We start from the raw sequence: 1,153,433 nt of genomic DNA on the forward strand, positions 1-1,153,433 counted from the left end.
CAGGTGTAATTTATGCTTGTTTCGACGGATGAGTCGCCATCGTGGCTCTAAGGGTCTAGGGCAGCGTTTTTTAAACCTTTTTCAACATGCGGCACACCAAAGTGCAATTTAAAATCCCGCGGCATATTCATAAAATCTAAACCAGTAGTTCCTAACCTTGGGGGGGGAGGGAGAGGATTTTGAGGGTTTTAGGAGGGAATGTTGCTATTTAATCAATTGCCCGAAGACAGGTCTGAACCTCACAAGTGATAACAATATGGTAACACTTATGAGGCAACTAGACCCAGAGATAATGGAGTAGGGTGGATGAGAACTATAAAATACAAATAAATGAGATAACTGTATATGCATTAATATAAAATAGCCTATTTTTAATTTTATATGCATTATTTTTAATTAACATAGAGGGGAGTGATAGTGCAATGATAGTGAAATGGAGCATGGACAGAATGCTGTGAAGCAGCGAAAAAAATACATCTTATTCACAAATAATACTAACACTTCTTGTATTTTTATTTGATGTTTATGATAGGAATGTAAAATTTAATGACAAAAAATTGTTACAATGCAATATTAGTGTGGCAATTGTAATAGCTATGGTACTAGAGCTATGTATGTTTTCTTAATTTGTTATTTAGCAAATATGGAAATATATAATATTATTCCATGTTTTGCAAAAGTATTTAACGTAAGATATTTTTTCTAATAAAGATAAGTAAAATACGATATTTTTTTAAGGTTGGTACGATATTCTTTAACTGGCTTGACAACCCTACATGCACGTCAGTCTCCCTTTTCTACCGTTCACATACCTACACTGTGTTTACTGAATGTTGTCCTATACAGTACTGCATTCGCTGAAAATTGACTCTTGTGGACTCTGCTTTTTCACAACTCTTTTCACTTCTACTTTTCCACTTTCTGCTACAACAATCTTTACTATTTACATTTACTCGCAGTATACCAGCGGATCATTCACGGCACACTGGTTAAAAATGGCTGGTAACGATTTGAATCAGTGATCCGAAGGTGTGCTCGCGATTTTTGCATGAGTTGATTATGAAGCTGGGTTTTCCTTCGAGTTTCTTCCAACTATAAAGTCTCGTATCCACGAAGCGAGCCTGCGACGCGCGGCCGACTCTCGCGGTAGCCTCGCTAGTTGTTTGCCTCGCGGTTTTGTTCTTTTGACAGTGACGCAAGAACCCAAAGCAGTGTGAGCTAGGGTTGCCATACGTAGGACTATTTTGACTAATTGTACGAGGTACGACCGCACTCTATGTCGTACGCAATTTTGTACGACTATTTCACTGAAGGAAAAAGATAATTGGGTACTTTTAATGTTGGTTTATAATTAAAATAAAATTGGTGGTTAATTCGTCCCTTTTAGAAAGTTTTCTTCATTTAGTATGTCCTGGACTAATATGAAAAAAAACATTCTTTTAAGAGGGGGGGGGATGCTTTGAAAAATCGATGTGGTAACTACAGTATGCTTTCCATGCAAGTCATAATTTGTTATCTTGAGCTCTAGGTTTCACGTACAGGTCTACGGCACAGTTATGTCAAAGTAATACGAGTTTAATTTTATTAACTTCCTTATTTGTTCGATAAAGAAAATCTTTTGTTAATTAAATAGTACCGCAGTAGCATTAAGAAGTCTAAACGCGCCAACAGTATAGAGATGTCGGGTTTAAGTCGACTGTAGATGAATTAATTTGATGTAATTTTCAGCCGCCGCATTTATTGATACTAAAATAGGCCTATCTGCCGCCGCGCCGGCCAAAGATCAAATTTTTGCTACTTTAAATATAACAAAGTTGTTTCTAACCCAGCGCCATCGTGCATGCCTTACTGCGATGACAGTGTTGATGATGAAGAAATTAGTGGTGATTTGTTTCAATGCTGAATGTCATTGTGGATATGAACAATAATTAGTAGTATTTTTAATTGGAACTAAAATTATATATATCCGCAGTGCCTGGGAAAAGTGACATGAGTCAGTTTCCACAAACCCTTTTTGACAATTTATTGACAACCTACGGAACATCTGCTCGCTTGGAAAAAGAGACATATAAAGTATTTCTCCCATTACAATAATTCATACAGAATAAGAATCAAATCGACATAAACCAGTGTAAGTTGTATATATATATATATATATATATATATATATATATATACAGTATATACAGTATATATATATATATACATACACACAGAATCGCAAAATAAACCTATTTGCGACTTTTTATTAACTGCGTAATGACATGAAGGTGTGATAATGCCAGCGAAATGACTCCAGCGCTAAAAGTTAACCAGCATTTGCTCTTAATGGGCTGAGGAAAACCCGGAAACAACGTCAATCAGATAACTCGTCTCATCCGGGATTTGAACTCCGGCCCGCTCGTTTCAAAGTCAGACGTGCTAATCATTACTACACAGCGGTGGACTAGAGGTATATTAGGAAGTTGAGGAATGTATGACAATTTTATGCTGAAGTACAACAATTTTCATAAGTTAGTACGACGGTTTCGATTCCTTTATCTGGCAACCCTGGTGTGAGTCACCAGTTAGTGCGCGGCAATTGGGGCAGTTAACACCGGGTTATGTGATATACGGTATCTTTTTCAACGAACAGTCCACATGGAGCGAGCTAATCACTGCGAGGTACCTTTGATCACATCCAAAAACTGACTGGAATTAACTTATGGGTAAGGTATCTCTGAGCGAAACAAGCATCATGACGCAGCCTCTTCGTGAAAACGCACCGTAAGAAGAATGTCAATCTCATGGTAAACCCTCGGTCTCTTCTCGCCAAAATATAATTGAGATATAACCCTAGATCATACATATCCAGATTGCTCTGCGTTATAGGTTTTGACGGTAACAACTTTTGTCAGGTTTACTATGCTGCCATCTAGTTGTTACATAAGGAGTCACGTCATAACTCCTACTTGAATTGCATCACCGACTGTACTGCCATTTCGTGTTCGTTTACAGCGGATGGGTGGCGATCCTGGCTGTTGTTCTCTTCAAAGTGCAACCGATTTTAACATAGGAATGAGCAATCTATATGTGATCTGGGATATCACCCACTCCAATTCAACATGTCGTTGAATAGCATCGGTAAATAGCAGACAAAAATAATTCGACTGCATCATGCTCTGGTCTTTGCGGGCAACATTTATTATCCACATTGCTAATGCAATATTTTAAATTACCGGCAAATTATGAAATTTCTTTAATTTTGTAAGTTCCTTTTTGCACCTATCACATCAAGACAGCTAATCACTTTTAAGTACTTTTAAATTGAATTATTTTCAATAATTCTGCTTCAAATAGGAACTTTCACACTGGACAGGCGAAAAATTGCAACAGATCCACAAATAACATGAAATTCTAAGAAGTAAATGATAATTATTTTCATACATCACATTAATTCCATTTGCAGAATACATGGAAGTAAAACAAATGCAATGCGCGATTACGCAAGAACTCACAGTAGAATATCTATATTAATTGAAGCGAGTGCACTCGCTAGAGTGGATACACAGGTGTGCATCGCGCTGGGACAGACTCATTCAGGCTGCAACTGATTTCAGTAGATGGTATCACTCGGAATTTCCTCTCTTTATCTCCCCTGCATTCGAACGAAATCGACGTTTCTTATTTACTTCTCACAGACAGCAGGCAGTAGCAATTGAACACACTATCAGACTGGAGGGGAGAGATCGAAGGGACTCGAAACAATCGCTTAATTAACTGATAAAGCGTGCAATTTAATTCCCTGTGGACAGTTTCGACATCGAAGCCCTTGGGCATTTAATGGACAACTAATTACTCTGTTGATTCAAATCACGAATTCGGTTATCTGAATCAACTCAATGAATCGGAACTGTTCTCTCTCTAATTACATTTTTAACCGATAACTATCTACTGCCTTCTTCTAAAAAATCTTCACTTTTTTGTTATTGATATGATAATTACAGGGCGGGGCAAATATTTCAGTCAAAGTATTTTTGTGCACACATTATGAAATGTTTGCATACCGATTTTATTGCACAGCTAAGCCGGCTTCATCATCCGCCGCACCACGCAATCTTCTCCAGCAACAATATCAAATATCACACGTATCTATACCTGTGGTTATACCCCCGCCAGGAATGAGATCCTGTGGCGTTTCGGTTCCTCTCTGCAGATTTATGAGTCGTCTAGAATCCACCAACACTGCCATCTACCAAACTCTGGTCAAACTAAAACGAACACCATCACGACGGACAGCAGATTCGGCGCCGAATAACAGCAGTGTCCTGTTTTTTTTTTTTTTTTTTTCGAAATTGAGATTATAATGAAAGAGTAATTGTACAGTAGATAGTGTTGGTAGTATGAGGAAGGTAAAAGCGGGAGAACTCTGAGAAAAACTCTCATAACCTTGGCTTTGTGCACCACAAATACAACGCCGCCATCGCTGGAATTTTCACTCGGGTGAGCGGTCGTCCCACATCTTAAGCGCTCTACTAACTGGCCTACAAAGACCCTTGTCTTGTTTGCTATCACTTTAAAATTCACTTCAAGTAAAGTAAAAAAAGAAAAAAGACATCTTTAATCACCTTAGGATATAAACTTGTCAATATAGAAATTTAATGCTACAAGACGTACCGGAGGTTCGGCAAGAAGTTGAGCATTAGCATTCAAACCAGATCAACTTCCCCATAAACCAAATTAATTCAGGCCAACCGAAACCGAATCCAAAGAGTTCACCATGAATACAATATGGAGATGCAATAGACTTGCTGAAATATTGTTTGAATATAGCATGAAGCATAACAATCCCTTAGAAGCAGAATAATATGAAGAAGAAGAAGAAGAAAAATTACGGGAGAGGTTGATGAAGAAGAGAGATGAGAATATGTGAAAATTATGAAAATGTCAGATATATTGTCTCTTACGAACATTGTAAATGGAAGGATCAGAAAAAAGGGAAATATGTTGTAGGTCTATGTCCATTAAAACCAAACGTGAATAACCCTAATATTGGATTTTTTTAAATTAACAAGTCAAGAAGAGTAGGACCGAACATTTAGAATGATTTTGTTCCACGTCGTCGTCTGCAAGGGACATCCATCTATACCCCAGGCAGGATTCGAAGGCATGGGGAGCACACTTTAGATTTTAGTCACCTGGTCAGGCTAAAAATGATAAATGTTGTCTTTTTATTTATTAATTTATTTATTTAATCTGAGGAAGTTAAGGTCATTAGGCCTTTTCTACCATATCATCAGAATACAAACAGACATATATAAGAATCAAATGCAGAGAGAAGTAGGAAATAAGAAATAGAAGTAAAATTACAGATAGAAATACAAAACGCACAAATGCAAAAATAATGAGACAAAGTTATATATATATATACACACTCACTAGTAGGAAGATAAGATCTGCTATTTGATAATTGATAATGGGTACAAAAGGTACTAATACAGTACTCGTATATTGTTTACCTAATATATTAGTGATAAAGAAACATGATTAAATATCTAGAAGTAAGTAGCTGAGTGTGCAAATGTAAAGCGGAACAAAACAGTAACAATTTCAAAACATCTGCAATAAGTTAGAATACTTAGTTTACTTCATTACACTCTACGCAGTAAGAAAATGCTTAATGAGTTTGTTTTTGAACACTGTTAAATTCCGATAGTCTCTGATGTCACTGGGTAGGGTATTCCACAAGCGCAATAGCGACACTGTGTCTGATGATTATGAATACGATGATATCTTATGTGTTGGTACAGCTAGCATGCGGCTATTTTGCGTGCGTGTGAAGAGATTTACAAATTTACAAATTTATTTATTTATTTACAATTTACATTTGAATTGAATACGTATGAATAGATACCCGAAATGAGCATAATGCTCGTGCTCGGGTACAGTCCATGTGATACGATGATAGATAACTGTAGCGGGAAGCAAGGTATGTAGATGTAGAAGTGTGGAAGACTTGGAAAAGGAAAACTAGGGAATAAAATTTCTATGTTCGTTAAGCCGTAGCCACTTTAGAGTTTGGAAGAATGGGGTAATGTGGTCAGCAGACGGACATCGCAGACAAAACGAACATAATTATGAACACGTTGTAATCTTTGCGACTAGTTGACACTGAGGTCAGTCAGTAGAAAATCACAATAATCAAAGTGGGGCATTAGTAGTGTTTCCACTAGCATTTTTTTAGTGATAGCGGGAGAAATTTTCGAATGCTGTTTAAGGAATGTAGTATGGAGAGCACTTTTTGATAATATGAGTTAGCTGGTTATTCCAGTTTAAATGCGTATCAAAGTAAACTTCAAGGTTTTTAACACTGGAAGAACAGAAGTAATGTTGCATAATAGACGTTGATGTCCCACTAGGATTGTTTGTGATTTTCTTGCATTGAGAGTCAAACCAACTTTCTGGACCATGCAGATATAGATCCAAGGTCCTCGTTAAGTTTGCGTATTGCGACATTGAGTGAATCAGGAATTGTATTTTTAATTCATCTGCGTAAAGGTGATGCTTACAGTGCTGTAGAGTCGAGGGGATATCATTTACGTAAATTGTGAATAGTGATTAGACAGATCCCTGTGGGACTCCAGAATCAACGATACACCAAGATGAAGTTCGACTTCCAATGGAAACACACAGCTGACGTTCGCTGAGATAAAAGAAGAACCAATAAACGCCCCTTTTTGATAACTGGAGTGATCGTAATTTTCTCGTCAGTAAGTCGATATTTACAGTGTCAAACGCTTTGTTTTAGTCCAATAGTGTTAGTATTGCAATTTCACATACGTTCATAGCTTTTCGGATGTCTTCCGTTACTTCCAACAGTGCAGTCACTGTACTGTATCGAGTCCGAAAACTTGACATATGTGTCCAGGAGTTCATATCTGTTTAGGAATCAGTGACTTGTCTGTGTACTATTCTCTCTAACGCCTTCGACAAGGCAGGTAGAATGCTAATAGGTCGATAGTCGTTTTAACTTTGGGTATAGGGCGCACAAAAGCATATGTCCAAGCTTTAGGAAAAATGGATGTGTCAGCGAAGCATTAAACATATGTGTTAGTGTTGGTAAGATTACGTCAATAAGTTTGTTCATCATTACAATACTAATGTCGTCTGAACCTTTCGCTTTGGATTTGTTATGTTTAAGAGCTTTCTTGACGTCAATAGGTGTAACGTATGAAAAGTACTGTCTTCCTCCGACGAGTTTAGCGCTGGGACCTGAGGTAGTCTTGCCATCGGTGCGGGGGGGGGGGTTGCAGGTAGATTCTTTTGTTGCTACAGTCAAGCCGAGCCGAGCGGAGTGGGAAGTATTAATCGTCCAAAAATATGCAGTCTTCAGTTTGTAGTAGTGTGACTGTGTGCACGTGTTAGGTGATTGTACTTCCTTCCAGACTGCCGCTGTCACTGTTCCCTCCCACTCCAGTACCGTGTTAGGCTAGTCGGAACCGCATTCCTCTCAGCACTAAACTCCTCAGAGGATGACAGTAAAATCTGTCTCTGAATGTGTCAACTACCTAAGGTTTTGCCATTGTCTGTCGCTGTGTGGTATGGTGAGTTTGTTAGTTGGCGGGACAATGAAGTGTTCATCGAGGCGTTCTGATTTGTTCTGTTTGTCCTTTTGTAGTTCCAAATTTCATTGAATTAATATTTTTCCACATGTGCCTAGAGTTTACATTTGAATAAATTTGTCCGTGCATATATTTCAGTTTTGTATTTTTTCTTGATTCGTCATATTTCTTAGTCGTTTGTAATTTCGTAGTTTGTCATCAATTTTATCCCGTCTATATTTTCAGTAAGCGGCATCCCTGTCGCTCATCAGGTCTTTTATCTTAGTTGTCATCCATGGTACTGAATACCTTTTAACACTTTTAGTTTTCCGTGGAGCGTGTTTGTCGTACAGTAACATAATAAGTTCGTTAAGAATGTCTACTTTGTCGTCCACTGAGCGTGCAGTCCAGACCATGTACAAAGGCAGCTGCACAGCATCCTCATAGAAACTAGTCTCGTCAATGTGTTTCAATTAGCGGAATGTTATTGTATTTGGCTTCATTTTAGAGCATTGTAGTGAATATGTTAGGTAAATGATGTCATGAGCTGATATGCCTGGTGCAGGTAATTGTCCTATGACAGTAGCCTGCCCGTATTCTTAGTAATAATCAGGCCTAGTAACGTCTCGGATGTTGCAGTGTGATGCGTGGGCAAAAGCGGTAAAATAGTCATATTATACGAGTCGAACATTGTCACAATTTCTCGAGTATCGGACGACTCAGTGGCTACAAGTTGGTATTGAAATCTCCCAAGATTAGAACGTGTTCATAATGTGATAAGTCCAGTAATGCAGTTTCAAACTCTGTTCACATACTAAGTCCGGGAGACTGATTAAACATTTCTGATAAGAAGCGCAAATTTCTATACGCCTAAATATAAATTCAGGATGAGCTGCATATTGGTTGGGTGACTGGTTGCAGATCTGAACGCACGTAGACATCACAATCACCTCCTCTTTTTCCAACTATCATTTCGACAAAGAACGTTGCCAGGTAAATCCACTATAGAGGAGGAGAGGGAAGGTTTATGCAAATACACTAGAAAATACAACAGTGGCATTTTGTTGGCCTTAGACTTGCAAGTTTGTTCTGAATTTTAAATTTTATGTTAAAAGAATCAACGAAGCTTTCCAATATAATAAAATTAATTAGTTTTATTAATCCTAAATACTATTACTTACAGTGCTCTTTTACATAGCCTACATGAAGATATGAATGCAAGAATTAGATAATAACCACTATTGGCGAAAAGGAGTTTTCATGTGATCTGTATTGTTGAGGATTCCCTCTACAGGATACCATTTGAATTATTCACAAAAAGTGCATGCGTTTGTCAAAAGATAGCATTGAAATTTTAGTTACTTCCTATTTGAATGCAAGAAAAAGATAATGATCATATCTATTTCCTGCTATAGTCAATCTGGACTTCTAAAATGTAGAAAGTAAAGATCACAGTGCAATGAATGTGTGTTCGCAACACTATGATACAGAGGTACATAAGTTCTAATTTTTTATGGTGTTATGAGGTTTATTTTATTTCCTTAGATCATGTTTTAAAATTTAATAATGTGAATATTATTGATTAAATGATTACAATGTGTTTTCTTTAATATATGTTTCAATACATTGTAGGTTGAAACTTCTATTTCTGGCTCTCCTGTAAAACCGTAGAAAAGAGTAATAACTGAGGAGCAATGGCAGAGAAACGTCAGAAAGACAAGTATCTTGTGTGGAGAACCATAGTCTACACTTCCACTACGGGAAAAGTATTCCGGGGAGAGTTATTGCTCCTGGTTGTACATGCAAGAAAAAACGTACTTTTAAATTCTCGAATGATATAAAGAAATACAGTATGGAGGCTTTTAATAACATGGAAAATAAGGATATTGAAGACGCATATTTGTCTGGTTTAATATCCTGTCAAAACATTGAGAGGTAAGATTGTGATTTTCTTTGTAAACGTGTGATTAATATATCACATGAAAGACGTTATAAGCCAAACTGATTAAACATATAAGTAAATAATTAAAATAGTCTATAGATGCATGTGTTTGGTACAGGAGACGACCTGATCTCAGCTTAAAGTGGAGAAAAAATAAGCGGCCTGCAACGAAGGACGATGAAGACTGTGATAGTGATTTTGATGGCGAGGAAATGACGAAATCATTCTTAATTTTAAAGAGCATTTGACACCATTCTTCAAGAAAATAATAAAATGCAACAGGATCCTCTACAATAAGCCTACACCGGAATATAATTTATAAAGGAAGAGAACTATCTGTTTCCATTGATCAGAGCAACGTTGTTCAAGACAAGTTTTGTATGTTTAAATACGCTCACAAGACTCCAGATTTTAATGTTCCAAAAGCATATTCTGCTAAACTGCCGCTGGATTCCAAGAAATATGACGACAATGAGACTGGCACAGAAATACATACCACCTGTGCATATGAGTTGGTACAATGATCTTACTAGTAATCACGTTGCCTTGAATGAAGCAGAAACTGATGCCTCATATTCTGACTGATCACTTTTGAAATAAAAATCATATTTTTCCATTAATGTTTTCTATATGTTCTGTTTATTACTTTAAGATATGATATTGTGATTATAAATAAAATTTAAATATTATTTGACATTATACCTTTACTTTTTAAAGCTTGTAAACTATTTGAGTGCAAGAAATGGATATATCCACCACATATTTTTCCATTTTTTTCATATTTACATAGAAGTGACAGCTTAAAAACTTTGTGGATCAACACACATTACAGAATACTTTTAGTCTGTGTAAAAACATTTAGTCGATTCTGTATTTTAAAAGATGTAAACGTTTTTTTCTCATTTTTCTCGGAACTTTACTTTTGCTCATTGTCAAGTTCTTGCATTCATGTCTTCATTTGTATTACAATATTCGTTAATGATATTCGGGTGTGTCCATACCTGTGGAGTAACGATTAGCGCGTCTGGCCGCGAAACCAGGTGGCCCGGGTTCGATTCCCGGTTGGGGCAAGTTAGCTGGTTGAGATTTTTTCGGGGTTTTCCCTCAACCCAATATGAGCAAGTGCTGGGTAACTATCGGTGATGGACCCCGGACTCTTTCACCGGCATTATCAACTTCATCTTATTCAGACGCTAAATAATCTAAAGCCGGGAGCACCACAGAATCAGATGCGGCGCGACGGTCGCGAGCAGACACAAGGAGACACAGAGAGACAACATCGAATGACTGCTAGAAGTTCGTCGCGAAGAGACTGTCTGATAGCTGCAATGTACTGCGCATGCGTTAGTAGTGGCTATGATTGCGTGCTCTCACTATCTACAAATACTATATTGCTGTGTAATGCACATTATTCATAATGGAGCTCGCGGATAAATTAGTTGTTTTAGTATAGGAAAGATACGTTCTGTAAAATCTTTGAAACAATATCACGACAATAATGTGGTTTCTAAAAATATGTGAGAAATTGCAAATGAGATGAAAGCACCAGGTGGATAATAATATTGATAATAATAATAATAATAATAATAATAATAATAATAATTTCTATTTAGGCCTACTTCTATGTTCTATACCAGAGGTCTCCAAAAAGCGTATCGTATTTCGTGCTCTCGATGCAGCCCGCTGAACACAGTGTACTGTAAGGCTAGAGAAGGGGAAGAGACTCGTACCTCAACAGATGTGTGCGATCAGTGGGGGATCGCGGCAACGGTGTGCTTATGTTTACAAATAATAACATCAAAAGAATAAGAAATATCATACGTTTGTATGTAGGCTATATTATTTTGACATATATGAAGCTGGAGCCCCGTCTGTTGCTATTGACACAAGCCATTGGAAATTCAACCTCTTCTGTTCAATTGTGCCTTTCAGTGCCTGGAAAAGATCTTCTCCAGTTGTATTTTGTAATTATATCTAGAAGACATTCAGACAGTAAAATGTTCATTATATGGATGAAAATGGATAGATGAGCTTTGTCATTTCTATCTGTGCTTTCGTCCAATACAAGTGAATAAGCTACAAACTGGTTAATTGTGGTTTCGACTTCAGATTCAATTACATTTAAAATACTGAAATTCCTTCTCTGAACTGTAATTGGAAACAATTTAATTTTCTTAAACTCTGACTTTGTTCTGGACACAGTATTTTAGTAACGTCCTGTATGCACTATTTTACAAATGATGCTTCTGTAAAGGGCTTCATTGATTTTCCAATATTCCAAGCTGGAACATAGCTAGCAAGAAGTTTTTATGTCTAAGACTGAGGACACGTGTGTGATTTGTGTTTGTATTTTCTTATTTTATATTTATCAAAATATTTGTAGGCCTACGCACTTGACCTAAAATTAAACGAAAAACTATATGTTTGTCATGCGGAACTGAGTGTAAACGTTTTGTAATACACTGATTATTATGTATAACCAACAGTTACACAGATAGCCTCAAAATAAATTCTTTTCACATGTCCAACATGCGTGTAATTGTATGATATTCTTTGTGAAGAGTCGAGTATTGTCGTCGCATGTTGAATTTTAACACACCCTTAAGAATTTTCGAACAAATTAAGGATTTCACATTCTCCCCACTAACACAAAAATATTTCTCTTCCTATTCATCCTTGTATGTACTACGTCCATGATTAGAAGACATTGTGAAACGGTGGAACACTCCGACCAACACAATGATAATGGCAGTCCGCCACTGCTCTTCGTTTGCACATATATATTGAGTGAAGTACAGGTGGGGATGAGTGAGGCGTAGCGCGCTCATTACGTACTGGCTTCGGTTCCGTCCAGGGGCTTACTCGCGAGTACGCTTTTGGAGACGTCTACTCTATACTTTCATTCATTATTAATTTAATATACTATATTTCTTTATTGTGAGTCGTGAAGTAGTCACAAACATACAAAATGACGTTTGTGCACTACATTAGTAGTATTTAATTTTAAAATTCTTTCAATTCTATAGCTTCTTAGGCGTATTAGGCATCCTTAAGAAATAATAACCAAAAATACAATGGAATTTCTCATATAGACAGTCCTCTTTCAGTTGTCGCCTCGCCGCGTCGCGTCGGGTGTCTCATTTGACTCCAGTAATATTAGTTGTAGTACAGGCTTTAGTAAATTATTTCCATAGCTTAGTTGTTTGAAGAAGCCAGAAATAACAAGCCCAATAGAGTTATACTTATCTGCCCTCTTGAAAAAACCGTATGCAGTTCCGAAGCGTTGTAGATGTTAAATTTCAGGACACTATGAAATAAATCCAGAAGTCTATTTCTGATCATAGTATTCCCCATCAAAAAATATGTTTCATAGTATTGGTTATTCAAAGATAAAACCATTTTAATACTTTAGATACAGATATAAAAAACACGGCAAGTAACTTCTGAAAGCAAGATATACGAATCTGTCCAAACACTGAGCTTTATGTATATTCGAACAGAGCGCTTCAATATAACCGGTGAGTGATGCTACTTGTTGACTTTAGGGATCGATTTTATGGAAATGAAGGAAAAGACAGAAGGAATTTCCGACTAGAAACGTAGCAACAGGACGTCTATACGATAAAATATTCAGGATCCAATCCCGACAGCACAAACCCTAGCATAGTTTACACAGTACTGCAATACGATCATCAGACCAGAGAGGGAACTAGTAAATGCGACTTAATTGGCCAGTTCCATGATCGGGAGATGATGAACGTCAAATATTTAACGATTATCAGTAAGCACACTTTCATCCCATCAACGCTCGTTATTTATAACATGCACCAAATGGATGGTCAAATTCGATGATGAGATTTCGGTCCAATTCGGTTGACTATCGTCAAATCGTTGAAGTATTTTACAGTTACCTTTCTCGAATATATTGGATGAAAGTACAGAGTTATTATATAAAATACTACACAAATTTCGTGTATACATTTAATAAAAGACAGATAATTTGAAGTCTCTGGCACAGAAATTGTGAATACATTTGCTGAATAACGTAACGAAATCGCTAAAACATACTGTTAAAATTCTTATGAAACTAGCTATGGAAAGGAGTTATTTATTAGTTTACAGAAACATAGGGTCCTATTTATAGACATTTCGCCAGCCCGCGCTACGAGCGTGCTAAACTAGCCCCGGCTATCGACTGGTTACTTGTACAGGATTCATATATCATATCGCTAACACTGGTTTATGAATATGAAAAACGTTAGTTCGCTGATCATCCACCGGAAGCCCGCGCTAAGAATGTCTATGAATGTGGCCCTGGTGTCCAAGTAACTAGTAACAAAGATTTAATGAGTGAAGTAAGACAACAAGCCATTAAAGCATCACGAATATGCGGCTGCTGAAAATGGTACACACTATATGGCCCAATCTATATTTACGAATGGAATCCAATACCCGTAAAAGTGTAAAAGTGTGATTTGTCTAATTCTAACGCATGGTGCTGAAGTATGAGCTGATACTGTTAGAATTAAACAGATAATGAATGTGAAAGAAAAACATGTAAATACTCAGAAAAGTAATTAGAAAATGAGATTTTGTAGACTGAAATCGGAAATATCAGGAACGAATGTCTAATTCAATTGAATGTAATGGTCATGTTTCAAGAATGACAAAGATCGATTGAGCAATGTACAGTATGTGTCGATACATCAAGAGGAAAGAGAAGTCCTGGACGTCCTAAGTGGAGCTGGGGAGTCCTGTATCGAAAAGGTATACGGCCTATTACAAAGGGAAGAAGAAGAAGAAGAAGAAGAAGAAGAAGAAGAAGAAGAAGTTACTATAGACATTTTAAAGATTTTATGCATTACCTAGATTAATTTAAAATTGTCTTTCTTCGTGTAAGTTCATTCTCTTTTATGCTTTCCCACCAGTCCATTCTAATTGTGGGGCGTGATTTGAATACCTGTGATTCTGTCGCAGTGACAGGTTTTTCACTGGTTCCGGCTGTGCCAACAGTTCCAAAATCACAGCTCCGAGAAATCGCCATCTCCACCTGAAATATGACTCACAGCGATGGTGACTGATCTATTATAAGTAGACTTCGTGGAATTGCCACGAGAATCGTAAGGTTTACTGCGCACGCGGTATAGACTGTATGAGAAGGGGACGTGCAAAGGATGGCGTATGCCTCTAATATAAACACTGAGCAGTATACTGCGGTTACAATAAAACCTGTATCCTGCATTCAAGAAATATAATGATCATTGAAGTAGGAAATGTCTAAACATGTAAATACACAATTATTTTGTAGTGAGATATATTAACTCTTAAAATTTAATGTAAGATACTCGCATCATTCTTGAATATATGCATTGCAGTGAAGAGTTACGTACATTTTGAGCGACTGCAAAGTAACCTCCTTTGATGGTCACTTAAACAGTTTTTATTTTGGGAAAATGTACGTTCAACATCACACAATGTAATACGTAAATATTTGAAGAACGGAAAGTCACTACTTTTTAGTACACCAACTTCAGATGTCTTGTCGTGACCTGATAGTACATCATTTATAATACGAAGTTGTGAATAGGCAGAATTTTTAGCAATAAAGTTTCTCAACTTACATTTCACTTTTTCTGAAATTAGTGAATTGTTATTTTGGATAACGATTTGTGATACTTTATGCACTATATTAAGGGCTTCTGAGAGTTGTAGTTTAGACGATTCTAACAGGATTATGCTTTTTGACACGATTTTAAAATTAGAATCAATGAAAATAATATCTTCCAATAGGTGTTCAGAAGGCAATGATTTTACAGCTGCAACAGCGGAACTGTCTGTGCTATCCAATGCATCAATTACCTACATTATTTTGCCGTAATGTTCTGCATAATAATTAACAGCATCCAACCACGTTCCCCAACGGGTTAAGACTGGCTGCGGGGGTAAGGGTATTCCAGGGGCAATTATTTGGAACAGCAACACTCTCATTGTAGTATGTTTGATTGAATTCTTGTCTGCACTGAACAAATGTTAAGCTTTGACTATTCCAAGCACAGTAATGTAAAAACAAGTGCTTACATAGGTATACATTAGCTATAGCTGCTCTATCTATTTGGACCGGTCACATCTCTTAACATGAACTGCTTATACTACGAGACCGGGCGGTCGCTCACCTCCTCTATACTACCGTACATCGGCAATCTGATTGCATTCTGTGTGTGCCAATTCAACGAAGTCTAATTAGTTGCCTCGTTTAATTATTAGGCAGCGGCATTCCTTTTAAGATTTGTAGGTCTTTATTGCATGCACCGATAATAAAATGAAAATGCGACGTTGTCACGTCTTGTTTGTTCCTGCTATATAGTAATATAACATGGATATGGGCTAGGCTTAATTGTTCAAAGCATGAGTTAATTTGAAGATTATTTATATTATTTATTTCATATTGAAGGTGTACCGATAAGCTATCACAATTTGACTATAATTATGTGTGTGTTCCGCCTTTGCTTATCATACAATTAAATGGAGAAACTAATAAATCATATTTTCATTAACGTTTTCGGTACTTATGTACTATCTTCAGATGTATATATATAATGCTAATTGTTAACCAAGCCTCTAGGTGCATGTGTCGTAAACTTAAGTAATCAGTGTTTTTGTGCGTATTGTACTATATCGATGAAGTGTTGCCATGATTGAATAAATAATTATCTAGCTCTTATATACTATTTGTTGGTACAACATACTATTAAAATTAAAAATTAAAAATTAAATGTTTCAGTCAATATTTAAAGCACTATTTAAAAACACTATTTAAAACTGTTTAAAACACATAGTTGCATCACTTTAAATATATGAAGTTAGTGATCACTTGTTGTGCGGTGTTTGCCGATGTGAAGTTGAATGAGGCAGTTGTGGTGATCTTGTTTTTCAAGCATTAGCGTTGAGCTAGACGTGGTATCGTTGACATGGCTATGTTTGCTGAAAGTGATGTTGTGGCACTTCTATAATAGTTAATGGCATTGCTGTAATTTGTACCCATAGATGTATTGTTAAAACAGACAACACAACTTAAATATACTGTGAGCAAGCCCACCGCTTTAGTATCAGCCTAGCATCAAGCACGAGCAGACCAACACGCGGTAAAACTGTAAGTTACTTTTCTTATATAACAGGCATCACCCCTAGCAGTTAACCAAAACCAACACCGGTTAAAGGAATTTCCAAATTAACAATTTCAAATATCCTCAATTTCAAATTCATAAATTAATACTTAATCATTGTTACAGACACGCCAGGCGATACTAAATCCATGGACTTGACAACCTTCAATTTGTTTTAACAATACATCTATGGGTACAAATTACAGCAATGCCATTAACTATTATAGAAGTGCCACAACATCACTTTCAGCAAACATAGCCATGTCAACGATACCACGTCTAGCTCAACGCTAATGCTTGGAAAACAAGATCACCACAACTGCCTCATTCAACTTCACATCGGCAAACACCGCACAACAAGTGATCACTAACTTCATATATTTAAAGTGATGCAACTTGTGTTTTAAACAGTTTTAAATAGTGTTTTTAAATAGTGCTTTAAATATTGACTGAAACATTTAATTTTTAATTTTAATAGTATGTTGTACCAACAAATAGTATATAAGAGCTAGGCAATTATTTATTCAATCATGGCAACACTTCATCGATATAGTACAATACGCACAAAAACACTGATTATTTAAGTTTACGACACATGCACCTAGAGGCTTGGTTAACAATTAGCATTATATATATACATCTGAAGATGGTACATAAGTACCGAAAACGTTAATGAAAATATGATTTATTAGTTTCTCCATTTAATTGTATGATAAGCAAAGGCGGAACACACACACATAATTATAGTCAAATTATATTATTTAGATTATTTATTTTAAATTAATTATTTAAAGAACTGTAATATAATTAATTTTCACTGTGAACTAGAACAAGACACACTGCTAAAATTTGCAACTCTGGTTTATACACTCCGCGTGGAGTTATTGGAGCGGCCTTCAAAAGACTTGACGACAAAGGACAGCGCGACATAATTAAAATTATTGAAACTACAAAGCTTCCGTCCTCTTTGACACCGCCAGCCTACTAATTGAACGTGGCTACTTTAAGTATAATATATGTGACAGTTGCAGAGCCAGATAACTGCAAGTCAGAAGATAACTTGAAGGATAACATAACAGGGATCTAATTAATTTTCGTCCAACTCAAAAGGTTAAACTTGGAAACTTTTTGATACTGAAGCTATGCACTCGCTGTATTCTTCCATAATTATGAATTTAATTCATGATTCACTTATCATTCGTAAACATCCTTGGATGAATATATACGCGCCCATACATCGCGATAGCGGCTCAGAGCGTGTTTTGTTTTCAGTATACAAGCCGCGCTAATCACTATTGTTTATCTGAGACACAGCACCTGCGTATCAAATCAATTCGCAGAAGAGCGATAAATATAAACATCTGTCTGCTCGTGGTGAGGAACATGGGTATCCGTGATTTGTTCAGAGATAAGTAGATGACAGTCATATTGAGTTGTACACGACTTGGAAATTGGAAATCTACAGAGAGGAAACGGAACCCCACAAACGCCAAGAATCATCCGAATACAAAAATCACGGTGTGATTATCTGTCACAGCGATTCTTCCGGTGCTGCCCCAGTTCGGAGTTGTAACGGCAAAACGCTGTCACACCCCATCTCTACTACATTCTTTAAAATTAAATGTTTATACGCTTAACGCTGAATTTCAAGTGGAATTCATTCGTCTTCATTAACTCTTTCTTGAAACTCATCATGTTCATTTTTACAGTTTAATATCTACCTAAAATTAAGCACCTATTTCCAATAGAAATGTCTCAGGAACCTCACATTCTTGGATGGTACAGTCAAGAGAGCAAATCATTTAAATATCTAGGATCCATCGTTCATCAATCGGGCACGTGTGAGAAACAAGTTAAGAACCGTGTGACGCAAGCCAATATCGCTGTTAAACAACGTACTGATATGCTATGAAGTCAGAACATCATACAGGAAACCAAAAAGATATTGCATTTAACTGTGGCGATTATTCTTGCGTATCATGAAGAAGCTTGGAAATTGTCGACAAAGAGGAAAGACTTCACTAGACTTGTGAAAATGGTTGAATTACGGCGTAGCCTACGCTTATCTCGCCTGCAAAATGCACGAAATGGCATCGCAATGGAAAGGTTTAACCTCCAACAGAACGTGTTAGTCGTCTGTAGATTTCAATGGTTTGAACATGCTTAGCGATATCCGAAACGCGATGGCCCAAGAAAGCGTTGAATTGGTATGCTTTAGATGGAAGGACTAGAAGATAATTGACTTACGTGGAAGAGAGAAGTCGTCGAGAGTATGCGGGCTATAACACTTTAATATAGTTACTAGGAATGAGATGACTATGAAGTGGAAAATGGGAATTCAAGGCAACTGCTGAAAGAGAAAAAGTCTTTAAATGTAAAGGTAAGTAGGTCTACGTCTCAAGCAGATGATCGCTAGTACAGTGACTAATCAGAACACCTTCATACCATAAACTTCGCTTCTACGAAATATGCATGGACTTTTTAAACACTCTGTATATGAACAAAGTGACTGTCAAACCGACGACGGATCAATTATTATACGTTCATCGGTGTTAATGAAATGGTTCTTATTTTAACAATGCGTTAAGAAACCGAGAGTTTTTAATTTGGCATTTCTGAAAATTTGACAAACTAGCTAAAAAAAATCGGCAAAGTATTTATTCTGCAGAAGACAATGAAAGAGAACGAAAAGTAATTTGTATCACCTTATCGTCGATACAATGTGATTTGGTGATAACAGATCAATGGTAAAACGATCTCTGAATTTCAATGATAAATCTACCGCTAAAAATAATTTCAATTATAACTGGTACGAGTCTACGATTTTCTCCCTATATTTCTGAACTCTGACCACACAGACTTTACAGTGTAAAGAAAAACGAAAGAACAAGGAGAAAAATTGAATCTGTCCCACATCACACTTATCTCCCCAATGTCACTGTTAAAGTAATTTCCACCATCACCATTAAAGACAGGAATCTAAACCATTCCCGGTAGCGGTATGGAAAAAAAGGATTCACGATGTGCAGTATGGAATTAACGGTAAACAATTTAATACTTCATAATAGTTTGGTAAAATTTTCATAATTCACAAGAGCCTTTATATACAGTATATATAATATTTTGAACGATCAACAGAAGAGGAGGGGAGGGCTATGTTAAAGGTATATGCACCTAAATATTCATGAAAAAAAAATCCTTTTTTGTACTAATACATTACGCAGAGTTTTCTGAATCCTATTTATTTATTTTTATTTATTTATTTACTTATTTATTTATTTATTTACTTATTTATTTATTTATTTATTTTATTTATTTCTGTTATTTAAATGGACATGTTCTAACAATACAGGTCAGCTAAGACATTCACTTTTGACTTTAAATTAAATTTATAAAAAATTGCAACTTTTTACACATTATTTCGTAACTGCACAACCATTAAAGACAGACTGTTGTAATTTCGCACACTGATTTCACATCCATTTATGCAAAACGTAGACTAAGGTAATTCCCATATCTTTCAAGATAAAAAAAGTCACAAAACTTTATGTAAATTGTAATATATTTTATATACGACACATAAAAAATTGTCTCCAAATTAACACCTCTACATGTCTGAGAATAGTCCACTCTTTAGAAAGAAGTGTTTATTATATGCAGTAAAAGAATTAAAGTTGTTAGAGAAAGCCTAACAATGTCATGGTTACCAAATGATATACAAATTCATAAATTTATTTTCATACTTTGACAAAATTGGCTCTTAAAATTATTAGCAACTTCTTTTTTACACTTTTATCAGCTATTTAATTTCTAATAAGTCTTGTTATGATACACTGTAATTTTTTTCCACTTGTAATTGCGTTTGCTTGTAAAATTTTGGAAATTTAGAGCCTGCATTTTCTGATATTATTTGTGGTCGTTCACGTATATATATATATATATATATATATATATATATATATATATATATATATATCCTTAATATTTCTATAACTACCACTGAACTGGGCTTTTATGATATTATGAGGACACTGTAGACAAGTTCCTCAAGAAATACTTGAAAAACCCAAGCCACCCATTCCACCAACTTCCTATGATTCCCATGTAGAAAATAAACCTCCAAATTCCCTTTCAGAGTCACTAAACTCGAGAAGTCAAATGAAACTAATTTGTTCCTATTCCAACTTTGCTCATTCTTTAGAATCCAGTGAAAGTATTTTCCATGTCTACATTTAAACGTGTAAATTTGTGAGTTAAACGGATTTCAACTGACAATTTCGTCGTCTACTTAATTTCTCTTTTTCCAACTTCATAGATTTTTCACCCTATAAAATTATATTAACTAACAGAAGGTGTAATCTATTTCCAGAAAATATAGAAAGCATAGGTCTACTTGTGACGTATTGCAACCAGTGTTGAGTCCAACAAATGTAAAACTGTTTTCTCTTCAGTGTAAAAAATTGAGTTACTGTACCTAGTTGTTGTATTCAAGCGAGGATTTGATAACTTTGATGAATTATTTAATTATGCAAATTTATTGTATTTTATTTTGTAGCATATTAAATATAGATAACACAATTAATCTCAAAATAATTATTTTATAAATAATTATGTAAACCTGCTGTAAATTGTGTTGGAACAAATATATTTTAGCATTGAAATATTTATTTCATATTTCTGTATTTTGGCAAAATTTCATCCCATTGTTCTGGTCTCTAATCATAATCGATATGGTCCTTATCGTCACCATCACCATAAATTATTTCAAATGAATCTGAGACAAAAGGATCTCATGAAGAAACCTTTACGCCAAACATTTCTAAGCAGTGTAAGTTAAATTTTATTATAATGTATGGTGAACATAATAAATACTCACTTCTCTAACGGAAATCTAGATAGAATTAGATACTTAAAATTAGCACAACACCAGAAATCGTTGCAAAGTTTGTAGGTTTTATTAATTCAATTCAGATTTATACTTCGTTCCACAATGTCTGACAGGAGATATAAAATTGCCTCCAGAGAAGAAGAGAAGTATAACTGTTATTCAACCAATGGCAAAGGTCTCATTCCATGCTTGTCTTCAAGTTGGGCGGAGATAGAACGCTTCAGACCGACGAACTTCAAGCCAAGCTTGGACTGAGACTTCTGCCATTGGTTGAATAGCAATTATACATGTCTCCTCCTCTGTCAGTAATGTTTACATCTCTATCAGACATGAAACGAAGTGTAGAAACTAAATTTTCTTTTAAAAAATCTCATTCCTATGACGAAGTAATGCATTACGTTACCTAAAACGTTCATTTCTGTGAAAATGCTCAATTTTCTGTAGCATCAAAATATTATTTTTTATAGTTTGTAGTAGCCTAGTGTGAAATGTTCCACATATTACGCAACTATAAACTCAATCTTTAAAACCATATGTGAAACGCATCACAGCATATTGGTTACGTCTACTGGATCAGATGTAAAAGGTGATTATGGATTTTGACCAACACAGCGCAGTGGAAGCAAACAAATAAAGCAAGGCTGGATATTAAACGATAGGCTATATAATTAAATAAAAGAATACAAATACATACAAATGCAATTAAATGACAGAAGAGAATAATTTTAAATAATATAAAAATGTATAAATGTGACCAACGATAATAATGGAACAGCCGCGATACACAGCACTCTGAATTTACGTTTAACTGTGCCCAATAAAATACACAAGACTAACTCGGCTGGTAGCAAAGAAAAATAACCACATGTATCTCTACAGTATTACATCTTTTCAATTATAGGTAAACAAACGAGAGGAAGAGTATTTCTAACATTTAATAAGTACAAGAGTCCATACTTTACAACCAGACGAATCTCTATATAACTCGTATGTCTAATTGTAATTTGGAACCTTCCAAAATTGTAACTCGTTCCTAAACATATGTCTGCCCAACCTATGTCTCAACGGCAATGAATTTCCAAGATTATTGTTATGGCCCAAGGAACGAATCTCCAAGCCTCTTGTCTATGCCCCATTCGTGGAGGGCATAGTGCGCCCCACAGTCAGATAAAATGCAGCAGATAAAAAAGGGTCCCTGTTTCGTGGGTATAGTTGCGCCCCGTTCCCATCAGGTAGAGAAAAGGGGATGGCATAGTTGCGCCCCGATGAAATAGGTAGAGAAAAAGACACTACGGAAACTGGAGCCTCGTAATCAACCAACCTTATTGATTTCTTATCGATTTAATATTCATTATCGATACCGTTAAAATGAACACCATGAAGTTGGCAGTACTTTATTAACTGTTTTTCTACTGTTTATGCAGTGATTATCGATAGTCTACCGTTAAAATGAACACTATGAAGTTGGCAGTACTTCATCAACTGTTTTTCTACTGTTTATGCAGTGATTATCAATAGCCTACCGTTAAAATGAACACCATGAAGTTGGCAGTACTTTATTAACTGACATATTCAAATGAGTGAGCCGTTGGAATATGGGGGCTTAGCAGTCTTTGACATTTTATTAGTGATTTTCACACCGTCTGTGGCGTATAGTGAGGTTAATTTAAAATGAATGTTAAGTTTAGTGAAAACGGTAAACAGTTAATAATTCACAATGGTTCTAAGTTTCAATTTTCGAAACCCTGTACCGTAGGGTTAAGATATCGATGTACAAACAAAAAATGCAGTTCATTTATTGTGTGTGATCGATAAAAATAGTGTTATTTTAAATAGTAAAATTGATCATATGTTAGGCCTACCTGATGTAAATGCAGCTATCACTGTAATATTTGTAAGTAATTTGTTTATATTATGACAATCACTTTCGTGTGTACTATGTCCATCGGGGCGCAACTATGCCATGTCCATTCTGCTACCTGATTTCTTCGGGGCGCAACTATGCCATGTCCCTTCTGCTACCTGATTTCTTCGGGGCACAATTATGCCATGCCTAGGCCTCCCAATTGACTGGCGCAACTATGCCATACCGCTCCATTCAGGAACGAATTTCCGAGACTTTTGTCTATGCCCCACGGGAAAGAATTTTCGAGTGTCCGAGTCTAAGACTTACGTACGCAAGAAAACTACTTCCCCTTCTCCTTGTATAACCATAATTCTTTGCTGCTGTGACGTATGGAAATGCCAGGAATGCGGTGTGGAAAAGGTGGCGCTGACGGCGGGAGAGCAACTTTTCCGACTGAGCCGGTGTACACGGCTCAAGCGAGAAAGTTGATCTTTTAACGAGGTTCAAATACTTCGAACTTCCTCAAATATTACGAACCCACACTAAGTTTTAATTTACAGGAGGTTTTTTTTTACGAACCACATTCTTTCTGCTTCGCTTGGTGTAAATAATACCACCCATGCGCCGGTCATTCTGAAGCAGAGTGTATACCCACTTTTGAAAAGCTATTTTCACTGCAGGTCAAGAGAGATAGTTTGAAAGAGCTTACGATACGATATCAGATTCCCTTTTGAAGCCTTCGAATGAAGAACGAGCTTCTTACAACGCTACTTTATTCTTCGTGAGTTCACCCCACCCACACCTCTTTGTGAGCATCCGAGGAACACGATAAGGAAGCAACGGTAAATTAACACACTGCTTCACTTGCGCCCGACAGCTTCTAAACTCTGAGTTTACTGATTAACAGATCTCAACCAAATATTCAATATTTCTTGCAGCACATTCCTACTTTGCTTGAACAGGTAAGTCTAGCCATAATTTGTTTAAATATCTTTCGGTTCAGGATTATTTTAATATCAGATGCTTACAGGTTAGCTGTAATCTTCAAGTTACTACTTCGACATGTTTTTAATTGGTTATTTTGCGACGCTTTATCAACTGCTACGGTTAACTATCGTCTGAATGAGATAAGGTGATAATCCCAACGAAATGAGTCCAGGGTCCAGCGCCGAAAGTTACCCAGCATTTGCTCCTAATGTGTAGAGGAAAAAACCCACAAAAAACCTCAACCAGGCAACTTGTCCCAACCAGGATTTGAATCCGAGCCCTTTTCACGATCAGGCATGTTAACCGTTACTCCACAGCGGTGGACTTTCGACATGGTACTTTAGCGTATGTATAAAATGTCAAAAGAAATTACCATTCTAAATTACTTCGACAGATAATTTTTCTATATTTTCTTGCAATATTCTTTGTTTTAGGACTACCCGAACATCGCAGGCCTAAAGGTTAGCTACAACCACCTTCAAGTTACAATTTTATTGTACCAGGTGGCTCAGTCGCAAAAGATAGATATCACTAAAAGATAGACAGCACGTTCTGTAAGCGTCGGGATAAACAAAGTAAACAGAAGTTACTATTGAATCACGTATATTATATTTCATTAGATTTTAATATTAAAACTTTCTTCCTTCATAGTCATTCATTAGAACAACTTTTTTCCATTACAGTTAAGAAAGAGAAAAAAATCACCATAAACGCAGACACAACGACGGCAGACAACGAATATGATAACGACAGCACCGATTATGACTGCCGTTTTAACGGCAGGGCAGACGACTGCCGTTTTAACGACAGGGCCGACGACGACTACCGTTGTAACGACAAAGCCAATGGGGCAACTGCCGTAACGGCAGTGCAGATGACGACTGCCGTTAATGACAGCCGATGGCAACTGCCATTAAGGGCAGGACCGAAAACGATTGTCGCTTTAACGGTAGAACCTATTACGGCTATCGATCGTCCAGTACTCGTGCGGCATAAATTTGTAATTCACTGCTGATTATTACGTCATCACATCTCCGCTTTCAATCCTGATAGCGTGAAATTTTCAGTATCTTCCTGTTACAATTTAGCTCTGATGTCTGAGTATTTGGATGTAATTGTGGCTTTTTTCTGTGTAATACATGGGTTTTTAAAGTGAATTACAATTGTAATTCGCACAGGAGAGAATACAAGAGCATAATTTCGATTTCTTTATTTGTAATTTGATTTACTCCTATAAATAGTTCGTAAGAGATTTTTACACGTATTTTCTATTGTTGCGGTAGTTATCTTACCCCGAAATATAAATGATTACGTAGACATATTTGTTAATACAGAACAATAACTTCTTCTCATATGAAACATGTATTTGAACCCAAGAGTGGATTAAATTTTAGGAGAAGGATACAATAACTCTACACAGAGAGTAGTTTATAGCTAACAATTAAACCTATATAATACAAGTAATTTCTAATAGAGTTTTAATTCCATTCTTTGCATCACAACACCACTAATTACAGTATATTATATTGACATAACTGGCTTCAATATTAAATTTCAAATAAGAGTTATAGTGTAATATCACAAACAGTTTAAGAGAATCAGTAATGTTACTATTATATACAGTATAATGTTGTAAAATTACATATTCATACGTGCAAAAGAATTGATTATTTAAAAAAAATAGATTATAAATGTAATCCACGCGAGTACTGGTGTCACAAATTATGGTGCGAGCACTGAAGGGTTAAACGACAGAACTGATGACTATCGTTTTAACGACAGAGCCAATGACGACTGTCGGTAACGACTGACCCGATGACTATCGCTAACAACACAGCCTATGACAGATGATAACGACAGCGTTGTGGACTGTTATAATAAAAATTACGAAATTGTAGATGACGGTTGATAACGATAAAAGACAGCGCCAATGATCAATGTGATGATGAAAGATTAAGAGTGTCATGATAACGACCTGAATAACGATAAAAAAAAATAGCGCTGATGACGACTAAGATGGTAAAGATGATTTTTATGGAGTTTATAATGATGAATTATTATTGATAAGGAGAGGAATCGATATAATTATAACAGACGAGAACAGAACAGAAGGTAGTACACCTATGTGTAATAACACTGTGCAGGATTGACAGAACGGGGAGAATTTTTTTGAAGTTAAGTCGAAGAAACAATGTTCTCCACTTGCATATGATATGAAGAGCACGATTATACGCAATGAGGAAGACTGTGTTAGTGGGATTAAGAACACTGTTTACAAATGATAAAAAAATATGAAGACAAGTAAATGACGTAGATTTAAAACAACCCATCCCACTTAACACAGAAAACAATGAAGTCGTTGTGATTGTCTTGTTCAAACAAATTCAGAGCATTCTATGAAAAGTTATTCAATTGATGACGGTAATCGGACTTTCAATATTCATATTGAATAGAAGTTTCTGTCGATTTATGTAAAAGTATGATACGTTAAAAGTTTTCAGATTTTAGTCTTCACTTTTTTAAACAATTATACAGAGCTAATTTCTCTTTCCATTAATTAAAAATCCCTTCCATTCATGTAAAGCGTATAATGAACCACTAACTTCAAGCATTATTAACTTATTAATTTTAATGAAGCAACAAGCATATTCATAAGTAGAATTAGCCGGAACTTTTTTTTAATAATCCTCCAATACACATCAAAGCCAAGCCGAGAAGATTCATTCTAAATTAAATCATTTTTTTTCTACGGTATACAGAGTGAGTCGGGGTGGGGGGTGATAATATTGGTGATTCTAAACAAAAAAGTTTATATCAACATACGCCCTATTCTTAACAGTATTTAACATACAGCTGTTTGAAAATCACGAGCATCAGTCTCATGTCCTTCATCAGCACTCACTTGCGGACACAACCAAAAGGTAGTAGTATTGTCTTAATGGAGTACGATATCTCGATTTCCTTCAAAACGTGTCGCCAGAATACTTGGAAGTTATTCCTTTGGCAACACGACCTCGTATGTACTTTCAGCACGATGAAGCTCCTGTACATTTCGTACGGCCAGTGACGCAGTACCTCAATTAAACGTATCCTGGGCGTTGGATCGGTCGCGATGGAGTCATTTCTTGGCCACCGAGGTCACCCAACCATATTCCATTGTTTGTGGAGTTGGTTTAAGAGCGCAGTCTAGAAACGCAAAATGGAAATTAGGAAAGAATTTCTCGCTCGCATTTTACATTCTTGTATTCAAGTAAAGGAATGTTCGAATCACCTCAGATGAGCAACACAGTAGCTGTCTACAAGAGTTGCAAAGTGCATTGAAGTTGACGTCAACTTTGTGAACATGTTCTGTAAAGAAAAGTACACAATTAAACATAACATAAGGTACGGTGACAATGTTTTAATTTACTATCACCTGCACTTTCCCCGTTCCTTATTGTTTCGATTAGTTTTCCCGAAACCGTCAAGAACAGGACATATGTTCATATAATTTTTTTTGTTCAGAATCACCAATATTATCATCCCTCAAACCATGTACCTTTCCTTCTGACTCATCCTGTATAAGGCTCCTTCCTGAAAATCAAGGAATGTATTACAGTATGATATTTGTAGTTGAAAAAAAAAAGAATGTATTTCAAAAACTGTATCACTAAATAATATTTTCGAGCAGAACGGTAAACAGTTTGCTCAGTATTATACGACCATGCTCTGTTATTCATCATACAGATCCAGGAAACACAATGTCGAATTACAAACAGTCATATTTCACATCTGTGCAACATGCAATGATATAAAAAGTTCACTGTAACACATTCGAGGCAACAAATTAACACACAAAATAAAAAATGTTGGCTTCTAGCGCTAGAGCTGGGAAGAGAACGAAAAAAAAAAGCGTACTGTCGCCCAAGATAACAAGAAAACATACTTGATTGATGAATCTGCTTCGCAGGAACACGCTCGCAGAACACAATTACGTAGAGGCGGAAATATATGCAGAAATTCACTAAGTTTATCAAGTACTACCAACTGCAAATACTTTATTTTCCAACATAACGCTCATCAAAGAGTTCATTTTTATTCCACAAGATCAGGGTTGCAGAACTGCGGAAGAGAGGGGTGGAAGCATGGGAAAGAGTTTGTTCCCCGTCCACAATCCCCCGGCCTTGAATTATGTATCTGTGACGTCCGCAAACACACTGAACACATATTTCCTCTCTCCCTACCATATCCAATGACGTGAGGGAGTGAAAGCAAGGGATAAATCACGTGTTCCGGCTTGTAACGTGTGCCACAATTGTAGCACTTTTTTGCATCCCTGCACAAGATGGTTAACAGAAACATTACTCGTTTGTTTGTGATCCACGAATACACAGAAATATATTTGTTTTCAGGAACTGGGAAAGCAAAAGGAAACGCAATGAGATAAGCTTAAGTTTTATTTCGCTATATTTTCTATGCAAGGTACATACTTGTTTCTTTGTTTATTTATGTTAAGTGTCCAAAATATCCACCTTACTCCTCAGAACAGTTTGCGGTGAAGAAGAGAGATAGCAAAAGATTGTATTAATCTGCGAGAAAAGTATAACTGAACTATCACTCCACACCCAAGCAAGCAGATCAGGGCATTGGAATGAAGGCAATCAAATATATTCTGTTTTGCTTTTCAGTACTCTTGACCCACGACCAAGATAAGTCACTTTAAACTCAACCGCCAGTCACCGGTAGTGATATAATAAAACATCTGTATTTCAGTTATGTTCATTTCTTATTATCCTGAAACCATTGGCTGCAATGAAGTTAAAGATTAATGGATTTACACAGCTTAAAAGTAAAAACTACCCCGCTTAAAAAGACACATCGTCTACTTTTACATTAAAATAGCACACATTGACTGCACTATACATAAGAAACATCTAAATTTCTTGCTATAGATTATCCTTTTTCTTGCCAAAAATAAATGTAGCACTCTATAAACTCTTTAAATGTTATAAAAATTCGTGTATTCGGAGAACTTGTGATACAAGAGGGGGAGAGAAGAAAACGAAAAGAAAAAAGTGAGTGAGTGAGTGAGTGAGTGAGTGAGTGAGTGAGTGAGTGAGTGAGTGAGTGAGTGAGTGAGTGACAGAGACAGAAACAAAGAAAGATGCGCTTCTTACATCAGTATTACAAGATAAAAGTCACAGATTTAAATCAATATGTAAAAAAAGAAAGAAATATGATATTTATGATATATAGTTCGAGCAAGAGTAAGATAAACGAAGGATTTTCTGAAACAGTTTGTAATAAACCCATGCCAATACGTACCTGTTAAAAAAGAATATTCTCTGATTTAGTTCACACAAATTTTATACTTGAGAAAACATTTAAAACAACAAAAAAAAAGTATGTTACTACACTTTTTTTTCATTATACATTATACAAAATAGTTTTTGTTTCTTACATTAGTTACATTCCTGTCCACGTTCCATAACAATATTCTTATATTCGATCTCCATTACCTCGTTCGACAGGCACACACATGCTGACACACTTCCGAAAGCGTGCATAGACTCGTAAATTCATATGAAACAGCCATTCATATGAAAAAATAAATAAACGCAGCGAAGGAAAAAAGAAATAAAGGAAGAGAGAAGGAATAATATAACAAATGCAGAAAAAATATTTAATGCTATACATAAACTGTGTTGTTCAAGTAGACGTATACGTATTTCATAATCTTTTCTAATATAGGTAAAATTCTCTCCATTTCCTTAAATGAATAATTCAATAGTTTGGCGAAAGATCACTCGCCAGACTGTAGTGCCGTAAGACGGCAAGAACATTATTTTTTTTTTTCAAATTCAAATTTCAAATTTATTTAATACATAACACTTGAGCTACATTACGCACTGCAGTCCGATAGAGCAGAAGCTCGTGCTCGGGCGCAGTTAAGATCAATTATACAAAATATATCACAAAATTAAGAGAGTTCATTGAGCATTGATAAAATACATACAGCATGTAGTAATATACAGAATGATTCACAAAGATTTACCGTCCCTTATGGAGCTTATTTCCGAAGACATTCTGAACAAAAAATGGCATATAAACATTTGTCCTAATCTCAATATTTTCCGAATTACACTAATTTGAAATTGTTTATAAAATATTATTCTTGAGTTTTAAGGGTAAAAGAATATTACAGATAAAGAATGAACTATTCAGGAGTATAATTTCTTTAATTAGCTAGTATTCGCAAGTCCCCGCGCTGTGGCGTCGTGGTCTAAGGCATCCTGCCTAGGACTCGCGTTACGGAAGGCGCGCTAGTTCGAGTCCTCATGGGGAAAGAAATTTTCTCATGAAATTTCGGCCAGTGTATGGGACCGGTGCCCACCCAGCATCGCGATGCACTTGGGGAGCTACGATAGGTAGCGAAAATCCAGTTTCGCAAACAAGCTATAACGGCTGGGAGGATCATCTTGCTAACCACACGATACCTCCATTCTGGTTGGATGATCGTCCACCTCTGCTCTGGCATGTGGATGTGAGGCCAGCAGCCGGCTGGTCGGTCTTGGCCCTTCATGGGCAGTAGCGCCATGGATTTACTTTTTTTTAGATTTGTAACTACAAAATTACATTTTCTTACGCATCTAGCACAAAAATTGTTACAAATCACTCCACTCTTGTAATAAGATTGTACATTAGGATGCATAATTAAACTGCAAAGAATCAAGTTCCTAAAGTCGTGTGATTTGTAACAATTTTTGTAGTAAGTGCCTAAGAATGAAGACTTTTTAGTTACAAATTGAAAAACAAAACCTGTACAAAGCAATTATCAATACATTTTTATCTTCAGAACTCTAACCAGTTAAAGAAATAACACTTCAGAATAGTTCATTCTCTATTTGTAATATTTTTTTATCCTTAAAACTGAAGAAGAAAGATATTTTACTAACAACTTCAAATTAGTGTAATTCTAAAAATATTGAGGTTAGGACAAATGTTTATATATTTTTTGCTCAGAATGTCTTCGGAAATAAGCTCCGTAAATGACGGTAAATCCTCGTGAATCACTCTGTATACAAATAGAAAATACAAAAGTACATGAATATTAGAGTATCAATTTTTAACTCACTTAGCTTAAAAGAATACAAAACAATTAAATAATTAATCTAATTTGTTTCCTAAATCTCTGTGTGTTAAGTGTGTGTTCAGGATAAGCTCTAATTAATGCATTATATATTCTGGATCCAACATTTCGGCTGTGTTTTAATCGAGCAATTGTGTGGCATTTGGGGGTGTTTACAAAGGGGTAATTTTGTCTTGTACAGTATTCATGAAGATCAAATTATACGCGGGAGTTGGAGATATGCTTGCCAGACTGTACTGCCGAGAGACGAAAGGAGTACCGGTCTCATAGGTTTGACTCGCCTATTATATAGAACAGCGGTCGTCAGCACAGAGTAATCTGGGGCTAGCGTCTCTTACCCACGGGGAACTCAGTGCACCATGGTGCATTCATAGCTGCTAGCGGGTATGATCTCTACCTCTTCCTGCTGCACGACGGGGCACAGGGGACGGCTCCGCTTACCCTTTGCACATTTCAGCGAGTGCTGACGACCACTGATATAGAATATAATATATTAAATTTTTCAGAGGGAAGAAAAAACACATTTATTCTTCTATGGCACTAGTGCATAGGAGATTGTGAATTCTTACATTTTCGAAAGAAAGAAATATAATTACATATAGGAGATTTTATTATTTGCTGAATCACTATTTAAGTTATTTAATAGAGCAAAAATCTGAAAAATCGATAAATATGTCACATAGGAGTTATTGCCGGAACAACGACGATATCTTGTTTTGGTTACCTCATGTGTAACAAATACGTCTATGAAAAGTGGTCAAAATTCAATTACAAAAACACCACTACTACTACCTGGAGCATAATGTATCTCTCTTCAGTGAGGGCAGTAGTTCATTAGGTTGTTTTGGCCTTGGAATATTCGCAACTAAATGTGTAAATGACAGTGAATGATGTAATAATTTCTCCACGGCATTCAGTCTGTGACATAGTGTGCTGTTCAGCTCATTTCTCTTTTCGTCTTATGCAGAAACAAAATTACTGCCGTTATGGCAGTTTGGAAATCCATTTCAGAGGAGGGAAAATCTGCAGGAAGAATTTATTACTCCAGAGTTCTAGACAATATGATGATAGACGAGAATCATTACCAGCTGAGCTAAATTACGATATGAGTGGCAAGCGACATCAATTTTCCTTTGAGCCCTCTTATTCACGTAAGGAGTTCTCTTACGTGTCATCAATCTACGACACCGGTCTCCCATATTTACTTTCCTTCCAAAGGAGGACATGTTTAATGACACTTGTCATTCATCAAACCCACCGCCCTCGAACTTAATAGCAAGCGAGGTAATAATGAACTACTGCCATTTGAATCAAAAAATAAATTGAATTTCTCCAAGGAAAGCTGATCACAGACACTTCCGTTCACCAGAAATATAGCCGGAGTGGAAGGGGACTGATGCACCAAAATTTAAGTGGTGATTCTATGTGTTAAATATAACAAAACTTTTATTACACTTTCCCTTGATGAAGCACCGTTAAGCAGGAAAACACAGTCTAATGTTTGCAGCGCTCTATTGTGGTAAAGGCCCGAGTGAAATGGCTGATTGCTACACATACAGTAATAATAATAGTAATAATAATAATAATAATAATAAAATAATGATAATAATAATAATGGCTTTATTTAACCTGGCAGAGTTAAGGCCGTAAGGCCTTCTCTTACACTCAACCAGGATTAAAACTTGCTTACATACTGTAGTTGAACAACAACTGAATTGGATTTAAGTAATTACATACTGATACAATTTAGGTCCATAATGAGATCAAAAGAGGTAGTTACATAAAAATTTAAATCATAAAATAAAAATAAACATAGTGGACTACATATTAATGCTGTTACAATCAAATACGAATCACAACAAAAACAGAAAAATGTACACAATAAAAATAAAAATAAATACCTTGGAAAACAAATTGCTATTAGATTACAAGCAAGTAGGACTCGCATAATTAAACCAAAAACTGACAATTGAATAAAATGTATTCGATAAAAAATAATAGACTAATAATAAAAAAGTAAGAATTAAAAAAACCAACAGAGTGGAATACATATTGGTTTTAAGTGATAAATAAACACGATTTGCATGATTACGCAATAAAAATAAGAAACAAAAAATAAAAATAAATACAGTGGAATACATTGCATTAAATATTTGCAACGCGTTAGGTCTGGCAACTGATCATAAGATATTTTTCTAATTTACATTTAAAAGAAATTAAATTTCGGCAGCCCTTGACTTCAGGCGGCAGAGAATTCCAGTGACGAGAAGTACCAACAGTGAAAGATGAAGAATAAAGAGATGATGTGTGTAGTGGTATTTCTAGCGTGTTATCATATTGTGACCGAGTATTTCAGGTATGATAGCGAGAAGGATTGTGGAATCGGACAAATAAGTAAGAGGGAGCAAAGGTGTGCAAAATTCGGTATAAGACAGAAAGGGAATATAACTTTTTCCTCTTATTTAAGCTGAGGCACAATAATTTATCGAAAGAAGGCTATAGCAGACAGATAGATAGATAAAGCAGATAGATAAAACTAATATACATAGTTCTTGTCTTGAGTTTTTTTCTTTTTTGCAAATTAAACCGTTTAGTCATGAGTTTCAATTGCATAACTGCGAAAATTGTTAAAATAAATCTTCAACGTATCGTAGTGTCGCGTGTCTCCGACGGAGTACAGCAGAGGGGGAGGGGAAGATAAGGGATGGAGCAGTGACGTAATCTGACCTTTCCAGGTTATGTTGACATTTGCGCTAATTTAACAGTTTTCAGTCTAAAATTACATGTAAATAGTACCGTGTGCTTTAATGATTTATTTTCAGGAGCGTTAATTTAATGTAAGGCAGATCATCTCGGTAAAATTGATTACAATTTATTTCTGATATCACAAGATGCGTATTTGCGTTTAAAATCGTTATCACTAAGCTACAAATGCATTACATCATTCCATTTGTACCCTAAAGAGAGAGGGAGACGATTTCTAGGAGTTGCATTTGTTTACGTTTGCAACGGGTCTACATCGTCTTGAAGTTATGAAGTTATTACACTGTGCAACGGAGCGCGTATAAAATGCAAGGCAGACGCTGGAGCTACCAGCGAAAACCGCGCGAGCCGCGGAGTGGAGTCCCTCAGTACAACAATAATAATAATACTTACTTACTTACAAATGGCTTTTAAGGAACCCGAAGGTTCATTGCCGCCCTCACATAAGCCCGCCATCGGTCCCTATCCTGTGCAAGATTAAGCCAGTCTCTATCATCATACCCCACCTCCCTCACATCCATTTTAATATTATCCTCCCATCTACGTCTCGGCCTCCCTAAAGGTCTTTTTCCCTCCGGTCTCCCAACTAACACTCTATATGCATTTCTGGATTCGCCCATACGTGCTACATGCCCTGCCCATCTCAAACGTCTGGATTTCAAGTTTCTAATTATGTCAGGTGAAGAATACAATGCGTGCAGTTCTGTGTTGTGTAACTTTCTCCATTCTCCTGTAACTTCATCCCGCTTAGCCCCAAATATTTTCCTAAGCACCTTATTCTCAAACACCCTTAACCTATGTTCCTCTCTCAGAGTGAGAGTCCAAGTTTCACAGCCATATAGAAGAACCGGTAATATAACTGTTTTATAAATTCTAACTTTCAGATTTTTGGACAGCAGACTGGATGATAAGAGCTTCTCAACCGAATAATAACACGCATTTCCCATATTTATTCTGCGTTTAATTTCCTCCCGAGTGTCATTTACATTTGTTACTGTTGCTCCAAGATATTTGAATTTTTCCACCTCTGCGAAGGATAAATCTCCAATATTTATATTTCCATTTCGTACAATATTCCCGTCACGAGACATAATCATATACTTTGTCTTTTCGGGATTTACTTCCAAACCGATCGCTTTACTTGCTTCAAGTAAAATTTCCGTGTTTTCCCTAACCGTTTGTGTATTTTCTCCTAACATATTCACGTCATCTGCATAGACAAGAAGCTGATGTAGCCCGTTCAATTCCAAACCCTGCCTGTTATCCTGAATAATAATAATAATAATAATAATAATAATAATAATAATAATAATAATAATAATAATAATAATAATAATAATAATAATACCTGTCACAGTGCAGGCCGCGATAGCTAGAGTTATTATTAGGGATCGGAAGTTAAAAAAATGCCTACTTTGTTTGAATGTACAGTTTCCCTGGAAAAGGATGAGACGATAGAATATTCCTAAGTCTCAGATGTAAGACACTGCGCATGATCGGAGGCCAGAGCACCGATACACAAGATAACGAATATTGAGTTACATAAATTCAGGCTATTTGGTTTGTTACTAGCATCGTTCCGAAATTCACTTCAAAAACTGCAAAAAATATGATAATATTACGTAAATAAAAGATAAATATATACATAAATCGTGTAGTTAAATCGACAATGGACCTTCATGACTAGATCGACACTCCGCACAGAAAGGAAAGCTTTCATGTCGTTTCAATAGCTCAGACGCTAAGACTTCTGCGTGTTGTGTAGAAGAGTGCGAGTTCGATTCTTAGTCTACACAACGATTTTTTTTTTGTCTAAATAACGTTGAAATAGCTAAGTAACGTTGAAATAGAGATTTACAAAGTCCTGAGATTAAGTGTTAATGATCGCAAACAATACAAAATTACAAGCTATAATATTATAAACGTTAATCTAATGAATGCACTTATACACACATATACAATGTAAATGCATATATATTAAAAACAAACAATTAAAATGAAATTAAAAAATATATGTAATAATAGACAAACTTTTACAAAGGTTTAGAGTCCTTAGGCTAAGTCATTTGTTGAGTAATTATTACAATATTTTATTAATAGCTTTCCCATATGTGTAAGAAATGCACTCGCAAAAAACAATTTTTGTTAAAAGTATGGCTTTGGATTATTTCATTCTCACCCCTTCAGTTAATTTTAACTATTTTATCTACGTGTTTGCAATAGTGTTTCAATTAATGTGCATTCAATTTTATTCATGTTATGATTGAATGAAAAAGCACTGTTGCAGTAATTGACTAATTACATATATTAATACTAATTATTAAATGCATCTGTTAAGTAACCTATTGCAGTATTTTTTGCAAAATCTTGAATGTTTAAGTTGTTAATAATATTTCTGTACTATATACTATAATACGTTAAAAGAATTTGCAATAGTTTTGGGATCCTCTACTTTATAATCATTGGTTTTAATGAAAAAATATTTTATTTCTTAGGATATCTACAAGTTTAAATTTAATAATATTCCGAATAGGTTTAATTGTATTATCTGAATTTTGTACTTTTCTATTCAAATATATTCTATTTCCCTGTTTCATAATTTTTGACAAATTACACTGTACTTTTTGCAGTATTTAAGAACATGAGGATCATTACATTGCAACACATTACATATAGATTCTTATTTTTAATACATGAGATAAGTCCCTGCGTTATCTACATGTTTTTACTTTTGAATTTTTTCACAACAATGAGTGGAGAACATCCACTAAAGTGATTATGAAATTAAGTGAAAAATTCAATACATTTACTCTTAATATCAGTAGTACCAGTATCATATATGTTCTTCCAAGATTCATTTTGTAGACATAAATGTGAATAATCACTAGATACAGCATTTACGATCCTTTCTTAGTTTTTAAATTAATATTTTGAAATTGTTCAGTAACATTGGAAACACTTAGGATTTGTTTATCATGTTCAGACAAATCATTGATTATAGGTTCTGTCGAATAGGAATTCAGTCTAATTCTGTGTACAAAACATTTATCAATGGCTGTGCTACTTCAGCTTGTATGCTGTGGGAAAATGACTCTGCGACTAAGGTTCCAGTTTCAAGGAGTGAATTTAATTTACTTCTACGGAAAAGTTCCGAGAGATATTTTATTTTAGTAGGTTATTTTACGACGCTTTATCAACATCTTAGGTTATTTAGCGTCTGAATGAGATGAAGGTGATAATGCCGGTGAAATGAGTCCGGGGTCCAACACCGCAAGTTACCCAGCATTCGCTCATATTGGGTTGAGGGAAAACCCCGGAAAAAACCTCAACCAGATAACTTGCCCCGACCGGGAATCGAACCCGGGCCACCTGGTTTCGCGGCTAGACGCTCTAACCGTTACTCCACAGGTGTGGACTCCGAGAGATAATCTATGTTTATGTCACTAAAGATCACAAATTCCATATGAGATTTCTAAAGTATTTTCTTTACAAATTCAATGTTGGCTATAAATATTAGTAAATATGAATGATTGTAGTTGGAAGTCTGATTTACATTATAAAAAGCAAGAAGTAACATTCCTCCGCAAGATTCGAACTTTCGATGATGGTTTTGTCGTCCAACGCACAACCACGGACCTATTCAATACTTATGTTAATAACCTACAATTTAGCTGTAGCAATGTGGTGTCATAACTTGGGGTTTGTTTATCTAATGTAATTAGATTTAATTTGATTAGTTTCGCAACAATTGGACTTCCTGTTATGTCCTGTTATTTAGATATTTAATTTAGGGTTGATTTATTAACTCTTACTATGCAAGATGCCTGTTATTTCAATAATTCTATATCACGTTAAATAGTCATTATCTACACTAAAGTATTATCGTCATCCCTCATTTCTCATCGTAATGGCGAACCGACGTGACATGAGACAGCGAGTTATAGCTCTAGTTGAGGCTGGATATGGGGCTAGATCTGCTGGCCGTTTGGTCGGTGTTCCTGGAAATACAGCCGCGAGGTGGGTTCATCGTTACCAAAATTTAGGGGAGGTCGAAAATCGCCCTATTCCTGGGCGTTCGCAGATTTCTTCATTGGAAGAGGATGCTCTCTTATTCGAGACAGTTCGACAAGACCCCTTTCTGACTGCTAACGAAATAAGAGCAGAATCTAACTTTCCCGGCTCTTCACAGACTGTGATCAGCAGGTTGAGGAACCGCGGTATTAGGAGCCGGAGGGCTGCGCAAATGGAAATATTGGGGGAAGCACAAACTGTCGATCATTTTGCCTTCGCTACCAATCGACTGGATTTCGATTGGAGAAATGTAATTTTCTCCGACGAAACAACCATCTCGAGTGATTACGAAGGTCCTGTCCGTGTCTATCGTGAGGATGGTTTCCGACATGACCAGCGCTATGTGCACCGACGTGAAAGATCGGGGCGCTTTAGCATATCGTGATAGGGGTGGATGTCTTACGATGGACCTGGCGTTATAGAACGCATCGATGGCCGGTTTAATGCGGGAACCTACGAGCACATTCTGGAAAATATATTCCTTCCCTACGCCCGAGAACGTTTTCCCGAAGGAACACTGCTGTTCCAGCAGGATAACCATCCCGTGCACTATGCTGCAAGCATTCAAAGATGGTTTCAAAGGAGACCCGAGATCGAAATCATTAATTGGTCCGAAGTCACCTGATTTGAATGTCATCGAAAATTTATGGGCGGAATTGCCAAAGAGAAGGATAGCCACCTATGCCCACCGACGTCCTCGAAACCGAGACGAATTGTGGGATCAAGTTGTTGACATTTGGGAAGATCTCGCCGGGGATCAGAACTTATTCCACAATCTCGTGACATTCATGCCGGATCGACTTAGAGCTGTAATAGAAGCTGATGGCATGTGGACAAGATATTAAGTTAACAGGTCTCTTTTTGTTTCTTATGATTTCTGTTTGAGGAAGAATACTTTTAACTTCCAAGTAAGATTTATTTTTTGACGAGGTTCAGCTCACTTGTAAGACCCAGAAATTGGGCATAAATTTTTCCATATTTTTGACAAATTTGACAGTCGAGGAACTCTGAACAAATTAATTACACTTCAATAAAAAAAAAGTTTTACCCGGGATCGAACACGAGACGTTTCGGTTATACAGTGGAACCGACACGCTACTATATGAGCTAACGAGACAAGACAGTGACAGCAGCAGTCCAGAATGTAGATCCCTTAGCAGGCATTTGCCATACGGTACAGAGAAGCAATGATATTTTGTGACTCGAGCTATGTTGTGAAATCCTGGCCTTAAATGGCAGTCTTCTTCGTGATCCTTATTCTGGTCCTTGTCCTTGTTGTGGTCCTTGTAACAATTCTTGTACTATCTGTCATGTTATGTATCCCTACGTCGATATCGAGTGAACCGCGCTGTAGAACTTTAACTTCCGACGATCAAGAATCGTCTCATTCTTTTTCAGGGTAACTGTACGTATTTTGAGGCTGTTAATTTATATATACGAATCACGAAAAATCAAATGTTGTGGTGAAGTTTTATACTGCCTATATTTGACTTCTTTACAGTTTGTGCTTTTTTTGTTTTTATTTGTTCTTTTTACCCTTTCCTGTATAGGCATATATAGTTAACAGCACTCGTTGATTTTTTTTTTTTTGCTTGAAACTGAAAAAGACTGATAGTTCTTATAGTATACAAAGATTTCAGACACACTATTGTGATGGGATTCTTAAGATCCTCTACCTAACTAGTCCCATCGTTCATACCGACCAAGCACCGTCTTGAATTCAGATAGCGATTTACCTTATTATCTACCCTTTTCCTGCATAACATACACGACGTATCTGCTTGAAGCACACAGTCTAGAATTACCTTTGTATTTAGAGAGAAGTTACCTGACACTCCCCTACCCCCTGAGCCTATTGTTACGAGGTGGGGGACATGGTTGAGAGCAGTAAAATACTATGCAAATAACTTTGAACAAGTAGCACTAATTGTTAAGGAATTTTCAGAGAATGGTTCTTTGTCATTGAAAGAAGCTCAGTGTGTGTTTCAAGGAAAAAAGACTTAAAGAGGACTTAGAATACATCTATGCGCATTTCACTTTTGTAGCAGATACCATTCAACAACTGGAATCCAGCAGTCTGTCATTTTGTGAATCCATGCCCCTGTTTTTGAATGCAAAGAACAGATTATGTGTAGCTCCTGGCAAGTATGCTGCTCAAATATATCAGAACCTAAAAAGTGTTATTTCAAGAAATCCTGGATATGAAACCATTCATTCTGTGTATAAAGTTCTAACTGGGACTGGTGGTGAGCTCCCTGAGAGATTTAATTAGCCAGGATGGTATTGTATAAGCACTTTCCAGTCACTTCAGTGCGAGTTGAGAGATCCTTTTCGGCATATAAACAGATTTTGTCCAATAGATGTCACAAGAGCGGCGAGTGTTTTAATCTTGAAAAGTTGCTTGTTGTGTACTGTCATTCAAATTATGAAAATGGAGACGAATAAGTGCACACCAAATTAAACATTCTGTAGGACGAATACCATTTATCTAATTTTTTACGTGGTCATGCACTGTTCTGTTAATTTGCGGTGTATACATAATGAACAAAAAAGCGAATACTGGCATTTAATTAAAACATCGTGTAAGGAAATAGCACAAATTAATTATTGTGTGTGGAATAAATTTTCAGTGGTTAATTTTCCTTAAATTTTTATTTTAAGTGCCTTTTAGGCGCCTAAAATATCATTTTAGTGCCTTTTTAGGAGCCTAAAACACCATTTTAGTGCCTTAACTTCCGATGCCTAGTTATTATGTAGTAGCTGTGATGTTGCCAAATGCTTTTATGAGACATAACGATTTCCTCTAAAACGGTGAATGTTAGAAAAAAAAACTTATTTAGGTTTTTCAAATCTCTCCTCATGATCTATTACCAGTTTCATTTTGGTGCAGTGGCTATCTTCCACTCTGTATAGTCCGGGTCAGCTTATTTCATACCCCAAGAGAGAAACCTAACCATTTTTCCCCCATTACTACATATGTTAGTGGATTTTGGTGATTTTCTAGTTTCAGGTTGAATTTACTTTTGCCAATTTCGTTTCGAATTTCGACACTGACAAATATTACAAATGGTAGCGATTTTGTAACTGTTATGTTGGCACCTGATACAGACGTTGTCGGTACTGGAGTTCCACGGAATTAAAATTGTACTAGATTTCTGAGCCGGTTACTTGAAGCTAGTAAAATTTGCACACACTAATAATTAATATCAGTATTAATATTAATACATGAGTTATTTTGTGTGTTGCGTTGTGGTTATAATTCAATACTATAGTCAGGTAAGTGTAAATAAATATAACATACTTGGGTGTGATAATGCAGGTGGTTAATCGGTAGAAATGCCATTTCACATTTTAATGAATTTATTTCGTGTTTAGATTTTTATTACAATAACTAGCTGAAAGTACCCGGCGTTGAACGGGTTTTACTTTCTTCTTCTATTTTTAATTAAACTGGTTATTACATTTTCGGAAATCTCGGAAACCTAACTATAGACAACCAAAACGAATTGTCTTTATAAGCTAAGATGAATCTTTACTTAACGTCACTTACATGAATTGATGAACTCCTTAGCGAAATGCCTGCCAGCGTTAACTCAATTTAAAATAGTTGTAAATCAGGCAACGAAAAGAAAACATGTCATCATGTGCCCGACGTTCAACGGTTTTTTTAATTTATATATTTATTTTTTGTTATTTATTTATTCTGGTTTAGACCAATAGGCCTTCTCTTCCACACCGCCAGAAATACAAATAAAATAATAGAAAAATCAAACTATGAACAGAGTAAAACCCAACGAAAATGTTATCTCTTTTCCTCTTTCTGATCAGTTTCAGCATCGAATCAATATGTACATATACAATTTAATTTGTTGGAAGATTTTTTATCCCTTGACCGCTGTACATCCACTTATACCATACCCGTTTTTTTTAATATGACTTGGAAAACTGTATCTCACAAATTCAGAACATATTATATTAATTCTTATTTTATTCACAGAATACAGATACAATATAAACTTGCAATAAGTCATTTTTTAACATAAAGACTAATATTGAGGGAGACATATAGGCTTAACGGTATTTTAGAAATTAAGAGATTGTTATTTCCACAATGCGTAACATATTACATTTGCAACTTGATTATACAGATAGAATTTCGCAGTAACATATTTTCGGACGTGAACAACAATATTTTGAGAGACGTATATTTCATAATTAATACAGTGCTATTTTCAATCGCTTTAGGTTCATTCACATACTACATTAACAACATGACAAAAATATCATTGAATTGCTTTTTGATATGTGTAAAATATTTTTTTTCATTCCTTTGTATAGTATATAGCCGAGGATGTGAAAAAGACACAGTTTTTAAATCAGTGTCTGCAACTTAGATCTACTGTCCTTGGGCTTCATTTTAATATGGCGATTACAAATGTTAGTCGCACTGAAATTGCAGTTGCTTAAAATCAAATGGATATCATAGAAATACGCGAGATAAAAACATCTTTCGTTTTTCCAGTTAATATTACCACTTCTATTACGTTTCGCATGATTCTTCACGCCAATTCTTGTTGGTGCATAATTTTAGTGGGTCAATATTTCGCAATAGTACTTCTGGTTATTCAGTATTAAGTAAATCCTTGTAGTTTGAAAGAATTCTAGAATTAAGTTGGATAAAACACAGTCTGCTCACTATCTACACCTATATCGAGAAATTTATAATATGGTCCTGGACTGCGTAAAGATACTTATTGCACGAATTATATTATCTGAAGATGATTCTCATAGAAGAGTCGATATAATTGCCATCAATAGAAGAACCCAGAAAGCGATGGTCTTAGACCCTACGATTTGCTTTGAACGAGACACAAATCAAGCACTGCAGATTAATGATGACAAGCGAGCTAAATATGTACCTTGTCTTCCATACTCAGTGAAAAATATGGCATTTCGCTTTACAACTGGGATGTTGCAGGCTTACTATTTGGTGCGAGGGGTTGTTTACCAAAATGTACATGTAATATTCTTAAATCCTTTAAAATTCCCTTTTATGAGGTTCAGAAGATTGTAATGGAAATTCTGAAGGCCTCTCTTCAAATTTTACACTATCATCTATATATTCACTCGTAAATTTTTGTTTTAATGTACAAATCTAATCCATATTTTGCCCGTTTCATTTCCCTTTATCTTTTATGTTTTTTAATTCCGGATCCCAGTGGTCAACCTCACTTGAGGACGGATGATTTTAAATCTTAGTAGTAGCCTTCGTGATGTGTGTCAACAATGTAATTTAATTTCTTGTTAAAATTTCCAAGGCCTCGTGAAAGTCGATGTTGAATACAACAGACTATAATAAAAAAACAATTGACTGTAGGTGATTTTGTATTTTAATATTATACCTGAAGATTTCATCTATTTATTTTTATTTTTTATAATTTTAATTAATTTAACTTCCATCTGCACAATTTTAATGTAGCCTATGTTCTTCTCCTGGTTATGAAGGTTAAATGTGCAAACTTTGGCACATATTGGTCAAAGCGTGTAGATTTGTATAGAGAACATACACACACATACATACATACATACATACATACATACATACATACATACATACATACATACATAAACGTGCTGCAAGAGGGCAATAGTTTCCCCTACTGGGGTTCTGTTCTTTCAGATCTAACCGAAAGAAGATAATGAAGAAGGAATTATGCTCATGGAGACAGCAATTATAACTAGAATAGCAAAATTATTAGGAGTAAGTATTCTTAAGTATACATTTCATGGGGATATTCAGTTTTCGGAGTTAGTACTAATGATTTTATGTGATCAAACAAAATACCTTTTTAGGTTAGGTCTCGTAAATCAATTGTTTAGTCAAACCACTGAATTTCATATTGCCAGACAAAATATCAAACATGTCAATCTCTTTCTCGTATAGTTTTCCTACGAAAATATGTTACAAATTATTGAATTATTTAGAATAACCTTCCAACATAAAGGTAAAGTACGGTAAGTGAATAAGTCATTCAGTACGCAGGATCGTGTGATATCTAGTAACAGATGGCAACACTGACAAGACGGCAATATTTGTTTCGCTGTTTAGGAACTGTTTTTACTTTACCCTCACTATATATGTACAATGTACAGCGAATACATTGGCTGTTATGATAAAAATTTACTCATCCTACTCTTCAACAAGCGTATGACTCATTCTTATTGAAAAATTATCATCGGCATCATCTGCTTCAAAGATAAAGCCTTCATCCCTATGATTCTCATTATTCTGATCATTCAAAACCTACATTAGTCATTCACAAGTAGCGGAACTTACAGTTCATGTTATCAGCACAACATACGGCGACTGCTTAGGACTGGCCGCGATGTTGCTATGGGAAATTAATTAACGCAATAAGGTCTTCAGAACATTGCAAAGAAATTAGTAAAAGAGCTTCGTAATTGGGAGTTTAGCGTCAACACGGTGAAGAAAGAATAGTCTTATATGGCTCTTAACGTAACGATAAAGACCTGCAGAAGGCAACTTTACCATAAATCAGTGGTTCCCAAACCTTTTGAACGCGCGACCCATTTTTGGTGTGCCTCCTTGCCATGCCGGTACTTAACCTCATTCGAAAAATTAAATCCTGTAAAATCCAAAATAAAGATCAATTTACTCAAAACCAGTGGATATCACTGAACGTCTAATGTGTCGTTCCTGCAAGACGAGAAATCGGAATATGCAAACCTATTTTCCAATTCTCTTTGCCTCCTTACACTAACCTTCCTTGCTGATATATTTATCAAAATCTTAAACATTATGAGTAGTAAGTTTGTAAGGTCAGATGCTAACATAACAGCCAGAGATGAAACTGTATGCAGCTCGGACACGAAGGAAATATTAAGACCCAGCGCACTATACAATACCAGGAAATCGTCTTCTAAACGCAACCATCATGAAAGCTTGAAATCTCATATAATGTACTTCAACTTCAGATTATTAGAATAAAAATGGTCAAATTCAATGTCCACTCACTGTCCCCAATAGGAGTTGACAAACATGAATAAGCTTTCATTCCTTCATCTGATTAAAACTTCAATGACAGAGTCTTAAATCAATAGACATTAACAGCAAGCATTTATACTGAATTAATTATCAAGCACAGAAAGTAGAATTCAATAAACGTGACAATGATTGATATTCTAGCTTGTTAAACTCTGGAAAGCAAACGTGAGGAACGCCGATAACATGGTCTAAAGTGTTTGAAGAATATAAAATGTAGCAATGATACCATAACCAATCAAATGACAAAATTATGAGTAAATATTTATTATGTACATTCTACAATTATAATTAAACAGTATGAAATAGAGTTCAAACTTCAACAAAAGCCGTGTCTATATCAAGTGTTTTTACACTGTGTAATCGATCAAATAAACGGGTATTGAATTAAGTAGTATATATTATACACTACACTTAATAATACGTTACGCTTGAAAATTAACTGTTAATTAAATTAAATGTACATCAATATATCCATACATGATTCCAGTTCTGTGAAGAGCTCTGCCCGATACACCAGGAGGCAATTCATACCCTACAAATACAGTGGACATTTGTTAGTTTCGAGATATAAATCCCTAACAATATCAAACTCTAAGACATTTCTGACAGTTTCCTGCACTGATGGTACGAAATACGAACAATTAAGGAGACATTATAGAATATAAGTGAAAAACTAATTACATAACCGTCGATAAAGTATGGTAATGAAACACTGGTTAAGTAAAATAATCTTCGTAAAATTTAATAGAAGGAATATAAATTAAATTAAACATAGGCCTACATTTCCTTATAGAAATACAAGAACGCAAAATCAAACGGATCATGCATTTAGATAAAATGAATACTTAACGGTCGTTGTGTCGCAAAGAAGTGTACAGTAGTGGAAGCAAGACCTGTCCTATGACCTTATCATGCCAGAGGTAAGAAGTTCGTACCAAAACTGTTAGGTTGTGTGGCCTTGGACTAGAAATCCACCGAATGAACAGCAGTAACACAGCTCTCACCGTCATCACACCAGCAAAACAAACGTGTGCAGTTGGGTGGTAACCAAACTTGTCTTTGTATCTTATAATAAGGAACAAAATAAACAAATAATATTGTATAAAAAAAGCCATTTGACAATTAGAATCTTCTTAATTTTTAATATCAAATTATTTGCCCATACATATACGAATGACAAAGGAAATACATAATTATATGTATTTAGCCTTGTTACAATTAATAATAACGTACATTTTCAATTTATCAAAAGAGATACTCTTTTATATTCTGAAAAAGAAAACAGTTGTACCCTGAAAATGTCCCTTTTACATCACAAGACGTAACTGGAGAAAATCTGAAATATACAGTATCCTTCCACAGACAATTCGTAATGTTTCAAAAGCCTACAATGAAAAAAATCCCTATTTCGGCTCAAAAGCTTAAAGATCTCGCAATGTGCGAGAAACTAATGATACCCAGGGAACATCATGGGTTTTACTACCTTTCTTTGATCTAAAAAGTGGAACAAATGTTCGTGATGCTCTTGCAGAACCAAATGAATCAGAATAAAATAAGTATATTTTATATCTTCCTATTATTTCTAGAAAATATTATTTTTCATAAATGTTAATTTTCATTATTTTCTATGAGAAAGAATTAATTTGTACAAAGATTGTTGCAAAATAATAAACACTTTCCCAACATTGAAATACATTTTTGTGCTTTGTAAGGCAAATAATTTTGTATTTTCTGAAACAATTAAAAAGTTATGAAGTTTCATGACAACCTGAAAGTGATTTTAATGTGTGTGAACTGCATGCCAAAACAATGAATATGCTCTAAAAATGACAGAAATTCAGTTATTTCATTTTAGCATTTATATCTAATTAAATTAAATTAATCCATGGTGTCTTACATAGAAAGTTGGTTAAAATGAAGTTTTCCTGAATTTATATGGCCATTTGAAACTTTAAACTCGTTTTTTCTCCAAACTAAGAAAGTGCACATTCATGGTTTTGGCATGAGGGAGACGCGATGCATTGTTGTTCACAAGCATACAAATAAGGTTAATCAAAAGAATGAAGAACTCAATAAATATCCTAGTGCTCATCCGACTTATCGGAATTACAATGTTAATTAAATGCTATATTAATCATTTTTAAGTACCTATATATCATAAAATATTATAGATATCTCTATGGGGATTTTTACTGCTGATTCTTCATTACCTTGTAAGTGCTTGTTAGTTCTTGTTTAGAAAACGTAATTTGTGAAAATAATAAGTTATGATTTTCTTTGTAAGTGACTAGCCTACTTTTTAAGAAGAATTAAATTATATTAAAACTCATGCACAACAAAATTTATATCCAAATAACCTGTAACTAGAGCTCAGCAATTAATATGATATTGTAGATAAGCTGTAATAATTTCATGGTTTCTGAATTTCCAACTACTGAGAAAATGAGCGACAAAGTAAACATTAGAAAAACTTACATTTTCAAAAACGCAGAATATTATTTTTTTTTTTTTTTGAAATCCAAAACAAAGTCAGCCATTACGGCCTTCAAGAATGCCGCCAACTTCTGAAAAAAACACCTAGCTACAAAAGACGCCAAACCACAACCTTTTCACCAAAACAGTTTCAGATCTATTTTTATTTTTATGCAGTAGTGCGGGATGGGAAAATAAATTAATTTTACACTTAAAACGCATTACGTAATTGAAAACAATTAGAATGTTTCAATAAAATATATATCAAATCAGACAGAAAATTTCAAATAGTTTTTTCCAAACTTAACACCTGATCTCACCTTAAATGAGACATCACTCACAAAAACACACATTTTTAATAGTAACGTTATTTTTCGGAAAGCGGTCTGAATTTGTCTCGTCATCTTGTGATGAAATTGTGTGTAAAGCATTAGAATATGTGGTGCGTCGTTAAGCAGCATCCTTATACTATAATTTTTCAATAATAATAATCACTATGTCTGTAATCTCGGTAAGTTTCGTGTTAGGTTTGCAGTGAACTATGTTGCGATAGGTTCCCATCTTTTGTTTTAGTTTTCTCTTAAAATATTCAAACTGAGAGGCCTGTTCCGCCATCACAAATTCTGTTATTTTGCGTAGATTAACTTTTTTTCTTATTCCTTTTGGATGATACTTGTAACTGTTTTTCAAACATCACTATAAACATGTTTATCCTTTCTTCACTGGTTAGGCCTACCATTTTTATGTTGCCTCCATATTCAACTTCTCCATCTCACAGTAGGTTCCTCTATCTGCCTTAGACTTTGTAGAATATAATAATAAAAATAACTTTAAGATGTTCCGCTATCGTTAATCCTTTATACGTATGAATATCAATTTTCTTTATGTTTGTTAACATCAATATTACTTGTAGCTTTTCTTATATTTTATCATTTCGTTCTTTTGTCGGCTCTTTTTGTATGCTACCGCGGGGGGGGGGGGGGTTCATAAACATTTCATTTGTGTACTCTCGATTCTTCTTTTGTGTTTTACTGTCGGTGTTCACGGTATTCTGTGCCGTAAAGCAAAGAAGCAATAATTACAAACGTGTTATAAAATTTTAGTAGAGTTTCAGATCTTACTTTAGTTTGCAATATTAGTTTTATTGTCACCAATAAATAGAACGAAACTAATTTCATCTTGATTTTAGTCCTTTGCCTTGCTTATTTAAGTTGGCCTGTTGTGCTAAGAATGATTCGGTGTTCTTAAACGTTATTTCTTTCTGATGCTAAATCATATTTTATTTATTTTTATTTTCTGTAAAATTCTCGGTTTATGTTATTTTCCTACTTCATTATTGAGTAGGGCTATAGTAAAATGTTGGTATAAGCAAATTCTGGGAATAACGAAATTACTTTCGTTAGTTTCGAAATTTAGTTAAACTGAACAAATACAGCATAACAATAAAACAGTCGCCGAGTGAGATGGCTCAGTGGTAACTCACTGGACTCGCATTCGGGAGGTTCCGGATCAGGGGCGGCCCGTGATTCAGAAGACAAGTGAAGTGCTGACAGCTGTATGTGACAAGAAACGATATTTTTTCTATCTTACCTTATCTCTTGTAGAGTAGGTCTATTCTCCTGTTCTTCAGGGCCGCGAATTTGTCAATGATGTCATCTAAAAAGCTGGGTTTTCCTTCAAGTTCCGAAAGAAATTCTCTATGAATAGAAATGTTGGCCAAGGAGGACAAACGCTGCTGTGAAATTGTATTCCGCAAATAAGTTTTTATTCTCTTTAGACACGAAAAACTTCTTTCTACGGACACACTGGTGGATGGCAAAGACACTACAAGTGAAAACAACTTATACACTTCCTGGAATACGTCTTGATGAACATCACTCTGACGTAACATCTCCAATGCTTTCAAAGCGTTAACGCCACTGTAATTGCTATCACCATAAAGAAGTTCAAGTTCATTTTGTAAACGTTGATTTTTTTTTAAATATGGATGGGTAGCACTCGATCAAGTTCTGCAAAGCACCTGATGGAAATTCTTTAGAATAGTCTTTAAATTTTGTTGTATCTACCAAACTTAGAAATGATACTTTGTTCAAGCCATGAAATCTAGTATTAATTTGTGACAGAATATTGTCTACTATCTCGTAAAACAATGACTTGTATTTGAAGAAAATGTATTCATCGGATAATTGGGCATGCTGTCTTTTATGGTTGCAGTTACTTCTCACTTTTGCATTACGAAATATTTTGTTGCAGTATTCTTCATTTCTTTTACTATTAATCAAATCGTAAGTACCTCGAATTTTAGCTGCACAGTAACTTATATCTAAACATTTCTTTTGCAGAACATCATACAAAACATCAGTTAGACAGAATATGTCATAAAAAACCAGAGCCAAAAAACTGAATTCGAAGTCATTCATGTCATTCAAGAACCCTCCGCATTGACGGATGGAAGTACTATCAGTTCCAGGATTTATTTTTATTTCTTCAAAAACCTCTTTTAAACAGTCCCAATTCTCCACCTCGTTTCCACAGCTGTTGGAATTCGCCTTCCAACTATCGAATTTAGAATGTGGTTACGTTTACCTAAATGATGAAAGAAAGTGGGAATTCCGCTTAGGTTTGCAAAGAAAATTCGGCAACTTGAAATACTGTTGCAACTCTGTTGCAGAATTAAATTCAAACGATGCGCTAGACAATGAATGAAAATAGCTTGAGGAACTTCATCTTTGACTTTTTTCTGTAGGCCATTTATGTGGCCTGACATTACACTAGCGCCATCGTAACACTGTCCTATCAATTTATTACGATAATTCAAAGGCCCTAAGATGCTGTCTATTAGTTCAAACAGGGCTTGTGCAGTCCGATCAGAACTTACGTCATATGAACCTAAGAAACGTTCCACCAGTTTACCATGTGAAGTCACGAATCTTACTATTATAGAGCATTGACAGTTTTGTCCAACGTCCGTCGCATCGTCAATTTGCAATGAAAAAAAATCAGTTTCATTTACTTCTTTCTTGATTTGGTTACATACGTAATCTGAAATACATTCAATTAGTTCGTTCTGTATTGTCTTAAGACTCGCCGCTGAATACACATTTAATTTTATTGTACTGATTTCTAACTTCGTCGGAACTTACGGAGAGCAAAGTTTGGAGCAATTCTTTGAAATTACCGCGGTTATGTGACGAAACTTGTTCATCATGTCCTCGAAATGGCAACTCTTGTTTCGCTAAATATATAACGGCTTGAACCACAACTTTCATAAAGTTCCTGTTTAACCGAACATTCTCATTAAATATTTTAATACACAATAAGGACGACTCCTGTAACGCATCGCGAATTGAGTTCAAATTTCTTTCGACTTGTTCCAATTGCAATACGCACTTCAATCCCCATGTTTGTGAAATGCACGAGTTGAGTTCGCAAAATCGCCAAACCCCGCGTTATTCCAAACGTTCTTTTTCACTCCTAATAAAAGGCAAGCCCAGCAGAAAAGTTTTTGTAGAAAAACACTGCCACATAACCAGGTATACTCCCCATACCAGGCACTTTTAAAATGCAATTGATAAGAATTTCCGGACTTTTTTTGTTTTCTAACAGACACTGATAAACGCGGAGTTGGGCGATTAAACACTAATAAGTCTCTGTTATCTTCCTCGCGCCAACGAGAAAACGGTGTCTCTAATAAATTACACACTACATCATTTTCTGGATTCATTCGTAAAATCACTTATGAACATCACTAAATAATACACAAATAACAAAATTAACTTGTTTCTCTCACCAAGAAATGGATAAAACTGACAATGGGTTTGCACTTGTCGCCTTGTCGGGGTTCGGCGGGTTGGACAAGCGAGGGGTGTTTAGAAACCTGTTTCTTTATTCCTTGAATAGGCAAAGGAACGGCTCTTCTATCCTTGGAGGGTCAATGCTCGTTACCATGGCAACCTACAACAGGCCTGTGTACTAGAAATGTGGAAAAAGAAGCGTTTCTTCTTGAAAACCAGTAGCTACTCTTACATTATATAGGGGGTGAGTGTCAGCAAGCGACACGAAAGGGAAAGTGTGCAGCGATACACCCAGGCACTTCACGAGGCTTTCGTCTTTCAGATAGCGATAGGAGATTTGTGAGCAGGTTATAACTATGGTAAGATGAAAATGCATAATTATTGTGATTATAATTTAAAAATGTAGGTGAAGAGCCACTTCAGTCACTTCACCTTGCGGGCCGCGGCTGTTCCGGATTCGATACTCTGTTCTGACCATTCTATTCGAGGCTTTTCTGTCGTTTTTCTCGACTGAATATAACTAATTTTTAATTAGATAAAGGCGAATGTCGGATTGGACCGCAATTATTACGAAATAATTGACATGGTACACTAGCAACATACATTCCCAACAATAAACTATAGATAGTCACGATATGATCTAGAAAAATTACAAAAATGAATGTTAAAAGTAGGCTATATAATATATTCATTGAAGAAATATTTCTTCACTATACCGAATTTCGTCAGGTCTTTGTCCAAAATTTTTTAAGGTTTTTCTTAAAGAGAACTGCTTAAACTTATCTCCCCTATTACGTTGATTGACATGCTTTACCCAAGGATATTCTCTGCACACTGAAAATTCAGTCAGCGTATAGTATATTTTAAAGAACAAGAACAAGTGCAAGATTGTATTACAATAAACTACATGCGTGTCCGGTGAGTATGAAAGTCTAAAACTGCCTTCTGCCATCACATCATTTGGTGATGGGCAAAACACCAAAATCAATCTCTAGGTATTGAAGATGTACGATTTTATTTGTGAAAAAGAGGCACTTTTAAGTCACTGGCCTAGGTTACGCTCTTAAAATGGTACCTCGCATCAACAAATGCACGTTGCAAGCATCTCGCAATTGGCTATAGCCATGCAATTGGTTGCACACCGAAGTACACCAGTGCGCAATTACAAAACTAGTCCCTTCTTATAAATTGCTTTTGCTTTAAAAAAATTTAGAATAACAAGGTACGGACAATAAAGGGCGATGGGATCTTCTACAAGTTCTAATTATTTGTGCCCAACTTTCGGGGACATAAATTGGAACAAGCTTAGATTTTTTTAAATTTTAGAATGCACGGAATCTCATTCCAAAGTGCCATGCACAATCCTACAAGTATAGATCTTTTTTGCTATTCTCCACAGCCATCAGACATCATCTTAACCTCCTTAATGTTTCATTTTTCATTTTATTGGGTTATTTTACGACGCTGTATCAACACCTCAGGTTATTTAACATCTGAATGAAATGAAGGTGATAATGCCGGTGAAATGAGTCCAGGGTCCAGCACCGAAAGTTACCCAGCATTTGCTCGTATTGGGTTGAAGGAAAACCCCGAAAAAAACCTCAACCAGGTAACTTGCCCCGACCAGGATTCGAACCTGGGCCACCTGGTTTCGCGCTGACCACTACTCCACAGGTGTGGACCTCCTTAATGTTAGGGAATGACATGACATAATCATAAACACAAGAAGAAATTTCAGTATTCCCCCTTTTACCCTCAGTATCATCCCACAAATAACACACACCATCTCGTGTTCCCAAATTATAAATTGTTAATTGTTTAGGCTACTGCAAGTTTGCGTAAGTAAAAAAGTTGTCCACATGGATCTTTGAAGGTATTCAAGACAGATTCTAGATAAAAATTAAAGGCCAATATATTTTGATCTTTAATTGCTTGTTGTTTGCCAGTATCTCGTTCCACGCGAGCCGATATTCTTTTCTGTAAATGATTTTCAAGTTGTTTCTTTACTTGATCTTTCTCTTCTGTAGTCATAGCATCAAATACCGTAATTTCCCGTAACTATGGTCCCGGCACCCACCTATGGTCCAAAACGCATTATGTACTACTTAATCCCCCAAGAGTTCGGTGTTTGCCATTTAAGGCGCCACTGTGATGGAATTATGTTCCCCATAGATGCTTCTATCTACCATTACACGCGGCAATGATATGGATGCTTAACAAGGTCAGTGTGCATCGATCTATTGAACGTGTGAAGGCACTAAATCATTCAGTTTGTGTTTGTCTGTTTTATTAAGCTCTCCTCTGTAGAACTGGTAAATTATAGATATATGATTGTTTGTACAATTAAACCTGGCTATATAGTGTTTACTTTCACGTAATAATTAGACTGGCAGAGGTTAAGGACTCTGCGTGAAAAATGTTTAACCTCAAGGCTAGAAGTCAGTCCTCAACTATGTACCACAATTTTTCGTGGACCATAGTTGTATTTCATTTTGAAATATTTGTTTTAATGAAATATGAAAAATTTGATTATTTACTTCTGTAAATACGGTATCTCAGTATATTCTAAAACACCATTTAAGATTATAATCCAGTAAATAAAGAAACAGGCTGTCCCAGCATCAATGGTACTAGCACGAATGATGGTGCGGTAAAACGAAAACTTCAGGGTAGAAGGATCTCAACCTCCCTATAAGTGACTATGAGAGCGATGAAATTGAATTGGATACAGATTATTATGTTTCCGGTGTACTCTCCATATTTATAGACAGTGAGTCAGATGTGGAAAAGAAGACGAAATCTGTTAAAATAATGCTAAAGGCACATAGTTATATGGTAGTTACTTATGAGGAGGAATTGTGGCCAGGGAAGTTTTGGAAGTGAAGAACAATGGAGCTGTTGCTTCATGTATAGTAAGAAGCGGCAATTACTGAGGGGAGGCAATATCCGCTATTAGTAACATCTGGGTGGCCACAAAATCAGTTGAACATTTGGAAGAAAATTGAAACAATTTGTAAGTTTTTACACCTTTTAATTATATCCATTTTTTGGCGTTGAAAATAATAGCGCAAGTGATAAGAAAGAGTTTTTTTTTTCTGGGAAGCAATGTTTTCTTCATTTCATAATGGGTTTTCTGATTCTCACCTCATAAAAAAAAATTGAGAAACTTTAGGTGGCCCGGTATTTTTTTTTGCCGGTGAGTGTAGTTGTTCATTATTGCAGGAAAATGATTTTCAGATTTCACTTGTTTATTGTGTGTGTTTATGCAATGTGTACTAATAAACAGAATCCATGTACTTTTCATTTATTTTTAATATTTCTGTGCTAGATTATGTTTCTACCCTTAAATTAGAAATTCAATTTATTGATTTACGAATAATTACAGATCCAGCTATAGTCCATTCATACTTTCAAGCATGAATATATGAGTGGACCATAGTTGGGCAACTCAGAATACAACTATGTACCAAAGCTTATTATTTTTTCAACACTTCTAATTAAATTAATTTCAAACACATAATATATTATGTCAATATTTATTTAATATACACTTACAAGAGTCCGAAGCCAAAATTTCACTTAATCTGGAAGAATAGTATTGAATATACAAAGAAAAATGTGACAAATGTGGACCATAGTTAGGGGAAATTACGATACTAGACATTTTTGCAGTGTTCTTCTTTGTCATAAAAATCCTAAGTTGTATTCTATAAAGATTTGCCGAAATTTAGACAGTGATACAGGTGATTTTTACTCAGTGTACATAATAGTTAAAGTAAGACTAGAATCAAGGTACCGTTTGGAACTTTGCTGCCTACAATAATGATATTGTACTGCGGGGTAGCTTAAAATGTGTTCTTTTACATGAATTTCATCAATTTCACAAAGTATGTTGTGAGGAATATGCCTACCACGTTTATCTTTTTCAATCACACCATCTACATACTTCTCATGGGCATCTATTATCATTGCATCGGTAATGTTCAGAGTGGAGAGGAAGACGTCACGACAGACAGAAACCTATTCGTTATTTACAATGAAATGATAATGACAAATATTTTCTTCGAATGTTTGTTATATTCCTACTGGTTCGAGCCTTTGGGTTTCTTTCAACATGACTGGCAATAAATTGTCTCTGATGATCAATATTTCCCATGTTACGAAATGATGCATATATCGAAGCTCTTTGCTCTTCACTCAATTTAGATGTGCATTACAACTTACCTCTGTGCTTACAGAGTACAGGTAGCAGTGGTCTGGCAGGTCGGTCCAGTCCACGATGTCCAACAAATGCCTCGCTTTTTGTCCTTTGTGCCTTCCGTATGTTTTTCTTCCACGTCATTTTGTCACCTTTTTTGCGTTTCCTCCTTAGGCCTGTTTCATCATCATTCCCAGCAACATTCTGATTCATCACGGCCTCTTCTCTTGTATTATTTCGATTCTCAGCATCTCCTTGGACGTCATTGTCATGACTGCTCCCAATATTTCATCCTCTGTTATTTTGCCCATACGTGTACATCACCTCTAATTACTGTTGTTTTTCTTTCTGTGACTGATATTCTGATATTTTACAAGGACTGTCCAGAAAGCAAGTTTTCCTGGGGCTGTTTACGAAAGAAAACATAACTGCATGAAAAGATGTATGGAAAAGATACAATAGTCGACCTATTTTGCAACATATTTCCCCCCGGAATTGAGACATTTGTCACACAGTGGGATCAACTTTTGTATTCCTGTGTCGTAGAAGTCTGCCGCCTGGGATCCAAACCAGTGTGTGACAGCCGTCTGCACCTCTCGTTGTTCCCACGGTGTGACAAATGTCTCAATTCCGATGGGGAATATGGTGATAAATAGCTCAACAATTGCTGTATCTGTTCCAGTGAATCTTTCAATTAAATTTTGTTTTCTTTCTGTAAACAGCACAGGGAAACTTACTTTCTGGACGCACCTCGTAAGTGTCTACCATATTTCTTTTATGCAATCACACAAATTGTTAGATTATACTTTGTCCTCTTGGAAATCCAATGAGGAAAATTTCTAAGAAAAAATCAATAACACTGTATAGTACACCATAGAGTAAAGAAAAGAAGGGAATTAAAACACGCGGATTTTAACAGCAACAGACACAATACTTCAAGTCTGTTGCAGTCAATTTTAGTTGAGAAGGTAGGGCTACGCAGTTCTTGCCACATAAAGCAATTATCGAATTGTAATTGGCACTTGACACGATTAAAACAGCTTGTATCGCAATAGCGACCGGTAAAGAATGCCTACCCGCATTGCAGCTTCTCACGCTAATTGAGTCTGAGTCTGTACCCTACTTATTCAAAAAAAGGTAAGGCAGGCTCATGGCCTCGTCGCAGATCTCAGTCTGCGTGCGTGCCTACAGTCCCATTAAGTTTACGAACACATCTTCACCACACTTCGTAATGATGTTAAAGCTAGTTTACATACATAATCCTTTGTTTTTAGCCGCGTCTGCTGATCTTCCATCCAGACGGTCTGGGTTCGATTCCCGGCCAGATCGTGATGGAATGGAATTTGTGGTGGACAAAGCAGACGTTGCAAAAATGTTTTTCTCGGGGTACTCCCGTTTTCCAACATAATCCACCTCCTTCTCGTTTCACTTATTACCTTTAATACTGAACAAAAAGTTCTACTTTTTGTCTTGCTCCGAAATAAAAATAGGTGAATATTACTAATATGTGTGTCCTAAATTTGAATGTAAAATCCAAATTGCCCTCTTACGTACCATTTTCCACAGAAAATGAATTGCATTTTTTATAACAAAACTTATTTGTTTTTAATTTTTCGCTGCTGCTGTTAAAATTACAACACACTAGAGATTCAAAATTCCTCATAAAACTTGAAAAATGTGTACTGGATACAAAAATGATGTAACATAGTTTAAAACACAACAACAATAAAAATAGTTCATGTATATAACGAGAAAAATCTCGGAATTTGAATTTTGGATGACTTCTGTTTATAACTAGACCCGGACTGTATTTTAGAAGGAACCAACAATAGTCTGCAAGCATGCTGGATGATGATCTTCCTTTATATCGCCTTTCCATTTCAGATATTTCTTGATGAAATCTTTCCCCATGCTGGTCGTTTACCGCTCCAAAGTTAGGAGGCAAGAAATCCAAATGAGAATGTAAAAAGTATATTTTGAGAAACATATTATACTCCATTTTGTCATATGCACTTAACATGATTTCCACAACAAGTTCTATGTAGTTCTCTGCCTTAGAATTTGGAAGGAAATTTGAGCAAACGTCCTTGAAAGCGCGCCAGCCATTCTTTCTGTAACGGAAAACTTTTCCTCAAACAAAGGGTCAGCCATAACTTTGTGAATTTGTGGACCGATGAAAATGCCCTCTTTTAATTTTCCTTCACTCAAACTGGTAAACGTTTCCTTTAAATACTGAAAACCACATCCTTGTTTGTTCATTGCATGGACCTCACTTTGAAGTGTTATGAAATTTACTCAATAGAAGGGACGAATATCTGTTTATTTAATATAAATACAAAATAACATGCCAACAATCATAATAAACCGTAAATAGGTCATAAACTCATAAAATGCATTAGCTTTTGTTTTGGTTTACATCCCCAACCCGCGCCAGATATTTCCTGGGGGAGCGCTTATCGAAAAGTGAAATCATAGTATACCGGTATCTTAAAAAACCTTACGTGATACGAAGAAACGAGATGCATTTTCGGATTCAGCGCACATCAGACCATAAGGGACACATTGATTTAAGTCGGAGCAAAATTCTTGTTGTTCAGTGCAATAGTAAAAATAGGCTAGGGTAGGGGTTTCCGATGCTGATGTAGAAAGGACTTCCGGCTCCGGGAACATGGAGCTCAACAGGCTACTGGTATGCGGACGGAACCTGGCTCTATCAGGGGCTGAGGCAGAATGACTCACCTGTCCGCGTCGAATTCACGAATGCCACCCGGGTCACCTGTCGGACTTGGACAATCATGTATGTATGTATGTATGTATGTATGTATGTATGTATGTATGTATGTATGTATGTATTCACACTGCAATGGGTATATACCCGGTGGCAGTGGTAACTAATTACACTCAATAATGACAATAATAAACTCATCGCACGTATAGCGCGCACAATGGGGCCAAAACGTGCCTAAATGTACGGACCCGCCCAGGATCCAGCCCTCTAAAGTCAGCCAGCCAGCCAGCCAGCCAGTGCTTCTAACAACTTCAACATAGCTAATGTAGCAAGGAATAATATTTTTATAACAAGGAGGATATTAAACTAGAAATTGTAAAGATGGAAATATTGGAAAAATTTTTAAATAAACTATGACCAAATACTCTAAAAAAAAGGTCCTCTAGATCAGGGATGCTCACTGTTGACTCGAGTCACAAACCTCATCCCTCCTTTTCTCCTATCCCTTCGCAGCGTAGCCAGTGCAGTTGTTTGTAGCCAACAGTAGGAGAACATCATAAGCATTCAGTGCCGGATTCATCATGGCAAGCCGATCTCGGCACAATTTCCATATTGAGTGGGAAGTGCAATATTTTTGTGTACAGGAAGGAGTGTATAAGGTCAAATGCCTGATATGTAAGGCATTAATTAAATCGTTCTCCAGTTTCAACATTAAAAGGCATTTTGGACTGCATGATCGTGATTATGGAAGTCACGTTTTGTCTGGTAAGTGTAGTCATATTATCCGCAGTAATTCATTATCTCTGAACGTTATTAATATTATTGTAATTTATAAGTTTACTATGATAATAGTATACTCCGGAATACTGTTGCTTTTGCTATTGCTATTGTAAATGTTGCGTCATAAATCGAACACTGATGATTTAGTGGTGATAATAATCGCCATAAATGTACAATAATAATAATAATAATAATAATAATAATAATAATAATAATAATAATAATAATAATATTTTTTAGGAGAAGCGAGGACAGCGAAGCTAGATCTGAAATGTGAGAATGTTGACACTTGTTCTCATACAATACCAATAGAAAACATTGCCAGAGCTAGTTATTGTATATCGGAGCTAATTGCCAAACATTTGAGGGCGAGTTTATTAAGAAGTGTCTCATTGTTGTAGCGAAAGAAATTTGCTCCGAAAAATTAAAGTCATTTCAAAATATATGTTTCTCTCGATGTACTGTTACGAGGAGAGTAGAAGAAATGGGGGGGGGGGCGATATTGAAAACCAACTGCAAAATAAATTGAAAACATTATCATCTCGTTCCTCTTCTCCATCTTTCCTTATCAACATATGAACCTAACATCATCAAACTTACAAATATGAAAAAGTGACGTCTATGTTCCAGTGAGTGTTAGGGAGAGTAACTTATTTTGTAAACAGATTTAACTTATACAATTTGAAACAGCTGATTACGAGAGGAAAAAACAGTTCATTTTCGTTATATAGGCTTATCTTGTTATCTAAATGGGACACCATGTATTTGAGTTTGAAAGATTAAAAATATTATTTGTTGTCTTGAAGTTATTTATACTTATGTTCCTTGAAAGAAAAACTGTGCATGTTAAACCTATAGCCAAAGTTCCGCCACTGATAGCTACGTCGCCTCGTTAAAGTAGCAAGCGGTTGCTTTGCTACGTATAAAAGGGGTTGGGGGCACCAGATACTTCCCCTACCGTTTGCTTGTGAGCATGCCTGCTCTAGGTTGTATGTTTAGTAAAATGTTCGAAGACAAATCGGAACCTCGTAAACAGACTGCGGACGTTTTAGACGCTAACCTCTGAATCAAGCGAACTCAAGGTCACGTAACGCTTACTATATTCCAGCAGCATTGCTATCATGAAGGGGAAGGAAAATACGTGCATTCGTGCAAAACTGGATGGTAAGACGTATCTACGGCAGAATAAATATGCCGAAAATAAAATCTGTAAGTTACAAATTACAATTACAAAATTATTCAATGCAACTTACTTACCGGTATAATAAAAATCAGTAGTGTTCAGAGACAGTTCACGCAACAGCATTGCAACTCTAAACGACATAATAACTAGCTTAAAATTTTACAAGTGAACGAACAGGAAGGAACTTCCTAAATTTCAACATATTTTCCTAGTAAACAACCTGAATTTTTTTAACATTTACGTCGTGCCTTTGTTCGTGCTGATATCCCATTTCTAAAACTTGCAAATGTTTGCATAAAATTCCTAGAAAAATACACAAACAGAAAATTGCCAAGTGATTAGACATTACGGAAATATTATTTCAAAGTTTGCTATAAAAATGACAGATTACATAAGGAAAAAAGAATCAAATAAAAGAAATTGCGTCTCAATAGACGAAACCAAATATACTGAAAATAGATCAGTAGCAAACTTCATTGAATTCATTATGAACATAATCAATATTGCACTCTTTCACTTCGAAAGTACGTACGTATTGTTGTGTACTAAGTTTATGAGTGTGTGCGTTAAACTCTCAATATGGCAACAAGGATTCCTTATGTTGTGACTCAGGGTAGTATCCTGTAGCACTTTCTTTATTGATCTATGTTCTATGATCATCTTAGGAAATAACTTATTTGAGAAATTATGTAACGCGTTACAAAAGGCTCGAGAAGGAAGTTAAGTTGTGAAGAATGTATTGTCTGGCAGGAAGGGAATTCGCTGACATAGCTATGAACTCTATGTTAGAAGACGTGGATACGAATCATAGTCTTCAATAAGTGTATTCATTCATGTCACATCAAATTAAGATGGACACGTATGATTATGTTTAATTATAATTGGCTATCAATGACGGAATGTTAACAGAACTATTTTCCTTAGTGGAATTCCATTGTTTGCATTTATAACGTTATTACTGTTAAAGATAATCCGACGTGCTAATTTCTATTGTCTTAATTATGATGGCACTATGGTTTTTCTTTAGGTATAAATGTTTTAAAAGTATTTTGCGACTGAAGGTGAGATGCGGTTGTTGAGAATACAAAACCCCATGCTTCAAGTCGCGTAGATGATGATGATATTATTATTATTTATTATTATTATTATTATTATTATTATTATTATTATTATTTGGTTTTTGACAAACACGGATTGCAGAAGATATTTTAAGAAAGTTCGGAAAAAGAATTATGGCATCAGCGGCGACACAAGAATGAAGATATCTACTTTTATGCCAGTAATCTATCATATTTGTAAATTCAATAAATCAAGTATAGTTTTGTTTTTAATTAATTTAATCTTGAATCTCAATTAAGAAACCAAGTAGATTTCCTATATATCCCGATTAAAATTAGCATAAGTAAAACAAGTGATATTACCCAAATTAAGTATGATGAGTGAAATTAATTAAACAATTAAAGTGTTAAGAAAGTTGGAAACAAAGTACATTCTTCTATTATGAAATATTATAATGTTGATGTCAGAAATCCTGATAAGTTTGGTGAGAGTCGAACGTACTAACTAAGCCTTCCGACTTAAGGGGTTAAGTACAGGTTACAGCAGTAAAATTTTGGAAATATTCAACATTTTTTCCTCCATTACTGTATCTTATACAATAATGAAAATTAGTATATGTAAAACACTGTCCTTCTCCTATATGAAAAAATATTTTTACGATTAAAAAAATCTTTGTGTATATATATATATATATATATATATATTTTTTTTTTTTCAAAATTCAGTTCACTGTGCATTGATGAAGCGCTTCCCACATACCGGTAACTAAAAAACTATCCAACACTCTATGATGAAATTTGTGAGTGTATTTATGCATGTCATATCTACAATATGATGCAAGATCACTTCTCTATCTTTGATAGATTGTCTGATAAAAATAAATTCATTTAAAAATGATCAAATGTCAGTATTTTCTTCTAAAACAAAATAAAAAATATTATTTATTAAGGAATGTAGTTGACAGAGCGTGATATTGTAAACATGAGTTTCAGCAATAAAATAAAAGAGAGAAAAAATGAAAAAGATACCAAGTTTATGAGTTATGAGGGAAATGCTTCATCACTGCACAGTGAACTACACATAATTATGCAATTTTTAAAAAAATTAGTGTCTCTTAAATCGTAAAATATTTTTTTTCATATAGCAGAACGTTAGTGTTATATATATATATATATATATATATATATATATATCAATTTTCATTGTACAAGATACAGTAATGGAGGAAAAAAATGTTGAATATTTTCAAAAATTTTACTTAGACCTAAATACAGGAAATTTGCTACCTTTTGTGGAACACACAACTGAAATGATGTAATACCTATACAGTAGAATTAGGTTACATGTTCACGAAATCTAGTACAAACAGTGGCGAAAGGAGCGCCGTACATGTACGGCAACTTCTCCATCAGCAGTGTATAGCAGGACAGTCCACATAAAAATTGCAGGCGTCCGATACATACAAGACAATATCAAGAACATACTGGAACTCTTAGATACCGGTACTCGTATGTACAAAATTATGTCATGTTATCAGAAACGAGATTCAGATTTTGATTGAAAATTACGTTTATGGGGAAGATGTTGTTTTTCGTCATATCACCTGTTCTCCATTTGTCCTAGAATTCTTTCTAATGAAATTTGAAACCAACGTTCTTAAATTTTTAGAAATAATATTTACTGTAGTTTAAAACAATAGTCGCCGGATATAATTATCAATTGTGAGTACTTTCGAGCCGTAGAATGATGCACTCATGTATTGACATAGATTTGAGAGAAACAATACAATAATCCTGTCCTAAGAAAACACGGGGCATAATATGAAGAACAGTTAAACGTCAACGCTGTTGCAGGAATCGAACCCATTATCGTCAGATTCAAATAATCAAAAGTGCGTACTTTACACTCAGAATATATAATGTCTGTACAATATTATTATTCGCAATCTTCTTTTACCAAACAAGATTGGAACTTATGATTCCTTACCGTTCTCAGGAGACTTTTTTTTCTTATCTTCGTTTTAAGAAATCATTATACGTCAAATCATGTACAGACCCAGAAAAAAAATTTGAGCCACCTGAATTTTCCAAGTGTCCCAAATTTTGTTTCTCGGTCTTTACACAATAATAAGAACATTTCCGTCCGTTTCGTTTTGCAATGAAATCCTTTAATGTATAATTTTGAACTAATATGAGCCACTCGCAAGCAGTGGACCTTCCCAGTTATGTGACCAACATATCACAATATCACCGCTTAACATACACACACGAGTATAAAAAGGACATATTTCCTTCCGGAAATCGAACTGTGGACTGCTTAATATGTGAATAGTGTCTCAGCCGCAGATCAAGGCGATAACAATCATAAGGGTAAATTCTTATTTGGCTTACTATTAAAGTGGAAAATGAAGAGCGCCTGTATATAAATTGTAATAAAATAACTCAGTGACAATCTATAAGAGACTAAATTATTATTTTTAAGAAACATATATATATATATATATATATATATATATATATATATATACACAGGGTGTTTAAAAATACGGGGCATAATTTCAGGTATGTATTTCCCACATGTAGACAATCAAAATAGTTCATTACAACATGTGTCCGGAAATGCTTCATTTCCGAGTTATGGCCTTCACAACATTGAAATTCACCGGAACGTTTTTCTTTCCGCAGGTCGTTGTCATTACAGAAGATGTTCAAAATGTCCACCTCTTGCTTGAATTCAGACCTCACATCGATGTCTTATTGACCTGCGAACACGATCCCAAACTCCAGGAGTATTGCGTATGTCCTCAGAACATGCCACAATTCGATTCCGAAGGGATTCCAAATCAGGCACCGGAGACGAATAAACCAATGATTTTAAATGGCCCTACAAGTAGAAATCGAGAGGGTTCAGATCAGGTGAGCGTGGAGGCCAAGCAATTGGGCCACCTCTAACTATCCATCGATCAGGAAACCTTCGATCCAAGTACCGGCGAGCCGTACGACTGAAGTGTGCAGGAGCTCCATCATGCAAGAAGTGAATGTGTTGACGATTGATCAGTGGAGTTCTTCTAAAACACGAGGTATGGTGTTTTCCAGGAAGTTTGTGTACGCCTGCCCCGTAAGTCTGTTTGATTTGAATACATGTCGCACAGTCTAACGCCTACACAACACTGAATGTAACCTTCGCCTCGGAATGAACTGTCAGAGTGCCCTCTTAATGTGTCATTTGACGGCAATGACCTGCGGAAAGAAAAACGTTCCAGTGAATTTCAATGTTGTGAAGGCCATAACTCGGAAATAAAGCATTTCCGCCACATGTTGTAATGAACTATTTTGATTGTCTACATGTGGGAAATACATACCTGAAATTATGCCCCGTATTTTTTAAACATCCTGTATATATATTCAGCTAGGCTTAGAAGTGAAATGCTGAAAACTATTTCAATAAATTGTTTTTAAACTGAAAACACAGTTGTCATGGATAATAAATAAATTGTTGGACTCTTACATTTAAAGTAACGTAACTATAGTGTTAGTTTTCAAATGATCCAAAACAAGAACTTTACGAACAATAATTACTACGTTCAAGGTTCAAACAATCTAACGGATAAAACAAATATTACATGTTAACAAAGTGCTCTAAAATAGTTTCACAAACTGAGAGATAGTTCTCTTTCCTAAAGCGAGGGATGAGACAATGAACTAGCATTCATAAAAGCGCTGTTGTTACTAATTATAATTTTCAACATGTGGCGTGATATCAAATTCGCCGTCATTCGCCGCAATACACTCTGCAACGTAGTAGGAAACGATGCTTACCTCCAGGCGCAACTGTCATCTCATGACCTTTCCACATTAAAATCAAGGAGTGCGCTGGAAGCAAATACGTTTAACATAAAAAGCGAAAGCGTGAGGGAATTTATCCTCCTACTTTACAAGAACCTTTATTAAATATAGTAATTCCGCGAAAAAAAATGCAAACAACTTCCAGATGGTTCACGTACGAAACACCTGACACAAATGAATGGAAGCACGTCTTTGAGTCTGCAGGAATAAGTTGAAGAGGTAGTATCATTTCATACATAGTTTTATTTCTATAAATACTGCCCCTAGAAGTCATAAATATCATTATCAATTTGTGAGATTTTGAATCAAGAAGTGGACAAATTATTATTATCATCATCATCATTATTATTATTATTATTATTATTATTATTATTATTATTATTATTATTATTATTATTATTATTATTATTATTATTATTATTATTATTATTATTATTATTATTTGCTACTAAATCCCCACTGGAGAGAACATCAATTCACCATGCGGTGTTTAGGGTTCAAATTAAAATAAACATAGACTTATACATCTTCATATAATGAAGAATGATTTCTCTAGAGCAGCGATGTAATTCATCGCACATACGTGCCCAACTGCAAGTCGTGCGTTAAAATCGTACGCGGAGCACACCGATTATAATGGATAACGAGAAAAGGAAAGGTTGAACATCCTCATAACATACAGTTACGATAGAGGCAAGCAAGAAGTCATACTTTAAGTTCCAATTCGATTGGGCTGTTGGTTTCTTATGCACACAACATGGAAGCGATGTTATGTGCTTAATATGAAAAAGAAAAAAGTTTTGTTACTAAGGGAAGTAGTATAATACGACAGAACGAAATATTTCATGTCGATAAATAGAGAGAAGTTGAGGACGACGACCTTGTTAACTTTTACAACATACCACTAAATCTTTCAAAGTAATTCCAAAATTTGCAGCTCAAGTTATTGGGCAGTATGTAAGTGAGCAGTTCTTTTCATTAATGAAACTAACAAAGCCACATTTAAGATCAAGATTATCTGATGATAATTAATATGTTAGCTATATTTCGTCTTGCCGTTGCAAATAACGTATTTTCTATAAATAACAAGGTAGCTTTCAGAATACCATGGAGAACGTCGTTTTGAAATCTGTAAGACCTCGTCAAGTACAGGTGATGATTTTGAAACTTTTATTACTGCGTAAGTTTTATATAATTATGTAGCTCTACAAAAGGTATTCTTCTGTAAAATATTAATTATGTATTGTAAATTGGATTTTGGATTCTAAAATACACATTAAAATATAATTTCTCGTTTTAAATACTACAATGTATGACCATGTGATTAATAAAATAATTTTCAAATACTACCAAAACTGCTTTACTACAAAACGTTGAAAATTAAACTGTAATTTGGTCGTCCTTGTTTTGTGTTCTTTGTGGTTGACTGAATCAGATCATTCTAGCCTTGTAGCACGCTGATGAACGCAAGGTCATTTAGCCAATGTGCTCTTTTCTTGGCATCCCTCCTTTAGAGTCTTTTGTAAATATAACAGAATAAGTTAATAAATTATCTACAGAAGCAGAATTTCAGGAACAATTTATGTAGTGGAATGTTCTACTCCGGAGTTACAGTCCAGATGTGTTTTTCGCTCTCCTCTTAATTTCAAACGAAACAGTTAAAGAGAAGGTGACTGACCGTAAGAACAGACAGGATTAATATCTGTTCGGATGTGGAAGATATCGAAGTTCCGAATCTACCATGTCTAGAAAGGAGCTACGTTAATACATAGATGTAACATTATTGCTTTTGAGGCGACCGAAGATTGTTAGAAATTATGTCTCTCTTGTTAGTTATGTTATAGAGCCCGGAAGTTCAGGCATTCATTCTGACTAAAATAGGCAAGCAAATAGACACTTAAAACACAGGAAATAGGCAGTAAAATACTAAAAACAGACATTTAAAAATTGCGAAAAATATACAGCACAATCATCAAAATAGTAATATAAGGCTATGGGTCGGTGAAAATAACGAAAAAAGTAATACAAAATGGTAATTTTGTTTTAACTCTTAAAAAATTAAATTATGATTCAGTTTTACAAATCTGTGCTTATTATTCCACTGTGACAATTTTATTTAAAGCCCCTCAGGAACAATTTAAAGGGATCAGAGCGTGCGTGGAGCTGCAAGCCTTTAAATTGACAGCTGTCATTTTGACAGATTTTGTTCTTCATTCTAACTAAGTTTACTTTTCATTCGGTTCATATTTTGGGCTGTCATGTAGGAGAAAAATGTGTGTGGTAGACCTGTATAGCAAGGAAGGATATCGATAATATATATCATATACATGCAGTACTATGATACTTGTTTTCTCGATTTTCCAATTTTCAATATTTTCTAACATTCCAAATGCTCTAATGAAAGAAATTTTTTTTCCAATCTCAGGGAAATTTTGCACATAAGTCCACAAAAAACATGTGAACTAAACTAAAAAAGTGTTTCCTTCTGCTATCGGCAGTATTAATTAAATCGCCATGTGTTCAGAATGTGATAAGTTTCAAAAAATTGAAAAATTAACAATTAAAAGGTTCAATATTTTTGTCTCAAAAAGTAATTTTAAAAATATGAAACCGTGTGTCATATTTTACATACATCTACCAGGAATAAATTAAATGTAAATTTAAAGAAAAATTATGTAAACTTTGAAAATTGGGACAATTATAATTCAGTATTAAAAACAACAAAAATTAATTATAAGTAAACTAATTGGAATATCAAAATAAAATTTGTGTACGGCATGTCGACATTGTAAGAAATTTGTTGGGTAGAAGTTTCAGATTAATTGATGTAAAAATGTAGAAGTTAGGAATTTCACAGATCCATAGCCTTAATATAGGTTATCACCTGTGTAACACATTTCCGTACTTACTTTTGCTTTCTTGGTTATATTCCACAAGATAATTTTTCAAGTTCTCGACTGACATAGACAGCTGCCTGTCAGAATGTTTTTTATCATTTCTACCGAAGTGATTGAAGCATAGGGTCCACTTAAACAAGCTATTGTGTGGATGGACTCATATTGGTAACAATAGCGTAAACTAATGTGCCATTTCTGCTAACTGCTTTCAATACGATTCGACTCGTCAGAGAATTTATTCTTTTTCTCTCTCTTCAATGTTTTCTTGGAGTCTGTAGAAACTGAACTTCTCAAACGAAAGAAACGAATTGCCTTGGGGCGTGACATGTAATAGCAGTAATTGGTCCCACCAACTCTCTCGGCCGACAGATCAGCTTAGGGCTGCTTTATACAGTAGGGATACCACCACAAATAATTTATATATAATATGTGGGGTGAGATTCTCAATAGAGATTTCCATTATGCAAAAGTATCGTATTTTTGTAACAGGTGCTTCATTTAAAAAATTAAAAATGGTTTTCATTTATATGCTAATATATTCAGAATTCGTACAAATTCTTCCTTGTACCGATTAGTAATATATACATACTGTAATAGTAGAAAACATCCATAAAAAAAAAAAAACAAAAAAAAAAAACAAAATAAGACATTAAACCTTAAAAAGACAAAGGAAAATAAAATAGGCAAAAAAGCAATAAATAAAAACTGGCCCTATCGTCCCGAAATATATGGAAACCTGTTTTTCTCTTACTTACAAATGGCTTTTAAGCAGCTATGGGGATTATCAGCAAAGTAGGGAGGGAACGCTCCTACTCACCCCACATTCGTTTGTTTGGCAGGCGAGGGGTAACACAGTTGTTTTGCTAAGTCAAGTGCAGAGGAGGATTCGACACACCTTGCGCATCAGTAATTTCTCCGCTCTTATTTCTTGTTCCAAAATCTTTACAGTATTTTGTTTATAGGAATTACACGTATCATACAATAATTATGACGGCCACCTACTGTCATTAGGCAAATTATATATTTTTCAATTGTATAACTATTCCTTTATCATGTGCACAAAAAATTTCTTGAACTGCCTTGTGATCGACATAATAAAGTATTTATTTTTTAAAAACAATAAAGGAAAAAGCAAAGCTCCATTGTCATTTAACTGCACAATATATTAAAAGATACAATGCTCAACATAATAAATTGTTTCTTTTTAAAACCAATAAAGTAACTAAGCTCCATTGTCACTTAACTTGAAAACATATTAAGGGGACATTCAACTTAAAAATTGCAGAAAAAGTGTCATAGAAATGAAAAATTAAATTTATACACTAATTTAAGTGACAGAACTAAATCAATAAGCAGAATTCTTCCCATATTCGTTGAGAAGTCACAGTCAAATGCACAAAGCCAAAAAATTAAAAATGATAATTAAAAGTGATATTTCAATTAATAATTGATTAAAAATTGAAATATTTTTTTTATTTTGAAAAGTATTGGATCTAATGAGCTGAGATTTTGCATCTTACTTTCCATATCTATATAAAAACTTTTTCTCCAAATTTGAAAAAGATTGGTCAAATAGGAAAAAAGTTCCAAAATATAGTTGAGTGTCCCCTTAAACACAATATAATGATCAACAACATCAATTGTTTCTTTTTAGAAATACTAAAGGAAATAAACCTAAGGTCCACTGTCATTTAACTTTAAAACATATTAAACAAAATATATGAGATATGAATGAAATGAAATACTACTGTAGGCCTACACTGCTGGTTTTCATTTTTTTGTTGTTGATTGCCCTCGAAATTTCTTGTTATTACCTAAAAAGGATATATTTGGCTCTAAAATAGAACAACTCAACCGTAATACTGAAACTAAATGCATGTCTGTGATCCTAGACCTGGAGATACTTTTGGTCATATTAATTTTGAAAAGAAAAACAGCTCACAACAGTAAGTTGAGCCAAACATAAATACCATACGCACTGCAATGTGCAGAGATTAGGAAATTGCTCCTCTGGTAGGTATTTAAAGACATCTAATCCATTTTTCCTAAACACTTTAGTGGCGTGCTCTTTTGCATCTCTATAGTGGCTCTGATGCTTGGGTAACATCAAATACAAATGGATTATTGAACAGACACATCTCCATGTCCATTGCGGTTACTTCTGAAAATCTTTCTTGGAAAGAGAACGCATCAAGTAGGCCTAATATGCACTCAAAGTTTTAAATAAGTTCAGTTCCAGATACTTAATAAAATAATAAGTATCTATCTAAATCCTGAAAATACCATAAACATATCTTGTTTTGTATCTTTTCATAAATATTACGAAAATAGCTTTTAAAATTGTAAATAAATACTTGTAAGATCACCAAGTCCGCTTTATGCTTCCGACCAAAGTGGCATTTAATATTGAAGCGTTTTATATGCCAATTTTAAACCTAGGCCCTACATATTAAGCAACAGACTTTCTTCTTTTTGTTAGTAACAAAAAATTCTTTCTGCCACTCTTCCTGAAACTGACGTCCCGAGATCGATGCCATACCCGCCACTAAACGAAGCGTGTCTAGAGAAGCACCAGGCGGAGGAGAGGGTTGGTGGAGTGAGGTAAGGCGGCTTTGAGTGCAGTGGCCCTTCGGAGCCATTTTTCCCCCATGGTTGCTTTTAAGGAACCCGCAGGTTCATTGCCGCCCTCACATAAGTCCGCCATCGGTCCCTATCCTGTGCAAGATTAATCTATCATCATATCCCACCTTCCTTAAATCCATTTTAACATTATCCTCCCATCTACGTCTCGGTCTCCCCAAAGATCTTTTTCCCTCCGGTCTCCCAACTAATACTCTATACGCATTTCCTGATTCCCCCATACGTGCTACATGCCCTGCGCATGTCAAACGTCCTAAATATGTCAGGTGAAGACTACAATGGGTGCAGTTCTGCGTTTGAGTAACTTTCTCCATTCTCCTGTAACTTCATCCCTCTTAGCCCCAAATATTTTCCTAAAAACTTTATTCTCAAACACCCTTAATCTCTGTTCCTCTCTTAAAGTAAGAGTCCAAGTTTCACAATCATACACAAGAACCGGTAATATAACTGTTTTATACATTCTAACTTTCAGATTTTTTGACAGCAGACTAGATGACAAAAGCTTCTCAACAGTATAATAACAGGCATATCCCAATTTATTCTGCGTTTAATTTCCTCCCGAGTTTCATTTATATTTGTTACTGTTTCTCCAAGATATTTGAATTTTTCAACCTCTTCGAAGAATAAATCTCCAATTTTTATGTATCCATTTCGTACAACATTCTGATCACGAGACATCATAATATATTTTGTCTTTTCGAGATTTACTGCCAAACTTATCGCTTTACTTGCTTCAAGTAAAATTTCCATGTTTTCCCTAATCGTTTGTTGATTTACTCCTAATATATTCAAGTCATCCGCACAGACAAGAAGCTGATGTAACCCGTTCAATTCCAAACCCTGTCTGTTATCCTGAACTTTACTCAGTTAAAAAGACATTTTGTCTAACTTCCGGGCTCTAGTTATGTAACATTGAGAACATAAATCAATGGTGCTACATTGATTTTGACCTGTAAAGGAAACTGTACAAAATAAAATATAATATGTAATCAGACTGAAGGATCAGTCTTTATAAAGCATAACATTTACATACATGAACTACATTTCAGGTTTCACCTTTTGAAGCGACAGCTATGAATTGACATACAGTGAAACACAAAGAGTTTTGATAAATCTTGAATTGCAACGAACATAAAACATAACATTTTATGATTTCTTACGTTAGGTCATCCATCTTACAAGAATCTCAAAGATATGCAAATTAATAACCATGATAAAATCATTCCGATGTGATCTTCTACAAGTCGCTTAGTATTCTATTTCGTATTTGAAGTTCAGACATGGTCGGTATTATCGACCAAGTCATCAATATTCATTTAGCGTACCGTCATTTCCTTATTTGATTAGTGACAGATACTATCGTGTTCTTAGAAATATAACATGGCTTGAGCAGAGCCCATGACTTACAAACATTACCCCAGAGACCAGCGTGATGTATTTACTTTCTCGAGGATCGTATATCAGAAGCACACAATCAAATCAATAGTCCACGAAATCGTCGACATAAACATGCATCCATTCATCTATCTTATCTGAGATCAGCACGGGACGACGAGACGTTAATGTATTATCCCTTCAACAACACTTCGGAAATTCATTTAGCATATCTGTTAAGACCGACAATGTATTAACCCTAACATTCATTCCAAGTTCAGTATCAGTATTTCTTACTTATTCCTTTCTGTTTATCAGAAACTTCAAAATGCATTCGTATTTTTCCTTAACTCCAGGACGTAACTCTTTTTTAATGATTTAAGTCCATGTGTTAGCCTTCTTTTAAATTTTTGTTTACGTACTTTCTTTGATTCCATTTTTTTTCACCTATTGAGAAGTATATTAAGCCTTTCTTGTCTATTAGGCATACGCCTTCCATTTCTATTATGGCACATTCTTTTCCTCTGTGGACCCATTAAAAAAATGTTAATTCCCATTATGTGGTCAAATCATCGAGTTGTAATTGTATTTCCTAAAAGTACGTTTTCTTTTTAAATTTAGGTGCACCGGATCTTTGTCATACTGTAGGAGTAAATGTGTAGAAGGAATAATTTAAAGAAAAAATTCTTCCGGGATCAGGTATAGAACCTGGGACCCTTCGCTTAGCGCACGAATGCTCTACCGAGTGAGCTACCTCAGGAATTATACACGACACCATCACCGTCACAGGAAGCCACAATTTATGTCACACAGAATTTGTGTGCACTCAAAGTTGGGTTCTGGCGTCTTGTCAGCCCATTTGAGTTGTGTGCATATAAAGGAAAAATTGTGACGGTGTCATGTATAGCTCCTGGGGTAGCTCAGTCGGTAGAGCATTCGTGCGCTAAGCGAAGGAATCGATACTCGGCCCCGGAACAATTTTTCCTTCAAATTATTCAAACCTGCTTTACAGGGAGCTACTACCTGAAAGCCAGATTTGCATATGTAGAAGGAAGTTAAACAAATTTGAATATATAGCCTATGTGACACAAATACAACAGCACTGTTGGGAAAAGAGAGAAAGGATATCAGGATGAAATTTTTGGATTATGATTTACGTTGTATCCCAGAAAAAGAGTTCAACACCTCCCTAGGGCAGATATTAAATTATTGTCTTTTGGAATAGTTAAAGAAAATGACTAGCCTATATTATCTATTTCAACATGATAAAGGCACGAAATCATTCCGAAATAGTAAAACGTATAATAACAATGTGTACATACCAGCTCTGGACATAACAGGGGAAGAGAAAGGAGCGGAGAAACTCCCGTCCATGTCCTTTTCGCTTACATCGCCTTACAAACAATCACAAAGTAAGGCTCTATGCATCAGTGGTGGATTTTAGGCGACCAGTGAAAGCTGAAGGTTCGTAAAAGCTTGACGTCTACCTGATACAATCCGTCACCGACCTGTCTGCTCTTACAGCACCAAACCATTACTGTTTCAGCAGGTGAAGGTGGATTGGGGAGTTAAGGGGTGTTCTGCAGTGACTCAATCGAGTTATTAACGCCTAGGCCAGGTATATGCTCTTCGTGACACGTTTCTTTTCCTATTTCCTATTTTTACCATACCTAACAGAGAAATCCACCTCTGTGGAATACCTGTTAGCATGTCTGGGTGTGAAACGAGCGGGCCCGGCTTCAAATCGTAGTTGGGACAAATTACCAGGTTGAGGTTTTTTCCAGGGTTTTCCCTCAATCCATCAAAAGCAAATGCTAGGTAAGTTTCGGCACTGGACCCTGGATTCATTTCGCTAACATTATCATCTTCATTTCACTCAGGCGCTAGATACCCATCACAGATGATAAAAAAGCATCGTAAAATAAACCAATTACAAAACCTAACCGTGAAATCCTTGCTCGTATACATTATATTAAAATATTAACGTGCACTTCTATCTTACATGGAACTACATCTTCCGTCATAAGCATTAAGTGTAGTGTTCTTTGCTTCGTGTTTCTTCTGTGTTTTCTTAAGCCATGAACTTGCGCCATATTGAGGGCATAATAAATTAGTCCCGATACTTGTAAATGTCCAGTGTTACTCGTAGTTCAAAATCCTCAAGACTGAAGATGGTATGGGCTAAACAGTGCAATTCTTGGACGTTTGTGACGACGCAAATTAACTGAAAAAAATTATGAAATTTATACACGATCTTAACCTACTAATGCGAATTTCTTGAAAAATAAAAAAACAAACAAGTCTTCGTTAGGGATACTGTAACAACAAAAAAGAACACTCGGGGACTCCACTGATGACAGGAAGTCGAAATTAATGAGGTTCCGCCACAGTCTAGTATATACAGCCACGAAGCTTGAGTTGTGAGGGTGCTAGGAACAATAGACTGTGCCGGTACTATTTCGCATTGTCCTAGCGATATTAGCGATCCTAGTGGTTAGCAACTATGTATGGATGCATATTTACTACGTATTGAGCTTCGGGACTGTATATATTAGACTGTGGTTCCGCCACGGCACATCTTTCTCCGATGAGAGGTTTCAGGACACACTACCTCTGAATGCTTCGACTTTTCTCTGAGGGGTATAACTGTTGTTAAATACGTAATAACCTAAATCCATCTTTTAAAATTTCACGTTCCGTTCTATTTATATTCATTACATTAAAAAATATAACAGCATAATTATTTTTTCAAGTAATTTGGATAAATTTGAATGATACAAAAATGAAAGGAAGACAGAAAGAGAGAGAAGAAGAAAGAGAAAAAGAAATAAAGAAAGAAAATATACACAAGCAACTTACAGTCTGCTGAGTCAAGCCGTTAAATTAATAGAGTTGTATTAGCTTTGGAAGGGATGTTTTGGATTTCTGTGTTGGACAAGTACAGTACGTTACTTATTTTCTTACCGCTAAGCGGTATTATTTACTGTCCGCAGCTGCGCTACCGGCTTCCATCATTCGGCCTGCAATAGTTACTAAAATCTCTTGGACGGTTATCTTTACCACTCATTGTTTATATTAAAAATAAAATACATGGCTTTATTTTAAAGTAATTCCACCATATAAAGTGTTCCACCGTTTAGGATTTCCTGGGTAGAAGCACGTCAAGTCTTCCTACGCCTTATATCTCCTACACTTCCAGCCTCTCAATTTCCTACAAAACTATGCACTGCGGTACAATTAAGAAATTTGACATCTAGAAAATTCTCTGAAAACCAACTTTGTACTTGCCGGGCAGAGTTAATTATAGCTGAGAACCAAACAGTGGCCGTTGCGTATTAAACTGAAAAGCGTCCAATCCAATCACAAGATCAACGCAAAAGAACTCTCCCTCATACCGATTACCAGATCCAGTAGGAAACTTTCCTTCCTTCCACAGGGACTGGGTATGGCCAATTGTCTTGTTTGTTCTGTGTTAATTCAGTGTTCTCTCAGGCCTTGGTCTACCCAGCGTACAAAAGTTGAGGAGCGCACGGAATGCTTAACACAGCTGCGAGGGTAAATGTCGCTTAGTGGTAAGGAAATAAGACAAGTGCACTGCATTTCTACAAACGAAGAGTGGAAATGGCAAAGTTTCTAAGTGTCATTCAAAAATTTTACAGGAAACAGTTAAAACTTTTCCAGACCCGTTGTCAATGTTTATTTTTTGAACTATTTACATAGTTATGATTATGAAGGATACATATCATTCTAATACAATTCCAAATGAAATTATGAGACGAGGTATGGAAGAAGTGCAAAATGGAGAAGATTTAGTAAAAATGCTTCACAGACAAAATGTCAGAAGACTAATCAATCTGCAGCAAAACAGAGCAAGGCGGTAGTATCACGGACAATGTTAGAAGTTAACTTTAATCATCCATTTACTGTAACTAAGCCAAATGAACAGTTTGTTATGTATGATATTGGGAGAAAGTGTCCCGAAAGGTTATTAATATTTTCAACTGAAATAAATATGCGATTACTTGCAGCATGTGAAAACTCTCCTATTTTGAACGGCACATATAAGACCGTTCCCAGGAAATTCATGCAACACTTCACCATACATTGTAGTCTACTTATATGTGTCATGTGTTTCCAATGGCATATGCATTGTCTTCAAGTAAGTCATAAGTCACGTATGAGACCATCTACAGAGAACTGAAGAATTTTTCAGCACAAAATTTTGAGTTAGGCTACTCCCTCGTTACGCTGTATGTGACTCTGAAATGGCTAACATCAATGCTCTCAGGCATTCCTTCCCCAAAATCCAAATAAACAGATGCCTTTTCCACTTCTGCCAGTTATTACGGGTAAACCTAGATTTAAGAGAACAGTATCTAAACTACAATGAGCCAAGTAGGGCCTATACGAAAAAATGTATTGGAAATTATGGGATTGTCTTTTGTGCCCATAAAAGACATAACTTCAATTTTTGATGAACTTCTAGACGATCTGGATGAAGCAGTGATGGAATTTGCTACGTACATAGAAACATTCTACATTCGAGGGAGACCAGCACTTGGCCGACGCAGGGCTGTTCCGCCTATGTTTCACCCAGAGTTATGGAATGTTTACCAGCTAGTTCTAGATGGGAGACGAGGAATAAGTAATTATGTAGAAGGCTTTCATTCAAAGCTCGGAAAAGTAACTGCGGCACATCGTTCCAGTATTTGACGTTTCTTAGAAAACAAAAAATATCCAGGCAGGAACAGAAAATGCAGTTGCACAGATCACAGGAGGGCACTTACATAGCAGACCGCCTATTACCAAAACTTATGTAATAAATCAAGAGCGCTTACAGCATATTGTGAAGCATTACGATGAATATAAACAAAATATGCAAATAAAAAAAATACTTGAAGGCACTTTCATACCACATAAAATTCCACAGCAACCCACAGAACGCTGAGGATGACGAAGAAGACTGAAGAAAATTACGAATTGTATACTATAAAGCAAAATATCCATAACGAATTTATATTATATGTTAAATAAATCATAAGATAATAAATTTCCACGTTTTCGCTTCATGATTCAGCATAACCTCAAGATGTTAACTCTCTGGATTCCCACCAGGCAAGGAAAAAATACATAGAGAACGAAATTTCATATAGATTATAAAGAAATTGGACAACAATTTGTGAACAAAAATGTATGTAGAACAAACGTACAACTGGACGATATTAAATAAAGGACCAAACAAATTGGATGAAAATGTAATGGATGAACATTCTGCGAACCGTCATGCACGGATAATCCGCAAACAGGATAAACCGAGCACGAATAATCGAGAGTACACTGTACTTGCAAAGGCTTTAGGCTCATGGAACTTCCACAGTTTATTGGCGATAACGAATGGAATACAATGAGTCAGAAAAAGGAAAATACCCAACAATGAATGGTACTTAGAACATTCATCAATTTCACTCTTAAAATATTATAGGTTACTAATGCCATTGTTTCAAGATGAATGAATTACTGTTAATATAATGATGATGGTGACGATACAATTTGGACAATTATAACAAATGAAAAGGAATTATATTGAAAAAAAAAACGCTTATGTCCATAACAAATTCCACTTGGAACTCGTCGGATTTTAACAGGTTTTCCGACTTGCTAAGACGATAATCTAGTTGTTCGCCTAAATGTGTAGTTAAAAATGATGTCAATGAACCATAACGAAAGACGTTGAAGGATAATCAAATGCATCGTTTCCCAAAGAAAACATCCGCCCAAGAGAGAGAATTGTCATAACTTCTATTAGGCGGTAACATACATTCACCCATCCCTTTGATCGAACCCATTATTTTACAACCCACAGGCATTCCTTTATGTTGAGTCACTGTATAAATGTCTCAGTTTTGCTGCATCTCACAATAAGATATTCAAATGCTAATATCCTGCGGGTAATCTGTTGAATTACAGAACATTCCTTTTCCAAACTGAGGAGGAGGAAATAGACCTATATAATTTAATATTAATTTTGCAGATACTTCTTGCACACTCAAATTGCAGTTTCTTAAAGTTGGGATAATTTATTTTACAACTTGATTAACTCGAGGCGTATTTCAGCTCTAGGAAACCAACGTTTAATTGAAATCGATTAACGAAAAAAGCGAAAACGCTTCTGCATTCAGAGCACATCAAAAGAAAATGAAGATTAAAAGAAGCTCACGGTTTATTAGACCCTAGAGACAACAACGGAGTAATCATGGATTTCATCTCCGCAAAGCCGGTCGTTCGTTTCTAAAAATACACAGTGGGTGGTACCTCTCATTGGTCTAATATTACTGAAATAAAAAAAAAAAAAAAAAGAATCTTCGATAAGTATCAACTATACCGAGCAGTCTTGTAGCAACTGCTGAGAAAGTTAAAGCGGGCGGGGAACGTAATGAGATTATTGCTAAAGCCGCAAGGGGGGGAAAGTGTAAGAGAAACCAAGAACAGAAACAGTAATTATATAGATTAAGAGCAACAAGGCTTTGAACTATTGCTAGATATAAGTTTATATTATTAAGTGGGTTATCAGCAAAATATACTCTGCTCGAAGATACAGAAATGTAGTTAATTCTGAAATAAAATTTTACCAAACATGACTTTCAGAGACTGAAATTGTTATCGCTAACAGACTAAGATACCACAATGGTTTTCATCAGATAAATATGAATAGCTGATGGAAGCAGCGAATAAAAATTGTTTTATACTCATTTACAACTAATATTTGCCCCTTTGATAATCACTAAACATAAGTGAAGCTATCATAAAAATAGACGTATAATTGAAAGATTTTATTAAGCTTTTGAATTATAATTTTGACATGTAACGTCTATAGCCTATTCGATAAAAAATAATAGCAGATGGCGGAACGGGTATTACACTGATCGCCATGAAATACTACTTACATTCTATCCGATAAAAGTAACAGTGCGAACGAGTCCATTCCATTACACAAGGAGAGTCAGCAGGATGTGCGCGCGAAGGGATCAAAAGTAATCAGCATGCGAACCCGTTACATGTGAACACATCAATTGCGCGCGGAAGTTCATTAAAATATATCTGACTAAATAAAAGCGATTAAGTTGTTGTAACAGTTGCCACTCCTAATGTTGTTGTTTAGTCAACTGTCCGAAGACAGGTCTGAACCTCACAAGTGATACCAACAAGGCACCACTTATGAGGCAACTAGGCCAGGAGATAATGGGGTAAGATGGCCAATTCCTTTCCTCCTCCTTTTCATACATCGCCGACTAGCTACATATTACACTGAGACTTCAAATGTATACAAATAATTGTTCTTCCTCTGTGACATATCATTCCTAATGTATAGGCTAATACGTTCAGTTTGAACATTATCGCTCTATTATACAACATAAATTAAGCTATAGGGCACAAAATTTGATTCTGTTTATTGGGTTCATATTTCGATAGGATAGTGAGTTCTATGGAAGCGCACAGTTAAAACTTGTAAGCAAAGGATAAACGATAATGTTAATTAAACAGCTACGTTCCATTAATAAATATAAGCAAGGGAATATTTAGTAGAATCGCTTCTTTTTCTAAAGAGCGTTTGTTAAAAGTGTAACAAAAAATTACTTTCCAGCTAATTGTATGGATATTTTCAATTCCTTGAGGACTACTAAATTAATGGTACATGTATTTTTAATTCCTTGACAAGTACGAAATTAATGTTACGATTAACAACATTTTTAACCATACCTGCTACGCAGAGAGTCCTAAGTATAAAATAGGAAGACAAATGCTGCGAAAAGATATTTCTTGCACGAAACTGATTTCCTTGTCAGCATATGAATACATGCGGGCAAGAAGGTTTTAACATCCAATTTCTAAATTTTACAGGAGAAGACAACAGTGAATTGCTGTCAGACTTTATCTGAATGTATTTTCTATTTTATTATTATCATTCTATAATTATGTATTCGTATAATAATGTGGTAAACTGAAAAACATCAAAAGTGCATCGTTTTATAAAATGAACACGACAACGTGTTTTTCCGTACAAAAAGTTAGTATCAGTTTCTCACACTGTAAGTTACAACGCGTTGACTGTTTTACGAAGTTTTTCTTTCTGCATAATACTCTTAAAGTACCAATACAAACTATTACTACCTATTAATTACCAAACTTAATTAATTGCTCTTATTTATTAAGGATGTTTAACTCATTATTATATGCTAATATGTAGCTAGTATAACATAACACGTTTACTGGCCTAGATTATGTAAAACAGTTTAGAGGGGCCCACCAAAAAGAAAATTGAGCTTTTAGGTGTCCGTGGCGCTCAAACGACAGGGACGTCTGATACAGAGGCTACTCAATCCACGTTTAGCTCCATTTTTGGAGTTTTTTTATGTAGGTTTTAAATCAAATGAAATGTTACCTTTTCTATACATGTAAATTTAATCGCGGGATGTTTTGACCTTAATCATCTTCATCTGAAAAGCGAAAACTCTATTTTTATTTTAATCATAGTTATCCGTATCTTTAAAATTATATCTTCGTAAGAAAACTTCAGTGCATGAACACTAAATCATCACCAGAAAAATATTACTTTGTGTATAAAATAAAGTCTGTGCTATAAAATAATCTTTAACGATGCTCGTATAATTTCGTATAATCCCAGTTGAAGCCATCAAATATAATTTATTTTCACTTTATACGCCAGTACACGAGTACTTCGATTAATTCGGCTGAGTGTGTACCCAGTAGTGAAAATACGAAGTAAATACATAGAGCGAGGCAGTGAGGCGAGTGACGTGGATGCTGACGGCTGGCTCTCTTCGACCCGGGTTGATATGCTGTGCTCCGTTGGTTCATGATTACTTTGTAGCACCGTAATTTAATTCTATTTGATGTCGTGATATGAACGTCAACATAATAACGTATTAAATTTCACAAAGTGGACAAAATTGTCGTCCATGCGGGGTCCGAACCCGCATTTGTTGTTGACTTAGGGGATTTCAGGGCGTACCAAAAGTGTCATATATGGGCTTGTAGACTGTTTTGCTAGGTCAGAGAAAATCAAACACCCCAAGTATCGAACATAAATGCGACGTATGAAGGAATGATGAATCCCCAGGAAACGAAACGAGCGCTGGGGACGCAGTGGGTTAGAGCGACGCCTTGTCGCAAGATAATGGCCTCCAGTCCCGACTGGACGTCGGTTTTCCGCTCTATTAAAACTCACATTGATTGCACTGGCGAAAACGTGCGGAGTCCAGTCCAACGCTCGCGCCCACAGAAACGCCACTCCTAGAGCATTGCTTGGTAAATGCTGGCTTATTCTGTACCTGCTATAGTCCTCGATTGTTAGCATGGAAATGAGTTTTGAGTGAAGTTGTTTAACCCCGATAATAAGTCGCCCAAGATTTTCTTACACAGCTAGTAGTCTAATGCGTCTCAACCGCTTAGACACCAGCCTTCCAAAAAGAAACGTTTATATACAACTTATTTTTTTGTTTAGTCAACTGTCCAAAGACAGGTGTGAACCTCATAATACCAATAACGAATCACTCATGAGGTAACTAGGCCAGGAGATAATGGGTAGGGGGGCCAATTCCTTTCCCCCTCCATTGAACACATCGTCGATTAACTACATGTTACACTAATCAGACTTCAGATTTATATAAACATTATTGTTCTTCCTCTGACACGTATCGTCATACTCTTGTACTGTCTAATTATACAGTTATTAATAGATGCACATAACAGCCAGAACCTCAATCAGAGGATATACAATATATTTTAATAGTAATTGCATTTTTTTGTTATTCAAACTGTTGTGCACACTGTGCTAAGAATATGCCTAAAAGAATTAATCAATTACTTATATGACCATGAAATCATATCCATTGTTGCCAGACGTACAATAACTGTAGCATTCATGAAATAATTTGCCATTAGTACATATAACAGTTTTAGCTGCAATGAAATTATTATACAAATCAACTGAATAACTGATAAAATATTATATGTTTATATATAGTTGTTTTTGGGTGAAAATAAATCTATGTATGTCCATTAGGCACAATCTTAAATAATATTTGCCAATGCATGTTTAGAAATCACGTGACAGAGGAAAATCGTCGCAACTCTCTCCTGAGAGGTGGCAGGACATTCGAAACTACTTGAAATCTAAAATTTGGTGGCAATGGGAAGGAGAATGGTCTGCACAAGAGGGAAACAGATTACGAAATATAAGAATACTGTTAGAGTTTGAATTTGTTGCCCAGACAGTTGTGCCTACCAATATTGTCAAGATACTGTTTTTTATACCTTATTTAATTCAACTTCGGTGTTGAGTTTTGTTAATGAATAAGTGATTATGTGAGAAAATATGATGTTATTCTAAATCCTAAAAAATAGGACCTGTACCTAAAGCTTTTGTACATGTGCACATTTATGTATACAATGTGTGCGTACTTATATCATTAATACACACATATACCGATAATATGCTTATTTAAATTTTAAATGTACAATAGTTTTTGAAAAAAATGCTGTAGTTTCGTAAGCAAAGTATAATATGTTGGCTCTTAAGAGCTGATAACATTGATCATTGATCACATTTTTTCTAAAAAAAAATGTGAACAATGCCACAAATGTAGTCCAGAGACTGAACTCGTACTCCAAGGCTGCGCTCGCGAGTGAGTTTTAATGCCGCTTCAGTAGATTAACTGAAGTGGAGTTCGGTAGTGGTTGAAAAAACAGCAAAGTTTGATACCGGATTTGTAAGCCTATCTACTCTTTCAAAAGGATGATATAAATGGAGGGAAAATAATTGGAGGGACAATCCTATAAAGAATCAATAATGAAGATATTAAACTATATTTATAATGGCTTAAAATACATAGCCTACAGAAACGTACCTATAGCCTTAGAAAAAAAAAAAGATGACCGGCTGCCATACGCTAAGTCACCTTCGGGAGATACCGTGAGAGCTTACAAGTAGACCTCTCCAGTTCGCCTGTGCGTTTTCAAAATGAAACATATACTAACACATCCGCAGTATGCGGAACACGAAGTAAAGTGGGCACGCGCACGCACGCACACACAGTATGCATTGGTGGACTTTATTGATATACATTTTATCTGCTAATGGCTATGGGAAATGGAGGTACAAATTCGAAGTGTGAAATTCAAAGACATCGATATATATGAACGTATATGCTGATTTATCAGTCTTAATGGACAAAAATGCGGCAGTGGGCAAAGTGCAAGTCACCAACATTCATTAAATGATCAAAACAGAACTTCGCAGTAAACCATGAGCACCTGATATAGAAAGAACCTCCACAAATGTCGCAAAAGTTAACTCCTGGTATGTGAAAAGCGTATTGCTTGGGCACTTCAAACCATTCAACAGGATCATTAATGTATCCTGATTTAAAAAATGTATATAGAATCATGTCTTTGAATCGCGGTGACAGAAATTGATTGTAGAGAAATTAATGCAGAGTGACAATGGTTGATTACATAATTCAATATACTGTAGTCCTCCAATATGTTTTGTATTGTCTGAAAAAGAATAGTGCAACAGTTGAATCATACCGGTAGTTCCTTTTGGAATTTGTCGGACTTCCACTGACTTCCCAGTCAGATCTGTTGTTCGCACTCGTTCATTCTTAAACGATGTCCAGCTATCCACCATAAGTAAATTCCTGCTACCTGTATTTGGTCAAAAGCAATTAAGGTACCATTCCCGCAGCTGTTGTAATCCCATTTTACCAGATGTTGATGCATTAGTACATGAAAAAGTGCGAACAATAACAGCTTCGCTGGGAAGTCGGTGGAAGTCCGACAAATTCCAGAAGGTATGATTCAACCGTTCATCATCAGCATCAGCTCAAGGCCGCTAAAGGCTGGTTCACAATAAACCGGGAACGGAAACTATAACGAGAACGAGAACGGAAATAATGTTAAAACAAATGTATTCAAATCTGAGCATGCACAATAGTTAGTTGTGAATGCTCACATTTAAATACATTTATTTTAACATTATTTCCGTTCTCGTTATCGTTTCCGTTCCCGGTTTATTGTGAACCAGCCTTAAGGGGTAAGATGTTCGTGGTAAAAGGTAGAGTAGAGTAGAGTTCAGATAGGAATGATCCAATCCTTACAAACGATTGCTAAGTTCTTTCAATCAACACCTTCCCCCAGAGCGATCATTGACCCTAGCCCTCCCACATACCACTTGCGCAGAGGTCTTGTTTCGTCTTTCTACTCTACAGAATCCTGGGATGGACCATACGGGTAAAGCAGGGATGCCCAATGTCACTATTTTTAATATACTATATTGATGCACCTATTCGAGAATGGAAAATAAATTACGGAACAGTTTTACTTTATCAATTATGGTTTTAAATACAGTGATGTTTGCCTATAATCAAGTCCTGTTCTCTGATAGCGAGAGTATCCTACAAATGGCCACCCAGATGCTCTACAACATAATTTTAAAATATAACTTAGAAATCTTCATTAGAAAATCTAAAACCATAACTTTTAAAGGTAAATCGCCTGTTACATGAAAGACGTATCAAAAACGAGATAACAGACCAAGTAAGTAACTTCAATTAACTAGGCCGTGACGTATCATACAACCAAGAGAACGATGTAGCCTACAAATAAGATAGATAAAATCCAACATATGTGTGGCAACATAAGAATAACACTTACGAATAAAACAAGGAGGGACGAATAGAAGTTTCAGGAAGTAATTGCGGTGCAAATACTAATGTATAGATGAGAAACCTCGGCCTTGAATAGAGCAGACAAAATTAAAATTGAAACAGTAGAAATGAGACTTCTGAGGAGAGCAGCTGGGTATAAACTACGAGATGAGAAAAGAAATGTATATATCAGAAATTAACTGCAAATATTTAATATCAATGAAAGGACATATAATAATAACTGGCAGGAACATTTCTTACGATATCATCGTAGACTATCCCAACAAATTAGGAAGTACATTCATGAAGTTCAAAGGTATGTGGGACGCCCAAGAAGAAAATGGGAAGATGAATTTTAAATATCTCATATGGACGGAACAGGTCATACCGGCCTACCAGGAATATGAACATGATGACGATGTATTGCTTTCGTGTATCAAACGATAAAGTCTCCTCTTTTTAACTTAAAATTTATTTCCTGAAAAATTATTTCGACTGCACACGAATCGGGTTGTGTGTATCAGAAAAGAGGGATATCACAAACATCCAAGGATGTATTTCAGACCTGGAAGTGCGAGGGTACTACTTTTCTAGGTCGGGCGGCGCCAGAGCATTTTTCTGATTTTCATATTATCCTCAAATTTTGCACTTACAAAAAGTCATATTTTATTCCTATTTAAAGCATTTCATAATGATGTCTAATCTGCAGACCGAACAACCTCTGTGTCGAGATTTGAATCAATATATTTTCGATTGACATTCCATAGGAATTCCTGCTGAAATTATAGTTATGATTATGATGATGATGAGGACGTCGATGGTGACGACGAAGGCAAATACTACCGGTACTAACGAAATCTCAGAGTCAGGCCATTTTTTGTTTAAAAATACACCACTGCAACTATTTACTTCGTTGCATTTGGAGTCACTGTCGAAATCTATTATATTACTCTTGGTTACATATGCAACATTATCTGCGAACTTTTTACCTTATTTTCCACTCTCAACGAGTTAACGAGTCAGAGAATCTTCATAAAACAGTAACATGACTGCAAGTTAACAATGTAAGCAACTATTGCAACCTTCTTGCACGATAAAACACATTTTTTTTTATTTTAGGAAATTAAGTACCTTTTCATGTTTTCTTCAAGTTCAATATATTATTACAGATACATAGTCTTAGAGAGGAACTGGCGCACACAAGACATGAACTCAACTCCACGCAGGAGGAGATGAAGAGGCTAGTGAAAGAAAATGACCATCTTAAGCAGGAAGTGAGTGATCTGCAGCAGTACACACGCAGAGACAATATAATGCTATTTGGAGTTCCGGAGGTTGATGAACAATCAACTTATGAAGTTATTGACCAAATATCGGAAGTCATAGGCGGTAGTGAATTGGTGCAACATGATGTAAGCATAGCACATCGTATACCATCCAGGCCAGGAAAGACGCGTCCTATTGTCATCCGCTTCACAAAGAGGAGAAGTCGTGATGAATGGCTCCAGCTGTTCAGGAACGAGGCCAAGAAAGACGACAGCGGCCCTGGGATTGCGACAAAGAAAGTCAACAGGGAACTTCCGGAAGGAAGAATCACAGCAGGTGACCAACTGACAGCAGTGACCAGAGACCTTTTGAATAAGACAAGGGATGCAGCACGACTGAAGAATTATAAATTTGTATGGACAAGAGACGGTAAGATATTTGCAAGAAAAGATGAAGCCAGCCCCGTGAGTAAAATCACTAATGTTGACGATGTAAATAATTTGTAAATACTATTGTGTCGGTAACCACGTTTAATTATACAATATAATTGACTTAAAAATGGCTAGTAATACTATATTAAATGAAATCCATCAGTGCAAATTTAATAACAATAATAACACAATGGTTTTTAACGATTTACTTCACTGCAATGAGTATATTACCAATATTCTATCAGATCTTAAAATATTTCACTTAAACATTCGTAGCATCAACAAAAATTTTTCCGAACTCTGTGTTTTACTTAATAATTTTTCCTTTTACTTTGATATTATAGTTCTAACTGAAACCTGGCTTGATCATGACTCTGGCTATGATATTAATGGTTATAAAAAATTTGTTAAAAGTAATAAGTATAATAAATGTGATGGTATAGTTGTATATTTTAAGGAAAACATCGTAGTGTCTTTAAGTGATATTGACATTTCCCATTGCAACGCTATACATTTTCAATTAACACTTATTAATGATACTCTTGTTAACCTAACTGCAATTTACAGATCTCCAAAACTATGCAAAAATGAATTTCTGAAAAATTTTGAAAGCTTCTTGTCAATATACAAAGATTTAAACAACCATGTTATTCTGGGTGACATAAACATTCAAATTTTAGAAAATAGATTAGATAATTTTGGCAACACGTATTTAAATATCATGCATGAATATGGATTCGTGAAATACTTAAATTCCATTACTCGTCCATCATCCAATTCATGTCTTGACCATATTTTCCTAAAAACGGGAAATAACTTACATTTTATACCTGGAGTATATGCAAGCGCAATAACAGATCATTATATGACTTTTGCATTGTTGTCAATCAGTAATAAAAGTATTAGCAGAGAAGCCACTGAACCTTCGGACAATTATAAGCTAATTATAAACCATAAAAGCCTAATATCAAATATTAATAATATTAATTGGGAATCTATATTCTACAATGAAGACGCAGATACATGTTTCGATAATTTTTATAAAATACTCTGTAACCTAATTTGTAAATTTTCTAATCATGTCCCTCTCAAATTCTCAAGTAAGTACAAAAAAATTAAACCTTGGATTACCACAGGTATTGTTAAATCAATACGATCTAGGGATAAGTTAGCTAAGCAAGTTAAACGAGACCCACAAAACAATGTTTTATTAAATTACTACAAAAAATATAGAAATATTCTCACTAATGTAATAAGAAATCAGAGAATCAAATATTATTCTGAAAAATTTAACAAAAATAAAAATAATCCAAAGCAATTTTGGAAGACCATAAACGAAGCTACTGACACCCAATGTAATAAAAATAGTATATTAAAGACAATTATAAGTCGAAATGGAATAACAATTGAAAACAAGGAAACTATCGCAAATGAATTTAACGATCATTTTACTAATGTAAGTCATGACATCGTATCTAATATAAAAAAGAAAGTATTTGGTACTCATCACTATAAGCTTTATAATAAAAGTATATCATCTATGTTTATGTTTCCTGTAAACGAATGTGAAATCATTAATATTGTAAACAGTTTAAAAAATAATGTGTCTCCTGGTATTGATGGTATTACAACAAATACCCTGAAACTTATTATCGAAGCTATTTCTAAACCACTAGCCTTTATATTTAATTTGTGCATATCTCAAGGTGTATTTCCCTCAGCCCTAAAACATGCTGTGGTGATACCAATTCACAAGTCTGGTGACAAAAATAATCTTAATAATTACAGACCCATTTCACTATTACCTAGTCTCTCTAAGGTATTTGAAAAATGTATAAAAACACGGTTAATAACATTTTTAGAAAAAAATAAACTACTAAATGATAATCAATTTGGTTTCAGAAAAAATTTGTGCACTGATGATGCTATTATGGCAGTTACCTCAAAAATAATTCAAGAATTAGATGTAGGAAATAAATGTCTGGGAATTTTTCTAGACTTACAAAAAGCTTTCGATACGGTCAATCACAGTATACTTTTGAATAAAATGGATAGATTAGGAATTAATGGAATTGCTTTAAAATTATTTAAATCTTACTTAAGTAACAGAACTCAAGCAACTAAAATAAATGATCACCTTAGTAAATCACGTAACATTGACATAGGTGTACCTCAGGGGACGATTTTAGGTCCTGTTTTGTTTTTAATATATATCAACGATTTACTTAAAATTGACATTGAGAAATATTCTGGTACTCTGTATTCTTATGCTGATGATACTGTGGTTATATTTAGCGGTTCGAGTTGGAATGAAACTTATCAAAATTCTAACAGTGGTATTAATATTATTAAAGAATGGCTGGATGCTCACTTACTTTCTTTGAACGTTTCTAAAACAAAATTAATACCATTTTCATTAACATCACATGGCCTTGAGCAACTAGAAATAAATAATAATATAAGTATAACTATACATGATTGTAACCTACCTACTTGCTCATGTAACGCTTTGAGTATATCCTCACAAGTTAAATATTTAGGCATTATTATTGACCAACATTTAAAATGGGACAAGCATATCTCCTTTCTGTGTAACAGATTGCGTAAAACAATCCACAAATTTTCCATTCTACGCTCTTATTTACCTGTTTATGTTCTGCGTACTGTGTACTTAGCTCTGTTTCAATCAATAATTCAGTATGGTATTTTAGGTTGGGGAGGAATGGCAAAATCGACTCTCCGTCCTTTAAATCTGCTCCAAAAAAGAATTATCAAAATTTGTCTATATAAACCTTTTGATTACCCAACAAAATTAATTTTTCAGGAATTTGGCGTATCAAATCTAGAACAAATTTATAAACAAAAATTGCTGATTTACTTCCATAAAAACCACAATAAATTTAAATTTGATCCTCATGAATACCAGACGAGACAAAACTACAGTTTCTTTCTAAATACTCCCAAATGCCACACAACTGCTGGATTAAAACACAGCAGAAATTTTGGACCCAAAATATATAATACATTAATTAGAGCTTACCCTGAGCTAAGTACACTTAACACACATAGATTTAAGAAACAAATCAGATTAATTATTTAATTGTTTAAGCTAATTGAGTTAAAAATTGTTACTCTAATATTCATGTACTTCTTTATTTTCTATTTGTATATAGACATATTACATGCTGTATGTATTTTACCATTTATTAATGTGATTGTGCTCAATGAACTCTCGTAATTTTGTGATATATTTTGTATAACTGATCTGAACTGCGCCCGAGCACGAGCTTCTGCTCTTTCGGGCTGCAATGCCTAATGTAGCTCAAGTGTATAGTATTAATAAATATTATTATTATTATTATTATATACTACTGAATGCAGCCACCGGCGTAGCTCGGTCAGTTGCCTGCCGATCCGGAGTTGCGCTCGGGTGCAGGTTCGATTCCCGCTTGGGCTGATTACCTAGTTGTGTTCTTTCCGAGGTTTTTCCCAACCGTAAGACAAATGTCAGGTAATCTATGGCGAATCCTCGGCCTCATCTCGCCAAATATCATCTCGCTATCATCAATCCCATCGATGCTAGATAACCTCGTAGTTGATACAGCGTCGTTAAATGGCCAAGTAAAAAAGCTATTGAATGCAATGAAATAAATAGAAAACATCTCCAAATAAAATTCTAGCAGGAATTCAATTTTTTCCTTCATGTATAATTTAGAATTTCCATATTAACACCTTTCTGCAAGCAGGTATTCAATTACATTATTGTGGTCTTTATATCACGACAACATTTGAAGAATAACCTTTCCTGTGTTTTATAACAATAACAAATAAGAGTTTGGATCAAAATTGTTTCAATTCAAATATTCACATTTCGAGAATACGTAATCACTAATCAGATACAGACGAGAGCCCTAATAATTCTCGAAAAGTTCATTTCGAAATCTCTTACTCTAAAGACAAACATAAGCAAGGTGACTGTTAGAAACAATTCGACTGAAGCTGTGTGCATTAGGATTTAATGCGACTAATTTCCGCTGTCCTGTGAAATTAAATTCGCACCTATGACGCATATCGCACTCAGTGATCGCAGAGGGCCACTGCAGTGAACCCATGAGATGTCTGATGGTCTCGGTGCGAGGCGCACGGCGGCAGGCGCCGTCCAGACCAACATGAGAACCACTAATCACTCGTATTCATCTCGTGTCAGGGCTGCCATCGCTTTGTATTTCACAGCGCATTAACGAGAATGGAAGACGCTCCCCACTTACGGCAAGCTGCAGCACTCTATCTTTGTCTTGATGTATTGTATTACGTTCCTTACATCACAAATAATGATACTTGTCAGTTACAAGTATCGGAAGATTGAAATTCATTCAAAATGCAGGAGGAATTTCAATCCAGATTACACTACTACCTTCGTAAGAGTGGAAATGAAAAGTGGATGGAATAGACAAATAAGCAACCATGATTCAACAATGCATATCGTCGTTGTTCCTGCAATAACTCCTATGTGCAAAATATACAATTTTTCAGTAAGAGAAAAAAAACACATTTATTAATCCTATGGGATTGTGAATTCTTACATTTTCGAAAAAAAAAAAAAAAAAGAAATACAATTATATATAGGTGATTTTATTATTTGCTGTATCACTATTTAAGTTATTTAATAGGGCAAAAATCTGAAAATCGAGAAATATGTCACATAGGAGTTATTGCAGGAACAACGACGATATACAGTAAAACATGAGTTGTACGAACTGAAGGAGAATGATTTAAGTTACACAACTCAAAACTACGTAGTCTATAAATAAGTTTGAATATAAGCTATTTTCGAATGATGAGGAATCAGTTTAACAGAACAAAGAGAGCTGGAAACACTTGACTGTTTTAACCGATAGAAAGTGGATAGGATTTCTAGCTTTAATATAAATGAACTACATACCCATCATTTACTATGAAAATGTTTCTTGAATCATGAACTCAGGCTCCAAAACATCTTAATTACTTAATTTTTGTATGTTGCATGTTTATCACAAATTTCTTGCAATTTAGTTGTTGTTTTGTTGAGATTTATTTCAACGTCTTTCTAATTTTGTCTTCTAACGAGTAGCTCTTTTATTAATGTTATTCACACATCGGCATTAGTGCGTCATCTGAGAATTGGTACCTCAGCGGCTTTGGCAGTGCTTATTCCTCTGTTTGACATATGCGTCTTACTCCCCTATCCCCTATAACCGTAGTTCGTAGGTGTGGGCAGAAATAATGATGCAGATTGAAAGGGACGATAGGGTACACTTAAATGAATAGAAAAACTTATATTACGTTTCGTGATTACATGCATAGTTAATTAGATAATTAAATTGGAAGTTTCAGCGGTCCGGCAACATCGTCGCTAACACAGTTACCTTTCTTCTCGTAATAAAGATATAAGAGGTCAACGACCTCAGGTTTGTCTCTGTACGCTAGCCTCCCTCTCTCGCTACGTTGCAATCTGCTCGCATCGTGCTGTGGCTTGAAATTAATGGTTTTTAAATTAAATTTACACCAAATCGTCCACTTTATTTAAATACTCCAGAGGGGTAAATGGTTCTTTATCAGATTTTATATCGATTTGAACAAGAATGACGATCCTACTCGCAATAGTTACCGAATAAGAGGGTGTTATAAATTTGGGGGGGGGGGACATATTTTTTTTCTGTGAAAACTATTAACTTTCCACCAATATGGTATTACACTTTTTTGTTACATACAAAATGAACTATTCACTCTGAAAATCTGCAGCGTTTCACTGCCTGCTGATAAGTTTCAAACGTCATTTGATAAGCCTCTTTAGTAATTCTGATTTTCTGAATTTTAAATCTACAAGGACAGCCAGTTCTTAGATCAGTCTACTTCTCTTTCGGTGACAGAATACGAATGTCTGAAATCAATTTTAACATCGCATCTTTCTGATACAAAAAAGGAAGTACTGCAAAAGGATTACAGCATCGCGCGTGAAATTGTTTGCCTCTCCCTGGGCACGTTAAAAGAGGATAAAAAAGTTGTGAGATGCGTAATCATCTCACACTCTCACATCAATACAGCCAAGTCTACATTAATCACCAGTGTACATATTACATCAGAAAATATCAACGATCTAGCCAGTTAAATATCTCGCACAATTACACGCTCTTTCCTTCAAGTATCTCGTTCGTGTTCTGTTTGAACTGCAACTTGTGTGTACGCGATGAAATGGAAGTAATCGATGGAAAGCACTCCACCATTTAGAACAAATTTAAAATGAACTGAACCTCTTACGTAAATTGTTCCTCGTCGTTATCACGAGATGAATTCAAACAACCTGTGAAAGTAATTATTCCCATTAAATAGAAAAGAAGTTATTAGGGAATGAATTCGGGAGAAGCAGGGAGAAAATGAGAGTAATGTTACTATATACGAAAAAGATGGTTGAAGAAATTCTTTATCGAAGACTTAACGAACGCGTAAATTTTGGCAGAAATGAAACATTACAATTCTTTTTTCTTTACAAAATTGTTTATAGGTTGCAAAAATTTGATATCGAAACATTCCGGAAATAATCCTTTTCGGCATCCCTCATACAGGAATCGTAGTTTCAGGAATGACGTCCGTTATTTGCATATAGTGGCTCCTCCTTAACTATGCAATAATCGGGTATTGTCCACAATGAGCATTCACGAGTCAATTCACCTGGCAATGATCCACATACAATGTAGTTCTAGTAATACATTAAATGAAATAAAAAAAAACACAATTCGCTTAAACTCAACCGTTCGACAATTTTCTTATTAAAATTCTTGTATTACTTAATTACTTACTTACAAATGGCTTTTAAGGAACCCGCAAGTTCATTGCCGCCCTTACATAAGCCCGCCATCGATCCCTAACCTAAGCAAGTTTAACCCAGTCTCTATCATCATATCCCACCTTCCTCAAATCCATTTTAATATTATCCTCCCATCTATGTCTCGGCCTCCCCAAAGGTCTTTTTCTCTCCGGCCTCCCAACTAACAGTTTATATCCATTTCTGGATTCGCCCATACGTGATGCATGCTCTGCCCATCTCAAACGTCTGAATTTAATGTTCCTAATTATGTCAGGTGAAGATTACAATGCGTGCAATTCTGCGTTGTGTAACTTTATCCATTCTCCTCCAACTTCATGCCGCTTAGCCTCAAATATTTTTCTAAGAACCTTTTTCTCAAACATCCTTAATCTCTGTTCTTCTCTCAAAGTGACAGTCCAAGGTTCACAAACATACAGAATAACTGGTAAAATAGCTGTTTTATAAATTTTAGATTTAGATTTAAGATTCTTTGACAGCAGATTAGATGACAAAAACGTCTGAACAGAATAATAAAAGGCATTTCCCATATTTATTCTGCGTTTAATTTCCTCCCGAGTGTCATTTATATTTGTTACTGTTGCTCCAAAATATTTGAATTTTTCCAACTCTTCGAAGAACAAATCTCCAATTTTTATAATTTACATTTCGTACAATATTCTGGTCACGAGACATAATCATATACTTTGTCTTTTCGGGATTTACTTCCAAACCTATCGCTTTACTTGCATCAAGTAAAATTTTATCTAAACTAAACCGACAAGTGAGACTGATTACATAGCAAATAAGGAAAAACGTTTACCTAATCGAAATTATTACATACAAGTGTATTTATATAATTTCCGTTGCAAATTATTTTGAAGTCCAACGTAAAGCAGGAATTGGAGATCCAGAGTGACTCCATTATTAAGAGAAATTTCTGATCGATTTTAAAAACATTTTAAGAATGTAGTCCCAAAACGCGTTCAGTCCATTTTATGAAAGGACTGGGCTAGTTTTTTTATCTATACATCTACGGAATGAGGGAGTTTTCAAGTGACACGTACAAAAACACAAACTTTTAGACAAGGATCGGCGTTGTTTTGGAAGAATTGAAGCTTAAAATATGACAAAGGTCTTAAAAAAATCATATATATGTATAGATCATAAAAATGGCCAAATGGACTCTTCATTTATATGCGTAAGTGAAGCATTGTAGGAAACTGTTGAAGGTTCACAATCAAAACGAGGTGTTTACTCGGGAACTTACAATAAACCACAAACATACATTTAACATTCATTATTGCTTTTAAATACCGTCCTCTGTAAATAGAAAAATAAGATTAGAAATACTTATAAATACATATGGGCATCGGGAAGAGACTGGTTTATACAACTAAGGAAAGGATGTTTATTTTATACAAATCTGGCTTTCAGGTAGTAGCTCCCTGTAAAGCAGGTTTGAATAATTTCAAGGAAAAAAAATTGTTCCGGGGCCGGGTATCGATCCCGGGACCCTTCGCTTAGCGCGCGAACGCTCTTCCAACTGAGCTACCCCAGGAACTATACACGACACCGTCACAATTTTTCCTTTGTATCCACACGACTCAATGAGCAGACAAGACGCCAGAACTCAACTATGAGTGCACACAAATACTTGTGTGACTTAAATTGTGGCTTTCTGTTAACGTACCTCCAGTAACGAATGTATTATACAAATCTGGCTTTCAGGTAGTAGCTCCCTGTAAAGCAGGTTTGAATAATTTCAGAATAATAACAGAAAGCCACAATTTAAAACACACAAGTATTTGTGTGCACTCATAGTTGAGTTCTGGCGTCGTGTGGATACAAAGGAAAAATTGTGACGGTGTCGTGTATAGTTCCTGGGATAGCTCAGTCGGAAGAGCGTTCGCGCGCTAAGCGAAGGGTCCCGGGATCGATACCCGGCGCCGGAACGATGTTTATTTTGTACCTAAATTATCCCTTTAACATATACAGTATTTGTCAGAGATTGTGTATAGGCCTAAGACTTGATCTACAAGCAATCAGAAAGAGGAACAAACAAACAAAACAAATAAAAAACAATGTGGAGTCTTGTATAAGAAATTCGTTCATGTTTAAACTTAAGTATTCACGAAATCAATCGAAGTCTTCGGAAGTGAAGTTAACGAATGTCAACCGCTTTTTTTTTTGTCTAAGATGATATACAGAGTGGAAGTGAAATAACCTTCCAGATTGAAAGGGACGATAGGGTACACATAAATGAAAATCAATCAATCAATCATGTTTATTTGTAAGAATTACAATAGCGTAATTATAGACAATGGTCATAAAAACAGAGTAAAATTTCAAGTTCATATGGCTATCAAAAATGTATTAATATGACTATTAAACTTTTACTACGTCATACTATTTTTGACCAATAAAACGGTACGAAACGACGTATTTCAACCAATCATGGCTGCTTATCGCACAATTTTATCGCGTCCCTAGCATTTGTTTCATTTTATCGCTTCCATAGCATTTGTTGGTTTTCATCACTGCCCTAGCATTTGTTTCTTTGTTTGCCAACATTCATACTGGTTTGGACGTCAAAAAACAGAAAATTACTAACCACTCCAGTCAATGCACAGCAGTTTCAAATATGACTCGCACTGGCATTCAAGAACAAGAATTAATAAAGATCACTAGTCATAGCAATGGATCTTCCCTGAAACTCTATTTACAAATAAATGAAGAGCACCACTCGGAAATCCAGAATAAGTTGAGGAATAAATCATGTATATCAACGAGTTCCACTTCTTTTACGCACACGTCCATTACAACATCAACTGAACCACCAACCACTAAAACATTCAAGTTTAAAAATTGTACTTTCAATAACTGTTCCTTTTAAAATTAGACCTATTCATGTTTATTTATTTCATCGCCCTTAATTAAAACTGTTCTTGTTTATTTCATCATCCCTAATTAAAACTTTTCTAACACTTGTTTATATTATTTAGGTTATGTTATAGCTTCTGCTATATGATATTATGGATAGTCACGTATCAGAAGTTGTTTAATACTAAGAGTTATTGAAAATCATCTGTCAAGTGAAGCTGATTACTGGCATCCGGATAATTGAAGTGGAATGGAACTGTTTTAATAAAAATGAAATTGAATTAACAAAGCCTTCTTGACTAGTAACCGTTGACAGAGTTCAATGAAGATTCCATAGTTGGCACAACTAATAACAAGAAAACAGCTAATGATAACACACTACTGCCATCTAGCGTAATATATGTAATATTGAGATGGTACAATAATACATTTGAAGATTTTTTTTTTTAATTTTAGTTGGTTATTTAACGACGCTGTATCAACTACTAGGTTATTTAGCGTCGATGAGATTGGTGATAGCGAGATGATATTTGGCGAGATGAGGCCGAGGATTCGCCATAGATTACCTTGCATTCTCATTACGGTTGGGGAAAACCTCACATTTGAAGACAGTTCTATTTTCGTAAGTCAATATTTCATTATATTGGAGTACTTTGTTACTTCTAATCTTTATATACTTTCCTCTAATCCTGTAATAGTCAATTAAATCCCACTAAAGTTTTGATTTTCTCTAGATAAATCAAAACCTCTAGTGAGATTACTGTTGATAAATAGGATTATCTAAAAGCCATTGTTTAAAACAACTTTAAATCTAAATAGGCTGAGTGGGCATTATTAGGCAATCTATTAAACATATCTAAAGAAATAACATTGAACCATTTCTTGGTCTTTGTCAACCTAACCGTAGATGTTAAAATATAATGATTATTTCTACTATAATATTTGTGAAGCTGGGATTGAGAAGCATGACTATTTTAAATTAATCTTGGTATAGACAAACAGTCATAAATACAGGGTGTTTAAAAATAAGGGGTATAATTTTAGGTATGTATTTCCCACATATAGACAATCAAAATAGTTCATTGCAACATGTGTCCGGAAATGCTTCATTTCCGAGTTATGGCCTTCACAACATTGAAATTCACCGGAACGTTTTTCTTTCCGCAGGTCGTTGTCATTACAGAAGATGTTCAAGATGTCCACCTCCTGCTTGAATACAGACCTCACATCGATGTCTCATTGACCTGCGAACACGATCCCAAACTCCAGGAGTATTGCGTATGTCCTCAGAACATGCCACAATTCGATTCCGAAGGGATTCCAAATCAGGCACCGGAGACGAATAAACCAATGATTTTAAATGGCCCCACAAGTAGAAATCGAGAGGGTTCAGATCAGGTGAGCGTGGAGGCCAAGCAATTGGGCCACCTCTACCTATCCATCGATTAGGAAACCTTCGATCCAAGTACCCGCGAGCCGTACGACAGAAGTGTGCAGGAGCGCCATCATGCAAGAAGTGAATGTGTTGACGATTGATCAGTGGAGTGTCTTCTAAAACATGAGGTATGGTGTTTTCCAGGAAGTTTGTGTACGCTTGCCCCGTAAGTCTGTTTACAAGTACATGGGGTCCAACTAATCGATCACCAATGATACCGGCCCACATGTTGAGGGAGAACCGCACCTGGTGATGAGATGGAACAGTTGCACGTGGGTTTTCATACGCCCATACATGCTGATTGTGGAAATTTGTTACGCTATCTCGTGTGAACTGTGCTTCATCTGTAAATAATACTAAGGCAGGAAAGTTCGGATTTACACCACACTGCTGCAAGAACTACTGACAGAACCTAACTCTTGCAGGGTAATCTGCTGGTGACAGGGCCTGTACACGTTGCAAATGATAAGGATACAATTGATACTCTTTCAACAGTCTCCATACAGTCGTATGAGGAACATTGACTTGCAACGCTACCCTTCGTGTGCTGATAGAAGGAGTCATGTTCACAGCTTCCAGAATCTCCTCCTGTACTTCTGGAGTTGTAGATCTTGGTCGTCCCCTGCCCAAACCAGGAGAGTTAAATTTTCCATACTCGCACAGACGGTAATGGAGACGTACAAATGTCTTCCGATCTGGACATTGTCGCTGTGGGTACCTCTCCTGGTACAAACGACGAGCCAGCGCAGCATTGCCGTCCGCCTTATCGTACATGAAGTGTATCTCTGCCAGCTCTTGATTTGAATACATGTCGCACAGTCTAACGCCTACACAACACTGAATGTAACCTTCGCCTCGGAATGAACTGTCAGAGTGCCCTCTTAATGTCTTCTTTGACGGCAACGACCTGCGGAAAGAAAAACGTTCCGGTGAATTTCAATGTTGTGAAGGCCATAACTCGGAAATAAAGCATTTCCGGACACATGTTGTAATGAACTATTTTGATAGTCTACATGTGGGAAATACATACCTGAAATTATGCCCCGTATTTTTGAAACACCCTTATATTGATTAATTACAGTAGGACTATTTGCATTAGGAATATTAGCAGTAGCATATTAGATCGACAATGAGCATTAAAATATGAATTAGAAATAATACGTAATGCTCTTTTCTGCAAGATAAGAACACTATTAACATTAGCACCGTTACCCCACAAACGATTTTTTTATTTATTTTATTTTAGTAAGTTATTTTACGACGCTTTATCAACAGCTTTGGTTATTTAGCGTCTGATAATGCCGGTGAAATGAGTCCGGGGTCCATCACCATAAGTTAGCCAGCACCCCCCAAACGAATACCATAATGAAATACGCTATGGAAAAATGTATAACAGGCTTGTTTCAAATATCTACTAGATACAAGAGCTTTCAATTTACACAAAAGATAAAGTACACGAGATAACTTTTTGCACACAATCGCAATGTGACCCGCCCTAGTAAGTTTCTATACTTCAAAATATTTAAATACTATCTCGCTAGCACCAATTCCATCGACATTAACCTAGTAGTTGATATAGCGTCGTTAAATAACCGGCAAAATATAATTACTTTAAACATAAATGTATAAATGAGGTCAAATGTTTAAGTTTTAGCATTATGAAGAATACTTGTGTATAGTTCAGTAATCTTAAAGTTTATCTTCAAATCTGGGTACATTTTAAATTGGAGCTAATTACTGGTTGGTTTTATGATATTTTCTCCAATTGTAAGCCACATGCCAGGAAATCCCTTGGCCTCATCTCGCCAAATATCATCTCATCAGAAATTCCATTGATATGAAATAACCTGTTAGATGAAACAGAGTCGATAACTAACAGATGTATAAAATTATATCATCTTAGGGTCTTAGTTTTAGTATTATGAAGAATGATCATGTGTAATGAAGAAACTCAGAGTTTAGATACATCTTGAATTATTTCATATATATCTTTTGAATACAAAGTATATGATTATGTCTCGTGACCAGAATACTGTACGAAATGGAAATATGAAAATTGGAAATTTATACTTTGAAGAGGTGGACAAATTCAAATATCTTGGAGCAGCAGTAACAAATATAAATGACACTCGGGAGGAAACTAAACGCACAACTATGGGAAATGCCTGTTATTATTCGGTTGAGAAGCTTTTGTCATCTAGTCTGCTCTCAAAAAACCTGAAAGTTAGAATCTATAAAACAGTTATATTGCCGGTTGTTCTGTATGGTTGTGAAACTTGGGCTCTCACTTTGAGAGAGAAACAGAGGTTACGTGTGTTTGAGAATAAGATGCTTAGGAAAATATTTGGGGCCAAGATGAATGAAGTAACAGGAGAATGGAGAAAGTTACACCACGTAGAATTACACGCATTACATTCTTCACCTGACACAATGAGAAACATTAAATCCAGACGTTTGAGATTGGCAGGGCATGTAGCACGTATGGGCGAATCTAGAAAAGCGTATAGTGTGTTAGTTGGGAGGCCGGAGGGAAACAGACTTTTGGGGAGGCCGAGACATAGATGGGAGGATAATATTAATATGAATTTAAGAGAGGTGGGATATGATTGTAGAGACCGGATTAATCTTGCTCAGGATAGGGACTGATGGCGGGCTTATGTAAGAGTGGCAATGAACCTCCTGGTTCCTTAAAAGCCTTAAGTATGTATTTTAAATCATCTTAGTTCAATAAGTTAAAGTACAGCCGGGGAGATCATCGTGCTGTTCACACGATATCTCCGATCGTTCACTTCTGTTGACGTGGACGTGAGACCAGCAGTAGGCCATACATGAGCGGTCGTTTCACGGATTTACATGATAAACTAGGAACATAATACCATTCATAAGACCATACAATAACTGAATTGGTACGATACGCATTAACCGCGGAGTGTGAAAGTACGTATATGTCACCTTCATTTTTCGCTTATGATACAGTTTTACAACGGTAGTCCCATAACGATCCTCATTTAGCACGAACTGGCTATCCACGTGCTTAAACTACAGCTGCAAGGAAACGCTGCAGGAATCAGACAGCCTATCCCGAAGCTATTACTTTACGACTATGGAGTCGGAACAGGCCAACGGCCTAATTCGCGTAGTTTATGGTGATGATAAAACTCCAATGCGGAGTAAGTCACCGCCGGACGGATATAATCCGTTTCAGGACGTAAGAAATGAAATTCGGGAAGAACTGAAAGTCCAGAATATTAACCTATAACTTACAGGAACAGATAGTAAGAACATGCACAAGGAATGGATCCATATCAAGCTCCCAGACAAATGATACGCTATAATCCAACATGCAAAAGAAAGAAACCGTCCAGGACACGCTGTAAGAACACGATAACATGAAGTTATTTTATAAATGTGAAATCAGAATGAGTCAGAAATGCTGAGAACTGTCATATTATTATTTCTATTACTAACAATTACCAGATTATACATGGAAAGTATCAAAGAAAAGCAGGAAATGTTTAGGGGAACTTGGGTCATTGGTTTCGTATTAAGACAACTTCACCCTGGAATTAAAATCCTATAGAGAGGGTTGACGTAAATGTTTGTAGCGTTTCTGCTTAAGCTTTGTTTTGTCTATACCAGGCCCTCACAAGGTTTCCGCTCTCCGAGCCGGCTCACAGCTCATGAGCGGAATACAGGTATTATCTGCGCTCTGTATATAAGAGTGGACTGGAAGAAGGGGTGATCTCGTATAAAATATACACAAAAAGAAGTACTACTACGAGTGCTTATGAAATGAATTCATGTTCAGTGTTTGCAAAACTATCTTGGACTATTATTAATTAATAAAGAAATATTTATTTTACAGAAGTAATAGAAATTCTATAGCTACTTAAATGTACAATGTCATTTTGTTATATTTTTATTTATCAGTACAACAAAACGAGATTTCATGCTGTTGGCAGCTGAAAGGAACAGTAGCCTATTGATCGTAATGAAACATCAGTTACAGATGCTCGATGTCTGCCTTTATTAAAGTTGATCATAGAAAACAGTTGAGCCAAACATAGCAATCATTTTCACAGCCAGCCTGTGTAGTCGTGGATATTATTGCTAATGTTTAGTCTTGTAAAACTCAACCAGGCTAGTAGTATTATTCAAACAATCTTTAGCCCTTAGGTCGCATTGAAGGTCAATAAGTTCGAGCTGTAAATCGTTAAATGTTAAATGTTATGTTCCGTCTTTTAGATTCCTCCATACTGTACTGTAGCAGTAGGTAAGCAACGTGAAACAGTTACTGAGAATAGGCCTACACACTGCACTCCACTAGATAACTGAGTGGTCGTTTCCCTCTCCTCTACTTATAGAAAGTCTATGTCATTCTGGCATATCTTCGTCTCCGTTTCGGCGAGCGGTAAATACCGCTCTCCCGCTCCGAAGGAGCGCGAGCACTGTTTATGCAGGCCTGGTCTATACTCACGTAGGCTATACGCTTCCAGTTGTTAAGGTTAGAGCACTTTATTATACAAGCAGAGCAATCCGCCATTTCTAATCCCACAGTCAAGGCGACATAACGATTTTAACAAGAGATCATACGTAAGGACAAGATTATGTATGCATGTTTGAGGTTGGGAGACAGTAAACCTTCTTGCCGCAACAAGTGGTAAAGAAAAAACCTTCCTGGGTAAAGGCAACACAGAGGACCACAACAACGACAACGGTGATGATGACACTAATGATTAGATTCATCCAATTACTTTCCACCCATAGGCTTGCGCTTTAGTTTCAATCCAGCACAGTACTGACGGTAATATACTTAAACTGGCATCATATCTGTTATGATAATTTTATTGCATTCTTGCGAATGTATATAGCTAGAAATCACGAAATTGGCCAAAACATGTCCTTGAAATTTATCGTGAAACTGGTCGGGAATTATAGAATTTTACCTACTAAAACATTTACAACCATCATGTTGTAATTTAATTATCATTTGGACAATTTTAATTAGATCATATTATGACTGAGCAGCATCTCTTGAGTGTGGAAATGTCAGTTCTGTGACATGTCCCTGATTACATCTTCAAAAGCATATTTATTGTCGTTTAGAAATTGAAAGAGTGAAACACAATATTTAACAGGAATTTTTCTCTTAACATTATTCAAGTCACCTGAAAGCCAGATTTGTATAATACACGTCACTGTTCGTTAACAGGAAACCACAAATTCAAGTCACGCAGAACTTGGTGTGCACTCATTGCTGGTGTCTGACATCTTGTCAACTCACTTGAGGTATGGCGACATAAATGGAACAATTGAGCCTGGACCTGGTAGAGTTCCTGAGTAGCTCAGTCGGTAGACCGTTGGCTCGCTCAGCCAAAGATCTCGTGTTCGATACTCGGCTCCGGAACAATTTCTCCCTTGAAATTATTCTTTCGGTGTGTTGAAATTTAATGATAACAATGACTCAGTTGACATAAATCTGGTACTATGCAAGCTCCGTGTCCTTAATCTATCAGAAAATTCATTTTCGTGGTTTACCTCCTACCTTCAAGTACGCCAACAATGTGTGCGGGTCTGCGATTGTTTTTATTCCCGGCGTACCGCGGCTGAAGGTGTACCACAGGATTCAGCTGTGGCACCTCTACTTTTTACGCTCTACATAAAAGACATTATACAATCTATTAAACACTGTTGACTACTTAATATATACGAGGCGCATCCAGAAAGTAAGTTTCCGTATTTAAAAAAACACACGCTTTCAGGAAAACATTTATTGGCAACAGGTACAGCAATGTTTCAGCTATTTTTCAACATAGCCACCATCAGAATTGAGACACTTGTATCGTGGGACCAACTTTTGTATCCCTCTGTCGTAGAACTCTGCCGCCTGTGAATGGAACCAGCGTGTGACAGACGTCTTCAGCTCTTCGTCGTTGCCAAAACGCTCACCGGAGGACAGGAATTTCTTGAGGTGCAAGAAAACGTGAAAATCTCTGGGAGCAAAATCAGGACTGTAGGGTGGATGATCAAACAACTCCCAGCCAAATTCCGTCAAAACAGCTGCTGTGCGCCGAGCCGTAAGTGGACGAGCATTGTCATGGAGGAGCACAACACCTGCAGTAAGCATTCCATGCCTATTGTTTTGAATGGCACGTCGCAATTTTCGCAGTGTTTCATAGTAACGGTCAGCGTTCACTGTTTCACCTCTTGGAAGGAAGTCAATGAGCAGAATGCCCTTCCTGTCCCAGAACACCGTGCACATCACTTTCCGTACCGACAGCGTCTGTTTGAATTTCGTCCTGACCGGAGATCCACTATGCCGCCAATGCATTGACTGCTGCTTGGTTTCCGGGGTGAAGTGCGAAATCCAAGTCTCATCGCCCGTGACGATCCTGTCGAGGAACTCGTCGCCGTCATCGTGATACCGTTGCAGAAATGTCAGTGCTGCGCCTAAACGTTGCATTTTGTGTTCGCGTGTCAGGTTTTTCGGCGCCCACCTGGCACACACTTTTTTGAACAGCAGGTGCTTAGTGACAATCTCATGCAACAAGGATCGCGATATCTGCTCAGCTCCGTAATCGTGAAGCGACGGTTCTCCATGATGCACTGCCGCACCAGTTCAACACGATCATCATTGATGAGGGACGGTCGCCTACTGCGCTCTTCATCATGGACACTTTGACGACCTTCGGAAAACTGCCTATACCAGCGATGCACCATCTGCTTACTCATGATATTCGGCCCATAGACGTGACAGAGCTGTCGATGAATTTCAATTGGCGCAATGCTTTACGCATTAAAGAACTTTATCACCGACCGAACCTCGCAGGCGGCGGGAAAAGGAATAAGAGCTTCCATTTCGGACCACTGCTGCCACGCTACTGGCACCAGGCGGGACCTGTCCGGCTGGCATATGATTGATAGCCTACGTCATAGATCTGTTACGCATGCGCAATTGACACGGCTAATTACGTTTACTTTCAAGGGGAAAAATCGGGAAACTTACTTTCTGGATGCGCCTCGTGTATATATATATTTGTAATATATGTATATTTATTTATTTATTTATTTATTTATTTATTTATTTATTTATTAAGCCACTGTTAGCTTCATTTATTGCGTAATTTAGTACCGGTTTAGGTGGAGATATCTCCACTTAAAATCAATTATTTCATGGACGAAAAACTTTGGACTACAATTGAACTCTGAGAAATCACATGCAATTATAAGGCGACATCAACGACTGTTAAGTAAATTAAACACAGGTTACTTATCTCCTGCTAAAATGAATGAAACTATTATCCATTACAGTGCTAGAGTAAAAAATCTGGGAATTTATATAGACAAAAACTAAAGTTGGAATACTCAAATATCGCGCAAGCACACACACACACACACACACACACACACACACACACACACACACACGTAGAGTAATTTTTATGAAAATTCACACACTAAAAATAATCCGAAATTTTCTTCCGTTGGTTCTCAAGAAGAATTTAGTACAGTCGCTCTCAATGCATTTTATTACTGTGACACTCTCTATACTGACCTTAACATGTGACTGACAGACAGACTACAGCGTGTTCATAAAGCATGTATTAGATTTATTTGCAACGTCCGTAGATCTGACCGTATCTCACCTTCACTAAATATGCTGTCCTGGGTCAGTCTCAAAGAGCGAAGAACTATTCACTCTTTCACGATATTATTCAATATTCTTCAGAACTCTAACAGTAGCTACTCAGCTTCTCGTTTTCAACACGTCCTCATATCACGAAATAGATACTCGCTCACAACACTATATCACACTCTCCATTCCTACTTTCATCTTGTACAGTCTCTGCAGCTCATCTCTGGAACTCTCTGCTACAACATGTCAGAGGTTGTCGGATATTATCTAGTTTCAAAAATAACTAAAATTGCACTTTTTAAATTCAGATTCCTTTCAATTATAAGCCCTTTTCTCTGCGATAGTTTTGTAAAAAGAAATATATATATATATATATATATATATATATATATTTCTTTTTCTTCCTTTTCCTTTTTTTTTTCTGTTCTCTTGATCACCAGATGAATTTATTATCATACCCTTTTTATTCTGGATTTCATTTAAATTTCATTTCTTCGTTTTTATTAATTTATTATGTTCCATTTGTTATATTCTTCCTTACTGGTTTTCCCTGGAAATGATTTGTGAAAATTGAGGTGCTTTTACTACATTCCAATCTTCAGATCTGTATTTTACTTTCTTTTTTCCATTTTAGTATTATTTTCATACTGTTTAGTGTCGATTTTGTTATGCTATTATTTTCTGTAATATGTTAGTATTCTGTTCTTTAACTTTTTGTTTAATTTCACTGCTTGTATATTTTGTCACCTGGTAGAGTGTAAGGGAAGACCCTATGGCCTTAACTCTGCCAGTATAAATAAATAAATAAATTATTATTATCATTATCATTATTATTATTATTATTATTATTATTATTATTATTATTATTATTATTATTATTATTATTAAAGCATGGATGAAGGATGGACAACAGCAGAGATGAGTATTCACTTTCGGATCATAAAAGGAAATTAAATTTTTGGGAAGTTCCATAAGCAGCTAATTTTAGAATTTATTCAAGACTACATATTGAATTCGATGCAGCACGTAGAGGGGATGGATAATGGAGGATACACAAACAGCATCTACATTACTAACCTAAAGGAAAGAGAAGTTTGGGATGTTTGAATAATGGACCGCAACAAGCCACGAGCCCTGAAACGGGAAAGGTTGATGATTGTGGCAATTATATAGTATTTAAGATTTAAGTCATGTAGTATTGGTTCAGCAAATCAAATTCTATGTATCCCAGTGGAGCAAAGGGCCACAACAAATGTTCTGTATCTTCCTTTAAATTTGGCCAGCAAGTTTAGGTCTGCTCAGGATTTCCTAGCCTCTCGCATCTCCCCTTCTACGCTTCTCTTTCAAGTCTTCCGAGGTCTGCCTCTGTGACGACTTCTTTCTCCACTGCGTTTTCTTTCCTCGGGCTGTGCCCTATTGAATTCCATTTTCTAAGCTTTGTTTGTGGAACTACTGTGTTCTACAGAGAAGGTCTTGATTGTCGATTATCTCCGGTCAATAAATCTGGAGAATTCTACGGAAACAGTGATTAACGATGACTTAGATACTCCTGGTGATTTCCTTGGTCACTTTGTAGGTTTCACAGCCACATATGGATAATTTTGAGTTTTGTTTCGAATTAAAATGTTGGTTGGTTTATTTCAATTTATCCATACATATATGGTCATCTCACTAAAGTCTGTTATTAGGCACTAACAAATCCCATTTCTTGGGTTAGGAACCTGTAATACACTATTCATTACACCAGGATACATGGCAAATGGTCATAGGCGAGTTGAATTTTAATATAAAACGCATCTATTATCTGCCAGAAAAACATGACATCAACTTTATTTGCCTCTTGTAGAAACCAGGCTATAACAATTCACCACGGATAGAACTCTGCTACCCTGGGCCGGGTCAGAACTCTCGACTCTTGGATGTAATGTTAAGTACGGTACCCATTCGATCACAAAAAATGAGTCTTGTAATTTTGTCAATCTTGAACAAAGGAATGTATATGAAGTGCGCAGCACGTTCTTGACAAACCGCTGTACGCCGGGAGCTTATTTATTATATCTTAACTCAATTATCCTAGAAGCAGTGAAGCTATAGACCTCATATTGTGAAATATAATATTATAAACTAGCACACCGTGCATTATAATCCATTATAACATAACTAGTTTACTTGGACCAGCGACGAACTATGTTGGCCAAGTTCACAAATTAGCAAGTCACAAGCAACCGCTGAAAGGTTTACAATCGAGGGAGCAACTTCACCAACTAAAGATAAGCCACAAAGTGTTTTCGGGCTGACATTCTGCCGTCCTCAGCTGCTATGAAGCAATAAAATTCAGAGTGAAACTCTCAAAATAGCAAGACAAACTGTATTATTTAATATAATGGCTGGTATGCATAAAGTTTAAGTAAATGCTATTCTTAAGGTTTTCGTAATAAACACTACGGTCTTTATGACCCATAGAAAATGCTTTCCTGCGTAGCAGAAAACTGACATGGAAGACCGTGTTTAGTTTATGCTAGGATTGACAGTATAAATACTATTTATATGCATAACAAGAAGTATATACTTGTGAGTATAAACTAAGAAAAATCGTAGTCTGCCCTGTTTGAGACTTCGTTTGCACGGTTTAAAATGGCAGAATTTATGCAAATTCGCGCTAGAAAATTCTACAAGGAAAGACAAGAACCATCAGAACGTGATTATAAGAAGTTACAAAAGTTTTAAAAGTAAAAAATATTATATATGACCAATTTTTGTAATGGACTACTCAAATTCTGATTTTGAGATAGCTGGAATTCTATCTGTTAGTTGATTTTTGTTATTGTTATTTAAAATAATATATTTTTAGCAAAATGATTCTATGATGTATTTATTATATTTAATTTAAGTGAAAATATTACGTGTGCGTACAGTATTTTAGGTTGCATGTAAATTTAATGACTAATATTTTGGGCCCGTCTGAATTTGACTTTACATGTTATTTATTTCACCATAATTTGCTTTTCGTCAATTTTTCCCCCGCTGTAAACTTCCACCTCAACTTTCATAGCCTGGAAGGTTTTTCTTTATTACTTCTTGGGGCAGGAGTTTGCGACTTGTTTAATAATGCTGGGTATTAACAAACAGCAGTTCTCATTCTATCTCTTCTACACTTCCCACTTCATTGTCCATTTTTTTGTTAAACTAACCAAATTTTGAGGAGGATAATCAATTTTTCAATCAAGAAATTAACATAAATGCATGAAAGGCTAAAGCTAACGAGTCTTCACGGGCAAACCCGTGAAACTATCGATAATTGATATAATCGAATATTCTTGTTAGTTTATACTACCGTCGCGTAGTACTGTAAATACTTAGCAGCAGCAGCAGCAGCAGCAGCAGCAGCAGCAGCAGTAGTAGTATCAGGTTTATGCATACAAAACGAAGTATATACTTCTACTTCAAGTATCTTTTACAGTGTCAATTACAACTTTATGCATACCACCCAATACATTCTGCTTTAATTTGATTCTCAAATTGTTTAATACAACAAGTTTATTTCTGTTACTGTTCCAACTGGTTCGTATTACATTAACAGACGACAACTATAATGAAGAATAAATCCGTTATTGTCATCGTCAAAATCATTCTCGTCGTCATGATCGAAATCGTCACGTTCATCACCGTCAACATCATAATCATCATCAGCTAAATAAATAAATAAATAAATAAATAAATAAATAAACTGCCCATTCCAATCTCTTCAGAAAATGTAATTATTCATTTTGTTTGTTTTTTTGTTTTTTTTTTTTCAGAATTCTAATAAACTCTTTACTACATGATTACATTTCGAACCTTAATTATCTAGTTTTTCGTCACTGCCTTGCATTTTTCCACAAGTTATGAATGTATAAACATTTAGTGTTATTCCGATGGAGAACAGCTCTTGGTAACAGGTTGAATAGTTATTTCCTCTTTTCCTGCGTTATCTGGTAACTGGCTTCAACACGTTGATTGTTTCTGCATTTATGACACTGAGGAAATAAATATATAAATATTTCTCACCATGTGAAACAATGTTCAATTTCGAAATAATACTCTTACATCATTTCTGTATTGCTCACCTTTTATCATTAGAGTTAAAAATCTCATATTTTCAGGTCCAGGAATCTTTAACCTGCAACCGATCTTTGTAAGCGTCATATATGCCAGCCATGAACAGGCATGGTCATTGTTTTGTGAACTTTAGAAGAGATTTTTTCCTTCTGTCTTCCTGTTACAAGTTCTTTTTTCCGCACTTTAAAATTAGAAAATGGATAAAAAAAAGATGATATTCAACAACATTATTTATTTAACATCCCTTTAAATAACGGCATATCACACGACTGTAATGAGAATTAGAAGGCACGTATAACAGCTTGAAGGGAATATGCCTCATAGCAAGGACAACACTCTCAAAAACGATAACGTGAAAAAATTCTGCCAATACTTCAAATCCTCAAAAGTAATTAAGTTATGTGATAAATGGCAGGATGCTATCCAAACCAATATTACAGTCGAAATCAAAACTACAGCATCCAATGCTCTAAGAAAAACGATGGATTGAAATTTCTATTTAATGCGAGGCTTTGAATATCTGATCACTTTCCCCTTACCCCAAATCCGGTAGGTGGGTCATTGGGGAGGTTAAAAGCGGAAGTTCGGAATGGACTGACGCTAAGAATTTCTTAGCTATATAGTCCGGATCAGCATACTTAATACGCTAAGAGTGAAACCCACTTATTTTTCCCCTATTAATACATATGCTAGTAGATTGTAGTGATTTTCTATATGTCAGGTTGAATTTTATTTTACCAACTTTGTTTCGAATTTCGAGTACCAACAGTACGACAATTGACAGTTATTTTCTGTTATGTTGGCAGCAATAATTTTGATTTTCAATTAGGGAAACTGATGAAATGAAAGTACCTAACTAAGCTCGTGAAATTTGAACGTAATTAATAACTAATTAGTAATACCGGTATTAACATTAATATCAATACATAATTCAATTGTGTTGCGTTGTGATTCCAATTCAACACTATATTCACATAAGTGTAATTAAATTATATATAACTTATAGACCTAGGCCTACTTTGTATGAAACATACACGTGGCTAATGGGCAGGAACATATTTCTTAGTATATATATTATTTCAATGTACCGAAGTACATATGATATTTCCATGCAGATATTCTGCGTCATCATACGATGGAAGAGTAATGGAACGGAGAAAATATATATGATATGCGTAAATCACGAAGTGATTTAAGACGGCGCTTATTCCGTCGGATCCCGGCCAACTAGTCACTCATAACGAGTGCACCTGAGCACATGTGTGGACTTCGGTCCGATGTTCATAGACATCTATGACGTAGTGCAAAGGGCGGCCACTAGAGGGAACCCAAGAGTTGGAACTCAATCAGAGACGATTCTGTTCGGCGTCGGGGTTGTATCCGGTGTGGCTTAGTGGATAAAGCATCAGCACGTAGAGCTGAAAACCCGGGTTCAAATCCCGGCGCCGGAGAGAATTTTTCTCCGTTCCATTACTCTTCCATCATATTTCTTAGTGTTCAGATTTTTATTAAAATGTCCAAGAGAGGAAACAGCATGGTGGGGACTTAGTATGTACCGGTATTTTAAGCAGGGTATACATTTCAAAGTGATATTCTGTTTGCGGAATTCTTACTAATCATTTCACGTTATCAAACAAAACACATTTTTAGGTTAGGTCTCGTGAATCGTAAACTGTTTAGTCAAAGCATGAATTTCATGTTGTCAGACAAAATATATTTTAATATTAGACCACACTAATTTACTAATTACCAACATAATGTGCGAGACGTCCAGGAGGAAAATGTGGAGCTCCTCTTTCACAAATAATTGAACAATTTAGAAAACACTTCCCAATATAAAGATGAGATGTTGTAAATAAGCAAACCATTGTTATTGTTAATACTATATTATTATTATTATTATTATTATTATTATTATTATTATTATTACTTCAGTACATGGTGATGTGACTTTTTCCTCTTTGGTGATATCTGGTATTAGTTGGCAACACTGAAGAAACTGCACAGATTTATGTAATAACCGCTAAATGGGACTTTGAGATCTAAGTTCTACGAGGTCTAGAATGAGCTTCATTCATTGCCGTAATACGACCATACCGTAACGCTACCACATTTCTCTTGCTAGCGCTCAGATTAAACAAAATGTTAAATGTTATGTTTTATTTAACGACGCTCGCAATTGCAGAGGTTATATCAGCGTGGCCGGATGTGCCGGAATTTTGTCCCGTAGGAGTTCTTTTACATTCCAGTAAATCTACTGACATGAGCCTATCGCATTTAAGCATACTTAAATGCCATCGAAATGGCCCGGGATCGAACCCGCAACCTTGGGCATAGAAGGCCAGCGCTATACCAACTCGCCAACCACGTCGACCAGGTTAAACATGATGGTTATCTCCCTATTCTAATGGGTATTCATAAAATATACGTGGGACATAGGATAGAAATTTCATTTCATTTATTATATTCCATAGATCTTACATTAGCAATGAAGCTTTAAGATGTGGAAGAAGTCAAAATTTTACAAGATTACAATTACAATTTTACAAATTTTTTACAATTTTTACAATGTTTACAATTTTGCAATTTTCTACAATATTTTTCAATTTTTTGGCGAGATGTAGTGAGATGAGGTGAGACCGAGGATTCGCCGAAAGATTAACTGGTATTTGCCTTATAATTGGGGAAAACCTCGGAAAAACCCAACCAGGTAATCAGACCAAACGGGAGTGAAGTGAAGTGAGACCGAGGACTCGCCATAGATCATAAATAAAGTGAATAAAAATCCTAATTTTATAAGGATGTATGTACATAAAGCGAAACAAATTTCGAGTGAAAACTGAGTAAAACACAAATAAAAAAAAACAAAAGGCTATACAGGATTGGATCAAATAAAATTAAAGAAAAAATGCGGAGCTACAGAAATACTTCAATAACACATGAATAATACAACAGAATGTAAAATGAAAAAACAAACAATAGCATATCAGTGTAGTCCAAAATAACAAAGATATGAGGAAGACGAAAAAATAAATAGGTAGATATAAACGTTGACTGTTAAGAGAAAATAATCTCTTATTTCCTGAACTGCAGAAGAACAAAATTTGAATTTTGTAAGAATGCAAGTGACAGACTAATTTCCATCATCAGCATCATCCCAATACGCGCCATGGTGTGTTACAGAAATTAAATCCAATCGTCAAAGGATTCTGTCCGGGACAAGTAAGCAATATTGCTTTAGCCGAGATGAAGAATGGCATTTGGTACAGGTATACCAAAGCCGAGTATTGTAATATGAAGTTACGATAAGTATATCGTACTACGTTTTATCCACTTTGACTTGAGACATATGGTTTATTACTTTTTCTGGGAGCATCCAGAATCCCATGTACGAAACTCAGAAACAGAAGAGGACCTGGGCATGAAGACAGTAACTGCATGCCAAACCACCCAGAACACATTAGGGTATCCGATAAAGTACGACAGAATCTCTTGCGCCGCTATATCAAATGTAGTGCCCCCACGTCGGCAGCTGCTTAAATGCAACATCACATAGCGTGGAAATAATGCTTTACCGAACCTATTTGAATTTTACACTTTTGGCTTCCCTGTATTACAGACGTGGACAAATTATTAGACTAAAACTTTTTCTTGGAAACGTAATATAATTCGTCATATCAACTATCAGTATAATTCACAGAGTCTCTATTGTTCTAATTATGATTGTTTAAATGTTCTGGTATATTTTTCCAATAGTTAAGTCTATTTTTTTCTGGCCATGTTGCTACTACTGGTGTTTTAATTATATACTGCAGAAGATATTCTCCCATGGCCTGCAAGAAAACCGGACATGAACGAAATTGAAAATCTGTGATCTATACTGAAGAAGAAAGTGAACAAAAAGAGATTTACAACAAAACATGGACTCATTTAGGCACTGTCTGATATCTGGCTAAATGATGCTGATATTCAAAGAAAGTATTAAACTTTGGTTTCCAGCAACCCTGACAAAATCAACGTGTTAATAAAGAATAAGGGAATGTTCACAAAATATTAGTAACCTCAAGACTCAATTTTCTATTCATTATATCTGTGCAAAATACATTTTTGTTCACTATTTCTACCGATAAATACAGCTTCGTTACATATATAATAATTTGCCCATGTCTGTATATACGAAGCTGGAAATTTACACTTAGTTATACTGTGTATTCACTATTTACCTCTATGTCCACGTTCACCATGATGTCGAAATCTCACATCAAGAGGAAGATGTATGTCTGCCACTAACAAAAGCAAACTTCTTAACCGAAAGTTGGGTCGTCGAGCAACTTACCTAGAAAGAAAATAGACATAGTTTAACGTAAGGTTACATAACGGTAAAAAAAAACATACCAATGTAACTCTTCTTAAGACATATAATACAATACGGGTTCAAGAACACGCTAAATGCACGCAATTTTCCTTGCGAAAGTTAGAAAGTCTTTAAGAAGAAAAATGAAAGACGGAAATTACGAGTAGTAGCGGCGCTATTCAATTTGATTTCCAACTGGAACTTCTCACACTACAAGTCTTACTATATGTAGTTAATACCAACCACTTCAGCCTTCTTACATCTTCTATTTTATAATAAAGCATAAATTGCAATAGGCCATACTAAACGTTTAAAAACAAGGATCCCACCATCACCTACATTTATCAACTTCTACTTGGAGGATTTAGTGAAAAACTGTTTGCAGAACATAGAAGGGGTGATACTGGGGGGAAGAACAATAACGCGCGTAAGATTTTCTGATGATGTGGCATTGTTAGCAGAAAAAGAGATTATACTAAGGCATATGCTACTGGAGCTAAATAACAGCTGTGAGAAGTATGGGATGAAGATAAACACAAACAAGACAAATACCATGGTTATCGAAAAAAAGTAAAGAAGGTAAACGTGTGAACTGGAACTGAGGCAGTGAAACAAGTGGACAGCTTCAAACACTTCGGGTGTACTGAACAGTAACATGAACTGTTGCCTAGAAGTCAAAAGGAGGCTATTAATTGCAAAGTAAAAGGAGCATTTTCTGCGGAACTTTGAAAAAAGAATTAAGGAAGAGACAGTGAGATCTTGGTATGGGACAGAAACACGGACATCACGACGAAGCGAAAAGAAACGATTGGGAACATTCGAAATGTGGATATTAAAAAAAATGGAGGGTGTGCAATGGACAAAAAATAAGAAATGTAGCTGTACTAGAAATAATGGGTAAGAGGGAATAATGCTGAAACTAATCAGGAAGAAAAAAAGGAACTGGCAGGACTACTGGCTAAGAAGAAATTGTCTACTGAAGGATGCACTGGAAGGAATGGAAAACGGAAAAGAAGTCCGAGGCAGAAGAAGATATTATACAATACACAACATTAATATATAGAATGGATCTATGTGGAGACGTAGAGGAAGGCGGAAAAGAGAGAAGATTGAAAAATGCTGAGATTGCATTGAAGCACCTGACCTTGGGCAAAAGAAACTATAAATGAACATAAAAAGTACTGTATTAGTACTACATTATTACACTAATCGTCTGTATGTGCATTGAAGTTTAGTGACCAATCTTACGTCATTTATAGTTTTATAATTTCGAAAAATATTCTCCTTAGAGGAATAATATTATTCGTCTAAGTGGATAACAAATTACAGGTGGAGTGTGAGGAAAATTCAACAATACTGGAGTCATTTGTGGAAGAGGGTACCGTGAATCTACAACGTTTTTCGCCAGCTGTACTTTCCTTTCGAGGGACTATGCTAAGATAGCTATCAGCCTTAAAAATCCACTGTCCTCGGCCGGGTTTGAACTCGACAACCTTAGTTACAATAGAAAATAAAAAGTGTATAGCCTCTACACGAGGTAGCAGTTAAATTTCCCAAGTCGTAAATGTGTAGTACCTGATCTTTTTAAATAAATATTCATATAAAAGGAGATGATAAATTAGAATTACATGTAACACTTTTAAATTCAATACTCTCCAGCATTACAATTAAACAATTGGTTTATTATAACTAAAATAACATATAAAAATGAAGTACACAAAATCAATCTGACTGCTTATAAACTGATTCAAATATCTGATGAGCACCTTTATTTGATTTAGTCTTTATATGGTGAACAACGATGTAATTTCAAATCACTGACATAAATTTGATTAGGTATTGCACGCGTTGACCAGTGGCGTATACTGGTTAAAGGGTTTGGGCTACCGCTGACCCTATTATTACACAAAATATATCTAACAATTACTTTAATTTCAATTACTATGGTAAAACTAATAATACAAAATTATTACATTATGTTATATTATAAACTTTTTCTTTTGTAATTTCCTTGGGCTACCGCCGGTAGCCCGCAAAATACGCCCCTGGCGTTGACTATTGCCGGTGTGGAAACATTGACTAAATCGTTGACACTTTGTAACTGAACTGCAGAATAGTGGTTAGAAAATGCCTTTCCTTTGCTCTTTATTCTCGCACTCGTTGCATTCTATTCTTTTTCGTTTCAGTTCAATTTTTGGCGACATCTGCAGGTTTCCTTTCACACCACGCTCTTTTATCGTTCAGCTCTTGATTGTGCCACATTTTTCAACTAAAGCCTTTGAACAAGGTAATTTCACACACTGGTTTGGGCTGTATAACGTCGCAACACTACATAGAAAACGCAGTGCCCAACAGCAGCCTCACTCCCAACAATTTATGCATTAACTTGTGCGAATTGGCAGAAAATTGCAAACTTAAGCAACTTTGCGTGATAACACACCTAAAAATGTACTCAATTCCATAGGAACAACATGCAAAGGCCTCTTAAAACATTCATCACAGAATTTTATTTTACAACGTTTCACTCGTAACCTGTTTGAAGAAGATCGCTTCAAAAGTAAAATTTGCATGAATTAATTTCGCTTTGGAAGAGGATTCGTACACAAGTTGTACATACGAGACATGAAACTACCAATTTTACATCTCTTCCTGAACAAAAAATAATATTTTTTATCGCCTTCACATCCCCTACTCTCGGCATATAATCACAAGTATGACAACTAGGAACCGTATTTTTTGGTGAAATCAAATAGGTGATTTCGGTGTTAAATCTTCCACTATTTCGTTGGATATTTCATGAAATAAGTTTTGAATTCGGTAGTTATTTAATTAAATAAGATTTCAAATGTATTAGGTCATATTTTGTCTTTTTTTTTTCCCTTGTGTCTTTTTTCTTGCGCAGACTACGTATCAGCATAACCAAAATACAGGGTGTTAAAAAAGTATCCAATATTTTAGGAGGTGCTAATATGAATCAAAACAAGAAAATAATGTCTAATAAACATGGGTCCTACAACACATACTTTCTGAGATCTGAACATTTGTTCATAAGAGGTGCTCAATGTGACGTCATTTCATGGCAATGCATTACTCTGCCCTCCGGCGTAAAGAATCACGCACTCTTTGAAATTTCTTTTAATACGTTAATAAGAAACACCTGATAACGATCCCCAGTTAACCTCTGAGGTCGCACGCATGACCCTATTAATCTATCACCAAGAACGCCTGCCCATAAGTTGACTGAGAGTCGGTGCTGATGTCTTGTTTCTTCAACTGCATTGGGATTTTCATCAGCCTACACATGCTAATTACGAAAATTCACAACACCATCTCTGCTGAACCCCCCTCACATCCGCAACAAGACTTTTGTTTTCAGTATTTCTTCCGACGTATCATTATTCCATGCCAGGGGTGTCAACTACGGTATGATTATCTGATAGTCTGCTGTATAGCAGGGCAGAGAAATGCATTGCCATGAATGGACATCACATTGAGCACCTCCTATGAACAAGTGTTCAGATCTCAGAAAGTATGTGTTGTAGGACCCCTGTTTATAAGACATTATTTCCTTGTTTTGATGCATACTATCACCTCCTAAAATATCGGATTTTTTTAACACCCTGTATAAACTAAACAAGTTTTCTACATTGTCCGAACTAAGATTTATGCGATAGTCAATGAGTATTTTCGTGTACGCAGAAAAGTCCCTCTCACTGAACCGATTACATCTAGAAAACCACTCTGCCTGCACACAATTCACACCAAATTCACTGTGGTCCTCTACTAGTCCTCCCAAGTTATTTTCGCGTCACAATATAGCCCTCGGTGCATAACATACTGCAGGAAAGATTGAGCATACAACATTCTTCAATTTTTTCTCCAGTCGACTACAGAAATCGATCTTCTTTCGATAGCTATAGAAATAGTAAAAATGAGAGTACACAACATCCATAAAGAAAATACAGAAATACTGACGTTAACAAGCGACTGACAAATTAAATAAATCGAGTCACATCATGTTCTTTCACAATATTGGATAACATTTGGGTCCATATTTAATACTTCTTGCGAAAGAAGGGATGTATTTAGTGGTTATTGACATATTTCGAACAATGAACCAATTTTCACCTTATTTCGCGGGTTTGTTTTACTTAAATATGGTATTTTATGTATATAGGAGAGTAAATGTAACAAAAAAAATTGTGCAAAATTTAGCGCGTATCACTACTACCAAAAAATATGGTCCCTAATGGTAATTGCTTACTACCGAGAACGGCTCTCTTAAAACACACCAACATAGGTTGTCTGTAGATACAGTTTCCACAAAGTAAAATATATATTTAAAATAGTGACGTAAATAGTCCTTACCTTACATTATATTAATAACCATATGAACACTTAACGTTGATCTACGGTAAATGAGAGGAAAAGCCACACTGCAATGTTCCGAAAACTCATTTTCATTTCATTATGCAGAGAAAGGTTCCTGTAACTACGTGCGACTGGTCTGAAATTAAAATAAAGCCAAAACACCACATTTCCTCGTTTTCTAGCAGCATGGGAACAATTCCAAGAAATGCGAGATAGAACGAAAACACCGACGCTCAATAACTCCGCCTCAACCTGAATCTAGATTACCTGCGTCACAGTGTTGTTGTGTAAGTTGCAGCTGTCTCGTGCTAGCATCCTGGAAAGTTTAATACATCAAGCACAGAAAAGGCGGTCACTAATGCCAGTTCATCATGTCTATAGCGGTATTTAACGACACTATACCATTCCGACACTGTAAAGTTAACGCTATCTGTTACGATGACCATGAACATTGTAAATATATTAATGTACAAAATCGATGGTGTTTGTTGTTTTATTCCACCAGACGACTCAAAAAATACATAATCGTCCTAAGTAAGGAGAAGCTATTGAGGATTATTCAGGAGAATTTGCATTGCACTCTTCCCACTGCTCGAGAGAAGAAAAAGATTGAATCTCTTTAAGGGAACGAGGAAAATAGTGTCCTACTCAACCAAACGGTAGAAATGGCTAAATCCATATGATTGACTGATCAAACGACCCATTAACGACCTACCGACTTACGAACAACCGACCTAAGATTGACCAAACAACCGACTATCACCTAGATTTAACCATTTCTAAAGACTCCACCGCGGATGACACCTTTTCTTCTCACACTAATTTTTCACATGAAGATGCTGGCAGTTTAAACTTTCAAAACTTCGTGAAGTTACTATGTTATATTTTCCCACTTTTACCAACAAGAGAAAGAATCAACCCAAGTCTACTTCTAACACAGAAACTATACAGCGCATTTTACACCGAAACGATTCATAAAAAAATTGACACCCATAGCTATGTGCTTGTAACAGCGACGTACATTCACAATATGCGTTAAAGAAATATAACTAAACTGACATACACTCACAATAAACAATGAACACCAACATACACTCACGACATGTACTACATTTACAGTGACATACACTCAGAGCACAGCTCATGAATTTTGTCAAGACACTCGCGATGTGCAGTACGGGAACAATGTTTCTGTAGGGGGTAGGAGTAGAAGGGAAGTTCGGGCGTGTATCTACCGAGTTCAAGACAATGAGTAATCCATTCCCCTATAATTCGTAAGTAGACATCCGATCTCGTGCGCAGCTCTGTAGGAAGAGTGGGGAAGTGTCTTGACAAAATGCATGAGCTGTAAGTATACATTATGAGAATACATATACAAAAGATGTAGAAATATACTAACAATATGCGTGAAGTAAATGCATATATGGAGACAAAGTTGAAAATATACCTCAGTGAAGTTGTTGATCAAGTGTAAGGACATTTACCGACAACATTCATTATTTAAATGTAACGAGAATGTCTACTATAGATAATATAGGGTCATTCAAAAAGGTTTTCGAAGTCCTCTAACTTCGTTAAGATGCAAGTTTATAAAATAACATAAATAATAATTACTTAGGTCTACTTACAAATGGCTTTTAAAGAACACGGAAGTTCATTGCCGCCCTCAGATAAACCCACCATCGGTACCTAACCTGAGCAAGATTAATCCAGTCTACATCATATCCCACCTCCCTCAAATCCATTTTAAAATTATCCTTCCACCTAAGTCTCGGCCTCCTCAAAGGTCTTTTTTCCCCTCCGGTCTCCCAACTAATACTCTATATGCCTTTTGGATTCGCCCATACGTGCTACATGCCCAGCCCATCTCAAACGACTGGATTTAATAATCCTAATTATATTAAATTACAGAGATTAAGGGTGTTTGAGAATAAGGTTCTTAGGAAAATATTTGGGGCTAAAAGGGATGAAGTTACAGGAGTATGGAGAAAGTTACACAACGCAGAACTTCACACATTGTATTCTTCACCTGACATAATTAGGAACATTAACCACTTCCCTTATTATCCCGAGTTAACGCGGGTTGCTAACATGTGTCAAAATTTATTAACCCGAGTTAACTCGTTTGAGACCCATTGCCTATTTCATAGTGATTTTTTAAGTATGTAAGAAAATTAGTGACGTACAGTGATTCTGCAATATTAAATGACCTCTTTACGAAAATAAAAAAAAAATATCACACTTTTTTTTCACAAAACTGGTAAAATAAATAGTAAGGGAAGAGGTTAAATCCAGACGTTTGAGATGGGCAGGACATGTAGCACGTATGGGCGAATCCAGAAATGCATATAGAGTGTTATTTGGGAGGCAGGAGGGAATAAGACTTTTGGGGAGGCCGAAACGTAGATGGGAGGATAATATTAAAATGGATTTGAGGGAGATGGGATATGATGATACAGATTGGATTAATCTTGCTCAGGATAGGGAACGATGGCGGCTTATGTGAGGACGGCAATGAACCTCCGGGTTCCTTAAAAGCCGTAAGTAATTATATTAAATTATAGTTGTGTAGTTTCAGTCTTCAACTTATCGATCTACATATATATGTAATTAATTTCTGTTGTATTGCATTGCAAAGTTATATTTCCACATATATTTTCGATTTATTTAAAAAGTCATCTTCAGGTGGAGAACACAATATATGGCACATTAAATACAGGTGCTATGCAGTAAGAGAACATTTGTGCATATTATAAAACTGAACATGTATAAAAACATTATAAAATTATATGTGCGTACTAGAGTGGTTCTAAGTTATTTTGGCATGCAATGAATAACATTTAATAAAATTTTTAATATGTTAAAATTAGTCTTATAATGATAATCGCACTATGGCTCTGAACCCTCCAATTTAATGAATTTTATATTTGTTTAATCATTCCAGTGAGGACATAAGAACGCAGATGTGGCACAATTCCTGCACAACGAACAAGAACAACATACCCCATGATAAAGCCGTACAGCCTTACTGAGTGACTGAGAAGGTCAAAGTACTGTGACAGGGCCCACAGTCCGTGATGCTAACGTATCACGCTACCACAATGCATTGGGACGTATTAGGTTCCTGTCGTGATGAGTCGAGGACTGTAACTAGGACCGAAGTGGAAGACTAACACGCTATACCGTTTCTCAGTCTCATAAGACGTAGTCTCTAAGGAGTTAAGTCTTTGGGGCAATTTTGCCATGCAGTATACTCCTTCCACAGTATTCAGTTTGTCTGATTCACAAGCGGTGTAAGGTTTTGGAGTGAAGAATATTTGTCTTCAATAGGGAAACATACTCTATAAATAAATTACATTACAGCTTTTGGTAAATAAACTGTCAATAAAACATTCTACATAAACACATTGTAACAATTCCACAATATACTGTAATTCCAAAATATCTTGTAAGAGAATTATAAGTTACTCGAATTCGAAATTAGCTGAATCACTCTATTTCAAGCACATGAATTATAAACTAAGCACAGTAATTCTAAAATATATATATATATATTATTATTATTATTATTATTATTATTATTATTATTATTATAAGAAATATTCCATAGGTACAATAATAATAATAATAATAATAATAATAATAATAATAATAATAATAATAATAATAATAGCAAACAATAGTAGTAATATATTATAATAAAAATAAAAAATTAAGATAAATAATTATTAATAATAATGATAATAATAGTAATTAATATGTTCAATCATATAAAATTGCGCATAAAATTCATAATATACGAGTACCATACTAATTGCGATAGAAGTTGCAGTTTTAATACATCAGGAGCCTATTTCACAAAGGTATAGTATTATTACAAATTACCAGTGAAAGATATTGTAAAGTAGGGCGTTGTATCTTTCTGTACCACGAATGAATTAAAATTCTTGTACATTACCAATGAATCGCTAGAAGTAACATCATATCAATAAAAATATTAAGTCATATCATGAAACAGCTGTTTAGCTTCTTATTTCATTCGTCGAATTAGGTTAGCTTAGTTTCCTTAATCGTAATGTCGCATTTTAAAGTGTGTTATAGGCCTACAGCAGAGATTCATAGTACTGTAATATTTCTATGAATTTCGTAATCTTGCACAGTTATTTTATATTAGGCCTACTTCTTTGATAATGAAAAATGACTTCTTTATTATTATCATCATCATAATGTTCTTCTACGATCCCCGTATACCGCTCTGCGAGAACTTCCCATATTAGTCAACAGATGCCGCTAATAATCTTCACCCGCCAAACTTATTTGTTACGAAACTGGAAACACTGCAAACTTATTGAAATGGTGTCAAAGAAGAAGAAACTGTTCCTTTTGAAGGAGATAGAAGGAAAAAAGATATTCTAGATAACTATATATCAATATATATTGTAATATTATCAAATATATTTAAATAGCACTAGTACATGTACAGTATATATTAGTCTCCTTTCATTCGTAGAGAATACTTTCCAATTCACACAAATACTGGTACTTTTGTGATAAAATATGACTGTAGAAAAATCTTTTGTAGAACAAAAGCCCTAGCATTTGTACTACTTACTAGACAATTTACTTGTAACGTACAACACTATACCTTTATGGAATAGGTCTCTGCAGACCGAAAAGAGAGATTTAGAATGTTTGCTGTTGAAAAGATGGTGACTTTTCATAAGTCTCACAGCAACAGGTGAGCTAAAAATGTTTATATCAGATTCCAAGATTATACAGGGTGGAAGTGAAATAACCCTGCAGATTGAAACAGACGATAGCTACACTTAAAAAAAGAAAAAAACCTATATTAGGTTTCGTGATTACTGTAAATGCACGGTTAATTAGAAAAGTAAATTGGAAGTTTCAGCAGTGCGGCAACATCGCCGCAAACATACTGCTCTTTCTTCTCGTAATAAAGATATAAGAGGTCAACGAACTCAAGTCTGTGTCTATACGTGAGTCTCCCTCTCTCGTTACGACGTTGCAATCTGCTCGCATCGTTCAGTGGCTTGAAATTAGTGATTTTTAAATTAAATTAACACAAAAAACCGTCCATGCTATTGAAATACGCCAGAGAGATAAATGATTCTTTATTAGATTTTCTATCCATATTGCCAAAAACCACGATCCTAATCGCAATAGTTACCGAATAAGAGAGTGTTAAACATTTGAAAAAAAAATCTTTCTGAGAAAATATTAACTTTCCACCAATATGGTACCTATTACACTTAACTTACAGTCTGCAGAATTATTTCACTTCCACCTTGTATAATTTTAAGCGTCTTGAATAAAACAGGAGACCTTGAATTGAAATATAATAATAATAATAATAATAATAATAATAATAATAATAATAATAATAAGTAAAAATATTATAGAAGTTTTAATAATTTTAAGCATTTCTTTCACTGAAATTAAATCAGATACCGGTAGTATTTTACCAATCACACTGCAGACATTTAAAAATCATGTAATTAACTCGTGTACAGCTGTCAAAAAAAAAAAAAGTGGCCGCACTCGTGAACAGCGAATATTTTCAAAGTCCACTTCGGGTCGCGGCGATCTTACACGATGCATGTGCTTGTACAAGCACTTCTCGAACTATGAAAGTGTTCCATGTCTGCGCCTCGTAGGCCAGCGGTAGAGTGCTTGTTTAATGATTCAAAGGTTGTGGGTTCGAGCTTTCTTCAAGTTTTCATTTTATTTTTTAATCGTTCTTTAGCGATGTAAATGTTATTCAAATTACCATTTATATCCAGTTATCGTTCTTTATGGATATCACGTTATTTATATTTTGTTATCGTTCTTTAGAGATATGAATAAAATTCAAGTCATCATTTGTATTCTGTTATCGTTTTATAACGATATGAATAACAATTATTATTATTGTATCTCCAATGGTGGTTAGCCCTATTTTATATATGTATGTTAGGGCTATAGTTTCATACACAAAAAAGATAGGCATAAAGAGAAATAGAAAAGAAAATTAAATTAGCTTACGCGATGTAAACAAAACATAAACAAACCGTAAATTAGGCATTGCGATTACAAAATAAATATCAGGTATCAATTTGGAACATACAAAAACATTAACAACACACATACGTAACACTTCTATAACACAAATACGCAGCTTTCCGTACCATACATCATAAATTAATACACAATAGTCACACAGACACAATCAAACTATAATTACGACATTGCGACGACATAAAGCATCACATAACTGACTCACATGCATAACAAATCAAGCATCCGTTGCAACACATACACTTCAACATAGTAACCACACTTTTAAAAGTTACAAATTTGGCTCCAAGAAGAATAAATAGGACACTGTTACTAATTACTATTCTTCTACAATTTCTTAAATAGGCCTACATCTGTAATAAATCTGTGAAATTCCGATATGAATAATATTCACGTTTTTTATATTGTTATCGTTCTTTAGCGATATAAATAATATTCAAGTTATCATTTATATTCTGTTTTCCTTCATTAGCATTATAAAATAATATTCAAGTTATTTATATTGTTATTGTTCTTTCGCAATATAAATAATCTGTATTTTATGTAAGTAATTATTATAACACAAATAACCATCTGTCTTTGTTATTTTATTTAGATAAATAAATAAGTATTATATAATATATTATATTAATTAAACAAACCGATATTTATCATTTATATTCTGTTATCGTTCTTTAGTGATAGGCCTACTGTATAAATAATGTTCAAGTTATATATATTGTAATCGTTCTTTAGCGATATAAATAACATAAATTTAATATTAGGTTTGGAAAAATCCAGTTGCATAATACTGGTATTAGTTTTTCTTTTTGTATTATTACATTATACTATCTTGAACCACAATAAAATGAAAAGGAGTAACGAGGAATTGAACCTGAGACGTTGACATCTAAATTCCGACGTTCGTCCGCTGAGCTACGAGGGCAGAAGTGTGGAAACAGTTTCGGAAAAATTGGCCCAATCACACTCTAAGATTTTCTGATGATTCGTAGAAGCTAGTCCAGGATGCGGGAGGCAAAGGCTAATTGAGATTTCCCTGTCTTTGATCGGGTCAAACATCCTGATAGAATTAATATTTAACCCTTGCCGTGACTTTCGGTGAAGTCCGGAGGGCCCAATTAGTCAAATCCACTCTCCTCATCTCTACGCGTGGGCCCCCTGGAATTTAATAAGATGCGAAAGAGATAGTGGTGTGCGGAAAGCAACGGGATGTTACCGCATTTAGGCCTATCCTTCCCAAGAAAAACTGCAAACATGAACAAAGGAAGCTTTTAATAGAAGAAGAAGGATCTTCTGCGGACCTCTGGAAAAAGAACTAAGGAAGAGACTAGTGAAGTGCTTTGTGTGGAGTGTGGCATTGTATGGGGAAGGAACATGGACATTACGACGAAATGAAGAGAAACGAATTGAAGCATTTGAAATGTGGATGTGGTGAAGAACGGTGCGTGTGACGTGGACAGACAGAATAAGAAATAAAATTATGTTTGAAAAGTGAGTGAAGAAAGAATGATGCTGAAACTGATTAGAAAGAGAAAAAGGAATTTGTTGGGTCTCTGGTTGAAAAGAATAATAGACGACATTAGGATATGTGGATCATATGCGGAGACTAAGAGGAAGGCAGAAAATAGGAAAGATTGGAGATTGCTGGGTTTGCAATGAAAGACCTGCCCATGGACAGAACACTTATGTATGTGGGTATGTTCAGAATGCCTGGAATATCGTATCTAAGAACAGTCGCTATTTGCAAAGACTAGTCGATTCCATGCCCACTCGACTGCAAGATGATCGAGATAAGAGGAAGATAGACTAAATATTGAATTGTGGCTTTTTGTTTTGTTTTTTGAACGCTTAATTGTTTGAATGTTTTAAGGCCAACGCCAGTAAATTTGTTTTGTTTATGCCACGAAAGATATTTTTATTGAGAATAAAATCTTTTTTCTTTCCATTTGCAGCCACAATATCATAATGATAAAGTCATGGCATAATATATTAATGAACCTGATGTTAATTACTAAAATAATCGTAAAAGAGAAAGGAGCCATTATGTATAGTTTGTCTCTCTCAGAAACATAACAAAAAAGAACATAAAAAGCACGAGGTTGTAGTCGAACGCAGGACCTCATGAATAAGAGGCCTGAACGCTACCATTACGCTATCGAATCACAGAGAGAATACTTCAATTATAACTGTAGATATCAGGCAACGTGGTCCAACAACATGTAACATCGCCTGTCTCCGAATTATAGCGAAGATACCCGAAGGTAACTTAATTTCAGGAGAGCAGCCACTTTTTCTTTTGACAGCTGTACATACTATGAAGTTTATAATTGAGGACATCACCCGAATAAGGGCATATACAGCAAAATGTAGTTCTGATATAAACTAATTTCAATGTTTGTAAGCTATCAGATTCATCATAGTTGCGTCGAAAAAGTTTTTCATTACTGTTAAATAGTTTCGAGGATATTTAAAATAAAATTATTGAAACATAACAGCAAATAGTGTGTTCTGCTATTAGTAAATAAATATAATATGGAACTTTGTATACGCCCTTTTTCCGGCGACAATATGTTTCAGTACTGTTTTTAATTATTCTGATGTTCTAGGTGTCTAACTTTGCATGAAAATTAATTATATATGGGAACATCTCGTACTTTATTAATAATTTTGTCTTAAAAAGTAAAATAAAATAAATTCAACAAAATAAAATATACATTTACCATAACATACTAAATAAAAATATTGAATAATTACACAAGTAGGCCTACAAAATAACATTACATTTTTAGTTTATGGGTTTCTTGTGTTTATGTCTTTTTCTTCTTTATACATCATCACTATTGTTGCTAGAGTCATCTTCACCATTGTGTGTTAATGTCCTGACTTTATTCAGCATTGAGTTCAGCCAACTTAGGCTATTTTCATCTAAAAATTTCAAGAAGTCTCTTCATTCCTCCGCCTTGGAGGGTTTCAAAGACACTGGGTTCATTTGTGTTGGACTCAAAAAAGTTTCAGCTGCGACACTTCCATTCCCGTCTTTCAAATCTTGAAGGAAACAAATGATGCAGATTATGAGGTTCAAGCTGAAAATATCCCTGATGTAGTGCATTGCAGTTGTTTATACTTTTGCATCATGATTGTATGAGGACGATCTAAGTGTCTACCCGTTTTATCATTGAGGATGTCACCTGAAACCAGTTTATCCTGGACTGTTGTTCATCGTTTCTCTGAAATTTGCAATAGACTCAATAGAAAGTATTAACATCAATTTTTTTACCTCCATTACAGAAAACACTATCTTTCCAAACATTATCCCTAATCTTGAAAGACTGAAGCTTCTTAGTTTTTAGATTCACTCTTTCAAGGTAAGGAGTAATAAAATGATACTGTTCTAATTTCGAATCCATGCCCCAAAAGCGTTTAAAAATAGAGTTAATTGTCCTTTGAAATTTCATGTGTACACATTTTCATACATCATCTTCTTACAGGTGTAAATGACTTCTCTTCCATTTCCTTGCCTACGTACAAGTTGTATATGACTTGCCATTGTTTCCATTAATTTTCTTTTCTTCGCCTTTTCATTTATTTTTGCTCACAAGCTTATTTTTTTTCCATATTTTCGGTCATGATTCACTGCTGCATCTGACGACCTGAAGTAGGCATAAACATCGAATATTAGCCTACAATAGTACGGCTTGCAACAGCATGTAAGTGTGACTGCCGCTGTAGTAGCACCTACTACAGCGTTCAACGTAAACACGTAACATTGTGTCCTGTGTTACATATTGAAGCTAGTGTACTATTCGCATTCAACTATCTAATCCCTTGATCGTCGGAAAACGGGCGTATAAGGGTATACGCCGTTATTCGGGTGAAGTCCTCAATTATGCCAAAAATATAGCATCCTTTAATTGCGTGGAACGTTTAAGTTAGTGCTGCTCAGTGGACGAATACTACTGACGGAGGAATTGGATATTATGAATAAACCTCTCCTCCGGTGATCTCCGGTACTGCCGTAGGTGGTATAGAGAGCATACGGAGCTCCGGAGGCAAGCGAAAATCAGAGGAGGACGGAATTCTCAAGGCCGATCGAACGACGAGACTGTCGGTAGTTGTCAGTGGAATAAAAATGGCATTGAAGCGGGTCTTCGACACATGGAAATACTTTCATTGAGTTTAAGTTGGAAAGATTTCTGTCATGAGGATTATTATTAAAATTGTTTACAATTTACATTTTCGGTGCTTTGAATTTTGAGTATTATTATTATTATTATTATTATTATTAATTATTATTATTATTATTCATTATTATTTATTATTATTATTATTATTATTATTATTATTATTATTATTATTACTACTTACAAATAGCTTTTAGAGAAACATTTAGGTTCATTCCCGCCCTCACATAAGCCCACCATCGGTCCCTATCCTGTGCAAGATTAATCCAGTCTCTACCATCATATGCCACCTCCCTCAAATCCATTTTAATATTATCCTCCCATCTACGTCTCGGCCTCCCCAAAGGTCTTTTTCCTTCCGGCCTCCCAAACTAACACACTATATGCCTTTCTGGATTCGCCCATACGTGCTACATGTCCTGTCCATCTCAAACGTCTGAATTTAATGTTCCTAATTATGTCAAGGGAAGAATACAATGCGTGCAGTTCTGCATTGCGTAACTTTCTCCATTCTCCCGTAACTTCATCCCTGTTAGCCTCAATTATTTTTCTAAGCACCTTATTCTCAAATACCCTTAATTTCTGTTCCTCTCTCAAAATGAGAGTACAAGTTACACAACCATAGAGAACAACCGGTAATATAACAGCTTCTCAACCGAATAATAACAGGCATTTCCCATATTTATTTTGTGTTGAATTTGATCCCGAGTATAATTTATATTTGTTACTGCTCCTCCAAGCTATTAGCATTTTTCCACCTTTTCAAAGGACATATTTCCAGTTTTTATATTTCCATTTCGTACTATGTTCTGGTTACAAGACATAATCATATATATGGTCTTTTCGGGATTTACCCCAAATCTATCTCTTTACTTGCTTGAAGAAAAATTCCCGTGTTTTCAATAATAGTTTGTGGATTTTCTCCTAACATATTCATGTGAGCCCCATAAACAAGCAGCTGATGTAACCATTTCATTTCCAAACTCTCTCTGTTATACTGGACTTACCTAATAGCATATTCTGGAGAAAAGTTAAAAAGTAAAGGTGATAGTGTATCTCCTTGCTTTATCCCGCAGTGAATTTAAAAAGCATCAGACAGAAACTCACCTAGATGAACTCTGATGTAAGTTTCACTGAAACACATTTTAATCAATCGAACTAGTTTCTGGGGAATGCCAAATTCAATAAGAATACCTATTATATAAAACTTCTCTCTTAACCGAGTCATATAGCTTTCTTGAAATCTATGAATAAGTGATGTACTGTGCCCTTATACTCCCATTTTTTCCTCCAATATCGTCGAATACAAAAATCTCATCAATAGTCGATTTATTACGCCTGAAATCACAGTGATGATCCCCAATAAATTTCATCCACATATGGAGTTAATCTTGTCTAAAGAAAGTTGAACACAATTTTGTACGATGTCAACAAAAGTGATATTCCTCGAAAGTTACTGTTGTTATTATTATCAGGCTTATTATTATTATTATTATTATTATTATTATTATTATTATTATTATTATTATTATTATTACGGTATATTTATTAATATTATATTTTGTTCTAATAGAACATATTCATGAATATGATGTAAAAGTGTTTTCCAGAGTTAAAGGTAACGAAGAGCCTGAATAATTTATTTTTAAATAATGAACCTTAACACATTCATACCACACGTTTCTTCGGTTCCATTCTGAAATTCACTTAATATAGCCTATTTTACGTTAAACTCAATCGGTTAGAGTAATACTGGAAATAATTATTTTTGAATAAACGAATGTTTCTTGGAGAACTATAATTGTTTACAGTAACTACTGAAAAACTTTACTTTTGCTGTAGATTTCGCAATAATTGAATTTAATGACATTAATTTGATCAATAACATAAAACTAACACGTTCTTCCGTAAATGCTATGAATTAGAAAAAAAAATCTGTGGGCTAAAGTAGAACTTCAAGCAAAAAAAAAAAAAAAAAAGTAAAAAAGAATGAGAGAATAAACAAAAATTTACACACTTATTGAAAAAAATACTCGGATCCGAATAAATGACTGCTCAGCGAAAAGTGTATATTTGCGCCACAGCACATATACAACCTGTGTGGCATCAATGGGAGGTAACCGGAGGCCTCCGAATGAATGTGCGCAAACAACTGCTCCGAATACAATTTAATCATGCGCAGCTCTAGTTTAAGTGGTTGTAATGGTTGATTGTATGTGTCTGGACATTTGTAGGTTATTAAGCGCATGAAATAAATAAAAAATCATAATGCATGTTGCATTATTAAAAGATACTTTATTTGTATCCTTCATGCTATGTTACGGATAGAATCGGCGTGCTGCCGCTAAGAACAAGATGCGCGTAAAGTACATATTACAGAAACTGTAACGGACATTTTTCTGGGATAGCTACCCAATTAAATGTTCCACGTTAAAATGTACGTCCGGCACACATGTATATTTCATCTTTCGCAATAGCACTACTAGCTTAGTTGTAGTCTATTAAAAAGTATTTATGTTTCAGAAAAAAAAAAGGCTTATAATTTTTAACGTTCTCACTACGTAACTTCTCTAACTGCAGTGGCTTTAACCGTAACCAACAAACAACTTCAGAGTGGGCACATTATTTTAGTTTCATACATTTTTAATTAATCAACGTATACGGTCCTGATGTTTTAGCAAATTATTTCCCATTACAAAGGCTTTATCTTGACATCAGAACAGTGAAGCTGTCACATACACGTAGAAAACTGGCACAGTATTGTAGTTAACAGTTCGTGTTCTGAAATAAAGATAAAGGAGCTGGCAGTGATTTAAATTAATGATAGAATTCCCTCTCTCCCATTAAGAGACGTCAAAGGCTGGAGGTGGGAGATATACAGTATTTTGTCTTTCAGTTCGCTCCTGTGTGCCGTACAATAAGAGTTTCATATACGTCTCACTCAATTCAGGGAAATGTGACAGTCACGAAGGAAAACCAAAAGGAATGCAAAAAGTATAAAGGATTACGTAAGCAAATACAGTATTAGTAACCAAAACCAGAGAAAGATTTCTTCTACATTTATAATATCTTAAAAATCACGAACTAAACAATACAAGCCTGCAAATTTCAAATATAAGCAACTAGTTCTAGATCTTCCACATTTATGTTAGAAAGTCGAATGGTAATAATACTAATAATCATTTAATAATTTAGAAATCTTCTCACCATTCGTGAGATGCCACAAGGGACAAAGAGTATGAAGTATATCAATGTTTACAAGTTCATTGAACCACTGATTTTGTTTTAACAGTGTTACTCCTACAAGTACAGAGCTGCAAATACATTTTTAGATTAGTGGAAATATACCTACTTTTAGAGAGAGAGGTAAGTGTTACAACAAAGTAAAGAATGCTAATGAACTTAGTTTCATTTTGAATACAGGTGATGCTTGAGGAGAGCAATTGATGCTTACAAAGTAGCTAAGGTTACAATCGGAATAATAGATGTAGGTATTCCAAGCCTCTTAAACACATCTTTCATGAAAAGAGTAGCGGTATCTCTTGCTTCAACCAGAAGTCCGATTACTTCAAGCTCTTTTAGCCGGTACTTTTGGAGGTAATAAAGAATGGTAGGATTGTAGATATTCTTTTTTACCTTATCCACTTCTGCTGACTGTTCCTCATTCGTTTCGAAACGCACAGTGGATCAATTTATGAATCCAGATTTTGTAGATTCCTTGAAAGCTATTACATCTATGCGCCGTGTACTGCCAGTGACGGAGAGACCATGTACTTCTTCAAAGGTCTTGTAATCGGCATCTTCAAGGGCAGTGGCTATACTTGATCGTACTTGGTGGTGTCTAGCGTTTCGCAGAGCTTCGCCGTGCGGATAGGATCCCAGGACTTTCCGTACAGCAAGCAGTACTTTCAAGACGCCTCTACAATACTGATTATGCACTATTCTTTTAATTTTTGGGTACATTCTACAAACCTTAAAGACGACTTAAAGGTGAAAAGTGCAGATTCATAATTTGTTTAAAGTACCTCTCTATTGCAACTAATAATGAACTTTACTTCCCTTTTTAGTCAGGAATCTTAAAAAAAAGTGACATCACGGCACTTGCACAGTAGATTCTACTTGACTACGTTTGCTATCTCATTTGTGTGTGAGCGCGTGTGCATCCAATACCTAACCACTTCACTTGCATGATTCGGGTTCCACATACTGAGGATAGATGGCAGGAATGTGACCCATTTTCATGTTGCTCACCACTTCGGGGGACCGCGCTTTGTAGGCCTATAATGTGTATCTGTGGAGAGATATGTCGTGAACTAGGATGAGAGTATGTGTAAGTGTTCATGTAAGTGTAGTGTAGAGAATGAGTGAGGATGATGATGATGATGATGATGATGATGATGAAAATGAAGAAGGGAGAAGAGGAAACTCGGTGCCGACATATAGCCTACTCCTGTCGAATAGCACGAAGGAGGACGCCAGGCTTAACGTCCCATCGAAAGACGAATCACTATCAACAGTGACATATGCCTTCCTCTTCATATGCACTGCGGAGAGATTTGGGATTTAACCCAGATATATTGATGCATAATCTAGTGATTAGAAGTTGTGCACCGTTACTGCTCCTAGTCCCGAGATAGAAATTTTACACGAAAATCTCTAACCCCGCCGGAAATCGAACCTGGGACGGCTAGTCTGGATGCAGACGCGCTACCACAGAGCTAACTCGGCGAACCTATATGATTTCATTTTTTCCTGCATTCAACTGTTCACTCTTCGCCTATTCAACAGCAAAGAGGCTGTTGATGAACTATTCAGGTAAACGCAATCCTGTATCTACCATAGATTTATTTATGGTTATTTCCTCTTTAAGAGAAAGACTGCGTTTTGAAGGTCGAAATTCCCGGCACTAGTGGCACAAGGAAAGCGCCGGCATAGAGTTTTTGAATAATTAGTTATTTTTATTGTTCTAATTTATGATGCAAAACTACTACAAAATTTCTTTCCACTAAATGCTAGTCGAGGAATTAAGCAGACAATGCTATAGGATACGTCAAACTCAATCGCGAAAGAGGCAGTACGAGTACATTGTCAAGAACAAAATCTATCCTGAAAAAAGGCGAAGAGAACGATGTGCTTTTACACATTGATGAAATACGCCTCACAAGATTTCTTCGTATGCATCCTTTCAGTAGTAATATACTTATGTCACGGTACACTTTTTCAGAGGTTCACAAACAAGCAACTGACAGGATTGTAGATTCAAAGAGGAAGCAAGTTTCGCACCCTATTTGAATCGGACAAATGCTGTTTAAGTAACATACAGTCGAACTTCTATAACTCGATTTTTCGATACCTGGAAGATATTTCAATTTCCTGGCGGAATAATATATAGAGTGGTTCACGAGGAGTTACCGCAACTTACGGAATATATTCCCCAAGACATCCTGAGCAAAAAATTACCTATAAACATGAGTCCTATTCTCAATATTTTCAGATTACACTAATTTGAAATTGTTAAAAAAAAAATACAATTTTTCTTTAGTTTTAAGGGTAACAGAATATTACCAATTACAGAATAAACTAATCACAAGTATAATTTCTTTAATTGGCTATTATCCTGAAGTTAAAAATTGTTGTTAATTCCATAGTTCTTTCGTACAGATTTTTTGTTTCAATTTTTAACTACAAAATTACATTGCATTTATCACGTCATTCTTGTAAACCAGCGGTGACCAAAACTAAAGCTGCAGTGATTACATGCGATAGACAGCCTACGAAGTAAGAAGACGGAGGAAAGGTACTTGGCATGAAAACTACAACCAGTGGTGGTTTCTGTACTAACATCTTGATCAATCCCGCGGATAAAAATCTCCAGCTTTGCTGTATCAGTAATGTCACTGCTGTCATCTTGAATATAATCAGGAATTTTCTAAATTCTTCTCTCGATACTTGGTCGAGAAATTCGTAGTTTTTAAAAATTAAAAACTTCTCATGTACAAGTTATTTAAGCTATTTTAATCATTACTCTTTTGAGAAAATCTGTCCTATTAAAAGACTTTAGGGCACGAGATATATCAAACCCCATTAGGTAGCTGACTTCCTTACATTTATTTATCTCATCTTTCTCTTCCTGGCTATGATTTAAGAATGTCAATTCCTGGCGTTTTGACAGTTCGTTGGCACATAATATTGAATCAGTTTTTCTACAATACTATTATTAAATGAATAACTAATAAATAGTTACCCACGTCTAAAGATTAAGAAGCTTAAAACCGAGATAAAACCTAATAATTTTATCCTTGTAGGAAGAAGATCTAAAAATATCAATATTCATGCACATACAGAACAATTATAGAAACACATACTTAATGATCAGTAATAATAATAATAATAATAATAATAATAATAATAATAATAATAATAATAATAATAATAAATTAATATTTCTATATAGGCCTATTCCTAATTGAACCGTTGAGCAAAGTAAACATATTACATTTTTTCCGACAGAACAACAAAAAAGTTCTCCTTCTCATTCTTTGCGAAACCACCTCTTACTGCTTGTAGAGACAGAGTTTGTAGAGCGACATGATACCGCCACTGCTTGCCTTCATATGTGAATGAAACACACAGCAATGCACAGGAAACTCCTCGTACCCGCTTGAAAGTCTGTGATTACACGATGTAATCACGACACCCGCTTTGGTCACCGCTGTTGTAAACTCTTTAGGACTGTATATTATGATGCAAAACGAACTGTAGAGAAACAAGTTGCTGGAAGTCGTGTTATCTGTAACAATGGTAATAATGTGTAAGAATAATGTAAGTTTTACTTAAAAATTAGGGAGAAAAATTCTGTATAAAGTAACTAAGGGATTAACAACAGATTTTTAGCTTCAGAATAGTAGTCAACTAAAGAAAGTATACTTCTGAATAGTTCACTCTCTATTTGTAACATTCTTTTACCCTTAAACTAAAGAAATAAAGGTATTGTTTTCAAATTAGTGTAACTCTGAAAATATTGAGACTAGAACACATGTTTATATGACAGTTTTTGCTCAATGTCTTCAGAAATAAGCTCGGTGAATGACGGTAACACCTCGTGAATCACCCTGTATAATTAATATATCATAATTTTTCTATATCTCGAATTTCTATTACTCGATTTTTTCGACATCTCGATGACTATTTCCCTTCCTAGTATGAAATACTTGTACATAATCTTTAACTCGATTTTAAATTAAAAATTAAAGTTATGTACACACGTACAGTATAAGTAAAATTAAACGAATGTCGTGAAGTACCATTAATTAACGAGTATTGCACATTAACGGTATAGGGCAATGAGCACCACTGCGAAGACATAATGTCTTTACATTATTCTTCTCTAACTTTGTTACGAAGTGCTAAAATCGTCGTCCTCAAAGCAAAGAAAAAGTCTATGGACAACCTCGACTTCTCTTCGTTGAAAAAGAAGAGCAATGGGTTTCCCCAAGTGCATGCATAGTAACTAAAATGTTTAGAACCATAATTACTTAATGCTTGCCATCGATAATAATTTATAGTATTGGAATTTTTGTCATATTTTCTATATCTCGAATTTTCGATAACTCCAAGCATTGCCAGTTTCTGGAAGCACTTCGAAATATCGAAGTTAGACTGTACACTGTGTCACACCAATGATACACTAGCTTCCATAATATCCATTAGCAGCTGGACTAACCACGAGTCATCTGTCCGTACACTTTTTAGAGATAAATCATCTTCTCTCATTAAAACTGGAAAAGAGATTGTGCTGCAATGGATACCTAGTCAATGTGGGGTGTAAGGGAATGAACAAACTAAATTGGGAAGCCTCGTGCCTCAAGAAATAAACCATCACACTACAATCTGCATAAGTTGTATAGACATATCTCATCGCCTTGCCAAGCTACTAACATCATGATCATTCATCAGGCACAGACAGCTGGCAAATGCTGGGAATCAGTCCAAGATGCAAGAAACGAGTCCTTTTATATCTCTCTTGTTCTGTAAGCGTGGCCTGCTTTCTTTTCACCACTGAGCACGACTACAGCTCGATTCAACGTTATTGGCCCCTGTCCTTGGTTGTTTGGCTGGTGAGCGCGCTGTGTGTTGCGTCATAAGACAAATTTAATCACAAATGTGCATAAGAGGGGAAGAGGGAAGAGGAAGAACGAAAATAATATCTATGCTCGAAGCTGAGGGAAACTCATGTCAAGAAAATGTAAGTCATCATGACATTGTTTAGTCAACAGACGTAGTGGTTAGTAACGGGACGTGTGGAAGAATATTGTGTTTTTAAGTCGGAGTGTACCGCGAATGATAAGAAGGAAATGTTTGGTATTATGACTGCGCGGCCTGACCTATGTTACCCAGCCCGCCAGTAGTTATGAGCTGGCTTCGGTCTTGGGCACAGAAACGCATGAAGTTCAGAACGCACGGACGATAATGTTGTGTTGGTCGAGTGGAGTGGGAGATGGGGCGCGCCGTAACTTCGTGTGTCAACATGTAAACAGTCCGTTACAGTACGGCACAAAATATATTCCACCCTGTACAGATGCAGTATATACAGTACATTTCTAGTGTAGACAATAAATGAATACCGGTACCATTAAAATAGTAATGTGAGTTGTAACCTTCAATCAGGTGACTCTACGCCGAAGCCTGTTACACGTACCGCAGCCAAGCAGCAATAGGCCTACACACAACGGTAATGCACATTACAGACCCACCTGTGCTGTTGCAGTCACCCTTCCACACGGGTCATGACGTCATTTATATTCCGTATACTCTAAACCTCATACCGGTTACTCTGTGTCCCTAGGCCGAAGTCTGGTGATGAGTAACTCCTCTCAGTCTATCTACTTACTTTTTGCAGGGGCCAAAACCCTTGAATCAAGCTCTACCTGCCGAAGAATCTGCGAAGAACTGGCGTCCTTGACTCAATGGAGTGTCCTCTGCGTGGGACCCCAGACACTTCGAGCTTGCACATCACCACTTGCCCGGAATTGGAAGACGTCTTGAAAGTTACGGACGACTGTCTAAACCTCGCCAATCTCTAGTTTAAGGGTTGCAAGAAGCAGAATCGTCAAAAGACAACCGGCTGGCATTGGATAAAAAAAAAATACACCAATGATACGGAGTTTTCGACTGACATGATATTTTAATTTTATTTTTTTCGCATCTCAGTCACGTAATGAGTACGCATTACAGCTTTCAGAGAGTAACACTTTGACTTCTATACTATATTAGTTTCCAATAAAGGTGTCCCGATCATGCAGTTTCTCATTCTCCTTCTTTGAGAGCAATCTCCCTCTTGAGGTTTCACGACAATCCAAGTGGTCATCCGGAACTGATGAGGTCTGCAGCAGCAATCGTCTTGTTCAAACTACATGTCTCATCTAATGCCATCGGAAGATATAAAATGAGCAACTGACTAGTCTACATTTTAAGATTTTTTTATTCTATCCAATTTATACATTCAGAAGCTAAACTACTATGTCATTTACTCATTTTTCTGTCGGTCGATATTTTATATTACGCCACTTTACATACACAGTACACCATAAGTATGTATGTAAACAATGCCTACCGACGACCTTCTTCATTTGTAGTACTATTATTGTTCCGGCTTCATATAAGCCTTGACAATTCTTCTTTTTCCAGAATATATAGTCATTCATCGTGAACAGCAACTCAAATATAAGTTATTGCTGTACTATTTTACATTAAAATATGTTTTCGAGTCCTGTGTTTGTGGTACATTGCTGGATTATATTTTCCAAGATTTGAAATATATTTGTTTTCATTTTCCTTAGCAGTATGGTAATTTTTTTTTTAACTATTCTGATATATTCATGTATAGTTGATATTTCAAGATCATCATGCATTTGAACTTGAGTCGTATAAAAATCATATCCACCGATAATTCGTAATGCCTTATTTCAACAACCTGCAAGTAATGCATAATAGTTCGGGGAGAAAACCCCCATGCAGGAGCTGCATATGTCATTTGGCTGCGTATGTACACGTTGTATAATGTCATTTTAAATTTCAAGGATAAATTTACACTTAACAGAAATGGCATAGGCTAAGTTGTTTCGGACGATTTAGTGCTGTATACTTATTTCTTAATATATAATCTTTCCAATTTAGACGTGGGTGAAGCAGAATGCCCAAATATTTAGTTTTCTGTACATATGCTATTCTAAATTTAAGGAGCATTAGCTGTGGTGGTGGCACTGGTCGACATTTAGTAAAGATAATAGCACTTTATTTCATGTTGTTTATTTTAATCTTCCAGGTTTTTGCCCACTTATCTATTAACTGAAGATGTTTCTGTACAGCTCTATATGCAGATAATATATTTATTTTTCGGCTGAAGATGACAGTGTCATCTGCATACATTGCCAATTGTGTGGCATTATGATAAGGAATATCTGATGTAATACCTACCCACTTCACTTTACATGATTCGGGTTCCGCATATTGCGGATAGATGGCAGGACTGTGGCCCATTTTTCTAGTTGCATACCACTTCGGCGGGACACGTTGTACATAATTTGGTATATCTTGTTCTAGGGTGACTGTATGTGTAAGTGTAGTGTATAGAATGAGTGGTGATGATGAAGATGAGGAAGGGAGAAGGGGAAACCCGGTGTCGCCACGTAGCCTACTCCTGTCGAATAGCACCAAGGGGGCCGCCAAGCTTAACGTCCCAGTCCGACGAACGAATCACTATCAACTGTGACTTATGCTTTCTCTTCATATACACTGCGGGGAGATTTGGGATTTAACCCAGGCATATTGGTGCACAATATAGTGATTAGAAGTTGTGCACCACCATCTCTCCTAGTCCCGAGGTAGAAATTTTACATGGAAATTTCTGAGCTCGCCGGGCATGGAACCAGGGCCGACTAGTCTGGAGGCAAACAGGCTAGCACAGAGCTAACTCGGCGGATCGGTAAACCGTAAGTAACGTCATTAATTTCAGGGAGTTATTCTTTGATATATTTCAAACAAATAAGTTAAATACAATTTTGCTCGTTTATGGTTCCTTTTCGGGATACAAATTATTTTATATAAACAATTTATATAAACGTAGCGCATTGATTTAATTCCGAATATGCTCAGTTTGAGAGCAGAGTATTATGATAATGAAAAATTGAAAGAATTTTAGTTTTGTCCTAGAAGAAGAAAGTTAGCTTCCCTTATGAAAAGGTTGCCAGATTTGACAAAGCGTATTACATGTAATTTGGAAACAGACCTAAAAGGTAAAATGATAAGCATTTGAAACGATGAGGGAATCGAATATACAAAATGTCAGAAAAATTTACACCTAAGTAGCGTTTGTGCTCATTTACAGTTAAGAGAGGGGGAAGAAAAAATATCATCAGATAGGTTAGAATGAAATGTGCATAAATTTGGGCCGGAAAAAAAAAATATATATATTTTCTTTCAGACAAAAAATTTTACGATGTTACATTTGTTCGAATCAAATTTCTTCACATTTGAAGGACAAAACTAGAATTCTTTCAATCATTTATTATAGTAATACACTGCTCGCTGCTAAATTGACTAGACATATTGGGAATTAAACGAATAGTTTTCTCAAAACACGATATGAAATGTTTCAGATAAAATATTTTTATCTCGAAAAGAAAGCAAAAATTACGGTACACTCTGTATACACTGTTTTGTAATTCTGATTATTTGTGCTATATCTATGACTAATGGTTATGTGCACTGCATCATTTTAATTATTTACTTTTGTTACTTATAATTACATTTAATTTATAGGTCTTACTAAGTCACAGTAATTAAATCGGTTGTTACATTAATTTGCATTGCTCATTGGAAACAACAAGGGTTATTATTAATTCACGGGGTGATTACGCTTCCATAACTCCGCCAATCAATGTACCACATTCTGGTGATGTTGCAAAATTGGGGCAAAGGTCTAGGATTCCCCCGACACGTATCTCAATCGCAATTTAATCAAGTAACATAAGAGTTTAACTTTTCAAACATACATTAAGAGACTTTAATATGTGATCCACTAAAAGAATCTTCTTCATGGGAAATAAACTTCAGAGGCCTACATTGCTGATGTAAATATCATGCTGAGAACGAACAAACATCTATGCCAGTGGCGAGATTCGAAATCTATTGCGTTACACGATAGAACATATTCTGTGAAGAATGTAACTTTATATTATGTTTCATTTTTAATATCTTCCTTTCCTCTCGACCAACACGCCATCCTCGTTCTGTCAAAAACTCTGTTTGGGAGGGTCATTTGACAGGTTTATTACCCAGAACTGGTCATATTGGCTATGGAGGGGATGACAATATTAAGACAAACTGCGACATATCTGACCACATCCAGTTCCATGCCATGAGACAGTGAAACACATTATGAGATTTAGTTAAATCATCCACCACAATGCAGGAGGAAAATCGAAAGATCAAATCGTCACCTGAATGCAAGAACTATGTAACTCAATTTTTCTTATTTTGGGATATTGCCTATTTACTTATTTATTACATTAACAAATATTTTCGTTTTATTTTACCTATTTGTTACATTGGAAAATAGATGTCGCTGATATCGTTCGATCAGTTACCCAGTTCTTGCATTACATTCTGTGCTATTTTTGCTATGCTATAACAGAGATAACAAAAAAAAAAAAAAAAAAAAAAGCACATTTCGAGTTACCTAATTCTTGCATTCAGGTGACGAAATGATGAAAACATTCTACATGCAGCAACCATGTTGTCATAACAACGCTAAAGCTTTGAAATTTTTTTCAACATACGCAGTTATTATTTTCAACAACCGAGCAGCCTTGTGGAGAGAGATATACTGGAAGATTTAGGTCTCGAGTCCCGAAGTCAGCTCTCTAGTGAGAATTTACACAGCTTTTCTCCGTCTCTTCTTAGTACAGGGCAATAATTTATTACACTAGTCGCCTGGAGTCTGAAAGCATAGCGGCCGTTAGCTTCGTCTGTAGAACAGAGAGTGCGCATGTGCGAGCATATACTACATACTGCTTCTACCTACCAGGTGACGTCACTCATGCTTGAAGATCTCAGGTGGGAAGTGTACAAATGATTCATCAGGATTTAAGCGGCTGCATAAAGAAAAATATAACACTTAGAATAATGTATGATCCATCAAAATAAACAGAAACTGTCTAAGTTTCGGACACACTTTCACAAGTGTTCGATGTGGCTTCCTCTCGTTATACGACACACATTGACGCAATAGAGTCATTCCACGTCAAATCGCACAAAATTATACAAATTATGACCTTCATATTTCTGATTGCGTTTATATTTTTTTACCAACTCTATGGGTCTAATAAACCAACAAGTGTACTTTTATTTCCTCCTAAGTCCACATGTTTTTAAAATATTGCATGTTAAAATTCGTTAAAAATGTCGCACAATCTAACATTTAAAGCGTCATATTTCCGAGGATATTTATGTTAAAATTTTTTTGAAAAATGCATTTAAAAGCTTAAAGTACTGTCGTTTGTTAAATATTTACTAACTAATTTTAATATAATTATTACAAATATTTTTTTATGATTCAATTTTTTAAAGTTAGATATCAATGTGAAATAGCCGTATTAAAATCTAAAAAAATGCCTACTAGGTGCACTGAAGTATTCTTAATAATTCCAGAAAAAATCACAATGGGATCTCCAATAGTTTAATGGAAATTTAATTACTTACGACGCAATGTGTAGCGGTCGGTGCAGCAGCAGTGGACGGGAAGCGTTGAAGCGCGCTGGGAGGTTTATCGGCGCTGGATGATCGACTGAACGTTGCAAGATTACACACAGTAGGGATTAAGTCACTCGAGAAAACACTGCTAATTTACTTATTATGATATCCTCAAATATTTGTATATTATGCTTTTTAAACGTTTGTTTTCATTCACACTATACTTTAAATTTTCATTCGCCTACCTTCTTTCTTGAAAGAAAATTGTTTTACTAGGCTTAAATCTTCAGTTTTTGACAACGGAATGAAAGAATGTAATTTTAATGTACCAGTTATTGGTTTTAGATTGTGGTATCTGGCCTGCAAATTTTCAGTGTGGTTTTTGTGCTTATTCAATGGACAAAATATAAATTACACTTTAGAAATGTTTTTTGTGACCAATCAAACAGTTTTTTTTGTTGATGTTGTTTTATAGGATCTTGTATAGGCTGCTCTCGTTGCAAGTCTTTTAACAGTTCCTCCAATGCCACCACATGGACTTTTACCATGCGACGTTGCAAAGAAGAGTCATTCAGCACTAATTCCATAATCGTCTTCATGTAAGCAATTATTTTTAAAATTCTTTTTGTTTTTGTATTGTTAACTTGATCCATCGGAAAAGCAAATGATTTTTTTCATATCGTTGAATTCTTGATTTAAGAAGTTGATTGCTTCGGATTGAAAACAATGAAAGGAATCGGTGTCATGTTTCATGCTTTCTGAGATGACGACAATATTTTTGTGACGAATTTCTGTATCTTCTTTGAAATATACTACGAAAGGATGTATTGTGTCTTGGCATTTTTTCCAATGCACATCTTGTACTCAGTCTTGTATTACAAATGAATAATTTTCAGAAAAGTTTGCAATAGGCCTAACTATGTAATTTTCAGGTTGTACATTTTCTTTGCATTCCGTCAAAAATAAAATATGGCGACTTTTGAAGGGATGACGATGCATCTTCTACATGAAAAACTTTACTTGCTTGGAAGCCTTTTATTTTTTTTAACTTTTCACGGGGGTATCGTTTTCGTTGTAGTTTTCTTTTCTTGAATAGGGGATTCTATTGACATCAAACTCTTGTTTAATTCCTCAATATTGGTGATTTCTAGCGCTGTATCCATAGATCTGCTAGAATAAGAACTGGGATAATCACCCTCTCTGCCCGCACTTTTATTTGATTCATGTTTACTAATATCACAAGAACTACCGGCTTCACATATAATTTCATTTTAACTATCTGGAAGTTGATAGATTTTTTTTACGGAACGAATCACATATTCGCACATTCAAAGACTCCTTTAAATTGAGCTTTATCAATAAATCGCGACTTATGCGTCTTAATGTTTTCTTTTTAAAAGCGTGAATAGAAAGGTCAAATGGATTTAAACACTTGTTATATATTACGCGTTCTTTACCGTCACTGATGTTGTATAGAAGTCACGTCACTCCGTGAAATTCAAACCCTGACTGATTAGTTTTTTCTCTTCTATATTTTGTCTCCTGCCATCTGTTTACTGCCATAAAGTTTACTGCCTTACCCAGCCTTGCTAGCTTTAAACACTTCGCTATATTACAGTATAAACATATAGCATTGTGAAGGGCTCCTCCTCTTAGCTGTTCTGACAATAATAAGATAACTTTAGATATTTACTGTTCTTTAAGGTATTGATCATTTGATTAACGAATGCATTTCTTTCGTAGTGTTGCGAGATCAGATATTACATGCAACGGGGGATTTTGTAAAAATTGCTGCCGACAGCCTTCTAGTCTATCTATGGTTGCAAGTAGTACATTAGCTGGGAATCGCGAGCGCGTGCATGCCTCCGGAAAATAAATTGTTACAAATGTATGTGTGGAGATCCCACATTTCTAAATGCAGTAGTTTACAGATAATACATCAGGGAACAAGTCTATAATTTTTTCAGATTTTTAACTTTGCTATTTAATATAGTAATTATGCTTTGAAAAAGAAATTATTAAAAAAATACGCCAAATTTTAAATGTATTAGTGATAGGCCTAAAGTAATAAAAAGTGTTGTATTTAGTCTTTAAAATGCGCCAAACCGCAAATCTCAATTATCTGTAGACACAGAGTTCCAAGTGAGTTTATGTAACAGTGCGGGCATAATTTGCGTAATTTCAGATAGTCATAACTACACAAATAATTAATAATTGTGAAAATAAAACAATACGGGTCTCTTTATTTGGTGTCTGGAATTCATGAAAAAAAATTCGACCATTTCCGAGAAGGTAGTGGTTTATGGCTGTGCGATTTGACATGGAATGACTCAATATTGAAGTTCGTCCCATACGTGTAGTAGCATATTCCTGGTAATGATCGTAAATACATCTGAACTGCGATCCTTGAGCTCAACCTAATTTGCTGGTAATGGTAGCACGTACACTATGTCTTTTACACAGCCCCAGAGAAAAAAAATCACAGACTGTTAGGTCGGGGGGGGGGGGGGTCTAGCAAGCCACTGTAACAACGCTAGGTCATCTTCAGCGCATCGCCCAATCCAAAGCGAGGGAGTTGTATGGTCAGGTAGCGAGCACTTCAGTGTGCCAATGGAGCGGCTCCCATCAAGATGGAATATGAAGTTATTGAAATCCTCAGTCACTTGAGGAAACAACCATTGCTGCAGCATATCGAGGAATGACATACCGGTCACAGTTGTTTCCGTGTAAAAAAAAGGGCAATAAACCTTTGATTTAGGCACTGCAGCAAACACACTCACTTTTGAAAAATCTCGTTCGAAATGTCGAACGTGGTTTTTCAGTAAGCCAGATGAGTACATTATGGCGATTAACTCTGCTACTCAAGTGAAATGTGGCCTCGTCACTAAACACTACAAGATCCTCAAAACCATAATTCTCCTCCATAGCGGCCTGCATGGAATTACAAAATTCGTATCGTTTGACGAGGTCTTCCGGTTTTAGCTTTTGCAGTATCTGTGTGCGGTACGGTTTCATCCGCAATCGGGTTCGTAAATTTTCCATACAGTCGGTTGCGGAATATCAAGTTCCCGACTGGCGCGGTTGATCTTGGTTTGTGAGGGCTGCGAATGACACTCGCCCTCACTCGCTCTACTGTTTCATTAAAAACTCTTGGGCGTCCACTGCTTTTACCTTTACTCACGGTACCAGTTGCCTTAAATTGACGATGCCATCAGAGAATGCTTTGGTGACCTGGCGGTAAAGTTCCAGGATACTGTCTCCGGAACGCACGCTGTACTATAACAAAGGAAAATGACTTCTCAAATTCCAAAACTGCGAACACTTTCTGCTGCATAGACACCATTTTAAAAACTATCTGCTGCCGTCTGTCTACACGCTCCAGAGTTACAACAATGGAAAAGTGAACTTTCAGAGTTTTTCTTTCAATTCATGTTTAGCACAAACATATTCCATCCATAGTTTTCGCAAATATTTGACTTAAAACCTGATTAATCATATGCAATTTCTCTGTATTCTTTTTTATGTCTTTCTGCCCGCAGCAGTGTATGAAACGGATAAAATATTATAGTTCTTACACTTAGAAGGAGCCACGGTCATAAATTTGAATCAAACTTTGAGTGTGAATATTTTTTATGATGCACAGTGCTGTGTTCTATATTGTCGCGGAGAAATCCAAACTCCCACATCATAAAACATTCTTGGTATGTTCATCTAGTCTCTAATGAACACATATAAATCAAGTTCAAGGCTTATCCAGGATTCAACATGCGAAAAAGAAGTAATAAGTTTCCTTTTTAATTACGGAACTACAATTTACTTATCACTTTACCAATGCCAGTCTGTATGACTGAACGAAGTTCTTATTAAATTAAAATTTTGAATTTACTGTAAAAATACAATTAGGCTAAATCTTTTGAAAGGTCACGTTTATAGAAGTTATCATATACATTACACAAAATTAATTCTGAGGGCAGAAAAATATCTCTTCATGCTCTTTGACGCAATTCACAATCAATTTAGGATCGCCTTGATCGCAGAGTAAGACTTATTTTTATACTCTGTAACATGCTGTTCTACCCATTGAGATGTTTTAAACAGACATTGAGGAATTAAATTGCAATTGATTTATTAAATAAGTTCTAAGCCATATTTACGTTCCTAATTACGAAGTTAGAATACTGACATTAATATTCTTATTGTTCTCTATGCTTACGTCATATCCGATAACATTACAAACGAGCCAACATTCCTATACAGAAGAGGAGCATACATATACAGAATGGAAGTAAAAGAACCCTGCAGATTGAAAGGGACGATATGGTACACTTAAATGAATAGAAAACCTACGTTACGTTTTGTGATTAAATGCACGGTTAATTAAAAAAATTAAGTTGGAAGTTTTAGCAGTCTGGCAACATCGCCGCTAACTTATCTCTCTTCTCGTAATACAGATGTAAGAGGTCAATGAATTCAAGTGAACTAATCCCATCTCCCTCTCTGGTTACGACGTTGCAATCTGCTCGTATCGTTCAGTGACTCGAAATTAGTGGTCTTTAAATTAAATTTACATGAAAGCCGTGCACGTTACTGAATACGTCAGAAGGATAAATGATTCTTTATTGGATTTTCTATCGATATAGACAAAAATCACAATCTTACTCGTAATAGTTGCCGAATAAGAGTGTGTTAAACATTTGGGAAAAAAAAATTCTGAAAAAAAAAAAACTATGAACTTTTCATCAATATAGTATTACACTTTTCTGCTACATACAACATCCGCTCTAAAAATTTGCAGGGTTATTTCACTTCCCCCTGTATATATGCATAACCTATTTGGAAGAGTTTACAACCATGGGAGTGCTGCATTATATTTTTAAAAATATACTGTTATTCAGTTGCGCTTTGACAAAAGAGACGTGTGCCAATGCATGCATAACTGTAGAAAGCTTAAGAGAGAACATGACAAAGGTAAAGCTGTATAGACGGACCCAGTGGCAAAGAGTAGTGACGAAAGAAAACAATTAACTATAATAACAACGGCAAAAATGTACTTCCAGAGATTAAACAAAAACGAGTACCGAAGGGAATAAAAAACTAGCAAATTGTATTTATTTATCCTAATTATATTACCTAAATACATGAATGTTGGAGATTTCCTCAAATTCCCTGTCACTTTTTAATCATTACATGCTTTTAGTTGTTGAAAGTAGTCATTGAATTTGTTGGAAACACAAAATTACAAACAAACCAAGATTACTTTTTAGATCTTAAACTTTAGTTTACAGAGGAGGTAAACGACAATCACAGCCTAAATACCTTAGAAGATTAGAGAATCTCACACTAAAGGATAAACTTAAAATTAGATATGAGAATATCCGGAACAAACGAAGACTAGGATATGTCGCAGAAGCAACATAATTATATCGAGTACAATAGCAGGAGTACAGATTAAGAATGGATATAATGACATGCATTCCTTGGTGATCTAGCAAGTTCAATGTATAAGAAGTAGTGGAAGACCGAAGCGACGACGGTCAGGTCAATCCTGAACGTTGAGTTGGGAAGGCAACATCAGTGGTACCGTTATTTCCCACAACTATGGTCTTGGAACACAACTATGGTCCACGATACAATCATTCAAATTTTGTACTCCACAACGTAGTACATGGTTTATCTATAATTTTGCTGTACTGTACTTTGAAGTGAAGTCACTGTAGCTACCTACGAACGGTCTATGTTACTTCTACAATGTTCTTTGGATGGTTTATCGTGGACCATAGTTGTGTTCCAGGACCATAGTTATGGGAAATGACGGTATTCAATCTACGGTATGCATTGCCACTGATAACGTATGCAAAAATGTTGACATATTTATTTTATTATACGTACTTGTTGATAATTACTGTAGTTTACATATTTTCTTTCAAAATATCAACTTTTGTTTTTCCTTGCTTCAATAACATTTTACATTATTACTAATATTATTGCATCAATAAGTACTGTATGTATAGCAGCAGCAATATAGTAGTGGAAGACCTAATAATGATTTATTTTGCATTCATCATCAGTTCATAGTCTTTGATATTTCTTGTACAGTTGCAATACAGTTCGGTGGTACGAAGGTAAAAAAATGTATTTTGGGAGTACGCTAGCAAAAAAATTTGAATATAACTGGGCTACATGATGATGATGATGATGATGATGATGATGATGATGATGATGATGATGATGATGATGATGATGATTATGATGATTACTAAAATGTTACCGTTGATTAGTCTTGCTTAAATAAAGAAGATTCCCTTACAGTCGGCAAGAAATTAATCCAATGATTGAGTAAAGAAAGCATGTACCTTTATGGATTTATTATTTCAGATATTAACAACAAATTGTCTTTGTATCTTTATTTTTCTAATTTTAGTTTTGGAAACAAACAAAACACCCTTGTACCTAAAAAAAGATTGGTGCCATGTCTTTATCAAAGTCTCTGCCTTATATTCTCGGTTTTCATTACTTTTAAGAGAGATTCAGCAACTTGTTGCTACAGGTTCTGACCTGTCATTAAAGTTTAAGTTTCTTAGTTAGCTCACGAATCTCTTGAAAGCTTCATACCCAGGTATTATTTCTGGAATCAAATTACCGTTACAATTTTCGTTATGTATTATTCAATCTGAACATGATACCAAACTCAACCTCCATTGATTTCATTACATCTGACATCTTCTCAGAAACTTGACATGAAAGTGCAAGACTAGTCACATTCTGGAATAAATGAATGACTACTATTCTTAGAAGAAAGGACTGAAATTATACAGACTGGAAGTGAAATAACCCAGCAGATTTTCAGAGTGAACAGCTCATATTGTATGTAACAAAAAAGTGCAATACCATATTGGTGAAAAGTGCACAGTTCTCTCAGAAAAAAATGTTTTCTTCCCAAACGTTTAACAATCTCTTATTCGATAACTACTGCAAGTAGGATCGTGACTTTTGTCCATATCGATAGAAAATCTAATAAATAATCATTTATCCTTCTGGCATATTTCAATAGCATGGACGGTTTTCGTGTAAATTTAATTTAAAAACCACAGAACTTTGCGAACAGATTGTAACGTAGCGTCATAGACAGACCTGAGTTTGTTGACGTCTCACATCTTTATTACTAACAAAAAAAAGATTACCATGTTAGCGGCGATGTTGCAGGACTGCTAAAAAATGCTTACGAATTACTCACGTGATTAAATTTATATCAGCGTTTCTATACTAGCCTATGTGGAGAAACATGTAATAATCATCAAAACAAATATTCACCTTTTAAGAGAGACACTCGACATCCTTAGAATATGTAGGCCTTTTTCATATATAGAACTTTAAGAAGATCCGTGTAGTGGTAATAAAGATAATTATAAAATAAATATGACAATCTGCCAAGTCATCGTTCAGTAAAGTCTTGTTTTGAATGTTATTAAATATTATAGTATATCCGTGCATGCACTCGCCCTCTTCACATGCAACGGACAAGGTCATTGTCCGGACCAGTCACTACCCGACTCATTTCTTTGAATTGGAGTGTTCACACTGGGACACCGATCACAAGACACAGCTTGCAGATTGCCAACAAAACACTCACTCAGTTATCGAGCACAGTTGAACTAGTCATAATCCAGCCATGAGTTTAGATTTGATTAACACAGAAGATTTTATAAATGAAGTAGAAAGTCGACTTGCTATTTGGGATATCAAAAGCGATGACTATAGCAATAAAGAGATGAAAACGAATGCTTGGCAAGAAATTATAGCTAAGTTTGTACCTGATTTCAATGAGAAAAGTATGCATGAAAGAAACAAAATTGGTACCTAAGGTCCATATTTCCTTTTCCACTGTAAAGAATTCTAAATTACATTTCATGTGATTCTAAGTAACGATATATGGCAATATGATTTGTAATAATTGTTACCATACTAATTTACAATGAAAAGTTATATTTAAGAAATACATAACATTTAGCACTGAACTACGAGTACACACATCATAAATATAATGATAGAGAAATAGGAATTCAAATGAAATATTAACATGTGGAACCACAAATGTTCACATAACATTTCTAGTAATCTTTGTTATACTATCCAACAGTGCACGAAGAGCAACGATGACCTTATCAGTGACATTTTTATAATATTTTAAAATATATAATATACTACTACCAGTTAAAATCTGTCAAATATGCTTAAAATAAAATAAAATAAAACCACAGTACATTAAAGTAAGAGAAAGTTTTTCATCTGGTGACATACCTTTCCTTAGTATCGTGTCCATTCCTGTGATTTCCTTTCACATTTTTTTTGTAGTTCATCAAATGAAGTTTTTGACATTCGGAAGTGCTAAAAAAATATTCTGTCATCTTGTCTCTGATCGTCATACAGAGCATAAAACAAGCTTTTCTCCAGCTGATCACGTAGCAGTGAATGTCTGGATAATGAACGTTTTTTCTTCATCCTCCTCCTGTTCAATAGCAGTAACAACAAAAGGTCCTTGTTCGAATCCATTTCAGTAACTGATGACAAATTGTTTTATCAGAAGCTACTGACTAATCAGTTGGCAATACTAACTGTGTTCGACACCAGTGACCCACGAGTGTTCACTGCAATCACCGACGACCGTCACCCGTGACCGTCACCGGTATCCCAGTGTGAAAAGGGCCTTAGTGTGGTCAGCAGGTGTGGGTTTGAGCAATGCGCCTAGCTTGAGAGTTAGCAAAACAAATCTTGAAAAGTCCCAGTGCTGAGTCGTAGTGCCCTCTTCCGAAATACAATTCAATTAAAAACGCTAAAACTATATCATTGAAATTATCACAATTCTTACATTTAGTACAGTTATTTACACTGTTAGTGTCGTACTCGTTTGTTTTTCGATTGGTAACATTTAACTATAGTTACTTTTACATATGACAACTCAATTACATACTTCACCAGCGAAATCTTTCTTTTGCTTGGGGAGTGGTTCAGAAGTTCTTGATATCATATATCAGACCTAGGTCAAAATACATCATAAACGAATTAACATTTTCAACACTATAATAATGCGTAAAAAAATTATATAAAGGACATGCCTCGTACCGGTAAGCATAGCTCTGCAATTACAGATCAAAATGAAGACAGAGAACAAGAGTGACTTATTGAATATTGGACATTGTTTCTACTTGACATTTTCTGTTTTCTTAAGAGCGAAGGATCACTATACTGCAACCAGTTTTTCAAAATGGAGCTCCTTGTGCATGACGGATACCGCAAAATTTCGCTAAGATTAGAAAAGAAAGCGGCCAAACAGAGTAGATAATTGTGAATCAATATTACAGACTGATCTACAATTTCTCGATAGTTAACAAATAGAATAAGAAATGTGAAAAATTTGATCCTGGAAGAGGCAATTTTAAGTGTGCGAGTAGTTGATTCTCCTCTCTGAATGCTCCTTGTGTTAAAATAATTCTGATTCTCTTCTACGAAGCCAGACGGATTACTCTGAACACTGGGTACCTCTGGGAAGATTTGTCACTAGAAAATATCTCCTTGCATTCATTTTAAGACAGATTTGAATAACGCTGCAGACAGCGCCTTTTATTTTTTTGTTTATTTAGTTTTTGCATAGGTACTTCCGAAACACTAATCATTATAATAAAATTACGGTCAAAATTAAAAGAATATTTGCTTCGGCTAAACAAGCCTTATAAATAAATTAACTAGTACTGACCTGCGGTCATAAATATTCAAATAAAGAAAACATCTGTCAAAACTTCTGAGTCAATAGAAAAGAAGTTGAGAAATTGGAAACCACGGAAAGAATCGTTTAAAAGATATGAACATGTGGATCAGACGTAGAATGTTAAATATCAGCTCAAGAGTTAAAGTGTAAAATACTGGAAATTTAAAGAGGATAAATGAAAATAGAACATTAATGACGGAATTAAGAGAAAGAAAATAAAATATGATTTGTTATAAAAGCAGACAAAATACATTTTAATTAATACGTATATTGAAGAGGGAAATACTTGGCATGAAACAAAGAGAAAGGCCGAAAAGAAAATCCATAAAAACGTGTTCAGTAGAATAAAATTCAATAACTATGAAGAATTTAAATGAACAACATATATAGAGTGAACCGTAAGCAATGTCATTAATTTCAAGGGGTTATTCTTTGAGATATTTCAAACAACAAAGTTTAATACAATTTTGCTTAATTTTGCTTCCTCTTCGAGGAAAATGTTATTTTATATGAAATAGTTTATAGCGTATTTTGGGAAAGCCATTGACTTAATTCCCAATATGCTCAGTCAATTCAAGAGAGCAGTGAATTATGATAATAAGTCATTAACCAAATTTTAGTTTCGTCCTTTAAATGTGCAAAAATTTGATCTGAACAAATATAACTTTTCATTCTGAAAAGGAACAATTATTGGGATCAAATTTCTGCACACTTAAAGGACAAAACTGAAATTCGGTCTTTAAATTTATTCACTAAGAATGTTGGGAATTATATCAATGGCTTTCCCAAAACGCGTTATGAAATGTATCATATAAAACAATATTTATCTTGGAAAGAAAGCAAAAACGAGGGAAATTATATTAAACTTTTTTATCTGCAATATCTTAAAGAATAACCCCCTGAAATTAATGACATCACTTACGGTTTACTATGTATATAGGGTGATTCACTAGAAAAGGTAAAAAATTTAGGATGCGATATGTTAGGTCATTTTGAGTGAAAACGTTCATATGAACGCAGGTCCGTTTTCGAACGATGGCGGAGCTAGATGCATTTTATTTTGGTAAAACGTCTCGCCCCAATGTGAATCAGACGTTACCATATGCTGCTGACTTGAGAGGTCACCGACCGCAATGAATGACGTAACATTGGAATCTGCATTGTAAGCGATGTAGATAAAAGAAGAGGAACAAACCAGGTGGTGGGGCATTACAAATGTCACAACAAATACGCTATCACGTATCACTTCACAGCAGTTCAGTCAGCTACCTACAATGCAGTAGTTATACAGGTACAGTTATCGGAAGTGTTAAGTTGTGTTTTTCAAGATGCCTTATAAATTTTCGACTACAGAATACGCCGATATTGTGTATGATTATGGTTTGTGCGATGGAAGTACAGTGCGTGCCGTCGCTGAATATGAACGACGCTTTCCGAACATAAGGGTACCATATCGAAGAGTAATTACTGTCTATGGGGTTGGATGAAAGACTCGGTATAGCAAAGGAACAGGGAAACGAGAGAGACGCTAATCGACCGTATTTTGGATGTGACATAAAGACAGCCACGTGCAACTCTCCCGAGCGATGAGCGCGATTCACGCCCGAGCGCAACAGTGGATTGAAGCAGAAGGAGGTACCTTTGAAAATGTGCGAAAACATCGACCCCGACTTCTAGAATATTAGGTATGTATGCATATGTGAATATAAACTTTAAATTTGTCCGTAATCAGTCTCTAAATACGAGTTAGTACAATGGAATCTCAGAAGTTTTTGTGAAATCAAAGAGCCATATCTTCGTAACCGTTCGAAAACGGACCTATATTCATATGAACTTTTTTACTCAGAATGACTTGAGAATTCACATCCTAAATGTTTGGCCTTTCCTCGTGAATCACTCTGTATATGTGTATGTATGTACGTACGTATGTATTTTTATTTTACTTGGTTATTTAACGACGCTGTATCAACTACGAGGTTATTTAGCTTCGATGGGATTGGTGATAGCGAGATGATATTTAGCGAGATGAGGCAGAGGATTCGCCATAGATTACCTGACATTTACCTCGTGGTTGGGGAAAACTTCAGAAAAACCCCAACCAGGTAACAGCCCAAGTAGGAATCGAACCCGCGCCCGAACGTAACTCCGGATCGCCAGACAAGCGCCTTAGTCGACTGAGCTACGCCAGTGGCTCTGTATGTATTTATGTATTTATGTAAGTATGTATGTATGTATGTACTGTATGTATTTATGGTAAATTACAATAGAACTTGATGAAGCATTATTAAATTAAGAGGCTGTCACATGGTATATCCTAAATTTGTTCAGAGATGCTAACATCAGACTAAATTTTAATTTACCTGACAGCGCTGTTTTTAAATTAATATTGCAGAACAAATTTCAATGTTGGTGACAGAATACCATCTCATAATAAACAGAGGGTTTTAAAATGGATGTGCTCCACATCCTCAGGGGAAGGCGAAATCGATTATTCCAGTAACTCTGCACACCAGATACCTTAGGGGAATGAAATATTAATCCTATTTTACAGAGAGCCAATAATAGAAGGCATATTGGTGAAAATAGGAAACATATCCCTGAAGTTACTATTAAAACTATCATACGAATGTCAGTTGCAGGATAACGCATCGGATATACACAGTACGTTCCTGCCTATTCCTGAAAGGATGCTAACAGTTAAATGAAATGTTTCATACATACTTGAATTTAAACTGGGTATAAAAAACGCCAGCGAAAATTAATTTCAATCCCTGATGTTTCAGCAACTGGCGAAAAGGCAATCTGCTTCACATCCTAAAATAAACACAAGTAGAATTTTCACCGCTAGGAATTGTACGTCTACTAATAAAACAAAGTTGTTCATTATTTACTTTAAAATGTTCAAATATACTGTTGCTTTGAAATGGACTGAACTGAGACCATTAATTCATGAACGATATAGTCAATGGACTATTTATTTTTAAAAACCAACATTTGTCCAACATTTTTCGCAAAATTTTTACACGGAAGACGTCTCGTAGTTTTAACTTCATTAGAAGAACAGTAGTGGAAATTTGCATATTTATCGGCTGTATTATTAACTCTCTCATTGTAACAAGTCAATCAAGAAAAGGAATTTAAAATTGTATGTTACGCCTCGGTTAAGTACCAGCCAATTCCATGATTGAAAACTGTATTAAGTTCACAGCTAATATAATGCACAAAACATTCATTGTTTGGCCTGGGTTTTACGAAGGCTGGGCAAGATCCTTGTACGTAGGCTTTATTTGACCTATTGTGAGCCCTATACTGTATCCAATGATTGTCTAAGTTCGATAGGTAGCCCGGATAGCATTCGTGAATCCGATGCTGGCATGTGGACCATCCTACCTCAGCAGTAACAGAGCCAGGTCTCATCCGAGTAGTCTGATAAGCTCCAGGACCCGGAGCCCAGGTCAACAACGAAAACACGTCAGCTTACTTTTAGTTACTACAGATGATAGATGAAATGAGGGGGAGGTGGAGAATGAGAATGTTTTATAAGATATAGAGTGAAATGGAAGTACTACGAGAAAAACCCCCTGCAACATCTGCTTTATACACAACAAATTCCATCACGACCTAGTCGAAAGACCAAAATCTGTAACATACAGTAAATAAGATATCAATTTATTACCAATATAAAACTTAGAAATTTCATAACCAAATCTTTTCCTAAAAATCTAGAAGACTTAAACTTCTCTCTTTCGATTTCAAAACATAAGCTTTTTAATTTATCTTAACTTCTAAGCTAGCTTTGAGCCACAGACGCAGCAACACTCATTCTTATAATGTTCACAAGACACTCCTCAACATCAACTTACACTATGATCTTTATTCTGTGGAACCCTCTGGTCACTAAATACTAATGGCTGAAAGTTCAAATTGAAAAGAAATTAACTATATGAATTCATTTATAGTTTTCTGCCCAAGTGCAGGTCTTCCACTGCAAACCCAGCACTCTACATTCTTTCCTATTTTCTGCTTTCCTCTTTGTATCCGCATATGATCCACATATATCTTAATGTCGTCTATCATCTGATATCTTTTTCTGCCCCGAACTCTTGTACCGTTTTATCCATTCCTTCCAGTGAATCCTTCATCAGACAGTTTCTTCTCAGCCAGTGACCCAAACTAAAAATACATGATTGAAATAAAATAGTTTCACAATAAAAAAAAAGAATTCGTAAACATTTTATTTTCAATATATTACTGACTATAATATTTAAAAATAAAACGTTTACGAATTATTTTTTGTGATACTATTTTCTTTCAGTCATATACTTTAGCCGAACTTATCCCCAGTCATGAATGAATGAAAGTATGAACAAAAATAATGAACAAATTCTCCAGTTTTTTAAAGAAAAATATTGCGCAGAGTTTATGGCCCAGTGTGTGACAGGGGTGTATGGAGGAAAAGGTATAACCAAGAATTGCATTCTCTTTATGAAGATGTGGAAGTCTCTAAATACATAATGTTAACCAGGCTAAGATGGGCAGAACATCTGATAAGGAAGGAGGAGGCAGAAATCCCAAGGAGAGTAATGCTAACACAGCCGGATGGGACAAGAAGGAAAGGAAGGCCGAGATCAAGAGGGATTGATGAAGTGAATGGTGATGCGAGAATTCTTGGGGTGAGAAATTGGAGGATGGTAGCTTTGGATCGCGATGGCTGGAGACAAGTACTTGAGGAAGCCAAGACTCAGCAATGAGTTGTAGAGCTACTGATGATGATGATGATGATGATGATTTTACGACGCTTTATCAACATCTCAGATTATTTAACGTCTGAATGAGATGGAGGTGATAATGTCGGTGAAATGAGTCCGGGGTCCAGTACCGAAAGTTACCCAGACTTGCTCATATTGGGTAGAGGGAAAACCCCGGAAAAAACCTTAAACAGGTAACTTTCCCCGACCGGGAATCGAACCCGGGCCATTTGATTTCGCGGCCAGACGCGCTGTTACTCCATAGGTATGGACTGAATGAACGAATGATTGAATGAATGACTCGAACAATAAATCAATCAATAAGCCAGCTGAGTCCCATAAAGGGCTACAGCCTCCTTAGAAAGGCAAAAGCTCTCCTGTAACTCACGTGATGACCTACTCCATATAAGTGAGGTGAATATTAGGGACCGTATTCTGTCCAAGGGCGCACGGAGATAAGGTTAGTTGTTCATAGACTATATTAGCGTGACATAGTGAGTGGTAAAGGTACTATCAGGAAACCCTTGCATCTTGTGTGCGCTGGAGTTCACATTCTATTCATGATTCAAAACTAGACCTCGAAGACTGTTGGCAATGCATTCTTGTTATAAAGATTGAGATTACGATGACCTTTCACACAATTAAATTATTTGTTCATTTATTTGATTTATTTTTACTGGTACTGGCAGAGTTAAGGCCATAGGGCCTTCTCTTTCACCGAACCAGTATAAATAAATATAGAAAATATAAATAATATCAATAAAGAATACAATGGAATAATAATAATAATAATAATAATAATAATAATAATAATAATAATAATAATAAGAATAATAATAATAGTAAGAGCGAAATGGAGTTGTGTTTAGTTACATGTAATTCTAACCAGTTAAACACATATACTATAATGTTAAATAAAACAATTTTCATCGAAGGAATGTTATATAATGAAGGAAAATTTATATATTAAAAATAAATATTCTACAAAAGCAATATTTGAAGAAAGATCATATGCTAGAGACGAAAAACAGTCTTTCTGACAACAGGTTTTTGAAAATAGTCAAAAGATGAATGCAAACAAGACGAAGACCATGATTATCGGATGAAAAATGAAGAATGTTGAATGTTATGTTTTATTTAACGACGCTTGCAACTGCATCGGTTATATCAGCGTCGCCGGATGTGCCGGAATTTTGTCCCGCAGGAGTTCTTTTACATGCCAGTAAATCTACTGACATGAGCCTATCGCATTTAAGCACACTTAAATGCCATCGATCTGACCCGCGATCGAACCCGCAACCTTGGGCATAGAAGGCCAGCGAAAAATGAAGATAAATGTGCGAATACTAAATGAGAAATTAGACCAAGTAGACAGCTTTCAATACTTGAGGTGTACTATAAGCAGTAACATGAGTTGCTGCCATGATAGCAATGGCAAAGGAAGCTTTTAATAGGAAAAAGAGCATTTTCTGCGGATCTCTGGAAAAAGAACTAAGAAAGAGACTAGTGAAATGTTTTGTGTGGAGTGTGGCATTGTATGGGGCAGATGCATGGACATTATGATGAAGCGAAGAAAAGTAGAAGCATCTGAAATGTGGATATGGAGAAGAATGGAGCGTGTCAAATGGACAGACAGAATAACATATGAAGTTGTGTTCGAGAGAGTAGATGAAGAAAAAATGATGCTAAAACTGATCAGGAAGAGAAGAAAGAATTGATTGGGTCATTGACTGAGAAGAAACTGTCTGCTGAAGAATGCACTGGAAGGAATGGTGAACGGCAAAAGAGTTCAGGGCAGAAGAAGATATCAGATGATAGACGACATTAAGATATGTGGATCATGTGCAGAGACTAAGTGGAAGGAAGAAAATGGGAAAGATAGGAGAATGATGGATTTACAGTGAAAGATCTGCCCTTGGGTAGAACACTGTGTGTGTATGTATGTATGTATGTATGTAGGTATGTATTCATGCATGCATAAATAAATAAAATAAATAAATGTATGCTTTTTGTTGGTTATTTAACAACGCTGTACCTATTACTAGCTCATTTAGCGTCGATACTTCACTTGTCGAGATCAGGCCGGGGACTCATCATGAGATTATCTGACTATCGTCTTACAGTTGAAACAAACCTCGGAATTTCCGCCCTAACTCAGCTCGGAATCAGGAGGGTAGCTGGTGGCTACCAGATATACAAGGCAACTGTATTTAGTTCCGCAGCTCACGATATCGTTCGTTGTAACTTAACTCCGATATTATATAGCCTACTTTATCAATTTATATAACAGCGAGTGGGGAAATACTGAAGAATAATACGTAGATACAATTTCTAGTGATATATCAAGAATAAATACAACTATCACGAATTGTGAAATGTTAATTAAACGAAATTTGTCGATGCTATTAACAGCGAATTATCGTGACTTTCTTGCCCCTTCGTCTCTTACAGAATATTTGAAGCTGCTAGTAGGGTAAAGTTGTCTAATTCCGTGATACTTTTTTTACTGAATGTCACGGGATTGGATATCTTGCTAGAAAGTTCACCGATGTCTCAAAAGATGCACTCTTTCGAGAAAGATGTCTGGCGCTATGGTCGAACGGCAAAACTTTGATATATATTTTTTTTAAGTATCACGGGATTAGGGGTATCACGGAAAAAGGCAACTTTACCCTATATGCCAGGAGATACACTCCAAAAATTTCATTCAGATTCCACAGGATATGAACCTGGGTCTCCAAAGCCAAAGCTAATAAAAAAAATTAAAATTGCGACTTTTTAGGAGCAGAACAGTAATACCAAAACTTAGATATAAGATGATGAGATATAGGTGGATTAACTTAATGTCGTCTTCAACTGAAGGGCTTCAAAACTTGTGGATAAAAGTGTGTGCATGAATGTGATAATGAAAGCGTCGGCTCCACTAAGGAATCGACAGATAGCAAACCACCCCACACTGCTTATTAGTGATAATAGGGTTAAAGGAAAGTCTCTCCACAGCTGAACACACAACATAAGCATTTAATACGGAGACCTAACTTACGTTAATTGGATACTTCAGGCTTCCATGGGAACTTGGTATGGCTCTCCAGCAATTTACATTGTAAAACGCACGATCAAGAGATGAAGGCGCCCGAGTTATCGCACATAATGTGGTAAGTGAATTTATGGGTTTTAGCGTTTGAACTAACCAGTAGAATAGCAATTTGTATAAGAATATTACATTCCAACAAACACAAAGCAAAATCTTTTAAGAGATGCTGTGAGTATAACTATCTTCGCTTCGAAAAATATTTTCTCGTTTAATTCCGACGAGGTATGACAGGACATTGCTCATCTATATAAAAACTATTAGTATTGCTGCATTTCTCACCGTATATGTGTGAGCAAGCATTTTCACATTGAACAATATTACATGAAGTTGCTCGATTCATCCATCTAACGTCGAAACCGATCTAATTGCATGTTCAAATATTCAACCCAGGACTGACAAGATATCCAAACAACAGTACGATTATTTAGTCCTAACAGTCGCCGGAGATGTGCGCCTGGGTCAGGCGAGTCCATTTAGTTACGCCAAGGGGTGTTTGGGTTAGTCACTCGCTTCCCTTCGGAGCGGTCGGATGTCATGCGTGCGGTAGAGCGGTATGTTTCTAGTACAATTTAAGCTGTACTGCATTCCTTTACCGACCGCTCGCCCTTATCTCTACCCCGGAACTCTCTCCACTACTCCTATTACTTCCCCTCTTTCGCGTCGCTGAGCTGTCAGGACCAAATAATCGGTCTGTACATGAATCCCAAGTTTCGTATTGATGGAACTATTTATATTTGAAAATAAATGCCTAAAATGTATTTTTTTTTGTAATTTCTAATAGGTTTCGCAATAAGTAGGGCGCGGATTCATATGTACTAAAAAAACGTCAAAATATGCATGCACGTAGGCACTGAAAAAAACCCAGGATATATGTACTAAAAATAAAATATGCACCGTTGAAATGAAAAAAAAAGAAACTTATTTTATTTTAAACAAATTACTATTATTGACTTTTTTTTTTGTTATACATAAGAATACTGAGATACCATCAGTTGTTAAAGTTGCGTGTCCTTCAACCCACTTCTTAAGCAGAGTACACTTGATATTTTTCGTTCGGCATGTCGTTTAAGCATCAGATAGATTAAAAAAAATAATAAAATAAGCGTTTATATGCACTAAGAGCTGAAATATGCATTAATCTCTTAAATATACACATATATGCACGATAAAATCTTGACCTTTGTCTACAAATAAATTCAAATGCATTTATGCAGTGGTAACATACGAGTTGCAACTCATTCATTCATAGTTTTCTACCCAAGAGCAGCTCTTTCACTGCAAATTCAACATTCTCCAGTCCTTCCTATTTTCTGCCTTTCTCTTAGCCTCCGCATATGATCCATATACATCATCTTAATTCGTCTATCATCTGATATCTTCTTCTGCCCCGAACTCTTCCCTAAAGAATAAAATATGGAAATATGCTAAAAATCCGCCTTCTAGTAATAAGGTAGTACATAAAGCTTCTGTTAATTGCATCTGAACATTAATTATTATTTTAATTCAAAATTAAACTTAACAGGAATCTTTAGCAAAGTTCATCACTGCGAATTACTGGGCTGGTATGAGAGCCTTTAAACAATTTATGCTCAGAAAATATAGGCCTAGTCTTCAACCAAGTATGCCGCGAAATGGAAAAATTTGGGAAACCCTGGACTAAAGTAGGCTATAAGTGAAAATTCTTTGGAACTATTCAACTTCTTATATATTGCAATGGGATGAACTAAACTGCATCGGTACATAATGTGTCAAGGAACACGCTCAATTCCAAAAATGTAAAATTCGAAACTTCCCTTATTTATTGTTTTGAACTTAAAAAGCATTAATTTAGCCTATCTTCTACTATTCAAGCGGTTACAGCTAATATATATTCTCGTCCGGAATTTCCAAGCCACACAAGGAAAAAGAGGGGAAGGTTCTAGTAATTTGGGCTTAGCACGTCGTGAGCTCCCCTCTTCAGGAACACAAACAACGGATAAACATCAGTGTAGTAAGCGGGATTTAAGCCTCCGCTCGTGTGTTCAATTTAGCCTCGAGGCTATATACCTAACAAGTAATACTGTGTGAGGAAGGATATTTCCAATAACGTAACAATTTTATCTGTAAGTATTAAAGGGAATAATAGTCTTATATTACAACAATTTTTTTTCGCCTTCAAACTTTATTCGTTTTCTTTTTTCTGGCAATAATTCTAAATAATCCACAGCAAAGAGAAATTCTTTTTTTATATAGAAAGGTAGCTAGACTATTACCAAGACAACGCTGACCAACTTAAAGATTGTGGCTATTAAAAAAAAAAGACGAAATTGACTAACTGCAGCAAACCAACAACCAGCAAAACTAACTTGTCATTACAGTGCCGGAGAAAATAGCTTACTATTAGAGACCAAACTTTCTGATTTTTTTCATCCTTTCTTGTGAATATTAATATCAAATTTTGTCACTATTGTCAAACCGTTCAAGGATGAAACGGTGGTTTAAAGACATGGGGAAACAAATTAATATAAGAAGAAAACCAATCCCGTAGGGGCTGTCACTATTGTAATTTCTTTCGTTCTAAAGCAGCTGTCCTCATTTTCTCTGTTCATCTTCCTATTGGTATTCATAATCTTTCCACCATCCAGTAATTCCTTCTCCCTCCTTACACATAGTCCCATTACATTTTTACTCTTATTTATCCTTCTCATACTTTTCTTCCCATTACCATTTTTCCTCATGCCATCCCTATTTTTCATCCTTCTCCAATTTGTTTTACTTCTTTCTCCTTATATTCGTTCCTTTATCTGATTCTTTTTCCCACTTTCTCTTTCTCTTAATATTCTCCTTTATTACCCCACTCTTCATCCTTCAAGTCTTTTTCCTTTTTCTACTTTCACTTCTCTTGCCATTCCGTTTTTTTTACACCGGCAGGCCTCGTAACTTGCCGTTAATTGCTCCGATTCTATGATCGGGTTCCTAGATGTCGCTAATGTCGAAAATCGTAGATCATTAGTTTGACAGAGACTATCCAGAGTGCACCACAAGTGGTGGTTCTACATTACATTTGTGATTCGATTAAGAATTGTTGGGGTGTCACAGGGGACCTGGAGTATCCGGAGAAAACCCCCTGGAGCTTGTCCAACATAAGTCTACTGTAGAGTGGATCGATCAGGATTTGAACCCATTGTGCTAGCACAGCCACAGTGGCATTCTTCTTCTACTATTCTTCCTATTTTTATTTTTCTTATTCCCCCTCCAATTTCACGCTTCATTAACAGTTCCATTATTCACTTGTTCTTAGTGACGCATTTCGCTCAGAAATCCGTTGGTGTTTGTATACTAGCAATCAGATACGATGTAATGAGGATCTTGAAATAAAAAAAAAATAGAAAGAGGTGTAGGCCTAGATATAGTAGGTTACGGCCTACGGACGATCGATTAATAATAATAATAATAATAATAATAATAATAATAATAATAATAATAATAATAATAATAATCATCATCATCATCATAGTTTCAGCCATAGCTTACATGTTAACAATTTTGATTATAATTGCAACGGATCCGATTAACATAGTGATAGGTAAGTGGACATTTATCTACCTCTAACGGCAGTTGTATAACAATAATCTGAGATCAAATAAGGAAGTTAACATTCAGTTAGTCTGAACTCATGGTTTTGGCTGTCCATACTGTTCAATACAATATATTTAAGATAAATTCAAACAAGAGGAAGACCAAGGTTAACGGAAGAAAAATAAAGAAGGTAAACGTGCGAATTCGAAATGAAGTAGGCCTAGTGAAACAAGTGGATAGCTTCAGATACTTTGGATATATTGTAAGTAGTAAAATGAGTTATTACCAGGAAGTCAGGAGTAGTATAGCAATGGCAAAGGACGCTTTTAATAGAAAACTGAACATTTTCTGCGGACCTCTGGAAAAATAACTAAGGAAGAAACCAGTGAAATGATTTGTATGGAGTGTAGCACTATATGGGGCAGATACGTGGACATCATGATGGAGTGAAGAGAAACGAGTAGAAGCATTTGAAATGCGGCTATTGAAAAGAATGGGGCGTGTGAAATAGAATAAGAAATGAAGCTGTGCTAGAAAGAGTGGGTGAAGAAAGAATAAAGCTGAAACTGGTCAGAAAGAGAAAAAGAAATTGACTGGATCACTGGCTAAGAAGAAACTGCCTACTGAAGGAAGAACTGAAAGGAATGGTGAACGGAACAAATATCTGGGACAGAAGAAGATATGAGGCGTTCCGTAAGAGAACCCACCAAATGTAGTCTACCTGTAGAGATAATCGATGTTCAAAGTATTTTACCTGTAAACGAGATAAGGGCGAAGCCGCCAAGGACACGTCTATAAATAATGATGATTACTTTGTACACTGAAAAAACGAATACCTTTACTGAAAATTGCAATTACATGTCCAATTTATTATTCCAATTCTAGAGTGATCATAGATGACATAAATTCATCAATATTATGGGAATAATTTGAAAACAGTAAATTAGAAAAAGCAAAGGGCGTAGAATGAACTCAATAGTGACAGACATTAATAATAATAATAATAATAATAATAATAATAATAATAATAATAATAATAATAATAATAATAATAATAAATAAAACAATCGCACTGTGATGTGACATTTACAAAGTGTCTGAAATTATTAATAAACAAAAATAAGTAGATGCCTGTCATGTTATTACCCTTGCTATCAAAAGTGGTCTCACTTGTTCTGGGAATAGAGACGCGTAATAATCCATTACATCATCTTCATGAAGATGTTCCTCTGAGTCAGTCACTGCTAGATGCACATTTTGTTTGCCGATCACGGCGTCTAGAAACGTTCTGTAGCAAATAGCTAAGGATAGCTTTCAGATCCTTTACTTTCTCAGAAGTGAGCTTTATTAGCGTGGCATAGTACCTCTGTGGCAAAACCAGCTGAGAGACGTCGACCTGTTCTTAATGCGACATCTGTTCACATCAATACTGGTTACGAGCTTAGAAATATAGGCATTCTGGAGGTCATAATCACCCAACTCCCAGAAATTACGAAATACAGATTGTATTTTCTCCATACCTAATGCGTTGAAGCATCCACAAGTACATGGCGGGCCTATATCGCGAGCTTGTACATGTCCAGATATTTTCGTACTAATGTACGATTCATCTTTGTTCCCTTTAATCTTTTACTTGTATGTTTTTCCACTTTTCGACATGTCTCTGACGTTTCCTATAATAACCAGAAATACCTGGTTAATTATTATCACTGTCACTATTACTCATAATAAACTATTACAATGTCCACAAATACACGTAATTCCTCACTACGGTTATACTCGTCTGTGTGGTTACAACAACACTGAAACAATGAATGGCGCGCGCCTTCAGATAGAGTGACGTATTCGCCCTTCTCGTACGGAGTAATATGAATATTATGAACCTATCACAGGCTACGCAGTTTCTCCAACCTTACAAACAATGATAATTTCGATGTAGTAAGGGCGAGCTGCCCAACGTCTGCCAGGCTTATGTTGCAGATATGTCTTAAAATTCGACTCTTAGTGGGCTCGCCCTTCTGTTACGGAACGCCTCATAACAGAAGAGAGACAATTATATGGATCGTATGCGGAGACTAAAAGGAACGCGAGACATAGGTAAGATTGGGAAATGCCGGGTTCCAGTGAAAGACCTGTCCTTGGGCAGAAAACTATGAATGTAGATATTTATTTATATTTACATCTATTGCATTCTCTTAAGAGGTACCACGTAACAAAAATGCCCTCTAGAACGCAGCTACTATGAGTAGTTAGTTACAGTTCCTATACCGAAATCATTAAAACAGAATAAAAGCAACAGGAGTAGCAATGAAGTGACGAGTTTATCGCACTCAATTTGGTCATCGTACTGCAGGCAATAAGTAAGACATACGAGTCAATAGTATGTCAACAGTCAACATGTCACGACTGAAGAGACGGTCAACCAGACGGGAAACTGATGACAGTAAGTCGTTGCGTGTATCAATTATTCGAATGCCGTGGTTTAGTCGAGTCCGGAGAAAAGTCAATATCTCAAAGCTCAGCATTTGAATATTTGCACAGCTCTCGGGAATCTGGGTGAAAGCTGGTTCTCGCGGAGCTTCTCGCTATCAGTGCGACGCGTGGCTACTGTAAACATAGCCTCCTCTCCTACCTGCTACCTGCCGTCTGATAAAAATCCAACAGCCGTCAAAATTAAATGAATGTGAAGATCAATGATCAACACACAGTTTCGATTCCACATGTGATACAGGTACTGTAGGTGATCACAGAAACCAACCAAATCACTTTTCCATTAAACCCCATTGGACTGTTAACGTTCCATAACCACAGAAAATTAAAAAAAAAAAACCCAAAAAAAAAAAAAAACAAAACAAAAAAAAAAAACAAAAAAAACCAAATGAAGTTTTCGATTCCCCACCTGGAAAACAAAACCACTACCATTTGTACGGAAAAGTGTTCTTTGGTGGCCATTTCTGTAACACAATGGCACAGTGTAAGTACGTAAGTATCGATTTATGCGGTGTAGAGTGACACCTACGGACATATTACATTCATGAACCGTAACCTTGAAAATGACAATAGAAAGTTAGCTGTCCGTTGCGAAATAACGGATACGCTGGCTGAAAATAATTCTGAACTTAGCTCTTTATTTAAAGAGACTGAAGAGTATATTAAACTTCTGACAAATAATGTGATATGCTGCGAAAATTGTGGAAATAAACTATATCAGAAAACCAGCCAAATACTCTTTAGAAAAAACACTACACAATCACCTCAACTAATTATGTGCCATATATAGACTTCAATTTTGCGTCATCGCGTGTTCTCTATGTGTAATCTACGTATAGTCTACATCAGGGTGACCAAACTGGGTATCGTGATTACATCGTGTAATCAAAACATTCATACTAGTAAGGGGAGTCTCCTGTACATTGTTCTCTGTCTCGCTCACGTACTGAAAATAAGCAGTGTCGGTACCATGTCGCTCTACAAACCCTCTGTCTCTACGAGCAGGAACAGAAATTTTCGTACAGAATGGGAAGAGGAATTTATTCGCTGTTCTGTCTGAGAAAATGTAATATATTGCTTTGCTCAAGAGTTCAATTAGTAGTAGTAGTATATAGAAGCGACATTACAGAACATTACCGCTGAATACACAGGCATAACAGATATTATTATTATTACTATTATTATTATTATTATTATTAATCAACAAGTGTTACCATAATTCTTATATATGTGTCTTAATATATAGGCCTATATCTCCACTGTCTAATATTACAAACAAACCCGATCAGGAACGTGGTTAGCTAGCCTATAGATCAGTTGACTCCCATCTTTTAGTCTGATATATTCATAGCTCTGCTTTAAAATCCAAGAGTGCAAGTATGTGTTGATCAGTTTTTACGGTAGTTAGGTATGGTAGTTTATTTATATGTCACCCTACAAATTCACACTGAAAAACAGGATATTTATGAATGACACTTATGTGAACAAAGGTTCATGTATAGAACTTGTAGACAATTTTTTTAGAGATTCCCTGGCGTTCCAGTTCCAAATAGAGAAACAGTAAGACAACTTGTTTAAGATTAAGAGAGAGGGGATCGCTAAACAATAGAATTTCTAAGAGAAAATGAAGTACTGTAACTGAAGAAAGATTATATTAAATTACAAAGCACTAATACGTTCTGCAAAGAAATCTCTACATCGTCGTTTCTGCAGAAAACAGGCGATTCAGGAACCCCTGCCCATATAGTCAGGAAACTTTAAAAATCTGAACCTTAAAAAGCGACTATAGTTCATGAATTAAGGTAGAATGATAATGTATATCAAGTGAACTTCTATAACTTGGTTTAGAGAACAGTGCTGAAAGTTTCTGTTGATCCATATATACTTTTTTTTTTTTTTTCATTTAAGGCATAGGGAACGTGTGAATACAGACGGCCACAACTTTCCAACACAGGTTAGAAATCATTATGAAATAGAAATGCAATAAATTGCGTGCATGACACTTTATTAATCAAAGCTGCATGAGTAAAAAATGCGAAAGGTTACACGGCCATGTGAGCATGTTTGATGCGCGTGTTCCCGTATGGGAGCCGAGCTGAGGGAACGTCCAGATTAGTCATACTAAAAAATACACGTACACTTCTTCCGAAGCAGTTCTGCTCTAATAAACAGTTTTTTATGTGCTCTTATAGTTTTCGTTACCTTTAAATGTTTCAATTCTTATAATATCTAAATATTTCCAATTTATTACCACGAATCAACATTATAGATCCATGCAACAACCAATAGGCTAAATTTCTATTAAAATCTTCAAGTGATTCACAAATTTGAGGGTTTCATTAAATTAAATTATTGATTTACTCGCCGAGATAACTCTGAGGTAGCGTACGCACTTCCCAGTCAGCGGTCCGTGGTTCGATTCCCGACCTGAACAATGAAATAAATTTTTCTTCCGTCTACGGGACTGTATGATTGGTTGTCCGTTATTTCATTAATATAGTTTCATGTCTCTGCGGTGGTCCCGCTATGTGCCAAATCCCACATTCACGGGGCTCGCAATGTGTAAATGTTTAGTATGAATTCGGAGACAATACCATCCCTCCCCTACCAGGCAGTGATCTGTACGTCTGTACTACAAGAGAAATAAAACTGACAAATAAATAATTTAAATTTCATAGAATGTGAACAGAACGTTCAGGAAAAAATAGGCCGACAACAAATACAGCCGTTTTTGCGCCCGACGTAGGTTTCATACAAAGTGTTGTAAGTTTTATACATTTTGAAAATAACATATTAGAAATTACAATAAAATTAATTTCGAGAGGTGAAATAGATTTGTGGTCCCAAGAGGTCTTAGCGGCTAAAGAAAACAGCGCAAAACCAGACGTATGATGAAGTGCTGTACAAACTACGAGTAATAGCTAATTAGCTTATGACAGATTACACTAGAATTTTGCTTCTAACTGTGATCAGGTAACTTTTTACCAAAACATCGATGCATTTGTAGGAGTCCTTACAGTCCAAAGACAAGTGCGTTATACAACAAACTTCCATATTTTAATGTAACCTTCTAATTGAATTATGTTTAAGAGCTAGAAGCGTATCATAGAGTTTTATAACGTGATTATGAAATCACTGAACTGACAGGTAAAGCCGGACGTAAAATACCGATCAAACTGCAGTTTTAGAATCTAATACATCAGATAATGTAAACTGTCAGAACTGTTGAATATACGACACGAAAATTCATACGCGGATGAGAGAATACAAAAACGATCCATTTAAGTGAACACTATTCCACTAACGATGTTTCCCTGCCGGTATTTTAAATTCAAAAGCGTCCCTCATTCTGTAACAGCAAGTAATTCCCAACACGCTAAAAAAAATAAAGACGTGAAGCGCAGTCATTCCGCATTCTTGAAATGTTTAAGTATTTTTAAACACCACTTTCCGAGGACGCTGGGTTAACAGGAGGAGAAAGCCTTTAGAGTTAAATCGAGCGGATGAAGAGACCAACGTAAAGACTTTCATGTCTGGTGCTTCCTGCATTGAGAATTTCGTGATTACAAACATAACAGGAACAAAATTTATAAAACGGAAGAAACTATATCAGCCATTAACATACAGAGTGTTAAAAAAGTATCCAATATTTTAGGAGGTGCTAATATGCATCAAAACAAGAAAATAATGTGTAATAAACATGGGTCCTACAACACATACTTTCTGAGATATGAACACTTGTTTCACGGAAGGTGCTCAATGTGACGTCCATTCATGGCAATGCATTCCTCCCCCTTCGGCGTAAGGACTCACGCACTCTTTGAAATGTACCTGGTTGTTCTTGTATGTGCTGACAAGCATTGAAGACACGATCTCGTAGGTGTTTGCACATTGTTGATTGGAATGGCGTAGACCAATTCCTTCATGTGTCCCTATAACTAAAAGTGTAGGGATTTAGGTTTGGGGAACAAGCAGGCCAAGGTGTGGGGCTTCCCCGACCAATCAGCGGTCCTGAAATGTCAGCGTCAGGTGTTTACGCACATTGCGGAGAAAATGTGCTGGTGTGCCATCGTACATGAACCGTATCTGTAGTCTTTGCTGACATGGCACATACTCCAGCAAGGTAGGCATTACGTTAATAAGAAAGTGCTGATAATGAGCCCCAGTTAATCTCTGTGGTAGCACTATGGCCCTATCTATCGTCAAGAAAGCCTGCTTATACATTGATTGAGAATCGGTGCTGATCCCTTGTTTCTTCAACTGAATGGCGATTTTCATCAGCCCACACATGCTGATTACGAAAATTCACAACACCATCTCCGCTGAACCCTGCTCATATCCGCAACCAAACTTTTGTTTTCAGTATTCTTTGCGACGTATCAGTATTCCATGCCAGGGGTGTCAACTACAGTATGATTATCTGATAGCCTGCTGTATTGTAGGCCATAAAAAGGCAGTGCCATAAATGGATGTCACATTGAGCACCTCCTACGAACAAGAGTTCATATCTCACAAAGTATGTGTTGTAGGTCCCATGTTTATTAGACATTGTTTTCTTGTTTTGATGCATACTATCACCTCCTAAAATACTGAATACTTTTTAACACTCTGTACACAAAATGAAAAACAAATAATTACACTTTTTGTTTCACTTACCGACGATAGCGATTTTAAAAATTGTATTATATATACTATATTATAAGTTATAACCTTGTATGTTATAACTCTCAGGAACAATATTACAGTGTTATACTCCGGACTATCGTTGCCAAAAGAACAATAACTTTCAATATCGGAGATATGGGTTCAAATCCCAGAGTGTTTAAGTGTGATTTGTAATGAATGAAAAGTGTGTTACTGCAGGTTTCCTCCGCTGTCATCGCTTCATCAATTATTCATCAACTCGTTGTAGCTTAACTGTACCATGAAAGAGTTCGGCGTTACCAACTAGCTCTAAACACATCTTGCGGTATACATCTTGAACGCTGGGTGATGTCAGTGGACGTTGCAATTAAAGTAACTTCTAAGTCGGTGACAATACCAATGATGAAGATGACAATGCAAGAAAGTACTGGCAGTTTCTTTCAGATTGGTAATTATTTCGACAAATAACAGTTATGACATATTTATTATAGTTCACAGACAAAATATATATATATATATACAAACATATAATCATTGAAGCCTTACATTACATAATTTGTAATTTACATAAAGATATACAATTTTCAATATAATTTCTAAACTTAACTATTTAATGTAAGTTGTTTTATTTTGCACTTGCGACTAGTTTAGTGCAAGACTCAACTCATTTTAATATGTTGATACAATTAATATTTGCTCATTTGCCTAAGATGTACTTCACGTTTTAATCTGCAATGTGCAGCTATCATATATATAAGTTTTCCATTATTCTAGTATATTTAAAACTTTTGAATATGTATGTTTTATTTTATTTATTGATAGTACTATTCAAAAAAACTAAACCAATTTTTCTTATCCATTTTTTTCTCATTTAATTCTAGCTATTATAAGAACAGTTATAGCATCCCTATAAATGTATTCATGAATACTCGGGTTTGATAATTTATAATTTATTCTAATATTCATTATTAGTGTAAGTAAATCGCAGGAACTTCCAACGTGCAAATGCAAGGTTTTTCAAACAAACGGGCTTTTCTAAATACATAAAAATAAATACGTTGCATAATGAGACAGAAAATAAAAATACAAGAATTGTAACATTACATATTGTCATTTGTGTATCAACATTAATCGTATTAAAGTTTTGAAAATTAGGTCCGGCAGATGACAGCCTTGACGATGTTCTCACTCAGAGAGCCTGCGATGGAGATCAGTCATGACACGTTCCAACATCGCAATAAGAATGGATTCGATTTCAACACGGATGTTATTCTTGATCTCTTCAATGGTATGTGGCAAACTTGCATACACTTTGCTTATCAGGTGTCCCCAGAGGAAATAATCATACGCGGTTAAGTCAGGGGATCTGGAGGGCCAACCAATGTCACCGTACCTGGAGATGACGCGGTTATGGAAAATTTGGCGCAGTGCTTTCATAGAAATTTTCGCTGAAGCGACGTAGCCTCGTCTTGCTGGAAACAATATGGCCTCTGTGTAGGGAATCTAGCAAGTTCCCGTACGAAGAATGTGTTTACCATGTTGGCATACCTGACAGATGTTACCGTGGTTGTTGTTCCGATATTAAAATAACGCCGATATTTCCTTCTAGCAGCGACCGTTATCACCATTTTTACAAAAGAGCTTTAACAGCTATTGTTCGTTGAGATCCATTCCATCGACCCATGTCTTTTATTTTTACTTTAGTTTTCTTATTTTACGACGCTTTATCAACATCTTAGGTTATTTAGCGTCTGAATGAGATGAACGTGATAATGTCGGTGAAATGAGTCAATTGGTCCAGCACCGAAAGTTATCCAGCATTTTTCTCATATTGGGTTGAGGGAAAACCCCGGAAAAACCACAACCAGGTAACTTCCCCGACCGGGAATCGAACCCGGGCCACCTGGTTTCGCGGTCAGACGCGCTAACCGCCCATGTGTTTGGTTGAGTATTGTTAAATAAATGACGGTCACACATTGTTTCTGCAAATGACGGTCAAAAATTGTTGGCAATATCAAAAGGAAAAATCTTTTCAGCAAATTAAAAAAGCCCGTTTATTTGAGACACCTTGTATTTTCTACTTTTAGTACCGGTATTTAGTTTTCTTGCGTAAAATATGCGCTGTACTGCGGATCTTCCAACTCTGTCATTTTCGTAGTAGCAGAATGACAACATCGCACTTGCGGGAGAAGAGGCTAAGTGAACGCACTTGCGGGAGAAGAGGCTAAGTGAAATCGGGAATATCTTTTTAAACTATGGATTAGTGTCAATCTGTCATCAATTGACAGTCTCCCTGGCTAATCATAACTGGAATAGAAATTTAACTGGTCACTTCTTACGCAAACTCAAACTTCACCAGCTGTTTGTTATCCATCTCAATTACTAGTTGTAGCAAAGTAACATAATTAAAAGTCAGAATTGTTAGTGAAAGTGGACTTTCTTTGTAATACGTTTTTGGTACAGGGACATCATTTTATTTTTACTAACATTTTTAATATTAACCTGGCTATACCTTTCTATTAACGATTGAAACAGGAAACACCGTTTGCTACTCCTTCCACGACTGGAGTTCCATGATACTGGCGTAAAATACAAATCACTTTACTAGGTATAGGAGGGAAGAAAAGTAGTTCATCCATTTATGTAAACTGGGAAATATCGCAATTTTGAGTTTGATAATTATCATTAGGTTTTTGTTTAATCAAAATACAGTACTGTATTAACACTTAGTGTTTTTATCACGAACTGATCTATCCATTCGGACGTATTAATCATGCAGTGTATATTGTACTGTTACAGCACATTAGCGTATAATATAGAGAATGAAGTTAAATTGAAAAATAATCATAATATGGATATTTAAACACATTTTTTAAAATGGTGGCCGTTCATTTCGATACAGGCTTCAGTTCTTTTGTGCATATTATCGCACTATAGACTATTCCAATCACCAGTTTCGTCCTTCGTACGAGTAACTCATGTTGAAATAATTTTGTACCTACTCTAAAAAAATAGTACCTTACGTATTGTAAAGTCAATCTTCACTTCTGCCCGATCCGAAAAGATAAAATTACTCTGAAATGCTCTCTACTGTCCATTCAAGTGGTTTTGTCGCAGGGTCGTAGAAATGGGGGGGGGGGATCATGTGATAGTTAATTACTTAACGAGGCCCTTTTATTTAAGTTATTTTAAACACTTGTATAATATTACGTAGACGTCCAATTCCGAACAGAAATTAATGTTTTCAGAAAAGAGCTAAGATAGCCCAGCTACTAGACTTAACAGAGGGGCGAACAGAAGCAGGTGGGGGAAACCGGGATGCGACGTAGGCAAACGGATGACAGTACCTGTGCGAAAATATGATTCAATATTGAAAGCTTTTTCGTCACTGGAAAACGCGAACATATTTCTGGAACGTACTATACTCTCTAACTCAGTACTGCTCATGTGGCCTTGGCTCTGTGTCGTGAACGGTTGGAAGTTTACAAGTAGAAGGGGTGGGAGTGAAGTACATTCAAAAACTCAGGTACAATAAAAATTGAAGTAAAAATAAAATGATGTCCCTGTACTTTTATCATGGCCGTTAAACAGCAAGCAAAGTTTCCATTAACAATGAAAGACATAGGTACGTAATGATTTAAAAGAGGTGGATTTTTCTCAGCTGTAAATCCAATGTGGAATTTGCAATATCCGACAAATTTGCAAATCATACGCAAAGCTACAGCACGAAACGGAAAGCGCGAAACTCACTAGTATACGTGTAAAAACCTCTACTCCAAAGTTATGGAAGGTGGAGCAAGATGACACAACAGCAACTAAACATTGATTTCTGAAGAGGTGATAGGAAAGCCGGAGAAGTGTGGAAAATGTGTAAAATGATAGATAATGCACAGATCCTGCACTACGTGATGCACTCTGCAAACAAACGGCGTATATATTTCACGCACCCAGAACAGGCTCTCAGTATAGACGGTGCCATAACACATGAGGATGGGTTTAGGATAAGTGACTTGTTTAGATGGTGCAGACAAAGTGATATAAATCACATATATTAGCAACTTTAATAGTTTAAAGAATTTTGTTTAATTTTAAATACCCCAACTGGATCTAAAAATGCATCACACTTAAAAAGCCGCAAAGTAAAAAAAAAAAAAAAAAAAAAAAAAAAAATGTTTCCATGATAAAATAAATCAAAGTAAGAAATATTTTTTCTAGAAGAAATATCTCTAATAAAATATTGGAGTGCAAGAGAACTAATGACTCTACTGTCAACAATTCAAATTCATGATAGATAATAAGATTAAGTAAGCTTACTTCCATCTCAACGTCATCATTACGAAAACTATTCAAAAGGGCTTCATGATCCACTCTTTCGACATCTCTATAACGATTATTGTGTGTATGGAATTTTCTAACAGTGCAGTGAGTAATAACTTTTTCACAAACATTTCCCCCAAAAACGCTCTTCATGTAGTTCTTATTATTGGTTTTAATTGTCTTTAGTCTCTTCAGTCCTCAATAAAAAGATATACAATTATATTTCGGAAATGAACTTTTAATTCTTCTGGGAAAATATACTTTGAAAAAGATATTCGAAATAACACGAACAGTTCCTACCCCATTAAGACATCGTATATACTGCAGCTTCTATACATACGCTATCACACGTCTGTACAAAATAATATAGTCGTATCGGTACTAAGACTCCCCAATTCCCACAAGTTATTAAACAGGAAAACAAACTGTGTTCTGCTTCGCATGTTAGAGATCGTTCTAAATCAATAAGTGACATAATTCTGGAGGAATGCAGTGCTAAGCTTATTAGTTGTAACCAGCTTCAACTTCAACTACACACTATCTAACAGTTCAACACGATATCCGAAGTGCTCATAACAGATAAATTATTTCGCTATAGATTGACAACAGTTAAATGTTATCTCCATGTTCTAGGAAAGTTTCTAACTGAAAGTACATATCGCTACGTTATCTACCTGACAGGAAGAGCAAAAAATTTAAAATATTTACAGGGTTATTAACAAAAGAGTTAACCATTTCAGGAATTTTATGCTCCAAGACGAAGGTACTTCATCGAACTAAGCACTTTACTAGTAAGGCGCTCCTAACTTCACAAAGACTATATATTTTCAACAATCGTTCTATTTGTTGCATGACAAACGAGCCGACATTGCAGCTTATTCATCACTTCAGCCAGTGTCAAGGTCTCACAGTTCCAAAATCTGACAATCTTCTTCAGTGTCCCGCATATGCCCTCGGGTGAGGCCAAATTTAGATATACAAGACATTCAGGTACAAGATCTCTTCATCCAATTCTGGAACCAACGAAGCTCGCAATAAAGAAACTACTCGTACTCACGTTTACGTGCCAATACGGTAATACGCCATCCAACTGAAAATGGTCTACAGCAGTTAGGATGCCTAACTGTGAAATGACCCGGGTCAAAATTCTAGTAGGGACAAGTTACTTGATTGGGGTTTTTCCTAGATCTCCTCCCTCAACCAATTCAAGTAGCACTGCTGAGTAATTTTCGGCGTTGGATTTCGGGCTCATTTCGCCTTCATTCATTTACATTTCATCTATTACATTTCAATAATTTCAGCTCGACCGAGAATGCAGCAGGATGTAGTACCGTGACTTGCATTTAGATCGCACCTATCTGAGGAAGCTGCGGAAGTCCGAGGGGAACGGAGAGGCTTTCGTAGAGGACTCTGTCGGGTCTGAGTGATGTAAAGATAATATGTATTAATATTATATAGAAGTAATTATTATTCTATAACTAAACCTGTTCTCTAGTAAAATAGGTTACTTTATTTAATATAATATCTAATTATATAATATTTAAATAACTAACTTATACTATAATATGCGTTGCTAATCGATAAGATGGCACCAAACTGTGAATCACGATGCCTACAAAATACGGTCTTCAGGTCAATATAAGATGCAGCAGGTTGTAGTACCGTGAATTTCATACAGTCATCGATCTGAAGACACTGCATAACTCTGAGGGGGACGGAGGGGCATTAAAAAGCTTCGTCGCGGACTCAGTAGGTGTTGCGTAGCTGAATCGATAAATTGCATCAAAATAATAGTGAATCACGATAGTTACAAAAACTCGGTCTTACAGACTTAAAACATAATATCTATCGAAAGGAGATAAAGCACAATAAGCCTCAAGATGCGATGCAAGCCTACGGGCTATCATCCGTAAAAAATTAAAATATCAAGTTATTTACAGTTATTTTAATATATTGGGCATCAATCACTATTTTAACCTGCCACTAAACGAAATATCTGTAACCGTACATTCGAAAAAATAAATACGCCTTTGCTTGGGATGCAACACAGAACATTTCACCTTCAAATACAATGGAGGAATTTGGATTTTTAAATTGCACCCAACAGCGACGCTGATAAAGAAAGGCCTTGGGTGCTCTGAGTCCCTGGGGCTTAACAGGCTACTTGTTTACGCATGGGACCTGCTCTAACAGGGGCTGAGGCAGGATGGCCCACCTATCAGCATAGTATTCACGGCTGCTGCCCAGGCCACCGCCAGACTTGGGCAATCATCGCATAAAGAGCGCACAGTGAGCTAAAAATGCCAAATCCACGGGTCCAACTATCAAAAAGCCAAGTGAAGTCCATCCAGCAGTAACAGGCGAGAATATTATATTAGGAAGTCATGTCGATATCACGTTTCATAATCTTTAAATGCTTTCAATCAGAACACGAGTTTAAGGTTTACTGTATGCAATTCTGAAGGCACATTTTTCTTATGGATAAATAAAGTATAATGAACATACGTAATAACAATTATTATGCAAAACTGGCTTTCAGATAGTAGTTCCCTGTGAAGCAGGTTTGAATAATTTCAAGGGAAAAATTATTCCGGGGCCGAGTATCGATCCCAGGACCCTTCGCTTTGCGCACGAATGCTCTACCCAGGAACTATACACGACACCGTCACAATGTTTCTCTTTATATCCACACAAATCAAATGGGCTGACAAGGCGCCAGAAACCCAACTTTGAGTGTACATAATTCTGTGTGACTTAAATTGTGGCTTTCTGTTAACGTACCTACAGTAACGAATATAGGCCTATTATGCAAATCTGGCTTTTAGGTAGAAGCTCCCTGTGAAGCAGGTTTGAATAATTTCAAGGAAAAATTGTTCCGGGGCCGGATATTTGAGTTGTGTGGATATAAAGGGAGAGATTGTGACGGTGTCATGTATAGTTCCTGGGTAGCTCAGTCAGTAGAGCATTCGTGCGCTGAGCGAAGGGTCACGGGATCGATACCCGGCCCCGGAATAATTTTTTCCCTTGAAATTATTCAATTATTATACTATTCATAATTCATAATTGATTCGAAATTCAAGCATTAGATGGCTGATGCATAATATGTAAATTGTGAGGTTGGAAAAGTTGAGTAGCTTCTTTTTCATTAAAGTGCATATTTTCCTTACTAACAGAAGCATCATTTTTACGTGTAGAAAATCAAATAGTATCGATAACGTAATTCAACTGCTAATTTTGCTTTGGGTACGTAACAACATCGCACAGTAATATTTTACTTAATGACTTTTCAACGGCAGAAGTTATGAAGCGTGCAAACTTTTATAAATATTTCAAAATCGAATGTTTAATATTAGTGCATAAAAAGGAAACAATTTCTTTAATCACTATAGACTAATGTCCTATTTGCTGATAGTGAAAACCATATACAACCTTTGACACGGAAATTGATAGCTGTTAAGAGATAAGTCCCACCTCGGAATAGCTCTTTGTATCGCAAAGAAATAGTTCTATTGCTAAGCCATAAAGGCTTCGTAGGGAATACATCTGTCGTTTCCTGGCACACACAAACGTCACTGCTATGACTGTATTTCATCCTCGGACCTTCATGCTTAATATTTCTCCATATGAATCTCGCGTGAGCCCGAACGACACTGACAAATTCACGCTATATGAGAGCGACCATTTTCCGCGCCAAAAGGTGTACGTTCATGAAATGTGGAGCAATTTCAATTATTCTGAATAAAAGAAGCTGGGTTTTGCGAGTCTTCAATTTCCAGTGCGCATTTACTTTAGCTTGATGTCAAATTTTCTGAATAAAATATATTTTTAAAAATAATAATAAGGCTTCATTTTATTATTACCGTCTATTGCTATAACAGTAATGAAAACAAATAAATATATTCAAACACCAATAACAACATGTATTTAGATTCAAAGGTGAAGTTTCAAATATTTCAGAAACTTAAAATTTATAGTATTTTACAGATGTATTTTTTTTATTGGATTGATATCCACCTTTACCATTATTATCAGACCTGTTCATGCAAGTTCATTTTTTTTACTGGCACAAAATTCTCGAATAATTAAACTCATTCCATTCAGCAGTCTTGCAAATAGTAAATAGTTGCTCTACAAGTATTTCTCTAGGCAAAACAAAACTGCTATTAATGACCATAATAATTATGTAAACATGAACAATTTGATTTTCAACACAAAACATTTGTTGAGAAGAGTTATGTTTCGCTACTCTTCTACTGACTTAAGTTAAAAACATATAGATCAGTAGACACAATATTTTTTTACAAAATTATGTATGAGCAACTAAATTTTCTAATGAAAACACACATAATCCTCCTATATGACACCATGGGATACACAGAAACGTTGCTTCCCACAATACGCCTGTCGTACATGCCGAAGTTCAAGGGCGTTTGCCGGGCGTTTCATGCATGCAGATCACCTGCCTGTCATTTGTACGTAATGTAGTGGAAGCTATTGTATCTTTTTCTTATTGTCTAAAAACACTGGAGGGATTACTCATTCGTTCATAATGTAGTGCAAGCCATTACATTTTTCTAATTGCGAATACTGGAAGGATTACTCATTCGTGCGTAGTATAGTGCAAGCTATTTTACTTTTGTTTTTAGTTTCAGCTCCCTTAAGTTATGCAAAATGTGAAAGAAAATATCTAATAATCGTTTCGGAAATTTCGCAAGTAGCGATTAGTCAAGTATTTGAGAACAATCTTTGGAGACGTCAAAAATATATTCAAGCAGAAGGGGAACACTTGGAATGTCTCTCGTAATACAGGTAAGATACACCAGTATTCACTTTTAAGTTGTTTATAACAATTTTTCCCGCTAAAGACGTTACAGAAATTGAATTTACTACCGAAAAAATGGTGGCCGATTTCGAGGTAACTGTGCGAGGGTGTGTAACAGAAAATTGAAGCTGAGCTTGCAGTGTGGGGGAAGCGTAAAAAATCGAGGGCCCTGTATGTGGGTATAGTTTTCACCACAATTCACCATTTGACATTAAGTACTGTACAGAAAACACAACGCGGAAACCTGAGTCTCGGCCGAGTCGCTATAAAACTCCGATTACACAGAGAGCTTACTATCACTAATAATAATAATAAAGCATCACTGGCTTCGAAAGTGACCTCACGTAATTTACGCTGAGTACTTTGTGGAAGTAAGTTGATACTATTGTACCCTTGATCTTTATTAAACTTTAGCACAAAATGCTACACAGACATAATATTGCACAGCGAATGTTTACATACGATAATCATGTGTAAAAATTCGACCCGTGTAGTTACAATAATTCAAGAAAGATTTCTAGCTCATAACGTTGCAACTTCCAAAACGATGGATAGTCTTGTGAATAAATTGTACAAAAATAATCCACAGGCCTATGCCTTACAAAACTGAAAAATAGAATCCACTCTGCATTTCTAAATGGGAACTGCAGCGAGCAAATCGCTACTTTTTAAACAAGTGAGACAAACGTTACAAAGAAGAAGGCAGACAGCTTCAGTCTCTTTCTTAATTTAGGTGAGGAAATTGTTTTTACTTATATTACTCGTAGTAAGTAATACGAGTACTTTACATTAATATTTCGTGCTGTGTCAAATTATCAATATTGCGCTGGTACCATAGATAACAGCCACCGGCGTGGCTCAGTCGAGGCGCTTGCCTGCCTGTCTCAAGTTGCGCTCGGGCGCGGATTCGATCCCCGCTTCAGCTGATTATCTGGTTTTCCGAGGTTTTCCCCAACCGCCAGGTAATCTATGGCGAATCCTCGGCCTCATCTCGCCATATACCATCTCGTTATCACCAATATCATCGACGTTAAAATAACCTCGTAGTTGATACAGCGTCGTTAAATAACCAATTAAAAACCACAGATAACACCCTTCCTGTGTACCAGGAGCTTATGAGCGACTCGGTAGACAGCCAGGTTGCCGCGTTACTGTTTCTCTATAATCTATTCAAAACACTTCGTGGAAACGGATGACAAACACCCCCTCCACAGACTCTTATCCCACCAGAGGTGAGACCACTTCTCTCGAGTTACAGTTTTAAATTGCAATTAGATGAGACAGTAAATTAACGATTTTGAAAAACCTTGTTGTACAATGAAAATCGCTGTAACACTGAGGGTTAAATATATGCTCACTAGGAGTTCATTTAGAAGTAAATTAATCTTGTACGTCCACAGCATCGAAAAACCTACGACAACAATTTGCATTTTAAGCTTGAGTAGCTTGGAGGGCTTTCACTGAGCCAACTAAGCGAAAGAAGAACCTCATGTGTACAAGCAGCTCGCGGCGAGATACCCCAACTAGAATTAAGGGGAACCGATTCCCAGGAAACTGTTACAATGTTAATGAGGTACACAGTAATCTTATTACCCACGCAATCTCGAGGGCCGGTGGTGAGCAGCAAAATGTTACTTGGAGCTTGAAGTAGTGCCCTTGTCGTTTGGGTGAAGCATCGTTTGCCTCAACTCATAATGCTTCTTCCCATTTGGAACTTTGTTTTAACTCCTACCAAAGGCTCACTAAGCGGCGAATACATATACAAGAAATCGTATTTTCTAGCCATTTTATTTCGTAACGGTTTCTACACTAAGTGTCGTTCGTGCATCTTAAGTCTGGTGCAACACAAATTCGTCCCCACATATACATTAGCCACCGGCGTGGCTCAGGCGGTTAAGGCGCTTCCCTGCCGGTCTCAAGTTGCGCTCGGGCACGGGTTCGATCCCCGCTTGGGCTGATTACCTGGTTGGGATTTTTCCTCGAGGTTTTCCCCAACCTTAAGGTGAATGCCAGGTAAGCTATGGCGAATCCTCGGCCTCATCTCGCCATCAACAATCTCATCGACGCTAAATAACCTTGTAGTTGATACAGCGTCGTTAAATAAACAACTTCAAAAATGAAGAAAAACTTCTATCTATATGGTTTTCTGCTTCTAAACACATATGATAGATCATTGTTATGATTTCGTCATCGGCTACCATCACGTCACAATTGAGAATAGCAGAGCATGGGAAAACGAAAGAAATTCCTGTTGGAGACAGTCGTAGACATTCCGAAAGAGTCTTGTCTGGTATCGGACGGTCCGAGATGAAATTGTCCCGTCCGAGATAGAATATCCGATGCAGTATGCTGCACAGCGACGAAGGTATGCAATGATTGAATTTTTGCCATGCACTTTTAAAGCTGTAAAAAGTGAGGTAGGAACGTTGACGATGGACCTGTTTAATTTTACATTTTGAATTATACCTAAAAATGTCTCACTACTCACTCCAAGCTACTCACGTGAATCCACATACTCCAACTCCCTTCTCACGACACCACATTAACTGTGACAGCAGGAAAATAACAGACTAGAGATGCGAGAGAACTGCGGTTGCAACGATCTTAGCAAATACCGTTTGAACTAGCGAGGTTATATAAATGTCTAACATCATGCCAAATTGTCTGAGGCAGGAATAGGAATAAGGAGGTGTGTCAGTGTGACAGTCATTATCACGCCGTGGCCGATAACACAACTCGAGCTAACACGGCTGTAAGCACCAAGAGATTCATTCCACAAACATCCGCCTCATAACCTACAAAATTCAACGCTGACACGTGTCACTATAACGTTAGCAACGAACTTATTATGTTGAAGTACAGCAGTGGTTCCCAAACTTTTTGAAGGCGCGACCCATTTTTGGGTGCGATTTCAGTCTGCGACCCCCACCCCCACTAGTCCACCGTTGTGGCTGATGGGTTAACGAGTCTAACTCCGAACCCAGAGGTCCCGGGTTCGATTCCCGGTCAGGAAGAGTTGCCTGGATGATACTTTTTCGGGTGTTTTTCCCTCACTCCTATGGATGAATATCAGGTAACTTTATCAGGCGATTGGAACCCCACTCATCTTCACCACTTTCTTTCCTCCCCCATCATCCTTTCCTCATCATCCCGTTTCTGGCTTTTTAGATCACTCTACAGGCGGGCTCTCAAAGCTGCTGACTCTCTCGACTGGCCTCCGTGGAATGTAGTTACGGGACGTTGGATGGCTTCTGCAATGGCACCCGAGGCGGACCTACTCGGGGGAGGAGTTTCGCCTCGGACCGACAGGGGGGCCTTGGAGGAATTTGCCGAAACAGGAATGGTATATGGATTCTGTTCACTGTAGGGACTGGTCGTTAAGGGAGTCATGTGGTTAGGGCGGTGCGCATAGGAAATCTGTGGTATGCAACTCATTCCATATCGAGGGTTAGCGCAATAGATCTCAAAAGGTCGCAGTGCTGGGCCATCCGTGTCCCCCTCAGTTAAATTCCATTCCATTCCCTCCCCTACTATCGTACTGGTTTTTGACTACTTCAAAAATAGAACTACAATAAAATTTTACTCAAAACCAGTAGAGAAGTTACCACCGGAAGTACTATTTTAAACAACAGCCTTTTTAGTATTTTTCGAAAGAAAGTCAAAACAATTACGAAGTCATATATGGATACTGAATCCATTGCGTTTAACTGATTGAAATTCCAAGAAAATATGAAGGAAAAAATATGATGGAATGTTGAAACTAAACCATTTTTCGTAAAGCGTCGACTAGTTCTGCATAAAAAGAACAACTTGAGCTTGCTCTTATATCTTTTATAGCATTTGCAACATCTCGTATTCATGAAAATTTTCTAGTCTATGATTGCCATCAAAACAAAAGCAAGAAATCTCGAATTTGAAAATGATATCACTGTGTGCGTGTGTATCTAATATATAGTCCAAATTAGAGGGGTTACGTTCTGGAAAACAGGCACAGTTATGAATATTAATTATTTTTACTTTATTACTGCTGAAAGATTTTTAAAAATTTCATGTTGAAAGTTGTTTAGGTTTTTAAAAAATGTACAATAAATATATGTTAATAAGGCGTTTTTTTTTTTATTTTGTACATAATCTCGCGACCTTATCGCTTTACACACCCCCCCCCCCGCCCAGTAAACGGCGATCGACAGAAGAATAAACGTACTGACGTGACCTTGAGTTGGAGCGGGTGACGTCGTCTAGCGATACGCGAGAGGGAGGAAGTAGCACAAATTGGCGAGTTACGGACAAGGAGACAATGTAACTCGAGAATGTGAAGCGATTGGACGTTATACCTATTTTTTTGAAAGATGGGACATGACAGGAGCGTTGCGATCGGAAAAACAACTGAATGTCACATATCGTGGTAGGCCTGTTGCTATGGTAACAACGGTTGAGTTGCCAAACTTACCGTTCCCACGTGGCGAGTGCTGAACAGCTCTCTTGGCAACATTTATTGTGCACACAATGTTAGCATTACACGAAACAAAATTTTTAGGAGCCATCGCCTTCATCTTCGGGAGTCACCACATTTTGTCCACACATTAAATGACAAAACTATTCGAGCTAAGATGATACATTTACTGAAATATATTAAACAATATTAAAATCTAAGCAATGCAAACACACACTCTCAGAGATGTCCTGTGCTCTCCAAAGCTATGTAGTGACGAGATGCGCAACAAATGTAGCAATATTAATCTAAGAAACACAATTGAATTTCTTCCTACAACCGCTTTTCTTAACATTGTGTATTAGTCGTAGTGACATAAAAAAATCGCCGGCTTAAACAATTTTGAACTCAATAAACAATTCAGGCATCACATAATAATTTTTAGTCACTATGACTACATGCTGCCCGGAATTTGTCTACCCCTGATTTTGACGATAAGTAAAACGCATTAAGATACTTTAGATCATACCTGCACAAACAGCGCTCAACGAGCGCGCGCACGCGCTCCTTCGGAGCGGGAGAGCCGTGTTTACCACTTGCCGAAACGGAGAGGAAGATACGCCAGAATAACATAGACTTGCTATAGGTAGAGGAGAGGGAAACGACCACTCAGCTATCTAGTGGAGTTCAGTATGTATTCTCAGTAACTGTTTCACGTTGCTTACCTACTGCTACAGTACAGCATGGAGGAATCTAAATGACGGAAAAATGATCATCAGGGAAATTCTTTCAATGTTGCATGGGAAAATGCTTATTTTTTCATAGCTGCTGGAGTAATACTCAGTGCCTTATCTGCCACAACATTTTCAAAGGTAGAAAGAAACATAACATAACATACGTCATTACGAGTCCAGACATAAAGATACTTACGGTTGTTTTGTTGCTGAAGATCGGAATGAAAAGGTTCAGGACTTGAAACCTGCATTATTACCCGAGGTAGATACAGTCGGTATTTATTTTTTATCAATTTGAAATACATTCTCTTATCAGAGTTACTTTCTTAATTACTTCTGTGCCCGACGTTGCGGGTTCGATTCCGGGCCAGGTCGATTGAATTTAAGTGTGTTGAAATGCGACAGGCTCATGTCAGTAAATTTACTGACATGTAAAAGAACTCCTGCGGAACAAAATTCCGGCAACGCTGATATAACTTCGGCAGTTGCGAGTGTCGTTAAATAGGCCTAAAACATAACATTTAACATTTAACGATTTACAGCTCGAACTAACAGATCTTCATTGTGACCTGAGGGCTAAAGATCGTTTGAATAATATTACTAGCCTGGTTGAGTTTTACAAGACTAAACATTAGCAATAATATCCACGACTACACAGGCTGGCTGTGAAAATGATTGCTATGTTTGGCTCAACATTTATATTTGTGAGCAACTGCTTTCTACTCGTACAATCAACTTTAATAAAGGCAGGCATCGAACATCTGTAACTGATGTTTCATTACGATCAGTAGGCTACTGTTTCTTTTAGCTGCCAACAGCATAAAACCTCGTTTTCATATACTGATAAATAAAAATATAACAAAATGATATTGTACATTTAAGTAGCTATAGAATTTCTATTATTTCTGTAAAATAAATATTTCTTTATTAATTAATAACAGTCTAAGATAGTTTTGCAGACTGAACGGGAATTCATTTCATGAACACTCGTAATAGTACTTCCTTTGTGTACATTTTGTACGAGATCACTCCTTCTTCCAGTCCATCCTTATACAGAGCGCAGCTAATATCTGGATTCCGCTTATGAGCTGTGAGCCGGCTCAGAGAGCGCAAACCTTGTGCAGGCCTGCTTTAGATTGATTAAAGTTTGGAATTAATAAATGAAGAAAACAAAGGTCAGCACAAATTTGAAATAAAAAAATTATGAATGCGGGCTTCACAAGTATCTACACATTATGATGAATGACTGTAAACATTTTAAGCGTTTCAAATGAAAAATGTCTCCTTTCTGATAAAAATGCATGTTCTTCTTTTCTAATGACGTGCTGACTACCAAATTCTTCTATTAGGGCACTGATCTCCAAGCGCCCAGCTTTGCTTAGTTTTCCCATGTTTCCTGAAAGCAGACTTGAACTACCGTAGTAGGATTGGATATCGCCGATCTACATTCCATACATACTGTACCTACACAGTTGGGAGTCGCTCGGAGGCTTAGGTAACGAAACGCAGGACTAGTAATGAGAGACTGTTCCAGCACACACAGAATATTCAGAGCTCTTAAATGGGTTGAGGTATGGACCCTGCAATATGCCGTCGTTGTGGAAGCTGGTAAAATATTAGAAGACATTTCCCACAAGATTTTCTTCTCAATGCAATTTTTTCCCTAAAAGAGAGGTTACTGATAATAGAGAAGAAAAGCAGTGATCAATACTAAATATTTTAAAATTGATTTTTATCTGAATTAACTCCACTCTTTCATGAGCAAAACCTTATTACTATTATTCTATAAACTTACTTCTTAATAAAATTAAATGATTTGAAAATCTTTCTTCACTTTTGAATAATCCTACACTTACAACACACTAACAAATTATTGAATTCAATCACCAACAAGTATATACGAGGGAGAGTCAAAAAGTAACCTTAATAATTGTTTTATTAATTGAATATGTACAATAAGACTACAAACACTTTATCACTTTTCAACATAGTCCCAACCAAGGTCTCTAGCTGTCGCTGTCGAAATGCTGTTAGTCAGGTCCTCTCATCCCATTCCACCAATGTATAAACATTTATCCGCCTTCTTTGCGCCATCGGTTGCTGTTGTCAAGCAGAACGTTCTGCGAATGTTTATTTTTTTTATTATTAAATAAATGTCTGTATGAAGTGATATATATATATATATATATATATATATATATATGAAATATATAAAAGCTATCTAACTTTAGCGTATTGCAAACGTTACATCTCATATAATGTTACTACTACAGCTCAAAGATGTACGTACTTTTTAAACTTAAAATAGACAGACAATAAACACACAAAAATGTCAAAAATGGTCATTTAAGCACGAAACTAATAAAAGGATAGCCACCGGCGTAGCTCAGTCGGCTAAGGCGCTTGCCTACCGATCCGGAATTGCCCTCGAGCGCGTGTTCGATTCCCTCTTGGGCTGATTACCTGGTTGGGGGTTTTTCCGAGATTTTCCCCAACCATAAGGCAAATATCAGATATCTATGGCGAACCCTCGGCCTCATCTCGCCAAATATCTCGCTATCGCCAATCCCATCAACGTTAAATAACCTTGTAGTTGATACACCGTCGTTAAATAACTAATATTCCTATTTTTATATTTGTGTTGAAAATATAGGCAACTTAATCCAAACTCCATGTGGGTCAGCACATCCAGGTATTTTGGAAACTTATTTTATGAGATATATAAATTTAAACACAAATTCCTTCCATAACTCAACCATAGCGCAACGTAAACAAACCTAAGAGTTGGCGCAAATATGGCAGGTGCGAAGATCTGACTTATCGACGGACCTTGGTCCCAACTACATTCAACGCAAGTGTTCCTGTTATACTATGTTAAAAGTGATGAAGTGTTTGTAGTCTTAGTGATATATGATATATGATATTTATTTGTCAGTCAGCTTTACAATTCACGGTTATGGTGGACCTTCACATTTCTGTTTTTCGATCCACCATCCCTTTAATACATATAACTCTTTTCTATTAATGTATTCTTTGCCGAGAATTTCCTGATTACTTTCTAATGTTCTGTTATGACTGAATTGCTATATGTCCTTCCCCCTCTATCCTCTTCTATTCTCTCCCTCCTACCTAGACTGTCTCCCTTCCATCTTCTCTTGCATTTCCTCCATTAGTCTTGTCTATGCTCCTGACCTCAGACACTTCCAGCTGTTTCCCTAATCCTTCGTCCGCAGTATTTTGTATCTGCTTCACGTTTTGTTTTCCTCCTTGGTTTATTCTGGTCAGCTGTTTCGTACTCGAAGTAGGCGTCATCTCTCGTTTCATTGATATTGAAGTTTTGTGTCGTTTGCATTTCTTCATTCTTCCTAGCGTGCTGCATATTTTCACGTTCATTGAACCTCCGTTTCACTGCGCCTTGATTCACCTGGCTTTGCTCGATTTCAGTCCAAAACTCTGGTTTGTCACAATTATTTTCACAGTATTCGAGAACGTACACTTTATCATTGATTTTCAATTTATCTAATGCCTCAGACTAAGTCAGATCTTTCCTCTAGTTCACTTTTACACTTCACACTTTAGTTTGCACTTCCTTGTTTCTTTAACTATCACATAACTCGCTGAATTTTTATAAAAGTTTCATCTAGTTTTTCGCACATCTTTTTTAGTTCCCTCTCAATATCACCCACGGTTGCTGGACTTTGACCATCTGCGCTTTCGTTGTCTGTTGTATTCTCGATTGTAGTCTTATTGTACATATTCAATTAATAAAACGATTATTAACGTTACTTTTTTACTTTCTCTCGTATATAAACCATATAATATTTTCTACACAGATACTGTGCACAAAAAACATTTTTGGCGCCGGCTTCCGGTGGATGATCAGCGACCTAACGTTTTTCGTATTCATAACCCAATGTTAGCGTTATGATATGATATGAATCCTGTATAAGTAATCAGTCGATAGCCGGGGCTAGTATAGCCCTGGTTTAGCACGCTCGTAGCGCGGGCAAGCGAACTGTCTATGCATAGCACCCATAGGGTTTAACCTATAATATGCTAAACTTACACAGACGGTATAGCACAGTCAACTGAACAAAGAGCTATATTCTCTCTAACATTTTCTTGTTAAAGTAATAAAATGTCATGTTTGTAGACGCGATAGTAACAGAGATAAGATCATCAATTCAAGCTAACCTAAGGGCAGGAGCAACAAACGTTGAACGTATGGATAGCTGACGCTACAAAAATTCGTTTTCCATAATCGCTGACTATATGAGAATATTACCACGCTCGTGAACCAAAACCCACCAAACTTGTACGCATCTGTTATCTAATTTCACTCAGTGGTATCAGATGTCTAATGCAGTTCGTCCTGTTCAAGGTTTATGCTCCGTAACGTTGCTCAAGAAAATTTCTTGTCCCTCAATTGTTAATCACATTTAGAAAAACATAGAAACAGCAAATAGGCTATTATTTTTTTTAGACAGCCATTACAATTATGGCAATACATTAAACGATTCTGGACAGTCAATTACACTGTAGAATTTCGACGACTTTCGCTGCTTATAATTATCTCGATAGAATGTAAGAAGAGTGTACCTAGCCTATTCCCCGAATACGTTTGAGTACAAAACCCAAAACCGAAGAAAGGAGTTAATTACGTCCGAAGAAACAATGCGACCAAATTTAAAGATGATACATTGCATATAACAGGAATTAAATAATGTGGTCAATTTTTTGTTGTGTGTTAATATTACGTACTACATTATATGTCATATTGTTTCGTAGGGGAGACTGTTGTACCTTTAGCATAGTGTACCTTTGAACATTTCTTGTTTCTTATTTTTGCTGCTACCTAGAGGTCTCAAACTGAAGTAGATTGTAGAGAAAGCCGCTAAGTAGCTCTGGTCGTAGTTTCAGTTTGATTTACTGCAAAGTATGAGTTCCATGGGCAAAAGAATTTTTTTAGTACCAAAAGTTAATATTTCGTTCATTGTTATATGTTTTCTAATACGAGACCAAATTGTATTCGTGACTATCAATCAGAAATGGTGTGTTCCCTATCATCTGGTGAGTAATGGCATATGTTAATATCTATTATTTATTCGAACCTCTAGTTTTGGCATCCATATTTGTTTAAACGTGCACCCTCTTGTACCTTTGAACACAAACATCTTGTACCTTCCAAGGCACACGATAATATCGGTTTCTGTTCTTTTTTTTATTTTAAGATCATGTCACGAAGTACGTCTGGGGTTAAAAGGCCCTCCAATTGATCCAGATGCCTTGAAGAAAGCTGTTGAAGCCGTTATGGCTCCTCCAGGAAATAAAATCTCAATTAGAGAAGTCTGCTCTGGTTTATAATTGCAAATACATTTTAAATATGAATACGAGTTTTTACAGCTATATTCCCACCTATATTCCATGTGTTCCAAGGTACAAGAGGGTATTTTCCAAGGTACATGGACCTGTTGTAGCTTTGAACACATTATGTATCCTGTCATTTTATTTTTTCCATCCTTGATAGAACTGCAAAGATACAGGAATTTGTAAAGGAATCTTCAATAATTATTTCAAGCACTTTTTCATTTAAAACATTTTATTTCCAAAAAATAAAAAAATAAACTGTAAAAAGTGTTCCAAGGTACAACCACAGTCTAGTATATAGTCACGAAGCTCAATACGTAGTAAATATTCATCCATAGATAGTTGCTAACCACTAGGATCGCTAATATCGCCTCATTACAGACAATGCGAAATAGTACCAGCACAGTCTATTGTTCCTAGCACCCTCACAACTCAAGCTTCGTGACTGTATACTAGATGTGGAACAACAGTCTCCACTATAACGTATTATATATGTTAAACAGTATCTCATCATATATCATATTATAATATAGATCCTATTATATTATGTATTTCATTATGTATAATTCTGTTCCTAACTGCAACTAAATTCCCGGATCACCTGAAACTTGTGACTAATTTTGTTCGTTTAACAATTCCTGTTCCAACAGGTACTATTTCTGGAACAATAATTTTGACTGGAAGAATGAAACATTTAGAAGACTATGGTTTATTGCATGCATTTACTATTTAACGTCAATTTTGTATGCACGTTTAATATGAATTTCCACACCTCTCATCCAGGTCCAAGCTGATATGTATAATTTTATACAAAAGAAATGCCATACTCAAAGTCCTCTTCGGAAGAATTAGGTTGATTCCGTGAAAACTTTGGTTTACATGTTACGAATTTCTTATACACGATTGTGCTCTGTTTTTCCCCCTGCATTGTGTGTTTGTTGTTTATCTATTTATTTTTACTCGTATATCAATTGTTATACCTAATCTGTAAAAAATATATATTCAAGGGGAAATTAGGTGCAAAATAAACATCCTTTCCCAGTCGTGTGAACCAGGTGCTGCTCGAAGTGGACTTACACAAATTCATGCTACAGGAGATCGGTCAATTTTTGTGTCTAAGACTGTACATCTATCATTTATCAGGAAATACATCTCACTTGACGATATAATGTCAGAAGAAGAACAACTGTTTGTATGCATCTTAAGACTGATTAGTGAAATATGTTACTAGTCAGCAATGTATGCAATAGAGGGAGAAAAGAAATGACCACTATATCTTATTATCTCCTAACTTAGTTGTCTCATAAAAGATGCCTTGGTGTCACTTATGAGGTTTCAACCTGTCTTCGGGCAGTTAACTAAATAAAAACAATGGATGTCTATTAGATTCTTTGAAAGCTTAATAACGTATTGTAATATGTGTGAGTCTGGAAAAATGTATAACCATAGTCTACTATATACAGTCACGAAGCTTGAGTTTTGAGGGTACTAGGAACAATAGACTGTGGAGGTACTATTTCGCATTGTCTGTAATGAGGCGATAGTAGCGAACCTAGTGGTTAGCAACTATCTATGGATGCACATTTACTACGTACTGAGCTTCGTGACTATATACTAGACTGTGATATAACCAAGAAATGTAAATCTCCTCGGCTCTAATCTAAACTCACACAACACGTCTGATTACAACGAGCATACAAATTCACTCCTACAAACACAGCCATAATTAATGTTCAAACAATAATCTTACGGAAATGTCTGAAGACAAACTAATAAAATCCAGTGTTTATGCACTTGAGATATATGGATTACATTCGTCATCCATTTTTGCGTTCGCTTGCAATCAAAGCTACAAAAATTCAATTTTATCACGGTGTGACTAGAATATTTCACAGTAAGAAAGAGCAATACAATTTACCTTATTCGAAACAGCAAAATCAAATAAAAAGTTCCAGCAACTCAAACAAAAAATTCGCCTCTAGCGTCCTTTATAAAATGAAAAGGTTTCTTGTCTGCATTCAGCTCATAAATGTACGAAAGTATGGAAGTATCAATTGCGAGAAATGTAGAATGCAGTATAAATTTAAAACGTCTTGTTTGTAGAAAACAAACTGGCGAAATTGGGCTCGGTAGGCTACATATTAAAACAAACATGACAGAAAATATAAAGTTCCTACATTCATACATGGAACAGGGACCTGGGCATTAACGCAAATCAAAAAAGTATGAAATAGAATATCAGAAAGAAACATCAGTATAATATTTGAAGTTATCTTTGGACACGATATTACAATTCACCAGAATTTTTAGAATTTTATCGGGATTTTCTGTAGTTTCTGACAATAATTAAAACAAAATTTAGTAAAATTCAGAAGTGAAAATATATTATTACTGTAGACATCGGATTTTTAGGCACTAAAAATTGCAGTTTTAGGCGCCTAAAATAAGCTCAAAATTTGTAAAATTAGGCTCTATTTTAATGAAAATAGGCATTTTAGGCACATCAAGGTATCATACTTATTTCTTTCACTGAAATTTTTAGTTATACACTAAAATACGCACAAAAAAGTATGTTTAAACATTAAAAAGGAATACTATATTATATTTATAAACAGAGCTGCACAAATTTAATATATTGAAACTAATGAAATAATGATTATTGATATCAAGATTACTCATTTTAAGTTATTGAAATTCAGTTCCATGCTCAGACTTTATTATAATTATCTGCACAGTACATCACCAGAATTTTTTCTAAATTCTCCACAGTTAACCTTTTCCTTTTGTCACTGAGAATCATTTTGAAAGCAGAAAAACTTCTTTCAACCGAAACTGATGTGAGAGGCGCAAATTTTAAATTAGGTACAATAGAAACATCAATACTTACTTGAACATTTACACTTTCCCCCGATATCACTCTTGATACTTTTTCCAACAATGAAAATCCTACATTCTTATTTAATACGTTGTCCCACTTATTTTTAACTTTTTTCCCAGTTTCGCCCAAAGCACAATGTATGTTCACTTGAGCTTCCTTTACTATTGCTATTTGGCTACAAAGAGATTGTTTTTCACGTTCTAATTGTTCAATGCTTGCAGGTATGAAAAAAAAGTTTGATGTTATGTAGGCAATATCGTTTTTCACTCGTGAGTCATTCAGACAATCTTTCACTGCTTTCACACACGCTGCACTATCAGTTTCAGGTAATTTATCAATAACTGTGACCACTTCTTTAAAATACTTAGAATAATACACCACTGACTGAATCCAGGTTCCCCATCGTGTAACAACCGGCAGAGGTGGGAGTGGGATATCTGGAAAGTTCTCTCTGAATATTGAAATCCTGGATGGGGTTTTACAAAAACATTTTTTTGTGTTAGAAATAAACGAATTGACAAGAGGAAATTCATTCCGGATTGTTTCAGAAACCCTGTGAAGGCCATGTGCTAGACAGGTTACATGCGTGAGGTTAGGATAAAATGTTTTAAGAAGTGGAGCTGCAGCAACCATGTATGAGGCAGCATCAGTACAAAACAACAGAACTTTAGAATCGTCTATATTACCTGAGTATAAAGACTGCAGGCCTTTATTTACAAAATAAGCAATGGCTTGGCTATTCACTTTCGAAAGTTCCTTAACACATACGAGGTTTGGAATCGAAGGTCCATCAGGACTAAGTTTTCCTACTACCATATTTGCTATATACCTATTCATAGGATCTGAGGTTTCATCCACAGAGACCCATATGTAAGAATCACCTATATCCTCCCGAATGGAAGCTAAAGTTTCATTGTATATTCTGTCTAAGTAATTTTTTCTTAGGGTCGACTCAGATGGGATATTTTGTTTGCAGTATTTTTGTAAAAACTGTCTTAAAACCGGATTTTCAATTGCATTCCAGGGAATGTTAGCAGCAACAAACGCTCTGGTTAAATCAGCATAGAAATTGCTGCTGAGATTGGATGAAGTAGGCTGTGTTAGTAAAGTTTGTTGCAGTTGATTTTTCTGCTGAGCTTTAGCCTTATGAGCCGCTCCTTGCACATGCTGCTTTAGGTGGCACTTCTTTTCTTGCGAAATCTAAAAATGTAAAGTAAACTGAATTAAAATAAAATCCTAATTGTTGCATTGCCGTATTTCTATCACAAAGTTAGTGGGTTCGAACAATCAAAATTTTAATGACCTGCAAATACTTTAACTATCGGAATTTAAAAGGTTAAAGTGTAGTGGTCTTAAAAAGAATTATACCTCAGGATAGCTCAGTCAATGTATAAATATTATAGGCCTACTCATTAAAATTAATAGAATTTATATACTTCAACTATTGTTACATACCTGTTTGCTACAAATCGTGCAGAATATTATTTTTCCATCATAAGTGAATTCTGAATATTCTGTTAGCCATTGCCGGATCAATGTAGATTTTGCACTTATATTTTTCGGCATTATCGCGTTAAACTTCACAGGAAAACGTCCTACCGCTCAAAACTTCTCAACACAAATAAGGTGAGGGAAAGAGCAACTGTTAACGAGCATTCAAATGAACCGTTGTTATTGAGATTCTATTGGACAAAAATACAAAGTTTCACTTATTGTTGCATTTCCTGGTAGTGTTAACACTAGGAGGGCCATTCTTTTAAATATTTTGTAACGGTTTACCCTACTAATTCGCAGTTTTACGACTTTTCATAAATATTTCAAAAACACTCTTTCTCCAAAAATTGTGATTTTATGACACTCTGAAGGGCAGTACAGCTAATCGGTTTCAGACCGAAAACAGTCATTTTTATAGTATAGTATATCTCTGAATCGGTAGCAGCACATGTTGTGATTGTTGCCTGCTTCAAAACTAAGGTTGGTTCTTTGTCGGCATTTATGCCTCCAAACATGTCAAATTCGGTGAAATCTATTGCGAGTGTCGTGAGATTCAAAACATTTTGTTTCCTTTATCAATGGTTTCATGGCCGGTGTGAAGCAAACTTTCCACTTTTTAAATGCCTTAAATTTCGCAGTGAAGGCATGTATAAATTATAAAAAGTAAGAGTAAAATGCGAAACTTTACAGTGAGTTAGGCATTTTTAGGCGAATATTAACAAATTAGGCTCTAATAACCGTTTTAGGGCATTTTAGGGCACTATAAAACTCTTTGAATACCTTTCAATTTCCATGAAACACAAATATTAATAATTATTTTTACTTTTCTCCTAAAGAAACAAAATAGGCATTTGCCCTAGAATCCGATGTCTGATTATTAGACATATCCATGAAAATATAAACACAGACATTTAAAACTTTAGCAGCGAGAAAAATAAAGTACATGCTCATGGAATGGAATGCAGTGATGGGATTCCGATTAGCATGTAAAATGTATTTACAAGCTTATTACGTTTAATTTTCAAAACTAAATTTGCTTTTAATTCTCACATTTGATCACCTGATCACTTTGACTCCTTTCGCCAAGCCCAATGAACAAGATATCATTTTAATGACTTTTATAAAAACATTTAATATATTTTGCGAAAAACGTACCAAACAGTTGAAAACTAGTCTCTCAAAGAATAATTAAGATTACACTTTCTCAAGCAAGTGTCCATTTAAAACCTAACCGGAAAGGTATAGTATGCACAATACATCAATTCTGGGGAAATTCCACAGATAGTAGTCTAACAGTATATTCCTACTACAAAAAAGAATAATTAGAATAGTAGTAGATGCCAAATCTAGCGAATCGTGTAGGACTATTTTCAAAAAACTACAAATAATGCCCATGGCTTGTCAGTATATTATTTCATTAATAATCTTTCTCGTATGTAATCGTGAAAACTTTGTAATTAATTCAACAGTTCATAGCATAAATACGGGTCAAAAAAATAACTTTCATACTCCATCGGCAAGTCTATCGTGTTATGAAAAAGGAGTGTGTTATATGGCAGTAAAAATTTCAATAGCCTACCTATCGATATAAAAAATGAAACTCAAAACATAAGATTATTTAGCGTCAAATTAAAGAAGTACCTAATTTCTCACGCCTTCTATTCTGTAGGTGAATTCATGACATTCAATAACGCTTCATGAAATTGATACTAAAACCACAGACTAGTATATACAGTCACGAAGCTCAATGCGAAGTAAATATGCAACCACAGATAGTTGCTAACCACTAGGATCGCTACTATCGCCTCATTACAGACAATGCACAGTCTATTGTTTCTAGTACCTTCATAAACTCAAGCTTCGTGACTGTATATACTAGACTGTGCTAAAACTTCGTGTTGTACTAGTAGACTACATTGTAAACCTCTTCTGTATATATTTCAACTAGACTGTGACTATAAATTAAGACTTTATAGTAATATTAAGTTTTTTGATTTGTTCCATATTCTAGCTGTGAAGCAATGTATGAATACTACGGAATGTTAATAAATACAATAACAATACAATCGGTTCAGAATCGAATCATCATTATTACTGCATGAAAAAGTGAAAAATGTTTTAACCAGTTTCAACGCAGAAATCATCTTAATTTCTCTATTATACTATAAAAGAAAAAGGAAAGAACATTGATCACGGTTAAGAAAGGATGAAAAGGCCAATTTATATGGACCCGTGGGGTCTGAGTCCACCCAATAATTTGTCGTCTTACTAATTTATTATTAAATTATTATTATTATTATTATTATTACTATTATTATTACTATTATTATTATTATTATTATTATTATTAGCATCAACATTTCCTTTTCCATTCTTTCCTAGCTTAATTACCACATGAGTGATGCCTTACTGGTGTCATTTATGAGGTACAAACCTCCTTTCGGAGAGTTGACTAAACAAGAATATGATATGTGATGGTTGCTTATTGAAGTCAGTAAATTACAATAAGTAAAATTTCAATAATTAAAGATGCATTGTTGGTGTGCACTTTATTCATCTCTCCTACCGGTAGTCAGATTCCACGTAAGGATAGTGCTGAAAAGTTAGATTTAGATGTTTGTGACGAATTTATAGGGAGAAACACATTTGCGTCACTTCGTGCTACGTAATAGTGAGGTCACTTTCGTATTATCAATTTATAATTAGAAAGAATTCAAGTCCCAAAGTTAAAATGTTTATATACGAGTAACTGTAACGTTCTATTTAATTACTAAAAATGGATAATTGTGCAGAACATCTACGCACAAGATAATGCAGAGACTTTTCTGTATATAGTTACTAGTATGAAGGAACAAATTGGTATTCACATAAAACCCAAAAGAATGTTACCTACAAATAAATGGAGCATAGCCCCTAACTACATACATTACAAAATCGTTCTTAGATCTTTATTTTTAGTATTCTACAGGAGGCCTATAATGTATAGGCCTATATTATTGGTAGTCATATCACTATTGCGAAAAATAATATCATACAAGGGAGGATTTATGAGATTCTTTTGGGAAATTATGATCAAGTGTTTGAGCTCAACCAATGTTTTTAAAAAGTTGGCGGCAATGTATGTAACTGCAGTTTTAATAATGGGAGCCACAGGCTTCTGTCTACAATTGCTTTATTAATAATAATAATAATAATAATAATAATAATAATAATAATAATAATATTATTATTATTATTATTATTATTATTATTATTATTTTCGTAGGTTATTTTACGACGCTTTATCAACATCTTAGGTTATTTAGCGTCCGAATGAGATGAAGGTGATAATGCCGGTGAAATGAGTCCGGGGTCCAACACCGAAAGTTACCCAGCATTTGCTCATATTGGGTTGAGGGAAAACTCCGGAAAAAACCTCAACCAGCTAACTTGCCCAACCAGGAATCGAACCCGGGCCACCTGGTTTCGCGGTCAGACGCGCTAACCGTTACTCCACAGGTGTGGACTTATTATTGTTATTATTATTATCATTATTATTATTATTATTATTATTATTATTATTATTTTATGCATCATGCTTGAGATTTAGTATATTATAAATAATTTAAATATTACATTATTACCGTTGTTCCGCAAGATCATTATTTCACTGAAATCCATGAGCTATGACACTCTACACATTTTATATGCTTTCACTGCGATCTGAAAACCAAACATTCAACCCACTTCCTGCATTTCGTAACGAAAGCAAGACTTGTCATCTATCTGCGCACATGTGTGCGTTATGTATGTCAATTTTCCAACCATTTTGTGGCGATATGCCGAATATCATATCTAGGTCATGCCATTAGTCCCTACTCCACGAGTTTTCCTAGCGTAAACAAAGTTGATTTGTAGAAGAATGAAACTTTCGACTACGATCAGCACCAGTACTCAATTTCACGATGGTCTACTTTAGGAAACATATATTTCAGTTATTTCCAGATATGACAGAAAGTTAAAGATACGTAATGTTTCCAACTTTTGTACAAAATTTAAGTTAACAAATGAGATTGAATGCTTCAACGAGTTATGTATACATTTACTCAATAGTATATTCAATACACAATGTGTTCAGGTGACTTTGTTACAAATTCTGAGAAGTTATAGGAGGTGCCAAAAGGAACAAGTAAATAAGCCTAAACTCATGTCCCTAAAAGCGTTGTACGTCAATCAATGTTATCCTGACAGGTGGATCTGAATAGGAGGCCTTGTTGCTTTGTCACCACGCTTCCCAGACATCGAATGCTTCCTCTAGGATCTTGAGGAAAGTCTAATTTACGAAATATTAGTGAACAACGTACTGGGACTTTTATAAGGAATCTTAGCCAAATGTGGTAACATCGAAACGAAACCTCTTTGAACGAATTCGTTAGCCAATGATGTAACATTGCAGTGTGCACAATGAGCTTAATGTGCGCTATTTTCAGAACTTCTCTAATCCATGTAAATAATATTACAATGTAACAAGTATTTAAAGTACGTAAACTGGAAGAAGTCCACCGTTGTGGCTGAGGGGTTAGCGAGTCTAACTCCGAATCCAGCGGGCCCGGGTTCAATTCCCGGTCGGAACGAGTTTCCTGGGTGAGGTTTTTATAGGTTCCCCCCCCCTCAATCCTATGGATGAATATCAGGTAACTTTAACAGGCGATTGGAACCCCACTCATCTTCGCCACTTCCTTTCCTCCCCTATCATCCTTTCATTCATCATCCCGTTACTTCTTCTCGTTTTCAGATCGCTCTACAAGCGGCCCTTCGAAGCCGCTGGCTCTCTCGACCGGCCTCCGTGGATTGTATTCATGCGTTGAGGGATAGCTTCTGCAACGGAACCCGGGGCAGACCTTCTCGGGGAAGCACTTCCGCCTCGGACCGTTAAGGGAGCCTTGGGGGGAGGGTTGCCGAAGCAGGAGTGGTATATGGATTCTGTTGGTTGTAGGGACCGGTCGTTAAGGGGATCAAGTGGTTAGGTCGGTGTGCATAGAGGATAGGTGGGCTCGTAACTCATCCCATATGGGGGGGGGGGTGTACAATAGACCTCAAGGTCGTAGTGCGTGGAATATTCCCTCCCCTCCCTCCTAACAAGAAAAAAACTGGAAGAATCAGAGCAGGTCTCATCTTTAGTCTTTAACAAATTATCGAGAAAAGATAATTCAATCATTGATTATGAATACGACAATGTAAACAGAGATAAACTTACGAAGATATTAAAATAAGAGCACTGAGATCCATATTTAATATATCAATACAACGTTCATTTGAGAATTCAGGAATCCAAATTAAATTAGCAAATGGACAAATATCAGAATCCATAAACACCAATAAAGGAGCGCGACAAGGCTGTGATTTGCCTCCACTTTCATTCAAGATACATAATATAATAATCCAGGAATCAAATTGTAAATATTGGCGTACAAAATTAACAACAAATAAGTAAATCCAAATAATAATACACACCGATGATCAGGTTCTCTTATCAAATTCTGAGAATGGGCTACAGATTGTAGCATATCGATTGTATAAAAGACGAAGCGAATATGATACGAATATTTCCAATCAAAATCAAAAGCAATAGCAATGTGTGAGGAAAATATAAAAGGCGTGAAAATTGAAATGGATGGGAAAACAATAATAAAGTAAGTATCTGAATTCACATTTCTAGGAAATTTACTTGCAGAACATAAAACTGATTTAGATGTAAAATTACAGAAGTATGGGATATTAAAATTAAAGGTGCTATCATAAAACATATTGGTATTGAGACTGCACAACAATGCGACAAAGGCAGCACTAAGTTATGGCAGTGAAGCATGGATTTTAAACAAATGAATTCATAGACAATAAAAACAGCTCAGGTGCTTTTTTTAGATCGCTACGGGGCATAAAGAGACTGGACCATAAAAGAAATATAGCTATCCGATAAAAAATTATAAATTCCTTGTTTAACGGAATTTAAACTTATCAACGACAGTGGGAGAAGACTTCCAAAATTAGTTTTAGCATATAGACCAAGAGGATGGGAAGACCAATATTCGGTGGAAGGTACTGTCAAAGAGCACACTGTCTAAAATTTGAAAGCTCTAGATTGTGATGGTAATTGTAATAAAACATGTAATGCACGACTGAATCATAAATAATAAGAAAGAAACAAACAAAAATTTAAAAGTGTGGTCCTAACAAAAATTACCGCCTAGGCCTTAGCCTCTCGCAAATGAGTTATTTGATGATCAGACGAGAAATGACTACAATACAGGCAAGCAGAGTCTTACTGGCAAGCAGTCGGGTATGGGTTCCTTAGCAATTTTTTTTCTTTTTATATTTCTTATCAGCTTCTCAAACTTCGTAACGAACTCGTCCGAAAACTCTGTAAGAAACAACATTCATTTGTTGAGAGGAAAGTTCCGAAGTTCTTGTTAAAACAATCTATACACTAATGACTGACATTTTTGAAAAGGTAAAACTAACAGTCAAGTATCTGTACCGTGCCTCATTAGATAACAAGTTGCTTTCGCTATCTCTGTGCAAAATAATGCTGTTTTCTGTTCAGTCAAGTAAGAAAGTACTTGGTAACTTTGAAACATATTATTGCGTACAAATAGACTAGGTTTTCAAATAGGAGTTGCTTAATGGGTTATTATTACTTTTATGAGAAAACATTATCAGAAAATGTACATGTTATACCGTAACACGTATACTTTTTCATTATTACGTAACGATGAAGGATGGTAAAAGATGGAAAAGGACGAAGAGCGAATAAATAAAGATTTACTTTACTTACTGGCTTTTAAGGAACCCGAAGGTTCATTGCCACCCTCACATAAGCCAGCCATAGGTTCCTATCCTGAGCAAGATCAATCCAATCTCTATCATCATATCCCACCTCCCTCAAACCAATTTTAATATTATCTTCCCATCTACGTCTCGGCCTCCCCAAACGTGCCGTTCCGGGAAACCCTCGAAATCGATACTTTTTTGCAGCATCGCAATATTTTCCCTAATTCGAAAGTAAACAAGAAAACTATCGACATAACTTAAGAAGCTACTGCCTCAACGATTTCAATATACATTTAGCACGAATCTATATATCCCAAGTCATGGGAAGTATTAGTCTCATGACAAAGTTTCAAATGCTGCAGTATATTAACTCTTCTTTTTATAACCCATTTCCCGGTACTTTCAAGTATTAGCATATGAATACCCTACTAACTTGAGCGGTACAATTGTGCACGATTACCCAGCCAACCCTTCACTCGTAATATTCCGAGAATTCAAAGAATTCTTTCAGACATATGGAGTTTTAAGTGAAAGCCGTACTTGGCTTTTCTGCGCAAGCTTTTCATCGAATACACTGTCCACTTCTGCCAGTCAATTGACAGTTGGTACTCTGTAAGTTGATGAATGTTCTCAGTTCAGCCTCTCTGGACTGCTTTTCCGACTGGCTAGCATTTCAATATACACTCTCAGTAAACAGAAAGTCTACAACGTTGAAGAGGAATTAATTCAAGTATTGGACGTCATTCACATGAAATGCAGAACTGAAAGCAAAGCATGTTTAAGTCACAAAAATTCTTCTGCTTGCATCATGTTCATAATGAAAAAGGGACGAAATATACTAATACAAAAGAACACTTCGTTACTGCGAAAGTGGATGAAAACATCACTCGTCCTTGTAAAGTCATGACAATTCAAACAAAATTAGCCAAGACACAGGAATATGTAAATTAATTTTCCTTCAGCACATTAAATTTATGGCCTCCTATTTTGTAGTAAATTTTCTTCGATATTTTCTTACCAGGATGTAATTAAACAGCCTTTAATTTAGGTTCTCGATGCAAGAGTAGCTCAACTTTCAATGTATGGTATAGGTTTTATGTTAACATTAGTGAATGATATACTGGCGATTCTAAACATTGACATCCTTCGTTAAATTCGTTAACATTAATTTATAAGTACTGCCAAAAATTCCATTTCCAATTCTACTGAAATCTACGAAATTCCAGAAGGATCTGGTCCTGTGTATACTTTTAAATATTTTAGAGCTTATCCTTGAAATTATTTTTAGGAATTCCATACAAGTAATTTATTCAACATTCACAGTTGGTTGGTCAAATAGTTGGCTGCTTATCATTATACCTTACTCTTACATCTGAAGTATCAACTAAAATGAAACCAACCAATTTCATGAACTATTACAGCACATAATTTTAATTTTAATTTAAATAATATTAACTGCTGTACTTATGTTGTAATGTCTAATTCACTATAACATATTTTATTCTAGCTAGCTATCTATATTGCGTTCCACAATGTTTGACAGGATAAGTAAACATTCCCGGCAGAGGAAGGCAGAAAGATGCTTGCTATTCAATCAATGACAAAGGTCACATTCCAGGTTTATCTTGACGTTGGACGGTCTGAAGCGTTCTACTACCGCCCAACTTAAAAAGCCTGGAACGTGACCTTTTCCATTGGTTGATTAGCACGTATCTTTCTCCCTTCCTCTGCCAGCAATGCTTACGTCGCCTGTCAGACAATATGGAACATAGTATAGATGTTACGTCTAATATCTGATCCACTATAAGTTATTTTATTCTAGCCATCTTTCTAGATGTTGCGTCCATTTATGTCCACAAATTTATCATCATCATCATCATCATCATCACGTACCTAACGGTTTAGGCCATCCGGTCTGTTCTGTCTCCAGATACATATCTTAATATTCTTTCTTAATTTCATTTAAAAATATTACCTTCATTTTTCCTCGCATTAATACGTAGTTTACAACTTTTACCTGTACGTAAACACTTTGTCTAAGTTCCTTGTATCTCTCAGGTAATATTTCTTATAAGGAGAGGATTCAGTGCTGGGATCACCGATCTTGATCCTGTTTCGGATCGAATTCAGCATAGCACAGAATTTGTTGACATATTGACTTTGAAAGTTCTGGTCTGTCTCTGAATTTGTTAATATGCCTATATTCTTCCTACTTCTCAAAACTAGTTCAGATAGCTCGGCGATTAAACACACGAATAGCAATGTAGAGTTCCAGAAACCGTCTACACTTTTCCTTTCCTTTTTATTTGCGTCATATTATTCTAAGTCCGTAAGCAACTTATCCATGTACGTGGTCCCCGTAAGTTAAAAAAAAAAAGAAAACACAGATAATGCTGCTTGAATTGGTGATTCGAAAAAGCTATATTCACCTTATAAATTGAGATCCAGATGTTGCAGCCATGTAGCAGAACCAGTACTAAAATCAAATTTTATTGGAGTTTTTTCTTTCCTTCATTTCAATGACACAGAAGATAAAAATTTGACACAAGCCGGACCAAATACAGAAAGAAAACATAGTAGTTTAAATCGCGTTGGTTTGCTTCTCTCGATAAAGTGATTCAACAAATCATATTATTACACCTTCTAATTAGAATTCTTACACTAAGTAGAGTAAATAAAAAACAGTACATGCTGTTGCTGTTAGTTTTTAAGTAAATACTTGGATTCTAGTAGTAAAACATTTCAGAATGTAGCACTACTCGTACTATTTATTAGTAAGCACTGCAACTTCAAGAAAATACTGGTGTTTATTACTACTAATTGAGATTAAGCAGTACTTAGTTAAAAATACGTGAATAAAAGTATTTACTTCTTTATTCCTCCTCTAGAATTTTCAATCTTTGTACAGACCATGCTTGTACTTAAATGTAATTGCAATAATTATCTATAATGACAGATTTTATGAGAGTAAAAAGACAAAGTGTACGGAGAGTAGTTAAGACTCGACAAGAAGATTATTTTGTGTAAATTCACGAAGAGAAAAATGTGGGGTGGCTTGCATCTTACTTCTTGCAAGAGTAATTAAACACGAGGAGAGATCTTAACCAACAAACAGAAGATAAAAAATGTCTTATATTTTTATGTGACCCTCGCTATCAAATTGGTGCTGCTGAAAATAATGGATTCACCGCAAAAAATACCAGAATGCAAATTAAGTTTAGTATCATTCTCAATACTTAACGACATTTTGTGAGTCAGAACTCATACTAACTAATAGGCCTATTAATGAAATTATCAACAGTAATCTCACTAGAGGTTTTGTTTTATCTAGAGAAAATCAAAACTCGAGTGGGATTTAATTGACTATTATACGATTAGAAGAAAGTAGGTATGTATAGTACTCTAATACAATAAACTATTAAGTCACTTACTAAAAGTCTATTTCACTAATGTTAGCTTCATCAAAAAGTTTTAACGCAGCCTCCATTTTCAGTTGACTGTCTATGCGGGAAACAATTGACGATCGCAAAGCATGTTTTTGAAGTACCGTAAAGAATTTGCATTTTGAAATATTGGCAAACAAAAAAAAAAAAAAACAAATGCTAGAGAAGTGAAAAATAAAAAATTGCTAGAGAAGTGATAAAAATGAACAAATGCTAGAGAAGTGATAAAATGAATAAATGCTAGGGAAGTGATAAAATTGTGGCGATAAGTAGCCATGATTGGTTGAAACACGACCTTTCGTACCGTTTCATTGGTCAAACGTAGTATGACGTAGTAAGTGTAATAGTCACTCAAAATCTAAATTGTTCTTATAATTTCTTAAATGAAAATTTGATAGGCACAGCTGATTTTAAAAAAAATTCATAGCCAACTTCAAGTACTCAGTATTCATAATTGTTGTAAGAAATCATAGTCCACTTATAATTATGTACTTTTCTTAATTGAATAGGAAGTAGTTATTGGAGCTTATATAGTACTGACTTACAAGTATTAGTAAAACATTATTAACACGAAATTAAGAAAGACCTAGTAGTTTTAATTCTGAATTATTTAATACTACTAGTATCTACTTACGGGAAGACTCCACTGAAAATCATGAAAATGTTCCAAAAAAAATTTTATTGGCTATTTCACATCTTTAAAATGTATATTTTCATACTCCAAATGGATTATTGTTGAACAAGAGAAGAGTTCGGGACAGAAGAAGATATCAGATGATAGACTACATTAAGATCATATGCGGAGACAAAGAGCAAGACAGAAAATAGAAAATACTGGAGAATGCTGGCTTTGCAGTGAAAGACCTGCCCTTGGGCAGAACACTATGAATCAATGGATTTAGTTTAATTGTGATTACAAATATGTTAATTTTTTTAATTTAAAGCATTTGAAGAGCTGTCAAAATTATTTTTTCATCAAAGAATTCTTTTTCACAAATTTTTTATTACAAATCTACCAATGTTTTTGGTCTGAAGTTGGCTCTCTGAAGTTACTAGATGAATGTAGCAGAGACAAATTTTAATTGGTATACGTTACACAAATATTCATTTTACTTCCAAATTCATTTTTCCGTAAGTTTATTTTTCTTGATTCAATAACAACTTTCTTATATCATTAATCAATCTGGATGAAATTTTTACTGCAAGTATTTATGAGATTGCTGCATGTTTCTCTGCAATTATTTTTAAGAAATACTGCTAGTTCATTCTATTTATATATTTTTAATGAATTATATAAAGTAACATTTGAAAAATAAAAAAATTGAAAGTGAATAAATGACATATTTCATAAAATGAATGCATAGAAATGTCTTGCGAATGTAACCAAAAAAAGAAAAAGGAAGCTTAAAAATTGAGACCTTCTACTAAAAACTTGGCTTTGAAAGTTTTCTAAAAAAAAATAGAAAAATAAAAAATCAAAAGCCAAAAACTTTTGAGAGTTAAAAATTTGGATTTTGTCAGTAATTTACATAATAAACATGCTCTCAAAATTTGGTTGAAAAAAAATTAGAAAAAAAATCATTTTTGGTGGAGTGTCTCCTTAATTACCATTCACTCAATCTATTGAAAATATTTAATTATGATAATGAACTGAGACAAGACAATTACGAAACTGAAAATAAACCATAATTTCGAAATAGTCCATACGCAAAACGTTTAAAACTGTTGCATTTTCAACAAACATGTTATTTAGCTAAGGCGTTTAGAATAAATAATTATATTGTGAAAATATGGAACACTTTAATCTAAAACCTCGAAAAAATAAGCAAAACAGGACTACAAATGACATTAAACCCTGAATTATAACTATAATGGATACAGTCTGAACATTAATTATAACATTATGGAAGAAGAAACGCAGTAATCAGTAATCGTGATTAAAGTATTATTAAAATCGTGAACAAAGCTAATTAAAACTAGGCATTGTTTTGTAACACATCACACGGATAAATAATGAATTCATTATACAACCTACAGATATTAGCATAACACATCACTGTGCAAAATGAGAGAGTAAAATATTTTATGCATTCTGTGTCACATTACAAACAAATTTTACGATCCACTTTCACGAATTCAGTAACAAACTGTATTGGCCTATCACAATCATGTTTCACTTTATTATTATTATTATTATTATTATTATTATTATTATTATTATTATTATTATTATTATTATTATTATTATTTACTGTGGAGCAACGGCTAGCGCGTCTGGCCGCGAAACCAGGTGGCCCGGGTTCGATTCCCGGTCCGGCCAAGTTACCTGGTTGAGGTTTTTTCCGGGGTTTTCCCCTCAACCCAATTTAAGCAAATGCTGAGTAACTTTCGGTGCTGGACACCGGGACTCATTTCACCGGCCATATCACCTTCATTTCATTCAGACGCTAAATAACCTAAGATGTTGATAAAGCGTTGTAAAATAACCTAGGCTACTAAAGTAAAAATAAATAAATTTAAAAAATTGAATGAAACGAGCATGGCTGGGCAACTCGTGCTCACAAAGGGCTAAAAAACCTTGAAAGAGAGAAAGACAGACGGAGCCAGCCGCAGCAGTTACAAGTTGTTTGTAGTTTCGCTGCAAAAGCAGTTCATTGCCACGGTGCGCTCTGGCGGCTCATGCAGACGGTCGTGATGTCTACTCCATGATTTGAATTTCAGAATAATGCATGGTACAATAATTATAGTAACTTTAGACTGACTGTACCTAAGCACACATAACAAAGTGATATTATTTTCTAGCTTTGTAAATTAGTTTAGTACTGGAAACACATACTGAATACAACTTTTTCAAGATATAACAAACATAATTGCAACACTTATTTATTATTACACTACTTGTTAATATTTTTATTATGTCTTATTTGAAACATGTAACGCGAGAATTTACAAGTCTTTTCTCAGAAAGGTAATAGTCTGTATTCGCAAACAATCGCAATTTCAAGGAAGTATTTTTTACATGTCACGGCAAATGAAATAAACTTACTTCTAAGCTCTTTCTGTACATTGAGAGCTTTTACACTTCTTTCTTGTATTAAACTCTGCCTCAAGCACACAATGTGGAAGCAAAGAGTATATATGGAAATTCTGAGTTAGGCAACATTACGAACAGTTCGATTCCTGATTTCGCTGGAATCTGAGTGGCGTGTGCTCTGTAGATTTATCAATTCAAGCTCTAAACTTTCAGGAACTTCTATCGGCTGTAAGCCAAAAGGATTCCAGAAAAATTTCGATTTCTTGTCAATTGTCACTGTTTCTCCAAACCTACCGGTGAAATCTGCTGTAGAGCTTGAAGTTTTTCTTATCACTCTTAAAGATAGTTTATAGTCAAAGAAAGTGAAGTTGTCTGTTTTACATGATACTGCCACATTTAAAATTTATCCATAATAGCTAGTCGATCATATATCGTGCAATTCTGTAACTCGCACGCATAACGTACTAACAATATTTGATATCAGTCTCACCCTGTCGATATCCCATTTTTATCTTTAGCTATTCTAAAGCAGATCTAGACAGTATTTCTTTACTAAAACCTTCACTGTGTTTATTTGTAACATAAAATGCCATGCGTAAGAAAGTGTAATATAAATAATACAAGCTTTACCTCCCTTCTTAACAAAAAGAATCTTTCTCTTTCGACTCATCACTAAAGGGAAATGATCTGCGGATTATATTGTTTTTCACTTAAAACGAGCCGCCACTCACTGCAGACGCGAACAAATTTGCGTCTTGCAAGAACCGCATACAGAACTACAGTTAGTACAGAGTCCGTTCTAGCTGCACTGAGGTTGTGTTGACACTTTGAGAGCACGAGTTTCCCACACATGGAAATGAGTATGATGTTAATATTGGACTCCCAAACAAGCAAAATCTATGAACTTGATAGGCTGAAGAATTTCCCCAATACGAATGCCTGAAGAAAATTAATCTTCCTTGAAATACCTACATTCATCTACAAAAATCCATGATTCTATGAACGTGTACAATAGTTTATCGCATTATAAATGCAAGTGATCGTTTGTAAAAAAAAAAATCACAAACACGAGACAGATCTGTACAATAAATGTAATAATTAAAACCAAGAAGTAAACAATCTGCTTACTAAAATATGCATACATGTCATTAGGCAAGAATGTCATAGAGAAAATGATGGAACATATTAAAAGGTAAAGCATACAATCAGAAATTCAGTAAAAAGCGAAATATAAAATCCGATTTTACGAATAATAATACTATACTCATTCTCTTTCACAATAGTCCTGCCAAGACTAGAATTCGGTATGTGCTAGCATTAGGGACTGTCGATATAAAATTGAATTCAAACACGAAGTTACTGGGCACTTGGTAAGTAATTGAAACTCGTTCAGGCATGGCTTTTTGTAAATAGTTCTCTTATTCTAGTACAATATAGTACTTTCAGTAATTTTACTTTTATTGTAATTGTAAATTTAATATTGATTGTAATTATAATTTTAATTGTATTCTTCATACTGTAGTTGTAATCACCTGGTAGAAGAAAGAGAAGGCCTAAAAGGCCTTATCTCTACCAGATTAAATAAATAAATAAATAAATAAATAAATAAATAAATAAATAAATAAATATTAGTGAAATAATCAAAACAAATACCACACGAACTTTCCATTACACTTTGGATAAATTCACAAGCAGCAGTTCGTGAATTTATTGCCGCATCGCATTACCTACGATTAAAAACATTATCAAGTCAATACTAACAAATAAATGATAATAAAAGAACCTTCATTTGACTGTCTATTTATTATGAATCATTAAAAAATTATAGTTTATTTAACGACGCTCGCAACTGCAGAAGTTATATCAGCGTCGCCGGTGTGCAGGAATTTTGTCCCGCAGGAGTTCTTTTACATGTCAGTAAATCTACTGGCATGAGCCTGTCGCACATTTAAATGCCATCGACTTGGACCGGGATCGAACCCGCAACCTCGAACACAGAAGGACAACGCTATACCGACTACGCTACCGAGGCCGACTGAATCATTCAATAAGTGCATAGCAAATCTTAAAGTATTTTTTTAAATTATGGTTTATTTAACAACGCTCGCAACTGCAGAGGTTATATCAGCGTCGCCGGTGTGCCGGAATTTTGTCCCGGAGGACTTTTTTTACATGCCAGTAAATCTACTGACATGAGCCTGTCGCATTTAAGCAAATTAAATGCCATCGACCTTGACCGGAATCGAATCCGCAACCTTGAGCATAGAAGGCCAGCGCTATATCAACTACGCTACCAAGGCCGACACCTTAAAGTATCATAAAACATATTAAAAGAGCATAAACAACACTGTGTTAATAAATGTGTAGGGTACAAAAATGATGAAATATATAAAACTGTGTACTTATAACGTGATATATCAGGTGACAAGTTAAAATTAATTAGAAATACAAAACCATTGAATATTAGAATATGAGTCCCTGTTCATGTGAAGCATAATAAATGTACATGACTTAATAATCCGTGGCGCTACAGTCCGTGAAGGGCCTAGACTGACCAGCTGGCCTCACGCCCACATGCCGAAGCAGAGGTGGACGATCATCCAACCAGAATGGAGATATCGTGTGGTTAGCACGATGATCCCCCCCAGCCGTTATAGATGGCATTCGCAACCGGATTTCGCTACCTATCGTAGCTCCCCAAATGCATCACTGTACATGACTTAGTACCAATAAATTAAATTTCAGTTCGTGAGGTAGAATGTCGCCGGAGAAAAGCTTAATGATAAATATGTTGCATTGTGTGTAGATAGGCCATGAAGCGAGTATGGTTGTTGAAGTGCGATGCCTATTTGGTGTACTTGCTATTTTTACGTTCATGTATATTTGATTTCTTGTGCTATCTGATGATGCCGGATAAGGCGAACATACTTGTAGTCACTACTTGTTTTTACATGCTATTCACTTATTAAATGATTCATAATAAATAGATAGTCAAATGAAGGTTCATTTTATCATCATTTATTATCTTGACTTCCTTAAAAACCAGTACAGCTGGAAGTCCCGGGAAATAGTAATATAAACTTCACTCTACATAATAATATTTCAGTCAACATTTAAAATTAAACAATGTTACCATTCTTGCCCATCATGCTATATGCGGAGGATTAATTCCATCTTACAGATTCACATGCCACAGAATGGATTTCGTCAGATTGTCAGATCCGCAGTTTGCACAATAAATAGTCATAATCGATCACATCTGGAGGTGTTAGCAACCAGTCAACTTTGTAGTCATACAGCCATGTTATGGCGACGTGGCTTTCGGTTATAGCAAAGCACTGATAAAAATACATTTCCCCGCCAATACCAAATTAAGTTTTCAATAGAAGCGATACAAAGCAAATTCCCTTTCCCTTACAAGACACTAAAAATTAAAACTACGAGACTAGGGGTTAGGTTTCACAAAACGCTTACAGGTATGATCACGTGGCATGATCAGCAACAGAATATCCTGTGAGTGGCTGAGCTTTACACGCTATTGAACACGGGTGCAGGTTTCGGAAGAGATGGAAGGAAAAGCTGAACCTGTAGTATAATCGCTGTGAAGTCATTGGTGCGTGTCTTTGACGTCATCATGGGTATGGAAAACAACGTGCAATCCGGTCAATATCTCGTGCGCCTGCGAGGCGTGTAGAGACTAACCCGCAAAGCGATAGAGACGGGTGTGTTGCCTCACAGACACGGCGCTTTAACATCGCTAATATTGAGCAACACGCGATTTTGTCTAAAACAAGTAAACATCTCACCAAAACTTTGAAAAGCAACACTATGTATTGATTACCACTAACCAAAGACTAAGAGTGCATGTGTCTACAAGAGCGAGCTTCATAATAAAGTCTTATCCAATTCACCTGACATGACGAAAATGAAATGCCGACGGCGCCTGCTTCTAGTTCAATTAAAGTACTGATAGACTATCAGATCCCACCAAAGTTATGGTTATAAATAAAAAATACCGTCCGTATATCTACAGTTATTCCAAATTATATCAGATGATCCGCATGTAACGTTATTAATTCTGATGGACGATTCATTCAGTAAAGAGCAACAAAAAAAGTCAAATACCATTTTGCTGTATTTTCAACAGTTTTCCAGAAAAATGTGCATTTTAAAATACATGAATTACGAAATCTTGTAACGCTGTGTAACCAGCAGAGTGTGCACATAAGACTATGTTGCTCTGAACAACCCCTTCGCCTGGCTTATTATGAACAGTGAAATTGAAGATCACTGCCACATACATTGTTTATAGACTCGTAAGAAGAAACATAAATAATATAGTTTAATTTTTGTGTTTCATCCGTCTTTGAGAGTGGAGAATGAACCATGTTAAATAAAATCTTGGACATTTTGAAATAAACTCTACAACCTATTACTTACAAATGGCTTTTAAGGAACCCACAGATTCATTGCCGCTTATTCCTTTGCTGTGGTCGTGCAAGAGAATCAGTCCCATTCCGAGGCTTATTGTATGGATTCGTAACAAGCTGTTTTTTTACGGTGATGGGTTGTTAGCCCTTCGCCCAACCCCCAAGCTGGAGGATCACCCCTTATCGGCTGTCCACGACTGCTTATTCAATATATTCGCAGCTACCCTCCATATTTGGAGACCGTCTCCTCTATCCGCAACCTGAGGACGCGCCATGCCGTGTTTTTTTTTTACTTGGTTATTTAACGACGCTGTATCAACTACGAGGTTATTTAGCGTCAATGGAATTGGTGATAGCGAGATGATATTTGGCGAGATGAGGCCGAGAATTCGCCACAAATTACCTGACATTTTCCTTACGGTTGGGAAAAACCTCGGAAAACCCCCAACCAGGTAATCAGCCCAAGCGGGAATCGAACCCGCGCCAGAGCGCAACTCCTGATCGGCAGGCAAGCAGCTTAGCCGACTGAGCTACGCCGGTGCCATGTCGTGCTGATAGGGACCCACAATACATGGATTCTACAACCTATTATTTTAATTAAATGTTCAGAAATCGCAGACAATAAGAAATACTTATTTCAAACTGAATTGAAAAGATAAAAACATTTCTAATCTCCCATTACAATTGAATATTCTAGACAATGTAAACAATAATAATGCTTATGTCACGTTACAAGAACAAAATTTTAAAACATTTAAAACTCTAAAGAAAAAAAGGGAAAAAATACGATGTTTATTTATGATAAACGAAGTAAATTAAAAATATTATTTTTAAACTCTTCGATTTAATTTCAGTTAAATATTCGCTGAACACAGACAAGAAAAAATATTTTGCGTTTTACAAATCTAATTGATGATTCAAAAAATCTTCGTTTGTCGTACTACAAGCAATTTTTTCAGCCAATTACAAATACTTTCCTCCGACTTCAATTTTTAAAGTAGTACTCTGTAAACTTACATACAAGAAATCAAATTTCCCTTAAAAACGACTGTGTGTGTTATGTTTACATTTCTCGTCTCAGTTATCTCTCGCAACGCGAGCTGCATCTCTCCAGCAGGCAATAATCTTTACAGGGTTGTCCCAGTGCATCAAGATTTAAAATTCCTTTGCAGTACGAGGAGTTTCATATGTTGAGATCAAATTTCTGCACATTTAAAGGATAAAACTAAAATTCTTTCAATCATATATCATCATAATACACTGTTCTCTTAAACTGACTGAGCACATCGAGAATTAATTCAATAGTTTTTCCAAAATACGCTATAAAATGTTTCATATAGAATTTTTTTTCTCGAAAAGTAAAAGGAAGCAAAATTACATTAAACATTTTTGTTTGAAATATCTCAAAGAACAACCTCTTGAATAATTAATGGCATTACTTACAGTTCACCCTGTTTTATATTCTCCTATGAGTGACAAAGAGCAAATCATTTACAAAAGAAATGTCAAAATGAAAGAAATTACAATACTGATAACAAGAATACATTAAGAGGAATTGTCACAATATTATATCATTACATGAAATTATATATAATTGTTTATTTAACTCTCCGAAGACAGGTCTGGACCTCAAGTGATACTAACATGGCACCACTTATGAGGCAAGTAGGCCAGAAGATAATGGGGTACTTTGTCTCGCGTTTCTTCTGTGGTTTGGCGTCGTTCGGATCGTATCCCCAATATATATCGTACAACATAGTACGTATGCAAAATACTGAAATGAGCAGAAATATCGTGAAACGAGCGGGCCCGGGTTCAAATCCTGTTTGGGGTTTATCCGGGGTTTTCACTCAACCCATTAAGAGCAAATGCTGAGTAACTTTCGGCGCTGGACCCTGGACTCATTTCACCGGCAATGAGATGATCATCGCTGTTGATAAAGTGCCGTAAAATAAGCCAATAAAAAGAAGCAAACATGTAGAAATATTTATTGAAATGTGCGGTAAAATATGAAATTAACACAACAATTAATTTAAATATATATTTATCATTCTCGAGATTCCTTTAGTCCTCTGTAGTTATTGTTTATAAAATTTACCTCTGTCTCATCTATAACGTAAATTCCGCTTTCTCTAGCATTTTACGTAACGATGCTAACACGGATGCAAAAGGGTAAAGTTAAAAAATTTACGTAAGCGTAAAGTATAAATTTATAACTTTTTGCAGCCTTTATAGTGAAACAAAATTCTGATTTCATAATTTTATTTTTAAAACTGATACTGATTTGATTTATTATGCAATGTCTACCACTATCTAAATACGTTTTCTCTCTCTTTAAAAAAAATCCGGGTACGTACGTAATTTTCAAATTACAGGGTTAAGTTTATTTATTTTCGAAAAAAATGTTTTATATAAAAGTCTGAATATCTTGCACACAAGTTAGACGTCAAAAAACCTGCTACAAATTGCGTTACTTTATGTCTTCTGCGAAAAATTTCCCAAGACACTTCCTTTCGCTTTCTATCCCACAACACTAATTCTTCATGCATCACAATTTAATGAAAGTCTATGCAGCGTTAAATAATATACGGTGGACTAAGATAAGGCAGGTAATTAACTTATAACCGTAACTTTATAGTTAGTTGAACATGCTAAAACAGGATCTAAAATGAGAATTATTAATTCATTCATTTATAGTTTTCTGCCAGTTTTCGCTGCAAACTCAGCATTCTCCAATCTTTTCTATTTTCTGCCTTCCTCTTAGAATCCGCATACGATCCATAATACATCTTAACGTCATCTATAATCTGATATCTTCTTATGCCTCAAACTTTTCTCCCGTTCACCATTCCTTCGAGTGCATCCTTCAGTAGGAACTTCCTTCTTAGCCACTGACCAAGCCAATTCCTTTCTCTCTTCAGTTTCAGCATTATTCTTTCTTCACCCACTCTTTCCAGCACAGTTACATTTATTATTCTGTCTGTCCATTTCACACGTTCTGTCCATTTCATGCGCTCTATTCTTTTACATATCATTTCAAATACTTCTAATCGTTTCTCTTCATTTAGTCCATGTTTCTGCCCCATATAATGCCACACTCCACAAAGCACGTCACTAGTCTCTTTCTTTTTCCAGAGGTCCGAAGAAGATAGATACTCCTTTTTCTATTAAGGATTTCCTTTTCCACTGCTATCGTTTTGATTTCTTGGCAGCAGCTCATGTTACTGCTTATAGTATACACCAAGTATTTTGAAGCTGTCCATTTGTTCTACTGCTGCTTTCAGAATTCGCAAGTTTACCTTCTTTATTTTCCTTCGGATAACCATGGTCTTCATCTTGTTTGCATTTATCTTCAGTATGCAGTAGCATACCCCTAAATATAATCTCATCTTCTGCTAACAACGCCGTATCATCAGCGAATCTTATGCACTATGTTTTTCTTCCTCTTACAATCACCCATCCCATGTTGTGAAAACAATTCCTCGAACTATGAATAATATTAAAATCTTGTTTATAACCAATATCTACATATAAATTCAAAACTAGGAAGACGTGTATAGTGAGATTTATAAAAATAGCGTAGATTGAGATTTATAAAATACTTGTAAAGTATCTTCTATCGACATTTTATAATAGTGAAATCAATTTCGGAATACAATATATTACATTACATTACACCAAGTAATTACATGACATTCAGTCGGTAGCGTACTTGGTATAGCGCTGGCCTTCCATGCTCGAGGTTACGGGTTCGATCCCCGCCCAGGTCGATGGCATTTAAGTGTGTTTAAATGCGACAGGCTTATGTCAGTAGATATACTGGCATGTAAAATAACTCCTGCGGGACAAAATTCGGGCACACTGGCGACGCTGATATAACCTCTGGAGTTGCAAGCGTCGTTAAATAATCCACATTTTTTTACATGCATAAAAATAAATTAAACAAGTTACGTCGCAAATGAGGTACAAAATTCTGTCAACAACGGTTACTGAGATTTGGTTTAACACAATAATATATTCATGTGCAAAATTAATTTATCCGAGATGGTACTTGATGTTTTGTAAGAAGATGAGGTCATCGTAATTCAAACGTTAACCTACATGAAAAACATCAGTGAAATCGTTTAACATTAAAACTTGAATCTTATGACTCTATTCTTGAACATGAGAATTAACTTAGACACTTCTTGCTCATGTGATCAGAATGAGGTAAGGCTATCACGACAATACAGGACGAGCAATATAAAGGAAATACAGGTAGGCTATAGCAGTCCATATGGGGTGCGGGATCTACACTCCCTTGCGAATCGAACCTGGTGTCCACACCTATGGAGTAACTGTCAGCGCGTCTGGCCGCAAAACCATGTGACCCGAGTTCGATTCCCGGTTGGGACAAGTTACTTGGTTGAGGTTTTTCCGGGATATTCCCTCAACCCAATGAGCAAATGCTGGGTAACTTTCGGTGCTGGACCCCGGACTCATTTCACCGGCATTATCACCTTCATCTCATTCAGACGCTAAATAACCAAAGATGTTGATAACGCGTCGTAAAATAACCTACTAAAAAAATCGAACCTGATCAGCTAAATTTGTAGCAAGATACGTTATTACTTCGGAAAAAAAGCAAAAGATTTACGCCTATTTATTCCAGAAAATATAATTATGTGTAAACGGTTTGGTAAATTCCGTCCCTAAGTTTGCTAACGTGTCTTACAGATTCATTACTCTCTTATATTTAGCATTTTCTCTTTCACAGATTGTTTTAGTAGGATTTTGTTGTCGGAACTATCTCTTTCACATTGGTACGTCAATTCATTAGTCTGAAATTATGTTAAGACCTAAAATTGTATGCGGTTAGCGTGTGAGAGCCTTATCTGTGAAGATAAGCTGGCTATTGTGAGTTAGGACCTCGCGGTTACGAGGTTTGTATTTCCCAGATAGTAGACGTTAAAGTGGAGTGTGTATTACCTTTGTGTATCAGACGAGGCTGCTCTGGGTTAACTTGTTCCGTTTCGTATTACCGTTGTGCCATTAATGTAACGCGAATATTGTAGTGTTTAGTTACGTGTCATAAACGCGATATCGCTCTTATAATTGTCCTCCAATGCACTTCATATTTGCTACTCACTTTACAAAATAACAATAATGCTTTGAATACTTGGAATTTAATTTTCCCCTGATTATGATTATTCCAAAACATAGGTGACTTTATTTAATAACACGAATACTGTGGGTTCGAAACCTACTCGAGACACTCTAGATTAGAGGCTGCAAGACAATAAACACTTTTAAAAATAGCTTAAAGAATAATCTTCTTAGCTGATATGTACATCTCACTTAATGATATGTGTCAGAGAAAGACTAATTGTTCGTATGCATCGGAAGTCTGATTAGTGTAATATGTAACTAGTCAGCGATGTATGCAATGGAGGGGGAAAGGAACTAACTACCCTACCCCATTATCTCCTGGCTTAGTTGACTAATAAGTGATGCCTTGTTGGTATTACTTGTAATAGGGTTCAGACCTGTCTTCGGACAGTTGACTACACAACAACAAGGGTGGATGGTAATCTCGCCCAAAATGAAACTGGTAATAGATCATGAGGAGCGATTTGAAAAATCTGAGTAAGTTTCTGGTCTAACATTCACAGTTTTAGAGGAAATCGTTATGTTTCTATAAAGCATTTGGCAACATCACAGCTACTGCAATATTACTCTAGCAAACTCGACCTGCACTCCTTACCTTCCCCTCCCCCTTTGCTGTACTCATTCGGTGACACGAGACAGTGACCTGCGTTGCAAGATTTATTTTAACGATTTTCGCAATTATTCAATTTAAATTCATGGCTAAACAGTTTAATTTGCAAAAAAAGATTCAAGACAACTGTTCAGGTTATTTTTACCTATCTGCTTGTATAGCAATCAGCCATTTCTCTCTGGCCATTACCGCAATAGAGCGCTGCAAACATTGGGCAAAAATTATTTTTTTTTTCCTGCTTAACAGTGCTTGATCGAAGAAAAAGTGCATCGGTCCCCTTCCACCCTGTATATTCAGTTTATAACCAATTAACAAAAGAGTTTGTAATGAGTATCGATAGTTTTGATTGACTATCGATACTGATAATAGAAACAACAGTCGATAGTACTGTCGATACTATCGTGACTACTGTCCATCTCTAGTTCAGGAATAACGTTTTCTGAATAGTTTGTATGGATGCCAGTTCAGTTTGCCGAACTGCTTAACGAAGCTTTCCTTTCTAATCCTGTTGTCGGGAGGGAAAAGGGATGTATAGTTACTTTAACTTCCTAAACTTCCCACGTAGTTAACTACGTATAATTGTATATAATATGCAGTTCGTAACCGGTTGTTCAGAGTAATATGCTGAATGTAAGAGCATTGAGTTCCTTCAGGATGCTATTTGGAACTAATATGTTTAATACATTTTTTCAACAATATTGAGAAATGCTATGGTCAAAATTCTTACAGTGATCATTCATTCGATATTATAATAAATAAAAGTCAATATTTCAGTTTTATGATCACATTTATAAAAATCATTAAAAAGTTAAAATACAAACACGTTTCGGTCTTGTATGCTACCCTATCTTCAGTGTAGGAACTGCAATAATATAATAATAAATTGTTAATTATAATTTAAATTGTTACATATTAAGTTATGAAAGTGAGCAATTTCTTAAATTTCAAATACAGCACACACATCAAAAAAGTTTTGCATCACCTGTAGAAGTTGTTCACAAACAGACTGCTTGCCTCAAGAAAATAATGCCTCAACAGATGTAAACCATCATCCAACAAGTACGGAGTATAACGTGTGGTTAGCACAATGAAACCCCATTCGTTATAGCTGGATCGCGGAACCGGATTTCGCTACCTACTGTAGACCTCCAGATTCATCACGATGCTGGACAGACATTGCCCCCCATATACTATCAGAAATTTAATGAGAAAATTTCTTCTCCCATTAAGACTTTAACCAGCGGTCATTCCATAACGCTAGTCAAAAGTATGACCCCTGAGACCACGACGGAACGAAGCGGGATTATTTACTATTAGGTATTATTGTTATTATTATTATTTTCATTATTCATGGAACGTTTTAATTGCTGACTATAGAATACTGTTCCAAAACAATTCTTCTTTACAACCGTTTCTCCAATCATTAATCGAAGATTTATGAAATTAATTTCCAAAAGGCAGCTTACCTTCTAAATTTCTAAAAGAATAGCAAAACCATACAACCTCAAAACTTCCACGGGAAAAAAAAATAGAAGTATGATAAATAAAACAAAACAAGATATAAGCACAAAAATTTTAATAAATGAAAAAAAAACAGGTTTCTACTTTCACATATTTAGATCGATATATCTTTGATTAATAACCAACAAGACTTGAACAGTAGATTATAAAAAAATCCGAGTTATGAGTGGGACCATTAAAAGAACAATCTTGTAACATAACAAAAGGAAAGAGACACAACTATAATTTTACAGACTGATGTATCGTTCTGAATCCTGAAATCTGCCCCACCAGAACAGATTAAAATCGATTAGAAATTAAGATTAGATTAGATTTAGATTAGATTAGATTTATTTACTTAACCTGGTAGAGATAAGGCCGTCAGGCCTTCTCTGTCCCTCTACCAGGGGATTACAACTATAACATGAACAATAAGATTACAATTAATATTAAATTTACAATTACAATTACAATAAAAATTAAAGTACGACAAGAATACCTGATTAATGAAAGCTAGACATTTTATCATAGAAGTTAAGAACAAAGATTATTTTTGTATTTACTAAATTACAAATTAAACCTACAATAACAAAATTCTATAGTGATGAAATTGCCGGATATTGAGATATTTTGTGGTAGATTAAAAGAACTATTTACAAGAAACCATGTCTGAACGAGTCTCAATTACTGACCAAGTGCCTAGTAAGTTTGCGTTTGAATTGAATTTTATTTCGACAGTCCCTGATGCTAGCAGGTAACGAATTCCAGAGTCTTGGCAGGGCTATTGTGAAAGAGGATGAGTATGAGGAGGTGCGATGGGATGGTATTGTTAGTATTGTTTCATGGCGAGAGCGTGTGTTCAGATTGTGGTGGGAAGAAAGGTAAGTGAAGCGAGACGACAGGTACGAAGGAATAGAAGAGTTCAAGATTTCGAAGAGAAAGAGAAGTGAATGTAAATTTCTTTTCTTATCTAGTTTAAGCCAACCTATTGCTTCCAGGGATGGGGTAATATGATCATATTTACGAACATTGCTTACAAAACGTACACACAAATTATGAGCACGTTGAAGTTTCATTTTGTTGTCGCTGGAAAGGTCAGTCAGTAAAATGTCAGCATAGTCAAAATGGGGAAATACAAGGGTCTGCACAAGGGACTTTTTTAAGCAAGAGGGAAGATGAACATTTATCCTTTTTAGCACATGAATAATAGAATATACTTTTCTGCAGGTTTCTGTGATTTGCATGTCCCAGTTGAGATTATTATCCATGTGAATGCCAAGATTTCTTACCGAAGAACTGAAAGGGATATGCACTGTTCTTACTTTAACGGGGGAAAAGTCGAGGTGCTTTACAGCGTCGGTTTGCCGTTTGTGTCCTAATATGATTGCTTGTGTCTTTCCAGGATTGATATTAAGATGGAATTTCTTTGTCCATGTCACAATCGAGTCAATGTCTTTGTTCAATTTATCTATAGCGTCATTTATTCGATCTAAGCGGGAAGAGATGTAGCATTGAAGGTCGTCAGCATACAAGTGATAGTTACAATGCCTTACATGAGATGTAATATCACTGACATATATCGTGAACAACAATGGTCCGAGTACCGAACCCTGTGGTATACCTGATGTTATGTTAAACCAGGAAGAGCTTCGATTCCCGGATACAACACATTGTTGTCTTTCCCGTAAGTAGGATTCGAACCAACTCACAGCAGTCTCTGACAAATGCAGATTTCTCAATTTATGGGTGAGCAGGTCGAAATTTACAGAGTTGAGAGCTTTGCTAAGGTCAAGAAGTGTTAGTATTGTTACTTTATTAGAGTCGATTGCTTCACGAATGTCTTCTGTCACTTTAAGTAGAGCAGTGCTTGTGTTGTGTCCAGCTCTGAAACCTGACTGATACTTGTCGAATAGTTTGTGTTCGTTCATGTAATTAGTAATTTGTCTGTGTACGATTCTTTCCAGTGCTTTTGATATGGCTGGCAGGATACTGATTGGTCTATAGTCGTTCGGGTCGGTGGGAACTTTGACTTTTGGAAGAGGAAGAACGAAAGCTTGCTTCCATATTTTAGGGAAAGTTGAAGTGATTAAGGAACTATTGAATATGTGTGCAATTGTAGGTATTACTATGTCTTGTATTTTCTGTATGAGTAATATGCTAATGTTGTCTGGCCCTTGAGCTTTCGTCTTGATGCGTCGGATGGCTTTCATTACGTCAATAGGAGTGACGTCAGTAAAATAGAATTTGTCTCGAGTTGGGGGAGCTGAGTCAGGCAAAACTGTGTCTTGTTTCGTTGTGTTGTTTAAGGTCGGGTCCTTTACAAAGTGTTCGTTCAATCGGTCAAGTGGGATGGGTATGTCTGCTTGTTCACTAGCCCTTCCAAGTCCAATGACCTTCAGATTTTTCCATAACTCGGAAGGGGTTGTGTTGGGCTCTATAAGTTTGTAGGAGTATTTGAGTTTAGCGTTTCTTATTAGTTGAGTCGTTCTGTTTCTTAGGTGTTTATATAAGTTAAAATATTCGTCGTTTTTATTGCGGGTGTATTTCCTATAGGCTAAGTCGCGTTCGGACATCAGGCTACGTATTTCAGTCGTCATCCAAGGGGCTGGGGTCTTTCTGGTACGTTTGGTCTTTAATGGTGCGTGTTTGTCATAAAGTTGAAGTATTAACGTATTGAATAAGTCTACTTTCTCGTCTACAGTTCGTAATGTCCAGATAATGTGCCATGGAAGTTGCGCAGCGTCTTCTTTCAGTGCAATATCATCTATTCTTTTGATATCCCTGTAAGTAATTACTCTAGGAGTCGATTTAGGACACTGCAGATTAAACGATAGATAAATGATATCATGCCCTGATAGTCCTGGTGCAGGCAACTGTCCATGCGTCAGTATTTTGTCGGCATTGTTAGTAATTATCAAGTCCAGTAATGTGTCTGTACCTTCCGTATGATGTGTGGGAGCTAGGGGTAGGATTACCATATCAAGGCACTGAGAGAATGATTTAAGTCTTTTAGTCGTACTAGAATGTAAGTCAAGTAAGTTTGAATTGAAATTAAGTTTTTGAGATAGCCTATATACGTGTAAAATTAAAACGTTGACATAAGGAAATAATTGAATATGCAAAGGCTGTATGAATAAATAAATTGAAGTAAGCTAAAGTAGTTTCAAGATATTCCCAGAATCTATTTCTTCTTCTTCTGCTTCTACACCTTTCATGGTGTTATGGTCCTCTTAGTTTAACCTTGGCTTCCCTAATAATACTCCTCCAATCTTGACGATTTTGAGCCTTATGTCTCCAATTCTCAACCGCATCTTCCTAATATTCTGGATATCATCACGCCAGTGAACTTAAGTCCTCAACTTTTTCTTGAACCTTTCATGTTGCCATCTAAAGATTATTTTGGCTATGTTCAAGGAATACGACCACAAAAATTCCCCAAACAAGAAGATTAAGAACAAGACAGAGGAACTTTGAGGACAAAACAGGCTAATAAACTTAATTCCTGAAATTGATGACGACGATTACGAATTTTTTTAAATTTCCGTATCTCTTAGTCTATAGATTGTCTTCTATCCCGTGTTATTTCAAATACTTGTTTCATTTAATTTAAACAAAGCTGAATTTATGAATGATCTGGACAGCTTTCTAACAAGAAAAAAAAAAAACTTAGGGCAAAGATATAAGAATATTACGTATGAATTTGAGTTTTACCAGTTATTAAAATCCATAACTAGACCACAGTCGAAAAATTGTCTTGATCATATTTTCTTTAAAACCAATAAACTACTTGAATTTATACCAAGTGTATATCACAGCAATATTACTGACTATTACACTCCTACTGCTTTAATTACATTTATTAATAAAGTAAATTTTGAAGACTCTTAAACTTATAAATATAACAATAATATTAATTATGATTATCTATTGTTAGATATAAGTAATGAAACATGGAATACTGTAATGAATTGTAATGATGTCGATAATGGTATCGAAATTTTTTACCAAATTTTAAATAAGAATACTATAAATCACACAAAACTACTAAAAAAGTTTCTTGTAAGCTTAAAAAATTAAACCATGGATTACAAATGGCTTAGTTAAATCAATCCGTACGAGAGACAAACTCGCAAGCAAATTAAGAAAAGAACCATTTAATATTATTTTAAAAAACAAACTTAAAAAATTTCGTAATATATTATCTAATGTAATACAGAAAGCGAAAGCTAATTATTTCTTTATCATGTTAAAAAAATACAGCAACAATACTAAAATGTTTTGACAAACTGTGCGAGAAGCGGCAAACATTGAAGTAAATAAAAAAGAACAATTTAATGAGACTGTTTCTCGAAATGGTTTAATCTTAAGGTGTTAGGTACAGCTTACAGCTGTAAAATATACATAATTTTTTAAATCGTAAAAATATATTTATCATATAGGTAGGAGAAGGACAGTGTTTTACACATACTAATTTTCGTTATTGTGCAAGATACAGTAATGGAGGGAAAAAATGTTGAATATTTCCAAAATGTTACTCCTTTAAGCTGTACCTAAAACCTTAAGTGATAAAAAACATATTGCAACAGAATTTAATTTCTATTTTACAAACATTGGTTTGGATATTGTATTATCTATAAAAAAAGTAACAATTTTCTTAGCAATGTAACTTCTGTAAATTTTTGTATGCATCTTTACTCCGTAACAGATAACGAAATAATAGATATAGCCAAACCTTTAAAAAATAATGTATCACCTGGTCCTGATAACGTAAGTGCTAAAATACTTAAGATAGTTAAAAATTATATTTTCAAACCTCTAATTCATAGTTTTAATATAAATGGCAAATTCCCAAAATAAATTTTTAAAATGCAATTGTGAAACCTATTTTTAAAACAACAACAAAAAATATATGAACAATTATAAACCAATATCATTACTTTCATGTATTTCAAAATTACTAGAAAAACTTATTAAAGTTCGATTAATGAATTATCTTGATAAACATAATATATTAAGTGATAATCAATTTGGTTTTCGAAAAAATTTGAGTACAGATAATGCAATATATCAAGTTACTAAAAAAATTGTTAGAGAATTTGATCAAGGTAAGAAATGTATTGGTATTTTCCTCGACATAAGGAAAACATTTGATATCTTAATTGAAAAATTAGACTTATTAGGAATCAAAGGTAATGCTTTAAACTTAATAAAATCGTATCTCAACGACAGAATTCAAATAACGAAAATTGACAATTTATTCAAATGAACCTTCAATTAGGTGTTCCCCAAGGCACAGTTCTTGGCTCTATTTTATTTTTAATATATATTAATGCCTTATTAAAAGTTTACTTATAACAATACAGTGGTGTTCATTATTCTTATGCAGATGACACTGTTTTACTTTTTGGTGGAAAATCCTGGTATGATACATATAATAATTCAAATAATGGACTTAGATTAATAAAAATAATGGTTTGACATAAATTATATTTCTATCAACGAAAATAAAACCATAATCATTCCATTCGCATTATCTGAAAAATGTAACCGACCTCCTACATCTATATTAAGTATTAAATTACAGTGGATACAAAACGTATTTGCACACCCTTGTTTTTCATAATATTTAAATAAATATCAAGGAAAATTTTATAAATAAAATTGTAACAGATAACAGTAGTAATATTAAGAGCTATGTATACTTGATAAGAATTGTGTACAGATACAAATTGAATTAAGGATCAGAAAACTTTAATTTCTTGTAGTAAAAAAAGTATTTGCACATTAAAACTCTCAATGCATAAGTCCTATTTTATTGGCTAAATCACATCAAATGAAATATTTGATGTTATAGTGGGGATTAGTATATGTATTGAAGGATAGAACACCAATAAGCGACATGAGTCCGAAAACATAAGAGTTACCAGAGTCCATGCGGGGTAGAACTGTTTTTCAACTTTGGCAAGGCCAGAATTGCCGTAAATTTGGAAAAGATCTGTCCCTGCCTTTTTCTACTGTGTTATTTGTGCAAGAAGTACGAGGAGACTGGAACAACAGTCAATAAACCGCGAACAGGGAGACCAAAAATTCTTACACTTAAGGAGAGACGTCAAATAATTCACACTGTCATCAAAGATCCATTCCGAAGCGCTGTAACCTTAGCTGCTGACATTTCTACAACGTCAGGCAAACAGGTTAGTCTTCAGACTATCAGGAATGCTTTGCATAGTACTAAATTCCATGGCCGAACTCCGAGAAATAAACTCTTCTTTAGTGAAACCAATAGGAAGAAACGGCTGGATTGATCTAAAGAATACAAAGATAAGCCCCTGGAATTTTGGGACAAGTTTATTTTTTCCGAAGAGGGCAAGTACACTCTATTTGGTTCTGATGAAAGGAAGTCAGTGTGGCGAAGACCTAACAGTACAGTCACAGTAAAACACGGTGACGGTCATATCTTGGTTTGGGGTTGCATGGAATCCTCTGGGGTGGGAAATTTAGCAATAATTTATGGAATAATTAATTACAGAATGCATATCGAGCTGTTGCGCCATAATTTACTTAGCGCAGAAAAATTGAAAATTATTATTTCCAATAAGACAACGACCCCAACCACACTGCTCAAATAATAAAGATGTGGTTGTTGTATAACACATCCAGAAGGCTTGTGACCTCACCTCTATCACCTGATCTGAATTCAAATGAGAATTTGTGGCACTTATTGGGCAAAGAAATCAGAAAACACCGCATATCAAACAAGACAGATCTTCACAATGCTCTTATGGAAGAATGGACTAAAATTCCTCCCGATACAACAAAAAAGTTAGTGCACTCCATGCCACGAAGACGAGAAACCATGGTTGAAGCCAATGGATTGCACACAAAGTACTGAGAGAGACTCCTCTAGTTTGCTTGAGTTTATTATTTAATTTACTGGCTGTGCAAATACTTTTTTTGACATTTAAAAATGCAGTTTTTAGTTTGTAATTTTATTTTGTAACTATATGCAATTTTTATTGATTATGTAAGTTGTTCTTTCCATGCTCCTACTTACTAAACTTGTATTCAGAAAATTATCATTATTATTTCTTTGAACATTAAAAAACAAGAGTGTGCAAATACTTTTTGTATCCACTGTACATAACTCTGATTGTTACCTTATACAATGTATGTGTCCGATTATTAAGGTGCCCTCTCAAGTTAAATATTTAGGCATAATTTTCGACAATCATTTAAAATGGAACCCACACATCAATTACCTTTGCAATATTTTACGTAAAATAATATATTTTGTTTTATTGAGGGATTATTTGTCAATAAGTTTATTACGTACAATATACTTAACTTCATTTCAATCGGTAATTGTATATGGAATTATAGGATGGGGTAGCTTATTTAAAACCAGTTTTAATCCACTTTATTTATTACAGAATAAAATAATTAAAATATGTCTTCATAAACCAATTGATTTTTCATCTCAAAAATTGTTCTTAGACTTTAGTATTCTCATAGTTATGAAACAAAAAGTATGAATTCTTTACGGTTGTTTGAACCAAAATGCAACACTGCTACAATATTTAATCTTAGTAGTAATTTAGACCCAAAAATATATAACAAATTTATATTTAAATACCCTAACCTTGTCAATTCTAATAGTTCTAGTATTAAATTTAAAAAGTTATTTATAGATTTTATAAATAATGAAAAACTGTAAATTTAAATTGATATATTCTTATTGTGTAGTAGACAAGACAAATTGTATTATATACTTCTTAATTTAATAAATGTATACAATATAATATTTTATTACTCAGTCAATGACAAATCAATGTAAAAAATGACTTATTTTATAGTCATTAAGTTTATATACATGAATTACAAAATTGCGAACGTTTTCGCCTATTCAGGCATCCTCAGGCAGAGTTATACAATGTCTCAATGTCACATACGTAGCTATTGGAGGTGAGTACTATTTGAATTAATAATGTACAAGCCATCTCCATTATTAAAATGTAATATTACAGGTAGTAAACTTAATAATGTTAAATGTTAAAAACCATTTAGTAATTAAACTTCATAATATGTGGAACTCTTGTTCAGTCCAATGAGTGGTGAATATCTGAAATGTATAAAAATATAATAGAAATGGGAATTTCAAATGTAAATTGTAATCGGATTGGATATTTAAAAGTACTCACGTCGTTTAAAATGTGACAACTGCATAGTTAGCAACTGTATGGATTACTATAACATCCTGTGTTTTATGTAAATTATCTGTAATGAAATAATAATTAATATCAAATTTAGTAGAATTTGAAAAATTGGAGAGCTAAATGTGGAGGTACTTACGTAGGTGAGACGACCTGCTGTTATTAGGACTGTAACTGGTATGACGTGGGGGAAATGTATATTCGTGTAAACAACTACGCGGAAGAATACTGCGTGGTGACGGGGTTAGAGGTTGTACAGGGGATTTCGGATTTGGGTTAAATTTTCATTAAGAATGCTGTTCTCTATTTGAATCTGTTTAGCAATGTAATATTCTTCTGCAGAATTTATCAATTTAGTTTCTATTCCTGATTTTAATATTTTTAAGGTTTCATTTGCTGGGCCTAATTCATGTCCAGTATCTATTAGATGAGATGCATATGTAGATTTCTTACGATTATGTTTGAAGTCAGAAATGTGCTCATTATATCTAATTTTGAAATTTCTTTTGGTTTGTCCTATATATTTTCTTTTACATGTAAAACATTCCAATCTGTAAATACCATTATTGTGGAGTTTGTTAACTTCTTGAAGTCTATTGTTTAAATTGTTATTGAGTTTATTAGTTGGTTTGTGCGCTATAGAAATATTTTCTTTTTTAAAAAAGTTAGCTAATTTGCTAGATATATATTTATTATATGTTAAACTAAAGTATTTTTTGTTGGTCTTGTTTTGTTTTGTTAATGTAGATATATTACTTAGTTCTTTTTTCCTTTTATTCTTGTTTATTAGTTTTTTAATCAAATTAGTACTATAGCCATTTTCGTTGGCTATTTGTATTATTTTATTATATTCTTTCTTGTAACTGTTTTTACTTAGTGGAAATTGTATTAATCTATTAACCATGTAATTGAAGTTAATTAATTTATGTGCAGTAGGATGTTCTGAATTTATGGGGATGCCATGGTTAGTAATTCCAGGTTTTCTGTAAATATTAAATTCTGATTTATTTTTATGTTTTTTTTATCGTAATGTCTAAAAAATGAATCATATTATTAACTTAAATTTCTTGTGTGAATTTTAAGTTATTATGCAAATTATTGAAAGATTCTAATATTTGTTTATTGATTTCTTGGCTTTCATAAATTATTAAAGTATCATCTACGTATCTATTGTAAAATGTAATATTGTGTGTTTTTAAAATATTAATGACTTCTTTATCTTCAATATCTTGAATAAATGTTTCAGCAAGTAAACCGGATAATGGGTTGCCCATAGCTAATCCTTTTTGTTGTGTATATATTTTATTATTGAACTGGAAATAATTCTGTTTGGTTACTATGTGTAGTAGTTTAATTATTTTCTCTATTGTGGATTTTTGTATATTGTTTTTAAGTAGTTTTTTCTCTATTATGTCAAGAGTTTCTTTTATGGGAATATTAGTATATAAATTTTCAATATCTAATGATAACATTTTAGTATTTTTTGTAATCTTGAAATTTTGATTTTATTAATCAATTGATTTGAATTTTTTGTTGTGTATAAATGTTGTAATTTGAAAGCAGATTTTAGAAAACGTTGGAGAACAGCATTCTTAATAAAAATTTAACCCAAATCCGAAATCCCCTGTACAACCTCTAACCCCGTCACCACGCAGTATTCTTCCGCGTAGTTGTTTACACGAATATACATTTCCCCCACGTCATACCAGTTACAGTCCTAATAACAGCAGGTCGTCTCACCTACGTAAGTACCTCCACATTTAGCTCTCCAATTTTTCAAATTCTACTAAATTTGATATTAATTATTATTTCATTACAGATAATTTACATAAAACACAGGATGTTATAGTAATCCATACAGTTGCTAACTATGCAGTTGTCACATTTTAAACGACGTGAGTACTTTTAAATATCCAATCCGATTACAATTTACATTTGAAATTCCCATTTCTATTATATTTTTATACATTTCAGATATTCACCACTCATTGGACTGAACAAGAGTTCCACATATTATGAAGTTTAATTACTAAATGGTTTTTAACATTTAACATTATTAAGTTTACTACCTGTAATAGGAGAAAATACACAAACGATTAGGGAAAACACGGAAATTTTACTTGAAGCAAGTAGAGCGATCGGTTTGGAAGTAAATCCCGAAAAGACAAAGTATATGATTATGTCTCGTGACCAGAATATTGTACGAAATGGAAATATAAAAAATGGAGATTTATCCTTCGAAGAGGTGGAAAAATTCAAATATCTTGGAGCAACAGTAACAAATATAAATGATACTCGGGAGGAAATTAAACGCAGAATAAATATGGGAAATGCGTGTTATTAATCGGTTGAGAAGCTCTTATCATCCAGTCTGCTGTCCAAAAATCTGAAAGTTAGAATTTATAAAACAGTTATATTACCGGTTCTTCTGTATGGTTGTGAAACTTGGACTCTCACTCTGAGAGAGGAACATAGGTTCAGGGTGTTTGAGAATAAGGTGCTAAGGAAAATATTTGGGGCTAAGCGGGATGAAGTTACAGGAGAATGGAGAAAGTTACACAACACAGAACTGCACGCATTGTATTCTTCACCTGACATAATTAGGAACATAAAATCGAGACGTTTGAGATGGGCAGGGCATGTAGCACGTATGGGCGAATCCAGAAATGCATATAGAGTGTTAGTTGGGAGACCGGAGGGAAAAAGACCTTTAGGGAGGCCGAGACGTAGATGGGAGGATAATATTAAAATGGATTTGAGGGAGGTGGGGTATGATGATAGAGACTGGATTAATCTTGCACAGGATAGGGACCGCTGGCGGGCTTATGTGAGGGCGGCAATGAACCTTCGGGTTCCTTAAAAGCCATTTGTAAGTAAGTAAGTAAGTAAGTAATATTACATTTTAATAATGGAGATGGCTTGTACATTATTAATTCAAATAGTACTCACCACCAATAGCTACGTATGTGACATTGAGATATTGTATAACTCTGCCTGAGGATGCCTGAATAGGCGAAAACGTTCGCAATTTTGTAATTCATGTATATAAACTTAATGACTATAAAATAAGTCATTTTTACATTGATTTGTCATTGACTGAGTAATAAAATATTATATTGTATTCATTTATAGAAACTGACATTCTGAATATTCCATCATGCTTTCTAAGTTCTTAATTTAAATTCAGGAATCCGCTCCTGAGCAAAAGTTCTACTCTTTCAGGGGTGAGCTAAAGTTTTATTTGTTTATATTATATTTTATGTTACACTTATTAGCAAAATAAATAAATAAAATAAATAAAAATTATCTTTCTCCGGAGGTTTTTATTAAAATGTCATCACCTACTGAGTGCCCCTTATTTCACATTCATAATACAGAAGACACTCAGGGAGCATGAGATGAAACGAAGGCAATAAAACAAAGGCGGAATAAGAATGTCAAGAGAAAACTTCAAGCATTTGTTGAAAAGTCACTTTTGCCATAAGAAATCTCAAAGGATCCTATACAGAATCGATCCCCGAATATTTTGGTGAGAAACCGTCAGCTGTGTTTGTAAGTTTTATATTAGGCATATTTATCTAAGTATTTAATGTTTATTTAAATTCTGTACCTACAAAACTCGACAAATAAGGCTTCCTTTTCCAACAGTCACACCACGCAACACGGGATATAAACTATTAAACACGCATTGATCAGTGCGCTAGGAATCCACAACGTGCATGAGGCATGAGGCTAGAGTTCACTTCCACCTTCGGTTTGTTATGTAAGCCCTCTTGCTGGTTTGCAGCACTGTACAAGGATATAAAAGTAATAACTAGGGCCAGGAAGTTCATGCCTTGAAAACCTCCTAAATATGCATGCAAATATGCTTTTAAAAATCTTAAAATATTCCAATAAATATGCACTAATAAAATTCTATATTTCTTGATAACACTAATAAATAAAGTAATAATAATAATAATAATAATAATAATAATAATAATAATAATAATAATAATAATAGCAATACTGTAAATGTAATAACATTATAGGTCAAACTAGACATTAAACTTACATTTTATTGTTAATTTTTAGTAGGTTATTTTACGACGCTTTATCAACATCTTAGGTTATTTAGCGTCTGAATGAGATGAAGGTGGTAATTCCGGTGAAATGAATCCGGGGTCCAGCACCGAAAGTTGCCCAGCATTTGTTCATATTGGATTGAGGAAAAATCCCTGAAAAAACCTCAATCGGGTAACTTGCCCCGACCGCGAATCGAACCCGGGCCACCTAGTTTCGCGCCTAACTATCACTCCACAGATGTGGACTTTTGTTAAGAGCGACACACTATGGTGTCGTGAGATTCACTAGATGTGCCGCAAAACTTTCAGTACTTTTCTGGTAAAAATAATTATAATAATTTCACTCAATACCAGTTTTCAAAAACAGAATATGATACTTTTATTTTAAAATTCCAAACTGCATTTTTATGCAATATAAAATCAGCTTTATTGAGCTTAAACGCAAAAATGTGCCACAATAACATGAATACCATAACATATTATGCATTTATAAACAAAAAGTCAAAATATGAAAATATATGCAACATAAAATTTGGTTTGATAAGCGTAAATGCCGATGATTCGTGAAGATAATTAATCAGCAATTAATTACAGTCAATTCAAAATATATGCAAATGCATGAACTTCCTGGCCCTAGTAATGACGTCTAAAAATGCTAACTGCGAACCGAGATGTACTGAACTGTCAAAAGCGTACAACAACACAACTACCGATTTTGTATTAGATCCCGTCTAGATAAGTACATATTGATTGTGTCTTAAGATGGAGCCCTGATGTCATGCTAACACCATTTCATGAAAGAGCCGCCTTGTGTCCGCTCAAAAAATTTAAGTCTCTGAGAAGTTTAGATATGAGTTTAGGCTAAGACTTATCGAGGAATGTAAGCGACGTAGAAATAAACGGTGACATGAAAATGATATAATACACAGATCAACATTGCTAGTATTCAACCACCCCAGCGGTGACTAATATAAATGGTATTATGAGCTGGAGTGGTGCCAGTTATGTACTATTTTTAAGTTATAAGGTAGTAATCTCTTTTATATCCAAAATGCAGTAGTTTTAATAAAACTTATCTGCAACGCTGTAAGAAAATCTTTAGTGCAAATACGAGCAACTCTATGAATATGAAGGGCAATGCTTCCTTAAAAAACAGTATAAAGAATACCATAAGACGTTCCATCAGTTGCCGATAAAAGAAGGCGTGCCTTTAGACGCATCATAACTCTGGACGAAACTTGGATCCGCTGCTATCAACTTAAGTTGAAGAGATAGCCGAGTGAATAGAATCAATCAGTATCCCCAGAGCAAAAAAAAAAAAAAAAAGTGAACAGTAAGTAATATCAATAATTATGGTGGGTGATTCCTTGAGTAAAGAGCAACAAAAAGGTCAAATACCATAGTGCTACATTTTGAATAGTTTTCTAGAAAAACGTGGATTTTAAAATACATTAATTATGAGAACTTGCAACGCTGCACCCTACAAACAGCTCGGAGTAACACATTAAGTTGTGTTGCTCTGAACAAACCCCTCCACCTGGATTCTTGAAGGTCAATGCCATCATGCCATGCACATAGCATTTAAACTCCTAAGAAGAAATACAGATGATATATTGTTAAGTTTTGTGTTAGATAACGGAGAATGAACAATGCTTGTTTCAAGTTAAACAAGTCTTGAACAATTTAAAATAAACCCTACAACCTAATTTTAATTAAATGTTGAGAGAACACAGACAATAAGACACGCTTATTTCAAACTAAATGGATAAGATTAAGTAATATATCTACACTCTCACTTCAATTGAATATTTGAGAAATCTTGAACAATAATGATGCATACTTCACGATATAAAAACAAAATTTTAAAACATTAAAACTCTAAAGGAAAAAATAAAAATAAGATATGCTTATTTCACGTTGAAGTAACGAACAAAATTAAGATACTTATATTATGAAACAAGCGTTTCTTCAGCCAACGCGAGTTGTGTGGATATAAGGGGAAAGGTTGAGACGGTGTCGGGTGGAGTTCCCGGGTAGCTCAGTTGGTAAGAGCGTTTGTACGTTCAACCAGAGGTCCCGGGATCGATATCCGGCCCCGGAACAATTTTTCCCTTGAAATTATTCAAATCTGCTTTACAGGGAGCTTTACCTGAAATACTAGATTTGTATAATAATTCAGTTTATTACACGAGTAAATGTTATGAAACGAATGTAGCGAGTTTCATATCTTTTACGGATGTAATAATTTTGTATAACATTACAAATGAGTTTCATACGCTACTTTTTTGTACGACAGTATTATAAAACAATATTAATAAAGAAATAACATCAGCCTTGTAATGATGTGTAGTTTGATAACATGGCCTATGAAAAAAAGAGGTTCCTATGATAAATTTGATATATTAAATATTATAAAACTGGCAAATCGTTTCACAATTTTAACTTTATGATACAAGTTATGCCTTCTTAATAGATGTCCTGACGTTTTAGTTGTCATGGTAACATTTTACGGCACTAGTACGATAATGTGGCATATTAAACACTATTTTCACTAACGATAAAGACTTTATAATGCTGATGTACAAACAATTTTGTTTTCAAACTCTTCGACTTAATTTTAATTACATATTCGGTGAACAAAGCCAAAAAGAAAAGCTTATTTTACATTATACAAACATAATTCATGACTTAAAAAAATCTTCGTCTTTGTACTACGAGCATTTTCTTCAGCCAATTAGAAATAATCCCCTCCCACATTAAATTTTAAAGTAGTAATCGGAAACTTACATACAATAAATCAAATTTCCCGAGCCATATTTTAAAAGCAATTTTGTTACGTTCCTTTTCTCGTTGTGTCACCTACTACTTGCATACGCGAGCTGCATTTGCCCAGGCAGCTTTACAGTGTTGCCACAGCGCAGCAGGGTTTAAAGTTCCATTGGTTTGGATCAAATGTCTGCACATTTAAAGGACAATACTAAAATTATTTCAATCATATTACTATCATAATACAGTATATGTAATTATATATACATATATCATAATACACTCCTCTCTTAAACTGAGTGAGCATATTGGAATTAATTCAATAGCTTTTCCAAAATACGCTATGAAATGTTTCATGTAAAATAATTTTTTTCTCGAAAAGGAAGCACAAAAGAGCAAAACTGTATTAAACTTTTTTTTGTTTTAAATAATTCAAAGCATAACCCTTTCAAATTAATGACATTACTTACGGTTCACTCTGTATGTATATATATAGACAAGAACAGGACCCACCCATCGTTACATTTATTGTTATTTCTTAGAGTTTGAGGACTGCTCCCTTTGTAAAGTTCAACTAGTGGTCGTTGCTGTATTCGCATTGGTAGGATAGTTCCAGCGTTCAAAATCGATATCAGTACACTCCGACCGCTACCATATCAATATCTTCGTTGTACAACACTCAGTTCTGATAACTGTAATATTAATGCAACGAAATCTATTATCGAATTTAAATAAAGAAGAAATAATAATAGCTCAATGAGTACATATCTGGCTTGTACATTTCCAAATATAGGAAAGCACAACTAGTAAAAGATACTAGTAGCTTTCTCTTCTCATAGAGAGTAGATCTATTTCTCCAACGTTAAATTTCTTTATAATATTTCAGCCTTGCGAATCTAAATCAAAATATCTTCCGAGTTTTACGTTTTATTTCACTAGAAGATTACTTACTTACTTACTTACTTACTAGCTTTTAAGAAACCCGCAGGTCCATTGCCGCTCTCACATAAGCCGCCACTGGTCCCTATCCCGAGCAAGATTAATCTAGTCTCTACCATCATATCGCACTTTGCTCAAATCCATTTTAATATTCTCTTTCCATCTACGTCTCGGCCTTCCAAAGGTCTTTTTTCCTCCGGCCACCCAACTAACACTCTATATACATTTCTGGATTCGTCCATGTCCTGCCCATCTCAAACGTCTGGATTTAATGTTCCTAATTATATCAGGTGAAGAGTAAAATGCATGCAGTTCTGTGTTATGTAACTTTCTCCATTCTCCTGTAACTTCATCCCTCTTAGCCTCTTAAGCACCTTATTCTCAGACACCCTTAACCTATGTTCTTCTCTCAAAGTGAGAGTCCAAGTTTCACAACCATAAAGAACAACCGGTAATGTAACTGTTTTATAAATTGTAACTTTCAGATTTTTTGACAGCAGACTGGATGATAAAAGCTTCTCAACTGAATAATAACAGGCCTTTCCCATATTTACACTAGAAGATTACTGCACTAAAATAATAATAATAATAATAATAATAATAATAATAATAATAATAAATTATATATTAGTTACGATTAAATGTTATCACTGTATCTGAAACTGAAGAACGGCTATCAAAATGGTAACAACAATTCAAAATCACTACGTAAGAAGAAGTTACATTAATAAAAAAAAAATCACTGTACATTCAGTATATGCACAGTTATCTTCGAAGGTCACAAAACTATATATGATATGATTCTTCAAGCAGCATTAAGGAAAAAAGTTAATATACTGTAATCATGGGTCCAATTTCGAAAGGTTGAAAAGCTATGCCATTTATTAGGTTAAAATGAACGCATCATTATGAAGTCAGCTAGCTCTATTATATGGTTTCCTGCGTCATGAATTTATTAAAATATTTCTCGAAAGTACCAACTATGTGGGAGGGCTCATTATTGAAATAAAGTAACAGAAGCTATGCTCGCACACTGGGCATCAAGATCAAGGACAAATTAATGACAATCGGTCACGCTACCGAAACGTTATTTAGAAGCGAGAGATGCTGAGGGCGGTTCATTTGAAAATATAGGCTACTCTAAGCATCGTCTTCCATTACACTAATATAGTATGTATATCGCTGTGAAAATAATGTAAATTTTCTGGCTATCAGTCTCTAAACGTAATTTAGAACTGTGAAAGCGAGCTGTATTTGTAGGTGCAATAGGCAGTGCTCCTTAACCGTTCGAAATAGAACCCACGACCATATGGACAGGCATTCATAAGTTTCAGGAACAGTATTCAAAGTTACAACCTTCTTCGTGGATCACTCTGTATATGAATACCTTCTGCTTATGAATAACTTCTTACTTTAAATAACTGGTATATCACGAAATGCATCATTAAGTAGAAACATCCTATGCAAAAAGGGAGAAAGTAGTCTTCTGACAAGATTTAGGCCATTGTGACCTGTTCCGATTTCAACAGTTAAATTCATCTTCCTTTCTGCAATAGGTCTTGCAGGAAATCTAGATCCTGTTGGTTTGTAACTTAGGAGCACTTTAGGAAGTCTAGATTCTAGCAATCTTAGTATACGTTCGTAACAGCTTGTTTTATAGTTATCTATTCTTTCTGTAAGTAAATGTACATTTAATTCTTCTCTAATCTCTCTTTTTGGTCCATAAGAATAATCCTATATTCTGCTGAAGGTCTTAAGAATTTCATTTAAGAAAGTAAACACGATAAATCATGTGTGTAAAAACAAAGCCGAAACGAACTAATGAAAAGTGGAAGATAAATGTCACATTCCAATATCCCATCAATTTCTCTGGTGACTCCGGTCAGCTTGTTATCTTTGGCACCCGAAGCTGAGTAATATGGGAGGAGAATAATATTGTTCAAGACGGGGTAACCAAACCCAGAGGTGATTTCAGCCAGGATGTTAACTCTGATACCGACGCTAAGTAATCTGATTTACGACAGAGTTAACAAGCCTAGAGGTTACTCCGGCGGTGCTGGCAATTTTGGTACCGACGCATGCGACGGCGAGCAATCTGACTTAAAAATGATTGATCAATAGCCTGGTGACTAAGGAAAAATGATTGATCAATAGCCTGGTGACTAAGGAAAAATGATTGATCAATAGCCTGGTGACTAAGGAAAAATGATTGATCAATAGTCTGGTGACTAAGGACCAAATAGTTGACTCTGGTAACAATCGGTAAGCTGGTTGATTTATAATCGCATCTCAATATGTAAACGGTGCAACAATTGAATGAAAATCGAAACAGCAGGAATATTATTTTCATTGCTTAAATTTTAGTTCTAATTTCAGGGACTCGTCCTATTACTTGTGCCATGTATAGATACGGAAATAAAATTTGGATCTCCATTATTGTATGTTTCGCTTACAATACACTGCGCATATGCAGTAAACAAGAGCCCCTGTATATATATGCTACTTGTGGAGAGCCGTATAAAATTGTTGCCTATATACAGGTGGCCTCCCATCAAGACTCGCTCCAAATTTTAATTCCGTATCTGTACACATTCGTAGTAGAGCATAACGATTTGGTATCGAGAGAAGATAAGATGCTGCAATTTCTTGATTCTTTCTGTATTGGTTATGAAACCGATCCTGAATTTCACTGCAAAAGAATAACAATTTCATTAGATGTGCACAGTTACAAGGAAAACTAGAGTACCTCCTGAAAATCTGTCCTAATACCATCTTTGTCCACTACAAATTTCATTTGAACGTGCTAGTATTTCAACAATGATCTCCAGCGTTTAAAGTATATAATTTTAGCCGCTCAGATAACAGCACGCCAGCACAATATTTCAAAAGAAGCATGTAAATACTATTTTATTTCTTCCCAAACGTAAAGTGCAGACATTTTGCCTGATCCGGTTTCTCAGGTTTCCTCTTCATTCTGTTTCGTTCTGACTTCTTGCACTGCAATCCTAAGCCGCCATATAGGAACTCTGTTGTCTATTCTGAATAACTGAACTATCCCTTATTTCCGAATAATTATAAATTTTTCACAGACAAATTACTTTACTGATTTTAAACTCACTTGCTATATCTTAATGTACAGATACTGTTATGTTCAGACAGCTTGGCCGGTCATAACATTCTGCACAGTAAACCAGACAAGTCCATTTGAAACTGATAATTGAAAAAAGGGGCGTATGGTTTATTTAACTCTATAAATTATTTCTCATATATTCCAATTAAATTACCAACAGAAAAAAATAATTAGTATAAAAATTATAAATTGAAAATGATAAGTTGCTGTGCAGCTCCTGTTGAGTTTACTTCTTTTCCTTATGCAAGTCGTAGTATACTAGCTATTGCACTAACGTAAGTACAGTACTGGAACCAATAAATACACTGTAGTTTATTTTATTGTAAGTGGAAGAGCGAAAGAGAATACTGCATTGCATTAAGTTTGAGTGTTTGGATGGCAGTGAGTGGAACAACTTTGATCGCCCGAGGAATGTAGGTACGTTATCAACATCTTTCAAAATAGCTACAACTTACGTCAGCATGTATGCAGTTTTCCTCCTTCCCCCTCCTGCCCCACTGACTGCGCTAAGAAATTGACTCACTTTACATCACCCTTACTCAAATATTCGCGCATAACACCGGCCAAGCTATCTAAACACAACAGTAGTATTCGTTATGATTCGAGCTCTGGTTTTTGGTTGCGCAGTGACACATTGGAAAAAAGGAAGGGGAGAAATCAGATAGTTGTGTCTCAGTAGCGAAACAGTTGCATTCCGTATTCGCAACATAAAAACATCGATCAAATATATGCATAGTTTCATTTCTTTGGCTCAAACCTAACCAAATGATCTGTACAATATTGTAATTCCTCATTTCATCACTATTATAAACTTTCTACTCTACGAAATAATTTAATTTCAGATACTTATAGACGTAGGATCAAAAAAAAAAAAAAAAAAAGGATAGCACAGCTGTCAGTTTAGATAATTTTATGTGTGCATCTTCTCTCAATTTGAAAGCGCTTTAAGGTCGATATACTATGTTGCTTGGTAAAATATAGAATACGTATTAATTTCAACATTAAGAGCTTCAAGATCATACTAAACACTCATTAAATATATTTAGTATTCTTAAATAAAAATAATTACTACTTAAACTATTATTTCTTAAAATTTAGGTTCTGTTTATCTGACATTTTATTTCAATGAAGGTTTTAAATTTACAGGCTTTCTTTTTTCATTTCTTCTTATTCAAATGTATCGTTAGTTTTTCTGGGGGGGGGGGCCATTAAAATATGAATTTCTCACGAAAAGTTCTCCTCGGAAGACTATTGGTTATCATACTAGCTGTTGAATCCGAATGAAAATCGGTCGAAGGCGATAGATTTTGTAGGACTGTAAAATCCAGATCATGGCTTCCTCCGGGAAGAAATTAAAACAATGGATCTTAAGTATGTCATGTACTTAAGGAACATAATATAGAACTCCGGGCAAAATTTGTCTGTCATTTCTTCTCCACGATGAATTTCGACGCTGACTAACCTCTCCAGTTTAAAGCGTCGCGTATTTAAATTAAATACTACCATCACCACCACTAACAAAGAGAGGCTTTTTTAACTACTAGACTTCATGCAGGAGAATATGAATGCTAGCAATATAGACTCAATAGTCACAATTATTAACACTTCATGCGCGCCTTCCTTGATTCCTCCCTACTTTATCTGTGGCAGGTTCCTTGCACGATAGCCTTAATGCAGTCTTATTGCAAATAAGCATTATATACTTGGGTACTGAGAGCTTATTATGCAATGTAACTTAATAATGGGAGCAAACCACTTACGTGCTGGCATTACTTAGTGGCATCACAATTAATTCAATGCAGCGGAGTGACTGGAATCGCTTACAAAACATGAATACAAGCGAACAGTAATGTGTAATTGTGTTGGAACAATGGGAACCATTTGTTCCAATGCAAAATTTAGTTAGCGATTTACCATAAAAACGCTACGAGGGTAAACAGAAGAACAATTCAGTTCCGCCTCAAACACAGTCCGTACATAACACAATCAAACATTTTCTAAGTAAATTGCGGCGGAAAATCTAACGTATTATTACATTCTATTTTCTTTCATTAGTCATAATTAGACTTCGTGAATTGCCACGAGAATCGCAAGGTTTACTATGCACGCGGTATAGACTGTATGAGAAGGGGGCGTGCAACGGATCGAGTATGCCTCTAATGTAAACACTGAGCAGTATACTGCGGTTACAATAAAACCTGTATCCTGCATTCAAGAATATAATGAATGATCACTGAAGTAGGAAATGTCTAAACATGTAAATACACAATTATTTTGTGGTGAGATATATTAACTCTTAAAATTTAATGTAATATACTCACATCATCCTTGAATATGTGCATTGCAGTGAAGAGTTACGTACATTTTGAGCGACTGCAAAGTGAACCTCCTCCGATGGTCACTCAAACAGTTTTTATATTGGGAAAATGTACGTTCAACATCATACGATGTAGTAGGTGCATATTTGAAGAACCGAAAGTCACTACTTTTTAGTACACCAACTTCAGACGTCTTGTCGTGACCTGATAGCACATCATTTATAATACGAAGTTGTTCATAGTAGAATTTTTAGCAATAATGTTTCTCAACTTACATTTCACTTTTTCTGAAATTATTGAATTATTATTTTGCATAACGGTTTGTGATACGTTATACGCTATATTAAGGGCTTCTGAGAATTTTAGTTTAGACGAATCTAACAGGGCGATGCTTTTGAACACGATTTTAAAATTAGAATCAATGAACAGAATATCTTCCAATAGCTGTTCAAAAGGCAATGATTTTACAGCTGCAACAGCGGAACTGTCTGTGCTATCCAATGAATCAATTACCTCCATTATTTTGCCGCAATATTCTGCATAATAATTAACAGCATCCAACCACGTTCCCCAACGGGTCAAGACTGGCTGCGGGGGTAACGGATATTCCAGAGGCAATTATTTGGAACAGCAACACTCTCATTGTAGTATGTTTCATTGAATTCTTGTCCGCAGTGACCAAATGTTAAGCTTTGACTATTCCAACCACAGTAATGCAAAACCAAGTGCTTACATAAGTATACATTAGCTATAGCTGCTCTATCTATTTGGACCGGTCACAACTTCTAACATGAACTGCTTATACTACGAGACCGGGCGGTCGCTCGCCTCCTCTATACTACCGTACATCGGCAACCTGATAGCATGTTGCGTGTGGCACTTCAACGAAGTCTAGTCATAATATTCAGGCATTATATAACATTGAGAATTCAGGATGATACCTCTCACGTGAAACTTTTTAAGCCGTCTATAAAGTAGGCATCTGTTCCGAAATATGGCATTTAATATTCTTAGTATCTATTGTCTTCATCTGTAAGAAAGTTCAAAGTTAAGAAAATGCCATTGCGTATAAAACAGTCTTCTTAGCGGTAACTTCATGGTAATATAACAAATTATTCACGTATTTTCGAACGTGTATAAAATAACAGAAGCAAATCCATACTGAAAACTAAGCATTGCTTCAAACCCTTTCATCAATATAAATTTACAATGATTTGACATGACTTATCGTCTAAAACATCCGCATGTATTCCTCCATGGTCTTTGCAGAGATGGATTCATCTCCAGATCCGTTAGCTTATTATTAGGGGGCGGATTTTATTTTTACAATTTACATATGGCTTTTAAGGAACCCGCAGATTCTTTGCCGCCCTCACATAAGCCCGCCATCGGTCCCTATCCTGTGCAAGATTAATCCAGTCTCTATCATCATATCCCATCTCTCTCAAATCCATTTTAATATTCTCCTCCCATCTACGTCTCGGTCTCCCTAAAGGTCTTTTCCCCTCTGGTCTCCCAACTAACACACTATATGCATTTCTACATTCGCCCATACGTGCTACATGCCCTGCCCATCTCAAACGTCTAGATCTAATGTTCCTAATAAATGTCATGTGGATAAAACAAATATGTGCAGTTCGGCGTTGTGTAATTTCCTCCATTCCCTGTAACTTCATCCCTCTTAGCTCCAAATATTTTTCTAAGAATCTTATTCTCAAACACCCTTAATATCTGTTCCTCTCCCAAAGTGAGACTCCGAGTTTCACAACCATACAGAACAACCAGTAATATAACTGGGATGTTGATGAAAAGTCATCTTATTTTTTATATTAGGACGATGCCTATTAATATAGAAATCCTACCTATGTCACTATCAACGAAAAAAATTAATTTTATATCGCATTTCTTGCCTTATTTTTTTATGTTTATGAACAAGTAATTTTTATATTATTTTTCGCCATTTTTTGGTCATTTTTAATACTTTGAAGAACTTCTAGGTCGTGTCGTGTCGCGTGCGTCGCATCATTGTAAACGATGCATTACTGTTATGACAAGTGTTGTACGTTTCCACGTATTCTTTATATATATAGATATTATGGTGATATTTACCTTATTAGCTTCTTTTATCTCATGTTACATAATGTTTCTTATATCATGTGAGTACTAGCGTTAGTTATCATAATTTTCACGTTTTCTGTGTGTATATCTAAAAATAGTGTCTATCATAATTATATTACATTATTATTATTATTTATTTTATTAGGCCTATTATTATTATTATTATCATTGTTACATATTTCTATACATTGTCAATGTCTCACGCATTTTAACTCAATATTTACATTTTGTTACGTTTTTTTTTTGCTTTCTTTCTACATGTTATACAAGTGTCTCATTTCTATTGACTGATTGTTTCCAATGTATTATGATTATCTATTTTTTATGTAAGTGTATTTGTAATGTTCTTTGTATTGTAGTTTCACTCCTGTTTGTTAGAGAAGGCCCTATGGTCTTAACTCTGCCAGGTTAAATAAAAATCATTATTATTATTAATATTATTATTATTATTATTATTATTATTATTATTATTATTATAAGAGGGGCCATGTCAGCTAAAAAGACACATATATCCAATGGTATTTTCTAAACTCGGAACGCTCTGTACTTACTATGCTTCAGGATGATATGTTTGTACAAATAATATTTTTCGAAGAACTAATACTAACGCATGTACCATACGAACCAAAGCTGATAATCACAAGAAAACTTTTGGTATGAAATGGTAAAATATAAATGAACTATATAATGTAATGTAATGTAATATAATGTATGGGCGAATGTAGAAATGCATATAGTGTGTTAGTTGGGAGACCAGAGGGGAAAAGACCTTTAGGGAGACCGAGACGTAGATGGGAGGAGAATATTAAAATGGATTTGAGAGAGATGGGATATGATGATAGAGACTGGATTAATCTTGCACAGGATAGGGACCGATGGCGGGCTTATGTGAGGGCGGCAAAGAATCTGCGGGTTCCTTAAAAGCCATATGTAAATTGTAAAAATAAAATCCGCCCCCTAATAATAAGCTAACGGATCTGGAGATGAATCCATCTCTGCAAAGACCATGGAGGAATACATGCGGATGTTTTAGACGATAAGTCATGTCAAATCATTGTAAATTTATATTGATGAAAGGGTTTGAAGCAATGCTTAGTTTTCAGTATGGATTTGCTTCTGTTATTTTATACACGTTCGAAAATACGTGAATAATTTGTTATATTACCATGAAGTTACCGCTAAGAAGACGGTTTTATACGCAATGGCATTTTCTTAACTTTGAACTTTCTTACTCGGAACGCTCTGTACTTACTATGCTTCAGGATGATATGTTTGTACAAATAATATTTTTCGAAGAACTAATACTAACGCATGTACCATACGAACCAAAGCTGATAATCACAAGAAAACTTTTGGTATGAAATGGTAAAATATAAATGAACTATATAATGTAAATACAGCCTAATGAAAGCCGTTTCCACAACTACCAGTTCACGTCAATGTTACTGTATTATAGCGCCCTCAAATGAGACAGCAGGCTACATACACAGTATAATACTGAATTTGCGATTCAGTACCGCAGATTAGAGTGTCAGCAATCGTATTCTATTCAGTAACGGATATAAATCAAACGAACGGAAATCAAACTTCATAGTTAACGCATAGCGGTAATTATCTGCATTCAAATCTGCAATATAATGTTCGTATCTTCAGCAATTTAATGTATGTGACATGGAAGAGCATATAAATTTCAACTTAATTGGCCATAAGATCTATACCGAATATATCTTTTAATATGTACTTAAGAAGATACATCTGAATTATCACTCGGCGGATAAAACGTTATGTAGACGTATTGAACAGTGGCAAGAGCTCATTACGACCATAATGATGATAATATTCCTAATCGTGCCAATGCTTACGTCACTCATTATAAGAGTGTCAGTGGTAATGACTACGTTGACGATGACAATATTGTTGATAGTGGCGACTATAACACCGATAATGATTACAATAAAAACAATGTAATGGGACTTGTGTCCTCACAGCACAGTTACGAATTTCGGGAGCTACAGTGACAAGCGAAACCTCTTACTGAGGTTCTGCCTGATACATCTACACTATCTACCAAAAAGTAATTGAGCACTGTTTTGCCCCTTTAGAACCTCGTGGTACCACCTCTTGTTGCTATAAGTTGGCCGCATCTCCTCAATCGCCGGTCCAATTCGTCCCAAGTGCTCAATGGGATTGAGATCAGGACTCTATGCAGGCCAGTCTGCATACTACTGCATAGTAGCCGCCGAAACATGGGGCCATCTTCCATTGTCCAACTGAGTGCCATGTTGCAAGAGGAATGGCGACGCATTCCAGTGGATAACCTACACAAACTAGTGGAGAGCATGCCTGACAGGGTGGCTGCTGTTATAACAACAAGAGATGGTTCTAAGAGGTTCTAAAGGGGCAAAAACAGTGCCCAATTGCAATAGTGTATTATCAGACAGTACATCTCACTTGACGATACATGTCAGAGGAAGTACAACTGTTTGTATACATTTCAAGTCTGATTAGTGAACTAAATTACTAGTCAGCGATGTATGTAATAGAGGGGGAACGGAACTGGCCACCCACCCCAAAATATCCTGGCTTAGTTGCCTCATGAGTGATGCCGTATTGGTGTCATTTGTGAAGTTCAAACTTCTCTTCGGACAATCGACTAAACAATAAATAAGAGACAAGCAAAATCAGGTTTCGAAACCAGTTACAACGGTTTTGAGATATCATCGTGCTAAGCACACGTTACTCTCGTACTGGTTGGATAATTATTAAAGTTTGCAAAGACATGTTGACGTGAGGACAGCAGTTGGCGTAGGTCTTAGCCCTCCATGGACTATCCCTCAACGAACTTGTTTTGTTACAGAAAATAACAGAACTGTTCCGTGCCGTACGATCTTAGTCTTAGGATTAAACCACATTGCATAAAACAAAACAATGTCAGGCAGATTGAAACTGACTCAAACGGTTTGCTTGCTACTACCAACTAGCCCTTGATAAGCAGGTTCGAGCCTGTCGCTTGAACACACCGTGCGCAAACGAAACGTTTTGTTTGATCCAAGCAGAGAGGGAGAGAGCCGTGAGTTGTTTTACAGTATGTCTACTTGTTCGCAGGAGTCAAGATTCAGAAACATCTTTCCAGCTGACTGTGATTTGTTTGCTACAGTTTACTCGTATGTTAAAAGTGTTTGAAATAGCTCCATAGTAAGGAATCCAAAGTTGAGGAAAATGGGTTTTCTATATCAATTTATCAGCAATTATATAGATTCGTTATTTTCATTCTTAATATCAGTTAGGCCTACATATATTTTATAACTGATGTATTAGGTACAGTAAGTATAATTTATTCTAAACCTCAAATAAGAATTAGGGATTTAAAAATGTATATTGTTGAATATATTATAGACTAATAAAATACAATTATTATATTAATGTACTGATTAGAAGTAAAAGTTACTATTATCAGATTCGTGCTGTAAAATATTGAGTTTTTTTTATCTAAAGTAAAATAGCTAATTTTTAGATTAAGTGTAATGCTGAGAAGCCCCTTGTGTGAATAGAAAAAAATGTCCGGCTATTTACGATAATTTTAAGGATCATAGGAACTGTGTGTTTGATAATGACTTGTTTGCTGCAATGAGTATTGAAGACGTTTCAAATAGCAATAAAAATTGTTTCGAGTAGCCTCAAACAGTTCATTTGCCGCAGTGTAGACCTAGCTTAAGACGTTATGCTTTGGACTAGCGTTACGGAATGAACGCTGGTTCGAGACTTCAAGGGGAAAGAAATTTTCTCATGAAATTCCAGTCGATGTATGGACAGGTGTCCACCCTGCATCGTGGTGACTGGAGAGCTACGATAGCGAAATGCAGTTTCGCAAGCCAGCTGTGGAGGGATCATCGTACTAAGCACTTGTAACCCCGCACTGATTGCATGAAGCCAGGAGTTCGCTGATAGGCATTTTCCCTCCACGGACTGCCATGCAATGGATTTGTTCTCTTATAGAAAACATGGATCCGCGCCATAACGTCGTGGTCTAAAAGTAATATCTTGGACAAACATTACGGAATGAGCACTGACTCGAGTCCTCAAGGACAAATACATTTCTTAAAGTTTCAGCCAGTGTATGGGACTGGTGACCACCCTATATCGTGATGAATTTATGTAGAGAAATCCGGTTCCGCGAGCCACCGATAACGACTAGGGGAATAATCATACTAACCATGCCTTAAAATTGTTTATATTCATAATCAGGGCCGAATTTAGCCCTCACACTTTGAGGGAAGGTTCTTGAATTTATATCTCAATAACTAACTTTTTTCGAACACTGGTATCACATTGTATGGTTTATCTCCAACAGTTTTTGTATAATACTTTTTTTTTTTTTTGTAAAATTAAAATTTAAGAAGTTATGAGTAATATTTAATACTTGTTTCACACTCTGTATATGCAATTCTAGTACAGAAAATAAAACTTTTCACCTTCCTATTCGGAATCGAATTTGGAACTCACCGAATTTTTACCTACAATCAACTGAGTATTATACTACGTAATACTGATATGTATTCGATTTCACACTTATTCAACTGAACTCTGTGCAAACCTAGTGTGTCGTGTATGGATTTATAACGTACCACACCCCGTTGCACAACAGTCTGTGTTGTGCAATGTCACTGACAGTGAACGGGGACACTTACGTGTTTTATGTCATTTATTGTATGCTAGAACATACCGAACACAAGAACGAATCAATTGAATACAGTATCTCATGGATTCAGTACCGGTACAACTTGTAAGATTTTATAAATTTTGTTACATTTTTAACTTCTTAGGCTATTTATTATTAATAATATTAATAGTAATAGTATTAATAATAATAGTATTAATAATAATAATATTATTATAGCAATTATATTAAATAAATAATATGCTCTTTATGTTTAACGTGAAACGTTTATGCTCGAGTGTCAAAAGAACTTACGAAAATTTCAACATGAGTCAGTTTCTCAGCAACGGCAATGAGTTATGCCACAGGATTCTAACGTCACTTGCTTAGTAATTGATCGTTCTGACGAAACACAGTAAATCCACTGTAAATTACTTTTACAGATATAGGTATTTGGTATATATTCAATATAGAAACAAGGAAATAACAATAATTATTATTTATTTATTATTGTTTATTGTGCTGTACAACGGCCAGAGGCCAATAACAGTTCAGCACAAAGCATAATTACAAGATGACAAAATTAATAATGACATCACAATAAAAGTGCATAAAATAATATTATTACACATAAAGACAATAATGACATTGAGTGGACGGAATAAAATGGATGACTAAAATACATAAAATAATGACAATTAAAAGTAACTGTAACTGAAAATTAAAAGATGGAATCATATGAATAAATAAACTAAAAAACTGGTTTAAAAGATAACGAGAACAATATTATAATACATATTTAAACAAAAGACATAAATTAAACTGATACAAAACTCCAAAAGTATATAGTTCTACTAGACATTAAATGGATCCAAGTTAGATCCATGCAAATTAGCATAATTTATACATATGCAGACAGGAGAGAGAGAGATGTAGAATTTCTATTGTAAAAAAATTTTGTGAAATCTTAAACCCTTAGCAGGAATACGAAGACTGATATTGCTTAGGAAAGATTCACGATCAATATCACCCTTAAGGACTGTACAAAAAAATAAATAAGATCTTGACGTCAGGCAAATAAACTACAGAATTAAAATATTTGCAGTTAACCTCATGTGTATAATCATCAGAATTAGGTAAAAATCTATAAGAACACAAGGAAATAAATTTTCTTTGAATATTCTCCAGCTTAGCCGAGTCATTGGAAGTAATGGAGTTCCATACAACAGATGCATATTCAAGCTTGGATCTGACGAATGTATAGTATAAAATTAATAAACACATAATAGTAATAATAATAATAATAATAATAATAATACACATTAAATGTATTAAATTTATTTCACTCTCAATGTATAGTATAAAATTAATAAACACATAATAGTAATAGTAATAATAGTAGTAGTAATAATAATAATAATAATAATAATAATAATACACATTAAATGTATTAAATTTATTTCACTCTCAATCCATTCACAATCCTTACATAAAAAAGACCTCAATTCGTTAAATAAAAACACCAAATTGAGAACATAAATGTTTCACGCAATTACAAGGATTATGTAGGCTATACATAATCTCCTGTCACTTTTTACATTATTATATAGTAGAATCTGGACAGTTTTAATATTTTTCTCCGAATCTTATGTTCAAGAGAAACAAATTACTTCAGTCCAATTTATGTAGGCTCCACGTCCTTCACATATTTATAAACTGACCACGGAACTTCATACACTTAAAAAAAAACCTGGAAATATGCATGCAACTATGCAGTAAAAACTGTAGGAATATGCGCTAAAAATTGAAATATATACAGTAAAAATACATTTTACACGTTTAATAAAACGATGTAAATGAAAATAATTTAAAGTAAAGTGTTAAGAAGCCATATTTCATAGAAGACGATTTTTCCTTCAGTAGGAAAACATTCGCCTTCACAAACTCAGTTCTTCAATAAATATTTCCTGCTACTTTTTTCTTTCAGAATGTCGCGGTTAATTTGTAAGCATATCGATCGTGTACTGGTTCTTCGCTTCACTGTGCAGAGAAACTTGTTGAAATGAAAATGTACACTCCAAGAAACTTCATTGTCGCAGACGTTAAATTAATTCAGTTTTGTTTCTATGAACTCAGAGTGTACTAGCAGCACTGTCTTCACAGCAGTTCTATGGCCTCAACAATACATCACTTTATTGTCTCAGTTGTCTAAATACATTCATTTTTGGTTCTACGAAATCAGAATAAAAGTGACAAAAGTCTGCATGGCATCTAGGCGACGTGTATTTTCGCCCTGGCTCCTGCAAAATTATACTTACACGACTATAAGTATCCTACAAGCAAAACTCAGATCGAACTCCTCGCGCCGCGCATGCTATACCCCTCTTCCCCCCCTGCAGTAGGCTTGAGAGCATGCTGGGAACGGGAGCATACGTTATCTGCGCGAGACAGTCACGCCCGCTGGTTTCTGCGCACTGAGGTTTCCTTGTTGGATACCTATAGTATGCACACAGAGCAGAAGCTAGCCTCATGTTAAAGTGGAAAACGACCCAACTGACACAGTAGGGACAAGTAGGCCTATCATTGTCGTCGCAGCAATTTCATGTCCTCAACAGTAATTAAATAATTATTGGTTTTATTTCTCATGCAATTTTTATATTTCTTGAAAATTAATCTTATTTTCAACGCAGAGAAATTTTGAAATCAGATAACAATTCAGGCACAACAAGGAAATATGTTAATATATGCATTTAAATATGTAAAATAAAAATATATATGCATTTAAAATGAAAAACCCTCAAAATATGCATAAAATAAAGTTGGCTTCATTCGAACGTAAAAACCGGTAAAGATACACTTTTACTTTTTCAATATGCCAAATCAATAACATGCAATTGCATGAATTTCCGCGGTGTATTTATAAATATAACAGAGTGAATTTAAACGAGTCTTACCGTCCATGAGAAATTAGAGACTGTTACAAATTACGGTCTAGAACAGACCTGCAGAACTGTAGCTCCTCACAGCGAGTCTTCGTACTCCCACCTTTTCCGCCAGTGTGGTCATATCGTTCTAGTTATAGTTGCGCTCGGCTGTATCAACATTCATTCTGCAGCGACAGGTACACAATACGCTATCAAGAATTACAAATGAACAGATAATAAAATCCTTAGGAACATACCTTTGGAAAGTAAGAGAAAAACGAATGAGGGAAATAAATATGTTAAAATGTATGTGTGCATATAATGTAAGAAGGTCTACCTATGAATATATAAAAATTGTATGTAGATAAGTAATAGCTGGGGCATTCCATGTCAAATCAACACAAAAAAGTGGACTTTTCAACCCAACCACCTCAGATTTTCATTAAATTTGATAGGATGGTAAAGAACCTTAAGTTAAGTAATTACCGTATGTAAAATTTTAGCCCTCAATAATGCACGATATCCATACAGCAATTCTGTCAATACGAGAAAAAATGTAAAAATGTCGCATACTATGTCAACAAAAATAATTCATAACTTCTCTTCTAATTGAGGTAGAATCTTAAACTTGGGCTTATTTTAAAGCTAAGGGATCATACGTTTCAATAAAAATAGGTTTGCATCAAAGTAATGAATTCTGTATTGAATAGTCGCGTGAAACACATTTTAACATTGAATATCTATAAATGCGGGACATAAATTACTTCGCGAAAAATGTATGTTATAGAGGTAAGAGTATTCTCCCCTTGGTGTAAGTTTCATTTTGGAAACGTTTCAGGAATATCAGTAAAAAATATATCAATGTATTGGTTTGTAGCACTTAACCCCGTCTTACACCAACACTGCATGCGCACGAGTTCCTACTTGTCTGATAAGCTGCGTCATCGATCTGTCAGGCCGTCATTCAATTTATACAAAACGTGCAATCTGTTTCAAGTGCAGTGTCGTTGCTGCAATCCCTTCGAGAAATTAGGGCACTGTAATTAGAGGAAAAATTTAAGAAGTGTTATATCGTGGATGCTTAATGTATTTCCTGATTTAAAACAGGAACAAAAGGTGTGCGCTATGTGTCGCAAAGAAATAAAAATATAATATGATGCTATTACGCAGAATCCTCATAATGACTCTAGTAATGAAGAATACGTCGACTCTACAGCAAATGTAAGTTCATTAAATATAAGTCTTTTTGACCAAGGTGTGTTCCTTATTAAACAAGAAAGGCTAGAACAAGAGAAATATAAGAGACAGAAATTTGAAAATATTGTAAAAGACAAAGTCTTCGATATAAAGATGCCGACGAACCAGGACCTTTCTGATTCTGAAATTTTGTCTCAGTTGCAGGAAAATTTTCAAAATTCAGGTAAAAGTGAGAAAATGGCCATTTTAACACTATTACCTAAAAGCTGCAGCGTAAATAATATATAAAAAAAATTTCTTTCAGCTTTCGAATACATACTGTAATTCGGAAAGCCAAAGTCCTGGCAAAGGGAAAGGGAATTTTGTGTTCACCAAATCCGAAACCTGGAAAACCCTTGCTCGCGGCTGTTGCCGGTAAAGTTAAAGAATTCTGTTGTTCTGACGAAATAAGCAGAATGATGCCTGGTAAGAAATATTTGTTGTGATTAAAGAATCAGGGAGTAAATCACATGAGAAGAAATTAATTACATGCAGTGTTTAAAAATTCTAACCCTGACCAAGAAATTGTATTCTAGCTGGAGTTAGTGGACTATACTGTCTGTGTTTGTGTCCTATCAGAATGTAAAACTTATGTCGGAAGCAATTTATTAAAGTTTCAGGTCTACGTGGATTTCAAGAAAATTTTTCTTTATACTTTCCAACTCAACATTTCTTGGCTACTATGGTGTGCAATCCTGCTCATATAAATTGCTTGTTCAGGAAATGTACAGAATGTCCCGAACCATTCAAAATAAGAGAGGGTTTAGAGAAATGTTTCGTATAAAACTGGAGTGAATCAGTGATCTACAAGCAGTGGATGACGACTGACCGATCAACGCTTGAGACTATAATGAAACCCACAGACAAATTTTTCGACTGTCTCTTGGAGAAACTTGGTGATTTACTGACTCACTCATTTATATCATCTGAACAAAGTAAGTTTCTACGTGATATGAAATCATTTCTACAGCCATGCCTGCTGGTTGTGTTATGCGACTTCGCTGAAAACTATTATTTCGTAATCCAAGATGAAATTCAGTCATATCACAGGACTAATGTGCAGACAACCATTCATACTTTCGTAATATATCATAACGAATCGTCATCCGATACAGTCTCTATTAAAAATCTGGCAATAATTCCACACTTCCCGAAATATGACACTACAGCTGTACATCTGTTTAAAAATATCTAATGGAGTCATTAAAACAAACGTCTGTAATTCACCACAAAAATTATGCATTTCTCCGATGGATTCTCTGCTCAGTATAAAAATAGAAAAAAATTTCCTGAACCTCACATTACATGAAGAAGATTTTGGATTTCCAACAGAATTACATTATTTTTGCATATCGCATGGCAAAAGAGCATGCGACGTTGTAGGTGGGACACTCAAAAGGTTTGCGGCTTGTGCTAGTTTGCAGAGACCATCCGATAAACAAATAACTACACCTAGGGAATTGTACGACTGGACAAGGCATCATCTCCCAAACATTAACACCGTTTATGTGACTAAAAAAGGCTATACTGAAGAGGAAAAAATGCTTGCTCTTCGATTTGCAAAATCCACCGCAGTGTCTGGAATACAAGTTTCATACAGTCCTGCTGTTTAGGATGGGTATTATACTTGCTACGCAGTTTTAAAATGCAGTTGAAACAACGCAGCATCCTGTCTGGAAAGATGATCAGGCTATTTCATCTCAGCAATGAAAGGTAAGCATTTCTTACAGAACTTCAGGTTTAACAAAATCCATGTGACAATTTATTTGAGGTAATAATTTTAAAAATTAGAATTATATACGTGTTAAATTACATAGCGACATTCAAGAATATGATCAAATATAATTAAATACAACGAATGTGTGGGACATAATTATCGCGACTTATACGGTTAGCTTACGCTTGCTGTGACATAATTTTTATCTTTATAACCTATGAAGATTCCAAGTTGAAACTTATCAGTTCATTACATCACTAATTGAGGCGTACTATATATTTTTTTCATTAAAATAGAACCCCTGCATTTTTAAATATGAATATATGAAAATTGTTTCACCATGTTTTTTTTTAGTGTAATTGAATACATGCAGAAAACAATATAAGTAATAAAAACTATCACATATTAAGAATGTATCACCCAATTTTTGTAAATTTATCTGGAGACGTTGTTGAGATATATAATTTTAATTGAAGCGGCGTGCTTACAAAAATGTGATTTTTCTTCATGTTTGAAACGCCACTGACAGAAAACGAAAAGCACAGGACATATGAAACTCGGCAGTTTTAGTTAGCGCGGCAGGCCAAACAAACCCTCAAATTTTGAAAGAAATCTGAGTCGGTCGGGTTGAGTGCCTTGTTGATTTGATATGGAATGACCCAGCTATAATATAGCATATTATGACCAGAGGTCAATGCTATCTTTCAACATTGTAACGGACTGCAGCCAAATAAATAAATAAATAAATAAATAAATAAATACGCGTACTGCAGTTTGAAGAAAACTGGAACATGGCAAAATCTAAACCCGTGAAGAAATACTACTACCAAAGGAAATGTGAATATGATTATTTTGTTGTTGAAGACGAAAGAATTGCTTATTTACTGTGTCCCATCCAATTTATTTCTACTCATCATTCCAATATGAAACCACATTTCAACAGAGCCCATATTAAGAATTATGGAAAAGACAAACTTTCGGGTAAGTTCATTATTACGAACTGTAGGCCTATAATGAATATTTATTTGTGTACTGTTAAATTAAGGACGTCACTCGTTGTGTTCATTCTGTATTGAAATGAATAGTGGCATTTATATTAATTTCAAGGTCCATTACTTAAATGCTACAAATTTATGTTTCCGTAGGTGATGATAAAGTTTTGGAAAATCTAAAGCAGGTTAGATGCAAAGAAATCTCAAAGAAACTACCGACGAGAAATCTAGCATAATCGTAAACCTTGAAACGACATAACGCATTATAAATACAATGACTTTATTAAAATCCTTTTTGAAAATTACAGTGCCGCCACTGATGGACCTTCCACACACAAAGAATGTCAACAACTCTACGCAGAAGTCGATCATTCCCAATAGAAGTGGAGTGAGGCTGACGTTATACGTATTTCCCCTACTTACGGGTACTGCAGGCCTGGTCTAGAAAGATATCTTTCGATTTTAACAAGTCGGTGATCAAAGTAGGAAATGATGTACTGTAAACAAGATCAAATTTTAGCATTTGAAAATGTTACTTATTAATTTATTATTTTCTACACTGCACTGCCCCCATGCTCTTAAAGGTATCGGTATAAAAGGGTCAATTTTACCTACATTTTATTATTATATTCACATATCACAAGAACTACTGAAATTGGCGATCACAGACACAATCGCCAGAATATGATACGTCGCTGTCATACCAGCAAATGTCTGCAGCTGCCACATCCAACAGCTTTGTAATATATTAACAGAATTATAAAAGGTACAGAAATGGAATTAACTTCCACCACCTCGAGAATTACATTTTAATTGATATACAATATTTATACTCGTACTTTGATCAGTGTCGGTGGAAAAATTACGTTCCACACCGTATATACATATAAATTATGAAAAAGTGTCCGTTTCTGTCTCCCCTAAAATCACTCAATCTGTATATAAGTTAGTTACACTCTTCATGAATAGTTTATCCTCTGAGCGATGGGGTACGTTCTCATAGATGATTACATAAACGTAAAATTAAGCCTATTAAATCAACTAAAAAAATAAAAATATATGCACAATAAACTAGATACCAGTACGTAAGAAGCTACTGAAATAGGTATACCTATATTACTATAGTGATTATGTCCTATTTCCATTTTGTATACATACAATATAATAGAGTACGAAATTATCTCCAATAACGCCAGTGTTTGAAGTTATAAACCATAATAGTAATTAGGCGTTACTTCTTGCATAAAAGAATTCAAATTCTGTTTTCGTCATGTCACTTATCAATTTCATTATTCCAAGACAACATTTCCATAAACCTTATTTGGGCTACATGGATGAAGCCTTGCAATATCGAATGTGCTAAGCGCAAAAAATAAGAAAAAGCGTAGTTGCAATAAAACTGTTTAATTAGTCCTTTTACATATTCACAGATAGCCCGTTAGATGTAGAACCTATTTACTATGCATCTCTTCACATACAAGTTTAATGAAAAAGATGTAGGATAAAACAAAATGGATTACTTTAAAACTTTCTATTTTGAAAGGATCTAAGTGCCACAAGTTTATTCCTGTATTAATGCTTTTAAAGTTACGTAAATGTGTCTAATACAACTCATATAGGCCTGCAGTAAGTTAAGACACATATCTATTAATTTTTAACAAAACCGAAAACATCCATCTTAAAAAAATTATAACCTTAACAGTATGAGAATCTTTAAGTACAAATTCTGTGGTACTCGTAAAAGTAGGTTTTACATCTGAGAAATAATCCATCAAATGAGGTACGTCTTTCTTTTTTGTTGCGTGATATTGTTGCTGCCATTAACAATTCCAATTATCTCAGTTCTTTCGTCTTTAACTTTTCATAGTGTTAATTCATAACAATGGTTTCATTTTAATTAATATATTTTTTATATTTATTACTCCAAGATTCTAAGCTTATACTCTGAGTGCCACAAACTTAAACCTGAAAAACACTGAGATAATTATCAGTTCATCAGTTGTCTCCTGTAGTTAATTTTTACTATCTAAAAAGGCTTAGTTTGGCTGGTGCGATGTACAATTTAATAGAGAATGGCTCATATCTCGTCTGATAATACAAATGCTTATGGACTATTATTGAACATAAATTGAATTCAACGTACCTATAATTTTCTACGTTTTAGTTATTCTCGCTCTAATTTTCTTTTCATTTCTGCTAGTCAAATAAATTTTCACCTACAAGTAGATGTAATTTTCACATAATGTGATTATATTGTTCTGGCCTAATTCTGAAAGGAGCAGTGGGCATCCAATACAGATCTGGTTATATCCATGTTCATCTCAAGAAATTGTTTACTTATCCCACAAAAATTTACGAAACAATTTTGTTGCTTCTAATTGTTTGGAATGTGAATAAATGAATAAATTATAACGCCACTTCGAACTATTCACTAATAGCAAGTAACGTATATGTTAATATGCATTTTTTTTTTACTAATGGCGGGTATCGACTGTTCGCCATTCACCCATATGAAGTCAGTTGTGTAGACCAATTTATTGATAGAATCGTTGCCCAGGATGCGTCATATGAGGCTGGTCTACGCTACATCCGCGATGAGATGAGATGATGATTTGTTGGAATGTCACAGGGGAACTGGAGAAAAGCTCTGTTCCCTGGACCACGGGTTATAGACCGGGGATACGCAGAGGATCAAACACGGTCACAGAGTTTTAAGTCCTGCGCTCTAGCCACTAGGCCACCGTGACGGCTTCTGTTAAAATGCTAATATATTACTTTGAGGAACAAAAAGATACAATTATATAGTTCATAAAAACTTTTATTTGCAACTTATAAATTATTACTCCACGCCTCTGAGAAATACGCGCTTGGTGTCATTCGTATGACGTCAAAAAGAACCAGGACTCTTGCCAGAATCTATCAGGATTGCCAGATAAAGGAATCGAAACCGTCGTACTAACTTATGAAAACTGTCGTACTTCAGCATAAAATTGTCGTACATTTCACAATTTCCTAATATATTTCTAGTCCGCCGCTATGTAGTAATGGTTAGCATGTCTGATTGTGAAACGAGCAGGCCGGAGTTCAAATCTTGGATGAGACGAGTTATCTAGTTGAGATTGTTTACGAGTTTTCCCTCAGTCCATTAAGAGCAAATGATGGGTAACTTTCGGCGCTGGAGTCATTTCGCTGGCATTATCATCTTCAAGTCATTACTCAGTTTTTTATTATTATTATTATTATTATTATTATTATTATTATCATTATCATCATCATCATCATCATCAGTTATCACTATCATCATTGCTATCTCTGTTTTTCTTTCATTTTCTTTCTTGTATTAGCTCGATGAGAGCTCTATAGTGTTCTTTTGACCCTGTTGACCTTCTATAGGGCTTTAATTTAATTCGTATTATTTTCATCACCGTCTGTTTTTCTTTTTTGTATTTATACAGTATGTGTTATCTGATAGGATGGAAGAGAAGACCTTATGGTCTTAATCCTGTCAGATTAAATACATAAATAAAGAATCGGAAAATAAATATATATTATATATAGATCTATCAGTAAATTTTAGTTCCAATTAAAAATACTACTAATATTGTCCACATCCACAATGACTTCAGCATTGAAACAAATCACCACCCACTTCTTCATCAACACTGTCATCGCAGTAAGGCGTGCACGATGACGCTTGGTTAGAAACAACTTTGTTATATTTAGCCAGCAGAAATTTGATCTTTGGTCGGCGCGGCGGCAGATAGGCCTATTTTAGTATCAATAAATGCGGCGGCTGAAAATTATATCAAATTAATTCATCTACAGTCGACTCAAACCCGACACCTCTATAATGTCGGCGCGTTTAGACTTCCTAATGCTACTGCGGTACTATTTAATTGATAAAAGGTTTCCTTTATCTTGTATAAATATGCAGGAGATCTATTTCAAGAAAGATTACTAAGATTTCTAAACAGAATATATCTGACTGCCACTTTACCGGAAGAATGGAAAAATAGTGTAATTATTCCCATATATAAAACAGGAGATAAACAGAATGTTGAAAACTATAGAGGGATTAGTATCCTCAACACATGTTATAAGATATTTAGTAGGATTTTAAATGAAAAATTAAAAAAAACATGCTGAAACTTTCCTTCTGGAGTGTCAAAATGGCTTTAGAAAAGGAAGATCATGTGTAGATCCATTATTTAGTATCAAACTATTGTTGGAAAAAAGAAGAGAATTTAATTTAGAAACCCATATAGCTTTTATTGATTTTGTGAAAGCTTTTGATAAAGTCCGAAGAGACCTTTTATTCGACATATTACAAGAAAAAAATATTCCAAATTTGCTATTCCAAAATATAATAGAAATTTACACGGACAGCAAAATAAGTGTCAAAATAAATAACTGTATATCCGAAAGAAAATTAGTTAATAATGGAGTTCGACAAGGTTGTCCACTATCACCAACTTTATTTAATATTTATATAAATGAAATTATTTTAAAATGGAACCAAATCTACACATCAGGAATCAAAATAACCAGTGCTCTAACATTAAATACCTTACTCTATGCCGATGATCAAGTCATAATTTCCAATTCAGAGGATAATTTACAAAGAGGATTGTATACATTAAATGAAATATTAAAAGATTTTGGGATGGAAATTTCAGCACAAAAATCAAAAGTAATGGCATTTTTAGGACAAGACCCAGTGAGAAGTAAGATAATACACAATAACCAATGCCTCGAACAAGTGCAAAATTTCAATTATCTGGGTTGTGAAATATCTTATCAAAATGAAAAAGATGTGAACAAGAAAATTACCAAATTTACACAAATTCTAGGAATAATAAACAATACATTAAAAGTTAAATTAGTACAAAAATCTACAAGAATAAAAATATATAATACACTAGCATTACCCACCCTTCTATACGGAAGCGAGATTTGGACATTAAAGAAAAAAGACATGAACAGAATCAAAGCAACGGAAATGAAATTTTTCAGGAGAACAGCAGGATATACTCTTTTAGACCGAAAAAGGAATGAAGAAATTTTAGAACAATTAGAAGTAGAGTCAGTAGAAGAAAAAATCACCAGATACAAATTCAATTGGCTAGATCATGTAAGAAGAATGGAAAATTCAAGAATCCCAAAAATTATGATGCAATATAAACCTAGAGGACATCGTCGACCAGGAAGACCGTTAAGAAGACTGCTAGATGGGGCCGAAACAGGTCTACAGAGGCCTAATTCGTGAAGGATGATGATGATGATGAAGGTTTCCTTTATCGAACAAACAAGGAAGTTAATAAAATTAAACTCGTATTGATTTGATATAACTGCGCCATATACGTGAAACCTAGAGCTCAAGATGACAAATTATGACTTGCATGGCAAGGATAGTTACCAGATCGATTTTCAAAGCATTTTCCCCCCTTAAAAGCATGTTGCTTCCATATTAGTCCAGGACATATTAAATGATGGAAACTTGTCTAAAAGGGATAAATTAACCATGAATTTTATTTTAAACCAACATTATAAGTTCCCAATTATTTTGTTCCCTTTAGTGAAATAGTCGTACAAAATTGCGTACGACTTAGAGTGCGGTCGTACCTCGTATAATTAGTCAAAATAGTCGTACGCATGGCAACCCTGGAATCTATAGAGGTTGTTTAACTAATACTAACACTGCAAATTAATTATTACGGCTCGTAACTGGGGCGTTACAGGACAAACGTTTATCTCTTATTTTGACCTCCTCTAGTAACCCTAGAAGTTAACCACTCTGTATATATGTGACACGTTTGACTCGATAATGTAACTAGATCAGAGCCATATCTGCTATAATAATTATCTCCATCTCGTACCGCCCAACAAATGAGTTCATTCTATTCGCTACATCACTGTTGTTATAGTCTAGTGGCTTCTGCCAAGCATGTAGTGAGGAAAGAGCATTTATATACCAGTGGTGACTATAATTACATGGCATCTTCCGACTGCCGGCAGTACTGGCTCTATTTCCGTAAAAACTGAAATTACCAGCTCTGCCTCCCAGTGTTCATAAACTAGCCTCTCATTTACTTCACTCGGTGGCGAGGCTGACCACGAAACTAGCAACACCTGTGCAGAATGCTTCCATTAGCTACTAACAAGCTTCGCTTTACATACTGCTAAAATAAACGATTGGTCAATGAAATTCTAGTTGTAGCATTTCCTGTCATAAATCCAGAGGATCTGGGTTTGCCACTCTCAGTAATATTAGGTAAGAAATAATGCAACCAAGGTAACCGATGCAAGAAATTTGTTCTCTTGTTTTTTTTTCTCCTCCTCCTCCTCCTCCTCCTCCTCCTCCTCAAAGACGAGATTTTTGTAATTCCTAAAACCTTTCATTTTATAAGTACGTTTCAAGAATAAAGGGGGTTGATCTCATTAGCATTAGAGGCTACTTGACCATATTCCTAGAAAACCTGCCAGTTACTTTTGTCATGCAGATATAGAGAGGGATGAAATAAAAGTCGTGATATTTCTGCAGTTCCTATTGCGTACAGACGCTACAGTCATAACCAGTTCCTATTTCACACAATTTGGTGTGAATTATCTCATGCTTAATTGTAACGTTTTATTTAATTGCTAGAAGAGGAAACCATATTCGTTCTGAAAATAAAGACCTTGCATGCCGGGTTCACGAGTATTTACAGAATGAATATGGCGATGCGAGATGCGGTGAATCTGTGATATCCGCCAGTAAGTGTATGAAAAAATTATTAAAGCGACTGGAATTAGTGAAAAGTAGAATTCTTAAGGAGAAACAAACACGCGAATTGAAAAGTCCAACGAAAAAACTGCTGCGGAGTTGTTCTGAAAATAATATAGATAATTTAGACAGCGATGCACTGTGAAGAAATATTTTAAGTTTGTTGGAGAAAGTTACATTCCAAGCTTGAATCATATAACAAAGAGAAGTTGTGTTTCCCAGCGTCTCGATCATCTCTCTGGCGGATAATGAGAAACATTGGGTTCCGCTATAAGAAGAATAATATGGCGCAAAAATATATTATGGAACGTCAGGGCGTAGTTGCGCTGCGTAATCAGTTTCTTTGTGCAAATAAAGATATAAGATCAACCAAGTGATGTGAATATGACAAAAGATAAACTATGGACAATTAGTGATGATGACCCAGTTCCGCTTGCGCCGATTGGTAGAGGTTCCAGGATTATAGTACTCCAGCGTTGTCAGACAGAGACTAAACTGAGCGGAGCGCTCCACTAGACTTGTTGCGTGCTCCGGTGTTTCCTCAGTCATAAGCAAGTTCACGCTTATACTCTAGCTCCACGACCGGTTTTGGAGCTTACAACTCTGACACTACTGTAGTACTCCATGCCGGTAGTGAACAGGGGTTTATACACAAAATGGGTTACTAGTGTTCAAATCGCGTTCAACTAAGGATTATTACGAAGAAATGGAGAGCGACCGTTTAAAAAAAACGGTTTCCGGAGAAGCTTTTACCTGACATTCCACCTAATTCTGTGACTGTTATGGATAACGCAATACATCATACATACGCGAGTGTCATACCAGGATTATGAAGTTTCTTTTGAAACGTGCGATAGTCTTCTCGCCCTCTTGTAAAACTGACCTACTGGTTTAAAAATCCGGCGAGGCAACCCTCTCTATTCGTGAAATGCACTTTAGTACAAAAAGACCTCTGTAGTGTAAATCTGTTCATATTATTATATGCAAAAATATTTCCAAGAATGTATATAATAGTTATACTATCGTTGAAAATCAAATAAGAAAAGATATCCAATTAAAACTTTACTAAGCGTTCAAGCTGTGGGCGTACTTTGATAAGACTCTGAGTTTTAGGTATATATAAAAAAAAAAGATGAAAGTGAAATGAAAGCAGTTTTCATAAAATTTCTCCATGTTGCTGAAGGACTGAATAGTAGAAAGAGTATCTACCGAAAAGCGAATATTGCTTATGATTTTTATTATCAAATAAAATACAGATCATAAAAGTTACTGGCTATCAAACTCACACAGGTGATACAGCACATTCTATTGAACGAAAAAAAATCCTGTTTCAATTATTGTAACAGTTTGCTCAGAAAGAGAAAAATGTTTTCGTAAGCTCTCCTGAAAAAAAGTCAATACGAGTACAGAGTTAAGAAACTCGACTCGGAAAGGACATACGACGTTAACCAATAAATAATCAATAAGAACGGCAACATTAAACGTTTCTTGTCAGTGAGTAAAGTCACTTGCAATTAGATGAGAAAATTGGACAGGGTTGGTGGATTTTCTGTTCCATGAGCTGTGTTGTATTTATTTATTTATTTATTGGTAATGCGAGGCGTGTCGCAAGAATAGTAGGTCTACCTCAACTTTATCAAGAAATATTTCCGCATCGTCGGATGTCTGCAAGTGCAACGTATGTTGTTGTTGCTCAAATAGGGAGAGGGAATAGGCTAGGTGTTTTGATTCATCTTACAAATATATTTCATTACATTAAAACTGAAGTACAAGGCAGACACCAATAGTGAAATGAGCTGCACTACCTGTACAAGTTTGGCACATGAGACAGTTTAAACTCTTAACACCAAAATAGAGAAAAGTGGTAAGACAGCATGAATTAACTCATCGATTACTCTTTTTTCATTACAGCTCCAAAGAAGTAGTGTCGATACACGAAGGAAGAATTTGAAGTTATTGAAATCCAACAGATTTTTTAAACCCATTTGTGAAACAGATGACCAGGGCAAAGGATTTGGAGTACTATAAAGTAATGGTGAAATATTATATATATATATATATATATATACATACATACATACAGTATATATAGCCAAAGTAGTTGTGAATTTGAACCGAGCTACTGCACTGATCAAGCAGGAGTACAGTTCAGTCAATGAAAATTACACGCAACTTGTTGCAAAATTATTTTAGAACGTGCACAGTACTTGCTCCGTCAGAGTATAAACAACTAAATAGTGCAGTTGTGTTCAAGTGTGTCAGTCAGCAGTTGTGCACATTTCTTGCAGAGTTATGTAAAAAAATAGAACAAGTACAGTGTATACAAAATTAAGAGCACGTGTTTAAGAATTTGATTATGTGTTTATTCCTTAAAACAATGAACTACTCTGCAAATTTTGTAAACGTTACATGCCAGGCTCTAGGAGTTTAACGTAAAGCGCCATGTAAGTACTACTAAACACAAATGTGCTTATGATGACAAATTGAATTCTGAGACTCGAGTTACACTGCCTCGGCTGCTGCGCGACACGCCAATTCGTCACCCACTCCAGCTCAAGGTTACGATGAATATATTGATTCATCGTCTGTCAATCACCCTATACTTCATTGGAATTTGTCGTGTAGTGTAGAAATAAAATTATAAGAGTGTGTCGGTCGACGTTCTGAGATGCCATCCTAGTACTGGACCGAACTTATGGATATATTCACTCACAGCTGTGGATATAGCACACTTAAAGTCTGTGTGATGTATCTTGTCTCACTATGACAAGAGAGAGAAACGAGATATGTCTTACTTCGTCTGTATTGTTATGGCGATGGGGGATTGGAGCGGTGCTGTCCATCCATCCAGTGGCGGAAGGGACCAGTTGATACATTCTGTAGCGCAAAATAAAAATACAAAATATCTCTCTTCGTACTGTGTAGTCCGTCACTGAGCTTGTCTTTCAAGAAATTGAGTTCCGGTAGCCTGTACAGTGACAAGGTTTTGAAAGGAATCCTGAAAATTACAACCCTCCTATAATCTCCACCCTCATTTGAAGGGACTTGGTTTTATTGCTACTGAGACAAGATAAACTTTAACAGGTATAGTGACATTTCAAATATATTATCGAACACATAACATAATGACGTCATTGAAGGTTTAATTTGAAGTATGCTGCAACTGTGTCAGCCAACGTGGAACACAGTTTTTCCATGTGTAGGCCTAAATTTTTTCCCATGTAACAGAGTGTCGTCCTCAATGGAAAATTTGAAAATGATATTCACTGTAGCCTATACTATAAAATATCACACAAGGATTATAAGGTTTATGTCTGTTAATATTTAATGTAACATTTGCGATGTCGAGAAAGTGTATCTCTCTCTTTTTTTTAAGACCATCAGTCAGAAAACTACATTAAGAGGTTTAAAAAATTACTGTATTCTTAATAACCTATGTAACATTTTGAAAAAGAGTTTTTAATATATAAATGATTCATTTTTTATGAATTTCCTTAATTTTCACACGATGAAAATTAGTTACAAGTCCTTTCAAAAAAAAAAAACAAATGGATTCAATTATTTAGTTCGAAATGAAATGTATATGAAATGTCGTATTATGTGTGTAGGCCAATATATTTACTTAAACTATGCAATACATTAATTTGTTCTCAAATAACTTTGTAACAAGGTGCGTGTAATGTTCCATGACTGAAGTGTACTACTGTACTATTAATGCATTAGCGCGGTTCCAGTTCGCTAAACCTTGGGCTATACTCGTATATACTACGTTTCAGCATTACCTTACAGTGCTCCAAATCCCTTGTCCTGCAGATGACTATCATCAATACTTTTATCATCATCACCATCATAATCATCATCATCATAAATATTTAAATGCACTTCTATTCAACAGTAACCTGGAAATTTTGAAATGTTTCCCCCCCCCCCATTATCGACCGCTACGATTCTGTGGAACGCGTACCTACTTTCCAACCAAGCGCTGCACAGTTCTATTCCCGGTGTGGGACATTTACCTCTATTCAACGGAACTGTTATGTTTGCCTCTTGCTTATACTTGTCCTGTGAAGTCTCGGGGGTGGTCGCTGACCGTGCCACAATTGTGTCGTCCACACGGTCAGAGGCGTCCAAAATAATACGAGTCAATTGTTGGTCCACAGACTTCGCATTAGCCTATAAGCCAACGCAAAAGGCAATCATCATCATCACCACTACCACCATCATCAAGGATTAAATCTTTCAGCCTGTTCTCAAAATTGCTCGTGCATTTTGTCTAAGATCGACCCAAATTTTTCTTTCTTGTAGGATTGCACTGAAAAGCGACCTGAGTTACTCTGGTATCTGGCAGTTTTTTCTATATCTCCCAACTGTAGCTGCAATTGATTCTTGTTTTGATGTCTATACTCATGGATGGGCAATTTGTGCTCACAAAGTGCTAAAAAATTTTGAAAGAGAAAAAGACAGACGGAGCCAGTCGCAGTTGTTTGTACTTTCGCTGCAAAAGCAGTTCACTGCCATGGTGCGCTCTGGCGGCTCATGCAGGTGGTCGTGATATTTACTTTATGATTTGAATTCCAGAATGACGCACGGTACAATAATTATAGTAATTTTAGACAGACTGTACCTAAACACACATAACAAAATTATATTATTTTCTAGCTTTGTAAATTAATTTAGTACTGGAAAAACAAACTAAATACAACCTTTTCAAGATGCAACAAACATAGTTGCAACATATATTATTACACTATTTGTTAATATTTCTTATTATGTCTTATTTGAAACATAGAACGCGAGAATGTAGAAATCTTTATACAATAAAGAGTATTCCTTTGTTCTCAAAAAGGTAATAGTATGTGTTTGCAAACAATCACAAATTAAAGGGAGTATTTTTTACATGTCATGGCAGATGAAAAAAACTTACTTCTAAGCTCTTTCTGTACATTGAGAGCTTTTACACTTCTTTCTTGTATTAAACTCTGCCTCAAGCACCTACAGTATATATGGAAGCAAAGAGTATATTTGGAAATTCTGACTTGGGCAGCATTACGAACAGTTCGATTCCTGATTTCGCCAGAATCTGAGTGGTGTGCTGTTCCGTAGATTTATCAATTTAAGCTATAAACTTTCAGGATCTTCTGTCGGCTGTAAGCCAAAAGGATTTCAGAAAAATATCGATTCCTTGTCAATTGTCACTGTTTCTCCAAACTTACCAGTGAATTCTGCTGTAGGTCTTGAAGTAGGGTCTTATATTTGAAAATAATATTTTTCTTATCACTATTCAAGATAGTTTATAATCAAAAACAGTGAAGTTGCCTATGTTCTACATAATACTGCCACATTTGAAATTTATCCATAAATGCTCTTAGCTAGTGTCATGCAATTCTGTAATTCGCACGCACAACGTGCTAACGATAATTGATATCAGCCTCACCTTGTTGACATTCCATTTTTACCTTTAACTATTGTAAAGCAGGTCTAGACAGTATTTCTTTACTAACACCTTCACTGTGTTTATTCGTAACATAAATTGTCATGCGTAAGAAAGTGTAATAGAACAAATACAAGCTTTACCTCCCTTCTTAATAAAAAGAATCTTTCTCTTTCGACTCATTACTAAAAGGAAATGATCTGGGGATTATATTGTTTTTCACTAAAAACGAGCCGACACTTGCTGCAGACACGAGGAAACTTGCGTCTTGCAAGAACCGCATACAGACACTACAGCTAGTACAGAGTCCGTTCTACCTGCACTAAGGTTGTGTTCACACTTTGAGAGCACGAGTTGCTCACCCACGTCTATACTTCTTTTATGATCTAAAATGTGTGTCCTGCTATGAAACTCACAAATCTCAATTCTGATTACTCATTTCGTCTTAGTTGATCTAACAGCCAGCTTCCACATCAATGTAACAGGAGTGACAATGCGATGACTTAACAAAAATGTTTACTTCCGCACTTCGTTTTAATGTTCGTTGTATTGCCTCACAAATCTGCCTGAACCTCTCTAACTTTATTTCAACATATTCTATACTTTTGTAGCAAAATGATAACCTAGATAACTGAATTCACTTCTTTGTTCGAAGAATTTTCCAACTGTTACAACTTTATCTCTTATAGGTTTCAGACAAGCAGGGATACTTAATGGATACAAGAGAAATAAATTTAGTTGCTTATGCAGATGATGATGTTCTAATTAGCAATCCAGAAGATAACTTACAAATTTTATTACACTGTTTTTCACTAGCTTGTGACAAATATGGAATGAGTATAAATGCATCAAAATCGAAGGTTTTAACAGTAAATAAATATCAGCTAAGATGTAAACTACAATTAAATCAACATGTACTAGAGCAGGTTATGAGTTTTAACTATCTAGGAACAGAGATAACAAGAGATGGATGTTTAAAGGAAGAAGTGATGAATCAAGTTAATAAGGCAGCAGCTGTTTCAGGACATCTTAATAGTTACATCGGGAAAAATATATATATATATATTTAAGATGAGAAACGAAAACCGAATATATAAAACAGTGGTGAGGCCAATCATGACTTTGCTGTGGAAATTAAATCAGACACAACAAAAACGAAACAAATTATGAATGTAACAGAAGTGAAAGTTTTAAGAAATATAATAGGTAAAACCAAATTGGATAGAGTACGAAATACAGAAATTAGAGATATCTGCAATATTCAGTCTATTGAGGAGTGGACTGCTACAAGAAGGGCTGAATGGAATAAACATGTTGAACGCATGCCGTTGAGTCTACTAGTAAGAAGAGTAAGAGATGGAGTGCCAAGAGGGAGAAAAAGCCCTGGAAGATGTAAAAAGAGATGAAGCGATTCTCTATCTGGTGGAACAGGCTGATAAGCCTAGAAGAAGAAGAAGAAGAAGAAGAAGAAGAAGAAGAAGAAGAAGAAGAAGAAGAAGGTTTCAATCCTCACTTCAGTTTTACTCGTTCAAATTGTCATACCGTATTCATTATTAGCAACCTGGCTCAATTTAAACGTTAAAGGAAACTACTCTGTAAAAAGGCGGATGTAAAACAAGAAAAAGAACGGAATTTCTGATCTGTATGATTTAACAGATATACCAAAGTTACGAGTGAAATGACACAGTATCTAAATGAAAATAATTACTGTTTCTAGAACTTGGTAGACATACATGCATTTAACTAACACGCAATGCCATGCAAAGGTTAAACTAAAAATAAACAATCACTACGGTACTATAATAGTAATACGTAATAGTAGCTTAAAAGTTCCTTCAGATACCTGCAACAAAAGAGTCGAACAAACATACTACTTGAAAGCTTGTTTCTTCAGTCCTGCTTCTGCCTGGCAACTCGGCTGCTTACTCCTCCTATGTTCTGAATCGAATAAGTGAAGGGAGAACCAATTTCTGCAATCTGTTCCCACATAATGAAGGCATGGTTCCTCCTTACAGGACAGGGCATATTTTTCCTTTGCCAAGTATTTTCTACAAGCCAATTTTAGAGACAATTCAACTTCAGTGTACATAATGCAACAAGGTACTACAGGTTGTACTTACAGGCCTACAGTAAAAGCACGATCTTTCCCCTATATTCTCATTATCCGCAAGCAAAGGAAATCTGAATCTTCAAGGCTCTTGGCATCATACAGAAGCTGATAGTAAAGAGTCTATACTCTATAATATAACAAGACTGCAGAAAATCTAATTTTTATCCATTTGTTTTCTTGTTATGCGTATTCAGCAATTCTTATACACAATAAATAACCTGGTGCTAGGCGTCCTGTCTGCGTAAAACCTTTCCTTTCAAATAGTTATCAGGACTATTCGTAATATTATCCACGTAGAGAAGGTAAAATTCTTAAAGATGTTCAAAGAATGGTGAAACTTCATTTTAATCCTGGTATAAAACGAGTAAAAAAATGGCGATTTCTGAATCTATTTATCTTTTTCGTAAGAGGTAAAGACAATGTGCAATCAATATATTTCCGAACTGTAATTGTATTTATTCTAGGCCTACAGTTATACATACAGATACGTATCAATGAAGATCACTGCATCCATACCTGTTGAGTCAGTCTATCAAACAGCGTCAGATTGTTTTTAAGAACCGAGCTTCTACACGTGATTTTGTGTAAACATGTCAAGGACCTATTGCGATCTTTCCTAGAATCTCTTCATATGTCTTATGGCTAGTCTTTTCTGCTTTTAAAGTGATGCATTTAGTATAGATTCCAGGCGTTTACCTGGTTCTAGATAACTTCTCCATTTTCTGACCTATTCGTTGCCTAAATTCAGGGCAGTCCGGAAACTTATTGTTGCCCCTTGTACATTGGTACGTCATTATTAAATAAAACTGCTGATTTTTCCTTATAACTTACAAATTACGGTAAAATTATGAAAACTTCTATTATGAACAACTACCAAATCAACAAGCATTATATCCTTCCAAATCCCTTCACTTATAAGGCTAAAATACTCATATCTGGCGTTCTCTACGTGCTCTATCCCAACAGCAAGAATCCGCAACACAATAGAATCACATTTCGTTCACATAAAGTTCCTTTCCAACAAGTTTGACGAGTTCAGTAACCTTTTCTATTCACCGGAAAATAGTTTATCCATAATTTTATGATAATTATTATTCATAATTAAAGAATTTTAGAAGAAGATACTAACTATCCAGTTTCTCTTGACATTACTTCTCGTGTAATAAAAGAGAGAAAGTGATTTGAGCAACTTCGATTACATCGACATTTCCCCCCTCTCCCAATTTCTGGCAGAAGAGTTTTTTTTTTTTTTATAATTCCATGCTGATTTCGGCCAAAAATTATTATACATCTTGATTACATAACTTTTAACACTATATCACTTTGGAAAACGTATTATGTGTCTTTCACGTGTTAAATTTTATATTACCTTGTTAACATTCAAATTTTCAAATTTAATCATAATTTACATTTGAAATGGTACATTTGAAGAGATATCCGAAATGAGCATGTGTTCGTGCTCGGGTACAGTCCAGAAGAGTCTACATAAATTTTACAGACATCAATAATAATGTTGATGATAGAAATAATAGTAACAAAAATAACAGTGACGGAGATAATACAAAGATAGTAATACAAATTAATTAATTAATAATAATAAACATAAACACTAACAATAATAAAATAATAACTAAGACATAAAATAAAATATAAAACCACTTAGCGAGAGTTAACACAACTTATATAAGCATATGATAATCAGGAACAAAAATAACGAACTCGAAAATCAACAAAAAAGTTCGTTGTATCGCAGACGACAGCAACCGCCGTACTGATATTGTGTTATGCATTATTGGTAGGAAGGGGAGCCGAAGGTCTACATCCTGACGTTCTCTTCGAATCTTCTCATACAATCATAGAAAGTTAATGCTGAAAAACAAAGTGTCTACGAGTCAAACTGTTCATTATTACCAGGATAAATATAAATAATACTGAAATACATTAATCAAGTTTCAGTTATAGATCTCCCCTTTGGTGCAAGAGGTATTATATCAAAATATTTTATGAAAGGTGGAGAAAATATAAATTTTAAGAACTCTCTAGTGATAGAGATAGTGACAAGATAAAGTGTAACATGTTTCAGCCAATAGCAGGCGGAAACATGTTAACAAGGTAATATAAAATTGAACACGTGAACAACACATAAAAATTATTAATCTCACCAGCATTCCAAATTGATTTATTTGATTAACTTGTATTTAGTATTTATTTATTTATTTTTTTATTTATTTATTTATTTAACCTGGTAGAGATAAGGCCGTCAATTAATATTAAATTTCCAATAAAAATAAAAATCGAAGTATGAAAAGATTACCTAATTAATAAATGCTAGACTTGTAGATACTGAATATTTTCTAGTAGATTATTTTACGACGCTTTATCAACATCTTAGGTTATTTAGCGTCTGAATGAGATGAAGATGATAATGCCGGTGAAATGAGTCCGGGGTCCAACACCGAAAGTTACCCAGCATTTGCTCATATTGGGTTGAGGGAAAACCCCGGAAAAAACCTCAACCAGGTAACTTTACCCGATCGGGAATCGAGCCCGGGCCAACTGGTTTCGCGGCTAGTCTAAAATGTATATAATAACATTTGTATCCATTTTGTGTATCCCTTTTTTGTAGGCCTATGTAATGTAAACTTGTAGTATAAAAGAAGAATCAGAAGAAGATTCTTGTCTGGAATAATAAAGAAGGCCATGTATAAAGAAGAGCACGAAGAAGGTCATGCTGAAACACCCATTATCTTCAGCACGTTTATATTATCATTTCAATCAAAATGTAAAAACAATTATAATTTTCTTGAAGGTTATATGGAATACAGTGCCCTTCTTAAAACTATAATAATTAAAAAATCGATATATCAAACTTCTTATGTTATAGACAGCAGTTCGGAATAACACAATCTTCGCCAATTTAAACATAAAATAAAAGCAAAAATAGAAACGGTGTGGAAAAACTGAATTGACAACGCTTACTGTTTTTGGCATATCAATATCAAATTGGAAGGTCGAAGAAATATTGAAAAGGTCAAGATCGTCTCGTAAATCCAAGACACTGACCCTACAATTTTATCACAACCATTTAGGAATCACACACTACCAAAAGCCTAGAAACTACATGTCTGGAGATATACTGCTGTACAGTACATGCGAACCGCGTTTCCGTGAAGAGCATTCAGTATTGTGGACATCTGGGGGAAAAAAACAAGTTCCGTCACGAAGACCGTGCCTTCATTCCTGTTGAAACCTGTTTGCTAGGTATGTAACTAGAGACATGATGCACCACGTTTAAAGATGTTGCATCAGACACAGAATTAATACCCGTGTGCGACAATTATTTCATGATTTTTTTTCTTAATTTGAGCAAACTTAAGTACCAGTTCCTTTTTCAATTCCGGGTGGTATCAGAACTTCCTGTCATTATCAAACTTCCAGAAGTATCTTCAATGGATGTCGCAAAGCGGAAAACTGGAACCGAGTTTAACAATGACTGGAAATTGTTATTCCTTTTTTAAGGATTCAAAGTAGGAGATGGACAGTGTCTTATTTGTAAAAACATGTCAGGTGCAAAAAAATATAATTTAAAGCGGCTGAAAAATATAAAGATATCGTTAATGATGATTGTGAATGGATGAATATACTCACTGTATTAAGTGAGGACGTCAGGCTAGGTGGTATTATTTCAATTTGTATTTAATGTGTTTAACAATCTAAAGTTCGATCCTGAAGCATGATATCGAGAACGAAAAGAATAATGCCAAGATTAAGAGCAAGTGTGAAGGATTGCACTTCGTAGGTTAAGAACTGTAGAGAGATTTGCTGTAGCAAAGTCCATTACACCATCCACTGAAAATATTTTTAAAAGAGAAGGGGGAAAAAAAAACAAATCTAATACCTTTGTAAATCTGTTTTTTATTTATTATTTTGTATTCTGATTTTTTTAAAAATGTTGGCATGTATAAAATGTATTCGTTACTGTCACGTTAATTATTTTCACTATAATGTGTTAGAAATTTTAAAATTATGGTTTATTTAACGACGCTCGAACTGCAGAGGTTATATCAGCGTCGCCGGTGTGCCGGAATTTTGTCCCGCAGTTCTTTTACATGCCAGTAAATCTACTAACATGAGCCTGTCGTATTTAAACACACTTAAATTCCATCTATCTCGACCGGGATCAAACCCGCAACCTTGAGCATAGAAGGCCAGTGCTATACCAATTACGCTACCGAGGGCAACTATACATAATGTGTTTGTTTGCTAGGCACTTTTATGTTGTTCATAAAGTTTTAGATTTAGAAACTGTGATAATGTTGTTTTCTTTGACAAGAAATTTAACGTAAAAACTGTGATTTGTTTACTACTGCTCCTGTTACTGCCACCACCACCACCACCACCACCACTATTCAAGCATAGTAAGAAGTATTATAATTTAATACGAGTAGAATAAACATGTTTAGTTACTGTTCATTTAGTTTCTTTCTCTAGTTACTGTAAATTTTATTAGTTACAATTTATTTATGATCATACAAGCAGTAGTACTACTGATAAGGAATAAGCATGACATTCCACCGTCACGCCGCTAATGTACTGCACAACTGTAAAGCCCAAGTCCACGCGACCACACAGTAGCTACTGCGGATACCTCAGCTCAGTTCTGCTCATCGGAGTGACTACTACCGCGGAGGAATCGGAGATTACGAATAAAGCTCTCCACCGGTGATCTCCGGTACTACAGTAGGTTGAACAGGGGATATACGGAGGGATGCGGGGGTTCGGAGCGAAGCGACAGGTAGCTCAAGGACGACCGGCGCGTACGGACTGACGGTAGTTGTGAGTGGAATAAAATGGCACCAAATCGGATATCCGTCGCATGGAAATTCTTTAATTTAGTTGAAGGTAATAAAAAAGTCGCACACTGTAAACTTTGTGGGCGAATTTACTCTAAGGGTGGTGGAACTTCGAATTTGTTAGACCATTTGAAGCGATCGCACAATCGCGAACTTGATGAAAACAATTACGCAAAACATTTGATACGATTTCTTTTTAAATTGTTTTAGTGCTGTTGTTCCCAAAGGCTCACAGTCTATGAAAAAGTCTTGAAATTTCACTAAACCGTAACTTTCGAGGCAGTATAAAACATATGAAATATTTACAAGACGACTTGAGTTATATTTTACTGTTTAGACAACTTGAATTATATTTTACTGTTTGGATTAAAATATTTCTGAATGAAACTAAAGAAACATCTGGTAATAATATAATTACAATTATCCTTAAGTTGATATCCACTTATATTTTTATTACCGAGCAAGAGTGGCGCGTTTTAGAAGAGGCAGTTCAAATACTGACACCCTTTAACACAATAATCACAATCCTGTCCGGTGAAGAATCTGAATAAATTATGTTGGACAGTAAACTTTATCCCATTGATAGCCCACGTTTCTTTTGTTTCATTCTGAAACTCCCTTAGTATATTTTACGTTAACTAAACCGATTAGAATAATAAATGACAAACCCTGTTTGCGATTAAACGAGAGTTTCTAGGAGAATTAAAGTATAAATGTTTACATTAGCTACTGAAAAGCTTTACTTTTGCGTTAGTTTTGCAGTTAGATTGAATGTTATTAATTTGATCAATGACATAAAACTAATACGTCTTTCCACATATACTATGAATTTCAAAACTAGAAAAAAAATCTGTCAGCTAACGTAGCACTTTAAGCAACACAAAAAAAGACCCGAAGAAAGAGAGATTAACATAAAAGAGAGATTAAACAACAACAAATTAGAACTTATTTTAAAAGATACGCGGACGTCAGCGGACTCGAATCACTACCTGATCAGATTACAGGAATGCTCAGCGGTAAGTGTATGTCTGCGCCACAGCACATATATACAAGCTGCGGAGGTAACCGGAGGTCTCCGATTGAAAGCGCGCAAACAACCGCTTCGGAGAAAACCTAATCATAAGCAGCACTACCTCAGCTACTCAGCTGTGTTCCCGTACGGGCCCTGGACTAAGGCGCAATTCACACAGAGAAGACGTGGCTCGGACATGGGGCGGAGACATGACGCCTTTTCGAGTCTCTCCCATGTAAACAAATGTATCAATGCACACGGAGAGGACGGGATGGGGGCACGCCACTTCGAAGTTAGCGCTTCGCCTCTTCCGAGTCACGAGTGGCCCTTCAAAGCGACACGTGGCGTCTGACTAAAAGAAAATTCGCCACGATTTTGAATTTGATATTCAATTTGTTTTATTTTAGTAGGTTATTTTACGACGCTTCATCAACATATTAGGTTATTTAGCGTCTGAATGATATGAAGGTGATAATGACGGTGAAATGAGCCCGGAGTCCAGCACCGAAAGTTACCCAACATTTGCTGATCGTATTGGGTTGAGGGAAAACCCCGAAAAAAAAAGTCAACCAGGTAATTTGCTCCGACCGGGATTCGAACCCGGGCGAAATAAATTAAATAAGATATGGCATACATTCTTCCTTTTTTCAACCACTAAAGGTGCACAGAAAATCTTATCTGTTTTTTAATATTAGCATGTTGTACGAGAGTCAGGGCATTCTCATCGTCTGAAGAAGACAGTACGAAAGCTGTGCGACGTGCAAGTGTCGCAAGGGTTTTTGATTCTTCAGTATGCTTTGCTCACGTCATGACCGCGTCATGTCTCCGTCCGACGTCCGAGCCACGTCCTGTCTACGTTTTCCCGGTGTAAATTGCAAGAGATGCATTAGCGTGCATCCGTGGTTGTTGGTGGGTATTCTTTCTCAGTCTCCCTTCTTCACGACGGTTCATATTCCGATACACTCCTAACCCGTTACTCATTTCAGCGAGTGCTGACGACCACTGCTCTAAATCTTTATTCTATGGTCTGTACTCTATATCATTACATAATCATGGCCATAGGTAGAATTCGAGACAATGTGTATATTTTGAGCTTGGACGTGGGTTCGACACCGAAATGCACTGATTATCTAGTTGGATTATTTCAGACTTCTTTTCAATTGCAACGCTAGTGTCATGTAATCTCATGACGAATCCTCAGCTAATCTCGCCAATTATCATCTCGTTGTTACCAATTTCATCGATGCCAAGTAACCCGGCAGTTACCACAGCGCCGTTAAAAAAAACTATTTAAAATAACAATGCCATGGCTACATTATAAAAACCACAACCATTCACAAAACGAAATTAATTTTAATATAATCTTCAGAGCGTCTCGTCATTCTATAGGCTATATTTTATAGCAAAATCTCGAAACGTATGGCTTACTATTAATTACGATACATAGAGCCCTCCAAATAAGAACATTAATTTAAAAACAAATAAAGAATAGAAACAAAAGTAATACCATAACGTTTAAATTCATAATATAAATGATTTAGAAGTAATAATTCGATTACAAAAATCTCGTTTAAAATTTGTAGGACGCCTTCTACCATACAAGGCAGAAACTAAGATCACAAATTTTAAAAATGGCATAATATATACGGTACTAGGCATATAAAGAAAGTGGGAGTATACACAGTGAAAGGTAAGTAATGTCATTAATTTCAGAGAGTTATTCCTTGAGATATTTGAAACAAAAAGCTTAATACAGTTTTGCTCGCTTTTGCTTCCTTTTCGACATAAAAATTATTTTATACTAAATGTTTAATAGTGTATTTTGGGAAAGCCATTGACTTAATTCCGAATATGCTCAGTCAGTTTAAGAGACCAGTGTACGATGATAATAAATTATTTAAAGAATTTTAGTTTTGTCCTCTAAATGTGCAGAAATTTGATCCGAACAAATGTAACTTTCGTTCTGAAAAGAAATTTTTCAATGTTACATTTGTTCGGATAAAATTTCTGCTTAATTAAAGGACAAAACTAAAATTCTTTCAACCATTTATTATCATAATACATAGCTCTCTTAAATTGACCGAGCATATTGGGAATTAAATCAATGGCTTTCCCAAAACATACTATGAAATGTTTTCTTATAAAACAATTTTTATCTCGGAAAGGAAACAAAAACTACAAAATTGTATTACCCTTTTTGTTTCAAGTATCATAAACAATAACTCCCTGAAATTAATAGCATTGCTAACCGTTCATCCTGTATATAGGCATATCAACCAACTACTACACAAAACTTTAAATTTATAAGAAATTTATAAATATAGTTTACTAACTTACTAACCACAGAAATCAAATAAAACATAAATCTAATCGACATGAATATCGTACTCGAAGACAAAAGTCTACTTTCCCATTCATTGAACCTAAATGTCATACAAGTGCAGCTTTTAAACATGGTGCTAGTTTCGGCCCAAGACTTTATTATAAAGTTAGAAACCATTTTCCAAATTTGAAATATTTAAAAATTGAAGCTTTTAAAAAAGAAATTTATAAAATTATTCATAATATATAATATTAACAAATGTGTGTATTTTTTTCTACCTTTTATTTCTGAAGACTATATTCATGTTTTTATTGAATTTCATTGGCTTCTGTCTGATTGTCAATTTATATTAAATGTATTTTCTCTCTCTCTCTTTTTTTGCTCTTGTGTGTTATTTATTGGTTTGAATTAAGTTACTTACTATATTTAGTAAACTGTCCTTGTAAATTTTGTTACATTATTGGCTAAGACCACACCGTACACGAGCCTGGCTCTTACGGTAGTGGCTAAAAACATTTTTGTTTTATGACTTTAATTTGTACTCACTAGCTAGCTAGCTAGCTAGTTAAATAAAATAAAACTACAGTAGAACTTTGTGCTGATATACGAAAGTGAAATTTGGACGGTGATAGAAGATCAAAGAACGTTAGAAGAAGCCGAAATGAGATATTAAGATTTGTGCAGAGTTACAAGAAATGACAAGCTAAGAAATGAGAATACTTTATTTAAATGAGTAGATAATTGCACAAAGCAATAACTAAATCACGTAGAAATAATTAATATACAGAGACTTCCGAAACTAATAATTTTGAATAACAGGACAGAATATGAAACAAAGCTATAAACCCGGGAATTTCCAGCTACTGCCGCTTTAACAAGGCATTATCAAAAGAGATTACTACAATTTGGAATCGCTACGGACTTCACTGTCCAACGCTTGAACAATAAGGAAGATTATCAATCTCAGTTGATAAAAAACGCCATCAAATAAATAATACAATTGCCAGAGTCCGGAACCTGAGTGCATTAAACATAATAAGAAATAAACTATATAATTGTACTAAATATGATAACAGATAGCTTAAAATAAAAATAATAAAAAGCAATAATATGAAACAAAGCTTCTGAACCTTTACGCACTTTGAAGGAGTCCAATTGATTGATGAATGTCCCTCACTGATATTCTGGTTAGCATATATTTTTCTAACAATTGTGATATTGCTGGACGGTTAACCTTTATCAGCTGCCACTTTCACTTTGTGTATGCCACACAAAAGTATTTTATTTTCTCTTCAGTAAAAAATATACAGGATGACTCAAAAGGTAAAGTCAACCGGTTAGGAGACGATTCAGGGCGACATTTAGAGCAGGAAAGTCCTTTGTCAGTTTTATTTATTTGCAACCGTTTCAGAATTACCACAGATCAAACATTTACTCGCAACTAAAATGACTTACTCACAATAATGACTAATTTATAGTACTTTATTAGAGCAGCTGCTCAAAATGTCCTCCGTTTGCACGCAAACATGCCAGGGCGCGTTCTCTGACTGTGCTGTGCACAAGATCTAACAGCCCGTTTCGTAGTCTGATGTCTGTTGCAGCTGCATTAATTCGCTGGAGCAGATGATCTCTGGCTGTAATCTCCGTAGCGTACATCTCTTCTTTCATAAAACCCTATACAAAGAAGTCCAGAAGCGTTAAGTCAGAAGACTGTGCTGGCCAATCACATTTCAAGGCGTGTTTTCCATTCCCATTTCAACAACGGTGGAAACCATGCTTTGTAAACAAATCTAGATCAAAACAACTGACGGTAAATTAGTATTTATTGTATCATGAGATGTGAATTAACTGTTTGACCTATTGTAACTCTGAAACTGTAGCAAATAAATAAAACTGACAAAGGACTTTCCCGCTCAAAATGTCCCCCTGAATCTCTTCTCATCGGTTGACATCACCTTTTGAATCACCCTGTGTAGGACATATATATATATATATATATATATATATATATATATAATATATAATATATATATATATATTCTCCCAAATTAAGAAACGATCTACTCCACATTACATGATCCACTTTAGACGGGTTAACTGTATGCATGTTAAAGAAACTCGGAATTAGTGCACATGAATAAATGTACACGTCACCGGCGTAGCTTGGGTGTGACGAGGTCGACTTGTGATTCAAGACTGCACTCGGACACATCTTGCTTGGTCTCACTACCTGGTCTGGCATTTTTCAACGTTTTCTTCTACTGTAAGGCTAATGTCAGATAATAGGCCTATAATACTGTACAACTATGCACTAAAAAACTTTACACAATTGTATTACTCTACTAAACATAAACATCGATTTGAAATAAAATTAGGCGTTACCTACTGTAGTAAAAAGTTATACCATTCTAACCGTGGTGTGTACAGCCCAACTGCAGCGAAAAGCTAAAAATTCACAATTTAAAACCACTCAGATAAGGGAAATACAAAAATTCGCTTCGAACCTGCATGCAGTATTCTCAGACCAACAATAAAAATGTTGTCCTGAGTATTAATCTTTCCACTTAACATCTGTATCATATGTAGGACCTACATATCGGCGGCTTACTTCTAAAATTCCGTAAATGCAATTTTTCCCGACTGTCGAAATCTGTGTTGGTACATTTTCTGCTATTAACACCTATATTTAAAAAAAAATCAAATACATAACAATTGTTAGATTGGGTATAACAAAATAAGTTATTTTTCTCTCTTATGTAATTTCCTCAAATTCAGTTACGAAGCTTTTAAAGTAAGCCGACGGTATATTGATGGAAATAACTAAACAATGATTTAAAGCAAGAAAATAACGTAGCAATCAACAAATTCCTGAAAATAACTAAACAGTCAAGCATAATTTGAAAAGCAACTGATCAAAAATGCTATACGTCTACAATAGTATGTATATACGTGTTTATGCATTCATTGCTACATTCGCTTACTTATTAGTCTTATAGATCTATCTACCCAATTTATACCATTGTTGTTGTTTAGTAAATTGTCCGAAAACAGGTTTGAAACTCATAAGTGACAGCAATAAGGCATCATCCATGAGGAAACTAAGCCAGGAGATAATGAGATGGGGAAGTCAGTTTCTTTCCCCCCTCCACTGCATACATCGCTGACTAGTTATAATACTAATCAGCATTTAAATGTATACAAACAATAAAATTGTTCTTCCTCTGACACATATCGTCAAGTGAGATGTACCGCCTGATAATATCAGCCAGAACCTCAATCAGAGGTAGTTTGTACTATTTTATTTCTTTATTAATTCATCTACACACATGTTATCTACCTACCTTATCTAACCCATCCACCTCACCTACATCGGGCATAGCCAGTCTCGTGTCAGAATCGACCGACATACTTTTCGGTACATTAATGCAATAGTCCAACTCGTTTCCACCTAATTCTCAGCGCGTTAATCCTATAGTCCAACTCGTCTCGGGTGTGTAAGAAGAGGTGAAACCACGTAAAGACAAAATTAGTTTACCCCGTGAACATTTCACTCAGTCGTGTATACGAGTAGCTGATGCATGAGAATTAGAAATATATTTAAGCCGGGGACGAGACGGGTTCCTGGATAAACGAAACCTATTTCAGCCGGGGACGAGACGGGTTGTTGATTTACAGACCGCGGACGAGAGACATCACCTACCCACCTTATCTACATCATCCACCCACCCATTCATACACTATCTGCCAATCTACCTAATCTATCTTCCTACCTTATCTATCAACCTACATTATTCTTCCTGATCATGTCAGAGACTGTCGGATAATATTAAAATTCAAATTTAAATTAAGAATCACATTCTAGTTCATGGACTTGCTTGTTAAACACCTGTCAGATTGTACAACTTCGGCTTAACCCGTAACGTGTAACATTGCAACATTATTATTATTATTATTATTATTATTATTATATTATTATTATTATTATTATTATTATTATTATTATTATTATTATTATTATTATTATTATTAGACTTCGTGGAATTGCCACGAGAATCGTAAGGTTTACTGCGCACGCGGTATAGACTGTATGAGAAGGGTGCGTGCAACGGATGGAGTATGCCTCTAATGTAAACACTGAGCAGTATACTGCGGTTACAATAAAACTTGTATCCTGCATTCAAGAAATATAATGAATGATCATTGAAGTAAGAAATGTCTAAACATGTAAATACGCAATTATTTTATAGTGAGATATATTAACTCTTAAAATTTAATGTAATATACTCACAACATCCTTGAATATGTGCATTGCAGTAAAGAGTTACGTACATTTTGAGCGACTGCAAAGTGAACCTCCTCCGATGATCACTTAAACAGTTTTTATATTGGGAAAATGTACATTCCACATCACACGATGTAATAGGTGCATATTTGAAGAACGGAAATTCACTACTTTTTAGCACATCAACTTCAGACGTCTTGTGACCTGATAACATCATTTATAATACGAAGTTGTGAATAGGCAGAATTTTTAGCAATAATGTTTCTCAACTTACATTTCACTTTTTTTTAAATTAGTGAATTTTTATTTTGGATAATGGTTTGTGATACGTTATCCACTATATTAAGGGCTTCTGAGAGTTGTAGTTTAGACGATTCTAACAGGATGATGCTTTTGGACACGATTTTAAAATTAGAATCAATGAACAGAATATCTTCCAATAGCTGTTCAGAAGGCAATGATTTTACAGCTGCAACAGCGGAACTGTCTGTGCTATCCAATGAATCAATTACCTCCATTATTTTGCCGTAATGTTCTGCATAATAATTAACAGCATCCAACCATGTTTCCCAACGGGTCAAGACTGGCTGCGGAGGTAAGGGTATTCCAGGGGCAATTGTTTGGAACAGCAACACACTCATTGTAGCATGTTTCATTGAATTCTTGTCTGCACTGAACATATGTTAAGCTTTGACTATTCCAACCACAGTAATGCAAAAACAAGTGCTTACATAGGTATACATTAGCTGTAGCTGCTCTATCTATTTGGAGTGGTCACAACTCTTAACATGAACTGCTTATACTACGAGACCAGGAGGTCTCCCACCTCCTCTATGCTACCGTACATCGGCAACCTGATTGCATGGTGCATGTGGCAATTCAACGAAGTCTAATTATTATTATTATTATTATTATTATTATTATTATTATTATTATTACTATTATTATTATTACTAGCAGTATTATTAGTATTATCATCATCATTGCTATTACCGTTATTTCAACTAGCTTCTTTTTTCTTGTATTAGCTTAATAAATGCTCTATAGTGTTCTGACCAAAGGCAGGTCTTTCACTGCAAACCCAGTATTCTCCAGTCTTTCCTATTTTCTGCCTTCCTCTTTGTCTCCATATTATATTATGATCCATATATCTTGATGTCTAGCATCTGATACCTTCTTCTGCCCCGAACTCTTCTCCCGTTCACCATTCCTTCCAGTGCATCCTTCAGTAGGCAGTTTCTTCTCAACCAATGACCCAGCCAATTCCTTATCCTCTTTTTCATCAGTTTCAGCATCATAGGCCTTTCATTTAATTTTGTATTACTTTTGTCATTGTATTTTTTTCATATTTGTATGTGTTATCTGGTAGGATGAAAGAAAGACTCTATAATTTAATCCTGTCAGATTAAATAAATAAAAATTTATCTATCTATCTACCTTATAAGGTACCTCTAAAGCAACTACCTACCAAGCTACCTACCTAATTACCTACCTATTTATTTACTTATTTATTTACTTACTTATTTATTTACTTATTTATTTGTTTGTTTATTTATTCATTCATTCGTTCATTTATTTATTCATTTACAAAATCAAGACAATAAAATTACATACAACAAAAAGATGACATACGATCGTAATCAAACTTCAATGTTATTATTTAGTTACACCACAGTCTAGTATATACAGTCACGAAGCTGGAGTTGATGAGGGTACTAGAAACAATAGACTGTGCCCGTACTGTTTCACTTTGTATATGATGAGGCGATAGTAGCGATCCTAGTGGTTAGCAACTATCTATGGATGCATATCCCCTACGTATTGAGCTTCGTGACTGTATACACTAGACTATGGTCACACTATACATTTTCTATAATCTGAAATGCTTCCTCGGAGTAATTCGTTTTGTCTTGAAAATTCTTATTCCAACATCTTAAATGATTGTATCGCCATCACAGTAGTCTCTGCAGGCTTAGAAGGATCTTAAATAATTACAAGTGGTTTACATCGACGTTATGAATTAGTAAAATTCCAGCAAGTAAGCTCACTGTGTAATGAAAGCAGGCAGATTAACTTTATGCAAACTACTCACTTCGCTCAAGCTACATTACTTTGACGAACACTTTTAGAGTTGATGAATATGTAACGAGGCATTTTGAAAGTTACTGCGTTACCTAAAATAATGAGAGTCCAGATATGCCAAAATATCATAAACTGGATACTTATTTTCTACTTCGATAGAAGTATACAACACAAAAGTTGATCGGTTCTCATTACGACAAACTTTGCAGTTGTTTCAATTGACGACTTTCCTCCCAAGGAGGAATTCAAGCCTTAATTCGAATTTTCCTTTCTAAGTGTTACATACACGCAAAAGGGTAATCATAATCTACACTCTACGGAGGTGCTATCCAGCAGTAATCTTAAGACTCAGAACCTCTGACACTGCGGAAGTCTGGTGTCGTATATACACACAAATCAGACGCTAGAATTACAGGAAATAAAGACGAAAGACTAAGTTAAATCTGACAAGACGTGAAGTTTGTTTCCTACTTACAAAATTGAAACTGTTACAAATTATGACCAGAAAAGTAAACTTAAGATTACTGAGATTTCCAGAGGTAAAACGGTGAAGTTAATTCAAAGAACTGTGTCGTGAAAGACTTTTCAGACTTCGCAGATCACAAAATTGAGTGAACTCGTAATATTACAATAATGTTGAAGCTAAATCATGAAAAATATATGGATCAAGAAACTAATTAAAATCTAAACTCAAAATTCAGTAGAATTTACGAATTATTCTTACATATATTTTTATGTCTATAATTTTTAAGTCACTCACAAGCGCTGGATTTCACAAATGACATTTGGTATTAATTTAAACTCATAATTAACATGACGTTAATAATTGATATCAAAAAGAAAGTTTAATTCTTAACCAATTTTCTCCTTTTCCAATCCTGTAAATATTGCAGATATAAACAAAATAGAACAGTCATATTCCGAGCTAAATTCAAACAGGGCTTCAAAAATGTAATTAAAATTAGAAGGATTTTCTAGTGCTGATGTCAAGTCTCAATTAGTTTCCAAAAACATGTTAAACCACAACAGGTTTTCAAACCTGTATGTTAAACTTAAGCCTTGGTTTTTCTGAACCGACGCATAAGAGGTGAAAGGCCAGCCTCGCAAAATCCGGACTACACGAGAGATAGTAAATGGTTTCTATAGTTGCGAGATACGCAGACCTCGCCCCTCGCAGCTGTAGAAACCACTCACTATCTCTCATGTAGTCCGCATTTGTGCGAGGCCGGCCTTTCACCTCAATGCGTCGGTTCAGATAAACCAAGGCTTTAAACAGAACTTACATATTTATAGTAAGTTTAACAAGAACAGCATTTCAAATGTTTCTTATCTTCGCTAGAATATTAATAATATGAATAGTAATATTTGACAGATTGAAGTTTAAGGGGATATTAACATATAACACTATGAAAAAAAAAATGTCTAACACTATGATTTTCATGTTATCTTCAAAAAATTGCTATACATTATTATTATGGTCCTTTATTTTAAGATACTCCGTCAAAACATACTTTTTCAATAACTGCTGTCAACAAATTGTTCATAAATCAAACAAAATAATTTAACATATTATCATAAGAAATGTACCTTTTCTGAAAAACTTTTGTAGGCTATATATTGTTCTGAATTTTTACTGTACCATACATACTGACATTTGAAAATTTTTTTCATGAATGAGGTACATTCTATGAGAATATTTACATCATAATAATTTTTTTTTTAAATAATATATTTCTTAATATCACATTTACAATTAATTTTAAAAAGGTACATGAAAATGAAGTCCCAAAAATGTCACGTAACTAAGTTGAATAGTTTCAGAGAAAAGGTACACTTCTTATAATAATGTGTTAAATTATTCATAACAATTTATGAACAATCTGTTGACAACAGCTATTGAAAAATTATGTTTTGAAGAAGTGTCTTAAAAGAAAGACAATAATAAACACGCATATCAATTTTTGTCAAGATAGTACAAAAGTCATAGGTGCTAGACATTTTCTTTCAATAATGTATGGTTTCCACAGCGTTATATGTTAATATCCCCTCAAGGGTATATGTACGTGAACGACCATAAATATTATCAGAAAATGCAGACTCTAAATTTCTAAAATTTTATAAGAAAATGAACTCACAATTGGACAAAAATTGCAAGGTACCACAACAAGACTTGTTAGAACTTAAATATCTGATAAAAGTATAAAAAATATTACTAATCAAATTTTTCAAACCAATTTTATCAGAATATGGAAAAAAAAAAAACAAACAAACAAAAAATTATGCAGTTACATCATTTGGTAACCATAACATTGTTATGGTCTCCTTTACACCTTTAATATTTTTTCTGCATATAATAAACACTTATTCCTGAAAAGTAGACTACTCTCAGACATGTAGAGTTGTTCATTTTAATACAATTAATTTTTTATTTGCCCTATATAAAATATATTAAAATTTGCATAATATTTTGTGACCTAATTTTTCTATTTTCAAAGAAATTAGCATTATTGTAGTCTACCTTTTGCATAAGTGCATGTTAAATCAGTGTACAAAATTTCAGAATTCTATCTCTAATGGTTGTGAAGTTCTGAAATAACATGTGTGACAATTTTCAAATTTTGGAAAATTTAATTTAAAGTAAAAAGTGAATTCTAAAAAATATTATTAGTAACCTTTTTTATACTTTTATCAGATATTTAAGTTCTAATAAGTCTTGTTGTGGTACCTTGTAATTTTTGTTCAATTGTGAGTTCATTTCCTTATAAAATCTTTGAAATTTAGAGCCTGCATTTTCTGGTAATATTTGTGATCGTTCACGTACATATACCCATAACTTGAAAACGGTTTCAAATATCTACATTCAGTAATCAGTAGAAAGATGACCAGGATATGAACTCAGTAACAAAAACAAAAACTTTCGAAACAAATATTAAGAACAGAAAAAAAAATTGCCAAAAATTGCAATTTTTTTTTTTTTTTTTACAATTTATTGATCGATCAGCGCATTTAGCGCTATACAGATCATTTCTAAAAAATATAAATACAATATATGACACTGAATTGAGAGTAGCCTAGATTGGGCTCCTCAATGAACAAAAATAATTGTTAATAAATAATTATTTACATAGGTTGGTGTGATGATAAATTTTGATTATAATAGGAGGTCCATTGGAAGTCGGCTCTTGATTCTGGTGGAAAATGTGGACTTCCTTCCGAGAGAGTAGTGGACGGCGCCTGGAACATTTTCTAGGTTGTTATAGAACATGGCAATTTGAATTGAAGCTTGTTATAAAAATAAACAAACAAGCGATGGCTAATGCCTATTTCGTACAGCTGAAATCCTCAGGAAAGTTATTACATTCCTGTTTATCAAAGATAGCGAAAAAAGTAGTTTTTAATGCCAGATTTTGTATTTTCTATTGGAAATCATTTCCATAATTGAGGCGTGTAGTTGCAAAATCAGATACATCACTTTTATTTTTTTTCGAAAATGAGTTAATGTCATGTTTTATATCTTCATATGATTCTACAACTGCTAAAGCACTTTTATGCTCCAAAACCACATACATCACATGGATTTGTATGATGAAAGAATAGTACTGGTTGCAAATCCAGATAAGTCATGTGAGTTTATTTCCAAAACCAGATACATCAAGCGTTAGCGCTTACGTTCATTGCGCATCAGTACAGTTCCCGCGCAGAGACAGCTGAAAGAAAAACGGCAAGATGTCATCATTAAGCCTGACGAGTATACAGTCATTTTCTATAATTTTGGGACCGTCATAACTTTGTCAGATAATACATATGACTGGAAAAAAAAGTGTTTCCAATATAGTGCGGCCACCAGCTCAGTGGCACTTTCCATGTAAAAGGTTTTTCTTTCAATCGAACAAGAAGAAAGGAGTCTGGTCAATAGAAGAGCATTTATAAGAAGAAAAAAAAATCAATATTGCATCACCAAGCATAATTCTGCCAGGAGTATAAGTGTCACAATAGGCCTAAAAATAAATGATGTAAATGCTTTGCTGACGAAATATTTTGGCAATGACTGGAAATCACTTCAAATATTATCCTACTATGCACGTATTGTTAACAGACTGAAAAGCTTTGATGAAAATAAAATTTCTTCAATGAATGAAGAAGAAAATGTGCGTGACTATGCCTGTGAAATATGTGATCTGGTTGTTTAATAATTCAGTTTATTTTGTGGTGAAATGTATCAATTATGACAAATTAATTGTAATAATGTAAAAGTCGGTTTAAAATAATACACTGTATATAATAGAATGGATGGTTGCTTCCAACCAAGATAAGTTCTTTTATTCATTTGCAAACCCAGATAGGTCACAGAACAATTTTCAAAACCAGATACATCAAATATATTTTCTCTATTATCTACTGATTATGCAATAATGTCACTACCATACGTCATGGAACATTACAATATTCCATAACAAACGTATCCTCAAAGTATTAACATTTTACCTCTTGGTGTGTAGAAGATATACATTTTTACTTCATACTGAAAAATTATGTTTTAATGATGTATCTGATTTTGCAACTAAACACCTCAATTAAAAACTTGAAAGCGAGATGGGCCCTGAGGCCTAATTCTTAGAAGAAGAAAGTTTTCTCCTCCCTGTAATAATCGCTATCATTAAGCATAGTTAAAATCAATTGACACACACAAGGTATGCTACAGAATATAATTCGCCTCTGCCTTTCTTTATTCTTTTTTTTTTTCTATCTCACATACAGGCACGTACGCACAGACAAGTAAACATGGACCAATTTAGACAATATACCTTAAAAATAACTACTGTACGTGGTACTGGAGATCGTAAAAACTGTACGATTCCGAAATATAAAATGAACTGCGAATGTTTCGAGCACCTCAATCTGCTTTGGGACTCGAATCTCGGACTTCCCTGACCGTGAGACCGGTTTCACGGTGCAGCAGCAGTGCGTGATCGCTGCCTGTATTCTGCGCAACAAGCATGTTTAACATACTTAGATTAAAATCGCGTCAGGCCTTACTATTAATGGTAGAAATTCCCATGATATTATTCACAATTCTTCGCTAATACAAGTGAATTTGTATAACTGAGAGAAAATAATTTTAGGAGCTTTGTAAGATGCATTACTATCACGGACGTACCTGAACTCCGCGAAAACTTGTCCATGGAATGCGATGTGTCATTGTCCTACTGTTAAGTCTGATGCTCTGACCGAAAACGTGCTCGGTCTTCAAATCTGCGATTACACTACAATCACTACATGTTAGGCAGAAAGAAGTTCCTGCAGTGACTGAGTGCTCCTAGATCTTCGACCTATAATGCAGGTAATCCGAGTTCAAGTCTCTGTCAGAACTGCAATTTTTATTGAAAAATCCATAATTATATTTGTGGCGGACAAGGTAACAACCAATGGTGTCATATTCCGGAGTAAACGGAACAACGGTGTTTCTTTGTAAACACAGCGGACATTTTGAAATCTGGTCGTTCAGCCACTCACAGCTGCTGTAACTCGGCAAAAATAAATAGCTGAATTAGCGCTGCCCTCGCTGAACGCAGCCAATGCTCCTATAGAATGTGTTTTTGCCAGAATGAACGAAATATGAACATAGCAGAAAACACAACTGAAGACAAACAATGAAGGTATTGTTAATTACCAAAGTTAATTTCAAATACAATTTCCATGACATAATTTCTTGAAGGAAAGCAAGAAACTTCTTACATAAATTCATCACCAAAAAAAACGTATGTACAGTAGGATTGTTATGAGCAGACTGTAATATTGTTTTCTGCATTATGAGTAATATAATTTTGTTCTTGTAATTTTGATGCATAAAAGGGTGTACAGTAAATTGAAGGAGTGAGAATGAGATAGTCCAAAGTTACACTTTTAACAAAAATGTTTTTTTTTTTTTTGTGCGAGTTCATTTCTTACACATATGAGGAAGCTACTAGTAAAATATTATAAAAATTACTCGACAAATGACGTATGCGCTGAAGAAATTATGATAGCCTAGCGCACCTAATAGCATTGGCCTCCGATCTAAACCTTTAACATGCTCTCCTGTAAAGTTTTGTCCGTGTGGCTTAGAACTGTATCATTCTCACCCCTTGAATTTTATATTATTTTACTAGAGCTTCCTCATCTGTATAAGAAATGAATTCCCACAAAAAAAAAAAAAAACTATTTTTGTTAAAAGTGTGGCTTTTGACTATTTCATTCTTACTCCTTCATATATATGATAAATCTTGAACAGTTAATGTCTACATTTTATTCACATTATTTTAAGATTAAATAATTAAATTTCTATTTCCGGTACTGAATGCTGTACAACAAGGAGAAGGAGCTTCCTGCGAAGCTGTATTATTGGTAGGCTAAGTGTTCCGTTTTGAGCTTCTGAAATACTGGTCATATTCTGCGTCACAATCCACAGTTAATTCCCGATTTACCACGAAAATCGTCTGTAGCTGCATTTAGATTGGCAACAAGCTATGACTGTTTGGCCAAACACCTGCAGAATTGGGATATATCAGTCCCCTAACTGCCCATTGTGCAACTCAAAGCAAGAAATGGATTCGGAATGCCTCAAAATCTGTGCTTCAGTGGCTGACCATGATAATATGTTTGAAAAATATTGGAATTCAAGAGGTCAAATGACTTTATTGTCAAACGCCTGGCATTAAAAAAGAACAACATATTCAAGGTCTTTCACTACAAACTCAGCATTCTCCAGAGTATTTCCTATTTTCTGCCTCCCTCTTTGTCTCCTCATATGATCCATATTATCTTGATGCGTGTATCATCTTACATCTTCTTCTGCCCCGAACCCTTCTCCCGTTCATCATTCCCTCCAGTGCATCCTTCAGAAGGCAGTTTCTTCTCAACCAGTGACCCAGCCAATTCCTTTTCCTCTTTCTGATCAATTTCAGCATCATTCTTTCTTCATCCACTCTTTCCAACACAGCTTCGTTTCTTATTCACACGCTTTATCCTTCTCCATATCCACATTTCAAATCTCTTCCATTGTCCACGCCGATAATCGAACCACGGACCGCATGGCTGGGAAGAGTAAATGGTCTTATCCACAGAGCCAAGGCGGCGGGACGGTGGTAGTGAAAAGTATAAAATATTAACCTCACTTCCGTAACGACTCGACTGTGCATGTCTCATGTCTTATGTTCGTCCTTCGGTGTATTTTTAATAGACCACTTAACATTGTTGTATCAACTGTGGGCTTATCCAGCATCGATGTTATTGCTAATTATCCATAGCGAGATAACCTATGAAGGGCTGCCGACCAACAGGCTGCTACCCTCACGTCCATATGCCTATGCCTAAGCACAGGTGAACGATCATTAAACAAGAACGAAGGTATCGTGTGGTTAGAACGATGACAACCCCAGCCGCTAGCTGGTTTCCCTAACCGAACTTCACTAATTATCGTAGCTCCCCAAATTCGTCATGATGCTGGATGAGTACCGGTCCCATACACTGGCGAAAATTGTGAGAAAATTACTCCCATGATTCGAAACAGCGCTCACTCCATAGCGCGAGTCCTAGCCATGATGATTTCCTTAAATCTTACACCACGACGCTACGGCGCGCGACGGCATTGCTGATAGCAAGGTAGTACTTTATGACATGAATCCCTATTTTCGACATGGGATTATGTCACAATAGCCTTACAGATAGGTAAAATCTCAGAAAAAGCCCAACTAGGTAATCAGTTCAAGCGAGATTCGAACCACAATAGTCGAACTCAATCTCGGATCATTTTCAAAACGCGCAATCGCCTGAGCTAACAAGCTAATATTCTGATGGGAGCAGATAAAAAGTTAAATTTTTTCTTCCACCATGTTAATAATATCAAAAGAAGTGCTTATACAAATTTTGGCCACTCGACCGCAATTACGATGCCGTCCAGAAATTCCTTTTTTCCTGGGGCCGTTTACAGAAAAAAAGCACAATTTCATGGAAAGATTTATTGAAACAGACACAGGAATTGTTGCGCTATTTTTCAACATAATCCCCACTGGAATTGAGACATTTGTCATACCATAGGATCAATATTTGCATCCTTGTGTCGTGTTGTGCACCTCCCTGTTGATCCCACGGTATGACAAATGTCTCAATTCCAGCGAGAAATATGTTGAAAAACAGCGCAAGAATTGCTGTATCTGTTCAAATAAATCTTTCCATGAAATTGTGATTTTTTCTGTAAACGGCACCAGGGAAAGTCACTTTCTGGACGGCCTCATAATTGCGGTCGAATGGCCAAAATTTGTATCAGCACTTCTTTTGACATTATTATATGATGGAAGAAAAAAATTTAACTTTTTTACCTGCCCCCATCAGAATGTTTGCTTGTAAGAGGTGGCCTTGAAACGGTTGTATTGTGCCACGTTGACAAGATGGTTCGATAATCCCGCTAGATGCGAATATCTAGTGTTTGTTCAAAATTCTCAGAAATAAAGCTAGAACGAACCAAAGAATCAATTTTAATAGCGACTACGATAATGATAATAGTATAAAGGGGGTTAAAGTCAAATTTGTAAGATATGTAAACTTCTCTTCTTTGGTACTGAACAAAACCTCTTTGTCACAAAATACGGAGCACTATAACTGCATCATGGATGGAAGCATGATTTAATCCCTTTAACACAAGGCAGAAGGGTTCAAAACTTTACTTATCCCACTTTAGCCAATTCATACTTAACCCCCTTTACACGAGCACCAGGCGCATTATCATGAATTTGTGGTCTGTGGCTGTAATCTAAGAAATATGGCCTTGTAATGAAAACAGCAAACTTCTTAAAAATGTAGAGTTCAATGGAAGATATCTTCTTCAATGAGTAGGGCTTATAAATTGAGTAACGTTAGCCACTTCAAAATACATTACAGGTACTGTCTTCATTACTAGTTATAGTAAGTTTTATTTGTTTAGAAACATTAATATAAAATCTGTAAACAGTTTGAGAATTTGTAGAATTAATTTGTTACATTGGCCTACTTTCTGAAACACTCAACTATATACTGCATAAAATTTAAAATCAAACTAAAAACCCATATGCGAAGTATATCATTGCAACGTTTATTTTGTGTATACTATACATGTTTTAGTGGATTTACGATATTACGGCAATCGGATTCAAGTGCAGAATACGTTCATCAGGTCTCAATATACCACTCATTAACTGCACTCCATGTCTCAATCGTACAGAAATAACAACAGAGCTAGTTCAACAGAATGAATGCTCGCTATGGACGCACCATGCCAATTCGGCAGCCAAAGTAACACTGTAAACTGTAAACAATGATTCAGGCATCACGCATTTATAACAGCATTTAATCGGCAATCCCTATTGGCACAACAAAGATTAAGTTTTATTTTCTTAAAAATGATGTGCGTGTTTCATACATCTTTAGTAAATTTTATGTTGACTGTATTCATTACTCGTTTGTTTTATACATTATTTTCGTGCCTTGATTAATATGTCAGTCGTGATTTAAAAGATTTTCATTTTACCATGTTTACATTGTAGCATTAAAAGAGGCAGATACATTTTATTCAACACACGCAAAAGTGATATTTTCTTTTTTGTTCTTTACAATTTACATTATTTGATTGTGAATTAAAAGCATACCGATACTTCTACTTAAATACTCGTATTTCCCACGTATTTTTTTTACTTACATAGAAAATGTACCACTAACATTTCCTCTCCTTAAAACTCAAATTTTATTAGTGAATTCATATGTCGTGTTGTGATTACTACTGAAATAAAAATAAATCATTTTAATAGCTGGCGCTTATCCTATGTAAATTTACAAAACATTTTCTTTCTTTTTTCACTTTCGTTACATACTAGCCCCAGTAATTTCATGGACCGTACTAATAACACTTGTTCTTTATGAAACACTCCTCAGCAAAAGACAAATATTTCACCCACGGAAGCCTCAAAATGATTAATAAGGTCATACAAACTGCAGCAAGAGATAGGGCTATTTGGGAGGAAATGTAAATTTGGGGTAATTGAAAACATGCTAGGTATTTGCTTCGATAAACTGACTCTGTGCGGCAGCACTTTACACCCATAATGCCTTGTGATTCCTGCCTCAGGTACATAGCAATCAGCCATTTTTGTACATTCGAGTTACAAAGAAGCAGAAATTAGATGCTGTAAAATGTTTGCGAAAATAGAATTGCATATTCACCATAAATCATCAAGAAGACACAAAATATTGTAAAAACTTGTAGAAAATTGTAAAAAAAAAGTGTAGAAAGTTACAAAATTGTAAAACTGTAAAAATTGTAAAATATTATAAAAATTGTAAAAATTTGCAAAAATAGTAAACATTTGTAAAAATTGTAAACATTTGTAAAAATTGTAATTGTAATATTGTAAAATTTTGACTTTTTTCACATCTTAAAGTTTCAATGCTAATGTAAGATCTATGGAATATAATAAATGAAATGAAAAAAAAAAAGAAAAATATTCTAGAATTATTATCGTTTTCCAACTTCATTAGAGTTGTTACAGGTACTGGGCTATCAGTTTTGAACACTTCATGTGTTAACCTCTTCATGGTTATTCATTTACAATTACCCCAATGAAATTAACGGAGTAATTGTGAATAATGAAATAGGTATAATAGTAAATTAAAATAATAATGATTTTATTGTTTATTACGCCAATATTACAACATAATTGTAATAAGAATATTAATAAATTATGAACATTACAAGTAGATTTGTTGTGTAAAGACAATTGATGAGGATGGGGAAATATTTATATCAGGCTACAGAATGCGTGACCATTTGCATAATTCTTTCATCACCCACTCATTCCAATACAGCTTCATTTCTTATTTTGTCTGCCAATTTCACACGCTCCATTCTTCTCCATATCCAAATTTCGAGTCTTTTTTTTTTCACTTCGTATGTTAGTTACTATTTTTATTTAATTTCATTTCGATTAGCGCATATCTCTAATTGCGACTTGACTCACATTTTTTAACACTTCAGATCGAATTTAGCATCAAGATAGTACACAATACAATTAATCCCTACTTTAAATAATACTGTCGAAACAACTACTAGTTTGGCTATGGATTCGTGTAGGTGTAAATTCTGTTCCATTCAATATCCAATAGCGCTTTATGCCATATTCTACTAGAACTTCTCAGACAGCTCCAACTATCATTTTATCAAACTACTGTTTCGGAACTTGTTTCAAATCTGGAATTTCAGGTGAATCGGACGGAACATGTAAAATAGTTAAAAAAAAAAACAACTATCATTCCAACCGGGATTCAATTCCAATCATAGGCGATACAGGAACATTTTCTTATGGTAATTCCATACCTTCAGTAAATCTTCTATTTTCCATTATATTATCGCTGTCATATGGCGAAAACCCCATCTTTATAGGCACGTGCAACAACACTCAGCATAAAAAATGGGTTTCATTCATAATAAAAACAGTTCCATATATCAACACATGAGAAAAATAAGAGTTTTAAAGCCGTAATCTACAGCTACATACATACATCTTCCAATCATAGGCGGAATTATGGGGGGGGGGGGGGCATTGTCCCCCAAACTTGTCTGAACTCCTTTTTTTTTTATTAACATTAGAAAATATTGAATGCAAAAGACTTTTCTTGCTTTTGTTTATGATTAAGTTTCTGTGCTTAAATTGACGAATTAATTAATGTCTTCAGACCATGTGTCTGGGCTATAATATTTATTTTAAACTTCTAAATGTATAAGAATTTCTATACCTCGTTTGAGGAATGGAAGCACGTAACGTTTCTTTTGTAACAGCCTGCACTCGTGTGTTAGAAGTATGCAGCGGCTATCTACTTAATTAGGTATTAGTGAAAGAAACCACCGTAGTCCCATGTTATAGGAGCGGAAATTTTCAGTAGTTTTCATAATACAACCATAGTCCAAAATTTTTTTGTGGAAACAGCTTTTTAGAGGATGTTGGTAGCATTTACAAATAAGATCCCATTCATAAACAAAAGAAATTCAATATTTTGTAATGTTAATAAAAAAAGTTCAGATAAATTTGGGGGACAGTGCTCTCCCATACCCTCCCATCTCTGCCTATGGTTATGCCCTATTATAATTTGTAGTAGACCTAAATTTGAAGTCTTATACAACTCGGTCCGAAACATGCAGTCCGAAAATACTTTTATTAAATTATATATCCTGTACCACGGTCAAGCTGTAACTGGGGAGGAGGTAAATAAAGTCCCCATAACCTCGTTATATCGGGATTCTACGGTTTTGCTTTGCCCCCCCCCCCCCGCAAAGAAACGGTTCCCTCTCCGCCTATGCTTCTAATATTTAAATTTATCTAAAAAATACTGTTATAACCATTACGTAAACAATAACACACAGGTGACAAGCCTTATGTAGAGAGAAAAGTGCGGAAGCTATTTCGAAACAAGAAAGCGGCTCTGATGAAGGTGACGCAGCTCACACTTCGTAAGCAGAGGTGTGGGAGGCAAGGTCACATACTGAAGGATGTCACAATGCAGCTCGCAAAGAAAAAAACAATGGGCTGTAATAGACACAATTATTAATAAATACAATTCAATCAAAATATTGATAACGGTAGTGGTAGTAGTAGTAGTAGTAGTAGTAGTAGTAGTAGTAGTAGTAGTAGTAGTAGTAGTAGTAGTAGTAGTAGTAACGTAACAGTAGTAGTAACGCAGTAGCAGTAGCATTCGTCCTGCTAGTAGTAACGTAGCAGTAGTAGTACAGTACTAGTAGTAAAGTAACAGCAGTAGCAGTAACGTAGTAGTAGTAGTAATATTAACGTAACAGTAGTAGTAACGCAGCAGCAGCAGTAGTAGTATTCGTCCTGCTAGTAGTAACGTAGCAGTAGTAGTACAGTACTAGTAGTAAAGTAACAGCAGTAGCAGCAGTAGTGGTAGTAAGTGGGGAAATGTTCTTTAGATAATACTAGTGAAAACGATGTCAGAAGAAAATCTTACAGAAGTCCCCAATGTTTGAAACAAATGAGGTATAATATCTCATTAATGTTTTGGCACCAACATGTATGCTTCTTCATTAGTTATTTCTTGTCCTAGTCGACATATTCTCCAGGGATGATGAAGTAGTTTCCCGTTCATTTTTACTTGGTTATTTAACGACGCTATATCAACGAGGTTATCTGGCGAGATAAGGCCGATGATTCGTCTTAGATTACCTGACATTTGCCTATCGGTTGGGAAAAATCTCGGAAAAATCCAACCAGGTAATCAGCCCAAGCGGAAATCGAACCCGCGCCCGAGTGCAACGCCGGATCGTCAGGAAAACGCCTATAGCAGACTGAGCTACGCCATGGCTTTCCCTTTCATTTCTGCGTCGGATATACTGTATTATTTGAACAGTCAACAGTTCCAGAAATTACAATAAGCTAAGATAATAAATGATACCCATAATGTAATATATAATAAAAGTTTGCCAGATTTTATTGCCGAAAGCTGATGAGCTGACACCGCTAGCGAACTATTACTTCCACATGTCACTTTTCGAACATTACAGTACTAAGCAAAACTTGCTTCCAGGCGTACATCCGTTACAACTATGGACAAATAGTGCAACTTACGGCAGAACAAACAGTCTTTATTTGTTCTAATGGACGTAATATCCTGGAATGTTTGAGTAGTTTTTATTTCATTCCTGCATGTACAATTACGAACAAATAGTAGTTATAATTTACGGCAAGAGAAACGAATGTAAACCACGCAAGCATACCCAAATGTTAATGACCACAAATTTCACTTGGTCTCGCCAGAATTCGAAGCCAAGTTTCTAGTATAAAAACCCCCGACACTCTACTAAACTAAGCAGCCAAATGTATGTATTACCACTATGATTATCCAGCTCTTTGTTTTTTTTTCGTAATCCTTATGAAGGTCGTTGATATCTTTGTTGTTGTCCTTATTGTTGTCCTTGTTGTCTTTCTAATAGTCCTTCTCATGGCCCTGGTCCTTGTGGTAATCTTTATCATGGTCCATGTCGTGGTATTTATTGGAATCCTTGTCGTGATGTTTGTCGTGTTTTTTGTCGTAGTATATAATCATGGTCCTAATCTTTGTCCTTATTGTGGTCCAGCTTGTTTTTCTAATAGTCCTTTTTCGTGGTTCTGGTCCTTGTAATCCTTATCGTGGTCCATGTCGTGGTATTTACCATAATCCTTGTCGTGGTGTTTGTCGTGTTTCTTGTAATATGATATCGTGGTCCTGATCGTTGTCTTTGTCGTGGTCCTTGTTGTCTTTGTTGTGGTTCTTACAATGTTCCTTGCTGTCTTTTCTGTGGGTCTACATTTGTAATTTCAAAATTAATATTGTTTTCCCTCTTTGGCGAATGACTTTCGTGTTACACGGTATATTTCAAACTTTAATGAAAGGTAAACGACCAAGGACGTAAAAAAAGAGACTTACATCAGAAACCGACAGACAACTGATAACATTTTGCATTGGTGTATGCTTTGGAGTGGAATGAAAATATGCTTACACATGCACAACCAGATGTCTTCCTGGCTACGTCGATATCGCGTGAACCGCGCTGTAGAACTTTAACTTTCGACGACCAAGAGTCGTCTCATTCCTTTTTTGGGGAACTGTACATCTATTATCAGGCAGTACAACTCACTTGACGATATGTGTCAGAGGAAAAACAATTGTTTGTATGCATCTGGAGTCTGACTAGTGTAATATGTACCTAGTCGGCGATTATATGCAATGGAGGGGGAAAGGAACTGGCCACCCTACTTATTATCTCCTAGCTTAGTTGCCTTATGAAGCCTTATTGTTGGTGTCACTTATGAGTTTCACACCTATCTTCGGACAGTTGACAGTTTAAAATAACAACAATCTTGAAATCTAACATCTACTTGTTAAAGGAATACAAAGGGAACAATGAGGTTATATTCCAGAGTGATAGTTTTGCTCGTAAGTCAGGTTATCTGTGACAGTTATGTCTAACACAAGTATCACGTGTAATTTATTTCTGCACCCACAAATTGTTTGTATGGTAGCATGATAAACTTAATCATGATTCACAGGTACGCAAGTAGTAGGGTAACTGAAAGCGATGAACGCCAATACCTCCCCTTACAACCTCAAAGTAGACCTACTTTCTAAAATTACACTAGTTACGCATATAATCTAGATGGTTTATTTGTTTTTGTAATTTGTTCTTGATAACTCCATTTCTAATTTTATTCACTCGTACAAAACGAAACTGATGTAAGAGATATTATTTGTTGGTTTTATACTTTTTTCCTTTTTCCTCTGTGTATTTTGCAGAATAAAAAAGAAACACTGAATCAGAAGAAATAATTTTTTGTAACTAATATCGCATTTCTTAACACGGCTTTAATAAGTCTTATTTACGTAACTCCTTAAGAAAGCGAGTCTTTACGGTACGAGTGAGATGTTCACAGACGAGACGTCAGCAGAGTCCGGAATATCGTGACGAATACTGTTAAAATGCTTCTTAAGGAGTTACGTACAATATTTTGTTTCATACTATATAAAAAAATTAATATTTGTTGATTATTGTATGTTGGAGATGCACCAAATGTAGACAGACAATACCCTCATTACAGGGTCCATAGTTCCGGTCACTGAACAAACAGTTGACGAGCAGGAAAGAATTGTTGCGAATAATCATGGCGGCAGATTTAAGAGAAGGATGTGAGATTTCGAAAGAAGAATTAGAAAAATTCAACAAAGCGATGGGAAAATTAATCCGAAACAAATAAAAAAAATAAGGTATCAGAAGAAGTATAAAGGATTCTGTTCATGGAAGACAGTAAATCAAATTTATTGTGATTTTATGTCAAACTTTGTCATTAGTTCAATACAACAGTAAGTTACTTTATTTAATTAATGTTGGTCATATTGAATCCTGCCGTTCTGTGGTGACTTCATGTCCCACAACGTATAAAATGAGAACAGCATTATAATAATGGTCAATACCTACGTGATCGTAGAGGTACAGGGAAATAAGCTGACATCTGGCAGCAGAATCGTCACGATGCGATACAGAGACCTTGAGAGAATCGTTTATTTTTTACTTTAGTAGGTTATTTTATGACGCTTTATCAACATCTTAGATTATTTAGCGTCTGAATGAGATGAAGGTGATAATGCCGGTGAAATGAGTCCGGGGTCCAACACCGAAAGTTACCCACCATTTGCTCATATTGGGTTGAGGGAAAAACCCGGAAAAAACCTCAACCAGGTAACTTGCCGGGAATCGAACCCGGGCCACCTGGTTTCGCGGCCAGACGCGCTAACCGTTACTCCACAGGTTTAGACGAGAGAATCGTGAAGTAAATATAATTGTAACAATGAAAATTATACAAGATATTATGAAATGGTGCAACAAAGGTGAAATAAATATTTATGTAAGTACGAGTAAATTAATTTAGTTTAGTTAGGAAGTTAATGCGAACTGACAAATATCAATGTATCATTAATTTTATTGACTTCAATTAGGTAAATTCAAGCTTTACATATAATGTACATTACAGGGCACTCCGATCGATAATGAAGATTTGGTTGATATTATGGGTAGTACCACAGTCGCACAACCTAGTATATACAGTCACGAAGCTTGAGTTGTGAGGGTGCTAGGAACAATAGACTGTGCTGGTACTATTTCGCATTGTCTGGTAATGAGGCGATATTAGCGATTTTAGTGGTTAGCAACTATCTATGGATGCATATTTACTACGTATTGAGCTTCGTGACTATACTAGACTGTGGTAGTTTCATATGTCTCTGAATTGAAGCTTTTCTAGGTCTGTTTTCATAAAAATGATTTGAAGTATATGTTTTGTGTTATGTTTTTTATTATTTCTAAATATTATATGTTGAAGTCATAATCGTGGTTAGGCCTATAGGAATAACATCCAATAACACAGAGCCATCCAAAAAGTTTAATAATTGAGTTTTCTCATACTAGGTTTATCATTGTGTATTCGTATGTTCATAGGCCTGGAGTCCGGAAAGTACCTATAAAGTAAACTTCCATTTTCCGTACTGGTTTGCAGTACAGCAAGAAGTAAAATTCGATATAGTATGAAAGAAAAATATATACATAGGGTATTTTTAAAAAGCATTTTATATTTTGAGAGGTTGTAGTATTCATCAAAACAAAAAGTATATAGGCTAATAAGCAGGGAAAGGATTTATATGTAAATACATATTTACTTATAAAGCTAATATAATTTATATTTTGCATTATCTTTATGTTTCACAATGTGTAGGGTTGAAAAATCCTACTTTTATTTTCCATATTTTTCCATATTTTAGAGTTTAGTACATATTTTCGTTAATTTCCATATATTTTCCATATTTCATATAAAACAGTCCATATTATATTAGGTTTAACAATAAAACAAAACAAAATTCCATTAACTTTTAAAAATACATTTCAACAATAGAGATTTAAACACATGTTCAGTAATCCCTTTAACATCAGAGTTATTTGAAAATTAGCAGTCCTATCAACAATGGGAAAGTAAGTTACAAAACTGTATTAATTTAATTTAAAATTTTTAACAGACTTCAGTTGTGCAGCTCAACAGTTAAATGCCAGTCAGAGTACACATAGGTTCAGTTTTGTAAATCATACTATAAAGACGGTAAATATGCCAAAAGTACGTCATTCAGTCAATTTAAAATCAAAACTAACAAGTTACATTTCAGAATTTAAAGAAGATGGTTTATCAACTGACAATAAAATATTATTTTGTAATTTGTGTCAGTGTGCAGTATCATCTACACAAAAGTTCCTGGTGCAACAACACATTACAACTAGTAAACATCAGGCCAACAAACAACTAAATTCCAAGCAGAGACAATTGTTTTTAACACAACCAACAACATCGAATGTAAGATCTGAGTTTAACATCGACCTGTGCCGTTCTCTCATCTCTGCTGATATTCCTCTCTACAAACTAAAGAATAAGGTCTTCAGGGAATTCCTTGAAAAATATACTCAACATACAATCCCGGATGAGTCAACACTTAGGAAGACGTATGCTCCATCCATCTACGATGAGACAATACAGAAGATAAGAGATGAAATTAAAGATAGTTCAATTTGGGTTTCCATTGATGAGACTCCCGACAAAGAAGGTAGACTTGTTGGTAATGTAGTTATCGGTTTGTTAAGTGAACAATATTCTGAACGAATTCTTTTACATTGTGATGTTCTAGAAAAGTGCAATAACAAAACTATAGTTAAACTGTTCAACGAAGCTATGGGTATCCTGTGGCCAAAGGGTATTATGTACGATAATGTGTTATTCTTTATTAGCGATGCTGCCCCTTATATGGTCAAAGCTGGACAAGCATTATCTGTTGTATATCCTAAATTGACTCATTTTACTTGTGTGGCGCATGCATTTCATCGTGTGGCAGAAGTGGTCAGAGACAATTTCCCTAAAGTAGGTTTGTTGATTTCATCAGTGAAAAAAGTATTTCTCAAAGCTCCCAGTAGAGTTAACGTGTTGAAAGAAATGTACCCTGAAATTCCATTGCCACCAAAGCCAATTTTAACTAGATGGGGTACATGGCTAGAAGCAGTTGAATATTATGCCGAACATATAGACTCTATTAACAATGTTCTCCTTGCATTGGACTCTGAAGATGCAGTCTCAATTGATACTGCGAAAACAGTTACCTGTGACATAAGTGTGAAGAATGACTTAGCTCACATTCAGCATACATTTTCATGCATCATAAAAACGCTCAAAAGTCTCCAAAATAGGCACCTTTCACTATCTGAAAGTTTTGAAATTATAAATAGTACTGTGGAACAACTGAATCGTGGTAGAGGTAAAGTTGCAGATGCAGTAAGAGCTAAGGTGGACACTGTACTTTCAAAAAACCCTGGATATGAAGAACTACAAAAGGTTGTTGCTGTGATGAGTGGTGAATCAACAGTGAAGATTAACTTGGACTTATCCCCAGCAGACATTGTGAAATTGAATTATGTACCAGTTACTTCTTGTGACGTCGAACGCTCTTTTAGTCAGTATAAATCTATCCTCAGAGACAATAGAAGAAGATTCACTTTTCAGCACTTGAAAGAAATGTTTGTAACCTATTGTTATGGTAACAGACAATAAAAATTGTGTTTTGTTGAAACTACATTGGAAGATAAGGTACGTCCATTATATTTTTTGTTTAGTTTGATTAAAATGTACCAATATTTAACGTACATAGTCATTTTTTTATAATTTTAAGTCCATATTTAATTCCATATTTTGGTAAAAATCCATATTTAATTCCATATTTTGGTAAAAATAACTACATATATATTTACATATTTCATATATTTTTAGTCCATATAAATCCGTTCCCTGCTAATAAGCATGGTCCTAAAATTAATATCTTACGAGATATGAGTACTTGTTCATCAGGAGATGTTCGTTGTGATTTCCATTAAAAACAATAAATATTCTGAGAGGTTGCAGTATTAATCAAAACAGGAAAAAATCTATTAAACATGGGCCCTAAAATTAAATTTTGCACGAAACAAGAGCTCCCAAACTGCTATTTTAAGAATAGCATACTTTCTGATCTGAGGTCTTCGCTGGTTTCTTATTATTTAGGTATACACTAACATATCGAAAATACAGTAAACAAAAAGGTATTAAGGTGTAATTCCTTAAGACGTAGGGCATAAGGATGTTTCATGATGAATGGAAATCACATAGATCATCTCCTATGATGTTGATTAATAAGTACTCATATCTTAGAATATATTAATTTTAGAATCGTAGTTTATTAGACTTTGTGTCTCGTTTTCATGAATACTACCACCTTTAAAATACTGGATTTTTTTTACATCCTGTATATAATGCACACCACCGACAACACCACATTGTACGAGTATTTCGTTATTACAGTAGTTTTCAGATCTATTACAACCTTTTAATTTTGCCCCACTAAAAGGAATGTTGTACGTAGGAGTGCATTGTACCAGCTTGTTATTCATCCCTTTATTGTACGACACCGTCGTCTATCATGGCCATGTTGTGCAGGAAGAAAAATGGCAGGATGATTATAGCCGAGTATAGAGACGACTAAGGAGAAATACGCTGCCTTTTTACACAACCTACTACCTACATTAATATCCACGGACAACTGCTATACTGATGTAATGGATTAATTGATATCTTCCATTTCGTAAATTCCTATTCGTTTTTAGCAAAAGGCACCTCTCAAATGTGTTTCGAGGTAGGAGCAAATATAATCTCAAAAGAAACCAGGAGACATGTGACGCCATACTGCGACAGGCGTGTTTCCGCATATGCCGAACTCCACAGGCAACATCCAGAATGAGATGGAGAAAACAAAACGGTCTATAAATGGAACGCCGAGATACTGACAACGTATGTTTGATCAAGTTTGTAGCACATGAATTTATATGAGAATGTCATAATAGACCTGGAAACAATGCCAGGAGATAGAATACCCGAGTCGACTGCATGCCTGCCACATATTGCATAGGTACGTTCTATTAACAGCACTGTATTTTAGATACAGAAGTTTTGTTTTGATCTATGTATACAGCACATACCATAACATTCTATTATTTTTAAATGATAATACTGCCTATAACGTCACATATACGTCCTCTATACAACCATCCAAAACAATCTAGCAAACTGAACGTACAGCGAGCTCGTTTATTATGTACTCCCCATCCGCCATTTGTAGACGATCCCACAACTTTGATGAAGTTAGTTTCCTCCGATAGAGTCTCTAATCGCTATACTAAAATAAAAATTACCATACCATAAAAGCTCCTCTACAAATAACAGTCCGCTATAAGTACGAGAAACCGCGACGTACAAATATTCCCATTTATTACGAATTTATGTAAATAAAGAAATTAGGACAGAGCCAATTTTCTGAAGATGGAACACATTTTATATTATAATTATACCCCACATTACTGACACCATTCATGGCCTTCAAGAAACCTAACATAGCTGTATTAATAAATAAATGAAGATAAAGTACATGTAAAGCCAGTACATGAACCAAAATTACGAAATGAATTGCAAGATGTCCTACGGTATACGCTTTGCTGCGACGGATGCACATAATTTTTATTTCATTTTTTTAATTTAAAGCTTTTTATGAACTTCGCTACAAACCATTTAGATTTTCCCATAATACTAATATTATTAGCCTTCGATTGAGACATTACACAACCTCATACGATGTATAGTTTTCATGAAATTTTCCGCCACAGTTTAGTTCTATATTTGACTTCCAATCAAAAAGCTCGAATAAAGACAAGATAAATAATTTTTATAACTTATGATGTAAAATTTGCTAGTGCATCAATATCTATACAATACTACAAGAAATATTCTAAATCCTTCTTCCCCAATTTTTTTCTAGTTGATTATTTAACAACACTGTTTAAACTAATAAGATATTTAGTGTCGATGGAATTTGTGATAGATATTTGGCGGAATTAGGCCGAGAATTCGCCTTGACAAACCTCGGAAAAACCCAACCGGGTAATCAGCCCAAGCGGATTCGAACCCACACCCAAGTGCAACGACGCTCGCAACCGCCGAGGTTATATCAGCTTCGCCGGTGTGCTGGAATTTTGCCCTGCAGTAAATCTGTTGACATGAGCCTGTCCCATTTAACCACACTGGGCCGGGTCGGGATCGAACCTACAACCTCGGATACAGAATGCCAGCACTATACCGACTGCGCCACCCAGGGCGACGCATTTTAAGTTGTAATATTAGCAAGTTTATAATGATTTTTCCCAAGCAATCGTTTTCTACATCATCAAGACACTGTATAGATGATCCTTCTACTTTCCTTTCAACATGAAATGGAATTTTTAAAAATTATGATTTATTTAACGACGCTCGCAACTGCAGACGTTATACCAGCGTCGCCAGTGTGCCGGAATTTTGTCCGCAGGAGTTCTTTTACATGCCAGTAAATCTACTGACATGAGCCTGTCGCATTTAAACACAATTAAATGCCATCTATCTCGGCCGGAATAGAACCGCAACCTTGAGGATAGAAGGCAAGCGCTGTACCGACTAAGCTATCGAGGGCGACCATGAAATGGATCATTAAAATAAGGTGACATTTTTACAAAGTTTGATATTATAATAATGTTATAACAAATGTTCTATAATTCTCAACCAATTTGCTTTGACCACTTTTATTACACCTGACTCTTTATATTGGTTTACATTTCCGTATTATAAATCTTATACTCCAAGTGTCCCTATTATCCACAGCATCATACATTTCCCTCAGACTTTTTTTTAACGTTAGAATCCTGGATAGATGAATTCAACATCTTATGTCTGTGTGTAGGCATATATCTGAATTACCTGTTTCAAATGTAAGGTGATTTCAACCAGTGCTTCAGTTCACTCTCAGTGCGGACTGTACAGCATTCCGTATTTTGTGGTAAAATAGCAGAAGTCGCTGCGTCAACAAACAAAACTGCTCTCGTCTTGGTCGAATAGTACATGCTGTTCTGAGTTTATCTCCTTTGGGGTCTCCATAATTTGTCAATTTATATTGAAATAAATACAGGCCTACAGTCACTTATCAGTTCAAACAAGTTCTTTATCGTTATTTTATGTTACAGAGAAAGTAAATTTATGAGTACCATTAGTAAAAGTTTTGACAGTGCTTGGAGGCCACGGTCGTGAGCTAGAATCCCGTCTTAAGCGTAGATGTTTGTCAGTTGTCGAAATTTCAGACGTTGTTTCCACAAAACGTCAAATTTTAGTAACTACATGCTCTATATAAAATTAAATTTAAAAAGTCTAACGCTAAATTGAGTCAGGAACATGTAAAGTTATAGAGAAAGAGTAGCATTTGAAACTGAATTAGAAAATAAAATGTATAGCCTACAACCAGTGGCGGCTGATTGAGGCAAGATAGGCCGGGCCCCAGTCACTTGGCTTAACTGAAATCAAATTTTGTGTTTTTATATAGTATATTAGTTATTTGAATGAAGCATAAGTTATATCGCTGTAGAAGCATTTGAAAAACTTAGTGATGTATATAGACCTGTTTTGCAGTTAAATTTGTTCCTGAGGTCAGGATTGCTCGTGCCGGGTCTGCTTGTGCATATCGTATGTTTTCGCAGGCTTTGCGGTTGCATTTGAAAAGCTGTAGTTGAGGCACAATTCGTCTGGCCTCAGACCTGCTCAGCTTTCACTCCTCCCATCTATAGACCAGTCTCAAGGGTAGAATGGGGTGGGAAAGCAGTGGTGACTTGTCTTCCTAAAAAGGCTATAAATAACATAAAAATTCCCGCTCTTTGGCAGGCAAAGACCCCACTGTTCTCTCTCCTCATGCCTCAGTTTATGACTTAAGCGAGGGTGTTGTACTATTGTACTTCATAGTACAGTAGTGAGTCTGGACAATATTGTTATGTATTTCGGAAAATATAAACAGAAATAAATGCGAGACATAGCGATGATGTAGTTAGTTCATTGTTAGAGTGTCCTTTTTCGAGAAGAAATAATATTGAAAGAAAACAAGTTTTAAATAAAGAGATAGCCTACCGAGATATCTACGACATCACTGACAATTTTTCTGACAGATGATCTTAAAACGCGAGTTTCTATTGCATTGTGGTATAGGCAACAAATGTTTAAGTGGTAATGTGGTGCAAAATAAACTTTTCTGTTGGCCTTGTTTGTTGTCAAAGGAAAAAAAAATAAAAAGAAAAGAAAGAAAGGGGAATTTCAACACATAATTTGGGTTGCTTCATCACACTCAAACAATCACTGAAACTCACAGCGTAACAACTTACTTGGTGAGTGACATTATTTTTCATTAATAATAATAATAATAACAATAATAATTAATATCATGAATAAACATTTCCTATCGGAGGCACAAACTAGTTGCATCTGGCCTCACCGAGGATTTCGATCACCGGCCGTTACTGCTACTAACATGGTAAGGTCGACATCTTAATGAGCCCATAGCAAGTTATAGGGATTGATGAGAAGATTTCCACAACTGAAATAAATAGGGCGCGCGGTACTACTGCGGTTAAGGCATTGCACTACAAGCCTGAAGGTCGCGGTTTCGATTCGTTATGGGATCATGGATTTCCTCCATTGATATAATCCTTCCGAAAGCATTACGGCCCTAGAGTTCATTCAGGCTTAGGACTGTTTCCTTGGGGTCAAGGCGGCCAGAGTATAGGACTGACATCGTTACTACTACTCAGTGCCGATTGCCTCATGAGATGGTAACTTTAAGGGGACTTTAATGTTATCGTATGAAAAAATGATTATAAATCCTCTTACATTTAAACTCTAGCTGCACGAAAGTGTTGCAACCATAATTTTATGTAAATTTTACACCGTTATAATCTTTCATTTAGCATTATTTTAAGATGTGAGACATAATTTCTACGTGCATAGTTGTTTCTTCACTGACTATTACATGCTACATAAAAATATTTCCAAATTTGCATATATGACCAAGTCCACTCATTTTAAAAACAAATTATGTAAGGAGTTTGCTTTTTACTAGTAGTTAATCAGACTAATTTTAAAGATTTTATTTGCCGTCGTTTTAACCATTTGGTCTTACCGGAACATCAGAATTTATATACATTTCACAACTGATAGATTACAATAATATGTAATATGCATATCATTATACAGATTAACATCAGAAGAGGTGGATATCAATGTAACAATATTGCTACATATGAGAGAAATTATTATATTATTGCATGAGAATAGCGAAACTATTATTGATGGTATTGAGCACTATCTGGAGATCTCTCAAGACGTCATGCCGTTGTCTGTGGTCTTCAGACTTCTGGCATTCAGAAATGATGTGCTCGATGGCTAATCTACAGTGGCATTCTTTACATATTGGAGGTTCTTGTTTCAATAATAAATACATGTGGGTTAATTTACTATGTCGAATTTCTAAGTCTTGATATTATTACCTGCCCATAGTGTGGTAGTTTCGTCATTGGGACTATCGTAATAGTGCTTCAGCTAAATTATTGGTGATTTTGAAAAAAGTTCATTTGACTTTCTAAAACCGCTTTTAATTTAATTAAATTATACTCTTATATTACTACTTCAATAAATTTGTCCACTTTTAATGTAATTACGCTCTTAATGCCTACACAAAATTTCGGCAATGTAATGTGATTTCCTTTTGAGAAGTGTGTACTATACGCAATTTAAGATGTTTTACAAAATATGTAACAGTAAATAAAGAAATTAAAATAGCACGTAAAAGCTATGCCTAACACCTTAAAATATTCCCAAATGATCCATTATAATGCTGTAAGAATTACACCAAATTATGGCAGAACCTTTCCTATATCTACAGTTTAAAAATTCATAATGTTTTTTCCCCATGTGTTCACGTACAAGTTCCCTTAATATTCCATCACTTTAAGGCCCTCTCTGGGCAGTCTTTAGGTTTCTTAACTCTGTGTCAATTGCAGCTTCTACTTCTTAAGCCAGGATAACTGAGTAGATCATGTATTAAAGTGAGTAGTCCTAGAATCCAATCTTCATACTTCCTACATTTTTGTTATTTCTTTTACATTATGTGCATTCATTTTTTTTTCATGATACATGATCAAACACATTTCTAACATACGCAATACTACGTGTATGATTAGTTTCCTGTATTACATACTGTAAATGAGTTTAAATGTGTGTGAATCAATGAAGTATTTCAAATGCATGTGTATGTTTGTGTACTCTATGTGTGCATGAATATAAGTAGATGGAGTTTATTAATTAATAACGGTTTAATGGAATTTATACCTAGAATACCTATATCATGATTTTTACTAAGATCTTGTAATATGGCTGCTCCGTCTTCATTAAATTTATTAGGTGAAATTAGATTATTAAACGTGTGCATATGTATGTGTGTGTGTATATATATATATATATATATATATATATATACACTATACATACACGCAAATACATACATATACACATAAATACATACATAGGGATATACAAATACACGTATTGTATTGTGTACTTCAAGCTAACATGTATTTTGTTTAACTACTGATGTAATTTTAATGAATGAAGACACGCAATTTCAACAATAGGTGTATTACGGTATTTCAGGAGAGCATACCATAGTTCATTAAAATTACATCAATAGTTAAACAAAATATATGCTAGCTTTAAATACACGTATGTATTTGCGTGTATGTACAGAATGTATACACGTATACGTATATCGTCGACTAAGAATGAAAACCTTCCGTCTCAATTAAAAAAAAAAAATTGCTTAATCGTAAGATAATCTCGTAATTCATCCTAAAAAGTGAAAAAAAAAACACTTTCTGTTTCTGATTTAAAAGTTAAATTTAGTCAGTTATGTTTAAAAAATATAAAAATGAAGTCTAGAGACAGTTTTTTGTTCCTCCTGTAAAATTTAGTTTTCGTGAGATACGTGGTTTTCATCCTCAGCCGACGATATGTATTTGTGTATACGTGTGTGTATTTGTGTAATGTATGTATTGTCGGCTGTCCGATAAGAGGAATGAAGTCACAGGAGAATGGAAAGTTGTTCAACGCAGAACTGCACGCACTGTATTCTTCACCTAACATAATTAGAAACATTAAATCCAGACGTTTGAGATTGGCAGGGCATGTAGCACGTATGGGCGAATCCAGAAATGCATATAGAATGTTAGTTGGGAGACCTGAGGAAAAAAAGAAGCCGAGACGTAGATGGAAGGACAATATTAAAATGGATTTGAAGGAGGTGGGATGTGATGGTATGGACTGGATTAATCTTGCTCAGGACAGGGATCGATGGCGGGCTTATGTAAGAGCAGCAATGAACCTCCGGGTTCTGTAAAAGTAATTTGTAAGTAAGTGTGTATTTATATGTGTGTGTATTTGTGTACGTGTGTATGTATGTTTGTATTTTTGTGTATGTGTGTATTTTTTGTATAAGTGTGTTGTATTCCATTTAGTACAAAATAGTTATTTATAGGAACCGTCCCGGAACACGAACTTGCTCGAACGAGTGTGCGTACATCAGTAATATGTATTTATGTTGTATTGTATGTAGCAATAAATACTAAATATGTGTATATTTGAGTGTATATGTGTATACCATTTATGTATATGTGTATACTATGTATGTATGTATGTATGTATGTATGTCAGCAGTCCGGAGACTGGTTGGAACCTCATAAAATAGGTATTAACAGTAAAAAACGATAACCACAATATGTCAAGTATGGCAGTTCGATCTTAGGACCTTCTACATAATACTTCGCCATGTAATTCACTTGTAGCTATCTCAACTGATAAAATATGAACTGCAATTGTTGTAAAGTGAAAAAACCTAATGACTACGCAGTTTCCAGAAAGTAATACATTTGTAATGGCTGATCGTCTGCACCTATAATCTCGGCGTGACAGAATCTCCTCTTCAAAACCAACAGCTTGGCTAGACTTTCATTTAAAGGTGTCGTGTTTCCAGCGATCAACCTTTCCTTGCAAGAATTATATTTCATTACTGCGGAACAACCAATGGCTCTATATTAATGAATATAAAAATCATCCCAGTAATTTATTTAGCATTAAACTTGAAGTTCAGTTAAAACCTGGACTAGGGTGAAGGGATTTTAGGATTAAAAAAAAAAAAAAAAAACTTTTAGCATGACTTCCTTCAAAGAGAGTTGGAAGGCTAGTGTCATAGTTTTAAGTCACGTTAAATAATCTTGTCTCCGGATAAGAGAGAGATCCACACGTATTTTCCTGGCTACATCTCACACATATCTAGATTAAACTCTAATATTTATAGCTTTCATTCTACAATGTCAGACTTTTTAGAGTCTAGAAAATTTCCATCAACTTTAACTACAGTTATTAGAAAACAAACAAGCAAACAACCAATCACAATGACAAGAAAACCGATCAAAACCTCCACCAAATTTCAAACATAATGGAATGTATGTAGCTTCTCTCATAATGCCACTGTTTAAGTAAATTCACCAAAATGCAACGGAATCTGATACTGCAATACCTTCAGATATATGTTCAAAACGCACCGCTACTCAAGACGGAGCTGGCTAGCTAGACTGCGAGAGCAATTTGAACAATAAGCTTTAAGAGAGTAATACAGCCGCGGTCAGAATTGAGAAAAAATTAATTTGTAAAAAAAAAATATATTGTTGGCAGGGTTTAACCTTCAAAACCCAGGATCCTAGTAAGTTATCTTAGTTGACTGAGAAAATGGCAAACTGGTATCGATTCCCAACAGACTTCCTCTTTTCTTAAAAAAAAAAAACACGGGATATTTCACGGACGAGTTATACATACATGTTTTTAGTTGGTTATTCAACGACGTTGTATCAACTACTCTGTTATTTAGCATCGATGGTATTATGATAGCGAGATGAGGCCGAGAATTCGCCATAGATTACCTGACATTCGCCTTACAGTTGGGGAAAATCACGGAAAAAACCCAGCCAGGTAATCAGTTCAAGCGGAAATCGAACGCATACCCGAGCGCAATTCCGGATCGGCAGGAAAGCTCTCCTCAGCCGACTGAGCTACGCCGGTGGCTGTTATACGTATAGCACACACTAAACAAACAAGCAATATAACGGAAAACGTAAGATATAAAAGACAACAGTCTCTCGTATCTCCAGCAATAAACCACTACTAACAAGGGACATTGCAACGTGACATACAAAGCAAGACTGTGCATGTAAATTGCTGCACTAGCTGAGTAGGCCTATACCGAACCATTCAATTTTCCGAAAATATTTTATTCAGACTTCAATTTCACAACCACACTCTTAGTACCAACAGTTAAGTTTTTTTTTTTGTATCTATCTGCTGTGGTAATCTATATGCGCAGTTTAAGGGGAGATTTCTACTTAAGCTCATTAACAGTTCTCTTGTCATTGCTCAAGCCGAAAGAGACGGAAAACTGAAACTAGAGACCCAATTGCTAGGTGCATGTACGATGGGAACATATGCTTCACTATTACTGTGATAGTCGAAGACTTTGCAGAAAAGACGAAAACCAGCAGGCCCTCCAGGTTGGGGATATTAGGGCAGTCTATGACTTAACTGCTAGTGTTCGTCTTCCATCCAGGGTTCGATCATGGACCTTGTGGTGGACAAAGCGGACATTGCAGAGGTTTTTCTGAGTTAGTCCCGTGCCCCTCTATCATTCCATTAACACACTCCACCTTCCCCACATTTCATCAATCATCTGCAATTGTTAAAAATAGGCTGGATTGAAGTCTTGGAATAGTACGGGTTTCCTATGCTGATATAGGAAGGGCCTGGGCAGGAGCGTATTTAGGCCTAGGCAGACTAGGCAGCTGCCTAGGGCAGCAGATTTGAAGGGGCGGTTTTTAAGCTGTTACTGTTAATTTCTTTAAGGTAAGAGTAGATGAACTTAAATGCACAGTGGAAAAGATACCAATAACATTGGCAACAATCAGTTCAAATTTAATCAACGGTCTGCCAACTGAAAAGAGGACAGTTTTTCAATAGTACTGTCACAGTGCGATCATAGCACTTTTTCAATGTTATGCCCTCTCACCGTGTCTCATGTGATAATCTTAAAAACATTTTTGGTTATTATAGACAGAATGATGTCTGAAAAAAGCATTGGAAGTCTTTTATAGCAAATCTGAGATTCTAAGTACCTAATTTGCCTGGACGAAACAACACTGAACTATTAGAGCTAGAAGACTGCAAGAGAGTTACAAAGACGACTTGGAAGAATTTGAGTGATCAGATTATTCATTTTAAAGAATAGGCTAGATTAAGAGCAACGAAATAAAAGTATCATCTTTAACCCTAGAACACTAACCATGAGTATCACTCCGCACGATTTCACTTCTTTATTCGAGAGCCCTGATTACTTTGAATGTTCATTGTAATATTCTTCTTTCTGAATTTCATGTTCAAATTTACAGAGATAATGTGCTTCAGCAATACAGTAAATACTGCATAAATTTTATTGATGTTTGAATCTTAATTCATCCAATATATCATGCTCAAATTTCTTATCCACATAAAAGAAACATGAAGGTAATCAAGATTTTAGTGGCGATTGAAAAATATATAAGTAAATTTTACTCATGATTAGTATGCACGGGTGTAGAATATCGTTAGTATTCTAGGCTTAAGTACATTGTATAAAGTGTTGCTTGAAAACCACATTCAAGAACCGTTTCCAATTTAGAAATTGCATTACGGATATTCTTGTCAACTGCTGCAACCAATTGTTCAGCAAAGCGCTCTTTCTCACTCCTCAAAAGACTCGAGAATTATTTATGATCACCCATGTCGCAAGATCGAGTCAATAGTCTTGCCGTTCTCTCCATGAATTCTAACATTACACAGCAACTAAACTATGAAGATGTGTTCGATGAATTTGCAGCAAAGAAAGCATGCCGTAGACCACTCATTGCCTGACTTGACTTTGAAGAGTTCAATATTCATGTATTTACTATTATTATTATTATTATTATTATTATTATTATTATTATTATTATTTTATTTGAAGGTTTCGTAACAAGCTGTTTTTACGGTGATGGGTTGTTAGCCCTTCGCCCAACCCCCAAGCTGGAGGACCTCCCCTCATCGGCTGTCCGCGACTGCTTATTCAATATGTTAGGGGGGCAATGAACCTCCGGGTTCCTTACAAGTAAGTAAGTATTATTATTATTATTATTATTATTATTCTATTAAATTCTAGTTGCATGTTAGTTATAGGTATATAGGTATAATCAGATATCCTATTAATTGGAACACATGTTCTGTAGTAGTAAATTTCTTAAATAAATAAATTAAGGCTTAGTGTTATATTTACTCTGTAATTTGCCAATTATAGCTACATTTTACATTTTTGGCTATACTTAACTCTTTTTAATTTATTTTTATTTGGTATCTTTCATTTATATCTATATGTGTCTTTATTTAGTAGTATCTTTGTTTTTTTTTTTTTTTTTTCATTTTTAATTTTTAATTTGTAATTACACTTGTATCTTGCATTTGTATCTGTTTCATCTCTTTTTTCATGTTATATGCAATTCTACGTTTTTTGCCCTGTTATAGACATAAATAAATTATTATTATTATTATTATTATTATTATTATTATTAAATTACGGTATTGTTTATGTTCGTTATTTGGTGGAGCATTCATATCGAAATAAAGGGCGGAAATATTTTTCTCTGCCTAGAGGCGCCAAGTAGCTAGATCCGCCCCTGGGCCTGGCCAGGCTACAGATCTTGGGGGTTATCAGGCTACGCGTCTGCGGATGGAACCTGGCTCTATTAAGAGTGAGGCAGGATAGCCCTCCTGTCAGTGTCGGTTTCACAATGCTGATTAAGGGAAGGCAAGGGGTATCAGTCTGCTCATCAGTGCATGCGACCAGGCTCTACGGCCCACCTGTCACCTACCTAAGTGTAAGGACCAGTCCCGGTCTAGCTCTCGAATAGCCAAGCCAAGCACAAAAACTCATCACAGTAATATTAACATCATCATAGTAGATTAATTTAAGTAAACCGGACCTTGAGGAAGATGGAATGACTGGGTCAGGGCCGGGCTGCAGATGAAATGGGCAGACACTCACCATGAACCTTTTTTCCGCTCCTCTCATTCTTCGTCCCACAGAATTCATACGTAATTACGTGATTGTTTTATTACTATCAAGACTTGCCATTTCATGACGTAATGCAACTCTTATTCCATTCAGTGTTTGTTTAGAGCTTGCTTTTTTTTAATTAACTGCTGTGACATTCTGATGGAATGATCTCTCACCTGCTTTTAATAAATTACTGTCAAAAATTAAAACAAAATCACTCAGAAGAATTAGTCAGGTTACAACAGTCCCTAAATAAAGAAAAGTTAAGTACATACGTAAAATATCTCCAAAACGAAGGTCTGGACTAAGGTACAGCAAAACTTTATAAAGTTCTTCTAAATTCACTGGTAATCACTGAAAAATTGTTCACATAGACTCGCTTCGGACTCACGAACCAATCACATAATTCACAACTGTGGTGGTGGTGATGATATATATATATATATATATATATATATATATATATAGAGAGAGAGAGAGAGAGAGAGAGAGAGAGAGAGAGAGAGAAATGGACTGGGGCAAAAAGAGATACGGGCTGAACATCAACGGTAGGAGACTATCAAATTTACGCTTTGCGGATGATATTGTACTTTTCGCCAAATCAAGACAGGAACTACAACAAATGCTGACTGAACTCTGCGAGAAAAGCTCAGAAGTTGGGCTCCAAATGAACCCGGAGAAAACTAAACTAATGACAAATGCAGACAACACCCCTATAACGATTAACAACATGACGCTGGAATACGTCGACGACTATGTATACCTGGGACAAATTGTGTCACTCTCCTGTAGGAGAGAGAAAGAGATACGAAGAAGAATATGTTTGGCTTGGAAAAAATTTTGGAGCTTGAAATTCATCCTGCAAAACCAAAACATCAGCACCAAACTTAAATTTGAAGTTCTGGAAACCTGCGTAATCCCAGTAATGTTGTACGGATGCCAAGTTTGGTCTCTGACAGAGCAACAGAAAAACCTGCTTCGTGTGTGCCAGAGGAAAATGGAAAGAAAAGTCCTACAGCTGAGACTGCAAGACAGGATAAGGAACACCGACATCCGAATAAGAAGCGGTATGCAGGATGCAGTGATGCTGGCGCTACGTCTCAAATGGAAATGGGGCGGACACGTGAGTAGGATGGACTGCAGCAGGTGGACGTATGCCTCGACCATGTGGGACCCACGCATTGGGAAAAGAAGCAGAAGACGTCCAAGGAGAAGGTGGTCGGACGTGTTCCGGAGAGAGACTGGAGCGCAGTGGACGAGAACAGCGAGGGACAGGCAGGCATGGAAAAGACTGGAAGAAATTATGAACACTATGTAAACTGTGTATAATTGTGTATTGTTTATATAGTTATGTTTGTGTGTGTCAGTTGATTAGTTTGATTCCGTGTATAGTTGGTATAGTTCATGTATTTAGTTAGTATAATTTTTGTGTTCAGTAGTATGGTTTTGTGTTTTAGTTTGGATAGTTTGACTCCGTGTGTAGTTGGTATAGTTCATGTATTTAGTTAATATAATCTTTTGTGCTCAGTTGTATGGTTTTGTGTGTTTTAGTTTGCATAGTTTGACTCTGTGTGTAGTTGGTATAGTCCAGGTATTTAGTCAGTATAATTTTTGTGTTCAATTGTATGGTTTTGTGTGTTTTAGTTTGGATAGTTCGATTCCGCGTGTAGTTGGTATAGTTCATGTATTTAGTTAGTATAATTTTTGTGTTCAATTGTATGGTTTTGTGTGTTTTAGTTTGGATAGTTTGACTCCATGTGTAGTTGATATAGTTTATGTATTTAGTTAGTAACATTATTGTGTTCAATTGTATGGTTTTGTGTGTTTTAGTTTGGATAGTTTGACCCGTGTGTAGTTGGTATAGTTCATGTATTTAGTTAGTATAATTTTTGTGTTCAATTGTATCGTTTTGTGCGTTTAGTTTAGATAGTATGGGTGTTTAGACTGTACAATTTATGTGTGCAATTGGTATAGGTTTTTGTGTATTTAGTTTGTGTGTGAGTTAAGACTATGTATGTGTTCAGTTTGTGCAAAATTTTTTCTTTTTCTTTTTGTTGTGTGTTCAGTGTGGACAGTTGTGTTCAGATTGTAATTTGTGTGTTCAGTCTGCATATTTTGTGTGGATGTTTAGTTTGCATAATTTATGTGTTTAGTCTGTATTGTTTTTCGTGTTAAGTTAGTATAATTTGTTTATGTGTTTAGTTTGTAAGTGCATAGTGTAAGCTCTCTTGGACTGGCTCCCCAAGTGTAGTAGACCTTCAGCTCACCCTACACTCTCCTGTAGGAGGCCGTTGCCCTTATGGGATTTAAGGCTTTTCGTATTTCGTATATATATATATATATATATATATATATATATATATATATATATATATATATATGTAGAACTTAAAGCAAGGAGTAATATTTTTCTTGCAAAGCACTCACATCGAATGAAGTACTTGACAAGTCTGCATAAGAAAGCTGTGGTCCTGACACCAGAATCGACAGGTTATTTTACACCTAAGAGACAAAGTATTTTTATGCACGACGATGAAACGATTATTTCTAATGGAAATGGTGTGTTTAAACCTCATTCAGTCAACACAAGCTGCAAATACATCAACAATTAGCTTACATACGTGGGAAGTCGTGTAAAGAAAATAGAAATGAAAGCTCAACAGAAGCTTATACATACACTAATTCCACGTAACATGATTTTTTACTACAGGTATCAACCATAATCCGCCATTTCGACACTAAAGAAGAGAATAAATTTAAAACATCATAATAATTCGCAAGCTACTCGCACTATAAGGAAATTTCTGCATAATCACTAAGTATCACTGCAACACGAAAAAAGTATTTTCAGGCGATCGTTATTCCATAAACAACAACAATTATTATTAATAATGATATTATTATTATTATTATTACTATTATCATCATCATCAATATCATTATCATTATTAGAAGGAAGTGATGCGATGGGAACCAGAAGCAAGGAATATAACTTTTGTTTCTGTTTACCGAGATTTACATGTAATATTGGCTTGATATCCTTTGTTGTGTAGTATTGGATTGTAATTGTTTAAGTTTAAATTACCATTATTATATGTATTACTACTGTTATTTTTTTCTCTACTCTGTAATTACATTGTTGAGTGGATTGATTAAATAAATAAATAAGAAAGGAAGAGTAACTGAAAAGTGGATGAAAGGAGTGAGACGGTGCATGGGGCTGAAAGAATTACAAGATGCAGATGCGTTGGATAGGGAACAGTGTAGGAAAAAAATTAAATGAACAATGATACTCGTATTTCATGATTTACAAGTTTGTTTTATTGAAGAAAACTACAGCATTGCAGAAAATCCTAAATAAAAAAATTATTAATAATAATGGTAACGAATGTTTATAACAAACATCATCATCATCATCAATTACGTCACGGTTTAGACCATTTGACGTGTTCTAATTACATGAGCGTCCACAAAAAGTTATATCTGTAATGAATGTAATTGTGGCACCGGATACAAAATTGTAGTCACATTCCCTGATGGAATTGCATGGAGTAATAGCTTCCATCTAGCGGTCGTTACCAAAAAAATTAATTTTTAATAGTGGAGATCCTAGGTTAGTTGGGAAACCGGAGGGAAAAAGACCTTTGGGGAAGCCGAGACATAGATGGGAGAATAATATTAAAATGGATTTGAGGGAGGTGGAATATGATGATAGAGACTGGATTAATCTTGCAATGATGGCGGGCTTATGCGAGGGCGGCAATGAACCTGCGGGTTCCTTAAAAGCCATTTGTAAGTACGTGGAGATCCTAGAGGTTATTTTCTTTTATATGTTGCCATTTTATAACATGGGAATGGACAATCTGATATATATGTGATGTAGGACTATGAAAAAGGAGCAGTTAAAGCTAGTGATGGTATCGAGTATAGCTGCGACGGGTGGAATGGGTTGAATTTCCCCTAAAACTTGATGTAAGCAGCGTACAGTCTGTACCGCTACTTACATCAAGTTTTAGGGGAAATTCACCCCATTCCACCCGCAGCAACTATACTCGGTACCATCACTAGCTTTAACTGCTCCCTTTTCATAGCCCTAAGTGGTCAGGGTGCTAAGTTAGCGATTATGTGTGGTTGATACATTGGATTGCTCGACTGCAGCCATCTACCTGCAAGTACGCAAACCCCCATAGATAATGTCACCCAGTACCCATATCTGCAGACATATCCACCATGTAGGCTACAATCCTTAGGAATTCAGATCTTGCGAAACAATCTCTGTACCGATATCTTACTGTGTAATGGAAATTTGAACCAATCCAGCATTTACCTTCTTAAATAATTACATTGGTTGTTATACTATGATTGAGGAAGCCATTAAAAGCTCAGATTAGATTGGTAAACCCAACGATTTCAAACTCTCCATACAAATATGAATTCGGTGCACTCTTTTAAAACGAATATTTAACGATATAACATTAACTACAGGATTATTTAGCGTGAATGAAATTGGTGATAGCGAATGATACTCAAGATGAACCAGATGATTCGCCATGGGATTATCCAAAATTCGCCGTACGAGACTCAAATAGGTTATCAGCCCAAATGGAATTCAAATCCAAGCCCAAGAGTAACCTGATGCACACCACGCCAGTAGATTGCATGCACGTAAGTATTAAAAAAAATACTAAAAAATAATTGTATCTTATATTAGAAAAGAACCTGGGTTATACTTAACTCATATGTATTTCTGGTTTGTACATAATTATGCACATGTCCCTTCAAAGTTACATTAATTATATATAAATTAATTATTAATAAAACTGAATGTACCGGTAACTCGCATTTGTAAATAGTATTTTAATGGAGTTTGATTTGTACGTATTTCTATTCATTATAAGTATGGTTCGGATAAAGTAGCTGTATCAGCATAGGCATTCTTGATCCGTGCGTTTTGTTTACAAACATTAACTAGTCCGTGTCCCCCAGCCATTTTACTAATGTTCCAGCTAGAGGGTGGGGAGCGCTCTTCCCAACAGGTAGAGTTTTAGCTAGTGGCAGGGGTAGTGTCCTGAAGCAAGTCAAGGCCCTATCCTATACATCTATATGGCCTTTTCTGATGCAGCTACTTTATCCGAACCTTATTTATAAGTAATGAAGTTTAATTTTAACTTCACATAATTAGTCGTATGCCTTTGGATACATTTTAATCAAATCCCAAAATATTCGAAGTTACATGCGGGACAGGGGAGCATAATACGAGCTATGTGACAGCTAATACTACTGCCGCTTTACATGAAGACTCTTGAGGTTACGGGACTCGTACCAAAATCACACAGCCCAGGCGAATACAGAGCCGGGATGTTTCATCTTTACATGCTAGTTTATCTTCTTTCTCACAGGACAAGTGCCAAACATTTGAAAACAATAAGGTTACTCAGTATCTGTCTAGTAAGCATGTGTGGCAGTAAAAGGGAGAGCTACTCGCTAGACGATAAAGTTAGATTTATAAAAGAAGTTGAGAAAAATCCCTAATGCCTGAAATTGCAAGAAGTTTATAATAAACATATAAAAATAACAATTAAGATATCTTAGTATGAGTTTATGATTGAAGAATAATTTTCACAGTAAATTTATCTATAGTGGTGCATTTACATTAAATTTCAAAATTTTAGTTTCTTTCCATTGTTAAAATACATTTGGACAAGTTAATTATCAAGTACTCCCAGCTTTTTATGGTCTGTTAAACTGATTTATAGTCATTCGAAAATTATCTTATAGTTAAACCTTATTTATGTACGTAACTCTGAGTTTTGTGTAATTCAAATAATTCCCCTCCAGTTGCGCATTTCCTTTGTAATCTTTCTGAAGAAGGAAACAAATTAATGACACTTTTTAAACTAGATGTATTGTCTCACGTAATTGCGCAACTGCTTTGAACAAGAATAAAAAGGTCACGGGAAATTTAAAACATAAAATTACATTCGTGGCTTCCTTAAAAATGTAACTAAAGAAATATTATATATATTGAAAGAATCGAGCAAAATATAATAAAACTGAGATCACAGTCAAGTCTCTGCAATACGAAAAGGAAGCCTTATGCAGTTGACTGCGGAGAAGATTCCTTTCAATTCCAGTGACAGTGAATTCGCTATAAAGTAATTCATAACGCTCTATCTGTAATCCTATTTACAAGTAACTGGCTTTCTAACAGTTGGCGGCACGCTGTGGCAGGTGATCGATCAGATGGTCTGTCTCCTCCAGATGCTCGTTGAGATGACTATACATTATGCATGCCTGATAGCACGATAACGTCACAGGTAACAACGAGTACGCTCATATATAAAGTAGATCACGAACCTCACGCATTCTACTGGTCAAGACAAATTACTACCATAGATCAAGCATCACTGCAGCTCTATTGACAGCTTCAGTTGTTCGTGGTGGTACTGAGACTAACTACAATCATGGCAGTGAAATAGTAGTAGTGTTTGAAAAGCATCTGTCCTAGATAAATTATTTTTAAACCCTTGGTGGTTTCTATAACTGCAAGATGCGAGGTCTGCGCACCTCGCACTTATAGAAACCACTCACTATCTCTCGTGTAGTCTGGATTTGTGCGAGGCCGGCCTCGCATCCCGCACGTTGCATGCGTCGGTTCAGGAAAACCAAGGCTTTAAACGTATCAGGGCACGTGAGTGTGTTAATATAAAACGATGCAGTAGCAGTAGCAGAATAAATTTTAAATACTATTTGTCAAATGCGAGGTTACGTGGTGGTGGTGGTGGTGGTGGTGGTGGTCGTCACATTTTTACATGTTTAAATGTTACTTAACTATGCTGTATCACTGCAAGATTCGCGTAGTAGTAGCAGCAGCAGTGGTAGAAATTTTAAATATTTTTGTCACATGCGAGGTTACGTGGTGAACAACTCTCCTGTATTTTCCGGGAAATCCCGTATTTGAGCTTTTTTTATCATCCCGGCTCCCGTATTGATCTTCTAATGTCCCGTATTCTTCATCAATAAGTGTTCTCTATTTTTAATGTAATATAATAATAAACCCCAGTAAAAATTTAGGCTTCATGTTAAGTACAGCATGATCAAATATCTATAGCGGAAGTGTTCCTTATGTTGAACAATATATGCCCGAGCGCAAATCCGGATCGGCGACAAACATGCTACCGCCTGAGCTACGCCGGTGGCTATGTAGCAGTAATAATAGTAGCAATGTTTAAATGTTATTTAGCCGGCGAACCTCGTACTCAATGGCTAGCATGATAATCACTGGAATATTGAGAATGGCATATGAGTAGGTCACAAACCGTATTCAATATTTTACACGCGCCCTAACGATTGATCGCGTGTACGATTAACTATTCACGCTATATCCGTAAATTTGGACAATTTTGAACAGTTCTTGGAACGAAGAACTAGAACAGTACGATTATTATTAGCGTTTCTTCATACGATGTAACAGTAACGGAAGTGTGTCCGTGGCAGTTAAATTTATTTAAAGTGCTTAAGTGTTACGTACATAAGTATCGGAAGGTATGCTTTCATACCAACATAGGATGCCCAGGAACTGTCCAATGAAATATAGTCCCTAATATTGGAATATCTTGTACACAATTCATAAATAGCGAGAAATCCCTAGTCCAGTATGGCACCAGGTCATCACTTACGACAACATGAAAAACATGGCGAGAGACACGCTTCCAATCTCTGTGAGAAAAGGGATGTCTCCACTTTCCTATCGAGAATTGAACGGGGACTCTGTGTTTGTAGTGGGAAACGCAACTTTTAATAATCAGCATGTGAAATAGATTGAGTTGCTACTACGTTCAACACAGAGAGGCCACGTGTTCTGTCACTCGAGACTATCTGATTTGCCCTCGTATAACCTACCGTCCCGCATTCAGAGCAGGCTCAGAGAGGTAATGACTACTCCAACGGCATGCGAGTTAAGGTGTGAAGAATAAAATAACAATTCATCTGGAGTCCATTAATAATAATTATAGCATTATTATTTGTAAGGACAAGTTTTGATCTATTCCAAGTACGGAAATGAGAGGAAGGACTCTAATAATAAGGAGAATGAGGCTTCACATCATATAGGCGGTCCACAAGAATTCTCGGCTACATATCTTAACAATATGGAAAGGCATTTCGTAACCAATTTTTAAGAAAACCTTGAACCACATGTGAGAACTGACAAACTGTATGTAAAATCATAATCAGTCACAAAGGATATTGTAACGTCGTGTTAATACAGTATATTATAGTATGGGAGCGAACTCAGATCTTCACTTCTTTTCTTTTTAACCGACTCAATTATACAGGGTGTATCAAAAGGTCAGGTCAATCCTTAAGGAGGTGATTCAGGACCTTATTTGCAACAAAACATTCTAATACACCTTTTCAATATTCATCCCCGTTTCCGAGTTACACGAATATCACGTACCGTATCTATTCCCATTTGATTCCACACCTAGTGGACCTGTCTGCTTGAGAGAAGGTAGGCTAATTGTCAGTTGTCTAGAACAGAACCTCAAAATGTCCACCTCACGCACGAACACACGCTTCAGTACGCCGTCTGACCTCTCGCTGCACATTATCCAATCGGTGCTGGTGTATCTCCATTGCAGCCGAGTTAATCTTTGCAACGAGCTCTTCCCTGCTTGCTATCTCAACATGGTACACTTTCTCCTTCATGCAGCCCCAGAGAAAGAAGTCCAATGGTGTTAGATCCGGGGACCGGGCTGGCCAGACAATGGAACCACCCCTTCCAATTCATTTACCTGGAAAATGGTAATCTAACCAATGGCGTACTGGAAGTCTGAAATGTGCTGGAGCACCGTCTAATTGATACCATAGTTGCCTAGCCAGCCCGGTCCCCAGACTTAACACCATTGGACTTCTTTCTCTGGGGCTGCATGAAGGAAAAGGCGTACCAAACGGAGATAGCAAGCAGGAAGAGCTCGCTGCAAAGATTAACTCGGCTGCAATGGAGATACACCAGCACGGATTGGATAATGTGCAGCAAGAGGTCAGACGGCGTGCTGAAGCGTGTGTAAGTGCGAGAGGGGGACATTTTGAGCATCTGCTCTAGACAACTGACAATTAGTCTACCCTTTCTCGAGCAGACAGGTCCATTAGGTGTGGAATCAAATAGGGATAGATACGGTACGTGATATTCGTGTAATTCGGAAACGGGGATGAATATTGAAAAAGTGTATTAGGATTTTTTGTTGCAAATAAGGTCCTGACTCACCTAATTACGGATTGACTTGACCTTTTGATACACTCTGTATACCTAATCTTACTTTATTCTCACGTCTTTTGTTCACTTCATTCCTTTTCTATTAAGTTTCCCATTTATTTTCTTAAGTATTTATTTAACTATTACGTATCTCCTAACATTTCCTTATTTATTACTATTGTATCTTTATTTTATTTCACTGCATATGTATACTACTTATTTCATTTCACTTTCCTCTTCTTTCTAAATTTATTTATTTATTTATTTACTGATATATATTTACCTATATATTTATTATTTTTAACTAATGTTCGTCATTCATCCATATGAAGTTATTCTGTAAACCAATTTACCGACAGAGTCTTTGCCCAGAATGTACACTTGGTCAAAATGAAAGTGGCCGGCGTTTGAGAAACTAAGTTCGAATCGGGTATTTCCGTGAGCGCTCGGGACAGTCGGGCTTTGTTCAAAAGATTTCGTATATTCTTCTAGTAGTTATAATGGGGAACACAACTACTAATCACTGAAATTTCCCGAGAAAATAAGTCATATACGAGATTTAAAACAGAGAGATCGGTCATAGTGTTTAAACAATGAATATTGTAACACAAATACTGTACAACAGGTTATCAAGTGCAGTATGACCATTACTCGTTACAATGCCATTCTTACTGCAGTAAAACTCTTAGCGTAGTCTGTAAAGCGATAGCTAAGAGTTCGTGAGGTTGCAAGTTCAAATCTTCATGGAGTTACTAAATTTTTTTTCTTTTTGCGTTTTAAATGCATCAGTGAAAATGTAACAGGCTTTCGTCATTTTTTTCTGTCCTTAGAATACTTTTTCGCTTTATTATCTTTTTCGTGTTAATAGAAACTTTTGACGCTAGATGGAAGTAACACTACAGACGACAATTAGGGGATTTCATATTAAAATACTGTGTTAATTATTTTAATAATCCCTGCTGCTCTGCACTCTATTGCCTAAGTAACATTCAGTAAATATGTTGACGGTTAAATAATTGACAATATTAATTTGCAAGTTGTCCTACAGGGAATATGATTATTATACTAATCTAAATCCGTAATCATCAGGGCCTACGCGTAGTAATTGTAAACAAGAAGAAAAACCATAATTCTGATGACAAAATATATCTTGATTTCCTGGAATTATAACCACAATTTCACCAATTTTGTAATTATCTGTAAGCAACATGAATTAACATAAGCAAAATTATTTGATTATGTTACACTAAAAGGAGTTGTAACAAATATAAAAAAAGGACTAAACAAAAAATTCACTACAGAGATTCGAACTCGAACTGTCTGCATAGATGTTAAGTAGCTTAACCACTGCTCCACGCCAAGCACGCTGTGGAGGTATTAAAATGCTGTGTTAATTATTTTATTAATACCTGCTGCTTTACACTTTATTGCCTAAGGAACATTCAGTAAATAATATGTTGACGGTTAAATAATTAACAATAATTAATTTGCAAGTTGTGCTACAGGAAATACGATTATTATACTAATCTAAATCCGTGATCATCAGGGCCTAAACGTAGTAAGCAAGAAGAAAAACCATAATTTTGATGACAAAATATATCCTGATTTCCTGGAATTATAACCACAATTTTTCACAAATTTTGTAATTATTTGTAAGTAACATGAATTAACATAAGCAAAATTATTTGACTATATTACACGAAAAGGAGTTGCAAAATATAAAAGAAAGGACAAAACAAAAAATTCACTACAGATATTCGAAGCATGCTGTGGAGGTAGCCCAAATGAGCGCCTTGTATTATGGAGTTAACTAAAGCGGCGCACGGAGGTTTACGGTAGTGAACTGTTCGCTCACCCGAAAGAACTTGGAAAATTTTCGCTGCTCAGGAGACCGGCCACCTTCATTTTGACCAAGTGTACAGTAAGAGGCAAGTCTACACTACACCCGCGATGAGATGAAAATGAGGATGGAGATGGAGATTTGCTGGGATGCCACACGGGAATCTAAGATCCCGGAGGACACCCCTGTGTTACCTGAACTACGGGCTTGCCTAACCCAAGTTATAAATCGGGAGTACGCCGGAAATCGAATTCGGGTTCACGGGATTATATCTCTAGCCATTAGACCACCCTGGCTTATATACTAATTTATTTATTTACTTATTTATTCAGTTTATTCATTTATTTATCCACAATTCATCTATCTACACTTCTATCCACATCAGACCCAATGCAAAAACATATATAATACGATTAAAAATCATAAATTGGTGGATAGTTAACCATAAACATGCGAGTTTTTAAGGAAGAATATAGACTAAGATCGTGACTCGATTTGGGCTGTTGAGCCAGCTATGATTTATCTACATACGTAAGTCATTTCATTTCATAGTGTTCTGCCCAAAGGCAAGTCTTTCAGTGCAAACCCAGCATTCTCCAGCCTTTCCTATTTTCTGCCTTCCTCTTAGTCTCCGCATATGATCCATATATATTAATGTCGTCTATCATCTGATATCTTCTTCTGCCCGAACTCTTCTCCCGTTCACCATTTATCTATAAACATTCATTTACTTATCTATTATGTATTTAGCTCACTTTCTGTATCGTCACTTTCTTTATTAATTCGATTTATTTGTTGTTTTTCTAACCTAGTTCCTTTCTTACACGTTATACCGACAAGTGCCAAAACTGACAAAAGACAATCGTTTATGTCATGAGACGAGATTCTAAAGCCAGACTTCCTGTCTAGTTTCTCTAGGCTAAAGTGACGCGATAAAACTGAAAAACGTGTAAGAACTGTAATGTAGGAAAAGCATATAATTTGTCTACAGAAGTGTGTGCACACATACAAAGTAAAATAAATCCTCTCGAAATAACACGTGCAAACAGGATTGTAATGTTACGGCTCTCTTCTCCACATTAAAGTTGTCGGAAATTGTGTGCAGTAAGGATTTCTTTTAGAAACACTATTACGTAATAAATGTTTACAGTGGGGTTTATATCTCGAGACAGTTTAATTCAGGCTGTTCTCAAAGAGCAACGACGTTTCTTTCGCGTAATTCGTCGCAAAGCCATTAGTGATAAAATTTCCATCATTCTAGTAATGGTAACACGAAAGAAAGAGAGAGCTGATGGAGGAGGATGAGATGAGGTCGTTATTTGCGATTGACTCCAATTTATCCAGAGACTCATCACTTCATGACAAGTCACAAAGGGCATATGTAATACTATTACGGAGTTAACAAGAGGTCGAGGCACTTTAACCTTCTGAGCCACGTTCACAGTCCTCAACAAATGCAGAATTACAACGCTCAAACAGTTCAAGAAAAGGTATTCGAGAATAACACAAACACAACCCCAATAAATATTGAACTAACATCAATTTATTATTTTTCTACACATCTACAGGCCAGTGTTGCCAACACAAATTTTATCCCCGTCAGTATAACATCTGAAAATCCATCAGAATCCGTCAAAATTAAAAAAAAAATAATAATAATAATAATAATAATAATAATAATAATAATAATACCTTCTCATATCTATATACAAATAAAAGCAAATTTTAACACAACTTACTTACCAATCTTGATTAAAATAACAACTCGACAACCTCTGACTTGATTACGAGGAAATCTGAATCAAGTGATTCCTTAACATGGTACGGCAGGGGCAGGGCTACTCAAACAAAAAGTAAAAATCCCCAAAAATTTAACCAATTAAAAATGACAGCCGCTAGAGAAGTCAAAAGCAATGTAAATCGTAATTTTCCGTCAGAAAATCCGTCACCCGTCAAAGCCATTCTTTTCCCGTCCGCTACGTTTAAATTCCGTCAGTTTCGACGGAATTTCCGTCCAGTTGGCAACACTGCTACAGGCAGACATTATTTACAACTAATAATAATAATAATAATAATAATAATAATAATAATAATAATATGACAACTTTTAAAGTCAAAAACGACGTTTCAATTCCACCACTTTCGAGGCCTTTACCGACCTACACTAAACGGATGCATGGTGGAATTTGTGACGCGGGGTTAGAATTATGCCGCAAGGTATCCAGATAACTTACACATACACATAAACACACACATCCGTACAAAAAACATATAGGCCTACACATCGTCGTTGTTCCTGCAAAATATACAATTTTTCAGTAGGAAGAAAAAACACATTTATTCATCCTATGGCAACCGTGCATAGGAGATTGTGAATTCTTACACTTTCGAAACAAAGAAATATATAGCAGTTTTTATTGTTTTTTGTATCACTATTTAAGTTATTTAATAGAGCAAAAATCTGAAAATCGATAAATATGTCACATAGGAGTTATTGCAGGAACGACATATAAACACATACATACATACACATCCACGATCGTGCCTTCCACGTAACGCTAAAACTGTGCGTCTTATCCCAGTGGTGTATTTCTAAACAAACTAGTGCCATGGTTCAGGATTTTTAGCAGCAGCAGCAACACCAGCAGTACTAGTAGTAGCAGCGGCAGTAGATACATACGAGGTATCCAGATAACTTCCAGATACGTCCATAATTTGTTGAGATCATTTACACTCGATTACGGAAAAGAAAAATATGTAGGGAACATCTCTCATTGAAGGACAAATCTGTATTTCAGAAAATGGTTTTACAGTTCCATATCAATGGAAAAAGGACTACGTGAAGCAAACACGGACCAAAGATCGAATCGTGATTGGTTGTGGCAGAGGTGGAGGTGGTGGTGGTGGTGGTGGTGGTGGCCCACGTAGCAATAAGCATAGGTAGTTAACGTGTACAAATAATAATAAGTAACCATAGTTACAATCATAATAATAATTTATTCTCAATCAACCTTTTCGATTACAGTCGACTCTCCTAAGTTCGACTGAACAGCATTGAAAGTTCAGTCCAATAAGGGTGGTGGGTGTGGCAGGTGAAATGAATACAAATTCTTATTGGTTATCCATCAACGAATACAGTACTGTACTTGCATTTCCTGCCCGACCCGAGGCTTATGCATGCGTTTCTAGTACCACAGTGGGTTTCGACAGTTCCATCTTACAAACGGCACAATTCTCAAATAGAAAAAGAAGAATTCATTAATATAAAATCAGTGATCAATATGGATGTCCTAATCAATAAAATATTCTGTTTTCCTTTAACAAAAGCATCACTACTAGACACACAACCAATTCCCTTTCAAATGGCAAACCTATTTCTTAGTGCCCATATAGGAGCGTGTCTAATTCTCCTATGTAAGCAGTCGAACTATAGGATGTCGAACTTAAGAGCTTCCACTGTATTCGATTTGGTAGACAGTTGCCTTACTAGAACACAGCATACGCTCCATTTGTTTTTAGTTCTCTTGTTACGAAACATAGTTGTTACCTTTAATTTACCAATAATTAAGTAACTGGATCACAAAAGCCGATATACCTCGTTAATTTAAAAAAATGAGAACGATATTGGTATTCACGGACTTGTTTTCCTGTATCACAATGTAACTATACAAACGTAATGGAATCCTAAACATGCGGAAATTTCAATTATGTACGGAATTCAGGAAATGGACAACCACAAAATAATGCATAATACATAAAAATAGTTTTATTCCTTCTTTTGTTCAAGTTTTATTGCAATATGTAACAACCAATAGTCAGCGGTGAAGGTACAAACAGCTTTCACTACACATGACTGTGCTCTGAAAGAAGAGCTTGCTGCTGTAGAGATTTTATCACAGATTTCCACATGGAACTGTGTTAGCTTACATACACTAGAGCGCACTTTATACTGTACACTCAAAGAAACTGTTCACATTGCTTTGAATCATAAGAGTTGGATAACAGAGACTGTGTTTACACAGCACATTAGCTCTTGAATGAAACAGCCACAGAGATGCTGCAGAAAATCGCTGTAGCTCAAATGCTAGCACATTCAAATACAAATTTGCCAGCTATAGATTCGGTTTCCAACAGTAAAGGACCGGATGTGCGCTCGCTGTACACTATTTTAGGCTGCGATCTTGAGTCATGCCGATCATAAGATCGAATATTCTTTTACAAGGTGTTTCGAAACTGAAAAACATGTTTTACAGTTCATTCTACGTTTATTTAATTTAATTAATCTATATCAAAGTTCTGTGGTCAAGTAAAAGATTTAGTGGTCTACTGCATCCCCATTCAATTTCTTACAGAGTCGAACGCAATACACTGCTCCGCCGATTTAGTAAAATGCGTTTGAGTCTGAAGTAAACAGCGGAATAGTACAACGTGGTCTGTTGTGACGAGAATCCAAGATCCTGCATACCGGTAAGGCGTCTTATAAACACGTTCACATATCAGTATTTTTCACAAAGTAAATATTATTCAGCGCCTTGAAAACGTCGCAAATATTGAAGATATTGCTGAAGAGTTTAAGGTATATTTAGTTATTCATTTTATTTATTTATATTTATCTTTATTAAATTATTTATTTACTCCTATTTATTTATATTTATTTATCTGTTTTACTTATTTATATTTATGGATTTTCATTTATTTGTTTATTCATTTTCATTTATTTTTATCCATTTACTTATTTACGTTTTTATCCATTTACTTATTTACGTTTTTATCCATTTACTTAACTATTTTTTTATTCATCTACTTTTCTATTTTTATTAATTAATTAATTTTTTATCAATTTACTTATTTATTTTTTAATCATTTATTTTTTTATTCATTTACTTATTTTTTATTCATTTACGTATTTATTTTTTATTTATTTACTTATTTATTTACTTATTTATTTATTTTTATTTACTTATTTATTTATTTTTATTTACTTATTTACTTATTTATTTATTTTTATTTACTTATATATTTATTTTTATTTATTTATTTTTATTTACTTATATATTTATTTTTATTTATTTATTTTTATTTACATATTTATTTATTTATTGGTATAATCTAGGAAATAAAATTAATCTTTATTAACGTTGTATCAGATACACTTTTTTTAAATTATTTAACAACTCTTAAATACATATTCCCGTATGATCGATTTTTTTACTGTCCATAATATTCCTGGATTTTCATGCTGTATAAAAAAGGAGTTCGTTATTCATGTATTACAGTCTTCAATGCACTGCCTAATTATCTTAAAGCTTTGAGGGACCATGAGAAAAGGTGTAGAAAAGAATTAACCAAATTTCTACATACTCGTACCTTCTACACAACTGATGAATTGTTTATGCTTGTAAATTGAATTATTATACTTTATTCGAAATGTTCAAATTTATAGAGCTCATCTAAAATATGTTTTATATTGACTTAATCTGTTTACTATGTAATATATATGTTTGTTTAGCTTAACTGATGAAGTGTATATGCTGTAAATTGAATAGTTGTCTGTATAGCTCAACTGATGAATTGTTCAAGCTTATAAATCCGTTTACTATGTATTGTATATGTTTGTATAGTTTGGCTGATGAAATGTATATGCTTTTAAAATGAATAGTAGTCTGTATAGCTTAACTGATTAACTGTATAAGCTGTAAATTGAATAGTAGTCTGTATAGCTCAATTGATGAATTGTTTATGATTATAAATTGAATTAATCTATTTGATATGAATTGTAGGAATTTTATATTGCTTAACGAAAGTATGCGTGTAAACTGAATTAATCTGTTTACTTTGTATTGTATATGTTTGTATAGTTTGGCTGATGAATTGTATATGCTTTAAATTGAATAGTAATCTGCATAGCTCTACTGATGAATTGTTTATGCTTGTAATTTGAAGTAATTTGCATGATATGTACTGTATTATCAATTTCTGTATATCTTAACTGATTGAATTGTTTATTTTATTAACTTACTTGCTATGTATTATATTTTATAGCTCAATTGATGAATAATCGTTTGGGTTTGTAAATTTAATAATCTGATTGGCTATGTACTGTATATTTTTAGTAGAGCCATCAATGTAGCTCAGTCGGCAGACTCGCTGGCCTGCTGATCCGGAGCTGCGCTCGGGCTTGGGTTGGATTCCCCGTTTGGTAGGATTGATTGGTTTCTTCGAAGGTTTTCCCCAGCTGTGGGACTGATCCCGGGTTGTCTATGGCGAGTCCTCGACCTCACTTCACTTCACCCCCGTTTGGTCTGATTACCTGATTGGATTTTTTCCGAGGTTTTCCCCAACCATAAGGCAAATTTCAGGTAATCTGTTGGCGAATCCTTGGGCCTCACCTCATCTCGCCAAAAAATTGTAAATAACTGAAACTGTAAAAATTGTAATTGTAATCTTGTAAAATTTTGACTTGTTCCACATCTTAAAGATTCATTGCTAATGTAAGATCTATGAAAAACAATAAATGAAATGAAATGAAAATGTACCTAACCATGATCTTTGCCGATTTACTCCGCGTGTTATATCTAAATAGGTAGACATTGGATTTCTCCTATATCGATGGAGCAGTGTACTACAACATTTAAAAGCCTTAAGATTGGGCTGTCCGAAGAAAGTGGCAAGTTTCCGATTCCTTCAAAAGACCTTCAATTAATCAGTCATTCTCAGTTCGTTTACCTGGAAGTTCAGAACTCGTAATGTAGTGTTGTTTGGGTGAATGGATATATCGATGGCTGAGAATCAGACTGTTCTAAGTCCAACTTTTTATATGAAAGAAATCTGTGTTTCATTGTGTTCCAGTTCTTCCCTGCATATATGAATCGAAATTGTAATTATTCCTCTCCATAAGGTTGCTATGAAGCTGTTCCAAATTGTTTCATGAAGCTTTGAATGTCAGGAACTTAAAATAGCTCTCCTGAAAAAAAAAAATAGTAAAATGGACTTGGAACAGTCTGGTTCTGGGCCATCCATATGTTAATGGCGTTAATGCGTGTGTATGGCTTACTGACAACATTTAATTATAATATGCTCTGTATTTGCAATGATTTCGTGACATCCAGAGTTGTCACACACTCCAATTTGTGTCTGGTTGTATCACATTCAAGAATGACTGATATAGTATCTTGCTTTTTTCATGCACTTGATAATGGCAGCACATCAGTACCTTTTGTAGAAGACGGTACAGTTTTGTTTCGAGTATTAAAAGTGAAACCGTATCATTTCTATGAGCTACCTTAATAGTGTGCATTAAACATGAAACCTCTCATTACACTGAACAACAAATTTTTACTTTTTATCTTGCTCCGAAATAAAAACAGGTGAATATTACTAATATATGTGCCCTAAATCTGAATTTAAAATCGAAATTGCCCCATCACGTACAGTTTTCTGGGGAAAGTGAATAGATTTTTTATGAAAAACTTTTTTTTTTATTTTTCACTGCTACCGACAAAATTACAACATACTAGGGATTCAAAATGCCTCATAATACTTTAAAATGTGTACTGGATACAAATATGATGTTACATAGTTTAAAACAAAACAATAAAAATATTTCATACGTATAATGAGAAAAATATCGGAATTTTAACTTACCATTTAAAAGAATTTTCTGGATGACTTCCATTTATAACTAGAACCAGGACTGTCTTTTACAAGGAACCAACAATAGTCTGCAAGCATGGTGGATGATGATCTTCCTTTATATCGCCTCTCCATTTCAGATATTTCTCGATTAAATCTTTCCCCATGCTCGTCGCTTACCGCTCCAAAGTTAGGAGGAAAGAAATCCAAATGAGAATGTAAAAAGTGTATTTTGAGAGAAATATTACACCCCATTTTCTCATATGCACTAAACATGGTTTTCCACAAGTTCGATATAGTTCTCTGGCCTAGAATTTCCAAGAAAATTGGAGCAAATATATTTGAAAACGCTCCATGCCATTTTTTCTGTAACGGAAAGTTTTTCCTCAAACAAAAAGTGAATTTGTGGACCGATGAAAATGTCCTCTTTTAATTTTCCTTCACTCAAACTGATAAACTTTTCTTTTAAATACTGAAAACCACACCCTGGTTTGCTCATTGCGTAGCCCTCACTTTGATCTGTTAAGAAATTTACTGAATAGAAGGGACCAATATCTATTTATTTATTAAGAGTACAAAACAACATGCCAACAACCATAAGAAACCGGAAATCAGTCATAAACTTATAAAATTAATTAGCTTTTGTTTTGGTTCACAACCCTAATCCGCGCCAGATGTTTCCTGGGGAGCGTTTAACGAAAAGTGAAATCATAGTATATCTTAAAAAACCTTACGTGATATGAAGAAAAGAGATGCATTTTCGGATTCAGTGCACACAAAACCCTAAGGCACACATTGTTTTAAGTCGGAGCAAAATTCTTGTTGTTCTGTGAGAATGTTTAAATATGAATGTTAAAGCATTAAAATAATTTTAATTTATATATTTATATGTATGACAGAAGAATGTGAGAAAATATGAAAATTATCGTCCTTCTATCTTCGGCTATGTAAAAGCGGTAGCGTTCTGAGCTTTAAATAGCAGAATCGAGTTATATTCTTGAGTAGTTAATTGCTGTGTTGTAAGCGCTGTGCTGAGCAGATAGCCCCTCTACGTGTGTCTAATAATGTTTCATAATTATGCCACGTCTGGGAACGTTGAACGTGAGAGTCCTTTCCTTTAAGGTACTAGTTGACCATCGTGTTTATCGTTTGCCGTCAGAAATACGTAACTTAATGATTTCATCACAGTCTAGTATATACAGTCACGAAGGTTGAGTTGTGAGGGTGCTAGAAACAATAGACTGTGCCAGTAATATTTCGCATTGTGTGTAATGAGGCGATATTAGCGATCCTAGTGGTTAGCAACTATCTATGGATGCATATTTACTACGTATTGAGCTTCGTGACTGTATATACTAGACTGTGATTTCATGTAGTTATAGTGGAGAATTACGTCAGAGAAAAGCCGAATAGGTTCCAAGAACTGTATTTAAGAATAAATGGCATGAAGGTGTCGTACTTTTTATTGCACCTTTTACACGTTTCGCAACAATTTATTTTTTTCTTAATTTTTCCAAGTATATTTCATGAATTGAGACATTTTATTTCACTTACAGGTCAATTAACATTTGAAGAGGCAAAGCTATTATTTTTTGGTATAGACTTGGAAGGGAAAAAAAATACATTAACTGAACTCAATAGCTTAAATTTCCGTTTATTTATTTAATTATCCATAACAGCAATAGCGAAACAATTGAAACAAGTTTCTGTGAAAATAAAATACAGTAGTATTTCCTGACTTCTGAATAACCTTATAATATTAAGGCGATGTGCTACTGAAATTCCTAAAAATACACTTTTTGAGCTAGAGTGTTGAAATTTTTACTGAATGTGTATATCAATATCATAATCACACATTGTAAATTTCAATATTTTCTCACAAACACTTAAAAAATAAACTTTTTTATATATTTTTTAGTGAAAACGCTATTTCTATTTTTTAATCTGATTTTTTCTTACAGGTAAACTGGAGCATAGTAATGTCCTATTCTAATTTGTTCATTTAAAAAAATATATAATTTCTTCAATGTTCAAACATTGTTAATAAAATAATACTGCCTTACGTATAATTCCGTAGCAATAAAACTATGCTGAAAACGGCCAATGAAATGCTCCATATTACAACAGAAATATTTATGAATAAGTATGCCAAGGTCCATCACTCTAACTTTAACCTCTGAGAAATAAAATTAATACTTATCATTGAAAATGTAGAAAATTTATTTTATGGTTGCACATAACTCGTACATTAACACGTCTACCAGTTACATGAAAGTATACTTATAATTAAGATATTGAGATAAAATTTTCATGAAACCGTACATTTTTAGCGCGAAAATAAAAAAATGATAAAATTTATCAAGATTCGACCATTTACAGTAGGGCCTTAAAACATAGGCTTACTGTACTGGCGCTTTACCGTCTCATTACAAGGCAGTGAATTTCCATAGAAGCAAGTGAGTTTTACAACAAGTGAACAGCAGTCTTTCGAGAAGAGATCCTTTTGCAATTTGTAAATGTCATCATACTCGTATGTGTTTAGTATTTTGCTGGAAGGGCATAAAAATAATTAGCAAGAAAAAAATCATTATACTTAAAACACACTTCTGAAAGAAATGAATTATTTCTATCGAAATTAATGTTAGTCTCATTGTCAGTTTATTCTACTTGTACTTAATAAAAATCATGAATAGTCAAATCGTTGGGTTTGCCTTGGAATGAAGAGATATTATTTGTATTTTATTCCAAATATAGGCCTATTCAGTAAATATAATGTATTTTATGTGCAACATTAGAGGATAAATTAATTGATTGATACGAAATGTGAACTAAACCTACTTGATACTTCTGTAGTAATTTCTGTGCTCAGAGACTGTACACCAAAAACCACTTTTTCTGTATTAGGGATGCTGGCAGCTTATATTTTCTCGTAAATATCGACATGGTATTTTTTTTTACAATAACAGTACTTCATTTTGTACATCATATATACAGAGCGTAAAGAATATAAACTGCAAAAAAAAAAAAACTGCTGATAGAGCATAAATTACTGAATAAAAAATTAATAAAATTTTTCAGTAAATTTTGTAGTTTCTCTAGGAAAAAAAAAAAGTTATCTGTGAGGCAAATGTTTTTGGAAATAATAGTAGATTGTCATTATTTACTTCGGTCGCCCACGTACATTGCAAAACCTGTTTACAAATCAGAATACTCTATTGTCTCTCTATTTTGGTGGAGTTAGCGTATGTTGGACGGAAAGTCATTGGCAATGACGTTCACATTTACTCGAACAGTAAATATTACATTATATTAATCTTAAAAATATTATATTTTAGGAATTAAAAACAAAAATAGAAGAAAAACAAAATTTCACTACACATGTATATACAGTCTGTATAATGTTGGCAGTTTATATAGTTTATACTCTATATAATAAAAAAAAGTTAAAAAAATCGTTAAAATATATATAGGTATTATGTTAAAAACCAACAGTATTATTTACACACAACAATACAATTAAAATTCATTTACTAAATATGTTTCAGGACGTTTAGCAAATTAATTTTAATTGTACTCTTATTATTATATGTTTTTTAATACTGTTGGATTTTTACATAATATATATTTTAATGATTCAAAAGAAAAAAACACTTGTTACATTTTACGACTAATGAATACAAATATGTCAAATAAAAAGTTAAAGAAGTTTCTTCTTCAATAGATAATTAGTTAAGTAAGGGCCGTTAGCAAGTGAACAATGCATGTGACATTGTTTAAGAAACGATTTGTTGAATTTCCTTGTAATTGAACAAGATATTGTGTTACTTATAGTGATCTGTTCTATGGTAGGATTTTTATGTAGTAGCTATATATGCACACGTTTTTCGCTTTTGATTTTGTTTTGCACCGGTAAGTTTTGTCGTTAGTCGGGTGTCGCGTTTTTCCTATTTTGGTACGCAATAGCCACACTGATATCCTATGAACTGTGTAGAGACTGCGTATTACATATAGGCCCTTTGCTGTTTTACAAGCTAGTAGAATTGTGATCACTATTCCAGTTACAAATGAACACTCCGTATTACGTCATAGTAACGTGGGTCGACAGGACTTTCGCAAGGTTTATGATCACTTCACATGCTGAATAGCTGTTACGGTCAACAGATGCCTACATGGTCATTCAGTTGTGTTTAGACTGGTTTTTGAAGGAAGCAGAGCTCCATGAAGTGGTTGTTACATGAAATATTGTGTGCTGCAGTAGTTTTGTGTATGTGCACTGTGTGTCTCCAGATGAATGCGGGAAGCCTACGTGTAGAAAACAAATAGGAAAAAATGAGCACATACGCGTATTGATCTTAAGTTGTTCGGTTTGGAAAAGTGATTCAACTAATTTTGGAAAATTTGTTGAGCGTTTAAACTTTGTTCTTTTAACGTCGCAAAATATATGCCTACATTTATATTTATTGATTTATTTGAGAAACTTCTGCATACCAGATTTCTTAAAATTCATACAGGGATTGGTGTACTGGTTAACTGGAATAATTTCAGGCTTTAAAGACAAGTCTTCTCTATGAGAAATTATGACGAGTGTTTAATATCAAAATGAGAATTCCGAGAAAAATAGTTAGATATTTATGTAAAGAGAATAATTGTTTTAACACTCGAAAATTATTTATTTTTCTTGGGAATTAAGGTTTATTTACTTTTATTATTGCTTCAAGTTTAATGATGTAAATATAAAGACAATTTGCGGATTTTTTTTACCGAAATTAATTATTATTAAACTTATACCGTATTTTCTCGAATACCCCGCGCCCTCGAATAAGCTGTGCACCCCAATTTTGAAAGTTAAAAAATAAAATAAAAGTAAAACAAATATAAATTACAAAAATTAAACTTTCAAGAGATATGTTTCACGACAAATTAAAAATAATTAAACACAAATACAGTTCAGTTAACAATATATTTTTATCCTGGAACAGCACACATTTCAAATCCATCTTATGCGCATGCACTGCACACGTGTCAGTTGTAGTGCTTAATCTACCATTTATACGATATTTTGCAAGATTAATAACATGCTTCACGATTTCCAAGTTTCTCTGCATCTTTAATAATTTTACGTTTTTCACTGGAAATGAAGAATAGCAGTCTCATACCTTTAGTGGCACTGATTTTCAGAATTCAAAATATAAGTCGCACAAACTATACACTTATCACACTTGAACTTGGTCCTGACACTTGTACTGCTAATCCAAACGCCATTTAACAATGTTAAGAATTGAAATATCCGTGCGAGAACATAGTGACATGCGCTACCACCTTAGGAGTTGCACAGGAGGAAAATTGGGCAAACTTCATTTCGAATAAGCCGCGTACCCGTATTTTTTGCTTGTATATTTCGAAAAAATGTGGCGGGATATTCGAGAAAATCCGGTAGTTATTAATAAGATAAACTTTAGCCTTTCAGGCCATAGAAAGGATACTAAATAACTGAAAAACCAAAATTAACTACTCTAGATGAGCACTTGTAAACGACAATGAAAGGGATAAAAAGCTCGTATATATGTTTTGGCATTTCCCAGTGTTTTTCTGTATTGAACGAAATCTTTAGTTTTATCTTAAATAGGCCTAGTACCACTTCTCTGAAACAACAACTTAACTACAAAATTTTGAATTTGAGATACAAAGCATCAGACGCTTTAGATCTGATCTGCATTGCGCAGAACTGCATTCAAATGCTTCTACAGGATGCTGTGTTTGTCGGAGGGAAATAATATTTTGCCAGGAGGAATGTTAAGGATTCAATATAGGCTTGAAACGGGAAAACGAACTAACGTATACGTTAGGCCTAAGTTGCTATTCCACGGATCGCCTCGATTACATTCTAAACAGATCTACGCGTCTATTTACAATTCTTTTATTCAAATTAGAAATATTAAGTTCTTCATGAATATACAGGATGAAAGGAATTATTACATTAATTCATATCAGTTAAATATCAAATCATTAAGAACAAATTTAGTCAAATAATATTTCTTATACGACAAATTAATAATCTACTGAGAAATTTAAACACATCTATCGACGCTGCAGAGCATAAATGGTAGTACATACTCCTTCACTTTACTGACTTGCAGCTAGAGGTGAGGAAGTAAAGTTATTCAAACCAAGAGGGCCCTCTTGATTCAAACCGAGGTAAATTACTCGTACTTGGCGGCAGCTTTCCTCGGCCAAGTTACTGTAGTTGAGTAAAATTTGCAATTTCTTTCAGGGATTAAACGAAACCTGCACTTATTATAACAAAAGTACTATTAGAGCATCGTCATAAACAGCTTGCTCTAATTACCTTAAAAAGCTCTTATATTTAAACGAATAGACGGAATCGCTATAAAAAATTTACAAGAAAATGTATTTTTCCTTAAAACGTCGGCAAGGAAACCAAATGTCATATACAGGATGCGAGTGAAATAAGAGTGTAGATTTTCAGATCAATAGCTCGTGTTGTATGTAAAAAAAAAAGTGTAATATTATATTGGTGGAAAGTTCATTCTTTTCTCAGAAAAAAAATGTGTTTTTTTATGTTTAACACCCTCTTATTCCGTAACTATTACGAGTAGGATTGTGATTCTTGTTCACATCGAAAGAAAATCTAATAAGGAATAATATATCCCTCCGGTGTATTTCAATAATGTGAACGTTTTTGGTGTAAATTTAATTTGAAAACCACTAATTTCAAGTCACTGAACAATGTGAACAGATTGCAACGTTGTACTCAGAGTAGGAACTGGAAAGTAGGGAGATAGATCTGAGTTCGTTGACCTCTTACAGCTGTATCACGTGTAGAAAGAGCAGTGTGTTAGCGGCGATGTTGCCAGGCTGCTGAAACTTCAAACTTAATTTTCTAATTAACCGTGCATTTAATCACAAAACGTAATATAGGTTTCCTATTCATTTAAGTGTACCTTGTCGTCCCTTTCTATCTGCAGGGTTATTTCACTTCCACTCTGTATACTTTTTTTTTTTTGGTTCGTCATAGTTCTAGGAATCATATCTAAGAATTAATGTAATCCATTTTCTTCCACCCTCCTAGTATTGCTTTACCTACTAAGATGTGAGGTTGCCTATGGAGCACTTTGGTAGAGAAGAATATTCACACTGTATTGAAGACATGTTGAATTTTCATCAGGAGAATCTCGGACTAATAATTACAATTATCGTCACTCTACCGAAGTATACAGAAAAAATGACGTTCTGCAGCCCAAATCTAATCGAACATAGTAGATTTTACCTAGGTCGAGGGAGACTTTTTCCTATATCGAAACGTTGTTTTTTCTATATCTATATTCATGAAATAAGTTCTAAATAAACGTCCTTTCCGTTACGGAATAGCACGTGACAATATGACGTCTCAGGATGAAATTAATCCTAGTTTCGACGGATAAAATTTAATGCAGAAGAAATGTAATGAAGTTTCTTCTTCCCAAAAAGTTGATGTAACAGAAAACTATTTTTTTTTCAACAGAAACTTTTCCCCACATGAGAAATGACTACTTGAACACACGAGTCAATTCTTCGAATTGTTGGTTTACAGAGCCATATATATGATTCGAAGGAAATAAGGGGAATTTAAGTTTATTTTCAGAGCAACATTAGGTAGAAATCCGTGATAAAAATTTGAACTGCGGAACACGCGACGTCACCCAAGGCAAACCAAGCACAAAACTCGCATCCAGTAAACCTGTATGTTACCTCGAAGTGTAAGGAGCATCATTCGTGACGCAATGATCCTCGGGGCATTGCACCTTCCTTATTCTACGAGTAGTTAATTACAAAATTAAACCGTGGTGCGACCAGCCGTCTGCTGGTCTCACGTCCACATGCTTCAGCAGAGGTGAACGATCATTCAATCAGAACGGAGATATTGTATCGTTAATACGATGATCCCCCCCAGCCCTTATATCTGGTTTCCGTAACCGGACTTAGCTACTTGCAGTAGCTTCCCAAATTAATCAAGATGCTTGGTGGACACTGGTCGAAATTTCATAAAAAAAATCCTTCCCGTGTGAGCTTGAATCCTAGGCATGATGCCTTAGACCACCACACTACCACACTACGGAGGGGACTAATTAATCCATTATTATTATTATTATTATTATTATTATTATTATTATTATTATTATTATTATTATTATTATTATTAACTAAAGAGATGACCTAATGTATCGAGCCTCCAACCTGGAGAACTATGGGTTACTTACAGGATTGTCTTCCCCTAAATAGGTTGCTTTTACTACAGCTGACGAGTTCCTACTTCCCAATCGCGGAACCTCGGACAGCCGGGTAACAGGTGACGAATTTTTCGGAAAGTGGCAACTACGCGCGAGCCAAAATTTTACCTGCCAGAAACTCATCAACTACGCGTGGCAGTCAATTCTGGGTGCATATCAACTGCGCGCAGGGGTCAGTTCTTGCATTTTCATTCCCATTTTTCAGAGACTTAGGACTCTTAAATGATGAATAGGTATGGTTAAAAATGTCCGAACTGGGTATTTGTTAAGAAATTTGAAGTACTAGTACCCGAACTGGGTACGTGTCCAGAACTTTAAAATACGCCACTAGTAGACTACCAGAACTGGGTACGTGTCAAGAAGTTAAGATGGTAATACCCGAACCGGGTACTTGTCAAAAATTATTTCTTGTTATAATAATAAGACACACTTTAAAAAAATGTAATCGGCTAATATTTCCTTGTCTGTATTGAGAAATGAGTTCTATACATTTTCTACGTTTTTTATACGCAGGATTATGTTTGGCACAGTCGATATAATTCATATTGATACATGTGCTAGTCTGTCTGGATAATGGTATCAACAAAAGTATACATGTGTGGATGTGCACTGTTAAAATTCATGTCGAAAGCCCTATGAAAAGCCTCAGAACCATTTGTGATTATTTCTGATGCTACTGTATCTGTAGCCCAAATTTCGGGAGGAAATGTTACATCTCACTATGAAATTTTAAGTTAAGTACTCAGCAAAGTTAGTTACAATTAAATTCGTGGGAATTATACTCATTAAATCCTCAACAAAAGTATCACCAACTTGCTGGAACAAAGAAACATTATGCCGAATACCCAGTGCAACCATATGCTATCAGCGTCGCAGGTATGCTGGCATTTTGTCCCGCAGGAGTTCTTTTACCATTAAATCTACTGACATGAGCCTGTCACATTTAAGCAACTGAAATACCATCGACCTGGCCCGGGATCGAACCCGTAACCTCGGGCATAGAAGGCTGACTTCACTATTAATGTCCTTATATTCAGATGAAAGGCCCAAAGCTTGAATTTTTCCCCACCATGCCTGTATTATATGAAACCTACAACCTACAGCCACACTTGCTTCACAGCTCTTTATGAATTGATGTTCAAAATCTGCTACTATTTTTTCGGTCGAAGCTTAATGTTAATCATCATCATCATAATCATCATCATCACCATCATCATGCTGTCAAGTACTAGTCCCAAAAGAACTGTTACGGCCTGAAAAAGCGATTTTCTTGCCATCTTTTCATAGGTCGACCAAGTGACCGTTTCCCATTTGGACGATACTTCATTATTGCCTTAGGGATCCTGGATGAAATCATTTTTGAGACGTGTTCCTTCTAATTCAACTGATATCTAGAGATATAGTCCAGTATTGATGACACATTAAGTTCTTGAAAGATATCTTCATTTTTCTTTCGATACCGTTTAGTGTAGCCAGCTGTTCCGCACATGAATCTCATCTCGCAAGCTGTTAGTCTCCTTTCATCTTTTGTCCTTATAGTCCACGCTTCACTCCCATAACATAAGACTGGTCGAGCTATTATTTGATAAAGACGAGTACGAGTTGATTTTTGTACTAATGAAGGTTTTAAAACTATTAATGATGCCCATTGATTTGTTGAATGTTACAATTTTCTCTGATAAATCCAAATTTTCAACAAAAGAAAGTTTATATCCTAAATAATTAAACTCATTAACTCTTTCCAAAATTGTGTTATTTAAACAAATTTTGCTTGGTATTGGGTATTTACCACAAAAGGCCATTATTTCTTATTTGTTAATGGGTATTTCCATTGAATATTTTTGAGCTATTAAATTTAAATTATTAACTGACCATTGCAAATCATCTTCTGATGTTGCTAGTAAAACAGCTTAATGTTAATATTGTCATAAATAATGACAAACTTACTGAACATGTTACAATATGTTTCTACTGATTTGTTGGGTAGTAAGCAAAATACTAAGGGTATGTATGAACCATTTCCTGAAATATGAATAGTAAAGAATTTATTTAAAAATTACAACAATAATTAAAAGTTCCATCAATAAAAATTCCATCAGGTTGACAAAGTACCCTTAAATTAGTTTCGGTTGAAAAACATACAATATTTAAGGTATCATCATTAATAATAAGCATATTTTCATTTCTCATAGTTAAAATCGTCATTCGTTGTAAAGCAGAATGTAGGCTACTTCCACCAGAGTCTTAGGCAAAGCCGGCAAAATGGACCGTTTGGTGCGATAAATAATTTGTTTTATACAGGCAACGTCTTTATATGTTATTTCAACTCTCATTTCAGCTACTACTTTCCTTATTAATTTTAAGGGCCTTTCTGATACATCAGTTAATGCTTTATGCTTTAAGCTATTAACTCGTATTAACTCATTATGAAATATGTTTGCGTGTATGCTATATCATTAATGAAACTTGTATGACCAGAAATACGAAAGAGATTACAGAATAGTAATAATGCAATCTAGGCCGGTCGCGCATGAATGACTCGTACGCGCGTTCCCGGTCGGGTGCAGAATGGAACTGTCCACACTTATGCCACTCCATCGATTAATCTCCTGAACAATTATGATTATGTTAATTGCCTAAGTAATTCATGGTCATCCTAAAAATCTGCCTCAAACTCTTTTACTATTCTGTACACGATCATTAATTATTACGTAATAAAATAGAAACATTTTCTAATTAAATATAAATTTGAGTTACTTTCCAAATAGATTCCTGTTATGTTTAACTAAAAATTATTACAGTTCATGTTGATCATTCCCAGTATGTGACTTGTAGTCAGTGTACAGTATATAAATCATGAATGAAATCTTCTGTTCAACAATTAAGAAGAAAATGTTGTTTACGGACAGACGGTAGGAGAAATTGAGCTTTTTCGGTTTGGGAAATGCTGTAATCTTGCATTCGCGTAAGAAAACTTGACTTTCAAAATCCCTACTCTCAGGGAATTAAAATTCCAAGTTGAGCGTCAGATGTTACAGTATGTCCGCAACAGATCATGCAGCTCACAGTACCTATCGTATTAATCATCACCAGAATCTGTCATGGGACTTCATTCTGCGCAATGACAATTCTGTTTCCATCCTTAACTAGCATGATGAAATTCATGTCAGTGTTACTCTCCCGCGAGTGTCTCAAGCTTCCCAATGGATTTTCCTTCCAGTTTCCCAACCAAAACACTCTGCCATGTCACTCATCTCAACTACTTCGGCTTAATAGTCCTGACGACTGACGATGAATACCAACACTGAAGCTTGTTGCTCAGAATGACAGTTGATATACTAATGCCTACACCAAGACGTCATTTCTAAACTGATCACATTAATTTTAATTACTTCCTTACCGTTCCTTTTCATCCACAGCAATTAGCGAGAAAAATCTCTCTTTGAAACAAAGAGATACCGAAAAATATTATAATTTAAGACTGGTCCATAACAAACCGGGAACGAGAACCAGAACGAGAACGGGAAACGAAGAACGTGAAAATTTTTTATTCACAATAAACCGAAAACGAAAACGGAAACGGCTATGCACATCGATATGTATATCAATAACGATATGTAAAGTCAATATTACGCATTCTGATGTTATTTTTGTATAAGCTTACTTGACCAATCGCATTCTATCATGAGTACAAGCCAGCCAACATAAACACAGGATAACCAACTTCGAAATTTAAGACACGGAATATTTAAGAATTCAATACACGTGGTAGTCTGGTCACATAAATACAATAGCATATATAATTTTGTATCAAGAAAAGCCGCCCTAAATAAGGGTTCGATAGATCGGCCTACTAATCAATTCACAATGAACAATGATTAAAAACAATTATGTATGTGACAATTTTAAACAAACAAAAAAAACCATTAAGATAAATGATAAATGCTCCGAGATGCTGACAACAAGGCTCATATATGACTTGTTTTTCACGACACACCTCTTGTGGCTGTTGCTCATGCATCTCGAAACGGATTGTGGGATCAAGACTGACACCCTTATCCACCTGCCGATCAATTATGATGATATCAGCACATCTAGTAGAGCTATCAGAAGAGACGCAACCAACCTCCTCATAAACCCTCATAGGAAGCATTCTGAGGGATTGAAGATGCGATGAGAGAACGAACCGTATTATGTCTGTTGATTCGGAGCAATTCTTCATGATGGCAGAAACCCAAAACGTGAGGAAGCGTTTCTTGCTCGTCGCATCTTCTGCAACGGGTTGAGTCAAGATTTCTACCAGGGAGAGTACGTACAGGTATTTTATTACAGTTCATCTTAACGGCTTGCGTCCACTGACTGCTCGAAAGTCCCTTTTTGATTGAGATCCACGAATTACCTCTCTTCCAGTGAGAATAGAAAACAACTTCCAAACCTTTACTTATCAATTTGCTCCATTGGTGAAAAGAATCTTCACGCAATGCTTTTCTTATGCTTATTATATTTGAAAGTGATTCTACTGAATTTCTGCGTTAGTTACAAGCAATGAATGGACAAGAAATTATATCAAGACCTCTTGCTACAAAATATACGACGACCAAATAGCTTTTTGATGACAACAGAATAAATCTAGTAGACTTTGATCTGAAACGAAAACGGCAAAGTTAAAACTTGGCCAACTCTCCGTTCCCGTTCCCGGGCTTCGGCAAGCTTCTCGTTAATTGTGAGTGCTCACATTTAAATACATTCATTTCAAAAACATTTCCGTTCTCATTCTCGTTTCCGTTCCCGGTTTATTGTGAACCAGCCTTTAGCGGTAAAACTACGGAAAGAATCAGTATGCATATTATAAATTACACTTTCATATAGCGGCATCAACCGCAATGAAATATAACGTAGTATCAGAGTTCAGAGTTCATATTTCTTTTTCTCTGTCTTCGCTCAAGGCGAAAAAAAAATATGAAATTAAAACTTTCTTTTATACTTCATATTTGTGAACACATTACATTGAGGTAGTCTACAACGTAATGCCCCAACACTAAAAAAAATAACTATATTTCATATAATACAGAGCAAGGTAAAGGTACAGCCAAATCGTTATCAAACCAAAGAGTGAGCACCACATAAAATGACACGGTTAGGAATATAAATAAACCGCAATGTAGACAACGGGTCGATGCACGCCCCCCTGCAGCGATTTCTTTGTAACAAGTGGAAATATAGCACGCAATTGGCCTGGAGTAAAAAATTACATTTACAAACGTGTGCAAGAGGACGAAATAATGTGTAATTTAAGTCAGTGAATTCACCGCCCAACCCAAAATATTTTTGCGGTGACTCATGTTCCTAATATACCATCAGTACACAATACATTGAGAGTCTCTCACTCAAAATTCCGAAAAATATACATATTATACCATTCGCAGCCACCAAAATGCTGAAAAATATACATCAATATTCAGAATGAGCTTAACACGCCTTATTCTAGTGATGTAAAATTGTGGATTCTTTTTTATCAAAACTGTAAGTATATATCTAAGAGATACAATATCAAATGTAATGCTGCACCAAGCATCATCAACAACGGACATCACACAACTAGCCATCAGAATAAAATGTAAATTGGGAGACCACGTTCCAAGACTGAAGGACAACAGATGGACTTACAAGACTACCATGTGGGACCCCCGTGCAGGCAAACGGCTTCAGAGAAGAGCTATACGCAGATGGACTTCTTGAAAGAGCAAGTAGACCAACACTGGTTCCGAAGAGCAAGGGAAAGAAGTGAATGGAAACACCTCGAAAGACATCAGATTAGTGTGTGAAAAGTAAAATAATATAAAGAAAATAAGATATGACCAAGAACTAAAATTCACTATAAAATAAAGTTCAATCATAATCACGTGCAACTTCTAACAGTCGCATGGTTTTTATTTTCCTAGTATCGCAAAATATTTCCTCTGTTTCTATTTTTATAGTATCGTAAAATATTTCAATGATTTCTATTTTTATAGTACTGCATAAACATTTCCAAGATTTTTTTTATTTTGTAAACGCCATTCGTCAACTCGTGAAACCTTTCTGCGTGTCAGGGGAAGAAGAAAGTGGACTGAGAAGCTTCCCACCCTCCCTACGCTCTACTTGTAGCTAGCGAGGTCGCTTACCCACCATAAGGTTCTCACTATTTGCTACGGCGCACACAAGCATTTGGTTTCACGAGATAACAAATAACCCATAGCATTGCAAAACATTTCCATTGATTTTATTTTCATAACATTACAAAACACTTCTTTCTCCTGGCTGAATTGTAAATTTTATATATAACGTCTTGTGATTAAATGCACGGTTAATTAGAAAATTAACTTTGAAGTTTCAGCAGTCCAGCAACATCATCGCTAACACACTCTACTCGTGATACAGATGTAAGAGGTCAACGAACTCGGTGTGTCTAGGTACGTGAGCTGCTCTCTGCCAAGACGTTGCCACTTGCATTGTGTAATGGCTTGAATTTAGAGGCTTTTAAAATTAAATTTACACGAAAACCGCGCACGCTAAAGAAATACGCCAGAGGGATATTATTTATTAGATTTCCTATCGACATGAACAAAAATCACGATCCTACTCGCAATAGTCACCCAATAAGAGATTGTTAAACATTTGGGGGGAAAAAAACATTTTTGTAACTATGAACTTTCTACCAATATGACATTATAGTTTTTTGTTACATACACCATGAACTATTCGCTCTGGAAATCTGCAAGCTATTTTACTTGGACCCTGTATATATATCAAAACTTTAACGGCAAGAAATTTATATCCTTGTGACGAATCTGGTACTATGACGTATCGTCTTCGTCTGCGACAAACTGTAACAAAGCATTAAACACCTAGACCCTAGAGTCAAATACAATGGCTTTAGTTAATCATATTTTGCATTCATTTCCTCAATTCATAAGAGATTTTAAATTTTCACAATTTTTTTAATGAAATCTACTATGTAACTGTTCTTAATTATTGTTAAAAATCACCAAAAATGGTTAATACATATTCTTTCCTTACGCATTATTTTCTTTCACTTACAATTTTAAAATGCAATGTTTAAAATTACGTATTTTCATCTGTATTCATTTGTTTATTTAAGCATCTTACACAGTATTACAAAGCTCTTTTTAAAAGATGTCAACTATTGGGAACAAGATATTTTTGGATTATTGCTAGGGCTGAAAAAAGATATCGGTTATAGGCTAGAGTGTATCTTTTTAGAGCTCTGTGTTTAAAAAATGCTTGTGTGCACGCTCGACTACTTAAGGTAGCGACTGCTTGTACAGTCCACTCCGTATGAATGAACTCATAATAGAATTTACATTTACAGAATTACTTATGTTTCAAATTAATTAACTCGGAACAAACATTACATTTACAAAATATATCATTCTTATCAATTAAGTCAAACACATTTTCCCCATGTTCTGAATTCAGTTGCCTTATTATCTGTTCTTTATACGATTTTTATTTCGGCATTCTGATACAACTCATGTCACTTAAGCAGGTCTACTATTGAGGAGTGTCGAATGTTCACTCTCTCTGCTCCTTACAGACAGTAGAGACACCCGGCAACGAGACGCATTTTGTAAACAATGTGTATAGAAATTGTTTACTAATCTGATACCAATACTTTCCTTCAGCCCTAGTTATTATATTCGTTTTAGAGAGTCTTTTCAGAAAAAAATCAACGTAGCAGTCGTTCAACTATCAAGTGAGCCACTTCATCACATCACACTCGTATTTGCGGAAAAATGAAACTAAGTTGATATAGACATACTCGTTAAAAGCATAATTCTACATACTACATATTCATGTTTTCTTTACAACTTATTATTACAATTAAATTTGAATTCGGCAATATACAAAATATTGAACTGGCTCAGTTGGTACACCGCATCGGAACTATAGGCCCTCCAAGTTAAAGGATGAGAACTTGTAGAAGTAAGGTACTTTCTCTCTTCACCGTAACTTTCAGAGGGGTTTAGGGTCCATTCCACATCTTTATTAAGTTAGTACTGTACTGGACTTCTTTCATTAGGTAAAGCGGTTGAAACGTGACACGAACCATTTTCTGCTCTAGATGTAAGAAGGCAGGAGACCGCACCAATCGGATCCCATTTGACTCGTATCTTGCACAAAATTTCTTCACACACAAACATATAGCAGCGCACAAACATAATATATGAATGTGAATTAATGACGATATGGGAAAAGTCTATGGAATCCTTTCAAAGTATTTTAGGATTGAATAATAGCTTTTATTTATAAGCTCCAAGCCCGTGGGCCACTTGTCTCACTTCATGAAATGTTCAACATTCCTCTATACGCAAATCGACTGAAATTACATTTAAACAGTAACTGGGTTTTTAAGTGCATATTACGTTCGACTCTATCATACAAAAAATTTAAGTCGTGAAAGTGTAACTACATAGTATCCTTTAGTTTAAAACGGTACACCACCAGACAGAATTCTAAATCCAGACTTCATTGCACAATTTGTCGTATTGATTGTAACCTTGTCTTTGAAAGGTGAACTGAAGAATAATGAACCCCAGTGACATTTTTTCAACTGAAAGACAGGTTGACAGAGGTAATTAAACATTGGAAATTAAAGACGCTGCCGAGACATCAAAAAATTATAAAGCTGTAACAAACATTTCCGACAGGAAAGTGGAGATTGATCAGCTCTGAATAAGAACAATGCTTGTGTACTTTGTTCTGTCCTAGCAGTGGTCTTCTTTCATATTGATATGACAGAAGAGATCTCTTATTTGCACATGTCTGTCTAGTATTAGTTCAGAAACACTACAAGAATAAAAGTAGAATATGTAATTCTATTATTATTATTATTATTATTATTATTATTATTTACAGCAAAGTCCGTATAGGCCAATTTCTGTCGGATGCTTTTCCAATTCACTGCGGGCTAAATCAAGGAGATGCACTATCACCTTTACTTTTTAATTTTGCTCTAGAATATGCCAGTAGGAAAGTCCAAGATAACAGAGGGGGTTTCAAATTGAACGTGTTACATCAGCTGCTTGTCTATGCGGATGACGCCAATATGTTAGGAGATAATCCACAAACTATTAGGGAAAACACGGAAATTTTATATTATTTTTTTAATAATGCATAAAATTAAATTAATGATCACTGTCCAATTACTGACCATAACACTTTTCAATAACGGGAATTTTACTTGAAGCAAGTAAAGAGATAGATTTGAAAGTAAATTCCGAAAAGACAAAGCACATGATTATGTCTCGCGACCACAATATTGTACGAAACGAAAATACTGTATAAATATCGGAAATTTATCCTTTGAAGAGGCGGAAAAATTCAAATATCTTGGACAAATATAAATGACACTCGGGAGGAAATTAAAAGCAGAATAAATATGGGAAATGCCTGCAATCATTCGGTTGAGAAACTTTTGTCATCCAGTCTGCTTTCAAAAAACCTGAAAGTTAGAATTTATAAAACAGTAAGTTATATTACCGGTTGTTCGTACGGTTGTGAAACTTTGACTCTCACTTTGAGAGAGGAACAGATGTTAAGTTGCTTAGGAAAATATTTGGGGCTAAGAGGGATGAAGTTACAGGACAATGGAGAAAGCTATGCAACGCAGAACTGCACGCATTTTATTCTTCAGCTGACATAATTAGGAACATTAAATCCAGACGATTGAGATGGGCAGGACATGTAGCACTATGGGCAAATCCAGAAATGCATATAGTTGGGAGGCCGGAGGGAAAAAGAATTTTGGGGAGGCCGAGACGTAGGTGGGAGGATAATATTAAAATGGATTTGAGGGAGGTGGAATGTGATGGTATAAACTGGGTTAATTTTGCCCAGGATAGATACCGATGGCGGGCTTATGTGAGGGCGGCAATGAACCTCCGGGTTCCTTAAACGCCACAAGTAAGTAAATATCATCATCATCATATGAAATTACATTTCCTTTGTTTTAAACAATATAGCATTTCAAACAAAAATCTTGAAAAGTGCATTTAATTGAAGAACTTGTAGAGGTTGTGATCTCAAATTAAAAACTTCAGTTGAAATAAAAACTCTAACTTACTTAAAGTACTTTCATGAATAGATTAATACAAGCGAAAGCCATTATAAAAAACAGGAACAGTTATAAATCTCACCACCACCACCACCACCACCACCTCCTACATTACAAGGTTGTTATAAAGTAACATGCCGGTACACGCGTTCATGACCGTTGGGCGCTGATGTCGCCACTGTCGTCGTATAAAAGACATCGGTGGCGATTACGAAGCGCGGGATCAGAGCATTCGTGGAGGAGATAACGCACTCTGCTAGTCCGTGGAATCAAAACCGGTAAATTTACAATGGACGGGTAATAGTTGTAATTAATATAACTGCCAAACAAACTGAGCAAGCAAGATGAACTAAGCGGCTATGGAACGTGTTAAGAATGGGAATTAGTCTGTGTACGTGGAATGCAAGTAGTGGACTCCGTTACTGAGAATAAAGTGGGCCTCATCTGCCCACAGTATTCGAAATAACCATTTCCATTTAATTTACAACCGATGTAATACACGTAATGAAAAGTCTTCTTTCTCTTCATAATCAGCTTCCTTCAATTGAAACATCATTTGCAGTTTACTGTTGTCATTTAAGTCAACTGTCCGAAGACAGCTCTGAATCCCACAAGTGATACCAACATGGCAACACTTATGAGGCAACTAGGCCAGGAGGTAATGGGATAGGGTGGTCAGTTCCTTTCCCCCTCCATTACATACATCGCCGATTAGCTACATATTCCACTAATCAGACTTCAGACGTACCTATACAAACAACTGTTATTCATCTGACACACATCGTCAAGTGACAATAGATGTACATATCAGCCATAATCTCAATCAGAGGTACAGTTTACTGTATATGGATATAGTTTCAGAAGTTTGTGTAAAATTTTTCTAATAGTGTTCTATTGTATTCGCTCGACACATTAGCACTGCTGACTAACAACGGGGTGTTCTCTAGCTGTTTTTGTTACAGGTTTTGGTTTTCATGAAGAACCTGAAAATCATTAATTCTCGGTCTCCCCGATTTCTTTTCACCATGAACCTAATCAGTTTCTTAAATTTTTTTCGTTAACGCACGACAAAAGCATGAAACTTGTAAAATCTGTGTAATAAACAAGTCAAATGGTTAACAAACGTTTATTTTTCAGTAATTAATTGATGCATTGTAACAATGAAAGAAATTAAGCCCGTTCTTCACACATTCCATAGGCGCTTAATTCATTTTGAGTGCTCAATTCGTCCCGAAATATTATTAATTGCAACTACGTTAGTTACTTTACAGTAAGCCTAACATTTTTCTTTCAAAGCAGGCCTACATACGCTCCGTCCTTATAAAGGATTGTGAAATAAAGGCATTTCTTGCCAATGTGGTCAGCATGGGGCAAGGAGACCGCTTAAGTCTATATATTTATGAGAAATCCAAGAAAACGGACACACATACACACATTGTTCCTGTGCGTGGGAGAAATATAAAGCTGTAATCTAAATAACATACCGTTAAATAGAACATGTCTTACTTGTTAGTAACAATTTAGTTCGGAAAGTTTGGACTTTTGTCAATTACAAATTCTATCCACAAGAATTAAACAGTCAAGCCCGAGAGAAGTATAGTAGGCTATAATTTTAATTTAATCTCTAACTTCTGGGCAGCCAAAGAACAGTTACCAAGTTTACAGCAGTCTGCACTGCAGCAACAAGGAATGTGAAGAAATTTCTTCTTCCTTCCCACAACTCCGGACACAAAAACATCAAGCAATACCTATGTTTTTTTAGTTATTTAACGACGCTGTACCACCTAGGTTATTTAGTTTCGATGGTACTAGTGATAGTGAGATGATATTTGGCGAGATGAGACCGAGAATTCGCCATAAATTACCTGACATTCGTCTTACGGTTGGGGAAAACCTCGGAAAACCCCAATCAGATAATCAGCCCAAGCGGGAATCGAACCCGCGCCCAAGCGCAACTCTGGATCGGGTGGCAAGCTCCTTAGCCGACAGAGCTAAGCCGGTGGCCCCCTATAAATTATAGGTTCTTTTCAAAACAAGAGTGATCTGTAGGCAACTTTCTCCATATTGATATCCTTTCCATATAGTAACGAGGGAGATTTACTAAAGTCAGATCTTAGGCCCTTAAAAAGAAATTTAATTTGTCTGAAGCTGGAGCTTCTCTTCCAGCTGTTCATAATATTTTAAACAAGGTTTCCAGCGCTATGCCAATAAAGGAAAAATGAATATACGAGTCTCTTGTTACTTTGACACTAATGACGTTAAGGAAAATTCGGGGCCTCTTGAATTCATGTTTTGAGGTCTCGTAAGTGAAGAAATTTTGCAAATATAGGTACAATTATAATGCCGAGATGACTGCTCCTGCAGAGATGACAGTGCAACCAGAAACTCACACAACGTGGATTTTATTAATCCTTGCCTGAACACACATGCTACATATTAAGGTGAAATGTTTTAACAATTTCTTCACATATAGTAATTGATTTCCAATCTCTCTGAATGATTTCACAAATCATACTATCTTCTAATTACAAACTGTACTTAGGCCCTACAAAAAATTTGGAAGAGCATTTTTTATTTAAAAATATACGTTTTATGTATTCTTTATTATACATGTTACTGCCAGGCTTAGGATCCGAGACAACTTAAGAATGAAGTGAAGTTACAGTGCAACGGAGTACAGATGGAGTGAGGTGACGCTTTGAGTTTTGTTTTTTACCTGTGCGTTAGTATACAATCCGGTTCGTGATCAGAGGTACAGTATTCTTCAGTTTCTCTATACGAAACGAACTCAAACATCACAGTGTATTTTCAATTCATAGTGAACAGTTTTTTCGAACTAGTTGCAAGTATGTACATGGTTATTCATTGTAACGCTAACGCATTCAACGTCACCGAGGGACATGAAAATTTGAGAGATATTCATTTTCCACCGTCATTACATTGTAGACTACTATTAACAGTAGAATATAACGCAGCACATTGACGTCGTTGTTTACATTCACAGTAAGTCTGTCTACTATGTTCAAGGAACTCTGTAGTCAAGTTGTGCGTACATTGGTTGCTAAAGTGTCCCGGAATCTAAGCCTGATTATTACTGATAAATATAGAGAGTCAGCCTAAGTAATGTCATTAATTTCAAGGGGTTGTTCTTTGAGGTATTTCAAACAAAAACGTTTAATGCAATTTTGCTCGTTTTTGCTTCCTTTCCGTATATATATATATATATATATATATATATATATATATATATATATATATATATATAACATTTTACAGCGTGTTTCGGGAAAGCTATTGAATTAATTTCCAATATGCTCAGTCAATTTAAGAGAGTAGTGTATTACGATAATAAATTATTGAGTAATTTTAGTTTTGTTCTTTAAATGTGCAGAAATTTGATCTGAACAAATGTAACTTTTCGTTCTGAAAAGGAATTTTAAAATGTTACATTTCTTCGGATCAAATTCCTGCACACTTAAAGGTCAAAACTAAAATTCTTTCAATCATTTATTATCATAATACACTGCTCTCTTAAATTGACTGAGCATATTGGAAATTAAATCGATAGCTTTCCCAAAACACGCCATGAAATGTTTCATATAAAACAATTTTTATCTCGAAAAGAAAACAAAAACGAGCAAAATTATATTAAACCTTTTATTTCATATATATATATCAGAGAATAACCCTCTGAAATTAACGGTTCACAATGTATATTTTTTTCACAATTACAAGGAAAGCTTCTGACTCACCATTAGCTAACATTGTGGCTAGTTAGTCAAGTACTGCAATCGTACATGTTAAAATCGATTGCCAATAAAATTGTGGTAAACGTCCCGGCAATAGGTTACTACTGTTTCTCAACAGTATTAGGTACATCCTGCTTGCATAACAAGCGAAGCGTAAGGAATGAAGTTTCTTTTATTCAATTAATTTAAAATTAATTAATTAAACTTTCAGCAAGTTTTCATAATTTATTTCAATTATGATCTTACATAGTATTCCATGACTTCCAGGTCGAGGATCACTCATCAAATGCATAAGACGCCATCGATTTTGATTAACTAAATTTTGATTTTGTGGACTAAACCATCAAAATGTAACAATAGATAACTTTCGTCTAGTCCTCTTGTATGTGAAATCTTGTCACAGCAGTATTTTAATAGGAATTAGCGTATCTTTACAAATTATAATTTTCGAGTTACGACATTGTTTTACTAGGAGTGGAAGCCTTATGCCTAGTTTCCAAAAACGGTTATTTATTTATTAAAAATCAGAGGAGGCGAATTTTTATTTCACTTTTACGTCAAAACAGAACACATTTTTGAAAAAATCGAATTTATTAACGTATTTCACTCGCAATATATCTGATTCTTATCTTTCGGTTTAGTCGTAGCAAACCGCTGAAAGTCTGTAAAATTATGAAAACTATTACATATTTTTGGAATGTTGTCTAAGCAATGTACAGTTTTATTTTGGTGATAAAATAAATATTATTTTTGGGTAGATCAGACTTTATTCTTTTATTCGTAATGTACGTAACAGTTCCTATAAATGCGACCATAAGTAAAATGTTCTTAGCATCCAAAGACGGACTTCTGTCACTGTTACGCGAAAATCTGTCCATTTTAACCTAATGCCCTTAGAAAAATGCTATTAGACATTAAAATATGTAGCCTACATGAATTACAAACACAGAATTAAGGTAAAAGTAACTACCCTCTGCGGTGGCTAAATGGTCACACCTTCAGACTCACGCAGACGACCCGGGTTCGATTCTCGGTCAGGTCTGACATTTTTTATTAAAAAAATCCATAGTGACACTTGTGGCGGACAAGGTCGCAGTTTTCCCCCAAATTAGGCATTTACATCATTCCGTCACCATTTCTCCATTTCGTTATCATTCCGTAGCATTCCCTGAACGCCAGCAGGCGACGCATGGAGGGTGCTGGTCTAGGGACGAGTGGGATTGCCTGCTCGAAACCTGGGCACACAGAGAAACTTAGTGTAGTCAGCCGGTGTGGGTTTGGGAATGCGTCACAAGAGGGTCAGCGCAATAGATCTTAACACGTCGCAGTGCTCGGCCATAGTTAAATTCAACTACTTAGGAGCTGACAGAAAATATGAATTGATATACGTTTTTTGAGTAGGTTATTTAACGACGCTTTATCAACATCTTAGGTTATTTAGCATCTGAATGAGATGAAGGTGATAATGCCGGTGAAATGAGTCTGGGGTCCAGCATCGAAAGTTGCCCAGCATTTGCTCATATTGGGTTAAGGGAAAACCTCGGAAACACCTCAACCAGGTAACTTGCCCAGACCGAGAGTCGAACCTGGGCCACCTGGTTTCGTGACCAGACGCGCTAACCGTTACTACACAGGTGTGGACTTGATATACGTATCGTAATAACAATTTTACTGAAAGATAATAAAAATAATAGATATGCGTTACGATTTCTTCACGTTAAAAACTGAAATATACAGATAACTCAATTACATATTTGTAACAAATTAAAGTTAACTAGATAATCATTTAGGAATTAGAACGAAAAAATAGATTAAGTGCAGCGGATTTACTAACTTAGGACCTACGCCGGTATGTATTTTTCTGTATGTGCTTTGATCCTGGTTGAGTGAGAGTGAGTTAAGGCCAGATGGCCTTAACTCTGCCAGGGAAAATAAAACTATTATTTTTATTTTTATTTTTATTATTATCATTATCATTATCATTATCATTATCATTATTACGCCTAGTTGAAACAAATGTATTGATAAAACTATTATTATTACTATTATTATTACTATTATTATTATTATTACTATTATTATTATTACGCCTAGTTGAAACAACTGTATTGTGCTATAATTGCAAATGATAGCTGCCATTAATACAAAAGTAGGGAAAATTTTTAAAACTAATATTAATCGCAGTTTATCATAAGAAAAGAGAAACCACCGGCACCAAATGTCGACAACATACTGGCCTCATTCAGATCACATACCCGAAGATAACACTGCGCTGCACTTGCTGTCAAGGACAACAGTAAAATTTAAGTTATTCCCACAACTGAATAAGAAAATAAAAAGTTCAACGCTCTCGAGACTTTAAGATTAAAATTTTAAATTAAATTAATTAATCCATTTTCACTTTTACTTTTACATGTCGAAAGGCTTACATGCTACAAAAGAGTCTCTAATTATTGGTATTCATGCCGAGGTTCATAGAAATTGTTGGACGTTTCAAGTTACGATCACAGAACAGCAACAATCGGGATTTCGTCAATGTTCTTGCTTAAGAAAACTAAACAAATGGCTCGTAATGAACATAACATCTGTCAACGTAATGCTTTCCCACCATTTCAATGCGAAAGCTTAAAGACGGAGGAAAAGAGAAAGAAGATCATGACCGACCATGAGACACCATTGCTTTTAAAAACGAAAGCCAAGTCAGGAAACACATATTGAATAATATAAAGGAAGACGCGAAGAAATATAAAATTAAAATAAATAATCATATTCCAACGGAAAATGGAATGTACAAACAATACTTTGTTACAAAATTTCTAGAATTTATTTACAAAGCGGTGAATAGTACAACAAATGACACAATTTCTCATTACATTACGTATAACATCATTACATTCCTCTTTCACAGAGAGATCCATTTATAATTTCAGAGTTGGTATAGCGCACATCGATGCAATAAGTTAGTCACTTACATACCGCATAAGCTGAGACAACTGAACAGAGGAAGCAGCACGTGGCCTTACAGTCTGCAGTTCTAATGCAATAATTTCTTCGGTACAGTATTAGACGTTTTCTAGTAGAAATTCGTTTTCAGAATAAGACATCTGTAAAAGGTGTTTATACTCTAAGTTCATTTGTAAGCATAGTTGTAAATATCCGTAATCTATAATTATAAATGGATTTGTCTGTATGACGTTGCAATATTTCTACCATTAAAGTACTCAGTCTTCCCTATCATCTACAACACAGTAACAATAACGATTGTCACCCTCAAAAGCTGAAAAGGTTTCAATTTTCGACTCAAGTCTCGCCTTAATGATGGTGCAACTTGAAGTCTTGGAAAAACATTTTCTACTAATAGGCATAGATATAATGTAAATAAATCAGGATGTAATTACTTTGATCAAACATATGTATATTCATTCCAAATGGCATAGTCCCTTATACAGGCTGTTTCAAAAATACGGGGCATAATTTCAGGTATGTATTTTCCACATGTAGACAATCAAAATAGTTCATTACAACATGTGTCCGGAAATGCTTTATTTCCGAGTTATGGCCTTCACAACATTGAAATTCACCGGAACGTTTTTCTTTCCGCAAGTCGTTGCCGTCAAAGAAGACATTAAGAGGGCACTCTGACAGTTCATTCCGAGGCGAAGGTTACATTCAGTGTTGTGTAGGCGTTAGACTGTGCGACATGTATTCAAATCAAGAGCTGGCAGAGATACACTTCATGTACGGTAAGGCGGACGGCAATGCTGCGCTGGCTCGTCGTTTGTACCAGGAGAGGTACCCACAGCGACAATGTCCAGACCGGAAGACATTTGTACGTCTCCATTACCGTCTGTGCGAGTATGGAAAATTTAACTCTCCTGGTTTGGGAAGGGGACGACCAAGATCTACAACTCCAGAAGTACAGGAGGAGATTCTGGAGGCTGTGAACATGACTCCTTCTATCAGCATACGAAGGGTAGCGTTGCAAGTCAATGTTCCTCATACGACTGTCTGGAGACTGTTGAAAGAGTATCAATTGTATCCTTATCATTTGCAACGTGTACAGGCCCTGTCACCAGCAGATTACCCTGCATGAGTTAGGTTCTGTCAGTGGTTCTTGCAGCAGTGTGGTGTAAATCCGAACTTTCCTGCCTTAGTATTATTTACAGATGAAGCACGGTTCACACGAGATGGCATAACAAATTTCCACAATCAGCATGTATGGGCGTATGAAAACCCACGTGCAACTGTTCCATCTCATCACCAGGTGCGGTTCTCCCTCAACATGTGAGCCGGTATCATTGGTGATCGATTAGTTGGACCCCATGTACTTGTAAACAGTCTTACGGGGCAGGCGTACACAAACTTCCTGGAAAACACCATACCTCATGTTTTAGAAGACACTCCACTGATCAATCGTCAACACATTCACTTCTTGCATGATGGCGCTCCTGCACACTTCAGTCGTACGGCTCGCCGGTACTTGGATCGAAGGTTTCCTGATCGATGGATAGGTAGAGGTGACCCAATTGCTTGGCCTCCACGCTCACCTGATCTGAACCCTCTCGATTTCTACTTGTGGGGCCATTTAAAATCATTGGTTTATTCGTCTCCGGTGCCTGATTTGGAATCCCTTCGGAATCGAATTGTGGCATGTTCTGAGGACATACGCAATACTCCTGGAGTTTGGGATCGTGTTCGCAGGTCAATGAGACATCGATGTGAGGTTTGTATTCAAGCAGGAGGTGGACATTTTGAACATCTTCTGTAATGACAACGACCTGCGGAAAGAAAAACGTTCCGGTGACTTTCAATGTTGTGAAGGCCATAACTCGGAAATGAAGCATTTCCGGACACATGTTGTAATGAACTATTTTGATTGTCTACATGTGGTAAATACATACCTGAAATTATGCCCCGTATTTTTGAAACGCCCCGTATTTTTGAAACACCCTGTATAAGAAAAAAACTAACAAAGAATCCGAGTCGATTTTGAGCAAATTTCTGTTCCACGCAAACCTTTGACACAAGACCTTGGAATAATTTCATATTTCTTTTAGTAAAGGTATTTCATATGCATGATTCTCCAATAAAGCTTTACGCAGACAGAGTGCTAAAATACAACATTTTGTTATGAAAAAAGGTGAAAACATTTTGTATTTCTGTAAAATTCTCTAAATATTTTTTGCATAAACACAGTAATTTCTCTATATTGTGTGTTACTTGAAAATAAAAAGCAAAAAGAGTATATAAATAATGTTAAGTTGTAAAAACCACATCGACTAAGAGGGTAATTTACCTAAAATAACTACATTTTTGTGCAATAGTTAGCACAACATTGTACACTAAGTTACGTTGTCTTGCATCGTGAACATCAGAACTTGGTGTAAACGTGTAAGTATTGAAGTACAGTAGCGTGAATGTTGTTCAAAGAGGCCATTGGCTTTTCTATTACGATAGAGTACCCCTTGGGCAACAACCATTTCTGGGAAATGAAGTTACGTTGATCACAGAATTTTAGGAAGCAATATCAAGTTACAACCTCATACAGGTTTAATATACTGGATATAAATCTTTATTCTTGGTTTCACAACCCCGGGAAGGCTTATACTCAAGCTCATATCCGGATTTTTCTGTAACAGTGAAAATCCTGTGCTGTGGGTTCAGCACGATTCCGGATCTCCGGTTAATAAGAGAAGTCGCCAATGGCAAACGCGATATTCTAATGAAATCAATATAAAATTTTGAAATTTCACGATTTTGAAGAAAACACTCAACAAGGAGTGAAACCGCTTGATTAAGTTTGCAAAACATTAAAGTGGTGTCGTAACTTGAAAACAAAAGTATGAACTATGTTAAACATTTAAATTCACATAACTTATGCTTAAACAAAAAATACGACTACAAAGGAAATAATAATAATAATAATAATAATAATAATAATAATATAAACGACAAGAGAAGGCGGTAGATCTGTTTCTTTCCGAAATATTTAAAGTTCCGTAAGATTTAGTTTACCCTTACAAGAGTAGGCTATCTTACAAGTTCATAAAGTCAAAATATCTCCTTCATAATTCGTACACGGGAAGATACCTACAAAAAACAAAACCTTGAACAAATTAGCTGGAATACGAATTCCAAGACAAAAGGAACAGCTTTCAAATGTAGCGTAAAATCTGCATTTGCGTAGTTTTTGTTCACGCAGTTGGAAAATCTGTGTCTGACACGGCGGCTTTCTGTGATCCTTCACTTCTCATTAGCCAAATTTGTGGACCAAAATTAAACATTACCTTCGACATTTTCATCATATTGAGTTGTTAGTGGTAGATAGCACCACATACAGTTCATAACAGGAACTAATAAATTCACTCATTCACTCTGCCCAAGGGCAAGTACTACACTGCAAACTCAGCATCCTCTAATCCTTCCCATTCTCCCATACGATCCAATACGCTATATCTTAATGTTATCTATCATCTGATGCGTTATTTTCTTCTGCTACCTTTGCCATTGTTATCTTTCTTTTGACTTCTAGGCAGCAGTTCATGTTCCTACTTACAGTACCCTCCAAATATTTGAAGCTGTCCTCTTGTTCTACTGCCTCATTTATAATTTGCACGTTTACCTCTTTTATTTTTCTTCCAATAATCATGCTCTTCGTCTTGTTTGCATTTATCTTCAACCCACACTGCTCACAGCTGTAATTTAGTTCCAGTAACATATTCCTTAGTATCATCTCCTCTTCTGTTAACAATAAAAAATCTTATACACTTTATGTTTTGAAAACAGTTCTGGTTAAATTTTAACAAATTAACAATCTATAATGTAAGGCGCACCTAATTTACAGTCATTGACGACAAGTAAAAATGGTACTCAAGTACTAGTAAAACGAAATATTATATGTTATAGGCCTATTTCAAACAGAGTTTTTGTGCCTTATAGTTTTTATTAACAGCAAAAATATCTGCAGGTATTATTTTAAAAGATTGTGAATTATTTTGAAGGTTCTGAAAATAAATGACGCTACCCTTTCAGAATTACATTCTATTATTTCTATGCATTTTTTTATTAAACTGTTGTGTTTATAGACTTGGTGTGCCATGTTGTGGAGTATGAAGTAACTTTAGGATTCTAACAAAAACGTTACCTATCTTTAATTTATTTCAACGCAAAGTGATTTTAACGACGTTATAATTTCACATTTCATATCCTAATAATAATAATAATAATAATAATAATAATAACAATAATAATAATAATAATAATAATAATATCATCCAGTCTGCTGTCAAAAAATCTCAAAGTCAGAATTTATAAAACAGTTATACTACCGGTTGTTCTTTATGGTTGTGAAACTTGGACTCTCACTTTGAGAGAGGAACATAGGTTAAGGGTGTTTGAGAATAAGGTGCTTCGGAAAATATTTGGGGCTAAGAGGGATGAAGTTACAGGAGAATGGAGAAAGTTACACAACATAGAGCTGCACGCATTGTATTCTTCACCTGACATAATTAGGAACATTAAATCCAGACGTTTGAGATGGGCAGGGCATGTAGCACGTATGGGCGAATCTAGAAATGCATATAAAGTGTTAGTTGGGAGGCCGGAGGGAAAAAGATCTTTGGGGACGCCGAGACGTAGATGGGAAGATAATATTACAATGGATTTGAGGGAGGTGGGACATGATGATAGAGACTGGATTAATCTTGCTCAGGATAGGGTCCGATGAAGGGCTTATGTGAGGGCGGCAATGAACCTCCGGGTTCCTTAAATAGAAATAATAATAATAATAATAATAATAATAATAATAGTAATAATAATAATAATAATAATAATAATAATAATAATAATACGAAAGGGAATAGCTTCATAGAAATGATGGTATTTAAAAGGCACCACTATCTCACACTTTAAAACTCTTTCCTCGAATTTCTGGGTTAAAATTCGATATTGAAAAAAAAATATATATATAGGGCAAGGAAAGCGTGAAATTATCATTCCCTTATTTGTATCATTGCCGACAAAGCAAAGTATCGTTTCCGTAACATTTTCTGCTGTGAATTCGGGAATGTTGAAACTGCTACAGCAAATCCATTATGAAACACGCGATAAAGACGCAAAGAATGATATATTCATTAAACAGTGGGTTAATTGCAAAAAATAACACGAAACTTACTTTCATTTCATATTCTGCAGTCTTTCGTTGGAAACGAGAACATACTTTATGTGGGAGGCAAAAAGCTGGCAAGTGGAAGGTTAATTACAGGATATACAGGAAGCAGAAATGTATTACACTCCGGCCAATGCTTCTGTGACCTTCAGGTACGATTATATAGTGAAAAACTCCAAAATATTCACTGTACTTTCCATGTATATTTATGCATATATAGAGCATAACGTAACTAAGCAATATTGGACACTTGTACGCTATTTACATGAATACAGATTCTGTCAATCCCATTTAACTTTCACCACAAAGTGGTTTATCATACGCGATATCACGACTACTGTTCACTCAACGATAAATTTATCAAAAGTGAATGAACAACATGAGCGGTATTTGTCAAGACTGTTTCACAAATATAATAATTGTATAATAACATTAATAAGGTAGTTATATAAATAAGAAATAAGTCGTTTAAACTTAAACAATGCATTAAGTGCAATAATAAATTCACAATGTATCTTCACATCCATTTTCTTTTCAATGCAACCAGATCGTCAAACGTCGGGTTTGTTCGTGTCCTTTGACATAGTGCACCGCCAGATATATTGAATAATATAGCTCGCTATTTTGTCATAATCCAAAAGTTGATCACGATATTAAAAATATATTTAGATGTCAAACATTCCACACGCCCTAACCATGCAATTAATTTGTCACGAAATCGACTTACGAACTGCAGCTGACCTCGAGACCTTAGCTGAAACTGACCTACCCTATATACAAAGAGAAAAATCAATACTTCATTTTTTATTATGTAACGATATACGTTCAAATTACGAACCTAGAAGCTATTGGAACACAAGTGCAGGAATACCATACATAAATATAAATTGATTATTTAAAACCATTTAAAATAAGCAACAAATAACTTAAACTCACGAGGCTTTGCGCTTCTGAATTGTCTATAGTCAGCGGTCATCAGCATAGAGTACCCTGGGACTAGCGTCTCTTACCCGCGGAGGACATACTGCACTATGGTGCATTTAGATTTTTAGATTTATTTATTTAACCTGGTAGAGATAAGGCCGTCAGGCCTTCTCTGCCCCTCTACCAGCTGCTAGCAGGTATGCTCTCTACCTCTTCCTGCTGGACGACGGGGCACACGGAACGGCTCCGCTTACCCTTAACCCATTTCAGCGAGTGCTGATAGGTAGGAATTTCTGTTTTATAAGTCACTGCAATTTGATACCCGTTATGACTACAATGTAGGTTACTACAGATTCCACCGAAAAAAAAAACTGCAGGTTAGACGAGATAATTTGTATGCGATAATTTTGCGTTGTATATAGCACTAACTGCTTGAAATTCAAAGGATTCTTAGTGAATGAATGTATGAGTGAAATAGTCACGTAACAAATGTTGTACGAGAAAAAACCGTTAATGAAATGGTAGTGTTTCATCTCTTGACACCGTTGAAATATTCTTCGGTTGAGGGCTCAGTTAATTAACAGAAAAAAAAACTAGTATTAAATTTAGTCATTCCGTTGTTTCATTAATACTGCTTTTCAGAAGCAACTCATGTTGAGCCCCTTTGACGGAGCTGCCTTGTGGCATACGAGTATGAGTAACGTGTCTTGTTAATACGCTAGAGACCAGAGTTCGAGTTCCAAGTTCGTCGCTGTGCCCTTATGACCCTTACGTGAATACAGCTTAGGCGGCTTTGTGCATTTCCGCGAGTGCCGAATGATACTTAACGTTGCTCAATAATTTCTGGACTAACTGTTCATATTTAACGAAATAGTACTACTTTCCTTTAATTCAATCTATCTCCATTAGCTACCACATCGTGACTTCTTGTCAGCCATCATAGTATCATCACAGTCTAGTATATAGTCACAAAGCTTGAGTTGTGAGGGTACTAGGAACAATAGACTGTGCAGGTACTATTTCGCATTGTCTGTAATAAGGCGATAGTAGCGATCCTAGTGGTTAGCAACTATCTCTGGATGCATATTCCCTACGTATTGAGCTTCGTGACTGTATATATTAGAGTGTGGTATCACGCTTCGACATTGTATCTTATCATTTTTTTTTTCAGTAAATATTGAGAACTATTGTGAATTGATTAGTCTGCTTGCAGTATTTTCTCTGCTTTTCATAATCTTCAGATTTACCCAAATGAGAGCAACCGAAGCTTCAAACTATTAGGCTATGGTTTTCTGGTACCGTAATGTAACATTGGAAATTATCTGAACACATCATTATGACTAACTCTTCATTCACTAAGACAGTCAATCTTTAAAGTGTAACAAAGATGCAGTTATTGTGAATTCAATGACAGATGGTGACAAAAACGATAGACCTAGTGCACATGCATACATATTCACGTAATGGGAATGTATGCTATGCCCATAAGTAAAGCTACGAGAATGAAAACACTTCAACCGTACACATTTCAAATATTCCTTATTGCTCTCTGGTGACCAGTATTCTTTTTTGTCGTATAGGAAATGTGAATAAATCTTCAGCAGTAGCTCGGATAATCATTTCAAGAAAGGCTAAGTGTACCCCAGAGTCCTTTCTCCAGTCGGTAGTTGATCCTACCATCTCCTAGCCCCTAGTAATTCGATCTAACAATAAAACTCCGTTTTGTGAGTATTCAAGCAATAAAAATGTAACTTCTAACTATACAAAAACTAGTCTTAACTGTAACAGAAATTAGTAAGAATATTGTGATACATAAGTTATTATTTTTGCTTCCGGAAAGTACAATTTTTCACTAGACGGTCAATTCGAAGCGGATTCTTCGCCTGAGACATCACAGGAGAAGCGACAAGAAACTAACGCATTATACAATAATTATAGACCTACATGTCCGTCCACAATTAACGATCAAGGTTTTATACAGGATTTCAAGGCTAAGTAAATCTTAAAAATCGTATAGATCACGAGTACCGTAATTAAGACTTTCTTCTTCTTCTTCTTATTATTATTATTATTATTATTATTATTATTATTATTATTATTATTATTATTATTATTAATTTCGTACTCACGAAAAACTATTTCCATAAAATTCAATTATTCTCTTAATAACGCCTGTATTATTAGGAAAAATTCTATTAAAGATCTTGGTGCATTACTTGATTCTAAATTATATTTTCATGATCATGTTCAATATATTTGAAGAGTCCACTGCAAGAATGATGGATGTCATTTGGAATACATTTTGCAAGAGAAGCAATTGAAAGTTTGAAATGCTTAGCGCTCAAAGCTTAACTGTGATTTTCCGATCATTACTGGACAATGACTATCAGTGTTAATGCCAAATAACTATCTATGTACATTATATATGTCTTAAGCTATGCATTGACAGTCTTTGTTCATTTTCGACACGAAAGTGACATCCATCAATCTTGCAGTGGACTCTTCATTTATAATCATTCAATGAGAATGCTTGGTTTAATAACGTCTATAACTTATTCTTTTTCTACTCCTGCGTCTTTATTAATTCTATACTTTACTTTGGTTCGATCTAAACTTGAATAGGCCTATGTATCTGTAGCCTGGAACTCCATTACTTCAACTGATTCGGTGAAATTGGAAAATATTCGAAGAAAATTTATTTCCTTATGTGCTTTTCGATTTATATCCAATTCCTCTGACTTTAATTATGAGATTACCTGTAAATATTTTAACTGTTGTAGCCTTTATTCTAGACGTCAAAATCTTGATTATCAATTTTTTTTTGCTAAGTTATCAAGGGTGATATTGATTGTGGGTCTATCATAAACAATATCAGCCTTTGTATTCCTACAAAGAGTTTAAGATTTCAAAAAAAAATTTACAACAGAAATTCAAAATCTCTTTCCACAGTTTGTAGATGCATAAAATATGCCAATTTGCATGGGAACAATTTAGATCCGTTTAAAGTATAATTTCGTTTATTAGTATTTCCTGCCCTTGTTCTCCATTTTATTTATGTATGTTTTTCTTGATTTAAGATATATTTTATGTATTCTTGCACCTTTGTATCTTCTGTTTGTGTATTGTGCTGAACTATAATTGGCCTCTGTCTGTTGTTCAGCACACAAATATAAATAAATAAATAAATAATAATTATTACTATTATTATTTTACAAGCATTTCAATACATGAAATCTCTTAGTCCCTGAGGTTCTAATGTGGTTCCCTGCGGTCATTAATTTGAAAAATTATAGTAAGTACTTTAGGAAACTATGTCGGGTATAATAGCCAACAAAAACGCAAATAGTATGACCACATCAGAAGAAGAATGTGACAAGAAAGATTACCGAAAATACTGTGCACGCCAGATCAAACGCGCAGTGGAAGACCCAGACGAAGTTGGCTCTGCGAAATACGTAAGTTAAAGGAAGATAAAGAATTCAAAGAAGGGAGTTGGGATGACAGGTTGTGTGGAGATTGAGATAAGAAAGGCTAATGTTAAGAAATGTGTAATAATCGTTACTGACTATGAAAAAAATACTTCCTAAATTGCTATTATATTATTCGACATTCAACTGAAGATTTTATTTCTGTAGAGATACTTCAAACACTTGTTTAATAATTATTCTTTCTTCTGGGAAAGTGTAAATATAATTTCAATCATCTTAATTTTGCGACTGTACTTCTTAGAATCAAAAGGTAAATTATAAATGTCTTTATTGTTCACGACAGCAATTTTATATGATTTTAAGACCACGAACTATCATTCGCGTTCAATAAGACTGCGGTGATTAAGAACGCTAATTACATAAAATAAAACTGATTATATCTACGTTATACCTTTTACGTATTTCGCAACAATTCAGAAGATTATTTGTACGACAATCATATTACGTCCACAACTAATTTTCAACTACTATTCGAAAGACATATAGCGGGTCTAATGCTACAACTACCTAGGTAATTCGACATTTTTACGGTTTTGAGTTATCCATTTCAGTGAGTTTTTAAATAGTGACCTTAGAAAGCTATTAGGCCTATAGTTTCTTAAGCTAAATAATTCATTTTAAAAATGTTTTATATAGCACTACTGCACATGGAGACAGTACGTTAGATCCACACAACTTTAGATTTGCAGTTATTTATAGTACTAGACTCGTGATATATAAATTAAATAGTTTGCTGTACATCCAAAATAAACAGATAAACTTTCTCTTCTAGTTTACACACAAAAGGCATTGTTTGTACTCACAAGAAGCGATATATCCGACTTCATTTTTATTGGGAAGAACATGTAAATCTTGTACAAATTCACATAAAACATCTACTTCTATATTTTAAATAATTGTAATCTTATTTTTCTACTTACTAAGGTATTTAAACGTGATAAATGTTAAAATATATTTTAGCGGTTTATATTAAGATAAGTACATTTCTTCGTAGACAAGTAATCAACATTACCCTGAAGTGTAACTGATTCTGGGGAAATTTGCCAAAACAAAACGAGCGTTTAGAACTAGTGATCGCTACTCTTTAATAAAGAGGGGGCCCTCGCCTATTTGCGTACTTCTTTGTAAAGAATCTTCTTTTTTGTAGGCGGTAAAGACTGAAATTAGAATGAAAAGTGAAAATATTATGGATAGTTAATTTATCTCAGAAAATCTTTTATCCCGTGATACGAATTACACAATTTAATTTATCAGTTCATACTGATCTAATCTCCATGAGACTACAGACTACAGCCATACTATACCGAGCCGAGCATCTGCCATCTAGTAGTCGAATGCGTAACTACCAGATATAAGGGTGATGGAAGATCAATGCTATTAGTCCCCACAGGTGTTATTAATTAGTTTTTCTTTAGTTAGGTTTCACCAACTTCTCCAGTTTCTGCAAACACAAGACTGTGCGGACATCCTTCCATATCCTATAGCCCTACTGTTGAAAATTTTAAGGAAATGAATGCGGAACCTCCTGCTTCATAGTCAGGCAAACTAACCACTACACCAAGAAAACAGTATCAGTTACGAATACAACTCACAGTGAAAATCTCAGATTATATTTGGAGTATATCGCCTTTACATGTTGCCGATTTGAAATAAATACCCAATTTCAAATAAATATCCATTAATTTCTTTTATTAAAAATATGAAGTTCTTCAGACAGTTGACTAAACAACAAAAATATTATATTTAATGTAGCCTACATCGTTCTCAGCTATATTTACTCGTAAACACTGAATATGAACAAAATCCGTCAAATATTTTAGGCGGAATAGTTTTACACTGGATTTCATTAATGCCGTCTCGTTCTTACTGACACTACTGACAACGAAGCTCCGTATTTCACCTCCATCTTTATCTTCCACGTGCGGCTGATTCGTCTGTCTTTTGTATTCCAGTTTTCAGTGGTGTTCATGCTAGAGCAGCAGCTATACAGTAATAAAACTCGTTTGCGATGTATTGCAACATTTTAGAGGTGCAGTGGCACGCCACTGCTCATAGGAATGGCCACCTCTGTATCTTGTATACATATTTACTAGCATAACGGTGGGAAAGAAATGAAGTACTGACTAAACACAATTTCAAAATATGGCGGCATCAATGGAATAGATTGTATACCGAGAGAAGGATGACATGTCCAAATTACGTCTATGTTATTATAAATTTTAGAACTCTTATTTTCGAAATAGATTTTTAAAGCATAACGATATACTGTCATCTTTGTGGTCTAGTGGTTACTACGCCAGTCAGATCTCAGATTCGCGGCAGAAGGCGATAGGTTTAAAAGGCAAGAAAATATTTCGCTCGGCTTCAAGAAAGCCATGTCGTCGTTTAATAGCAATTAAAAGATCCTAGTTCCTGAAGTTCCTGACTAATAATGTTCCAGGGAAAATTTACCGTCCATTTTAAGTCCAAGTCAAAAATTTTAGGTAAGATGGTTAGCTCAGATGATTAAGCTATAAGTGGGCGTGGAATTCCCATCCGTCACTCGTAATCTATAACATACTAGACCAATCACGTCAACTGATGCCCATAGGCTCAGGAGAGCCTGAGCGCTTTACAGCGAAAAGGAAAGAGAAAAGACCAAAGAGGTAGTATATGGTGCTTGGTCGAGCTATATATAGGGATGGCCAGCACTGATCAATGGATAAAGGGAACAGAACTTGTTAAAACTGTATCCATGACAATTCTTAGATTTGTCTGAGAAGTATAGGTGCATTATAAGAATGCAAGTTTTAATTTTAATGCTCATTTTTCATGACTTTGCTTTTTTATTCAAAAGGAATATTTCTCTACTTTTTTTAAACAGAAAAGTGAAATTATCAGATATGTTTGTTTAGTAGCCTTACAGGTACTGAAAGTGTTTTCGTAAATCTAATATATCGTAAATACGTATAACTGAAGATAGTGCATTACAAATTTTGAAAATATTCGCATGGAAAATGTTTGTAAGGAAATAAATTAAGAAAGCAACTACTGTTACATTATAAACAAAAGATATGTGCCCATGTGTTGTAAAACGTCAGCTCTATAGCTTCAGCAGATTTCGAAAAAAATAATATAATATTCTGATGATAGGAAGTTGCGCACCAGTATCATCTTAAAAGCATAATGCGATAAGAGTTTTGTTATGTAATATTAGTTACAGTTAAAACATATACCTAGGTAACTTTGCTTTGTACTGTAATATTGTTTTGATTAGTTTATTGATTACTTTTATAAGGCTAAAGATACCATCAATATTAATTTCAACTTAACATTTCATACTCAATCTCTTTCCTTGGGATATCAAATTTCTTTATGAATGATTTATTTCATTCACTTAGTACAGTATAGTTAAACTAATACGGAATTTATGTAAATATTTCTTCTTAAATCTTTATTATGCTATTTACGTTCAAAACACAACTGCAATACATAAGAAACTAGTGTAAATACTTTTGTTTTACAAACAATATGGATAATATCAAACAGAAAGGAGCCATATAAAAATAACGACATAAAATTTCACATTCCGTTTGAAGTTTGTACACCACTGTCGTCTTAATCCAACAGACAGTTTATTCATACACATAATCCTTCCTCCTTACATACCCAGCGCTTGATGCCCGCGCACGACGTTAAGGTTAGAAAATGCGCTTGATTTGACATCACTGTACTAGACACATGCTTCATATAATGAGAACAGTATTGCTATTAACAACCAAGAATACAAGTCACTAAAACAGAGGTAAAATTTTGTGACAGATGTACAATCGTAATCATGAGAGTTATTTTTGAAACTGAACAATACATTTCATAACGACTGTCACAAGCTTATGAGCGTAACAGGTGGCACATGACGAAAGGTTTACTGACATTTAGTATTTTTCTAATCCGAACTATGAGAGAAAATTCGGATGTCTACGTAAATAAACACGTGGAAATTAATAAAGGGCGCTTTGTATATCCCTGGCGTTTGCAGGATGTCCTGTCGGACTACACCGCTTACTTTAACTTCGACAAAATATCGAAATCACAAGGACCATGTCCGGGAAAGCAAGCGGAAGTGTTATTTCCATTCTCTGCCGTACCAGAAGATTAGCAGCAGCTAGCGTTAATTTACACAATAGGTGAGCTGGTTACATTTCAAAAACCCTTCTCTATTGATACCGACCGTAATATACGCCAGAATATAAAGCGCAATTCTAGCATTAGCACAAGTCTACAGTTATGAATTCGAATCCCGCATATCGATAGTATTGAACAGCAACCTCGTACTTACAAATGGCTTTTAAGGAACCCGAAGGTTCATTGCCGCCCTCACATAAGCCCGCCGTCGGTCCTTATCTTGTGCAAGATTAATCCAGTCTCTATCATCATAGCCCATCTCTCTCAAATCCATTTTAATATTATCCTCCCATCTACGTCTCGGCCTCCCCAAAGGTCTATTTCCCTCCGGTCTCCCAACTAACACTCTATTTGCATTTCTGGATTCGTCCATACGTGCTACATGCCCTGCCCTCTCAAACGTCTGGATTTAATGTTCCTAATTATGTCAGGTGAATACAATGCGTGCAGTTCTGTGTTGTGTAACTTTCTCCATTCTCCTGTAACTTCATCCCTCTTAGCCTCAAATATTTTCCTAAGAACTTTATTCTTAAACACCCTTAATCTCTGTTCCTCTCTCAAAGTGAGAGTCCAAATTTCACAACCATACAGAACAACCGGTAATATAACTGTTTTATAAATTATAACTAAGATTCTTAGACAGCAGACTAGATGACAAAAGCTTCTCAACCGAATAATAAGAGGCATTTCCCATATTTATTCTGCGTTTAATTTCCTCCCGAGTGTCATTTATATTTGTTACTGTTGCTCCAAGATATTTGAATTTTTCCACCTTTTCGAAGGATAAATCTCCAATTTTTATATTTCCATTTCGTACAATATTCTGGCCACGAGACATAATCATACACTTTGTCTTTTCCGAATTTTCTGAAATTTAGGAGAAACAGTTGTAACAGGCGATATTATCAAAACCACTTATTGGTGTCAGTGTTCAGGGATGCCGCAAACACGAGTTTCAATGAAAATCTCGAAATATATCCAGCATCCCCATACTTTCTCTTCATACTTCGTAAAGAAGAGAGTAAAAAGAGGCTGGAATATGAAAAATCGATCACATGATTCACGAACTTATCCAACAGAGCACATGAGGATAACATGTGCAGTTTTGAATCAGTTCCCTATTACGGAATTTCAAAATAAAGTCCGCATTCTATTGCTGTTTCCTTCTGGACTAATAAAAATTCAGTCCTTTATGGTCAATACAATGGAAAGGGAGAAGGCAGCTGAAAAAAAAAAAAAAAGATATGCACTGTCTCGCGCCAATAGGCAGTGATCCAAAAAAGTTACAGAACCACTGCTTTAGGGAAAACCAATCTTCATTGCATATCTGAATACTTGTAGCCCTACAGATGGTCATGACTGGGATCTCAATAATCTGGTAACACAAATACTATTTGGGTTGATAATGGTAATTTTATATTTAACATCTTTAACAGACTGCTGCGTAATCTAGGCCAAAAGCCTATCACGGAGACGGTCTGGGTTCGAGTCCCGGTGACAGCTAGATTTTTTCATATAAAAATTCATAGCTATGTTTGTGGCGGACAAAGTTTAAATTCGGGGGTTTCTCAGAGTTCTCCAGTTTCCCCACATTATGCATTAACAATATTCCGTCTCATCTTCATTCAATAGTATTTTTCGAACGCAGACTGGTGACGCATGGTGCAAAATGGTCTAGGGTCGATTGGGTTACCAGAATACTCGGCTAACCTTAGCGTTGTCAGGTAGTCAGCTGGTGTGGATTGGGAATGCGCCTACTTTGGGGTCAGCGTAATAGTTCTTTCAGGCGTAGCTAGGTTTCGCCCTTCCGCTTCAGGGTTAGTAACAAACTCCAGAGCTTTTTCAGAGGCAATAAATTCATTGATGAATGGGAATGGTAAACACTGTCAGTCACCATCTCCCAGAATCTGCTCATGATCGAACCTCATTTCCTTTATCATAAACCGTTAACTGAATGACCTGTATCTGGGACGCTGGAGCCGAATAGATTCCCAAACGTCCGAATTGATACCCAGTTATAGAAGTTACCCCGTATGGGTGATGTCCGAGTTGATTCCCATTTCTTGAATTGAGCCTGTATACATTTTATCCGAGTTTATTCCCACATTTTCCTTCCCTTTTAATACAGAATTAGGACTGTTTATTTACAAGGAATCAACTACTACACGCAGTTTCCTTGTAAACAGGTATGGTTAAAAATATGTCACATAATCAAAACTGCTAATTGCTCCATTGTGTCAGATTTATGAATAAAATTAACTAAACGACAAAACATAATTACTTAATGTTGGGGAGGAACTTCCAACACACAAGCTTTAAATAATCAAAACGGCTAATTGCTCCGCTACTGTAATTAATCATTTGCTGCTCAATATACTGCTCTTTCTCTTGTTTTATTTTCTTTTCTGGGTGTTCTCATCACTTCGAAGCTTAACGTAAGTGTTACATTGAATTTCTTTTAGAATCTCAATGACGTGAAAAATATTCCGATGAGTTGAATAGAATTCTGCATTCAACTTACTGTGAAACGCTTCACAACAATTTGTAGTGTGTTCCGTGTTTGAACTAAATGGTGCGCACATTACAGGTGGAAATTCGCAATTTTCTTCAATGAAGGTATCCAGTAAGTAATCAAAAACCTCATCCAGATTTTCATTCACGGGTTTACGAGCCTAAGATCAAAAGTGAAACATTCTGCTACTTCTTCAACAGGTGGAAGTATGGATAAACCAAATATATATTTTAAAAGTCTCCCTATGTCAGGTTCCTTATTTTTAAACTCATTTGACAAGCCCACAGAATTTATTTTCCTCCACCAACATTGCGCCAAATGGAATCTGCAGCCAAACAGAGAACTGCTGAGTGAATGCGTTTCTCAAAATCAACTAAAACAACATCAGGATTTGTATGATTTTTAGTACTTGAAGAGCCATTTTGCATATTTCGACAGTTTCGCCTGGTAGAAAGAAAAAACCAGGGGAACGTAATGATTATTCCTTTATCCATGCACTATGAAAATCTGATAAAAAAAAAGCGACGGATAGGAGAGAACATCCATATTGTTTACACATGTTAATGCGACAACGTGTCTTTCTGGATCATCCAAAGGGAATCAACTCGAACGTAAGGTAAACATAGGTAGAAATCAAATCGGGAATCAACTCTGACGTCATTCATGAGGATTTGGAATCAATCCGGATACAGCCATCTGGGACTGAGACTATCTGAATTGTAATCCAAATTTTATCCAACAAAATCAATTTATTTTCAGTTTAAAGTTGTTTTCAGTATTTACAAATATCTTTATTTTCTGCTCTAAATGAATCTATTTTAGACAACCTTACGATGATGCTGCGAGCCACCGGCGTAGCTCAGTCGGCTAAGGTGCCTGCTTGCCTGCTTGCCTGCCTGCCTGCCTGCCTGCCGCTCGGCCACGGATTCGATTCCCGCTTGGACTGATTACCTGGTTGGGTTTTTTCAGAGGTTTTCCTCAACCGTAAGGCGAATGTTAGATAACCTATAGCGAATCCTCGGCCTCATCTCGCCAAATACCATCTCGCTATCACCAATCTCATCGACGCTAGATAACCAGTAGATGATACAGCGTCGATTAACAACCAACTAAAAAATTGACGCTGCGTATGCTAGAGAAATATTCACAGCTTTTAAATCTAATGTTTATTTTGTGCCGAATTTAGTACTGTCTGTCCCAGGGATGTAATTTCAATTTTTGCTTGCTTCAATTTTTTGCTTGGAGGGGAGGAGATTTTTAGGGAAAATCTTATAGGGTATATCGCGTGACCTACTTCCTCCTATTTCCTCTGAAATGAACAATTTTCCATACCGTAAACAAAGGTAAACTTGGCCATAAACAAAAACATTTATGTATGATATGAGATGCAATGAACGTTTTTTAAGATTTTTCTAAATCACGAATAGGACTGATATCATGGTTTATTCATTTTTTATGATCTAGTTTACACCATTATTTCCAGTTTCTACACACAGACCTAGTTTAACTTCTTATCCTACTTATAATAATAATAATAATAATAATAATAATAATAATAATAATAATAATCCGTGGCGCTACAGCCCACGAAGGGCCAAGACCGACCAACCGGCTGCTGGCCTCACGCCCACATGCCGAAGCAGAGGTGGACGATTATCCAACCAGAATGGAGGTATTGTGTGGTTAGCACAATGAGCCTCCCAGCCGTTACAGCTGGTTTGCGTAACCGATTTCGCTACCTATCGTAGCTCTCCAAGTGCATCACAATGCTGGGTATCATTTTTATACGATACGTAATTTTCATGTACCTGCTGTTTAATATGGTGTAAGTGCGTAAAACGAACACATAATTTTAGTGATAAAGAAATTTCAATTTCAGGTAACAAAAAAAAAATTGTACTTTTATTTACAACAGGTAACAACCACTAATACAGCAACGAAAGGGTAACGCCTTGATTGTATGAGCAAAGTCACTACTGCCCGTCCGAGTGGTTATGTCTCAGGGTCGTAGAAATGGGTAAAATCACATGAGTTACTTAACGGGGCTCATTTCTTTGATTTTAAACAGTTGCATAATATTACGTAGACTTACAATTTCGTACAGCAAATACTGTATTTTCAGGAAAGAGCCTAACAGCCCAGCCACTAGCCCTTACAGAGAAGCCAGCAGAAACTGGTGTGGGAAACCGGAAAGCGACATAACCACTTGACTGGATAAACTAGCACGTGAAGCGTTTATAAAAGTGGTATATTTAAATATTAAAAGTACACTTCCCACATTTTTTCTTTAGCAGTATACTCACCTACAAATTTTCCTTAATCTTAAACTCGGAGGAGGAGGGGGTTTAGAATTCCTTCCCTCTTCCGTCCCTCCTAAATGACGCCTCTAGTCTGTCCTCATATTTTACAACGCTTAAAAAATCACATTTCGGAAAGTCTATGCAGCTGAAAACGCTAAACAAGTTAATTTCAATTACTTTTAATATATGCCTGATAGAATCGATCAAGCGTGTGGACCACCCTGATTAATGGTATCTAGAATATATTGAAATGACGGCACTGTTTCTTACTTGAAATATAATATCAGTATCTGATATTAAAAGAAAAGAAGAATCCAATAATAACAAGTTATGACATTTGCATAGCTAGAAGGAGATATTTCAACTGATAACCTAAAAGCATGAAATACATATAATATTTTTAAAGAAACAAAGATATGGTCTAACTACAATACAACAGAGAGTGAGTTAAATCATCATGAAATATACTGCAGATTCTTTATGTAAAAGAATAAATTGAAACTGAACATTTCTCACGTCAATTCAAGGCTCACTTTTCAGGGGAAACATAAACCGCTCTCTCCTATGCCTTAAAATATTTAATTGTAAGGCGAGATATTCCTAACACTCTACAACTTAAGGCTACTCCACAATAAACCGAGAACGGAAACGAGAACAAAAATGTTGTTAAAACATGTATTTAAATGTGAACATTCATAATTAACGAAAAGCTTGAAGGAGCCTGGGGGCGGGAACGTGAAAGTTAATTGTGAATGTTCATATTTAAATATATTTATTTTAACAATATTTCCGTCCTCGTTTCCGTTCCCGGTTTATTTTGAACCAGCCTATACTCGTTACGTTGGTTAGTCTTATTAAATTACCACATTAAGCAATTAAGAACCTAATTACGATCGCTTATTTACGAGAATTCTAAGTAGCTTTTGGAAATAGAGCTCAACATCTTCCGAAAACCTATAGAAATACTTAGTCACCCCAACGTTGGAGTCAAATACAACTGTAAGCTACTACAACTTTCCACGCAGGAGATATGATTTCGAACCCTGTAGAGACAAAAGAAAAATGATAAGCAAAGTCAGTATTTTTTTAATTTGCTTGGTTATTTAACGACGCTGTATCAACTACGAGGTTATTTAGCGTCGACGAGATTGGTGCTAGTGAGATGATACTTGGCGAGATGAGGCCGAGGATTCGCCATACATTACCTGCAAAGTCAATATTGAAATGAAAATTAACGGAGTACTCTCGTTTCGTCTTTCACCCTACATAACATAAATCATGATTAGTCTGTTACAGATTTATATATAAAATTCAACGCAAAACTAGTGTGTCACGAGTCAAGTTAAAGACCTACAGTAGGTCCTACCTACATTTAATGTTGACTCCTAAGTCATTGGATATAACATTAGTCAGTCAATTATAAATACTCGTACTATCTCTCTAACATTTCTATAAACTATTTTTTTTTATATTTAATCTCTTCTCCAGTTTTATTTCTGTGTTCTCTCTTCGATCCCCAGTAACTTGCTGGCCTTACACTTTCTACAATTTCGAAGAATACTATTTAACTAAAGTGGTGGCGTTTCTGGATACAAACACAACGGACTTGGGTTCGATTGCCGACAGGAAAGTGGCGATATAGTGAGTGTAATGTACCGTGTTGTGTTTGATGTCTCTCTTTCAAGCATGTTGTCCATATGGCAAGAAGTGAATGCTGGTGCAAATTCAAAAACTTACTAGGAGTCAAATGGAACGAGCTATTGAAAACTATCATTAAAATACATTAATTACGATAAAAATAAAGATAATACTAGTCTATCATAATTTAAACTGATATTTTATTAAGTATGACGCACAACTTACTAGGCCATGTAAAACACGGAACTGTATTTCTGGTTTCAATCTTCTTCTGGAAAACTGCTCATCTAGAGTGGCCGCATTTGGCTAATAAATATTCTAACAACTTGGCAACAGTCTAGAATTATCGTGTTCATATATGTAGAGCACATCGAAAGCATTACCAGTACTTTATGGCCACTGGATGCCATCCATAATTTAGACGTTTAGTAGGACAGTACATTCTGCGATGCTTTATTATATATTTCCTTTTAATTCAAAATTAAAGTGAAACTATTATTTACATTCTCTTACCCAAAGTAACAATGCAATAGTAGTGTTTTACAACAAACGGGTTTCATCGTTATAATATCATACAAGTCTTGTTTAATTTCCCCATCCTTCTAATATCAGACAACAGTAGTTCAGGCTACACATAACATTTTTTATAAATTATGCCGTAATGCATTCGTGGATGATGTCATACTTAACATATGCTACACAAGTACAGGTACAATAATTGAACTATAGTATATACTGTAATGAATTCATGAATAGTGCTGATTTCGTCGTACAAAGATACAACACAGGTAGACTACAATAATATTATTAGAACTACTATTTATTTACGTAAAAATATTACGAAGCCATAATCTACTGCGTGTTCAGTTCAAAGTGTGTCATGGCTCGCTGTATGCCGTCATGTGGCTAGCCGATGAGCCTAGAGAATTCAATCTTCCTACATTTCCGCAGAGGCGTATTACCTATGTGCCAGAGAAGTTGCCTGGCAAGCACGGCGTTCATTCAGAAGAGTACTTACCGATACGTACTGTAACGCCAGTAGTGGCAGGAATGTGAACTGTTTGGAAACACGTACTGAGGTGAATTTTTTTCTTACTGTCGGGATATGGCGAAAGGGTTAAGAGGATTACTTACATATTTGTTGACATTAACTTGACGGTCAACATGGACACGGAGCATTTTATTTGTGTCGTGGAATGTTGCCGTACGCAACCGATGATAAATACCCTGCGTACGACTTGCCCGCGCAAAATACAGTTCGAAAGAGGTTATGGTAGCACACAGACCGTACAGACCGCCATCTGTTGTCAAGTTATACAGTGCACGTTCTCAAGTTCAGATCGAACGCCTTGATTAATAGGCAACTTCTCTGACATAAAAGCTGAAACTCGCTTCAAATCGCTGACTCACCAACAGTGACGTCATGACACACTTTGAAATGAACACCCAGTATATATATCGAGCGAATACGTCGCGCAGTGACGTCTTCAATTTCGTCATGAACAGGTAGCACTCATGGCTAATTACCCAATGATTTTATTATAAAGATCAATGATATAATTTCATGAATTCGTGTACGAGATTATGTAATGGAGATTACCTAAGAAATAATTTAAATAAATTGCATATGAAACTTAAATTTATGTGCTAGCACTCCGATAATAATTGAATTCAATTCCTCATAGGAAATTGAAAATTTGACTCATCCGCATACGATTCTCACGGCCGTTATAGCTGGCTTTCGTAACCGGATTTTGTTACCTATCGTAGCTCCCCCAAGTGTATCATGATGGTGGGTGGGCATTAGCCCCATACACTATTCGAAATTCCTTCCCTCCTGAGGACTCGAACCAGCGCGCATTCCGAAACGCGAGTCCTAGGCAGGGTCCTTTAGACCGCGACGCCACGGAGCGAGATTTTTTTACTTGGTTATTTAACGACTCTACATCAACTACTGGGTTATTTAACTTCGATGGGATTGGTGATAGCGAGATGGTATTTGGCGACATGAGGTCGAGAATTCGCCATAGATTACCTGACATTCGCCTTATGGTTGGGAAAAACCCAATCAGGTAATCAGCTCAAGCGGAAATCGAACTCACGCCCTCTGGATAGGCAGGCAAGCGCCTCAGCCAACTGAGCTACGCCATTGGCCCCGCGGGATGTTAAATTGTATTATTCAAATATATTAGATCTGGTGAACAACATAATATTAATGTAAATCTATTACAGTATGCGGACGATTAGACAGTTATTCAAGAAACAGAAGGTTAACTTAGAAAGAGAAGTGTATAGCTTAAACCAAAATGCAGTATTTTATACTTGTATCCTCGAACACCTCTATAAATGCAACAAAGAAGATAAGGTAAGAATCATGTTACATCGAATATAGTAATAGACGGTAGAATGTTAGAATAAGTGTCCCACTTCCAACACCTAGAACGTGATATTAGTTTTAAATGTGATAAAGAAACTGACAGATTAAAGTGAAAGATGTCAAACCATTTGTAAGACAATATTAGAAAAAATTAGAGAGAAAGATTAGGGAAAAAACGTAGATAATATTTTATAAAGTCTTATACGTACCGTAAATCGTTCCGAAACATGAACAAAAAGAGGCAAGACAGAAAGCGGTAACACTTATACTGTACGGGGAAATGAAATTTATAAGATACGTAAGAGGTTGCACTAAAACTGATAAAATAATAAATAAAACAATAAGAACTCATATGTTCTCCATAAACAAAAGTGATAGAGGAGAATAAAAGAAAGTGGAGAGATGACATTGACAGGGTGATAGAAGATAGAATACTCAAAGATGCAATGAATTATCATCACTCAAATTGGATGCGAAACTTGTGTAGACTTCGTAAAAGATGGCTTTTAGAGACCGGAACAAGTAACCTAATCCGAGGAGGAGGAATCTCTTATGTTTTTTTACTTGGTTATTTAGCGACGCTGAATCAATTACTAGGTTACTTAGCATCGATGAGATTTGTGATAGCGAAATGGTATTTGGCGAGATTACCTGACATTTGCCTTATGGTTGGGGAAAACCTAAAAAAAAAAAAAACCAGATAATCAGCCCAAGCGGGGATCGCGCACTAGCGCAACTCCGGATCGGCAGGCAAGAGCCTTAGCCGACAGAGCTACGTCGATGGCGTTCTCTTATGATAAAGTTATGTTGCAAGTTGCTTAATTGTTATAACATATAGAATTATTTGTAGTAATTATATAGTGTATGAACTAACGATGTGGCATAGCTTCAAATTCTTAGCTTTCATTTACAAGCGGTAGTAAAGTATTCAAATTAGCATGGTTTCAGGTTGAATTGTTACTATTTATAGAAAATAATGCACTGAAAGATCACTTAAATATGCTTTACGTAGTCCTGATATCCTTTATTTATAGCAATAATTCGAAGTGACTCCTTGACAGGGATAAAAGAGAGAGACAGAACTTATTCCCCATTTAACGATCCTTTTGAACGGTATAATAAATCCAAACACTGAAAGAAAACTTCACTCCCAGTTCCTCTGTTCATCCTACGAACCGACGGAAATCGAAAACTGCTCCATTTAGTGCAAACTGTCGTTTGGTTGAAGTACCACTCACAAGAAAAGAGAGGAAAGAACAAGTTGCTTTATAAATTAGAATTTGCTTTTACATAATGACTTAATTTTGTTTCGGTGCAATTACGAATGTTATCATTTTTATAATTCGGCTGAGAACTTGTGTAAACACGCGAATTAAGTATATATATATATATATATATATATATATATATATATATATATATATATATAGTATAACGCATTGAGCAAAAATTATATTCTTAAATATATATATAGTATGCACTATTCGACGATTTTGTACGCATTTCACCGTACACAATTCTTTAGTTTGTTTAATTCAATAAAAAATTAATCGTATGCTTTGATTCACTTTTGTAACGAAACTAGACTTTTAATGGCGTATGTCGTTTGTAGTTTTATTAAATGCTACACCATCTCATAATACATTAAGTTCACTGGTATTACAGTATACACCATCCTGTAACCATCGTCTGATTCAAAGACGGACCCTTTCGAACGTTTCGTCCCTACTGTGAATTGTGAAGCAACGACTACAAATTCATAAATAGCAGCAGTCATTGACCATGTGCTCGACACGATGTAATACCACCATATCAAACGACATAGAACAAACACAAGAAATGAGATATGGGAGTTAAATCTAGTTTTCACTACCGAGAAACGAACAGTCTCCGCTGAGTTTGTAACTGGAAATTCTATACCATTTCAACCGAAGTGATATGCATCCATACTATTACAATTATATTAACTACCTGCATACTGTACTTATAATGCATATTTTACTTAATTCTATACATAGGCTACTATACGTAAGAATATTTTAGTATTTAATCCTGCGTGCATATCCGGGTTTCACTAATAAACTGCCCTATGTAGAACTAAACTTTAGACTATCTGTATAAAATTTCAATCCTTCGTTAGTGTCATATAAAAGCTACCCTTTTACACAGGACAGTTTCAATTCACATAATATTTTAATATTATAAATGAATTCGAATAAGTATAAATACTCTGGCAATTTTCTCAACTATTTTAAGAATAGTTTGCTGTTGTGGAAATGAGACTAATCGAATTAGTAGAAGTAGTAGCAATAATAATAATAATAATAATAATAATAATAATAATAATAATAATAACAACAATAATGGTGCGAGGCTTTGCGAGTTCGAGCCACATACATACGTAGTTATATTATTCTCACAAGCAAACATTCTGATGGGAGCAGATAAAGTTAATTTTTTTTCTTCCGCCATGTTAATTATGTCAAAAGAAGTGCTAATACAAATTTTGGTCACTCGACCGCAATTACGAGGCCGTCCAGAAAATGAATTTCCCTGGGGCCGTTTACAGAAAAAAGTGATGTTGGTTTTATAATAACTATCATTTTAAGTTTGTTAAAATTTTATTTTTTTTTATTTTGATTTATTGATATTTAATCAATTGCATGGAATGATTTATTGAAACAGATACAGCAATTGTTGCGCTATTTGTCAACATATTCCCCACTTAAATTGGGACAGTTGTCACACCATGGGATCAATTTTTGTATCCTTGCGTCGTAGAAGTAGGCCGCCTGGGATCGGAACCAGCGTTTGACAGCCGTCTGCACCTCTCTGTTGAGCCCATGATATGACAAATATCTAATTTCGGTGGGGAATATGTTGAAAAATAGCTCAACAATTGCTGTGTCTATTCCAATAAATTTTTCCAATGAAAATGTCTTTTCTTTCTGTTAACGGCCCCTGGCGAACTTATTTTTTACGGGCCTCGTAGTTGCAGTTGAGTGGCCAAAATTTGTATAAGCAGTTCTTTTGACATTAACATGGTGAAAGAAAAAAAATTAACATTCTTATCTGCCCCCATCAGAATGTTTGCTTGTAACACTAAAGTAATATAAACAGCAGAAAAATATTTAAGAGCAACTGGTTATACTATGAGTCAGCATACGGATATTCGCAAAGTTTTGGACACTTCTAAAAAGTAGCATAAACCTTTCAAGATTAACTCGCATGAATGATTCCAGAGAAAACACTGCAAACCAGAAGACTGAGATATGAAGAAAGGACTAGATAGGAAGTAGGCTGAGGGCTGAGACGGAAGGTACCTTATGAGGACCTACATTAACAATAATAATTCTCAAATGTATGTAGCAAAAACGTGACCGTAAAACAGTAGTAATATTATTCATCAAGTATGGTTCTGAAATATAAACTCCACTTATCCAATTCTTTACTAAAACTAGTCTCTTCTCATCTTAGGCAATTGTTTAATAATAGTATGTTAATGATATTTGTAAGAACATTTGAAGAAGTATATTATAACAATGAAAGATTCTATTACCATTAATATCGTGAATTCTAATACTAATCAACTTAATGAAAGGCACAAAAAAAGTGACAAATCGGAATTCCGCAACTTCAATTGCAAGTTCAACACATCTGAGATAAGGTTCTAAATAAAGGAAATGAGGAAAGTCAATTCATAAAAACGATGTTTAATATGCAAACTGTTAGCGTAAGCTGCACTACGGTACTACTTAAAAGGTCTTAATTTTACTTATTGTTTACCTGTAAAGGAAAATTAGTAGAACTGTCTCAACTCAATCCGAAGACGAATCTCAAGAGTGAAAATTCATCTTCTCTCCCAAATTAATAGGCTTACAAAAATGTACATGTGCACTTAAGGTTAAATAATAATAATAATAATAATAATAATAATAATAATAATAATAATAATAATAATAATAATTTCCACAATGAATCCTGTTTATCGAAACTAAACAGCAGACTAAAAACGCAACAATCCTAATTCAGTAGAAGAGTTAAAACAATGTTGCTATTCGTGCTGAGATTAATTTCAGTTTTTCTTGCAAATGTATGGTATACAAGTTTCACCATCAGGATAATTTTATAGCATTATCTTCAATAAGAAAAGAAAAAAAGCTGACAGGAAACGTAATTTTTCGTATTTCACAAAAAAAGAAAAAAAAACATTCTTCTGATTATTTACAATATTTCGGCAACGGAAAAGTGCACCAGAAGTCTATCCTCATCCAAGTAATACGACTTAGCAATTTATTAAAGTTATTCTCTCTATATTATGTAACTGCATGTGAAACTTTGAAGATCCAATTAAATCCACATTTTTATACTGATTATCGCTACCCCCCCCCCCGAAAGTCATCTAAAATTAAATGATTTTTTTTTTTTTTTTTCAGAATTGACAAGTACGCAAACTCTGAAATCTCGGACACATGTGTAAACTACTTATTAAGCCACTGTAAATATCTAAGCGATTATGATAAAATTGTCAGTATTACAGATATAAAAATGTTTTTACATGCTCAACTGACAGAGTAACGATAATACGTAAAATTCGAAAACACAAATACAGTGTGAGTTAGTCATCAATTATGCCACTATCCGCAATTACAAAAGTCTTGAAGAATAGTATCGATCCAGTGTTGATGACCCTCCCCCCTTACTCAACACTTCCTATGGAAGAAATAAGCACAACTAGTTAGCTGTCGTTCAAACTCCCTATAGAAAGCAATGCGTAGAACAGGGGCGTGCCGTTTTCAGTTTCCACAAAGATATCGGCACCTTACGAAATCCTGCCAAAAATTTATAAATTCACAAAATAAAAATGTGTCAAATTTTGACAGTGGGAAGTCACAATGCAACAATAATATTATCCATTGTCGATATAATAAAATACAATGCAATGCAATATCTATTATTAAGTGTCCATGCCCCAACACTACTTTTACAAATGTAATACCTACGCAACATTGCAATTTCGTCACTCTCACAAACGAATTCAAAACAATTAACAATTTTGGGAGTGACTTACTGAAGCAGATGCAACCGCTAAATATAACAAGGAGAGAAATTACAGTGAAGTCATGCCAACACTAACAAAAGTAATTTTGGTATTCTTAAAATCAAAATTACATTTGTAAGAGATATCGTGCTCTTTTCTATTGGTTCCTTTCATACGAATTTTGATTATAGATCTGTCTATGAACTACTGCATTAGCTAAACATGGCGCCATTTTAACACTTGCCATACCTTTGCCACTTGGAAGTTGTCAGGCCGCAGAGTTTCCACTATTTCCTGGTCATTTCTAGTCGGTTGAGCAACAGAAGACCGAAATCCATCCAATACACCCTTGAAGGTGAACTTCTTCATTTCGTAAACACAGAATCACCGATCTCCATTTAATTAACGCAGCTTCATAGCCCGCGATGCCCCGTCACCACGTTCCACGGTACAAAACTCGTCTGCTAAGCCGCAAATATGACTGCAGCAGGGGGTTGTGGGTAACAGGAAGTTGGCAAAATGATTATGCGCCCGTCGCTGCGACTGTCAGATGGAGTTATTTTAGTTGATATAAATTTACATTAGCATATGAAATGTACAACGTTAATGCGTAATAAATAAAATTCCCTTTAATGACCCATTTTATAAATTTATGCCTTTTTCTAGTTCTCTATAATTCCTCCTCAGCATTGCGGTTTTCACTACCAGATCAATACAAACCAATTCCCTGTGCTTATATCAGCTGTTATGTCCCAGGTACTTGCATGGTGTACGTGTGCATAGGAGTGTTTTGTTACGTGTAATATAAGTGTTACAACACAGCTCATCTCTAAATATTTATAGCTTATAATGATGTTTAAAAGTGTATGTAATAGAAGTTTTCAAGCAATAACAACAATCACCTTCTATCAACATGGATTTAAAAATAAAGGAATAAGATTGAGGTTAGCTTTTTTATTAAATTGCATTGTAATGTTTAGTTTTATGTGTACAGTACTAAATTTTAATTATAATTATATACTCTGAAAAATACACGTGTATAGTCAGTGACTAACATAAAGACCGGAACAAATTGTTTTTAGACATGTTACGGTATATGAGTATAGATTGACCACTCCCCCCTCAATATAAGAAAGCCGTAAGAGTTTTCAGAGTAGGTTATGGTACGGTATTTTTGTACACATTCTAATGGTTTCATTCCTATATATTATTAATTTTCAAAATGTCAATAATTAATTAATATATTCTAATGGTCATAGTATAGGTAAATTATACTCAGACAAATTTGCTAACTTGTATGTTAAGGTAGATAGGGCTACCACATTAATTATTTCAGGGAATGCGGAGAAATAAAGGTAATTTCGTAGAAATCGTCACCTCTGAATATACCAGTCAACTCTGTACACACAATAACTTAACCCAATCCAACATAACTTTATTACTATAATAATTATTATTGTATTAAATTAAAACAATTCGGTAGTTGAGTTAGGTTGTTTTTCGATATTTTATTCCATAGCTCTTGCATCAGCATAGAAAAGTCAGAAGTTATACAATATATATATTTTTTGTGTATAGTGCCTAAATGTAGTTTCATTATTCAATCCAAATATAATTTTTAATAAACTTAATATAGCCTAGCCTACGAAAATAAATATAATTAATTTAAAAATTGCATTAATTCGGACACAGTGAATTACAAGTAGGCTTATATCATTATTATCGATAATAATGTTAAATATTCGTTGTTCTGGAACAGATATTTTAACGAAACTTGCCAATGATTATTGATTCCATTGTTAACTGTACTTCAATTAATTTTTGTTCTTCTTTTCTTTTGTTGCAAATCTCATCGGCTGCATCTTATCTGTGGTGATGTTGCACTAAAGAGTAGGACTAAAATTGTAGTCAGTCACTGATATCAGTTCATTTATTAATCCATTTTTATAGGAAAGTAATAACTGGCACACTAAAATTATCGCTAATTGTGTCTTTACCTGAAAGGATCCTCCATAAACACATAATATATGATGAATACTCCAGACTTTATTCTAATGATGACCACGTTGGATTCACGAGCTTGAAACCATGAGATGTAGACCTATTGGCATACAACACATAGAATACCTCCTATCTCTGTGTGTTTACATTAGGCCTATAGTAATGTTTCTTTGTTACAGTGGCGGAATATCCTAAGAAATGTGTTCTCTCTTTGTGTATTCAGTTTATTTTCTGAATTTCTACAATTTGATTGTCAGCAATCCTCCTTAGTAAATAATGCTTCTAATTTCTTGTCAGGTAAACAAGACTTTCGTTTTTACTTAAAATCTGCACGTTTTAAAACAGTACCCAAAATCTCTACTTTTCCAAATTAATATTGTTCTGCACTTGTTTTAGTTTTTGCAGTAAATTTAAATTAGCACTCAGAACATCAATCGACATGGGGTTTGCAAAAAAGAAAAAAAAAAATTCACAAAAGCCTGAAAGTCTTGACATTGATGGTTAGTGAACTCTAATTTCAGTTTTTCCAAAAGGCTGGAATATTGTACGCTCTTGTGATCAGGAAATATTGTTTAGCGATTTTATACATTCAAAATAGTGAAGTTCTTTTTGTAAAAGCTGGGATATTCTAAAGTAAAAACACATAAATTATACCCAGTAAGTTTCACTACATAATACACTTCTCACATTTTCTATATATATATATATATATATATATATATATAAATATATATATATATATATATATATATATATATATATATAAAATCAGTTTTGCATTCCTCTTTGAACCTACGTTATTGTGAAGAGCTTTATGGTTTGGACAACGCCATGGTACAAATTATACTACCTGTAGTACGCTCCAACACTGAGGATTGTGTTGTTGACGTTAGAACACTACCAAATGCCAGTAAATACTCCGCGCGCTGCTTGAAGGTAGGTTCACGTTATAGTTCTAAAGTCGTGAATCCAACGTCGGCATCAATGCTTTATTCACTAGAAGAGGAAACAGACATGTAGTTAGTAAACGCGATTTATTGTCTGTGTTATTAGCTGTTTGGGGTCCTAAATCAAGAACGAAAATCACCATTCACGAAGTCCATTATTTTGGATATTTTAAGAAATAATGCGTATCTACATGCAACAACTTCACATTTATACCGATAAAATTAACTAGGAAATATAATAAGAAGAGAAAAATAGGTTAAATTACGGCAAAACAGATTTTTAAAATTTGATTAAACTTTAAAATCGCTATAACTCAAAACAACAATTTTGGACTTAATGATTTCTGTCAGACCGATGACTATATGTTCCTCATAGATTCACTATAAAATAGGATTGAGTTTAGAAAGTCCTACCTACAATAATGAAAACAGTTTAAGAGGAATGTATACATATGTTCACCATGACGTAGTGATAAATAGGGCCTACTTCTATTTTAGAATTTTGCATAACAGATCTTTTGCAGTATTTACCAAATTTGAATCGCAGATAGCAATACTATGACTACCAAATTTTAATAATGGAATATATGGCTTAATATATCTCAATAGCGCAAGAAAATTATATGTTCACCTTATACTATGCTTAATATGATTTTATATGCTCTGAGATGGAGTGCATAGATTTCTCCCAATGTTGGAAGTTCGTCATACATTTTTTAAATGTCAAAACTGTCCCTTATTGGCATTCTGAAAATTCTATTCTACAGGGTATCTATGTTCGTCTGATTTCTTGAACATTAGAAATATTATTATTATTATTATTATTATTATTATTATTATTATTATTATTATTATTATTATTATTATTATTATTATTCACTCAAAAGAAACCTAATTTATCAAGCGGTATGCTAGGGTTTTAGTAAAAAAAAATATATGCGAGTACTTATTGTAATTAAATAAATAATGAAAAACAGTAACTCCATTATAGAACTAAATACTTGAACAAGTATAGGCCTATGGTATGTAGCCAATAAAGAAATAATGGAAAAATAATCAATCATTAATAATACAACACATAAACTGCATTAAATTTATTTCACTCTTAATCATAATATCTAAAATCCTTAAGTTATAAAAAAGAACAAATTCCTTAACAATCCCTTGACAATTTTACCACTGACTAGTGTAGATTTGAATATTAAAATCCGTTAATGTTTCTATCGAAGATAAAATATACAGTCGATTCCCGATTATTCCAGTGCGGCAGGGGCGGATGCAAGGGGGGGGGGATTAAGGGGATATAGCCCCTCCTGAAATTTTGAGAAAAATGCGAGACAAGAAACAAAAATAATATTAATTTTAATTCGTGAATGTACATAGGAATTAGAGGGTTTTCCACGTAAATTCTCTTTGCTAAAATGTTAAATTCCAAGAACTGCAGGAAGACAAACACAGTGTTCTTACTTCAAGACAGAGAGTCATGAAGAGTATTTTAGGCTCTTAATTTTCCTTCTCTTCTTAGACTCTTTCATTAGTCAGCTCAAGGACAGGTTTTTAAATCATAAGGTAATCCTAAAGTCCATACAAACTTTTCTGCCTAAAAACATAGTGCGAGCATCAGATGAAGATTTAGAAACTGCTTTGAGGCTATAGTAAATCAGTGGCCCAATGATGTTGATGCATCACCAGAGTCTTTCTTCAATGAATTGAAGATGTGGAGAAGAAATTTCCTTGATCAGAAAAATCTTCACCTAATACCTACTGATTTTATATCATCTTAAAACAGGTGCAATGAAATTATTTTTCCATGCACTCTCAGGGCGCTGAAACTTTTCTGCATGTTGCCTGTAACTACAGCAACACCAGAACGGTCGTTCTCAACATTGCAGTGTTTGAAGACTTACTTGAGGAGCACGATGGGAGCAGACAGATTAAATGGACTGGCCTTGATGTATATACATAAAACTGTAGAAGTAAAAGCTCATGAAGTACTGGATGAAATGTCTAAGAAGCCTCGTCACCTTCTTTTGCAAATGTCATTCTGTCATTGTTTTTGTATTGCAGTCATTGTAAATGTTAAAATTAAAAAATTATGGTTTATTTAACAACGCTCGCAATTGCCGAAGTTATATCAGCGTCGCCGGTGTGCCGGAATTTTTTCCCTCAGGTCTTCTTTTACATGCCAGTAAATCGACTGATATGAGGCCTGTCGCATTTAAAGACACTTAAATGCCATCGAGCTGGGTTGGGGTAGAACCCGCAACTACGAGCACAGAAGGCTATACCGACTATGCTACTCAGGACAACTTGTAAATGTTTGTGACTCGGAAACAAATTGTGAGTATATAAACTTATTTCTCATTACTCCATTTTTACTATCTCCTCAAATCCCTCCCCAAAAAAAAATCCTGCGTCCGCCCCTGCGGTGCGGTTAAGTAGCTTTGTGGGTAATTCTTGATCTTTTTAAGGGGAGAGGGGTTAGAGTAACGTCATTTCTGTTTTTTACTCGATTTACGCTCTCTTCCTCTGTCTTAAGAAATTTCCTATCTAAAATAAGAAAAAATGAACAGTCCTCTAAGAAACAAAAAAAGATGAAAATATTTTTGTTAAACTTAAGTGTCTTCTGATATTTTGCAAAACTTGTGTTTCTTGTTTTAAGATTCTTTTCCACTGCAGCACTGTATAATATTTTATGTTTCAAAATGTTTTGCACTGTTTCACTGTGCACTGTGACTTTCACTAGACTCTAAATAATAACAAATAAATTTTGTAGTTAATAATTCGATATTTCGCGGAAGTTCGCGCATTATTTACCGTGAATTATCGGAAGTCGACTATAGTTTGAAAAGTGGCATGAAAGTATCATTACGTAGTTCATTTCACAAACATACTAGGCCTAATTTCTAACGTTTTCTCTAGATTGTCAAGTTTATTCCTCAATAATGCTTATTATAATTATAAATTTTATATCACAACTATCACGTGACTGCTCTGAAGAGTAAGTTATTAATTTGTAAGAATCATAGACTACACAGCATAGGGCCTATTTGTTTTCGCAATATTTAGCCAAATAAATCAATTGGCTTCTTATACATCCCATAAAATAAGGGAGCATCCCTTTTTATGCTAATGGTCCCATTGTCCCAAAAAGGGAGGTCTTAGGAATATATTTTTGTCCCATATTTAAAAATCAATGACTGAAAAAACAAAACTGGGAATATCAACTCCTATTTTATTATTAATAACTTCCTTTAGAATATAGAATTTTACCAAATTGCTGCTGTTTTAAGAATTGTTTAAAAATAGTTTTTTGGGAAGATTATTTATTTTAATCCTCAGTTGATTTATTTATTTCATGGTTTCAAACTTTTACTTCTTTCTGTCCAAAACTTTGTCATCTTATTATTTGTTCTTATTTTGCTTTCTTTCTTTAATAAATTCTTGTGTTATTGTTTGTTTTCACAGACTGTAGTTTCATGACGTTTTCAATTACATTGTATAACATATTATGTATGTGTTCTTGTATAGCCTCTACATATGAGTTATACTCGTTGGGGCATACTCAGTAAATTAAAAAAAAAAATAATAATAATAATAATAAATAAATCAATCCAGTAATGCTTTGCAAGTTCTGGCAACGAGAAAAATCCCGCCACTCCACCTGGGATCAAACCCAGGATCTTTCATTCCGTAACCACCTGTTCTATCAGCTGAGATACGCAGGTATAATGTTGAATATTAAAATAATGATAAAAAAAACTCCATATATCTGCCCAGAATCAAAGTCTCACCCATCCAGTCCACACTGTCACTATCACTTGAGACAAACTGGCATCTTTACATTGCTATGAACATTATTAATTCATGCTGCCCAAGGGAGACATCAGATCACGCTCAGGTTCTGAAGCCATTTGTGACTTGAGATTTAAAATACGAAAATTGTTAGCTCTGTGAACTTCCATGTTTAACCAATTTAATCCTCAGATAAAAAAATTTAAGTGAATATCGCTTCAATGTAATGTAGTGATCTCCTACTCTGGTAGCACATAAGAAATGAATAGCTGCATGGTTACAAATCTAGGCATTACTATTTATTAGTTGTAGTCATGTATTATTCTGAAAACGACACACTTGGGGACAGTCCGATATTTCTGATGTTTTAAAATATTTAGACTGATGTCTATAAGGAAACGTAATGGATTAAAAATCTCTCCTACACCATACCACCAGTCTTTTAGTAGTTGTAGTTCTTAGGCACGTATGTGAATCAGGAAAATGATGTGGAATAGTACAGTTTTCGTCTATGAGCATAAAGTGTAAATTATCAAACTTGATCAGGTCTATGAGTGATTAAACAGAAAAGTGTGAGAAAACGTCATAGCTTATATTAAAATAAAAATACATGGAATTTATCTAAAAGACCACATAGGATAAAAAAGGACTTCACCGTCCTTTATTAAATATTGTGTAATCAGTGACATTATGTAGTCATCACGTAGATACTTATTAATGAAGAAAAATTCGTCCTAGCACTGGGAATCAAACCCACCTTGGCGCACTGAGTGCCCTTACCATCTGAGCTATGCCAGGATCCAATCCATAGCGCCGACCGAGTGTGTGTGTGTGTGTGTGTGTGTGTGTGAGTGCGTGCATGCGTGCGTTGTTGAAATGGTCATAAAGTCATTAAAATATGCGCTCCTGCATATACAAGGTGATCCAGAAAACACGCCCGATTTTAACTGGTGACAATCACTTTGTTATGAGAGATAGCTATGATGTACAAGTATAGAGGTGTGAGATATCTTGGGAGTTTGATGTAATATATGTCAATCAAGTTTTGAAAATGACGTCATGCTGATAAGCGCCATCATTCTTCGAGCACTCGTGCAGTCGAGCAACGAAGCTGTGGCGCAATATATTCTGCAGCATAGCTATATAATATCAGCAATTTCATGGTGGATATTGACTTCCAGTTACTGAATTGTTGCTGAACTGCTTTCAAAGACTTGGGACTTCAAATGCCCCCAGAGGAAAAAATCGGCAGCAGTCAAATCCAGTGAACATGTCAATCAATCCACATCGCCAAATCGGGAGATGATGCATCCAGAAAAGAGTTCGCGCAATTTTGCCATTGAAATCCGGATGGTGTGTACTGTTACGCCATCGTGTTGAAACCATGTGGTCTGAGGAAAACACTGTAGCGCTGGCACGACAAAATTTTGTAACATGGTCACACAGCACTCTGACATGACAGTGCATGTTGCATCATTGGCATCTTGAAAGAAGTACAGATTGATGACTCCTGATGTACTCATTCAACACCATACTGTTAACTTTGGGCTGTGTAACTCGCTGATGCAATTGTCGCGGATTTTCTGTACACCAGAAACGACAGTTCTGTTTATTTATTGATCCAGATGACAAATGTGCCTCAGCACATATCAGGAGGTTATCAACATTTCCTGGATTTGTCGCCCACATCTCAAGAAACGTGTCACAAAACTGAACACGCGCCAGTTTGTCGTCAGGGGCCATTGCTTGCACTACTTGCAACTTGTAGGCTCGAGTATGCTAATCCAAGTGCAAAATTCGGTGCAAACTGCCATAAGTCATTTGCAGTGCTTGTGATTTGCAACATAATGATTGTCTGGGACTTCTCTGGAGGTCTGCCTGCATACAGTCGTAAGTTTACCTGGAGTTTACCAGGCGACTTCTTTTTTCGTACGTATTGATCTTTTTGTGTCACTTGGGCTACCCAGCACCATATGGTATGGGCATGGCTATCCGGTGCATCTCTACATTCACCTAGTCAGCGGAAAGCTCGTTGTGTTGCTACAATGGACTTCCTTTTAAATAAATAGCTCCACCATGTGAATATGGTCATGCACACTCCATTTATTCATCTCAACTGAATCTTCCACTATTGATGAATTCATTCCACTGGCTGGCCGTGAGCACTCACACACTATTCTGTTGTAGTAGCCAATAGAAATCGGGCGGTCTTTTTGGATCACCCAGTATGACATATATGTCTAAAATGCAGGTAGTAGACCATTGACGATACAGAGAAGGAGAGTTTGATCATCACTGTGGATCGGAGATCCTGGCATAGCTCCGATGGTAAGGGCACTCAGTGTGCCAAGCTGAGGGTCCTGGGTTCGATTCCCGGTACCAGAACAAATTTTTCTTCATTAATAAGAACATACAGTTAGCTAAACAGCGACAACATTGACTTTCTATATCATTAGAATTTAAAAAATAAATTGGAACATCATTTTTCAATATACATTTCACACCAGTACATTTCTTTACCACTGATATTCATGTTGTATTTTATTTTCTTGAATTATCATGTACAAGACAAAGGAAAACGAAATAATTTACTATGTGTCGTAATAAGTAGCAAAACTTTCATTTTTTGCTTTGCACACAAAAGGCATTTTGGTAGTTACAAAACATAAATTATACATTTTAGATAGATGCATTAATGTGTAATAAACATTTTACAAATATCTATGATTGTAGCTACCGGTAACTTGTATATTGCATTCGCTTGGTATGGGCTTTGCTGCCTACGAAAATCAGTATTCAGAAGTGATAAATATATTTAAAGATATTAATCATGTATAATGAGATTCTAAGTATATTACTTATGTGCATATGTTTCTGAATTCTCTTCTACCCGCTAACTGCATGAGCCAGCCAACAGAAACTTATTTCTTCACTGATCTTTCTGGCATCACAAAGAACTTAGTTCAGTTGTCATTGTGTTGTAAATACTTCCTGTTTATCAGTAATGAACACATCTTTCTCTATCTTTGGAATGAGGGGATGGGAACTGGTGCTAATTGGAATGCCACACACTGTTCTGTATCTTCCATTTACTTCACTATAAATATTAGAAGTAGATTCTTTTGTTTCGGTAGCAGTGCTTGTCAAACAACGGCAGTCTATAATGAAAACAAACGATAAGAGAGGAAGTTTTCTTTACATCTGACTGTGAAAAGCAGCTATTACAAAGAACGATTTTTAATTATTTGAGGTGGAGAAGAAATTCGGATTTGTTCATTTTGTGGATAGTATAGAAAAGCAATTTTTATTTTCTTCTACATAATGGTTAGATTATATTAATTTTTATAAAGTAATACCTTTAAGTCAAAACATTTTTGTCTGATACATTTTTTGGATACATTTCTGTAACTACAGTAGAACTCCGATTATCCATCACTCTGTTAACCAATTGGTGGATTATCTGACAGTCTCTCTCTCGCTCTCTTTTTGCAGAAAAAATATGAAATATTATATTACGTTAGTACGTATTTTTTATAGAGAGAGTTATTACAAGTCTTTACTGTTACACAGTATATAGTAGGAATTCTGCCGCTACTGGCAAGAGAAACAGTTACTTGTTGGAGGGAGTGTTTCTCCCAACTTGTAGAATACTCACTACCTGACTTCAAAGAAATGACCTCAAAAACTTCCACATAATTGCAAACCCGTGCTCTGTGCATCATTCAGTCATTATCCTACTGTTCGAGTGATTGTATTGTATAACCTCTATGCAAAATGTCTTCTACAGATGTCAAAAGAAAACGTGCTAAGTATCGAAAAAAAGTGCAAATAATTCAGCAGTTACGGAAAGGTAGAAGCAGTGGCTTATCTCGCATCAGAATGCCACATTATCTTCACAACTGTGCGCGATTTAATAATAAAAAAAATCAATGATAAAATGTAGAAAGTATGTAGATCTACAACACCAAACCCCTACTATTCCTATTTTTCTGCAGACAGCCAAATACAAAGAGTTTCCTTGCCCCTTAAAAAACCCGTCATTGACAAACAGGATTTAAATTAGTGAACTTCTGATCCACTACCTAGCATGCTAAACACCACGGAGTAAATTACGAAACTCTAAGTATTATGCACTTTATTTATGAAAGTTTTCTAATGGTACGAATTATCCAATTTTTTTGATTAACCGTTCAGTTCACCCCCCTCCATTACCACGGATAATAGAGGTTCCAATGTATTAATGTTTTAAGGGGACATACTGTTAGCTAAATGTCTAGACTGTCAGCTTTCCATGCTGGTAACCTGGGTTCGAATTCCAGTAGATACATGTGGAATTTGTGAACAAAGACCGGTGGTAGATTTTCAAGAAGTACTCCCTTTCCTCTACCATAATTCCACCATTGCTTCATTAATCATCATCACCATGTTATGCTATGTATGTTGCAATACCATGGGGCACCGAGGGCAATGCTTACAGGCAACTAAAAGAATAAGAGCTTTGGTGCGTCACTCACAGATGGGGATTCTTGGGTGAAGGACACATGTTAAATGCCCGCCATTAGATAGGATAAAACTTGAGTCCAAAGATCGTTCAGCGGCATGAGCTGCAACTTCTTTCTTGCGCTGTTGAAACTGTTTAACTAGCTCAGTGCTGGTGATTTTGGCCTTGTTCGATTCCTTTTGATCCACTCTTGCCTCCTGTTGAGATTTTCGCCATTTCTTGTTACGTTCATAAGCAGTATTATGTGACACCATCAAAATGTATATTTCTTCCTGAAAAAACAAAAATATATAAAATTAATTTCATGTTGAAAAACTAAATTCGTGTATTAAGATTTCTTTCTCCTCTTTATAATAACATCAAACACGAATATGTTACGCCAAACAGATGCCAAGATAAATTGAACAGAATGAGACTGAAAAATGATATGTTTGGGTGTCACCCAGGGAGATAAAGGAGGTGTGGGCAAGTTCGTTGCACATTACTGCTATGGGAATGCGGGAATCTTTCCTTTATAATAATATTGTAGTATCACCATTGTAAGTCTATTACTTTAAAAAATATAGTGGTTTTTGCTACCATTATTTGTGTGTATTGCATAGCCCAAAGTGCACCTCCTATACTGATCCAAGTTCACAGACAGTGCTATGTCAAAATGTTTTCAACAGAATTAAAGCCTCTTTTTATTATGTCTTCATAATGGCTGTGGTTGACTTAATTTTGGAAAGTTAACTGTACACATATCTTTAAGCCGAAAAATTGCCTGACACAGTCAACTTCTATTAAAAGTGTAATAATATACAGAGTCCGGCAGAAATGATTAGACGAGTTAGGATTCGGAAAACATAGTTTAATTGGAAGAATTATACTGAACATCAAATAGAAAATATGCCTTAAAGTATACCATTTAGTTTTACGTTCATTTCTTGAAGATAACTTCACTGAGGTGAGTTCCATCAGACATGCCACAAACCTCTACATGGTGCTTGATACTGTCCAACACTCTCTGCAGCATGTTTCCTGGAAGTTCTTGAATTTTGGTTCGAATTTTGTCCTTCAAATCTTGGATCATGTGAGATCACTCTTGATACACTTTGGATGCTCTTCCATACAGGGGCAACAGCATTTCTCTAAGGTTAGAGCCCAGTTTAGGTGTGTGTGTATTAATCGAAAATTAGGGGCTAGAAAATATTGAGAATAGGACGCATGTTTATATGACATTTTTTCGATTAATACACACACACCTAAACTGGGCTCTAATTTTAGATAAATGCCGCTGCCCCTGTATAGAAGTGCGCCCTACACTTTTCCCTTGAGATAACCCCACAAGAAGAAATCAGCTGCTGATGATTCAGACGACCATACAGGCGAATTGGTGTCGCCAAAGCGAAAATTTATGCACTATTTCTAATTTAAATCGATGGAAGTGTACATCATAATGTATTTGCGTGTAGAAGTTCCAGAGGTTGAGGGTTCTGAAACGTAATGAGTTGTTACATGTTCAGAATTTGTCCATTCTTGAATTCTAGGTTCCACCTCCTTGGTCTGTAAGATGTAGGACTTCATCTCCTTGAAATACTGTATAAATTTTTTTACAAATATTTACGTACCGGTACGGAATAATTAATAAAATTTTACAGGAGAAAGAGTTCGTCCAAAGGGCTGGACTCGGGAAGAGTACCCAAAATGCTCATTGCATTTCCGCGTTGAATTGTAATACTTAAACGTTGATGCAAATAAGTAGAGCAATGACGATCACCAGTGATGGAGATCAAAATTTGGCCGATTTGAGATACCAAAACTTTAGCGTCATGACTCCAAGGACCGAAGGTCTCCACAGCAAAGGGGACAAAGATATAATTTCTAAAAGATGAGCATATTTATTGACTTTATTTTTCACGGCTAATTCAGCAGCAGATGCTACACGTCTGGAGGTATTCGGCAAGTGAGATGGAGCTAGAGTGTCAATGCAAGTGGAGTCCCAAATTAAAGATTTTCCTCTAGACCATGAAATTAAGGTGAGACCATCGGATCATTTACCATCCACACGACTAATACCTGGTGGTTCCAAAAGAGACGGGATGTACCTTGAATGATGTATATATTCATTTATAGATCATATCCCTGTTCCATGAGATCCAGATTGAATGTTGAAGTGTAAAAGATAAGGGATGTGACTAAATTCCTCATAGGTACTGAAACCTCCAGCAGGAGGTACCTATGTTCCAGCATCAAAACAATGGGTTGTATACATACAAATACATAAATACTCGACCAGAAATTTCAATAGGATTATAAATTGTTAGATTTTCCAAGGTGTGCCTGCAACCTCTCTCTACATATTTTATCAAGCAGTTGAAGCTTATGGTTTTTGTATGAGGGCTAGTGTAAAAAAGATCACTTTTTTTTTTTTTTTTTTTTTTTTTTTTAGATTGATTCTTTCAACAATCATAGCCTATGGCTTTGTGATCGTCAAGTATTGGCAGTACTTTCTGGTCTTATTTGGCTTCACATGAGATATAGTGTTAGAAATAAAAAAAAAATGGAGTGCTATTAGACCAGCCAGCCACTTGAATGGACACAGCTTATGGATCCAGATGGAGCGCCCTTCCATCTTATGATCATTAAAATGGACCCTGAGGAATATAGATACGGATAATTCACTGTTCTTTAAGGCACTGAGGCATATGATTATTGTAACATAACTTCCATTGTCATCAGATGTCATAGCATCAACCTGTTACATACTTTCACCGCCAAAATATTCTCTGGTTCATGGACAGCAGAATTATTACTTTCATCTAAATTGTCAGGTGTTAATTTTTCGTTGTCCATTACAGATTTTAGATTGTTGAAGAACACGGAAACAGTATGCCTATTGAAGTTAGTCGATCAAGCTACACTCGTGGCCTCTGGCTTTCTTAAGCCAAGACTTTCGTGGCATTTCATAAAAATCAAATACTACTCCTTCCTTCCATTCCCATCCCTTTTCTAAGATAGTGGTATGTTTTTATTTTCATATTTTGAATAATGAAATGTCAATCATCTAAGTAATTCCTGGATAAGGTGTAATGCGTCTTAGATGCAGTAATTACATACCATAATTAACTAGCTTATAGAACTAACTTGATTACTTACTTACAGCTTTTCTAAAGACAGATGAGCATCAGAAGCTGAGACTCGGGACTTTTAGGTGTAACTTTTTGGCGTAGCTCTTGCAATACCAACCATTCTTTTGCAGCTCTGCAGATCTTCAAATCATTTTAAAAGCAGCTGTTCAATGATTCCAATGACGATGAAAGTAGGCATAGTTTACTCTTTACATCTGTAATAATAAATAATAACTTTTATTATATTAGGTTATCAATTTCAACAACATTTGTACCTTGAATGATGCTCAAAGTTTGTGCAATCTTAATAGGTAACTTAAAAAAATATACATACTGTATTAATATACTGTAACCTAAAACTCATTATTTACAGGAAAATCCTATTAGGTATTTCCAACATGGTTATTTTCATAATCATGAATTATATAGGATATTTTCCCAATTGTTAATAAATTACAGCAATGATAATCAGAATTAAAGTATAATACTTACTTTTCTTGTCGAAAATAACTAACTTAAATAGTTGTTAACATAACATTTATTTATTCCGCCATTAAATTAATATGGCTTCCTTCTTACATGGTAGGCAATTTTTATACACCAAAAGTGAAAAAATTTCCCAGCTGAATAGTTTTCTTCTTCTCCTTTTTTTAGGTAGGCAAGTGCCTACACAGGTTTTTTTTTTTTTTTGTCATTTTTGTCACATCCCCTCATTTCATAGTGCCTGAGAATACTGACAGGTGTGCATTCTGTAAAAAGATTTTTCAAAATTTAGAAGTCTTGGCTTACCTTGTTAATACATTTTCTATTCCTGATAATGTTTTATGTTAAAATCGAGACCCTTTTACTACTAATCAGAACATTCATAATTTTTATGCAAGACACAAGTCAGACCTCCATCTATCTTGTGTCAGTCTCAGCTGTTACCATTTAAATTACAAACATAAATAGCAAATAGTTCATTAGTTGAGTACAAGGTTGGAATGTGGAGAACTTTTGTTAATTCTGGTCTAAATTTGTTCACTTGGTTCTTCAAAGCTTTAACATGAGGTAGTGCATTGAAGACTGTAATTTACATGAGTAGTGAACTACTTCTTTGTAACAGCCCGAAGGTCCATTGCCGCCCTCACATAAGCCCACCATCGATCCCTATCCTGAACAAGATTGAGATGTAAGATGTATGAAATAAAAATGAATTAAATTAAATACAATAAAAATAAAATGTTCACACTCTCCTTCCTTCCTTTAGGTCTTGCTAGTCTCTTTCTGTTTTGATAAGAATAATGTCTCTATAGTCAAGGTGCAAGGTACATGCTGGATCTAGATACAAGCTCCTTGGTCTCCTAATATTGAAAGAATAGCACATTCCTAACAAACATTATCGTCATGAACATTTTTATGACAAGCTTAAGATTTGTATTGTAAAATGTAGTTTAAATCTAACAATAATTTCGGGCTATTAATAATAATAATAATAATAATAATAATAATAATAATAATAATGTTTTAGAAACTATGTTTAATAGTTACGAAGTATCTTTACACACTTAATTATAAATTTAATTCTGTATTTAACGGCATTTTATAGTTCGTATGCCTCAAAGCATTTCGAAAATTAATTTCTTTTAAAAGCTTTTTTCAATTTACTTTTATTTGGTTATTTAATGACGTTGTATTAACTATGCAGTTATTTAACGTCCGATAGAATTGGTGATAGCGAGATGGTATTTGGCAAGATGAGGCCGAAAGTTCGCCACAGATTACCTGACATTCGCCTTATGGTTGGGGAAAGCCTCGGAAAAAACCCAACCAGGTAACCCGCCCAAGCGGGAATCAAACCTACGTCCGAGCACAACTCCAGATCAGCAACCAAACTGCTACCACCTGAGCTATGCTGGTGGCTTTTTTGCTGTTCACAGTAGCCATATTGTATTCAGCCTCTGAACGCGCATAGCAAGAGATTGGACATCTTCTTTAAAATACGAAAATGTCCCATGCTCCCCATTGACCACACTGATTTGGAATAAATTCTTGTCCCACATTTTAAAATTAGAGTGTGTGTGTGTCTAATGCCTATCCACTTCACTTTGCGTGATTCGAGTTCCGCATATTGCGGATAGATGGGAGGACTGTTTTCAAATTGCACACCACTTCGGCAGACCACGTTATGCATGATGTGTATCTGTGAAAAGTTATGTCGTGTACTAGGGTTAGTGTACGTTAAGTGTTTATGTAACTGTAGTGTAGGGAATGGGTGAGGATGATGATGAAGGTGAGGAAGGGAGAAGGGGAAACCTGGTGCCGGCATATAGCCTACTCCTATCGAATAGCACCAAGGGGGCCACTAGGCTTAACATCCCTATCTGACAGACGAATCACTATCAACAGTGACATATGCCTTCCCTTCATATACACTGCGGAGACATTTGAGGTTTAACCCAGGCATATTGGTGCACAATTTAGTGATTAGAAGTTGTGCACCGCCATCTCTCCTAGTCCCGAGGTAGAAATTTTATAAGAAAATCTCTGACCCCGCTGGGAATCTAACTCAGGCCGGCTATCTGGAGGCAGACACGCTACCATAGAGCTAACTTGGTGGACATACTAATTAATATTGTAAGCAAAATTTTCAATTTCTTTTCCATCGTCTGTATACAGTTCTATTTTCTTCAAGAGTGTCACACTAGCAGAATTAAGAAAGGTTTTGGCAACTGTATCTGGGATCATTGGAAATTAGCCAGCAAACCAAACAGCCACAATAATTATTACAACTCTAATGAAAATTCGAAATAATAACTCATAAGCTGTTTTGCAAGTTGTTTTTAGTGTTACGATTATTTTTATATTTAGTTCGTGTTATAGAAATAGAAAATATCTGGTAAAATTTTCAGAAATTGATACTGATACTGAAATCACTAGGTACAGTTTGTAATCTCAGCACTTGGAAAAGTTTTAGTAGTAAAATGAATACAGAAAAATAAAGAACCAAAATATATAAATGTTATTGGTATGCTCTTATTTATTGAAATATATATATATACACAAAAGAAAGTAATAGGATATTAATTATATTTTATACTCATTGTGTATTTACATAGAAATAGTTGCAAAGAAGATTCTTTATTTGTTCACAGGCAAATAGGTGCTCTACTGCTGAGTTCCGGGATTGTAGCATATACAGCCATGAAACATAAAGCAGAAATGTCCAAATTTGTTGATACTTCGGATTTCATGGCTGAACCCATTACTGATATTTCAAAACTGTCCGAAAACTCAGATATGAAAGCAAAAATGGAACTTATGATTATGAGAATACAGGTAAGATCATGTTACGAAGTCTGACTTTGCAACTGATTGTGAGTAACCTCAGAAATCTAGTTGGAGACGAAAAATACATTTCATAGATTATATTTTATGTTCGCTTATTTTCTGAAAGTCAAGTTTTCCCCTTTTAAACGTCATAAGACGCAGAGGACATGCAGATAGATTTCCATTCTTTTATGACCTCAGCACTAAAGTGAGGTGGTGTAGTTGGCATTACGCTGTGACTGCCTTTTATTCTAAAGGAAGACTCAGTACTGAATTTGGCAGGAGGCTTAGTGGACGTTCTGGAAATTTCAGCAACAAGAAAAATTCCGCTTCTGTTTCTGAAGACCATAGTAACATTCGTTGGCATTCTATATTCTTTTAATTTCCTCTGAGATATCATTAGAGGCAGTGACCAAAGATCCAAGGACACAAACCTATGTACTCTTTCAAATTTGTAATTACTTACCGTATTTCAATAAATGTTACAGCTGGCAGTTGCTTATTATTTCGTCGTTGTTCCTGCAATAACTCGTATGTGCAAAATATAAAATTTTTCAGTAGGAGGAAAAAACACATTTATTCATCCAATGGCAGCCGTACATAGGAGACTGTGAATTCTTACATTTTCGAAACAAAGAAATATAATTACATATAGGAGATTTCATTATTTGCTGTATCACTATTTAAGTTATTTGATAGAGCAAAAATCTGAAAATCGATAAATATGTCACTTAGAAGTTATTGCAGGAACAACGACGATTTACTGTCATATTTTGTTCTTTGTTCAATGACCCATAGCTGTAGCTGCAAATTCCAAGGCAATAATTGTTTTTTTTTTTTTTATTTCATGTTCATTCCTACCAATAATATCTATATCATATCACACACTGACTGGAACATAGTAAGCTACACTATTTATTACTTTGTTGTTAAAATGTCATTCAGGCCTTTCATAAAATGTGCAAATGTGCGCGCCATTGCTCCATTGCTGAAAAAGTCGTTAATTCTTTTCTTCTAATGTGGAAAATTGTGAAAATGGTAGCAAGATATTGTTCATATAAATACCTGAATTAATTGTTTCGTAAGAAAATAAAATAGGGGGCAAACTATTCTTGGAGCACATTAACTACTCACCATTCTCCCACTTTTTGATCATGTAGTGGGACTAATGAAGTGTCCCAATGCAGAGTATTCTGGGTGTTCACACAGCCACTCTGGTGAAACTAAGCTTCGTCACTGTTGTAACATTCAATAAGAAAATCTCGTGCATGCTACTGACCACCTGGATTCAAATTTTTTAACTAACATCTTAAGAAATTTCAAATCCCTTATCACAGAACATTGTGATGTGTTTATTTCTTGTCCTAGGCAACACAGGTACTCTTGCTTGGTCTCAGCTCCATTCTCACATGCATATACTCAAATGTATGTTCTGTTAGAGCAGTAGTGTCAGAGTTGTAAGCTCCGAAACCGGTTGTGGTGCTAGAGACGTCCAGCCAGAGTGTGAACTTGCTTATGTCTGTGGAAGCACCGGAGCTCGCAACGAGTTATAGTGGAGCGCTGTGTTAGAGCATGCTTTAGACAACATTTCTTCTTATCAAGAACAGAACCTCTATCTCGCCACTGACTAGGCCTAAATTATTTAACAAAACACTGTTTCGATGGTTGTGGAACCACTGAAAACACTATCAAAACGTGTGTAAACACAACTCGTACGACTTCTTCACTAGATACGTTTCAAAAATGAAAATGCGTTGTTGTACTGTGTATCTTAACTGTGGTTAAAAATACGTCATTCTCAGTACCATTCAGACAACTGACCAATGGAAATGGACACTTGCAACTGGCAGTAGAATTGTGTTGCCAGCTTTGTGCAAACAAGGAAAATCAACACATTGTGTCATGGGCCATGCTTAGAGAAACAGCTACCCATAAAAACCCAACTTAGGACCGTATCATCAAAAAGTGAATACCTGGTTTAGTAATAATGCTGGTAACTTAAATTTTACTTGTAGTTCACAAAATAAAATGATACCATTGCATAAACAGAGAGAATAGTTCAAAATACTATTTTGCTGTAGTATTTTATATTTCTTATAACTAGAGACGAGAATTTCATGCAAATGCATGTTTTTATAGGAACATAGGACATAGCTCAAACTTACCACTTATCCATTTCATTACTTTCCGATTCCAAATATGTGTAATTTTTCTGTGCATATTTGCATGTTTTGGATAAAAACATGTATAACATGTATAATGCATATTTAAGCAATTTTAGCTTAATCATGCATATAATATACATTATATTCAGTTTAAATGCATGTTTTAATGGTTTTGAGTGGACACCTCAATGTCTTGATTTTTATGCTCCTTATTTTATCTTCAGCAAGCAGGATTGACGAATGAAAAGGGGGAAAAAAAAAACTAAATAACAGAAAAATGAAATATGTTAAGATTTGCACAATAAGATGTTAGAGGATCTTTCCCTGGACGGAAATTCAACACTTTACCGAGACGGAAATTCACTTTTACAATACTTTACCGACGACTGTCTACAGACTGTGTGTCATAAGTGGATTTATTATGTTGGATATTTTGAGAATAGTAGAAAGGAAAAATAGAGGTTTCAAGGAAACTGCCGACAAATAAGGTCAAAAGCATTCTTTTTCAGGGAGGTTGTAAATACTCTCTCCCTTTTCCAGTACTAGTAGCAATTTAGATTCTTCTAAAATTGGAATCATATGCTAAACTGTCTTTGCTGTGTGTGTGAACCTCGTAAGTGGTTAATGTATTTTTTTATTCTGTTAGTGTGTGTTAATGTGGTTCTAATATGCCTCCAAATAAAGGTTCCAAAAGTGTACTCTTTATACAGTGGATTAAAGGAAAAGATTTTATTAGATCATTTAGGGTTGTCGTATTCTGTGATTGTTGCAGTAAAGAGGTAAGCACTGCTATTCTGTTCCGAATATTTTCTATGACAGTTGTTCTTTATAAAACATTACAAAACTTCTTTAAAATAAATTGAACAGGGTGATAAACATGAACCCGGACCACGGATTCTTTTGTTCAGTGAAAAAGGTTATTTATGGCGAAAACTTTAATGAAAAAATTTGACCTGACATTGTCATAAATATGTTCATTCAAGTTTCCACCCATAACTTCTTGTGATGTAGAGAGGTCATTCTCTGCATACAAAAACATATTGACTGACGAGCACAGGAACCTCACAGAAACCAATTTAGAAGTGTTGTTTGTCGTTAACTGTGTGTGGGGGGGGGGGGGGGGGGAATGAAGTGAAATAAGAAATTTGGAACAAAAGTGAAAGTGCATATTTTAATGTATTTTTCGCTTGATCGTGCATGTTTCATAGTGTGATAGTGCATGAATGCATGCATATTTTTGGGTTTTATAGTGCATGAAATTCTCATCTCTAGTTATAACTTTAAATAAGCATCTGTAATAATTCTTGATTATATAGACGCAATAATTTAATTATACCTGTTATTGTTACAATAGATCCAGTTAATGGTCATGGTCTTTGCTCCACTATCATTAATTTCCAAAATTAATATTTTAAATAAACTATCTTTGCTATAATTATAGTAGTTGATATAAAGTATGTCCTCTAAAGATGGCCTCAGCAGATCTTGTTGTCCCTTAGTATTGTAAGGGTTTTCTCATAATGTGCTGTACTCGTAGAAACACATTCAAAGACTGCAGCTTAATCGTCAGAAACCATAGGTATATGTTTCTGTCTTTCCTGGTCTGTTAACCCATGATTGTGATTGAGTTTAAAATTCGTTTGGTATCAATTTTTGGACAGAGAAACCACTAATATTTGGGTAAACTTCTGAAATTAATTAAGGCTGCATAATTGTTTAATTAGATTTGCCATGAATAAAGACAGGAATATCACAATATGCAAGTGCATAATTTACTTCAACAATCTTTGAAATGTATAGGTGGGGGTTAATATATAATATTGTTTATATTCATTATTTTAATGATTTTAACTCTCTTCTTAGAAAACAAGAATAGGTATTTCACATTTCGCAGCCACATTTTAAATCTGGCACAGAGAAGAACTCACATTTCTTATTAACCACTTGAACTGAATAAAGATTTATTTGTCTTATGTATAAATACAAACCAGAGCATTTTTCCTTTTATTTATCTATTCATTCATTCACATTCATTCGTTCATTCATTCATTCACAGTATAGGCCTAATGTTTTCAAATGCATAAAATAAAAATAAGATATGCAGGAATACAAAGGAATTCTTTTATACTGAAATATTAAAAAGACAAATTTGTGTAATAATGTAATTACTTCTTTATTGGTATTTTAAATAAAGAAACATGCATTAAAAAATACACGAAACTTGAAGTTAAATTTTACTTTTAAAAAGATCGACATGAAGATTCTTGTTGCTTACAAGAGGACCTCTCACAACATCAGATCGAAACCTCTATTAAAAGTTGATAAATTGCTGAAAAGTGCAAAAGTAAATACATAAATATGTAGCTGCCAATGGAAACTGTAAAACACAAAAAAATATTTCTCAAATGCAGCGTAGAACATTTCATTCTACTACCATGAATAACTTCTTTGCCTACTAGTAAAAACAAGCCAGATGCGACACATACTATACTGCAGTAAAGGCAGAGTGGTATAAGTCACAATTTAACTATATCACGTAGGCACTATGAACTGCGTGTTTTATTATCACTTAAAAACTTGTGAGGAATTTCTCACCCTCTCTGCCAATAGTAATAGTAATATGAAGAAGCATATAGAATATAGTGTACAAAGAGAAATGAAAGATCATGGAAAGCCATATCAAGGAATGTATTCTAGCAGTCTGACAAAAAAGCTACTGAAAGAATACAGATTTTAATCTATTTTTGGAAAAGTTTTTGTGACTTGGAGTTCGTATTGGCAGCCATTTTTAGTGTTTAACCTTTCCTTTACAGTACTTACCGTGAATGACTGTATAATGCAAGTTTTGATCTGTTAATGTTACAAAGTTTCCTTCTTAGCTTGGGTAAGAATATCAAGCTATGTATGTATGTATGTATATATGTATGTATGTGCATGTATGAGTGTATATGCTCATGTAAAGGATATGTGCATTTCAGGTTAAGAATTTCTGACAATTGTTACTAAATACATGTTTAACAACCTGGAACTAAAATTTTATCTTTGTATTTTTAGGCTGAATTTTGCCGAGCCTTAGAAGCAGAGGAAGAATCAGATTCAAGATTCATTGTTGATCGTTGGGAACGTAATGAAGGTGGAGGTGGAATTACTTGTGTTATGCAGGATGGCCAGACTTTTGAGAAAGCAGGAGTAAATATTTCGGTAGTTAAAGGACACCTACCTCCTGGCGCTGTGCAACAAATGAGATCTAGGTAACCTACATGTGCTCCTTTGATAATCTCTCCTTTAAATATCGTGCATCTTAATTATGTTCAGCTTGAACATATTTCGGTATTATTTCACATTGTCTTTTTTTACGAAGATTCATCAACCAATCAAGTTTGATAGAATACATATACACAGGAATACATATTTTAGAGCCATTTAATTTCATCTAGTTTATCTTTTGTCTGTTGTCAAAAATGGTTTAGATCATTATTTTTTGTCCATGACTCACGCAATATAGTGCAGCTTCAACTCCTCTGTTCTAAACCTTTGGATAAAGTAGTCCACACCATCTGTTCGTTAGATGTCCTCATTGAATAAAATACAGTAATAGTTCCCTTGTAGCAATTGCTTTCCTTTGCAGATGTTCGTCTAGGCAGTTATGCACAATATCCAAACTAAAATATGCTACTTTTGTTTACCTTGGTAAATATTAAATATCTATTGCATATTTGTCTGCAGATTGATATTTCTTAATTAACAGTTCTTTGTTGTTTTATTCTATTCTTTGTCATTTATATCTGTTTTAGCTCATACAGTAGCTGAAGATACGATTTTCTTAAATAGTCCTTTCTTCTACTGTGATTACTTTACACAGGTAAAGTGTGCTATGTTATATAGGGAATATTTTTTAACTGTTATGGAGAGCTGGAATTTCTCCTGTCGCGGCCGCAGATCGACTGTCTCCCGCTGTGTATGCACCTGCTGTTCGCCTGGCAGGCAAGCAATGTAACAGTTATTTGTACTTACCCAGCTCACATTTTATGCTCAAAATATCTCCTGTTGACTGCTAAACATTGCTGAAACCTTCTTATAACATTATTATTAACTTTCACAAGTTCAGCAGCACTGATTGACTCCATTTCAACTCGTATGTAGTTTTTTACAATCATTTATTGAACTTGTTTCTTTGAATTTTTTAGCTAGGTTTTTAATTATTTGTACATAAGGTATGGGTCTGTTTGGAAATTTCTGTCGGAACTTGCATTGCGTTTTTGCACAAAATTTTCTGTATTTTATGTAAGTATTATAAATATACACACACTCATGTAATGGAAATGGCATTGGAACTAAACACTTCATACATTAATCACTAACTTTACACAGATAATTAAGCACAGCTCAGGAACTAATGAGCATTGGAGTATACATCCACCCCTATGGCATCCAGTCTAGCACTGAGATCGCCAACTGGGAACTGCGTCATCAGCTTGTTAGTCACAAGGTCGCCTGGGAGTGGGACTCCGGAACAGTTAAAAGATATTCCCTGTAGATGCAGAAACATCAGACAATTCAGGGATAGCTATCCACTCTATAAATGGGGAAGGTAAAGGTAATCTTCACTTCCCTAGTGATGAAGCCAATAACTGCGAAACAGTGGTTGTTTCTGCGTCTGTGAAAGTTAAAAAGAAGTTTAAAAAAAATCTGAAAATAATTAATACTTAAAACCATAACTCATCAATATCTATATTAATTTTTACTCTTTCTGTTCTTTTTTTTTTTTATTTATTTCTTCACAAGGTTAATAATTATTGTACACCTCCCTTTCTTCCTAAATATTTTGAGTTTTATCATATCAGAAGTCTTACAACATTTCTCCTTTTTTTTTAGAAATGTTAAGAGTAATAGAATTATCTAATTTCTATCATAAAAATATGGGTTTATAGTTTAAATATGGAAATAATTGTAATAGGGGTGCTTGGAAATACCGTATATGTATTTGGAATTTTATCAACAATTCCTTCAATTACTAAGAATGAGTTCTAGGTACAGTGGCTACTTAATCATTCCACTGAAATATATTCTGCTGATGAAGTAATAGATGCCTTTATCTAAGAATTGTTTTTTTTTAAGTCTTAGATTTCGATTGTTGAAACCATTTTCATCACGTTATTATTTGAATATAATTGAATTTGACAGAATTGATAACTTACAAAGTGTGGCTATTAGAAACTGACTACATATTATGTACCGTGTAAGAGTTTCGGCAAGTAAAGAATGGAACCATTGTTATTTGTTATCTAAAGTGATGCTAGCACTCTGTAACACTGGAATTTTGCAGACCTTAAAACCCGATCATGCATTAACCTGAAATATCTTGCGAGATTAAAAAAATACTTGATAGATTGTTTTTGTTTGCTAACAAAAAATAAGGGAACGAATGCATATCATAGATTCAAGTTTCTAAGTGACACAGAAGGTTCAAAATGGGTCTGGAAGAAGTTTAAGACAACATATGCCTGTATATCACCCAAGCATATTGAAAATAACCAAAAACACTGCACAATCGATCAATTTTGTGAAAATTATCGATGTTTGAGCATTTGTAGTTACTATGCAAATCTGGCTTTCCTGTAGTAGCTCCCTGTAAAGCAGGTTTGAATAATTTCAAGGAAAAATTGTTCTGGGGCCGAGTATTGATCCCGGGACCCTTCGCTTAGCGTGCGAATGCTCTACTGACTGAGATATCCTAGGAACTATACACGACACCGTCACAGCTCAGTTGGTAGAGCATTCGCTCGCTAAGCGAAGGGTCCCGGGATCGATACTCGGCCCTGGAACAATTTTTCCTTTAAATTATTCAATTGTAGTTACTGTTAGGAGCCAACAAGATGGCCTGTGGCCAGACTGTGGAGCTGTGTCCTTAGGCAGAGAAACAGAATTGCGGGAGATATTGCTACTGTTCGAACTAAAGACATCACTTCCGAATTCTCTGTCAGAAAGAATGAAGACTTGACTTTCTTTCCGGGCACTTGAATTAGATATATATGTTATACTGTATGGTATAAAATATATTACTTAATTGCAGAAAAAAATCGAACTGATTCAACTAGTGAATGTTTTTCTTAGAGATTGTTAGGAGCTAATGATGCTCTTACCTATAGTCAATAGCAGCATTTCCCTCCACCTGCAGCTAAAACAAAATACGTTTTCTCTACGTCACCCCCACAGCATGGATCAACTCGACAGTTCCCTACAGCATGATCAACATTGAGAAAAGATGGTACATTTTATGTCATCACTAATCAGTTGAGTAAGAAGTTGTGCAAATATATTTTGAAAATCCTCACAAGGAAACAAAAAGAAAACTGCAAAATCATTTGCTCTGGCATATAGAAACTGATCCAAAACAAGTAAGATATTGTCGCAAATATGCCAACATGTGACGGAAATTCGATTTTTCAGTGTGACTTGGAAACGAAACAACTAAGCAAAAATCAATAGCCAGCATGAAAAAGTATGCCAGGCTAAAGATAGGGTGCCTCTATATACAGAAACTCTAGCTAAAGACAGTTGTGATCATGTTTTGACATCAGAAGCAATGTCATCGAAAAGGGTTCAAGAAAAGCGAATTGGGAATCAAGAATACTTATGTGAAGTCCTTACAAAACTTCGTGAAATAGTTAAGGGAAAAAAGGGCTCGATATAATTATGAGAAAATACAAGATGGTTTCTCCACAAGATATTAATCCTACATAAAATGCCATTTCTCTGAAGCCGTATTTGGTAGTTAAATGTATCACATTACTGGAGCATTCTCTCTATTCACCATGTTTGGCACCTTAAGGCCCGATTGTATAAACCATTTAGGCCCGATTGTATAAACAATATAATCTTAGATCAGAGGTTAAATTGATCCTTGTTTCAGCTGAACTTGGAATTTTGTGTTGTATAAAGTCTAATCTGAGATTAATTTGTCTCAAACTAAAGTCAACTTTGACTGAAGAAATTTCTCCGATTAAGTTAGATGATCCAAGTTCAGTTATTTCTTTTCTGTTTGAAATATACGAGTGACAGATGTGCAAATAAAATATCCATTATTATTAATATTAATAGATATGATAGGTACATTTATATATATTTCTTTCAATTTCTTGCCTTAATACACAAACAATCTTATATTTTATAAGGCTCTATCGTGTTCAGCAGTATCAAATAACATAACCTATAATTATATTATGTTTATAACAACCATTAATAATTAATGGATATGATAGGTACATTCATAAATTTTCAATTAACTGTATTACTAAACGAAAATTGTGGTTTTATAAAGCTTTATTATGTTTAGCAGTATCAAACACTATAACATGATAACAACTCGGAGAAAAGTCAACCTTCTTCTTATTGTCCGCCATTATTTACATTTAAAAAAAAACCAGTGTCTCCAACAGAGTGTAATACGGAAAGTCGCCAAAAAGTAGTTGTAAAGTCGCTAGATTTCTCATTATCAACAAAGAAAGATTAAATTTTGTCACTATGGGGTGCTAAAAAGGTCACTAAATCCCCATTTAAGCAATATAAAAGTTAAAAGAAATTGTTGTTGAAAAAGAGTTAAAGTCGCTAGATTGGCAACACTGAACAAACCTGTCCGCGCATCACGTTTTTCACCTGTTTATGCGATGTTGCCAAATCCTTTTCACGTGAACTTAGATTGCATTTGAACCAAGGTAATTTGATCGCAGAAAAGTTTTATACAATAGAAGAAGTGTCTGAACTCGGTTCACTTTTCGATCTTCGATCAAAGTTGATCTTTAGTTAGGGAGTTTTATACAATTGGGCCTTAATCTTAGATCAGAGGTTAAATTGATCCTTGTTTCAGCTGAACTTGGAATTTTGTGTTGTATAAAGTCTAATCTGAGATTAATTTGTCTCAAACTAAAGTCAACTTTGACTGAAGAAATTTCTCCGATTAAGTTAGATGATCCAAGTTCAGTTATTTATTTTCTGTTTGAAATATACGAGTGACAGATTGTGCAAATAAAATATCCATTATTATTAATATTAATAGATATGATAGGTACATTTATATATATTTCTTTCAATTTCTTGCCTTAATACACAAACAATCTTATATTTTATAAGGCTCTATCGTGTTCAGCAGTATCAAATAACATAACCTATAATTATATTATGTTTATAACAACCATTAATTATTAACGGATATGATAGGTACATTCATAAATTTTCAATTAACTGTATTACTAAACGAAAATTGTCGTTTTATAAAGCTTTATTATGTTTAGCAGTATCAAACACCATAACATGATAACAACTCGGAGAACAGTAACCTTCTTCTTATTGTCCGCCATTATTTACATTGCACAAAAAACCAGTGTCTCCAACAGAGTGTACGGAAAGTCGTCAAAAAGTAGTTGTAAAGTCGCTAGATTTCTCATTATCGACAAAGAAAGATTAAATTTTGTCACTATGGGGTGCTAAAAAGGTCGCTAAATTCCTATTTAAGCAATATAAAAGTTAAAAGAAATTGTTGTTGAAAAAGAGTTAAAGTCGCTAGATTGGCAACACTGAACAAACCTGTCCGCGCATCACGTTTTTCACCTGTTTATGCGATGTTGCCAAATCCTTTTCACGTGAACTTAGATTGCATTTGAACCAAGGTAATTTGATCGCAGGAAAGTTTTATACAATAGAAGAAGTGTCTGAACTCGGTTCACTTTTCGATCTTCGATCAAAGTTGATCTTTAGTCAGGGAGATTTATACAATTCACTTTCTTATTCCATTGTACAAACAACTGTCTCTTAAAGAAGACCATAAAACAAAGTAGAGTCAGTGGACAGACTAGCTAGAAGAATCTCAAAATAAAACAGCCACAAATCATTGCACTATCATTCAATGTATTAAGGCCCGATTGTATAAACCATTTAATCTTAGATCAGAGGTTAAATTGATCCTTGTTTCAGCTGAACTTGGAATTTTGTGTTGTATAAAGTCTAATCTGAGATTAATTTGTCTCAAACTAAAGTCAACTTTGACTGAAGAAATTTCTCCGATTAAGTTAGATGATCCAAGTTCAGTTATTTCTTTTCTGTTTGAAATATACGAGTGACAGATTGTGCAAATAAAATATATTATTATTAATATTAATAGATATGTTAGGTACATTTACATATATTTCTTTCAATTTCTTGCCTTAATACACAAACATTCTTATATTTTATAAGGCTCTATCTGTTCAGCAGTATCAAATAACATAACCTATAATTATATTATGTTTATAACAACCATTAATAATTAATGGATATGATAGGTACATTCATAAATGTTCAATTAACTGTATTACTAAATGAAAATTGTCGTTTTATACAGCTTTATTATGTTTAGCAGTATCAAACACCATAACATGATAACAACTTGGAGAACAGTCAACCTTCTTCTTATTGTCCGCCATTATTTACATCGCACAAAAAAAAAACCAATGTCTCCAACAGAGTGTAATACGGAAAGTCGCGAAAAAGTAGTTGTAAAGTCGCTAGATTTCTCATTATCAACAAAGAAAGATTAAATTTTGTCACTATGGGGTGCTAAAAAGGTCACTAAATCCCTATTTAAGCAATATAAAAGTTAAAAGAAATTGTTGTTGAAAAAGAGTTAAAATCGCTAGATTGGCAACACTGAACAAACCTGTAGAACATGGTCCGCGCATCACGTATTTCACCTGTTTATGCGATGTTGCCATATCCTTTTCACGTGAACTTAGATTGCATTTGAACCAAGGTAATTTGATCGCAGAAAAGTTTTATACAATAGAAAAAGTGTCTGAACTCGGTTTACTTTTCGATCTTCGATCAAAGTTGATCTTTAGTCAGGGAGTTTTATACAATTGGGCCTTAAAGTAACAGTACTTTAAGTTAAGCCTGGACAATTTTATTCCCAGGTGCCAAGTCGCCATGGGAACAAAAAAATTAATCTCGTGCCTAAAATGTTAAATTTATGACTGCTAAAATTCCATTCCGATATTAACACAATATAATATTTATTGAATACATCTCAGCATTACCATCACCAATAATGAAGTTTATAATAAATAAAAAAATAGTTTGCTGACATTTTACAGATACAGGATCCATAATAAAAACAGAAAAAAACTTGGTTACTTGGTTCAAGACAAAACTGCCCTGTGGAGGAGAGGAAATTTTGAAAGCCACAATGATGAATAGTATGAACTGAAACTAATTGAACAGAAGATATTATTTCATGTTCATGATGAAGCTGCCTCCTTTGCTAATCAAGCTCATCTGCATTGTTGCAGTGTTAGCAATGTCAACAGCATCATGTGAAAAGGAATTTAGTGTTATGAATCTACTGAAAAATAAATTCATATCTTCTTTATTACAAATACCGTGAATAATTTAATGATTGTTAACATGAATGGTGCAAGACTGAAATATTTTGATTAAATACGATTAGTAGAACACTGGTTTTCAAACAAAGAGATAAAGACATATTAAGAGAAAACCAATAGGAAGGAAACTACACTGAAAACCTGCTGAATGTCAACAAGATTCAACTGGAGTATACATGTTAAAGGGAAGCAAGTGAATTTTAAAATTATTTTCTGCCTGGCTCCAAAAAAATGTTGCTGCTCCTAAATGTTTGGTCAATTTGTCTAGTCCTCCCTTAAGTAAAAAATCTAAAGATTAAATGAGCAACATACTGCAAGCATATTTGTTAAACAACGTTGGGAGGCAAAGGCTAATTGGGATTTCCCAGTCTTTGATTGAGTCAAAAACCCTGATAGAACTGATATTTAACCCTTGTGGTGAATTTCGGTGAAGTCCGGAGGGCCTAATTAATCAAATCCACACTCCTCACCTCTATGCTGGGGATCTTTTAAGATGCGAAAGAGGGAGTGGTGTGCAGAAAGCAATGGGAAGCTACCGCATTTATCCTTCCCAAGAAAAACTGCAAATATGGAATGATGAGTTTTTCCACGATAAGGCAGAAACATGGACATTACGACGAAATGAAGAGAAACGAATAGAAGCATTTGAAATGTGGATATGGAGAAGAATGGAGCATGTGAAGTGGACAGACAGAATAAGAAATTAAGTTATGTTGGAAAGAGAAGATGAAGAAAGAATGATGCTGAAACTAATCAGGAAGAGAAAATGGAATTGGTTGGGTCACTGGCTGAGAAGAAACTGCCTACTGAAGGATGCATTGGAAGGAATGGTGAACAGGAGAAGAGTTCGGAGCAGAAGAAGATATCAGATGATAGACGACATTAAGATATGTGGCTCATATGCGGAAACTGAAAGGAAGGCAGAAAATAGGAGAAAGATTGGAGAATGCTGGGTTTGCAGTGAAAGACTTGCCCATGGGCAGAACACTTTGTATGTATGTATGTATGTTGAATAACATCAATCTAGTAGACTACCAGAATTTCCGAGAAAAGATATCATGATCCTTATTTAAATTAACGGTTGATACAACATATTTTCATGAACGGAAAATACTTCCTAATCTGCAATCTGCAAAGCCTTGAATATAATTTAGGAGATTGAAAAGACAGACTTCAACAGCCTAAACATCAGAAACTACAAAACCAATAACAGATCGTTCACTAATAATAATCACAAAACCTGTTGAATTCAATGCATAGAAAAGTGAGGAAATATTAGACAGTTAACGGAACAATTACGTTTCAATTACATCTTTTTTAACCTATTTGCATCCATTCTAATGCCGTGTATTTTTATATTGAAATTATACTACACAACTTATCCATATCTGGGTCATGAAGCAGTTACTATTAACTTTGTTCAGTACTCATTGCTTACAAAAGAAAATGAATAAAATATGAGCCTATAGTTAGCTATATTCACTGCAACAACAATAATTCTCATATTGCTATTATCTATGCATTAGAATTAGAATAGCTGTCTTCACAGAGTACATCTATTCCAAACAAGTTGCTACATTGTCTTTCATAGAGCACATCTATTCCAAACAAGTTGCTACACTGTCTTTCACAGAGCACATCTATTCCAAACAAGTTGCTACACTGTCTTTCACAGAATACATCTATTCCAAACAAGTTCCTACATTGTTTTTCACAGAGTACATCTATTCCAAACAAGTTGCTACACTGTCTTTCACAGAGTACATCTATTCCAAACAAGTTGCTACACTGTCTTTCACAGAGCACATCTATTCCAAACAAGTTGCTACATTGTCTTTCACAGAATACATCTATTCCAAACAAGTTCCTACATTGTTTTTCACAGAGTACATCTATTCCAAACAAGTTGCTACACTGTCTTTCACAGAATACATCTATTCCAAACAAGTTCCTACATTGTTTTTCACAGAGCACATCTATTCCAAACAAGTTCCTACATTGTTTTTCACAGAGTACATCTATTCCAAACAAGTTGCTACATTGTCTTTCACAGAGTACATCTATTCCAAATAAGTTGCTACATTGTCTTTCACAGAGTACACCTATTCCAAACAAGTTGCTACACTGTCTTACAGAAATTGAATTACATGTTTTTAACAGTAAAATTTAAGACTGTTAAATTTAAAATGGAGAGTGGGAGATTCTTTCTGATTCCCTGTTTCCTCTCTGTAAATTGTGCGCTGGATATTTTACACATTTATCTTGTAGGCTATTTATGATGTATATAAATGTTCCAATTGGAAATGTGACTCATTACAGGGGGAAAATGTTACAAGAGGGTCCACTGCCATTTTTTGCAGCTGGCATAAGTTCAGTGATACATCCACGAAGCCCAATGGTTCCTACAGTCCATTTTAATTATCGTTATTTTGAAGTAGAAAATCCTGACGGATCCATACAGGTATATGAAATTAAAGTGTTTTGTTTCATTTAATGCACATGAATATGTTTGTAGTATTTTCATACATAATTTATTTTTCCATTGGTGTTTATTTTTTCCCAGATTTTATATATTTTACAGCACTTTATTATTATTATTTTTTCTTCCAGCTCCTAATCTTCTTTCCTTCCTCTCCCATCTCATTTTCTTTGTCTTTCTCTTCTTCTTCAGAGAAAAAGTGATATAAAATGTTCTGTCAGAACTTTGGAAGTGTGCACTATGCTTCAAGTAGAACATGTTTTGTCGTCTTTTTTTTTTGTCATTTACAGAACTTGTTTCATTGAATCTATTAAATAAACTTCATGATGTTTTTCTAGAGGGTACTGGCGTGTCAGGAAATTTGTCTGAATTTTCACCTCGTTGAAACACACGATTTTCTATTCTTTATGTACGTGTTGTGTATGTAAATACATTCCCTTAATGAATATCTGTTCTCCATCTCAGCTAAACGAATACTGCCAGAGGCAAAGTTACAGATAAACTGTTTTATTTAGTATAGACGTCATAGTGTTGATATGAATGGGAATGATCTTGACTAGCTGTATCAGCATACATGTCGTCTTAGTGGCAGAAGTGTGGCCTCCCACCAGGCACACAGTCCGTCAGTCATCGTGAATGTATGGCCCAGATGCACTGTATAATAAAACATGTAGGCGAACATGTGAGTATCATATACTAGTAGTAGACTGTCGATTAGATTAGTCATAAAGCCTTCACAGCTTCTCTGCACTGCAACCTTAAATATTTATTGTGCATAACTCTTTTTTTTTTTTTTTAGTTCCAGCTTAACTTTATATTCCTAATAAAGCAAAGCAGTTTTCTGAGAACAATGTCAATAACCTCATCTGACAGGGGGAAGAAGTAATTTAAATTCCATTGCCTTTGGCGACCAATAGCTTCATGATTGCAAAATATGTGCATTGCTGTTTCATCTGTACAGTAGTAGCAAATGCAAACTAAATTCTTGTAGTGAGTGATCTGACAATTTGTTAATTACAAAGTAATTCCTCAGACACTAAACATGTGATACTGGCAAGACACTGTCACTTAGAAAACTTATGCTCCGATAAGCATTGTCCGTGAAGTCTCTTTTCACATTTAGCACAGACTGTTCTGGCTTTTTTTCTCCTGCCCTGCCCATAAATGTTTCTTCTACTACAAACATTACAATCTTTGCTTTTATTGTCAAGTAGTTTCCTATATGATGAAATGTCTTGTGAACCTGATGGTTCATGTCTAAATATTCCTGAGCGAATGAATAAAAAAAAAACATTTTTTCCCCAATATTTAACAGTCAATGTCTCATCTAAGTATGTATATAAGATGACAGAAGTGTCAGTGCCACACCTAAATTTGTTGTAGGAGTTTATAATAGAAGGTATTGTCAATGTTTGTTGTCATCATCCATGTCGTACACAGATTCAGTCTAGGTCATGTGCTGTGCAATGAGTTAAAATTAGAATGTAAAGGCATTTTCGTTTCTTTTCACGAAAACCACATGTAAGGATAGGCCAATGCCTAATTTTTTTTCTCTTATTTGAAATAACGCATGAAATTATCTTGGAAAACCTTTCCTATTTCTTCTAATTGTTCCAGTGACCAGAACTTCAAAATTGATATAAATAATTTTTCAATGGGATGTTAGTGAAAAAATTATCCATAAAGACATGATAGCCCTTGCCCCTTATCAAAGCAATTTCTCATATTAATTATCAATTTCATAACACTATACTTTTCTACTCGTCCTTGTTTTCTATGTTATAGGAAAGACTGGAGAATACTGGGTTTGCAATGAAAGGCCTGCCCTTGAGCAGAACACTATGAATGAATGAATGAATAATAATAATAATAATAATAATAATAATAATAATAATGATAATAAAAATTATTATTTATTTAATAGTAATTATTTATTTACTTATTTATTTATTTATTTATACTGGCAGAGTTAAGGCCATAGGGTCTTCTCTCACACTCTACCAGGTCACAAAGTATGAATGAATGAATAATAAAAAATGAGAGATAATAGTTTTACACAGAATCACACAGCATCCAGAACTTTATGCCTCATCAATGGTGGTGTTTGTTAGGAAAGTATTGCATCAACTGTGTGATTCTTTGTCCCTACTAAGCTCTCATCTATGCTAAATTGATGGTGAGGAACGTAATGGAACCTGAATAATCTTTATTTGCATGTCAATAGGGACTTTATTTTAGCACAAGGGCCATATCCAGGGAAGAGTCTACTACCTACCAAGTACAGTGCATACATGTTATCTTTTCATTCTCGCATGCTCTACATCCACGAGCGAGAAAAGATAGAATGTATGCACTGTAGAAAAACTTTAGGCAAAGCTGAGAACAGTTCCTTGAAAACATATCGTGGAGCAAGGGCAAATTTTGAGAAGCAGTAGTTAACTAGTATGAGGGAACTCTTGGTCGACTGATAATGTTCTAGAACCAAAAGAAATACAGAAATATTTCTACGAGTTTTAAAGAAATGTTGCGTGTATCTGTTTGTCTCAGCCACTATGGATTTTAGAAGGCCTCCTGTGAAAAACAGGTGAAAGTATGCCAAAGGTTCACAATTCGGAGGGGGAGCATGTTTTGGTCCTTGTAGTTCTGGGTATGAAAAGTTTGCCTGAGGTTGATTGTCATCATCACAAATAGTATTTTAGTCCATTCTTGAACATATGTTACATTATTACCTTCACTTGAATCATAATCACTTTCATCATTATCACTATTAGTATGCACAGTTTCTGGGGGCATAAACAGCATATGTGTTGACAGACCAGCTTTTGAGTCTTTACTTCCACTTTCTTCAGATATTTAGATCTTCTGCAAGCTTCTCAATTTCTACAGGATCTGTTAGATACTGAAAAGAGCAAACAATTGTAATGGTTGCCAACTGCGAACTTCCTTGAACTTGTGGAAAACATTAAAGCTAAAATCGACTGTGGACGGCATACACTAGCAATCAGTATGTTCATAGAGTAGAAACATCAATCTTTGCGAATATGTAATAATAGAAAGAATGATCACAAAATTGTATTAGGTTTCTGAAATATCTTCTATCAACCAACAATTTAGTTATTTTCCTGCATATGGAGAAATGATACTGTTTACATATGTTGTGACATAGGGAGCACACGCACATTTCGTTGGAAGTGTGAAGAAAGTATTTATTTTCATAGAGTTTGTGGTGGAATTCATGGACAGCAAGTCGGATTATTGGACTGTGAAACTTTTGGTTAGGACTGGCCCAGTTCCTATCCAGCATGATATCTGTTGACTAGAATTTGCCCACATGTCATTCCTCTTTTCCTCTAGTTTTCTTCTAAGTTCCTCGTGCTGTCTTGTAGAGGGCAGTACGATTTTCAGGCACATGTCTTCCTTGAGGAAGGCTGTTCTGCAGAGTTTATAGATCAGTCTGGATGGTGAGAATTTTGAGATGTCCAAGGAAGCTTTTATATCTGGCTTCAACTTTTTCTATCGTCTCGAGGTCTTTTAGAGTGAGTTGTTCCCATGTTATTGGCAGACTGTATGTGAGAACATGTAGTATTTTTGCCTCGAAAAGTAAGAACGATGTTGCCAAGAATGTTGTGTTATGTCTTTTATGTCGTGGATTACTTTTATTGCTGCAATATTGTTCTTTCATTTGTGTGGCTTCTAAAGGACGTGGTTGCTGTATGTAGGTGGATGCCTGGATATTTGAATTTTTTCGTTATTTGCAATTTTCCCCCTTTGAAGTAGATGTTAACTTCTGCTGCTATCTTCCCTCCTCTTCTACATACCATCTTGTCCTTGTTGATTTCGAATTCATTTGTTGCAAGCCCAGACCACCATTTTATTGAATACCCTCTGAAGGTCGTTTTTATTCGAGTCTAGCACCATGTCATCGGCATACATATATTGTATAATGTTATTGATAGTGAACATAACTTTACATCGTATGCTGTGACGATATTGAACAGTAGAGAACTGAAGGGGTCACATTTTTATGAATATATGAATGCCAGTGACATCTGTTGAGAATTAGAGACACTAACTCATGGCATTTTTGACACACAAACCACTAGAATTGCTGGCTGGCAGACTAAAAGGGTTAAAAACGCTCCGTTTGCATATAAGAGTGTAAAATATTTCAATTAGTAAACATTATTTGCTCTTGAAATATAACCATTTTTAAAATCCTGTTATTTTTTTCTCCCCCAGTGGTGGTTTGGTGGAGGTACAGACCTAACTCCATACTATTTGGATGAAGATGACGCAAAGTACTTTCACCATACACTGAAGAAAGCCTGTGATAAACATGACAAGAAATATTATCCACAATTCAAGAAATGGTGTGATGATTATTTTCATATAAAACACAGAGGTAATTTGTTATTATTTCTATCGCGTTCTTTCTTCTAGAGAAATTATAAATTAAATAGAAGTCAGTATCTTTTACCTTAAAAATAGGAAAAAAAAAAAAATTGTTACCTGTACATTTCTCCTAGATTTACAGGGACTGCATTAGGTGGGTAGTCTATTTTGACTTACAGTATATAGGCCTACAGTATCTATTATCATTTTCTTATTGAATTAAATACAACTTACATGTGCAGTAGTACAGTATTATCCCATTATGCGATATGTCAAAACATATTTACAGTTCCGGTATGTAGGCCTACTTAATTCTTTCGAGAAAAAAACCTTTTATAGGCTAGCTATTTTCCTGGTATGTGAACCCTTACAATTAATAATCACATTTTCAAGACGAGTTAAATATGAATTTACCCAGAGGGACATCAGAACAAAAGCTTTCCGTTTAACACCTATTGTAATCAAAATCACAGTCGCAGAGATTTCAATGTAGCAACAAACAAACAAAAATGAACTACTAGCAAAAATTTCCAGAATTACGGCCGACTGAGTAAGGAAGGTGTAGGGAAAGGGTAGGGTAATGTAACTGTATGTAGGCTTAAGAGCGAAGGTAAAGGGTCGAATAAGAGGGTGGAGCATAAGGCTTAAGTGTGCATGTAAGTACCATATGTTTACTATTACCTGCTTATAAAATACTAAGCTGAGTAAGAAGCAAGTAAGACAATTATTATTTTTAAAAAGTAAAAATAAAGAGGCAGGGCCTTCCCAGGTTGGGGAAAAGGTACCGAGGCAGTGCCCTGGCACGACTATACCCCTGGTAATGTATAAGGATCACAATTATTAGTTGCTGGTACACCATCAGTACAGCACAGTACCAGTCTACCATTGACAACTATCTGAGAATTACCGTAAGCTGTTTAAGGAATAAAACAATAAGATTACATACCCAACTACAGCTCATCACCTTTCACTTTCCAGTGAAACAGATGAAGTAAGCCTAGGGACAAGTGTTCCTTTCTCTTTCTAGAATGCTGTGCCAATTAAAACCTCAGGAACCTGTAGATAGCTAGCTCTCTGGCTAGAAGTGAACCACTGTAGCACATTCCCCCACCATAAAAAGCATTCAGGTTATAGGGAAAGGGAGGGCATACCAGGAGAGCTCATGTTGTCACCCCGAGAGGTCAAGGCGGAATTCAATGGAAGGGATAACGTTATCTAGGATTGCTTAATTTTTTTAGTGAGTTATTTTATGACGCTTTATCAACTGCTGTGGTTATCTAGTGTCTGAATGATATGAAGGTGATAATGCCAGTGAAATAAGTCCAGGGTCCAGTGCGGAAAGTTACCCAGCATTTGCTCTTAATGGGGTGAGGGAAAACCTCGGAAAAAACCTCCACCAGGTAACTTGTTCCAACCTGGACCCGCTCATTTCAAGTCAGACACGCTAACCATTACTCCACAGAGGACAAGTTGCTTAATTGTCTGGAAGTAAATGAATCAGAGTATGTGAACTTAAATTCAATTCCCCATTAATTCTCCCTGGATCTTATGCAATCGTGTGTTGGATTTGAATGGTGATGTTTGCGTTTGTGATGTGTCAAGTGGGAGGACATATTCAGTAATGGCGCAACTACAGCCGTGCATAAGAACATACAGGTAAATATTATTCGATTGTTATATTGGAAGTATTTGCAAGCGGACAGTAAAGCTACCTGTAAGGTATTATAAAATGTGTAGAATTTTTAGGTTTTTGCACCATATCACAGATGCAGAACACACAACATTTCTGTATTAATTCCATCCTCACTAGGAATGTAAGGAAAAGATAACATTTCTGTAACTGTTCAGTCACTAACAACTATTCTTCAGGATTGCGCCTTCTCTGATTAATTATTGAGTAGATACATAACTCTGAAATGTTACATGCTTCTGCATATGTGATATGATGAATCTGAAAAAAAAAAAAAAAAAAAAAAAAAAAAACACACACACACACCCCGCATCCTACAGGAAAATCTTAAAAATCATTCTTAAAATATTCAACTAAAACTAGATGAAATAATGTGAGGTTAGGAATGCCCCCAGTCCTTGCACATATATTTTACTGTAGCTATGCCGTGAAAGTAAAAATCTTGGAAATCGTTATCCATTAATAAAGAACAGAGTGGAACATTTTAAACGTATCAGAAAGTCTTGCATTTCAATGCTCTTGATGATACTGATATTGAAACATTAAACTGTGATCTGATAAAGAAGATAGCCACAAATATAAAAATTAATAAGTAACTTATCTACGTTTATAACAACTCGATTGTATGAATTTTTATGGCTTGTTTCAATTCACGTTGAGAGAACATGATGAAAGTGAAACCTCAGAAAATCAATTTGTTCTTGGAAATTGAGACCTGTTCAGTGTAGGACAAACTGTGCATAAAAACAAACACGAGAAATCAAACAGGTTTCTAAATCAGTGATTCAAAATGAATTGCTGGAATGGATACTAGATGTATAATAGTACATACCCCTGATTTCGTTCACAACAAAGTATTGCGCATTTCATCTTGTTAAAAGTCTTTTTTTTTTCTAGTTCTTGCCAGCACCAGTACAACACAGTAAGACTTGCAGAGATTTTGCTTGGATGAGTTACCAACACTTTCGAAAAAACCGGAAATGCCAACCTCTCGCGATCGAATTACAGTACCAAGACAAAATTATGGCATTTTAACGAAGTGATGATATACCAAATGGTTATTCAACACAAATATCTCATTAAGACCTATTAATTCTTTCCTGATATTGCAAAATGATTTTGCTGCAGTAACTGGAATTTTTCTAAATCAAGTCTTTAATTCTAAGATTCTATTTGCATAAAAACACTAACATTTCAGTAATTACTTTTAATTTACGTATATTTGCATTAAAAATAATTATATGAATTGTATTATGTTCATGTAAATAATTATATTTTTGCAGACCAAAATTTTTCAATCATGTTTAAAGCACTGTGAACACAAAACGATAAACACCACTGGTATATAATACAGAAGCACGGTATTATTGCCAATATTGTAGTCTTACAGGATACTGAATACTAGAGCTCTGCATTTCATTAAGAGCAACGGACTGAGAGTCGTAATATGCGCTGTCAGTCGCTTGCTCCGTACTATATGCACCAGGTTGGCTGCTGTGTCCTGACTCTGCAGAAAACAAAACATCCAAATGAACATCACAGACAACCGGCTGTCCTGGTTGTATGAAGAATATCATAGAATGAAAACTATCTCCGATTGATGTGTTTATAGTATGTGCTATGGAAATAATTCAACTGCCTGATCCCTATCACCTATTAGTGAACCTAGTAGGTATACAAGCTGTCAGATTGAATAAAAATTACAATAAAATATTTAAATAATAACTTAGTAAATTAATAAATCACTAAAATAAAATTTTAACAAATATGTTGACTATAAGAGTATAAATATAAAGTAAGTCTTTAGCTTCTAGTTGAACGTAACAGTTAACTCATATTTTGTAATAGTGTTATAGTCGTAATAGCACAGGACAAAAGTAAATACCTGCATTAAAGAAACCAAGGAGAAAATTGTGGATAAGATTGAACGAAAATTATTAATTTTAAAACCAAATGGCGATTTTTCCATTGATTCTTTTAATTTCGGAATAACTTCAGCACGAATTTTGCTTGCTCCATCCTTGACATTTCGTGATATGATCATTGAATGTGGAATAATAGAATCTGCATACACCTTAGCACAAGTAGCTCCAACGCCAATCATTGTCTGCAATGAAGCATCTTTTAATATACTGTACACTATTGTAAAAATGTTAAGCAAAGTGAACATGTAGATTTGGTTTATTTTTATTAAATACTGTGACTGAAATAGATTGCCTGCTTTTGAGGAAATTTGACATGTATCACAAAATTTGTTCTTTTTATACAATCACATAATATGTATTTTCGTTACTGATATAATTTATTAGTTCGACAACATGGATGCTGAATAACATTATTGATAATATAAAGCATTGCATGCAAATCTGGCTTTCAGGTATAGCTCCCTGTGAAGCTGATATGAATAATTTCAAGGGAAAAATTGTCCTAGGGCAGAATATCGAACTCGGTACCTTTGGCTGAGAGTGCCATCGTTCTACCGACTGAACTACCCAGGAACTGTACCAGACACTGACTCAGTTTTTCCCTTTATATCCACATACCTCAAGTGGGCTGACAGGCCATTAAGAACCCAACATTGAGTGCACACAAACTCTGTGTGACTTGGATTATGGTTTTCTGTTAACGAATAGTGACGTATATTATGCAAATCTGGCTTTCAGGTATAGCTCCCTGTGAAACTGATTTGAATAATTATTCAACATAAAGCATTATTTCATTTAAAGAATTGTGTTATTTAAAAATTGTTTTCTTGTTTAAATGTTCAAATAGTTCCTAATTTTCGTGCTATCTGAAATAAAAACAAAATGGTACCGTAAAGTGGGGTGACTTTGAACGCCGAGGTGTCTTTGAACAGTAATTTAGCGCCTTTCTAAATTAAATGCTGTACGCAATTGCGAAAAAACTGAACTAATTTATTGACAACTTAAACAGTTTTTTCGCAATTGGGTACAGCATTTAATTTAGAAAGGCGCTAAATTACTGTTCAAAGTCACCTCAGCGTTCAAAGTCACCCCACTTTACGGTAACCTTCTTAAGTAGGCTGTTTTGGGTATCAGGCATTAAAAGGTGATGTAATTGTAGTGCAAGAACCTTGAGCACTCATGACTAACCAAGTATTCATTTCAGCTGATCGGTTATAAATTGTAGACTGCATGCACTCGAACATATGATTTTCCGGCTGCCTTCTTCACAACTGAGGACTATCGACGAGCTTGGTCGGCCATTTTCAAGAGAATGCCGAGGTCTATTGAATACCACAACACTTAAGAGTGAAACATTAGAATCGCTAATGTTATATTTAATTGCTCCACAAGGTTTGGAAACAAAATTTGTAGTCTTCAGAGGATTCGGGATTCATAGTAGTTCTGCTTAACACATTATATAGACATCCCTCTTTAACACATGAAGAGGTTCTTTGTTGACATTTCTTGTGACAAGTCAATTCCATTTTGCCGCTTAGTCTTCACTATACATTTATCTTACTGAAGACCTGTTCGCAATCAGCATTTCAATGTGGAGTTAACAGATCTGACAGACGAAAGCTGTTACATTTCTATACAGTATTTAAGATCATCACTAGAATCGCAGATTTGTCAAACTTTTAATTACATAATTGGTAGTAGTTGATGAAAGTAAATACTTTATTAACAGATTATTATTGCATTTATCTTATGCTGTAATTCAACAGATACCACATTCTGCAGTGATTCCTTCTGGAAGTGTATAGCTCATGTCAAAATCGAACCTCTTCTAAAACAACCATTGTCACACTTACCAGGAAATTTCTAACTTTTATCTTTAAGTGCTCACGCAGGTTAGGCCTTGCTACTATTTGCGGTGATCTCATTTCTTCCATCACTGTGACACCAGTGTAAGTATTTACCCAGGCAAACGAAATTGTTGCTGTCACTTATTTTCTCTTATGTATTGGTATAGATCACTCGTTACCTCATGAAATCAAATGGATGCATGAGCTGTAGTTCATAGTAAGAACCTTATGGTGGGGGTAAGTGAGCTAGCTAGGTACAAGTGGAAACGTAGCAAGGGAGAGAAGAATCCTAGTCCACTTTTTATTACCCTCACATACAAGTCCACAAGATAACGAATGGCCTATATCCAAACAACATAATCCTGGATCATATAAAAAAAAGCATGCTCTCTGAAAGTGATCTACATTTTCTTCATACTGCATATCACTTTCATCTCGGAAGATAGAAACTGAGTATGGAGTGATACAAATTTTTTGAGAACCCACTATAGAAACAAGCAGTACAGACGCACAAATGGATCTTGCAGAGACAAGAAGATCTCTTCAACTGAAATGGTGCACTCTGAAAACCATTTGGGTATTCTGCACAACGCAGGCACATACACCAATAGCTAAATAACAAGAGGTTGAGGATGTGACAGGTTAGAATGAGTTAGATGAGGGAACAGTTAAGTGAGAGAAGGCAAGGACTGTGACAAGTTTAGTGAGGATTAGATGAGGGAATAGCTACGTGACATATAGGTTATATTAGATCGTCACTTTTTCCTATTTGTCGATTTATTCTAGTAAATAAAACAAAATATTTTACACTCTATAAGTCCTCATATTTTGGACACTATGCTACTAAAAATATCATGCTTTTAGGCAATTTCTTCACCCAAAAACAAACATCGTGTGCCCCACAGAATCCCCAACCATTTATTTGTGGAGTACAAATTTAAGAGATTCCCACTGTTCCAATATTCATTCTAAAACAGCCAGGAGAGACAGTGATTTGAAACTGATTTTGTAAATCAGTAAGCTTTATGTAATATTTGACTGTATACAGTGTTTTCGTAAGTAAAACCATATGACATGTTGTTGATTCCTTTCAGGAGAAAGAAGAGGAGTAGGTGGCATCTTCTTTGATGACCTTGATACCCCATCACAAGAAGAGGCCTTCAGTTTCGCAACTTCTTGTGCAGAATCTGTTATTCCCTCATATCTGCCTCTAGGTGAGTTCACTCCATACAGTTAAAATTCAAATTTAGTGTAGATTGTCATTTGATTTATATTTACACCTAAACTTATAATTACTGGATATTAATGATCAAATGCAGCATTAAAATGTGAGTGTGGAATAAAATGACGCACATTACTATTGCAAAGTAATCTGAAAATTTTAATTGGTGTTGGAACTGCAATATTGCAGTAACTTTATTTTCAGTGTTTGATCCATCATAAAGTAGAAATCTTGTCAGTGAATTGAATAAGATGCATTACATATGACTCAGAGATTAGTTAAGGGTTTTTCAAATTATCCACAATCACATTCATCATCAATTCCTGTCACTCCCTCTGGAGCAGAGGACTTTGGTAAAGTTGATTCATATGATACGGTATCTGACTCTAATCACATACTTTTAGACTTCTTTATTTGCTAAATCATGACATTATCACAGCTGAAGTTCTCTAATACTCCAACTCGTGAATGGAAACTTTGCATTGCAGAGTAGAAGGTGGAGGTATTAGTAACCTGTCATCCACTTTTTATTCTATAAGAGCTCGTCCTCCTTCTCCTCCTCTTCATCACCAGCTTATTCTTTTGCTTCCCCCTCTTCTTTATCGCCATCGTCATCAGCCCTCAGTGGCTCCTGGATTTCTTCACTCTTCTCCATTCACCATTATTCATATCGAATCTCCTCTCCTCTCCCCAAGAATTTAAATATCCTGGTTCACATCATCCTCCTCTCCATCTCATCTTTCGTTTTCTAAAAATTCACGTCTCCCTTCCAGTCTACAAATAATCTTCTAGTATTTGATCACCATTCATTTGAATTACACTGCTTAATAAATTTTAACTTTTTTTTTGTGCTGGGCATGTAATAAATGTTTTCTATATAATTTGAGTGTCCTGAGTACGAATATGACGATTAAAACAGTAGTTGTTGGTTACGGTTTTTTGAGAAATTTTCGAATTTGTATCTATTAAAAATACTGCCTTATATAATGACAATAAGGTTAAATATTCACTGTTCAGAAGATTACAGCTTTCTTTTTCTGCATTTTATTTTGCACTGGACATCAGGTACATCACAAGCTAAAGTCCAACAATAGTCTCCTAGCTTATTGGTACTCCACTATCCTTGGTATCTTTTTTCTTGAAATTTCTTGATGAAAGCGCTCACAATGCTCATCACTGCAATCGCCACAATTCTCGGAGAAAAAGTTAAGATGGGAGTGAAGGAATTGAATTTTCAGTAACTTTTACAACCCAAACTTTCATACACCAAAAGTAAATTTTGCACTAGTTCTTCATAATTCTGATTTCTATTTACCCAGAAAATTTAATACAACCTCCTTGAATGCAATCCAGGTGGCTCTCTCTTTTCCTTCCAACAAATATTCGAAGTGATTGTCCTCCATTATTTCATTGAGAACTCCCTCTTTTATTTTTGAATCACTAATAGCAGGAAATTGTTCTTGGATATGTTTAAATGCTACAGTTTTATGATTCATCCCTCTAACAAAATTCTTCATTAACGCTAACTTAATGTGTAAAGGGGGGTAACATTACTTTAATTTGAGGTACAAGGGGCTGATGTATAATATTTTTCTTCCCTGGTTCTAGTGATTGTCGTTTTATTTTATAATGTTTATCTCGAGCATGTCTGTCCTATTTGCACAGAAAGCAGCAAAATTTTGTGTAGCGTAATTGCATTCCAAGAAGCAATGCTACAACCTTCAATTCCACACATATAAACCATTCGTACTTTGAATATTATCATTAAAGCACACTTTAAAGAAATACACGTCTTACACAGAATAACACCACGGAAATCTCCTCGTAAACTGAAGCGATTTCATACAGTGAACCTGTTTCTCCCCCTCCAAATAGAACCGAAAAGGGCAATAAAACAATTTCCGCTTCTAGAAGTGGTTTTGACAGGGTGGTCTATTGCAAAATATAAACTACAGCAATGTAATTAAAGCTCACAGTGAAAGAAATACACATCTCAAGTGAAATCAGGTAAACTCAAGCGAATTCATACCGTGAACCTGTTTCACCTCCTCCACGTAGACTCGTAAAAGGACAATAAAATAATTTCCTTTTCTACAAGCACTTGTAGCATGGTGGCCTACTTATACTAATATTATTTTCACATAATGGGTCTTCACATTTGTAAAACAAAATAGTTACGCACAAAATACGGTGATTTTTTAAAATAAAATGCGTAGAAAATGAATTATATTGTGCATCTCGAAAACCCGAACTGATGGAACATTTTGCTTGTTATTTTTTAATTCAGGAGGTCGAAATTAGTAAGAATTTGTTAGTTTTATGCCTGACGCAAAATGACTGTTCACCAGTGTTATTTATACACCACAAGCATGATGGTTGTATGCTGTGTGTAATTATCATTTATCATTACAAAAAAAAAAAAAAGTAAATACATAAATTAAACGGACTACAGATTAATAACATCAAATATAATTTACAGACAACGACCACTCTCTCCAGCCCTAAAAGCTGAACTTTCTGAGTCCGCATTCTTGAGAGTGTGGTTAACTGTTGGCTATGGGATAGCAAGAAAATAACCTCACTTTATTTTCTTGACTTCATAATTATGTTGTGTGACGTCAGTCTCGCATCATTTGTGCTTAATCTTTTCAGTTCAGAAGCATAAAGATGACCCATATGGCTATAGTGAAAGACGATGGCAGTTGCTGCGTCGAGGACGTTATGTAGAGTTTAATCTGATATATGACAGGGGCACAAAGTTTGGTCTTTACACTCCAGGAGCTAGATATGAGAGCATCCTTATGTCACTTCCACTTACTGCTGTAAGTATAATATAATTTAATTGAATTTGTGTATATTTACTCGATTTTAGGAACCTTTTTTTTTTTTTACTATCCAATAAATGATACTTGATTTTATGTCATTCACTCAAGTATCCCCAATTATGATAACAGACTGAAGTTGTAGTTCTTTTTGCTGTCATAATACTTGATGTACCATGAAAGCCAAACTATACAGCACCACATGATGATTACTGGAGTAATGGTGCTATGCTGGTAGGGAAATGGGAACTATATGTAATATAATGAGTAGCCTATCTCTGTGAATGACTACATGAAGTCATTGATTACACAATATTCAATAGAGGACGGCGAGGTCCAGATATAATATATATATATATATATATATATATATATATATATATATATATATATCAGCATTAACAGTGATTCAAAAACTGTTGTTGAAATGACCATAAAGTCATTAAAATATGCGCCCCTGCATATATAACTTACATGTCTTAAAATGTAGGTAGTAGGCCACTGACAATACAAAGCAGGAGAGTTTGCCGGCACTGTGGATCAGGTCTCAGCATATATCAGATGGTAAGAGCACTCAGCGGCAAGCTGAAGGTCCTGGGTTCAATTCCCAGTGCCGGAACGAATTTTTCTCCATTAATAAGTAATAGTAAGTGCTGTATATATTCAGTTGTGTTTCAGTTATAGGGGAGAGTCGGGTAGTATCGGACATTGGGTAATATCGGACAGTGAGTTTCTTTCATCTACCACACGATGATAGTACCTGATTGACATGGTTATGTTTCTGTGATGTCGCATAGAGAAACGTAACCATGTTATTCAGGTACTAGCATATGGTGGTAGATGAAAGAAACGCACTGTCCGATACTACCAGACTCTCCTCTATCAGTACAGCAGAAAGGCAGACCAACCCCAATCATTATTAACTCAAACCCGTCCATCTGATCCTTTAACTCCATAAAAATATTGAAAATGCAGTTAAAATTTGTTTTGGAACTCAACTTACTTATCAGTCTACTGTAATTATTATTGTATTTAGTTAATTAAACCAGCAATGTTCGTATTTGAATTTATTAAATATTTCAATTTTACCCCTGGCATCTCCTGGGCAAAAAACAATGTACATTAAAAAGGTAAAAAGGTAAAGGTATCCCCGTAACATGCCATGAAGGCACTTGGGGGGCATGGAGGTAGAGCTCCATGCTTTCCATGACCTCGGCACTAGAATGAGGTGGTGTGGTCGGCACCACGCTCTGACCGCCTTTTACCCCCGGGAAAGACCCGGTACTCAATTTTATAGAAGGCTGAGTGAACCTTGGGGCCGTTCTGAAAGTTTGGCAACGAGAAAAAATCCTGTCACCACCTGGGATCGAACCCCGGACCTTCCAGTCCGTAGCCAGCTGCTCTACCAACTGAGCTACCCGGCCGCCCAAAACAATGTACATTACAAGTTATAATCATTAAAGCAAACGAAAAACTATTAAAAATGCTCTTCCTGTTTAATTACTTATGTTTATTTAGTTACATATTTACTTATTTAATTACATGCTTCCATACTTAATTATTTAGTTACTTATTTAACTACTTAATCTCCGTCCATTATAAGAAAAAAGCAAAGTAAATAGAAGCACATGGTTAGAAGTACTATGATTGGTGCCTGACCTCATCACCTACAATGCTCTTGAAGAAACCCTTTTGTTTAGCACCTTTCGTCTCTGTTCTCATACAGATATATAAATTTAAAACGTATGTGGCACGGAAATAAATCTTACACAGTGGTTGATTCACTGATGTAAGACTTAATTGAGCCATTCAGAGCAAAAGTGGTGTAAGTCAAAATTGGGTAATAAGGTTTAAAGTAAAAATTCTGTAAAATACAGCGCAAAGTAGCAATTAATATGGCCTTCTTGCTATCCACTGACTACTAATAGTTTAAATAAATTGAATATTAAATGCTACTTTGCGCTGTATTTTACAAAATGTTTACTTTAATTCTCATTACCCATTTTTGACTTACACCACTTCTGCTCTGAACGGCTCAATTGCAACCAATAATATGAATTCTGAGTATTTGCATCTTCCTGCATTTGTAACAGATAATCAGTTCAAACGACAGTTTGCAGTAGTACCGCTAGTGCACTACGTGTTGTATCGCTTGCCTAGAATACTGTGTGATTATGGCTGATCCAGTCGCAGTGATAATGGCAGGACCGAGTGATATCATCAAACATTCTAAAGGTAAACCGTTAAGAAGTGGTGAAAAGAGAGTAATTGAACGTTCAAATTATGTGAAGTGCGGGAGCTTGTCCACGCTGCATTACAAGAGATCATGGCCGAGGTGTGGCAACATATCAGACATGTGATTTCTGAAGAGTAGCAGATGTGGAACTGGATGGAAAAGTGGACCATGTGGTGGGCAGTTTAATTATTAACATCGGAAATGACTCTTCTTCCAGTGATTCTGATTTGGGAGTAAGCCTTCTTCGTGAAAGTAGCAGCAACTAGAACATCAGTAAGTTTTGCATTTTGTGACAAACTTTCATTATATATTGATATCAGTAGAAGAATTAAACAACAGGCAATGACGTGTGATTGCAAAAGTGCGTGAGGAGAAGATATTGTTATAGAAATAAAACATTTCTTGTTACGGTGTTAAATATCAAATTGAATTTCCTGTAATTTAATGTACTGTAATCAGTGAGGGAAGTGGGGAAAAAAACCAGAGGTGGTATGCTACCCCAAAATTTTCCCCTGGCATACCTCGATTTAAAAAAAGACATATTCCCTCCCTTACAACATACACATATGTGACGTATACAATAAATTGTTTTGTGCAGTCAGTAATGCAAATCTTTGAAGCTTACGCAGCACATTAAATTTCTTAATAAAATAATTTCAAGTTACTTCAGTTATTTACTAGATTATTTTGCAATGTCCATTGAGACTTATCATTTAAAATAATGTTAAAGCTTCAGAGTTCTTTACTTAATTATACTGTAAATAAAAAGTGCAACAACAACAAAAATGATAGTCACTAAATTGGCAACAATGGCCACCACAAACTACAGACCACAGTCGTCTATACTTGAAATACCACCGTTGAAAGCAGACAATAAACGTGGGAATCAAACAGGTAGTAGGCCTACTCTTTGCTGTGAAGAAATGTATAAACAAATTTTTATGGGTCACATTTTTGACAGTATGTCATTTTTCACTAATGGTATGTTTTCTGGCCATAGAAAGCAGTGACGGTATTCCATACCAGTGCATACTGTCTCACTTCCCTCACTTACTGTAAAATTTGCAAATGAAAGCGGAATGCATAACATCCAATACAAAGTAATAATTAGATTGGCGTTGTAACTGACTGTACCTCAAATAGTACCACTGCAGAAATCTACCAATCAGAACAGACTATGGCGGAATGATACTTACTAGCTTTGTTTACATTGCTTTTTTCTTATGATGGGTGGAGATTAGTTACTAATTTAATTACTAGTTACATAGTTAGTTACAGTATTTAGTTATTTAGAATCTTTTCACTCATGCAAGATAGTTTCACATTACACACAATTTACATAATTATTAACTTTTCTCTCATAGTGTTATTTGTTTACTGTTTACAGAGATGGGAATACATGCATACACCTACTCCACAATCAAAAGAAGGAAAACTTCTGGAAGTTCTTAGAAATCCAAGAGACTGGCTGGGGATTGAGAATGTTTCTCATGATAAGAAACTGTAATTAACTGTGCATTCCATAGTATAAATTACTGTAAGAGTAATTTTATAGATTTTTCTACTGATGTGTAAATTATTTTTACTACTTGTATACTTGTGTAGTATGAATCATTTAAGAGTACAAGGAATCAGTGATGAACTGAATATTACAATTGTAGCATTACTTAATCTGGCTTACTACATATATAAGTATGACAGTCTCACAAGAAAGTGAGTGGTTTGGGGATGAACAGTATTAAGAATCGAAAATCATTGACTATTTGAACAGTAGTTTTAATGGAATCGCCATGTTTTGTCATTTCACAATAACATTGTATGAAGTGGAATCTTTTCTTAGTATTTCTATGTTGACTGAGAAAAATTTATGTAAAATTAATACGGCAGGTTTGAATTTCATAGCATAAGAGCATGACATTGAGAGAGGGGAAAATGTGTTACTAATCATCACAGTTCCACTTACACTAGTAACATTTAAAACATTGTAATAATTTCACTTTATTTCTAATGGCAGGAATATTGATATCTGGTACTCAATCATTGTATTTATTAGTCACCTTCTCTTTATGCCACAGCAATAGAATACTTCGCTGTTTGAGATGCTATCGTCAATGCATATACGGAGATGAACCTACAAAATGTTTTCACACCATACTCTGCAACTACCAGACCTCACCCATTGTTGTTCAGAAAATGAAACTTAAAAATATTTTCATCATGGACAGATGAAAAAAATTCGAGCATTCAGATTGAGAAACTTATGGTATGTAAGGAATAAACAATTCTATTCGCTTTTGAGTGGTATTGTCGATTCAAGGACTCAACCACGAGAAGGATTCAACTGTTTGTTGTTGCTGAGTCAAAAAGATTTGTTTATGTTTTATATCATACAGTTTGGAGCTAAATCTGTTACTGCAAGTGGGTTTCGCTGTGTTTCTGTAAGTACCATTAAGACGAAGAGCATGTCGATACAGTGCTAGCTCTACCTTATGCTTAGATTGTATTGTCAGTCTTCCATTAATGTGTCATTTCTATCTTATGACTGGCTGAATTATTCACTAAGATGCAAATTTAAGTGACCTTAGAGCTATCAAACTTTTAATTTTACGTTCATGATCTACATGAACATACTGTGAATGGTTGCATTTAAGAGAATAATTCCCAGAACTTCCAAGCCATGTTACGTTTATTTGTAAGTGTATATTGTGATGAGATCTTACAGTAACAGAATTTGAACTTGTGCTAAAGGATCAACTAAATGTACTGAAAGTTCATTCAAACTTCTCTGCAGTAATGAATTATTGCCACCTGGATGGAAACTGGCAAGTGGAACATTGCGTAAAAAACACTCTGTATATACCAAGGATAACAAAGAGAATGAAAAAGAGGTGGATGATGATGTGGAGAAGGAGAGGGATAAGAGGACGATGATGGAAGTACACAATTAATAGAGAATTAATGGTATAACGATGCCAGAGAAGATGAAAGTGTCCCAAAAATAACTTGCTCTTGTACTGCTTTTGTCCACCACAAATTTCATTTGGACTCTCTTTCCAGGTATCTGTCATGGAAAGTATACATTCTAGCCATTCAGTGAATAAGGTACTTAAGATTGTACCATAATATAAAAGAATAATATGAAGACAAACAATAATTAGAAACTAATACTACTACAGGATAAATATGTTATACTTAAATATTGTTGTTTAGGCAACTGTCCGGAGACAGGTGTGAACCTTACAAGTGATACCAACAAGGCACCACTTATGAATCTTGAACTCTTCTATTCCTTCGTACCTGTCGTCTCGCTTCACTTACCTTTCTTCCCACCACAATCTGAACACACGCTCTCGCCATGAAACAATACTAACAATACCATCCCATCGCACCTCTTCATACTCATCCTCTTTCACAATAGCCCTGCCAAGACTCTGGAACTCGCTACCTGCTAGCATCAGGGACTGTCGAAATAAAATTCAATTCAAACGCAAACTTACTAGGCACTTGGTCAGTAATTGAGACTCGTTCAGACATGGTTTCTTGTAAATAGTTCTTTTAATCTACCACAAAATATCTCAATATCCGGTAATTTCATCACTATAGAATTTTGTTATTGTAGGTTTAATTTGTAATTTAGTAAATACAAAAATATTCTTTGTTCTTAACTTCTATGATAAAATGTCTAGCTTTCATTAATCAGGTATTCTTGTCGTACTTTAATTTTTATTGTAATTGTAATTGTAAATTTAATATTAATTGTAATCTTATTGTTCATGTTATAGTTGTAATCCCCTGGTAGAGGGGCAGAGAAGGCCTGACGGCCTTATCTCTACCAGGTTAAATAAATAAATCTAATCTAATCTAATCTATGAGGCAACTAGGCCAGGAGATAATGGGGTAGGGTGACCAGTTCATTTCCCCCACTTAAATATTAAATTCATATTTATTTGTTTCATCCGGATTCATATAACTGAATCCAGGATTCATTACAAGTCACTTTTAGCAAGATAAGCTTCACCTTTTGTTGAGAAATGATTGATTTGCAATAGCCAATAGTTTGCCTTAAATATCATTGAAGTCTCTTATACATCTATTTTGTACATCATACATACATACATACCTCGGTATCTTCATCCTGGCTAACAAATATTTCACTAAAATAGACATTACCTCTTCTCATCAAGTGCTCAGGCTGATTTTTCATGGACATTTTTATGCTCTTAGTTTAAATAATTTATTAGCCAGTCTATAATACATACTTTTTTCCTCTAAAAATGCTCTTATTTATGGGAATGTCTCATATAACGGAAGTTCCAATTTCTTGATAGTGTGTCCTTTATAATTAAGTGACCAATTTACTTTCAATATTTGTCCACTGTACAAAAATTTCCCATGCATTTGTGAATTTCTGATAACCTTGTAAGACTTATAAACAAAGAACGATAATAGAAGCTCTCTAAATAACAAAATTTTCACTACTTCAGGAAAAATGTAAGACTTCTACATGCATACTCATACATTTCTTCATAATCATAAAGTAACTTAATTTAATGTTAAAGTTTACTACAGTTATTGTAAGCTATATGAAGAGATGATTTTCGGTGCATTTTTGTTCCTAAGTACTGTAGCATATGAATTTAATTAATAAAAAATTTCTTTCACATCAGCATGGTTAAATGTTAATTTGTATGCATATTTTTTAACATGATATATTAATGAAAGGCAGTAAGGCAGTAAGTCCTAATTAAATGTTCCATGAATATCCTTTATTTCAAAAGCAAGTTCCTAAATAATAAAGCTAGTTCCTTAGTTCAAAAGCAAGTATGTTAAATCAGAGGTTAATTTACCAGTAATTGTGATACCGATACAGTTTGATTTCAATGGATGACTTCTCCACATGGTATATTTTTGCTACTTTGAACTGCTACGTACTTTTACTCCTTATTTAGTTGCATCAAGAAAATGTTTCAGTAGTCTACGAGTTGGTTAAAAATAACATGGAATCAAGAATAATAATTTACAAAACGAGGTAAAAACCTTACTAAAACACAACTTGCCTTTGGATCATTGATCATAAAAAAGATACATACAGTACCATTAAATTCATACTCATTCAAATCTATCTCCACAAATTTAATTTGTAGTGCATTTGACGAGTAGTGACAGATTTATATTGACAACAAAATATGTTACACTTGATTTATATACCTATTATTAAATTTATGCACCTCTTAGTGCAGGGGAAAAATAAAGAAAATAAAACCTGCGCAATACCTCCTGGACTGATCCTACTCGTATTTTACATAAGGAGCTTGTAAGATGTAATAAGCAGACATCGGATTTTAGGGCAAATGCCTATTTTGTTTCTTTAGGAGAAAAGTAAAAATAATTATTAATATTTATGTTTCATGGAAATTGAAAGGTATTCAAAGAGTTTTATAGTGCCCTAAAATGCCCTAAAACGGTTATTAGAGCCTAATTTGTTAATATTCGCCTAAAAATGCCTAACTCACTATAAAGTTTCGCATTTTACTCTTACTTTTTATAATTTATACATGCATTCACTGCGAAATTTAAGGCATTTAAAAAGTGGAAAGTTTGCTTCACACCGGCCATGAAACCATTGATAAAGGAAACAAAATGTTTTGAATCTCACGACATTCGCAATAGATTTCACCGAATTTAACATGTTTGGAGGCATAAATGCCGACAAAGAACCAACCTTAGTTTTGAAGCAGGCAACAATCACAACATGTGCTGCTACCGATTCAGAGATATACTATACTATAAAAATGACTGTTTTCGGTCTGAAACCGATTAGCTGTACTGCCCTTCAGAGTGTCATAAAATCACAATTTTTGGAGAAAGAGTGTTTTTGAAATATTTATGAAAAGTCGTAAAACTGCGAATTAGTAGGGTAAACCGTTACAAAATATTTAAAAGAATGGCCCTCCTAGTGTTAACACTACCAGGAAATGCAACAATAAGTGGAACTTTGTATTTTTGTCCAATTGAATCTCTATAACAATGGTTCATTTGAATGCTCGTTAACAGTTGCTCTTTCCCTCACCTTATTTGTGTTGAGAAGTTTTGAGCGGTAGGACGTTTTCCTGTGAAGTTTAACGCGATAATGCCGAAAAATATAAGTGCAAAATCTACATTGATCCGGCAATGGCTAACAGAATATTCAGAATTCACTTATGATGGAAAAATAATATTCTGCAGATTTGTAGCAAACAGGTATGTAACAATATTTGAAATATATAAATTCTATTAATTTTAATGAGTAGACCTATAATATTTATACACTGACTGAGCTATCCTGAGGTATAATTATTTTTAAGACCACTACACTTTAACCTTTTAAATTCCGATAGTTAAAGTATTTGCAGGTCATTAAAATTTTGATTGTTCGAACCCACTAACTTTGTGATAGAAATACGGCAATACAACAATTAGGATTTTATTTTAATTCAGTTTACTTTACATCTTTAGATTTCGCAAGAAAAGAAGTGCCACCTAAAGCAGCATGTGCAAGGAGTGGCTCATAAGGCTAAAGCTCAGCAGAAAAATCAACTGCAACAAACTTTACTAACACAGCCTACTTCATCCAATCTCAGCAGCAATTTCTATGCTGATTTAACCAGAGCGTTTGTTGCTGCTAACATTCCCTGGAATGCAATTGAAAATCCGGTTTTAAGACAGTTTTTACAAAAATACTGCAAACAAAATATCCCATCTGAGTCGACCCTAAGAAAAAATTACTTAGACAGAATATACAATGAAACTTTAGCTTCCATTCGGGAGGATATAGGTGATTCTTACATATGGGTCTCTGTGGATGAAACCTCAGATCCTATGAATAGGTATATAGCAAATATGGTAGTAGGAAAACTTAGTCCTGATGGACCTTCGATTCCACACCTCGTATGTGTTAAGGAACTTTCGAAAGTGAATAGCCAAGCCATTGCTTATTTTGTAAATAAAGGCCTACAGTCTTTATACTCAGGTAATATAGACGATTCTAAAGTTCTGTTGTTTTGTACTGATGCTGCCTCATACATGGTTGCTGCAGCTCCACTTCTTAAAACATTTTATCCTAACCTCACGCATGTAACCTGTCTAGCACATGGCCTTCACAGGGTTTCTGAAACAATCCGGAATGAATTTCCTCTTGTCAATTCGTTTATTTCTAACACAAAAAAAGTTTTTGTAAAGCCCCATCCAGGATTTCAATATTCAGAGAGAACTTTCTAGATATCCCACTCCCACCTCAGCCGGTTGTTACACGATGGGGAACCTGGATTCAGTCAGTGGTGTATTATTCTAAGTATTTTAAAGAAGTGGTCACAGTTATTGATAAATTACCTGAAACTGAGAGTGCAGCGTGTGTGAAAGCAGTGAAAGATTGTCTGAATGACTCACGAGTGAAAAACAATATTGCCTACATAACATCAAACTTTTCTTTCATACCTGCAAGCATTGAACAATTAGAACGTGAAAAACAATCTCTTTGTAGCCAAATAGCAATAGTAAAGGAAGCTCAAGTAAACATACATTCTGCTTTGGGCGAAACTGGGAAAAAAGTTAAAAAATAAGTGGGACAACGTATTAAATAAGAATGTAGGATTTTCATTGTTGGAAAAAGTATCAAGAGTGATATCGGGGGAAAGTGTAAATGTTCCAGTAAGTATTGATGTTTCTATTGTACGTAATTTAAAATTTGCGCCTCTCACATCAGTTTCGGTTGAAAGAAGTTTTTCTGCTTTCAAAATGATTCTCAGTGACAAAAGGCAAAGGTTAATTGTGGAGAATTTAGAAAAAATTCTGGTGGTGTACTGTGCAGATAATTATAATAAAGTCTGAGCATGGAACTGAATTTCAATAACTTAAAATGAGTAATCTTGATATCAATAATCATTATTTCATTAGTTTCAATATATTAAATTTGTGCAGCTCTGTTTATAAATAGAATATAATATTCTTTTTTAATGTTTAAACATACTTTTTTGTGCGTATTTTAATGTATAACTAAAAATTTCAGTGAAAGAAATAAGTATGATACCTTGATGTGCCTAAAATGCCTATTTTCATTAAAATAGAGCCTAATTTTACAAATTTTGAGCTTATTTTAGGCGCCTAAAACTGCAATTTTTAGTGCCTAAAAATCCGATGTCTAGTAATAAGTATCAATCTAGTTTTCCTGATTATATTTTCAATAACATTTATTTTTCCCTTACCAAATCAATACAGTAGAGCTTCAAGTGTCGTGGTAGTTCATTACAATAAAACTGTGAATTATCAAAACGATAATCAAATAATTTAAACCAATGGTATGGCAACAGTTTGTTCCGAAAATAAAACAACCAATAAACATCTTTTTTTCTAGATTATGAGTTCGAATGATTATACAGGGTGATTCAGTGACCATGTTACAAAATTTTAGGAATAGGGATCATCAATATGAACAACTTTCATATAAGAACCTATGTCCGGAAATGTTCTGTTTCATAGTTACAAGCCTAGATATGCTAGTCAGTGTAATCAACTAGAATCGAAATCAAGACCATCCTTTTCAAGTTTGGTTGCAGACAGTTCATCCTGCAAACATTGGTGATTTATCATCAATATGGTAGACCCCGATCGCAAACTTGTGGCACCAACATACATGAGCTTCTTTCTGAGGCTTCGGATTGGGGGGTTCTGTGTGTGCGGACGACTGCTTACTCATAGAGCGTACTGTTCAAACACCCCTCCAGCAACACTTTTGGACGAGTCCATGTAAGTGAATGCCAATTCGTCTTTCACGCAGGTGCCACGAGTTTCGGGCTCTTAGTCGGCATAGTAAATGATATTTTGACTGATTGAACCTTGCTAATTTCCTTTCATTTTCTTTTGCTCTTCCATAAATGAAATGCATATCAGCTAGTTGCAAGGTTTAAATGGTGAAAATATCATTTACAAAGCCAACTAGCTTATATCATGTTTATGAGAAATCACCAACGTTAACAGGAACAAATCATTTGCAACCAAACTTCAAAAGGATGGCCTTCAATTCGAATCTAGCTGGTTACATTGACTAACGTATCTTGGCTCTTTACTACCAAAGAAAATGTTTCCGAACACAGATTCCTATATGAAAGTTGTTCATAATTGTCTACTCTATCACCCCTAAAAGTTTGTAACATAGCCACTGAATCACCTTGTATATTATCTACACGAAATATAATCTCTAAACACTTTCATATTTAACATAAAATGTTTAAATAAACAACACATGCATACAAGACATGAGAAGAGTTAGTCTGAAGATGACATGTTACAGTTCCTTGTGGTCTAAAGATATGCAATTTCGTACAGTGTTTCTGAAGCTAATGCCTGGAGCGCTGAAGTGAATACATTATTCTGTTATCAGTACTTCATTTTTTTAATCTTCTCTTGATTGGGTGCATGATGGGATGCTCGAGATTGTGTGAATGTTAGTCATCTAAAAGAAATGTTCTGGTACATTATACAACAAAAATTACGATTAGTAGAATTTCCACAAAAATCGAAGCTCCACTGAATTCTCTTTTTTTCTAATTTGTTTTTGTGAATATACAGTGAAATAAAACTTGTTTGTTAGTGACATATATTTAGAGATAAAATCAATTTATCTTTATAACTAAATTAATTCAAGAGATTACTTAAATTTTCCATTCCACCACTTCATGCTTAAAGGAACCTAAAATAATTTATATAATTCACTTATTGTGAAATGTTTTTTTGTTTGTTGTAAAGGGATATAAGGAACATATTTCTAATAGTGGTTATAACATTTTGGTTATTATAAAATAAAATGACCATGCAGATAACTTCTTCAGTTATTATTTCTAACCCCTTTCCCTCCTATTTTTTAATATAGAACTGTCAGACACACTCTTTTCCCAGGACATTTCTTCTTCAGATATGAAAACTTACAGCTGCATTTGCTCAAATTAAAGCCGCAACTTCCTACACTAATGTTAAGAAGAAATTACTTCTGGACTAAAGACATGGAAGAAGATTTTCAACCAGAATGTCTCATCTGTCTATCAGACACATATAATATGTTGAAAATAGAGATAGAGATAAAGTTTATATATTACTAGCTAAAAGCATCTGCATTTGTGGGGAGGAATCTCAAGATGTCAAACATGTATTATATGATTGTCCAGTCTTTTGCCGTGAAAGATACGAGCTTGAGTTGTTACTAAACACTCTAAATTATACATTTACCAAACCATTAACCAATATACTTACCAACTCCAAATCATATAAGTATTTCATGTCCTTCTTGAATAGAATATTCGTGAAAATGTAAAATGTTAAATTATTCCGGGGGAAAAAAATCGTATTAGTTCCAATCAACTATAATGAAACTGTAAGTCTTCAATTTCACATACTATAATATTGTACTATTGCTTTTAATTTTTATTTTAATTAGGCATTTGATTTCTAATTTTGAGCCATTTCTTGTAATACCTGATTATTGCCAATTGTTGTTACTAAATAATGTATTTAATTCGTAAATTTTAAGCCATCTCTTAGTATAACTATTTATTGCTTCTAAAATGACATGTTTAATAGCTATTATATATATATATATATATATATATATATATATATTTCTTCCTATGACCATTAGATATAAATATAGAGACATGCCTTGAGCTTGATGAAACGATCCATTCTTTCATTAAGGTGCATTCTTGTACACAATTCATGTGAATTGTAACCTTGACCACAATTTTGTATGATAATTTTATTATTGTTTATTGCTTATAAAATATGTATTTTGATACCAACTATAACCCTAATATACCTCAGGGTGAAATAGGGTTTATTAAATTGGATTAAAAAAAAAACAGCATCTGGTGTTGCCCAGGTTTTCCTTTTTGCTTCTTGACTTAAGGAAATCTCGGCAACTCAACTATAGAAAACTAAAACGAATTATTGTCTTTATTAAGCTTTCCTCGTCCCTAAAGATGAATCTTTGCATAGTGTCACATGAATTAATGACCTTCTTAGCCGAAAGGAAAAGGAAAGGAAAATGAAAGGTGGCACACCAGACAATTGAAAATAATAGATCAGACATTAACTGGCACACTAGTCAGAAATGGTTTGCCATCCCTGCCTGGATAGGAACTGTTAATGGTTGTTAATAATACTCGACAAAATATAGCAGATAAAATTATCTGCTACATTTTGTCAGATATTACCGGTACTGACTACTCTTTCGTAGCACAAAGTTAAATAATTTTGCCACAAAGTTGTTTCTGATTGAACCTTCTTCCCTTTACATTTTTCAATAAATCCACTAAGGTGAGGATTTTTCACTTTATGCAAATGAATATTTGCATTTATTAACATCTCACACAAGTCTCCGAACAACTCGTGATTGTTTATTAGACAGCGAATATGATGTGGATGGGATTTCAGTTCTCTGTTCCTTTGCCGATAGTAAATCAATATGTGGATGTTTTTTGGTATTACAATATCTACGTAAAAATCTTGTTTCATGAACCTGTATTCCTGTATTCCATAATATACTAGTAATACTTTCCTTGTTTCCTCTAAAATACTTATTACCATATTCTTCTATGCTTCATTTTTGCAGTTTTTGTTTTCGGCATCGTTTTCAGTCATATTACACTGCACTTCACTAATACACAACTCAAACTTTGAATGTGATTCAGTGAGCTTCAGTTCCTTTTCACTGCATGTCTCCTTGTGTACTGAAACGTACTGTACAGATACTACTCCACTGTGATGTCAATGTCAATCCTCTACATAGTCAACCAAGATGCATTCTCTAATAATAATAAAAAAACACTCGATCCAAAATAATTATTGTGTGTTCTTGCACTGGATGGGAAATGAAGCTCAGTATCACTTAACTGTTGATGCATACAGCTTATCGAAATCATTCCACAGCTCTCTTGAGGGCAGCCAATGTGCCGAGAGTTGATGAAATTATCGATGGATCCTTGATAAAAAAAAAAAGATGGATACTTCCTTTGAAAATGAGGCTGCATTTGTTGACAGGAATGTCGTTGCTTTCTTTAATCAAATTTAAAATTGTAATTTTCTCATTGTTCATAAAATTGACTTTCTAAAGGAGGTTAGTAATTTTAACAAAGTCAATAATGACGTGCATTATACATCATCCAACCAACTCATCTCATATCAATTACCTACTTTTATAAAAATATGAAATGAAGAAGAAATAATTTACTAACAATCTTACATGTTTATATGTACTTTATCTGTCAGAGTCATATTTATGAAACACTATTGACAATTCACAAACTGTATTTGTCAAAGCAAGTAAGAATTGTCACAAAACAAATGTTACAATATTCTGACATTGTAGAATTGTCATGATTGTACCAGTGCCGGATTTAGTTATAGTGCCGCCCCCAGGCAGTGCTGAAATTTGCTGCCCCTAAACTCCCACAAAAAGTTTATAAGCAGCTATTATAATAGGTCATGTTTAGTTTAAATTAGTTTTAAATGAAATGTTACAATTCAGAAAACAATTACTGGAATCAAAATACATGCATCTTAATAAAATGTGAATTATAAACATTTCCTTCGCACTTTCTTCACGGAAAAAGCATTGATGATGATCCGATCTGACGAAGCCCATCAGACTTGATGCCAAGAAATATATTCAAACTTACTCATTACTGCAACAAAACTGATTTATGAAAGTCAGGCTGTAGCTGTGGTTTATTTTTGAGCATTGGTTTTGTTGGTGGTATAATATTACGAGTATTTCTTACTTCAATAGGAAGTATAAAGTGAATTGAAAAATAAACTCCAACTCTTTGCGGAATTAAGCTTTCATATCGAATTATATAGTGCACATGCTGGAAAGTGATTCAATAGTATTGTTGATGATATATTATATTGGAAATGTAACTGAGAGTTGTGGTTACTATTCATAGCGATAAATAATAAACACACATCCAATTGATTTTCAACAATGCATTCTTGTTTATACAAGCAGTTAAATTTAAGAAGTTTCACAGTATAATAACGTGATACCGGCATTACAATATAACTATGCACCTGCAAACTTTCCTTTTTACCCTTACCACAACTGCGACAGTGTGATAACAAAACAATATCAGACTTCCATAAGGTGTTCAAGAACAAACTTCAGAAAAGATTTACCAAAAAAGAGTTAAAAAAAAAAAAAAGTAAAGAGAGAGAGAGAGAGAAAGCCACCCCTTCCCCAGAAATTGCCGTCCTAGGCAACTAGGTTGCCTAAATCCAGCACTGGATTGTAGGACTTGTCAGCTTTGTGAAACAGGGCCTCAGGTTTAATGTCTCCGCCTGACGGACAAATCACTATCAACAATGACATATGCCTTCTTTTCATATCTATCAGTCACAAATAATTTGGATGGTCACTGTTAGTTGTGAGATAATCTTGTAATGAAGCAAATAATTATTCAGTTTGTTGTTGTTGTTTCCTAATGCTGAATTTCTGACTATGAAATCATTGGCTCATTCCATATCAAATCAACAAGGCACTCAACCCGACCGACTCAGATTTCTTTCAAAATATGAGGGTTTGTTTTACCTGCCACGCTAACTAAAACTGCCGAGTTTCATATGTCCTGTGCTTTTCGTTTTCTGTCAGTGGCGTTTCAAACATGAAGAAAAATAATATTTTTGTAAGCACACCACTTCAATTAAAATTATATATCTCAACAATGTCTCCAGATAAATTTATAAAAATTGGGTGATATATTCTTAATATGTGATAGTTTTTATTGTTTATATTGTTTTCTGATGTATTCAATTACACTAAAAGAACATGGTGAAACAATTTTCATATATTCATATTTAAAAATGAGGGGGTTCTATTTTAAGGAAAAAAAAATATATAGTACGCCTCAATTAGTGATATAATGAACTGATAAGTTTCAACTTGGAATCATCATAGGTTACAAAGATAAAAATTGTCACTGCAAGCATAAGCTAACCGTATAAGTCGCGATAATTATGTCCCACACATTCGTTATATTTAATTATATTTGATCATATTCTTGAATGTCGCTATGTAATTTAACATGTAGTATATAATTCGAATTTTTAAAATTATTACCTCAAATAAATTGTCACATGGATTTTGTTAAACCTGAAGTTCTGTAAGAAATGCTTACCTTTCATTGCTGAGATGAAATAGCCTGATCATCTTTCCAGACTAGCGTTGTTTCAGCTGCATTTTAAAACTGTTTAGCAAGTATAATACCCATCCTAAACAGCAGGACTGTATGAAACTTGTGTTCCAGGCACTGCGGTGGATTTTGCAAATCGAAGAGAAAGCATTTTTTCCTCTTCAGTATAGCTTTTTTCAGTCACATAAACGGTATTAATGTTTGGGAGATGATCCCTTGTCCAGTCGTACAATTCCCTAGGTGTAGTTATTTGTTTATCGGATGGTCTCTGCAAACTAGCACAAGCCGCAAATCTTTTAAGTGTCCCGTCCCACCTACAATGTCACATGCTCTTTTGCCATGCGATATGCAAAAATAATGCAATTCTGCTGGAAATCCAAAATCTTCTTCATGTAATGTGAGGTTCAGGAAATTTTTTCCTATTTTTATACTGACCAGAAAACCCATCGGAGAAATATATCATTTTCGTGGCGAATTACAGATGTTTGTTTTAATGACTCCATTAGATATTTTTGAAACAGACGTACAGCTGTAGTGTCATATTTCGGGCAGTGTGAAATTATTACCACAGATTTTTAAGAGACTGTATTGGATGACGATTCGTTATAATATATTACGAAAGTATGAATGGTTGTCTGCACATTAGTCCTGTGATATGACTGAATTTCATCTTGGATTACGAAATAATAGTTTTCAGCAAAGTCGCCTAACACACCAAGCTGACATGGCTGTAGAAATGATTTCATATCACGTAGAAACTTACTTTGTTCAGATGATATAAATGAGTGAGTCAGTAAATCACCAAGTTTCTCCAAGAGACAGTCGAAAAATTTGCCTGTGGGTTTCACTATGGTCTCAAGCGTTGACCAGTCAGTTGTCATCCACTGGTTGTAAGTCACTGATTCACTGAAGTTTTATTCGAAACATTTCTCTAAACCCTCTCTTATTTTGAATGGTTCAGGACATTCTGTACATTTCCTGAACAAGCAATTTATATGAGGATTGCACACCATAGTAGCCAAGAAATGTTGAGAAGTTGTAAGGTATAATGAAAAATTTTCTAGAAATCCACGTAGACCTGAAACTTTAATAAACTGCTTCCGGCATAAGTTTTACATTCTGATGAGGACACAAACACAGACAGTATAGTTCCACTAACTCCAGCTGGAGTACAATTTCTTGGTCTAAGAGCTGAAAATTTGGAGAATATTACCTTCATTTCAGGGTTAGAATTTTTAAACGCTGGATATAATTCATTTCTGCTCATGTGATTTACTACCTGATTCTTTAATCATAACAAATATTTCTTACCAGGCATCATTCAGCTAATCTCGTCAGAACAACAGAATTCTTTAACTTTACTGGCAACAGCCACGAGCAAGGGTTTTCCAGGTTTCGGATTTGGTGAACACAAAATTCCCTTTTCCTTTGCCAGGACTTCGGCTTTCCGAATTATGTATTAGGAAGCTGAAAGAACTTTTTTTATATTATTTACGCTCCAGCTTTTAGGTAGTAGTGTTAAAACGGTGATTTTCTCACTTTTACCTGAATTTTGAAAATTTTCCTGCAACTGAGACAAAATTTCAGAATCAGGACTTGACAAAGGTCCTGGTTCCTCGGCATCTTTAATATCGAAGACTTTATCTTTTAAGACTTTTTCAATATTTTCAAATTTCTGTCTCTTATATTTCTCTTGTTGTAGCCTTTTTTGTTTAATAAGGAACACACCTTGTTCAAAAAGACTTGTATTTAATGAACTTACATTTGCTGTAGAATCGAGGTATTCTTCATTACTAGAGTCATTCTGAGGATTCTGCGTCATACTTTCAATAGCAACATATTATATTTTTATTTCTTTGCGACACATAGCACACACCTTTTGTTCCTGTTTTAAATCAGGAAATACATTAAGCATCCACGATATAACACTTCTTAAATGTTTCCTTCAATTACAATGCCCTGATTTCTCGAAGGGATTGCAGCAAACATATAACTTATAACGCGACTCCATTACATCGCACAAAACTACCACATACTACAAAAACTAACGACACTGCACTTGAAACAGATCGCATGTTTTGTATAAATTGAAGACTGTATAAACTGCCACTCATGACGGCCTGACAGATCGATGCCGCAGATAATCACAAAAGTATGAACTCGCATGCATCCAGTGTTGGTGTAAGATGAGTTTAAGTGCTACAAACCAATACATTGATATATTTTTTTACTGATATTCCTGAAATGTTACCAAAATGAAACTTACACCAAGGGTAGAATGCTCTTGCCTCTATAACATACTTTTTTCGCGAAATAATTTATGTCCCGCATTTTTAGATATTCAATGTTAAAATGTGATTCACGTGACCATTCAATAAAGAATTCGATACTTTGATGCAAACCTATTTTTATTGAAAAGTATGATTCCTTAGCTTTAAAGTAAGCCCAAGTTTAAGATTCTACCTCAATTAGAAGAGAAGTTATGAATTATTTTTGTTGGCATAGTATGCAACATTTTTACATTTTTTCTCATATTGACAGAATTGCTGTATGGATATTGTGCATTATTGAGCACTAAAATTTTACATAATTAATTAACTTAAGGTTCTTTACTATCCCACCAAATTTAATGAAAATCTGAAGTGGTCGGGTTGAAAAGTCCACTTTTTTGTGTTGATTTGACATGGAATGGTCCCATTAATTCTCTCGCTCTCCAGTGTTTTTCACTCAAGGATGCCAAGTTGATAGTGGCTGGGCAGTGTTGAAGATTTTGATCCATTTCCTCTTGAAGATCACATAAGGGGCAGAGTGGTGAAGGAGATATTCCAATCCTGTGGAGATGCTTGGCCAAGCAGTCGTGGCCCGTAAACAGTCTAAAAATTGTAACTGCATTCTTCCTTGGGTATCCAGGGACGTTTTGGGTTGAGACAGATTCTCACCTCTTATTTTTGGAAATTAGGAGATGATTTGTTATAATTTTGTGATACTGTGAAATAATTATTCTTTTTGTGGTATAATAGGATAATTGTGTAGCAGGTTTTTGAATAGTACCACAGCCCTTTTTGGCAAGATGATCAGCAGTGTCATTGCCAGTCAATCTGCAGTGTGCTGGTAGCAGAAAGCAGAAAAAGATGGTGCTCAATCTAAAACGGTTACATTTCTGCGAAACTAGCACTTCAGTTTCAATTATTCAGTTTAAATGTAGCCATAATTTTAATCAAAATGCAACAAATTTAACATTTCTGTAACAAACATCTGCAAAAATAAGTTGTGCAACAACTATATTTGAAAACATTTTATTTCACTGAAGTTACCTTTGCAGTACAGATATCAATCTACTGGCATCTTCTGAATGCTGTCATTGTAATGAATATAAAGGTTACTACTATACTTCACTGAATTTTAGTGTAACTGAAAGCTTATTAAGTATCAGTTACATTGAAAACATTTCTTATTATTTATACCATACAGTAAATAAAACACTGTCTTTTAGCATTCTTAAAACAGCCTAATATTTTTGTCTGATACCTGAGATCACTTTTTCTTACTAGAAATGTGGTTATACTTTCAGCATCATACATCACAAAAGAAAATATGTGACTGAATGGTTACCTTGCTACAGACTGAAGACAAATACAATGTCAAGTAGGTGGTTATACTTTCAGCATCATACATCACAAGAGAAAACATATGATTGCCTGAATGGTTGCCTTGCTATAAATTGAAGGCAAGTACAATGCAAGCAGAGACAAAATATTTTTCTTTTTTTTTTAATGTGTATACATATTAATGTATTTCTCCAAAGTTTTGGAATGCAGTGGCTAGCTGTCTCAAAATCTCAAGGTTAAGAAAATAATTCTACATCACTGTCCTTGAGTTTTCATCTACTGCACACACACACAATGCAACTTTGCCTTTGAACAACTGATTAAATTATAAACAAGTCACAATGTTTACTTTGTAAGCTGTTTAATACTCGAAGTGAAAGAAATGTTTTGATAAACATAATGTAAATGCATAAATAACACTTGTTAAAAAAGATAATTGCTTATGTTAATGTTGTTCAACCAAGCTCATCAGGTTGTTCATGAAAAGAGGACCATTTATGAGCCTTGTATTCCTTACCTTAGTCCCAAGTGTAATGTTCCTTTCTTCAATTGATCAGTAATAGATTTACGTTTTGGTGCTTGGGATTCTTCATCAAAATTTACATATATTTATTAACAATTTATCAATACCATTTTCAAATTCAGAAAATCACTACTCAAATTCTTAAAAATTCCCTGCAGATGCTTGGGGGTTCTTCATCAAAATTTATATACTATATATATATATATATATATATATATAATAAAATTTTTTAAATTAAGGAAATCACCCAAATTCTTAAAGATTCCCTGCAGATTATACAATTTCATTTATACCACTCCGAAGGTCTCAATTAAGGATATGCCATATATTAATTTTATCTAAAATCTTTTATGCCATCCTAGCATTATAAACAGGCTGTTACTACATCGAATATCATTCATAATTGGCATATTATGGAACAGGTGCCGATAAAAAGTAACGTATTTGCTTATGATGTAATACCGGAACACTTGGATCGGGATGCATGCATCTCATCTGAATATCTTCTACATGCCATGTAACAAGAAATGAAATGCAGGACAGAAGGTAACGTAACATTTATTTCCAATCTTTAACAATTTTGTATCACTTTTGTAATATCACATAAAACAGTTCTGTGGTTCAAAGAAGCTATATTAACAAAATAAAGGAACATTTTGCAACTAATCGATATATACTTTGAACACAAAATATTGTCAGCTATGGATCCCAAGTTTCTTTAATAGTTTTCCTACAATTTATAATGCTAAGATGCCATAAAGTGTTGCATGCGACAAACATTCACTCATGCCATAATCATCAAAATTATCCACTTGTTGCATAAATAACCACTGTTTTTCAATTTAATTTTTATGGTTATCTTTCAAGATTTCATTTTATTGGTGATATTTACGGTGCAATAGTTACAACAATATTCTTCTTTAATTTATTATATTATTATTAATTTCCGGATCCTCATGATCATTCTTAATTAAGGCTGGACAATTTATTTTATTTTTCTCTAAATCTCTTTCTCTCTATCTTAGCTTTAAAGATGATATGATGAGGAAAATAAAATAGACTTGTCACTTTTCTGGAATACTGTTGTAACTCAAAAAAAGCGAAAATTGAGATTTTCGTGAATTGGTCCAAAAAAATTCAATTTTTATATGGAATAGTATTCTATCTCCGAAGTTATACCAATTGCTGCTAAGTGGCAGATGCATCACTATTAATGGGAACCAAATAAAATTGTGGGAAAATTAAAACATGCTCTTCTGCATTCTGGAAAGGCGATGTTATGTTGTAAATTCTTTTCAAGAGACTTTTTCTCCCCCCCCCCCACCCCTGCTCAAGCATTTTCTTGAGTTCATTACATGTTTATACAGCAATCATTTTAAAGATAATGTCCAGCATTTCTGAATGTTTCCAAACTTCAAGTTTAATATATAAATAATGGCTGGTAACACTAAACATTTTTACGAAATTCAGAGATATATGTAAGGTAAAATACAATCAATATGTTCCACACTGTGTAACTGTGTTACGAAATATAGAACGAGAAACAATATCATACAATTTAAAATGTACTATGTAATATATGACATTACGGTAATCATTTCATCATTTAACTGAATTCTTAATACGAATATAGTGAAGTCTCTTTACAATGAAACTCAAGATTGTAACTAGAATTGACAGAAACAACAGTTTTACCACTTATATTGTTCAATGAAATAACGAACACACAGGGTTTAGTAACAAATTAATGGAATTTTAATTTTCACTTTGTGTATACATTAACTTTTCGAATTCCTCTAATTGCACCTTCTTATTTTTGACTCCACTGTAACTTAAATGCAGTGTTATATCGAGGGTGTCTAGGTAAAAGGGCTTAACTCTCATTTCTTAAATACAACTTTATTTGTTGTAATTAGTGTAAATGTGGGATAAGCCCTTTTACCTGAACATCATCGTTATACCTCTCAGACTGCAGTAAACATTTCCACAGATGTATGTTTTAAGAAATACTTAAGACGCTGCTTAAGACGAATTTGCTGGGGTCGTACCACATTAAAGTTGAAAGGCTCTCCTCGCATAACACCACACATGGAATGGTATATAAGGATGCTGTAGACGATGCAAGGAATTACTTTATTCTATTTTATTTACACACAATGTAATTGTAAATATGTATTACTGAAATGACGTTTCACATCAAACTTTCTAGGTAAATTAGGATAATATTGTGTCTGGTGAATAAAAAAAAATATAAGCATTACTGTAACTAGAAGTTCTAGAAGAGTAAAATTCCTAAGGATCCAATTTATTGCATACAGGTTAATCATAAATTTAAAGTAAAGTCTTCTTCAATAAACATACACCACACAGCACCTACATCTACAGTAATGCTCAAGTATAAGAAGTAATTTATCTCTGGACACTATTATACCCAGAAAATGCAATATATATCCAAAATGTTATCATCAGATAATAAATTTATCCATAACAATTTTACGAAAGAATTAAGTTGCCAAAGGAAAACCTACAAAATCTGGAAACACTAGAAAACACCAAAAGCAAATTGTGCAATATACCTACTCCAATATACTTAATGTCTCCATATTTTTTTAAGGTAAAACAGTATACATCTTGATTACACAACTTTTAACACTGTATCACTTCGGAATATGTATGATAAGATTTTCTTGTGTTAAATTTTAACATACCTTGTTTAGGCCTACATGTTTCGACCTATTTATGGGCCATCTTCAGAACTGGTCGTTGTTGGTCTTGGCACCTCTTGTTGTTTCCTGTGTGTTTCTTGTTTCCTCACAGGAAACAACAAGAGGCGCCAAGACCAACAACAACCAGTTCTGAAGATGACCCATAAATAGGTCGAAACATGTAAACAAGGTATGTTAAAATTTAACACAAGAAAGTCTTATCATACATATTCCAAAGTAAAACAGTAATTTCATCATACACAATTTCAATGTAATTTGTACGCGGGAGGAGAGATTTTAATTTAAAACTGGGACTAATTTACACATGTATGCAGTGTATAGTGTGTTTTCTACACAAACCCGCCACCTCTACCCATATTCATCCAAAATTCCGTTCGAAAAATGTTATGTCGGTTTTAGTTTGTGTGTCAAACAGTGCAGGAGTGAAGCCAAAGTATTCCAGTTTAATAACTAAGCAGTGTGGGAGAGAAAACTTACGTTTATTTATTTCAGTTCTAATAATGATGTGTTATCAGAAAATAATACAGTATTGTGTTCAATTTATTAAAGATTCGTTGAACAAGCCATTTTCATTGCGCACATTGAATTGTTAAATCTATGTAACGATAAATTAGTACTATCCAGTTTTTCATAACTAATGCTCAGTGGCGGCTCGTGGGTATCGAATTCAGGGGGGCTGCATACAAAAATAAACCATGCAACTTATCTTATTTAAAGATTAGTTCCATGCGCCTTGTCTTGTAGGTTGCAAACTTTTGAATCATCTTCTTATTAAAATCTGATGTCATTTAACATAGTCTTTACAATAGAAAACACAGCTAATGCGGTCAGTCTCTCTTCTCTCATCGTATTTCTAAGATAGGATTTTACTCTTTTCAAACACGAAAAGCAACGTTCTGGTTCAGAATTTGTCATTGGTATGGTGATAGGTATGCGTAGTAGTTCTACAACTTCTGAAAATGAGACCTGTAAGTTCTCAGATAGAAGAAACTGCAAGAGCTTGACTGCGCCACTGATATTTCTGAATTCTTGTCTCTGATATAACACAGTGAGTTACGTTTTTAGTTTATCTTTATCGAACATTAGAAAAAGCTTCACACATACATTTAGATCATTTTCAGGAAATGAGCTTTTGTAGCATTCAAATTTTTCTTGACACAGAAGAGAAGATAATATCAGATGATCTATGAACTGGAATCGGGTATTGGCTTGTGTGATAATGAGATCACATACTTCCTTAGCTGCCGCAACCCTTGTCTGAATCCCTTCGACCTTACGCTTTTTAGGGTTTTCATTTTCACAGATCTCGCTGCTCAACTATGCACTGGTCCATATTATTGTCTGTATGGCATTAACAAAGCTTGATATGCAGAGTCGGCCTCGGTAGCATAGTCGTTGCGGGTTCGATCCCGGCCCAGGTCAATGGCATATAAGTGTGTTTAAATGAGAAAGGCTCATGTCAGTAGATTTACTGGCATTTAAAAGAATCCTGCGAGACAAAATTCCGAGACACCGGCGATGCTGATATAACCCCTGCAGTGTCATTAAATAAACCATAATTTAATTATTTTATATGCTGGCGATATTGTAGTTGCTTGTATAATATATCTACATGATACATCAATAAATGAAAAAAACTGAGCCAGAAATTGAATTCAGGATCTTCAAGAGCATGCACCAGGGTGCTTGCCTCATTTGTTGTGATGTTGTTAGATGTTTCAGATTCCATTATGGTTTGAAAACATTCTAGCAATGGCTCCTTCTTCTCATGAACAACATTTACTGTTCTTATTTTAAAACTCCATCTTGTTGCCCCAGCTGATGGGATTGTCTTTAAAACACATTAATCTATACAGACTGAGTGGAGGTCATGAGAAGAAATCAGGGATACTGGATAAATCAGCAAAAAATATGCCAGCCTTTGTATTTTGTTTAGCGGCTCTTTCCATTATGAGATTCAACTGATGGGTACTTAATTTCACATTTCTCCTGAACTGTTAAGGTTCTGAACTGAATACACTGTAAATATTGTACAGAATTAAACATTGTTTGCACTTGTTATGCTCACAACATTAAAGAAAATGTATTTAAAACTGCGCGCTACTGACAAGCTGCTGCAAATTTTGCAGCGCCTGGTGACTCTTGATTCATGGCCAGGGTCAGCAGGGGGAGGGGTAAAACTAACGCGCAAAGCATCCGAGAAGAGACTGGCAGCTCCAGGGGAGGAAGTGGGTTCACCCATAGTCCTTGTCTCTGGCTTCGCTCTGGCAGCACCAGGGGAGGAAGTGATTTCACTAACGATTGCATTAGTGCATGTCAGTGAGAGCGGAATTTTAAAAAATTCGAGCTGCTAAATAGAGACTTTATAATAAATGTACTTCACAACATAAAACGAGACAAGAGTCACAAATGTCTGGGGGTGCTGCAGCTCCACAGCCCCTCTTCGAAAGCCGCTCCTGCTAATGCTATTGGTTAGTGTGTATAATTCCGTGTGCACAGTGATTGCAGGAAGGTCTTCCAGTGCAGAAAAGAATAAAGATATATGTGCGCAATAGCCAATAGTGCAGGAGAAAACACACTTGAAGACTTAGCAATCATTTCAATAGCATCTAGTTTGTTGGAGAACATGTGAAATAGCCTACTCAAGATTTCTTTGGTAAGGTGATCACTGTCTTTGCATCGCAAGAAAGAATGATCAAGTTCAACTTCTGATAAAACTGATGTTGCAGTACAGATGAATCAATTTTTGTAACTAAAACAAAAGCTGCTATAAGTATCAAATAAAGTGGTGGTGGTGGTGGTGGTGGTAATAGTATCAGTAATATGATATACCACGGATGATGATGATGATGTAGGAACTTGTTTGACCTATATTTTGGATCTCTGCTCGCCACTGCCTAGATGGGAAAATCACATAACTTGTAGATCATATCGTAGAAAACGTCACAGATGAAACTTTATTTCTACCAAACATATGGGCAAATAGCATAGATTTCATAGAACAGACCACTAATGCATACGAGAGTTTCCATCCACACTACAATTCCCACTTCCATCACCTACATCAAAATCTATATGACCCAGATATTTCATACACAGTCTGTGATCAGAATGAAACAACAAACGTCAACCTGAAAGAGTACCGTAAATCTAAAGTACATCATCCTCTTAAAAAAAAATGAATGAATATTGCCTGCGATTTGTTACGTATCTCATTTAACCAGTCAAAAAAATTTTTGACTAAACAAATGAAACCAAGTGGATAAAAACGTAAGGTCTAAATAATAAGAAAGCAAGTTTAACCAAACCTCTGCCAGTACTCAGTCTGGAAAAGTGAGAAGAAACTGTAATTTAAATATGTAATGTAATATGTAATTTAAATATGTTTTATCCATCATTAAATGGTGGTCAAATGTTGCAGAAACCCCAATGGAGTGATAAAAACATCAACTTATAATATATTGGGTATATACAGGGTGATTCACGAGGAAAGTTAAAAAATTTAGGATACGATATCTTAGGCCATTTTAAGTGACAAAATTCATATGAACATAGGTCCATTTTCGAACGATGGCGGAGCTAGATGCATTTTTTTGGTAAAACATCTCGCGCCAATGTGAATCAGACGTTATCACATGCTGCTGAGGTGAGGCAAGGTCAAGATTGCAATGAATGACGTAACATTGAAATCTGCATTGTGAGCGATGTAGATAAGAGAAACAAACCGGGTGGTGGGGCATTACAAATGTCCAATCGCCTGCCCTTGTCTGATGTAATGACACAGAACCCGCAGATAACACAAATAGCCTACACTATCATCAATTCACAGCAGTTCAGTCAGCTACCTACAGTACACTAGATGTGTATCCGACTATACCAGAAATAAAAATAACAAATACTATATGTTACTTGAGTTGAATGTAAGCAAAATGTATGACATATACTTAGAGACATGTGAGGCTGACCAGCACCGTTTGAAGGCAGTTGGTAAAAACTACAAACAAGTAGTCACTTATGACTTTTATTAGAGGTTTTTGCAGGTAATTGGTGAGCCCAAAATAAAAATATGGCACTAATTCAGTTCTTTTTCACTTAGGCTCATGTTGGTAGATTAGAAACTATTATACAGATTTCCTAAACCAGGCCATGGCTTTATGCTCTGTGACAGGTGCTTTTGTTTGACCACGAAAAAAAAAAAAAAAAACACTGAGAACAGAGAGGATTTTTCGGCCACAGGAATATGAGACCATAGTGAAGATGTCACCATTGAAGTTCAATGTAATCTCGGTGAAAACTAATATGATATGGAACTTCGTAGGCCATCTAAAACCCTACTTCTCAAATACAGTTAAAATTCATATCAAAGAGAGATTTTTATGTCTACTTATAATGTGTTCCATTATATTCATAATAGTAAGTGTTTCTGCAAGCATGTCTATCTCCTCGAAGTTTAGACTGCAAAATCAATATCACATTAGCCAGCCTTGTATCTCCATGACAACCTGCAAAATTAAGACACAATATCATCGGTGGAGCAGTACATCCAAGTAATGACATGTACTATGAAGAACTGAATATTATCACTTCAGCCAGATGGAGGCAGTATTGAATCACTTACAGAAGATGAAGACCACATTTAAATGATTCATTGCACATATAGTTTTGATCATTTTTTATTTATTTTGTTAGCATACTCATACTCGTATTATGAGAGAAGTATTAATTTATTTCACATTATTTAGTTATGTAATTAACATGCAATTTTCAGCCATTTAAAAATCTTTTTAATGTTTTGGTGCAAGAAAGAGGTAGCTCCATTATATATTTATATATCAGTGGCAAAGCTACAGTGTAAATACTGGGTAGGCTGAAGAAATCTGCTCATCTTATATCTTTTTTTTTTATACAACAGATGTTTATCGGCTTTTCTATCAAAATTGTAAGCTCCTTTTTTTTCATATCCCCAACTTGAAAACGGTTTCTCTTTTAATTCTGCAAATAAAGACCTCAATGTTCTCTCAGTATGAGCCATTTTACACAAAGTAAGTGTTTAACACACACTTGCATTCGCTTTTCATTAAACTAACACTCAACAATGCAGCATATTCACATAACATCAACATACCACAGTGTATATTGCTACGCTGAGGTTAGCAACACCTCCTGCTACTGAATCATAGCAAATCGTACCCCCTCCTCCCTGGCCTTCTCTCAAGCTTGCAAGTGCCACTGCCTGTGAGCAATCACTATGAGACTTCTGCTACAAGCCTCTCTCACTGAACTGTTCACCCTAGAATGACTGCCAATATTGTTATTACTAGGGGGCGGATTTTGATGAAAAGTCATCTTATTTTTCACATAAGGACGATGCCTATTAATATAGAAATCCTTTCTATGTTAATATCAACGGCGTTTTTGAACTAACAGATCATTTTTATATTTTTTTTCGGCTTTTTTTGGTCATTTTTAATACTTTGAAGAATTTTTAGATCATTTGGAATGCATTTTACTTTCTTCTTTACTGACAGATCTGTTAAATCTTTTGCTACGCAAATAGGTCAGTAGTAATTAGCTACGGAATAAGTGAATAACAGTGAAGTTTGAGTTTTATAGTTTGAAACAAACTGTAAAGACCATCCTTCATTCAACTGAAGTCTTCACCTAACACAATGGAAGTAGTATAAAATGCTTGACAACAGCTTAGTTTAAGTGACGACTCTGACCGCTACTGTTCTTTTGTCGGTATGAGAATGTCTTTAGAATTTATGTTTGGAAGGGGAGAAACTTTCACCGTGTCCTGGACAGGACGTTGCATCCCCATGGAAGGGAAGGAACAGTATTTTTAACACAAATATTGCAAGAATGCAAGCTACTCCCACAATTTGTTTTGTCATTCACACTCCTCCATCTGGAAGATCTGGTAACAAAAGTGAAGAATGAAAGGAGAAAGCACTTACATGGACCACCACCGATTGAAACACATTGCAACCCTCATTAAAATTTATAGTTTTCCCTTAAAACCTTCATTTTATGCATACTCCTTTACCTTTAGCTTAGCCAAATTCCAGGAAGTTGCCTCCTCTCTCCGAGATTTGCTGGGCAGTCATTGAAACAAGGTGACTAATTTTTAAGAAGTTATTGTGCAAGTACTTTGAATAATATTTGAATGTCATTTTCTTTTAAGTTCATGTCATTTTTCCATTAGTTTAAGGGCATTTTAATGACCATTTTAAGTAGATTTTTTGGTCATCAACATCCGCCCCCTAGTTATTACGAACTTATACTGCTATTAGATATAATAACTGTAACTCAAGTTTTTTTGGTAGGCTAAGCTTCAAAAGCCTCATAAGTCTTCACCACTGATGAATACAGATTATATGAAATGCGATGGAAGTAAAAATTATTGCCAAAAATTACTGCCTGGAAGTAGGGAATCCGAAAATATACTTTAAAGAACTTCATATGAATTGCATAATTTTTAAATCTGTTATTTGTCTCTCCTGAAGAATTTTGTAAAATGAAGTTAACCCCTCTTGCATCAGACCCTTCAATTATATGTAATAACATTTGAAATTTTCACTTATAAACTTACAGTAAATCAGTACTTTAATTTTATAAATGTACAGTACATATTATATTTTATGTTTCATAAGAATGAAGATGTACATAACTGAGTTTATGACATAAAATTACTTATAGTACTGCACCATGTTGTAATCTACTTTTCTCGTCCTTCTTATCCCATCACTTGTCACTTACACTGAATAAGCCATAACACAGAGATGAAGTATGTTGTTTAAAAGCGCATTATATCAGGCTTTCAGTGCATGATATATCCTCCTCTCTTCACCACTTCAGGTAAACACATTTTATTTTTAAATTTTAAATCACATCATTTCATCATATACATCAGACTTGCAAATAAGCAGGTGCACACGTGCCCTAGGCATATAAATATTTTCACAGGCACCTGAATTTAAAAGAAACATGCCAAAACTTACATTATGTAATGAATATTTCAAATGTTTAAAACTTCGTATAATTTTGTGATGTCTATTGTGTTCTCTCTCCTATTATGTTTGTTCTTAGAGCATATTTTGTAGAGAATTTTCTTCATTGTTCCAAAGCGGATTGGTAAAGGGGTAAGTACGCAATTACAACGCTTGCCACTACCACTAACACCATCCCTGGAATCTGTGAAATATGATCACGTATAATGTCACTCAAGAGAGAGCGAAGCCTGACACAACCTGTTCCCTTCCCTTTCCTTTCTCCTTCTCCAAGCCAGTTGTGTTTCCTCTCTCAAGCAATTCCTTTCATGTCCTAACTACTCATTGGACCAATCTTCTATGACACTACATGCACAAAAGACTTTTTTTTTTTTTTCAGTTCACAGGTTCCATTGACGGTATTTTTATAGTGTTTAAGTTATAGAAAGAAAGAGGACTGATGTTGAATGATCAGTGTCGCCAACTTGCGGTTTTTTGTTAGACATAAATAATATTAGTTATTACAGACGTGGACAAATTATTAGCAAAACTGACGATGTTTATGGTATAATTTTACAAAATTTGACTTTTCAATTTTGACTGCAGTTGACATTTTTATTTCTGAGTACTATAATCATAAAAATGTCAATAGTAGTCTAAATTGAAAAGTCAAATTTTGTAAAAATGTAAAAAAATCGTACATTTTGCTAATAATTTGTCCACGTCTGTATTTAGGATGAGTGTCGTTAATATAAGAATTTAGCAGATTTTCAAACTACTCTTAGAGGAAAAAAATATGGAATATAGCGGCCTTTAAAGAAGCAATAAATCAGATAAGGAAGTGGGCCTGTAGATTTTTTTTAGTGTGTTTCTAAATATTCTGTGCTTATTTGCAAGGCTGAGATGCACACTAGTTTTACTGAATCTTCTTATATTTGTATATCTTGATATCATTTATATGTTCCTCACAAACAAGGGACAAAAAGCAACTACAAGCACACACACTCTCTCTCTAGTAGTCCACTGAAATCAAAGTAAACTGCTTTTATTTAGACTTGGAATTAATTATAACATAATCAAATTCATATGTATACATCAAACATAACTACATTGTTAACATTTTATTATTTTTCAAAAGAAAGGAAAAAACCAAAGACAAGGAATAAACAGGAAAAAAGTAAGAACAGAAAGCAAGAAAACAACGAAAGAATGCAGGAAAGAACAGAATGTGGAATGAATAAATATTTCTGCTTGTTGCAACAGAAATGCAGTGTTGAGACTGAACATTAAAAAGTTAATATATTACTGTTATGTAATGACATAAGATATAAATGGAATGGACAAAAGACTATTAGCATAACCATTAACCAACAGGATGTATCAAAAACTATTAAATGTCTTTTAAAGATGGTCAATGTAAAGAGACTACACTGTTACATATAAAATTACAGGTTAATATCAACGACCCAAGCAGCAGAAATGCTACAATGAATTGTAATACAATTCTGATTTTCTAATTCCAGCAATTTTCTGGAGTAAATAAATTTATATTTTCAAAGCTGATTCAGCATTAAGCTGCTAATTTCGTCTCTTCTATGAAAATCTATACACAAAAATGTGTTGACCAATGCAGAACTTCATAATGAGTGCAGAATAAAATTCATACCTCACTTTTACACATTTCACTTTCACACTGCAAGATAACACACTTGACAATCACAGAAGTTATAATTACAAAAAAAGTGTCCCACCAAACTTCAAGTTCTTCTTAATCTCTGTCTAAGAACTTATGTAATGAAAGCAATCTGGAAATTCTTAATAGTAACAACAGTATCACATGAATCAAACGAAACTCCTATTCTGATCCAATGTGAGATACAGAATAACAAGCACTCCAGTTTCTCAGTAAAACAACTCGAACTTCTAAATAATGCGTAAGTTATTATGTCAAGCGCTTATGGCAAAAAAAAAATACATATATATATAAGAGAATTTTTCGTTTCCAAATTCCGAAATACTCTCAAATGCTGACAGCAGATATCACAAAAATAAAATTCAAATCACCGAAAGATAAGGATTGAAGGATGTTGAGTAATCATTTGCATTAGTAACTCAAGACAAAATGTGCTCAAGGACCTACTTTTTCAAGATGCAATTTTACATACATTATGCGGTCATTAGGTGGTCCACTGCTGAAGAGTTGTGCAGATTCAGTACGCAAATGGAATGAATCGCCTGCAGAATAATAAATAGAGCATCTTTCCACATAACAATGAGATGTTCGTGAAAACATTACCTTCCTTTGAGCTGGATCACCTGCTGCAGGCCCCACCTAGTTAATTAACAAATAATTATGTTAAATAGGTTTCCATTAAGAGGACCTGTAAAGGTACAGAATTAAAAAATAAACCGATTCTTTGCAGCAGTCCTCCTCTATGTATGCAACAAGCTTCACAAGACTGTCCACAAGTAGCATACATTTTGGTGCTCTTGTATGCGCAATGCGTTATATCCGGAACTTTGTAAAATTAGGTGGCCCAAATTTTGTTTCTGGGTCTGTACATAAAGCTAGAGCAAAAATATTACATTTTTTTTACCAAACAAAGTTATATTGGTGACAGACTACAGTACTAATCGCGATTAGCAATTATCGCGATCAGGCCCGATCGCGATTACCAAAAATGTGGTGACACACTAGGTCCCATCTGGTCAACAGCTGAATTACCATAGAGCAGCGGTTCCCAAACTTTTTCAGCCACGGAGCCCTTTTTGAAGCAAAAGTTTCTCGTGGAGCCCCAAGAAATGTTTACATTTTAGTTTTATCTGACTACCTTCTATGAAGCATATTTCACGCGATACATATACGGAAATATATATATATATATATATATATATATATATATATATATATATATATATATTAATAAAGGAAACAATAGTAAAAATGTACTGGATATAATATTATTTAAATCTACAAAATGATATAACAAATAGTTACGATATTAAACAAATGTTACAATGTTACATGTACATTCGAAGTTAATGTGAAGAATGTGCCTGTTCCTTGCAGCAGAGTTTGTCAATGTCTGGAATCTTAGAAGTCAGTTGAAGACGTAATCATCTTCTGTGTCCATACAAGCTCGATATTTTGTTTTTGTAGCTGTGTATCTCGAAAAGGTCGTTTCACGCAGGGTACATAGTACCAAAAGACAGTAAGAGAAATGTAGCTTTTGAATTTAATATTAAGAGATCCTCCCCTAACTTAGGCCAAAATTCGGGACATGGTTTGCTTTTAAATGATGCCTGACAGTGGCTGTCCGAAACCATGTCTATAAGGACCTCATATCTGAAGCAGTGAGGATTGCTGGTTTTGACATCACTGGAAATGGATCTACAACCCAATCATATTTCTTTAGAATCGATTCCCGAGTGTCGCTTGGAAAGTATGAATTTATATTCTGAAGCATATTGTCAAGATGTTCTTTTATTACTGCTATGAATGAGTCATTTATTGTTATGTTTTCTTCTTCTTTAAAGTTTGAAGTCAATGAGAAACGTCATATCCTTATTGTCGACGCTTTCTATGTAGAACGCTATCTTTTTCTTCAGTGCGACAATTTTGTCATCAGCATCGAATATAGTCTTCTGTTTACCTTGTATGTATGTGCTCAATTCATTTTAGAAAAATGTCTGCCAAGTAACATAATTTGTACAACCATTCCTGATCATTCAAATAATCTGCTAGCAAATTGTTTTGGTCATTCAAAAGTGAAGAAACTTCCGTTCGAAGTTCATGTAAACGGGACAACACTTTACCACGCTACAACCATCGCACTTCTGTTTGCAATATTACTAACAATTACTTCTGTATACTACCCATATCGTCACACAGGATTTTAAGTAGCTTACACTGCAAAGGTCGTGCCTTAACAAATTTGATATTTTGACGGCGTTGTCTAGTACGGTACCTGCTTTAATAACACTGGCATTTTTTTCGTTGCGAACCCCTTGTTGGTGTAGTACACAATGACTACTTGTGCAGTTTTTAAACCCTTCTTGATCCTTGCAACAGTGCCAGCAACAGGACCTACCATGGCCTTTGCGCCATCTGTGCACACGTCAATGCAATTGTCCCGCCGTATCGAGATTTCAATTAAGAAGAAAAAATTTCACTACCGATTGTAGAGGAAATCAATGGCTTGCAGAACAAAATATTTCATGAAAGAACCTGATAATTCACACCGCACAAACATCATTAACACAGCTAATCCGGCAACGTACGTTGATTCGTCAAGTTGTAGCAAAAATTTCGTTAAACTGATACGGGAAATCACGAAATTTTTTTACACATTTTCATAGATTCTGGATACGATTATGCAGTGTTATTTGATAAGCGCACACTGGAAATCAAATTTGCAGTTTTCTTGCCCAACATGCACTTCACTTCCTTCACTAATAGTGGTTTTCATGAGTTTCAGCATGGGTGAAGTTTACCAGCAAGAGCCTGGTCATGACTAACCAAGTACGACGTTTTCAGTGCATTCTCGTTGTTTTTTTTACACGACATAAAATTTTGTCAGAACTGCATGGAGTTCGTCACTTTTTCTTTCGAAGTAGTCTGATGTTTTATTTGTGAATTTTTGAAGTGAGAAATGCCGTCTAAGCTTGGAAGGGAACATATAACTATTGAGAAAAACTTTGTTATTATATCACACACTGTTTTCAGTTCACAGGTTCCATTGACGGTATTTTTATAGTGTTTAAGTTATAGAAAAAATTTGTACAAATTTAACCTAACAGCACTGAAAACCAAAGAATTGCAATCCGTAAACATAAGAGCACCCAAAGACAAACAAATGCAACGCGAAAATATAGGATGCGTTCATTTCGATGTAGACTGGAGTAAGCACAGTCGTTTTTAGACATTATCTTTGCAGAGGTAGGGATACTTGCTTTTCGTCATTTTGTAGAAAATGCGCCATCACAGACTTTACCCTAGTTAAATGAGATGTCAGCTAACCATGTGTAAGTAATCAGACAGTCAGTGATTATCAGGGAAAGGATTTATATGTAAATACATATTTACTTATAAAGCTAATATAATTTATATTTTGCATTATCTTTATGTTTCACAATGTGTAGGGTTGAAAAATCCTACTTTTATTTTCCATATTTTTCCATATTTTAGAGTTTAGTACATATTTTCGTTAATTTCCATATATTTTCCATATTTCATATAAAACAGTCCATATTATATTAGGTTTAACAATAAAACAAAACAAAATTCCATTAACTTTTAAAAATACATTTCAACAATAGAGATTTAAACACATGTTCAGTAATCCCTTTAACATCAGAGTTATTTGAAAATTAGCAGTCCTATCAACAATGGGAAAGTAAGTTACAAAACTGTATTAATTTAATTTAAAATTTTTAACAGACTTCAGTTGTGCAGCTCAACAGTTAAATGCCAGTCAGAGTACACATAGGTTCAGTTTTGTAAATCATACTATAAAGACGGTAAATATGCCAAAAGTACGTCATTCAGTCAATTTAAAATCAAAACTAACAAGTTACATTTCAGAATTTAAAGAAGATGGTTTATCAACTGACAATAAAATATTATTTTGTAATTTGTGTCAGTGTGCAGTATCATCTACACAAAAGTTCCTGGTGCAACAACACATTACAACTAGTAAACATCAGGCCAACAAACAACTAAATTCCAAGCAGAGACAATTGTTTTTAACACAACCAACAACATCGAATGTAAGATCTGAGTTTAACATCGACCTGTGCCGTTCTCTCATCTCTGCTGATATCCCTCTCTACAAACTAAAGAATAAGGTCTTCAGGGAATTCCTTGAAAAATATACTCAACATACAATCCCGGATGAGTCAACACTTAGGAAGACGTATGCTCCATCCATCTACGATGAGACAATACAGAAGATAAGAGATGAAATTAAAGATAGTTCAATTTGGGTTTCCATTGATGAGACTCCCGACAAAGAAGGTAGACTTGTTGGTAATGTAGTTATCGGTTTGTTAAGTGAACAATATTCTGAACGAATTCTTTTGCATTGTGATGTTCTAGAAAAGTGCAATAACAAAACTATAGTTAAACTGTTCAACGAAGCTATGGGTATCCTGTGGCCAAAGGGTATTATGTACGATAATGTGTTATTCTTTATTAGCGATGCTGCCCCTTATATGGTCAAAGCTGGACAAGCATTATCTGTTGTATATCCTAAATTGACTCATTTTACTTGTGTGGCGCATGCATTTCATCGTGTGGCAGAAGTGGTCAGAGACAATTTCCCTAAAGTAGATTTGTTGATTTCATCAGTGAAAAAAGTATTTCTCAAAGCTCCCAGTAGAGTTAACGTGTTGAAAGAAATGTACCCTGAAATTCCATTGCCACCAAAGCCAATTTTAACTAGATGGGGTACATGGCTAGAAGCAGTTGAATATTATGCCGAACATATAGACTCTATTAACAATGTTCTCCTTGCATTGGACTCTGAAGATGCAGTCTCAATTGATACTGCGAAAACAGTTACCTGTGACATAAGTGTGAAGAATGACTTAGCTCACATTCAGCATACATTTTCATGCATCATAAAAACGCTCAAAAGTCTCCAAAATAGGCACCTTTCACTATCTGAAAGTTTTGAAATTATAAATAGTACTGTGGAACAACTGAATCGTGGTAGAGGTAAAGTTGCAGATGCAGTAAGAGCTAAGGTGGACACTGTACTTTCAAAAAACCCTGGATATGAAGAACTACAAAAGGTTGTTGCTGTGATGAGTGGTGAATCAACAGTGAAGATTAACTTGGACTTATCCCCAGCAGACATTGTGAAATTGAATTATGTACCAGTTACTTCTTGTGACGTCGAACGCTCTTTTAGTCAGTATAAATCTATCCTCAGAGACAATAGAAGAAGATTCACTTTTCAGCACTTGAAAGAAATGTTTGTAACCTATTGTTATGGTAACAGACAATAAAAATTGTGTTTTGTTGAAACTACATTGGAAGATAAGGTACGTCCATTATATTTTTTGTTTAGTTTGATTAAAATGTACCAATATTTAACGTACATAGTCATTTTTTTATAATTTTAAGTCCATATTTAATTCCATATTTTGGTAAAAATCCATATTTAATTCCATATTTTGGTAAAAATAACTACATATATATTTACATATTTCATATATTTTTAGTCCATATAAATCCGTTCCCTGGTGATTATGAATGGTGCACAGGAATTACATTTTAAACATGGTTACTTTTTAATGATGGTTTCTTAACCCACAGTTACTACATTTTAAACCGAGGTTGATGCACTTTGTGAATTGAATGACACAGAACGTTATACTAATCTTGGAAAAATTATTATATATGAAGTAAAATATTATGCAGAATTTGTTACTGAATTATTAAAATATCAATACAAAGCAATGTCAGATTTTCTTCAGAAAATAATACTTACCATGAAAGTGTAGCGATACATTGGAGCACGACGAGCAGGGCCAAGAAGTAAAACACAACCGAACACCTGCACACGTCCACCACGCACAGCACCAAGATTTACTCGAAATATTTCACCCAATGCAGACACGATCCAGTTATGACTAGACTGTTCAGTGAGATCACCCAGTCGCATTTCCAAGAGCTTTAAAATAAATAAATAGATTAATTAATTAATAAGTAAGTAAGTAAATAAATAAATAAAAAGAAACTGTACAAGAAATATTTGCTCTAAAATGAGTATATGGGCTACATATGACTGTAAATCATTAGTACTTCCTGTGTATTTTGTCCACTAGCATCATTTGGGAGGGAGGGGGGGGGGATTAATGAAACGAGAAATGGTAGAATTATGGCAATAGAAATTAGAGTACACAAAGAAAACCAGTCCCAACACATCACAACATCTAGATGGAATTACAGAGGCCAGTTCCTCATATAATACAATACACTACCTGTTTGCCTAATGGTGTATTTTTAAGTCACTTATTTCAATGCTGTATCATCTCCAGCAGTGTAATGTTAGCGTCTGTAGAGTGCAGGCATGCCAGGGGTTTTAAGGGGCCCCGCAAACACCACGCAAAAAAAGAAAAGAAGAAAGCCCAATCTACTGCAGCCTGCATAGAACTGGTCAGATCACTATTCACGACGGTTTCATAGAATCGGATTATGTTATTGTTGAATCCAGCATAGCTATAAACAATGCTTGCCCTGTGCCTTTGCTGACTGCCATATCATATAACACGTACACATGGTGTGCAGCATCACTCTCAGTCCTCACAAAAGAGCAGCGCAAAGTTATTTTATCATAATGACAACAATGAAAATTGATACCAAAATATCATTTTTTTTCTGAACATTTAACTTTTGTTATACATTTATTCGACAACAATGGAATGGGTTTTTGTTCAAATTTATAATGCCAATAAATATCCAATAAGATGTTTTTTTTAGGAACGCTCAACTCAACTTCACTCAGTTTCGAATCAGCTCTCTTTGCGGGAAGTTAATATAATTTGTGTGGTTGTTGTGATATTTTTCCAACTTCATTTGAACAGTTTTAATTTAATTTTGCTCGTACATTTTTCTGTGTTTTAATAAAGTAAATTATTATTAGAGGATATAGGCAGTATAGTACTGTAGTTACTGAAAAATGAAATTTTAACTCTGAATATGTCATTCCTTCTGTGGTCAAGTAAGAAATAACCAACAGTTCTTTGCAGGAACCTCATTTCCACCACAACTGTAAGCCTTCCTTCATCTGTCCTCATCTGTCTTCATAGTCCAAACCTCGCTGCCATATGTAAGAAATGGTTGTGCAAGAGTTTTGTAGGTCCTAAGTCTGGTGTGCCTTTTCATTTGAGGTTTGAAAACTTGATTGATTATGCCTAGGATCTTAACGAATTTAGAAATTTTAAGCCTTCCAGAACGCTGCAAGGTAGCAACCCTACCATTTGACAACCTGCGACATGCTTGCAATTTGTCCTAGGGAATTTTAATTACATTCGTCTCTACAAATAAATTTTCATTTATGGAGAAAACAAAGGCAAGAGCACATAAAAAATTCTTATATGAAAGATGAATTTAAAGATCAGAACTGAGTTAAAATAAAGCAATTGTGGAAAGAAGTTTAGAATTCACGAGGTATACATCCAATAAGAGGAGTGTCATTTCGATATTTTATTAGTAACTTTTCTTTGTACAATTTAGCAGGTAACACCTCAATGCTATCACCATACAAAGAAGCTGTAGCAGAGCATTACTTGTTCCCTAAACCTGCTGTAGAAACTAAATGGCATAATTAAATATACTGGGTTACTACCCTATACTATGAACAATTTAAATATTTGAAGAGTAAACATTACAAGAGAAAAATTTAATATTTTTTAATGTCTCCAGTTAACAAGCAATTCAATCCTAGTCTCTAGGTAACAATTACACTGTGTATCCAGGAATTACAAGTCAAAAATAATCTCGCACATATTCCTGGGATAAAAACATTACAAGGTCAGACAGTTTGCAGTTTAACTACCTAAGACGTTAATTCTTAAAAATAAATGGCCAAATTTCTAAAAATATCAATACCATATTTCAAATACAACAATAACTTACATGTTCTGGTCCATGAAGAAGAGCATCAGGATGTGTTGCTATAGTATGGGGCAGAATTTCTTCATGTTGACCCTTCCAGTCACAGGGAGGCACCATAATACAACGGTAACTTCTGAATACACAATTTGCCTCATGCTCATCTTTGTCACGAAGACGAAGTGTATCTATGCACCCCATATGTGCATTTTTACAGGGGTAATATAATTTGTCAGCAACCTGTTTAACAATGTGAACCCATATATTAACATATTAATCACCTTAATCGAGAGAAAAATTCCAGAAAATTAATCTAAATCCAAAGAAACTATAGCCTAAAATGTGATATTAACAACTACGATATTTCACAAGTGACTACATCAAAACACAATTTAACACAAAAAGAACTGTAAAATCTATATCAGACATAAACTTATTTAGTACACGCAGGTTCCAATGACAGACAAGGGATATTGTGAAGCTAAAGTAAAATACTTTTGTGAAATAAAGTTACATGGTTAGAGTTAGAACTCATCCTAAGAGGAAGTAGAATTATCAGTTCCCAAAGCAACTATCAACTGCAGTCAAGCAGATCACAGCTTCTGTTCCATTCAACAATAATTACTGTATCGAAATTTCCAGAGACTTTCATAATATGTCACTGATATCAGTGGCTGCATAATACAGGGCTTTCCTAAATTATTGTCAAAATTTGACTAATTCATTTCTCCTACTTCAATTAACTACAGCTCCTTCTGCGATCTATTCAGAAATTGCCCAGGTCCTGTTGTGCTTAGCATTCATAATATCAGTGGTGAAGAATGGAAACCTCCTATGTCAAAAAACCTTAGTTTTCAGGAGAGCAAAAAAAACATTTTCTAAACATGAACAATATATCAATAAAATTAATTATAATGAAATTCTTTTAAAAATTAATAATTTTGGGAGTATGATATGACATAGGAAATTGCCGCATCTGGTCCGCAAATATTTTATCAATTGTTTGGTACCATAACCCAGAAATGGCATAATTTGACATAGGAGGTATCCATTCTCATCATCGATGTGTAGTTGAGTGTGTGCCTACCAAGAAGCAGTTTTGCAAAATGGCAGCTACTAGTAGTAAAAAGGCATTAATTCAATTTCAAGAAATGGTAGCCCATTACAGTGGTTCAGCAGCACTGTACAAAGTATCATAAGGAGACACCTTCAGAATATTCTGTACGATGATGGAATAATCAGTTCCATAAATCAGTGGCCAACCCTTAGTTTCAGAGCACATACAAGAAGTGTACATGAAGATCCCAAAAACTGCTTTCTACAGCTTTAAGAGTAGTGGCTTCCCACAAACAACAATGTTGCGTGTTTTAAGGAAACAATTTCACTTCAAACCATACAGCATAATGCTGCTTCAGGTCCTAAAACCCAACAACTGTCATGAAAGACAGTCTTTCTGCATTAGCATTGAGGAACTGTGGAGTGATGGTGGCTTTGTATTTAAACTGACATTCAAGGATGAGGCAACATTTTATCTTTCTTAAAAGATAAACACAAACATGTTGCAATTTTGGACTTGAAAAATCCATGTGAGGCTGATGAAATTAAACAGGACTCCTCAAAAGTGAATGCAATTTGTGCATTGTCAGAAAACAAAGTCCATGGCTCCCCCTCCCCACTTTTTTTTTTTGGACGAAACAATGGTGACTGGACTGACATTCTCGATATGTTTGATTGGAAGGCTTATGCCTCAACTAAATGAGGACAGTGCTATCCTGGCTTTCATGTTCCTCTGGCCTGACACCTGCGATTTTTTTCCATGGGGTTATATTATAAAATATGATACTTATTGTCGGCGCAACTTATCTAGGCACCTGGGTTCCCTAGTGCTCTCTCGCTGCCCCGTAGCTATCTGCTGGCTCCTGACCATCGCTGCAGCAGTTGTACGTACAATTGCAAAAACATCATTCGGTATTTAATTTCAGTGCGTTCCATTGGATATGGTAGGTGAAAGTATATGGTTTCACAAAATAACAAACATAAATAAATTACATTTTTCTTCTTCTGTGTGCTATACAGTATGATCACAACTCCAATTATTACAATATTCGTATCTGGCCATAAGCTACTGATGGTAAGCGATGCATGAAGTCTTTCAACTAGAAGCACAGGTCTGTAATTGTTGGGTTTCCAAAAAGTTCACTTTCACATACAGTCATTATCAATATTCTTCTTCTTCTTTTTCTTCCTCCTCTTCCCTTCTTCATTATTATCATCATCATAGTCATCACTGCTGGTGTCGTCTAGATGTATTATAAAATCCATAAATTATTAGGGAAAACACTTGAAGCAAGTAAAGAGATACGTTCCAAATAAATCCCGAAAAGACAAAGTATATGATTATGTCTCGTGACTAGAACATAGTACAGCAACAGTAACAAATGTAAATGACACTCGGAGGAAATTAAAAGCAGAATAAATAGGGGAAATGCCTGCTATTATTAGGTTGAGAAGCTTTTGTCATCCAGTCAGCTCTCAAAAAAGCTGAAAGTCAGAATTTATAAAACAGTATCGGTTGTTCTGTATGGTTGTGAAACTTGGACTCTCACTTTGAGAGAGAAACAGAGGTTAAGGGTGTTTGAGAATAAGGTGCTTAGGAAAATATTTGGAGCTAACAGGGTTGAAGTTACAGGAGAATCCAGAAATGTATATAGACTGTTAGTTGGGATGCTGGAGGGAAAAGACCTTTGGGGAAGCCGAGACATTGATGGGAGGGTAATATTAAAATGGATTTGAAGGAGGTGGGATATGATTACTGTAGAGACTGGATTAATCTTGCTCAGGATAGGGACCAATGGCGGGCTTATGTGAGGGCGGCAATGAACCTCCGGGTTTCTTAAAAGTCGTAAGTAAGTAAGAAAGATATTTCTCTTTTGCCTCTTGATCGCAACAAACAACCACTGACCTTGTTATCTTCCTCTCCTTACTGTGTACGCTTTATTAAAATTAAATTATGGTTAATTTAACGACGCTCGCAACTGCAGAGGTTATATCAGCATCGCCGGTGTGCCGGAATTTTGTCCCACAGGAGTCCTTTTACATGCCAGTAAATCTACGACATGAGCTTGTCGCATTTACACACACTTAAATGCCATTGACCTCGGCCGGGATTGAACCGACAATCTCGAGTATAGAAGGCATGTATAACCTTTTTGCATCTCGTATTACCACCGACCATTGCATGAATATGTCTTCACAGAACGCAAAATTACTGTAAGTACAGATCACACGAAGCAAGCAAATGTATTTTACCCGCCTCGAACATCCTTCCCTCTCCTGCCCTGCTACCGCTACAAGCAACCCCGCTACACCCCTCACCTCTCTCTTTTAGCTGCCCAGATAAGTTGAGCGGACAATATGTTCCTCCTCTACCCCAGTCCATTGACGAAATGAGAGTACGCACTAATGAAGCCATTCAAATTAAAACCAATGACATTCTCCAGTGCATGTGGCAGTAATTCTAATATCAGATAGATACCTGCAAAGTAACAAGAGGGGAACATTTGTAACACACTGAAGAAAACTTGGCAAGTGTAGTGACAAACGAAAATAAAAATTTTATTTCTGACTTACAAGTGCAAGTCAGAGATTTTTGCCAAGCACCTTAATCATTTAGGAAAGCCCTGTACATGAGTACATAACATAATGCAGATAGGAACAAGTGACCACCTACTACTAATGTTGTTGCACATATAAACTTAGGGCTGTTAGCATCAGACTAAATCAAACTGAGTTTATAATAATAGGAAAATCTAACATGTGGCAATGTAAGCAATTTGAGGGGCCAATGACTGTTGAATCAAGAAACAGTTGGTATGGAAATTTTATCGCAATTTTTTCTGTAATTATATATCTTTCAGCCTGTTAATACTCCAAGATTTACTCATATGACACCAATGGAACTGTGTGGAGCCAAAGAATATTAAGAAATTAAGTACCTAATTATATAATTACTTTTAAAGAGTAAAACACAAAATACAGTCGAACTTCCATAAACCAAACTTCTGTATCTCGAATTTTCGATACCTCGAGGTAATTTTAATTTCCCAGCAGCATCATACTCTTGGTTTCACAAGTAAAGAACCTTCGTTGCAGGGCTGGGTTCAGGAAGCCATAAATCTGACTGACACGCTCCCCCAATTAGTGAAACTGCGGACAAAGATACCGCCAGGAGACCGCCGCGAATGCTGTGTTGTGAATTTTCCATTTTTGAAGGAATCCAACCAGTTGCAAAAGAAAATACATTTAAAGAGTCCAGCCAAGAGCAAACGTGGCAACAGCTTCCCCTAACTGGCCTGTCAATCACTGTCATCTGTGCAGAAGTGGTGTGAGGCCAGGATTCTTTACTTGTGGAGCCGAGAGTATATAGTTTGCGTGTAAAATTTATTCCGTAACTCGAAGGCTATTTTATTTCTCAGCTGTAAAACATTTATTTTTAACCCAAAGTTCAGCTGAAAATGTTCAATACTGTACAATAAAACGAAAGGAATGAAGTACCGTTACTTTAACAAGCGCTGTAAAGGGTCCTACTCCTTTCCTTTCAATGCAAATATCCTCAAAAAGTGAATAATATAACTGCTCCTGTACTGTAAGCTGGGGACAGAACCTAACCCAATCACCTCGTTTGATTAGCTGTTGTCGCGTGAGAATTACAACATCAAATTATTTTCATAAGACATCCTAATCTGTAAGTACATACTTTTGGCATAACCTCTGATAAATTCTGCATTAAAAATCTTGCGTAGTCATTTTTTATCAATATTTTTACAGTACACTGCAAAATTATTCTACAAACTGGACATTAAATCTGAGTACAAGGAATTTAAATAATTTAAGTAATACGAGTCCATTGGGTTAATGCCTCCCCCCTCTAGGAATCCTATTTTTGTCTTTTAATACACTTAGGCAGGAGTACAATAACTGTAGTGTACACAATGGAATCCACCATTGCAGAGGGTGGGGGGGAAGATGTTAAGATATCTTCATCATTACTCAGAGCGATTTGCTTTGAAAATAACAGTTGAAGTACGTCTGTGTTAATACTTATACTTACAAAAGGCTTTTAAGAAACCTGCAGGTACATTGCCGCCCTCACATAAGCCCGCCATCAGTCCCTATCCTGTGCAAGATTAAATCAATCCCTATCATCATATCCCATCTCTCTCAAATCCATTTTAATATTATACTCCCAACTACGTCTCGGCCTCCCCAAAGGTCTTTTTCTCTCTGGTCTCCCAACTAACACTCTATATGCATTTCTGGATTTGCCCATACGTGCTACATGCCCAGCTCATCTCAAATGTCTGGATTTAATGTTCCTAATTATGTCAGGTGAAGAATACAATGCATGCAGTTCTGCGTTGTGTAACTTTCTCCATTCTCCTGTAACTTCATCCCTTTTAGCCCCAAATATTTTCCTAAGAACCTTACTCTCAAACACCCTTAATCTCTGTTCCTCTGTGTTAATAAAAAAATTAACTCGACAACCTGAAAAGCAGAGATGCGATCTATAGACAACCTTTATGTTCCACTGCTCCAAACACAGGCTAGGCTACAACAGATCATAAGTTCATTGCTTTTACCTATGTAAGCTTTGTTGTACAATTTCGAACCTTAAGGAAAATGTTTGTTACTATAGGTCTAATACCCGCAACAGTAGTACTGTGAGTACGGTAATAAGTCATAGTCATAACATTTTAGATTAGTCCAATATATTTCAAGTAAAAAAGAAAATGTGCACGAAATCGTTAAATTTATTAATGTGACACTATTCGGAAAAAAAAATATTCCATTGGTAGTTAGTTGTACAGTAGTAGTAATGGTAGTATTAGGACGTAATTGTAGTTAATTACATTCACTAGGCTACTGTTTTTCTGCAGTTGATAATTAAAGCTTGCATAGTATATTTTCTATATCTCGAAGCATTATGCATTTCCCAAAGCACTTCGAGATATTGAAGTTCGACTGTAACAAAATTATCCTACTTTAGCCAACACTATAATATAACTGTGTTACATTATCATATTTTAATCTACCAGGGAGACCTTTACAATAGCAACTGGCCTTATAAAAATCTCCATTTATGGACGGTCTGCCAAAATTTCATTTGAACAGCTATAGAATGACCCTGATAACAGGTATGATTGGTCAATCAAACACATTTGTATTCAGACAAGGAAGCATAGTTTTGAGAAACAAATTTTTATTTGTGAGACATTCAGCCCATTTTCATCTTCTTCAATAGTGACATGTGCTTTCATCTGTGGTTATATTTAGTCAAAATAACTGTTGCTGGTATACAAAGAGACAAACTTTGACAAATATGTTATCTCTATACTGATTCAAAGAAAATATAGGCCCTAAGTGAAAAAATTCAAAATAATTTATGTAAAGAACTTGTCAGGGATTAGAGTAACATATTGCAAATATGTGAAATACAGCTACAGGCACATATCATCATTTCAATTATCAACTTTAAGTAATATGTAAAGGAACACTTTTTCAAGGAGAAAGCGAGTTAAAATATGCTGACATCCCATTGCTACAGCAGAGACTGGTCATGTGAGATTCAGTGGCCAGTTACAACTGCAAAGAGTTTCCCTATAAAATCACAATAAATGAGACATACCTTTTCCATTGCAAGATTTCGTGACTCTGTGAATCGAGAACGACAAGTTGGACAGCTTGGTAATTTTGGCTTGCATGAAGAACAAACTAAATGGCCACGGCGGCATTGATTTATTGGAGGACCCATATAATCCATGCACACAGGACATTCTAGCAGTCCTATCAATCCTTGGTTTAGAATTTCATCATCTTCCCTCGATCGCTTACAGCTGCAACATATGATTCAAGCATTTTTGCATGTTTTCCTCAATAATATTCTGAGACTTGAATTTGGGGTTCCAGGAATGCTTACAAAACTCTTGCTGCAAAGTTCAGATGGTGAGGCTGCCACCTAAATGTCTCTGGACACAAATAACTGTAACATTTCTTTTAGCAGTTATACTACTGAGATATCAATACTTGTTTGATGATGATACTATAGTAGCAATATTAGCAGAAATACAAAATATTTTATAAGTAAATAAAAACATTTTAGGTATATAATATTGAATTCAAAATAACGCTTAAAATAACCTACATCACTTTTTCTGGATGTTTTACTTCTGATTCAAAGTTTAATGAAACAGTAACAAAAAAATGTAAATCAAAGAAATTTCTCGTCTCAGGTTACAGTAACAAATACAGTCATTTCCCATAACTATGGTCCAAAACGCATTATGTATTACTTAATCCTCTAGGAGTTCGGTGTTTGCCATTTGAAGCGCCACTGTGATGGAATTATGTTCCCATAGCGTGTTGCCATTTACCATTACACGTGGCAATGATATGGATGGTTACCAAAGTCAGTGTGCATCGTTGTATTGAACATGAGAAGACGAAAAATCATTCAGTTTGTGTTTGTCTGTTTTATTAAGCTCTCCTCTGTAGAACTGGTAAGTTATAGACATACGTATGATTGTTTGTACAATTAAACTTCACTATATAGTGTTTACTTTCACGTAATAATTAGATTGGTAAAGGTTAAGGACTCTGTGTGAAAAATGTTTAACCTCATGGCTAGAATTCAGTCCTCAACTATGTACCATAATGGTTCGTGGACCATTGTTGTATTTCATTTTGAGATATTTGTTTTAATAAAATATGTCAATGTGATTATTTACTTCTGCAAATATGATATCTTAGTATATTCTAAAAAAAAACTATTTAACATTATGGTCCAGTAAATAAAGAATCAGGCTGTTCCAGCATCAATGGTACTAGCACAAATGATGGTCTGGTAAAATGAAAACTCCAGGGTAGAAGGAAAACAACCATCCCTATAAGTGACTATGAGACGATGAAATTGAATTGGATACAGATTATGATGTTTCTAGTGTTCTCTCCATATTTACAGAAGTGAGTCAGATGTGGAAAAGAAGACGAAATCTGTTAAATTAATGCTAAAGGCACGTAGTTATGTGGTAGTTACTTATGAGGAGGATTTATGGTCAGGGAAAGTTTTGGAAGTGAAAACAATGGAGCTGTTATTTCATGTATGGCAAGAAGCGGCAATTACTGGAGGTGGCGAGAAGTGGAAGATATTGTTTTATAGAAAGGAAAACATAATAAAACAAACTGAAGATCCCAAATGCATCTCGAAAAAGAGAGATCTATTTTCAATTTTAGAATTGCAAAAGAAGTGGAGATTGAAAGGATCAGAATAGGCCTACTGAATGTAGTTCTCAGTACGGTAAATAAACATTATCATCAGTGAATTTATCTGCATAATTATTTTGATAAGAATGTGTTAGTTTATTTCGATACCGTACTTTTCTTTAATATACACTCACCGGCAAAAAAACCGGGCCACCTACATTTTCTTTAAAATTTTAAAAAATTGTGGAATTTTTTAAATAATTGAAGGTGTAGTCATTCATTTATTTTGTGATATGTAACAATGTAATACTGCATACGTAATAGCCAACAATGATCTGAAAAGAAGATTCGTTCTTCTTGCAATATTGTGTCTAAACTTCTCGAACTCATTTCAAACTAAACTGAAGAAGTCTACAGACTGATAAGCTCTTTTGAGGCAGTTTTGGAGTACTTCATTGTATACAAATGTCACTAAGTCCTACCGATTCAGCAAAAGTGGTTGCATTGATAGAAGATGGGAATAGTCAGCGTTATGTGGCTGTAGTTCTTGGGATTCCTCGATCGACCGTACAACGGGTGTATCATTGCTTTAGAGAGAGACAGGAGGTTATTCCAGGAGACCAGGTTCAGGGGGAAAACGAGTAACTTCGGCTCGTGACGACCATTTTATTGTCCTAAACACATTAAGAGACCGCCATTCCACAGCTGTTGAGACCAGAAGAGCCCTCCAGGAAATAATACAAGTTAACGTGAGTGAGAGAACTGTAAGAAGACGTCAGGATGAATGTGGGCTGAAATCCAGAAGGCAAGCTAAAGGCCCAGAATTGCTCCAGCAACATCGTGTTGAAGGATTATGTTTTGCTAACAATCATGCTAATTGGAATCTGGAAGAATGGCGACGAGTGCTCTTCATAGATGAATCGAGATTTAGTTTACAGAAGGACGTGACAGAGTGTGGAGAAGAGAAGGAGAATGTTTTTCTCCATGTACTTTCAGTTCACGTGGCAGTGTCCAAGGTGGATCAGTAATGGTGTGGGGTGGCTTTTCGTATGAAGCTCGCACAGAACTCGTTTTCATTAATGGAGGTGCTTTGACTACTCCAAGATACATCAAAGAGGTTTTAATTGAACATGCGATACCATATGTCCCACTTATTAGTGAAGAGTTCCTGTTAATGCATGACAGTGCTTGCCCTCATGCTACAAGAATCGTAGATGAGTTCCTTCACGAAGTTGGATTGATCTGGGACATGTCCTTTATTGGGAGAGAGGCTTCCCTATTTTAACAGTAAATTTATAATATGCATTATGTATCCCTTCACGCTTTAAATGAAATGTATTACTGTAGTTTAATTCTAAATACAGTCTACTGTACTACAGCAAATTCTTTGCAACTTCGAACTACAATAGATAAGACCGAAAAAGGAAAATACAGTACTCTGGCATGTAATTTTGTTCTAGGTCTACAGTTATGCAGTACTGTAATTTACAGTTTTCAAATTAACCTTTACATTTAGGTGCCACATCTCTCGTAACAGTACAACTAATTGAAGTGAAGAGAATATTCCTATTAACCCTACCATGTGTCGAATACAATTTCACGATTGCGGAAACTTTGGACCTATCAGAGGGGTTAAATTTTATCATTTTGTTTATCCATCTCCTTCCAGCTAACAAGGGGTAGCCGGCTGGGCTAGTGGTAGCCTACGAGATCCTTATTGTCTTGTTTCATGTTAAGGAATTTCTGTACAGTTCTCAAAACTAAATATTCCATTTTTGTAACACATTAGGTCTTGAAATCCAAGTTCTCTCCGCAGTCAGGAGGTAAAGCAATCTTTAGGACTGTGAAACAGTTGTTTGTGTCAGTGTCTGAGAGTGTGCGTAAACAAGAATTAAATTTATTCTATATTATTTCAGTTGGGACATAAAACTCTGTCTGTATATGAGGAGGACGTCTGTAAAGAGAGGTTTCACTGTATATAAAATCTTAAAATATGCAATATAAATTTCGAAAAAGAACACTGTAAATGTTTTTACTTTTAAATGCAGTAATAAGATGGCAGTTTTTTAAACTTCAATGCATGCAGACTTTGTTGAAAGTTGTAAAAAACCTTATACATTGCAGTAAAACACAGTTAAACAATTAACCTGAGTTTTACTATATTACTTATCTATCTTTTGCCCACATTAAAGCTCAGAATTGCAATAAATGATGAACGTCATCTTCATGTTTTCAATGGCGAAGTTTCTATGCCTATCAGAAAACAGATTTTTGTACAATGAAAATAACCTCTTCACATCACAAGAGGTCAAAAGCACATGGGATAAACTCCAGAATTCCTTTTGTGTTAACTCCTCTACTGATTCTGCTGCTTTACAATTTTGCTATATTACAAACAGAATGGTATCCAGAATTTTGTGCAAGCACCGACTAAAGTTTTTCAGAAACATTTTACTAAGGACAAGGACTCTTGCAGTGGAGAACAATGTGATGATTCCATTTTTGTTATTGTTACACATAGACTGACTCATGTGGTACTGAAACAAAAATGAGCATAATGCCACGTTTTCACAGAGCATGTATAATTTCTTATTCATTAAGTTTCGAAGAATTGCTGAATATGCTTTTTTTTTTTTTTTTTTTTTTTTGCATTGCAAAAGAAAACATACATCAGAATATGTCCAGGATATGCAATTTTTATACATTTTGATTACACAACTTTTAACACTATATCACTTCGGAAAATGTACTATGTGTCTTTCACGTGATAAATTTTATATTACCTTGTTAACATGTTTCGGCCTGCTATTGGCCACCTTCAGAACTGGATGTGCTGGTCTTGGCACCTTTTGTTTTGTTTCCTGTGGGGGTGTGTTTGTGTAGTGTAATGTGGAGTCAAAGAGTGTGTGTGTTGCGAATTTCATTTGGATGTGTTTTTGTGCGTCTGTCTATTTCGTATTGTGTATCTTTGAAAAATATTGGAGTGCAAGAGGTCAAATGACTTTGTCAAATGCCTGGCATTAGAAAACAACAACAACATATTTCGTATTGTTCTAGTATGTTCAGTTTCTGGCTTTTTGGTTCGATGTGTAGAACTTCCATGTCTGTGTTGATGTCTCTATAGGTGTGGTTAGCATTTGTGATGTGTTCTGCATATGTGGAAGTGTTTTGTAATTTTGTTATGACTGTGATGTGTTCTTTGTAACGTGTTTGAAATGATCTGCCTGTCTGTCCTATGTAGAAGTTGTTGCAGGTGTTACATTTGAGTTTTATACGCCTGTGTGGTTGTATTTGTTTATGTGTTGAGATGTTTTTGTAGAGTGATATTTTTTCTGTATACGATGTTGTAATTTAATTTCTTGAATGAGGTTGCAATCTTGTGTGTCACACTAACATACGAAAACAAAAACACACACAAGATTGCAACCTCATTACAGAAATTAAATTACAACATCGCATACAGAACAAATAATACTCTACAAAAACATCTCAACACACAAACACAAACAAACAAATACAACCACACAGGCGTATACAAACTCAAATGTAACACTTGCAACAACTTCTACATAGGACAGACAGGCAGATCATTTCAAACATGTTACAAAGAACACATCCAGCCATAACAAAATTACGAAGACTTCCACATATGCAGAACACATTACAAATGCTAACCACACCTACAGAGACATCAACACAGACATGGAAATTCTACACATCCAACCAAAAAAGCCAAAACTAAATACACTAAAACAATACGAAATATACAGACACACAAAAACACATCCAAATGAAATTCTCAACACACAACTCAATTTCAGAACACACACACTCTTTGACTACACAAACACACCCCCACAGGAAACAAAACAAAACAAAAGGCGCCAACACCAGCAACAACCAGTTCTGAAGATGGCCAATAGCAGGCCGAAACATGTTAACAAGGTAATAAAATTTAATATGTGAAAGACACAAAATACGTTTTCCGAAGCAATTTTATACTGAAAAAGGAAAATATGCATGCAAAGCAAATAAATCATAAAATATGCTATTATATACACTAAAACAAATATGTATTAAGTGAAGTGAAAATGTGCAGCAGAATATCCTTCACCAGGCCTCTTTCACATTTCCCCGTACATATTTGTCCAGGGTGCTTTCCAAGGCAGTTTTGTGATGATGTGAGCTGGAATAAGCTTTACAGCAAGGACAGAGTTAGTCTTCATTAAGAATGGGAACCTTGCAGCACATTGGTATGTGCAAGAAATCCTTCAGAAGCATGTTGTGTCATTTTCTCCATTTATTGGTGATGGTCTTCTGCTGGTGTACGATATCGCATGCCCACATGTGGCCCAATGTGTGCAACAGTTACAGAATGAAGTGGGGTTTCATGTCATGAAATGGCCTGCTTGAAGCCCAGATTTGAATCCTATCGAGCAGCTGTGGGGTCATCTGGAAAGAAGGGTCCGCCAGCATTACCCCAGACACCCTTCAAGACCTTGCGGGAGTTTCTCCAAGAAGAGTGCAAACTGATTCCTCAGGAGAATATTGCAACACTGATTAGGAGCAATCCTGAGAAGTTGAACGATGTAATTAATGCGAGAGGTGACAATACACGCTTCTGAAGGTGAGAGGAAAGTGTCAGTGAAGTGCAGTAAACAAAAAACATGCATTAGAGTTGGTAATGAATGAGTTTTCGAAACAAAACAGTGTAAACATGTTTTGCTACGTATGTTCTTGTAAAAATTCAGTTAAATTGTTATAATAAAATTAACTTATTCTTCATAAACAATATAAAAATTTACTGTAACTTAATACTGCACCAGAAAAGAATAAGATAATGTTCAGAAAAATAAAATAAATCTCAATTTAAAAAAAAAATTTGAAGTGTCACGTTTTTTGTGCCTGTTAGTGTATTTAAGTACATAAATCAAGGGCTTACCATGGTGTACCCAAATATTCATCTTCTCTATTTTGTTGTTGAAGATGGGCTTGGGGTGGTGGTGATGGAGGTGGTGGTGGTGGCGGTGGGGGTGGTGGTGGTAGTGGTGGCTGTTGCTGTTGAGGTGTTGACTGTTGCTGTTGCTGCTGTTCTTGTGCTAATCCTGCATTAGGCTGATTTCCTGCATGCTTGTCATCTGCAGAATCGGGTTGTGCATCATCTACCATGATAACTTCAACTCCATCCTCAGTTTCCACAATCCCTGATATGGCCTGTGCATTATGCAGTGTATCATCAACTATAGGTTCTTCCGTTCCTACCACACGCATACGACGGGCTCCAGGAGGATATGCTATTCTTGAAGAACCATTTGATGGACCCGCCATTGATAAAACCTAACACAAGTAGAATTTCAATCTTTATTAATACAGAGTTATAAATTTAAAAATAACCAACTACTCATACCTAATAATAAATACATATTCTTTTTAATTATGAAAAATTGCAGTCAATATCACCTTCAAACATCACCTATATTAATGCACAGGACTCATACAATGTATATCCCCAAAATCCATGGCGCTACAGCCCTAAGAAGGGCTAACACTGACCAGCCGGCTGCTGGCCTCATGTCCACATGCCGAAGCAGAGGTGGATGATCATACAACAAGAATGGAGGTATCATGTGGTTAGCACAATGATTCCCCCAGCCGTTATAGCTGGTTTGCAAAACCAGATTTTTGCTACCTATCGTAGCTTCCCAAGTGTATCTCAATGCTGAGTGGGGACTGGTCCCATACACTGACCGAAATTTCATGAGAAAATTTCTTCCCCCAAAAGGACTAGAACCAGGGGGTGGAATGCCTTAGACTGCGACGCCACGGTGCAGGACCACACAAATGTCTATACAAATTAAAAAAAAAAGCATATCTTTTCCTTTCATTAATATATTTAGGTTTGCAACTCAAGTTCAGGTGTCTGCTGCACTGACTATATTAGAAAATAGATGCCTTTAAATTACAGTACACATATTTTTCCATTACACAAAGTAAAGAAAAATTTGATGCTCAAACACTGAAGCACCATGCTTGTTGTTTTACAACCATGAATCAAAAAGATGTCCATGGGTCAAAATGGTGGGTTGCTAGTAGCTACCAAAAATCTATTATAACAAAGAATGCAGACTACTCATAGAGGTTTGCAAGATCATAAAGAAAAGCACAAAGCTGAAACTATGTGTCCTAATTTATTAATTTATGTATTCGTGTTTCAATAATAAAATATGCATAAATTGTATAGGAGATTGGTTGTTTCCTGCAGATATGGTCACTAATACTACACTGCACTCTGCAAGTCTGGTATACTTGAACTCCATTTCTGAGCTGGCAAGTAATGTAAGGCAGAATTCAATACCCTTGAAGAGGACATTCAGACTTACGTCTCTCTAGAATGCCTTACTTAGGATTTTTTCTTTCGAAAATTTGTTCACTTTAGATATTGTCAAGGACCCCATACATGCAAAGGCTTATTTGGAGGTAAGTCAGTCTACAAAACCTAAATCCACAGGCAAATCTCCTCAAGTATTAAGATTTTCGGCCTATAAGCAAGTCTCCAGAGTTCAGCAGCTGCTTGAATTTTTCAGGCCATAGAACTCTCTGAATTAAGAGGGAGAAAAAGTAAACATAAAAACAAAGTACACTATGGTCGAGATTTCGTCACTGTTTCGCTTTAACCAGTTCTCTATACCTTTTATAATTCTCGAGTGGATGTGTAAAATCGGTTAAGTCACAAAAATACTTAAATTTAGTTACAGGTATTCTGCCATTTAAAAAAAATGGCCGACTTTTGTTTGTAATCAGCAGGGAACGGATTTATATGGACTAAAAATATATGAAATATGTAAATATATATGTAGTTATTTTTACCAAAATATGGAATTAAATATGGATTTTTACCAAAATATGGAATTAAATATGGACTTAAAATTATAAAAAAATGACTATGTACGTTAAATATTGGTACATTTTAATCAAACTAAACAAAAAATATAATGGACGTACCTTATCTTCCAATGTAGTTTCAACAAAACACAATTTTTATTGTCTGTTACCATAACAATAGGTTACAAACATTTCTTTCAAGTGCTGAAAAGTGAATCTTCTTCTATTGTCTCTGAGGATAGATTTATACTGACTAAAAGAGCGTTCGACGTCACAAGAAGTAACTGGTACATAATTCAATTTCACAATGTCTGCTGGGGATAAGTCCAAGTTAATCTTCACTGTTGATTCACCACTCATCACAGCAACAACCTTTTGTAGTTCTTCATATCCAGGGTTTTTTGAAAGTACAGTGTCCACCTTAGCTCTTACTGCATCTGCAACTTTACCTCTACCACGATTCAGTTGTTCCACAGTACTATTTATAATTTCAAAACTTTCAGATAGTGAAAGGTGCCTATTTTGGAGACTTTTGAGCGTTTTTATGATGCATGAAAATGTATGCTGAATGTGAGCTAAGTCATTCTTCACACTTATGTCACAGGTAACTGTTTTCGCAGTATCAATTGAGACTGCATCTTCAGAGTCCAATGCAAGGAGAACATTGTTAATAGAGTCTATATGTTCGGCATAATATTCAACTGCTTCTAGCCATGTACCCCATCTAGTTAAAATTGGCTTTGGTGGCAATGGAATTTCAGGGTACATTTCTTTCAACACGTTAACTCTACTGGGAGCTTTGAGAAATACTTTTTTCACTGATGAAATCAACAAATCTACTTTAGGGAAATTGTCTCTGACCACTTCTGCCACACGATGAAATGCATGCGCCACACAAGTAAAATGAGTCAATTTAGGATATACAACAGATAATGCTTGTCCAGCTTTGACCATATAAGGGGCAGCATCGCTAATAAAGAATAACACATTATCGTACATAATACCCTTTGGCCACAGGATACCCATAGCTTCGTTGAACAGTTTAACTATAGTTTTGTTATTGCACTTTTCTAGAACATCACAATGCAAAAGAATTCGTTCAGAATATTGTTCACTTAACAAACCGATAACTACATTACCAACAAGTCTACCTTCTTTGTCGGGAGTCTCATCAATGGAAACCCAAATTGAACTATCTTTAATTTCATCTCTTATCTTCTGTATTGTCTCATCGTAGATGGATGGAGCATACGTCTTCCTAAGTGTTGACTCATCCGGGATTGTATGTTGAGTATATTTTTCAAGGAATTCCCTGAAGACCTTATTCTTTAGTTTGTAGAGAGGAATATCAGCAGAGATGAGAGAACGGCACAGGTCGATGTTAAACTCAGATCTTACATTCGATGTTGTTGGTTATGTTAAAAACAATTGTCTCTGCTTGGAATTTAGTTGTTTGTTGGCCTGATGTTTACTAGTTGTAATGTGTTGTTGCACCAGGAACTTTTGTGTAGATGATACTGCACACTGACACAAATTACAAAATAATATTTTATTGTCAGTTGATAAACCATCTTCTTTAAATTCTGAAATGTAACTTGTTAGTTTTGATTTTAAATTGACTGAATGGCGTACTTTTGGCATATTTACCGTCTTTATAGTATGATTTACAAAACTGAACCTATGTGTACTCTGACTGGCATTTAACTGTTGAGCTGCACAACTGAAGTCTGTTAAAAATTTTAAATTAAATTAATACAGTTTTGTAACTTACTTTCCCATTGTTGATAGGACTGCTAATTTTCAAATAACTCTGATGTTAAAGGGATTACTGAACATGTGTTTAAATCTCTATTGTTGAAATGTATTTTTAAAAGTTAATGGAATTTTGTTTTGTTTTATTGTTAAACCTAATATAATATGGACTGTTTTATATGAAATATGGAAAATATATGGAAATTAACGAAAATATGTACTAAACTCTAAAATATGGAAAAATATGGAAAATAAAAGTAGGATTTTTCAACCCTACACATTGTGAAACATAAAGATAATGCAAAATATAAATTATATTAGCTTTATAAGTAAATATGTATTTACATATAAATCCTTTCCCTGGTAATCAGCTAAGTCATATCTGTGTTCTGTACAAAGTTACAAACACGTGCATACGCAGCTATGTCCAGAAATGTATATTCTTGGCATGTAAAAACAGTCCATCCAGTAAATGTCGAATTATCCTGTTATGCATAACATATATAATGGTGTGTAAAACGGTCAAGTCAGTAAATATTGACTTATCTTCTCATCCACTACATATGTAATGATTTATAAAAACAGTCAAGTCAGTAATTTAAATCAGTCCACCAAACACTATAGTTATTTTCTAGAACTTCAGCCTCCCCTTTATGTATCTCCGTTCTGTTAACATGTATGAATAAGGAAGGAATTTGGCTTACCAGTCACCCTCTTTGTCGATATGTGTACAGTTATCTTTTGTCCATTACAAGTGTCTGAAAGTGCACAATAATTCCTGGATGCCCTTTACAAATCAAGGTAGTAATGATACAACCCAGGTATTTAAGTTCGAGGTCCATGGGTTAAAATACTAGTTGAATTTTAGTTGTTTGTGTGAAAGTGTGAATATGTTCTCAAGAGCAAAGCAGTCAGTTTTGTTGGCACAAAAGAAATATTCTGAAGAGAATGCAGAGTTTGCAGAGTTACCACTGCATAATAAAAGTTACAAGAGGCATTCAGCTCTGTTATAAAATGTTCTTTCGATAGTGATAATGACCCGAATTTTGACCCCAATATTTATTCTGACGATTCTTCTGATAGTGATGTAGTGTCCAAAGAAATGCTCAAAAACAAGTTTTGACAGCATTAATAAAAACAAAAGTAAGGAAAATTATAATACAGATAAATCAAGAGATAAGAATATTGAGGGTGGAAGCTTAAATAAATAATATGAAGGGAATGACACCAGTAAACATGTAGAAAATTACAGTAGTACATCAGAAGTATACTATAAGGATAGGATAGCTCTAAAAGAGATGACCAGAATAAATTGGAAAATGACAAGCATGAAGGAGAAGAAATTGATAAAGTTACGGAAGAAAATAACAAGAAGAAAGAGGAGGAAAATGTGGTGTCCACACAGAAAAATTAGTCATGCAACTGGAGAAATTATCATTAGAAATGAGAAAGGAAATTATCCGAGTGCACACAATGATAATGTGGAAATAGCTTCAGATGAATCTGTATTCTGGAATAATGGGCAGTATCCCAGGGAAAATTCAAATAATCTCGGAGCATGTGAATTGCATAAGAACAAGAGAGGCACTAAAGGAGATACTAGAAAATCGAGGGAAGATAGAAAGAATGCAAGAAACATGGGGAAAGAGTATGCAACTTTAACAGGAAAAGTAGTGAAAGCAAAAGTTATGAAAAAGCTTGGGGAATGCAGAATGTTGTGTGTTTAAATGAATGTTATAGTTATTTTCACTGGTGTCGAAATTTTTTGCCAACTTCGATTACTTTTGTGTTTGCTATTGTGTATGATTCTGTAAGGTCTCATTTTATAAACCTATGGATCAACAATTGGCTCTCTTTTGACAAAGAAAAAATTTTATAGTCCGTTCAAAATAAACTAAATGACCTGGAAATGTACAAAATTTGCCCAGACATGTTCAGATATTTTTAACTAGAGCTAGAACAGGTCACATTGTCACACAATTGCACTTACACTAATTTCATCTTTCTGATAGTCTACTTCTACTCGTCTGTGGTGTAATAATCATGATGAAGATCTGGAACACATTCTTCTATACTGTCCACCCATAAACCACAAAAGAAGTAAATTAAAATCATCAGTACCATTTGCAGAAGACAATGCTCTGCAGTATATACTGACATACACCAATTCTGGCTACTAGCAATAGGCATCTATAATGAACACTGATCAAAATACCCCTCATTTCTCATGAAAAACAAGAACTGAAAAAACTACAGTGGACTAAAGTGAACTTTATGTTGTCAGCAAACAGCTGGATACATTAAGAAGACTGATTGATTGTGTATGATTGTGAGTGAAATGATTTGTACTTACAAAGGGAATTGGTGATGTGACCATGAAGTTACAATTTTCATTATAATTCACAATTATTAAACCTCTGTCTGTGTTTCAACATCACAATAGTACATTATGCAACGAGCCTATAATGAAGGTAATTAAGAAGCGAATATGGATATTTATGAAACGAGCGCGAGTTTCATAATTTTCATACGAGCTTCTTAATTACCATTATAGGCGAGTTTCATACGACTTTTTATGCTCGACCATATTTATTTCTAACTTGATATTATTAATTTTCTTTGCATCTGACCTTGACCAATGTCCCGTATGTTGTGAGATGTGCGCAGACGCGAAAGTATTGATTTTTTCCGAGGAACAGATGTCCACATTGACCTTGCTAGGCCATAAGAACCTACAGAGATAACATTCAAATTAAATTAGACATTGAAAAACGAGATGACAAATTGAATTTATTTGAATATTATTTACAATTAACGCTAATTATTATAGTAACAGAACATAACCTTCTGCGACAGTATTGGATTTCCAGCCTCCGTGACTTTTCACTAATTCTCTTTTGATTGCATATCCGAGAATAATCGATACTTGCGGTTTTATAATGGTAGAAAGCTGACCTGCCATTGGCTGAACAGTTGTAACCTGAGTCGTCATTGGCTGAAAGACCTGACCTTTAATGAGTAGGTGTACTTTAATGACATGCATTAAAGGTCTGCTACCAGGTGTATAATTACTACATTTCGGTATGGTCGAGCATAAAAGCTGTTATACTACTTTTATTAATATCCAGTCTATTTTATATTATACCATGTGTAAAACAAGGCAAGTCGAAGATAGTGTTGCGAATAAGTGGTTAAGTACAAATAATTAATGCATTACTTTCAAAATAGAAGTGTTAAAGGATGAAAAATGTACCATAGCGACCACTTTATCACCTAAAAATCTTCTAAGAGGCTAACACAAAACTCAACTTTTTTGACATACCTGATTTTACACATCCAGTAATGAATTTATAACAGCACAACTAGAGGTGCAATTTAAAAATGGTGCTAAGGAGTGGTAAATAAATGAAAGCACAACCATAAATAATATTTATCGAGTCGTTGCATGTGAAATAAATGATTTCAATGACTTCTTACGACTTCTTTATGAACTATAACGCAGTGGCTTCCAAGAGACATGCATGTCCCGCCAGGTAATGATGGGACAGAATTTTATTTCCATGCAAAGACATCTCTTATGGATAATATGTTATGATGGTTTCTAATATGCCACACTGCTGCAGAAAGTCTGCACAATACTGCATTACAGATCGCTTGAATAGCCGGCAACTGTTCAGACATCTGATGCCAGAATTGTTACAAAAATGGCATCTGAGAGCAACAATATCGGATTGAAAGATTTAGTATGGAATTGCCCCATATTATACAATTATCGAATAATACTTACAAAAACATGACATTAAAAGAGAATGTGCGGCACATGATTGGGTAAACCTAGTGTCCCAGTAAGTTTACTGTAACTTAATATTTCGTTTGCTATTGCATATTTTGATAGGTTATCCTGGCTGTTTAATTTACCACAAAACTATATATATATATATATATATATATATATATATATATATATATATATATATTTCCTCATGTAGTCAGAAATAATGATAACTTAAAATATATGTTAGTATTAACCTCAATCTGGATTTTTGTCATATTGCCTCTTCATTGATGTTTGTGTTAAATCAGACAGACCTTTTATGAGATATCATTTGATAACTCAACTGTTTAAATCTCTACAAGTTTATTTTGACATACTTAACATAAACATATTTCTTATACACAAAGTGTACTTATTGCCGCTGTTAATAGAGCCAATAACTAAATTAAAACAATAATAATATATAATTTAATGGCTAACACGAAGAAAACAAAGGGCAATAAAGGTAACAAAATGTACTATTTAAAACACTGGTGTTGAAAATTGATAATCCATTTAGGCTACATAGATACATTATTATTATTATTATTATTATTATTATTACTATTACTATTATTATTATTAGAATTTTCTCTATAACTGTCTCATGTTCAAACAAAGAAATAACTGCTAAATCCATGTTGTCAAGTAATCTTGACTTGAAATGACACAATGATATATTCTGTTATAAAAACCAGTCTATGTCATATGCCACAAGCATCAACAGAATTTCATGCATAACACAACTTATCCATGACTCTTGGAAACGACTGCTTAAGTCTAGGAGGCTAAGTCTGAGTGTGTATGAACAATCATACAATTCAAACATAACTTCCAGAGGTAAGTCTGTACCGGTAAGTATCCGATAAGTCTTTGTGTGTATGGGGCCTTTAATAATAATCTGACTCAGAGGCAAGAATCATAACTGACTAAACCATTAATGACAAAGCATGAAGAAACATCTGTACCAGAAATACATTCCTCTCCACCATTCCCCTTTTATAAGGATTATCCGATTTTTTCGAATAACCATTCAGCCCACCCCCTTCATTACCATGGATAATAGAGGTTCTACTGTATATCAAACGCAATTTTAAAACATCTGATGTGATTCAAGATAGGGAAACTAAACTTCTCAAAATATTTTTTATACACTTAACATTCTACTTCTATCTCAAGCACTATACTTAAATTTTTATGATAAAAAATTCGAAATTTTTACCTGTATCTCAGAAGAATCCTCTGATGAACGAGGTGCAATGTGACTGGAGTCTTCTGGAACTGAATTTGGTTCTCCAGACAAGCGCCGAAATGTATTATCATTGAATCTCACTTGTTTGTTGCAAAAATTCTGCAGTTTCTTCCGAACAAACCTATTTGAAAAAGCAGTTTTAAGAAAAATGTTTAATAATTGTACTCATTGCAAAATAACACTGAACAACAAATTTTTACTTTTTGTCTTGCTCTGAAATAAAAATAGGTGAATATTACTAATATGTGTGCCCTAAATCTAAGTTTAAAATCCAAATTGCCCTATCACGTACCATTTTCCAGGGAAAATGAATTGAATTTTTTTATGACAAAACTTGTTTGTTTTTAATTTTTCACTGCTACTGATAAAAATTACAACACACTAGGGATTCAAAATTCCTCATAATACTTGAAAAATGTGTACTAAATATAAAAATGATGTTACATAGTTTAAAACACGACAACATAAATAATATTTCATGTGTATACTGAGAGAAATCTCGGAATTTGAAATTACATTTAAAATAATTTTCTGGATGACTTCTGTTTATAACTAGACCCGTATTATAACTAGACTGTATTTTACAAGAAACCAACAATAAGTCTTCAAGCATGCTAGATGATGACCTTCGTTTATATTGCCTTTCCATTTCAGATATTTCTTGATGAAATCTTTCCCCATGCTCATCGCTTACCGCTCCAAAGTTAAAAAGAAAGAAATCCAAATGAGAATGTAAAAAGTGTACTTTGAGAGACATATTACACTCCATTTTGTCATATGCATTTAACATGGTTTCCACAACAAGTTCTATGTAGTTCTCAGTCCTAGAATTTCCAAGGAAATTTGAGCAAACATCTCTGAAAGTGCGCCATGCCATTCTTTCTGTAACAGAAAGTTTTTCCTCAAACAAAGGGTCAGTCATAACTTTGTGAATTTGTGGACCGATAAAAATGCACTCTTTTAATTTTCCTTCACTCAAACTGGTAAACTTTTCCTTTAAATACTGAAAACCACATTCTTGTTTGTTCATTGCATTGACCTCAATTTCAACTGTTATGAAATTTACTTAATAGAAGGGACCAATATCTGTTTATTTATTAGGAGTACAAAAGAACATGTCAGCAACCAAAAGAAACCAGAAATAAGTCATAAACTCATAAAATGCATTGGCTTGTGTTTTGGTTTATACCCCCAACCCGCGCCAGATGTTTCCTGGGGGAGCGTTGATCAAAAAGTGAAATCATGGTATATCTTAAAAACTTTATGTGATACGAAGAAAAGAGATGCATTTTCGGATTCAGCGCACATCAAACCATAATGGACACATTGTTTTAAATAAATTAATTAATGCAATTAATATGTCACACGCGCGTGCGTGCGCACACGCACGCACACACACATTCACTCACTCACAAATTGCTGCCCCCAGTAAATCTGCATTTTTTTTTTTTATTTGTTGATTTCTAAAACAAAGTAATGAATGATATGAACTCTTCTTTCATTTCCCATACATACCAATCAGTTGGGCTATAATATTCTGAAGGTGAAACTGTAGGAGAAAGCGTGTCCATAGTAGCAGACGTAACAGTGCAATCATTTTGCCCAGCCTGTGTTTGAATTGATGACCCAGCAATATCAATGGTAGAGGAACCTAAAATAAAAAATATACCTTATGCATTAACTTGAAAAAATAATCACAGTTTTAAGTGAAGATGTAACAAATGAATTGTTTAGAACCTTTTGTACATCCAATCTAACCTTTTTTTAACAAGGTACTCAGGTAATGCTCAGATTGTGATGACAATGTGCATCTGAGCTCAATGGAAACCTCTGAAAATGACACTTAAGAACCCTTCTTTCCTTACATAATTTCAAGGGAAAAATTGTTCAAGTAAGTACCTGAAAAAACCAGATTTGTATACCTTCTTTCCATTTAAGATCATGTGGTCAACTAACAAAGATTCACTTTGTTGTGGTCGACACAACAAGGATTAAATTTCTCCCTTCTTTCCATTTGCGAGATTTCATTTTAATTCGTTATTCTTAACTTCAAGTTTACACTTTCGTAATTCACTGTGAATGCTTTGAAATCATGTGGTCAACTAACAAAGATGTCATGTATTCACTTTGTTGCTGTGGTTGACACAACCAAGATTAAATCCCTCTCCAATTGACTTGTAAGTTTATGAGGACTGTAGTGATTATAAGCATGGGTTGTTGAAGTAAAATGGAAGCAGCAAAATGATAATGGTTAATCAACTTCTGAAACATAATGAAGATTTTCATTCACAGTTTTCTGCCCAAGAACATGTTTTTCACTGCAAACCCAACATTCTCCAGTCTTTCTTATTTTCTACTTTCCTCTTAAGTCTCAGCATATGGTCGATATATCGATCGTCCAGTTCAAAAGTGCGACAACTAAAAAATTGCCTCATTTCTAATTGTCGTGGTTATGAATCAGAACTCTGTTCCTTTCTAAGTGATTTATTTGAAACTTTCAACTGAAGATATCTCAAAACTTGTTTTTTGAGTTGTCGCACTTTTGAACTACACGATCGATATCTTAATGCAGGGCTGACTATAAGGCAATTGAACCAATTTATCCCAATTGGGCCCCACACCTAAGTTCAATGATTTTTATTTGCAGGATCTGTCTATGGATACTATACGAAAATGAGTAACAGATCTGGAAGTGGCAATGACATGTGAGGGTAGAACAGAAACAAGAATAAGTGAATACCACAAAGTTGCTAATGTAAATGGTTACATGCTTGTAGAGTGATGTACTGAAGCCAATTCTTCCAGCAAAGATTAAAATCCCCATGAAAACACTTGAGTTTCTTGTTTTACTGCATTTCCCAATTTTTTTTATTACCCTTCGGATCTTCCTGACAGCTCTAGTGACTGTCGCATCAGAAGACAAGTTTTTCCAAACTTAAACCGATCAAAACTTATCTGACATCAAAGAAAAGAACTACGATCCAACAAAGATATAATTTTGATATATTATATTGTTCAGCAAAATTAAAAAAAAAATACAATATTAAATAAAGTTAGTAAAAATAAATCTTGGTGTGAAATTAACAAAAAAATAAATAAATAAAACTGATTCTTAATTCTCCAATGGCTATCTTCAGACTAGTAACTGGACATTAATCTTTGGCACTGGCTATCAACATTTCAGATAATGAAAATATTAATAAAAATCAGAGATATTTCAGATAATGAAAGTGTTAATAAAAATCAGTGACTTTTACTGGCATATTAGAAAAGTAATGAAGAAAATTCAATGTTATGAGCATTTGATTACTTATCTGAAAGCATTCATGCATTAGGAACATTGGAACAATTTGATAATTTTATTCTGTCCATTGAATATGAAAATCACCTCAAGCTTATTGAACTTAAACAAAATCCTGAAAATCTTTGCAGAGAAAAACGCAAGAAAGATAACTTTTCCACATTAAAGGCCATAATACTAACATGTCTTTTTTATTATCTATTCATATTAAGTGAATTAATATAAATAAAAAACAAATTATTTCCTAATAATGCTGCTCTTACATTTTGATTAAAAAGAAGTGTAATATTTTCACTCAATCATTTCACAGTAAATAAAATAGGCGATTTTCTACCTATTTGGACTATCTAACGATAATCAATATACGTTTTTTTTTTTTTTATTTGTACGCTTAATTTCCACTAATTCACATTCACTTTCTAAATGCATATTGATTGATTTTCATTGAATAATAGATATAAGTATCACACAGTAGCTTCGTGGTCTAAGGCATCACACCTGGACTCACATTAATGGAATGAGTGCTGGTTCGAGTTCTTATGAAATTTCGGCCAGTATATGATGGATTTGGAGAGCGAAATCCAACTGGTTATGGAAACCAATTATAATGGCTGGGGGAATCTATGAATTTGGGGAGCTATGCTAGATAATGAAATCCAGTTACAGAAACCAGCTATAACAGCTGTGGGGATCATCATGATAACCACAGATACCTCTGGACTGGTTGGATGATCATTCATCTACGCTGAGGTACGTGGACATGAGACCAGCAGCTGGCTGGTCAGCATTGGTCCTTCATGGGCTGTCACGCCAAGGGTCAAATTCTTTAATTAAAAAAAAAAGATGTAAGTGTATAATAAACTATATTCACCGGTGTAAATTCTAGAGAAATTGTCTGTGAACATGGGGTCCGAATAATGTCTCTAATGTCTCCTAAAGCCAGCCCTGTCTTAATGTTGAGTATCATCTAATGTCTTCTTCTGCCTCCGAACTTTTCTTCTGTTCACCATTCCTTCCAGTGTATCCTTCAGTACGCAGTTCCTTCTTAGCCAGTGACCCATCCAATTTTTTATTCTCTTTTTGATCAGTTTCAGCATTATTCTTTCTTCACCCACTCTTTCTAGAACAGCTTCATTTCTTATTACCTATAATTCTGTCCATTCCAAACATCCCATTCTTCTTCACTAATTATTTTTACCATTCACCTCACAATGAATAGTTTTTCATATATGTAGACTATAAAAAGAACCTCATAAATTATTGGATAATGTTATTGAGTGACTAAAAAAATAAGGTTAATGTTGGAGTCACTACAAGAGGTTGCTACATTGGTTCTCGTATTGTTTAAGATTTCTTGATCAATAAGTGTTGCAGAAGTAAGTCTTGTGTGACAAACGATGACTAATTTCTTTTTTCGAGATCTACGGATGTGCAGTATAAAAGGATGTGCTCCAGATTTTCATGATTATTACACCATAAGACTATCAGAAAGAAGAAGTGTACTGTACATGAAACTTCATGACCATTAAGGCATGTCATGCCTCTTGTTAAAAATTTTTCAATATGTATTCGCAAGTCATTTGTTTTCTTTTTGAGTGGCCTGTAAAATTTTGCCTTTCCTAAGAGACGAGATTAAATTTTGACGAAAAAAAAAAAAAACACGCACGCACGCGCGCACACACACACACACACACACACACACACAGATATATAAAAGACATTTAGTTACTATTGGTCCACAGTGCTTAAAATCCAGTTAATTCTCTTGAAGATAACAGCCAATAAGAAGTGGGTACCAGATTTCATGATAATGGGTCTGTTTTATAATGCTTATACACGATTCAAACAGAGTAATAGATGTAAAATTTGGGGAGCAGGATTAGCAACTCTTTTACACAAAATGTGTTTCCTAAAGGAACATTGGTTTCGATAAAAGGAAAGAAAAGGAAACCACAACTAAATCTGTACAGGAGATTGATGTTAAGTAAATAAGTTTAATTATTCTAGGCCAAACTAATGCCTTTGGGAGAGAAAACCACACATGTACTCTGATTTTATTTATTTTTTTTTTTTAGTGATTCCAACTTTAATTATATTTTTTATGGAGAATCTAGTCGCCCATGACATGATCCAATAATTTATGAGGTTCTTTTATAGTCTACAGATATCAAAAGCTACTCAATACGAGGCACATGGTAATTAAAAATAATTAGTGAAGAACAATAGTGTGTGAAATGGACAGACAAAATAAGAAATTAAGCTATACTAGGAAGACTGAGTGAAAAAAGAATAATGCTGAAACTGATCAGAAAGAGAAAAGAAATTGGCTGATCACTCGGTAAGAAGCAACTGCCTACTGGACGTACTGGAAGGAATGGTGAATGAGAGAAAAGTTTAGGGTACAAGAAGACATCAGATAATTGGCAACATAATGAATATCAATATATGAATCACATGTGGAGACTAAAAGGAAGACAGAAAACAGGGCAGGTTTGAGAATGCTGGGTTTGCAGTGCAGTTTCTTGAGCAAAAAATTAGGAATGAATGGAATGTTACGTACATTTGGAAACATATGGACTATAAAATATTTTTATGAACCATACTTCATGTAGAAAATATTACAAAAAATAGCACAAATTATCACATACATAACTGCCATCCTCTTATATGCTACTAACATAAAAAAACCAGTTCACAATATTTCAATTTATATATGAATTACAAAGTAATTGCATTTATACACAACCTGATAAAGCAGGTCCACATTCATTAGCATCAGAGGTTTCAGCAGATGCCAGAGCTGCAGAAACAGATGTCCTACATAATGGTCGCTTCCTTGATGGGGAATTCATCCTCCCCATATTCGTCAGAACTCTCCACCTAATGAAATGAAAGACACTATTTCTTGAATCTACATTCCACAATAAGCTTTTAATATTCATAACAATGAATCTTCCCCCTACCGCAATAAGGTTTTAACCCAGATATGCCTACTGTCCTATTAAAAAGACAGTTGTCAATGTTTCAAATTACCCTCCCTACATTTAACGCATTTGATTTTTCACAGGTGTCACTACCCTCCCTACATTTAACGCATTTGATTTTTCACAGGTGTCACTATTACTGGTCTTAATTAGAGACTTGCTAGGTGTGTTAAGACTAGTAATTAGAGTTCTGGCCACCGATGAGTTTGAGATGTGGACGTGAGAATTGTTAGTTTATTTCAGCTATGGCATCCGAGACGCAAATCAGATAAGAATGTTAAATATTTTTACAGTTCGGAATTATTTTACAAATTGTTGTAGATCAAATGACTCCTAATAAACATAAATATAACGTGAAACCACAATGCGTTCGAAATATCTATTCATTGCGACATTACAATAACGAAAACTTATGTGTCCTTTTAAAAGGACAGTAGACATATCCCCATATATTTTGAAATTGTTTCACTATTTCAATTTTAGTGGATTTTCCCTGCATGAAATGCTATCTACGTTTGAAAATTATGCTACGGGCGAAATTTCATCTCAAATACAGACATATCATTATAATGCAGCCTACAAATGCCACACAGAGTTCGTGTGCACTCAAAATTGGGTTTCTGACGTCTTGTCAGCCCACTGAGATGTGTGGATATGAATGGAAAAATTGAGACAGTGTCTGGTGTAGTTGCTGGGTAGCTAGTCGGCAAAGCATTGTTCGCTAAGCCTAAGATCCCGGGATCGATACCCGCTCCGGAACAATTTTTCCTTTGAAATTATTCAAGTCTGCTTTGCAGGGTGATAACCTGAAAGCCAGATTTGCATAGCAAGATCTGTTTACAAGTGGAGGACTGGTGACGTTCTGGAGGGAGGTATTGAATGGACATAAGTTTCTATTGTTTTTCATTTAGTATTTTTGGAAGAGGCCTTATTTTCTTTATAAATTGTCACTGTCATAACAATGTAGATTTTACAAAATGAACTGAAACCTGTCTTTCGACATTGCCACAGCAACTGATTCATTATATATATCGTCACTTCTCTCCCTCGAAACTTCAGCACTCTTTTCGCCTATTACTTATTTTTAAGTATCAATAGCAATACGGTACTATTCAATGACGAAAGCATTCTAGAGTTAAAACGAATTTAGCCACAATGCATCATTTTTCAGAATAATAATAGTAGTAATAATAAAGAAACTATAATAAAATAATAACGTAATGATTTGTTAATAATAATAATAATAATAATAATAATAATAATAATTGTAAATTACAACAATTACATTGTTTCCTTTCATGTAAGCATAGTATGCATGAATGCTAATATGTCTACTGTCCTTTTAAAAGGACACCTGTTTCTAGCTCAACCAGTTACAACTACAATGTTTCGACACCATACAAATACTTCAGTTACATACTGCATTAAATGAGATTTGAAAAATACACAAAAATTGCAAAAAAAAATTTCAGGCATATCTGAGTTAATATTAATTCATAACAATGAACTCCCTCCCTCTCACTTACTCTGTTCAGGTCTTGAAAGAAAAGCTGCACAAAACAAGCAACAATGCACTTGATTAGACCTGAGTATTTTGAACTGCAGTAAATAAGAGCATACACTATTTTTTAAGGATGTGACATACAGTTTTCAGTACCAATTAGGAGTTTCTGAACCAAGTGATCACAAATGACTTCATAATTATTCAGCACAAGGTCATCTTGCAATTAATATGAAAAATTAGTATGTAAACATACCATTATTTCAGTACACAAAAATAAGCAATATACTATTACAGCACCACATTTTTTTATTTTAATACTTTATTCCACAATGTAAATTCATTAGAATTAGAAAGCAAAACCAGTTATAAAAAACAATCCTTCAGCTCTTATATTGCATCAGTATACAAAGGGCTGTGAAATTTATCTTATAAAAATAACAGAATGGGCTGTACAAACATTACGACCATCAATTTCTTTTCTTTTCTCTCCTTGAATTCTATACAGTCTTTATAGTTGAGATTATAAAGTATTTGACACATTTCTAATATAATAAAATCTCCCTTATCTTTCCTCCTCCTCCTCTGTAATTTTCACACTTCTTACATTATAGCTGTTTTGTTGTCACACAATGTAACCTTTCTTACACGAAAACAGAAATAAAACAAGAATGTGTGTCTCCAATATTTTTTATATATGAACAGAAATATCATGGAATGGAAACAAACAGAACACAGTTCTGCAACAAAAGACATAACTGTAATTTTGGATGCTATTCCTTATGCAGACAACTTAGCTCTCTTGGCATATTCTAAAAATGATTTACAGTAATTTATAATCTGCATCACAAGAAAGATATAACATGAAGATTCACAAAGAAAAGAGTTGGTAGTGTAAGAAAGAACTGGTACAAACTAAAATCTGCACATTTTAATAAATGAGCTACAGTTGGGGAAACAGGTCTACCAGAAATATCAACACCTTAACACAACACGTACTCAGCTATGGCAGAAAACATAGACAATGAGAAAGCAACAGCTTGAAAAATAAGTGAAGAAATACAGGATGCATTAAATGGTATCTCAAAAACAACCCAAAACTGAATCTAACCAAAATAGTTATCAGCACAAAGTCAAATTGAAAAAATTAAATTATTATTATTATTATTATTATTATTATTATTATTATTATTATTATTATTATTATTATTATTATTATGTCTCGTGACCAGAATATTGTAGAAAATAGAAATATAAAAATTCAAAATTTATTCTTTGAAAAGGTGGAAAAATTCAAATATAAATGACACTAGGGAGGAAATTAAACGCAGAATAAATATGAGAAATGCCTGTTATTAATTGATTGAGAAGCTTTTGTCATCTAGTCTGCTGTCAAAAATCTGAAAGTTAGAATTTATAAAACAGTTATATTACCAGTTGTTCTTTATGGTTGTGAAACTTGGACTCTCACTTTGAGAGAAGAACAGAGATTAAAGGTGTTTGAGAATAAGGTTCTTAGGAAAATACTTGGGGCTAAGATAGATGAAATTACAGGAGAATGGAGAAAGTTACACAATGCAGAACTGCACACCTTAAATTCTTCACCTGACATAATTAGGAATATTAAATCCAGACGTTTGAGATGGGCAGAGCATGTAGCATGTATGGGCGAATCCAGAAATGCATATAGAGTGTTAGTTGGGAGGCCAGAGGGGAAAAAAAACCTTCGGAGAGGCCGAGACATAGATGGGAGGATATTAAAATGGATTTGAGGGAGGTGGGATATGATGATAGAGACTAGATTAATCTTGCAAGGATAGAGACCGATAGTGGGCTTATGTGAGGGCAGCAATGAACCTCCGGGTTCCTTAAAAGCCATAAGTAAATATTATTATTATTATTATTATTACAGCATAAAAGTTAATATTGTTACTTGTTACAGTTTTAACATACACGCCATGTTCCCACTTCTTTGGATGTTGTTTTTGCCATTCAGTATTTCTCTTTCATATCGTTAACGGACTTTAACCTTCTTAAGCATCACTTATAAATTAGTGTACGGTTGATAAGATCAATTGTCCAGCCCTTATGACTAAATTCTCTATTATTACATATTGGATTCCTGTGAGATAGACTTAAAACCCCTCCTAACAGACACCACATCTATTCAACTACACTCTGTGTCATTTTTAACTTTTAGTGTCTAAAATTCCAGACTCTAATTACACTACCCAACATGAAATTTGTCCACACCTGTGGAGTAACATTAGCGCATCTGGCCGCGAAACCAGGTGGTCCAGGTTCAATTCCCAGTTGGGGCAAGTTATCTGGTTGATGTTTCTCCAGGGTTTTCCCTCAACCCAATATGAGCAAATGCTGGGTAACTTTCGGTGCTGGATCCCGGACTCATTTCACTGGCATTATCACCATCTCATTCAGACGCTAAGTAACCCAAGATACTGATAAAGCATCGTAAAATAACTTACCCAAAAAAAATAAACCATGAAATTTACCTGCATGAAGATAATACATGTAATATAAATGACAATCAAGAGGAAATTAAATGCAGAATAAATATGGGAAATGCCTATTATTCGGTTGTGAAGTAAAAAAAAAAAAAGTTGTTGTTTTCTAATGCCAGGCATTTGACAATAAAGTCATTTGACCTCTTGCACTCCAATATTTTTCAAAGATATTGTCATGGTTAGCCACTAACGCACAGATTTTGAGATGTTCTGAATCCATTTCTTGATTTGAGCTGCACAATGGGCAGTCAGGAGACTGATATATTCCAATTCTATGCAGATGCTTGGCCAAACAGTCATGGCCTGTTGCCAATCTAAATGCAGCTACAGAGGATTTGCGTGGTAAATCGGGAATCAACTGTCGATTATGATGCAGAGAGTTCCATTTTTTCCTTTGAGATTGTGTTATCAAATTTTGTTTGTTGAAGTCTAAGTATGTAGATTTAATAAATCTTTTCACAGAGTAATACGTAGATTTAGTAACAGGTCTGTAAGTAGCAGTGCTGCCCTTCTTTGCTAAAGCATCCGCATTCTCGTTTCCCAGGATTCCACAATGGGATGGTATCCATTGGAATACAATTCTTTTATTGAGTGTTATTAGTTGAGAGAGCATTTTATTTATTTCTGCTATTTGAGATGAAGGTGTGTGTCTAGAGACTATTGATAGAATAGCTGCTTTGGAGTCTGACAATATAACTGCATTCTTAAATTTATTGATGTGGCAGAGAAGATTCCTAAGACTTTCACTTTCTCCATCAAAACTTGTTTTTCCATATCCAAGAGATCTATAAAGTGAGAAGAGACAGCACGTAACACCTGCACCTGCACCTTGTTCCCCAGAGATCAAGGATCCATCGGTGTATAAATGAAGCCAATTTTGTGGAGGGTACCTAATATTAATTGTCTCTAAAGACAATTGTTTCATTATTTCAGTGTTTACTTCTGATTTCAGTATTTCTTCTGTTAAATTTAGATTATACTCTATATTTAATAGTGTTAAAGGGTTTGATTTAATTTGTAAGTTTTCTTTTAAATTTGGGACGTTGATTTTCTGTTTTAATTCTTGAACCATGGATGTGAAACTTTTTTGAGTTTTTAATCTACGGAGAGGACTGTATGAATGCGAATTGTTTCCTGGTAATCTGATAAGTTTTTCATATTGAATCAGTGCTTTTTCTTCTATTATCATTTTGATGCTGTTAATATTAGTGAGGAATCTCATAGAATCTATTGGAGTTATTTTGATTCCACCAGTGATGAGCCTGAGAGCTTGGTTTTGAACGCGTTCTATTTCGTTTATGAAAGGTGAAGTAATTAAAATTTCTCCACAGTATGTCAGCACTGGCTGTATAAACATTTTGTATGTAGTGTTCAAAGTATTTCTAGAGCAACCCCATTTCTTTCCTGCTAGTCTTTTCAGAAAGGAGAATCTTTTACGAGCTTTTTCAGAAATGTATTTCAAATGGTTGCTCCATGTTAACTTACTATCGAAAATAACTCCAAGATATTTGGATTCATAAGTCCTAGGAAGGTGTTGCCCATTGTATTGGATATTGAATTCTCTTTCTTTTTTACCAAGTGAAAATATTTGGTAGTTACTTTTGCCTAAATTGAGTGTCATCAAATTTGGTGTATTCCATTCATGTAGTTGATTTAGAGCTTTAAGAGCAGAATTTTGAATTTTGTCTCTATGTCTGTGAGATCCGGAAGTCCACAAAACTATATCATCTGCAAATAGTGCTATTTTCATGTTTGATTCCTCTAATAGAGAGGGTAAGTCATTTATATAAATATTGAATAAAGTTGTGCTGAGGACAGCGCCCTGGGGTAGACCTGGATATGTTTGTCTGTAACTAGAAAGTGAGTTATTGAATTTAGTGGCAATGAATCTTTGACTAAGGAATTCTGATATCCATCTGAACATATTGCTGGAGATACCTAATTTCTGGAGTTTTAATAATAATTTATTTTTCTAAACAGAGTCATATGCTAATTGAAAGTCAATAAATATTGCCACGTTATCTTCTTTTTTGTTAAAACTGTCCTTTATTTCTTGGCCGAGGCGTATGACCTGTTCATTAGTAGAGTGTAGTTGTCGAAAGCCAGCTTGTCTTGGTGATAAAAGATTTTGAGATTCTAAATACCAAGTTAATCTGTTGGAGATCATTGACTCCATAGTTTTTGCTATCATGCTTAGTAGTGCTATTGGTCGATAACTATTAACATCATGAGCAGGTTTCCCTTAGTTAGAATATATAAAACAATAATTATACTACCAGTTGCTCTGTATGGTGGTTGTGAAACTTGTACTCTCACTTTGAGAGAGGATCAGAGGTTAAGGGTGTTCGAGAATAAGGTGCTTAGGAAAATATTTGGGGCTAAGAGGGATGAAGTTACAGGTGACTGGAGAAAGTTATACAACACAGAACTGCACGCATTGTATTCTTCAACCTCACAAGTGACACCAAGAAGGCACCACTTATGAGGCAACTAGGCCAGGAGATAATGGATAGGGTGGCTAGTTCCTTCCCCCCCTCTTCTTTACTTTAATTTCTTTAAATTTTCCAACAGGACTACTGTAAGGCAATTAAGAATTATGACAACAGAGAAGTTATCTATAAACCTTTGCTCTTGTCGAGCAGTTAGTGAGTACACGAGAAAAACAAACAACTGCTATTGTGTCGCAAACAGATGTGGAACATTCATTCCAGTCTCACATGATCACTACAAAAAAAGTTCACAAGCTATGTGGTACCAGTGGTGTGAATAAAGAAGTAAAAAAGGCACAAATTTTTAAGTCACTACATTTTCTTCGAAGATCAAAATGCTAAAATACTTTAATATAAATGGTTTTCTCACCTTTCATCCTCCTCCTGGTTGATCACTACATTAATGCCATTGCTACCAGATGCAGCATTCCCAGTATTTCCATTATCAGTCTCAGGAACAGCTACTTCCTCTGGAGGGGCAACATTTGTGGCATTACAGCTGCTGGTGGATGGAGTATTTGTTGTGCTACAGTCAATCACAGAAACTGGACCACCATCACCTCTACCGTTCATCATACGCTGTCTTTTCCTTCCCATGCTCATTAAAGAATTAAACACAGGACGATGGTACCACAATGAATCTGTTGTTGAACATCTCTCATTGTTCCCTTCTCTCTCTGCATAATCATGATGCAGTAGATGATTGTAGTTTGAAGAAGTTCCAGCACCACCATCAAGTCCGTCGTATCTCTTAAAAATAAAAATGCTAATGGTTACTATACTGTCACCATCAATTATTTCACCTATTATCACTTGTAACAAAATGGTACTTGCAAGACATCACTTCATGTAAGACCTTGCTCCTAATTTTCTTGAAGGGAAAAAAGAAAACTATTTTACCTTGTATACTGGACCCTTATAAATAATATTACCATTACTCCATAGGCAGTAAGCTGCACAATTCTGTGTTCTAAAAAGCTGCAAGCCACATTCCTGGATTCCTGGCCAGTGATTTTCACCCTCTCCTTCACTGATGATACAGTATATACATAATGCTCTACAATTCCATTTCTTAACTGGAATAATAGATTATCTGACTTGCAAAGTTTTCAAGGATGTTCTATGTTAAAAGATTATTTGATGTTTTGATTCCCTACTGATTCTTTTGGATGCAAATGTGTAAGAGATTTCTCAATTTTTTGGACCTTAAGTTAAAAATCGGGAGGAGGGGGGATGCATTATATGCAAATGAATATAGTACTACAACGTGATGAACCACTCGACGTTTATGACACTTCCATTATTCAGATCATGTTTTTATTAAAGTTGTATGACTGTCCCAAAAAGAAAAAAATGATCAGCTAGAATTTTTTAAGTCTTAGAAAAGTGAATATGCACATGTGCAGGAAGACCTGATCTGAATGTATGTATGTATGTATGTATGTATGTAATGCTGAAGAGTTAACAGTGAAGTTATTCTTGTTCTTGCTTCCCAATATTTGGAGGAAGAGAGGGAGGAAGTTCACAAAAGAAATTGTTTCTAAAAGGGTTACCAATATGTCGTAATACTTTCTATCTAAATATGTAGTAATAAAGGACAAATAACTTTTTCCCAACATTTTGTATTGTAACAGCTGATTAGTGGTTTAACTCTTACATATGCACTAAATTGCCCATTATGGTAAGCTCAAAATCCCCTCCTTCAGTAGATAAATTTACTTAGACAGGTGTCCACAAGACTAAAGAGTGGCTCAAAATCAGTGCTTTGACTCTATAATGTTTTTGCTATGAGTACGAATTCGCAATGTGACAGAATTTTATAATCATATTTTTCAGCATAACTATATAGTATAATCATATTAATTTAGAGATAATGTTTAACTTAACTAAGACTCTTCTGAACATTTCATACATATGCTAAGTTAGTCGTAAGGAACAAAGGGAGTTTCATTTTCAGGATTGAGTTCAGTAACTGAATTATTGTCTGTTTTATTTCTTGCATCTTAATACGATTTAATTTACATTATTGTAGTAAAACAATATATGTTTCAAACTAAGGTTCTGTAAACAAGGCTTTTTTAAATCTATGTTTTCAATTTATGACAGAGTAACAGGTTCATACCACAATGATGAAAATGCATTTACTACAACACACTATCCTAGTTCACGAGAATGTGTTTAAACTTTAATCCACAGTTCCCAGGTTCGAGTCACTAACATGGATTTTTTTAAGGTAAGTTAGGTAATGCATGTTCTAAAATTAAAGTCATGCACTTTAGGCTCTTGTATACCACGCTAAGAAGAAAAGTACGTCCTATTATTTTACAACAAAAATCATAACTGTGGCACAAAATAAAATCATTTTCTATATCTGAAATAAAATTAAATTAAAACTAACTTTTTTTTTTTTTTCAGTAGGAAGTCCACCTTTCATCCTACTGGATGACTTCCCCCACCCACTGCATGACTTCCCCATCTCCAGGGCATAAATCATACTATATAATATGAAATTAAATCTGGTTCTTCTACAAGGACATCCCAGGCATTTTGAATTCGTTGTCAGAATTCATCAGTGGTCACAGGATGTAGATGCACATCTTCTAAGACATTAAAGATGGCACGTTTTAATATACAAAGACATTTCAAGAAATGATCTAGCCTTTCAAAAAAACTTTCCCAGTGAAATTTAGTTTTAGTGTTTTTCTTAAGAACTGTCTTGTGTACATGGTGTGCCATACAACAAAAAAAATGGTACTTACTTAAATATAAAATGGTAAATCATAGGAAATGAAAACTGATACAATAAAAAAAAAAATTCCAACCAGAAATGAACCCCAGTCTCCTCCATATGAGTCTTATCCACTACAGCAAAGAGAGACTGTTAAGACCAACCAAGTGAAGAACATTCAAATCACTCTCAATTATCAATTAGGAGAACACATACCCATTTTCCTTTGACACGACAATGAGTGAACCACACATTATAACTTCGGTTTTAACCTGAACAGGAGTCAGGCCACTTTTCTGGGGGGATGACTGTATATTGCTATGACATGTAGTCCCTTAGAATCAAGATGGGTACAGGTTTGGTTTGACCCTCAAAATATTTAATACAATGAAAATATGAAGGCAATGAATAAAATAAGATGGAGGCTAAATCACAACAAACAAAAAAGAAAATGCTTTAATTCTTCCATAGGTATCATTTGTCATGTGTCTAGTCATTGCCAATTAACTAGCCTTCTCTTTTCCTAAGTTCAATGCACTAGAATATATGTTACTTAAACATTACTGTTTTTAAATCAGGAAATAACATTTATAATAATCAGGGAACGGATTTATATGGACTAAAAATATATGAAATATGTAAATATATATGTAGTTATTTTTACCAAAATATGGAATTAAATATGGATTTTTACCAAAATATGGAATTAAATATGGACTTAAAATTATAAAAAAATGACTATGTACGTTAAATATTGGTACATTTTAATCAAACTAAACAAAAAATATAATGGACATACCTTATCTTCCAATGTAGTTTCAACAAAACACAATTTTTATTGTCTGTTACCATAACAATAGGTTACAAACATTTCTTTCAAGTGCTGAAAAGTGAATCTTCTTCTATTGTCTCTGAGGATAGATTTATACTGACTAAAAGAGCGTTCGACGTCACAAGAAGTAACTGGTACATAATTCAATTTCACAATGTCTGCTGGGGATAAGTCCAAGTTAATCTTCACTGTTGATTCACCACTCATCACAGCAACAACCTTTTGTAGTTCTTCATATCCAGGGTTTTTTGAAAGTACAGTGTCCACCTTAGCTCTTACTGCATCTGCAACTTTACCTCTACCACGATTCAGTTGTTCCACAGTACTATTTATAATTTCAAAACTTTCAGATAGTGAAAGGTGCCTATTTTGGAGACTTTTGAGCGTTTTTATGATGCATGAAAATGTATGCTGAATGTGAGCTAAGTCATTCTTCACACTTATGTCACAGGTAACTGTTTTCGCAGTATCAATTGAGACTGCATCTTCAGAGTCCAATGCAAGGAGAACATTGTTAATAGAGTCTATATGTTCGGCATAATATTCAACTGCTTCTAGCCATGTACCCCATCTAGTTAAAATTGGCTTTGGTGGCAATGGAATTTCAGGGTACATTTCTTTCAACACGTTAACTCTACTGGGAGCTTTGAGAAATACTTTTTTCACTGATGAAATCAACAAATCTACTTTAGGGAAATTGTCTCTGACCACTTCTGCCACACGATGAAATGCATGCGCCACACAAGTAAAATGAGTCAATTTAGGATATACAACAGATAATGCTTGTCCAGCTTTGACCATATAAGGGGCAGCATCGCTAATAAAGAATAACACATTATCGTACATAATACCCTTTGGCCACAGGATACCCATAGCTTCGTTGAACAGTTTAACTATAGTTTTGTTATTGCACTTTTCTAGAACATCACAATGTAAAAGAATTCGTTCAGAATATTGTTCACTTAACAAACCGATAACTACATTACCAACAAGTCTACCTTCTTTGTCGGGAGTCTCATCAATGGAAACCCAAATTGAACTATCTTTAATTTCATCTCTTATCTTCTGTATTGTCTCATCGTAGATGGATGGAGCATACGTCTTCCTAAGTGTTGACTCATCCGGGATTGTATGTTGAGTATATTTTTCAAGGAATTCCCTGAAGACCTTATTCTTTAGTTTGTAGAGAGGAATATCAGCAGAGATGAGAGAACGGCACAGGTCGATGTTAAACTCAGATCTTACATTCGATGTTGTTGGTTGTGTTAAAAACAATTGTCTCTGCTTGGAATTTAGTTGTTTGTTGGCCTGATGTTTACTAGTTGTAATGTGTTGTTGCACCAGGAACTTTTGTGTAGATGATACTGCACACTGACACAAATTACAAAATAATATTTTATTGTCAGTTGATAAACCATCTTCTTTAAATTCTGAAATGTAACTTGTTAGTTTTGATTTTAAATTGACTGAATGACGTACTTTTGGCATATTTACCGTCTTTATAGTATGATTTACAAAACTGAACCTATGTGTACTCTGACTGGCATTTAACTGTTGAGCTGCACAACTGAAGTCTGTTAAAAATTTTAAATTAAATTAATACAGTTTTGTAACTTACTTTCCCATTGTTGATAGGACTGCTAATTTTCAAATAACTCTGATGTTAAAGGGATTACTGAACATGTGTTTAAATCTCTATTGTTGAAATGTATTTTTAAAAGTTAATGGAATTTTGTTTTGTTTTATTGTTAAACCTAATATAATATGGACTGTTTTATATGAAATATGGAAAATATATGGAAATTAACGAAAATATGTACTAAACTCTAAAATATGGAAAAATATGGAAAATAAAAGTAGGATTTTTCAACCCTACACATTGTGAAACATAAAGATAATGCAAAATATAAATTATATTAGCTTTATAAGTAAATATGTATTTACATATAAATCCTTTCCCTGATAATAATATATATCAAGAAAATGCTGCTAAGCAACTGTGACAGAATTCCAAATTTAATGTAGCTATAGAATCCTTCCTTGGCTTATATGAAAAACAAAAAGGCCTTTTGAAGAAAAGCTTCCCAGAACTTGTTACAACAGTAGAACTCCACAAATAGACACAGCAATAGTCCGTGTGCGAGATAAGGCACGAACTCTGTCTTTCTACGAAGTACTGCAGACATTGGTAAACGTAAGGACTGTACAATGTTTTTTATGGCATGTGGATCGAAAAATAAATTAAGATATATAATTTTAAATAATATATTCTAGTATATGTGAAACACATAACAAACCAACTTCGTGATTAGGCATAATTAATATGTGATACATTTGAAACAAAACAAACTTCTGGAGGAAAAACTCTCTACATGTACAGTATCTATATATGTAAATATGTACACACAATTTCAAAACTTAATTTTCATTTAATGTTCCATATCCCGGATCAGTGTTGTCCATTTGCAGCAAAGAGTTCTTAAAGAAGTTATCTTTGTACACATTTCCAAAATCTGAAAAATGTCCTCTGTTGCACTATGTGGTTGAGTTTCTTCTCGACTTTTTTCTTGACCCAACAGCTCGGAAGTCACGTCAATCCATGATTCTACTATATTATAAATAGCATCTTTGATGGTGTATTTTTTCCAGAAGTCAGGAATAGATGTTAAATTAACCTCCACAGTAACATCTTACGATATATGTGCTTGAGGTTTTATATTGCTCCCTGGCCCATGGGCTGAATTAGTGATGTACTGTTTGGTGGTAGGAAACAGCAAATTATTTTGCCATCATTACTTTCTAATTGTGCAATATGATGAACTGCCATGTTGTCCATGAGGAGAATTGCCTCTTGTAAATTATTTGCACTCAAATGCTCATGAACATGGGGGACAAAAGAAGAATGAAACCACTTAGAGAACATATCAATGTCCATCCATACATCTTTTTGGTAATGGTAACTTACTGGTAGGTTTTCTCCATTTATATTTCTTGAAGCTTTTGGACTCTTGCTTTTCCCAATAACAACTAGTGGCAACTTGTGACTTCCAGTCACACTACTGCACACCAGGAGTGTCAGTCTCTCTGACTTTTGTAACCGGGAGCTGAAGTCTCATTACCATGAGCCAATGTTTTGTCAGGAAGAGCTCTAAAGTTTAGTCCTGTTTCATCACAGTTATACAATTGTTCACATACTAGTTCATGTGACTTTATTTCACTTCTAAGCTCTTCTATAAATTCAGGAACCATTGTGTCGTTATACTTGTTTTTTTGAAAGATGGGACATGAGAGTTAAGTGGCCGAGCTTGGAACTACAGTGCCATGTTGCCAATATGGACTACCACGCTGCCAGCTGATGGAAGGTAGCAAATGTCGTTAAGATGGCTGACGTTAAAACATTCATTGACAATTGACGTGAAGGTAAGAAAATACAAAAATCGACAGAGAATCAAAGACGAAATGTACCAATGCTAACATTGTGTGCACAATAAATGTCATCAAGAGAACTATTAAGCACTCGCCACGTGCAAACTTTAAGTTTGGCAACTCAACCGTTGTTACCATAGCAACAGGCCTACCACGCTATGTGACATTCAGTTGTTTTTCCGATTGCAATGCTCCTGTCATGTCCCATCTTTCAAATAAACAAGTAGGCCTATAGCACTTAACTTTTCACCCTGATCACTGATCTGACGAATACCATGCTGGTTTTTGAAGTTCCTTAACCAGCCATTCTTAGCTTTGAAATTCGAATCACCTCCCATTTGTTTATTTATCTCTATCACCTTCTCGCATAGCAATGGCCCCATTATAGGTATGCCCTGGATCCTTTGTTGTAAAAACCATTCGTACACAGCGGTCAAACTTTTCATCCTTATGACGTGTTCTTACCATTTTCTCTTGAATGTTTCCATCTAGTTTCTTATAATCACTACAGAATGCCTCGTATTTACATGAATTTTGTTTTATCTGATGCACTGTTCTGATCGAAATGACAAATTCTTAAGCGATGGCTCTGATTAATTTATCTTTTTTTAACCATTCAATATTTGTAACTTTTGCTTCAACGTAAGTATACATTTTTTGTTCCCTGCCATGCTACCAACGTGTACTAGTATTTGCACTCTACTGCACTGGTTCAACTCATTAGTCCTGTGCCACACGGGGGAGGGTGCACTGACTTACCTCATATCTTGAAGTATGCAAGAGCGAGCATCTATTTGTGGAGTTCCACTGTATTTCTGTTATGTAAATATGCATGAATAGGGGCTTCAGTTCTAGTTTGACCAGAATAATTACCGAGTAGTGCTATGGCCATCACATTGGAAGGCAGTTCATTTTTAATTGTTTCTGAACATATGGTTGCATGATTTGAGTCCATCAACCTGGGATTAGACCTTAGGAGTATATTTAAACTCCAAACTTTCTTGGGGAGAGCATGTTGATAATATGCAAATATATGTTGAGTATTATTGATCCAACCAAATAATATAAAACAAATTCATAGTGGTAATGCTAGTGATAATGTTAATATGTATGTATGTATGTATTTATTCACGCTGCAAATGCGTATATATCCGGTGGCAGCGGTAACTAATTACACTCAATAATGACAATAATAAACACAATTAATAAAAAATACAATTAATAGTAATTTAATACTACTACTAATAATAATAATAATAATAATAATAATAATAACAACAATAATAAATTAAATGAAGCACGATCACTTAAAATAACATTAACAGTAAATCTAATTTGTATGTTAACCCTAAGTTCGAACTAAAACCCACGAGTATGATATGTTCATACCTACACAAATACCTTTCAGCACTACACTCATTTCACTGACAACTCACTCACTGCACTGGAACTACGACACATTTCACTGATTCTATCCTGATTTCACTAACACTTCAAAAACATTTCACTGTTCAAATACTTTGCACTGGCACTATAAACTATAAAGCTTCACTGACAGAAACACACTTCATACTTCACTGACACAACACACTTCTTCACTGATACAAGAAAATGTCAATTTCACCCTTTAAATAGTGTGTATAATATACTACCGTCTATTAGTAAAGTCCTTAAGCCTACATTTAAATACATTTTTGGTTATTGGTAAAGCCTTTAGTAAGTCTGCAGGTAAAGCATTCCAGTCCCTGATAAATATACCAGCACATTATAGATAATAATACCTTAAATAATGCATGAGTTAACAAATGAAAAAAAGCCAGAACAGAAAAACCTATAGACAAAATACGAGTAAAATATGGAGGGTGATTCATTTTATTATAAAAAGGCTAGCCCCAAATCGACGGAAATAGCATATCTAACAGTAGTGTGACTGTTCATGGAATAACGGAACTACATACATGTTGGGATCCCTATAGAATATATGAGATAAACTCCTTAGAAAGAATCCAGTATAGGGCAGCTAAATTTGTTAAAGATAAAAGAGAACACAGGAATGATATGACAAAAGAATTTAAATGGGAAACATTGGAAAACAGACATAGAAAAACTAGAATAACATCATTGTATAGAGCACATCTAGGTCAAAAAGCATAGGTAGACATAACGGCTTGGTTAGAGAAGCCAACGTACTATGGTAGGAATGATCATGATTTTAAAATCAAATGTAAAAATCAGAAAACGGATGTAGGCAAATTCTCATTATAAAATCAAACTATAAATGACTGGAATCATCTACCTGCAGTGGTCTTTGAGGGCTGTCCTTTCTTAAGGAGATTCAAAAATAACTTAAAAAGTTGTGTATAAAGTGTAAATAAAAAAAAAAGATATGTTACATTACTTAAGGTGACATGTATTTACTTACCTGGCGAGTTATTTCTTTGGTTTGAATGTAACTTAGTTTAAAATCGCTTGTAAGAGGGTCTTTGACTAAAAATGTTTAGTTTAATGTAGTTCTGTTTATAAGTATGAAATTGTTTGTCTTTTGAACTGTTGTATCAGTGAAGCGTGGTGAGTCAGTGAAGTTATGGTTTACAGTAGCAGTGAATAATTTCAATCAGTGATAATTTATAGTGTCAATGAAATGTGTTCTGGAGTGTAAGTGAAATATGTTGTGTGTGCCAGTAAAATGTGTTCTGAAGTGTCAGTGAAATGTGTCACAGTGCCAGTGCTGTGAGAGAGATGAGAATGAAGTGAAAGATCACCAATGTGAAACTTATTTAGGGCCTATACATAAGTAGGTTGTAGTGAAAAATTAGGTTCACTTATTAATTAGGTTATTTTATATATTATTATTAATTGTAATTATTGTGTATTAACTGCATTGTGTATTAATTTTTATTGCGTGTAATTAAGTTATCACTGCCACTGGGTGTTTGCCCACTTGCAGTGTAAATAAATACATACATACAAGCTTAGTCAAGTTGACAGTTTTCTTCCTGTGTACATCACTGATAAAACTGCGTTCAGAAACTACAGCCCGATCTGATGTATTTACTGCTACTTTAAATGGAAAGGACAAGGGCTATTCATGAATCTACAAGATATAGGAACATACTGTTGATGCTCGTGGACTAAAGAGTTTGCTTTCTCTTTCTACTATGGCAACAGCATATTTTGTTCCTACAATCTCCCTTTTTTTCAAGAATGAATTGCTTTCTAACATCACAAGACCTAATGGATATGTAGATTCTCTCCAGCATAACTGTTTTCTTGGCTAGAAACTCCATAGTTCCATTTCTTCTGCTGCCACAGCTGTCTATGATCTACTGAAGAAAAATGTTATTTCCCGAGTTCCCTTATAAAATACAGAAGAATATTAATTCATAACATTTAAAGGAAACAATTATGTTGTTTCTACTCTACCTTAGAGGCCACAGATACTGGATTAAACATGAAACTGTAGGATTCCAATGCCCGAAATATTGATGGTGCTTCTCTTTGCTGTTTGTTCTGACAACTGCCATTCATGCTCGCATTGATTGGAGATAGCTGCTCCCTATTACCATTAGAAGATGGATGATTTTCCAATGATGAATCAAGACGTCGGTAAGAACGAAAGGGACTTATTCCCATCCCCATGTCTGAATCTGCATAAAGAAATACGAAGTTAACTTACATGCAATGTACTGAAGTGTTCACTCTGTATTACATAACACTATTGTAACACATAACAATAATTAATTAAACAAATGGAAAATGAAATCTTGTTACTGACGAAACTAGAATTTGATTCTCAGCAGATTCTTGTGAAAAAGCCTCTGAGGCTGGACTTATCGAAGGATTATGATTTCCTCTATGATTACAGTTATTACTACATTTGAAAATTTTAAATGCAGTTGTTTGAATGGAATGGTTACATAATTATTGGATATTCCCAACAAAGCTACGTAACATAATAAATTATAAAAAATTAAATTAAATTTACTGAATAATCAACACGACTATCCAAAATTTAAGCACTATTCTTTGTAATAAGTGTCTAAATTCTTTGGCATTCCTATTCTCTCAAGGTACTAAAGCTTCATAATGGTACAAGACATACCTCAATAACTACTCATATGCTTCAAATATTAAAAATCAGTTTACTAATTAGAATTAGATAAAGCTTCCATAACAGTTACAATATTCGTGTTTTTAGCTTGATATTTTGTTAAATGTTTTGGCATTTCTTCCTTTTCAGTTAAGTTAATTAAATACAGTATTCCTCTCCTGTTAACTCTGCTTTGCCGAAATGTTAAATAGACTGTTAGAGCTTTATAATTAGCAATTAAAGGTATGATCACACGTCGCTACTTTTGCAGCGATGCAGTACAAAAAACTGCGCAACTCTTGTACTGCGACGTGTGAACAACGGTGCAACCCGAAAAGTAGCGGCTGCCGAACCTGCTGCCCGCTACTTTTCCATGTTGCGCGCAACTTAAAAGTAGCGACGTGTGAACAGGGTTCTCAGGGTTGCAGCCGCAGCATTTTTGATATCGGTTTTGTTGAAACTTTTGCTGCGGTTGCAATCAGTGTTACCACCCAAATGTGCAAATGATACTTTTATTGCTTGGATATATTTTAATGTTAAATGTGATGAAAATAAATTATTTGTAACAGTTATTAAATACACAACACAGTCTGAGCATAATTGGTGACGATATAATTCATTTTTTTTTTATTTTCCGTAGCGTAGTTCCAAACAGGAGGGTTGCCAACATTGATTACGTGAATATACTGTTGGTTATTATTTAAGTATATAGGCGTTTTTAAAAGCTTTATAGTAAAAATAATGTCAATTTCTGAATACTAGATACGACAGAAAAGCAAATAATAGATAAGGAAGCTTTCGCATGAGTTTCTTAATAATGCGAACATAACCACAAAATGTATATTGAGAAGCCAATACGGAGATGGAAACCTGCAGCATGACTGTGGCTGCAAAAGTAGCGCCTTGCGTGTGAACAGACTCGCAACCTCCAGTTGCAACTTTTGCAGCACTCGGGTTGCACAGCACGAAAAGTAGCGTGCAGCGCGCTACTTTTGGCTTACGTGTGAACACAACACGCAACTTTTGCAGCTGCAGTATAAAAGTAGCGCTGCAAAAGTAGCGACGTGTGACTGTACCTTTAGTTTTACTGAACTGCTTAAAGTTGCGAGTATACACAGATATTAGGCATACTGTAAGAACCAAATTACAGCAGATTTTCCGAACTACTCAAATTAACCAAAGAACACTTTAAATGGATTGTAGGTCTGCTAATTGGACATTGTGAGTTGAAACTCTACATGACTGAGAATGAAGTAGATCCCTCTTATTTTAAATGATTTTAAAGGTATATTTTCATGCGAAGAAGAATCTATAAACCAGACACAAAAAAAAAAAAGTCATATGAATTGCCATAGACCAGCGTTTCTCAAACTGTGTTCCCCAGAACCCGAGTTTCCGTAAGCAACTCTTAGGGGTTCCGCCAATTCCTGATGTGAAATTATTTACTTTTTAATATCTAAACTATAGTATTATAAAAACATGAAAAAGAATAAGAACGGTTATTGTTTATTCGCCCATTCTATTGGAAATTATCAGAACAAAAAATGGGTACCGGTTATGGCAATCCGATGCACACTGTTGAAATAATAATAGGTGCGCTTGAAGTAACTTAAGTGTCTGCAGCTAACACATTTTCCAACAACAATGCACAGGTGTAAATTGTGTATGGAATTAATCGCAAATTCAGTGAAGGATATTTCGCAGAATTGTTTTGACGTTCCTTCAAGAAAGCACAGGAAACTTCTGGAGAGGTAAGACCATTATTTTGAAATTCAAGGTGAGTTATGTTAATTTTGTGTCTCAAAGTTTATTTAATATCAGAAAAAGGTCAAACGTTTTAGAGAAAAATTGTGTGAGTTTTGTCATCCCTCCTTCAAAATTGTGTACATAGAGGACAAGACCAATCATTGCGACCTACGTCATCCTATTTTTAATACAGAGTGATACCGATCCTAACTCTACTTTTTTTAATACAGGGTGACACCGAATCATGGATCGGTAGCTTAAAACAGGATCATTAAAACAATCAACATCCAAGTGTGCCACTACAACTTCAACTATCCCTAAACAAGTATGTGGGTCTGATGAAGGCGAAATGGAAAAACCAAGTTTACAAAATAGCAGCTCATCATCTGAAAATGTGAAGAAGCCAACATTCAAAATACAACATGAACCTGTAATTATAAAACGTAAACATAATGAGAGTTACTTAGCCTTGGATTTCATGGATACTGAAAATTTCCCTTAGTGTGTAATATGTGGCAGAATTTTACCTAATAGTTTGATGGTACCTTCAAAATTAAGTCTCCATTTTGAAACAAACCATGCTCAGTTTCATGACAAGAATATTGATTTCTTTGATAGAAAACGTCGTGAGTTACTAAATTCACAATATTTCTTAGATCAGACATCTTATAGTACAAATGAAAAAGCAATAGAGGCATCTTTCATTGTAACCTATAGAGTGGTTCAGGCAGGTGAGTCCCACACAGTAGCCGAAAAATTAATAAAACCCTGCACGACTGACATGGTTAAGTGCATGCTCAATGAGAAGGAGGCTAAACAATTATTTTCCTTGCCACTTTCAAATGACACAGTGGCTTGTCGCATTCAAGACCTGGCAGTTTACATCGAGGAAGAATTAAACTGTCGGCTCAGAATATGTCAATTTGCACTATAGATAGACGAGTCAACTGATGTAGCAGATCTGGCAGTTGTACTAGTGTTTGTCTATTACCATTATGAAGATGCTATTGGAAATTCTGTGAAGGATATTTCGCAAAGTTGTTTTGACGCTATTATGTAAACTGCTGTCAGCTAATGCAACAGGATCTGAAATTTTCAGACATGTTAGTGAGTACTTGGAAAAAATCATATACCCTGGGGCAATTGTGTTCATATCTGCATGGAAGTGCAAAGGCAATGGTTGGGGAAACAACTGGTGCAGCATCGCGCATAAAGTCAGTTGCTAAAAAATTGCAAAAGCAATCATTTTATTTTGGACCGTCAACCTTTGGCCACATCAAAAATGCCACTGTCACTCAAAAATGTTCTTAATGAAGCAGTAAAAATCGTTAATTTTATCAAGTCCAGACCACTAAATTCAAGACTTCAAAATCATTTATGAGGATATGGGAAGCCTTCATAAATCTCTGCTTCTTCATACAGAAGTGAGATGGCTGGCTTTCTTGCAGAAAAACTTTAAGTAGACTCTTCAAACTTAGAACTGAGGTGATGGCTTTCTTCACTGATCATCATTTGGACGATCATTTGAGTATGACGATCATTTGAGTGACAAACAATGGCTCTTGAGACTTGCCTATGTATCTGACATTTTTGTCAAAATGAACGAAGTAAATGTGTCATTGCAGGGGGAAAATGCTAATATATTCACTGCACCAGATAAAATCAGGGGTTTCAAGAGAAAATTGCAGTTCTGGATGAGAAGTCTAGCTGGCCGTGAATTTGAGAGCTTCCCTGCTTTGAAAGATTTCCTTGAGGAGAAAAAGAAACTCTCCTAGAACTTGATGAAATCAATGAAGAATTTGTATAGCATTTGGAGGATATGCGCCACACTGTAGAACAATATTTTCCAGAACAGGAAAGTGAAAACAAATCTCAAAACTTGTGGGTCAAAAATCCATTTCACATCAAAGAAAAACCTCCTTCCCTCGCTTCTGAAGAATACGAAGCATTATTAGAATTGACGTCTGATTCACCCCTGCAATCTCAGTTAAAGAATCTCCCTGTGATGGACTTTGGCACAGCCTAAGAAAAGAGTACCCAGTGTTATCAAAGAAAGCTATTACAATCACCAACATTATTTATACGAGTAATTTTTAAATATGTATAATATGTGACATCAATAAAAATGTGTAATGTTAGTGGTAAAAATAGATTTGGTAATTTAATATATATATATATATATATATATATATATATATATATATATATATAGGCCTATATACTCACCACTAATATTGCGCTGGGTTCCACAGTTTTATTTTGGGTTTAAAGGGGTTCCGTGGAAAGAAAAGTTTGAGAAACGCTGCCATAGGCCATGTCATTCAGTAGCCAATTATGGTCAGGCTCATTGACTACTCTCTCGCTATGATTACATGCATCACTTATTCTAATGAATGCTACAACTATACTCTTCATTAATTTAAGTAATTTCAATACAGAAAGCTATTTATCTGAAGCAGGTTACGTAAAACCAAGTTGATTTATATCAGGCACGTGCAAAACAATGGAATTTTAGTTCAATATTCTCACTCATTTTGTTCAATGTGTTTAGGTCAGTGCCTGAAATAATTTACGAATGTAATTCTTAGTAATCTAAAACATTCTGCCAAACACATAGTATTCTCTGTTCGTATTACAACATATTATTCCATACTCGTATTTATAGAATTTCTATTCTTTAATCATGTCTCTCAGCATCAGTAGATCCAATAGTTCTTCTGTGGCTTTATAGTCCTTGAAGCTCGACCTTAGCCTCACTAATGACATCTATCCATTCTAATCAGTCATCCTTCTTCATCATTGCCCTTTCTCGTTTAGTTATTTAGTCGCGATGCTGTTATTTGTTCGCCATTTTTGTTCTTTCGTTGCCGAGCTACCAGACGAGGGATCTATTTGCCACACCGTTAAACATTATCATGTCGTAGCTCCTATGATAACAAATCAAACGCACTGTAATTCAGCAAATAATTGAGCGGCAAATAAAGTCCTCGCGTGCTTTGTGCGGACTCCAACGAAAGAGCCAAAATGGCGGGCGATTATATATTAAGTATTTATCCAGCCTTAGGAAATGCGTAACATCTTCATCAGAGAATCACAAGACGCACACGTTTAAATGTAGCCGACCTGCAACGTGATTGGCTGCCGGAAATTAGAGCGACAGAACTATAGTTTAATAATATTAATATAAATAAAGCTTTGTTTGATAATATACTAATTTAACATTTTTAATGTTTTTGCATTATCTTTTTTGTTTTGTGTTACTGTAATTGTAAACGTTCTTGTTTTGTTTGAATGAACGTTATTAATTTGTTTTTTCGCTGTATGTTTATTTATTTATTTACTCTGGTGGAGTTAAGACTATCAGGCCTCCTCTTCCACATCACATATACATATTTCTGATGGCATGAAAGACAAGGCCTGATGGCCTTAATACCACCAGAATAAATTTATTATTATTATTATTATTATTATTATTATTATTATTATTCTTGTTTTTATAAAGTCATCCTGGATATTATCCAACCATCTCAGATTTAATATAACTTAAAAAATAAGGGAAGAATACACACAAGCAAGAAAAAACTGTGATCTGTAACATGGGTACACATTATTAAAAGCATGGTCTTATGAACAGTGAGAGATTCTTAATTTTGCGACAACTCAGCAACTTACAGCTGAAACACACAGAATGAGTGTCCATATCATAGTAAATTCTGTCCGAATATAGTAATGACAAAAAACGAATTTCTATATGTAGATCCTCCAAAAAAACATTTTAGAGTGGAAAAATGTGACAAATTGGATGACTTTAAAAAAAAAGGTGTGATTCATGAGACTATTTTCGAATGTTGTTTAAACAATGGAAAATTTCCTACAATTAAGAAACTTGTCACTTAACTACACAAAAAAAAACCGGCATCTTCTATAGCCTATACACCATTCTTACAGCAATGATATTAAGCATGAAAAATTAAATTATATATTGTCTAGGTCAGTGATTCTCAACCAGGGAACTATGGCCCTCTGGGGTCCTAAGAGCAGTAAATGGAGAACTGCAAACAATATAATAATAATAATAATAATAATTTTAAAAGTTGTTTTATGAAAATTTAAACATTCAACTATTTTGCATTGGATAAAAACCTAGGCCTAATTAAATTATTTTCTTTTTAAATTAATACCAAAGTTCACATTATGTTTTCAATATAAGGATACCACGGAAGGAAGAGCTCAAGGTTGAACCAATGATTGATTACATTTGGCAATATCAAGAAAACTGTAAAAATCACATCAATAGAATGAGCAACAACAGGTTTCCAAAGGCAATTTTAATGTGGATGTTGCAAAATAAACCAATCATTTTCAAAATAGTATTTTTTTTTTTCAGGAAGTGAAAAAAAAACTGTATCGAGCCTTCACTTTACCCCAAAGTGAACGATAATTTTATGTGTAGTGCATGTTACGTTTGTTGTTTTAATGGTGTCAATAATCATGATTTTAGTTCATTTTCTGTGCATTTTATAGACAAAAATATTTTGAAAATGTCCGGTTTTGTTAGGAAATATGAGGGAAATGTTCACTTTTGTTCGAAAGAAAGCTATTTGACTTTTATAACAGTACAACATACACGTCACATCAACTGTATATCATGGAGTAAAGGAATATAACATTACATGGTAATTATGTGGCAAGTATTGGCTAGGTAATCTTCCAGCAATAGGAGTCCAGAGCACACAAGCTTACATTACCAAATATATATCTCATATACAGTATATTTTAATTAAATTCTGAAAATGTTCTTATAATTAGCATATTGTGAGTCCCTTTACACTCTAACGGGAAAATATGAGCCCAGAACCCTATTGTAGGAAGATGGCGGGCTGGCTGGTGTTTACTACATAATCACCTGTACCATAACACTTTTACAATAATTTCAATTAAAAAAATATTTAGCTCAACTATGTGAATGCAACAATGCATGAAAATAAATTGAATAGCTTATCTCCCTAGATATCCTTCACTTTCATTCTACTGTATCATGAAAGAACGCATATATTACAACACTTTTACTATTATTTTAATTAGCAATAAGATATTATCACTTTGCACATAGAAGTTAAAATGACCAATTTTTAATGAATTCGTAATTGCAACACATACAGAATGTGTATGCCCGTTTTTGATACAAAAAAAGACAATGAAAATATTGGCATTAGTATGATCTGGAATTATCAGTTTTGATTGAAAATACTGATTTTACCATACTGTTTCTCACGGAAATGACCAAGTTAGAATAAAAACAGTAACCAGTACCATATTAAAAAAGATGCCTCTCCAAACATACCAAACCCGTAAAAAAAAAACTCATTTTTTGTTTTCGGTTTGTCAGTTTTGATTGCAACCTCCACAATTACCACCCGGACCTCAAAAGAGATTAACAGAAAACTTGGGCTAATACTTGTCAGGATAAGATAATGTTGATGAAAAGTCATCTTATTTTTCTCATCAGGACAATGCCTATTAATATAGAAATCCTGGCTATGTTAATATTAACGTAAACATTAATTTCTTCTATTGCATTTTTTGACGTTTCTGAACTAATAGGTCATTTTTATATTTTTTCGCCATCTTTTGGTCATTTTTAATATTTTGAAGATCTTTTAGGCCATTTTTAGTTTAGTTTAGACTAGTTTATCTCACATTGTATTTACTTTTATTCATTTCAAACTTACTAGCAATAAAATTAATAAATATTATAAAAATTTTTGAAAGCATTTTACTTCCTTCTTTACAAATAGACCTATTAAATCTTTTTCTAAGCAAACAGATGAGTAGAAGGCCCTACTAGTAATTACCTGCTGAATAAGTGAATAATAGTGAAGTTTGAGTTTTACAGTTTGGAATTCATGTTTGGAAGGGGGAAAATTTTCACCGTTTCCTGGACAATAGGATGTTGTGTCCCCACTTATAGTTCGGAAGGAATGTACTACAGTAGACAGTATTTTTAACACCAAGATTGCAAGAATGCACACTGCACCCACAATTTATTTTGTCATTTACATTCCCCATCTGGAAGATCTGGTAACAAAAGTGAAGAGCAGAAGGATGAGGAGATGGAGAATGAAGGCACTGTGATATGGACCACCCCTGATTGGAACACATTGTAAACCCTCATTAAAATCTACATTTTTCCCTTAAAACCTTCATTGTTGCATGCTCTTTTTCTTTATCTTAGTCAAATTCCAGGAAATTGCCTGCTCTCTCCGAGATTTGCAGGGCAGTCACTGAAACAAAGTGACTAATTTTTAAGTTGCGGTGCGAGTATGGTGAATAATATTTAAATGTCATTTAATTAAGGGCATTTTATTGATCATTTTAAGTAGATTTTTAGGTCATCAACATCCGCCCCCTAATGATGATGTTTTACATTCTACTCTACGTCTTAGGTCGGGGGGGGGGGGGGAAGCAGCAGTAAAGTAATGTAAAGAAAAGGAGGACTTCATTATCAAAAAGTATGGGAAAGAATGCTCCAGATATTAGCAGTAGAAAGACAGTGCGTAAAATTGATCATTTGAATTGCACTCAGGTAATGTGTACCGACTTTCACAGCATATGAACACAACAATATAGTAATTATTACATCACCAATACAGATAGTTCCTCTTACTCTCAGTAGAGGCTTTGACTTGTTCGGAAAGTCCCTATAGCAAGGCATAGCTTCGTGTGTACTGGATCTAAAATTCGTAGTTTCGATTTACTAGCTGCAATATAAATAAAACAGCCATAATCAGCTTTCATTGGATAAATATGATAAAGAAGTAAAAGCATTGCATGGTCTGCACCCCGGCAAACTCCTGGCAAAATAACTATGTTAAGATATTTAGATTTTTTACAACCCTTTCTTAAATCTCGTATATTTATATCTCTCTCAAGTTAACATATAAACAAAGACAAGACCTAAAAACCTCGCAATATACAACGCAATTCTTCTCCATTAAGGCGCAACTCAGGATGTAAGAGGAGTCTGCATTGGTTGAAGTAGACACAATTTGTCTTCAGAATACAGAATTTGAAACTATTGTGCATTGTCAGTACCATACATCGATGACCGGTTTGTTGTAAACTGACATCTGATGGATGGAAGATATAGGGAACTGCAACATAAATAAAAGATACGGGAGTAAAAGATGGTAAGTGCCATTTCGATTAATTTTGACTTAAGGCCATTAGGTGTCTCCATTATCCATAGATTTTGCATTCTTAAGATGAAATAGTTAAAATTCGCACTCGAAGATTGTGTTCGAGGCCTTGAATTTTACGAAAATGCTGGTCATTTCGTGTAAAATTTGGTAAGCAACCTCTTCTCTACAGTGAGCGATGGAGTCAAGAAGTCAGTCTATCAGGATGATCACTTCTGAAACTGCACTAGGCATGCATACTCTCATTCAATTAAGAATAATCCCCACTCATTCAGGTGCCACCACACGTACAACACTGATGCAGTGAAGTTAATGTAAGACAAAAGGCCAATATCAGTCGTTATTACCATCAGTCTAGATGGGAAGAAAATATCAAAATAGAATTAATATTTGAGGAGAAAAATTCGCTCCGGCGCCGGGGATCGAATCCAGGTCCTTGGTTCTATGTACCAAGCGCTCTGACCACTGAGCTACGCCGAATTCAATCCACAATACCGGATCGATCCGGTGCTGTGGATTGACCGGTTGATCTGGTCTGACCACTGAGCTATGCCGAATTCAATCCACAGTACCGGATCGATCTGGTGCTGTGGACTGATTGGTCGATCCAATGCTGTGGATTGAATTCGGTGTAGCTCAGTGGTCAGAGCGCTTGATATGTAGAACCAAGGACCCGGGTTCGATCCCCGGCGCCGGAGCGAATTTTTCTCCTCAAATATTAATTGTCAACATTACAGAGATTACTCTGTAGGACAAATTAATATACAGTATCCATAATATTATCAAAATAAAAGATCAATTGACGAAAATAAATTGATAGACATGAAAGAATATATGAAATGGATACTTCCACTTTATGCCACATTTTACGAAGATTTCAAGCCTATTAATGTAAATGAATACAGGGCCAAGGAAAATGAAGCTGATGAAAATCAGGGAGTTGTAACTATAGTGGCATATTGACTGCTCTCTAAAAATACCAAAACACATGAATAATAATTGGTTAAACAAAAAGTTTATCATTTTGGTGATTATTTAATTTAGCTGACAGCACATTTTCTTGACTAAATTTATTCAGAACTCCCTGATTTTACCTGGGGAATACGTAAAAACTACTAAAACTGAGTGGTAAGCAATAATTTTCACTTTATCCTGTTAGTATTAATAGACTTAACATTTCTTTAGACTTCTGACAGCTTGCTAGCAACATGGCTTTAGGGTCTGCTGTCATGGTAAATTGCTGTTACTGCTAGGAGCCCGTCAGTCAGTGATATGTTCGATAATATGTCAGCACTGTCCACAAGCTTGGGTGAAGAAAGCAGGGGGTGCAAATGGTGATTGATTACTTCCAAGGTTAACTTATAATTCATGCAGCTTGCGACCATAAGTCGTCACATGGCTAGAAAGCTATCAGAAGTCGAAAGAAACATTAATATTATTATAATATTAATATATATATATATATACACATACATATACATACAGGATGGTCCGAAAATTTCTCACTCCTAATTCATTTTTGCAATCAAAATTATTTATCAATAATTTGAAATATGCTTGCTTTCATGGTGTTCTATTATTATTAACGTTGGTATAGTCTGGGTCAGCTTACTTCATATCCTAAGGGTGAAACCTAACCATTTTTCCCCCATTATTACATATGCTAGTTAGTGGACTGTGGTGTTTATAACTGTTTTGTTGGCAGCTGAGACAGACATTGGTAGTACTGGAGTTCCTTAAAATTAAAACTGTACTAGATTTCTGAGCCGGTTTCTGGAAGCTAGTGAAAGTTGAACATACTAATAATTAATTAATATTCAGTATTAATATTAATACATATTAGTTATTTTAGTTTTATTTGTGTGTTGCTTTGTGGTTATAATTCAAGACTACAGTCAGGTAAGTGTAAATAAATATAACATACTTGGGTGTGATAATGCAGGTGGGTAATCGATAAAAATACCATTTCACATTTTAATGAATTTCTTTGGTGTTTAGATTTTTATTACAATAATGTGAAAAAGAGGAAAAAGCATGGCAGCGACTCCATCAAGAAAGTGTAAAGCGTGCTGTGAGAGTTGGGGATAACTTCCCCTACTGGCGTTCTGTTCTTTCAGATTTAACCGAAAGAAAATAATAAAGAAGGAATTATGTTCACAGAGACAGCAATTATAACTAGAATAGCAAAATTATGAGTAAGTATTCTTAAGCATACATTTCATGGTGATATTCAGTTTTCGGAGTCAGTAGTACTAATTTCATGTGGTCAAGCAAAATATATTTTTGGTTAGGTCTCGTGAAACAGTTGTTTAGTTAAACCAATGAATTTCATACTGCCAGACAAAATACCTAACATGTCGATCCTTTCTCGTATAGTTTGCCTACGAAAATATAACAAATTATTGAATTATTTAGAATAACCTTCCAACATAAAAGTGAAGTACGGTAAGTAAGTCACTCAGTACGTAGGATCGTATGATATCTGGTAACAATTGGCAACACTGATAAGACGGCAATATTTGCTGTTTAGGACCTGTTCTTACGTGATCCTCACTATAACACTTGTCAAGGCAGCACTCTGAACAGTTTCCATTTGTGGCATTGTTGTATTGCATTAGCAGCATTAACATGAAAAAGTAGTGTTTGAAATTGGATTGTTTTTCTTTCTCTCTGTATGCCATTGATCTTTAAACAATAATAAATTCTTAATCTCCAGTGTTTGATGTTTTGTATTCAGTACACGTAAGAAGAATTTTGTTAATTTAAAATGCTTTGACACAGAGTTGGTTTAAATCAAAAGTTTCTGACCGGATGAGAAACTTTCAGTCCATATTTCAGACTGCAACAGTGCATTATTTAATCATTACTCAGAGCAACATTCAGTATCACTAAGACTTATTTAGCAATTGTTGCAGATATCACCCTCACAAGGAGAGCATGTAAGGTCTAAAATTCAATATCTTTATAAAGGAAATCAGTCGAACTTTGAAACGTGCACACATCTTATTCACAGACGAGAGTCCAGTGGTACTGACTCCTAAGCCAAACCACCAGAAGAGACGCATAAGGACAAATAGCTCTCAACGGATTTCGCCTATTGTTACTCGTAAATTTTCGGTGAAAATTATGGTTACTGAAGGCATTTCTCCTTGTGGTAAGACAGAATTGCATATCGTCCCCCCCAAAACCAAGCTGTGGATGGAGAGTACTACTGACAAAAAATTCTGCCTGTGTACCAGAAAGTCATGGATGACCCTAGACAATTTCCATGTCGTTCACTTGGAATTCTGATGCACGACAGTGCAACAGCACATAACGCTAAACAAACCATGGACATCATTCCGAAGAACTTCAATGCTGTCTGGACTGAATGGCCAGGAAACTCTCCAGACTTAAATGTCATTGAGAATTTGTGGGCTAGAGTGCAGGACAGCATATTCAGACAACCTAGACCACGCAACAGAGAACAACTCATTGAAAGGGTGAAGGAAGAATGGGCATCTATTGATCAAGAAACAACAATGACTTTGGAAGAGAGTTTCCGAGTGCCACAACAACAATGGACGTCACACCAAATACTGAAAATCATAGATGATCATCAAAAGTTGTATCTTTAAGACACTGTAACAATAAAATTGATATTCCTTATTTTTGACTACTTATTGCAAAATCTTGGGAGGGGGGGGGGGAACTTTCGGACCACCTAGAAGTGAAATAACCCTGGAGATTAAAAGGGACGACAGGGTACACTGACATGAATTGAAAACTTGTATTACATTTTGTGATTAAATGCACGGTTAATTAGAAAATTAAGTTTGACGTTTCAGCAGTCTAACACATCACTGCCACTAATACTAATATCGGTAACTCGGTGTGTCTCGCTAGATGAGCTGCTCTGCTGTTGTGTTGCAACCAACTCGCAGCGCACAGTGGCTTGAATTGAGAGGTTTTTAAAATTAAATTTACACGAAAACCGTCCACAATATTGAAATACACCAGAGGGATAAATTATTCTTTATAGTATTAGTTTTCTTATCGATATGGACAAAAATCATGATCTTACTCGCAATAATTACCGAATAAGAGGTTGTTAAACATTTGAAAAAAATAAAACTATTAACTTTCCACCAATATGATATTATAGTTTTTTGTTACATACAACATAAGCTATTCGTTCTGAAAATCTGCAGGTTATTTCACTTCCACCCTGTATATAGTCCAGATCAGCTTACTTAATACCCTAGGGGTGAAACCTAACCGTTTTTTCCCCATTACCAGTACTACATATGCTAGTGGATTATAGTGATTTTCTAGTTTGAAGGTTGAATTTTCTTTTGCCAACTTCGTTTCGAATTTTGGTACTGAGAAATACAACTGTTATATTGGCAACAGTAACAACCGTTGACAGTAGTGAACAGGATTTACTTAAGGGTTCACTTATTATAAGCAATCCCTTATTACTTAAGGGTTCACTCATTTTTTAAGTGACGACTATGAATAATTTAACTATAATAATTTAACCTAGTCTCATATATTTTAATTAAGATATCATTTCATAAGGTATGTATGTTTAGTTAATAATGTGCTTAACTTATATGTGCTATCCCCAATCAAACTCAAATTCTAAAAGGAATATAAAGTTCCATGGTTGATCAACATCAATGGCATGATAACTTCTATTGGACATAAATTCGGCCACCTGGTTATTTCTTAGTACTGATGTGTGAAAGTAACAAATGGAGGTATTATGATTCATGGAGCAGTCTAGATGAATTTGTGGTATACTGTATTCTAACATTTGAAAGTTTACGTATAATTCATTAGTTGAGAATCGGACATGGCGGCAGGATGTTCTGCTGAATCTGATCGACTGATTATCTGGTTCATTTAACTCATACTTGTCAGAGTGTGTATGGTTGTTTTACTTTTTTGTAGAAACTATGGAATTATGCCATCGAAGTGTGTGAAAGAGTGTATAGATTCTAGAGCGAGATTTGCAAGTGATCTGAAAAACAAGTTTTTTGTGTCATGTATAGTTACTTTAATGTTTAGTCAATTGTCCGAAGATAGGTCTTAGCATTATGAAAGAGCATTTTTAACATTCAATGCAAAATTATTTTGTACGAGTATATTCCAGTTAATAACATGTGATGCAAATAAAATTATGCCATAGCCTAAACATTAATATCTGCAATAAAGATTAGTAATTCAGCTGTTTCTCAGTTCATTAAAACATATTTTTCATATATCTAACGTTAGATTTCATGCTATTCTTTTATTTCTACATCCTACAGTATAAAGGTTAGTAGCCTAAATATAAAATGTAAATAGCATTTTCACTAGGTACAGGATAGAGTATCTGGGGGGAAGGAGTGACGACATAGGTGCTTCAACACTTAGCCACAATAGCCTATCTAACCCTCGAATGTCTTTGGATCTGCTCTTGCAAACCGGTTGTGTGCAGTAGAGAGCGCTCTTGCACAAAGAGCACCGGTTGCATCACTGATCTACAAGCAAATTAATTAGATAAGTGTCTACAGCTGAGGAGTAATGGTTAGCATGCTTGACTGTAAAACGAGTGGGCATGGGTTCAAATCCTGGTTGGGACACATTACCTGGTTGGGGTTTTGTCTGGGGTTTCCCCTCAACCCAATTAAGAGCAAATGCTGAGTAACTTTCGACTCTGGACTCATTTCACTGGCATTAACACCTTCATCTCATTCAGATGCTATATAACTATAGCAGTTCAAAAAGCATTGTAAAATAACCAATTAAAAAAATTTAAATAAGCTTATTTGTTTTGAAATTTACTGCAGTTCTATTATGTATTTTCCTGCTATTATTTTGAATAGAATATTAACAAGTTTCAAATATGAAAGTTAGAAATATCAAAACCGCTCTTAGAATTTTAGAAGCCATAAGCCGCCACTATTCTGATCCATTTCTTCCTGAAGTCTGACTGCACAATGCACAAAAGTGGTGAAGAAAAAATTCCAATTTTGTTCAAGTGTTTTGACAAATAGTCACCCTGTGAGTAATTGGAAGGATGCAACTGCACTTTTCCTTGGGTACTCAAGAATTATATTTTATTGTACATTGTATCTCACATCTTTTATTATGTGAAATTTCGTGGTAATGGTATATTATGTCTTGATATTTAAAACTGTTAAAAATGATGAAGTTGACAAGGATTTTAAAATATAAAACATCTCTTATAAACAGAGTTGTCAGAAGGTTTTGTAAAAATTAGGAAAATTCCCTATTTTTTTTTTTAAATTCGAAAAACAAGCATTTTTAGACATTTTAAAATTATCACACCATTTATTAAACTGAATAAGGTTAGCACCGTTTATTAAACTAAATAAGGTTAATCATAAAATTAATGTCCTGCTAACTGAAAAAATAAATAAATGTTATTAAACTTGATGCTGAGTTTCATAAAAAAAAATTTTTTCAAATTTACCTGTATGATTTCTTATATATATTTCTCTGAAGATCTGGCATCTATTAACAGTGAGAAATCAGTTTTTATAACATTATAAAAAGCTTCATTGTCCAGTTTTGAATTGGTATAAACTTGCAATTCTGATGTTATTAGAACAGTGAAGCATCTGTTCCTGCTGTTTGACCATTTGTGCTTCATTGTGAGTTTCAAAGAGGTCATTTCATGTTGGCACACACCAATTATACACATCTTACCACCTCTTTAAATGAAATATGGAAGATCATCATCAGAATTTTGCTTCCCTAAATATTTAGACAGCATAATTAAACCATTGGAAGTAGGCCTATTATTTATCACTTGGACCACAACAGAAACACCAAGACACATTTCCAATCAAAGTGAATATTCCGATTTCTGCTTTCTTATGATGTCACTATCGAGTACTGATTAGTGAGTAAGTGATCATGATCGAATGATTACTTGTACCACTTCCATGCGCTTTTCGTACACTCAATAACCAAAACATTTCATAAAGCAGAAGATGGTGTTTGGTGATTTAATGACTAAGTGGTATAACAGAAAAAAAATTGTATTCTGAAGTATATTTTTAACTTGTATTTTATAGCTCAGTTTTTCATTTCGAAATTTTAAGTTTGTACAAAAGCAGAAAAGACTACAATAAGTTATTTTATAAAAGCATCTTAAAATAATTTTCAGTAGATTTTTTTATAAATACAATAAAACCTGCTTTAGAAAGTAGGCCTATATGCAGATACATGCATTCAAATTGTTTGCTCTGTACAGCCCACAAAAATTCCTTATTCAATCTAATAATATTGTTTGGAAAAAAGTAAAGGTTTGGCTCCATAAAGTGAGAAGCATCACTGTAAATTCATGAACTGTAAATTTTATAATAGTCTAAATAGAATGCAAACATTATTTTATATTGTAAACAATAAAGATAAAATAAAAGGTAATTCGGTAGAAAACCTTGGTCAATATGGTGGACATCACTGAGGATCACTGACAGGTTAGGTTTGTTTGTTCAGGTTTTTGATATGCCTACCAAAAAACATATAATATGCAAGGCAAACCAAAAACCTCAACAAACCAAACATAGCCTGTCACTGATCCTCGATGATGTCAATGATGTTCGTCGTACTGACCATTTTCTACCGAATTACCAAATAAAACAGAAAATGAGAGAAAAAAATGATTTATTTAACGACGCTCGTAACTGCCGAGGTTATATCAGCGTGCCAGTGTGCTGAAATTTTGTCCTGCAGGAGTTCTTTTACTGACATGAGCCTATTTAAGCATACTTAAATGCCATCGACCTGGGCCAGGATCGAACCCGCAACATCGAGCAAAGAAGGCCAGCGCTATACCGAATGCGCTACGCAGGCCGACAAGAACGAGAGAAATAACTTGTATGAAATGTCTTAAAAACAAACATGTTTTAAACATAGTTTTAAGCGTTGTGTTCAAGACTTGTTTTAATCAATACATATTGTTTTAAATAATTCTGACTACTTTATTTTAAAAAATTTGTTTTAAACATGACAACCCTGATTATGACGTCAATATGAGTAATGACGTTTGTCACATTCACACATAAATTGTAGGAAATGCATCATGTCCTTTCACGTGTAATGTTAGACAGGGTTTTGAAATGACCGCTAAACTGGAAAATTTGCTACAGTAGCTTTGAACGGTGTCATTACGGTTACAACCAAATTGAACTAAATACAATGTCGCCAACATAAGGACATGACATTGGTCTGTGGCATCGTTAGAAGGAGAAATTTTTCTTTTCTCTCTACCTCCTTTGTTCTGAACATTACTAAGAGATAGCACCACTGTTAGCGACAAGAATTATTTGCGTAAATATGGCGAGTAGATTACGTGTCTTAGATAAGGGACTCTCGACAGGAACAGTTTTGCTGTGGCACATGCACTGACCTTTCATGCAGTGGCAGCATGATCCTTACTTGAATTTATTTTCGTGTGTACATTCCAGATCAAATCACGAAGATCCTGTCTTGCTCCAGTTACACATCCTGCATATTATATGAAGGTTAGGTTTGGTTAGTTTAGGTTTTTATTAACCAAGTCCGTGTATGCACAGACAGCCAAAATGATCCTGTCAATCATGGCCCTTATGATAGTTTTTGTTTCGTAATATTGACAAACAATGTGATGAAAGTAGTGAATAATTTCATGGCCACTAAAAGTTTTCTTCATAAAAGACCAGGCATTTTCCTTAGGTCACAAATAAAACGGCAACGAGGTCATAATTATGTACTTAATGCTTGGGTGAACATTATCCGGAAATTTACTTTCCTTCATTTGAATTATATTCCCTGAAACACACCTTTTTCCCCCTTTATTTCGTTGTGATAACCTACTTTATGATTTTACTACATCAGCATTTTCCTTCGGTGCATTCAAAACACTGCCATTGTATTGCATAAACCTTGCACTTGACTAATGAATAGAGATGGGAACAATATATCGGTTTTTACGAAATACCGATATTTTTGTTTCGATATATCGATATCGAAATTTTGATTCAATATATGGTATAATATATCGGTTTTCTCATAAATCTATCGGTTTTTTTTTTTGTATTTGCTTTTGTTTTTGTGGAATTATTATGAACAATAAAATCCACACTAGTTAACTCCGATAATTCCCTGAGAAATGGCGTTAATGAAAGTGGGCGGTTGCATAATTGCGCAACCTTGAAAATCCAATTCAATCAAGGCTTTTCTCTGATTGGCTGTTTAATATGCAGTACCAAATTCAAAATGCAACGTATGAGAACGTGAGACTGAGACGGGAGGTTCATCTACTCCTAAAACAGTAGTATTAAATAATGTTCACCAAGGCAGAGCAACTGCCACTCTGAAAAGGAACCGTCTGACTTCAAAACTTTTATTGCTATGTTTTGAAATGGAAAGAGGAACAAGGATATAATACTGGTTTGAGATTTGTTTACGGCTAGGATTTCTATGCACAATCTAGTAATGACATTGTTTTCTTATTACATAATTTTAGTACATAAAAATTCTATCATCATCATCATCATCACCGTCACCACCATTACCATTGATGTTTGGAATGTTGGAGTGTAACAATAACTTGCAATGGGAACTTACTATAGAAGGATTGTATCAAATCAATTGTGAAGTTTGTTAAAACTTGTAACATTCTAGGTACTGTTTACTTACATTTAAAAATGAATACAGGTACTGTTTACTTACATTTAAAAATGATTATGTTATCGTCTAGAAAAGAGCATTAGCCTATATTTGTGTCCTGGATTGAATCCTATATAAAATTAGAAGAATTGAATCGTGGATTGGAATAAAATGAAGGAGATCCTAAAGAAAATTGGCGTGGATTGGAAAGAGAGAAGGCTTTTCAGTAACCTATAAATGAAACAAAGAGTCAAAGGAGAAGAAATTTAATGTCAGAAGCAAGTGAAATAGAGAGAAGAGTACGACAAGGATACCCTTATCACCTACCCTGTTCAACATCTACTTGGAGTATTTAGTGAAGAACTGTTTTCAGAACATGGAAGGAGTGATAGTAGGAGGAAGAAGAATAAAGTGTTTAAGATTTTCTGATATGGCGTTGTTAGATGATAGGGCCTACTAAGGGATAAGCTACTGCAGCTAAATGACAGCTGTAAGCAGTATGAAATGAAGATAAATGCTAACAAGACAAAATCCATCATCATAGGAAGAAAAGTAAAGAAGGTAAACTTGCGAATTCTAAATGAGGCAGTAGAGCAAGTGGATAGCTTCAAATACTTGGGGTGTACTATAAGCAGTAACAGGAGCTACTGCCAAGAAGTCAAAAGGAGAATAGTAATGGCAAAGGAAGCTTTTAATAGAAAAAGAAGCATCTTCTGCGGACCTCTGGAGAAAGAACTTAGGAAGAAACTAGTGAAGTACTTTGTGTGGAGTGTAACCTTATATGGGGCAGAAACATGGACATTACTACGAAGTGAAGAGAAGCAAATAGAAGCATTTTAAATGTGGATATGGAGAAGGATGGAGCATGTGAAATGGCTAGAGTAAGAAACGAAGCTGTGTTGGAAAGAGTGGATGAAGAAAGAATGATGCTGAAACTGATCAGAAAGTGAAAAAGGAATTGGTTGAGTCACTGGCTGAGAAGAAACTGCCTACTGAAGGATGCACTAGAAGGAATGGTGAATGGGAGAAGAGTTTGGGGCAGAAGAAGATATCAGATGATAGACGACATTAAGATATATGGATCATAGTGGAGACAAAGAGGAAAGCAGAAAGTACGAAAGACTGGAGAATGCTGGGTTCCTTACTTATATAGGAAAATCATCGTACTTGAAGGAAGAAGGCGGCTATATTCCGTCGTTGTGACGTTATTTGAGGTGGAGTGGGAGAATGATTGCAGTGTCACCAACTGTGGTAACCATTCATATTATCTTACACATCTAAAAAAACCTAATCTAACCTAACCTAACCTAACGTGCTACACACCTATTGTAACATTCCTAACATTTAGCACACCTGTTGTAACATTCCTCACAGTTTCATTTCGTTTGCCGATATTGGCATCCCGTTTGCCGATATTGGCATCCCTGCTACGCTATAGCCTGGCGTCTGCTGGAACTCAAGAGTCATCTAGTGGAAGTAAATTGAAACTGCTATTTTGTTAATTACATTTCCGAAGTTGTTTCAACTGCAAGAATTACTGTGTCATTGTAGTGATAATTGCATTTATATTGTACAATAAAAATTGAAATGTGTCGTGGCTGAGATAAAAGTGTTTTAAATTGATTTCCAGCGCCACAATCCCATTGATAAACGTGTGAATATTCGTTAGGAGTCCGTTGGAAGTGGCTGTTAAGTAATAAAGATTGACCAAATTAAGTTTGCAATATATTGCAATAACTTATCAGTATAGGCCTATCGATATTTAAATTATTTCCTCCATCTCTACTAATAAAGTGAATTATTTAAGAATATAGTCGCGAATTTTATTACCACCATTTCGATTGTCTTTTGCTTGACACGGCTCAGTACAGCCTGGTGATCAGTGGCCAGCGGGCAACGTCGACTAACGACATTGGTCTACCGTGTGTATTATACAGTTATTCCAAATGACACTATACCTATTCATTCTATTTACTAAAATCTGATTCATAAACTTTCATTTCACTGTAGTTAGCTGGGGAGAGGAGGGAAATCTCTTCTTTCCAATATGTGACGGCTACTCACTTTTCTCAACTATTATATTATACGAGTATAATGCAAAGTAACTATCAAAACTACATAAAGTCACTGGAAACCAAATTATAACTCTTGCAATGCTCTGCAAAATGTACAAGTATAGCGCCTAGGGCTTAATCATTTCAATTTTATTAAAGTACTTATAAAGTATTCATATGGCATAACTCTAAAAAGTGTTGACAAATATAAAATCCAATGCAACTTTAAAACTAAATTCTTCTTTCGTTTGTTAATACGAATTATATATGCTAATGAACTAAGATATTCTTAGAAAATGGGGTAAAGAATTTTGGTTATTCGCCATGAGAGTCGCTTTCCTAGATATTATTTATTATTATTATTATTATTATTATTATTATTATTATTATTATCTCTCCACATGGAATGACGTGAACTCATATTAAATATTTAGATCACAAGTAACATTTAGGCCTACTGAAAACACAAGAAAATATTTTCAAAATAACAATAGGCCTATACGCACTAACCTGAACTCCATTCCGAAGAATCTGAGTCGCCAGCAGGTTCAATAATTCTCTTCCATTTATCATGACTACGATGGCGTGATGGCCGTTCTGGACGTTCCATTACAGAACTAATGATCTCTAAAAAGAGAGAAAATAATTATCATCATGCATATGATATTCATACATTTATAATTCCACTTCAGAACATACTTTATTCCACAACAACCGAAATTTTGTAACAACCTGCGCAAATCTGGTTGTGAGAGGAAAAAAAAATCCTTCCTGCTATCGTAGTGACTAGAGAAACCACTTAAAACACTATAATGCTATTTAATACACCTTATTTCTTACCCGCAACTATTTCCGTCTTGTTGAAAAATTAGATGAGAGTAATCAAACGATATAACAAGCAGAAAACTTTTCATTACTCAAATTATGGAAGACAGAAAACAAAAAATTTCACTTTTTCACTTGCACGAACAAGTAAAAACCCCTGCAAACAAACGACAGCGAACGACAGTAACGACACTCGTATATTTCAATCTCTGAACTCCAGCATAGCCATCATAACAACAACAAAGCAATCTTTCCTTTCATATAGCAAACTACATATTACAAAGCTCCATTTCTTTTCATTTTTATCTGCACATATTTAAAATATCTTCCCAATGCCCCAATGTTCCTGTCTAATACTGTTACCATGAATGAATAAACTGTCAAAAACGTTATTACATCTATTTCTCGTTTTGTCATGTTCGAACCCTGTCAGCTTGTGATATCCAGGACGAGGAGTACAGAATTCTGTACTCTTTGATGACCAGCACTTGTTTTCTCTGTACCAACCGGGACAAACAGAGTTTCTCAACATTTGTATTATAATAATGATGGTGATGATGGCTGTGTATGATGAGGTGATATAACGTTTTTGGGTATTAGACCCGAAAGGCACTGCCATCGTGATCTAGATCGAGAAGGCATTGCGAGAGGCCTCTTGATCTGTGCACTTCCACTCAGTGTCGCCAACCCATTTGCAAGAAATTATCGTTCGTACATTTAAAAATTACCCTACGAAAACACGAGTTTCATTATGTCATACGGAAGGCAGTTTGATCAAAGACTTTGTATATAAAGTCCAGTTCCCACGGTGCTTGTTTTCTTTCGTGTTCCTTTGCTGGCGTGTAATATTGCTTCAGATCTCGATGAGAAGTGCTTCATATAATGTTTGTTTTGTCGTTGCTGAACACAGGAACTTTTGTCTCTTTACATTCAGGAACGCGGTATGTTGGCATCACTGTGCCTATCATCGTCCGCTTCGTCCCTGATCTTGCTGCTGTGGGTAAAGTTCTGTAAGATGTCAGCTTGCAGAATTGCTATTTTTGTGAGTAGATAGTAAATATTCCGAGTAAATATTTACAAGAATAACAAAGTTACGATTAGTATATGCATAAGTATTGAGAATCACCGGTATTGTGCTTGATGCAATAGTTTTTTTTTTATTTTGTGTTTTTCAGGCCAGAGCGTTCTCGACTGCGTCTGCTCATCACCAGTTAGTAAAAGTAAGTTATAAAATGTATAAAATATGTTACGTAGTTGAACGTTGCAATATTGACGTAACATAGATTATTCAAAAGTTGTAGGCCTACATAGCGGTTCAGAAATAATTATGTATAGTATCGTATTACTGAATGAAAAATGAAAGATTTGTAATTTTAATGTTGCCCAAACTTTATGGTGCTTCTTGAAGGCTGTTTTGCTTATAAGCATAAGCAAAAATAGCTGCCAAAATAGCAATGACGATATATGTATTTTCAGTAATTGTTTCTATTTATTTTATAATTTACGATTATACATTCTCTCCACCTAAATGTTTTTCAGTCGAGCGTATTTCCTAACAAGACGAAGTGTTTTGTGGTTTAAAGAAATTACATAGGCTTCCCTTACATACATAATCAGTTTTCCTAATATGTTTTATAAATAGACTTACAATATCTTTGTCTGCAAAACTGTACTCTTAAAAAATTAAGCATAGTTTAACGTGTCGGATGCAGTGTAGTATTTGCAGAACATCAACTTTGCAATAAAAATCTAGAGTGGCGGAGTCATAAGCAGGATGTCGAAATACAAATAAGCCACTGTTATTGCACCAAATACAATATAAAGATTATAGAAACTATTATGGATGAAGAAAGCGTGAACACTATTAGAAACTATGAAAATTTACAACAAAGGCAACCCATACAGCCACTTCGTCTTTGCTCGGCGACCTATGACGGACAGCACAGTTTACTGTTTGAACGTTATGTAAGATTATGGGTATAAAATTATAGAAGTACAAGGTACAGATCTTTCACTGTATCCTTGCCAGTGAGCGATCTGTAATTTCAAGTGCTTATCTTGGTCATGAGCGTTAGAGCATTAAAAAGCATTTTAACCTTTTGTTATCTCTCTTCTCCCTAACCGCAAACTGTGACAGCACAGAGGCAAAAATATAATAAAAGATCAGTATTTATTTAAAAACTAGTTTTCATAAGATCGAGTATCAGTGACAGGTTAGAGTTGGTTAGTTCAGGCTTTTGTTATGCCTTGCAAATATACGAATGCACCCTGGACCAAATAATTTAAAACTGAAAGCATTTAATGAAAACTCTAAAGTTGGCAACACTGTCTTTGACTTTTCATGCGTTGGCAACACTAGTATCACATCGATACATTTCATACAACACGAGTATTTTAATTTCCGGTAAGCTTTTTTATTTCTACTAGAATCATGCTAAGGACTCCTTAAAGGTGTCCGAAGAAAGAATTATTTTTTTCTCATGTTGTAGACAACATAGAGGTGATGGCAGCACTGAAAACCGCAACTCAAAATATTAAATGGTTCTCAATGTATAGAAACAAGGAATTTTGTCCACCACTGCTGCTGACGTCACACTGCCGCACCCCTGGTTTGCGTTGTAAGATCGCAGCTGCAGTAACGCTTTATCAGTGATACAGTACCCGGTCTCACCCACGGTTCTTTTCATTATTGTGATATGCTGTCTTGTCTAAAATCTTTTTTGTGAGTAAATATAGTACTTTATTCCTTTATTACAGTTATTAATAGAAGAAATATGCCGTGCTGCAGTGTGTTCGGATGTGCTAACACTAGCGGTAAAAACAGAAATGTGGGCTATTACAGTTTCCCCAATAAAGAAAAGTTTCCAATTCTACACAAGAACTGGCTATTAAGTACAAAAAGAAAGAACTTCATCCCCACATCGAATGCGGTAATATGTGGAGTTCACTTTCGCGAAGAAGACTTCAATCAGTCAGATGTAATGAAAATACGGCTCCTCCCATGTAGTGCATTTAAACATCCAAGACTGAATGAAGGCGCGGTACCGCAATTATACCCTCGTGCAAAATGTTCACCAACAAAAAGACCTTGTTCTTTCCCTAGGAAAGAATGTATTCCAGAACTTTTGTCAAGTGACAACGCTAATACGAGTACTAACACCACAGCCTCCTCGGAATGTGAAGTTCCTGACGTAAAGAATATTATTAGTGTTGAATTGAAAACTGATGAAAGTGTACAGTGCGAACTAGGATACGAAACCTATAGACATGTATCGTGTGTTTTGGAAGGTAGTGATGGTGAAATACAACCTGATTCTGACCAGAGTTATGAGTTATAACCCCTCCAGTGATGCCCATTCACATACTGAAGGAACTGAAACTGAAAATCGTCATTCAAGGGATGAAACATTTGCAGTGATTATGGTGTTTACTAGTGCTTTGCTTTCCGTTTTTAAATTATGACAGTTGTGTGATGCACTTGTGACTGACACTATTACAAGTAAACGGGGAGTCTGTCTAAATGTAAAAACTTAGTATGAACAGATAGGAAGTAAAAGAGTACACTGTTAGGCAATGCTTATATTGCGGGTGGAATTTATTTGTGCGGACTGACATTTAACCTTTTCTTCCTACATTCGCACAAACTTAAAAAATAACTAGTTTTCACTGCATCCTACTTTTACCAACTTTTAAGACAGTTCATTTTTCCACCTGTTCATCGGGCATGAATTACGGAAAGGGGGGGTGGGGATACAGAGCTGCTTTACTTGAAAATTTGTGCTTGGTTGAAGACTGGCAGTATGATTCGCCCGGTTTTTCGGCAAAATATGTTACATGTGATGAACCTAAGTGCTTGCAAAATACTGGACTTCAAAAACTACAGAGGGAAATGACTTAAAGAGGACATGGAAAAATCTGCTTGTGAAGAACTGTTAAATGAACTATGCGAAAGGTTACCTGTAAAACTGTTTTTATATGACGGGCATGCAGGAGTAAAAGTCGTGATGAAAATGAAATTTCCCAATATCTAATATGAATTCGATGTTTGACATCTCGGAAAATCATGAATGGAAAAGATGAATGTTATGGCAAAGGCTTCGATATTCGGGAATGAAATCTATTTATAATCATCTGTGGTGGTCTGCTGCTACATTTGAAAATGGCAGATAGAAAAATTCACTTCTGTCTTAAAACATATGTAGCTTACATTCATGGGAAGGCACTAAAAAATGTATTTCATATGCTCACGATGATTATAATGAAGAAGAGGCTTGCTGGAGAAAATGGATTAAATCTTACTCTAACGATTATGTTATTTTAGCAGGAATTATGGGCTATAATATATAAAGAAACAACAAGTGATTTCGAAACAATCTGAGCCATGTGAGCAATTTCAAACACACTGGGAGTGTAGAATATTATCACAATGAAAGGTTCGAGTAACTACCAAAAAGAATGGATTTCAGTTTCAAGGGTATGTATGTGTGGCCTATGATTGCTGCCCTGGACCATAATTCGCATGAAAAAGAAGCGATAGGTGCTTCAGTGGAATTTTCAGAACCTAGCAGTGAATGGGTGTATGAAATAAAATATAGTAAGGAATCCGTAAAATGACAACAGCTACTTGCTACAGACAGAAAGGACAAGCCAGATAATATAGGTTCATAAGTAAAAAGCAAAGCAGAAGAACGGTATTTTTCGCGATTTGGACATGAATTATTATAAGTGGATGTAACGTGATTAACTAGCACTCGCTATGGTGTAGCAGTGTGATGTCACATGCATTGCCAGTATCTAAGTTTAGAGGTATGTTACTTGGAAACTACGCCATAAGGTCTAGTTTGGTCATTGTGCGGATAGTTAATGCATGTTGTTTAGAATATATCATCCTAGAATGTGATTTTTAGTTCAGTACCCCTTCAAGCAAATCTAGCACAAATGTTAATAATTTTTACATGGTTGTACAGTGAAAGTTTTTAAATTTTTATATGGATGTACAGTGAAAGTTTTTTTCGCCAACTTTCTCAAACAGTCTGCAGTGTCATTTAAATTTTGTAAGCAATGACAATTACTGAAAGAGTTCAGGGACCTTCCATTCTTATGAAACTATGGTAATTTAAATTCATTTTTATTATGCATTATATTAAAAAATTCCATGTTATCTAACATTTTAATTTTTTTTTTTTTGTAATAACCCCCTTAATTACAAAAGTCCAAGAACTGTCATGATTATAAGTTAAATTTTAAATTTGAAAACATTTCGTATTGTTTGTACATATTATTATTATTATTATTATTATTATTATTATTATTAATTATTATTGTAAATAATAAAACTTTCCAAATATTTTCCTATATTTCTTAATGATGGTTTCATAAAAAATTCCTTGTTCAATACTGAAAATTGTAGGTTATACAAACCAACTGGATGGTCTTTCAGGAATTGAAAAAGAATTCTGCATAAATAGCGCTTTCAACTAATATAAGATGTGTTAATGCAATACAATTTTAAGAAAAAACGTAATTTTGCATCTATTTTTAGTACTCCGATATCAATTGCTAAATTTTTATAACGGTTAACTTGTTTGCATTAGCATGAAAACATAACTTGCATGTATATCTGTTGTATATTCACATTCATGTAATGTTTTCAGCCCCCCGTTCAAGTCTTTGGACTAGAAGGGAGATATGCTACTGCTCTTTTCTCTGCAGCCAGCAAACAGAATCAACTAGATGCTGTGGAGAAGGAACTCGTTAAGTTCAAGGTAAACAATATATTATAGGACTACATATTGACAGGATGGAAGTGTGGCCAGCAAAAGTTGATCTCAGATGGAGTCACCATTTTCTAATCTTACACAAACACAAGTAACTAGATGCAGTAGAGATTATTTAGCTCGCATAAAAGTTAGTATCTGGGATTATTTTTACTTCTGGAAAAATTAAATGGGTAGTAAACTCGTTCGAAAACTTCAAAATTCTCTGGAAATTATGATACTCTTCTAGTCCTAATATAGAAATTGCCTGTAGTATTACCATGTTAGTGCAACACATTCTTTTGGATATATTCCAAACTTATGGAGATAGATATTATTTTAATGTGCCGAAGTACATATGATATTTCCATGCAGATATTCTGCATCATCATATGATGAAAGAGTAATGGAACGGAGAAAAATTCTCTCCGGCACCGGGATTTGAACCCGGGTTTTCAGCTCTACGTGCTGATGCTTTATCCACTAAACCACACCGGATACTCATCCCGGTGTCGGACAGAATTGTCTCAGTTTAAGTTCCAACTCTTGGGTTCCCTCTAGTGGCCGCCCTCTGCACTATGTCATAGATGTCTATGAACGTAGGACTGAAGTCCACACATGTGCTGAGGTGCATTCGTTATGAGTGACTAGTTGGCCGGGATCCGACGGAATAAGCGCCGTCTTAAATCACGAAGTTCGCATATCATATATATTATTTTAATGTACTGAAGTACATATGATATTTCCATGCAGATATTCTGCGTCATCATACGATGAAAGAGTAATAGAATGGAGAAAAAATGTGTGTGTGTGTGTGTGCACGCGCGTGCGTGTTTTTTTAACAACTTATTTCTTGGATACAGTACAGCAAAAAATTTTAATACCATAATACTTTTCAAAGAAAACTGAACATTGTTTTGCTCAGTAAGTGCTATCCATACAATTCTGATTTTTACTTTCATCATTAGATAAATTGATAAGGATTGCAATTTCTCAAAAAAAAAAAAAAAAAAAAAAAAAAAAAAAAAAAAAAAAAAAGGGACGGTTTTGGGCAAATTAAATACCGTAAAGCTGTTCAGACTGAGTGCTGTGTGCTTTCATATGTGAGCCGGCAATCTGCTGTTGCCAAAATATGCAGACTTTGTCTAATTTTCTAATTAACCATGCACTTAATTACAAAATGTATAATAGGTTTTTTATTTATTTTAACCATATTCTATTGTCCTCTTAAGTCTGCACAATTGTATCACTTGCACCCTATATACAGGGTGATTCATGAGGATTTACCGTCACTTACGGAGCTTATTTCAGAAGACATTTTGAGCAAAAAAGTCATATAAACATTTGTCCTAATCTCAATATTTTCAGAATTACAATAATTTGAAATAGTTAGTAAATTATCTCTTTTCTTTAGTTTTAAAGGTAAAAAATAATATTACAAATGGAGAATGAACTATTCAGAAGTGTCACTTCTTTAATTAGCTAGTGTTCTGAAGCTAAAAATGTGTTGTTAATTACTTTGTACAGATTTTGTTTTTCAATTTTTAACTAAAAATGACATCATTCTTACGCACTTACCACAAAAATTGTTACAAATCATACAACTTCAGGAATTTGATTCTTTACAGTTTAATTATGCATCCTTATGTACAGTCTTATAGAATTTACAAGAGTGGCATGATTTGTTACAATTGTTATGATAAATGCGTAAGAAAATGTAATTTTGTAGTTAAAAATCTATAAAAGAATTCTGTACATAGCAACTATGGAATTAACAACACATTTTTAGTTTCAGAATACTAGCTAATTAAAGAAACAATACTCCTGAATAGTTCATTCTTTATCTGTAATATTCTTTTACCCTTAAAACTCAAGAATAATGGTATTTTACAAACAACTTCAAATTAGTGTAATTCTGAAAATATTGAGATGAGGACAAATGTTTATATGACATTTTTTGCTGAGAATGTCTTCGGAAATAAGCTTCATAAGGGACGGTAAATCCTCGTGAATCACTCTGTATACACGGAATGACTGAAATGAATGTTAGTGTTGATGCAATCATGGCTGTACATAAGAAGGATTAAATGGGCAGCTTTAAGTAGTGTGTTACTCTAATTTTCTGATTGATGAATATGTAGCACTTTAGAAAACTTCATACATATTACATTAATAATGTGTATGATAACTATGAGTGCAAAATTATGTTTGTGAATTCCAAAGTGGTTGATTATATCTTAACAATCACTATTTCACCTCACATACATTTATTTTGATCAATTTGCTATTCTTAATATTCTGCAAATACAGTTTAATGAGGACATGAAATACAGTGTAATAGAAATGTGTAATTTGGATGTATTTACTATAGAGATATGAAGTGTAATACTTTAGATAGTTCTGTGTATTGTGTTACATATTTTGATTCAAAAGGTTTTGTACTGGGAGAGTGTGCACAGGGATCCAATTATGAAAACTTTTGATTAGAAATCTGCTTCTAAAACCGAAATACAATAATTACTCTTTACTATGTTGATTTCTTTGTCACCAGTTTATAGTTAAGAAGATAAACCTATGTAGTCTGTTCATTGATAGAGGAATTTCTTTTAGAAAGTTTTCATATCTTTTTCCAAGAGATATGACAGCTCTTTGACCTTTAATTATGCATTTCATTTATTAGGTTAATCATTTATGGTCCAATTGGAGAGGTGTTTATAGCACAGATGTTGTTTAGTCAACTGTCTGAAGACAGGTTTGAACCTCATAAATGACACCAAAAGGCGTTACTTATGAGGTAACTAAGCCAGGAGATAATGAGATAGTGTGGCCAGTTCCTTTCCGTCTTGTAGTACAGTATTGTGCCATATTTATGTGAGTCGTCCAGAAAGTAATTTTCCCTGAGACCGTTTACAGAAAAAAAAAACAATTTCATGGAAAGATTCATTGGAACAGATACAGTAATTATTGTTGAGCTGTTTTTCAACACATTCCCTATCAGAATTGTGACATTTGTCATGCTGTGAGATCAACTTTTTCTTATTCCTGTGTTATAGAAGTCTTCTGCCTGGGATTGGAACCAGTGTGTGACAGCTGTCTGCACACCTCTTTTGATCTCACGGTGTGACAAATATCTCAATTATTCCAGTGGAGAATATGTTTAAAAATAGCTCAACAATTGCTGTATCTGTTCAAATAAATCTTTACATGAAATTATCTTTTCTTTCTGAAACAGTCCCGAGAAACTTACTTTCTGGACGCGTCTCTTATAAGTTAACCAAGAAACGAGTAGACCTTGCTTTGAGAACACTGTATGTGTGTGTGTAAATGACACCAAGTAATGTTACATGCTTTCCAAAGACTGATTCTGTCAATACTGTACACATAAAATCTTGCAATATATATAACTGCCCTTGCAGTGTATGTATTGCACTGCTGAGTGTATGTTTCTGGCTGACTTTACCGTTTGTTCCAAAACAAGCTACATCTATTTTTTTTCTGATTCACTTATACAGTACAGTGAAAGTAAGTGTGCATACATCGATGATTGACTTACAACAAGTTGTAATAAGCTGTGATAGGTCCGGTTTCTTCAACCTTTGTTAAAATGCACCTAACATAGCGTTAATTAACTGTAAGTTAAAAGTATGAATTTCTGTTAAAAATATTGCGTTTCTTCAACTTTACTTTTCACATTTTAACATTGTTTGTTAACTCTCTATTAGGACCAGAGATTCTAGAGTTTAACTATAACCAAGTATAGGCTCAATTTTGTTTTCTGAACTCTGACAATTGCGATTTTCGCCTGTTTCCGTTTCCATTGTTTGATTCTCTTAGGTTTGATTTCTGCTTTCCGTCTGTATCACAGTAGCGTGGTGTGGTGTACTGGTATTGCTATTGTGAAATGAAAGACCCGGAAACAAAAAGAAATCGTGGGACTAATTTCTCTTTGTTCGAGAGAAGCCTTCTGCTGGAAATAATTTCGTAGTATAAACCAATTAATGAGAATAAACAAACAAACGGATCTAAGTTGAAAGCGAAAAGTGAGACTTGGCAGAAAATATCGTATACCTTTGTATGAACTTCTGTTCTGTCAAATCACAGAAATCATCCCCTCTGTTTATATATTCATGGATATCATTTTCTAAATAATCACGATATAAAAGTTCAGCATCTAAAGCACCAGCCATATTGGATACTTCTATGCTAACTGAGAATTAAATGATTTACATGCATGAAATTGGGCAGTTAAATTAACATAGGTTTTAACAGCCTGTTAGTACTAACAATAGTTGAAGAAATGCTTCAACTGTTAAGTTTACAGTTAAAATGGAATAATACATTGTTATAATTTAAATCGGGCCATAATCTATTGAAAACCTTTCTGTATTCCCTTGCAGACTTTATCAAGAGTCGTCAACATTTATAGAATTGAGCAGTATAAATTATATTCAAGGTTTATATGAATATTGTAATGTACATTATTCTTTAAATGCATAGTAAACATTCTCTTAATATGAAATTGTATTCCATTTGATTTATTTTTACAACTCTTTGTATTATTGATTCAATTTGTGTTCGAAGTTGAAGATGGGTCTTCTTTGCATATTCAAAATCATTTCAGGGGTATATTTAAAATTTGTCTAGAAATATGTAAATTTATTTTGGTTGATTATTGATTCTTTTAATTTCTGAAGTTAATGATATAGACCTAAAATTGTTCCAGGGCACACTAAAAACTGATGTAAAACTTCGTGAGTTTATTGAGAATCCAACCTTGAAGAGACAGCTGAAGGTTGAGGGTTTGAAGCAAGTAGCTTCCAAATTTCCTTTGTCTCCTGCATCTTCAAATCTCTTAGGTAAGTGTAAGCTAAGATGTCTTCATCTTCAGTAAACTGGTGGTGTTTTCATATTCATATTTATTATCATACAGCTTTCAGGTACTGGTTTCCCTCACATTTCTGCATATGGTCCACCACTATTTTTGAGTACATTAAATCATATATCCTGATATATATATATATATATATATATATATATATATATATATATAAAGTTAAACCCTATTTGTCTATTTCTTCCTCTATCCCTTCTGATGTACAGTAATTTTCAACTCTTCACCTTCTTTATCTTCCCTCAGTCCCATTCCCGAATACTATGCAATACTGTCTACTTACTCTTGTTTACAAACATTCTCCATCTCTACTACTCTTGTCATCTTTCATTACTATTATTCCTGATTTTTTGTTTACACCGGGGACAGCTTCAGTGACATCACTGCAGAAGAGCCCACACACAGCAGAATTGTTCGTTGCACTACAAACTGATAACGTTGACCACTTGGTTTCACTGATCCAGCTGCGCTCTCACAATACAATAACTTCCGTTCAGAAAATTTTTTGCAGATGAATGGTACCGTACCTGCTAGTGCGGGAGGAGGGGGTGGTTGGACCGCTTAAAAGTAACGGTCTCCAAGCTTCTAGTAGATGTTCTGTCCCTGGTGTATCTTAAAACCTTTTTATCTCTGACTAGTATTCATTAATTTTTTCCACTTTCTCATGTACATCACCGTATTATATTATTTGTCTCATTTATTGTTCTAATGTTTGTAATATTTGCTTACTATTGTTCAATTCACTAATCATTTTATCGAATAACTTTTACGGTTCACTTTCACTATTTGCACTCACTTTCTACCTCCTCCACTTCCCATATTCTTCCTTTCTCTATTACATGAAATCCTCAATATTATTTACTTACTTTTTCTAACTCCTATTAACCTTACTACCTTCATTGTTTTCCTTCTCACTGTTTTAGTCTATTAATCTTTTCCTTAACACTTTACTGCTTATTCTTCTATCTTATTCTCAGTTCCACCATTGATCTAATCCTCACATTTTTGACTGCATCTAATACCTCAAACTAAGTCAGATTTCTCCTCTGGTTCACTTATTACATTTCACACGTCTTTCTTTGCACTTCCTTGTTTCTTTAACTAGCATATATCGCGCTGAACTTTTCTACAAGTTTCCTCTAGCTTTTCGCACTTCTTTATATCCTATCAATATCTTCCACAGTAGCTGGACTTGAATCATCTCCACTCTCCTTCTCTGTTATATTCTCGACTTCTTCTCTGCATCGCACTCCCTTTCATATCTTTCACTCGGACTTGCATTTGCAAAGACTTCTTTCCTTACACTCTCCATATGCACCTTAGATGATTCTCCTATTATTCCCAACCCTGGATTCCCCTCCTTCTCGTTCCTTCTTCTTTCCACTATTACCCCCTCACTTGATTCATATCCATCAGTAGCTCTCCCTTCTTCACTAGACAAATTCATCATACACAGATTAAACCTTTCTTTCTCCTATCATTTACATACTTCTTTGCTGCTGTATCCTTTATGCCACTCTTTTTTTTGAAGTGTGCTTCCCTTTGTCTGCTAGACTAGATGGCAGTTCGGAAGGCTGTCGGCTCCTACATGCGCCGTAGCATTTCTGATATGTGACTTCACAAGCTTGTACAGTAGAACCAATCAGAATCAGTCTGTAACAAGTGCTTCCAGAGTTCGTTTGTTCATGTGTGAGTGTTTCAATACATTGAATAAGTAAAACTAACATTTACTGTGTGTGTATAAGATAAATAAATGGAAGAAGAACTGTGAAAAGACAAGTATTGCACAGACAGGCGTGGAAAATATTGTTTAAGGTGTATATAATTATTTTAAAAACGTTGATGAGCAGAATGCTGCCGGCCATCTTGATGCTGGCTGCAACGTTGCCAACGTGCAAGAAACAACTGCAGCAGCATGTGGTGTGGGATTGAGAACTGTGCAAAGAATATTGTTAGTGAAGGAAATAGGGTTTGTTTGGTGTCATGCTTACAGTAATCAACGGCTAAGATCATTATTGTCTTTTGATAATTTAAATTCTCTCCTGCGCTATTTGTATTGCACGTGCTCGTGAAGTACGACGTGCTAATGTTGTACGCTGCCTTGCTCTATCTGTCTCTCTCGACACAAACGCTAGCAGACTACCGCCTTCCCAATTGCCGTCGACTCTAGCTTGGTAAAATTTTGTTTGGTGTTCCGGTTTTTGCTTCCTGGTTCAATGTCTTCTTTCTGCATGTGTTGCCTTCTTGCTCTGACTCCTGATTCATTATTTTTCGTACCATGCTTCCCATCATGTTCGGATTCTAATAGCTGTTTCGTCCCTTGACTCGGTATTAAACCAAACCATTGCTTTTCCAACATTTCTTGACTTTCCATATTGTGTTTTGCGAAATGTTTATTCTCTTTAGTTTGTATCTTGCACATCCACTGGTCCACTACATATTTTACATTAACTCCAATGTTGTCTCTTGAAGTCAGTTGCTCTGTTTGCTTGAGTTCATTTTCCTCTTCTGCTTTTGACTTCTGTGTTTGTCAGTCTGCCTCAGATGTTTCTCTGCCAGTTATTTAATCCAAATTCCGGATGATTTACGTTCTCCTCACAAAACTCTTAAAGTCATAGTAGCTCCCTTTGACTTTGTTTGTCTTCGTATATCTTAGAAAAATGTCCCTTATTTCTAGCTGCTTTCATGAATGGTATCAGTGATTTACATCAGTTCCTTGTTTCATAGTTTACATCTTTTTCAACACTTATCTGCCATATTAGAATAGTAGAATAAGAATATTAACTAGTAATTGTTGATAGTTCTGAATAATTGTGTTTATTTACTGTAGGAATAGATATTGATACACGAGCATATTTTACATCAGCTACAATTATTGCAGTACCAACAGGAATTAAAATTTTTAGTTGACTAGCCACTATTCTTATTTTCGTTTTTCTTAATTTTCTTGAATTCCTTAAGATTATTTCTCTTGTTCTCATACTTGCGAATGTTATTAAAATAACTCTGAATCTTCCTTTCCCAATTCTGTAAGTCTGTCCAATATGCCTACTTTTACATCGATACCAAAAATCTTATCACACACGTTACACACAGTCTCACATGTATCCATTTCGTACTCATGATTCTCTTCTTCCACCCCGAAGAATATAAAATTTTTCTTTCTTTGCTTATCTTCCTAATATTTAATTTTCTCTTTCATTTGATCATTATCCCATATCAGATATTCAATCTTCACACTGATGTCTTCTATTTTACACTTCCAGCTTTCTGATGTTATATCCACTTGTTTCTTCGAGTTTCCTGTACTATTCTGCATTAGTAATCCTCCACTCCTTACTTCACTTCTCCCCTTCTTTACCACTCACTCATAGGTCCCCACTTCTTCAGCACACGTCCATATTTGACAAATACTTGCTGATGATTGAAACTGATGTTCTACAAAACGAACTTCGGCTAAAGAGAGAAAATTTTATGTACTATATCTAAAATCTACAGAAATGACGAAAACATCTGTGCAACCAAATCATAACATGTTAAGACAACTGAAAGATAATGTATTATTGGAAAGATCGAGCCTTCAAGATGATCACTATATCGAGCATAATTGCTGTGAGTAGTATAGTGTGACAAACATTACTTTGATCAAGACTGCACTTCTGTCAGAAAAACAAAACTATAGTATATAATTGAAGGGTTCAGAGTCATAGCAGGCCAAGCGCCATTTATTAAAAACAGAGAAAGCAAGGGTTAAAGTTAAGTAAATACCATAATTTAATGAAGATTGACAAATCATTTAATTTTAATGTGCATACTTTATCGTACTTGCTATATGTTTCGTTAAATTATGGTAATCACTTAATTTTAAACTCTTGTTTTCTCCGTTTTTGTTAATCGGCACTTGGTCCACTATGGCTCTGAACCCTTCAATTACTCTATTAGGGAATTAAATATTTTGTGATCATATATATTTAAGTATGATTGATAATAATAGCATGGATAAAAGATCTGTGTCTATAGTCTGCACATTCAATGGTACTAGTATTGAATCTATTTTCATTCAACTATCTGATATGAACACATTCCTGATGTAATATCTGGCTTGGGTTTTGAGTATGTAGCAAGAACTGTATTGTAAGCACTGTTAGCCTGCTGAATGCACCCTTTATTTCTATGTGCCACATGCAAATACAAACTGTGAATGCTTCTTATCGTACAGTAATGTTTTGTCTGATAAAAGTCATCATTTGTCAACAGAAAATATCGATCTATTTCTTTTTTTATGAAGCATATTTTGAAAACTAAGGTATTTATTGTGCTATTGAGGCTCTATATTTTGAAAACGCCGAAAAAATTCAATTAAATAAACACTATTTTCCCGTTGAAAATCCCATTTTCAGCACTTCTAACTCTATAAAAAAAATTCCAATCTCTAATAATTATATATAAAATACACATGCACAGGCATGCATGGGTATATACGAGGTGTGTTTGAAAAGTTCGTGGCCTGATATATAGATGGTATTGAAAATGTGTCAACAGTGCTGCCATTTTGAAGTTAGTGCGCAGAACAAAAATGGAAAATATCAAGCTTCGTGCTGTCATTAACTATTTCTTTAAAAAAAAAAAAAAAAAAAAAAAGGGAATGAGTCCAACAGAAATTAAAGTAGACATGGATACTACACTAGGGGAATCTGTTCCAGTGTTTTCGACTGTGAAAAAATGGGCAGCACTATTTAAAAATTGTTGAGAGTGTGAAAGACTACCCCCGCAGTGGATGTCCAGTAACAGCAACAAGTGAAAGAAAAAATCCATGACATGGTGTTGAATGACCATCGACTGAAAATGCGGGAAATTAGCAAAGTTATGTATTTCTCAGCTGAATGGCTGTGCCACATCTTAGTCAATGTCTTGGGCATGTAAGGTGGGTTCTGTGTTTGTTAACACCGGAAAAAAAAAAGCATGTCTCATGTCAAATTTCGAGGAATTGTCTGGCTCAATTCGATAAAAACACGCCCAATTTTTTGAGGTGATTTTTGACCACTGATGAAACCTGGATCCACTACTACATACCAGAGACGAAACAGTAGTCAGAACAATGGAAGCACAGTGATTCTCCACCTCTAAAGAAAGCAGACGCTGTTTAATTGGCTGGGAAATCATGGTCTCCATATTATGGGGTCTAAGGGGATAATCATTATTGTCTACCAAAGGGGTGAACAATAATGAATGTCTAGCAAAGGGAGAACAATAACAGGAGAATATTATTCAGATCTCCTGTAGCAACTGAAAGGGAAAATTCCCGAGAAGAGGCTGGGTATGGTCAAGAAGGAAATGGTCTTTCATCATGACAATGCACCTGCTTACACATCTGCAATCGCAGTTCTTAAACAACACGAAGTACAGTTCCAATTGTTGCTGTATCCTCCCTTTCCCCCCACTCACCAGATCTTGCACTCTGATTCTGAGGGTGGATTATGTTGAGAATTAAATATTGTTTCAGAATAATCCTTGTTTAATTTTTATGTCAGGCTGTGAACTTTTCAAACAACTCTCATACATAGAGATGATGTTTTTAAAATAATTTGGGTAAAGCTTGAAAGGATGTTCTACATTCTCGAAGAGTAACATAATAGCTGTGTCGGAAAATTTCACCTTTCATAGTTTTCTCCATAAAATGATTGACTGATAATTAATATAACTTCTCTATCACTCCTTATATAATTTTTATAGCAATTTCATTTTGTCTTCCCAATCGAATCAGACTGCAGATCAAAGACGATAATAGGACATACAGTCCCTAGCTTTATGTCCGTCCCACAGGAAAGAGTACTTTGGATTTTTTCATTCCAAAAATTAATTTCTTCTTGGTAAGTTTTGACCTTTGCTTCCCAAACCAACCACGGTAACCATTATACCACCGAGGTTTACTTAAATGTCATAAATAAATACAGAATATAACAAACTTACTTCAGTATGTGGATATTTAGTAGTGAATTATATAAAATATTCTACAGTGTATGTGTTAGTAGAAGACTTGAAGTAAATAAGGCTCTGAGTGGCATATTTGTGAAAATTGTGTTTTTACTGGAATAATAAAATAATGTGTTTCTAGTCCTGTAACATAAATAAAAATTAAAGTCCAGACTCTTTCCTTTATCATTTTATTAGGTGTTCATGGATAGTGGGACATGTTGCCTATGTGCCAATGACTTCAACATATGAGCCATTCAGAGCAGTAAGTCAAAATTGGGTAATGAGGTTTAAAGTAAAAATTCTGTAAAATACACGCAAAGTAGCAATTAATATGTCCTTCGTGCTATCCACTGACTACTAATAGTTTAAATAAATTGAATATTAATTGCTACTTTGTGCTGTATTTTACAGAATGTTTACTTCAACCGTCATTATCCATTCTGCTCTGAATGGCTCATATGTTCTGACTCATTTTCCTCGGAAGATTGAAAATCGTACTTAGATCTTAGGCCTATTTCAAGTAGTCAATAATGAACTGAATCTATTTAGAGACTTGTTAAGAAAGTTTTGTATTGGAATATGCAGTTGAACTTTGTTATAGCAACCATGGTTAGTGTCACACATCTGTAGCAACAGTCATTAAGAAGTACAGTTTTATCTGTATTAAATAAAATTGATTTGCTATTTTTATAGCAACACATTTTTAATAACCAACTTGTTTATATAAATATTCAGCAACAATGTCAATTCTTTTAAAAATCTATGTTCTACCTACACAGACTATCATTGAGAGGCATTCACAGGTAGCCAGTAATGTCATCAATGACCAATACTGTTTTCAGTTTCTGTGATTAAAGTATTTTATGGGCCAACAACTGAAATTCTAAGAAAAGGAATTGGAGAGAGAAGTAGGATAACTCTTTCTTCTGTCATGCCAACATTTTACTAACAGTAGCAGGCCAAGTTGTGTACCGTAATGTAATCCAGATATCCAGTTGAGACTGTAACTTGAAACATTCAGTTTGCAAACAAATGTTACATATAATACAATGGAGCAAGAGCAAAGAAAAGTATTAAGTGTGGAAGATGAAGTTAATGTTATAAAACAAATCGAGATTGGGAAAAAGAAAGCAGATGTGTGCCATGAATTTGATTTGGTTAAAGAAGAAGAGAGAATGATTTACAGATGCAGTATTTTGCAAAATGGAAGCAGAAAAATTACCAGTTTCTTTATTTACATTCATAATTGCGACTATTGTATTTTAATTACTTTACATTATAATATTTTGATTGTATTGCATTATTTTCCCTTGCAGTGGCTGAGTGATCAGACCTTCAGCCTGTCACACAGGTGGTCAGGGTTCAAGTCTGATAATGAAAAATTCATAGTGACACTTTTGGCGAACAAGATTATAGTTGGAGTTTTTCTCAGGGTTCTCCTGTTTCCCCATATTAGACATCTACACCATTCTATCATTTCATAGCATTCCCCGAATTTCGGCTGGTAATGAATGGAGGAGGCTGGCCTAAGGAGAGTGGGATTGCCTGTTCGAAACTTGGGTATACAGAAAATTAATGGGTTTGGGAATGGGCCTAGCTTGAGAGTTAGCACAATAGATCTTTAAAGGCTACAGTACTGGGTCATAATGTCCCTGCTCCTGAAATTTCATTCCATTTCAGTACAGTATTTTTATTTTTCGAAATTATAAAAAGACAGGAATGGTTTAAAGCATTTAAGAAAAAAAGTTGTACTGTAGAGCTACATAAAATGGTAAAATCGTAATACAGCGAACGCTAAGCTCTGCCACAACCCCTTTCCACTTTTCCCCTACAAGCTCCAACACACTCTAGCGGGAAAGAGTGGAAATAGGGTTTAGGGTGGGGGTGACATTAGCGGAGGAAAGTGGAACAAAAAGAATAATTGCGGCATCTAGGAAGCAAAACAGGAACTTCGTCCTGCCACCCTCTGTCCCTCTCTCTCCAGCCTCTCTTTCTCTGTTCCTTGCTTCATGTCTCTCTCCTTTTTTTTTTTTCTTATGACTTCGCAGTGGGTAGGATTCGATCCGGGTATTTCCCTAACGAAACGCTCGCACGCTTTTTGGTCACGCTTTAGACCTCTCGGCTACCGAGACTAGTTGGTGGTAGAAGGGAAAATGAATCTATTTATGTTCAAGGGAACTGCTGTAACGTATTGCAGAAATACGATTGGTGCAAGGATTCATAGCGGGAGACAATGATGGAACGGTGCGGGGGACAATGACCTGAATAGCATGGGCAGAAAGTGGTGGGCTTGTGAATTTAGCTTGGTAGGGGTTGACTGCAGGGGTGGCATAAGTGTTAACGCATGCTGGTAAAGCTTCATTGTGTCTGTGTCCAGCTTAGTGTACAGACGGAACCACGTGTCATGATGAGCCATACCGAAGAAGTGTACTTCTTCCTCAAATTGTGCAGGAGAATTTGAAAGCGGTTACTATAAGGTACTGTGAGGAGCATGGATTATAGCAGACAAGGCTCTGGTGACTATTGTGTTACTTTGAGGACAGTGCAAAGTTAACAAGTGAGTGTTGTTTTATGAAAAACCCACATTACATGTGGCTGTTGTCTAATGCGCCCTAATTTGTGCCCATTTGGTTGTGATGTGTTGTTGTCTAATGCGTAATTTGGTTGTATTGTGTATTAGTACGTGTTAGTTCGAGGAAAAAACGTATTGTGTTGTAAAATATGAAATACGTGCGAGGCGGTAGGCAGTGATCCACTGAAGCGGGACAGGTAGTAGAGAGAGAGAGAGCAGGCGAGCGAAGTGGTGAGGGTGGGGATAACTTCCCCTACTGGCGTTTGCTGTTTCACGACTTATCCTTTAAAATAGAAATCATATTATAGTGCTGTACAAAATACGTAATATTGTGAACATATTCTTCTTCTTTGAATTGTATTTACTGTATTAATTCTTTTTATGGAGACTCTTTTATTGCATTTTAGTCCTGTTGATGACGCTATAGCCAAGTTCAGCTGTACTTAATTTTTACCATACTTCAGTAATTCATTACTGTTTAAATTATATTAATGTAACCAATTATTTTTTCAAAGTGCTCCTGGCTGAAAATGGGCGACTGAAGAATTTGGAAGGAATAATCAATTCTTTTGGGACTATTATGGCTGCCTATCGTGGTGAAGTGCCTTGTGAAGTAACAACAGCCAAGGTTTGTAATGCAGGTTTTCAATAAATTTCTTTACCAAATTGTAAATCATTGCTTTAGAAGGCTCTGGCAAATCATTTATGTATTGGCACTCTAGAAAACCCCATACATATGTGAATGGTGTGTATGATAAATATGAGTGCAAAATTAAACCAGTGAATTCCAAAGTGGTTGTTCATATTATTTACAACCACTATTTCACCTCACTGACATACATAATTGGCTAATGATTGACTAATGCCCACCTCGTTGGAACTCTTCTTTTGTCACCTTGCATTTCAGTAACAAGCTGTTCAATCTTTATTAGTTAAACTCTGTGTTGTAATATACGGTTTCTGTCCATTGTAGGGTTAGATTCTTTGCAGAGTATATTCTGAAGAAAGATATACTGTATAATCAGATAATCACAAATACCACCTGCAAGACTGGCACCCTAAATTTCCAATGACAAAGTTCGGAACAATGTACATATGAGACTATGATATGAAAGGTTTGACTAAGACCCACACCCACTTTTCAAAAGCAATATCTTTACAAAAAAAAAAGTGCGGAAAGTATCTGGGATTGTATGGTATTTTCAGTCTGTAAGTGTGCTGCATGCCCTGTGTATAATCATAAGCAGTGGTGCCAGCGATTTCAATGTGAGGGAGGACATTCAAATGGTCATAACATTCAAGATTCTGCTGCTGTTGTGGGGTTTGATTCAAAATGCCAACAAAACGCAAACGCATAGTGTTATCATTGAAAGATAAAGTGAGGATTATCGAGCAGTTGAATAAAGATGTTTTCATTGAAACAGCACAAATGTTTGGTATTGGAACATTTACTATTTCAGATATAAAGAAATACAGTTCTTTATTGTAAACTTTATATCTGTCCTTGACTCTCAGGGTAGCAGTTCATCAAGAAAAATGACGACAGCCAAACATAATGAACTTGACACCACAGTTTACAAGTGGTTTCTACAGGAGAAGTCAATTGGAAATCCTATTTCTGGCCCCATCATCTGTGGAAAAGCGAAAATTTTTTATGAAAAGATGGATGATTTTGACTTTAAAGTGAGTAATGGCTGGCTTCGAAATTATAAGGCTAGGCATGGTATTCGGGAGCCTGACGTAAGTGGTGGAAAACTTTCTGCAAGTAAAGTGGCTGCCGATACATTTATTGAAACATTCAAATTAAAAACCAAAGACTATGATCCCAATTTTGTGTACAATGCAGATGAAATGGGCCTTAACTGGAAGGCGTTGCCACAGAAAACGCTAGCTTCCAAGAGAGAAACTACTGCTCCTGGTCACAAGGTAAACATGGAACGTGTGACAGTGCTTACTTGTGCAAACTCAACTGGTACTCATTGGCTCCCGTTACTTTTGATTGGCAAATAAAAAAAAAAATCCCAGAGCATTTAAAAATGTAGCAAGCCTTCTGCTAAAATACAACAACCAAACAAAAGCAGTCGGCTTGGGTAGTGTAGTCGGTATAACACTAGCCTTCTGTACTTGAGGTTGCAGGTTCAATCCTGGCTCAGGTAAGATGGCATTTAAGCAATCTTAAATGCGACAGGCTCATGTTAGTAGATTTACTGGCATGTAAAAGAACTGCGGGACAAAATTCCGGCAAACAGCGACACTCGCATAACCTCGGCAGTTGCAAGTGTCGTTAAATAAACCATAATTAAACATCTTTTTTTAACAAAAGCATGGACAACGGCTGCATTATTTACGCAATGGTTTGATAAAACATTTATTCAAGAAGTAAAAAAGTATCAGGAGGGATTGGGTAAAAAGGGAATGTTTTGCTTATTCTAGACAATGCACCTTACCCATCTATCAGTAGAAATTCTTCAAAGAGAAAGTGGATGTTTTAGAGCACTCTTCCTGCCACCAAAAATAACGAGCTTGTTACAACCGATGGATCAGAACGTTATTGAGTGTATGAAACGCCATTACAGACAGCAACTTTTACGCAAACTATTGTTAGCAAATAAAGATGAAGAGGGCTCTGTAGCATTTCACAAAGTCTTAAATTTGAAGGACTGTTGCTACATGATTGCCGATTCATGGAATTTAGTAAAACCTCAGACTTTAAGAAGGACCTGGAATAAACTTAATGGAACTTCAACAAAAAACAAATTCAAAAAGAAAAGGAAGAGATTAAGACGAACAAAGAAGAAAATGAAACTGTGCCAGTTGAAGACATTTATGATATTATTTTAAAAGTTCCTGGGTATAGTGAGGATCACGTAAGTTCAGTTCCCAAACAGCAAATATTTCCGCCTTGTCAGTGTTGCCAACTGTTACCAGATATCACCACGTGTAGTAAAATCACGATCCTATGTACTGAATGACTTCTTTACTCACCGTACTTTACCTTAATGTTGGAAGGTTATTCTAAATAGTTTCAATAATAATGAGAAATGTATTGCTATGTTCTAATCTTTTATTCCTTTACATTATTATTAGTATTAGCATTAATAGGTTACTAGACGTAAATATACAACAAAGTATAGTATATAATATTCAAGAATCAAATCTGTTCCAAGACCAATTAAATTATTGTCACTTCACTTCAAAGATTCCAGCGTACATATACTGTACTTCCTAAAGGTAGATAAATTAATAACCAATTGACTTTTGGTTGGAATTCGAATGAACTTCTGATTATCTTTTGAAATTAGTAAGGAAATGGATAATACAACTATGCTAAAACTGAAATAATAATAAATCAACTTACAAAAATAATTTTGGTCCTTAAAAGCCACAAGTAATTTCACTTCTAGATACCTTTTTAAAGATTTCATTTGTTTGTAAATTGCTTAATAATGCTACACTTACACTTATTATTTCTGCAACTCCACGTCTGTCATTGAAAAAATGTATGATACATAACTGTGAAGTCTCTTTTTGGCTCTTGTGTCCTAAATTTAAATAAGAAAAAGCAAATGATTCAAGAAATGTGAGCTGGTGAAAATTAAATACTCAATTAATAAAATAATTACTACCAAAAGAATATTTTATTAATTCTATACAAAAGATGGATTACACAGAACAGATGGCCAGAAATCATAGATTTATACACAACATACAGCATGAAACGATCATCAAAAAATGCTTTTTGTACACAATAACATCTTTCAAACGAAGTGAAATAGCCAATAAGTTCAATAAATATTATGCTAATAAGTAACAACTAAATTAATAATTATCTACAAGCTGTAAAAGGGAATAAAATAGTATATTGTTGAAATTAGGGGGTTATGGTTTATTACGTGTATTTATAATTTTAATTACTTTTTCTACATTTAATTATATTTTAATTTCTATTAGATTAGTTGATGGTGTGGTTGTTAGTTTTATCTGTGTACGTCAGACTATTAAGGAAAAACTGAAAGAAATATTAAATCTACTATCTACTTTATATAACAATATTTAATCAAGAACTGAATATTACTATTAATTTAATAACATAAGACCCAAAACATCTCCAAGTCCAGACAATACACATGCTGATTTTCTTAAACATGTTGGCAAACAAGCAAACTCACTACTTTTATCTTGTAATCTCAACTAAAATACAATATCTGTCTGGAGAAAATCTATCATAACATCAATTTTGAAAAGCAATTATTCAACTAATATCTTTTCGAGTTATCGACAGATACCACTTACTAGTATGATAGCCAAAATTATGGAAGAGATGATTTCATAGATTGAATTGGTTCCTGGAATCTAGTAACTAACTTTCATTTTATTGGGTTGACTTTAGAGAATTGCATTCAACAAATGGACAGATTTTAAATTTTAGTCAAGATATTAAAGATATTTTAAACAGAAAACAAAACAACTTAACAATTTTAATTTATTTTCAAGGATCATATGGCTCTGTAGATATAAATCACTTAAGAAATTGCAAACTTAGGGTGTCCATGATAAAGTGTTACACTGGGTCAGTGACTTGATTATTTGATTCATTGTCACAAATATGTAAATAGAGACAGATTCATCTGGGCTTCCCACATTGTTGTTTTCAGGAATACATTTTCCAATATTAATGTCGATGGTCTAACTAAAGAAATAGATCTTATGTTAATCTCATCATTTGCAGATAATATGGTTGTCTAGAACAAAAAATCACAGTCCACAAATATTAATAAACTGAGCCAAAATCCCAACAGACTTTTTGACTCTACTTGGAGAACTCAAACTTGCTCAATTAAGGGAAACTTTACTAATAAAACACAATCCCAAGTTATTTGAAAATGAATAGTATATAAGTTAACTTTAACAGATGATGTTAAGAAATGTGATACTTCTCCAGACATTTTAAAAATCATTAGAAACGATAAATGATCTGGTCAGTGAGTGACTACATACAGTATTTTTTATAGATGGATCCTGTTTACCAAGCCATAGATGTAGTGGTGTTGTAGTACAATACCAGTATATTCCCTTTTACAGGGAATTATATTCAAACACTTGTTTGCCCCATTTTAACCGTGACAACGCTTTTTAGCTTTTTAAACATTCTGGTTATTGTATTGTGTTTGTGTTTAGTGAAAGATTTTAGATAAGGGCGCAAATAGCCATAGTAGCTGACGCGCCCTTTTTAAACGCCACTAACTAACTAACTAACTAACTAACTAACTAACTAACTTCAAACACTGACTAATTTTGATAGTGAAAATTTAGATACACTTTTAAGCTTACAAAATCTCCAGTATCGACTTCATAAATCTGAGAAGGCTGTCATACTATCAGATTCAAAATCAGATATTCTTGCTGCAGTATTGGACGTAACAGCATGAAATCTCAATATTTTACAGTGTTTTAATATTTTAAGCAAAATGGTCGAATTACATCGACGACTGGTACTTCCGTGGATCCATGAACATTATGGAGTGGGAGGTAATGAGGTAGCTGAAAGGTAGCAAAATTACTGTAAGGTTATCTATACCTGCATCTTACCACACTGTTAAAAGAATAACAAGATCAGAACATGACAATGTGGTAACAAAAATCGGAATGATTCTAAAGCAAATGAAAAAATTGCAATAGGCCATCCGGCGTCTGCTCCACGATGGAGGAAAATCCTCAGAAGAAACCAACTAATCAGACCAAATGGGGGATCCAAACTACCCTCGAGTGCAGCTCTGAATTTGCAGGCCAACGAGTCTACCGACTAAGCTACATTGGTGGCTCCACTAAAAATATGAAGTACATGGCACTCAGATTATTAAATTGACAAACCTAAACAATTATTCATCAGTTAAGCTATAAAATATAATACATAGCAAGCAAGTTAATTCAATTTAAAAGTATAAACAATTCAATCAGATGAAATATACAGAAACTGATAATAAATATCATGCAAATTACTTCACATTACAAGCATAAACAATTCATCACTTGTGGTATACAGCCTACTATTTAATTTACAGCACATACAATTCATCAGTTAAGCTATAGACCTACAGTCTACTATTCAATTTACAGCATATATAATTCATCAATTAAGCGAAACAAAAATATAGTACAATACATAGTAAAAATAATACACCTAATTTAATAACTGAACTTCTATGAAAATCTACAGTGGCAGTACTCATATTATCACAGGCCATGATTGTCTCAAATATTTACAAAGAACTGATATTTCAGAATCTCCCCATGCCATTTCTGAAATCTCAATGAAGATATGGATCATTGTCTTGACTGTTTAACTTTACACAGCTTTCAATCATCTGGTTACATATTGGAGTGCAAGATAACAAATGACATCAACTGCTGAACACTTGGTATCAATCAACCAACAACTTCATTACATTAAAGGGGAAAAAAACTGAAAGAATTAATTGTATATAGACACAACACATAAGACAAGGCCGCTTCAGAACAGTAATTGGCAAGGCTCTGTTGTTTTAGGATTCTTATGTAGATTCAATTTCACCTGAAAGAAAAAAGTAGCATCTATAAGTAGTAGTAGTAGTAGTAGTAAAGATAATAATAATAATAATAATAATAATAATAATGACTGTAAAGTATGGAAATTAATATTGCAATGTAATATCAAAAGGTGATTTCACACCATCAACTCTTATCATTTAGTACAACTCTTATCATTTAGTACAACAAATCTATTATATTCAGTTGCAATCACCAGTAGCTGTTCTTTCCTCCATTTTGTTGTTGGCTGATTTTTCACAAGTCTGCTATGATATGCAGCACTATCCATGACAATAACGCATTGCCCTAATGTTCTCAGGTCAACAACTGTGTTTGCACCCACTTCTCAACTACAGGGCTATTCTTAGCACTATGGTAGTCCTGACTTTTCTTTCAATTGCATGAAAAAATTAAATCAGCACCTGCAATAAAATTATACCTGAGCATATAATTACGTCACATGAATTCACAGCATTTAAATAAAGAAAATAAAACATATAACATAACATGACATGACATGAGATCCTCTTTGGTGAAAGGCTTTCCCACGTTTTTATTTAGTCACCAATTTTTATATTTTTGTACCCTGATTTAAAAAATTACTCTTGCCAAATTTATGTAAAATATAAATCAATATAACTTACCGAGTATAAATCCACCTTTCGTTCCGGCATCTAATCTTCCACCCTCATTTGTTGGTCTATGAATAACACCATTCATGTCACTGGAAACTTCACCTGGTTTATTTCATGAATAAGTGGGTGATCATACTTAAAAAAAACAGAGAGAGAAAAGCAATTCACATTGACACTCTAAGAGACACAAAAATTTTAAAGACAGGAAAACCGTTCAAGAATTTTATAACTAACCTCTAGTTATAATATGAAACTATTAATTGCAAAACATGTTGTTCCCACCTGAATTCATTACTAGTAGCCTATATTAATTGCAATTTCATATTCCACATAAATGTTAATCTATTTGTTAGTAAAAAATTCAATCACTCAATGTCTCACAATACATTGAAATTTACCATTCATAAAAATCCAAGTCTCATCCAAGAATACTACGGGTTTAGGGTTCTCACGCTCCACATTTCTTATATATTCTCTTAAAAACGAATAACATCACTTTCTCATACATGTGTATAAGGATCCCCTTTGCTCCATAGAAATTTCATCTCTTTCAAAATTTTTTTCACCAATGATAAGAATACTCTAAATAAATATGTTTCATAATCATCATTCATATGTTCCAGAACTTTTGCTGCTGTTAGTACTTCCCCTGTAACAGTAAATGAAAATTATGCCATATTTTTATACATAGGCCTATGACTAATATCAGAATTACATTGCATAAATCAACACAATAATTCCTGTAACTTCCCTACCTTTATGTAACTTGTCATAAATAAATCTCGCAATTGCATCTTTCGTAAAATCATCAGCATCAGTCACTGGATGTTTACGTAGTCTATGTTTTCCTGGTGTCACGAGTGGGGGTCCCCTTGTGTGAATTTATCACTTTCGTGGCTGTAGTTAAGCCAAGCTGTAATAACAAACAATAACATAATACTTCTAAAAATTGTTATATCATAAAATTCATGCATAATACCAACATTTACAGCTATATGAATAGAAAATGATCAACATGTTAGGTTGGGTCTACGATAGGTTTAAGTAGGCTAATATTTAGGTAATTCTCCAGAAAAGCCACACCAAAGAAGGCATAATTTTATTTTGTTTAATTGATTTCTGTGATATTTACATAGTGATGAACACGTGGTTTTAGTGCACAGCCACAAATACTTTCAGCACAAAAATCCTTTGACACTTACCTGTATATTCTAATGCATTGTTGTAGTCCCTCCCTCAAACTTGTTACTAATTACCAATATAACATGCGAGAGGTCCAGGACGAAGAGAAATGGTTAGTTTCCCAGTAGTGCGTCCTCGTCCTCTCGAGTGTTATATCTTAACAAGTACTTTGGGTGGGGTAGCTTTTCTGAAGAAACACCATATTTAATATTACTTAGACCAGTCATGAATAAATTATTCAGCCAGAGTCAACGTTCCTATGCTTTATAGAGTATGTTATATAGTTATTATATAAAACTGAATTATTTTTAAGCACCATAACAGGCCAACATTCATGTAATATTTGCTGCAATATCAAGTTAATAATTACAATATGACTTGTATTTTCTTCGGCCGATGTGGCATGTAAATTGTGATCTGAACGGTTAATTTAATACCAAAAGAGAAAACTGGAAATTTACTTTCGTGCTGTTTGATTACTTGTTCGTCTAATTTGTAAATGTATTTAAGCTATCACCTACTGCAGTATTACAGTATCTTAAATGTATTTAGTTTGGCAATATGAAAATCACTGACTTGATTAAACATTAGGCCTAACCTAAAAATTTGTTTTGTTTGACCACAATCATGAAATTATTAGTGCAAACTCCTAAAACTGAATACCACTTTGAAATGTATGCTTAAGAATACTTACTCCTAATAATTGTCCTATTCTGGTTGTAATTGCTGTCTCCGTTAGCATAATTCCTTCTTCATTATCTTCTTTCTTCAACTCATTATACACGTGAACTACAGATTTCTGAAGCGTACTCTGAATGCCACACATTTTCTTCCTTGGAGGAGTCACTGCAACACTATTTCATTTTTTTGACATAGTAATAAAAATCTAAACACGAAAGAAATTCATTAAAATTTGAAATAATATTTCTATCCATTACCCACGTGCATTATCACGCCCAAGTATATTATATTCATTCGTACTTATCTGACTATTCTTGAATTATAACCACAACGCAACACATAACATAACTATTATGTATTAATATTAATACTAATATTAATTAATTATTAATAAGTTCGAATTTCACTATCTTCCAGTAACCGGCTGAGAAATCTAGTACAATTTTAATTTCATGGAACTCCAGTACCGGCAAATATTGTCGATATTTGCCTCAGCTGCCAACATACCGGTTACAAAATCACTACCATTTATAGTATTTGTCAGTATCGAAATTCGAAACGAAGTTGGCAAAAGAAAATTCAACCTTCAAACTAGAAAATCACCATAATCCACTAGCATTTGTAGTAATGGGGGAAAAATGGTTAGGTTTCACCCTTAGGGTATCAAGTTACCTGGTCTTCCCTATACAATGAGTGTGATGCAGACAATGTAAACGAGTGGTTACAGTGTGACTCAACAGACCAAGAATTTCAATTCTTAACGGGTTAGATACAGCTTACAGGAGTAAAATTTTGGAAATATTCATTTTTTTCTCCATTACTGTATCTTGTACAATAATGAAAATTAGTATGTGTAAAACAATATCCTTCTGCTATATGAATAAAATATTTTTAAGATTTAAAAAAAATGGTGGCAGTTTACTGTGCAGTGATGAAGCGTTTCCCTCGTAACTCAAAAACTATCTAACATTCTGTTATCAAATTTTTTGTGTGTATTTATGCATGTCATATCTAGAATATGATGCAAAATCACTTCTCTACCTTTGATAGATTGTCTGATAAAAAAAAATTAATTCAATTTAAAATGGTCAAATATCAGTATTTTCTTCTAACACAAAATAAAAAAAATGTATTATTTATTAAGAAATGTAGTTGAAAGAGCATGATATTGTAAACACGAGTTTCAGCAATAAAATAAAAGAGAGAGAACATGAAAAAGTTAACAAGTTATGAGGGAAACGCTTCATCACTGCACAGTGAACTGCCACCATTTTTAATTTTGAAAAAAAAAAAATATATATATATATATATATATATATAATTTTTTTTTTAAATCGTAAACATATTTTTTTCATATAGCAGAAGGACAGTGTTTTACACATACCAATTTTCATTATTGTACAAGATACAGTAATAGAGGGAGAAAATGTTGAATATTTACAAAAATTTTACTGTATGCTAGATCATATATACCCAGATTGCTCGGCCTTATAGGCTTTGATGGTAACAACTTTTGTCAGGTTTACTATGCTGCCATCTAGTTGTTACATAAGGAATCACGTCAGAACTCCAATTTGAATTGCATTAGCGACTGTATTGCCAACTCGTGTTCATTTATTGCGGATGAGTGGCGATCCTGGCAGTTGTACTCTTCAAAGTGCTACCGATTTTAACATAGGGATAAGCTATCTGTTATATGTGATCTGGACCTGTACCTAACCCCTTAAGTGATGATGAAATTGTCTGGAGTGTAATGAAATGGGATGAGTCTAAAAACGTGGACAATGATAACAATAGTACACGATTGAAGATGAACCAGAAACGGGACCTACTGCCTGTGAAGCTTTCACCTGTTTTGAAACTATATTGAAGTGGATGGAATTATAGACTGAATTCAGCCCTACACAGCTTCTTGTTGTCAAGCATCTGCGAGATCTGGCTGCAAGCAAAAGAGTATAAATTCTCAAAGAAAGTTGCATATGTATTTCGTATACTGTATTTACCATACATAAGTAAAGTTCTGTTCTGTATGCAATATGAAGAGTTCTTATAATTTTTATTGTATCCATTTAAAATTCTATTTTGTTTGAATATGTAAACTGTAGGCCTACAGTCATTTTGCACTTTTAATACATGCAGTAGCTTACTACTGTTGTTTCTAGATTATTTTCATTTCCAACCCAATTATCTGGATTCCTGCACATTCGGATGATACTACCCTCTATTAGTCTGGATAATTGCAGTTCTACTGTGTATATATATTATTCTTCTTCATCTTTCTCTTTTGCCTCACGGCATCGGGTCTGCCTCGATCATCTCCTCCATTCCTCTCGATCCTTGCCATTCTTGTCAGTTTCCCAATTCCTTTCCCTTTTTTCCTTGCCATCTCAATATTATCCATATACATCGTTCTTCATCTTCCCTTCTGTCTTTGCCTCATTACTTGCTTTGGTTTTCTTTCTTCTCCCATTCGCACCATGTGTCCATACCACTTTAGTTTTTTTCTTTGTAACTTCTCTTCTACTGATTTCTGTTTTAATTCCTCTCTAATTCACTCATTTCGTACTCTATCCCTCTTTGTTTTTCTAATTATTCTTCGATAGCATTAAATTTAAATTGCTGTTATATTACTTATTCTTTGTAATTGATCAACTTTCCCCTCCATACAGCAGGGTTTGTTCTACAACAGATTTGTACTCGTATATCTGTAATTTTGTTTTAGGCAGTATTTAATTTTCCCAAATATTAAGTTACTTAATTGATAGTAAATATTACAGGTTTTCTTGGTTCCATTTAATATTCTTTTATTTTTCCATTTTGGTGTATAATAGTTCCAAGCTATTCATAAATTTTCACCTGTTCTAGTTCTTCCTTGTCACAATTAATATGGATTGTACCTATTGTTTCTTCTGTTCTACCCATTTGCATTATTGTACTCTCTTTGGTATTTACTATCATTTCCTTACTTTTTAATATTCCTGTCCATTCAACCACTGATTCTTGTAATTTTTGCTCTGTTTCTGCTACTAATAATATGTCGTCTGCATACACCAACACCTGGCTATATACTGGCCTCATATTCCAATAACCAACTCTCAACTTTGCTGTCCTTTTGCAGATTTTAGTTATTTCATCCATAAAAAATAATACATAGCAATGGACTCAAACTATCCTCTTGCTTCACTCTTTATTCATTTCAAATTCCTCTGATAGTAACCCATCAATCCTCATTAGTCCCTTTACTGACTTGTAGGATTATTTCATAACCCTTATTACATTATATATTAAGCGTCCAATTCTAAAACTGTCTAAATCCATTTTTTTTTTTTAAATTGAGATAATGGAGGTTTTGTTATCTACCTAAATGTCTCTAGCAATTTTCTAATGAATGTTGTGCCTAAATTCCCTCTTTCCTTCCATAAATAAGCTTCAAATATGACGAACACTGCAAACAATTAGGGAAAAAGTTATCAGTTTTTAACGTTTTCTGAAAATTGTTAAGAATGGATGTAGACAGTTTTGGAATTGGATGCTATATATATCTTTATTTAAGTCTATTGGTATATTTCATAACTTAACATGGAATACTGTTAATCTTTACAGCCTCTAGATGATGCCACGAAGACCGAACTGGAGACTGCTTTGAAATCCTTCCTTAAGCAAGGAGAAAAATTGCTATTGACTGTAAAAGTAGATCCAGCTATTATTGGCGGAATGGTTGTCAGTATTGGTGATAAATATGTTGATATGAGCATTGCAAGCAAGATCAAGAAATACACAGATGTTATTACAGCAGCTGTGTAGAAAACGATCATAAATATAGTTGAATACTAAAGATGAAAGTTACATATAAGTTTATGTACAAATTTAAATTCTAATTGTAGTTTATTTACTGAATGTGTTGTGTACAGAAGGGATTAAATAAAACTGATTGGGTACCTTCATTTTTAGTTTATTCAAGTTGAAGTGTGTAGGACAGATCTGTCAAGTTTCATTTCCTGAAACGTGATGTTAGTTTTTGAAAATTTGTTTTCATTACATCATTGAAAGTTTAATTATTACTTTCATCATTATTAGCATCATCACAATCTTACAAAAATAATTATCATCATCATCACAAAGGTATACTTTTGTAACAATTACTCTTCTCAAACAGCTGTAGACTTGCTATGTGGTGATACACAGACTGTAACTGTTTGCAGTAACAAGATGCTACTCATAAATGGCCTATAATTTGAGAAACTAAGTGAGAAGATTGTGTGCGCAAATGCTGATACTAAAAACTTCACAAAAAATATAAACTAGAGATATTATTTAGTATTAATTACCTTATTTACTCGTGTAATAGATGCCTTCTCACAATGTACGCACCCCAATTTTTGACAGTAATATACTGTATACGGAAAAGAAATTTCCACATAATATACAAATTATAAGTTCAATTGCTGCCTGTGATAATGTACAATTGTAAAGTTGGGATGCACTTCTGTGTTTACATTTTTAAAATAAGGTTGTAATAGTGGTAGTTTTTGTTTTATTTTTTATTCAGTTTTAGGTTATATTGTGCTACTTTTTTTTTTTTTTTTATTCATTTCATATGTTACTCACTGGCTTTTAAGGAACCCCGAGGTTCATTGCCACCCTCACATAAGCCCGCCATTGGTCCCTATCTTGAGCAAGATTAATCCAGTCTCTATCATCATATCCCATCGCCCTCAAATCCATTTTAATATCTTCTCATCTACGTCTCGGCCTCCCCAAAGGTCTTTTTCCCTCTGGCCTCCCAACTAACACTCTATATGCATTTTTGGATTCGCCCATTCGTGCTACATGCCCTGCCCCATCTCAAATGTCTGGATTTAATGTTCCTAATTATGTCAGGTGAAGAATACAATGTGTGCAGTTCTGTGTTGTGTAACTTTCTTTTCATATGTTACACACTTTATATTATTATTGCTCGTAAGCTTTCAATATATCAATACTCTCAAAGTCATACAGTCAATCATTTTCAATATGTCAGATGTCAAAACCAGCTGTTATTATCACGTGGGATGTTAAGTAGTTATGATTTTTTCCCATAAAATTTAATTTAAAAATTATGGAAAAAAAAAATGCATCCATTACGCGAGTAAATATGTTATTTACAGTTGTTAGTGGCAGCTTCTATTAACCTCAGTGAGGTTTTGCTCTCTGTTCTTTTGTTTTATTAACCTTCCACAGAATGAGTGTCATATTGAAATACATTGAACAAACCAACCATCGTGCAGAATTTAAATTGTACAATTTTAACTTCATGCTATACAACATATATGCAGGGAAATAAAGTATTGTGTTGCTGGAAAAAGTAGATTTCGAGACATTCATTGAAATACTCGTAGTCATATACTGAAAAAGCGGTTTTTGACATGCTGTGTCTGTGATCGACATTTTCCCCTAAACTATTGGACAGGTTTTATTCATATTTCTTATTTACGACTCTCTTCAACGGGGAATGATGCACATGAAATAGTGTATAAAATGAAGTTTGACACTCATCTTGCCACCGAGAGTGTTAAAGTTGGCTAACATTTCCTTTAATTTTCGGCCTTTCGTTACCTAAGAAGTTTTCTGTCAAGCTCTTAAATGAAAACTACGAGGATTTTTCCATTTCATTCATGGAAATGGGAAATTTGGATCTCAGGTCGCTGATCTGTGACCCATCAAATATTTTCCTCTGTTTTCTGTGGAAATTTCGCTTTTAGATATGAAGAGTACACTGCAAAAATGATGGATGTCATTTGGAATACATTTTTCAGGAGAAGCAATTGAAAGTTTGAAATGCTTAGCGCTCAAGCTTAACTGTGATTTCCCGATCATTACTGGACAATGACTATCAGTGTTAATGCCATATAACTCTCTGTGTACATTCTATACGTCTTAAGCTATGCATTGACAGTCTTGATTCATTTTCGACAAGAAAGTGACATCCATCATTCTTGCAGTGGACTCTTCATATGGAATTAATTACATTGGTTTCACTGCCAAGGATGGTAAGAAACTGCTTCATAATTCCAAGATTAACATGGAGTAGTGGCAAAAGAACTTCCTCTTTAGGGATAAGTGGCTTATACAACACAATTCTTTTCCCCTGATACAAGTTCTGATCTTAGAGGACAGTCTCTTATTTTCCGGTGGTGGGAATATTCTCTATTATAACATTCACACAGAAAACAGAAGAACTTAGTGAAACCAAGTTCCTGACTAAGGTGAAATTTTAAAAATACCACAAACCATCCACAGATGCTAATCATATTTAAGCTTTTTATTTCTGTAACATAAATTTCAAGATGTTCTTATTATGTAAAAGACTAATATATACAGGTTTATAAACACACAGTGCTTGAGGTGAAAAAAGAGCCGGGATGGTTGCCCCCCTTTTAATTCACAGATATAATTATGAAAATATACTGTGTGATGTACAGACCCAGAAGTAAAATTTGGGCTGTGTTTACTGAGCATGCGCAGTATGTTATAACTGGAACTTGGAAAATTCAGGTGGCCCAAATTTTATTTCTGGGTCTGTACAGTCTGTGTTTATGCGGCAGAAACGTGGTCAATCTCCAAAAACGATGAAAAAAGATTGGAGATTTTCGAAAGAAAGATTCTGCAAAGAATCTATGGCCCAACATTTGAGGAAGGTATCTTGAGGAGGAGATGCAACTATGAATTATATAGACTTCTAGGAGAGCCAAATATAATCAATACAGTTAAAACTAGCAGATTGAGGTGGGCAGGACATGTAATACGTATGGACCCAAGTGAACCTTGCAAAAAAATTGTAATAACAAATCCGGGAGGTCAGAGAAGGCGAGGTCGATCGATGGCGACAATTACTAAGGGAGGCCCAGGCCCACCAAGGGCAAAAGGAACTGGGATGCCATCCTGCCCCACCTCAAGCCCTGTATATACAATGTATATATTTCTATTAAGAGGAGTAATACATTTCATCATCATCATCATCCTAACAGGTGATAGTCCTAGAAGGACTGTTCCAGTCTACAAAAGTTTTCCTGCCATCTCTTCACAGGGTAATCCAGTGATCTTTTCCCTGTTGGTCTGTAATTCAAGCTCGTTCGAGGAATCCCTGTTGTAGGCATATGCTGGACATGGTGAAGCCAGGAGATATATATATATATATATATATATATATATATATATATATATATATATCTATCTATCTATCTATCTATCTATCTATCTATATGACCTATGGTTTAGGAAACAGTTCTATAAAGCCTGTAGGTCATTTTGAGCAAAAAAGTCATATGAACATAGATCTGATGGTTGGTATTTAAGAAACTACAGCTTTTCGAGTCCTGAGAAAGTAGGAGCGGCAGTTGTGAACATAATTAAAGAGAATCAATTAAAAATAAACAGAAAGATTATTAAAAAATATAGCATGTATTAAACAATACTTTATTAAGCAGAAAATAGGTATACCTCAGTTTGAAAGTATATTTTCAAATACTGTATCTGAGATCACAGAATCAGACTTAAAAGAAATTTCAGCACATTTCTAATGCTCTCTTGTTGCGGTGTGCATATTCTTCTCTCTATCTCCTAATTTGTTCGTTTCTAGCTTCTTGAAGAGCATTCCAATTGGTAAGCTTGCAGATCTAATTATTCTGCCCCTTGTATAAGCAATTTGTGCACACTGTCCAGCATGAAATAGGGTACCATAAGATCTAAATCTGTTGTTTTCAAAACAAATGTATAAAAATGTTTTCTGGATCAACTCAAAAAAAACTCTATATAGTGTGCAGAATAGCAGAGAACTGCCTGATTGATTGTTCATTGATGTCTGTAATTGATGCACATTTAGCTGGCTCACTGAAGAATCGCCCAGCAGTATTGCCTTCACAAATTAATTTCATAACTTTAAAAAAACAACCTTTTTTCTTTCCGTCAGATTTAACAACTGGGCCACTGTGCAGTGTTGTCTAGCACATTAAATAAATTGAGTATCGCGTATGTCATGTATATTGTGTTTTTGTTAAATTATTATCTACAAAAATGCTAAAGCCTCTACTGGTTTAAATGGAGGCAATTTAAAGGCCCTTTTATAGCAATAGCCTGCGTAATTTCCTTAATCATTCCTCTGCATCCCTTTTTCCAGAAGCCTTCGAAAAGCTTTGCAGCTAAAAATAAGTTCCTCTTGCGAACATTGCTGTTAATAATGACTATTAATTTCCGTTTGGTTTTCATTCCACTCTCTTCGAAGGTTTTCTGGGGTCTTTCTATCCTAGGATTAGAAATTTGAGGCTGTTTACTGTAAGAGATACTTTATAAAACCTTATCAGGAAATGTAACGTGTTTTTCCAACCAAGAACTACAATTTTTAAAAAATGTGACTTAATTTTGACTGTACTGCTTACAGCGCTTATCGAATTTGCACTTAAATTGAACTGAATGCTGCACAATACATCACTAGCTGATGACCGTGCACTAGCACAATTTTCCAAACCATCAGGGGAAACAGAGTAGACAGCGTGTACCCTGACATTTTGTGAACGAAAAATTTTCTAGTTAATTCAATTATTATTCTTTTAGAATATTAATTATTTCCAAATACATGACATTATTGTATTCCCCGCTTTACCTATTTTCGATTTACTTCGGCAATGTTCGCTCTCGCATGTTACACCAGCGAATAGGGATTATAAAGAATGGACACTTCGCGTCGGTACCTTTGATGTAGCCGGACCGATTTCAATGACCTTCAAGCCAGCTAGAGCGTCAGATTCTGCTTTCTCCCTAGAGTTGGCGCTGACATCACACCAGCTAGCAGTTGACACAGCGGAAATATAACACATACAATTAATACATCTAGGTACATTATGTAAAAGGTAAAAGTATCCCCGTAACATGCCATGAAGGCACTTGGGGGGCAGGGAGGTAGAGCCCCATGCTTTCCATGACCTCGGCACTAGAATGAGGTGGTGTGGTCGGCACCACGCTCTGGCCGCCTTTTACCCCCGGGAAAGACCCGGTACTCAATTTTATAGGAGGCTGAGTGAACCTCGGGGCCGTTCTGAAAGTTTGGCAACGAGAAAAAATCCTGTCACCACCTGGGATCGAACCCCGGACCTTCCAGTCCGCAGCCAGCTGCTCTACCAACTCAAATAAAATAAATTGGATCCATAAAATAATAAATTCTTCATTAACTGTAATGTCTAGACTCTAGAGTTCCCTTATAATGAGAGTTCAGACGTTGACCCCAACAACAATTAAAATATGTAATGATTTGATAGAGCTGAAAATGAAAAAACAAAACTCTTACGAGAAGTAAAACCATTTACCTATATTGTATTATATACAAATATTAAACGAATTCGATACTTAATTTTATAATATAATTTATGATATCTGAAATATAAAATATTATTATTACAACTAGTTTGTCACTGAGAAATAAGGAAAAGCTGTTAACTTGAATTTATTTGAAGCAAAGCGTTAGGCCTACTGGATTATGCAATAAGGTAGGTGATGTTTGGATCGCAACGGTTTGGATCCTCAATTATAATCTTAGCGTATGCTCGATTACACTACCTCTAGCGCTTGAAAGTGGAACTAGCCGCTGGCGCACAGAGAAACAAAACACAGGAAAATTCGCTCAGTGTCCATTCTTTATAATCCCTATTCGCTGGTTACACTAAACACGTTGCTATGGTAGACGAAAGTAGACTCTGATGACCAGTCTCTGTGTTTTCCTTTCCTGAATTTCAAAGCTTTCAGATAGAGCAACACTAGCGCTATCTGTAGGTGCTGGCTGTGAAACTGACTTTCCTTCTGCGAGATTTCTCCGCCCAGTAGACCGTCGCTCCAGCTCTCATTGGCTAGTATTTGAATTTATGTAATGTGCTCTTATTGGCTATCTCAGGCATGCTTTTAATGTAGTTAATTTGAATTTACTTTATTATAATACACCTAAAATAAAATAATAATATAGAAATACGAAGTATAGCGAACTTACTAATAAATAAGTGATAGCATCAAACAGTTCAAGTACATGCCTTTTCTTGCCCGCCAATACTAGTTACGGTATTATAACGGAAACGAACAGTTTCAATTGTTTCAAAGTTACGAGTGTGGTGTAAGACGTGAGAGCAAGGTGACTAATAGGATATGCATATGCTAGTGTATTATAATCAAATGATAGGCCTAAGTGATAATTCTGCTTTATATAGGCATAGTGTATAGTTACTGATAAAATATAAAGTCTAAATTGTTTTCTCGTGTGACAGTTTGTGTGTTTATTCAAGATCTAATGGCTTCGGAATTTAGCAGTCCTGACTTCAATTGTTGTGTATTTACTTAACAATGGTATTTCCTCTTTGTCGTTAGAACAAAAGGTAACAATAAAAACATTACAGAAACGGCCTGACTTAACATTATCACAACAGGACGGAAAATTTGTTCGAAAATTTCAGAAAAGCTGGTATGATAAATATCAATGGTTGTGTGAAACTGGTAAAGATCATTCACAAAACCTATTGTGTTTTTATTATTTGATGTTTGGCGTTGACGGGGAAGATTCTTGGCGTAGAACGGGTGTAAACACCATAAAAATTTTCGAAAAAATGCTAAAAAAAAACACGCGGCATCTGAGAATCACAAAGTGCGCCGAGAAATTTCATATATTAGGGCGGTGCCGTATCGACCACGCCGTTTCAGAGGGGCAGAGACTACAGGCCATTAAAGACAATGAAATGGTTTCAAAAAATAGGAAAATTGTCAACAGATTAGTAGATGTTTGTCATTTAAGTATTCAGGAATTGCCGTTCAGGGGTCATCGAGAAAGTCAAAGTTCATTTAATAAAGGGAACTATGTGGCTACTCTTGATTTATTGGCTTCGGAGGAATCTTGCATGAAAGACCATTTAGAATCAGAAAATGTCTTCAAAGGTACTTCTAGTGACATACAAAATGATTTGATTAAGGCTGTTACTATTGCCGTTCAGGAACGTATTCGAAAAGAAATAGAATTAATTAGCTGAATTCGTTTCTGTCCAAGCTGACGAAACTACACATGTTTCCGTTAAATCACAGTTAAGCATTATTGTGAGGTATTGTATTAATGGAAAAGTCGAAGAGTGGTTTCTAGGCTTTTATGACGTGTCTGCTGATAAGACTGCTAGGGGTTTAGCTGATGTCATAATCACAATTCTAAAGGAATGGAACATTGATGACACCAGACTCGTGTGTAGACTTATGACGGAGCTACAGTAATGTCTGGCCATAAAGGGGGTGTCCAGGCAATTGTCAGACAGTCATCTTCGTACATTGTTACGCCCATCAACTCAATTTCACTAAACTATAAAAGAGATGAAATTGTTCATATGCAATTTATCTATTTTCCACACATTCTTCTCTCGTTCTGCACGTCGCGTCGTGCAGAGTTGCTGAGAGAGCAAGGTTTTTAGCTTCCTCATCCTTCTAAAATTCCAGACACAATAATATGATTGAAATAGGAAATATAAAAAAAAAAATATATCTGTCTACCCACTTAGCTCACGCTTCGCCACTGCTCCTAAGGGCATACTCATGCAAGGCTTTATTTGAAGATTTAGCACAAAACACTTCATAGAGCACTTGGCGAGTCACAAAGAAGTGACCTGGCCACTGGCTTCGATCTACATAAAAAAACTGGTTTTACTCAAAAGGTGCATATATACCACAGATGTTAAAACAGAATATTAAAATACACACATGCAGCTATCTTATCATAGCAAAATCAAAATTTACACATAATTTTTTTCAAAGCCAAAATCAAAATTTTAGCACAGTGCACACATTCTATGAAATATTGTGTTTTATTATAATAATCGCATATAAATACATTTTTAAATTTATTAAACAAATTCATACCGGTACCTAAGAGTTTAGGATCCAGTTGTATCCTGAAGGATATACTGGGTGTTCAGTTCAAAGTGTGTCATGGCTCGCTGTATGCCGTCATGTGGCTAGTCGATGAGCTTAGAGAATTCAATCTTCCTACACTTCCACAGAGGTGTATTACTTTTGTGCCAGAGAAGTTTCCTAGCAAGTACGGCGTTCATTCAGAAGAGTACTTACTGATACGTACGGTAATGCCGGTAGTGGCAGGAATGTGAACTGTTTCGAAACATGTACTGAGGTGAGTGTTTTTTCTTACTGTCGGGATATGTGGAGAGAGTTAAGACGATTACTTACGTATTTGTTGACATTAATTTCGATGGTCAACATGGACACGGAGCATTTGATTTGTGTTGTGGAATGTTTCCGTACGCAACCAATGATAACAAATACCCTGCATATGACTTGCTTGGCAAAACACAATTAGAAAGAGGTTATGGTAGCACACAGCCCGTACAGACCGCCATCTGTTGCTACGATGTTCAAGTTATACCGTACACGTTCTCAAGTTCAGATTGAACGCCTTGATTAATAGGCAACTTCTCTGACACAAAAGCTGAAACTCGCTTCAAATCGCTGACTCGTCGACAGTGACGTCATGACACACTTTGAAATGAACACCCAGTATAATTTCATTGTTTGTGACTGTTTTTTATAACACAACGTGCAAACAGAGACTGTTGACTCGCGTGTTTGAGGCTCTCCCTCGTTATCGTTTGGGGAGGAAGTTTATTTTCAGACCTCAATAAACCAGTGGCGAAGCTCCGAAGAAGCTTTTGAGGCTTAGCCTACTGGTACCCAAAAATTTGAGTTATTATAGCCTACCTAGTAACATTAGGTATATAAGTTCGTAATAACGATGTATCGTAACACTTGGTTTAACTCCGATCCTTCCAAATATTAAGTTCACTGTTGGCAGTCATTTCAAGATCCGCGAGAGTTCAGTGCGAGGCGAGGCTTGTGGCCACAAGTCTCTAAAGGCATGGCTACGACTTTGACTCGTAAGCTTGAGGGGGGACCAAGGAGGGAATATCGATTCACTACATCTCCGTGCTAAACAAGGCTAGCCTTGTAGCCTACTGTCACAATATGTCGCGCTATATTGGTACTCTATGAATGGGCTGTGTTATTGAGCGTTAGTTTAATCAAAACTGTATGCGTGCGTATGTTGCATATTTTGTGTAAAATGGCTCATACTGAAAAAAACATTGTCATTATTATTTATTTGTAGAATTGAAAAAGAGGCCCTTTTAGTTGGACGTATGAAACAAAATGTACCTACAAAGATATAGAAGCTCGACACTACATTTACGTAGGTACTAACAGCGGATAGAGAAAGACAAAACAGAAATTTTCAATTTTCGTGGTAAGCTTATAAGGAAATATCCTTGGGTGACAGAGTGCTCTGAGACAAATAAGTTATACTGTTATAGCTATACCGGTATTCAGTTTGGGGGTGAAAATGAGTGGTCATCATCTTGTGCGGTCTGTGTCAAAAAATATTTTGATAGAAAAGTCAAGAAATATCATTCTGCTCTGCTGTATAAAAAGATATAGGCCTAAGATAAGCAGATTTTTTCAGCATAACTTACTCAGTATTTACACCTTAGCTTCTTCATGGCAATAAACTATCCTTCGTTATACTAGAACACAAGTGAGACGTAACAAATGGATTTCATAACTTTAAAAAATTATATTTTTTCCCGTCCGTTTTAACAACTGGCCCACTGTGCACCGCTAGATCATATCGCGCAGTTCATGGAGTGTCATTAAACAACATTTTTTTTTTCTTTGGTTGACTTAATACCGTATGAAAATTGTTGTATAACTTGTAAATCTGCAGAGACTAAAGTTTGGAAAACAGTAGGCCCCAGAGTTTAGAGAATGTAAGAAGCCGTGCTGCACAGTATGAAAGAGCATGTTCCAGATTTAATTTCTTGCATGCCAAATATAAAAACATAAATGAAGTCTTACTATTTCTTCCTGCTAACTTGAAATATTCTAGCGGCACAAGATAGCCTATGTACTTAACTAGGGAGTGATATGGGATAAGAAAGACACGTCTGAGATAACATGGTAACGTAAGTTGAGACTGGTTTCTTGTTAACAGCACTGCAATGTCTCTAGCTTTTGAAATAGTCGTAAAAAAGAAAGCACGTATGCAGATTTATTTTGCGAATATTTGAGATTTGTATAGCAATTTCATTCACTACTGCTCTACTGTTTCCTCTTTATGATGAATAAGATTCGTATAAAGCCATAAATAATAAACTGACACTGAATAACCCAATGGATGAGGGCGTGTCTCATTCTATTAAAACAACTGTTGCTCACAGTGACTCTGATTTCAAGAATATTCATAATAACAATTCATAAGTGTAATATGTTTAAGCGTTCAATAGCAAATTCAACAGTGCTATTGCACTAGATTAAAAGAAGGCGAGATTAATGAGTTTTGTAAATAAATTTCATTGTATCTTTTAATCCCGTTACAGCATAATAGCTGCAATATCTGGACCACTATAGTACCAATTTTCACATAAATCCAAAACATTATGTGATATTTATATAAAGGCAAATGATACGGTATACAATGGCAAAGCGATATAAATTTTGTATTAAGTTTATTGCACAAGAATTGACATTTATGAAAAAAACTATTTTTAACGTTCAATGAGCGTAATGTTAAAATGTTTGCATTTCTATATTGGTATTACTGGAAATGTTAGTGATTTTTTTTTTAATTGCCTGGAGCAACGTGGATACGAAGTGATGTTAGTGTGTTGTCAAAATGAATCCATGGGACAAGAATGCCGTAGATGACAGTAGAGCAGTGTCAACATTTGTGTTAATTCCTGCAATATTGAGTGTCGCTGCAGCGTGGAGTGTCCGGAGATGGTGGAGTAACACATTACCTTTACATACACATGCTGTCAGTCGTCGAAGAAAACTTACCCGGGATCCAGCTGCTGGACGACGGCCGCCAGCACTGCCGCTAATTGTAAATGATCATAAAACTTTGCCACTTTTATTAACATTTAGATCATTCGTATACTTCACCGAAGTGGCCAGGCTGCAGTAAGACTGGTGCCTTCCTAAATCAGTTTATCAAGATTACAACTAAAGCCTAACAAACTACGAGGGTAAAGATTTCATTATCACTGGTTTTTCCTGTTCGTGATGTCATGTTTCCTTTCAGTATTTTTTTTTTTTTTTTTTTTTTTGTTTTGTGGTTAAATATCTTAAAAGATGTAATCGTGAAGTACAGTATTTCTGAAAAATATCATTTAATTATAATAGAGACTTGTTTACTAGATTTATTCTACCCTTTTCTTTATTGTTTACATATTGAATAAAACTCGCGGATGTTTTCATATAGCCTATGGAGAGAGAAACAATTGAAGACGATTCGTGCCTTTGCGTAAGCGAGTCTGATTTTCTTTTGTGGGATGAACTTCTTGTTGTGTCTTTTCGAAAGAATTTAATGAACTAAATGAAGTGTGGAATAATACTGTAATATTTCTACGCAGTGTGTTTTTATGTTAATGAAACATAATTGTATTTAGTGTATTAAGTTGGTAGAATGTTTAGAACAGGATCTAATGTCATAGCAGAAGTTACCAAAATGTCATTGAAATGAATAAATACTACTTTTATCGGAAGGTGGAGTTTGATTCCCTTGTTATTTTAGTGGGTTTTAGTGAATCTGAAAGTATAGTGTCATAATTTGCGTCGAATTTTGATTTTGACATAAGTTTGTTTGCTTTTACGTTGAGCTTTATTGACATTTTAACTAAGTGAGACTAACAAGGTCAGTCTAATTGCTCGACCGACTTGTACATAACCTGTATAATGTTATTAAAATTAGAGTAAAATTATAAATGTAAATAATCCATATTTTAAACCCATTTCATAGGTTTAAAAATGTTTTATTTCAGAAAGGAACTACATCCAAATCAGTAGATCCCTTAGTTATGCCAAGTGGGAGGAGGAACATCAGTAGAGCAAACTCTAATAGACCACCGCCTCCACCACCACCTAACTTGGTTTTGAATGATGACACACACAAACCAAAGTAAGTGTTTCAAAATACATGATTCACTGTCTTGGTTTTTACCGTATTGTTGTAGTATAGAGTGAATTGTTTGAGATTAATATTAACATGTAATTTAAACGATTGGTAATTTTAAAGATACGATGGAACTATAGGATGTCATATCACTTAAATAATCATATCGAATCTCGGGCGTGCTAATTATGAAGTGGTAAACGAGAAGCAGTTATTTTTTATTTCACAGCATCTGTGTAGCCACATTTTGAAACCTACATATAGGCCTAGGCCTACACATTGAAAGTATAAGTGTCTCCTAGTATGTAAAAACAAGTTAGCAGAGGAAGTGTTCAGACGAATAGGGAGAGTACCGGTATCTTATAGTGAATCAACCTGCACAATTATGTTCAGTAACCATACATGCTTCGAGTAGTGAAGAATGATTTCTTTCCACGTCATGTGACAGTTTTCTGCAATTGCAGACAAGTGAATTCCAGAACGACTTTTGCATCAGTTGCTGATTATTCAGAATCATTTTAACACTGTTTTTGTCCTTGAGGAACATAACCTTTCCAGTGAACTATTATTTTGTGACTTACCAATCTTTTAATAGTTCAGTAATTCATGCATTATGTTCAGAAACTGAAACTGTGCTTAGCAGTTATCAGTGTTCAATCTTCAGCAAATAAATCTCACGACTTCTGGTATATTAAAAATTTAATTTATTGGCTTACTTCATAATAATTGCTGGAACTGTCAGTTGAAAAAAATACCAACTGTGAATGGATATACCATCGTGAACATCTCTCACTCCCCCCCCCCCCCTCACCTACCTCCCCTCCCAAAAAAATGAACTCTAGGCAAGGCACATGGTTCGTTGCGTTATAAGGCTTTAGTTTTAACAATTTTATTGCTGTCCTGGATACACCTGCCTTTTGAGCTAACTTACTTAACGATTTAACTGTTCTAGTCTACAACCTATGTCATTGAGGGTTTTTTTTTTTTTCAGTGAGAACGCGATTTATGGTGCTACTTTTTTATTTAAAAGTGCAATAAGTGCAAGTGAGTAGTAGGGGAGAGAAAGAGAGAGGGATAGAAAAGAGAGAAATAGGAATACAGGGAGAAAAATGAATTGCCGAGGCTGAAAAAGAATTAAGGTTCAGTTCGCATATATTACGGGGGTACAGATCCAATGGTCGGACTTGGCACACCAACTTGCTGAGATAATCTCATTATCGATTTTTTGGGGCTTCTCGTTATGTCCATTCTGTCGACTACTTCTGGGTCTTCATTGTCGGACACTTATTCTTCTTTACATTCACAACAGATTCAGTAATCCTCCATTTCTTATACAGATTTTGAATTGTATTGGTTGTGGGTATCTTGACAGGATATTTCGCCTCAAACATTTCTTTAGTCTTCTTAATGGAGCCTTCTTTATGTAAAATTTCACAATATCAATTAGGTGTTCAACTGAAAACTTAACCATTTCTCTCACAATACTTCCATGATATTCACGTTACTGTTAAACTCAACTGTCGAACTCTAAAAATACGTAAACGGAGCATAGTGTAGCCAAATATGAATGCAGTGTGGCCAACATCTATTTATGAACAGAGTGCAGTAGCCAGGCAGAGTGAGACAATGAGGCGTACCAGTTTTATATGGGACACCCAGTACTTTTGTGTAAGAGTATTAAGTTCACTGTACGGTAAGTTATAGCTTGTTAGAAATTTCGTGTGACTATACTGAATATTTTTTTGTAACAGAAATTGGAATGCTTTGTAATGAAAATGTTAGTAGCATTCAGAAGTTAAAAATTCAATGTTGCTCTGTTATTTTTCTTGTTTATTCTGTTTAAATATAGGCTATATATATTTTTTTTAATACTATACACTTGAGCTACATTAGGCACTGCAGCCCGAAAGAGCAGAAGCTCGTGCTCGGGCACAGTTCAGATCAGTTATACAAAATATATCACAAAATTAAGAGAGTTCATTGAGCACAATAACATTAATAAATGGTAAAATAATACAGCATGTAATAATAGGGTCTATATACAAATAGAAAATACAAAAGTACATAAATATTAGAGTATCAATTTTTAACTCAATTAGCTTAAACAAATAAATAATTAATCTGATTTGTTTCTTAAATCTATGTGTGTTAAGTGTACTTAGCTCAGGGTAAGTTCTAATTAATTCATTATATATTTTGGGTCCAAAATTTCTGCTGTGTTTAAATCCTGTAGTTGTGTGGCATTTGGGAGTATTTAGAAAGAAACTGTAGTTTTGTCTCATATGGTATTCGTGAGGATCAAATTTAAATTTATTGTGGTTTTTATGGAAGCAAATCAGCAATGTTTGTTTATCAATTTGTTCTAGATTTGATACACTAAATTCCTGAAAAATTAATTTTGTTGGGTAATCAAAAGGTTTATATAGACAAATTTTGATAATTCTTTTTTGGAGCAAGTTTAAAGGATGGAGAGTCGATTTTGCCATTCCTCTCCAACCTAAAATACCATACTGAATTATTGATTGAAACAGCTAAGTACACAGTACGCAGAACATAAACAGGTAATATAGATGCAATATTTTAATTCTTTTGTGAAGAAGACTTTTAATGTAGTAAAGAAGAATATTTTTGCAAGGCAGATAATTGTTTATTTATATAAGAATAGACATTAAAATGTCAAAATGTATACATGTAAGGAAAGCATCAATTTGTAATCTTTTAGTTCATATTATTTAAACTTTTACAGTACTATCACTTGCTTTTGTTTAAGTGGTGTAATTACTTCTTATTGGCATAGTCTCATTTGTTTACTGATAAACAGAATTCTCATTTGTAACAAATAGCAATTGAATTAAAAATACAAGTTACAATAAAGACATGTTATGAATCTCTAGAAAATAAATGTTGTTGTTGTTTTCTAATGCCAGGCGTTTGACAATAAAGTCATTTGATTTCTTGCACTCCAATATTTTTCAAAGATATTATCATGGCCAGCCACTGAAGCACAGATTTTGAGGTGTTCCGAATCCATTTCTTGGTTTGAGTTGCACAATGGGCAGTTAGGGGACTGATATATTCCAATTCTATGCAGGTGTTTGGCCAAACAATCATGGCCTGTTGCCAATCTAAATGCAGCTACAGACGATATTCGTGGTAAATCGGGATTTTGATGCAGAGAGTTCCATTTTTTTCCCTTGAGATTGTGTTATCAAATTTTGTTTGTTGAAATCTAAGTATGTAGATTTAATAAATCTTTTCACAGAGTAATACGTAGATTTAGTAACAGGTCTGTAAGTAGCAGTGCTGCCCTTCTTTGCTAAAGCATCCGCATTCTCGTTTCCCAGGATTCCATAATGGGATGGTATCCATTGGAATACAATTCTTTTATTGAGTGATATTAATTGAGAGAGCATTTTAGTTATTTTCTAGAAAATAAATATAAATATACATTTTAGTGTTTACATTTTATTGTTAAAATTATATGCATCGTGTTGGTAACATTTGAAATTGTGAATAAATTAAAGTTATTGATGTGTGTAATGTATTGACATTGATATTCATCGTTAAAAGTAGTTTTTTCCTTCTTTTACAGAAGTTTTGGACAAATGACTGATAATACAACGTCGAGAGTTATATCACCTAAACATATTCCAATTCCTAGTATCCCTCAAGATGGGAATTTTGTTTTTGAAGTCATTATGTTTGTTTTCACTGGTATGACCTCTTTTTTACAATTTCTTCATCTTTATCGAACTGTTTGGTGGTTACCACAGTCATATACAAGATATACAATGGTAAGTTTTGAATTCACTCAGATTAATATACTAAATGTTATCAATTTCTGTATTTATTATGCTAATTCATGCATATTCTGTTTTCATTAATCCTAATTGTGACAATTTTTATTTCAAAATGACAAATGCCTTACACCAAGGATTTGGGGCCATTTTGTATAGTAATTAAGTATCAATTTTGATAGTTCACAAGAAGTAATCTTCTTTGACTTTGCTATCAACATTATGAAAAGCCGTGACTTGAGAAAAACTAATACAAAATATAGGATACAACACAAAACACACACTCCAATAACATGAAATGCAGAACGTAACACGAAATATAGCACAAAAAGCAGAAAACACTATGCATGCACATTTGCATATATACTGACTTAGCGTTCATGTTTGCTCTTTCTCTCTCTCTCTCTCTCTCTCTCTCTCTCTCTCATTCACGCATGCACTCTCACACTTACTCACTGACACTACATTATATCATACATTTAGTAAGTAAGGTAGAATTTCACTAATTCCACATAACACAGCATGTACTGCGTCATACACTACTTCACTAGAGCTCGATTTATATATATATATAAATAAAATTTGTTATTGAATATAACAGGCAAAGCCCAGTTTCAATGTTCAAGACTGACAATTGATATAATTTATAAAACATAAACAAGAGAAAGGGAACATACTCTTATTAAAAACTGAAACAAAATAGAAAAAAGAGAAAGGAAAAAAAATTGAAAATAAGGTGTGAAAGTAGCTTGAAATTAACTGACAATATTCTGTAAAATATGATAACTAGAGACGAGAATTCCATGCAAATGCATGTTTTTATAGGAACATTGGACATAGCTCAAACTTAGTACTTATCCATTTCATTACTTTTCATTTCCAAATATGTGTACTTTTTCCGTGCATATTTGCATGTTTTGGCCTTTTTGGGGATGAAATATCCATAATGCATATTTAAGCAATTTTTAGCTTAATCATGCATATAATATACATTATATTCAGTTTAAATGCATGTTTTAATGATTTTGAGTGGACACCTCAGTTTCTCGATTTTTATAACCCCCATTGTAGTTTCAGGAATCAGGATTGAAGAATAAAAAAAACTAAATAAAAGAAAAAGGTTCATTCAAGTTTGCACCCATAACTTCTTGCGATGTAAAGAGGTCATTCTCTGCCTACAAAAACATATCAACTGACAAGCGCAGAAACCTCACAGAAACCAATTTAGAGATGTTGTTAGTTGTTAACTGTGCAAAAAAATGTGAAGTGAAATAAATTTGGAACGAAAATGAAAGTGCATATTTTAATGTATTTTTCGCTTGATCATGCATTTTCGTAGTTTGATAGTGCATGAATGCATGCATATATTGGGATTTTATAGTGCATGAAATTCTCGTCTCAAATGATAACCAATTATTCTGTATTTAGAAAAATTCATATTGAAAATATCAACATTCGGATGAGGATGTAATTTATTGTGTAATTGTAACATTTGGAAAACTGAGGAATTTTTGTGCGATTCAGTATTTGCCCTTGGTATGGAAAATAAATTTTGAAATTTTGTATTAAGCTTGCTTGCATATAATGTAATGCAATAAAATAAACCAACACAGTCAAACTTATTGTTAATAATTTTATAAAGAAAGTTTAAAGATGGAGAATTTCGACTAATTTGCAAACTAATAAAATGGAAATGTTGAAGCCTTGTAGCATACTTACTGGCTTTTAAGGAACCCAGAGGTTCATTGCCGCCCTCACATAAGCCTGCCATTGGTCCCTATCCTGTGCAAGATGAATCCAGTCTCTACCATCATATCCCACCTCCCTCAAATCCATTTTAATATTATCTTCCCATCTATGTCTTGGCCTCCCCAAAGGTCTTTTTCCCTCCGGCCTCCCAACTAACACTCTATATGCATTTCTGGATTCGCCCATACGTGCTACATGCCCTGCCCATCTCAAACGTCTGGATTTTATGTTCCTAATTATGTCAGGTGAAGTATACAATGCGTGCAGCTCTGCATTGTGTAACTTTCTCCATTCTCCTGTATCTTCATCCCTCTTAGCCCCAAATATTTTCCTAAGAACCTTATTCTTAAACACCCTTAATCTCTGTTCCTCTCTCAAAGTGAGAGTCCAAGTTTCACAACCATACAGAACAACCGGTAATATAACTGTTTTATAAATTGAGGACTTCACCCGAATAACGGCGTATACCCTTTTACGCCCGTTTTCCGACAATCAAGGGATTAGATAGTTGAATACGTGTAGTACACTGTAATAAATTTTCGTAAGTCTAGCTTCAATACTTAACACAGGACACAATGTTGCGTGTTTACGTTGAACAAGTGAATGCACCTACTACAGTGGCGGTCACATGCTGTTGCAAGCCATACTGTAGTAGGCTAATATTCGATGTTTAGGCCTACTTCTGGTTGTTAGTTGCAGTAGTGAATCATGACCGAAAATATGGGAAAAAAGGAGCTTGTGAGCAAAACTAAATGGAAAACCGAAGAAAAGAAAATTAATAGAAACATTGGCAAGTCATACACAAACTTGTATAGGCAAGGAGAGAAGTAATTTACACCTTTAAAAAGATGAGGTATGAAAATGTGTACACATGAAATTTCAAAGGACGATCAACTCTCTATTTTTAAATGCCTTTGGGACATGAATTCGAAATTAGAACAATATCATTTTATTACTTCTTGCCTTGAAAGAGTGAATCTAAAAACTAAGAAGCTTCAGTCTTTCAAGACGAGGGATAATGTTTGGAAAGATAGTGTTTTCTGAAGTGGAGGTAAAAAAATTGATGTTGTTAAAACTTTCTATTGAGTCTATTGCAAATTTCAGAGAAACGATGAACAACAGTTCAGAATAAACTGTTTTCCGGTGGCATCCTCAATGATAAAACGGGTACACACTTAAATCGTCCTCAGACAATCATGATGCAAAATATAAACAACTGAAATACACTACATCAGGGGTATTTTCAGCTTGAATCCCATAATCTGCATCATTTGTTTCCTTCACGATTTGGAAGACTGGAATGGAAGTGTCGCAGCTGAAACTTTTTTGAGTCCAACACAAATGAACCCAATGTCTTTGAAACCCTCCAAGGCGGAGGACTGAAGAGACCTCTTAGAGTTTTTAGATGAAGATGGCCAAAGTTGACTGAACACAATGCTGAATAAAGTCGGGACATTATCACACAATGGTGAAGATAACTCTAGCAATAATAGTGATGATGTATGAAGAAGAAAAAGACATAAATATAAGAAAACCATAAACTAAAAATGTAATGCTATTTTGTAGGGCTACTTGTGTAATTATTCAATATTTTTATTTAGTATGTTATGGTAAATGTATATTTTATTTTGTTGAATTTATTTTATTTTACTTTTTAAGACAAAATTATTAATAAAGTACGAGATATTCCCATAAATAATTAATTTTCATGCAAAGTTAGACACCTAGAACATCAGAATAATTAAAAACAGTACTAAAACATATCGTCGCCGGAAAAAGGGCGCATACAAAGTTCCATATTATATTTATTTACTAATAGCAGAACATACTATTTGCTGTTATGTTTCAATAATTTTATTTTAAATATCCTCGACACTATTTAACAGCAATGAAAAACTTTTTCGACCCAACTATGATCAACCTGACAGCTTACAAACATTGAAATTAGTTTATATCAGAACTACATTTTGCTGTATACGCCCTTATTCGGGTGATGTCCTCAATTCTAACTTTCAGATTTTTTGACAGCAGACTAGATGACAAACGCTTCTCAACCGAATAATAACAGGCATTTCCCATATTTATTCTGCGTTTAATTTCCTCCCGAGTGTCATTTATATTTGTTACTGTTGCTCCAAGATATTTGAATTTTTCCACCTCTTCGAAGGATAAATCTCCAATTTTTATAGTTTCATTTCGTACAATATTCTGGTCACGAGACCACACTGATGATCCCCAATAATTTCATCTACATATGGAGTTAATCTTCTCAAAAGGATATTCAACAAAATTTTGTACGTCAACAAAAGTGATATTCCTCGAAAGTTACTGCAGTTAGTCTTGTGCATTGTAGCATAACTATCATAAATAGGGTAGTTATTATAAAGTCTATAATATTACCATTTTAGAAATTTATTTTGAATTTTTTCTAGTAACAGAATATATTTGTTAGTAACTGGAATTCAGATAACCGCAGAAAACTCTAATTTAGATCAAACAATGGAATCATACAAAATTATTATAGTTTTGACTTCAAATTTACAAGAATTTCTCATAACAAAACATAAACGTTTATAGGACAAATTTATAAATATTATTGATATGACTATGAAATGTAAAATTACTGCTAAATAATATACCTAAATTTTTCTGTTCATTTTCTACTGGTAAAACATTTGCCTCTATTTTATATGCAATTTTAATTGTATTTTTCAATCTAGAAAAGGTCATATGTGTACACTTATTAAAATAACAATTTATTATTACAAATATCTAAGTTTGTAATATCTTTTTGAAATAGCTTACAATGTGATATAATTTTGATTTATTTTTACAATTTAATATCATCAGCAAATAATACAATTTTAGAATGTTGTATACAATTCACAATATCATTAACAAACAATAAAAACAATAATGGACCGAGATTAGAACTTTGAAGCACACCAGAATTTACTGTAAAAGGCTTAGAAGTATGTCCATGAAAATTCACAACTTGTTCTCTTCCTTTCAAGTAAGATTTAATTATTGATAGCAATGAGAAAGAAAATCCAAATTGTATCAATTTTAGTACAAGAATATCTTGGTCAACCTTATCAAATGCTTTCTGAAAGCTGTATAAATAACATCAACTTGCAATTTATTATCTAGTTGAGTTGAAACAAATTGAGTGAAATTTAATAAATTTGTGATAGTTGATCTTCCAATCGTAAATCCACGTTGATCATGTGAAATTAATTTTGCTATGTATGTATAAATTTATTTGCACTAAAAGTTAATATTATTACTCGCCATAGTTTATAAATATACAGGCTATGCTAAATGTAGAACATGCAAGAGAATGCTAAAATATACAAGGAAATCTTTCTAAACTTATATAAAGTAATGGCATTTACATTGCTTCTTTATGGCTTTGAATTTTAGAGCATGTCAAAAGAAACCAGCTGAAATGAAATTCCTAAAAGCATAGCAGGCTATATGTTTTAGATAAAAAAAATCCAAAAGAAGAAATTAGAACATAATTAAGTTTATTCAAACCAATGTGCAGACTAAAAGAATGTAGAGAAAATTGACTGGCTAAGTAGACTAAGGAAATGGTGGGCAGAATAGGTCAGCTCTTCATGAGATCAGGATGAAAGCTGGATTATGTATATGATATATTGCAGGCTCAGAATGACAAAGTTCTATCTGACATTTTTAGCAAAATTGAGATTTTTGTTGCACTGAATTCTGCTACTTCACAGCTATCTACCATATAAATTATATGTTGATATCTCAATTGTTGTTCGTGATAAAGTTAGTTTGAAAAGGTTCTTATCTGCATTGATTTTATTAACAACCAGACTTTTAAAATGCTCTCCTGTAAAATTTACTAAACACTAGATAGAACCTTATCATTCTGAACCCTCAATATGTGTGTGTGTATGTGTGTATGTATATGCGTGCAGTAATATGTTATAAACAAACTTGTATAAACATCTCTATTTATTCATTATTATTTTGTTTTTCAGAATTTTTATTTGATAGATCCATATTTGGTTGGCTTCATTGCAACTATATTAGGCCGACGTTTAGTATATTGTGCATTGTCACGTACCGTAATGAGCTGGAGTCCAGTATCATTATGGCCTATTTTACAACAACTTCTCAGGTAATTTTATTTCACTCATTTTTATCATTACATAATTTGTAAAGAACTTTATACAGGTTATTATAATTTTCATTGCAGTATTTATTATAGTGTGTGTCATTTCTCTTTCAATATTTAGAACAGAAACCTTGATATGTGGAATAATATTGTACAGTAAAGGGCTATGATTTTTTTTTTAACCATAATTTGTTTGAAGTCTTTACTGCTGTTTCAGTTTTCAGGTTCATTTGTATGACATGCGTAATTTTATCTTATATGAAATTTTCTTTCTTTTTCACAGACTGATATTGTTGGGTCTTGTATTGGCGTCTCTTGTTTGGTGTGCATATCATATAATGCAGAGCCATCCTATTGTAAATATATTTTATTTATGCTACCCGTAAGTACTATAATAACTGTTAACTAATTTTCAAATAAACTCTATAATCATGATTGTTACCATACGTAATTACAGAAATTAAACATCTCATTATTTATTTTTTATATTATTACCATTTTTTTTGCGATTCTAAATAATCTGATTTCATGTAATATTGTTTTTATTTAATTTATTTATAAAATACCACAATTTATCTGAGATAAATTAAATGCACTAAGAGATATCTAGTGTTGGTGGAAGTAGAGATGCATCAAAATAAGCAGTAAGAGATCTAGGTGTATAAGCAAATAACATATATCTGGAAATCAAATCATTTTATGTTTTCGTCACATCTGTTCATCTATTTGTCTGTATGAAACAATTTCACTCATTGAGCATATTTAAAAAAAATTTTGAAGCTTAGGAATTTAGTATAATCATTGATAGAATTCAAATTTTGATAAAATCTTGTCATGAAAAGATTTCAAGTCATGAATTTTTCTTAAAGTGACTAAATGTTGTAAAAATTGATTTGGATATTTATGTGTCTCAGTGAAACGTACAGCAGAGTCCAGTGCTTATAGCCCAGTTTCTGTCTGATGCTTTTCCAATTCACTGCAGACTAAAGCAAGAATATGCACTATCACCTTTACTTTTTACAAAAATAAAAACTTGATAACAGGATACAAACAACTCGCGGGAAAAAAGCAAGCAAAGCATCCACTCTGTGAAAGTAATGCAAAGCAAGACCATAAAGAATGATAAAGAATAATGTTGTCATATGGTGCTGCATTACTGTCAATTGAGTTGCACTATCAAATATGCCGGTACTATTGATTATTGAAAGTCGAGTCAATATTTCGGGCTTCATTATCACAAAATTCTCTTGAAAATATTCTATACAAGTGGGATTTTCCTTAAACTGGGTTTCCTTAAAAGTGGGAATTAATTACATTGTTCTTATGGTAATTTGACTAGTACTTAACAGATTATTCTTTAAAAAAAGTAGAATGCTAAAACAGGGTTTTACTGTATGTTGTTGTTGTTATTGTCATCTAATGGTAGGGTGCTTTTTTATGTGTTTATGTTTGCAATAACAAATTTCTTGTATAATATGTTCCTTTTTTTCTGCAGAATATCTGTGTACTTCATATTATTTGGTTTAAGTATAAGTCCGTTCTTTGATGTGACATCATTACCTCCACTTACAAAAGAAGAATGCAAAGGGAGAACAATTACTCGTAAGTTTTAATGCAACTAGGAACTTACTCTGAGATAAAGATGAACGAAATTTTATTTTATATGCCAGTCCAATGCCAAAACCATGAATGAACTAAATTTCGCATTTTCACCTACTGTACTCCAACCACGAGAAAGTCTCTGTGGAATGAAACGGAGTGGGGTAATGCTGTGAATGAATGTTGATTTCATAAGATGTCATAAGGTCACACACGTGGGTACTCGTATCTCTATTGGCTTGCTCTCACAGCACAAACAATAACATTGTTACACACATATTTATACTACCCTAGTTACAAAATTAGATCACGGTTAATCTCCTGGTCTTTTAATCCCTCCCTATAGGAAATAACATATACAGGAGAGGGCATGGTTTTTAAACTAACGTTATAATGATAATATTATCTACTTCGCTCCAATAGATGACGCAATAGTAAGCACATTCCTTTCACGGTTGATCTCCTGGTTGGAGAACAGTAAGTAAACTTTCTGAATCTGTGTGGTGTGTAGATTGTTAAGCCAAAGTAACATAAGTGAAAGTGAATAATCATTCAATTCCGAGTTATTCATAATTCTTAAAACACTTATGTACTTCCAGATTAAAATGTACAATGTCAAAGCAGAGAATGTGGCACATTCGTGATTTTGGCACTGGGCACCATAACAAACTAGTAGGGCAGTATTAACAAATGTGCTACATTCATGATTTGGCATTGGACTTGTAACAGTGGAGCACATTCATAATGTATTTTTACATTTTATTAACACTAGCATCAAAATGACAATAGAAGAAAAAGCACTGATTCATTATGAAAAACTTATTAGATTACCAGGAAACAATTGGCATTCATACAGTCCTCTGTGTAGATTGAAAACTTAAAAAAGTTTCATATCCATTGTTCAAGAATTAAAACAGAAAATCAATATCCCGAATTTAAAAGAAAACCTACAAATTAAACCAAACCCTTTAACTCTATTAAATATAGAATATAATCTAAATTTAACAGAAGAAATACTAAAATCAGAAGTAAACACTGAAATACTAAAACAATTGTCTTTAGAGACGATTAATATTAGGTACCCTCCACAAAACTGGCTTCATTTATACACTGACGGATCCTTAATCTCCAGAGAACAAGGTGCCGGTGCAGGTGTTACGTGCTGTCTCTTCTCACTTTATAGATCTCTTGGGTATGGAACAACAAGTTTTGATGGAGAAATCATTGCAATAAGTGAAAGTCTCAGGAATCTTCTATGCCACATCAATAAATTTAAAAATGCAGTTATATTGTCAGACTCCAAAGCAGCTATTCTATCAATAGTCTCTAAACACACACCTTCATCTCAAACAGCAGAAATAACTAAAATGCTCTCTCAATTAAAATCACTCAACAAAAGAATTGTATTCCAATGGATACCATCCCATTGTGGAATCCTGGGAAACGAGAATGCGGATGCTTTAGCAAAGAAGGGCAGCACTGCTACTTACAGACCTGTTTATAAATCTACATCTGTGAAAAGATTTATTAAATCTACATACTTAGATTTCAACAAACAAAATTTGATAACACAATCCCAAAGGAAAAAATGGAACTCTCTGCATCAAAATCCACAGTTAATTCCCGATTTACCACGAAAATCGTCTGTAGCTGCATTTAGATTGGCAACAGGCCATGATTGTTTGGCCAAACACCTGCATAGAATTGGAATATATCAGTCCCCTAACTGCCCATTGTGCAACTCAAACCAAGAAATGGATTCGGAACACCTCAAAATCTGTGCTTCAGTGGCTGGCCATGATAATATCTTTGAAAAATATTGGAGTGCAAGAGGTCAAATGACTTTATTGTCAAACGCCTGGCATTAGAAAACAACAACAACATTTTATTAACATCAGCAGCAGTGTGTGTATGTGGTGCTATGTTGATCCCTTTATTGTGTTATTAGCATTGTTTCATGTATTTTCAACAAATATACCAATATTTTTTACATTTTAGTAAGTTTACAAGTTGCTTGGCTAGTAAGGCCCAAGATGGAGTTAAATAGAGGTGCAAAATGTGTGGTTTAAACCTTCGTCGTTTTTAAGAAATACAGGCAGATTATTAAAGATTACAGAGTTACTCTATCTTCTTTAAATATGCATGCCGATTATAAGCTTCACATGGAAAAATAAACTCTGTACGAGAGGCTAAGGATGAAGACAAAGCATTATCTTGTCAAGATTTGAAATATTGTTCTTCAGTTTTGAACTACCATCAGTCTTAAATACACCAAAGGGGCAGGCAGGTCCAATGTTTTACCTCCATAAATCGGCTGTTCATAATCTGAGGATATACAATTTGGATATCAGGATGCAAAGTTTTAGCTTACATCTGGGTTGAGACTCAACGTAAAAATGAGACAGTAGAAATTTCTTCCCATGTTTATGACTATGTGATATCTCACTCTAACATGACTGCAGTCTTCATGATGTTAGACAAAATAACTCTGTCTTCATTGGTATCTTCATTCTTTTCCTGAACTAGACCCTTCTTTACAAACCAAAGATTACAGATTTTTTCAGATGGATATATCGAAATTAAATGTGATTCTATATATTCCAAGTTAGAGACGAAATCAAAACATGTTTCAGTTTAGTCCTATAGATGGAAAAAACTAATTTGTACCATCCAAAACAAACCTTCACAGTTTCTTGTGAAAACTATACTTCATGAGGCTTTAAGTTATCTTCGTAAGAAAGATTAAAAAAAAAAAAAAAAAAAAAAAATCCATGACGAAGTGTTTGTTGGTAGAAGTGTCTAAGAACAGAACCAAGACAAATATTTTTTAGAGATAATTCCAAATCTGATTTCCATCAAGTCAATCTGAAGAGACCAAGAGGCAGACCAAGTGAGGGTCCACTCCCAAAAGTCTACAGTGCAAATCTGTCCATTGCTGAAGTCAAGTTCCAGGACCTCAAAGCAATGAGTGAGGATATTGCCCATACTGAGGGAGTACCATGCATGGATCTTACAAGTCATCGAAATACGATAGAAACATTCGTGATGACTTGCTTGAGCCTTAAGCAGATGAGGACTCTAAGTATGAATAGTGATTGTGTTCTTTCTTATTTCTCAGTATTTTCAATACTATTAGTCTTTTCTTTACATGAATAATATTACCGGTATCTTGTTTAATAAAAATTTATCTTTTCTTGAACAAAATAATATTTGTTCCAGTGTATGTACCAATAACAGAATTCTTGAGAAAGTAATCAATCAATCTTCTTAATGTATCCAGCTGTTTGCTGACAACATAAAGTCCACTATAGTCCACTGAGAAAGTAAGAATGAAGACAAAAATTAATATAAAATTAATTTCATAATAATAAATATGTCCCTCATTATCCTTTAAAATACTTTAAAACCATTAATTTCACAATTAGGTTATACAGTCTGCAAACAGAACTTCAAACATTCTTCAATCCTGACATGAAAGGAAAAAATTAATGTGAACAATTATTTAAAATGTCCTTAAAGTATGAAACAAAGGAGGTAATTTGTATGCCCAAAGCAAAGCAAAGCAAAGCAAAGCAAAGCAAAGCAAAAAGCAAAGATGATTATAGTTGCTTGATTTCACATTAATGTCTGCTAATCTTAAAAACCAAATTTGAACTTAGAATACAGGAGCTCTCTTACTCACTTGTTCATTTATATTATTGTATACTGTGTAGTCGGAGATTTGTTATTGCTTTTCAGTGAAATGGCCGACTGTATTGAGTGGTATGTGATGAAGTGTGAAAAATGGTAACCATATACTTCTGAAGCACAGTTTTTTTTTTAATGTATTATAAAAACCTAAATAGTGAAGAATGTGAATGGATGTAGTAAAATATATTTTTAAATTTTTTTGTGAAGCTTATTTACACATGCTTTAATATCTGTGGTAGCCACCGGTATAACTCAGTTGGCTAAGGTGCTTGCCTGCTGATCAAGAGTTGTGCTTGGGCACAGGTTCGATTCCCACTTGAGCTGATTAGTTGCTTGAGTTTTTCTGAGGTTTTCCCCAAAAATAAGGCAAATGTAATGGCAAATCCTCGCCAAATATCATCTTGCTATCACCAATTCCAGTGATGCTAAATAACCTCATACTTGATACAGCGAGGTTAAATAACCAAGTAAAAAGAAAAAAAAATATCTGTGGTCATATCACGTGATTAGGATCCGTTGGTATACCAGTAGGCCTTTGTTACTATTGTTTAGTTCCTGTTTCTGTTGTGTGTTGTAGATGACTTGTGTTCATGTAACTGATTTATATTTTGATAAATGTTTATGATATTGGTGATTGAGGCAGTGATGAATCATGGTATGTAAATTTCCATCTGGCATTTGCCTACGTGACTGAGGGAAACCATGGAAAACTTTAGTCAGATGCAACATTTTAATGTTGCATCTGACTAAAGTTTGGGATGCAACATTTTAACGAGCTGATTTGAATCCAGAAATAGCAAAAGCAATTGCCCTACAAACAATTAATAGAAAATATCCACAAAAGGACTGGTTGTACATTTACACTGATGGATCTCTCATGGATCAAAATGAAGGAGCTGGAACAGGAGCTACTTGCCAATACTTTTCTCTTTATAAAAATGTTGGCAAGTACACAACAAATTTTGATGGCGAAGTTGAAGCCATTTATACATCGCTTCAAAATGTATTTGTTTGGCTAAACCAGTGCAAAAACATAGTCATCCTGTCTGACTCCAAAGCTGCAATCCAGTCCATCAGCTCAACTACATCCCCTAAAATGGAAAAAGTAAAAGAAATTCATTGCATGGTAAAACAAATTCAAATGCTAAATAAAAAAAGTGGTCTTCCAATGGATCCCAGCCCACTGCGGACTGAACAGTAACAAGAAAGCAGATATGTTAGCAAAGAAAGAAACTTATATCAACTTAAAAACAAATTTCAAGTTCCCATATGAATCAATAAAGCGAGTCATAAAGAGAATAAGTTACAGCGAACAGGCAAAACATCAAAATTCAAAATGGAAAGAATCATTCAAAGATCCAAAACTAATTCCTGATCTACCTCGAAAATCTGCCGTGGCCATGTTTAGATTGATTACTGGTCATGATTGCCTCGGTAAACACCTCCATCGTATTGGAGTACTGAATTCACCTAAATGCTTACTGTGCACCAGAGAAGAGGACATGGAGATGGAGCACCTGGCTAATTGTGAAACTCTTAGGACATTTGTGGACCTTCCATCGAAATATTGGGAAGCAAGAAGGATGATGACTTCATTGTTAAATCCAGAGCATTAGATACACACACTTTAGTCAGATTGGTCGCCATGGGATTTGAACTCGGGACCTTTCGAATGTGAGTCTCAAATGCTACCATTTGAGCCAGCTTGCTCGGTAAAAGACATTGTTCACACATTGAAGCTTCTTATTAAAAATAGTTACTTGTGGATGGAAGATGGAAAGTATATGTTGTGGTAAAACTATTTACTTATGAAATATAATTTTATCTAAAGTGTGTATATTCTCTTTCAGTTAAACCACTACACAACTGCTCTATGTCTCCTCAAGCAATTCGAGAGGAAGTAGAAGTACTGAAAACAGATTTCAATAATAGGATGAAACAGATTTTATTCAGTTCCGTTCTAAATGCTTATTATGCTGGTTTTGTACCCTGCTGTTTCGCACAGGTAATTGTTACTGTATATCTGGTAGAAACAATTTTCAATGTAATTTAATTTCATTTACTTGCACCTTGCATCTTAGGTGATAGTTAGTCAATAGAAATTATTTGACAGTGCCATAGAGAAAATATTAATTGTACATTTCTTTCAATGGAAAAATATAAAACATTTGATTATGTTTATGCCAAAACAATGTTACTTGAACAATTATGAGTGTTTATTTAAGTGTAACATTTCATTGTGGGTTGCAGGGAATAGTGAAGTGCATTCCATAACCTGGTCTACTCAAATCCCATCCTCACCTTCCCATGGCGCAACCTGTTTTTAACAAGTGAGGCTTTGGGTCCAAGTCACAGTAATATAATTGTTCCATCAAAATGAAAGAAATGCCATTCCATCATGCTGACTTGCTATGGAATGTATAAGCTTCCCCTAAGCAGGAAAGAGGGAATTTGGTCGCCTGGAGTTGTCTGACAATCCTCCTAGCTGAGTCATATGGACCCGCTAACCAATGTCAGGTGTGGTCCTCCATATAGTTCGAGATGATATATCTTTGTAAATATCTTCTGAATTGAATATGATTACCATATAATAATGCTTCCAACTTTGTGTTGTGGTTGATTATACCGTATATACGGAAATACTCTGTGCCATTGAATAATCTGCACACCCTAATTTCAGGAGAGAGAGAAAAAAAAAGAGAGATGAAGCGGTACCAACCTTTTTTTACAATAATTGCCTTAATCTGCATTTTATTTCATTTAGGAATTATTTCATATATATACAGTGAGGGAACTGGGGAAAAAACCAGAGGCAGTATGCTACCCAGTCACAAAAATGGCAGCAATGGCCACAGTCTTCTATACAGTGAAACCTTTCATTTACAGACATCGAAAGGATGTAACAATCTGTCCGCATCTGGGAGGTGTCCTTTATTGGGAGGGAGTGTATCCCATCACACTTTAAATGAAATGTATTACTGTAGTTTAATTCTAAATATAGTATTCTACAGTAAATTCTTTTCAACATAGAACTACAGTAGATAAGACCGAAAAAGGAAAATACAATACTGTGCCATGCAATTTTATTCTAGGTCTACAGTTACGCAGCACTGTAATTTACAGTTTTAAACTTAACCTTTACGTTCAGGTGCCATGTCTCTCGAAACAGAACAACTGATTGAAGTGAAGAGAATAATCCTACTAATCCTAACATGTGTCGAATTCAATTACACGATCGCAGAAACCTGGACCCATCAGACAGGTTAAATTTTATGACTTCGTTTATCCACCCGCTTCCAGCTAACAAGGGATAGCCGGCTGGGCTAGTGGTAGCCTACGAGACCGTTATTGTCTTCTTTCATGTTAAAGAATTTGTGTGCAGTTCTCAAAACTAAATTTTATATTTTTGTAACACATTAGGTCTTGAAATTTAAGTTCTGTCTGCAGTCAGGAGGTAAAGCAAGCTTTAGGACAGTGTAACAACGTCCGTGTCAGTGTCTGAGAGTGTCTGTAAATGAGAGTTAAATTTATCATTATTTCTGTATTATTTCAGTTGGGACATAAAAATCTGTCCGCATATGAGGAGTGTCCGTATCTTGAAGGTGTCCGTAAGTAGAGGTTTCACTGTACTTGAAATGCTACTGTTGTAAGGATTCCAAGAGTTGACTTATCAAATAAATGGGGTCTAAATACACATTGAATACAATTCCAGAAGGCTGTGGTTTAGATCTATGAAGCAATCAGATAGTACTCTTTACTTTGAAGGAATGTATAAACAAATTTTTACGGATCACATTTTTTCGGTGATGGTATGCCATTTTTCACTAATGGTATGTTTTCTGGCCATAGAAACCAGTGGTATACACACACATATTATACGAGCCCCTGAGGGGCAAAGTGTTATAACTCAAAAATGTATTAATTTTGAGTTACAGCAAGATTCTCGTCTATAAGGTTGTTAGCTATTAATTTTTGAAATAACATAATTTTATGTCAAAAATTAGTCAGTAGAAAGAGCTTAGGTCTTCATTCACAAACTGGAATTACTGTGCCACCAGCGTATTGATAATTATACAGTATGGACACTTTGCATTAGTACCTTTGATGTAGCAGGATTGATTTCAGTCACCTTCAAACCAGTTTGAGCGTGAGATTCTGCTTTCTCCCAGGAATTGGCACTGACATCACACCAGCTAGCAGTCGACACAGTGGAAATATAACACATAAAATTAATACATCTAGATACATTATGTACTGAAATAAAATAAATTGGACCAATGAAATAATAAATCCGTCAATAACTGTAATGTTTAGACTCTAGAGTTCCTTTATACTGAGAGTTGAGACGTTGACCCCAATAACAATTAAAATATGTAATGATTTGATAGAGCTAAAAATGGAAAAACAAAACTCCTATGAAAAGTAAAACCAAATACCTAAAAGACGGGAAAGCCCCAGGCGAAGATAATTTAAATTTCGAGCTTTTTAAATACGCTGGAGAAGAATTTACCTATAGATTTTTATATTTCTTAAACAATATATGGGCAGGATCGAAACCCCCAGAAAGTTGGCAAAAAGCCATTGTAGTACCCATTTATAAGAAAGGAAACAAAAAATTATGTGAAAATTACAGGGGTATAAGTCTTCTCAATTCGGGATATAAGATCTATACAGCCATAATAAAAAATAAACTATCACATCTTTTCGAAGACAAAATCACTGAAGAACAGACTGGATTCCGAAAAGGAAGATCATGTTGTGACAGCTATTTCACCATGAAGATTTTAATTGAAAAGCACAGAGAATTTAATATTCCAACTCACTTGGCTTTTATTGATTTCATAAAAGCATTTGATAGGGTTGATAGAAATAAAATTTTAGGGATTTTATGCTGTGATAATGTGCCAAACCAAATCATTCTCTCCATTTATAATTTATATCAACAAAATGAAATTGGCATAAGAACTGAACGCGGAACTACTAGCTGGACTTCCATAAACCAAGGTGTTAGACAAGGGTGCAGTCTTTCCCCTCTGTTGTTTATTATATATATGAACCATATTTTATACATTTAGAGGCAAAGTCATCATGCTGGAATTCAAATTAATCGAAACACAGTTCTCGATACACTAATGTTTGCCGACGATCAGGTTATTATCGCTAAAACAGAGGATGCTTTACAAAGAGCCATTTATAATTTGCAAATAACCGCCTAAGATTTCAATATGGAAATCTCAAAAGAGAAAACAAAAGTCATGGCATTTTCGGGAGAGAATCCAATTCCAAGTAAGATTGAACATGTTAATTCCTTTAACTATTTAGGTTATTACCTCTCTTACATCACTGATGAAGATATGTCGAACAAAATATCTAAATTTATAAAAATCATTGGCGTAATTAACACCGTCTTCAAATCATCCCATGTTCAGAAACATACAAGGCTAAAGGTATATAAAACACTAGCTCGACCAGTCCTCACTTACGGTAGCGAGGCATGGACAATCAGAAAAGCTGATGAGCAAAGGCTGACGACAGCTGAAATGAGGTTCATGAGACGAATAGCGGGATGCTCTTTGCTGGAACACCGTAAAAATGTGGACATATTGCAGGAACTAAAAATGGATCCTATAGTTAATTTTGTTCAACAATATCGACTTCAGTGGAAAAAACATGTCGAAAGGATGGATCGCACTAGATGGCCTAAACAGATTCTTACTTATGTACCAAGAGGAAAGAGGAAATTGGGAAGACCACGAAAGCACTGGCATGAGACCGTAACAGATCCTATAGGGTCTAATACGTGACGGATATGATGATGATGATGATGATGATGATGATGATGATGATGATGATGATGATGATGATGATGATGATATACCTATATTATAGTGTGTACAAATATTAAACGAATTTAATACATAATTTTATAATGTATTATATTATTATATAATATAATTTATTATATATAAAATATAAAAAATTATTATTACAACTAGTTTGTCACTGAGAAATAAGGAAAAGCTGTTAACTTGAATTCATTTGAAGCAAAGCATTACTGGATTATGCAATAAGGTAGGTGATGTTTGGATCCTGTGTCTCAACTCTATTCTCAATTATTATCTTAGTGTGTGCTCGATTACACTAACCTCTTGCGCATGAAAGTGGAACTAAATGCCGGCGTACAGAGAAACAATACACAGGAAAATTCGCTCAGTGTCCATTCTACATAATTCCTATTCGCTGGTGCCATTACCGGTGTAGTGGTATACCTCACAATGTGTGCTTGTAGCTTCCGTGCCAGTTGTGTAGTATCAGTGTTACTGTTAGGTTAAAGTTCTGTTTATTTACATCTACAGAATCGTTCATTATTGAAGAATCAGGGAGAAAAAAGCTCTTGGTTCATAAAATGATCCAAGAGGTTTTTTCTTTATCTTGAATCCTGGAAAAGTGTATCATCAAGAGAAACTGAACAAAGAAATTAAACTGTTCAGCTGGCTGAAGTTCAGTGGACTAGGTTTAGTAAAGATCATGATTTGAAAATTAGCGATTGAGTTAATTTCTCGTGATTGTACCATGGGGAAAGAAACAGAGAAAGATCTCGCGGATTAATAAACTTAGCTCATTTAGTAAAACTGTATGATTCGCTTAGGCCAGTGACGAGTACATAGAAGAAGCACATGGTTCAGCTTCTTAAGTGGATATCCCTAAACCAGCATCTTGGATTACAAACACTAGATGAATTATTATACTCAGAGCCACTTTCGGATTTTGAAAATAGTTCTGAAGAAGATTAATGTAGGAGATCTCCGCATCCTTTGTTTTCATTAAAATTACGTTAGTAAGTTTTCGTATTATTTACGTTTGCAAAAAAAGTTAAAAATACCTTTGAGTTCTGTCATTAACATATTCTGTTACTTCAGAGTTGATGATTGAAAATGGAGTTTCTTTGTGATTAACAAAATAAAGAGGTGTTTCGTTATTGTAAAAAATATTTTTATCGAAGTTCAACTGCCCAATCTCATCCCCTCCTCCTTGGTTAAGAGGTGCAAATGGATAAAAAAAAATATTTACATTTAAAATATACCGGTAGTAAATGTAAAAAATAAAAATGTAAGACTCGGTAGGAGAATACTGTGAACAATGTTATTGTGAGAAATAGTGGTATACAGGTTGAGTCGTAATTATGTGCTATGAAGTATTGCAGAGTATTCTATACAAAACAAACATATTTTGTCATACAAACGTATAGCCAGTACTGAATTATTATCAAGATATGGCAACATCACGTTATTTCAAAGCTAGTCTACCGATTACTTACTGCTTTTAAGGAACCCGGAGGTTCATTGCCGCTCTCACACTGGTCCCTATCCTGAGCAAGATTAATCCAGTCTCTATCATCATATCCCACCTCCCTCAAATCCATTTTAATATCTTCCCATCTACGTCTCGGCCTCCCCAAAGGTCTTTTTCCCTCCGGCCTCCCAACTAACACTATATGCATTTCTGGATTCGCCCATACATGCTACATGCCCAGCCCATCTCAAACGTCTGGATTTAATGTTCCTAATTATGTCAGGTGAAGTTTACCAATTACCCATGACTAAAATCGGAACTAACAGTCGGTATTGTTTTGTGTTAAAAAGAGATGTATTCATAGTTGGCCATGTCTTGTAGTTATGGTGATGTTTTGTTGATTCATGATGTTGAGTATTGTAACTGAGATTAGTGTTATTTTTACTTTACTGAATTGCATAACATAACAGTTGGCACTAATACAGAAGGGGGAACCATACAGTGAAGTGACTGATTTGATCTTGATTCATGGTGAAGTAAGAATTCTGCTGCTCGCATATATGCTGAGTGTTTTTCTGTCTGACGACACCCAACTCTAAAAACATTTGTAGCAGTGGAACGTCGCCTTAGGGAAATCGATAGCTTTGCACCTGTGATAAACAGTGCCAGTAGACATGTATGGAATGAAAATGCAGCTGATCGACAATAACACTAATCTCAGTTACAATACTCAACATCATTCGAATCAACGAAACATCATAACTACAAGACATGGCCAACTATGAATACATCTCTTTTTAACCACAAAACAACACCGACTGTTAGTTCCGATTCTAGCCACGGGTAATTGGTAGACTAGCTTTGAAAGAACGCAGTGTTGCCATATCTTGATAACAATGCAGTATCGGCTATACATTTAAATGACAAAATATGTTTGTTTTGGTGTATAGAATATTCTGCAACACTTTATAGTACATAATTACGACTCATTCTGTATGTAATTGAGTTTTACCACTTTACCACAGTTCCATCTAGTCTTTTATCGGAGAAGTGGTACCTTGTGTTTCAGACCGAATCTATCAGCTTTTCAAGGAAGAAAAAGTACAATTTCGATACCATATAATATGTTGCAAATATTTTTTGATGAAAATTAGGAAAATTTATGGAAAAAATTAAGGACGATTTTTAAATGCAAGCAAACACAAAATCTTAAATTCCTGAATTTTACATAAATTAGCATTGTACCATTTGACCTCTCAATGGTTCATATATGTGTATATAATTTAACTAGTGTAGGTGACAGTAGGCAGTCTTGTCTGACTCCTGTAATGATTTGTTTTGAATTTGACATTTTAAAATTTACTTTTATTTTTATTAAATTGTTGTAGTTTGATATAATTCTATTATGTTACGGCATGTATTTCTAAGTATTTTAAATGGTAAAGATCTTTTTACAGTGTCATATGGTTTTACGAAGTCAAAAAGGTCAATCAATCAGTAATATGTCATTTATTATTACGGGGCAATGGAATAATGGAACAATAAACTGTCTTATTGGTTTTTCCCCCTCGAATTATATGTTCTTTGACAACCCTGTGGTTTGACAATGAGTGTGTGAATGAAATGACTAACATCTCCACTTCAGGAGTGTCCTTGTACATACTCAAATGATTTAGACTGTAATTACATAATTTTATTATGTATATATGCGTCATATTTTTTTCTCGTTGTATTGAACAGTTTCATAATTGTTACGAAAATTATTTTAAAGTACCTTTCCATTTGGACAGTACTTACAACTGATTTTATGCAATTTGATTTCAGTCACTTTCATAAAATTATAAGGTGTAAAGTGAAGTTAATAAAACAGCTGTAAATGACTTCACTAATTTAACTATAGTGAGACACAAAAGCTAGAGTCCATTTTCTGTTTAAAGTAGTACAAAATACTGAACAACACTAGTTTATTATGTAGTATTCCTTTATGTAATACGAAACTTCAGTTCTGTGTAAAGTATTTAATATGTTATTCATTATTTTTATTCTTTGTTTCGGAATTTTTTCTAAAACGTGTATCTCTTGTTTATAGAGCTTCCTGTACTATGATGTTTACTGGGCAACTCAGCATCTGGCATTTGTATGGCTTGGATGTTTCACAATGTATATCGTGCATTGTTATCCTGTGAAGTAAGTATGTTTCTAAAACTATATTTAAAAATATTTTGACACTTTCTAGAATATCTTATGCAATTAATTTTCAGATTACAAAGATATAAACTTTGTATAATTCTTTGGAGACAGATAAATATTTATAAATTTTTGCCCTATGCGTACTTTTTAGCATGTGTGCTTGCATGTAATACATGAAACTGCTTATATCCTGTGGGGTATTTATCACTATTCTGCACCTTCTACAAGTCCTCTCTCTCTCTCTCTCTTTTTTTTTAATATGGAGGAGGGCCCAAAGGCTTGCACAGCAGCCTTAGGTTCATTGTGCTTACTATTCCTTTTTGTGGAAATGATTGTTGAAATCTGAATAGTCATCTTCTTGTAATTGTTGTGAGTCAGATATGTGGTGTCATATGGTCGATTCTAACCATTTAGGCTCAAGGTCCAGTGAAGTCCCGCTATAGTGCACTTTCACCATGTAGCATACTATACTTTCTAATACTGATGCCATACGTATGCTAGTCACAATACAACATCCAGCTGCACCATATTAGTAGACAGTGTTGAAATGATAATATTGAATTGAGATGGAGAGGACAATGGAATATTGAAAGGAATTGGAAGAACCTGGAGAAAACCCTCAGGAACTTTGATTTTGTCCAATATAAGTACGACTGCACCATCACCCCTTTGTGAAAATCCCATTTTTGTATTTTTTTCTGTTGGCATCAAATATCTTAATATGCCACTGCACAGTGGGTCAAAACGCAAGTCTAGCTGGACAAAATTAATAACTTATATTCCATTCAACAGATTTTCATGAACTTTTACATATGAGTTACAGGCAGTATATATTTTTGTGTACGAACTCTCATTACATTTGTGTAAGAAGAACTACCCCTTTATAGGGGGTGGTTATAAACAAAATTAATAACTTTTCTGCTACCAAACAGATTTTCATGATATTTTGTACAGAAGTTACAGGTAGCATATACTTTTTACATAAAACTCTCATTATTTTGTATAAGAGGAACCATCCCTGTTTATAAAAAATTAATTACTTTTCTCTTATCTATCAGATTTTCATCAAAATTTATACAGAAGTTATAGGGAGCATATATTGTTTATGTACAAACTCGCATTACGTTTGTGTTATAGAACTATCCCTTTAGAGGGATGGTTTTAGAGAAAATTAATTACTTTTCTCCTACATAAAAGATTTTCATGAAACCTTGTACAGAAGTTACAGGTAGCATACATTTTTTGTGTACAAGTTCTCATTCCGTTTATGTGGGAGGAATTACCCATTTATAAGGGATGGTTTTAGACAAAATTAATAACTTTTCTGTCTAACAGATTTTCTTCAAAACTTGTACAGGAGTTACAAATAGCATATATATATATATATATATATGCTGCCGAACTGCTGCATGAACTACGGACTGTAACGTGTCCAGTTGGATATATGCACAGGAACGTACAATGGATTCTCATAACTCATCCAATGCGCGTGACTTTTGACGATAGACTTTTTTGGGCCACTCTGTATATATGTAATTTGACTTTCAATTATACTAACTTCCCTTCTCATCAATTCGGTAGTTTCCTTTCGAACAAATTTAACTACTTGGTTTTTGTTGTGAGTGTGCAGAGACAATAGATTGAATATCCCTTCTTTTAGATCTACTAAATTATATTTTCACAGAATAGCTTCCTGGGTCTTCCTAGAGAAGAGGTGGAAGAGGTAAGATATAGCTCCTGTTTTTCTAGAGAGTACTGCATCATATACTGATTTAGATAATATTATTTTTTTGTTCAGTCAATCAGAATACTTAATACGAAATTTTTCTTTATGTCTATGAATCTGCTTCCACTGATGGCTAAATTATCTACAAAACCTTTCAGATCCCTTTCTAAATATTGTTCTACACCTTCAGAACATTCCTATATTCCTATTTTTGTTTTCATGTAGTTAGTAAGCATTTCTTTTTACAGAATTTTCGAGTCCAGTTTTTCAAATAGCTTTAACTGCGTGATAACAGGTTGTGCACTGACCTCTAAAATGTAAAATAACTAAGTAAGTTGCAAAAATGTGCAAATAATTTGATACTTACTGTAAACTAGAGATCTTGTAATACATTTTAGATCAATTTAGATCGTGACATGACATGGCACAGTACAGTATGTTAAAAGTCTTGTCAAAGACATTAAATGTGAAATAATTGTTAAGTTTCTTCTAGAAATAATGTTACTAAAATTATTGAATACCTATTGTAAATAATTACTGAAACTGCTTAAAATATAAATTTCCAAACTTTCTGCTACATGCTCTATATCAAAATACCACAATAAACATTCAGATAACACAAATACAAGCACAGACATCCATCCTGTAAATGACTGTGAGTTGGTGTAAACAATACATAGCTCAGATTGGGGCTGTGCTGTGTTGTCAATATTGCACTGAGATGCGTTTCTAGTGCAGAGAATTTAGGAACAGTTAGTTACTTGTGAATAATATACACAGAATAAATCATGATTTTTTGATGATGAAGAAAAATACTTCACTCTCTGCGTCATAATCCACAGTTAATTCCCGATTTACCACGAAAATCGTCTGTAGCTGCATTTAGATTGGCAACAGGCCATGACTGTTTGGCCAAACACCTGTATAGAATTGGAATATATCAGTCCCGTAACTGCCCATTGTGCAATTCAAACCAAGAAATGGATTCGGAACACTTCAAAATCTGTGCTTCAGTGGCTGACCATGATAATATCTTTGAAAAATAATGGAGTACTAGAGGTAAAATGACTGTCAAACGCCTGGCATTAGAAAACAACAACAACCTTTGTCCAGCCAAATTCGTAATTTGATCCACTGTACACTGTAAGGCTTTAATTTCTAATCTTTTCAGGAAGATTTCATCAGCATTCCTGCTCTCTCTATTATCAAAGTTCTTTCGTGTTGCAATCTTAATATTCTCCTACTTCTCTGTAGTCAGTCCATTTCTACAGAATTGAATTGCTGCTGTTATGTGGAGAGAATTCATCCTTCACTTCCATAAATTAAATACTTCGCTGTAGTTGTTTAAAAATAGTTGTCTGTGTATGTTTTAATATGTCTCTTCTCCATGGAACATCTTTCAGAGGTCATATTGCTACTATTGCCTTCTTTTATTCTGTGTGGAATATCATTATAATGGAGTTTTTGTGTAAAATGTATTGGTTGTATTTTTAAAAGTGAAGTATAACATTTGAACTATGAGTGAAAGACGAACAGTTAAGTACCTGCCATAAGGGCCAGGGGAAGAAAACGGTTTTGAACTTCCAATTAATTTTCACTATGAAGATTTTAAGAACGAATTTTATACAAGTGGTATTTCGATTCTTGTTATTTCAATAATGCATCCTTCCAATAGGCAGTTTCTTCTCAGCCAGTGACCCAGCTAGTTTTTGTTTTCTCTTCCTAATCAGTTTCAGCATTATTCTTTCTTCATCCACTCTTTCCAACATAGCTTCGTTTCTTATTATGTCTGTTCATTTCACATGCTTCATTCTTCTCCATATCCAGATTTCAAATACTTCTATTCGCTTCTCTTCACTTCATCGTAATTTCCAGGTTTCTGCCCCATACAATGCAACACTCCACACAAAGCACTTCACCAGTCTCTTCTTTAGTTCTTTTTCCAGAGTCCGCAGAAGATGCTCCTTTTTCTATTAAAAGCTTCCTTTACCATTGCTATCCTCCTTTTGACTTCTTGGCCACAGCTCATGTTACATCCGAAGCATTTGAAGCTATCCACTTGCTCTACTGCCTCATTTATAATTCGCAAGTTTACCTTCTTTACTTTTCCTATAACCATGATCTTCGTCATGTTTGCATTTATCTTCACTCCATACTGCTCACAGCTGTCATTTAGCTCCTGTAGCATATCCCTTAGTATATCTCCTCTTCTGCTTACAACGCCATATCATCAGAAAATCTTATGCACTTTATTCTTCTTTCTTCTACTATCACTCCTCCCATGTTCTGAAAACAGTTCTTCACTAAATCCTCCAAGTAGATGTTGAACAGAGTAGGTGATAAAGGGCATCCTTGATGTACTCTTCTCCCTATTTTGCTCCCTTCTGACATTTCTTCTCCCATCCTGACTTTGACTCGTTATTTCATATGAAGGTTACTGAACATCCTTCTTTCTTTCCAATCCACGCCAGTTTTCTTTAGGATTCCCATTAGTTTATTCCAATTCATTCTGTGAAACGCCTTTTCTAGGTCCACAAATACTATATACACTTCTTCATTCTTCTCTAGGTATCTTTTGCCGATTGTCCATAGCAGTCTAATTGGATCTCTCATATCTTTTTCCTTCCTGAAGCTAAACTGCTCTTCTTCCAACTGTTCTTCCATCTTAGAATATAAACATGGATTCTGTATTCGCAGGAGAATCTTTGCCAAGTGTGATATCAAAATACTATATAATTTGTTAAATTTTATACTTTCAACTAAAAAAGTGATGCAGTTTTAGCATCTTCTTTTTCTTTTTCGAGTAGGCCTACATATTTATCTAAATGGTTTTATCTAAATATTTTATATTATATTGCAGATACTGTGATGTTTTACACCGTGCAGCATTACACTTAGGACGATGGGCTAGAATTGAAGGTCGAACGTCACATATACCAACTCACATGTGAGTATAATTAAATTTGGGAAGTTTGTAAACAAATAATAAACTCAGGAAAGGTGTAGCTTGAACTTTGCCCATTGATCGTGCAATAGGTGCCACAGTAATAGAGGAAATGAAAACCAAAGGAAATGGTTTACCAGTCGCTTGCCAGAGCCTTCAGGTCCTCAGACAAACACTTTTTGGTATCAAAAACGAACTCTCACTGAACTAGACAAAGCCAACGAAAGCGAAAGTATTTGTATGGAGGGGGAAATAAAGGATTATAGGTGGAGGATGACATAAACGCTCCCTAAGGTGTAAGCTTAAAAGTAGTATAGGAATCAACGATCTTTTAGAGTGATAAGGATAGAATTAGGATGGGAGTAGCTAGTTGTGAAGAAAGGAAAGCGTAGCCATTATACTAGTGATGAATAAGAAATCTCGCAGTATTTCGAAGGTTGACTCCACCTTCGTCTTCAGGATAACAGGAGGATGAGGATGATGTCATGTTTCATGTGGTTCATGGATAGGTTACCTTTCTCATTCTCTATTTTTTGATCACTTGCAGACTAAGGTAAAGCCAATCTTCGAACATTATGAAATTCTTACCTCACCAGCAATGGTAGAAGTCAAAGCTATATCTCTTCTGAATAATCTGTTATTACTTTCTCCCTCATTAAAACTTAAATGTTCACTTATTTTTAATTTATTATATTGTATATTATACATATATAAAGTTATTCAAAAGTAAGTTCCCTTTTTGAAATGGTAATAAGTTCGTCAAATTTTGAGAATTCACAAAAATAAAAACACCAATTTGTTCGTAAAGAAATGGGATTTTATCATCATCATTGTTCTTGCAGGTATTAGGCCTAGTGGCCTGTTCCGGTCTCTGTCCATCTTTTCAGGGGGTGTCCCAAAGATCGTCTTCCATGTGGTATATAGCGGAGAATTTGTCTTGGGAGTCTGGAGCGATCCATCCTATTAACATGGTTAAGCCATTTTTGTCTATAGATTTTATTAAAACATGAAAAAATTAAATGACCATCACCGTGTTGTTCATTAAGAAATAGTTTTTCTTCTATGCTATTAGTAAGCACATTCCTAGGGATGTTTTCAATGACATCCGGTATTGGTTGTTTCATTTCCTCACATGTAGTAGGTCTACTAAAGAATACCTTTTAATGCTGGTATTGCAAAGTCTTGCAACATTTGAAAATATCGCTGCCCGGTTACTGTCACTGTTTCTGTTTATCCGTTTTCAATTTCTTCATAGAAATACGGTTCTGTTATGAAATGTGACGTAAAACCACATCATACAGTAACCTTGTAAAGGTAAAACCATTGTAAAAATTATTAAAATCACTTTCCTACTGCCTCTGTATTCTGAACAACAATTATTGTTTATACAAGCATGACACAGTTACCACAGCAAAGAAACGCGCATCAATAAGAACCCCAAACTTTCTAAACAGTAATGGTACCTACAATATATGAAACCAAACTGCTTATATGTACAGAAGATATAGTTGTTTCAAAATGGGAATTTACTTTTGAATAACCTTATATGTATTCTATTTTTTCAGCGTTCATTTATTATAAACAGACAACTCGAGAGTTTAATTTTGTAACAATAAATTCAATGATGTAGAGATGATTATTTATAATATACACTAACAGTCAAAAGTTTTCGATCACCTATCACAACTATGGATTTGTGATTAAAACAGGGATTTCGTTTTGAATATTGTATCATATCATAATGCTAGAGAGAGAAAATATTTATTTTGTTCGTACATTGAAATAAAGTATATAGTTGTTTTCATAGCTGATCAAAAACTTTAGACTGGTAGTGTATATTGAGACGCAATATTTGCAATCCTGTTTCTTAGGTCATAACATTTAATCCAAACTTTTTAAAAACTGACAGACTGAAGTTAGCAATAAAATTGTACAACAAGTATCGAATAGAATACCTATAACTTTCCGGCTGTCAATACCATAATTATTTTTCATGTAGTCACAGCAAGGTTCGTAGTGCTTTTCTTCTTCATGTCTACTTCATTCAACCAGGTTTACAGATCTTTCGAACCATACACTTGGATCCATGATGTAAATTTTGTTGTTCTCTCTCTCTTTCTATCTCTCCCAATTATAACCACATCTGCTCTTTTAATTGAACCTGTGCTCGAAGAGCATGTAACTTCCTTGTAGATCTCATATTTCTTAGTCATCTTGGAAGAATTAACAATGGAACTTCTTATTCTGTGATACCTGTTTCTCAGAAATTAATCTTCTTTACAAAAACCAAGTACATGAGAAGCTGTTACTGTAGATTAGTGGGTAGTGTGTTGGACTATAATCCTTTGGACCTGGGTTTGATTTCCAATGAATCCCTGATTTATTACTTGTGTCTGGCAAGCCCGTAGTCCAGGTAACACAGGAGTTTTTTTCGTAAGCTCTGGTTTTCCTGTGGCATTCCACCAAATCTCCATTGTCATCCCATCTCATCGTGGATATAGTGTAGACCAGCCTCCTATGGCGGATCCTGTGCATCGACTCTGTTGATACTGGCTTCATATGGGTGAATGACAAAGAGTGAAATGCCTGCCATTAGTAAAAAACAATATATGAGCAAGGTTTCTATTTCTCTCCAAGCTCTCCAGCAGTTTATTTGTTTACTTGGCTTCTGCCAGGAACATTTCTGATGGCAGTTACATTTATTGATTTAGAGTACCTTAATATTATTGAGAAGACGATAAGCGAATTTTGATTGTAATCTACGAATTTGCTTTAGGCTATTCTGCAAAATTTGTAACACTGAGTAATCTGTTGATAATCTGAGCAAAAAAAAAAAAATCCCTGAACACTTTTCATTATTTATAACTGCTTCTGATCTATTTTTGTTTCATTTAAAAAACAATGGACAATTTAATTCAAAACACAATTCATTCCTCCTAACCACGTATGGGAATTTCAATCTAATTCTGATTGATTGTAATTTGTTTATACTATGTGAATTTTGAATTCTGTCTTCCTTCTCTATAATCTGAATTTTTGGTAATTCGAGCCTCTGTCCCATCCAACTTGAATTATCGAGAATCTACTGTGTACTTAATTCCAAATGGCCTTTAAGGAACCTGGAGGTTCATTGCCGCCCTCACATAAGCCTGCTGCCAATCCCTAGCCCAAGCAAGATTAATTTAGTCTTTAGCATCATATCCCAATTTCCTCAAATCCATTTTAATATTATCCTTCCATCTATGTCTCAGCCTTCCCAAAGTCTTTCTCCCTCAGATCTCCCAACTAACACACTATATGCATTTCTGTTTCCACTCATACGTGCTACATGCTCTGCCCATCTCAAAAGTCTGAATTTAATGTTCCTAATTATGTCAGGTGAAGAATACAGTGCAGTTCTGCGTTGTATAACTTCATTCTACTGTAACTTCTTCCCTCTTACTCCCAAATATTTTCCTAAGCAGTATTTTTTTATTTATTTTATTTATTTATTATTTATTTATTTAACCTGGTAGAGATAAGGCCATCAGGCCTTCTTTTCCCCTCTACCAGGGGATACAGTATCTACTGTGTATATATAATTTTTTCTTCCTCCTCCTCCTGTAATGGTTTACTTTTGGTTGTTTATGTCGTTTATTTTTTGTTGTCTATTATTAAGTGCTTTGAATTTGGTATCTATACTTTTTAAGTTACCTCTGATAGAGATTCTAACTGATCTGTACATCTATTATCCAACAGTAGATCTCACTTGACGATATGTGTCAGAGGAAGAACAATTGTTTGCATACATCTGAAGTCTGATTAGTGTAATATGTGTAGTCGGTCATGTATACAATAGAGGGGGAAAGGAACTGGCCATCCTATTCCATTATCTCCTGGCCTAGTTGCTCATGAGTTATGCTTTATTGGTATCAGACCTGTTTTTGGACAGTTGACTAAACAACAACTTTGTGAGAATGAGGTTAAATAGATTTTATTATTTATGGCTAGTTATAAGTACATTGATTCTTTGGCTTTACTGCCATTTGTATTGTCACAGAATAAATATATTTCTCTGGGATATCTCCAAACTGGATAGTAAAAATTCTGTTTCTTTGATGCAGGTGGGCTGATTCTACATTGTGGCATCAGGGTGCTCTTGTGAAACACTGCAAGGAATTATATAAGGCAGAAGGTATTTCAAATGCTGCTGAACCAGGAAACCAGACTCATGCTAGATTTTATGTAAGTATTGGACTGGTTATAGATTCATTAAAATTCAGCTAGTATTCATTGTAATGGCAAATAGTTCCGGTCTCCTTGGGTGATTTATAGTTTGTGAATAGAGTTGAGTATGTATTTAATGCATGTTTACATAACCTTATGGCTTGTAGCAAACGTCCAACTGCAATGCACACACCCCAGGTTTTTTATAGTAGTTAGAATTCAAGAGTCTATTTAGGTAGTCTTTATTTTAACCATCTCCGCTACTGCAATACTATTACCATCATTGTCACCATCAACAAAGCCACCTACGTAGCTCAGTTGGCAGAGGTGCTTGTCTACTGATCTGGAGCTGTCCTTTTTTATTTTTTATTTTTATTTTTAGTATTTATTTATTTAACCTGGTAGAGATAAGGCCGTCAGGCATTCTCTGCCCCTCTACCAGGGGATTACAAATATAACATGAACAATAAAATTACAATTATTGTCCTTGGACATGGCTTAGATTCCCTTTTGGGGTGATTCAGGTTGGATTGTACACGACAGACAGACAGGCATACATACATACATAGAAATAGATGGCATTCCCAAAACCACTTTTTTGATAACAGGGATGCTAAAATCTTGAAATCAGTTTTTGCAGCATCACAATACTTTCTGTTTATATATGTTGTTGTTGTTGTTGTTCTTGTTCCAATGTCTCGCATCTAGCAATGAAACCATTAGCATTCGTGCTCTCCAATACTTCTGGGCTACAGTATCTTCTGGGGTGTAAGGGATAGTGATGCGTCTCCTATAGCCTCTCCTATCCAAATCCCAACCTCTACCTGCTCGTGGTACACCCTGCTTTATCGAATGAGGATATGGGGACCGAGTAACAGCGGTATAACTGTATCATCTCAATGGAGGAAATGCCATTAAATATTCTAATAAATCGCTGGCCTGTCATGGCATGGAAGGACGTCCCCCAAGTGGTGGATGGGGGAAGGTCGTAGATTTACTTATGTAATCCTCCCAGCTAGGTCCGAGGGACCCAATGACCAAAGACGGATGCGTTCCTCCATTCATATTGGGGGTTTTTTTCGAGCAATGTAACTGCCAAAATGTAAAACTGGTGCCCGGTAAAAACAGTTATGATCCTACCAAAAGATCATGAGAATGTGTCCTAAGTTTCAAGATTCCGGAGGTAAAACTGTCCCCTATCAGATCTCCAGGTGGGGACAACTTTAGACACATCTCATCGAGGAAACTCTGTTTATATATTGTATAATGAGAAAGTAAAAAATATGTTTAACATTCTGCCACAGTTTTAAAAATATTACATTACTACAGTAATAATGTGACGAGAACTTCTGATACTCAAAATGGGACACTTGCTAATACCACAGTTTTGCAGAAAACTTCCTCTCTTAGTCGTACAACATTCAGTACCCGAAGTAGAATTTAATTCTTTAATTTTAAACTAATGTGAACACAATGCAGCATAACTATTTAAGATTTATCACATATAAATAAAATTGAAAACCGGACGTAATAAAGATTGTAAGTGCCAAAGAGAAAATCCTTAGAAAACAGAGCTTCCCTGTGCAACTAGTAATATCATATATTTTGCACATATATCCTCCTAAGTCCTGAAATATAGTATACTATACCATACTTCATACATGATTATGATATAAGATGTATGTGCAGAGACTCGAAGTACAGTATAATATACCTGCATTTGTGCCATAACTGTAACCTGCAGAATTTTTTCAGCATTTTTCCTCGTGTCAGTGACTTTCTTTTTTTTGAAGTGTAGAATTATATAGAACTTTAAACATAAAAAGGAAAGGGCAAAGGACAAATTTTACAGTCCATACAAAAGAAACCAAATGACCTGGAAATGTACAAAAACTTGCCCAGACATGTTCAAACATATTTAAAAAGAGCCAGAACAGATCACATTGTCACACAGTTGTACCTACATTGATTTCACCTTTCTGAGACTCCTACTTGTCTGTAATGTAATAATCATAATGAAGATCTGGAACACATTCTTCTACATTGTCCATCCATAAACCACATAAGAAGTAAATTAATTAAAATCATCAGTACCAGTTGCAGAAGACACAGCTTTGCAGTATATATTGACTACACCCCAACTCTGGCTACTAGCATCAGGCATCTATAATGAATATTGATCAAAATACCCCTCATTTCTCATGAAAAACAATAACTGAAAACTCTACAGAGGACTATAGTGGATCTTATGTTGTCAGCAAACAGCTGAATACATTAAGAAGATTGATTGATTTAAACATAAAACAACAAATGTCTCAGGACGCAGGAGGCTATTTATTTATTCTGGTGAAGTTAGGGCCATCAGGCCTTCTCTTCCACACCACCAGAAATACAAATCCAATAATATAAATAAATAAATAAATAAATAGAAAAATCACACTATAAACAAAGTAAAGCTACACAAAAATATACACAGGTTGCAGTGACACAAACTTTGAGTGATTAAGTATCATAATTAATTATATCCTAATTAATTAACGAACATAAACAACAAACTTGCAATTTTAATCGAGAGTATAAAACACAAATTGACACTTCTAGCAATACCTAAAAACAATGAGGTAAGACAAAGTTTTGCAATTTAACTTTGAATTGTGATAAAGTCAGGCAGTCCCTGACGTCAGTAGGTAACGAATTCCAGAAGTGAGGTATTTTTACATTATAGGAGGATGAGTATAAAGGTGTTCTGTGATGAGGAATAGAAAGAAATACTTGATGCGGGTTTTGAAGAGTTGTAAAAGATTGAAAGCACAATAGCAGATAAAGTATGCATGTTTCTAAATAGAAGATACAGTGAATGTATTGTTCTTCGTTCTTCGTAACTGGAGGGAAGGTGTTATATGGTCAAATTACGAGTATTGCAGATGAATCATATGCACACATTATGAACATGTTGTAGTCTCTCAGCTAAGAGTGAACTTACATTAGTTAGCAAGGATTCGCAATAATCAAAATGGGGCATTACAAGCGTCTGAATAAGATTCTTTTTTAGACTAAGTTGTTATTTTCTAATGCCAGGCGTTTGACAATTAAGTCATTTGACCTCTTGCACTCCAATATTTTTCAAAGATATTATATATTCTTTTATATGTAACAAGGAGCAAAGTAGAGAAAATATTTTTTTGCAAGTGTGTGTTACCTGAGCGTTCCAATTTAGATCACTGTTATAAAAATGACAAGGTTTTTAACTGTTTCACTGTATTCAACAATAGTTGCATTTAATATTATATGTGGTACAGTACTACTATCGAGAGTGCTACGTAGGCGAGTATGTGCCATTACGATTGCTTGTGATTTCTCTGGATTTAACCTTAATCCAAATTTATGTGCCCACAGTGAAATCGAATTCAAGTCTTCGTTTATTTTATTACTAATCTCATGATGGAAATGCAAATAAATTTGCAAGTCGTCAGCATACATATGGTATCTGCAGTGCTTTATCATTTCAGTCATGTCCTTAATATAGATCATGAAGAGTAAAGGCCCGAGCACTGATCCTTGTTGAATTTCAGACTTTATGACATACCATTTCGCTTGCAATGACACATTGTTGACGTTCGCGAAGGTAAGATTCAAATGAAGTAATGTAACTTTCAGAAAGATTCAGAAGTCTTAATTTACATAATAGAAGGTGCGTGTCTACTGTATTAAATGCCTTACTGAAGTCAAGTAATGTCAGTAATGTTAATTTGCGTTCATGCGTGGCTTCATGTATATCCTCATTGACTTTTAATAGTGCTGTAGTCATACTGTGTCCATTTCTGAATCTGGATTGGTATTCATCAAGTAAGATATGTTCGGTTATTTAGTTCATTAGTTGTTTGTGAACAAAATACGTTCCAGTTTGATAGAGCAGGTAGGATTCTATGGGAGAAACTGGTTCTAAATAAAATTACAATGGGACTTCCCCTTTTTTTCTTACTGAATTACCTATACTCTATTTTGGAAAACTAGAGCTTTTGATAGAGCAGGTAGGATTCTATGGGAGAAGCTAGGTTCTAAATAAAATTACAATGGGACTTATCCTTTTTTCTTACTGAAATACCTATACTCTATTTTTGAAAAACTAATTTTCAAAGATATTGGCACTTACAGACTTTATATCCAGTCTTCAATTACAGAAAAGGAACAAAATTACATTACTCACAACACAAAATTATAGTCCACTTATAACACAGCTATTGGGCATGTGTTTTTGGTGAATGAATTTCTGTAAAAAGTTTCATATTCTCCTTCAAGAAATTGAATAAAACAGGAAATTATATTAGAAATTAACTTCAGTGATTAACAGTGCTTTCAGTGTGTCAACCTTCAATTTTGTTTTTTCTGATGTCCATATTTTGTTCATTCTGGCAAAAACTTTTTCTGCAGGAACATTTGTTCCAGGCAGATGCAAACAAAATTCTATAATTTTAGCAATATGTCTGAATGACAGTTGTTTATAGGATAAATGCTGGAACATTTCTATCTATCACATACGGACTCCTTTCTCCTGTCTATTCTGTTGAGTAACTAACAAATTGAATCACATAAACATTTTCTTTGAACATGGCCTTGTCATCAGTGTTGGAATTGCCAGAAACATTTGTGATGATATTTATACACATTTCAATATCATTCCATTTTTTCAATTTCCAACAAAACGGGAGTTATACATTGGTTATTAGAGGAGAAAAATTCGCTCCAGCACTGGGAATCGAATACCTCTCTAGTATTTTTTCCTTTGTGGCCTTACTCCATGTTCAACATTTTGTCGACATATATTAAGTCAACTGCCATTATACAAGGAGTGCACTCAATTGAGTGACTTGGTGACCGGGATTCCACAGTATATAATTATATGCACTCTTGAGCGAAGAATCTACGTGAAGATTAATTTTTAGTCCTACAGAATTTATCTGTTATGGCAACAATGGTTATTAGAGGAGAAAAATTCGCTCTGGCACCGGGGATAGAATCTGTGTCCTTGGTTCTACGTACCAAGCACTCTAACTACTGAGCTACTCCGAAGTTTAATCCACAGTACTGTATCGAATCGTCCTCCTCTAGTGTTTTTCCCTTTGTGACCTTACTCCATGCTCGACATTATGTTGACATATATTAAGTCAACTGCCATTATACAAGGAGCGCATATATATATCGAAGAATCTATGTAAAGATTAATTTTTAGTCCTACAGAATTTATCTGTTATGGTAACAATGGTTATTAGAGGAGAAAAATTCGCTCCAGTGGCAGGGATCGAACATGAGTCCTTGGTTCTACATACCAAGCGTTCTAACAGTGCATATATATATATATATATATATATATATATATATATATATACACATATACTGTGGAATCCCAGCCACCAAGTGGCTCAATTGAGTGCCCTCCTTGTATAATGGCAGTTGACTTCATATATGTCAATATATATGTCGAATATGGAGTAAGGGCACAAAGGGAAAAACACTAGAGGAGGGGGATTCGATCCGGTGCTGTGGATTGAACTTCGGCGTAACTCAGTGATTAGAGTGCTTGGTGGATAGATCCAAGGACCTGGGTTCGATCCCCAGTGCCGGAGCGAATTTTTCTCCTCTAATAACCATTGCTACCGTAACAGATAAATTCTGTAGGACCAAAAATTAATCTTTACGTATGGAGTTATATGTGTCCCAATAAGACCTGTTGCGACACTCGGACAGAATATCTAAAAATGGGACTGTCTCATTCAAAAACGGGATGTCTAGATACATTAATAGTAATAAATAGAGACTGAATTTTAAAGGGAATCCCTTTTTTTATTTCAACACGAAACATGAAATAATTAATTATGATGTTCAAAACTATCTTCCACTGACCAAATTATGTGGTTTTGACTTCCCCTTTTTTCCCTTTTTTAAAAACATCTCTTATTTTGATCCTTTTTTGACAGAATATCGCAAACATTTAGATAATTCCCCTATATTTTTTCCGATAGGAACATTTCCTAAGCAAGCAAAAATAAATATCGTTCTTCTTCTGATTCCAGACATTGAAAAACTGATAAAGTGTGCCGATTTAGAGTTCAGGGTAAAAAGAAAATTTTCACCTCTGGTTTCAGTTGATGTTGAGCAGTTATTTTCTGTTTATAAAGACTTTCTGCATTGAAAGAGGCAGAATCATATTGAAACATATTGAAATGTTGAATTTGATCAAATACAACACTTTCCTTATGTTGTGAAGCGATAAATATAAGCTTGTGTGTGCTATGCATATCCATGAATGTGCTGAAGTTGTTTTCAATTAAAATAGCACCCTTTTGAGGGAGTAATATAGTCCTTTTTGAAGTCCTCTTTTGACTATATCAAATACAACACTTTCCTTATGTTGTGAAGAGATAAATGTAAGATTGTGTGTGCCATGTATATCAACGAATGTGCTGAAGTGTGTTTTGGGGAGTAATATAATCCTTTTTCAAGTATTTTTTTTGGCTATAACTTCCTCTTTTTTTTTTTTTTGTCCTTTTTTGATGAAAAATTTTCCCTTTAAAATCCGGTCTCTAGTAATAAATAAAGAAATATGATAATTGCGGTAGTTTACCTTTGCAGAAGACGTTAAGTGTTGTGGAGTTTCCGAGTTACAGAATAGGACAACACATGTGAGGGAAACTGGAGTGAGAGAGAGAGATAAGTTGTGAGTGTTGTATTTGTATCTCTGAAGATCACTGCATTCAGCATTCATTCAGTATTGTTGGTGGGAAAATAAATATGTTCGCATTTTTCTTGTTTTATATATCTGCTTATCTATCATATTGGAACAAAGTCGTGTTGTTACACAGAAGACTGTAACTTTCATTGAATAATGCTATTTTATAGGGTGTAGAAATGTGGTTATACTGAAATTTGACTTTATTAAATTTATCTGATTACTCTGAGAAGTGAATGGAATTTAAGAAAACAACATGTTGCTTTTACTTGCATACATATTGTTTTGAAATTTGTTTATGTTGAAATAATGGCATTTCTATATGAAATGTCCTTTTTTGAGTACGGTGAAAATAATACATTTAACATGAAATGTGACATCAATGGTCCAGCAACTATTTGATAGAAATTTAAAAAGTTTTCCTTGTCATACATTATTGTAATGTATATTCCTTTGTTTCAGGCTGTCTTCAACAATCCATCTGTTCTTTTGTGCTCTCTTTTGGGGCTACAACTGTCTCTTGTCATTATGCAAATTGTGATTCTAGTCCGGTCATCAGAATGGTATCATGTAGTATCCCTTGCTCTTTTACTATTTGCGAATTACTATACCTTATTCAAGCTCTCTCGAGATTATTTAGTATGCTGGAAAGTATATAAAGCAGAACAAATGATCCAGGACAAGATTGGAGGTTAATGGATATGTGTGCAATATTTAGATGTAGCTATATTGTATTATAAAATGACTTAATTCAATTCCACTTTAGAAGTAAACAGATTGGATTATATTTTGAATTTTTGTATATGTTTAAAAATAGGAATCATGTAATTTTTATTTGAAGCTTTAATTTTAACGGTGGAACATCGTCAGTATTTATTTTCCGAGTGTAACATATTTTCATGTCTCATTAAAGCCTCCTTTATTAGAATTACTTTGTGTTATTAGCTACTGTCCTCATACTCTCACTTTGCACATTTTGTGTCAAGTCCTATGATGTTCCTTCTCTCCCTTTTACATTCTAACAGCATATGAAGGGTTCAGAATCATAGTGGGTCAAGCGCCATTTACTAAAACTGTAGAAAACAAGGGTTAAAATAAAGTTATTATCATAATTCAATGGAAACATATAGCAAGTAATATAAAGTATATACATTAAAACTCAATGATATGTCAATCTTCATTAAACTGTGGTATTCAGTTAACTTTAACCCTTGCTTTCTCCGTTTTTAATAAATGATGCTTGCCCCACTATGGCTCTGAACCCTTCATATTTATGTAAAATAAAGTTGTTGGTGTTGGTGATGTTCTTCCTTTTTGTAAGTAATTGTGTTGAGTTCACATAATTTTTGTAGTTCCAAATTAAACTTTGTATGTACAGTTCCTTCTCGAGACATCTTAGAAGTAAGAATATGGTTAAAAGAAATATATTTATGTAAGAAGTTTGTAGAAGTTTGTAGAATTTTGATTTTATGGTACGTTATTTGAATTATTCAGGTAAAGGCGAAGGTGATCATCTAGATCAATGGTCGTCAGCACTCGCTGAAATGGGTAATGGATAAGAAGTGTATCGGAATATGCACCTTTGTGCAGAAGGGAGATGATGAAAGAATACCCTCCAGCAGCCACGGATGCATGCTAGTGCATCTCTTAATTGCGGGTAAGAGACACTAGCCCAAGGGTGCACTGTGCTGATGACCGCTGATCTAGATCATCTCTACAAAATTCTTACCACACATCTTCTAGTGGGGCTGGAACAAAATAAATGTTTTTAATTTGTGTAAACTGAGGTGTCCAGACAGCAGTTATAAATTTCAGAAATCGAAGTGAGTTGTATAAAAATTATTCTTGAAAGGATTTAATTGCATCTATATAATATGATGGCTAACTTCTTTAAAGTATTAGAGTTTTTATTCTTTAAATTAATATAAAGTTGTGCGAAAATATAGGTATGATTGAAATTGCCACAGCAGCTCAGTGCTAGCAAAGTGGGCTTGTAAGTCAGGGGGCCTAGGTTCATATTCTGGTTAATACATCCTGAATTTATAACTTGTGTTGGACAAGACAATACAGGAGTTTTCTCTGGGTACTCCAGTTCCCCTATGACAACCCAGTAATTCTCCATTATCGTCATTCACTTCAAGTGTAATGTGGATCCACTGCATGTGATGAACTTTGGATAGTCTCTGACGAATTAAGAGTCTACAATTCTCAGCTCTACACATACATATGTACATACATTAAATCATATACTGTAGTTAAAATAAGGCAAGAACACCTGATACTAATATAAACTTAGGCATACAATTCCAAATACACCTCTTTGCAAATGACCAAGTAGTTACTTCGAACACAGAAGATAATTTACAAAGAGCAGTATGGTCATTGTACCAAATAGCTAAAGATTACAATTTAAAAATATCCATAAATAGAACCAAAGTTGTGGCATTCCAAGGAAAACAACTTCTTATAGCTAAGATAATAATTGACGACAAAATCTTAGAACAAGTACAAATGTTTAACTACCTGGGTTGTAATGTTTTATGCCTGTATATAAATGATCCCGAATCGAAGTTACAAAGATTCCAACACATGCTAGGTACAATAAAAAGAACTCTTTTAAATAAGTTCCGGAAAGAGACATTATTAAACTTTTATAATGTTATGGCCATACCTGTGTTGCTGTATGGCTGAGAAACCTGAACTCTGACAGCCAATCAGAAGAGAAGAATTGAGGCAGCTGAAATGAGACTTCTATCAGGATATCAGCTACTAGATCGTAAGAGAAACCAGAAAATCATAGAGTAGCTTAAGGGGTTTCATACAGTAGCGATTGCACTTTTGACATAAGATAATGGAAATTGAAGGGAAAGAAAGAAGTATTATTGAAGTTTTGTCTACTCTTAAAGAAACAAAGAAGATCATTAATGATCGTTATGAAGTAAATTTTCTCCCTATCAGCATTAAGAACATTTTGAAGACATTTCTAAAAATGAATTCAATGAAAGATCTAGATATTGTGGCTAAATGGGGAATTTGCCAGCTTCTAAAAAAAAAAAAAAAAAAAAAAAAAAAAAAAAAAAAAAAAAACATTGGATGATTCAGTCACAGAAGCGTTGTTCTTTATAATAGTATTGGTGTAACCTATGTCATGCTGGTAAAAAGATTTGTGTTCTTAAATACAGAACATAACATTCGTGACCATGTTGAGAAAAGATTGATTCTGAGTAACCTCAAAGAAACGTGAGTTGTTCAGAATTAAATATCTAACAGAGAAAACTGGGTTCTCAAAATGTTCTGCATGCATCTTAAAAACTGTATTAGCAGATACAAGTGGTACACATTCTGTTTGTGTGTACACTGTACACCACTTATCAGAATGTTAAATTAATAAGCGGAGCGAAGTTAAAAGTTTTAGTACCGATATAAAACAATGGGTCTAATCTGAGTGATTATGAACTATGCCTTTAAAAAATAATGTGTTCGGCTCCAGCTTCGGAGTGTCATTTACAACAATTCATTGATCAGTTGAAAGAGCAACTGGTGAACTTATTGGAAGAGGAAATGATAGAAAGTGTCACATGTACCAATAGAGAGTAAGGTTTTATTTGACAGATGCACTTCTGAAATAATTACAAAAGGTACTAAAGATTTTGTTGATACTGTCTGTGAACAGTTCGTAACATTGAAAAAAACTCTTATTAGTAAACAAAATCAGCATATTACAACTATTTCAAAGAAAATTTGAAGTCAATGAAACTAATAAATTTGGATTTCTCGCAAAACTATTCTTTTGTATTGCATGACGAGGATCAATTCTGACAATGGAATAATGATCAAACGACTGTACATCTCTTTGCAGTGTGTTATAGGGATCAAGCTGGAATTAAGTACAAATTATTGACATTTATATTTGAGTGAACCAAAATCACGTAAAGTGAACTGGGTAGGCATTAGATACATACAGTTTTGAGTGCAGCTAATGCTTCTTAGTAATGAAATATCAGATTCCTTAGCAAAAAAGAGCGCAATGATACAACCAATTACAAATTTATGTTTATCACTTCATTGCTCAGAACTGGTAGATGTAACAAAAATTACATGAGAATGTAAATAGTAATGGAACATTTTATTAAACAACAATAATAATAGTAGTAGTAATAATAGTAATAATAATAATAATAATAATAATAATAATAATTATAATAATTATAATAATTATAATAATAATAACGAGAAAGAGCACCCAATGAGTATTTAATTATTTACTCTTTATTAAACAATAAACAGTTAATTCCGAAGTGTCCATGAATGAAAGCTGTCGAACTTTTTTGATTATTTGCAAGACATGATTGTTTGGTTGCCCATCTCTATAGAATAAACACATTTTTCCTACTCCTAATTGTTTACTTTGTAAAAAAGATAACACAATAATGGATATGACTTGCCTCAAAAACTGTAAAAAATTTTTAACAGCTACAAATCTGTCATCATGATACTGGGAAGCAAGAAGACAAATAGAACTCCAATGTGCCATTTTTGAGTGCTTGATACTAATACAATAGCTGTAAAATTGTTTAAAAGAAAATATACGTAATTCTTTAAGAGCAAAATTATGCTTAAATTGCAAAAGATTATTTATATTCCTGATGGGTTAGCTGTACAATACAGGAACAAGAAAAACTTTTACTAGCTTTATCACCATAGGCAGGATTTTGAGTATGCCACAACTCGTGGCAAAGATATCTGTGTTGGTATGGAAAAGATAATCAGACATCTTGCAGCCAGGGCAAGTCTTCAGAGAAGTTATGAAGACACCTCGCCATCTTTTCAACTGGTGCAACTGAAATCCCTCTTCTATTTTTTTTTTTTCCACAAATCAGAAATAGGAAGCGAAATAGGGAGAGGAGTACTACGACAAGGATGCCCTTTATCACGTACCCAGTTAAACATCTACTGGGAAGAATTAGTGAAGAACTATTTTCAGAACATTGAAGAAAGAAGAATAAAGTGCATAAGATTTGCTGATGATATGGCGTTGTTAACAGAAGAGGAAATGCTACTGGAGCTCAATGACAGCTGTGAGCAGTATGGAATGAAAAAAATGCTAACAAAACTAAGACCATGGTTGTCGGTTGTGAATTCGAAATGAAGCAGTTGAACAAGTGGACAACTTAAAATACTTGGGGTGTGCTATAAAAAGTAGCATGAGCTGCTGTCAGGAAGTCAAAAGAAGGATAGCAATGACAAAGGAAGATTTTAATAGAAAAAAGAGCATCTTCTGCGAAAGAACTAAGGAAGAGACTAGTGAAGTGCTTTGTGTGGAGTGTAGCATTGTATGGGACAGAAACATGGACATTACGAGGAAGTGAAGAGAAGTGACTAGAAGCACTTGAAATGTGGATATGGAGGAGAATGGAGTGTGTGAAATGAACAGACAGAATAAGAAACGAAGCTGTGTTGGAAAGAGTGGCTGAAGAAAGAACAATGCTGAAACTGATCTCGAAGAGAAAAAGGAATTAGCTGAGTCACTGGCTGAGAAGAAACTGCCTACTGAAGTGGTGAACGGGAAAATACTTCGGAGCAGAAGAAGATATCAAATAATGGCCATTAAGATTATGAGTCATATGTGGAGACTAAGAGTAGAAAATAGGAAAGACTGGTGAATATTGGGTTTGCAGTGAAAGACCTACTCTTGGGCAGAACACTATGAATGTATGAAATGAGGAATACCTTTAAGAAGAAAAATACCTGAAAGCTTGCATCTTAAGAGAAACTGTGATTTATGAAACGCAACAATTTCACTACTTCATTTCGTTAACAGATCAAGCTGAAATTATTGCAAAAGTGTACTCATTGATTGATGTCAGTTATGTACAATTAAAGGTTCAAAAACTCTAGTTATTAATGAAATGGCTGGATTTATGACATGTGAATATGGTCGAAGGTGGTGGCTGGATTATGTACAGTCACAGACTTTGATAATGATGAGGTAATTGGTCACTGTCTTCCAGACTTCCGAGATTTCGTGGAAGATAGGAAAGAACAATGCCATATTTGTTGTTAACTATAGACAAAGTCAAAAAATAAAAAAAAAGAAATCTCGAATTCTATCACTATTCGCAGCATGGAAGCTGAAAGAGGCTTTATTGTAATGAATGGCATTGCCACTTGTGAAAGAAGTAGGCCTAAGCTTACTTGTTCTATTTAATGACTAAGTTCCTCACTAGAATTGAGATATTTGTGGGATCTACAGAAAGGTGCAGACAGCCGTCACACACTGGTTCCAATCCCAAGCGGTAGATTTCTATGACACAAGGATAGAAAAATGGATTCTATTGTATGACAAATGTCTCGATTCCAATGGAGCACATGTTGAAAAATAGCGCAACAATTGCTGTATCTGTTTCAGTAAATCTTTCCATGTGCTTTCTTTCTGTAAACGGCCCCAGGGAAAATCACTTTCTGGACGGCCTTGTAATTGCGGTCAAGTGAAAAAAATTTGTATAAGCACTTATTTTGACATTATTAACATGGTGGAAGGAAAAAAAATTCAAATTTTTTATCTGCCTCCGTGAGAATGTTTGCTTGTAATTTGTACATTACCTAGTTGCAGTGGCGTATACTGGTTAAAGGGTTTGGGCTACCGCTGACCCTATTATTACACAAAATATATCTAACAATTACTTTAATTTTAATTACTATGGTAAAACTAATAATACAAAATTATTACATTATGTTATATTATAAACTTTTTCTTTTGTAATTTCCTTGGGCTACCGCAGGTAGCCCGCAAAATACGCCCCTGCCTAGTTGACTGGTTTCGACTTCGTATCCGCCTTCTTCAGAACTAATGAGCCCTTGCTTCTTACAACTTAGTTTTTATTTTAACACAGGAAAGTTGTCATTATAACCAAATTCCTAAGTTATTAAAATTATCAGCATACCTAAGGAAAAATGTGACATCCTGTTTGTGCTATTCTATTTGAGAAATCATCGCTTCTCTACTGACACACTATTGCATCCTTCATCTAAGTTGAACTCATCATAAACAAAAAAGGCATTTTGGAATCTATTTTAAAAGTGAAAAATTATTATTGTTTTTATTAAAATTACTACTACTACTACTACTACTACTACTACTACTACTACTACTACTACTACTACTACTACTGCTACTGCTACTGTAAAGTAACCATTACTTTCCCCTTCCTTCACTCCATATCTCTCTGCTGGCTGCCCCACTTTTTTTTACGAGTTCTTTGTTAAACTGTTGCCAGCACTTCCCTGATTTCAAATATTAAATTGTTAATTAAAGATAAAAGTGAATCAATTTATATGAAAGTGAGCGAACAGCTGTGTACTTTGTTTTGGAATGAGCAATGACATTGTGTTACAATTTTTTTTATATTGGGTTGGATGGGTCTTGTATGTCAGAACATTCCTTTTGTTGGCAATCAAAAATTGGACGTTCCGTATTCATGATTTTAAACCGTCATGGTGGCTGAGTGCTAGAACACTGGGATTATAAGCCAGGAACCCAGGTTCAAATCGCGTTCTATCTTGAATTTATAATTTGTGTTGGACAAGCTCCTGGTCCAGGCAAGACAAAGATATTATCCGGGTACTCCGGTTTCCTTGTGACATCCCGGCAATTCATCATTTGTTACGAGTGTAATATGGACTCCACCACCTGTGGTGCACTCTGGATAGTTTCTGATGAACTAAGTGTCTATGCGTCTCGACACTAGCGACATCTATGATCCGTTCGTGGAGTCAGGGTGAATGACAAATTAAGGGCACTGCTCTGGGAGAAAAAAAATTGATGATTTATTACAATTTATATAAAATTAAACTTTGACACATTCTGAGAATCCGAGGTTGTGGTAAATTGTTAGCCAATTCATCTACAAACTCCGAACTCAAATCAAATTTTGACGAAAGGAGAGAAATGAGGTATTTCTTATAAACATAATTTAATTATGACTTCGTCTGCTTCGTGCTACATTGTCCTGTACCGTATGAAACGGAAACTTTGCGTCATTCATGAATGCAAAAAGTTATGTAATTTATGAAAGTAGCAGGGACGGCCCATCCTTAGGGGCCACCGGGGCCGTGTCCCACCAATATTTCTTTTCGCATTTAAAATGCGTAAATTTTGTTCAGGACAGTGTACTGGATTCATAATTGTTTTAGTAAATTTCATAACATGACGCAATGTGTGTCAGTAAAATTCCAAGATTGTATGACACTAAATATTGTGAGCTTGGGCCCGCGTCAAAGGACCCACAACTTGAATCACTTTAGCGCTCAACTTCTATGGTGCCGAGGTTCTAATGTTCGCTATCGACGGAGCTTCACGAAGTGTTACGAAGTAACCGTCACGAGTTTAATGTTTCTCTTTGGGGCCCGACGAGCCTGGCCCGCCTGCCGGACGGAAGCGACAGTCGCAGTTATTTGTTGTACTGTGAGTCGCAGTGCCACTGAACAGTGGATTAATTCTAGAACTTTGAATAGTGCATGCGAGCGAAGTGTGAAAACGTAAATTAAGTGGATTACCCATGTATTAAAACATCGTTTTCTTCGTTAAAATTAGAAGAGGAACTTGAAGTTAAATTACTAGGCACACATCAACCTAATGACTTCAGTTTTACACAGGCGGATGCATCTCGTGGTTTACAAAGAAGTCCTGGCTAACTGTAAGTGACGAAAAACAAAGTTTATTTTGTTTCTATTGTTTATTTTTTGGTGGCGAGGGACTGTGGACGTCCACAGGTTGCAAAGATTTAAAACATTTACATCAGTTATTCATAGATTTCAAAAAGGCTTATGACTCGGTTAAGAGGGAAGTATTATATGATATTCTTATTGAATTTGGTATTCCCAAGAAACTAGTTCGATTAATTAAAATGTGTCTCAGTGAAACATACAGCAGAGTCCGTATAGGTCAGTTTCTATCTGATGCTTTTCCAATTCACTGCGGGCTAAAGCAGGGAGATGCACTATCACCTTTACTTTTTAACTTCGCTTTAGAATATGCCATTAGGAAAGTTCAGGATAACAGGCAGGGTTTGGAATTGAACGGGCTACATCAGCTTCTTGTCTATGCAGATGACGTGAATATGTTAGGAGAAAATACACAAACGGTTAGGGAAAACACGGAAATTTTACTTGAAGCAAGTAAAGCGATCGGTTTGGAAGTAAATCCCGAAAAGACAAAGTATATGATTATGTCTCGTGACGGGAATATTGTACGAAATGGAAATATAAATATTGGAGATTTATCCTTCGAAGAGGTGGAAAAATTCAAATATCTTGGAGCAACAGTAACAAATATAAATGACACTCGGGAGGAAATTAAACGCAGAATAAATATGGGAAATGCGTGTTATTATTCGGTTGAGAAGCTCTTATCATCCAGTCTGCTGTCCAAAAATCTGAAAGTTAGAATTTATAAAACAGTTATATTACCGGTTGTTCTATATGGCTGTGAAACTTGGACTCTCACTCTGAGAGAGGAACATAGGTTAAGGGTTTTTGAGAATAAGGTGCTTAGGAAAATATTTGGGGCTAAGCGGGATGAAGTTACAGGAGAATGGAGAAAGTTACACAACACAGAACTGCACGCATTGTATTCTTCACCTGACATAATTAGGAACTTGAAATCCAGACGTTTGAGATGGGCAGGGCATGTAGCACGTATGGGCGAATCCAGAAATGCATATAGAGTGTTAGTTGGGAGACCGGAGGGAAAAAGACCTTTAGGGAGGCCGAGACGTAGATGGGAGGATAATATTAAAATGGATTTGAGGGAGGTTGGGTATGATGATAGAGACTGGCTTAATCTTGCACAGGATAGGGACCGATGGCGGGCTTATGTGAGGGCGGCAATGAACCTTCGGGTTCCTTAAAAGCCATTTGTAAGTATTTGTAAGTAAGAGAGCGCATCAAGAAAACAATAAGAAAGTGTAATACATTATTTTAGAAAATGCTTGTAAGTTTAAACTATTTGGAACAGTAAATATCGCAGCACAAATTGATTCCATGTCAAATTTTCAATCCAGAAACACAACGAACAGGTCACAAAGAACAAACATATACTAGCAAGAGTAATTGATTCTTTAGTATTTCGCGAAACTCACGAATTATAACGGATTCAGAACGAAAATCAGGGATCTGCAAATTGGGAAAATTTGTTAGACTTGTTTTCTTTACTTGCCAGTCTTGATAATGTATTGGATGAACACTTAAACAGTACTTCTGTTTTTAAATATACTTTACACATTATACAGAATGAACTATTAGACAGTATGTATGATGTATACATTGAAAATCTGAAACAGAACATTAATTCTAGAGATTTTGTTGTTGTGCAGGCTGACGAAACAACAGACATAACCTTACTTACTTACTGGCTTTTAAGGAACCCGGAGGTTCATTGCCGCCCTCACATAAGCCCGCCATTGGTCCCTATCCTGAGAGGGATTAATCCAGTCTCTATCATCATATCCGACCTCCCTCAAATCCATTTTAATATTATCTTCCCATCTACGCCTCGGCCTCCCCAAAGGTCTTTCGCCCTCCGGCCTCCCAACTAACACTCTATATGCATTTCTGTATTCGCCCATACGTGCTACATGCCCTGCCCATCTCAAACGTCTGGATTTTATGGTCCTAATTATGTCAGGTGAAGTATACAATGCGTGCAGCTCTGTGTTGTGTAACTTTCTCCATTCTCCTGTAACTTCATCCCTCTTAGCCCCAAATATTTTCCTAAGAACCTTATTCTCAAACACCCTAAATCTCTGTTCCTCTCTCAAAGTGAGAGTCCAAATTTCACAACCATACAGAACAACCGGTAATATAACTGTTTTATAAATTCTAACTTTCAGATTTTTTGACAGCAGACTAGATGACAAACTCTTCTCAACCGAATAATAACAGACATTTCCCATATTTATTCTGCGTTTAATTTCCTCCCGAGTGTCATTTATGTTTGTTACTGTTGCTCCAAGATATTTGAATTTTTCCACCTCTTCGAAGGATAAATCTCCAATTTTTATAGTTCCATTTCGTACTATATTGTGGTCACGAGACATAATCATATACTTAGTCATTTCGAGATTTACTTCCAACGCAATCGCTTTACTTGCTTCAACTAGAATTTTCGCGTTTCCCCTATCGTTTGTGGATTTTCTCCTAACATATTCACGTCATCCACATAGACAAGAAGCTGATGTAACCCGTTCAATTCCAAACCCTCTGTGTTATCCTGAACTTTCCTAATGGCATATTCTAGAGCGAAGTTAAAAAGTAAAGGTGATAGTGCATCTCCCTGCTTTAGTCCGCAGTGAATTGGAAAAGCATCAGATAGAAACTGGCCTATACAGGCTCTGCTTAAGTTTCACTAAGACACATTTTAATTAATCGAACTAGTTTCTTGGGAATACCAAATCCAATAAGAATATTATATAAAACTTCTCTCTTAACCGAGTCATATGCCTTTTTGAAATCTATGAATAACTGATGTACTGTACCCTTATACTCCCATTTTTTCTCCAATATCTGTCGAATACAAAATATCTGGTCAATAGTTGATCTATTACGCCTAAAACCACACTGATGATCCCCAATAATTTCATCTACATATGGAGTTTATCTTCTCAAAAGGATATTCGACAAAATTTTGTACGACGTCAACAAAAGTGATATTCCTCGAAAGTTACTACAGTTAGTCTTGTCCCCCTTCTTAAAAATAGGTACGATTATGGACTCCTTCCATTGTTCTGGTACAATTTCCTTTTCCAAAATTGCAAGTACAAGTTTATAAATTTCGCTAGATAATGCCCTTCTGTATTAATTCTGCTGGAATTTGATCAATACCTGGAGACTTGTACTTTTTCAGATTTTCTATCGCAATTTCGACTTCAGAAAGTGTGGGTTCCGGTATAAATGGCTCAGCAGTTTGTATTTGAATTTCGTCCCGATCATTTCTATTTGTCCTATGTATATTTAGTAGTTGCCCAAAATAGTTTTTCCATCTGTTCAGGATTGAATGAGAGTCTGCAAGCAAGTTACCATTCTCATCCTTGATCACGTTTACCCTTGCCTGATATCCGTTTTTAAATTCCTTTATACCCTTATATAAATCTCGAATGTTTTTATTCTTACTATTTGTTTCTATCTCATTCAGTTTTTCCTTCAAGTAACCTCTCTTTTTATTCTTAAGTGTACGACTTGCTTCCCGTCTTTCATTGAAATAATTATCTCTATTCTCCACGATTGGATCCTGTAAGAATTTCAATTTTGCCTGTTTCCTTCTATCTACTACAATGGAACAATCTTCATCAAACCATGGTTTCTTTTTCTTAGTTTCATGATAACCTATGCTCTGCTCAGCTGCAATTTTGATATTATCTCGGATATTGTCCCACATGCTATTAACATCTAACTCTTCCTCAGTTTCGTCAGCAGTTGCTAAAGCGGCAAACCTATTTGAAATTTCAACCTGATAACGTTGCTTAGTTTCCTCTTCCTTTAATTTCAGAATATTGAATCTATTAATATTAGCTTGTTGCTCTACTCGCTTGGCTACTGATAGTCTTTCTCTTAATTCTCCAATTACCAAATAATGGTCAGAATTACAGTCTGTCCCCCTGAAAGTTCGAATGTCTACTATACTAGTGTGCCTTCTTTTATCTATCAAGATGTGATCTATCTGGTTATGTGTCATTCCGTCTGGAGATAACCTGCAAAAGCCAATTTGTTAATTATTTTGAGATACCGGTACATAAAATGTTTTAAACCTGTGGAAAGGTTTCTTTCTTTCAAAGAGGTAAACAACCGCACGGCTAACGGTTTGAGCGAGGTTCTAAAACGAAGTCTACAACCTTTCAATTTAGAAAATAAACTCATAGCTCAAGCATATGATGGTCCTACAATAACGAGTGGTAGTTTAAGTTGTATTGTACTGAACTAATTTTTAAGCAGAAACAATGAACTAAAATGAAATAAAAATCTTGGTGGATTATTTAACGTATCCTGTACCGCAAAATTTGTGAAATATCTGGTCCCACCAAGAAAAATGATCACGAACTGTCATTGGAAAGTAGTCATAAAATGATACTATATGATTCTTAATTGACCTGGATAACATCGACCATTAGATTGGAAATGGGTGGTACCTACTGTGCATGCGTTACACTAATTTCTACACTAGCTACAACAATCAGTTTTATCAGATGAGATATATTATGTGATCAATGTTCGTAGTTTGCCGTATACGAGTACTTCGCTCTTTTTTTTTTATTCCAGCGTCCACTGACGTCACCAACCCTCAAGATACTGGCCTACCGCGAGATGATGATGAGAATATGTTAACAGTCATGACTAGGGCTAGGATTTTGATGAAATTGCATCTTTTTTCTAGTAAGCCAGAAACATTGCTGCTTTAGTATTTATATGTTATGTGATAAACTGAGTGTTTTAAGACATATTTGTTACGGCATTTTTTTGCATTTTTTGTCTGTTTCAACCAGTAGCGGCCGGTGATCGAAATCCTCAGTGAGGCCAGATGTAACTAGTTTAAGTGCCTCCAATAGGAAATGTTTATTTATGATATTAATAATAATAATTATTATTATTATATTATTAATATCATTATTACTCTATTATTGTTATTATTATTATTATTATTATTATTATTATTATTATTATTATTATTAATTTCACTCACCAAATAAGCTGTTATGCTCTGAGTTTCAGTGATTGTTTCAGTGTGATGAAGCAACCCACTTTATATGTTGAAAATCCCTTTCTTTTCTTTTTATTTTTTTTCCTTGACAGCAACGAACAAGGCCAACAGAGAAGTTTATTTTACACCACATTACCACTTAACCATTTATGTTGCCCATACCAGGATGCAATAGAAACTCGCGTTTTAAGATTATCTGTCAGAAAGATTGTCAGCGATGTCGTAGGTATCTCGGTAGACTCTCTCTTTATTTAAAACTTCCTTTCTTTCAGTATTATTTCTTCTCGAAAAAGGACACTCTAACAATGAATTAACTACACCAGCATTATTTCGCGCATTTGTTTCTGTTTACAGTATATTTTCTCGAAATACATAACAACATTGGTCCAGATTCACTACTGTACTACGAAGTATACAATAGTACAACACCCTCGCTTAAGTCATAAACTAAGACATAAGGGGAGGGAATAGTGTGGGTCTCTGCCTGCCAAAGAGCTGGGATTTGTGTTATTTATGGCCTATTCAGGAAGACAAGTCACCATTGCTATTCCCACCCCACACTACCGTTGAGGCCGGCCCATGGATGGGAGGAGTGAAACCTGACCAGGCCACGAGACCAGACGAATTGTGCCTCAGCTACAACGTTTTAAGCGCAAGCTCAAAGCCCACAAAAATAAGGAAATTCAGAAGCCAGATCCGGCACGAGCGGTTCTGGCCTCAGGAACAAATTTTACTGCAAAATAGGTCTACATACATCACAAGACAGGCCTGGCACGAGCGATCCTGGCCTCAGGAACAAATTTTACTGCTAAACAGGTCTATATAGGCCTACAGCACAAAGTTTTCAAATGCTTCTACAGCGATATATGCTTCATTCAAATAACTAATACATTATATAAAAACACAACATTTTGATTTTGGTTAAGCCAAGTGACTGAGGCCTGGCCTCACTTGTCTCAGTCAATCAGCCGCCACTGGTTTGAACTCATAAGACCATCTTTTGTTTTTTTTCGGACATTTTTGACGCATTTTCATTTACTTTTGGTCATAAATCTCCATTATTTTTTACTTGGTTATTTAACGACGCTGTATCAACTACGAGGTTATTTAGCGTCGCTGGAATTGGTGATAGCGATATATTTGGCGAGATGAGGTAGAGGATTCGCCATAGATTACCTGACATTTGTCTTACGGTTGGGAAAAATCTCGGAAAAAAACCCAACCAGATAATCAGCCCAAGTGGGAATCGAACCCGCACCCGAGCGCAACTCCGGATCTTCAGGCAAGCGCCTTAACCGACCAAGATACGCCGGTGGCTTATACCCGTTATTTTGTACAATATTTTAATTGTTTTTCTACACAAATATTGCCATTTTAACGTAGTACACTCCAACCACCCCTTCAATATAGACTCCTCTATTGCTAATTCCGGATAAGAGTGGCCTTGTCGTGGACTACATGGAAACTACATCACGTAAAATAATTAATTAAAGTGTACCACGTAGAAAAAATTATGTAAAATTAAATGCACTTAAATGTTGGTATTAGAATTTAATTTAATTACTAGTCTAAATATTAAGTAGTACAAAACCTCTTTTCCTACTAAGCCAATTATGTAAGATCAATTTTTAGGGCATTTTTAAGGGCATTTTTGAAAGATTTTTAGGTCATAAATGCATTGTTTTTAGGACATTTTTTCATGATTTATAGGCCATCAAAATCCTAGCCCTAGTCATGACCGTGACTGTAAATGCACATTTAAAGATAAAAGTAATAGTGGTGACGACAACGATGATGTTGACAATGATGTATTCTAAAATTGATGTAGCCTAATGTAATGATTATGAAAGTAGTCTATTTCAATACGATTATGTGTATCGACGAAAGTACAGAGAGACTCAGTGTATTCTGTTTCGAAGCTATTCCACGTCTAATTATGATCAATAATGATTCAAAATGAATCCGTATTAAAGTGTATGGGTACTTAAATTACTTTAACCTTTTCACTTAGAACTACGTCTTCCTCCTCATTAGGTATGGAGTCCACACCTGTGAGTAAAGGTTAGCGCATCTGGCCGCGAAACTAGGTGACCCAGTTTCAATTCCTGGCAAGTTAGCTTGTTGAGGTTTTTTCCGGGGTTTTCCCTCAACCCAATATGAGCAAATGCTGGATAACTTTTGGTGCTGGATCCCGGATTCATTTCACCGGTATTATCACCTTCATCTCATTCAGACGCTAAATAACCTAAGATGTTGATAAAGCGTCGTAAAATAACCTACTAAAAATTAGATATGGGGGATACCTGCCGCATAAAAATTCAACCACTCTCCCCGCTATAAGGATAACAAGGGAAATACAAGCAAAGCACGTAGTTCTACGTAAAAAATTCAACTTAGTAAAGCTATAGGCCTATAGGCTACTTGTCGATTTTTTCATATATTTAGTTGGGCTTTATCCTATATTCATAAATGAGCTAATTTTGGGTCTCATATTTTGGGACTATTCCACACAAGTCTGGAGTAATTATGTATAAATAAATTTGTTTGTGACTAATGCGAATAGAAATGGTTTTCCACAGAAGCTTCTTGTACACTTGTATTTTATTACTCCACAGTTATTAGTTACAAGAGATCACACTCACAAAAGTATTAATATTGACCCAGATCACATATTAACAGATTGATGAGTCTTATGGGCTTTGAAGGCTACAACTTTTATCAATTTCACTATGCTGCCATCTAACGACTGCAGAAGAAGTCACGTTATAACTCACATTTGAATTGCATGGGGTAACTGTACTTCCATCTAACGGTTGTTGCCAATAGACAGTGGCGATCCTGGTAGTGGTTCTCTTCCACGTGTTACCGTTTTTAACATGGGGATGGCCGATTTGTTATATGTGATCAGGGGTATTATATAGTAATGTATTTGCATTTAGAATGGGAAGATATTTTTAAACCGACTATTGGTAAAGAGAGCTTACACGTAACTAGTAATGATAATGAAGTTAGGTTAGTCAACTTTGCCGCATCAAAATATTTAATTGTGAAAAGGAACATTAGATCCAGACGTTGGAGATGGACAGGGCATGTAGCACGTATGGGTGAATCAGAAATGCATTGGAAGGCTTGAGGAAAAAAGGCCTTTGGGGAGGCGGAGACGTAGATGTTAGTGTAATATTAAAATGGATTTGATAGGATTAATCTTTCTCAGCATAGGGACCGATGGCGGGCTTATGTGAGGGCGGCAATGAACCTCCGGGTTCTTTAAAAGCCATTTGTAAGTAAGAAAGTAAGTAGGTAACGTACTTGTATCTTACATGGATTTGCTTAAGTAGACGAAGAAAGGTGATACTTTTAAGTGTTATTGGTATTTTATATAATATATTTATGTCAACTGACGTAAATGTGTGTTTTAGTGTCGGTAGTGAAAGTGATGGAATTAATGAGATCTGTTGCTTATTTAGAGGATGAAAAAAAGCTCTTTATTAACAGAGGTCACGGCATTAAATCCTTTACATGACATGAAATGTAGTTAGAACAACCTAGGACAATATCACTGTCGGGCATTAATTACCGGTACCGTATTTATAACTTATAACTAAGCTAATAGCACTGCATAGTTATTCAGATATCCACAAAATGCTTATTTTTATTATATTTATTTAGTTACTTTAACGACGCTGAATCAACTGATAGTAGGTTACTTAACGTCGATGGAATTTATGATAGAGATAGAATTTGACGAGATGAGACCGAGGATTCGTTGTAGATTACCTGACATTGGCCTTACGGTTGGGGAATCCTCGGAAGAAAACTGATCCAGGTAATCAGCCCAAGCGGGAATCAAACCAATGCCTTAGCGTAACTTAAGCCCTTTTGCCCGCCCACCGGAGAATTAGTGAGTGAATAGTGCTGCTACTTGTAACTATTAAGGGATGTGCTACCGAGATTTCTAAAATCCACAATTTTTGAACTAGAGAGTCGAAATATTTACTGAATATGCATATCAACATAATCATACATTGTAATTTTCAATCTTTTCTCATAAACACTTTTAAAAAATTAAACTTAGATCTATTCATTTTTTTAATTTTCATAATGAAATTGCTATTTCTAAAACAAAATATTTTTTTAATCTAATTTTTTCTTAAAGGTAATACTGCATATTTTGCAATGGAACATTAGTAATGCCCTACTCTAATTTGTTCATTTGTAAAAAAAATATGTTCGAATATTAATAATGAAATAATACTGCTCTACGTATAATTCTCTAGCAATAAACCTATGCTGAATGCAGCCAATCAAATGCTCCATTTCACTGCAGTGATATTAATGAATAAGACTGCTATTACACTATCAAAGTTCTTTGACAAAGAATATGATAAAATATTTTATCAAGGATCTTTGATAAGAGATAGGATTTGGGGTATATTACACTACATAAAATCTTTTATCAAAGATAATCTAAAATTAGGAACAAAACGTCACCTAACACCTTGTTCCACAACAGTTAACACGTGTTCCGACGATTTGTTGATACTAATATTTACGCGTTAAGTTTATGATTAGTTGATATTAATATTTAAGCGTTAAATTTATAACATAATGAATGAAGAACAGTATTGTGTTTGTTTAGCTGCAGTTAGGTCAATTGTTACATAATCATTTTACTGAAAAAGAAACAAAAATAGAAACACCTGTGGTTTAAACCGTGGATTGTAAAATGTGATAAGAGAGGTATCCTTCAGAATTTATTGGAAGAGTTACGATGCGAGGACTTGAAAAGTTATACAAATTATTATAAATATTATTATTATTATTATTATTATTATTATTATATTATATTATATTATATTATATTATATTATATTATATTAGCCTATATTACACGAATTATTTATTTACAGCAAAATTAATTTCCTTCGCACTCCGATATCAGAATTTTTGTGGTAGCAACAGCCCAGTTATATTTGCGCTCCGCCATATTTGTTTCAAGGTATAGAAATCTTTTATCAAAGATAACAAAATGCACTTACATTTTATAAAAGATTTTTTATCAAAGAAACTTTTATAAAAGAAAATCCATTACACTGTCATATGTTTTATAATATATATTTTATAAAAGATCTCTGTCAAATAACTTTGATAGTGTAATAGCAGGCTAAGTATGTCAAGTTTTATGACTCTACTTTAACCACTGAAAAATAAAATTAATACTTGTCATTGAAAACGTAGAACATTTCTTTTTCGAGATAATTAAATGTAAAGTTTTGATTATTCATAACTCGTGCATTAACACAACTTCTACCAATTATATAAAATTATACTCATAATTAAGATATTGGGATAAAATTTTCATGAAACCGAACATTTTTAGAGCGAAAATAAAAAAGAAAGATAAAATTTGTCAAAGTTCGACTATTTTCAGTAGCGCATAGTTTTAACTAACAAAAGTAACAGATTTGCTAGTAATAATAATAATAATAATAATAATAATAATAATAATAATAATAATAATAATATAATACCGTAGGCCTATACAAGGCTTGTATTTTATTTGAGGAACGAAAAGAATTCAACTTGTTCTTTGGCTTGGCTTTCCCTGAGCCGGATCCAGGACTGATGTATGCAGTTAGGCTTGAACTCCATACTTTACAAGAAATTTTATTTGTTACTTATAAAGTATTACTTTACACTCTGTGGAATTGGTCCAAAGTCATTTTGACAGAAGATCCCTGCCTTAGGTGACATCGAACTGGCAACTGCGATCTCTTACACAACGTCAAACCTGCTCCTTGTTGCGTGTTCCACAACCAGCAATTACTTTATTACTTTTATTGGAAGCTTCTTTTGTCCATAATTCTGTTCTGTCACTACCCTCTTATAGTTTGACCCGTATGTATTTTTCAGGCCTCCAAATCTGTAAAGCATAATGGAAGTGATCTTTGAGTACACTAGATGCACTTACACTGGAAATATAATCCACTGCGACACCCCGCAGCAACAACTACTGACTGTGAAGCAATTGTTCTGACACTGCATGGGAAATAGTGACTGCGGACTGGAAGGTCGCAGGTTCTTTCCCAGGAAGGAACAACGAGATTTCTCTTTACCTCTTCTTCAAGTACGGCTGTGGGACCTAGTCTTGAATGGATTCCGGAGATCTTTCTCCGACTGTGGAATGACATTCTGGCATTTAGAATGTACAATTTGATCCGTTTGTGAAGACAAAATAAAATTACTATAACATTTAAAATGGGGATAGAATTAATTTCAGTTCTAATGTGATACTGAAGCATGGGAGTTTTATATAATCATTTTCACCGCATAAGAAACAAAAGAAATTACTCAGTAACGACCGAATAAACAAAATGGCGTTCACTGCACAACTACGAGCGAAGCCACATGCGTAGCTCTGTCGGCTAAGGTGCTTGCCTGCCGATCCGGAGTTGCGTTCGGGCACGGGTTCGATTCCCACTTGGGCTGATTACCTGATTGGTTTTTTCCGAGGTTTTCCCCAACCGTAAGGCAAATGTCAGGTAATCTGTGTCGAATCTTCGACCTCATCTCGCAAAATACCATCTCGCTATCACCAATCCCATCGACGCTCAATAACCTCGTAGTTAATATTGCGTCGTTAAATAACGAAGGGAAAAAAAAACTATGAGCGAAATGTGTCTTGTGATTTGCTTTACTAAATTTGAAAGTGTAACGTCTGTTCAACAGCGGTTTCAACGAGAGTACAGTGTTCGGAGGGCTCCGAGTTACAAGTCGATAACGTTATGGTTTCGCACGTTTGAAGGAACTGGGTCTGTTAATATGCCACATACTGGTGGGCGTAAGCGTGTTCCTGTCAGCACTGCTATGAGATCAAGTCCCAAGACAAGGCTCAAACGGCTGTCTGCAGAGTAGGGTGTATCGAAAAAATTACATTACGAAATTAAAATACATCTAGTGCGGAAAAGTTGTCATTATATGCATAAAAAAATTAGAGCTCTAGATTACATTTTCACCGAGGCGCAAAGCACTCCAAGTTTTATAGAACTCACAAAAAACTTGAAAAAATTACATTCTGTAATGCTGAATATTAAGAACGTTCAGCTGTTATAAATGTTTGTATAGACGACTGAATAGACACTTCCAAACTGGCAACGCAGTATACTTCAGATCAGGGTGCGTACTGCGTAGAGGGAGGAAGTGGGTGAAGATAAGGGATGGTTAACACTTCTGTTTTCTGTCACAATTTCCCTGTTTTCTGTTCGTCAGTTTCTCCCGATCCTTTGCTTGTAGTGCACTATATGTGTGTTTTGAGTATTGCCTGTTATGCATTGTATGGGTGTTTTGATTGTTGCCTATTACTTCTAATGGCGAAATCTTCACCAGTAAAAACAAGAAAGAAGACGTTTTGTCAGGGCGGAGGGGTATTTTTGGTGCCCCAAAATAATTGGATAAAACACTCCCGACCTATCGAGATGTAATGAGGTATATTATCTCTTCACTCGCATAGAATTAAAAGGTTAAGGAAGTGAAGAACCTGCAGTGCATGTTATGCAGAAAAAAGTTGCAGATAAAGTAGTGAGTAGGCTACATGGAAACACGCTTCGATCTCTGTCATTCTTTTTCATGAAAACAATAACAGATATGATATTAAATTATCATAATAAAGTAAAGAATTTATTAAAAATAGGAATAAACAAGAAATCTAATTAATGTAAACTGGACTGTATGAGACGTAACAGTCTAAGAGTATTTGATATTGCAACATGCGAACTGCAAATGTGAACAGTCGTGAAAAGTACCAGAAAAAAAAGAAATCTCCTGGTCGAACATGTAGAAAAATAACGATTGGACAATGTAGTAACAAATAAACTGCAAAAACAAGAGGAAATAAGATCCATGAAACGTAAACGAAAAGAGCTGCCATCTATTTCTACAGTGTGTGCTATACAACAGAGCAGCTCATCGGGAGAAAATAATTCTTCGAATTCGGATTTCACTTGAAAATATCCGCTGAAATCTACATCAAGACCTGTAAACCGAATATGCACTTCACAGATAAGAATTCCACTGCCAGCAGTTTCTAAAATTACCGATAAAACGGGTATCTGTATGAAGAGTAGCGGCAATTGCCTCGGGGGTGTTAGAAGACCTTAAATTAGTATTTAAAGAGGACGAAAGCAAATTAATAGATAAAAGCAAAATTCAACGAGAGGTAAAGAAAAATTGTATTGCTGTCCTTAAGAACGAATTAGAAGAAACAAAATTTTCCCGATATTTATTTCGACGGAAAGAAAGAACTTGATAGCAGTCACCTCTCCATTGTGAGTTCTGGGTTGTTACAGCCTGTAATATTGTTAAGCGTTCTGTACAGTTACCTGGCTACTTAAGTAATATTAAAAATTTTAAAGTAACAGAAAATATGAGAAATATAATCAATATTACAGTCTGTAGTAAACAAAGAACTGCGAAGTTATTTAAATATAGATTTAGATAAAATTCCTAAACTTTAAAGCTAATGCGTCCCGGCTAGAAATCTTCGTATGAGTACCAAATTTGGTAGAGACAATAATTAACCCATAAGACAACTTTTTAGACCCTAACTTTTTTAATTTCTTAAAAAAAAATTAACCACCGATTTCGATACACCCTACTGCAGAGATGGCTATGCCATACACAACATGTCAACTTACCGTTAGAAAATACCTAAAACTCTACCCCTACCCAATGCAACGTCTTCAGGCACTATGTGAGGTTGATCATCAGCAGCGCTTCACATTTACATCCATTATGTGCGATCGAATGGAGAGAGAAGAGGGCTTCTTGAATAGATGGGTATTTTCTGACGAAGCAACCTTCCATGTCAGTGGGCGCAAAGATTTTCTCAGCTTTTGAGAAAGTTACCTCTGAGATGTTAGACCACCCATGGAAGGAATTAGCCTCAAGATATGAATTGTGTTGTGTTGGCAATGGTGGGCACGTTGAGGTCTAATTTGGACAAAACTCTCATTCTTCTGCAATGCATGTAAAATTATTTAACAATAAATAGCAATAGTTCTCATTTTATCACCTTTATATTTTATATCTTCCCAAACGGATCACCCTGTATTTTTGCGACTGAAATAAAACTTAAGATATCCTGCAAACAAATCACTCTGATCGACTTTTTGTTGGAGCATCTTTCGTTCTTTCACTGATTTGCATACTACTAAATTAAAAATCTATGCACCAAGGATTTTATAACTGTTGTTTCTTGTATAGTACAGTAATAAAGTTTCCGGGACCAGAATGCCCTTAATCACCTACCCTTCCCAACATTCCCTTGGAGGGTTTAGTGAAGATGTTTTCAAAACATGGGAGAGGTGATAGTAGGAGGAAGAAAAATAAAGTGGTTAAGATTTGTTGTTGTTAGCAGAAGAGGAGATGATACTAAAGAATATGCAGCTGGAGCTAAGTGACTGCTGTAAGTAGTAAGGGATAAAGATAAAATGCCAACAAGACGAAGACCATGGTTATCGGAAGAAAACTATAGAAGGAAGACCTACGAATTCGAAATGAAGCAGCTGAACAAGCGGAAAACTTAAAATACTTGGGATGTGCTATAAGAAGTAGCATGAGCTGCTGCCAGGAAGTCAAAAGGAGGATAGCAATGGCAAAGGAAACTTTTAATAGAAAAGGGGCATCTTCTGCGGACTTATGGGAAAAGAACTAAAGAAGAAACTAGTGAAGTGTTTTGTGTGGAGTGTGGCATTGTATGGGACAGAACCTTGGAGGTTACGGTAAAGTGAAGAGAAATAACTAGACGCATTTGAAATGTGGGTATGGATAAGAATGGAGCGTGTGAACTGGACAGACAAAATAAATTAAACTGATGAAGAGAAAAATAAATTGGCTGAGTCACTGGTTAAAAAGAAACTGGCTATTGAAGGATCCACTGGAAGGAATGGTGAACGGGAAAAAAGTTTTAAGGAGAAGAGGGATTAAGAAGACAGACAACATTAAGATACATAGATCGTATGAGGAGACTGAGACTAAGGCGGGATGTAAGAAAATTGGAGAATACTGTATTAGCTTTGCAGTGAAAGACTTCTCCTTGAGCAGAAAACTATGAATGAATGAATGCGGATTTTTTATTTTATAGGCCCCTAATTAAGTTTTGCATATTATGATTCAGTCAAAACTTCTATTCTTCAAAAATGTATTTAGGGATTAGAGAAACATAAGTAGCAAGAATTCTCGTGTTATAGCGTTCTTATGTCTTTCCAAACAGATCACCGTCCACTTTGTTTCCATAGTCTAGAGCAGTGGTTACCAAACTGGGGATCGCAACCCTCAGGGGAGTCTCGAGACGATTTACAAAATAAAACAAAAACGCATTTTTAACAAACACTTACTCTGTGTTCAGAAACATAAAAATAAAAAAAGAAACCTGTAGTTATGCACTAAAGTAAAAAATAGTTTTATTAATACGACAAATGTGCCTGTTTTTCACAAAATAGCTCACAAATCTGGACTTTATATTCAATACACACATCGTGATATCAATCTAAAATTTTGTGAGATTTCTCATCTTGGTTCGGTGGCAATCATAACGAGAATAAATTTTATATATATATATATATATATATATATATATATATATATATATATATATATATTCACACACACAGGCTATAGACTATTTTTTATTTAAATTTCAGCCAGTTGAACACAACTGTCTAAAACAGATTTAGTAACCATATGTAAAAGTCGTATTGTTTTGAGTTCTTCCGGAAAATACTCATAAAGTTGTTTGAAATTTGCAAACTTAATTGCATGTTCGCAAAGAAAAACTCAGTATTTATCTACCGTACGTACCTAAATTGTCTAGACTTCTTTAATACACTGCAATGCACCACATTTTTTTTTTGTCAAGTGATGTCTACTAGGAATGAAATGTCTTTATAAGTACTTCGATTTTATCCCTGGCTGTTGTTATGTTAACATCTTGGCCTCGCAAACTACTATTCCAAGTGTTTGAGTGTTCTGATTTATCAGTAAAGTAGGCTACTAGAAATTATGTTCATGTAATATATCATGTCGTAGTTGCACTATATTCTTATATTTTGGTATTTCTTTGGGTGGTATCCACTAATGTTGGGTAAAATCAACACCGTTTTCGGTTCTACAGGGTTTTGTATTTTTCGGGTGGCGTCAAGTATCCTACCAGATCGGTGATATTGGGTCGCATACAGAAGTCTCGCCCAAAATTTTGTCGCGCCTTCAAAGATTTTGGGAACCACGTATCTAGAGAACATCACCATCACCATCACCACCACCACCACCACCGCCGCCGCCACCGCCACCGCCACCGCCACCACCACCACCACCACCACCACCACCACCACCACCACCACCACCACCACCACCACCACCACCACCACCACCACCACCACCACCACAACCTGTATTTGACCTGTTCTGTATCCTTAAGTTCGTTCCAGCTCCATTTTTCCAATGCGGTCTTGTTTTCGTCGTCTTCTAGCATTATATTGCAGTGCTGTTTGGCTGTTGGCTTCTGCCATACGTTGTAAGTCAGAGAAGAAAAAAGCGTCTGTAATACCTGTTCATACTGCAAGCAATACAAATTCAACAAGGTTCAATTTTTAGGAAGATGAAGTACAATGATCGCTCTTAAGGGTTCTTGGAGTACGCAGTGCAGGCCTTTGACATCCCTGTTGTAAGCACTTACGCCAAATTCCTTTATTATGTGAGTTTATCTTCTGTACTCTGAACATATAGGGTGATTCACGAGGATTTACCGTCACTTACAGAGCTTATTTACGAAGACATTCTGAGCAAAGAAAAAGTTATATAAGCATTTGTCCTAATCTCAATATTTTCAAAGTCACACTAATTTGTAAAATAGCTTTTTTCTTTAGTTTTAAGGGTAAAGGAATATTACAATTAGAGAATGAACTATTCAGAAGCATCATGTCTTTAATTGACTAGTGTTCTGAAGCTAAAAATGTGTTGTCAGTTACTTTGTACAGATTTTGTTTTCCAACTTTTAACTAAAAATTACATCATTCTTACGCACTTATCACAAAAATTGTTAGAAATCATACGACTTCAGGAACTTGATTCTTTACAGTTTAATTATGCATCCTAATGTACAGAAGTGGCAAAAAAAAAAAACCGGACCGACCCTTGTAGCTGATTTCAGAGCCTTGTTCACTCCAGTGCACGATAGATTGGTAAGTAAAACTTTCGTGGTTCGAATCCTGGTTCCTTATTCAAATTTATTCCCAATACTTTTCGATTGCAGCGATATTTTACTACTTAATTAACTTATTATTCCCAGAACATGAATTTTACCAGCTTATTTTCTAATGGCTTTCGAAATGGGCTACGTCAGCAGTCGAAACTACAAAAATTTCTTGTGAATGCGAGCGTGGCATGCGCAGTGGCTCATTTCGGGGACTTTGATTATTCCGTCGGTCCAGTTTTTTTGCCACTACTGTACAGTCTTGAAGAATTTACAAGAGTGGCGTGATTTGTAACAATTGTTGTGATAAATTTGTAAGAAAATATAATTTTGTAGTTAAAAATCGAAAAAAAAAAAATCTGTACGAAGCAACTATGGAATTCACGACACATTTTTCGCTTCAGAATATTAGCTAATTAAAGAAATGATACTCCTGAATATATTCTTTTACCCTTAAAACAAAAGAATAATGCTATTTTACAAACAATTTCAAATTAGTGTAACTCTGAAAATATTGAGATTAGGACACATATTTATATGACATTTTTTGCTCAGAACGTCTTCGGAAATAAGCTCCGTAAGGGACGGCAAATTCTCTTGAATCACTCTGTATAGTTCTTTCCTAATTAAATTGCTTCGTTTATGGTCCATCAGTGTAATTGCAGCTACACAGCGGAGGAATCTCGTTATAAAGAACATTTAAATTAAAATATACAAACTAACATGAATTATTGTGAACTTTCAGAAACTACAGTGCATACATTTTATTTATCCACTTTCGCGGAGGTGTAGCGGACGCGGCAGTGCACAGTGCAGCTGCACATATACGAGCGTGGAAAGATAAAATGTATGCACTATACATGTGTGCATGAAATAGCCTCACAATAGTAATGAACTGATCTTAGCTCAGTCAGCTTTTCAATAAAGCCGACCTGTGTTCGATTCCGGGCAGATTTGTGGTTGATGGAACAGGTATAGGGAATATTTCCTTCGAGTGTTTCTGTTCCTCTTTTATACCTTCTTTCTTCGCTACACATTCTGATTTGGCTCGTCGGGATCATATCTTTGGTTTTCGGTATGAAAGTAGCTTAAAGTGCGCCACAGTCTAAAATTGATGATGACAGCTGTTATTTGTCGTCGTGCATCCCAGTACACCTCCAGTTGAACATTCATGCTTCTGTCGGTTTTCTTAATAGCATGACAGAATAGTAATGTTGGTGGTGGTATTGGTGGTAGTAGGCCTAGTAGTACTACTAGTAGTAATTATTATTATTATTATTATTATTATTATTATTATTATTATTATTATTATTTTCATCGTACAAATGGAGTGAATTATGTATACGTCTGTTTTTATTGCCGTTCGAAATGAGATAGTAGAACAAGTGGACAACTTTAAGTGCTTGGGGTGTGGCCTATTATAATTAGTTACATAAGGTGCTGCAAGGAGGTCAAAAGGAGGATAACAGTGACAAAAGAACCTTTTAATAGAAAAATGAGCATTTTTCTGCAGACCTTTGAAAAAAGAACTAAGGAAGAGATCAGTGAAGTGCTTTGTGTGGAGTGTGGCATTGTATGACGAAGTGAAGAAAAACGACTAGAAGCATTTGAAATGTGGATATGGAGAAGAATGGAGCTTGCAAAATGGATAGAGAAACTTAGAAATGAAGATGTGCTAGAAAGAGCGGGTGAAGGAAGAATAATAATCAGGGGGTCACTGACTTGGAAGAAACTGACTACTAAAAAACACACTGGACAGATTGGTGAACTGGAAAAGAAGTTCGCGACGGATCTTATGCGGAGGCTAAGAGGAAGACAGGGGTTTGCAGTGAAAGACCTGCCCTTGGGCAGAAAACTATGAATGAAAGCCTGAGGAGGTACGTTTGTTTACAGGAAGATTGAGAAACTAAACCGCTTCAACGACGCTATTCGTTAATTTTTTCACGTCTATAATCTAATTGTCATTAACGAATACATTTAAATATTTCTAGAATATCTTAATTGTTGAAAGAATTATTATAAGCTGAAAAACCTTTGACGTACTAATATTTTACGAGTACCGATAATTTTAAGACATAACTTTCGTTGGCTTCTGTACGAAAAAGCGAGATTAGGTTTTCTTTCTGTATCATATTTAAAAGTTAATGGTCCTGAGTAATCAAGGTATTTTGTCACGATCAGCAGCAACAGTTGTTTAATTTGTAACTTTCATTTGTTCTAGCAATTTGTTTCCGGACTTTTTTTTTACAGTTGTTCATCTCCTCCCACAACCCCGTCTTTGTTCTTTGTTGTAAAGAATGATTAACAGACATGGAAGTTATAAGTTAGCAAACAATAGAAGTGAACTTTTCAAGTGTGGCATATCGCTCATCTACAAACGAGAAATGTGGAGTATCACGAACAAATATGATCGTAAAGCTATCGTTTCTTCACCGAGTGAATCACTCAGGAATGATTTGTATTTCCGTGCTTATAAAGTGACTTACGAACGAGTTAGGCCGAGATGTGGACAGTGTGATGGTGATCTACTGAATACAAGATGCGGAATGGGTGAAAGTGGCCCGAACTGGTGGCTGTGATCCATGCTCGCTCTTCGCCAGACACGTCTGACCCTGAAATGACCCCTGTGCAGATTCTCTATAAACCATCCTACGATTTCGTGATTGTGTGCATTTTTCTACTCATAGAAGCTTTTTATTCTGAACTCGAATTAGAGAAATGTATACATTGTATGAGAGGAACCATGAAGAAATATGCCACGGTTTTATTTTCTTAGTACAAGAAGTATGGAGAAAATATGAATATTAAATTGGTAAAAAGAGCGGTTGGTTGATATTTTGACTTGTTGGGAATACGCTGCTACTTTCAAGAAAATTTTATTTTACATTTCTCAAATTTGTCACGAATAAATCTGTGTTTCTTAAGCAAATCTGTAGTGAAGAGAATTGCTATATCTCGATTTTATACAGTATATATACACTACCGGTCAAAAGTTTTCGATCAGCTATGAAAACAATATTAAATACTTTATTTCAATGTACAAACACATAGGAAAAACTAAATAGACCAACAAAATAAATATATTCTCTCTCTAGCACATTATGATATGATAGAATATTCAAAACGAAATCCCTGTTTTAACCACAAATTCATAGTTGTGATAGGTGATCGAAATTTTGACCGCCAGTGTATATATATATATATATATATATATATATATATATATATATATATATATATGTTGTTGTTGTTGTTGTTGTTTTCTAATGCCAGGCGTATGACAATAAAGTCATTTGACCTCTTGCACTCCAATATTTTTCAAAGATATTATCATGACCAGCCACTGAAGCACAGATTTTGAGGTGTTCCGAATCCATTTCTTGGTTTGAGTTGCACAATGGGCAGTTAGGGGACTGATATATTCCAATTCTATGCAGGTGTTTGGCCAAACAATCATGGCCTGTTGCCAATCTAAATCCAGCTACAGACGATTTTCGTGGTAAATTGGGAATTAACTATATTATATTAATTATAATAATTATATATATATATATATATATATATATATATATATATATATATATATATATATATAATCCGTGGCCAAGGGCCAAGACCGACCAGCCGGCTGCTGGCCTCACGTTCACATGCCGAAGCAGAGGTGGACGATCATCCAACCAGAATGGAGGTATCGTATGGTTAGCACTATGAATCCCCAGCCGTTATAGCTGGTTTTCGAAACCGGATTTTCGCTACCTATCGTAGCTTCTCAAGTGCATCACGATGCTGGGTGGGCACCGGTCCCATAAACTGGCCGAAATTTCATGAGAAAATTTCTTCCCCCATGAGGACTCGAATCAGCGCGTATTCCGTAAGGCGAGTCCTAGGCAGAATGCCTTAGACCACGACACCACGGCGCGGGATATATATGTGTTTGTGCGTGTGTATGTGTAAAATCTTTGAAAGGACTACACACCGGATGACCGTGTAAATATGGAAGAATGGTTTGTAGTGACATTTGAAGTGCAGGTTTACTTCAGTTCACATTTATAAAAAAAAAAAACTTCTCAGTGGTTGAAGCTACAGTTACGCATTCTTTATGTGAATGTGAATAATTTTTTAAAAATTATTTATACACAAGCAGATTCAAATTTTTAAATATAATTATCCGAAGAAATAATTCACACTGATCTAAAAATGTTTTTTTCCCCTTATACAGGTATTAAATGATATAAACTTCCAAAGTTGTATAAACAGTATACTGAACAAAATATCTAGTGAAATTAAATTATTTTTTATAATTTTACTTTTAATTTGTATTTATTTTTTTATTTTTTTAGTAGGTTATTTTACGACGCTTTATCAACAGCTTAGGTTATTTAGCGTCTGAATGAGATGGAGGTGATAATGCCAGTGAAATGAGTCCGGAGTTCAACACCGAAAGTTACCCATATTGGGTTGAGGGAAAACCCCGGAAAAAACCTCAACCAGATAACTTGTCCCGACCGGGAATCGAACCCGGGCCACCTGGTTTCGCGGCTAGACGCGCTAACCGTTACTCCACAGGTGTGGACTTTAATTTGTAAACTACCATGTTTTCAAGATTAATAGTAGTCTAATATTTGTTTACTTTTCGACTGAACGTGAATGCCATTGCCAATGACCTTGCGCCCAGCACATACCAATACGAGTATAGGCAAAGTAAATAATAAGTGTCTATTCTTAGTTCCAAAAAGTTGGACTCAGAAAACATTTTTTATTCTGAGAAAACCTTGACAGTTACAGAAGAACATTATGTGACGTTTTTATTCAGTTATTAATGCTCTACCACGAGTATCTTTTTTGACGGGTTATATCGTTTACAGCCTGTATAGTTATTGTTTTCACATTTTGGCCTACAGAAAGTAATTATATACAATCATGTTAATAAAATCAATGTTAGGCCTAAAGTTTTACAAGAAACAAAATCAGGACAAAATATTCCAGAAGAAAATCCTTAAAAAAAGGACGAAATTCTTAGGATTCCCGTAATTGCGCTTATGTTCTCGGTTGGGTGTTATCGTGATATTACAATTTTAAAGGAATTATTTCTTATTTATAAGGATTTTGAACATGATTAAGAGTGAAATAATTTTAATACAGTTTATGGGACTACTGTGTTTCATCAGAATGATCCGTTGCTAAGCAATATAATCAGAACAATGTGACGTAATTCAATGCCACTGCTAAGCAACTGATATCAGATGGTGTGACTTATCTCATTGCCGTTGCTACTGGCGGCGTGACGTCATCGCATTACAAGGAAATGAAACAATTTTATCCTATAGGGTTGGTTTCGTTTAAACGTTTCACTTTAAAATAATAACGCATATTTTATACGGCTAAAAATGTAACACTTCATTTGCATATACTGAAAAATATCAGAATAGAAAAATTTAATAATGCATCTCTTTAAGAGCTTCTCCAATTCTCATATTTTCCTATTCTGTTAGTATGAAGGTTATCATTTTTGGGATTGAAGCATTTATTCATTACTGTAGACATGAGCCTACCTTTTCTTGCCGGTTAAAAAGAAAAGCCTTCATAGTTTTGCTGGTTATCCTACTTCTTCTACTGGGTGAACAGTATAGAGCAGAACAGTTTTCACGGCCGGCCGGCCGGCTATGCGCGCGGAAGTGGGGACTCAAGGCGGAGTATCACGGGACATTTCAATTAATCTATATTCACCCAACATGGATACATGTTTGTTTCACTATCTTCTGCGTACTAACATCCAAATTATTATTGAATGAATTATTTTGATACTCAGATCACATATAAACTCGAAATTAAATACTAATGGTAATTGAACGTTAAGTGGTAATTATGACCAGCAGAATAGTTTTAACGACGAAAGAAATGGATGAGTTCCCTCATTCTTCTACGTACCTTATGTACGACACATAGTATATCCAGGAATTTCTTCCCTTCTGAAGATAACCGCACTAAGGATTTTTGTCATAAAATCTTATCGCCTTTATTTGAAGTAAGTACAGTGATTATTTAACGAACAGGAACGACTGACGACTGTTTTCAGGTTTCAAGGAATGAAGGAGGCGTTACTACGTTAATATTATTTCATGAAAAATTTCAATTTCAGTTTTTTTGCTTTAATATTAATCTCTAATATCTACTGCACGAAGTTTGTCACATCCGCCTCTACAATCGGCTGTTTTGGTAGCCATTTTTTAATGTTTGCACAGCTGCCTAAACTTTAAATATTATTTTCTCAGCTTACATAAGCTGTCCTCAAACTGTGGTTAGCGGCGCGTGGGCGCCTTAGCTTGACGTGGTGGGGAGGGCGTCAAATAAATGAACAAGACAAGATTTCTTTTCATTTTTATTTCAAATTTAAATTTTGAATTAAAAATATAATCAAAACGACAACATTGCATTAAAACATTCCTAAGGTATAGATCTAATGACTAATATCTACCTACTTTGAAGTATACAGCCTGTCCAGGTTTGATTTCATATTCAAGATAGTAACTCTCAACTCATTTTCTATTTGAAGTTTGTTTCTATATTTAGATTTTAAAGCAGCTACAGCTGAAAAACCAATTTCGCAAAAGTAAGAAGTGGGGAAAGGCAACAATATCCGGAGCTCTTTTACTTTGATAAGGGAATAATTATAAGACAGTTCACTTGGAGAGGGCTAATATTAGATCTAGTGAATAAATAGTGAATAGAAAAAGAAATGTGAGGTAAGTTTTGAATAGTAGCCTATGATAGACAGAGTTATAAGAGGATAGACAGCTAGTGAGAATTAGAGTATTGTTAAGTGCGTACTGCAAAGAAATGTTATTCTAATGATTGTTAATGGTGTCATAAATGTGATGTCCACCATTACATATAAAAAGTGCTGTGACGAAATAGTATCATATAATTTTGACAGATACTATTGACTTGATGATGATGAATTTTGAAAATGGAATGATGAAGAGAACAGGTGAAACTCCGAGAAAAACTCATAGGAACTTTGACTTTGTCCAGTACAAGTACGACTTCTCCTTAGTCAGAATTTGAAACCCAGGTCCGCAGCCTGCGTCGTAAGCTAGTGCCCTGCGAGCTGAGCGTGATTAATCTTACAAAATTTTCTGAAATGAAAAGTCCATATTTTGCTTATTACATCATACCAGGTAAAGACAGAAACATGTTGCGTCTATTATACGCTCGTTGTCTAACTTATTTTGCCGTCTGTCCGATTCTGACTCATTTTGCTGACAGCTTATCATCAGTAAGCTCAAGTTCGATCCCCGAGGTATTCTGCGAGTTGAGTTCTATAACACAAAACCGTTGTGTTTCCGAGTAATCTGATTTTCCCCGTCCAATATCGTTCCTGTATCGCTGTATCTTGTCATTGTCCTAGAAGACCTCTTTAATAAATCGGTAGGCTGTGGTACACACGACGGCTAGGATGTATAGTCCATATCAGCTTACTTAATACCCCAAGGATGAAACCTAACCTATGCTACTGAATTATAGTGATTTTCTAGCTCTCAGGTTGAATTTTCTTTTACCAACTTCATTTCGAATTTCGGGTAGTGACAAATACTACAACTGGCAGTTATTTTCTGTTATGTTGGCAGCAATAATTTCGGTTTGCAGTATAAAGGAAACTGATGAAAATGCAAGTACCTAAGCTTGTGAATTAATAAATAATCAATTAGTAATACTGGTATTAGTATTAATATCAATACACAATTCAGTTCTGTTGTGATTCCAATTCAACTCTATATTCAGGTATATTCAGTATATTCTAGTAAGTGTAATTAATTAAGAAATAGCTTGTAGACCTATTTGGTATGAAACATGGACAGATATATATATATTTCACATTTTAATAAATTTCTTTCGTGTTTAGATTTTTATTAAAATATCCTTGAGAGGAAATAGCATGGTAGCGACTTCTCCAAGAAAGAAAGTGCTTGCAAGTATTTTAAGTAGACTACACATTTCAAAGTGGTATTCTGTTTTCGGAATTCGTACTAATCATTTCACGTGATGAAACAAAATAAATTTTTAGGTTAGGTCTCATGAATCGTAAACTGTTTAGTTAAATCAACGAATGTCATGTTACCAAACAAAATAAATGTTAATATTAGATAATACTAATCCTAATTACCAACATAATATTCGAGAAGTCCAGAAGGAAAATATACTAAGTTATTGAACCATTTAGGGAACACCTCGCAACATAAAGATGAGACGTGGTAAATAAGAAGACATTATTATTGTTAATACTACATAATTATTATTATTATTATTATTATTATTATTATTATTATTATTATTTCAGTAATGTAGCATTGTGATTTTACCCTTTTTGGTAATATTTGATATTAATTGGCAACACTGAAGAGACGGCCAAATTAGACTTTTAGGAATTACACTTACGTGATCCTCACTATAGTGTGATGCTTTGAGGTCACGGTCATGGGTTTCTTATTCCGCCTAGAGCATGACTATTTGTGGATTAATATACTTTACCCACATGATAGGAATCCCACTATGTGTCAAGTGTTAGCTCGGTATTATTATGAGGATACCGGGTTAATCTAAACTTCAGGAGCACAGAAATCATTGATAGGAAAATTGTTTGAAGATACACGTTAATTAAAGAATTACAATGTTCTCCCGCCGTCAGTTGCTGCAACAGGAACAGCGAGTTGGATGTTTCTCAAATGAAGGTAATGTTGGAAATAACGCAACGTGCCATTATCCGTGAAAGTTTGTAGCTGGGTAGTCTGGTTTTCAGTTTCTATTCTGAAAGTGGAGGCAAGAACGATGATACACAGTTATACCACTAGGGGGCGTGAGTAGTGCAAGTCTCAAATAACCATTCCGGAGCGTGGGATTTGGCAAGTCTTTGTTTCCAGCACAGAATGAATACATCATCATGTGGAATTCGTTCCTATTCTAAAAATTCTTAATAGAATGGCTTAGTTGAAGAACTTTTAATCTTTATTAGACAAAATGTAATGGGGAAAGCTTCTCACAGTTAATTTATAAACTGAAGACAACGCAGTGTTATTTAATTATACAAAATAACATTATGTACTGGAGAAGATCCACCATATTGCAGAAGTAATGTAGATGTCTCACAGATTAACATAAATCGTTTGCAAATCGAATTCAGAGGGAATATGTTCTTCTTTCAAGAATTACACACATTTATATCTTTTGTAACTATCAAGTTAATTTTTCTTTGTTTTGTAGTACCAGAATGGGCCACTCTTATGTGACTCACGTGACATGTTTATTTATAAACTTTTTGTAATTAATGTACAGTACAAAAGTTATGATTTCGGCCAGTGTATGGGACCGGTGCCACCCACCATCGTGATGTACTTGGGGAGCTACGGTAGGCATCGAAAATCCGATTTCGTAAACCAGCTATAACGGCTGGGGGATCATCGTGCTAACCACACGATACCTCTTTTCTGGTTGGATGATCGTTCACCTCTGCTTTGGCATGTGGACGTAAGGCCAGCAGCCAGCTGGTCGGTCTTGACCCTTCAAAGGGCAGTAGCGCCATGGATTTTACAAAAGTTATGATTGCAACTAATACATGTGGAATGCGCTTGTAATCAATACATACATAAGTGTTCTGCTTTTCACTGCAAACCCAGCATTCTCCAATTTTTCCTACTTTCTGCCTTTCTCTTAGTATCCGCATATGATCCACATATCTTAATGCCGTCTATCATCTGACATCTTCTTCTGCCTCAAACTTTTCTCCTGTTCACCATTCCTTCCAGTGCATCCCTCAGTAGGCAGTTTCTTCTCAGCCAGTGACCCAACCAATTTCTTTGTCTCTTTCTGATCTGTTTCAGAATCATTCTTTCTTCATCCACTCTTTCCAACAATCTTCATTTCTTATTCTGTCTGTCCAATTCACACGTTCTATTCTTCTCCATATCTATATTTCAAATGCTTCTAGTCGTTTCTCTTCATTTCGTCGTAATGTCCATGTTTCTGCCCCATTCAATGCTATACTCCACACAAAACACTTCACTAGTCTCTTCCTTAGTTCTTTTTCCAGAGGTCCGCAGAAGATGCTCCTTTAATGTTAAAAGCTTCCTTTGCCATTGCTATCCTTCTTTTGACTTCCTGGCTGCAGCTCATGTTACTGCTTATAGTACATCCCAAGTATATGAAGCTGTTCACTTGCCCTACTGCCTCATTTAGAATTCGCAAGTTTACCTCCTTTATTTTCCTTTGGACAACCATGGTTCTCGTCTTGTTTGCATTTATCTTCATTCAATAGAATTCGCAAGTTTACCTTCTTTATTTTTCTTTCGACAACCATGATCGTTGTCTTGTTTGCATTTATCTTCATCCCATACTGATCACAGCTGTCATTTAGCTCCAGTAGCGTGTCTCTTAGTATCATCTCTTCTGCTAACAACGCCATATCTTCAGCAAATCTTATGCACTTTATTCTTCTTCCTTCTACTTTTACTCCTCCCATGTCTGAAAACAGTTCTTCACCAAGTTCTCGAAGTAGATGTTGAACAGGATGGACGATAAAGAGCATCCTTGTTGTCTCCCTATTTCACTTCCTTCAGACATTTCTTTTCCTATCCTGAATTTGACTGGTTATTTAATATATAGTAGGTTACTGAATAGTCTCTCAATAATGAAAGGTAAAAAAAAAAAAAAAAAAAAAAAAAAATTGTGTCATTGATTAAGATGTCAAGGATTTCATAATAAATTATCAAAATAATGGAGGAAAATAAGTGAGTTTTCTTTCAAAAACTATAGAAATTTTCAAGTTTTCTTATCTATATAATGAAATCGCAAAGTAAGCAAGCGATACTCGATTTGTTTTCAACTACGTTGAATAATTTAATGCAAGTGCGTCCATAACAGGACTCTCGACTAGGCTTACATCTTGATTCAAGATTGCATATCTGTAATCGCTGGTAATCGCGAGTGTCCTCCACTGGTGGCGTACTCGAAAGTACACAAACTATATAGACTTGTTGCCTTTGGCAGACACTACTATAGGAGAAGATATAGCCTACAGAGTGGATGGTAATCTCTGTACCAAAATTTAAGAGGTGATTCTACATGTTAAATATAACAAAATTTTTATTACACTTTTCCTTTGATGAAGCACCGTTAAGCAGGAAAAAAATAGTCTTTGCCAAATGTTTGCAGCGCTCTGTTGCGGTAATGGCCCGAAAGAAATGGCTGATTGGTAGACAAGTAAATAGGTAGGCCTAAATATAATCTGAACAGTTAATGTCTTAAATCTTCTTTTGCAAATTAAACCGTTTAGCCATGAAGTAAAAAATATATAAAAATTGGAAATTTATCCTTCGAAGAGGTGGAAACATTCAAATATATTGGAGCAACAGTAACAAATATAAATCACACTCGGGAGGAAATTAAACGCAGAATATGAGAAATGTTTGTTAGGCCTATTATTCGGTTGAGAAGCTTTTGTCATCTAGTCTGCTATCATAAAATCTGAAAGTTAGAATTCATAAAACAGTTATATTACCGGTTGTTCTGTATGGTTGTGAAACTTGGACTCTCACTTTGAGAGAGGAACAGAGATTAAGGGTGTTTAAGAATAAGGTTCTTATGAAAATATTTGGGGCTAAGAGGGATGAAGTTACAGGAGAATGGAGAAAGTTACATAAAGCAGAACTGCACGCATTGTACTGTTCATCTGACATAATTAGGAACATTAAATCCAGACGTTTTAGATGGGCAGGACATGTAGCACGTATGGGCGAATCCAGAAATGCAGTGTGTTAGTTGGAAGGCCAGAGGGAAAAAGATCTTTGGGGAGGCCGAGACGTAGATGGGAAAATAATATTAAAATAGATTTTAGAGAGGTGGGATATGATGATAGAGACTGGATTAATCTTGCACAGGATAGGGACCGATGGTGGGCTTATGTGAGGGCGGCAATTGACCTCCGAGTTCCTTAAAAGTCATAAGTAAGTAAGTAAGTGAATAAGTAAGTAAGTGGGTGAGTGAGTAAGTGAGTAAGAAAGTAAGTAAGCCATGAATTTAAATTTAATAATAGCGAAAATCGTTGAAATAAATCTTGCAACGCAGCGCACATCGTATGTTATTGACTGAGTACAGCAGAGGGGGAGGGGAAGGTAAGAAGTAAAGACCGTGCTCGATAGATTTATTGCAGCAGCCGTGATGTTGCCAAATGCTTCATAGAAACATAAAGATTTCCTCTAAAACGGTGAATGTTAGAGAAAGAATTTATTTAGATTTTTCAAATCTCTTCTCATGATCTATTACTAGTTTCATTTTGATGCAGAGGTTACCATCCATCCAATATTTAATGCCGTTTGTATGAATATAAATAAACATACTAGTTTAGATTGGTCCAAAATAGTGTCAATTGCAACGGACAGAGCTCGGTCGACGGTTGGAGATGGAATTGAATTTTCGGGGTGGGGGGGGGGCACTATGATCCAGCACTGCGACCTAACCCTCAAGCTAGGCACATTCCCAAACCCACAATGGCTGAGGACACTAAGGTTCGCTGCGTACCCAGGTTTCGAGCAAGCCACCCCACTCGTCCCTAGGCCAGGCCCCTCAGTGCGTCGCCTGCCGGCGATCGTGAGGAATGACGACGAAATGGAGAAATATTACCGGAATGATGTAGATGCCTAATATGGGGAAATGGAAGAACCCCGAGAAAACATCAACTGCGACCTTGTCCGCCACAAGTGTCATTGATTTTTCAATGAAAAATCCCAGACATGACAGGGACTCGAACTCGGACTGCCTGCGTGATAGACTGAAGGTCTGACCACTCATCCACTGCAGGGGGTGATGATTGGAGATAAAAAAAGAGTTAATTGGCAGGCTCAAAGTCTTCCTTAAGAAAAGAGGCGTAGAAAATAACACTATTATAAATTATATTCTACACCAAGAAGCCCTTTCTGCAAAATCTGTGAATATGCCAACAGTTACAAAATGTAAATATAATAAAGAAAAGTGCATTGAAACACTGCCAATTCAGGTGTTTGATTCAGTATTCCGAAATTAAAATGTTAAGATCTATAATTATTTTGTGACGTAAAGTTGAAGTCAATAAATAAACAAACAAAAACAAACAAACAAAAACAAACAAACAAATAAGTAAATGAGTTAATAAGTAAACAAACAAATAAATAAATAAATAAATAAATAAATAAATAAATAAATGACTGAATAAATAAATAAATGATTGAATAAATACATAAATGAATGAATAAATAAATAAAAACATATAAATAAATAAACAAATAAAAACAAGAAAACAAATAAATAAATTAACAAACGAATAAACAAATAAATAAACAAATGAATAAATAAATAGATAAAGAAATAGGTAAATAAGTAAACAAACAAGTAGATAAGTAAACAGAGAAATAAATAAATAAACAAATAAACGAGCAAACAAGCAAATTAATTAAGAAATAAACAAACAAATAAATACATAAATAAAGAAATAGATAGATAAAGAAATAAGTGAATAAATAAACAAACAAGTTAAAAAGTTAACAAACAAGTAAATAAGTAAACAAAGAAATAAATAAATAAACAAATATATAAATAAGCAAATAAACACACAAATAAATAAACAATAAACAAATAAGCAAATAAACAAATGAACAATCAAGTAAATAAATAAATGAATTGATGAGTGAATGAATGAATAAATAAAGCGAAAGTTAAAAAAAAGTAGTTATTTTTAAACACATGTTTATGTTAACGACTTTCGTTTGAAAATGAGATTTCTCAAAAGACACATTTTATACCGTTGCTAATTTAGTAGTCATCATAAATTCAACATGAAGCAACGTAATGTTGCTTCATATACAGCTATGAATGAAAGAGGTTTTCATGCATGAGGTTTTAATTAGCGTAAGTGAAGTTCACGTAAATTAGACGTTGCGTGGAAAAAAGCTAAGAATCTTCACTGTTTATTCATTTTAACAAATTTACAAATGCTAGAGGTTTCATGGCTGAGTATCGCCATTGAATCTCGGAGAGACATCGTGGTATTTGCTTCGAATAAGGACCCTTGATACGAAATATTTCTTGAAGTAATTATTTTTCCTCTCTCATTTTTAGTGAGTTTTTTTATGACGCTGTATCAAGTTCTGTGATTATCTATCGTCTGAATGAAATGAAGGTGATAATGCCGGCGGAATGAGTCCAAGGTCCAGCGCCGAAAGTTACCCAGCATTTGCTCTTAATGGGTTGAGGGAAAACCCCGGAAGAAACCTTAACCAGGTAAATTGTCCGAACCAAGATTTTAACCCGGGCCCGCATTTTCACGGCAGGCATGCTAACCGTTACTCCACCACAGCGGTGGACTCCTCTGTCATAAGTCTACCATTTCTGCATGAAAATGCGAAAATGGAATTTCATTCTATAAGGTAGTCTAATGATGAAGTGATGATACTGCGTCCAAGATTTGCAACAGGATTAGTAGACAGAGGAGGTTCTTGATCTTGGTGCTGAAGTCTGAAACATGCAGGACTCTTGAAGAAATCTTTCTGGGTTTTGCATCACAAGAGCTGCCAAATCTTGCACTGCAAATTATTTTACTATATATATATATATATATATATATATATGTGTGTGTGTGTGTGTGTGTGTGTGTGTGTGTGTGTGTGTGTGTACATGGTGAACCCTAAGTAATATCATTAATTCTGTCGGTGATTCCTTCAGTAAATAGCAACAAAAAAGTCAAATACCATTTTTCTATGTTTTGAATAGTTTTCCAAAAAACGTGTCTTTTAAAATAGCTACATGAATTATGAGATCGTGCAACGCTGTAACCAGCAGGCAGTACACATTGTTATGTTGCTGTGAACAGCCCCTTCATTCGGCTTGTTAAAGTTCACTGCCATGCACATTGTTTTCAAATTCGTAAGAAAAAATACAGACGATATACCGTTTAATTTTTGTATTTAAACTGTGTTAGAGAACGGAGAATGAACACTGCTCATTTCACGTTAAACAAAATCTTGGAAAATTTAAAATAACCTCTACAACCTAAATTTAATTAAATGTTCAATGAACACAAATAATAAGATACGCTTATTTTACATTAAATTGAAAAGATTAATTCATATTTCTACACTCCCATTTAAATTGAATAGTCTAGAGATCGTAAACAATAATAATGCATATTTCACGTCAAAACACAATTTTAAAACATTTAATAAGGAAAACTAGGATTATGTGTGGAATGAAATTTCTAATGTGTTATCGCGTTGTGATCGAGTATGAATATTATGATACCAAGAAAGAGTATGGAAACGGGCGAATAAATAGGAGGGGATGAAATGTGCATAATTCGATATAAGAGAGAAAGCGAATGCAGATTTCTCCTCTCATGTAACCTAAGCCATGATAACTTCTCAAAAGAAGGTGAGAATGAAGTGCTTTGTGAGGAGTGTGACATTTTTTTTTTTCCCTCGCTGTCGCTTTAACATCTTTGGTCATATCGCGAGTTAATCTTTGGTTGAAATCCGAAGGCCTGTGTACTATTGTTGAGACTGGTTCTATTGTTGTGAACTAGATGGCGACTGTATATATGTTAATGATTTGTTATGAATATGATTTCGGTGATGAATGAGGCCGGTGATTTTCAGGGATGTTGTGGCCCGAATTTCCTGGCATTTGCCTTACGGTTGAGGAAAATCCTGAAAAACCTCAATCAGGAAATTCAACCCGACCGGGAATCGAACCCGGGCCCTCTGCGTAAGAGACCAGCATGCTGACCCCTACACCACAGAGGTGGTCCAGAGTGTGACATTGTATGAAGACAGAAACATGGACAGTACGACGAAGTGAAGAGAAACAGAAGCATTTTAAATGTGGATATGGAGAAGAATGGATCGTGTGAAAGGACAGATAGAATAAGAAAAGAAATTAAAATAAGAAATGAGTGAAGACAAAATGATGTTGAAACTGATCAGGAAGAGACAAAGAACTAATTGGCTGGAGCACTGGCTGAGTGCATCCTTCTAGTGACTAGAAGAAATTGTGAACGGAAGAAAAGTTCGTGGGAGAAGATATCAGATGATATACAACACTAAAATAGGTACAAGGATCATATGTGGAAACTAACAGGTAGGAGGAAAACAGGAAAGATTGGAGAATACTGGGTTTGCAATGAAGGACCTACCCTTGGGCAGACCACTAAGAATGAATGAAAGTCGATTTTGAGTATTTTTTTGTATTTTTAAAAATAAAAATACTTTACTGCTGTATTAAAACATAGCAGACATTTTGGACCCAGAATATATAATGCATTAATTAGAGCTTACCCTGAACTAACAAGGGAACCTTCTATCATGGTGAATTGAAAAGGCGGTAATGCCGTATATTTTTGGAAAGAGGAGGTAAAAGTAAGTCAGCAGGTGAAATTTTTCCGCCTGAGCTCCATAGGGATAAAAGTTATGGGACTTTAAATTTAACATTACAGTCTGTGGGAAGTGACTCAATGTACAAACTTAAAGGTTAAAATGAAGTTGTTTTTAAGTCACTGCATTGCAAACGAGATATTGCAGCTGTTGTGCGTTTTAAATAATACTGCGTATTATCGCTAGGATGCGATCACATACTTTTATTATGGGAAGGTAAGTCTTTCTCGAGCTAATTCTGGTGTTACAGCTACTCTTACGTTCCATTTGTGCCATATACAGGATAGATCCGAAAGTTGTGGTTCAGATGCTGGTGCGCGAGTTTGGCACCATTGACGCTAAACCGTCAGTCGTATTCATCCGGATGTTTCATCAGTTGAAGAATGAGTTAAAGGACGAACAGGAGGCCGTGGAAACGTACACGTCGCTCTCATTGATGAAACACCAGATTTGGACGTGGAAGAAAACGTAGTCGACGACGATTATAAGCAGAAATCGCTCGACTATACGAACGATACAGCCAGCGGAAAGAGACGATCCTTCACCTCTGTAATAATAATCGATTCCTTCTCATCACACGGAAGATCCTTTACGATTACGATGCAAAAGTGAAGAAGAAGAAGAAGAAGAAGAAGAAGAAGAAACCTGGAATGGCAGATAATAATGCTATGGTTCTGCAACATTTCAAAGAAATGTCAAATACGAACGCTGTCATATATGACAGAACTATCAGGCTTTGGGGCATACAAGTGAAGGCTCAAATTCCTGACTACCGTCTTATCTTCAGAGCTTCTGACTCGTGGGTATGGAGATTCAAGCAGCGGAATCGTACCATTTCTCGTTTTGTGGCGCATAAAGTGAGTAGAAACGTTGCAGCAAAGAGACAGAGGTGAACCAGAAATCAGACAGCTTCGTGTCGAAGATGAAGCAGTTGTTCATCTATCGTGGCTTCACTCTTCGCTAGATCCTCAACACTGATCAAAGTCGATTTGAAAAAAGAGATGCACTCCGGACGAACCCTGCGTTTCAAAGGAGGGAAGAAATTTTATCCCACAGTAGTATCAGAGGCTGCGACGACGTATTCCTACATGATTATGCCAGTCATTTCCATGGATGGACAAATCTCCTCCCCAATGTATATTTGTCAGCCTATTCACAGAAAATGTTCCCTAAAAATAAACTTGCTGACTCATATAACATCTAATCATATGCTTCTGATTCAGCGAATATGCGGAAGGAAGATATGAAGGATATGCTTTCGAAAGTATTTTCACCCAGAATTTCTTCATTGCATGAAGATCGATATCCATAATGTTTGCAATTCAGATGCACAACAGCTGAATATCTCGTTTGCAATGCAGTGACTCCAAAAACAACTTCATTTTAACCTTTAAGTTTGCACATTGAGTCACTTCCCACAGACTGTCATCTTAAATTTAAAGTCCCATAACTTTTATCCCTATGGAGCTCAGGCGGAAAAATTTCATCTTGTGACTTACTTTTGCCTCCTCTTTCCAAAAATATACGGCATTACCGCCTTTTCAATTCACCATGATAGAAGGTTCCCTTGTAAGTACACTGAACACACACAGATTTAAGAAACAAATTAGATTAATTATTTAATTGTTTTGTATTTTCTTAAGCTAATTGAGTTTAAAATTGAAATATATTACTCATGTACTTTTTTATTTTCTATATTTGTATGTATTATTACTGTATATTAATGTTATTGTGCTGAATGAACTCTCTTCAATATTTTGTATAACTAACTGTTGTATAGGCCTAATAAATTGAACTGCGGAGCACGAGCTTCTGCTCTTTCGGGCTGCAATGCCTACTGTAACTAAAATCTAATGTATTAAATAAATGAATAAATTTATAATTTAAATTTTTGTGTAAAATGATTAGGAGTCAAATAAGTAAACAATTAGTTAAGGAAACTAATATGCTAACATTTCAATTCCTAATCACCATGCCAAAAACGAGAATTAAGGAATTCGCCAGGTAATACAAACTGGAATATGTATTATATGTATTTCTCGTGTTAAATTTTACAGTACCTGGTTAACATGTTTCAGCCTGTTATGGGCCATCTTCAGAACTGGTTGGTGCTGGTCTTGGCGCCAGGTACCAGGTAACGAAAATTTAACACGAAAAAGACATATAATAGGGGAAGGTTGCCTATATTGGACCAGTTTTTTGTTTTTTAATCCCATGTCTTTAATAATGATTAAATTAAATCAAAATATGTTCTAGTACATTCTACATTCTATGTACTTTCATCCTATAGTGTTATATTTTAAATTACACAACTCCTACTAAATATAAAAGAGTAAAACCAAAATCATGGAAACGGTCCAAATTGGAAAACCGGTTGCCTAATTTGGACTCATAGTGTCCCAATTTGGACCTCACTAAAATACATTACTAATAGTAAACAAATAAGTAGAAGAAGGGTATTTATTATAAATATCTTTAATTCACCTAATTTTACGTTAAAAATGTATCAGATATTAATATTTGGTGAAAGAAGTTACACAATTCTCTGAACTTTGATGAAAAATTAAAGAAAAACAAGATAAATTAATTACATAAACACTATTGCATTCAAGCCGATTGTTACACTCAGAATATTTCTCTTTGCACTGAATTAGTTTTATATTAGTTGCTTGTCTCGGTTACATAGCCTATTTCAAAATTAGAGGAAGAATCATAGAAAAGTGAAAAAGAAAAAAAAAAATGCAAAAATGTTACATAGAATTGGAAAGTCCCCTGTTTGGCTAGGAAACTCCTGTGATTAAGGAAACGTAGACATAAAAAATAAAAAGGTGACATGATTTCCTCTTGCGTTTGAAAGTTACCAGTCGCAGTATAAAGAACCCCGCCGCATTGACAACACAGACTACTGTGGTGTTTAAACCTCTTTCACCACTTACGGCTCCAACTTGGTGTTTCTCTTTCTGAGCTATAACTTTCTGTTGTCTCTTTTGCACCGTTGTATATCTAGATTCGTCAACGTTGAACACAGTATTTGCTGTGATACCATTCTCATCGACAGTTTTTTTTTCAGCAGGTCGGAAAACTGGATAACAATGTCCCTATGGCACTCCATATACGCGAGCACGCTCGTTGAGTCCATAGTCACCATTTCTTTATGCTGCTACCGCCATCTTCAAAGTATCATTTCATTTCTGGTAGGTTCCCCTTTTTGATATCTTGGAAACATAAAGACACAGAATCCCCCAATATACTACTTTTTCTTAACGTTGACCATAATATAATGCTTTATATTCATGTTGAAAAAAAAATACTAACAGTTTCCTAAATTGGACCAGTCCAATCCAGGCAACGCGCAGAGGTCCAACCTAGGCAACTTGTTCACTTATGCAAACAGACGACACTAAACAAACACATGAAATTAAAAACTAGTTTTAAAACACGCAGATAGTAGCTAATGAAAAATACTTGTAACGTATAGTATAGAAATTGTTATTACTTACTCCTACTGTATACAGAAGCTTAAGATCCGTAGCGTAAAAATTGTAAGCGAAAACACCAAAACACATTAACGGCAATCCTATTCGCTAAGATGGCTGCTGCTCACTGAACTTCGAGATGAGTACCTTAGGCAGCGTTAGCAAGCAGTGGTGTCATCTGAAATGTTTGAAATACTTCTATATATTGAAATACAACTGCGGTCCAATTTAGGCAACGGTCCAAATTCGGCAACTCTCCCCTACATATTCCGTGTGATATAGTGTTAAAGTTGTGTAATCAAGTTGTATAATACAGACTGTTTAGGCCTACTCTTTCCATATTCCATAAGAAAGTTTATTACCCATATATTGCAGCACTGCAGCTGTTGATACTGCTCTCAACATTGGAAATGTATTCTGTGTTTCAATAGTCAAAGAAAATCTAAATTATTGTATTTCGAACGTGATGAGGTGTTAATTTCCTTTGTCGGCCATCCTGGAATAGCAACTCAGAGTGATTGAGTAAGATATTGTCAAAGTGATGAAATGTAATCCTTCACGCATTCTGTCACTTTTTGTGCGTATCTTTGTTATAACACCGTTTGAAAGCGACTTTTCTTCCTGATGACGACCTTCCGGTTCTCACAAGCCTTGCTCTGCCTTATAATCCACAAAGAACATGCAGCATTGGCGTTGAATACATACACACTGTACATTTTCCTCTGTTTATGGTCCTTTTAAAATTATGCAACATCCATCTTTGCTACGAAAGACTTGTTCTGAACGTCAGGTTTGCAATAGAGCTTCACTTCAGCGTCGAGAATATTTCTTTCACTCTGGACAAAGGAACTTATGATTAAGCCGTAATTCAATCAGCAGACTAAATGTTCCCAAGAGAACAGAGTTCAATTCTAGAAAATTAGCAGAATTGTATTTCAACTTGGGCTGGAAATGGAAGATTAATTTTTGTCTGTGATCTCTCATTAGAAACTTAAATTTCCCGCGTGTCGTAAATATGTGATATAGGAGATTGGGCTTGTGTCCCGTGATTTATGGATTGATGAAACGTAAAGTGAGTCTATATGAGTAGGTAAAAGTTAATGGAATTTTTTCAAAAAAAACCGTAACTCATAAATATTGTAAGAAATATAAATTTGTATTTTTTTATTTATTTATTTCTTCCTGTAATCACTACAGGTTGCCACTGACAAAGAGTACCATGATACAATAAATACAGAGTAAATGCCTTGAGGCTTGGTGAAACATTGTTGTTAGAGTGAAAAATAACAATTTGAAATAGATTGAAACACATAATAATATACGAAGTAACGTCAAGAAGATGCTAACTAAAGTTATGGTCCATATGTATGATGTCTGGAAATAGCTATTGATGTTTTGAGTGTTGCAATTATTAGATCTCTTAAAACATCTTTATGCAGGCCAAAAGATTTACAGAAGTCAACTAGCAACCGGGGAATGGTCCCACGGGCTCCTATCATAAATCCCGTAATGACGATGGATTCCAGATGATATTTGTCCTTATAAAATTGATGGAAGGTTCATATATATATATCTTTTTTCCTCGTGTACTTCTTCTGGCTGATGTTCATGCGATTCCAATCTCACAGCAGGGTCGATAATGTAACCTTCAAGAGAGGGAGGTTTAAATGCAATTATGTCGATTCTTCGATTACTGCCCTCACTGGATATGCCGTGTACTTCTTCATATACTGAATAACCTTTGATCCTTAAGGCAGTTACTATTATAGATCTAACGAGGGGAGAGTCGGGTAGTATCGGACAACGGGTAATATCGGACAGTTAGTTTCTTTCATCTACCACACGATGATAGTACCTGATTGACATGGTTACGTTTCTGTGATGTCACATAGAGAAACGTAACCATGTCATTCATGTACTACGATATGGTGGTGGATGAAAGAAACGCACTGTCCGATATTACCCGATGTCCGATACTACCCGACTCTCCCCTGTATGACGCCGCGTATTTCGTAGAAGTTCACCGTGTGGACAGGCCCCTCGGACATGGGCAAAGGTTTCAACCTCTCTGTCGCAACGTCGACTGAGGTTACTGCCAGAAGACCTGCCAGATACACTACGCACAGATGACACGTTCGTATTCATCTTGATCGCTTCCCTCCACTCACTACAGGAAAGACCCTTGTGATTCCGGATCCACTTATTGACCGCACATATCGCACCCTTAAAATAATACTATCGTAGCCTAACTACCAAAAGTTAGTTTTGAGTAAATGCAAGATAAACTTTCAAAGTCGTATGGAAAATAATTACCAAGTAACTATAGGCCTTTGACTCCCGCAGCCTTTGCATTTGAACTTAGAGATACGAGTTCTACTGTTTGATAGAGGATTAAACAAAGATTACAAAGCTGTCTGTAACTCAAAATTCAATTTTTGGAAGTTACAAATAAGCGCTGGTTCGAGTCCTCAAGAAATTTTCTTAAATATATAATTATTGTTTTAAGTTATTATTAAGTACTTACATAGGTACACTGGGCTGCAAAAGAAATGCCGAAATGAAATTATGTCGTTTTCCGAGGACTTTAGCAAACATGGCGAGGTGGAAAGCTATTTTCCTGAGATTAGTTTTTTAAAAACATGTAAATACGACTTTTATAACATGTGCACGTTATTATTTAATATGAATTGATTTTAAATTATTCATGCACTATTATTTTACAACATTAATAAGAATACTAGACGAAAATAGTGAAACTGCAGTTTATATGGTATTCCTTATTATTCATAGATGCTGTCATTGTTGCAATCAATATAATACGGCCAAGTAAAATTGTTTTTCTGACACATATCGTCCAGTGAGATGTACTGCCTGATAATAGATGTATATATGAACCGTTCAGAGCAAAAGTGTTGTAAGTCAAAATTGGGTAGTGAGGTTTAAAGTAAAAATTCTGTAAAATACAGCGCAAAGTAGCAATTAATATGCCCTTCTTGCTATCCACTGACTACCAATAGTTTAAATAAACTGAATATTAATTGCTACTTTGCGCTGTATTTTACAGAATGTTTACTTTAACCCTCATTACCCATTTTTGACTTACACCACTTCTGCTCTGAACGGCTCATATCAGTTAGAACCTCAATCAGAGGTATATTGTATTATAAAGCGTTATAAGCAGGGAAAGGATTTATATGTAAATACATATTTACTTATAAAGCTAATATAATTTATATTTTGCATTATCTTTATGTTTCACAATGTGTAGGGTTGAAAAATCCTACTTTTATTTTCCATATTTTTCCATATTTTAGAGTTTAGTACATATTTTCGTTAATTTCCATATATTTTCCATATTTCATATAAAACAGTCCATATTATATTAGGTTTAACAATAAAACAAAACAAAATTCCATTAACTTTTAAAAATACATTTCAACAATAGAGATTTAAACACATGTTCAGTAATCCCTTTAACATCAGAGTTATTTGAAAATTAGCAGTCCTATCAACAATGGGAAAGTAAGTTACAAAACTGTATTAATTTAATTTAAAATTTTTAACAGACTTCAGTTGTGCAGCTCAACAGTTAAATGCCAGTCAGAGTACACATAGGTTCAGTTTTGTAAATCATACTATAAAGACGGTAAATATGCCAAAAGTACGTCATTCAGTCAATTTAAAATCAAAACTAACAAGTTACATTTCAGAATTTAAAGAAGATGGTTTATCAACTGACAATAAAATATTATTTTGTAATTTGTGTCAGTGTGCAGTATCATCTACACAAAAGTTCCTGGTGCAACAACACATTACAACTAGTAAACATCAGGCCAACAAACAACTAAATTCCAAGCAGAGACAATTGTTTTTAACACAACCAACAACATCGAATGTAAGATCTGAGTTTAACATCGACCTGTGCCGTTCTCTCATCTCTGCTGATATTCCTCTCTACAAACTAAAGAATAAGGTCTTCAGGGAATTCCTTGAAAAATATACTCAACATACAATCCCGGATGAGTCAACACTTAGGAAGACGTATGCTCCATCCATCTACGATGAGACAATACAGAAGATAAGAGATGAAATTAAAGATAGTTCAATTTGGGTTTCCATTGATGAGACTCCCGACAAAGAAGGTAGACTTGTTGGTAATGTAGTTATCGGTTTGTTAAGTGAACAATATTCTGAACGAATTCTTTTACATTGTGATGTTCTAGAAAAGTGCAATAACAAAACTATAGTTAAACTGTTCAACGAAGCTATGGGTATCCTGTGGCCAAAGGGTATTATGTACGATAATGTGTTATTCTTTATTAGCGATGCTGCCCCTTATATGGTCAAAGCTGGACAAGCATTATCTGTTGTATATCCTAAATTGACTCATTTTACTTGTGTGGCGCATGCATTTCATCGTGTGGCAGAAGTGGTCAGAGACAATTTCCCTAAAGTAGATTTGTTGATTTCATCAGTGAAAAAAGTATTTCTCAAAGCTCCCAGTAGAGTTAACGTGTTGAAAGAAATGTACCCTGAAATTCCATTGCCACCAAAGCCAATTTTAACTAGATGGGGTACATGGCTAGAAGCAGTTGAATATTATGCCGAACATATAGACTCTATTAACAATGTTCTCCTTGCATTGGACTCTGAAGATGCAGTCTCAATTGATACTGCGAAAACAGTTACCTGTGACATAAGTGTGAAGAATGACTTAGCTCACATTCAGCATACATTTTCATGCATCATAAAAACGCTCGAAAGTCTCCAAAATAGGCACCTTTCACTATCTGAAAGTTTTGAAATTATAAATAGTACTGTGGAACAACTGAATCGTGGTAGAGGTAAAGTTGCAGATGCAGTAAGAGCTAAGGTGGACACTGTACTTTCAAAAAACCCTGGATATGAAGAACTACAAAAGGTTGTTGCTGTGATGAGTGGTGAATCAACAGTGAAGATTAACTTGGACTTATCCCCAGCAGACATTGTGAAATTGAATTATGTACCAGTTACTTCTTGTGACGTCGAACGCTCTTTTAGTCAGTATAAATCTATCCTCAGAGACAATAGAAGAAGATTCACTTTTCAGCACTTGAAAGAAATGTTTGTAACCTATTGTTATGGTAACAGACAATAAAAATTGTGTTTTGTTGAAACTACATTGGAAGATAAGGTACGTCCATTATATTTTTTGTTTAGTTTGATTAAAATGTACCAATATTTAACGTACATAGTCATTTTTTTATAATTTTAAGTCCATATTTAATTCCATATTTTGGTAAAAATCCATATTTAATTCCATATTTTGGTAAAAATAACTACATATATATTTACATATTTCATATATTTTTAGTCCATATAAATCCGTTCTCTGGTTATAAGGTTTGAAAATTCTTGATTGCGAAGGTTATAGTATAATACCAAGCCAGACTATCTTGGAAAACTTTTTTTATTTAGTTTTCTTCAGAAGTTTGAAGCTGTCATAGTCTATTTTAACTGTTCTTTGTTTTGGAGATTGGTAGAATGATAGATCATTATTTTTGTCGTCTTGCATTTATTTTGGAAACTCCGTTGTCATCGCGATATAAAACAAATTTTTCTAACAATGAAGATCCGCGATTAGCGATTTCAAAATCCACTCAAAGTTTATGGATTCCTAGAAAAATAAGTTCCCTGAACGATAGGGCTTCTAGCAAAATTTACTGGCTTTCTCTCGTTCACGTCAAAGTTAATCTCGTCTAGTCTTAATTTTCGTCTAGGTTTTACCGCCTTTTTAACAGGGATAACGAATTCTGCCTTACCAATATCTCACATCAGAAATGAAATTAATATCGCGAGGCTAGCAGAGGCAGAAAGACCTCAGTTACCGTATCCAGAAGCAGTAAAATACTTCAGACATGGTGCTGAGTGCAGTCTGCGTGTTGAACTTTTGAACCCTAAAGCTGTGAGATAATCTTATTGTGTAAACATGTAGTTTGCACCTCGGTATTGCAACAAGCAATATTTTAACATGAAGATAAATTTCTATGAAGAATAATCTTATTGTAGAAGAAGGTGTGTGAGGTTACGTCTTATATTTCGTAAGAATAGATGTAAACCAGTCAGTTAGGGTGTAGCTATTGTTCGTGAAATTCGATTTGAACCCTATCGTGCTCTTCTCATTTTCTCTTCTTTCACCGAACCTTTCAGATAATCGTTTCTAATAAATAGTAATAAAGAGACAGTTCAGCGACATGAAACCCTATTTTGTAGAAATATACAGTATCTGCTAGGTGTTTCTATAAGCAATAATCTTATTGTTGTTGAAAGCGTGTAAGGTTATTCGTCTTTTGCGAGGGTGGATATCGGTTACGATGTACGTTCGCAGATTAGACCCAAAGGCGGATTGGGTTAGCCCTGAACACTTCGTTTCAACAGTTCCATTATAACTCCCTTTTAACATCACACACGCAAGTCTGTTCGTTATTGCAAGTCTTTAGGTCTAACGACATTTTAGGAGTATTGAGAAGATTTTGTGACTATACTAAAAAACCTAATTTTGTCATTTGAAACTAAGATCTTTGTATTATCATAGGGTCTCCAGATATACTGTATCTATCCGCGAAACAGAAAATACTTGTGAAAGCATTGTCAGATAATTTTCTCTGGAGTCATTTCAATCAGAAACAGAGTTCTTTTATGTATTTCAAGCCTGAGACAGAATTCTGACTGAGAAATAGCTTTATTAGGTTCGTTCCAACAACAGTCAGGAACCGTCCGTAACCATCGTGAGCACGCGCAGTACAAAAAAAGCGTTCCAACACAATCCGAACCAGTCCTGAACCGGAAACATGTACTGCAGTCGGGCGTTCCAAACATAGACTTACTAAATAACCTCTAGACCGCTCACTGGCGCTAGTGTTATGCTCACAAATTGAACAGTCGACGAGCGGCCATTTGTTTGGTAGAGCTGAATAAGTATAGTTCTTTCGTGTGCTACTTTTTATTGCAACAATGCACACGGATGTAACGATAAAGAAGGAAGGAATGTTATATTTCACTGATTAGTTAATCCTTAATTTCTACGACGATTTTTTCTCCATACTATGTTACAGAAGACAAACTATTGTACTTGCCATGTGACTCTTTAGGCTTCAAGTTTCCTCTGAGTAAAGATTCCCTTAATCGAAAGTGGATAGGTGCAATCCGCAGAGAGAATTTCTACCCTACATTGAATCATTCAGTGTGTTCAACTCATTTCGAAGATAGTAATTACCTTTCAAACTACGTTATTATTCCCTGTTATTGTCCTTCACTCACTCTATATCATTCATCGAACTTAAACATACAGAAACTGCATAAATTATAAAAATATATATTTTTTAAATATAACTGATTGAAAGTAATTCCTGTCTTAGTTACGGATTAATGAAACATTTTCTTATGCTATTGCTGCTGCTACTGCTATTATTACTACTACTATTTCTGCTACTGCTGCTACTACTTTTTTGACTTCATACAGCAGTTTAACCTACAGATTGAATTAAAAAGTTGACATATTAATTATTTTATTAACCGTGGTTATGAATGTTCACATTCAGAGTTCCCATGAAAATTATGCAAGTCTGAACACAGTACCTATGTCTAACAGCCAGGGTTGTCGGGTATCCCAATTTAGGCGGGATTCTCCCAATTTCCTGATTGAGTCCCGATTAAAGGGAGTCGGGATTGACAAAAATCCCGATTTTACAGATATTAGCCTTGAACATATTTAAACAAATTAGTCTGTATTTCCTATTATCCGATATTTTTATTTATATATTGACTCAAATGGTAACATTGTAAACACAGACATAACCTGCGGTTATTTAGTAAGTCTATGAGGTAGCCCAGCTGATTGCCGTAAGGCAACTAAACTCGCAAAATAATACTTCTTCTAGTTCTACCGCATTGTTGATTATTCCGTTCCGGTCCCTAGTCGCTATTCTCGCAATTAGTAAACATTGTGTATTTCAAGTGCGTTGACTGGCAAGAAAGATAGCGTTTTGATATCGTACTTTACACTAATAACAGAGACATACAATTGCTGCGCTTTATAGTTTAGTGAACTATGTTTAAACATGAAGAGTCCACTGCAAGAATGATGGATGTCACTTTCTTGTCTAAAATGAACCAAGACTGTTAATGCAAAGCTTAAGGCATATAGAATGAGCATAGAGAGTTATATGGCATTAACACTGATAGTCATTGTCCAGTAATGATCGGAAAATCACAGTTAAGCTTTGAGCGCTAAGCATTTCAAACTTTCAATTGCTTCTCCTGCAAAATGTATTCCAAATGACATCCATCATTCTTGCAGTGGACTCTTCACATGGATTCATCGTCAATTAATAGTGAAACTGTTGCAGTACCGGTTCCAAAATTAATTTATTAGGAAACTGTTAAAACATAGGCTATTCGCGGTTAGTAAAAGAAAAAATTATTGTAGCGTTGACTGTACTGTGTGTCCTTCGTATTTTAGTGTTTCTCACGGAGGTGAGAAACGTCACCCTATCTAAGGGCCTGTCTTCTTTGGCTCTTCCAGTTATCCGATCTGCCTCCATTTTATCTATATATTCCTTCCAGTAATTTCTTCTGTCTTCAATAAATTCGATAACGTCTTGGATATTACTATTTGCTCTAGTTTATCTATTGCAGTGATTTCCAAACTAGGGGTCGCGACCCCTCAGGAGGGTCGTGTAAAGAGGTGAGTGGGGTCGCGAGATAATTTGCAAAATAAAACAAAAAAAAAACGCCTTATTAACTTGCACTTATTGTATGTTCAGAAACATCAACAGGATTTAATATAAGAATGAAAAGTTTTCAGTAGTTATACTAAAATAAAACAAAATTTTACTTTCTTTCTTTCTTTCTTTCTTTCTTTCTTTCTTCCTTTCTTTCTTTCTTTCTTTCTTTCTTTCTGTGTTTGTTTGTTTGTTTCTTTCTTTCTTTCTGTGTTTGTTTGTTTCTTTCTTTCTTTCATTCTTTCTTTCTTTATTTATTTATTTCTTTCTTTCTTTCTTTCTTTCTTTCTTTCTTTCTTTCTTTCTTTCTTTCTTTCTTTCTCACACGGGCCTTAGAGGGCCGCGACACAAAATTTTACTAATGCGACAAATGTGGCTGTTTTTCAGAAAGGAGCTCTCTCTGTAGTCTGTATTCGATACACACACAGTGATACTACTTTCAAGTTCAATGAGACGCAAAAAAAAAAAACCTTAGTTTCAGCATTCCGACAGTAGGTACATACATATTTAAATAAAGTTTTTCTTTTTCATTTTTTTAAGTTAGCCAGTTGAACGCAACTGTCCATTTTAAATTTAGTATTTCTGTGACTGTCATATTGTTTTGTGTGTCTTCCGGAAAATACTCAAAAAGCTGTTGTTTAGACTTGTGCAAACTTAATTGCATGTTTGCAGTTTTGTACAATATTACTGTAAGTAGCTAAATTTTCCACGAGTTCTTTAATGCACTGGAATGCATCATATTCTCTTTTGTCATATTACGAGTATGTCGATCAGAAGTTAAGTTTCCTTATAAAACCTTTGATTTTATATCTGGCTGTAATTATGTTAACATCTTGGCCTTGCAAACTACTATTCAAAGTGTTCGAAAATATCAGCAAAGTAGGCTACTAGAAATGATGTTCGTGTAATATTTGGTCTATTGTTGTACTGTTTTCTTTATTTATTTATCCATTCTATTTATTCGTTGGGTAAAATTATCATTATTTTCGATTTTACGGGGATTACTATTTTTCGAAGGGAATTTTAAGTATTCTACCAGTAGTGGAGGTCGCACATAAAATCTCACGCAAAAGTGACTTGCTCCTTCAAAAAGTTTGGGAACCACTGCTCTATTGGGTATTCTGTCAAACAATGTTTTCATTTGAATAGGCTTAATCCTCAACATTTTAATTTCACAAGTGTTCAGTTTTTGTTCAGTTTTCCCTGTATTAGCCGCGGTTTTCTGTTGCAAAAATTGGTCTAGCTGTTGTTTTGTAAATTTTTATTTTACTTTCGACTCTCGAATACTCGTATTTATTGCACCAAATGAAATCCTGATATTTCGCCGGACCCAGATCAAAAGGGAAACGATTCGAAATTTAAAGTTTTGAGAAAACTGCATTTTGAAGTTTCACGTTGCTGTGAAAAAACCAAGGATCATTTCAATTACTCCAATTTCTGTTAATGATGTTTCATATATGCGATAAGTTCCAATTGAGTGGCTCAGTGCAAGAGTTCCCTAAGCCACAATTACACTAAAAAATTAATGAAGCCTAAACTTAGACGTCGTTTTTTAAATTACAAGGTCTCATTTGGAAATTATTTCTCCTTTACTATAATCTAATATTTACCTAATATATCTACTTTGGCACACATGTAAATGATAATTCACAGTAATTTTATGCAGAGATAAGAGGCTAAAAAAGTTTGTGGTTTAGGCACTCTGGCACCGAGTCACTCAATTAAAGTGATGTTAATTGGATTTTTTACAGAAACATGAAACTTTAAAATGTAGTTATCTCAAAACTTTAAATTTTGTGTGTTTCTCTTTTGAAGTGGCCCGTCTTGTCAGTTTGCTTCTTTATTTATTTGTATACATTGTTGCTGTCTGTTATATGTGAACTTCAAAATAATTGCATTTATTACGTCTTCGATAATTTTACCTTCCACTTCTAATTTTCATCATATTGGTTCTTTCGAAACTGCCATACATTTTATTTTATTCGTATTAATTTTTATGTTATATCTTTAGCAACTATGCTGAAGCTATACCTATAACAACATTTGTAAGCCATCTTCGACCTACGATCTGCGTAACATATATTTGGTGTGTCCCATTTGCTATCTCAGGTGTTGTGGCAGTTCTTAAATTCTTTTGATTCTTATAAGATGCATAGAAATGGGCTCAACGAAGATGTTTATTTTGTAAAGATAAATTGAACCTGGATCTAGATCGGTGTTACGTTTCTGTGAATTCTTAAGTTTGTCGTTAGTTGAAACATCATAAGCAGAGTATGTCTGAAATCAGATTTACAGTACATAAATTACAAATTCACACTATGTCCAAACACTTTACAAGTGTACAGCATTACTGCACATGACTGTTACTCAAAATATAGTACACTATTTAAATAACCATAGTTCAGTTCTGTTGAGCCTTGGTCACAGAGGTCTAAAGGTGTTGATAGGGTGGGACATAGAACATTCGTAAGTACTTCAGCCGAAGTAGGATTTTGTCATGGAATAAATTACATGCTAACTGTGCTGCTTGGCCAAGCCGGTTCCGTCATCCACCACACAACATATTCATCTCCAGTCATCAAATCAGTATATCAGACTTCTGCTGATGGTTTGTCGTACCTTACAATCTATATGAGTCGCGTCATGTCCCTTTAAGGCAAGGAAGAACTTGGAGGGCTCAGATGTGTCCCTTATGTAAGTCTACGAATAGTAAAAAATCCAACACTACTGCCATCTACCAATCTTTGATCAAACTGCTAATAATACCCATCATCACAGACACTCATCGTTACGGAAATTGTAATGAAAGAGGAATTTTATAGAGTATTGATGAATTGAGGAGAGGAAAGCTGGAAAACCTGAGAAAAGCCTCACAATCTTGGCTATATTCACTATGAATGGGTCATTCCATTGTGTACTGAAATCCATGAAAGAAAATTTTTAATAATATTAATAATAATAATGTTCAAGTTGTTCAACATTTTATTTTTACAATGTTTACAGAAGTATTTCACTAACACTAAAAGAACATAATAGATACTGTACATCCTAAATTTTTTTTTTTTTTTTTTTTTTACGGTTGTGATCATTTCATGACATTAAGTTCCCATAACAGATTAAAAAAAAAAGAAAAAAAAAAAGAAAAGATTTCTGTGAAGTTTTGGGATATGTAATATCATATGATGGAGGATGGGTAGAGCGGAGAAAAATTCTCTCCGGCACCGGAACTCGAATCCGGGATTTCAGCTCTACGTGCTGACACTTTATCCACTAAGCCACATCGGATTCCTGTTCCGATGCCGGATTGAATCCTCTCAGTTTAAGTTCCATCTCTTAGTTTTCCTTTAGTGGCCAACCCTCATGCACTGTGTCACAGATGTGTGACAGTAGCCTAAAGTCCAACACACTAGGTGCAGAGGTGCATTCGAGTCCCGGTGCCGGAGAGAACGTTTCTCCGCTCCATCCATCCTCCATTATATGGCAGAATTCCTGCACGGAAATATATGTACTTCGGTACATCACAATAATATATGTGTAAAATAATCACTTAATGATTTAAGACGGCGCTCATTCCGTCGGATCCTGACCACTAGTCAGTCGTAATGAGTGCACCTCTGCACATTGTGTGTTGGACATTGTGCCACTGTCACACATCTGTGAGAGTTGGCCACTAAAGAGAAACTAAGAGGTGGAACTTAAACTGAGAGGATTCAATCCGACATCGGAGCTGGAATCCAGTGTGGTTTAGTGGATAAGGAGTCGCACGTAGAGCTGAAAATTCGGGTTCGAGTCCCGGTGCCGGAAAGAATTTTTCTCCGCTCCACTCATCCTTTATCATATGGTAACGCAAAATTTCTGCACAGAAATATCACATGTACTTCGGTACATCACAATAATTATGTAATACCAACTTATTTTTTCTATGATACATTAGATATCAACACATAAGGGCTTATAGATAGGATGAACCGTAAGTAACGTCATTAATTTCAGGTTATATATATATATTTAAAACAAAAATGTTTAACACAGTTTTACTAGTTTTTGCTTCCTGTACAAGATAAAAATTGTTTTTTTTTATGAAACATTTCATAGCGTGTTTTGGGAAAGCCATTGATTTAATTCCCAATATGCTCAGTCAATTTAAGAAAACAGTGTATTATGATAAATAATTTAATGGCTGAAAAGATTTTAGTTTTGCCATTTGATGTGCAAAAAATTGATCCGAACAAATGTAACACTTTAAAATTCATTTTCAGAACGAAAAGTTACATTTTTTCAGATCAAATTTTTGCATAACGTAAGAGTGAATGGCCATAAATAGAAAGATAACTACAAGTATAATAATATACGTTGGATATAATTATTGTAACTTTCTGGAAGAAGTCATGGAGAGGTTTATTTTATCTTCTTTAAAGATCAACGCTTTCTTTCATGTTTGAACTCGCAAACCCCGGATTCAGAGACAAGGCTAGTAACCACTGCACCACTGAGAAATAAATTTAAAATGTGGCGATAGCTTGCGAATTGGAAGCGGTTTTAAGACCATTGCAGTAGATAGAATCTCCTTTCTACCATTGTGCCACTCACATTATCATTAGTAATAAATTATGATAAAACCATTACTACGACATAAAACCTGAAATTTTAAAAACTTAACTGCAAGATTCCTATCTTTATTTAATGCCCCATTATTCGTCGCCCCCCACGGAGAAGTAACAGAGAATTTTTTATTGCTATAATGTTTCTGGATTCTGCTCACCTTCAGACGATCCTCTTTTAAACTGGATCTATTTGCAATAAATTGTGAATAAAGTTCAGTTGCTGTTAATCAAAGTAACTTCCTGAAAATTGTAGTGCGGCGCCCCATTTATGTAACACAAAAGCAGCTTTGTAATTATATCATAACACTTAAAGAAGAGTTCAGAGGTTGGGAAGCTGCATTTTGAACCGTGCACATAAAACGTGATGCGACCGAGATGTAGACAGACACTGTTACACGACCGGGTAATTTGGTAAAGTCATCTGGTAGGTATCTGAAGATGGGGTAATTTATGATTCAGAAACAGGTTACATTTGCTGACTACCAGCCGAAAGGACCCGTGCCGGTCTCTTCCTGTAACGGACAACCGTCTTTCTTGTGTGGGTGGACGGTGCAATCAAGCTTCTCTCCCACTGATTTGAAATGTTAAGCGCCCGTCACAAGTGTAGGATTCTTGGGCGGTGTCGAAATAAACTTTACTGGCTTTTCCGCTTGTCAGCGTTGCTTTTGATTGTCTGATTCCAGATATTACGATCTTTCCGAAGATCTTCACCTACTATAGGCTACATATGTTTACCAGACTGCCTGTTAGGGCAATGGTTTTCAAACTTATTAGCACAGCGGATCCCCTTTCAATAGATCAGTATTTTACGGACTTCTTCAAAGTCGTCAATGAAATGATGCGTAAGTTAGATTTTGGGGTTAATATTAAGAGAATATGAGTACGCCTAGTGATATTTCTGTTATATTTTCCAAAACTGAATCAATATTAACGCTATATTTGAATTAAACAAAACGTAAATTGGTTGAGTGGAAGAGAAGGCCTTATGGCCTTAACTCTGCCAGCGAAAATAAAACATTCTATTCTATTCTAAATAATAATAATATGAAAGGCACTCTTACAGCATATTCCGAATCTCATAGGACTGGTGGACAACAATGACGTCACGCTGCAGCGAAATAGGAACAAAACTGCTGGAAGGATCGATGGCTGTCATGGCGACTGTATAAGTTGTTGCCTGTACTACGCTAGCAAAATTTTGCGAAATTTCCGTACTGCCATCTCGTTCAAAGAAAAGAGAACATAAACAATTTATTTCTTGAACCGGTAGTAATAACTAGTCCGTTGACATGTTCGCTCATAAGCCATTATCATATTGTTTTTACGTTGTGCTCATTACAAACAATACAGCAGAACTAAAGCAGAACACACTGCCATGACACAAAAGACGATGTCATTCGTCTGCTGATTCCCGCCCTATACAAGAACCAATCAGATTCACTGATGACTGCTGATGGAGACTGCCACCACCTCTGCAAGCTGATGGCGCCGGTGCGACACCGGTGGAGCATCAGTGACTCTATCGGTGAAATTCGGAACACCATGATACCATCAGATTGCTCAGCGCTGAGATTCGGAATACGCTGTTTTAGCTTTCCCAATAACGGGACTGCCTCATTGGACAAAGCATAACAAACACACAGAGTGAAAACAAAAACAGACCACAAAAGAGAAATGTAGGGAACGAACAGAAAATGGAAATTAAGGACAGGGAAGATAATAGCATACATATAATAGGCCAATATGTAGTAAACAAACAGATTAGACGTTCAAACAAAAGTTATTCCTTTTAGGAAATAAAGTACAGCAGGTATTTTAAAATGACAAATGATCCTCTGATAGCAGTAAGGAAAACATCACGAATGAAGTCGTTGTTCAGCTGGAATTTCTTGCAGAAACTGACAAAGAGGCGAGGTATTGTGACCCTAGCGCCAACCATTAGCCCAACTATTTCAATGGAGGTGAGGTGATATTTCTCCAAATAGAATGGAACGGTGGGCTCGTAAATCCTGCATTTGTTTTGCGTGGACTTCAGCGGGCTGTTGTTCCTGTGCCTCGAACCTGACTGTCCTGAAAAAAAAAAGTGGATGGCCTTCATTATTATGTTACAATAGAATTTAGGCCTATATTAAAAATAGTAAAGGAAAATAATAGGTACACTATTTTCAATATTCTTGTATTCAAAAAGAAATCAACTGTATTTTTGCAAAGTTCCTTACTTCAATGAGAATGAAGTAACCTTTTCTTGTACTTAACATTTCTTTACACTTAGTATCAGTGTTAATTACATTAATCAACAAATTGAAACTTTTTTTCCTGTTCTGGTTTGTACAGTGAATAGGTAGTTTTACTTGATTTTGGAGTGGTGAATTCAAGGGTATAATCTGTTTCTTTCTATCACGTCACATTTTCTAGATACACAGCACTAACACAAAGATAGTAATACAATATTGGCAAACATTTACCATTTTAAATATAAACATAACATAACACTCAGGATCCACGAAAGTTTTCTTGGTAACATAAAAAAATCATATAAACCAATTAATCCAAGATCTTATTATTTGCAATGTTTAATGACAATTTCCTTCAGCAAAATGGGATGACAATTCTTTCCTTTTCTACGCTGTCTCAACCGTCTCCCAAAAAAAAATCCAACAGTAATCACCCATCATTGAAGGGCTCCAGTGACCTTGATAGCGTCGCTTCATGATAAAGATGTCTTGGTTAAAACGTTCACTCTGTTCGTCGCTACAGGCACCACAGTTTCTTTTAAAGTCAAGGTGCGAAATAAATTTTCAATGTCATTTTACACCCCATATTCTTGTAGTTATCCAGTAGACCAGTCACTATGGAAACATATTCTTTTGAAAACTTGTTCCACTGTATATAATGTACATCCAAATACACAGGTAACCAGCATAGCCACTAATTTACAGTATTATATAATTTCCCTGAAAAATGAGAACACAAAAAACATACAAAAATAAAAAAAATTCTATATAAGATCTAAAATATCCCAAAAACCTTACGTGATACAGCAATTCCGAAGGCATATTCGGATTCTGCAACTATTGATATAGAATTGAGGTATCACACATCAGATGCAAAATGGCTGTCAACCAGTGGTATCTTTAATTTCAAGTCTGTATCCACATTTATTTGGTATCTTCCAACATGAAAGAGTATAAAATGCTTGCTCACACAATATTAAGACTTGGAAAAACGGCATTAAATGCTTCAAGATTCGTTCATAGAGTTCTGTATTTTTCTCAGGAACTTTCAGCCAGTAAAAAAAAAGGTGACATTTGCTTAAACGTTTTTCCAAGTATTGTCGCATGATAAACTCAACAAGTTCATCTTCCTCATTTTCGGTGCGATTGTGAGCCTCCATAGGGAATTTGAATCCACATATTGTTAGAATTATGAACTTGCTCAGACAGTGAGTTCATCTTGATCTTCATCCATATTATGACGACATTTAAGCCAACGAACAATTAAAGGAAGAACTTATAAAATGTTTGTGGTTATTTGCTTTAAACTTAGTCATATACAAAATAGAAATCCTTCTGAAAGAAGAAAGAAAATATCCCTATCCAGAATATTCGGTAACCCCGAGAATGAGCTTCGGAGACCCTGGGAGTTGCGGACTCCACTTTGAGAACCACTTAGTTAGGGCATACTATGCGTAATCTCAGTTTTGCCAGCACAGTCCCAGTTTTGGATGCTTTGCTCCATTGTCCCGAAAACCTTTCTAGGGACGCAAAAATGTTATGGTATTTAACATATATCACTTGCTCATTATAAGAGTAGTTGAATTTGAGCCGAATTTACAAGTATAGTAGTATACCAACCTTGTCCGAAAAGTCAACGCATTCTTGATTAGCAGAGACCGGAAGTTTAGGCATTATGAATCATTAAAATAGGCAGGCAAAAAGGCGTCATAAATAGATAAAATAGGCAGGCAAAAAAGCATTATAAATAGCTAAAATACGCAATGAAACGCAATTACAAAAACCTTGCACTTTCCACAAAGGGATTTCGGCAACAAGAAAAGTTTTGCATAAGTCGAAGGCAAATTGAGATTTTTAGACTCGATGTTGCAATTACTGTTGGAAGCAAAGAAATCTTCTTCCCAGTAGCCTTGGAAAGTGCATTTTTGTGTTTGGTTGTACTGATATATTGCGATAATTATTAAATATTTAACTAGCTACAACAACGTCGCAATGAAAACTGAAAGAAAAATAACCGTTAAAAATAACGTTAGACCCGCACTCATTATTGCATTGTCAAATAAACACAAGCGATAATTTACTGTTATACATTTTTGCACGGGAGCACTCACTGTTACAAAGAGAATATGAACTGACTAAAAGACAATAATAAACATTCCGTGAAGTCACTTTCATTGTAGCGGTTATGGAAATAAATTAAAATATATCTGTAGGCAGTTTTTAATAATAAATTAATAAATAGTAGATAAATAATCAAATAAAGGCAAAAAAGCATTCATTTTGTAAATTAGGCATTTATATTAAAAAAGGCGGAAAAGGGCAACATAAAACTGTGACGTTTCAATTACAAAGGTATAATTCATACAGATTCATTTTCAAAATGAACATAGATTTAATACATTTAAAAAGGCATTCTGCCAAATTTCCGGTCCCTGTTGGTTAGTAAGATGAGGATTGAATTAAAATAACCATGTTTCAATCTAAATATGTTGGCTGTCATAGTGATGAGAGTGTCACTATCGAAGTTTGCGAACAGATGATTCAGGTTTGATCCTTTGTCATGGCAGCATGTGCTTCTTATTTATATCATGTTTGTGAGTATAATTACTTTGAGTTTTCGTTAATATCCCAAAAACAAAGTGTTTACTGACAGATATCCCTGATCACACACAGATATATATAACTTTCAGAACGGCCCCAAGGTTCACTCAGCCTTCTATAAAATTGAGTACTGGGTCTTTCCCGGGGGTAAAAGGCGGTCAGAGCGTGGTGCCGACCACACCACCTCATTCTAGTGCCGAGGTCATGGAAAGCATGGGGCTCTACCTCCATGCCCCCCAAGTGCCTTCATGGCATGTTACGGGGATACCTTTACCTTTACCTATATATATATATATATATATATATATATATATATATATATATATATATATATATATATATCAGAGATTGGCATTCCCATGTTATGAAATGGTGACATGATATAACAATCACCAGGGCCTCCACCGTCGAAAAGGGTTTTTGGTAACGGCCACTAGATGGAAATACCGTTGGTTCATGCAATTCCACAAGGGTTATAGCGTGATTTCTTTTGCAGTCGCTAGATGACAGAATAGTGCAATTGATAAAAGTGGTTGACTTGAAAGTCCAACGCTGATCAATCTGTTATGTGATCAGATCTGATATTTAACAAGATATTGCATAAATTCCGAAACTGAAGTGTGAATACAAGTAGAGTGTACGCTATGTAACTTGAAATTTTCAATATTACATGGTAGGAGAGCAGACTTCAATGATCACATCAACAAAAAGGAGCATAGTAATTGAACTTTACCATCATTGTATAATACGAGTAATAAGGTGGCATTTTTTCAAGCCAAGAGTCCCGGAAAAAGTAGAATTAAAATTTCAACACAAGAAGACACTTTACTTATATGACACCACCAAACATGACTGCAGTTTTCGTTCGATGGACTACACTTCTTCCATTGTTAGGAAGTTTTTAATAGAAACCGCTCTACTTGCGGTCATATGCAATGTTAGAAGGTATTACTGAATGTGCTGGCTCATTTGCAATGAAAGTAATGTGAAGGAACTAGAAACAGCTAGGTTCATCTTTGGGATGATTGATTCCTTGTGAGATATCTTTTTCTTAACATCGGAATTAAAAGAGGGTTAATCGAATTCAGCTTGTACGGCTAATTTGGAAATTTATTACCGCACAAGGTTATTCCAAGTTTTTTATTTTCAGAATCTGGTCACCCTGCATAATTTTAAACGTTTTCGTTTTCGATTTAGTAACCAACCAAAGGCCATTTTTTATATTTACCCATCTAGCATTGTCAGTGGTCTGTCCCGGCTACACTCAGCCACTCGCTTTCTAGGACATCCCACATCTCTTTTTTTATTGACTTTATTCTCTATGTCTCTGTATATTTTTCTACCTGATCAAGCAAAATTTATAAGGAAATTATACCAGAACAATGGAAGGAGTCCATAATTATACCTGTCTTTAAGAAGGGGGACAAGACTAACTGTAGTAACCTTCGAGGAATATCACTTTTGTTGACTTCGTACAAAATTTTGTCCAATATTCTTTTGAGAAGATTAACTCCTTTTATGTAGATGCAATTATTGGGGGTCATCAATGTGGGTTTAGGCGTAATAGATCGACTATTGATCAGATATTTTTGTATTCCACAGATATTGGAGAAAAATTGGAAATATGAAGGTGCAATACATAAGTTATTCATAGATTTCAAAAAGGCATATGACTCGGTTAAGAGAGAATTTTTATATGATATCCTTATTGAATTTGGTATTCCCAAAAAACTATTTCGATTAATTAATATGTATCTCAGTAAAATGTACAGCAGAGTCCGTATATGCCAGTTTCTGTCGGATGCTTTTCCAATTCACTACGAGATAAAGCAAGGAGATACACTATCACCTTTACTTTTTAACTTTGCTCTAGAATTTGCCATTAGGCAAGTCCAGGATGACAGACAGGGTTTGGAATTGAGCGGCTTACATCGGCTGCTTGTCTGTGCGGATGACGTGAATATGTTAGACGAAAATCTACAAACGATTAGGGAAATCACGGGAATTTTAGTTGAAGCAAGTAAAGAGATAGGTTTGGTATTATTCTATTGAGAAGCTTTTTTCATCCAATCTTCTCTCAAAAAGCTTAAAGTTACAATTTATAAAGCAGAGTTATATTACCAGTTGTTCTGTATGGTTGTGAAACTTGGACTCTCACTTTGAGAGAGGAACAGAGATTAAGGGTGTTTGAGAATAAGGTGGTTAGGAAAACATGTGGGGCTAAGAGGGTTAAAGTTACAGGAGAATGGAGAAAGTTACACAACGCAGAACTGCACGCATTGTGTTTTCACCTGACACAATTAGGAACATTAGCCTATATGCAGACGTTTGAGATGGGTAGGGCATGTAGCACGTATGGGTGAATCCAGAAATGCATATAGAATGTTAGTCGGGAGGCCAGAGGGAATAATGCCTTTGGGAATGCCAAGACGTATATGGGAGGATAATGTTAAAACGGATTTGAGGTAGGTGGGATATGATTGTAATGACTGGATTAATCTTGCTCAGGATAGGGACCGATATGATGGCGGGCTTATGTGAGAGCAGCAATGAACCTCCGGGTTCTTTGAAAGCTAGATGTAAGTAAGTAAGCCATACCTTCGTTCTGGTCTTTTCATATTATTTATGTCTAATTTTTAGATACATTTCATCCCCACGCACGACATACTGTATGGTTCCTCAGAAATTATTATTCTTGTTCAGCTTTTATTTCATTTTCCAATTCTTGCCGTATATGGTAACATAAATATTTAAATTTATTTACCTCAAATGTATAAATAAAGATGTAAGTGTGTGAGTAGATGGAAATTTACGTAATAAAATACTTTGTGCGTTCTGTAATTCATATGATTATACAGACGAAAATTGTAGTAAGCGTCGAATACCTTCGAGTAAGAAGTGATATGTGAATTGCGATTATGTTGTAAGAGAGTGAAGAGTGAATGATAGAGCATGTTATGTCGTAACCTACAGGTTAAGTGACATCTAATGACGGGTGGGTGTTTGCGGAAATCGTGAATAACTTAACCATTTTTCGTTCAGGTGTAGGAGACACTTCATAACCGCAAAGAAATCATGACAGATATTTGTTGCAAAACTAGAATCGGTGGATTGCTGAGATTTCATAACGTTACGCACATTTGAAGGGTTCAGAGCCATAGTGGGCCAAGCGCCATTTATTAAAAACAGAGAAAGCAAGGGTTAAAGTTAAGTGAATACCATAGTTTAATGAAGATTGATATATCATTTAGTTTTAATGGGTATACTTTATATTACTTGCTATATGTTTCCATTGAATTATGGTAATAACTTCATTTTAACCCTTGTTTTCTACGGTTTTAGTAAATGGCGCTAGGCCCACTATGGTTCTGAACTCTTAATTTTTTCAAATAAATATAATACAGAACTTTCCACTGCTGAGATTTTGCATATTTTTTTGTCTGACGACTTTCTTGGAGAAATACTTGACATGTTCAATAAATTACTTGTATAAACTCCATTCTACGAAGTAAATAACTACACTATACGAATCCATGTATTAAATGCAGATGTCTAAAAATTGGATATGGGTAGCCTAGAAGGAAACAAGCAAATAATTAGAAATGAAACGATCCCGGCAAAAAAACAATGTAGATTTATTTATCTCCAATAAGGACTGAATGCGTCTCTTGTTATGCCTACTTGTTTGTCGTGTATTTAATTACGCTGTATGAGTGCACCAGACTACCCTGTTACTTTTGAACATACAAAGTGTATCAAAACATGTGGGAAAGCACTGGGGAATTGGTAGAGGACCTGAAAACGAGCAAAAAAGTTCATATAAACATATGCTCAATTTCGCTTAGTTTTTTTAAATTAATTAATTTAAAATTCCTACCTGTAGAATGTGTATTTGCTACTGAGTCAACCTGCTAAGAACTTTCTTGGTCTCTTGCGTCGATTAAGTACCGTCATTAGTTCGACTACTTTCATCTACCGTCTACAGGTCTGATAATGAGGGAAGTGGAATATGTTTGTTTTTATCTGCTTGTCGACCTTTAATACATAATATATTACGAAACCGTGAATGAAATAAACATTATTATGCTTAGTGGTTAGAACTTACGGCAGAGAGCACTCATTCTTTGTGCTGGGAATTCTGTCAAATGCCTTCTTGAATTAAACAACGCTGCATAAAATATACTTCTAAACCGCAAAACTGCCTTATAGTGAAATCAGTGGAAGTTCTCAATTACGTTCTCGGTTGTGGTGTTCTCGAGTTACGAGAAGTCGCTTCGTACACCAGCACAATAAACAAATTCATAATTTGTGAAGAAGATAATGATAAGGTAGACCTAGCCGTAACTCATATAACTCCTCTGAAGCTGATGTTTTTCAGTTATCGACAGAGCCTGTGAGACTTTTAGTGGAGAAAAAGTTTATGGATTTATCTTCGGTGGTCTAGCGGTTACCACATTAGCCATTGAATTCATAGTTAGTAGAGCCTAACCTGCCAAAAAGGCGACAAAATCCCTATCATTGCTATCATCGGAAAAGGAGTGAACTTTCGGTTCTCGCGTCATAAATTTGTGGCGTATGAAAAGAACTTGTCCCTGATTTGGAGAGTCCAGGCAAACATTTTCTCGCCCCCTCCCAAGTTCCCTGCTTTACGAGTAGATTTTTCTGTGGGATAAATTCTCGATTGGTGATATTCTAAGACTGCAGATGTTCTGAAGGAAAAATAACAAAGTAGGAAATATAAGGCAGACAAAATACGCCAATAGGGTTGCAGTTTATTTGGAGTGAATTGAGAAAGGATCCTCGATACTCCAAATAAAATAATCTGGGGCAGGTTTTCTTCAAATATTTCACTTAGTATATGCAAGCATACCAATAGCCTAAAATAAACTAACCTAATCGAACCTGTCGTAGATTCGTAAATGCAAGACATATCAAAAGCCTAAACTAATCTAACCTAACCTGTCACAGATTTCCGCACCATAGAACTTAGAAAAATGCAAGTTGAAAGTTTCAGTGTTGCGTGCTATAGAAAAGCCTCCAATGGGTAGGAAAATGCAAGCTTAAAATTTCAGGATTTCCTTTTGGATTTCCACAATGTGTTCTCGCACTCCGGTGGTAATTTTAACGTATATTTCTAGTTAGAGAGGTTATTCAAATACGACATAATATTACAACTATGCTGTAACAATGGTAAGCATATGACAGGGGAAACCAAAATATTTAGATCCATGTTATCTGCAGACATCGAAATTGTTTACTTTTTTGCCCTCTAAGTACACGTAGACTGCAAGGTGCCCGTTGTTCCCTTTTAAAACCAGGATGATGATGATGGTGGTGGTGGTGATGGTGGTGGTGGTGATGGTGATTATCACGCCGAAATGTTCCCGAGGACCAAGTACTTAGAAGTCGTCTGACATTTGCTCCTGAGTCAAAACCAGGCAACTGTACTCAACTGGAATTTGAATGAATGCCCGTTAGTTTTATAATAGATACGTTTATCATTACTCCATAACTGTTACTTTCGATTCCATTTACGAAAATGAAGTACGAGTGTTATCGTCCTTCAGTGTAGACTGGGTTTACATTCTTTGGTTTAAGTTTGTGACATGTTGTCTTACATCATGCTGGCAACGTGAGCAAGGAGTCCTGTTTCTGCTCTGTGATTGGAAGTGGTATGTATTCCTCTCAGAAATGAGGACAGAACGGTTCAAACAATCCAGTCCTTGAAAGCAGATGATGCTGCTATCAAGTATCTTACGTGCTGCATCGTATAATCTTCTATAGTCTGTCATTACCTCAAGAAGCATAACTGGTCAGAAAATGGCCGGGTACAGCACACGGGCCATGTTCACTTTCTCTAGGTCAAGGGCTAGGTCGATAACTTTCTGTATTACACCAGGTCCAGAGGTTGATTGCTTACTACAGAATGCAATAGAGAAAATGCACTGTGTAATTCATTGGTGACCAACTCAGCTGCTCTTATGAAGCAATATGAGCACTCACGAGCAAAAAAGAGTTAACCGTTTGAGTGGGACGATTTGCTCTTGCATACTGCATGTGTGCAACGAAGAGTGCTCTTGTATAAAGAGAACAAGTTGTCACCACTTGTTTTTGGGCATTACATCTGTCTGTAGTACTTGAGGAGTGCTTAAGCCATACCAACTTTTAACAGAAGTATCACAGAATCTCTCCCCGAGATCCGATCGCGATCGCTACACTGAGAGCCATAACCGACTGACATTCTGGATCTTTTTTGAATAGTAAATTTATGATTAATGTTAAATGTTTCACTTCTGCAAACTTTAGAGAAACAAAACGATAGACCTATCTAGTACTCAGCCAAGACCATTTACATTCAATGTTCATAAAACTTGTAAAATATTTTCCTTTTGAAAATAAAACATTAGAATATTTAAATTTGGAGCCTTATCTATGTCATACACATCACTAATAATAAACAAATATTTCTGAAAAAGACTTTTTCATTGGACTTCTCAGTTTGTGCAGAATGGCTGTTTAGTATGTAATTTTTCTTTATGCCAGTCTCTGTATAGCGACTTCTCCTGGCTTTTTGAGCAATATTTTGCATATTTAGCAACTTCAAGTAAATTTAATTAAGGGTTATGAATATGAAAATGATAATTTTTACGAACAAATTAATGAATCTTTCTTAAAGTATCATAAGACGCTGATTAATTCGAAATCTGCTCCAAAGATTTTTTTTTTTTTTTTTTTTTTTTTTTTTTTTTTTTTTTTTTTTTTTAAAGTATACTATGAGGTAAATGAAGCAGTTATAAATAGTACTGTATGCTTCTAAAGCAGCCATCGGAACATTTTCACTCATGATGATAAGGAATGGAAAGGGCATTATGACTTAGCACTGCGACCTTCTATGATCTATTGCTCTAACCCTCAACTTAGATGCATTCCCAAACCCACACCGGCTGACCACACTAAGGTTCACTGCATAGCCAGGTTTCGAGCAAACCACCCCACTTGTCCCTAAGACAGATCACACCATGCGTAGTCAGTCGGAGTTCGGGAAATGCTATGAAATTATGTATTGGAGAAATGTTGACAGAATGTTGTAAATGCTTAATATGGAGAAATGGGAGAACCCAGAGAAAAACTTCTACTGCACCCTTGTCCGCCACAAGTGCCACTATGGATTTCTCAATGAAAAATCCCGGGCTTCATCGGGACTCGAACCCTGACCACCTGCGAGATAGGTTGAAGATCTGACCACACGCTGACATCAATGGACGCAAGTCGCAATAGGCATGACGTAATATTAATCAAAGCTATTTCTGTTTGGATCCCAGTGGCGGACTCTCAACACAAGCATCTGAAGTAGACTATACATTAAGGATTCATACATATATGGACAAATTATGTTTTATTTCACTTCAATTTTTACTATGCCATAAAAAGTTAGGAAAATACGTCACAAATTGCCACTCTTAATAAGTTACAACTCGTAAATTTTCGTCTGTTAATCAGGATCTTTGTTTAGATTTTACAATTTTTAGTTTAGAAACCAATTGTTCGGAAATATACTGAATGTAGAGCCAAACATTGCAGCTATGTAGTGGGCGGCAAGCGACTTAGACAGTTGGAAAGCATTTCATATAAATCTAATAAGCAAACATTCTGATAGGGGCAGATAAAAAAGTTATTTTCTTTCTTTTACCATATTAATAATGTCAAAAAATTGCTTATACAAATTTTAGTCACTCGACCGCAATTACGAGGGCCGTAAAAAATAAATTCGCCAGGGGCCGTTAACAGAAAGAAAACAACAATTTCATTGGAAAAATTTATTGGAACAGACACAGCAATTGTTGAGCTAATTTTCAACATATTCCCCACCGGAATTGAGACATTTGTCTTATCGTGAGATCAACAGAGAAGTACAGACAGCTGTCAAACGCTGGTTCCGATCCCAGGCGGCTGACTTCTACGACACAAGGATACAAAAATTAATCCCAGGGTATGACAAATGTCTCAGTTCCAGTGGGGGATATGTTGACAAATAGCGCAATAATTATTGTATCTCTTTCAATAAATTCTTCCATGCAATCGTGCTTTTTTTCTGTAAACAGCCCCAGGGAAAATCACTTTCTCGACGGCCTTGTAATTGCGGTCGAGTGGCCAAAATTTGTATAAGCACTTGTTTTGACATTATTAACATGGTGGAAGAAAAAAAAATTAAATTTTTTATCTGTCCCCATCAGAATGTTTGCTTGGAACATGCAATTTTTACTGCATTTTCTATGTACTGCGATTAACAAAATAGCTCATTGATTTTATGATTAAATGAACACTTTTTTTTAAATAAAATATGAAATATTTAGAGTGGTAATGGAAAATTTCTATTTTTAAGTATGGAGTGATTATAAAATTTTTTTCCTTTTTTTTGTAGCAAAGATATAGGAAAAGATATGTGTGATGTTTTTCTGAATACGCCACTGGTCTTGCAAAAAAATCGAACATTTTACTAAAAAATTGAACATACACTTCATTTTGAAATATGAAAATTTTTAAGAATATATTTGTTAATAACCCAGACAACCCATCACCGTAAACAACAGCTTGTTACGAAACCTCAAAATAAACCTCGGAATGGGACTGATTCTCTGGCACGACCACAGCAAAGGAATAAGATTATGATGAGAAGCTTTTATCATCCAGTCTGCTGTCAAAAAATCTGAAAGTTAGAATTTATAAACCAGTTATATTACCGGTTGTTCTTTATGTTTGTGAAACTTGGACTCTCACTCTGAGAGAAGAACATAGGTTAAGGGTGTTTGAGATTAAGGTGCTTAGGAAAATATTTGGGGCTAAGAGGGATAAAGTTACAGGAGAATGGAGAAAGTTACACAACACAGAACTGGACGCATTGTATTCTTCACCTGACATAATTAATTAATTAGGCTAATTAATAATAATAATAATAATAATAATAATAATAATAATAATCCGTGGCGCTACAGCCGGCTGCTGGTCTTACGCCCATATGCCGAAGCAGAGGTGGACGATCATCCAACCAGAATGGAGGTATCGTGTGGTTAGCACGATGATCCCCCCAGCCGTTACAGCTGGTATTCGCAACCGGATTTCGCTACCTATCGCAGCTCCCCAAGTGCATCACGTTGCTGGGTGGGCACCGGTCCCATACACTAGCCGAAATTTCATGAGAAAATTTCTTCCCCCATGAGGACTCGAACCAGCGCGCATTCCGTAACGCGAGTCCTAGGCGGAATGCCTTAGACCGCGACGCCACGGCGCGGGACACCTGACATAATTAGGAACATTAAATCCAGATGTTTGAGATGGGCAGGGCATATACCACATATGGGCGAATCCAGAAATGCATATAGAGTGTTAGTTGGGAGATCGGAGGGAAGAAAACCTTTGAAGAGGCCGAGACGTAGATGGGAAGATAATATTAAAATGGATTTAAGGGAGGTGGGATATGATGGTAGAGACTGGATTAATCTTGATCAAAATAGGGACCAATAGGGGGCTTATGCGAGGGCGGCAATGAACCTCCGAGTTCCTTAAAAGCTAGTAAGTAAGTAACCCAGAAGCTAATTGACTCACAGAAATGAAACTTCATTACATCATTATCTATCACACCGTGATTATGTGTACAAAAATAAAGGATGTAGCTTAAAAATTGTAGAAAATAGAAACTTCACCCGTCAATCCCTTAACTATTAAGTATACAAATTAAGGTATCTTACATTAGGGTTATGAAATACTGAATTCTCCAAACTTAGAAGACCACCCTTACACAACTTCTTAAAACCAGTTCTGTTAGCTCAACTCAATGCCGATGGTTTATGGTGCTTATTTGTAATTCTGCGTTGTCAGGTCTTACTAAGCGAATAATGGGGTAATTGAATTATTAAAAAATAATTTTTATATAGTTTAATCCACGTAAATAAACTGCAAAGAGACGATATTCTGCATACTTAATAGAGCGTTTTCACTACAAGTTATATACATACAGAATAAAGTACATAAAACAAGGAAACAAATTATTGCAACTGACCATTTACTCAGTGTCAGTAGGTGTTGTGTCCAAGTATACAATATTATACTCTTCGTGACTCTTCAAGTCCAAATTTCCTAATGTGTGATAGTAGTGGTATCGCCATGCAATAATTTCTTGTCACTCCGATTTAGCATCTTTCCTCTGTAAAACCTTATAAGAAAAACCCATACTGAGCAAAAGTCTATATAAAGTTCTACTACTGTATGGAATTCATAACCTGGCCCTCGTGTTTTATCACGCATAACTTGAATAAGTTTGTCGTTTATGGGCGCCTCTCCTTTTTAGTAAAATTTAAACATTGTTCGTCGCAGCACATCTCTTGAAAAGTCGCATATTTTATCGAATACTTGTTTCGATTTTTTCTTTGTTTCTACTTTGGCGTTTCATATGTTTTAGTGTCTTTAATGTTGGAAATTTTATTCACAATCGTTAATCCAACTCCTGTAGCAATTGAAGCGAATTTTTTTATACTTCTTGTCGGTAAAACTTTAAATGAGAGATACTTGCTTCACAACCATTCTCCACTGCATCACTCGGGCATTCACTATCTAACCAAGGCCTAAACATATTATACATTTTATTTTACTTCACTGATAACATCACGAAAGAAGTTACTTCTGTGTGAGGTAATATAAAACTGAGATAACTAGAGTTCTACGATCCACTTGCTACTACAATTATTATACACGAGTTATGGCAACGCTGTTATAAAGCAATTCAGTCATCGGACGCGGCCAACTGCATAACATATATATACGTACATATGTACATCGAGAGCACGTTGATGTGACTTCTTTCCTCTGAGATGGAGATCGTCTAAGTTTGGCGAGTACAGTATGTTGTATACAATGCGGCAAACCAGTGTTTTTATTCTCCTTTCGTGTATAGTATATATAAATGATTTGAATTATCTATTTAGTTTCGATGATAATGCGACAAAATGAACTATGGACAGAACTGAATTTTTGCGTAATTTATTATGTAAGTATAATGATAAAATATGACATATTTTTCTCAAAATTTTGATTTATATTGTTTAATTAGTTGTGTAATAATGAAGTATGTGTAAATAAAATATACTTTGAATTTAAGAATTTGTAAAAAATGAGTTCATGTTTAGTAATATGATTCATAGAGTTTTAAATTTAGTTCTTAAGTAATACATTTGGTAGTGTTGTATCAACATTAACGGAAATGTTATTTAATCTTACATGGTTTCGGGGGAAATATCCAAGTTTTAAGTTGAATCTATCAATATTAACTATAGAGTGGTAAGAACCGGAACTGATCCCCCTCCATGTTTCAGTTTTTATATAGAAGACGTTCAGCTTGTCGACCAGTGTCCCTCTGCGATTGAATACCTCGTGCATGTGAGCAACTGCGGGAAATAGAGAAGCAGACTATCCCATCGTCAAAGTGGAAAACTCTATGTTCTGCGGCTAGACAAGCGTGGGCAAGTCTTCATCACTAGCAGAGAAACGTAAGTTTTAATATTTTATAATCCTGTGTCATATTAATTTGAAAATAGTATGAATGGGAGTAGTATTTGATATTCATTTTACTAGAAATTAAACATTATGTTAACATACTTTGACCCTCTGTGTTTGAAATGATGCTTCCGGCTAGTAATCCAACGAACTTTTAACTTACTTCCCTCCCATCGAGACCGGTGCGGTGTAGTCTTGTGTTTATCCCACGGTTGTCTCAAGCTGCGAGCTTGCGTCATGCTAACAGCATGTCGCATGTTCCGCTGCTTGTGAATGCCTAGTGTTGGTAGTAAAGAATATGAACCGAAAGACCCAATGGAATAATAATAATAATAATAATAATAATAATAATAATAATAATAATAATGTTCATAGAGTTAAAAGCTGATTGTGTTGAATGAATAAAACATTGTTTTGATTTACAGTAACTTTTCGGAGACAATTTATTTCAGATAGGATTATAAATCATTGCAACTCGTAGTTATTGTTTCTGCTATTTATTACAGTTGACCCATTTAAAAGAAACAATTTGATAAATCTAAAATATTGTGTACAGACATTTGTCATTCCTTATTGTTCACGTCTCTGCTGATGCAAAGTTCGAAATTCTAAAAACAGTATATCAGTAACAGAAGCGTGTGCGTATGTATAAAATTTGCACCCTCGTTAATTAAATTAGTACCATATCAAAAGTTAAGCAGTGAAAGCTTTTGATGACAGCTAAACGACAGGTTTAGTAATCCTTGTAAAGCGTCATATCGCAATTTTAAGTTCCATTATACTTCGAAGTACCGGTACAGCGCAAAAGCTTATATAAAATTACTTTTAAATTTAAAAAAAAATGTTGGTACAAGAGTAAATAAATAAACGCACAAAAATTATCCTGGCACCAAAAATAAATCATTCAGTAATGCAATGACGACATAAGTACTTATGCGGTGAAGTGATTCCTAGAAAATATTGAGAAGTTTGAAGGTGTTGTAGAAGATTAATGTTGTAATGAAATGAATAAAAATACTCATGTCTTAATTTTTTTTTTTTTTTTTTTTTGCTGATTATATTGTAAGTAGTGCTCTCAAGAAGTTGCCTGGCTACAAAATGCAAATATGTTGTAGTTAAAGATTGCGATGTGGAATTGAAGGTACCTAAAGATCTCGCAAGTTACGTTTAGGTGAGCAATAGGGGTGGTTTAAAGCAGCCGATATATTTTGTAACAGATCTATTTGTTGATGTAGGTCTATACAGATCGTCACAATATTAATTAGTGTACAGTATGTGTAATTTTATAGATTCAGGTTGTCATATACCGGTACATTGAAAAAAAAATTCAATGCAGAAAATGTTAATATTATTTTATGATGTAGATATCTTATGTTCTTTTAAAACTACTCTTAAAACAACTGGAGAAACTTGTGACTAATAGGCCTAGGCATATATTTATGAACAATTATTTAAAATATAACGTGAAAAGAGGCAAAAACGTTAAGTTCAATCATTTAAATGACAACATAAAATAATGTACAACATAACTGCTTTATAACAGTTCTATACTGTAATTTAATTTATGTTTCACCCTTTCCAGTTGTTCCTCTTTCCCAATTAGATAAAAAAAAGAATTCGTCAATTTTTTCCCCATTTTAAACATAACAGGTACTGTAGTAGATTTGATGGCTTTCAATTTCAACCTACATTGGCGCCCGTGACAAGTCATTTATAAGTATGGAGAGAATTTTGTCTCTGATACTTTTTAAAATCGGGAAAAGAAGTGAAAAGAGCTTCAAGAGACATTACTATTTGAGTCAGAATTATGCATTTCAGATGTTTTCACTGTTTTATCTTCAAAATCTAACCCTAAACTGCATTTATTTTTACTAATAATGAAATTAGTAGTTAAAACACCTTCATGGAAATAACGTTAACAATATTGATAAATTTTAATACCTTTGCTACTTTATGAAACTCTTTGTTAATATTATTATTTATTTTAGTAATATGAGCGTTTACAGTAATAAGTAATATTATTAACTAAAACTTCTATGAAACAGAACAGTAATAATATTACATAATGTTGTTACCTTTTTAGTAATAATATTAAATTATTACTTTTATGAAATAGGCCCCAAGGTATTAAAACGATGTTCCAAGTATCGCTGTAAATCAGGGCTGGATACATTACGTGATTCTGAGAAATGAGCGCTGTGTGCTTTAAAGAGCGGGTCTCGAGAGCGGTGTGACGTATGCATACAGTACGTCATTCAGTGTCGGTGCAGTGGTGACTCTGCTGTATGATGGCGAACTTTGAAGACGGAGCTTCCGTTCATACATTAAAGCGTCCCGCTATGCCCAATGCTTTTAATGTATCATGGGAAGAGGAGTTCTTTTTAGTAGAGAGCAGTGGATTAGCAAAGTGTTTAATTTGTCATAAAACACTCCAACTGATTAAGAAGTTCAATATCCAACGACATTATTCTTTACGACATGCTACTGAATATGACAAATATGTTGGTAATACAACTTAAAGAAAATGTTTCTCAGGTACATTATATTAGAGTATCTATTTGATATTTACATGCAGCCTGTGCGTATGAGTTATGTAAATAAGCCTAATGATTTGTGAGTGTGCATAGAGTGAAGTTTATTTAATTAAATTAATGAGTGTTATAAATTCTGTAATGTACAATGGATTGATGTAATATCCTTATAAACTATTATGTACTAACAGACTGAATGACTAGAACAACCGTGGCTCTTGTTATATTAATGCAGGGAAGGTAGCTTAATGCGAGTCCGCCACTGCGTGAGCGTTCTGCTCTGGCTTCGAATTAAAGTGCCTTGCGGAGCGAGAGCAGCTCTGGCTGACTAGACTGCACAGCAAATGAAACTGTTGTTGCTACATTCTATCGTTCATAGTAGCCTATATTTTAATCCGTAATATGAGTAGCCTATATTTAATGGACTTTTTTATGTTCGAAACCAGTAATTTAAACTATTGCCCATACGAAGTTCAGGAGAAATTATGTTAAATGATAAGCTTGTAGTAATCAATTATGGTCTGACTCAACAATTATTACTATGTGTTACATTTTTCATATTATGTTCTTGTGCTCAACGTAAAACACATTTACTGTAACAATTATGTAAATAAAATGAACAGTTTCTTTTAAAAGTCGAATGTAATTTTCAATACATTTGGCTATGTGAAGTCACCGTCAAACCTCAAAATTATTTTAAGTACTGTACATTGTAAATTTTCTATATTCAATTACTAACTAGGCAAATTGATAACTTGCCTTTATTTTAGGAATTATGTATCGATGTAACTCTCTCTCTCTCTTTAAAAACAAAAAGAAATAACTAACAATTAAGCAGTTTTTCCAGTAGTAACTTGAGATTTTCTTTAATTGATTAAAATAATTTAATTCAAGTCACTAATTTTTTAAAAGTTTTATTTTATTTATTTCTTTTGCTAATAATTGTAACATAAACTATAATATAAACCCCTGAAAGAGTAGAATTCATGCTCAGGGGCGGATTACTGAATTGAAAATTAAGAAGTATATAACACAATTTATCTTATGACTACTACGCAATAAGAATATTTATTTAGTTATTTATCTATTTTGCTAATAATTGTAACATAAAATATAATATAAATAGAAAAACTTTAGCTCGCCCCTGAAAGAATAGAACTCGTGCTCAGGGGCGGATTCCTGAATTGAAATTAAGAAGTATATAATAAAATTTCTTATGTCTACTACGCAATAACAATATGTAAATTTAAATGCACAATTTTTCATTATTTATAAAATCCATACATAACTTTTTAAATTTAATACTAGAACTATTAGCATTCACAAGATTAGGATATTTAAATATAAATTTTTTATATATTTTTTAATTTAGTATGTTATTTTACGACGCTTTATCAACATCTTAGGTTATTTAGCGTCTGAATGAGATGAAGGTGATAATGCCAGTGAAATGAGTTCGGGATTCAGCACCGAAAGTTACCCAGCGTTTGCTCATATTGGGTTGAGGGAAAACCCCGGAAAAAACCTAATTTGTTATATATTTTTGGGCCTAAATTACTACTATGATTAAATACTGTAACAGTGTTGCATTTTGGTTCAAACAATATTAAAGAATTCATATATTTTGTTTCATAACTATGAGAATACAATTCAAAATTATTTAGATTTTTATATATGAATTTTATTAATACAATATAATAAATTTGTCTTATTTTAAGAACATTAAAGTCCAAAAACAATTTTTGAGATGGAAAATCAGTAGGTTTATGAAGACATATTTTAATCATTTTCTTTTGTAATAAACAAAGTGAATTAAAATTGGATTTAAATAAGTTACCTCATCCTATAATTCCATACATAATTACCGATTGAAATAAAGTTATTGACAAGTATCTACGTAAAAATTATTATTTTTTGGTCCTACAGAATAATCTGTTATAGTAACAATTAATATTAGAGGAGAAAAATTCGCTCCGGCGCCGGGGATCGAAAAAACTCTGGAGGAGAGGGCCGGTGCTGTTGATTGGACTTCGGCGTAGCTCAATTATGAGAGCGCTTGGTATGTAAAACCAAGGACCCGGGTTCGATCCCCGGCGCAGGAGCGAATTTTTCTCCTCTAATATTAATTATTGACAAGTAATTCCTCAATAAAACAAAATAGTATATTATTTTACGTAATTTATTACAAAGGTAATTAAAGTATTGGTTCCACTTTAAATGAATGTCGAAAATTATGCCTAAATATTTAACTTCAGAGGACTCCTTAATAATCGGACATTTACATTGTATAAGGCAACAATCAGAGTTATGTAATTTAATACTTAATATAGATGTAGGAGATTTGTTACATTTTTCAGATAATGAGAATGGAATAATTATGGTTTTATTTTCGTTGATAGAAAGATAATTGCTCGTGTATATGAGAATATGGTGAAAGATTTCATCACGCGAACAATTAGACTAGTATCACAGTTTAGTATATACAGTCACGAAGCTCAATACGTAGTAAATATGCATCCATAGATAGTTGCTAACCACTAGGGTCGCTAATATCGCCTCATTACATACAATGCGAAATAGTACTGTCACAGTCAATTGTTCCTAGCACCCTCACATCTCAAGCTTCGTGACTGTATATACTAGACTGTGCTAGTATGGTATTCAGTTTCTCTCAAATTAAACCTGTAACTCTATAGCTACAGTACACTGTTATGTTTAGTTCAGATTGCGTAATTGCTGGTCATTGCTTCGTGACACAGGTACTACACGGACCTTGCCTTCTTTCGAGCGACAGTATCAGGAGTTCCAAACTACCAAGCTACTACTAATACTCCAAGTACTATTTAGCTATCTTATAAATCGATTTCTAAACAAAAAAAAAAAAGTGGAAAATTTATTATAAACGCTACTTTCAGAGTACAAAATTTGAAGGTCATATCCAACCTTCCAGTGTTGAACGTTCTCTTGTGAGTAATGATGATGAAAATTACGATTATTCTTCAAGGATTGGACATTAATTAGTAGTGTAGCATGAAATTTTGAGAAGGGGACGCTAACTCATGTTGCCTTTCATGTAGTGAGGAAACACATTGCAAAAATATCATCTCAAAATAATTAGTAGTAAAATTTAATAATTTCATGTTAACACATACACCTAACAAATAAACTAGTACCGTAGGTATAATTTACATTAGCTGATTTACTGGCATGTTTAGAGAAATTACAATCCATTTTGTTCTATAGGCCTATTAAAAAAAGAGCCGTTATCTCGCGAACTCATTGTCACATTAAAGTGAACTGAATGAACTCTGTCCAGAATTTGTTTTACACATACTATAAAAAGATAAATCGCATACTGAATGCCAATACTCGTATTTAGAAACGTAATATTTACGTAAACGTTGATCTCTACATAAATTCGCAAATAACTTACGTACCTAATATATAACTCCTCAGAATTATGCTTTCTTCATACTTAGGTCTAATATTACAGAGAGATAGTAGGCTATGTCACTTTGGATTTTCGCCTATGACCACACTTTTGTTCATAAATCATTGCGCATGATCAAGTGATTTTTCCTCAGGCCGTTTACAGAAAATAGCACAATTTCATGGAAAGATTTATTGGAACAGATAGGCCTACAGCAATTGTTGCGCTTTTTTTCAACATATTCCCCATCAGAATTTGTCATACCGTGGGATCAACAGAGAGGTGCACAACACGACACAAGGATACAAATATTGATCCCATTGTATGACAAATGTCTCAATTTCAGTGGGGAATATGTTGAAAAATAGCGCAACAATTGCTGTATCCGTTTCAATAAATCTTTTCATGAAATTGTGCTTTTTCTGTAAACGACCCCAGGGAAAATAGTTTCTGGACGGCCTCGTAATTGCGGTGGAGTGGCCAAAATGTGTATAAGCACTTGTTTTGACATTATTAACATGGTGGAAGGAAAAAAAATTAACTTTTTTTATCTGCCCCCATGAGAATGTTTGCTTTGAGCTCGATTTTCTCTGTCACGTACCATTTTTCCGCAACACGCATTGGCATATTTAGCAATGTGAATATAGCGTTATTGAATTTAATATGGAAAAGTGATGAAGTGAAACATGTCCTGTGGCAAATATTAAAGTTATATTTTACAAAACTTATTAGGCCTAGATTGTCATAATTAACAACTCACATTTAGACAAAATGCTTTATACCACCTTTTTCTCTTCATGGTGAAGTTGCGTTTGTTGTTCTTCCTCCTGTGTGAGGTTCAAGAGATATCCTTTGTAGCCAGTGTTTTTGTTCCCATTGACTGATTCTTGCTCTGCTGTCCCATTCACACGTGAAATATGGAAACTTAGTATACCCAGCCTGCTGACCAAGAAGCATGCATAACTCTCTCAGATCTCTACATATCATGCAATTATTATCTTTGTAAGAAAAATTTCAAAGATTCTCATAAGTTTCTTTAAGGTGTACCGAATCACCAACAGATAACGAAGCATGCTTGTTGTCATTGTGCAAAAACACTGATCACTGCATTTAGACTTCTTTTGGAGGAATCGATAAAGGTCTCCTTTCATCCACTTCTTACTGGACATTAAACTTCTGTATCAAACCAGAAATATCACTGCAGTATACTAAGGCACTCTCTTATGAAGAGCAGGGCGTAAATTCCTCTTCTCTACTCCTGTACCAATGAAGAAATATTCCTGGTACCAACAAATTGATTTATTTTAATCTGGAGCGTAAGAGCTCAGCTTTTCCCTTGGGTAACCCTAAACCTCTTATCAAATCATTGAGTTCAGATTGGTAAACTCTTCAGGACTTTTACTCTCTACATCGCACAGCCTTCTAGATTATGTTTCTGATCCTCTTTAACTGGTTAGTACAAAATTTGCATTAGAGCACTGGATTATGGATGCAGAAAAATCACTAATATTTTAATAACATAAAACATAAAATATAGTTTTGCGTAACAATGGTGCGTGATTTGCCATTTTTTATGTAATTTCCGGCTTCAGCACACAAAAAGACATAAAAGAGGATTTTCTCATTGCGGGCCTGTGTTATCTAAGCTGCCGACAAACTTACACAGATGATACAGAAAAATCCACTGAACAGTGAAGTCTAATTACGTTTTCTTCCAAGTCTAACGATTAAAAAAAATATTTTTAGAAAGTCTGTGTTTTTGTAAAAGTGCAGGGCTGAGAAACTCACCATATCAAGATCACGGTGAGTGAGAGTAGCTTAAGTCATCTGCAGTTAAATATTAGATATTTATTGCATGGTATTAATGGATATTATATACTGTGTGTCACCAACTTTGTGATAATTCACTTTTTTCGGAAAGATAATATGTGTTGAATCAACTTGAGAATGCTATGGGCATCGTCGACCTTCTGTACACTCAGCATTTGTTGCTGTTGCTCGGAGATTAAAATTTTAAAGGCACATTCAACGTTTGTTGCTTATAAATTAAAATTTTAGATGGAATAATTAATCTGTTCACTAAGTACTATCTATCCAACAAAAATGTTATTACATTACAATTGAAGTATTAAAGTTTGAGATAGAAGGAAACTTTATTAAACTTTTTTTCTTTGTTCAGTGTTCTGTGTTGTTCCATCTAAATAAGAATAACAGCTTATATTCTCTACACCAAGAATGGGGATAAGCCTCTCTCTGAGCGTGCAGCTGGTGGATAGAAATGATAAACAACACAGAGGTTCAGTGACGTGCCATTCACAATGAGTGTAAGACGTACTTTGCCTACATAAATACATTTAATTTTATGTTTACAATAAATGTAAATATAGCTTACACATTGACGACACTGATCGATTCTTACGTCCGCGATGAACACAAATGCGGGAGTAGGAGGAGACCTCTATCTGAAGATCGCTCAAGCTAACGCATAAATCCCCAGGCCTGATCTACACTGTATCTATATACACATGTGTAGATTCAAATGAATTTTTAGATCACAATAATACCATTTATGGAGTTTCTACCTGCTCTGTAAGCAGGCAGACAGACAGAGGAGCCTACGATCGGAAAGATAGACGAAAAGACAAGCGAACGGACGAAATGCCAGAATCGGCTTCTTTGATAGAAATACTGGAAGTGTAGTTGTATTTTCATAAACAGGGACATCATTTTGTTTTTATTAACATTTCTGATATTAACCTGGCTATACCTTTGGATTAACGGTCAAGAACCCTCTTCGACGACCGAAGTTTGATGACACTACTGTAAAACACAAACAAAGCACTTTACTAGGTACAGGAGGGAAGAAAAGTAGTGCATCCATTTACGTAAACTGGGAACTATTACGATTCTGACTTTGATAATTTTCGTTAGAATTTTATTTAATCAAAATACAGTAGGCTACAGTATTAACAATAATTGTTTTTACTCATTAACTGAACTATACAAGCGGACGTATTCATTATGCAATGTATAGTACACTGTCCACAGCACATTAGCATACAATATGGAGAGTGCATTTAAATTGAAAAATAATCAAAATCTGGATATTTTAAACAAATTGTTAAAAATGATTGACGTTCATTTCGATACAGGCTTCAGTTATTTTGTGCATGTTATCGAAAACGTTTTTCAGTATAGTTTCTGAAATGTAATGTATTTTTTATTGAATGTAATTCTTTAATTCTTATATTGTTGTAGGATATTTAGCAAACACATCTGTTTTACAGTAATCTCAAAAGAAATAATGTAAAGCACTGAAATCAGTCGACATGGTGGGCCATAATCCTGCGCCTGTTGAAGTAATTATGTACTTACTCTATAACAGAATACCTTACGTACTGTAAATTAAATCTTCACTTCTGCCCGATCCTTAGATAAATTTACTCAAATTAAAATTTGCTTTTTACTGTCCGTCCAATTGGTTATGTCGCAGGGTGGTAGAAAGGGAGGGGAATCAAGTGGAAGTTACTTACTTAACGAGGAAATTTATTTAAATTAATTTAAACACTTTATAATATTACGTAGACGCCCAATTCCTAAAGCAAATGTTTTCAGAAAAGAGCCAAGATTGCCCAGTCATTAGCCTTTACAGAAGGGCCAGCAGAAATGAGTGGGGGAAACCGGGATGCGACGTAACCAAACGGACACAGTACCTGTGCGAAAATATGATTAAATGATTAATACACTTCGTTCACTGGAAAATACGACCATATTTCTGGAACATACTATACTCACTCACTCAGTACTATTTACTGGGTCATTCCATACAAAATCTTAAGAATATGCCAGCGATGTCATGAATTTTTTTGGGCTTTTAATATAATGTAATTATGAAAATAAATTAAACTGCCAACTATGACCGCCATATCATTAATATTTTAGTCATACAGATGGCTGAAAATGAGTGGTAGTTACATGTTATCCATCATTTAAAATATACTAGACACCCTATATGAAGTGTCATCGAAACTAAACAGACACCATTGTAAACCTGAATAATCATATTTTAATACCTTAAAGACCAATCCGAATAACATTAAGGCATATGCGAATTTCATTCGTATTAAAGAAAATTTTATTCTTAATCCATCTCCCAAGTTTTATGACTTTATCTAAAAAAACCTGTGAATAATTAAATTAATAATATTATTAATTTTTGTTCCGACGGTTGAAAATCGCTTGCTATGTGTGGCGGTCGCAGAGTTCGCGAGACTTCATAACGATGAGTAATCTCAAACGTCCGCCTCCCTGACCTTGATCCCGCAACATTCTGTACGATGGTAGAGCCTACCTACCTCCTTGGTTCCGGCGAGTTACTTTTATTAAAAACTGACATGATATTTAAGTCAACATTCTGAAATTTTCACAGTGAAATCAAAATACCCTAAACAATTAAACGTAAGTTTTTTGGTCGGTAAAAATGAATTGCATTTTGTGCTCCACATTTTTAAAAATTATTTTACGGTGGGTAACTATTTAATTTTCCATATTCTATCTGATAATGGAAAGGCAAAAGTTAAATATTAATAATAATAATATAATGATATAATAATATAATAATATAATGATACAATAATAATAATAATAATAATAATAATAATAATAATAATAATAATAATATACTCGCATGGATTTGAACCAGCAACGCTTCGTATATGAGAAACTCTGTTCCACATGTGTAATCGGTTTTGAAGAGACATCGTGGTATTTTGACACCCACACTAATTAAATCTTAGGTTAAACATTTCTATGATAGAAAGATAGGTTAAATGAGATGTGATTATGCCTCGAAAATGTTGATTGATATTCAAAGCCTGGTAATCGAATACTTTTATTTAACTCTAAGTGTATACTTTTCTTAGCTTCCGAAAGTGAGTAATCCTGATTAGTAGGATATTTCATGCACTGTGGAGAGTTTTTATTATAAGGAAGTGCAATTACAGCTTGTGATGCTCACACTTTCTCCCTCCTCAAGATCATCTTTCTCTCGTTCACAAAACATTACTTTCTTCAGCCTGTCACTGTTATTTTTTCCTCTGATGTGGGATAAACTAATCTATACGACGTTCTCATATGAAACTGTCCCTAGCAGTCGGGACCGCTTGTTTCTTTGTTAAGAATGTTTTTCTTCATTCAGGTGCGAACCTCTCGATCATGACACCTCTCTGCTATTGCATTTTTTACTTCGATATCTGATTACAAAGATATCATATCAAAGTAACTGAGAACACAGTTTATATTGCAAGGATAAACTTCATATTGTTCCGTCATCTTTCCGCTTGAACGCTGATAGACGAACTATGGCCCTCGAACGGTTACAGCTTGTTGAAATTATAGGTAGATAGATATACATTATTTAGCTTGTCTGTCGCCTTTTAAGATTATAATTATATACCCTGATTTTCCTGAAGTGGAAATGTTCATAGTTACCAACCATATTTACAAATATGTGCTACTCTTCGTCTTCCTGTCAGGAAATTTCGGCCTGTTCAACTTTTATGCTCTTTTTTCTTAGCTCTTTCTGATCTTATTTTTTCGACCTGGGCCGGGATCGAACCCGCAATCTCGAGCACAGAAGGTCAGCGTTATACCGACTACATACCGAGGCCACCTCTCAAAACTACATCTCATGGACTTGATCCATTTAGAGCTGAGCGTCTCATTTATAGATTGAGTAGAACGATTTTTAATAAATTTTAAAATAAACAATTTTAGATGTTTTAAAATGAAGAAATGATTCATTATGACTGTAAGAGGATTTTGACCATAAAATAATATATTTGGAGCCATAAGTGGAAGCATTTCTTGATGAAGTAATAATATTAATGCTAAGCGAATAAATTCATGCTGCTACGAGTTTTGCCGAGCTGAAGCTGGTTCGTGAACCACTAGCACTCAGCTTATACACAAGGTAGCCTATTATTAATTCGTAATCAATGTATAATACTGTCTTGCATTATGGAATGCAGGTAACGCAACATTGAGACCGATAGCGAACAATGATTACTTTTTATTAATGCATTCGATAAACGTGTAATTTGTCGGAGGCAAAGTTTCCATCGTGGCACTGCAATACTGACGTAATCCATTCTATGCGTAACCTGAGGAGGGCAATGAATGTAAATAGGAGGCTCTTCCAGATAGCTGCCGCCTCCATTATGCAAGAAAAGATCGAAATAAAGATGGTGCTGGGCAGCAATACCAACACGAATGATTACGAAGTGATAAAATTGCACGTATTGTGGTGAAAGAATGCACTTGTCAATACAACCTATAACAGCTTTATGTTTATGACGGTTTTGGAGTGTTGGCAGAAGGCATTCAGACGTGTATTAAATCATTTACATATTTCGTAACAAGGAGTAATTGTACCTTTTAAATTACAGTAATTTTTATCCCAAATGTAAATGCTTCCTTTTGTAAAATATAGTATTTCTTAACAAGGAAATTCATTATTTTTTCATTGAATAGTTCGATCGTAATAGTAAGTTGTCATAATGGGCGTTTCTAAGCGCTAAAATCTTTCTTTTGTGAAGAATCATACGAAAATATAGGCCTACATGTTTTTATTTTTTCTTCCTTGATCTCGCTAATTTTTGTTTTCTCTTACATATATAAAAAGCACAGCATTTTCGTCAATAATTATTTCTTTCCGTCTTGGTTTGACTCTGTCTCTGTTTCAAGCCCTCCGTTTTTTTTCTGTTTTTCTTTCTGTATTTGCTTCTGTTTTTCTCTCCTCCGTATCTGTCACCTCCATATCTCTTTCTCTGCATTTTCTTCTCTTTCTGTCTTCCCCTTTCCCTGTCATTGTTTCTTTCGGTCTCTGTACCTGTCTCGAACTGTCTTCCTGTCTCCTCCTGTATCATTTTTTCTCTGTTGGCATCTCCATCTCCTTATCTTTGCATCCGTGTCTGCATTACATTTGTTTGCAACTTTCTCTATCTCAATTTCCTTCTGTCTCCAGGTCTTTCTTTGTTTCTATTTGTTTTCTCCTGTCTCCATCTCAGTGTCTGCCTCCGTCTCTGCCTCTATTTTGTCTCCATCTTTCTTTGTTTCTATTTGTTTCCTCCTGTCTCCATCTCAGTGTCTGCCTCCGTCTCTGCCTCTATTTTGTCTCCATCTTTCTTTGTTTCTATTTGTTTCCTCCTGTCTCCATCTCAGTGTCTGCCTCCGTCTCTGCCTCTATTTTGTCTCCAGGTCTTTCTTTGTTTCTATTTGTTTCCTCCTGTCTCCATCTCAGTGTCTGCCTCCGTCTCTGCCTCTATTTTGTCTTCATCTTTCTTTGTTCCTATTTGTTTCCTCCTGTCTCCATCTCAGTGTCTGCCTCCGTCTCTGCCTCTATTTTGTCTCCATCTTTCTTTGTTTCTATTTGTTTCCTCCTGTCTCCATCTCAGTGTCTGCCTCCGTCTCTGCCTCTATTTTGTCTCCATCTTTCTTTGTTTCTATTTGTTTCCTCCTGTCTCCATCTCAGTGTCTGCCTCCGTCTCTGCCTCTATTTTGTCTCCATCTTTCTTTGTTTCTATTTGTTTTCTCCTGTCTCCATCTCAGTGTCTGCCTCCGTCTCTGCCTCTATTTTGTCTCCATCTTTCTTTATTTCTATTTATTTCCTCCTGTCTTCATCTCCGTGTCTTCTCCGTCTCTGCCTCTCTTTTTGTGTCCACTTGTCTTCGTTTATTTTTTTGTCCTCTTTTCATTTGTGTTTCCGTTTCGTTCTCTGTTTGTCTTTATCTTCAATTTTCTCTGCCTTTGTTTCTGTTTCCCTCTGTCTCCGTATCTCTGTTCCATCTCCATGTCTCTAACGCATTTTCTGCTTCTATTTCTGCCTCTGTCTTTCTCTGTCTCTATTTATGTTTCCTCCTCTGTCTGTCTCCGTTTTGTACATCTGTTTGTTTCCGTTTCTGTATCTGTCTTCGTCTTTCTCTGTTTTGTCTCAGTCCGTCTCATTTCTGTCATAATCTGTGTGTTTATATCTCTACCTCCATCTCCACATCGTTGTCATCTTATCTACCTCCGCTTCTTTTATGCCGTCTGTCTCCGTCTACGTCATTATTTCTCGTTATTAGATTTTTATTGTTAAAGATCGTCAGGTTTTCTGGGTATTGCAGTGAGTTGAAAAATACTGATTCTGTGTTTCTTTTTAATAATAGGGACTAAAACCATAGCTCAATTAGTTCAAGTACGAATAATTATGATGTTTTTTCACTACGTACACATTAGTTTCTGCAAGACTTGTGCTGTATAAAACGGCTATGGACAAGCTTTTTTTTTCGATGCTTCCATTTTTTTCTCCCATTCTCGCATAATTTCTCCATTGTCGCCTCAATTTCCCCATATAAACTCTTCAGTTAATGGAGACGTCAGACATAGACCAACTGCTTTAGACAGAGTCTACTGAAGTATGAAGTGTGTGACCAATTTTGCTCCAATTAACTTACGCGATGCAGTTAATTTGCGCCACAGCAATATTTTAAAAAATCTATTAATTATTGATATTTTTTTGTCATAGGTTGATAACTAGAAACAAATTCGTATTATAGTGATTCATTCGAGATATTTTCCGTTACACTTAATGGTGAACGTGTCTGACCTGGGACTTTTCATTGAACAAATCCAGTGACATTTGTGGCAGAAGAGTTCGCATTTGGGAATTTTCTCTGGATTATGCTGTTTCTTCATATTAGATATCTACATTATTCTGTCATCATTCCATAGAATTCCTCTGGCGCCGGCTGGCGACGCACAGATTGAGGTGGTCTGGAGACGAGTGGGTTTGCCTATTCGAAACTGGGTACACAGCGAACCTTAGTGTAGTCAGCCGGTGTGGATTTGGATTGCGTCTAACTTGAAGGTTAGCGCAGTAGATCTTCCAGATCGCAGAGCTGGGTCATAGCGTCCCCCTTCTTAAATCTAAACATGTTAAACTTAACCCAATTAGCAAATCTAAGTATGTTGGTAGTAATTTCAGTTAAGGATCTATCATATTTAATCTGAATATGCTAATCTATTGGTTGTAATTCAGACTGCAGACTGGCAGGTATGCACAATCAACAAATAACGAACAAGAAATCGTTTCCTCTGTTGGTGCCCTCTGGCCAGACTGATTTGGTCCGCAGACAGCTTGGTCATTAGATACTTCATACAAGGGTTGTTTAAGTTTTCTATTACCAACATAAACAAAATGTTTCTCAGTGAAACATACAGCAGAGTCCAGAGTCCGTATAGGTCAGTTTCTATCTGATGGTTTTTAAATTCCTGCGGGCTAAAGCAAAGAGATGCACTATCACCTTTAGTTTTTAACTTTGATAACGTACCTCCAAAATATACTTTTTTGTCTTCGTACCCCACACTGTATTACAATTTATATAAGAAATAACAATTATTATTATTATTATTATTATTATTATTATTATTATTATTATTATTATTATTATTATTATACAGTAGTTATTGATGTAATAATATTAGTAATGAATTGTGTAAAATGTTATGGAAGCAAGAAAAAACAAAAGTTGGTATTGTAAAAGAAAATATGTAAACTGGAATAATTATCAACAAGTATAATAAAATATATTTGTCAGCATTTTTATATACGTGGTCAGTAGGATTCGTACCCCTTGAGGTAACCCAGCGTACTCCCATACCATAAATTGAATACCACTGCTCTAGAATATGCCATTAGGAAAGTCCACGATAACAGAGAGGGTTTGGAATTGAACGGGATACATCAGTTAGTTGTTTATGCGGATGACGTAAATATTTTAGGAGAAAATCCACAGACGGTTAGGGAAAACACGGGAATTTTATTGGAAGTAAGTAAGAAGTTAGATTTGAAAGTATATCCCGAAGAAACATGTTTCGTAACCAGAACGTAATACGAAATGGAAATATAAAAATTGGAAATTTATCCTTTGAAAAGGTGGAAAAATTAAAAAATCTTGGAGTAACAGTAATAAATATAAATAACACTGTAGAAGAAATTAAACGCGGAATAAATATGGGAAATATCTGTTATTATCCGATTGAGAAGTTTTTGTCATCCAGTCTGCTCTCAAAAAAGGTGAAAGTTAGAGTTTATAAAACATTAATATTACCGGTTGTTGTGTATGGTCTCACTTTGAGGAAGGAACAGAGGTTAAGGTTGTCTGAGAATAAGGTGCTTAGGAAAATATTTGGAGCTGAGAAGGAGAATGGAGAAAGTTACACAACACAGAACTGCACGCATTTTATTCTTCACCTGACATATGAGAAACATTAAATCCAGACGTTTGAGATGGGCAGGGCATGTAGCACGTATGAGCGAATCCAGAAATGCATGTAGAGTGTTAGTTGGAGGGCCGGAATGAAAAAGTTCTTTGGGGAGACCGAGACGTAGATTGGGGGATAATGGATTTAAGGGAAGTGGGATATGATGGTATGGACTGGAATAAACTTGCTTAGGATAGGGACCAATGGCGGGCTTATGTGAGGGCGGCAATGAACCTTCGGGTGCTCTAAAGGTCATTTGTAAGTATTACCAATATAAACACAGTTTCCCTAAAACGGATTATCAACAAAGTGGCGCAAAATCATGCACCCTCGGGCATTGGTAATTGGAGACTGGTGGAATGGAAATGACAGAAAATTTGAGATGCTCATAACCTAAGCCAAGCCGCTTTGTCTTTAAATTTCACAAAATTAAATGATCGTCGTGATATCATCGTGTGCTTTGTGTAAAATCGTAAGTTGATAAACTTAAGGTATTTTTGAACGAGCCTTAACTCTGTAAAAATGAGGATTGCAGACGAACATATCAGTAATCTCATCAGAGAAGTTGAGCTGTATTTAGTAGCTCAAGGTTAGTATAGAAGTAGTCCCAATACGTAATGATAATGATAATGGCGATAATGTGAGATTTCAACCTTTCTAGTAAACCTGCAATAACATCGTGCACCACTTGTAACGTTTAAGGAAGGTGTGGCAAGTTACTGCGAATGTGTGTTACGATATTCTCTTTAGAAGTTACGTTACATTTGCTCAACTTAATAATATAATGGCAACTGAGTAAAACAGACGAAATCTCTACAATGGAATAGAAGTTGTAGTTGAGTTTTAGTGTGCTAAAATGGATTGCGTTTCAGGTATACTCCGGATCAGCTTACTTAATACCCCAAGGGTGAAACCTGACCATTTCCCCCCATTGCTACATATACTAGTGGATTATGGTGATTTTCTAGTTTGCAGATTGAATTTTCTTTTCTCAACTTCGTTTCGTATTTTGGTACTGAGAAATACTGCAAGTGGTAGTGATTTTATAACTGTTGTGTTGGCAGCAGTGACACAAGTTTTCGGTAGTGCAAATTATGAAAATTCAAATTGTTTTAGATTTCTGAGCCGATTACTGGAAACTAGTGAAATTTTAACATATTAATATTTAATTAGTATCAGTATTAATATTAATACATAATATAGTAGTTATTTTATGTGTTGCTTTGTGTTGTGGTTAGAATTCATGATTATAGTCAGGTAGACTAATGTAAATAAATATAACATACTTCGTGTGATACATACCCTTAGGTAATCGATAGAAATACCATTTCACATTTTAATTAATTTCTTTCGTGTTTAGACTTTTATTACAATAATGGATTAAGTATTTTTAAGCGTACATTTCAAAGTGGCATTCGTTTTCGGAATTCGTACTAATCATTTCACGTAATCAAACAAAATACATTTTTAGGTTAGGTCTTGTGAATTGTAAACTGTTTAATCAAAGCAATGAATTTCATGTTGCCAGACAAAATACATAGCCTACACTAATCTACTAACTACCAACATAATGTGCGAGAGGTCCAGGAGGGAAATATAGGCTACTCTTTCACAAATTATTGAACCATTTAGAAAACATCTCCCCAACATAAAGATGAGATGTGGTAAATAAGCAAGACATCGTTATTGTTAATACTATATTATTATTATTATTATTATTATTATTATTATTATTATTATTATTATTATTATTTAGTATACATGGCATTGTGATTTTACCCTTTTTGGTGAAATCTGGTATAGTTGGCAACACTGAAGAGACGGCCAAATTAGCCTTTTAGGAACTTCTCTTACGTGATCCTCACTATACCTGTTTCTGAAGGTAACATCAGCAAGGAGTTCCGAAATATTGGAAAATTAGACCGTGTCTCAAAGCTACATTTTCCGATGAGTGAACTAGATAGTTGTCTAAAAAGTCGGATGTGACGTCAGATCAAACTCTACATAGTGCATAGGAATCAAGTCCGTAGTAAGTAAACGAAAATGCTTGCTTGATTGAAGACTTGTTCACTAAACAAACATGGATGCCTCATCAGCAATTGGGGTTGTGATATCTGATATATGTTGCTATTCTTGAAACATTCTTTGTACCGAGACTGCACGAACTTAACATCGAAAACATATTATGGTTCCAGGAGGACGAAGCAACGTTACATTCTGCTCGACAATCAATGCAAGCCGTTCGCAAATTGTTTGGAAGGCACGTTATGTCACGTAACGATGGCATTCTATGGCCTGCGAGATCCCCTGATCTCAGTGTTTGCGATTTTTTCCTGTGGGGACATCTTAAAAGCAATGTGTACCACACACGTCCTGCAACCATCGCTGAACTAAAACAGAGGATTGAATACGAAATCATTGGCATTCCTCGAGACATGATACATCCAGCATTCCAGAGTTTCCACACCAGGCTATCAGAATGTGTACGCCGGAATGGAGCACATCTTTCCGATGTCATCTTCAAGAAGTAACGTGACAAGTGACATTGTGTAATAATGGCAACATAAATGGCATATTAAGTAGCCTACACGCACTTCCATCAATAAATAATGTTTGTACTGTGTTTATTCGTGCCATTTACGTTAATTCAAAATTTCTCGTTTCCTGCGCCACTCTGTATTATGCACATAGTTATTGTGACAGTAAGGTTATGTCCTAACATTACTGAAAGTAATGAATATGTATTTAAAGGGACTAATTCACCCACATGATTTTTTCTTTACATGAAGTCATGTTACAAAATGGAATGTAGGTTCACCGTTATGGAGTAACGTTTATATTGCCTGACCATGAAACGAGCGGCCCCGGGTTGAAACGAATTGCATGCGGAATGGGAAAAAATGTCCGAGTTGCGTCGCATAACATTCACAGGTGTAAACAGGATTAAACAGGACAAAAGTGTAACATTTTCCTTTTCACTTTTCACGCGTGAATTATTACGGCTCTTCCTGTGGAAGGTACTGGACTATGATCCCTACAGCCCCGATCCAGTGATTTCCATCTCTTCGGACCGTTGAAGAAGCACCCGGGTGGTAAGCGATTCAACACTCATACGAGCGCTCAGCAAGCCGTTATGGCGTGGCTTCAGGGACTCGATTCAGATTTCTTCTATGCCGGCATCGATGCCTTGGTCTACCGTCGGAACAAGTGTTTGGACAAGCATGGTGACTATGTTAAAAAGTAATGTGTATCAGTGCGTTGCTACTGTGTATATCCGTATATCTGTCTATGAAATAAAGTTTGTCTATGAGAGCTCTTGTTACCTTATTTTTTGAAGTACTCTCATATATTGTTTCACTCACACTGTTCTGTAGCAAGATTCAAGACACACTGGAAGCGACGTAATTGACATTAGAGATGAACAGCGATCGAGAAAACGAGACTAACAGCGCCCGCAAAGCCGAAAACCCCCACGACAATGTTGTATTACGTCGCGTCCTTGATGTGAAGACTGATTGTGAATCTTCCGAGACTCGATATTGTGAGCAAGTCCCGAAGTCAGCAGTTGTTTATACCCGACTGAACTTTTATCTACTTTGGCAACTGTTATTGTATGTGTAAACAATCAAGTAGCCTATTTGAAACATCTCTACCTTTCAGTGTATAATAATCCGTTCCCCAGTCTTTATTTAATTACTAGGCCCTTATTAAAATGCTAGGAATTTTCTTTTCATATGTTTAAGATCAAGTGTGCTATCTCAAGTAAAAATATATTAATGTCATGTTTTATGTTTCTTAGAAATGCAAATTTATTTGAGAATTGTTTTTTTTTATTTATATAACCATAGATCGTATCATATAGCCTAATAGAATCAGAACATTTTTATAACTAAGATACTGTTCTGTTTTGTCTTTTTGTCTCATTTAAACATTTATAACGTTATTTATTTCAATGACGTATGTTATTCAAAGTTACGAAATCTTTCCACGCCGACCAAATGCTATTTCCAGAGTGACGAGCGAGTCTCGAAGCTCACGAGAATGACGAGCCGAGACTCGAAAGACAAATGCAGCGAACACAGCGAGCGAGAGCGGCAGTTAGTTTTGTTCATCTCTAGTTGACACACTAATGAACCAATAGTATGTTCCAAAAGCACACCAGCATGCAATTCAAATATGCGTTAAAAAATCCCTGCGTGCAATTCAATGTTTATTTTTTTCGACCTGCACTGATTCCGCATACAGTTCGGGAGCGTCGGTTCAAATCCTGTTGGGACTAGTTATCAGCTTGATGTTTTGCCGGCTTTTTCCCTCAACCCATTGTTGCCATTTGGAACTTACGTCAGAGTTCAGGCGCCATTTCACGAAACAGAATTTTGCAATGCCTGGTCTATAACATCGACAAATATTGTTATCGGACGGAGGGTCAATTCTAAATTGCCTCGGAAAGCTCGCTGTAGAGTAACGACGGAACCGAACGTCGCAAACTGCAACACACAAAATGACTTATGCACGGGAATCACCATTTCATAAATTTAACGCTGTGAAGCAATAACGACAAGAAACAAACACGCTGCGCTCAGGATATGAAACATTCACAGTTCTACTTCCATTACACGAAAGAAACACGCATCCACTTTGGTTTGTAAAGCTATGCCAACCACCTAAGACTCCGATAATCATTCAGGGACACGCTGTATTATTCATTTTGTACTGGAATCATTATAGGGTTGTGGTTACGAGAAGTGCATCATATTCTTTTCTTCTATTTGTTTGAATGGTGGAGTGTGTTAATCGTTCTGTATTCTTGATGAAATATTTCAGACTGCAGAATTAATTGGTTCGTCCTAGATTTCATCTCAAAATCAGGGTGGAGCAATGTTGGTGCACGAGGTTTCCCTTGCAATTATCTGGAGCACCAGAGATGCAATCAGAGGAGACTGGTAATTCATGCCTAGTGTGACCGTCATTTTGCAAGTTCGTATCATGATATGTTGAGAAACAAATCCATTTTACATCGATTGTTACGAGACTTTTTGAGAATTACTTAACACTATCTTTCTATTAGTATTGGTAATTAAGAGAAACTTCAAATTAAATCGTGTAGATTGACGATTTTATCTCTGACCAATCTTCGTTATGGCTCATGGGGTTGCATCTGTAGTTACAAACTCGCCTATATGATTTGGATTTACGAGAAAGAAATTAAATTTTATTCATAAAAATTGAATATGTGACTTTTTTGTTATATTTATGCTTGGCTTTAAAATATGACCTTACGCAATTAGGCCTAATGTCAGACAAGGATTCGCATATGTAATTTTGTCATTCATTCGGTTGTAGACAGAAATGGTCAAATATACACTGCAAACTGTATCAAATAGTGAGGGTGAAAACGACTAGCCTACATTAACAAAGACTCTGGAATTGAAGAAAGACGTATAATATTTCTGATAATTCCATTAATAAACCTGTAATAAAAATTAAAGAACGCATTAATACAAAAAAGTTCAAAGACGAAGGTAAATTTCTTGTTAAAATAATTCTCATCATTCTGGTTACATTAAGTAATACACATCGACTGATTTCAAAAAGCAACGACGAAAACAACAGTGATTATCATGACCATCATCATGACCACTATCTGCAGCAAATAAAAGGAACTGAAAGTATCTGTTATCTTATATTACCGGTATATATTATTACATTATTTGTTCAATATCGTCAAATCTAGTCGACTTCGAATAATATGTACTTGAGAGACTACTATTGCTACTACCGTCACTACTACTGTTACTGCTGCTGCTGCTACTGCTCCTACTACTACTACTACTATTGATACTACTATTTCAACTAATACTGATCGTTTTATTGTTGGTTTATCATTTCTATCGATAGCGATCTATATATCACTGTCACTACTATGAATACCACCACTACTACTACTACCGCCAATAACACTACTTCTGTTGTTGATGCTACTACTGTCAATAATACTTCTGTTGCTGCTACTACTGCCAATAACACAGCTTTAGTTGCTACTGCTACTACTCCATTTAACACCACTTCTGCTGCTACTGCTACTACTACTGCCAATAACACCACTTCTGTTTCTACAACTACTACTGCCAATAACACCACTTCTGTTGCTGCTACTACTGCCAAAATACTGCTTATTTTGCTATTGTTACTACTGCCAATAACACTACTTTTGTTTCTACAACTACTATTGCAAATAACACTACTTCTATTGCTACTGATACTACTGCCAATAACACTTATGTTGCTAGTACTGCTACTACTACTACTACTACTACTACTACTACTACTGCCAATATCATTATTCCTGTTGCTGCTACTACTGTTGCCAAAGACACTTCTGTTTCTGCTGCTGCTACTATTGCCAATAACACCACTTGTGTTGCTGTTATTATTTCTGCCAATAATATTACTTCTGTGTCTACAAATACTACTGCCAATAACACCACTTCTGTTGCTACTACTACTGCCAATAACACATTTCTGTTGTTACTGTACTACTGCCAATAACACTACTTTTGTTGCTGCTGTTACTACTGTTAATAATACCACTTCCGTTGCTGCTATTACTGCCAATAATATCAGTTCTGTTGCTACTACTACTGCTGCTAATAACACCATTTCCGTTGTTACTACTCCTACTACTACGACTACTACAATAACACCACTTCTGTTGCTCCTGCTACTGCTTCTAATAATAATAATGATAATAATAATAATAATAATAATAATAATAATAATAATAATAATAATAGCAGTGGTTGTGGTTGTACACCATAAGTTCCTATTCGCAAGTTGTTGTACTTCGACTCTTCTATTAGCTTCTTTAAGTATGTGCGCAACTTTTGAATCATCCTGTATAAGCACCGAAATTCGCATTCATCATTTACCTGATGTAGTGTCAACAGAAAAAAACACCAAGAGCTCGTACATCTAAACATTAACAATACAAGGTTTCGTGCTCTTATTAACAGGTGTGCTATCATTCCAATAGGGCTCGTTTTGCTTTTTGTAATTTGTGAAAACATATTATTGAATCTTCTATAACGTTCATAAACCATTTAGGGTCGATATTTTGCAATCGTTAAGCCGGAAACCTCGATTCCAGAGGTCAATGAATTTACGAGGTTTTGGAATAACAATGACACTACATTTAACTAAAATTCTTTGTAAATTAAGACTGTTTTTGAAAGAAGATTTAATAATAATAATAATAATAATAATAATAATAATAATAATATTATTATTATTATTATTATAGTAATAATAATTATTGTTATTGTTATTGTCAATGTTTTATACACCGGAAAAAGACTATTTTATTTCATTTCGAAAACTTGTAGAAAATATGGTTCATTTCAAGCAATTCTATATTATTCTCTTCCGACAAAATGTATCGTTCGTTTTAAAGGGTATACAGTGGACTTATGATTCAGGGTGAGATAAGCCAACGTGCAGTTATGCTGCTAGTTTGGGGCTTTTTAGCGACCTCCAAATTTCGACGTGGGCTAGAAAGGCCGACAAATTTTACTTGGAGGCCTTTATGAAAATGAGGGTTCTTTAGCGTTCCGTAAATCTACGACACCCACCTCTCAGCTTTACTTCTTTTCCTGCTAGAAATTTTATCGCTCATTAACTCTTCAGTACTCGCGTACGGGGTACCTGTCAACCAGCTTGTTTCTTTTCATTGTTGTATTTCCTAGAAAGAGTTTACAACCATGAGGCTTTAGGTATCTTTAAAACCAAGCTTACATAATTACATTATTTAGTTTCAGTCTTGAAGTAGCTAGTATAACTTATGTAGCTAAGGTTATATTCTTCTGAGTGACAATTGAAGACTTCGGGCATAAATAATGATAACCCACATATACAAACTGCATACATTTGAATTGTTACTGCAAACACAAGAGGATTGCCATGTTTTTCAAGCAGCATTATCCAGTCATTATTAACACATTTTACATAATTATTTAACCATATCAAAGTTAATGTGGCTTACAGGGTGTTAACAGGGCGGCCGGGTAGCTCAGTTGGTAGAGCAGCTGCCTACGGACTGGAAGGTCCGGGGTTCGATCCCAGGTGGTGACAGCATTTTTTCTCGTTGCCAAACTTTCAGAACAGCCCCGAGTACCGGATCTTTCCCGGGGGTAAAAGGCGGTCAGAGCGTGGTGCCGACCACATCACCTCATTCTAGTGCCGAGGTCATGGAAAGCATGGTGCCGACCACATCACCTAATTCTAGTGCCGAGGTCATGGAAAGCATGGTGCTCTACCTCCATGCCCCCCAAGTGCCTTCATGGCATGCTACGGGGATACCTTTACCTTTTACAGGGTGTTAACAACCAGAAAACTGTCAATCTCAATTTTGAGGGTTATCACTATTTACCCCCGACGTCTTTAATATTGTCAACCACGTGACTTTTTACGTTACGGTTTCTGAAAAGTTTGGGATCACTTTTGTGAGTTATATACTATCGGTCTTACTAATAAAAACTCTATATACAGACGTTTAACTGTCTTATACTTATACAATGAGTAGCTCGTTTATAAGTCGTGTGTAAATTCCTTACTAATAATCACTACATACGTCGTGTATAACAGTATAACTGTTACACAGCTACGTCATAGTTTCGTCATTATTTCATTACGAAAGGTAATAGAATATCTAAGATTCTCTATTGTATCCGGTAGAGCGCTCTAGTGTGCCGTGTTAAGAATCAATAGTACAACTGGCTCTGATCGATTACCACACTATATTTTGGTCAAAGGGTACAAGCTACAACAATAATATTCTACTTATTCTGTGCTCTTTGTTGTGTTCTTCTGTGGTTACAAGGCATCCATCATCATAAAATAACAGTCGATACGAACAGCTGTTAGAGGGGCGGCCATTTTTTCTCTATATACAACGCTTAAACAAGGGGTTTCGTTTATATAACTACTGCAAAGCAATTCCCATTGTATAGTTACAGATTGTTTATACATCCATCGCTTATGCATGGTTTATTAGTAACATTTTCTGTCTCAACGCTGCATAAGACTCATATAAAAACTATACACGGTTTATTAGTAAGACCTTATATCTTTAGGGATTATTTGTTCTGTTGAACTTCTAAGGATTTTAAACCTTTGTTTATCAAATTCCTTCAGAGACTAGAGGCGTTTTCAAGTATATTACTGAGAATTCAAGAATCCGCTACTCCAGCTCAGAACAAAGGGATGGATCCAAGGGCCGTTGTTATCAATTTGGTAGGTCTCGAAACAAAACGACTAGAAATGGTGTGTGAAATGTTCAAAACGACATGTGCGGAAATTGGAGGGATATATGTGTAAATTACTTGTAAATAACTAGGTAGTGTAAAGTTATATCTGCAGAAAGCATTGAGGTATAAAGACTTTTGAAGGATAATCCAGGGAAAATAGGACAATAGAGACAATATAACTTATTAAGGTATTATTGTATACAAAGAATTTCACAACAAAGCAAGGATTATAAACGTATTTCCGGTGTTAATTTTGTAGGTGAATGTAGAAAGTATTTGAAATCACAAATAATTACCTACTAATTATAAATAAACTAATTCTATTTCAAAACTATTTTATATTTATTTATAAATAAACTGTATATACTCCGTTACTGTTACTGTAGTAACACTTAAGTAAGCATTCATATTGAAAAGAATGTTCAAATTCATTCTCTAAAGCAAGAATGTAGCTTAGTGACAGCTGTCCCCCACGCTACTGAATACGTTACGAAAAAGTATGAGTAATGAAGGGTAATGAGGGGTTAAAACCCATCATTCCCGAACGGATTTGAATCCGCGAACCTCAGAACCTCTGATCTAACGGTCAACATAATATCAATCTAGTATAGGCCTTTACAGTCACGAAGCTCAATACGTAGTAAATATGCATCCATAGATAGTTGCCAACCACTAGGATCGCTACGATCGCCTCATTACAGACAATGCGAAATAGTACCGGCACAGTCTACTGTTCCTAACACCCTCACAACTCAAGCTTCGTGACTGTATATACTACACTGTGATAATATCCTCGAGATCACTGAGGACAACTCTGCTATTATTAACACTACTGCTAGAGCCACTACTATTGTTGCTGCCATATTCTACTATAATCACCGTTGCTGTTCTTATCACTTCTGCTACTACCACCACCACTAATATTACAGTAGCTGCCACCGCTACTTCTGTTACTAATGGTGGGTATCTGTGTTGCTACTGTTTACTGTTTGTGCATAGCAATTTTATGCTAGCACAGATCTCACCAGTTGCACAAGTAACTATCTCTGGTAGTGTATACTTATGGGAGGCAGGCATCTTGCTGCTCGTTGCACAATTCCATTCTTCGCGAAGGTCGTAGAGCTTCTGCTTATCGAGAGAGAACTTCCTTTCCCCGTTTTCCACGGAGCATTTCCTCCCAGCACTTTCCAAACAGTCCAACTCGTCAATTTATTCTTCGTAAATCAGAAGATTTCTTGAAAATTATGTCATGCACAGAGCAATAGCTACGCCGCACCTGTTACACTACAATATTACGGCGAAGAAAGGGATCCAACAGTTTCGCAGCCTTCCAAGATTTACTAGTAGATTCTGGGATGGTCATCATTTGATCTTAAACATTCTCTTAGATTAGTACAAGTACATAGGCCTATGGGTAATTTATTTAAAAGAGACAGCAGGTTCTCTGTGAGCAGAGATACTATACATCGATCTTCCGTGCCTAGGATACAGGTAGAAAATCCTGAATATTCAAGTAAAATTCTTGGTAAATAAAAATTCTTCGTATAAAACTTTCAGTACACTTTCGTTTCATCTGTCATTCATTAATACTATTACCTGCTATTACTTACAAAGTGTCATAGAAGACTAACGATTATTGGTTACTCAACTCTTAAAATAGAAGCTTTTCAGCCGAGCGACATCTTTGTTTCATTGTCTTTGAGTAGCCTGTGTAAATAAAAAGAAACTTGAAATAAAGGGGAGATTTAAATTGTACTATTCCGTTGTTGATGAAAGACGTAAAATTAAAAACTTATGAGCACTTCTTCGGTTGAGAACAAAATGAGATAAACGATTATAAGATAGCAGGCCTTTATGATGAAGGATTTCTCCGCTCTACCGATCCTTCATCATATGATAACGCAGAATTCCTGCACGGAAATATCATATGTACTTCGGTACATCCCAATAATATGATAGGCCTATGCGTATATAATCACTTAGTGATTTAAGACTGCGCTCATTCCGCCGGATCCCGGCCACTTAGTCACTCGTAATGTGTGCACCTCTGCACATTAGTTGGACATTGTGCCACTGTCACACATCTGTGACACAGTGCATGAGAGTTGGCCACTAAAGGGAAACTAAGAGGTGGAGCTTAAACTGAGAGGATTCAATCCGGCATCGGAATTGGAATCCGGTGTGGCTTAGTGGATAGAGTGTCAGCATGTAGAGCTGGAAACCTGGGTTCAAATCCCGGTGCCGGAGAGAATTTTTCTCTGCTCCACCGATCCTTCATCATATGATAACGCAGAATTCCTGCTCGGAAATATCATATGTACTTCGGTACATCGCAATAACTTTATATAAATGTTATGAAATCTGAGGACATGGTAGTTGAACGTAAATATGATGTTATTGTAAATCGCTGATATATGATTAATAACATTACTTGGAGAATCATGCTAATTTTATGAATCATGCTTCTGTTCATGTCAAACAAATTCAACATGGAACAGTTTTATTGCATTCCTGAAAAATGTTGGCTCTCAAATCTTACTAGGTTTTACACTTTTGCTAGCGAAATGATGAGGCATATATTCTGATTACTTTTAAATATCTTGGTTCCATAATCGACAGCTCTGAAACATGTGGAAAAGAAATCCTCAACGGTTGAATCAAGTAACTAAAGCTATTATAAATCTATAAATGAACTCTTGAACACAGATTTATCAAAAACTACAAACAAGATTGTTCTACAATATTAGAAAGTATTTTACGTATGGCGCAGAAAGTTGGACATTAACTGCAAAATTACGTAAAAAGTAGAAGTGGTTGAAGTGGATGGTCTTCATGCGAATATGAAGAATCGGAAATGAGATCAGGGAAGGGATGGATGTAAAGGAAAGGACCATAGATGGATGGAATAGAGAACTCTACAATGGTACAATAGTATGGACACTTACAGAGAATAGTAGGTGAAATATTGCCTAAGAAAGTTAATATTAGTCAACAGTAGGCAGGAAAAGAACAGGCGGATCCGTACGTATAACGTGCCGTGAAGTAATTGCTAAGGCAATGGAAGAAGCTTAAAAAAGGACAATAACAGGACCGAAATATATGAATGAGAATGAAAGGAAACCACTGAGAAGGAGAATGTCTTAAAATAATTATGAAGCAAACAAAATGATACCATACCCGCTAGAATCCTTACAAAAGGCTAAATGTTTCTAGCTAACCCATTGTGAGATTGAGAGATCTTTGCATTGGGAGATTATAGTACGATTTTTTATAGAAGGAATCGTCCCGTCAAGAATTTTAAACCGGTCGGATTAGCAGGCCAATGACATTTAAGGATTGCAGGTAGGCTAGTAGGAGGAAGGACATAAGCAACCACTAAATATCATTAGCCTGTTAATTCGACTGGTTTAAAACTTTTGGCGGGACTATTCCTTCTGTATAAAAACATACTATAACACATCTTTTTCGCTCTTTGGAAACTTAACCTGTTCCAAGTAGAGTCTGGCTGTATCTATGGGTAATGTTCTCAAAAGACAGGAGATAATAAAACAGTTTGCCTTGTCATGCTTTGGAAATATTATCCGTTGTGCACTTGATAAGGGAAATGATACGGGAAGAAGTTTTTGTTAATAGTATTTTTAAAATAGTATTTTTAACTTTCAGAGTTTACCGAAATAGGAAAGAGACAGGTCAGTACCGGTTCTAAATTCTAATCATTTTACAGCAATTTCGTCACTGTAGATAGGTTAACAGAAAATCACAATTCAAGTCACACAGAGTTTGTGTGTACTCAAAGTTGAGTTTCTGGCGCCTTGTCAGCCCACTTGAGTTGTGTGGTTATAAAGGGGAAAATTGGGACGGTGTCGGGTGTAGTTCCTGGGTAGCTCAGTCGGTAGAGCATTCGTGCGCTAAGCGAAGGGTTCTGGGATCGATACCCTGCCCCGAAACAATTTTTCCATTGAAATTATTCAAGTCTGCTTTACAGGGAGCTTATACCTGAAAGCCAGATTTGCATTGTACAGTAAGTTTGGAGTTATTCAGGAAAGCCTTGGAGTGAGGTTTTTACATTAAAAAAATAATTAAACTTTCACAACGTACCTAAGGTTGAATTCACTTCGTATATAGGTGAAAACTTCAGTTGACTAGATTAGATTTTTCACCTGAATGCGAAACTTTATCCAGCTTTCAGAACGTTATGAATATTCTACTTTTATTTTCTCTTCATAGGAACAATGAATGAGAAAGTGTTGTGACGTTGAAAAAATGTAGGCCTATTTCGGGATTGCTCGTAAATGCACGTTCTTAGCGCTCTTAATGGGGAAAAGTTGTTTAGGGTTTGCTGTTTCTCTGTCTGTCTACTGCGTTTTGTGCTTAATTCATGGTCGGATTTTGTTGATATTCTTTATTTTCGAGTCAATTTATTAGGGAATGATGCACATTAAATAGGTATAATATATTAGTAATAAATTAATACGAGGAAAAATCGGAAATTAACGCACAACAATTTTTTTTCAAAATATTTAATAGATAAATAAATAATGCACAAAAACTACAGGCTTTACTTATTTTTCGACATATGCACTAAGTCTCTCGACACATTTTCCCAACGTGACACCAATTTGAGCATTCCTTGTTCGTAAAACTCCGTTTCCTGAGAGTACAGCCACCTGCGGACGACCGAAACGTTGGCCTTTTAGGAATTTCTTCATTGGTCCGAAGAAATGGAAGTCTGACGGTGCGAGCGACTGTAGGATGGATGATGGAACACATCGCAGTCCAATTGCTCAATTTTTCCACGAACAGAAGAACAGTGGCCAAAATTTGCAAAAATACTTCTTTTGACACTATTAACATGGTGAAAGAAAAACAAATTAACTTTCTTATCTGCCCCTATCGGAATGTTTGCTTGTAAGTATATTATGTCTACCGGATGAATGAATACCTTTTTAAAACATTTTCTCTAAAAATAATCATAGACTATTTTTATTTCTGCGTATGGTTTCAAGTTTATCAAAATTCATGTTACTGAGTAGGTAGAAGACGGGACTGCCTCTTACCTCTGTATTACTAAGGGAATTACAGTTCCGAGTAGTGAACAATTAGTGAACTTCTATATCAAAGTTCAGCATTAAGAACTTAGGATTTTCTCTGGTGAGCCATTTCATAAATTACTAACATATTTAGCATTCATTTTAATTTAAACTACCGATTTTCATAAGTAAAAAAACTATGTAGAAAATGGTTACAATATGTGTGTAATTTTAAGTGAATTATATTAAAAATGCATTCCATAGGCTCATATGTATTTAAGTGTTATATCTTATATTTGGAATTGTTTGTATGTCCTTTAAATTACAAGTGACGATAACCTACAAAGCGATAATATCCATAACACGTTGAAGGATGTGATTTGTTATGGAACGCGTGAAAATTGCAATGGGGAAGCATGTATCATCTTCGCGACTCATTTTATTTCAACTGAAATGGAGAAGATGCAATTAAAACCTCTTCCGAATAGTCCTTCACCGCTTTCTCTCTCATTTAGAACGTTTACCATGAACACTGCCGTCTCCTTGTGGGTTCGTTTTATCATCGGTATATTTTTGCTTTTCCATAATGGTTTGATATGCGGAGTTTGTGTATAAATTCCAAACGACTCTGTTCACATGCTGCTTCATGTTTATGATTTCGGTTGTTTCACAACAAAACAGAAGAGATGACTGTCATACATAACCAGTAAACATATAATTATGAAACTTTGCATGAGGATGATGATGAAATTCTTTGGGTGTCTGTTTCCCACGTTTATAAATAACTGTTTCCTTCTTGAGGGGAAGAAAATAATATTGAAATACATTAAATATATTCGTAATCTACGCCATTTAGATGCCGTTACTTCATTAAAATTGGAATTTGAGAAACATTGTTAACATAATAAAGTGTCCTAAACTCTTATCATAGATGCGAAAAATATTTTCTGTCATTAATTACTTCTTACTGTACAGTTCTCTACAAAGGTAGATACTTAGCAGTTCCACACAAACGTTACTAAAAAATTCAATTTCTTCCTTTCTTTTCTCGTAATTTGATAGTTGTGTTGTTACATAAACTTCAATTTTAACGAAGTTTTCAGCGATGTCAAAGTTTTCTAAGCACTTCCCAGATATCAATGTCACCTTGAGTTTTTTTTTAAATTACTCATCATTTCTTCATCGTTAACATCAAAGAGAAGTTCTAGGAAAGTGGAAGTACATAATACATCATGATGAAAGCGTACGAATCAGTTCGAAAGTATAGAATTAAACAAATTCTGTCACCTATTTGTACAAATTTGTACACTGAATATTCAATACAGAAAACTTTGCAAAAAGATGGGAATGACTGGTATAAGAATATATTGCAGCTCATTGCTAATAACATGGCCGTCAGTAGCAGTGTAATATCACAGTCTAGTATATACAGTCGCGAAGCTCAATACGTAGTAAATATGCAAACATTAGGTAGTTACTCACCACTAGGATCGCTAATATCGCCTCATTACAGGCAATGCAAAATAGTACCGTCACAGTCTATTGTTTCTAGCACCCTCAAAATTCAAGCTTCATGACTGTATATAGTAGACTGTGGTAATATCGTTCGTAATCTCGCATGAAAGAATTATGAGGGCATCGGATCGTATCCAGGATAATAGCGACGGGCGTATCAATTATACACTGTCGCATGCCATTTGATGTGGTCATACTGCTTCGTGTATTTTACTGTCCTCAGAGAAATCTAAGGGAGAGAAATCAAATGAAGTAGATGGCCATGGAAGTTATTCACTTCGTGTCACCACAACATGTGGGAAATTTTCCTTGAAGACATTCCTTGCTTAGAAATCTTATAAATACGTACCACTCATGTTACGTAGGTCTTCAGCAAGACTTACATTAAAGGAGATTTCGGGCTTCGCTTTCTTTCTGCCATTCGTCTAAACAAAACTTACAGATAAAATTTTTATTTACCGCTGTTACGTTGTTTATTGATGAAGTGACGTTTTCAATTACAGGCATATTAATATTATACTTGCAATATACATTCCTGAATAGCGCAGAACCGGCACAGGTTATAGAAATTAGAACATTAATGTGAATGTACCGGGTGGCATTTTGGTACCTTCTTTATTTATGGTATGTTAAATCTGAGAAACTATGCTAAATTTTTTTAGAAGACTTTAACATTATTGCTCAAAGATGTACCACTAATTGTAGACTTGCGTCAAAATATATAATGTGATGATTGTACTGTAAATTTTGCACTTGTAGCAAGGAATGTCCTTGAGGATAGTTTGTCTCGAAGCTGGATGGATCTGGATGCATAGATTTTATAGTCACCTCATTGTCCTGATCTCAATCCCTTAGATTTCTCTGAGATCTGCCATGTACAGCTGTCAAAAGAAAAAGTGGCCGCTCTCCTGAAGCAAAGTTCCCTTCGGGTATCTTGGCTACAATTCGGAGACAGGCGATGTTACATGTTGTTGGACCACGTTGCCTGATATCTACAGTTATAATTGAAGTATTCTGTATGTTATCGATAGCATAATGGTAGCGTTCAGGCCTCTTATTCATAAGGTCCTGCGTTCGACTACAACCACGTGCTTTTTATGTTCTTTTTTGTTATGTTTTTGAGAGAGACAAACTATACATGATGGCTCCTTTCTCTTTTCCGATTATTTTAGTAATTAACATCAGGTTCATTAATATATTATGCCATGACTTTATCATTATGATATTGTGGCTGCAAATGGAAAGAAAACAGATTTTATTCTCAATAAAAATATCTTTCGTGGCATAAACAAAACAAATTTACTGGCGTCGGCCTTAAAACATTCAAACATTTAAGCGTTCAAAAAACAAAACAAAAAGCCACAATTCAATATTTAGTCTATCTTCCTCTTATCTCGATCATCTTGCAGTCGAGTGGGCATGGAATTGACTAGTCTTTGCAAATAGCGACTGTTTTTAGACACGATATTCCAGGCATTCTGAACATACATACATAAGTGTTCTGTCCATGGGCAGGTCTTTCATTGCAAACCCAGGAATCTCCAATCTTTCCTATTTTCTGCCTTCCTCTTAGTCTCCGCATATGATCCACATATCCTAATGTCGTCTATTATTCTTTTCAACCAGAGACCCAACCAGTTACTTTTTATCTTTCTAATCAGTTTCAGCATCATTCTTTCTTCACTCACTTTTTCAAACACAATTTTATTTCTTATTCTATCTGTCCACTTCACACGCACCGTTCTTCTCCAATTCCACATTTCAAATGTTTCAATTCGTTTCTCTTCATTTCGTCGTAATGTCCATGTTCCTTCCCCATACAATGCCACACTCCACACAAAGCACTTCACTAGTCTCTTGCTTAGTTCTTTTTCCAGTGGTCCGCAGAAGATCCTTCTTCTTCTATTTAAAGCTTCCTTTGTTCATGTTTGCAGTTTTTCTTGGGAAGGATAGACGTAAATGCGGTAAAATCCCGTTGATTTCCGCACACCACTATCTCTTTCGCATCTTATTAAATTCCAGGGGGCCCAAGCGTGGAGATGAGGAGAGTGGATTTGACTATTTGGGCCCTCCGGACTTCACCGAAAGTCACGGCAAGGGTTAAATATTAATTCTATCAGGATGTTTGACCCTATTAGAGATCGGGAAATCTCAATTAGCCTTTGCCCCCCGCATCCTGGACTAGCTTCTACGAATCATCAGAAAATCTTAGAGTGTGATTGGGCCAATTTTTCCGAAGATGTTTCCACACTTTTGCCCTCGTAGCTCAGCGGACGAACGTCGGAATTTAGATGTCAACGTCTCAGGTTCAATTCCTCGTTACTCCTTTTCATTTTATTGTGGTTCAAGATAGTATAATGTAATAATACAAAACGAAAAACTAATACCAGTATTATGCAACTGGATTTTTCCAAACCTAATATTAAATTTATGTTATTTATATCGCTAAAGAACGATTACAATATAAATAACTTGAATATTATTTATACAGTATCACTAAAGAAAGATAACACAATATAAATGATAAATATGGGTTTGTTTAATTAATATAAGATATTATATAATACGTATTTCATTATCTAAATAAAATAACCTATTTTACAAAGAAAGATGGTTATTTGTGTTATAATAATTACCTACATAAAATACAGATTATTTATATTGCGAAAGAACAATAACAATATAAATAACTTGAATATTATTTTATAATGCTAATGAAGGAAAACAATATAAATGATAACTTGAATATTATTTATATCGCTAAAGAACGATAACAATATAAAAAACGTGAATATTATTCATATCGGAATTTCACAGATTTATTACAGATGTATTTAAGAAATTGTAGAAGAATAGTAATTAGTAACAATGTCCTATTTATTCTTCTTGGAGCCAAATTTGTAACTTTTAAAAGCGTGGTTACTATGTTGAAGTGTATGTGTTACAACGGATGCTTGATTTGTTATGTATGTGAGTCAGTTATGGGATGCTTGATGTCGTCGCAATGTCGTAATTATAGTTTGATTGTGTTTGTGTGACTATTGTGTATTAATTTATGATGTATGGTACGGAAAGCTGCGTATTTGTGTTATAGAAGTGTTACGTATGTGTGTTGTTAATGTTTTTGTATGTTTCAAATTGATACCTGATATTTATTTTGCAATCGCAATGCCTAATTTACGGATTGTTTATGTTTTGTTTACATCGCGTAAGCTAATTTAATTTTCTTTTCCATTTCTCTTTATGCTTATCTTTTTTGTGTATAAAACTATAGCCCTAACATACATATGTAAAATAGGGCTAACCCCCATTGGAGATACTGTAGCTACAATAGTAATAATTATTATTCATATCGTTATAAAACGATAACAGAATACAAATGATGACTTGAATTTTATTCATATTTCTAAAGAACGATAACAAAATATAAATAACGTGATATCCATCAAGAACGATAACTGGATATAAATGATAATTTGAATATCATTTACATCGCTAAAGAACGATTAAAAAATAAAATGAAAACTTGAAGAAGGCGCGAACCCAGAACCTTTGAATAATTAAATAAGCACTCTACCGCTGGTCTGCGAGGAGCAGATATGGAACACTTTCATAGTTCCGGAACTGCTTGTAAAAGCACATGCATCGTGTAACATCGCCGCTACCCGAAGTGGACTTTGAAAATATTCGCTGTTCACGAGTGCGGCCACTTTTTTTTTTTTGACAGCTGTACAGAACTATATGACTACATACGACAGCGAGAAAATGATGACCTTCAGCACTTTGAGTACACATTGTAAGGAATCAACTGTAATGTGTTTTCTTTTATGTTACTTCCATTCTTGCATCCTCTGCTGTCCATAAATATCTCAGAGTAGCAGTAGGATTATTTCTTTTGGACTACAGTGATGTGATGATGTTGATAAAGATGACGTCGATTATAATTTAAATTTAAAGAACAATCCACACTGCAACTTTTTGCTCATTGTGCTCGGTTTCATGTCTTCTTCATTATGTTCTACTTTATCAGTCAGGGGCCTCAACAATTTCATAAGACTTTGCCTAGCAGAAATGTCTGTTAGCATAGCAGGGAATTATGTGGGTGAGAAGAAGCTTGTTGACTCATTTTGTCTAGTCTTTCTTCTTCTTCCTTCTTTCTAGGTAAGAATAGACTTTACAACCTTAAGAAATTGTTATTAAATCCAATTTCATATCAAAATTTTAATAAATCATCCAATAATAGAGTCGGTCTGAGTGGCGCAGTCGGTGGAGTGCCCTCCTGCAGCGAGGTTGCTGGTTCGATCTCGGCCCAGGTCGATGGCATTTAAATGTGCTTAAATGCGATAGGCTCATGTCAGTAGATTTACTGACATGTAAAAGAACTGCGGCGGGACAAAATTCCTGCACACCGGCGACGTTGATGTAACCTCGGCAGTTGTAGCGTCGTTAAATAAAAACATAATTTTAAAAAATTCCAATAATAATTGTAAATGCTATTAAAGCACTTGGACACAAATGGCTCACAGAGCACCCGACAAACTGGAAATCAAATCAGCTCTACGAAACTGCTGGGTTTTATTTCCTAAATATCGTCAGAAGACAACATATGTTTCCCGAGGTACTGATGTCTGATGTGACTTAAGCCTGGACAATCCAGCAAAATGTGAGGTAATGACATTTCACATTTCCTACTAGTTGGGTCATCAATGAATCTCAATATCATTATATAGATCAGGGGCGCCCAATCTTTCTTATTTGGAGGGACAGTAACTACAAGAATGATCGGTCGCGAGCTGCATGTAACACTAAAAGTAATTCCTCGAAATACAATAAATATTGCTCAGAAAAATCTTACCATTTTATTTATGATACTTGTTAAATATGCAAATTTTAGTAGACAAGTGTATGTATAATTATCTTATGAGGAGTTTGGAACTAACTTTTTGAAAATAAAATTGTTGACGTCTGGTTCTGTAGTATGTTGCTGAGAAGCAAGCCGTCTTCAAAATGTTCCTCACTTAAGCTCGATCTCAATTTTGATTTTTAAATTTCAATTTTTGAAAATATATGTTCTCATATACAGGGTGAATCACGACGATTTACCGTCACTTACTGAGCATATTTCCGAAGACATTGAGCAAAAAATGTCATATGAACATTTGTCCTAATTTCAATATTTTCAGAGCTTACACTAATTTGAAATTGTTTGTAAAATACCATTGTTCTTGATTTTAAGGGTAAAAGAATATTACAGATAAAGCATGAATTATTCAGGAGTATAATTCCTTTAATTAGCTAATATTCTGAATAATAGGTTAGGATTGAATGGGACCGTCAATTCTTATCTATTAATTGTATTGATATATTACAATTTATTAATCATGAACGTTATAAGTCAAAAACCTCAACAAAATGATATTCATATTCTGAAGCTAAAAATGTGTTGTGAATTCCATAGTTGCTTCGTACAGATTTTTTTTCCGATTTTTAACTGAAGAATTACATTTTCTTACGCATTTATCAAACAATTGTTACAAATCACGCGAGATAACTTAAATAATCAAAGTTAAAAAGCTTTAGAGAAAATTATATGTTTTGAAAGCATAGGAAAGAAGTTAAAATCTTCTATTAACTTTACTTAAATTAATACACCTAAATCAACAATAGCTCTTGTAAACTCTTCAAGAATGTGCATTAGGATGCATAATTAAACTGTAAAGAATCATGTTCCTGAAATTGTGTGATTTGTAACAATTTTTGTGATAACTGCGTAAGAATGATGTAATTTTTAGTTAAAAATTGAAAAGCAAAATTTGTACAAAGCAATTAGCAACATATTTTTAGCTTCAGAACACTAGCCAGTTAAATAAAGGATACTTCTGAATAGCTCATTCTCTATTTGTAATATTTTTTTACCCTTAAAACTAAAGAATAATGTTATTTTACTAACAAATTCAAATTAGTGTAACTCTGAAAATATTGAGGTTAGAACACATGTTTATATGACATTTTTTGCTCAGAATGTCTTCAGAAATAAGCTCCGTAAGTGACGGTAAATTCTCGTGAATCATTCTGTATATATGTCGATGGAAACATGGAGAACATACACTGGGTTTGGTTCTCCAAAGCTGGTTACTTTTCATCTGGTATTAATTTATAGAATTTTATCACATCTTTAGGATGTTCCTCAACATCACAGGAAAGCGGAGACGAAAATAAAAATCCGATTTTACAAAATCTACAAATATTTAAATAAATTGCTCTTCAATATCCTCAATAACTTCCACAAAAAATGTTTCAGGATATTGGTTTTGTGGATCATTGACTGTCCCCGTTTTTTCACATAAATTTGTTGCTTGAATAACTCTAACTGAAATAATTTCACTGCTCTGTATGCATAAATGATTATTTTATCTTTCTTTTCCTTGTAATATGGTGTTCAGATCGTTCAAATGTTTTGTTAAATCAACAAGAAATGCGGAGCAGGATAACCATTCGCGGTCACTTGAAAATTCATATGGGCGACCTTATTCTTTAAGAAATATATAGATATCCTCTCGTAAATCAAAATCCGTGCTAATGTATGATCGCGATTCAACCACTTTACTTCTGCATGGTATATTCACTAATAACAACTAATCGTCCCGCGCACAGCCAGGCCAAGTTTCACTGTCAAGATACACTGAAACAGTCGTATTCAAGAAATACAACTCTATCAGTTTTTACAAGAATAAAGACGGGTCACATTGAAGATCCATGAAGGGCTGTAGCTTCGGTGGTCCTGATGTAGTTGGTTATTCAGATGGCAGTGTTTGATCAGAAGTCCGGTTACTCTTTTTAAGCTTTTCCTTTCCAGAGCTAGGAGTTGTTTAGTTAATTTAGGTTTGGGTTCCCCAATAAGGAGTTTCTGTAGCTCTTTTACTCGGAAATAATTTATATAGCCTTTGGATTTTAACGTTTTCAAATTGGAGCAGATATATAAATATGCATTATTAACTTTCTTTTATAAGAACAAGAAAAATTTCAATGCATATTTGCATAATAATAATAATAATAATAATAATAATAATAATAATAATAATAATAATAATAATAATAATAATAATAATAATAATACGAGAAGAAACATATTATTTCATTTTACAGAATCCAAAAGTTCAACGGCTGCTGGAATGAAATTTGGCCTCAATTATGGCTTAAAACTATACAACAAATTAATTTCTCAGTACCCTGTTTTAGCTAACATAAGTATGATTAAATTTAGACTGAAAATTAAAGAAATTATTAAGGGAACTTAATATAGGGTTAGATAATTAATTGCTAAATATTAGTCTTATATTATTTTACTTGTGAACATTGGTTATAAATATTTTCAATTGTGATTGTTCTTTATAATATAGGCTTTTGTTTTTGCAATCTGTGCTATTTTATTGCATATATTAATTTGTTTATTTGTCTTCTTCTTTATGGTTATCTACAGTGCGGTTTTGAACTTCCGACCACAGGCGTTTGCTCATACGGAGATAAATTCTTTAATTTTTTGTTTTGTTTTGTATATGTAATATTTTTTTAATGTATCATTTTAATGTAATGTATATAAAATAAACAAAATAAAACAAAACATACGATACGGAATCTCTGGTTTCACTTCTCCTTCGAAGGATATCGTTCTAAGGTTAGTTATCACCACTGAAAAAATCACTTCTCTTTAATTAAATTTGAACACAACTCCGGATTTCATTCCTTTGTAACCATGCATTATCAAAGGCGACATGGTTATGTTAATGATGTTGATAATGGTTATTGACTGATTGCACGAGGGCTGGACTTGGGATGGATCCTTGCACTTAGGCTGTTTAGATCATTTACGTCCTATAAGCGATGGACCAAGTGGAATTTGTGAATCCTATGCTAACAGACGGGCCATCCATCCTGGATCCTACAGGTAAAGTCAAATCGTCTATTGACGCGTCTGAACCCAGAACCCGGATCCCCAAGACCATGGATGGGCAACTCGTGCTCCCAAAGCGCTAAAAAACCTTGAAAGAGAGAAAAGCAGACGGAGCCAACCGCTGTTGTTTGTAGTTTCACTGCAAGAGCCACGGTGTGCTCCGGCGGCTCATGTAGGTGATCGTGATATCTACTCCATGATTTTAATTTCAGAATGACGCATGGTATAATAATTATAGTAATTTTAGACAGACTGTACTGAACACATAAAAAATTATATTATTTTCTAGCTTTGTAAATTGGTTTAGTACTGGAAACACAAAATGAATACAATCTTTTCAAGATACAACAAATGTAGCTGCAACACTTTTTTATTATTACACTATTTGTTAATGTTTCTTATTATATATCTTACTTGAAACGTAGAACGCTAGAATTTACAAGTCTTTATACATTAAAGAGTATTGCTCTGTTCTCAGAAAGGTAATAGTCTGTATTCGCAAACAATAACAAATTCAAGGAAGTAATTTTTACGTGTCACGGCAGATGAAATAAGCTTATTTCTGAGCTCTTTCTTTACTTTGAGAGCTTTTACACTTCTTTTTTCTATTAAACTCTGCCTCAAGCACATACAGTATATATGGAAGCAAAGTGTATATTTGGAAATTCTGACTTAGGCAACATTACGAACAGTTCGATTCCTGATTTTGCTGGAATCTGAGTGGCGTGCTGTTCTGTAGATTTTGAGGATTTTCTATCTGCGTAAGCCAAAAAGATTTCAGAAAAATTTCGATTCCTTGTCAATTGTCACTGTTTCTCCAAACTTAGCAGTGAATTCTGCTGTAGGTCTTGAAGTAGGATCTTCTATTTGATGAGAAGATTTTCTTATCACTCTTCAAGATAGTTTATAGTCAAAGAAAGTGAAGTTGTCTATGTTCTAAATGATACTGCCACATTTCAAATTTATCCATAAATGTTCTTAGCTAGTCGATTATATGTCTTGCAGTTCCGTAACTCGCACGCACAACATGCTAATGATATTTGATATCAGTCTCACCTTGTTGATATCCCATTTTTACCTCTAGTTGTTCTAAAGTAGATGCAGACAGTATTTCTTTACTAAAATCTTCACTGTTTATTTGTAACATAAAATGTAATGCGTAAGAAAATGTAATAGAATATAAGCTTTACCTCTCTTCTTAATAAAAAAAAAATCTCTTTTTACTCGTAACTAAAGGGAAATGATCTAGGAATTATATTGTTTTTCACTTAAAACGTGCCGCCACTTACTGCAGACGCGATCGAACTTGTGTCTTGAAAGAATCGCACACAAACAGTACAGCTAGTACAGAGTCCGTTCTACCTGCACTGAGATTGTGTTGACACTTTGAGAGCACGAGTTGCCCACCCATGCCCAAGACCTTAGAACCTATGTTAGCATCACATACCCGTACTAACCCCAGACATCATCCCAGTCTATTTTTGCTATTATAGATGGAAATGAGGGGGCATGAAAGAGAGAAACTGAAGTACTTCGAGAAAATCTTCTGCAACGTCTGTTTTGTACGTTTACAGTCAATTAGTCCACTGGGAAATGTCCACTGCAAACATGTCCATCATCATGAATGTCCCCAGTCATCAAATTTCGGTATAAAATATGTCCACAGTCATTATCTTAAATGTCCATAGACATTAAATGTCCAGTATCAGAAATGTTCAGACATTAAATGGCCATTATCAAAAGTCCGCAGTTATTACATGTACGATATAACGAATGTCCAGAACAATATTTGTTAAATGTAAAGTAATAATTTAACGATAAAATGTAAGTTAAACTTACAATATCCTGTAGCTAATTTTATTTTCTAATTTTCTTCCGCTTCACGATCTGCATGCAGCTTCATAAGATATGAAAGTGCCCGCAGGTATTGCGTAACATTACTATTGTCCTTATATCGCTTCTATCATTGCACAATCCCTTCAATTGGGCGTTTATTTGTAATGCACTTCTTATTTACGGGGTGCCTTACGTTTATAAATGTGACCATTGTGAATTTGGATATGGTATTCTCTGTCTCACTGTTTTTGAGTTGTGTTTCCTATAAATCTCTAAATACTGACATGATACCCAGAAGCCATTTTTTTTTAATTTAAAGTAAAAACATTCCACTATATTATTGGTTCAATGTGCACCTTGCAACGTTATTTCAAAGGAATTCCATATAGGAGGTGCAAATCTTGGCAGTATAGCTCTCTGAACAGAACGATGAATAATCGTCTCTGTACATTATATTGGGCATTTTACCTTGTAGACATTTCTGTATATTGGATATCTTGATTTGTAACATTTCTATACACTGGGAATTTTAACTTGTAGACATTTCTATATATTGAACATTTTGATTTGTGGACATTTCTACATATTTAACATTTTGACTTGTGGACATTTCTACATATTGAGCATTTTGATATGTGTATATTTGTATATATTGAACATTTTGACTTGTGGACATTTCTATATATTCGACATTTTGACTTGTGGATATTTCTACATATTGAACATTATGATATGTGGATATTTCTACATATTGAACATTTTGACTTGTGAACATTTCTACATATTAAACAGTTTGATTTGTAGACATTTCTACATATTTAACATTTTGACTTGTGGACAGTTCTACATATTGAGTCGACCTGGTTGGCGAGTTGCTATAGCGCTGGCCTTCTATGCCCAAGGTTGCGGGTTCGATCCCGGGCCAGGTCGATGGCATTTAAGTGTGCTTAAATGCGACAGGCTCATGTCAGTAGATTTACTGGCATGTAAAAGAACTCCTGCGGGACAAAATTCCGGCACATTCGGCGACGCTGATATAACCTCTGCAGTTGCGAGCGTCGTTAAATAAAACATAACATTTTCTACATATTGAACATTTTGACTTGTGAACATTTCTACATATTGAACAGTTTGATTTGTAGACATTTCTACATATCGAACATTTTGACTTGTGGACATTTCTACATATTGAACATTTTGATTTGTGAAAATTTGTATATATTGAACATTTTGACTTGTGAACATTTCTATATATATTGAACATTTTGACTTGTGGACATTTCTACATATTGAACATTTTGATTTGTGAATAATTCTATATATTGAACATTTTGACTTGTGAAAATTTCTACATATTGAACATTTTGACTTGTAGTCATTTCTACATATTTGACATTTTGACTTGTGGCCTCATTCGATTGGACTTTTTACTTGTGGACATATGGCTTTCTCTATATTGGACATTATACTGTAGACGAATTGACCTGGAATGATTTTGTACACCACAAATTCCACTCAGACCTGACCAGGAATCAAACACGTGCCGCTTGGATGGGAAGGCAAGTGTGCTAGAATTGCAACCACAGACTCGTCTGATAAAAGTTATGGTAGTAAATGATGAAATTAAGAAAAAGAAATCAGAAGTAATACGAAAAAAGTTAAGTATCCTAATATCGTTATGATTCACTGTATACGTTCTTGATATCACTAGGATTCGAAGCAATGTCTCAGCCATTGAAATTCGATGTTATAGCCATTTAGGTAGCGGTGTAGGCTACTTGAATTGAAGTGAATAGCTTAATTTTGTATAGGCCTATATATTTTTTTCATTACTAAACCTCTTGTATTAGTTTTTCTATGTAATTAGTTAACTTAGACAATTGCGTCTTTAAGATTTTTTTTTAAATTTGAGAGTTTTTTAATTCCCAGTGTTGATTGCTTAGAAATGACATGACAAACATACGTAAATAGACGTCTAGTCTTGCTGTTTATTTCCGGTCTGCGCAAACATAACATCAAATGTCACTTTAATTACACCATCTGTCCCTTGTTACCACTGTAATTCTTCTTTCTTCTTTGTAATGGAACGAGTTTGTGTATAAAATGTGCTCTCTTTCTTGTAGTTATATTGCTGCTTTCTATTGACAATGGTCTTGTAATTTGGAGACATAACAAGAGTCTCCAAATCGTAATATGGTCGTATTGTTAAGATATAATGAACAGATGATACACGTGAAAGCATTATCGGACTGATTAATTGTTTCCAAAGGAACTGTAATTATAGTGCAGTTCGCATGCGATATCATGTCTCAGGAGGTAAAATCAAGATTATTAATGCCATATGACATACAGGGTTGTTTCCGATCTCTGATAACGAATTTGATGACATCATGTGCGTCAGGAATCACACCGACAGCTCAATTGCGGCGAGAGGTGACAGACCAGTAGTGAGTGATTTCATAACCAGAGTGCACGGTGTATCACAGTAGAAATGTCCAAGAAAATCGAGCCTTTTTGGAAGGGGTAGATAACAACTCTTTCCGATGCCAAGTACAGTTACGTGAAAATCATAGGAGCCTTCAGAAAACGTGGTTTCGTTATTTCCAAGAAAGGATCTTGTGTGTACCTAATAAGACTGGCAAAGCTCGGATGGGATTAATTCCAGAGTGGAAAAACCAAGCAAATCCACCCCCCCCCCCATCACAAGTCGCCGCACCACACGAGATGATACAAATTAATTCCATTCGAGCTTTACCAATCTTAGTAAGTACACAGAAGATGCCTTTCTTGGAAATAACGAAATCTCGTTTATTACAGGCTTCTTTCATTTTCACTTAACTGTACTTGGCATTGGAAAGGGTCGTAACGCATCCCTCCCAAAAAGGCTCGATTTTCTTGGAAACTTCTGCTGTGAGTCACTGTGCGCTCTGACTATATCATCACTACTGGTCTGTCACCTCGCGCCACAGTTCAGCTGTCGTGTGACCCCTGACAGACACGAGTCATTCAAATTCGTAGCAGATATACTTTTAAATTGGATGAGAATAAATCATTGAACAGGGATACAGAACTGGCGAGAGAGGGTTGGAAAGCATAGGGAAAGCGTTGGTTTCCCGTCCACGGTCCCCGGTGTTGATTGATGTATCTGTGGCCCGAACGCAATCACATAAGACAGCCACTGAATACAAATTCCTGCCCCTACCAAGTCAGGGAGTGGAAGAAAGGGGTGAGTGACGTATTCCTATGAGTGACGTAACGCTACAATTGGTGCTCAGTTCTGCAAGCCTGTCATAGAACTATGTAGAGTAAACATTATTTTAAACTGTGCAAGAAAAAGGAGGGGCTAAAACGAACGTACCGATTGGACGTATATTTAAGCTATAAATCCCCAGTGAGGCAAGGCACCCTTGTGTTCAGGGAAAGCACAAACTACTGTTCATCAAAAGTCCCTCAGGATGAGCAATCTGGGTTACCAAACACATCTTAATCCTACATAATTGTTCAATGTTGTTTCGTGCATAAATGTTGTTACTACCTGATTCTTTTTAAGTTATTTAATATAACAGTCTTAATCACTTCATTATTACACTTCACATAATTTGTCTATTTCTTCTTTCCACTGTAGGCCTATACGTTGACTTCATACTCTACTCCATTCTTCAGTGTATCTGGTTTTTGGACTGCTCCTCCTTCCTATTCTTGAGTCCCACCATGTTGACTTGTATGTCTACCTGGATGGGTCCATTCTTGACACGTTTCCTCCCCAATTTCGTATGATCTTTTGAGTTCTTTTTCCTCATGTCATCTAAGCCACTTCTTCCTGTTTCTTCGTTTTTCATCCTGCCTTGTAATGTTGTGTATGTGTAATAGTTACCTTTCCATTTTGAATTTATATATTTCTAGTTTAAATTCATGCTTCTTCATAAGAGACCAGGTTTGTGCTCCATAAACAAGTAGGCCTACGCTTAAGATGCAACTACATTTGGTTAACAGTCCGAACTGCTGCTAGGCAAATTTTACAGGTGAAGACAACTTATAAGAATAAAAAATAGTGGATGATATGTTAGCAACTGTTGGAGAAGAATTACGCGTGGTGGATAGACGAGTAATACGATGTAACGTAAGTAGTAAGAGGTGAAAAAAAGAAAGGGGAGAGCTAAAAGAGAAAATGAGATAGAGAAGAAAATAATTTTAAAATAATTAAATTACAGAAATTGGAATGGAACTTTTTCAACGACTATTTTATTTATTTTCAGTTTAGTCTAGACCTGTTTGTAAGGACGGATAAAAAACTGTAAACTAGCCGCGTCTGTTACTCAAGTGTTAGCACGCTGATCTCCTATCCAGGGGGCCAGATTTCGATCTCCTGCCAGGTTTTAATGGGATTTGAGCTGGACAAAGCCGACGTTGCAGAGACGGGGTACTCTCGTTTCTCTCTATCATCCACAATACTTTCCACTTCCCCCCCATTTCATCTATCAACCTCAATAGTAAAAATAAGCTGTGTGAAATCTTGGTGGTAGTACGGGTTTTCGATGCTGATATAGGAAGTGCTTGAAGCTCCGGGCCCCTACTCGGCTACTCGTGTGCGGATGGGACCTGGCTCTATCAGATGCTGAGACAGGATGGCCCATCTGTCAGCCGACGATGACAGGAAGGACTTTGGGCTTCGGGTCCTGGGGCTTATCAGGCTACTCGTTCGTGAAGCGGGATCCGAATCTATCAGGGGATGAGACAGGATGGCCCACCTGTCAACGTCGGGTTCACGAATGCCACCCAGGTCACCTGTAGGACTTGAACAATCATAGGCTATAAGGGCACATAAAGGGAAAAACCGTGCTTAAGTGTACGGACTCGTCCCGCATCCAATCCTTCAAAAGTCAATCCAAGCCAAGCCAATCAAACTGTAAACTAAATATGATATGATATGATATTTGTCAGTCAACTTTACAATTCACAGTTATGGTGGATCGTCACATTTCTGCTTTTCGATCCACCATCCCTTTAATACATACAACCCTTTTCTATTAGAGACTAATATATTCATTTGCCGAGTATTTCTTGATTACTTTCTAATGTTCTGAATTGCTATATGTCCTTCCCTCTATGTCCTCTTCTATTCTCTCTCATAGGCCTACCTAGACTGTCTCCCTTCCATTTCTCGCTTTCCTATTAAATATTGCATGTTCCTTACTTAATAATTTGCATTATTTATTTATTTTCTTCTCTACTCTCAAATCTACCTAAGCTTACTCTGTTATTTTTCAGCTATTTTCTCCTACATTAATTGTTGACTTTTCCCTTTTCTCTATTTACATCGCTTATTTTTTTCTGTCCTCTGTTTATTTACGTATTGATCTCCTCTTCACTCCTAAATATCCTATTGTATTACCTCTTTCCATATATTTATTTCTATAATACTCCTACAGTTATAATACCCCTGATACTACTCCCAATCCACAACATTGAAAAACATGAAATATCTAATTCACTTAATTATACTTGCAATTTCTCTCTCTTCACTTTGCATTTGTTCACATATTTTTCACTTTAATTCTCTTTTATTCATTGTTTGTTAGTCTATCTTATTATATTCTTACACTATCTTTTTACACGTAACACTTTCTTCTATGTTCCTATTCTACCACTTTTGCCACCCCTAACTTTCTTGCACTCACTTTTTAGCACTCTGCTTCTTCGCTAATAATCTCTCCAAAGCCCTATCTATCTATTCTGTCCTCACAATCACTAATATCTGGTAGTCGCTTCGTTCCTTCGCTCGAGTAAACTAAATATCGATACGATAAACGCGGGCGTTCTAACATAATTACTTTAGACTAATACTAGGCCTACATAATAAAATTTAAACTTTTAATATTAATTTTCTTGTAAATACGAGCATGTTTGCATCTATAGAAAGAGTCACTTTCCGGGAATATTGTATGTCCGCCTAATGTCAAGTCAAAAGACCAATAAAATCGCTTGATACATTTTTATTATTATTATTATTATTATTATCATCATCATCATCATCATAATATAGTCGTCGTCAAATTTTACAAGCCACCTAGGAATTTTGATGCTAAAGGTGTCCTACAAGCAAAACTCAGCTCGGACTCGTTGCGGCGCGCATGCTAGACCCCTCTTACGCCCCTTAAGTAAGCGTGAGAGGATGTCATCTGTGCGAGACAGTCATGCCCGCTGGTTTCTGCGCAATGAGTTTTCTTTGTCGCATGCCTATAATCATATTATAGCCTATGTTCAGCTTACCAAATTTCACAAGTGGCGAAATTACTTTTAGCACGTCTCTTTGCTTAACATCGTACGGGACAAATCTCAGTCAAGAGGCACGTATGGGACTTCTTCAGAAGATGAATTCATCTCCATTTTCCTCTCGTGATTGTAACCCAGGTCGCCGGATTTTCAGCCGTAATGATAACAGATCTTAGAAAATAGAATCAGAAACGTGGGAGGATAGTTAATTTTTATAGAGAGAGATATAACGTCAATTAGTTAAATGTTGAGGTTGAAGAAGCGGCATCATAAGTCAAAAGTTGAAGTTCCGGTCAGAGAAGAGTTGCGTGCACCAGATGAACCGCAAACAAAGGGACGCGCTGCATTTGGGCGCTTGTGCAAGTGCACGAGTTGTCGAGATGTCTTTAGAGCTCGTGTCTCACCGATCGTGCTCTGTGAAGTAATGTCACGATTACTGTCGTTATATAAATAACGTAAAATAATTTTTCTTTCACAAATCTTGGACAATCATTTTATATTTTTGTCGAGACTTAACGATACTGTACTGATCGTTTCTTCTAATAGGGTTTCTAAAATTTCTCCTAACTCAAAATCATCCGAAATAATATTTGGCTAGTGGAGACACGTGTGTTTTATTGTTGTGCTATAAATCGTGGAATAATTTTATGTAGAGGTATTTCTTAATGGAAAAGTAAATCTTAATTGATGGAATTTAAAAATCATTGTGGGTGGTTGGGTAGCTAAGCTGATAGAACAACTAGCTCCGGACTGGAAGGTCCCGGGTTCAATTTAAGGTGATGCAAGTGTTTTTCTCGTTGCTAGAACTTCCAGAACCGCCACGAAATTCACACAGTCTCTTATCAAATTGAATACTGTGTCTTTGTCAGAGGTAGAAGGTAGTCAGAACATGGTGTGTCCACACCATCTCGTTCTAGTGTCGAAGTCTAGAAAGCATGGAACTCTGCCTCTATGCCTCCCCAAGCGCTTTCATGGTTTGTAATGGGGATAATTTTACGTTAGGTATAACAAAAATCTTTTCAGCAATTTCGTAATATAATAATAAGTTAAAGTAGAACAAATATTAATTGCGAAGGAAATGAACGAAAAATTGTTTTTTTTTTTTTGTATTATAAGATGATGCATTGAAGGATAGTTTTGTTGCCATGCTGATCACACTGTATGTATGTTGAAAAAGTTTCGCTATTCGTGAATGTCTTGTTTAAGATTTTTCGGAAAGAAAACATGACGAGCGCCACCAAATTTTTAAACTAAATGATGATTAATTAAGGAATTAAATCCATTAATAAATTATGTCGGAGCTTCGGAGCTGTTATTATTAATAGTTCTAATGATAATGTATGATTACAAAATATGTAAATGCTCTCAACTCAAATTTTCTTCGAAATTTATTCTTCTCTTAGAGACTTCAATTCTGCTTTGATTATTTTTTAAGTTACAGACCTACATAAAGTGTGTTATTCTTATTAATTAATTTTTTGTTATAGAAATCACTTCATCGTGTTTATAATTTTTACTACTGAAATTAACTACTACTGCTACTACTACTACTACTGCTACTGCTACTACAAATGGCTTTTAAGGAACCCGCAGGTTCATTGCCGCCCTCACATAAGCCATCGGTCTCTATCCTGTGCAAGATTAATTCAGTCTCTATTATCATATCCCACCTCCCTCAAATCCATTTTTTCATAGTCTAATGCAAAGAAAAAGAACATGTTTATCCCAACATAAGTGTTGGTCTATTATTATTCCGAGATACTTAACTTGAGGAGATTCATTTAGAATAGGACAGTTACAATATTATTTATTAGAAAGACAATTGGATGTATGATTTTTAAATAATTATTTATTTGAATTGGCTTTAGTTTAAACACAAAACACGTTAATCTAGATATTCAGAGGGAAATTTGAAACTAGTGTTAATTGCATTTTATTTTTCATCCTGACATCCCGAACCCTTTTTGAAATTTCAAGTGGTACTTTTATATTATGATACTTAAATTTGAAAGAGTATTGAATTGTTAGACTTCTAATTCATTTATTTCACATCTTTTGTTTTCTATTGTCGCTGGTAACCTGGATTGTTGTTATTTTCAGTTGGTTGTATGATGAAAAAATTTTATTTTGGTTAATTTCCTAAATTTAATACATTAAATGTTCAAAATCTACTCCAGTGTTGGCTAGATAGTAATACCACAGTCTAGCACATACAGTCACGAAGCTTGAGTTTATGAGGATATTAGGGACAATAGACTGTGCTGGTACTATTTCGCATTGTCTGTAATGAGGCGATAGTAGCGATCCTAGTGGTTAGCAACTATCTATGGATGCATATTTACTACGTATTGAGCTTCATGACTGTATATACTAGACTGTGGTAATACAGTCTATATCGAAACTTCTCTAGTATTGTCATAGTATCAAAACCATACAAAAATAACGTAAACTCGAACTTCGGCTTTTATTATCCTCTATCCGAGCCATTTTCAACCTGTGTGCCGCTACACACTAATGTGCGGGGAATGTTCCGCTGGTGTACCGCGAAAAAATGAAAATAGTAAAGCCTGTAATACAACAATAATTAGGAAAGTAAAAGTAAAAGATTATTTTACAAACGTGAGTCCACAATAGTCAACATTCAGCGAACGCGGCACAAGACAACATTATTAGTAAACACAGTTCTTCTTACAACCCTCAAAATTCCCCCTGGTTAGGAACTACTGGGTTAGATTATATGGGTGTGCCGCGGAATTTAAATTACACCTTTAGTGTGCTACATGTTTAAAAAAGGTTAAAAATCGCTGTCTACCCTGTTTTATTTTTTAAAGAATAGAATGTGACATTTTATGGGGCAGAAACATGGACATTACGACTAAGAGAAGAAAAACAACTAGAAGCATTTGAAATGTGGATATGGAGAAGAATAGAACCTGTGAAATGGACAGACAGAATAAGAAATGAAGCTGTGTTGGAAACAGTGGGTGAAGAAAGAATGTTGCTGAAACTGATCAGGAAGAGAAAAAGGAATTGACTGGGTCACTGGCTGAGAAGAAACTGCCTACTGAAGGATGCACTGGACGGAATGGTGAATTGAAGAAAAGTTCAAGGCAGAAGAAGATATCAGACGATAGACAACATTAAAATTATATGGATCGTATTCGGAGTCTAAGAGAAATGCGGAAAGTAGGGAAGATTGAATAATACTGGATTTGCAGTGAAAGACATGCCCTTGGGCAGAAAACTATGAATGAATGAGGTTTATAATACAGGGCCATAGTGTTTCTTAATGATAGTTTGTGTTACTATTTGAAATATCCTGTAATCAACAGTAGTATTTGTATGCAAATCTGGAGTTCAGCTAGAAGCTCCCTGTGAAGCAGGCTTGAATAATTTCAAGGAAAAAATTGTTCCGGGGCCGGGTATCAATCCCGGGACCCTTCGCTTAACGCACGAATGCTCTACCGATTGAGCTACTCGTTATATTTGTTACTGCAGGTACGTTAACAGAAAGCCACAATTTAAGTCACACAGAATTGTGTGCACTCAAAGTTCGGTTTCTGGCGTCTTGTCAGCCCATTTGAGTTGTGTGGATATAAAGGCAAGTTTTGTGACTGTGTCTTATATGGTTCCTAGGGTAGCTCAGTCGGTAGAGCATTCGTGTGCTAAGCGAAGGGTCCCGGGATCGATATCCGGCCTCGGAATAATTTTTCCTTTGAAATTATTTAATAATATTTGTAGTTTTATTTTATTGAGACTAATCAACAATAACAATCCAGGTTGTCAGGCAGTGATAGAAAACAAAAGATATGAAACAAATGAATAAGATATATGGGCAATAAAATTGAATACTGTTTCAAATTTAAATATCATAACTGAGGTGTCATTTGAGAAATTTCGAAGGGGTTGGGAGTGAGCGAGTTAAATGTAAAATGCTGTTAACACTGGTTTTTAAACTGTCCCCTCATTATTAAATTTCACCTGTTTTTTTTTTGTTTAAATTATATTAAATTAAATTGAAATTAACAATTTTTTAAGACTGGGAAGTTTTGAAATTTAAAGCTCTTTATAATTTATTGTCTTGCTTAAATACAGAGCGTTCAATTTAAAAGCGGACCCTCCATATAAAGAGTGCGTCAGAAAGAACGGATGGATTTCAAACTATCGATACGCAACGAGGAGAGAGATATAGTGAGGGGGACCATGACTGTTGGGTCAACCATAGAATGCAGTTTCAGTTGAGAACATGGTGTTGGTCTGACGTACAACGTGCTTTCATCGTAAATACATTTTTGAAAAATTAAGAGTCTGTGATCGCCACTCAGGACTCATTTCGACATCGGACGTCACGCTAGGATTCCAACTCGGAATACAATTTTGCGGTGGGTGGCTTCACTTCGTACCACAGGTTCAACATTAAAGAAGAAATCACCTGGACGAACACGGAGCGCGTGTACATCTGCAAATGTGGAGACAGACAGTAGGTTGTCCGGCCACCTCAACGATCAGCCCGCAAGCATGCTATTGCACTGAGATTGTCCGAGGCTACTTCTTTCTTTGGGACCATTTGAAGGCGTAAGTTTGTAAACATCGATCACATACACTGGACGAAATGAAGACAGCGATTCGTGAAGAAATCGTGGCAATTGCACCAGCTATGACTGTGAAAGTGATGCCTATATTGAAAGCCAAGGACATCATATGGACGATGTTGTTTTCCATAAATAAACTGCATGTATTGGTGAATATGTTGATAACAATAAATTTTTGATTTGATGAATCCTTACAATTTTCTTGCCATGTGAAATCCATCCGTTCTTTCTGACGCACCCTGTAGAAGATGTTAGAAGTGATTGTCCCTCCGTTTGAATGCATTTGCCCACAACAGTTGATTGTTGCTTGATTAGTAATTATTATGTAATACATACGACGTAGAAGTATAATTAGGTATATTATTATTATTATTACACACAAAAAATATATTATATAATTATGCCTTATACTCTTCAATGTGCGATCCTCTATTAAACTGAACCCTTTATGCCATTGAATGAAATACATGTAGCTATAGATGCATTTAGCAACCTGTCACTTTTAATTTCTTAATTAGAAAACAATTAGATAATTTGTAAATATTTTGTTGTGTGTAATAACTTTCACTAATCTCTTCGCTTCCTTCGAGTCTTCCAAGTTCATTGTAAAAACACACACACGTACGCGCGTGTGCGTGAGCGGTCGGTTACGTAGTAACACAATGGAATGGTGAGGTAATGCCAGAAGGAGATTGTTTGATATGTCGCCTTGCATTCCTCCATCTTGCCGGAAGTGCGTAATTAGGGGCATTCTTTTCTCTTTTTGGGTTCACCTCGCAATGTTCTAGACACGAAAGTTCCATGTTAGTCAGCAATAAACATATTCAATGCAGTTCATACACTGAGTTATGTAAAATAGTGCAATGCATATTCTGACTGCAATGGAGTTTCCTGAGAACGTGTGCAATATCGACACAAAGCTCAAGTCGGCGGTGAAAATAAGCGCTTTTACTTTGTTTCCTATCTCAGAGCTGAACTTTTCCCACGGAGCAAAGCCTGGCTCAACTGTAGCAAATAATACCCCTGATGTTTAAATCTGAGATAGGAAGTTCAGATAAAACATGGGAATAACGAATATTTGTACCTCTCATTGCGTGCGAAGTGTTCGCTTTGATCCACCGCATCTTTTGTATAAGATGTATAAGAACTTATAATAAAAGATGTATTAAAATTGAATTAACCATTAAATTTTTTATGAGTTTATATGCTGCACACTAAAATTGACAAACTTTTAAATATAGAGTTATTGAATATAGTAGCAGTACTATTATTTTACGAATATGTGTTCGAAATTCAAATTAATCTATTTTACAGTGTAGACATACTCAAATAGTCCAAACATGCCTTTTTATATTTTAAGAAATTACATTATTTTTAGGACAAGTATATTACCCGTATGTGTTTAAGCTAGGCCTAATTTAACTTAAATATTTAATTACTTCGATGTACCGAAGTACATATGATATTTCCTTGCAGGAATTCTGCGTTACTGTATAATGAAATATGGGTGGATCGGAAAGAAATTCTCTCCGGCACCGGGGTTTGAACCCGGGTTTTCAACTCTACGTGCTGACGCTCTATCCATTAAGCCACACCGGATTCCAATTCCGATCCCGGATTGAATCTTTTCAGTTTAAGGTCCATCTCTTAGTTTCCCTTTAGTGGTCAACCCTCATGCACTGTGTCACAGATGTGTGACAGTGGCACAATGTCCAACACACTATGTACAGAGGTGCACTCATTACGAGTGACACAGTGCATGAGGGTTGGCCACTAAGGGGAAACTAAAAGGTGGAACTTAAACTGAGAGGATTCAATCCGGCATCCGATTTGGAATCCGGTGTGGCTTAGTGGATAGAGCGTCAGCACATAGAGCTGAAAATCCGGGTACGAATCCCGATGCCGGAGAGAATTTTTCTCCGCTCCATCCATCTTTTATCATGTTAAATATTTAAGACTGAAAATACAAAATAGCGGGAACTTGAAGAATTTTGAGGATAAAGTATTCAGGCATAAGACACGTTGTCCACAGATATATCGCCCAATTATATTTTTGAGCTCTAACATTTTTGTTCATTGTATTTAATGTCCACTTCTCTTAAAGTTCTCTCACAATTAGTCCGATAATTTTGGTCCACAATTTTCATGTCCACTGATGTACCCTTACTCTACAATGTTTGTTTGTAAGTTATGATGTACGGTATATCATTTCCAGGCTATTGATTTAAATTTGGTGTAATAGTTAGGGGTGGATATAAGAGGTTTCTGAGAATAGTGAAGAGAAAAACGAAACTATTATAGTGAAAAGAAATGACAAATAATAAGAATTATAGGAAAAGATACAGTAATATGAGCCTAATTGAAAATGGAAGAAAAAGTAGAGTAATGAATATACAGTATAGTAAAATAAATATATTCATGTTACTACTTGATAATGAAAAATAGAATTGGAAAAAAATATTGCTTAGGTGAAAAGTAAGAGATTATAGTGAATAATGAAGGTGTGATTGAAAAAAAATATATTGCAGTAAGACAGAGAGAAATAGCGCGTTCATGATTGGTGTAAAGCAGTGACTAGGTATAAAAACTATATGTCAAGTGCAGAAGGGTAGACATAAATGTGACGTTTGGGAGTAAGAGGGAATAAAGTAGTAGTTATGAAATGTGGGTATAATACCGCGTTCCGCAAGCAAGTTTAGAGCCTATATGTAACAAAATAATGTAATTGTGGCACGGTATGCAAAATTGTGAGATTCACATTACAATGAATGTAATTGTTGACTGAAATATACAAATACAAAATACAGCTTTCTTAGTTATTTTGAGAGAAATTAGGCTGAAAGATGTATTTCAGATCTGACGGCCCTGGCGGTACCAGAGTACTATTTTTAGGCCGGGCGGCGCCAGAGCACTTTTCTGATTTTCATATTATCGTCAAATTGTGCATTTATGAAAAGTCATATTTTTTCACATTTCAACAATTTCATAATGAAGTCTACTCTGCAGACCTAACTTCTATATATAGATTCGAACCCTTGTATTTTAGTCTGACATTCCATAAATATTCCTGCGGAAATGGTGGTGATAAGGCGACGGTGATGACGGTGACGACGACAACGACGACGAAGAAATCTTTTACCGGTGCTACCGAAATCCCAGAGCTAGGACACTTTTTTTGGTTTATAAATATAGCCTACCTCTAATGAAGCCTATATCACAATGAAGGAATGTAACATAAAATGAAACTGTAGACAAGCTGTCTCATCAATATTAATTTTAAAAATTATTTTTTCTCTTTACTCTTTATTTCTCTTTTTTCTTAGAAGACCATTGATAAATCGTTTATACTGACGTTTTTTCTGAAAAAATCCACTGATCTCTGCTGAAAGCCACATCGCGAAGCTTTAAATGCCTCCCGCACTTTTGCTTTCGTTGAAAGTGAGGAATTTTAGTAGATCAAATTCCGTGCTATTTCAGACTCTTCTTATGACACATGTGGGTCCGAGGAAGTAACAGCGTCACTAATAATAATAATAATAATAATAATAATAATAATGATAGTCTAATGATGATAATAATAATAGTCTAATCATGATGATGATGTTAATAATACTAATAATAATAATAATGATAATCTAATGATGATGATGATTTATTTTATTTTATTTATTTATTTATTTAGAATATTAACGTGCAAAAACAACAGCACAAGGCCAATTACAGTTTTGCACGATACAAAACAGAACAAAACAACAAATGATGATGAGAATGAATGATAGAAAATGGCAATGAGATGAAATACAAACAATATAATGGTCTACATCAATCATTGATCTAATAATAATTATAAAATTATAAAATTAGTACAATGAGAATTGAAATAATGGAATGGTCTACATGAATCAATAGACCAAATGCAAGAAATATATGGACAAATAATTATTAAAATTAGATCAGTGAGTTAAAACTCAAAGATATACTACACATTAAATGGATCCAAGTTGAATCCATGCAAATTAGCATATTTAATGCATCTGCAGACCGGAGAGAGAGATTTAGGATTCTTATTTAAAACAATTTATGAAATCTTAAACCATTAGCAGGAATACGAAGACTGATATTGCTTATGAAAGATTCACAATCAATATCACCCTTAATGACTTTGCAAAAAAATAAATAATCAAGATCCTGACGTCTGGTGAACAAACTACCGCAATTGAAATAATTGCATTTAATCTCATAGTTATAATCGGAATTTGGTAAAAATCTATAAGAACACAAGGCAATAAATTTTCTTTGGATATTCTCCAATTTAGCCGAGTCAGTGGAAGTAATGGAGTTCCATACAACAGATGCATATTCAAGCTTGGATCTAACCAACGTATAGTATAAAATTAATAAACACATAGGAGTGGAAAAAGAATAAGTTATAGACCTAATTAGACCAAGCATTCTTAACGAATGGGTATAAATATATTGCACATGATCATGGAAATATAATTTTGAATCAAGTAGGACACCAAGATCTCTAATACAATCTTTCCTAGTAATTACGACATTACTGAGAGAATAGTTAAATTTTAGGGAGATAGTTTTCCGTGAAAAGGAAATAACAAAAGTTTTGGATTGATTAATTTTCATTCCATTTTCAACAGACCATTGTGAAATGGAATTAATGTCATTTTGAAGAATTTGACAGTCAACCAAACTATTAATTTTGCGAAAGATTTTGAGATCATCCGCAAACAAAAGGCAGCTAGAACTTATTCTTTTACTTATATCATTTATAAATAATAAAAATAAGAGAGGTCCCAAAGTAGACCCTTGAGGAACACCGCATAAACTATTAAATGGAACCGAGAGAGAATTACCTAGTCGAACACAAGACTGTCTATCTGTTAAATAATTTTCAAACCAATTAACATAGTTAGTGGAGAGACCAAAATTACTTAATTTATTTAATAAAATTTTGTGAGGAACAACATCAAATGCTTTGCTAAAATCAAAATAAATTGAGTCAATTTGACCTTGATTTTCAACTATAGGCATTATGAGATTAAGATAGGAAACTAAATTAGTAGTAGTAGATTTCCCTCTTGTAAATCCATGTTGGGCCGAATTGATCTTATTTTTAACATAAAATGAAATGTGTTTGTGGATAATTTTTTCAAAAATTTTAGAAAAATTGTTTAGGATAGAAATGGGTCTATAATTAGTAACACTGTTTTTATTACCATTTTTGAAAACTGGAATAATGGATGCTTCCTTCCAAAGTGACGGGTAAATTCCTGTTTTTAAGCTAAGATTGAACAAAAAAGTTAAAACAGGCAAGAAAATATTAGAGCAACCCTTGATTATAAAATTAGGAATGCTATCAGTACCTTTACATTTATTAGGCTTTAGCTTTTTAATAGCTTTATTTACATCATTGAATGTAATATTAGGCAGGGACAAACAGTCAGTAATATTAGAATCATAAGTAATGAAATTAGAGTTACAATTTTGTTGAACAGATTTAAATTGACTAGCAAATGCATTTGCAATTTCTTTTTCATCTGTGATGTGAACGCCATTTATTATTAGTTCTGTGGGATTACTATTAGTTTTTCGAAAAGTTTCTACATATTTCCAAAATTTATTTGGTTCATGCTTTAGGTTATCATCAATTGATTGTAACCATTTGAATTTATCAGATTTAATCATGGCTTTGACTTGTTTTCTAAGATTAGAAAAAATTTGATAATGATGATCAGTTTTATATTTTTTGTAATTTTTATGAGCTTTATTTTTTTTCTTTATAAGCTGACGTAAATCGTTTGAAAACCATTTAGGATAGTGCGATTTTTTAACAAAGGTGACAGGGACACAAAGGGATATAGCATTGTTTATAATTTGAGACAAGGAATTTGCAGCAGTGTTTACATCAATAGTCTGATATAAGCTAGTCCAATCATAATTGTATAGAATAGAATAAAGGTTCAGATAATCACCTTGAGAATAATTTAAATAAGAACTGATTAGAGAGTGCTCCGGTAACGATAATTTTACTTCAATATAAATAGAGATAGATGGGTGATAAGTATCCTCTAAAACTAGAGAGTGATCGGCAAGTTTAACTGTACTGTTTTTATCATTAGTAAAAACCAAATCAAGAAGCTTTTTACTCGTAACGGTAGAGTTAATTTGAATTAATCCAAGAAGGCAGGACGAGGAATATAAATCCTTAGCCTTAATTTTAGAGTAATAATGAGTATCATTAAGATTGGAACCAGTTGACCAGTCCATACCAGGAGTATTAAAATCACCAAGGATTACTATTCTAAAATTATGAGTGTCGAGATTTTTTTCAAGAAAATTAAGATAAGATTTTAAGTGAATGTGATCTGTATCAGGAGAGAAATAATGGTTACCTAATAACAGATTAAAACCATCAGTCATTCTAAGTTCAACCCAAACGCATTCACTAATAATTTCTAAGTCAAAACGTCTTTTTGTAAAAGGTAACTGGTTGCTAATCGCTGTTAGGACACCACCATCTCTTTTTTTGTTAGTGTCTTCAAACAGTCTATCTGCACGAAACACGGTATAGTTATTTGGAAATAAATTAGAATTAATAACTGACTCAGATAACCATGTTTCAGTGAGACAGATAATGAGATCATTATTACTCACTATATTCAGAAAAATTTCATCAACTTTAGTGTTAAGTCCTCGAACATTTTGGTAGAAAATCTCGAGATGATTAATAGAACTGAACATTGAAAATGAGAGCGAGCAAGACTAAGACTAAGAGGCATTTCCCTGAGAATCAACAGAGTTCGAATTAGCAGAATGCGCAAAGTGCTGCTCAGGCTTTAATTTACCATAAAATGGTGCAATTAGACAACCAGCAGGCCAAACTTCAGGTTTGTTAATGGAATCGAAATCCCTCACATCAACAGTGATGTGAAAGGAAGAATATGATAGATATTTGGTTTTTAGTTTAGTTACAACAAGAGATCTTAGCTGAAGTTGATTCTTCAGGGAGTCCTCTATACTGTTTGTGTTGACTTTGGAACTAAATCTCGAAACAAATAGAGATTTAGTTTTAATTCTCTCAGGGGCCATTTCAATGCTACTCATGGCCAATGTTCCAACTTTAGGTTCTCTTTTTTTATATTTTTTGCGAGTAACTAATTGAAAACCATCAGATACGTTGGCAGAAGTTGAAGCATTGGCCTGATTTAGTTCAATATTGTTATTCTATCATTAGCAGGAGGAGTTGTTGACACAGATTTGCTTGTTGCTGACGCATCAGAATTGCAAGTATGCAAGTTGTCAGCAGCTTTGTTCACAGACACTACCTTGCTATATGATTTCTTAATGGGGTCATTAGACTGACCCATAGGAGAAATACTATGAGATGATTTCGGGGGGCAGCACCCCTTTGATAACATTTCTGCCATTTGGACATTTAGGATCGAATTTTCATTAGCAAGTTCAGCATAAGACTTCCTAGGGCCCTTAGCTTGCACAGATTCATATTGCATTGATTCAGAAGGGACATTACCCTTTTTAGTGAGTACATTAGAATTAGTTTTCACAAAAATTTCTGCCACCTGAATTTTCAGAGCCGCATTTTCGTTCTTAAGTTCTATCATCTCCTTTTGGAGACTCTTCACATATTCCAAAATGTCACTCACTGTGTCCAGAATGTTCACACTATTTAAACGAACAGTTTCAACCTGGACGGAAAGTGAATCTACTGAAGGCAGTCTCGGTAGGTTGAGATCCCTTGTAGGTGAAACGACTTTCTTTGTAGGTGAGATCACCTTCTTCTCACCTGGAGCAGTAGGACGCACTGGCGTGTTGTCACCCTGTGTTGATTTCATTGCACTCACACACTTTTTACACTTAAAAATGGAACTGCCATTCTGCATGTAGATATCATACTCGGCCTCACCAATATTTAGGCAATCGAGATGATAACGAAGACCACAAGGCCCTGCACACTTCAGAAACTTTTGCCTTCCAAAGAAAGGCAAGTTACACACAAGACAGACGTCTTTACTAGGCGCCATATCCAAATTACAACTTCGATGCACCTGCTGTACGCTGCAAGATACGGGAGCTACACGCACACACAACCGAACAGCATGACGGCTCACGACCGAAATGATGATAATAATAATAATAATAATAATAATAATAATAATAATAATAATAATGACAGTAATGATAATAACGACAGTATAATGATAATAATAATGATGATAATGATGATGATAATAATAATAATAATAATAATAATAATAATAATAAGCCACCGGCGTGGCTCAGTCGGTTAAGACGCTTGCCTGCCGGTCTGAAGTTGCGTTCGGGCGCGGGTTCGATCCCCGCTTGCGCTGATTACCAGGTTGGGTTTTTTCCGAGGTTTTTCCTAACCGTAATGTGAATGCAAGGTAGTCTATGGCGAATCCTTGGCCTCATCTCGCCAAATACCATCTCGCTATCACCAATCTCATGGACACTAAATAACCTAGTAGTTGATATAGCGTCGTTAAATAACTAAAATAATAATAATAATAATAATAATAATAATAATAATAATAATAATAGTATTGAACCCGGGCGCGCTCGTTCCACGGTCAAACGTGCTAACCGTTACTTTATAGCGATGGACTTGTAAAACATACACAGTAAATCAGAATGCTTCAATATTATTCCACAAATTATAAGCACGTGTTCAATTCTAAGTGTAATATTCTTTTTTTTTTATATATTAAATGTGGACAGAGAACCGCTCTTTCCATTCTTATAAATATAAGTTAATTATGAACTACATTCAGTTCTAAAAATCTGTGTTTCTTAATTTGGGGACCGAAGTCTGTGAGATAAACAACACACATAAGTACGGTCTTATTAATTTCTCCTATTCACATTACAGTTGAAACAATGGCACCCCACTTCCTGCTACAGTTCGTCCATTCATTCTTAGAATTGGAAAATTAATTAAGTTCTACATATAGACTAATTAGTTTGTATAAAATTCTCCGAACATTTGATACCAAAAATTAACTTTCTTCTTCACTAAAAAGAAAGGAAAAGTACCTTATTCATCTAGAGTCTTCTTATAGATTAAAAGAATAGAAAAATTAGTTTAAACAGAAGAGTTAAGGTCATACAACTTCCTTTTTCAGCAAGATGCTAACAGTCAATTACTGATTAAACTGTCGTTCCGACCTCAGTGGTTCGCACCAACATTTTACATACTAATATTAACCCATACCGAATGAAAGGAACGTTCCAGACTTAATCCAAAGTTGGCTGTTGTAGATTTCAATAAACATGAATAATATTATTACTCGAGTAATGATTTTATTTTCATGAAATCGCGAACAGACTAATGTTGTTGATTTTAATCATCGATTCTGTTTTTGTTACAAGATTTTGGATGGCAGCTTGATATTCAAAGAATGACTACTGAAATTGGAAAATAGGCTGAACCATTCATATCGTTTAGCTGGTTGACAATAAAATTGTGAAACACAATGAATTGTGAGTTGAACATCAATGTTGTGTCATCACCTGCGAACACAATTTTATTTCACTAATGCAGCCATGCGACCAGGGAATAATTCGAACCCTGAAAGTACATCATTGTCGTGAGACGTACAGCTGTCAAAAAAAAAAGTGGCCGCACTCGTGAACAGCGAATATTTTCAAAGTCCACTTCGGGTCGCGGCGATGTTACACGATGCATGTGCTTGAACAAGCAGTTCCCGAACTATGAAAGTGTTCCATGTCTGCGCCTCATAGGCCAGCGGTAGAGTGCTTGTTTAATGATTCAAAGGTTGTGGGTTCGGGCCTTCTTCAATTTTTCATTTTATTTTTTAATCGTTCTTTAGCGATGTAAATGCTATTCAAATTATCATTTATATCCAGTTATCGTTCTTTATGGATATCACGTTATTTATATTTTGTTATCGTTCTTTAGAGATATGAATACAATTCAAGTCATCATTTGTATTCTGTTATCGTTTTATAACGATATGAATAACAATTATTATTATTGTATCTCCAATGGTGGTTAGCCCTATTTTACATATGTATGTTAGGGCTATAATTTCATACACAAAAAAGATAAGCATAAAGAGAAATAGAAAAGAAAATTAAATTAGCTTACGCGATGTAAACAAAACATAAACAATCCGTAAATTAGGCATTGCGATTGCAAAATAAATATCAGGTATCAATTTCAAACATACAAAAACATTAACAACACACATATGTAACACTTCTATAACACAAATACGCAGCTTTCCGTACCATACATCATAAATTAATACACAATAGTCACACAAACACAATCAAACTATAATTACGACATTGCGACGACATCAAGCATCACATAACTGACTCACATACATAACAAATCAAGCATCCGTTACAACACATACACTTCAACATAGTAACCACACTTTTAAAAGTTACAAATTATTCTCCAAGAAGAATAAATAGGACACTGTTTCTAATTACTATTCTTCTACAATTTCTTAAATACATCTGTAATAAATCTGTGAAATTCCGATATGAATAATATTCACGTTTTTTATATTGTTATCGTTCTTTAGCGATATAGATAATATTCAAGTTATCATTTATATTCTGTTTTCCTTCATTAGCATTATAAAATAATATTCAAGTTATTTATATTGTTATTGTTCTTTCGCAATATAAATAATCTGTATTTTATGTAAGTAATTATTATAACACAAATAACCATCTTTCTTTGTAAAATAGGTTATTTTATTTAGATAATTAAATAAGTATTTTGTAATATCTTATATTAATTAAACAAACCGATATTTATCATTTATATTCTGTTATCGTTCTTTAGTGATACTGTATAAATAATATTCAAGTTATTTATATTGTAATCGTTCTTTAGCGATATAAATAACATAAATTTAATATTAGGTTTGGAAAAATCCAGTTGCATAATACTGGTATTAGTTTTTCTTTTTGTATTATTACATTATACTATCTTGAACCACAATAAAATGAAAAGGAGTAACAAGAAATTGAACCTGAGACGTTGACATCTAAATTTCGACGTTCGTCCGCTGAGCTACGAGGGATAAAGTGTGGAAACATTTTCGGAAAAATTGGCCCAATCACACTCTAAGATTTTCTGATGATTCGTAGAAGCTAGTCCAGGATGCGGGGGGCAAAGGCTAATTGAGATTTCCCGGTCTCTGATCGGGTCAAACATCCTGATAGAATTAATATTTAACCCTTGCCGTGACTTTCGGTGTAGTCCGGAGGGCCCAATTAGTCAAATCCACTCTCCTCATCTCCACGCTTGGGCCCCCTGGAATTTAATAAGATGCGAAAGAGATAGTGGTGTGCGGAAAGCAACGGGATGTTACCGCATTTAGGCCTATCCTTCCCAAGAAAAACTGCAAACATGAACAAAGGAAGCTTTTAATAGAAGAAGAAGGATCTTCTGCGAACCTCTGGAAAAATAACTAAGGAAGAGAATAGTGAAGTGCTTTGTGTGGAGTGTGGCATTGTATGGGGAAGGAACATGGACGTTACGACGAAATGAAGAGAAACGAATTGAAGCATTTGAAATGTGGATGTGGTGAAGAACGGTGCGTGTGAAGTGGACAGACAGAATAAGAAATAAAATTGTGTTTGAAAAAGTGAGTAAAGAAAGAATGATGCTGAAAATGATTAGAAAGAGAAAAATGAATTTGTTGGGTCTCTGGTTGAAAAGAATAATAGACGACATTAGGATATGTGGATCAGATGCGGAGACTAAGAGGAAGGCAGAAAATAGGAAAGATTGGAGATTGCTGGGTTTGCAATGAAAGACCTGCCCATGGACAGAACACTTATGTATGTATGTTCAGAATGCCTGGAATATCGTGTCTAAGAACAGTCGCTATTTGCAAAGACTAGTCGATTCCATGCCCATTCGACTGCAAGATGATCGAGATAAGAGGAAGATAGACTAAATATTGAATTGTGGCTTTTTGTTTTGTTTTTTGAACGCTTAATTGTTTGAATGTTTTAAGGCCGACGCCAGTAAATTTGTTTTGTTTATGTCACGAAAGATATTTTTATTGAGAATAAAATCTTTTTTTTTTTCCATTTGCAGCCACAATATCATAATGATAAAGTCATGGCATAATATATTAATGAACCTGATGTTAATTACTAAAATAATCGTAAAAGAGAAAGGAGCCATTATGTATAGTTTGTCTCTCTCAAAAACATAACAAAAAAGAACATAAAAAGCACGAGGTTGTAGTCGAACGCAGGACCTCATGAACAAGAGACCTGAACGCTACCATTACGCTATCGAATCACAGAGAGAATACTTCTATTATAATTGTAGATATCAGGCAACGTGGTCCAACAACATGTAACATCGCCTGTCTCCGAATTATAGCGAAGATACCCGAAGGGAACTTTGTTTCAGGAGAGCGGCCACTTTTTCTTTTGACAGCTGTACATAGTAATTCTAAAAACATGGAAAAAGCACAGCAAACGAGCACAAATGATACAGTAAGAAAAATCAAAGTTCTTGATGTCATGCATCTTCAAGCTAGTTCATTAAATAATGTCTTACCAAATACGATTAAGAATTGATTCAAGCAAGGGGGATTTTGAAAAACAGTCCCTAGAGACGGAGCGAATTGTAGACTATCGTCTGACATATGTAGGAGAATTTGAAAATGTATGAGTATTGACAAAGAAATTGTTTGCTGCTAGCCAGAAGACATTATTACTATTACAATACTGTTATTATTATTTTTATTTTAGTTGGTTATTTAACGACGCTGTATCAACTACTAGGTTATTTAGCGTCGATGAGATTGGTGATAGCGAGGTGGTATTTGGGGAAATGAGGCCGAGGATTCGCCATAGATTACCTTGGAATTCACATTACCTAGTTACCTAGTTGAGGGTTTTCCCTCAACTCATTAAGAACAAATGCTGGGTAACTTTCGGCGCTGGACTCCGGACTCATTTCGTTGGCATTATCACCTTCATCTCATTCAGACGCTAGATAACCATTGCAGTTAATAAAGTGTCTTGAACAACCAATTAACAATTCCTGGTTGGGACAAGTTTTCTGCTTGGGGTTTATCCGAGGTTTTCCCTCTACCAACTGAAGTAGAATTGCTGAGCAATTTTCGGCGTTGGACCCCGGACCTATTTCGCCATCATTAATTCACATATCATCATCATCATCATCATCATCATCATCATCATCATCATCATCATCATCATCATCCATACCATAGCTCGGGTTAAGTTCACGATGCGCACGATGCGGCATGCTGTACTTGTACAAGAGCGGTGCCATTCGGCTACCCAATCATTCACAGAAAAGAAGTGGTAAGCACAATAAGCCTCAGGCTACAGTGTAAGCCTTCGGGTCCCTCTTCTGTACAGTATAAGGGGAAAAAAATGGAAAATATTTTACGTTAAGCGATTAATTTCTTATGATAATAGTAGGCCTACATGGAACTCCTTCCCTTTTTCTTCATTGTAATATCTCTCCTCTCATTCCTTTTATTATTAATATTCTCATCTTGTGCCTCTTCATATTCATTTTTAGCTTTGTCTTCCTGTACGTCCTCTTTACCATCTTTGACTTAGTCGCCGTTTTTATCGTCGTTAAGTCGTCGTCAAGTCGTCGTCATCTCTGCTGTTTTCGTCTTCGACCTCTTAGTCGTCTTAGTGTTCTTCTTCTCCGCCTACTCCTTCACCGTCTTCTTCTTTATCTTTGTCTTCACCTTCCTATCTATCTTCGCATTCTTTGTCTTCGCCATTTTCTTTGTCTTCTCCTGTTTCTTTATCTTCGTCTGTTTCTTTGTCTTTGCCTGTCTCTTTGTCTTCGTCTGTTTCTTTGTCTTCGTCTGTTTCTTTGTCTTCGTCTGTTTCTTTGTCTTTGCCTGTTTCTTTGTCTTTGCCTGTTTCTTTATCTTTGCCTGTTTCTTTGTCTTCGTCTGTTTCTTTATCGTCGTCTGTCTCTTTGTCTTCGTCTGTTTCTTTGTCTTTGCCTGTTTCTTTGTCTTCGTCTGTTTCTTTGTCTTCGTCTGTTTCTTTGTCTTCGTCTGTTTCTTTGTCTTCGTCTGTTTCTTTATCGTCGTCTGTCTCTTTGTCTTCGTCTGTTTCTTTGTCTTTGCCTGTTTCTTTGTCGTCGTCTGTTTCTTTGTCTTCGTCTGTTTCTTTGTCTTCGTCTGTTTCTTTGTCTTCGTCTGTTTCTTTGTCTTCGTCTGTTTCTTTGTCTTCGTCTGTTTCTTTGTCTTCGTCTGTTTCTTTTGTCGTCGTCTGTTTCTTTGTCTTCGTCTGTTTCTTTGTCTTTGCCTGTTCCTTTGTCTTCGTCTGTTTCTTTGTCTTCGTCTGTTTCTTTGTCTTCGTCTGTTTCTTTGTCTTCGTCTGCTTCTTTGTCTTCGTCTGTTTCTTTGTCGTCGTCTGTTTCTTTGTCGTCGTCTGTTTCTTTGTCTTCGTCTGTTTCTTTGTCTTCGTCTTTGTCTTTGCCTGTTTCTTTGTCTTCGTCTGTTTCTTTGTCTTCGTCTGTTTCTTTGTCTTCGTCTGTTTCTTTGTCTTCGTCTGTTTCTTTTGTCGTCGTCTGTTTCTTTGTCTTCGTCTGTTTCTTTGTCTTCGCCTGTTCCTTTGTCTTCGTCTGTTTCTTTGTCTTCGTCTGCTTCTTTGTCTTCGTCTGTTTCTTTGTCGTCGTCTGTTTCTTTGTCGTCGTCTGTTTCTTTGTCGTCGTCTGTTTCTTTGTCGTCGTCTGTTTCTTTGTCTTCGTCTGTTTCTTTGTCTTCGTCTGTTTCTTTGTCTTCGTCTGTTTCTTTGTCTTCGTCTGTTCCTTTGTCTTCGTCTGTTTCTTTGTCTTCGTCTGCTTCTTTGTCTTCGTCTGTTTCTTTGTCGTCGTCTGTTTCTTTGTCGTCGTCTGTTTCTTTGTCGTCGTCTGTTTCTTTGTCGTCGTCTGTTTCTTTGTCTTCGTCTGTTTCTTTGTCTTTGTCTGTTTCTTTGTCTTCGTCTGTTTCTTTGTCTTCGTCTGTTTCTTTGTCTTTGCCTGTTTCTTTGTCTTCGTCTGTTTCTTTGTCTTCGTCTGTTTCTTTGTCTTCGTCTGTTTCTTTGTCTTCGTTTCTTTCTTTGTCTTCGCCTGTTTCTTTGTCTTCGCCTGTTTCTTTGTCTTCGCTTGTTTCTTTATCTTCGCCTGTTCCTGTATCTTCGCCTGTTCCTGTATCTTCGCCTATTCCTTTGTCTTCGTCTGTTCCTTTGTCTTCGCCTGTTTCCTTGTCTTCACCTGTTTCTTTGTCTTCGTTTGTTTTTTGTTTCCGCCTACTTCTTTGTCTTCGCCTGTTTTTTTTGTTTTCGCCTGTTTTCTGTCTTCACCTGTTTCTTTGTCTTCGTCAGTTTCTTTATCTTTGCCTATTTCTTTGTCTTCTTCTATTTATGTTTCTTCGCCTGCTTCCTTGTCTTTGCCTGTTCCCTTGTTTTCACATGTTTCTTTCTCTTTGCCTTCTTGTTTTCGCCTTTATTTCGCTTGTTTCTTTGCCTGTTTCTTTTTCTTCACCCTCACCTTTGTCTTCGTCATCCTTGTTTTCTTCTTCTTTGTTTTCACTTTATTTTTGTCTTCGTCTTCTTCGTTGTGTCCGTTTCTTTGTCTTCCCCTTTTTTGTCTTCGCCTTTCTCTTTGTCTTTTGCCTTCACCTTTGTCTTCGTCTTCACCTTTGTCTTAGTCTTCATATTTGTCTTCGTTCTCTTCTTTGCCTTAGTCTTCATATTTGTCTTCGTTCTCTTCTTTGCCTTCGCTCTCTTCTTTACCTTCACTATCTTCTTTGCCTTCGCCCTCTACGTTGCCTTCACCATCTTCTTTGTCTTCGTCGTAGTTTTCCTTGCCATGTTTGTTTATTACCGTACTTTCTCATTATACGAAGTAAAACAAGAATTAGTATTGAGCGTATTCCGAATCTCACCGGTGAGCAATCCGATGGCATCACGGTGTTCCGAATTCCATCGATGACGTCATTGATGCTCCACCGGTGTCGCACCGGTGCCATCAACTTGCAGAGGTGGTGGCAGTCTCCATCAGCCGCCATCAGTGAATCTGATTGGTTCTTGTATAGGGCGGGAATTAGCAGACGAATAACATCGTGCACTGTTGTGTCATGGCGGTGTGTTCTGCTTTAGTTCTCCTGTATTGTTTGTAATGAGCACAACGTAAAAACAATATGTTAATGGCTTATGAGCGAACATGTCAAGGGACCCGTTATTACTACCGGTTCAAGAAATAAATCGTTTATGCTATCTTTTCTTTGAACGAGATGGGAGTACGAAAATTTCACAAAATTTTGCTAGCGTAGCACAGAAAACAACTTGTACAGTCGCCATGACAGCATCGATCCTTCCAGCAGTTTTGTTCCTTATTTCGCTGCAACGTGACGTCATTGATGCCACCGGACCGGTGAGATTCGGAATACGCTGATTGTGATGCTGAACGAAATTAGGTTTCAAGTTTTTTTCCCGGAACACGCGTTTTCAGCATTTCGGATAACAAAGAATTGGTTTTGGGCATGCAGTCTCTCTGTCTATCTGTCTACTACAATACTACTGTGGATAGTAGGCTATATCATAGTTTATACTAAAAGCCAGGTTATGAACCGAGTAAACAGGAAGCAGTTGGCAGGACGAGAGGGAAGTGCGGGTTAGAGGGGTAGCCTGTGCAGTGATGACACGTTGTGTATGGCGGGGCGGAGGGGGGAAGGAGAACGGAGCTTTTCATTGGACCTCGCGTGAAAATGTCGTCTGCTAACGAAAATCTGGCAACGGAATCACGGAGACAGCGTAGCCAAACTTCCCAGATCATTTGCAGTACCACGTGCATTACGAGTCGCATTTCGTACCAGCGTCATTAGCTCGTGCTTTCTTAAAAACAGTAATTTTAATTACTAATATTGTTGATAGTGTTATCGAGAACTATAGACAGTAGTTATTTTAAACATATCGGTGACAAACGCTGAACATGCTTTAAATCTCGCGCCACTATGTGGCAATAGAGCTCAGAAAGAGAGCAACAGAACGTTGCTTCCGATTTAGTCGGTTCATAACCTGGCTTTTAGTACAGTATATACAGTCACGAAGCTCAATATGTAATAAATATGCATCCATAGATAGTTGCTGACCACTAGGATCGCTACTGTCGCGTCATTACAGACAATGCGAAATAGTACCTGCACAGTCTATTGTTCCTAGCAACCTCATCAACTCAAGCTTCGTGACTGTACATACTAGACTGTGGTATTATCTTATCAATTACATCAATGGTGCAGTGTTTTCTATTTGCCGTTATTCGTCGTATTAGTCATCTCTTTGTTGTCATCATTGTCGTCATTATCTTCTCTTTGTTGTCTTCATCATCGTCTTTATCGTTTCATTTTCAATTCCTGTGTTCGAACTTGAGACAGGCAGCCAAGACATTACAAACTTCATCTTATTTCATATGAAAAAACTAATCGCAAGATCTGTGCTAAAATTCTTGCGTTGTTAAAACATGAAAGGGTGGGAGTGGAGGAGAAGAAATACTTTTACAACAAGATGAAAAAAAACATGGCAAATCTCCTCTCGTAGAGCGAACATCGGCGAATATTGAACTTCGCCATACTCTACAAAACTTGAATTGAAGATAGCGTCTGTAGTGCACGACGCTAGTTAGGAGCTGATGCCAATTCGATTAAAGGTATTTTTTTTACTTGGTTATTTAACGACGCTGTATCAACTACGAGGTTATTTAGCGTCGGTGTGATTGGTGGTATCGAGATGGTATTTGGTGAGATGAGGCCCAGGATCAGCATAGATTACCTGATATTTGTCTTACGGTTGGGGAAACCTGGGGGGGGGGGGGAAACTCAACCAGGTAATCAGCTCAAGCGGGAATAGAATAGTTAATTTTCTCATAGGACGTTAATAAGCAATAAATTTGGTTGTGTTACTATGCCGGGAAATGTAGCCATTTAGCATTTATTCTCACTACTCATAATGCGGAGAAACAGTGAATTGGTAGCTATTTATTTATTTATTCATTTATTTATTATATAACAGGGCAAAACCCCAATTGCAATTGACAGTACAAATATATGCTTAGAACGTAAAATTGGAGATAATATGAAAAAAAGAGATAAAACATATACACATACAAGATACAAGTGAAAATACAAATGAAAAATGAAAAAAAAAATAAGAAAAATAGATACTACCTAAATAAAAGGCACATATATAGATATAAATGAAAAATACAAAATAAAAATAAATGAAAAAAAATGAAAAAGAAATTAGATTGTAATACAGAAAAAATCTGGCACAACATCAGTTATTTTTCACCTTAAATTTCAGAGTATGTACCCTACGTCTCGGGCATAGAAAACCGATGCAATAACCCTTCTGTTAACGGTAAGAAATTTCTTCCGGAACTTTAACTTTTGCTGAAGTTTTGACATCAATTTGATATATGCATAATTTATGCTCACGTGAATCCGAAAACACTGTTGTTATATCAGAATAACACAAGCAGTGTTGTTTATGATGCTCACAATATATTATTTGCCATGAAAACGTATTATTACTGTTCGCAGTGTGTGCTTTCTCTTGCATAAACGAATCAAATCTGTCCCATGGGTACGTTCGACTAGCTGATCGGGTCATGATCTGTAATATAGATAGGGAGACAGATGTATTGTTGCAGATGTTATCCGGAAGTGGACCCGGACGGCTTCGTGACTGTCTTCACTGTTACGCATCATACATTAATCCACTTAATAAGTAACAATCCTTTTGTTTGAATTAGATTCAAGCCGGCGGCCAGTTCTGTTCTGCCTCATGCATTATGCCCATCTCCATAATGGACCACGTCCCTCGATGTAGATAATAGGAAATGCATTCATTATGCAATAACGACGGCACATTTGGGATCTTCATGATCGATATATCATTATTTGCCAATAGAACCGATGATCGTGGGTTCATACTGGACGATAGTGATAAAAATCGTTAGCGAGACTGTCCTCAGAGGTGAATTAGAACTGGAGGGTCCCATATCGTAGATTTGTAGTAGTAGTAGTAGTAGTAGTAGTAGTACAGCGAACTGAATGAGCTGATAAAGAATAGGAACATAATAAATCATATAAACTCGCTAAGATTAGGATGGTTTGGTCATATAAATAGAATGGAGAATAATAGACTGGTCAAACAAATATACAAATGGAAACCAATAGTTAACAGAAACCAGGATAGATAAAAAATAGATGGGAGGATGATGTCCTAAATGATGTGAAATTGATGAAGGTGAAAAATTGGACAAAGATAGTTGGAAACCGTAAGGAATGGAAGAAAGTTGTTGAGAAGGCCAAAACTTTCATCTGAGAGTTGTAGAGCCTGAAGAAGAAGAAGAAGAAGAAGTAGTAGTAGTAGTAGTAGTAGTAGTAGTAGTAGTAGTAGTAGTAGTAGTAGTAGTAGTAGTAGTAGTAGTGTCCGGTATTATGCAGCTACTAGTACCTCCTTCCCACTCCTAAACGCCACCTCGTTCGGTCTAAGGCAACTTCTTCTTGAAGTCCCATGCACTGATGAGTAGACCTGAGAAATATATCCCGTTATTCTACCAGTGCGCCTCTTGCGCCTTTGACTTCGAGTACGTCTCAGAGTTGGGGTGAGTTAATGCAATGTCTTTCATTCGTTTGAACTCATGCTTATCATCACGGTAAGTTAGTCCTCAGCATTTGGGTGGTTGAAAGCCACTCCTTGACTTCGAAACACAACTATTAAAATATCTGATAAAGAGAAATTTAAAGACATCATTTACTTTGTTAAAGAAAAATTGCACTATTTTAAAAACCTTTTTATTTTCTATCTGTAGAAAATACACTTAATATAATATTGACAAGTATCAGCCTTATTATTTCACTGTGTTAATATGTTATATTATGTTTTTGTTTTACATAATTTTTCACTTCATATATTGTTGCAGTGAATAACAAACAACATTTTCAAATTTTCAAAGGAGAATGATTGCCTGTTATTAGAAATTATAGCCTTACATCTAGAAAAACTTCGTTCCACTTCTGCAGAAACAATGAAGACATATTTGAAATATTTTACACAAGCATTATCTATCTCAACATCTGTATCAATATTATAAATTTCCTCATTTGAAATTGTCACAAATTTTACATAGAGCTAAATATCTATAATGTTTATCCAGTGTATTTTTCATCTTGTTTGTACTTTTTTCCTATTTCGTGTTCCAACTATTCGGTTCGTCACACGCTATTTTATGTCTGTAAAAAATACATCTAATAATATATTATGACATGACAATTATTAGCATTATTATTTCACTATGTTAATATGATGGTGTATTACGCTTTTGGTTTACATAAGTTTTCAGTTCATATGTTGTTACAGTCAATAACAAACCACATTTTCAAAATTTCAAAGGAGAATGATTGCCTGTTGTTAGAAAAATCAGCCTTATATCTAGAGAAACTTCGTTCCACGTATGCAGAAACAATTGGGGAATATTTGAAATATTTTACTCAAGCATTATTTATCTCAAAATCTGTATCATTGTTACAAATTTCTTCATTTGAAGTTACGTCACAAATTTCGTCCTCGGCATCTTGCTATTATTCCTCTTTACAGAACGTTGAATGTTGCCTGTTACGAATAGCAGTATTCGGTCGTAATGCAACCGATCAACTAGTCCACTGTTCAACGAAACACACTGAAATCCCCCACCCCAACGCAATTACGTACCGGTACCTAAAGTCAGAGGCGCATGAAGCGCGTACAATTCTTAGCTCTACAGATGAGCTATCTGGCGTTGCAATACCATATTTTTTGGCCTTCCCCGCACTCTTCCTCGTAGATTTGTTGGATGTTAAAAAATTCTGTATAAACCACAGTATACGAAATGTCTAATGCGCAGCTTAAAAATTGCGCGGAAACAATTTTGAAATGTAGCTGAATATAAAAACTGTCCGAGAAGGGATAAAAAAATTAATCAGTTGCGCGCGAACCTCTTGAAAGTAAATACTTCAGTTGCGCGCAAAAGCTCCAATTGTAAACACGTCAGTTTCGCGCAGACCCTCTCACGCATGTGTGGAAAGAGTTGACAATATGTACCCCGCTTCTCATTTGTCACTAATTTAACTATCATAACTCTTTTCGTGTGGTTCGATCAACTCAGACTTGGTAAAAGAAAATTGAAACTTTGTGTCTTTCTTCCGCGTGTAAGGAAAACACAGAAATTGAAAAATGGCTCTATTGGGTGTTTTGTTTATCATTTCGTGATCCTACAGACGTCGAAAATGCCTTTGTTGAAGATTTGGCTAGCATCCAACCAGTAGATCAAAATCTGACAAATTTTGTCGGTTATTTTGTGACAACCTTTACAGGACATAATGTATTACCTGCCGAGATTTGGGCTTCAAATACAATTCGTCTGAAAGAATGGCATGCATGCGAGGCAGTTCTTAAAGCACTTTTCCCTAATTTTAATATGGCATGAATTCTAAATGAAGCAATGGAATAAGTGAACAGCTTCCAGTATTTGTTGTGTACTATAAGCAGTAACATGAGCTGCTGCCAGGAAATCAAAAGGAGGATATCAATGTCAAAGGAAGCTTTCAATAGGAAAAGAACCATTTTCTACGGAACTTTGGAAATAGAACTAAGGAAGAGACTAGTGAAGTGCTTTGTTAGTAATGAAGTGGAAACATTGACATTACGACAAAGTGGAGAAAAACGAATGGAAACATTTGAAATGTGGATATTGCGAAGAATGGAGCGTGTAAAATGGACAGACAAAATAGAAAATGAAGCCGTGGTAGAAGGAGTGGGTGAAGAAAAAATAATTCTGAAACTGATTAGGAAAAGAAAAATAAATTTTCTGGAATACTGGCTAAGGCGGCCTACTGAAGGCTGCAGTGGAAGAAATGGTGAACGAAAAAAAAGTTCGGCGTAGAAGAAGATATCAGATGATAGATAGGGTTATGGATAGTATGCAGAGACGAAGAGGAAGTAGGAAAATAGGAAAGATTGGAGAATGCTGGGTTGCAGTGAAAGACCTTCTCTTGGGTAGAACACTATGAATAAATGCACATGTGATTAAAAATAATATTATGATTCGTCTTCATAGGCATTTTGAACTTATAGGCTCTCTTAAGTCGATATAGGCCAGTTTCTGTCTGATGCTTTTCCAATTCACTGCGGGCTAAAACAAGAAGATGCACTATCACCTTTACTTTTTAACTTTGCTCTAGAATATATCATTAGAAGAGTCAGGGAAAACAGAGAGGGTTTGGAGTTGAACGGGTTACATCAGCTGCTTGTTTATGCGGGTGACGTAAATATTTTAGGAGAAAGTCCACAAACTATTAGGGAAAATGCGAAAAATTTTACTTGAAGCAAGTAAAGAGACAGGTTTGGAACTAAATCCCGAAAAAACAAAGTATATGATTATGTCTCGTGACCAGAACATAGTACGAAATTGAAATATAACAATTGGAAATTTATCCTTTGAAAACGTGGAAAAATTGAAATACCTTGGAGCAACAGTAACAAATATAAATTACACTCGGGAAGAAATTAAACACAGAATAAATATAGGAAATGCCTGTTATTATTCGGTTGATGAACTTTTGTCATCCAGTGTGTTGTCAAAAAATCTGAAAGTTAGAATTTATAAAACAGTTATATTACCGGTTGCTCTGTATGGTTGTGAAACTTGGACTCTCACTTTGGGAGAGGAACAGAGTTTAAGAATGTTTGAGAATAAGGCTCTTAGAAAATATATGGGGCTAAGAAAGGTAAAGTTACGGAAAAGTGGAGAAAGTTATACACCGCAGAACTCCACGCATTGTATTCTTCACCGGACATAATTAGGAATATTAAATCCAGACGTTTGAGTTGGGCAGGACATGTAGTACGTATGAGTGAATTTAGAAATGCATATAGTGTTATTTGGAACACCTGAGGGGAAAAGATCTTTGGGGAGGCCAGGACGTATATGGGAAGATAATATTAAAATAGATTTGAGGGAGGTGGGATATGATGGTAGGTACTGGATTAATCTTGCTCAGAATAGGGACCGATGCACAGTGTGCAATAACGCAAATCTAGCTGGACAAAATTCATAACTTCCCTGCATTCCAACGGATTGTTATGAAATTTTGTACAGACCTTATAGATAGCACATATTCTTTATGTAAAAATTCTGACTACGATTGTGTAAGAGGAACTACCTCTTTATACGGGATGGTTTTAGTCAAAAATAGTATCTTCTCTCCTTTCTAACAGATTTTCATGAAAAATTGTACGGAAGTTACAGATAGGACATATTTTTTATGTATAAACTACATTTACAGTTCCAAAAGAGGAAGTACCCCTTTACAGGGGGTGCATTTACACAAGATTAACTTCTCTCCTACATAACAGATTTTATGAAACTTTGTACAGGAGTTGCAGGTAGGCCTAGCATATATTGCGCAACTTCGGCTTAACCCATGACATATAATAAATATTGTAACTTTGCTATTGTAAAGTTGACAATTAATATGTAAAGTATTTATTATTATTATTATTATTATTATTATTATTATTATTGTTATTAGTTATCACCAGGGAACGGATTTATATGGACTAAAAATATATGAAATATGTAAATATATATGTAGTTATTTTTACCAAAATATGGAATTAAATATGGATTTTTACCAAAATATGGAATTAAATATGGACTTAAAATTATAAAAAAATGACTATGTACGTTAAATATTGGTACATTTTAATCAAACTAAACAAAAAATATAATGGACGTACCTTATCTTCCAATGTAGTTTCAACAAAACACAATTTTTATTGTCTGTTACCATAACAATAGGTTACAAACATTTCTTTCAAGTGCTGAAAAGTGAATCTTCTTCTATTGTCTCTGAGGATAGATTTATACTGACTAAAAGAGCGTTCGACGTCACAAGAAGTAACTGGTACATAATTCAATTTCACAATGTCTGCTGGGGATAAGTCCAAGTTAATCTTCACTGTTGATTCACCACTCATCACAGCAACAACCTTTTGTAGTTCTTCATATCCAGGGTTTTTTGAAAGTACAGTGTCCACCTTAGCTCTTACTGCATCTGCAACTTTACCTCTACCACGATTCAGTTGTTCCACAGTACTATTTATAATTTCAAAACTTTCAGATAGTGAAAGGTGCCTATTTTGGAGACTTTCGAGCGTTTTTATGATGCATGAAAATGTATGCTGAATGTGAGCTAAGTCATTCTTCACACTTATGTCACAGGTAACTGTTTTCGCAGTATCAATTGAGACTGCATCTTCAGAGTCCAATGCAAGGAGAACATTGTTAATAGAGTCTATATGTTCGGCATAATATTCAACTGCTTCTAGCCATGTACCCCATCTAGTTAAAATTGGCTTTGGTGGCAATGGAATTTCAGGGTACATTTCTTTCAACACGTTAACTCTACTGGGAGCTTTGAGAAATACTTTTTTCACTGATGAAATCAACAAATCTACTTTAGGGAAATTGTCTCTGACCACTTCTGCCACACGATGAAATGCATGCGCCACACAAGTAAAATGAGTCAATTTAGGATATACAACAGATAATGCTTGTCCAGCTTTGACCATATAAGGGGCAGCATCGCTAATAAAGAATAACACATTATCGTACATAATACCCTTTGGCCACAGGATACCCATAGCTTCGTTGAACAGTTTAACTATAGTTTTGTTATTGCACTTTTCTAGAACATCACAATGTAAAAGAATTCGTTCAGAATATTGTTCACTTAACAAACCGATAACTACATTACCAACAAGTCTACCTTCTTTGTCGGGAGTCTCATCAATGGAAACCCAAATTGAACTATCTTTAATTTCATCTCTTATCTTCTGTATTGTCTCATCGTAGATGGATGGAGCATACGTCTTCCTAAGTGTTGACTCATCCGGGATTGTATGTTGAGTATATTTTTCAAGGAATTCCCTGAAGACCTTATTCTTTAGTTTGTAGAGAGGAATATCAGCAGAGATGAGAGAACGGCACAGGTCGATGTTAAACTCAGATCTTACATTCGATGTTGTTGGTTGTGTTAAAAACAATTGTCTCTGCTTGGAATTTAGTTGTTTGTTGGCCTGATGTTTACTAGTTGTAATGTGTTGTTGCACCAGGAACTTTTGTGTAGATGATACTGCACACTGACACAAATTACAAAATAATATTTTATTGTCAGTTGATAAACCATCTTCTTTAAATTCTGAAATGTAACTTGTTAGTTTTGATTTTAAATTGACTGAATGACGTACTTTTGGCATATTTACCGTCTTTATAGTATGATTTACAAAACTGAACCTATGTGTACTCTGACTGGCATTTAACTGTTGAGCTGCACAACTGAAGTCTGTTAAAAATTTTAAATTAAATTAATACAGTTTTGTAACTTACTTTCCCATTGTTGATAGGACTGCTAATTTTCAAATAACTCTGATGTTAAAGGGATTACTGAACATGTGTTTAAATCTCTATTGTTGAAATGTATTTTTAAAAGTTAATGGAATTTTGTTTTGTTTTATTGTTAAACCTAATATAATATGGACTGTTTTATATGAAATATGGAAAATATATGGATATTAACGAAAATATGTACTAAACTCTAAAATATGGAAAAATATGGAAAATAAAAGTAGGATTTTTCAACCCTACACATTGTGAAACATAAAGATAATGCAAAATATAAATTATATTAGCTTTATAAGTAAATATGTATTTACATATAAATCCTTTCCCTGGTTATCACCATCATCATTGGTATCTCTGTTTTTTTTTTGTATTAGCTCGATGAGAGCTCTAGAGTGTTCTTTTGACCCTGTTGACCCTCTATAGGGCTTTAATTTAATTTGTGTTATTTTCATCAGTGTCTGTATTTCTTTTTTGTATTTATATCTGCTATCTGGTAGAATGGAAGAGAAGACCTTATGGCCTTAATCCTGTCAGATTAAATAAATAAATAAATAATAAATAAATAAACAAACAAACAAATAAATAAATAAATAAATAAATAAATAAATAAATAAATAAATAAATAAATAAATAAATAAATAAATAAATAAACAAATAAATAAATAAATAAATAAATAAATAAATAAATAAATAAATAAATAAATAAATAAATAAATAAATAAATAAATAAATAAATATTTTGTGTTCAAATTCTGATTACATCTGTATGTTACCTGTAGGCCTAGTAATTGTATAAAGTTGCATAAAAACATATTATATAGGAGAGAAGTTATTAATTTTGTCTAAATGCACCACTATAAAGACGCAGTTCCTCTTATAAAACATAATCAGATTTTGTAGACAAAAAATATATTCCACCTGAAACTTCGGTATAAAGTTTCATAAAAATCTGTTAGATAGGAGAGAATTTATTAATTTTGATTAAATGCATCCCTAAAAGGAGTAGTTCCACTTATGGAACAGTAAATATAGTTTGTGCACAAAAAAATATATGCTACCTATAACTTCCGTACAATGTGTCATAAAAATCTTTTAGATAGGAGAGAAGTTATTAATTCTGTTTAAATGCACCCACTATAAAGGGGTAGTTTTTCTTGTGCAAACATAATCAGAGTTTGTACACGAATCATATGTGCCACCTGTAAGTCATGTACAAAGTTTTATAACAATGCGTTAGACTGCAGAGAAGTTATTAATTTTGTCCAGCTAATGATTTGCGTTCTGATTCACTGTGCGCTTGTTAAGGTTAGATAAAAATGTGTCCAATGTATTTTTAAACTGATATTCCATATCATGTGAATAATATTGTAGGTCTAAAACACTCTCTCAGTGATTAAAAACTTCCTTAGTCAGTGATTTTTTTTCAGCTGTTAAGTCAAGCCCCACCACTGAAAAAAATTAAATACTGATAAATGCGCAAGAACGCGCTAACTTTAAAACAAGAATTCAACACTCTAAATCAGCGATGAAAGAATAATGGAACGGAGAAAAAAAATATATATATGTATATACTCTAAATCAGGCCTGCACAAGGTTTGCGCTCTCCGAGCCGGCTCACAGCTCATGAGCGGAATGCAGATATTAGCTGCGTTCTTTATAAGTGTGGACTGGAAGAAGGGGTGATCTCGTACAAAATGTATACAAAAGGTGTTCATGAAATGAATTCCCGTTCAGTGTTTACAAAACTATCTTGGACTATTATTAATTAATAAATAAATATTTATTTTACAGCAATAATAGAAATTCTATAGTTACTTAAAATGTACAATATCATTTTGTTATATTTTTATTTATCAGTACAGTTTTATGCTGTTGGCAGCTGAAAGGAACAGTAGGCCTACTGATCATAATGAAACATCAGTTACAGATGTTCGATGCCTGCCTTTATTAAAGTTGCTCACAAATATAAATGTTGAGCCATACATAGCAATCATTTTCACAGCCAGCCTGTGTAGTCGTGGATATTATTGCTAAGGTTAAGTCTTGTAAAACTCAACCAGACTAGTAGTATTATTCAAACGGTCTTTAACCCTTAGGTTACATTGAAGATCAATAAGTTCAAGGTGTAAATCGTTAAATGTTATGTTTTATTTAACGACGCTCGCAACTGCCGAGGTTATATCAGCGTCGCCCGTGTGCAGGAATTTTGAGCCTGTCGCATTTAAACTCACTTAAATGTTATGTATGACACTGTTTCAACTGGTGTTGAAGGAATTTATTATAACTTTAAACTTCTTTCCAATTAAGACAAGATCTTGGAACCTAGAATTAAATTCATTTTGAATTTCAATTAATATTTGCACATAATCGTTTAACATGGCTTCATCACGAGCAGTTTCTATCGTTGGAAAGTGAGCCATATTACCTTCCCGAAACTGACTTACGAAAAGCGTAAGTTTACGACTGAAATCCCGTAATTTATTCAACATATTAACAATGAGCTGGCCTTTTCCCTGAAGAGAGATATTTAAATTGTTGAAGATTAATACATTTTAACGTACCCTACCTCATGTAATAATGCAACTTTCAACTCCTGACCCTTTCTAGTGCGATCTTCACCAACAAAACCATCGTATCTCTGTGTGTGGACTAGTAATGACGCATTATATTATGTTTTCCTCTTTCTTTCAAACTTTTGTGGCAGATAAGTATTGACTACAGCTGCTGTGAAAAAATAAGCATTTTTCCATGCAATATTGAAAGAATTTGCCTGATGATCACTTTTCCGCCTTTTAGATTCCTCCATTATGTAACCGTAGATAGGCAAAGTGAAATAGCAAAGTGAACGAGCGCCGTTTGTACAGGCCTGCTCTAAATGATGCTGTATTAAATGGTAAAAGAATTGTTGTAACCGGACGTGACCGGCTGTACTAAAACTCACATTATATTTGGAGAACTTTAAAAACATAAGTTTTTCAATTGTAATATTTAAACCCTACTGTAAGAATGAAAATACTTTATAAATTTGTAATTGAAGCTACATTAGTAAGAACGTACCTATATGAACAAATTCCATGTCTCACAACACAATTAATCACTAACAATTCGCTCTTTTTCACTCACATAGTAAGCCTCTCTATCTACGGCTGAACCGGAGCTAGAAGTGTTAGGAGGAACTCATAGTTTATACCCTTCTAAATATAGTTTTCCACTGATAAATCAGTAAAAGCTATTACTCACAACATTCTTCAAATATTAAAGAACACGAATTCATATTCACCTATGCATAACTAAATAAGTCGAAATTTGATTTTTGTCCACCTAGATCGAGAAAATTGCACACTGTGCGATGGTGGGCATATGTGAGGGCGGAATTGAACCTCCGGGTTCCCTAAAGCCACAATTAAGTAAATTGTGTGATTGTGATCTAGTGAAATTTTAATGGTATAATTAATAAAGAATTATTCTGTGAATGCATATCTTGCATTTGATTTCTCCGTATTATATCCTATTGGATTTTGTGAGTTATAGCTGTTTGTTCAGTAACGATTTCTTATGAAAGTTAATGAGAGAATCGATTTCAGAAAAATCCTGTGAAATTTATGGTGAGTAAGAGGGTCTGCCGAACACGTTTTTTTTTCAGTGTTTGTGTTTTCCCAGCTATTGTCATTCTGTATTATTTCATTGTTTCTGAATGATCTTTGTAATTAGTAATACAATTACGTTTAAGAAAATAATCATTACCAGGCTTACAAGGTTTGTGGAGCATCGAACTCAGTCTATTTGTGAAAAGTTGTCAAGCAACTAAGGTACGGCAGAAGCAATAAAATTAGTAGAGAAAACTCACTGTGGGACACATTTACATTTTTATCACTTAATCAAGTTTTAACTTCATATATTTTTACCGTAAAATTTTAGATTTTCAAAAGTCTGCAGTAGTGACAACATCGTCGGCGTTCTTGTGCCTTAAACTCGGTAATTAAATTTTCAACTGAAGTGTAATATTTTTAACGTAAAGCATTATGTGAACCGGAGGAGAATTCGTAAGACATAATTTTTAAGGTAGTGTTCCAGGCGAGAGGCTTTGCAAATGTTATAGCAACCGGACAATGCATCTAACTCACGAATATTTTGTTCATGCAAACGAAACAGTTAAGGTGTACTTATTTTAAATAAATTTTCGGTGATGCTTGTACACGACAGTAACTTGAATCGTGAACTGATTAATGAATATTATCGTGTCGAAAGGGTGTGCATATAGTTTATACAAAAACATCAGTGGTGGCTAGTGAACATAAAACAATATTTTTAACTTTAATTGTATCGAATTTAGCAAATAACTTTGATGGAAATATAGACTCACAATTATTTCATATTGTTATGAACGAAATGATTGAAAAGTGGAATGCCCCTTTTCTTGATATGTTTATGACAGTTGTAATAACTAGGGACGACACTTTGTCCCAGCGTAGACGGATTTTAGGTTGGTTGTTGCTTGCCTATATTGACGTCACGGAGGCCATGGGTTCGAAGGTACTGCACTGTGACAGGAAAGGGCAACCTGTGTGTGCTGCGCCGTAGAACGAACGTAGACCTCGTTTGATTTGTTTAGGATTCGAACCTATGCTGCTCTCTGCCGCTGCCTGCTTGTTTTTCATTGTAGTGGCTTACCTACAGTTCCTTACCTGTTGTCATTTAATGGCAAGGTGGTTGTGATCGTGACTCTGTGTGCAGTAGTGTAAACATAATACAATGTAGTCGACCTGGTTGGCGAGTTGGTATAGCGCTGGCCTTCTATGCCCAAGGTTGCGGGTTCGATCCCGGGCCAGGTCGATGGCATTTAAGTGTGCTTAAATGCGACAGGCTCATGTCAGTAGATTTACTGGCATGTAAAAGAACTCCTGCGGGACAAAATTCCGGCACATCCGGCGACACTGATATAACCTCTGCAGTTGCGAGCGTCGTTAAATAAAACATAACTTTTTTTTTAATACAATGTAATCAAACAAGAGCTCTAAACTGAATGCAATTCCAACTGCGTTTGGAAGTGAGTGAAGGGCGACAACATACGCAGTAAAGTGCGCAACTAAAGGTAAATGTTCGTAAAAATTTGCAAAAGCATTGTGAAAAGGAAAAGCATAGTGAACGTTTGCAGTTATTTCTCTCATCTGCACGGTTTACAAACTCTGAGTTTTATAATGATTTGTGCGAGGTGATCGTATCTGCGAATATTCCTATACACAAGCTCAGTAATCCACATTTTTAACGGTTTATGGAAAAATACACGTCTAGAAAACTGCCTAGTATAATATCAGTATATTTACGAAAAAAACTCTAAACTGCTTTCGAACAGCTATAGGTAGTAACAAAATACTTGTATCTATAGATGAGACATCGGATGATTTGGGATGATAAATAGCTCACGTTGTTGTAGGAGTGATGTCCTCCAATAAACCAGGAAGAAATTTTTGTTGACATCGGAAATACTAGAATAAAGTAAACAGTGCAAATATTGTTAATCTTTTTGAGATTTCTATGACCCTGAGGGCATTAAACGGGACAATGTGATACTATTTGTTACATATTATATGGCAGTGGTAATCTGTAGAAACGTTGCATTTTCGTTCCGCCGATCTATACCAGCAAACAGTCGCGTGCTGTCGCTGGACGGCTCGTATCAACTAGTAAACACAGGTACTCTATACACCAGTACCAGCAAACCTCGTGGCGAACTGGGACAAAGTGTCGTCCCTGGTAATAACGGATGTATGCCTAGAAACAGATTTTGCTTACGTTAGTGCGGTACCGTTCGAAAAGTGGCATGGGCAAGTGACAGTTCGATTAGTCGTGATTTAGCGCATCATATTTCATTTACGAGGTGCCGGAACTGTTCACTATCTCTCTAATAGACATTTCACATCATTTGAGCAGCTTTAGACACACGCTGGGTTTTGTCTCTATCGATAGAATTGAATCCTAGACACTTGGTCCGTTTCATTCAATTTAAGAACAACAGTTACAAGGCTTCAGTTGCGTCTATTTCCAAGCTGATATCTTGGATACTCCTGCCTGTTGAGCGATTTCGTATGTGTCCTAGCCAATAGCCTATATCATGAACATTTTCTTCAGTTAGTACACGATTTATGCGCCTTATTTTTATTTGAAAAGGAGCCAATTTCTCTAACTTTCTTCTCACCAAATTAATGAATAGGATGGATTGTTTGAGTAGATGCATGGATGGATAGGATGGATAGAATGTAGGGCCTATGGATTAGATTGAATGAGTGTGTGGATGGATGGATGAGATAGATGGATGGGTCGGCTAGTGGATAAGTGGAATAGGTGGATAAACACCTGTATGGATTGATGGACGAATAAATAAATAAATAAATAAATAAATGAATGAATGAATGAATGAATAAATAAATAAGTGTATACATAAATAAGTGTATACATAAATAAGTAAATGTATATATATATATATATATATATATATATATATATATATATATATATATATATGTCTGTATAAAACATATTGACTAAAAACGAATATTAATAAGACTGGAACCCATAACCGTAGCTGCCTCTGAGCGTTAAAACTATCTTAATCATTATAATATACCACTAAGTGTTAAGAAAGAATAAAATATTTGGTTTTAGTCGCTACGCAATTAAATTTTAGACATTAAATAGAACATGACGGAGAGTATTGTGCAATATGAAACATCTAAAAAAAATATTTTGTATGAATTGTGCATATTGTGAGAGGTTTCACTTATTTTAGCTGATAGGAGAGAAATTGATATTTATGCTGCAGATTTGAAGTTGGTTACACCTTTTTAAAGTCAAGAATCAACTTGCACAACAAATAGAATTCCCGTGTGAATCTTTCTTTGTAAAAGTATAAGCCGAACTCCATCACATTAAACTTCGATTGTCAAGTAAGGACACAAATCCAATTAACGGATTCCTCGCCGCTGGCTACTCGGGGTCATAGCCTTTCTTGCAACGTAAAGCAACAGTTGACTAATGCCTAATGCCTTGCCGGGTAGTACTTGGAAGAAGCAGTTTTAGAAATTATATTTTTGGTATCCATTTTGTCAAATTGAATATCAACGGAACATTAATAACATTAATAACGCAATTCTATTATAATAGTTTTAAACTATAATAAAAGGATTGCGCAGAGGTAAGAGATTCCAGCACACGAACAAGACAAGGAAATCAATCTTAATGTCTAATTTCATTCGTGAGTCTGTATTCATTACAGATAGGTCTTCTCCCCTCTGCTTCTGACTTGTAGTGATATCCTTATTTCGCAATCCCAACCTTTTAGTTGTAAAATAATTGTGTGGAAGAACGTTGCAATCAATACATGATATTTTATTGGTCAACGAACCCGTCCTGAAGCGTGCCTTTGGCCAGAGACGACAGCACAGCTTTCAGCGACATCGATTTAGTACTCGTGATACGCACGAATAACTCGTGTTAATAAATCTGAAACATGTTTTTGTCTTTTGAAGCCTTAGGTATTCTGTATTGAATATTTTATGCTGGAGTAACCCGTAAATGTGGCATGTTAATTGTGTGAAATCATCATCTATTAGATTACATTTTGTAGCAACTTTTTGCAACACCCAGCAATTACAATTGTTTTCGTGAAAGTTGAAGTTGTGATTGTCACGTTTGTCTCCTGTCCTTCGGGTGATGTGAATGAAATCTTTTGAAGGCATTCAGTTCCGATAACAGTATACAGGAGCTACAAGTTCAGGGACTATGAAGATACAAACAAGTCTGTGTATAATTAAAGGAACGACTTCCTTGTCCCTTACGCTTGTTCGGTATTATAATGCAAAGCTTTAGTGGTAGCGTTCCAGACCACAAATTCAGCAGACGAGATTCTTGGCAGTAAAAATAGCAGTGGTAGTGGTAGTAGTAGTAGTAGTAGTAGTAGTAGTAGTAGTAGTAGTAAGTGACATCTAGTAGTGGTTTTAGTGATTGACCTAGTAGTGGTAGCAATAGTAGACCTAATAGTAGTAACACCAGTAGCAGTAGTAGGGTTAATAATAGTAGCAGTAATAGGTCTAGTAGTACAGACGTGGACAAATTATTAGCAAAATTGAACATTTTTATTACATATTTTTACAAAATATGATTCTTCAATTTAGACTACAGTTGACATTTTTGTGTATTTCCAAATTATTAGCAAAATTGAAGATTTGTGTCTCATATTTTTCAAAATTTAACTCCTCAATTTGACTACATTTGATATTTTTGCATATTTACAAATTATTAGCAAAACTGAAGATTTTTATTGTATATTTTTACAAAATTCGATTCTTCAATTTGGACTACAGCTGACATTTTGGATATTTCCAAATTATTAGCAATACTGAAGATTTTTGTTTTATAATTTCACAAAATTTGACTCTTCAATGCAGTTGACATTTTTGCTAATTTACAAATTATTAGCAAAATTGAAGATTTTTTATTATATTTTTTTTACAAAACTTGACTCCTCAATTTAAACTACACTTGACATTTTTGCATATTTCTCTCTACTATAATGATGGAAATATCCAAAATTGTCAACTGTAGTCTAAATTGAAAAGTCAAATTTTGTAAACAAAATATAAAAATCGTCAATTTTGTTAATAATTTGTCCACGTCTGTAGTAGCAGCATCAGTAGTAGACATAGTAGTAGCAGCAGCATCAGTAGTAGGCTTTGTAGTAATAGGAGCAGCAGTAGTAGGCCTAGTAGTAGCAGTAGTAGGCGGCCTGGTAGTAACAGCTATAGTAGTAGGCCTGGTGATAGTAATATTAGTAGTAGTAGGCCTGGTAGTAGTAGTAGGCCTGGTAGTAGTAGTAGGCCTGGTAGTAGTAGTAGTAGTAGTAGTAGTAGTAGTAGTAGTAGTAGTAAGCCTGGTAGTAGGCATTGCTGTAGTAGTAGTAGGCTGGTAGTAGTAGTATTATTAGTAGTAGTAGGCTAGTTGTAGTAGTAGTAATAGTGATATTAGTAGGCTTTGCAGTAGTAGCTGTAGTAGTAGGCTGGTAGTAGTAGTAGTAGTAGTAGTAGTAGTAGTAGTAGTAGTAGTAGTAGTAGTAGTAGTAGTAGTAGTAGTAGTAGTAGGCTGGTAGTAGTAATAGCAACAGTGATATTAGTAGACTTTGCAGTAGTAGCTGTAGTAGTAGGCTGGTAGTAGTAGTAGTAGTAGTAGTAGTAGTAGTAGTAGTAGTAGTAGGCTAGTAATAGTAATAGTGATATTAGTAGGCTTTGCAGTAGTAGCTGTAGTAGTAGGCTGGTAGTAGTAGTAGTAGTAGTAGTAGTAGTAGTAGTAGGCTAGTAGTAGTAATAGTAATAGTGATATTAGTAGGCTTTGCAGTAGTAGCTGTAATAGTAGGCTGGTAGTAGTAGTAGTAGTAGTAGTAGTAGTAGTAGTAGGCTGGTAGTAGTAATAGTGATATTAGTAGGCTTTGCAGTAGTAGCTGTAGTAGTAGGCTGGTAGTAGTAGTAGTAGTAGTAGTAGTAGTAGTAGTAGTAGTAGGCTAGCAGTAGTAATAGTAATAGTGATATTAGTAGGCTTTGCAGTAGTAGCTGTAGTAGTAGGCTGGTAGTAGTAGTAGTAGTAGTAGTAGTAGTAGTAGTAGTAGTAGGCTGGTAGTAGTAGTAGTAGGCTGGTAGTAGTAATAGTAGTAGTAGGCTAGTAGTAGTAATAGTAGTAGTAGGCTAGTAGTAGTAATAGTAATAGTGATATTAGTAGGCTTTGCAGTAGTAGCTATAGTAGTAGGCTGGTAGTAGTAGTAGTAGTAGTAGTAGTAGTAGTAGTAGTAGTAGTAGTAGTAGTAGGCTAGTAGTAGTAATAGTAATAGTGATATTAGTAGGCTTTGCAGTAGTAGCTGTAGTAGTAGGCTGGTAGTAGTAGTAGTAGCAGTAGGCTAGTAGTAGTAATAGTAATAGTGATATTAGTAGGCTTTGCAGTAGTAGCTGTAGTAGTAGGCTGGTAGTAGTAGTAGTAGTAGTAGTAGGCTAGTAGTAGTAATAGTGATATTAGTAGGCTTTGCAGTAGTAGCTGTAGTAGTAGGCTGGTGGTAGTAGTAGTAGGCTAGTAGTAGTAATAGTAATAGTGATATTAGTAGGCTTTGCAGTAGTAGCTATAGTAGTAGGCTGGTAGTAGTAGTAGTAATAGTAATAGTGATATTAGTAGGCTTTGCAGTAGTAGCGGTAGTAGTAGGCTGGTAGTAGTAGTAGTAGTAGTAGTAGTAGTAGTAGTAGTAGTAGTAGTAGGCTAGTAGTAGTAATAGTAATAGTGATATTAGTAGGCTCTGCAGTAGTAGCTGTAGTAGTAGGCTGGTAGTAGTAGTAGTAGTAGTAGTAGTAGTAGTAGTAGTAGTAGTAGTAGTAGGCTGGTAGTAGTAGTAGTAGCAGTAGGCTAGTAGTAGTAATAGTAATAGTGATATTAGTAGGCTTTGCAGTAGTAGTAGTAGTAGTAGTAGTAGTTGGCTAGTAGTAGTAATAGTAATAGTAGGAGGAGGCGTGATGGTGGTAGCAGTAGTAGTAGACCTTGTAACAGTAGCGTTTGTAGGCCTAATAGTACTGATAGCAGCAGTAGCAGTAGTAGACCTAATAGCAGTAAGTATACTTTGTGACAACATAACTTCCTTCTCTCCTGAAAGGAAGGTCATGAATACTCACTCCAGTATTATTTTTATAAGCGTTTCCACTGTGGCCGACATCGCTTGTTATAGCACTCATACACTGCACGTCGATGAGGGTGTAATGGAGTAGTATGAAGAAAGACTGTCATGTTCTCTCATCGATTATAGCAATAGAGCTAGTAGCAGTAGCAGACCTAGTAATAGTAGCATTAGTAGACCTAGTAACAGTAATAATAATAGGCCTAGTAACAGTAACAAGACGTGTCCTACAGAAGTGCACGAAATTTATAATAAAAAATTAAACAAATTACTATCACTTTCACACTAAGTAATACCACAGTCTAGTATATACGGTTACGAAGCTCAATACGTAGTAAATATGCATCCCACAGATAGTTGCTAACCACTAGGATCGCTAATCTCGCCTCATTACAGGCAATGCGAAATAGTACCTGCACAGTCTATTGTTCCTAGCACCCTCACAACTCAAGCTTCGTGGCTGTATATACTAGACTGTGGTAATACTACAAAGTGGATATAGACTTCAAATTTTATTGGTATTAAGATATCGGGCAGTAGAGTGTATAACGTATTATTTTATTGCACTTACGACTGAGTAGTTTATCAGTTCTTCTTTAATATCCTACTTATGAATTTATTTTGTGTACGTACTCGTACACAGTTACAATATTATAACGTTTCTGAAAATAATTGTATCAGTGATTATTGTGGCACGTAATGACCAAGGACATCGAAAGAACATAACTGACGTGAATATTTGATGATCTTGCTGTGCAAATATTCCATTTCAGACTGTAGTATTTGAAACTGCTTCAGAAAAAAAAAAAAAAACTGACAAGCTCACCACTTAAGGTCTGTCATCAACTCCTACCACAAAACATTTACATACCATAAAAATACGTCATTTATCAGCCACCATAAAAGAATAAAATCAAACAACGAAAACAGCTAACATATCTGACAGGCAGCATGGAGGTGTTACTTTCAGATAAAAATAAAGGTTGTCATGAATTTTGAGATTTTATCAGACCTTGTTTACACTGTAATACTATTAGTTAATAGTCTGCTAAGGCGCTTGCCTGCTGGTCTGAAGTTGCGCTCGGGCGCGGGTTCGATCCCCGCTTGGGCTGGTTACCTGGTTGGGTTTTTCTGAGGCTTTTCCCAACCGTAAGGTGAATGCCTGGTAATCTGTGGCGAATCCTCGGTCTCATCTCGCCAAATACCATCTCGCTATCACCAATCTCATCGACGCTAAATAACCTCGTAGTTGATACAGCGTCATTAAATAACCAACTAAAAAAACTATTAATTACAGCTAGGAAGTTGGTACCAAAGCTGTTAAGTTGTGTGAGCTTGGACTATATCTCTACCGAGTGAAAAGTCTCTCGGTGTCAGTGAAGCAGACGACTAACATGTACAGCCGGGTGGTAACCAAACATGTGCTCCAATCGTCCACAGCCTTAGAAAAAGAAAATAATATAAAAAACAACAATTTGTAATTTCCGATGTTGAACTTGGACTGTAACACAACCGAATGCATAGCAGCAAGAGACGTCAACATTTAACGAAGATTAATCGGGGGGGGGGGGGAGGAAAATAAACGTGTTACACACTCCTGTTTGCATAATCATTTAATAACAGACGAGTTTACTTTTTTGGAATGATGCGTAATATTAACATTACGTAAATAATACAATAATAACAGAATAGCTCACTTTGTTCAGAACCTAAAATATTAATATAAATGAGCAATATTCTTCAAATTATTCACGACTCTACACAGCTCCACAGAATGCACTATGCGTCGTTTGTTAACATGTGTGTACTGTGTATCATCTGTAGCGAGCGGCAGCAGGGCGAGGTGCGGGTGATATCTATACTCCTCGCTGTGCTCATCTGAAATCTACTGCTTTGGTACGAACTTCCTAGCCTGCTAATAATCTTGGAAATCAAATTCCGGTAATGACCGCAGTACCGATAATCCTGCCTCGGGCCATTTTATAAAGAACGTTATGATATGGTTAATAATGAACGTGGCAAATAGATTTCATTATTATTCTGAACTCTGAAACAGCATAGAATCTGAACTGGGATAAATAACTTGCACAGACGTGTTTAAAGGTCATAATCTTGGAATTATGTAACTGCACTTCAGCTGTAGGTAGATTTTCGGAGTGAGACAGTTGAATTGTATAGGTTTTGTATATTTAAATCATGAGAGGTTAGTTGGTGTAGTTTTTAGGTATTTAAATCGTTTCTAGTAGCAATTAATTAAATTGTTTTGGCATTTAAAACACGTTACTGGAGAAAGTTAAGATACTCAGTTTTTGGACATTTAAAAATTTTACGGAAGGAGTGAGTAGAATTGTGGTGTAATTTGTGGATATTTAAACAATATTGTGAAAGGAGACAGTTCAGTTGTGTAGTTTTTTGGCATTTAAATGATATTGCTTAAAGGAACTGTTTAGTTTCTTAGTTTTTGAGCATTTAAACAATGTTGCTGAAGGATATGGTTGAATTGTAGTTTTGTGCTCGGGCATTTTTTGAAAATGTTGCGGAAGGACATACTTAAGTTACGCAGTTTTGGTGCATTTCAAACGGTGTTGTGAAAGAAGACAGATAAATTATCTATGTAGTTTTGGACACTTAAGTGATGTTGCGTAAAGGAGGCAGTTCACTTCCGGTGTAGTTTTGAGCATTTTAATGATGTTAAGAAAAGATACAGTTGAGTTGTGGTGTAGTTTTGGTCATTTTAAATGATGTTGCGAAAGGAGATAGTTGAGTTGAGGTGGAGTTTTGTTTATTTTAAACGACGTTGCGAAAGGAGATAGTTGAGTTGCGGTATAATTTTGTGTATTTTAAACGACATTGCAAAAGGAGACATTTGAGTTACGGTGTAGTTTTATGTATTTTAAACGACGTTGCAAAAGGAGATAGTTGAGTTGCGGTGTAGTTTTTTGTATTTTAACGACGTTGCGAAAGGAGACAATATATTGAGTTGCTATGTAGTTTTGTGTGTTTTAAAGGACGCGACGTTGCGAAAAGAGACAGTAGAGTTGGGTGTAGTTTTGTGTATTTTAAACTACGTTGCGAAAGGAGACAATATATTGAGTTGCTCTGTAGTTTTGTGTGTTTTAAAGGACGCGACGTTGCGAAAAGAGACAGTAGAGTTGGGTGTAGTTCGTGTATTTTAAACGACGTTACGAAAAGAGACAGTTGACAGGTCTAATTTTGGGGCACTTAAACAATGTTGTGAAAGAATACAGTTTAGTTACGGCATAGTTTTTTGACATTGAAACTATGTTGCGAAAGGAAACAGTTGAGTTGCAGTGTTGGTTTTGGATATTTAAACAAGATTATGCAAGAAGACTGTAGAATTGTGGTAGGTCTATAGCTATAGTGCAGTTAATGTATGCTTTAATAGGAGACAGATGGAACATACAACACCGATTTTTGGCCTTTTATTTATGTAATAATAATGATTAATTTTGCCGTCCAGTAAATAACACCCAAAAGCATCCATTTGTATTTAAAGCAGATGAATTCGCACACATTTTCATATTATAAATTGTGAAAGGAACTAGATCGTTTAAAGGGCAGACGGATGAATTGGCGAACCATGATAAAAGAAATAGGTGTTAAGTAACGACTAACAACGCAACTATCAACAGTAATTATTTCTTGGCTTGAATATATGACAACTAACAATTATTCTTTCACATTTTCGAAATATAACTAAACTAACAACAATTTGTATGTTAACGTGGTCTATTCTTACATTGCAAGTAATGCTTCAGGCATAGTCTGAAAATACTGCTTGAAATTGGATATTTAAAATGGAAGACGTGTTACCAATTTTAAAGCTCTATTTAGAAGTCCATTGGACCGTATAAACTGCAAAGGGGTATGCAGAAGTGCAAGGAATAGTAATTACGTTGTATAACAAACGTCAGGAAACTTGAATCACGCTCGTACAGAAGTCAACCCTTCACTTATGTAAACCCAGCGGAGATCAAAATTACAGTATGCAGTGCTGTGTAGATGGCAGATGCCATGCATTTCGGACGTGACCATTGCATTAGAAAACAATCATAATCGTCTTATCACTAGCAAATAATGAGGACGCGGCCCTCCCTTTTCCAGTCTTGTCTGATCCATTAATTGAACTGTTGGAAATCGATGAGAAACAATTTTAACGGATTGCACGTTTATAGTGTTCTAATGGAGCCACTAAGATGTTGCGAGATTTCTATCAGTGGAATAGAGGAGGGACTTCGTCCCGCCTACCAATCCCAACACGCTATTTTTCCACGGTGGGAACTCAAAGTTTATGAAAGATTTTATAAAGGCTGTGGATCGGTTTATGTACACATACCTATAAATATTTATATTAGCAATTTTAAAGCTTCCGTAATCTTTAGACAGAATTAGTAAAATGTCTTGAATGAATATCAAAACAGACTGTATTTTAATATCTCAGATTAACGGATAGGAATAAAATTATATTATAAATTTTTGTACGAATAAGTAAACAGTTAACTGCTTGGAAATGAATCACAAAATAACGTTACTTAACCCCCAAAAAATTGTGTGAATGTGGGAAATACTTGTATCTACAGTATGGATGTTCCTTCTAACATTTTCCCCAAATACATACATAGTTTTCCTAATTCTATAATGCAGTGGTTCCCAACCTTTTTTGACTGACGACACACTTTACTGAACTCCCACGATATCGCGACACAAAACTTATTTGTTTTATTAATAATAAAAATAGTGATTTTCTACTGTAGCAAAAGATTGTGGAACACTGTAGGCCTATAGAATATTTTATAGCGGACGGAAAGATAATTAATTACTGTTCACTGCACGGGAATTTTGTCGTTTTTAACTTCCGTTTTGTCCTACTAGACTTTCAAGATCTAAGAGGAATTAAAAGAAAAATTGCATTAAAACATAGTTATTCACACATATTTCGGTTCCATGATGAAGAATGCAACAAAAAGGTGCCGGAATGCCGTTCCAACGCGTTCCGCCAGAAAAAAAGCACTGATAACGTGAATGTAGTGTTGTAGATAGGCCGATGTCAATACGCAATAAAAAATTCTAAAAAAGCAAGCAGCAACTTGAATGGCATTAGAAAAAAACAAAGGTATGTGTCAAAAATCCCAAGCTATCTATGCTGGATGTCCGATAAAAGATTTTTATTATCGTTTTTGAAAACTCGTCTATTTGAAATAATTTGAAGTCTGCGCTTTATTTATTTATTCATTTATTTATTCTGGTGTAGTTAAGGCCATCAAGCCTTCTCTTCCACAACACCAGGAATACAAATACAATAACAGAAATAAAAAGGAAAAAAAAAAACACTATAAACGAAGTAAAGTCACACAAAAATATACACAGGTTGCAGTCACACAAACTTTAAATGAGTGATTAAGTATAATTAATTGTATTCTAATTAACTAACATGAACAAGAAACTTGCGATTTTAATCTGGAGTAAAAAAAACACAAATCAACACTTCTAGCAACATCTAAAAAGCATTAAACAAGACAAAATTTTCCAATTTAATTTTGAATTGTGATAAAGTCCGGCAGTCCCTGACATCATTAGGTAGCGAAATCCAGAGACGAGGTATTTTTACAGTGTAGGAGGATGAGTATAGAGACGTCCTATGATGAGGGATAGAAAGAAGTGCTTGATGTCGGTTTCGAAGAGTTGTAAGAAATTGAAAGCGCGATAAGAGATAATTCGGAGTAGAAGTATGCAGGATTCTAAATAGAAGAGACAGTGAATGTATTGTTCTTCGTTCCTTCAGACGCACCCATGAAAGTAACTGGAGGGAAGGTGTTATATGGTCAAATTTACGAGTATTGCAGATGAATCGTATGCACACATTATGAACACGTTGTAGTCTCTCAGCTAAGAGTGAACTTACATTAGTTAGTAAGGAATCGCAATAATCAAAATGGGGATTATACAGAGTTTATCAATACGTGGCCTTATGATTGACAGGCCAAGTAAGTCATCTTCAAGATGCAGAAGTCTGTTCCTTTGTTTAGATTTCACTATTTTTGTGGTAGAAAATGCTGATTGACACAAGTATTACGTTAAAAACGGAAGTTCTAAATGTCTTTTTTAGTTTATTCGGCAACATCGACTGATTTGACTGTACATTTTCGCATATAAGACACTCGGCATTTTGTTTTTATTCATCTCCACCCCACGTAAAATCATATTGCATGTTCATCACTATATTTACGAAACGCGGTGCGTTTTTGTGAACCCTGAAGGGAATTTTCGCTCAAATTATTTGAATTAGCACTGCTGTAATCTCATCCAGAACTTCATTCAGATTGTCTTTTTCGAATTAAAAATTTGTCCATGATAAAATCTAAATAAAGCACTTTTGATAAAACAGTCTAGTCGCGGTCACACGTATATACTGAAACTGACCAATATGTTTCGACGATTTTAAACTCTGTTTATTACTAAGTAGGAAGAGTAAACGAATTACTAAGCATTGTTTCAGGTGTTCACTTTCATTCGAATTATCGCCAGGCAGAAAAAATTAAAGTGAGCATTGTTTCATTTGTACTCGTAAAGTCTGTCTCAAAATAAAATTATCATATCAAAGACTTCGTTGTAAATAAAAAATGCGTTGTAAAGAGACTTTCTGGATAGTATAAAATGTATTTTTCAATTCCAAAATTTCACAGCGCACTCCATCGGGGTGCGCGACACATCGGTTGGAACCTCTACTATAATGTATCAACACTTATAAAAATTGCATTTTAATGTTTACATTGGGGGACATCTCGACCAAATTTATGATTTTACATATTTCAGTTAATCATTGCATTGACTTTTTCCTCCATGTTATCATGTTCAATAGTAAATCCTGTTTTGAACGAAATTTTACATGCAGATTATTTTGTTTCTATTATGTTTCTACTTGTAACAAATAGGATCTTTTTCTGTAGTTGTATTTCTTCAGTTACTTCCTTAATGTTGAGGTGAGTATGAATGCATTTTGCAGATAGATTTATAAGTACAACAAATTTTTAGTATGTAACTATTACATTTGAATTGTATACTGCACCTGTATTTAATTAAGCCTTATATCTTGTCTTTAGCGTCGATTTTTTTTCAACATTTTCAGCACATTTATTTTGTCCACGTACACAGGAGCATCTTTAAAGACAATTCTTAATTGCTTTATATTCTAGCTTGAAATATAAAATGCAAATATCACGAGAATTGATATAGGTACAATAAATAAAATATGCATTCTTATGCTCTTTCTACGTTAGCAAGAAGGATAATGAAAAGGTTATACTGTGCAAGGAAAATGAGGAGTGAAATGCAAAAGAGAGAATATGAGAAAATAAGGCATGAGGCACTAAGCAAAGATGATATTCAGTGACGACCATTCAAAGAGAGAAACAATGAACACAGGACGTACCGTAATTATTTTAGCTGATTATTTAACGACGCAGTATAAACTACTAGTCAATAGACTTGGTCAAGCTTGCAGAACTGGGCAACAATTGTGGCGTTACGTTACTCATCGAAATTCGTCACTCACCACTTCCTTCCAACTCCAACCCCGCGTCATTGACTTGGTAGAGGAGGGGATTTGTCTGTCTTATGTGATTGCGTACGGGCCACAGATACGTCATTCAACGCCGGTGGACTGTGGACGGGGAACCAACGCTTTCTCCATGCTTTCCACCCCTCTCTCGGCAGTTCTGTATTCCTAGACTTGGTGATAGTAGGATGGCATTTGGCGAGATAAGGCCGAGGATTTGCTGTAGATTCCTGACATTCGGTAAAATCTAACCATGCAATCAGCTCAAGCGGGGATAGAACCCGCGCCCGAGTGCAGCTCTGAATTAGCAGACAAACGCATTTACCGCCTGAGCTACGACGAGTAAATACTCTACTGTACATGTCATATCGTGTGTCAGAATCAAAGATCGGTATACAAGAGGTTCTGAAAATATTTCCCACATTCATGAACACACAACACAGTTTGGAGTAAAAATTGAAGCGTCGGCTGGAACAACGTTGTAAGTTACAAAATTTTTATTCGGCGTGTTTCCGTGTAATAATGTTGTATGTCATGTTACCTTGCTATACTCTTTGGCTTGCAACTGTCCATCAATGCAGTACGTGAAATTTGTCCACTCAAAAGTTTGCTACCCTATAAGAACAACGTTGCATGTGTACACATTTTTGCAGCTCCTGTAAATTTTACTAAATGTAACTTATAACGTTGTTCCAGCCAACGCTTCAATTAACAGCGCACGCGTTCAAAGATTCCTGGTTCAGTTCGTAGGACATTAGTCAAGTGTTAAGTTCGATGGCACAGATAGTCTCTCATGTCAGTGTAGCTGCATATATCTTGGTCTTTAAAATACTCTCACAGTAAAATCGGAGAGGATTCAACTCCGGTGATTGTACAACCAAAGGCATGAGAACGTTATTATATCCACGACTAATCCAACGTCTAGGAAAGGTTTAGGACAACCACTGAAGAACTTGGCGACTGTAGTGTGGTGAAGCCACACCAAGACGAGCTCAATATTGAAAGTGTGGCCACGGGAGGTAAAATTTAAAAGGGTACAAGTTTTTACGTCAAGCTATTGACATAAATTGTCCTATTGTATGATACCTAATAATGGGAGATTCTATACACATAAGGTTTAAAGAAATGCGATGAGTTACAAATATTTACTTTATTTTCTGGAACAAAAATCGTGGCTTGCACACTAAATCTAAGAAAAGCGACGTACTGTATGTGACATATCTATAAATTGTGCGGTTAAAGAAGTTAAATGTTGCTAATTTTTCACAGGTTCATATAAAATAGCTATGCTTATATTATAATAATTATATATAGGCCTACTGTATTATTCTGTTGTAACAAAAATCGACAAGAAAATGCGTTAGAAACGAAATGGATATATAGATGGCAGTATGTATGTACACTATGTATGTATGTATGTATGTATGTATGTATGTATGTATGTATGTATGTATGTATGTATGTATGTATGCATGCATGCATGCATGCATTATAACATGTCATGATGATGATGATGATACTGATGATGATGATGATGATGATGATGATCATGATCATGATGAAGTTTATAGATGAATATTGAGAAAAGTGCCGCGAAACCAGGTGGCCCGGGTTCGATTCCCAGTCGGAGCAAGTTACCTGGTTGAGGTTTTTTCTGGGGTTTTCACTCAACCCAATATGAGCAAATGCTGGGTAACTATCGGTGCTGGACCCCGGACTCATTTCACCGGCATTATCACCTTCATCTCATTCAGGCGCTAAATAACCTAAGATGTTGATAAAGCGCCGTAAAATAACCTACTGTTCTGTACTGTTCATGCATACATACATACATACATACACACACACATACATACATACATACATACATACATACATACATACATACATACATACATACTGCCATCTATATATCCATTTCGTTTTCTCTGAATAAGCTTCTTATTTTAAATCATATTAAGGAATTGACAATAATTTTGCAAACTAGAACTAGAAACTGGACACTGCAGTTTTTCACTTCTGTTCCCTATCATTGGCCCGTCACTACGATCTCGTATTATATTATTATGTCTGAATAATGTGTGTGTAGTTTAAAAGGAACTTTAGTCAATTATAAAATCTTGAAACTAGAAGCAGAAACTGTTGCACATTAATTTGTATGTGTGAGTACACTTGTAGATGCATATCGGGAAGAAGACACATATCTACCAAAGGTGGGTTCCCGATTATTTGTGAATAAGAAAACCTTTTGAGATCCGCATTCTTTTAACCTTGAGATAAGTTGAGAATTTTTCGTTGACGTTACACTTGGATTTAAGACACATTGTTGGTTGTCAGGTTAATGATGTTGCCAGTGAAAAGGAAAGAAAAACAAAAGAGTACCGTACCCAAACGTCCTTCACGGTGTCGTTGGTAGATGCAGATAAACGCAAAAAAAAACGACATTGGATGTCAACAGACTCCCATTGCAGGACTCTAGACCAGTCGTGTGACGAACTGTTACGTCAGGCTGATGACAATCACCCACGCTGACCGAGGAATTGTTACAACATAGGCCAAGGACTTGCAACGTTCCATGGGTGCAATTGCCTCTGATGTAACGTATAATAGTGATGATATTGTTATTGCTCAGCCCTAGTTCTGTCGAATACTTGACGATTTCTCATCCAAGTGGACCGGATTCTTGAGATTCCTTTCGGATAAAACGATCGCGGGACAGATTTTCTTAAATTACTTCGGTTTACCCTAGTATTATCATTCCACCATTCCTTCATTACTGCTACGTATGATCTCAAGACAGCTCAGTACTATCTGCAGTTGAAAATGGAGATTAATAATAATTACGAATGAAATTGTACATGTTGTTCTTAAAATGCCGCTGCGATGGCCTAGTACAGACATCGGCACTATGTTTCCCCGGACACTATATACGTACTCCCTTCATTTCTCCTTCCATAAAAAAAATTCTACCTGTCTGTGAGTACGTACAGTAAACAGAGGTTGAACTTGGTACCATAGTGTTCTAATCAGGGGTTTGTAGGATGATTGAATTTGGCGAATAAATTATAGGTTTCGTTTTGATTTCCAAGAAACATGGGAACAAGACTATTTTGTTATCTATACTAATAATAAATCTGTAACCAAAATTTTTTTCTGGTAATTTTCGCTTTTCCAAAATTAGTTGATGTCAACATGTATAATTAACCATCCTGAGACCAAAAACGCATTTTCGAAATTTTTGTTTATATGTCTGTCTGGATGTTTGTTACCTTTTCACGCTGGTTGAACCGATTTCTATGAAAATTGGAATGTAAATTAAGTTTGTTGTAACTTAGATTTTAGGCTATATGGCATTAAATTTTTTTTCTTAAAGGGGGGGGGGTTATAAGTGGGTCTGAATTAAATAAATTGAAATATTTCGCTTATTATTGATATTTACATAACAAAAGTTTCTTTAAAAACGATTTCCGATAAGTTTTATTCTATGAAAAATTTTGATAGGACTTTTTAAATAATATATGACTGTACAACACTTATTTCAAGTGACATTGTTTGGTGCAAAAAATACATAAAATAAATTCTACACCATCATTTAAAGTTCAAGCATAGGCTTATCATTTAATTGGAAATCTTCTTTCAGCTGAAAGTAAGAGCCCTTAGTTCTTACAAAATATATTTCATTTCAAATGCTGACCAATTGTCTAGGAGGTCTAATATAAGTAATATCAATAAAAAAATTTGAGTTGACTGAACAATTCCAGAAAGTATTGCATGATAATAACACTTAAATTCATAGTTTTAAATACAACTTTCAAAATGATTCAGCAGTAAACGACTTACAACATACAAAAAGCTATTAATCTGTAAGTAATTACAAAACTGTATTTAGATTTAAGTCAATATTTATTTCTAACAAGTGCAGCGAAGCGCAAGGGTATGGCTAGTTATGAAAAAAAGGTAAAGTTCAATGCCTCAGTTGTTCAGTTGAGATTTATATAAAATATAATAATATCAGACGGCACGTCGATCTTGAACATAAGAAGGGTTAGGCGAACATAAGTTTATAGGTAAGAGTTTAAAATAGCATTGTTAAAAATGGTTTATATTAATAGCATAAATACACATTTAAGTGTTCAATACACTCCTTCATAACCGTATCAGTTGTAGGTATTACGGCAACAAGAACTTAATAAATTACAGGTACCAAATTAAAACAACAATGTTTCAAATAAAATAACAATAAATCCAAACATTTGCAACTACATTCCTCGTGCGAACTCTCCGGCTTCCGCATATAAGGGGACACTATACTGAAATTTCGCGAAGTTCATTAGTATTAAGAGTTCACAACAGCGAAATCCATAACTACCATACTTACTTCATCAAACTTTTATCACTGATATATCTGCTTAATAGTGACAAGTGTACAAAATTGCATCCGCCTATGATACGTGGTTTGCATTTTATTAATTATTTTATTGAAATATTGAACCGCTTTATATAAAAAAGGCGCTTGCACTACAATTGACATTATTCTTAAGTGATTTTTACTTATATGGATCCTTACATACATGGAATCAAAGATTATTATAGGGTTTGCTGTAAAATTAATCAGTAAATTACTAGAATTTTTTATTATAAAAATAAAAAATTAATAGCCATAAAATTTCCTAGTAATTTACCCATTCGCTGTACAGAAAATTCCAATAGCAATGTTTGTTCCAATGTATATAAAGAATCATATAAGTGAATATCAATTAAAAATAATGTAAATTGTGACGCATGGGACTTTTTGTATAAAGCAATACAATATTATTCTATTAAGTTATTAATAAAATGCAAACCACTTATTATAGAGAGACGAAATTTTGTACATGTGTTATTACTAACCAGATATACTACTGATAAATATTTTGTGAATTTAGCTTTCAAAATATGTAAGTTAGTAATTTCAGTATAATGTCCCCAAGGATACGCTGACGTGAGGTTCTGTCATTTTTGGTCAAAAAAATCGTTTCTTTGTTTTTATCTTTAAAAATTCATTTTTGGTCTAAAGATGCCCTCTGCCAATTTTCATGACCATACGACCGGTCTGTCAGCTATTTAGGGTCACATTTTTAAAAGGCTGCGGGCTCTGACTGTTAATTTAAATGCTCCGTCTACGCCCTCCACTCTGAATTCTGCGACAATTTTTGGAAATTACTCTCTATTTCATACATTATTTATTATATTAATTTCCGATTGAGCCAGTGTAGCTTCTCGACTTCTCGAAATATTTCTTCATAGAATCTAACAGGTGTTAGGCCTACTTCAAAGGCTTCTTTCCTTTAAAAAACATTCAGTTACAAAGGAGAACACAACTCTTGTCTAAAGAAAAATTCCGCTTGTTGCTAGTTGCCATAACAACGTGCTTTCCATGCTTGGTTTCTGTTTGTGATACAAGAAATATTTGCAAGTTTCTAACAGTTTTATTGTTAGTGTTATAATAGTGTCTACAGTCTATAGTGATTTGTTAATAATATTTATCTATTATAGTGTTTTCATAAGTTTACATAGTTTTTTTAGTCACCTTTGTTTACTAGTGTAGGTTAGGTGTGCACAGCGTGGTAGTGTATATAAGGGTAAGTTCTGTATATAATATGCTAAGCGGCTTCGAAGCTGGGTACCTGGTTCTAATGAAGTGCACTGGCAGCAATCTAAAACATGGGGGCATGAGATAATTACTCTGTCTACCATTAAAATTCACTTCACCAAATCCCCAAGGTAAAAAAATAAAAAAAAATAATGTGCTAGGTCTATATGTTTCAAAATGCCTAGAAAATAAAAAAGACAGATACCTGGTTCATTATTATCATGATCCAAAACTTTGAAGTGAATTTTCTCCACTTTAATATACTGTAAATTTTTCATTGCTAAAAATTCTACTCTTTCTACAGATTTTGTACTACGTGCATGATTTTTTGTAGAGTTTTTTTTTAAATTTATTTATTTTATGTCGTTTTAGCTTAGGAAGTCATATCGCGAAAATACATAAACAATTCTTACAGTTTACATAGAGTTTATTGTATTACAATAATCATTAGAGGTTTTTGAATATGTTCTTAACAAAACTTACTATCAGGATTATACCTAACACTAATATTTTTTGTTGTTGCTGTTGTTTAGTCAAATGTCCGAAGACATGTTTGAATCTCATAAGTACCACCAATAAGGCATCACTCATGAGACAACTAGGCCAGGACATAATGGGGTAGGGTGGCCAGTTCCTTTCTCCCTCCAGTGCATACTTCGCCGATTAGCTACATATTCCACTAATCAGACTTCAGATGCATACCGGTACAAACAATTGTTCTTCCTCTGACATATCGTCAAGTGAGATGTACTGCCTGATAATACTATATATGCATATCAGCCAGAATATCAATAAAAGGTATTTTTAATACTATTTTTTTTACGCTCGAGTTGAACTTTTTTCCTTTTTTTTTTTACACTTTTAGTGCATTAAATATTTTTAATTATTTTTTTTTAGTAAAATAAAAGGAAAATTGTATAGTAAGTTTTGTTTCTGAAGGTCTGACAAGTAGCCTATGTAGACAAAAATTCTGGCCATAATAGTAGCAATTTTTGAAAACCTAAATTTACACAATTTAAAATTGCAAATTAAAAGTACAAAATTTCAGAGATCTACCTAGAATAGTTTAGAAAATTGAAATTTCACATCAGTCTAATCTTAATAGGGTTTCTAGTTTCTACGGTCTCTGCATTTTCCAATCGAGCCAAACAATACAATCTTGTCTCAAGAATGAATTCAGAACTTCACAAATATATTATGTCATTCTTGCAAATAGCAAATAGGATTAAATTCAGAAATGCTTGATTTGAAAGGGAGAAGATGGTAAAAATTTGGCACTGATCCTAATAGGTATGTGATTTTCATTTGTTTTATGTAGAAATATCATTGCTGAAACAACTTAAATTCTAGATTAGTTTTATAAAAATATTTTGGGGCCCAATTTAAAAAAAATAAATATCAACATACAGTCATTCATTAATCTCACAATGTATGCTCGCTTAGGTAGTGGATCGTTCCTTTTTATATTTATAGTCACTTCTTTCCTTTTTCCTTATTTCTTTCACCTTGTCACAGAGAAAACAAATGTGCGCTTTTTTCAGTTCTCTGTGAGCAGTTCTGAACACAGCAGCATTACATTTTTTCGCACTTAAATTACATTCTTTCCCTATGCTACTGTATACTGCATAGCGCGCGCTGGACTAACAATGGCGGATTTGTCGGCATTTGCCGGCTCAAACGATTGCGGTACTCTGGATATCCACGGACTCTGGTATAGGCACCGTGCAAGCTCCTCTGGTGGCGACTGTTGTTACTAACTGCAGGACAGCAGCGATAGAGTTGTGCTTGAAGCGTATGAATATACATAACGTCTCAGCTCGATTAGAAATATGGATGATTCTAAAAACCGGAAAGGTAACGCAAATTGCTGTGTTCTTGGATGCAGTAATGCTTATAGGAACACACCAACCGATATTGTTTTTATTCACCCCCGAAACAGAAAACTGAAGCGCAACGACGATAATTGTGAATCCAAGCAGTACGTAGACTATAGTAAATAGCGCTACACTGCTTGTAATGATAGTATTATTATATAGTAATGTAAAAAATAGAATGTATATATTATATTATGTTTATAAATGATCATGAAGTTATCAACGACAGGAATTTATAATTTAATTTTCAATGCTGTGTGTGTTATTATATTTAAAAGTAAAAACATAGTGCAGAATTGCTGAGTTCTTTACATATGTATTATGTATAATATTAGCAATAATAAATAATAATATATTTATTTTTAAATGTATTCATATCTATATTTAATTCTTGATTTCAAGTGCTGATGGTTCACCTTGGGAACCAACACCCGCAATAAGAACTTGTAGTATTAATTTTATTGGGAAACGAGATCAGAACACCCCCAAAACTAGCATACCGTCACCAGTATTTTTCCAGATGATTATAAGAAAAAGGCTGCCTCATCTAAACTAGCTCCGGAAAGGAACGAAAGAGACGCAAAAATAAGAAGAAAAGATGAAAATTTAAGTATTATGGAAGGCGAATGCACAACAAGTGTTATTTCGAAAAATGAAGTAGTCATACAGGCAGAAGTAAATGAAGTCATTCTTAGTGATTTTGTTTTTTCTTTCACAATTGAATTGTGTGAATTGTCTGCTCAAGTGTCTCTTCCATTACATGCCGAACTGAAGTCACATAAGAAATGTTATGACAAGAGTTCAGAAACAAATTATAGTTTAATGAAATGCAAGGTTTCCGAGGTTATTCTTCAATGAAACATGAGACAGAACTACCAGACGCAATGGAAGTGACATTTGTGATTTTAAATAGGCTATATTGTTAAAATTTCTGTCAATTGAAACACAATCATACAGTAAGATTATTAAAGAAAATCGTCTACTCATATTTTCAAATTAAAATGAAAACTGGATTGTCGTATTCTGCTATGAGGGTGATGTTCGGAGTTCATTGTATAACTATAATAATAATAATACCAATAATAATAATAATAATAATAATAATAATAATAATAATAATAATAATAATAATAATAATAATATATTTTACCACCACTTTAATGTTGACATCCACAGTGGTTTCTGTAATTTTGGGTTTCGGCCTAGCAGAGAAAGTATTCAGGAAACAATGCCCGCAATATTGAAAAGAAAGTAGACTATCCAAAATGAAGAATGACAATTAAAACATTGAACTGAAGTAAAGTGGAACAGCCACCCAACCTGGATCAGATGGTGGCCTCCAAATGTAAATGCTAAGGTGGCAGATCGAATGACACATTCATAACAACTGATTGCGGATTATTGACTTTATTAGAAGGTGGTGATGAAGTCAGGTTTTCCCGGAATAAAAACAAACCTCTCCGATAAAGGGGTCATTGTTGTTACTCCACCGTATCTGCATGATGGCAAACTAACAGCTGAAGAAGTCTAAACTACTTACAGCGTTGCCAGTGTTCGAATTCATGTCGAAAGTTGCATTCAGCGAATTAAAATTTATGTAGCATTTTACACAAACTATCAATTGAAGTACTTCCGTATGATGTTGTTTAGTCAACTGTCCAAAGACAAGTCTGAACCTCACAAGTGATACCAACAAGGCGCCACTTATGAGGCAACTAGGCCAGAAGATCAAGGGGTAGGGTGGCCAGTTCCTTTTCCCCTCCAATGCATACATCGCCGACTAGCTACATGTTACACTAGTCAGACTTCGAATGCATACAAACAATATTGTTCTTCCTCTGACACATCGTCAAGTGAGATGTAAGCCTGATTATAGGTGTACATATCAGTCAGAACCTCACTCAGAGGTAGTATGTTGTTGATATTGTTCATATGTGTTGTGTTATAGCGAATTTGCAGTCGCCCATTATTCAGGAAGTGTCATATTAAGACTAATTTTAGAATTAAATCAGATTAAAATACGTAATTTATACCAACATTATACACATATAAATTATGACATCACATATAAGTAGGCCTATATCAGTGTTTTCGTAATATGACTGTTCACCCTCATTCAATAGTCTGAAATCTGATTTAAATATCAAACAACTACACTGATATTACAGGAACTTTGTAGTTACATTTTTACACCCATCTAGCGGTACTGAACTTTCCACTGCGTATATTAAATAACTAAATAAATAAAGACTGGAGATTGCTGGGTTTGCAGTGAAAGAACACTATGACTGAATGAACCCATTCTTACTAATATTACAACATTTTATCGGCAGAAAGCCGCATGTAATTTCTATATCACACATGACTAGCGAATGACTGCGTGCCTGTAGTTAATTAGAAATTGAGACACTGCGCGGCGCCACCAGTACGATTTTCAGACCCATGCACGGTGCCTATACACACATTAACCAGTTTTCGCGTGTCCCCCAGCCGACAGTAGTGAGAGTGACGATCCATAGGCCAACTCAGTTCTTATCAGCTGTACTGTCGGTGACTCAGGAGAAGACGAGAGCGGACTGAGGAGAAGGGACTTGAACAGATAACGTACGATAACACGTCCAATATTTGTACTGCAGTAAGCGGAAACATTAGGTCTCCTTCTGTTCAACTTAGCTTTAATTTCCATACACATTGTTACTCATGTTTCCTGTACGAGTAATAATCTGGCTACTGGGATGCTTATCTGAGCGATGTTTATAATAATCAGCAGCGATAGTCAAGAAGGTCATATTCTTTCCGCTCGTTTTCTCCTGAGTAACGGACAGTACTGTCCATTCACCGATGTTTTAGCTAGGGGATAGGGAGTGCTCTATCCAGCAGATAGTCTTAGCTAGTGAAAGGAGATAGTGCTTACTTAGTCTGAAGTAAGTAAAGTACAGCCATAGGAACTGAATATACGTCGTCACTACTGTCAGCTGGGGGACACGCGACAACTAGTTAATGTTTGTAAACAAAACGCACGGACCAAGGATGCCTATCCTGATACAGCTACTTTATCCGAACTTATATATGTGTGTATATATATATATATATATATATATATATATATATATATATATATATATATAAAATTCACAAAACAACTGTGGCTCAGTTCACACCTGTGGAGTAACGGTTAGCGCGTCTTGCCGCGAAACCAGGTGGCCCGGGTTCGATTCCCGGTCGGGGCAAGATATCTGGTTGAGGTTCTTTCCGGGTTTTTCCCTCAACCCAATATGAGCAAATGCTGGGTAACTTTCGGTGTTGGACCCCCGGACTCATTTCACCGGCATTATCACCTTCATCTCATTCAGACGCTACATAACCTAAGATGTTGATAAAGCGTCGTTAAATAACCTAAAATAAAAAAAAAAAACTGTTCGGGTTATTTCTCATTACGTGAGATTTTTTAGTTTCTGAATCATGTTGTAGATGTAGCAGGAAAGGGAGCAGGAACAGCAGCGGTGGTGGAAGCAGCAGTAGCAGCAAGCTGCATCCCTGGCTAAGCGGTAGCGCGCTGGCTTTCCATCCAGTGGTCCAGGTTCAATAGCCGATAAGGTCGTGATGGAATTTGTGGTCGACAAAATGGGCATTTCCTGTTTCTATCATTCTACAAAGTGAGGAGCAAAAAGTTACCGCACTATGCAAGGGACGTGCTTGTTGAGCGCATGTTATTGCGTAGTGTTGCATTACTACACTTGTTATTGAACATTATTTGAGTTATTTGTGACTCCGCTCGTCAACTAAACACTTCGTACGCTTCCCGCTGTCCGCACACTTCATCCCCACCACTCGGGAATTTTAGGCATACCGCAATGAAACTGAACGCCCGCCCGCGCTGCTACAGCTTACCGGTGAGTCGAACAATGGATTGTGGGTAATCTGTTCCCCGACGGCCCCAGCATAGTGCGGTAACTTTTCGCTGCCTCTCTCTGTATCAACACACTCCAACTTTCCCTCATTTCATCTATCATCTGCAGTAATTAATTAAAATAGACTGGGGTGACCTTGTGGGTAGCAGCGGTATCCGATGCTTATGGCCCTAGGGGGTTATCACGCTACTCGTCTGAGGGTTATACCTGGCTCTGTCAGAGCTGAGATAGGATGACCCACCTATTAGCATAGGATTCACAAATGCCACCAAGGGTACCTGTCAAAGTTGGATAATCATCGTGTATATATATATATATATATATATATATATATATATATATATATATATATAGGACTCACAATGGATGGACCAGAGCAAGTCTTCAGTGCATGGACCTATCCAGGATACCGGCCATGTGAAAGCCAAGAGTAGTAGCAGCAGTTGTAGTTGTAACTTATCAGCAAGAGCAGCAATATAATCTGTACGACTCCTACAGATACAAAGGTTTTTAGCGTCGAAATTGAACGTTGGCGACTAATTTTGTCCAAAGCTCTCTATTAGGGACAAGGTTCTTTTACGTACCTACGGCACTAAACCCATAGTTGTACTTCTCTTCCGTAGGAAACCACATTAAAGATTTTATTGCCTTTCAAAATTAATCATCCTCGCTCAGATTTCAACGCTGAAACCTCGGAATCAAAGGCTAGTGTGAAAACTACTAGACTGTCGAGAACGGCCAAATGTGCCATCAAATATTTCGGACCTGTCTAGGTGCACAACTTCAGGAAAAGTAAGAGAAAGCGAGTCTGTGTTAGATCCGTTACCAAAAGCTGTTCTCCGGTCCTCTTCGTAGCTGATCCAACAGAGAAGGCCTCGTTAGATCGACTTCTCCGATGCTGTAACTGTTACGCTGCTCCGAAACGTTGGATATTTCTGTGTCTTTGCCAAGGTGGAAAGATCCAAACACTCACACCATGTAGAACACGGAAATCATAAATCAAATTTAATCGTATTTCCTATTAGGTCTACTTTAGTTTTCCCTCACAATCTTTTACAATCTCATTTCATAAAATAATATCTCTTTTCATTTCATCAAATCACATTTAATCTCAAGATCTTATATGTATCATTGTTTGAGAATTTTTGAAGCAGGAAACGATTGTCTCTAAGAAGATTTGTCTCCACTTTCCTTCCGGGAATCAAAATCCTGAAATTATCACCTCACACTTGAGTGACAACGGAAGATGTTAATTTTATTGCATATTATTAAGTTCATAATTTGAAAACCAAAGAGAAGTTCAGACAAATTTAGATTAAGTGGCATTTTAAAGAGAAATTTTGGAAAATGTATGAGAAAAGAAATTCATATTGGATACCACAATATTATTTGTAAGCCAGCTCTTCTATATGAAAGTGAATGTTTTATCCTGCTACATGATAAACATACGAGTAGAATTAACTGTTTACAGATGATATTTCTATGCTCGCTAAATGGAGTGACTTCACGAGAATTAGAAGTGAGGAATTTAGAGAAAATAGCATGTCGAAGAAATGGTAACAGAAGTAAAAAAACATACCAGTCCAAATGGAGTCATTACGTTTAGAGAATGCCAGCTAATCGTTTGTCTAGGAAATTATTGAAGTATAAATCAAAAGGAACCCGAAACATAGGAAGACCATTTCGCCAATAGACATGATCAATTTCTGTAGTCGCAGAACGGGCATTGGTTACACAGAACTCCAAATAATAATAATAATAATAATAATAATAATAATAATAATGTTTATTGCCAGAAAAATACAATGCAAAAATTCTATATACTTCTATATTGTATTTTATATATTATATTATATTATATTATATACCTTCATTATTATCCTTGTATTGTTTCTAATTCATTTTGTATGTACTGTAATATGTCTTAGTATTTTATTTGTGTTTTATAAGTACTATAACTGAACTGCACCCGAGCACGAGCTTTGCTCCTTCGGCTGTACTAATTTTATACATTATCTTTATAATCGAAAGGGAATAAAAATAAATTATTATTTATCTTATCTTAAAAGAAATTGTAAATTAACAAAATTCTAGAACTCTCTGAAGGAGTGTTCTCGTGCTTAGGGTAAAAGGAAGGAGAAGAATTTATTCAATAAAATTTCGTTTTGTTTTGTATAAATTATTTCAAAAGTCTGGTAGATCTACCACAAAACAATATAATTGATTCTCTCTTACAAGGAACTCCGTCTTAAGAAAAGTCACTCTCCTAAGGAATATATTTAATTGGGTCTGCGAATGCACATTCCGTTTTAGCGAAATTCCGAAACTGTCTCAAAAGTTATTGATTTATATCAGTACAAGATTATGGTCCCACCAGTGTGCAGTTAGCAACAGTATAATGCAGTTGATAGTATACTTTGGTATCTCCAACGAAAATGGGTTTGTAGAAATGATCTTGTGTATTTGCATATTAAAATTGCAAATTTAATTATATATAGGCCATTCGTTATCTCGTGAAACCATCCTGCGCGTCAGGGGAAGAAGAAAATTAACTGAGAAGCTTCCCTCCCTCACTACGCTTTTACTTGTAGCGCACTTATCCCCACCATAAGTTTCTTACTATATGCTACGGCGCATACAAGCATTTGATTTCACGAGGTAACGAATAACCTATAACCTACAGTACTTAAAACTAGAATACCTCCCTCGAACAAAATTCACATTTGTAACAAATGTGACTTACAACATTGTGGGAAGAAGATATTCATTTATACGTCATTGTGATTTTTTAAAAATATATTGTGTGCTTACGAAAATTTGTTTAATGTATAGTTGTCAATGGGAAATTAAGTGTGTATTAGAAATAATGTACTTTTAATGCGAATATACCCAATGCAATGTAGGCCTGTTTTAACTTCTATTCTCAATCCTTCATTGTTTACATTAAATAATAATACCCTTTTAAGAAAAATCCGCATTTAAGGAAACACTAATTATTCTCCTAAAGAATTAATTAGAAAGGGTCTTTACAATACTTATTTATTTGGTTCTGTTGGGTACGATGAAAGTTATTGTCTTTAAAATTCATTTTCGTCCTTCGGTTTCGGTCCGACTTTTGCTATTTCTTCACTCCAAACCTTCACACTATGTAACTTGTAGCTTTCACAGATCTGCATCTTAATCCCCTCGTGATGTTCTCAGCCTTTACACAAGCATTTATTATAATGAACTTAGTAAAATATGGCTAATTTATGCTTTTATTGTGTTTATTTTCATTCCAGGTCGGTTTGTCCACTTTATATTGTTCAGCCGTATCGTCCATATTCATTTGGTACACGGACATTTGGTCATTTTATTGTCCATAAAAATCGTCCATTTTCAATATTGTCCATTAATATAATAGGTCCACAAAAATTTTATCCATTTTCTTTGGTCCAAATTTTTTATGAGTTTTTTTTTTTCTAAACTACATTCAAAATGTTATCCCTATAACTTAGTACAAGACAAATTGAACTACAACAAAACAATTTTATCATTATTGATATGCTTTCTTATGGTTTCCATGATGGTGAAATCCAATTTAATTTATGTGCCGGAACTCTTAATGAGGATTCAAATTTACACAGTACAATTTCAAAGACATTATAATGGCATATTTACTTCCTTCGTCTAAAGGCAAGGATGAAATATATGGAGACCTATCGTATTGGCGGTGTGAAAATCGTGATAATATGCAATTTCCGTTATGTCACAAATATAAATATTGATGTTCGTAAACACACACGTGTTGGGAATAGAGCTGAGGTTGATGCTAAAAACGTTGTAGCAGGAATCAAAAGAAAGGCCGAACAACATCCAAATGAACCTCCTGCAGCCTCCCGTAATAAGGGAAGAAATTCAGGCCATTGAAGATAAGGAAATACTACTGAATTTACCAGAAAGAAATTCATTATTACGTACTGTCAACAAAATGTGTTCGATTTATATTTGCGTTCCATCAACTATAGATTAAAATTGTATAATACCGAAGAGAAGGATGAAGGGAGAAGTAGAAAATAATTAATATGTCATTTAAATTTTAGTTTATTTACTTCCAAAATTAAATATGTAGTTAATTTCACTGTATATGACTGAAATAAAAGAGTCTAATATAATTCTTTATATAATGTATTAATCCTATAATATACCATAAATATTGTGGACTAAGAAATGTGGACTAACAATATATAAAATGGACAAAAACGTTTGAGGATACTTCAGTATAGTGGACGAAATCACACAGTGGACAATTTTTATAAATTGGCATAGATAGATGGACAAAATTGTTATGGACATAAAATTATTCTGGACTAAAATCTCAACTGGACGAACATTTATGGTGGACGTAAATACTGTGGACGAAATGTCACTGGACAATCAGTCTGGGAATCGTCTATTTTGTCTCGTTTTGATGAAAAATTTATTCATCATGTTATGAAAACTTTAACTTAATTTTTTTCGCCTCAATTAATGGATTTGGTCATAGAAAATATGCCGTTGCATAAGAAGGAACACTTATAAAATTGAAATAAATATCAAGTTTAGAAGGAAGAACATACATTAGAGGAGAAGATTGAAGACAAAGATAACACTTGGTAAGAACACCTGTTAAGAACCGATTCCTGAACGCGTTTATAGCTCAACATTAGCGCGCATTGATATCGTCGTTGTTCCTGCAATAACTTCTATGTGACATATTTATCGATTTTCAGATTTTTGCTCTATTAAATAACTTAAATAGTGATACAGCAGATAATAAAATCTCTTATATGTAATTATATTTATTTCTTTCGAAATTGTAAGAATTCAATCTCCTATGTACTGCTGCCATAGGCTGAATAAATGCGATTTTTCTTCCTACTGAAAAATTTTATATTTTGCACATTGGAGTTGTTACGGGAACAACGACGATATTCTACCCAAGTGGCCAGGGTTCAATTTCCGGCGAGGTTTTTTTTGGGGGTACACACGTTTGTCTGTGTCAGTCCACCAACACTCTCCATCTTCCACTCATTTCACATATTATTTGCAATAGTAAAAAAGCATCTGGTGTACTCGTGTGGGGATGGCACCTGACTCTCTCAGCACTGATTCACGATGGTCCACCCGTCATCATCGGATTCACGAATGCCACCAGTGCCACTGTTGGACTTTACAATCATCACACATATATGGCATCTGGCTCTATCAGGACTAATTCAGGATGGTCTACCTGTCATCATCGGATTCGCGCATAATACTCGTGCAACGTGTTGGACTTTGACAATCCTCAGACATACATAGAGCGTACAATGAGCCAAAGCAGGCCTAAGTGTATGATACGGTCCTTGAAAAGCTAAGCCAAATCAAGGAGAGAAGTTTGTCGGAGGAAAAAGATAAGTGGCACAACTCGAACGTTGAAGAAAAAAATGGGTGCTATGAAAATAACACAAGTTTTCTCATTGTATGTCTCACAACAGTCTCTCGCAAAAGTTACAGTACCAGCGACAGTAATTGTTTGAACCTTATTTTGTGGCATGCTAGTCCATAATTCTTCAATTTCTCCATAGATACGATATGTGTAATACAGTCCATTATACCTTTGTTGGCTTAAAAAACTTTTATAGGCTCTAAGGTAAAAAAAAATATGTCGTTTGTTTACTTATATTTATTTAATTGGCAACAACTTATCTTCAGCTTGTTTGACTTTAATAACAACTCCAGGAGGAATTTCGGCTTCAACAGATCCTGATATAATTTCCAACATAACAGAACATTTTTTATTAAATTCAGAGACTGGTAACTTAGCAACAAAGAAATAATAGAATCATGCATGGCGTACCTCAACGCATAATTTTTTTCTAGTATACATAGTCCCCCAGCGTATAGGGAATTATAAGTATGGACACTTCGCGTTGGTACTTTTGATGTAGCGTGACTGATTTCAATGACCTTCAAACAAGTTTGAGCGTGAGATTCTGCTTTTTCCCTACAGTTGGCTCTGACATCACACCAGCTAGCAGTCGACACAGGAGAAATATAACACATACAATTAATACATCTAGATACTGTACATTATGTACTCAAATAAAATAAATTGGACCACGAAATAATAAATCCGTCATTATCTGTAATGTCTAGACTCTAGATACCAGCATCGGATTCACGAATACATCAGGGCCACCTGTTGAATAGCAACAATAACTGCATATATAGAGTGCATAATAGTCCAGTGCACAGATCCAACCAGCCGGCAAGCCAGTATCGTCATTTCATTCCGACATCAGCAAAGCTTGTACACTTTCTTTGAAATTATATTTCTTGATGGAATGAAATGAAATGAAGAGAGGAAGGGAATGAAATGGAGTGTGATGGTGGAATGGAATTTGTAATTATGAAAGATGAGTGGAACGGAGAAAAATTCTCTCCGGCAACGGGATTTGAACCTGGGTTTTCAGCTCTACGTGCTAATGTTCTATCCACTAAGCCACACCGGATTCCCATGCGAAAAATAATCACTTAGTGATTTAAGACGGCGCTTATTCCGTCGGATCCCGGCCATTTAGTCACTCATAACGAGTGCACCTCTGCACATGTGGGGACATTGTCCACTGTCATACATCTGCGACGCAGTGCATGAGGGTATGCCACTAGAGGAAACCCAAGAGGTGGAACTTAATCTGAGAGGATTCGATCCGGCATCGGGATGGGAATCCGGTGTGGCTTAGTGGATAGAGCATCAGCACGTAGAGCTGAAAGTCCGGGTTCAAATCCCGGTGCTGGAGAGAATTTTTCTCCGTTCCACTCATCTTTCATCATATGATGACGCAGAATATCTGCATGGAAATACCATATGTACTTCGGTACATCATAATAATATAGGAATTTGTAATGTTGAGGAAAAACTAGTCTTCCGCAGAATTGAACCAGAGATCTCAGAACAAAAAGCCATACTTTTGCACTGAGCTACCGCAGAAGAGTATAATCTTGGTGAAAGAAGAAATTCTGAACGAGCAGGAAGATGAAGTCGTAAGAACATAATAAGAGCAACAGGTATTGCATGCCCAAAGCTTCAAATAATAAAAAAAAATAATAATACTGCATCGTTAAACAGAAACAAGATATTGCATCAGGCTCTCAACACGTTCTGGGCGTGGAGGAGAAATAACGGACTTCCGATTTTCTTCGTCGTACTAAGCTTACAGTAAACAGCATTTAATGCCGGCCTCCTCGGCTAGTGTAGATTTCACTTTTGGAGGAATTTAATGTCAAAGCATTGTAAATTTCAACACAGAATGTTTCGTAACGCATTATTCGCTATGTCTGAGCGATCCGTTAGATCTACGATGGACAGTTTCCTCCCACAATACTGATTGACAAAACTATTCATTGAAACAGAAAATCGCTATTCACGTGATACTAACACAGTTAAATGTATTCCCATAATCCGAGAGAGTTGTCCAATAATGAATGTTTCCAAGGTCATAAAAATTTTTCTGATGATGTCTTTAACTTATGTAATATGAGAAGTGATACCTGTAATTTTATTTTTTATCAGATCTCGCATAACTTAGCCACAGTAACTGTTAAGCAAGTTTAGTATAAGAAATATCATAATGGTAGTAGTTTTCCAACAAATCTGGGAACAGGTTTGATTACATTGCGTTGCTTTATAATCGATCTTATGATAAGAAAGCTTTGGTAATGGCGCTAATATTTAAAATACACAGAGGAGAGGTAATTTGTAAACTTGTATTTATTTTATTAACGTGGTAATTAAGAGCTTTGATTTTGTTACCATTTATGCTAAGGAATTTTACAAACATAGAAAAAGGAATTGGCTGAGTCACTGGCTGAGAAGAAACTGCCTACTAAAGGATGCACTGGAAGGAATGGTGAACAGGACAAAAATTTTGGGTAGAAGAAGATAACAGATGATAGATGACATTAAGATAATATATGGATCATATGCGGAGACTAAGAGGAAGGGAGAAAGTAGGAAATATTGAAGAATGCTGGGTTTGCAGTGAAAGACCTGCCCTTGGACAGAAAACTATGAATGAATGAATGAATGATTTATTTAGGGATGCAGCAGTAACTTAAATAGGATTCCGACTGACTCTTAAGATGAAGTTTATGTCGCCGCGGGCTCTAAGCAAACGGACTTTAACCAGTTAAAAATACAGAAATATATCCCAAGTAAATGACAATTTTAGTATCCCGTAATCATGAGAATATCTTGATCAAATTTTCTGTTTCAATAAAAAATATATATGCACTATAAAATGTAGTTTATTTAAAATACTGTATTTACATATTAATATCTAACCAAGCATGCGTATCACTGTAATCTTAAGTTATTAGTTAAATTTTGAACAGTTATTACTACATATGTTTTTGGAATATCAGTAGGCCTATTACCTACATTTAAAATACTCGTAGTTAAAATAATTGACACAATTTTTATTTTGATTTTTTATTTTTACTTTTTTTTTTCTTAGTTTTATGTAGGTTTTAATAATTTTAGACCTTCAAAAAGCCTTTGACAGAGTGATAAGAAGGAAATTATGGGATGTAATGAGAGTAAGAGGTTACCCCACTCAACTTATAGAAGGAATGAAGAGCTTATATAATGGCACAAAAATCATCCTGAATTTAGATAATTATACCGAGGAAGGAATTTTAACAAATAAAGGAGTCAGACAAGGGTGTACACTATCATCTACTCTTTCTAATATATATTTTGATGATGCTATAAGGAAATGGAAGGAATACAGCCCAAAATAAATAAATATTATAGATAAAATATATATTAATGTTTTAATGTATGCAGACGAACCATTTATATGTTAAATCAATTAGGACCTGAATATAATTTCAAAATATCAACATCAAAAACAAAAGTGATGGCATTTCAAAGCAAACTACCTTTAAGAGCTAAAATTTATAAATGATGAAACAATAGACAGACAACATATTTTAATTATTTGGGGTCGGATATTACGTTTGATTATGACAGGGATATACAAAATAAATTAAGCCGATATCAGATAATGTGTGGAACTATACGAAGAATCCTTAAAAGAACTAGAAGAGAAACACAACTTAGGTTCTACAAAGTGATGGCCGTTCCAGTTCTTCTATATGGATGAGAACATGGGATGTAACAAAGAAAGACATGTCTCACATTCAAGCTACCAAAATGAAGTTTTTAAGAGCTGTTAAAGGATGTACAAGTATGGATAAATTATGTAATGAGTCCATAAGAAATGATTTAGGAATATTTTCTGCACAAGAAAAATTAATTGAATATAGACATCGATGGAAAGAACATTTAGACAGAATGACAGAAGTAAGACTACCCAAAATAATTACTACGTACAAGTCAAATGGTAGAAGGGATCCAGGGATCAGAGGAAAAGATGGGCTTGAGACCGGAACAGGTTATTGGTGACCTAATCCCGGAAAGGAAGAAAAAGAAGAAGAATTTTTTATTGGTCTGTTGTTTTTTGTACTACCTACTTAATAAATTTTATTCGTATTTAATTAAATATTTGTTTTTCAAATTGTTTTTAAGTAATTTTAATTATGCCATCTTAATTATTATTAATTTATATTATTTTTCATATGTGTTTTGAACCTTTTTAGTGGTCATAGTGTCTTCACATTTCTCAGTCTCTGATGCTTTACTTTTAAAATAAGATAATGTTCTCTTCATCCTTTTAAAAAACTACGTAAGTTGTTTATTCCACTGAATAAATCCTTTTTGATACAAACTAGGTACTACAGTTGGAGCCAGGAAAAAAAACAGCTACCGGTACCTAATTTTTTAGGAAAATAACAAGTGTACCACACTCAAAAAATAAAAATCAGTGTCATTATAAGATATTCCAAATATTTTTTAAAATCTGCAAACAACAATCCAGTTGGCAGTACCGACTACAACGAAAGTCCATTACTATTAGCTTTCAAAAAGAACGTTGAAGTTTCAAATGTAGAATCAGAACTAAGAATGAGCTGAAATAGGTTTCCTACTGCTTACCGTCTTTCGCGATAGCTTTCTCACTCCGTTCCGTTGCGTTCCGCTACCACTTCACCCCTGGAATGAATTAATGAAATGAATGAATGACATTAACGTTGTAGTACGTTTTTAGAGTCCATTGTTATAGTAAAATTCAAGACACTAATAAATACAGTAGTTCAAAAATAGTGCAAAATTATGAAAAACGTATCCATTATCGAAAAAAATTATGACCTATTAAACCTAATATCGTCGTTGTTTCTGCAACAACTCCTATGTGCAAAATATACAATTTTTCAGTAGGAGTAAAAAACACATTTATTCATCCTATGGCAGCCGTACATAGGGGATTGTGAATTCTTACATTTTCGTTACTTGACAGTAACCGTAAGTAGCCAGAAAGACATGGGAAACAGACAGCTTTGTCTTAGTTCGCCGAGTAGGAAGATGAAAATAAAACTGTACAGTATGCCCATGTAAGGTCTACCATGTCCCGCAAATTAAGCACGCAGCATTTCTTGTCGCATTCTGGTCATGCTTGGTGTATCTCGTAGATTGCATCTCACGAAGTACAAAGTTCCACAAAAAGTACGCACAGTTTTATTATATGGTACAGCACAAATAGTTGACACCGCTAATTTCATGGTATGGAGTTGGTACTATACTTAGCTATCTCTCATTCACCTGAAAATATGTAAATACAGTAGATAATGAATACCACTATTCTCACGTAATAGTTTGTTTATATGCTAGCGAAGTTATAATACTATTTTTCATTTTAATAGCTGTTCGAGAGAGAAAGGATGAAATTACTTTTATTTCTGGTAGGATGTTTCATTAAGTAACAAATCAAATAACGAACCTGCAAAATATATTTCCTAAAATTTTATGTATTGTGACATTTATTAAAGTTTTCTAGGTTGAGTTTTTTTTATTCTGTATGTACATCTTGATTCTCTACTTGTGTACACACGCACGCACGCACGCACTCACACACACAGCGTGCGCGGCAATCAATAAGTTTCCGGACTGCCCTTAATATAGGTAACACACAGGACATAGAAAACGGAGAACAGGGAAGTTCCTGGAATCTATATTAAATATATCACTTCAAAGGCAGAGAAGAAGACTAATCAAAAGGTGTATATGAAGAGATTCCAGGAAAAATCGCAATAGGTCCTTGACATGTTTGCACAAAATCACATGTATCTCAGTTCTTAAAGACAGTATGACTCTGTTTGATAAACTGACTCAACGGGCATGGAACCAATGATCTTCAGTGACACGCGCATGTATGTAAAATAAATTCAAGTGCAGTTCTGAAATATATTGATTGCACCTTGTATAATTGAATATTTTATAGTAATATTTACTAATAATTATTTTTTGTTTTGTTCTTGCTTCAGTCCTAGTTCGTACATACGTCTTTTTTAATTAGCCTACTTCCGCTTATAAATAATGATCAGGAAAAAGTTTTTCATCTATTAAAATCTATTTTGTTCAAATCTTTTACTCCGTGAGTAATAATATGATGATTAATGAAGGCACTATACTGATAAATTAAACAGTGTTATTGTACATATTGTCGGTCAGAAAGTTGCAGTTGCAGTTGCATAAGTGAACTATCATTTAAAGTAAATAAAGAAACATTAACAATTTTCTCGAATAAAACATTATTTTGTGTAGTACATAGATGGGTTACAAACATAGTCATTATATTTCTTAAATTTTAATTATTGTCTATATTTTCAATTGTTTACATATTTACACTATATATACATACCGAGTACACTTCTCACAATTGGATTTTTTCAAGACTGTTCAATTTATAGCTTCTTCCAATAGCGAGACTATAGCAATGCCATATGTTTCACTATAATCAGTGTTGCAGCGAACTGCGAATGTTTCGAAGGGAAAATGTCTGCAATGCTCACTCAGACAGCGTTTGTATCGTGAAAAAGAACGTTTCACACCACAGCTACAGGACGTAATAGGAGCATAATTTTCGTAACCGAATTTCGCTACGTATCCTAGCCCCCAAATTTCACGATGCTAGGTGAGCACTGGTCCCTTGCATTGAGAAAATTCCTTCCTCATGGGGATTCGAACCAGCGCGCATTCCATAACGCGAGTCTTAGGCATGATAGCTTAATCCACGACGCTACGACGCGGGATACTATTTCTTAGATAAAAATTAAATTTATGAAGTCTTCCAAACCACTGTTTACCATCTGACTCCCAGCAATAATGTTGAAGTGTTATTATCAATAGGTGGAGTTGATATCTTACTCTTGTTGTGAATGAATAAATTTATTCAATTTCCTGGAAACGAACTCAATCCTTGCATTCAGAAGCCAGTGTCTACCGACTGATGCCGGCAGCTAGTCAAGTGTTGGCTGAATTTCAAAGCAAAGGGGTATAAGTGGCATTTCTAAAAACATGTGTTAAGTGCGTCCAGGGCAGGCTAAGGCATCTAAATTTTGAGTGTCAAAGAGACATAACTTTTAACCACATCACACACTAAAATTGAAATTAAAAATTTCACGGAATTTACGGACGCTTAAGTACTTTCAACCACATTTTCTCAAAAGTAACTTAAGTGCACTTATAGGCCTACCTCTTGGCTTCTGGCCCCTTCAATTTAAATTACAGTAGACTGTGAGATAAGTTGAATATTATGAAATGGGAATCTACTTGTTTAACATCAAAGCATAAAGACAATCGCAGCATGACGGAAAAGCTACTGACTATGACGGACAGTGTCAATGTTCATACTGCACTGGAAATATTTTTCCTGGTTCTTGGGTTACATCCACACTGGAGTGTTTCCTTTAATTTTGTTTATTATCTTTGTTAAAAAGCATGTTTCTTGCACATTCTCTGTGTTTAATCAGCATCGTATAACATACGAGATCTAATCTAAGCCTAATTTATAACTTATCAATGTATTATCAATAAATTTTATTGTTGTCTAACCTATCTCAGTTCAGCCTGTCATTTCAAGTGTGCGGAAAATGTTAAACGGCGAAAGTTCCGTACTTATTATTATTATTATTATTATTATTATTATTATTATTATTATTATTATTATTATTATTATTATTAGTAATAGTAGTAGTAGTAGTGGTGGTGGTGGTAGTGGTAGTGGTAGTGGTATGGGAGGGGCCGAACCTATTGCTTTACGTCCATCGGCGTATAGAAATTGAAGAGTCCACTGCAAGAATGATGGATGTCATTTGGAATACATTTTGCAGGAGAAGCAATTGAAAGTTTGAAATGCTTAGCGCTCAAAGCTTAACTGTGATTTTCCGATCATTACTGGACAATGACTATCAGTGTTAATGCCATATAACTCTCTATGTACATTCTATATGTCTTAAGCTATGCATTGACAGTCTTGGTTTATTTTCGACAAGAAAGTGACATCCATCATTCTTGCAGTGAACTCTTCAATTATTTACGTTGACCTCCGGCTAGTGGACTGTGCTAAGGTTCTCTTTACATTCAGGTTTTATGCAAACAAACCTCACATGTCCCTCAATCAATCCTTTCCGTATAATGGCCAAACGTTGATCGGAGAAACTCTAAGAATGTGAGAATGGAATGAAATCGACATAATATGGTGTTCATGCTAAACATGTAGAAACGGGAGAATAAAAAAGTGTTTCAGTTATTGTAGTCGTGTCAAAATTACTCTATTTTATAGGTTTTTGAAATAATTTATTAGAGGATAAAGGCACTTAATTTTAATTTTCACACAAATTTAATATGCGGCACTAATGATATTGAAACAAAAATCAGCAAGAAAAATGTAAGAATTACAAAGTGTTAGATATGTCATAATTTCATATCTCTACTCTAACTAAATAGTTCTATGATAATTTGTATCCTTTTCCCTATTTTAGATCCAATTGTGTTTATTGAAAATTAAAAATCATGAGAAAAATTAGTAAAAACTAAGGTTATGGAATGTTGGCTCTGAGGACGACCACAGCAAAAGGGCCGAAAAGTCAGCTAGAGCAAACAAAACGACGTGGCAGAAGCCCGGAAAGCAACAACCCACCTAAGATTATGGAAACCTGTTGAATCATTACCTAATAATTCAATCATAGAAATATTTTTCTAACTTAATTCTGATTGTCTTTGTATACTTTTCCTTTGCTATATTCTTACGTATTTTCCTTCGTCTTTTGCCTTTTCTTCTTCTTCTTCTTCTTCTTCTTCTTCTTCTTCTTCTACTTCATTTTCCATGCAACGTTGTTACACTGTTTTATAACACTTAAAGCAATGGGGACAGGAATTTAAATATAATTACGCCAACAGAAATAATGCTCGTAAATATAATTTAATGTAAACGTATTAAAAATTGTTTATGAATAATATGCATTAACTTTCTTCTGGACAAACACGTTAAATGAAATATTAATAATTTTCTACCTTCCCAATCGAAAAATTAATAATACTTATTATAATTTCTCTCCAATTGAGACAGAACATGGTAACATAATGTATGCTTAGTTACAATTTTATTACTTGTACTAGCCGTAGTACCCGTGCGCTCCGCTGCACCCGTTAGAAATAAATATAAAGTAATTGCATAATTAAAATAGGACGTTTGATCCAGGGAACATTCGTGTTTGATAGAAGGATAAATCGTTTAATATGTTACTTAATTTAAATTGCATCCAAATAATTAAAATGCGATCATTTTGGTCCAGAGACCACTCATTTGGTGCAATGACAATTACTTTAACCTGTTTCTTAATTTTTATTACATGCAACCATAGTTTAATGAAAATTGAACATCATTTAGATTTAATGTGTACATTTTATTTTACTTGTTATAGGTTTCCATTGAATTATGGTAATAACTTAATTTTAACCCTTGTTTTCTACGTATTCAGTAAATGGCGCTTGGCCCACTATGGTTGTGAACCCTTCAAATAACTTAAATTATATTATGTAATATTACATATTATATTATATTATATTATATTATATTATATTATATTATATTATATTATATTATATTATATTATATTATATTATATTATATTATATTATATTATATCAGAAGTTACTGTAATAACATTATAGCACTGTGTCCATCTAGAGAAACTAAACTTTCCAATGGTGAAATAATAATTAATTATACAAATCGGTTAATTTAGCTTCCGATATTACTTCATACAAACACAGAAACATTCTCTGTAGGCTATCTTTCATAGCTTTCGATTGTTGCTGTCCAAGGCCCCTTATAGACGAAGTCATTTGTTTTTTAATTCATTTCACTGCCTTAGATGGCAGTTATTTTAATTTTAAAACTCATTTATTTCATTAAATATCAGTCCTATCAAAATTTTTCAAGGAATAAAACGTATCGCAAATTATTTTTAAAGAAACGTTTGTTATGTAACATTTTTCACAAAAATCAATAATAAGCGAGATATCTCGATTTATTTAATTCAGGCCCCCTTATAACCCCCCTTTTAAATAATGTATTTTGAATGCCATATAGCCTAAAATCTAAGTTACAACGAACTTAATTTATATTCCAATTTTAATCGAAATCCGTTCAGTCATTATCGCGTGAAAAGGTAACAAACATAGACAGACAGACAGACAGACAGGCATACAAACAAAAATGTCAAAAAGCGATTTTCGGTTTCGGGGTGGTTAATTATATATGTTAGGACCAATTATTTTTGGAAAATCGAAAATTACCATAAAAATTTCGGCTACAGATTTATTATTAGCATAGATGTTGCTTCGCCGAATGATTGGTGCAACGACTCTTCATTTCGGAGACACGAGATTTCGACACTGAATAACCTCTGCATTTGGTAGTGTTGTTAAATGAAATGCTTGTACTCTATTATGTATTCATTTCTATCAGTGATTTATTAGTCTATTATTTTGTATATTTTTAATTTTCCACCACGTTTTTTTCTTCGTTTCCTTATCACTTATTTTACATCCCGCAACAGTTCTAAGGAGTTCCATTTAGTTCCTTGTGTTATGCTGCTCTCTCTCATTATACACATATAGCTTCCATATAGTTGAACATTATCTTCTTTAGTAAGATTCATACAGTAGAAAACATGCTGAGGACTGGCTTCCTCCCAGTTATACTGTAGTTCCTGTCTATGTAGAAGATTTTCATTACATTCATAAGTTTCGTAGATTTTACGTGGCCCGTTTTTAATATGGTTAATCAAGTTTGGGATTTTCTTGTTAGTGGAAGTAACGTGCCCTTCCCAGGATTACGACTGATATACTAATCGTGTTGCAGCTGAGTTTCGTATTTCTTTAAGTAATTGTTTTTCTTGCTGAAAACAGTGAAAAAATAAAGTAGCAAATTTCATTCAATTAATCTAAACTGATCAATTTATTTATTTATTTACTTATTTATTTGTTTGTTTGTTTGAAATGAATACAAGTTAATACAAAGTAAGATAAACTAGCCCACTCCTGAATGAGTAAGACTCGTGCTCAGGAGGGGATTTCAATACAGACAAAAGTAAAATTAAAATTGAAAGTGAATACAGATTAAAACGTGTTTAATATGTTTAAACCCAAACTATACATCGAATACAGTTTTATATTTCTTTTTGTTAATTTGGGGAGGATTCGTGGTTAAAATAATATTAAAATAAAATTTGTTTAATAATCTGGGACCTTGACTCATGCTGCATTGGTTTTACATTTAGGTTCAGACAAACGCAGAGAATTCGTATTTTTAGTTCTATCTTCTATCTTCTACCTTTCAAAGTTATTAAGATTTCTGTGAAAATATATTAATAAAATAAAATAATAAATTTGTTTAATGTTGAAAACTTTGAAATGTTTAAACAACATTTCAGTTGAGTAATCTTTCTGCTTTTTTAAACAAATTTTTAATACTTTTTTCTGTAGTAAAATTAACGGATATAGGTTGGATTTATAAGTTCCAACCCAACCTATAATACCTTACTTAAATATAGATTAAAATAATGGTAAGTAAATTATACGTAAACAATTAATTCACAAAATATTTCTTAGAACAACACAGTAATATAATGTTTTACGTAATTTATTATAAAATAATGAATATGATTATACCATTTTAAATTATCAATAATTATACCTAAGTATTTAACTTCCTTAATTTCATTCATATGTGAACAATTGCAATTTATATGGGAAAAATAAAAATTATGCATTTTAATTTGTAGAGTCGATAAAATTGGTTTAATACCTTTAATATTTAAAGAAAATGGGATAGTTATTGTTTTAACTTTATTCATTACAAGTGAATTTAAATCGAACCATTTTTTTATTAATTTTAAGCCGCAATTTGCATTATAATAAGCAACAGTCCAAGTTTTTCCACTAAAAAGTAAAACAATATCATCAACATACGAATATAAATCACCTTCATATTCTTTAAGGTCTATAATTAAAAGTTCATTAATATATATTACTAATAAAATCGGTCCAAGGACTGTTCCTTACGGAACTCCTATTTTCATTTTAATAAATTCACTTAATTCATTATAAATTTCAGTAGCTTGAACTCCATCATTTAAATATGATTTTAATAAATTAAAAGGATTGAATTAACAGTGACAGAAACAACAACATACTTTTATATATAGTCTAACTTCTATAACTCGATTTTTCGATACCTCGAAATAATTTTAATTTTCCGCCGGAATCGTATGTAATTTATATGTAATATTTCTTCTGTAACTCGATTTTTTCCATATCTCATGGATATCCTCTTCCAAGTAGGAAATAAAAATTCTTTAACCCGATTTTAAGTTGAAAGCGAAAGTTATGTACACATATATGTAAGTAAAATTGAATGAATGTGATGAAGTACCATTACTTTAACAAGCATTGCACATTAGTATTTTCCCTTCTTTGAAAGTGTCTTTCCAAGAATCAACCCATTAGTACTAATCCTACCCCTGTCAATCACTACAAGCATGTTGTACCGTAACGATATAGCACAATGAGCACTACTGCGAGAACATATTGGCATGCTTTTAACATACTCAACTTAAATTTTGTTGTGAATTGCTAAACTCGTCATCCTGCAAAGTAAAGAAAGATTCTATGGACAACCTAGACTTCTCTTTATTGAAAGTTAAGCGGTAATACTTGCATCAATAATAATTTTTGGTATTGAATTTTCTTTTTCATGTTTTCTAAATCTCGAATTTTCAATAACTCGAAGTTTTACCAGTTTCCGGAAGCACTTCGAGATATTGAAGTTCAACTGTAATAAATCTTGAACTGACAGCATCATAAATGCACTTCTAAAACTTTTCCCGCACTGTATTATTGAGATATTATTCATATGACTCAAATTTTATTTTGTTTTAAGTAAGCCTATTTATTTATTTGTCTATAACAGGGAAAGCCCCAATTGGAATAGAATAATACAAAATTATAGTTACTTATGGAGCATAAACGTGAAGAAAAAAAGAAAAACACGATAAAAGAGATACAGATATAAAAACAAATGAAGCATGAAAAAGAAATAAATACAGATATAAATACAAAATATAAAATGTAACAAATGAAAATGAAAAATCAACTATAGTGAATATTTTTAGTATCAAATGTCATATGTGATATAAAAAAGCTGAAATCTAGATCCCATATTTTACATAATTCATTGCATTTAGAACACATTCCCAACAGTGGTAAATTTTTATGTGACGAGATATTTGTTTTATTGTAGTGTAATTATTGGCGATTTAATAAATATGTGATATTCTAGCGTTAAGCTGAATTTGTGACAATATTTCGCTATTATCTAGTAGACCATTGAATATTTTATACTTACTTACTTACTGGCTTTTAAGGAACCCGGAGGTTCATTGCCGCCCTCACATAAGCCCGCCATTGGTCCCTATCCTGAGCAAGATTAATCCAGTCTCTATCATCATATCCTACCTCCCTCAAATCCATTTTAATATTATCTTCCCATCTACGTCTCGGCCTCCCCAAAGGTCTTTTGTCCTCCAGCCTCCCAACTAACACTCTATATGCATTTCTGGATTCGCCCATACGTGCAACATGTCCTGCCCATCTCAAACGTCTGGATTTTATGGTCCTAATTATGTCAGGTGAAGTATACAATGCGTGCAGTTCTCCGTTGTGTAACTTTCTCCATTCTCCTGTAACTTCATCTCTATTAGCCCCAAATATTTTCCTAAGAACATTATTCTCAAACATCCTTAATCTCTGTTCCTCTCTCAAAGTGAGAGTCCAAGTTTCACAACCATACAAAACAACCGGTAATATAACTGTTTTATAAATTCTAACTTTTAGATTTTTTGACAGCAGACTAGATGACAAAAGCTTCTCAACCGAATAATAACAGGCATTTCCCATATTTATTCTGCGTTTAATTTCCTCCCGAGTGTCATTTATGTTTGTTACTGTTGCTCCAAGATATTTGAATTTTTCCATCTCTTCGAAGGATAAATCTCCAATTTTTATATTTCCATTTCGTAATATATTCTGGTCACGAGACATAATCATATACTTAGTCTTTTCGGGATTTACTTGCAACCCAATCGCTTTACTTGCTTCAACTAGAATTTCCGTGTTTTCCCTGATCGTTTGTGGATTTTCTCCTAGCATATTCACGTCATCCGCATAGACAAGAAGCTGATGTAACCCATTCAATTCCAAACCCTGTCTATTATCCTGAACTTTCCTAATGGCATATTCTAGAGCGAAGTTAAAAAGTAAAGGTGATAGTGCATCTCCCTGCTTTAGCCCGCAGTGAATTGGAAAAGCATCAGATAGAAACAGGCCTACACGGACTCTGCTGTAAGTTTCACTAAGACACATTTTAATTAATCGAACTAGTTTCTTGGGAATAACAAATTCAATAAGAATATTATATAAAACTTCTCCCTTAACCGAGTCATACGCCTTTTTGAAATCTATGAATAACTGATGTACTGTACCCTTATACTCCCATTTTTTCCTCCAATATCTGTCGAATACAAAAAATCTGATCAATAGTCGATCTATTACGCCTAAACCCAGACTGATGATCCCCAATAATTTCATCTATATATGGAGTTAATCTTCTCAAAACGATATTCGACAAAATTTTGTACGACGTCAACAAAAGTGATATTCCTCGAAAGTTACTACAATTAGTCTTGTTCCCCTTCCTAAAAATAGGTACGATTATGGACTCCTTCCATTGTTCTGGTACAATTTCCTTTTCCCAAATTGCAAGTACAAGTTTATAAATTTCACTAGATATTGCCCTTCCACCCTCTTGTATTAATTCTGCTGGAATTTGATCAATACCTGGAGACTTGTACTTTTTCAGATTTTCTATCGCAATTTCGACTTCTGAAAGTGTGGGTTCCGGTATAAATGGCTGAGCAGTTTGTATTTCAATTTCGTCCCGATCATTTCTATTTGTCCTATGTCTATTTAGTAGTTGCCCAAAATAGTTTTTCCATATGTTCAGGATTGAATGAGAGTCTGCAAGCAAGTCACCATTCTCATCCTTGATCACATTTACCCTTGCCTGATATCCGTTTTTAAATTCCTTTATACCCTTATATAAATCTCGAATGTTTTTATTCTTACTATTTGTTTCTATCTCATTCTGTTTTTCCTTCAAGTAATCTCTCTTTTTATTCCTAAGTGTACGACTTGCTTTCCGTCTTTCATTGAAATAATTATCTCTATTCTCCACGATTGGATCCTGTAAGAATTTCAATTTTGCCTGTTTCCTTCTATCTACTACAATGGAACAATCTTCATCGTTTCTTTTTCTTAGTTTCATGATAACCTATACTCTGCTCAGCTGCAATTTTGATATTATCTCGGATATTGTCCCACACGCTATTAACATCTAACTCTTCCTCAGCTTCGTCAGCAGTTGCTAAAGCAGCAAACCTATTTGAAATTTCAACCTGATAACGTTGCTTAGTTTCCTCTTCCTTTAATTTCAGAATATTGAATCTACTAATATTAGCTTGTTGCTCTACTCGCTTGGCTACCGATAGCCTTTCTCTTAATTCTCCAATTACCAAATAATGGTCAGAATTACAATCTGCTCCCCCAGAAAGTTCGAATGTCTACTATACTAGTGTGCCTTCTTTTATCTATCAAGATGTGATCTATCTGGTTATGTGTCATTCCGTCTGGAGAAGTCCACGTATATTTATGTATATCCTTATGGGGGAATGTTGTACTCTTGACAATTAAATTTTTTGATGTAGCAAAGTTGACTAACCTAACTCCATTGTCATTACTACTTACGTGTAGGCTCTCTTTTCCAATTGTTGGTTTAAAAATATCCTACCGTCCTACTTTAGCATTGAAATCCCCCAATAAAACTTTCATGTGATGTCTAGGCAACTGATCAATTCCTCATAGAAGCTATCCTTTATATGGTCGTCTTTCTCTTCTGTAGGGGCGTGAGCATTTATAACTACGATATCGCACCATCTACCCTTAAGTACTAAATACGATAACCTGTTTTCAGAGCATGGGAGTAGTGACAGTACGAGGAAGAGGAATAAAGTGCATAAGATTTGCTGATGATGTGACGTTATTAGCAATAGAAGAGATGATACAAAGGGATATGCTACTGAAGCTAAATGACAGCTGTGAACAGTAGCTATGGAATGAAGATGCATGTCAACAAGATGAAATCCATAGTCATAGGAAGAAACGTAAAGAAGGTAAACTTGCGAATTCTAAATGAGGCAGTAGAGCAAGTGGACAGTTTCGAATACTTGGGATGTACTATAAGCAGTAACATGAGCTGCTGCCAAGAAGTCAAAAGGAGAAAGCAATGGCAAAGGAAGCTTTTAATAGAAAAAGGAGCATCTTTTGCGGACTTCTGGAGAAATAACTAAGGAAGAGAGAATGAAGTGCTCTGTGTGAAGTGTGGCAATGTATGGGTCAGACAAATGGACATATGATGAAGTAGAGAGAAGTGGCGAGAAGCATTTGACATGAGGATATGGGGAAGGATGGAGCGTGTGAAATGGACAGACAGACTAAGAAATGAAGCTGTGTTGAAAAGAGTGGGTGAAGAAAGAATGATGCTGAAACTGATCAGGAAGAAAAAAAGAAATTGGGTGGGTCACTGCTTGAGAAGAAATTGCCTTCTGAAGGATGCACTTGAACTAATGGTGAGCGGGAGATGAGTTCGGGGCAGAATAAGATATCAGATGATAGACAACATTAAGATATTGGATCATATGTGGAGACTAAGAGGACGGCAGAAAATAGGTAAGAATAGAGAATGCTGTGTTTACCATGAAAGACCTCCTTTGGGCAGAACACTATGAATGAATGAATGAATAAAATTAAAGTTATGATTTATTTAACGACGCTCGCAACTTCCGAAGTTATAGCATCGTCGACGGTGTGCCGGAATTTTGTCCGCAGGAGTTCTTTTACATGCCACTAAATCTAGTGACATGAGCATGTCGCATTTAAGGACACTTAAATGCTATCGACCTGGGTCGGAATCGAACCCGCAACCTCGGGCACGGAAGGCCAGCGCTGTACCGTCTGTGCGTTAGAGCGACTGAATGAATATATATATATATATATATATATATATATATATATATATATATATATATAGGGAATGATTTTGAATTCTTTCAATACATTTACATTAAAAGTGTTACTTTTGAAAGTTTGAATCTATTAATGTTTTCCATCATGGTGAAAGTTTTACTTGTCCACCGCTGTAGAGAAACAATTAGCATGCCTGACCGCGAAACAAGTTACCTTGTTGAGGTTTTCCCTCAACCAAATGAAGCAAAATTGTTGGATAACTTTCGGCGTTGGACCTCGGACTCATTTCGCCATCATAATTACACTTCCTCTCTTTCATCATCATCATCATCATCATCATCATCATCATCATCATCATCATCATCATCATCATCTCAGTTTCTTTCCCATATTTCGGGCTTGCTCCGATGTAGAGTCTGTTGCTGGCCTCCGACGAACTTGGACTCCATAGCATGTGGTAATTGGTTGCTGGTGGTAGTGCTGTGTACCGTGGACTCTGGCTCATAGTAGCTCGTGGTACCGTGGTTGAGGCACCGCGATGATGCCAACGCGGAATGGCAAATAAATTCTGTAGGTTGTGTGGGAGTTCTTAGGCGGCCCGCAGGGGAATCTGTAGCGCGGAGGGTCTTAGGCTATGCACGTCATTCCATTCCGGGTAGTACAATGGGTTCACCCAAGCGGCCTACATATAAGGGCATTCCTCAGCCCGTGCCCTTCCCCTTAAGGATGACTAGTAGATAGTTTTACTTAAATATTTTATTTATAGGCCTACATTTCGTTAGTAGAATTTCAATTGTTGCAACATCTTCAATTTTCTTGGCGCTTTGAGGGTATTTAGGTAGGATAAATTACATTCCAAACATTGGGCTCTCTGATCCCTCAAATGGGAAGCAACGAAGCAAGAGTGATTTCTTTGTAATGTAATCAATGTGGAAAGCAATAAGGGACTCAGGACTGCAAAAAACTAACACAATTTATTATAAATCCTTACAACTATTAGCATATGCGGATGACATAGATATCATTGTCAGATCTACAAAGGTGCTGAGTGTTGCCTTCACCTCTCTGGAGAAATCGGCAAAGAAAATAGGACCACAGATTAATGAGGGGAAAACTAAATACATGTTAGCTAATCCAAAAAGAATAAACAATCCACCTGACCATATTCAGTTTAGACATTATGGGCCCTATTTATAGACATTTCTAGCGCGGGCTTCCGGTGGATCATCGGCGAACTAACGTTTTTCGTGTTCATAAACCAGTGCTAGCGATATGATATCATATGAATCCCGTACAAGTACCAGTCGATGGCCGGGGTTAGTTTAGCACGCTTAGAGTGCGGGCTAGCGGAATGTCTATGAATTGCACCCTAGGTCTTCAAGTATGTGAATAGTTTTACATACCTGGGTTCCTTGATTGATCAAGGAAATAACATAAGTCTTGAAATTAAGAAAAGAATACTCTGTGCAAATAGCTGTTATCATGGCTTCATAAGACACATTAAGTCTAAAGTATTAAAGTATTAAAAGTAAAATCATAATACACAAAACTTTGATTAGACCAGTGCTTACCTATGCCTCAGAAACTTGGACTCTTAATAAACAAGATATAGACAGATTAAATAGCCTATCTTTAAGAGAAAAATACTAAGAGCAATTTTTGGACCAGTACAAGTAAACGATGAATGAAAAATACGATATAATGCTGAAGTCCACACCTGTGGAGTAACGGTCAGCGCGTCTGGCCGCGAAACTAGGTGGCCCGGGTTCGAATCCCGGTCGGGGCAAGTTACCTGGTTGAGGTTTTTTCCGGGGTTTTCCCTCAACCCAATACGAGCAAATACTGGGTAGCTTTCGGTGCTGGACTCCGGACTCATTTCATCGGCATTATCACCATTTCATTCAGACGCTAAATAACCTAGATGTTAATACAGCGTCGTAAAATAACCCAATAAAATAATGCTGAACTACAGTATATAAAGAGCCAAACATCATTACAATAATAAAAACTGATCGTTTGAGATGGGCTGGACATTTGGCAAGAATGGAAGACTCGCGACCAGCTAAAAGAGTCTTTTTATATAACTCAGGAGGACAGAGGACTAGAGGAAGACCGAGAGCTAGATGAGAGGGTGACATAGAAAAGGATGCTAAAAGTACTGGAGTCCATAACTGGACTGGTAGAGCAAAAAACAAAGAGGAGCGGCGAAGACTTCTTAGGACAGCCAGGACTCTTGATGAGTTGTAGCGCTGATGATGATGATGATGATGATGATGATGATGATGATGATGATGATGTAATCAATGTGACTTGGTAGGAATTCCATTTAAGACGACACATTGTACACTTAAGACAAGAAACTAATATGAGTCCTTGTAGAGATAGATTTCCAATCTCCTTGCCGGAAATTGAAAGTGAAATCGTTTGATTTGTCAGTTTACATCACTGAGTTACAGCGGAGCACTTATTTAGAGATCTTTTTTCTCAATTTTCGTTTAAAGGGTCGGCTACCCGCCAGGAATGTAATCTTCCCGCTCTTGAGATGTGACTGACTCCAAATCGGCCTTCAGAAGGCCTCGGTTACGTAACGGCAAGACAACCGTTTCTGTCGTTTTGACATCTTATTTGGGATGCAGCGCTGTTACACAACTCTGGCAGCACAGCGGCCCCTGGGCATGTACAGGGAACAGCGACGGCCACTAATTGGGCAGAAGATCGTTCTCCCGCACTCTCACCTTCGCGCCAACAACCGCTACAAGAGGAAATGTGGATTGTTACTGACCATTGCTGAACCAAGCAACAGCTAATGCAAGTCCTTGACCTCGTTTCAGAAAGATAATTTTTCTTTCGCACATTTTCTTTTCCTTTCCGCTATGAGGCGCTGTAGTCGCGTCCCACATCCTCCTCGCTTGAAGAGTGTGGGATCGCTCATGAGGAAAGAAAAAATGAAAGGGAGTCTGCAATTGTTGAGGGTTCATCTTGAACGGTCGCAGTGGTGAGGGAACCAGTTGTTGTCAACGCGTCGATCCTCTAAGGCACAGGGTTCAGGAGTTTTTAGTGCACTGTATCAGTTACTGTCGGACTACACGCTTGTCAACGTCGTCCGGGGGAGCTCGGGTCATTACACGGATTGCTGAGAATTAACCGGTAAGACACACTCTTTGATACTTACAGAACTAACAGACATCTGTGAATAAACGCAATCGTATTGGATAGTAATTAAATGGAAACAAGGAAGAATATTATAGAAACATTATTTTATTTATAAAGCAAGTGTCAGGAAGCCTTCCGGTGACTTTTTAATTAGTATTTGTTTTAAGACTTTTAGTATTATTTTTCGTTTATAACTGAAATCGATTCTAAGAAGACATTTGACAGAAAACGAACCCGAAAGATTTTATTTCTTCGTAACTGATAAATTAATCGAATTTTGAATGAGAGTTTGTTCCAAGGCGTATTAATATGCATACTTTTTCTTGTAATATCATTCTTCGCTTATATCTAAATAAATTCTAAGAAAATATTTGCCAAGCATATACGTACAACTTTAATTGCTCTAGATAAAATGAATATTTAAACACTTGTTTGTCTCGAAACATCTTAATGTCCGCACTATTTTTATTTTATTATTAATCGTTTATAATTGAAATAAATATTGTGACAAGATATTTTATAGTGAACAAGTGTGAAATATATAATTGACTTTCATGTAAACGTGATTTAATTAATTAAATGTTAGTGCCGAAAATAAATATTTTGTAGTTCGGTAATTTGTTTTTCTGAGTTTCAATTTCGCTCCTTATGAATATAATTTAGAGACGTTATTGAACAGATATACGTTAATCATTTTTAAAATCAATTAACATAACTTTATAACACGTTACTCGTAAGTAGACAGTTTATTACTGAAGAAAATACTTGAATATGATTACATTATTTCTACATCAGCATTTTCTAATTCTGACGAACAGCGTTTATTCCTTTACAAGAAAGACGATATCTCAGGTTTCAAATTAATGCACTAATATATTCCTTATTTGCACATATAGAGCTGTGTAACATGATTAACAAGGGAATTAGTTGTTATTGAATTCAATAATAACAGTAGTAGTAGGCTATTATGTTTAACGACGCTTTTATCTGCAGAAGTTAATCAACAGCGAAATTCAACGTGGGTGAGAACGACGAATTTTGCCTGAAACCTTCTTTGAAGAACAGGGTTCTTTTATGTGCTGCATATCTAAGACATTTAATTCACAGCCTTACTTGTCTCTTATAGGAAACCATGTAAATGATTTTATTGCTCTGAAAATCCACCGCCCTCGGTTGGGTTTGAATTGCAACCCTCAGATCCAATGGTATATTTTTCAATTTAATTTAATTTATTGTACTCCACAGATCTTACATCAGTATTACAGCTTTGAGAAGTTGCAGAGCCAAAAGTTATACAAAAATATAAAATGCGTAAACAGATTAATTCACTTCATCAGTTGAGAATGGAAAAAATTTAGTAATTCTGTTGTAAACCTTTTCTCTTGGCCCTTCGAAGCTTTAACACAAGTAAGTGCAGTAGTTAATTTTAAGACCGTAATACGTGAATAGTGAAATTCATTTTATAACCGATACTGACAGAGGGTAGATGGAAATCTGATTTATGTCTTGTTTTTAAAATTATGAATGTGTTGATTAGTACTAAATGTATCTTGGCTTTTAACATAAAACGTCATTAGAAAAAGAATGTGTTCTCAAAGTAACATCAACTTTTCTAAATTCTGGAAAATCGTTTTACATGGTGTCCTTTTATGCACATCTTTAATTATCCTAAGGTTTTTTTTTTGTAAAATAAAAATACGTTTAGCTTCCGATGAGTTGCCCCAGAATTTCAATCCATATTCAATAAATTATAAAATGAAAATATGCGAAGTATGCCATTTTAAGCAAGTACATATTGCCAATACAAGCTAAGGCCTTTAATGCATAAAAATAACCGCGAGACAGCCGTACAAGACTAATTTAATTTCATGAAAGATGTGTCATAATATATAAATTACACGGCAGAACTGCGAAAAGATAATCATTTCGTTGGTATAAAGAAGTAAGGAATAATTATACTTTTTTTAAAGACTGATCTAATAAATTTGAAAACACTTTTACGAATTACGTAGCTGTATTATAACGTACGAACAGTAAATCAGATCCCTCTACACGATGCCCAGTGTAACAATTTAAGGGTTCAAAGCCATAGTGGGCCAAGCGCCATTTATTAAAAACGGAGAAAACAAGGCTTAAAATTAAGTTCTTACCATAATTCAATGAAACATATAGCAAGGAATATAAAATATGCACATTAAAACTAAATTATATGTTAATCTTCATTAAACTATGGTATTCACTTAACTTTAACCCTTGCTTTCTCCGTTTTTAATAAATGGCACTTGGCTCACTATGGCGCTGAACCCTTCAATTGCAGCTTCCGGAAGTTGTCTTGTCATTTATGAAAATGACAGAAAACACTGTCTCTTATCACCCACAAACATTGCAACACAGATAATAGAAAGCATTAAAAATTATCCTAGTAATTTAAATATTAAGGCATCATAGCGTAGTATTAACTATGCCTGATTTTATTACGGATGTTATAAAATTATATTTTCTTATGCATTAATATTGCTGGTATATGAAAAACTGAATGAGAGAATTTTAGTATACGAGACACATTGATGGCGTAGGTGCGATTAGTGTTTGAGATGGTTAGAGAGTGAAGTCAGCTTCACTACTTCAGCGTGCACGTTGGGAGGAAAGTAATGAGAACTTTCTCGAGATTATGAATTGTAAAACAAGTCCGTTGAACCAAGTCGCTCAATTCTGTGCCGCAGTGATTGGCAATGTCACGGGTATAGAAATAATTCGTGTTCCTGCATATATAATTTTTTAATTAACCATAAGGAAAGTTAGCTTGTGTACTAATGCATTTCTAATATTCTATAGAGGATACTTCTAACGCTGGCAGAGTTAATAGATAATTTGTAAAACTTTTTATGACAATAAGTAGGCCTAGGATATTCTTTTTTCATAGTTTTATAGCCAATTTGTATTGTTTTAAGGAGTAAATGAAATATATTTGCGTACGTCACTGAGATTATGGAAGTACAACAAGGTCGTAGAAATGCTAGGCTTTCACTGTATGTTTACATAGTGCCTTCTTTGATTCGTAACTGCTTACAGTTTCTGGTCTTAAGGTAATATCATCCAAGACCTGAAGATTCGTGTGTTTTGAGTTAGTGTTTGAATCAGCGGTTCCAATAAAGCAGACCCTTTGAAGGGTCTTGGAATGGAATCTGTTAAGCCGTTCCGAAACGTTGGACATATTAGAGAGTTTTCGCACCATACTGGTACGCTAAATGGTTAACGTTATACGATGAAATAATATAACTTATATATATATATATATATATATATATATATATATATATATATATAGGTTAACGTTATGTTGACGTTATTGATGAAAAGACCAATCAGAGCCATTCATCTCACGTTATTTCATTAGTGAACCCTCTATCTCTAGACGGATAACGTGAACATGAATGAAGTTTACCGTAAGCCCAAGTCGGTGTTAAAACATGGCATCTCGTTTGAGATTGATCACTGTGGACGATATTCAACTATATAGAACAGCTCAAAATGGATAAATTATTCAGGCCGAAGTACAAGAAGGTTCAGGAAAGAATTTTTCGTTGAGATTCCAACAGGAAAAAGGTTGAGTTGTGAGTATTTCGTCAAACGAAAACGCTAATTTGTTTAACTCACCGTAACTCAGAAACCAATAAAGATTTTGAGTGGCGACCACTTTTAAATGTAATTTCCTTTCTTTCTCTACATTTCTCTTGGATTAACCCCATATCTAAAGTGAAAAACAAAAAAAGTTTCCCACTTACGAACGTTTCAAGGTGCGTAAATATTTGAACAGATCACATCGAAGTTAGTATTTTCTTCTCACTTTTCAAAAAAGATGTTCATTTCGATTTCTTTATATGCTTTCCTTAGATATTGAGCTATCAATTAAGAAAAATTACAGCGCGATTGATTGACTATCATAGGAGCTACGACATGATAAATCTTTAACGGAGCGGAAAATATCGTGTAATAGAGTCTTACGCTAAAGGAATATGTTCACGGATCCCTTAAGATTATTTCCGAAGTTTTATGAACATGAATATGCGTCACCAAATACGTCGTTACTGACGTCAACATAGCGTTAGCCGCATAGCGGGCGACAAGAGTGCGATAATTCTCTATTAAATCTCGACACGGTTAGAAAACCCGAATTCTTCACGATATTGGTACAATTAAAGAAATTGCTACACAATCCCTTACATCCTCTGTCATTCAATTTTTTTCGTCTACATATAATGCAAATAGAAACTTTCTCATGCCATTAAGTACTCATATGTAGCATACAAAAATTGCCTTGACTAATAATAGGCCTAATCTATTCTCATAAGTAACAATCTAAATGGTAGAAGGGACACAAATAAGAGAGGTTGCGCATCCTGATGGAGTTCCGTCCTCCCGATTGCCTCACTCCCAAATTACTGGCATCGGCAATGCATAAGTAATAATAAGTAATGTATAAGTAATATTTTGAGAAGAGATGATGAATATAGTGCCGATGGCAGAAAAAAGAAGGTACTTCAAGATTTGCATACGACATCGTGTTCGTCCATTAAAATATCCGATGGAACTGACAGTAGATAGTCGATTCTTAGCCGTGTATCTAGCTGTACGCCAGTATTTCCATTACGTTTAGAGATCCCATGACCTCGTTAGTATGATGTCAGCACGGTGGTTTCTAACATCGTCCGATGAGGAAGTGTGGAAATGATTAATTTCTATGTTGAGGTTGTATTTTCCCTGTCGTTCATCACTCTGTGAAGATGTCATTCATTCTAAGTTTGTGGGTTCGAATCTTCTTGTATGTACTTCAAAGGATTTCGAACTTCAGTATCGAATTTCTCGTGTTAATTGGTGTAGAGCTGAAGCTAAATGCCTTATTTTTAACATAGCCTACTATAAAACATCTTTATTTTAGTGTGATGGTATGGTACCGGTATTTGTTAATTTTTAAAGAATTTGTGATTTCTACAGAATATGATTACTAAAAGGAGTTGTAATTAGCGTTTTAATGTAATTTATTAGGCCAACTTGCAATATTTTGAACGTGGTGTGAGATCTTTGGGCTTTATCACCATGTCAGATAATCGTAAGTAATGTCATTAATTTCAGAAGGTTATTCTTTGAGATGCTTCAAACAAAATTGTATTATTTTGTAAGAAAAATTTCATGGCGTCATTTGGAAAAGTCGTTGATTGAATTCGCAATACGCTCAGTCAATTTAAGAGAGCGTGTATTGTTATAATAAATAATTGAAAGAATTTTAGTTTTGTCCTTTAAATGTGCAGAAACCTGCTCCGAAAAAACGTAATTTTTCGTTCTGCAAAGGAATTTTACAATGAGTAAATCCAGAGCCATAGTGCGTGCCGAAAGATTAGATCAATACAGAAAATCCATAATCCTGTCGAGAATCGAATCCTCAATCTTCGACGTGCAGTCAATGCCTTGACTATGAAGCTACGGCGTGCCACGTTATACAATTTTACTGTTCTTATATCGGATATTATTGAAAATGGTTCAGTTTTTCCAGTGGCGATGTCTTTCTTTTCGGCCAGTGTAGGCCTATATCAACACCAGGGCTATAGTAGAGAGTTTACGTCACTATCGTGTAGGCCTACTGTGCCGCAAGAGTGGAAAAATCCAGTCGCATAGCAATATAATATTTCTGAGCGATTTCTTCAGACCAGTGCCAGTGGTTTCGAAAGTGTAGTTCGCGACTTCCTAGGGTGTCGAGTAAAGAGATGAGGGGAGTTGCGAGATGGCTTACAAAATAAAACAAAAACTACATATATATGTTGTATTTTGAAATATAAACAACTTTGAACATAAAAATAAAAAAAGTTTAGTTACAAAGTAAAAAATAATTCATGCGGATCCAAAGCAGACCTACGCTCTGCGAAAAAAAGTAGGCTATAGTTTCAACATTCCATTAGTACGAACATATTTCAATGAGTCTTTCTCTAATAATTTCTGGAATTTCAGCCAGTTGAACAGAACTGTCTAAAAAGTGATTCACTGTCCATCTATAACTGTGATAATTGTTTTGAGCTTCTTCAAGAAAATACTAAAAGAAAACTGTTGTTTAAAATTCTGTAAACTTAATTGCATGGCCACAAAAGTAAACTCAGTTATTTGTCCTGTCATACGATACTCAGCTGAATTTTTTATAAGTACTTTAATACACAGCAGTGCATGACAGTTCTTTATGTCAAGTGATGTGAACCAAAAATCAAATTTCATTATAAATCCGTCGATTGTAACTCTGACTGTTATGTTAACATATTGGCCGTGTAAACTACTATTCGAAATACTGAAATATTCGAAAAATATATCAGCAAGGAAGACCAGTCTAAGAAGTTAAAGAGAATTGAATAACGTATGGCGTTCTGTCAACCCAATTGAGATATGTGAATATAAGGGGAAAATTGAGCCGGAGTCTGGTATAGTTCCTGGGTAGCTCAATCGGTAGAGCTTTGGCGCGCTCAGCCAAAGGTCCCGAGTTTTATACCCGGCCATGGAACAATTTTTCCCTTGAAATTATTCAAGTCAGCTTTACAGATTTGTATTGGAGAATTAGTTTACATATTCCTATTTCTAGTCTTGTAGGTACCGTTGGATTAGAAGTTGGGTGATATCCTCTGGTTCTGATTAAAATTATCTTTGTTATCGATTTAACAGGGATTTATGTTTTTCGAATGGGGTTAAGTACAAAGAGGGTCAAACAAAAATATCGTACAAAGCGTATTTTTTTTTATTAAAATGAGATCATTATGCACTCTTCATTCAGCAAATATTCTAGTGTCGAAACAGTTTCAGAAATAGATAGTTTGGTATATTGCTGAGTGGTTTAAATCTGGACATTAAGAGTTGAAACTATACACAGAGAAAATATTAAATTTAATAAATGGTGGTGGTATTGTTTAGGTATTTATGTAGCTCTCATAACTGACTCTTATCATCAGTCCATTTGGAAACTGTATGGCTACGAAGCTTGAAAGAATGGGCTATATCCTCTGCAAATTTTACGACCACAAAACTGATCAGTATATACCAAATAATGTAAATATGACAATACAGAGAAGAGCGATGTGATTTTCGTTCTAATTAGCACGACTGTGTGCTTTCGTATGAGAATATTTAATGGTATTCCAGATCGCATATATCTCAGATTGGCCATTCCCATGTTATGAATTGGCAACATATAAAAGTGAACAATCACTAGGATCTCTACTGTAGAAAATTAATTTTTTGTTAGCGACCGCTAGAAGGAAGTACTTGTACAAGCTATTACCGTAGTCTAATATATACAGTCACGAAACTTTAGTTGATGAGGGTACTAGGAACAATAGACTGTGCAGGTACTATTTCGCATTGTCTGTAATGAGGCGGTAGTAGCGATCCTAGTGGTTAGCAACTATCTATAGATGCATATTCACTACGTATTGAGCTTCGTGACTGTATATACTAGACTGTGCTATTACTCCATGTAATTTCGTCAGGGTTATAACGTGACTTCTTTAGCAGTCGCTATATGGCGGCATAGTCAAACTGATAAAAGTTGTCTTGAAAGTGCATTAGGCTGATCAATCTGTTTGTGATCAGGGGTAGTATGTGTTTACTTATATTTTTCACGTGATTCATCTTGTAACGACAGTAGAAATAAGTCACAACAGCATGTTTTCGGTTCTGTAAATGATATTGTCAGCCAAGTATAGGCCTACATGTATAACATATTGAGGGTGCTGTAGTTTCATTCTTAAATTAATACATATTCGAAAGGTTTGAAATATATTTGTCCGTTAAACGTGAATCTTACGTATTAACAACCGCAATAGAGCGAGTGTAACGAAGCCTCAAAACGTGGTTCGCGAGCTACAATTAGCGAGGAAAGTTCTTCTCGTAACAGATGTTAAGACACGCGACCAATCAAGTCAGAGCTTTTGCTTGAGCGACGTGGAAGCAGGAAGCTCTTTTCTTCACGCTGCAGATTGCTGTGTCACACAATAGGATATACCAGTCGTTATAAAATTGTGTTTATGTTATTACATGAATAAAAATCAATATATTGTGGAGATAATGTTTCAGACGACAACTTATCTTTTGGTTTATGTCTTTGTGAACTGCATTATCGCATACAATATATACAGCAAAACTGATATTTGTGATACAGTAGGCTTACGTTCGCTGAACAAAAAAGTTCAATGATGTCAATAGGAGCCACCGGCGTAGCTCAGTCGGCTAAGACGCTTGCCTGTCGATCCAGAGTTGCGCTCGGACGCGGGTCCGATTCCCTCTTGGGTCGATTACGTGGTTAGTCTTTTTCCTAGGTTTTCCCCAACCGTAAGGCAAATGTTAGGTAATCTTTGGCGAATCCTCGACCTCATCGCCAAATACCATCTCGCTATCATCAATATCATCGACGCTAAATAACCTCGTAATTGATACAACGTCGTTAAATAAGTAAAAAAATAATTACTATGATGTACCGAAGTACATATGGAGTTTCAGTGCATTAATTCTGGTTTCCATATGTGAAAAATCGGCTAAATGGAGAAAAATTCTCTCTGGTACCAGGACTCGAACCCGGGTTTCCAGCTTTACATGCTGGTGCTTTATCCACTAAGCCACACCGGATTCAAGTTCTAACGACAGAAAAAAGTTACACTTGTGCAAAATTAAATACAATTAATTAAGGTGAAGTGCGATGTCTTGTTTCATTTTTTAAAGGTCTTTTCTATGTGCAGGGCAGAAAACGAAAATTTATTTTCTTATTTGAATGTACAATCATACTAATTTGTGTTACGAAAGTATACAGTAGGATTTTATTCACGAGCGAATATTTAGCGCTCGCGGCGCAAGCCGAAGGTGATAAATTTCCACAAGTGTAAATAAATATAATAATTTATTATTAAATGTTACATTTGGTTCAAACACTCGGTTTAGGGGCCGATGGTTTCTTGTTTTACCTCCTCCTTTCATACCTACTTAGACACCAGTGTGGAGAAGGGGAGGGTATATCCTTGAGATTATGCCTGAACGCCTTTAAGCCGTAACGCAGTAATCCATATTTAAGCCTGTACGGGCAAGCGCACGCTACGGGAATATTGCTCTGCCCGCGGGTTACTACTCTTCCCCTACAACAGGGCTGGGCAGCAAGAGCGGATTCTATCTCTCACGGGGAGCCATATGATTTCTCTTCATCCCCTTTCTTCCCCATCGAACCCCGCGCAGCTTTGATTCAGTAACGGATGAATATTAAGCGTCCCCGTTTGGAGTCTGGATCCGCTCCCAATGCCCAGCCCTGCCCTACAAGAACGCACCGAAAGAGGGGAAGCGGGTCAAAGGTTGTCCATTTGCAAGTCAGGGAGAGTAGGAAATTTGCCTGCAGAGTTGAAGCTGGAAATAATTGATCTTTCACATTCTACATTATTTAAATGGACGTGTAATGACGACTTTCTTATCTTTACAATTCCTTAAATTATGAAATGTTTCCGAAGATTCTTAGATTTGTAGCGAAAATTAGAGTATTAAGATTTTCAGCAGTACATAGATCTACAGCAGCATTGTCAGACAGAAACTAAACGGAGCGGAGCGCTCCACTAGACTGGTTGCGTGCTCCGGTGTTTCCACAGACATAAGCAAGTTCACGCTCCGATCTAGCTCTACTCCTCTACAAAATTCCGGCACATCCGGCGACGCTGATATAACCTCTGCAGTTGCGAGCGTCGTTAAATAAAACATAACTTTTTTTTTTCTAGCTCTACAACCGGTTTTGGAGCTTACAACTCTGACACTACTGATCTACAGGGACATCATTTTATTTTTACTAACATTTTTAATATTAACTTGCCTATACCTCTGGATCAACGCCGTTTGCTACCCCCTTCCACGACTGGAGTTCGATGATACTGGCGTAATATACAAACAAATTACTTTACTAGGTATAGGAGAGAAGAAAAGGAGTTCATCCATTTACGTAAACTAGGAAATATTGCGCTTTTCAGTTTGATCATTTTCATTAGGTTTTTGTTTAATCAAAATACAGTACAGTATTAACAATGAGTGTTTTTACTCAAGAACTGAGCTATCCATGTGAACGTATTCATTATGCAATGTATATTATACTGTCTACAGCACATTAGCGTACAATATAGAGAATGAAGTTAAATTGAAAAATAATCATAATATGGATATTTAAACACATTTTTTTAAAATGGTGGCCGTTCATTTCGATACAGGCTTCAGTTCTAATGTGCATATTATCGCACTATAGAGTACTGTACCTAATCCCAATTACCAGTTCGTTCTTCGTACTAGTAACTCATGTTGAAATAATTCTGCACCTACTCTATAAAAGGGACCTTACGTACTGTAAGTTTAATCTTCACTTCTGCTCGATCCGAAAAGGTAAAATTACTCAGACATGCTATCTACTGTCCGTCCAAGTCGTAGGGTCGTAGAAAGGGAAGAAATCACGTGACAGTTAATTACTTAACGAGGCCCTTTTATTTAAGTTATTTTAAACACTTGTATAATATTACGTAGACGTCCAATTCCTAACAGAAATTAATGCTTTCAGAAAAGAGCTAAGACAGCCCAGCCACTAGCTGGCGAATAAAAGCTGGTGGGGGAAACCGGGATATGACGTAGGCAAATGGACGACTGTACCTGTGCAAAAATGATTCAATACTGAAAGCTCTTTCGTCACTGGAAAACGCGAACATATTTTGGAACGTACTGTGTACTATGACCGTAAGGCTACTATGACTGTATATGCGGTCTTGGATGTGTGTGGAGGACGGTTGAACTTCATTAGTAGAAGGGGTGGGAGTGAAGTAGGCCTACATTCAAAAACTCAGGTACAATAAAAATTGAAGTAAAAATAAAATGATGTCCCTGTACATAGGTGTACAAGTATGTGAACCATATACTCGTATATAGCCTAATTGATGAACTTAACAAAGCCAAGAATAAGGGCCAAGCTGTTCGATGATGGGAAGCGCGCTGTGCTTAGATTTGCTTCAAGTAGGCCTAATATTTTACAAGACGTAAAAGCTACTGTGAGATCGAAACCGAAGAAGCGATTCTGGCGAAATTACATGTTAAAAAGTTTATTTTCGCGTAATAGTATCGTTATTATAATGGCAATGATGTTATACTCCAGCAGTTTGAGAAGTTTCATACGTGGACGCAGTTATTTTCAAATTATTTATTTGGTACTGAAAACTAGAGTTAATTTTTGGTTAGTTATTCAAAACCGCATATATAAAATCTTCTGTTGTGAAAAAATTTTATTGCATTTATTAAAAACTTAAATAAAACTGTAAAGAATTAATGTAACTCGATTTTATTTAAATTTAATTTTGTTCACCCTTGTCCTTTAGTCACTGCTATACAGCAATACGTATACACTGCAGCCAGGAGCACGGGAGTAATCGAAGATCGCTCACGTGCTGTTCCTTATGCATCCCTGCGCGTAACGTGTCTTGTCTTGTGGCTAGTGATGAATTCAAGAGTCCCTGCATTAAATAAATAATTTATATTTTGCGTCAGAAGCTTATCTCCCGCTATTGATATTAGATCTCTGTGACCACCTATAGGTATTATCCTTTTATTTCTTTATAAATCCCCTTTTTTAAAACTGCTATTTTATATATTATTGTCCTTTATATTAATATTATTGTTTCTAGTAATAGCGAATGGATAGAAGTTCAGGAAAACCACTCTTCGCTAAGGCATTGAGTAAATAAAACAACATAGTAAATATCCGCTCCTTGTTCCTGACAACGATAACACTGAATAATTTCGAAGGAAAAATTGTTCCGGGGCCGGGCATGGAACCCGGGACCTTTTGGTTAAACGTACCAACGTTCTACCAACTGAGTTACCCGGGAACTCTACCAGACACCGATCCAATCTTTCCCTCTATATCCACAGACCTCAAAGTGGGCTGACAACCGTCAAGAAACCAACATTGAGTCGCACTAACTCTGTGTGACTTAAATTGTAATTTTCTGGTAAAATTATACAGGGACATCATTTTATTTTTACTTGCATTTTTATTGTACCTGCATTTCTGAATGTACTTCACTCCCACCCCTTCACTAATGTCATTGCTCCCGTCAGACACACAAACTTACGGCCGCTGTTGCATTCGAAGTCTTCAAGCACTGAAGTAAACACTGCAGTGTATAGTGTGTTTCAGAAATATGGTTGCGTTTTCTATAGAAGAAAGAACCTATATCAATAATATCGTACTAAAAATTACATTCAAGAAACGATAAATTCAATTTCAGAGAATATGCTTCAAAATGTTTTTAATAATATGCATAAAAGAATTGAAGCCTGCATTGTAATGAACGGCAACCATTTTCAGCAACTTGTTTAAAAATTCAGATTAGCTTATTTTGAATTGAGGTGGCTAGAAGCAAAGGAATGCTAGTGACATTTGTAATAACATGAGTTAAGTGCATCCAGTGTAAGCTAAAGTATCTAAAATTTTAGTGGCAAAGGGATATTTTAATCGCATCACACATTAAAATTTAAATAAAAATGTCACCGCTTTTACGAAAGCTTAAATATTTAAATCCTATTTTCTCAAAAGTAACTTAAGTGCACTTACAGCCCTTTACTTATGACCCCCTCAATTTAAATGCACTCTCTATATTGTATGTTAACACCAATAATTAATATGCTAAATAAAGTAGACATTACATAACGAACATAGCCGCCTGAAAAGTTGAGTTTTTTGAAAAAAAAAATGTTACTACTCTACTGTATTTTGATAAATTCCGTAAAAGTGATGATCAAACTGAAAATCGTAATATCGTATTTCCCTACAACATAAATGGATACACTACTTTTCTCTCCTCCTGATTTGTTTACATATTGCACTAGTAACATCAAACTCCTGTAATGGAAGGGGGCAACAGTGTTTCCGAGTATAGCCAGGTTAATGTAAAAAATGTTGGTAAAAATAAAGTGATGTCCCTGTACAAATCATATGCAATTTTTTTCCCTCGAATTATTCAAAGTATTCAAATCAACTTTACGGTGAGTTATACCTGAAAGTATGATTTGAACGATAACACTATTATAAAAGATAACGTTATACAGTAAATATCAACACAGAAATGGGCCATATTTATCAGGAAGTTTCGGTAAACTAATTTATGTGCATCTTTGGGATGGTAGTTGAAGAAATGAACATGTTGTTGTTGTTCAAATGTCTAGACGTTTGGCAACGAAGCCATAAGTCCAAAAGGAAGAAATTAATATTGGTACCTATATTGTGGGGGGGGGGGAAACATAATTCCCAACCGTAAGCCGAATGTCAGGTAATCTGTGGCGAATATTCGGCCTCATCTTGCCAAATATCATCTCGCTATCACTATTCCCATAGACGCTAAATAACTTCGTATTTGATACAGCATCGTAAAATAATCAAGTAAAGAAAAAAAACGTAATTGTTGCGAAACGCGTAAAAGAATATTCTTGACACAGATTCTTTTTGCAAAGTTAACCGTTAGGATGGCCATGGATTGCACTTAGCAAAAAGATGAAATACAAATTAAACTTTATGATCTTTGATGAGAGGTGCATTTTATAATGTAATGTTAAGGATAACAGGTAGCCTATGCAGCTTACATAACTACTTGACACGGATGCTTGCAGCAGTTCAACTATGCATGAAGCGGCTTGTTGTTCATCCTGAGGTGAAAATATGGTCTCGTGTTCGTTACCGTGTTAGAGTAATTATTTAGTCATTATCGAGATTGATATGCTCAATAAAATTTTGTATTTATTTTCTGACTTATTGTAACGTTATGGAAAAAAAGATGAGCAAATATATGTTTATCTCTCTTTCTTAATCTTAAAGTTAAACATCATCTTTCATTGTCATTACACTTTTTAGATTTATTTATTTATTTAACCTGGTAGAGATAAGGCCGTCAGGCCTTCTCTGCCCCTCTACCAGGGGATTACAACTATAACATGAACAATAAGATTACAATTAATATTAAATTTACAATTACAATTACAATAAAAATTAAAGTACGACAAGAATACCTGATTAATGAAAGCTAGACATTTTATCATAGAAGTTAAGAACAAAGAATATTTTTGTATTTACTAAATTACAAATTAAACCTACAATAACAAAATTCTATAGTGATGAAATTACCGGATATTGAGATATTTTGTGGTAGATTAAAAGAACTATTTACAAGAAACCATGTCTGAACGAGTCTCAATTACTGACCAAGTGCCTAGTAAGTTTGCGTTTGAATTGAATTTTATTTCGACAGTCCCTGATGCTAGCAGGTAACGAATTCCAGAGTCTTGGCAGGGCTATTGTGAAAGAGGATGAGTATGAGGAGGTGCGATGGGATGGTATTGTTAGTATTGTTTCATGGCGAGAGCGTGTGTGTGTCGGTGTGGTACGGATTTCTGGTTATGGTGGCGGTGCACTATGGAGGATTCATGGGCATATGAATGAGCATCAGTACACCAATAAACTGGAAAATGTGATGCTACCTAATATTCGTGTGTTTAAGCCCGAAAACAAAATAAAATTCCAACATGACTTGTCTTCGGTACACACATGCGTCGCCGTTCAGCGGTGGTTCAACATTCACAGGGACGATGTCGAGAGGTTCCATGGGTGCCAAGAAGTCCTGACTTAAATTCCATAGAAAATGTGTGTACGGAAGTGCAACGCAATGTTAATGTGTAACTACAGAGTCGGTGTCCTAGGATTGCAGATGAATTGTGGAATCTCATTGCAGATGTTTGGGATGATGTTGCATTGTCAGATAGATACAGTAGGTCTATATCCAAAGCCTTGTTAATTCTGTAAGTAGAAGAATGGATGCAGTGATCAATGTCAACGGTTTATGGACAGGCTATTAAGTCCAGAAGAAAACTGTTGTATATAACTGGAACTACATAGGTAGAAGAACATTTTAATTTGTGATATAAAGAACATTCAGTATTAATTATTTTACTTCAGGAATGTATTTTTCTTTTCTATTTTTAGAACAAAAATAAACACTGTGGGCCGTATTCATAGACATTCTTAGCGCGGGCTTTCGGTGGATGATCAGCGAACTAACGTTTTTCATATTCATAAACCAGTGTCAGCGATATGGTATGGTATGGTATGATATGATATGATATGATATGATATGATATGATATATGATATGATATATGATATGTGATATGATATGATATGTGATATGATATGATATGATATGATATATGATATGTGATATGATATGATATGATATGATATATGATATGTGATATGATATGATATGATATGATATGATATGATATGATATGATATGAATCCTGTTTAGCACGCTCGTAGCCCGGGCTAGCGAAATGTCTATGAATAGCACCCTGTAGCTTTAATAATAGAATAAATAAATAGGGTCTAGTAAATACTAGAATCACTTATATAATCAAACGTTTTCCTAAATTGCACAAAAATTATTTCTAACTAACAAATCTATTTGTGTTTCTCTTCCCTCATTACTAATTGTTTACCGAAAGTAATTTATAGGTATTTATTTATTTCAATTTAACTGAATGTTCACTTATATAATTTGTATTGGATTACCTTAATCAATTTATATTTATTCTACTTTAACTAACTGTTCACGTCTATATCATCTTACCACTAAGTTCGTATGTATTGTATCTATCTCAATTTTGTTTACTCTTCGTCGTCTGTTTTGCCAGGAAGATATTAAAGTAAAAATAAACCATAAATAAACGAAGTACCGTATGTCTATAGAGTAAAGAGAGACGAACAGAGGAGTTGATAATGAAATCAGTAACATTCCTCATACCTGCAATGGTAAAAACAATTAAATAACAAATTTCTGTACATCGACAAAAACACGAGACTTTCAACCTTATAGAATGTGAATAGAAACAGTACGAAAGCCTTTCTCTCCTAGTCCAACAACTTCGAGTAAACAGTACTCTGTACTGTGATAATCACAACAAAACCGGCATATGTAGCATTACGAGTTTTGCTGTTCATCGGCCAGTTTTTTCTTCCGTAACTATACTCAACTAGTCCGATCCATTACAATCTGTAACGGTTAAATATATAATATCAGATCAATATATAAAAATATCAATTCAACGAAGTTTCTGCCCACTTATTTCAAGCTTAAGACCGGCATTGATATTTTGAATCACTGGTGTCATTAAAATTGTTATTGTTGCTTTGTAATCAAATATTAAAAGGGAAAATTCAGCAGTGTCAGAATAAATAAATTATTAACATCGAATAAGTTAATAACACTGAATAAATTATTAAAGTGTTATAATATGTTTGAGTTTATACAGGTAATAATACATATATTTTTTTACGTGAATACGCCTATTCTTTCGGTCCGAAGTGTGGATGGCAGTATGAAAACGACACGTGACACTCTTTTGGACACGCCAAGGTCAATGCTTATGTCTCAGAAACTATACAGCCTATAACTAAGTGACATATACCATCGTGTAGAGGACGTAATTGTGCACGAGATAATATAACAGTCACATCCGCTGATGGTATCATCACAGCGCAGCGAGGGAAAACAAAATGGCGTCGATTGCAGCGCCGTTTTGTTTTCGTGTCGGCTGTAACTCCAAACTGAGTGGATGTATTTCGATGATCGAGGTGTCATTTGAAAGTAATTTAAGAGTTACTTAAGGCATAATAGACTGCTGTACAGTACCATTTAATACAAACGAATGGTGCGCATGTAAATTTAACTTTGGCGACAGAATTTCAAAATGTCGAAGATTTTCGATCAAAAAGCCATGAAGAAATAATAAAAGGGCATCAGAATGATAGACGATATCGAGATGAATTGATTACTGTGCCTAAAAGCAATGCTTAACGTTGTAGATATCATAGGTCACGTCTTAAAGCCGAGCGTCAGAACGGACAAGACGCGCATGACGCGAGCGAGTGAAGTGTTTCTGCGTCTGTTGTGTCTGATATCGATATTGTGAAGTAGCCTACAGGAGCAACCTGACGATACGATTCGTGTTCTATAAATCATAGCATTTATTTCGCCAGACCACATAGTCGTATTCACGCCTGAAACACTTGCGACTGTATCTGATACAGCCTAACCCCATATATTTTTTTTTTTTACTAATGACTGATATTTTACTGTTCGTCATTCACCCACATGAAGTCAGTTATGGAGACCAATTTACTGACAGAGTCGTTGACCAGGGTGCACCATAGTAGGCTGGTCTACGCTACACCCTCAATGTTATGAGATGAAGATGGAGATTTGTTGGGATGCCACAGGGAAACTGAAGCTCTCGGAGAAAATTCCTGTGTTACATGGACAGCGGGCTTGTCTAACACAAATTATAAATCGGGGGTACATCGGGGTTCGAACCCAACTCCACAGGATTATAAGTCTAGCTCTCTAGCCACTACACCACCATGAGTGAAATATAGAACAGGACATGTTTTGTCCATGTGTTTTTGAACGCAGGGTGTAGTTATTTCGTCTAAGTTAAGACATCTCTTACGTATACAATCAAACTTAAACATCAGAAAACTAGTAAGCGTTGAAAATGTGAACAGAAGTAAACTCGTTTCTCGATTTATATGACAATTGCTACCTACATCAAACGCCGTAAAGATCGGCAAACCAAAGTCGTAAATATTTCTAAAGTTTTATGTTTTACGTATACTGTAATGCTGATGTATAGCTTCACGAGAGGATGAGTTGAGTACATAATGGTCCATGTTAGGATTGGTATGCTCACGACAAGATGAGTTGCGTACATATGAAACAGCAGGACGAGTTACGACAAGATGAAATCGGAATGTATGCAATTATAAGACTTCGGAAATAATATTGGAGAATGCTGGATTTGCAATGAAGGACCTATCCTTGGGTAGAAAAATATGAATGAATATTATCACCATCATCGTTTACTTTCCAACTCGTTGTGACAACTGAGTGTCTATAGTAAAAAAAAATCAAATTTCTTCTGGAAACAAGACGTATCTGAATTTACAAGATCGCATGGAAATTGGTGCCCAGACGTTTTGTCCATAGACATTTTGTCCATAGAACAAACACGTCCATACGACATTTCGTCAATTATGGCCATACGACAATTTGCCCATAAACTTTTCATCCACACATTTTTCGTACATTTAACAGTACTTCCGCAATTATGTTAAGTCCAAAAACCAAATATTTGTGTTATTATATATAAGTTCGAGTATTTAACTGCATTTAAAATAATATTAAGTTCTGCAAGAAATTAGTTAATACATATTAATCATTCTTCTTATTCTTCTTTTTCTTTTTCTTCTTCTTCTTCTTCTTCTTCTTCTTCTTCTTCGGAATACAATTTCAAGTTGTAACTTATCGCCCGTAAATATTGGAGGATGTTGTCTTTGTACTCTTCGTATTTACAGAACATTTTTTCAATCCGTTCCTGATTCGAAATATATTTCCTTTTAATCGGCGCTCGTACATTTCTATGCATTGTTGGTTGTTTGCGAACCATTGTAGGTAGAAAGCCTGTAAACTGTTATTTGTTATGTAGGAGACAGACAAAATGTCATTTGGTTAAATGTTCCAGGGATGAAATGTTTCATGGGCGAAATGACATTTGGTCAAATATTTTATGGACGAAATGTTTCATGGACGAAACGTCTGTGTGTGTTTTATGAGCGGACGTATTGTCTATTGCCCTAATATCTGTTGTCATGTTGTCCATGGACGTAATGTACTGGACGAAACGTCCTGGAACCTAGAAATTAGCGAAAACCCGGTTAATTTAAATTCCAGCTTACGTACTGTAATATTAAACAAATGCATTTAAACGTCTATTAAAAATTCGTAGAAATGCTTCGTTTCGTGAGGAAAATAAAAGGTTTTCAGTGTTCATAATGCCGTCTACTTTACATCTTCACGTATTCATGGAACCGTGAAATGTCTTGAATTTTTCTCAGAATCTATGAATTGTAAATTATGATTGAAATAAAACAGAAATAATTCTAGGTCGCAACTAAGAGAGGCTCATTTCACGACTATTGAAGAGATATTTATCTCAAGTAACCTTCTCAGTTTCTCTTTCTTTATCACGACGAGCAGTTCATGGATCGTATATGAGAAGGCACTGAAACCTCGCCTGACGTAGTCTAGCTGTGCTAAACTGATTTCGTTGTAGGAGGAGTACTCAAGAGTGCATCATAATACCCGAGAGCCACAAATGTCAACCCCTTCATCTCTGCTAGTCACGATATGAGGATATCGTGGAGTACGTGCAGAGGGCGGGGTCACTGGAGACTCTTTGTTCCGGATGCGTCGCCCTGTACCTTATGGTGAATTATTTTAAATTATCGACCTGCCACGCCAAAGACTCGGATTCATATCCCAGCGAGTCCATGCGAAATTTTCGAAAACTGTATCAGGAATTCTCTCTTAGGATATTTCATCTACCTCTGCCTTTTCCGCTCTCTTCATCTGGTAAGAGGAAACTAGGACAAATACAATAAGCCAGCAAACTATAGTATTCATCATCTTCATCGTTGCACTGTTAGATCTGGTGCCTCCAGCGTAGCTCAAGCGACAGAGTGTTTGCCTGTTGATCCGAAACTACTCTTCCGCGTGGACTCATTACCTGGTTATTTTTCCGAGGTTTTTTACAACTAATTATAACACAAATTGCATTATTAATTCTAGAATCAGCAGTAGCCATTAGAATTACCGACCAATAACAAGAAAATCCATTACAAAATGTAAAAATAGAACCAATAAAGAAAAGATTATCAGGTAATCCATGTAGAATGCGTGGCCAAATACCACTTTGCCATTACCAATTCCATCGACGCAACATAATGTAGCAGTTTATACAACGTCGTTAAACAGGCTAATAAAAACTGTGAGACCTGGTGGCCCATTGCGATATTCTTCCAGCGTCTTAGAATTCTTCAGAATGATCTTCTATTCCCTATTTTATATTTATCAATTGTCGAGATAGACGTGTTTAATACACACTCAGAACGCGTTATGAATTTTTTATTTTATTTTATTGTGTTATTTTACGACGCTTTATCAACATCTCAGATTATTTAGCGTCTGAATGAGATGAAGGTGATAATGCCGGTGAAGTGAGTCCGGGATCCAGCACCGATAGTTACCCAGCATTTGGTCATATTGGGTTGAGGGAAAACCCCGGAAAAAACTCAACCAGGTAATTTGCTCCAACCGGGAATCGAACCCGGGCCACCCAATTTCGCGGCCAGACGCGCTAACAGGTACTCCACAGGTGTGGACGCGTTGTAAATTGAATAGGTATGTTTATCGAAATGAAATCTACTTGTTTCTGTTTTTAATCTAATATAATATGAATATTTTGTCTAATTACATAATTTTATCTAATTATCTGTCCATGCTTTAGCTTTTTGGACTGTTACAATATTAACGTTCTCTCTTTTTATGAACATTATGGACCAACTCATTTTTATGCCAGGATTTATGGGTATAAATACATGAAATAAAAAAAGTTGAAAGCTATCACTTACTATTAATTAAAAGTAAAAAAAATATATACATATTTGAAACTCCTCTAACTTTGTTAAGAAGTAAGTTTACATAAAAATAATAATGCAGTACTTTGTTGAGTTCATTTAGACACGCTTTAACATGTGTCATATCACGTATGAGATTTTTTGGGTATATGAGTAGGCCGTTTTAACTGTTGTTAAATTTCTGATTCTGTTGTTGTGTGCTATAGATGACTTGTATTCATGTAACCGATTTTAGATTTTGATTAATGTTTGTGATATTGGTGATTGTGGCGATGATGAATCATGGTATGTAAATTTTCAATCAGACATTTGTCTTCGTGACTCAGACATTTGTCTTCGTGACTGAGGGAAACTATGAAAAAAACCCAGTCAGATTGGCCGGCCACGGTGTTTGAACCCGGGACCCCCCGAATGCGAGTCTCAAACGGTAATGTTTGAGCCAACTCGTTTGGTAATGCATTTTTTTTTCATAAAGGAAAGGGGTTTATTTAGGTACAAACCAATTTCAATAAACATTCAGATATGGTCGCCATGTTTCTCCTCTATCGTTATCAGCTCTCTTATAGGGGATGAATAACATTCGAAAGAATATCAAATTTCTTTACAAACTTTCACAGTAATGACGAAGTGCATAGTCCATACATCAATCCATTTAGAGTTATGATTCTTCTCAGTGAGCTGTAACAATTTCTATTACATGCATGGTAACTCTGGATAAGGCCAATTCACATTAATTTGTAGAGGCAAAACCATTATTATCTGGGATGGATTTACAAAAGCACACACATTAACTTGCTGCTTGAGTTACTGCATACTTATTCATTCTGCCATAGCAAAATAGTGAAACAATTGAAACAGAAGCTTCCGTTGCATTAAATAAACGAAGATGGAAAATTTAAAAATCGAAGTACTTATGTGGAATATATGCTTTGTGACGCCAATAATCACTGAAATTTTAACTGAAATATAGAAAAATAATTTTAAACATTTACGATATTCGCCACCGTCAAAATATCACTTAAGAATAGAGCCGAACGTTTATTCCATTAATTTTATAATTGTGAAATAAAGAATCTCGCAGTAATTCGTTGGAACATTAAATCAGGATGTAATATGATAATTACATATCATGTAATCCCAGAGGAACAAGAGTTACAGGAATACCAAACGCAAAGAGATGGGTAGAATATCTAAAGATTTACTCCAAGGTCGAAACAGATGGTGCTCCAGTTTCATAAGTGCGTAAGACTGGGAAAATCACATAATAAAGAAAGTGCTGAAGCCTGCGAAACTTAAATCCTGAGTGATGTGTGCACCACTGATTCAAGAAGAGAAATTCCAGGGGCTTATCCAGGGTGGACATCGGAGAATGCTTTTTCTTAACTAAAAGCCAAAGAAGAATCTTCACTTCTAGGGACTTTAGACTGAAAAGATCATAATTTAAATACAAGATCTGCTGGAAACCAATTATCTTGTTTATAGAAATAATTTCTTAAAAACTCGAGCAGGGAGGAAGCCTCAATAATTTGGCCCTCGTGGCCTTACTTATAGTTATATATATATTTTTTTAGTGGGTTATTTTACGACGCTTTATCAACAGCTTTATATATAGTTATATAATTTGTAATATGTGTAATAATGATGATGATGATGATGATGATGATAATAATAATAATAATAGTAATAATGATGGTAGTATTTAAGTCTGACATGTTCTAAAATACTTACGTAAATCTACATAGAAACAATGCCATCTTTATGTTAGCAATTCGTGCAGTATGGTTGCACTAATAGTTTGTGATTTGTATTCAGAGTTCCTTCCATGATACTCGTATTGCCAAGCGGTGAGAAGAATGAATGTCTGGGAAACCCTAAAAGTCAAAGTTGTGTGGAAGCTCAGAAGTCAACATTGAGAATCACCAGTTTGAAAAGATGGTGCTCCTTTAAGTCGACTCGTGTGTCGTCTGTCTCGTTTAAGCATGGTCGGTGAAACTATGGGAATTGCTTGCATACCTCTTATGCATTATTGTTTGTTGTAAACTAAATTCACCATGTCTCGTATACTTCGTGTGAATATGAGTGTGGCTGTGAGAAAAAATTAAATTAGAATATTTATGTCTAGGTTATTATTAAACTAAAATCGTTTTAATAACTGGCACAGTTACTCCATGTTCCTAAAAGAGTAATGCGGAGTTTCACTGTCTTCGTTTGCAAGCTGAGCAAACAAATATCTGACTGACTAAACTAAATGAACAAATAAATGAAAAGTGTATTAAATAAGTAAATATTGAGCATATTAATTAATAAAAGCGGACGAATAGGCAGATAGCGAGGAGTGATTAGCTAAGTGAGTGTATAAATAAATGGGTGGCGAATAAGTAAATAAATCATTGAGTATACAATGAGTGAATATATGTGTGTAAGACTAAAAAGAGGATGTATGAGCAAGCGTAGCCTGTAATGAGTGGGTGTATGAGGGAGTATATAGTGAATGGATGTATCAACGAGTGTATAATGAGTGAATATATGATACGAGTGTATGAGTGGATATATGAGCGAGTGTATAATGAATGAAATGTGAGTGTATAAATGAGTGGACATGTGAGCTTATATAAATGAGTAGATATATAACTGAGTGTATCAGTTTTATTCATTTATTTACCTAGTAAGCAAATTCAAAAGTATACAACAAAAAATTTTATAGCCACTATCGTAAGAGTCAGGCTCGTGTACGGTGTGGTCTTAGCTAATAATATAACATAACATTTATAAAGGCAGTTTACTAAATACAATAACTTAATTCAAACTGACAACTAATAAACAAATTAGTGGATATATGTGAGTATGTATATAAGTGGTTGGATATATGAGTGACGCAATGGCGAAGCGTCAGGGTAGGCAGGGTAAGCTGAGCTTTCCCAAACATTTTCGAAGAAGGGATAAGATCAATTTATAATTTAGTTAATTAAAAACAGGAGCGTTTCTGCGTTTCGTTTACCTTTTAGCGACGTAAAGCACGACCTAGATCACTATTTCCGAACCCCAGCTTACCAAAAAAATGTGTCACGCTTCGGTACTGGAGTGAGTAGATGAATGATTGTATAAATAACTGGACAGTAAGCAAGATGGATATATAAATGTGTTCAGTGAATATACAAATGAGCTGACATGCAAATTTATGAATGAAAGAGTTGGTACATGAGTGTATAAATGAGTTAAAGTATGAATGAGTGTTATTGGGTGGATATATGAGTATTTGAGTGAGTGTATAAGTGAGTTGATATAGGCCTATCGGAGAGCTTATATGAATGTAAGAGTGAGTGAATATAGATCTATAGGTGAGTGTATATGTAGGCAGATATATGGGTGAGGGTATGAGTATTTGTATACATATATGAGTGAGTGTATGAATAATTGGATATATGAGTGAGTGTGTAATTGGATTAGATGTGAAAGTGAGTGGATGTATGAATGATAGAGTGAGCAGATTATTGAATATATAAAATAAGCTGATAATGTGTGTAAGTGAATGGATATATGAGTGTATAACTGAGTGGGAATAAATGCATGATTAGATGAGTAAGTGAAAAAGACACGTCGTAACTTGGTAAATGGGTGAATAGGTAAATGAACACTTGAATGGATTAATAAAGAAAGAACTGGATAAATTAAGTGTAAGCGTAACAGTTTGTGACTGGATGAGTAAATTTATGGACGTTTGAAGGAATAACTGAGAGAATTATTAAAAAATTAATGAGTGTATTAGTTATAAACTTATAATAAAGAAATGAATTAATTGATGGATGCGCAATTGAATTAATGATTGAATAATTATAGGGAAGAATAAGTGAGTGATTGAATGGAGTATTGAATGCCTAAATGAATCAGTGAATTAATAAATCAGTGAGTCGCTGAGTTACTAAGTGAAGGAGTGAGTTAATGAGCAAGAATGTTTTTGAGTTGAGTGGATGCATTAATAAATGAACGAGTTAATGAGCGAGAGTATTTTTGAGTTGATGAATGAATGAATAACGGAGTGAGTTATTGAGCGAGAGTGTTTTTGAGTTGAGTGGATGTATGAATAAATGAATGAGTTAATGAGCGAGAGTGTTTTTAAGTTGAGTGGATATATGAATAAATGAATGAGTTAATGAGCGAGAGTGTTTTTGAGTTGAGTGGATGTATGAATAAATGAATGAGTTAATGAGCGAGAGTGTTTTTGAGTTGAGTGGATGTATGAATAAATGAATGAGTTAATGAGCGAGAGTGTTTTTAAGTTGAGTGGATGCATGAATAAATGAATGAGTTAATGAGGGAGAGTATTTTTGAGTTGATGAATGAATAAATAACGGAGTGAGTTAATGAGTGAAAGTGTTTTTGCGTTGAGTGAATGCATGAATAAATGAATGAGTAGTTGAGTGAAAGAGATTGCAAATGAGTGAAGAAGTCGATGAATATCTAAATAGATAATAAATTAAATATATGAACACATTTCAACTAGATTATTTCCAAGATTGATTCTCTAAATAAAATCCAACTTAAATTGAATTCCACTCAGCAAAATGAATGCAATTTTGCGATTTCTGTTAAATTAATTGTTATTAGGAGAGAAAGTAGAAACGGAATGCACTACATTTCCGCTACTAATAACTATTGACGTTAAAAATCGTAATTGTCATTGCATTTTAACCATATATTCTTTGTTTATTTTTCTTAGTTTTGTAAGAATTCATACATCTTAAATACTGTTAGCAAATTTTTCACTAAAAATTACTTCTAACATATGTATTGAGCTTATTAACTCAAACAAAATGTTTAATTGAACTTTAGTTTTAAATTACATTGTGTACCGTTTATGAGAAAATTTTCCGTTACTTAAAAAATAGGTAATTTAACTTACGTGTAATGAATGTTTTACAGCATTATTAAAAGAAAGGTTGACCTCCAAACTCTTCTGCGCACATATATAATGACATGGCTAGAATTTTGCGCATTTTTGCTAAGTTGAATTCTCCGAAATAACACTTGTATGGTGAACATTACGGGCATGATTTAGCAACTGCAGTGTACGTAGCCCCAGGCTATGTAGCCATAACGTGAGAGTAGTCACGAACGGGATATACTGTACTCACACATGGTTTATGGTTACATATTCTTATGATGGGAATATGTCCATTACTCTACATTCATAATGTCGCATGCAATGAATGGTAATTACAAGGTGTGGGAGGCTGTATTTTTACGGCAGTCTTAACAAATGAACCTCAGTGCTCTATTTCAATGCAATAATAAGAAATTGACTTACTACAACAGACACATTATAATTTTAAATTTGAGTTGAGTTGACATATCACGCATGTTTGAGCCTAATCTAGTTACTGACTAGGAAGTTGTATTACGTTGGTAATGCAGACCATGTATGATGACGCAACTGCTCTTGTTTGCTTTGTGTTCTCTTACATTATTTGCTAAGCTTCGGAGCGTATTATGAACTTTATATGGAGTGTGAAATTTCTTCAACTGCTCCATCATGTAATAGCCGCGTTCTCCTTCGTATAAACTTTAAAAAGCTTGCAAAATTCTTCGTTCCCAGCACTTTCTTCGCATCCTTTTACTTCCAGTCACTTAGTGTTTTAACGTCTTATATGAGCATTTTAAAACTGGAGCATTATTTAGCATTTTGAGGTCTGCAGAGAATCATTAAAAGTATTAGTACCAGAGTGTCGCATATGTCGTCGATTTGCAAAAGGGAACATGTCCAAAATAACAATGTTGGAAAATCGCAAAAACTATAAATAAGTTAACAAATTAAAATATTCTTATATTTTTTTCTAATTAGATCACTATGGATATATACATTCAGGATCTATGAACATTTTAATTTTTTAAGTCTCCTATGCCTTTTTTTACGATTTCCCAACACTTTGTCATTTTGGACGTGTCCCCTTTTGCAAATCGACTACAGATATGTACTCCGGAGTCAAGTTTTTTATTCCCGGCGAATTCAAGCGCTTTTCGAAATTTCCAAGACAGGATTCTTGAAGATTTTTTTCGTGGTACTCTCATTTCCCTTGCTGTAATCTCACTAATTTTTCATCGTCGCCACATTATGAAAATAATTTGAGGATGTGTCCTTGAACACTATGATACATTAGATATTCTTTCAAGTGCAAGGTGTTTCATATAATTATTGTCAGAAAATACAGTAAAATAGCCGCATACTAGCCATACCAACACATAAGACATCATCGTATTCATCATCATACACAATCTCGCTCTCGTGCTTGTGGAATACCCTACCCAATGACATCAGAGACTGTCGGAATTTAGTAGCGTTCAAAAGCAAGCTTATTAAGCATTTTCTTACTGCGTAGAGTAGGTTTAATTTGTGCTTAATCAATAAGAGAAATGCTTCTCTCTTCTTAACTTTTACAATAAACTGTCTAGCTTTTATTAATCAGTTAATCTTTTAGTACTTTGACTTTTATTGTTTTATTGTATCTGTAAATTTAATATTAATTGTAATTATAATTGTAATTGTATTTCTTAATATTGTAGTTTAATCCCCTGGTAGAGGGGAAGAGAAGGCCTGATGGCCTTATCTCTACCAGCTTAAATAAATAAATACATAAATAAATAAATAAATAAAATATAGTACAAAGCAATTTAAAGTAATGGAGAAGCAGAACAAAAGCAAAGAAAGTCTTGATCATATAAAATCTGAATCGAAAACTCGGAAACTGGAACGAAAATCGTATTTGTGAATAATAATTTGAGATTATCGGCAGTGTCTTGGAGATCAAATGTTTCCGACGTTTCGAAACTATTTACGGATTTTATCAGCAGGATTAGCCTTCATAACGGATTTAAAAGATTATTCATTTTTTGAACAAAACGACCTTGATGTTGTAACTTTTAGTACAGTAGAACCCTGCTAGTCCGAACCCCACTAATCCGAAATTCCGGATAATCCGAACATACCAAAAAATGGGAGAAAGAGAGAGAGAGAGAGAAAAGAGGAAGAAAAAAAAAAGAGTATCTGAACTAAATTTCAGTTAATTAAATATTACAGATTTAGAAACTCAAAATGTACAATATTACATAGTACAATTTACTTTATCACTAGTGAATGAATTAGTTATTATTTTCATACTATTATGATAATCTGTCAGCTTCTTCTATCGAAGAACAGATAATCTTGACGGAGCGACAGTGTTTCACTAACGCTTTATAAACCTTGAAACTGAACAAGCCGGCGGACAGCCAAGGGTGGGAAGGGAATAAGACGTGGTTTCCCTGCTTGCATTAATGTCCCCCGCTTAATCCGAAATTTCGATAATCCGAACAGGCTCCGATCCCAATTAGTTCGGACTAACGGTGTTATACTATACTTCTGAAATACGAGGGACAGTAAATTTCAATAACCGGTAACAACGGGAAATCATTCTTCACAATCTAACCATCGGAAAACTCTGAAATCTAATATGTTATTTGTTTCAGATTTAATAAACTAACAAATTCATATTTTGATAAGTAATTATTTTATATACAGGGTGTAAGGGGTATAAGTGCCGTCCTTTCCACAGTTGTCGGGGACGGTCTATAGGATCAAAAATGTCCATACAACATAAGTCAAAACTTGATATTTTCCCAGAAAAAATATTTCTTCTCTTATTTTAGTTGCGTTATACTGCTTATATCGTTTGTAAAATTACGAAAACAATTTACATCAGTATGTATATCTAGCAAAGAGTTAATATCAGTTTAACTAAATATTTGTGTGTTCTATTACGTTTTCGTCAAATTAAATAAAAATGCATGCTTAAATGTGTTAATATTCTGGCGTGAGAGATGTGGCAACGTTCAGCAGGCAGTACTCTGCACTGACGTAAGTACGAGTCAGCTGAGTTCAAGCTCCCTGTCCATAGGTCTACTGCCGAGTGGATGACAGTTCAGTACAGGGTATTCGATAAACAACTTACAATGTCATTTACAGTTTAGCAATATCATATGTTATTAATTTATGTAGAAAGTCGTCGTAATTCAAGTGAGGCAAGAAGAATGTACTGCCAACGTTTTCCTCAAAGAAGTTTACCTAATCGGCCAACTTTTGTGGCAGTTTCTCAACGATTTTTAGGAACTAGGAGTCTATAATCCGTGTTAAACATCACACAACCAGAAATTTATTTAAAACTGATTCTGCTTGACGGAAGCGGGAGAGATTAAAATTTTGCATTAGTCAAAAAGTTCGTGTGATTTTGTGCAGAAAACCATTATTGTTTATTTTTAGACGTACAATAAAAATTGAACAATATTGTTACATATAATGTAAATTTACCATAATATTCAATTAATGAGATTGAAAGTTTGTATTTGCTGCTCGTTTTATGTAAACAACAGTATTATCGTGGTCCGCTTCTGCATTAGAACAGAGCACCTGTTTTGTACCGGTTTGTCTGTTTGTATCCGCTTGAGCTGTACTGTGTACTTACAGTATAAACTCCCTCAACCCCATCCAGCAACTTGCAAAAGTCTAATATTTTAAACTTTAATAACTATTTAAATATTGCAATTAGAAAAAAATTGTAAGGACATTTTTTTCTTTCTTATGACCTGAATAGTCATCAGTAAACATAATGGCACTTAAACCCCTTACACCCTGTACACTCATAGTACATTCATTGCTGACAATAATCTCTTTTGGTTGCAATGAAGGCTCTCAGCTTTATCATTGTTGAAAACCATGGAAATGAATTGGAATCCCATGTAGGTTATGGACGTTTGTCCATCATACTGTGGTGTATTAGGTGGATTCTTAGCGTTGTGCTGACATTTGCTCACGGGAGTCTCACTAAGTGTCCCAAACGCAGTTTGAAAATATGTCGAAGTATGACTTCGAGTAAATCCCGCTTGGAGTACCAGAAAGTTCTTCATAGTTAAGTAAAGATTTTTTTTGCAAAAACGGAAACTACGTACAAGAGCAGCACAAGAGCTAGAAACCCTCTCATATCAATATGTGTTTACAACTTTGCAGTGTTGACAGAGCTCTCATATGCTTTAACGAACTCGACACTAGAAATATGTTTGTGTTCTGCACCAAGTTACTTTTAACTTCAAGCAGAGACTGCATGAAATAAAAAAGAAAAGCGTAGGAAACACAAGGATGGCAACCTCTACACAAATAAATGCGACTGACTATTCCATAAGATACAACTTGTTTAGCTTCAAGTATGTGCTGATCGTCGTCTTCTTGTAGAGACATTCACATTAATTCTGCATTCGATTCCCGACTAGTGCTTTGGATTAAGGTGCGAAGACATAACTCTGTAAAATTATATGTTGCTGTCGGGTTTCAGTTATCAAGAGAGTAAGAAAAATTATATGTTGCTGTCGGGTTTCAGTTATCAAGAGAGTAAGAAATAACGAAGATCAGCACAATACTATGGAGGATAATGTTGACATAGCTCTGGCCTACTACGATCGCGGACCTAAATTCAGATTTCAGCAATGGCGAAGTTGTATTTGTGTTGAACTAAGGCAAACTTGTGAGGGTTTTCCCGTTGTTCCTCGTTTATCTTTCATCATTCCATCACACTTTACGATTCCTCTTTTTTTATCATCACATCTCGAAAAATATGACATCACTTGTGTTTGCGTGACTCCGATCGTACATCCACCAAATTTGGTGTTCCTCGCGGTTTGTCCAAAGATTAATAGATAGCAGTGGTTGTAGATTCTACATGTAGACAGCTTGTAGATCTGCAGCAGAGGTGCAACGCCCGCCAGATTCTTGCTTTCCTGAAGGAGACATAACTCATGCAAATCTCTGAAGTACGGAAGACCACCATCAGATGTAGGATCTGTGATTTGGTGATTGGACAGGAACACGTGGTATGGCAGATGGTGGAGCTGGCTTAGTCGGGCAGTATAACGGGTTTTCTGGATCACAACCATAAAGAATTTTCTTGAGATTATGAAATAATAATAATAATAATAATAATAATAATAATAATAATAATAATAATAAAATTTCTGAGTAGGCTATTGAAAGCCTTATTAATAATCGAATTATAAATAAAATCTCGTTGTGACCAATTTTTGCGTCAATACAGTCTTGCAAGCGATGGCGTTTAGTCACTCCGAACACATGCCCCGACGATCCCGATGCTGTTGATTCGTATTCCTCATAAGAATGTGAATTCAGTGAACTGAAGTCTCTAATTCATCATCATCATCGTCATCATCATCATCATCATCATCCTGTCAAGTACTAGTCCCAAAAGAACTGTTACGGCCTGAAAAAGCTATTTTCTTGCCATCTTTTCATAGCTCGATCAAGTGACCGTTTCCCATTTGGACGATACTTCATTATTGCCTTAGGGATCCTGGATGAAACCATTCTTGAGACGTGTTCCTTCCAGTTTAACTGATATCTGGAGATATAGTCCAGTATTGATGACACATTAAGCTCTTGAAGGATATCTTCATTTTTCTTTCGATCCCATTTAGTGTAGCCAGCTGTTCGGCGCATGAATCTCATCTTGCAAGATGTTAGTCTGCTTTCATCTTTTGTCCTTGTAGTCCACGCTTCACTCCCATAACATAAGACTGGACGAGCTATGATTTGATAAAGACGAGTACGAGTTGATTTTTGTACTAATGAAGGTTTTAAAACTGTATTAATGATGCCCATTGATTTGTTGAATTTTACAATTTTCTCTGATAAATCCAAATTTTCAACAAAAGAAAGTTTATACCCTAAATAATTAAACTCATTAACTCTTTCCAAAATTGTGTTATTTAAACAAATTTTGCTTGGTATTGGGTATTTACCACAAAAGGCCATTATTTCTTATTTGTTAATGGATATTTCCATTGAATAAGATGTTGCTAGTAAAACAATCATCTGCAAACGTTATTACATCTAATTTTACATTTCTGTTAATAGTGATATATCCGTATTTTGTTTCTCTAAAATCTTTCACAATGGCATTCATGTAAACGTTAAAAGGCAAAGGAGAGAGGCCATAACCTTTTCTGACTCCTGAGTTTATTTCCGTCCAATGAGCTATTTTTTATTTTATTTTTACTGCGATAACGTTTGATTTATAAAGGTTATAAATATGATATATGATCTGCTTTGGGATCTGATCATTTGTCAAAATTTCGAATAACAAACTTCTGTTCACTTTATCAAATGCTTTTATAAAATCAATAAGTGTCAAATGTGTTTCTATATTAAATTCTCGATGCTTCTCAATCAAAATTTGCATTGCAAAATAGCCATCGCAGCCTGTAAAAACCTCATAATTCTTAAACTTTAAGTTGGCAAAATTTCATTTCTCACACTAGTTTATTAAACCGTGTCGGACTGTAAAGAAAACAACTATCTCAATGTCCATATTTTATATGTCCTACAATATTATAATATTGTGAAATTTTAATTTTCCAACCATTTCTTTTTTTTTTTTACACCATAAATTATTTATTTGTGAAAATATAGCGAAATAGACTGGATTACTGCACTTTATTCCACTTATCTTAACACTTCACTTGTTTAGCCAGTTTAAATCATTATACCGATTTTAACTGTTATAACTATAAAAAAAGAAATATAATATAATATAATATAATTTCAATGTAACAGGCTACATAACTTTCACAATCCTAAGTCACATATTACACTCTATGAAACAACTTAATATAAAATACATTTCTGTTGTAGGCTACTATTAAAATTGTAGCATATAGCCTATTAACCTGTTGTATCCTACAGAATACTTTGCCAATTTAAGGGTTAAAGGTGGATGATGAATGCTAATTGTAATGGTACTGGCTATGACAATGACTTCGACGGTTACATACTATGTTGGTTGGTAGCATTACTAAAACTATCCCTTACTTTGCCTTTATTTGATCTCGCGCACTTCCAGGCTGTCGACTTGCTTCTTCATGACTAGGGAACGAATTTCTAGTTCCGTATTTATTTTGTGTGCTACATCCTTGACGTATGTTATTAAATTATCTCTACGTTTCATGTATACAGGATCCCCCTATTAAAATTCTATAGGACCTAAAACGCCTAAATGAACCATAAAACCCTATAAATTCCTAAAAACTATGTTTGTGCCTAAAAAGTGCTTTTTAGTATTTTCTATATATATTTAAAATAAAAATACCGATATTAAAAATACAAAAATGCCCAAAAAACTACAAAAATAGTATTTATGTCATTCTAGCATTATAAACAGGTGGTTATTACATCGAAAATCGTGCGTGATTGGCTTATTATAGCAAGCGTGCCGATAAAAGCAATGACGTATTTGCTATGACGTAATACCGGAACGCTTGCTATCTTGGTTATCGCTTCTACGCGCGACGTAACAAGAAATGAAATACAGGACAGAAGGTAACGTATCATTCATTTCCAATCTTTAACAATTTCTTATCACTTTTGTAATATCACATAAAGCAGTTGTGTGGTTCAGAGAAACTATATTAACAAAATAAATGAACATTGTAACATAAAACATAACCTGCAAGGTCATCCATTACTCTTTACTCAATGACAAGGCCAGGCGCACTAATCGATACGAATATATGAAGACAATTTGTCAGCTATGGATTCTGAATTGAATTTCTTTCATAATTTCTTTCCTACAATTTATAATGCTAAGATGCCATAAAGTGTTGTATCCAATTCGTGGATAATCTTATTATGACATCCGTGAAAATTGTCGCACGGACGACAGTGAATATTGAAATGTAAAAAAAAATCTCTTACAGACAGACACCGACCTGGCAAGTTCGTTCCATAGCCTATTGGTCTTAGGAAGGAAGGGAAGAAGATTTTGTCTAATTTTCTGGAACAGAAATTCGATTGAAAAGTCCATCCTAGCATAAAAGAGGTGGTTGGTTGTTCATGTTAGGCGAGAGCTTACAAATTAGTTTTCGCGTCAATGCACTCCCGCTATGCGAAATGAAACTGATCAATAGAATTTAATAGAATTTGAGTCTTCAGTTCAGTAGCACTTATTGTCAGCACCAATTCTTTGTACAGTCTTAGAAAAAAGTTTTGTCGCAAAGATACTTTGTTCCAGAAAGGAGACAGTGCGCATGATCAGACATACAACGAAACAAAACTAATTTTATTATTTCAATTAGTCGTTCTCTTGTCGCTCGTCCTCTGATCATGCGCACTGCCTCCTTTCTGGGATTTACAAAGTATCTTTGCGACAAAACGTTTTTGTAAGACTGTATATAAATCTCACCTAAAATGGGATATTTACTATAATTAAAACTATTAATTGTTAATTTTATATAAACTTCTAAAAGCCCTAAATTGGATTTTATAAAGTCCGTTCCCTATCTATAACTTACCTACCGTTATACCTGAGGAAAGTATATTGCATTTCCGCCGTATTATGTTGGTGCGTATGTTTTAACGCTTTCAAATATGTAATATTATCCGACAGGCTTTATCAGTAACGACCACATAGCGTCGAAAATCCATTTCTTTCGGGTAGAAAAAAGTAGTGGAGCATGAGCTGTAGGTATTTAATTATTGTTATTGACTTGGCCGCGGTGAACGTCTGTTGCTGATAGAAAGTGCGATGAGATTCGAGACTCGTCATCCTCGTCGTCGTCGTCACTCTTGTGTTATTTTTCCCAGCATTCTACTTTCTTCTAGATTCGGATTAGACCTTGTAACTGGCCTCGCAAGCCATAAAGGTTCATCACTCGTTTCCTGCAGCAGCACAAAAAGCGGAACTATTATTCATTCAGAGGACTTTTTTTCCACCCTTTCACCTTATGGAGCATCACAATTACATCTCGAGGAACGCGAAAGCATTGCTCCCATACCTGTCAGAGAATATTGCACACTTAACTAATTGCGTCTCGTACACTCGCGACCGTAATTCCAGGCAGTCTCTTCCTACACTCTTGTGTGACCTATCAGGACTTGCAACGATCTTAAAGGGACTATTGTTATATACTTGTTTTTTTTTTCAAAGATGGGACATGACAGGAGCGTTACGATCGGAAAAACAACTGAATGTCACATAGCGTGGTGAATCTGTTGCTATGGTAACAACGGTTGAGTTGCCAAACTTACCGTTCCCACGTGGCGAGTGCTTAATAGCTCTCTTGGCGACAATATTGTGCACACATTGTTAGCATTGGTACGTTTCGTCTTTGATTCTCTGTCGATTTTTTTATTGTTTTCTTACCTTCGCATCAATTGTCAATGAATGTTTTAACGTTAGCCATCTTAACGTCAATTGCGTGGTAGACCATATTGGCAACATAGCACTGCAGTTCCAGGCTCGGCCGCTTAACTGTCATGTCCCATCTTTAAAACAAGTATAGCTACATTTATAGTTGTATATCTATACCTACTGTGGACTGTTTTATAGCGTCTACCAAGGCTCAAGATACTTTTTGGATTTCAGCTAAATAACGGGAATCTCCCCCCCCCCCAACTGCAATACGAACACTGATATGCATTTTTAAACCTTTTTTCTGCTCCATGAGCAAAAATTACAAACATTCTTTACTGAAGTCATTGGTGTTCGATTTTTGGAAGTGCTGTGAAATTTGTAATGTCAAAAAAGCTACAGGATAGATTTTCCCAGTACTTTATTTTTCCTGTCATTGCACTTTTGTTGTCATGAAGTTTCATCGCTTTTGAATGACACGATCATCAACAATTAGGGTTACCGGACATCCTAATTTTAGCGAGATATCACGATATTTGAATATTTTATTGTAGAATTTCCCGTTTCCCAATTTGAAATTCATTTTTTCCTTCCTTTCGTAGTTAATTTCTGTTTTCATTTTAATTTACTTCTGAAGTGTTTCCTATTCAATTAATTCATGAAAGAAATTATTTTTTCGCACTCTTTGCCTTAGACGATGGAAGCTGAAATGGATTATGAAACTTCCTTCAAGTTGGAAATGTCGTCCTTCCTCTCGTATTCATGCTTGATTGATATAGCGATAATGTGTCACTCACTCATGTAAACGCATCAATCAAAAATCTTCTTATTTCATGCTCAATATTAGTCTGGATTTCTAATATGTGCGGCTCGTACGAAACACTTTGTATTTCAAATTATCCCATAAATAAAAATCACAACTATTTAAAACGGGAGAGTAGCTATGGACACAAATCAACATTAATAAAAATAATTCTCATCATCGAACACTTCACTTATTTTATGTAGTAATTCATGAGCCGTATTTGGTTGAAACTAATCGTACAATTTTTCTTCTTCTGTCAACTGCTGAAGATTAGTGTTTGCTACCGATCCGCACCAAAATCAGCGCGCTAGTACGTCGAAGTTGGGAAATATATTGCCCGGAAATTTTCGCCTACACCAGAAATGGCCGCCAGTTCCCGCGGCCCCCATCCAGACACCACTTGCATATAAACATTTTCAAACAGTAATTATTAGAAATAAAAACCCTTGTATTCTAGTTCTTGAACTTTTAATTTTAAGGAAATTAAAACCATCTTCTGTAATCTTCTTCCTCTGACTTTCCGGTTTAGACACTTTTGTCTTTCCGTTCACTGTACTAACCATCTTGTTTGTGGTCTTCCCTGATCTCTTCGTCCTATTGGTCTGTACGATAGAGCTGCCTTTGGATAACGGAATTTTGCATTCTTTCAACATGTTATTTCCATTTCTCTCTGTATTCTACTATTTCTGTTATTATGTTTTTAACTTTTAATTTTGCTCTAATATCTTCATTCCTCTGGTGATCTATATGGAAAAGCATATGATAACGTAAAGAGACAAAAATCTTGGAAAATATTGCAAGAAAATAATATTCCTAAAATGTTAATCGAAAATATTGAGTCTATACATGAACACAAAAATTAAAATAAAGTTACAAGATTCAATTTCACAAACAATAATGACAAGTAAAGGAATTCGACAAGTATGTCCTCTAGCACTGCTACTGTTTAACATATGTATCAATTACATAATAGGAAAATGGCTCCCTTTGGTAGGCAATTATGGAATAAAACTAAATAGACATTTAGAAGTTATCTCTCTACAACATGCAGATAACCAACTGTTAATATAAGACAATGAAAATTTACAAAGATCAATTAAAAATTAAATAAAATTGCAGTAGATTATGGAATGAAAATAGACACAGCCAAAAAAAAATCAATGGCCTTTCAAAGAAAAGAAATAAAAAGAGTCAAAATTGTGATGAGTAATAAAATAACAGATCAATTGTCATCATTTAACTTTTTGGGGAATATTATATCAAATTCAGGAAATGAAGACATAGAACAGAAACTACATAAATATAATAGAATTATAAGAAGACATTTCGGGAAGCAAATGTTAAAAGAAACTGAAGTCAGATTACACAATATTACAGCAAAACAAATGCTAAAATTTGGCAGTGCAACATGGGTCATAAAGCAGAGAGAGAAATCCAGAATATACGCAGCTCAAATGATATTTCTGAGATCAATTTTAGGATTTACAAGATTAGACCACCAGAGGAATGAAGATATTACAGCAAAATTAAACGTTAAAAATATAATAACAGAAATAGTAGAATACAGAGAGAAACGAAAATAACATGTTGAAAGAATGCAGAATTCCGTTATCCAAAGGCCAATACAGACCAATAGAATGAAAAGATCAGGGAAGACCACAAACAAGATAGACCTATTTAGAACAGTGAACGAAAACAGACAAAAGTATTTAAACCAGGAAGTCAGAAGAAGAAGAAGATTACAGAAGATGGTTTTAATTTCCTTAAAATTAAAAGTTCAAGAACTAGAATCAAAGGGTTTTTATTTCTAATATTTACCGTTGGAAAATTTTTATATGCAAGTGAAATTCTGCACACAGGGTAACATGACTGGTAATCTATTTTGTCCAGTCAGTGAAGATAACTTCTTGATGTAGGTTGGAAACTTCTCGCGCTGTCGTCGATAAGCCGCAATATTGATTTGCTTTCTAAGTGATTTATTTCCATAACGGCGACTCTGGTTTATCAGATTCTCACTTTTTACTGTCTCCTTACTTCCTTTCTCCTGTCAAGTCTGCGGAGTATACTTCTTATCGTATATCTTCCAGTTCCTCCTCACTGCGGACAGCTGTTATTTCTTGGTCCATAAATTTTACTAACCTCAGTAATTGAGAATTCTGTTAAAATACTTTATTCCAAGATCATCATATCAATAAAAAAAAATGAAGATATTTCCATGATTAAAATTTCAGATATTTTAGCTTGCGAATATATTAAACATTTCTGTAATGTGCTCTAAGTTTTCATCTGATAACTTCTTTATTAAATAATTTAATTGAATTGATTGTTGTTGCAGATTCATATTTTCGGGTCACCACATGCATTAAATAACAAGAAACATACTCGTAATTTTATATTGCTAACTAGGTTATCAATTTTGATTTTTTTAGAATAGTAGAAATTATTTTAAGCTTTGTAATTTCTAATATTTGTTTGTCTCAGTGTTAATGACTTCAATGGTTTCAATATAACTCTCATTTTCCCTATTTCATCGTCAGTTTCAAATAGACGATTAGATTTGAAGAGTACACGGGAAAAACAATCAAAGTCACAATTGAAGGGTTCAGAGTCATAGTGGGCCAAGTGCCATTTATTAAAAACGGGGAAATCAAGGGTTAAAGTTAAGTGAATATTATAGTTTGATGGATATTGATATACCATTTAGTTTTAATATGCATACTTTATATGTTTCATTGAATTATGGTAATCACTTAATTTTAACCCTTGTTTTCTCCGTTTTTAATATGTGGCGCTTGGCCCACTATGGCTCTGAACCCTTCAGTTCTCATAAGGGTGATGTCATTACCTAATACAGTATAGTATAACTGCAAACTTTAGTGTTTATTCTTATCAAAACTGTTAAAGGAGAAGGATACAGTCATCCTTTCCTACTTTTTCATTAGGAACAGCAATAAATTTTGCTGTGATATAGCGAATTAGATGATATCACTCTTAAGAGAATTGTAACTTTGATTGTTTTACCCCTGTACTCTTCATTTGGTACCCCTTCTAGTTAAAATATACATCACTATAATTATCATCGACATCCTTATCGATGGTAGCAAGATTATTAGGAATTTAATAACTAATTAGTCATTCCAACGTTTTTAGGTAGTTATGGTATTTTATGCTTTTACTCAGTGTTATTGGGCTGTATCCGATAGTCGAATATCCTGCACTTTAGACGAATAGTCTTTCAATTATTCGTGTATTTCTGAGTAGCATTATTTATGCTGTTGAATGAATGACTTAATTAATTCATTAACTACTGAACGAAGAATAAAGGAATGGACGAAAAAATTAAGAAATAGACGAATGATGGATTTAACTAAGCTTAAGAAAACGGACGTACAAATGAGGAAACGGGCGGATTGATGAAGAAATGGAAGCACGATTTAATAAGCGGACGAAGGAATGAGGGGCATAATGAATAAGTAATATAACGGACGAATAATTAATTTTTATTAACAGATTATTAAATGAGTAAATCAAGAAGCAAAGAACTAAAAAATAAAAAATGAGTAAATAAGCAATCGAGTTAAATAAATTGAATAGATTTAATACTTTTTCTTTAATTTCTAGATTATAAAAAAGTTTGATAAGTAAATTATAACTTCCTCTGCAATACATTACGAACAGAAAATGAAGGATTTTTCCACCTCCTAATCAGAATAAATACTTCGAAGTATATGTAAAGAGATTGCAATAAGAATAACTGACATAACGGGGAAAATGCAAGCACACATAAGCCATGAAGTAAAACAAAAATGCACATTATATCCAGTACTTTATAGACCTATATAAATCTCTGCCATGTTTGCAGTTTTCCTTGGGAAAGATAGCCTAAGTGCGGTAGCTTCCTGTTGATTTTCGAACATCACTCTCTCTTTCGCATCTTAAAAGATCCCAGCGTGGAGGTGAGAAGAGTAGATTTGACTTATTAGATCCTCCAGACTTCACCGAAATTCACCGCAAGGGTTACATATCAGTTCTATCAAGATTTTTTACCCAATCAGAGACCGGGAAATTCCAATTACGACGAAGTGAAGGGAAGCGAATAGAAGCATTTGAAATGTGGAGAAAAATGGAACGTGTGAAGTGGACAGACAGAATAAGAAATGAAGCTGTGTTGGAAAGAGTGAGTGAAGAAAAAATGATGCTGAAATTGATCAGGAAGAGGAAAAGAAATTGGTTGGATCACTGGCCGAGAAGAAATTGCCTACTGAAGGATGCACTGGAAGGAATGATGAACGGAAGAAGAGTTCGGAGCAGAAGAAGGTATCAGATGATAGACGATATTAAGATATATGGATCATATTATGAGGAGACAAAGAGGAAGGCAGAAAATAGGAAAGATTGGAGAAAGCTGGGTTTGCAGTGAAATACCTGCCCTTGGGCAGAACACTGAATGAATGAATGAATGAATGAATGAATAAATGAATAATACATTTCTAATTGAAGTTCTGACTGATATGTACATCTATTATCAGGCAATAGGCTACATCGGAATTGACGATCAATGTTTGTATACATCTGAAGTCTGATTAGTGTCATATGTTAGCCTACTAATCAGCGATGTATGCAATGGAGGGGGAAAGGAACTGGCCACCCTATTCCATTATCTCCTGGCTTAGTTGCCTCATTAGTGATGCCTTGTTGGTGTCACTTGTGAGGTTCAAATCTGACAGTTAACTGATAAACAATAAGCCAACATACAAATTTACGAAATGGTTAAAGAACAGATGACTTCATTAAGGAGAACTTTTAAGAAACGAAGCAATTTTATAACTTCACTTTTTGTGGACAATGAAGTCATGATTTTCAGATTAGCAAACTATTTTTAAACTTAATAATAATAATAATAATAATAATAATAATAATAATATAGATAATTATTGAAATATGGAAATATCCAAACACAAAACAAAACTAATGGCATTCATTGGCGATGAACCGATAAGGGCTAAAATGGTAATAAAAGATGGTACAATAGACGAAGTCAGCTGATTCAGATATAGTAAAATGGGTTGCAAGGTTTCTTACAAAGGTAATAATGATGCTCATACAAAATTAGTAGGATCGAAGAAATCTGTGGATCATTGAAAATGACCTTAGTGAAGAAATTCGAACGCTAAGCACTCTTTAAATTTTACAGATTGAGGGCCTTTTCATCATTATTATATAGTTGCTCAAACTGGATTTTAAGGAAGAACCGATTAAAGAGAGTAGAAATGACAGAGATGTGGTTATTGAGAGCAGTGGTGGTATATATTGTTATTCCTCGTCATTTTGGCAACCTGTAAATTCAGAAGGTTGTTTTTCAATAAACTATTATTATTATTATTATTATTATTATTATTATTATTATTATTATTATTATTATTATTAGCCTAATAAAATTTACAGACAAAATTTGGCCATTTATCAATAATGCAAGAATAGGCTATATGCGTGGGATTGAGAAATTTTAACTGGAGACGAAACAAGCGACATAGCTTAGTTAACGAAATTCTGGCTTATGATGACCGTGAATCTGACTTCAAATCTCGGTGATGACAAAGTTTTATTTGTGATTCTCCCATTTTTCCTTGTCATTCGACCTATACTTTTTACAATTTCCCTATAATTTACCTAAAGAATATTGGTATCACATGTGTTTCTGGACGCCGTATCAATTCTCTGCCATTGTGGGTGTTTTTCCAGGTAGTGATGGAGGATTCCGTAGACTCATGGAGCTGATTATTCCTTTCATGATGGGGTATGACGACTCATGTAGATCTGTGACGTATGCAGACCTTTAACAAAATGTATGATTTACAGATTAGATGACTGGAGAGAAGTGCGTGGTGTGGCGGGTGATCCTCCCATTTTTCCTCGTCGTTCCACCGACACTCTCCACAATTTGCCATAATTTTTCTAAAAAATGTGGTATCACTTGTGTTTTCTTGACGCCGAATCTATTCTTTACGATTGCGGGAGTTCTTCCCGGTTGGTCCAGATAATGATAGATGGCAGTGGTGGAATATTATAGACTCATAGAACTGATTATTCCTATCCTGATGGGGACGTGACCACTTATGTAGATCTTTGACGTATGCAGACCACCAACAAAAGGTATGATATACCTACGGATTCGATGGCTGGAGAGGAGTGCGTGGTGTGGCGGATAGTGCAGTCGGCTGGGAATCACAATAGGCACGTAACTTATACCACTGCAGGTGCACAAGAAGCCCACTTGAACTAAAGTGCTTACTGATGCTCCATATCCGTCAGGTAAGCATCAGTAACTCTAGGCCTACGTCTGAATGCATCATGATGACGTTCATGTTGATGATGATAATGATGTACCCATATTCATAAATCCTCACACCACTCAACGTACAAGTGCTTCTTCCCCCGAGGGTAGATGATCAAGTCTGAAAAGCTTGCTCAGGCGAAGTAAGCGCACAACTCGACAAATGAGCTTTCATGACCTCATTGTAAAGACTTTGACGTGTATCAGATGCATGCTTGTTTTTGTTAGTGCGGAACTTCTCCAAATGGTGCCTGTCTTACCTTGACATGCCAGCAAAATACACTTTACGTTTTTAAATACTGACCTAGAATATCCCACTCTAATAGTTTTTTGCGAATATTTGAAGTGACGATAAAAATTGAAAGCGGTTATGGAAATCCTATGTACGACATATATTTCAAAGTGCATAGTCACTCCTTTGTTAGCATAATCATGCTGCTGTGATTATGAACATGCTCACATGACGCGGTACTTAATGATAGAGAGGATTCATTTTGTGCATTATGGATTAGAGCTGTCAGCCAGGAGAAAGGCTGGCAACTTTCAGTTTCACTCTTCAGAATTCTCCAATCGTTGGCTACCTGAAAAGAGCACTAATAGACAACTTACGTAAGTTGTACTAAGAGATAAAGCAGGGAAGTCTAACATGAGTACTAAGTGGAAGCAATTACTGCAGGATGTTAAATTAATTTAATGAAAAATGTTTTTGAACCTTCACTATCACTACGATAATCACAAATATAATCATAACCAAAGAATTCACCACCATCATTACTGCTTAGTCACTATTACCACCTTTTTAAGCACAATCAACACCATCTTCACTACCACCATCATTACCATCATAGATACAACCACCAATACCAAAGTCATTGTCATCACCACTACCATCACCTCAAAAACCATCACTATTATTATCAAACCATCCCTATTACACCACCAGCACCATAACTATTATCACCGTTGTTACCATTACTATTATCAACATCGTTACCATTACTGTTATCCCCTTCGTTACAATTACTATTATCGCCATCTTTACCATTACTATTATTGCCAACGTTACCATTACTATTATCACCATCGTTACCATTACTGTTATCGACTTCGTTACCATTACTATTATCGCCATCTTTAGCATTACTATTATCACCATCGTTACCGTTACTATTATCACCATCGTTACGATTACTATTATCACCATCGTTATCATTACTATTATTACCATCGTTACCATTACTATTATCACCATCGTTACCATTACTGCTATCGCCATCGTTACAATTACTATTATCGCCATCGTTACAATTACTATTATCGCCATCGTTACCATTACTATTATCGCCATCGTTACGATTACTATTATCACCATCGTTACCATTACTATTATCGCCATCGTTATCATTACTATTATCACCATCGTTATCATTACTATTATCACCATCGTTACCATTACTATTATCACCATCGTAACCATTAATGTTATCGCCATCGTTACCATTACTATTATCACCATCGTTATCATTACTGTTATCACCATCGTTACCATTACTATTATCACCATCGTTACCATTACTGTTATCGCCATCGTTACCATTACTATTATCACCATCGTTATCATTACTATTATCACCATCGTTATCATTACTATTATCCCCATCGTTACCATTACTATTATTACCATCGTTACCATTACTATAATCGCCATCGTTACCATTACTATTATCACCATCGTTACCATTATTATCAACATCGTTATCATTACTATTATCGCCATCGTTACCATTACTATCATCACCATCATTACCATTACTATTATCGCCATCGTTACCATTACTATTATTACCATCGTTGCCATTACTACTATCACCATCGTTACAATTACTGTTATCGCCATCATTACCATTTCTATTATCGCCATCGTGTCCCGCGCCGTGGCGTCCCGGTCTAAGGCACCCCGCCTAGGACTCGCGCTGATTCGAGTCCACATGGGGAAGAACTTTTCTCATGAAATTTGGGCCAGTGTATGGGATCGGTGCCCACCCAGCATCGTGATGCACTTGGGGAGCTACGATAGGTAGCGAAATCCGGTTGCGAACATCGTGTTAACCACATGATACCTCCATTCTGGTTGGATGATTGTCCACCTCTGCTTCGGCATGTGGGCGCGAGGCCAGCAGCCGGTTGGTCGGTCCCTTCACAGGCTGTAGCGCCACGGATTATTATTATTATTATCATCGCCATCGTTACCGTTTCTATTATTACCATCGTTACAATTACTATTATCGCCATCGTTACCAGTACTGTTATCGCCATCGTTACCGTTACCGTTAGCGTCAACGTTATCATTACTATTATCGTCATCGTTACCACTGCTGTTATCGCCATCATTACCATTTATGTTATAGCCGTGGGTGTCTCATTATATTCAAGCAGGAAGCATGTACTATGGCTTCATACTCAGTTGTTTCGGGTAGCCACACAGCGGGCCCACCGTACCAATTATTCCTCAGGATAAAACCTGTATGCAGTTCAAAAACATTGCAGAGATATTGAGTTCCGGCACACGATAGAATGTCCAAATGTGTACTTCTGAACATTTAGTGTATTTATTAAGTATGAAACTGGAATATTAACAAAATCTCCCATTATAATGCTACCATCATAGGATAGTAGTTAAATATAACATTTGGGTTGCATTCAAAAAGTATTGATTATTCAATCTATCTTAAATAAGAAGCAATTAATTGCAATCAGTTTCGACCTGATATTTAGATAAATATTATCCTTATTTTTAACTGAAACGAAAAAGAGGTATATTACTGTTAATAATAAAATTGAATTAAATATTCCAGTTAAGGAAATGGTTACTGAATAACTATCGTAACAGTTTGACTTTACTAGTGGCCTCACAGACTGACGGCTTTGTACTCAAAGGGTCAGAGCACTGAAGAGTAGCAGAGCACAAACAATATGACCGGATGAGTGAATAACATTTTCGACAATACGTAGAAGAGGGTTGAATGAGAGGGACTGGCTAAAAACACATCAGAGTTTTTAGGCAGAACTTATTTTGGAATGACTGCCCTGGACTGATTAACTTATTGTTAATCCTCCTAGACATAGGCCTAGGATGTACTTGTTCTTAAGGGGAGAGGATGGTATTTTTTGCTGAAAAATGAGTAAATTAAAAAAAATCTTTAAAATACCCTGTGATATGTGTGGAATGCATAGCATAACATTTTGTGGGTATTTGTGTCCTTATCGGATGTTGAGTTGCCATTTTTAAACTACCTGCGTTATGGATTTTTAAATCACTCGCCCACTTTTATTGTTTCCGGTAAAATAAATTTCCAAAAAAAAAAAAAAAAAAAAAAAAAAATCTTTAAAATACCCTTTGATATGTGTGGAATGCATTGCATAACATTTTGTGGGTATTTGTGCCCTTATCGGATGTTGAGACGTCATTTTTAAACTTCCTGCGCTATGGACTTTTAAATCACACGCCCACTTTTATCGGTTTCCTGTAACTTAATTCTTTTGCTACATTGCCAGATAAAAATGGATATAATTTCTGAACTATTAAAGATACATGCATGACATTTAGAACACACATTCTTTAGACTATTAGGAAACGTTTCTCTGTAACAGAATTTTGTTAATTCATATCATTTTAAAAATACGTCCGTTTGTTTGCAAGAAAGGAAATCAGAAAATTGTTATTAAATTTAATTGTTTATTTTACAAACGTAGGGACTAATATCAAAATTCTGTTACAGAGATATTGTAGAACATGCTTTTTCAAATGTAATTCAAAAAACTGTTTGAATCTACCTTTAAAAACGGTTTGGAGATATCGATTTTAGTACAATCCTGCATTGGGTATAATTTTTTTTTTCAAATTTGGGCCCCCAAATAATTTTTTTTTTTTTTTAATTTTTATTTGGTTGAGTTGCCACAGCTGTGAGCTCTCTACATACAAATAATTAATATTTTACACCAAATAGGAAAAAAGTTTTAAAAAATACCATCCTCTCCCCTTAAGGGATGTCAATGCCTCTTCATTTGAATCTCAGACTTAAATATTTTTCAAGATAGCCCCATAATTGTAATGTATTTATTTTAACAAAATTTCAGCTTTACATAATTATCATTTATTATGAGACAAATAGTAGGATATCGTACAACAAATTTGACCAGAATAGGAAATGGACAATTTTGAAAGAATTAGGGATTGCATCAGTAAGTTATTGAGCTACATCGTAAGGTACCAGAATAACTGGAGAAATCATGTGGACACAGTGCCAAATAAATAATATTGTAAGGCTGTCTTGAAATAAAGCCCTAATGGGAAGAGATCAAAATATGGATTCGAATTTCAAGACCATAATAGGCCTTGTACAGTAGACTTAGCACTTGATGATGATGATGATTATAAATGACACTGTAGTGTTCATTGCTACAAATTCTGCTGATTTGGGTTCGATTCTCGCTACCAAAACTGAGAGTCATCATCTTCGTATTGAGGCTGGGTTTGTGTCCTTTAATATCTTGTCCACACCTGTGGAGTAACGGTCAGCGCGTCTGGCCGCGAAACCAGGTGGCCCGGGTTCGAATCCCGGTCGGGGAAAGTTACCTGGTTGAGGTTTTTCCGGGGTTTTCCCTCAACCCAATACGAGCAAATGCTGGGTAACTTTCGGTGTTGGACCCTGGACTCATTTCACCGGCATTATCACCTTCATCTCATTCAGACGCTAAATAACCTGAGATGTTGGTACAGCGTCGTAAAATAACCCAAAAATATCTTAAGCGATGTCCATTCGCTAAGCTCACTATTTGCTTCACGGTTCATAATCTCCACAGAGGACCCAATTTTAATCTTTACTATAGGTAAGGCTAAGTATTCTTAATTAGGTTGTGGTTGTGAAATCATATTATTCAGTGACCAACAAGGTTTTTATTCGTCATTTTTCGTGGGAAACAACAGCGCTTCTAGAATATTCAAGTGGGGGGGTTTTAATGGGATTTGTAAAGAGTCATGAACATTTAATGTCCTCAGCAAACGTGTACGTACTTTATAGATAATATCTGTTTGTCTAAAACAAAAGACCGGTAGGACTTTATGTGTGAAAATGTATAGGACACTATAATGTAAATCTTATTGCTAGACGATTCAGACAGCGCGTATAGTTTTCTTTTCATATTCAACCCAATTATCCAGACAAATGACAAGCTATAATAATGGGCCACCAACGAGCATTAAACAAAATAGATCTAGCCACTGTATCAAATACAAAAATAAATAATACTACAATTACATATAGTAAGACAGTAAAAAATTTAGGGGTATATTTAGATTCAAATTTAAATTTTCAAAGTCAAGTGACCTACATATGTAAGAAAACTTTTTCCATAATTCATTCCCTCAAACACTTAACCAATGTTTTACCTCTCAGCCTTAAAAAGAACCTGATCCAAACTTTAGTGATGCCCCACTTCGATTATTGCGATTCTTTATTCACGAACCTAAATACTGATCTTGCCCATAGACTACAGCGTGTTCACAATATCTGCGTTCGTTTCGTTTGTAACATTAGAAAATTCGATCATGTAACACCGTCACTAGAATTGTTGTCTTGGAGTCCACTTAAAGAAAGAAGATTCTGCAACTCTCTCTTATTACTATTTAAAATCATCCACACCTCCACACCCTCTTACCTAGCATCTCGTTTTGTTTACCTTTCACTACCTCGAACCCGGAACATCTACCTTCTCTCTATTCCTCTGCACAGAACATCCTTCTACTCATCATCTTTCAGCATATCTATTCCACGCCTCTGAAATTCTCTCCCTGACCACGTCAGAGACTGTCGGACAATATCAAAATTCAAATTTAAATTAAAAAATCATATTCTAGTTCGTGGAATTGTTTGTTGAACACATGTCAGGTTGCGCAACTTCACCTTAACCCATGACATATAGTAAATATTGTAACTATGCTGTTGTAAAATTGAAAATTAATATGTAATGTATTTATTATTATTATTATTATTATTATTATTATTATTATTATTGCTACTATTATTATTATTATTATTATTATTATTATTGTCAGTTATCAATAACATCATTGCTATCTCTGTTTTCTTTCTTTTCGTTGTATTAGCTCGATGAGAGCACTATAATGTACTTTTGACTCTGTTGACCCTCCATAGGGCTTTAACTTAAGTTGTATCATTTTCATCAGTGTTTGTATTTCTTTTTGTATTTATATGTGCTATCTGGTAGGATGGAAGAGAAGGCCTTATGGCCTTAATACTGTCAGATTAAATAAATTATTATTATTATTATTATTATTATTATTATTATTATTATTATTATTATTATTAAATAAATTTTTATATATAAAGTGTATCTTGATATCAAGATAGATTCTTATTAAATTAAAAAAGAAAAGAGTAATTAAGAAAAAACACTTTCTTTATAGCGTCCTTCAGACTTGTGGTTGAAGAACAAGAGTTACTGGATAAAATGTTTGTATAATTCCGGAACGATAAAAGCATCCGGTTGCGCCGAATTGAGTAACTTTTCTCAACTTTGTAAAATTATGTTCAACTGCACTGTAATACAATTTATTCACAGCCGTGGAAAAATGGAGTTGAAAACAATACTTTATAGACGTTCGTGGGACTGTATACGATATGATTGTCTCACGAGGCAAAAAGTAGGTGAAGAAAGAATAAATGGCTGACAGAATAAGAACTGAAGCAAAATCTCACTATTTCTGTATAATAGTGGCTAGTCTGAACTAAATGACTTAATTATATGCAAATGTTACCAATTTGTAGTTCATAAAGACATGTAAATTTATTCGAAGCAACACCATTCTTGAGTTTAATGTCTGGTTTAGTGCTTTTGATAAAGAATTACTACATACAGGGTTATTCATTATAAATTGAAAACCGTAGCAATTGTGTGAACTCACTGCTGTGGAACAGTGATAGCACAAGTGTTTAAAACAAAGAGCCCACGGTACATAGCGCTCCTACTCTCCATCTGAAATGGTCGAAATATGAGAAAGTGAAAGAGAGATGATAATGAAAGAGGGGAAGTGTATGATGGCGAAGTGATTCCAATGTCCAGCAGTTCTTCTTGGTTGAGGGATAACCTCGGACAAACCCCAACCAGGTAACTTTTCCCAATCAGGATTTGAACCCGGGCCCACTAGTTCACGGTCAAACATGCTAACCGTCACTCCACAGCGATGGACGTCTTAAAACAGTCTTTTTTTATTTTCTATATACTCACACGTGCTCTTCCAATTGTGATGTAAATTACACACAGACTGTGAGAATGGACAGATCAGAATTGTTCAGCGTGATGCGTTGCAGAAAGCGTGGATCTCTCACAGCTGAGCTTCACGCAGAGAGCGAGAAATGGTGGGAAGGACTGCCCGCTGTCTAATAGCGCTTTGGTTAAGAACTCTCCTATATGCTGTAGAGCAGCGTTTCTCAAACTTTTTTGAAGCGGGGACCACTTCTTTAAGTCAGAACAGTTCCGCGGACCACCTTACTCTTGTAGATTATCACAAAGATCGAGTCGATTTCAGTAGCCTACTTTCTTTTTATTAGAGTTAGTGATCAAAGCCCTTTCTGACACATACGTAGAAACAAACTGAATTATAATCTCTAAAGCATCATTGTACAGTTCACTGTATTCTCTTTTCACTTGTGATGCAGTACAGAAATTAACCATACCTACCGCTTTGGATTTCATTTTAAGTCCGGTGTCATTCGAGAGTTCAATTAGGCCTAACTGTTCACTCAATGAAAGTTTGTTAGTTTCAATATCGCAATGAAAGTGATTACGAACCCATAAAATTCGTCATATTTGCTGGAAAATAAGTTTCAAATTGTGACCTCAGAATAGTATTCTTAGTGTACGACGTACAGTACGTGACCATTTCAATGTGCAGAATGAGTGTCGGCAAAACTATTAAGAAAGTCATAAATACATGAAAAGGTTCAATCCTCTGTTATGAATTTGGGTGGTCCCTGGCTGGGTTACAGGGACGGAGCCAGATATGCAGGGAAAATATGGCGAGAAATACTACAGTCATAGTGCTTTAAATCCCTCTTTTGTTGTTGAAAGTAGAGTGGGAAGTCTGTAGACGGATAGGGTAATAAATTTCATGAAATGTCAGTACTGAGAGAAAAAGTGAAAGGCCATGGTCATTTGCAGACTCTGAGATTTTCAGCTTTAGAGTGATACGCAATTCGTTTGAATTTTATTTTTTCTTCTGTCTTTTTTTAAGGACCACATTAGCAGACCTCGAGGACTGCAGGTGGTCCGCGGACCATAGTTTGAGAAACGCTGCTGTAGAGCAATGGGTGTCCAAACGCTTATAGAACTAGGAGATATTGCACGTCAAGGATGCTCTGCGAAGGTCAATAACTTTCCATAGAAAAAAGGCCTAAAAAATATGCGCTGCTGGTTGTTAACGCCAGGGGTTACCTCGTACGATTTACAATCGGACATTATGCGGTAGAACACTAAATATTTATCACGTTTCCGAGATGACAAAATTAAATTCCCCATGTACAAACCATGAACATTTCATTGCTTTTATGACATCAACTCTAAATAGTGTGAAATATTTCGGTTGCATTAAAAAATACTGTATTGATTATTCAGTATTAGATTCTTGCTCAAGTATTATTGTCAATCTGAAACTAACAGAAATGCGTTTGTTTTATGAGACGGAATAGATCATATTTATTTATTTATTTATTTATTTATTTATTTATTTATTTATTTATTTATTTATTTATTTTATTTATTTAACCTGGTAGAGATAAGGCCATCGGGCCTTCTCTTCCCCTCTACCAGATCATAGTGAAATTCCTGGATTTAGTTCGGGATCGAACTTGAAACGACACATGATGGGATTTTTTATGTGAGTTCCAACAATCCAACTTACCTGGCTGAGAACCCGAGAAGAATTATTCTAAATATTACACATGTTCGTATGTTATTAACAAACAAGTTATTTGTTCAGAAATAGATTTTTGGGCATTCCACCATGTCCTGGAACTTAACATTTCTAACGTTTCGGAACTACATACAGGTTCCATCACAGGGCAGAAAGCTATGGCGAGAGGGTTTGCGTACTCGTTATGTCTGGCTACTCCAAACAACTGAGCTACTTAATGCCGGGAATCAGATTTGAATTGGCTAGATTTGTAGTTAGAAACGCGACCCCCTGATTTCGAGCGAAATGCTGATGCTTATAAATATATACACAGGGTGGAAGGTGTTCATTGGCGGCCATTTTAAGGGACGAATATTTAGTTTACCAAATCTCTCCGCAGCGCATATGAAGGGAAGGCATTTGTCACTGTTGATAGTGATTCGTCCTTCGGATGGCGACGTTAAGCCTGGCGGTCCCCTTGATGCTGTTCGACAGGTGTAGGCTACGTGCTGACACCGGTTTTCCCCCTCTTCCTTCCTCACCTTCATCATCAACCTCATCCATTCTCTACACTATACTTACACGAACACATAACATACACTCACTCAAATACACGACATAACTCTTCACAGATACACATCATGCGGAACCCGAATCAAGCAAGTGAAGTGGGTAGGAATTAGACACACACACACACACACACACACACACACAGAGATAGATATATGAATGGAAGAATCCTCTTATTATTTTGTTCCATTGCGTTTAGATTTCCCATAAATAATTATTTTATATGATAAATTTGACACCATTAGCTTTTAAACGGAAAGAAATACTGTATCCATTTTTATAAACGTCTTTACATTGGACTTCTCAGTTCAAACAAATGTTCTGCATAATATTTCTGTTACGTTTATGGTTTAAGATTAGTTTCATATTATAATTATTAATAATTTATTTTAAGTAATAAATGTTTGGCAACGCTGTTACCGAAATGTAAACGCGTACTAATTCTATGGCCCGAATACTGCAGGGGTTAGAGTTTTTACAGAGCGTGGCGTGCAGCAGAAAGTACTTTACATCTTTTCCCTCACTGCTCGGAGAAGGGGTGTTTGCACACGTTGACAAGTGTTGATGAACTTATTGCGATATTGCAATTATTTCTAGAAACAAAGTCAAATTTCCCACTAAACAAAACGAAATAATGCAAAATGACAAAGGATAATTCTGTTCCTTTTATCCTAAGAATTTACTCTGAGACGTTACTGTCACTGAACGCCTTCCATTCTATGTAATTATAACTCTGTGTGTGTGTGTGTGTGTTTGAATGCAGTCTTCTTATATAAAATTACTGAAGAACGCTAAGTAGTCTGTCATGAATTCATGAATTGTTCTATTATCTCATAATGTTTAAAGTATTTCTTAGTGCAGCGACATTCTTTAGAGGTGTAATCGGTAAAACATATCAAATACTAAGTGCTACAATATTTACACATTAGCATCTAGACACTTGCACATTTTGCGTGAAAAATGAACATTTCTGGTGTGTGTCTGCATAAACAAGTTCTGATACATCTCGAGAACGAGCATTATAGAACATGAATACATTTCACACTACGATTTTATGGCGTCAAAAATTAAATAATGAGCTCAAGATGATATAATTATTTTTATCATAATGAAATCTTGTGTTACACTGTTTTATTTGTTCACAGTATGTATTACTATCATACCCAACACGTTTTATTTAATTATGCACTCAGGCGTTCCTGAAGTTAGGCTGCATGTCGTCTTGAACTTTTCGTAATAGTTATTGCTAAATAATATGCATTAATTTATTTCACTAGACGTGAATTGATATGTGACGTCTTTTGCATTTTTAGGGTTATTATAAAGTAGCTAACATGTATGTTTCACCAAAGACATCGGAACCATCACTGCAACACACATTTTTTTAGTTTAATTCCATACAAGACACTACATTGGAATCGTATGGTTTTCCATCCCTTGACACAGATGATTCAACAAGTTGTAGTCCGCACTTCATTTTAACATTTTAACGATACAACAGCTTATATAAGGATTTCATTGATGTTTTAATTTTAATCATAATCACCAGATTTTACAATAGTATTTATAACAGAAGTTTACAGCTTGTTCAGTGCTTATATTCTATCAGATTACACACACACACACACACACACACACACACACACACACACACACACGCACGCACACACACACACAAAATGATCCTTATGTATTCATGTATTCAAGGGCATAGCTTCTGAAAATGGCTTTTTCGAGCCGAAACGTTCAACTTAAATAAAATGTGACAAATAACTTATGTTAATTGTTCTAAAGATAAGTATTTATTAGTATTTATTTATTAGTATTTATTTATTTAACCTGGTAGAGATAAGGCCGTCATGCCTTCTCTGCCCCTCTAAGCGTAGACGGATCCTGTTCACCCTCATTTAATGACATTCATGTTCAGTCGAAATGTGGACAAATTTTACACTACTAAGTATCAATCTTAAAAACATGTTTTTTTTTTTCAAATTAAGAATAAAGTTATAAGAAATTTCACTAGACGTTTTATTCAGTAGACTGATATGGACTATGTATTTAATTTTGATAGTTTATATAATTTACACTCTGTATAACTGGAAAAAAAATAGAAAGAAAAAGGTGGCAAGCGGTAGAGTAGGCGTTACACTGCAAAGTCGAGGGTCGCGACTTCGATTCCCGGTAGGGTAATGAATTTTTCAATTTACTTAAACCTTCTGGGTGGAATCGACTCAGTTTCTAGCAGAAATGAACGGTAAATGCAACAAATACATAACCTTACCTTCCTAACGGCTGTTGTCTACAAAGGTAGATGTCTTAGGCTCCTTCTTCTCTTGTTCCTCCATGGTCTACAATAAGGATAACTTCGTCTTATAAGAGAAAAAGAAAAAAATAGAATAAAGAAAATATGGGTAATACCAAGAAAGACGTAACTGCCGTTGTCAATCTATAGAAATAAACTATTCATAAATTCAGATTTCTGTGTACTGAATAGGCCCCTAGGTGTACGACAAAAGAGTCTTCGTCTCTTACTTCTCACATATTAGCCGCTCCCTATATAAGAATAATAGCGGTGACTCCCTGGACTGTAAACGTCACTCGCGTTACGAACACGTAATACAAAACAGTAAACTGCACGTAATTTAAGATATGTTTGGGTGCATTGTTCTGACAGGTATGCGCACGTCTAGACATAATTTCAAGGTCATTTTCATTGTGTTGTAGGAGCAGGTTATATAATCACAACACAGAACGTGACCAGAAAAGAAATGACTTTTTGCAGCGGAACTGACTCTTGTTGTTTGCTTATGTAACAACTAATAATAATTAAACCATATCATTACCGTAAAATTGTGTGCTGGTGCATTTGTGTATTGTTATTTACCGTACTTGTATTTTGATGTAGGCCTAAGAGTAAAAGCAAACCACCAGCGTAGCTCAAACGGTAGGCGCGTTTGCCTACTGATCGGAAGCTATGCTTGTCTACCAACTGAAATACACTGTGGTTCTTAGTTCAGGATTTTGGTTTAAAAGATCCATATTTAGTCGTGAAAAAAATGTTTCCCTTCAGAGATTTCTGCTAAAAATAGTTAATTGAAATTGCTTGTGACAGTGGCCTTCAAACGTTTTCTAGAACAAATTTCCAGGACTTTTGGCTTCAATGTACTACTTTTTTTTTTGTCTTTCAAGACAACATAGGTCTACTCTATTTATGTTAGTTTAGTTTTCCTTCTTCAGTATTCTTAAAAACATACAAAACTGAACAGGATTTATTTTCAAACACTACTTCAGACATTGAAATTAGTGTCATCAAAACAAGCCTATGCTTCTAATTAATAACATATTTTGTGATTCTAAACCAAATAAGTTAAATTTAATAATTAAAGCACTTAAATTTACGGTAAACAACTACATTTATTCTGATAGGCGATACTGGAGTCTTTAGTACACTAATTAGTGGTACTACTATGAGAGAAATGTTTGAGAAAGTCTGATTTAGATCATTTTAAGTTATGACATCACTTTTTGGCTTTTTTAGATCCCATAAAATTCTCATACACAAATTTGTTCCACTAGTGAAACACATGAACGTTTTAATATATCGTCGTTGTTCCAGCAATAACTCCTATGTGATATATTTATCGATTTTCAGATTTTTGCTCTATTAAATAACTGAAATAGTTATACAGCAAATAATAAAATCTCCTATATGTAATTATATTTCTTTGTTTCGAAAATGTAAGAATTCACAGTCTCCTATGTACGGTTGCCATAGGATGAATAAATTTGCTTTTTCTTCCTACTGAAAGATTTTATATTTTGAACATAGGAGTTATTGCAGGAATAACGACGATATCCATATTTAACAACAAATAAATTAAATGGGTCAAAACTAATAATTTGGATCCTAGTCATAACACTAAATTGGAAATTTATCTTTTGAAGACGTGGAGAAGTTCAAATATCTGGGAGCAACAGTAACAAATATAAATGATACTCGGGAGGAAATTAAACACAGAATAAATGTGGGAAATGCCTGTTATTATTCGGTTGAGAAACTTTTATCATCCAGTCTGCTGTCAAAAAATCTGAAAGTTAGAATTTATAAAACAGTTATATTACCGGTTGTTCTATATGGTTGTGAAACTTGGACTCTCACTTTGAGAGAGGAACAGAGATTAAGGGTGTTTGAGAATAAGGTGCTTAGGAAAATATTTGGGGCTAAAAGGGGTGAAGTTACAGGAGAATGGAGAAAGTTACACAACACAGAACTGCACGCATTGTATTCTTCACCTGACATAATTAGGAACATTAAATCCAGACGTTTGAGATGGGCAGGGCATGTAGCACGTATGGGCGAATCCAAAAATGCATATAGAGTGTTAGTTGGGAGGCCGGAGGGAAAAAGATCTTTAGGGAGGCCGAGACGTAGATGGGAAGATAATATTAAAATGGATTTGAGGGAGGTGGGATATGATGATAGAGAATGGATTAATATTGCTCAGGATAGGGACCAATGGCGGGCTTATGTGAGGGCGGCAATGAACCTCCGGGTTCCTTAAAAGCAAGTAAGTAAGTAAGTAAGGCATAACACTGATTTCGGTAGGAAGAATATTGTTAGCTGATACAATGATATGAAACTGGAAGCAACCTTGGCACGTCAAAGTAAATATTTGTTGTCATTGACCGAGAAAAGTTACAGCACGTTTACACCGACAGCAATACCTTACAGCAAGTCCAGTATCCCCGTGAACTTTCCAAACCGTGTTATTGTTTGTTATTGCTTTTATTGGTCTTCGGATATGCCGACTTGTAGGAGCGATGTTGAAACCTCGCGGCCTGTCTGGAGAGCCGAGATTACAAGCTCTGGCTGAAGCTGCAGGACTAACAATAGCGCCAATATCATGCAGTAGCTGTGGCATCCGCTGCCGTACATGAGGGAGAATTAGAAAATAACACAAAGGAAAAGTATCTTTGTTCTCTGGTTGTTGCTTCTTGCGGCACAGTGTAGGTCAGCGGGGAAAAACTCAGGAAGACTTGTTACTTAATAGCCGGCCATCTCACGCGTCTTGCATCATGCGAACCTAGCCGATCGTGATGGATCTGTCATTACACAGGCTGCTTACCACATCTGTAGGCTACAACTTTTAGGAAGTAGTCAGCGATTTGCATTTTCTTGATTTCTGTTCAAGAGCAGGAAGTTTTCCAGTAAAATGTCCGATAAATAAAATATTTTCTGATGGCTTCTCATTAAGATGGTTCAATATCCGTTATATTATTTTATATTTGAAGTGATTATTGGGTAAGTTTTCTCAGAGTGTTTGTATTTGCCTTTCTCACTTCACCGTCTGTCAGTTTTATTTTTATCTTCTTCCATTCAAGATGGGTGTGAACTCGTTTCGAAACTAATCCTTCCTAACATAATTTCGTTGTCATGTCACCTTTACCGATAGGCCAGCCATCTGTCAGAAAAGTATCGTAATTGGTGAGCGCGCTCCCCTCTGTGGAGAGGAAAGAGCATTAGAGGCAAATCGCTGAAAAGTGGAAAAAACGTAAAAAAAAAAAAAAGATGACAGGAGATTCGTAGAATTCCTGTAATTTCAGTGGAGTATTTAAGTTTAATATGTGATTGTATTGATTCGAATGGTTTTAGGTTATTTATAAGCTTATATGAAACAATCGTTAAAAGGTGTAATCTTAAAAATAGCTTTTGTATAATCAGTTTCAAATAATTTTATGTCACCGTTTTGATGAGAATCATGTAAGCATAATCATAAAGCGAAGAACTTGAATTTTAATGAATATCATATATGAGTGCAAGAAAATAAATGCAACATTTACTGCTCAATCCACCAGTAATATCTTGAATAATACAATACATATAGGCTATAAACTTACACGATTCTCTCGCTAAAGAGCAAGATGCATGTAGAGTATTACAGAAATAGTAAATGACATTTTTCCCGAATAGATGTCCAATTAAATGTTTTACTTCAAAAATATACATGAAAGGTTTATGCGATGACAATAACGATATTGGACTTCATCTCCGATATAATTTCTTCTTGGTGCAGTGACCGAAATTGCACCATTTACATTGGCCAACGCATGGAAGATTGAATGACAATACTATTGAACTCGAGAGTGAAGAAAGTGAAACTAAGAACTAAACCTCATTCCATAAAGAATACTCCGCATATTAACAAACATACCGCAAAATCCTTCCGCGCCCTAACCGCTAATTGGTAGTATGTTCGCGCCGAAAAATAAAGCGTGCATTGACACGTGTGGAGCAATGACAGATGACGTGAGATAACAAATGATTATTTTAAACTGGCAATCTAGTATAACGCATCGAATGCACCCGGGATGTTTTTTACAATAATGTACTTATATTATGAACACTGTTTCTAAATGGTTTCCCTGTATGTTGTTTTAGACCTGAATTATCGGCAACTGGCTCAGCCATTATAACCTACATATTATGTCGCAGGACGTTATCTTTATGTAATTTTACACAGCACAGCACCGAAACTACATTATAATACAGTACATGGAGCAAACAGTAACAGAAACCAATTGACCGATCTGCGTTTTCATCTCTTTGGGTTAAGGTTTTGAGTGGTGACGCACCATTACACTACCTCCTTGTTATGTTATCGACCCCACCTACAAGTAAGACTAACTTAATTTTCCAACTGCTTCAAATATCTATTTTCTTATCGTGCTTAGAAAACAGCATGTTTGCCAATAAGATTTCGAAAATTTATAACAGGTATTGTTCCAGACAGGAAAGTAATTAAAGTCACGTTGGAGGCACCATAAAGAGGTTCCTGCAGGCAATAGCATGGCTTCGGATACGTGCATTTGTTTACATGCGGAGTCTTCTTGGTGGAATGAAGATTACCATGACGGTGTTTAGAGATCCGCCAGAGTAGAAGAGTTCGAGAATTGGCACGACAACGATTAAAATAATCCAGTCTATCACATAATGAATAAAAAAAATATATAAAGGAAGCTGGAGACTCTGGGTGTGGAGTTAAGCGAGGTTAAACATTTGAATTATGTAATCGCTTTTATTCAACAAAATGACAATAAGCAAATTTCTGCATAGACCATTAGTACCACAGGAACTTATGAGAGATCTTGCAGTGAAAGAGATGCGAGACATATAGTATACTTCAAAAGAAAATAGATTTTTAAACCAAAAAATGAAAACTATTTATAAATTATGTTGTCATTAATACAGGAAGTATATGTTGTATTTTATTATATTATTATGCTGTAAATGTTCTTATTCATGAAATTCGTTGTTCTTTCATTTGTTAACTTTTAACTCCAATTAGTCCGGTTGAACATGGTTTTACCACAGTCTAGTATATACAGTCACGAAGTTTGAGTTGTGAGGGTACTAGGAACAATAGACTGTGCCTGTACTATTTCCCATTATCTATGATGAGGCGATAGTAGCGATCCTAGTGGTTAGCAACTATCTATGAATGCATATTCCGTAAATATTGAGCTTCATGACTGTGGTTTTACTGTATGAGAGTACTTCTAATGTATAGTAGTCCTGATCACTATAACAGATTGATCAGCCTAATGGGCTTTCAAGGCAACCAATTTTATCAATTTCACTATGCTGCCATCTAACGACTGCAAAAGAAGTCACGTTATAACCTTTATGGAATTGCATGGATTGTACTTCCATCTAGCGGTCGTTACCAGAATGCCTTTTCGACAGTGGATGCTCTGGCGGTTGTTCTCATTTTATGTTGCTATTTCATAACATGGGAATGGCCACTCTGATATATGTGATCAAGGACAGTGGTAAACGAGTTCAATTTCATGTTACTGTGCAGAAAACCAAAACGCAACGTCAGAAATGAGTAGCTGGAGGACGAGAAATGTATTTACATTTGCAGAATGATTATTTTCCCAGACGAACTTCCTCATTATGAATTAGACACGTCGAATGCTCTGTCGTGACGCACGATTTTCATTCCCTGCGACTTTTCTCTGAAGATAACAACGTGTATCGTGGATCGGTGAGCGAAAGGACCTTTGCACCCTGGCGACTTCTAGATAAATCTCATTTGCTACCAGGTCTTCTAGAATATCTCCAGAGTTGCCAGATGTGGCTAATTGTCGCCATTCTGGCGTCTTTTATGTTCCTTGGCGATCTGGCTACTTTTCTGGCATCTTTAATGTTAAAATTATAAAAATAATTTAATTAAAACATTTTTTTCACAAGAATATGATCCATTGTACGTAATATTCTTCAGTATGTAAATATTCGTCAGTTATTGTAGTCACGCTAATTTTCAAAAGATGGCAGAGTAACGTTCAAGTTTACGTACAAAACGTCCCCAGACTCTGACACGGGGATCTACATCATGTACATATGATCTGTGATGTTTTTAATAACGTAATTAAGTGGAATTAATGCATATAAATATATTACATTAATGGATACAATAAGTGGATCTTATTATTAATTAAACTTTTAGTTTAAAATACATTAAATTCATTTCTATACATTATTTCTAATTTCGATAATTAATAGAAACGATGTTGAGTAGTAAGCCGTTAATTAATAATAGCGGGAATTAGCGATTTAGCGGGCCTATTAGCAGATTCTTTCACTTGATTCCTTTCTTTAACTGTGATAACAACGTTTATGTAGAAGATGCCGAAATATGAGAGGTGCAGAAAGTATAACAAGGAGTGGGAGAAGCTGCCCTGGGCTGAAGATAGGCTAGTTGTAGTGTAATTAATATTATATATGCAAGCCTCAAAATTCGGTGTCGGTATTTAGTCATAATTCAAAATCACTATCATTTTTTAAAATACACCATTAGACTACAGACACACCTAAGGCAGAAAATTAATATTTTCAGGCTGGCTTCAAGAGGCTACAGATTTTAAGAAAAATTCGAATGAAGCAATTCGTAAAATATGTAAATTTTGTAGACAAATAAACAACAGAATACAGGTTCAACAAACAGCAAAATGCAAGTATCAAAGTTACCCATCACAGCTGAATAATGCCATTTAATCATCCTGTATCTTTGTATTAAATAATATTAACAATAAAATTATTACAAATTTGTGAATGAATGTAAATGGTTATGTTCAAAATTACACTGTAAAGTTTTTTTTTTCAGTTTATTACTCCTTTCAGTATAACTTCGGAGATAATTAGCTACTTTCTGGCGCCTTGTTGGTGTATAGTTGGCGACATTGGTCTGGAATCATCTGGCAACCCTGAATATGTCTCATCGTATCAGTTGTATTGGGTTACATACAGCAGATACCGCGTACATCAATCACTCTCACTACTATAGAGTCAATTTCATGGATTTCTTTCGGGATTATATGAATTCACTAAGTCTTATAGTAAATTTCCTTTCACTGAGTGTTATTAACTTTCGTCAAAATATTGTATGTTTGAAGAATTTTCAGAGCCAGTCGAGATTTTATCCTTTTCCCGTTGTTGAAGTTTTTCGAACTGATTTTAGACATATGATGGAACGTAATGAGATTTGATATTTTTATATTTATTTATACTAAATTAATTATATAAAGCATAGAACATCAGGAACGCTCGTATGAGGAAAGCTCGTATTCGGTTGTAATTCCATTATAATATAGAAATACAAAAATTAATGCACATACAATATAGCCTATATAAAAAAAACAAGAGCTTGAAAAAGATTTGATAAGTAGAAGTTTAATTATTTTATTAAAATTAAAAACAGAAAGTGTTGTAAATTCAGGGTGGATTTTAATTGTGGAATTACAGTACATAATCTTAGACCTAGAGTAAGAATATGTTTTATACCTGCCGTTGTGAAAAATTTCTGCTCTCTTAAGGGTAAATTAGCAGTCGGTCTAGTACTTTAGACTAAATATAAGAAAATGGTACCGGTATGTAATCTTTACGATTTTTATGGTACCGGTAATACTTTAATAATGTGTATTTGTACTGTTTTTCAGTTTTAAAAACTTTCATTTCAGAAAACATTGATTTAGAAGGATAATCAATAGATTTGTAAGCATATTTTAACTATTATTTTTTGTAAAAAATTTAGAGGAACTAAAGAAATTTTTGAAGTTCCACCCCACGCAATATTGGATGGTGGACTGAAAAAGAGCTAAATAAACTGTACATAAGATACTGATTGGTAAAATACGACGAAGAATGACGAATTTATAAATTGTTTTACGTAATTTGCTGCATAGATAAGTAATATAGAATACCAATTCAGATGCTGGTCAATGATGATACTCAGATATTTCACAACTGCAGCAGCTTCTTTCAAAGGACGACATTTACAATTAATTTAGAAGAACTACAGTTATGTATTACTAAACTTAAATTACTATGATTAAACAAAAATGTTAAAGAAAAGGAAATTGAAGTTGTTTCTTTTTTAATATTTAACGAAAGCCAGTCTTTGACTATATTTATACCTATGTTAGCATGATTATAAACTTCATCCCAGAAGTAACCAATAAATATTACATCTGTATATATCTGCATATGAATAAACAGAGCCATTACTATTTTTCAAATCTAGATTTAATAAATAATTAACATTTACTAAAAATATAATAGGTCCTAAATCGTCCCTTGTGGAAGTCCAGTATCCTCATTTCTTTTTTGACTAATATAATCATTAATCTTCGTCGTCATAGTTACATGACTTAAATATAATTGAAATAAATTATAAACCACGCCTCTTACTCCTATTACATGTAATTTTTCTAGGAGTACTGAGTTGGCAAAGTATTTGGAGAAATATGCCGTCTTTGCAATGACCTTCTTCACAGTATCTAAGTCCTTGTTTAAATCACTGGAGCGTTACGCTGTGCTCTCCACTGTTTCAGTTTATTCGTTCCATAGAATTAGTATTTCCGGCTTGGCGATAATGAACCTGAAGCAGCCCAGACCTTAAGAGCGCAATGTCTTCACGGAAAACGCTAACATAAATTGAAGTTAGTGACGGCCGGCGTTTACTCTCTTTTTCTATTTTCCAGGCTTCAGTTTTGTCACTGTAAAATTTTTCACGCAACATACATTAGTTCATATATCTCATCTTCTTTGTGGCTACAATATTTTGGTATGAACGCATGTAATATTTAACTTAGTATAACTACAGTGGACTCTCCTAAGTTCGACAAAACAGAATTGAAAGTTCAGTTCAATAAGGATAGTGGATGTGGCAGGTGAAATGAATACAAATTCTTATTGGTTATCCATCAACGAATACAGTACTGTACTTGTATTTCCTGCCCGCCCCGATACTTGTGTATGCGCTTCTAGTACCACAGTGGGTTTCAACAGTTCCGTCTCACAAACGGCACAGTTCTCAAATAGAAGAAGAAGAGTTCATTAATTTAAAATCAGTGATCAATATGGATGTCCTAATCAATAATATATTCTGTTTTCCTTTAACAAAACTAACACTACAAGACACGGAACCAATTCCCATTCAAATGGGTTTACGTATAGGGGCGTGTCTAATTCTCCTACGTAAGCAGTCGAACTATAGAATGTCGAACTTGATTTCTGTCAAACTTAAGAGCTTCCACTGTACTTATAAAATTCCTTGATCTTCTGATAGAGTTATACAGATTGTCGGGAGGGTCAAGGAGGATCCCCAAGCACATCAGCCTAAATAGGCTTTTTGCGCACCTGTTATGGAATAAGTTGCTGCACGGCTAAGACAACCCCATCTACCACACTGCGCACTCTTCTCTGATGGTGGGGCTTTTCCAAATTGTTAGAGTTCACTTCTTTTGAAAAGTAGAACTTTGGTTTTCTTAAGGTCGTTTTGTAAGAGTTACGGATAAAATCGCTGCTTATTATGAAGGTTATTCACTCATACGGCTATTGGGTTCAACTCCAGTACCGGTTAGGTTCATGGTCATCACCAATTCCCCAAATTACCAACATTAACAGATGGCTTGGACCTGTTGTTGATAGGTCATGTCTGAGCTCATTGTTCCCCACTTGTCCTAATAAGATAGTCCTCCTTCGCCTGGAGAGCCATGATGTGTCTCTTTGTTTCCTCGACACATTTTTGGCATTTGAAGTATTATCAATTATTATGTTATCGTTTTTATATTCATCTAATCCTTAATATACTCAAGCATTTGTAGACATAGTTGTAAAACATGAAATACAGAGTGGAAGGGAACTTATTACATTAATTCACAGAGATAATAGATCAAGCCAATCCGAACAAGTTTTGTTAAATAAGTTTTTGTTACGTCCAATAGTTTTTAAAATCCGAAATGTAACTTGTTGCAACATTGCAGTGTTCCTTGAAGTCATTGCTCATCAGATACGTTTCGATCACATTTCATTTTTGTTTACATTCTCCTCTCGCAAGTCTTGTAGAGTGAAATTACATTCACCCCCACTGCGAATCAATGACATCAAGGAGAACTGCTACTCTTTGCAGTGTTACAACACGTTACATTTCGTGTTCTCAAAACTATTGGACGTATTAAAAACTTATTTGACAAAACTTGTTCGCACAGACTTGATCTATTACCTCTGTGAATGGATGTAATAGATTCCCGTCCACTCTGTATACAGGGTGTTAAAAAGTATCCAATATTTTAGGAGGTGATAGTATGCATCAAAACAAGAAAAAATGTCTAATAAACATGGGTCCTACAACACATACTGTCTAAGATCTGAACACTTGTTCATAGGAGGTGCTCAATGTGACGTCCATTTATGACAATGAATTTTTCTGCCCTACAGTACAGGAGGCTATCAGGTAATCATACCGTAGTTGACATCCCTGGTATGGAATACTGATACGTCGCAAGAAATACTGAAAAGAAAAGTTTGGTTGCAGATATGAGCAGGGTTCAGCAGAGATGGTGTTGTGAATTTTTGTAATCAGCATGTGTGGGCTGATGAAAATTCCCATGCAGTTGAAGAAATAAGATATCAGCACCGATTCTCAATCAACATATGGGCAGGAATTCTTGGCGATAGATTAAGGGCCATACGTGATACCAAAGAGATTAACTGGGGCTCGTTATCAAGACTTTCTTTTTAACGTATTGCCTACTTTGCTGGAGTACTCTATGTGCCATGTCAGCAGAGACTAAAGATGTGGTTCATGCATGATGGATGGCACACCAGCACATTTTTCCGCAATGAGCGTGAACATCTGATGTTGACATTTCAGGACCGCTGGATTTGATTGGGGAGGCCCCACACCTTAGCCTGCTCGTTCCTCAAATCTAAAACCCCTAGACGTTTTTTTTTATCAAGAACAATCAGGTCAATTTCAAAGAGTGCGTGATTTCTTACGCCGAAGGAAGGACAGAGGAATGCATTGTCATGAATGGACGTCACATTGAGCACCTCCTATGAACAAGTGTACAGATCTCAGAAAGTATATGTTATAGGATCCATGTTTATTAGACTATTTTTCTTGTTTTGATGCATACTAGCACCTCTTAAAATATTGGATACTTTTTTTTTAACATCTTGTATACGTGCATTTTAAAACTACGACATACTGCAGAACACTCCGTAGACAATTGTATAGGAATATTGGCATTTTGTTGTAAATACGTGCACTGTTAAGATTTCTTGGAAATATTTTTCTCATTATTTGCAAGTTTTGAAAGTAGATCTAACTCCGTGTTTCAGGGACAGTTGGTAATCGGAACTGTGGGTCAGTCTGTTTTCACATGGGGCTATCCATGCGTATAATTGTTGCAAGTAATTGGTTTTAAGTCCCCCTCGTTTCCCAACAAGAAGTCGTGGGTTGGAAGCCATGCGTTACACATTAGAGGTCCAGACTGTAATAGCTTCTTCGTGAATCCGCCCTTCTTGAACAGGCGCAGAGCACAGAAGCCCCATGATGCAACCTCTGCTATTACAGACGCGTGAAGCAAGTCATCCTCTGATGACCTAGCACCGCAATTACGAATTCTTGCTTGAGGTGGAGCCTCTCCTGCATCAGAATTAAGTACAAATTGCAACATTGCAATTGAAAAAAAGATAAAGCATACATTATTTAAATATTGCACATCACACTGTGGCCCGCAGGTCGGATTTTGTCCTTTAGATACAACTGACAGCCTTATTTACTAATGTTTAAAAAATTACCAAGTTAGGCTACACTAGACTCAGCACTATTTCAGTAAACTGAAAAATATTCGACAGAGGGACTAGGTTCTATTCTCGGTAGAGTCTGAGAGAGAGATTTGTAGTTCGGTGGTGCTTGATTGTGGTGATGACGATGAGGATGATTTAATGGCACTTGGAAAGAACAATAACGAACGATAAATGTAATCATAATGATGATTAAAAAGACGACGCCACGTCAATTATCATGACGACTGCGATTACTTTTTACGATGAAAATTAATTCCATCTCCAACTATTTAATTTTAAACCTAGTCATCAAACAAAGTGTCGTGTCCGTAACGCTTGAGTTAACAGACAGACTAAAGTAGTAGCACAGTCTAGTATATACAGTCACGAAGCTCAATACGTAGTAAATATGCATCCATAGATAGTTGCTAACCACTAGGATCGCTACTATCGCCTCATTATAGACAATGCGAAATAGTACATGCACAGCCTCATAATAATAATAATAATAATAATAATAATAATAATAATAATATAATAATAATAATAATGTTTTATTTTCGCTGGCAGAGTTAAGGCCATAAGGCCTTCTCTTCCACTCAACCAGCCTTAATAAATACAATACATATTTAAATTACAAATATTTACACTACACTTAAAAGGTTCTCCAGCAATATTCTTCAGTTTTAACGACTAGTAGACTACATATTTATTTAAATTTAGATAAATCTATAAGGTAAAGTAGTAACTTAATTTATAAGCTAATTTAATTCAATGAATTATAATTAATTTAATATTTGAGATAGCTAGTAAAATGATGAAAATTAATTTAATATAAGCTTACTAGGACTATGTTACAGGGAGAAAAAAAAAATATATATATATATATATAAATCTAAAATATATTTCTATAATGAGAATATTAATGTAATTGCCATTAGAGGTTTTGTAAATCTATTTAGAGAAATTAATAATAATAATAATAATAATAATAATAAGAATGGACAGATGTTAGTTTCATTATAAGTAACAAATATTAATCAGCAATTAATCTGTTAAGTAAGAATTTATGTAATTTTGACCTTTAATGAAGTTATTGTTCAACAACCCCTTATATCACTCGGAAGCGAGTTCCAATTTCTAGCAACTGAAACTGTATAGGATGAAGAATATAAAGATGTCTTGTGGTAGGGTATAATGAGTAAATTGTTATGATGAGATCTTGTACTTAGCTGATGATATGCAGATAAATTTTGAAAACGAGAAGTCTGCTGTTCCTAGTACCGTCATAAACTCAAGCTTCGTGACTGTATATACTAGACTGTGGTCATTCATTCATTCATTCATTCATTCATTCATTCATTCATTCATTCATTTCATTAATTAATTAATTAATTCATTTATTATATTCCATAGATCTTACCTGAGCAATGAAGCTTTAAGATGTGAAACATGTCAAAATTTTACAATATCACAATTACAATTTTTACAAATTTTTACAATATTTTAAAATTTTTACAGTTTTATAATTTAGTAATTTTTACAATGATGAGGTGAGGTCCGAGGATTCGCCAAAAGATTACTCGGCATTTGCCTTTTGGATGGAGAAAACCTCGGAAAAACCCAACCAGGTAATCAAATCAAAAGGGTGAAATGAAGTGATGTAGGTTTGTGCAGAAGCTAAGTTCTCGATGTGAAGTGACAAGTACAACCTTTATTACCTTGAATATTATACCAAGTAAGCACGTTTGCACTGTGTTGCTTGTTTAAATAGACTCCAGCAGATCATTATTATAATAGGGAGGGATTAAACCGGAGTCTTCCTAACTTAACCTCTTAATCGTATTAAAATCTTAATGAGTTTTCAAATGGGGTGATTTCTGTAACTAAAGTAAAGCATTTTATTTGAAGAAAGACAACTTAAATGAAACAAGACTTGACTCTAAGAGAACAAAATAATTGGGACATAGATTTCCATTTTCCGGTCTGATGAAATCTTTACATTGGAACGATGAGTTCAATATTACTAGTACAGTTTCAATAATGCAAGTATGCAAGTAAAATTGTTAATTATCATTACAAAAGTAGTAAGGATAGTGATTATGACGACTATTTCAACAATTAATGTAGATGTAATGTGTTTGATAAACCGATTATAACCATGGTAATTAATTTGAAGTATTTATACAGTATTTTTCGGAAGTAACGCATAATTACAATTACAACTGAAATACACAATTTAGACAAAAAGCTCAGATACGTCAAACCTTGTATTTAGAAATAAATATTTTTATGAAAACAAAATATTTTTCGACTATTGTTATGCGAGTTATGTCATTGAAAACTTTTTAAATGACATTCTAAAGTTCTTTTAAGAGGGCTTATAGAGTAGGAATCGTGAAAAAATAAAACAAAAGAATTATTGTCTCAATCGATAGAGTATACTTTTCTGTATATATTTCCAAATTTTCATATATGTATATGTTGACAGGGAGGATGTAACATATGCAGCAGGCGCTTTTTAGTGGAGGATTAAGTACAAGAATGTCCCAACTTTAGACTCATTTTCCCGACAATTACATTTTTCGATACAAAAAACCTGATACCATCATTTCCTATAACTATGGTCCTGGAACACAACTATGGCCCACGATACAACCTTTCAAAGAACGTTGTAGAAGTAACATAGACCGTTCGTAGATAGCTGCAGTGACTTGACTTCAAACTACAGTACAGCAAAAATACAGATACCGTAAACGAGGTACTACGTTATGGAGTACAAAATTTTATTGGTTGTATCATGGACCATACTTGTGTTCCAGGTCCGTAGTTAAGGGAAATGACGGTATCTCAATAACCGTTTGTCTGATTTCATTCAAATTTTGTACACTTGTCCTTTGTAATAATCGCTAGAGGTTGGACAACAATGGTTAAATTTGAATGAAAAATGAGAAATTTTCTAGTAAAAATACATTGAAAGAGAATTTCTTTAATGCAAATTTAAAAATCTATAAATTTATTACGAAGTCAGCTATGATGCTCAGTGAGGATCAATCTGTAGATTATGATCTCAGATTTAAGGAAAAAAAATAGCAAATGGCTATTATTTTCTCAGTTTAGGTTACATCATGTGTTTTGTAAGGCTTTTTTGTTAAATTCAAAATTTAAAACATATTCATGGTTACTATATGTATTATATATCAAATTCAAGCTAAAATAATGTAGAATATGTGTGTAAAATTTGAAGACAATATATGAAGTTATTTAATATTTTGTAAAAAGTGCAATCGCTACTGTATGAAATCCATTAATACAGTATAATCTGAAATAGCATATATTTTTATTAGTCACAGAAGACATACACAACAGGTATGCACCTTTTAAAGAAACTCATCCAAATGGCCACATCAGTCAATGTGAGTAGAATAGAAGCGGAATTCAGAGAACAGAAATTACAACCTTCTTTCAAAGTCGTCTACCATTAACTTCTGCAAGGACTGAAATTTATAAGTGATATTTAGTGCTGCGGAATATTCCCCAGACAGTTTCTTTCGACATATCTAATGTAAATTATATTTAACGGAGAGAAGAATGTATTTTCTTTTTGATTATTAGCAAAATGTCAAGTTTGAAATCGTTGTCAGTGAATGGTTTACGAGGTCAAGTCTTTTTGTGTCTTTGAATTTCATTTCTTTTCTACTCACAGCTGACTGGAAAATAGGCGGCCGATTTGGACGAGTTTCGTTAAAATGTGTTTATATCTCTGGTTGTGTAAGTCTTCTGTCATAAAGATCTTACTTCTCTCATTTCCAATTAAGGACATTTTGATTATACATCTTGATTACACAACTTTTAACACTGTATCACTTCGGAATATGTACGATAAGAATTTTCTTGTGTTAAATTTTAACGTACCTTGTTAACATGTTACGACCTATTTTGGGTCATCTTCAGAACTGGTCGTTGTTGGTCTTGGCACCTCTTGTTTCGTGTGAGGGTGCATTCGTAGTGTAGAGTCAAAGAGTGTATGTGTTTTGAAATTGAGTTGTGCGTTGAGAATATCGTTGGAGTGTGTTTTCATGTGTCTGTATATTTCATATTGTTCTAGTGTGTTGAGTTTCTGGCTTTTTGGTTGGATGTGCAGTATTTCCATGTCTGTGTTGATGTCTCTGTAGGTGTGGTTGGCATTTGTGATGTGTTCTGCATATGTGGAGGTGTTTTGTAATTTTGTTATGGCTGTGATGTGTTCTTTGTAACGTGCTTGAAATGATCTGCCTATCTGTCCTATGTAGAAGTTGTTGCAGGTGTTACATTAGAGTTTGTATATGCCTGTGTGGTTATATTTGTTTGTTTGTGTGTTGAGATGTTTTTGTAGAGTGTTATTTGTTCTGTATGCGATGTTGTAATTTAATTTCTTGAATGAGGTTGCAATTTTATGTGTGTTTTTGTTTTCGTATGTTAGTGTGATGTATTTTTTGTGTTCTTGTGTTTGTGTTGTATTCTTCTGTTTTTTGTGGTTTTATTTTTGTCTTACGTTATTATGTTGTCTATTATGTTGGGGTTGTATCCGTTTTCTTGTGCTATGTATTTGATTGTGTTTAGTTCTTCGTTGTAATCCTGTTGGTTCATTGGTATGTTGAGTAGTCTGTGTACCATTGTTCGGAATGCAGCTTACATACACAACACATCCAACCACCCCACACAACACAAACAAACCGTTGAAATGAGAATCACTGAATTCATCGCATCAAAAGCCAGAAACTGGTACCTGCGTGATATATATATATATATATATATATATATATATATATATATATATATATATATATATATAATATACCTCACTGAAGAGCGACTCAAGACCATATATTTTTAATGGTTTTCACTTTGAAGATTAGATTAATTTCTTTTATTTCTTTAGGTATTTCAGTATGTTCAATCCGGGAATTCTCCCTGGTAGGCTGTTGGTAACATTTATCTTGCAGTTGAAGAAAACAGCGGAGAGAAATCCAATAATTTAATAACACAATCGGAACTCTAATTCATACACAAACACAGCCTCAGAGCACGAGACCCGCTCGCTAACTTCTAGACCACGCCGTAGGTCATTTCATAAATTAGAAAAGCTTGAGTTTCTTGTATAAAATGATATTACAGTCTCAGGAAACCTTCCTATAATGTCACTGCCATAAATATTTATGAGGTAGTAGTTGAAAAATGGGAGCTACTTTTGAGATATTCCCACTTATTCCACTGATACAAAATGATTATGACCCTTACGTCACTGTTTTGAATAGCAATGAAGCGCGCGTCGTAATCTAGTCCGCAGGTTCATACAATTTCATGCCCAGATAAGGTTAGGCAACGCATTTATGCTAGAGCTCATAGTTCACCTCTCAGGTCAGTGAAGTAAATAAAAGAAAGGCTTTGTTCATGTTACATTCTTAATGCGGAAATCTACATTTAGTATTTTATACGCATTTCACAGCAGCTTTGCTATATAGCCTTCAGCTTAACAAAGGAGTTTCTTACAGAAATAATAATGAAAACGCAATAACATTGCAGAGTACCCGGAAAAACAATCAAAGTCGCAATTTTCATAAAGGTGAATTCAGTACATTAATGCATACTTACTATTTTTCTTATCAACACTTATGGATGAGAATTTCATTCATTCAGTGTTCTGCCCAAGGGCAGGTCTTTCACTGCTTTCTCCTATCTTTCCTGTTTTCTGCCTTTCTCTTTGTCTCTTCATATGTTCCATATATCTTAATGTCGCCTATCATCTGATTTCTTCTGCTTCGAACTCTTCTCCCGTTCACCATTCCTTCCAGTGCATCCTTCAGTAGGCAGTTTCTTCTCAGCCAATGACCCAACCAATTCCTTTCCCTCTTCCTGATCAGTTTCAGCATATTCTTTCTTTACCAGTGGCGTAGCGTCAATGTAAGCTAAAAAGCTTAGCTTCCCCAGTTAATAATAATTTCATAATAAACCGGCAGTTTATGGAGAAAATTATTTATTAATTTTAATAGAATTTTTATTTACGCGTTAAATATTGTGATGCGGCAGCTGAGGATGATTTGTGATGCAGCAGTAAACAAGAAGCTTGCACACACCAGCTTCCAAGCAGACTGGTTTCTTCTGTGTAATCCACCCCGCTGATTTTCCATCCTTTCTAACTAAACAGCCCTAGTCGCAAGGCAACAAGAAGCTAGCTTTAACATTTAAAATACCGGTAAGTAGTTTCCGAGTTATCCCTTTTCGTCAGTTGTGTTCAGTTGAAGTGTTAGTGTGCATTGTGGCTGATATAATAAATAATGAGTGAAATAACAGTTCCTGGCACTAATTTACTTGAATTGTTTTAGGACAATTGTATTATCAAGACTGACTTACGAACAAAAGTGTGATTTAAAAAACAAATGACCGACTCCCTTGCTGTCAATGAAGGACACAACCAAAAGACAGACGCATACTTACGTAATGATACTAATATTGTGATTTCTCTAAGTATGACAGGGAGTGAGCTAATGGTATATGTATACGTGTCTATTTGCTAAGAGATGTGTGTAAACCGTGAAATCATATTTTACTATGTATCATTTGAGGTCATGCCTTATTGGTGTTATTTACGATGTTCCAACCAATCTTCGACTGCTGACTTGAAATTGACTACTATTTATTTTAAGACTGTATTTTTGTAATACGTTTTCTCATATTGCATGAAAGACCACTTGAGTTAGCTTCCCCTGCTCAAAATTTCATACTACGCCACTGTTCTTTACCCACTCTTTCCAACACAGCTTCATTTCTTATTTTGTCTGTCGACTTCACACGTTCCATTTTTCTCCATATTCAAATGCATATTCCTACTTTTCTTAACAAACTTACAAGTATGTAACGCAAATTACTTTAATGTTTAATCAGCAGAAGCTTTGGAGATTCTTCAGTCATACTTATTTCCTTTAGCACGGCTGCTCTTCTTCTTTTCGTCTTCCGACTCCTGTAATACTAGGCCTAGATCACGTCGCACCGATTTAGATGAATATTATTTAAATGATGATAAGGAGTGTTGAAATGGAAGCAGGGGCGTATTTTGCGGACTACCGGGGCTACCGGCGGTAGCCCAAGGAAATTACAAAAGAAAAAGTTTATAATATAACATAATGTAATAATTTTGTATTATTAGTTTTACCATAGTAATTAAAATTAAAGTAATTGTTAGATTTATATGCGCTCTCTGCTCTCGAAAAGAAACAAGTTGTCAAGGCGGCATCGCTGGAGAAACCGCTTGCTACGTGAGGTAGCCTGTGACCGTTCCGCTCACGCTGTCCTTCGCACAACTGCCCCCCCCCCCGCTCCCTACTGTTTCTATCGTGCAGTGTAGGCCGTGAGTTGCCGCTCTCGTGATCGGTTTCTTCGCAGGCGCGAAGCAGCAATACGCTTAGTACACTAGCTCTGAATGTGATTGTTCTTGCAGTGCATTATTTTAAATCTGTGATTTGTTCGAGTGTCTAAGAGTTATATTAATTGTGAATTATTAAGTTTTTAATTTCCCAATTAAGTGATATTGTGAAAAATACGGCAGAACAAGTTTCTGGAGAGGTTTGTGTTGAAAATGACTGTGCAATAAAAGGTTTATTAAAAGTGCCTTTTAACCGTCGTACATAACAACGAGAAAGTTGAAATTGTGAAAATGGAAAGACCAACTCCTGAGTTAAATTTGTCCATGGACGGAAAAGAAAAACAGCGTGAGTACACACTCCATTTCACTTCAACATCATATGATAAGTGGAATTGGTTGTGTGGTACTTCTAAACTGTCTAAACTATTTTGCTGGCCATGTTTGTTATTTAGCCGCGAAACTAATGTGTGGTCAAAACAGGGGTTTTCTAATATGAACTCCCTTCGAACGGCAGTCCTAGAATACGACAAATCTAAAGCTCATATTTGTAGTAGCATGAACTTTGCAAACTTTGGAAAGACAAGAATTGATTTACAGCTAGATAAGCAAAAAGCTCTCACATCAACCAACACAATGCTCTTGTGAAAAAAAAATCTGGAGATTTTACTGCGTCTTATTAACGCAGTCTGCTTTCTAGGAAAACAAGAATTGGCTTTTCGGGGTCATAACGAGAGTGTGAAATCAGAAAATATAGGAAATTATATTGAATATTTAAGTTCCTTAAGTGAATTTGACCATTTACTGGCCAATCATCTTGAGAGTTCAACAGTATTTCGTGGTACTTCTCCCGCAATTCAGAATGACTTAATATTTGCTATAAGTGGGGTTATGATAAAGAAAATAAAACTTTTTGTGGCCATTTTTGTTGATGAAACAAGTTACTGCTCTAATCAGAGTCAATTGTCCACTGTTCTAAGATACGTCGACAGTACTGCCAATGTTCAAGAACGGTTTATAGGATTCACAAATGTCAGTTCGGACAAAACTGCTGCTGCTTTGTTTCAGCATGTGGAAGGTGTTACAGCAGAATACAATGTCGGCAATAAGTTAATTGCACATACATACGATGGTGCTTCAGTTATGGCGGGAAATATTAATGGCTTGAAAACAAAAGTTCAAGAAAAGTATCCTCAAGTACTATTTGTCCATTGTTACAGCCATGTTCTCAATTTAGTTTTGCAACAAACTACTTCATGCCGCATTTTTTTCAAAACACTGTCGGGTTTAGCTGCATTTTTCTCATCATCTCCTAAAAGATCAGAAAACTCATGGAATTTATGAACAAGAAACTCCCAAAAGTAGCACCAACTAGACTGAATTTTACATCTCGGCTTGTAAATACAGTAAAGGAATACAGAGAAAAACGGACTGCTTTCTTTAAAAATATCATTTGTAATGACTCTGAAGAAAACTGGGATGATGCTGTAATTGTGCAGGCTCAAGGATATTAGAATTTTTCACACAGTTTCAGAATATATTTCTTCTTGAAGTCTATGCTAGAGTGTTCGCACATACAGATGTGCTCTACAATATTCTTCAGACAAAAAGTCTAGACATAGCATACTACTTGCAATACTTGCAAGAGGTATCAAAGTTAAAAAAATACTATATCCGAGTTCAGAAGTAGTGGGTTTCCGTCCATATGGAGTAATATGGAAAATGAAAATTCTTCAGCCAATACAATGGAACCACCATTAAAGCGGAGAAAAGGAGATGATGAATTGAAATACAGGCAGCTGTACTACAGCATACTAGATCGTATGCACATGGAAATTACTGACAGATTTTCTGATTATGGAAAGCTTCAGTTCACACATCTTCTAGATTCTCAAAAATTTTCTGCTTATAGAGAAAACTTCCCGAATGAGGCACTAAACAAATTATTTCAGTCCTATAACAGTCACTTTGATCAAATACGTTTGAAAAATGAATTAAGTGTAATATATTCAGCAGAAGTCTTTGATTTTTCGAACAAACCTATCCATAAAATATTATCTGTCATATATGAAAACCAGCTGAACCAAGTTATTCCTGAAGTCCTTAAATTGGCAACATTAATTGTGACAATACCAGCTACGTCAGCATCGTTAGAAAGAACATTTTCTGCGTTGAAGAGAATAAAATCCTACTGTAGATCAACTCATACACAAGAACGTTTATCCGGCTTGGCACTGATGTCCATTGAAAAGTCATTTCTACAGAAACTTTGCAAGTGGCCCAACTGTAATTTCAATGACGAAGTCATCAACGTATTTTCGTCCCAATGAAGACGTTTGGAATTCACATAAATATGTAAGGAATTTTATTATAGGGATTTTAAAATATATTTTGTGTAATAATAGGGTCAGTGGTAGCCCAAACCCTTTAATCAGTATACGCCACTGAATGGAAGATATCAGTGGAAATGGAGGGGAAGCGAGGATCCCGAGAAAAACTCTCAGAACCTTGACTTTGTTCATCACAATTACTATTCCGCCATCACCGGGATTCGAACCCGGGTCCACAATCATCGTAAGCTGTTGAAATCTGCACAGTTATATCACTTCTACCCTGTGTGTGTATATATACAGGGTAGATGGTAACCCCTGCACCAAAATGAAACTAGTAATAAACATAAGGACAGATTGAAAAAATCGAAATAAGTTTTTTCTCTAACATTCACTGTTTTAGAGGAAATCGTTATGTTTCTATGAAGCGTTTGGCAACATCACGGCTGCTGGAAGCAAGCGTAGCGTACAATTCTTCCCTTACTCACCCCCTCTGCTTTACTCAGTCGATGACGCGACAGTGCCCCGCGTTACAAGAATTATTTTAACTATTTTCGCAATTATTCAATTTAAATTCATGGCTAAACGGTTTAATTTGCACCAAAAGATTCAATACATTAACGGTTCAGATTATTTTTACCTATCTGCTTGTATAGCAATCAGCCATTCCTCTCTGGCCATTACCGCAATAGAGCGCTGCAAACATTGGGCAAAAACTACTTTTTTCCTACTTAACGGTGCTTCATCGAAGGAATAGTGTAATAAAGGTTTTATATTACGACGCTGTGTCAGTTAGGCCTACTAGATTGTTTAGCTTCAATGAAATTGGTGATAGTTAGATGAGGCCAAGAATTCGCTATAGATTACCTGACATTCGCCTTACGGTTTGGAGAAAACCTCGGAAAAATCTCAATCAATCGAGCCCACGTCCGAGCACAACTCCGGATCAGCAGGAAAGCGCGAACCGCCTTAGCTATGTCAGTGGCTTTGGAATATATATCACTGTTCTCTGGCAGTTAGAATATAATTAACGACATTTATAATAATTATCTAGATACTGCTGACGAGGGAAACAGCTGGAAGTGTCTGAGGCCAGGAGCATAGATAAGGCTAACGCAAGAAATGAAAGAGAAGACATGATAAGAACGAGCAAAGAAACGAAGAAACTACCAGATATTAGTGATTGTGAGGATAGTAAAGAGGGTGGAATTAGCGAGGGAGAAGAGTGCTAGAAAGAGAGTGCAAGAAAGTCAAGAGTGGCAAAAGTGTTAGAATAGGAATGGAGAAGAAAGTGTTAAGTGTAAGAAGATGGTGTAAGAGTGTAGTAAGATAGACATAGAAACAATGAATAAAAAAGAATTAAAGTGAACGAACATCTGAACAAATGAGCTGTAAAAGAGAGACAAATTGTAAGTGTAATTAAGTGAATTAGATATTTCATGTGATTCAATGTTGTGGGTTAGGGGTAGTATCAGGGGCACTATAAGCGTAGGAGCATTATAGAAATAAACTTACGGAAAGAGGCAATAAAAGAGGAAATTTAGGAGTGAAGCGAAGAGAAAGAGATAAGTACGTAAATAAATAGAGGAATAATAAGTGATGTAAGTGTTGCAAAATAGAGAAAATGGAAATGTAGACAAATAATTTAGGAGAAAATAGATGGAGATGAATGATTAAAGTAGGTAGATTTGAGAATAAAGAATAAAAATAAATAAATAATATAAATTATTAAGGAAAGGAATATGCAATATTTAATAGGAAAGCGAGAAATGGAAGGGAGACAGTCTAGATATGAGAGAGAATAGAAAAGTTTAGATAGCAATTCAGTTAAAGCAGAACAATAGGAAGTAATCAGAAAATATGTGCAGTAGAGTCTCGTTAATCTGAATTACGCTAATCCGAAAATCTGGTTAATCCGAAAAAAATATTTTAAGAAAAAAATCAAATTTATTGTAATAGTACAAAGTAGTGAAAAGAAAAAAAATTATAAATTTACTCAATTTCTTTTACTTAAAAATATTATGAAAATAGCACATTCAAGGGTACTTACCATAATTTTTCTGTACATAATTTACACATCTGTCATGCTCATAAAATCAGTAATTTTCTGTTGTAATGAAGTGAACCTGTTGCTTATGGTTCTAAAAATAGCAACAGGGTACTCTCACCACCGTCTCTCTGCGCTCATGAATAGCATGCATTACATTACAGGAAATATTTCGGTTAATCCGAAAATCTTGTAATCCGAATAGGTCTTGGCCCCAATTAGTTCTGATAAACGAGACTGTACTGTACTTGGCAAATGAATATACCTATTAACATAAAAGGGTGGTAATTATGTATTAAAGGAATGATGTATCGAAAAGCACAAATGTAAAGGTCCACCATAACTATGAATTTTAAAGTTGGTTGATAAATAACTATCAAATATCAAATAATTATCTCTGTATTGAAAAACAGAGTATATATTGTAACATTCAGAGGGTCTTAAGTAAATTACATATTGCTTTAACAGAGAGAATGGGGTCACAAGGAGTGTCGTCAGTAATTATATATAGTTTTGGCATTGACCGTTGAGATGAATGTGATTGACCATAATGGAGATTAAAAAGAGAATATGCTTTAAGAAGATACTCTGCAGTAATTAGCCGCTTATATTTCACGCCAGTCATTCTTTACTGGGGACTCTAGTTACATTGTACGCCAAAGTAATTAAGTGCACTTTGCAAGAGTTTCCATAAATCACAGCGCAAGAAATTGAGGTGAATCAGAATAGCTCAGTGGATAATATCCTCCTATAAGGCTATTAAAGAATGTTGGTTGCCACACAGACTTCCCAGGCCAATCAAAAGCATTGCTGCCATAACGCAACCCGATTCGTGACCACTTGAAGACAACCTGAATAACTGCGATTCTGCGACAACTCATTGCTTAAAGATGTATTCGCAGTTTTAAGACAATTGAACTTGACAGGTGCCACGTGATTTCGTCGGCGCTTGAAGGCGGTTGAAGGTGGTTATGCAAGAGGAGGCCAGTCGGGTCGGGTCGAGTCGTGGGTGTTTTTTCCTTCCATCTCCAACTTGAAGTAACCGCATTGTAATTAAGGCTTATATGTGAAAAACTTTTTGTGCAGTCAGAAGAAGGCTCGGTACTACAGAAGCAGAGATAGTGAAAAGTCAAACAGACGCACTGTGAGAAAGAAGAGTGGGGAGGAGAAGTTTCTGGGAAGACAACTGCTCGTTTAAATATCTTACTAAAACTACGAAAATCTTTTTTCTTCAAGAGACTTAATTTCTACTGCACTGTAGAATAATAAGTCTAACGTTACGATTAAAAATAACTTAAAAAATTTTAATCGAAATTCACTGGTATGAATTCAGTTCATTGATAATTAAGGATGATAATGATAAAGGTGATATTAATGATGACGATGAGAGTTAGTATGATCATGGAAATTATTATGAGCAAGAGGATGATAGTAATGACCATGAAGATAATGAGGAGTGAAGAATGATGATGATAGCAGGAATGATATTGATTATTGACGACGATGATGAAAATGAGGATCTTGATGGAGACGATAAGAGTAAGGATAATGTAAGTATATGAAGTTATTACCGGTTGTTCTGTATGGTTGTGAAACGTGGACTCTCACTTTGAGAGAGGAACAGAGGTTAAAGGTATTTGAGAATAAGATGCTTAGGAAAATATTTGGGGCTAAGTTCATTAATTATTAATATTAGAGGAGAAAAATTCGCTCATGGACCAGGGATCGAACCCGGATCCTTGGTTCTACGTACCAAGCGCTCTCACCGTTGAGCTACGCCGAAGTCCAATCCACAGCACCGGATCGAACTCCCCTCCTCCAGTGTTTTTCCCTTTGTGGCCTGACTCCAAGTTGGGCATATATGTTGACTTTTTTATTAAGTCAGCGCACTCAGTTGATTGACTTGATGGCCGATATTCCACAGTAATATGCGCAGTAATCTATACAGAAAAATGCACTGTTGCTGTAAGAATTTACTAAAGATTATGTAGGACCAAAAAATAATAATCTTCAGTAAGTTCATTAAACCACTGTTGGTCCAAATTGTCCCATTCTTAAATGGCAATTCTGCATAGATCTCGCCGATTGCGTAGTCGGTCAGGACGTCCAAAAACAGCTTGTTTTAACAGATGCCAGATGCCAAACAAACTAAATAGAGTTCATGTCTGGGGAATAAGCTGCCATTCCATTCGGACGATATCTGCATCACGAAGTTCTGACAATGCCTGCACTTTGGACGCGAGAGTTGTCATCCATAAAGAGGAAGGTTTCTCCGAAATGTTGACGATACGGTAACATTATAGAGCAGAGAATATCGTTCCTGTATTATAGAACATTGAGGTTACCCTCAATGATCAGGAGAAGTGTGCGGTGACCCTATGTAATGTCACCCCAAAATATCACTGAATCTCCACCTTGTTGTACTTGTGCAGCGAGACAACTGGTGATTATAGTTAGAGAAATTGTCGATGTATTGAATGATAAAACCAGTTGGTATGACAACAGATGTTGTTATTGTGCGTGGTTAAATAATAGAGTACTATTTTAACTGCTCTAAAGCATGTTTATTAAGCTTGAGTAGCGATCGTGGATAAAAATCGAGGTAGCACGTGATAGAAATACACGCCAGTGTCATCAAGGGTTACTTGACGTTTGCGGCAACGCTGCACTACTGTATCAGACGGTTGCATGATGGGTATCTGCATTTTGTACGGGTTAGAATGAGATGGCACACGTGGTCCAAACAGATCGCTTCCCTCCAAACACGTTGCCGACGATCGTTAGGCAGAAGACATGCGAGTTTCATCAGTGAACAGCATTTTGCGCCAGTTCTCAACAGTTCATTCTGCATGATCCATTGCCCATCTGTAACGTACAATCCGCGTCACCGTTTTTGGCCTGTGAAATAAGTAATAGGTACCGTAGTCAGTCTGACAACTGTGTTTGGCAAATGGCTGATGTGACGTGTATATGAAGTGATACCATTCTCAGCTGCACTAGCAACATGCTCACAAACTGAGCACTATACTCTAGGACACACGCCAAAAACGCTGACTCCATGATGTCTAGGTGTACGAAACGGAGCTCTCCATGGTCGTCTAGAATAAAGATCAGCATCATGCAATCTGTTTCTCACAGTTTGGTTAGATACACGACGCCCTGTGTCTTGCAAGAAATCATTGTTCAAACTTGCAGCGTTGGCCGTGCGATTTCTCAGAGTCAAAATTCTCAGATAGCGATCATCGGCCGCAGTTGTAGCCCGTGTACGACCCGAACGAGACAAGTCCTCAACAGTATCTGTATTTCTGTAACGATTTCAAGTCCGTACCACATCGCTTTGACTCACGTGTACACGTCTAACAACTTCCCTCGACGACAGTCCTTCCTGACATGGTGTAACTATTCGGACACGGTCAAATCTCTTTATTTCTCGTCTGTTTCTGTCTAGTTTCAGTGGGCGGCGTAATGCTGATTTCTGCGGACGGGCCGTAGTTGTACAGGGGAATTGCCCTAGCGAACTTCTCCGCGTGGGTTCGAAAGGTAGCATGCATTGCAGGCTTATTTATACTTACAGACAGTTCAAGTACTAATGTGTACACGTAACATAAACAGTCACTATAGAAGAATGCTAACGATACTGAGAGAGGTGATGCAACAATTTTTTGTGTGTATTTTAATGTAGCTGGTGTTGGCTGATTCTGAAGACAACTTACAGAGAGTAGTTCATTTGTTGAGAATTGTTGCTAATAACTATAATCTAAAAATATCACACAGGAAAACTAAAGTATTTGGTTTCTGCAGAAATAATACAATAAGAACTAAAATTTGTTTTAGAGGATAAGATGATTGAACATGTAAATTACTTTACTTACCTTGGATGTGATCTCTCTTACATATCCTCAACAGACGTAGAAAACAAGTTAAATAAATTTTTAAGGCTTATTGGTACAATTAAACGTAGGCCTACACTCATAAATAAAGTCAACAGACAGACTGTGCTCAAATTTTACAAGACACTGGCAATTCCAACATTGTTATATGGTTCAGAAACGTGGATTCTGACTAGAGCCCAACAGAGAAGAATTGAGGCCGCTGAGATGAGACTCTTAGGGTGCTATTCATAGACATTTCGCAGCACGCGCTACGAGCGTACTAAGCTAGCCCCGGCTATCCACTGGTTACTAGTACAGAATTCAAATCATATCCTATCGCTAACACTGGTTTATGAATACGAAAAACGCTGATCATCCACCGGAAGCCCGCGCTAAAAATGTCTATGAATACGGCCCTTAAGGCTTCAGCAGGATTTAGACTACAGGACCATAAGAGAAATGAAGATATACGTCAAGAACTGAATATTGAGAGTTGAAGAATATATAAATAATTGGTACGACCATATAACAAGAATGCCCAACGACAGGATACCTTTTAGAACATGGTGTTACAGACCTACACGAAGAAGACGAGTGGGAAGACCAAAGAGACGTTGGAGAGACCAGTTTGACGGATAAAATTCTGGAGGCGGAACAGACCATCGGCCTAAGCCTTGATGTTATTGATGATGATGATGATGATGATGATGATGATAATGATGATTATTAATGTAGCTATAAGAGTCTAAGGAATACAGCAAAGATATTTTGTAAGTTTCAATAAAGTCGTGTTCAATTTATAAATAATTAATTACATTGAAAGGAACAGGTGAAGTTTAGGTAGAAATACCTGTCTCTAATGTAATGGTTTATTTAAAAAATATTAACATATTTTTCATTGCAAAAATTGTATAAAACCTCGTTAAATAAATTAAAGATGGACTTCCTGCTGCATGAAGGAAAATACTGTAATTAAGATAATCAAATAAAAACACGTGTAAAATGGAATTAGTTTTAAAGATATGACAGGAATTAACTACGATCTCAGAGACTACTTCCAGATATTTGTGTCTGATCCGAAACGTTTCCTCATCGCACTGGTCCAGTGAATCTTCGTTACTCCACAGCAAAACAGGAAATGAAATGCAAAGATTCTGTAAGTCCTCACGTTATTGTGTATTGCAACTTCCGTGGCGATGAAAAAGAGAAAATGGATCCGTTTCAGTAGCTGGGACGACTGTTGCCGACTATTTACAATAATTACTGCATTCACACAAAGCTGAACAACACATGCAAACAAGACCCGTCAGACAAGTCAGGACGTGCTCTGTCCTACAATATGCAGCACCGGCACATTCTGTTCCACATTAGTTTAATATTATTTATTTTTTTATCATCACCAACATTTCACAGGTTCGCCATTAAGACTCGTTTCTAGTTTTCAATTGAAGTTTTGGATCCATCTCTTTCTTGCCTACCGACACCTCTTCTACCCCTTGGGTTACAATCCAAAATAATTTTTGATAGTCAGCCTACTTTCATTCTCTGAACATGCTCCCTCCAATTATTGTTCATATATTGCTATATTTTATCCATTAGTTTATAAATATATTTAATTCATTCCTGATATCTTCACTTTTCCTTTTATGGAAAAGCTTGCAACCAGCCACATTTCAGAAAAATCTCATTTCGGCTGCCTATATGATTCTTTTCTCCTTTTTTGTTAGAGTCAAAAAATCACAGCCATACAACAATATAGGGACGGCCATTACTTGTAGAACTTTAATTTAGTTTCTCTTAGTGTATTTTAGTGATTATTAATTGTGCCACATATAAAGTTAACTTTACTAAGTTTATACAAGAGGTCTTCTTTCTTAAAATAGGAATTATCACAGCCTAGATACTTAAAGCTATTCACTTGTTCAGTAGGTTTCCTATCCAAAATAATTTTGGGTCGTAAGGTATCTGGCCCTTTAAAAGCTAAAAGTTTAGTTTTCTTCATTGATATATTAAGATTATAATTTTAAAAATATTACTCCCTCTGTTCCAAAATATGGTATAGAAGGATGTCATTAATTCTGTTCCAAAATATGGTGTAGATTTGTTAAAGTTCTTAGTAATATAATGTAACTTTAATACATCTTCTAGATACTTATTTGTTTGATAAATTAACATAAAAACCTAAAAATAAGATACATTTCATTCTGTGTGATGTCAAATTAATAAAAGAAAAAAACAAACATCGTTTTGAGAGAGACAAATTAACATAAAACTACAATAAATTACAACCCTTTTTTATACGACTGTTGTGCCTTAGATGTTATATTCAACATTAACTGGGTTGTTGTTATATTTTCTGCAACAGGAACACCACAGCAGGTGCACATTTTATTTCTGTTTATAATGAACTATGTGAATATTATAATTTGATGCACTGCGGAAGATTAGAATCATTCACAACTGCACTGTCTTATAGTCCTTTCACTACCGAACAGAATACTACACCGCGAAACATTTCGTGCACGCATGTGCAATAATCAAACTTGTTTTGTTTGTTACTATATTATCATATTTTGGAACGGAGGGAGTGCTTAGTTGGAATGTAGCCTTCTGTAAACTATCTTCTGAGCTAGATATAAGAACCTGATCATCTGCAAAAAGTAGTGTATCTAAATGTTTATTTTTTTATTTTAAAATGTGATTCTAGATTTGTATGCCAATTATAAATAGCATCGTCAATATAGACATTAAAAAGGGAAGGCGAAAGCGGATATCCCTGTCTTACACTTATATTTATGGTTGTCGTTATATCTGTTCTATTTTTCATTCCAGTTTCTACTGATATGTTGTTTTCTATGTATAAACTTCTTATTACAGTTATTAAATGTTGAGGCCACCTTTCTGTTTCATGATATCCGTAATGTAGCCTATTTCTATTAACCTTATCAAAGGCTACGAGATTATTTAGCTTCAATGGAATTGCTGATAGCGAAATGATATTCGGCGAGATGAGGCCGAGGATTCGTCATAGATTACCTGAATTTGCCATGCAGTTGGGGAAAACCTCTGAAAAAACCGAAAAATCAGCCCAAGCGCAACTCCGGTCGACAAGTAAGCGCCTCAGCCGACTGAGCTACGCCGGTGCTTTTAATGTTATTTTATATCACAGGTAGTCGATATAACAATTTAGAGAACTACTGTTGTTGGTAAGAAATTTAATTCACAAATATTATCACCACAATCAACATCGTCATCGCGATCTTCGTTCTCATTCTCAATCCCCTTATCTTCTTGCTCCTCCTCCTTCTCTTTTTCTCCTCCTCATAATCATTTTCTTTATCCTCATTATTCTTTTTCTTATAAGCATCCGTCATCCTCGATGGTGTAATGGATACCATGATTGTTATGAGATCCTACTTTCAAGGGCTCAAATCCAGTAAGGAGTAATAGTAGTATGCACATGTAAGGAGAACATACATCAGAAGCCGATGTTTTAATTATGTCTTGTGACATCAGTATTGTGCTATGTTATATTATTATGAACTTATTATGACAGTTTATTCCCAGAAAAATCAGTAAAATAGTCGTGATTTTCAAACTAATCATATTACGTAATGTGTGTGTCTTCTCAATTGTTTGCTTAAAATTTTCTGATTTTATTCCATGTAATTTATATAATAATAATAATAATAATAATAATAATAATAATAATAATAATAATAATAAATATGTATTTCCAAATTATAACGGCAGCGGATGTTTTAAACAATTCCAGACACTATTACTGCTTTGTACTGATTTTGAATTACCCGAGTAAACGGATGAAGGTCTTTACTGTCTATTGCGCAAACTAACTTCTGGGAGGGATTGAAGCAGAGAAAGAAGGATGAGACGAAATGAAAGAATGTAATGATTGAACTTTGCAGTCCCGAATATATTACAAATAGATTCAAGCAGTTTCGTAAGTCACCAGATCTAAGAAACCAAATCCAAGTAGAGAGGTTGGATCTCGTCCTAGAAGTTCCAAACTGACAGTCCGTAGGCGGAGAGAAAACAGTTTCCTTAGGGAGGGGGATAAAGAAAATCCATAGAATCCCTATATAACGGAATTATGGGGGACATCATTTACCTCCTCCTCCCATTGTAGCTTGACCGTAGTACAGTACAGTATATTGGAATATGATCATTTAATAAAGATAGGCCTATTTTCGGGGGGCACTTTCTTACAGTGTTACATCCATATCCGCGATGTTTCAGACCGAATTGTATAGGCTTTGAACTGTAGATATAACAGGACATCATTTTATTTTTACTAACATTTTTTAATATTAACCTGTCTACACCTTTAGAGAACCGGAAACACCGCTTCCTCCCCCCTCCAAGACTGGAGTTCGATGATACTGGCGTAAAACACAAATCACTCTACTAGGTATAGGAAGGAGGAAAAGTAGTTAATCCATTTACGTAAACTAGGAAATATCGCGATTTTGAGTTTGATAATTTTCATTAGGTTTTTCTTTAATCAAAGTACAGCACTGTATTAAGAATAAGCGTTTTTACTCACGAAGTGAGTTATCCATGCGAACGTATTCATTATGCGGTGTATATTATACTGTCTACAGCACATTAGCGTACAATATAGAGAAAGAAGTTAAATTGAAAAATAATTATAATATGAATATTTAAACACAATTTTGAAAATGGTGGCCGTTCATTTCGATACAGGCTTAAGTTCTTTTGTGCATATTATCGCACTATAGACTATTGCATCTAATTCCAATTGCCAGTTTCGTCCTTCGTACTAGTAACTCATGTTGAAATAATTCTGTACCTACTCTACGTACTGTAAATTCAATCTTCACTTCTGCTCGACCCGAAAATATAAAATTACTCAGACATGCTATCTACTGTCCGTCCAAGTGGTTATGCCGCAGGATTGTAGAAAGGGAGGAAATCACGTGACAGTTAATTACTTAACGAGGCCTTTTTATTTAAGTTAAATTAAACAGCTGTATAATATTACGTAAACGTCCAATTCCTAAGAGAAATTAATGTTTTCAGAAAAGAGCTAAGACAGCCCAGCTTTTACAGAAGGGCGAGCAGAAGCAGGTGGGGGAAATCGGGATGCGACGTAGGCAAACGGACAGTACCTGTGCGAAAATATGATTCAATATTGAAAGCTCTTTCGTCACTGGAAAACGCGAACATATTTCTGGAACGTACTATACTCAGTAACTCAGTACTGCTTACTATCTGCGGTCTTGGCTCTGTGTGGAGTTGGAACTTCATTAGTAGAAGGGGTGAGAGTGAAGTATATTCAAAAACTCAGGTACAATAAAAATTGAAGTAAAAATAAAATGATGTCCCTGTACTACAAATTATAATGGGGCATAATTTAAAATAATCCCTCTCTTTTTCTCTCTCGTACAGAAACACGTAACTGCGTAACAGTTTTAACAGAAATTTTTTTATATGAAGCTTACCTTCCTGAAGATATCATATGAAATTTAAACTCTAATTATTTTATTTAATCTCGTCTTCAAGTTTACACATTATACTGGGATCACTTTTCTTTTTTCTGCATTATTGTGCAGAATGTTATTCATATTTCTCCAAATAGCAGCCTGAACACCTGCAGACTTCTAACACATGAGTACAGGCTGTTACAAAAGAAACATTACAATGCTTCCAATCCTCAAATGGGGTATAGAAATTCTTATAGATTCAAAAATTTAAAATAAATATTATAATCCAGACACATGATCTGAAGACATTAATTCGTCAATTTAAGCACAGAAACTTAATCATAAACAAAAGCAAATAAGATATTTTGAATTCAATATTTTCTAACGTTAATAAAAAAAAGAATTGAAACAAGTTTGGGGAGGGGGCAGTGCCCCCCTCCCCCCATAACTCCGCCTATGACTGACATTATTACCAGAGTATACGTGTTTGGCTACTTGATGCTCTTTTGCGATCATTATCACCACGGTGGCTCATTGTTAGAGCGTTAAGCACAGAAGCCAGGAGATCCGGGTTCAAATTCCGCTCCCAAGGTCCAGGCAGCAACGGGATAGACTCTGATATACTAAGACCCGCCCCCCCCCCCCCCCGTACGCACCGTTTGGTTTACCGATCGAAAACTCTTAACAGTTTGTCCTCTCATTTCTTTCCCCATACACACGCAGATAAACAGGCAGTTGTATGCCACAGTCAGTCTTTCAGTCTATCGCCGAGTGGAGGGCGGTTATGTTTAGGTGTTTTTGTAGGTTATTTTACGATGCTTTATCTTGCGTCTGAGTGAGATGATAATGCTAGCGAAATGAGTCCAACACCGAAAGTTATCCAGCATTTGTATACAGTGGTTATTCTTACTACAAACAATAAATAGGCTAAGTATCACAGCAATACACATTCTGTCGTTAGTGTAATACAGTACGTAATATTGTGTTATGCTCTGCAACTAAAATATATCACAATTTACAGAATTGAATTCATTCCTTCCGAACCATTAATAATAATAATAATAATAATAATAATAATAATAATAATAATAATAATAATAATAATAATAACCGCACGCATTGTATTCTTCACCTGACATAATTAGGAACATTAAATCCAGACATTTGAGATGGGCAGGGCATGTAACACGTATGGGCGAATCCAGAAATGCATATAGAGTGTTCGTTGGGAGGCCGGAGGGAAAAAGACCTTTGGCAGGCCGAAACGTAGATGGGAGGATAATATTAAAATGAATTTGAGGCAGGTGGAATATGATTGTAAGGACTGGATTAATCTTGCTCAGGATAGGGATCGATGGCGGGCTTATGTGAAGGCGGCAATGAACCTCCGGCTTCTCTAAAAGTCATAAGTAAATAATAATAATAATAATAATAATAATAATAATAATAATAATAACCTATGCAGAAAACTTAATGAACAAGTTTCACAGGGTCGAGCGAGCTGGAGACCAAAACGTTGAAAGGTTATCGTGTACGGCCATTATTTAAGGGTTATATAGAGCCTTTCAAATCATGATTTAGCATGAAAGTAATTTCTATGTGCAGATGCGATCGTTATATAACTAGATACGTGCGAAATGTTTTACTGGCTCATTTATACAATTACGACACCAATCATTTACATCCAGTGAACAGAACTCCGGCTCGTTTCGATTGTTAAAGAAGGAGGCGATAACCACACGCCATCGTGACGTAAGATCTATGACTACAGCAGCTGCAGCAGCGGAATCACGTTCCACGTACGATGCCTACAACAACGCAATAACCGTCCCGCTTATAGCCCCGACAGATTACCGAAAACCTTTCTTCAACCCAACATTGAGAATATTTATAATATCGTCATCGAAATATCATCCTCATTACTGTTGCCATTATCCCTGTCATTTTTACCTTCTCATTGTCATTACTCATTATACAAAGTATAAAATAGGGAGGACTAAGAAGGTAGAAAACCTCGAGATTTTCTGAAATAATAGTTTTCACCATTCTGATATTAAGTATCTATTGAAATCAGTGTATCCGGACATGATGCACACGAAATAATAATTTTATCACAAAATTATGACCCTTATTTGAATTAAAAAATAGGAAATAGTGCTCAACTTCAAGAATTTTGAGACGATTTCCTTTGTAATATTTTATCTGAAGTACAATAAACAAAATATGCCACTGGCGAGTTAGTATAGTCTGCGAAACGTTTTATGAGATAAACTTATATAATAATAATAATAATAATAATAATAATAATAATAATAATAATAATAATAATAATAATCATCATCATCATCATCATCATCTCATACCTGTGGAGTAACGAATAGCGCGTCTGGCCGCGAAACTAGGTGGTCCGGGTTCGATTCCCGGTCGAGGAATGTTATCTGGTTGAGGTTTTTCCGGGGTTTTCCCTCAACCCAATATGAGCAAATGCTGGGTAACTTTCGGTGCTGGACCTCGGGCTCATTTCACTGGCATTAACACCTTCATCTCATTCAGACGCTAAATAACCTAAGATGTTGATAAAGCGTCGTAAAAAACCTACTAAAATAAAAATCATCATCATCATCATCGTTGTAGCCGTTGTCATCGTCATCATCATAACAACACCAGACATGGATCCCTTCTGGTCTCATTTGTCAATTGTGTTGTGTACGCAATGATGGGCACGTTGAGATCTAATGTGGGCAAAACTGCCATCTTTCTAGAATGTATTTACAGATTACCGGTACTGAAAAATAAATAGCAACAGTTCTCATGTTACAGCATTATTTTACTTTTTCCCCAACAAATTACCTCTTATATTTGTTATTTATTCTCGCCTACGTCACAATTAAACTTTGCAGACAATAAACGCATCTGTAAGTGTGACCTAATTAAGCAAGTAAGATATCGCGGGTGCTCGTGTAAAGGGGTTAAAGTCAAATTTGTAAGGTATGTAAACTTCTCTTCTTTGGTACTGAACAAAACCACTTTGCCACAACATACGGAGCACAGTAACTGCATCATGGATGGAAGAATGATTTAACCCCTTTAACACAAGAAAAAAGTAATTGTGGAGGGTTCAAATCTGTACTTAGGCCTATCCCAGTTTAGCGAAATCATACTTAACCCCCTTTATACCCTATTCTCTATGTGTAGTTTAATTGGAGATGGAGTATAATCGAAGAATAAGAAAATCCAATTTTTAATGCTATTCCGGACTTGACCACTGTGAACCTAGGATTATTTATTTATTTATTTAATCTGTCAGAGTTAAGGCCATCAGGCCTTCTCTACCACACCACCAGAATATAAATAGATATATACAAGAAACAAATGCAGAGAGAAGAAGCAAATAAGAAATAGTAGTAAGATTACAGAACCAAATACAAAAATCACAAATGCAAAAAGAATGAGAGAAATAAATATATTTCTCATATATATATATATATATATATATATATATACTAGTAGGAAAATAAGATCACAATGGGCACAAAAGGTACTAATACAGTATATTATTTACCTAATATATTAGTGATTAAGAAAAATTATTAAATATCTAGAAGTAGCTGACTGTGCAAATGTGTGTGTGTGTGTGTCTAATACCTACCCACTTCACTTAACATGATTGGGTTCCACATACTGCGGATAGATGTCAGGACTGTGACTCATTTTCAAGTTGCACACCACTTCGGCGGGCCACGTTATGCATGATGTGTATCTCTGAAGAGTTATGTCGTGTACTAGATAAGTGTATGTGTAAGTGTTCGTGTAAGTGTATTGAAGGGAATGGGTGAGGATGATGGTGAAGGTGAGGAAGGGAGAAGGGAAAACCCGGTGCCGGCAAGTAGCCTACTCCTGTCGAATAAAGCGGAACAAAACAGTAACAATTTCGAAACATTTGCAATAAGTTAAAATACTCAGTTTACTGCGTTGCACTCTACGAGTAAGAAATACTTAAGTTTGTTTTTGAACACTGTTAAATTCCGACAGTCTCTAATGTCACTGAGTAGGATATTCCATAAGCGCGATAGCGAGATTGTGTATGATGATGAACACGATAATGTCTTATGTGTTGGTATGGATTAGTGGCAAGTATGAAAATATGACAGTCACTTGATAACCAAGGATGCTAAAATTGTAGAATGGCAAGTAAAATTTGAGCGGTGTTTATTCAAAATAACTTTCTAACAAGATCCAAGCAGTAGCAGTAGTTTGAAAGAGAAAATAATGCTTTATGTATACAATAGCAAAGGCATTCACTCCCATACTTAAATATCCTTCGTAATTAACTTGCATTAAAACGTGCAGAACAGGTTGAATCTGTCTGAGAACTTGTTATATATGACGACACGTCTTGATAATATCTCCAGACGTGTTCTGACCCCGTATTCTGATTCCCACAAATGTGGATCATATATGCTAAATGATGTAATTGATTTTCTATGACCTAAAGTATATAAGTAGATAAGAAGCTGTAAAAGTAATTACCAGCAGGCAAAAGTAATGCCTTGGATTTCCATGTGAAAGAGTATCGTCTGCGCCATCTTCGTCATCGTCATCATTTTCATTTTCTACTTTTTCTTCGCCTTCGTCATCCTAATAATTATCTTTAATGGAAATATATTAACTCCGCCGCGTTGCCTCTATGGGTAGAGTATTCTGTCATCCCAGAGTTTCGTGGTTCAAGTTTCTGCGTATACAATGGAAGAGATTTATTTCCGGTCCACAGGACTGGATGTTTGCCTCTTGTTATGTGCTGTCCTATGTTGTCTCAGTGGTGGCCATGCACCGTGTTGACCACAAGACCAGAGAGACGCGCAATGTATGCCTGTCTATTGTTAGTTTAAAAGGATATAAACTTCCCTATACTGCAATGGATTGTAAATTCGCAGGAAAGAGGTGAAACATGACCAAGAAGGATAGAAAAGAAGTATAGTAATGGCTGTAATGTAGTATATTATATATTAAGGCCGGTTACACACTATACCGAGAGATGTGTAATGTGAAATGTGCGCCGAGAAATGCGTCAGATCGAAAGCATTGTTTTAAATGGAACGTCACACACTACAACGAGTTTCTCGCTCACCTCGCGCGAGGTAAACACATTTCTCGGTCTGATCGCTAGCCCAGCGAATTTTTCAAGACACATTCGACCTCTGTCAACGATTACGATTACACACAGATATCGGGAAAACATTTTTCAACTGTTTTAAATTCAGAAAACAGCAAAATTACTCTAATATGTCAGATCGGCCATTGAAATGTTTCGGTGTCATATAAATAAGTATGATACACGAGACGATAACTATAATAATACTAAATTAAAGACATCGTCGGAAAAAGGAATGTAACATCAAATTATTAAAATATGTGATGTAGGTAGGAAAAGAAAAGTTTAAAGCATTTATTTATAACAAATTATTGAACTCAATGGCTGAATAAATGTTTATCCCTGTTTAGTGAAATGATTGTGATAGTAAATATAGCACTAATAAAATATGCTCCTGAAATAATTTTCCTTTCTATTGAAACATGAATTTACAGCTTTGTTCGTTATGTCCTTATTCCGGGGAGGTTTTCAAATAAAAGAAGAAAATAAATATGGAAGAAGATAACCGATTTAATCAGACATGAATTAGGTTAGGTTTCTAATTTGCAATGCCAATCAACATAATTTTGGCTACGAATGAAATTATGACTTCATGATCACATAATACTTAACAATGAATAGATATGATTTTATATTAGATAGTACTGTGTGTATTACTTGCTAGTCAACACGGTAATTTATTAAGGATTCAATTTTCTTCATTGCACTCGATATGAAGGGGTTGCATTATTGGACTGAAGAGAATGCTGTTCCTGGTCATGAAAAAGTGACCAGTACCATTCCGTTTCGTGATAAAGTGAAATACAATTTCCTACATGCCGTTTAATATAGTTAGGGAATAATGGTATTTCTCCAGAAAAATTACACCAAAGAAAGGCACTATTTTCTTTCGTTTCACTGGCTTCTGCGAGTTGTATAATATGGTAAAAACACGGTTTTGGTTTGCAGCCACAAATATTGTACTTTCAGGATAAAAAAATCTTTTGATACTTGTGTATTCTAATGCGATTTTGTAGACAACACTTATTAAAATTATACAAATTTGATTCTTCTGTATTTTAATGGATTGTTGCAGCCCCCCTCACTTGTTACAAATAGGCTATAACACTCGTTACGTCCAAGATGCAATATTATGAAAACTGGTCATTTCCCTAGTAATCCGTGCTAGAACTATTGCGTCTGATGTTGATAATTTTTCCAAATGTTTTATATAATTGGGTGCAATGAAAGAAGCTCCAACACCTCCTCTATTATGACCACATTGTCATAGTTACTGAAGGCCGTGAAAAAAAAATTGAAAACGCTTAGTTCCAAGGCCACTTTCGCATCAAAGAGTCTGTCAAATACACTTATTGCAGTTTTATGCATTAAAACTCTTTCTTTTCATGGTAATGGAGTAACAACCAACTTCTCAAAGAAAATAAAAGTTATATTTCATTTATTTATATTTTGCACCACGAAATTATGTAAACTACTTACCTTTTTAGTATTATTAAACTGTTGGTTCTTGGTTTGATCCACTGCTATATTTTTATTAAGAAATTGGATGATTTATGAGGTTCAAACTATAGGCTACAACATATTAAACATAAAAAACACAATTATTTGTATATGAACATTTTATTTATATTATGCTAAGAATATGAATATCTCATTTATCTGTACAATGAACTGCATTTACGATACTGTACCATTTGTATAGAGTCCGTGATTAGGAAGAGCTGTATCAAATTCTTTTTTGTTAGAGGAAAGAAAATTAATTGTTACCGGTAGGTACGTTTTCATCACACTGTTTTCTTTTGCTTTTTACCATTAACCTTTCATATGTCTCTTGAGAAGAGATACAAAGGTCTTTGAAATGGAACGTGACATTTACCACAAAACTCGCATTCAAACAAGATTTTCTGTTTCACAGTTTCCAACACATCTTTCAAGTCACCCACTGATTTTACCACTCGCCATTTATACTGTTGCAATGCCTTATTCTCTTTTTGTACACAAAACTATCCTTTCCCTAACTTCCTTATTCTTCTTCTATTGAACCCGAATTTCATTTTCAGTATCAGCTTCCAATGACATAATGGAGGTCCCAACTTCGTCTACAACTGTCACAGTAGAGAGAGGGAGAGAAAGATTTCAGCAAACTTCCGTTTTACTCTCCTTCTTTCCTGAAAACAATAATTCATATAACATAAGGAGCCTACTTTATACACAGTAGTGAATAGATACACCAATAATATTATGGTTAACTATCAGTGTAATGTTCATCTAATTAACCTTTGGTTCTTCAGGGTGCAAAATATAATAGCACAGCCCCCTTTCTGAAACATATATGATGAGGTCGTGCGATCCATATCCTCCTCCCTGAAGTGACTGGAACAAATTGTGCTGCAACGACAACACGAGATGTCCGAATATCTTTAACCTCAGGATCCTTTGGAAAGCTGTAACACAAGTTAAATTTAAATATTAATAAACTACAGACGATAACTCCGGATATTTACGTATATAATGTCATTAGTCTCTCATACATACCCATGATAGGTTATTCCAGGTAAGTTCTTGGACTCTTTATTTCCTCTGCCATATAGCATACCGGATCGACGTGTTTAAATTTATCAAAATATTACTCAAAAAATTTAAAACAACATAACTACGCCATGAAAATACAGTGATAGGTTAAATTAAGATGGCTACCGCGCGACCACGCGCGACACTGGCAACTATTTTCTATTCAGTACTCTTTGGTTCGATTGCACATTTCTCGGCGCTGTGTGTGGACAATGCTGTCTCGCCTCGCTCGCGCATTTCTCGGCACACATTTCACATTACACATCTCTCGGTATAGTGTGTAATCGGCCTACGGGAGAGACACGCATGATTTTCCGCGAGGTATACAATTGGAAGATATACACAAATGTAGTGAGAGGAAAATGTGTTTCGATCCCGTGGTGTATATACTTTTTTTTCCAAGGCCGCGACTAAATTGTAGCATTTTATTTTATTTTCCTTTATTGAAGCTTGTTGCAGCTATTTTTATTGAGGGCATATGCACTAATGCAAAGGAAATGTCATAGCAACGTTCTTCTGTTTATATTGATTGTATTGTTAGGATTTGTATGTGCAATGCAAAGGCCCGCTTCCACTTAGCAGAATCGAATCGAACAGTATTTCTCTTCACAATGTATTTAAATGGAAGATAGCAGAAAGCGGCGCGTCGAATCGAATCGAAGCGAATCGAACAGAACAGAATTCATGAGCTGGAATATTTATTCCACTGCCGGAACAGAATTTCTTGTTTCGGGTATGATCGTAAGTTCTCGTAAACCTTCGTGAAAAAACAAATGAACCACATCCATTCTTGGCGGCTTAATTTGTTTACTATTGAAAGTTACTGCTGAAACGGTACGTATACAAAAATCACAATTTAATATGAACGAAGAAAAATTAATAAATATTGTGCAGAATTATCTTTTTTTGTATGACAAAACACAAAATACAAAAGTACTGTTCGGTTCGATTCTACTAGATGTGAGCGGCAGCAGACTTTTCGTTTCGATTCGGTTCGATTACGCTAAGTGGAAGCTGACATCAAAGTGAATAGTTTTGAAGAGCCAAAAGAAATAACGTATGCTACTAGTGAGGCAGTTTCTGGTTTAATGCCGAAAAAATTCAGAAAATTATATAAAGGTGCATACACTCGTTTTAAAGAATGGTGTTTATTGAAAAATGAACAAATGTATTCAGAAAATGTCTTGTATTTCACGGAAAAAGTGAAGGAATACAAATCTTCTACAATATGGACAAAATATTCTGTGGAAAACGTATTGTATTGTTAAAGAGGGATTCAGTTGGATATCCTTTCGGAGAAGTACTACATTATCTCCCTAGGGAGAAAACGTTACATTTCTCTTCCGCTTTTGGTAACCTAGAAACCGACATTTAGTCACGACCTCGGAAAAAATTGTACGAAATTTATTGTACATTGTCTGAATTAAGAAACAGAATATAAGAAAATTCATAAGAACATAACCACAATTATCAATATCACAGACAATCAGCTAGATCTCTGATGTCTTAAGCACTACTAGCGCGTTCAGTCAGTTGTGATATTTGTGATATTTATACAAGGTGTGGTTTGGTATACATTATTTTTGCTTTTCGGATCTTACGAATAGGGTTAGGATTTTTATGTCCTAAAATCGTCAAAATATTCAATATAAAATATGCAATTATGACCTAAAAAGTGCAGAAATATGCTCTATGATATAAAAAATAAGTCATAACAAATTTAAATACCGTATTTTTATAGTTTACTTTGGTGGTATAGACTATACTAGAATAACAACCAGAAGATAAAAAAAATGAAATTTAAGGAATTTAAAAATATATTAATTGTATTGAAACAGAAAATACTATTTCATAAAATTTCATTGTATGTCTATTATGAGACCTGAGTTGCAATGTACAATGAATAATCGCCGTGGGTAGTGCAGTCGGTATAGCGCTGGCCTTTTGTGCTCGAGGTTGCGGGTTAGATCCCGGCCTAGGTCGATGGCATTTAAGTGTGCTTAAATGCGACAGGCTCATGTCACTAGGTTTAGTGGCATGTAAAAGAAATTCTGCGGTACAAAATTCCGGCACACCGGCAACGCTGATATAACTTCGGCTGTTGCGAGCGTCGTTAAATAAACCATAATTTAATTTAACTTAATTTACAATGAATATCTTGTGTTAATTTTCAAATGAAAATAATAGTGTATATCGATTCATATATTTTTTTTGCCTGTAACCCTGTTTCTAATCTCCTGCATACATTTTTTCATAGCAACGGCCAATATACTTTAATGTAGAAGAATCTAGCATATATTTACCTGTATGCTTTTCTAAGAATTCACGCTGTTTAGAATCATTTAATTTATGTAGAGGAATTCGGTACTGAGAAATGCTGCACATAAATCTTCTTAGAATGGAGAATACGTACGGGTTTCTCTAGAGGCATTTGCTGTAGATATTTCTCATTTTGACTCCTTTGTTCGCCACGTGCTGCTTAACAGTAAACGCTTTTACTACATTAAATTTTACTTCACACAGTTCATAATATAGTATTTTTATTAGTAGAAAATACTTTTTCATCGTATTGACTAACATATTGCTTTAATTTTACTAGAGTACTTTCCTTTACTTTCGGCATTTCACTTGTAAAACACTCCAGACTTCAATAATATTCAACTACACAAACAGAACTGAAGTCTGAAGTTGCTGGTCAGTTGTCAGTCTCAATACTTCTTTGTCCTACCATTGGTAACAAAAGAAAACTACTCTTGCCCCTCTCTCACTGTCCCTCACACACATCCTCCGCTCTTTAAAATTTGGTAACAAAGTGACTTTCCTTACTTCCACATCCAGTTATTTCAAATGAGATGCCTAGTGGAGTTGAACAACGATCGAGAAATCAAGACTAACCCGCAAAGCCGAAAACCCGTACGACAATATTGCCTAAGTCGTTGACTGCTTGCAACGCACGATCAAGACATCAGAAGTGATAAATTCTCGAATGTCAAGCAGCCTTGAATCGTCATAATTGTTTATACCTGACTGAACGTTTATGTTTTGGCAACTGTTATGTTTAAACAATCAAGTAGCCTATTTGAAACATCATCTCTTCCTTTCAGTGTATAATAATTCGTTCTCCAATCTTTATTTAATCATTAGACTCTTATTAAAAGGCTAAGATTTTTTCTTATGTTTGGGATCTAGTGTACAATCTCAAGTAAAAACAAATAATAAATATTAACTCTTATTTAACATTATTTCATGTTTGTTAGAAACGCAAATTTATTTGAGAACTTTTTTCTATTTATATATCCATAGGTAATGTCATATAATAGAACCAGAACATTTCGATAACTATGACACTATTTTGTTTGTCTTTTTGTATCATTTAAACTCTGTAATATTATTTATTTCAATGAAGTATGTTATTCAAAGTTACGATATCTTACCACGCCGACCAAATGTTATTTCGAGAATGATGAGCGAGACTCGAAAGACAAGTGCAACGAATACAGCGAGCGAGAGCGGAAGTTAGTTTTGATCATCTCTAATGCCTAGCCACTCGTTTCTGTAACTGTAAGAAAACAATAGAAAAATATTTGTTGTGACTCGTGGCCATTTAGAGACGTCTATTTTGCACATTTCACAGAATAAGGGAGGAGGAAATTTTCAAAATTTTACTAGAAGGAAATAAAAAATGCATGTTTCTAAGAAATTCAGTGACCGAAGAAAATCAACTTTGGATGTACAGGGTGGAAGTGAAATAGCCTTGCAGATTGAAAGGGACGATAGGATACACTGAAATGAATAGAAAACCTATATTACGTTTTGTGGTTAAATGCACGGTTAATTAGAAAATTAAGTTTGAAGTTTCAGCAGTCTGGCAACATCGCCACTAACACACGCTACTCGTGATACAGATGTAACAGATCAAGAAACTCTGTGTATAGCGGTAGGTGAGCTGCTCTCTGCCAAGATGTTGACACTGGATTGCATCGTACAATGTCTTGAATTTAGAGGTTTCTAAAATTAAATTTACACGAAAACCATACACGCTATTCAAATACATCAGAGGGATAAATTATCCTTTATTAGATTTCCTATCGATATGGGCAAAAATCACGATCCTACTCGCAATGGTTACCGAATAAGGTATTATTCAACATTTGTGAAAAAAAAATCTGAAATAACTGTGAGCTTTCCTCCAATATGATATTATAGTTTTTTGTTACATACAACATGAGCTATTCGCTCTAGAAATCTGCAAGGCTATTGATTAATTTCCACCCTATACAGGATGCTTAAAAGTATCCAGTATTTTAGGAGGTGATAGTGTGCATCAAAATAAGAAAGTCTAATAAACATGGGTCCTACAACACATACTTTCTGAGATCTGAACATTTGTTCATAGGAGGTCCTCAATATGACGTCAATTTATGACAATGCATTTTTGTCCTATAATACAGCAGACTACCAGATAATCATACCATAGTTGATGGAATAATGATACGTCGCAAGGAATACTGAAAACAAAAATTTGGTTGCGGATATGAGCAGGGTTCAGCAGACATGGTGGTGTGAATTTTCGTAATCAGCATGTGTGGGCTGATGAAAATCTCCATGCAGTTGAAGAAATAAGGCATCAGCACCGATTCTCAATCAGCGTATTGACAGGCGTTCTTGGCGATAGATTAAGGGCCATACGTGCTACCACAGAGATTAACTGGGGCTCGTTATCAGGTCTTTCTTATTAACGTATTGCCTAACTTGCTGGAGTATATGCCATGTAGCAAAAACTACAGTTGTAGTTCATGCATGATGGCACACCAGCACATTTTTTCCGCAATGAGCGTGAACACCTGACGCGGACATTTCAGGACCGCTGGATTGATCGGAGAGGCCTCGCACCTTACCCTGTTAGTTCCCCAAACTTAAACCCCCTACACTTTTGGTTATCAAGAACAACCGGGTTAGTTTCAAAGAGGTGTGATTCCTTAGGCCGAATGGCAGAGGAATGCATTGCCATGAATGGACGTCACATTGAGCACCTCCTATGAACAAGTGTTCAGATCTCAGAAAGTATGTGTTGTAGGACCCATGTTTATTAGACATTGTTTTCTTGTTTTTATGCATACTACCACCTCCTAAAATATTGGATACTTTCTTTTTATCACCCTGCATACAAGTGTATATAAAACTTCAGAACGTAAAAATTTGCTTAATATGACCAATAGATTAGTAGAATATGCGCTATCAGGATAAAATTGTCAAATATGCACAAATAAATTGTAACAAAGTACCTTGATTTAATTTTTTTCATAAAATGGATTTCTATATATATTTAACAAGTCATTGACCTTATAAAAATATGATAAATCATGAAAATCCTAGTCCTGCTTACGACAGTAGTTCAAATCATCCACACAAGATATAGACTTACATATGACGAAACATCCGTAGCATGTTAGCACGACTCTGTCTTTTCATATAATGCAAGACAAAACATCACTTTGCAACGCACAAACATCCATGCCAGTGACGAATAATTAGAGCCCACTGCCGTTTAACAAAGTTTTATTAATAAGGCCGTCAAACTTATCCAATTATATTGCAATAACATGAATGCTTTATTTTAACATGTTGATGAACGTTTTCGGTTCAAGGAACCATCATCAGATCTCCAATTAACTTATAAAATCTTAGGAACAAAGTATTATAAACAATCAATGAAACCATGGGTTTTATGAAATAGATTCGGATGCATAATGAATAATTATGATGATACCTATAGAGTCACACGTAAATGGATAAAATTTATAATATTAGATCTATCATAACACAGTGAGAACTGTATAGGCTATACAAGAATAAAATTGTTAAAAGTAGACGATCAATGCAGCTTTATGAATGAGTATAAGATTACTTACTTACTTACTTACTTATGGCTTTTAAGGAACCCGGAGGTTCATTGCCGCCCTCACATAAGCCCGCCATCGGTCCCTGTCCTGAACAAGATTAATCCAGCCTCTACCGTCCTATCTCACCTCCCTCATATCCATTTTAATACTGTCCTCCCATCTACGTCTCGGTCTCCCCAAAGGTCTTATTCCCTCCGGTCTCCCAACTAACACTCTATATGCATTTCTGGATTCGCCCATACGTGCTACATGCTCTACCTATCTCAAACGTCTGGATTTAATGTTCCTAATTATGTCAGGTGAAGAATACAATGCGTGCAGTTCTGCGTTGTGTAACTTTCTCCATTCTCCTGTAACTTCATCTCTCTTAGTCTCAAATATTTTCCTAAGAACCTTATTCTCAAACACTCAATCTCTGTTCCTGTCTCAAAGTGAGAGTTCCAAGTTTCACAACCATACAGAACAACCGGTAATATAACTGTTTTATAAATTCTAACTTTCAGATTTTTTGACAGCAGAGTAGATGACAAAAGCTTCTCAACCGAATAATAGTAACAGGCATTTCCCACATTTATTCTGCGTTTAATTTCCTCCCGAGTGTCATTTAGGCAATTTTTTTTCTTTCAGATCGAAGAGCAATTATCAAATATTAAATATATAAAATTTCATCAAAATAGGATGTAGGATATGCATTTATAAATGTCAGGTCGATGTGCTGATACAAATTGGCAGAGTAATGAAGAGAGGTGAATATGCAGCTTCATGCATAGTAAAATTGGACGTAACGCTTGAGACGTGTGGTCTTGTAATCTGAAAGTACGTAGAAATTCTTATTTACTATGTTGAAAGGATTAATAATGTAAATTATTTATGATTTCTAACCAAATGATGTTAATTCACGAAACACAGAAGGAGGAGGGCAACCAATTAAATAAAGAAATTACTTAGTGACGGCCTTATTATTAAAACTTTGTCAATTCATACAGCTTAGGCCTATCGGACGCAACAGGCTTTTTAAATCCACTGCCGTTCGCTCCAATGTTCGAAACTGCACCATAAGCGTTTCATATAAAAATAGTCTTTGAGGACGGTAACTGTAAATCATTTTATTACAAGGGTTCGAACTCCCATCTTGGTGTCTGGGACAGCATAATTTAACGGTCTGTGTACTTCATGCATGTCCACATTAAGTAAGCTTTTGTTTCTTTGCTGCCCGACTTTCACGTGTGAGAAATACTCTCGATTTTTTCATCTTTACTCCCACATGTATAGAAGCCAGGACTCGGCTCATCGGAAGCCGACAGTCTTGTCTGGTTGGCTGCTTTCCTGTAAGTTTCTTAAGTCTCTAGGGAAATGAGTGGCCTCGTCCTGTCACTCTGGAGTGTAAGCAGAATGCTGCTAGAGTCGAGTTCTTTCCTTGTGGGTAGTTCCTGCTGCAGTGTTTGCATATAATGGAGAGGGTGGACACTGGAAGAGATTCGTCATTAGATCTCGGAGATTATACACACACAGAGTGGTTCAACTGCTCCACAGACTTGTGAATGTATACAACTCTGATTAAAAGGCAATTACGTAAACATTACACCAGGAAATCGTGTTGCAAGTTCACTTCTTTGATGCATAATATCAATGGGCTGTAGAATCCCGATAGATCAAAAAGTAAACCCCTGCGACAACATGAATAATTTTAGAGTGAGAAATTATCCATTTCTTCGATATCTTTTGTTTGCAATAAAACTCTACTTTACAAGGCTACATACACATTCCACCCCTAAAAATGTACATCTTTTATAAAGTTTATTCCTCCATATCCTTACGTCCTATTTTGATGAAATTTTATATGCTGAATGTTTGAAAATTGCTCTTCGATCATAAAGAAAAAAAATTGCCTAATAAAAACTTTCCATGTATTTTGGGTCCCTTTCACAACGGTATTGCGCTTCCTCAGGTTGCGGATAGAGGAGTCGGCCTCCAGATATGGAGGGTAGCTGCGAATATATTGAATAAGCAGTCGTGGATAGCCGATAAGGGCTGGTACTCCAGCTTGGGGGTTGGGCGAAGGACTAACAACCCATCACCGTAAAAAACAGCTTTGTTACGAATCCCTACAATAAGCGGAATGGGACTGATTCTCTGGCACGACCACATTATCCTTCGAAAGGGTGGAAAAATTCCAGAATATCATATTTTGTATATAATTTCGGACTTTATTCTTCATTGAAATTGCAAAAAATGGTTACACTTCGATTTCACGAAGAGCTTGTGTGTGAACTGAAATTGAGCCCTTCTTTAAAACAATAACTCAATTGCAAAATCTTTTTGAGATACAGAGCATCGAATATTTTAGATCTCGTATAATAGCACTGCGCAGAACGGCAGTCAAATGTTTATAGAGGGAGCTGTTTGGAGGAAAATAATATTTTGACAGGAGGGGAATGTGTTACTCTATCTGTTCCAAAATATGGTATAGAAAGATGTAATTAATTCTGTTCCAAAATATGGTATATATTTGATAAATTTCTCAGTAATATAATGCAATTCCTTTTGCAGCATAGTGATTGTTCAGAAGAACCACCGCTTTCTTTCATTCTAAATTTTATGACACAGATATTCAACCAAGGAACCACCTCTTGAGTATACATAGAGGTGCCATCTATGTTTTGAAATTGTGTGCAGAGTTAAAATGTTGAAAAAGAAATTGATCGAAGCTTTATTATGATCCATGAAATGAAAAATATAAAAAATTAATTTGTGCTGCAAAGGGTTAATACATCTTCTAGATCAGGGCTGGGAATCGGGAGCGGAACCAGACTCTAAACGGGGACGCTTAATATCTCGTTGTTCCTACAATAACTCCTATGCGACATATTTATCGATTTTCAGACTTTTGCTCTATTAAATAACTTAAATAGTGATACAGCAAATAATAAAATCTCCTATATGTAATTATATTTCTTTGTTTCGAAAATGTAAGAATTCACAGTCTCCTATATACGGCTGCCATAGGATGATTAAATGTGTTTTCTCTTCCTACTGAAAAATGTTATATTTTGCACATAGGAGTTATTGCAGGAAACAACGACGATATTCATCAGTCACTGAATAAACGCTGCGCGGTGTTCGGCGGGGAAGAAAGGGGATGAAGAGAAATCATATGGCTTCCCGTGAGGGAGTAGAATCCGCTCTTGCTGCCCAGCCCTGTTCTAGATACCTATTTGTTTGATAAATTAACATAAGAAAAACATAAAAATTAGGTGTGGTGTTAAATTAATAAAAGAAAAAAATAAACATTTCTTTGAGAGAAGCAAATTAACATAAAAACTGCAATAAATTATAACCCAGTTTTGTACGACTGTTGAGCCTTAGATGTTCTATTCAAAATTGACTGGGTCGGTGTTATATTTTCTGCAACAGGAACACTACAGCAGGTGCCCATTTGATTTCTCTTCATAATGAACTATTTAAATATTATAGTTTGATTAGAATCATTCACAACTGCACTGTCTTATAGTCCTGTCACTACTGAACAGAATACCACACTGCGAAACATTTCGTGCACGCATACGCAATAATCAAACTTATTTTGTTTGTTACTGTACCATATTTTGGAACGGAGGGAGTATATATTAAAAAATGAATATATGCTGAAAACGGAGTAACGACAAAATGTACGTTAGATTGTTATTCCAAGGAACATCTCAGTTAATAACGATTCGAACTAGTAATCACAGTATCCAATACATTCATGTCGTAGAAAAGAAAAATATAACATTCATTGAAAAAAATTGACGTATAATAAACCATTCGATTACAATAACGTAAAGAAAAAGAAGGAATGTGTTACGGCATTAAAAATAACATTAATCTTAACAGATTTATGGCACTGAGACATCCATCTTTTGTTGCGTAACTTTAAACAACCAGAAAGAACAGTCAAACCGGTTAATAAGAAAGGTCAGTCAACATGCAATGACGAGATGCATCAAGGAAGATGCCACTGAAAGTTTAATTGTTTCTTAACCTATTATTTGTTGAGGACTTGATGTGAAAGCTGTCTTAGAAATTACAATATATAAATACGGAAAATAATGGTAGAATGAAAATGACAAATAATGACAAGATTAAAGAGCAGAACTTCAGATAATAATCGGATCATAAATACAGTAATCAAGATACTTCACCTTACTTGCTATGACCGAGAAATGTGTTTTATGGGTGTGGTTAAAAACTTTGTGTCATATAGGTATAGTTAACATTTTGTAAATCAATTATCCTTCGTCGATGCATGTTATTTCGAATGTTTTTTAATAATAATCAGCCATAATTTTAACATATTCTAATCTGTAATCTAATTTTTTTTGTTACTTCTGCAGTAATTTAGAATACAGTTCCTGCTTCCTTGCATATTTTCTGCCTCATGTTATTCCTGACAAATCATTCTGAAACATGTTAGTATCCAGCTGCACATTTTTTAATGTAGTCATTAAAAACGAATATATTGGGATGAGATGAATTAAATTCCCTGGAAAATTTCACGTGAAGAGCTTTTCATGTGTTGTCTGTTTGTCTGAAATGAGTGAAGCTGCGGCCCAAATTTATGGTGAAAATTTTGATTCTTCGTCAATGTAATTTTTTATCAGATAATCAGAGTAATTTCGAACTGTATATGTTTTGGTAAGAGTGGAATTAAGGATGCCTCCTCACTCCGGTTTATATTGCTGGGAAGGAATGATATATCTAAGCAGACGTAAATTTAAATTTACCGCTGAAACATTAAAGAAGCATTTGGCGCATGTTTCCTTTCCATAATTTCTAGAAACAAGTCCACTAATGAAGGAAGCGATTGCTTTGCTTTTTGCTTAAGGGGGAATTATAGTGTTAAGCTCAATTCGAGTGTTTACAAAAAACCAAATCTTTCTGACGTTAATTAAACAAGTACAACTCGGATAATTCGTACAGATGCGATGTGCAATTCTTATTCCAAAGATTGATGCAAACTTTATTTGCAGCATTGTTAATCACTGTTTCTGAGTTCATTAGTGCCTTGTCATGCAATTATCATTCTCATCGTCATTATTATTATAATCAGCAACATCATTATCTTCATCATCATCTTCATCATCATCGTCGTCATCGTCATCGTCATCATCATCATCATCATCATCATCATCATCTACCTCCTATGGTTATGTTTCTTTAGTAGGTTCTGTTCACAGTCGTGGGAGGAATATGAACAAATATGAAGGATTTACAAGTGCAGAATCTTTTATACTGCTAGGAACAAGTTGAATAATTGTGTATGTATTTATTTACACTGCGAGTGGGCAAACACCCGGTGGCAGTGGTAACTTAATTACACACAATAAATATAATACACAATACAATTAAAATACACAATAATTACATTAATAATAATAATAATAATAATAATAATAATAATAATAATAATACATAAAATAACCTAATTAATGAATGAACCTAATTTTCTATTACAACCCACATATCGTCGTTGCTCCTGCAATAACTCCCATGTGCAAAATATTGTGACTTTAAATTCAACGATAATGTTACTTTTATTCACAACAATAATGGCTATCTATTTCTGAATTTAAACACTCCCGTCAACAATGGGTATTCCGCTCCACACAGCAACACAATATTCGTTATTGCACTCCACAGACGACAATGACAATTCACTTGGATTTTTGAGAACAACAATGTACTCCTAATCTCAACTAATGTTCACAAAGCACTATTTACAAAACAAAACTGTCAGTTCACAGTTCGTTTGCCTTGGCTAGTTCTTCTAGCTCATTCACTCAAGTTCAAGGTGTATCGAACCCAAGACTTCCAGAGACAGTCCACTGAACTTCGAACTCAAAACTTTCAGATAAAGTTCACTTCACGTCGAACCCCGGTCTCAAAGTCTGGCTTCCTTGCTCGCTCACGGCTGCTTTATAAAAACTGACTGGTGTTCTGAACTGCTCGCGCTTTTATTACTACATTACACGTTCTCGTCTCTTCGATCCTCGAAGTTTCTGTTTCTGGAGACTTCTGTTTCTCGCCGCTTCTCTTCCCCCTTCACCTCGCACAGCCCAGCGCCCGCCGACTTGCGCTCGTAGTTTCTTCCTTTTCCTCCCCGCCTGCCTTCCTGCGCGCCCTCCCTTCAGCCGGACGCGCGCCAGGTCTTGCAACATGGCGCCACAATATAAATTTTTTTAGTAGGAAGAGAAAACACATTTAATCATCCTATGGCAGCCGTACATAAGAGACTGTGAATTCTTACATTTTCGAAATAAAGAAATATACATATAGGAGATTTTATTATTTGCTGTATCACTATTTAAGTTATTTAATAGAGCAAAAATCTGAAAATCGATAAATATGTCACTTAGGAGTTATTGCAGGAACAACGACGATATGTATAGACTCTGCATAAGTTTCACATTGATACTGATAAACTTCACTTCACTATCATTTCACTTACTGCACTGGCACTATGACACACCTCACTCACTGCACTGGCACTATGACACATTTCACTGATACTTTAGAACACATTTCACTGACACTATACAACACACTATAAATTATCCCTAATTGAAACTATTCACTGCCATTGTAAACTATAACTTCACAGACTCACCACGCTTCACTGATACAACAGTTCAAATAAGAGAAACAATTACACCCTTATTCATACTTATAAAAATAACTACATTAAACTGAACATTTGTAGCCTAAAACCCTCTTACAAGCTAATTTAAAATAAATTACAATTCAAACCAGGGAATAACTCGTCAGGCTAAGTAAATACATGTCACCTTAAGTAATGTAACGTCTTTTTTTTAATTTGCACTTGTATACACAACTTTCTAATTTATTTTTAAAGCTCCTTAAGGAAGGATAGCCCTCAAAGACCGCTGCAGGTAGGTCATTCCAATCATTTATAGTTCTATTTAAAAATGAAAAATTATCTACATCCGTTTTCTGTTTCCTACATTTGATTTTAAACTCATTATCGTTCCTACCATAGTACGTTGGCTTCTTTAACCGAGCCTTTATGTCTACCCATGCTTTTTGACCTAGGTGTGCTCTGTACAATGATGTAATTCTAGTTTTTCTACGTCTATTTTGCGATGTATCCCATTTACTGGGAACTGTCATAAAATAACCAATCGAATTATATTGTAGAGGGACTTCTATAACTGGTTTTCGTTGCGGTGATTTGAATGTCCTGCGCCAATCAAAGTGAGTATGGCAGACTCTTACTCGGGTTCCTGGATGTGGCCTTAATTTGCAAGCGCTTCAGCCGTGCGAAACAGGAAACTACAACCTTTCACTCCATGTCATGTGTTCTACCCATCCCCCTCGTTTTTGGATGTGAAACACGAAGCTTTGTTTAGAAGTATTTGGTTACAAGGCCTTTCGTGAACTCTAAATTCATGAGCATAGCTAAGTAAGTGTCAGCATGATGGAATTCATTTAGTTTTAATCTCGTTGCGTGGCTTCTTCTAAAATACTTTATCACGTGTAAATTGCGTTGCGCTAGGCTGGTGCGTAGGAAGGTACTATTTTAGGTGAGAATCTTTCGAGCAATTGCATCACCTTAAAGGTGACATCGACGTTTCGAATCAAATCATTAATTTATTGTATACACAGTGTGTATAAGAAAATAAATTGACGACTGTTATAAGCTCGTATAAATCAGTTTTCCTTGTCAATAGCAAAAGAAAGTTTGTTGTTACTTCCTTTTTGAGATAAAAATTGTTCTATACGACACATTTCATATCTCTTTTTGGGGGGGGGGGGAATCCATTGATTGAACTCCGGATATGCTCAATCAATTTAAGAGAGCAGTGTATTATGATACTAAAGCAAGGAAATGCACTATCACCTTTACTTTTTTTTTAACCTTGCTCTGAAATATGCCATTAGGAAAGTCCAGGAAAACAGATAGGGTTTGAAATTGAACGGGTTACATCAGCTGCTTGTTTATGCGAATGACGTGAATATGTTGGGAGAAGATCCACAAACTATTAGAGAAAACACGGGAATTTTACTTGAAGCAAGTAAGGAGATAGTAAACTCCGAAAAAACAAAGTATATGATTATGTCTCGTCATCAAAACATAGTACGAAATGGAAATATAAAAATTGAAAATTTAACCTTTGAAAAAATGTAAATATTCAAGTACCTTGGAGCAACAGTAACGAGTATAAATGACACTTGAGTGGAAATTAAATGCAGAATAAATATGGGAAATGCGTGTTATTCGGTTGAGAAGCTTTCATCATCCACTCTGGTCTCGAAAAGCTGAAAGTTAGAATTTATAAAACAGTTATATTACCGGTTGTTCTATACGGTTGTGAAATTTGGACTCTCACTTTGAGAGAGGAACAGAGATTAATGTGGTCGAGAATAAAGTGGAAAATATTTGGGGCTAAGAGAAATGAAGTTACAGGAGAATGGAAAAAATTACACAATGCAGAACTGCACGCATTGTATTCTTCACCTAACATAATGAGGAACATCAAATTCGGACGTTTTAGATGCACAGAACATACAGCACTTATCTAGAAGTGCATAATATTAGAGTGTTAATTGTACGATCTGAGGGGAAAAGACCTTGGGAAGGCCAAGACGTAGATGGGAGGATAATATTAAAATAGATTTGAGGGAGGTGGGATGTGATGGGAGGATAATATTAAAATAGATTTGAGGGAGGTGGGATGTGATGGATTAATCTTGCTCAGGATAGGGACTGATGGCGGACTTATGTGAGGGCGGAAATGAACTTTCGGGTTCCTTAAAAGCCATTTATGAGTAAGCAAGTGTATTATGATAATAAGTGATTGAAATAATTTTATTTTTGTCTTTCAAATATGCGGAATTTTGATTCGAATAAATGTAACTGTTCGTTCTGCAAAGGAATTTTACAATGTTACATTTGTTCGGATGAAATTAAGGAAGAAAAAAAAATATATATATTTTTTTCAATCATTTATTTTTATAATTAACTGCTCTCTTAAACTGACTGAGCAAATTGGAAATTCAATCAATGGCTTTAGCAAAACATGCTATGAAATATTTCATATAAAACAATTTTTATCTCAAAAAGAATGCAACAACGAGAAAAATATTAAACTTTCTTGTTTGAAATATCTCAAAGAGTAATCCCTGAAATTAATGACATCACTTAGCTATATTCATCTTTACTTTCATTTAGTATTTATTCACTGTCATCTTCATTAATTTATTTTCTTTCTTTGCTTTATACTTCAATTTCAAACCTTGTTCTTGAATTTCCAGAACTTTGATTTAAACTATAGGATGCATTTCGTAGGGTACAGTCGATGTTCAGTCAATTGGATTTCTCCACATGAATTACAGAGTATGATGCCTGACATATTTACGTGATTTGTAGATGAATGGCAATGCGGACATAATTTTCTCCGAATGCTTCCGATTGCCTTACAATTCTCATTTCATTATCGCTTCCTTTCGTTATATATCTTGATTGTTATTATTTTTTGGCGTTTATAAGGTAATTTAGTAAGCCATTACTTTTGTGTCATGTTTCAATAAAATTTCATGCAGTAGTACGTTGCTGGGAATGTAATAGGTTGCTGTGTCGGTAATATGATAAAATATGGCGTGTCATCAGAGCTATGACTGATGCATCTTATTCCCAAGCCGAAAAGCCGAGTTCAATTAATTTAATTATTGGGTTATTTTACGACGCTGTATCAACATCTAGGTTATTTAGCGTCTGAATGATATGAAGGTGATAATGTCGGTGAAATGAGTCCGGGGTCCAGCACCGAAAGTTACCCAGCATTTGCTCGTATTGGGTTGAGGGAAAACCCCGGAAAAAACCTCAACCAAGTAACTTGCCCCGACCGGGATTCGAAAAGCCGAGTTCAAATCCTGGTTATGTTTATTCAGAATTTATGGTGTCAAGACGAAATTTATTGAAGATTTCTCGGTTTCTTTGCTTTCACTCTGTCAATTTTTCATCATTACTGAATTGTCATACTTCATCAGCAAGTGGTCGTCCTTGACAGCCTGCATAAAATATTTCCTTCAGCACACATCAAGAGCGTTGCATATGACGAAGTGCTTGCTGATAACGGGTTGCAGGTATAGACATAATATACAGTGTGTGTTGTTAAATGAAAAGAATTTCTGCCATGTATAGCGAACGCCTGGAAGTTCCGGAAGACATTGAACTGTGAAGAATAATTTGTTGAGAATTATTGTGGTGTCCACTACGTTATGGTTAATGGCCAACGGTTGACCCATACTTGAAATCAGTGTCGAGGTTAACACTCTCACTTGAAGGTTGCCCTCATGTGAATATATGACTTTGAGGTGAGGCAGAAGTGTGTGTTATTTGTCCCTTTATTACAGAGTTAAAAGCGAAAACCACTTTCTTCAGGCAGAAATATTAGCGAATGTGAAGGTCAGCGGAATAAGTATTCAAAAGTTTTCTCTGCACCATGAGTCACAAGAATCTTGTTTGCTCTGATGTTAGAAAGACTGGTTTTCAGTTAGAGAGCAGTTGATGACTGACTTACAACTTGAAGACAGTTGTGACAGATTTGAGGGGTTCAGAGCCATAGTGGGCCAAGCACCATTTATTAAAAATGGAAAAAGCAAGAGTTAAAGTTAAATGAATACCATAGTTTATTGCAGATTGACATATCATTTAGTTTGAATGTGTAAAATTTATATTACTTGCTATATGTTTCCATTGAATTTTGGTGATAACTTCATTTTAACCCTTGTTTTCTACGGTTTTAGTAAATGGCGCTTGATCCACCATGGTCCTGAACCCTTCATTTGTGTGTTACTATCTATCATCTTATTGTACTATATTTTATGCCTCAAAGGTTGGCGTCAGTTCTATAGATTCCTATGGGATAAATAAAGATTATTCCATTACTACTAGGCTTTTACATGTTCTTTTCACTGGCTACCATATATATTTTGAATTATTTTACCACACATTATCAATTGCTATGGTTATCTAGCGTCTGGTCGCCTTCGGTAGCGTAGTAGGTATAGCGCTGGCCTTCTGTGCTTGAGGTTGCGGGTTCAATCCCGGTCGAGGTCGATAGCATTTAAGTGTGTTTAAATGTGACAGGCTTATGTCAGTAGATTTACTGGCATGTAAAACAACTCCTGCGGGACAAAATTCCGGCACACCGGCGACACTGATATAATTTCTGCAGTTGCGAGCGTCGTTAAATAAACCATAACTTAAAATTTTTTCTAGCGTCTGAGTGAAATGATGGTGAATACCAGCGAAATGAATCCAGGTTGTAGCGCCGAAAATTACCCGTGTTTGCTCTTAATGGGTTGAGGGAAAACCATATATTTAAAATCTCTTTTATTTCTTTGATAATGATTGGTGTTACGACACTTTCATATATAAAAATATATAATGAATTCACCGTTGATGGCGGAGAATACAACTCCGAAATGATCGTACTCTAAATTCATAGTAAGTTATCTCTTTTTTTTTTTAAACAACTTAACACTGTGATGTTTTAAACTTTTATTATATTGTATATTATATTCATTTTAGTCTATTTGCATCCACAGTTTTCTTCTCATTTATGTTCTGTATAAGAATAGTAAAGTTGCAGAATACCGAGTACACTTGAATTTCATTAATTCTACGTGCAAACTTGTTTTACTTGTCATTTCAAAGTCTGAAAATGCTGAAAATATTTCAGCACTCATTAGCATATGTCATAAATGACGACGCTTTTGCTTCAAAGATATGTTACAACGGACGACCACGCCTCTAGTGATGAATATGAGCTTGACTGTTTTTATGTGAATGTAAATTACTGTATACGGACACTTTTCAGTGATCATATGCAACTGCATGATGTCAATTCTCTTCGTGAGTTACATCCTCACCGGACACAAGTTGGTGACCTGTGTACTCGGTAGACTAATGAAGTAAATGAAAGAGAAATTATTCCTTTCACATTCTCTGGGTCATTTCCGCACGCTATGACCACTACATTTAATGTATTGGTTTGTGTAGGCTATACTGGAGACAAGACCACATCCTGCGTGTTATTTCATTTGAATGGAATACTCGTGTGCAATTTTGACGGTCAGATTTAATTGACAGTAAACAGTATATTTGTATAGTATATAGAGAATTTACTTATAATTAGGTAGAAATTCTTAAGCTTAAAAACTTGTTAGAAGCTCCTATGTAGAGAAAAAGGTAACATTAAACCATCTCCTCTAACTCCTTTTCCCTGTGCCTAATTTTTCTCTTGCTTTTTTGTATTTCTTATCTTCCTTTTTCTCTCGTTTTGCTTCTGCTTCCTTTCCCTCCAACTTCTTTTCTTCCCTCCACTTCCTCATATTCCTCTGCCTTTTCTACTTCTAGCCTTCTTCTTTCTGCATCTTCCACTTCCTGTGCCTCTATCTCCCTTTTCTTTCACCTCCTCTTTTCATGTTTCGTTTTGCTTTTATCTTAAAATTAATTTTTTTAGAAGAGTATAATGAATAGGAACCGTATTCTGTTCCAGGGCGTATGGAAATAAGGTTAGTTGTTCATAGATTATATTGATGTGACGTCATGTTGGGAGTGGCACAGGTACAGACACACAAACAAAATTTGGGCCACCTAATTTTACTGTTCCAGATACAGCGCATTGAGCATGTGCAGTAAACAAGAGGGCCTAATGTATGCTACTTGTGGACAGTCTTTCGAAGCTTGTTGCCTGCATAGAGGAGGACTGTTACCAAGACTCGGCCCATTTTTTAATTCCGTATCTGTACTATGACGGAACGCTTGCATTTTTTTGTGCTACAGTTGGCGTTTTATTAAGAATTCATAACTACACCTCGGAGACTGCTTACATTGCATTCTAGTGATAAAGATTGATACTACGATGATCTTTTCTACAATTTAAATTATTTGTCTGTTTATTTACCATATTTAATTTACTGACAGAGTTAAGACCATTAGGCTTTCTCTTCCACTCAACCAGTATAAAATACATAGAAAAAATAAATAATATCAATACAGAAAACAATGGAATAATAATAATAATAATAATAATAATAATAATAATAATAATAAGAAGAAGAATAATGATAATAATAATAAGAATAAGAATAATGATAATAATAATAAGAATAAGAATAATGATGATGATAATAGTAATAACATTAGTAAAAGCAAAATGTACTTAAATGTGTTTAGTTACATCTAATTCTAAGAGTTAAACAAGTACAATTTAGTGTTAAATAAAACAATTTGGATAGAAGGAATGATTAACATAATGAGGAAAAATTTATATATTAAAAATAAATATTCTATAAAAGTAATACTTGAAGAAAGATCATATTCTAGAGACGAATATTAATCTTTCTGACAGTCAACTTTTAAAAGTATGTCTGAGAGCTCTTTACACCGTGCACACTAAAAGGCGCTATTTTCAATATTACACTACTATAAATAATGAAGGCTTACATTGACTATTACACTTTTACTACTTCATACTACTTTTGGCCAATAAAACGGCACGAAAGGACATCTTTCAACCAATCATGGTTGCTTATCGCACAATTTTATCACTTCCCTAGCATTTGTTTATTTTTATCGCTTCCCTAGCATTTGTTTGTTTTATCACTTCCCTAGCATTTGTTTCTTTGTCTGCCAACATTTCAAACTGCATATTATACTGTACTATAAAACATGCTTTGCGATCGTCATTTATGCCCCGTGTAGATAGTAGACTGAAAATGGCGGCTCCATTCAAAAGTTTTAGTGAAGGTAACATTAGTGAAATAGAATTTTAGTAAGTCAATTAGTATCTATTTTATTGTATTAGAGTACTTTATTTCTTCTAATATTTATATTCTTTCTTCTGTTTTTATCACCTCCCTACCATTTGTTTCTTTATTTGCCAACATTTCAAACTGAAAATTCTTTACTGTACTATAAAACATGCTTTGCGATTGTCATTTGTTTACCGCATAGACAGTCAACTGAAAATGGCGCCTCCGTTCAAACGCTTTGATGAAGCTAACATTAATGAAATAGAATTTTAGTAAGTCAATTAATATGTTATTGTATTAGAGTACTTTATTTCTTTTAATATTTATATACTTTCTTCTGTTTTTATCACCTCCCTATCATTTATTTCTTTGTTTGCCAACATTTCAAACTACAAATTCTTTATGGTACTATAAAACATGTTTTGCGATCGTCATTTGTTTACCGCATAGACAGTCGACTGAAAATGGCGGCTTCTTTCAAACGTTTTTGTGAAGCTAACATTAATGAAATAGAATTTTAGTATATCAATTAATATGTTATTGTATTAGAATACTTTATTTCTTCTAATCTTTGTATACTTTCTTCTAATCGTGTATGCCTAATATAGTCAATTAAATCCCACTCGAGTTTTGATTTTCTTCAAATAAATCAAAACCTCTAGCGAGGTTACTGTTGATAAAAAATTATTTGCAATATTGTACACAATTAAAGACATAAGTGTGTTATATTATTATGAAATAAAATACCTTGCATTACTGTGCAAACATTGTGCATAAGCTTAATATTGTAAATAATATTTTATCAATGTAGACCTACATTATTATAGTGTAAATAGTAAAAGTAGCGTGTTCTAGTGTGCTTGGTGTAATTAATTTAAATTGCAAATGTTAGTGTAATTAATTGTTTAAAGTGGTCCATGTTTTGTTCTGTCCTACTTTACGAAATAAGAGTCGCGTGTGCCGTCAGTCAAATAGGCCTACTTGTCTTGGTAAATGCACTTGTGTCATCTACTTAAGAATTACAGTAATACTAAATCTTGTAGCCTCCTGGGAAAAAGCGATAATGAATAATACCGACATGCTATAATTTTATAAGAGGGAATGGTAGTAACTTGAAAACATAACTTCAGCGCTATTTTTCTAATGCTATTTCGAGTCGCCGGAATTATAACCCGGGTTTCGGACGTAGGTGTGTTCGAATGAAATTTCTTGTAAAGTACTAGTCGATTTGAAGCGCTCAGATCTACATGTCTACCGAGTGATCTGGCAGGTCGTATGCGTTGTGAAAGGAGGCAAATTGTTTGTAATGGGGCATTGGCATTTGCGCTTCCTAGTGAGTAGGCACTTCGCCCCCTCACCAGTCACACAATATAAAGCGTCAGGTCTTTCTTTCTCGCTCTGAAGAGCGGGCAACATCTCTGTGCTCCAAAATGTCAAGTAGTTGTAATTAGTTATAGTTGTGCTGTACTGTTTGCTCCCTCAATTTTACCTATTATAAGACAGCACCGGAGCGATATGATGCATGAGAGTAAGAACGGTGAAAGGCAAATAACAAAGACATGTTATGAAGTGTTCGTTTCGTACCATGTATAGGAAATTAATTTCTCAAACGTTTGGAATCATTTATGGTATTTATTTTCAGAGTAATCCTGCTTGATGACTGGGAAGTTTGTTACGCTTATCCACTTGTTCAAGCAGGCTTGGTTAACTTTGAACTCTTTCAAGGTCTAGAAATACATTTCTCTAAGGAAGAACTAAACACCATCTCTCATAAGCCCGTGAAACATTTTAGAAATTCACCACAAATAAACTAAGCAACGGATAATTGTAATTCTTATACCGACAGAACGAGGAACTCTCCAAGTTTTGTTAGTAAAACGCCTGTGATAATTACATTTTTCAACAAGACGGCCGTCTAGCTCATTTCCACAATGACGTACGAGACTATCTCAACACAAATTTATCACAACGGGGGTTAGGACGCTGCGGTATCCAGCCAGGTCACCGGATTGAACATCTTGCGATTTTTTCTTGTGAGGATTTGTGAAGAACTTTGTTTTGTATCCCCATTCTCCGCTAACCTTCAGGAATTTCGCGACCATATCACCGCGGCTATAGTACTGACCGATTGTAATATGCTGTCACTCGTGTGGGATTATCGGCTACATGTCTGCCGTATCAGCAAGGGTGGACTATATTGAACATTTGTGAGATGTATAAAAAAACTTGGAGAGTTTGTCTACATTTCTGTGTATTAAAATGTATCCGTTTCTTTGTTTATTTGTGGTGAATTTCTAAAATCTTTCACGGACTTATGAAAGACCCGGTATAACAAGCTCGAAGCACTGAAGAGATTCAATTGCAAACCATAGTTACAAAATCAAAAACTTTGTCGAAAGAGTCCGAATTTTCATAATAAAGTTGCTTTTCAGAAGTTGTAAATTATATTTAATCTCATGTTTGTAGAATCGTTTGTACATTTAATGAATTACAAGAAAAAGCTCAGCATTTTCATAAATGATACTCTCAATTCACAATCCAAAATATACAGAGTGAACCGTACGTAATGAATTTAATTTCTAGGGGTTATTCTTTGAGATATTAAAAAAAAGTTTAACCCTCCAATACTTGCACGACATAAATTTGTAATCCACTGCTGTTTATTACGTCATCACATTTCCGTTTTCAATGCTGATACCGTGCAATTTTCAATAACTTCCTGTTACAGTTTACCCCTGATGTTTGGAGTATTTACATGTAATTGTGACTTTTTTCTATGTAGCAATATATATGTTTTTATGGGGGGGGGTGTGAATTATCTGAACTTGTCTGAATTTTATTTTCTATTAACGTTAGAAAATACTCATATTGGATTAAAAAGATGCTTCTGTACCTAAATTGATGAATTAACATCTTCAGATCATGTGTCTAGACCAACTATGGGGAAAAATGGCTCCGAAGGGCCACTGCACTCAAAGCCGCCTTACCTCACTCTACCGACCCTTTCCTCCGCCTGGTGCTTCTCTAGACATGCTTCATTCAGTGGCGGGTATGGCTTCGATCTCGGGACGTCAGTTTCAGGAAGAGCGGCAGAAAGAATTTTTTATTACTTACAAAAAGAAGAAAGTCTGTTGCTTAATATGTGGGTTTAAAATTGCGTATATAAAACGCTTCAATATTAAACGCCACTTTGGTCGGAAGCATAAAGCTGACTTCGGTGATCTTACAAATATTTATTTACAATTTTAAAAGCTATTTTCGTAATATTTGTGAAAATATGCAAAACAAGATATGTTTATGGTATTTTCAGGATTTAGATACTTGTTATTTTATTAAGTATGTGGAACTGAACTTATTTAAAACTTTGAGTGCATATTAGGCCTACTTGATGCGTTCTTTCCAAGAAAGATTTTCAGAAGTAACTGCAATGGACATGGAGATGTGTCTGTTCAATAATCCATTTGCATTTGGTGTTATCTAAGCAACAGAGCCACTATAGAGATGCAAAAGAGCACGCCACTAAAGTGTTTAGGAAAAAATGGATTACCTACCAGAGGAGCAATTCCCTAATCTGCGCACATTTGCAATGCGTATGGTATCCATGTTTGGCTCAACTTACTGTTGTGAGCTGTTTTTCTTTTCAAAATGAATATGACCAAAAGTATCTCCAGGTCTAGGATCACAGACATGCATTTAGTTTCAGTATTACGGTTGAGTTGTTCTATTTTAGAGCCAAATATATCCTTTTTAGCTAATAAAAAGAAATTTTGAGGGCAATTAACACCAAAAAAAAAAATGAAAACCAGCAGTATGGTCTACAGTAGTATTTCGTTTCATTCATATCTTATATATTTTGTTTAATATGTTTTAAAGTTAAATGACAGTGGAGCTTAGTTTTACTTTCTTTAGTATTTATAAAAAGAAACAATTGATTTTGTTGATCATTATATTGTGTTTAATATGTTTTCAAGTTAAATGACAATGGAGCTTAGTTACTTTATTAGTTTTAAAAAGAAACAATGTATTATGTTGAGCATTGTATCTTTTAATATATTGTGCAGTTAAATGACAATGGAACTTTGGTTTTTTCTTTATTGTTTTTAAAAAAGGAATACTTTATTATGTTGACCACAAGGCAGTTCAAGAATTTCTTGTGCACATGATAAAGGAATAGTTATACAATTGAAAAATATACAATTTGCCTAATGACAGTAGGTGGCCGTCATAATTATTGTATGATACGTGTACTTCCTATAAACAAAATACTGTAAAGATTTTGAAACAAGAAATAAGAGCGGGGATATTACTGATGCGCAAGTTGTGTCGAATCCACCACTGCACTTGACTTAGCAAAACAACTGCGTTACCCCTCGCCTGTCAATCAAACGAGTAGGAACGTTCCCTCCCTACTTTGCTTATAGTCCCCATAGCTGGTCTAGACTATAATATTTATTTTAAATATTTGAATGTATAAGAATACTCGTATCTGTCCTTCATTTGAGGAATGAAAGCACTGTATGATTATTTTGTAACAACCTGTACTCATATGTTAGAAGTCTCCAGATGTTCAGGCAGCCATTTGGAGAAATATGAATAACATACTACACAACAATGCAGAAAAAATAAAAGTGGTCCCGGTCTAATGAGTAAATATAATAATTAGAGTTTACATTTCGTGATAGTGATATTTATTATATAATAGATCACAGACAAAGTACATACAAGTAAATCAATTTAACCCTTACATTACACATTTTACAACAATTTTACACAAAGATATAGTATTATTTAATTTACATTTCTTATGATATCTTCAGGAAGTTAAACTTCATACAAAACAAGTTTCTATTAGCACTGTTACGTAGTTTTATTGATGTATGCATATGTTTCGGTACGAGAGAGAAGGGAGATTGTTTTAAGTTATGCCCTATTATAATTTGTAGTTGTCCTACAGTTCAAGCCCTATACAACTCGGTCCGAAACATCGCGGATGTGGATGTAACACAAACATGCCCTTGAAAATACTTTTATTAAATAATCGTATTCCGATATACTGTACCACGGTCAAGCTATAACAGAGGGAGGAGGTAAATGATGTCCCCCAAACCCCGTTATATGGGGATTCTATGGTTTTGCTTTGCCCTCCCCCCCTCCCCCAAGAAAACGGTTCTCTCTCCGCCTATGAACATGAGAGAATACAAGGCATATTTTCGATTTCCTTATTTATAATTTGATTTATTTCTATAAGTCGTTCATAAGACATTTTTACACGTATTTTCTATTGTTGCAATGGTTATTTTATTCCGCAATACAAATGATTACGTGGACATATTATTTTATAATACAGAACAATGACTTCTTCTCATATGAAGCAAACATGATCTTGAACCCAATAGTGATTAAAACTTTAAGAGTAGGAGATAATTCTATAGTGTAGTTTTTAAAAACTAACAATTAAGTATGTATATAATAATAACAGTAGAGTTTTTAATTACATACTCTGGATCATAATACCACTCATTACATTATATTAACATCACTGATTTTTATTAAAGTTCAAATAGAGTTACACTGTTACATCACAAACAGTTTAATAAAATCAGTGTGTTACTATGTATTATATACAATATGTTATAAAATTACATATTCATAAGCGATTTGAAATGTGTTTTGACTTTTATGTGATCCCGTATTTGGTTACTAAATTCTAAACTGTGTAATTAATAATCCTTTATTCTGAGAAGAAGTTGGCAATTTTCTATACATTTCCCTCTACGATGTTGCGAAAGAAGTAGTCGTTGACTCACTCATTCAGTTTATATTTGTGACAACGAATGTAATTATATCTGCAGAACAATAAAGTTTACATTGAAATGGTAAGTGAAGAAGCGACACTAAAATGTTACAAAGAAAGGGTCGTTCCCCTACTTCTGTATGGAAAAGAAAATAATGCAATGCACCTTAAATTAGACGTAATATAAGACAGGAAAAGTAAAAGGGGTTATCAGTCAATTAGTCCACTGCGATGTTCACTGCAAAATGTCCATCATCAATGTTCAGTATCAGAAATGTCCCCATCATTAAATGTCAAATATAAAATGTAATTAAACGGCCATTATCTTAAATATACGTAGACATTAAATGTTCAGTATCAAAAATGCCCACAATTATTAAATGGTCATTACCTTAAATGTCCCGAGTTAATTTTTATCTATTGGGTTATTTTATGGCGCTATATCAACATCTTAGGTTATTTAGAGTCTGAATGAAATGAAGGTGATAATGCCGGTGAAATGAGTTCGGGGTCCAGCACCGAAAGTTACCCAGCATTTGCTTGTATTGGCTTGAAGGAAAACCCCGAAGAAACCTCAACCAGGTAACTTGCCCCGACCGGGATTCGAACCCGGGCCACCTGGTTTCACGGTCAGACGCGCTAACCATTACTCCACAGGTGTGGATTCCCGAGTTATTACATGTACGGTATTATGGATATCCAGAGCAATTAGATTGTAAATTAATAATTTAACAGTGAAATGTAATATAATTTTCAATATTCTGTTACGTATTTTATTTTCTAAATTTCTTTCTCACTGGATCAGCATGCAGCTGCATATGATATGAAACTGCCCTCAGATATTGTTCCACATTATTTTTGTCCTTATATTTATTGTACTGATGTGCAATCACTTCAATTCGCCGTTGTATAGTAATATACTTCTTGCTGAATTTGGCTTCCAGGTTTAACTTCCTATATGCTGGCTTAATAGTACATTATGCAACGAGCCTATAATGATAGTAATTAAGAATCGAGTATGGATATTTATGAAACGAGCGCAAGCGAGTTTTATAATTTTCATACGAGCTTCTTAATTACCATTATAGGCGAGTTTCATACGACTTTTTATGCTCGACCATATTTCTAACTTGAAATTACCGGTATTCAGATGTATACATTTTATTTGTAACTGACAAGATCGGAATTGACCTTGTTCTAGGTCGTGAATTGTGAGATGTGCGCAGACGCGAAAGTATTGATTTTTTCCGAGGAACAATAATGTCATTGACCTTGACGTAGTCCCGTTAAACTTGATAATATTATAATATTATATTATTGAATTCGACATTGAATAACGAGTTGACAATTTAATTTATTTGAATATTATTTACAATTAACGCTAATTATTATAGTAACAGAACATAACCTTCTGGCGACAGTATTGGATTTCCAGCCTCCGTGACTTTTCGCTAATTCTCTTTCATTGCATATCCGAGAATAATCGGTACTTGCGGTTTTATAACGGTAGAAAGCTGACCTGTCATTGGCTGAACAGTTGTAACCTGAGTCGTCATTGGCTGAAAGACCTGACCTTTAATGAGTAGGTGTACTTTAATGACATGCATTAAAGGTCTGCTACCAGGTGTATAATTACATTTCGGCATGGTCGAGCATAAATAATATTATAATATTATTCAATATATTTCTTGTGTACGGGATGTTTTGTTTAAGTGACATAGTGAAATTGGATTAAATGACATTTTTTGCCTCATTCTGTTCTTATTTTATGTTTTCTATAAATCTGCAAACACTGACATAATATCCAGAAACTATTTTTTGAAATTTGGATTAGAAACCTTTCACTACATTATTGGTTCTATAACCGCCTTGCAATGGTATTTCATAGGGATTTCACACAGTAAGTGTGAATCTTGGCGGTGTAGCTCTCCGAAAAGAATGTAGAATAATCGTCTCTGTGCATACCACATATTGGATATTTTGACTTGTGGACATTTCTACAGCCTATATTGGTCATTTTGACGTATGGACATTTCTATATATTGAACATTTTGACTTCTGGACATTTCTGCATATTGGACATTTTGACTAGTGGCCTACGTTTTAATTGTGAACATTTTTGTAATGGACTTTCTGTATATTGGACATTGTGCTGTGAACGAATTGACCTGGAATGATAAAAGGAGGTACTTCAGAAATAAACAATTCCTAATATGCTATTAAAAATAGTAGTTTGTAACCGAAAAATCTTGTTGCAACACTATGATAGAATGTAAGCTTCTGTTGCAAACCTAAATTAAGACCAGTGAGGTGCCTGAAAAAGGACTGTAGCGATCAGTTTTCAAGGTCATGAAGAAGTGAACCCGAACAAATAAATTACGGTTTAATCCTCGGAGATGATCATTAGCAGCATTATCATCGTTATTGATAATATATATACATCAAATTCCAGTTTTTGTATGGACATGTTAATGTACTGCGAACTGGTATGCAAATTTACATATTCTTGTTTGGATATGAAAGTATAAATATTTCTGGTGTCATATTAGTCTATTTTGGATCTTGGTCGTCATACAGGCGGGACGAATAGCGGAGTGCAACAGGTAGGCTACGTCTTTCACTCGAATGACCTGTACGCTACCTCGCAACCTCGCGTTCCAAGAGGTCAATGTAAGGGATGCGTTACCTGTCGAGGGCAAATCGTCTCATAAAGTCAACTTTCCCTTCTTTGAGAATGTACATAAAATTTTAATGAACTGTCAGTGAAAGGATACACACTTATCGAAGAATAATAGAGAATCACTTCATTTTATTATGTTATTGGACTGTAATTTCTAGGAAATTAAGTAATGCGTGAGTTTAATGCCCTTTGTACTTTTTTATCCTGCACATTTTCTCACATATTTATATACATGAAAAATAAGTTATTCCAAGATTTGTATCCCAGAAGAAATGTATTACATTGCTTTATTATTTCGTAACAAGGAAGCGATTGTGAAATGGGAGATTATATTTTCGGTGTCTTGTTGAATATTTTACCACTATATCAACAACAACTAACCTAATGAATTATGTAAGAAATACACTTCCTGTGTAATATTAACGAAATAATAGGTTCAGAAATAAATTGAAACGCTCGCATTCTTTGTTAATCATTTAGGTAACACGCGTAAGTTACATAAGCGAATTATATTGTAGAGTTATAAACTAAAACTACACAGTGACAGTATGCTGAGCTTGTGTAAGCCTGGTTCAGATTCTGTAATACTGCATACCATTACAACCACCATCATAATACGCCACTATTACTACCAACCACACAACTACTACTGCAGACATAATTGAAGAGTTCGCGGGAAAAACGATGAATGTCACATTTCTGTTAAGGATTAAATAATGATCTAATTGAGTCTATAACTACAAGATGTAGTGCTGTTTCTGAAGAAAATAAAGGAAAGGATTACTGTATTCGTGGTGATAATTCTCCTTTTTACCATTTTTCATTAGAACAGCATTAAATTTCGTAGTGATCCATTGAATTAGGTAATGACATCAACCTTAACAAAACTGTGACATTCATCGTTTTTCCCGCGAACTCTATAACCACCACTACAATGCCACTACATACGTCATAACATTTGAGCACAATGAAACTATTGCACGCACAACCGCCACCACTACCATAAATGCTGCAGTATTACAATAGAAACTACAGTCACCGACACAGCGACAATATCTCTGCCATAAATTCAAAAATAGAGCTACAGGAAGCATGCTTGCCACCACCACCACCACCACCACCACCACCACCACCACCAATTTTTACCATAACTAGGGACCGGATTTATAGGTTTTACATGTTTTTTTTCTTACATCTAATCTCATAATATCTTAAATATTTTTCCAAATCATGGTCATAAGAGTCATATATGTAAATTCTGTTGAAGCTAAAAAAAACCTAAATTAGACTTAAAAACTAAAAAACTTAAATCATATTTAATATGCATTTTTCTATATTCACTGCGTTTTATATACTGTAAATATATTTAGAAATTTCAATGCACGCATCTTATAATTTTTATCCTCTTCAGCACTGGAGAAAGCGACCCAATCTACGGTCTTTAGCCCTCACTCTTTTGTTGTTTTGAATAAAATGGTTAAGAGGGAATTCTGTCTATCTTTGTATAGCGGGCTGTCCTTCAAAGGCTTCACCCTCTCAATTGCACTGATTGGGACTGTATGTATTTTGTAATTTCCACTGATCGCAGATATGATATGCCAGTATAAGGGTATGAAGTGACAGAACTTCCTCTTGAAGTGAATGAACTGCGAAAAAGTCGTATTATTGAAATTCGTGAAGTTTTCGGGCATGTTCCCAGTTAGAAGACTGTGCTGGTACAAGCTGTGAACTTTTCTGTAGTCTCTTTGTAGTCTGTAGTCTGTCTTATTCTAGTGCTTCTGGTGTTAACATTGTATTTTTATATTTTGTTAAGCTATGCCAAAACAAGTGAAATCACATTTATTACGACAGTGGATTGAAAATGATTCCAACTTTACCACCGAGGGTAAAGTTATGTTATTTAAAACTGACTGTAAGGGTACATTTTTAACAGTCAGGCAATTTTTGCTGCCCTTTTCACAGTATGGGGGAAAAAAAAAACCTAAAAACCTATTTCACCTACTCCAATAACGTAATAGATTCTTAAAAACCTAAAAATCCGGTCACTAATCATAACTGTTACAATATTGCAATATGACAACCGTAACTAAAGCCCCTCCCACGGTATTACTTTTGTCATAAATGCCAAACTACTGTATAGCTACTGCAAGCACAGCTGCTACCACCAGCACTACTACCACAATTATCATAAACACTGCCAACACCACAACACCACTGCTTCCATAAAAAATATCAGAATGTCAATACTACAGTCACCACCACCACCACCACCACCACCACCACCACCACCACCACCACCACCAACATAAAAACGTCAATATCATCAGAATTAGTCTTCCATCACTGATTCAACTCTTAAATGTTCTGACTGACTAATATTTATTTTAGTAAGTTATTTTACGACGCTTTAGCAACATCTCAGGTTATTTAGCGTCTGAATGAGATGAAAGTGATAATGCCGGTGAAATGAGTCCAACACCGAAAGTTACCCAGCATTTGCTCATATTGGGTTGAGAGAAAACCCCGGAAAAAACTCAACCAGGTAACTTTCCCCGACCAAGAATCGAACCCGGGCCTCCTGGTTTCGCGGCTAGACGGACTGAGTAATATCTATGTGTTGTTTTACATATCTAACTTTGCCATTTATTTCAAGAATACCGTAAATACTATTAATTATTTGGTGACACCATCAATAACGGAATTTTTAACTCATTTTATGACCACTTCGCCTTTCTGTGTGAATTTTAACGTCAGAAGAATAGACGGTGTAGTAGTAATGGATATAAAGTAAGGAAAGAAAATATGATAGTGAAACGGACGAGTGAGTTTGCTTAGAAAGTTGTGGTCACTGATCTGCACAAGAGGTCTCACATTAATTACCTTGCATTAATGTCAGTGTTACAAACTGTGGTTCATGGTTAAACCACAGATTTTATAACAAACGCATAATACCGTTGTTTCTTTTTTTCATTTGAATCTGAACCATATACTTGAAAAATACGAACTACAGAACTTTTAGAAAAGATGAGAAAATGCGTGTTTCTGTCCAGGGCTATATAGCCTGAACACAGACATCTTCTGATATACGATAGGGTCCACACCTGTGGAGTAACGGTCAGCGCGTCTGGTTCGAATCCCGGTCGGGGCAAGTTACCTGGTTGAGGTTTTTTCTGGGGTTTTCCCTCAACCCAATACGAGGAAATGCTGGGTAACTTTCGGTGCTGGACCCCCGACTGATTTCACCGGCATTATCACCTTCATTTCATTCAGACGCTGAATAGCCTAGATGTTGATACAGCGTCGTAAAATAACCCAATAAAATAAAATAAAAAAAATATACTATAGGGGGAGGCAATGCTGACCTTCCTCTTTTCCGCCACCATTTCTCCATTTCGTCATCATTGCATAGCATTCTCCCATCGCTGGCAGGTGACGCACGGAAGGGACTAGCCTAGGTACGAGAGCGGTTACCTGCCCGAAACCTGATTACGCGGCGAACCTTAGTGTACTCAGCCGGTGAGGGTTTGAGAATGCGCCTAGCTCGAGGGTTAGCGCAATAGATAGGTCGCAGTGCTGAGTCATAGTGGCCCCCTCCCGTAAATTACATTCCATTCCATAATCCCTCTTGTCGTCGCTATCATCACTGAAAACTTCAAGGAAGGGTAAAGTTCCTACGTAAATAATGTTGTCCCTATAAAACACAGTATTTAAAAGCTAGGAAAAAGTTGATATTCCAACTGCAACTTACTGTTTTCCTATTTCCATCACCAATACGTTTATAGTGAAAGCAATAAATTGGTACTGTTGTGTTTAGATAGCTTGGCCGATTTTATGCGCAAACATTTGAGTAGAGGTTATATGGAGTGAGTCAGTTTCTGAGCATATTCAGTGGAGCGGGAAGCGAAGGAGGAGAACTGCATGCATGCAGTTATAGCTATAGATTAACAAATCTATATGTTGAAAAACATTGCTCACGTATCTGCACTCAATGAGCGGTCACAGTTTTTCCACTCACTGCTACCCGAAAACTCGTACTTAAAAGAATGCAGTCTTCTCTTTTCACTCTTCCACTCACAATAAAATAAACTACAATGTCTGTATTGGTTCCATTACGGTACAAATGTTTTTGCAACAGTTAATATACGCGTACTACGCATTTGCACATTGAAAAAAGTGAACTCCACACGAGCTGCACAGCGACTAACCCATACACCCCTATTTTTCCGTATCAGTATAAAATGGACTTGCCTGATTTACTGTGCATAACGTTATGGCCGACCAAGCCATCTAAACACAACAGTAATCGTCGTATGCATCATGGTATTACACATAAATGTGTTTCTTGTACTAAAAAACACATTGGTGGTTTAACACAAGTTTTCTCAGTCGGGACAAGTTACCTGGTTGAGGTTTTTTCCGGGGTTTTCCCTCAACTCAGTATGAGCAAATGCTGGGTAACTTTCGGTGCTGGACCTCGGACTCATTTCACCGGCATTATCACCTTCATCTCATTCAGACGTTAAATAACCTAAGGTGTTGATGCAGCGTCGTAAAATAACCTACTAAAAATGAGTTTAACTCCGTTTTCCGTTGCATGATTGAGAGAAGCTTTTGTTTACCAGATAGATTACATATAATTACGACAAGGCATCTAGTACAATTGTATCATTTTGTGGTAAAATTTGAGTTATGGAGTTTTTAATCAATACCTCCCATATAAATTTGTATACAAACCTGATGGCGGAAGATAATCGCGACGACACGGAATGCATTGAAAGATAATAATGCATTGAATGCTCTGATATCGTTTATAGCTACAAATGTAGCGAACACAGGTTCGATTCCCGAAAGGGAAATGGAAATGAGCACATCCCATTAAAAATATAGTATGTTTTTTTTTTGTTTTTCATTGAACGATGGATGATGGAGTCCAAAAATTTTATTAATTGTAAACTGTAATAAGTTGATAGAGGAGAATCGCTTTCTTCAGCATGTGGACATTGTATGTCTCTGTTACTCTACTTGGAAGACGAAGAGTCTCTAAGAACATCATTTCGTTCCTGCGTTACTTAGTCTAGAATGTGTTGCCTCAGGCAAGATGAATTAAATCTCCCTTCACCGAACCATGTGCAGTAAGGCACAGACTTTCGCCTACACACAAATATTACGCTCGATTAAACTCTTCCTATTTACTCTAACGACAGACACGTCTCAAACTTATAAGTTATACATATGTTATTATAATCAGTTACTGGGAACTCCACTTTCATACATAGTGTAAAACTGTCTGAAATTAATCACATAATAGGTGAATGATTCATCCTCTTTTATCACCGTCATCATCCTTCAAGGATTTGACCTTTTAGCCTGTTTCGCCCTCACTTTTCTCAGATAATTTTGTACCAACATTAGGCTTAGATACAGACCCAGTAACAAAATTTGGGATACCTGAATTTTCCAAGTTCCAGTCTGTAAGTTACATAAATAGACAAATTCCCTGGCCTCCTGGGAAGCATGGCGAAAGGTGACTGCGAAATAATGATAAAAACACAATACAAATGCACTCCATTCCCAATGGAAGATAGTTAATCTTCGAACACGGTTCCTTTCTTTTTTTTTTTTTTTTTACTAGGTTATTTAACAACGCATATCAACTACGGAGTTATTTAGCGTCGATGAATTTGTTGATAGCGAGATGGTATTTGGCGAGATGAGGCCGAGGATTCGCCATAGATTTCCTGACATTCGCCTTACGGTTGGGGAAAACCTCGGAAAAAACCCACTCAGAATACGATTATGTCTCGTGATCACAACATAGTACGAAATGGAAACATGAAAATTGGAAATTTATTCTTTGAAAAAGTGGAAAACTTCAAATATCTTAACGGTAACAAATATGAATGACACTCGGGAGGAAATTAAACGCAGAATAAATATGGGAAATGCTTGTTATTAATCGGTTGAGAAGATTTTGCCATCCAGTTTGTTTTCAAAACAACTGAAAGCTGGAATTTATAAAACAGTTGTATTACGTGTTGTTCTGTATTATGATTGTGTAACTTGTACTCTCACTTTGAGAGAGGAACAGAAATTAAGGATGTTTGAGAATAAGGTGCTTAGGAAAATATTTGAGGCTAAATGGATGAAGTTACAGTAGAATGGAGAAAGTTACACAACGTAGAACTGCACGCATTGTATTCTTCACCTGACATAATAATTAGGAAAATTAAATCCAAGACCTATAAGATGGGCAGGGAATGTAGCACGTATGGGTGAATCCAGAAATGTATATAGAGTGTTACTTGGGAGGCCAGAGGAAAAAATACCTTTGGGAGGTCTAGACTTAGATGGGAGGATAATATTAAAATAGATTTTAGGAAAGTGGGATATGATGGTAGACTGGATTAATCTTGCTCAGGATAAGGACCAATGGCGGGCTTATGAGAGGGCGGCAATGAACCTCCAGGTTCTCTAAGAAAGGCAGTCAACCCAAGCGGGAGCCAAACCCGCGCCCGAGCGCAATTCCGGATTGGCAGGCAAGCGCCTTAAGGCTCATTCACAATGAAAATTAAACATAACGTAAGCGTTAACCTAACGTTACAGTCAAATCAAGAAGTCATACCATCATTCACGATGGGAACATAAACATAACAGCAAACATACTTGGTAACCATGGAAACATAACAACGACGCCATTTCCTCATATTCTGTCGTATACTTCAACGCTCCACGATTGTGTTCTGTTTGCAAATCATGTAAGCATAAGCATGAAAGTTTGGAGTTTGCAAACTTTCATGTTAACGTCTTACGGTAATGTTTATGTCAATGCTTATGTGAATCGTTGTGAATGATCCCATTTGGTAGCCTGGGCGCAAACTTCTGTGTTTATGTTACGGTTATGTTTAATTTTCATTGTGAATGGGCCTTAAGTCAACTGACCTACGTCGGTGACAGGTTCCTTTGAATTTATAACTAGAAACGCTATAATTTACGCCAGAACGAATTTAATTCTTTTTAAGGATACCAAGAGCATCAAGATTTACAGACATAAACATGTATTTAAGTTGGTGTTATGCTGTTATCTATATTGAAAATTTGGATGTGAACTATTGATTTTGAATATAGTTCAGCTTTTAAAAACACCTTTTATTTTTAGCATTTATTAAGACTCTGTAATATGAATTATTTCTTGGAAGATTATTTTCTAGAACATTTATGTTTTTGAGTTTGGATCAGTTTTTCCCACGTTATAGACGCATTCTTTGAAATTTTCGGCAATCATAAATCACTTTATTAGAAACAAAGTGACACATTATAGGAGTGATATAGTGGATAATTGTCATTAGGTATCGAAACTTAAAAGTTCTCTTTTAAATTAAAAGTACACCGCCAGGGATTCAAATCCCGTTCCAACCTGCATTCATAACTTAAGCTGGGCAAACACTTGGTCAAGGCAACACAGGGATTTTATCTGGGTACTCCGACTTCCCTGTGACATCCCAACAATTCTCCATTATTAAATCATTCATTAATAGTGTATTATGAACATACCGCTTATGATGCACTCTGGATAATCTCTGACGAACTATGTGATCTACGGTTTTTGGCACTAGCGATGTCACTGAACCATGCTTGTCGAGGTAAATAACGACAATTTCAGGACCCTGCTACTGCAAAAATAATTAATCATACAAGTATAGACATACTGTAAAAGCTTACTTTCATACTCTAATATTTCATTCTTACTTAGTATTATTAACATGTTTGTAACTATCTTGTTTAGAATCCCGTCTGAGGAATGGATGTTAAGTTTCCAATATTTGAAATGTTTGTCACAAATATTAACGATTAACCCTAATGGCACCAAAATTTTGTACAGGCGATAGTATGTAGTTTGAAATTCATACATTTTGGATGAAGTTTTAAAATCACATAAGCGTGCCCTTAAAAAAATACGCTGTCTCTGCGTGGGTTACAGGGCATAGGATTGTGATGCTAGTAGCCTGATGATTCGATGTGGGTCCGGTTTCGGCAAGAGCGGGCCCGACCGGCCGGCCGGCCTCTGGCGTGCCGCAGCCTGCGTGATCCCTCTCACTCGTTGAAATCCCTGTCAGCCGGATCGTGAGCTGCAGCGCTCGAGTTGCGGTGAATCGTTTCCTTTTGTCAATGGCTACGTGTTCCACGAATACTTAAACGCTCCATTTCATCAATAGATTTGCTTCTTCATAGCTATTGCGTAGTTCTTACTTTGTAATAGGCTAGAGGGTTAACGGTCATAAACCTCACTGTTACCACTAATTGTTATTACTAGAGCTAAGAAGTTGGTGCTGAAACGATTAAATTGTATGAGCTTGGACTATATCTCTATCGAAAGAACAGTAGTAACGTGGCTCTAAACATCAACAAACCAGCACAACAAACATGTATAATCGGGTGGTAACCAAATTTGTCTTTGTGCCAATGATCCGTGGCTATAGAACAAGAAAGGTGTTCCGGGTGTTTTTTCATATGAATGTGTTCCTCCTGAGCTACTATTCGTTTTATATTTTATATTTCCACATCACATAATTTCCAGTAAAATGTTTTGTATTTGTTATTATGATTACGAAAAATTCTTCTAAGAATTGGATGCAGCTTCGTGTGATTTAGGATTCAACTACTGCTGTGTTGAAAACCGTTCATTAAACTGCACAGTTCCACTGCGAACGTTAGTACGTAATGAAACTGCTTCTCTACTGTGCATATTATTGCAATGTAGTAACTGAATTCGTCCCCTCCAGGGTTGCAGATATACTTTGAATTGTTTATATGAACAGAGTATAGTAAGCTAGTGCAACAGATCTATATCCCTGGCTGCACTCAACATGAAAACAGTGTTTTGGTACGAACTTCCTAAGACTGGTTATTACATACAATAAATCGTTTAATGCCGCTTGGTGATCTGATAAAATTTTAAATTAGGATCACTATTTAAGTAGACTCATGTACAGTACATACAATATTACTAATGTTACAGTCACAGTGGTTTTCAATGTGCTTTGTTGCTAGCAGTGTGGTATAAAAGACTCGGTGTGTGCTATGAAAATAATAATCCTGAGCGCTACATTCCATGAAGGGCCAAGGTTTACCAGCCTGCAGCTGGCCTCACGTCTACGAAAAAGCAGAATCGTTTACGATATCTAGAGAACCTATAAGGTGCAAATTAATCCTAGAGAGTAAATGCATAGAACAGGTAATGCAGCCACCACTGGTTATATACAAAGTCTGCCAGATGGTCACACATCATCATGCTTGGAGGGTTATCGCAAACTCAGTGAAAGGCGTAACTACAAAATTGAGCACAGCTTTGATAGAAGGATAAACGAGGGATTAAGAAGCATGTGTGAAATTGAAAATGTAGCTAAATGGACCATAAAGAGAAGAAAAGGATGCAGAAACTATTTATAAGGAATAGCTGAAAACAGGTTACCTAAAATCGCCATGACAGACACCATGCCCATTGGGGCGGCCACCAAAGCGATGGCAAGAAAGCTGATCACCAGACAGACGTGAGGCAAAATTGAAAATATAGGACATAGTTCTAATATACATATGAAGAAGAAGAAGAAGAAGAAGAAGAATCATTGATGCAGACTGAAGAACGGCATTACATTAGTTTGTTATCGCGGTCTATTGTAATGATCTTAACAGAAACACTGTCTAATGCAAAACAGAACTACTAGGCCTATGACAAGAGCAAAAATTGACAGATCTCGCAGGAGTCAAACCGAACATTTTACGTGTTTGTGCGATACTTGTGGTGGCTGTGCATTGATATTTCAATCCGTCTTGGGAGCCAAACTAAATCTATCCATGGTGTATTATGAACTATTGCTTAGAATTACCTTCAAACGCGTCAGTAAAGATTGTCGGCTTCTTTTCGGAAAACTCTGATATTTGAATGAATGAATGAATGAACCCATTCAATTCAATTTGTTAGGCCATTAGACATACAGTAATAGACTTCGTCACAGATACATTGAAAAACATTATAATATATTTGAAAAACATAAAAGTTAATACATTTTGAAAAACACAAATGTAATTAAAACAGAAAATTTTAATTTAGACATGAAAACAAGAAATACTTTGAAACTATAAAAATTAATTAAATATAATGAAAACACTTCACATTTAATGCCTTAATTGTAATTAAATCTAATTAAATGTATTTATTAAAAAACAATTTATGCAATTTTGTGTTAAAAAAACTCACTAACAGAGTAAAAAGGATTACTTAATAACCACTTATAAAATCTAATTTTAAAGATATCGATTGGTAACTTATAATATTGACTGGGAAGCTTATTATATAATTTCATCCCCATAACAGAAAAATGTATGTTAGTCTTATGTTAAATATTATGTTTTATTTAACGACGCTCGCAACTACCGAGGTTAATTCAGCATCGCCGGTCTGCACACTTAAATACCATCGACCTGGCCCGGGATCGAACCCGCAACCTCGGGCATAGAAAGCCAGCGCTATACCAACTGCGCCAACTAGGCCGACTATTAGTCTTATGTAATCTACAGTATGGAATATTAATTTCTTCACTATTTCTAATTTCATGATCATGTATGTTGGTCACTAATGAGTCTCATGAAGGGCTAGGGCCTCCTGCTAACGCCCGTTACACTTGAGATCTCGCTAGCGAGAAATCTGTTGCGAGAAAGAGGCGAAGAGCCCTCCTCAACACATTTAGCGAGTTCTCGCTATGATAATCCATGCTCTGCCTTCATGCAGAGAGTATTTTTCTGATTGTAGTAATCACTCGTTGTGGGAGAAATAATACAGGTTATACAGGGATATCATTTTATTTTTACTAACATTTTTAATATTAACCTGGCTATACCTTTAGAGAACCGGAAACACAGTTTGCTACCCCCTTCCACGACTGTAGTTCGATGATACTGGCGTAAAACACAAACAAAACACTCTACCAGGTATAGGAGGGAAGAAAAGTAGTTCATCCATTTACGTAAACTAGGAAATATCGCGATTTTGAGTTCGATAATTTGATTAGGTTTTTGTTTAATCTAAAATACAGTACTGTATTAATAATAAGTGTTTTTACTCACGAACTGAGTTATCCATGCGAACGTATTCGTTATGCAGTGTATATTATACTGTCTACAGCACATTAGCGTACAATATAGAGAAAGAAGTTAAATTGAAAAATAATCATAATATGAATATTTAAACACATTTTTGAAAATGGTGGCCTTTCATTTCGATACAGACTTCAGTTCTTTTGTGCCGTATTATCGCACTATAGACTATTGCATCTAATTCCAGTTTCGTCCTTCATACTAGTAACTCATGTTGAAATAATTCTGTACCTACTCTATAAAAGAGTACCTTATATACTGTAAATTCAATCTTCACTTCTTCCCGACCCGCACAGATAAAATTACTCAGATATGCTATCTACTGTCCGTCCAAGTGGTTATGCCGCAGAAAGGGGGGAAATCACGTGACAGTTAATTACTTAACGGAGCCCTTTTATTTAAGTTATTTTAAACAGTTGTATAATATTACGTAAACGTTCAATTCCTAACAGAAATTAATGTTTTCAGAAAAGACCTAAGACAGCCCAGCTTTTACAGAGAGGCGAGCAGAAGCAGGTGGGGGAAATCGGGATGCGACGTAGACAAACGGACAGTACCTGTGCGAAAATGTGATTCAATATTGAAAGCTTTTTCATCACTGGAAAACGCGAACATATTTCTGGAACGCACTCTACTCACTAACTCAGGACTGCTTACTATATGCGGCCTTGGTTCTGTGTGGAGGACAGTTGGAACTTCATTAGTAGAAGGGGTTGGAGTGAAGTACATTAAAAAACTCAGGTACAATAAAAATTGAAGTAAAAATAAAATGATGTCCCTATATATATATATGTATGTATATAAGGCCTATATGCCTATATTTATCCATGGTACATGTTGTATACAGTATTTAAGTGTATTGTCGTACTTTGCAAATTATATACGAACGCCACTATGTTGAATCTGAATCTTCATATGATGACGAAATGAAGTTATAGGAACATATTTTGTTAATGAAAAGAAAAAGTAGGCCTAAAATTAAAGCCAGAAATATCTGGAAATCACATTGTATCTCACGAAGATAAGAGTGAGTTTCGGTCACTGATTTCGATTAGGATGATGATACATTTAGGCGTTATTTCAGGTTGAATAGACCTCAGTTTTTTGCCATTCATGATATGATAGAGGATCCTTTGCTATATTCTGATAAAAATTATGTAAACTGTTAAGATATATAGATACATTATTTCAAATGTTATAATTAGGCTAATACTATTAAATCTCATCAAAATAAAATATAGCCCTACTTATTTTCAGATCATCTGATATTTGTCTCCAGATTAAGTTTCGTGTTTTTATAGTTTTCATCACGTGTATCATATAAATAGGCCTACGGTTTTCGCCTTGAACAAGAATCTCTTCCAGTGTGTGTACGTCCGTTTGAATCCATGTAATCAATCTTTGACTTTTCTCGCAACACATTTCTCGCTAGCGAGATCTCTTCAAGTGTGTAACGAGCCTTAAGAAGGGTGCTCCTTCATTAGCTCACGGGGTGAACCTTGAGCTTGATTATATTCAAAGTTTTTTGTCCTTTTTTAGTAGATGTTCTAATTCACTCCACTCGCTTCTGTTTCGGGCGACGCTAGACCAGTGCGCTTCTACTTGCTGTTTGAAAGACTCTGCCCATCTTCTTCTTGGCCTGCCTTGTGGCCTCTTGCCTGCGTAGTGGTCTCACATGGCGCCCATATGTCGTGTTGTGGCCTCGCTACGTGTCCACCCCATCTCCATTTGGTCGCTGCAACTCGTTATGCGATGCTTTCTGATGCTGTGATTTCTTGGAATCTCTTGTTGGACATCCCGTCTCTTATTGTTATGCCTAATATATTTCTCTCCATTTTTAGTTGTCATGTTTCAGTGTTTCTCCGTTTCTGTCTGTAAAGGACCATAGTTGACATCCATATAGCAATACAGGGAAAACACAGGTGTTGAGTGCTTCTAGTCTCAGCTTCCGGTTTAGAGCTTTATCCAACAGCATGCATTTGATGGACTAGCAGGCCTTCCAAGCTTGGGCTGTTCTTCTCTTCATTTATTTGTTCATTTTGAGAGTACTGATATTTACTTACTTACTTATGGCTTTTAGAGAACCCGGAGGTTCATTGCCGCCCCTCACATAAGCCCACCATCGGTCCCTGTCCTGAGCAATCCAGTCCCTACCATCATATCCCACTTCCCTCAAATTCATTTTAATCTACGTTCCGGCCTCCCCAAAGGTCTTTTCCCCATACGGCCTCCCAAAACACCCTTAGCCTCTGTTCGTTCTTATTTATGAATATGCAGAGCGATCCAAAAGTCTTGCACATCTTAATAATACGTTCACATATAGGCCTAAGTTATTTATAAAAATGAATTTATTACGTTTACTTCCATCAGTTTTCACATTAGTTACATCAGTTTTCACATGAGTTAAATCATTTTTACAACATATTCTGAAAATGGCAGCCTCGTTCAGTAATACATGTATGAACTCTTTTTATCATTTTGCGGACCCTTTTTTGAGCATGCGTACACTGATGTTGTTAATCTCCGTTGTTATGTTCCTCTTTAGTTCCTCCGGAGTGTACGGCCTGTTTTTGTATATCCTTCCTTTAAGAAGAAATCTGAGGACTTCAAATCGGGAGAACGTGGTGACCATAATCCTTGAGAAATCATTACGCTCACCAAAAAGCTCGCGCAAAAACTGCATGATTTCATTAGATGTGTGACATGTGGCACTGTCCTGCTGGAACCAACAATCACATTTATCATTGTCAAGAAGCGCTGATCCATATTCCCTAAAACGGGTGATTAATCTCGTTATGGTCGAATTGTTAGGCACTGCTACATTCCGGTAATTCCTAAGAAATTCGTCTACAACACGTGCATAAGAACGACTGGAAAAATAATATTCAACAGTGAAAACTCGTTGTTCTTGGGAAAACGACATGTTTGCCGAGCAGTAAACAAAGGACTACTGCAAGCGTTAGTGTATAAATACACATCACAATGACGTCTAGGTTTGTTGCTGTTAATACCCATGTTGCTATCTAGCGGTAGCCGATAACACTTTCCATCTGCATTACTGAATATAGGCACTATAATTTTAATGTGCGCGACTTTTGAATCGCTCTGTATAATAGAGACAGAGTCATCCTAAACCTCTGGAAAAATAACAAATCACAGACTGGGCTAACTCACAACAATAGCTTCCATCAGTTCCACCTGAGTCTTGGCCGCTTCTGTGGCTCAAGCGTTAGCGAGCTGGTCTTTCGTCCAATAGATCCGGGTTCGATTCCCGACCAGATCGTGATGGAATTTGTGATGGACAAAGCACAAAATGCGGAGGATTTGCCTCTGTATATTCCAGTTTCCTCTATCATTCCGACAACACTATTCGTCTTCCTCTCGCTTCATCTATGATCCGCGATAGTTAAAAGTAGACTGTTGATACGGGAAAGACTTGAGGCTGCGGGCCCTGTGGCTTGTCAGGGTTGAGGCAAGACTGCCCATCTGTGAGTATCGGATTCACGAATACCATCCAGGCTATCTGTCGGACTTAAACGATCATTACATAATGAAGGCATAGGCGGAGTTATGGGGGGGGGGGGCACTGCTTCCCAAACTCGGCCGAACTCTTTTTTTTCTGTTAACGTTAGAAAATATTGAATTCAAAAGATTTTTCTTGATTTTGTTTATGATTAAGTTTCTGTGCTTAAATTGAAAAATTAATGTCTTCAGACCATGTGTCTGGACTATAATATTTATTTTAAGTTTCTGAATGTATAAGAATTTCTATACCTCATTTGAGGAATGGAATCACTATAATGGTTTTTTTTTGTAACAGCCTGTACTGATGTGTTAGAACTCTGCAGGTGTTTAACCAGCCACTTGGAGAAATATGAATAACATACTGCACAATAATGCAGGAAAAAGAAAAGTGATCCCGGAATAATGTGTAAATTCAAAGACGAGTTTAAATAAAATAATAATTAGAATTTACATTTCATATAACTTGCTTTCCAGATAAACAGATAGAGTAAATGTAAAATTGGTCCACCGCTGTGAAGTAATGGTTAGCACGTCTGGCCATGAAACGAGCGGGCCCAGGTTCAAATCCTGATTGGGACAAGTTATTTGATTGGGGTTTTTTCTCAACAAAGATTCTAAATCCATTGCACTTATCTGTTAATGTCAATTGAAGCCGAATTGTTGAATAATTTTCGATGTTGGACCTCAGATTCATTTCGCCATCATTAATTCACATATCCATACAATAGGCCGGGTTAAGTTCATGGTGCGGAGTGCTGTACTTGTATAAGAGCGCAGCCATTCGGTTACCCAATCATTCACAGAATAGGAGTGGTAAGCACAATAAGTCTCAGGCTTCTGTGCAAGCCTTCGTGTCCCTCCTCCATACAAGAGGCGAAAAAAAAGTGAAATTATCTGTATATTTTGTTACCATTTTACTTTATTACAGTACCTTTATTAAATGATCATATTCCAATATACTGTACCAAGGTCAAACTATAACGGGGGGAGGAGACAAATGATGTCCCCATAATCTCGTTATATCTGGATTCTGTGGTATTGTTTTGCCCCCCCCCCCCCAAGGAAACGGTTTTCTCTCCGCCTATGTATATAGGGCGCACAATGGACCAACTCATGCCTAAGTGCAAGGACCCGTCCCGGTCCAGATCTCGAAAAGTCATGCCAAGCCAGGAGCTAGGCCTTAACCCGTTGCGCACACCGCATCTGGCGAGAGATGTATATGCGCATACTTTTATCTGCTGACTGTGATGTAGTTATTTAGAACTAGATCCTGGTAGCCCCATTTATATTTCCTTTCACACAAACTCACATCATACATTAAATTATAGTTTACAGAAACACGATGCCAATAATTTTGCATTACTTAGCAGAATACGTGATATAATTTTATTGTAATTTTAAGAAAGAAGGAAGAAGGCTTACGTAACAGACAAAACATCCGGGATTCCAGTAACACATCTGTCACACGAAGGAGTAACACATAGGTCAGTTTCATGTTGGCGTCACTTACATTCGCCGTTTAACCTAATTGGAATTACTTTCCCGGTGTTACAACACTCACCAACCGGTAAGGTGATGATTTTCATAGGTTTTATAGAAGGTATAATTAACTGAAGGTATGTAGCTGACGATCCTCTGAATATTACAAACATATTATAAAATTTACAGCGTTACGACATTCTAAATACAATCATTAACACTTTTTTTTTTAATACAATATCGATCAGTCTAATTCTAGACTGAGTGACTGGTTTACGAACGACGATAGGTTGAGGTAGGTACGTACCTTGAGATATCTTTATTGTGTTCAAATCAAGTTAGTGACCACATACAATGTGCCTAATCTGTGGTAAATGTAATTATACAAATAGCATATAATTAAGTAATACCATAATTTCACAAACGCTGACGAAGAGAAGTGCAAGGAAAATTATGTGTGTGACAATATCAGACAATTGCGAATCAGATACGACAAGATTATTTCGAAAATGTTAGTGATAGATCACCGTGATTGGTTAAAACTGAACGAATTCTTATGCGAGGTTGGTCACAGATTGATTGAGAAAAATAATCACTATAACGAGTTATCACCACAATTACTACTAGGCCTACTACTACTAGTCTACTACTACTACTACTACTACTACTACTACTACTACTACTACCACGAGTATGATATTCATAATCACAACGATAGTAGTAATCATCAACATAATCGCAATTGTGAATCATCATCATTATCATCACCGTTAGCATGATCATAATCAGTATAATTACCATCACATTTACCATCGTGTCCACCGCTTTGGTGTTACGGTTATCAGGTCTGGTCAAATCATGGTTGGTACAAGTTACCCGGTTGAGGTTTCTTCCGAAGTTATTCCTCAACACATTAAGAACAAATCTTCATCTCACTCATACGTAGTACATAAAGTGCCGTAAAATAAACAAATTAAAAAAATTACCGTCGCCATACTATAACCTCGTTTCGAAGAACAGACGTTTGTGAATATGAATTAAAATGGAATTCTATTTTTTAAGATTTAGTTTCTTATTTACAGGAGATTTTTTCGTTAGGTGATGTAACTATATTGTAATAATTATGGAAGGACAGTAAAAGAACTGTAACACAGAGAAACTCCCATGAATCCAATATGTTTATACTCGATGTTGTAGAATGCAGCAAAGGTTGATTGGTATTTTTTAATTTTATTTTACGTTCATTTTTGACTACAAAGCTTATGCAGAAGTGATTCGATAACGATAGGAGAATATTGAAACCAGATTTAAATGAGGGTGGAAGAGGAAAGTTAAATATTAGAAGAAGGAATGTCTCAACAGTCCTACTGTACGTAAAAAATCTTATAGAATCTGTCTAGAGACAGAATTCCAGTGGGAATCTGTGAGAGGATTAACTCAGCTACTATTGATCCTGTAAGGTTCAACCCTGGTTTCTTTAGCAAAAGTCGTTCATTTGACTTGGTCGCAATCATCTTCGTCATCATCATCATGAACAGCACTGTGGACCAAAGATCCGTTCCGATGACAAAAGTTTTATCATATTCCCATCTTCTTTTCGGGCGTAAGACGTCTCTTCGCCCAGTGGGATTGTAAGCGAGAGATTGTTTTTGCCAGCATCTAGGATTCATTATTAAAATATATCTCAACCAAATCTTCTTTATATTTTTTATTTCTTCCTTTCAATCGTAAAATCTTGCATGAAGGATGTTTCTGAAATAATCTGTCCAGAAAAAATTTACGATTTTAAGGAAATGAAATTGTCTCCAAACACGGTTCAGACGAGATAGGCAAGATTGCAAAATTAATTGAAACTGAAATCGAAACCAAAATTAATCAGTTTGTAGCATACTTGCAATTAACGAAAGCACAGATACAAATGGTAAAGCTCAATCACTTATGTCCATTCCAGGAGTCAATGAGAATATTTCTGTGTCTGAACGTCTTTGTTTTAAAGTTATTTTTAAAGTTAAACACATTAGCAGATCATTGCTGCAGTCCCCAACTGCGCTCTGACAACTGCCTGAGCGCCAGCTCTGAAACCGCGCCGTATGAGGATTTGGGGAGCGGGGGGACGTGACTCAGTAAGTATAGTACAGTCTACCGGATTCCACGCCGCATTCCTACCGCAGTTTCAGAGCTGTCGCTTAGGAAAAGTGGCTCTTCCTTCTCCTTCCTCTCCGAACAGATCACTTTCTGTGTTGAGTGGGTAGCACTTTATGTGCTTTATTTTGTTTTTTATACAAAAGAATACTTCCCTCCGTTGAGTTTAAACGTTAGGGCGAATCCTGCAAATCAATAACAAGAGGACTTGGAGTTACTTACGACTGTACGACTGCTCCTACAACATCTTAACGTTCTTTGTTATCCTCCCTTAGTCTGGGCCTGTTTGTAGCCTAGTTGAGTTCAACTTTTAAACATGTCTTTTGAAATTACTTTTCATTCAAGATTACGGATATTGTGACTAGTGTCACTGGTGTTGGTGTGCTAGTAATTACTTTCTGTTTAATAGGTGGTAGAAGAGATTGCATACTCTGATACCTACCAAAACGTCGTGTGTCTTGTTTAAATCGTCGTTGTTCTTGCAATAACTCCTATGTGCAAAATATAAAATTTTTCAGCAGAAAGAAAAAACACTTTTATTCATTCCATGACAGTGGTACATAGGAGATTGTGAATTCTTACATTTTCGAAAGAAAGAAATATAATTACATATAGGAGATTTTATTATTTGCTGTATCACTATTTAAGTTATTTAATAGAGCAAACATCTGAAAATCGATAAGTATGTCACATAGGAGTTATTGCAGGAACAGAGACGATATGTATTTCCGGAGCGAATAGGACAATCCAAGGAATGGAGAAAACTTAAAGCGAAGATTGAGTCTGAAATTGGGGTATATAGGCCTAGTTACATGAAAGAAAATTAATCGAGAGAAAAGCTTGAAAGACCTTCTGAAAAAAAAATTCATGACTCTTCTGTTACAAAATTGGACACATTTAATCAGGAAGCAGTTCCGAAACCATTAACACAGAGGTTAGGTAATCTTCAGAACAATGAACACGAATGTTTGTACAGTAGTGGAAAAAAAAAACCGAACTGACCCTTGTAGCTGATTTCAGAGCCTTGTTTACTCCAGAGCACGATAGACTGGTAACTAAGTCTTTCGTGGTTCGAATCCTGCCTGGGAAGGAAACTTTTTTTTGTTCCTTATTCAAATTTATTCCCAATACTTTTCGATTGCAGCGATATTTTACTGCTTAATTGCCTGGGAAGGAAACTTTTTTTTGTTCCTTATTCAAATTTATTCCCAATACTTTTCGATTGCAGCGATATTTTACTACTTAATTAATTTATTATTCCCAGAACATGAATTTTACCAGCAATCGAAAAGTATTGGGAATAAATTTGAATAAGGAACAAGAAAAGGTTTTCTTCCCAGGCAGGATTCGAACCACGAAAGTCTTAGTTACCAGTCTATCGTCTTCTGAAGTGAACAAGGCTCTGAAATCAGGTACAAGGGTCGGTCCGGTTTTTTTGCCACTACTGTACTAAGTGCACTCGGTGTAAATGCACAGGAATGCTCATCTCTAGTCTACAGTATGATGCAGGGTCTCCACGAACAAAACACAAACAGACACTGTGACAATAGAGAAACACTCCTGACGTGCACATGATTCGAACCCACGACCGTGGTTTAAGACTGCGCCTTTGCAGTTGCAAATACAATTGTCTGTCTGCGTTACTCCCACAGATGTAATTTATTATAAGGAAGCAAAATAATACACAGAAGAATGCTAGAAACCAGTATGACACGCGACGCTTGGCAGCCTGTCAAGTCTACTTCTTCGATCGACTCATTAAAACTAGTCAGGACATGCTATGCCTTTAAATAGTGTTCATAGTACCTAGAATGCGATGCAAAAAGTCACGGGGAGTCCACTTTATTGTTGACGCAAGATATAACCATTCAGTTGCATAAATTAACTACAGTAAAAACGGAATTGAATAAAATAATTGTGGTATTTAGCATTGCATCATAGCCTTCACACGTCCCAACTATAGGCGGGAGACGTGCGGGTTATCATTCTTCCGGCTTTACTGCTTCCTGGAAATAAATTATTGTATGATTGTGGTTATGTCCTCACGCCAGATTTATTTACAAGTTTTTGATTATTGGTGAAATTTTATTTCCGGCTCCCTTACTTCATTATAACTTCATATTTATGCTTCAATAAATTAGAGTTTCTTAACATGTTGACTGTCAGAGAGGACACCAGTGTCTCCACAAGCATTCAGAACTTATTCACACTTGGTCAAAATGAAAGTGGCCGGCGTCTGAGAGACAAGTTCGAATCGGGTATTTCCGTGAGCGCTCGGCAGAGCCAGACTTTGTTCAAAAGATTGCGCATATTCGTCTAGTTGTTATAATGGGGAACACAATTCAAATCTTCCGAGAAAATAATTCATATACGAGATTTAAAACACACAGATCGTTCAGAGTGTTTAAACAGTGAATATTGTGACACAAACACTATATACTATATAACAGGTTCTCAAGTGGAGTATGACCAATTCTCGTTACAATACCATTCTGACTGTAGTAAAACACTTAGCTAGTTTCTAGAGCGATAGCTAAGAGTTCGTGAGGTTATAAGTTCAAGTCTTCGTAGGGTTAATAAACTTTTTTTTTTTGTTGCCTTTTAAATGTATCAGTGAAAATATGACAGGTTTTCGTCATTTTTTTTATCTTTAGAATACTTTTCGCTTTATTATTTTTTTCGTGTTTTTAGAAACTTTTGACGCTAGTTGGAAGTAACTTTAAAGACGGCAATTAGGGGCTTTCATATTAAAATACTGTGTTAATTATTTTATTAAACCCTGCTGCTTTGGATTCTACAGTATAGCCAACGTATCATTCAGTAAAGATATTGACGGTTAACTAATTAATTTGCAAGTTGTGCTACAGGGAATATGATTACTATACTAATCTAAATCGGTGATCATCAGAGCCTAAACGTAATAATTGTAAACAAGAAGAAAAACCATAATTCTGATGACAAAATATATCTTGATTTCCTAGAATTATAACCATAAATTTTCACCATTTTGTAATTATCTGTAAGTAATATGAATTAACATAAGCAAAAGTTATTTGATTATATTACAATAAAAAGAGTTGTAAGAAATAAAAGAAAGCACAAAACAAAAAATTCTCTACGGAGATTCGAAGCATGCTGTGGAGGTAGCCCAAATCAGCGCCTTGTATTATGGAGTTAACTAAAGCGGCGCACGGAGATTTACATTAGTGAACTGCGCGCTCACCCGAAGGAACTTAAAAAATTTTCGCTGCTCAAGAGACCGGCCACTTTCATTTTGACCAAGTGTACGTACATAATACACGCTGACAGTCAACGTATTAACTTCATTCGGAGGACGACAATATTTGTTGTCTGTTCGAAAATCTTAATAATTAAACTCATCATGGCTTTGAAAATTTCCAAATGGCTAAAACTTTTTATTACATAAGATATTTGTATTATTTATTTTAACATTTTATACCATTGTGGGCTGCGTACAAAGACAAAGTATAAAATAAGAAACAATAAAATTCCACATACCGGGTGTCCCACTCGAAGGTAGCCCGATAACATTAATTTCCTCTTACAAATATTTCAAGGATTTCAACCTTCAGGAACATGCTACACCGTGTTCAGTTGTGTATTAACGCGCAGGGAGGACATTTTCAGCACCTAATGGGACAATCTCATGATGATATTTTTGTACTTTTTTGTACTTGTACTTCTTTAAACTAACTGGGCTACTTTCAAATGCGATATTTTGTATTGTATGTAGCCTACAATCTTAGAAAAAAGTTTTTTCGCACAGATACTTTACACGTCCCAGAAAGGAGGCTGTGCGCATTATCAGACATACAATGAAACAAAACTAACTTTATTACCTCGACTAGTCCTTCTCTTTTGAACCAAATCGCTCGTCTTCTGATCGTGTGCACAGCCTCCTTTCTGGGACCTATAAAGTATCTGTGCGACAAAACATTTTTAAAAGACTGTACTTGTAAGTACAGTAGAGCATCTCGTTTATGCACAGTGAAAACGTAAACAAAGTGTAGGTTACTTGTGGGAGGAGTACGAGCCGTACGATAAACACGGGGGATGCACAAGGTTTTAATTACAACATATATGATGGAGCATTAATTGAAATTATATTTTCCAAAAACACACAAAACAAAAGAACACAAATTACATAACGTTATCATATACACATTTTTAACAAACAAGCAATTGTAACGTTGAAATAATTACTGTGCTGTATCTGAATAAGTTGAACTTTGAGAATGGATAATTATGTTTAGGAAATAATGTTGTCACTTCAGACCAATATACTGTAATTTTGTTAATTCGGCCACAGAAGACCGTGATATTATGTTGGTCATACAGAGAATGAAATTCATGATTATAAAAAATGTTGCTTGAAAACAACATCATATAAGTAGCTAAATTTGATTTCTTATATTGAATTATTTCAACGTTACAATTACATGTTTGTTAAAATGTGTATATGATAACGCTATGCAATTTGTGTTCTTTTGTTTTGTGTTTTTCGAAAATGTAATTTCAATTTATGCTCCGCCATAAATGTTGTAACTAAAACCTTGTGCATCCCTCATGTTTATCGTACGGCTCGTCCTCCCTCCAAGCGTTACCTGCACTTTCTTTTCGTTTTCACTGTGCCTAAACGATACGCTCTACTGTATTATGAGACATTATGATAAAAAGTAGTAGCCTAATACAAATCGATTTATCTTTAAAAGAAATTAACTAAAAATTACAAACAAATGAAATATTCTACCATTGAAAAAATTGCTGAAAACAATAGTAAAAAAGAAAAGAAAGGAATTTTTAAATTTTACTGCATTGATTTTTATAAATTTGGCTAACAGATCTGTAGTTACAATTTCTGTAGTTCTAGATTGAAAAGTTTCTAACTCTTGACCAGGTGTTTCGGTATTGTGCACCTAGCTCCAACTAATCTTGCCATAGATATGAATATTTTTGAGGTGGTACTTTTCCAGATAATTGTAAGCTCATATATTTGCCATTTTTTATTATCCACATCTTGTGGTTGACAACTGCTTTGCTCAAATCTAACAGTAGGAACTAAGATGTACCTTTCAGAAGAACCTATTCCATACACCAGCATATCAATTCGGTAATGGCTTCCATTTGTCTCTATACCATGAATCTCTTCGAACACAGTGAAGTCTTTCTCTCTCAGAATGTCGGCAATCTCTGTTCAAATGCAATGATGTCTGGCGTTTCGCAGTAGCTCGCCATACGGGCAAGATCTAAGGACATACGCCAAAGTTTCAGTTTTTCTGTGGCTTCGCCGACAGAGGTTGTCTTCCAAAGATCTGCCCGGTACAGATCGCACAGCAGAGACCTTCGCAGTCATCTTCAAAGCTTCTTTCCATTCAGTTATAGGGGAAACCCGGGCAAAGCGGATAAGCTAAGAATAAACAATACCACAGGCTATATTTTGGTGCTCCCGAAATAAAAACTTCATGACTTTGGTTGTGACACATGTTGTCCACATATGTACAAAACAGCAATTCGTTTCTCGTACCTACGGACAGTGATATGATTTGAGAAAGAGAATATAGTTAATATCTCTATAACATTTTCACCTTTCTATTTAATTTCTATTCACTGATAATAAAATTAAATCAACACATAAACACGATGTTAATGAGTCATATGAGACGATAAGAAATTTTATTACAGCCCCTTTTCAGCACGTTAGATTAGTACAAAATACAAATTTGAACAAGTCAACGTTTCACTGGCACTAAAGACTTGGATTTCTTCTGCTTTTCCTCCTGTCCATAAGTTACTTCTCTTCCAACGTTTTTAATCGGTATAGATGTAAGAACTTCAGGCCGCTGACATTTTCTTCGTTTAACTAGTATCTTTCGAGCATCCATTTTTGGCAGTGGTCTAAATCAAAATAACTGACTTGGGTTCTCCTGCTGACGATGTTGAGGGTATTGGTGTAACCGGAACTGAATATCTGAGTGTAATTGATGTATTGAATATTTCTTCAATCTCTGAAGATGCCGACATCACAGAGGTAGTTGATTCTGAGTGAGCATTAACTATTTCTTCAGCCGCTGAAGAAGCTGGCACCGCAGAATTTGTTAAATCTGAGCCAGCTGTCGTTTCGCTGATTTCTGTCTCTGTGGGCGATCTGTAAGTTCATCTGGAGCAAAATCTTCATCAACAAACACATTATGGTTGTATGGCCATATAGCAGAACCACTGATTGGAAGATTTTATTTCTTCAAGTGCTTTCTTCATGGCTTCTTCAGACCATTTGGGTTGCTCCGTCTTCCTCTTGAAAAATTAAACCATCTGAAAATACATTACGACCTTTTAAGTAAAAATTAAGATCAGTGTTGCTGATTTACAATTTAATTAGTGTGACTTAATGCCTCCACTATGTAAAATGATCTAACACGCTTTATTACAATAGACAAATACATACAAAAATACAGCTGACACTTAGATAGTCAAATAAAGGTGGGAGGGCAAAGCGGATAAGTTATCCACTTTGCCCTATTCACTTTGCCCGCAGACGCCACTTCGCTTTTCATTTAAGGTTATGCAAACATAAACGTCAATAATCTTCTTCATAAGTACGGCACTTTAGAAGTAATCGTATCGCCTATATATTACTATCACATAGAGAATTTCTGCAGTACTGTATGTTGTACATATGTTTCTCTTACTTTGAAATATTTTAAGAAAACAGTCAATTTTCTTCAAACACACACTGACTTCTCTCACTAGCTAGAATGACGACAAGTCAGTTCCAGCAGCAAAATCCGGTTGGGATTCTTCCCCAACATAGCAGAAAGCGCTACCTGTTGGCGTTTCTAAGAAATAGACATTATTCTCTTTGCCCGGGTTATTCGTTTTGCCCAGGTCTCCCCTAATAATAATAATAATACTAATAATAATAATAATAATAATAATAATAATAATAATAATAATAATACATTTTGTGAATTTCTTAGTCAGTTGCACTTATACAATAAGAAATAATAATAATAATGATGATAATAATAATAATAATAATAATAATAATAATAATAATAATGCTGAAACTGATCAGGAAGAGAAAAAGAAATTGGCTGAATAACTGGTTAAAAAGAAACTGGGAATAGTGAACGGGAAAAAAAATTCGGCGCAGAAGAAAATGTCAGATGATGGACTATATTAAGATACATGGATTCTATGAGGTGACTATGCGGAGAAATATGGCGGAAAAGAGGGAAGATCGGAGACTGCTGGGTTTGCAGTGAAGGACTAGCTCTTGTGCATAAAATTATGAATGAATGAATTCAAGCTAATTTAAACTGCGAGTAGAATTCCAACTTTTATGTTATAAATGTGCGTACATTTATATTACACATTTTTAGCAGCAAGAAGAGGGAAGGAATTCAGAACTTATGCACAATTATTGCAGTGACTCTAGATATTTCCATGTCAAAGAAATTGAACAGGTATTTGTCTGAAGGAAGTACAGTATTTTTGTTATTGTCCTGTAAGATAATATTGTGGTTGTATCTTAATGGCATTTATGAAGCGTGACAAGTTCCTTTCTTTGAAAGAAGGGAAGTCAAGTTTGTTCCTTTCCGCTTGCCAGATTCTTACATGACTATTCTGCTTTATTTTGGGGGAACGGAAGGAGAAGGTTTTTCTTATTCAATTCAGTGGATGGCACACAATTATTATTAGATTACAGCTTGTAACGGTCCAACATGATTTCCGCCTCGTTTCTATCAAATGAGACTAATTCTGTACTTACAAACTTAATCCTTCAGAGTTTTGTATTAAGCTATTTCGTATCTAGTGATGGATAGGGACGAGTTGCCAAATAAGTGATTCAGATATGAGTGGACATGAAATACAATAATAAAAAGTATTGCCGTCTTTTCTTTACAATTTGATCCTGTTATTCTCGGCTTACATCTTTCTCTTGTTTTCTGCTTCTTCTGTTCAGTTTGGCTCACTTGTGATGTGTTCAATTTTGTTCTGTTTTCAAATTTTATGTTCGCTTCTATCCATTGTTTTTTCTGCTATATTGTGTTCTTTTCTGTTCTATTATTATTACTATTACTATTATTATTATTATTATTATTATTATTATTATTATTATTATTATTATTATTATTATTATTATTATTATTATACTGTGTTGAATTTTTTTCTGTTCTAGTGTATTGTTTTCTATTAGCCTCTCTTCCATCGTGTTCCATACTTTCCTGTTTCAAATGTGCTCTAGTGTGATATCTTATTCTTTTCTATTATTTAGTGTTTCTGTTCTGTTGTAATCATTTCTATTTGGCTCTGTTCCATTATTATTTCCTGTTATTTTGTATCACGTTGTATTTTGTTTTGCTGTATTGTATTGTGTTCTATTTTGTTCTATCCCAATGTGTTCTTTTCTATTCTATTGCGTCGTGATCTATTTTATGTTATCCCATTGCGATCTGTTCTATTATACTGTGTTTTATTTTGTGTTATATTTTGTTATTGTATTCTGTTTTGTTCTATCCTTTTGCGTTCTATTCAGTTCCGTTCTATTGCCTTATGTTCTATTTTCTTTTATCCCATTGTGATCTGTTCTATTATACTGTGTTTTTTTGTGTTCTATTTCGTTATATTATATTCTGTTTTGTTCTATCCTTTTGCGTTCTTTTCAGTTCCGTTCTATTGTGTTGTGTTCTATTTTGTGTTATCCCATTGTGTTCTGTTCTATTATACTGTGTTCCATTTTGTGTTATATTATATTCTGTTTTGTTCTATCCTTTTGTGTTCTATTCAGTTCCGTTCTATTGCGTTGTGTTCTATTTTGTGTTATCCCATTGTGTTCTATTGTATTATACTGTGTTTTATTTTGTGTTCTATCCTTTTGTGTTGTATTCAGTTCTATTGCGTTGTGTTCTGTTTTTGTTTTATCCCATTGTGTTATGTTCTACTGTATTTGTTCTATCCTGTTGTGTTCTGTTGTAGTGTGTTGTTTTGTATTGTTTTTTCGTATCTCATTGTGTTTTTTTCTTTTAAAGTGTATTGTATTCTATTTTATTCTTCCTCATTTTGTTCTTTTTGTGTTCTATTTGTTATATCCCACCGTGTTCTGTTCTGATCTATTGTGTTATCTATTTTCTTCTATGTCATTGTGTTCTTTTCTATTATATTATATATTCTTATATTCTTTTCTATCTCATTGTTTATTTCTGTTATATTCTGCTGTGTTCGTTTTGTTATATGCTTATCCCTTTTTGCTCTACTTTGTTTTATTGTGTTGTGTTATATTTTGTTCTTACCTAATCTATTCTTTTCTATTATATTGTGATGTGTCTTGTGTTGTTGTATTCCATTATGCTCTTTCCGTTATATTGTGTTCTATATCGTTTTATTTAGTTTACATTCTTTCCTATTCTATACATTGTGTTCTATTGCATTCTATTGGGTTATTTTGTGTTTTTTATCTGTATTCTGCTTTGTTCCGTTGTGTCTTGTTGTATTCTACTACGATGATCTGTTGTGTTTTATTTGTCTCTGTTATGTTCTACTCTTGTTTTTTTTTTCTTTTGTTTTGTGTGTGTTAAAGAAGATAATCTAGAACACAGTCCAAAGTTATTTGAAAGTATTGTCCTAGGATTTGTGTACAATGTAAACAAAGTGAGAATATTAGACAATAATACAGAATTTCCCATTTCTTGCCAATATTTCTTGGAGAACGTTTAGGACAACTGGTTCGTAAGGTTTCTAAATTTTAATATGAATACTGTAATTTACAATTGTGGCCTCATTTCCACAACCAATGAATATTTTTAAGATCTACCTCGTTTCATTTTTCTACTTTGCTTCTTCTTTTTTATTTTTTTAAGCCGAAAAGAAGATCTTTCACAATATGAGGTTCAAACCCCCTATGAAACTTTGTTCACGTAAGCCTATAAATACTGTAAAGGAAAACTGATCAAGAAAAATGTAGCTGCCGATACAAATTAAAATATACAAAAAGTAAGACCGAAATATAGCGTAAAATAATCGTTCTACTAGTACTTTATGTACCGTAGCTAAGACGATCCAAATGCGTCACAACTTACACCACAGCAGTTGATGTTCAGTAACAATTCTACTAGATTGTTTACTATGGACTCTGCATACTGCTATTGTTGAACTCTTGAGAGAAATCTCCACTTCCTCTGTCAGTAGAAATCTAGTATGATTCACAAGCTGGAAGGTATAGTCGCGTCGTTCTTATTTGCAGGTCGGCTACATTTAAATATGTGAATCTTGTCATTCGCTGCTTATGACGTTATGCACTACCTAAGGCACAATAAATAATGACTATAATCGCCCTCCATTTTGGTTCTTTCGTGGTGTTATAAGAAAGCACACGAGGACGCTATTTTCTGCACCGTTAAACATTATCATGTATGTATGTATATATTTATTCACACTGCAAATGGATATATACCCGGTGGCAGTGGTAACTAATTACACTCAATAATGCCAATTAATAATAAACACAACTAATAAAAAACAATAATTAATAATAATAATAATAATAATAATAATAATAATAATAATAATAATAATAATAATAATAATAAGGAACATCCTAAATCAAATGAAGCATGGTCACTTAAAATAACATTTAAAGTAAATCTAATTTGTATCTTAACCCTAAGTTCGAACAAAGACCCACGAGTGTGACAGGTTCATACCTGCACAAGTACCTTTCGGCAATACACTTATTTCGCTGTCAACTCACTCACTTCACTGATTCTACCTGATTTCACTAACACTTCTAACCATTTCACTGTTCAAATACTTTGCACAGCCACTTCACTGATACCAACACACTTCACTTACACAATAGAATTCACTGACACTACACACTTCACTGACACAACGCGCTTCCTCATTGATAGAACACTTCAAATAACAAGATATCAATTACAACCTTTAAGTAGTGTGTATAATATACTACCGTCTATTAGTAAAGTCCTTAAGCCTATTTTTAAATACATTTTTGGTTATTGGTGAAGCCTTTAGTAAGTCTGCAGGTAAAGCATTCCAGTCCCTGATAGTACAATTGAGAAAAGAAAACTAATGTTTAACATGCGGCAAATAGATTCCTCGTCTGGTAGCAATTAGATAGACGACAAGAACGTTCGTGGAATTTAGTATGATCACAATCTAGTATATACAGTCACGAAGCTCAATACGTAGTAAATATGCATCCATAGATAGTTGCTAACCACTAGAATCGCTAATATCGCCTCATTACAGACAATGCGAAATAGTACCGGTACAGTCTATTGTTCCAAGCACCCTCACAACTCAAGCTTCGTGACTGTATATACTAGACTGTGTGTATGATACTGTTGCTCCAGAACAAGATCAGCTGTTGTATGTATTGCACGTCTGGAATGACGTAAGGCTCATGGGAAGTTTATACTAATTCTCAGCCATTTCCTATGACTATACTCAATATTAGGATATATAAATGAGGCGGCTGTAAAGTAATTTGATTTTCCAGGTAAACTGTGTAGAAATGTGGGGAGGTTTTACTGGATTTCATCACCTTCACTTCCGCACACTCGGTGCGAGAAAGGCGAACTGTGCAATAGCAGATAACACTTTCTAGTGGCATCACCATTTTCACACACGGCTCGTGCGAGGGTGGGATTCTCGAGAATTATTCGCTAATCAGACTTTCTTCCTTTCGGTGTGACAAGTTTCCCGCTGCGTGCCTGTGAAGCTTCATCGATATCTCCTCAACTTTCTAAGTGCTTCTGTGTGCATCTTTGATTAGCGGCGGATATTAATTTTAAATCGGATGTGCATTTTGTTCCGGAGAAAACCTGTGTCTGTCGAAAATTGGTAAGGTATGAAAACCTGAGCTTAAATATTATAGAATATAATCCATAGAGTGGTGAGAATACTTCCGCATCTGTAGAAGCCTTCATCCGTTACGTTTAGTTCAGTCTGTGTTGCAGTGCCGGTGCATTCTATGTATGATCACTAACATCGATAATTGATCTATTCTCTGTCTTCGGCAAAAAAATTTATTAGTCTGGAATCAGATTATTATGAGTCCACACGGAAGAAGTTTGTTCTACGCTGTTATGTGAATATTCTTATCCTCGCTACCATTGGCAAGTGAGTACTATACTATCAGAGAAGAAAATCATACAAATCCTATAAAACTGTTGGTGAACTCTCTGCAATATAAAAATTGTAAGTTGTTATATATTTGTTTGTTTATTTATTTTTATTCTGACGGAGTTACTGCCATCAGGCCTTCTTTTTCACTCAATCCGAAACAAAAGAAGCTTATACAATATTGAAAGTTAATCACATGATACAATTAATAATCTATTACTGACTAATATTACATTTTAAAAGATTGATGTGAAAACGTCTGTAATACATATAGTAAAATAGTTTGTTCTACGAACCGTGGATATTGACATACTAAGATTATAGATAAATGCTATGGATAAATAGCATTCTAGAACTGATTTTGTTCCTATTTGCATATGAATAATTTAATTAGGCAGGCTTATATACATGTTGTGTAATGTCTTAAATGTTTGTGTTGTATCGGAAGTAGCCTTGGCATTGGGCTGATCCCTCATCCGGGGAGGCCCTCCATGTCCTTGTGTGGTCAAAAAAGTATGTATGTGATCTATAGATTAATTCCTCTCCCGACAGGTCGCGGCCCTGTAAGGCCCGTGTGGCGAGGGTCGTATAATTGAACCTAAAAGGGAGAGGTAAAGAAAGAAAGAAAGGCCTATATGCCTAATTCTTTATAATAGGCTACATTTCATTCGACATCTTGGCTTGTAGAAATTCTATGAGCATTAAATGACTATTGAGGTGATGTAACCCGTTTGAATAATTACTTTCCAGCATGCATAAGCAGCACATTTTTATGAAACACTGTAGAGAGCTTCTTTGATGTAGTAAACTACGAATAATGGAAAAATTTTGCATCAGTCTGAAATCATAAAATGTTATTAGTGCATAATGAGTTTATTAGTAATTAGTGAATTACTGAGAGTGCTAGCGATTAGAGTTATTGAAGAAATTGGTGACATGTTAGTGAAATTAGTTAATGTTGAGTAAGTAACATAACGATCGGTAGACCAAGTGAATGAATGAATGAATGAATGAATGAATGAATGAATAAAGTACAGTACATAAATTAGTAAATTATGGAGTTAGTAAATGATGATTTGAGTTAGTGGACAATTTATCTAAGGGATGAGTAAATTTGTGTGTGGGCGAATTCTTGAGAAGATGTACGGGTATGAATGAACTGATGAGTAGGAGAGTAGAAGAATTAGTGAATGAATAAATTAATGAATGAGTAAGTGAATTAATGAGTGGATGAGGATATGAGTGAATCACTTAACAAATATAGGATAGATTGTAACACAAAGTACAAATATATGAGTAAGTGGGTAATACTGTCTAGAGAATACGTGAATTAGAAAGAAACAATTAAAGTAAACATACAAAAATAAATAAATATATAAATAACAACCAACAGTAAAGTGACGAGAAAATGTTTTGTACGATTCGCTGTATGAGTTACGTAGGAAGTTAATTAGTGATTGCGAGTGGTCGTGTGACTATGAGTTAGTGAATGGATGATTGAGTGGATGAACGAGTGAATAACAAATGAGTGATTGATTATGAGTAAGTGGATGAACAAGTGAATAATGAATAAATGAGTGATTGACTATGAGTTAGTAGAGGGATGATTCAGTGGATGAACGAGTGAATAATAAATGAGTGATTGATTATTAGTAAGTGGATGAAAGATTCAGTGGATGAACAAGTGAATAATGAATAAATGAGTGATTGGCTGTGAGTTAGTAGATGGATGATTCAGTGAATGAACGAGTGAATAATAAATGGGTTATTGATTATGAGCAAGTGGATGAAAGATTCAGTGGATGAACAAGTGAATAATAAATAAATGAGTGATTAACTATGAGTTAATAGCTGGATGATTCAGTGGATGAACGAGTGAATAATAAATGAGTGATTGATTGATTGATTGATTGATTATGAGTAGGGGCGGATGTTGATGACCTAAAAATCTACTTAAAATGATCAAAAAATGTCCTTAAAATAATGGAAAAATGACATAAGATTAAAAGAAAATGACATTTAATATTATTCACCATGCTCGCACCACAACTTCTTAAAAATTAATCACCTTGTTTCAATGACTGCCCTGCAAATGTCGGAGAGAGGAGGCAACTTCCTGGAATTTGACTGAGATAAAGAAAAAGAGCATTCAACAAAATGAAAGTCTTAAAGGAAAACTATAGATTTTAATGAGGGTTTACAATGTATTTCAATCAGAGGCGGTCCATGTTAGTGCCTTCATTCTCCGTCTTCTCCTCCTTCCGCTCTTCACTTTTGTTACCAGACCTTCCAGATGGTGATAGTAAATGACAAACCAAATTGTGGGCTCAGGATGCATTCTTGCATCTTTGTGTTAAAAATACTGTACACTCTACTGTAGTACATCTCTTACAAACCATATTGGGGACACAATGTCCTCTTGTCCAGGAAACGGTGAAAGTTTCCCCCTTCCAAACATAAATTCTAAAGACACCCTCGTACTAACAAAGGAACAGTAGCGGTCAAAGCCCTCGCTTAAACTAAGCTGTTGTCAAGCATTTTATATTATTTCTGTTGTGTGAGATGAAGCCTTCAGTAAATTGAGGGATGGAATTTAGAGTTTGTTCCAAACTATAAAGCTAAAACTTCACTGTTATTCACTTATTCAGTCGGTAATTATTAGTAGGGCCTACTACTAATGTATTTGCTTAGAAAGAGATTTAACAGACCTATATGTAAAGAAGAAAGTAAAATGCATTCAAAATGATCTAAAAGTTCTTCAAAATATTAAAAATTACCAAAAAATGCCGAAAAATATGAAAATGATTTATTAGTTCAAAAAGTAAAAAAAATGCAATATAAGAAATTAATTAAGGATTTCTATATTAATAGGCATCATCCTAATGTGAAAAATAAGATGACATTTCATCAACATGCGCCCCATGAGTTAGTGAATGGATGATTGAGTAGATGAGCAAGTGAATAATGAATAAGTGAGTGATTGACTGTGAGTTAATGGATGAGTTAGTTTCTGAGTAAGCAGATGAATAAATGAGTAGATGAATGGGGATGAGTTAATGAATTATTAGTGAATGAGTGGACAAGCGACTATAATTTAGCGAGTATGGGAGCAGTGAATGAGAAGGAGTTTTAGTCAACAAGTGTATAAGCGACTGTGTGAGTTAATAAGTGGCTCAGCGATAGTTTGATTTGGTGACTATAGGCCTATTGTATAAGCAAATGGGCTAGTTAAAGAGTGTATTAGGAGAGAATTGTATTTATGAATGGATCTGTAAATGAATCAGTTTATGGGTGAGTTAGTGAGTACAGTACATGGGTGGATAATTTGAATGTTCATGGATGAAGCGTGTGCAAGTTTGCTGTGTTACGCTTTGAGTGTAGTGGCTCGCCAAAGGTCGGAAGGATGAGTAGGTTGAGGTTACGGCGAAAGTGATCGTGCCTAGAGTAGACGTCTGCAAAGGACGGCAGAAGGAAATATTTCAAGAAAAGGTCAGCACATGCAGTGCTTTAACATTACAGTATACACTAAATCGTAGCGGATCATGTGAGGCATTATTATTGATTTATAGCGCTGCCATTACTGACGAAATTGTTTTGAGAATTTAGCACAATAAAAGCGAATACGAATGGAAGATGAACACATTAATATGGATGGAAGGGGGGAAAATATTATTATTTTAATTATGGTTGAAGTGAAATAAAGTATAAAGGAGTTCTTGTTATTTAACATCGCACTCTATGCTTGTCGCTTTTCGCATACATTACACATTACAGCGACTATGAACATCGTCTCTTAAATTTTGTAATACGGTGCCACAATGAAATAATAGAGCTGGAGAAATTGGAGTATTTGTGAAAAAACTTGTAACGGAGAAAATACAGTATTGAAAGCATAGATAGAAACTCTAAAGCAATACGTTGCCTATAGGGTGTCCCAACAAAAACGCCGGATTTAATAGTGTGAATAAATGCAACAAAACAGCTAACAGAACATATAATAATGTCGCCATCTCAATCAAACAAAACGTTGTTGAGACATTGGGTAATTGTCTTGTTGTTGGATTTGCGGAACTGTTATTTGTTATGTTACCTGTTTTGTTGAATTAATTAATATTATTAAATTCGTCGTTCTTGTGGGGCACTCTTTAGATAAACTTCAAAGAGATGCACAGAGAATTAATCATTTCAAGGATGATTCCATTTGCATTCTAAAATTGAAAAATGTGCAATTCGATAAAAAAAATAACTTTCTTAAATTTTCTCACTCTCATTTTAAACTCTTTGAAATAATTAAGTTTTGAAATGAGGTTAGTTGTTGCAAGTTGTTAGCATTTTTAGTAATTAATAGAGAATAGAAGATTCAATTGCACTGTGGCAAAATTAAAAGGATTATTATTATTATTATTATTATTATTATTATTATTATTATTATTACTACTACTACTACTACTACTACTACTACTACTACTACAACAACTACTATTTATTATACCAATTTTTGCTTATCTTTGATTTTTCTTGGCTCTGCTGCCCTGCCAGTTTATTTGGAGGGGGGATCCTTAAACCAAGTCATTTAACATTTCAGCTAAGACTGAGGAACTTCCTTGTAATGTAGCGTATCTGCAATATTACTTCTCCGCATTTCAAGTAGAACATTAATTATCGTTATTAAGGATGATTTGACAGTTACGTTTTAAGCGAATTTAGTATTACCCAGTGGTTGATATAACATACTTGAAATTAAAGTTATTTGTTTCTGTTTTGGAATATTCTGAATTCAATTTCTCAAAACGTGATAAAGAAGGTAAAAGGTACGAAAGATGTAATTTGGACTGCTACGAACAATGGGTGAGAGATACCTAGAGAAGAATAAAAAAGTACGTAGTATTTGTGGATTTAGAGAAAGCTTTTCACAGAGTGGATTGGAACAAACTGTGTGGATTGGAAAGAGAGGAGGCTGTTCAGTAGACTAATCTTTATATGAAACGAGTCAAAGTTAGGATAGGAGAAGAAATGTCAGAAGGAAGTGAAATAGGGAGAGGAATACGTCAAGGATGTACTTTATCACCAACCCTGTTCAACATTTACTTGGAATATTTAGTGAAGAACTGTTCAGAGGAGTGATAGTAGGAGGAAGAAGAATGAAGTGCATTAGATTTACTAATGATATGGCGTTGTTAGCAGAAGAGGAGATGATACTAAGAGATATGATACTGGAGCTAAATGACAGCTGTGAGCAGTATGGAATGAAGATAAATGCCAACAAGACGAAGAGGATGGTCCTAGGAAGAAAAGTGAATAAGATAAACTTGCGAATTCTAAATGAAGCACTAGAGCAAGTGGACAGCTTCAAATACTTGGGGTGTACTATAAGCAGTAACATGAGCTGCTTGCAGGAAGTCAAAAGAAGGATAGCAATGGCCAAGAAAACTTTTAATAGAAAAAGGAGTATCTTCTGCGGACCTCTGGAGAAAGAACTAAGGAAGAGACTAGTGAAGTGCTTTATGTGGAGTGTGGCATTTTATGGGTCAGAAACATGGACATTACGACGAAGTGAATAAAAGCGATTAGAAGCATTTGAAATGTGGTTATGGAGAAGAATGGAACTTGTGAAGTGGACAGACAGAATAAGAAATGAAGCTTTGTTGGAAAGAGTGGGTGAAGAAAGAATGATGCTGAAACTGATCAGGAAGAAGAAAAGGAATTGGATGGTCCACTGGCTGAGAAGAAACTGTCTGCTGAAGGATGCACTGGAAGGAATGGTAAAGAGTTCGGAGCAGAAAAATATATGGATCACACGCAGAGACAAAGAGGAAGTCTGAAAATAGGAAATAATGGAGAATGCTGGGTTTGCAGTGAAAGACCTACCCTTGGGCAGAACACTATGAATGAATGAATGAGATGTTTGATATATCATGACTTGAAAATAGTGTTTTATTTAAGTATAAGTGGAAGGACAGTAGATTAATATAAGACTACATTTATTTAGTTCGATCGTTAAGATAATACAAGTCCACCGCTGTAGAGTAACGGTTAACATGTCTGACCGTGAAACTAGTGGATACGATTTCCCATCCTGGTTGGGATAAGTTACCTGGTTGAGGTTCATTCCAAGATTTCCCCTCAACCCATTAAGAGTAAATGCTGGGTAATCTTCGCCGGTGGACTCTGGACTCAATTCGCTGGCATTATCACCTTCATCTCACTGAGACGCTAGATAAACATAGCAGTTGATAAATCGTCGTAAAATAAACCAATTTGAAAACATAATATACGGTATGTTGTGACCTAAGAGTACTGTTCTCTGTGTCATTTGTTAAACCCAATGAGTATTGCTGTGCAGTTTGAGTACCGGGAGCAGATTATATTGATTCATAATGTAGTGAGAATACATTGATTACGATAATTTAAACGAACTGGCATGTGTGCTTTTTGGGATCTAGTTAAGCATGTTAGTACAGGGTGTCTATATTAAACCTTTACAACTTCAGATGTATATAACAAATATAACAAATTATTGAGTCACGATGCAATATCTGGATGCGGTTTTCTGCATGTTAGTCTGAAACTGTCAACGCTGAAATGCGTTTTTAAATTACTGGTGTGAATTTTGTTGAAATCTGACACCGAAGGAGATGTGGACACGTCAGGAGATGGCACAATGTGTATGCTGGTTTATCGAGACACGATCAGATAATAAGTGCAACGTCACGTCCGGACACAATATGGAAGAGAATCGTCGTCATGGCTAACAATCCGAGAGTGACACCGAAAATGTATGGAGATTGGGATTGTGCTGCGGCATTGGGCAGCGAAGCACAAGTGTGGAAGACATTGAACGTGTGCAAGGTGCATTTGTCCAAAGGAATCCTTCCTCGGCGTCAATTCTAGCCAATATGTCGACAGCAAATACTGTGCGCTGTGGACGAACATCTAGCTAAAGAGCTTCCACTAGGTATAGCTAAACTTCGTACGCAAACAGCCTCAGATTCTTGTAAAGGACTTCGTGGACAATCGAATGCTGCAAGTTCAGTTCCCTGGCGACACTGCGAATGAACTTACTAAGTCTTCGGACAAATGCATTTTGCACACGTTCAATGTCATCCACACTTGAGTTTCGTCGCCCACTGTCCTTTTGCAGCAGCACACTCCCAGTCTCCATAAATTTTCGGTGCCATTCCCGGATTGTTGGCCGTGATGGCCATAACATTTTTATTTAAAGTACAGACGTGGACAAATTATTAGACTAAATTAATTATATGTGCGACGAAGCTGTATTTATCGGTAGAAATAATGAACAAAAATGTATTTTGCACAGATATGAGGGGTTCACAACCAGAGTGGACTAAGTTCTTCTGGAATAATTTTGAGAAATTGAGTCTTAAAGTTCCTGCCTCATGCTTAGTAACCTTCACCTTCCATAGGAAATGCTGTCCTCTATGGAGTAACAAATGAGTTATGGACTTGGTTTGTTATGACAATGAATAAATCTAAGTTTTCTTCATCCGAAATTGCATTTATCCACAAACTCACCACTGGTGGACTTGGTCCACTCTGGTTGTGAGCCCCTCATATAATGAACAGAAAATTGAGTCTTGAGGTTACTGATATTTTGTAAACATTTCCTTATTCTTTATTAACACGTTGATTTTGTCAGGGATGCTGGAAACCAAAGTTTGACACTTTCTTTGAATATCAGCATCGTTTAGCAGATATCAGCCAGTGCTTAAATGAGTCCATGTTTTGTTGTAAGCCTCTTTTTGTTTATTTTCTTCTTCAGTTTAGATCATAGATTTTCAATTTCGTTATGTCCGGTCTTCTTGCACACCATGAGAGAATATCTTCTGCAGTATATAATTAAAACACCAGTAGTACCAACACAGCCAGAAAAAAATGTACTTAACCATTGGAAAAATATACCAGAAGATGTAAATAATCATATTTACAACAATAGAGATTCTGTGAATTATACTGATAGTTGATATGACGAATTATATTATGTTTACAAGAAAAAGTTTTAGTCTAATAATTTGTCCACGTCTGTACAACGAAATAATACACAAGGTAAAATCAACTGTGAAAATGATAATTTGAAACAGCGAGTACGAAATGTGAAAACGAGATTAAAATCTGTCTTTATTACTAATAACGTTGTTATCCGAAATCGTTGCAAGTAATAATACAATTAATGGAAACATATCATTTCAGTTAAAATTATCCATCCAAATGTGCTATATATGTTATAGACTAATTACAAAGTATCTTGCTAATGTATCTACTTTGTATGTTTATGTTGCGTAATTATATATACTTGATGATGTGGTGTTTTACCCTTAACAATCATTCATTACTTTTAGAATGACGTCCTCTTTTCATAGCTTCATGGGACTCAGACTTGTGTAACCTAGTTTCAAAATGGTGCAGTAACTGTAATTAAGTGAAAGGTCCGCGTGGTACATTTTGAAGTGCAAAGACATATTATTTCTTGGGAAATTGAAATAAATTATGAGCATCATATAAATGATACGATTGGCAATAAAAATGTTTCATAAAGTGCCCACATATTTATTTACTTTAAGCAGTGATCAATTTACAATGTTATCTGTAGTTGGCTCATTAGTAAGTCTCTTTATGATATACAAGAATTTTTTAATCCTAACTTTTAATAATTGTATTTGATAAGCTCTATTACACTAATTCAGTGTCTAAAGATTGTTATATGGATAAATGAATCAATGAATGAATTATGAATAAATAAATAAATGTAAATAAATGAATGACTGAATAAATAAATAAATAAACAAATAAATAAATAAATAAATAAATAAATAAATAAATAAATAAGAGTCTTTTATTACAATTCTGTTATTAATTTATTTGATATTAAAATGAAGGCATCTTAAATTAGATTCAAAACATTATACTTTAATGATGAGAGAGAGATGGAACGGAGAAAAATTCTCTCCGGCGCCGGGATTTGAACCCGGGATTGTATCCGGCGTGGCTTAGTGGTTAAAGCATCAGCACGGAGAGCTGAAAACCCGGGTTCAAATCCCGGCGCCGGAGAGAATTTTTCTCCGTTCCATCTCTCTCTCATCATCTGAGAAAGCAGAATATCTGCATGGAAATATCATATGTACTTCGGTACAACAAAATAAATATTATACTTTAAATTTTATTTCTGTAAGTTGTGCTTTATTTTAATTTTGAAAATTATAAATTTAAAGTCATATGATTGTCACGACCAAAGTTAGGTTATCAACTGTGTGTATAAAGTCTCTTTATTAGAAATTAGGCCTTTGGGTAACCCATAGTGTCCTGGAACTTGTCAATGTCAAAGTCAAATATCAATGTCTGAGAATAGCGTCGTCTCCTCCTCTACAGGCATTGGTGTGCAAGTCTTACAACAGCAGGAGGTTAAATGGAAATAAAAAATACCATTGTCCTATTTATTGGTACCAAATTTAAGAAAATACATTATACTATATTTATTTTATATGATTATTACACTTTTACTACGTCATACTACTTTTGACCAATAAAATGGTACGAAAAGACGTCTTTCAACCAATCATGGCTGCTTATCGCACAATTTTATCGCTTCCTTAGCATTTATTTAATTTTATCGCCTCCCTAGCATTTGTTCGTTTTTATCACTACCCTAGCATTTGTTTCTTTGTTTGCCAACATTTCAAACTGCAAATTCTTTACGGTACTATAAAACATGCTTTAGGATCGTAATTTATTTCCCGCATAGATAGTCGATTGAAAATGGCGGCTCCGTTCAAACATTTTGGTGAAAGTAACATTAGTGAAATAGAATTTCAGTAAGCCAATTAATATCTATTGTATTAGAGTACTTTATTCCTTCTACTCTTTATATACTTTCACTAATTATGTAATAGTCAATTAAATTCCACTCGAGTTTTGATTTTCTCTAGATAAATCGAAACCTCTAATGATATTACTGTTGACTATTACACTTTTACTACGTCACACTACTTTTGACCAATAAAACGGTACGAAAGGACGTCTTTCAACCAATCATGGCTGCTTATCGCAAAATTTTATCGCGTCCCTAGCATTTGTTTAATTTTATCGCTTCCCTAACATTTGTTTCTTTTTATCACTACCCTAGTATTTGTTTCTTTGTTTGCCAACATTTCAAACTGCACTGGTCTGGATGTCAAAGAACAGAAAACTACAAACCACTCCAGTCGATGCACAGCACTTTCAAGTATGACTCGCATTGGCATTCAAGAACAAGAATTAGTAAAGATCACTGGTCATAGCTATGCATCTTCCCTGAAACCCTATTTACAAATAAATGAAGAACACCATTCGGAAATCTTCAAGTTGAGGAATAAACCATGTATATCAACGAGTTCCACTTGTTCTACGCACACGTCCAATTTAACATCAACTGAACCTCTAACCACTAAAACATTCAAATTTGAAAATTGTACTCTCAATAATTGTTCCCTTTAAAATTATTCATGTTTATTTTTTATTTCATTGTCCTTAATGAAAACTTTTCTTGTTTATTTCATCATCCCTAATTAAAACTTTTCTAACGCTTGTTATATTATTTAGGTTATGTTACAGCTTATATATATGATATTATGGATAGTCACGTATCAGAGATCGTTTAATATTAAGATTTATTGAAAATCATCTGTCAAGTGACGTTGATTACTGAGATCCGGATAATTGAAGTGGAATACAACTGTTTTAATAAAAATGAAACTAAACCAACAAAGCCTTCTTGACTAGTAACCGTCCACAGAGTTCAATGAAGATTCCTTAGTTGGCACAACTGATAACAAGAAAACAGCTAATCATAACACACTACTGCCATCTAGCGTAATATTTGTAATGTTGAGATGGTACAATAATACATTTAAAGCCAGTTGTATTTTCGTAAGTCAATTAATATTTTATGGTATTGGAGTACTTCATTACTTCTAATCTTTATAATACTTTCTTCTAATCGTGTAATAGTGAATTAAATTCCACTCGAGTTTTGATTTTCTCTAGGTAAATCAAAACCTCTAGTGAGATTACTGTTGATAAAACTGATAATACATGGTATAGCTTAATAAGGGCGTTAAATAGAGGATCTAAAAATAAGAACAAAATTTATTTAAACGTAATAAGTTTATTATGTTTTTTCGTTTACTTTCGATGTCCTGTAATTACTCTTAACAATAACAACGGCTGTCACGCTTTCAGAAGCTCAACGCTTCATCATGGTTTGTCTTAATCTGTCAATTGTTCCAAGTGTCTGCTGTTTCTGTTGACATACTCAACACGATCATTAAGTACTTCAAGTTGTCAACAGGTTCTCACTAAATGAATGAAACTGTGCCCCTCCATGAATAAACCACATATGGCGAATAACATCAAGTGAAACTTCTCCCAGCAACTCTTTTATAGGCCTATGTTTAATTGAAAGGTAATGATTCTCCTGTCCATATTCTAGGCAAAGTGAAAGGTCCGGTTGATGTGAATAGTTTGTGGCTTTAATTAGTTCAACAACACAATTACATTCATCACTGCCTTGTTAAGTGCTATAACAAAATATCTGGAAAGGTATACAGAAGAAATATTAGGTGATTACCAAAGCGGATTCAGGAAAGGTCGATTTACCACTGACCAAATATTTCAATTCGGACAAATACTTGAAGAATCATATGAATATAATATTGGAACCAATCAGTTTTTCATAGATTTTAAACAGGCTTATGACAGCATAAACCGACAACAACTGTATACAATAATGAAAGAATTTGGTATCCCCCAGAAGATTATAGATTTAATTAAAATCTCATTAAAGAAAATAGTTAATCAGATCCAAGTTGTTCGGAAATTATCAAAAGATTTTGTGACAGAAAATGGTCTTAGACAGGGAGACTCACTTTCAACATTGTTGTTTAACATAGCCTTAGAAAAATATTATACGTAATATAGTTATAAACCCAGGTGGCAGTATAATAAATAGTACTAGTCAATACATGGCCTATACAGACGATGTTATCATAATAACAAGACCAGCATCAGTAATAAATGAAGTATATGAGGAAATAAAGGAGATAACCACATTACACCCTCGTTCAAATCTTTATCCTGGCTGCAACTTAGTAACCGTAGAACAGTTCATTCGCTCTCTCTTCTGTTTCGAGTTCTCCACACTTCTACTCCAAATTATCTTCGTTCCCGGTTTAACTAATCCTCCAATCACAATCTAAACACCAGGTCACAGGAGAGCCAAATCCTAGCAATTCCTGCCCATTGAACATCCCACCACAGTCTACTATATACAGTCGCGAAGCTCAATATGTAGTAAAAATGCAAACATGGGTAGTTGCCCACCACTAGGATCGCTTCTATCGCCTCATCATCGCAGATCTCTCTCCTAGCAGACGAGAAAATATGTTACACTTTCGTTGTCGTGTTCTTTTGGAAAAATTAACACCTTGCTTCCATTATTGAAATATTAAATGCATAAAGTTAATTTATTATTTTAATGAAGTATATTAAATTCCACCATAAACTCGAAGATACCTGCAAGAAATAGGTTAATATTATTTTTGTTTGTGCAAAACGAACTGAAATTTACTATAATCGCTTCACTCATTCAAGATTATAGCGATAATTAACTATTAAACCAATAAATATTAATTTACATTTCCCTGTACAACAATAATAATGTAAATATGAATTAGTCGAGTAACTTACGTGTACCGGTACTTGTAGTGTAGGCTTACGTAACTAACAAAGTGGGATGAGGTTAAGCAATAATAATCACACCAGAATTGTAAATAAAACGTGATCAATAAATTTTATTGTAACAGACTTTTTCTACGTCTCTAGTAAAGTAACAAATAAAAATAACAGCTATAATTAAAAACATATCCTTTGAAAAAAAAAGTAGGCCTAAGCAATAATAATCCCACCAGAATTAAAAATAAAACGTGATCAATAAATTTCATTAAAACAAACTTAATTTTTCTACGTCTCTAGTAAAATATTATTATTCCAATTATTGTATTTTAGCCATTAACATTTTCATTACAACCAATAACGAATATTTCACAAGCATCAATGTGAAATACGCAACGAGCTGGCACTCGATGGAAATACGACACAGTCCAAAGTCGACCGTGGACAGTCTATTGTTTCTAGTTGCTAACCGCTTGGAGCGCTTTATCACGAGATTTGCAAAAAATCACCTCAAGCTTCGCGACTGTATATAGTAGACTGTGATCCCACTATTCATTCTCTTTTACTGTCTCAGTCCCCCGTGAATGGAATTCTCTACCTCAGAAGATTAGGGGCTGCCAGACAATAAACACTTTCAAGGAAAAGCTAAACGATTTTTTACGGGCGCAGTCAAATTGAAGGTATAATTGTGATCGAGTTTAATAATTTAATTTAATTTAGGTATGACTATCATTACTATTATTATTATTGTTATTATTATTATTATTATTATTATTATTATTATTATTATTATTATTATTATTATTACATAAATATTTTAATGGTGTTGTGAAGTTGAAAAGAATTGTCATTGTATTATATTAATTATGTATTATATTGTCTTGCATTGTAGTATTGCTTTGCATTGTATTGTATTGTATTAATTATGTTATATTCACAGCATTGTAGTAATTTTCTATCATACTGGTTGAGTGGAAGAGAAGGCCGAACGACCTTAACTTTGGCAGATAAATAAACCATTATTATTATTATTATTATTATTATTATTATTATTATTATTATTATTATTATTATTATTATAACAAAAGAGATTGGACTCGAAATTAATATTGATAAGACAGTATTTATGAACACATCAAAAACAGGATAAGAACGGAAGAAAATAAGATGGTTTCTATTGGCTCAGAGCAATTTAAGGAATGTAATGAGTTTAAATACTTGGGTTCATTGGTTCCATGCGACAAAAATGATTGTAGTAAAGATATAAAAGCTAGAATTTCAGCAGGGAATAGATGTTATTATACCTTAGGCAAAGTCATGAGAACATGATATATTTCTAAGCAGACAAAATTACTAATATACAAAACAATAATTAAACCCATAGTGGTTTATGGGTATGAATCATGAACCATAACTGAACAGTAACAACAATAACAACTTAGAAGATGGGAAAGGAAAATTCTGAGAAAGATTTATGGTCCTGTTAAAGAACAAAATAATTAGAAAATCCATAGTAACTTGGAATTAGAACAAGTATATAAGGACTCTAATATAGTAATTTCGATAAAAAATTAGAAGACTTGAATGGCGAGGTCACTTAATTAGAATGGAGGACGAAAGAATGGCGAAGATGATCTTCACTGGAACACTGGAGGGAAAGAGAGATAGGGGTCGTCCCAGATTGAGATGGTTAGATTGTATTGAGGAGATTTGAGGAAAATGGGAATAAGGAGATGGATGAAGAGGACAGAGGACAGAAGTGATTGGGTATTGTTTTAAAGGAGGCTTTAGATAAACTATAAGAGCTGTATGCCAAAAGAAGAAGAAGAAGAAGAAGAAGAAGAGAATTTTCTGTGATCATGGTTAAATGTAATTAACGTGAAACAAAAGTAATTCTAACTCGAAAACTTAAGGAAATTTCCTATAAAGTTATGTTGGTAAGACTTTCTTCTTTGTTTTTAAATCCTCTATTAATCTTCCCTCGAAGTTCCTACTTAATATCCTATATTTAAAGAACAGAGTCTTCCCTTAGGAACGAGACTGGTCTCGAGTTACCAGTGAAAAGGAGCCTTGCTGTAACATGCAAAGGCCGTGCGGACTGCGAGGTCTAGTCGCGTTCCTAACGGAAAGCCCTGTATAAGTAAATAGAATGTACAGAATGCCATTTAAGGAATCTAATTTGCATTCATATAAATTGATCGGCTAATTATTTGCTTTCTTATTGCAGCGAGGGGTGAGTCCTCGTGCCGGCAGGATGAGAGGACAGAGGCTTCTTATAGTAACACTCGGTAAGTTACATTCCTCACTAGATTACTAGAAAATGAGATCCTGTTCGTGGATATAGAACTGTATTGTAATTATTTGAGTTCCGTTATGAACTACAGATGATGTTACATACGATAGAATGACAATATGGCTCTATTGTGTAGATAAAATTGGTACGCTGATTTCCTCATTCAACATTCAACCATTGCTTCATCATGGGCAGTAAATATCATCTCATCTTTGATAAGAGACGCTAAATAATATATTCTTGGTTTATCTTAAGGGGTTAGATACAGCTTACATCAGTAAAATTTTGGAAATATTCAACATTTTTTTCACCATTACTGTATCTTGTGCAATAATGAAAATTAGTATGTGTAAAACACTGTCCTTCTGCTATAATATGAAGAAAATATTTTTACGTTTAAAAAAAATTACATTTTTATTTTCAGAATTCAGTTCACTGTGCAGTGATGAAGCGTTTCCCACATAACTAAAGAACTATCCAACATTCTGTGATGAAATTTTGTATGTGTATTTATACATGTCATATCTGCAATATGATGCAAGATACTTCTCTACCTTTGATAGATTGTCTGATAAAAATAAATTCATTAAAAATGGTCAAATATCAGTATTTCCTTTTAAAACAAAATTTAAAAAAATATTATTTATTAAGGAATGTGGTTGAAAGAGTATAGAAAATTTTATGAGCATTTGATGGTGCATATTTTATTGGGAAAACATTTTGCATACATGTTTTTATTTGGTAAAAGTAGGTAAGAATACTTTTACTATTCACCATTTTTAAGCTTTTAATGATTTATGAACTGGTATTTTTTTATTCAAATTAATTATTATAAAATATAAGGTGACAAATACGTTTCGGTTAATCGGGATTATCCTGTTTTAGCCTTATAAAAATGTCCCGACTTATTTTCAATAAACCGGCTTTTATCCAGAATTTTGGCTTAAGTTTGCAAGTTATAAACTTTTCACAAATGTGCCGATTAATTTTTGTAGGTACTTGCACACTGTCGACATGGAAGATATTTCTCTATGCCATCGATTTTATCTATTAATGATGGCAATTTTTAAGTTCGTATCTACTTTTTTTTATCCATAGAGCTATAATATTTGAAATTTTTTTACCGTTTTTTGTTCATTTGCCAAGCCAAGTTCAGCGTGGATTTAAATCTATTTAATGCGTGTTTGTAGTGAACATTAGCACTGTGTTTTACTCATAACAATGCCAAAGAGGCAATGTAAATTTACAGAAGAACTTGAAAATAAATTTCTTTGTTTTATAGCTACGGCAAATAAGTATTCATACACATTATTCTTCACGAAACTTCAGAGAAAGAAATCGGATGGTGAATTTGGAGGTCACATAATTGGCTCTCCTCGACCACACCATTTACCAAATGTGTCATTCAGATAATCACGGACGTCTATTGCCCAATGAGATGCACCATATTGTTGGAACACGATACCCATGTTGTTTTCCTGTTGCAGTTGTGATTCGAAAAAGTTTTTCAACATGTCCAGGTATGGTCCTGATCGAACTGTTTCCTCTGCGAGAAAAAAACGGCCCATACAGATTATAGAGGCTTACCACGCACCAATAATTAACTTTAGGACTAGCCCGTTTCAGTTCATATGAGACCTTGTAACTCGGAGCTCTCCGAACACCATACTCTAGTTGAAACCGCCGTTGAACAGGCATTACGCTTTCAAATTTAGCAAACCACAAGACATATTTCGCTCGTTGTTGTGCAGTAAACGGAATTTTATTTATTCTTATTATTGTTTAACTTCTTTTGTTTCTTATACGGTAACAATGATGATACAAAACTCCCGTGGTTCAATATCACATTAATTTTTTAATTTATTGAGTATACCCCAACGAGTATAACTCATATGTAGGGGCTATACAAGAACACATACATATGTTGTACAATGTAATTTAAGAAGACATGAAACTACAGCATGTGAAAAAAAAAACAATATCTCAAGAATTTATTAAAGAAAGAAAACAAAATAAGAACAAAGAGTAAGACAACATAACATTTTGTGCAGAAAGAAGAAAAAGTTCGAAACCATGAAATAAATAAATCAATTGAAAATTAAAATAAATAATCTTCCCAAAAACGTATTTTTAAACAATTCTTAAAACACCGGCAATTTGGTAAAATTCTTTATTCTAAAGGAAGTTGGTTAAAAATTGTTATTAAAAATGCTTAATTCATTTCGTTCCATAAGTTACTGAGCTATGCTGAGAAAAAATATGTTTTCTTTTTGTGTTGTTAAATGAGTATGTATATCTTTATTAAACTGAAATATAATATTACTATGTATTAAATTGTTAATAACTTTGTACATGAAAATAGCACCACCTAATTTGATAATTGATTCAACTCGTAGAACGAAAGAAAATTGATATAGATATGTAACTGGAGTCAATTAATGAAAACCCAATAAATTTCTTAAAGCTCTATTTTGAATAATTTGTAAAGGTCTCAAAGCAGATTTCTTATTATGTCCCCAAATATATGACATATACATTAAATGAGAATGAATGAATCAATCAATCTTCTTAATGTATTCAGTGTTTGCTGACAACATAAAGTCCACTATAGTCCACTGCAGTCTATTCAGTTGTTTTTCACGAGAAATAAGGGGTATTTTGATCAGTGTTCATTATAGATGCCTGTTGCTAGTAGCCAGAGTTGGGGTGCAGCCAATATATACTGTAGGGCTATATCTTCTGCAACTGGTACCGATGATTTTAATTTACTTCTTTTGTGGTTTATGGATGGACAGTATAGAAGAATGTGCTCCAGATCTTCATCATGATTATTACACCACAGGCAAGTAGGATTATCAGAAATGTGAAATCGGTGTAGGTACAATTGTGTGACAATGTGACCTGTTCTGGCTCTTGTTAGAAATTTTTGAACATGTCTGGGTAAGTTTTTGTACATTTCCAGATTTTTGGTTTCTTTTGTACAGGCAGTAAAATTTTTCCTTTGTCAGAAGAGAGCCAATTGTTGATCCATAGGTTTGTAAAATGAATTCAAGAGACAAGATATAGGCAAAGATCTTTTAACACTTTTCAAAATAGCAGACATTATAGCAATTTTGTTACAGACAGCCAAAATATGCTTATCCCATGTTAAATGTTCATCAACAATCAAACCTAAAAATTTAACTGATGCAGCTTTTTGTATTACAGAATCATTAAACTTTAATTCTTTCGGAATAATATAATAAAAAGGAGGTTTAGTGAAAGTATTATACACAGTTTTTTTTCAAATTCAAAGAAAGCCTATTTGCGCTTAACCAGTTTTCAAGAGTAATAATGTCTGCCTCAAACTTTTCAAACAGTTCTTCAATGAAGTCAGTAATAGGCCATAAAATACACTAGTGTCATCTGCAAAAAGATTGGCAGTTCCATATAAATGAAGAAATTTTATATCATTGACATAAATGGGAAAGAGAAGGGGTCCCAAAATTGATCCTTGAGGCACATCGCATGATAATAAGAAAGTATCACTTTCCAAGTTATTCACTGGGACATATTGATACCGTTCATTTAAATAACTCCGAAACCTCTGTAAAACAACACCTCTAATACATTGGAACTGAAATGAATTCTACAACACCCCCATTATAAATTTTATAGTCATTTTATTTTATGTCTTCGCAAACGGATGAGACTATAATATTTATTATAGACTATACTACATATCAACATAACGGGTTTTACATTAGGGTCGGATAAAAATTATTGATTATCAACAGGATGTAAACATTTTTTTCTCTCATTACATTTTAGAGAGTCGTTTCAAATCAATTATTAAGTAAAAGGTTGGTTCAGATCACTGCTATTTTTCACATTAAAATGTCGAATCCTAGCTAACACGCTATATCACATCCTGCAACAGTAATAATGCCGTTCAGAACAATACTACTTGCATCCTTGGAGGTCAGTTTCAGTTAAAGTTGAAGAGAGTGAAAGAAACAATTAGAATGTAGATGGGTAAACCTGTCATTCTGTACATAGACACTGACCTATACCAAGATGAAGCATGATCATCAAGCCCGTCTCTTGTCAGCTGATAAAAACTTGTCCAGGAAGTTGAGAAACGTCCCTGTGGGTTTGATTTCTTGTGTAACGGCGCATCTCTGCTTCATTAGCGAGTTTAAAAATACCGTGTCGTCCTTTCTACTTGTATGTATGTATGTATGTATGTATGTATGTATGTATGTATGTATGTATGTATGTATGTATGTATGTATGTATGTATGTATGTATGTATGTATGTATGTATTTATTTACACTGCAAGTGGGCAAGCACCCGGTGGCAGTGGTATATACAATATTAACAATACACAGTTAAAATGATAAGCTATACACAATAAAATTTACAATACATAATACAATTTACAACACATATACAATTTTATACACAATACAATTTAACACAATAATAATAAAACATAAAATAAAACACCTAATTTTACAACACAACCTACATAATTATGTATAGGTCCTACATAAGTTTCAATAGTCTTTCACTTTACTCTCATCTCATTCCCTCTAGTGGCACTATGACGCATTTCACTGACACTTTAGCACACATTTCACTGACACTCTGTAACACATTTCACTGACACTATAGAACACATTTCATTGACGCTATAAATTATCACTGATCGGAACTGTTCACTGCACTGTAAAACCATAACTTCACTGACTCACCTCGCTTCACTGATACAACAGTTCAAATAAGTCAAATAATTGCATTCTTGCATACTTATAAACAGAACTACATTTAAACTAAATATTTCTAGTCTAAGGCCCTCTTACACGCTATTTTTAAATAATTTACAATTCAAACCAAGGAAGTAAACTCGTCAGGCTAGATAAATACATGTCACCTTAAAAAATTAAATGTTGAATGTCACCTTAATTTTAATTTTCACTTTATACACAACTCTTTAAATTATTCTTGAATCTCCTTAAGGAAGGACAGCCCTCAAAGACCGCTGCAGGTAGGTCATTCCAATCATTTATAGTTCTATTTAAAAATGAGAATTTACCTACATCCGTTTTCTGTTTCCTACATTTGATTTTAAAATCATGATCGTTCCTACCATAGTACGTTGGCTTTTCTAACCGAGCCGTTATGTCTACCCATGCTTTCTGACCTAGATGTGCTCTATACAATGATGTTATTCTAGTTTTCCTACGTCTGTTTTCCAAAGTTTCCCATTTAAGTTCTTTTATCGTATCGTTCCCATCTTCTCTTTTACCTTTAACAAATTTAGCTGCCCTATACTGGATTCTTTCTAAGGAATTTATCTGATATATTCTATAGGGATCCCAACACGTAGTTCCGTATTCCATTAACGGTCGCACTAATGTTAGATATGCTATTTCCCTCGATTTGGGGCTAGCCTTTCTCAAGATTCTCATAATAAAGTGAAGTGCCCTCCATGCTTTGCCTGTAACATTATCAACATAACATGCTCTCCCCAAGAAAGTTTGGAGTTTAAATACACTCCTAGGTATTTACAACATTGTTCTTGCGGAATTACAACACCACTGAATTCGTAATTAAGACTAGTCTCCTCTCGGGTTTTACGAAATGTTATAGATTTACTTTTAGAACCATTTATTTTCATCCTATGCTTTAACGCCCAGTTGTAAATGTTATTCAAGTCTGTTTGAATAGACTCTACATCTGAATTATTTCTAATCTTTCTATAGATAATGCAGTCATCTGCAAATAGCCTCACATTTGATGTAATATTCTGGCATAGGTCATTTACGTATATTATAAAGAGTAATGGACCCAGAACGCTGCCCTGTGGCACCCCTGAACTTATATTTCCAATTTCCGATATTTCATGACCTACTCTAACTCTCTGGGTTCTACCTTTTAAGAATTCTTGGATCCATAGCACCACTCTTTTATCTATTCCTAGCCTACTTAACTTATCTATTAATATGTCATGTGGCACCAAATTAAATGCTTTCGAAAAGTCAATCACAACTGCATCGATTCTTCCGCCTCTATCTACCTCTTCAGCTAGATCCTGAACCAGCGACGTAATTTGACTACTTGCCCTGGGACGTGGAATTACATGTTAATGGGCTTTGCAGGAGAAACATTATTTTTTGAAGAAGTGATGTGCACATACAAAAGAGTCTTAGTTATAGTTTTTATTGCACTCTGAGTTATGCAATACAGCTTTTTATTCAGCCGATTATTGTGGTCATTGTCACTGTATCACGGCACTTTCCGTCTCGGTTCGCTAAGTCCTGAGTTCAGATCAAGGGTATTAGCTCCATACAAGTCTAGCCTTTCTTCCCTGTTGATATCCGGCTCACAGTCGTTCGAGTTTGGCCAGTTCATCATTCTAGTCTAGGTAGTTTCAGTCATTCCATTCTAGACAATTCCTGTCATTCCATTGTATCAAGTCTAGTCATTCCAGTTCATTCAGTTTCAGTCATTCCAGTCCAACCCACTCCAGTCGAACCCATTCCAGTTACTCCAGTACAATCCTCTCTAGTCACTCCAGTACAATCCTCTCTAGTCACTCGAGTACAGTTCTCTCTAGTCACTCCAGCACAATCCTCTCCAGTCACACCAGTACAATCCTCTCTCTCCAGTCATACCAGTACAATCCTCCACAGCAGCCGTGGCGAGAACGTGACTCGCGAGACATCGTGGCTCGCAGTGACAGCTGTGCATTTCGCTTGCTTCTAACCTCCACCAACCCCCACCCTCTCACTCACTGGAGTCAAACTCCGTTCCATTTGTATTTGTCTCTGACCTGCGAGTGGCATATGTCTCTCTCGAAACCATGTACGAAAGTTCCAAGTAGGATGGGAGGACGCATTTTTTTGCTGTCAATATGATGAGAATATTAAATGTATGATTTGTTCACAAGTATTACGAGGAAAACGGTTGTATAACATAAATCGGCATTATACTACATGTTACTGATGAAACATTGAAAGGTTAAGTGTTATTGTTGTTATCATCATCATCATCATAATCATCATCATCATCATCATCATCATCATCTTCTTCTTCTTCTCTGTACGTCGACCCTTTTTCAGCAGATGTACGAATAATGCGGTTAGCTCTTCAATTTGAACTCACTGATTTCCTATGTGATGTCAAATGAAAGCTAGATGTAAGAACTTGACAAATGTTGAACTTTCAAATCTTTACCAAAAAATAAATATCCGAAGCTTCGTTCTTTCGCTTGCTCTGTTGAAGCCATGTTCGCTACAACTTACGTTTGTGAAAAATTATTTTCAACAATTAAAATAATGAAAACCAAATTTAGATCATGACTGACAGACAAATAACTTCGTGATCAACTACGACTGGCAGTAAGTGACATAATTCCTGATTTTGAAACTTTGTCGCAGAGACATTCTGAAGACAGTTAATTTTAGGTTGTGATATTGTTCATTTATTGTTCATTTCTTTCTTCGTTACACGTGCTAAACATTAGTTTGTAGCCTTGTACTGTATACAATTATATTTAAGTGCTTGACGTAAGGAAAATGAAAATCCGTTAATTAGTCAGAGAGTTGCTTCACTTTCCCTTCGGGTGTCCGCCTCCCTCCATAGGTGTTATCCACGTTGCAGGTTACACAGTGGCTCGGCGCACAATTACATTTTCGCCACCGCTGCTCTACAGTCATTCCGGTACAATCCCCTCCAATCACTTTAGTCCATACCATTCACTCCAGTTCAGTCAAGCCGGTCCGCTATAGCTAATTTTGGCCGATCCAGTGCAGCCAATTCCAGCCGGTTAAGTTCAGTCAATCTAGTGGAGTCAGATTCAGTCAGTGCACTCCACTATATGCAGCTACTTCAGTTCAGTTCAGTCCAGTTCTTTCAAATTAGTTCAGTCCTTTCAAGGAATGCAGTTCATTCAAAGTAGACTAGCGCAGTCTATCCTATTCAAACCAGTTCAGTTTATTCAAACAAGTCATTCCAGTTCATTCCAGCCCATCAGTCAGCTTATGGCTTTTCACCAATGGAATAAAATTAATTATATTGCAAAGTGTGACATTTGTTGTGCACAGAGAAGAAAACAGAGAGCCTGGGGGGTGTTGTTCTAGTCGCGCACTATTTCATTAGCTGGATGAAAAAACTCGTAGTGGTTTTGTTTTTCATGACATTAAAGTCTTTGTTAGAAATTTTGGGTAATATTTGGAATTTGCTATCCGTCACTTTAATGTCATAGTATCGTGTTACTGAATATGAGTTAAATTTTTTAATGTTTAAGAAATTTATATTAATTATGGGCTGAAGAGAATGAGTATCAAATAGAGGAAAAACAAACATTCCCGACGTATCCTTTGCTTTGATTTTAACAGAGGAGTAAGGACATCGAAAACTCTTAGAGCCATTTGTGCCATTTGTACAAGAAGAACGCCACTGGGGAAAGTACGACATGAAAATGATTTTCTCATTTCAAAGGGGGTCACTTTGACAAGGGTAATTCTCCACTTCAATATGACCGTGCGACTTTCACGAAGACTGTTCAATCGCCTTAATTCACGATGATCCACGTCAGCTCGAGAATTAGCTAATAAGATGAATTGGTTAATCATCAGCATTTCTTGGGAAAAGCTAAAAATTGGGTGTATGTGTACCAAACTTTTTGAGCGAAAACAAACAAACAGCAACAAATAATAATAATAATAATAATAATAATAATAATAATAATAATAATAATACTCTATTGCCAGAACAAAGGTACATATTGCTTTTTTATATAAAAATCAAATAAAATAATAAAACCATTAGGCCTATATAAAATGTCAGCCTGTTAGCATTTGTGCTTCATTGTTTACTCATTTTTGTTTAGCTTGCCAACAACATCGATCGTTTTTGTCCCAGATTGTTACTGGTGATGAAAAATGGTACCTTTACATTAACATCAATAACAGACAAAATGCCTCAGCCCTAACAAAAAAAAAAAAAAAAAAACAACAGAACAACTCACCGTGTAAAAACTGGTGCATATCCACGTAAGATAATGTTGTGCATCTACTAATAAATTGCTTCCGAGGAATGCTACCGTCACTTCTAAGATTTATTGTCGACGACTCAATCGCCTTGAGTCTGCAATTAAAAAACGTACCAGGAAGACTTCATCATGTGATCTGCAGCATGATAATGTCCGTTTTTATACTGTTAACATAACAAAAGTGGTTATCTAAGAACTGAGTTGGGATATTATTACTAGGACTGAAGAAGAGTATTGCTATCAGGGTAGTAAATAATTCCTATATACATTGTTTACAAAATGCGTCACGTGGTCGAGTGTCTCTACTGTCTGTAAGGGGCACAGAGAGTGAACATCCGACTCTTCTCAATAGTAGATCTGCTCCAGTGACTTAAAGTTGTATCAGAATGCCGAAACAAAAAATCCAACAACGAACAGAGGACTGACGTCCGATCATGGGGAAATTGTGTTTGACTTAATTCAGAATGACATTTTTGGTAAATTTAATATTTGTTCCGAGTTAATTAATTTGAAACACAAGTAATCCTGTAAATGTAAATTCTATTATTAATTCTTTCATACTGAGCGGACTGTACAAGCAGCCGCTACCGTTACTAGTCGTGCGTGCACACAAGCATATTGTAAACACAGAGCTCTACGTACGATGCAGCGTAGCCTATAACCAATACTTCTTTTTAGTCCTAGTTATTACTAGAGCTAGGAAGTTGATACAAAAACTGTTAAGTTGTGTGAGCTTGGACTATATCTCTACAGACTGAAAAGTAATAGCGCGTCTCTCGGTGTCAGTGAAGCAGAACGACTAACATGTACAGCCGGATGCTAACCAAACATGTGCTCCAATCGTCCACAGCCTTACAACAAGAAAATTATATAAAAAAATAACAATTTGTAATTATGAATTTCGTAAATCCCAATCTAAATTAATTTACCCATACATATAAAAATAACACACAAAGTATACAGTTATGATTCTAGCGTCATTATAACAAATAACAATGAATATTTTCATTTCATCGAAAGAAATACTCCTTTTCGGTTCAGAAAAAAAAATTCCTTCTACGTCACAAGACGTTACTGGAGCAAATATGAAATATGATACAGTATTTATTACTATCATCAGGTGAACAACTACTTTGTGAATCTAATAATGTATCTCGTATGTGGGACATCATATTAAACCCATAATTGTTTTTAAGAAAATGTTTCGTTTCTATTGTAATGGCAGCTTGTAAGTTCGTATCGTAATTCCGATGTTGAACTTGGACTGTAACGCAACCAAATGCATAACAGCACGAGACGTCAACAGAACAAAAGTTTTGAATCATGGTGTAAATTACCTCATAAGGGCAAAGGTGTTATCCTGTATTCTGAGTGCCCCAAGGCAAATTCCGGGATGTCTTCAAAAGCTAGTTTATCAATTTCAGAATACATTAATACAATTAAAATGTCCAGCAATCTATCTGCGGTTAGATCTGTGGCCGGCAGAAGTTTCAACACAACCCATTGTCACCATCCTGGCTGCAACGAGATGGAAACTCTTGGTCACGTGTTGGGATTCTGTCGAAAAACGGAGCTGCTGCGCAACAATCGACACCATAAGGCCAGGACTGGTATTTTTGATGTCCTCAAGCGTCGTGAATGGGAGGTATATGAGGACTAAGTCAGCGGATATCCAGAGTACCGCAATCCTTTGCATCGGAAATGTCGACAAATCAGCCATTGTTATTCCAGCGCGCGCTATTTGACGTATATAGTTGTATAGAGAGTGAATGCAGCTTATGTAGCCTATATCAGAATCAAATATTTTTAATTTTAAGGGCCATGAACACTGGCCTAAATTGAGTTTTACTTTAACCCATTTATGCCCGTAACTTTATTTTTGTCCAAATGTTGTGAATGTCTCACACAGTTTTTGTTTTTATTCATTTTTAATTGTAAATGAGCGAACACAGATGAATCTTTACATTTAGGCCCTTTTTCAGGGTGGGTCGTTAACGACCCAGTGGGAAAATATGATATACATTTTTTCTTTCTGTTTATTTATATCTAAATTACTACACGTCACGACAGTAATTGTGAATATTATTTCTTTGTGTTATTGAAGCAACATATTATTGATGTTTTACATGTAATATTTATAATTTTACAGTGCACAAGTAAATATTCACATAAAGTTTAGTCATAAAAATACGTGTAGTAAAATGTAAATGACTCAATATTATCCAAACACATATTTACCATGTTATGTATGAAAAACTCTGACGCACTTGTCATGAAGCGGAGCCGGGTTTGAAGGTTTGGAACAGCCTTTAGTAGTCTTGTTTTTGCAGACAGCACATCGGCGACGTGGCTGACCGACCGCCAGTAAGTGTCCAGCATTGCGATGTGCTGAACCTGCGACCATATTTCCCACATTCAGATGCTTTCTGGGCCCCAGTGAAGATACTGGTGTTCCAAATTTCTGCATCATAGCAATTACAGTTGTCCGTCTGAATGACAAATTATCCAAGGAAATTCCTTTTGACCTTGCTGTTAACCATGCATTATTCATGGCGACATCAAACATCCATAAAAGAATTGGAACATACCATTTTTTCCCCTCTTATTCCAATTCTGTATGCTGCTATGTTTTGATCCATCTGAACAACACCTCCCATAAAACTATTGGCGAGGGTGATTGTGTAATGGATATCCTCTTTTTGTCGTTGGTTGAGTACCGATCTGCTGTTCCTATAGGATGCACGCCAAACTCATTTGAAACAACTGTCAAAATATTCAGCTGGATGACTGTCTTTAGAAAGTGATAATGGATGACTCGACTGGACAGGATTATAAACTGATGGAAAATTAGGGAGGGGCTGACTCTTCCTTCACTGCGGAATATATTTTGTATTCAGTACAGATCTTGAATTATAGCTTTTATCCCCTCTTGTTTTAGTTGTAGTCTCTACCTCAGCTTCTACTTCCAACAATACCATAGCCTCCAATGTAGACTCAGGGGAATCATTTTCATCATCTCTTGTTTCATTTGAAAACCTTACCTCAGCTTTTGCTTCCAACAATGTCCTCGTCAAGCAGTCTGGATTATTACATTCCTCATCTCCAGAATCCCCATCACTTTCTGGAGGTGCAATATACAGTAAACATCAATTTCTCCAGGTATGTTCCTCGTGTCTGTTGCTTCAAGTTCAGATATTATTTCATGAGTTTTCCGTCCCTTCCTAATATATCAAAACAAAAATAAACTATAACTAACGAAAAAGAATCATATAAACAGAAGTATTACTAAGCGACGAAATGGTACCTCTCATTTTCCCACTGGGTCGTTAACGACCCACTCTAAAAAACTATTGTCATTGTTGCTATATTACCTTAACTGTTACAATGCTATCAGGATATATCGTATTACTTACATTTCGATGTTTTAGATTCGTATTCAGAAGCTCGACAATGAGTCACACTCCAAGACAACAAACAGAAATTATTAGCTATGTGCTGCAGAATCCTAGTCAGTTATGCAAACTGAGAGATAGTTTCAAATAAAATGTGAATGGTGCAGCACTAATCAAACACAGATGTTTATAACTCAAGACAACACTCTCAGTTACCAACTTAATTTATAGAAGTCACAATATAACACTACCGGCATATTTTATACAAATTATAATCACTGGGCCGTTAATGACCCAGTGGGCATAAATGGGTTAAATGTTCATATCCCAAGCGTGTTGAAATGGAATAACAATGGCGGTCGATTGCGTTACTCTGGGTATCCACGGACTCCGTACGAGGAGATCCACTGCGTTTCATTCTTAGATTCGAACTGAAGAGCAGATATTGTAGCCATCCACAGGACTCAATCTAAGGGAATACTTCTTGATCCTACAATCCAGTTTGAGAGGGATGTCCTGCAGGCACAGCACGTTGATGAGGAGAAGAAATGCATTTATGAGTCCTGCATCCCATACCTAAGTGAGAAATATAACATTTCCACTAATCAGTGGAGTGTTTCTGGTCTTTTGTTTGGTGCACGTGGCATACTTCCTAAATTCACATGGGATATTTTAAAAGCACTTGGTCTCCGATTTTTTTAAATTCAAAAACTTTTATTGAATATTTTTAGCTATACTTACTAGCTTTTAAGGAACCCGGAGGTTCATTGCCGCCCTTACATAAGCCCGCCATTGGTCCCTATCCTGAGCAAGATTAATCCATTCTCAATCATCTTATCACACCTCCCTTAAATCCATTTTAATATTATCTTCCCACCTACATCTCGGCCTCCCCAAAGGTCTTTTTTCCCTCTGGCCTCCCAACTAACACTCTATATGCATTTCTGGATTCCCCTATACGTGCTACATGCCCTGCACATCTCAAACGTCTGGATTTAATGTTCCTAATTATGTCAGGTGAAGAATCTCCATTATCCTGTAACTTCATCCCTCTTAGCCCCAAATATTTTCCTAAGCACCTTATTCTCAAACACCCTTAACCTATGTTCCTCTCTCAAAGTGAGAGTCCAAGTTTCACAACCACAAAGAACAACCGGTAATATAACTGTTTTATAAATTCTAACTTTCAGATTTTTTGACAGCAGACTGGATGATAAAAGTTTCTCAACCGAATAGTAACAGGCATTTCCCATATTTATTCTGTGTTTAATTCCCTCCCGAGTATCATTTATATTTGTTACTGTTGCTCCAAGATATTTGAACTTCTCCACCTCTTCAAAAGATAAATTTCCAATTTTTATATGTCCATTTCGTACAATATTCTCGTCACGAGACATAATCATATACTTTGTCTTTTCGGGATTTACTTCCAAACCTATCTCTTTACTTGGTTCCAGTAAAATTCCCGTGTTTTCCCTAATCGTTTGTGGATTTTTTCCTAACATATTCACGTCATCCGCATAGACAAGCAGCTGATGTAACCCGTTCAATTCCAAACCCTCTCTGTTATCCTGGACTTTCCTAATGGCATACTCTAGAGCAAAGTTAAAAAGTAAAGGTGATAGTGCATCTCCTTGCTTTAGCCCACAGTGAATTGGAAACGCATCTGACAGAAACCATCTATACGAACTCTGCTGTACGTTTCACTGAGACACATTTTAATTAATCGAACTAGTTTCTTGGGAATGCCAAATTCAATAAGAATTTCATATAAAACTTCTCTCTTAACTATTCAATACAAATATTACTACCATTTATATTTTGGCCATTGATGATTCTATTGCGTTTTTTATGCTTTGTGAACTTATAACATTATTTACTGCTGATGAGATGTTATGATGAAAGTTACTGGTGAATAATGTCTTATTTGTGAAGAAACATTCGTGAACAATTTGAAACTACACCCTGGAATTTGTAAATATTTACGTCGATTAACAGCATAATAGACCTGCAAAGGTCCTGTCAGGGGACCCAATCCCACGCCCTACATACAGACAGAAGCAACCCGATTCCGCAGACTAATACCAGTCTGGTGTGCACTGATCCGAGTAACAGCGAGTTTCATGTGTTTTATTCGAAACGGACCATTAATTTTGATGGGCACGAAAATATTCCGTTTTGGCCATAAATTTAAGAATAATTCTACTTCTGTAAAAATACTTCGACGTAGGCCTATTTTTTAAGTAGCTTAGGCAGTAGCGCATTTACTTGCTTATTCAGAGGCATTCGGGCATTGTTTCTAATCCCACTTCGGATGATTACCTGATGGATATTTTTCTGAGTTTTTTTCAACTGTAAGGTGAATGTCAAGCAAACCTCGCGGTGAATTTTCGGCCTAATCTTGCCAGGTACCATCTCATTATCAATCAATGCATCGACGCCAGAAGACCTCGCAATTCTTGGTACAGCGTTGTTAAATAAACGACTTGAAGTAAAAAAAAAAGAGATTACATACAGGGTGATTCACGAGGATTTACTGTCCCTTACGGAGCTTATTTTCGAAGACATTCTGAGCAAAAATATCATATAAACATTTGTCCTAATCTCAATATTTTCAGAGTTACACCAATTTGATGTTGTTTATAAAATAGCATTCTTCTTGAGTTTTAAGGGTAAAAGAATATTTCAGATAAAGAATTAATTATTCAGAAGTATGATTTATTTAATTAGCTACAATTCTGAAGCTAAAAATGTGTTCTGAATTCCATAGTTGCTTCGTACAGATTTTTTTTCCGATTTTTAACTACAACATTACACTTTTTTACGCATTTATCACAATAATTGTTACAAATCATCCCACTCTCGTAAATTCTTTAAGACTGTACATTAGTATGCATAATTAAACTGTAAAGAATCAAGTTCCTAAAGTCGTATGATTTTTAACAATTTTTGTGATGTCATTTTTAGTTAAAAATTGAAAAATAAAATCTGTACAAAATAATTAACAGTACATCCTTTAAAATCGCAATGGCTTTACGCCTTGGTTGTAAACTCTGCCAGCCACACCAATGTATTTGCAGAGGAATTGCTGATATTTACGGCCATCATGCACTCAGCTGTGCGAGGAGCAAGGGTCGCATTCCCAGACATACATCACTCAGTGATATCATTAAAACATCTCTGACTTCTTGTGGCATCCCATCTCTTTTGGAACCACCAGGTATTAGCCGCGCGGATGGTAAACGACCCGATGGTCTCACCTTAATTCCATGATCTAGAGGAAAATCTTTAATTTGGGACTCCACTTGAGTTGATACTCTAGCTCCATCTCACTTGCCGAATACCTCCAGACGCGTAGCATCTGCTGCTGAATGAGCCGTGAAAAATAAAGTCAATAAATATGCTCATCTTTTATACGGAATTGTCCACACCTGTGGAGTAACGGTCAGCGCTTCTGGCCGCGAAACCAGGTGGCCCGGGTTCAAATCCCGGTCGGGGCAAGTTACCTGGTTGAGGTTTTTTCCGGGGTTTTCCCTCAACCCAATACGACCAATGCTGGGTAACTTTCGGTACTGGACCCCAGACTCATTTCATCGGCATTATCACCTTCATTTCATTCAGACGCTAAATAACCAAGATGTTGATACAGCGTCGTAAAATAACCCAATAAAATAAAAAAATATATACGGAATTATATTATATCTTTGTCCCCTTTGCTGTGGAGACCTTCGGTCTTTGGAGTCATGACGCTAAAGTTTTGGTATCTCAAATCGGCCAAATTTTGATCTCCATTACTGGTGATCGTTTGCACTACTTATTTGCGTCAACGTTTAAGTATTTCAATTCAACGCGGAAATGCAATGAACGTTTTGGGTAGGCTACTCTTCCCGAGTCCAGCCCTTTGGACGAACTCATTCTCCTGTAAAATTTTATTAAATATTCCGTATGTAAATATTTGTATTTAGTTTTATAAACCGTATTGTTCAATTATTAACCCTTAACTTGGCAAAGCTTCATTTCTCACACTAGTTTATTAAACCGTCGGACCGTAAAGAAAACAACTATCGCAATGTCTATATTTTGTTATGTTGTACAATATTACAATAATAGTATTGTGAAATTTTAATTTTCCTACCAATTTTTTTTCTATTGTTCTATTAAAATTAGGCTATAGCATATAGCCTATTAACCTGTTGTATCCTATAGGATACATTGTCAATTTAAGGATTAACAGCACATTTTTAGCTTCAGAACACTAGCCAATTAAAGAAATGATACTTCTGAATAGTTCATTCTCTAATTGTAATATTTTTTTACCCGTAAAACTAAAGAAAAAAGGTATTTTACTAACAATTTCAAATTAATGTAACTGAAAATATTGCGATTAGGACAAATGTTTATATGACTCTTTTGCTCAGAATGTCTTCGGAAATAAACTCCGTAAATGACGGTAAATCCTCGTGAATCACTCTGTATATATAACTCAGGAAATCTTTCAAATACTTTGGTATAGGCCTACATACAGGTTGGCGCAAGAAAGATTATGTTTCTCAGCTCCTTTCTTGTTTTATTGCTCGGGAAAGGTTATTTGCTATTCAATACATCCATTTAAAAATTTCTATTTTTCAATATGAATCTAATTTCACTCATGTTACGTCATCCTACTGTCTACCAATAACGGTAAAGAATACCTCAGATGAGAATACATAGCCGTGATTCTTCAGAAAATTATCGAAACCTCAGGTACATCTTTATCGTTTTGAGCTTTATCAGCTCCAACTTAAATTTTATTATATACGGGAAAAAATCGTACCTTGTGTATATTGCTGTCCGTAAGAAATCTATTCCAATAAAGGCCCGTTCCGAGAAATTCCCGTACCGTGTGAACGGGCCCATAGGCCGACAGCATACTGCATCGGACATTGTCTCGAATATAACGGTACTGTCGCGAACCATTCGATGTGACGGTGATTACACGCATTCTTATGAGGCTGCAGCACATTGCATCGAACAAATGTTCCGGGACGAATGTTCAGTGCAGTATACTGCTTTCTCATAACAATACGTGTGATCACCGTCACATCGAACTGTCCGAGACAAAACCTTCCTATCCGAGACGGGGTGTCCGATGAGTCATGCTGCCGACATAAGACAACACAACTACTGCGCGGGACAATAGAAAATAGTGTGTAAGAAAACTGTATGTAAATATATTTTGAGTGTAATTTAGTAAAAATTATAATTTGGTATATGTAAGTAAGTTATTATAATTATTTTGTCTTCATTCAGTTTAGTTTTACTTTGAATAATCAGGAGTTATTACGAAAACCAGATTTACAGTATGTATAGAACATAAATATTGAAGTAAACTAAAACGGTGGACTTAAAATAGCAGAGTAGAAAGTAATCTGAAAAAAACTTACCCGACAGTAGTATTTTTTAATAAACATTTCAAATGAAGACGCTCTTTCCTCTGATAAGAAGTCCTCAGTTGACAGAACTACGGTTATATTCTCGTGGAACGAAATAGTTCCAATTGGTCTTGGTTTTCTTCGTGACTTTAGATCGTGCCGAGGAGTTCAGGGACTCTTAGCCCGGTAAAATCCTTGACAATTATTGTGACTAGTTCAGGTGGGAAAGAGAGAGGAATTCCCAAGCCATTAAAGTGAAAGATACTTTGGTCGCGTGTAGGGATCACGTAACACAGTTCATATATGACAAAGAAAACCGCAGTATTATACCCTTTTCATCACTTAATATTGAGTAAGAGTAGATGAATGTCATCTTACGACACAATTTGGGGTTAATATAATGCTACAGGGCCAAACAATGAAGATCCTTGGTTCAATTCCCAAATGCCAGGCTTGGAAGAAAATTACAATGACTCTACATCATTTTGCAAACAAAAAAATAATAACAAACACAAAATATCATTATTTTATTGAGTCTTTTGTGGAGAAATGAAAAGTCTCCGACATTTCGGAGCTGTTTATTGATGGCTAGAGACGAGAATTTCAAGCAAATGCATGCTTTTATAAGAACATAGGACATAGCTAAAACGTAGTAGGGTCTACTTACCAATTTCATTACTTTACGGTTCCAAATATGTGTACTTTCCGTGCATATTTGCATGTTTTAGCATTTTTGTGCCCCTTATTTTAGCTTCAGGAGTCAGGAGTGAAGAAGGAAAAGAAAGAAAAAACTAAATAACAGAAAAATGTTCATTTACGTTTGCACCCATAACTTCTTGCGATGTAGAGAGGTCATTCTCTGCCTACAGAAACATCTTGACTGGCAAGCGCAGAAACCTCACAGAAACCAATTTAGAAATGTTGTCCTGTGGGGAAAAAAGTGAAGTGAAATAAGAAATTTGGAACAAGAATTAAAGAGAATATTTTAGTGTAGTTTTTGCTTGATCATGCATATTTCATAGTTTGATAATGCGTGAATGCATGCATATTTTGGGATTTAATAGTGCATGAAATTCGTCTCTACTGATGACTCTTCAGACAGTTGCCAGGGCTATCTTAATAAAGCAGGCCATCTCTGTTTAGGTGGCTGGATGACAGTTGGAATATACGAGTAATATGAAGAGAAAATACATAATAATAATAATAATAATAATAATAATAATAATAATAATAATAATAATACTTACTGGCTTTTAAGGAACCCGGAGGTTCATTGCCGCCCTCACATAAGCCCGCCATTGGTCCCTATCCTGAGCAAGATTAATTCATTCTCTATCATCATATCGCACCTCCCTCAAATCCATTTTAATATTATCTTCCCATCTACGTCTCAGCCTCCCTAAAGGTCTTTTTCCCTCCGGTCTCCCAACTAACACTCTATATGCATTTCTGGATTCGCCCATACGTGCTACATGCCCTGCTCATCTCAGACGTCTGGATTTAATGTTCCTAATTATGTCAGGTGAAGAATACAATGCGTGCAGTTCTGTGTTGTGTAACTTTCTCCATTAATAATAATAATTTTATTTATTTATTTATTTATTTATTTATTTATTTATTTATTTATTTATTTATTTATTTATTTCATTAAATAAATAAGGAAATAAGGCTATCACTTCTGCCAAAGATGTGGAGTGTGTAAAGCAAGTTTATTTCACTATCACCTCTATTCCCTATTCCTGTCTAATCCTTTATCATCTCTCTGCTACATAGAAGCCGTTCCACCGTAGTTGAACCATGGCCTTGTCATCTCGCGCAGGTTACGAAGTCTACAGCACGTAATAATCTTACGGAGTAGACGTGTTTTTGTTCACTGCGCATCCAAGGTCATGCTTTAACCACCATGGAACGGCTTCAATTAGTGGTGGACATAAAGACAACACTAACGCCTCGGCTTGGCTTTACGAGGGCTGGAACCGCGACAGCTCTGTACACTGAGGCACGCTTTGGCCCCCCCCCCCCATAATATGTGATGATTGTCCAAATTCGACAGATGGCCTGACTGGTATTCGTGAATCCGACGTTGACAAGTGGGCTATCCTACCTCAACCCCTGATAGAGCCAGATCCTGTTGCTCGGACAAATAGCCTGATAAGCCCCAAGGACCCGGAGCCCCAAGCCTGTCATCGTCGGCTGACAGATGGGTCATCCTTCCTCAGCCCCTGATAGAGCCAGGTCCCATCCACATAATAAATAATCCGTGGCGCTACAGCCCGTGAAGGGCCTAGACCGACCAGCCGGCTGCTGGCTTCACGCTCACATGCCGAAGCAGAGGTGGACGATCATCCAACCAGAATGGAGGTATCCTGTGGTTAGCACGATGATCCCCCCAGCCGTTATAGCTGGTATTCGCAACCGGATTTCGCTACCTATCGTAGCTCCCCAAGTGCATCACGATGCTGGGTGGGCACCGGTCCCATACACTGGCCGAAATTTCATGAGAAAATTTCTTCCCCCATGAGGACTCGAACCAGCGCGCATTCCGTAACGCGAGTCCTAGGCGGGATGCCTTAGACCGCGACGCCACGGCGCGGGACGCCCATCCACATACGAGTAGCCTAATAAGTCCCAGGGACCCGGAGCCCCAAGCCCTTCCTATATCGGCATCGGAAACCCGTACTACTCCCTAGACTTCACACCAGTCTATTTTTACTATTGCAGTTTATAGATGAAATCAGGAGAAGTTGGAATGTTGGAAAGGAACGGGAGTACTCTATACTTCATTTCATAATGTCTGACAGGAGAAGTAAACATTGCCGGCAGGAGAGGAGAGAAGTATAATTGCTATTCAACCAATGGCAGAGGTCTCATTCCACGCTTATCTTCAAGTTGGGCCCAACTTCACGTCAAGCGTGGAATGAGATCTCTGTCATTGGTTGATTAGCATTTATCCTTCTCTGCTCCTCTTCCGGTATTGTTTACATTTCCTGTCAGACATTATGAAACGAAGTATAGTGTGACTGATATATTACTATTTTAGCTTATTCTCAATAAGTTCAATATGTTCTATTGTCATATTATTATGTTTCTTTGTTTGTTATAATTGATCTATCAAATACAAAATATTGTTTTATTTTCTAATATTATTTCAAGTACGTATATTTGTATATTGTTTTCTTTCTGCCAGGAATAAAGAAACCTTGTTTACAATAAACAAGCTTCACGTTATTGCAACGAAATCAGCGTATTATTAATACCAATGAAAGGGGGCAGGCAGTTGTAGAGGATCTTACCCCTACAGTATTCTATGAAGGAAGATAGAAATAGTAGATGAAGAAATGATACTGCGAACAGCAGTATCGTAATAGAAATAACATTTATTTTTAGGACACGTTGCGGTCATTAAAGAGTAAAAAAAAAGAACTTAATATTATCTTCAGAACAGCCATTTCTATTGAAACCTACAGATTGTTTTTATAAACGAAGGTTCTCTAATCCTAGCACAGAGAATATACTATTAGCCCGTTGTAAATTGATCGGTGTTGGTTCCACGAATTAGCAGAGTGCGTCATTTCCTACCCGCACTCTGTAATCGACACGGTTGTTTTGTATATGACGACAGTGGCGACATAAATCTCAGCTGTCATGTAACATTGAACGTGTAGTATTGACTATCGTACCATACACTTGCATTCTAATTTGTATGTACTACAGACATTTTCTGTTGTATATTTGAAACTGTCTGTTATATTGAGAGAGTTTATTAAATTATTATTATTATTATTATTATTATTATTATTATTATTAAGTTTAATATCACGTCGCCATTGTACTTTACCTTCACATTCTTGTCAAAATTTGTCACGCAAACAATAACAACTTGTCATGAACAAAAATCTCTTGACCTTAATACAAGAGCCAAAACAGTTCTAAACCATTCCCAGCTCTTATCAACTTTCAGTAATTAAGAAGTATTCATAATGCTAAACAATGTGCGACGTGTGATAGAGAATACATCTCCCTCCCTCCACCTTACCTTTGTTTAGCTTTCCCAGCCTCTCTGTACACAGTCTGACGTTAAACCCCCAAAACCATTTAACTTTCATTAAGTGTTGAAGATAATTTTAGTGGAGCTGTAGTGAGAAATGACTAAACCAAGAACCAGATATAACTTTGTTATAATTAATTATTTAACGTCACTTCCAAACTTTCAAACTATGGAGGACTTTTCGTGAATATGTAGTTTATTGTGTGTATATGTGTAGTGTACAGAGTGGGCACAAAGTCTTGTTACCGCCTATAAATACCTCAAATATACACACTACTTATGTAATTCTGGTCATATGCAGACATAAATCCACTTTACAATAACTGTGTGTCCTAAGTGTGCAAAGGGTCAGTATGTCCCTCACCATTCTCCTCACACAAAATAATTCGTCGCCATGTTCGGTGTGACATTCGCCTCAACATTGCTGGTGTAATCGTTGGAAAGCGCGTGGCACAGTGTCCTTCAATTCATCAATGGTGTCGTACCGTTCCTGTGCAGCATTGCTCTTGATGAAACCCCACAGCTCATTGTCACAGGTTTTTTACACAACGCTGGATTGGCCATGGATCACCCATCTTACCAGATCCTCTCGACTGGCCACCTCGCAGCCCTGACCTCAGAACTTGTAGCCCATAGTGCTAGATTAATCGTCTACCTCTCGAAATAAGTGGAGGTGAGGTCAACGGTCGGCTAACAGACCTTGGCTGCATTAGGACTGTTGCGCCACGAATTATTATTATTACTATTATTATTATTATTATTATTATTATTATTATTATTATTATTATTGTCCCGCGTCGTGGTGTAAGGCATCCTGCCTAGGACTCGCGTTACGGAATGCGTGCTTGTTCGATTCCTCATGGAAAATAAATTTTCTCATAAAATTTCGGTCAGTGCATGGGACCGGTGCCCACCCAGCATCGTAATGCATTTGGGAAGCTATGATAGGCAGCGAAATCCGCTTACAAAAACCAGCTATAACGGCTGAGAGGATATTCGTGCTAACCACATGATACCTCCAGTCTGGTTGGATGATAGTCCACCTCTGCTTCGGCATGTGGACGTGAGGCCAGAGCCTGCTGGTCGGTCTGGGCCCTTGAAGGGCTGTAGCGCCACGGATTATTATTATTATTATTATTATTATTATTATTATTATTATTATTATTATTATGTACGTATTAGAATCATTGAATTGTTTGAAACTCTGCATTTTTATCAATAAAGAAATGAATATCGTTCTCAGTAGATATCGGTGTTGAGATTCCAGAAATTATAATGAATTTCTCTCTTCCCTCTCTCCATTAGCGTTCAATAATAGATACTATTGTCAAAATTCTCCTTCACAAATTTAGACCTATGGGATATGTTTAAGCCTTTAATTAAATATTATCTGTCAGTCTCTTCAGCATTCTTCTTTAGCCTTTATGCTTTCATTGCAAAATGTAGCGGGAAGGTTTTTCCTTATTCATTCGTGAGATACATTGTAGCCAGTTAAAGATAGATGGTATAGGTCCTAAATTTCATGTGAAGAGTGACACAAGAGCTTGCGCTCTTCGAACCCCTCATACGAGACGATAAATTATCTATAATACAGGGACTATTTTGCGTACAGTAGTCTACAACATAGGTCTCCAAGCTTCACTTCTTTTCCAAAGGAAAATTTTCTAAGGATTTGTATCATCCTTGAAAACTGCCAAAAAATTCCATAACCCTAAGACATGCTTAAATTCGAGAGCCTTGGATATTCATGACTCGTATTTCATTGTGTTATAAAGACCTCTATCTTTTGTGTCCTCGTTAAGTGTTGACACTGTAACAGAATTTACATATTTGGGCAGTACGGTGTCAGCAGATGGCGGTGCCGATAATGATTTAAAAATGCGCATGAAGAAGTCAAACGCCGCTTTTGTACAATTGTCTTTTTTTCATTGTTTATTTTATGACGCTTTATCAACTGCGCTGGTTATCTAGCGTCTGAGTGAAATGAAGGGGATAATTTCAGTGAAATGGGTCCAGGGTCCAGCGCCGAAAGTTACCCAGCATTTGCTCTTAATGTGTTGAGGGAAAACTCCGGAAAAAACCTCTACCAAGTAGACCCTAACTTGTCTCAACCAGGATTTGAACCAGGGCCCACTCGTTTCACGATCAGACATGCTAACTGTTACTCCACAACAGTGGGCTTCTACAGTTGTACAAGGTCTGAAGATCCTATGATATTTCTCTGCAAATCAAATTAAAAATATTTCGGAGAAATATAAGATCTGTCCTCTTATATGGATGCAAGGCACGGAAGGTATTATTATTATTGTAGAAATAACAAGAAGCCTTGAAACCGTTATTAATCGTTGACTAAGGAAAGAAAAGAAGAACAAATAGTAATGTAAATTAGGCGAACCGAATGGGAACGGATTGGCCACACTCTTCGCGAAACTATATTGAGAAAGAAGCTGTAAAGTGAAACCCTCAAGGCAGCTGGAGGAAGGTAAGACCAAAAACAACACGGAGGAGAAGTATAGAGGAAGAAATAGGGGCACCAGGAAGATCATGGAACGAGAAAGTCGCCACGCTTAGACGACCTTACTCACACCACTCTGCTGACTCGTGCCTTACCCAAAACATAACAAAATCATACCGTACATGCCTGTTAGTTATGCAGCGTTGTCACATTACGACTCTGAATTAGCCCAGCCGCTGGGGAGAGGCAAGTACGATGTTTTTTTAATAGAGCTCTTGCGGCAAGATAAGCTGACTTCTCTACTCGGGCTGAGCCGTCTATGTTTGGGAACGTTGTTATAAAGCAGTTCAGTTATCGGACGCGGCCAACTGCACAACATACACATCGAGACCATGTTGATGTGACTTCTTTCCTGAGCTGGGGTCGTCTAAGTTTGGCGGGTACAATATAACGTAATCGCTCAGAAGAGAAGATGGCGTTGAGCTTTTATTGAGTCCCTTTCTCCAGTGGGAGATACGGAATTAAGTCAAGTGTATTATGTCCTCATTCTTTCGGTAATGTAAATTCGGTCATAAGCTAATGTTACCTTGGAATTTCCTGTGAAACAGACAATAACGCCTAATCCAAGAACTATCATGAGCCACCATAGGCGTCCAGTCACTAGAGCGCTGGACTCAATTCTATGGACCCCGGTTCGATCTGTTGCGTGCCCCCCCAACTTATGACTTGTGTTAAGGAAGCTTATGGTCCAGTTAACACAGAAGTTTTCTCCGGGAGCTCCTGTTTCCCTGTGATATTTCACGCGGGTGTAGCGTAGACCAGTCTCTTATGGCGCATCTGGGCAACGACTCTGTCGATAAATCGGACTGCACGACTGCGTTAATATGGATGATTGACGAACCATTGCAGATAATGAAGAAGAAGAAGAACCAAGCAGGCCTATTAAGTTGAGTAAGTCTATTGTGACCTGTGATATATTTAATAATATTTCATATTTTATTATATTAATTAGTTACCAGTAGTCTCACCAAATTGCTTACGTGAACTGAATGCAAACTTCCGAAATAAAATGAGGATAACTGCCTCCTCACGATACCGGTAGAGACTTGCCTAATACACACTAAATCAAAGGTAATGTATGACAGTAATCTAAAACCGTCCATGACCTCGTACTCAAATCCATGTGAACACACGCCGATATTAACTACAAAGTGAACGCACCAGGAGACTAGTTCACATGCCCGGCCTCTTTTTTAGCTAAATTTTGTATTCTTTACCTTCGTGCTTATGATAAATAACTCGAGAATGAATAATTATACACTAACATGACACAAACTACGCATTATGATTTCTTCTCTTTCTCTCTCTCTCTACCTTATTTTTCTCTTTTCCTCCCCCTTAATCTTACAATCCATTTTTCATTTACTTCCTTCCTATTATCTTCGTTTCTCTCCTCGTCTCCGCCTCCTCTCTAATTATTTCTAAACTTTTCTTTTCCTCCTGGTACTTATTTCCTCATCCTCCTTACCATTATTATTATTATTATTATTATTATTATTATTATTATTATTATTATTATTATTTATTGTTATTTGTTGGTATTCATGACTTCACTGTTTCTTGTCTTCACGGGTTTTATAATACCAATCTAAAGCTGAGTGATTATATTTATAACTTCCGCAAGCTGATTATAACTTATACGCTAAGTTCTTCTGTAGAATTTTCGAATGTTGTGGAACATAGTCCTCATTATCATAAATAGGTATAGTGCTATTCATGTCCAGATACAAGTGCCTCTTATTAAGTACCTAGAATTACATATGTTTTTGGCGTAAAACTACGCGTTTCTCTTCACTATACCCCCGCTATGGAGCGGGGGTAACTCGGAAATTGACCGCCACATAAAATGCAACCCTCCACTCGTCGCTACTACACCCATTGTTCTCCTTGTATTTTCTCTGTTATCCTTGTCTTCCCTTGTTCTCCTTGCCTTCCCCTTGTTCTCCTTATCTTCCCATTGTTCTCGTTTATCGAACTGCGAAATTGACCTTATTAGTGAAGAAGGCTGTGTAGACTTAACTCATTTTCTTGGGAGCCCAGTTGTAACTCATTCAGACACTTGTCACTTTAATCTCGGAATCTATTTTAAAATATTGGTGGAGAAAGCGGCTATGAGGGAAGTTTTCTTCATATGTCTTATGTTCAACATTTGTTGCAATATTAATTCAACATCGCTATTTATCATCTCACAGATTTTGTACACTCTCTGTAGCTTAAAATTGTTGTTACAAAGAATTGCTTTAATTTACTCTTGTATAAAAATAAGACTGAAAATTTAAATTAGAAATGTTATTGTATTAACTTTAATGCAAGCAAGAACCCATATTTATTGTATAATAGTACATTATGCAACGAGCCTATAATGGTAGTAATTAAGACGCAAGTATGACTGTTTATGAAACGAGCGCAAGCGAGTTTCATAATTTTCATACGAGCGTCTTAATTACCATTATAGGCAAGTTTCATACGACTTTTTATGCTCGACCATATTTCTAACTTGAAAGTATTCAAAATTATGGTTATGTGCGAACTGACCTGAATTGTGAGATGTGCGCAGACGCGAAAGTATTGATTTTTTCCGAGGCCGAATTTCATTGACCTTGGCACAGAATAAGATGAACATTACTCTGATATAACCTGAAAATTGATTTAGAATTGAAAAACGAGATGACAAATTGAATTTATTTGAATATTATTTACAGTTAACTCTAATTATTATAGTAACAGAACATAACCTTCTGCGACAGTATTGCATTTCCAGCCTCCGTGACTTTTCGCTAATTCTCTTTCGATTGCATATCGGAGAATAATCGATACTTGCGGTTTTATAACGGTACAAAGCTGACTTGTCATTGGCTGAACACCTGTAAGCTGAGTTGTCATTGGCTGAAAACACCTGTACTTTAATGAGTAGGTGTACTTTAATGACATGCATAAAAGGACTGCTACCAGGTGTATAATTACTACATTTCGGCATGGTCGAGCATAAAGTATTTTTAATCACTTGTATAATTCACTGCATCTTGAAGGATTCTGTTAGGCGTTTCTTAGCATAGACGACCCATGCGTATAATTAAACTTATTGGATACTTGAAGCTTGAAGCGGAATTCTCGTCACCGGAACTCTCGTCATTGTACCACCTAGTCACTGCAATTTTGTCACCCGGTGTTTTGGTCACTTCGACTTTTTGGTCACCAGGAGGCTACACATTTTCATAAAAATAATAATTTATTTTGATAAGTAAAATATCCATTATATTGCGGCATTCTGAGCTGCAATCTGTTGAAAAATTAACATTTTTTCATCTTGTTCCAAGTTGAAATGCAATAGCCACCTACTTCCATCTACAGATGTCTTATATTGATCATCAATATCTTCCAATTCATATACAGTATACTATTGAAGTTGTGTTTAGGTCAAAGATGTATATCTTAGTATCTGTCATTGGAAAATAAATAAATAAATATGTAGTATACCTATATGTGGCTCGGGTGGCAAATTTTGTCGTCGTACTTTTCGGACAGAATCCTTTCTGATTTGGGACCATGACTTGGATGTTCAGAAGGACCTTCAATTATAGATGTTTTATCTGGAGTTAGGGTTATTGTAGCGTTGCATCTTCTGTACTGGTCGCATCTCCAAACAACACCGGAATCTCGGACTTTGTGTCTAGTATACATACTGTATACCCTTGATACATACGTAGTTTCTGAAAGCCCCTTCGTGATGATCCATCAATACAATACAATAAATTTGATACACTCAAAAATTTTTTGCCAAATACTTAGGTTATATTGCTAACCACGGAAACAACCTTACAATGAAATTTAAATCTCATTATACTTATATGCGCAACCACGTGAACAACCTTACAATGACATTTAAATCTCATTATACTTAGGGGAGAGTCGGGTAGTATCGGACAGTGCATTTCTTTCATCTACCACCATATGGTAGTAACTGAATGACATGGTTACGTTTCTCTATACGACATCACAGAAACGTAACCATGTCAATCAGGTACTATCATCGTGTGGTAGATGAAAGAAACTCACTGTCCGATATTACCCTATGTCCGATTCTACCCGACTCTCCCCTATATTTATAACCACGGAAACAACCTTACAATGACATTTAAATCTCATTATACTTATATGCGTAACCACGGTGACAACCTTTCAATGACATTTAAATCTCATTATACTTATATGCGTAACCACGGAAACAAACTTACAATGATATTTAAATCTTATTATACTTATAGGCGTAACAACGGAAACAACTTCACAATGACATTTAAATCTCATTATACTTATATGCGTAACCACGTAAACAACCTTACAATTAAATCTCATTCATTTTCAATAAAACATTAATAAATTATTAAATGAAATCGGTGACTGAAATGTAATCGGTGGCCAGAACGCCGGTGACTAAAATGTAATCGGTGACAAGACGGTATAATGACATCTCCCGTGACGAGAATTCCCAGACCTACTTGAAGCTAATCAAACTATACTATAACGCAGAACTGCACGCATTAGGCTATATTCGTCTCCTAACATAATTTGGAATATTAAATCCAGACATTTTAGATGGACAGGGCATGTAGCACGTATGGGTGAATCGAGAAATACGATAATATTAAAATGGATTTGAGGGAAGTGGAATATGATGTTAGGGACTGGATTAATCTTGCTCAGAATAGAGACCAATGGTGGGCTTATGTGAGGGCGGCAATGAACCTCGGGGTTCACTGAAAGCCATTTGTAAGTAAGTAAGTAAGTAAATAAAGATGTATTAATATTCACGTACGAAGAATTTATAGTTCTTTTGCACGTACACTGTCACGTGGACTTGCGAATCATAATCTATATTCCATTACTGGACGCTAAAGTTGTCGCATCATCTGCGTTATATTTTATTACTGATCTGCACTACCTGTCCTGCAATATTCGAACATGAGAGAGGCAACCAAGACATTAAAAACTTAATCTTATTTCATATGAAAAACTAATCGCAAGATCTGTGCTAATATCTTTAAACGGTTAAAACATGAAAGAGTGTGAGTGGAGGACAGCGAATGTTTTCTTAACAAGGTGGAAGAAACATGACAAGCCTCCTCCTGTAGAGCGAACATCAGCGAATTTCGAACTTCGCCATACTCGGCAAACTTGAACCGAACTTAGCGCCTGTAATGCATGACACTAATTTGTACACCATTTTAAATAGAATTAATTTTGGTTTATGTAATAAGATTCTGTTACGCAAAAAGATGTAAGAAATATGAAAAATGCTAATGTATTAAGTTAGAAAAAATGTCATGCAATGTTCTTATACACAGATATGTATTTACTGTACTTCAGGGTTTATCACGTGACTAAAACAAATTGGCTTGTGAGAGCTTGTGTTAATATGTGCGCAGGAACTTTAAGAATTAGATCGCCTTCGTAACTGACGGTAAGTATAATGGGATAATAAGTAATATAGTGACATTGACAGTTAATCGTTAATTTACTTGACGTTTTTAATTATACCGAAGTTATTCAGAGACGATGAAAATCGAACTACTGTACTAAGATGAAATTTTCCCGATAGTCGTTTTATGGATCAGAACCCTAAAATGTCTGCCTGGATTTCAAACCTCTCTCTCAAAGTACTCACTGAAAAATAATCAACAATTAGTTAACTGTTCAAATGGATTGTGGCCGATAATAAATAGTCATATACACCGTATCCATAAAGTTCCAGTACCAATATAATTAATAAATTGCTCAGAAACCACATGACATAAAGCAATACGGTTTTTTGCAATATGTTCTATATCTCTCCAAGTTTTGTTTTCATTCTTTTTACAGATTTTAATTAAACGACAATGACGATACCAGTGGAGAAGACCCAATGTATGTGGTGGTATTCTGAGTGTAAATCACCAATAACATTTAATATTCTTATTGAATTTGGTATTCCCAACAAACTAGTTCGATTAATTAAAATGTGTCTCAGTGAAACATGTAGCAGAGTCCGTATAGGCCAGCTTCTGTCTGATAGTTTTCCAATTCACTGCGGGCTAAAGCAAGGAGATGCACTATCACCTTTACTTTTTAACTTCGCTCTAGAATATGCCATTAGGATAACAGAGAAGGTTTGGAATTGAGCAGGTTACATCAGCTTCTTGTCTATGCGAATGACGTGAATATGTTAGGAGAAAATCCATAAACGATTAGGGAAAACACAGAAATTTTACTTGAAGCAAGTAAAGCGATCGGTTTGGAGGTAAATCCCAAAAAGACAAAGTATATGATTATGTCTCGTGACCAGAATATTGTACGAAATGGAGATACAAAAATTGGAGTTTTATACTTCGAAAAGGTGGAAAAATTCAAATATCTTGGAGCAACAGTAACAAGTATAAATGACACTCGGGAGGGAATTAAACGCGGAATAAATATGGGAAATGCCTGTTATTATTCAGTTGAGGAGCTTTTGTCATCTAGTCTGCTGTCAAAAAAATCTTAAAGTGAGAATTTAAAAACAATTATAGTACCGGTTGTTCTGTATAGTTGTGAAATTTGGACTGTCACTTTGAGAAAGGAACAGAGATTAAGGGTGTCTGAGAATAAGGTTCTTAGGAAAATATTTGGGGCTAAGAGGGATGAAGTTACAGAAGAATGGAGAAAATTATACAACGCAGAACTGTAGGCATTGTATTCTTCACCTGATATAATTAAGAACGTTAAATCCAGACGTTTGAGATGGGCAGGGCATATAGCACGTATGGACGAATCTATAAATGCATATAGAGTGTTAGTTGGAAGACCGGAGGGTAAAAAAGACCTTTGGAGAGGCCGAGACGTAGATGGGAGGATAATATTAAAATGGATTTGAGGGAGGTGGGATATGATGATAGAGACTGGATTAATCTTGCACAGGATAGGGACCGATGTCGGGCTTATGTGAGTGCGGCAATAAACCTGCGGGTTCCTTAAGTCATTTGTAAGTGAGTAAATCACCAATAACCGTTCAGTAACAATTCCGCCGGAAATATGGAAGAAATCCTCCATCCAAATCCACCATAATGAGATGGGTTACGAACTTTCAACAGACTGGTAGTGTTAAGGACTTGCCACGGAGTTGACGACCAGTTGAGACTCCACAAACTGTCGACAATGCGCAAGTTGCATTTCAACACAACCCTCAGTAGTCGATCCGTCGTGCTTAATGGGAACTGCATATGCCCAAATCAACCATCCATAAGGTCCTCCATAAGCAGCTACATCTCCAAGCTTATAAATTTCAAATTACCCACATTGTCGAAAGTTTGTTGAGTCACAACTGGTCGTCCATTCCGTGGCAAGATCTTAACACTACCAGTCTGTTGAAAGTTCGCGAAAACAAAACTAGGGGAGGTGTAGAACTTGTTGCAAAAAACCTTATGCTTTTGCTCTATATCATGTGGTTTCTGAGCAGTGATTAATTATAATAGTACTGGAACTCTATGGACACGGTGTATCATGTGCTTCTTCTTAAGACAGCTTGTCTTATATTTCAGTGAACTAATATATACCAACACTAGACATTCACAAAATTCAAGACTTATTTCTCATTTTATTTGCATGAAACAAGGCATTTACTTTATGTAGAGCAGGGAAATTAGAACACAAGACTTACGCAGATTGTAACTAAAGGAAAATAAATTAATTTTCATTTCTTTCGCCTGAAATAAAGCGTCGGACCTCTTGATTTGTAGCCAACGGAACAGTAGACTCTATAGCCGTGCAGGAGAATTCATATCTAAAACAGAGAAGCTACTTCAAAATTGATTAGTAGATGCTTCCTGCTCCGTTCTATGAATGTCGATGGATGGTTTTAAAATTTTATTACCAGTAACGAATGACTCGGAGAAGGATTTCCTCGAAGAACTGCACAGAGACCGTGAGTAACGAATTAAGATAATGCTCTTTGTAGTTCAAGTTGATCTGCGGTCGTGAGGTTGATTTCATTTACAATGTTAAGTAATATTCTAGTGAATTAAATCTAAAGGGAGCAAAAGGCCATGACTATAACGTTCTTTATTAGTTTAAAAGTATCAAAGTTCCTTATACATTGAGAGGCAATAAAAACCGCTCACAGTAAAATTAAGATTTTATTGGATGTATACAGTTGTGGGTACCGGTAATGAAGGTTTCCTTTAATCTTCTAACCAGTGGTTGGATGTGAAATTCCTTTCTTATGTGCACTTCCTTTCAAAATTATGGGTCAAAATCCATTTACTGGCATTTACTCTCAAAACGCATGTGTTTCATGTTCATAACGTCGTTGATGAATGTTTTTTTTTTTTTTTTAACTAATGGCGGGTATTGACTTACGTCATTCACCCATATGAAGCCAGGTATGTAGACTAATTTACCGACAGAGTCGTTGCCCGGAGTGTGCCATAGGAGAGTGGTCTACGTTACACTTGTAATGAGATGATGATGGAGATTTTTTGGGATGCCACAGGGGAACCGGAGTTCCCGAAGAAAACCCCTGAGTCACCTGGACCACGGACTTGTCCAACACAAGTTATAAATCGGAGGTCACCGAGGATCGAACGCGAATTCACAGGATTATAAGTCCAGCGCTCCAGCCACTGAATGTTGATTTTGTCATTTCAACAATAAATTCGTTTGCAAGAATGCTTCTGAGAGCAGAAGATTTTACAAAACTGTTGCTCTTGTTAATAATGGTCGCAATTTTTGCTTTGCTGTCGTAGGTGCACCTTACTGGCGTACTCGACAGTTAGGGCCGTATTCATAGACATTTTTAGCGCGGGCTTCCGGTGGATGATCAGCTTTTTTCGTATTCATAAACCAGTGTTAGCAATAGGATATGATTTGAATTCTGTACTAGTAACCAGTGGATAGCCGGGGCTAGTTTAGTACGCTCGTAGCGCGTGCTGCGAAATGTCTATGAATAGCATCCTTAGAGATGCAGTAAAAAGGCTTCATTAAAACGCAAAATTACTCTAGGACGGTGGTTCTCGAACTTATCAGCATTGCGGACCACCTTTCCATAGATCTGTATTTTAGCGGACTCCTGAGTCGTCCATGAAATTATGGGTAGGTTAGACTTTGGGGTTAATATTAACTGAATTTGTAGTTGGTTATTTTACGACGCTTTATCAACATCTTAGGTTATTTAGTGTCTGAACTATTTTTCAGGACATGGGAGGAGTGATAGTAGGAAGAAGAAAAAGAAGAAGAAGAAGAAAGTGCATGAAAGTTGCTAATGATAAGGCGATGTTAACAGGAGAGGAGATGATACTAAGGAATATGCTACTGGAGCTAAATGACAGCTGTGAGCAGTATGGGATGAAGATAAATGTAAATAAGACAAAGACTATGGTCATAGCAAGAAAACTAAGCAAGGTAAACTTGCTAATTCTAAATGAGGCAGTAGAGCAAGTGGACAGCTTTAAATACTTCGGGTGTACTATATGCACAGTAACAAGAGCTGTTGCCAGAAAGTCAAAAGGAGGATAGTAATGGCAAAGGAAGATTTTAATAGAAAAAGGAGCATTTTCTGCTGACCTCTGGAGAAAGAACTGAGGAAGAGACTAGTGAAGTGCTTTTTTGTGGAGTGTATCATTGTATGGGGCAGAAACATGGACATTACGACGAAGTGAAGAGAAGCGACTAGAAGCATTTGAAATGGGTATATGGTGAAGAATGATACGTGTGAAGTGGACAGAGAGAATAAGAAATGAAGCTGTGTTGGAAAGAGTGAGTGAAGAAAGAATTATGTTGAAACTTATCAGAAAGAAGAAAAGGAATTGGTTGAGTCACTGGCTGAGAAGAAACTGCCTTCTGAAGGATGCGTAGGAAGGAATGGTGAACGGGAGAAGGGTTCGAGGCAGAAGAAGATATCAGATGATAGATGACATTAAGATATATATGCGGAGACAAAGAGGAAGTCTGAAAATAGGAAAGATTGGAGAAAGCCAGGTTTGCAGTGAAAGACCTGCCCTTGGGCAAAACACTGAATGAATGAATGAATGAATGAATGAATGAATGAATGAAAAACTACTATGAAGTATTAATAATATTTTCAAATCCAACGAAGTACGAAAGAATAGAAGAATAAAATTATAATAAACTCTGACCCTTCCTGTGCTATTATATTAGGGCACTGAAAGTTGGACTATTAGAGCAAAATAATAGTGATTATTTCGGAGGACATACTTTTCACCGCGTTATCTATCCCAGTTCCGCGGTATATCTGACTTTATTAAGGTTTGGCAATACATAGACTGCGATCAGAAATTGCAGGATGGGAAGTCATGTAACGTTGGGAAATGCTGTCGTGTGCAGGACAATACCTTCGCGTGCCACAAGGTCGCCAAGATTCCTGTAATTATTGACTACGTTGATCTTGTCTGGATCCAGTGATATCAAGTTGTGTCAGAGTGTAAACACCGTCTGAAAGGTCATTGTGATGATTATGCAACAATATTTTTCTTAAGCAACACCTCTGACCCCTGAAAGCGGAAATAGTAAATTGTTACGTAGTGGGCGGATGGTGCTGCTGTTCTGTTGTCGATCTTGTAAGAAAATCTACGGTACTTGCTTTCTACTGTAAATAAAAAGATTGACATTATGTGGAAGTTCGCCGTCTTTACCGACTCTTCCAGTCATATCTACCGTAGGCCCATCTTGCCTCCTAGTTAAATACGAGAGTAAATATACGAGAGTAATCCCAGAAGTAATGCACAGAGTTACTTAATTGTCATAGTTTTTTTTCAATCTACTTACATCAGCATCGTTCAAAATAATCCACTTGGAGTTTAATGACAGCTTACCAACGTTGTGGTAGCTATTCAGCGTATTCCGAATCTCACCGAATCAGTGGACATCAATGACGTCACGCTGCAGCGAAACAGGAACAAAACTCCTGGAAGGTTCAATGGCTATCATGGCGGCTGTACAAGTTGTAAGTCCTACGCTAGCAAGATTTTGCGAAATTTTCATACTGTCATCTCGCTCAAGAAAAGAGAGCATAAACAATTTATTTATTGAACCAGCAGTAATAACTAGTCCGTTCACATGTTCGTTCATAAGCCATTAACATATTTTTTATGCACTGCGAAATGACACAGTTCATTTCAATGTGCAGATTTACACCAGCCATCTCCTCCTCGTCCCGTGATCATTTTGATCACATTTCCGTCCTCCTCGCGTATGTGATACCTAAGAGGTTACGTCCATTTTCGGTTTTACCCTTCAAAATTTTCTAGAGCTCCTTCAGTGGAGCAGCGTAACCCGGAGCGAGACTAGTGGCCAACAGGCTTGGAGCTCACATATTTAGTTTCTGGCAGCCTCGAACCCCTTGCAAGGACCCGTTTGCGTACCTTTTAAATTTGTCCTCCCAATTCACCTCTTTCAATTAAATTTTATGTTGTGTTCATTACAAACAATACAGCAGAACTAAAGCAGAACACACCGCCATGACACAACAGTGCACGATGTCATTCGGCTGCTAATTCCCGCCCTACACAAGAACCAATCATGTTCACTGATGGCGGCTGATGGATACTGCCACCACATCTGCAAGCTGATAGAAGCGGTGCAACAGCGCTGGATCATCAGTGACGTCATCGCTGAAATTCGGAACACAGTGATGCCATCAGATTGCTGAGCGCTGAAATTCGGATTACGCTCATTGAGTGCCGTTTAATTCTCCTATGTAATTTATCTCTCCGATGCGTCGGGCCACAGCTGTATTAGTAATTTAACTTTGTAAAAAATTGACCCATTGACTGGAAGTGAATTTTTCATTTTGGGGAAAGGCCATAATCAGGTGGACGCATGTCCAGACTGTATGCTGGGTGAGGGAATATTTCCACACTTACAATCGGTCGTTGTGGCTCCCACTGCTCGGCGATGTACAGTGTTCTGTTATCGTGGAGAAGCAGCACACAGGACTCCAATAGCTGTTGGTCGATTCTGGCGAATTTTTGGGCGTTATTTATTACGGGATGTCTCTGCACAAGTCATCCATCTCTTTTCTTACAAAACACTGGCAACATGACTTTGAAGTGAAGTCCGTAGATGATTTCGGTCTTTCAGGGCATTGGTTGTCTTCTAAAACAATACGACCTTCACGAAACGTCGATACCAATGGAAAATGGTACTACGGTCTACTATAGAGTCATGTAAGTATAAGATAGACCAAAAATGAAAGTGGCTAGACCAAACAACATTAGTATTACATAAAATTGGTTATTAGAATGGTATGTTTGAAATTGATAATAGTATATAGCTTGGTCATATTGTTTAGCGTATTAACTTTGTGAATAGTAATAATAATAATAATAATAATAATAATTACTACTACTACTACTACTACTACTACTACTACTACTACTACTACTACTACTACTACTATTATTATTACTGTAGAGTCACCATACAATTCTCGAAACATCTTAAGTTTCCATCACACGTACGTTCTTTTAAGGTTCTTATATTAATGAAGGATCTTTGATCTAAGTAACGTGGCCTGATTGATTTTCATCGCCCAATTCAATCGCTTATAATCAAAAAATGTTTTTAAGCAATTTTCTTGAACTTTCACAGAGTCGTTCGGAATAACTCAACATAATAAATAAAACCGTGTACCTCCGTGAAGATGTGAGTGTATGCACAGTGTGCAGTACTTATGAGATCGCCCTGGTATCATTTCATTTCACTTATTTTATTGCATAGATTTTAAATCAACATTGAAGCTTCATATACATTAACAGAGTGGAAGTGAAATAACCTTACAGATTGAAAGGGACGATTGGATACACTGAAATGAATGGAAAACCTACATTACGTTTTGTGATTAAATGCACGGTTAATTAGAAAATTAAGTTTGAAGATTCAGCAGTCCAACAACATCGCTGTGAACACACGCTTTTCGTGATACAGATGTAAGAGGTCAACGAACTCGGTGTGTCTCACTAGATGAACTGTACTCTGCCGCTGTGTTGCAACCAACTCGCAGCGTGCAGTGGCTTGAACTTAGAGGTTTTTAAAATTAAATTTACACGAAAACCGTCCACAATATTGAAATACGCCAGAAGGATAATTGTTCTTTATTAGTTTTCCTATCGATATGGACAAAAATCATGATCCTATTCGCTTAGTTACCGAATAAGAGGTGGTTGAACATTAGAGAAAAAACTTTTTTTTTTTCGGAAAAGAAACTGTTAACTTTTCACCAATATACTTACTTTTTTGTTACATACAACATTAGCTATTCGCTCTGAAAATCTGCAAGGTTATATCACTTACACCCTGTGATTAGCGGCTGTTTCGGTCTTACATTTACGGTAAACAGACAGATAGGTAACAGATATATGGGTACCTGACACTTGGGCCACGCTTTTTCGTTCATTGGTATCTTTGGGTCACTGCATATTGGTAATGACTTTTTGGATAATTAAGGCATATTGGTACCTACCCTCAAAATAAAATGAAATGGAAGGAATAATTATTTTTATTGTAAGCAATTGCACAGGAATTTACTGAGTAGATTCTATTCCGTTTCTTCCTCTTCACTACCACTCTCAGCCGCAGGGTCACTGGGGTTGATTTTGGTCTTCAGCACGTCGTTTTATAGCATTACATACTCTACGCAAATCGGCTTTCACGCCAGCAAGATGACAGTGTTCGTCAGTACCATCCTTTAAAATCTCTTAAGTTCATAAGGTCACTTCCAGTTATGCATCTCGCTGTACAAGATTCTCTGTCCTCACATCTCCAATATCGACGGGTTCTCTGCTTGTTGTACTTGTGAAAATGGTAGGAAAATGCATTCAGGACCAGCATAGGTTTATTTTTACTGGAGTAAATTATTTCAATCGTCATATTACACTTGAATTTTGAATATCTTGGCATACATATAACCAACAAAAATGAGGAAATGGTAGAAATACAAGCAAGAATACAGACTGACAATAAAGCATATTTTTCAGTACTTTCCATCTTCAGAAACAGGGATATAAACCAGAGATTAAAGATAATGCTATACAAAATACTCATTCGGAGTATAGTGATGTATGGAAGTGAAACGTGGACCCTCTCAGAGAAATCCGTGGAAAAGATCGATTCCTTCGAAAGAAAAATCCCGAGGAGAATCTATGGACCTGTATAAGGGGAATGGAGAATTAGATATAATAACGAACTATACTCTTTGTATGTTATCCTTGTCGCATGTTCGGATTAAGAGACTCAAATGGGCAGGTCAATAATTAGGATGGAAGAACATCGAGTCCCAAAGAAGGTATTTTCAGGAGATTTCGGAGGAGGAAGGCCGGTGGGAAGACCACGTAACAGATGAGAAGATGGTGTGTGTCAGGATGCATTACAGGTCCTCAAAATCCGGAATTGGAGAGTCGCAGCATAGGATCGACAAGTTTGGTGGAGAGCAACTGGGGAGGCCATGACCCGAAAACGGGCCCACGCGTCATAGAAGAAGGTGATATTACACTTGATTTTACTTCTACTCAGAAATTTTATTGTATTTTGCAAATGGTTTTTTCCATTGCTAGGAAATGTAATTTAAATTAAATTTATTAATAAGCAATGGCCAAACAACATGACTGAAAAAAAAAGCAATGACAAAAAAACATAAAGTGACCGAAGTGCTGTACCAAAAAATTCGTGAGGCCGAAATGTCTTATTTACCTAAATGGTCCGAAACAGCTTGAAACGCATCCTGTATATTTCATTTCCTCTTTCTCGTTATCTGCTCCTTTTTTACTTACCATCTGGCGCTATTTCTTTCTTTTTCTTTGTTTTTCAGTTTATGTTCCCCCTTTCTTTCTTCGTTTCTTTATTTACTCTTCCTTTCTCCATATCTCTCCCCTTCTTTTTCTTTTCATACTGTAATTTAGAATATTAAACTCCGCAACTAAATTCCAATTGCTTTGCTGGAACTGGAAGTCTGTAACTAGTGAGTCCATCCATCTGGGAAGCTGGGCTCATCATCATGGTCTCGTTACCGAAGAACGGGTTTCGTGCTCCCATTCCTTACAGACGAGCCCTCGTGACTGGAATAACCGGCATAAAGTGCGCTATGATGTTCATAATTGCCCATAGAGCTCTCACGCCAATAGCCAAACATGTACTCACCATTTTAATTCACGCAAGTGAAAATGTGTTGCGGCAGCTCTTGATTTATGAGGGAGCCTCACGTCTGCTACTATGCATCCATTCATTATGAACGAGTAAGGCTAGGACCCTGCTCTTTTGGGAGCAGCTAAGTTGCACGTTTTGCAGAGCGGGTCCTAAGTGCTCATAGTCCACGCATTAAATTAAAATAGTATAACATGAAATGAGCACTATGGTCAATTACATTAATTGTGAATGTATGTATTAAGACTTTTTCAACTCCAGCAAGGTTTACCCTTAGTTAGCTGATGTATTTCAACTTAACGTTAGACGGACACAAGGCGAGACAGACGATAGACCTATATCTTAACACAGGACATCACAATGACGACAGAAAACATCCATGCTCCAGGCGGAATTCGATCTCATAACCGTAGCTCCTACGCAACATTAAACTGCATGGCCTTAGACCGGGCGCAAACGGAGCAACTAGCTACCGCTACCACCTGTGGCTAAAAACGACCACTAGTGGTCCCCACTTTATGCAGACATTTTCTCCAACCGCTCGTTAGTAGGAAAATGGACTTCGATAAGGAAGCAATGGTCACAATACTAATAATCAGAGACCGGAACTTTGGCAGAATGCCTTTTCAAATGTGTTGAATCTACCTTTATTTTGAAAGTAAATCTGTACGAATTATACCTTTGTGATTGAAACGTCACAGTTTTATGTTGCCCTTTTCTGCCTTTTTAAATATAAATGTCTAATTTACAAAATAAATGCTTTTTTGCCTTTATTTATTTATTTATCTATTATTTATTAATTTCTTATTAAAAATTGCCTACAGGTATATTTTAATTTATTTCTATAACCGCTACAATGAAAGTGACTTCACCGGATGTATATTATTGTCTTTCAGTCAGTTCATATTCTCTTTGCAACAATGAGTGCTGCCGTGCAAAAATGTATAACAGTAAGCGTTTTAATTATCGCATGTGTTTATTTGACAAGGCAACAATGAGAGCGGGTATAACATTATTTTTAACGATTATTTTTCTTTCAGTTTTCATTGCGAGGTTGTTGTAGCTATTTTTTATAGCTAAATATTTGATATCGCAACCTCGTATCATACAACCAAACACAAAAATGCACTTTCCAAGGCTCCAACAGTAATGGCAACATCGAGTTGAAAATCTCAATTTGCATTCGTCTTATGTAAAGCTTTTCTTGCTGCCGAAATCCCTTTGTGGAAAGTGCAAGGTTTTTATAATTGTCTTTTATTGTGTATTTTAGCTATTTATAATGCCTTTTTGCCTGCCTATTTGAGCTATTTATGATGCCTTTTTGCCTGCCTATTTAATGATTCATAATGCCTAAACTTCCGGTCACTGCTAATAATACAACAACGACCTGAACGACGACAAACACAGCGCCGTTTTTGGGTACATCCAATATTGAGAATTAACAGCGAACACAGCATTTTGCTATGTTTTCGAGGAAAAAGACACGAAGATACACTTTAAGCATTTTCGAATAATTCTAGTTGGTTTCCACCTAAATACTGTGTATAGTATGGATTATATAAAATTGTCACTAAATGTTAATAGGTTATAGTTTTTATTTATTTTTTTAATTTTATTTGGTTATTTAACGACGCTGCATCAACTGCGAGGTCATTTAGCGTCGATAGGTTTGTGATAGCGAGATGACATTTGGCAAGATGAGGCCGAGGATTCGCTACAGATTACCTGACTTTTGCCTTATAGTTGAGGAAAACCTCTGTAAAAACCCAACCAGGTAATCAGCCCAAACGAGAATCGAACCCGCTCCCGAACGCAACTCCGGATCTGCAGGCAAGCGCCTTAGCCGATTGAGCTACGCAGCTGGCTAATAAGTTATAGTACTGTTGTATCAATTCGTGGCGCGAACAGCGCATGAAGGACCATCTTACTGGGTTAATGCAAAAGTTCGTAGCGTTTTTTCGCTGAGACAAAAGTTTTTATTCGGGATTAATAGAAGACAGAAATTAATCAGTAATATATTCTCCTACATTAGCTATGACTCTATGCCAACGCTGGAGTAGTTTTTCGATTCCGCGTCTGAAGAAATCTGCAGGTTTGGAGTTAAAGAAGTCGTCAAATCAAGCTTGTAAAGCATCTTCGTTATAAAAGGATTATCCCTTGAAGAATATTGGATAAAGAAAGAACAAGGTGGAAATCTGAGAGCTCAAGATCGGGAGAATATGGGGGATGTGCAATCACCTACAAACCAAGCTCCTGGATAGCTACTTTGTCATCTTAGCGGAGTGCGGGCAATATCGTTTTGCAGCAGCACTTGATGCAGTGTTCTCAGTCGTTTTTCTTCAATTGCAGCCGCAAGGCGTCTGAGTTGTTGGCAGTAAAGTTCGCAGTTATAGGTTATATTCCTGGGAAGCAATTCGTAGTACATGACGCCTTCTTTATTCCAGCAGACGAATTATCATCATCTTCTGTAGATGGACACCCTCTACGGGGTGTTGTGTGTTGAAATGACAGAACTACTTTCTTGCAGTGCCTTATCCGATAGCATTCTAACCTATATGCACAAATGTTTCAAGCCGCCTCCGCTGCCTTTGCTTCTTTATTATACTCAAATAGAAGAATATATCGGAATTGTTTTTTTTTCTCTTCCACTTTACCCTCGATCTTCTTTAGCCCGAAAGTAGCACGAACTTCCTTCAAATCAGCAAAAATTCAAGGCGTATTTATAAACACAACACTCTCAAATAAATTACGCATGACAAAAGATAAGCAATCTCCTAAAAATGCAGTGTTCTAATGAACAAAAACGCTACGAATGCATCAACCTAATAAATCTGCTAGTATGAAAATGGGAATAACATCATTGGTTAATGTGATTGTAGAAAATATAATGTAAGTGTTTATATTCTTATTTTTATGAAGAATGTGAAATAGTAAAAATTGTTACCGAACCATTTTTTCTTATATCAAAATTAACTCGCCCTGAAAAATGTCGACTTACTCTTACCACAAAAATGATCATAAAAATGGAGAAACGATCACTTTCCCTTTTCCCTACTTTGTTATATCTATGTATATAGTATGTAGCAAATAATGCAATATGTGTAGCTTAATATTCCCACTGGGAAAGCGGAGTTGAAATTTTCTTAACAGAAGGAGACGTTCTACTTTCATTTCATATGTTATCTTTTATTATATGGTGAGAATTTTATAACGGATGTTTTGGCAAAAGTGAAGGAATGTTCGGCTAATAATTTCTGTAACATGTACAGTACGTCGTCAGAGAGTTGTGGGGCAAGCTGTCTTAATTATGCATTCATGTTCACCAATCTCGGTATTGTTTGGAACAACTGGTTTGTATTTATACATGTTAGCACCAACCACTGTATCCTTCAATTGAATTAAGCAGCTTTTAATAGCTCCAAATACAACTTGTCAAGTAATAATTAAAGTACGACGCTCACTTATATAATGTATTGTTCTGCCAACAGTAATTAGTTCTCTTATAAGTTTTAAACTGTTAATGGAAATGAATTTCCTTTAGAGTACGTGTTGTACAAATCTTTGTTAAAGGTTAATGCAGTATGATTGTTATATTCAATTAGTAGTATTAATTGCTTCAATGTGTTGAAAGAATACAATACGTTTTTCTAATTTGCTTCTTAGATTCACAGTCCGCACTTTAAAATATAATTAAGTCAAACCATGCACCAAACAAAGGATTAGAAGAAGTCATCAATCTTAATTTAGTGAAATGATTATTTATTACAATGACGAACCTACTTTGACCAGATACTATTGTTTCTCTTAAACTGAACACGACAAATGGAGGAAAGGGATTTAATTTTAATTTTGTATTAACAAATAAATGAATAAATAATGATCAGTGGAGACTGGACTACTAATTACAAAATTATAGTCAGGATGTTATGAACTACAGCCCGAGAGCACAGTCACGGCCGGTGTAAACATGATGCGCGCGAGCATTGGACGAGTCTATGAGGTTGCAGAACGTAACCAGGGGATGCATAGGCCAGTGTGATGTAATCGCTGATACCGTGCAGATAGTCGCTCTGCCTCTCGAGAAAGTTGTACTATCGGTGCGGAAAACATCAACCTGTAATGAAATGAGTCCATTGACAAGTAAATTAAACAATAGAGTCAATGTTTTTACTCGATCTGTAGCATGTGTTCTCACTGCTTTCCCCTCCATGTGCCTCTTGCGCCGGTCGCCGGCTTTGACTGTGCTCTCGGTCTGTACTTTGTTGTACCAATTAAATGTTGGAAATATAAAAAAGTTCCATCTCAATTATTTATACTTAGTCATCATAATGGAATCAGTTTTGTTATGTTTCCATCATCATTGGCATCATTGTTATCTTTCCATACTCTTTCTCTTTAACACCGTTGCTATAATCGCTATTATTGTTTTTGTCATCGTTGTCAACATTGTCATCATCATCATCATTATCATTATCGTCGTTGTACTCGTCTCCGTCATAATTACAACCACGATCATCAATACGTTTTGTTCCTTTAAGATCTTAATACACTGAGAGACCGATCATCGCTAGGTAAAAGGGGGATGGAGGCATAACAAATTTAATATTTTGTCCAGTCACTTCAAAAAATTGTAATACTAAATCATAATCATCAAGATTAATAATCTAAAAAGAATTAGAGAACTTTAGGCAGTAGAGCAAGTGGACAGCTTCAAATACTTGTTTTGTACTATAAGCAGTAACATTAACTGCTGCCAGGAAGTCAAAAGGAGGATAGCAGTGGCAAAGGAAGCTTTAATTAGAAAAACGAACATCTACTGCGGACCTCTGAAAAAGGAACTAAGGAAGAGGCTAGTGAAATGCCTTGTGTGGAGTTTGACATTGTATGGAGCAGAAACATGGACGCTATGATGACGAAGTGAAGAGAAGCGACTAAAAGCATATTTTGAAATGTGGATATTGAGAAGGATGGAGCGTGTGAAATGGACAGACAGAATAAGAAAGGAAGCTGTGTTGGAAAGAGTGCGTGAAGAAAGAATGATGCTGAAACTGATCAGGAAGAGAAAAAGGAATTGGTTGGATCACTGGTTGAGAAGAAACTGCCTACTGAAGGATGCACTGAATGGAATGGTGAACGGGAGAAGAGGTCGGGGCAGAAAAAGATATCAAATGATAGATAAAATTAAGATATATGGATCATATGCGGAGATTAGTCCTCTGATTAAGGTTCTGGCTATTATATGTGCATCTATTATCAGGCAGTACATCTCACTTGACGATATGTGTCAGAGGAAGAATAATTATTGTTTGTACGTATCTGAAGTCTGATTAGTGTAACATGTAGCTAACCGGCGATATATGCAATGGAGGGGAAAGGAACTGGCCACTCTACCCCATTACCTCCTGGCCTAGTTGCCTCATAAGTGGTGTCTTCTTGGTATCACTTGTGAGGTTCAGACCTGTCTTCGGACAGTTGACTAAACAACAACAAATGCGGAGACTAAGAGGATAGCAGAAAAGAGGAAAGATCGGAGTATCCTGGGTTTACAGTGAAAAATCTGTCACTTGGCAGAACACTATGTATGTACATGCTCTATTACTATTCGGCTACAGTGTCCAAGTTTTCCATGTTTTCGGACAAACTGCCACTGCTTTCTCTCGTTATAGTCGAGTTCATTGGTAATTCAAAATCGCGGCGCAGGTAGGCGCGATCGAGGGGTTTATTCATTAATGTAGCCTGGTATTGCTTCGCAAATAGCCTTTTTGTTAAGTTTTAAAGATGCTCCTTATATTAATTTGATTATTAGTAGATTATTAGTTTGTAGATATCATTCTGGTTATTTAAGTCTCGAAATGAGTTTTTTCAAAGTCGAAATCTTGTTAAGTCACTTTCTCCCACCAAAAACGGTAGATTCACCAAATTTTATCAAAATCCTTAGACAAGTTTTTAAGCTAAAATTTACAAATCTATAAAAATTACTCGTTTAATGTATCCCCCTAAATCAGCTTTCCTAAAAACAAGACCTAGCTAAATGGCTTCCTCGCAGTGGAAAATGGTAGTTTCATCACATTTCATCAAAATTCTTAGACCCGTTTACAACATAAAAGTTACAAATATACAAAAATTACTCGTATAATAGAACCTCATAAATGAGTTTTTTTTCCAAAGTTGGGACCTTGCTAAAACGCTTTCTTGCAACTGAAAACAACGGTTTCATAGATATTCTGAAGCCAGTTTTCAAGATAAATAAAAAATATAAGAATTACTCGTATAATTGAACCCCGTAAATAAGTTTCTCTAGAAGTCGAGATCTGGTTAAATCACTTTCTCACACACGAAAATGAGAGCTTTACCACATTTCATCAAAACCTCTAAGCCCATTTTAAAAATAAAGTTTACTTATATACAATATATGAAAGAATTATTCGTTTAATTGAACCACTAAATGAGTTTTCCTTAGGTCCAGACCTAGCTAAATCGCAATCTCGCACCCCAAACGATTGATTCACTCCATTTCATCAAAATTCTGAAGCCCGTTTTGAAAATAAAATTAGAGATATAAGAATTGCTAATTTAATAGTATTTTATTAGTCTCTCGTCCTTCTCAGAACGCGGAAAGCTCCTTCTGTAATATACAATATTTAAAAATATTTAGTTCTCTTGAATTCATTTCATGTATTGCAGCCGCTGTATTTTTGGTAGATTTAAATTGTTTAAACTTTTATTTAATTTCTAACGCTTTTATTTTATCTTGATTTCTTCTTTATTCTGTTGTTATTGTATCCCTACACCGATCGTAAACGTACGGTTTCTGTTTTTTTTTCTGTTATTGAAGTACCGGCAATCTTTAGCATTCGTTATCATGGGAAACGAGATGCTATAATTTTTTCTTTATCTCTTTCTTTGTTATGTCGTCTTAGAAGCCACTAGGTGTAGAAGAGAGTATTTCATTTGGCCAACACTAAACACATTACATTGTCTGCCTCCATTGCCATGGAATCGGCACGATGCAGGGAAGTCACAATTCAAGAGAAAAACATCAACTGCCATAGAATAGAGATGAATCTCTGTCCAAGCCGGAAATCGAACCAGGAACCACTGCGTTTGGAAGTATTTCTCGACCAAGGCCAGTGGAGTCCTGTAGCCGTAGCCGTGGCGCTACTGCTCCTGCGTTCGTAATACCTCATCGCGATAGTTCACATTACGCCCGCGGCTCCACTCGCCTTGGTGGAGTAATACATACGCTTTATACCTAGTATACAGACGCAGCTGCGGACAATATGTTTTTACGGAGTCTATACTTCATTTTTCATACACGGGAAACTACCCGCCAGATGTTTAAACGTTCTCATCCTCTCCAATTCAAGGCCGAGCGACGGTATAGGAAGACAGAAATAATCCATAAATGTCATTGGCTTCCTAAATTGGTCACTTTAAAAGTTTTGGCGGGTAGTTTCCTTCAGTATAAAAAATTAGATATAATTAACTTGTACTTTTGTTATTCGTTTTTTTTTTTTTTAAATATTCCTTAAACTATTGCTGAAGCATAAGTTGAGATATTGAACTAGATTGGAAACGGAAGCAGAAAGAGCTGTCTTGTCTTTTTAGGAAGTCAAGTATAGAAGAAATGTCTGATCAGTTGTCCTGAAGTGGCAGCCCCACCATAAACCTCTTGCCTTTACTCTGAACATGTACTGTATACTAGAAAACTTTAATTGGTCTATTTTACGACGGTTTATCAACTGCAATGATTACCTAGCGTCTGAGTGAAATGAAGGTGATAATGACAACGAAATGAGTCCAGGATCCAGCGCCGAAATTTACCCAGGATTTGCTTTTAATGGGTTGAGGAGAAAAGCGGAAAAAACTCACCCAGATAACTTGTTCCAACCAGGATTTGACCCGTCTTTTCACGGTCAAACATGCTAACCATTACTCCAGAGCAGTGAACTCTAGGGAACTGTAAGTTTTGTATCTTTTACATAATATAATGAAATGAAGTAATTATGATGAAATGAAATCAGTTTATCACGAAGACTACGCTAGTCCAGATGTTCTTCTCCGGTCGTGACATAGTTTTAAGTATTATTTACTCATACACTTCTCTTTAACATGTAATGTGTCGTCAGGTGATAGTTCTGGATGATGAGGCATGTTGTTGAAAGCAGGAATCAGCTTTCACTCAGCGTGACTATGTCTTAAAATAACAATAAAAAGTGCACGGCATATCTCTTGCCAGGAAAAATGATGTTCCCTCCGTTCATAATTTTAGTTTCTGGAGCAAATGATTCACTAAAACACAGAATGATTCACTAACTGCGGACCTCAAGAGTAAAAATCCGGCAGACACTGTGAGGCTTGTGATGAATGAATTCGCTTGAAGCAAATCCTCCAAGTCTACGTCAACTTTCTCGTGTCATATGAATTGCACTGTTTTTCCATTGTAGCTATGTTGCCTCGTCATCATTAAAAGGGGTGAGGAAGTTGAAAGAAGTGGATTTATGAATTTGTAAAGTAGTCTATTCCATCACAGCCTTGAACCGCCCTTGCTCACGAGGTGCTACGGCTTTCCCCTTACCAGACAATCGGCACGGAGTAGTAGTAGGGATGTTAGTCCTACATGCTGGCCGCTTTTGTTCCCCAAGGAAATATCCTGATACCGTACCCATTTCTGTTCTCGACGTTGAGACAATTTCAGTACTATTGTGCAGCCGGAAGAAATAGATCAATGCAAAGGAATCAATCACCTTATCAGGAATCAAACTCGTTATCTACCGGCTTGTAGAGCAACTTATTAATGCGGCGTTACCGCTCGCCCCTTAATGAACCTGTGTTTTGTAATAAAAGTTTGTCTATTTCTTTGGAAGGCATTACACATCTTGAACGCTGACTGACTTTAGTGGGTGATAGAATGAAAGTAAGAAGGGGCATTCATATATGGAAAACTACAAACATGTCTCATCTACATAATATAGTTACTGATATGTCGTAGGTAGAATGTAGGTATCGGTGTAACGCATGCGCAGTAAGTACTACCCACGTCCAATGTAAATGCGGCTATCCTCAAGATGTACAGCGAGTTCATTCATTCATTTATTTTATTCCATAGATCTTACATGAGCAATGAAGCTTTAAGATGTGGAACATGTCAACATTTTACAATATTACAATTACAATTTTTACAAATTTTTATAGTTTTACAATTTAGTAATTTTCTACAATTTTTACAATTTTGTACAATTTTTTTTTATTTTTTTTTTTTACATTTTGGCGAGATGTAGTGAGATGAGATGAGGTCCGAGGATTCGCCAAAATATTACCCGGCATTTGCCTTTTCGGTGGGGGAAACCTCGGAAAAACCCAACCAGGTAATCAAATCAAAGGGGGTAATCAAATCAAAGGGGTTGATGCCAAGGACTCGCCATAGACCATCCGGCTTCAGTCCCACAGCTGGGGAAAACCTCCGAAGAAACCAAAGTCCAAAGGGGGATCCAACCCAAGCCCGAACGCAGCTCCGGATCAGCAGCCCACCGAGTCTGTCGACTGAGCTACATCGATGGCTCTACTAAAAGTATACAATACATAGCCAATCAGATTATTAAATTTACAAACGCAAACGATCAGTCATAAGTTGAGCTATATTATAATACAAAACAATTTAATTAAATTTAAGGCATAAACAATTCAACCAGTTGTGATATACAGAAATTGATAATACATATCATGCAAACTACTTCAAATTACAAACACAAACAATTTATCAGTAGAGCTATATAGATTACTATTCAATTTAAAGCATATACAATTCATCGGCCAAAACTATACAAATATATACAATACAAAGTAGCATACTTTCATTAAGCTATACAAATTTGTGCAATTAATATCAAGTAGATTAATTCAATTTATAATCATAAACAATTCATCAGTTGAGTTATACATATTACCATTCAATTTACAGTAGGTCTATATACAATTCATCAGTAGAGCTACACAGACTAGTAATCATTTTAAGAACATATACAATTCATCAGCCAAACTATACAAACATATACAATCAAATTAGTTCAATTTACAAACTTATTTTCGTTAAGCTATACAATTCATATGAAGTAGATTAATTCAATTTATAAGCTTAAACAATTCATCAGTTGACCTATACAGTATACTATTCAATTTTCAGTACATACAATTCATCAGTTATGCTAAACAAAAAATACAATACATAGTAAACAGATTAAGTCAATATAAAAACATATTTTAGTTGAGCTATATAAAATTGTACATGTCATTTAAGTAGAATAATTCAATTCACAAGCACAAACAATTCATCAATTGTGTAGAAGGTATGAGTATGTAGAAATTTGGTTAATTCTTTTCTGAACCTTTTCTCGTCTGAACCTAGTATATGGACGGCTCAGAAGCCAGTCAGTGTGTCACTAAGTATCCAATTCTGAGATATTGGGCTTGAGGGAATCTTTATGACACATTTCTTCAGGAGCGTATTCAATTAAGTCAGTAGTATGATTTTTAATCGGAAGAGAGCAGCACATATTAGTGCTTCTGAATAAAATTTCAGTGGTCATTCAAAGAAAGTCAACAAAATAGTGTGCATTGGTGTTGAGAATCATGTATTTAATTAATATGTTTCTGCGTCCACCGTTGTGGCTGAGGGGTTAGCGAGTCTAACTCTGAACCTAGCGGGCCCAGGTTCGATTCCCGGTCGGGACGAGTAGCCTGGATGAAGTTTTTTCGGGGTTTCTCCTTCACTCTTATGGATGAATATCAGGTACATTAATCAGGCGATTGGAACCCCACTCATCTTCGCCACTTCTTTTCCTCTCCTATCATCCTTTCATTCATCATCCCGTTTTCTTAATATTTTTTTCTTGACATATTGGTACTTTAAATAAAGCTCCTGAAGAAGTTTTGATAGAATCAGAGCAAATCATGGCTGTATATTTATTTGGAATAATGATAGCATCTACACCAGCACATGCAGCAGTACGAATGATAGATCCAAAGTTTCTTACATCCGTAATACGATCTAAAATGAGCAAAAGTGGGTTTTTTTCCTTTTTCATAAAATATAGGAAGTAAATCTTCTATGGAATAAGTTTCTACTTCTTCTGGTTTTCAGATCGCTCTACAGACGGCCCTCCGAAGCTGCTGGCTCTCTCGACTGGCCTCCATGGATTGTATTCATATGATGATGGATAGCTTCCGCAACGGAACCCGGGGCAGACCTTCTCGTGGGAGGACTTCCGCCTCGGACCGTTAAGGGAGCCTTGGGGGGGGGGGGTTGCCGAAGCAAGAGTGGTACATGGACTCTGTTGGCTGTAGGGACCGGTCGTTAAAGGGGTCAAGTGGTTAGGTCGGAGCGCGTAGAGGATCAATGGACACGCAACTCATCCCATATAGGGTGTGTACAATAGTCCTCAGGTCGTAGTGCGTGGGATATTCCCTCCCTCCTAACAAGAAAAAAAATGTTTCTGCAGTCATCGTAACCTATAGGCTAACTTCAGCCAACTTGCAAGTGAACTAACACGCATTAAGATTAATTTGAGAGCTTTTAGTATTCATTTTATTTACTTAGTTCACCTAACTTTTAAAATGACAGAGAAAACTAAGATATTACAGATATTAATATCAAATACAGAGAAAATATAAAATGAATTAACAAAACGAAACAAGACATACAAGAAACTGACAAATAGAAAAACTGAAATAGCAAATGGAATATTACAACATTAAGTTTAATTGTTTTAAATTAAGATAATTCTGTAGATGGCCATCAGAAGTCGATAACACTACCAGTACTTCTGCAGAGACCTAACAGAGATCTGATCACACCGATGACTATTGTGATTAGCAAATGTACGAGTAGAATTAGACTTGACGGAAAGATGTTTCTTTAACGTTTACGATACTGTACTTACAGCTTTACTTCCCTCCCGGAGGTAACCGTACTAATGATTTTACCGCCTTCAGTCAGATTTGAACCCGCGAATCTCAGATCTCACTACTATCGTGAAGTACTCCATAGAAGATGACTAATCTCTGCCTGTACTTTTTCTACAAATATGGACAAAGATGAAACGGGAATTGATTAAAATAAGTAGGAAATGGGATTAGAACCATTTGTTATATTGTTTTTGACTGCTAGAATTACTTTCAAGGAAAGCAGAAAGTATGAAACCGCAGTACCACAAATAGTGAAACATCTTATTAGTTATTACGTAATATTAGTTTAGATAATTTTAATTAAAGGCTCTGTTACTATTGGTCAGATCTGTAGCACTAGACACTACCTGGCTGTAATTAAATCACAGAATTTGATTACTAATTCTGCTGACAAAGAGGAATTGATTAGAGATGTTTAATCTTCATTTTGAACATTCACGAATCTTGGTGATGCAAATGAGGATGGTTTAACTTATGACAACATAGAAATTATAAAATTCCACTCTCAATCGAGTTCACCGTGCCGTGAAATTTGAAACTGATGTCAGTTACGGGAAACATGTAATTTTAAAGTGACGAAATCTCACCGCGATTATATGATATTGTTTTCACAGTTTCTGTGGTGCTTGCTTATCAGTAAAAACTTTCACCTTGTACGTGGTGTGCATGCAACGAATGGAATGCACTCTGGATGGGTGAATGGGTGAAGAAAGGCCAGAGACGATTGCGGATAACATGGTTTCATAATGCACTTCGATAATTACATCATAGTCCGTAATTCGAAAAGTATCATCATCGAATAAATTAGGTGCATTCTTAACCTCTAATATTTTTTCATGGCAATGTACTATACATATCGATGCAGCAACCAGCAATTTTGTGTAGCCCATATTAGTGTTATCTTCTAGTCTTCGTTGTTACGTCCCATGTAGTCATACGCTACGAACGACTAGGTAATTATATAGCTGTTGTTCTCTTGATATTTTAAACTAGATTGCAGACGTCAGGAATAGGAAAATTATGACAAACGGGCTGATTTCTATACTTTATAATTATTACTTACTGAGAATCCCAGTAACTTACTTTGAATTTGGAAATTACAATATTCTATTTGAAGGGTTCAGAACCATAGTGGACCAAGCGCCATTTACTAAAACTGTAGAAAACAAGGGTTAAAATGAAGTTATTACCATAATTTAATTAAATATATAGCAAGTCATATAAAGTATACACATTAAAACTAAGTGATATGTCAATCTTCATTAAACTATGGTATTCACTAAACTTCAACCCGTGCGTTCTCCGTTTTTAATAAATGGCGCTTGGCCCACTATGGCTCTGAACCCTTCATTACATACTTTTATTCCAGTTTTAGCATTAAAATATGTGTTCGAATTGGGTGAACGTCGAGAAATTGGAGTCAGAACAGCCATGTCTATTAGTCTGTTAAAAATTATTCTTGACCAGACGAAATTCATGATATATACTAACTACTTTCTGTTAAATTATTGTATATGTCGACTGTTTGATTCTTTGCGTCTAAAAAATATCTCTTGACGATAATAATCATCGTCATCAACATCGTAAATAGTCTCATTGTAGTTATAAATGTTATATATTTTAATAAATTTCTTCATAGTTTTCACAAACGTTGTTGTGCGTTATGAAAAACTCCATTAGAATTGTCATACTCGTGATCTATGGTGATAAATTTCGTTATCGTCATCATGAATGTTGTCATTTTTGTTGTGGTAAATATGTTTATGGATTAGTACTTCAATATTTTACACAAATAGATCTAAATCCGAGGCAGTTATATATTTACGTAGTAGCAGTATTCGTACATGTAATAATAATAATAATAATAATAATAATAATAATAATAATAATAATAATAATATAGTTAACGTGGAATAAAAAAAACATATAGGCCTAAATCAGCCACATATTTTTTTTAAGTGGGCAAATATTTCTTTGAAAAATACTGTAATAACTAGGGAGCATACTTTGTCCCACGAGGCCACAAGGTTAAGTAGGCTATTACTGGATTTTTAAGTGGAGACGCGTTTGCATTTGCAAGTGAAGTACTTGACTGACTGCTCACGCGACTTCTATTTGGTCAAGTTGGGCAGAACAAAACATGGATCACTTTAACAATTAATTATACTAATATTTACAATTTAAATTATTTACTTTATGTACACTAAAATACGCTATTTTTACTATTAAATTATCATTAAGAATATAGGTCTATATTTATCACACATTATGTAGTCTTATATAGTGTTATTTATTGCAAGGTATTTTATTTTATAATACTATAGCCTACTTACTTTGTAAGTAGTGTATAATAGTGTAAATATGTTCGATCAATATAAACCTACATCCTTTATATTTAGTGGAAATAGTAAAAATAGCATATTCTAGTGTACATAGTGTGAAGGGGCTGTCAAATATTGACTACTTTCAAAAGCCTTACTTACTTACTTACAAATGGCTTTTAAGGAACCCGCAGGTTCAATGCCGCCCTCACATAAGGCCGTCATCGGTTCCTATCCTGTGCAAGATTAATCCACTCTCTATCATTATATCCCACCTCCCTCAAATCCATTTTAATATTATCCTCCCATCTACGTCTCGGCCTTCCCAAAGGGCTGTTTCCCTCCGGTCTCCCAACTAATACTCTATATGCATTTCTGGATTCGCCCATACGTGCTACATGCCCTGCCCATCTCAAACCTCTGGATTTAATGTTCCTAATTATGTCAGGTGAAGAATACAATGCGTGCAGTTCTGCGTTGTGTAACTTTCTCCATTCTCCTGTAACTTAATCCCTCTTAACTCCAGATATTTTCCTAAGAATCTTCTTCTCAAAAGTCTTTTGTCAAAAAACTGCTTTTCGTCTCTAGAATATGTTGTTTCTTCAAATATTGTTTTGCAGAATGTATTTTTTTTTATTTTTAATAGGTCAATTTTCCTTCACTATATTAAGTCCACAACTGTGGAATAACGTTCAGCGCATCTGACTGCGAAACCAGGTGGCCCGAGTTCGAATCCCGGACGGGGCAAGTTACCTGGTTGAGACTTTTTCCGGGGTTTTCCCTTAACCCAATACGAGCAAATGCTGGGTAATTTTCGGTGCTGGATCACGGACTCATTTCACCGGCATTATCACCTCCATATCATTCAGACGCTAAATAACCTAGATGTTGATACAGCGTCGTTAAATAACCCAATACAAATAAATAATTCACTATGTTAATAATTTCTTTGATCCAAATTATCTTATTAAACACTAAATTGTAATTGTTTAACTCTTAGACGTGCATGTAGCTAAATATACCTACATTTTCTCTTAATAGTCTATTATTACGATTATTATTATTATTATTATTATTATTATTATTATTATTATTATTCCATTGTTTTCTGTATTGTTGTTATTTATAATATTTGCTATGTATTTTTATACTGGTTGAGTAGAAGGGCCTTAACTCTGCCAATAAAAATAAATCCATCAAATAAATGAATAAGTAATATAATTATAGGGAAGGTCATCGTAGTGCCTTTCTTTATCACTAGAATGCATTGTGAATAGTCTGCGAGGCCTAGTTTTGAATCATGAATAGCACGTCAACTGCATACAGACAAGATACAAAATGTTCCCTAATAGTAGGCTACCTGTGTCGCGCGCGAAACATGACGTCACGCCAATAATGAACAACTAACCTTATCTCCGTACGCCCTGGGACAGAATACGGTCCCTAGTTATGATTGTAAACTCTTAGATAAGAAAAAAAAAATGGGGTAAAATCTTTAAATTTACAGATATATCAAACGAATAATAAAAATGGCTGAATTGCATGAACAGAATAAACACAAAAACATAATATACTTCTATGCAGGTTCTGATATGATGATGATGATGATGATGATGATGATGATGATGATGATGATGATGATGATGATGATGATGATGACGATGACGACGACGACGACGATCGACGATGACATTCCTTTCCTGTACCATCATTTCGCCAATTCATCGTCGTCATCCAGTATTTTATTGAGCAATATTAAACATACAGATGTACTATATAATCAGAATTTTCTCTTAAATCCAATGCACGGGTCTTCTGACCGTACGTGCTGTGTGAAACAAGTCCTACTTCGTAGGTTTTACCTCTCTCAACTATGATTAGATCCAACCACTCTTCAAAAAGCACACAGATTAAAATGAAAATGGCACAAACAAAACACATTATATAATATATTTAACCTAAAACAGGCATAAAAGTGTATAATTGAGTAGTTACCATTATCCCTTCGTCAGTTCGCAACACAAACTTCAACAGCTGAAGTTCTAATATGTCTCGCCTTCAGAAGAACAATCCAGTTATTTGTTCGCATTCTCTATTCCCCATGAGGTCAAAACATGCAAGCGAACTCCTATTTTGAATTAGCATCGAGGGTGGTAGATATTTTCTTCAGATATGTTCCAATTTGACACACTGCAATAAAATATATCTCCAGGAATCCTTTTCCACGCACAGTGGACAAAGGCGCTCTCCTTCTTCGTTGACAATTGTATTACTTTCCATGTCCCCAATCTTAGCCACGCTAAACTTGCTTTTGTCTTTGTTACAAGAATTTATGTAGTCACACCTCCCCCAGTTAAGCATGAGATCTGATGTCATCCAGTAAGTGCAAACAAGACAAATGCAATAAGTCTGCGAGATATAGTAGTCAAGGACATTCATATCATGTCCGCAAATCATATTGTATTTTATTTCTAAGTTAACTTCTGCTTTATATTCTGAATCCTAGTGGTTAGCCTTAGATGTCTCCCAGATGTCCCAAATTGTGGGATTAGTAGTGGTGAACTATGATGAAAAACCAACAGAAATTCCTACAATAATTGTCACCAACACCAATGAGTGTCTAGACGGATTACCGTTAAATAATTATCACGATAGTAACTGTAAAGGATAATTTTGTGGTTGTGCGTTGAGTCGACGAGGACAAGCCATGAAAGTCAGGATCAGTCGTGATGCATAAAACGATAATTAAATTCGTGACTACAACAAACACTCATTAGTTTTATAAGCGTGCAAAGTTCATAATTTTGGTAAATTAAATATGATGACTTGTGTAGAGATATTATGTAGGAAATTATCATTTTAACCTATACTTCAAAATAGGGAGCCCATTTATGGAAATTGTGTGCGGTTCTTTGTTAACCAGTGCAGAAGGCTTGTATAAACAGTAGGCCTATCATTAATGCAACTACATGGACGAAGGTCTAAACGATTTGAGCCTAGGAAAATTGTTTCTGAAGAAAGTGGCGCAAAAATATATTAATTATGAATCATAGCTCTCCTATAATAACATGTTACGATTCTAAAGATCGCTTGTAACCACTGCACTTGTTCGTATTTAAAGAATATTATAAGTTTAGAAAACGTGAGTAATTTATCATGATGCATTTCTCTTGCAAGTCTTTGACTACCCAGAAATGGCTTCGACTGAGTTCAAGTAGGGCAACTTGGCAGCAGAAATTGTCTAAAAACACATCTGAAATTAATTATGATTAGGACTATATTTAAAGAATGTAAACAACAAATTACACATCATTTCCTGAAAATAAAAAGTTCTGCCATATGAAGTCTTAGTAGAATACAGTCGCGTCTCTCATAGGCATTTGGTTTCGTGAAGAAGATGTAAGATAATTAATTTACACAGATATAACCATGTTTGCATTATATTGAAATTGAGATTCTTCTACGCGAGACTCGAAACAATTTTAACATGTTGGGGTGTTTCAAGATGAGGCACAGTGCATGGTAGTTGTACCTAGTACATTGTATGTGTATTCTGTGAGATGTTAAACTAATCCGAAAAAATCTGATCCTATCTCTTAAAATGCTATTGTACAACAAATGTTCAATAATTACTTTAGACATGCATCCCGATGGCGCTGTATTTTCACAATTGTTTCATAATAATCTCTTCCTATTACATAACATTATTTGAAATATATTAACATTCTGTGTAATTCTGCTACATAGTTTGTATTTCATTGTTTAATTAATAGTTCATAGTATTTTACTGTTTAATTCATAAGTAACTCTTCTTTACACGTAACTTTTATCGAAATCAAATTATTGTGTTCTTTGTAGCTTGCGTGTTCATTCATATGTATGTATGTATACTTTTTGCTAATGGAGTGGAAGAGAAAGAAAGCTTTAAATCTGGCAGCTAAAATAATAATAATAATAATAATAATAATAATAATAATAATAATAATAATAATAATAATAATAATATTATTATTATTATTATTATTATTATTATTATTATTATTTCCAATCCTTGTGCATTATCCATAAGCTTGTTATGTGTGCATATCTGCCTGTGTGCTGTATGTATGTAAGTAACGTGTGTCAGCCGAGTTAGCTCTGTGGTAGTGTGTCTGCCTCCAGACTAGTCGGCTCGGGTTCGATTCCCGGCGGGGTCAGAATTCTTCCATCTCGGGATTAGGAGAGATGGCGGTGCACAACTTCTAATCACTAAATTGTGCACCAATATGCCTGGGTTAAATCCCAAATCCCTCCGCAGTACATATGAAGAGAAGGCATATATGTCACTGTTGATAGTGATTCGTCCTTCGGATGGGGACGTTAAGCCTGGTGGCCTCCTTGGTGCTATTCGATAGGAGTAGGATACGTGCCGACACCGGGTTTTCCCTTCTTCCTTCCTCACCTTCTTCATCATCCTCACCCTTTCCCTAAACTACATTTACTCATACACTCACCCTAGTGCACGATATAACTCTTCACAGACAAACATCATGCATAACGTGGCCCGCCGAAGTGGTGTGCAACTTGAAAATGGGTCACAGTCCTGTCATCTCTCCGTAGTATACGAAACCCGAATCACGCTATTGAAATGGGTAGGATTAGACACACACACACACGTATGTAACGTATTTTATGTATTATATGTATGTATGCTTTTTGTGTGTGCAAGGAAAAAAGAGAATTTGAGCTCTTTTGGTTACAACCGCTAACACCTCGTACTACTCAAATAAATACTTTCTATTTCAAATCTACCTTTCAATAAATGAAAACAATACCTACATTTTATCATGTTGTTTGTGTATGTGCATATGGGTGTACGCGTGTGTGTGTGTGTGTGTGCGTGCGTGCGTGCGTGTATGTGGCTTTTAAGACATTGCAATTTGGTTCCTGCGTAACTAATTCAGAGGAAAGTGCACAATATCAGTTTTTTTCTTAATTAAGGAAGAGATGTTGTACGACAATAATATGGTTAATGACAAAAATTCCTTACATAACAGACATAAAGTTGAATTAGGAGTTGTTGTATATGATGCGGAACACGCAATATTCACGCCACCCTGCAGCATTTTAAATAACCATTACTCTGCGCTTTTTTACCACAAGCAGCAGTAGAATTATTGCACATGCCTGTCCTCTTAATCGACAATGCAGACAATATCTGTGCAAGATAAATGAGGCAACGAAATGAGTTCCTAGATCCTGAGGCAAGCCCGTGTTCGGAGTAGAGCTAATGTTCAGGTTCTTGATGTGAGCATCTGTATCAATTTGGCAATTCTCTTGCATAATATTGCAATTAGTACCTAAGCATAAAGAATTAGTGGAAGAATTTTTATTTGACGCAACATCAATTGAATGATGGCAACAGTTTCAGTGCCGATTTTGGAGAAGACAAGGTAGACTTTGTAGTGGATAAAGGCAGTCTCGGGGTGGATTTTCTCAAGACACTTCTATATATCTATTACCTTTCTGATATGTCTCCATAGCCGACTTGGTATCTCGGTTGGGAGAGGCTTGCAATGTGTGCGGACCCGGATTCAAATCCCGGTAATGACATAGTCGTATTTGTGGTAGACAAAGCCAAAGTTCCTGAATATTTTTCTCGAGGTTCTTCTAAATCCATTCGGAAGGAAGATCAGTGCCGAGAAGGGGAGTGAAAGTGTTTCTGAGAATGCAAGGGCTGAAATGGGGAGAATTGAAGAGAAGAAAAAAGAAGACGAGTATATAACTGAAATTGTTGAACTGAATGTTTCTGGTCCCAAGACGGTTTTAAGGATGTAATAGGTAAAATAAATAATGAATTAGAGGAGTATGTAGGAAGTTAAGTGAGACGATAGAGATAATGAAAATAGGTGAGGAGTATGGTGGGGGAGAAAAGCTAAGATAGCGAAGCACAGTATGTAGAAAATAAGTGAGATCAGAAAATGGAATGAACACAAACAGTTATAACAAACATATTGGATAATGGTGTAGTAAGGTTTAGTAACAAGTATTATTAGAAACAGAGAGTGTTCGATGTAAGTGAATTGGAAATCAAGTAATGAATTTTAAAAGTGTCAATTTTAAATGAAGTCATTAGACTTTAAAAGGAGGGAGTATGAAAGAATTTACATCGGAACAGAAGCGAGAGACTATAGTAAACAGTGAATGAGTGTAAGGGAATGAGAAGGATATAGCTATGAGAGAATATTAGTACAGAGTATGAATCTAAATAAATTGTAAGAGCGTCTACAAAAAAAGATATATCTGTAATGAATGTAATAGTGGCACCGGATACAAAATTGTGAGGTCCACTTTACATGGATGTAGGCCTAATTGATGACCTGAAATATATCATATATATCATACATCCCTTCACAATCCGCCATCACTTTCCATTTTAACATTCATTATGATTACAGTCCAGTATTTGGTCACATTGAACTACAAGTTTAATGAACACATACCTACGCTCTCCACTGCTTTGTGCAGCGAACGATGCGGCAAGGCATGTAGGCTTACAGTCAGTTCACGAAAGAAATTAATGTATTCATGTGCAAAACACTGTTTTAGAGAATGATGATTGTTTGTATTATAAGGTAATCATACTTTATTATTTATAATTTGTAAAATGAAATATGTCTGCATAGTAAATTGTAATTGTTATAAACAAGACATTGCAAAACTTTCACAACAATGAAAAACTTTGTTCAAACATAAGAACACTAAATTTTAAGACTGGTCCTCTTTAAACCCATTAAACCTATTTATATTATAATGAATGACTATGGAAGCTACATTTTTAAAAATTTCAAACAAAATGTTCTCCTTCTTTTGGATAAACAATGTTTTGTACTTCGGGAAACTTCTTTCAATTTCATAAGAAATTTTTGGTGCATACATAAAATGTGATACATAGATGTGTACGAGTTTATTGACTTGATCCTCGTCCGCCAAAACATGCAAGCCTTTACTAATTGTAATCGAGTCAGGTGAGGTGGGATGAGTTGTATGTTTATGATGTATGTTTCAATTTTTTATACAGGTCAACAAAAAGCAGTTTCAATCAAACTAATAATCGACACCTAACCATGATAACATTGATACTCTTTCTCTGTTATTTTCTTTGCTGACTATACGTCGTTTCAGTGTACTGTTATCTATACTCCATAGCACAGTTAACTTGTTTTCTTCACTTGGTGACCAAACGCTGGCCTTTAATTATGATCATTATCGTTTTCATAATTATTATAATTTCAGTAATATCTACTATAGTATAGTGGCTGGCGTACAACTTGTATCAGTCTGAGGAGGCGTAGTACTTCTTTACATCCCTTACAAGCTAAAATCATATTTAGTTTGATGTTTTTATTAATATGTGCGATAAGATGCAAATTTTATGGATAATAACTGCATATCGACAAGAGAGTTCTTAAATATATGCAAATTAATATATATTAGAGGGTCATACTGATAACTCAGAAAATGCGACCCGATAGAGCAATTTAGATGCTTTTTCCTAATTCAGGAGCCCAAATTATCTTTTGATTAAGTATTTTGATAGAGATTATTGAAAAAAGTTAAAATTTGTTGACTAATGTAATCTACTTCCATCACAATTTTAATGGCATCCGGTGTAAGAAAGGAAGATTTCCGATCTTTATTAACAAAGAACTATAAGAAAGTTATGTCGAATCCTCGCCTGAAACTGCGCACATAGATCTCCAAAGCAAACAAATATATTAAAAATCAGCTGCCCATACTAACTGCCAGTTGCGAAGTTAAAGCTTAAACAGACGATTATCGAAGAATTGAGTGGTCTCTGGTCTTGAGTAGTTTACTGCTCACTCAGCTAGCACTGCGTTGGGACTAGAGCTAGGAAGTTGGTATCGAAACTATTAAGTTGTGTGAGCTTTGACTATATCTCTACCGAATGAAAAGTAGTATTGGGGCTCTAAACGCAACAAACCAGCACAAGAAACATGTACAGTCGGGTGGTAACCATACTTGTCTTTGTGCCAATGATCCAAGGTCTAGAAGGAGAAGCACAGCAAGCAAATGATATAGAAAGACACTAATTTTCAATTAGAACCTTCGTAATTTCAATATAGAATAATTTTTCGCATACATGTAAAAGTACAAATCAAATGCATAGTGATATGTCTCTAGACTTTTTACAATACTTTATAATGTACATTTTCATTTATCTGAAGAAATACTCCTTCTGTGCTTAGAAAAACTATTCATATGCGGAAAATATTCGTTCTACGTCCCAAGACATAACTGGAGCAAGTCTGAAATATGATACAGTATTTCTCACTATATCATTAAGTGAACAACAGCTTTGTGAATCTAATAGTGCATCTTGTATATAACACATTATATTAATTCTATTCAAGGATAATTTTTTCATATTTGCTTTAATGACTACTGAATCTTATGCGGATTGGTGTATATAGGCTGCTCGAACAATATCATTCTTCCACATATCTCGTGGCTTCATTCATTTCTACATTTCTGGACTGCAGTAGAATGATTGCTATAGATAGGCATTTTAATTGTTTGAAGGATTATTGCAACATAAAATTATACATATAACGAAAAAAGATTATGTATATTTGATTTAGGTTTAGATGAAGACGGTTTCTGTTCATTGTTTATTTCCTAAGTAAAAAGAGGGGTTCCACGTGATTTTTTTTTCATAGGACAGTGTCCCTGAATAAACTACTATTCGTTACATAGATTACATTTCCACATTACATAATTTTCAGTAAAATGTTTCTCCATTTGTCACTATGGTTATCAGAAAATTCTTGAAGTATTGCATTCAACTTCTTGCGATTGGAGGATTTAACTTCTGTCACGTTGAAAGCCTCTCATTAAACTGCACAACTCCACTGCAAACGCCACTACGTAATGAAACTGCTTCTCTACTGTGCATATTATTGTGATGTAGTGACTGACTAAAGTAATCGGCATAGTTGCGGATAACTGTGAGTTGTTTATACGAACAGAGTATAGTATGCTGATGTAATAGATCTATATGTCTGACTGCACTTAATCTGAAAACAATGTTTTGGTACGAACTTCCTAAAACTGCTCATATCTCTACCCACTGAATGTTCCTACAAATGTCTCATCAATCAGTACCCATCGGCACATCACAAAAGGGCAGAGGATTAATCTAGGTGGATAACATGTAAAATTTGTGATGTACGAAGTATCCATGGGGCAGATTTCCTTAAATACTCGGTTTTAAGTTAAATTGTCATTCCACCATTATTATCAGATCACAAATTCATCGTTTTTAAGTGAGGCGTTTAGTTGCAAAATCAGATACATCACTAAAACATAATTTTTCAGTATGAAGAAAAAACGTTTGCAAGGCACCAAGGATTTCCAACCAATACTATTCTTTCATCATACCAATCTATGTGATGTATGTGGCTTTGGAGCATAAAAGTGCTGTAGCAGTTGTAGAATCATATATAAGATATGAAATATACCATTAACTCATTTTCGGGAAAAAAAAAAAAAAAAAAGTGATGTATATGATTTTGCAAATACACGCCTCAAGTAGTATGTGCAACTAAAGAGAAACGTTAAACGATGGATTACGAAAGAAGTTTTATTTATCACCGCGCTTAGTGTCTTCCATAAAAACGTTTGAAATTGATTACGCAATCGCCATTTGGCACAATTTTATGTGGTTTCCGACATCCAAAAATGGATATGAAATTAAATAGTATACAGATATTGTGTGTGAGTAATTCACGGTAAATTGAATGGCAGTGTAGTGGAGAAACTTCTTTCAGTTATTAGCATAACCATATGAATAACCCCAAAACTGTTACGTCAACATATATTAAAACGAATTTAGATAATAGCGGAAGAACAAGACAGCGGTATTTGGGGATATGTTAAGATTTATAAGCTGTAAATATGAAGAAAAAACAAGATGATAGTGGGGAAGGTATTCAATGCTAATAGGTAGACATCTGCATAATTCATCGCTTATGGGGCACGTGTTGCATAATATAAGAACTCATTTGCATTGTAATCGTACCGTACATCTGAAAACATTGCAGTGTTTAATTCTAATGCAATTTCTTATTAAGAGCGACTTCATTGTTTGTTCTGTAAAATTTACGAGATTCAGAAGTTACGGTACTGGAATTTAGAAAGAGATAAATACACTAAAAAATAAATTTCCGAGACTTGAAGCCCATTGAATTCGAAATGAAATTGTCATAAATTTAATATCTATTCTGTTCCATTAAACCTTAAGAATAAGGGTATTCGAAAAGTTAAGGCCGGTCGAATAGAAATGGAACTGATTTCTCTACTAACTTCTGCGAAATACAGTAGAACATCATTATCGGCCTGCTCATGAAGCTTTCGCACTACTTTACCAAGTAATTAAAAATTGTATATGTAATACGTGAAATTTATGTTTCTTTTTGTTTGCAGGAGTGACGATTCTGGTGACGTTATGTTCTTCGATAGAGCCAAATTCAACTGACACCAGCCCTACAGATTCTAAGGTAACAAAATTCCTGCTTAAAATCATCCAGTAGCATATTTCCAAAGTTAGTCATAGTTTATAGGTACAGCGCAAATCTGCAGATATATATCCTGCACAATATAATAAATTAAACTGATTGATTAGGATACTTTTTGGAGGAAGTGTGAGTAAAGTAACTCAATTATGATTACTTAAGCCAACTTTAAAATTTGACAATGAAACATAAATATTAAGAATTTAATATACTGTACAAGTTTTATCTCAAATGGAACAATAAAACTAAATGTTGATTATCCTAAATCTCATTAGAGGAGATGGCCTTTCAAATAGTCATGGAAGGCATTTCGTTGAGCTCTACTCATGGTACACAGGCGGCAGTTCTGATATTTTGGACATTTTTCTTTGGTATTATGGTTCCGATCAACAAATCGGGCAACTTTTGTTTGAAATATTTTTTCCTAAGTGAGGTTTTAATGAGTTACAATGTATTTGAAATGAGGTATAATAGGTTAAGATACTAGATAAATAATAAATAAACTATTACTATCAATAAGTTCTCAAAGTAACCTCCATTAACATCTAAGCACTTAATATTTTGCGAAGGCTTCTTCTAACATTTACCAACATACAGTAAGTAATAGTGCCACATTCCTGTTATATTCGTTCCTTAATATTGTCTTTGGTAGTATGTGCTGTAGACATTACTTTTTCTTTTCGTATCCCCAAAGGGTGTAATCTTAGGTGAGCGGGCAGGCCATGTGACAGATCCATCTTCCCCGAACTTGTCGTTTAACAACTCACGTGTATATCTTGGCGAAATGTGGTGACACATCATTTTGCTGGTACTACATTGTTTCTCTTATTTTAGGAGTACATTTTCCAAGAGTTCAGGTAATTTATAGCTGACAAAATGATAATATACTTCTTCTGTAACTGTGCTTTCAAAAAATAAGGTTCTGTGATAATGTTTCCAAGAACCACATCGAACATTTAATGAACAGCGATACTGAAAAGGAACAGTTCTCATCCAATGAAGTCTTGTCTTTCCAAAGTATCTTTCTGTGGTTTACAAAGAACATTAAGACTGGATTAAAGTCCTGCGATGTCTGCATGTTCTAAAGCAGCAGACTGTCACAAAGGAGGGGCAAGGTCGCAGCTGGGGTTTTCTGGGAGTGCCTATTATTTTCAAACAAGCTCTAACTTCTTAAGATCTTACATTAAGAAAAATTTTTCAAACAAAAGCTTCCCGATTTGTTGACGAGAACCAGAACATTAAACAAAATCATCATTGAAAATATTATAGCTTCCCTCGTGCCTCATAAGTGGGGTCCGATTGAATGTCTTCCATGAAGCAATCTGAAAAGCCCGCTTAGAATAATGAACATTTAGTTTTATTGATCCACTTAAGACAGTGGTACTCACTAGAAATTACAAGAGGCCGAATATAAGAAACAGTATCTGTCGGAGAGCCGCACCAAATTTCACAGTACTCAACTTGGTAACACGCAGCCTTATTACGTTTATGGATTAACACATTCATTACTGATTACTGTCATTGATTTTTATATTGATACTTAACCGTTTTATATTATTATTATTGTTATTATTATTATTATTATTATTAAAATTTCAAATACCTGAGAGCAACAGTAAAAAATATAAATGACACTTGGGAGGAAATTAAACACAGAATAAATATGGGTAATGCCTGTTATTATTCGGTTGAAAAGCTTTAATCATCCAGTCTGCTGTCAAAAAATCTGAAAGTTAGAATTTATAAAACAATTGTATTACCGGTTGTTCTTTATGGTTGTGAAACTTGGACTCTCACTTTGAGAGAGGAACATAGGTTAAGGGTGTTTGAGCATAAGGTGCTTAGGAAAATATTTGGGGCTGGGATGAAGTTACAGGAGAATAGAGAAAGTTACACAACACAGAACTACACGCATTGTATTCTTCACCTGACATAATTAGGAACATTAAATCCAGACAATTGAGATGGGCAGGGCATGTAGCACGTATGGGCGAATCCAGAAATGCATATAGAGTGTTAGTTGGAAGGCCGGAGGGAAAAAGACCTTTGGGGAGGCCAAGACGTAGATGGGAAGATAATATTAAAATAGATGTGAGGGAGGTGGGATATGATGGTAGAGACTGGATTAATCTTGCTCAGGATAGGGAAATATGGTGGGCTTATGTGAGGGCGGCAATGAACCTCCGGGTTCCTTAAAAGCCAGTAAGTAAGTATTATTATCATTATTATTATTATTATTATTATTATTATTATTATTATTATTATTATTATTACATAATTTTAAGATAACTTGCAGTTATGTAGACCACTGCTGTGAAGTTGAAGATCGAATTCTGCTACTCTCCTGCACAATTTTGTCAATATGAGCTGGTTGATTTGTGACATATCCTCTGCAGGTTTTCCAAGTTCACATTGGTGAGACGAGATTTATCTTGCTGAAAGTCATTTCACAAATATAAGTTGATCCAAAAAGATACAAAATTTTATATGCACACGACACCAAGTTTTCGAACTGTTTTTCTGGAACTGTATTCCAAAACTCTAAAACTTAACTTGTTTTTCGTTTCTTTTGAAAAATACCTCCTAGTTCTGAATCATGATGGAGATCAACAAGTTAATTATTGAGATTTCTAATCTCAGGGCCAAAAAATCGACAACACGGTTACATCTGCTGTCGTTACTGACCAGGGATTTTCGACTAATCGAAATGGATTTCGAAACTTTCGAAAATCACTAAATCTGGCGCTGGAATCATGATGTAGTACAGTGAACAATTGAATCGGTGAGTGGAAAAGGGGTAACATTCCAAAAAATGCGAAAATAAACTGAGATAGCAAAATTGTTCATATATCATAGCCCTACCTATTTAGCAGAAAAAGAGTAATATTCCTATCATCCTAATGCCAGTGGCATGACCCGTGTTTTGCAGTTGAGTAGAAGAACGGTAATATTCCAGGAATGTTACTTTTATTCCACTCAGTAGTGGAGCACTATTGTGTTAGTTTTCATACGGTATGCTTGGAGCGCTGACAAGCACTGTAATAATCGTTCAGTTTCTTAACTGTTTTAGTGCTTTGTTGTTACTGGTGTTGCAGGTTATGTTTGATCATTCTTTTTTTAGTAGGTTATTAAGGACGATTTATCAAATCTAGGTTATTTAGAGTCTGAATGAGATGAAAGTGATAATCCCGGTGAAATGAGTCCGGGATCCAACACCGAAAGTTACCGAGCATTGGTCATATTGGGTTCAGGGAAAACCCCAGGAACAAACCTCAATCAGGTAACTCGTCCCAACCGGAAATCGAACCCGGGCCACCTGGTTTTCCCGCCAGACGCGCTAGCCGTTACTCCACAGGCGTGGACTGTTTGATCATCGATATTCTGTCTGCAAGATTTGGGAAATAGTTTTTGAAGTTGGTGTCTTCGAGTAAAAAACAACAATGTTAGAAGAGGAAGATAATGAGCCAAGAAGAAAGAAAGGAAAGGTTAACAAGAATACACATACAAATGAAATGGGGAAAATATCTAGGAATAGGGGAGACGAGTTTGTAATCTACAAAGGTGTATAGTCGAGAGCAAAAAAACAACATTGTAACACCGTTTTTATGATTGTTTCTTTTTCCATATTTGAAAAAAAGTATTTGTACACTTTTTTCGACAGTTACGCTATAAAGAAAACTTACTAATTATCCAAAATATTTCTGTTCATTTTAACCAATATTCTATTTGACTGGAAAAAGAGTAACATTCCCAAACTTTAAACAATCAAATCTATAAAACCAATTTATATATTAACAAACAAATATAAAGGCTGAGATACTTGTGACTAGTAGTAAATGTGACCAATTATAAGTTTTTTGATTAAATTAAAAGTAAAGTCACAAAAAATTTTTCTTTTATTATCTCGAAAGCATGATTTTGCAATGCTACCCCTTTTCCACTCACCGATTCAATTGTATGAAGGATTGTAAGTTTATTTCTTCCTCTGAGTTTTCTTGAATAAGATGTTACATACATACGTAGGCCTACATGCATACATACATAATACATACATACATACATACATACATACATACATACATACATACACAAACATATATACATACACAAACATATATACATACACAAACATGCATACACAAACATACATACATACATACATACATACATACATACATACATACATACATACATACATACATACATACATACATACATACATACTCACACACATACACATATACATGTTCTATCCCAGTGCAGATCTTTCACTGCAAATCAACATTCTCCTATCTTTCCTATTTTCTGCCTTCCTCTTTGTCTCCACATATGATCCATATATTTTAATGCCGTCTATCATCTGATATCTTCTTCTGCCCCGAACTCTTCTCACGTTCACCATTCCTTCCAGTGCATCATTAAGTAGGCAGTTTCTCCTCAGCTAGTGACCCAACCAATTCCGTTTCCTCTTTCTGATCAGCTTCAGCGTCATTCTTTCTTCACCCACTCTTTCCAACACAGCTCCATTTCTTATCCTGTCTGCCCATTTCACACGCTCCACTCTTCTGCATGTCCACATTTCAAATGCTTCTATTCGCTTCTCTTCACTTCGTCGTAATGACCATGTTTTTTGCCCCATATAATTCCACACTCCACACAAAGCACTTCACTAGTCTCTTCCTTAGTTCTTTTTCCAGAGGTCCGGAGAAGATGCTCCTTTTTCTATTAAAATTTTCCTTTGCCATTGCTATTCTCCTTTTGACTTCCTGGCACATGTTCATGTTAATGCAAAAATTGGTTATGTTGTAGAGTCAAATCCAGCAGACGAGAGCTTCGTTAAAGTATTCCCCTCGAAGTTTTATCCAAATCTTTGAATCTGTCTGTATTTGAAGGAGGCACCGGTGCATTATATAATTAGTTGGAGATGGAACCATTATAAGCTTCGGAAACATGTTGTGCTCTCATTTCACTAAGTATTTGAATCACCTACAAAACGTGCTACAACACAAGGTGAATTTTTAAATAACGTGGTGATTGAGTGTCCCTAAATTTCACTTTTTTAGGGGTCCATTTTGTAATTTCCTGTTTCGAATCTAAGGAATAGGAAGTTCGTGTTGACGAATCGAAAGGCTGAAGATGGTAGACACAGGCTCGGCTGGGAAAGGAGAGCTGCTTTCTTTGATTCGTGAGAATGGAGCGAAGAGTCCAGGAGGCGTGGCTGTGCAGAGAAATAATACGGAAAGTGTCAGTGCGAAGGAGAGAGGAAAGGGGAAACAATACAGCAGTTGTAGAAACAATGCAGTGATATCAAATACGCAGACAAACAGTTCTCACAGAAAATTGCACGTTCGAAAACTTAAGGAGACACACGAAAATGAACATTTGTATAAATCGTGTTTAAGTAGGCCTACATTGCGAATTGGCGGCACTCTGGTCTTGTGATCGAGTGCAGGAAGCGTGCCACGCCGCTGATTTATCTTATATAGATGATTTATAGCACTTTCCTTTATACGTTTGTAACTATGATAAATTTTCTCAAATACAGATCTTTCCTTATATACTCTCTGACTCTAAAGTTACGAAAGTCGACAGTGAATTGTATTTTGATATCTGAAAATATAATAAAACATTGTTGTTAGATTCAGTAAATACATTTTCCCTCCAAACGCCTAAAAATTTCCCTATTTCGAGAAAAATCTCCAGCCTTACTATATAATTATAAGAACGCTTTTCACTCCTTTAAATTTTGAAAAAAAAAAAAAATGAAGGCAGAACAATTCTAAAGTAAAGTACCTTTAAGGTATAAACATACACTGCTTTTCCTATGTAAGTCCTTCATGTAGTGACATACATTATACAGGAAATTGCGTTATCATATTCTACTAGGTGAATTCCATTCATTAAATGACAGTTTACTGATATTATATTTCTAAACTGCATTGCAAAATTCAGTACCACTAGTCTAACAACTATTAAAACATATGGAAATGAGCGAAGGTAACTGCTTTCATTCAGTATTGTTGTCTGAAATTAGTTATGTAGAATAAGATGTATATTAACTTAATGACTTATAATAATCATATAAGTAATTAAGATTGAAAGTTAATACCCTTCGTATTCTATATTATCGATTAAGGTTTATCTGAAACATAACTGTAAAATGAATTGCAAAATTAAATTAGTACGTAAAAAGTTGAAATAACATATTTTAATTTAACCGCCACTGTGATCTAGTGGCTAGAGCGCTAGACTCGGTTCGATTCCCTGCGTACTCCCATTTACAGTAAGTCTATAACTTGTGTTGAGCAAGCCCGTTGTCGAGGTAACACGGGTTTTCTCCGGGAGCATCTCATCTCATCTCATCTCATCTCATCTCATCTCATCTCATCTCATCTCATCTCATCTCATCTCATCTCATCTCATCTCATCTCATCTCATCTCATCTCATCGTCTAGCCTCCTATTGCGTGTCCTGGGCAACGAATCTATCGGTAAATTGGTCTACACAAGTGGCTTTATATACTGTAGGTCAGTGGTCGTCAGCACTCGCTGAAATGTGCAATGAGTATGCTGTGCCGTCCCGTGTACATTGTCGTGCAACAGGGAGAGATAGAGAGCATACCCGCTAGCAGCTAAGAGAGCACTATAGTGCACTGCGTTTTCCGCGGGTAAGAGAGGCTAGCCCCAGCGTGCTCTGTGCTGACGACCCCTGCTGTAGGTGAATGACGAACTGCCACGTAACCGCCTTAGTTTTAATAAATATACAGAGTGTCTCACCTAACTCTGTGACCTCAAATATTTTCAAAATGAAATAAGATGTGAAAAATCTACTTGCGCAGGCATATACCCATATCAGGGGCTCTCACAATGTTAGGGTATGCACAATCCAAAAACTTGAAACAATATCACTTTCAACCCAAAGTTACCTCGGGTCCATCGGTTAGAATGGTGACCACCACGGATGAATACGCAATGGATAGGAAAAAAATCACATGCCTAGGCCTACTAAATCTACAAAAATGAAGAGTTTTCAAAAGAGGAAAGAGATGAGGTTGGAAACAATTTATACTTCCTCGAAGAGTCACCGGCGTAGCTCAGACAGAGGCGCGTTTGCCCGTCGACATGGAGCTGCATTCGGGTGTGGGTTCTGTTCCCTCCAGGACTGATTACCTGATTGGGTTTTTCTGAGGTTTCCCCAAGTGTAAAACGAATGTCAGGTTTTCTCATGGCAAAACCTCGGCCTTACCTCTCCAACCACTATCTGAGAATTACGAATTCTATCGCCGTTAAATAATCTACGTTGTAGTTGATGCAACGTCGTTTAATAGCCGACAAAAACATATATTCACTAATACATTGAATACAACTGGTATATAAGTGGAGATTGCAGTACTAGAATGAAAATTACTTTAGATTGGCTATATAATGTAAACAGATTGGATCGAGAGACCTTGGAAGGGTTATAAAAATGTGGAATTGTAAATAGAATGAGAGTAGGTTTTATCGCTGTTAGACAGGAGAAAGGGAGAGAAGGGGAGAGGAGATAAAGGGGAAGAGGTAAAAGGAGAGCTCAATGGAGAGGAAGAGAATGTGGAAGGCAATGACGAAACTGAGGACGAAAAAAGGTCGTTTATCTCTATAACGTTGAGCACTGCTTTTAAACACACCAATCAATCCGTCTCGATGTTCTCTATCATCCTGATGTCCTTTCATCAAATTCGCCTTGCTTTTTGAATGACAATCTTCGACATTTTGAGATTCTGTCGCCAAATTTCATTTTACACGCGTACTATCCACTTATTTTAAATGGTATTGTACAGCATAAAGAACTCTTCATTTCCTTTTAAATGACACCTCGATCGTCGAAATACGTCCACACAATCCGAAGTTACAGCCGATACTAAAACAAAACGGCGCTGCAATCAGCGCCAATTTGTTTTCCCTCGCTGCGCTGTGACGACGTCATCAGCGGATGTGATTATTATGTTATTTCGTGCATAATTATGTCCTCTACACGATGGCGTATGTCACTTAACTCTAGGTTGTATAGTTTCTGAGATATAAGCGTTGACCACAGCGTGTCGAAAAGTGTCGCTTTTTTTTTTTCATATGTAATCCATACCTCGGGCCGAAAGAATATTCACGTCAAAATTCTGCGATATATCAGGGATATACCTACAAGTAGAATACTGCACCCAGTTTCAGGAATTTAACTGCAGTATATATTGTGTTGATTTGAATGCTTAATTTTTGTTTCGGTTTACAAATGGAAAGTATGGGTCTATAATGTAAGACGTTAATTACTGAAGTTCATGCAGTATATTTTTTTTTTTCATATGAAGCGACATTTCCGAAATTAATCTCAACTCACAACTATTTCACTATGGATCACTTAAAGAATATCATACGGTACGTATCCATGTCATTTTAACATTGCATAACTCGCGATTTCAAATCAAATGAGTGGTGGCACCGGTCTGTAGCTGCTCTCGATGCCGAAATATTACTGACAGAGGCCACGCGGCACTGCTAATTTTGGGAAAATCGCAATATAGCGAACGTAGAAGCTCCGCCCACGACCCCTTTCACTTTTCCCCTACTTGCTCAACAGACACTCTACGTGATAGGCGAGTGTTCTGTCGAATGCACATTTCATGTGGGTGGGGATAACTTCCCCTACTGGCGTTCGCTATATTGCGATTTATCCCTAATTTTATACGCAAATTCGGCGCTATCATCCTCGTAGTTAGGGCAGGTGGCATTATTGAACTTGGTTATACCGGGACATCATTTTATTTTTACTAACATTTCTAATATTAATTTGGCTATACCTTTGAATTAAAAGTTAAGGGTCGGAAACACTGTTTGTTACCCTTTCCACGACCGGAGTTTGATGATACTAGCGTAAAATAAAAACAAATCACTTTACTAGGTATAGGAAGGAAGAAAAGTAGTGCATCCATTTACTTAAATTAGGAAATACTACGATTTTGATTTTTATAATTTTCGTTCGATTTTTATTTACTCAAAATGTAGTACAATATTAACAATACGTGTTTTTTCACTTACTAACTGAAGTATCTTGGCGAACGTATTCATTATGCAATGCATAGTATACTGTCTACAGCACATTAGCATACAATATGGAGAGTGCATTTAGCCTAAATGGAAAAATAATCAGAATCTGGATATTTAAACAAATTGTTGAAAATGATGGCCATTCATTTCGATACAGGCTTCAATTCTTTTGTACATATTATCAAAGACGTTTTTAAGCATATCTTCGGAAATTGAATGTATTGATTGTTTCTTGAATGTATTTTTTTAATTCTTCTGTTGTTGTAGGATATTTAGCAAACACAACTGTTTTACAGTAACCTCAAAAGAAATAATGCAAAGCACTCAAATCAGCCACATGGAGAGTCATAATCCTGCTCATGTTGAAATAGTTCTCTACCTACTCTATAACAATGTACCTAACATACTGTAAATTCAATCTTCACTTCTGCCCGATCCGCACAGAAAAATTTACTCACACATGCTATCTGTTATCCGTCCAAGTGATTATGTCGCAGGGTCGTAGAAAGTGGGAAAATCACGTGACAGTTACTTAACGAGGCCCTTTTATTTAAATTATGTTTAAAATGTTGTATAATATTACGTTGTCACTAGCCTTTACAGCAGAAATGGGTGGGGGAAACCGGGATGTGACGTAACCAAAGGACGTAACAGTACCTGTGCGAAAATGCCTATGATTCAATAAATGAATGCTCTTTCTTCACTGAAAAATCCGACCATATTTCGGGACGTACTCAGTGCTGTATACTGTAGCCTACTATGACCGTACGACGCCGACTGCATACAGTATGTGGCCTTGGTTCTGTGTGAGGACGGTGGAAGTTTACTAGTAGAAGGGGTGGGATTGAAGTACATTAAAAAGCTCAGGTACAATAAAAATTGAAGTAAAAATAAAATGATATCCCTGTACAAGTTACATTATTCGTAGCCCAACTACTAATCACATTAGTAATTGTATATGGCTCATAATGTTATTACAGCAAGCATTTGAAATTCTAGCACGAATTGCCTAACTCGGTGGGAAAAGCGTAGTTTTCTTCAAAAAGGAAAGGGGATAGAAAGTGTGTGACAGGGAAGAGTAGAAGATGAAGTCGGATAAGGAACAGGACGAGTAAAGGAAGAGGGAGGAAGAGAAAAAGAAGGAAAAGAAGAGGATGTGATGATAGGAGGAGAAAGCGATCGTGAGCATAGGAGAAAGACGACGAGAAAGAGAAGAAAAAGAAACTCACTTATTTATAAAAGTAACCAGATTTATATTACGTAAATATAACAAGACCCTCGTGTATATTTGAGGCTGAACCACAATTCTGTTGTTTGTAATTATTTTTATTAGGCTCCCATTTCTCTTATGTTTCGTGTTTACCTTTCTCATCCAATTATGAAACATGTGAAACACATTAAAATTACATTTAGCACACCCAAATTTTTAGCCTGTGAATAAATCAATTTAATTAATTCTCAAGTTGGTTGCGTGAGAGAATTACAAGTGAAAAATTTCACATTAACCTTTTCCTAAAACCAACACTCGAAATTGACATGTCACAGGGAACTTAAAAAAAATCGTTGTTTACTTTCTCTCACTTGCATACTACATGTTATCAGTAATTAAAAAAAAAAAGTGAAAATAGAAGAATTAGACCTCAGCTGTAAACCTGTAATTCATCTGAAGTCTTCTTATGAAAACCCTGTAATCATTCTACACAGGTATTGTAGTTTCATTTTTACACATGCACAGGGTATGAATGCTGCATTCATTGATTATATTGAAACTTTTGATACTGTGAATAGAAAAGTGTTATGAAATATCCTAATAAAGCAAGAAAATCCTAAACACTTAATTAGAGCAATTCAAAGTTTATATGTACAGTAAATGCTACAATTCAAAATTAGTATTTAGTATTTATTGTTAATAGTTCACAAAAGTTTATTAACTTAATAATTTAAAATTGATGTATATAGAAATAGTAAACATAATAAATATACAATTTAATACCTAATTTTTCTATCATATATCTATGTAATTTGTGTTGGTTCAAACTTGCACTTATGTCTGGTTTTAGTGCATGTTTAAACCAATCGTGTCTACTATAAAACCATAGAACTTGTGTATATATCTGCTACTTTTGACAATTCTCTAAAATAAACTGTTGTAAATCAATTTTTCTTATTACTTTAATCATCTAATTCTGTTCTATGGCTTTCATGTTTATTTTTAGGTTCACTTATACATGATAACTAATTATTCCATATCATCATACCGCATTCAGGTTGGCCATTGTTGGCATAGAGCCAGCAGACTGCAATAGCTGATTCGGTACTTACTTACTTACTGGCTTTTAAGGAACCCGGAGGTTCATTGCCGCTCTCACATAAGCCCACCATTGGTCCCTATCCTGAGCAAGATTAATCCAGTCTCTACCATCATATCCCACCTCCCTCAAATCCATTTTAATATTATCTTCCCACCTACGTCTCGGCCTCCCCAAAGGTCTTTTTCCCTCCGACCTCCCAACTAACACTCTATATGCATTTCTGGATTCGCCCATACGTGCTATAAGCCCTGCCCATCTCAAACGTCTGGATTTAATGCTCCTAATTATGTCAGGTGAAGAATACAATGCGTGCAGCTCTGCGTTGTGTAACTTTCTCCATTCTCCTGTAACCTCATCCCTTTTAGCCCCAAATATTTTCCTCTAGGTTATTATTAGGTTTCGTAACAAGAGCTGATTCGGTATTTTTCAATATGTAGGTCAGTTCAACTCTTGCCCCTTGCTTGTCAGAAAAATTGTTTGCATATCATTTATACCTCTTTTAGCCTACATGTAGGCTAAACATACTTGACACGTTAATTACCTAATCATTATCAATTGCATTTTCATCATTCTATCACATGCTCTCATTTTCGTTCAAGTCTATTATACGTTCTATTAAATTTATTCTATGTGTAACCGTGATGAATTAAAGTATACAATTCAAATTAAAAGCAAACAGTACAGAATTCAGAGCAATTAATCAAGGTGTCAGACACGGATATCCTCTTTCACTCATATTGTATAATTTCTGTATCTACGATGCTATTAAGGAGTGGCAGAATGTTTTAGCTGAAATAATTTATTTTAGAAGATACACCTTTAAATACTTAAAAAATCGGTTTTAATTTCACTTATTTACATACTACGACTTATCGGTAATTAAAAACAGCGTGAAAGTAGAAGAAAAATTACAACTCCCAGAGCTCAACTACTGGGTGTTCATTTCAAAGTGTGTCATGACGTCACTGTTGTTGGGTCACCGATTTGAAGCGAGTTTCAGCTTATATGTTAGAAAAGTTGCCTATTATTTAAGGCGTTCTTCAATCTGAACTTGAGAACGTGTACGGTATAACTTGAACGTCGTAGCAACAGATGGCGGTCTGTACGGTCTGTGTGCTACCATAACCTCTTTCGAACTGTGTTTTGCGCCGGCAAGTCGTACGCAGGGTATTTGTTATCATCGGTTGCGTACGGTAACATTCCACAACACAAATCAAATGCTCCGTGTCCATGTTGACCTTCGAAGTTAATGTCAACAAATACGTAAGTAATCGTCTTAACCCTCTCCCCATATCCCGACAGTACGTATTTCCAAACAGTTCACATTCCTGCCACTACCGGCGTTACCGTACGTATCGGTACGTACTCTTCAGAATGAACGCCGTACTTGCTAGGCAACTTCTCTGCCTCATAGGTTATACACCTCTGCGGAAGTTTAGGAAGATTGAATTCTCTAGGCTCATCGGCTAGCCACATGACGGCATACAGCGAGCCATGACACACTTTGAACTGAACACCCAGTATAAATCACTAAGTCATTATTATATAATTCTGTATCCTGCTGATGTTATAGGATTTGCGCTGGCTGAATTTGCCGATGCAGAAAATAATTTACAGAAGGCAACATGTAAATTATAGACTACAGAATTGAAAAAAGTTACAGCCTTAAAATTTCTGCTGATAAAACAAAAGTAATGGGCTCTATACGCACCTCACATATAAGAACACAAATCGAAATAGACAGGAAAATAATAATTGAACATGTCTCCACTTTTAACTATTTGGAATGCATAATATCATACCCGAAAATTAATTATGTAAAAAAATAAGCCCATATAGCCAATTAATAGGTGATCTAAAACGAACATTATTTAAAACAGTGCGCCTTGAAACAATTTTAAGTTTCTAAGATTAATTTTAAAATGTTATAAAGTTATGGTCATTCCAATGTTATGAGTCCGGAATGTGGACACTTACTATGAAATGAATTCAACAAATAGAGGTACAAGAGATGGGACCTTTATCAGGATATAGGATTGCAAAAGAAGTGAAGACATAAGAAATTATCTAGGATCAATATAATAGATCATATAGTACAATATAGAGACAATTTTTTATGCATAACTTATTCTTAGAATGGAACCATTTTACTTTTACAAATATACAGAGTGCAAACGATATAAACTGCCAAAAAAATCTGGTGATAGAGCATAAACAACTTAAAAAAAAGTCAAATGTTGTGTTTCTGTAAGTGTCATAGTTTTCACAGAAAAAAAAAATATTTTGTGAGTCTAACTTTTCTGAAAAGAGAATAAACAATTATTATTTAGGCCACTTTACCCGGTATGTATATTAAGGAACACGTAAGAGTACTGTAGTTCCTAAAAGGCTAATTTGGCATTATCTTCAGTGCTGCCAACTAATACCAGATATCACGAAAGAGGGTAAAATCACAATGTCATGCAGGAATAATAATAATAATAATAATAATAATAATAATAATAATAATAATAATATAGTATTAACAATAACGATGTCTTGTTTATTTATTTATTTACCACATCTCATCTTTATGTTGGAAGGTGTTTTCTAAATAGTTCAGTAATTTGTGAAAGAGTAGGCTATATTTCATCCTGGATCTCTCCGACATTGTCGATAATTAGTAGATTAATATGTTCTAGTATTAAAATGTAGTTTGTCTGACAACATGAAATTCATTGTTTTGACTAAACAGTTTACGATTCACGAGACCTAACCTAAAAATGTATTTTGTTTGATCACGTAAAATGATTGAAACAAACTCCGAAAACAAATTGCCATTTTGAAATATATGCTTAAGAATACTTACTCTTATTGTAAATTGTAGTTACAATTGCTGTCTCCGTACGCATAATTCCTTCTTCATTGTCACTGCTACCAACATAACAGTTAGAAAATCACTACAATTTGTAGTAGTCTATTTCTCAGAACCAAAATTCGAAACGAAGTTTGCAAAAGAAAATTCAACCTGCAAACTAGAAAATCGCCATAATCCACTAGCATATGTAGTAATGGGGGAAAATGGTTAGTTTCACTCTAAGTATTAAGTAAGCTGATCCGAACTATACGCTCAAGCAGTCATTTGTCACTATGTTGTGGATTGATTATGCGTTGGGTGTTGGGTGCAAGATCATTGACAATAACATTTACGTTCAGTTGAAATATGAACAAATAATTAAACTACTGTCAGTCTTAAAAGCATGGTATTTTTACAAATTAAAAATATAAATTATAAGATATAATTAAATTTCACTAGATATTTTGTTCAGTAGACCGATATTTACCGCGCCTATATAATTTTTTGCAGTTCATATCGTTTACACCCTGTATAATTGCAAACCTATTGGAAAACAGAACATTGATATACTAAATAAACTTTAGAGAGAACAATTTTAAAATCAAACAAAACTTCCGTAACATTTTATCCATTTGACCCTTGAGTACGAACGTTTCACGTTAAAAAAATAAACTATTTCAACAAAGGTCAGAAAGTTGCTTCAGAAATTCTGAATCACGTTGCAATTTTAATATCCTTGTCATTAAAAATGTTGATGAAGATCTGATTTTTACAACATTATTTCCTGCCTTCTGTCTATCTTGGGAAGACCACACAAGTTTAATTAATTTCATATTCCTTACAACCAGGTTTTATCTTTAAAGTATCTAGGTCACTTGTAAGTTCGCTAATTCTTCCTGAAGTTCTTCGTTACTATAATTTAAAGCGAGAACGTGGCATAATTGTACATTGAATGTAGATGTAGAAGTAGGAGGTCCTTTCTTTGATGACGGTTTGACAGATCTCATTTTAACGTGATCCGCGACTATCATAAGACACAGCATTGTGATGAAGTGATAATCGTTTCCTGGTCATGTTCCGAGTGGAAAAGAATCGTGACTTCGAAGTAGGCACAAGCAGATCCTTTGTACCATCTTGTATTGGTCGAAGAGTTCCTACTTTTTTGTACGGTGATGAGATAGGCCTTAATTCTGAAAGGAAATGCCTCAACAAACAACATATATAAATATCCGTAATTTATCCGCTATTACAAACAGAAACAAGACAGTTCTTTGTTACTTATTTCTGTATCGGTATGTTTTCTTGTTCTGATTCGTGTCTTACTGTCAAGTCTTCTTACATCCGGCCCCTCACGACTGGAATTATTACTAGCATTCATCACAATACATCTTGCGTAATTCAAAAGGAAATGAAGAATTCGAAATTAAAGATCATGTTTTAAAGGAAGTTTCAACAGGAAACATCTTCCTTAACAAAATTATATGAAAATAATATGATATAGCTGTTCGAATTTACAGTTATTTAGAATTTAGACTGCCACATTGAATCCTCTAGATTCAAAACCCCCTAAAGACCATTTTGTTCAGAATTGAGTTATGCCCACATATTGCTTGCTAAGAATGAATTCTAATCATGCATATAGTTTGAATTCAAAAAGCCACTAAATTTTAAGCAAAAAGTTTGTTAAAAGTTACTGTTACGTTGAAAATGTCTTCTATTTTCAACCAGTTACTGTCAAAATCCTTTAATTTGTGAAAGTGGATATAGTGGATTTTGAATCTATATGATTCATTCTTCATCGTCGTCATTCTGTTACACATTGAGAGAGTTCTGTAAAACTAAAAAGAGACAGGAAATTTTTTAATTTAATTGATTTTGAGATGTCTTTATTGTTTATTAATCTTATATTACATATAATTTAGTAAGCGGATTATAAGGTTTAAATATCCTCTTGTAGATTACTGTTTTATAATTATACAGATAATAAAGTAAAGTCATCCCCATTACAGACCATGAAGGACCACATAATAACGGAAGGTTACGGCTTCCATCTCTACAGATATCGCCATTAATGGCAATGGGGATGTCACTTTTATGTGCACGCCGCCTTTATCCCCAAGGAAATACTTCTGGTACTCATTTCTTTAGAGGGCCCAGTAAACCACAGGGCAGTCCACCGCTGTGGTCTCGTGGTAGCGTCTTCGCTCCCGAACCCAGCGAGCCGGGGTTCGATTCCCCGCTGGAGACGAGTTGCCTGGATGACGTTTTTTCGGGGTTTTTCCCTCGCTCATATGGATGAATATCAGTTAACTTTATCAACCGTATGGAACCCCACTCATTCTCGCCACTTCCTTTCCTCCCTCATCATCCTTTTCTTATCATTCTGGTTGTCTTACTTGGTTCTCAGATCGCACCTGCGGCGACCCTCCGAAGCCGCTGACTCTCTCGGCCGGCCTCAGTGGATATGTCAAGCTATGGTAGCTGCTGTTCACCAGCGGAACCCACTCCCCTCCCGACGGGAGAGGGAGCTTACACCTCAGACCATTGAGGAACGGGAGGGGGCTTACACCTTAGATCGTTTGAAGGGGGAATGTGGGGTTTTGTTGGCGTGGAATGGTACTCGGATTTAGAAGGATGGTGGGACTGGTCGTCAGGATGTTAGCGATTAGGTCGGTTCGGCGTAGGTGCGGTCGGTGGGCTTGCAACTCATCCCAGGGGCGCACAATAGACCTCAGGTCGCGGTGCACAGGGATGTTCCCCTCCTGGCCTTATATAGAGAGAAAACACTCAGGGCATATTGCGACCGCGGCAAATCTGCATATGACCTCGCAGAGTGAAGGTGATGGAGGAGTAGTGGAGGAATAATGATAATGGTGTCCACACCTGTGGAGTAACGGTCAGCGCGTCTGGCCGCGAAACCAGGTGGCCTGGGTTCGAATCCCGGTCGGGGCAAGTTATCTGGTCGAGATTTTTCCGGGGTTTTCCCTAAACCCAATACGAGCAAATGCTGGGTAACTTTCGGTGCTGGACTCATTTCACCGGCATTATCACCTTCATTTCATTCAGGCGCTAAATAACCTAGGTATTAATACAGCGTCGTAAAATAACTCAATAAAATACAATGATAATGGTGAGGAGAAAAGGGAAAACCCCGAGGAAAACCCTTTCACCCGTTTTGTTCACCACAAATTCCATTGACATAAGCGGCGGTCGAACCCGGGTCGCCACAGTAGAAGATAGAGAGGCTAACCACTCGTATTAAGTTAATATAGACCTTTAAATGTGCGTTTCATAATAATAATAATTATTATTATTATTATTATTATTATTATTATTATTATTATTATTATTATTATTATTATTTAATTTATTACGTCACCGGCGTAGCTCAGTCGGCTAAGGCGCTTGCCTGCCCATCCGAGTTGCGTTCGGGCGCGGGTTCGATTCCCGTTTGGGCTACCTGGTTGGGTTTTTTTTTTTTCGAGGTTTTCCCCAACCATTAGGCAACTGTCAGGTAATCTATGGCGAATCCTCGGCCTCATCTTGCCAAATATAATCTTGCTATCACCAATCTCATCGACGCTAAATAATCTCGTAGTTGATATAGCGTCGTTAAATAACCAAGTAAAAAAGAAAATAATTTATTTTACTTTTGTTACTTGGATGAAACTAGATCCCCACTATCACTGAGAATCGGTGACAAAAGATGACGTGCAGTGCGTTTAAAATGATATGCAATCCTCTTCCAAATCCTATTGAAAAAGAAGTAGGCAGGGTACACTCAAAAGACGTGTTTCCTATGATATTTTTGGCTTATTTTTTCGCTCTTTCCTCCACTCCTGTCGAAACAATCTCGTCGCTGCACCGACAGTAGGCTTTCTTGGTAATTCCTTGGTTTTCAGACATTTTTGTGTGAAATTGTTGATTTTGCAATGGAGTGGGATTTTAACAAACCTGGTTTCGATTTTGTGACATATCCGTATTTATTGAATTTATTTCTACTCCAACACTAGAACAAATGATCATGTTAAAAAATAGAGTAAGTAAACCCAGTTTAACATTTTTTGCCAGAAATGTGGAAAATCTGTTCGTAAATTTACAAAGAAACCACAAAATTATTGAAGCTGCTGTTGTCAGTCCTGATTAGGCCTACTTCTGCTTTCAGTAAACGTGCAATAAGTGCATTGAAAAGTGAGAATACGTAAGTACTTAAGGGGACTGGGAGTGTTTCCTGTACGATTAAAAAATTTCAGTGCAAAAGTTTAGTTCAATATTTCTAGGCTTTTAGTGCTCAGAGTGGAATAAAAATTTCCATGGTTATATAATCAATCATTCTGCTGTGGTATAAAAGACACCTAATTAGTTTCGTATCCAAATGCAAAAGAAAGGTCCTAACTGACAACCTGTTTTCCCACTTTGCTAAATGTACCTCATTCTTCAGGTACACATTACTTGCTACAATCTTCACTCATATACCGGTACCTTGTATTTTTTAAGTTATGCAGTAATGTATATTGTAAATTCTAAAGCAAAATTTAGTTAAATATTTCACTCCTAATGAAGCAGAAAAATATTTAACTTTGTTTAACATTTATGCAATTCTTTCAAAGCCTTTTTTGTCGTATTATGTACATGATATTCCTAAACCCGTAGGTCTACTATGTAGAACACAGACTGCAGAAAACACTGTAAAAATCTCAATAGTTTCAGAGAAAAATGCACTTAATTATGAAAATGTGAACTTACAGAAAACTGCATTTAAAAAGAAGGATGTATGAGTTACATACACCGTCAAATTTAAAGAGGCTGTTTAAAGGGAGTATCTGCAGAAATACCCACCAAAATATTTGCATTGCTTTAAAGAGCAAGTTTTGTACTTTTTTAAAACACAAAATAAAAAAATCGGATTTTTGACCCCTAATCACTACCTGGTTCCCTTAAGGAAATCTATGACAAACGAAAGACTGACGAATCTAAGTATGCTCTCTACGCAAGAATAACTATTGTGGAACCACAGCATACTGCCAGAATTAAAAGACAAAATATTAGACATTTTTTGCAGAAATGAAATACACATCGAACTTATTTACAAGACAGTGAATTAATGTAAGATGTAAAAGTTCAAACATAGCAATTACTGCATTTCCTTTTGCTAAAGTATTTTTTTTAGAATCTGTATAGCTAATGGAATTCCATTACCAGTAACGAAATAATTATAACAATATTCATAACAATAAAAACTCTTCGTTTTTTTTCGCGTGCTACCATTGGTCAGAGATCCATTCTTCCATTAATTTACCTACAAAAATAGTGCACAAATTTTTTGCTTGTTCTTTTAGTGAATCGCGTAGAAATGATTAAACAGAAAGATAAAGTAGTCATGTTGTTGAAGGTCTTGTTATGCAAATTAAAATAATTCGAATTCCAAAACTTCATGTGGAGGGCATCGGGAAGAAGTGAACTCTTGTTGGTTTTCTTAAGGAAGTGACTCTCTCCGATACCTACTGTGTTGTTTTGAATTCAACCCGTGGGATAAGTTGTGTGAGAGACAATGGTCCATCAACACCAAAGAAACGCGGAAACGGCTTCACCTAGGCCAGAGTTGCGTAAACCGCGACATTCACAGGCACAAACAGTTAATAAAATGCGATGGACCAACTCCCGAATACCTGGCATTTGCATAACTCGTACAACACGCTCAACTTGAAGGTAATAATATTTCTAATCACTTGGTTAAGAGGTCTACAGAAAAATATAATTTTAATTGGTTGATAAATCATAAGTAAAAATCATTTCATTTAGTTTCATTTAACATCTTATTTAATTTTGTATTCCTTTCTGAGGTACCAACTATTACGGATTTTCCCTGCCCCCACTACTACGATATTACGGCCAAAGGGGAAATTATTATAGAAAAACAAAATTTTCGTGGAAAAGAGAAAAAAATGTGTAAAGATAGTTCCAATTGAGGATAAATTTTTTTAAGCGTGCAGAAATTTTTAGAAAAAGTTTTGTATATTACAGAATGTTTTATTTCTGAATGAGATGTGCCATAAATTTATATGCATTACTATTACATGTCAATTGCTTAAAGAAAAAACAAAATAAAATTGTAAACGTCTTACACGGATACAATGAAAAAAACAATTGCCTTAATTTGCAAAAAAGAAAAAAAAATCATTGATTTGACAAAACAAAACATAAACACATTCCGTGATATTTTTTTTTTTTCTTTGCCGAAACCCAAACGACGTCTGATTTCTTATTTTCTACCACGTCTCTATATTTGTAAGAAAGTCCTTTGATGTAGACAAACACCTTCATATGCGATTCCTTCGATTTCAGTGGATGTTTTTGAAAACAACAGGTCTGAAACGAAAAGTCAGCAATTAATGATTTTCGAACTTCCCGGATGGAGCAGCTGTAGGCTGGAAGCACTACGTCATTATATGATGACGGCGAACACCAAGTTCAATTATTTTTTACCTACCGTACAATTGACTTTGTTAAGGGAGGGACAAGTATTGCCTCTGAATACGGATGCGGGACTTTATATGACCCAACTTCTGACTTGAAGTCAAGACGAAGTGAATTTGAAGTTACGTCACAGTCTAGTATATACAGTCACGAAGCTTGAGTTGTGAGGGTGCTAGGAACAATAGACTGTGCCGGTACTATTTCGCATTGTCTGTAATGAGGCGATATTAGCGATCCTAGTGGTTAGCAACTATCTGGATGCATATTTACTACGTATTGAGCTTCGTGACTGTATATACTAGACTGTGGTGACGTTCTAAGTGTGCCTTACAGTGACCTGTCCAACGGAAAGAGTCTTCAGTGTTGTAAGAAAATATTAAACAGAATTCAGGTGTACTGGAATCACTTCTGATCCAGAAGATCAAGATGACATCACGATGATAAGTATGCTTCAAAAATAAATTTTCAGAAAACAGCTGATAGAAGCAGAACATTCCAAAAATTATTATTATTATTATTATTATTATTATTATTATTATTATTATTATTATTATTATTATTATTTATTTATTTTTTATTTATTTATTTTTTTTTTTGCAGAAGTGACAGGTAACACTTGTAATTATAAAACATGCTTTACATCTGAATTTACCAGAAAGGGGTGGGGAATGCGTATTATGGGATTGCTATAATATCGCACTTGCAAGGTTGGCGCCTATGCCCTTTACTGGTCTTAAAGACTATCTGCAACTTAATTTATTGCTATTAGTTTTTTAGCCTACTTTCGTCTCTAACCTATACGGTACAAAAACACTGGAGCTGCTAATACTGTATACAATTTCAGTTTTATTTCTTACTGTTTTTTTACATGAAGTTTTTTGTATTATGTAAACAAATTGTTCGAAAGAAGAAAAATGAAATAGAAAAATATTGTAATGTTGCAGGGCGGCAAACCCAACAACAGAAGCTTGAAGGAGCGTCTATCAGAAATGGCGAAAGAGTTTGGGGCGACGAGTTTCGAGGAGACATCGGAGGAGATGGCATCAGGTGAAGTCGAAGGAGCATCCTTGGCACCGAAGCAACACGTCAAGAGGCTGGTCTCGGCGGAGCAGAAGGCCGAACTTCAGGAGTATCAAGGTATAACAATTAAATGTATCGTAAGTATTATAAATAGACTACTGGTGTATTACAGATATCTTTTTATTACGGTGATCCTACTGTGCACTCATAACGCTGGTCTACAACAATTTTTTTTCATGCTTTTCTAATTTTTCCATCTGGAGATATGTAATATGAATGCCCTAAATTCAAATCTGGTTTCTTTTCTCTATCGGGCTAGGTTTTTTTAACAATATCAAAAGAAATATAGTAATGTAGACCTACTTAAAATGTTAATGAAATATTATAACTATAGGCATCCAACAAGGAAAACTCAGTGCGCAGATGACGTATGCTCCCGTTTCCAGCATGCTCTCACGTCTACTGCAGGGGGGTAAGAGGGATATAGCATGCGCGCCGCGAGGAGTTAGAGCTGAGTTTTGCTTGTAGGATATCTATATTAAGGACTTAGAGCTGAGGCAAAACTTTTCCTGTGTGTTTAATTTTGACTTAAATATGAATAAATAAGTTGAAATATGAGAGCTATGTTTCAATAATTGTGAATTTCAAAACTTAGTTCACACTTACAGAGAAGAAAACTTAATTTTTTCCGAATCCCTGATGTGTTCATCACTAGTGTCTCTTTACAAACACCAACAAACCACCGGCGTAGCTCTGTCGGCTAAGGTGCTTGCCTGCTGATCCGGAGTTGCGTTCGGACGCGGGTTCGATTCCCGCTTGGGCTGATTACCTGGTTGGGTTTTTTCCGAGGTTTTCCCCAACCGTAAGTCAAATGTAAGTAATCTGCGGCGAATCCTCTGCCTCATGTCGCCAAATTCCATCTTGCTATCACCAATCCAATCGACGCTAAATAACCTCGTAGTTGATACAGCGTCGTTAAATAACCAAGTAAAAAAAGAAAAACACCAACAATAATCTGCCATCATTGACACATCCCAATGGCTTTGATAGCGGGTTTCCATTGTTTTGATGTCTTTATGAAACCGTTCACCTTGTTCTTCACTCACTGCATCAAGATTTGCAAGAAAGTAATCAATATGGCTGTTGAGAAAATGCACTTCAACACTAATTCTGCACCCTACGTTTTTAATGTTTTGTAATATTTCCTCCACAATTTCCTTATAGTTCTCAGATTTCTTGTTGCCCAGAAAGGTTTCTGTCACTTTTCTGTATGCTAACCATGCTGACTTCTCTAACTTGGACATCGATTGAGGGAAGGTTTCATTCTGAATAAGCTCACGAATTTGGGGACCATTGAAAATGCCAGCTGCTATCTTAGTTTCAGTTTTCTGAGGGAAATTTGCAAGAAGAAAGTTGAAACAATCACTGTCCTTATTCAGAGCAGTTACAAATTGTTTCATGAGACTTCCATTTGCCATAAACCCACTGTCTTATATTTTTAGCACACAAAAAACATACTGTACCGGTACATAATGGGGAGGCCACTGTTTCTCCAAATCACCAACTGGCATGCCAAATTAAGCTTTATATGCATTTTTTGTAAAAGTCTGTCATATTTATTCTCTGCTTTTATGGAGTATAGCTATACAGTAGGTCTATATGCCACACATATAGCAAAACGAATCAGGGCTATTTATGCACAAACAACAATGGGACATTTCACGCGCACATTCGAACTCACTGGAATTCAAAAGAACAAAACTCGACTGACTGGAGCCAGGTCATTGAAAAAACTAAAATATTTTTTAGAAATCACTGTTTTACAGCGAGAATATTCCAACTCTCTCTTCTGTTATGGAGAATAAAGAGAAGTGATGTACCAGTAATAAAAGCAAGATGCTGGGCTCTGGTCGGTAATTCGTCAACTACCTGCGGAAACAAGTAGAAAGCAGGGAACCCACGGGTGGGAAGGGACTTAAGAGAAAATTGTGAACCATTTGTATTATGTTTAAATCTCTCAGAAAATTTATTTTATGTATTTGCTTAACGAAGAAAAATTAAAACTAGTATTTTCTATAATACCAATTTCTGAAAAACTTTAGCCCGATGAAACAAAACTAAGGCTGGTTTGAGAGCTTCCATGTGGTAAGGAATCAGAAAATATGAACAGTTTTCATTCAGAAAAAATTGTGTAATTATTGGCATTAACCATTGGATGTACTCTTATTATAAAGGAAGGGATGTGAAGACATGCTATGCTATCAGGCGAAAGATAGCCTACGTATTAAGTTTTCATGGAGTATTCAGATGGACTTGAATACATTTACCGTAGGCAAATTGAAACTTTCATGAAAACGGAGATTCAAAATGATCTGAGTCTCAAGGTCGATACACCTAAAAATTGGGATCAGATCAACCGGATCGTATTAATGATTTAGTAGAGTATTGTGATAATGTAAATGCTAATTCTCTCTTTTTGCTGATGATACTAAATGTGTTAATCTTGGGCAAGATTAAACAGCAGCTTCAAGCAAACATGAAATTTATTACAGAATAGGTAACGGGATGGTTTGAGGAAAATAGGTTACTATTCAATAAAAGTAAAAGCATTGCAATTGGATTTCATCACAAAATGAATAGAAACGTAGACTTTCCAGATCTTTATTTAGGAAGCGATCTAATAACATAGATATATGCAATGAATATAAAATTTCTTGGCGTGTTTATAAAATAATAATCTTGGTTGGGGATCACATCTTGACTGTTTATCAACAAAAACCATGTCAGATATGCTTTGCAATTTACACCCTCATATCATACCTAGGTACTTATAATTTCTAATTTTGCTTACTTTAATTCTTTATTGTCATATGGTATAATTTTTTGGGGAAAATCTAATCATTGTTCCAGAATATTTCAGATTCAAAAGAAAGCCATAAAAATTATGTTAGATCTTCCCAGCTACAGAAGCTGTAGATTTTTTTTCAAAATTCTAAACATTCTCACTGTACCATGCATTTACATATACGAGATTTTGATGTGTCCACAAACAACTCCACAATTTTACCAGAAATGAACGCATTCACTATCATATTACAATAAAAAAGTCTAATTTGCATCTGTTTGGACACAAAAGTTCCCTTTTTGAAAAAAATTTTTTATTACAATGGCAGATTTCTATTTAATAAATTACCTGAGACTATTAAAAACTTAAATGCAGATGTTAAATTCAAGAAAGAATTAAAGAAATTTCTTATGGATGGTTGTCTTTATTCAGTACAAGAATATCATCAGGGATACCTGGCCCGTAACAATTTTTCCCTTGAAATTATTTGCATTATATATTCGTTATTGTAGGTACGTTAAGAGAAAGCCACAATTTAAGTCACACAGAATTGTGTGCACTCAAAGTTGGGTTCTGGCGTCTTGTCAGCCCATTTGAGTTGTGTGGATATAAAGGGAAGAACTGTGACGGTGTCGTGTATAGTTCCTGGAGTAGCTCAGTCAATAGAGCATTCGTGCGCTAAGCAAAGGGTCCTGGGATCAATACCTTGCCTCGGAACAATTTTTCCCTTGAAATTATTAATTTTAAAATAAACCAAAAATTAGAGTAAATGTAATGAGAAATGACGTCAAAACAGAAAGTCAAACAGTTCTAAATCTAATTAAAAAAATACAATCTCGTGGAAATAGATGATGCAAAGGGATCAATATCAACAACAACATCTCCAGCAATATTTTTATGAGGCAGAATTATTAATGCAGACGTCTTTTATAACTAAAAAATATAGTATAATAAAATACAAGTTCAGAAGAAGATTTTGTGTTTTTCTGATTTGTATTATTCATAAAAGAAATTTACTTTTAAGATATTACTTCATACATTCATTAAATAGGCTCTTGGTGATCTGTTTCGTGAATAAATTAATATTGAGAGTCAAACATTTTAGAGATACTTCTAGTCTGTCTTCCTTGGAAGTAGAGATAAAAAAGCATGTCTTCACTAATAAAAAAACGTTTGCCCTGTGTGCCTGGATAGTTGCTTCATATTCAGGCATTGCCCTGTCCTCTGGGGTAGAGCTCGACTAACAGACTAATTCAATTACTTGTTGGCTTTAGAAATATATATTTTAATACTTTACAGGTGTGATGGGAAGACCAGGTGTGGACTTCCCTGTACTACCTAGCATCCCTAAAACAGGCTTCAGCTGTCGCCAAGTGAAGAGTTCCGGCTATTATGCAGATCTGGACACTGACTGTCAGGTATTCTAAACACATCACATTAATTAATTTAATACAAATAATCACGTCATTACTGCAAAATATTCTTCATACTCTCTTGTCACGAAGATTAGCCACTTGTAAAGTGACTTATGGTCACTCAGCTAAACAGGTCTAACCATAATTGCCATACTTGATAGCGCTAGCCATAGAAATTGAAGACATACATGATTCATTTTTATTTTTAAATAGATTGTACGATCCTTAATGAAGGGAAATACATGTTTTTAATCAAAATACCTTTGTATTGCAAGTAATGTGTTAAGAATAAGTAAAAGCATTAGACAAGGGTGCTCAATGTCTCACATTCTTTTTAATGTTTATGTTAATGACCATTTTCCTGAAATGGAAACAAAATTTTAATAAAGGAATAGAATTAATGAACAAAGACAAATAAATATTTTATTGTATACCGATGATTTAGGAATTATTCAGGGAAACGAAGATGATCTACAAAGATCTTCACATCATTTAAATCAAATATGTAAACAGTAGGCATAGTGTTTTCATATTTCCAAAGAAAATACAAAGATAATGGCATTTTTGGGCAAAAATCAGTTCAGATCCAAAATACAAATAGTACGATACTTGATAATATCCCCTTGGAACAAGTATCTCATTTTAAATTCTTGAGATCAATCAGTCTTCTTAATGTATCCAGCTGTTTGCTGACAACATAAAGTCCACTGTAGTCTTTTCAGTTCTTGTTTTTCATGAGAAATGAGGGGTACTTTGATCAGTGTTCATTATAGATGCCTGTTGCTAGTAGCCAGAGTTGGGGTGTAGTCAACATATACTGCAGAGCTGTGTCTTCTGCAACTGGTACTGATGATTTTAATTTACTTCATTTGTGATTTATGGATGGACAGTATAGAAGAATATGTTCCAGATCTTCATCATGATTATTACATCACAGACAAGTAGGAGTATCAGAAAGGCGAAATTGATGTAGGTACTTGAGATGTGAAATAGATTTTCACCTTGAAAGAGAGAAAAATATAATATTATCAAAATGCCAAGCAATGTGTGAAACAATCTACAAAACGCTGAAAAATAAAATAAGAAAGGACGCTAGAATTAAATTTTATAAAACTATGGCTAAACCTATATTAATGCAACAGATCTGAGACATAGATACAGACAAGAATAAAATAAGAGCATCAGAGATGAAATTCTTAAGAAAAACAAAAGGATGCACTTTATTAGACCACATAAATAACGAAATAATCAGAGAAGAATTGAAAGTAAATGCAATAAATGAAGACATAGCACAACATAGATTTAAATGGCTGCAACATTTAGAGTATGGTTACCAGATTTGTTTGACAATTTCCGGGGACAGATATCAGCATATAAAAAAATACTTTTAACAATAGTTCTAAGATTGCCATTCACTTACATTGGTTTATACAATTTAAAGAATTGAAATACTGGTACTTATTCTATTTACAGACTAAACCGTTGTTTTTTTAGAAGAGTGAATTAAGTACGTTTTCTCTAGATCCTAATTTTTCATAAAATTCCTGACATATCATATATTTAAGTTGGTTAAGATAGCAAACTTTGCAAGAAAAGTTTCTAAACTCATTTTGGATTTTTCGGATGTCCACATCATACTCATTAAAGAAACTCTTTCCACTGAAGCATTACTTCCAGAACACAGAGATAGTTCAATCAATTTCTGAAGTTGAGCACAAGGAATCATATTCTCAGAAAAAAAATATATAAAATAAAAATTCCAATGAATTTAAATACTATTATAGTCACAATCATGCCATGGTATGAAGAAAAATTTCACAACCTCAAGCGGGAATCGAACCTGCGACTTTCTGTTCTCCGGTCAGGCGCTCTACGACTGAGCTATCGAGTTCGTCTCACGCCAAACGCTTGGAATTATCCTTTCATAATAGCGACTCTGTTATAGAGTACTGTCCATAGCGTCTGATCTAGTCAGCACTGCTTATGGGTTGAAAGAAACTTTACAAATGTGATCTCCATGGCATGATTGTGACTATAATAGTATTTAAATTCATTAATATGTCACATCAACGGACGTGTATACGTCACCAAACATCGTAAGATGGAGATTATAAAAATTCCACTTCATTTTGAGCAAAGACTAACATTTTATTCTTCCTACTTTGTAATTTTCTCTAAAGTCACATATTTTTCCAAGCAAGAAATTTCATCAAATAAATTATCTTCGGAGTATGTATGATAAGTCTTTCTTGTGTTAAATTTTAACGTACCTTGTTAACATGTTTCGACCTATTATCATACAAGGTACGTTAAAATTTAACACAAGAAAGACTTATCATACATATTCCGAATTGATACAGTGTTAAAAGTTGTGTAATCAAGATGTATAAATTATCTTCATCCGGGGTTAAGCCCATTTACATTTGAAGAAAAATAACGGACTGTTCTTCAAATTTGTCTCTTTTAGAGGAGAGTCCAGTAATATAAATAAATTTCATAAAATTAATGAGAGACACTGAGAATGCTGTTGTGAAATAAGTACCACTTCTTCTAAACATATCCAAAAGCTGCTTAATTGATGGTGGAATAAATTTATATTTTTTCCTGGAATTCAATTTTTTATTAACTTCGATAACAGTGGAAGACTTGACTGCAGTTACGTCCTTACCTTCAGTTTTGATTATGACATCATGAAAAAGCAGCAAAGTTGCATTAGCAAAATTTAATACAGATCATTAAACCATAACAAGGAATATGTAGGAAAATATTATTAAATCCGGGGACATTCTGGAGACGAATTTTATCCTGAGACAAAAAACAAAATTCGAGGGCTATCCTTGGGGAAACGGCGACGTCTGGTAAACTTAAGGTATGCTTGACCCTTGAAATGACTGTTTTGGTCAAATTTTGGGTTTTTCAATTTTGATATTTTCCAATTCCTTGTTATTTCTACTTTACAAATATATATAGTTTATATATGATGTCTTGCTTCAATTGCCCAATATTAGCATTTTTCTAACCGGAAGCAGTCATTCCTTCAACTGGAAGTTACTGTCTGCAAGTGCATGACTGTCATTTTCAGGTTCTTTCTGTGACAAATAAGTTAAATTTGGCGCTATTTGTTTAGAATTAATATTTCTTATACTATAAAGTTACTATTTCTTCCACTAGATGATAATGTTCTTAATCTATCCAAAGTTTGTTTCTCATTTTCTCATTTATTGATTTTTATGCACTTGTTTCATTTCCAAAAATAATAACACCCATTAAACAGCGTTTTAAATGACTGTGTTATATATCAAATTAAAGGAAATTAAATACCAGTACTCTGTGTTCTGAATCAAAGAAAATTTAGAAAACTGCATAACCAAAAATTTTGTGAAATAAAAAAAAAATATTGAAAAAAATTCAAGAAAATTCAAATTTCAAAATATATATTGCATAACGTTCTGAGATTCCAAACATTCAATACATATTTAGGAATGTTCTGAATCAAAGAAAATCTGTTCAAAATAATTCCTTAAGAAGTTACAATGTTTTAAAAAATGTAAATTTATTTTGTAAAATAATTTTTTAAGCTGCTACTGAAATATATTTTTTTTAATTTTCTATCACAGAACACTTAGTATTGGTCCACCAATGAATCAGTAAAAGTTTGAAAAAGATTGCTGAATAATTGAAGATTTTTATTCAAAAGGGTCATGAATATCTTAATTTAGATAGGATGTATAGCACAAGACTTAAAAAAACAAATCTACAATTTTATTACAGTCCTATCGGTAAAAGAGTTATAGGCAGACCATACAGAAGATGGAAGGGTTATTGTGATATCGGAACAGACAATGATGTCTAAATCATGGAGTGATGATGATTTATTATTATTATTATTATTATTATTATTATTATTATTATTATTATTATTATTATTATTATTATTTCTGTGGGACATCTAAAAAAAAATGTTACATCACAACACGCATTTAGCTTTTTGTAGGCACAGACAAGGAAACCAATAAAATCCATGGTTCAGGCTATACGCTCTGTCCGATTTTCAGTGGCAGCTCGTGATCATTTTTGTTGGTGAGGCCCGATATTTCACAAATGTTGCAGTCACTGCCTGCTGGATCACATCCTTTGGCTGCGTAACTGCCTGCTGGATCACATCCTTTGGCTGCGTAACTGCCTGCTCATTCCTCTTCCTTAGCATTGAGTTTCGCTTGGACATTATTGTCCAGTTTCGACACTAGAGAGCAGCAAGTAACTGCCGTTGAATTGGCTGTACTAAATGTGTAGAATTAATTATACTGTCTTATTTGACATCTTAGAAGTAATTACAGTGTTTGTCAGTTATTGTTTATTAATGATATGATTTTCTTCTTTAAAATACATTGGAAGAAAGGAACATTCGGTTTGAAATACATTTAATTTTGTGAGATATAAAACTTGGTTTCCTGAAATAACAATATTAATTATAATATATTTGCAATGGTGTCTTGTTGTGTCCCTTTCTGCAAAGCGCACAGAGGAAAATTGAAATTCAGAAGATTATCATTTCATGAATTTCTATCTAATAGTGAGCTGCGGGAAAAGTGGCTAAAGATTAAATATTATATCAAGAGAAGGTGACAAAAGAGGAAGTAAGTGGATTCCTTCTGATGGTTCATGTGTGTGTAGTTTACACTTCAAACAAGAAGATTTTAAAGAAGATACAAAATATAGGAAACTGAAAAATTTGTCGATACCAAGTATATTTCCTGGATATCCTTCATACAAGAAACCTTCTAACAAGAGGAAGAGAAAAGTCAGAAAATCAAGTTCATCATTCTCCGAGAAGAACAACGTCTCAAGATTGGCTGCACAATGTCAGGAGGACATTGAAGCCGAATATCGTGAGAAAGACATAGAAGGCGAAATTATAAAAGACCAAGGCAGATGTAAACGTATATTCCAGACATATTGCTGTTCAAGTAAATACTGTAAGATTAAGTGAACTGGAATATCATAAAAATTTAAATAAAAATCTCCGAGCGAAAGTATACAGACTCGAAAACAAAATTGTGGAAATGGAGAAGGAACTTCAAGAGGCGAAGGAAGAAATTAATAGCTATACTGAGAGAAAGTCAGTAAAAGGTAAAAGGTAAAGGTACCCCTGTAATATGCCATGAAGGCACTTAGGGACAATGGAGGTATAGCCCCATGGTTTCTATGACCTCGGCACTAGAATGAGGTGGTGTGGTCGGCACCACGCTCTTATCACATTTTACCCCCGGGAAATACCTGTTAATCAATTTTATAGGAGGATGAGTGAACCTCAGATCCGTTCTGAAAGTTTGGCAACAAGAACAAATCCTGTCACCACCTGGGATCGAACCCCGGACCTTCTAGCCCGTAGCCAGTTGCTCTACCAACTGAGCTACCTGAGAGAAAGTCAGTAGATAACATAAAGAAATCAGCACATGATGGCTACAAAATGGCTGCATATATATACTGGATCAAATTAGAAATTAAAAAAAAAAATGGTCCAAAATGGTCCGAGCCAATTATTTGGTACTGCTTATGTTGGCGAATATCGTCTCCTAAAGGCTACGACTTTGGAAGAAATTTGAAATTAATACAAGCACCGTCGCACAGCATATTAGATAGGTATATGGGCTCAACGGAATATGGCGTTGGTGTTTCCCCTTTAATTAAACAGACACTTAAGTTAGAAGCCACAAAATTGAATGAAATTGAGAAAGTAGTTTCTCTTATATGCGATGAAATGGCAATAAAAGAAAGCTTGCTTTATAATAAAGAAAAGGATAAAATGTCTGGTTTAGTCGAAGCTGAAGGAGTTTATAATAAAGAAATAGGAATAAATCCCGTCTTAGCCAACAAACTTCTGTGTTTAGTTATTCATGGATTATCTACCAAGTACACAATACCGGCAGCATATTTCATGGTACGAAATTTGCAAGGAAATGATCTGCTCTTATTAGTTCAGCAAGTGTTGAAAGCTGTAAAGACTGTGGATTTCATGTGCTTCGGCTTGTAAGTGATAACCATAGAACTAATAGTTCAACTAATACTGCTATGTTTAAAGGTTTAGGCGGCAGAGATCTACAGCCTTGCGTAGTACACCCATGTAACTTGCAACATAATTTATATTTAAGTTTTGATTACTGTCACATCATCAAAAACCTCCGTTCACAATTTCTAGACCAGGATATAGCAGACAGAGAAGGAATGATCAGTCCAAAATTCATCAAGGAAATATACAGGATACAAAAGGACTTAGCTGTGAAACCCATTCGATTTCTAATGAGGAAGCATGTCGAACCCAGTTCCTTTGAGAAAATGAACGTTCTTTATGCTGTACAGACATTTTCACTGGAAGTTACAAGCACTTTGGACTATATGAAGGACAATCATATAGGCCTACGTCTGACATCTCGGGTAAATTTTTCAGAAGCAGGACCAACAATAAGTTTCATGAAAAATGTGTACAAATTTTTTACTGTACACGACATAAGCGATAAATGATCTGTTTACAGTATTTTACTCGGCATTTCTTTTCGGGGACAGGGGAGAATTTTTTAATGAGCGCAAAATTTATCATACTTCAAATGGGCCTTTTATATATGGGGAAGTTACTTTCTGGCAATACTGAACTTAATAAAATAGTAGACCAAGTGTCCATATAACAATTTCATGGATTGGAAGATACTGCAGGAAGATACCACATACTGTCGTTAATTCAAACCGTGATTTCCAATGATCTCGTAGCTCGGTTAAAGAAGCGTATATTTTTTTGTAAATATGTTTAAACTTGTTGAAATATTTTATATAAGTTTCAAATATTATTTTTATTACGTTAATTGATTTTAATAATAATTTTAGTAAACGCCTAAAGCAAGTATAGGCCTACTTGTTTGGATGTAGTATTGCTTAGAAAAAAAATTAAGTTTTAATTTCAGTATTAATAGTATTACATATTAAGCATTGCGGAAGGATTCGGACACGCTGGGCCATCGTTTCCATAAGCCCTTGTCTCTTCTGGTACCTAAGACTTCGTAATAATAGTTATTTTAGGATACTTTGCATATACTGATAATGTTAATAATGGTGGGCACTACCTGCCACCTAGCGGCAAAATAACTTTTTTCAAGACTCGCACATAAGCGTTGATTGAGCAGGCAGTGTAAACAGCCATAGGATGTGATCCAGCAGGCAGTGGTTGCACAGTACACATTAAATAATGCATCAAGATTTTTTATTTTATTTTAGTTAATTGTTTCTGCTTAAAAATTAGTTCAGCATAAAACAAATGAAACTACCAACTACATAATAACACAAATTCAACGCTGACTCTATTCTTGAAGTTCGGAATTTTATGGAAATGCTCCTTATGAATAGAACAGAAAGCCAACGAATTCAGCCTATCTCGACCCATGGTATTTCTGAGAAACTCCATCCTGACTCAGCTGTTGAAACAGATGTTTTTAGTGTGATTCCAAGGGCTTTGCTCACTTCAGAGAATGAATCTTCAAATGAATAATCCATAAAAAAGTGAACAAATCACATACAGGGGAAATGTCTTTAAATGTATTATTTCGATAAATCACTGATAATTAATTAATACATTTTTCTTTCGAAATTAATGGACTGTAATTTTTTATGAAAATATTAGCCAGGTCGGTGGGGAACTTATCTCTGTATGAAGCAAATTTTTTTGGGTCAAGTAGGCTATATTCATGTTGCCAAATATATGTGACTATAGGAAACGTCCATTGAATTAGTTGATAATGATATCGCATACTTCTTTGGCATCTGCTGACAAATTTACTTGCCTACTGAGTTTCAGCCTTTTTCTTGGAGGAAACGAACCTTCTTCTTCATCATCGACATTTATTTCATATCTGTTAGTGTTCTCTCTTACAGCTGACTAAGAATGATTTAATGCGTCAGATGGTATGCTCAATCTATTTGCAGTTTGCATCTGTATTATATTGTATAATATATCAATATGTTTCATCAAGTTATGAAAGAAATTTAGAAAAAACAAAAATTCATTATTATTTAACAAGTCACTGTTATATCATCTCATTCATTTGAGTCATCTCCCTCTTCAATCCTTTCGAAGCATTTCAGTAGCTCTGCTTTATTTCCTTTAGCGGAGGATACAACTTGGAACTGAAATTTCCATCACGTTGCTGAAATGGTTGGTGTGCGTTTACTCGACACAGATCGCAGTAGGTCACTGCATTTAGGTGAAGTGGAGAAGAATGCTATGAACCCAGTAATATTTGCAAAAAACAACTTCATCGATTTAATGCGTTTTGAACATGCACTTTTCATAACTAAATTAAGTTGGTGGACGTAGCAGTGAACAAATTTCACATAAGGAAATGTTTTCTGCATCAAAGTCTGGATCCCAACCTGGTTTCCACTCATTACTGCAGCATCATCATATACTTCACTATGAATTTATTTTCTAAATTGAAAGGTTATAGACTTTGTTTTAGAACCTCGCTCAGACTGTTAGCTGTGCAATTGTTTACCTCTTTGAAAGAAAGAAATCATTCCACAGGTTTACAACCTTTTATGTAGGCTACCTCAAAATAATAACAAATTGGCTTTTGCAGGTTATGTCTGTTGTTTCGTAGGCCTGCACAGCAACAAAATCTGTAGAATTAATGTCCTGCTTCAGATCTTTAATGTATACTTCATACATACTGTATAATAATCATTTTGTATAGTGTGTGAAGTATATTTAAAAACAAAAGTACTATTTAAGTGTTCATACAATACATTATCAAGACTGGCAAGTAAAGATAACAAGTCTAACAAATTTCCCCGATTTATCGATCCCTGATTATCGTTATGACACCTCATTGATAATTTGTGAGTTCCGCAAAATACTAAAGAATCAAGTATTCTCCCTAGTACATACCTGTTTTTTGTGACCTGTTCGTTGTGTTTCTGGATTGAAATTTTGACCACAGAATCAATTTATGCTGCGATATATATACTGTCCCAAATATTTTAAATTTACAAGCATTTTCTAGAATTAAACTCACTGCTTCTCACAGAACAACAAATATTTGCGACAGTTTCTTTCGTCTGTCAGGCGGGCCAGCTTGGACAGGCCCCAAACGAAGCATATACTCATAACGGTAACCAACTTCGTAACACTTCGTGAATTTCCGTTGGTAGCGAATGCGACACTGCACACCGCGCACCATGACAGTTGAGCGCTAAAGTGATTCAAGTTGTGGGGCCCTTTGACGCAGGCCCAAGTTCACAATATTTAGAGTCATACAATCTTTGACGTTTTACTGACACACATCGTGTAATGTGACGAAATTTACTGAAACAATTATGAATCCAGTACGCCGTCCTGTACAAAATTTACGTATTTTAAATGCGAAAAAAAATTTATGTGGGTCGAAATATTGGTGGGGCACGGCCTTAGTTGCCCCTAAGGACTGGCCGCCCCTGCTGATTTTATTATTGGCTGCATTAGATGTTTCTTTCACGGCATCAAGGCCATGAGATAAGCATTGGCATGGGCCCGCCTTCAAACATTAATTCTGTCTAATGTTATAATATAACCAAAAGTTGCCAGTAGAGAAAAAGATGAGGATTATGTCAGGAACAATTGCAAAAGTGACAATTTTCAAATTAATTGTTTATAATAATAATTCTTTATCCCCTGATTGAGGTTCTGGCTAATATGTAGGCCTACATCTATTATAATAGATAATTATCAGGCAGTAGGCCTACATTTCACTTGACAATATGTGTCTGAGGAAGAACAATAATATTGTTTATATGCATCTGAAGTCTGTATGCTTCTGAAGTCTGACTAGTGTAATATGTAGCTAGTTGGCGATGTATGCAATGGAGGGGGAAAGGAACTGGCCACCCTATCCCATTAACTCCTGGCCTAATTGCCTCACAAGTGGTGCCTTCTTGATATCACTTGTGAGGTTCATCTGTCTGCGGACACTTGACTAAACAACAATACAATTCTTGATGTATATAATTATTATTGGTAATAATCATGCAATTTCTACATCAATCTCAACACCATCTGTATATATCACAAATTCCATTTGAAAATCTGGGTTGTCAGGTTCCTAAATATGCCTTAACTTTATGTGTTTCGATGCATTAACAATGTTAAGCTTATTAATAAATTTTCACTTACATTTTTAACTATTTATAAATACAAACAGATTCAAACAATGGCTGCATTCAGCTGGGACAGCACTGGGGTAGCGATTCATTTTTGCTGAGTTACAGCAGCTGTTAGTGGCTGAACGACCAGACTGCAAAATGTCCGCTGTGTTTACAAAGAAACACGCCATTGTTCTGTCTACTCCGGCACCATTGGTTGATGTCTACCCCCTCCACTTTCGCTGGCTAGCAGCAGGCTTGCAGCGAAAAAAATTTTGCAATGAAAAATGGCAGCTGCTATTTCAGCGCTGTCGGCCAGCAAGGCGTTCAGTGCTGTCGCTATTTCTTTATAGTCTTCTTTGAAGGTTAAGTCATTACAATGCGCACTATATATTCCAGCCGAGGTTGTTAAAATCCTGAGCAAGATTTCTTCGTAAAGAAAGTAAAATCTGGGAGTCCCATATCACATATTTGTGACTGAGAGAACAAATCTTTTCCGGAAAGAGATAACTCTAGGTTAAATTTACCGACACAGAATTCAACTTTGCTACATAAAATCTGTAATCCTCTGACCAGAGGTAATGAGTTCAGTTTTCCAGTTGCCATAATTTCAGAAATGGAATTTGACTTTGTCAGGATACCAGAATTTCAAAAAGGACCTTAGCTAATCACATCTAGAAGTATTTATCTTTGGATACTGAATTTTAAAAAAATTCGCTTTGGTAGGCCTACTGTCAGAAATGTTATGCCATTATTGACTGTTGTTCTGCAAGAATGAATCCTGATCACTAGGTTAAATGAAACTCCAGTCCAAAAAAGAGGCACGGCACTTACTGATATGCAGACATTTAAGAAATGGAGAAGACAACTCTGAAAAGATTACAATACACGTGGAGAACATGAACTTTAAAAATAGAGTTTGTTGGTTTCTATACTTTCTCTTCCTTTAATGTGAATAGTATAGGTAATAAGAAGCTTGTACATGTATCTTCAGGTGAAAGAATATCAGGATATAAAAAAAAAAAAAAGATCTGTCACTCGTTGGGATCATTACAAATGGCTAAATGGACGTGTTTAAATACTTTGTGTAACATAATTTCTCTATGAATATTTATAAAATCCTGAATTTGGGAATAAAACATTAACATTACCTTCACTTGTTTAGAAATAGATAACAGCAGATCATTCCAAAGACACGCATAAATCATAAATCTTAAATGTCATGAAATGTTCAATACTAATGGACCAAAATCTTCCTTCCCCTGTTTTTGGGAGTAACATATCAATATTGAAACATATTCGGAATTTAACAGATGATTAGACCTTATTCGGTAGACGATTTACAATGTAATGTTATAAGCCATCATGGTGGACTAATGGCCAGGTTCGATCCCTAGCATACCCCCGAATTATAACTTGTACTGGGCTAGTCTGTTGTCCAGGTGTCACAGGTGTTTTCTCTGGGAGCTCCAGTTTTCCTGTGGAATCCCAATAAATCTCCATCATCTCATCTCATCGTGGGTGTAGCATAGACCAAACTCCTATGGCACAACATGGGCAATGTCTCTGTTGGTAAATTGGTCTACACAACTGGCTTCATATGGGTGAATGACGAACAATCAAATAACTGTCATTAGTATAAATATACGGTATATAAATTTTTAATTAGTAAGTAGGCCTACTGGTAGCAGAAATATTTTCTTAACAAATAAGCACTGAAAAACCTAAACAGTGGCAAGGAACCTGTATCAAGCAAAATTTGTATAGTTATTGTTTAGTCAACTGTCCGAAGACAGGCAGAATCCAATAGATTAGCAACAGGTACTATCAGGAAACACTTGCTTCTTGTTTGTGCTCCAGTTGACGTTCTATTCATGATCAGAACTAGACTTCGGAGACTGTTGAAAATGCATTCTAGTGATAAAGACTGATGCTACGATGATCTTTCCTACAATTTAAATAATATTTGTACATTTATTTTACTGGTACTGGCAGAGTTAAGGCAATAAGGCCTTCCTCTTTCACTCAACCAGTATAAAAATACGTAGCAAATATAAATAACATCAATACAATAATCATAATCATAATAATCATCATCATCATAGTTCTCCAATAGATCCCATTTCATTATGGCATTGCTGGCAATGACGTGGTTGATATTGTTGCAAAAAAAAAAAAAAAAGGTAACTGAGATCTCAGTGCGATGTACTACCTGATAAATGATAATAGATGTACTCTACATATCAACCATAATCTTAATCAGAGGTTGCATAAGCTTATTGATGTACTGTAAATAATGTTTGATCAGTGTAGGCTTGGATTCTTTATTATGGTGTAAACAGTAAAAATAGCGTCTTTTAGTGTGCCTAGTGTAAATAATTTAAATTTTCAAATATTAGTATAATTGTTAAAGTGGTCCATGTTTTGTTCTGCCCCACTTGACGAAACAAGAGTCGCATGAGCATCAGTCAAGTACTTCGCTTGCTAGATGGAATGTGACATCTACTTAAAAACTTTAGTAATACTTGAGACGTTGATATGCAAAACTTGTCTTATCCACTATAAGCGATTCTGAGAAAAATACGGAAAACCTATTACTCTTTGAAAAATTAATATTTCAGAAAGATTTTTTCACTTTTAAATAGTTTGCCCTTAAGTTATTGAAATACTTAAACCATTTAAACTTAGTACCCAAAAATAACTGAGATATATCACAAGAAAGTATGGATAAGAGAAGTTTTGCAGCCAAATTAAGGTTATAGAGAGTTTTTCAAACATATATTTGGGATAAAGGAAGTTTTGATTCGTAAAAACGTGTACCAGTAACTTACTGAACATACAAGAATTTTTAGCATTTATTATTGAAATTTGCATTTTATTAAATTTGTGTTTAAATATGATTATATAAAAGTAACATACAAAATGTACAAGTGCATTCAAAACTTTTTTTAACAGATAATCTGTTTTAATGTGAACAAAATGCACTTCATACAATGTAATCTTCAATATCAGTATGATAACAATGTTCTTCCTCATCATAGCAAGTTGTTTCACCTCCTAAATTACATTGAAAATTCATTACTTCTCTGTAATGTTGCAATTCGTCACGCATTCGCCACTCATTGCCAAAATGTTTACTTCGCAACCTATCCACATCCTTAACCCTGCGTTAGTGTGGCACCGTGTCAAAGACCGACCTTAGAATAAATTTACTGTTCTTTCCCCATCCATTCAAGGACAGGGGTTGTTCTTTTGTATATCTTTCTATTTTATTGCCCTTTACATACCAGAGCAAGGCCAGTTACAAAAGATCCCTTTTTCAAGTAAGACGAAGTGATTCGGTGTCAGAGACCGACCACACTGTTGTTGTAACTTGGAGATCGACAAGCAGATATTTATAACTTCCATATATATAAATACAATTTTATATAATAATGTTCATATTATGTTAATTTAATTACAATAACGATAATTACAAGGAGGTAAAATGTAAAATTAGCATATTAATGAAATATATTATAATAAAATAGGATATAGGCCAATCTCACGTTTATCACATTATTATTATTATTATTATTATTATTATTATTATTATTATTATTATTATTATTATTGCTATTTATATATGTAAGTTATTCTAGATGTAATGAATTATGAACAAGAAAGCCGAATTCAGAGGCTACTAGAAAGTATTCATATTCCGAACATGAACCAGTATCAAATAACAAATCAGTCGCTGAGGAAGATTATATCATAGAGGCAAGAGAAGATGATTCAGGAAGTGAACACGAGCTAGACGCTGAACATTATATTGTATTGTAGAAAAAAATACAATGCGTCCCTTTCAAATGTCCCACATTTCAATTAATCATTGCTAACAAAAATATGCGGAATTATGAAATGAGACAGGTACTAAAAGAAAGAGAAACTCAAAGAATTTTCATTGTCATACACTAATACATCCCCTACATGTATACTGTTGGTAGCACGAACATCAAGTCTGTATTCGATTTCGTTCCATGTTCTGTCCAACAAGTCCACTGATACTGTAAAACTGGAAGATCTTGTACTGGAGTCGCAAACACATGGTCTTTTACATAGCCCCAGAGAAAGAACTCCAGTGGGGTGATGTCTGGCGAGCGTGGTGGCCACCAAATTGGTCCGCCTCGTTCAATCCAGCGATCTGGGAAGGTTTCTGTTAGGGAATTCCGAACATCCAGGCTCCAGTATGAGGAGGCTCCGTCTTGTTGAAAGATTGCTTGAGGTTGCAGATCAACTACCTGGTGGTAAAAGAACTGTTCCAACATGTTTTGGTATACTGTGCCAGTTATTGACTCCTCATGGAAGAAAAAAGTACGGAAAATCCTGTACTTCATCAGACTGCATGGGCTATCCCAGACGTGTTCATGGTAGACGTGTGAGTTTTGTGTACCCCAGATCCTTACATTGTGCCGATTGACAGATCCTGATACACGAAACATTGCATCGTCTGAAAACAAAAGGTTTTAAAGAAATTGAAGGTCCCTGTCAATAAAATTCAGCATTTCAATAGCAAATGTCTGTCGTCATGGCCTGCCATCTGGTTTTAATTGTTGAATAATTTACATCTTGTAGGGTACAAACGAAGTTGCTTATGAAGCACTCAATGCACAGTTGATCTCGGCACATTGAACTGTCGGAATGAATGGCAAATTGATTTTTTAGGACTTCTCTGAAATCCTGCTCTAATTTCTTAAATTTTCTCTTCTGAGACATGTCGACGAGAACCTCCAGATTGTTTGTTCACATTTCCAGTCACCAGAAACTTCTCACACCATGTCTTAATGGTTTTCCCATCAGGCGCATTTCCTCCATATTCTCTTCTGTAATTTCTTTGCACGGGTAATTATTTATTTCGTCTCTGCATACCAGAAAAGAGTTTGTGCGCGTTGCTGTGGAGTCGTCATTTTGTTTTATGCCATTGTTGCCGAACATGTGACAGATGAATTAATTTTAAAAAAGTGAAATAATTCTTTGAGATTCTCTATCTTTTATTACCAGTCTCATTTCATAATTCTGCCGATTAATTAAAATGTGGGAGGTTTGAAAGGGACACAGTATACTATTTCAAGTTTCGTTGCCCTTACAAAATATGGAGAATGGGGCTTGAGTTAAAATCCTGAAGTGGAATGACAGATTTGAACCTAGGATCCTTTATCAAAATGTAACTAATTGAAATCTGAATCCACACAACGGAGTAGGCCCATAAATCTTTATTTTATCTAGTTACCACATACACAGAATTTAGGAAAAAATACTCATTGAAATGACAAGATTTGAAGCCAGACCTCAGGCAAAACATTCTTAACAGAATCCCCCTCTATACATTATGAAAGTCTATGAACTTCAAAATAATACTCTCACATCTCTTCACAATTTATAAGTATTTCCAGTTACAATGAATGGGATACGGAATTAAAGAATTTGTATTGCAATAACAGGCTCGAACCCAAGATCTGGTACCTACCTGTCCTTAATTTTAACCCAAGATATCTCAAAATTTAAGTCAGTTATCTTACCCACAAACATAACATGAAATAAAACTAAAAAGAAAGAATAGGATGCTGGAACGTGACCTCTTTAACTAACAAAGATCAAGAGATTTTAATAGAGATGAATAGACATAAGATAGATATCTGCGCAATATCTAAAATGAAAAAGAAGGTAAAGGTAATACTAACTATGGTGATTATATCCTGATATATAGTGGTAAGAATGAAAACGAGAGAGCTCAATCTGGTGTCGGTCTCATAATTCATAAGAGATTGGAAAGAAATATTACAGACATTAAATATGTCAATGACAGAATATTACAGGTTAGCTTGAAAATCGTTAAAGACGAATCAGCAAATATTATAAGTATATACGCTCTTGATATCAACAAATCAAAAGAGGAAAAAGAAAAATTCTATGAAGACCTACAAAAAGTATTAGGTGATATAAATATCAAGGAAGGCATTTATATCCTGGGGAATTTTAATACCAGAATCGGCAATGACACTACTTATAGCAGGAATAAAGAATAAATTTAATGACAGAACAAAAAATGAAAATGGCGATATGTTAATACAACTATGTACACAAAATGAACTACGTATTAACAACACATTTTTCACACACAAACAACAGCACAAGTACACATATGAAAACACCAGAGGGCAAAAGTCTACAATAGACTACATTATAACTAAACATGTGCATCCACAAAAAATCTTAGATGTTAGTCTTAAGCTCGGCTAATGTAGGAACACAACATAACCTTGTTTTAGGTAAATTTAGGAATATAATATGCCCACAAAAAAGAAAACCACCAGAATATATATAGAAATTCAACATTGAAAGCCTTTCCGACGACTCAATAAAATACATATATCAACGAAGATTGAAAGAGAAAATAACAAAAAATGTAATATTGAACGAAGATAACGTTGAAACTGCATGGAAGAAGATAAAGGACAACATAATCAATGTTGCAACAGAAGCAATTGGAAAAAGGAAAGTCAATATTAATAATAGAAAAAAATTTATGAAACCTTGGTTTAATGAGGAAGTAAAGAAACTGGCAACAGAAAAAAGGCAAACATACGTAGAGTATAAAAATAAAGTTAAAACTCACGAGGAGTACAAAGCAATGAGGAATGTAGCGAACAATAAAATTAAACAGATAAAACAGAACTATTGGGAGAAATTCTCAAAGGATATGGAAAAAGATCTATACGGAGGACAGAAGAAAGTTTGGAAAATGCTAAGGAACAGGAAGAAACCAATAAATGAATACTTACAAATCCCGTCAATAAGTCCAGAAGAATGGGTAACATATTTCCAAAAATTATATGATAATGGAGAAGAAGTAAATAATGAATTTATTACAACCATAGAAGAGGAAATAATACCAATACCAATGAAAGACATTCAAGATACTATAACACAACTAAAAAACAGGAAAGCACCGGGAGTGGACAATATCAGCAACGAGATGATTAAATATGGAGGAAGTCTACTAGTCGAAGAGATCCATAAACTATTTAGGAAAATTTATTCTGACATGGAAACACCAGCACAATGGAAGGAAAGCATAACAATCCCAATATTCAAGAAAGGAATTAAAACAGAACCAGAGAATTACAGAGGCATCTGTTTATTGAATTCAATTCAGAAATTACCGACAAAGATAATATACAAAGAAATTATTAAATTAGGAATCAGTGAAGGACAACAGGGATTTCGACAGAACAGATCGACGGTAGATGCTATATTCATACTGAGACAAGTAGCAGAGAAAGCAATTGAATTCAACAAACCTGCATACCTATGCTTTATCGATTTAACAAAAACATTCGATAGAATTAGAATAAAAGATGTAGTAGAAATACTAAAAAGGAAAGGAATTAGACCCAACATCATAAAACTCATTCAAGAACTTAATACAAACAACTCTACAAGGATAAAAGTAAACAACCGTTTAACAGAAAAGGTACCTATTGCAACAGGTGTAAGACAGGATGATACTCTCAGCCCGATTCTCTTCAATACTATTATGGATGAAATTATAAAAGAAACCAAAAATGCAGCCCCAGGATATAAATTAGGAAAACAGGAAATCAAAATCATATGTTATGCTGACGACGTAGTTATTTTAGCTGAACAAGAAGACGATATACAAAGATTATTATATAAGTTTCAAATAACAGCAGAACGATTTAACATGAGAATATCACTCGACAAAACCAAATCGCAAACAATTTCAAAGCAGCCGCTAAGATGCAAATTGGCAATCTATAATAAACCAGTAGAACAAGTAATTAACTTTAACTAACTAGGAACAAAAATAACAAGCAATAAGAACCTAGGCGAAGAAGTAAGGGAACAGATGATTAAAGCTAACACAATATCAGGATTTTTAAGAGACATTATTTGGAGGAATAAATTTATGACCATAGAAAGCAAAATTCGAATCTACAAGACATGTGTAAGACCAGTTTTAACGTATGCAACAGAAACCAGAGCAGAAACAAAAAGACTGAAATGATGATGATAAGAACAGAGATGAGAACGCTCAGGAGTATTATGGGTTACACAATACATGATAGACAAACAAATGAGGAAATTAGAAGTAAATGTGGAATACAAGACGTGACAAAATGGATGATAGGAAGAAGAAAAGGATGGAGAGATCACGTTTCAAGAATGACAGATGAACGACTTCCAAAAATCGTGATGGTAGGAAAACTATACACCCCAAGACCTTTGGGACGACCTCCTAAACGATGGAAAGAAAGCTGGTCACCATTATCATAATAGGCAACGTTGGAAAAGACAGGATTTAATCCTACAATACGAAGAAGAAGAAGAAGAAGAAGAAGAAGAAGAAGAAGAAGAAGAAGAAAAAGAATATATTGGTAGGATGGTCTGAGAGACCGGCCACACTAAAGATGTTGCAGTCTTGAGCCACATTTAAGCAGGGTTAAGTTTGGCTTTTTTAACTGGCACAAAATTCTAAAGTGGTGTTGGTTTTATGTTAGAAAAACTTTTCCCTTTCTTTAAAATGGACATGCTATTGCAAATGTCTGAGCGATAATGAGACTTACCTCTTACTAGCATATTGTGCCCTGAGTTGGATTTTGTGATAATAATTAGTCTCTTTGACTGGGACAATTGAAAATGCCACTGCCCAGGAGGATTAACAAGTTCACTTACTGCAGCCTTCCAATCAAGGAATGACACTTCATCACAGAGATGCTTAACAGTTCCATACTGACTAAAATAGAATCATAATTTTCGGGCTTAATTATTTATTCTTTCCTTCTAATAATCTTTTTAATCCTCCCAAATACCCTATCTGGGGGGATGAAAGAATGTCCTATGACAGGAAAAATGTATTCAATTTTTACAATATTCTGAGGTGCCTCTGAATGTAACCACTTAGTCAACATACCTATTTCTTGTAACATGATGTACAAAAAAAAACCTTGGCCCTTAACTTGTGCACCCGAAGCTTTGTCATATTATCTATGTTATCTTCTGGACTTGCAAAAATATTTGCTTTCAATTGTATACAATCAGAACATACATCAGTACTCGGGGATTTGAAACTTATATTGAATTTGTAAATAAAAATATGCCTAAAGTAGTTGTACTTTACTTTCATCACTGGATCATCATTTTCATGGTTATACAAACGCCAAATGATGATTCCTTTTTTTGTTGGAACGTAATAGTTAACAGCTACAGATTTCCTGAAACTATGGATTAACTTAGTCCTTGATCGCTTAGGTGCTGACTGTATTGTGTACGTAAGTATATAACAGTCTTGCATGACTTTTCTTGTAGATGAATAGAACCCCTCATGAAACCTTCTGATATCTTGCATTTTCAGGGTTGAACAGCTGTATTTGTAGATGCGTGATAACACTAGGGAGCCTGGGAAGCGATTTAGATTTATATCTATAATATACAAAAAGTAGAATTACATTTCAGTGAGTATAAAAATATTACAAATCATATTATAATCAGAAGTTACAAAACAGTATCTTTTCTGGACGTTTTGTCTTTTTCTCTTCTCCAATTTTTATAATTTCTTGTTCTTTTTCGACCACGTTCCTATGATTCCATAATAACTGAATCTTCATCCATCACATACAACTTGAAAATAAACAATTTGTAGAGTTATAATCACTTTTAAAGAGGCAAAAAAGCTGAACATTGCACTAGTTAACATTGCACTCTTTACAGAGTCAAACTTCAGTGAAATGGAAGGTTCTGGGTGTGTTTTATGCATTAGTTTGGCGCCTTGTAACCTATATTATATAATGCCAACAAAAAAACACGGAATTTTCGACCGGTTTTACCTTATTTTTCTACAATTTTCCCTCCTCAACAGTGAACATTAATGTGATTCTATCTTTGGATTACAAGAGTTTTGAAAACAAACATTCATTATATGAATTGAAAGTGCATGGGATGTAACAAGTTTTGTTGCATAAATATGCATATGAATAACACAAGTTTTGAAACAAACTATTCAGTGGATTACACAAGTTTTGAATAAGCAGAGCATTTTCAGTGCCTGTTTTATTAAGGATTATGTGCGTTTAGCTCATTCTTTCCTATATAGAACTGTTAAGGGATTAGTCCAGAAGCCTGTACATGTGCTAACTCAATTTTTTCAATTTTTGGATAAGATAAGTTTTGCATCTCAACGCCTCACTTAATCTTGTAGCCTCCTGGGACAAAGTACGGTCCCTGATGATGATGATTATAATGATGATGATGATCCTGTGGACCCAGGTTCGATCCTCAGCATTCTCTTAATTTATGACTTGTTTTGTGCAAGCCTTGGCGGCCGGGTAGCTCAGTTGGTAGAGCAGCTGGCTACGGACTGGAAGGTCCGGGGTTCGATCCCAGGTGGTGACAGGATTTTTTCTCGTTGCCAAACTTTCAGAACGGCCCCGAGGTTCACTCAGCCTCCTATAAAATTGAGTACCGGGTCTTTCCCGGGGGTAAAAGGCGGCCAGAGCGTGGTGCCGACCACACCACCTCATTCTAGTGCCGAGGTCATGGAAAGCATGGGGCTCTACCTCCATGCCCCCAAGTGCCTTCATGGCATGTTACGGGGATACCTTTACCTTTACCTTTGTGCAAGCCTGTGAGATTTTCTCCAGAGCTCCGGTTCCTTTGTGGCAACCCAAAAAATCTCACCTCACCTCACCTCACCTCACCTCACCTCACCTCACCTCACCTCATCTTCTCGAGGGTGTAGAGTAGACAAGCCTATTATGGCGTATCCTGGGTATTGACGAATTGGTAAATAATTGGTCTACACAACTCGCCATTAATAATAAAAAGAAAAAGATGATAATAATAATGATTCTAGCAAGAATTAAGGCGATGGTATTAATATTAATACCTGTACTGGTACTTATTTAATGAACACTTTGATTAAGAAGGAAACTGATAACTGTTATGGCTACTGTGACAGATATTGTATCACATTGTATAAAAACAGAGTAAGATCTGTAAGTGAATACTCAAAACTCTGAAGCCTATGCACAACTGTGCGTATTCCCTACTATTATTATAATCATTAAAAATGTTATTAAGATGATTCTTGTGTTCATAAATCTCAGGTGACTCTGTCTATGTTGAAAGATTTGCAGATACCTGCATGTTTATCAGATAAAAAATTAGAGCAGAAAATTTGATATAGCAGTAACTGAGGTTGTCAAGTATGTTTTGTAAAGGTAGTGGACATTGGGTAATAGAAAACAATTCAGTTAGACAATTTATATACTTTTACATAAAGGTTTGACTTAATTTTACATTGTAATAAATTATAACTGATGCAGTGTGACAATTTACAACATAAAGAAGATATTTTATTAATAGCAATGTTAATGTATGTGGAATGTCTGTGATTAAATAATATTAATATTTATTACATATAATCTGGAAGTTTTACGTTTTTAATAAACTATATTTAATTTACTAGACTAGATGGCATTTCGGAAGGTGGTTAGCTTCTATATGTGCCGTAGCATTTCTGGTATGTGACATCCAAGTTTGTACTGTAGAACCAATCAGAATCAGTCTATAACAAGCACTTCCCGAGTTCGTTTGTTCACGTGCGAGTGTTTCAATACATTGAATAAGTAAAATTAGCATTTACTGTGTGTATATGAGGTAAATAAATGGAAGAAGAGACTGTAAAAAGGCAAGTATTACACGAGCAGGCGCGGGAAATAGTGTTTAAGGTGTATAATTATTTTAAAAACATTAACGAGCAGAACGCTGCTGGCCATCTTGATGCTGGCTGCAACATTGCCAACATGCAAGAAACGACTGCAGAAGCATGTGGTGTGGGATTGAGAACCATGCAAAGAATATTGTTAGTGAAGGAAAGAGGGTTTGTTTGGTGTCATGCTTACAGTAATCAACGGCTGAGGTCATTATTGTCTTTTGATAATTTAAATTCACTTCTGCGCTTTTTGTATTGCACGTGCACGTGAAGTACGATGTGGCAATGTTGTATGCTGCCTTGCTCTCTCTATCTGTCTCTCTAGACGCAAACGCTAGTAGACAACCGCCTTCCGAATTGCTGTCGACTCTAGTTACCCATACTCAATTAGCACTGTTGTCTATTGATTTATTAAAAACATTTTTTCTTATGTTCTTAAGAGACTAATAAGTCCAAGTCTCTAAGTAGTTCTTAAATTGAAAAGTCCAAGAACTGAATTACATTAATCATGCCCTTGTAATTATAAATTATAATTCGTAATGAAGTTCAATTTAATAAACTTCAAAACAAAACTATGTACCTGGTAATACTAATAAGCAGTAATCAGTATTTTATATGATGTAAGGAAGGAATGGAGGGAAAGAACAGAAAAGATCGGAATGAAATAAAATGAAATAGATACAGAAAGTTGGAATCCTGATAGCAATTTCATTGTTATAGTAATTAAGTCGAAACATAAAATTGAACATAATTAACTACATAAAAATATAATACAGACCTATACTTTAAATTATACTGTCATCTACAAGTTCATTATTATTCTTATAATTATGTCCTATCTAAGACATTTTTGTTTGATTTAGGTATTCCACATCTGTGCTGATGGTCGGAAAATCTCCTTCCTGTGTCCAAACGGAACCATCTTCAGACAGTCCCACTTAATTTGTGACTGGTGGTGGACAGTGGACTGTGCCAGCTCCAAGGAACATTATGAAGAAAGTGCCGAGCTTCTTGCAAACGACCGGAAGATCTACCAAGCAAGATCAGATGCTTTATCGAAGTCGAGAGCACGTCAGCGTGGGAATAGGAAACCAGGAATAATTCGTGAGTTTGAAGGAGCAAGTGCCAGTGTTACATCCTACAGTACAGAGCCAAGTCCACGAAATGCGAGGATCCAGATTCACAGCAAGGTGATAAATCCCAGCAAACAATTAGCTAGCTCCACGCCAAGGCCAGGTAATAACGAGAACATCTTCTCCAACCCCGCATTTTCACGGTCATCTGAAGAGTTTCCAGCTGGAAGCAGTATGGAACAAGCTGAACAAAGAGCGTTTCATGCATTTCATCCTCCGTTTCCTGAAACTCGGACAAGACGTCCCTTCACTGGCCAATTATCCGAGAATCGTCAAACATCGCAAAGCAGACAAATTGCAGAAAGTCGTGCACTACCACAAGAAAATGACCAATACAGGGATGTCTCACAGTTTACACAGAATATCCCGCCGGCTCCAGGAGCACCAGAACAGCGACAGTTTTCTCAGTCGAGGCAGTTCTCAGAATTTCGGTCTCCCCCAAGGATTACACCCGTTCCAAGACATCCACCTGTCACCACACATCGACCACAAAGCGGACAATTCCTACAAAACAGACCATTTGAGCAAACCAGGCCATTCGAACAAAATGTACCATTTCAGCAAAATATTCCCGAACGGCAGCTCTCTCAAAGCCGTCAGGTATCACAATCCCGTTTCGTACAAAGTCGTCAAGATTCACAGTTACAAGGACTACAGAATCTTCATCCACCTCCACAACAACAGCAGCAGCAGCTGCAACAACAAAAACAACAACGACAATCGCAATTTCGTCCAGAAACGCAATCATTGTCACAAAACAAGGAAGACAACAGCAAAAACAAGACTTACAGCCATATTAGATTCTTCTCAGCTGGAGATGGAGAACGTCAACTACCAGCAGAAACTGGATCCTTTGTCACTAATAGAGGAAATCAACTTCTCAAACAAAGCCCATCTTCTCGAAGTTCAAAACCACGTATAACACCAGTTCCGCAAAATAGATTCCCACAGGCGACCACAAAGTCTTATGTAGAATTAGATCGATCACGTACAACAACAAAGCCTCCGTCAAAATCTTTGAAGGTTGCTTTATCTCAGAGAGTGAAACCATTTGTGGTGCGGGTCACAGACCGTGGACTCACAGGTCTTTCAGATAAATCACAAGACGAAAATGCTGATATTCCTACAAGTACTGATGAATCTACCACTGGAGAAACGCCTTTTGATGATGATGATGATGATGACGGATTTCCAGAACCTCCAAGCGACGAACAGTTCAAAGATGAAGATTTGTTTTACCTTCGCAGCACATCAACAGAAAGTGTTTCTAATGATGCAGCTGCTTCTACTGAATTGCCAAAGAAACGTGATGATTCCGATAGCTTTGTTCTGAAAGATGGAGATGAGCAGAGTGATGTAGATCTCGATGAAGAACTCAGCCTGTCGAAACCTTCAAGTGATGTTCAATTTAAAGATGAAGATTTGCGCAGAAGACCCGAAAAAACAGAAACCAGAGATCGCGCTGATTCCATTGAATCTGTAGAAACAACTAGTCAAGATCCACAAACTACGAAAACTTTTGTAAGTGAAAGCACATCTGTCGATTATTCTTCAGCAGCTATTTCTACTAAAAAGTCACACAGATTCCGCACACCAACCACATCAACTACGACAATACCAACTACTTTCGAATCAAGATTGATTCAACATATTATTGTTAGTTCTACTTTAGAACCACCTACATGGAAACCGTTCACTGATGAAGAAATTATCGTAATAAGAGGTACAACAAAACATGATGCAGCAAGGAAAGATTCTGATGGCAAGGATGAAATAACAAAAACGCCTGTTTCATTAAGTTCAACTGCTACACCTCGTCCTCCAACTTCGGAAGTTACATCTCAAAGTACCATCTCTTCCACTAGTACCGAATCAGCTGCAAAGAAATTGAGACCAATATTTGTGGAAATTATTAGTCGAGGATCGTCAGAACCTCCTCAGTTGAAGGCTTTTACTGTTGAAGAATTAGAAAGACTAAAAGACTCAACAGAACCGACTGTTTCAAAAGCAGAACGCACAACAACCACTTCATCAACAAGTTCTGAAACCGAAACTACTACCGAACTATTCAGATCTCGTACAACTTCTGCCTCAATTAAGGATGAAATAACTACACTTGCGCCAACAAGTCAGCCCTCACGAAGAGTGAAGCCACCTGCAAGAGAAAATAAGAAATTAAACTCTACCATTCCAAAATCTGATGAGAAACCTAGCAAGGTGACTACGTCCATTCCTCCCACTACCCTGTATGTTACATTATCTAGAAGAGTACAGCCTCCTGTGTTAATCCTCAGTTCTATAGATCCACGAGATAATAAGAACATGAAAACCAATCAGACATCTTCAGAACCATCGTCCAAGAGGAAAGAACCTTTCAGAACTAGAACGAAATCTCCAACTACTATAAATACAACACCAATAATTCCGGTAACCATATCGAGAAGAGTTCAGCCACCAATATTTCAGTTGAGCAATAACAATTCAATTTCCAGTGAAGGAAAAGAGAAACAGAGTACGACGAGAGCAGAAGCTAGAGAACCATCTGAAAGTTTGAAAATTGAATCATCCGGTAGACTGCAAACACTCATTATTGATGCAGATCAACCTCCACTGGAAGCAGATGACGACTTGCTAAATTCGACTGAATCTCCAACTTCTAGTTCACTAGACACAACTATTTTTAACCCTACAAAGAAGTCTACTACTTATGTAGAGATACAACGTCGTCGAACAACTACAATGTCTCCATCTACGGAGACATCGAGTTCTGGTACTCAGTTCACAGCAGGCAATGAAATACATCTATCTTCTCAGAAGCAAGAGACAACAATTAGTTCTACTGAGTCTACAACAGCGTCATCAAACATATCAGTAGAAATAGAAAATTCCGTTAGAGAACTGGTAACTGCTGATCCAGAAATTCCTAAGCCACTCCCACTGAAGCAAGAACCAACTCCAAACCCTTCTCAATATGGAAACAGAGACGGTCTCGAAATACCAGTGTCTTCAGGACCTTCCACCCTCCATTCACTTGCTGTTTATTTTGCAACGAAAGATAGTGATCAAGAAACTACGAAGCCTACATTTGACAATGAAAGTGAATTTGGTTCAAAGAAAATTATAGGAAAAGAGAAAACTACAACTTCAACTGTTTCAGTGGCATCATCAACAGTTAAACCTGATTCAGAAAATCTCACAGTGTCACCATCTACAAATGACACAGATATGCCAGTAGTAGCTCCAAGTTTCTTAACGAAGTCGACGAGAGATTCTTATTCGGCTCTGTTTCCTGATACAAAACCACAAGAAAACATCATAACGAAATTAACTACTACGACTGAAGAGATACCTATATCTACTTCGAGACCTGTGGAAAAAACAGGTAGGAGAATTAAGACTATGGATAGAAAACCGAGTGATTCTTCTCATAATGTCTTGAAAACTGAACTTTTAGATAAATTGGCCGAGATTTCTCAAATGGAAACAACACCACACAGTGTTAAACTAGCATCTAGTTCAACCAGGGACAGAATGCGAACTGACACTGAAGATTTGTTAGAAGGAACAGACTCTCGTGATTTGAGAGAATTAGCACAAATTTTCAGTCGGGCACTCTCTGCTTACCTGGAAGACCCAGAAGAATTCAAGAAAGTTCTTACTGAAGTTAGACCCAAGGATCCTTCTCTTTTTGACAATAATGAGACTAAGAAGTACGATTTCATCCAGCATAAGAGCACGACTACGACCCCAGTGAGTACTGGTACCACAAGATCTGTTACATCACCCAGCACTGAATTTTCGTCTGTAACACAGGAAGAGGACGAAGTTCTGGATTTCTCCGATGTTTCTAAGGTATCAAGAAGAAAGCCGAAGTCAACAACGGTATCCCCAATATTTGCAAAATCCACAAAACTACCAAAACGGAAGTCCCAAACGTCTTCACCATCTACATTGACTGATAAAAAACAGGAAGTGCTATCATCAACCCCATCTTCCAGACAGACTACAGTAACAGAAGTGACAACGCAGCCCTCCCATAATGATATGCCAACTGTTGACAGCAAAGTGGAAAACCTTCAGCCACCAATGGAGAGACTGAAGGATGCTCAGACATCATACTATGCATTATCTTTTAATCGACGACCCTCTAATGGTAGAATAATTGCATCTTCTGAAACAGTAAAGAGTAAGTCTGAACTAAATGATGAAGGTACAGATTACACCTTACCACCAGGTACGAAACAGTACAGTGGCCCAGGATATGGTCCACAGTCAGGTGATACAAACTTTGCTCCTACTGCAGGAGGAGTTAATGACCCAAGTCGTCCCCGTTATGGAGGTTTCCAAAACAACTCGAAAACCTCGAAATCAGCAACTAGAAAAGAAAATGTGAACAGGAATGCCAATGCACAAGAAATAGTAGCAGCTACGACTTTGGTTCCTGGTATAAGATACCAAACAAAACCCACAACAAAAACCGTTAACACAACACCAAGAACTGCAACAAGTTCGGACTACACAACAAAAGACATACCTGAAGCACTTGGGAATATTTTGAATACTTTTGTACCAGAAGATGTAAACAATCTTGCTATTGTTAATTCTTCGTCTGATGCTATTAACAATTCTTCTAAAGCTGATGAATCAAAAGAAACTGGAAAGAAAAATTCTGCTGCTACTCGGAATGTAAAGTTAGACTCAAATGAAGAATTAATTGGAGCTAATACAGCAAGCTTCAGTTCTTCAAGAATTAGTCAACCATCGAATCAACTCAGTGCTAGAAGAAAGTGGAGTACACCAGCAAATATAGTTGATGCATTAACCATAAACCGTGAATTAAGTGCTTCGAATATTGAAGAAAGAGCATCTACTGAACAGGAATTGGTCTCACCAACTGCCACAACACAAACTCCAAGATCTACAACGAAAGCAGCATTTAAATCTCGAAGCAGGTCTACTACAACCATTACTACTCCCGAACCAACAGTTTCCTTAGAAGATATTCACATTTCATCTACTATTATTTCAAGTAAACCTGCTGAAGTTGTAACAACCGTAACTCCACAAAAAGAAGCTGAAATAATAAGTAAAAGTGGAGGTAGAGATATTTATGTAAGTCAGAATGAAGATTTAAGTGATACTTCAAAATCTGAAGAAGTACAGCCTTCGAATATTCCAGATATAACCTTTTATTCAGAGAAGATAAAACCACCACCGCCATCTTCTGCATCTCTTATTCGTGAGAATGTACAAAATAAAGATAAGACTAAATCACTTGCAGATTCCGTAATAAGTAAATATAATTCAGAAGAATTCTCGGAATCTAAAGAAATTGTAGATAAACCTCAAATGATAACAGCTTCCACAGAAACTACTTTGTTGAGCCAAACAACACTGACTTCATCTCAATCAACAACGAAATCCACATCTCAACGTAAAATTAGCTCTAAGAGTCGCACTGCACTGAGTGCAAGACAATCTGAAAATACTGAGCAATCAAGTATTTCTGTTGAAAAATCTAATAAAAAATCAACTTCATCTGCCAGGACTTCATCTCCTGAACTCTCAACATCTCCACCATTTTCTGAAACAACTTTTGTGTCACCTTCCACACTTCAGACAACTACTATCACACGGAAACACCAATTGAAATTGTTTGATGTTTCATTTTCAGAACCAGATGATTCTACAGAATATGTAACTAAAGATTACACTACAGTTACACCAACAAGAACTTCAGTTATTACTTCTTCAAGGAGACCTAAAAGTACAACAAAGAAACCAACTTCTTCTGAAGAAGGATCTGATCTGGATATACTAAAAGAAGACTTCTCGAAGAAGGATGTAGTGATATTGAATTCATCCCAATCAATAGGTTCAACATTACCTCCCCCTCGAGGTACTGTTCAGTCTTTAATAAATACCGGTACTCAACAGAATTTTAGAACAGTAAATAATGAAGCACTAACAGTTAATTCTAGAACTATTGCAACTGAACGAAAGTCAGCAAGTAGTACCTTAGTGAAATCCTCAGAGAAAATTATTCCAGCTCAGTCACCCACTATACCTACATTTGCAAAAATAAGAATGTCATCAGATCCAACCCCAACCTCAGCAACTAGAACTGGTATTGATGATGATCTAAAATTGGAAGATGTAACTTCTGATCAATTGCAAGCTCTAGAAGATCTACAAACAATGCTATTTCCAGCTAATACTACTATGGCTGAAGATGGAACAATGTTCGGTAATCTTAATCAGTCAAGCACACTTTCCTTAATAAATACAATGAAACAGGCAGTAACTAATTCAACAGTTCGTCGCCTAGTTTTGTTGTTAGTTAATAGTCTCAAAGATAATACTCCAGAAGAAGCACGAACATTGCTAATTGAAGCTCTCTTACGAATGCCAGTTGATCGAGATGTATCAGAATCACAACAAAGCTCAATATCAGCATCACAACAGAGAGTAGAACCATTGCCTGACAAATCGTCACGATCCATTGTAAAAGATGTCAGAGTTAATGAAGCAAAAGATAAATCATCTTTGACAGTCCAGAAGGATGACAGCCAAGAAAAATATGCTTCTAAAGATACTGCATCAGAAGTAAAATTTACAACGACCCAACAACCCACAACTACGTTCCGTGTACGAGGAAGGAAGAATCCTCAGACTTCTACCACTGTAACAGAACCAACGACAACTACTCGAAGTAAGGGCAGAAAACCGGTGAGGTTAAGAACCACAACTGAAGTTCCGCAGACAGAATCAAGTATAACATCATCTCTAGAAGGAGATTCAGATTTCGAAGATATTGCCAAAGAAGGAGATTCACTTCCACAGTCTGATACAAGAGCAGTAGAGCTTCTAAGGTCCCTATACACCCTAGCCTCAAGATGGGGTTAAAAGATCTGTAAATGTTGTATTTGGAGATGTTGTTATACCCCATAAAGCACAGACTTGTACAGCCCTGGTCGTAGAAACTGTACCGACTTCTCCAAGCTCTCATGGAATAGAGAAGTAACTTATTCTGTATAGTATTAATTATAATGATGGATTAAAGTTTCCCTGATCATGACTGTACATACTCGTCTGAAGTGCGCCATGTAATGTGATCAGCGTGGGTTCCTGGCCATAGTATGACACTCAAAGTTAATGTGATAAAAGTTGCTGAAGACTTAGTTACAATCTTCAAGGTTTACCAAGCTTCAATTTGAGGCATATTACGAAACATTTTGTCTCTTTCGATTTTTGGTAAGTTCACTCTTTATGAACTTTGTCATATAGTTCCTCCTCGTCTTTTAAACTCTTCAAACATCGCATTAACAAATTCGGTTTGATCAATTCGGATTATACTACACGACATTATAGTTCATTTATTCCAGAGATGTATCATTAGATATCGATAAATTTTAATTTATATCATTACGCATATTTCTTTCCTTTTCACTAAATTAATTAAATTATACAATATAATATGGTATCATTTTCTTTACTGTTCAGATATCTTTGTTGATATTAACTGACAATAATCCATACAAGTAAAGTTTCATTGGTCTATATGTGCTTTTCTTAGGAACTAAAACACAGATTAAAATTGTTTCATGTCATCTGTCAAACGGAAGATTATCTATAATTTAAAAATGTAGAATTACTTCAGAACTAAGCCATTTAATGGATAGCATAACTATGTGTTCTTGTTAACTTCAGAAACACATTGACAAACTCTCTGATAAAGCTCCTTATTTAACAATAGGAAACTGAGTTACATTAAAGTAACTCTGATCTGTTGAACTTCAGAACTCAAAAGTTAGCACTGATAGATTTATTTTCTGAAACAAATATTATTCTTGAATTACAGAAAAGGATTACATTTTATGTTTCATTTAGAGATATAAAATAAACAAATGTTTTACAAGCCATGGTGATAGTCATCAACTCTCAAACATTTGAAAATTTGTCGGAGTACCAGTATGACTTTTAAAACTAAATTAATTTCTAATAATCATCATCCATGAAGATTTGTCTACTTCACATAAGCAAATGGTGAGTTCTTAATGCCTCTTTTAATAGCGATATATTTCAGGGCCCAGTCATATTTTGTGTAGATTATATCTATTCAAGATTAATGAATTATTATATTTTTACCAGACATAAAAACCAACATAACTAAATAAAATTAGAATCAAAATTTGAACATCAGAATAATGTGTACATACTAAATTGTAAATTTGTACTGTAACTTTATAACCAACAATATTATTGTATACAGTACTGTAATTAACTTTTTTCAACAGTCAGTGTTATCTTACTCAATTTTTTTTCATTGATGCACGAATCGTACGAAAAATTCCCTCCATAATTGTACATTGCATGGAATATTGTAGTTTGTCCATTTGTTGAAGTGTATTTTTTGTCTTGAAAAATTGTGTTCTATGATGCAAGTCTCATAAATGACATTACTGACATCACGTTGACAGAAATAAGTGCAGCTTGCAGAAACAGAAGAGACACATGGCTGACTTTAACATAGGCTAACTGAAATAAAAAAATTAAATTCATTTTGAGGCTAATTGAAATCTGTATTTTAACTTGAAAATATGTCATAAAATATTGTGCTCGAAGAAAGAGTATGCTCTAAGACATCGCTTTGTGGTGATCGAACAGGTTGACATTGCTTCTTGAGCGCAGCAGAGGTGTCGGATGTTGATTCTGTTATGTTACCTCTCATGTATCCTGCAATCTTATATACATGAAAGGTGGTATGAACGTATGACTGACTGAATTAGCTGTAGTACGAATGTATGAAAGAGAACATGTAATGTATTTTTGTACTATAATATACTTGTGAATAAAACTAATGCTGGTGTTGTTACACTTGATCATTTCCATTTTTCTCTCCTAATTTGTAAGTATATGAACTTCTTGATTCACATAAGAAATAAACTTTACTTTTTTTATTTACTTCACAACATTTGATGCAAATGATGATCATATCCATCCATTCCTTTCCTTTATTTATATTGACTTAAGTATTTTTCACCAATTAAAACCATAATTATTTTATAAAATTACCCATATGTACAGTATGTTAAAAAGTCGAATAAATATAACACTAAAAAATTTACAACATTTAACAGGAATGAGTTCCCATTGGACATACTCCCTTTAAGAACTAAATATACTGTAGGATTTTGTATTAGTAGAACCAAATTGTTCTAGACAACATTCAATCAAGAACTTTCAACTTTTTACTCAACACATGATTATTGGGCTGGATGCACTGTGTAGGCTATACTTACGTTAAACACAATAAACTTGTAGTGTGTACGAAGAGGAGATGGAAATCAGATGAGCTAAAAGGAAATAAAATGTATCTATATGGAGAAAACCAATATGTAGCCTACTTTTTTTTTAGTAGGTTATTTTACGACGCTGTATCAACATCTCAGGTTATTTAGCGTCTGAATGAAATGGTGATAATACCGGTGAAATGAGTCCGAGTTTCAGCACCAATAGTTACCCAGGATTTTCTCATATTGAGTTGAGGGAAAATCCCGGAAAAAAAAAAAAACATAACTTACCCCAACTGGGATTCGAACCCAGGCCACCTGCTTTAGCAGTCAGACACGCTAACCATTACTCCAAGGTGTGGGCTAAATAGGTACTGTAAATTTTGGAGGAAAGGCGTAGAAACCATTTAGCATAATTTCATGCCACTCTGAAGCTTAGATCATAATATGATCAGGAACACTACACACAGTTTAACAGTCTTCCAATTAAGAAGGTGTAAAGAATGTAGGGATACCACAATAGTTTAGATAAATAACATAGGGCAATTACAATAAACTAAGATATTGCAATGTACCCAACACTGAAAGGCAGATGGCCTCTATTGTATGAGGGGGATAAACTTTTATTAATTACATTCACTAAGAATTAAATAGCTTCTAATATGTTTGGTGAGACCAAGTAATGCAGTTTGTTAAAATTGCTCGGAATAAATTGTAGGTGAATGACTGAACAATATTTAAAATAGTTATCTCAATAAAAAATATTTTGGATTTATTAATTTATCCTACAGAATAATATCTGTAATAGTTACAATTAATATTTGAGGAGAAAAATTCGCTTTGGTGCCGGGAATCGAACCCGGGTCCTTGGTTAAAGGGAAACATTGAAGGAGGAAGGTTCGATCCGGTGCTACGGATTGAATTCGGCGCAGCTCAGTGGTCAGAGTGCTTGGTACATAGAACCAAGGATCTGGGTTCTATACCCGGCACTGGAGCGAATTTTTCTCCTCAAATATTAATTGTCAATATTACAGATATTATTCTGTAGGACAAATTAATAAATCCATAATATTCTCACAGCTAGCAGTGCATATAAGTGCGGAATCCCGGCCAAACAAGTCACTCAGGTGAGTACACCCCTAATATAATGGCAATTGACATTGGACATAAACGTCAACATATATGCCTAACTTGGAGTCAGGTCATAAAGGGAAACATTGAAGGAGGAAGGTTCGATCCGGTGCTGTGGATTGAATTCGGCGTAGCTCAGTGGTCAGAGCGCTTGGTGCGTAGAACCAAGGACCTGGGTTCGATCCCCGGCACCGGAGCGAATTTTTCCCCTCAAATATTAAACATATTTTAACGACAACTCTTTTATTTGTTGACGTCCAGATAATTGTACAAAATTCAAAGGCAGTTTACAGGTAACACTACTTAAATTAAGCAAATTAATGGGAAAAGTTATTGCCTTTCAAGGAAAAGCACCTACTAAGTACAAATGCTTTTTATTGTATTGTATTTATTTACATTCCATGATATTTGTACATTGCTTCACACCTATAATATGGAATGTGTAAATAAAATCTTAATAATACCGTACTACAAAGTTTTAATATTTCCTAGGTGGTATAGTCACAGTCTAGTTGAAATATATACAGAAGAGAAGTTTTTTACAATATATTAGTGCAGCACAAGGTGTTAGTATCGATACTTCATACAAAACAGAAATATTCATGCAGCATTGTTGAATATCATAAATTCACGTGAGAAATTAGGTACCATACTTCTTTAATTTGGCCCTAAATAATCTTATGTTTTCAGTTTGATTTTTTATATCCTTAGGGACAGGGTGGCTATTAAAAAAGGTTTACTGCCATATAACGCACTCCTGTTAGATAACAATAGGCCTGTAAATAATATGGTACCTTGAACAAGTTAGTTTCCTTACTTTTTAAAAACATTAATATATGCGGATGACGTGATGATTTGGGACAGCTCAGCAAACAACACAGAACAAAGATTGGAGTTTTGGAAGACAGTAGCAGAAGAGTATGACTTAAAAATTAACATTGAAAAACAGTAGTTATGAAAATATCAAGAATACAGAGTGAAGACTGGAATATTAAGTTATCAGGCACAAATTTGAAAAAAGTAGAGAAGTTTAACTATTTTGGAACAGAAATTACTCCAAACGGAAAAATACAGCATGAAATTAGCAAAAGAATAGGTAGGCCTACAGAAAAGTTCAAATGTTTACAATTTAATAAAACATTTAATTTGGAATAAAGATGTAGGCCTACCCATAAAGAATAAAATGGCAATGTATAAAACATATTTCATGGCAGTTTTGACATACAGTATCCTTCAGAATCCTGGACATACACCAAAAAAGATCTGAGCAGAATTCAAGCCTCAAAGATGAAAACCCTGTGAGGTATTGTACAGAAGACATGAACAGACAGGATACGAAATGATATAATCAGGGAAACTCTGAAGGTTGGAAAATTAACAACACAGAAAAGAGATTACAATGGTTTGGGCACCTTAAAGCGGCTACACACGACCCAATCTGCAGGGTCCGATTTGCAGGGCGGTTGGGTTGGACGAATTGGTTCTGCTCTCCACACGACCCAACCTGCAGTAGGCTGATCCACTCCAGTGTGAAAAGATATATCATGGGTCGTTCACTTTCCAAGTTTCAAAAAATTGGAATTGCATTGAGTTTGTTGTTACAGAACGATAAACAGGTAGGCCTACTATATGAAAAAAAAAATTTTTCGATTAAAAAATTATATATCTTTTTTCAAGATTCAAAATGTTGACAGTTCACTGTGCAGTGATGAAGCGTTTCCCTCATAACTTAAAAACTTGTTAACTTTCACGTTCTCTCTTTTTTTATTTTATTGCTGAAACTCATGTTTACAATATCATGCTCTTTCAACTACAGTCCTTAATAAACAATTTTTTTTTTATTTTGTGTAATAGAAAATACTGTTGTTTAACCACTTTTTAAAATGAATTTATTTTTATCAGATAATCTATCAACGATAGAGAAGTGATCTTGCATCATATTGTAATTGTAGATATGACATGCATAAATACACACAAAAAATTTCATCACAGAATGTTGGATAGTTTTTTAGTTATATGGGAAGCACATTATCACTGCACAGTGAACTGAATTTTGAAAAAAAAAAAAAAAAAAGTAAATAATTTTTTTAACCGTAAAAATATTTTCTTCATATAGCAGAAGGACAGTTGTCTATGCGGATGACGTGCATTTTTTAGAAGAAAACCCACAAACGATTAGGGAAAACACGGAAATTTTACTTGAAGCAAGTAAAGAGATAGGTTTGGAAGTAAATCCCGAAAAGACAAAGTATATGATTATGTCTCGTGACGAGAATATTGTACGAAATGGAAATATAAAAATTGGAAATTTATCTTTTGAAGAGGTGGAAAAATTCAAATACCTGGGGGCAAAAGTAACAAATATAAATGATACTCGGGAGGAAATTAAACACAGAATAAATATGGAAAATGCCTGTTATTATTCGGTTGAGAAGCTTTTATCATCCAGTCTGCTGTCAAAAATCTGAAAGTTAGAATTTATAAAACAGTTATATTACCAGTTGCTCTTTATGATTGTGAAACGTGGACTCTTACTTTGAGAGAGGAACATAGGTTAAGGGTGTTTGAGAATAAAGTGTTTAGGAATATATTTGGGGCTAAGAGGGATAAAGTTACAGGAGAATGGAGAAAGTTACAACACAACTGCATGCATTATATTCTTCACCTGACATAATTAGGAACATAAAATCCAGATGTTTGAGATGGGCAGGGCATGTAGCACGTATGGGCGAATTCAGAAATGCATATAGAGTGTTAGTTGGGAGGCCGGAGAGAAAACGAGGCCGAGACGTAGATGGGAAGATAATATTAAAATGGATTTGAGGGAGGTAGGATTTGATGATAGAGACGATTAATTTTGCTCAGGATAGGGACCAATGGCGGGCTTATGTGAGGGCGGCAATGAACCTCCGGGTTCCTTAAAAGCCAGTAAGTAAGCAGAAGGACAGTGTTTTATACATATTAATTTTCATTATTGTACAAGATACAGTAATGGAGGAAAAAAAATGTTTAATATTTCCAAAATTTTAGTGCTGTAAGCTGTAACTAATCTCTTAAAAATAAGAAAACATTTAAACTCTTCTCATATTTTCGACAAAGCATAGGTGTGCATATTGATAACGTTGATCCTATTGTGTTGGGATGCTGTGCACTACATAATTTGTATTTTTCGAGAAGAATTTCTAAAGCTTGATTACGCATATCTCTGTTCAGATAATTTGCGTTTGAAATGACCCATAAACAAGGCATATCTTTATACAGTTCAAAAATATCCCTCCAGACTTCTTTCTCTTTTTCCGTCATTTCACGTCGCACTCACTGTCACTGCTCTCAGTTCTTCATAAACGCCACTTCTGCAAGCTGCAACTGACAAGAAATCAGCCCGATCGTGCTACACACGACCCAACTTGCAGGGTGTTGGAAGTGGTGGAGTCGGCAGATTGGGTGGCTGCCCGAACCAACCACCCGACACGAGGTTTGTTGTCCCTGCAAGCCTACACACCACCCGATCGGCAGGGTCCCTGCAAATCGGACCCTGCAGATTGGTTCGTGTGTAGCCGCTTTTAACAGAATGGAAAGGGAAAGGCTGCCAAAGAAAATATTAAATTTAAAAAGTGAAAGGATGACGACCAATGCGAAGACCACGTGAAAGTTGAATAAATCAAATTAGAAGAACTTAAAAGAACGGGGATACAAGTGGAATGAAATGAACAGGAAAAAAAGCTTGGAAAGGCAGAGACTAATGGAGGCATACTTGGAATCGACCTTCCAAAAGGAGGACATGATAAAAGGATGATGATGACGATGACGACTTGGTATGTAATAATTATTAGCCTGAATAATTTTAATAACTTACAAATTGCCAAATGTTATGTGTATTACCATAAGAAAAATATTATATAGGAAAGCTAGAATGGACACAATTTTTTAAGTTTGACGAGATGGTGGCTATACCTGATGTTTCCGGTACTTTACGAATCAGAGTGTTGGACACTGACAAAGCAACCAAACGAAGAAGAGAAGTGGCAGAAGTGTGATTGTTACATGTGGAATATCATGGTGTCAAAGGAATGACTATTTTATAAATTATATCAAAAAAGAATTAAATGTTCACAGCGTATTAGACAAGATTCATAACTACCAATTTTATTTCAATGGCATGTACGTGCAGAAAGAATACAGTCAAAGGAATTTTTCCACTACAAACCATAAGGAACAAGAACAAGAGCAAGACCAACTGTGTGCTGGAAGGACCAGTTCAAAAGAAACCTCCCTTGAAGACAGAATGGTCTAATAATATCAACCATTGAAGCTGATGATGATGAAATTGTAGATATACAAGTTCTATTCGCTGCTCTGTCATATTGAATTATAAATATTCCAATATTTTGTCGTAATAGTGTGTCAATAGAGACGAGACCTCAAAATTTTTTTAAGATAAATTTAAATCAATTTCATGGCTGAAAGACTAGTAGATTATCTTTTCAACTCGAAAGACGGTTTTTGAGCAAAGTTTTCACAGAATACCTTTGTTTTCTCTGCCATTCTTTCACAAATTCTTCATCATCTCATCACTATTTAGTAAGAGGAGCTGGGTCTTGTTAGCCAGCACAACCCTGTAGCGCTGGAGTGACTAATTGCATCATTAATCTTACTTATGGCTTTCAGAGAACTCGGAGGTTCACTGCTGCCCTCACATAAGCCCGCTATCGGTCCATATCCTGAGCAAGATTAATCCAGTCCCTACCATCATATTCCAACTCCCTCAAATCTATTTTAATATTATCCTAACATCTACGACTCTACCTCCCCAAAGGTCGTTTTCCCTCCAGGCTTCCAACTAACACTCCATATGAATTTCTGGATTCGCCTATACGTGCTATATGCTCTGCCCATCTCAAATGTCTGGATTTAATGTTCCTAATTATGAATACAATGCGTGCAGTTCTGCATTGTGTAACTTTCTCCATTTTCTTGTAACTTCATCCCTCTCACACTCAAATATTTTCCTACGCATCTTATTCTCAAACACTCTTAACCTCTGTTCCTCTCTCAAAGTGAGAGTCCAAGTTTCACAGCCATACAGAACAATCGCTAATATTTAAGTGTTTTATAAATTCTAACTTTCAGCTTTTTTGAGAGCAGAATGGATGATAAAAGCTTCTCAGTGGAATAAAAACAGGCATTTCCCATATTTATTCTGCATTTAATTTCCTCCTGAGTGTCATTTATATTTTTTACTGTTGCTCCAAGATGTTTGAAATTTTTCACCTCTTCGAAGCATAAATTTCCAATTTTTATATTTCCATTTCATACTATGTTTTGGTCACGAGGCATAATCATATACTTTGCCTTTTCGAGATTTACTTCCAAACCTATCTCTTTAACCCCATTTCAAAAATCCCTGTTGAAGTTTATTATAACAAGTAAAGAGCATTGTGGAATTAAATTTTACAGTAAAACAGTATTGTGTAATGAAAAAGAGAACAATAAAACAATATTATCTAATGAACAAATAAAAGTGTACTATGCTGTATTAATATACTGGCATACCATATGTATATTACGCAATTAGCAAAAAATTGTGGCAAAACAGCTCCTCCCAGTATGTCATGTAAGAGATTTACTTAGATTTTTTATTGCAGTCATATTTGAAGTCCCTATTGTATTCATTAAGTCAAATTTATGAAGTAAATATTGTGTTTATAGAACTCTCGGCAATTAAACTTCCTGGAGTTGAAACAAGTGAACAGAACACAATTAATGCTCCTGATATTGATCCTATTTCCTTTATCCATCACTGTGAAGACATAAGACTAAAAACTCTCTATATATGTACGCATTGTGTGCTGGAAGTGAGAAGAAATATTGTGCTATATTTAGGGATTCATTGAACTACTCATCAGTATAGTTAAAAAAAAATAGCTCATCCTAGTGTTCCCTCTCAGTTTCAATTTTATTTTGCACAAATAACTTGATATGAATTATTTCCTTACAATGAACTGTTATCTACAATATCTTTATCTTTCAAATATGTTACAGAATTTTCAAGTGCTGAAAATTTGATGATTCGTCTAGCAACGTCCATGAAAATGTGGAAAAGTTTTATAGCCTTATCAACACTGTCAACAATCATTACATGTTGCTATTGAAGACAGGGACAAATGGCAATTTTCTTAAATAAAAGAAAAATGAAGACTTTTTTTTGTGACTTCAAAATGTGATAATCCTGATTTATCAGGACATATGGTCACTCTATGCAGCACATATTGGAAGCATCATATCCGAGTCACAGTCTAGTATATACAGTCACGAAGGTCAATACTTAGGGAATATGCATCCATAGATAGTTGCTAACCACTAGGATCGCTACTATCGCCTCATCACAGACAATGCGAAATAGTATCAGCACAGTCTATTGTTCCTAGTACCCTCAACAACTCAAGCTTCGTGACTGTATATATTATCGCCGCAGCCTAATGCTTAACATGTCGGCATCATACAATAACGTGCGGTTAACATAATTTTGCCGACCGATTGTTGCTCTGTAGGTTTCACTGTAAGCGTCACGTTGTCAAGTCTACTTCCTCGATAAGAATAAGCACTAGTTTGTTATATTGTTCAATGGCTATTATTATTATTATTATTATTATTATTATTATTATTATTATTATTATTATTTCATATACGAGTACGTTGACATTCTTAACTCTTAATAATAATAATAATAATAATAATAATAATAATAATAATAATAATAATAATAATAATAATAATAATAACTCTTTAATAATAATTTTTAATCACATAACTTAATGTTCGTCCTCAGCACAAGACATTGCAACCTCAGTTTAGACAAGTGGATTAGACAAGTAGGTGTCATTTAATTAATGGAAGCAGCTTATTGGTTGCAATATTGAAATTGAGGCGAGTTATTAGAGCGGCGACATAAGAAATTGAAAACAATAATGCAATTAAATTTCAAAGATTTGCCGAATGTTATGCACGAGGCAGCTCAAAGACCTGCCGAATGTTATGCACAAGGCCGCTCAAAGACCTGCCGAATGTTAACCATGAGAGCGCAGCGATAATACTAGACTGTGTCTGAGTAGGTAGTGTAATTAAGTTGCAATTTACAGAACCAGAAGTTGGCTTTATTCGACATATGGGCGGGTTGGCTGCCAAGTGGTGTACGTCCAAACTGCTATGTTTTCAGGAGAGCAAATTTAAAGTTTGCAATTCACTGTAAATTCAGAATTGTATATGTCTTGAGTAAATAATGGCTTGGCAATAAGTGGAACATACATACTTTCAATTAGAAGTTATAAATCTATCTTGCAACTGTTTTAACTACCTCAAAAGTGAACTTTTCAAAGCATGATGTTGAAAAAAATAATAGTTTTCCCCTAATTGAAAAAAAAAAAAAGAAATTGGGAAAGAAAATGAGATTGAATAAAAATTGAAAGCCTACACAAAAAACAGAACTGTTGTTTATTGTTAAGAAACACAAACAAAAATTAACATTGAAAAGAACAAAATGAAAATTCATATGATGTCATCTGATATCATGATTTCATCAACTTCATCGTCATGAGGAACAGTTCAAGGATCAGAATTTAAGCCAAGAAAAAAAGAATGGTGATAAGGGGGTATAAACTGCAATAGGTCCCCTATATCTTTTTTCTTTACTTTTGTGACGAATCTTCCACCAGGGTAAGTCGTTTGAAGTTGATGCTGAGTCGGGTACATTGACGGTCGCCCAGTTCTGTCACGACCTTTTCTCAATTCAAGCTCTTCGAACTCAATTATTTTGTTCAGATTTCCTTTATAAAGGATAAAGGTTCCATGAGCCTTACTGTACTTGATATAACGCATTTTCAGCCAGTTGCTTTCATTTCCAGCCAGATTTTGTTTTCTCTTCGTGACACTGTTGAAGACCTTTGATTGTCAGAAAATCTGGACGTTGCATCTTATGAACCACAAACTTATTGGTTCTTCGGATTTCCTTCATCACGTTGTACCAATCTTTTGGTAAATAAATGGTTCTATTTCTACTTGCAGTTTCAGCACACCAAAAATCACCATTGTTGGAAAGGTATGCATGTTTCGAAACCAAAAATGTTTGTTCAAAGGTTTCGATGTCATTGTCACTGGACAGAATATTACGCGGAACTGTGAGGGCTACATTCAAATTTCTATTCTGTCCAGTACAAGAATCGGATTAAATCACAATAATTATGCTTTATAGCTGGTTTAGAAGACAACATTTCTTGAAGTGAATAAGCAAGGATGAGGCAATCTTCAGGGAGCCCCGAGCTGCAATAGCTTCATCCCAAGAATAGAAATATCCCGTTTTACTTTTCATGTCATTAATGCCAAAGTTATAGACGTATAGGTTTCTTTTGTAGTAAGTATCACTGACTGTCAGTATTGGGAATGGAAGAGCATTCTGTACATCCATGGATATCGCGTACATTTCAGTCTCGCGACAGTCTCCTATCACTCACTTGTTTCACATACAGACTATGTTAGTTACAGTCGTGAGAGACTTACACTTAATATGAATGGTTCATACACAGGCTACGTTATTTTATTCTTGAACAACACTTCCCTAATAATAATAACGTTTGCAACACAACAGAGTAAACAATGTCCACAGGCCGCGACAGCACAGAATCTGTGTGCTGATGACACTGGCAGGAACACTTGGACGTAACCACTTGACTGCCAAGGCGCTCAGCAATTTTGTTCAGTGTAATAACATTCTGCGCTATTTTATGAGCGAACTATTGAACTTGGACACACACTACTTGTCGGATACACAGAACTGGATGTCTAGTAAGTATAAGTGGTATTAGTCCATTTTTCAATTTTTGTTACTTACACCACTTGGCAGCCAACCCGCCCATATAAATCTAGCTACTTGGTTACATAAACAAATGCCTTGGATCAGTAGCGGCCGGTGATTGAAATCCTCAGTGAGGCCAGATGCAACTAGTTGAAGTGCCTTTGATGGGAAATGTTTATTCATGATATTAATTATTATTATAGTATTAATATCATTATTACTGTATTATTATTATTATTATTATTATTATTATTATTATTACTATTAATGAAAAATAATAATTTCACTCATCAAATAAGCTGTTATGCTGTGAGTTTCAGTGATTGTTTCAGTGTGATGAAGCAACCCATATTATGTGTTGAAAATCCCCTTTCCTTTTTTTTATTTTTATTTTTTTCCCTTGACAGCAAGGCCAACAGAGAAGTTTATTTTGCACCACATTACCACTTAACCGTTTATGTTGCCCATACCAGGATGCGATAGAAACTCGCGTTTTAAGATTATCTGTCAGAAAAATTGTCAGCGATGTCGTAGGTAGGTATCTCGATAGACTCTCTATTTAAAACTTCCTTTCTTTCAATATTATTTCTTCTCGAAAAAGGACACTCTAACAATGAATTAACTACACCAGCATTATTTCTCGCATTTTTTTCTGTTTATATTTTCCCGAAATACATAACAACATTGGCCCAGATTCACTACTACGAAGTACAATAGTACAACACCCTCGTTTAAGTCATAAACTAAGACATAAGGGGAGAAAATAGTGTGGATCTCTGCCTGCCAAAGAGCTGGAAGGATATATAACTACAACATCTTTGGCTTTGGCATACGGATGCGCTTCCCTACACAGACCGGTTCCACTCCACTTTTTGCCACTTAACTTGTAGGGTCAGGTGCTTTGCACTACTGTCATTGAGCTGATGGAACAATACTAGCTTACCTGTGACCAGTCTTCTTAAGAACTCTCTGTATGTATGCATTTGGAGTAATTAGCAAGGGACTGCCAGTCTTTTACAAAATAGGTATGCGACAAGGTTAATGGGTTAGTTGAGGGGCTATCTAAGTGACGTGAGGCCGAGGAATATGTGAAAAGATTTCATTGACTGGCAGTCCCTTGCTAATTACCACATTTGGCAATGTAGGGCCCACCTATGCAGGGCCTGATTTAGACAGGAACCTACGATGCCTCTGCTCAGGGCCTCATGGTTCTCGGGGCCTCAAAATTCAGGAACAAGCTTTTTTAAATGAATTATGCGAATGAAAAATAGACAACAAAATTGCCAACTGAAAATCAGAATTGAGATAATAAGTAATTACCTAATGAATTATTATGCTAGAAAACGCATCAAAAATCACTTTATTGTTCTAAGTTAAGAGTTATAAGTTGATATGCAGAGTTTAATGTGTTCAACTCGCAAAAGTTGACTACCACGTACAGTTTATTCAAATTGTAACAATAGGCCCATTTAAATAACTAATAATGAATTTAGTAGCAAAAGTCGACAACATTGTCACTTTTCATTGTGTTGAGTGTTAAACTAAGTGCCTAGTGCTTGTGCTTCTTGCAGCTTATCTAATTTTTGTTGTCATAGGACCATTATCGGTGCATAGTGCTAGTGTTTAAGTGTTTTTTAGGAATGTCCATAATTAAAAATTAAATTCCCAAGCCAATTTGAGTTATGGTTTATTAAACGACACTTGCAACTGCCGAGGTTATATCAACATCACCGGCGTGCTGGAATTTTGTCCCTCAGAAGTTCTTTTACATGCCACTAAATCTAGTGACATGAGCCTGACGCATTTAAGCATACTTAAATGTTATCGCCCTGGGCTGGGATCGAACCCACAACCTCGGGCACAGAAGGCCAGTGCTATACCAACTGTGCCACTCAGGGCGACCAGGAGCCAGTAAAAGAAAACGGAAAGCTATTGAAATTCAACAAGAAAAACAACTCTGATCATTGAGCAAGTATGTTTGTTCATATGTTACTAGCAGTGCTCCTTTACGCACAGACATCTTCAGTTCCAAAAAGTTAAGAATATTTTAACACAGACTAATGAAGATTTTGGCATACAGAGCAAAAATCCGTCACAGCTACTAAATTGTGGAGAACTAAGGTTTTTTTTTGTATAAGCCTAAGTGAGAATTTAGGAAAAATGAAAATTCCTTTCAAACCCCAGAATTATTGCACTAGAGAAAGCAAGGAATTGTACTGGTACTACAACCAATGCAATCAGATCTGACCTATCTTGTGGCAGACACACTTACTGTGATACCTCGCAGTACCATTTTATTTTAATCCCTCTCTTCAAAATAGAGAATTAATAAAAACCTCTGTGAAATAAATACATGATGAAAGGAGATAGGTGCAGTGCTGTCATGGAGGCCATATGGGGCCATACATCATATGGGAACCTACATTTTTTTTAATTAATTGAATGGAGAAAAGAAAATTTTGTCTGTATGGAGCCATACGGCATATGGGTCCCTAAGTTTCGTATGCGGAGATCTGTACAGATCTTAGATCATCTCTTGCTGTTCCTAATGTATTTTGTTTGATGTTCATAAACAAAAATTGTTCACCTCTGCAGCACTGGAATCCAGAATTATATAAAATAATGGTTGAAAAACAGTGCTGCAAATACACACTCCAAGAGTCATCGAGACAAGTGTGCATTTACTGTGATGTTACATGGTGTATTCTTTAAATCAAGCTTATTGTAGGTACAATTAAAATGTAAAGCAAAACAATTTCTATACTTCTTTAGTATTAAAAAATCATTACATGACAGTCGGAGAGATAGAGGAGAGTAAAATATATTTCAATGGAGAAAACAAGGGGTGGAGCGTATGGCAAAGAAAAAAACTACCATGACAGCATTGCTTAGGTGACAGAGTTTAAATAAAATAAGATAGGCCTAGTTATCATATATGAAAAGGTGGGGCCTCAGGAAGAAAATTAAGCTTCAGGCCTCTGAAATTGTAAATCAGGCTCTGTACCTATGTACCCTGTACCTCTACTGTGGAATGACGGCCTGGTCGATGCTTAGTAGCCCTACTACTTAATTACCGTATGATATTTTACTCCATCCGGTGAGTCCATCCGATGATTGATTGATTCATTAATTGATTGAATATTCGGTAGCGATTAGTAATCTGTTAGATTAAGTTTACCAGAAGTACTAATTCGTTTCTATGCATTCACATGGCACTGAAACAGATTCAAAACGTGTTTAGCCTAGTGTTGAATTCTAGAGTTCCTCCCTGGCTCTGTTTATTGTACCGGTATACTTACTTACTTACAAATGGCCTTTAAATAACCCGCAGGCTCATTCCCGCCCTCACATAAGCCCGCCGTCAGTCCCTATCCTGTGCAAGATTATTGCAATCTCTATCATCATATCCCACCTCCCTCAAATCTATTTTAATATTATCCTCCCATCTACATCTCGGGTCCACATCTGTGGAGTAACGGTCAGCGCATCTGGTTGCGAAACCAGGTGGCCCGGGTTCGATTCCCGGTCGGGACAAGTTACCTGGTTGAGGTTTTTTCCGGGGTTTTCCCTGAACCCAATGTGAGCAAATGCTGGGTAACTTTCGGTGTTGGACCCCGGACTCATTTCACCGGCATTATCACCTTCATCTCATTCAGATGCTAAATAACCTAAGATGTTGATAAAGCGTCTTAAAATAACCTACTAAAATAAAAAAAAAATAAAAATAAAAATCTACATCTCGGCCTTCCGAAAGGTCTTTTTTCCCTCTGACTTCCCAGCTAACACTCCATATGCATTTCTGGATTCGTCCATACGTGCTACATGCCTTGCCCATCTCAAACGTCTGGATTTAATGTTCCTAATTTTGTCAGGTGAAGAATACAATGCATGCAGTTCTGCACTGTGTAACTTTCTTCATTGTCCTGTAGCTTCATCCCTCTTAGCCTCAAATATTTTCCTAAGAACTTTATTCTCAAATACCCTTAATCTCTGTTCCTCTCTGAAAGTGAGAGTCCAAGTTTCACAACTATACTGTAATATAACTGTTTTATAAATTCTAACTTTAAGATTTTTTTTACAGCACACTAGATGATAAAAGCTTCTCAACCGAATAATAACAAGGATATTTATATTTATTCTGTGTGTAATTTTCACGCGAGTTGCATTTATATTTGTTACTGTTTCTCCAAGATATTTGAATTTTTCCACCTCTTTGAAGGTTAAATCTCCAATTTTTATATTTCCATTTCGTACACTATTCTGTTCACGAGACATAATCATATACTTTGTCTTTTCGGGACTACTTCCAAACCTATCACTTTACTTGCTTTAAGTAAAATTTCCGTATTTTCCCTAATCGTTTGTGGATTTTCTCCTAACTTATTCACGTGATCTGCAAAGACAAGAAGCTGATGTAACTCGTTCAATTCCAAACCCTCTGTGTTATCCTGAACTTTCCTAATGGCATATTCTAGAGCAAAGTGAGAGTGCATGTCCATGCTTTAGCCTGCAGTGAATTGGAAAAGTATCAGACAGAAGCTGGCCTATATGGTCTCTGCTGTAAGTTTCACTGTGGTCCTAGAACTTCATCATGCTTCTGATCATACTCATACAGTGAATCGACTTTCATCTCATCATAACATAATACAGTGGCCTTTTCAAAATCAGTCATTGTTTGTCCCATCATTTTCATCAACTTCAATACATCAGGCAATATTCCCTGCCTCATTGTGCGGATAGTAGTCCACCTCTGAAGAGAAGATATACTGGAAAGCAGGTAGTGCAATTTTTCTCTTAGAAAAATATAACATCGTTTACTAAAGTATCGGATTGTAAAGGCATTTGAAATATCTTCAGGACTCCACAAAACATGTTTCTTTTTGTTTACTATAATATCTAATTGGTTTTTTACTTAACACATTAGAAAAAATATCTATAATTTTATTTTTTAAATGGATCATGTGCTCTTTATTCATGTTATCTGAAAGGTCTGTGATTTTTTCTCTAAATGATCTAGCTTTTTCTGTAATGAATGGATTTCCATCCTGCTATTCATCACCTGTTCCTTCAGAATGCTATTTTCTGCATTAAGTTTATTATAATATTCCTGTAAAATATCAAAATCTATTTTTACTATCATTTCTGGAACATTTGATTCCATTCCATTAATAGTGTCTGTGTTAATTGAATGTTCCTCCAACAGGTTGTTAAGTTTTTTTCTGTGCTTTTTTATGCATTTTTGTTGTAACTTGATGGGCCCTCGTCACAAGTGTCAGCTATCAAATGCAGTGTTGGCACAACTACAAGAACCAAGTAATTTTATATCTTGTTAATAAATTGAAACTTGAACTCTCTTGAATTAATGTTAGATCTGCAGAGACTTTCATAAGTAACGAGTCTATCGAAAAATCAACTATTTCGGATAGTTTTTTGAAATGATGTTCATCCTCACGAGAAAGAACCCTTCCTGGTGCCGTACAGTCGATTTGGAAACAAACATCCCCCCCGCTGCCAGAGGAAGCTACTTAACCATGTGTAATGTACATTTGATGCTAACTTAAAATGACCTCAAGCATGACCTTCAATACGCCAAGGACTTAAAATGACCTGGAGCATGGCCTTCTATACCCCAAGGATAATGGCACACGGCCATGCCTATACACATTGTTATGATAGACTGGAATGATAAAATGCCACGCAGCCGCTTAACATTGTTGCAGAAGAGAAACATTTCTGCCTGGTTTGAACTTGGAAACAGTGTCGCTCAAATTAAGCGTTTATTCTGTAGACGAAGTGTTTCCAGGCAGGTGGATCGGTCGCACAGGTCCAATCCGTTGGCCTCCGCGATCACCTGATTTGACTTCCCTGCAGGGGCGGCCCGTCCTTATGTGCTAGAGTGCTACAGCACAATGATAATTTTTGCTCAAATAATGTATTTGCAATACCATAGTACTTGATCTGCCATTTGACAATTTCCCGTGGTTATGTTCACGGCGCGTTATAGAGTGTTTAGTCTTCGCTCTTCGCTCTTTGGTGCCTCAGGCGGTACGTTGTGCTATTCAAAACTCTACATGAGAATGTAGACAACTAATGCGCATGTGCGAAGCTGAAATCACTGCTCTGATTGGCTATTTTTACGCGGGGAAGTGCTGTAGTCAGCTTCAGCACAACACAGCTTGGAGGTTAAGAAAGTAAAGCGTAATGAAAGAATGCTTGTTTGTGGAGGAACGCTTGTTTGTGGAAGAACTCGGAACTATGTACAATGTGTTTGGTAATTCAAGTGTCCGACCGCTGCTGCCATCTCCCTGGTTTTAGAGGTTCCTCCTGAATCAGTCAGTCCAGAAAATTGAAGCCAAGGAATTATGTGACAGTATAATTCAGGAAACTACTTATCGTTTCAGTCTTTAAGCTACCTAGACGCAACAAAATTGTTAAACAGCAAATTTTTTGACAATTTTTCGCATAATTTTCCAGAACGCGTACTTGAAGTTGCTGTCAACAGCTATACTGTACTGAACAAAAGAGTGTTAAAGACACAACTTGTAGTTCTATATGGAAGACCCGACTTCCGAAATATAGATGGAGCTGTTCAATTGTTACAATACATAGCCTCCAACAATTCACAGGATCCATTCTGTGAAGTAACGAAGTTGTTAAATATTTTGGTTACAACACCAATGACCACTGCTGAGCCAGAAAGATGTTTTTCTTTCTTTAAACGAATAAAAACGTTTTTAAGGAACACTATGTCCCAGGACCGCCTCACTGCTCTTGCAATACTGTCAATAGAAAAGAGTCTGATGTCCAAGATGGAGGAGTTTAACACCATGGTAATTGACAAGTTCTGCAGTAGGAAGAAACGTCGTATGGACTTCATATTTCGTCACTAGGCGAGTCTCAAATTAAGATAAATACATATAAATGTGTACAGTACGCCGATATAGAAATTGTAGCACACTCATTATTTTGACCACCAGCCGCTACTGCTTCCCTGGACTTCTGTTCTGGGGTTTCATCAAAGATCGTGTCTATGCGACTAAGCCACTCACCATTTCTGAATTAGTGGAACGAATTGGACACACGATACAAATGGTTACGCCTGACATGCTCACCAGAGTCCATGAAGAGTTGATACATCGCTTACATTTGTACATTCAGCAGAACGGAAGAGTTTGAAAATTATACACCATAATTTGTCAACAATTGAAACTGTTTTTACATTTATGTGTTTTAATAAAGGTTTAAAACACTAACCATTCTTTCGTTTAATAGCTCTGGCGCCGGGGGAAGGGGGTGTTTGTTTCCAAATCGACTGTACGGCACCGGGAAGGGTTCTTTCTCGTGAGGATGAACATCCTTTTAAAAATTAGCCAAAATAGTTAATTTTTCGATAGAGTCGTTACTTAAGAAATACCCTGTATATAGCTACAGCAGAGCACGTGGTAGACCTATTTTTGAATAGGCAATTTGTGAACAAAAAAATAGCACTTACCTGTTGGTTTTAGAATCCTTGGTCGTTTTACTGGAATGTCAAATAATTGTGCCTTAAAATCTATTTCTAAATCGTCACTTTTGAAATGCCGCGAACAAATTCTGCTTCTATTAGAGTTAAATTTATCAGCTCTTCTACACGCGACAATCCATTGGTTGCGAATTGTATTTTCTTTCGGCAAAGAAAAGAAAGAAACATTTCCAGAATCGGAACTGTTACAAAAATCGTTATTACAGGTTGGCACAGCACACCTCTGACCTGGCATTATTATATAACATTAAACAGCTTAAGATCAAATATGATTTGTTATGCAAATCTGGCTTTCAGGTAGTAGCTCCCTGTAAAGCAGATTTGAATAATTTCAAGGAAAAATTGTTCCGGGGCCGGGTATCGATCCCGAGACTCTTCGCTTAGTGCACGAATGCTCTCCCGATTGAGCTATCCCAGGAACTATACACGACACCGTCACAATTTTTCCTTTATATCCACACAACTCAAATGGGCTATGATTTGTATTAGGGCCGTAAACCAAAACCACGTGGAGAATCTTGTGACATCATTTTCGTTCCCCTCACTCCTCTCCCTCCTCGTCCGAAAGGTCGATAATAAAGCAACATGTGTTGTAAACCAGCCTTAGGCCTAGTTCGTCGTACACGTGGCTAAAAAACTACAGGTTCATCTTGTCGCTAAATAGAGACGCTTGTGTGAATAACATTAGTCATGTGCCCGCTAGTAGATAAAAAAATATCAAAGTAAGATACATGGTTAAATTGATAAATTTTACAGTTTAAGTAGGTGAATGGAATTAAGTTGCCACAAATTCATATGAGGAGGTCAGAAGCAAAGGGGTATAAGTGCACTTAAGTTATTTGTGAGAAAATGTGGTTGTACTTAAGATTTCATAAATTCCGTGAAAATTTTTATTTCAATTTTAGTGTGTGATGTGGTTAAAAGATGTATCCCTTTGTTACTAAAATTTTAAATGTTTTAGCTTGCCTTAGATGCACCTAACTCATGTTCTTAGAAATGTCACTTGTACCCCTTTGCTTCTGACCCCCCTCACATGAAATAGCTATACCACCATCACCATCAAATGTTATGTTAATCATTTTCTTTTATTTTCTTATAGACTACTAATTTCGTTTGAAATAAATATGTATCATTGTGTGTTGTTTGTGTTTTGAAACTATATCGAGGTATAAGAAGAAAATAATTTTCTTTTTTTAATAATTTTTCTTCCACACCTATTTTCAATCTATAAATTCGTTTCAACATTTTACACATCTTGTACGGAGGAGCTAAGGATGTAGAGACATCTGTCGTTACACAAGAAAATCTTGGAAGCCTATTCCTAGCGCTAGCGTCATCATCGGATAACTTCTGAACTAATGAAGCATTCTCATGGCGCATTATTTATCTTTCTTTTTTTATTAAAAGAAGCTAGTATGAAAGTAATGTGACCCCTCGAAAGTATATATATATATATATATATATATATATATATATATATATATATATATTGTAGACAGAAATACCGTATGTGTTGTGTAGCATGCGTTCTGTTTGTATATGAGTATTGAACGAATTCCCTTGAAGTAAATGCAATCGCAATGTAGTCTAGGTAGGCTATATTAAAAATAATACTTTTACAGGAAGTATCAAGAGATCGTTAGTATAATAATAATAATAATAATAATAATAATAATAATAATAATAATAATAATAAAGTCGGCTCATGTTTTTTTCTTGTAAATTTTGTCTTAAGACAAGTGAAATGGTAGGCTATAGGGAGTATGCTCCTAAAGCTCTGTGTGTTGTTGTTTAGTCAACTGTTCGAAGACAGGTCTGAACCTCACAAATGATACCAAGAAGGCAGCACTTATGAGGCAACTAGGCCAGAAGATAAAGGGGTAGGGTGGCCAGTTTCTTTCCCCCTCTATTGAATACATCGCCGACTAGCTACATATTACTCTAGTCAGACTTCAGATGCATACAAACGATGACATAAGGCCTATATATTTAGGAATTTCTTTGAACCAACATTATACTCACATAGCGGCCCTTCCTGATAGTGTGGTCACCACGATGTAGGGCCTCCTCGGAGACACCACAGGAAAAGTACAAAGCAGGTGGAAAACAGTTCAGCGGAATGTTGATAAATCCCCATCCATATCAGAAATTGAACCACGGACCACTTGGTTGGCAAGTGCTCGCACTATCCACTGAGCGAAGGTGGAATACATACTCATATGAATTAACCTGCAATATTAACGTAAGCTAATCCTATGCGTTACTGAATTAGAGCAAGAAAGACTTTACATAATAATAATAATAATAATAATAATAATAATAATAATAATAATAATAATATAATTGTATTAAGACATTTTAAATGTCCGTACCGTCTCAAACGTTTTTCTTCTATTGATCTGAATGAAGGGGGAGAGCAACGGTGAATTGTTCAATAGTTGAGCAATTTGGACTTTTTCCATTGCTAATTGTCAAAATTATAACACAACATGACACAACGTTTCGAAGAGTGGATATCTCTTCATCTTCAGGTGAAAACCTACTGTGGGGATCGTTACAAACAGTTAGCCTGTCTTCTGTTGCCTCAAAAATGTTCCTGTCGTTATGTATAATTTTCCTTATTATAGAGTAGGCCTAGTAGCGTATTTAGAATTTTATCTCGTCTGGATATTCGAGCTGATCTTCTCCATAAGTCAATAATAATAATAATAATAATAATAATAATAATAATAATAATAATAATAATAATGATAATAACATCTCTGATTGAGGTTCTGGCTGATATGTACAGTCAGGAACATGAGTATTGAGCGGGAGAAAATGTTTCAAGATCTGTAGCGAGGTTCATAAGAAGGTATAGTTTTAATTTATTCTCAACATAGGTATGTAATAGGAATATTTAAACAGAAAAGCGAAGCGAATATCTCGCTAACATATGACTGAAAACTTTTGACTTTGAGCATGCGCAGTGTGATATTTTTTTATTTCAAAAAGACTCGAGTCGCTCAATTATTACATCCATATGTCCTTCATTGTACATTATTATCAAGCAGTACATCTCATTTGACGATATGGGTCAGAGGAAGGACAATTATTTGTATGCGTCTAAAATCTGATTAATAGGTATATATTATTTAATGAGCCGGAGTATATATGATATTTCCATGCACATATTCTGCGTCATCATACGATGAAAGAGTAATGGAACGGAGAAAATAATTTTTCATTTCATATATAGGGCTAAGAATTGTATGCTGTTACATTGCGCTTCATGCGCCTCTGACTTTAGGTACCGGTACGTAATGGCGTTGGGGTGGGGGATTTCAGTGTGTTTCGTTCAGCAGTGAACTTCAGTTGATCGGTTACATTACGACCGATTACTGCTATTCGTAACAGGCAACATTCAACGTCCTGTAAAGAAGAATAATAGCAAGATGTCGAGGACGAAATTTGTGACTTGATTTCAAATGAGAAAATTTGTAATAATGATACAGATTTTGAGATAAATAATGCTTGTGTAAAATATTTCAAATATGCTCCCATTGTTTCTTCGGAAGTGGAATGAAGTTTCTCTAGATATGAGGTTGTGTTTTCTAGCAACAGGCAATCATTTTCCTTTGAAAATTTGAAAATATGGTTTATTATTCAACGCAACAATATATGAAATGAAAAATCATGTAAAACAAAAGCGTAATAGATTATCATATTAACATAGTGAAATAATAAGGCTGATATGTTGTCAGTGTTACATTAGGTGTATTTTCTATAGATAGAAAATAACATGTAGTCAATGATATTGTGACGAAACTGAATAGCTTGAACACGAAATAGGAAAAAATGTAGCAAACAAGATGAAAAAAATACTGGATAAACATTATGGATATTTAGATCTATGTAAAATTTGTGACAATTTAAAATGAGGAAATTTATTAATAATGATACAGATTTTGAGATAGATAATGCTTGTGTAAAATATTTGAAATATGTCCTCATTGTTTCTGCAGAAGTGGAACGAAGTTTTTCTAGATGTAAGGCTGTGTTTTCTAGCAGCATGTAATCATTCTCCTTTGAAAATTTTAAAATGTGATTTGTTATTCACTGCAACAATATATGAAATGAAAAATTATGTAAAACAAAAACATAGCACACCATCATATTAACATAGTGAAATAAAAAGGCTGATATTTGTCAATGTTATATTAGGTGTATTTTCTACAGACAGAACATAAAATGTCTTTAAATAATGCAATTTGTTTTTAACAAAGAAAATGACATCTTTAAAATTTTCTTTAGCAGATAGTTGTATTTCGAAGTCAAAGGAGTGGCTTTCAACCACCCAAATGCTGAGGACTAACTTACCGTGATGATAAGCATGAGTTCAAACGAACGAAAGACTCACCCCACCTCTGAGACGTACTCAAGTTAGAGGCGCACGAAGCGCACTGGTAGTGTAACGGCATATATTTCTCAGGCCTATTGATTAGTGTAATATGTTACTAGTCAGCGATGTATGCAATGGAGGGAGAAAGGAACTAGCCAACCTAACCCTTTACCTTCTGCCTTAGTTGCCACATGAGTGATTCCTTATTGGTGCTACTATCTTCGGACAGTTGACTAAACAACAAAATGATAATGATAATTAATGGTGTTCATGAAAACGTTTCAGTGAATATATGTAGTATTTTATTCTATTGTAATAAGTTCTGAAAAGTCATGAATTTGTTTCATTGTTAGTGGAATAAATACGAGTTTCATGTACACAGTCAGCCAGAAAATGTGACTACTCGGACAATTGGATCGCACTTTTAGGAAGGGGCTAAGTAAAAATTTGCCATTTTTATTTTTACTGATGAAATGATTAGTACTTCCAAGACGCATTGATTGGTACAGAAAGGAACTTCACTGAACCTTTTCCTATATCTCTAACATCAAGTTGAAGTTTATACCGTGTGGCACAGAAGTCAGTTGACAAATGGGAAATATTACTCTAATTGGTAATACAATTGAGGTGGTCAGAAGCAAAGGGGTGTAAGTGCACTTACGTTATTTTCCATAAAATGTGATTAAAAGTTACTCAACATTAGTAAATTCTGTGAAGTTTTCATTTTAAATATTAATGTGCGATGTGGTTAAAAGACTCTTTACCACAGAAATTTTAAATGCTTTAATTTACCATGGATACACTTAAATATTTTTTTTTTTAGAATTGTCACTTACACTCCTAACTGCCTCAATTGTATACCGTACATGTTCACTACCGCAATTGTTCAAAATGTGCTCCACTTACTTGAAGACAGTGCCTCACTCGATCCTGACATTCTTATGTCACGCTTAAAAGTGTTACACGTGGGATTTCCTGGATAACATGGGCGAGCCTTTATTTCAAGTCATCTATAAATAAATAAATAAATAAATAAATAAATAAATAAATAAATATATATATATATATATATATATATATATATATATAAATCTTTCTGAAAAATGTGCTGTTTCAAAAATCCCCATAGAAAGAAATCAAGGGGTATGAGGTCTGGTGATCTTGGAGGTCATGACTGAGGTCCACCTCATCCAACCCATTGCATACCCAAAATGTCCTTTAGTTTCTGGCGAACTGTTAGAGCATAATGTGTCGTGGCCCATCTTGTTGAAACAACATTCTCATCCGTTTGTTCATTGACAAATCATACATGAACTCCATTACTGAACTGTCCAGCAATTCCCCATGTGTGTGTTGGTTTACATTTCCACCAAAGCAATATAGTCTCACAACCATATAACCTAGTATTCCACACCACACCATAACTTAGGAACACCAGGATTGTTAGCTTCACGCATTCATATTCGGTTTTCTTTGGATCAATATCGTGCATTTGAGATACGAGCGTGCCCATCCTGAAAGAATGATTCGTTACTGAAACGAACATGCTCAAGGAAGGATCTCTCACTGTGCAAACGCTGTGGCATACCTGCACAAACAGCGCTCAACGAGCGCGCACGCTCCTTCGGAGCGGGAGAGCCGTGTTTATCGCTTGCCGAAACGGAGAGCAAGATACGTCAGAATGACAGACCTGCTGTAGGTAGAGGAGAGGGAAACGACCACTCATCTATCTAGTAGAGTGCAGTGTGTATTCTGAATAACTGTTTCACGTTGCTTACCTACTACTATAGTACAGTATGGAGGAATCTAAAAGACGGAAAAGTGGTGATCAGGCAAATTCTTTCAATGTTGCATGGGAAAAGCTTATTTTTTCATAGCTGCTGGAGTAAACACTCAGTATTATCTGCCATAACATTTTGAAAGGTAGAAAGAAACAAAACATAATGCGTCATTACCAGTCCAGACATAAAGATACTAAAGATATTAATCTTCAACAATTTAAATACCTCTCTTCAGGGAAAAGGCCAGCTCAATGTAGATATGTTGAATAAATTACGGGATTTCAGTCGTAAATTTACACTTTTCGTAAATCAGTTTCGGGAAGATAATATGGCTCACTTTCGAACGATAGAAACTTCTCGCGATGAAGCCATGTTAAAAGATTATGTGAAAATATTAATTGAAATTAAAAATGAATTTAATTATAGGTTCCAAGATCTTCTCTTAATTGGAAAGAAGTTTAAAGTTATCATAATAAATTCCTTCAACACCAGTTGAAACAGTGTCATATAATTTACAGGTCGGCCTGGTTGGCGCAGTTGGTATAGCGCTGGCCTTCTCTGCCCGAGGTTACGGGTTCAATTCCTGGCCAGGTCGATTGCATTTAAGTGTGCTTAAATGCGACAGGCTCATGTCATTAGATTTACTGGCATGTAAAAGAACTCCTACGGGACAAAATTCCTGCACACGGGCGACGCTGATATAACCTCGAAAGTTGCGAGCGTCGTTAAATAAAACATAACATTTAACATTTAACGATTTATAGCTCGAACTTATTGATCTTCAATGTGACCTATGAGCTAAAGACCGTTTGTATAATACTACTAGCCTAGTTGAGTTTTACAAGACTAAACCTTAGCAATAATATCCACGACTACACAGGCTGGCTGTGAAAATGATTGCTATGTTTGGCTCAACATTTATATGTGTGAGCAACTGTTTTCTATAATCAACTTTAATAAAGGCAGGCATCGAACATCTGTAACTAATGTTTCATTACGATCAGTAGGCTACAGTTCCTTTCAGTTGCCAACAGCATAAAACCTCGTTTTCATGTAGTGATAAATAAAAATATAACAAAATGATATTGTACATTTAAGTAGCTGTAGAATTTCTATTATCTCTGTAAAATAAATATTTCTTTATTAATTAATAAGTCCAGGATAGTTTTTGCAAACACTGAACGGGAATTCATTTCATGAACACTGGTAATATTACTTCCTTTTGTGTATATTCTGTACGAGATCACCCCTTCTTCCAGTCTACCCTTCTACAGAGCGCAGCTAATATCTGCATTCCGCTCATGAGCTGTGAGCCGGCTCGGAGAGCGCAAGCCTTGTGCAGGCCTGACTGTGTGATCCAGTTGCAATATGTTCGCCTCTTGAGTGAATCCTCTTCTTGCATTGTATGTAAATGCTATAATTTGGAGGGGTGAAAACGTGCAGATTTCAATATTCTGCGAACAAATTCTCTATTGATACCACTTTCTGGAGCCACATAGCACACTGACCTTTTAGTGCTGGCCGTCATCTTCGCAATCACGTCTATTGAATGCTGTCCGTCAGTAACAGATTTGGGACGAAAGGTGGAGAATTCTGGCGATACATAAGGGGGAATATATACTGCCAACTTAACCGTAAAAATTAAAAAAAAAATCACTGAGATTACTGACATGTTGGAGGGAACACGTCATTATGTTACTTTGTACAATAATTATTTCAGTTTTACAATTAATTATGTTTCCCATTTGTCAACTGGCTTCTGTGTGACACGGTAGTAGGCTACGACACTGGTACACTGGTATTTATTAATGAAAATAAGTTTTTTTCTGTCTTGAAAAGTAGCAAATTTTCACTTACAAGGAGAGGACATACTCTGTATATCACCGAATGGAATAAGATTGTGTGAGATGAAAGTACAAGTCGTACTGTTTAAAGTCATACCTGATATGGGTGGCCAATGACACCTCGTTTTGGAAATATTGGCTATTGTTTGTGACATACTTCCGTTAGGTGCTCAATAGGGAAGCATTAGCTTGCGTAACAGCATAGTCCATATGGTTGGATGCTGAGTTGTTATCTAGGCAACCTGAGTTCGAATCTTAACTGTTTCTATATATTTTTTTCTTTTAATAATGATTAATATTGTGATCACAGTTATCTATTTACATACCTATATAATATTTCTCAATGTATTGAATGCTTCATCATGTTTTAAGCAAATTACTAATTAACTAACATTCTATTGTAAAGGATAAATAATGAAATACTGCTCACGTAGGAAGGTAAGATGTGTCACTGGCGTCTGTTCAATTTCTGTAGTAGCTATTCCATTTCATTTTGTACCCGATTCATTATGATGCCATAAAAGCACACAAAACATACAAATTTCCTGCACCATGCACAGCAAATTAAAGAAGGTTGTCCACAGTCACACACATTTTTCCGCACTTCTGCTGCGAAACAGATATCATTTACATTCACAAACACTTCTCATTCGTTTATCAATTTTGATGCATACCACGCATATTTCAACATGGCTTTGAATATAGGAACTGACAACTGAAGGTGAATTAAAATAATAATAATAATAATAATAATAATAATAATAATAATAATAATAATAATAATATCAAGCTTTAAAAAATGAGAAGGCATTAGGATTCGAACTGGGGATAACAACTCAGCATCCAACCACATGAGCTACGCCCTTACATAGTCAATTGCTTCCCTATTAGGCATCTAACGGAAGTATGTCACAAACAATAGCCAATATTTCCAAAACGAGGGTTTATTGGCCACGCATACCAGGTATGACTTTAAACAGTGTGTCTTGTACTTTCATGTCACAAAATCTGATTTAATTCGGTGATATACATAGCGTATCCTCTCCTTGTTAGTTCCTTTCTAAAAAGTGCGATTCATATTATTTTAGGCAGCCTTCGTAAAGTTCCCTTATTCACCACATAATTTGGCCTGTTTTGACTTAAATATAATGTAGCCATCGTTTTGTCGGCCTTCCGACTTATCTCTTGGCTGTTAGTTTACAATTGAGACAGTTACAAAGTAAAGGGTGCGTCAGAAAGAACGGATGGATTTCAAACTATCGATACGCAACGAGGAGAGAGATATAGTGAGGGGGACCACGACTGTTGGGTCAGCCATAGAATGCAGTTTCAGTTGAGAATATGGTCTTGGTCTGGTGTACAACGTGCTTTCATCGTAGAGACATTTTTGAAAAATGAAGAGTCTGTGATCGCCACTCAGGACTCATTTCGACATCGGATGTCACGCTAGGATTCCAACTCGGAATACAATTTTGCGGTGGGTGGCTTCATTTCGTATCACAGATTCAACATTAAAGAAGAAATCACCTGGACGAAATTCTATTGCACTGAGATTGTCCGAGGCTACGGTAAGATCTCGCGCCCTGCGACTTCTTTCTTTGGGACCATTTGAAGGCGTAAGTTTGTAAACATCGATCACATACACTGGACGAACTGAAGACAGCGATTCGTGAAGAAATCGTGGCAATTGCACCAGCTATGACTGTGAAAGTGATGGCGAACATCAGAAAACGCCTCGATGCCTGTATTGAAAGCCAAGGACATCATATGGATAATGTTGTTTTCATAAATAAACTGCATGTATTGGTGAATATGTTGATAACAATAAATTTTTGATTTGATGAATCTTTACAATTTTCTTGCCATGTGAAATCCATCCGTTCTTTCTGACGCACCCTGTATAAATTATTTTTTAAAAATATCAGCCACTAATAGTACGTCATCGCTATAGTCTAGTGAAATAAACCTATATTAAGTAGGACCTCAATTGAAGGTGTGTCTGTTTTGTGTGATAGGTCTAAATGATGGTACAAATGTGCAAGAAGTTAAAATAATATTTATCTTTCAAGAAAACCTAAGAGAATTTTAAAATCTGTGTAATAAAATGTAATTTATATAAGATGATTTCATACTGAAACGACTTACTGTTGCATAGTGTTAATAAACATAAATTTCATGTGTAATTTGCAAGACTCTTATTATAAAATCTTTCACGGCAATATTTTAAAAGAAACATAATTCTATCCGAAGTGGGGCCAAACGTGAAATGACGTCATGTAATGAATTGAAGCAAATTACGAATGCTACTCCTTTGTTAATTGAGCCCAAGGACTCCCGTGTTCCTAATTCGAAACAAAATCGTGCCACTGAAATTGAATAATTTTGTAAGATTCTAACTAAAAAAGCAGCCAAATAATTGCTGATAAAATTAATGTTTAATTGTTTCATCTTCCGGCAACGAAGGTTACATTTTTC

General features: G+C 35.2%; 5 protein-coding genes, 2 long non-coding RNA genes and 3 other non-coding genes across 17 annotated transcripts; 7 read left to right on the plus strand and 3 right to left on the minus strand.

Annotated features, from left to right (window-relative positions):
- Window positions 1–79,479: 79,479 nt before the first annotated feature.
- Window positions 79,480–445,618, plus strand: LOC138703371 (uncharacterized). The gene is made up of 2 exons (XR_011333141.1): window positions 79,480–79,625; window positions 439,638–445,618. It is a non-coding gene; the product is annotated as an uncharacterized lncRNA (long non-coding RNA).
- Window positions 95,160–95,233, minus strand: TRNAS-GCU (transfer RNA serine (anticodon GCU)). The gene has a single exon. It is a non-coding gene; the product is annotated as a tRNA-Ser (tRNA).
- Window positions 387,658–508,224, plus strand: Coprox (oxygen-dependent coproporphyrinogen-III oxidase). Of its 2 annotated transcripts, XR_011333139.1 has the most exons (9): window positions 387,658–387,855; window positions 404,400–404,583; window positions 409,794–409,990; window positions 419,471–419,612; window positions 423,870–424,032; window positions 430,579–430,698; window positions 433,359–433,528; window positions 437,152–439,021; window positions 508,188–508,224. XR_011333139.1 is itself a non-coding variant. In XM_069831189.1 (8 exons), exons 1-8 carry the CDS (start codon window positions 387,761–387,763, stop codon window positions 437,269–437,271), a joined length of 1,191 nt encoding a protein of 396 aa, XP_069687290.1. In that variant the 5' UTR covers window positions 387,658–387,760; the 3' UTR covers window positions 437,272–440,430. The 2 variants fall into 2 exon arrangements, 1 of the variants encoding a protein (XP_069687290.1); XM_069831189.1 differs by lacking the exon at window positions 508,188–508,224 and having other exon boundaries at window positions 437,152–440,430.
- LOC138703367 (uncharacterized) lies at window positions 453,258–541,357 on the minus strand. Of its 2 annotated transcripts, XM_069831187.1 has the most exons (12): window positions 540,768–541,288; window positions 540,438–540,554; window positions 518,614–518,837; window positions 508,575–508,954; window positions 501,452–501,585; window positions 496,920–497,055; window positions 495,375–495,525; window positions 486,647–487,041; window positions 480,131–480,338; window positions 473,470–473,685; window positions 471,320–471,502; window positions 453,258–466,155 (listed from the first exon to the last, which is right to left on the minus strand). In XM_069831187.1, exons 2-12 carry the CDS (start codon window positions 540,535–540,537, stop codon window positions 465,952–465,954), a joined length of 2,331 nt encoding a protein of 776 aa, XP_069687288.1. In that variant the 5' UTR covers window positions 540,538–540,554; window positions 540,768–541,288; the 3' UTR covers window positions 453,258–465,951. The 2 variants fall into 2 exon arrangements, with proteins under 2 accessions (XP_069687288.1, XP_069687289.1); XM_069831188.1 differs by lacking the exon at window positions 518,614–518,837 and having other exon boundaries at window positions 540,768–541,357.
- Window positions 541,358–541,525: 168 nt separating this feature from the next.
- ATPsynO (ATP synthase subunit O, mitochondrial) lies at window positions 541,526–572,956 on the plus strand. Its single transcript, XM_069831190.1, has 6 exons — window positions 541,526–541,794; window positions 541,928–541,972; window positions 546,407–546,517; window positions 551,232–551,364; window positions 560,463–560,575; window positions 572,616–572,956. The coding sequence occupies exons 1-6, from the start codon at window positions 541,696–541,698 to the stop codon at window positions 572,814–572,816; spliced, it is 702 nt and encodes a 233-aa protein (XP_069687291.1). The 5' UTR covers window positions 541,526–541,695; the 3' UTR covers window positions 572,817–572,956.
- Window positions 560,659–560,789, plus strand: LOC138703849 (small nucleolar RNA SNORA14). Its single transcript, XR_011333279.1, has one exon. It is a non-coding gene; the product is annotated as a small nucleolar RNA SNORA14 (small nucleolar RNA).
- Window positions 563,324–569,706, minus strand: LOC138703370 (uncharacterized). Its single transcript, XR_011333140.1, has 7 exons — window positions 569,274–569,706; window positions 569,026–569,185; window positions 567,905–568,062; window positions 567,548–567,798; window positions 567,159–567,284; window positions 566,729–566,936; window positions 563,324–566,518 (listed from the first exon to the last, which is right to left on the minus strand). It is a non-coding gene; the product is annotated as an uncharacterized lncRNA (long non-coding RNA).
- A 10,722-nt stretch (window positions 572,957–583,678) lies between the features above and the next one.
- LOC138703372 (transmembrane protein 39A) lies at window positions 583,679–626,011 on the plus strand. 5 transcript variants are annotated; one of them, XM_069831191.1, is made up of 11 exons: window positions 583,679–583,947; window positions 584,885–585,021; window positions 588,608–588,809; window positions 594,572–594,711; window positions 594,992–595,090; window positions 596,204–596,310; window positions 601,848–602,002; window positions 609,380–609,477; window positions 614,067–614,153; window positions 618,254–618,374; window positions 625,546–626,011. In XM_069831191.1, exons 1-11 carry the CDS (start codon window positions 583,738–583,740, stop codon window positions 625,777–625,779), a joined length of 1,590 nt encoding a protein of 529 aa, XP_069687292.1. In that variant the 5' UTR covers window positions 583,679–583,737; the 3' UTR covers window positions 625,780–626,011. The 5 variants fall into 5 exon arrangements, with proteins under 5 accessions (XP_069687292.1, XP_069687295.1, XP_069687296.1 ...); XM_069831194.1 differs by having other exon boundaries at window positions 583,805–584,609; XM_069831195.1 differs by having other exon boundaries at window positions 583,805–584,089.
- A 74,008-nt stretch (window positions 626,012–700,019) lies between these two features.
- Window positions 700,020–1,125,033, plus strand: LOC138703373 (serine-rich adhesin for platelets-like). Of its 2 annotated transcripts, XM_069831197.1 has the most exons (7): window positions 700,020–700,246; window positions 700,572–700,745; window positions 1,002,613–1,002,673; window positions 1,067,021–1,067,094; window positions 1,088,756–1,088,948; window positions 1,092,976–1,093,094; window positions 1,115,889–1,125,033. In XM_069831197.1, exons 3-7 carry the CDS (start codon window positions 1,002,640–1,002,642, stop codon window positions 1,123,062–1,123,064), a joined length of 7,596 nt encoding a protein of 2,531 aa, XP_069687298.1. In that variant the 5' UTR covers window positions 700,020–700,246; window positions 700,572–700,745; window positions 1,002,613–1,002,639; the 3' UTR covers window positions 1,123,065–1,125,033. The 2 variants fall into 2 exon arrangements, with proteins under 2 accessions (XP_069687298.1, XP_069687299.1); XM_069831198.1 differs by lacking the exons at window positions 700,020–700,246; window positions 700,572–700,745 and adding an exon at window positions 834,317–834,514.
- TRNAS-GGA (transfer RNA serine (anticodon GGA)) lies at window positions 996,657–996,728 on the plus strand. The gene has a single exon. It is a non-coding gene; the product is annotated as a tRNA-Ser (tRNA).
- Window positions 1,125,034–1,153,433: the final 28,400 nt, after the last annotated feature.

The sequence above is a fragment of the Periplaneta americana genome, chromosome 7 (genome assembly GCF_040183065.1).
Source record: "Periplaneta americana isolate PAMFEO1 chromosome 7, P.americana_PAMFEO1_priV1, whole genome shotgun sequence".
NCBI classification, from domain to species: domain Eukaryota; kingdom Metazoa; phylum Arthropoda; class Insecta; order Blattodea; family Blattidae; genus Periplaneta; species Periplaneta americana.

What these genes read in the sequence shown, in the direction of transcription:
- Coprox (XM_069831189.1), top strand. Translation starts at nt 387,761, where the DNA reads ATGATGTTTAAAAGTGTATGTAATAGAAGTTTTCAAGCAATAACAACA. An exon ending in TCCCTCATATCTGCCTCTAG is followed by an intron (nt 430,699 to 433,358) that starts GTGAGTTCACTC and finishes TAATCTTTTCAG; the next exon opens with TTCAGAAGCATAAAGATGAC. An exon ending in TGTCACTTCCACTTACTGCT is followed by an intron (nt 433,529 to 437,151) that starts GTAAGTATAATA and finishes TACTGTTTACAG; the next exon opens with AGATGGGAATACATGCATAC.
- LOC138703367 (XM_069831187.1), bottom strand. Translation starts at nt 540,537, where the DNA reads ATGGAACGTCCAGAACGGCCATCACGCCATCGTAGTCATGATAAATGG. An exon ending in CAGTATCTGTGGCCTCTAAG is followed by an intron (nt 508,955 to 518,613) that starts GTAGAGTAGAAA and finishes TTTATTTTTAAG; the next exon opens with AGATACGACGGACTTGATGG. An exon ending in AGGATTCTTCTGAGATACAG is followed by an intron (nt 487,042 to 495,374) that starts GTAAAAATTTCG and finishes TACTTGTGTTAG; the next exon opens with GTTTTATCAATGGCGGGTCC.
- ATPsynO (XM_069831190.1), top strand. Translation starts at nt 541,696, where the DNA reads ATGTTGGCATCACTGTGCCTATCATCGTCCGCTTCGTCCCTGATCTTG. An exon ending in CTTGCAGAATTGCTATTTTT is followed by an intron (nt 541,795 to 541,927) that starts GTGAGTAGATAG and finishes TGTGTTTTTCAG; the next exon opens with GCCAGAGCGTTCTCGACTGC. An exon ending in CTCATCACCAGTTAGTAAAA is followed by an intron (nt 541,973 to 546,406) that starts GTAAGTTATAAA and finishes TAATGTTTTCAG; the next exon opens with CCCCCCGTTCAAGTCTTTGG.
- LOC138703372 (XM_069831191.1), top strand. Translation starts at nt 583,738, where the DNA reads ATGAATCCATGGGACAAGAATGCCGTAGATGACAGTAGAGCAGTGTCA. An exon ending in CATATACAAGATATACAATG is followed by an intron (nt 588,810 to 594,571) that starts GTAAGTTTTGAA and finishes TTTGTTTTTCAG; the next exon opens with AATTTTTATTTGATAGATCC. An exon ending in TACCCTGCTGTTTCGCACAG is followed by an intron (nt 602,003 to 609,379) that starts GTAATTGTTACT and finishes TCTTGTTTATAG; the next exon opens with AGCTTCCTGTACTATGATGT.
- LOC138703373 (XM_069831197.1), top strand. Translation starts at nt 1,002,640, where the DNA reads ATGAGAGGACAGAGGCTTCTTATAGTAACACTCG. An exon ending in CCAGCCCTACAGATTCTAAG is followed by an intron (nt 1,067,095 to 1,088,755) that starts GTAACAAAATTC and finishes GTAATGTTGCAG; the next exon opens with GGCGGCAAACCCAACAACAG. An exon ending in ATCTGGACACTGACTGTCAG is followed by an intron (nt 1,093,095 to 1,115,888) that starts GTATTCTAAACA and finishes TGTTTGATTTAG; the next exon opens with GTATTCCACATCTGTGCTGA.